The 1,153,433-nt window shown below is 33.5% G+C and overlaps 18 protein-coding genes and 1 long non-coding RNA gene across 27 annotated transcripts; 16 read left to right on the top strand and 3 right to left on the bottom strand.

Moving 5' to 3' along the window:
• Window positions 1–242: 242 nt before the first annotated feature.
• ema (C-type lectin domain containing ema) lies at window positions 243–13,132 on the bottom strand. Its single transcript, XM_077445142.1, has 18 exons — window positions 12,989–13,132; window positions 11,549–11,823; window positions 11,324–11,463; window positions 11,085–11,233; window positions 10,857–10,999; window positions 9,275–9,361; window positions 8,082–9,193; window positions 6,373–6,552; window positions 6,078–6,300; window positions 5,879–6,005; window positions 3,696–3,834; window positions 3,456–3,613; window positions 3,226–3,381; window positions 2,949–3,160; window positions 2,769–2,882; window positions 2,559–2,693; window positions 1,046–1,169; window positions 243–977 (listed from the first exon to the last, which is right to left on the bottom strand). The coding sequence occupies exons 2-18, from the start codon at window positions 11,749–11,751 to the stop codon at window positions 777–779; spliced, it is 3,603 nt and encodes a 1,200-aa protein (XP_077301268.1). The 5' UTR covers window positions 11,752–11,823; window positions 12,989–13,132; the 3' UTR covers window positions 243–776.
• Window positions 13,133–94,317: 81,185 nt separating this feature from the next.
• Window positions 94,318–160,528, top strand: LOC143920797 (uncharacterized). The gene is made up of 3 exons (XM_077443760.1): window positions 94,318–94,574; window positions 120,555–120,624; window positions 158,630–160,528. Exon 3 carries the CDS (start codon window positions 158,634–158,636, stop codon window positions 159,495–159,497), a length of 864 nt encoding a protein of 287 aa, XP_077299886.1. The 5' UTR covers window positions 94,318–94,574; window positions 120,555–120,624; window positions 158,630–158,633; the 3' UTR covers window positions 159,498–160,528.
• A 553-nt stretch (window positions 160,529–161,081) lies between these two features.
• On the top strand, window positions 161,082–164,489 carry LOC143921549 (uncharacterized). Of its 3 annotated transcripts, none has more exons than XR_013261447.1 (4): window positions 161,082–161,430; window positions 161,680–161,839; window positions 161,921–164,202; window positions 164,359–164,489. XR_013261447.1 is itself a non-coding variant. In XM_077444892.1 (4 exons), exons 1-4 carry the CDS (start codon window positions 161,274–161,276, stop codon window positions 162,591–162,593), a joined length of 912 nt encoding a protein of 303 aa, XP_077301018.1. In that variant the 5' UTR covers window positions 161,147–161,273; the 3' UTR covers window positions 162,594–163,559. The 3 variants fall into 3 exon arrangements, 2 of the variants coding, with proteins under 2 accessions (XP_077301017.1, XP_077301018.1); XM_077444892.1 differs by lacking the exon at window positions 164,359–164,489 and having other exon boundaries at window positions 161,147–161,430; window positions 161,921–162,315; window positions 162,394–163,559; XM_077444891.1 differs by having other exon boundaries at window positions 161,921–164,488.
• A 99-nt stretch (window positions 164,490–164,588) lies between these two features.
• LOC143921548 (apyrase) lies at window positions 164,589–167,293 on the top strand. The gene is made up of 4 exons (XM_077444890.1): window positions 164,589–165,620; window positions 165,689–165,898; window positions 166,024–166,257; window positions 166,343–167,293. Exons 1-4 carry the CDS (start codon window positions 165,066–165,068, stop codon window positions 166,544–166,546), a joined length of 1,203 nt encoding a protein of 400 aa, XP_077301016.1. The 5' UTR covers window positions 164,589–165,065; the 3' UTR covers window positions 166,547–167,293.
• A 1,725-nt stretch (window positions 167,294–169,018) lies between these two features.
• Window positions 169,019–176,421, top strand: LOC143920742 (uncharacterized). The gene is made up of 7 exons (XM_077443683.1): window positions 169,019–169,486; window positions 171,583–171,702; window positions 171,782–172,016; window positions 172,097–172,190; window positions 172,265–172,434; window positions 173,756–174,004; window positions 174,084–176,421. The coding sequence occupies exons 1-7, from the start codon at window positions 169,103–169,105 to the stop codon at window positions 175,748–175,750; spliced, it is 2,919 nt and encodes a 972-aa protein (XP_077299809.1). The 5' UTR covers window positions 169,019–169,102; the 3' UTR covers window positions 175,751–176,421.
• Window positions 176,422–181,304: 4,883 nt separating this feature from the next.
• Window positions 181,305–839,597, top strand: LOC143921341 (uncharacterized). Its single transcript, XM_077444590.1, has 2 exons — window positions 181,305–188,247; window positions 839,292–839,597. The coding sequence occupies exon 1, from the start codon at window positions 182,801–182,803 to the stop codon at window positions 186,974–186,976; it is 4,176 nt and encodes a 1,391-aa protein (XP_077300716.1). The 5' UTR covers window positions 181,305–182,800; the 3' UTR covers window positions 186,977–188,247; window positions 839,292–839,597.
• Window positions 189,056–244,512, top strand: kkv (hyaluronan synthase-like protein kkv). 5 transcript variants are annotated; one of them, XM_077444908.1, is made up of 23 exons: window positions 189,056–189,385; window positions 219,272–219,384; window positions 234,836–235,080; window positions 235,182–235,676; window positions 235,752–235,951; window positions 236,029–236,347; window positions 236,425–236,645; window positions 236,718–236,833; window positions 236,907–237,058; window positions 237,171–237,433; window positions 237,512–237,722; window positions 237,795–237,995; window positions 238,092–238,318; window positions 238,404–238,571; window positions 239,194–239,499; window positions 239,632–239,870; window positions 239,943–240,087; window positions 240,165–240,317; window positions 240,704–240,880; window positions 242,984–243,151; window positions 243,232–243,475; window positions 243,558–243,700; window positions 243,804–244,512. In XM_077444908.1, the coding sequence occupies exons 2-23, from the start codon at window positions 219,290–219,292 to the stop codon at window positions 243,993–243,995; spliced, it is 4,680 nt and encodes a 1,559-aa protein (XP_077301034.1). In that variant the 5' UTR covers window positions 189,056–189,385; window positions 219,272–219,289; the 3' UTR covers window positions 243,996–244,512. The 5 variants fall into 5 exon arrangements, with proteins under 5 accessions (XP_077301034.1, XP_077301032.1, XP_077301035.1 ...); XM_077444906.1 differs by lacking the exon at window positions 189,056–189,385 and adding an exon at window positions 207,163–207,337; XM_077444909.1 differs by lacking the exons at window positions 189,056–189,385; window positions 239,194–239,499; window positions 240,704–240,880 and adding exons at window positions 213,190–213,394; window positions 238,729–239,034; window positions 241,065–241,241 and having other exon boundaries at window positions 243,804–244,504.
• Window positions 247,210–249,574, top strand: CSN8 (COP9 signalosome subunit 8). Its single transcript, XM_077443586.1, has 4 exons — window positions 247,210–247,447; window positions 247,630–247,697; window positions 247,769–247,950; window positions 248,034–249,574. The coding sequence occupies exons 1-4, from the start codon at window positions 247,367–247,369 to the stop codon at window positions 248,282–248,284; spliced, it is 582 nt and encodes a 193-aa protein (XP_077299712.1). The 5' UTR covers window positions 247,210–247,366; the 3' UTR covers window positions 248,285–249,574.
• Window positions 540,247–546,420, top strand: Hr38 (Hormone receptor-like in 38). Its single transcript, XM_077443880.1, has 3 exons — window positions 540,247–540,276; window positions 544,626–546,051; window positions 546,164–546,420. Exons 1-3 carry the CDS (start codon window positions 540,256–540,258, stop codon window positions 546,418–546,420), a joined length of 1,704 nt encoding a protein of 567 aa, XP_077300006.1. The 5' UTR covers window positions 540,247–540,255.
• On the top strand, window positions 553,279–560,898 carry Fs(2)Ket (Importin subunit beta Fs(2)Ket). 2 transcript variants are annotated; one of them, XM_077444641.1, is made up of 7 exons: window positions 553,279–553,650; window positions 555,208–555,449; window positions 555,528–555,708; window positions 555,785–556,044; window positions 556,957–557,143; window positions 557,216–558,941; window positions 559,066–560,898. In XM_077444641.1, coding segments are annotated over exons 1-7 (2,655 nt in total). In that variant the 5' UTR covers window positions 553,279–553,592; the 3' UTR covers window positions 559,067–560,898. The 2 variants fall into 2 exon arrangements, with proteins under 2 accessions (XP_077300767.1, XP_077300766.1); XM_077444640.1 differs by lacking the exon at window positions 559,066–560,898 and having other exon boundaries at window positions 557,216–559,020.
• CarT (Carcinine transporter) lies at window positions 562,708–565,647 on the top strand. Of its 2 annotated transcripts, none has more exons than XM_077444421.1 (7): window positions 562,708–562,933; window positions 563,189–563,355; window positions 563,430–563,688; window positions 563,910–564,542; window positions 564,865–565,046; window positions 565,120–565,298; window positions 565,372–565,647. In XM_077444421.1, exons 1-7 carry the CDS (start codon window positions 562,708–562,710, stop codon window positions 565,565–565,567), a joined length of 1,842 nt encoding a protein of 613 aa, XP_077300547.1. In that variant the 3' UTR covers window positions 565,568–565,647. The 2 variants fall into 2 exon arrangements, with proteins under 2 accessions (XP_077300547.1, XP_077300548.1); XM_077444422.1 differs by having other exon boundaries at window positions 562,831–562,929; window positions 563,185–563,355.
• Mtpalpha (monolysocardiolipin acyltransferase Mtpalpha) lies at window positions 569,860–578,330 on the top strand. The gene is made up of 14 exons (XM_077445132.1): window positions 569,860–570,060; window positions 573,865–573,971; window positions 574,061–574,247; window positions 574,328–574,520; window positions 574,736–574,857; window positions 574,930–575,159; window positions 575,642–575,821; window positions 575,902–576,068; window positions 576,153–576,382; window positions 576,452–576,644; window positions 576,723–576,858; window positions 576,932–577,155; window positions 577,232–577,348; window positions 577,423–578,330. Exons 1-14 carry the CDS (start codon window positions 570,003–570,005, stop codon window positions 577,556–577,558), a joined length of 2,280 nt encoding a protein of 759 aa, XP_077301258.1. The 5' UTR covers window positions 569,860–570,002; the 3' UTR covers window positions 577,559–578,330.
• On the top strand, window positions 587,958–693,504 carry LOC143921344 (uncharacterized). The gene is made up of 4 exons (XR_013261423.1): window positions 587,958–588,024; window positions 639,067–639,278; window positions 688,395–688,687; window positions 693,331–693,504. It is a non-coding gene; the product is annotated as an uncharacterized LOC143921344 (long non-coding RNA).
• LOC143921579 (uncharacterized) lies at window positions 693,134–698,915 on the top strand. Its single transcript, XM_077444930.1, has 9 exons — window positions 693,134–693,232; window positions 693,331–693,504; window positions 694,617–694,670; window positions 694,860–695,194; window positions 695,600–695,963; window positions 696,108–697,007; window positions 698,483–698,487; window positions 698,751–698,776; window positions 698,863–698,915. The coding sequence occupies exons 1-9, from the start codon at window positions 693,134–693,136 to the stop codon at window positions 698,913–698,915; spliced, it is 2,010 nt and encodes a 669-aa protein (XP_077301056.1).
• LOC143921343 (uncharacterized) lies at window positions 703,315–722,442 on the top strand. The gene is made up of 3 exons (XM_077444592.1): window positions 703,315–703,419; window positions 716,380–716,580; window positions 722,223–722,442. The coding sequence occupies exons 1-3, from the start codon at window positions 703,315–703,317 to the stop codon at window positions 722,307–722,309; spliced, it is 393 nt and encodes a 130-aa protein (XP_077300718.1). The 3' UTR covers window positions 722,310–722,442.
• Window positions 738,641–772,949, top strand: Atg17 (autophagy-related 17). The gene is made up of 20 exons (XM_077444591.1): window positions 738,641–738,707; window positions 738,850–739,036; window positions 745,003–745,228; window positions 762,175–762,344; window positions 762,429–762,637; window positions 762,717–762,877; window positions 762,953–763,080; window positions 763,164–763,357; window positions 763,436–763,674; window positions 763,761–763,940; window positions 764,014–764,186; window positions 764,262–764,448; window positions 764,528–764,811; window positions 765,390–765,476; window positions 765,788–765,914; window positions 767,560–768,494; window positions 768,593–768,773; window positions 768,855–768,992; window positions 769,067–769,199; window positions 769,803–772,949. Exons 4-20 carry the CDS (start codon window positions 762,277–762,279, stop codon window positions 770,327–770,329), a joined length of 3,951 nt encoding a protein of 1,316 aa, XP_077300717.1. The 5' UTR covers window positions 738,641–738,707; window positions 738,850–739,036; window positions 745,003–745,228; window positions 762,175–762,276; the 3' UTR covers window positions 770,330–772,949.
• Window positions 773,024–780,218, bottom strand: LOC143921578 (uncharacterized). Its single transcript, XM_077444929.1, has 5 exons — window positions 780,175–780,218; window positions 779,677–780,068; window positions 777,548–777,801; window positions 776,950–777,040; window positions 773,024–774,111 (listed from the first exon to the last, which is right to left on the bottom strand). Exons 1-5 carry the CDS (start codon window positions 780,216–780,218, stop codon window positions 773,024–773,026), a joined length of 1,869 nt encoding a protein of 622 aa, XP_077301055.1.
• On the top strand, window positions 775,251–881,445 carry mei-W68 (meiotic W68). Its single transcript, XM_077444928.1, has 9 exons — window positions 775,251–775,297; window positions 775,388–775,469; window positions 878,075–878,366; window positions 878,444–878,600; window positions 879,203–879,346; window positions 879,427–879,620; window positions 880,711–880,856; window positions 880,929–881,066; window positions 881,146–881,445. Exons 3-9 carry the CDS (start codon window positions 878,078–878,080, stop codon window positions 881,443–881,445), a joined length of 1,368 nt encoding a protein of 455 aa, XP_077301054.1. The 5' UTR covers window positions 775,251–775,297; window positions 775,388–775,469; window positions 878,075–878,077.
• An 8,807-nt stretch (window positions 881,446–890,252) lies between these two features.
• LOC143921270 (inactive dipeptidyl peptidase 10) lies at window positions 890,253–947,536 on the bottom strand. The gene is made up of 15 exons (XM_077444499.1): window positions 947,432–947,536; window positions 940,765–940,871; window positions 940,482–940,680; window positions 936,114–936,188; window positions 922,722–922,774; window positions 917,454–917,668; window positions 915,445–915,611; window positions 909,105–909,208; window positions 905,770–905,899; window positions 895,968–896,208; window positions 894,283–894,757; window positions 892,457–892,642; window positions 890,737–890,894; window positions 890,459–890,664; window positions 890,253–890,381 (listed from the first exon to the last, which is right to left on the bottom strand). The coding sequence occupies exons 1-15, from the start codon at window positions 947,534–947,536 to the stop codon at window positions 890,253–890,255; spliced, it is 2,550 nt and encodes an 849-aa protein (XP_077300625.1).
• Window positions 947,537–1,153,433: the final 205,897 nt, after the last annotated feature.

The following is a 1,153,433-nucleotide window of genomic DNA, read 5'->3' as shown; positions in this document are numbered from 1 at the left end:
CTACAAATAGCCACAACCATATATAAAATACATACATAATGTGATCACACAGTGATAAAAAATAATTTAATGATAGCCGAACTCGGCCCACAAACATGCGATTTTATAATAAATAAGAACAAGTCAAAAATAAAGCAAGTTTACTATAATCGAATACTTTAAAAGTAGTAGTGGTCGTGAAATTCCACAATTTATCGTTTGTATCACAGAAATATAAATATTTAAGACATTTCATTGTTTTTAATTACACACAAGATTATTGCATTTATTCATCGGATATTGATAATCACGTAAATAATTTATTTGTACCAATTATTGAAACGTCAACGAAACATTCCCTTCGGCGTTGATAAAGTGAAACAATTTAAATTTTATCACAAATTCCAAACTTTCAGTTATCTCACTCAATAAACATACATACAATACAAATATTTACAAAATAAAATTTTCACAATTGTAAAATTTACCAAACGCTTAATACACACTTACCAATATGTATATAAATATTCTATTACTAAAAAAATAAATTTACACCAAACCGTCCACAATTAATAATGTGATATGACGGTAAATAAATAAATAATTTTTAGTTTTGAGTAATTTATCTGTTAATCGTGAACGAGGAATGGAAAATTACACGCATTGCCAAGCCCTACAACAAGTGTTGGTACTAAAATTATTCTCATTGCAGCGTTGTGTAACATTTGAGCCTAACTATCCACCAATAGCTCAATCGATATGTAGAGTAGATACGAGTACGGCTAAATTTTTCAATATCATATCGTTTCGATGTACGGCTTCTTCTTCTGTCTAACTCCGCGACTCTCGATATCTGATATGAACGAAGTCTCCTCGGAGGTTTGACTGAGCAGGTTAGGTTTGGTATCGGGAATCGCCGACGATCCAGCAGACGTGCACGCTTTTAACAAATCCGGTTCATTTTTCAAGATTTTAGCATTCTGGGGTCTACTTTGAACCTGTGACAATCGTTACATGAATGGAGCGAAATTTCATTTTACATAAAATATCCGTATAAGAAGCTTACAAGTTGGCCGTGAGTGAGAGACGAGTTTCTCTTCTCGGGTGTCGTGCTGAGCGGCTCGAGCGGAATCTCTTCAGATCTCGGTCTCGGCATTCGGGGTGAACCATCACGGGATCGGTTGTTTTTACTTGGCGAATCAAATTCGTACGTCATTAGTATACCATCACTTTCTATACTCAAAAGGTATCGTACAGAACGAGACCTACATCGATACATGCTATCAGCTAATATTCTCGTTTGCATTACTGTATTAAAACGACGATACTTCAAATGTACAATTAATATTTAACCCTTCGAGTGCTGACGTCTTTTCTGTTGAAAGCCCGCCACGCTGAAAATTTCGTCAACATTTCCAACTAGAATTATTTTGAAATCCAATAGAAAGCAGGTATAAAAATTGTAGCTAATCCAAACAAACCCCAGATAACTACCGCCGAGGATTTCGAGTTTTATAAAGGTGTGTTTAGACTCTCTATTATATCTTGCAACAATAATGTTACGTATATTAAAAAGAGCCGCCGAGTAATTGCGATCGGATTAGGCCGGGTAGCGTCCTGAGAGACCGTGTGACCGGTATAAGTGGTTTCAAGGATTGGCGACAGGCTAAGTGCAAGTAAGCTAAACAATGGCGACCGAGTTGGCTGTTATTGGTCCTTTCTCAGAATTGACCGGTACCGTGGGACCGAATGTCGTGGGAAGACATATCCGTACGTGACCATAATAATAGGTAAACAAATTAGACGTCGAAGATGTCCTGAGATTATAAGGCGATATCATGTCATTCAAATAACCAAGGCACTATCTGTCTACAGGATGCCTCTCTGGATGATAAGTGCTAAGATTCAAATACCTTGGTCACTAGCTGAATAAGCACTGAATGAATGAATTGGGGTTATTTGCGACAGAAGAATACCAGCTCACATTGCGTTGATATTAAGCACCGAGAGATAACTAGAAATAGAAAGCAGGTATAGAAATTGTAGCTAATCTAAACAAACCCTAGATAACTATCGCCGAGGATTTTGAGTTTTGTAAAGGTGTGTTTAGACTCTCTAATATATCTTGCAACAATATAAAATAAATAAAAGAAGTCTATTAATGAATGTATTTTTCCAAAACTAGTTCCATCTTCTTCATTGTTGTTGAAATGTAATGCTCACAATCTAAAATACTCAGCAGTTAGAGATTTCCATCGGGCAATTCTACTTTGGTTATAAATTAAGAAATTCCGGTCTAAACGAGTCTTTATAAACGTTGACAAATGAATGACACGGATTACACGAACCACGTTCGATGCATTTTTTTTCAATGCTACCTGGAAAGGCTTAGCGGGTAGTATTCTTATTTACTTTGTACATGTTCAAAATACGACGCCCATCGGCGTTTTTCAGGCCAATGGACTTGTTTGCAAAACGCGGATCGGCGTTGGTCAGCATTCAAAGGGTTAACCGTGTTACATACAAGTAAAGATATGTATCGATGTAGATTTCAACCTATATTATATTAAATACAATACCTATCTCGACTGAGTGTTCTGTCACGTCGCCTTTGGGCTTCAATATTATCTCGTAACATTCCCGTAGTCGGACTAGGACGTCTAAAGCCGATACTAGTACGTCTCTGTTCTCGACTTTCATGACTAGATGAAACTCTAATACGAAACAAAACGTCAATTAACTGTATATTCAATTTGATATAGCAAGAAATGAGCATATGTTGTATTTACCTAGCCCCACTTTGTATTGTGTTACTAAAATAAGATCCGGTAGCTTCTCGTTCATATCCCGGTATTGGCGGTGTGACATTACCTGAATTTCCTCCACTGGTGTCTGATGACCTGCTATGTATAATAATATATGCATTACATATGAATTTACATTGTACACACATTTAATATCAATTATACCTGTCTAAGTCTTTTGTTCTACTTCTGGGCAGAAGTCCGGTCATGTTATCTCGGCGTAAGGCTGCTGCGAATCCGGGAACCTTCACGCCGGTTGTGAATAATGGACGGTGTTCACGAGAGATGCGTGTTATAGTCGGAGCAGCCGGAGCGCCGGTTACGTCGATCAATCTCGCTATTTGCTGCATCTTTTTTTGCCGAGCTCTTGTTCGTCCCTACAAAAACTATCCTCAATTCACACTTATCGACATTTTTTTAAATAAAATATAATCAAACTCACTTTAGTAAGACGCTGCTTGGCAGCCATACAACGAATATGATCATCGAATACAAACTTCGCTTGGAGCAATGGCGCACGGCCTGAATTTCCAGTAGTTGAAGGTGGTTTGTAGATTGTAAGATGTAAGCATCGCGAATCATCTTTATCGCCGGAAACCTTTAAAAATCAGTGGATTAATTGAATTATTATTATAATAATCGCTGAGTTTGCACGTTCCGAAAACTACTTACTTCTAAATCTTGTAAATTTCCAACCAGTTTAGCGATGCCCCAGCCTAAACGCTGATCAGGCTCTACGAGTATAATTTGGATTGATTCAATCACCATAAACCTTCTAGACTTTTGTCCATCTTTCAAAACTATCGTACAAGCTATCAAATCTGAATTGTCTAAAAATAATGCACATAAATTAGAAATAAAACTAACAATTGAATAAAAAAAACTATAAATCTAAATCAATATTATAATTACTTAAATCTAAAACATTTCCAACTTGTTTATAATCAAGAGGATTTGTCAACGGCAGATGTAAATCAGGTTCTTCGTTCAAATTAAGCGACAATTCTCTAATCAAAAAATAAGCTCTTATAGCTCGTCGTGCTCTTTCAACCTGAAATATACGTAAAAAAATGATTTTATACATTTATATTTGATATATTGATGTATTATTATTATTAATATTATATATTAACGATATTGGTAGGGCAGATGATACATTAATATATATCATAGGCAATAATATTGATGTAATGTCTGAGATTTTAAATAAAGAATTAAATTATACAAGTGATTGGTTGTATTAAAATAAATTAAAGCTAAATGTGAAAAAGAAAAATTATTTAATGAAGTTAGAATTGATGATAACATTATTAAAATGTTGATAATATAAAATATCTAGGAATCCACATAGACTCGAGACTGAATTTGTAGATACATCTGAATACATAATTAAAAAAATGGCTAGATAAGATGGTGTCTTATGTACATAGGGTTAAGAAATATTTTAAGTAGAAAAAGTAAAGTTTTACAATTGTCTTGCCACACGTGGTTTGTTGTGTCACTGTGCTTAAAGGCTAAGAGAGTTATTTTAAATGTTGATAGATTAAAAAAAGTATTAGAAGTATGTTAGATGAATTGGGATGGATGAGTATTAAAAATAGTTTAAATCTTAGTACATTTTCTTTTGTTTATAAGTTAGATCATAAATTATTACCTAAGTATATTAAGGATTATACAATAAGAAATAGTAATATCCATAGTTATTATACCCGCCGTTATAATTGGTTTCGAGGATTATCTCCAGGCTTAAGTGCAAGTCGGCTAACAATGAGAGACCCCCGAATGCACCTAGCGGCGGTCACGTACTCGGATATGCAGTCCCACGCTTGCGTGTTGTCAGTTCTAAAAACTCCACGGGAAAGCGACTCGAAACCAATTATAACGGCGGCTCCTTTTAGCATAAGCTACAATACTATAAATAAGAACAATTTAGTTGTAGGTAGAGTAAGGAAAAAGAAGACAGCTGATGGAGTCTTTCACAGGGGTGTGCTCATGTACAATGCCCTACCTGAGTGTGTCAGGTCTTCTAAGACCAGTGGATGCATTATTGCGAGGTGCAAGGAGACACCTCTGTGAGAGACAGTGCATATATATTTAGTATATATAAAATTTTAGAGTTAAGTAATTAAGAATGTCTTTGAGCAAAAAAAGAAAGTGAATTAAATTAGCTAAATTATATAAATAAATAAATATATTCGGAATACGTGGATGAGAAGAATGGCAAGGGTAGCAGATATAGCGAAGAGATTTAAATGGCAATAGGTGAGTCACGTAGCTATTATAGAAGAAGGGATAAAAGTGATAAGCGAGCTCTTCACTCGCCCGTGAACATCGCGCCGCGACTCAATAAGTGTGGTGACATCTTTTTACTAACCCCTTATCGCCAGTGGCGTAGCTAGAAATTTTGGGCCCTGATGCAAAAATTTCTGCCCACTTCCTGGCCAGTTTGTTCGCTCCTGATTTTATTTCTTCGTATGAATTTCGTAATTTACTAACATTCTCAAATATACGATTCAAAACCAAAGTGGTTTCGTCTAAACTTTAAAGTAAGATCTCGTTTCTGCAATATTTTCGTACTCGAGCGGCTACACGCCTGATTTGTTATTGACACGCCTACTAAGCTTATACACATGTGTATAGCAGTGGCGTACGGTGAAATTGTTTCATATCGAGTATGTGCCATGATGCTTTGCATCACTCTACGCCAAAAACGGGGATCTTCGCAAAGCGGTATGCGACATGATTCCTTCATCGCCGAGTCGCTTCGTCGTCGTGACGTGGTCCCTTCGTCGCGGGACAAAACACGGGGGACGCCGCGAGGCGCGAACTCGAACGCGCGAAACGCACACACTCACATTTCGACTTACACGCATGGTGTTCACTGCCGCGCACGGCGCGAGTGTAGAGCCCGCTTTAGAATGGTAGAATGGTATTCGAGAGGATGGAAACATGTGAAAAGAGCACTATAAGGAAGATGGGTAGACGAAATTAGAAAAAGTGTAGGTTGAGCGAAACAGAGACGAATAGAGAGGCTTTCATCCAGAAGTGAATGGTTAGTGACTGTAGATGATGATGATATACATATATATACACACCTCTCCACATGGAAGTCTTTTAGTAAAGGCAATACCAGTCATCGGAGTACCAGTAGGTGGCAAAAGTATAGCGGAATCCATACAAAGCCACTCCACATTTAAAGGACGTTTACACATTTCACAATATCTGAAATTTACAATAGGTATAACACAAACATATTGATATGAAGCCGAGTTTCAAAATGCATAGAATACTTACTCATCTTCAAACATGTCTAAAAATATCCCATCAGTCTTATAATAGTTTCTAACAAGATCGGCAGCTTTGAGTCGAGCGTCTTCTACAGCCTTGCCTCTTCTTTCGACAGCACTATAGGTAACGTTTGCAGTTTTTATCGCATTACCCAAAGCGATTATGCCACCGGCCGCTTGCGATAGTATCTTCAAGCTCAATTCTAAACTTACAATTCGCACTCTACTAGCTGAAATGACAATGATACTAAAAAAAACAGCTCAAATTTGCAATCGTAGAATGGTATTACAATTTTGCTTACATGGTTGACAACTGAGATGTACAATGTTAATTAATTTATCAACTAAAGTTTCGCTGTACAACGGTGTGGAATTCACTATGGTTGTGGATGTTGACGGTTCTCTGCTATTATCTTCTGATACACTACTTTCGGATTTCACACTCGGATCCAAAATAACACTTAATAATTCTTTATTTATACCTGAAACAATATTTTAATAAAAATTACTAAAGCAAAAAAATACAGTAAGAAGTGTTTTAATTCCGGTGTTATATACCTTCTGGAAAGTCCGAAGCAATGAAAAAATAATATATATTTAGTTAATAGACAATTTTATTTAATAAACCATACATTTAATACTGAGCAACAAAAAAAATCACGTTTTTTACTTACCAGAGAGGGGGCTTTGTTTTACTAAGTTTTACTAAATCTTTACTAAGTTTGACCCACTGAATTCGAATATGATAATGATTTTTGTTGGTTTACACTATATACGCGATTTTATAGATTTTTAAAAATGCGTACTTTTTAAAGACTAACTTTGATAGGAAACGATCGACCTGGAGTCACAAATCCAAGGTTTGGCCAGCAGCAACCAGTGGAACTCGAACCCGTAACCACTATGTTCAAAAGCATATATGCTAACCACTAACTAAACTAGTCCATGCTGCTGATCATAAATAAAATCATTTACCGCTCGAATTAGTACTTTCAGATAATAAAACAATATTCAGATTGAAAACCAATTCTTTTAAATACAGTGGAATGTAAAACTGGCCCAATGGAGACATAATATAATAGGTTGAGAAAAATTGTGTATGTTCGACTTTTAAAATTAGCTAGATAATTAATTATACATATTTTAAAGCTATAAAAATCACAATCAATAGAAGAAACATCTGACTATCGATTCCAAAACTCATTTTTGCCACAGCAATAGTAGATTTTGAATTTAAGACTGCAAAATCTAAAAATATATAAAAAGTATGCATATTTAAAAATCTCTAAAAAATATATAGAAAAAACACGCTCTTAATGCGTCGTTCAAAGCCTCCTCAATTTCGTTCAAACCCACCCCACATTGGGGAGGGTTTGAACAAAATTCGACTTTGCGTAGAAAGCCCTAAATACTATTTAAAGTATTTATTTTTAACTTTTATCTTATTTAATTCTCTTGACCAAGGCTGTAGATAGTATTTGTAATAAAAATAAAATGTAAAATATTTATTGTATCTACAGTATTTGAGAAGGTATAAAAATCGTTCAAACCCTCCACCCTCTCCCCTACATAAAAAAAAGTTTTTTAAAAACATACCTCTTCTATAATTTGTATATAAAATTATTATTAAATACCAATAATTTTATTTTACTACCGCCATCTATGTTTAAAACTAATAAACAAACGGTGGATAAACGTCAACGACTATCCCGCCGGGCAGATTTCAAACGCGTCTTACACGATATTTGTATATACACATTTATTTATATTGATGACCAAAATGAGCAATATGGCAAAGTATGAAAACGATCAGATAAGAGGCAAACTTTGTCCTGAATTGTAATCGTAAGTGAAACGTAAAGGAGGTATGTAAAAATGGGTATATTTCAAACGAGAGAAAACCAACAAAAATCATCGTCATATTCGAATTCAGTGGGTCAATATAATAGTAACGATAGATTGGTCTCCACTCAAGTACTATTTTTTGTTGCTCAAACTGTAATTAACTAACCTTTATTGTTGATCAAAGCGTACAGAAGACACAATGCAAACAATGCAATATAGTCATTTTCAGAGCAGTCTAAAGATTTCAATATGGTTTCTAAGAACGGCTTGGTTTCAATGTGTATGTTTACTTTTTTGGCTTCGATCGGGTTGTCTTCCGTAATCGGAGAATTTATACTCGACAAAGCGATCTTTTCTTTCTCCTCGTCGGTTATGTTCAAATTGGCATCTAGCGCCGTATCTGAATTGTTCGATTCAACACCGGAATCTTGTATCGGCGAATCGGGAGAGTTCTCCGGTCGGTCATTACTCATGCTCAAATTGTATTTTTCGAAGGCTTCTTTCAGAGTTGTGTCGATGCCGGCGTCGATCAAGTCTTCGCACGAGTCGTTTCTAGTGCTCGAATTCTCGCTGACGTGTGACGTAGACGGCAAGGAATTCGACACGAGATCCGGATCCATATCGCAGCTGGACTGGTCGTTGAAGTGCTCGGCGTCGGCGTAATTCCCGATTGCGATTTCACTCGCAACGTCATATTTCATAGAAGTGTTTGTCGCCAATGCTTTCTCTAACGTTTCGGACGGCTTGCAGAATTCTAATTTAATACCAGTTTTTCTATTTAAATAATTTTCTATTATATTATTAGCTCCGTCGTCGAACACCGAGTCGTTCGAGTGGAGAATTATCCATGCGAGTGCATGCACCAGAGGAGCGTGGGTTATAATTAAAAACACTTGAGACAACAGAAACAGTGAGACGACGCAAGACACGCGCGGCTTCTGTTCTTCGTCGGCGTCGTCAAATTTCGATTGGGAATGTTCAGAAGTGCCGAGGTCTATTCCTTTATGGCTGAGGATCGCGGCCAAGTTTCTCGTGATCGTTTCTATGTGCTGGATTTGTTCAGTATTGGCGTGAGGCTTTTTTGCAAGATGTTTAATTTTATGCGAGTTTCCGCTGGTCAGCGAGTAGATATATAAAGGTATCAATAATTTATGGAGCAAATGTTCAGTGAGCACTTGATTTAAGTCTGGTATGTTGAGACAAAGAATATCGTTCAGGTAATGGAGGTGATCCAAATGTTCGGCTACCAAATCATCCAACTTCTGTTGAGATTGGTGACTGAAAAAAGCAAATAAACTGTTTTTAAATCGAATTAAACAATTAAAAATGCATTTATTATCATACAAGCCATGCACTTACTCTGCATCGTTTCTGACGCAAGAATCCAATTCTAAAATGTGTTTTCCAATAAACCAAACCAAGTTGCTAAAATATGGAGCGGCAGTCCTAAAAAAACAACATTATTCGATTACAATTACATACAATGTCATATATAAACTAGTGTTGTACCCGATGAAATATCATCGCATAGGTTATGTCATATTGAGTTATTAAATAAAAAAAATTAAAAGAAATGTTTCTGTCCTGTGTTTGATCCGCACACGATCGTATTTTTTTCAAATACCTTTTAAATATATGTAGGGTTGGAATTGAACGAAAGACTGATGTATGGGCTATGGCTGAGAAAGAGTATGTTACGACTGATTGTGAGAAGGGGATGAAAAGGGGCAGAGATATAACGGTTAGTCGCAGTTGGACCTGTACTCCGCGCGGTTGGTCACATAACCTCCGCACGTATCGTCTTAATAAACAACATGACTGAAAACGCACGTGTTTGATCTTCACCTAAACCGCCACATCCCAACGGTGGTCCTGAACAGCATCACCTGTCAGGATTCTCTACCACATATATATAATTTAATATATATGTATATTTAATTGTTTAATATAAAAAAAATGATAATAAGAAGAGGCTAGTAAAAACTACCTACCTACCTACATATAAACAATATAAAACACCAATAGAAAAATTAATTAATTAATTAAATAACTAAATGCTCAGAGACTAGCTTAGAGGAAACATTGGTAGCAAACAGTATATATAGAAGTTGTTTGTTGATCTGTTATTATGTTTGTATTATATTCTTACGTTTTTCTGGCAGTTTTTTAACTGTGACGTACACACATATGTCGAATTGAAACGACTAATTATAGTACGGTGAGCGTTATCTTACACAGACACACAGAATAGCGATATTATAATATATATACCTATACATATACATGATATATGATGACTAGTGTTGTAACCGATGACATACCATTGCATTTTAAGTTATTAAATAAAAAAAAATTAAAAGAAATGTGTCGTCGGTTATGTGTTCGATCTGCACACGGTCGAATTTTTTTTAAATATCTTCAATTTAATTGTTTAATATGAAAAACAAAGGTAAAAACTACCTAACTATCTACATGTAAGCAATATAAAACACCAATAGAACAAATAATGAAACAAATTTTCAATAGATGGCGGTAAATTCTGTGCCAAGCGGAAACATTAGTAGCGATCAGTATATATATAAGTTTTTTCTTTTATTGTATTCGTATATACGTTTTGGCAGTGGTATGACTATGACTATTATATGTAATACGGCGAGCGTTATCTTACACAGACACACAGAATAGCGATATTATATATATATATATATATATATATATATATATATATATATATATATATATATGATAAAATTAATAATAAATATAAATAAGATGTTTAACAGAATGTAGTTTTGAAAATAAACTCGACTATATCAAACTTGTTCTCCTGTAATATTGTATAGGAAGATTGTATCAGAAGAATATCGAACTCAAAGACATTCCACTTTCTTTTTCTTCCGAAAATTGTATTATTTTAAATTATTATATATTACAAACAAACCTATCTCTGATGAATCTGAGCATGCTAGCATCTTCCACTTTGTACACGTTCAACGTTAGAGTTCGCACGGCAATTCTAACCATAGATTCTCGGTGATTGAAAAATTTGATGGCTTCAGTATATAAAGGAAAATCATTTGTATGCTGAAACAATATATAAACAGGATTAAATTCATACAAAAAAAAAGAAATGCTAAAAATGATAACTTCAATTAAAAAAAATACATACTTCATTGTAAAAAAAGTGAATTGTGTGACCGTTTAATTTGAAACTTAAAGTCTTCAGAAAGGATATGTAGTATGCCATCACTTCTTCGTCAGAAAAGTCGAATTTATGTACTATTATTGAATTTACATGATTGTTACTAAGTAGATAGTCTGAAATTGATAAATCGAAAAAGTAACACAAGTTATCAATTTCGTGCTATTTATAAATACATATTACGTAATATTAACGAGTACACTAACAGAGTGACGTTTCATTTCTTATATTTTCAAAGAGAATATTGAGTGTTTGCAACAGCTGTACGCAGACATAAGAAGATCCTCCGCTTCTTTGACGCATTATGCGTAGGAAAAATGAAAGCATATTCTTCTCCAAAAAGAAACTGAAAGTGAAATTTGAACATCAAATTTATAGAATATGTATACGCATTTATGTATGTAATGAAAACGGAGAGCAAAAATCATTACTCAAACACGGAGCTATCATTTTGATCGCCCCAAATCAAAATTTCAGCGATGGATCTCAACGACTCGACGAGAAGACCTCTGTTGTGTTCCGAGACTGTTTGATTCCTCGCCAACACATTGTATAAATACTTGAGATGTTCCAATGAATGAGGATTCTTCGGCTTTCCCCAGCCGCCGCCGAACCAACTCCTACTTCTGAACATGGTTACTTCAACTTTCTACTACGGAATTTTATTTGAGACGTCGTTTGCATAACGTCTTCATAGCGAAAGAATCTGAAAATTAATATGATTAAAATTAGCATTAAAAAACATTAAGATATGATTCAATTTCAACACCTTTTTCATTCATAAAATACAATTTTCATAGAAATATCTAGATGTTTTACCGATCAGCCCTTTTCAATACTGCACATTTGATTATGTATGATATATACATATAACCAGTAGAATAGTGGTTAGCATATAATATAATAGATTGGTCACGGATTCAAATCCCACTGGTTTCTGTTGGCCAGACCTTGGATTTATGACTCCAAGTCGATCGTTTCCTATCAGAGTTTGCCAATTTATCTCATTTTCATTGAAACGATTCCAACAACTTGGCAACCATACCCATTTTCTCGCAAAATATCGAGTTTTCAGCAATCTCGAATTGTATAAAATGCTGCAAATTTACACATTTGACCATAAATGTTTTTGTGGATGTTAATTGATATGTATTTCGCTGAATTGTTTAAAAAAAATGCTGTAAATTTACAAATTTGACCATAGATGTCTCCGTGCATGTTAATTGATATGAATTTACTTTGCATAATAATACTTATATCAAATGTACAATGTTTCTGGCCAGGAAGGCGCATTGGTGTTAATCTGTAAGGCCTTTTTGGTATAAATTAAAAAAATATATAATATATATAATGCTGGCTTATAAAATCAGACGGTATACCAAATTTGATAGAACCAAGTCGAAAACTAAATTTTTATAAAGTACAAAAAAATTATCACCTTTATATAATAGATATTGCATATTTCACATACATTTTTTAGGTTAAAATATACAATTGATTCTATTAATTGCTTAGAGATAAACTCGGGAACTCGTAACACTAGAATAGTTATTGAAATATGAGTATAATTCTACAATATGACAAAACAGTCAAAGAGAGATCAAAATACACTGCTAAGCTTAACGTATATGCAAAGCATTGGCAATGTACTCGTCACAACGGAAAATCGGTATTGCGTCGTCTGTGTTATAATCCAATTTTATTTGTAGCATTTGTAGGTTATGTTCGTTATACACATATGTTGTGTTATAGAAGCAAGGCAGCTGTGAGAGTCGAATGCCAAATGTGTATTCAGCTGGTGTGTGATGACGAAATTTGACAGAAAAAGGAATGATGCGAATTGGTGGGGGATTGAGGAGTTGGGGGCTCACTTTGATTGAGAGGGGCGTAGCGCCTTCTGTCAAACGTCAGACACTCCTTTTCCCCACAATACTCCTGCCCGAAAACCCACACCACCTCTTTTGCCACCACCACCCGCCAATTAGACGTTTATTTTCATCGTAACACACTCATTCTCGACCATTTACTATTTAATGTAATTGTTATATTTAATTTAATTTATACTTTTTATCACCGATTACACACGTTTATGTTCGACTTAAATGTTACAACATTATTTAAAATGGTATTTGAATTTTGCAAACATAAAATTTCAAACTTATAGGCAGTCGCCATAGATATATAATATAAGTACATAGATGGGCCCTGACGCGTGATTTTGGTCGGAGATCTTGTCGTCACTAACTGAGGGGTGCGGGGGGTTTAACTAGCGGGGAAGTTGGAAAAAAAGGCTTTTTTCCCTACGACGCAGCGATCGTCGTTTTTTTCACCACTTCCCCGTTAGTTAAACCCCCCGCACCCCTCAGTTAGTGACCATAAGATCTCCGCATATCTATCGACAAGATCTCCGCAATTGACCTTTCCTACTGAGAGTTGGATCATGCACTACTTTGTTTGTGCATGGTCCAAAAGGGTGACCGGTTTAGAGCGTGAAGGCGTATCTATGGTATTATGTACATATCTATGGCAGTCGCTTCTTTTTGCATTGGTTCGGTGATTATTGCCCACAAAGCACTCGCCCAAAAGTTACTAAAATCTCTATAATGGAACATCTGGCAGCCGAAAAGACCATCATACTGACGAGAACTCGATTTCAAATATTCAATATTCGCGATTTTCATGGCAAAAATCGTCTTTTAGGCGATCGCAATATGCGTAATAATCCAATTACCCCTTGTATTGTACTTGTTCCTTTTATTATATGTAGAGCCGGCCAACTTGGAGAAACAGTGGATTTCAAAGCACTCGGACCTTTTGTATTAAAGAAGCTATGGAGGATGAACGAATGAGACAACTGGCATGTTAATGCACGTGTTTATTATATGACAGCTGAAGACAGAGTGAGTAGTGGCTCTCCGAACCCGGCCGAGTTGGTTCCCACTCGCAGGAAGGCAACCAAACTCGACCATGTCGTATAAGCGAGCCGCCACAAAGCCATGAAAAAGTGAAAACGATTTTATTTATTTAACTGCTATGAATAGTGTGCCGCTAGGGGTGGTGTCACCTGATGTTGCCCCCCCCCCCCCTATCAACTTCCCCATGGTGTCATTTCGTTTTAGATCATTCAGGTTTTTTTATATTTTTTTTAGTAAATTACATTCGTCGTTATTAAGGAGCTCTAAATAAACGACTAATGCGAAAAAATGATAAACAGGTGTTTTATATGTTTAAAACGTGTTTAGTCATCATGTACTGACAAAAACGATTAATCGGGATGAAATGTGTGAAGGGACTCTGATATTCAGTAGATCGAGGATAGATCGTTTCTGGATTGCGTCTCTATCTGGCTGAACCAGTTAATCTTTAGGTACATACATACACTGATTTCTCAGGAATTCGAACAAAAGCAAACTATGGCTCATAATTGATGCTATATATAGCGGCACCAGACGGATGTCGCGGTAGCTGTATAAATATAGAAAGCTGTATATATACAGAAATTGCAATGAGGCGTGTAGCCGCTCGAGGACCGTCATACAACGAATATGTTGAACTACCCTTTTTTCAATTTGAACAATTTGGTGTCACCCCAAAATTGGTGTCACCCGGTACGGACCCCCCCCCCCCCGCATGGGCCTAGTGACGCTTCTGGCTATGGAGATACAAACGGATCCACGACGGAACGCTTAATGATTAGTCACCGGACCCAGAAGGTGCCGCGTATTGTTCAAAGGTTGTAAATGCATTGTTAAAGGTTTGCTGAACCTTTTTTACAAAGGATTTACAACAATGGAACAATGGATAGCACTGTGACTATCCAGTGTCTATTAATGATACATCGTTCCCGACAAAATGAACACGCGACATAATGTCTACGGACAAAACGCTAACGCGAAAAAATGTCTACGGACAATAATTATAACGCGACATAATGTCTACGGACAAAATGACACTTCCATTTCCATCTCAACTATATGAGGTCCAAAGACGACAGTCGTCCCACTTGCTTCTTCTTGGAAAAATATTTGGATTTTTATTTAATTTGAATTTTATAACAACCCCAACAAAACAATTTACAGATTTTAACGGAAAATGAGTCTCCTTGAATACATTCCTTTAATATTGTATTTATGTCATGTATTATTCTGATTTTTTGGGGAAAAATTTTTTTGGGGTGTATGCGTATACATATTCAATATTAAAACCGCTGCTTATACATATTCAAGAACCATTTCATAGGGAGTTCTTTAATTTAGTTTCATTCTTCAATTGAATTCAATTAAATTTAGGAAAAATAAAAAAAAATCGTCCTCTCTTATTTTCTATTTTATTCAACTGATTATAGATTGCTTTTATAACTGTTGGATATGGATATTTATGTAAATTAAATATTCTACAAACTTTTGATAGCTCTTCTTAGTTTGATGCAGAAAACCACAATGTATGTAGATATGTACATATCTTGGCTAGAGGATATTATAAAATTAACATTTTTACAAGAACTAAAACATAATTGGGATCCTTTTATGCCCTTCTGTTCAACAGGGTTATAAATATTTTTATTTTTCCGTCAATTGGTGTTGGTTTATGTATATGCACATACAGTCCTGCCTTTTCAAAAAGGAGCTTGTTAAAGATAAACAATAATTGTTAACTATTCTTAAGCTTACTGAGTAATTACATATGTACCTACATATATGTATGTTCGGACGCGAATTAATGGATTCAACAAGTACCATTAAAATGTATGGTAACAAACGTAAAATTTTATCTGTTCGCATTTAAAATAAATTTTATATACATATGTACATGAAAAAATGATGTAAAATTAATATGAAGAAGAAATCCTTGAAATTTCGCCAAATAATTAACTAGAAAAATTGCACATTTACCTGAATATGCCGGAATGAATTTTAGTTTTAAAAGTTAATTCTGCAAAAAATTGCATGCTTATGCATGTCATACATTTTTCTTTTCCTCTATCCTCGTAATGCAATTTTGAAATATTTGAACTTTGAATAAAAGCAACACTGACAGAAAAAAATTACCATAAATTATTTTAAATTACGCAATTACTATATAAAAATGAACGAAAGAAAATCTGCCGTACATTGACCTGTATACTTTTGAGGTGAATTTATCAGGTACAATGGACAATTTATGTATTGAGTTAATCAAAAACATTAATATACATATCAGATCTACATATGTATATGTATGCTATGTATATTTTGCTATGCTATATATACATATATGCTATGTATATGTGCGTGGTAGACATCATCATTTGATGGCTGTACCTCCTGCCCGCACAGTTCTTTTTCGAATGGCTCCGATTCCAAGAGCTATTCGACTTCTTAATGAAATCGTTGCTACCGAGACTGAATGTGATATTTTCCAACTTAAAAGCGTAAATTTTCGGATATTACTCTAACCCATTTATCTGGTAGTCTGCGCTCATCATTGTTTTTACGATTGATTGAGATTTTTGAGTGGAATTTTGATTAACTTTCTTCCATTTGGGCCTTACAGGGATGTTTTGTATTTGCAGTTGGTTCTTATTTATTGGAACTGGCTGTAGGGGCAAGGCATTCCTTGTGTTATATTTTATATTTGATATTTTTACGTATCTGTTATTATAATTGCTATTGTTTTTTATGATTATGTATAAATGTATTTTTGTCTGTGTATATATGTATGTACATATGCAGCAGTACAAAACCAGCAGTTTGGCTTTATGGTAGCGTATATATTTAGCACCACTGCGATCAATGGTTCGACTCGTCAAACTGCTGGCTAGATTTGGGGGTTTTGTGACTCCAAATCGATCGTTTCTCTATCAGAGTTTGCCAATTTTAGCTGATCATTGTTGAAACGGTTCCTGAAAAAGTGGTAATAGATCATTTCCGGTTGTCACAAAAATCCGTGTGTATAATTTGTAGAAATTATGCACAGAAATCTGAAATCTATAGATGTCTCTATAATTTCGTGCTTATTATGTGTACAAAAATTGTAATAATAATTGTGCACAAAATCTAAAAATAATCCATAGATGTCTCTATGATTATTATTTCCGTACTTGATTAATTATTGTATTCTATGTTTATTGAACGTACTGTATACGTTGTCTGACCGTTCTCGTACACTCGTCGCATTGGAGCGATCTGTAATGACGAGTATACATACATTGATTGTAATAAAAAATATGTTTATATTCATTTTTCTTTTATAAGACATTCCCTTCTTTGTTGTTTTTTTATAATTTGTAATTATTATTATTATTAGTTGCTTGTGTATATATATGTTTTGTTTTTGTTATTTATTTATTTACAAATATACCAGGAAGGCTTAACAGGTAAACCCCAAATGCGCCTTCCTGGTCCACATAGTTATTACATAGAACATGTAAATCTAAACAATATCTGACATCTATGGTCAGATATTACAAACATCGTATTAATACGATAAATAACAATGAATAACTTTCGTGTAACAATACGATTTTTTTTTTTTAATATTCGATAAACAACCACAGAGACATCTATGGTGAGCAATATGGCGAAACCTAAGATTTAACAATAACTAAAGGTTCGCAACAGAAAATTGGGAAGGAAACGCCAATTTTTACAGGAATCGTTTCAATGAAAATCAGAAAAATTGGCAAATTCTGATAAGAAAAGATTGACCTTGACAAACCAAGGTTTGGCCAACAGCGAGACATAGCGGGAATCGAACTCGTAACATCAAGTACGAAATAATTCAACATTCACCACTAGACCACGCTGCTGGTTATGTATGTATGTCTAATTTCTTTGGTTATTATTTTGTTTCTTTTCTTTTCTGTTATATTTTTGACCATTGTGGCGCATTAAATAAAAAAAAAATAATAAAAAAATAAATAAATAAAAATAAAATAAATAAAAATAAAATTAGGAATTCCTGTAATGCTACAATGGTCCAAACTTTAAATAAATAAATATTATTTTATTTTAAACATTAATATCATAGTGAATACTATTTGAAAAGTTTTGTCTTAGCGATAATTTTTCCAGGCATTAAGAGCTGATGATCAAAATAAAAGCTGTAATTGAATCAATCAACTGCACACTCATATGCAAGTCTTAAAAATAAATAAATATACGTTTCATTTAAATTTATATGCTGTTCACATCCAGAGTACAAGCCGCGTTCAGTTCATAAACATTGTATATTATTACATTGTCGTATGTTGTGCGTAAATGCGCACTTTATCGTAGAAAATCACCAACATTTCCGACACGACATGGTCAAACTTCTTCACAGAAGTGCTTCGAAATGGTAGAGATCGATCTATGTATGGCTCACCATCGAAAGGGAATCGCCGAGGATATTTATGTACAATCAGAGGCTGTAATTCTACTTTTAATAAGCGCTTCGGGCGTGCAAAACCAGCATTCCACATCTTTACATTCATTGAATTCATAAACACGTACCATTATTTTTATAATTTTCATTCATCCGAAGCTCAATATCTTTTCGCTGCCACTCACGCGATAGCTTTGTCGAGGGATGCTGGAGGTTTTTATGATTTTGCGACGATTTCAGCGGGTAAATTGTTGCAGAACCACTGGCAGGACACTTCGGAACGGTGCTAAAACTAGTCACAAGATGATTTAATAATATGTGTGCGTGTTCAACAATGCAATCCTCCTAGGGATGATATTATAATGTGTGCGTATAATCTTCTGTTGCCAGAGGCAGTCGTGTTCAACTACAGGTGCCTGGATGATTCATTTCTTTATAATGAAAAGCCATTGTGATGCGCTTTACATACATAAGTCTATCTTTATAATTTTGCGAATTGTAAATGGGTTTTTGAGCTCTTTTTCCTATTATGCTGTAGATTAACATTAGAATAATATAATACTATGATTACTAACCAAATTAAATTAAATTGTAAAATAGAAAATGATCAGTAGATCAGTAGCTATTAAAATATATATAAGATGTATTGTGAACATAATTTCGTAATAATAAAAAACATTTAAAAATCAAAATCAATAATTTTGCGAAGATGTTACAAGATAAAGATTTCATTCAAGTATATTTATGAGTAAATGTATTTATTTTATAACAGAACATTCAAGGAGATAAATTAAAATAAAAAATAGGGTTTTATTAAAATAATATTTACTTCAATGTCCCGTCAATAGAGGTCACTTTATCACAGTGAAGCAAAAATAAAATTTATTATATTATATTTCCACATAATATGTATATATGTATATAGAGTTTTGTTTTTTTTTATCTATGAAGTAACTTATTAATTATATTTTTATACATCTTCAAGTACAGGAAACGCATTTTTTTTAATTATAATTTCCTATGATGTCATTACGGGTTGCCTCTGAGCGACACTTATTGTATTAAACTTGTAAATATATAAATTAAAAATAATATTCAAACTAGTGTTGTGCCCGCTGAAATTTCAACGGGTGGTTTCGGAAACAAATTGATACATGATACTAGTCACCGGACCCAGAAGGTGCCGCGTATTGTTCAAAGGTTGTAAATGCATTGTTAAAGGTTTTACAACAATGGTACAATAGATAGCACTGTGACTATCCTACCTCTAATGATTACAATACGAATAGTAATAATTAATCGGAATCCAGAACTGGAACTGAAAAAGGAATCGAAATCGCATTCGCGTTCACCGATTTAATGCATGCGTTCAAATTAAGTCGATATAACAATAGCGGATGCTTAAAATGCACCCATTGGTCAGAATGTATCATCTTTGCTCTAATTAGTTAAAGGTTTTAGTCCACGTGGACCACTTCACTCTGATTGGTTGTACGCCTTGTTCGCATTTATTGATTTTATTTAATATCAACAGGCACAACATACTCCTGGCATTCTAAAATATGTTTTTTTGAAATCTCCATACTTGTCGACGCGTCCATACATACATACATCGCGTCGATTTTTATATATATTATAGTGGTGACATAATGGGCAGGACGGTTTTGACAACTTCAATGAGGAACCGTTTCAGCAATGAAATCAGATAAATTGGCAAACTCTGATAAGAAACGATCAACTTGGAGTCACAAATATCCAAGTCTGACCAGCAGGACTTCATAAATATTCGGAATAAATTATTTTCAATCGAGATCAACCCAGGGCATAAACTCGGCAACCTCTCGGTGGTTGGCATCAAGGCAACCACCGAGCTGTACTGCTGGTTAATAATTGACGATACTTAATTATATTGACAATAATATTTACTGTGTAAGGCGGAGATATTGATGGTTTGACGTAATAAAAAGAGTACAACAGAAATATAAGTAAAAGTATCAATATTATTAATATCAATAATATTGATCGAATCAGGCATATAAGTTACAGTTGAAGTGTATCTTCCAGATATAATTTATTATGACTAGTTGAAATATATTCCGTCTAATCCACGTAAGTGAATTCATATGGCGAATTATGTACATTCAAACTGGTCAAAATACAATATATTGCAACTGAAAAGACAGTTCGACTGTAAGTTGGTACCAGCTAAGATGGAGACTTAAGGTTTTCGGGTAAATGTGTAAATGTTATAGTTGAAGTGTATCTTCCAGACTAGTTGGAATATATTTCATCTAACTTGGTACCAACTAGCGATATAGTTGAAGTGTATTTTCAGTTGTAATATATTATGATTAGATGGAATATATTCTGTCTAACCCACGTAAGTTGATTCATATGGCAAATTACATTCCAACTGGTCAAAATATATTGCAACTGAAAATACATTTCGAATAAAAGTTGGTACCAGGTAAGATGGAGAGATTAGGTTTTCGTGAAAACATCACTCGACTAGTAGCTTGAGTTGGAAAGTCACATTTTTTGTTTTGAACACATTCTTAAAGTTATTGTAATACGGTACTCATTACCTTTATTCGTAATAGCAAATATTAACGCATAATTGAATTCTCAAGAATTCGTAAAAACATCAGAGCTGTCAAAAATCAACTGTCATATTACAACTGGCGCACATTGTTGAAAGTGAATTGTATTCGAATATGAATGACGTAAAACGCCAATTCGAATATATAACAACTGAAAATACACTTTGACTGTAACATATATGTATACTCTTTTACGAATATCTTGAAATTATCATAATATCGTGACATTCTTAAAGTTGTCGTAATACGATAGTCATTACCTTTATTCGTAATACATAGAAAATATTAACGCATTATTGAATTCTAAAGCATTCGTAAAAATATCAGAGCTGTCAAAATTCAACTGTTATATTACAACTGGCGCACATTGTTGAAAGTGTGTTTGCACTTTTAGACATATAATTTACTAGTTGAATTGTATTCGAATATAGATAAACTAAAATGACATTTGGAATATATTACAACTGAAAATACACAAATACAAAATACAACAATAATGTACTAGTATATGTATGTAGTGACAGTTAAAAAATATGCTGAAAATTAAAGGCCGACTAAAATTTGTTTTTCCGTAGATAATTCCAAATATTCTTAGATAGTTACAGCAAATGTAATTATTATTTTGAATAAAATACCAATAATTTTATTTTACTACCGGCATCTATGTATAAAACTAAAGACTACATAGACGTAGATTTCAAATTTGAAAACTAAAAACGCGTCTTAAACGATATTTTATCTCTATCGTAATGGCGGAGGAACCATTTACTTACATATATTGATGACCAAAATGAGCAATATGGCAAAGTATGAAAACGATCGGATAAGAGGTAAATTTTCCTCCAAATTGTAAAATCGTAAGTGAAACGTAAAGGAGGTTTGTAAAAAATTTAGTTAATCTATGAATTATATGCATCAACTCCAGTTACATATTTTTACTGAAATATAAATATTGATGTGTATATGTATTTTATTACAAAGTATTATCGCAGCAACGGTTGATAAATAGTAATAATCAACAGAACGTAGGGCAAGCTTGAATGTTTATTACTTTTTTTTTATTAAATCGATCATTGTTTATAATGGAAACCAAAGATCGAAAGGGGCAGATTAACGAGAGGAGCAAACTATGGAAAGAGAGATAAATGATTATATGTACACACATAAACATTTATGCATGTATGTACGTATGTAAATATAAACATATCGAGCTTGACCGTTTAGCTCCAGTTTAGAGCATTGCCCCTCAGTGGTGCAGTTTGAACTATTCATTTTCAAACGCAACCATTACTATGGAAAATTAGTACATCGTATATTATGTATATCTATGTTGGTATATCTAATTGATATATCCAATTAATTTAAAAGTAATTCTGTGCGCTTTCTATGGGAATCATTAACCAGCTTCTGGGGTCATTGTGGAGAATGACTGTATGGAATCATATATTTGAATTTTCGATGGGTTTTTTTTTGTTTTTTAAATTGAATTTGCATTATTTTTAGACGGTAATACATAGTTAGTGTTTTTACTACAAGATGGGTAATGAAATGATCGCGACTACACTCTTATACACGATCGACCTTCACAGTTCGCGGAGCTCCAGCTCCAAGGTAGGCAGGTTCTTCATCTCGTCGGTCACTTCTTCATCTGGTCAGCTTCAATATTGCCGTTTCGTTCATTTCCCTCTCGACTGGCACGAGTAACGGACGTGCGCTTTTTCTTAGTCAAGTTTATACCTATATTTATGACATTTATGTACTCTTTTCATACATATAAGATATTGCTATACATATAATGAGTGGCGGCTCGTGGATAAGATATCTGAGGGTGCTGCGGTTGATTAAAAATAAAAAAAATGTTTATTTAGATTATATTTTACTATTAACATCAAAATTATCAAAATTAAACATTATATATATTTTATTTCATTAAAAATTTCATTCTTCTTTCTTTTTTCCTTGAAAAAAGGTTTCCTTTTTAAGTTTTCTTTAATTGAAAATGCATCGATATTACTAGATTGCAGCTTCTCTTGATTTTGATACCATCTTAAATAGTGACGTGTAGATGGAAGTGTAGAAACGTGAAAAGTGTAAGAGGTGTAGAAGGAAACACAAAAGGTGCAGAAGAAATGCGCGCGAGAAGAGCGTGCGGCGCGCACACGAACGCAAAAAGAAATGTGTACTGTTGGGAGTGCAGTACGGACCAAGCTTCTAGCTGCCCCCGCGCCCCTCCTTCGCCCACTCGGCGTATTCAATCGAAAACCGTACTGCACAAAATCATAAATGATGCCTCACTTTCTGATATTAGTACCGCGATGTATGATCATTATTGGATGTATCGGTGTACGGGTGAGCTTAATTCACGCTTAAATAATATTTATATTTTATATAATATATGTACATACATTTATGTATATAATAATTTTAAATTTTTCTTAATTTCCTTGGGGGTGCTGCAGTACCGCAGTGCGTATGGACGAGCCGCCACTGCATATAATACCAACTAGGACAAGCCCAAATAACAATACACGTAACATATACATATAAATAATCGTAAAAAAAGGTTCTTCGAAATCAATTCGCCGTGTTTTTAAATTAGAATTGGTATTAGCTTTTCTCGGTTTTACATCGTAGGCGAATGAAATGAATTTAGTTAAGTTTAGAGAAGATTTCAGAAATGTCTTTCGAACTTACATAAATCACTATTATACGATGTAAGATTGAAAATAATGATTCTTTCTACATTGTGGATGAGAAGAATGAGAGGCTATCTAATCTATCTAAAAACACTACAATTATTTTATGATTTACTTCTTAACGTTTAACAAAAACACTAATTTGAGAGGTCACACTATCAGACTCCAAAAAGATATATCTTACTATAATAAAATTCCTAATTTGATTACGTCTTTTTATATACCTTTATTTTTATTTTATTGTTACAATCAATATACACTCGTCATTACAGATCGCTCCAATGCGACGAGTGTACGATAACGGTCAGAAATACAATAATACATATACAATCAGAATACATAGCATATAAAAATTAATCAGTAGAGAAATAATAATCATAGAGACATCTATGGATTATTTTTAGATTTTTGTGTACAATTATTATTACAATTTTTATACATATAACAAACACGAAATTATAGAGATGTCTATAGAGATATCTATAGATTTCAGATTGCTGTGCATAATTTTTACAAATTATACACACAGATTTTGTGACAACAGGAAATTATCTAATACCAATTTTCAGGAACCGTTTCAACAATGATCAGATAAAATTGGCAAACTCTGATAGAGAAACGATCGATTTGGAGTCACAAAACCCCCAAACCTAACCAGCAGTTTGACGAGGACTCGAACCTTCGACCTCAGTGGTGCTAAATATATACGCTACAATTAAGCCAAACTGCTGGCTTAATTAAGATTAAAACCTATACAATGGTTTAAATCTGTAATAATCTACCTAATGAATAAGTAACTTCATCAAGTTTATTAACAATGTTATAAGAAGTTAGGTAGACTATTGATTTTATACCTTTTATAGGGTTTTGTAGTTCTTTCTTTCTTTGCAGTTACTGTTATTTTCTTTCTTTTTATTATTATTATTGTTTGTATTTGCATTTCAGTATTATTCTATGTGTTTTATACAGTTTCCTTCATACTTTTGCTCATTGCTCCTGTGGCATCAAGCTGTTCAGCATCTCGAAATTTCCGATTTATAAAATATTATCCATAGATGTCTTTATGATGGTCTATAATTTTTTGTCGTAATGAATAGTATATCGATGTTTATAAGTAATAATAGTATATCGTAGTATAAGTTTATAATAGTATATCGATGTTATATATAGGAAGGCGCATTTGGGTTTACTGTTTAATGTGTATAAAAATCAGACATGCACGTAACTACATACATATTTATGTCTAATGAGAGCTCTACAAACAAAATACCTTACATATGATCATTTATGATATATTTATGAATGCAATACTAACCAGAAGAATTAAAATTCACACATTTATATTCTATCAAATTTTTATTTCCACTCTTATCATAATTTTACATGTGTATAATATTTAAAAAATATATCACTAGATACTGTGTGGAATATGAATCAAAACATACACACATCAAGTGATTCGTAAAGCTAATCATTCACAAAGCAATTCATTGTCTGATTAGTTCGGCAATAAGTTGCTCGCTACGATTTTTCCATAACGAGCGAGCAACGCGTTGCTTAACTGCATTTCTACACTATTTGATAATTAATGACTATTATACTATTCAAATTCTTAGTTTTTAATGACTATTATACTATTCAAATTCTTAGTTTTTAATGACTATTATACTATTCAAATTCTTATTAGTTGACAGGTACATAAGTTGCTCGCAATATGAATATAAACTACGCCCTATAATAGCTCACGATTATAATAATGGCTCAAAAACAGTCTGAAAATACCTCACATGCTGCTGGGTAATTTATTTTTATTTTTATTTTATACCAGGAAGGCCTAATAGGTTCATTTAATATAAATATTATTAGTATTATTATACAAAGTACATAAATACATATTAATTAACATCCACAGAGACATCTATGGTCAAATTTGTAAATTTGCAGTATTTAAACAATTCAGCGAAATTCAGTAAATACATATCAATTAACATCCACATAGACATTTATGGTCAAATTTGTAAATTTGCAGCATTTTATACAATTCATCGAAATTCGAGATTGCCGAAAACTCGAGTTTTTGCGAGAAAATTGGTAAGATTGCCAATTGGTTGTTTCAATTGAAATCAGATAAATTGGCAAACTCTGATAAGAAACGATCGACCTGGAGTCACAAATCCAAGGTCTGGCCAGCAGAAACCAGAGGGATTTTAACCCGTAACCACTTTGTCTGAGCATCACATATGTATATACCAACTACTAGTCTATTCTGCTGGGTTTGAGATTGGATAATGATAACACTGTTCGACAAATGACGACTTTTTTTTTCATTCAGAGACGAAATATGACTTTTCTTATAGATCTATGCCCAGTGAACATGAATCTGGTAATAAAAAATGTTGATTAGTTCGAGATTCGGAGATATGTGTGATTTTTAAATCGGTCGATGTATCAAAATCTGTCAATTTCATGTTCAAAATGAATATTGGAATCTATAGTCGGGTATTTCATCTTTCATTTGTAGTACTTTTCAACTTTCTTATCTCTCTAAGTAGTCGTCCAGTTCAAATCAAAAGTCAAAAGTACGTATTTTCACGTACGTACGTACGTACGTACTTTTGACTTTTGATTTGAGCCAATCAACATTTTTTATTACCAGATTCGTGTTCACTGGGCATAGATCTATAAGAAAAGTCATATCTCGTCTTTGAACCAAAAAAAAAGTCGTCATTTGTCGAACAGTGTAATGAGAGTTTTGAATTAATGTCAAATATCACAAGTAATCCACTTAGAAATTCTGCATGGAAGCTTATCCGTTTCCCTCACTAGAAACATAAGCCGAGCTTAATAATATGCATACAATAAAGCTTTCAATAATAAGAGAGCATTTCATTGCCGTTTCGCTACACTTTCGAACCACCATTGACTTTTGAATTGAACGAGAACGGTGCAAAAGCGAGCGAGTCAATTTACAAATACGCGTCCGAGCACAATCGAAGAAAATTAACTTTTTCTTTTTTGCCCGCGTTTTTCTTATCGTGTAAGTAATTTGTTACGTTTATGCGGTTTGCATTTTTGTTGTTAAAAGTCGATCTGCGAACAGTGCCGCGAGCCGTCATTTTTGTTCATTTTTTGGCGCCTTTTTAAAACTGGTTTATCTTTTAATGGCAGTGCACACTCGACAACAGGAAATACACATTGTAAAAACGAAATGGTTGTGGATTGCCGACAGAACACTACTGTCGGTTGGGCGTATGAAGGAAATCGAATCTATCCGAACGTCTATAAAAATACCCGTGTAATGGCCACTGTCAGACCATAAAGCGGCTACGGGTAAATTTGAAGCACAACAGTCATTACCATCGCTGACTATTACCAGTAGGTGAGAACCATTCGACCGCAAGATGGTCGATATCCGCGGTTTTGCCGCACTCAAACCGCACAGTGTGCTTTCTTCTCTCGGGCTATGTCTGATTGAAAGAATCTACGTGGATAACGAACATACGACTGTTATTTGTCAATCCGAAATTGGTTAGAAATCTGACTTTTACAACCATTTTAATATACCCATGTATGTATACCAACCAGTATTGACACATTTAGTGGTACGTGTTTTTTTTTTTTAGATACTTTTAACCCTTGGAGTGCTGACGTTTTCATTTTGTTTTGAAAGCCCGCCACGCTGAAGATTTCTCCAAAATTTCCAACTAGAATTATTCAGAAATCCAATAGAAAGCAGTTATAAAAATTGTAGCTAATCCAAACAAACCCTAAGTAACTACCGCCGAGGTTTTGCAAAGGTTTGTTTAGACTAGTATATCTTGCAACAATCTAATATATAATTTCGAAAGAGACTTTGTATACATATATATAAGTATGTATGTATCTTTGGTTGGGAATTTCGTAAACAAAACAAAGATTCTATGACGACAAATTCAATTGGTTGAATATTATATTTTTTTCGATTCAAATAAATTTAATAACAAAACAAATTAATATTTACTATTAGATCGCCATGTTTAAGCTGTTTATATTACAAATACTGAGCGAAGCCGGGTAAACAACTATTCTATAAATGGAATATAAATGGTATAAATGGAATAATTTTACATTAAAAAATCTCATATGGGATATTTATTCATATTTCTAAGGTACGAAAAAAAATACTACTATACATAGAGTAATACTTCAAACATTCCTTTATACTTCTTTACGCTGATGATTTAAAAATTTACAAACCTATATACACCATAGACGATTGTCATAAGATACAAGAAGATCTAGATAGATTCTCTATATATTGTTTAAATAATGATCTTTTTATTAATCTAGAAAAATGCTCTATTTTAAATTTCACTAGAAATAAGTCAATTATTACCAATCAATATCAATTAAATCATTCAATCCTTAACACGTCATCTTCTATTAAGGATCTTGGTGTAATACTCAATAATAAACTAGATTTCTCTGAACATATTTCTTTTATTACCAACAAAGCATTTAAATCTCTTGGATTCCTACTCCGCTCAACAAAACCCTTTATTGATCCTTATGTACTAAAATTACTTTATTTTTCCTTTGTAAGGTCTCACCTTGAATTTGCCTCAATTATCTGGTCACCTTTTTATTTATCCCATATTAATTGTATTGAGAAAGTTCAACTTAAATTTATTAAATCCTTACGCTACCTTTTTCCTACCTATACCCATTCTACTGTTTCCGACATTTTAAAAATCCTTTCTTTTAACAATCTTTCTGTCAGGCGACGACATTCTGATGCTATATTCTTCTTTAAGCTCATAAATGGTTTCCTTGATTGTTCTGATTTACTGAATAAGGTTAATTTCAGAATCCCAGTTCGATACTCTAGACGCATTGCACTCTTTTCACTTGATCCTTTCAATACTAATTCCCAAAAATATTTTTATCTGCAGCGCGTTTATCGTATGTTTAACGGAGAGCTGAATGAGGTTGATCTGTTTGGTATTTCCCTACATCAATTCAGGTCTAACATCAAGAGAATCTTGACCGATTGATTCATTTTTTCTTCTATTCTATTTTTCCAATATTTCCATTATTTTTATACTTTAGTTTAGTTATGTAATGTGCTATTTCATCATATTATAGCTTTCATTCTTTTCCTTTTCATTTGTTTATTTTGTATTTACCTTTTTCATTTGTTTTTTATATTTGTAAATTTCAATTTCTTCTTATATTCTATCTTATAACCTTTTCCAAATATTTTAATACTATAGTTTAATTATGCAATGTACTACATATTTTGTCATGCCTTTATTCTTTACTTTTTAATTTGTTTTCCTTATATTTATCTTTTTCATTTTTGTAAAAATCTATTATTGGACTCGGATGTTACATATATTATTTATTTACTTTTTGTTTTTTTTATACCTATCTCTGTACATCCTGTCTGTTGATTTTTCAATTAATAAAATAAAATAAAATAAAATAAAATAGAGTAGTCCTCATTTTTCCGAACAATTTCGATTTTTTGATATCTTTCCAGTAACTTCAAGTCTCGCAAAAATCTTACAGTAAAATTTTCCACCGAACGGTTTATACTGTTTACACCACTTGTTTAAGGAGTAATGGCCTTATGTTTAAAGTCTTGAAAAGATGGTTATTCAAAATGGCAAATCTTTTGAAAAGAAACCTACATACATGCGTACATACATATACATATATTGGATACATTTTTCGGACTGTATATATATAAAAAAATATCTTCCTGTTAAGTTCGTTGATCTTTACTATTGAAATGAACTAAAAAGTAGTTTATTTGTTAAAATAAATCACAATATTTTTTTCAGTTAGTTGTTCTTCTGTAAACAATTTTTTTGCATTAGTACATATGTACTACTATTTGATTTTTTGCGTAATTTACTGCATCCTCTGTAGGAAACATAAAATGTTAATTATCTTAAAAAAGGACTAGTAGTTGGCATACATCAAAATAGGTTCATACATATGTAGATATGTATATACAGAATTTTTTTCAAAATCGATCAAAATATAAAATTATTTGAAAATAATATTATATTTGATAACTATTTGATGTAAGAAACGATGTTGTTTAAGGCATATTGATAAAGTTTTAAATTTTTTTTCATACCTTAGCAATGTGAAGATACGTATGGAGTGAAATTTTTTTAATATAAAATTACTCCATTGCTATGATTAGGTGAGTTAAAAAAATAGACTAATTAAGCAATGCTCAATTTAAAAAAAAAGTGAGAAAAAGGTAAAATTTACAATTTGCAAAAACTTTAATGGGCTGACAGCAGTGGAAATTTTTTTTTGTAGAATTTTCATATTATTTTTTACGAATTTCTCGTGATACAGATCGTCTTTTCCGACCTAAGCTGTTACCAAATTTCAAAATTTGATGAATATATGAGTTTGTTTCATTGAAACAAAATGTCTTACAAAGCCGACATACATATGTACATATAATCATCCGAAAAAAATCTAGTGGTAATTATATTTAATACTAGCTGAACCCGGCATGCGTTGCAATGCCACAATAGCGCGTGCAATTCCCATTTCCGTTCCCGTTCCCGTTCTTGTTCCCGTTCCCGTTCCACAGACATTCAATTTTATATATGCTGTGTGTTTGTGGTACAGCCCTGAATGGTCAATACATTCGTGTGTTAGGTAGGCGTGGTGCAATTATTGTCACACTCGCGGCGTGATGCGTTGAAGGCGGGAGGATAACTTTACTTTCGCGTCAGTAAAATCGTAATTATGAATATTATTATTTTTTCCCGTTTTATTTTCACAGTAATCTTCCCGGACATGCATACAACAAATCCTGAAAGTTCCATCGTAATCGGTTCCGTGGTTTAGGAGCCTATTCGAGACACACACATACATTCATTTTTATATACATAATATATGGAGATAGATAATATAAGTAATATTTAATAAAACAAATATTATATAATATGTACATACGTTTCTAAAGCCAATGGCGAAAATTATACCGTACTACAATATTTTATGAATTGATATTGTTAACAGTATCATCGCGTGCTATTGCGCAATAGTAACTTTTCATAGATCACGGACATGTGTACATAGTTAATATTTCATCGTATACAGACATATAGTTTATTTTTTTTTAATTTTTCGAATAAAGGCCTTCGGCCATCATATAAATTTTACAACTGACCGTTATATTACACTCGTGTTTAATTTTACACAGGTATATTCGACATCGTCAAGTGGAACCGAATAAAACGCCCATTTTTACTTTCTCGCATTTTCACAACCTCGAAGAAATTTCCCCTGTGAAGTGCTTTGTAATTTATTTCTAATCGGAAAGAAATTGTTATTCTGTATTCAATTTATCTAGTTTAAGTGTATTGTTGATTTAAATTCAAATAATGTAAGCAAATTTTAAGGCAAGATTAAATGGTTGATCGTAAATAAATAAAATACGAATATGTTCACATAAAATTTCACACGCATATTGCTAATATTGATTTCAATGATATTTAAAAAGCATAATACACCATTTCGAATGTAAATTCTATCTATTTATGAGTCAGTCAATCGTACTAGTGAAGCGTGATTAAAAGGCGATTTGCTTTTATGTATGTAGAAATGTTTAATTAAAAGCCGTTCATCGTCTATGTTAAGTGCGTGTATTCAATCGTTAATTTAACATATGTACATAAATTAGATCGCAATGAAATGCAAACTTTTTAATCATGCAATAATCCAAAACAATACGAAAACATATTAAACATTCTAGATTTATAAATAACATACTATTACGATAATATCCTGATATTTTTTTTACGGATAATGCTGTATGTGGTTCTCTTTTGATCCAATTTATCATAATGGTCTTTAAATGACTAGCACAAATTGTTTTCAGAGTGAACCTTCAACATCCATTGAGATTCAAATACACGCTTCTATTAAAGTTGCATCTATTTTTTGCTCAACGATATTCCATTACCAATATAACTCATCCCCGGTTAGTACTCCTATATAATAACGGATTTTCTGATTTGTAAAATTTTGAAGAAAGTACTTCCGGACAGCACTGCTTATTTTTTGTTAAATGGGGTTCGACAATTTGTGAGTAGACTTTAAACCACTTCTAGTTTAAAATCTAAACTGTACAAACGAGAGTTTACTGTCAATAAAATAAGCAAATGTATCATAAACAAAAATATCAAAAATTAGATCGGAATTATCTGTCAGATTGACGTGAACGACAGCGGGCTATTCAAATGCAAATTGTATTTGGGTAATTTGTATAAGCTAAATATGAAATAAAACTTCATCTATTGATATTTTGTATATTTTCAATTTATTATATTACAGACTAGTACAGCTGGACAGGGAAAATTGAAAAGAAGAACTAAAAATTAATGTAGATGAGATCAAACAAATGTTCGATAAAGATTTCAAACCTGATCCTGAATTTCATTACACGATAAAACACTAGAAGAAGTCAGTACTGATTTATATTTAGGGCAAATAATAGACATGTCCGGTAGACGTCAGTGGTGTCACCCCAATTTAAAACAATGGGTTTCCAAATTATTTTTCAATTTGTATATATATCATCATCATTATTATCTACAGCCGCTCACCATCCACTTCTGGATATGCTTCCACTCGTCTCTGTATTGCGCAACTCTCATTCATATCACTCCACACATTTTCTTAAAATCGTCTACCCTTTTACATTATTTCGGGTACCATTCTAGAACTTCGTTTTCTAAATTCTCCTAGCCACGTGGTCCACCCATTGCCATTTCAATATCTTCATTCTATCTACTATATCCACAACCCTTGTCATACTTCTCACCCACGTATTGTTTCCCGTCTTTCGTCGTTATGCCAAGCATACAACGTTCCATACTTCTTTCTTATATATTACTTGAATGTAAATCCACTAGCTGTTGAATTTTAATTCAATAGTATAATTTTATTTTTTTACGATGCTAATTATTTTAATTTTTGACACTCTTCAAGTAAGTGTTCGCAGTCTTCCAAAGAGCTTGAAATTTTTAAAATCTCAATACTAAATTAAAATGAACAAACTAAAATAAAACACAAAATCATACCAAATGTAAAAGAACCTTTAGAAGTATAAAAACATGTACTTCTATAAAATACTCGACATTATTAATATTTTAAATTAATTAATGAATTGATTAACTTCAAATATTTAGCGGATATATAATTCATGAAATACATTATATTTGGTGTAAATCTACATCTATTTTTTTTCAAGGTTCTCTTTGTCAGTAACGTTAAGAAATCAAATTTTCAATAAGAAAATATTGTACATATGTACCTACTTCAAAGTCGATTTTAACAAGGCTCTTCTATATTTCATTTCGCTCAATGGTCTGACAATATATTATATTATACCCTACATTCTTCCGATCGTTTTGAAACTTTGCCATTTTGCGCGGTTTGGTCAACAATAAAATCGTAATAGACACGTTTGAAAATGCTGAAATTTTGACGATCTTGACGTTTAGTGGTCAGTAGCCTTATATATTTGCTTTCCGCCACCCTTTCATTTTGTCAGATATTAATTGTTTAAAACGCCTATAACTTTTTCTTTTTCACACTATCTTATAAAATTTGCATTATAGGTTCTCATTATCCCTCTATATTTTTACTTCACTATTATTACAGGTTATTAACAATACTATTCATTGAGGACCGCGAGAAGGTTGAAGCTTATTCCCTCACGAGGAAAATTATTTAAGTAGGAATGTTAGTTCGGGGGAAGTCCATTAGTATTTAAATACCTTTTATTATATAGAAAATTAAAATAAAAGCAAATACAAGATAGTTAATAAAAAAAAACTATTATATTCATTCTTTATTGATAAAACTACAAGAGTTAAATACTATTAAAACAAGCTCCATATATCTTTTTCATTATTTTTTCATATTATAGTATCATCAGTAGTGTGATGCCCCTGACGTAACCACGATTCCTCAAATGGCTTTGCGTTGAATTCAGAATGCGGCTTTCAAAGGGTCAGTCATTAAATGGGATATTTCACTGACAGTTAAACAATTTCTTTGATCATTAGCAGTATTATTCATTAAACTACATAAATGCCCTTTCAGCTTCTGCAGAGCTCACAGCAATAACTTAGGTATTTTATTACCTTTTGGATTTATTGATAAATCAAGATCGTTTGCATAATCCCGGAAATCGTTAATAGAAATTGAGGATTTACGAGTTCATTGAATTTTCAAGATTTGTATAATTTTTGACAAAAATTATATGAATTTTTAGATTTATAGCAACGGATTTCCGGAAACTTTTGACTTTTAACCCATGGAAACCATTAGGGTAACACCACTGCCGGTAGTTTAGAAGAGCAAATAAAGAGACGTGTGAAATTAGGATGGAGAGCATTTGGGCGAACGAAAGCCATTTTAGAAAAGTAGGATTAAAAATTAACGTAGATAAGACCAAACTAAGGTTCAATAGTTATTGCATGCCTGATAGCATCCCATTAGATAATAAACCAGTAAAAGTAGTAAATAATTCTTTATATTTAGATCAAATAATTGACATGTCTGGTAGTAAAGATGAAGAGATAAAGAGACGTATGAAATTAGGATGGAGTGCATTTGGACGAATGAATGCTGTTTTAAAATAAAAAATGCCACTTTGTCTGAAAAAAAGATCTCTGATCAGTATGTTTTGCTAGTGATGACGTAAAGATGTGAAACTTGCACATTGAACGCCAAAATTTTAAGAGTCCAATGCACTCAAAGAAGCATGGAACGCTGCATGATCAACATATCGAGGAGAGATATGAAACGGAATACGTGGGTGAGAAGTATGACAAGAGTAGTGGATATAGTAGAGAGAGTGAACAGATTGAAATGACAATGGGTGGGTCACGTAGCTAGAAAAGGGACGCAAGGTGAACAAAGAAAGTGCTGGAATGGTACCCGAGAGGAAGTAAAATGATGCAAGGAAGATGATAAGCCAAATTTAGAAAAAAATGTGGTGAGTTGCGCAAAACAGAGACGAATGGAAGAGTGTTGGAGAGGTTTTCATCCAGCAGTGGACGGTGAATGGCTGTAAATGGTGATGATGATTAATATTATAATCAATTTCACGTCGTTTGCTACCGAAAAGAGCGATTTTCCTGACACATTACACGCACATATGTAGTTTTATTATACGCTAATAACTGATTAGCGATACTCGTACACGTCCGTCTTTTCCTCTTTTACGACTTCATGCTTCACATATGAAAATGCAAAGGCCGTTTTACGTACATATAGAAAGTGAAACGTTCATTTAAACGGGCAACGTCAACTCACAAAGCAATTTGCTTCTGCTCTTCCACTTATCACCTGTCCATCATCGTCGCAACTCTGATGAGGAACTCGGAGGTCCTCGCTTTCAAACCCCTCGGGTTTCTTTGCAGATACCCCCAATCTATCCGATCATGATGCGTGATTATATTCATACGCGAGCCACTGATTATACGGTGTTTGCATTTGCGCTAAAATCGTTATGGCCGTAATAACTCAATCCGAGCGGAGAAATGCTCGCGCTGACAACGGCTGGCGACCCCTGTATATTGCCAACGATTATTATATATTCCGAGAAGATGATTATATTTTTATTAAGATAATTATGTTTTTATTCATTACATGTACATACATATCTACATATGTATGTAAATTACGGCTACCACAAACTACTAAAAAAAAAAGTACTTCATTTCGTATTTCATACAAAAATCTAACTATGTACTACGTATTATTTTTTGCACTTGCCTTATTGTGCTAAAAAAAATTCCACTACCCGCTGTGCTAGACAGTTAAAAATGTGTATTTTAAGTTAAAATATTGCAAAATCTGCAAGGTTAATTATTGGGGTTTGGTGCATCCGCTCTAAAATTGCCAGACAAACGAACGGCAGCTTTAAACGTAATTCTCGTTTTCTCGAATGATAGATTGCACATCAGATGACGAGTAACCTTTCGATGTGCACAGATGCAATTATTAAAATGGTAATAATTAAAATTGAGTTGGATCTTTCTGGCGAGTTTAATAAGGCAAGATTCGGAACTTATCGAATCTCGCCTTATTAAACTCGCCTGAAAGATCCAACTCAATTTTAATAATTACCATTTTAATAATTGCATCTGTGCACATCGAAAGGCTACCCGTCATCTGATGTGCAATCTATCATTCGAGAAGACGAGAATTGCATTTAAAGCAGCCGTCCGTTAATCTGTCGTTCAATTTGTCTGGCGATTTTAGAGCGGATGCACCGCATCCTAATTATTGTTATCTATATACATACATACTAGTGTTGTGCCCATTGATTTCAACGAGTGGTTTGGAAAAGGAATTGAAACACGAATAAAAATAAAGTCATATGTAGTTTAATGTATAATGTAAGGTAATGTATAGGCGCACGCGTACGTAATATTAATCGTAATGAAAGTGGCACATTATACACTTAGCAATCCAACCCGTTCGGAATGATGAATGTGTGTGTGTTTGTGCCTTAGGGGCTTCGCCCCCCTCGGCCCCTACGCCACTACCACGCTTCCCGGCGTCTCGATTACTCGGTTATGATTGGTTCCGCATATTGATTGATCATCCGTCACAAACATACAAACATACATATTTAGCGACAGTCAGTTTTAGCGACAGACGGTAACGGGAAAACAGGAATGAGTAGCATTGCAAAGCAAATAATTTCAAATGCGTTCACATCGCCACCTCCGTTGTTACGGTAAAATGAACAAACAATTGAATAATTTCAAATGTGTTCACCGCCCGCGTTTCTCCGACAAATTATCATTACTGTAATTTAATTTTCTTATTAAGTATTAATTTGAAACTCAAACATTTACTTATCGAAACACATCGAGAAACGGGAACGGGGTTTGCATGCGTTATTGTGGCATTGCAACGCATGCTGGGTTCAGCTAGTTAGATATAAAATCATTTTATCATGTATTAAATTATTTATTTTTTAATTATTTTTACATTGATATATACCAGGAAGGCCTAACAGGTAAATCCCAATGGGCCTTCCTAACCAATTAACATTGCAGCATTTTTTATAACATAAATCGCTGAATTTTGAGATGCTGAAGAACAGGAAATTAACTATTAATTAATTAATGAATATATGGATTTAGATTTTGATTTATGTAAAATATGTAAAAAGTTATTTCTAAACATAACTTTTTACATAGATATTTTTATGACATTATAAGAAATGTCAAAAATCGATCGTATGGAAATTTAAGGTATCAAAAAGAGGAAAAGGAAACGTATCTAAGCTCTATGATTGAGTATACCCACGGCTTTTTTTGAAAAAAGGTGCCGGAACTCACTTCTTGTCAAGTTTTTTATTAGGAAATATTATATTCAAATTATACCTAATATTCGTTTGAAGCATAAAATGCCGAGAAACTGAGTATTACCTTGTATGTATGTAGATATTATATTATAAACGATATCCACCTGGTTGGGCGAATCTTCACCTGTACAGTTTATAAATAGCTCGTAGGGTAATATGATATTGTTTTATTATTTATTGAAAATTCTCGCCGTGTATTAAATTTTCTTATAATAAATATTTCTTCGATATGATCTTAAAAATGAATGTACATACATACATATGTATGTATGTATGTGTGCTTACTATATAATGTCAACGCGATAAACTTTGAAACTGGTCTGAAGACTATGTAGTACTTTTATGGCTTTCATGAAGCGTATATTCATAGTGCATATATTCGGTTACTATTTTAGTGTTATAACTCTAACTTAACTTATGACATTATGTCATACACTGGCCTGAAGATACACCCGTATCATGTATCATGGAAATTTCATACCCACAAAACCTGCGTACTAACTTTCTATATAGTCGAATGCGTACCCAAACTTCCTAGACTTACTACTTTATATTTTTTTAGGTTTATATATGTATAATGCGGATGCATTCGCCATAGATTGAACATGTAACTGCATTGAACGTTATGATGTCATTATGTTATGAATTTAATTACATTGAACGTTATGATACGAAGACTTATGATGTCATTTAAATTTATCATTTATTTTCTTCGTTTGTAATGTGAAGTTCTGTCGACGTTGCTTTTTATAGTGTTATATATTTAATGGCACCCATAGACATAGCTATTTGTCTGTCGTAGAGATGACTACCAATGATATTTGAGTCGTAGTTAGTAATTTCACTGCGCCAAATCGCTCAATTTCGGTTGGGTAATTCGTTTCGGAGAATTTTTTGCTGGATGAAAAAAATCTTTCAACAAATGCAATTTTGAGATCGATCATGTTGATAAAAAACTAGACTGCAGCTAGTAAAAGATACCCAATTGACCGCAATAAAGCTGAGACGTCTTGTCCATTTTTGCGTAGGGGTAGGTTCAGGAATCCAAATGATAGGCCAAAGTCGGTTCACAGCATTTATTAAGAGGTACATATATACGCAGCCACCACTCGCTCAAGTCTCCAATTTACTGTGTGTCCCTCCCTTTAAAGCAGTGGTTCTTAACCGGGGGTGCGAGAAGGCATATCAGGGGGGTGCGAGAAGGCATATCAGGGGGTGCGGGAAGCGTTTCTAACAATATAAATTTAGTTTTGTGATATTTGAAAACTATTTTAATATTGGATGACATCGGATAATTTTTTTCATGACGCTTGTCAGGATATCGCCTGATTTATGGCAGGATATCGCCTCAAGCTCTCTCCTCATTTTTTGCAAATAATAACGACAGTTTTTTAAGAATTTGCACACCGTCGTCTCCACTGGTATACCGTTTACAATTGTTTTTGCGACAGTGGCAGATAGTAAAAAACTATAGATAGATAGATAGCAAAAAACTTCTTGAGACTAGCATGTGTAGACACACGAAAGTTCGATTGCAAACGTTATCTACCATTTTAAAGCAGAAACAAATACATATTTAATATTTCAGTGATTAAAGCCCGAATAGGATATAATGATCACACCAAAGTAAGAATTTTTCTCTTATTTTCTTTCTAATTACTATTTAATTCACCGTAGTAAACCCTGCCATGTCAAAAAAACGCCAGTGGAAAGACGGTTATGTTGGTTAAGGATTCACTTGTACAGCATAAAAATATGGCACACGACGACCTAAATGCATCTTATGTTCCAAGATGTTTTCAAAATCCAATCTTAAACCATCAAAATTAGAACATTTCAATAATGTGCGTGGTGGTGAATGTGCAGGACATAGTCTGAACATCTCGAAGTCAAAGAATGCTCGATTTGATGCCAGTGGTACAATCGCAAATTTATGTGGCGCAACAATACAAAAGCCCTTGTTATCTAGTGGCATATCTGTACGTTAAGAAAAAAAGCTTGCAATAAATGTATTTTTCTAAATTAAAGATTCCAAAACTCATTTTTCAAGGGGGTGCGGGAACATATTTTCAGATTCAAAGGGGTGCGGCTCACTGAAAAGGTTAAGAAAAACTACTTTAAAGCCATGGAGCCGAGTGTTCGGACATGCAGTAGTCCAAAAAGGCCCTGCATTCCCCATTAACGTTATTTCCCACAAACTCGGAAATCTCCACAAACTTTTTTCAGTATCTTAACCCTTTGAATGCTGTTTTGGCAACAAGTCCGTGAGCCTGAAATATGCCGATAGGCGTTGTTTTTTTGACTATATAAAAATAAACAATAATACTACCCGCTACACTTTTCCAGGTAACATTGAAAAACGATTTCGAATTTTCACAAGATCACAAAACTTCATCTATTGTTACTACGTATATAGATAAAGTAAAAATGCATTGAACATGGGTCGTGTAATCCATGTCAATGTTTATAAAGACTGGTTTACACCGGAATTTCTGAATTTACAACCATAGCAGAATTTCTCAATGGAAATCCATAACTGTATTTTAGATTAGAGTATTTTAGATTGTGGCTTGACATATAGATTGCGAGCATTACATTTTAACAACAATGAAGAAGATGGAACTAGTTTTGGAAAAATACGTTCATTAATAGACTTCTTTTGTTTATTTTATATTGTTGCAAGATATATTAGAGAGTCTAAACACACCTTTACAAAACTCAAAATCCTCGACGATAGTTATCTAGGGTTTGTTTGGATTAGCTACAATTTTTATACCTGCTTTATATCAGATTTCTAAATAATTCTAGTTGGAAATGTTGGCGAAATTTTCAGCGTGGCTGGCTTTCAACGGAAGAGATGTCAGCACTCAAAGGGTTAAATCTTTAAAAAACCTACCTACCTACTAGCTTGTCGTTATGTTGATATGTCCAACTAATTAGCAACAAATTGCACCACATATACATAGAGTATCATTTACGTAGTACAATACTACATATATGTCATATGTAATTCGTATTATTTGTTTATATAGCAACGGAATATTATAAACAAGCTTTTGTTATTTAAGTGTGTATCTATTTAGTATTGTTCAACCAATTAAATGTCGCTTAGAAATATTAAAAATATTTGACCTTTAACTTGAAAATTTGAAAAAACTGAATAATTTTAATATCGGTATATCTTTAAGTATTCATTCATTCTCGATACGGAACGGAAACAGTTAACCATTGTGTTTGCGTTTTTGGGCCGATATTTTGGCCAGATAACGAAATTTAGGTCATCAAAAATATGAAATTTTCCACAGCGGATCCCGCCGTTATAACGAATAATAATTATAAATTATTACTATTGTTTTGAGCGCACGTTTTTGACGATTTTTCCAAACAAAAAAAAAATACACAAAAAGTCGCACTGAATACAATAAAAACAAGGTTTCATTTACCTATTTAATTCAGATATTGATATAATGTTTGCATAGTACAGTGAACTCTCGATTATCCGGGTAAATGCTGGGCAGTATGGGATCGGATAATTGAAAAACACGGATAATCTGAACTATTAATTTTTAATTTCGTTTCTTTTGTTTGAGTGAGTGTTGTTTATAAATGTTTGGGTGAAAATAGAAATCCCGGATTATTTTAATTGCAATCAAACCACCCCTCGATGTTTTCCCGATCCAACATTTTGAAATCATTTAAAATTATCCATTCACTTGCCTCCATATCTAAACAATTTGATAAATGTATTTCCACGTTAGAAAGAATCTCTCTTCATGATCAAACCAATGTTATTGGTTATGCTTTCGACCAAAATTTTGCTATTCCGTGATTAGCTTCCAATATACTCATTTTTTTACAAGCCTCTTCTATATGTATATCACTTTGCTAAGAATTCAGTATCTAGTATTTCTACAGTTTTCCGATCGTTTTGAAATATATTTCCAGAAATTGATCATTGATTATCTTCTTCAGCGAAAGTTTAGAGAAGATCATCATGGTAAAGCAGTTTCATTAATCCATAGGTTGAATTAGACTTGTAATATTATGCGGTAAATATTTAGCTATAATAAGATTAACAATCAAAATTTTTTGCATGTTTGTAAGAGGATATAATTGAATGCAAAAAGTAATTGAATAAATAACTGAACTGAAAAAATCTCATTGATCAATCGATGCTCCAAATATATTCATTATTACGTATTCTGATTCAAAAATATATAAATGAAAAGGAAAAAAATACTTAATCTCAAGCACGGATAATCTACAAACTGAAAAATCTGCACCCGGATAATCGAGAGTAAATTTTTTGTGAAAAATCACCGTGTCTTTTGCTTTAAAATTGAGATCATTCAAATCCTATGCGTGCTGGTTAGCACATATGTACATATGTACATGCAATACAATACAACAACACGTAAATATGTATGTTTTTTTTATTGTGGCTTTTTGAAAATAATAACTCTAAGAGGTGCTAACGAGCCATTAACTTTATCGTTTCAATCAACTGAAATATAACTGCACACGTGTAATTTGAACTGACAAAAAAAAAAATAATAACCACACACACACGATATGTATCTTTACGATTTAAATCGTACACATGTAGCAGGGGAACGAATCTTATTTATTTTTAATTATTCGTATCGCTGTGTGATTCGTCTAAATAAATAAAATTACTTTGAAAAAGTGGCGATATAATTTGATTTGTAATGCTTGTGTGTTTGTATAGTTGCGCATTCGCAGTCTGAGCTCGATCGTATTGTATTATATTTATGTACATACACACGTGTATGCACTTATTCAAAGTAAAACGACTTTAAATGCAATAAAATTTCTTGCAGAACGTATTGGGGTCGTTTCAGATTGCGGTTTTGTTATTTCCATACGAGCCACTTGAACTTGAACATGGCACGAGCCACTTCTCACACTCGCCCATATTTAACAATCGAGGAATGCTCGAAGCAATAACTATAAAAATTCAGTAAAATACAATTTTAGCATTCAATAATATAAAAGAATCCGGAATTATGTACTTTAGTATTGAACGATGTTTATTTCTGACAGTTTTATGCTCCCTTCTCTATGTTAAACTAAAGGAACGATTAAGGTTTAAAAGCAATGGTGGCCAGTTTAAATATGGATCGTAACTTTTTAATTGGGACTGTAAATATATCAATAATATGTAACTTTACGTGGCATATTTTATGGCATGCTACATATGTATGTTGTTAAGGTTTATTATGTTATTGCAACTTTTAATCCTTCGTAAGTATAAAATTATATTGAAACCATTTTATAAATCATTTTATCATGCTTTTATCAATCTTATTTATTAAGAGGGCTGGACAGCAGCGCCTTGTCCATACAAACGTACTATACTTCTCCCTTCCTCAATTATGGCACTAGAGAAATTATTTTTTATTATGCTATGGATATCTACCATTGGGGTGCATCTATCGTTTTATTTTTTTGATTAATTATTTTTTATAGGAGCTAGGAGCCGCCAAACATCTATAAAATCGCCTCTTTTTTACACCCACGAAACGAGTCCAGCGTACTTATTTAACGGTCGATTTTAAAAAAAATACGTCGACAGATGCACAGAAAGTATCTTTCTCATACCGATGATGATTTTTTTTTAAAAATTGGTCCAGTTTTGGAGGAGAAAATAGGAGAATACGAAACCTCGATTTTGTCAATTTAAAATACGTTTTATCTGGTCGAAGCGCAACTGTCGCATTCACTCAATATATATATATTGTCGCATTCACTCAATTTATACATACACTCAATATATATATCGAAGAAAGGAACGGTAACAAAATTAAGGTTTCGGGTGTACAGCCCTCTTAAGGCTTGTATTGAGCTTCTTTTCACGGTCACTTTGAACTTATTCGCATGCATTTTTATATTACATGTAATGGAAAATATACCAATTTTCTACATCACAATTTACCATGACTTGCATATTTGCTAGTTAAAAATAATATATTTTCATTTGTCGGATTAACAACAACAAAATTACATATTCACGTAATTCAATCACAGCTTGATAATACATATAATGAACAATTTATTGTGGCATTCACTATTCGTACTTTCGTAATTAATTTTAACTTTTTCCGTTCGGTATCTTTCATCTGAACCGTTTGGTCATATTTATAATGCAATGTTAATTTTATTTACACCCACGAGAATTTCTTAGTGGGTAATTGTTGTTTATGATGATTGTAGAAAATGACTTCGTTTAATTTTATGACTGAATATGTATGTGATCATTACATGTTTAAATGCGTTATCGTGATTTCGCCAACAATCCGAAATTGAAACTTAATTAATGCGGCGCCGAAAGGGAAATAAGACGATGCATATTCAATTTGTATGCTATAAAATCGCTTGAGCTCGGATATTGTATGCATGAATGTAATATTAAATTAATCACATATATTCAAGATTATAATTTTAGTATTATTGAGTTTATACTCAATAATACTAAAATAAAAGGCGAAGTGAGGCTAATAAAAAAATATTAACTGTCATTGTTACCTATAAATGCTTTCGTTCGACATTAATTGCTAGATGAAGTCCTCTCCAACTCGCTTCCATACATCATTGGTATTAGAAACAATTATCATATTTGTATATATGTACTAGGATTTCAATACCGGTAGGTACTACCGAAGCTGGTTCTACCGGTTTTTACCAAAATTACACCTTTTGTACCATCGGCATTACAAAATATACTACCGGTACTACCGGTTAGTTGAATTGTTTTGAATTCAGAAGTAAGCATTTTATTGGCTAGTTTGTATGGATTAGTCGAAGAATGAGTCGATTATTTTGTAATTGTTTAAAACAGTTGATTGAAATATTTATTGTGTATAACTAACAATTAATTAATTAATATTTTACTGGTAAATAATTCAATTTTATTGGACTAAATACATAATCAACATACATATTAACGGTACTAACGGTAGTGGGATTTTTTTCAGTAGTCCGGAAGTGACAAATTTCGGTATTTTTGGAATCTCTAGTACATTTGTACATTTTTTTTACTTCTCTTACTCAATTCACATCTCAAAGATTCCACTCGAGCAGTTGTTCAATTTTCATTATTTTTTCTAGCAACATGACCTGTCTATTGTCATTTCAATCTCCCAACTCAAAATTATCTATTTTCAAAATATAAGTATTGAGAAGATTCGATTTTTGATAGATGAAGATAAAAATATTTAGTTCTGAATAATATGAATAATTTCCCACAAATTATCATAATATAATCAAAAGCTCGACATAACTAGATTACTTATGGGTTTATTATATAGTTCACAATACATATGTAGATAAAAATTCCGCTCATTATAATTTGATTTGAATTCAAATCTAACGATGTTATTCCTTATCTTGAATTTCACGCATAATGTCTACAGTTCTACACTGTTTAAGTTTGCATATAATTGCTCGCAAGCACATATGCACATATTGTAATATGTAAATCTACACAAAAGTGGACGAAGTAGACTAACGAGATATAAATTGGAGTGTGTTTAAAAAATGGAACTGTAGCCCCTGCAACCGACTGTTTCATTTCGTTTGTGCAGTGTTGCGTTTTGCACGCATCGCGGGATAATTTCGCATATTTAACGATGCATCAAAGATTTTAAAACCTTTATCAATTGGTCGAGTGTGAATTTGCATCCTCAACAGTCAGATGTGTATCTGTTCGGCAGCAGAAACAATGAACGAACGCATAATTAGCCCGGCCGACACGGTGAAATGGTGCAAACGAAGAAGCGTGAAATCATCATTTATACAATACCTATGTATATAAGAAGATGTGATGTAAATTTTCAATACATTGAATATTTAAAGGTTGAATAATCTTACGGCATGATTAGGCACTTGAAAATATGAGTGGTGGAAATTTTAATGTGGGGGTTTTTCGAAGTGCCGTGTAATTTCAGGTATTTTCCCATCATATGTTGTAAGGAAGTTGTGAGCTCTCGTATATCCAGGAGGTTAATTTCAGAATTTAATTCGACTAATTGAAATATCTGACTATTTTCTCACGGGGCCAGTTCCTGTCGTTTGGTCGACGATTAAGATAAAACGAGGAAATCCTGAAAGGCCCTTATCGCTTTCAAATTATCGCTTAATCGAACGGGAACTCAATCAATTCGGATAGATGGTTTACGAAATGATTACCAATTAAGGGTAATTGATAGTGGCCGTATTAAAAAGAAACTGTAAATTGTTTGATTCATAAAATATAATAAAAATAAACTCTTTATATTGATCATGAAAACATATATCCGTTTTTACATATATTATATTTACGGTGATTAAGCAATTGAATATAATACAAGCTTATTGACAAAACTTTAATACTAAAAACAAGATTTTAGTATAAAATTTTTTTCAATAAGCTTATATGACATATATTCAATTCCTTAATCACCGTAAATCTAATATATAATTTGGAAAGAGACTTTGCATATATGTATGTATGTACATATGTAACCTTCGTTCGTTGGTTCGTAGACGACAAATTCGATTTTTTTTTTTTCGATTCATAGGCGCCGATTCGATTTTTTTCGATTCAAAGGATTCGAAATCCCCGGTGGCGAAGGCACCGGGGGCGCAGGCACCGCATTCTGGTATACATATTACTTCGAAAGAGACAGTATATATGTTTGTTTGTTCGTGACAATCAATTTAATAAAAAAAACAAATGAGTATTGAAATAAATTTATATAAAATAAAACTATTCAAATAAATTTAATAAAATGTTTATTATTTGATTAGTCATGTTTAAGCGGTTTATATTAAAAATACCGAGCGAAGCCGGGTAAAACCACTAGTACTCGTATAATTTATATAAAACGGATGCGATGTATATTTGTGGGTATGTGGCGGACGCGTCGACCAGTATGGAGATTTAAAAAAGATAAATTTTAGAGTGCCAGGAGTATATTTTGTGCATAGAGATATTTAATAAAATAAATACACGCGAATGAGGTGCACAACCAATCAGCGTGAAGTGGGCCACGTGGACTAAAACGTTTGACCAATTAGAGCAACGACGATACATTTTAAGCATCCACTATGTGGATGTGGCGTGACGACCGATCGTGTCGAGGAGACCCGGGGAAGCGGGGTATGACTTGATGTTTCAGGGGAAAGAGGGGAAGCGACTTGATGTTTCAGGTCAATATTTGATGTTAAAAAATGGCTAAATATGAGTAGATTAGTGGTGGTAGATCTATTTGATCGGAATCAATGCTGAGAGTCATCAATTTTGGGTTCAATTTGTTTGGAAATATTATTAAATATAACAATTTCACATAGCTTACCCAAGGAGGGTAGCATAAATATAGGTCTATAGTTTACGACAATGTCTACTCCACCATTTTTATGGACAGGTATTATTCTTTTCAACCCCACACAAACTAAATAGCTCGATTTTTAAATGGTTTAATTGGTTTATTTACTGATTATTATGATCCTTGTAACAAATGTGGTAAATTCCGTATTAGCCCACGAAATTTTATATTACATATTCATGTGAACTATTATTTTTTTTTATTTCACGATTTTCAGTCATTTTTTTCATTAAAATTTTCTTGAAACGTCTGACATATAGAAAATAAATATTTGGAGATTTTGGCACGTGACCGTAAAAAGGTTCGAAACCCCTGAGTTACATCACATGTGAGATTACTGAATTATTGCACTTGGCAAGCATATACTAAAAGCAATTTAAGTTTTATGTCTATGTTTATAGTTTATGCGCGAATATATGCATAAATTTTATAACAAGGCATTGTGTTAATAATGGTAGTAATAAAACTATAATACAAACATATAAAATATGTCTCAAATCTACATATACATATGTACTAGAAATGAAAATTGAAAATATTAAAATTATTTAATGGACGATTTAGCTTTTCCCATCTATGTATTTGAATGGCGCTTTAAATAAAATCGTTTAAAATTTAGATTAGTTATTAGAAATTTTATTTAATTGCGCATATTATGTTAGATGTGCGTAAGAATTAAGAATAATCGATTATCGTGCGGTTCATACATATGTATATTTAAACAAATTTAGCTTTCCAATATATGCGAATAATTTAAAAGGAAAATTGTACCAGTAAGAGTGTTTTCGTTAAACGCATTTCAATAACTTAATCCAGAATTCAATTTTTATGATTTATCGAAACGAAAATAGAAATCTCAGATACATCTAGCAGACGATTAATAATATTTATGGAGTTGATGGATAGAAAGTACCATCGTTTTACTAAAAATCTATTGTAATGAATTATTTATTTTATAAACGTACGCAGGCACAGCTGCGACATATTCCGGAATGATTTATTGAACGTTAAAATAAGAAAGTACACTCGTATAATATTGGTATTATTATATTAATTATTAGCGTAATTGTATGAAGAATCTTGTTCCATAGTTGATTTATCGTGCAGCATACGGTATATATAATATATATATATAAACAGTTGACATAATATAATGAATATTATTATTAGCTCATGTATTTTTCAGCTAACTGAAAGTCGGATCAGATTTTCTCTTTGATGATATTTTAAAATTCAGGCATGACAAAAGATTAGAATAATCATATGTTGATGGATTTTGCTCTCTATCTACACGGTTAGATTTCTATCTGCACTCCCGGTTTGAAAATGCAACTTTTATGAAGTTTGCATAAATATTTCAGAGCGTGTCCGCATATTTACGATGCCAATATACCGCTGGTGCTATGAAAATCTTATCTTGGGTTTTATGATCGCGTCCGGAAAATGGAGTCGAAATGGAATTGCTACCTGAATTTAGAGAAAGCTCGCCGCGAACGAAATAAACTGCAACTTGATTTCCAGCTTAGAAAGTTTTCGATGGTATACAAAACATCAAAAGCCTTCGGAACGAGATCGCGAGCACGTGCACAGTCCCACGTACGATTCGTATTATCAACGAATAATACATATTTATAAAGCGAACCGTTGACGGGGAACTCGTGTGAAAAGTTTTGCACTTTAGATCTATGCAAAGATTTTCGCCGGTTTGTTGGCATGAACAGAGTTGCTCATAGGGATCCCAATCGAATATTCCAATATTCGAGTATTCGAATTATTCGTCTGATTTTTCATCCATTCGTTATTCGAATATTTCATCAACTATTCGAATATTATTCGTGTACATACTTTTTTTAAATAAATACACAAAATCAATATGAAAAGAATGATGACGAAGAAGCCGACGATTATGAAGAAAATTAAATAAGTAATGAGGATAATTGTGATGAAAATGAAGACAATGAGGAAGATGAAATGTCTACATGTGAACAAACGGATTTTTATTTAAATACAGAAATGTTTGAAGAAAATCACTTTTCGATCGATAATAATCTCTACGAAATTTTAGAAAACATCAAATATACATTTTTAGAATAAATCATAATGAAAAAAGAAAATAAAAATTGAAATTATTATTGGGTGTAAAAACGAGGTGGAATTCAATGGCAACCTATGATAAAACGATTTATTCAAGTGCTACACATCGCACTAAAAGAATATAATTTCAATAATGTTTCTAAGAATGAAATTGATATTTTGAAAATTTTAATTGATGCTCATACTCCCGTTGAAACTGCAATCAAAGAATCAATCAAAAATAGTGCATCTTTAATAAAAACAGAATGAGTTTATAAATTTTTATCTTATATTTTATGTGTGTGTATATAAATTTTATGTTTTTTTTAATTTCCTAAAATTATGTATTAATTATAATACATTACATATATAAATATAATGTAATTTATGCTTAGTACATATGTAATAACCTTTTTTTTCATTTTAGAATACATTCGAATATTCGAATAGCTCTTGATTTACTATTCGATATTCGAATAGTTGAAGTCGACGAATATTTGGGATCCCTAGTTGCTTACAGGTTTAATCAATGAGAGCTAAATCGTTAAAATAGTACCTACATATACATATATGCATATGTTACAGTTGAAGTGTATCTTCCAGTTGTAATATATTTTGACTTGTTGGAATATATTCCGTCTAGCCCACGTAAGTGAATTCATATGGCGAATTACATTCCGACTGGTCAAAATATATTGAAACTGAAAATACAGTTCGACTGTAAGTTGGTACCAGGTAAGATGGAGATTTTGGTCGAAATCACATAGCGGTGAATGTGGGACGTGGATTTTTTTTAGATAGTTTTAAACATATAGGAAAAATGTCGCGTTCATGGGATGCGTACAAGGTATAGTCCTTTCAAAACGTCCAAAAAAAGACCCCTTGGGTGTGTTCGGTAAAATTGCATCCTTGTATTTATCCTTGCTTGACAGTGATCGATAACGGTTTTAAGAAATGTAGGAGAACTTGTCGACGTTGCACATACCACATCCCGTGTTGTGTGATTTCACCCTTAAGATTTTCGTGAAAACGTCGCTCGACTAGTAAAAAAAGTTGGAAAGTTACATTTTTTTTTGTTTTGAACACATTCTTAAAGTTATCGTAATACGGTTCTCGTTACCTTTATCCGTAATACCTAGCATATATTAACGCATTATTGAATTCTCAAGAATTCGTAAAAACATCAGAGCTGTCAAAACTCAACTGTCATATTATAGCTGGCATACATTGTTGAAAATGAATTGTATTCGAATATGAATGATCTAAAACGCCAATTGGAATATATTACATTCTTTTATGAATATCTTGACACTATCATAATATCGTGATATTGTCAGCTACAAGTAAACAGCACACATTTACATATATGTTCTGTAATATGTATGTGACGTAGACGTAACACCAGTCGCCGACACAGTCTATTAATATTATACAGTAGTACATGTCACCGAAAATAATCAAGCAAAACCAGTTTTTTTTTACCACTGTGGAAATATTCACGCATGACGTGAATGTGCTGTCATGTGCATATGAATATTTTCGGAACATGTCGTTTTGTGACAATATTGAGTCGACGATAGGATTCAAGCAATATTCTGTAATGTATAGGTATATGTAAGCCGATTTTGCCTTGCACTCGGTCACAACAAGTCTGAACGTGCAAGGGACGAATTGAAGTTCATTTCGAATTGAGATCAAATTGAATGAATGAATTGAACGATTTCGTTGAGAAAGAATTAAAGTGGCAGTGCTGGATAGTATGAATGGGTCTACGTGACGAGACAGAATGTTAAATTACAGAAAACACAAATATCGGAAGGCAAAGATCGAAAATCGAAAGATCTTAAGTCGACAGATCAAAAAAAATGGTGCATGGTAAACGGTACATACTCACGTACATACTCACTTAATTTGCGCGAGCAGGATACAACAGGAACAAGAGGAACATGCTTTTCCTCCCCTATTCTGCGCGCGCACATTAATACGGGAGGAAAAGCCTGTTCCCCTTGTTCCTGTTGTATCCTGCTCGCGCAAATTAAGTGAGTATATACGTGAGTATGTACCGTTTACCATGCACCATTTTTTTTTGATCTTTCGACTTAAGATCTTTCGATTTTCGATTTTTGCCTTCCGATATTTGCGTTTTCTGTAATTTAACATTCTGTATCGTCACGGAGACCGAGTATGAATATACCTTAATACGTTTGGTATTAAGTGCGGGGAATTCCGTATTTATTATAAGGGGTATTCCAGTTTCACGGTGTTTCAGTGAGATCAATCAAACGTGTAAATTTGAGGACAACCGTATCATTGGAAAAACCTCTTCAGAGTGTGGTTCTGATTAATCAAGTTTGGTAAAATACACATATATAAATCACTGTAGTCATTTGTATATGCTACAATCCAAGCTATCACTCCAACACTAGTTCAAGAACATACTAGTTTATTCATACACGAACTATATTGGTTTTAGTTTAAGTGATAGCAGTCGAAAGCAATTTGCATATAGACTCACCTTCAGCTGTCAAAACGTTTGAAATTTATTTATATGGTTTCCTGTTTCCGCTAGTATTAAAAATTATTGCAACCCAGGGTAGGTATAGATATGTTCATAGATAATGGGAATACTTAAACTTGTGCTTAATAGTTTGTGCATAAATAAACTAGTTCGTTTTTCAAGTTGTTCTTTTGTGTACACTATAACTGGGCAGATTGGTTTGTGGATGAACAAACTAGTATGCTAATGATCGAACGAAATGTACACTTGGACTGTAACATGTACACCAAACATGAATATATTCAAATTGCAGGAAAACTTAACAAATAGTCGGCACTACCATAAGTAATTCTTTGATTCTAAGTAATTTAGAGACTGCAAGCGTGAAAGCATTTCCATATAACGTTGAATTGTAAATTATCACACTGCATTGAAGTGAAATCGCATAAATCAATGAGATGAGTACACAAAGTATACATATATAGCTTTGTTCAGGCTAAATTTGAATATAATCCTTATATGTATAGCCTTTCTACGGAAAGTCGAAAGCGGAACTAACAACTCACATTTATACTGCATTTTCTAAACTTGGCACACAAAAATGGTCTGGTGACAATTTTTTGCAATTCCTCCATTTTTGACATAGAGATTGACTTAACACGTAGGCGACCGGCAAATTGACCTCACGATTGGTCGCTCGTGTTTGAAATGCATCGAACCGATTAACATTACTGACATATTGGCATCTGCCTCGATACAATTGTCGATTCGAATTTGACAAATGGTGGTACACGATTTGGCCAAAGTGAGCAAATCCCTAGTATAAAAGAAAAAAAAAGTGAACTGAGTGATTAATTGAATATTGTGCACATATGATCGTCGTGTTCTAAGGATGCCATATGTATTTACATAAGTATGTTTAAAAACTGCCACTTTGTAGAATTTGCAGATGAAAGATTTCGATTGGTTCATGTGGTCGTTTTGTAACATTTTTTGATAGGTAATGTTCGATTGCGAGTCACACTGGTAACCTAGTTGTATTGTCAGAATGTCAAATTCGTTGCAGGGTCTTTTTTTGTCACGTTCGTCACTTGCGAGTGACATCGTTAGATTGATTTCTGGCATTATTTCCATTCTATTTTTATTTACTTTCTGTTTGAACCGTCGAAATCATTGAAAACCGCGATTTTCACATTCGCAAGATCACTCGAGAAAGTTTCGCCTTTTAAAATTTATTTATTGCCAACTGTATAAATTGTAAATATGTAAAATAATACTGCTGATTTGTGGGCAGTTGGCATAGCCATGTTGATTTATTATTTTATTAAAAAAAATTCAAAAACTTATCTTTCTGATGTACCTACGTTTCATCGCGCAACTGTCTAATAAATTATATACAAATACAAATTCCGTGCATCGGAAAATGGACCTAAATGATAAAAAAAATTTTGCATATCGATGAACAAGTTATCGTGCTCGAGATACAATGATGCAGTCAGTTAAATGCGATAGAGGTAATGCGAATTGATGGAGCGTTTATATTTTTTATATTGGATTTTCTAAAATTTGTAACTTTCATCGTCACAAATATAATATCTATCCATCTGCAAACGTCTAGACACGACAGTTATATTACGAGAATAGAAAGTAGTTGGAAACAAAACAAGGATAAACTCCATTAAACTGGATATCTAATGAGCCGAAGTTATATCAAGAAAGTCGTAAAGATTCATTCATCTTGGAACATCTTGATGAAATCGAAGATTTTTCGCAGCGGATTACGTTTGTTTTATCTTTGAAATTTTCTTATCTAGAATCGGTAAAATTTCCTAAGCTTTGATTGATAGTTATCTATTGTAATAAATAAATATACATATAATACATCTGACAATTTTAAAAATAAAATAGCACTACTGGTGCAATTTAGATTATCTTTACAACTTTAATTTTGTTATTGATGTATTTAATGAGGCCCATAAGCGAAGCGATTTGTCTATCGTAAAGATTGATGTATACTTATGTACGATATTTGTATTGTAAATGATTTTACCACTAGTAAAAATCGTTCAAATTAGTTTTGGATTTTTTTTATGGAACATTATTTCATGAAATGTAAATATAAGACAATAACAAAATATTTATAATTACCGACAAGAAATTGAAAACGTATTTAATAATATTTTGAGTATTTGAAAGACCTGCTACTTATTACTTTCTAGTTTATCACTACGATAAATCATTGCGATTTGATAAGTTGCCCAACTGACTTTTTTCCTATTAAAAATTATTATTAGAATTCAATTTAATTTTTTCTGTAATAATACAAAAAAAAAATACTATAAAATGTATAAGTTTTGAAATTCTGAGGATCTTCTGCACCTAATTGATCATCCTTTGAACTTTTTAAAGGGGGGCGCTATTTTAGACAAATAAATAAATAAATTTCACGAAGTCAATACCAGCGATTGATCCTGAAAATTTTCAAGGGGGGCGCTATTTTAGATAAATAAATAAATACAATCTAAACTTAACATACCTACAGGATGCGCCAAATGTCATAGTAGATGTTGAGAAGTCGTTTTTTTTTATTTTATTAATAACCTAATTTCAATGATATTATTTTATTTTTATTTTTACTTTCATAAATCATATGTGCCATAACAGGAATTACCTCAATGTGACAAATATGGTAAGATAAATTTTTGACCATAAGTACTAATAATTTTCCAAATATAACAGTACAAAGAATATAATGGAAACATCTATGGACGTCAAAAAAAATTTGATACACCAAATTTGTGAGAATTACATTATGTAGATAACATTTATAAGATTCAAAAAATTCGAGATTCTAATAATTCGAATTTGCGAGAAACCCAGGAAGAGGATACTGATTTATTGGATACGTCACAACAAGCTAGAAAAATCGGAAAATTCTAACAGAAGACGGTCGATCTGTGTTTAAATAACTACAAGAACTCGCAAGCATGGTACTTTTTCACAATACATCTTATATCTATTTTAATAGCTACTGATCTACTGATCATTTTCTATTTTGCAATTTAATATAATTTGGTTAGTAATCATAGTATTATATTATTATAATGTTAATGTATAGCATAATAGGAAAAAGAGCTCAAAAACCTATTAATTGGCCGGGACTTAACCCACAACCTATCTACTGGTATGCAATAACATCTACGCTGTGGCTATATATGTACCGATAATAAATGTTTAATGTAGTTAAATAAAGATTAGCTTAGCTATATCAAAGATAAATAAGGTCTTTTTCCCGATGCCACCTCCCAAAACGAGACTTTTGACTGGATTTTCATAAAATTAGTTCATTTTTGAAGCACAACATTAGGATTTTTTAAACAATTTTTTTTGTCTTTGAGTTGCTCATTGCCAACATACTCTTCCAGATATTCTCACAAGAATAAATCGGAAGCTGAAGGAATGAGAAAACCTCTAAGTAAATCCGTTCGCCGAAATTTTTATTCCATACATTTATGCCTTTACTCCCTCTTCTAATACAATAGTTGAAGCTTGCTTACAATTTTTAGCAACTCACTGTTCTACATAAATATGGATGTAAATAGTTTGGAACAGAGAGAGAAACTCATTTCAAACACCTACCACAGTACTATGTATAATATGTAGATCATAATCAAATGTTTTTGATTTTGAACATATACATATTATATATAGTATCGTGTATTAGTCTCCTATAGTGAAGAAACACAACACGTCTCTTTTTATAGACGTTTTAAATTAAAACTATACAATAAGCAACACGTACTCTTGAAACAGTAGGAACACTCTGCTTCAATTGGATTTGCCTTCGGGCATCATGACCCACCGCAGACGACAACGACGAGCGAGTCATAAGACCGCAAACAATTTATTTCGAATTGAATTGAAGCGTAAAAAAGCATGTCAAAGACAATAAGCACGTAAAAAGTGAAATACCAGCTCGTGCAGATGTGGGACTTGCTCACTGGAGCGCGTTCAGATCAAACCCGGCGGTGAACTCGAAGGTGACACAAGATGATTTATTATTTATTTCAAGCACATCAAATACCCCCCCGATCGCTAATAGATGTAAATATCGACCTGTATTATAAAGGACATGAAACCTTTCAAATAGGTACTTGCTTCATATGGATGTATATAATTTATTGAACACTACGATATATTACATTCTTAAAACCCACGCGAATTTGCATGGTAAACTTTAACAGTGCTTACTTAACAAGGTAATTGATTTTATTACTGTAATATATTTTAAACTGAGTTCGTTACAAGTGAGCTTAATATTATATTGAAGAAGAATCAATACTTTAACTACGTTCGTATAGTTCATAATAATTACAATTAAACATAATTACAAAATAACAGACAATCGGAAAATTTTTTAAATCTTTTAAAACAACCAAAATTACCATCATGGAAGTGAGACGAAGGACTCTATTTGAACAAAAAAAAAACAAATGATTTTATCATTTTTTTAGTTTTATTTGACATTATCTTTATTATCCGGCTTCGGTCGGTATTTGCAATATAAACCGCTTAAACATGACTAATATAATAGTAAACATTTTATTAAATTTATTTTGAATACTCATTTGTATTTTTTATTAAATTGACTGTCACGAACAAACATATACATATAGTAAGTCTCTTTCGAAATTATATGTATGTATGTATGTATACCAGAACCCGGCGCCTGCGCCCCCTAGGGCTTCGCCCCCAGCGTGAAGGCGGCTTCGCCCTCGGCGCCTTTGCCCCCGGCGCCTTTGCCCCCGGCGCCTTTGCCCCCGGGGACTTTGAATCCTTTGAATCGAAAAAAATCGAATCGACGCCTATGAATCGAAAAAAAAAATCGATCATGTCGTCTACGAACGAACCAACCAAACTATGTTACATACATATATACATACATACAAAGTCTCTTTGCAAATTATATATTAGATTAGACGATAACATTAAAGTCGCATGTGAATGACGGCCTATGTTCGGCGCGCTCCCTCTATTGGGTTTTACACCTTAATTCTGATAATTGGCAAGACATCTGCATGAGTGATATCTTAAAAGAAAGGGCAATAAACGGGCATATTTTGAAAAACATTTTATCTCTTAAAAACATTTTTGTTATTTTTTTAAATACCAAAAAAATATCAGATTTTTCCTAATTGACAAATTTTTGAAAACTTATGGTGCCTCTATTATTTTTTTCATTTAGTAAATAACATAATAAAAACATTTTAGTAAATTACATAATTAAAACATATAATGAAATCTATAAAATTAACAATAAAAGAAAATAGAAAATCAGAAAAAATAGTAAAATACCCATTTCAGTAAATTACATAATTAAAATATATAATGAAATCTTATAATATAATGGTTGAATTTGTTTTTATTTGATTGAATAAACATTAGACAAACAAAAAAATTATAACTAACATACCACTTTTAACTTGGGCAGTATTAGCAATTAACTATTAGCAATTATCAATTAATTAATACATATGTACATATCTATTATGTAAAAGCTTTATCTGACACAGGATTACTAACTTTTTTATTTTTGATCATTGAAATTAATAATAATATCGTTTGTTATGGTAATTTACGGGCCTTCATACATTGTAAGCAAAGTATAACTTTATAAATCTAAAACATAAGTTTTATTTCTACAAAAAGATAGAACGAGATATCTCGATTATATCAGATTATTTAAGTATTTTAAATGCGACGTTTATTCGCTTCGTGGCTACTTTACAAATATACGTAATTTCACATCAAAATATTATATGCAAAAATTGCTCAGATACTGTCGAGCAGTGTGTTTATTGAGTTTTTTTTATTAATAGATGTGTTCACAATATACTACATACTTGATTTCGAGTTGTATTTGAGGAAATCGTTTTCACGTTAAAATTCTCAAGATTTGAATGACTCTTGTGCAATGATGAACAATAGTGGCCTTCGAATAATTTTAATTTGAATTTCATTGTAAAAAAATTAATTGATAAGCTGTTTTGCGTCTCGACGTTGCGAAAACATTTCAATGGGAAAAAAATTATGTATATGAAATATTACATACAAATTAAGGTTCGTTTATAACTGCACGTAAACAGCAGTACTAAGAATATTTTTTACTTCATTCTATATGGACACATTCATAAATTCCGTAATTTGCTAGTGAAGTATATAGAAACAGCAGCAGCTGACACGATCTATTTTTACTATACAGCAGTACATGTCACTGAAACGTATCAAACAGAACCGGTTCTCTTTTACCATTGTGGAAATGTGCACGAGACGTATTCGTAACAGTAACCGGCGCGTTCTATGCATATTATATGGCAGTAAATGTTACTGAAAATTATCAAGCAGAACCATGGTCATTGTGGAAATATTGTGAACATCATAGTAGGGAGTGTACCCGTAATTACGAAAGTGCTGCATGTGCATATGAATATTTTCGGAAACGTCATATTGTGACAATATTGACTCAATGATACGATGCTGGCAATATTGCGCCATATCGACGAGCTTTTTAATGTATTTGTAAGCCGGTATTGCCTTTCACTCGTCCAAAACAAGTATGAACGTGCCGAAAAGGGATAGTGCTGTATAGTATGAATAGAAGCAGTCCTTTCCGTGCAGTGTTGTGCCGAGCTGTTGACGTGCAGTGCTGGCTAATATAAACGAGCCTTTATCGGCAACATTGCAAAATATTATATTTTATAATTATTATATAAAATTGTGAAATACATATGAATTTTGTATACTCATGCTTCAGCATTCAATTTTTATTTTAACGTAATGGGTTACAACTGTTTAGCATATAATGTTATCAACTGAGTAGTTATGGGTTCAACTCCAGGCTCGGTGTTGCTGGCCAGACCTTGGATATATGTGACTACAGGTCGATCGCTTCCTATCAGAGTTTGCCAATTTATCTGATTTCATTGTTAAACGGTTCCAAGCAAGTTTGCAACCTACCCTCATTTGTCAGCATTATTATAAAAACGGACGCGATGTATGTGGGTATATGGGTATGTGCCAGACACACAGCCAATAAGAGTAAAGTGGTCAAGGAGACGTGGAGAATCGTGGTAGCGGGGAAGTGGGGCGGGGGTGTGGAGCGTCATGTGACGTTAGGCCGAGCAACGACAGGCATGTGCGACGTCAGGCCGAGCGATGGGTGATACATACACACACACACACACACACACACACACACACACACACACACACACACATTCATTAATCATTTCGAACGGGTGAACGACGCGGTGCATTCATACCCGCGAGGGACTATAAATTACCTTACACTATATTTATATATTATAATATACATATGTATGTATAACTTTTTATTTACCATAAAAAAAGCTTTATATACAATTGATGATATTTTTCACGTTGAAATAAATATACGAAAAAAATTTTTCCTTGAAAAATAAATACATATATATATAATTGAACGCCTAAAGGAGAAGGTAAGGGGGGGAGTAAAGGGGGATTTTCAAATCAAATTCAAAATCGAATTTTTCAATATCATTAAATTGAATGCTGTATTTATGTACATACATACATTTAAAATCGTATAACTATTGTTGAATAAAATTACGATCACGAAAGGTTTAACATCATACATAAATAGGTACAAAAAAATAAATCTCCTTTGAATGGTATTCTATAAGATGACCTTTCAGACGAGTGGAAGTCTATTGTTTGATAATACAAAAATGCGGAAAATACAAATTGTGATGCGTATAAATAAAAACAAACAAGCAATAAGGAACAGTACGTATATGTACATATATGTATGTATAATAGCGGTTAGTCAAATCAAACCTCAACACTTCAGTACTAAATTTCCTATCACGCCGATACTACAGTTCATTTCACATAACTGGTCAGTCAGCAGAATATGCGATGGCTTTTAATCAAAAAAATTCGGATGTGACCAACCCACGACTTTATCTATGTATTTGAGGAATATAAGAAGGTTGCAAAACAAAATTCGATAATAAAAAATACATACACGTTCACACATACCGGCTATAAGAGCATTTTCTATACAAATTGAGCCCAAATGTAGGGAAACTTTAACAAGACAAAAATTCTACTTACGGTTGTCGGATTTAGTTTAATTTTTTTATTACTTAAAATTACTATAAATATTATAAACATAAAATATCAAGAAGATAGAAATAATTTAAAAGGTCAATATAAAATAATGAAATATTGTATTAAAAAAAATTACTACTTCCGGCTTACGAATTATGACCAAAATCTTAACAACTCTAAGTTAGTTTATATAAAATACAAATATAAATTTTTCAACTTGATACGTTTGGGGGTGTGGAACAAATCGTGTGGTCAGAACTTTTTTGACTTCCCTAAAAGGAAAAAATCCCACTTCCGGGTTATTTAATTTTTATTTTCATCACATTAATACAAGGATTGTACCTTATTTTCTCGTGAAGAGCACACAGTTTAAGGGGCTAAATAAAATAGTGGAAGAAAAATCGAACAAGCACAATTCCGGCAGACGGGTGCTCACGAAATTTTAATTTTGCATATAATTTTGTTTTAAGTTTAAACTTTTAGATATGAAATTTCAGTTCAATAAACCAAAAGGTTTCTGAGAAAAACATAAAAAAAATTGATTCTCTAGAGTAAAATTACTACTTCCGGTTGATTTTATACCTCAATATTTAAGAAAAATATTGAGGAATAAAATTTATAATTTATATTACGTGTAAAAAAATTCAATCTGATCCGTTGAGCGGTTTGGGAGATATTTGAATCCAAATACTTTAAAAAAAGAGGATAACCATAAGGAGAGGTACCATTTCCCTTCAACTTAAAAATTTGCAAAAAATGTATATTGCACTTCTGGTTCAGGTTAAAATATTCCAAAAATATTAGGGTATAAAATTTATAACTACTATTATATGTAAAAAAATTCAATCTGATTCAGTTAGCGGTTTGGGAAATAATTGAATACAAAAACTTAAAAAAAGAGGACAACTATACGGGGAGGTACCATTTCCGGTCAACTTAAAATGTATATTGTACTTCCGGTTCAGGTTAAAATATTCCAAAAATATTAGGGTATAAAATTTATAATTTCTATTATATGTTCTATATTCTGACTGTGTTCAAAAAATCCCCAAAATTCACAGACACACATTTTTTCAAGATCACGAAAACGTGATCGGTGATCGATTCTGAGTTCGAATCGGTTAAAATCTCGAGTTGGAATTTTCACACGATCACAGAGCTTCATCTATTGTTACTACGTACGTATTGTTTTAAGTAGTTATACGGAATTATAATTCGTTCTGACTCACTGATAGAAAATCTCTGATGATCCACACATGCAGCTTGCACTTCAGGAATTCCGCCAATCATTCCGTGTAACAGGAGTCGTTAAATAAACGACGACATCACCGCGCCGACGTATTATCGTAGTTAACATCTTAAACGACAGCCGATGATTGGCAAGTCTTTCTCGGGGTGGCGCCAACGATCATCGCCGAAAATCCCGACCTCGATGACTGTTGATGAATTCGCGATAGCGGCTATCGATGGCGTTAGCCCGTTATCCGTTCGCCCGTTAAACGTCGCGACGAAAGGGTTATCGGTGATCGAATTCGCGTCGGCGAAACACGAGTCGCTCTCGTGTCTCATAAAGTCTTTGTTGTTAGGTCGTTTTGCACGTAGGTATCTCACCATCCATGTATGTATGTATATAGTGGTATAATATGTAGGTCTTTGAATAGATAAAGATGGAAACTTGCTCGGAATATCTGCACTCTGCGTGTGATGTGTTTTTCGAGCAGGTTTCTCAAATATACGAGTATGATGGCGGAGACATTTCTATAATAAGTTTACGCTTTCAAAGTAGAAGGACAATAGTGAAACTTGCAACTCTATAGATACATTATATATGTACATAAGTATATAATACACACATCCATGTGTATGAAAGTGAAGAGAATTTAAAACTTAATATTAATATTAATATGTTTATAACAGTAGTTATAATGTATTGAATTGATTGTCGGGAAGGACCAAAATTGTCAAAGCTCCATTAGCTACAGAGGGGTATCAAAGCGATATCAATCATTAAAAAAGTCTATTCGTATATCTTTCATTAATATAGATATGATTTTATATAACTTACACAACCATGCTAATACACTTGCTAATAACCATGCAATGTAAGTGTCTCGGGGATTACAACAAGATATACTCGTACATATATGTATGTCTATACCTTTTGGGTATAAACCAGGGCTGTGGAGTCGGAGGATTTTAAGCGGAGTCGGAATCGGAGTTGTAAAAATCAACCGACTCCGACTCCTTTTTTATTATTTTCTTTAATTATTAATATTGTGTCAACTAGAATGTCCAATTTCAATGAAGTAAATCCACTAATAAATTTAAATTTAATAATTTCACTATAAAAATCATGATTTTAAATTTTATTATAAATAAAATCGTTGAATTGCAGGTATTTTGGTGTTTTGTTGCCACATCCAATAGTTTTCTCCGTCCCATACTTTTTTTTTATTCTTATCTCATTGCATTGAGTAAATTTTTTTATATGAAATTCATACACACAATTTTAATTTATGTACTTACTTTTTATTTATACTTATTTCTTAACTAATAATTCAATAAATTGGGTTACATATCAAGTTTTAATAATTTTTTTATATTTTGCAAATCACTATTATTTTTATTACTAAAAATTTTATACGTTGGCAAGAAAAGTCGATCTTACTAAAATCGTTAAAGGTGGAATCGGAGTTTGGAGTCGGAGTCGGAGGCGGAGTCAGAGTTGGAGTCGAATCATAATATAAAGTCGGAGACGGAGTCGATACATTTTGATCCGATTCCTCAGCCCTGGTCTAAACACAATTTGCTTTTACATCATATAAAATACATCATAGGTATATTTTAATAGCTAATGATTGTGATCATTGTCTATTCCAATAGCTACTGATCCAGTGAGCATTGTCTATTCCAATGCCTACTGATTTTTGATCATTGTCTATTCTTATAGCTATTGATATTTTGATCATTGTTTATTGAAATAGCTGCTGATCCAGTAATCAGTCTGTTTTACACATTATTTTTCCGGTTAGTATGTATTTGTAGCATTTTCTTATTTTTAATGTTTAGAGTAGGTATGTATTCAGCATAACAGGAAAAAAGTTGAAACTAGATCGTCGACTTTAAAGAGTCTTCGGTCAAAAATAGTATTATAAGAATTGTAAATAGGTTTTTGAGCTTTTCCCCTATTTAGATTTATATTCTTACATTCAAATAATATAGTACTATGAATACTGACAAGAAAAATAGACACTGATCATTGAATCAGTAGCTATCAGAATATACCGAAGATGTATGTATGTATTGTGAACGTAATAATTTATGAAAAATAAAAAGCATTTAAAAATCAAATAATTACATATGCATTTGTACCAAATAATTACATAAATTGCTTAAATAAATAGTAAATTTTGACTTGGAAGACACTGATTATATGTATGTATTTGCTTAGGTTAATTAATAAACATTATGTATTGCAGAAATTATTTATATTAATTTGAATTTCGGAATGATGTTAATAAACGTGATATATAAAAGTATCTGACTTTTATTTTCAATTTTTTATTCAAATTTTTTAAATAAAATTCGATTGTTTTTAGCCTTTGTTTAATTAGTGAAAGTTAAGTGAGTTCAGAATAAAAAATCAAGCTACTGGAAAAGTCATCCTCAAATACAAGTAAGTGTAATATTTTAGATAATTTTAATCTTCCGAACAGCTTCTTAATAAAAAGCGTATTAGCATCGTTCCGGAAGTTTTAATCTGTCGTATAATTAACTTCATTAATTTGAAACACTATCATATAGTATTTGTAAGTTCCAAAACAAATCCATGCTACATGTTCATATACATATGTAATACACACAAACGTTTTAGACTGGTTTTCGATTCCAATGGAACGTTTTAAGTTTAATTAGCGCTACATACTTGGCACCTTTATTATACTATACTATACCTATACATATACATACATACATAGATTTATCGTTCGGACGAGTTTTAACTGTAAACGGCCGTAAACAATACCTACCTAACAAATACCTTGCAAAAAGAGAAAAGTATTAATTGATGGTTGATCAGCGCGAAGGACTACCAACGGGTTGGTAATTACGAATCGTGCGTAATGTATAGAGCAGGGGTGTTCAACCGGTGGACGACCTGAATAAATTGGAGTACGTGACGCCTGAACAGATCTGTCGGCGGTCGTAAAATGTAACGAAATGTATTATGTACATATTGTGGGTATATTGTGATGATCAGTTTAGGTATATTATGTATGTACATGGAACAGGATATTTCTAATTGGGAATTTAAATACATTTTTCAGGATGTGAGAATTGATAATATACACCTTTTGGGCCCACATTAGTCTGCTTTTCCCGATGGCCTCAGATGGCCAAGGTTTTTTAGCCTTACAGTATTTGAATCCAGATTCAATGAGTCCATCTTCTTGTTGTCCTTGCAGAAATTTCAATTGTATATGTTTCGGCAAATTCTACAGTCAGTTCAGTAAACGCCATTTAGGGGTTTTAAAAGATGAGCGTTTTAAAACACAACCTCCTACTACTACTTCAATCCTTTAACGCCGATCGGCGTTTTGCCAACAAGTACATGAGCCTACATAACGCCGATAGGCGTTGTATATTGAGCACGTACAAAGTAAACAAGAATACTACCCGCCAAGTCTTTAAAGGTGGCATTGAAAAACTAGATATGAAATTTCAGTTCAATAAACCAAAAGGTTTCTGAGAAAAATATGAAACACCTCGATTTTCTAGAGTAAAAGTACTACTTCCGGTTCAGATAAAAATATTTAAAAAATATAAGGTTATAAAGATTATTATTTATATAACATATAAAAAAAATTCAGTCCGATTTAGTTAACGGTTTGGGAGATAATTGAATTCAAACTGGGAGATAATTGAATTCACACCTATAAGGGAAGGTACCATTTACGGTCAACTTAAAATTTTGAAAATTTTGCGTCGTGTCGATAAGAATTTCAGAAGTCGATACTAAGTTTCAGTTTGATAGGGCTAACTGTGTTCAAAAAATCCCCAAAATACACAGACACACACACACACACACATTTTTTCTAGATCATGAAAATGTGATCGGTAGAGGTAGGACCGGAAGCGCGCCGTCTATTGTTCCATTATTGTAAATCCTTTGTAAAAAAGGTTCGGCAAACTTTTAACAATGCATTTACAACATGTGAACAATGGACAGCGCGCTCTGGGTTCGCTCTTTAGTGATCAGTAGTCACCGGACCCAGAAGGTGCCGCGTATTGTTCAAAGGTTGTAAATGCATTGTTAAAGGTTTGCCGAACCTTTTTTACAAAGGATTTACAACAATGGAACAATGGATAGAACTGTGACAATCCTACCTCTAGTGATCAGTGATCGATTTTGAGTTCGAATCAGTCAAAATTTCGTGTTAGAATTTTCGTATGGTCACAAAACTTCATATATTATTACTACGTACATAGATAATATAAAAAATGCATTGAACATGGGTCGTGTAATCCGTGTCATACATTTGTCAACGTTTATAAATACTCATTTATACGGGAATTTCTGAATTTATAACCATAGCAGAATTACCCGATTAAAATCCCTAACTGCCGAGTGTTTTACATTGTTTGTGGCTTGGAATTTAGTTTGTGAGCATTACATTTTAAAAATAATGAAGAAGATGGAACTAGTTTTGGAAAAATACATTAATTAATTGACTTCTTTGTTTATTTTATATTGTTGCTTTAATATATTAGAGAGCCTAAACACACCTTTACAAAACTCAAAATCCTCGGCGCAAGTTATATAGGGTAGTCATCTAGGGTTTGTTTGGATTAGCTACAATTTTATACCTGCTTTCTATTGGATTTCTAAATAATTCCAGTAAAAAATGTTGGCGAAATTTTCAGCGTGGTGGGCTTTCAACAGCACTCAAAGGGTTAACTTCAAAGTTTTACATTAGATCTGGTTGTTTTTAATTGTTTTAACATCTTTGAGTTATCGCCTGGGAAGTACCTGACTCAATCCTTGGTAGTTGAATAAATCAATTTTAACCACCTTGCATTCACCTTGGATTACTATTTTTCGGCATTTTATCATTGTACAAAGTATCATCTAACAAAATTTATCAAAAATAAATGGGATTAAAGCTACAAACACGTGAAAAATAACATCTCTTTTCGACTTCTTTCGCCGGTATGATTTAACGTACAAAAATCTCCCTATTTCATTTAAAAAGACAACGAAATGGGATGTTTTCTGTTGTATATTCTAGGAATGGCATACGAAACCTGTAATCATTATTTCATGCGTATTGTATAAGTGCATAAAAATATTGACGAAATGGGGGTGCTTCAGCCTTTTGACTGAGTTTTCCCATAGCTCTCATTGATTTGGTATTATAGTATAGTATATTGATAAAATGTGTATCCAGGTCTTATGTATGTATGTAGATACTCTACATATCTATACAAATATGTACATATGTATATAAATGAATGTTTGTTAGTTTATTCAAATCTAAAGTACTTGACGATCACTGATATACCTACATATATAATATGTATGTATGTATAATAAAAAAATAGGTTTATATAAATAAAATACTGCACCTGTCAATAATCGCAGTAACGTTACTACAAAGAAAATTTTAATTATCTTTTTCAATTTATATTTTAATAAATATGTAAGTATAAATTCTGTTACATGCGTATTATAGTAAGATTTAATTGCATATTATCCCTTATACGATCGCTCGTTTATCTTGCAAAACTAAACCGTATTTAGAACTAAATTTGTATCGAATCACAATAATGTGATTAGAATTGACTTCTGCAATTGTATTTATGTACAGATAATGCCTTCATTTTACTATGCACAAGATAGCGGGATAAATCGTAGTAAATTGCACATTATTATTAACTAGTGTTGTGCCCGTTGAAATTAGCGGGTGGTTTCTGAAAGGAATTAGAATAAAGTTATATGTTATATATATATATATATATATATATATATATATATATATATATATATATATATATATATATATATATATATATATATATATATATATATATATATATATATATATATCATCATCATCATTTACAGCCATTCGCCATCCACTGCTGGATGAAGGCCTCTCCAACACGCTTCCACTCGTCTCTGTTTTGCGCAACACTCATCCATCTCATTCCGCACATTTTCCTAATTTCGTTCACCCATCTTCCTTGCGGTCTTCCTTTTACTCTTTTGCCTTCTCTCGGGTACCATTCAAGCACTTCTTTTGTCCACCTTTCGTCCATCCTCCTAGCTACGTGACCCGCCCATTGCCATTTCAATCTCTTCACTCTATCCACTATGTCCACTACCCTTGTCATATTTCTCACCCACGTGTTCCGCTTCCTGTCTTTCCTCGTTATGCCAAGCATACAGCGTTCCATACTTCTTTGAGTGCATTGGATTTTATTTTGCATCTTGGCGTTCAGTGTCCAAGTTTCACATCCATACGTCATCACTGGCAAAACGCATTGATCAAAGATCCTTTTCTTCAGGCAGAGTGGCATTTTTGATTTGAAAACAGCATTCATCCGTCCAAATGCACTCCACCCTAATTTCATACGTCTCTTTATCTCTTCATTTTTACTACCAGACATGTCAATTATTTGACCTAAATATAAATAATTATTTACTACTTCTACTGGTTTATCATCTAAGGGGATGCTATCAGGCATGCAATAACTATTGAACATTAGTTTAGTCTTATCTACGTTAATTTTTAATCCTACTTTTCTACTTTCCCTGTCCAGCTGTGTTAGTCTGATAAGTAGGTCAGCTGAATCACGAGCTACTAAAACTATATCGTCTGCGAACCGAAGGTGACTCAAAAAGCGACCATTGATGCTTACTCCGGCTGTATCCCAATCCAATTTCCTGAAAACTCCCTCAAGCACCGCATTGAATAACTTGGGCGAGATTGTATCTCCTTGTCTTACTCCTTTTCCTATGCTAAATCTATCTGTACCTGAAAAATTTTTAACCGAAGCTGTGGCATTCTTATATATTGCAGCTAACAGTCCCACATAGGGTTCCGGCACTCCCTGTGTTTTTAGAGCGTTAAGTACTGCATTATGACTAACTGTATCGAAGGCTTTCTCATAATCGACGAAACCTAGGCACAATGGCCGTTGATATTCGTTGGCGCGCTCGATTAGTTCGCCAACTACTTGGAGGTGGTCCATTGTGCTGAAATTTGCCCTAAACCCTGCCTGCTCTATAGGTTGGTTCTCGTCGAGGATATTCTTCAGCCTTTCTGTAATAACCTTCGTGAAGAGCTTGTAGACCGCTGAAAGTAGACTAATGGGTCGGTAGTTCTTGATATCGCTTTTGTCGCCTTTTTTGTGTATTAAAATGATAGTTGCGTTATTCCATCCTTCTGGTATAACTTGGTTCTGGATGCATTTGCTGAAAAGCCTAGCTAAGATATTAATTAGGGGGGGGCCGCCACATTTTAGTAAGTCAATGGGAATATTATCTTCCCCTGGGGTTTTACCGTTCTTTGCAGTTTTTAGCGCGGCCTCTACTTCGCTAGGCAATACTGCAGGAACCCTTTGGCCGTGTGTCGATTCCAGAGCGGGGAATTGGCCGTTGTCGTTCTCGTATAGTTTTGCATAGAACGTGTAAACTCTGTCTATGATTTCTTCTCTATTCCTAATTATTACTCCGCTCTCTGATCTGATTGCGATCATTTGGTTTTTGCCTAAGAAAAGATCCTGTTTGCACTTTTTCAGGCTACGGTTATTCTTAATGGTATTTTCTATTAGCTTGCTGTTAAAATCCCTGACATCCCTGACTATTCTCTTTTTAATTTCCTTATTTACTAGATTGTATTCTTGCTTATTATTATCCCTATCTAAATTCCTTTTATGCTTAATTAGGTTTTTTGTTTCCGCTGAAATTTTGCTTAATTTAATCTGTTTCCTGAATCCACCTAATTTCTTACCTGTTGAGGTTAGAACCGAACTAATTACAGTGTTCAATTCCTCGATGTCTGCTTCTGGGTTTAATTTCCCGTATCGATTTCCAAGTTCGAGTTCGAATTCCTTTTTCCTAGACCTTAGTTGAGCGAAATCTGGAGAGTTACTGCATCCTTTTATTAATTTCCTACGTTCGCAATTTATATTAATGGCCATCTTGGCACGGACTAATCTGTGATCGCTACCTATATCTACTTTACTTAAAACACTAACGTCTTTAACGGAGTGCAGGGCATTTGTTAGGATGAAATCGATCTCGTTTCTGTCTCCTTTAGGACTCTCCCAAGTCCACTTATTGTTGGTGTTTTTCCTGAAAAATGAATTAGTGATAAAGAGCCTGTTGTGTTCTGCGAATTCTATGAGGCGATCGCCTCTGTCGTTTCTTTGGCCGGTACCAAAATTGCCTACTGCTCTTTCAGTATTTGCCTTTTGTCCTATTTTTGCGTTAAAGTCGCCCATGATTATTTTAAAGTGGTGACGGCTATTATCGTATGCGTCCTGTATTTTTTCGTAGAAGTCTTCTATTTCCTCGTCTGGGTGGCTAGATGTGGGGGCGTACACTTGGAAGATTTGACAAGTGTACCTGCTCGAGATTCTTAATACTATATAGCATATACGTTCCGATATGTCGCTTATTTCTATAATATTTCTTTCTATTCTCTTATTGATAAGAAACCCTACTCCTCCTATTCTACCATTTGGTAGCCCTCTCCAGTAGAGACAGTTACCACTTTTTAGGATTATTTGGTTTTGCTGTTTTCGTCTTACTTCACTAAGTCCTATTATATCCCATTTGATATTTTCTAATTCATTCTCTAATGCAAGCACACTTCCTTCACTCGATAACGTTCTTACATTGTACGTGGCTAAATACAGGTTTCTATTAGCTAAGCTATCATCCATCGTCACTCTTACCTTGTTGGAGGTTTGGATATTATTTTTCTCGCATTTATCCAAGATGTGTTGAGAAAAAGGCGGTACTTGAGAGAGATTTCCATTCAAGGAGTGAGTTCTTACCGCCATAGACTCTTCTCTGTGGTCAGCTTTGACAGATAGTCATCCTAGGTATCACTTGGATCACTTATGAGTTATTACATGCCATTTAACAGGGTTACTTTGTAAGTGAAAGTAGTTAGTTATGATAATAATAGATTAGCAATTGTTATACTACTTTTTTACAGATCTTTATCGTGAGACGCCTCTTTGGAGACAACGGATTTATATATGTGAGTGCGGTTTGCAATTTAATATTTTAATAATAAATTTAGTAAAGAATATAAAATTACACGAATTACTTTAATATAAATTAAATATGAAAAAGAACTATTAGACAGTTGGGAAACACCGTTTCTGTTTGCTATTATTCTATTAAGTAAAGTTCGTTAAAAATTTTTGTCTGAAAGCAATTATGTGGAAGATTTATTGCTTCTGTGGGACCGAATTTTGACTGGCGAGCAGGGACCCTTATTTTTTTTGTATTCAGGTAGGGAGATGTATCTCGTTCGTATACGCTTTTGTAACTGACACAAAATTAACACAAAATTTTTCGCAATCACTGATATTAAAAACGCTGTTAACGGCCGATCGTCTGTTTATTTTTACACTTAAATTATACTAGGATGCAATTAGTAAAATAAGTGATTAGATGGTTAAATTTTTAGATTAAATTTCGTGCAATAGCCGGGTTTAAGCGAGTAATAGCGGGAAGAACGCAGAAGCACGTCTTCCCCGCATGACACGAAAGACCGAACTCATATATATATATATATATATATATATATATATATATATAATGTAAGGTAATCTATGGGCGCGCGCGCGCAAAAAAAGTTCAGTGCGCGCATTACACGCTCACCGATCCAACCCGTTCACCTGTTCGAATGAATGTGTGTGTGTGTGTCTTCGTGGATGTGTCACTCGGCCTGACGTCACACATGCCGGACGCTCCACACCCCCTCACTTCCCTGCAACCCCGCTTCTCCTCGACCACTTGAATCTGATTGGCTGAGCGCCTCTGTGACTCTGGTTGGCTGTGTATCCACGCATCCGTCACAAACATTTCCACATCGCGTCCGTTTTTATATATATTATATTAAAGTCGAAGACTATCAAAATAATGATCGCTTGCATTGCTTTGGTTGATTATGATTCAAAGTCATTAAAACGAATAGAGTATAGCAGTGACGTGCGGTGAAAATCTACCAGTTTTTGTCGCACAGCCTTATTTACGTGTGAGCGATCAAGGTACAAGGGGTATAGTGTCACCTAGTCACCCTATGAACCGTTAAGGGAAATTACTCCACATAGCTGTGTAATAGAAAAATTATAAATTTAATTTTGATGACTTGAATGATAAATGGTAATTTATAAATAAAATATAAATAAAACATTTTGATAATTCAAGTAATATTTATTGAAATTACTGGCTGAACCCGGCATGCGTTGCAATGCCACAATAACGCGTGCAATTCCCGTTCCAGTTCTCGTTCCCGTTCCCGTTCTCGTTTCCGTTCCACAGACATTCAATTTTATATATAGGTATAGATATATTTGTTGACGTGGGCCATCCGCTGTATGTTTGTGGTACAGCCCTTAATGGTCAGTATATTCGAGTGCGAGGTAGGCGTGGCGCGCTTAATGTCACACTCGCGGCATGATGCGTTGAAGGCGGGATAGCTTTACTTTCGCGTCAGTAAAATCGTAATTACGAATATTTTTATTAAGAGGTTTTTTCTCACAGTAATCTGCCGAGGCATGCATTCAACAAATCCTGAAAGTTCCACCGTAATCGGTTCAGTGGTTTAGGAGCCTATTTTTATATATATAGATAATTTTTGTCTTAAAATACAAAAACACAGTTTTTTTCTCAATGAAAATGGGTGAATCCGGTGGTATGGATAGGAGATTACATATTTATATTCGGTTCTATGTATGTCAGTGAGCTATGTACATACATTCGTACGTCTCGAAAAGCACTAATTTCCAGTCGGTATATTTTTTTCGTGATGAGGTTTATGACTCCACTAAATCCACGTTCTACAAAATGGAAAGACGGGAAAGCAATCAACAGCTTCTATACAGTGACTCATAGTGCAGGATATAAAATTAGAATATGTTTTTCATTGAACCAGAATATGTGGTATCATTGTTCAAACATTGGTTTCAGCTCCCCATTTTTCGATAATACAATAAATTACTGCTGTATTAGTATGGATTCATCTGAGTTTGTGGATTTGCTTGCAAAGGGGTCCATCATCCAATCTGGCATAACCAAGTGAAGAGTGTCTTCAAATCTTTGGTTGAGGTCAGAATGAAAATATATTAAGCGTTGACAATAAGCATGCAAAACTTCGTCTCGTTTTTGAAAGATTTAGAAACTGAAAGCATTCTCATCTCCCCAAGTTTTGTTTGTATAGAAAAAAATTGCAACAAACGCAGATATTAGACTTTTAGTTTTGAATAAATTTAATTCATCACCTGGTAGCTTCAAATTGGTTTCAAATTTGTAATACATTTTCACAAAAATTCGTACATATTTGTGAAAATGTGTCACAATACGTATTTTTTTATATTAAACCTTTCGTGGACCCTCCGACGTTGCTCACGCATACCCAAATTAAATTAAATTTGCCTTAGTGGTCACAAGGAACCCCTGGGCGTTCGTAGGAACCACTGATGTCGATATTTGATCTGTGTACATTGATTTAGTTGACAATGAATACGTATAAATCAATCAGAGTCATATTTTTAAATTAATTTTAACAAATTCGTCGAGGTTAGATCGTCTTTGTTGGACTGAAACGTATCATTATTTTATTAATGTCATAGTCAATTTGTAACCAGTTATATTAGGTGTCATATTATTATTTTAATTTGGATTAAGAAACACTATAATGCTATGCGTGTATATATGTACGAATGTAATATTTTACTATCGAAATCGAACATGGGTATACGTGAAAGTGAACGTTTCTAATGTACATACATACATATAAATGTCATTTTCTTTTTGTTGCATTTTACTGAGATTAGCTTTTTGCACATAAATCATGATGAAAAATCAGTTCGAGCTCGGCAAACCGAATAATTGCCTATAAACAATAATTAGCAATGAGTGGCGATACTAGCGAGACGTTCCTGTTTTTACGTCGAAATTTTTCGATTTTCACAACAAAATTTATTATTTCATCTGCATTCAGTTTAGGATGCGGTTAGAATTTAAAGCACAATTAGTCTGCTTGGGATATTTCTGTCAGCACAAAAATTAAAAATTATACTCGACACTTCAAAAATATAATACTTATTATATACGCATATATTATATAAATATATTTTTGTTCATACCTAGTCCCCTGTTTTAAATGTCACAGCACGCCACTGACCTTCAGTTTAGTTATGTATACAAAGTCCACTTAAAAGTTCAATGTATCCTTAAAGCTCTCAACATGAAGCCACCCTCCCCCCCTTTGGTTGTCCATAAACACGTAACATATGTACATACATATATAAAATTTATATGTATATTTTATGTATTCTTATTATTAATGCTGATAGTAAGAGTACATAAAAATGTTATTATGTATACCGAACAATGTCGGGCTTTCCAGGTATTTACTAGTAATGTTCTGGTAATATAATAACCTGAGATTGGAGTTGAATGCATGCTTTTCAAATAACAATAAACCACTTCAATAGTGTTCAAAGCAATTGAGCATAAAAAGCTTGGTTTTCATAAGAAATTGACAATACTGAACAATTTTTTGTGCGAAAAGCATCCTTCCAACGCCAAAATCCTTCCAAAATATATTAATTTTTGTTATTAGTAACAAATATCTTAATATTTTAATCAGTCAGAGGAACCAAAAATCTTCCTCTGACTGATTAAAAGAAAATTTGTTTAGGTTGATGGTGGAAAAAAAGACCTTTTTTTCTAATATATTTCCGCTAGTCTTTAGATATATTTAATTTATAGTCTTTAGATATTATTTAATCATAGAATTTATTGGTTAGTTTTTTAGTAATGTCTGTAACTGACGGAATATTATTTATGGCATGCAATTTTTTCAAGTTAGTATATATGGGTGTGTTATAAATTATTTTTAGAGATTTATTTTGTATTATTTCGAGCTGGGAAAGGTTAGTATTCGAGGCTTTATTCCAATGGTAATATGAGCGCGCCATATAATTTTATTTTATTTTGAGTTGATAAAGAATTATGACGATTAAATATTGGGTATATTGGGGATATACCCCGCATCGCCTTGCATTTCGCTGCCTCAATGTGAGGTGTCCATCTCATTATTTTATCGAACGTTATTGCTAAATACTTTATTAGTGATTGCCATTTCAGACTTTCTCCAGAGGGGATTTTCAGATTTGAACTCGGCTTATGCTTTCTAACACTAAATAATATCGCGTCTTGTTTTGGTATGATTAATTTGAATTTTCCACTTAGTAAAGTGTTCCGTCATTGTTTTAATTGCAAATTCAAGATTTTTACGAATAGTGTCTGGTTTTTTTTTGTGACTTGTGAAGAAAGCGGTATCATCTGCATATATCGATGGCTTGGTGCACAGATATTGTATGTGCATTTTTACTTAATCTATGTACATACATAGTAACAATAGATGAAGTTTTGTGATCATGCGAAAATTCGAACTCGAGATTTTGAATGATTCGAACTCAATCAATCACTGATCACGTTTTCATGATCTATGTATGTAGAAAAAATGAGTGTGTGTCTGTGTATTTTGAGGATTTTTTGAACACCGTTAGTCCTTTCAAACTGAAACTTAGTATCGGTAACTGAAATTCTTATCGACACGACGTAAATTTTTTTCAAAATTTTAAGTTAGCCGGAAATGATACCTCCCCTAATAGGTGTGCTCTTTTTTGAATTTGTATCGAATTTTTTATTTGCAGATGGTGGAATAATTCAGGTTTTTCTTTTCAAGGTAATTTATGTGGTATATCTACATATATTATTACATTGAAAGGAAAAAGCTGAATTATTCCAGCATCTACAAACTTAAAATTGGATACTAATTAAAAAAAATGGACATACATTACACGTTTGATACTTTTTTAAAACTAAAGGATTTCAGTAATTCTTCTTTCCCATAATCGTATTTCTGTTTTTTTGTTTATATATATATATATTTTTTTTTGCTCTCTTATTTTTATTTTAATATTGTTTTCTAAATGTATTTTAATTTTTCTCATTTTATTTACATATATGTATAATTTGTTAAAATATGTCTATCTGCTTTGCCGCCTCCCCCAAGTATATTAAATAAATAAATAAATAATACAATATCTGTGCACCAAGCCATCGATCGATATGTAGTATGTATGTTTGTTTATTTTAAATTATATATGGTTAGTAGGCCGTGGAAACAAAATTAGTGGAAATATTTGATTTACGTGTGACCTTTTTAATTTCCGCAAATATGAATGAAATACTACATTAAAAATTTTTGAAATTGAGATTTTCTATTCCAATTGTACAAATTGACACGGCCTAAAAATCGCTTCCATTGAAATATTTTTAATTCGAAGTGAGTTTATCTGCGATAACTTCAACAGTGCGAGCCGAAAACATTAGCGTGCAGTGTTGTACAGTAGCGAGATATTTCGTTTATCTCGGCTAGGCCATCTACTCGGTCACCAGCCACTGTTCTAATTGGGCCAGTAAATACCGACAATTCTCAGATCTCGCATCTCTTCTCTTGTACGACTTATAGGCACAATTAAAACAACCGAGCCGAGCAATCGCAACACCATTTTACACGAGAGTCGATATGGTCTTCCTATTCTGTTGATTGTGTAGGTATATCCGATAGTACATAGTGCATATCAATCGAACAATGGAGTCTGGATGATATTCGGTTCGCACAGTGTATGATTGACTGATCTAGTTCGTTTGGAGATGTTTGTTGAATCGCGGTTTGATCGTGATTTATGACAAAGTTTCGTTATTGTGCGATGATGATGGATTTTGTAAGGCGGTTGAATTGATTTGACAACCTCGTAATTCGAAAATAGGAACGCTCAAAAACGGTAATTCGAAAAAATGTTTAGAAAACAATGGCGATTTTTCATGCTGCTAGACTTAGATACGATCGCAAGAGTCTCTTATCGCCACATTTTAATTAACTCTGGTTGTTTTCTTTTGCCTGTTTGTTTAACGGTCCAATGTTACTGTGCTGTACTCGTAAATTGAAATTAATTCCACTTCTGGTTCTTTGAAATATAAAGTTATAAAGATTATTATTTCTAGTATATGTAAAAAAATTTCAGACCGATTCAGTTAGTGGTTTGGGAGATAATTTAATTCAAAAACTTAAAAAATAAAGTAAAAAGAGGATACCTATAAGGGGAGGTACCATTTCCAGTCAACTAAAAAATTTGAAAAAAATTTACATCATGTCGATAAGAATTTCAGTAACCGATACTAAGTTTCAGTTCGATAGGACTAACGGTGTTCAAAAAATCCCCAAAATACACAGACACACACACACATTTTTTCTAGATCATGAAAACGTGATCAGTAATCGATTCTGATGAGTTCGAATCAGTCAAAATCTCGAGTTCGAATTTTCGCATGATCATAAAACTTCATCTGTTGTTACTACGTTAATAGATAAAGTAAAAATCTTATTAATGTGACGACACTATTTAAGAACGAGGAAAATACACGAGGAAAAAATTAGCCCTTCTATGGATTCGGGGAAAGCACTAATTTTTGAAATTTATTTTTACATACCGCAGCGCTAAAATTTTGATTCGTTTCGGGTCGTTGTTTATTTAGTGTGTTTGTAAATGTGTATTGAACTAACCGGAAAAATGTTTGCGAATTTCCTGTCGTCGTTCACCAAAAAAAAATCACGTTTTTTTTAAACCGAGAATACTTTATATGTATTTATGTACGTACAAGTCGATTTTTATCCAGTCATCTTTCTCGGCACTCACTACTCACAGTATATACGTGATATCATTAAATGAGAATTTCAATTGGTTTTTATTAAAAACACCTCTTATAAATCTAAATATAGACTGTTTTACGTTTAAATATTTCTATTTATTTAGTATTGCAGCGCTCGTCGCTGATGATCGATGAATTTTATCGACTGAATTAATCATTTACATGGAAATTTTGTATTACACACTAATGCATAAATCTATGTATGTAGTATGTGCTTTCCCGGCGTGGCCCGAGATATTTTATTGCATTGTCAGGGATAATGATCGGATATAAACAATTAAATGGTGAATATTGTGGAATCATTAAAACGATGAGTAAACTTCGAAGATAACTGCTAATGACTAAGTATGGTTAAGTATTGAACAACTGCATAAATCAACGTCAATAATAATTTATTTACATAATAGCATTTATTACAAAATTAATTATTCTTCGGATAGCTTGATACTTACTGCATATATAAACGTCGTCTTTTTATATTTATTATTATATTTCACAGTATTTTTTTTTTTCGGCTTAGGGGCTCTCCCTTTTATACTTGTCGCTATGACTGTGCACCTGCCCTAGTTACGGCACTATATTTATCCGTATTCATAAAGGGGACTTTCGATTTTATTATATCGTGGACAAATCATATTGACGCCAACTAAGCTTGAAATTGAAATTAAATTGAAATTTAATATTTATATTTAATTGTTTGATATGAAAAAAGGTCTACCTACAGCGGATGGATAAGTGGCAGTTATGATCTGATATTATTTTATGTTGTTAATTTTCTTGGTTATAATTTTCAAATTGACTGAACTGGAAAATTAAAATAATTATTGTTTTAAAATCCTATTGTGGTGTTACGACTTTATTTTATTACTAGAGTTGTACCCAGAGAAATGTTATAATCACACTGTTCGACAAATGGCGACTTTTTTTTTGGTTCAGAGACGAAATATGACTTTTCTTATACATAGATCTATGCCCAGTGAACACGAATCTGGTAATGAAAAATGTTGATTGGCTCGAGATTCGGAGATATGTGTTTTTTAAATCGCGCAATTTTTCTACATCTTGGTGTTGTTCGGTCAAAATCTGTCAATTTCCTGTTCAAAATGAATAAGTATTGGAATCTATAGTCGGGTATTTTATCTTTCATTTGTAGTAATTTTTAGCTAACAAAAATTATATTGATAACTGGCTTACCTCGATAAAATAAACGAATTTTTGTTATTAATCCACAAGAATAGTCGAAATATGATTTTTCTATGTGTAATTTTATTTAATTCTCATATAAAGACGATTTAATGTATGTATTATCCCTATTAATTCAATTCAGATTCGTTTAAGTACGAGTAAATACTAGTACGAGCTTTTAGCTCGCAATTTTACCGATTTAAAATTCAGCACACTTCAATTAACCCTTTTAAACGAAAACGAAAAATAGTGTGGCCAGAAAACCATCTCAATAAATATGTTTCAATAGAAAATACTCAATATAAAATATTATTAACAGTGGAAAAAAATCCCAAGTGAAAATACGTACTTTTGACTTTTGATTTGAATTGGACGACTACTATTATATTTATGATATTAATTTTTTTTCAAATTTTGATTATAACAGCAACTTTAAACAGGCGACAGTAAATCTGGGTTTTATAATCACCGGATCTTACCATCAGCGATAGACTTACTTACTACATATACATACATATGTACCTACTAGAAATGGAAATGGTCTTCAGGCCAGAATTTGAATGCACGACCTCTCTACCGGTAAATAGTCGTTCAACCAAGTATATTACAGTACCAATATGAAAAACCAATAATCGTATATCACGTTTTATGTTTATTTTTCTATATTATATGACGTAAATGTGAATTTGACCGCTTTCAATTCGTTTAAGGAAAGCTCGTGTCGGCTGTTTGTATGTATTTGGACAATTTCGCTCAACTGCACATGTGTCATGACTGTGTTCAGGGCTGCCACAAGATGCGGTACGCCGGACAATTTAGCAGCAGCGTTTAGTATGCAAATTGCGTGCACGTTAATGTGTGCTCTTAAACGTAGTGCGTGTCATAAATCATACTGGACGAAACGGGATAATGGGCCGGTGAAGGGCGAGCGTATAACGAGCGCCGTTTATAACGTCGCATCACACCACCGACAACGATGAAATCAATATCGATACATCTCACCGACCACTCCGATCCAGGGGTGTCCAATTCGCGAAAATCCCCCGCGAAAATCCGGCGGAAGCCCTGTAATTTAGGCTTCGAAACGGCGCGCGGGCTGAAATCGTTCGAGTGCGGCGGAGATACGAGCGGTCGTAAAACGGCGATTGGTGTTTGATATTTTCGTTTAAACGTCTTTGCGATTGTTCGCTTTTAAGTGATAAAGTTTACTGTTTCTTTTTTTGCGATAAATGTGTTGAAATTGGCCTTTGTTTCCGCGCCAATCTCGTTTTCGATCTCGCGCGCGCACAATAATTCATTACGGGATGACGCGAATAACTAACTCCGTTCGATGATAGGCCTCGATATGGGTAATTCAAACACGCCTTTTAGTAATGAATTTGTTTTCGTTCAATTCAATATTATTCCAGGAAGATTAAAAAGGTTCGCAATTTAAAAGCACACGGTAAACTGTATCAGCAATGTGCTGTTTCATAATAGCGGCGAATAAGACGCGAAATGATGATTGCAATTTATTGGTTGGTTAACTTGTATGTAGATAATTTTTTTTTATTGTAGATGAGACTTGTAGATATATCGTGAGCGACTTTTATTAATTTTATTTTTACGGTTATAATTAATTTTAGAAGAGTGCATTTTCTTTCAAAATTTTCTCTTCATTGTTTACGATTGAATTCTAAGAAAAATTGCCATGCAAATTGCAAAGTATCGTATATTCGCACGATTTATGAATTTCTCGTCATTTTTATTAATACTCGATCCTGTGTTATTATGTAAAGAATGTCGACCATAATTAGACGGGATCGCATCTCATAGTGTTGGCGCATAAATGAGCAATAAATTATGACGGAATTGATATATTCATGTCGGAGAAATGTTGAGGCGAAAGATTTCTTTGAATTTTTATCGAAAAATGAAAAAGTTATTAAAAATAAAATTTGTTCGCCCATTAATCAAAATTGTAATACTTTGAGGCAGACGAGTTAAAAAGTAATTTTTCACTGACTAATTTCATTGTGAATGAATTTTTTTCCTAGCACGGAACATTGCTCATATGTATTCTAAAATAATAAAAAAATATATTTGCATGCGAAATTATCGCACGATTTGCATATAAATTAAAAATTACGTATTCCTCTAGTTTAGATAGTGCACTTGTGAACGTTTGCACGCTAAATTGAATCGTACAAATGTGCCTATAAATTTTTTACTCAAACAATAAATTGAAAATAGGCGTTAAAAACTTATTTAATTTAAACACAAGTGTATCAAGATGTAATAAAAAAAATTGATGTAACGCTTCGTGTGTCGCTGTAATGTATTTCGTTTAAATAGCAATAATGTAAAAAAAAAACTTGTTTAATGTTCGTGCATCGCGATTATCAAATTTGATATACATACGTAGGTATTTACTCCGACACGTTTCTATAATAGTTAATCAGGGGTTTGCAATAGAGCGATTGATTATTTTTGCACGTTCGACTTCTTATCGGTTGGAAATTCGCCACGGTTATTTTATATGTGAATTCACTTTTAAGATTTTTCGCTTGGACACAAATAATGACCATTTCATATATTATTATGAGTGACTCTGATAAAATTAAACAGCCATTGAAAGTATAGAAATCTTTCACTTTCTACAAAAGTATCGACTTGTGTTATGTCTGCGCAAATATCAATGAGAAGTTATGTCTAGTGAACGAGACTCGCGAAATTTCACTTATTTATATACATTTTTTTTTTCAATCATCGACAATTTTCTAGGAATTGCACATCTGCCGTGTGTAATTTTAGTTGCGGATAGGATTAGAGATTATATTATTATAATTTCATAATCTCACACCGTATTATGTTATTAATAAAATGAAATTTTACAATCGGAAAGTGAATTATATTATATATGTATATTTACGTTAGATTACGATTGAAAATTTTTGTGACGTTTTTCGTAACCACGTATTTCATTTTCGATCTGTTCGAGGCATTCTCCGATACATAGGAATATACAATGTATAAAAAGTTGCACAACACACCTTCTTATTACTTGAACGTTCCACTTGCATAAAAAAGCGTGATGAGTCTAGTCTACCCGTCACATTTAACCGACCTTCACCTTGATGGTAAAAAAAATATACAATGATTGATGAAACGTTGAACTTATAGGTTGCAGTCGTTCTCAAGTAGCGGAACGCGTTTCACAATCAACTTATTTATCACCATTACCATAATAATGCACGTTCAATACGTAGCCGAAAAATGAAAACCGAATCCATGAAGTGTTAGGATTAACAGTAAAATAATTGACAAAATACTTGTATGTACATATGTACATATGTATGATAGGCGGAAATTTAATCTTCTTGACGTTTAAACAGAATGACACGTGGAAATCCAATAGAATTTTCATTATTACTGCTCGGGTTGATTATGTTGGCATGTGCACCTGTGTAATGTAATTTTGCGTATGTGAAACGGTGTGAAATTGTGTGCATTAGCGATTCCACAGGAAATGCACAATTTGTATTAGAGGCGTATCCGATAAACGAGCGTATAAATTAGTCTGAAGAAGAGCGCTTGTGAATAAAATTCAGTGAAAGCTCGATAATGGCTGTAGAGAGATTTTCTTAGTTGAAAATAAATAAAATATATCAATGCAAACGATCGGCCGTCAACGACGAAGCTAAGAATTTGTATTGGAATTTTAGCGTAGGTACTAAAAGTTTTATATCATCATCGTATATGTATATATATATATATATATATATATATATATATATATATATATATATATATATATATATATATGTACATATAATATCGCAATTCTGTGTGTTTGTCTGTCTGTGTGTCTTTCTGAAATAACGCTTGCCATACTATAATAGTCGTTTCGATTCAAAATATTGTATATGTACATATGTATGTACGCCTCAACTAATCGTATACACTAATACAATAACAAAATAAAGAAAACTTCTTGATATACTATTTACTACCAATGTTTCCTCTTGGCAGAGAATTTACCGCAATCTATTGAAAATTTAATTAATTCATTATTTTTTCTATTGGTGTTTTATATTGCCTACGTGTAGGTAGGTAGGTTTTTTTTACCATTTTTTTCATATTAAACAATTAAATATAAATATTAAATTAAATATATTTAAAAGATATTTGAAAAAAATTCGACACATTGCTTCGAAAAATTCGAAATTCGATGCATTTCTTTTCATTTAATAACTTAATATGCCAAAATTCATGCATTGATATTTCATCGGGTACAACAATAGTGTAATATTATATAATCGTGCACTTTGGTAGGTAATTAGATTATATGAAGATGATAAAATCTGTAAGATTTAATTTGTCACCTATTTTATGTAACCAGCAGAATAGACTAGGGGTTAGCGTACAATGTTTTGAACAGAGTGGTCACGGGTTCAAATCCCACTTGTTTCTGCTGGCCAGACCTTGGGTTTGTGACTTCAGTTCGATCGTTTCCTATCAGAGTTTGCCGATCTATCTGATTTTCACTGAAACGGTTCCAACAAATTGGTTACCTTGCCCACTTTCACGCAAATCTCGAGTTTTCAGCAATCTTGAATTTCGCTGAATTGAATAAAATGCTGAAAATTTACAAATTTGACCATGAATGTCTCTGTGGATTTCAGTGAATATATTTACTGAATTTTACTGAATAGTTTAAAAATTTACAAAGTTGATCATAGTTATGATCATAGATCACAAGATCATGTTACAAATTTGATCATCGATCATGTTATTTGATTTTTATATGTTCATGTTATATGTTTTTACTTTGTATAATACTTGTGTCAAATGTACAATGTTTCTGGCCAGGAAGGCGCATTGGGGTTACCTGTTAGACCTTCCTGTTATAAATTAAAAATAAAAAAAGAAAATATAGAGAAGAAATACATATAGAATGAAATAAATTAAGCAAAAATTTTTTTTTAAATTCATAATCAAGATATTTATACTGTTTTTTAGTAATAAAATAAAGAAAGTTTCACCAATGAACTAAAACTTTTCATAATTGAGATTTCTGCCGACAAAATGTAAAGACAGTCAATAAAAAATTCTGTTATATTATAATTCTAATTGAAAAAATGCGTTTTTGTGCCAATTTTTGGCATTTGACGAATATCGGAAAGGTACCTGGTTTTACATTAAAGAATAATTTGTAAATACATATTTCTTTTCCCCTAGACTTCTTTCTAATAAAAATATTTTTATTTTAATATCTCAATATATTGTGAAAGATTGCATCCTAACCGCACTGGTTTTTGGCATCTCGAATATGTTGAAACTTATAAAATCCTACCTACATAATTTGCTGTCTATCCATAGATGTCTCTATTGTATTCTATGTCTTTTTTACAAGGCTATTCTTAGTTTCAATTCGCTAATCGGTCAGGCAATATTCCTACATTCTTTGAAACTTTGCCATTTTGCGCGGTTTTGTTATTTAAATCGCTTTTGAGATATAAATCGCTTCCGCCAGTTCAATGGTGAAAAATAATCGTAATAAACACGTTTAAGAATCCAAAAGTTTTGGAGACGATGACATTTTGTTTGCCAGTAGCCTTGTTTTTTGACTTTTCGCCCCCCCCCCCTCATTTTGGGAGATTTTAATTGTTTAATTTTATTTGAAAAATTGTTAGTACTTACATATGTATGTACAAAAATAATCTAGCCATGGCACATATCGATGGCTTGGTGCACAGATATTGTATGTCCATTTTTGAATTTGTGTCGAATTTAAAGTTTTTATCAAATTTTAAGTTTGTGGATGCTGAAATAATTCAGATTTTTCTATTCAATGTAATTTATATGGTATACATTAATTTCCTTGGAAGGAAATATCTGAATTATTCCAACATCTACAAACTTTAAATTCGATACAAATAAAAAAATGGAATTCCTATGCAATTAATTCGTATGAAAAATTATTATTTAATTGTATTGAAAATTAATTTGAATCAACTGCCGTTTTAAATGTAGCAATCCGTTTAAAAATTGAAATGAGAAACTATTATTCATTTACTATATCACGTATTGTATGTCTATATACGGTTCGAACAAGGAAAAACATCCAATGCTCTGACATTGATCTGAAAGGAAAGAAATATGTAGGCATTTTATTTACCGCTAACGCATCTCTATTCTTCGCTGGCGGGCATTGTATTCGCAAAACCAATAAAAAAAACTACTCTAATATATTACAACTGACTACTGAAACAACTTCATCACAATCATCCATCACCCTTGAGATGCGAATCGTCAAGTAACTCAAATAACACACTTTCGCCCGGCGATTTTCGGTTAAATGAGACGTGGCGCCTTCGTAGTCGGCGTAAAAAATAAATAAAATTAATTAACAAAGTTTTTAAACGTCAAAAATGTTCACTCGGCAATTCGCCTCTCCGTTACAATTGAAAAGTTGAGTTTAGTCGGCTAACCCCGGTTCACTTTCATCGCAGGCATCGTTGGGTATTTGCGCTCGACGCCATGAAAAATGCCATTATCACGTGAAGATTGGCGTAAAAACGTGAAGCGGTGAATATGATGATGATGACTACGTACTGAGTACGTAACGTAAATCTCATTACAATAATAACGTGTCAAACGCGTCGAGAACGAAAGCGCTAGATAGGAGCAAACGATACAGAAAGTGGTATTCGCACCATCGATGACAGGTTGTCGATCATTTCGAGATAATTTTGAGGATGGTGTGGGTTTGTCACGATTAATTTTGATCTTGATCTTGTGTCAGTTTTGTTCATTGGTAGCAATCGATACTATTATCGGATGTCGAAATTTATGTACATTTTTTATTTATTTATTTATATGTATGTACGTGCATACAATTGAAAATCGTTTCTGCTGTATGAATTTGGGAAAAACCGGCAATGTCTTAATGAATTGATTAATTAAAATGTGTACAGTGATAGGAAGTTTGGTTGGATGAAGATGATCAGAGTGTAAATTTTGTTGGTGCTTTTTAATGATGCAATTGATTGCTACTGCTTTTTGGATTACTGGATTAGTCATTTGAAAATAATTAGGTTTTTGATTTTTATACTTAAATCTCTGTTTTTGTTATTTATATAAAACTTTTTGAATGCGAAAGTGGTTGTTGAACAATTTTGAAGGATAATTTATGACAAATAAATGTTTTGAATATACATATATAGTCGAATATGTATATATATATTACGTATAGCACTTGTTCAATAGAGACAATTTTATTAAAAAACAAATTTTTCATCTTCTATTTACATGTCTGGTTTTTATTTACTTTATATTATACATAGCTACTATAAATATTTGCTCAATATTTATGCAGAAGTTCAGCGGTCATTTATTTGTGTATTTGATTATTTTTCATTTTATCGGTAATATGAATGATTAATTTTAATGGAGAAATATAGTTAAATTGAGTTTTAATACACCAATAGCTTGCTTTACGGACTATCTAATATTTATATTTAGAAATTCCATGGTATTCTAATATAATGAGTAATGCTATAAACTAATTTATTTCTGCATGTGCATTTGCCATAACTCATTTCGATGTATTTGTCAAGAGTATTATCTCTGCACGTATTTATCAAGAGTTGGTAAATACAAGAAGATTGAGAATATTATCACGTTGTATTTGTCAAGAGTTGAAATCATCCTCGTTAATAGATATTTCGGTATGCTTTCTGGGAAAATTCCTCAGTGAAAAGGCAAATCTTAACAATCATGCTGAAGTCACAGTATTTGATTAACAGTATTTGAGTAAAGTTTGGCACATCATCCCTTAACATTTAGCTCGATTGTCGTAACGACCGTCGACCTCACAATAGACCGTATTCGCCGGATTCCAGAGCACATCCACACATACAGTGAATCCAATTTTTCCGATTGGACTCGCTCTGGGCATACGGCCTTCAAACTCCTTTGATCTCGATCTCGAGAGCGATTTCGGTGCAAAATGAACCATCACGACGATGAAGACGACGACAATGAGACGCAGTCATTTGTGTGGGTGTATGTAACCGTGAAGAAATCAATGCGGTTCAATCAGCACGCGCTCGAAAAATTCAGATTGTCATTACAGACACGCATAATTAATAATATCGTCAGACTTTGATATGCATATATTGTATGTATGTTGTATGTGAGTGTTTTTCGAGCTGGTTGGTCGGTGGCGTGTACGAAAATGTGCCGTATCGATCATCGAGAGTAACGTCGTATGTCACAAAAGAGACCGCTAGTCAGTTTTCAGGTCGCAAGAGCGATCCAGATCAGTTATACACGTATAAATTTTCCAAAGAAATACCTGAATGACATACCGTGACTGCACGCCACATGAGCAGTCTATTTATACTTATTTATAGGCCCATCGAATACTATGTATGTATTTATACATTATCTAGTGGTGTTCTATGTGCATAGTACGTAGTACGTTTAGAAGCATTCGTTGAATGTCGGTGTCGGTAAAGTACTTGATGTTTGGAAAGCTACATAGATGAAGGCACTGAGATGATAATTAATTGATGAATCGTAAAGCATTGTACGATATATATTTATTTTATTTTATATATTAAAAAAAAATCAATACAACAGAGACTTGACTGTCTCTGTTGTATTGATTTTTAGGAGCTATGCTGTCCTTCACAGAGGTGTCTGCGAGAATGCATCCACGGTTTTAGAAGACCTGACGCACTCAGGGAGGGCATTGTACATGAGCACACCTAAATTGTTCTTATTTCTAGTATAATAACTATGTATTTATATCTCTATTTCTTATTGTATAATCCTTAAAATACTTAGGTAATAACTTATGATCTAACTTATAAACACAAAAGACAATGTACTAAGATTTAAACTAATTCTAATACTCATCCATCCCAATTCATCTACGTAATATACATACATTCATCTAACATAATTGGCAACAAGATATAATGCTTTCGCAAAACCCTATAATTTTCCAGGGCAAAAAATTTAAACGTCTCCAAGATAGCTGGATTGTAAATCTCTTTTCTGAATAATTTTACGAAATGTTTCCCATAAATCTATAAATCTCCTCTCTTTGCACGGAGTTGAACCTCAAAGATCCCAAGGCAAAGACAATAGTGTACAGATATGGATAAAATCCAAATGTCTTCTGATATAAACATCTGAAGAATTTCAGCATCATAGAGTAACGAATTTGATAGGGAGACCATATAATTTGATAGGAATATCATATGTACATACATATGTAGTTAATAATTAGGTAAATTTCATGAAAGTTTTTCTTCATTATCCATTTTTTGGAACTTCGGATAAACTTTTCATTTATTTGGTTTGTTCTGCAGCTTCTATATGGTAATACGTCATGCCCGTTGTTGCTGAAACAGTTGTGACATTATGTCCCTAATAATCATGTGCGTGGTAGACATGATCATTTAATGGTTGTACCTCCTGCTCGCACAGTTCTTTATCAGATGGCTCCTATTCCGAGAGCTATCCGACTTCTCAATAAAACCGTTGCTGCTGTGCCTGAATGTGATATTTCCATATCAGTGAGCGGAGGTTATCGAAGATTATTTTAGCATATTTGTCTAGTAGCCTGCGCTCATCATTATATTCGTAATTTAATGTGATATGTACATATATATTTTTATTTTTCTCATCTCTCTGTATTTTTTCGACCATTGAGGCGCATTAGATACTCTTGTAATGCCACAGTGGTCCAAACTTAAACTTAAATAAATAATTAAATATAATATGTACCAACTAAATTATCATTGATTCAATTTAAAATTATTTTATAGACATACTTATAAGGTACGTACGTGTGTATATATGTATGTATGTATCTCATATTCATTCTTAAACTAGCAATAAATAGTCGATAGTGGAAGTAGTCAGCATTTGAAGCGTCAAAATTTCCCAAAGAAAAATCATTATCTGAAAATAGTCCAGATTTCAGATACGTATATCAATATTTTGAGATTATTTAAGTTAAATGTGTATATTGCAGCAGTCACACAGGAAATTAATAACTATTAACGTGACGTTCACTTTGACCTCTGGCAACACATATACATAGGTATGGACATTCTTACGCTTTTTGATGAATCAAAATAAAATACGTAAAATTGAGTTACAAATATATAAATCATATAATATGATAGCTAGACATTTTATTTATGTGTTTTCATCAATAGATTGTTAAAATGTTTTCCAGATTAAGATTAACTTGATATTCTTTGGCGAAATATTTCTTAACTTGACTTGGACTTAAACCGTTACCATGTGTACATTCCAAACAATGTTACTTACATTAACACTTATTTAAAATACAATGTGTTTTACATTATTCATGCGGCGAAAAAGAAATGTTGATAATATTTTAATTCGCGCCGCGGACATTTCAGTAAATTATTTCATGAGATTTTTTTCGTTGTTGAACGTCTTTCTTGGTCGCCGTGAACGTGTAAATAATTCATAAGGCGCGTTCATTGTTCGCCTCGTATAACCAATTAACACACTACCTTATATTTTGACCTGTGGGAACAAATCTGCACCGAATTTTCACCGAGAAGATTTAGCGTGTATTCATTAAAACGTTTTTAATAATTTTGTTTGACGTGCCCGTCATCTTACGGTGTGAAGGCCGGTCGAGTACGTACATACATACATATACATGCATAATATATAATTTGTATACGAGCAAAATAAATCCCGACATGATTTAAACGTGTCAACACTGACTTTCGATCGATCTGATAAAGCTGTTTGTTATATGAATGCATGTATTTAAATTTTAACGTGATCCGTCATCATCGTGAGTTATGTGTTATATCAATATTTGTGTTCTCGCGTGCTTTTTAACTCGCTTGTGAGAAGCAAGCTAGATTATAAGGCAATTGTGTGGAATCCGCATGAAGCAAATTACTCTCTAATAAATTATTGGGACAGTGCAAAAAGCATTTATTCGTTTCCTATATGTATATGTATGTTGGAAAGAGTATGGGTATTACCCATATATTTTGGGCATGCTTGAGAATAATTCCCTTGAAGCTCAGAGAAATTATTCATTAATTTGTTTTGTTCTCCAGCTTCTACGTGGTAATACGTAGTGCCCATCGTTGCTGAAACATTTGGAACAATTTCCCTAATATTATGTGCGTGGTAGACATCATTTGATGGTTGTATCTCTTGCTCGCACAGTACTTTATCGGATGGCTCCCTATCTAAGAGTCATTCGACTTCTCAATATAATCGTTGCTACTGTGCCTGAATGTGATATTTTCCACCTTAGTGAGCGTAGGTTATCGGAAATTATTTTAACCTATCTGTATGGTAGCCTGCGCTCATTATTATTTTTATAATTGTATGTGATTTACATACATATGAGTGGAACTTTGATCTATTCCCTCCCATTTGGGCCTCGCGGGGGTGTGTTGAATTGCAGCTGGTTCTTGTACATATGTACATACATACATATATTGGTGCCGACTTTTGATGCAAGACATTCCCAATTTCTCTCAATTATATTTTACCATTATTATGTTTCTGCTATAGTTTTTTTTATGTATTATATAAAAACGTGCATTTTTCTGTATAAATATATCATCGTCACCATTATCTACAGCAGTTCACCACCCACTGTTACATACATACAATATGAAGGCCTCTCCACTCGTCTCTGTTTTGCGCAACTCTCATCCATCTCACCCTAATTTCATCTACCCATCTTCTCTGCGGTTTTCTTCTTACCCTTTTGCATTCTATAGGGTACCATTCTAGCACTTCTTTTGTTCACCTTTCGTCCATTCTTCTAGCCACGTAGCCCACTCGTTACCATTTCAGTCTATTCACTCTATCCACTATATCCACTAACCTTGTCATACTTCTCATTCACGTATTCCACTTCCTGTCTTTCATTGTTATACCAATCATACAGCGTTCCATACTTCTTTGAGTGCATTGGACTTTATGTAGCATCTTGTCGTTCAAAGTCCAAGTTTCACATCCATACGCCATCACTGGCAAAATACATTGATCGAAAATCTTTTTCTTCAGGCAAAGTGGCATTTTTTATTTAAAAACAACATTCATTCGTCCAAACGCACTTCATCCTAATTTCACACGTCTCTTTGTTTATTTTTCTTTATTACCGGACATGTTTATTATTTGACCTAAATATAAATAATTATTTACTACCCCTACTATTTTATCATCTAATGAACTCTGATATATATATATATATATATATATATATATATATTTCTACCATTGTGGCGTATTAGGAATTCCTGTAAAGCCACAATGGTTCTAATTTAAATAAAATATAAATATAGATAATAAATATATCCAGTATATACGTATGTAACAACATATATATGTATATATGTTTGTACATAGGTACTTAAATAGATTAAATAGATACAAATTTTGTCTTCTTGATTTATTGAACATTTTTGCCATGAGACATCAATTTGATAAATGCTAATATAATTTTCCCGGTTTTATGGCTCACGTAAATATTCAGGAACTAAAAGCTATTAGATATATTAAATGGACCGTTTCCTTTATTGATATTGCTTTGCATTAAATCGTTGAATGTGTCCTTATTGTAAACTCTCTTTTTAATAGCTTTGTATGTTTTTATATATGTACATATGTATGTACATATAGTTATAATTATAGAGCCCGGATAACCAAGGTGCCGTTTATTGTTCAAATGTTGTAAATGCATTGTTTAAGGTTTGCCGAACCTTTTTTACAAAGCATTTACAACAATTGATCAATAAGCGGCACTTAATCACTTACTCTTGTTAATAATATTTATAATGGGCTCTCGTTTTAATCTTCACGCTTAGCGACAAAAGCTCAAAAACCTACATATTACATTCATACAAATCTTTATAATGTGATACATTATATATATGTGTGTGTATATGTAATTTATATTATATGAATTTCAAAAGTTCAAATCCCCGTTGGGTAATCCAGTAATTATTCGATTTATTTACGCTGATGGTAAGATCCAGATTGACTTTATCTAACTTAATTGTTGAACGGATTCAATAAAATCGGCATCCCCCTCCTCCTCCGTTTTTTGCAAATAAGTCGAAAACCCGAATGTGTTGATCATTAAATATTCCCACATTGTAAAATGTGTTTAGTACATATTTATGTACAAGTTAAATCAAATATGTCGCTTTGGGGAAACTTGTTGTAGTACCGGTGTTAAAAATGAAATATATATTAAAAAAAAAATTATAGGTACTAACTAACAATTCCAAACATTACAAATACAATTAAATATATTTTATTTTTAAATGCTATTATTAAATACGTATATTTTATAATACCATAGACATGTATGGACAAATTCGATATACCTACAGAAAATTTTTGCTAGATAGATATGCATACATAAATTTTACAAAGTATGTAGGTGGGGGCATATTTATAATGATCAACATTTTCTACATAGATGCTAGAAACTGAAATTTACGAGTAACGGGGATAGGTCGTCAATTTTTATAATTTAAAGGTTTTGAAGTCTACGATCTACATATGTAAAGCAAAGTCGATCTTACGATCTTCGTCTAAGTCAATGTTACTCGTTCTTTTTGAGGTTGGGAGCTACATTTCATCTACATCTTTACTGCGATCGACTTGTAATAAGAATTTTAGTCAAAAATATTCACTTTAAAAGGCAAAATGTCAAAATAATTTTCGTAATTCTGTTTATAAATATGTCACAAACGCCCTTGAAATGCGAGTATTTTTCTGGATTCAATACATTCCATTTATAATAAAATTTTAATAATTGTGTCAACGTAACGTCATTTTGGGATTCAATCGACTGTAATTGAAAATTTCCCATATCCATTGGAAAACTCATTTTGATGGTTTTTACTAGACTTTAGAACATTATTTTCATTCATATTTGAAAGTGATGCAAATTACGGATTTAAATTAATGATATATGGATTAATTTTTTAAATTCAAACTAAAAAAAAATTAAAAACCCAATTCTGTGCGGAAGTTAACTACCACTTCCAGTCCATGAATTTATATTAAAATTTCACAATATATAAACCTTTATATCAATGCATTGAAAATACATTTTTAGCATATTTTGTGCTACATACAGTCTTTGAGATACATATATAGCCTTTTTTAAAACAATTTATGCGCGAATATAGGCAAATCTGCAAGAGCTACACTGTGTGAGGATAAGAAAAATAAAAAAAAAATGAAATTTGATTTAGCTTGTGAATGTGAGTAAATCTCTTGTTGAATTGATCCAATATGTATTGATCCAAGAGCCATTCTTTTTTTGAAGATAAGTCGCATTATTTTTTATTTATTTAAATTTGAATCATTGTGGCTTTACAGGAATACCTAATGCGCCATATTGGTCGAAAAAATGACAGAGAAGAGAAAAAATATCATACGGTCAAAAATACATTAATAAATAATCATACAATATAATAACATTAATATTTGGTAGATAATTATCATTTCACACACCTAAAAATGTTCTTATTTCTGGCAATAAATCTCGATACCTAACATAAACATATCCTTTGCTCAACTAACTTATGTACTTCATTATGAATCTGCAAATGTGTCTCAACTTCTAGCAAAATAATTTTAAATTTTCTTCTCCAAAACGCTATACATATGTACATGTAATAGAATTTATTATTACTTATTTTATTTTAAAATATGGAAATTATAATTAATTTCACAATTGTAATTGACATTGATCTAATGACCGGTTAGGAACCCTTTGTCTAAGTGTTTAGCTACAGTTTCTATATGTACATATACTAATGTTATGCCCTTTGATTTCAACGGGTGGCTTCGGAGAAGAATTGATACACGAATTAAAATGTATATGTTAAAGGTTATATTTTATATATAAATATATGTAGTCTAAGGTAATTTATAGGCGCACGCGTATTAATTCATTGTTCACCCGGTCGAAATGATGAATAAATGTCTGTATGTTATCACTCTCGCGCATCTGACGTTGACGCCACCCAGTATCTAAGGATTCTGTCTTGACTATGAACCGGAAACATTTACACGATATAATAAGAAGAAGCACCGAAAGGCTTTTTATTCAAAAATTCAAAGATTTAGAAGAAAAAAACTAGTAATTGTTACAAAGTGCTCTCTCTTACGAAACTTGATGAATTTTGAAAAATTATCAACAATCTTATTTATTTATTTATATAATTTCAGCTATCTAGCTATTATAAAAAATGCATTCTTAATTACTTAACTCTAAAAATTTTATGTATAAATATATGTATGTATATGCATTGTCCTTCACAGAGGTGTCTCCTCGCACCTCGCAAGAATGCATCCACGGTCTTAAGTAGAAGATCTGACGCACTCAGGGAGGGCATTGTACATGAGCACACCCCTGTGAAAAACACCACCAGCTGTCTTCTGTTTCCTTAATCTACCTACAACTTATTTGTTCTTATTTCTAGTATAATAACTATGTATATCTCTATTTCTTATCGTATAATCCTAAAAATACTTAGGTAATAACATATGATCTAACTTATAAACACAAAAGACAATGTACCTACTAAGATTTAAACTTATTCTAATACTCATCCATACCAATTCATCTAAAATACTTCTTATACTTTTTAATCTACCCACATTAAAAATACCTGTCATTGCTTTAATATTAGCCGTTAAGAGGGCTGGACAGCAGCGCCTTGTCCATACAAACGTATACTTACTTCTCCTATACATCTACCTTCCTAAATTATGGCATTAGAGAAATTATTTTTTAATATGCTATGGATATCCACCATTGGGGTGCATTTATCGTTTTATTTTTTTGATTAATTATTTTTTATAGGAGCTAGGAGCCGCCAAACATCTATAAAATCGCCTCTTTTTTACACTCACGAAACGAGTCCAGCGTGTTTATTTAACGGTCGATTTAAAAAAAAATACTCCTATACATGCACAGAAAATATCTTTCTCATACCGATAATGAAATTTTTGTAAAAATTGGTCCAGTTTTGGAGGAGAAAATAGAAGAATACGAAACCTCGATTTTGTCAATTTAAAATACGTTTTATCTGGTTGAAGCACAACTGTCGCATTCACTCAATATATATATATATATTGATATATACATATTGTCGCATTCACTCAATATATATATCGAAGAAAGGAACGGTAGCAAAATTAAGGTTTCGGGTGTACAGCCCTCTTAAGCACAGTTGCACAAAAAACCACGTGTGGCAAGACAATTGTAAAACTTGACTTTTTGTTTTTAAATTTTTTCTTAACCTACATAAGATACCAACTTATTTAGCCATTATTTTAATTTTGTATTCAGATGTAGGTACCTTCAAATTCAGTATCAATTTTTGTATCTTTCCAAAATCTTGGCCATTAAACATGTTAAGCACAGTGACACAATAAACGACGAGTGGCAATTTAAAATTGTTTAAAATCGTCAATAACTCGCATATAATAGTACAGAAAGCTATTTTCTGGGAAAAGACGTAAAACAAATTTTTGGCTAGGTTTTCAGACCAAATACCTCTCTGTGCGACGCCGATGACTACGACCATCGGCATTAAGTGAGCGAGAGAATAGAATGTGTAGCTGATTAAATCGTTGGCGTCGCGACGTCATAAAGGGCGCCGACGTCCATCAGAGAGTCTGAAGAAGTGGTCGAGCTGAAGAGTGGAAGACGAGCTGTTGTCGGAGAAGAGGTGGTGGTCGAAAGGTGCGTATAAGCCGGGCAGACGGTAGCGACGGTGACATTTGTGGCGCGAACGCCGTGCGCGACTCATCCACGAATTGGTTTGGTCACTTCTCTATCGCGTGCAAATTTTTTGTTTAAATTGCAAATACTCGTTGATAGTTTGCAGTGTTGAAAGTGTTGGAATATATATTGAAAATCCAATAAGCGGCGCTATTTTTTATTTTAGTGTGAACTGTTAATTTTTGTTAAAGGAGAATCGTATTGTGCAATTTGATTCGGTTGAACGTCTAGTTCATTTTGTTTCTGAAAAGGTAAGAGCTTGATGCGTGTGATTGATGTATTGTTAAGTTCCAGGTGATATATATTTGATGTAGGGTTTTACAATATTTGGAGGATTTATTTAACTGTTTTGTATTAAATGTGGGAAAGCGTCATAAGCATCTCGTAGTGTGTTATAAATTTTTGGTAATATAAAACTTTGCATTAAATCAAACTTTTACATAAAATGATTTTAAATGATTCATATTTTACATAGGTTTTGATGGGGAAAATATAATATGTACTATGTTATATTTTCTCGTATTTTTTTTACATATTTGATGTAGTGTTACAATATTTGGAGGATTTCTTTAATCGCCTTGTTTTAAATAAGAAACGTTATTAATATGATTCATATTTTACACAGGTTTTGATGAGTAAAATATAATATCTACTATATTATATTTTACTCGTATTTTTTTACGTATTCGATGTAGAGTTTTACAATATTTGGAGGATTTATTTAATTGTCTTGTATTAAATGTGGGAAAGTATCATAAGCATCTCGTAGTGTGTTATAAATTTTTGGTAATATAAAACTTTGCACTAAATCAAACTTTTGGCGTAGAAAATTTATTATTTATGTTATATTTTCTCGTATTTTTTTTACATATTTGATGTAGAGTGTTACAATATTTGGAGGATTTCTTTAATCACCTTGTTTTAAATGAGAAACGTTATTAATATGATTCATATTTTACACAGGTTTTGATGAGGAAAATATAATATCTACTATGTTATATTTTCTCGTATTTTTTTACATATTTGATGTAGAGTTTTACAATATTTTGAGGATTTATTTAATTGCCTTGTATTAAATGTGGGAAAGTATCATAAGCATCTCGTAGTGTGTTATAAATTTTTGGTAATATAAAACTTTGCACTAAATCAAACTTTTGGCGTAGAAAATTTATTATTTATGTTATATTTTCTCGTATTTTTTTTACATATTTGATGTAGAGTGTTACAATATTTGGAGGATTTCTTTAATCGCCTTGTTTTAAATGAGAAACGTTATTAATATGATTCATATTTTACACAGGTTTTGATGAGGAAAATATAATATCTACTATGTTATATTTTCTCGTATTTTTTTACATATTTGATGTAGAGTTTTACAATATTTTGAGGATTTATTTAATTGCCTTGTATTAAATGTGGGAAAGTATCATAAGCATCTCGTAGTGTGTTAAAAATTTTTGGTAATATAAAACTTTTGGCGTAAAAAAATAATAAATATGACTCATATTTCAGATTGGTTTTGATAAGGAAAATATAATATAGTAGTTTTGTTGGAAAAAGTAGAAAAAAATGCATTTGCATTAGAAATACATACTTTTCCCGGTTTTGCATTAGAAACACACACGGTTCCCATTGCACTGATAAAAAACTTATTTTTCTTTGAATACTACATATGTATATAATATCATGACCAAAGGTTGCATGTATTTCGAAAAAACAATAATTACGCCCATTTTGGGTTGTGGTATCTATCTATTTTTTTTTTTTTAATTTTCATACTTATTCTTTCATCATCAAAATTAATTAAAAATTAGGTGACGAGACTTGTACTAAATGATAATTGATCAAAAAAAATCTTTTTTTTCGGAAATGTAAGGGTTACTATTGTAATACCAAGCTTATATAAAATTATTTTTCAATATAAATTCCCTGAAGTCATAATATGAAATTTTTTTTCGGTCAAAATATGGCTCTAGATGTTTCTATAATACGTATGTACATACCTATGTATGTACATACCTATGTATGTACATACTTACGTGTGGGTTTCTTTATTTTTATCTTGTCGATATTATTATGTGTGTATGATTTTCTATCTTTATTTATTGATATTTATAATATAAATATAATAGCTGTGGAACATACGGCAAAAAAGTGTGAAATCTTTTCATGGTTTATTTATTATTTTTGTTTATGATTAAGATGATCTAATATTATGTACTATGTGAATAGAAAAAGTGGACATTAGTTTTTTTTATATTAAAATATTTCAGGCACGACGCATCTAGATACATTTAAAGATATTATCGAATAGATACGTTAGTATTTCTAATAAAATCTACAAGATGTTCGCATTCACGCGAGGCGAGTTTATATTTAAATAAATTATTATAATCGTAGCCAAATTGCATTAAAAAAGTTGGCACGATGCGTACGTTTGCCGACACAATCGGAATATTAAACAAAATATGAAAAAAATCCAGGCTTGTTATGATCTATCAAAATTAATTTGATATATAATAAAAATCAACAAGTTTCATCTCAAACGGTTGTACAACAATTTTAACGTTTTGTTTGCGAGTGTTAAATAATACATAGTGGGTGTTTTTTTACTATTTGTTTTGAAAACCCCGAAGGTTTGAATTTGAACAGTGCGTGATTATAAAATACTTAGGTCGACATTAGTACAAATTGAAAACAAGAAAGAGTCTCGTTTTTACCTTAACAGTACGAGTCCTAGTACTTGGGTGATTCGCATCACGTTAAATTGTTGTGAAAATAAAACGGAATCTTCTCCAGAGGAATGTTTCGTTCAAATGGTCCCCGTTATTACTACGTACGAGCGTGTTGAATCGGAGATCATTTTCAAATAAGTAGACGATTAATTGATTTCGTTTTTAAAAGGCATAATGTGCGTGTCGAATGGTTATTTTGATAATCGAGAGTAAGTTTTCTTTGAGCGATCGATGAAAAAAATCAACAACCGCACATACATCTCAATATTTGCCGATGAAAATGATAGATATGTATACATATGTACATACACACGGACACGTTAAAGACATCACGATCGATTTTTTAATAGCTTTACTATTTTGCTTTTTTTTCTTTTACAAAGCACACTTTTTCCTCTGTATCACGAATTTGCTATAATTGCTGCTAGTGCACTTTCGCCGAGATTAACTCGCAACGATTAACGCAAATAAAACTCTTATCGATCGAGGTCGACTCGATTTGTTTATAGGCGCTTCGAATGTTATTTATATTAAAAGCGATCCCCTTTTAAGTCGGCTTCAATGTATTTATATGAGTTTTGTTATGAAAGAACTTTCACGATTCTTATTTTAAGCTGCAGGTTTAAATAAACCCCGCTCGTTCATGTTTCCAAAGGAAATCTTAATACGGGACTCGTTCACATATTAAATTTTTATAAAGTACTCCTGATATCTTAATTACATGTATTTTCAGGATCCTATATTAATATTCCTATATTATATACATAAATAGTAAGTATTTTCACCATAAACCCGATAAAAAATTGATACGAAAACGAATTTCTTCGTATTTTAAGTATTATATGTCACAAACTGTTTTCTGTCACAAAGTATTTTAAATAAAAATAATAAATATATTTAATCCAGCTGGCTTGATTCGAATCGAAGTAGCTAGTGCGACTATTATTTTTTATATATAAATTCATTCACATAATAAATTATTTAATGCTAGTTATTAGCAGAGCTCGTCATTTAAAACCGTTACACCTTATTTAACTATATTTAATACTTATTTATATATATTTAAAATTATATTTAAAATAATATTTGTCCAATTTTGTTTTATTTAATACTATTGGTTTTACCCGGCTTCACTTACTGTTTGTAATATAAACCGCTTAAACAAATGGCTTATCTAATAGTTTTCATTCATTAAACATTGATTTGTTTTTTTTATTATATTATTTAAATCGAAAAAAAAAATTCAACGATATCAATGTCTTCGGCATAGAAACTTTAATTTGTTCGATGAACCAAACCAAAAAAACCTATGAACCAAAACAACATACAAGTCTCTTTCGAAATTATATATACGAGTATATTAGATTTAATATTATTATCTATTTGATATTTGTCCACACAAACGCATTAGACTTCTCCCTTCCTCAATTATGGCACTAGAGAAATTATTTTTAATATGCTATGGATATCCACTATAGGCATGGTTCTTTTTTTTTATCTTTTTGATTAATTGACTTTTTCATTTTTGATTAATTTGATTAATCAAAAAAATAAAAAATAGAACTGTGCCTATGGTGGATATAAATAGCATATTAAAAATAATTTCTCTAGTGCCATAATTGAGGAAGGGAGAAGTCTAATACGTTTGTATGGACAAGGCGTTGGGGTCCAGCCCTCTTAAAGTAGTTGAAGCTAAATCGCTATCGTCAAAACTGTACTCTCCATAACGCATGTAAAGTCGTTAGTCCTTTATCTTTAGTTAAAGCGAATACACGAGAGAATTTTCATTAATTTGCACATTCTCTGAAAATGGACTATAATAAGTCGAAGCAATGAGTTTAGCGTGGGTGAAAAGGTTGTGCTGGCACAACAACATTACAAGCACTGGCCTCTAACACTGATGACCGCTATATTAACTACCCTCCATGTATCTTATAACACTCGAACAATACCTTTCAAGCTTGAGTATAGTGCTTGAGAAAGCATATTTCAACGGGCGGATAATAAGCATAAAGAAGTCGTTAATTAACCAGATAATTTCTCATGGTATCGCGATCGAAAAAAAATCACTTTCCCGCGCCCCACAAATCTAAATCTAATTAATCTTATCATCATCGAACCGTGCGAAATAATCGTCCAATTTGTTAGTAGATAAATGTTTGTGTGCTCAAATGGTGAGCTTTTAACTGGTATCGCGGGTGGCCTTCGTGCGTTTACGTTCAATAAACACTTACGAGTATACCTTTAAGTCGTTTTTTTTTTCTAAACAAAAGCACACAGTGATTATTAATATTGCATTTTCGGGATCATCATCATCATTTACGGTGCCGCGTTTCATAACGTGACGCCGACGTACATAGAGGTGCTTGCGTGCGCGAGCAACCACATAATATAAAACATCATCAAAAAAGCTCCCACTCGTCGATGTAAATTACACACGGAAAGTGATTCCGTGGAAATTGAAGTTGAGTAAACGCTTTCGTATATCGCTCGTAATGTTAATAATACGAGACTTGATGGTATTTCGATGTCGTTAATACGATAAAAGTAACGAGAAAATGCGACGCGACTTTCCGTTAAAAATCTAAGCGCACGATAATGAAAACATCATTTTACACCTGTAGCACGACGTTTAAAAATAATTATATATTTTTAGTTTCTTCATTATAAAAAACAATGGAATATTAAATTTTATTTTATTACTACATAGGTGTATACAGTTTCGTTGTCTTGGTATTTTTCGTATCAATATTTCCCATTAAAATTTTATTGATATTTATACACATATGTAAGTACAGTGCTTTTGAATCTTGACGTGTATTTTATTTTATGATTATTCAAATGAAATTTTTACAATTATTGGTCACTTATAAACATACATAGTTAACACATTAGCTCCTTTGATCGTTTCGTTGTAGTGATCAGCCTCGTCCTGTCTTTCCACTTTGAAATATATTACTTTTATTACGCTAACTTGTTTTAGGAGATGTATAGAATCATCAATATTCTTCAACTTGTGATAAAATTATAAATGCTACACGTTTCAATAGAGTTATAGTTCATTGGGAATATTGTTGGATTTTTCAATGCAAGTTTTGAAAGCCAAATATGCAAATGTACATACGTAAATATGTGAATTCTCTAAATGAATCGCGAATAATCGAATATAATTGTTCTAATGATTACGAGAGAAAACATCTCACGATTATTTCTCGGATTTGTAATTGATTTTAAATGACGAGAGAAAGTCTCAAACCGAGTAAAAATGTGTCACTGCACTTAAAATTGGGCTCATTATTGATCTTACGTATCATATGGATGGTCATCGACATATTCGGCGGTCGTAAAAAAAACTGCAACGTATTTTCTCGTTTGGGTTAATTCGATTAAGTATGTTTTTATTGCGGGTCAAAAATCTCTCTTAAAATCTACACTTGTGATTGACGGCGTTTTTTTTTTAAACTTGCAAAAACAATTCGGGAGCTTTGAGTGTAGAAAGGCTATTTGTATGTATGCTGCTAGAAATGGAAAGCTAATTACTTTTTATGCTAAGCAGTCTTTAATGTGTAAAATCATTAAAAATACATATCGGTTAAAATTGTAATTATCGATCTACAAAGCAATTTATTTGTGTATTTTAAAGCCAATCTAATATTCATCGTTTTGTTTGGAATCTATAGCTAAATTAAAGTTGAAAGATTGTTGTGTTTTTTACAAGCTTTTTATTAGCTTCACTATGTATGTAAGTTCAGTGACATTACTACCCGTTAAAAATTTGTGATTTGATTTTGAACCACTTCCACTCTTCAGGTCGCTTTGATATCTTAACGACATACGGGGGTTAGCTTGAAGTAAGCTTATGTCTTCAATATTAAGCTAGAGGAGATTAATCATTAACGAACTCATTAAAATTTACATCAGAACGTTGTGTCAGATTAAAGCGATGACAGCTAGCTATCCATGCGTAATAACACTTGTTGTAATAACAGTGGTAAAGCTACTGTTTTCACTCTCATCTAATATAAACTTAGTATTAGAAGCTTTTATAATTTCTCATATTCCTTTTTTAATTCACTTACAGATAATGTACGTAAAGTAATACATTGGTGAAATTTGTGGCCGGAAGTATTTTGGCCGAATTACATATATATTTTTTTCTCTCAATTTGATTTTGATATGTATTCTAATTTATTGAGTTTGCTACAAATGATTGCAAACCACCCGGCTGCATGCTCATTTCCATTGAATTTTAACTTTTTGAATTTAAGCATGTACGAAAGACGAGATATTCGTGGGGTTGCGCAGATGACATTTCGATGTTCATTGATGATTGGCAATTCTTAAAATTGAGTTGGATCTTTCTGGCAAGTTTAAAATGGCAAAAGCCGAGACAAAAGTATGAAATGAGCATGCAGCGAAATATGTAAGCATGCGCCAGCTCGGTTTGCAATCGTTTGTAGCGCAGGGTAATTTATTTAATGTAATTCTTTGGACGACTGATTGTAGAAAATCTATCTTTCTGTATTCTGTAGTGTAGTTGAACAATACGACGGATTATTTATATAATTTTATAAACCAGTCAAATATATATACATATTATATATTTCTACGTAAATTTGAATTCATTGTTTTAAATATTTTCAAATCTTCGATATACTTTTATGTAATATTAAATATATAGTCTGAATGTCAACTAAACAACAATAAATTTTCACTTTATTATATACATACATACATTTATTTTATTTTATTTTATTGTCACAAATCAATACACACTCGCCATTACAGATTTGCTCCAATGCGACGGGTGTACGTTAATGAAATACATGAACAATCAGAAATCAGAAATACAGTAATACATACATATACAATCAAAATATATAGAATATAACAATTAATCAGAAATAATAATCATAGTGACATCTATGGATTTCAGATTACTGTGTATAATTAATACAAATTATACACAGGCAGATTTTTGTGACAACAGGATTAGATTTTTAATACCAATTTTCAGGAACCGTTTCAGCAATGATCAGATAAAATTGGCAAACTCTGATAGAGAAACGATCGATTTGGAGTCACAAAACCCCCAAATCTAACCAGCAGTGGCGAGGACACGAACCTATGACCTCAGTGATGCTAAATATATACGCTATCACTAAGCCAAACTGCTGGCTACAGTACTACATATGTACATATATAAAAATCAATGTTTGTCTGTCTGTCACGTATACGTTCCTATACCATTCAACCGATTGCGACGAAACTTACAGGAGTTATTGTGTGAATGTCATGCAATGGTTTCTGTAAAAAAAAATCGCCCATAAACGGGAACGGAAACGGGAAAAACGGGAATGAGTGGCATTGCAACGCAATAATTTCAAATGCATTCGCGTCGCCACCTACATACGTTGTTAGGGTAAAATAAAAAAAAAACAATTGAATAACTTCAAATGTGTTTGCCGCCTGCGTTTTTCCGAAAAATTATCATTACTGTAATTTAATTTGATTATTAAGTATTGGTTCGAAACTGAAACATTCACTTATCGAAACACATCGAGAAAAGGAAACGGGAACGGGAACGAGAACAGGAATTGCATGCATTGTTGTGGTCTCTGCATTGCATGTCGGGTTCAGCTATTATATTATAAAAGCATTTAAATTAATTGCACTTGCAAGACGAATGAGTATGAAAATTGATTCAACATAATATGTAAAAGGCCCCAAGTGTTTTTTCTATACACGATTTTTCTCAAAACAATTAAACCAGTAGGTCGACTGTTTGACTTGACGTGCCTTCAGTAAAATAATTTCCAATTAGCGCCCCGCTATTGAGACTTGTGAAAAATTGCTCGAAGCCACGAACAAACCGGTCATTACCAGTTACACGTAACACCGGACGATAATTTATTATTTCACCGTACTCCTCTTTAATATAACACTTTTATTAACAAAAAATATACATATGTGAGATGCGAAAATGCAAGTGTTTCTCGAGAAAAGGTTGCAGACTTCGAAACTTTGGAAGTTTTGTCGTGAATTAATAAATTCCCTATGGTTTCGAGCTGGTTTATAAAATGGCGCCTTTGAGTTTTATTTTTGGTGAGCTCGGGGAGCGAATGATAGATGAACTTTTAAACTGTCTGCGGATAAGTGTGTAAAAAGAGCGATGATAATTTGAAAAATAAAAAAACGCGGTAGTTGCAGTGTTTGTAACTATTGTTGCATCAGAAAGATTGATCGACAGTCATTAGAGAAATAATTACGCACTTAAATGCACCGTATATAAATTTTTAATACAAAAAGTCATTCATACATAGTTTGAATTATGCAACACGTACTTACTTGCATACAATTTTTTGCTAATGAATCTTAAAACAATATTTTTACTATTTTTTTCCAGTAAATAATTATTTGACGCTTGTTCCAAGAATGCTTGAGAAATTTTAAATAACATCGCTTGACAATCAACTAAGATTTAGCAAATAATACTATTCTGTTGATTTAAAAATACTTTTGTCGGGGAAATACACGAGGAACAGTTTATTACTACTAAGTATCTTAGGTGATGATTTTCATCGGGTATTTCCTACGTATGTATATATATATGTACATGTATCGAGGAAAGTGTGATGATTTATTTATGTTTGAGAATCAATTGACATCATTGATTTCTTTTTTATAAGATGATGAACTAAATCATTCATGTTGATATTCAATTTGTCATCGTTATCTGGAGATAAATTTGAATTACATTTTTTTATTCACTGATAATTTTAATGATGAATAACTCAGATGTCAAATTATGTATGTATGCATATACTATAGAGTATGTATATACTATTTTTTTAAAATCAACACTTAATATTCACCTATTGAAGTTTATTTTGGTCGATTATAATAAGTTTTGAGTGATTAACGAGAATTCAAAGTCTCCGTTTCGCTCGAAAGTCTCCATACAAAGCGCGCCGTTACCGCAATGGGTGTTTGTATGAGTGTTTTTTCATTAAATCGTCATTTTTTTCAGGTTCCTGTGATTATTTTGAAAATCAAAGTCATAAAGAGCTGCCTTGTGAATATAGCTTTAATTTGAACAGAAAAAAATACCCAAAAAATAAACCAAATTAATAAAATAAAAGGACATGACCCATTTTAACGCAAAATCTCATATACAAATTACGTCAAAACAGGTCATTTTGGCTTCCTTAATTTTTTTTAAATTCGTGGTGGTTTTAGCATTTTTTTATATTCAGATTAAAGGTTTATACTCAAGGGAGCTCTCAACGTCTTTTCTTTTCAAAATAATCACAGAAACGCGAAAAAAATGATGATTTTCTGAAAATAACGTTTTCACCATACAAACAACATTCATTTTGAGCGCGGCGCACTTTGTATGGGGACTCTGGAGAGAAACGGTGACTTTGAATTCTCGTTTATCAGTCAAAACTTATCTTAATTGACCTAAATAAACTAGGTGTAATATAGGTGTGTTTATTTTTTTTAAACAATTAAAAAATTGAAACTTCTCAAAAAATTTTGTCGAGATAAATCAATTGGTTGGAGGCACAGGATTTTTTTTTTATTTAATGTTCCCTTGATATGACGAAATTTTTCCGCTATGTAGGTCTATCGATGAAAACCCAAATTTCACGTTTTTCACTCCGGCCTAATGTACATTTATATGTTACTACAGTGTATTAGGACCATATTATGGTATTCATGATGTAAATTCAATGAAATTTTTCAATTGATAAAAAAGAGTTTCTGAACTTTTAAATATATTATACTAGCTTTATTATCCAGCTTCGCTCGATATTTGTAATATAAACCGCTTAAACATTACTAATCTAATTCCTAAGACCGCTTTAAACGTCAAGGAATTTGACCCTCAAAGCCCTCAACATGAGGCCACCACCCCCACGAGACGGTTGTTCATGAATATCGCACAAGAACAACCGCCCATCACTAATCTAATAGTAAACTTTTTATTAAATTTATTTGAATAGTTATATTTTATATAAATTTATTTGTTGTTTTTTTTTTATTAAATTGACTGTCACGAACAAACAAACATATTATATAGTAAGTCTCTAATAAAAAATTATATGTATACCAGAATCCGGCGCCTGCGCCCCCGTGGCTGCGCCCCCCACGGCTGAACCCCTGGCGTCTGCGCCCACAGGGGTTTGGCCCTCGGCGCCTTCGAATCCTTTGAATCGAAAAAAATCGAATTATTTGTTAGATGACGTCATGGATTTACGACCCAACGAATGAAGGTTACATACATATATGTATACAAAGTCTCTTTCCAAATAATATATTAGATAAACCAATAAATCCATTACAGTGTTTTATGAGAACTTTTTCTTTTCTTTAGCAAATATGTATGTATGTACTCAACTGGTAAATCAAGACATTATTGTAAAGAAAGAAATTGCGCTTTTCCTTCAAATTTGTGCCTATCTTTCTCGGTTGAAATTATTGAAAAAAGGCTGTGAAAATATAATTGTGATATTGTCTATCAACCGTTGCGACTCAATTAACTGTTAACAATGAAAATTGTTACGTTGAAAAAGTCCAGTGTGGTAATGATTGGCCGCAGTGACGGTAAATATTGTTCGATTCGCATCTCAGTAGCAACGGTTTTTATTATTTATTTTTTAAAATTTTTCTGTTTCTCAAATGTAGTACAAAACTAATCGATTACGTTCTACCTAGCCCAAACCCAAATGCATGCCTCAACTTTTTATTGTCCTCCACCAATATTCGACACGTTTCTCCGTTGTGAATGTTTCCTACAAACGTCTTATCGTTCGTACGAGATCACTTAAGATAGATAGTCGGTAATAAATTAAGACGATGTGTATAATTAATATGAAAAGCGATAGGAAAGGCTGTGTATAGTGCAGGTACATACAACGTCAAAAGAATAATAATCGGCTACCGGTTTTCGTTCACTGATATATCATCTGCATTGTGTTCGAAGTACGGGGGCCGTTTCGTTAACGTATTACTTACTCTTCAAATTACATCATTACGCTATCTATTATTAAAAGAAAATTATATCATTATTATAATTATTAATGGTTCTGGTGTAACATCACGCGCACTCTACGTAGTAATTGACGGGTACCGAATGTTTAACTATCATTAATTTAATTAGATTTGCGCATCAACGTCTTTAGATTTATTGACAATATATTTTTGATATATAATTTAGACAATGTACAAATTATCCATATTTTTGATATGTTTGAATTTAGTTACTGTTTTTTTTTTCATTTAAAAAGTACTGCTTTGAAGCTTTGAGAAATATATTCCTCAGGCATGAATATGTACATTCCTTCAAAATGTGTCGCAGTATTTTACAAATTTGTATAGGTAGAATTAATATACATATGTACATGGTTTAAAAATGATTTGTTAACCCTACATATAGTGTCTTTTGCATTCTGATATTTTATTAAAGAGAAATATTACATATATCCCCAATTCATACACGTTTTCAAGATATTACCTGTTATCTCTAGTTGATATGTATCCCCTTATAGCAGTGGTTTCCAAAATTATTGCTACGAGGCCTCCCTTTTGAAAAAAATATAATCTTAGTACCTCCCCCCCCCCCCTTACCTCTTCATTTAATAAAATAATGCAAACACATTTTTAAATGATAAAAATACAAATATAATTGACAGAACGATTAAATTATTCTTCCAATTATATTATTAGTGAGCGGTATTTCGTATATGATTCGCTGAACATTATTTTAAAATAAAATAATATCAAATCAATTCTAATTAGAAAAATGATTAAAATTAAAATTAAAATTAATTAAATAAAATTGGTTTCCTTTGATAAATTTATTGAATGTGAATGGTAAGATAATTAAAATTAAATTTGGTTGAAAAAGAGCGATTAATCAATAAATAGCTGCTGACAAAAATTGTGTCTCTCTTATTGTTTGTGGTTTTTTACATTTTGCAATTCTGTAAGAAAATTTGTACGACACTAGAAATTGATGAAACAGAAACTATTTTTTTGAACGTTTGCTTCTGCTTATTACACTGATCCAGTTTTTTTTTTTTTTTTTGAGAAAATCCTAGACGTATTCAGAATGCATAGTTTCAATATCTCATACTATCTCTAGCTAAAACTTTCGTACAAAGCAAAAGCATTTGTGTTTTTAAACTATCTTTATATGTATAATAGCACTTGTGAATAGGACGAATCGTATTTTCTTGTCTTGATATTTCTACTTCCTTTTTTCCTGTCACTTATATTCCTACTATTTTTACCTGTATTACCGTCAGTATCTTCATTATTAGTGAATTTTCTATTGCAACCAGTCAAAAAATACGTGCGTTTTTAATGTTACGTTTTGAAAGTTTATTCATAACTATATATATTATTTTATTTTAATATGTTATATTATAAACTAACTATTCGCATCTCCCCTTGTAATAGTCAGCGCCTCCCAGTTTGGAAATCGCTGTCTTATTAGCATACTACATATGTATGTACATTCACGATCATAACTCATTATAAGCACGACATATAACATGTCAATGAATTTCTCATTATTCCAGAAAGGTTTCAAGCAAATTGCAAGAAATTTTCGACGGTATAATATATATAAATCATTAGGATAATTCCATTAATTGATGCCACGTCAAAACGATTCAAGAAAATACAATGTACATATATTCGAGACATAGTTGGTGAAATACCTTCTATCTTTATATGCAGTGATGCAGTCGGGCCAGGTCGGACCTGGTCGCCGCCTTGGTACTTTGATTGATATGAAAATTGTTTTTCGAGTACACTTAAAAAAAATCCCCAAAATACACAGACACACATACACACACATTTTTTTCTAGAAAACGTGATCAGTAATCGATTCTGGGTTAGAATCAGTCAAAATCTCGAGTTCGAATTTTCGCATGATAGCAAAACTTCATCTATTGTTACTACGTACATATGTAGATAAAGTAAATATTTTGGGTAATATGTCATATAAAATTCTTTATACTAAATATTGTGACCAGACTCTCGTTCTTACATTTGGTGACCACAATCGAATAGTAATCTGAGCATAGTCAAAGCTTAAAAGACAACTTCAAAAACGTTTTGATGAAATTCTTAGGCTTTTTTTTATCCAAAACCAGCGAAAACTTCGAAATAAAACAATTTTTGAACTATTGACCATACGCACTTGAGGATAGATAAAATTAGGGAACTCGGCTTAAATAGATAGTCATCTCTATATTCACATATTAAAATTATTGATTATTTATTGATTATTTATTTATTTATTTATTTATTTATTTATTTATTTATTTATTTATTTATTTATTTATTTATTTATTTTAAACAGACCATTGTGGCATAACAGGAATTCCTAAAGCGCCACAATGGTCAAAAAATATAACACAAAAAAGAAAAAAAACAAAATAACAATTTATAAAATAAAAATTATGCGTATGTATATGGTTTTAGCACTGCTAATAGCAAATGTTGCTGTTGACACATTAACACGGGTTTGCAAAATCAAAGATATTGAAGAGGATGCAGTTTGGATGTTTTTATTAAATATAAAAAACATCACAATTTCAACAAGAATATTTGTTAATTAGCATTTGACATTTTTTTTAAATATTTGAACTACTAATACATATTCTATCGTATAAATTAAACACCGCCCTGGTTCATTTTTATTTAGCACTTTATCACTGGTTATATGTAAATAAAAATAGTATGCAGTCGGTTTTCGTATACCACGGTAAAGTTCAAATCGTCGATTCCAATGTCCATTGATGAATAATGCATATACGTCGTTTCGCCACAACATTAAACAGACGTCAAAATCGAAGATGCACACACTTCCACCATCAATCCCATTCACATGTCATCTGATAGAGGTATCTCGCCGAACGAACCCATAACACAATCGATGGACATCGAACAGGAGTGTTGTCTTGTCGCAGAAGATGCAGAAGCCCGTCCCCATAATACATACATACATTTATTGTTGAATCTTTACGATCAGGAAACGGTGCCCCGGGGACTGGTTTAACACTTGCACAACACACGAAAGGCATTATTTACGCTGAATATAATCCGATACGTCCGCAAATAGACCGGTCTTTATCCTCCTAGTCCCAGATACGTTATAATAGGAACATAGAGCGGTGGTCCGCTTTGTGCGGGTGTTGAAGATAACGAGCCGACATTTGAATGTTTGTGGTTGAAAAACAAAAATGGAAAACTTTTACTTTTCTCGTACAGGTAGTTCCACTGTACTACATACATATATATATATATATATATATATATATATATATATATATATATATATATATATATATATATATATATATATATATATATATATATATATATATATATAATATATCATTCGCTCGACTCGTTCAACATTGTACTGTTTCGAGTCGGTTGGTGTTGGCGAGCTGATTAAAGAAGCTCGTGATTTATATATTAAAACTTGGCACGCTCTGGCTGCTTTTGCATTTGGTAGCTGGAAACCGGCTAACAGCACTCATGATGCATAGTCAAGGTCGTTATTTAGCATTTACATTTGACAAGCGTAGAATATGCACTGGTTTTAAACGTATAATGCGCGAGCATAGGCGTGTTTGCGTGGTTTGATTCTTCAGGGTTGATTCTTTGAATGCGGCTGTCAGATGTGCTTGAGAATCTGATGTTTATTTTGGTATGATTGCTCTACGCCTGTAGTGGATGGGATAGTCAAATATTGGTTTGAATTTATGGCTTTGATAAATACAAATCTAAGAGTCTGGTACACTGTGTATGTATTGATTAAATATTATGAAGATATATGTAAAAGTGTATGATCGAAGCTTTTGATGAATTTTTGGATCATGGGTGATGTGAATACGAGAAACTACATTTATAATTCAATTAAGTAAGTTATTGTAATACACTGATATATTAATATTCTTGGACAATATGTTTTTTTAGTGATTTTTATCATTTCATAATACATATTTACTTATATAATTATTTTAGAAGATTCAATAGTTCTTCTCTAATTCGTCCTTTAAACTTTGATATTCAAGTTTTTTGTATTATGTAATATGTATATAAGTATACAGGGCCTGCCCAAAGCTGCAGCAGACTAGGGTGCCATAGACAAGGGGCGCTGCGATGTGACCCTCATTTTTCTTTTTTTGATTTAAAAAATTAAATTGAAAAAATAAAAAAAATATATTTTGGCTTTCTTTGAACTTATAGAATATTCTGTATTCAACTTAATTTTTCTACTTGAAGCAACAATACTGATTATAAAATATTATAATTTACGAGGAACGCAGGAAGTTGACTGTCAAATATCAACAAATCACGAATAAAAATTAAAACAGCAAACTCTCGTCGGTATAAATTATAATTTGTAATTTTATTTTATATAAAATATCACTGAAACATATGTATGTTTATATATGTATATACATATGTATATATCAGGGATGGATTTGCTTCAATAAATTAAATATCTTAACGAATCATATTCGAAAGAAGAAATGCCACTCTATAAAATTCTTCAATTCATTGTTGAATATAAATTAATGTCTTCATTACCGAATTTATTCATAGTTATCCGTATTTTATTTTATTTTATTTATTTTTTATACATAAAAAGTGCCTATTTTGAATAAAAATTTTAAATATTTTCTTCAACATAAAATTTCAAGTACTTTCATGAAATTTAGTGTTTAAAAATTTAAGGGTTTGGGAGATCCTGAAGCAAATCTGTCAATCTACCCTCGGGCCAGGCCTGGAGGTATATTTGTATGTTATCATATTATGTACGCAATTTTGATAAAATCTAACATGATTGTAAGTTTTAATAGGTAATGGTCTCTTGTCTCGTAGCTAAATGTTAAATGTAACATAAAGATCCCTTAAGAATAATAAAATGCATTCTAAAATCGAATCCAAATTAGGCAAAAGTATGTCTAAAAATATTTTTAAATGTACGATATATAAATTTAACGATTTGAATTTACTAACAGCTTAACATAAATTTTTGGCTTTCTTCAACAGCACTGACTAGATTTAATCATAAAAAAATCGCAGACGGTGAAAATAATTACCTATCTTTCAAAGGTTGTAATTTTGTTATTATTTTTGAATTTTGCCACTTAAATCCTGAAATAGCAGAGTTGCAGTATATAATTTAACTAGAAATTATTTCATTTCATTAAACAAAAAATATTATTGGCTCGTGGGAAAATTGATCGAGGAATCTATTTTTTTTTTGTTGGAAAATTTTCATTATTAAGTCATTACTAAAACGTGTTATAATAATAAGAGGTATGTAAAAAGCATAAACATTATGATATGGGAAGGTGTTTTAATTCTTTAGTCATAACCATTGAGCCACCCTGATTGCACTTTAATTGCATTGCGATTTACATACAAGGCTATTGAAGTCGCAAGTGAAGCTGATGGTTAATTTTTATTTGTTAGTTTTATTGGCTAATTCAATACCTAATATTAAACAAATAAAATAAATGCAATTCGATTGAGTTATTCACTCACTTCGATTTATGTAGTGCCTAATCTTTTTTTGCCGACGAGATAATCGCAATAAATAACAATTTTCTCCGCTCGTATCATCGATTTTTATTGGCGGCAATAACAGTCAGCCGAAAAATTTATTACACCTTTTTTTTCAAATTAATTAACCGCGTATCATTACATTTGCATAAAATTTTTACAATCCCTAACGCCATCCGTACGAAATCCGTTGATTGCCGGTGATTACGCGGTATTTTTATTATACTTACGCCTTCAATTACGACGATATCACGAAACTGCTACTAGCGCAAAAAATAAACACAATCAAACCGTATCGATGATTTTATTTCGTTGAATTTTTTTTCGTCGTTCGCGAAACGATTTTCAGGACGCGTCCGAGAGCGCTCGTGAGATCCTCGGCGGCAGATCGACGCAAAAATGGACCAAAACAATGAGGTATATGCAAAGTGTAATTATGCGTTATTATTCTTGTGCGATGCGCCAAAGGGCCGGTGGCATTCCTATGACCGGTTGTTATTTAATAAAAACGTATTTGCCCAGACGCTTGCCAGAATAAATAATGTCTTAATGGAGTACATGTTCCTCCCGTCGCGTTCGAGTGTTTTCGATACTCGATAGAGATGTCGAAAAGGCAAAAAAATCCCAACGAGAACAAAATCGGATTCGTAGGAAACATATATCCAAGCTACGTACGGAGGGGCGTTCAAATAGTTCCCGGAAAGCGTAAATAAAAAGACGGCAAATTTGAATTGAGCGCACGTTTTTATTTATATACTCTTTCAATAGCATTTTCCAATAGAAATAGGCACGTTTTATGTATGTATGAAATAAGGCAATATTTGGCAATTCGCGAAAATTGAATCACATTATATTATCTCAAAAATATTTAATTAAAAAAATATATTAGTTTCAAAACTTGTTTTATTCTGATTTAACATAAATTTTATATTCAAAAAAATTTCGAATCGTATACTTTTTGATCATCTCTATACAAAAATTATAATATTATGCTTGTTCTTTCTCTATTTGTTTATTTATTTATGTAAGAAATAGCTTAATAACGTGTTAATCTAATTATTCGAATAATAATAAATACACACATATATGTACATACATACATACACAGATATCAGAAATAGATGAATATTATCTAATTTTTAAGGCTTTTTAGTTTTTATAATTTCGTTTGGCAGCTTATTATATTTATAACTAGTGGTTTTACCCGGTTTCGCTCGGTATTTGTAATATAAACCGCTTAAACATGACTAATCTAATAGTAAACATTTTATTAAATTTACTTGAATAGTTTTATTTTATATAAATTTATTTGAATAGTTTTATTTTATATAAATTTATTTGAATACTCATTTGTGTATTTTATTAAATCAGTCAGTCTTAGACAGTCACGAACAAAAAAACATACATATATACTGTCTCTTTCGAAATTATATGAATACCAGAATCCGGCGCCTGCGCCCCCGGTGGCTGCGCTCCCAGCGCCCCCGGAGCCTTCGCCCCCTAGGGCTTCGGCCCCGACACCTGCGCCCTCGGTGCCTTCGCCTCCGGGGACTTTGAATCCTTTGAATCGAAAAAAATCGAATCGGCGCCTATGAATCGAAAAAAAATAAATCGAATGTGTCATCTACGAACCAACGAACGAAGGTTACATACATACATATATGTATATACGAAGTGTCTTTAGAAATTATGTATATATTAGATGCATCAGTCACAACAGCTCCATTCACCAACAGTTTTAAATTCTGCATAATCAATTTATTACCACCCGTAATGCTCTTTCATGTATATACATATATTTCTTACAAAATTCTTATGTTACATTTTAATATCTATGAAGAATAAAAACCAATATACATATGTACTTTCAGAATATCATAACGTTCATCCAATTTAATTTCTTTAACATGAATCTTATACTGGTGTAAATATTTACATCTAAGATATTCCTCATGGGTCTATTCTGTATTTTTTGTAACCTATCTTCAATTGACGTATTCATTAAGAACAGATCTTTTTTATTATTATTCCAAATCCGTATCCGGACGTAGGCAACTATAATGGGCAGATAGCACAAATAATTATTCAAATGTAATTTTGATTGAAATCACTCGAATCCATGTTTGCAAATGCAAGGAAAATTGAACATTGACATATACGAATACCATATGAGTACTAATAATAACTTTTTGAATCTACTACGTGCATACAAATAAATAAAATCAAAGGAAAATGAACCGGTGAGGCATTGTGGCGTTGATGTTGGAAAGAAAAAACAATCTCAAGCACTGAGTAAACGCGTCGAATAAAACTTGATAATGTGAGTTATGCATATAGAGATGTATTCGCGTAGATAAAATGCAACTTTTTTTGCAACTTGTTATTTATATTGCTTATATAGTAATGCGTACCAATTTAACGATCTTCTTCGCCGCATTGTTGGTTTTATTCTACCTGTGTAGGTATTTCGATTACATTGTCAATTTTATTAGTCCATTGTGCATTGACTGCGAGAGAAAAATTTACCTCAGGTGAAAATAAATATAAAGCAATGCTTGCTTAAATAAGAACTGGTTTATTGTCTGTTGATAATCGATTTTCTTGCTTATGGCATATATGTATGTATAGTTACACAGGTAGCTTTTCTTCTGCGATGTAATTTTTGCAATATAATTCATATTGTAAAATGTCGAACCACATTCTCACAGTAATATCTCAAATGAAATTAATCACAAGAAATTAATTGTATGATATATAAATTTATACCCACATAATTAATACAATAGAACTCATCTTTATAGATCCGCGAAATATGTTATTTTTTACGTAGTAAAATTATGATATCGAAAAAAATTTGGCAAGGGCTAGATTCAATAGGGTCTAGTGAATCTAGCCATTGCCAATTTTTTTTGGCTATTGACTAGGCAATATTAACTGTGCCTGTGATATAAGGGGATATCCCTTCACAATAGTAATAATAAAAAGAAGTCAAATTTTAGGAATCGATCTAAATTCAAATCAATCAGTTTATAAAATTGAATTCCAGTTTTATTTTTTCAACAATTTTTTTTCGTCGTCTAATTATCTACAAACAAAAATCTTTTAGCACTACCTTTTCTTCGCGTAAAGGCGTTAATCAAATACATTCTTCTATTTAAAGTCGCAAAAGAATACAAGTGAAATTTAAAACACTTCGTTAGTATGATTAACGCGCATTCCTCGGCATATTATGTACAAATGTACACATTAAGAACGAATACTTCATAATGAAATTCTGACTGTAGGCATTTCATTATACTCACTTTTAAGCCTCGTATATCCAAATTGATATTTTATGTTGTATTTTAGATGTATTTCAAATATACCCATGTGTAATGATTTAAAAATATATGTACATATTTGTAAAAATATTTCGTTTTAGTTTTTTAGTCTAGAAGAATGAATGTATGATTGGTTAGATCGGTATGAATGAGTTGAAGAATGGTTGAGTTGTCTTATGGAAGGAATTTTTCACTCTACTGCCTATGTCTCCTGACAACCAGATCTGACATGTACATACATATACATATGTATGTTTGTACGACAATAAAATTGTTTTTATTTTTCTCTGAACAAATTTTAATTTTGCTAATTTACAATCTCTTCCTAAGAAATTGGTCGTAGTTTGAGACGTTCTACAGATCCTATGAAAAAATCTTGCAAATACGTTTCCAAGAACAAAAATTTATTTTGCCAAATACAATTTTAAAATCAAAAAGATGCGTATTAAAAATAGCTTTCACTGGACTTCTTCAGGAAAAATTCTCTTCAATCGAGATCAACGCAAGGCTTGACCCCAGGAACCTCTCGGTGGTTAGCATGAACGAAACCACCGAGCTCTATTGCTGACTTTTGAGAATATTTGATTCTGATGATCTGCATATATAATTGAATTTTATTGCACTCATTGCTGAAAACAGATATCTTCACTAGTGAAAATATATTTTCAGCAATTCAAGCAGTGGAAATATATCAAACAATGACTTTACAACGTTTAACTCTATAAATTTAACCCTAACAAGCCTCCCTCACCACAAGTGGGGTACGCAAATGGCCCAATTTTTACGTTTTTCGTAATAACTATGTGGTTTTCAAAGCTCCTATATTTCTTGTATTCCTAGAATGAACTACATGAAATTTATTTTAATAGATTTTGTATGATTTAGAAAAAGGGTACATCTTAAAAAATACATTTATACATTTCTACGTTCCAAAGTATGGTTTAAAGGCGGTAGCGATAAGTCATGTTTTTGACTGTTCGCTTGCATATTCTTGTTGATCGATGAATCAATTCGAGAGAAAGAGACAGCTATATTTTTGTAAGCTATTATTTTCGTCGCTTTTGGCGCGTGGCTATTGAGTCATGCAGTCACCTGTTGGCCTTTCCTATATGCGTATTCATGTTGATGCTTGTTGTTATTTTTTAATAAAAAAAATAGTCAAAAACATGCTAGAGGGCTAAAACTTTTTTATGTTGATATATAAAATGATTAATAAGATATACATATATTGAACCCATTTGTATTAAGAAAAGCTGTATTTTGATTAAAAAATACTGGGGTCTTACTCAACCCCGGTTCGGGACACTTATTCGATCTCGACGCTCCGTTCTTCAAGGGTTAATACTCCAAAGAAATATTTGGAAATGGCAATAATGGCAAAGAAATAGGACTAAAACTTTTGTATGTTGGTGTATAAAATGATTAATAAGATATATAACATATATTGAACCCATTTACATATATTGAGAAAAGCTGTATTTTGATTAAAAAATACTGGGGTCTTACTCGACCTCGGTTTGGGACACTCATTCGATCTCGACGCTCCGTCCTTTAAAGGTTAAATGAATAGGGCCAATCCTTACTTAATCTAACCTATGCTAACCCTTAAATAATACCAAACCTAACAATCTAATCTTAAATGAATAAAACCAACCCTGAAAATGTAACTGGTTACGATTTTACTGACACGTCAACGAAAATATATTTTCACTTGAAATATAATTTCACTGTGACATACATATGTATATCTACCGACAAATATTTCTACCGATGGACTACATTAGTATAGCGATGATATGCTATAGGTTTATCACATCACAAGTTCCCATTTAATCACACTTATCATTAAAGCATTCCATTTAGAGTCGATGGATCGACATAACTTTCATCGCATTCCATTCAACACCTTCATCATACGGAGTGACATCGTTTTCCCCGTTTTTTCCACATCTCCATAATTGCATACGATGCGTCCAATCGGGAGTGTTTCATAGCGTTTCATAGATCGAAAGCACGGGACACGGAAACAGCAATTACCCACAATTACAACCGAGTAATTGGCGCCGATTAATATGAAATGGAGCCATTATGGCGAAATTAATTATCCAGTGCGCCTTCGGTGGCGGCCCAGCATCCGTCTCGGCGATTTATCAAACTGGAGCTTTCTCAGAACACCTCGTGCTTTATTGCCCCACTAGAGCGCACGCAAAGCTCGTGTACGCAATTAATAAAGCAAATATATGTATGTACGTAATATTCAGACAAGACCGGAGGGTCTGGAGATTGTCATGGACCGGTCACTATATATGTAACTTTTATTTGACGCTATTATTCATTTTTTGCCTCGTATGAGATACATATATGAGCCGGTATAATTGAATGTGCCATAAGTCCACTTTTATTCATTTCGAGAAATATTTCGCAAAACATTAAATGTAATGTTTTGCGTTTAGTAATATTTAAAAATACTGGTGGCCTGTAATACGTTTATTCTGCTTTTCCAAGATTCTGGACATATCGATGTAAATTTTTAAGTTGACCGGAAACCTCCGCTTATGGGTGTCCTCTTTTTTAATTGTTTGATTCAATTATGTTCCAAACTGCTCAGCGGATCAGACTGATTTTTTTACATGTAATAGGAACTATAAATATTATTCAGTCATATTTTTTCCTTAGCCGGAAGTATTACTTTTACTCCGGATAATCAAGGTTTTTATGTTTTTATCAAAAACCTTTGAATGTATTGAACTTAAATTTTGTATTAATAAGTTTTAGTTTATTATCAAGTTATATATGTGTATATAAAAAAAATGGTGAGCATCCGTCAACCGGAAGTGGCAGTTTATTCTTGTTCGATATTTCTTTCACAATTTTGTTCGACCCTTTAAATGTGTGTGTTCTTCACGAGAAAATTCAAGTGTAATTCTTGTATCAATGTGATGAAAATAATAAAAAATCATTAAATTTAATTAACTGGAAGTGGGATTTTTTCCTACAAGAAAAATCAAAAATGATTTTTTCCATACCACTAAACCTATCAACCTGAAAATTTATATTTCTATTGTTTATGTACTAACTTAGAGATGATAAGCTTTTGGCCTGAATTTGTAAACCGGAAGTAAAATTTTTCATTATGTTATTTTCTTCTTCATATTTTATGTTTATAATATTTATTGTAATGTTAAGTAATAAATAAAAATTTAAACAAAATCACACAACTGGAAGTAGAACTTTTGTCTTGTTCATGTTTTGCGCTACATTTGCGTTCAATTTGTATCGAAAATGCTCTCATGGTCGGTATATGTAAATGTGTATGTACATACATGTTTCACAATCGAATTTTGTTTTTTATACTTCTTATATCCCTCAAATATGTACATAAAGACATGGGTTGGTCACATCCAATTTATTTTACAAGCTTTTTATTAGCTTCACTCTGCTATCCATATTATGGTTGGTTTTATGCTGACTAAACGATAATAAAATTATATATCTGTGATAAAAAAGTATATGAAATAATTATTATTGAATAAAAAAATATTTAAATATTACATAACAATCGACAACCAACTCGTGGACCTTCACATGTATCCAAGATCCACTAGGTCCACTCTTGTCCTCTAGTTAAGAGCTCGTTTTGGATCATTTAGTACTGAAAATCGTACATTGTATGGAAGTTTTTTGATTTCAAAAACCAATGATAGTCGCTAGGTGTTAAATCTGGAAAAATATAAGTGGTAGTATAGTCTTTTTCGTGCAGTGCTGAAAAATATAAATAGAACATTGAAAAATAATTGACATGCAGACTTTATGCTTATTCTACATCCCTGAAATGTAACAGATATGAGACTTTCGCTAAGAGACATGTTCTTATTTTGATATATTTATAATTGAGGACCAACTTTTCTTTTCTTGAGAAGTTATTGATTAGTATGATTTCTCCAATATCATATAAAATTTTAATATATAGCAAATATTGAAAATGATTATGAAACAGTAGCGTTCATAATTGAGTATGTATAAATCTGTACATACTCGTAAGTACATATGTACATAGGTAATAGCTGTATTTTGTTTTCTATTGTATGTTTTATGCGCAATTCACACGTTCAGTGCTAAAATTACACGACCGTTTGTTTACACAAATTTAAAAGGCAAGTTTATCATCCAATCATCTATTCGAGTTGAGCTATGCAAATATACCATAGAAAAAATGTACCGTATCGTGAATCGTATTTTTTTCTATGAAAGCGTCACAGATTTTCATATGCAAATTGTGTCATTCATTTATTCAAAGGTTAGGTACACGCGATCTTGATTATCCTAAACAAACATTGAAATTCAATTGATATTATAATATCTATATAATAAATAGTCCGGCGTGGAAAGTTGCGGACGGTGCACATTCGAAGCACGTTTTCACTTTGCAATTACACTTATAAGCTTTCAATATATGATAATACTTGATTGGATTAAGCATTTATTGTGGCGTACGAGAGACTCTAAAAACGTGCTAAGAATCGCTCGAATTCCGGTTAAATCCGTACATGGAAATACGGCCCTAACTAATAAGGATAAGAAATAAATTAAACCGAGTTCAGCGAATATCGATGAAATCTCCACAAAGACTTATTATTATTAGTTAAACACAATGGTTGGATATTTATTTAATTATATAGTTTATTGTTGTACATATTTATTATTATATAAACTTACAATTTATTGCATTTATTTACATACATATATAAATGGTTTGAATGAAGGTATGAATATAAATAAAGTTTATTATATATGTATTATATTGCCGTAATGTTAGACACGTCTTTGGCGTGTAAAAACGTATGTAAACTCGACAAAAAAAAAAATGAGATTCTCTAAATGACGCGTTTGTTTATTTTAAATGTTGTCATATAAAATATAGTAAATATTGCAATGCCGATGTGTTTATTTTGCAAATAATCAATATTATGATAATTTTGGCTTTTGAACTTCGCGTTATTTAGAATTTTACGACGTAGATTGCGTATAATATTAATTTTACACACGTACATATATTCATAGGCAGTTAACGTTGAAGAATTTTACCGTGACTGTTCGTTTGAAAGCATTAAAAAAATATATATATTTCGATTGAGTGTTTAGCATAAGTAAATATGTATGTACGCATTTCGATTATTTATAATTATAATTAAATTTATAATTATAATTAAATTTATAATTAAATTCCGGATGTTTGTATTATATTTATAATATGTAAAAAAAATATTATACAATAGCAATTTTTAATACCAGTTTGATTTTAATTTATTGTTTCAATTTCAACTAAAAGGCATCCATCCGGTGTTATGTTTTTATTGATTTTATTTCTCATTATAAATTTCGTGCATAAACTAATCTTAAAATGTAATATAAAATAGAACTTTATAGGTTTTCACATCCTCGCAATTAAGAACTGGTTATTGAACTATCGTTTTGAACATCCTTGAATATTAAATACTTCATGAAATAAAAGAACTATGTGCATATGTATAATATTTATAACAAAAATATTGATAATGATTATTTTTTCTTTCAGGAATCAAAGGAGGATTCATTACCTGCATAAAGCTGAATTGAACACTACAATTTCTAGAAATAACTTAAAGGTGAATTATTTGATTTTCTTTATTTATTCATCGAATATCATGAGCTATTAAATTTTACAACTGAAATAATTGTATTTCCTTGAACTTGACGATTATTTTGCATTGAATAATTTGAAGTCGCAACATTTATAGTGTTATTTTATTTTATTTTGCATTTAGTACTTAGAAGTACTTAGAAGTCGGAACATTTATAGTGTTAACGAGTAAACTGGAGCAATTTTCCTAAGAAAATAACCAAAGCAATTTGTAATAATTTAATATATGATATATTAATATATGGCAATTTGTTATACATATATTGAATATATGGCAAATTGTAATAATTTAATATAGCAATTTGTAATAATTTAATATATATACATATATAAAGCTAACCTTTTCAAATTACATATTATTCTGACACATCAAATTTAATATAAATTCTTATGACTATTATAATCTTAATATAATCATAGATAAACTACGTACTACACATGCCCTATGCAATACATTCGTATACAATTTTATTTATTTATTTCGTGTTTTTTGATATAAACAAAACATTGGTATTTATTGGAAGGCTTTTTATTGTTTTTAATCCGAATCGAATAGTTTAAATTGATTATGCTCGCTCTACTCCGTCATTATTCACACTTTACGAAACACATAGTATGTTTCTTGCTTTATTATATATATATATATTTATTTATTCTCATAATCGATTGACGTACTGCGACCGTAGTTTTACTTTTTATAATTGCCAAAAAATATACAAAAAATTAAACCGATTGCTTACAAAAATACCACTTATCGAATTAACACTGCGGCTCTGCAAAATAGATACAAGATTTGCCTCAAAGAGGCTTCCGACACTTTTTATCGGATGCTCATCACCGGCTCAATAATTAATACTGTAATTATTTCGTAAAGGGGCTCGGTATAAAAAATCTGCTAATACTTGATAATAGCCTGCTTTGATTGACAGGGTGAGAAATTTCAAAAGATGAGAACCTCGAAAAAACTCGATCGTGCGTCATTTAATCACACGCATTCTGTTTTGTTTTACTATGATACCCTTTAAAATTTTTTGTATCTTGCCTGGTGTGCCCTTCAACGTGTATGCGAAAATGGATGGAATATTCGTAAAATGCGATCCGTTCAACTATGTATGTGTAATTGTCCGGCAAAAAATAAAATAAAAACGATGTAAACGATGTGCAATTTTCCTGTTCGATTTATTATACTAATTAACCCATACTCGTTGTAAGAAGCATTCGTGTCTTCGGCGTATGTTGAAAAACGAAAGTTATTACTTTTTATTTGTTCTACTACTTGTAATTAATTGCAATCAGTTATAGTGGCTTCCGAGATGTCCATTATTTTTTTTTTGAAAAACATTGATAACATTGAACGCGAATGACTATTGTTCAAAATTAAAATCGAAAGTTTTTAGCCAAACGAATCTCCGGTATGCATTTCGCTTTCGTATTAAATTCAATATTAATTCAAAGAGCATTAATCACGTTTTCACGCTTTCTTTCTTTGAATAATTTAATTTAGTGTTGTTTGAAATTCATTCTTTGTCAAATGTAGAACTTTGGAATGTGGATTGCCATTAAATTGTATGAATTTTACAACACTTGAAACATCTAGACTTTTGATTTGAAACAATCCCAAAACAATTAATGGTATTTCACTGTACTTAATTCGTTTGTAGGTTAATATATTATATACGAATTTATGTATATAAGGGCATCTCAAGAGTGGATGAATTTCGCTTAGAAACAATCCTTCTTCTTCCCCTTTCCGAAAAAGTCCCCTTTCCGAAAAATATATATATATTTTTTGGCTTTCCTACAGATACAAATATTTTGTAAGAGTTTCTGAATATATTTTTATATTTAATTAATATGATAATAAGAGTAAGCACAATAAATAAATTCATTTTTAGTGCATACTTCTACACAATCTACACACTCAAAAGTGCGGCACGGCACGCCTAGCTGCGATAGACGTGTCTTCATGGCATTGTTAATTCGTAAGATCTTATTACTTTGACAAGTTTCTCCTACAGTTTTTCAAATATGGAAATCACCATTATCGATCACTGTGAAACCAAGCATGTCAATACAAGCTTAAAATAGCACCAAAAACACTCCATAAGGTGAGTTTTGGAAATGATCGCGATGATGTAGACTAGACCTGCTAGCAATTTTTATTGCATTTGCAAAAATATCAACAACAAAAAAAACCACGTGCCACGTACCACTCTGTATGTATGTACCTTAATAGGACTCCATTGCGATTTAATCTCTTAAAGAAATCCTTGTTACGACTACGTATTTAATTTCTGGAATGTTAGTGTAGCAATTTGTAGAATAATGTTCAATTCTGAAAAAGCAAAATATAAGATTTTAATAAATTTTTCACTTATAGGCTTATTGGAAAATAAAAAAAATATCTATTTTTAGTATACTGTAAATCCTTCCAAATTCTCACAAGATTACATACAATAACAATTGTATATCCGTATAAATTTATTCTATCGTGCTGGTAATGTTTTGTTCAGGTGCTCAATGAAATGACTGTACTACATATTAAATGGATGCATATATAAAATTTTATTATTTCAGTTATTGCCTCTGCCTTTAATACCTCTTATAAAGTAATACAATTTAATGTGCGAATAAAACAGTAATTGTTCGATAAATTTAATTTCCTATCGTTAAATGACATCATTATCAAATCGACTGAATTCGTATTTTCAGATGATTGAAATTCCGCATTGAAATCCCGGATCATTTGAATCGCGATCAGTGCACTACTCGATGTTTTCCCGATCTTACATTTTCAAATCATTTGAAATTTCCCATTAATCTCTTCATTTCGGATATATCTCTTCTCTCCATCTCTTCACAATCCGATAAATTTCTAAATAAAAAATCTTTCTCCATTATCAAACCAGTGGTAATGATTTTACTTTCAACTTATCAACATGGTAGAGCCGTTTCATTAATGTTATGACACCTCAGTCCATAGATTAAAATAAGTCTGAAAATCAAAAAAAAAATTGTAAGAGATTATAATTTTATAATTATTATAATAATGCCAGCAGCATGGCTTGGTGGTTGGGCTTTTTCCTAACACTGAGAGGGGCCGGGTTCAATCCCGTGAGTTGACCTCGATTGAAAAGAATTCATTCCGAGTATTTCTGTAATGCTGCTGATCAGACTAGGATATTTGAGACTCCAGGTCGATCGTTTCCTATCAGAGTTTGCCAATTTTTCTGATTTCATTGTTGGAACGGTTCCTCGATTAAATTGGTTAAAAACCTTCCTACTATGTCACCACTATTTGAGTATGATTAATAGATATGTACATATGTACAATAGAATTTATGTAAGATATGCGACTTATGTAATAAAAAATGCTGCATTGGCCAGGAAGGCGTATTGGGGTTAACCTGTTAGGCCTTCCTGGTATATGTATGTACATACATACATATATGCTTATTTTATTTATTTTATTTTATTGTTACAAATCAATATACACTCGTCATCACAGATTTCTCCAATGCGACGGGTGTACGCTAACGAAATACAGAATACATAAACAATCAGAAATCAGAAATACAGTAATACATATACAATACATATACAATACAATACAATTAATCAGAAATAATAATAATAGAGACATCTATGATTACTAGATTAGACTACTGTGCATAATTATTACAAATTATACACAGGCAGATTTTTGTGACAACAGTAATAGATCTAATACCAATTTTCAGGAACCGTTTCAGCAATGATCAGCTAAAATTGGCAAACTCTGATAGAGAAACGATCGATTTGGAGTCACAAAACCCCCAAATCTAACCAGCAGATTAGGCAAGGACTCGAACCTTTGACCTCAGTGGTGCTAAATATATACGCTACCATTAAACCAAACTGCTGGCTATTAATATTGTTACAGTGAAGGCATATTTCAAGTGAAAATATATTTTTACCAAATCAAGTAGTGAAAATGTATCAAACAATGAATTTACAACGTTTAACTCCATAAATTTAACCCTAAAAACCCAATCTTAAATTAACAGGGCCAACCCTTACCTAAACTAACCTATCCTAACCCTTAAACAAGACCAACCCTAACAATCTAATCTTAAATGAATAAAACCAACCCTGAAAATGTAACTGGTTATGATAATTGAAAATATATTTTCACTTTGACATATATAATAAAATAAAATATTTGAATTCAAAAAGTAATTAAATTAATAACTGAACATACGCATCTAACGAAAAAATCCCACTGATCAACCAATGCTCCAAATCTACTCATTATTACGTATTCTCATTCAAAAATAATTAAATTAAAAGAAAAATATGTATTCATTTAGCGCACGGATAGTCTGCAAATCGCATAATCCACACCCGGATAATCGAGAGTACACTGTATTCGGTTGTGTGGTCTTCGAGGCGATGTCTTGTCAATGAAATTACCTTTAAATGGACGACAATGCGAGTGGCTATCGTACGTTGTACGGTCGGCGTGCTTTGTCGGTTAATATGTCATTCTGTCGCCGACAGACGACTTGTCACCGGATGACAGACGGCATCCCATCCACAATCCCAAGTATGGAATAATCGAGAAAATCGCCAAGTCTATTTCCAACAATTATGAGGCGATCGTGAGTGCCCTTGCCTGTTTTTCACATACAAAACCAGACTCTAAGAGCATACATCACAAATGGTCGATTTCACCGTTCGCTTTCAAGCGAACACTCCATACGAATTTGATACAAATTCTCACAATAAAAACATACACCTTTCCATTTTCTAAACACATTAAGGTCGACCCTCTTCGTATAAGCGCATATCGAATAATTGAAAAATTATTCAAGTTTATATATGTACATACATACATAGTTAAAAACGCCGCTTACAACCTAGGGCTCATCTGCTTCATACATATTTTATTTTATTTTATTTTTACATAGATATAATAAGTGCTTGAATGGTATCCGAGAGAATGCAAAAGGGTAAAAGGAAGACCGCAGGGAAGATGGGTAGACGAAATTAGGAAAATATGCGGGGTGAGATGGATGAGAGTTGAAGCAAAACAGAGAAGAGTGGAAGCGTGTTGGAGAGGCCTTCATCCAGCAGCGGATGGTGAATGGATGTAAATGATGATGACGATGATGATGATATACCAGGAAGGCTTGACAAGAAGACCCCAATGCGCCTTCCTGGACAATTAATTACAAACAATGCAGCATTTTATTATGACATAAATCACTGTATTTCTAGAACTTTAAGAACACGAAATAACAATTAATTAAATAATTAATCCATTGATACATCTATGGATTTTTTGGATTTGTACATATTTTTTACAAATTGTACATACAATAAATACAGAAGATTTGTGACAACAGAAAAGATGATTTTTTGCCAATTTTTAGGAACCGTTTCAACAATGATCAGATAAAATCGGCAAACTTTGATAATAATCGATCGATTTGTATATCAAGATACTCCTTCTTCTTCTTCTAATGCCCTGTCCGCATCTGGACGTTGGCGACCACCTCGTCGATTATTTGAAGATATCCGCATCGGTCTTCAGCGACTCGGAACAGCTCTTCGGCACTCATATCGGTCCACATGTGCATGTTTCGAAGCCAAGACAACTTCTTCCTGCCAATCCATTTTCTACCTTATGTTTTTCCCATGGTTATCAAACGGAGAAATTCGTATTTTGGACCCCGTATCATGTATCCGAAGTACTCCATCTTTCTCCGCTTGACGACAGAAACAAGTTCCCTGCCTCTCCCTATCATGCCGAGGACAGCTTAATTTGATACTATTTTGGTCCACGGAATCTTCAGCATACGCCTGTAGACCCACATCTCAAAAGCTTCGATGCTGCTGATCATCCTGGTATTCAGAGTCTACGTTTCACATCCATGTAGCAACACTGTCCAGACGTAGCTCTTCGCGAATATCAAACGCGTACGAAGATTGAGATGCGCTTACAAACGTAAGCGCCGCCTTCATTTTAATAAACACTGTTCTAGCTATCTCGATGCCAAATCTTAAATCTTCATCTGGGTCCATCTCTTCACTTAACCAAGTACCCAGGTAATAAATCAAGATACTACTCTAATTTTATGTGCTATTAGAGGCATCCTTTCCCAGGAGGTTCTTCAGTAAAAATTCTCACAGAACTTCTCAGATCTTCCGTACACTTAAGTATCTAAATCAGTATCATTAAACTGGAAGCAGTCGATTAGTGCTCCCTTGAACCTGGCTAGCTCTAAACGAAGATTTTATTATGTACACGATCGTAACATTCCACATTCGCACATAAACATTGAAGTACATATCTATTTAGAGTTGATTTGACGATTGATTCGTTCGTTCGGAGACGTGTAGTATCATTAACCGTTCGACTGGTTCATTGTTACGGTTCGTTTACACCGAATTTCATAAGTTAAATTGACATGTAATACGCTACTGAATCCTGATGATGGTGTGTGTGTGTGTGTGTTGAAATCGTTCAGTATGCTTCTCAAATTTGACATGATAAATTATTCGTACGTCAGCGTGTTCTCATTGTGTTCGAAATTAATACAGGTATCACCTCCCCGATAATATGTAATTATGCTCGCATGTTAAGACAGTTGATAATAATATTATTTTTTGAGATGGCGAACACCCATTAGTGTCTGGAATAAATTGTGGGCGTTATAATTATGCGTGAGTTTGAATTCTGAGAAAATTTTGAATAAAATATTAAGACATAAAAAATGTGTATGCATAGGAACTTTCTTTCCATCGTATATATCACACAATGAAGTCATTATGTTCTCCATGTAAGTTTATAATTTGTTGCTTTTTTATTCCGTCCATACATTGGGCAAATGCAATACGTTAAAAACGTTATGCTGATTTCGAAAGTGTCATCTCTCCTTCTTCTTTATATGCTTAAGGCATAATGTCTTCTATCAAAATTCTCGAAAATATTGCTACAAGTATGGAATTTATTTAATTTTTGAATTATAATAATCTGTCTTGAAGTGATAAGTATAATTTTTCATTTTTGTGCTAGCAGAAATATCTTAAGTAGCCTACCTTTCTTAATAACATATTGTAAATATGTATTCAAAACTTAATCTTCTGAATAATTTGTCGAATAATCGGTCGAAAATGCAACATTCCAAAGCCTCAGTATTTGTTTCCGGGGGCTCCGTACTGATTTGTTTTGTGATTCGAGTCCCTTGCCGTATTTGTACTCAAAAATTTATGTGTCAATATGTGCTATTTAACAAAAAAAAAATAGTTCAGAATGACGTTTGATAGATAAAAATCAGAATATTCTTATTGAAATGTCCATAAATGCTTGAAGAAACGAGTAAATTTTAAAAAATTGTCCTTCATGGAACATAACAATTCGCCAGCACCGTGAATGGAACAGAATTGAGGCGAGTCCGTGCAAGCGAACGACGCGGCGGACGATACCATAACTTCATTTCATACCATGCACTTATCTAATTCGAGTGAACAATATCGATATGGACAACGATTTGAATATATTGTATTGGGATGCATTCTTGCGAGGTGCGAGGAGACACCTCTGTGAGGGACATTACATACATATAAGTTAAATATAAAATTTTAGAGTTAAGTAATTAAGATGTATTTTTTAAATTAGCTAATAGCTGAAATTATATAAATCAATAAATAAAATGAATTGTTGATATTTTAAAATTTTATGGGACTAACCTAGTCCCTTTAGTCCAATATGTATGTTTATGTATATTATGCTGAAGCGATTTCAGTTTCCGTTGCCTTATGATTTTAGTGGTCTCTAATTCTTTTCACATCTTTATGCACAAGATCAACTCTTGATATTTTAAATATCCTTCTATACACTTCTGTAAAAAAATACGGCAGAATTTTAACGACGCTTTTATTAGAAATTAATAATTTATACTATAGACGTTTTGTTGACGACAATTTCACTTAAAAAACTGGCAAAACTTAAATAGTGAAAGCTATTTACAAATTGAGGAATGATTGCAGAGCGTTGTACGTATATCAAAGATACGCCCATGGGTCCACTTTTTATCTAAAGATATCAAAACAAGAATTTCATATCGTTAAGAATAATGTATAAAGCATAATAGTATTATTTGATACTGTTTAGCATCAAAATTACTATTGTGTTGATTTAGTCATTATAAAATGTATTCAGCATTCCGTGTAACGCTTGGAGAGGGAAAATATTTTTATTTGTATATATTTTTTTAATATACATACATAAAAATATTGTGGATCTGTACAGATTTTTTTTTATCTACATATACATGATGTGCAGTTTTCACTTTCGCCGTGTCCCTCAAACACCAATTTAACAGAAACGTACAAGAGCAGTTCGCCGAAAATTTGTCTAATAAATATCGGAATGGAGGCGATTCTTATATTTTTATTTTTTGAATCATTAGAAATTCGAATGCATACGATATAGTCCACCGCCAAACTTGGACATTTGTATAATATATTGGAGTCAGATCTGACAGAGCAGATCTGTGACGAAAATTCTTCGTTTGACGCAATTCCGTCTGTATACGAATATAATTCACTATTATTGAACACGCTTATGTGTAACGCTTTCATTTTTCGATTGTAAAACACGTTGGATTGCAGATGTGATACGTTTGTTTTTTTCACGATAAAATATCGTAAACAGAACACTCGGCGGTGTAAACGGTGAATTAGAAATCCTTGTCGTTATGACATGACGTGTCTTAGACGTATGTATTTAGGTACATATATATGATGTTAAAGGAAAGTTTTGCGTTTGTTCGAAAACGTATAAAAACGACCGTATCCATAGTATGAAAACGAATCACGTATTTGTTCATCACGAAAAAAGAAGTGGAGATTCGAACATGACTTTCACTCAACTATCGATTCATACATTCAGATCCACGAATTGGATCAATTTTAGACAAAACCGTTCTCATTGTGTCTATTTTTTAACATTGGTGAATTTTTGCTGTTTTGGTTTCGCTTTACGACCGTAAACGTCATGAGCTGTTTTACAGCCACATTTAGAGCTCTTTACATGATAAACTGCAGCTCTCAACATCACTTAATCTCTACGTAACATTGAAAATATTCAACATTACATATACCTGGACATACGTATATTATATTATTTAACTAGCAACAAAAGTCAGTGGTTAGCAGGAAACAATAAATTTTATTTACAATATACAATATATATATACATACACACACACACATATATATATATATATATATATATATATATATATATATATATATATATATATATATATATATATATATATATATATATATATATATATATATATATATATGCAATATTTTTTATTAAAAATAGGCACGTTTTATGTTCAATATATATGTATATTATTACTAAAAAATTAATAAAATAAAATTAGCACAAGGAACATGTTATCGTGGAATATCTACATATACATATATAAAAATCAATGTTTGTCTGTCACGTATGCGTTCCTATACCATTCAACCGATTGCGATGAAACTTACAGGAGTTATTTATTGTGTGTATGCCTGCGATGGTTTCTGTAAAAAAAATCACCCGAGTGGTATTGCATAGCGATAATTTCAAATGTGTTCGCGTCGCCACCTGAGTTGTTAGGGTAAAATAAACAAATAATTGAATAATTTCAAATGTGTTCGCTGTCTGGATTTTTCTGCTGTTAATAAGTTAGATTACCACGACTTAAACTCGGGAACTGGAAAAACGGGAACGGGAACAGGAATTGCATGCGTTATTGTGGCATTGTGAAATGTAACTCTATGCTCGGTCTTTTCTTTTCAGAATTTATAAATTTATGTGATTTAATTGGAAACGGTTCTAAAAAATTTGTAATCCTGTCCTCTTTCCTACATAATTTGAGTTTACGGCGTCTCATAATTTGTTGATATTTAAAAATGCTGCAAAAAATTGTCCATATATGTCTACACGATGATTGTAATGATAAATTGATCTTGAATAATGTACTGTTTTGACAATAGATGTCGTGTTAGTAAAAATGGGTGTATACCTGTATAAAAAATGTATGGACATATGTATGTGTGTACATATTGTTTTAATGCGAGTATGATAAGTATAGGTGATCTTTGTCAACATTTCATCACCATATCTGTATATTATTATATTATTAGTCATATATTAAATGACCCATACTTCAGATATATTGATTTTCCGCTGAAAGTAAGATACTCCCTAAATTTTATACAGAAATGATAAAAAAAATCGATAATAATTTTCTAATAGATTCCAAGATATTAGAATGCATCAGTAGACTATAAAACGAGTATTAAATCCGAATATTTACATATGATTTGATTTCAACTTATTGATTAGATTTAAAAAAAAATTGCCGTATCTCTTAGAATTCGAATATTTGTTCAATAGAAGTTCCCTACCACTGGCTTAGAACGACGCAAAATTTATATTTTTATTAGTTATTGTATATCTGATTCATTTCATGCTTATAATTTACAATCCTAAAGAAATAATCTTAATTACATACCATATTATTTAATGCCGATTTGTTAAAATTAATTTTAAACGATCCGGATACATAGCCGTCGAATGAGCTTCATGTATGTAAATATAATTAAAACGCAATATGCAAATAAATTTGCATGCAGAATGAATTAAACTTCCGAGTTAATTAACCGTGCAAAATCAACACTGAACTCGGTGTTGTTTATTTTCAATTTTCTCGGCTTAATCATTTATTATATATTAATATGTATTACCTTCTGGCATATAATGAATGGTTTTAGTCAGGGCGGCCTGTTTCTTCAGGGAAATGTGAATATTACGGTTAATTTTTATAGAAAGACTATATCCTTCTTCTGCCTCCTGTGTCTCTGAATTCTTAAAATATAAATAAATATCTATGCAAATGGTTTCATTTACTACAGCAATAATTCATTTAAATCATCAGGAAGGCCTCAATTGTTTGCCGTAAAGTTACTCAAGTTATGTTTAATATACTACATGCATACATACATATGTAGGTTGCGAGCAATTTTAATCAAAATATAAGTGGGTAATTATTTGTGCTATCAATAATGTCCGAACACGGATTTGACACGAAATGAAAATGTTTTTGTAATGGCTTGTGAGATGGATGATACATGTACGTATGTGTCTTCAAATAACTTCTAACTAAAGGAATTTCACGTGAAAAATGATAAATTGTAAAACGTACCTAAAGTATTTCAGTCACGTCAGTTACAACGCGCCGTTACGGTAAACCGTGAGAAACATGACTCGAGCACAATTAATTGATTTTATATAATATTGAAATATTATCATAGTTTTACAGCGCAATAATACTGATTTATCCATACATAAATCTGTTTTATCGCAAAAATATCATTTTATTATTGTAGAATCAGTATAAAACCAACCATACGAACATACATACGTTTAAACATAAAAACAAACGTTGTTGCTTAGATGTGTTACTTTGTCAGTATTAATTTTTTTATAATTCAATACAGTATTTGGAAAAAAATAAACAATGATGTTCAATTAAATTTTGACTTTTCGGGCATTTTCCATCACTTTAACAACACTTAAATAAACCTTTTCTTGAATGTTGGCCTTCACTTACCACATGATGTTCGTTTAATTTACATACAATAAGTTTCACAAAAAAATCGGATGCTGCCAATGATCACTCGTAAATCAGAAAATCGCAATGCTATTTGTTTCCAAAAACTGCTTTCAAAAATTTTTTTTTATTATTGTCAGTATGCTATGTAGTTGAGTCAAAAAAACAAATGTTGGCCTTCAAAACTGAATTGAACAATTTTGATTTGTTGCTGTATTATAAACCTTTCCATTACATGTAAATTAAAAACGATTAAATACATTTTGAAAAAAAAATGGTTAAAATAGTCCCAGACAAAAAGGGTAATCAATAATTTAGCTAGCAGCTAGCTTGGTAGTTGCTAGCTAAAAGGGTTGGATCAGGTGGGTTGACCTCAATTTAAAGGACTTTATTCCGAGTATTATCTGTAGTGCTGCTGGTCAGACTTTTGAATTGCTAATGCTACTATCGCTATTCACAAGATACGAATAAAAAGGCAGGTTAGGCCTCTCAAGTGGACTGACTTAAGTTACATGTATTGGTGATGTTCATTTGTCTATAAAATCAATCTTTTGAGTAGTAAATAAAACAAAGAAAATGCTTCCGAGTCTATTTTAACAAAAATTATTTTGAATCTTTTGAAAGATTGTTAACCAGCAGTATAGCTGGGTGGTTGCTTTAATGATAACCACTGAAAGGTTCCCGGGTTCAAATCCTAGGTTAACCTTGATTGAAAGTAATATACATATACATATTAGGAAGTATTTCTGTAGTACTGCTATCGTTTCCTATCAGAGTTTCCCAAATTAACTGATTTCATTGCTGAAACGTTGTCCCATCAAATTGGCAAAAACCATCCTACTCACGATGTCACACCTCTATTTGAATATGATTTCAAAATTTATAATATATATATATATATATATATATATATATATATATATATATATATATATATATATATATATATATATATATATATATATATATATATATATATATATATATATATGTGTGTGTTTTTATAACTTTTTATGTGTACAAATTTAATACTGTAACGTGGGAACACGATAGAGAGTATCCACTGCCTTAGTGCATTCGTGGGAGAACAATAGAGACCTCAGATTAGGCTAACGGGACTCAGTAAGTGCCCGGACAAAGGATACGCTGGAGTTCTCACTGACCTGGGTGAGTGCATGCGTAAACAATAGACTCGCCAGGGTAGACCTTTAAAGTGCCTAGACAATAGACACATTAATGGATCGGGAAAGCTATGATGGGCAACTTGTCCTTTATTTATTTATTTATTTATTTATTTTAAACAGACCATTGTGGCATAACAGGAATTCCTAAAGCGCCACAATGGTCAAAAAATATAACACAAAAAAGAAAAAAAACAAAATAACAATTAAACATAAACATAAATACATCCATACATACATAAAAAATAGCATTTAATAATAACAGATAAAGTAAAAATATCAAATAAAATATAGCATAAGGAATGCCTTGCACCTACAGCCAGTTTCAATAAATATGTAAGAAGCAACTACAAATACAAAACATCCCTGTAAGGCCCAAATGGAAGAGAGTTAATCAAAATTTCACTCATAAATCACAATCAATCATGAAAACAATGATGAGCGCAGACTACCAGATAAATGGGTTAGAGTAATTTCCGACAATTTACGCTCACTAAGGTGGAAAATATCACATTCAGTCTCGGCAGCAACGATTTCATTAAGAAGTCGGATAGCTCTTGGAATAGGAGCCATTCGAAAAAGGACTGTGCGGGCAGGAGGTACAGCCAGCAAATGATGATGTCTACCACGCACATAGTGAATAGGGACATAAAGCCCCAACTGCTCCAGCAACAACGGGCATGACGTATTACCACGTAAGAGCAGGAGAACGAAACGAATTAATGAGAAGTTTCTCCGAAGTTCAAGGGAATTATACCCAAGCATGCCCAAAAGGAAAGGAGTGGGGTAGAGATATGGGTAATACCCATATTCTTTCCTATATAGGAAACGAAGAAATGCTTTTTGCACTTTCTCAATCATCAGAGAGTAATTTGCTTCATGCGGATTCCACACAATCGCATTATACTCTAGCTTACTTCTCACAAGTGAATTGAAAAGCAAGCGAGAAGACAAAGGATTGGAGAATAATCTTGCATATCTCAAAACAAATCCAAGTCGACGAAAGGAAACGTCAGCGACTTTTTTGATATGGTTGTGAAAGGTGAGCTGAGGATCAAAAGTGATACCCAAATCGACAATAGATTCCACACGCTTCAACAAGACGGATCTAATGGAATATCCGTGACAATAGAGTGAATGTGCACGTCCATAGCTCATAATTGCACATTTGTTTAAATTAAGTTCAAGGCCTAAACTAGAACTGAACTCCAAGACAGCGTTAATAAGGAGGCTACACACGGTAGATCAGATTATTCTGGAGTGAGCAGTGGTTCTGTGTGGAATCGTTGAATAAATGCTGTGAAACAATCATGGCCTTTCATTTGGATCCTGAACCCACCCCTACACAATAATACCATAGATATCACTCAGGGGCAACGGCATCTTGGGAAGATATAAAATAGGTCCACCCTTACCAAGTATAAATAGATAAATAATTGAATTTACATACACACATGAACCTATTCAACTTATTAATACGTAGTTCGGTGGCTCAAAGTTTTATGGCTCAAAGATATTGTATGTCAGCATTTAGATGACTTATTCAGCTGAAAGATTTATACGTACTCGACTTCTCCGCGATCCAATTCTCATGGAGGACATTTCAATCGAACGCTACTGGTCTAGAATGCGTCAACCAGTTGTCCAGTGTGGAACAAATGGCCCGACAAGGCAGCCTCTGAATATCAATCAACGCCGCTTATGTCACTTAGGAGCCGAAATGTCACTGCAACGTAACGTATCACAGTTATAAAGATGTTCCGATTGAATTCGCATAATGTATACCATACGGCGTGGCTTAAGGAGGCTTCGGACTCGTTATTTTAATAGCGACCACAGGCCATTTTGCCTATAAAAGGAAAACAGGATCCGCGAACGTCGCGGATTCTCAAACAATCGTTTGAAAGGTCGCAAAGTACAATGTTGTATATGGGGGGGGGGGGTTGATTCGCATCTTGTAGCGTGTATTGTGTATGGAACGATGGGGGAGGTCACTTGGAAGTAAATGTCGAATGACCATGAAAAGTAGTGACTTATTGACGCGGTGGTTGATTTAGATATATCTTCATTTAAAGCAGGGCCGCACCTACCATTTGTAAAAATGTGTGCAACGCACACAGGCAGCCGTAATATAAAGGCGGTCGAAAGAAATGAGAGTCGAAACATTTATATTTCTTATAAAATACGAAACATGACATCGTACTTTTTATAATGCATTTAGGTTGTCTTGTTGTATACTTGTGGATTGCTGTTACAACTTTTAACACACCCGAACTATAATTCTTAGGTCTTTATGTTCTATTATCTTTGCAACTGCCAGATATATTTCTTCAACGATGTTGAGTATTTGTTGGTCATTGAAAGAACAATGTCCTAGATATGGGATTGGGGGTAAAACACTATATTTTCATGAATGAACTTGAAAACGTTCTATACGCTTCTATTCGTCTCTGTTTTGAACAACTCTCAATATCTAGGTTGAAGTTGTCAACCGAATATTTACTAAACCAAATATGTACATATGTACTTAAATTTTCATCAGATTGACTTTGCTTTTGAATATCCAAACATGTACATATGTACATACATACATATGTACACTTCATTTAGTCCACTTTTATTTTCAACTTGAACTGCTTTTACATTTTCATTTAGTCCGCTTTTATTTTCAACTTGAACTGCTTTTACATTTTCATTTAGTCCACTTTTATTTTCAACTTCAACTTGAACTTATCTATTATAGATCTTTTGAATCGCTAATGTCGCTATTCACAAGATACAAAAATAAAAAGACAGGTTAGGCCTCTCAAGTAGACTGACTTAAGTTACATGGATTGGAGATGCGAATTTGTCTATAAAATCAATCTTTTGGATATCAAATAAAACGAACTTGATGCTTTTGGGTTTATCTTAGCAAAAAATATTTTGAATCTTTGGAAAGATTCTTAGCCAGCAGTATAGCTCGGTGGTTGACTTAATGATAACCACCGAAAGGTTCAAGTGCTAGGTTGACTTCGATTGAAAACAATATATAAGTAAGTATTTCTGTAGTGCTGCTGGTCAGATATAGATATTTGTGACTTCAAGCCGATCGTTTCCTATCAAAGTTTGCCAATCTATCTGATTTAATTATTGAAACGGTTGCTCATCAAATTGTCAAAACTATCCTACCCCCTATTTCACCACTATTTGAATATGATTTCAAATTTATAAACTATAAATTTATATATGTACAAGGTTAATACCATAAGTGTCAATCAAGAGCAATCCGTGATGGCATCATGGGAAAATATATATTTTTTTATAAATTATTTTCATTGCGTAAAGAAAATTATCTTCATATCTCGTTTGCTTTGGAATTATGCATCAAAGTCAGTATTCTTGTCACATATTATATGTACGTTGTTTGGAATTCATTAAGATAATAGTAGTAGAAACTATTTCACAGCTTTCACTGCAGTTTCAATGGGATCAGTAAGATTTCAAATGTCGGTTAAGATTATTATTAAAAAATTAAACTAGTTTTAACAGCTTGACCATGAATATATAAAATGATTGAAAGTTTGGTTCCAATCCTTACATATGTACATATATCATGAGCTAAAATGACAAATCTAACAAAAAAGTCGTACAATATGTAAAGTGAGACACGTTTTGGTCCTGGTTTCTTTTAAAAATTGGTCATACCATAGATTGAGAAGCATTTGCGAATTACCAGGGCATGCAGTAATTTACCTGCATTATGGCCGTGATGAGAATTTTAATGCGAAATTATGTAACCGATTTTCAGGCCTACGACAATATATCACACTGTTCCGTTACATATTCCAATGTCGTATATATTGACCCGACGAATACAAATGAGGAGTACAACTTTAAACACTGGTTGATCATCGTGCCGAATTTTCATCAGCCTCACAACAAACATGATTTTAGTAATCGGTAGTAATCTTTGATTGGAACCTCATTTGTACGTATTATACCCCATAAGTTGGTCGACGTAATTGAAATTTCATATTAACGAACTTTGACGAAGTCGAATTTTACCGTTAACGGGTTATTGAATTTTTGAAATTATCTTTTCGAATGAGAGTTAATAATACAGGAAAAATTTATTTAAAATCATAAAAAATACGTCTCTGTTTTGTCGATGTAAAATACTGTGGGTGATCTTCAATATTCGTCACGGTCAGCAACCGCAAAGTGAGGACAAATAACGGGGAAATTCTACCCTTGAAACTACTCAATGGATGTTTGTAATGAGCTTCAGGAAACAATAAATTATCATCTAGCTAGAAGTGTTTGAAATACTTTTTCATACTGAGCATGTTTTTACATAGAATTGAAAAACGCATAGTTCATATTCTATTATGTTTAGAAATTTGGATTATAAAATCAAAATCGAGCATATCTTATTATTGTTCTCTGATTTTATATGTCTTATCAAGACGGTTGTATGCATTGTTAAGGTGGCTATTCACATAGAATTTTTTAGTAGACAAATCTACAGATATCTCTAGCAGTTTGTATGTTGTAACAGTTTCCAAGACACTGGAAAATTATCGGCTAGTAAATAAGGCTTTTGTTCATAAAATAAAACTATACGTTGGGTGACCCTAGTTGGTGTCATCGCTGTTTTGAAACGACTAAAAAAATATTAAACAACGGACTGAACATTATAACTACAATACTTTATTAGAATTATATTTTCGATTTTTTATTATTGAATGGCATTTGGCAAAATGATTTGAAAAAATCGCAATTTAATAAGAGAATTAATTATTCCAAAAAATATTTTCAGAAGTTTGAGAGATGTCTCTCGATATATTTGTCATATTATCTCTGGCTACGACAAATGGCGTAGCTAGTTTGTCTACAGACAAATCTTAGCGTGAATGGGTACCTTTAGCAATGGTTACCTATAGAATCATTTATTCCAGTTTTCTAATGTATGTAGACATTCTGACTGATTTATGGCTGACGAGAGGAGAGGAGGGGAGAGAGGGGACAAATTCCGGGCCCCTTGTTATTTGTATATTTTTGTCCAGATTCTGGATAAAAATAATATATACATATGTATATATGTATATATAAAATAAAAAATATCCCCAAAATACACACCCACACAGACACACACACAGACACACACACAGACACACACACACACACACACACACACACACACACACACACACACATTTTTTCTAGATCATGAAAACGTGATCAGTGATCGATTCTGAGTTCGAATCAGTCAAAATCTCGAGTTCGAATTTTCGCATGATCCCAAAACTTCATCTATTGTTACTACGTACATAGATAAAGTAAACATTAAAAACTGACTGCAAATAACCATCCCACATTGAAGTGTATATATTTTTGCAGATATTTAATCCTATAGATCTTAAGATCGTGCTGTTTTTGCCATTTAAATAATATCTTATATTTAATATCGTATATAAATGCTTTTTAATATTAATAAATTATGTTCACAATACTTTTTATATCTATTTTAATAGCTACTGATCTACTGATCATTTTCTATTTTACAGTTTTAATTTAATTTTGTAATAATCATAGCATTATATTATTCAAATGTTAATGTACAGCATAATAGGAAAAAGAACTCAAAAACCTATTTAAAATTCTTATAAATGCTCATAATACATCTAATACATCATGTTAATTAAAGACTCTCTAAAGTCGATGATCTAAAACAGATTGTGTTTAGGTAATCTGTGTTTAAAAGGGTATAGACATTTTGTTGTAATCACCGAGATTCTTCACAAGTGTGTTAGTATGGTTATTAGTAGAGGTAGGACCGGAAGCGTGCCGTTTATTGTTCAATTGTTGTAAATGCTTTGTAAAAAAGGTTCGGCAAACCTTTAACAATGCATTTACAACATTTTAACAATAAACGGCCCCCTCAGGGTCCGGGCTTTAGTTATTAGTGATTATGTCATAGAATCTACTGGTTAGTTTGTTAGTAATGTATCTAACAAACGGAATAATATTTATGGCATGCAGTTTTTTCAAGTTAGTATATATGGGTGTATTATAAATTATTTTTAGGGATTTAATTTGTATTATTTGGAGCTTGGAAAGGTTAGTATTCGAGGCGTTATTCCATACAGGTGAAGCATAGGTTAATAATGGTAATATGAGCGCGCGTTATAATTTTATTTTATTTTGAGTTGATAAAGAACTATGGCGATTAAATATTGGGTATATTGAGGATATAAGAACAAACGCATGAAACTGTGAATAAAAATTAGATTTTATTATTATTGGATTTGACGCTTATTGTATGGAAAATAATTCTGACCAACTTACATATATAGATAGTGTTTGACAGAAAAATCAGCTTTTTGCACTGTCAACCATTGGATGTATTTTTTTTTTTTTTGAATATTCGATCAGTTGAGAGAATTGTCCCACAGTAAAACAAAACAGTGCGTACAAAAATGATTTTAAAAAGTGTCAAAATTGCCCACAGAAGCGCATTTTCCGACCGCAAACGGTCAAATAACGAATTCGAACAATGACTTTAATGATGGCACCGGTCCAGATTGACTTTCATATCACGCGTTGGCCCGGTAGTCAAGTGGGACACACAAAAATGTTCACATCGAATTCGTTATTGGCCTGATCAACATTCGGCGATCGCTGTCGATAAATATTACATGAGAGACGCGGATCGCATTGCGACAACGCAAATATGCCAAAAATGCGAATAAAAAGGCGTATAAATCGCAATCGCATTCGGACACAATCCACTTAATTGAAATACAAATTAAAGCATTTTGAATTCCTCACGTCGATTTTATTTCTTGTGTCCTTGTGCCGGGATGAAATTATTATACATACATACATACATATTGCGTTGATAATTGGCTCGTCTGTAACAGATGATGATGACGACGAGTCGTTTGGGATAATGGAATTTACAAAATTGCATACAATTTTATGTTAAACAAATAATGGAAAAATTTTCGTTCGCGATGATCACGATCCTTACAGTATACATATGTGTATGTTTATAATATGTACTTCGTAAACATCAGAATGCGAATGGGTATGAATTTTTAAATGTCATTAATATTAATGAGTTTTTTTGCATCGTTATACGTACGTATTGTAAAAAGTTTACTGTGGAAAAAATATCGATAATCATTGATTAGAAAATTAAATTATACATTGTGTGTGAAAATTCGCAAACTCGGTCATGCGGTCGTAATTTTTTTATAATATATAAAAATAATTTTAATTGTTCATAGCGATCGGAAAATACAAAAAAAAAGCAGCGATTCAGTTCATTATTACAGAGGCCATGTTATCTATTCACGAGATTTTGATTAAAATTTTTATATATATATTTTTAATTAGTTGTATTCCGCTGTAAGCAATTAATATTTGATTGATTAAATATGTATGTCAATTTAAAAAAAATATCAATTCTTATAGAAATAGATTTATTGCAAATGGTAGCGAAAGTAGTGAAATCTATGTACAAATTAAAAACTACAACATATTCATCATCATCCACTGCTGGATGAAAAACCTCTCCAAAACGCTGTTTTGTGCAACTTTCATCCATCTCACCCCACACACTTTTCCAATTTCATCCACCCATCACCCCTGCAGCCTTACTTTCACGCTTTTAAATTCTCTCGGGTACCTATTCAGCACTTATTTTGTCCACCTTTCGTGTATTCTTCTAGCCACATAACCCACCCATTGCCATTTCAATCTCTAAATCTACCATTGTCATACTTCTCACCCACGTATTCCATTTTAGATCTCTACAATATATTATGAGATTAAATTTATTATATAGTATACTCCAAAAAGATATCGTAATCTTCAAGCAATAATAACATAAGCTAGAGATAATGTTCATGTAAATAAACATACATGTTTATATATTTCGATATCGTATGGTTATATTTATGCCTAGGGCACCGTAGACAAGGGGCGCTGCGAGTCGCCCCCATTTTTCTCTTTATGATTATTAAATTGAAAAAATAAAAATAATAATAATTTGGACTTTCTTTGAACTTGAATCTTAACCAATCATATTCGAAAGAAGAAATGTCACTCTATAAAATTCTTCAATTTATTGTTGAATATAAAATAATATCTTCATTACCGAATTTATTCATAGTTATCCGTATTTAATTTTATTTTATTCATTTTTATACATAAAACGTGCCTATTTTGAATAAAAATTTTAAATTCAATTTTTGTTATTGTCTTAATATACTTTTCTTCAACATAAAATTTCGAGAACTTTCATGAAATTTATTCTTTAAAAAATTAAAGGGGGGGGGCGTTGGAACCAATCTGTCTAGGGGCGTCATATAACCTCGGGCCGGGTCTGCTAACCACTGATCTTTATTGATTGATTGAATAATTATTATACTAATTTTATTCCATCAAAAATAACACCGCTTCCTCCTTGATGCATTTTTTGAATTTATGAAAATTCACACATAAACCTTTTGTGTAACATGAAATTTATTCGTTAAGAAATTATTCAAATTAAAAAATTTAAATCGAATTATTTGAACACAAAATTTAATAATAAATTTATAAAATTGCAATGCCAGAATGAGGCATGCAATTCCCGTTCCCGTTCCCATTCCCGTTGCGTTCCCGTTCCCATTTCAAGTGATGTTACTAAATATAATACCAAAAGCTACCAACGAATATTTCCTTGACTACACAATGGCGCTTCAAACTTTCGCGTCGGTAAAATCGTAATTAAAAATATTATTATTAATAGTTTTTTTTAACAGTAAGCTTCCCGGACATGCATACAACAAATCTTGAAAGTTCCATCGTAGCCGGTTGAGTGGTTTAGGAGCCTATACGAGAAAGACATTCGATTTTATATATATAGATGTATACATCTTGAATGATGTAAATGTATTCGTACTGGTGAGATTGATAATAGACTTGCAGTTCTTGCAATTTTTCACTGAAGCCAAACCACAAAAAATCCATTGAAGCTTCAATGGAAGATTTCAAGATCGTCTAACGGTCTTCGGGTCAAATTCGAGTGTCCTGAAAAAGACCACACATGCACAATCGACGTCTAGAATTGTTGTAAACGGTGGCCAAGTGTTCTGTCCGCGAATAGACACGTCCTCGAGCTCGTCGTGCACATCGTGCCGCATCAGCTCCAGATTCTGCGGTCGCCGAAGAAGGCCCCGTTACGGGTCGACAATGACCAATGTGTCTCCGTTGACGTGCCCCTTCATCGAAGACAACTAAGGACCTCTCGAAACGGTAGAGGGAAAAAAACAGACCCATGCGACGGCCACACCGTCACGTATATGATCGAAAACGTGGGTCGATCGGGAAATTTTTTCACGTAAAGTTGCTAATTTAATCGCAAAGTTCGAGCGGGGAGTTCGTTTAACAATTCCGAGGGTTTCGCATTGAAATTCCCGGCGAGGTTGTTCCGTTTTGACTGTGAATATCAGCGAATGCTTGTACATAAATATATGTATGTAGGTACAAAACTTGCAACCAATCGCCAAACAATTTTTAATTTTCTTTTTACTGTATGTATCTATGTATGTATGTACGTAGTAACATTAGATGTTTTTATTTATTTTACACTAGCTTTATTACCCGGCTTCGCTCGGTATTTGTAATATACCAAGAGGTATTCGACTTCTCAATGAAATCGTTGCTGCCGTCCCTGAATGCGATATTTTCCACCTCGGTGAGCGTAGATTATCGGATATTATTTTAACATATTTATCTGGTAACCTGCACTCATCATTACTTTCTTAATTTGAATGTGATGTATGAGTGTAATCTTAATCTACTCTCTTCCATTTGGGCCTCGCTGTGATTTTATTTTTTATTCATATTTTGTTTTATTTATTTTACTTTTTCTTTCTCCTTTGTACATTTTTATGTACTATTTTAATTTTGTTCAATGTAAACAGAGAATGGGGATTCATGTATTTCATTTGATTTTTACAATTTGTTCATTTTTTTTTCTTCTGATGTATTATTTTCTGCTTTTTACTAATTTTACTTGTTTTTATATCTTTATTAAATGTAGGCCATTGTGGCGCAATGGTCCAAAACTATTAATATATAATAAATAATAAATAATAAACAGCTTAAACATGACTAATCTAATAGTAAACATTTTATTAAATTTATTTAAATAGTTTTATTTTATATACATCTATTTGAATACTCTTTTGTTTTTTTTATTAAATTGACTGCCACGAACAAACAAACATATGTATGTATGTATATAGTAAGTCTCTTATAAAATACTATATGTACACCCCCGGGGTATGCGCCCCCTATGGCTCCACCCTCGACGTCTGCATCCCCTAGGGGGTGAAGGGGGGATGAAGACGCCTTCGCCCTGGGCGCCTACGCCCCCGGGAACTTCGAATCCTTTGAATCGGAAAGAAGCGAATTATTTGTTCGATGACGTCAGAACAATAGACTGTCGACTATTAATTAAATTGACGAAAACTACGTAGGTACAAACATACATATATACATACAAATATACATACAAACATACATACGGACAAACTTTAGTGTTTTATATGTAAGATACATATACGGCCGCAAGGATCATTTAATTAATTTTAACAATTAATTAAGTACAGAATTAATCCTTTGAGACATCTATGGATTTAGATTTTGTGCACAGTTATTACAAGGTATACACACAATAAATACAGAAGATTATAGAGACATCTATAGATTTAGATTTTGTGCATAATTTTTGCAAATTATACACAATAGATAAATGAGATTTTTGTGACAACAGGAAAGGATTTATTTTGCCAATTCGAGGAACCGTTTCAACAATGATCAGATAAAATTGATAAAACTCTGATAAGAAACGATCGATTTGGAGTCACAAAACCCCCAAATCTAACCATCAGTTTGGCGGATCGAACCAGTGATCGCATGGTGCTAAATATATACGCTACCATTAAGCCAAACTGCTGGTTTGATTGATCGTGCTAAAATTCGACTTCGAGATTTTGACCGATTCTATTTTTATTTTATTTTTACACATATTCATACCAGGAAGGCCTGAGAGGTAGGGCCGTCGAGAGGGGCGGGGGGAAACTGGGGTTAAAGTTCCAAGGCTACTTTTCAATCCAAGGTAGTTGGGACTTCGCCATTGATTTCTTTATATCAACATTTGCAGCATGGCTCGGTGGCTTGGGCTTTTTCCTAGCGCCGCGAGGTCACCGGGTTCGATCCTGTGATTTGACCTCGATTGAAAACAATTTATTCTGAGTTGTCTGTAATACTGCTGGTTAGACTTGGATATATGTGACTCCAAGTCGATCGTTTTCTATCAATTTTTATGATGTCATTATTGAAACAGTTCCTCCATTAAATTGGCTAAAAATGTCACCACTATTTGAGTATGATTTATGTACAAGTTTAAAATTCATAGATGTCTCTTAAGTCGTTAATAGTGTCTCGTAAGTTTTCCAGTGTCTCGCAATTCAGCGACTTATGTAATAAAAATGCAATAGACTTTTTATAAGTAAATTAACCATTCAAGTAAAATATCATTGAATTAACATCGTAGTTTGACAGTTTTCAAAAATGTCATGGCGACTGCATGCATTCAACATACAATTTCAGGGGTGCCATCAGAGAAATGTAAAATTTATTTTTAAATAAATGTAAAAACATTTCTCTTCGTGGAACCAAATACTCAATTATATCAATAACCAATTATTTAAGTTTAATAATTAATATAAACATCGTTCATTTTATATTACACATATTTTTGTTGAAACTATACATTACACGTTAATTTAGGAGTTCCCAAAGACAGACAAATGCAAAAAAGTGGATAAAAATAATCCGCCAACTGAGAAAAGAACAGAATGGCTACCAATGCCCAACACCGCCATAAGCTCAAATTGGAAATAAATTTATATCAAAATAAAACTTTTATTTCTGTAGTGATTATGTGATGACCTCGGTTCTATTCCCTGCGTTTATCTGTAGTTATGCAAAACTTTACGCGTATAATTGACACAGGAAATATAATGGTAAAGGCGCTTCTACTATTATAACATTTATCTGGGTACAAAACTAGTAATAAAATAAAGTCGTAACATCACAATAGGATTTTACAACAATAATTATTTTAATTTTCCAGTTCAGTCAATTTGAAATTTATAACCAATCAAATTAACAAGATATGTAAAATAATATCAGATCAAAACTGCCACTTATAATCCATCCGCTGTATTATATAAATGTATAAAACACATATGCATATAAATAAATATATGCATATAAAACGGAATTATATATATATATATATATATATATATATATATATATATATATATATATATATATATATGTATATATTACCAGGCTTCAAGTATTTGGAATATAAACAGCTTAAACTTGGCGAATCTAATAGTAAATATTCATTTGTTTTTTTATTTGAATTGTTTATTTGAATCTAAAAAAAAATCGAATCGTCATAATAGAAACTTTGTTTTGTTTACCAAGTTCCCAACCAAAGATTCTTACATATATACATACATACTTACATACTTACATACTTACATACTTACATACTTACATACTTACATACTTACATACTTACATACTTACATACTTACATACTTACATACTTACATACTTACATACTTACATACTTACATACTTACATACTTACAAACTTACATACATACAAACTTACATACATACAAAATCTCTTTCGAAATTATATATTAGAATAGTTGTTTACCCGGCTTCGCTCAGTATTTGTAATATAAACAGCTTAAACATGGCGAATGTAATAGTAAATATTAATTTGTTTTGTTATTAAATTTATTTGAATCGAAAAAAATATAATATTCAACCAATTGAATTTTTGTCATAGAAACTTTGTATTGTTTACGAATTTCCCAACCAAAGATACTTACATACTTACATACATACAAAGTCTAGTTGTTTGCCCGGCTTCGCTCAGTATTTGTAATATAAACAGATTAAACATGGCGAATCTAATCTTTTGAAATTATATATTAGATAAGAAGAAGATGATGATTTGACAACTATTTACATTCGGTACAGTACAGCGTTAAGAGGGCTTATCCATACAAACGTATTAGACCTTCCTCAATTATGGCACTAGAGAAATCATTTTTTAATATGCTATTTATATCGATCATTTTTGATTTATTTCATTTTTTGATTAATCAAAATAATAAAAAAAATTGAAACATGCCTATGGTGGATATAAATAGCACATTAAAATATAATTTCTCTAGTGGCATAATTGATGAAGGGAGAAGTCTAATACGTTTGTATGGACTAGGCGCTGGGGTCCAGCCCTCTTAAAGACAAACGATGGCTCCCAATTATACAGATAGGTCTCGTTTGAAACAAGACCTTATGACAACTTCACTTTTTGAATTAATTCATCTTTTCGTATTATGCAAATTAGTGCAGACACTAACGAAGTTTGATAGTGCACTGTCGAGGAACCCATTGCGGCGGAAAAGCTTCGATGCTTTTTCCGTAAGTAGATCAGAGTTCAGACATTCACTGTGGTAGATGGATTGCTATCGGTGGTATTTCTCACGCTTGAGCGAAGGTGGTTCATCTTGCCATTCGGTCATATTTATGCATCGAAACGGAATCGACAAAACGATTGCCGCCATTGCAATAATGGAAACTTCACGCACGGGCGCATCCGTCTCGCTAATAAAGTCGATTCGTACAAAAACCACCGTTTGTTACTCCTTTCGTTGTTTCTTTCTTTATTTCTTTCTTTCGTGACCCACTTAGAATGAAAGTATCCATAATGGAGATCGGACTTTAGGCGAAAAAAATTATTCAATGTCGCCGACATACCATTTATTAGTACACGGCACATACTTTTTGACGTTGGGATTTGCGTTTGATGTACGGCGATGCCTGCCAGTTCAATGTGCAGAGCATTTGACAAGATTAAACTTAAACGAGAAAAGAATGTCGGTTCAATGGGAAATGATTACTATAATATATGTATGAAAAGAATTTTTTTACAATACATATTTATATAATGTATTAGAATGACATCAAAGACCGGCTTAAAACAAAATCTGGGTTTGGTACAAATAATTGCAAACCACCCGGCTGCATGCTCATTTCGATTGAATTTTAACTGTTTGAATCTCAGCATGTACGAAAGACGAGATATTCATGGGGTTGCGCAGATGACATTTCGATGTACATTGATGATTGGCAATTCTTAAAATTGGATCTTTTTGGCAAGGTTAAAATGGCAAAAGCCGAGACAAAAGCATGCGCCCGCTTGGTTTGCAATCGTTTGTAGCGCAGGGGATTTCCTGCTATGCTTATAAATTCAATAATTCCGGTGTAAGCGAGTCTTTATAGACGTTGACAAATGAATCTCACGGATTACACGACCCATGTTCAGTGCATTTTTTTTCAATGCTACCTTTTAAGTCTTTCCAGGCTGTATTCTTGTTTACTTTGTACATGCAAAATTTACAACGCCTTGTCAGCGAAACGCCAATCGGCGTTGGTCAGCATTCAAAGGGTTAATGAAATTTATAAAATTATTATAAACCAGTCGTCATGATCAGATAAATGTTGTACTGCAATGTGGAGGAACGGATGGATTCCAGTTATATAGATCGAACTGGTGAAAAGCTCTGGTGCTCTCCTTTCTATAATTGCTACTCTTCTTGTAAGAAATGATGAAAAAAAACGTTAAGATTGACAAATATATTAATCTCATACTATTCTGACGTAGGCCAATCACTAATATATAAACCTTCTTGTACATATACATACATATATTTGGGTATTATATAATAGATTGAACAAAAAAAATCAGATGTGACTAACCCATGACTATCTATTTTTATTTATCTTAAAAAAAGAGGACACCTATAAGGGGAGGTACCATTTCCGGTTACCAACTTAGAGCTGATGAGATTTTGGTCAGAATTCGTAAACCAGAAATAGTATTTTTTTAAAACAATATTTCATTATATTATTTTGACCTTTGAAATTATTTTTATTTTCTTGATATTTAATGCGTATGTATACTGATAGTGATTTTAAGTAATAAAAAAAAATTGAATAAAATCCGACAACCGGAAGTAGAACTTTTGTCTTGTGCAAGTTTCCATATATTTGCGCTCAATGTGTATCGAAAATGCTGTCATAGCTATTAATTAGTATTTCAAAATGTGTCTGTACGGTTCAATATCGCATTTTGTTTTGTGACCTTCGATAAAGCCATGGGTTAGTCACATCCGAATTAGATTCGCCTTGTTTAAGCTTTTTATATTACAAATACTGAGTATACTTAAAAAAAGCCATCATATCTAAAAAAAAAACTAGCATTCAATAGGCGTATTATACAAACAAACAATAAATATAGACATAAATAATTAAATAACGGACTATAAATCTTTACGATCGTATGTATAATATATGCATACAAATTTTTTTAGACGACGATTTAAAACTAGAAAAATCACTCTTCGCACGCATAACAATTACAAAAGTCGTATCACGTCAAAAGTATGCAAATTCACACATCAAACATGCTCAAAGTGAGCTCAATTCATCATCGATAAGTATAGGGCTTTCGAACATCAATCAAACGTGCATCATAATGAGCACTTTGTAATAGATGTTATCTTAATTAGCGAGCTCGCTGTACTGGACGCGTTGTGCCAGAACGCTTCGGTACATGACTGATTAATATGAATACTCGCGTATAATTTGTATGGAATATGATTATTTATGATTTCCCTTCGAGCATAATTTATAAGCCGATCTCGCATACCGTCCTCGTTATATGGGCGAAAAATTTGTCCAAGTCATCGTAAAATTTTTCTCATTTTACCCGCAGTTTCATTACACCCAATGTGCTTAAACGGTCAGTTATAAAATGAAGAAAATTTATGTTAATCGATTTGTAACATACGTAATTGTTACATCGGGACATTTTATGGCATGTTGTGCCATGTCGTTAATGGATCGTTAAACTACATGTGCAAGGGATTAATCCACCTTGGTTTATCTCGTTGTTCGTATTAATGTGTGTACTCCATGGTACATATACAATATATATTTGTTTCATAGAATGCATCGTTAAAATATTCCCCTCATTCAATAATAAGTAGTAAAACATACATCTATGTAAGGACTCACAGTAAGAACTACTCATGTATGTATGTAAGTTTACTTGTCGCCCTGCAGTGTCAATGTTAGTCAAACTGTGTCAAGTCGACCCACGGTCTACTCGATCAAGCCCCCCACCACTGATATTATTCATATATGTATTTTTTTTTAATTTATATCAGGAAACCCTAACAAGTAACCCCAATGCACCTTCCTGGCCAGAAAAATTGTTCATTTCATACAAGTATTATTTGTATTATACAAAGTATCCATGTACATATCAATTAACATAACAAATTTACGGTCAAATTTATAAATTTGCAGCATTTTTAAACAACTCATCGAAATTCAGTAAATACACTTCAAATAACATCCACATAGATATTTAAGGCGAAATCACACAGGGAAGAACGGCACGTCGTGTGCGTGGCTCCCTGCTGTGGGGGCTCTCCTACATTTCTTCAAATATGGGATACACCGTTATCGATCACTGTCAAGCAAGGCTAAATACAAAGATACAATTTTACGGGAAGCACTCCAGAGGGTGATTTTGGGACGGTGTGTGTGGAGCGTGCCATGAATATGTGCAAGGCATGCCACATTTTTTTCGGGTTTGCTACAAATGGTTGCAAACCACGCGACTTTCGATTGAATTTTGACTGTTTGAATTTCAGCATATACGAAAGACGAGATATTCATGGGGTTGCGCAGATGACATTTCGATGTACATTGATGATTGGCAATTCTTAAAATTGAGTTGGATCTTTTTGGCAAGTTTAAAATAGCAAAACCCGAGACAAAAGTAAGAAATGAGCATGCGGCAACATTTGTAGCGCAGCGATTTTTTTCTTATTTTTAAAAGTATCTAATTATTTTGAATAAAAATACCAATAATTTTATTTTACTACTGCCATCTATGTTTAAAACTTAAAACTGGATAGATGTCAGTCACTTTTCAGAAATTCAAATTTCAAACGCGTCTTACACGATATTTTTTGCACCATCGTAATGGTGGAGGATCCATTTACTTATATTGATGACCAAAATGAGCAATATGGCAAAGTATGAAAACGATCGGATAAGAGGCAAACTTTTTCCTTAATTGTAATCGTAAGTTTTTTGATTTTTAAATGCTTTTTATTATTACGAAATTATGTTCACAATACATCTTATATCTATTTTAAAAGCTACTGATCTACTGATCATTTTCTATTTTACAATTTAATTTAATTTGGTTAGTAATGATAGTATTATATTATTATAATGTAATCTACAACATAATAGGAAAAAGAGCTCAAAAACCTATTTACAATCCTTGTAATCGTAAGTGAAACGTAAAGGAGGTATGTAAAAAAGCGATGTGCCACGTTCCTTCCTGTGTGATTTCGCCCTTATGGTCAAATCTGTAAATTTGATGCATTTTATACAATTCAGCGAAATTCGAGATTGCTGAAAACTCGATATTTGCGAGAAAATGGAAATTAAATAAATTAGATATTTAAGGAAAATGAAAATTAGATAAATTAGCAAACTCTGATAGGAAACGATCGACCTGGAGTCACAAATCCGAGGTCTGGCCAGCAGAAACCAGTGGGATTTGAACCCGTGATCACTTTGTTTAAAGAATTATATGTATGCTTGCTAACCACTAGTCTATTCTATGTATAGTGAAAATTACACCCAAAACCACTTGTGAACTTGCTTTGAAATTTACGTTCATCTTCATCTTCAATTTTAAGCATTGCCTTATCGTATTTGCATACCAACCAAACTTGCATCGTACGTATGACTCTACCTGTGACGCACTTAGGGAAGATAAATGCGAAATTCCATAGTTTTCCAATTCCAATGCAAATCTCTCTAGCAATTACGTGCATACTCGAAACCATTGAGACACACCTGACCTTTCAATCGATAGCAAATATTCGTATTTACTGTACTGAATCCTTTCTTGTACAAAAAAAAAACATTTCTACAATAAAAACCCCTTCATTGAAGTCGTACACAAGCGAATCTTCGCTGGTTAATTTCATTCCCAAGATCGTTGGGATTCCCTGTCTTACTCTATATTCTGTGGAGCAAAAAAGCTAATACCAGACGAGCACTGTTCCAGATTAGTTGCACGCAACTGGTTCGGTTTCGATCTCGAAGATTCTCGTCAGTATGTCCTTGTCAGTGGTGCGTAATTACACGTAAATACAGGTTAATCCTGGCCGAAGACGAGCACGGGATAAGAATTCCTTCGGGGTTCTGGTACGTGGCAAAAGAGGGCGTGCCACGGCCATCATTAGATAAATTACGCACAAACGTGGCATTATCTTCCCACATGGGACTATTTTTAACACGACCGCCATCCACTTGTTCGTGGCAAGTAAGCCGAGTTACCACTGCTCTCTTAATTACCATAAATTAAAGCGTCCGTCTTCCACACCCCCGTCGCGAGAATCTGTTGCAAATTCTGCTCGGCTCTTCTAGGACGAGACGCCATTTGCATTATTCGCAGCGGATGAGTCACTTATGTAAGTCATTGGATCTCAACAGTTGAGATTTTGAGCCTCCCTTTTAGTTAATAATTTTATTTATTTAAAGTTTGGACCATTGTAGCATTACAGGAGTTGACCTCGATTGAAAATAATTTTTCTGAGTATATCTGTAGTGCTGCTTGTCAGACCTGGATATTTGTGACTCCAGATCGATCGTTTCCTATCAGTTTGCCAATATCTCTGATTTCATTGTTGAAACGGTTCCCGATTAAATTGGTTAGAAACCTTCCTACCTACTATGTCACCACTATTTGAGTAAGATTAATATACAATAAAATTTATCTACAATTCATAGATGTCTCGTTAATTTGCGAGTTTTCAGTGTCTCGTAATTCAGCGACTTGTGTAATTAAAATGCTGCATTGTTTGTAATTGGCCAGGAAGGCGCATATCGGTTTACCTGTAAGGCCTTCCTGGTATAAAATGTAATAAAATAAATAAATAATAATATTTAAATATAAGGAGAAAAATTAGGAATGTCTAGTATCAACAGTCAGCACCAATATATGTTGTATGTATTGTATTTTATTTTTTACATACATAGATATACAGCACCAAGAAATTATTGGGTTCGATCCCGGACTAATCTTTAATACTGCTGGTTAGACTTGGATATTTGTGACTCCAAGTCGATTTTTTCTTATCAGAGTTTGTCAATTTACTTGATATAATTGTTGAAACGGTTCCTCCATCAAATTTGCAAAAATCAATCATGCACACTCGTCTTCGCATATCGCTCCAATGCGACGAGAGTACTATACATATCAATAAATATCAATTATAAATACGTAATTATTATATATTATACATTAAACACGACATCTATGGTCAAAAATTGTATAAAAGCATTGTACAAGGCAAATATAATCAACATATATTGAGAAATTTGCCGCATTTATAGATTTTTGCGATATGAGACAGAGATGCCAATTTGTAGGAATCGTTTCAATGAAAATCATATAAACTGGCATACTCTGATAGGAAACGATCGACCTGGAGTCACAAACCAAGGTATGGCCAGCAGCAAACAGTCAGACACGAACCCGTGACCACTCTGATCGAAAGCATTATATCCTAACCACTAAACCATGCTGCTGGTTATACATACTGATCATGTTCCCGAATCAAGTAGAATTCCTGCAATAAATTTTTGATCTACTTATACCGTCAATTTTCTTGGAATGTTACATGCATACATACGGACTATCAACAAAATTTGAGTTGACCCCTCTCAAAAAATTCATTTACAAAGTCTTCGAATCATCAATGAGTGTTAATAAATAGAAAACGTTGAATAAATCGTATCTTTTAACTCGGTTGCCATATCAATTGATCAACATTCAGTACTTTCGTGTTTTTCCAATTGTCTTGGGATAAATTTTCATATAATTTCAATATTTGATTCTGATTGTGACCACTCTTATAGTTAAATGTGGTGTATATTTTGGCCAGTGACCCCAAAGGAGTAACATGCGTGGACCTCGATTGAGAAACACTGCTTTAAATACATACATCACTCGTCTAGTTTGTATTCTGATCTGCACCAGAACAGCCAGTGACGCCAGAGGAATCAATCGACGCCGAAACTAGTACATATAAATAATTGATGTAGCCGATCAAATCGTAAATTGGATTCAATTCGCGTACACCCATTCGTACATTAATAGTCGGAGATTACGATCAGTGTGGTTGTTATTTATTTATGTTGTTTTTTTTCGGTATGTGATGCCACTACCGAAATATAACTAACTGTGTGTTGTTAGGCGTGATTGTGTGTCTATTAGCAATAGTGAGGAAAAAATCTGTTGGTGACTAGCAACCGATGATTATCGCTCTTCAATAATGATACCAATTGATCAAGATGGCACGCAGGTAATTCTCCGTGTTAACAAGCCGATACGAGTAATTGGTTTATATTATATAATATATTGCACATACACGTTGCCAAGACGAGCATACATAAATGTGAGCAGGAATTATTATAGACACACTTTGTGCTGATTGTTATTGTTGTTATTGTGACACGAACGTTATTTAGCAATCAAACATGTCCTACGATAAATACATACATAAGTAGCTTAAAGTGTCACAAGACTAGCTAAATGTGTAAATGTTAAATCTCGTTTGTGCATTCGTGTTTTTATGTGCGGAAGATACTCTTAACATTTCACTCGCACTAACTAGATTGTCAACTAATATTGCATAAATAATGAAGCTGTCATTCGACTTTTTGACATTATAATATAACAGAAAGTAGGGATGTGCGAGTTCTGGTTCTTTTAGACAGTCGACTTGTCGGTGGTACGTACATATATGGTGTAATTAATCTGTTAATTTATGTATTTGGATCACTGGGTTAAGCTCGAGGGATTTTAAGTGAGGTTTTACAAAGAGTATTAGATTCCTGAGTCTTTCAGAAAGCAATTATAGTTTATAGTGCACTTCTCTTGAACACATGAGGAATGTTGCCCTCATAAAGTTCTTGTTTTCTATATTTAAAGGTTTTATCTCATGCCAGTCTATTCTGACGGAGATTCGCCTTCATGCTCCGAAGAGTTTGGTCTGGACCCGCCATCGTCCCCTTTTTCATACTTCTCTGGCAAGAACTGTGGCATATTTTAATTCTCCCATTCCTCAAGGCCTCCTTTTCATCCAATTCACTGGATGGTACCATTGACATTTTTCATATCTCTTTTCATTCGCTGCACCGCTTCCTCGGTTACGGGGGTCGCGACCAACTAGAGCAGTTTATAGTTGATAATTTTAATTGTTAACTGTTATATATAATTGGCTTTTATATTTTTGTTTATTGTAAGAATTTTTCTTCTGTAATTCATGTATTTTTTCTTTTGTTCTTAATCTGTCTAACACACTCATCGCTTTGAAGCAATCTGTTAGGCGAGTGTGCATGATTAATTGTATATATTAAATAATTAAATAGTAATTATACATTTTAAATTATTAGTATGGAAAGTAAGCATTATTGTTTAAAAAATAATCGAAAGATAAGATATCGATTTGTACTGTTATATTCCGGCCAGTTTTTTAATAAAGTAATTTGATTACTTATCAATGCATTATGCATTTCATCGTCAAAAGGAAGTTTTACTTTTAAATATAATGGCATGGAAGAAAGGTATTATTTCAATAAAAGGGTTGTAAGTCTGATTACAGCTAAAAATGTAATCGTGTCCGTAAGATTATTTTACTAATAAGTACCTTTCTGTTGAATGAGCTAGGAATTGTAAAAAGTAGAAAAACTCTGCAATGGACTGGCTTTTGAGGATCACAATAAATCAACAAAATAAATTTATTTATCATCAGTAAGGTCATTCACCACCACTGCTGGATGAAGGCCTCTCCAACACGGTTCCATTCATCTCAACCCACACATTTTTCTAATTGAATCCATCCAACTTCTTTGCGACCTTCCTTTCATCCTTTTAGATTCTCTAATTTTATTTATAATTCAAAATATTTAAATATTGTAATTAGAAAAGTTAACTGGAGCATACTCGTAACCGATTGCTTTTGGTACAAAAAATGGTTCGCTATTGTTAATTATGTAGTATGTTTTTACAAACCTCCTTTTTTATGCTCTCTTGCTTTGTACAGTGATTGAGTTGGTTTTTATTGATACGTTTCGGTGACATGGACTGATGTGTAGCATGAATAGATTTTGTCGGCTACTGCTGTTACGTCTACGTCACGTTAGACATGAATGCAAATGCGTCATTTCAGCTTTTCCCGGGGAGGGGGAAAAATTTTTAACCAGTAAGGAATTACTTTTTAGGGAGGGGTGTAATATATTAAGAAAATGAGTCTATTTGAATTTTAATCATTTTTTTAGTAATAGAAAAGCAATCCTATTCAACTGTTTTTTTCGTAGGATAAACGAATTTTAAAAAATATCTTTCAAAGCAAGACAAACAAAAAAAATATATTTGGAAGGTAACATTTTTTTTCTGGGAAAATTCGATGTGTTTATACATGAGAGTGTTTCAATATTAATTTTTTGTTAGTTTAGTATTTTAATTCAAATTCATAATGATACATTAAACAACGTCCCGTTCACGTATATGGGGGGGGGGGGGGCAGCCCCAGGCAAAATGAACCAAAGAATACTTTTCATGCTGCTGGTTACGTTCGGTTGCCGGTACGTGCTGTGCTAGTATGAATAGACATTTATTATTAATTCTGATTTATCTTTAGCTATATATATGTACATAAGCTCATCCATTAGTGCACGTCTATAATTATCAAAGTATCATACATGTTACTTGAAGTATTGAAAATTGTTGGTTCTAGCAGCTTGAATTTAGTTTTGAAAAACATAATTGGAAAATCTCTTCCATTTATATACTTAATATAATCACGTGATATTATCTTGGGAAATCTTCTTCGGGGTAATGATAAAATTCCGTAGAGTATTAATTGAAATATGTACACAGGATGCAAGCGACATATTAAGAATGCAAATTAATGCACGTCGTAATAAAGATGCACGAGGAAAATATTGGCAAAAAATAGTAAAACGACCGAGGCATCTTTGCGGCCTTGGATCGAAAGTGCGTTGATCCATCAGTGGCACCTCACGCTAAACTCATTATGGTCAACTTTGAACGTCAACCATCCTACCACCGATCTCCACTTTTAACTCACTATTATTATCCGTATGTTGTCCGGCTCGAGTAAAGGTCTGTTCATACCTATCCAGCACGAAACGGCATCAGCATCCTGTAAGTTCGGATAGTATTCGTTTGTACAATCTATATTTATTTATATTTGATTTATTATTATAATAAATACTTTATATAAATGGATAGATAATAATAATGACCAATGTGACCTGACAGGTTGCCCCAATGCGTCACACCAGTCTTACAAAAAAAAAACAATAAAAATTGGCAATCATTCATCTCATTCAAATAGACTCGTGTTGAATTTCATGAAACTGACCAGTTCATCAACACGACAATCAAACAGATTCAAATGTTCACCTATCATATTAAGGAACCGGATAGCCTTTACAAGAGACGAGTTATTGAAAGCAGACGTTTTCGCAGCAATGGGTTGGAAAAGTAAACGATGACGCAAAGCTCTGTCGCATTCAGGCGCCCAAAATTTAAGTTCCGATACAATTGAAGGATTGTCAATACTTTCCTTTAACCGTCCCTCACCGAAGTGGGGTATGCAAGTGCCCAAATTTTTACGTTTTTCGTAATAACTATGTGGTTTTCAAAACTATACACACTAAATTTCTTGTATTCTTAGAATGAACTACAACAAATTTATTTTAATAGATTTTGTATGATTTAGAAAAGGGGTAAATACATTTATACATTTCTACGTTCCAAAGTATGATTTAAAGGCGGTAGCAATAAGTCATGTTTTTGACTGTTCGCTTGCATATTCTTGTTGATCGTTGAATCAATGCGAGAGAAAGAGACAGCTATATTTTCGTAAGCTATTGTTTTCGTCGCTTTTGGGGCGTGGCTATTGAGTCATGCAGTCGCCTTTTGGCCTTACCTATGTGCGTTTGCATGTCGATAGTTGTCGTTATTTTTTAATGCAAAAATAGTCAAACACATGCTAGAGGACTAAAACTTTTTTATGCTGATATATAAAATGATTAATAAGATATACATATATTGAACCCATTTGTATTAAGAAAAGCTGTATTTTGATTAAAAAATACTGGGGTCTTACTCAACCCCGGTTCGGGACACTTGTTCGATCTCGACGCTCCGTTCTTGAAAGTTTAATACTCCAAAGAAATATTTGGAAATGGCAATAATTCTTCTCGAAGATAGTTAGTAAACGCCTAGAATACCTTGTAAAAAAGCAGTGGGAAATATGGACACATTCGTACTACATTCGCGCATGCACATTCACGCATTCATGCGGGTCCATATAGAATGTACCAAAGAATACTGTCCGTATTTGCAGGATACCCGCTGCTGCCGGTTCGTGCTGGATAGCTATGAACAGACCTTAAGCCTGTCCATTTGAATACAGGTATGTAGGTACATAGTAAGTTGTAAATCATACTCTATTTTTATTCGGAAATAAACTGTTGGGGCTACCGGATTCAATTATTATTAAAGTTAGATCTGCAATTAGTTGTGCTATTACGGAGATGATAATTGGATCATCAAACACCAAGCATTACTTTTATAGTCGTGTAAGACAGGACTGATGCGATCAATTGAGTAGGCGAACGAAATGGAGAACGCATTACAAGAAACACATGAAATCACGGTCAAATGGAACGTTTAGTAACTTTTTTTTTAAGAATTTCTCTCGAATTATAATCAGTAACGCTCTATTTCACAGCTTATTAAAAACAACGGATTAATCCCATTCGATTTCAATCCATTATTTTTTTGTTTCAGAAAGATGTCCGCTTCAAAGTTAGCCGTCGTATTTTTGATGTCGATGATTTGTGCGACCTCGGCAGCACCCTTTCTTGTAAGATTAAGAAGATCGACAGTAGACCAAACATCTGACGATTCAAAAATGCAAGAAGATAAAGCTACCAGACAGGATAAGTCGCTGGATGTGCTAGGATTGACGAATTTTTTGAAGTCTTCAACAGCAGATGACAACTCAAACCAAGCAACCGTTGAAAGTAAAAGGCAAAACAAAGCACTTCCATACTACGATTTCTTGCCGCAGCTTTTCGCCGCAGATGACGATTACGCCGATGAGGAACTGAACTTGGAGAGGATAGAGCAAAACGACGATGAAGATTTGTCTCGTACTATACCCTCCAGAAGAAAACCCAATCCTTACAAAGACTTTTCCAACACAAACTCCATTAGTTATGATAACTCGCCCATTTATTATATACGTCTACCACCTACTCCTTACATGTTCGTGCCTGGTTTGGGTTACATATCACAACCACCCTCAGTCGGTCCTCCGGTTCCACCACCTGTAAATCCATTTATCAATGTTCCGATTGAATTTGTCTCGAATGGAAAGCCGACTAACGTATACCAATGGAACGGAGCTCCAACTTACCAAGCTCCAGCAGTAAATCCCTATAATCAACTTTTCTCTCGTCCTCAAGTTTCAAGACCTTCAAGACCGAACGATTACAGCTACCAAAAACCGAACAAAAAGCCAGTTTCCGACACAAAACTCACTAGTATCAACAAAGGACCTTATGTCTTCAATGGTAAACCCAGTGACATCTTTGTCTTGAGAGATTCGTACAATTCCTTGTACTCTGACGCCCTTACCAACTTCTATCCTTAGTTCGTTACAAGTCATAACAACAACAGTATGTAAATACTGGGATGGGATTCGAATGAAAAAAACACTGCCCTTAATAAATCGATAAATTCCAAGATTTTTATATGTATAAGAATTTGCTGATATTGAGCAATAGATGTCATCTTTTTATATTCGTGAAATGTAAAATAATAATGTATGAGTGATACCTATTTGGTGAAACCAGAGAACGAAGACTGGTCCATTATTTTCATTTTATGTCAAAATGTCTAGTAATAAATAGGAATAATTTTTATACAATTTTAATGTATATAAGTAGACATTCTAAAAAATTCAATAGTTTTAACAAGGCGAAAAAAAAAAAGGAATAATTCAGCATTTACAAAATATTTCATCAAATAAATGGATGTAATAGAAAATCACATGAATTTTAAATTTAGAAAATACTTCGACTTGTCCATTTTTTAATGGTTGTAAATTTTCCGTCCACAATTGACTTAATTTTTAGTTTTTAGCTTAATAATAAATTAATTAATTTACAATTATAAAGTGTTTGTACATCATAAATAAGGCATTGATATAATAAGTAAGATAAAAGTAAGAACACAGTCAATGATACTCAAATTGTTCTATTTTTTAACGTGAGAAAATTCTAGAATAATATTTATTTATTTATTGAGGTAGGAAACAATTAAAATTATAAAATTTAAACATTAGATTATAAAGTGCGAATGTGACTTATTATATTATTGTAATATTAACGTAAAAAACTATTTTTAGCATTCAATTTGTTAATAATAAGTACTTAATGTTCATGTAATTTGAACCATTTCAGAAATGATAATTTCGAACATGTGCAATGGGAAAAATTTCATGCTTTTATTTTTTATTATTTAATATTTAAATGAATGAACGACAGTGAAAAATTTTATACATACGTATGTGTGTACTTTTAATAGAAAAAAACTCAATAATTAGAGCCATCTATGGATCAAACTCAATGTATTAACTCCACTTGAATATGGTTGTTTGACATAATAAATAAATTAAAATTTAAAAATTTGTTTTATTTTTTAATACACTTTTAAAACAGAGGTAAGCAAAATATTCAATTTTTATCAATAATTACAGCAGAATTCAATGAAAATTAAACATTCGATCAATTGAGTAAGTAAATGGTGAGTATAATAATCATGTAACCCTTTGAAGAAAATATTTATTTTATTTATTCATAAGTTAAAAACTAGCAATAATTTTTTTTGATTTTTAAATGATTTTTTTATTATTACGAAATTATGTTCACAATACATCTTATATATATTTTAATAGCTACTGATCTACTGATCATTAATTAATCTACAGCATAATAGGAAAAAGAGCTCAAAAACCTATTTACAATCCTTATAAATGCTCATAATACATCTAATACATAATATTAATTAAAGACTCACTAAAGTCGATGACCTAAAGCAGATTGTGTTTAGGTAATCTGTGTGTTATACCTGAAGGGTATTGACATTTTGTTGTAATCACCGAGACTCTTCACAAGTGTAAACTAGCAATTAACATTATAGCAAATGTATTAGTAACATTATAGTAAAAATCAACAGTCCATATTGATATTGCGCATGCGCGTTGCGGGATTGCGTGACGCGTGAACTGCGAAGCAAACCACGCTCAGGCCATTTGCGATACTAAATTTAGCCAATCCGTGACGCGTGGAGTTTTTTGGCAAACAGTCGCATTTGAGGTTTGCGTCAGTGCGTAGACTCGATCCGTCATTGTTGACGTCGAATTGCAATGAAGGCTACGAAATACACTCACGCACTGGATCGCAAATTAATTAATTTAGTCAAAACGAATCCAGATCTTTACATCAACAGTAACAAAAAATACAACAGCTATCTTACTAGAGAGCGGATATGGCAAGAAATAGCATTGTCCTTGAACAAAACTGGTGAGATCGAATTTTGTTTTTGTTTAATATATTCAAATTCAAATTTTGAACGATTTGCTGAAAGAGTGAATTGGAACCGCAAATCACTATGTGTTTTGAATATTACAACGTATTCGGATTTAGTTTATGTCACTTAAACATGCATATTGTTATTAAAATAGTTAAAGCTAATTTGAAAAACTTATTTTCAATGTTCATATATGACATATCAACATAACCTCTAAATTGTATATTATTTTTCTTAATCAGTTCCTGAATGTAAAACAAGATGGCGGACAATTAGGGATTCATATAGAAAACTTAAAATAAAATCTCAACTTGACTATAAGACTGGTCTACCGGTTTTTTCAAGATCAAAATATAACAATAAAGAGTTGAAATTTTTAGATGGTCTTATAAATTCAACCGAGTAAGTATTGCTATTGTACTAAATGAAATCCAAAAAATGGTTTAATTAAATTATAATACATATATTTATACATTTCATAAGAACGAGTATTGACGATACAAATGAGACGAATGAAGATGATGAATATCATCTGGTAGAAGTCGTCGAAGATCACCAATACTCAAAATCGTTACTAAACACTGACGAGAATGACAACAGTAATAATGTAAGCCCGGATAATGGCATAAACTATATGAGCGTGGGTTCGAAAGAGTATGATGAATATTTTCTAAGTTATAAAAAACTGCAAATAAAAACTGAATCAAGTAGCAGTTCAGAACCGACACTGCTAACAAGGCCAAAATGTGATTCCGACACTAAACCAATTGAGGGAAGTAAAGATGTACGCGAAGAAAGCAAGGAAATTTTGAAATGTTTACTCACTGAGAAACAAACTAGCGATAACACTGAACATCCTGTTGATACATTCTTCAGAAGTATGGCCACTACTGTTAAAAGTTTCTCTCCTCAGCTCATCGCTGAAACTAGAATGAAAGTCTGCAATATCGTTTCAGAAATGGAACTGCGCTCACTATCAGAATGTAACCCACAATCGTCGTGCACTTTTAAGCATTCATCCAGGGATAAGTTCAGCAACTGTCCCATGTCGTTTTCTACTCCAGTTATTAGCTCGGTTTCAAATTCAAATTTGTCACCATCACACATTAAAGATGAAGTAGATGCATCGTTTGAAATTGAATTAGATAATAATTAGATATTTACAATGGATAGTCACTTTTAAAAATACTATTCACTTTTGTAGTCATTCTATCTGAAGAAAATCTGCAGGCATCAGATATGTATATGCTGAACAGTATTTTATGCAATATATTCCATCAACTTGGCTTGAGTACGGCAAAACTTGGAGAAATGCACGAATATGACTACAATGATTGAATGCGATATCAAACCAATTATTTATTTGTGTATTTATATATGTATGTACTTTGTATTTTATGTAATGTTATACATACATACGTATTTTGGATATATATTTTTTGTAGAAAATATTATATATTCTGTTGAAGGTGTACATACATACATATCTCACTTGTAAATAAACTTTGTATATACCTATATGAATATTTTGTTTATTGTTATTATCGTATCAATAGGAATCCGAATAGAAGATTTAGTTATAAATGATTATTCATGCTAAACTACATATGTACTTATATAAGTCAATCAAAATTAATACACAATTTGTTAATTTGAATATATAATTGAATACATACAGATTCAAGCAACATTTTCTGACTTAATACGTATTTGAAGAAAAGCCTTGTGTTGTGCTATTTTCTATAAAAGAAAAAAAATAATAAACATGTACATAGTATGTCAAATCCATCGCTATATATAATATCTGTTAATATGATCTAAATAGTTCGGTGATTATTCCGCACAAAGCGATTTTGCACACGTCACTAAAATCTCGATCTCGCACACAGGGTAGCTCTAAGGGGTGATTTGAGGGTGCAGAACACCCGACCGCTAAAGCCCCAAAGGGCGCCGAGCTCCACGAAAATAAAATTATATAAAAATATATCGACACCTTCGGTAAAACAAAAATTGAAATAAATTTGCAACGTCACCAAAGTCTGCATTTCGTGTAGACACGTAGACTTAGTGACGTGGGTAGCTCGCTGTCCCTAGATCCCCATAAAAAAATAAATATATATATACTGACAATGTTTGATTTTTTTTTAATTTTTGGGGGGGGGGGCGCAAATTTTGGGTTTACAACCGGGTACCAATTACCTTTAGAGGTCTGTTCATACCTATCCAGCACGACCCGTATCCTGCAGTTGTCCTGCAAGTGCGGATAGTATTCTTTAGTACATTATATGGACGTATTCAAACTACATTCGCGCATGCGCATTTACGCATTCATGCGCGTCCATATATAATGTACTAAAGAATACTGTCCGTACTTGCAGGATCCGGGTCGTGCTGGATAGGTATGAACACACCTTAGAGCAGTGGCGGCTCGTGCATATGGGCTGCGGGGCTGCAGTCCTCCCAATACAGTACAAATGCATGCTATTTTTGTCGTCCACATGGGCTGCGGGGCTGCAGCCTCCCAGTATAGTACATATTCAAGCTATTTTTGTTTTCATTCAATCAACGGTTTGGTTAACGAGCTACTACAGCCTGAATAATCTCTGCAGTCCCCCCACTATAAAATCTAACGAGTAGGGATCCCAAATATTCGAATATCGAATATCGAATAGTAGCTTTAAATTGTTTATTTATAGTTCAAGATATTATTAAAATTTTAAGACAATCATTTGGGATCCCTACTAACGAGCCGCTACTGCCTTTGGGCCGGGCCGCACCGCTCAACTCGCGAACAACTTGGTTGAGGGCGACCAGACCAATGCATGCAGGTAGATGGGACATGCCACACTCGTCAACTTGTTTGTCGCACACATCCGCAACAAGTCCGCCGACAAAGTTGCACGGTGTGGCCCGGCCCTTAGAGCAGCTCTACTCGTATTCGCGATTATCGTGTGCGCGATCGCAATGTGCGAAATATTCCGTTTATCGATCCAAATCATACATAAAAATGTTGAAAGTAGGTAGAAAAACGTTGAATAAATTATTAATACCTACTACTGATTTTCTTAATTTTATATTTACCTAGTTGGATTAGATTTGAACGTATTTTTTATAGTGAAAAAAGGTCACATTTGTTGGGCAGTATGAAATTATTACAAAAATCACAAAGCTCTCATTTTAAAATTTTAAAATCCAAAGAGTAAAAAACTAGTTTGGCGTTCCTCTTTTTTAAGATATGATTAAACTAAATACGATTTATTATTCAATTGAATTTTTAGCCCTTATTGAGCGAAAAATTTGTAAATGTTACATTTTTTTCTGAGCAAATGTGGGATGGTGCACCTGAGTGTCATACGTCAGCTGTGTCGTGGACGAGACGGTGTTCTTACGCGTTTTTTGAGTTTAATTTATCAAATCATCAATCACCATCACACAAATAATCATTAAAATAGATAATTCAATAGTCACAACCAAATTAGCCTGCGAATTTTAATATGGCAAAAGTGATAGAGGTTATATTTCAATCTCCATTTAACACATCATAGCGAACGTTTTTTTTGTTACACTGCCATATACATAGCAAATATGGGAAAAATTAGAAAGTGTTCGTAAATCGACATCAACGCCTATGCAGTCGCGTCAGGAAATGCTATTGCTGGATGATTTCGAAGAACCAATGAGAAATTCTTTGAGAGATTGGAGGATGGCCCTCCGGACGCCCACTGCCTATCGTGTGGGCAACAGGACCGTCCGCATACAAACCCAGTTCATAGCCCTAGTCGTCTTCATTGGTTTAGTTTTATTGTTAATATTCTACTATTACACTAAGCAGGACGCCTCCTATCACAGTCACCATTGGGTGCCGCAGGCGAGGACGTTCAATCGCACATATCCCTTCAGCACACCCATCAAGTCAGGGGGACTGGTGTCGTTTCGGATAGCAATAGTTGCTGATCTAGACACTGACTCAAAAGTTGAAAACAAAAAAAACCTGTGGAAAAGTTACTTGAAAAAAGGTTATTTGAGTTATAGTCCTTCACTGAACACCGTGGTGGTTACGTGGGACACTAAACCCCCGTTGATATTGAGTTCAAGTTATGCCTTGAAGGGTCGAGGAATGGAGCTGTCGGAGCTAGTTGTTTTCGACGGTCGGTTGTTGACCTTCGACGACCGATCCGGTATGGTAGGTGGTTGTATACATATTTCTTTATGTTTAATTTTCGCATATTTAATACTTGAAAGTGTTTGTAGGTATACGAAATTGTAGATGATAAAGTGGTACCTTGGTTAGTTTTAATTGACGGTAACGGAAAAGCCACTAAAGGATTTAAATCTGAATGGGCTACAGTGCGAGGTGAGGTTTTGTATGTCGGATCAATGGGTAAAGAGTGGACGACCCCTGGAGGGCAGTTCATGAGTTATGATCCGATGTGGGTGAAAGCTATAAATATTCATGGTGAAGTGAGTATAGTTTTCATACTATTGAATTTTGTTTTGTATTTTTTATCTAGTATTTTAGTGATTAGATAACCTTTTTAACATAAAATTTTTTACATGTCTCGCTTAATACTTACATTTTTTTATAGGTACGTCACGAAATGTGGGTAGACCAATATAAAAAGATACGGAAAAGTATCGGAATAGATTGGCCAGGTTATATGATTCATGAATCGGGAGCGTGGTCACCGCATCATAATCGTTGGGTGTTTTTGCCTAGAAGATGCTCTCAGGAATCTTACAACGAAACTAAAGATGAAAGCAAAGGCTGTAACTATCTTATAACGGCTGATCCCAATTTTTCCGATAGGAAAGTGACTCTCGTAAGGACCAATCATTAGTATTAAAAGTTATACTTTATATTTTATTGTGAAGAATTTATACAACGAATTATTATGTCCGTTTCAGGTTGGAAAGCCAATACCTACCCATGGTTTTTCGTCGTTTAAATTCATTCCGGGAAGTGATGATGATGCCATCGTCGCTCTGCGTACGATGGAGTATCAGGGCACTACATCCACATTCATTTCGGCCTTTCGTATGAATGGTGACATGCTAATGGAGGAAACGTTTGTTTCTAATGTGAAATATGAGGGGATAGAATTTATATGAAACCAATCTTTATTTTCGCATGTTTAATAAATAAATCTAATAGGTGAAAATAATAAACAAATTTACAGTATTATACATACAGCAAATAAAAAAAATTGTTTTGGTAGAAGCTTTTTCATTCAAATTTAAAAATGTATTCTCAAATTATGATTACATACATATTTAGATCGCATATTTTAATTTGAATGTATTTCATTTAAATAATGTTGCAAAATACTAAAAATAAAATTAATAAGAATTATCAGGAATTGTGACTATTAGCATTGTAGGAATCCTGCAGCATGGTCGAGTTTGGGACCATCCTGTGAGAGGACTGAATCGACCATGTTGGCAGAGCTACTTTACTTCCTTCCTGCTCTTCATTATATAGTCGTATTTGTAACAATACCGCCGCCCATAGTATCAAATTGTAAATTAAAATTTCATATTTTTAGTGAATTAGGGAGCAGTAATCTTCATATGCAACTATCGTTACATATTACTATCAATTAGTAGCGAATGAAAATATGATCGACGGCACAATTTATTCACGGTAGTTTCCTTGTTTGTATTCGTTTCACCATGCGATCTGATGGTACTTCATAATTTTGAACTTTAAAATCTAAATAGCCAATGACTAGTATGATGTCAGAGACTTCCCGTGGGCACAGACACATAAGACAGTGCCTAAGGGCGGAACTTTTGAAGGTAAGCAAACCGAAGACGGAAAAAAGCATGTAAAAATAGCCAAAATACAATATTTTATACAAAAGAATTTTTCATTGAAAAATGGTCGCGAATCCCCAGTTGATCCAAGTAATTTTATGATACAAAATGTAATTTATAATATAAATAAATTTTTGATTTGTATCATATTTTTAAAATGGGGGTTTGTCTAGCATTTTTTAGGGGTGGCAGATTATTAGGATTATAGGGGTGGTATTAATGTGCGGTGTGATTCCCGAAAAAAATGAAAGGGGTGAATAATTTTTTATATAATCAATGAAAACGATACAATTGTTATAAGCTCGAAATAAATAATGGTTTTGTGGCGGCTCACTATACGACATGGTCGAGTTTGGTCACCTTCCTGCGAGTGGGGACCAACTCGGCTGGGTTCGGAGAGCGCTACTCACTCTTCCTTCATCTGTCATATAATAAACACGTGCATTAACATGCCAGTCGTCTCATTCGTTCATCCCCCATAGTTTGTATTTTACTGTAATTTTGTCGGTATTTAAATATGAAAGGTCAGTATTTATATTAAATGGCCAGTATTTATATTAAACGGCCAGGATTCATCGGTCAGAATAAATAATAGAAGGACAGTATTTATATTAAATGGTCCATTTATTGGGTGATTAAAGAGATCCACGCACAGCCAGTGCTCCGTGCAAAATGCCTTGCAACAGAAAGATGTAATAAGAATAGAGGGGCCCTTACGAATAAATAATTGTTGTCAATTTTACGCGGTACGTCTCAATAAATACGCTACATCGCACGGAATACAATCGAATCAATTTGCTTATAAAAATGTATCCCATCTTGTTTATTGTGTGTTTTTGAATGTATTGTGCAATTTTTACCGATGCTTGCCCATCTTGCGAGTAATATAAACAAACAGAGAAGTTTTTATCGGACATACGTCGAGCACTAAGCGTCAAATACGACTGATGCTAAAATTATTTAGAAGTCATTAACGCATGGCACACGCTCGCCTCGTAAAAAGGTTGACACGTGTTTCTATACACGTATCTGGGAAACAAAGGAAGAACACACTGAACCCATAAAAACCATGAACTACGTCCAGGCGTATGAACCCATAAAACCACGCTCGCAGCATAACTAGGGCAGCGCGAGTACCAAGAACAATATATGTGCACACGACACACTTCAACCCAAAACGTTTATTAAGCAACGCAGCAACCTCCACCGGCAGAGTGAGCCTCTGGAGTTCAAACAGATCACTTCTCCGAAGAAACCTCTTCGTACATACAATAACCATTGTACCAATTGAACAAAAATAAATGATCCTCTTTCAAACTACACAACACGTGTTTCGTTAGACCGGGATACGGTCAACATACCTTCCCTGTCTTACAACCTAAAGCCACTTCTATTAATATTACATTTCTCTGCCTTGTTATGGCCTAAGTACCTACTTAGAAAGGGCAGGTCGGTCACTGCATCTTAGACGTCCGTTTACTTCTCCATTGTTTAGGCACGTACACGGACATGCAGTCCCACGGTCCAAGGCACGCAGTCCCACGCTTTCGCGCTGTCAGTTCTGAGAACTCTAGCGGGAAGTGACTGGGTGCCGTTACCGACCACTAAGTCAATTCGGGGGTTTCCATTATTAGCCGATTGCCTGGAGATAATCCTCGAAACCAATTATGTCAAACGGCGCGCCGTTTTAATTTGATTAAAATACTGGCCATTTATTTTGCTGCCTTATAAAATATAGGTGGTCAAAAAGAGGAAAATGTTACGGCCAAAAAAGCTAGCGGTGTTTACGTGCAGTTCAAGTGACGTTTGTATGCCGGTGTTTCGCTCTTGAGAGAGTTTCAGGCGACCGACATGGAGCCTCCGCCCCCGCCGCCTCCGCCCTCCCCGCACCTGTCGGCGGCCCTCATGGCAGCCCCTCCGCCCCCGCCTCCGCTCGCGCACGCCCACCCCCCGCACCCCCTCGCCCTGCCGCTGCCGCTGCCGCTGCCGCTCCCGCTCGCCCTCACCGTCGCCTCGACCTCAGCGGCCGCCCCCATGGCCATAGCCCTGGCCTTGGCTCCGTCTGAGGGCTCCATCGGCGAAACTCTGCTCCCTCCCCCTCCCCTCGCAGCCTCCTCGTCGGCATCTTCCGCCTCCTCGTCGACGTCCACATCTTCGGCCCTAGTATCCTCGACCACTACTACTGCTGCTGAAGACAAAGAAGAACTCGCCAGTCACGATGAGTTCACAGACGAGGTATACTTAACGTGACCCGTTTTTAGGTAGCCTATCCCGTCCAAATGTCCCGTTTTCAAAAAGAGACCAACTCACGGTAACAATTTTTATGCCACCCATAGAAAGGGTCTTTTCTCTTATGATTAAGTTGTGGACAAGCGAAACACAGTTACAGTCGCAGTTGCTTAAAGCAATGCTAATTACCAAACTTAATTTTAACCCTTTGCCCGCAGCAATAAATATAGCAAACAAGCCCTGTACGCGGCACCTTTTTCGCGAATTTGGCAATCGAGTTTTCGACCTTATATACAAATTTTAATATTTATTCAAGTTACCAGATATGTTAATTAACATATAAAATATTATTTTAAACAATTAAAAACATAATATATCTTGTAGTTTTGGCTTAATTGTCAAATAATCATTCTTCATACAATTGAGACGTATCGTCGCCATTGTTCAACAGACGTGACGTCACATAAACGAGGTTTCAGTATGGTTCCACAAAAAACTAATTTTGACTGGTATATATTCACTTTAAACAAATTGAATAGATGGCATTCAACTCTCAGTAATATATTCAACCAATTTTGAACCATAAAACAGTTGAAACAGGCGCATATAAGGCTCAAAATCCCGTGCAAAGTTCAGAAATTCTATGGAAGACAGCCGCACTTCAGACTTGTCGCGCAAAGCTTCCATAGAAGATGGTGGCGGGCAAACGGTTAAGAAATCCTGACACGAATTTCATTATTATGTGAAATCAACACCAAACATATTTAAATATAAGACCACATATACATTATTTATTTTCACGTGTTCATTCCTGTTCTTTTCATTAATTAATAAATAAAAACTATGAAAAAATATGCGTTTTCTTGAATACACATATGTACATAATTAAAAATTGGTAGATGTCCCGTTTTTAGGAAAAACATAAATGATCATGTTAGGTATAATCAGTGGCGGCTCGTGCATAGGAACTGCGGCGCTGCAGCACCCCCAGAAAAAATACAATAAAATCACATTTGTATACATTTACAACTTGTGAATATAATTTAAATAAGAAAGATTAGATATTTGACATAATCATTATTAATGAGTATGTCGAATATATCTAAATACAAGTTGTAAATGCGATTTTTTTGTAATTTTTCTGGGGGTGCTGCAGCGCCACAGTTCCTATGCACGAGCCGCCACTGGGTATAATCACAAACATTACGTATGCGTAGAGTTTAACTTAAAATCTAGGACAACCACTTAAGATGAGGATATGAGTCAAGGGGGTCTACTCTATTCCACCAACTTGCAATATGTCAAGAATCGTTTTCCAAACTTTATCGTCTTCGAGTTTTTATATCTTCAAAACACGTATAAGAAAATATTTCTCATTATATCAGGAAGACCTGACAGCTAACCCAATGCTGTTTCCTGGCCAGAAACATTGCACATTTAATACAAATATTATTAATATTATACAAAGTACATAAATACATATCAATTAATATCCACAAAAACATTTGTGGTCAAATTTGTAAATATGCAGCATTTTATACAATTCGAGATTGCTAAAAACTCGATATATGCGAGAAAATGGGTAAGGTTGCCAATTTTTTGGAATCGTTTCAATGAAAATCAGATAAATTGGCAAACAATGATAGGAAACGATCGACCTGGAGTCACAAATCCGAGGTCGGGCGAACAGAAACCAGTGGAATTTGAACCCGTGACCACTCGGTTCAAAGCATTATATGCTAACCACTAGTATATTCTGCTGGTATACATACATGTATACAAAAAACATTTGTGTATACAATATACTGTTTAAGCAGAAGAAAAGTTGAGAAAACGAGTCTTGAGATACTACGAGTTGGTAGAACGGAGCGTACCAGACTCAAAGATGATTGTTTTTTATAATGATTGGTACTGCACAATAATCCTATTATCTACTTCTTCTTTTCTGCGCCCTCAAGAAAGCAGCCATCCAAGAATTCACAGTAAAACGTTTGTCTTATTGAAATTGCAACCGGAATTAGCATTAATATACAAGAAATTGCACAATAGTCTTCATTTTTTTTTTGGTGAGGTGTTGATACAACTATGTTTTAATGTTTCAGGAATTGGAAGCCCACATTGGTAGTAAGACGAGTACTTTAGGTCGTACCGTTACGCTGCAGATGTTACTCGATGCCAAGATCTTGCTACCCGCCGAGGCAGCAATGACTATCGAATACTTGGTAAATATAATACTCAATTTTGTATCTTCGATTTAAAAATACGATGTAACCTACTGTGTGTTTCGTAATTATTATTCAGGGTCAAAGATTCGTCGGCGATCTGCTTCCAGACGGTAAAATAAAATCGCACGAAACTGAGACTATATTTTGCTCACCGTCAGCTTGGGCGATACACTGTAAAAGAATTATAAATCCGGACAAAAAGTCAGGATGTGGATGGGCGTCAGTCAAATATAAAGGGAGGAAGTTGGATGCTTATAAAACGGCTTATTTTAGAAAGCAACAACAGCAGCGAGATACGACACCGACTGATGGTTACGATTTTGATGATATTATTAATTTTAATATACTATATATTGATCGACTTTTAATATTGTATATATTTTTAATTCAGATGAAGTTGAGAACGAAGTGGAACAACCTCCAGCTCCACCGCCACAACGTGTTGTTGTCAAACATAGTACCGTTTCCAATAAATTGGTGCAACAGTAAGTATTGAATTTATATTTGCTGTAATTCTGAATATTTTTAGTACTAATTAAATGTTTATTTTGACTTTCAGTGATGCAAATACTCTCGTCGAAGCCGTTTCATTTTCGTCAATCGGAAAAGTGCAACCGTTTCTAATTTCAATCAGCACTAATGCATGCTTTGTATTAGATTTACATTGTCATTTAACGGCATCTGAGGTCTGTGGATATTTGGCCGGATCATGGGATATCAACACACACAGTATGATATTTGAATGTTTTGCATAATGAAACTAATCCACATTAGACATTTTTCGACATTATATGATTTTTTTGTACAATATAAAAAAAAAATTCGGATGTGACCAACCCATGACTATCTATGTATTTGAGGAATATAATAAGGTCACAAAATAAAATTCGATAATTAAACATACATACACGTTCACATGTAACGGTTATGAGAGCATTTTCGATTCAAATGTAGAGAAACTTACACAAGACAAAAGTTATGTTTCCGGTTGTCGGATTTTTTTCGAAATTTTTTTATTACTTAATATCACTATAATTATTGTACATATTAAATATCAAGAAAATAAAAATAATTTAAAAGGTCAAAATAAAATAATGAAATATTGTTTTAAAAACAATACTACTTCTGGTTTACGAATTCTGACTATAACCTTATCAGCTCTAAGTTAGTACATAAAGAATACAAATATAAATTTTCAGCGTAATACGTTCAGGGGTGTGGAAAGAATCGTGGTTACAATATTTTTGGCTTTTCTAAGAGGAAAAATCCCACTTGCGGTTTATTAAATCTCATTGATACAATAATTATACTTGAATTTTTTCATGGAAAGCACACATGTTTAAAGGGTCGAAAAAAATAGTGGAAGAAAGATCGAACGAGAGTAAACTGCCACTTCCAGTTGATGGATGCTTACCAAATTTTATACATAACTTGGTATTAAGCTTAAACTTATAGATATGAAATTTCAGTTCAATAAACCGAAAGGTTTCTGAGAAGAACGTAAAATACCTCGATTCTCTAGAGTAAAAGTACTACTTTCGGTTCAGGTTAAAATATTCCAAAAATATTAGGGTATAAAATTTATAATTTCTATTACATGTAAATAATTTGTCTGATTCGGTTAGTGGATTGGAAGATAATTGAATTAAAAAACTTAAAAAAAAGAGGACAACTATAAAGGGAGGTACTATTTCCGGTCAACTTAAAAATTTTAAAATAATTTACGTCATATCGATAAGAATTTCAGTAACTGATATTAAATTTCAGTTCGATAGGACTAACGGTGTTCAAAAAATTCCCAAAATACACAGACACACACAGACATTCTTTCTAGATCATGAAAACGTGATCAGTGATTGATTCCGAGTTCGAATCAGTCAAAATCTCGAGTTCGAATTTTCGCATGATCACAAAACTTCATCTATTATTACTACATACATAGATGAAGTAAAAATCATAAAAAATTACTAATGTGGATTAATTGTGATGAAACTCTATTTTCAATAGTCTAATTATTAATGTTATGTTAATTCTGATTTATTTATTTTAGCTCTTGCTGTAACACACGCTTTTCCCTGCCTAAAATCTAAAGGCGATGACAAACATGCCGTTTTGATTGAAGCTCAAATTCATTTATCCATGGAGCGCATGGGTCTCACTTTGATCGGTTGGTATCATTCTCATCCAGTCAACGCTGCAATGCCGACCTTAAGGGACTGTGATAGTCAACTTGAATATCAAATACGAAAACGTGGTCCTAGTGATCTGACATATTCTCCGTGCATTGGAATTATTTGTTGTAATTATCATTTTGACTCTTAAAATGTTAAGTATGTGCGCTTTTGCCTTTAGAAAATGACTATTCTTTATCATTTCAGCTCCGTACAATCCGGAGAGTCCTGTTTTGGAGTCATCTTTATCCTGTTTTTGGGTGACTCCACCTCCAGAACAAAGACCGACTGAATATGCTCGTCCGTTTCTTATGCAGTATAACGTTTCGCACGATACTCACATGTCACCCCATGCGATGGAACAAATAACCAAGAGCGTCAAGTACTATGCGAATTCGACTGATGAAAAATCCATCAAATTTCTCAACCCGTACAAGCAAGATGTTATGTATCTCGACAAACTGAAAAGTTCCTTAGCTGCCAAATTTCCAAGAGAACAGAGCGACGGTTTGCTTTGGAATTTCATCAAAGATGCTTTAGGATGCTCGACCGAAGGAGACGATAAATTAGATCTCGATGCCCTACTAGCCGTTTCACAACCATTACCCATTCCTAAATCTGCACCCAGTATTATACCGAATGTGCCATCTGTCAGTGCATTGCAGCAAATGGTCAGCCTTCCGACTGTAATGCCGCCTTTATCAATCCCTTCAAATGCATTCGGATCTTTGGGATCTAGTAAATATGACTTGCCTACACATTTGAACATACCAATCCCACCGAGTTCCACTAAGACGTCTAAAAGTTCAATAAGCAATCTCGGTCTTCCTCCCGGATTGGACGTTTTAACAGGAATGACTTTGGGTCTGGGTGCTGCTTCTAGTGTTCCACTTTGTTTGCCGACGTCAAGCTACGATACACTCACCGCTAGTAGCTTATTAGCTAACTTACCACCGGGAATATCCACCAGTTTGGCTGCTACGTTGACTGGAGCGAAGCTATCCGATCCGAGCATTTACTCAAATCTGTTGAGCGGCAGAACGAGTACGGATAAATCAAAGAATCACTCTTCAGTGTCTGCCAGTTCAGCGGCGTCTAGTCTAGCTGCGAGCTTAGCGTCGACGATGTCTCCGAGTCATGCGTCCAATCTGATGTTAAGCTCGGCGGAAATCGCCAATGCATTGTTTCAAAGCGGCAAATTCCCAAGCACTAGTGCGCTCTTGGGAATACCGGATCCCATGTCGCAGACTATTTTGGATGCGAATAACATGTTTCTCTCGCCGTCTTTATTAAAGATGCAAGATACTTTGAATCTATTAAAACCGCTATCGTCGAGCAGCCCATTGGTGAATAAGAATTCCGAGCAGAATTTATATTACAAGAGCGCTCAAGACTTGATGAAATCGGCCAAGGAGTATTTGCCTCCCGATTTGAACATTTCGGCTTTGAAATCGGCTGGAAAATTAGATTTTTCCCTGTCGCCGGATCTGAGCATCACAAAACAACCGGATGTGTCGATATCGACGATCTCAAAGCCGCCGAAGCTAACGGACTATACTGACTATGCTATGCCTGATTCTTTTTTGAATCAGATGTTGGAGTTGACGAAGAAAGCCGGCAAAGCTGATTTTTCGACCGATCCCACACCGCCACCTGCCAAGATTCCAAAGCTGGATGATTATAGCTCTACGATGAATCTGTCGACTTCTTCGTTGGCGTTGAACTTGTCTTCGCACTCGACTATTGCTGAAACCATAGCTCAGGTCGCCAAAGGTAACATATCGAGTGACAGTGGCATGCACTGCGACAATGAAGTGCAGAATTTATCCATGAGCAAAAGAGACTCCAGTCAGACACCGGAGCCAGTGTCGTAAATTTGATATTATCATTTCTTTCAACAGTATTAAAATTTTACGCGTCGTGACATTATTTAGCTTAGTTTATCTTTAAATTCAATCTAAAGTATTTATTGTTTTGTATTTTACTTGTGAGATTTGTATTTTATTTTTTTATACAATTTCTGTGATATCTTAATACTATTGTAAGAGTATTTTTTTACTCTCTTCTCAGTTGCATTTTGCAATTATAGATTTTAAAAGAATCCGTTTGTGTATTTTTGTTCTGTGTAATTGTGTAAAGATGAAATTTTACTGTAATACATATTATATGTAAATTTCGGTAGGCTACTTCCAGGTTCCTCAAAATCTACTTCAAAGTAGCATTATTGTTCTAGAAATAAGATCAAGGTGTTCGGTAGAAGTGGGATGGATATTCCTTAAGTAGTTTTATTAATATGTAATGTTTGTGTCTTTTGTGATAGTACTAAAATAACTTATGTTTTATGAGTAGTAATGTCAACTTGTGAAAATGTTTACATACATACATTATGTATGTATGTATGTATACCTATATTTCTATATTTCTTTAAATGCTGTGAGATTTAAAGTTTTGATGACCTGATTTTCCAGGATGACGATTTCGGATTTTAAACATCAACTTTTTATATTTGATTTTTTTGAATGAATTTCTATGCATTTAAATTTCAAACTGTTTTCATTTTTTAATCCTATTCATATTCCTGTCTGACTGAAAAACTATATATTTTAGCACATCATATATATAATATCGGTATTCTGTCTGTGTGTCTGTAAGATAACGCTCGCCGTACTATAATTATCGTTTCGATTCGACATACATACATATGTACGTCACAGCTAAACCACTGCCAACAAAACGTATCATATACGATACGAATATAATAACATAAGAAAAAACTTCTACCAATTTTTACCATTTTTTTTAATATTAAACAATTAAATGTATTTAAAAGGTATTTGAAAAAAATTCGACCGTGTGCGGATCGAACACAGAACCGACACATTTATTTAAATTTTTTACATACCTCCTTTTAGCTTTACTTACGATTACAATTCAGGAAAAAATTTGCCTCTTATCCGATCGTTTTCATACTTTGCCATATTGCTCATTTTGGTCATCAATATAAGTAAATGTATCCTCCGCCATTACGATGGAGAAAAAATATCGTTTTAGACGCGTTTGAAATTTGAATTTCTGAAAAGTGCCTGACGTTTATCCAGTTTTTAGTTTTAAACATAGATGGCAGTAGTAAAATATAATTATTGGTATTTTTATTCAAAATAATAATTTTTATTATTTAATAACTTAATATGCCAACAGCTATAGCACTAGTCATATAAATAATATCGCTATTCTGTCTGTGTGTCTGTGTAAGATAACGCTCGCCGTACTATAATAGCTGTTTCGATTCGACATACATATGTATATACGTCACAGCTTAAACAATGCCAAAAGATCGTGCGAATATAATAACAAAAGAAAAAAACTTCTATATATACTGTTTGCTACCATTGTAAGTCTCTTGAGCATTTACCGCCATCTATTGATAATTTATTTAATTCATTAATTTTTCTAGTGGTGTTTATATGTAGGTATGTAGTTTTTACCATGTTTTTCATATTAAAAAATTAAATATAAATATATTTAAAAGGTATTTGGAAAAAATTCGTCCGCGTGCGGATCAAACACAGGACCGACACATTTCTTTTCATTTTTTTTTATTTAATAATTTATTATGTCAACATCCATGCGATTACATTTCATCCGGTACAATACTAGTACATACTTATAATTGAAATTGATGATTTATTAGCATGTCTTTCTATATGATGAGTATTTGTATGAGATGAAACATATAAAAAAATTTTGTCCTACTTAGGCTGCTGTAGAAATAACAGTATTATTTGCAGTCTTACTGTTGAAACTAAAAGTTACTTCATCGAAATGCTCTTTTTTTTGTATCTATTATAATTTTCATTGACGGAGAGTGAATGTTTGCGTGTCGACCACTACTTACAGAGACAGAGAGTGAGCATATCTATCACAAGAGCTATTTTCTTATTCGCTGGTTCAGGTGTGCTCATTTTTGGGGACTGAAAAATATAAATAGGTTGATAAACAATAACAAAGTTACATCATGAATTTTTCAAAATTTTCTTTTTGTTTGTCAATGAAAATGCTTTGAAGATCGTTTTGGTCTATGGTTTTAGTTTCAGCATAATTTTATGGCGTTTCTAGAGAATTTTGCACAATATACTATATTAGATTTATTTTTCCGTTATGCAAATCTACAGTTTGAAATATTTAGAACCGTGTGTATGTTCAAGTTAGAATACGTGTGTATGTTCAAGTGTTCAAGTGTTCTGGTTCGTTTATGAATAAACTAGTTTAATCACACATGAACTATTGTAGCTAGTAGTGAATTTTCAAATAGATTCACCAGGTGTCGCATGAAACATTTAGCTGTCAAAACGTCAAGTATTTGAACAGGAAATCTTATGGAAACCACATTACAACGTTGCTATAATTCCTGTTTGCACTAATTTTTAAAATATTGCAACTCGTAAGCGTAAATATGTACATGGAGGACAAACGATTGAGAAAATGTACTTAAAATTATGCCTAATAGTTTGTTCATGAATCGACGGATTTGTTTGTCAATTTTTTTTCCAGATTTGTTTCTGTATGAACAAACTGGTTCGGTGATATTGTACTAACGAGAACTCGAGTGCCAGATATTCCGTATTCGCGATTTTTGTGGCAACGATTGTCGTGCGCGCGATTGCAATTTGCGCAATAATACGTTTACCGAACAAACTAGTATGTTCATGAACAAACGAAATGTACACTTGAACCGTAACATACAGTCCCTGACCAGAATATTAATATAAACGACGTCGTACTGTTGACGTAGATATTTCACGTTTTCGTCCTTTAATTGTTGTTGAATATTTTTTGTATTAAATCGATTCTTGGAAACAAGCCTGGCGATTTTTCGATCCACACGAGGGCCAAATTTTTTTTTAGTACCACTATTAGCTCGCCGATTGAGTGTGGGGTCGCAATCAGTCTCCAGATTTTGTTTTATTTTTCTAATAGACGCCCTACTAGCACCCTCCATTGTCGCGATTTTGTTTTGAGAAAAATTTCCTGTATTTAATAATGATGTAATGCTTGCAATTTTTTCTTTAGAAAGATCTGATTTTCTACCCATCTAAAAAAATCCAATAAAAGTTTTACACGCAATTTAAATCATAAAACAAAGTAAAATTTCGAGATATTATATACCAACTTACCTTAGAAATATGATAAAGTTGCAGTAAAAGGGAAAAAAACACAGTGCTTTTCACAAAATAATGAATGATTTTAACGGAAACGCACGTCAATATTGAACAAAATTCAGACGCAAACCGATTTCAAACATCTTTCTTTTGTTTTTGAAGACCTTTTGAGGGATAATCCACCGATATTTTTTGCTAGTGAATAGAGTTGCATTTAAGGATAAGATCACAAAAAAAATGAGGCCAAAAGTTCCCATAATGAGTTATTTACGACCGTGACAAATTTACCCAAACGCATCTCGAGAGGGGTGGCGTAATATTCTGGTCAGGGACTGTATATACTATTGTTGCGTAGGGGTGGGTGGAGGATCCAAGTAAAAGCCAACAGTCGTTTCACAGCATTTATTGATGATTAAGGAGATACACGCACTGTCACTGCTCCGTCCAGAATGAATTATATCGCCTACGTACCGCCTTATAAAGGGTAGATCTCTCAGGACGACTAATCTGTTTACCTGTTGTATAGTCACGTATTCGGATATGTATTTCCAAGAGATTGGGTCTTCCCATCCCGATTCTGAGAAATAACTAATAACGGTCATTGTTTAGCCTAAATGCACTTAGAGTCCAGATATAATCTTTGGAAGTAAGTGCATGCATTTAGTTAACCGATAACAGATATCCGTTGGTCTAAGTACAATTCGCTCAATCCACGGCGTACGTAACACTATCTTATGAGTAAAGGCCCATAACCAAGGTGCCGTCTTGAAAAAAACGGACCCAGAGCGTGCTGTGTATTGTTTTTTTTTTTTTGGACTCTAGCTTTGTATGTAAATATAACTAAACCGCCCCGATTCCTAGAAAAAGCACTGTGACTACCCGGTGTCTACTTATGAGACTATGGGGGATAAATAATGAAATGACGGTGTGGTTTGATGCAAATTAAAGTTTGTTCAACACTAGCGATAGTGACTGGCAAAGTGAAAAATAGCAAAAAGGTCGTGAACACTTCAGCGAATTCACTTTCCATAGAATTATATTTTGAAATTAACAAATCTGAAAACTGTTTAATAGACATTTTTGCATTAAAATCACTTCTTAACAAAGTTATAACTTGACTTCCAAGATTTTCGTTTAAAAAATGTCTAGTGTTTTTATTTAAAAACCTTAATAGCCCGCATGCACCGCATACCCCTGCGACATAGTAGTTACGCGCCTGGATTTGACTCATGGCTAAAACTTCCCACAATGGAAGATTACAGAGAAATCAAATCTATGCAACCCAAATAGCTAAGAATAAATTTTACAAATTTACTAAAGAAGGCACATTTTTCAACAACAATTCGTTCAATATTTTTTTTATTTTTACTTTTCAATTAATCATGCATATTCGCCTAACAGATTACTCCAAATCGGCGAATGTGCTAAACAGATTAAGAATTGATACATCATATAATACATACATATATTATTAAATACAAACAAATCGAAATAACATCTGACATCTATGGTCATACAGTATTCTAAACATCGTAAACAATACGAATAATAACATTATTTATTATGTAACGATACGAAATATTTATATTTCAATAATCATCCATAGGGACATCTATGGAGAAAATCTGGCGAAACTTAAGAGTTAATAATAACTCAAGGTTTTTTTTCGCAATAGAAAATTGGATAAGAAAGCCAATTTTACAGGAATCGTTTCAAATCAGAAAAATTGTCAAATTCTGATATGAAACGACCGACCTTGACAACCCAAGGTCTGGCCAGCAACGAGAACCCAGTGGGAAGCGAACTCGTGACACTTACCAACACTTACCACTAGACCATGCTGCTGCATATGAAATGATTCTTTAAGTTTTAGGAGATTTTATTATATAATAGTGTTACGTAGGGGTGGGTGGAAGATCCAAGTAAAAGGCCAACAGTCGTATCACAGCATTTATTGATGATTAAGGAGATACACGCATTGTCAGTGCTCAGTCCAGAATGACATGATATCGCCTACGTACCGCCTTATAAAGGGTAGATCTCTCAGGACGCCTAATCTGTTTACCTGTTGTATAGTCACGTATTTTGATATGTATTTCCACGACATTGGGTCTCCCCGTACCGACTCTGAGAAATAACTAATAACGGTTGTTCCGACTTTTGTAATGACGTGTGGCAAACAGTCTTATTAACTGATTGTCGATTGGCATTATTGACGAGTTGGCATTAGTGTCGGCCCAAGCGGAAATACGCGACGGTCGACAGAGTCACCGAGTAGACGGCGTACGGACAGCTTGTGTTCCGTACGCTCCGCTGGCCCACCACGTGCAAATTTTACATTTCAATAAACTACATCAAACCATTATCGAAGTCTTTTCCATGATGGTCACTTCGAACCGGACACCAGTAACCTAGGCCACAACACCAAACGGACAAACCAATAGGAAAAAACGTGGTCGAGAAAAAATGGATGTCAATTAAGAAATCGGTATCGTTCCTTTGTTACTATCCATACCTTTCCAATACTAATAACATGTTTGCTTCTATTTCAGCAATATATTGATTGATGTACAGAGGTACATGACCGCGTGATTGACGCAGAAAATATATAAATAAAAACATAACCTACAAAGACGCATGGGACACAGAGGTAATCCAAAATTATCGGAACGATCACATAAACATCGTAAAGGATATTCAAGTAAGTGAATGTATTCAATCTCAGGCAATCTGTTCAAAAGGCAATCATGTGGGTAGGTCAGTTTTAAAATATGTTTTAAAGTATAACAATTAATTAACGCAATTGTATAAAATAATATCGCGCTACGAAGGAATGTTTCATCGGTCGCATCGAATTTCGTATTAAAAGTGTAAAATCAGATGTAGTGTAAAATTAGCAAAGCACGTGGGGAATTATACTTGTAGCCCCAAAGTGGCTTAAACCAAGTACATACCGGTATATTCATATCGGTAGATCTTTGTTTCTTAATGTGTGTAGAAACACCCTCCCCCCCCCCCCCTTCCACGATAAATGTGGAATTATACTTGTAGCCCCAAAGTGGCTTAAACCAAGTACATACCGGTATATTCATATCGGTAGATCTTTGTTTCTTAATGTGTGTAGAAACACCCTCCTCCCCCCCCCCCCCTTCCACGATAAATGTGGAATTATACTTGTAGCCCCAAAGTGGCTTAAACCAAGTACATACCGGTATATGCATATCGGTAGATCTTTGTTTCTTAATGTGTGTAGAAACACCCTCCCCCCCCCCCCCTTCCACGATAAATGTGGAATTATACTTGTAGCCCCAAAGTGGCTTAAACCAAGTACATACCGGTATATTCATATCGGTAGATCTTTGTTTCTTAATGTGTGTAGAAACACCCTCCTTCCCCCCCCCCCCTTCCACGATAAATGTGGAATTATACTTGTAGCCCCAAAGTGGCTTAAACCAAGTACATACCGGTATATGCATATCGGTAGATCTCTTTGTTTCATAATGTGTGATGAAACAGTGGTGATTTAAAATAAATCACAAGACTTGTAGCCCCAAAGTGGTTTAAATCAAGCACCCACCAATTTAGGGTTGTAATTTCTTCCAAAATATGTTGGATAGATTCTGGTGATAATAGTTAAAGTAGAATATTAAGATTCACGGTTAATCATTGAATATTATTACCTTATCTCTACGAATAGTTCAATTGACAGCTATAGTAGAGAACAACTGTATTTATGAGACGAAATAGTGCAACTTTCTGAAACAAATGTCAAGTGCTGAAAACGAGGAAATAGAAGCTTCGACTTCCAAGTCGCATAAAGGTCGAAATCCAACTAGGGACGTAGAACCTATTAGAGACAGGTCAAGCTCTAGAATACATCAGACTCGAAGTCAGACTCAATCGATAGAAATATTAGCGAAGGAAAATAAAGTAGAAGTTATAATGACGTCAATAGAATTAAGGTATTCAGGCGCGGTACAAAGACTAAAAGGAAAAATAGATAAATCCTCCGAATTAGATGAAGGACAGTATCAAACCATTAAAGAAGCATACGATTATGTCCGAAAACTCCATTACGAGTATTTAGATAACCTTACAGACATATCGAAAGCGGCCAAAATAGACGAAGAGTACGATGCAATTACAATAACAGTTAAAAATCTTAAAGCAGCATTAGATTTCCAATCCTTTCAAGATAGTAAACTAAAGGTAGAGCAAGCAACAATTAAATTTGCTAGAGATAAGTTACCGACGTTAACCATTCCCACATTTCAGGGAGATCCATCTGAATGGCAATCGTTTCAACAAGCTTTTAAGAATATAATAGGAAACAAAACGGAATATTCGAATGTCACGAAATTGCAATATTTGCATCAATCCTTAATCGGTCCCGCTTTGGCAGCTGTATCAGGTTTAGATATTAGCTCAGACAATTACGAAATAGCTTGGAGTATTTTAGACAAGCAATATAATTTACCAAGACTTAATCTCAAAACTAGGATTAATTCACTTTGTGACTTAAAATTAATCACAAGAGAATCACATATCGAATTGAGAAATCTATTGAATCAGGTAACAGTGTGTATTAAAAACATTGAATCGTTGGGTTACGCGAGAGAAATTTTAGATCCATGGGTAACATGTTTAGTTCTAAGGAAATTACCTTTTAATATAGTAAGAGACTGGGAAATATCGCTGGTTAGCAGAGAAATGCCACCATATGAAAGTTTAGAGACATTCTTGCAGAATAGATGTAATGTATTACAATCTACTGCATCTGTAACTACGGTGAAGGAATTCCCTCATAGTCGTCAAAGAATCATGAGAACTCATGTCGCGAACAAAAACCCATCAAGTAAGGTAAACGCATGCGCATTCTGTCGAAATAATCATTTCATAGGCAAATGTGATAAATTCAAAGCAAAATCCAGTATGGAAAGAAATGAATTCGTTAAATCTAATAACATGTGTTTTAAATGTTTAAATTCATCGCATAAGATAACAAATTGCAAGTCTAACTATAATTGCTTAAGGTGCAAACAAAACCATCACACTTTGTTGCATCAGGACGATACATTTAGTTCCAATAATACGGGAAGGAAGTCAATTAATGCTCATTCTACTCATTTCTCTCAAAGGGAGATAATTTTACCGACGGTACAAGTAGACATTATAACGTCCAATGGAACGGTCGTTAAGGGTCGCACATTATTAGATTCCGGCTCACAAGTCAACTATGTTACCACATCTTTCGCTAAGAAGAATAACTTCAAATTAGAGAAAATCTCTCAAAAAATTGTAGGTATCGCTAATCAAGAAAGTAGCATTCGTCACATCACCAAGGTGACCATAAGGTCTTCAACCACTAATTACTCAACCAAAGTGTTGTGTTTGGTATTACCAGAAATTACTGGCGAAATTCCAACTGTGAAACTGGATCAACAGTTAATTTCAATACCAGCGGGAATCAAGTTATCAGATCCCCTTTGGAATAAACCGACGCCAATCGATTTATTGCTCGGCGCCGAGATTTGCGTTCATGCTATGAAAGCAGGAACCATCCAGTTAGGAAAAGGTATGCCTATCTTAAAGGATACCGAATTCGGATGGACAATAGTTGGTCCATATCCCGAAGTAAATAATGCTCCAGGGAAGAGCCACATAGGCTTAAGTCAATTAGACAGTCACATTCAAAACTTTTGGATGATAGACCAGGTTCCTATGGTAAAACATCAATCTCTTGAGGAGAAAAGATGTGAGGAACATTTCCAAGCACACACATCACGAGATAAAAACGGTAGATTTTGTGTAGCTTTACCATATAAAAATTCCCCGGTAGTATTAGGAAGTTCATTGCACATTGCGGAGAAAAGACACAAAACTTTGGAAAGACGTTTTTTAGCCAATAATAATTTAAAAATGGAATACAATAAAGTTTTAGAAGAGTACATAAATTTAGGACATATGTCAGAGTGTGAACCTCCGGAGGCACATGAGGTTCATTGTTATTTACCTCATCACGTCGTGGTTAAGGAGTCTAGCCTTACCACTAAATATCGTGTAGTTTTTGATGCGTCCGCAAAGACAACGTCCAATATCTCACTAAATAATATTTTGATGGTGGGACCTAGTGTCCAATCAGATTTGTTAAGTTTACTACTCAACTTTCGACTCCATAAATACGTGATTACTGCGGATATTAAGCAGATGTACCGACAGATTCAAATAGCAGAGAAAAACAAAAATGTACAATTAAATCATAATTCGTTATGGTGGGACGGCCCTAGTTGGTTGAAATTAGACGAATCACGATGGCCTCGAAGACCTCCTGAGATCACAATAGATCTTCCAGAGAGAAGGGTAGTCACTAACGCTACCCTTGTGAGGGAAAATAATTGGATAGATAAATATTCTCATCTTCCAAGACTCCTTCGAGTTTTATCATATGTTCGTCGGCCACTAAGGAATAAACAATTAAACGTTAAAGAAAATAACGAACCGTCCGCTTTAGAATTAAAAGATGCTTTAAATAATTTGATAAGGTTATCGCAAATGGAATCATTTCCATTGGAATATCGTTTGCTGAGCAAGGGACATCCAATTCCCAGTAGCAGTAAATTAGCTAAATTGTCCCCTCTATTCCACGAGAATTTAATTTGTGTTGGAAGTAGACTTCCTCTGGGAACAACTCTATCAACGTCACCCATTATCTTGTCAAATAAGCATAAACTTACACACATGATTGTCCGAGATGCGCACTTGAGATATATTCACTTGGGTACTCAAGCCTTACTGTCGTTATTGCGGCAGACCTATTGGCCATTGGCCGGACATAATACTGTCAAAGGAGTGGTGCGTTCATGTGTCATTTGTTTCAGAAATAAACCACTGTCACACAATAGATTAATGGGATTACTCCCGCTTGAACGTACCACTGCGAATTTTCCTTTCAGTCATGTGGGGATAGATTTCGCAGGACCTTTTCCTGTGAAGAGTGGTTGCAATAAGAATTCTAAGATAATTAAGGGTTACGTTTGTGTCTTTGTGTGTTTTTCCAGTAAGGCAGTTCACTTGGAACTTGTCGGAGACTTAACGAGTTCAAATTTCTTAAATTGTTTAAGAAGATTCGTAGCCAGACGTGGCAGGCCCAATACGATATATTCCGACAATGCTACTAATTTTGTCGGTGCAAGTCGTGAACTCGTTAATTTAGTAAAATTAATTTACGAACGTCCTCATGAGGAGAAGCTACTACGGTATGTAGCCTCCGAAGGGATTCGTTGGAAGTTTAACCCGCCAAGGGCGCCTCACATGGGAGGGCTGTGGGAAGCAGCGGTTAAATCCATGAAGATTCATTTAAACAAGGTGTTAAAGGCCACCACCTTAAATTTCGAATCATTTTGTACGGTATTGACTCAAATAGAAGCTTGCCTGAATTCCCGTCCTCTTAGTCCCTTGTCTTCGGATCCACTAGACCTTTTACCCCTCACACCTGGACATTTCTTAATTGGCAGATCCTTACTCGCTCTTCCAATGGAGGTTAAATATAACACTAATGTCCATGCCAATCTGCTTCAGATACAATTGACCACAGCAGCATTTTGGAAACGTTGGTCGGCGGAATATTTACATTCTTTGCAGTTACGACACAAATGGAAGAAGGACTCGAGCAACAATCTGAGTGTGGGTCAAATGGTCCTGTTAAAGGAGGAACACATGCTGCCAACCCGATGGGTCTTGGGTCGAGTCACTAAATTGTATCCCGGACCAGATGGCAGAGTTCGAGTCGTCGACGTCTTTACTGCCAGCGGAGAGTTTCGTCGGTCCAGTCATCTAGTGGCGCCATTGCCGATTCTACCACAAGGACCACTTGACAGGAAGGAAGATCAGCAAGAGGGAGGAGAAACAGCAGCTTCAATTCCGTCAACTTCGGTAGCTTAGTTTAACCCGAAGACACTACCCCCAACTCATATTACTTATTAGATGTAATCATGAGTTTAAATCATTCAATGTTAATAGTAGTACTCCGTAATTCACTTTAATTGTGTTGTGTGTATAATTTAAGCTATTTTCATTTTAACATTCGGCAGTATATATCTCCGAATTTAATCTAATCATTTTGTCTTTATAATATAAGACTTGTCTCATGTCATCACTCGGAAGGATTATATCCGAGTTTAAAATAAACTGTTTAAATTTGACAGTTAAAATTAGATTCATGATTTGTTAATGTTAGTCTCCAAGCCACACTTAATGGAGCATCTTAAATTATTTCATGTCTACTTAATTATAACCTGCCGGGAGTCATCCGCAGGTCTTATGTTTCTTGTTATGAAAACATAAGTTAACTCTTACTGTTTATAGTATTTATGTGAATCATAGAATAAGTAAATATTATAATACTGAACATTTCGATGTTTAACGTAGAGACATCTATAATCATAGTTCGCCTTCATTTCCTGCTTGTAGGAATGAATGAATGACTTTCCAATTTACTTTTAATTTAGCAATGTTTGTGCTACTTGTTGATGAAATCAAGTTAACTTAGGAGCATTACACTCACTAATCAAGTTTAGTTGATCGGTAATAGCTGATCTGTCTTGACAACTGTAACAGTGTCAACATTGTATTGTCTAAGTTAACATCAAGATGAGGAATGCTTAAGTTTTAAACCATATACAGTCCACTCTCTCTTCTTTAAAGTAAACTTATCTTGTAATGCTTATTCACAGCTTCAAAGGAGATTTCAAAAATTTTAATGTAAATAGAAACAACATTCACCAGAGGTATACCTATAAGTTGAAATATTACTGAACCAATAAATTGATTTTATCCTCACACTGGATGAGGCAAAGGTTTCATTATTCACCCTCTATTTAATTATTTTAAGAGCTATGATTTATTGTAAACGACTCGTCAGTAATGCTGTAACTCTGTAGAATAACTGTATTGTTCAACAGTTTTCCTATGTGGGACTATGTTCCGACTTTTGTAATGACGTGTGGCAAACAGTCTTATTAACTGATTGTCGATTGGCATTATTGACGAGTTGGCATTAGTGTCGGCCCAAGCGGAAATACGCGACGGTCGACAGAGTCACCGAGTAGACGGCGTACGGACAGCTTGTGTTCCGTACGCTCCGCTGGCCCACCACGTGCAAATTTTACATTTCAATAAACTACATCAAACCATTATCGAAGTCTTTTCCAACGGTCATTGTTTAGCCTAAATGCACTTAGAGTCCAGATACAATCCTTGGAAGTAAGTACGAGCACTTAGTTAACCCGATAACAGATATCCGTTGAACGGTCACATAGTCTCTGGGATTCTATTCGCTTAATCCGCGGCGTACGTAACAATAGTGTTACGTACACTGGGATTAGGCCGAGTAAGTGCAATCGGATTAGGCCGAGTAGCATCCCAGAGACTGTGTGACCGTTATAATTGGTTTCAAGGATTACCTTTAGACTCTAAGTGCATGTTGGCTAAACAATGACCACCGAAGTGGCCCTTCGCAGAAGTGACCGATACCGTGGGACTGGGTGTCGTGGGAATACATATCCGGGTACATGCCTAAACAATAGGGAAGTAGCCGGATGCCCTGAGAGACCTGCCCCTTATAAGGCGGTACTTAGGCGATATCTAGACATTCTGGACGGAGCACTGCCAGTGTGTGTATCTCCTTAATCATCAATAAATGCCGTGACACGACTTTGGCCTTTTACTTGGATCCTCCACCCCCCGCTACGTAACAATAGTTTGAATAATCAAAAATATATGCACGTAGGAACTTAAATAGAAACCTTACGATAGCTCTTCTGCTCGTGATCAGCATCATCTTTGGAACGTTGGCATGGATCATTCGATCTGCATTGTCTTACCCAACAATATAATCGATGACGAGCACACATAGTAGTAATCATCGGTATGGCAGAAGCTTGCGCCCACCTGCATATGCCACCGGTGAGGTTTACCACTCGCCTACTTCTTGCGCCAAAGAATCCTCAACACCCAACGACCAGTTGTCAGCGTGAGGTCGTCTCGCGCGATCGTCTACTCCGAGGCCTCCAATCTCGTATTTCACACTCGAAGTGAAAGGCTTGTGTGCGAAACGAGCGCCAGTCCATGTATAGGGTTAGTTACAGCTGTTTGTTGTAGCAACCGTTTGAAGATGCGTTATAAAACACCCCCGCGATCAGTGACAGTGTCTTAGAACTTAATCAGTGTTATCAGTAGTGGTGCTGATTGAGAATTCTGCCGTGCTACCGAGCAGTCGGTGAAAGTTCGCCAAAGTGGCGAAATCAGTCGAGACCAAAATCGTGACTAAAAACATTGTGCTCAACAACAACGGTGAGGAATTTTGCTATCTTTGTTCAAATGTGCTATGCCAAAGTGTTTGGGTGTGTGTGTGTGTGTGTGTGTGTTTTTTTATTGCATATGCTTTGGCGTTTATCCTTGAAATGCGTGATCAGGCTCTCGGCATTAGGTGAAGCGAATGATCATTCCATATTTTTTAATCTAAAATTTAAACCGAATTAAATGCTTAAATGTAGCGGCGCTCCTGTGCGCACAAAAAGTAGCGCTACCTCTCTTTAAAAATCCAAAATTTCCGTACCCTTTCGTAAGTTTTGAAAATAATTAATTATTGCCGAAAATAATATGACAATATTGCAATATTGAATCACAATTGTTGTCTGTAATGCTTAGATGAAAAACTGTATTTTTTATGATACTCTTCTTCGAACAGAGGCCTATTGAGCTCATTCTACACCAGGCTTCTTAAACATCCGAATTTTTTTTCGTCTGCGGCTTATACTTTTTTAATTGAACATATTGAATGAGAATAATATTTTATTTCTGATATTCCAATATTAATATATGCTAACTCATATTTTAGATATTATATAATACTAGTCGTTTTACTCGACTTCGCTCGGTATTTGTAATATAAACCACTTAAACATGGCTAATCTTATAGTAAACATTCTAAAAAAGGAATCGGGATCCGGAACTGAAACAAGAATCCGGATCTGGAAATGAAAAAAAAATCCGGAACCGGAACTGAAAAAGAAATCTGGAATCGGAATGAAATTAGAATCTGGAATTGGAACTGAATTCGGAATTGGAAATGAAATCGGAACTGAAATAGGAATCGGAAATCGGAATCAGAATCGAAAACGTTATCGATATCGTCTTCATAGAAAATTTTATTTTTTCGAACGTCACGTATTCTACGAATCAAAAATTACATACATACAAAGTCTCATTTGAAATTATATATTAGATGATGTTTTTAAAGTATTATACAAGTCATACATCAAATTAAGTGTTTTATGTGTAATATCTTATTTTTGCCCAAGAAATACTTATTATAGTCCCGGCTCTTATATGTACATATATTTATAATGTATTATCTAATCTATAATTTGGAAAGAGACTTTGTATGTATGTAAATATGTAAATATCCTTGGTCGTCGTCGTCTTCGTCGTCCGTAGATCGGTGACGTCATCGAACACGTGATTCGATTTTTTTTTTTCGATCCATGGGCGCCGATTTGTTTTTTTCGTTTCAATGGATTCACCCCCGCGGGGGCGCAAGGCGAGTAGCTTCATGGGGCCCCGCCAGGGGCGCCACAAGGGGCGCAGCCCCGAAGGGGGCCCGGGGGGCGCAGCCCCGTGGGGCCCCAGCCTCATGGGGCGCAGCCCCATGGGGCTCAAAAGGGGGCGCCACAAGGGGCGCAGCCCCGTGGGGCCCCGAAGGGGGCCCGGGAGGCCCAGCCTCATGGGGCGCAGCCCCATGGGGCTCAAAAGGGGGCGCCACAAGGGGCACAGCCCCGTGGGGCCCCAGCCTCATGGGGCGCAGCCCCATGGGGCTCAAAAGGGGGCGCCAACAGGGGCACAGCCCCGTGGGGCCCCGTGGGGCCCCGAAGGGGGCCCGGGGGGCCGAGCCTCATGGGGCGCAGCCCCATGGGGCTCAAAAGGGGGCGCCACAAGGGGCGCAGCCCCGTGGGGCCCCGAAGGGGCCCCGGGGGGCCCAGCCTCATGGGGCGCAGCCCCATGGGGCTCAAAAGGGGGTGCCACAAGGGGCGCAGCCCCGTGAAGCCCCGAAGGGGGCGCGGGGGGCCCAGCCTCATGGGGCGCAGCCCCATGGGGCTCAAAAGGGGGCGCCACAAGGGGCGCAGCCCCGTGGGGCCCCGAAGGGGGCCCGGGGGGCCCAGCCTCATGGGGCGCAGCCCCATGAGGCTCAAAAGGGGGCGCCACAAGGGGCGCAGCCCCGTGGGGCCCCGAAGGGGGCCCAGGGGGCCCAGCCTCATGGGGCGCAGCCCCATGGGGCTCAAAAGGGGGCGCCACAAGGGGCGCAGCCCCGTGGGGCCCCGAAGGGGGCCCGGGGGGCCCAGCCTCATGGGGCGCAAGCCCTAATAGGCATTAACTAAGGGGGGCGAAGCCCTAGACGGCAATTAATCATGGGGGCGCGGAGGGGCGAAGCCCTAAAAGGCAACTGATCATGGGGGCGAAGCCTTAGACGGCATTTAATCATGGGGGCGCGGAGGGGCGAAGCCCTAAAAGGCATTAACTAAGGGGGGCGAAGCCCTAAACGGCAATTAATCTTGGGGGCGCGGGGGGCGAAGCCCTAAAAGGCAACTGATCATGGGGGCGAAGCCTTAGACGGCATTTAATCATGGGGGCGCGGAGGGGCGAAGCCCTAAAAGGCATTAACTAAGGGGGGCGAAGCCCTAAACGGCAATTAATCTTGGGGGCGTGGGGGGCGAAGCCCTAAAAGGCAACTGATCATGGGAGCGAAGCCTTAGACGGCATTTAATCATGGGGGCGCGGAGGGGCGAAGCCCTAAAAGGCATTAACTAAGGGGGGCGAAGCCCTAAACGGCAATTAATCTTGGGGGCGCGGGGGGCGAAGCCCTAAAAGGCAACTGATCATGGGGGCGAAGCCTTAGACGGCATTTAATCATGGGGGCGCGGAGGGGCGAAGCCCTAAAAGGCATTAACTAAGGGGGGCGAAGCCCTAAACGGCAATTAATCTTGGGGGCGTGGGGGGCGAAGCCCTAAAAGGCAACTGATCATGGGAGCGAAGCCTTAGACGGCATTTAATCATGGGGGCGCGGAGGGGCGAAGCCCTAAAAGGCATTAACTAAGGGGGGCGAAGCCCTAAACGGCAATTAATCTTGGGGGCGCGGGGGGCGAAGCCCTAAAAGGCATTAACTAAGGGGGGCGAAGCCCTAGACGGCATTTAATCATGGGGGTGCGGAGGGGCGAAGCCCTAAAAGGCATTAACTAAGGGGGGCGAAGCCCTAAACGGCAATTGCTCATGGGGCGTGGAGGGGCGAAGCCCTAGAAGGCAAAGGCTCAGGGGGGCGCCGAGGGCGAAGCCCTAGAAGGCAAAAAAAATTTTGATTTTTTTTTTTGATTTTTTAAAAAATTTTTTTTTAATTTTTTTTTTATTTTTTTTTTATTTTTTTTTTAATTTTTTTTTTTTATTTTTTTTTTTATTTTTTTTTTATTTTTTTTTTTAATTTTTAAATTTTTTTTTAATTTTTTTTTTTTTTTAATTAAATTAGCTTAGTCATGTTTAAGCGGTTTATATTATAAACACTGAGCGAAGCCGGGTAATACAGCTAGTAATATAATAAAATCAAAAGCATATTTTGAAAATTATCGAACGGTCCCATCCGTAAAAGCCTTGCATAAATCCTTACTAAAGTTCAGAATCGATGAATCATAAAATTGCCGATCTATTCTATGTAATAAATTCTTGTGGGTCGATTATAAAAGCTAGTGCACAAAACAAAACTTGTATTGGCTTGATATTTTATCTATTTTATCTGATCTAAGAAAACTGCTGACGATTTCTCATGTATAAATTTTCATTGCGGAAATGGATATGCTCTATTTGATTAGAATTCATTAAATAAATCATTTTATTGTGATTTTATCATAAACGTAGGCATACGTGTAGTATAATCCTAGATACATATTTTTTCACATTATTAAAAGACATTGAAATTATATTTTTTTTATTACATGAATTGATATAAAGCCAATATCAATAAAATAAAATAAGATTTTTTTGGAATATAATTTATTATAGCTCATATTAAGCGCAACATCGTTCATCATGATCCTTCTAATGTGTTAAATATAAGTAGATACTTTAATGTATGAATTTTTTGTCTTAAATAATGGCCTTAACATATTTTTATACACTCAGGCAACGCTGGGTATCTGCTATATAATATGTATTCAAATTAATTTGTGAATAACCTTTGTGGAAAACTGATTCGAACAACATCTGTTGGTCGGGAAACTATTCAAAATAATTTTCAATAGACACATATTCGCATATGTATGAATTAAATAGATAGATTCAAGTTTCACTTTTTGTAAAAATTATACTTTCTTTTTTTATTATTAATAATATAGTGCACATAAGTAACATGATAAATGCATAAATAAAGCATTCAGTGTGAATGTGCCATTACGTTTGATTTTACACTAATTAAATAATTTTAAAGTGTTCAAGTTGATAAATCGAAAAGTAAAAGTGAATGCGAATTAAGCACAGTTTATTAATAACTAAATGATTCAAATTGCATTATAATGCATTCTGTGAGTGTTTTTTTTTTATGTTATGTATGTTCTTTCTAATTCACAACAATCAAGGACGTGTTGCTTTGAATACATTATGTACATACATGATGTACATATACAGGGTGGCCTTCTTTTTTGCATTGCAAAACACTGATGTATACTTATTTTGGTGTAAGGGATGTAGAAAATTTACCATTAATTGTTTATCAATCATTTTCCGAAGGAAAAAAGCGTTCGATATTTTACTAAATTTATCACATTTCTCAAAAGCCCCACATTTGCATTTATTGGCCAGAACTTATGGCAGGAACAGTATCCTCGTCTTAACCTATTTTTATTATTTTAACTACCCATGATTCATTACAGGTTGCCCCTGAGCGACACATATGATATTAAACATTTATATATTATAAATTTGAAATCATATTCAAATAGTGATGACATATGATGGTTTTGTCAAATTTTAATGAGGAACCGTTTCAACAATGAAATCAGATAAATTGACAAAGTCTGATAGAACAAGATCAATTTGGAGTCAGAAATATCCATGTCTGGCCAGCAGTACTACAGAAATACTTTTGAATAAATTCTTCAATCGAGATCAACTCAGGGTTTGAACCCAGAAACCTCTCAGCGGCTCCTGACTTGGTGTGCAAATAATGTTTTACATTTATCGTTTTCTCAAAATATTCTTGACGATAATAAAAATCAATACGGGCGTTTATGCGCGCACGTACGCATTTCCGACAATGCACTAAGCACGGCTTTCGTCTTCATTCGGAAACCGACAGAAATATTTTAACGACGATTGAAAATTATTGATTTTTTTCTGTTTGTTAATACAATACAAAGTTGAACATATGTGCTAATAAAAAGTTGTTTATTCTAAATTTTATGACAAAGGGGAGCTATATCACATTTTATGCACGATATATGATACAGTATAAAAAGTATATCTGTTTCAGTTAGAAAATGTGAAATTGTGATGGGGGGTTGTTTTGGAACCCGGGCCTGTATATGTATATATATAAATACATCCTTATATAGGGCATAGCCCTCCCCCAGAAATTTGTAACGCCTCGAGCCCTTAGTGAAGTAAATCCACCACTCGCTTAAATTGGAAATATTAAGGATTTCGCTCCTTAATGATTTTCAGTATGAATGCAATACATAAATACGCACTTGGATAGTTCCCACATTGTGAATGACTCAATCTAAAGTTGCAATTTTAATTACTATAATACAACAGAATACTCGGAATCTTTTTCTAAATACGGTATTACTACACATGAGATTGATTGATATTAAAAAGTATCGTTTATGACAAAGAGTCCTTGACATATCATCAATATATACCATGTACGTCAATGCGTGCATGCCTCGCATGCATTTCCAATTGCACATTGCAAATATCGCATTATGGGAACGCGTTTCGAAAACATCATTGCACATCTCATAACGATTCTCACGGCGAAAGATGAACAATGGTCCAAAAAAATAACAAATAAATACATACATATTCACACACGAACACACACGGTTCAGTTTCCTATCGACACTTTCCCTTGTCTCGTGAAAACTGTACATTTCCACGCATGTCTCTTACGCGACTCATGAATATTGATGCACATCCGAGTGACTTGGACGATAGATTTCTTCTCCTTATATCGCCTAGAATCGCATGATTCTGTGTGAAAGCAACAGAGCACAATTCAAAATTGTCATGTCTAATATCTCGTTACGGTGTTTTGCAACCAAAAGTGACAGGAAATGTTTGACGTCTGCCTTTTTTAATAAAAACTTTTCATTTCAGCGCCTATCTTAATCTTACAATAAGTATTGTATGCTAACTGCATATTCGTTTTCGTGTACGATCTGGGTTAATGTTTGCAATTTTTTTTAAGAAAACAGTTGGAAAGATCAGCAAACCTAAAGTATTGCTGAATCATCGATTGTAATGCAAAAATTATCATATTTACTCACACAAAATAATATTGTATTGTGTCGAATCGTATTAATTACCCGGAATTATGGAAATGAAGCGTGAACTTTAAAATTATATATAGATATATAAAAGTATATTATACAATAATTTTTACCATGAAACTTTCACTCGGTTTTGTGATTATTGATAAATGGCTAACCAGGAAGTGACAATCGATTAAGAATAACCTTTTTAATAACATTGATATGTGAAAGTATTATTTACTAGTGTTGTACCCGATGAAATATCATTGCATGGGTGTTGGCATATTAAGTTATTAAATTAAAAAAAATTAAAAGAAATATGTCGGTCCCGTGTTTGATCCACACGCGGTCGAATACGGAATATATATGTACATATAGAGCATAGGGCCCTATGTCCTATATTTAATTGTTTAATATGAAAAAAAATGATAAAAATACCTATATATGTACCTACATACATATAAACAATATATAATATCGAAAGAGACTTTGTATGTAACTATGTATGTATGTATGTAAGGTTTGGTTGGGAGAATCGAAAACAAATCAAAGTTTCTATCGATATCGATATCGTTGAATATTATTTTTTTTCGATTCAAATAAATTTAATATATAAAATCAAATTAATGTTATTAGAACTATTAGGTTAGCCATGTTTAAGCTGTTTACATTACAAATACCGAGTGAAGCCAGGTAAAACCACTAGTAAACAATATAAAACACAAATAGAAAAATGAATGAATTAATTACATAAATTTTCAATGGTGGCGCTAAATGCTCAGAGACTTGCCCAGAGGAAACATTGGTAGCAAACAGTATATATATATATATAGAAATTTTTTTCTTTCGTTATTATATTCGTACATTCTATTGGCAGCGTTTTAGCTGTGACGTACATACATATGTATGTTGAATCGAAACGAGTATTATAGTACGGCGAGCGTTATCGTAGATACATACACACACACAGACAGAATATCGATAGTATACATATATATGATTTTTATTTAGATTGGGTTTTCATTTCATTCTTTGGATCTATAGATGGTATGTAGTACATAGGTATTAATTTTATTTTGATGGTGATTTTCTTGGATTGAAGTGTAGGTGCTTCACCATGACAAACACTTTTATGACGGGTATTTCTTTAGTTATACTATTCCCGCTGTCTTCATATAAGTGGATATGTTCAAAGGAAGGGATTATATGTAAAGACCGAGTTAAATGGTTATGTGTTGTGCTAAATATAACTTCCTGGATGATTAATTATCCGAGACCAGTGTTCGGTAGAGGGTCGGCTCTCGAGCGATTATTGCCACAATAAATACAAAAATTCACAGTCACTGTTGCGGATCTGGTTTTTAGGTGGCAACCGCAGGTTCAGTGACTCACTGCTCTTCCGATGGTACGACGATGGTCTTTTAAAACCAAGCAGCCGACCAGTGGCCAACACAGAGCCAACCTTGAAACGAGAAAGTGACTGCAAAGTGTGGTAACCATTGGTATACATAGTTTGCGCCGATTCGATTCGTAGACCCGCCGCCGTTGCACAAATGACGATTTCACCGATTTATTTCACCGCTTTGCTTGTTTTCTTCAGCTGAAAAAATGTTAAAACTCTTCCTCTGTGTTGTGGGAAAGTAAATTGTAGACTTGTTGTCAATACTACATACATAAAAAACAGTTTCTAGTATAGCGTGCGCTCTACGCTTGAGCAGTTAAGCATATTGATTACCGTGACAAAACAATATGCTTAACTGATCTATTTAAAAATGAACTCCTAAAAGTTTGAATGCACGTACATACATACATATGAATACATGCAATATAAAATTGAATGTCTATACGTTTGTCTGTCTGTCTCGTATTAATTCCTCGGAATTTATTCCTTTCAATCGAGGTCAACCCATGGGATCGAACCCAGCGACCTTTCGATGCTAGGCAAAAGCCCAACCACCGAACCATGCTGCTGGCTATGATCTTAAGACGAGTTCTAAAATTTACCTATAGAACCTCTGGAGGGAATATCAATCCCTTTGAACATTTTGACATAAAATGTAATATATGTATATAAAATTGAATGTCTGTCTGTCTCATATAGGCTCCTAAACCACTCGACTGATTACGATGGAACTTTCAGGATTTGTTGTATGCATGTCCGGAAAGCTTACTGTGAAAAAAAAACGGGAAAAAACATCTTAATAATATTCGTAATTACGATTTTGCCGACGCGAAAGTTTGAAGCCCCATTGTGTTGTCGAGGAAATGTGTTCGTTGGTAACCACGTTACCAGTTGGTTTATGACGACACGACGTTGAAGAGACAAGAGTTGAGCTCCAGCCATCACTTGAAATTTGATGCCTTATTATGGCATTGCAACTGAATAAATGAATAAATATTTAAAAGTGGCAATATAAAGATATCTTTGTATTGTGCAGCGACATTTCAGGGTTGAACATCGTGCCTCATTGGATATGCTTTAGTTAAAATAATTATATAGGTATTTCACTCAAGGCACTTTTTTTAAACGAATTATCCGGCGATATTGTCGTAAATTAATATGTAACCTTTAGTTTGACACGAACCAATCATTGTCATTGCGTGCTATGCGTTTTTTTTTTTGCCCCTGTGCATTTACGGCGGGTAAATGCATAGATGCCTTTGTTATGATTAACACTTCGATTCCCATTCGAGATTAGGTCACGGTTGCTTAGAAGAGATGAACAGCCAACCGTGAAAGCCTTAACGGCTAATCTTACCTCACTTTCGTACGCCACGATGCGAGCTCGTTTTGTCGTGGATAAAGTTAAGAGAGCGTGCAATGTCCTTTGTCCTGACTATGGGTTCATTGCACTCGACTCGAGCGAATTGACATTTTTTTTATTAAATCAAATTAGTTTTATTTTATATTTAAATATTCATTTAATTAATTTAAAATATTTTTAGTATATCCTTATGTGGACAAATTAAATTTGTGGAGTGTTGCATTTATCATAAGCTGCCCATTATTTATTTATTTCTTTACATATATACCAGGAAGGCCTTACATGTGTGCCCAATGCGCCTTACTGGCTAATTACAATTACAATGCAGCATTTTTTTTTTATTAAAAGTCGTTGAAATTATGAATTGTACATAAATTTTACTGTACATTAATCATACTTCAAATAGTGGTGACATAGTAGGTAGGAAGGATTTATAGCTAATTTTTAAACGGGAACCGTTTCAACAATGAACTCAGAGAAAATTGACAAACTCTGATAGGAAACGATCGACCTGGAGTCACAATATCCAAGTCTGACCAGCAGCACTACAGATGTACTCAGAAAAATTATTTTCCAATCGAGGTCAGCTCATGGGATCGAACCCGGCGCCTCTCGGTGTCAAGCAGAAACTTAAAGACCGAGCTATGCTTCTGGCAAAGAATTTAAAAGTTTTCGGTAGACAAGTATGCTGGTTAATATCTTGCTACGAAATTCGTTGTAGTGAGACAGATAGGCAGACCGACAGCTACGACAGACTCTACCAAAGATTTGCTGAGAGATAAATCCCTCAATTTTCCCTCAAAGTAAATGCGATGCAAGTTTGGTTGGTATGCAAATACGATAAGGCAATGCTTAAAATTGAAGATGAAGATGAACTTAAGTTGCAAAGCAAGTTCACAAGTGGTTTTGTGTGTAAATTTCACTATACAAAGAATATACTAGTGGTTAGCATATAATGCTTTAAACAGAGTGGTTATGGGTTCAAATCTCACTGGCTTTTGCTGGCCAGACCTTGGATTTGTGACTTCAGATTGACCGTTTTATATCAGAGTTTACCAATTTATCTGATTTTCATTGAAACGGTTCCTACAAATTGGCAACCCTACCCATTTTCTCGCAAATCTCGAGTTTTCAGGAATATCGAATTTCGCTGAATTGTATAAAATGCTGAAAATTTGCAAATCTGACCATTAATTTATCTGTGAATGTTAATTGATATGTATTTACTGAATTTCGTTGAATTGTTTAAAAATGTTTAATGCAAATTTACAAATTTGATCGTATGTAGATGTCTTACTGTGGGTGTTAATTGATATGTATTTACTTTATATAATACTCATATCAAATGTGCAATGTTTCTGGCCGGGAAGGCGCATTGGGGTTACCTGTTAGGCCTTCCTGGTACAGATAAATAAATTATTCTTTCGTCAAATATTTGTAATTGAACTAGTGTCTTAAAAAAAACTTTCAATCGACTGTCATGAAGCTTAAACGTTTGGTCTATTGTTTAATAATATTTTGAGTCCTTGAAATATAGTATTTTCATATATATTATATGTTTCCGACCAATTGTAGTGTATTGTGAATAAAATCTTTGGCGTTTGGCCTATCAATTGTTCGTCATTGAACAACGACGACTGATAATATAAAATATGACAAATAAATCAATAGGAAAAATTTGATATGTATTTGCAGACTTGTCTGCTGACAAATATGGAAATAACTGTATTTTAATTCACGTATGTATTTAAAATTTAACCCTGTGTCATTTCCGGGAAAATTCCTCGTGAAAAGATTCATGTATCGCCGCATTCCATTATCATCTCCGTTATTGTTATATTAAATCATCTCGACATTTAATGTTTAAAAATAAACTGAATAATTCTGCGTCTAAATTACTCTTTTAATGCCTTCTATTACGTGCTTAATATAATGGCATATAATTATTAAGTCGACGCGACGACTTAATAATTATATGCCAAAAAATAAAAAGCGCGACGATTCGTTTTTGCACGTTTATTAGAATTGTACGTGTATAGTATTTTCGGTAGTTTGGTTCAAAATTAAAATGATTTAATTTGAAAGAACAACGTCTTGGAATATTTATGAAGAGAAAAAATTCGCATGATAACAATTAATTAGTACAATAGTATTATTATGTATGAGCGTTTGCGTAACACAATTGTGACGTGATGTTTCACTCATAAATAATATGGCACATTTTTTATTCATTAAAAACATTGAATTAATTGACTGTTACAATTGTATTCTGATTGTTTGTGTTATTATAACGCATCCATGTTTAATATTAATATCGTTATAAATCTAAAATGCAGAAATTCAACGAAGAAAGTCTTGCTTAACACACTTTGAAAACTGAGCACGTTAAATACGTGACTTACCATAATATTATACTACTAGACGTGCACGTCTTTGACTTTTGGTATTTGGTAGTTTAATATTATGCAATACTGCATTTAACACAGGTAGCTTCTTAGTATTGGAATGGTTTGTTTGAATGAAAATCTTTAACATACGGTTAGGTTCTGAGAAAATTTTTATTTTAATTTCAAAGTACAAAAGTAAGTAAGCGTAGAAATATGTATAAATCTATTATTTTTCAATGACATCACATTGAATTGCTTATCTAATATAAATTCAATTAAGTGGAAGTACTCGGTTATCTACAAAGAATTTTGATAGCAGGATCCGCTGATAAGATGCATAATAATATCATTGCAATATTTCAACATTTTCAATGATCACTTTTTAAGATAGCAGTGCGTATGCATTATATTGTATTCAAGGCGTCAAATTCGTATCACACGGGAATATCGTGAAAATTCCATCGATGCTAATGGATCACGTTTTACATCGTTCGGTTTTTATTATAATTCGGTCCAGATGTAATATATGCCAATGTTTTTTTTTAAGATTATTGGATCAATCGGTAGCCAGCAGCAATTAAAGATTTCGAAAAGTGCAGAAAAATCGTGATCATAATAGGTATTTAGCGCACTTGAACTCGTTATTGAACCGTAAAACGAGAACGTGCGAGATATGTTAACTTTCTTAATCGAACATGTGGGTCGATATAACAAACACGATAATACAAACACTTATAGCTCAATCACAAATTTATATCTAGCTTATTTTAAGAATAAAAATCCCCGATAGCTACATACATTATATTTATGTATCTATATACTAAGTGTTTACATTATGTACCCTCTAGAGACGAAATCAAAACACGAGAGGTGCGAATTGCATGAAGATTCATGTATTTCGCCATTTTATGGTATTTATTTATGAACATCAGTAGAATTTATTTATTTATTGAAAAATTAACAGACAACAGATGTAGAAAATGCCAAAGTATCAAAACGATCGGAAGACTGTAGGAAAATATACTGAATCGATTGCGAAGTGAAGTGTAGAAGAGGCTAGTAAAAATGCATAAAATCTAATCTATATAAAGAATAAATATAACAAAATAACATCTGAGCCCAATTATAGATTTTTACAAATTACATAAAATTTTACATAGAGACAAACTAAAGAATAAAAACTAAATAGTACAGTGCATAACTAAACATGAAGTGATATAATATTGGATAAAGATTATATAATAGAAATAGAAATGGATCAATCAATCAAAACTCTCCCGATGGCAGTCCTGAATTGATGCAAGGAAATAAATACCGAATGGATCAACGTCATTCATCTCCCCGATAAACACGCTGTAGATAGGAATATTTTAGGGAATTGGTTTTGAAAGGATCAAGTTAAAAGAGTGCAACGTGTCTAGTATACCTAACTGGGATCCTAAAACCAACCTTACATACTCAGTAAATCGGGACAATCAAGGAAACCATTTAGGAGTTTAAAAAGGAATGTCAGTGAGTCGTCGCTTGATAGAAAGATTGTTAAAGGATAGGAGTTTTAAAATATCGGGAGCAGTAGTATGAGCATAGATAGGAAAACGGTAGTGTAAGGATTTGATAAATTTTAGTTGGACTTTTGATATTGATGATATTTTCATTTATTACGGCCACACACAAAATTTCATACATTTTTTGCATAACTTTGATGCAATACTGCCGACTGACTGTGTGTCACTAAGCTATATAATTATTGCTAAAATAAAGTTGAGTTTCTTCTCTATTCAACGGTATAAGTATTGTTGCTGTGTGAGAGATACTTTCGGATTTATGGCGATTTTAGAGGCATCTCATGAATAGGCGTACACAACTATACGTCAATATATACATTGGGAAATTTATTTCAATTTTGTAAATACACCGTGAGACTACTGCAAGTTTGTGTATTTAAGCATTTCGACTGTATTTTGCATAATATTTTTGTGTAAAACTAGGCAAATATGACTACCAGTAAAAGTTGAACATGATGTTCTGTGTAAAATTTTCTTTTCGAAATGTTTATGTATGTATGTATATTGAAGTAGAGTGATTTAGTTTATGTTTAGTTTATGAATTGAATAGACATGGCCATATCGAGGTGAAGACGTTTCTAAATTGGACAGTAGTAGTAGGCATATAGAAATCGTTTGGGGGAAATTGCGACACAACCGTTTCGCGTCTCGCTCTTACACGTTGGTTCTAGCTGTTGGTGCGTGCGAGATGGAAGATCGTGATCGTCTTGCCAGCATATCAACTTACTGACCTAGTGCTCATTCAGTGAAACCGACAAAATTGTGCTATTATATTATGCATTTAGAGAAAAAGGGAATCTTGATGGATCCATTCTTCTGGAGTAACAATGGCTCGAGCCATGGGCGTTCGCGATGAGCCTATTGTTTATGCAGACTTCGCCGTGTCCATTGTATCTTAATAAATATTGTGTACAAATTTTACTTTAGGTGTTAAATCATATTATGTACAATTTTCATTTTGAAAATGCTTCTTATATTATTATAATATGAAAATATAATTCCACGAGACCACTAACACTGAGCAACAAAAAAATCATGTATTTTACTTACCGGAGCGGAAGCTAAGCAATCCTTACTAAGTTTGACCTACTGAACTCGAATATTACAATGATTTTTGTTGGTTTCTTCTTGTTAATAAGATCTGTGCGTTTTTAAAAGATGAGCCATTTTTACAGTTTTTATGATTTTGCCGTCTTCAACTCAAAATCTAGTATTGCTGTGCCAAAAGTGAGTATTGGAATCAATAGGCAGATATTTTTACCACTGATTGTGATTTTTCAATGTTATAAAATATTTATAAATAATTATCTAGCGTATTTTAAAAGCCAAAAATATACTTTTTTTTAACTGATTTTTTCCGTGATATTATGAGCTTGTTTCGCCAATTTTTCACTTTCCCACGTTTATAAGGGTTCTATCCACAAAATCATTAACCGCGTAAATACATAAGTACTTTTAAATAAAAAAATATTGAAATTCCAATCCTTATAAACGTGGTGAAAAAATTTGCGAAATAAGCTCATCCTATCAAGAAAAAAAATGTGTAACAAAATGTATATTTTTGACTTTTAAAATTAGTTAAATAATTAATTATACATATTTCCAAACAATAAAAATTTCAATCAATTGAAAAAACATCTGACTGTTAATTCTAATGCTCACTTTTGGCACAGTAATATATACTAGTTTTTGATTTATGGACTAAAACTGTAAAAACTTTTTTTTAAAAGCATTTTTTAAATGCTCATATCTCATAAACAAAATGTAATGGATAAAAATCATTGTCGTATTTGAATTCAGTGTATTGAACTTAGTAACGATTGATGACTCCGCACCGGTTTGGTTTTTTTGCTCAGTGTAATAAAGATATTCGTCGAATTGTGAAATACATAGCTATACAGTAGCGATTGAGTGTAAATAAGGTGTAAATTTATTGAAATGATTATTTATTTGGCAAATATATGGTTGCTATTGAAGATAAATTTTGAGAAATTGAGTCGTTTTGATTCCAGAAAAGTTAATTTGTTAATGTTGTGCAATTTAAAAACTGCTATCTGTAAATAAGATCGAGTGTATTTGTATCTTTTGGGTTTAAATTTTTTATGCTTCACTCTAAGTCGAACTGATTATATATCAGCGGATTTGTCATGATACTACAAAGGTTTCAAATCCATTATCCAATATAAAATATGTATCTATGTATTGGATAATGCATAAACTTTTTTATACACAAAAAAAATGTACGTTTGTCCATGGTAAATTTTATTATACCTTATTTAAATTCAGATATATTATATGAAAAAATATATTTAGATTTTTTGTCGTATAGGAATGCTTTTAAAATTAATTACATTACATACACACATATGTAGAATTGTAGAAAAATATAACTTTATTTCGTTTAATTTGTGTAAACTCTCCAAATTTAATTTTTAAAACATATTCAATCTAATAAAACACCACTTGAAGCTTAGAGTAAATAAACATACATAATTTTGAATCTAATTGATATCAATTTCTTCGACGAAAATATACATAGACCAACTTTGTAACGATTAATACATAAAAAATTATCTAGGCTAGCGATTTACTAAAAAAAACGTATATTTTTAGCTTTAAATTGACCCGTCGACCACTCCATCCATCCAATTATTCACATCCACCCGAACGATAAATAACAGGATGGACTGTGTTTTTGTCAAAACTTGTATTACTCTTTTGAAAACTGGCTAGCCTTGCCTCTAATGTGAACCCTCGTTATATTATACATATACGTACATAATTTAATACCAACTAGCCGGCTATTATAATTGCATAGTTCGAGTGCGCCGTGTCGAATTGTTAAATTAAGAACAATATTTATTCATTATGGTGTTTATTCAAAACTGTACCATATTGATATTTACCAGCTTGGTGCGCAACTATTGGCACCGTCTTGATTGACCCACTTTCACTGGACCGTAAGTCTATCGTGCCACAAAAATGTGGTAGAACGTCGACTTGCATATGTTGACCATCGATCGATGTTATTCAATAGTGATCGTACAATGCACCTATTTATTTAAAAAAAAAACCGGGGCTGAAGTGGTTTAAAAATAGAACAGAAATACTTGCATTAACGAAAATAAAGTAAAAAACAAACGTTGCTTAAAAATAATTCATTGTTTTTTTTTAGCAATATTGGAATTAGCAATAGTTTCGTTTATTAAAATCATTAAAACTTTGTGTATTTTAAGCATAATTTTGACGCAATGCTGTGGATTGACTGCAAGTCACTAGGTTAACCAATTATTATATTTATATAGTTAAAACATTCTTTTTTTTGTTTTATTTAACGATATACGTATACTTTCTATGCGAAAGATTACGAATTATGTATATAGTAGTTTTCAGGGCCGGTACGAGGGTTGTGATGTCCTTAGGCCATTTTGATAAAAAAAAAAAACTATATTTTTATTTTCTTAATTGCACTTTTTATCTTCTTATATGTATATAAAACTGAAACGACATCTATAATTCGTTTCTGATTGGCTTTCGTCAAAGTCGTTTCTGATTGGCTGTCGTAGAAGTCGTTTCTGATTGGCTTTCGTCAAAGTCGTTTCTGATTGGCTGTCGTAGAAGTCGTTTCTGATTGGCTGTCGTAAAAGTCGTTTCTGATTGGCTGGATTGATCAAAGACATTTGTGATTGATTGGTCGTTAAATAATATTAATTTTTTTCGATTCAAATAAATTTAGTAAAAAAACGAGTGCAGATTTTTTTCATGGTTTTCATTTCATTTCCATTTACCGAGCAAAGCCGGGTATCACCATTAGTAGATATATAATTTTTTAGTGTGCACATGCCTAGTCCGAGGGTATATGGTGCTCCCCGGCCAGTTTGGTTTTCCGCTACCCCTCATTTTTTTTTAAACAAAAAGGTGTTTTATAAAAGTTCTACTCCAACATGTATTGAAAAAGAATTTTCATTGAATGTTGAAGAAGAATCTTCGTTAAATTCATACTAAATATTTAGTTGTAGGTCACGTTTTAGCAATGTTTTATTAAAATTCAATTCCAAGCAACCATTTGTATCAACGAAACTTTATTGTTTGACATGTTTTATTCGTAAGTAGTTGATATTTGGCAGTCAACTTCCTGCATTCTTCGTAAATCATAATATTTTACAGTCGGTATTGTTACTTCAAGTAGACAAATTTAATTTAATGTAAATTTTTTTATAAATTCAAGACAAAGCTCTTTTTTTAATATTATAATTAAAAGAAAGTGAGGGCGTCTCATGGTGCCCATTGGCCATGCCGCCCCTAGGCCTTGGGCGCTGCCTCCTAGAACCGGGCCTGGTAGTTTGACGTCAAAATAAAAATAAAACCATCACTGGTTTGACTCGATTTGACATTCTGAGCCTAAAGGTTATTTGCACTGGACCGAATTAATTTTTCTTCTTCTTTTGAAACTCTCAACTCGTTAAGTGTTATATCTACATGTGTCACCATAAATTTTGTCTGTTTACATTTTATATTAATATAATAAATTTTGTCAAGATAATTCATTATTATTTGATTTATTACATCTCAACTTTACACACATTTTATAAACTCAACTTATGCTTTTTAAAATGTACTGTGTGTTATATAAAAACATACATTATACATCAATTATGAAGTTTTTGATCTATAATATGATTCAATTTTCATTTCTGAATAAGTTTATCTTTCTTGTATTGTGACGCACCTAGGTATAGCGAGATAATCGAGAATTATCTAAATATACGGTTTATCAATCGTTGGTATATTTCCTGAGATATAGAGCTCTATAGAAATATTAAATTATTATCTTGCATCATTATTTATTTGATCGAGACGGCCGCAGGACCGGTTGTTTCGTTGTTCTCAATAACTAAACGATATTACTAAAACATATAGTGCAGTTTCGAAATATTAGTGTGGTAATGTATATTTATAATTTTATTATTAAATAAAGAAGATTATTAAAGTGATATATTCTAACAAACCGCAGGTAAGATCATATTTGAACTTTTTGCTAGTATTCAAGAATGTACATATGTATGTATGTATGTATATTCAGGGCTAACGAGAGCGGGGGGGGGAAGCTGGGGTACAGTTCCAGGGTCAGGATTACTTGATATTGATGTTTTATATTATTCTACATATATAATATTTATTTAATGCTATTTAATGATCCGCGCATTCTTTGTGTCCATGTGAAATCGTACCTGTTATACATTTTATTCCTTTTTATTCAATTATTTTAAAAAATAACAACCAATATACATATATAGGTATTTTTCTAATGGTTTTGATAGATATAACTCGAAGATAATAGTTCTAATAGTTCTGATAGATATAACCCTATCCGTCTCTCTCTACCTCGTATACATATGTACGTATATCGTGCATAATTTAAAACATATTTGTATGTATGTAGATTGAAACATATACATATGTATGTATGCGAGTTGAAATTATCAAAGTTTTATCATCGTAATCCAAATCTGATACTCTCCATCGTGTGTTTCCGTATTTGGATATTGGGAGTGTTTAAAAATGGACTAAATAGTCTATGATTCGGTCATGTATGTGCATATATATGTACATATGATCAAGCTTGTTATTCTGTGCGGAAATAAAAACACCAGATTTGTCTTTTTTATATAAAAATTTTGTGTTAACGTCATTTCAATTAGAAATAATTTTATATAATATTGAAAATATATCTATATGATTTTTTTTTTGTTTGTCATAGGGCATATATCAAATGAAAAACTGTATACAGTAATGGGAAAAACGTTAGCGTATTGCGTTTAATTGCCTAATGTGGAAAATTATATTAAATAATCGTTTTATCGACCTTATAGGAATTTTTAATGTGTGACATTGTCATTTAGCTAATGAATCATTTGTATGATTTGTGTGTGTGTGTGTGTGTGTGTTGGTTCTAAGATAACATTAAATAGCGATGATGAGTATGATAAGTAGATAAAAATTACAATCAAATTTTTATATGTCTTTATTGGAGCGGTTTTTAAAAAGAGTCTATTAGTTTGGCTATTTTCCACTTGTAGAGATACGGTATTTTAATCTTTATGTAGCAGATTTCGTTCGAATTGTTTTTGGTTGGTACTTCTCGGTTTCTTTCATGCACAATAATTTTTTTTAAGGTAATATATGTATGTATATGAACCTAGATATAGGTAGCATACGAATAGAATACATCGATTATTTTAATACGTTATGCACGAAGAGAATTGAACTTTCTAAAACAAAAGTAGCATTAGTTTTGTTTATCCAATTGCAAAAATGAAAATGTGCGATCACTTTTTATTCTGCACACAATGTATTTTTGATTGCGGAATTATAAACTTTATTATGTATCTACAGTTTCGACCGTTATAATATGATTTATAACTGTTGATAAGGCAATGATTCATAGTAAAAATTAGAACATGTGTGGGTCAATTGATGTCTATAAACGCTTATGTTTAGTTATCTTCATACTTGAACGTGCATAAACCTGTATTATGCTGGAAAATATTTTGGTTTTCAATTTTAGTACAATATAATTCACAACCAGAAGATTATTAATGTCTAAAGTCTGCTCAAAGTATGTTTAGATTATCAACGAATAGTTTGAAGACTTTGTAAAAAGTTTGAATGTATGAATCTAAGAGCTATAAATATAAACATACTTATATGTAATTTCTCAAATTACATATAAAAGCTTGTCATATTAAGTATTTTTGAGATGAGAGCAAACAAGAGTGAAAAAAGTAGTTTTTACCACTGTTTAATTGATTTGCAAAGGAGTGGTAGAAAGAGGCGTATGGAAAGCGAGCTGTCATCGCTCTGATCTGACACAAGATTCCGATGTAAATTTTAACGTTAGTTAATGATTAAACTCCTCTAGCTTCATGTTGGAGACATTAGCTTCCTTGAATGTTAGCTAACCCCCGTATGTCGGAAAGATATCAAAGCGACCTAAAGAGTAAAGAGTGGTTCAAAATCAGATCAACATTTTTGTCACTGAAATGACAGAGTGAAGTTAATAATAATTTTCTAAGAAGTCGGCATATTTTGTAAGGAAACAATTTTATAATAATATTTAATCCAATAATTTATTTCCAAGATTTTGTTAAATGTATTAAAATTTCATTAATTGGTGTCAAATTTTATTTAATACTGGTGTTGTTCCTGTTGATATCAACGGGTGGTTTCAGAAAGGAATTTAATATACACGAATTAAAATAAAGTCATATGTTATATATATAAATATGTATAATGTAAGGTAATTATTAATTATTAAAAAGTTGTTTATTGTAAAAAGTTGAGCACGCGCATTACACACTCACCGATCCAACCAGTTCACCCGGTCGAAATGATGAATGAATGTGTGTGTGTGTGTGTGTGTGTTCGTGGATGTGTGTATGTGTGTACGCTACCGTCGCTCGGCCTGACGTCGCACATATCAGACGCTCCACCCCCCACCCCTTCCCCGATACCCCACTTCCCCGCGTGTCCTTGACACGATCGCGATACGTTCCTCTAATTGGTCAAAACTCCACGCGTTCGCCACATACACACATCACGTCCGTTTTTATATACAGTGAAAGCATATTTCAAGTGAAAATATATGTTCACCAATTCAAGCAGTGAAAATGTGTCAAACAATGAATTTACAACGTTTAACTCTATAAATTTTAGTCTAGCAAACCAATCTTAAATGAATATGGTTAACCCTTACTTTGCCTAACCTATCCTAACCCTTACTTTGCCTAACCTATCCTAACCCTTAAATAATACCAACCCTAACAATCTAATCTTAAATGAATAAAACTAACCCTGAACATGTAACAGGTTACGATTTCACTGAAACGTCAGTAAAAATATATTTCACTTGAATTAGGGTTCGAATACTTTTTATAGGGACTTATTTTTTTTATTTTCAATCTACAGCACATTTAGTTATGTTTGATGTTACGGATAATGATTCTCTTAAAATTTTAATAATATCTTGAACTTCTTAAAACTACAAATAAATATTTTAAAGCTACTATTCGATATTCGAATATATTTGAATATTTGGGATCCCTAATATATGTACAAATTATAGAAAAAAATCAAATAAAAAAAATGGTATTCATATCCATGACTCCATTCGAATATTTATATATATGTAGAGATACGGTCTCCGTGACGAGACAGAATGTGAAATTACAGAAAACGCAAATATCGGAAGGCAAAGATCGAAAATTGAAAGATCTTAAGTCGAAAGATAAAAATAAGGGTGCATGGTAAACGGTACATACTCACGTACATACTCACTTAATTTGCGCGAGCAGGATACAACAGGAACAAGAGGAACAGGCTTTTCCTCCCGTATTAATGTGCGCACGCAGAATACGTGAGGAAAAGCCTGTTCCTCTTGTTCCTGTTGTATCCTGCTTGCGCAAATTAAGTGAGTATGTACCGTTTACCATGCACCATTTTTTTTTGATCTTTTGATTTTCGATCTTTGCCTTCCGATATTTGCGTTTTCTGTCATTTCACATTCTGTCTCGTCACGTAGACCCATAGAGATAGTGCACACATGTATACACGTATGTTTGATACTGTTTTAATCATTGAATCATTCATACGAAGTGATTAAATTTTTTTTAATGACATCTCGGCGTGTATAGATTTTATTAACTTTTCTGTTTGACACACGAGCGATACCTTTTTGGATGCAGAAGAAATTTTCACGGCACACGCATACAATTTATTATATTATAAAACTGTCTCGTCTAGAAAGTTCGGTGGGTTGTCGCTTTGCTTACGGAATCGCCGCAATCCCACTAATTGAAATGCAACAGATACCTCCGTCGAAAAGAGACAGTTGTCAATGTGTGTGTGTAACGGTCCATCGCCGGCAATGTGTTCGGCTACCAAACACTTCCGGAATTCGTATTCGATCAAACGAACCCATAGGTTTTTATCGAAATCGAATATTTATATGCATTTGAATTATAGATATGTACATATTTCGATGTCCGGGTGTGCGAGATTGTACGAAAGCGTGAACACCTTGATTGGCCTTTGTGTTGCGTGGCTTGTCTGTCGTGGCAAAGGCGACCACCTTTGTTCGGAAAATATCTGTGTGTAATGAAATTTGTTGTAAAAAATAGAAAGGAAACGCCCAAGCGAGTGTCACATTTGAAGGTCGACATATTGTAACACGCTGTAATAACATTTAGTTTGGCTGTCATAAAAAAAATCGAATATCGCTCACGTTCGAATTGTCTTAGACGGCAATATATACTAATTGTTTGGGCAATATTAACCATAATTACTCGTGTGAATAACCCAATGTAATTGGGCAGATATTTTGCATTGGAATGTATAATATAATCTAAGTTTTTGAATTAAAATGAGTGGAATTAGCGCGGCAAAGTATTGTTGAAATATATGATAATTTGCTTATTTCCTTGATCCATGACGTTTTTTTAATGAATAATTTGAATATTGAACTAGATTTTAATTTCATTGTTTTTACGGTATTTTGTATGTAGTTGTTTAAATTTGGTAATAAAATTTGTTTAATTTTGCATTTGAAAAAGAAAAAAAAACAGCAAAATGGTGATGTGAATCAAAACATAATTCAAAACGGTTCTAATAGTACTCATACGTTATAGATTTAATAATAATTTTATAATTTAATACTCATACTTTATAGACAATCTATTTTATATTGAAAATATGTGTCTCTAGTTTTTGATTGTTCAAAAAATTTATTAGTTTTTATACATATTGCTGCTTTAGGTTTTAACAAATTGAACACCAATATCCGAAGGTGTTCGAAATTAGTATTATTTGACGTAATGCACTTTTCTTTCAATTTTCAATGCACTTTTATTTTCAATCTTTTGCTATTTATACCCATTTTTGTAAACTGTTTTGTTTAATTAGTTTTTCCAATTAACAAGATCAGTTTCAATCATTATATTGGATATTTTCATAAATTTATTATTATTTGACGTAATTTTTAAGTGTAAATGATGATTTTTGAACAATAATATCTACTACTTGCTAAATTGAGTAATTTTCAATGCAACTTTCTTTTCAATCTTTTGCTAGGTATACCAATTTTTGGATTATGTTTTTTTTTCTTAAACTTATGCAATTATTCAATATAATGATTGAGACTAATTTTGTTGATTGGAAACACTAAGTGAACAAAAAAATTTCCAAAAATTGATATAGCTAGCAAATGATTGAAAATAAAAGTGCATTGAAAATGATTCAGTTTAGCAAGTAGTACATATAATTGTGCAAAAATCATCATGTACACTTAAAGATTACGTCAAATAGTACTATTTTCGAACATGGTCCGATATTGGCGTTCAATTTGTTAAAATCTGAAGCAGTAATATGTATAAAAATTAAAGCAGATAACCTTAAACTAAGAAGATAATCATTTATACCTACAGAGGTTTTAGACTCGTGTCCGTACATGGACAAATTGGCAATGTCTATGTTAGGATTTCATTAGAATTGAATGGCCCATTTTCAGCCGCACCTTTGTATACATTAAAGTAAATGAGAGGTGGTTGCACTTCTTAATAGTGTCCTCTCTTAGGTCATTGTACAGTTTGTAGTAAGCGGCTGAGCGATGAGCTAATATCTCAAATTTTTTTAAATATATTTTCTATTACGCCGGACATGACGTTTAGATCGCAGGATTAGATCGACCGATTTCGATTGTTTTAATGTGGAAGAATGCGAGCTGGTCGGCCAGCTGCTGTTCGAGCACAGATTAGTATCAAAGATTGGCAGCCTCGCAAAGTGGGGGGACCGGTGGGGACCCTCGAAAGTGAAAGTAGACCCGGTGAGGTCCGCGCAAGAGACTGGTTGTGCGTTGACGGCGATCAAGGAAATAGACCGACGACGCTCACCAGTGCCGAGGTGAACTTCGCAACGGCACCACGCTCCATAGGCCTCCGTTGGCTGTCATGCCTATCGGTTACCAGTTCGACTGAGCCTTTTTCTTCTTATCTTCATGCACGGAAGGAGATAAGAGGTTAGATCTGCGATACATATCCACACCGAGCTTTTCTTTCGAGGAAATGTGTAGTGTTTTGTGCGTTTTGTTTCTATGCACCAGCTTGGAGACATCGACGCTCGAGCAGTCGTGAAACCCGATTTGTATTATAATTCTACATAAAAGTGACATTTTTGTGCATAAATTTATTCATATTACGAATCAAGCGATTCGTTTGTACAGTGCTGTTGACATTTAGTGATTATTTATATTATACATATTGCGGACATTGTGTTAAATGTTTCCACGCGTAAAAGTTTTTCTTGATACTGTTTTCGATGAATCAATTTAATTGAAAATACATATATCATTTATGCATTTTATTTATATGGTTTATTCTAATTTTGTAGTTTTTATCTGAAAGGTTTATACATACAGTGTGCTTCTAAACAAAGGGCTAAATCAAGCAACTGTCATAAAAGTTGAAAGTTATAGTTCATTTGAATTTTATCCAAACTCTAAGCTTATCTGCTTATAAATACATTAAATTCCAATTTAATTATTTTGCGTATTAATTGAAGCTATTGTTTATTTGAAAAAAAAAACTCTTTCTGTTCTTTGGACACGAATTGGGAGAGAAGGGTAGTAATTTAATTGATACAAAGTATTTTAGCTCAAGTAATACTACATATTGTGACATTGAATTACATTTAGCTCAAGCACTTTTTACAGTTATAAATTGAGTTTTTGGGGTTTGTAGACTTAAAAAAAATTGCACCATTTCTAAAATGAGGGATATAAGCCTAAGGTCATTGTTGGATTAAAGTGAAAGAAATTAGTTCCTTGTTTGACAAGGTGATGTGACGTTAAATTGACATCGGAATTTTATAGAATTTCGAAGGTCAGGATTTTGAATCTTGATATTGTGGATAGTGTCTTTTGAATTCCATTGTCGTCTCCTGTAGGGCAAGCTTCAGTAAATAATTTTTCTATTTTAATTCAAACGTTCAATTTTGAAACATTCATAGATTTGATTATAGGCATTTAATTTTTTTTACCATAATTCCATTCAAAATGTGATGCTATTGTTTCATAATATTTTCCATGAACTCGCATATTAAAGTGTATATATCAGTACTATACGAAACAATACTATTTTTACAGTTAGTGTAATATTTGCTTAAAACGCCACATTATATAGCAAGACAATGATTGAATTTCCTTTGTGTACATTCAATGTTTACTTTCACATTTTCAAAAGTTACTAGGCAGGTATTGCTCGTTATTTCGATGAAAAATCAAATATTTGTATTTTTTTTTGCAATCTAAATATGCAATAAGCGATATACATATATGTATGTATGTATTAATACACATATGTATATACATATATGCGCTGGATAACCCACTGAACGCAATGTGTGCACATAACGCTAATGTTTACAGTTACTGTGATTGAAATTGTTATTCAATATTATTATACAACACGTGCGACTGCCGATACATACATACATAGGACCGGAAAAAATCTAAATTATTATAATTTAGGACTTGTATTATTTGTTTTATCAATGAAATAATGGTTGTTTGTTGAATTTCTATTGTACATTTGAGCGAGCCGCAAGCAACAGGTTATTGCGTTCAAATTACCGTATGATATCTTATCGTCGTAATTTGGTATTTCCAAAAATTATTTCGATTTGTTTCTAATGTATGTATGTAATTCGAACAACGGCATAGGTATGGTGATTCGACACCTACGCAAAGTTAATTGATTTTTGTTGTATAAAATGCGACTATTATAAGGTCGTAAAAGATTAACATTCACACTGCAATAAATCATGCAAATTTTTATTAGGATATATCGACTTTTGTGACATTGAATAAAATTTACCGCTATGTATATAATGTTATACAACTAGCTGAATTGCCCAGCGTTGCTCGGACATGAATAAGTTCTAATTAAAAAAATTAAATTGAACTTTTTCACAAAAATTGTATCAGTGCCATGAAATAGGATACCAAATTTTATGGTTTTCAATTGAAAACGGTACATTTGCAAACAAATTTCTTTATTTTTTTTGTTTTATTCATACCAGGAAAGCCTAACAGGTAGACCCCAATGCTTTCCTGGTCAATTATAAACGATTCTACAGTATCATAGAGTGGGTAGCATTTTATAATATCAGCAAATTCAAGATGATTATAAACTCGAATTTGCGAGAGATAAATATGATAAATAAATACTTTATTTTATTTTACATCGATATTACCAGGAAGGCTTAACAGGTAGACCCTAATGCGCCTTCCTAGACAATCAATTATAAACACTACAACATTTTTATAACATAAATCACTGTATTTTGAAAGGCCGAAGAACACGAAATTAACAATTAATTAATCCATAGAGACATCTATGGAATTAGACTTGTACATACATTTTTACATATTGTATATAAATCAAATTCAGAAATTTATGACATAGCGGGTAGGATGATTTTTGCCAATTTGATGGAGGAACCGTTTCAACAATGAAATCAGATAAATTGGCAAACTCTGATAAGAAACGATCGACTTGGAGTCTCAAATATCCATATCTGACCAGCAGCACTACAGAAATACTTTCGAATATTTTTTTTTCAATCGATGTAAACCCAGGGTTTGAACCCGGAAACCTCTCAGTGGTTAGCATTAACACAACCACCGACTTATGCTGCTGGCTCCTGACTTGGTGTGCAAATAATGTTTTACATTTATCGTTTTCTCAAAATATTGTAGACAATAATAAAATGTGTGCGCGCACGTACGCATTTCCGACAATGCATTAAGTACGGATTTCATCTTCATTCGGAAACCGAAAGAAATATTAGCACAGGATCGAACCCGGTAGCCTCTCGGTGCTAAATATAAACGCAACCACTGGGTAATATATGAATATGCTGTCTTATATATAGGTAAATTTGTATGTAGAAGATATTAGAGTAGTATATTTGTGTCGATGAAAAATATTTTTGAGTAATAAAGTTGCGGAAATGCGATCGAACTATCGACCATTATGTTACACAATGAAAATCTTTTACACGCTTTCACACAATTATCCATTTGAAAATGAAACATCAAAGATCGCACTAATTTCTTATAGATATACCGTTCCGGTTATTACGAGCAATTACGATTTCGAAAATGGCGCCAATTTTTTACACGGTTAAATTAACGGCGTTCAAGTCGACAGCTGTTAGAGGTCCGTAGGAAAAGGGAGAGGGGGGCCCAACCAGGCCTGCGCCCCCGCAGTCCCTCGAGTCTCCTTTCAAGGCTGTAGATTTTCGCGGGGGCGACGCGACCGTACTACAAGGGGTCGACAACCTTTTCGCGAAATCGTAACAACGGCCAACGTGTCAAAGTTTCGCTAGAATGTTTCGAAAAGAAATCAATTTTTTGTGCCGCCAAATGAAGGTTCGAACATTTCACTTCCCGAGTGATCTCATTACGTTTGACATTTTGTACGTTCAGACCTTCGGCTCGAGTCTCATTTCTGATACAGTAAAATGTCAACTCGTTTTCTGCGACGTGTACAATTTTCACTCGGCAGTAGTTAGCCTCAAATTCGACCTCTGAAACCTTGGTTTAACCGTGACTTCCCGCAATTTTCAAGAACCCGATACGGATATTAAACTCGCCTCATTATAAAAGTAACACTTTCGTCTAGTTGAGATCCGCTAAATGGTTGCGTTTTATTTATTTTTTAATTCGGTTTCGATTGACTTGACATATGTTATTTACATACATTACGGAATCTCTTCATTCATCTTAGAATTTAACATTTCGATTTTAAACGTACATATGTTACAGTCCAAGTGTACATTTCGTTCGTTCATTAGCATACTAGTTTATTCATACACGAACCAATCTGGCCAGTTATAGTGTACACAAAAGAACAAATTGAAAAACGAACTATTATAGTTTGCTCAGGCACAAACTATTAGGCATACGTTTAAATATTCTCAATATATTGTCTCATTCTCTATGTATTTATGCTTATTTTTAATTCGGTTTCGATTGACTTGACATACGTTATTTACATACATTACCGAATGTCTTCATTGTAATATTCATCTTGCAATTTAACACTTCGATTTTAAACGTACATAGATATGTTACAGTCCAAGTGTTCATTTCGTTCGTTCATTAGCATACTAGTTTGTTCATACACGAACCAATCTGGCCAGTTATAGTGTACACAATAGAACAAATTGAAAAACGAACTATTATAGTTTGCTCAGGCACAAACTATTAGTCATACGTTTAAATATTCTCAATATTTTGTCTCATCCTCTATGTAATTATGCTTATTTTTAATTCGGTTTCGATTGACTTGACGTACGTTATTTATATACATTACCGAATGTCTTCATTGTAATATTCATCTTACAATTTAACATTTCGATTTTAAACGTACATATGTTACAGTCCAAGTGTACATTTCGTTCGTTCATTAGCATACTAGTTTGTTCATACACGAACCAATCTGGCCAGTTATAGTGTACACAATAGAACAAATTGAAAAACGAACTATTATAGTTTGCTCAGGCACAAACTATTAGTCATACGTTTAAATATTCTCAATATTTTGTCTCATCCTCTATGTAATTATGCTTATTTTTAATTCGGTTTCGATTGACTTGACGTACGTTATTTACATACATTACCGAATGTCTTCATTGTAATATTCATCTTACAATTTAACATTTCGATTTTAAACGTACATATGTTACAGTCCAAGTGTATATTTCGTTCGTTCATTAGCATACTAGTTTGTTCATACACGAACCAATCTGGCCAGTTATAGTGTACACAAAAGAACAAATTGAAAAAACGAACTATTATAGTTTGCTCAGGCACAAACTATTAGGCATACGTTTAAATATTCTCAATATTTTGTCTCATCCTCTATGTATTCTGAGTTGCAATATATAAAAAAGTAGCGGAAACAGGAATTACAGTAACATTGTAAATAATTTAGTTTACATAGGATTTCCATTTTAAATACTTTTGTCAGTTTTGACAGCTAAAAGTTTCATGCTGTCAAAACCTGGAGAGTCTATTCGAAAATAGCTTTTGATTCTTAGCACTTATAATAAAATCAATAGTTCGTGTATGAACAAGCTAGTATGTTTATGAACGAACTGGAGTGAACACTTGAACTGTAAAACAAACATACATATGTATATAACTTAATAAACGATCAATATTCACATATACTGATTTTGTATGACAGAAATTTGTACTAATGAACTTCGAACTAACTCATATTAGGTATATTAAATTATAATAATTGCATATTATTGATAATTAGTTTCATTTACTTAAAACAAGAATGAAAATGTCTCACTTCAACTAGTATTTTAATAATTCAAATCGTGGCATTTTGTTTATATTCTTGAATTTATAATTTTCTTAATATTTTTGATATAATTTAATATTTGTAAATAATGTAATGTAATTAAAATATGAAAGGAAAGAAATGAAATTGGAATATGAAAGCATTGCATGGCTTCCGTACATTAATAAATTTACACTAATTAAAATACATCTGATTCTTATCTGCACTATTATTGAATTCCTAATGTGGTCTATATCATTTTGAGGCCCTAAATCAATCACCTGTACGTTAAAAAATTCGATATACTAAATGAAAATCATTTTGAAACGTCGCCTTTTTTAACTTAAATGTTTTCGTATGCAAATCAGTGAATAAATTTATGTGTGAACGAACGTCGCAAATTCGAAATTTTCGTATTAAAATAGTTTTTATGGTGGGAGTTTTAAGTGTATTCATTATTAAATGATTAAAATAGTTTGTATGATGGAACTTTTAAGTATATGCGTTATTAAATGATCATCATCATTTTATTACAGGTCGCTGGGTGAGGAGCTATGGCGGCGTCCGGGCTTCGGCACCGAGACGATGGAAGCGATGACAACTCCGATGACGAAACTACACCTTTCGGAAATGAAATATACGGTGGAAGGTGAGTTGAATCAGCGCAATGCATTATAATATAAAAAAAATCATCGATCTCCACGTTAAAAATGGGTGAATGTCACGCAGACCTCGAGAGATGTCTCATCAGAAAATAAAAATCCGTATGCGTGGGAGCTCATTCGACAGGTACGCGAGAAGATGATTAACCAAATCATCGATAATCAATGGAGAATTTAATAAAAACAAATAACCGACTGACGCGTTTAGCCTTCGCAAATATACGGTGATTGATGGCGATCGCTCTGGGCTAATGTGGGAAAATTAGAGTGATGATATGTGTATTACATCGACTTGTACGTATGTGATGGATTGTAAAAAAATTGGCACAATAGTAACGCGCTTAAATATTCATTTTTTTCTGTTTCAATATTAGCTTCGTACTTGTATCGATAATGTCAAGGTGTTTCGGCTCGCGAGCAAATTCCTATAGTAGTTCTTTTTATTTTTAGTGTTTGCGTGTACAAATGTCAATAGTCTTCGATGGGCGATTGTACCTCAGATACCTATAAATCGACAAATAAAACATCCTCAAGATAAAGTGAAGTTGATTACCTTTGTAAAACCATTTTATGGATTGACTCCATCGTCCTACAAGTTTATATTTAGAACAGCGATTCAATTCGTATAGAATTTCCCAGACGATTTAACATATTAAAAATAAACAAATATGATCAAACATACCAGACGACTCTTTAGTGTGATCAAGTCTCTTTTCATTTTACTATTTTTTACAAAAAGGATTCGAGCCGTGGTTTGATCTATTTTATTACGTTTTATTTTAGACATATGTATTACTGAATTGCTTTGTTAAGCTTTAACCCTTTGAATGCTGACCAACGCCGATCGGCGATTTGCAAACAAGCTCATAGGCCTGAAAAACGCTGATAGGCGTTTTGCTAATAAGTCCATAGGCCTGAAAAACGCCGATAGGCGTTGTATATTGAGGTATGAGGTATATTGAGTATGCCTTTAAAGGTAGCATTGAAAAAGAAATGCATTGAACATGGGTCCTGTAATCCGTGTCATTCGTTTGTCAACGTTTATAAAGACTCGTTTACACTGGAATTTCTGAATTTACAACCATAGCAGAAATACCCGATGGAAATCCCTAACTGCTGAGTATTTTAGATTGTGGCTTGGCATTTAGATTGTGAGCATTACATTTTAACAACAATGAAGAAGATGTAACTAGTTTTGGAAAAATACATTCATTAATAGACTTCTTTTGTTTATTTTATATTGTTGCAAGATATATTAGAGAGTCTAAACACACCTTCATAAAACTCGAAATTTTCGGCGGTAGTAATCTAGGGTTTGTTTGAATTGGCTACAATTTTTATACCTGCTATCTATTGGATTTCTAAATAAGTCTAGTTGGAAATGTTCAGCGTGGCGGTTTTTCAACAGAAAAGACGTCAGCACTCAAAGGGTTAAGAATGTGCTAAAAGTGTTTCTTAAATACAATGAGTGTATGCTGATTATTATCGATCACGAAATCGAATTGCATTTCATAGTAGTGAAGGACAAATCTTGAGCGTGCACCTTTATCTTTATACATACTTTAAACTAGTTTTAAACGTGTATGGGTGCATTTTTTATATGACAACTTTTAGTCGATGATTTTTTCATTGGTTGAAAAAGCTATCAAGGTTGTTTGAGCTGTTCCGTATTAGTCTAAGAGGCGTTGTTTCGATCTCGAACTGAAAATAGATCAATAGCATGTGTACAATATTCAAAAAATATTTTAGTATAAATTTTTGAATAATTCTAAAGAAATATAGGATTGATTGATATAGGATTGATATTGTGTATCATTGAGTACTAATTAAAAATTATTTCGAAACGATTTTATATATTGTATTTGAAGTGAGCCGATTATTTGTTATCAACGCGACAAAAATTTCCCATAATCCTTTTTCATTGTTCGGACGATAAAGTTAGTAAGATAGTATCAACAATTGAATACGAATATGTATGTAAAAAAAAACCGATTATTATACCTTTCCTAGAACATGTCTGTATATTGTTTTGTGCACAGTGTGCGTTATTACGATTAATTCGAATGCAGTTCAATGAGTTACAAAATGTTAATGCTGCAGAAAGGAACCGGTCAACCTTGATGGCGCTTTTTTTTACCACCGAGTCAACTATCTATAACTGACCGATGCGTGTAACACTCTGATCTATCTATCGTATAAATATTATGTATTTAAATTTAAATACATATATTCAGTGGCGGACTGGGACTGAAATCAGTACATGCCAGGAGTCAAAGGGGGCCCACCCAGGGTTAAAAAAAATTGTCCCCCCCCCCCCATATAACAAAATTTTCTTCTTTCCATCACGCTAAAAATCAAGGATAAAAAAAAATTCAAAAATGGGAATAAACAAATTTAAGCAAAAGCAAAATAGATCCATAAATTACATTGTATATTTCGTTTTAACCCTTGTCCTAGGTAAATAGAATGCATCATAAAAGAATGCGGCATAAAAGCGGCTTTTACTTTCGGTAGAAAACAATCGAAGATTGGTTAAATTGAAAAATTTTCAATAAATCTTGTTTATATCGGAATAAAAATTGAAAATATTCTTTGCATACACCTTATTGAGTTTTAAAATATGAAAAAAATACGCTTATTTTTGAAAAAATAATTATAAAAAAATATTATCTAAAAAGCGAAAAAAGCGCCGCAGGCGAAAATTTTTTTCTATGTACATACATATGTACGTAATAACAATAGAAAGAGTTTTGAGATCATGCAAAAATTCGAACTCATAATCGATCGCTGATCACGTTTACATAATATAGAAAAATGTGTATGGCTCTGTGTGACTTATTATTATTTATATTAAATAACTAAAACTTGTTTTGGACCGAATTCGTTACACATGAAGTTTAAATCCATCTCATTCGTTGTTTTGTGAGAGAATGGACGTCTGCAAATAAAATAAAATAGGATAAATAAAATCATTTGTGATTTAACCGATTCAGTAAAATATTAATTTAAAACCTTTCTTGAAAACAAAAAATATACGAACTTTCGGAAAAATAAACGTTACACATCTGTTTAAGAGACAAAATAAAGTAAAGGGGACCTTTCTAACGATTCGCTCCATAGGATGAACAATTTCTAAGAATTTTACCCAAGGCATACCACTTAAAAACCAAAATATACTTGTTTCGAAATAATAAAATCTTTTTTTTTTCAAAGCACATAGCAGCGATTATTATATTAGATACCCAAAAGTAACATACAGTGGCATTCATAGATCCATAGTATCTCATTAATCGTTAAATTCATAATATTTTCTAAATTCACACTATTCCTTAATTTAGGGAGGCGAGCGCCCCCCTATTACGTCCCTGAAAAAAATGCATAATATTTTCAGTTGATGTTAATCGAAAATCGGGATTTTGGGGAGGGGACCCCTATCCTATATTTCTGTATACATGGTTGTGTCTAGATTAGGAATAGATTTTATATTTCGAAACTGTTTAAAATTGTGTATTTAAATCTTACTATATCGTCGAAGTATAATTAAATGTTATTATGAAGTAAATTTAAATCGCTGGTTGATGATGAATCGTCCTATCAAAATTGTTTTAAGCAATTCAGTTTATATTATTCACAGAAATTTGTTTATTCCCATTTTTATTTCAGTATGTAGTGGTTACATAGGTATTGGTATATACATATACATAATCTTAAGGTTGGAAATGGGCCCGGCAAAAGGGCCCACGCAAATGTTGAAACTTACATTTCGAGCCTAATAAAAAAAAGTTAACCGATCCTTGGGCTGTTAAAGCAGGTATTAATTGTTTGTGTATATCGTAAGAAATTCGTTTTGTTAAAATACCCAAACTTTAGGTCCCAAAGTGCAATATCCTATAAATTTTTACACACGTGAAATAGTTAAAAAGTTATTTAATTTTACTGAGGGCCCATATTTTCTAACAGATAGTGGGGCCCACATGCCATCGGGCATGTTCGCTTGTATGGCCAGTCCGCCACTGCATATATTATATCAAAAGTCAAACGTCAGCGAAATTCAAATGCGAAGAAGAATATACGTGCCATCTTTTCGACGTATCTTCTGAATACTGAAGATTATTTTTTGGGCGATTACAAAAGCTCGAGGGCGCGGTGGTATTTCGGACAATTGCATTTATGCATTTTCCTCATGCATTTTTTCGCGGAAAAGCTTGAAACGCATACGAAATTCGTGGGAATGTCTCAAAAGGGAATATTATTTGTATGTAAAAATTTGTATCGTTTGCAAATTTCACATTGATTCAGTGTGTTACAGCTCAGTTTCAAGGATGCTAGGGTTTGTTTTTCGCAATTCCTGACATTTCCATAATCCCACTGTTCTAAGGCTGCTGTACAAGGCTCTGGTGAGAAGTATCATGGAGTACGCCTCTATGATCTGGAGTCCTTCAGCCGAACTCATTCTATTAAACTTGAACTTATCCAAAGACGTTTTCTCCAGCTTCTTTATAAGGAGCAATATGGGATTTAGCCATATTTATTTCCTTCAAGATTTGTCATGGGTATGGTCAGCTACACTTATCTTGAACATAGGAGGAATTTTGCCCTCATCAAGTTCTTGTTTTCTATATTTAGAGGTTTTATCTCATGCCAATCTATTCTGGCCTTCATGCTCCGGAGAGTTTGATCTGGACCCGCCATCGTCCCCTATTTCATATTCCTCTGGCAAGAACTGTGACATATATTAATTCTCCCATTCCTCAAGGCCTCCGTTTCTTGAATTCACTAGATGGTGCCATTGAAATTTGTCATATCTCTTTTCATTCGCTGCACCGCTTCCTCGGTTACGGGGGTCGCGACCAACTAGAGCAGTTAATAGTTGACAATTTTATTTAATTTAATTGACTTGACTGTTATATTTTTATTTATTGTAAGAATTTTTAATGTCATGTATTCTTTTTTCTTCTGTAATTCATGTATTTTTTCTTCTGTTCCTAATCTTTTGAGCACATTTGTCGCTTTGGAGCAATTTGTTAGGCGACTGTGCATGATTAATCGATATAAAATAAAATAATTCCTTATTATAAAATTGAATGATAGCTTGTTTGCTATCAAAAAACCTGTTTATGTGATAATTTTTATTCAAAATAACAGCAGCCTGTATTTTAATATAGATTAAATTTTATTGATAAAATCATCACTGATTGGTAATTAAAAACATTTTAAATTTGTATTACAATCGATATCATATCAATAAGATACAAATTATATAAAAGCATCTAATAAATGAGATTCGTCATTGGAGAGAGTCAAAGTTTGTCGACCTTGCGCAAGGTTGGTGATTCCGTGTGCGATTTTATCCCTTGGTACTGACCATCCAGTGCATTTTGTTGAAAATATGTACATAGTTTGCCATGCACGGTTTTCCGAAATGATTGCGAAGCGTTTGGATAGTTATGGTCTGAAAATTTTCTTCGTGATTATTAATTACAATTGGTTATTTACGAATGTATGTGCACGCAAGTGTTGTATTTTGGCATTGTGCGTAAGCGATTGTGTGCGATTTGAGGATTGCAATAAAATTCGTATTTAAATACGAGTTTCGTGATGTAATTATTTCCACACGATATGACGAATACACCCGCTAAGGCCGTTCAGTCTATTAACATTTTCTCACTTATTTGACTATCAGATCCGTTTGTCAAATCGAAAATCGATGACACGAAATATAATGCGTGTTATTAAATAGTAATCAAATAAAACAAGAGAATTTAAAATGATAATGTTTTAATACTTTGTTCGGAAAACTTTTTTTTTTTGACAATATGCAATAGTATTTATGTTATTTTCCAACGATTTGACAATATATTATTATCAGATTAAATTTTATAGATGTAAATTTGAATATAACAAGCATACAAACATATGGACGTATTATTATTTAAAGTAAAATAGTATAGAGACATCTATTCAAATAATTTTATACTATATTGGTAAGTGTCTTTGCTTAGATTTGTATGTAATAATTTTTACAAATCGATTAAAGAACGAATTTTGTACTAGATAAAAATGATATATTATATTAATTTTTAAGTAAAATTGTCTACGTTACCGTATAAAAACTTAATTTTTTACATATAATAATAACCGAAAACATTGCGAAAGTTCGACCCGATTCTCACGACTGGCGTTTTGTTTGTGTCGCTTAAAAAATATTAAATTTCCCACAAAAAATGATCGATGCGAAAATAAAACTTGTAATCGGCTTAGTTTTATTGTGCATCCAGCGTTTATAATAAAAATTAAATTTCGCTTCCATATTTTCATGTATGAAATGTTACGTCAAAATTAGTTTTAAATTACATCGCTGCTGCCGATTGGCGCTTTAACTTTCATGCAAATTAATTTATTTAAACAATTGAATCGATCCATTTTTTATTTTTATTTTGAATTGATAGATGGTGTTTATTACATTTAATAATGAAAATACGAGTACTATATAATATATATGTATGTTTAATCATAATATGCAATCAATTCCTACGTAAGGGATTAGGTAGTTTGTCTCGAAATGTATGTAAATGCATAATAAGATTGCGGTAGACTGCCTGCAGCGAGAACACGCTTTTCACCCACTCAAAACCGAAGCCTTGCTTACATAAGGATCGTGTCGAAATAAAGTTACATTTTCTCGAAATGAGTATCGAGATTATTGTCACGACACGCCACGATACTAAAAGCTGACTTCAACCGGATTTCGAACAGCTCACCGAAGATTTGTGGACACAATCCACGCTGGACAATATGGCGTGGAATGCTGCACACCCTAGGCGTGCAAGTTCAAAATTAAAATTAATGTGTCTGTATAGTTAGTCTAAGTACCTGGAAAACGAGATGTGGTCAAGTATTTGCCATTTGGCGCGTGTCCATGATCTGTTCTTTACGACCCGTTTGTCCACCTTTCGCCTACGCCATTTCAAATGCATTCATGTTCATATGTATGTATGTTGCACAGTGCAATTGCATCTAGCGTTTTGCTTCACCTACGATTTATGATCCGAATTTTCGATTAATCTTCGCCAGTTTTTCATATGTTTTTGTTACAGTTTGCGTTTGTCGCAATCTGATTGCAATCTATCGAGCGCGACGAATTTTGTATTCACAAGAAAATTACATAACTTTATTACACCAAACAACAAATTTTTGTATGCGAAATGCTATTTTATAGCTTACTAGCGGTTTTACCCGGCTTCGCTCGGTATTTGTAATATGAACTACTTAAACATAGCTTATGATTATGATACATGATTATTTGAATCGAAATAGAATAATATTTAACGACAGCCAAACAAAAATGAATTACATACACAACGTTAGGTTTTTTTATATGTAAGGGGACTGGAACTGAAAAAATAATCCTTATCCGGAACTGAAAATGGAATCGGGATCCGAAACTGAAAAATAAATCCAGAACCGAACCTGAAAAAGGAATCCAGAACCGGAACTGAAAAAGGATTCCGGATCCGGAAATGAAAAAAGAATCCGGAACTGGTACTGAAAAAGTAATCCGGAAACGGAACCGAAATCGAAAACGGTATCGAAATCGAAAACGGAATCGAAATCAATATCGATATCGTCGTCGATATTCACGGATTCTACCACCCAAACCTTACATACTTACATATGTAAGGTTTGGGTTGTAAATTAGATTTAAAGGTGTGAATAAAAATACTTACAAATTGACGGTCGAAAATTGTATTTCTATTTCAGTCGTGAAAAGTTTCGATATTAATTTATTAAATAATTTATTACTTATTGTTATAAATGTTGATTCTAATTATTGTATTATATCATAATTTGTAAACTTCTATGAGTTTATTATATACTAGTGTTGGACCCGTTGATTTCAACGGGTGGTTTCGAAAAGGAATTGAAACTCGAATAAAAATAAAGTTAAAGATATTGAATCGACTGGTTTCGGAAAGAAATTGATGCACGAATTACGAAGTGATTACGAATTACGAACTACGTTTTGTGCATCGCCGACCTCCTGACGCCTTTGCCCCCGATGCCTCCGTCGCTCCGGGGCCTTCGGCCCCAGCGCCGCCGGCGCCTCCGGCGCCCCCGACGCCTTCGGCACCCCGGGGGCTTCGCCCCCGACGCCTTCGGCACCCCGGGGGCTTCGCCCCCGACGCCTTCGGCACCCCGGGGGCTTCGCCCCCAGCGCCGCCGACGCCTCCGGCGCCCCCAGCACCCCCGATGCCTTCGGCACCCCGGGGGCTTCGCCCCCAGCGCCGCCGACGCCTCCGGCGCCCCCAGCCCCCCCGATGCCTTCGGCACCCCGGGGGCTTCGCCCCCAGCGTCCCCGATGCCTTCGGCACCCCGGGGGCTTCGCCCCCAGCGCCCCCGATGCCTTCGGCATCCCGGGGGCTTCGCCCCCAGCGCCCCGATGCCTTCGGCACCCCGGGGGCTTCGCCCCCAGCGCCGCCGACGCCTCCGGCGCCCCCAGCACCCCGGATGCCTTCGGCACCCTGGGGGCTTCGCCCCCAGCGCCCCCGATGCCTTCGGCATCCCGAGGGCTTCGCCCCCAGCGCCCCGATGCAAAAATGAAAAAATGAAAAAACTGAAAAAATGAAAAAAATGAAAAAACTGAAAAAATGAAAAAAATGAAAAAACTGAAAAAATGAAAAAAATGAAAAAACTGAAAAAATGAAAAAAATGAAAAAACTGAAAAAATGAAAAAAATGAAAAAACTGAAAAAATGAAAAAAATGAAAAAACTGAAAAAATGAAAAAAATGAAAAAACTGAAAAAATGAAAAAAATGAAAAAAATGAAAAAATGAAAAAAATGAAAAAACTGAAAAAATGAAAAAAATGAAAAAACTGAAAAAATGAAAAAAATGAAAAAAATGAAAAAACTGAAAAAATAAAAAAAATGAAAAAACTGAAAAAATGAAAAAACTGAAAAAATGAAAAAAATGAAAAAAATGAAAAAAATGAAAAAACTGAAAAAAATGAAAAAACTGAAAAAATGAAAAAAATGAAAAAACTGAAAAAATGAAAAAAATGAAAAATATGAAAAAAATGAAAAATATGAAAAAAAAAAATTTTGTTCCCCATACTGGTTGATGGTTGATCGTCCGTCACATACAAATATACAAATATACAAATATACAAATATATTTAGCGACAGTCCGTTTTTATATATAGTATTTTATAACGAGGAATGATTAAATTATGTCATGATCGATTGCACATCGTTCGAGCTATAGGCAACATACATATAGCGTTGGACATAAATCACGCACCGATCCACGGCACGAATAGCACCTTTCTGACATAAATATTACTCACACATTCGTTAGAATGTTTGGTGTATGTTTTTTGTACAATCTCTACTACAAATATTGACAAAAAAGAAGCGAAAACGAAACACGAACGCCCGCGACGTCACATTAACGACATTTGTGTGCTGAATTAATTTCTTTCGTTTTTTCTTCCTATTATTTTTTTTTTGGAAGTGTTAAAACGGTACTTCTGATTTCACTTTTGACGCTAAAAACCGACAGGTAAAAACGCACTACTAGAACATTCTAATAATAAATAACAACGTGCAATTCTCCTCGCCCGGTTGCGTGCGTTAATCCATTTTCCATAGTGAAGATTCAACTACCTTTTGCATCGATGAATTGCTAAATACGTGACTGATTTATTGATAAGTCATTAACCTGTTACATGCTAAGTAATAATATATTGCCTTTTGCAACATGTGACTGATTTAAATGTATGTACACCTTCTCATTGCGAGTAAAAACTGTATCAGCTATTTCTAAACATATGTATACATTTTGATTATTTTTAATTAAATGAAACTTCAGTAATTAAACCATTCCGCACGTAAAAATATTCTTCTGTAGCACATTTCCATATATGTAGTTAACTAGTGACCAAAACGTATTGCTTACTCCAAATTAGATATTCTAAAACTGTGGGAAACACATGAGTATAACATTTAAATACAATGAACGTGTAAATATCAACTTCGTCAATTGTTATTCATAATCATTGATTTTTACTTAAGGATAAACCTTTGTTTTATACCTACTTATTATAAAAAGACTCCTTGACTTTACATTTACTATAAATACATACTTCATATATAAAGTATAAAATTCATTGTATTTATAATAGTCTCATAGTGTTTTAATTTTCGTAGGGATATTTTATACTATTTATTTAAAAAACCATCTTAACATATTATTTCCTACTTTGCCTATAAATTCATGTATGCAGTATCAATACCTGAAGTTTTGTGATCATGAAAAAATTCAGCCTCGATATTTCGACGGATTTGTTACAAAAACATATAAATATCGACAAGGACGTCACTCATATTATCAAGATTAAAAAAATAGTATTTTAAAAAGTTAAATTTATATCAGTTCAAAATTTATTTGCTATTATCTGAAGAAAATAGTACTTTTAAAGGTCCGTTTACATATTATATATTATCCAGCACTGCACGTAAACAGTTCGGCACAACTTTTATTCATACTATACAGCACCGCCCGTTTTCGGCACGATCATGCTCATTTTGGACGAGTGCAATGCAAAGTTGGCTTACATATACATACATTACAGAGCATGACGATATTTATTTATTATTTATTTATTTGGAAAATTTACAGTTTATTAAGTTACATAGATTGATAGTAAAAAAAATATAATTATGTTAAGTAAACCATTAATAGTTTTCACATATAGGTAATAAAAAGAAAAGCTCAAACATTTAAAATAAGTAACAAAAATGATAATAGAGTAAGATAGTTAAAGAAAACAAAAAAAGAAAAAAAATAGAAATAACAGTATAATAAAAATATCAAAATAATAAGAATAATAATATGATAAAAATTATGAAATAATAAAAAAATATAATATATAACAAAAAACAAAAAGACAAAATAAATACATCAAAATAAAAATTCATAATCACAATCGTAAATTTTCATTAAAATTAATCATCGAAAAACAAATTTGCAATAATTACTCTAGCTTGTATAGCATTAATATTAAATAAGTCAAACATAGAAATTGTTAAAATTAGTGTGTTGACGGTAGAGCTTGCACGCCAGATGAATGAGCTTCTTCCATAATTAGAAAAAGTATTAGGTATGTAAAGGAGCTCATTACATCTAGTCATTCTATTTGGTACACGCAATGATAGTCTGCTCAATAATTGAGGACAGTCGATCGAGCCGTTAAGGATGTTCAAAATTGTTGAGATGTCAGCTATCTCCCTTCTTTTGACAAGAGGAAGTAGATGCTGACACCTACAAGCATCTTCATAGGAAGTATAGGTTAATCCAAAACGGCTACTGACGTACCTCAAGAATCTCTTCTGAATGCGCTCCAATCTGTCTCTTGCACCAGAGTACTCTGGGTTCCAAACTTGGGATGCAAACTCAACAATACTTCTTACGTATGCACAATATAGTATTTCGTATGATTTAATAGAAGTAAAGCATTTGGAGGACCGGATGACGAACCCGAGGGCCTTCGACGCTCGAGCTACAACATTGTCAATATGTTTACTAAAGGATAGATCAGAGTTTAAAAAGACTCCCAAATCCCTAATTTCCGATACCCTTGTGAGTCTATGTCCGTTGATTGAATGAGGAAAGTCAACTGGACATAGTTTTCTGGTGAAGGTTATGCAGGAGCATTTTGCTACATTTTGCTACGATATGGCGCAATATTGCTTGCGTCGATTCAATATTGTGACAATATGAAATTTTTGACAATATTCATATGCAAATGGCAATACTTTCGCCAGTACGGGTGCACTCGCCACTAAGAGTGCAACATCGTGTGTGAATATTTCTACAATTCTGCTTGATATGTTTCGGTGATATTAAATTAAGTAAGTAAGTAAATTGTACTGCTGTATAATATGAATAGATCGTGTCGGTAACATACCTATACATATATGATACATATGAATATTTCCATGTAACAGTTGAAGTGTATTTTCATTTGTAATATATTCCAATTAGCGTTTCAGATCGTTCTTATTCGAATACAAATTAATTAGTAAATTATATCTCTACAAGTACGAATACACTTTCAACAATGTGCGCTAGGCGTAATATAAAAGTTGACTTTAGACAGCTCTGATGTTTTACGAATGCTTTAGAATTCAATGATGCGTTAATATTTGCTAGATATTACGAATAAAAGTAATGAATACCGTATCTAAGAATGTGTTCAAAACAAAAATGTGACTTTCCAACTCAATTTACTAGTAGAATGACGTTTTCACGAAAACCTCTCCATCTAATCTGGTTCTAATCTAAATTATAGTTGAAGTGTATTTTCAGTTGTAATATATTTTGACCAGTTGAAATGCAATACGCCATATGAATCAACTTACGTGGGTTAAGCGGAATATATTCCAACTACTCAAAATATATTACAACTGAAAATACACTTCAACTATAACGGTAGTTGGTACCAGGTTAGATGGAATATATTCTAACTATTCAAGATATATTACGATGGGAAGATACACTTCAACTGTAACATCCATATAGAATGAAACTATGAATATTTTTCGTATTGCTGTTTTCGGCTTGAGCTGTACTCGTATAAATGACTCTTTTCTGTTTCGATGGCTATTAGTTATACATGACTTCAATTATATGCAAATGTATGTACGTATATTATAAGAAGACACTCTTAAGTAAAGTATAAATGATTACAATTAATTTATATGTACCCAAATTGGATGTCAAACCGGAAAATTCGCGCGGAAAGCTTGCGCATAGTCTAGCCGAGGTTCAACCATCGGAAAAGTTTGAAAAGCGTTCGCTTGGCGGCAACCGCCCAAGGAGAAAAATGAAAACTTTCTTTTTACTTGCACACACACTCGCATACAAACACACACTTGCCTTTCCGTGTAATGTAATTAGTGGTGGTCGGATAATTTCACAAGAGGTGTGTGGAGCGTCTCCGCAACATTGTCCGACCGTAATCATCAGTGCCGATTGTGCACCGGTGCCGTTAACTCACCATCGAATAATTCAAGTGTTCAGAATTTCAAAATTTACATAATAGAAAATAAGCGAGACCGATCGATAATAAACGGCTCTCAACGTGATTAATGTTAGACGTGTGAAAAGTTCGAAAAGCTCACGCCAACTGTGTCAACTGTGCAAATGACGACTCTAAACCATACATAGCGATGAGTAAAAGCAACAAATCATCATTAAATTAATTTGTTTTAATATTGTGTTGATTGTTTTAAGCCATACTCTAACTTTCGTGTAACTAGTATCTCGATAAGTGCCGTGTTATGTTCGATTGTGTACCATTATGAGTGAGTTCCGCGAGTTTGAGCACCTCGAGGTCTAAAGTCGAATGTCAAAAATGGTCGAATTTCAAACCGGCGAGCCCGAGAAAGATCCCGAGCAAGCCGTGTACGATACGAACGACCAAAAGAACATTTACAATGGCAACAACAATAACAATTACTCGCTGTACAGCCTGGGAACTCAACAGTATTGCAGCATATATAGGTACAAATCTGATTGTGGTCTGAGAAGTGGTGGCAATATCAAGAGTGATGATGCAACTGTGTATACCTACAAAGTCCGAGATTCGATAAAATGGGAGTACGCTTTGTTCGAGAGTTGAGGAAAATTCGTGGAAAATTTTCTCTAGGCGGAAGTGGCACTTTATCATATTCGATGTTTGGTTTTTGAGTTTGTTTGTGGTGTTAGTTCAAGTTTTGAATACTATGCGATATACGCGGTGACTGTTTTGTAACGATGGCACTTATTTTAAGCTAAAATCTTACATATAGTATTAATTAAAGTCTTTAAAATATTAAATAATCATTACAATTGTCCTATGTCCAACTTCTTTATGTTGAATGACACTATTTATCTTAGAGGTCAGAGTCTCAGATTCGAACAAAATCGAACAAAGCGAACAAATTGATTAGAGATTCCTTTTTTTAAAAAGAGTGGTCAAAGTTTGTAATAAGTAAGCCTTGCCAACTATGTAGTAATTTCTGAAAACCTTAATATTTTTAAAAACAAGCTACATACATAGATGTCTTTTTTAAACATAACCCTTTGAGTGCTAACGTCTTTTTTGTTGAAATCCCGCCACGCTGAAAATTTCGCCAACATTTCCAACTAGAATTATTTAGAAATCCAATAGATAGTAAGTGATAAAATTGTAGCCAATCTAAACAAACCCTAGATCACTACCCTGAATAACTACCGTCGAGGATTTCGAGTTTTGTAAAGGTGTGTTTAGACTCTCTAATATATCTTGCAACAATATAAAATATACAAAATAAGTCAGTTAATGAATGTATGTTTCCAAAACTAGTTCCATCTTCTTCATTGTTGTTAAAATGTAGTGCTTACAATCTAAATTCCAAGTCACAATCTAAAATACTCAGCAGTTAGGAATTTCCATCGGGTAATTCTGCTATAGTTACAAATTCCGGTGTAAGCGAGTCTTGTTTACATGCAAAATTTACAACGTCTAAATTTAAATAGGTTTTTGAGCTCTTTTTCCTATTATGCTTTAGATTAACATTAGAATAATATAATACTGTGATTACTAACCAAATTAAATTAAAATTGTAAAATAGAAAATGATCAGTAGATCAGTAGCTATTAAAATAGATATAAGATGTATTGTGAACATAATTTCGTAATAATAAAAAGCATTTAAAAATCAAATCAAACAACGTCTATCGGCGTTTTGCAGGCCCATGGACTTGTCAGCAAAATGCCAATCGGCGTTGGTCAGCATTCAAAGGGTTAAAGGGTTTTTATAATTCTTCATTTCTTTCTATATTTTAGTTTTCTTTTTAGTTATCATTTTATGTATGTATAATTATGTTAAATATTCTCTTTGTTTAATTTTGAGTGAAGTGAAGTAATCTTCCTAGTGACCTTATTGTAATCTCTTTCGATTCAGCTACATATATAAATTATTTATGGATTGAATTCGAATTGAAAGCAAATTTTGTAAATAAATAGTATTATATGAAAGTTGTGTGTCGGTCGCACATTATTTTTTTCGTGAAGTTTGAATCCATTGAATGGTTGAAGTGCAATTCTGGACACGCTATAGCGTAACGTTTTACTTCTGTGCAATTTATACTTTCTTACTACGAAATTTTGCGCAAGTGGGGCGTGACAAAATCATATACATAACACAGCTAATGGAATTTAATTCAAACTTGTAAAAGAAACCACAAAAAATTGCTAAACGTTCGCTTTTTGAAGACGCTATTGAATAATGAATGCCTTTCTTTCGTAGAAGTCAGTTAAACAATTAATCAAAAATTTTAATTTTCATTATATCTATGAGCTTGTATGTATTCAGTCGAAATTGTATGAATAATCGTAAAATTTTTGTTTGCAGTCAGAGGACAGTCCAAGAGACGAAAGGATGGGACGTCTTCAGAGATCCACCTATCAAGCAGGACAGTGGTTCTATGGCCAGTCAGAAATGCCTAGAATTCACTGTCAAAATTTGCAAAGTCCTAGCATACATATTGACCTTTATTATAGTCCTCGCCGGAGGTGTTATCGCCAAAGGAACATTATTATTCATGACCTCACAATTGAAGAAAGATAAACAGATACAATATTGCAACAAACAATTGGGTACGTAATATACTTGCATTTTTGTACGATTACATCTATTTTTATCTCGCTGCTTATTTATCCAATTATTAATAATTAATTATTAATTATTCCAATGACAGGAAGAGACAAGCAATTCATCGCTACTATTCCACCGCAAGAGAGGGTCGCATGGATGTGGTGTATATTTTTCGCGTTCCTTGTACCGGAAATCGGCGCTTTGATCCGTTCGATAAGGATATGCTTCTTCAAAAGTTGGAAAAAGCCTGCATTTTCTCACTTCTTACTCGTGTTCATAATTGAAACATTGCAAACGATAGGATTAGCCATTTTATTCTATGTGGTGCTTCCGGATTTGGACGTGGTGAAAGGAGCCATGTTGACGAACTGCATGTGTTTCTTTCCGGCTGTTTTAAGGTTGTTGTCTAGAAGTCAAAAGGAATCCAAAAGATTTGTAAAAATGATCGTTGACCTGGTTGCAATTGCTGCTCAAATTACCGGTTTTATCGTTTGGCCTTTGCTCGAAGGAAAGCCTTCGTTGTGGTTGATTCCTGTAGCTTCTGTTTTGATATCTTTGGGATGGTGGGAGAACTACGTATCCAAATTCAGTCCATGGGGTGAGCTTCGCAATCTGAAGTATCCCAAATAGACACATCTTAACATACTAACTAAATAAATTATTTAATTTTTAGGTTTCATGAAAATATTGAACCGAGTCAAGGAAGAATTGAACTATACAAGATACTTCATATACATTTTCGTATCGATCTGGAAGATGATAGCGTTCTTGTGTTCCATACTTCTCATTTTGCAAATTCAAGGAGAAGATGTCGGGGAATTCTTTACACTATTTGAAAGTGGTTTCGGTGAACACTCCATTGAAGTAGAAGAGGTAGCATTTTGTTCATTGAAACTTTATTTAGATTATTATATAATTTTTTGACAAACATATTGCTAATTTGTTTGCAGATCAGAACAGCGTCGGGAGGCTCCGTAGCACCTGATCTAGCCGATATTACAAAAACAGGAGATAAAGTAGAAGTGATAGCTCTTTACAACACTGCCGTATACGTGCTACTTATACAAATTTTGGCCGCATATCTATGCTACATTTTCGGAAAATTTGCTTGCAAAATATTGATCCAAGGTTTCAGCTACGCTTTTCCCGTCAATCTAACTATTCCAGTTACTATTTCGTTCTTGATCGCCGCTTGTGGTATCAGAAACGGAGATCCGTGCTACTTTCACGATACGATACCGGATTACTTGTTCTTTGAAAGCCCTGGAGGTAGGCTTCCTAAGTTAAACATCTAAATTGTTCAATATATAGAATTTCATTTAAAAAAAATTGATAATATATTTTAGTGTACAATTTGAACGCGTTCATATCTAAGGAGATGTCTTGGATGTGGCTGCTTTGGCTTCTGTCCCAAACATGGATCACTTTACACATTTGGACACCAAAATGTGAAAGATTGGCGTCTACCGAAAAACTGTTTGTCATTCCTATGTATAGCTCACTGCTTATAGATCAATCGTTGGGATTAAATAGACGATGTGATGATCAAACTGATGTAAAGACCGAGGTCAGTATACTTTATATATAAAGGACATTAAACATTAAAAGGAAGTGATTTTAATTCAATGTAATTTTGAAGGATTTGGCTGAAATAGAGAAGGAAAAGGGTGACGAATACTACGAAACGATATCAGTACAAACGGATGGTTCAAATTCAACTCCTAAAACCGTTAAATCATCAGATCACATCACCAGGTATATATCAGACTTAAATCTGTCATTATTATATTATTTTAACTTGAAAATTGTATTTCTTTTTCTTTGATAGAATATATGCATGCGCTACTATGTGGCACGAGACTAAAGAAGAAATGATAGAGTTCTTGAAGTCAATTTTCCGGCTTGATGAAGATCAGTGCGCAAGACGTATTGCACAAAAGTATTTGCGCGTTGTTGATCCAGATTATTATGAATTTGAAAGTGAGATCTTAATTATATTGAATCATCAATGCGTACTCGGCTTAATTGCTACACTTCGCATATTAGTTTTTATATATATATGTACTTTGATTAAAGTTGTTTTTTGTTATAGCTCACATCTTCCTTGACGACGGCTTTGAAGTGTCAGACCACAGCAAAGACGATTTCCAAGTAAACATGTTCGTAAAACGACTAGTTGGCACGATCGACGAAGCAGCTTCTGAAGTTCACCAAACGCATATAAGAATTAGACCTCCGAAAAAATTTCCAGCACCGTACGGTGGAAGGTTGGAATGGATACTGCCTGGAAAAACTAAGATGATCTGTCATTTGAAAGACAATTCCAAGATTAGACACAGAAAGAGATGGTCTCAAGTATGTCGAATTTTCATTGTAATATTGAACATACAATTTGAAAGAATATAGTCTATTGTTCTTGTGTAATCATTGCAGGTGATGTACATGTACTATCTGTTGGGTCATAGACTTATGGAACTCCCTATATCTGTTGATCGAAAAGAAGTGATGGCAGAAAATACATTCCTCTTGACTTTGGATGGTGATATTGATTTCCGACCTCATGCTGTGCAGCTTTTGATAGATTTGATGAAGAAAAATAAGAACTTGGGTGCAGCATGTGGACGTATTCATCCTATTGGTTCAGGTGCATATACATAAAAGTTTATATCATTATTTGCTTATAATATTGTTTGAAAATAATTTTATTTGATGTCAGGTCCTATGGTGTGGTATCAAATGTTCGAATACGCTATTGGCCATTGGCTGCAAAAGGCAACTGAACATATGATCGGCTGTGTATTGTGTAGTCCTGGATGCTTCTCCTTGTTCAGAGCTAAAGCTTTGATGGATGACAATGTCATGAGAAAGTATACTACAAAATCAGACGAAGCTAGACATTACGTGCAATACGATCAGGGTAAAATATAATTTAATTTTACATACATATATGTGTGTACATCTACGAAATAGCTTTATTCGATTTAAGAATGTTTGCATTTATAATTTAAAACAGGCGAAGATAGATGGCTGTGTACGTTGATTCTTCAAAGAGGCTATCGTGTAGAATATTCAGCCGCTTCCGATGCTTACACTCACTGTCCTGAAGGTTTCAATGAATTCTACAATCAGAGAAGAAGATGGGTACCCTCAACTATGGCTAATATTTTCGATCTGCTCATGGATTATAAAAGGACGGTCAAGATTAACGACAACATTTCAATGCCCTACATTTCATACTTGGTATATATTTTTTCAACTTATTTTTTTAAATTAAAATTTCAATGAAATCAATACAAAATCTAATAAAAATGTCAATGTTATTCAGATTATGTTGATGGGTGGTACTGTCCTTGGACCTGGAACTATATTCCTTATGTTGGTGGGTGCCTTCGTAGCCGCTTTTAAAATCGACAATTGGACTTCATTTTACTACAATATTATCCCCATTATACTCTTCATGGTTATTTGTTTCACATGTAAATCAAGTATACAGGTATGTTATCAATTTCACATATTAAATAATGCATATATATTATATGAAAACTATATTTACACTATTGTGTAAAGATTGTGCATCGTTTTGTTTTGTTATTATATTTGTGTTGTCATTGTTTTGTTTTGTTAAATGTGTTCGTATTGTGTCTTTGTAGCTTTTTGTGGCTCAAATATTATCGACAGGATATGCTATGATCATGATGGCTGTAATCGTTGGTACGGCTCTCCAGTTAGGCGAGGACGGTATAGGTTCTCCGTCAGCTATTTTCCTTATAGCGTTAACGGGGTCGTTTCTTATAGCAGCATGTCTCCATCCTCAAGAGTTTTGGTGTATCGTGCCTGGTATTATATATCTCCTGTCCATACCTTCTATGTACCTTCTGTTGATCCTTTATTCCATTATAAACCTCAACAATGTAACATGGGGTACTCGAGAAGTGCCTGTGAAGAAAACGAAAAGGGTTTGTATTTTATTTTCACTTTGCGTTGGTTTTGGTTCTTCTCGTTGTATGTGTATTAAATGTCATAGTTTTCATACTAATATATAAAATTACTAATTCATTGATTTCAAGTACTGCATGCAAATTTAATCTCATTTTACTTTTCTTTTATCCTCACAGCTATTCTTTGCCCGATTAATATCTGCTATATATGGTTTAATTATGATGGCCGTATTGATTGGTTTGTTACTTCAGATTATGGAAGATGGTTGGCTAGCACCCTCCAGTTTGTTCCTTTTTATAATCATACTAGAAATGTTTATAGCTGCTTTAATACATCCTCAAGAATTATACTGTTTACCTGCTATAGTAATCTATTATATAACAATTCCTAGCATGTACCTTCTTTTGATCATATATTCCTTGTTTAATTTGAACGACATCACTTGGGGTACTAGGGTCGTCAAGGAAAAACAAACACCTCAGGTATAAATTAACCAATGTTTTAATAATAGTAATACTAACAGCATGCATTGTATAATAATTTTAACAATAATCTTTTTCGCAATACATAAATTATAAAATAATATCGGTTATGATAAAAACTAAAAATTATAGCAAATTGAAGAAGAAGCGAAAGCAGTTGAAGAAGCTAAAAATCAATCGAAAAATAAAACCCTTCTTAGTTTCCTCGGTGGACAAAACAGTGATGAAAAGGGTTCATTTGAATTTTCCTTTGCGGGACTTTTCAAATGTATGTTTTGCACATATCCAGAAGGAGGTGAGGAACGAGCTCAGCTTATGTACATCACTGATAGCTTGGATCAAATGAAGAAGAAAATGGATGTTTTCGAACGGTTATTGGTTATTTTGTGTCTTTGGAATAAAAAAAAAATGTGACAAAACTGATAATAAATTGTATATTTTAGAGTAATTGAACCATCAGCACCATCATCTAATAGGCGTCGATCAACTCTAGGAGGTGCTGGATTACATCAACTTGGAGCGGTGTCAGAAGATGGTGAAGATAATGATGACGAATCAAATAGTGAAACGCTATCTACTATGCCAAAGGTATCTCTATTTTTCTTTATTCCTGTCCATTTTAATGTCGAGCATTGATACTTACTTGTAAAGCATCAAATTTTTAGGAGGAAAGAGATAATATGTGTAATCCTTATTGGATTGATGATCCTGATCTCGGAAAAGGTGAAACTGATTATCTTTTAGATGCTGAAATCCAATTTTGGACTGACCTTTTGGCACAGTATTTGTATCCTATTGATGAAAACAAGGAGGAAAAGGTTTGATTGATTTATTATGCTTATCCCCAGTTTAAAATGAAATTTTCTTAAGAAAGTAATACAAAGGATCAAAAAATAATGATTATTTCAAAAATTAACTGGCGATAGTTTTTTTTTCTAAAATAAATTCTGTAATTTTAATTCCAAAAAATCACCTTTTATTTGAATAGTAACCATGTAAAAGGGAATATTGAAATTTTCATTATATGTTGATTTACCTTTGTTTGTACTATGATATTTGCATACTTACTCATACAAGTAGATGAAATATGTAGAAATCAAAAAATAACATCCCGCGCTGTCATCATGTCCAGAGCTTCTTCATTCCATGTTTAAAATCATTTTTTTATATACTTTATTAAAAAGAAAATGCCACATGATTTTAGCTACGTATCGCCCAAGATTTGAAAGACTTACGTGATCGATCGGTATTCGGCTTTTTTATGCTGAATGCTTTGTTTGTCCTTATCGTGTTCCTACTTCAGTTAAATAAGGATCTTCTTCACATCAAATGGCCCTTTGGAATTAAAACTAATATTACATATGATGAAAGCTCGCAAGAGGTAATTAACCAACTGTTTTCCAGAGTCAGATTTCAAGAAAGATAAGGGAAGTGTATGGTGTACAAGTATTATAAATTGAATAATAAGTAATAGTTTGATGATGAGACCACATGCCCTATCGTTTTTGGAAACTGACTCGACCTTCTATTATTTGTAATTAATGTGTTTTGTGCCCGTCTTACAGGCTCGCGTTGCATCAGAATTGATGGAGTTGCGAAACAAATCTGTGTTCGCCTTCTTCATGTTCAATGCATTGTTTGTTTTGATTGTATTTTTGCTTCAACTGAATAAAGACCAACTTCACATAGATTGGCCACTCGGAATTAAAACGAATATCACATACACCGAGGAAACCGGAGAGGTATAGCGGGTGGCAGCTGGCTATGAATAATGACTGTGCTGCCCTCTTCTTACCTAACGTTACCTTTTAACTTGAATGAGTCTATCATGACAAGACTTGCATCCTTCTGGCACAGTTGCATGAAAGTGCAAAGTGTTTTATTTATATATATATATATATTTTTTTTAACAAATTGGGACTCTGGTTTCTGTTTTATTTGTGCATCTTGACTAATGGGACATCGGTAACAAAAATCAAATCCCAGCTCGTTCCGACCATTTCACTTATCATTTTACCTCTCCACATTCCCTTGTCATAATCATTTATATATTTAATTGGAATACATGTAAAGATTTTGCAAAAACATTCATTTCTATTTATAAAAATTTTATCATCAATTTTTTGAGTATGAAATATATACACAACTCTTCTAAATCAAACAAAATAAAGTAAAAAGTATCGCGAATTATAATTTTCTATTTTCTCCTTCTTCACTTTTCATTATTTTCATCTTCATTTCATTCACTATCATTCATTTCACCCTATTTGATGACAAAATAATAAAGAAATTTATAAAAATTACACCGAAAAAAAGAAACTGAAACGAAAAATAAAAGTCAAAAGAAATTTCAAGTGCCAAATAGTGATATATTGGATGAAAAAAATTACTGGATGTAATAAATTATTGATGAAATCAATACAATACTTATGAAAGTTGAAATATTTATGAAAGTTGTGGAAATAACCAAATATGGATTATCTTTAGCAAAAACTGATAATCTCCCGGATTACCTCGTGTCCATACCAGCGGCGAATTATGTATATCCAGAGTGGATGGGGCTAGGGAAGATCAAAATAAAAATCTCAACGCAATTTATGTATATCAAATCACACAGAAGTAAAAGATAATCTTAAATAATCTGGTTCTGGGTAAACTCTCAGTTTACTCATTAATAATAATACGCCACTGGTAAAAACCTATCTTGACATGTGAAATAATTTTCGATTTTACCTATCTAATCCTTGATGTGGTGGTCACCAAAACTTATATATTACACTTTTTTGTTGACATTTTTTTTTTGTTTTTTTTTTAACTTACTTTTTTTTGTTTGTGAATGTTTCAATCAAAATTTTGTTTTTTATTTTTTTTTTGTTGATGGTGATGGAATAATTTTGATGTTCAGAATCCATTTTGTGTCGTCCATCTAAATTGCAAATACGACGCATCCCCTAAATTGATTTTTATTTTCATATATACGATTTTTTTAAATTTAATTAAATATACAAATAAAATGTATATTATGTGGGAAAAAATTAAGGGGACGCACCGATTTACTTTATATTTTTATATTTGTGTATAATACACAGTGCACTGTTAATACTAATGTAAATTTATTTGTTTCTTCAAGAATATTTTGCATCTGTGATTTATTAGAAGTTGATTAAATTATTTTATATTTTTCTCTGTTGCTAAATATTGTAAATTTGTAGATACAATTTCAATTTATTCTATAATACGTATAATGATATTGATGTTTCATTTTTATTTTCTCAATCGAATTTTAATTCTTTTAAATTCTTTGGATATAATTTAATTAAAAGTAAAATCTTATTTAATTTCTTCATTTGAAACTCTATATTTAAGTATAAATCTTAAGTTTAATCACACTATTTTCTAAAAATTCACTATTTAAGTACATATTTTAGTTTTATCGGAAACATTCAAATGATTTCAATGTCTAAACAACTTTTATTATTTTCAGGTGCATATTTCAAAAGAATATCTGCAGTTGGAGCCTATCGGTTTGGTATTTGTAGTGTTCTTCGCTCTCATTCTCGTCATTCAATTCACTGCTATGTTGTTCCATCGATTTGGAACACTGTCTCATATTTTGGCATCCACTGAACTCAATTGGTATTGCTCTAAAAAGGTAATTTTTACTAAAAATGTTTATGAAAGCAATTTTTATGAACATATTTGATGTATTAAAAACAATGTATTTAATTTCAGGCTGAAGACTTGTCCCAAGATGCTATATTGGACAAGAATGCTGTTGCTATTGTGAAAGATTGGCAAAAACTGCATGGTATCGATGATGATTATGAAAATGATTCCGGATCTGGTCCTGACAGAGTAGGTAGAAGACAAACTGTTCACAATTTAGAAAAGGCCAGACAGAAAAAGAGGCAGATCGGAACATTAGATGTCGCATTCAAGAAGAGATTCTTCAGTTCAAACGCCAACGGTGGACCAGGTAATAAAATTGCTTTATGTTGTCCACCAAATTATGTAATTTAAACATGTATCTATATAAAATACATATGTTGTTTTGATAGGAACACCTATATTGAACCGCAAGCTTACAATGAGACGAGAAACCATCAAAGCTCTTGAAACCAGAAGGAATTCTCTGATGGCTGAAAAACGAAAATCACATATGCAAACTCTCGGTGCTAGCAATGAATATGGAATATCTGGAGTAAATGATTGAAATATTATTTAATTTATATATTTTTATTTAACAATTTAATTATTTAATTCGTGCATTTCAATTCTAACAAAATCTTCCGAATTAATTCCAGATTAACAATAATGGTGGTATTCCCGTGAGAAATACGCGTATTTCAAATGCCGGCATTTCAGTTAAAGATGTCTTCCAAGATCCTAACGGACAAGTCGGTAGAGGTTATGAGCCAGCTTTAGGTGATGACGATTCAGGCTCTCTAAGACTTCAGCCACGACCAAGTCAAGTTACATTCCAACCGAGATACTAATAACATTGTAAAAACATACATTCGTTTTGGCTAAATGTAACAGTATTTTATAAGACTATAAAAATACTCCACTATTTATAATAAATTTAGGAATAAATCAAAGAAAACAATGAATGCGACTCAAAATTGAAGAAATTATTTATTTGTACAATGTGATTGTGTTTTATGATATGAGTAACAACACATAATTAATTTTCAATCGGCAAATCGACAACATAGATTTTCATATTGAAATTGCCCAAGTGTTTTATTTTATTTTACTTTTTCACAAATGAAAAAAAAACTATTATCAAGAGCGTTTGCGTGTGCGTGTGTGTGTATACTGATGGTTTGGAAGGAAACTTAGATTTATATACTGCCAATGTGAACTATTCGCATAATGTGTGATACAATATTGAGTCAAATATTTGTATGACTCCATATTTGAAATTATTTTTAATACTTTTGTATAATACTTATATGTAGAACAAATATAATGTAAAATTAAATGAACTTGCATTTTTACTATCAAACATACTACATGTATTAAGTAATTATTTGAAAATGTTGTGGGGTGCAGTCAACCTTGATGAAGCACAACTCCAATTTTGAAATACAGACAACAGCGCTGCATATACATCCAGCAGATGTGTCCGATAACTCTCCTGAATAGTTCAGAAAGTACATATTTACATTTGGTATTTTTCTGTGGCTGCATATCCACACGACGTATAATATAGCACTGAATACATACTATTGTTACGTATACTAAAAAGAGCCGCCGAGTAGTTGCAATCGGATTAGGCCGAGTAGCATCCCAGAGACTGTGTGACCGTTATAATTGGTTTCAAGGATTATATCTAGACTCTAAGTGGATGTAGGCTAAACAATGGCCGCTATTTGGTCCCTTCGCAGAAGTGACCGATACCGTGGGACTGGGTGTCGTGGGAATACATATCCGGGTACATGCCTAAACAATAGGGAAATAACCGGATGCCCTGAGAGACCTGCCCCTTATAAGGCGGTACTTAGGCGATATCAAGACATTCTGAACGGAGCGCTGCCAGTGCGTGTATCTCCTTAATCACCAATAAATGCTGTGACACGACTTTGGCCTTTTACTTGGATCCTCCACCCACCCCTACGCAACACTATTTTTGTTTGCATTCCGACAAGGAGCTACTACAGCCCTATGATTTATCTCAGCTGGTGTTTCTTCTCGAGAATTATTTCTCGAGAATGCCGTTGCATAAGAAATAGAGGATTTGTGTCTAATGTTTGAAAATATCCATACTTCTTGAAAGGTTTTAAAAGGGGTTTGTATGTAGATTTTGAAAATTTGTTTACAATTATCTAACACTCGCATCTTTGCTTACGTAATAAAAGAACCACTCAGATAAGAAGTAAGTTTGTGCCAGATGTTTGAAAATATGCATACTTTCTTGTTAGCCGAAAGGATTCAAATGGCAAATAATTCCTTCTGGCCTTTTACTTCCTTTGGAGATCTACTACTTGATATCCATGATATCAGTGGACTGTTGTAACTCAGTTTTTATTTTTTCTTATTCTTCTACTTAGATTGGTTCGTCACTCGGGACAAAAGTTCGCGAATCTTTTGTCGGGAGCGCATGTTCAGCAATATTCGAAATTCGGGTAATTCATCGCTGTATGGAATTTATAGTATAAATTTAGTGACTTTACTTTAAATTTATATATTTTTGTAGGAATATAGCACAACTTGTGCTATTCCGAATCAAAGCCAGTGAGCTCATATATTTCACAACAATACATGTCTTACGATGGCATCATCATCGCTCCTGTACAAAAATGCAGAATTAATCTCGCCTGGATTTATCTTCGCTACTATAAGGGCAACGACCCATTCTACTATTCCAGAAGAAAGATTTCAACTTAATCGTTATACCCACGAACGGGGTGACCGTCACCGCACCGAATGTTAAAAAGTAGAAAATGTTCGTTTACCATGAATACATATGAAAAACGGTTAGTATATATATCAGTGGCATGCGGTAAAAGTCTCTCTCCCCCCGTCGTACATCCTCACTTAATTTGCGCGAGCAGGATACAACAGGAGCAAGATGAACAGGCTTTTCCTCCCGTATCCTGCGCGCGCACATTAAATGAGGCTTTATGACAAAAAGAGAGATAATTTCACCGCATGCCACTCATATATACTATATATACATAGTATCGTTTACCATGGAACCTTTTTTTTATCTTTCGACTTAAGATCTTTCGATTTTCGATCTTTGCCTTCCGGTATTTGCTTTTTAGGGCTTTTTACTTTTGGTCCCGTGAGGTAGACCCATAAAGGTCTGTTCATACTTAACAGCACTGCACGGCTTCAGCACTGCACGACTCCGTTTCAAATATGTCATTTTATTACATTTCTATTCATATCTACCTACACGTCGCGGTCACGTCACGTTTACAGCAATTTGTCCGAGTCCAAGGCAAAATCGGCTTACTTATACATTAGAGGCCATGACGATACGGCGCAATATTGCTTACGTTGTATTGTTGAGTACTTGCAATATGAATGCATACACGTGCATTCAAAACCATGTCGAAAGATTGAACAGCTGTCAACTGTCACTATCGATAATTGGTCCAAAACAGCAAAGCGGCAGACTCATGGCACGTAATTCGCGTGTATATTTCCACGATGGCCAAAAAAACGGATAAGATACGTTGACGGATGTTGCTGTAAGGTATGAACAGGAAATGTCGGATACTGCTGTAAGCCTGCCGTGGCGTAAACGTGACGGTTGGTATGAATATACCCATACAAAATGTACCAAAGAATACTTTTCGTACGGCCGGATACCTGCTGAAGTCGGTACGTGCTGACTAGGTATGAACAGATCTTAAAACGACGTACCAGCTCCAGACGCAAGAGTTCCTCGAGTTCAGCCAGCTCACTTTTCCGAAACTGAGCAATTAGCTTCTTCGTACACGCAATTACTCTTGTATCAACTGAACATAAATAAAAGATCCTCTTCAAAAGCCAACTGAGTTTCCATAGTCCGGGTTACGGTCACAACGTAACCTCCCGTCCTATATTTCTATAAGATAGTAGTAAATAGAAGAACGAGCAAAGGTACAAACGGTGAGTACATGTTTTAGTTTTTGAAATTCAAATAGTTTTTCCCTTTTTAAAACAAATCTGGGTTTGAACAATTTCTTAGCTATGGCTGTTATTTGATGGATACGTAGTATTTTTTAGAGTGAAACAATCTGAATAATAGAATTTTGATTTGGATGTTCGTGTATCGAGTGTATGGTCAGCATGCGATGCGTACTTATTTAAGTTGGCAGCCTGCTCATTTGACGTTTGTCGGTATCTCGTTGTTGTCGATCTCTCGTCCTTAATGTTCAACAATTCGCAAAGTGAAATGGTGACCAACAGCTTCTCTAAATTAGCGTCTGACCTTGAAAAACAGGAACTAGAGGTTTGTATTTGATTAATATTGATTCTAGAACAATCGTTTGTCACATAACCTCTCTTATATCACACAACTTGACATTGTTCTCTAGAGCTGCGTTAACCTTGAAATGACAATTGCATTTTATAGTCTAATTATATATTTACCATAATTTCACACAATTGATGTAAATTTGATTTTACTTTCAGGCGCCGAAAGGTTCATCGGCACAAGTGTATTCTCAATTACTTGCAATCTATCTCTATCAAAATGACTTGTAAGCAATATGATTTTATGTTTTTTTACCCATTTCTTATCAAGAATTCAACACTTTTATAATAATTTTAGATGTAATGCCAAATATTTATGGAAACGAATACCTCAAAGCGTCGAAAACGCTAATCCAGAACTATTCGCAATTTGGTCGGTCGGCCAGAAGATGTGGAAGAGAGATCTGCCCGGAACATATCAGTCGTTAGCTGCATACTCATGGAGTGAACCCGTTGCCAAAATTATGACTTCTTTGGAAGGTATGAGTGTGACTATGCATATTTTTATTCACTTCCTTATTTTATTGAGAGCTTTTATTTATTGATTTTTATTCTACCCGCAGAAAAAGTAAGAGAGAGAGCCATTACATTAATTTCCCAAGCGTATAGTTCCTTATCAGTAGAGACGATGATGTCGATGACTGGTCTGTCGAATGAAAAAGCTGTTCAAGTTTGCCAGAACCGCGGCTGGGACGTTCAAGATGCTGGAAAAATGATCATACCACAAAAACCACCACCGCCGGTGACGCCTCAGACGTCTAGTGAAGATCAATTGTACAAACTGACCGAATTCGTTTCGTTTTTAGAGATTTGATTCTTCTCGTTTATTGTTTCTTGCATCGATTCATCTTCAATTCGTTCATTTATAATTTGATTTTAATGTTCCAACTTTGAAAGTGATTTATTTAATATTACATTATGATTTTAAATTTCTTCCATACATTATTTATTTTCTTAATGCGATTGATTAGCTACATGAGTGTAATATTATAAAAATACATTTTTCTTTATGATATTTTTTTAAACAATTTGTAATGCTGTAAATTAAATTCAAAAGTGAAACATAACCACATTTGATTCTCACAGAAAATGTCTTATAACTGTATATTATAATAAGTTCTACTTTATTTGTATGCAAAGAGAAATGTTTTTGTTATAAAATACATTTTCATCTTTAATAAATTTTTAACATGCATTCATTTTCTTTTTCTTTTTTGAGACTTAATTTCACAAAGCACTGATTATTGTTATTCTATAGAAATATGAAATATATTCTTGAATTTGTTTTACGATAAAAATAAATAAAAAAATTCACCAGTTCAGCCGAATTACCAGTAATTAGAAATAAAACAAAATTTCTTTATAAAAATACAATACTTAACAATCTAAAAATAAAAATGATCGACCTCAATATATAACACACATAGTTTGTTTAGATTACTGATAACCTATTTTCAAGATTTTTCACCATTGATACTGGCAAATGGAAAGTGATGTTTTTGTATGAAATATGACTGTTTATTTATTCCATGGCTTGAATGCACCACGCGATTCATCCATGGATTTCCAATTTATCAAATTGATTTTGCAATATTGAGAATAGAAAGGTCGATGCTCGGCTTTTTGTTCCATCGAAAATTCTAATATGGGACAAATTAACAATTGTGTTATAACTATTACTGTAACTTTATATTTACACATATTGTAAACAGCTCATTACTTTACATGTTTTAGACACAAAGTCAAAAGGTGCCTTTAGTTATATTTACATATGTATATTTGTACCTGAGAAGTTAATGGTCTAATTTTACAAAACAACCTAAGACCTAACATTTATGTCATATTTTTTTGCAAGTATTTAACCTCAAATGTAATTACATTAAAACTATGTATTATATTTATTTAACGGGAAAAATATCTTACATCTATGTATGTATGTATGTACAAACATAGATTGTATAGTTTATCTCCAAATGAAATGCACATATCACAGTATGTACTCATAATAGCAACATTTTGAAACGAAATTATGCATTTACATTTACAGTCAGGGTTGCCAGATTTCCAAAATCACAGATCAGGATATTCACTATTTCGAACGATCAAAATAAAAAAAACGAGTTTAAGAATTAATGAAGAAATTAAGAAAAAAATATTTTTAATTAAATTATAATGTTTATAAATAAGTACATATGTATGTAGAAGAGAACATATACAAAATAGTCATTTAATCCACAGGAATCATAGTTAATAAAATGTATTGGATACAATTACAGGAATTATATTTTGTTTTAAATGCAAAAAATTATGCAATCATAACAACAGTTTTATTAAAAGTGTTTTTCCTAGCTTTTAACTTGTTTCAAAATATGTTCACCAGCTTTGCCTGATAAAAAGTCATTACAATTGCATTAATTCAGCTTCTACAGTTTTTAATAATAATCTCCATTCTCCAGGTTGCACTCATTAGACTAAATATTCTTTTGCAAATTACAATGGAATGTAGAATTGAAAGGATGTGGACCACAATATTATCCAAATTATTGCAAGCGGAATGATCTTTAAAAATTACTATCCATTTCTCATACATTATTTTTTTCTCGTTAAGATTTGTTTAATAAACAGACATCTTCATATAGAAGGTCAACATTTCAAATAATCTAATATATAATTTCGAAAGAATTTGTAAGCATGTTTTTTTATTTGGTTCGTAGAATCCGTGACGTTCAATTTAATATAAAAAAAATGAATATTCAAATAGATTTTTATACGGAATAAAACTATTCAAATTAATTTAATAAAATGTTACAAATACCGAGCGAAGACGAGTAAAAACACTAGTATTAAATAATTTTGTTAATTTTCATGTTTGGTTTAAGGACAAGACTTTAATGAATTGAAATTTGTTACTTTTGAAGTGAAACTATTTCTATTTTCGTACATTTTTGTACATGTACAGATTTTGTGAAGTCGGGATTTTCAGAGGCAATCCGGGACTCGGGATTTGTCTGCTGAACTCGGGACAGTCCCACTCAAATAGGAACGTCTGGCAACCCTGTGTACATTATAACTCATTTTTTTCTTTGTAAATTTGGACAAAACTAACCTCTCCGGTATAAATATATTTAATCACTTCCTATTTGTTATTCACCATTAGACAAAGGTTTCTTAGAATCTTTCTCTACGTATATATATATAAATATTAGTATATAATAATTTGATCTTTTTGTACTTATTTCATTCTAAATCTTAAACAATAATTTACTTTATGAATTTTATATATTGTAAATTTTATAAATAATAATACATATGTAGGTGTGTAAAGTGTGTTATTTCATTCGACCAATTCACATTACATAAGCGACGATTCATTCAGTAATTAATCGTCTAATCGAGGTACGGTAATTACGTCAAAGCTAATAAACGTTTCACTCGCTTCTTGTGCACAATTAACACCGGTCTTTGTGCACTCGACAACATCAGATAAATGCAAAGGGCAATGGCATCTTGATGCACGCACACTCGGCCATCATCAAACGCATTTTCACAAGCATAGTTTGCGTTCTGCCGTCTTAATGACTCTATCGACGGTGTAGGCTTCCGACCGGGCGTACTGACAACACACTCGGAAACGGAATGGGTGTTGGGCCGTCTGCAAAAATGGGCATAGTATAATGTAATGCGGAATGCGCCATGTCTCATGCGATTTATAAGCCACGTTCAGGGGCCAAAGGCCACGCTCCCAGGTGAGGAAACGCCGTTGAAACGGTGCCAGAATGAAGTGCCCCGCACTATCACTTCATATATATCTTTATGTTCGTTTCGAAATTGTACGGTTACTAGGGCCGATCCATAAGTCATGTCGCTTTTAAAGTATCGAATGAGGGACGGCCTTAATCCCGCACTGACACTCGGAATCGCTCCGCTGACAATTTTCGCAGCAACCATTGTAATAGGTGGGTTCGATCACGTTTTCGCAGTGTCTTCTGCTATGTTTGAATTGGGATTTGAAAGCTAACGCAATAGGTGATTTCAAATATGTTCAATTGAGGTAATTACATACATCTTATACATTCATATATACTATGATTATATATGTAGTAAGACTTTCCATCAATTTTCTGAAGTCTTCTAGTCTATATATGTATGTATGTCTCTCGAATAGGCTGCTAAACCACTGAACCGATTACGATGGAACTTTCAGGATTTGTTGTATGCATGTCCGGGAAGATTACTGTAAAAAAAACGGACATGGAAACGGGAATGAGTGTCATTGCAACGCAATAATTTCAAATGTGTTCGCTACCTGCGTTTTTCCGACAAATGGGAACGGGAATGAGAACGGGAACGGGAATTGCATGCGTTATTATGGCATTTCAACGCATGCCGGGGTTCAGCTAGTAAGAATTAAAAAAATTCGGATCTGAATTCTTATATTTGAGGAATATAAGAAGGCTACAAAACAAAATTCTATAATTCAAAATACATACACGTTCACACATACCGGCTATGAGAGTGTTTTCGATATAAATTGAGCACATACGTAGGGAAACGTACTCAAGACAAAAGTTCTACTTCCGGTTGTCAGATTTTGTTAAATTTTTTTTTATAACTTAAAATCACTACAAATATTATGCACATTAAATATTAAAAAGATCAAAATAATTTAAAAGGTCTAAATAAAATAATGAAATATTGTTTTAAAAAAAATGACTACTTCCGGTTTACGAATTCTGACCAAAACCTTATCAACTCTATGTTAGTAAATAAATAATACAAATATAAATTTTCAGCTTGATGCGATCAGGGGTGTGGAAAAAATGGTGTGGTCACAACACTTTTGACTTTTCTAATAGGAAAAATTCCACTTCCGGTTTATTAAATTAAGTGTTTTTTATTTATCACATTGATACAAGGATTATGCTTGAATATAACTTGATACTAACCGTTTCAACAATGAAAATCAGATAAATAGGCAAACTCTGATAAGAAACGATCGACTTGGTGTCACAAAAATCCGTCTAATCAGCGGTATTTAAAGATTAGCACGGGATCAAACCCAGTAATCTCTCGGTGCTTACCATGAACGCAACCACCGAGACATACTGCTGGCTACTTGAACTGTAACATATAACAAAAATACCCAACTTCAAAGTTGCGTTATTGGTTTTTTACCATATCGTATATTGGAGTGTTTTTAAAAACATACACACATACTTTAAGAGGGCTGTACACCCGAAACCTTAATTTTGTTGCCGTTCCTTTCTTCGATATATATATATATTGAGTGAATGCGACAATATATATCAATATATATACGTATATTAAATTGACAAAATTGAGGTTTCGTATTCTCCTATTTTCTCCTCCGAAACTGGACCAATTTCAAAAAAAAATTCATCATCGGTATGAGAAAGATATTTTCTGTGCAACTATGCGCGTATTTTTTATAAAATCGACCGTTAAATAAGCACGCTAGACTCTTTTCGTGGGTGTAAAAAAGAGGCGATTTTATTGATGTTTGGCGGCTCCTAGCTCCTATACAAAATAACTAATCAAAAAAATAAAACGATAGATGCAACCCAATGGTGGATATCCATAGCATATTAAAAAATAATTTCTCTAGTGCCATAATTGAGGAAGGGAGAAGTCTAATACGTTTGTATGGACAAGGCGCTGGTGTCCAGCCCTCTTAATTCAATGATTTTCTCTTTATTTCTGAAGGTGAATAAATAAATTTCGTTCACACATCTGAACCCTACTTTCATTATCAGTGAAACAATCCGATTAGAAACACTGACGTAGAACATCCGCCAGTGAATATAATCAACCAAAATTGTTAAAAACAAATAAAATTAGATACGCCATGAATCAAACTGTTTCTTCACGACTCTGAAGTATCTAGTTTTCGATTTTAGATTGAATAATTGAACGACTTCACGTGGCCGGGTCTGTGTTTGCTGGAGCGCACTGTACCTATGTATTGCACGCACTCCATAAAACCCAATTACAAAAGAATATTAACTCGATAGGTAGAAGGCATCGGCGGTTTCCTGTAATTTTGTTGTCAACGATTGCTGCTACCTGTTCGTATAGTGCGGGGTGATTCAAGACGAGCCTGCGCTTCTCAACATTCACTCACAAGTCAGCCAAACAAATAAATATTCATTAATTTCCTTCCCCAGTCGACAAACAAGACGGCGCCTTTCAGAAGGTATCAACAATCCGTAACAAAGTACAAGAGCAAACATTCGACGATGTCAAACAGTTGCTCAACTTGGCTACCTATGTACATACTTGAACGTTCACGTGCCTCTTTCTAGAACCTTAATTCAAAACATCATGTAGAAGTGGAAACGGATTAAATAATAAACGTTGGAGTTGAAGGCTAGATGTGTTGTTTTGCCTATATATTAATCCGTCTTATTAAAGCTCTATTTGTACAGAGTATCCATGTCTTAAAATAATGAGACTCAGATCTGTAAATACTTCTTCGCTGAGTATTTTAAGTGAACTTGTTTTGAAGAACAACTTAAATCAAGTATTAAACAAATGCACTAATATGCCTACATTGAAAAGACTCGCATTGAAGTGGGACTCGTATGTACGTTCACTCTTGTTTTGCTTTGAGTGACGAAAATCATTGATTATCTTATTGATTTGAAATACTATTGGGTGTATATCTTTTTAAGATGAACATTGAGTATAAACTTATATATGTATGTATGTAGCTCTAATATGGTAATTGGATTATTAGTCACATTGCGATCGCCCGAAAGACAATTTTTGACATGAAAATCGCGAATACGGAATATTTGGCATTCGAGTTCTCGTTAGTATGATAAGATGTGATTTAATGATGAGATGTTCCGTTATAGAGACTTTAGTGACTTTTGAGCGAGCGCTTTGTGACCAATAATCACCGAATCCTTTAATATATAGCTTTAAAGTTTGTTGATAGGCTCTTTTTGCAATTATTTGGACATAACCAGCAGAATATACCAGTGGTTAGCGTATAATGATTTGAACTAAGTCGTCACGGGTTCATATCCCACTGGTTTCTGCTGGCCAGACCTTGAATTTGTGACTCCAGGTCGATTGTTTCCTATCAGAGTTTGCCAATTTATCTGATTTTCATTGAAACGGTTCCAACAAATTGACAACCTTACCCATTTTCTTGCAAATTTCGAGTTTTCAGCAATCTTGAATTTCTCTGAATTGTATAAAATACTGCAAATTTACAAATTTGACCATAAATTTCTCCGTGGATGTTAATTGATATTTATTTACTGAATTTCACTGAATTGTTAAAAAAATGCTGCAAATTTACAAATTTGACCATAGATGTCTCTGTGGATATTAATTGTATTTATGTACTTTGTATAATACTGATAATATTTGTACAATGTTTCTGGCCACCAAGGCGCATTAGGCAGTGGCGTGCGCTGAAATTCTCTCTCTTTTTGTCGTACAGCCTTACTTAATGTGCACGAGCAGGATACAAGAGGAACAGGCTGTTCCTCTTGTATACTGTTCGTGCACATTAAGTAAGGCTGTACGACAAAAAGAGAGAGAATTTCAGCGCACGCCACTGGCATTAGGGTAACCGGTAAGACATGAAATTCAATTTAAATCATAACTACTAGCTTTTTGTACTCTTCAATGGTAATAAAAGATGAAAATTTACCTTGTATAAGATTTTGAAAAATATTGCTGGATGTCAATATTGAAATAGAATCTTAAATAAATCTTATTGAAAAGGGTGATTCTTATAAAATTTTAAGAATCACTAGAGCAATCACTTCGCACGCATTGATTTACAGGAACGTTTGAACAACCGCTCACGATTTCAATTACATAATGGCGCGGCAATTTATTTGCCCGAACGAACAATGCGCTGACGAAAATAATCAATTTTCCTTCTGTGGCAGCACGCAGATCCATAGCTTTTGTTTGGGCCACATTCTAAGTATTCGACTATTAATTTTTAATGAGAACCGACGAGGGTGTACTTCAAAAACTTAACAATTTTCAATTTCAACGTCAATAGAAGTCACGCGATAAGGTACATGTCAATTAAGTATAACACACATGCATATATTCGTTCTAGGTATTCAATTTTTACTGCTGACACGTGATAAATAAAATAATGAAGTGTTAAGTTCCAAAAGATATACATATGTATGTAATTCAGTTGTAGAAGATGTGTATCTGTACATACATATATCCAGTGGTGTCACCCTAAAGTTTTCGGAAAGCCGTTATTTAATCTAAAAATTCATAATTTTTATCAAAAATTATACAAATCTTGAAAATTTAATGAACTTTCATTTAATAGTGGCTTGTACGAAAAAAAATGTATGTATATATAATTTCTAAATAATTTTTTTGAAAATAAAATTGGAAACCCATTGTTCCAAAAATGGGGTGACACCAGTGGCGTAGCTAGAAATTTTGGGCCCTGTTGCAAAAATTGATATATTTTTTTGAATACGAAATGAAATATGTAGGTACATATTTTACATTAAAAAAACATTCATATAATAATAAAATAATTTAGAAATAAGCTCACCTCACATTTTTTTTCTTTCTTGTTTTCATATTCACTGATTAAATTTTGAACTTCAATGGCCAACAATGCAAGATTATTTAGCCTTGATTGTCCGATAGAGTTTCTTTTGTAGTTTTTAATCATTTTTAATTTACTGAAAGATTTTTCAATACTCGCCACTGTTATTGGTAAAGTAAAAAATAACATAAATACGACATAAACTTCCAAAAATTCACTGTCTAAACAACTGTATTTTGTGATAAGTAATTGTGAAAATTGTTTTATGGTCATGTTTTCAGTGAAATCATTTTTCAATAATGAAATTACTTGAATGAACGGATCATCAAATTGATCTGAGAAAACTTCTGGATATTTTTTCCTTAATTTTAAACAATTTTAAACCAAAACTCCTGGATCCGCCACTGGAGGATCCAGGAATATATTTATGTCGGCCCAACAACATTACGTATAATAGACCTAGACCTAGAAATGGTTTATCTTAGATCAGTAATCTCAAATGATGATGGGTGTGAAACTGAAATTAAAATACGTACTTATAGCAATAGCCAAAAGCGTTACGACGAGCTGAGTCAACTATGAAAGAACTACATTGATGAAACTTCGTCTGGTCTGAAATTTATACATTTGTATACTACTATACCATTTCAACGAAACAGCTCGAATGTTTCGTTTTGAAAAGACGATACCATGTACGCCACATTTTTTCTATATGTTTAAAACTATCTAAAATAAAATCGCGTCCCACATCCCACGCTGTTTGATTTCACCATAAATGCATTTTAAAAAGTACAATGTCTTGTTTCGAATTTTTTAAGGAATACAATTTTTACAACTCTCATTTCTTTCTGCCACCTTTGTGTTTCGGCCGCCTGTGTGCGTTGCACACATTTGTAGGTATGGTAGACGCGTCCCTGAACGATACAGTTGATGGACTCTGCCAGCAGTATAGATTAATGGTAGCGTGTATGTTTAGCACCAAGTGATCAATGGGTTCGATCCGCCATACTGCTGGTTAGATTTGGGGGTATTTATGACTCCAAATCGATCGTTTCTTATCAGAGTTTGCCAATTTTATCTGATCATTGTTGAAACGGTTCCTCAAAAGTGGCAAAAAATCATCTTTCCTGCTGTCACAAATCTTCTGTATTTATTGTGTGTATAATTTGCAAAAATTATGAACAAAATCTAAATCCATACATGTCTCAATGGATTAATTCTGTAATTAATTAATTAATTAATTGTTATTTCGTGTGCTTCAGCTTCTGGAAATACAGTGATTTATGTAATAATAAAATGCTGCATTGTTTGTAATTAATTGTCCAGAAAGGCGCATTGGGGATCTTCCTGTCAAGCCTTCTTGGTATATATCTATGTAAAATAGAGGATAATGGCTTGAGAAGAAGAATTTCAAATGTGTCAAAAAGTTCTTTTTTCAACACTTACTCTATGTAAAAAGCAATTATCATCACAAATCTATGTATTTTTGGGGTCTACGTGACGAGACAGAATGTTAAATGACAGAAAACGCAAATATCGGAAGGCAAAGATCGAAAATCGAAAGATCTCAAGTCAAAAGATAAAAAAAAAATGGTGCATGGTAAACGGTACATACTCACTTAATTTGCGCGAGCAGGATACAACAGGAACAAGAGGAACATGCTTTTCCTCCCGTATCTGCGCGCGCACATTAATACGGGAGGAAAATCCTGTTCCTCTTGTTCCTGTTGTATCCTGCTCGCGCAAATTAAGTGAGTATGTACCGTTTACCATGCACCATTTTTTTTTTTGATCTTTCGACTTAAGATCTTTCGATTTTCAATCTTTGCCTTCCGATATTTGCGTTTTCTGTCATTTAACATTCTCGCTCGTCACTGAGACCGGTATTTTTGGCATATTTGAAAATTTTGAGTACTTAGTATTTGTCTAAAAGTTTATATAGCATGTATCGATCGCAATCCGAGTGCATATTATACATATGTACATGTGTGTTTCTATGGAAACGTACTTCTTCGGACGGGGTTATGAAATTGTGACTTACCAGTGGATTGTCGTGGAATGGATAAGGGTCCGGAGTGTTCGCGAACTTTCACTTCCTGATAACGGTTCGACCAATAGGAGTGTAGCGTTTGCCAGCGTCGACCAATCAGATCGCAGCAGCTTGCCCGCTAGCGAGAACACGCCCACGCACACGCTGTATTCAAACAAATATCCATACGAACGCTTCTAACGCTTATAATACACATCGCTCCCTCTCTTTCTATGCTCATTTTCTGCTTCGATTTTTTGCTTGAGAAAATTCAATGAAAATTTTCCCACTCCCTCCATACACCTTCTATCGATGGACTTATTAGATTCTACTAAGAATCTTTTATGTTTTCAGTTGTAAAATTTATATTGTATTTTAAAATGTTTTGAAATGCACGGAATGTGAAATCTATGTGATTTAATTGTTTACTGTTACTTTGAAGAATATTTTCATTACATTACCTAGCGAATTATGAAAATCGCACAGATCCCTAATTTTTAACCCCACCACCACCACCACCACCCTAATTTTTAACCTTTGAGTGTTGACGCATTTTCTGTTGAAAGCCCGTCACGCTGAAAATTTCACCACATTTCAAATCCAATAGAACACAGGTATAAAAATAGTAGCTAATCCAAACAAACCCTAAATAACTACCGTCGAGGATTTCGAGTTTTGTAAAGGTGTGTTTAGATTCTCTAATATATCTTGCAACAATATAAAATTAGTCTATTAATGAATGTATTTCTTCCAAACCTAGTTCTATCTTCTTCACGTGTTGTTAAAATGTAATGCTCACGATCTAAATTCCATGCCACAGTCAAATACTCGGCAGTTAGGGATTTCCATCGGGTAATTTTTCTATTTTGGTTATACATTCAGAAATTCCGGTGTAAACGAGTCTTTATAAACGTTGACAAATGAATTACTCGAATTACATGACCTGTGTTCAATGCATTTATTTTCAATGCTACCTATAAAGGCTTAGCAGGTAGTATTCTTGTTTAATGTGCACATATTCAATATAAAAAGCCTATTTCAATATATAATGATTGATTTATTAGGGCAATGGAGCTTATTTATTTAGGTTTTAGGGATATTTCAGATCGGGAGAATTGCCGAGCTAAATAATAAGGGGTAAATTATGGTCGGTCATGTATTTTTATACAGTTTATCCTGTCAAAAATCAACCTGTCAAATAATAATATAATACAATATACATACAACTCTAGTCGTACCGAAGGCAGTTTTAATATGTAAAAGCTTAATTTATAGCTTTTAAGCCATAAAATGATGTGTGCTTAAGATGTGTGCACAAAGCTTTATATGTACATACATATGTACGTAATAGTTTCATCACACTTTTAATTGAACCTACTATTACTATAATTGGGTTAACGTTGCTTTGACCCAATTTGAAAATAAAATAAAATCTTTTTTTCCATTATGTCGTTATCTACTGTACAGAGGATCGTGATCTCCCAAGTCCGCTAGCTTAATGGCTTCCATCATAGACGAGCCTGTTGTGTCCTGAACTTGGACCAGTCTGGTCCATCGACTAGGGAACCTTTCTTCCTCGGAAAATCCTCCAAATGTCCAGTCACAAGTAGTCTTCTCAAGCTATCCGACTATTTTTAAACTATTTCTTTATCTGAAGACAGACTAATGGCGATCATGACTTCCTGAAGGATGGATTAATTAGCTCTCCTAGCTGCCCACGATGCTCTCAGCATACGACTTCAGCACTACATCTAAATGCGTGATAGACCTGTTCTTTCAGATTTAGGTCAGTCTCGTCATAGCGTCTTTAGATATTGCCAGTTTCACTATCGCCATCATTGAGATAACTGATTCAAGATAAACAAAAAAAAAATAACAATTTACAATTGTGATTTAAAATGGCCAACTCATATTAATTATATAATATAAAGTTATTCTATTATTTTCTTTATATTATTAAACGTGTATTAAATTTATAAAACATATGTATGTATATTAGACCAAAACTTGAATTTGCATATTCCAATTGGAACCCTTATTTTAAAAAATACCTTACACTATGTTTAGAAAGGGTTGTATCACTTCCGTATGAAATGAGATTGAAAAGAATAAATCTTCACACTTTGGAGTCAAAAAGAATGAGAGGTGATCTGCATATGTAATGAGTCTATTAAATTATAAACAACCATTACAATTGTCCTATGATAAACCACTTCGTTTAAAAATAACAATCATCTGAAAGGTCATACTCTCAGACTTCAAAAAAAAAGTATGATTACAAAATAATAAAATAATCCTTGTTTTAAAATAGACCGGTTAAAAGTTTGGAATAGTCTATCCAATGAATTAGTAACTGCTAAGTAGTAATTTAAACCTTTTTACATACCTCCTTTACGTTTCACATGGCTTTCGTGTTAGTGGTCATTTTTATCTCTTATTAAAAATAAACTTGATGATTTCCGAAAAATAAATGGGTTTTTGTAGCTCTTCCTTTTTTAAGTTAAGTTTTGATAAATTTTGTCTTGTTTATTTTATTTTTGCCTATAACTCACAAGTTGGTAATATTTTTCATTATATTATTTGATATTTGTATTTCTGTACTAATGTATGATTACACTGTTCGACACAAAAATGGTTCAGAGACGAGATATGACTTTTCTTATAGATCTATGCCCAGTAAACACGAATCTGGTAATAAAAAATGTTGATTGGCTCGAGATTCAGAGATATGTGTGTTTTTTAAATCGCGCGATTTTTCTATATCTTGGTGTTGTTCGGTCGATGTCGTATAAATCCCAAGTGAAAATACGTACTTTTGACTTTTGATTTGAACTGGACGACTACTTAGAGAGATTTGAAAGCTGAAAAGTACTACAAATGGAAGATAAAATACCCGACTATAGATTTCAATATTCATTTTGAACCGAAAATTGATTGATTTTGAGACATCGACCGAACAACACCAAGGTATAGAAAAATCGCGCGATTTATAAAACACATATATCTCCGAATGTTGAGCCAATCAACATTTTTTATTACCAGATTCATGTTCACTGGCTATAATTCTATAAGAAAAGTCATATCTCGTCTCTGAACCAAAAAAAAAGTCGTCATTTGTCGAACAGTGCTATTAACAAACACCCTATGGGTCCATCGGCTTAGCCCCCTTTCCAAAGTATTCTATTACAATGTCAGATGTTATATAATATTATAAGTATCCATATAGTAATATAATACATTATAATACTGAATATATACATATAATGTTCGGCAATCTCAAAAGCACTCTTTCCCATAATTTGTGGTTTCTCAACAAACCGTCGCTTCGCATTGCAAAACGACGTCTTTTCGTCCCATTGGAACGTCGTCGTCTGTAAACTATCGATTGCAACTAGCCCGGTACAGTGTCGTAAAGTGCATGCGCGCACATCAAATGCCTTATAATCCGCGAAAGCCTCCGGCGACCATAAAACGATACGTTATTGCCGTTTGCGGTGGCCGTAAGTGCTGAAAACTGTTGCGGTGATTGGTACGTGCGCGGCCGTTCAACGGCTCGCCGTGTACTTTGAGAGCCGTTAATTCCAAGCTTGGGGTAGTCTCGTGATAGCCAGGACCACCATCACCAATTATGCACACGGGACCGGTGTGTTTCGTGATCCTGTCGTGACCGGACCGAAACATGCCCAGGAAAAGTCTCTAATACCTTCCGATACTCGTTTTGCGGTTTCGAGCCAAGAATGCTCAATTCAACCCACGTGTTTTTTTACACGCTTCTAATATGACTGGTATGCAAGTGAATAGTCAAATGAACTCGTTTTTTAAAAATTGCGACTGAAAATATTTGATATGCATAAAAAAATCTTCCAGATTTTCATACATACAAAAGCGGTAAGCGATTTTTAACACTTGCCTTACTATTCTAAAAAAAATCCGTTAGTGCTGTGCTGTAAATATGTGTATTTTAAGTTAAAATCTGCGAGATTAATTATTGTAATTAAATACAAAAAAAAATTATCGTGTATTAAACGTCGAATAATATACATACATGGGCTCCTTGGGCTTTGACTCCTTAGCTTCACGTAGAAACAATCATCTTGGTAAGCTTTTTCTAAAAATTCTAAGGGGTGAATGTCATCTTCCTGAAGTTCTGTGTAATCTTAAACTTAGAGTACCTGATAAACTGAGAGAATCTCGCTCCAGAACTTTATTCCTGCCTATTCGGGCCAGAACTGATGTGCTTGATGACTCACCCCTTTCAAGAGCCATTCGACTATTTAATCTGCTTTCTGGGAGCCTTGATGTTTTTACTGCATCATACAGTTCTGTCAGGCAGCATATTTTAAATGACTTCTAGCTACATACAAACATACATATTTACACATGTTGTTTTCATTTTGTAATTTTATTATTTAGCATAATGTGTATGTATGTTGGTTTTATCTTTATTTATATATGTATGCTATTTTTTATTTTTATATATATGAGTAATTTATCTGTATTTATGTGTTTATGTGTATATGCATGTATAATGTTTGTATGTATTGTATGTGTATGTGTATGTATATATATATATATATATATATATATATATATATATATATATATATATATATATATATATATATATATATATATATATATATATATATATATATGTGTGTAGGTGTGTATGTATGTATATGTATATATGTGTATTTTTATATTTATGTATGTATGTATGTGTATTTGTGTATACGTGTAAGTATTTGTGTATATATGGATGGTATACATATATGTTTATATAATTGTCTTTGGCCAGGAAGGCGCATTGGGTTTACCTGTTCGGCCTTCTTGGTGTAAATTAAATAAATAAAATAAAAAAAGTGCAAGAAATGAAAGGAGTAAAGCAAGGAGATACCATCTCGCCCAAGTTATTCAATGCGGTACTTGACGGAATTTTCAGGAACTTGAAATGGGATACAGCAGGAGTAAGGCTTCTTGAGTTATCTTGGGTTTGCCGACGATATAGTTTTAATAGCTCGCGATTCAGCTGACTTGCTTAACAGGTTAGCACAGCTGGACAGATTAAGTAGGAAAGTAAAAATTAACGTAGATAAGACCAAACTAATGTTCAATAGTTATTGCACGCCTGGTAGCATTTCATTAGATGATAAACCGGTAGAAGTAGTAAATAATTATTTATATGTAGGTCAAATAATTGACATGTCCGATAGTAAAGAAGAATAAATAAAGAGACGTATGAAAATTAGGATGGAGTGCATTTGGACGAATGAATGCAGTTTTTAAATCAAAAATGCCACTTTGTCCGTAGAAAAAGATCTTCGATCAATGTGTTTTGTCAGTGATGACGTATGAATGTGAAACTTGGACATTGAATGCCAAGTTGCTACACAAAGAAGTACGGAACATTCTATGCTTGGCATACCGAGGAAAGACAGGAAACGGAACTCGTGGGTGCGAAGCATGACAAGGGTTGTGGATAGAGTGAAGAGATTGAAATTGCAATGGGCAAGCCACGTGGCTAGAATAATGGACGAAAGGTGGACAAAATAAGTGCTAGAATGGTACCCGAAAGAATGCAAAAGAGTAAAAGGAAGACCGCGGGGAATATGAGTAGACGAAATTAAGAAAGTTTGTAGAGTGAGATGGATGAGAGTTGCGCAAAACAGAGACGAGTGGAAGCGTATTGGAGAGGCCTTCATCCAGCAGTGGATGGCGAATGGCTGTAGATGATGATGATATATATGTGTGTATATGGATACGTATGTATGTATATTATTATTGTATTAGTTTCTGTTATAATTTTTTATTACATTGTTGTTATAAATTAGCTATTGAGCTATTTCTTAAAATAAATAAATAAAATCATTTCAAGGCGGATATCACTCTCACACCGACCGTTGAGCGCGACGCGTACTGAATTTCCCCTCCCTCTCGCGGTTCTTCCCTTGAATATAATTATTTCTGTTGATATTGATCTTTTTTTTATTTTGTAATGGCATAATTCGAATCATAGAGGTTTTGATGAGAAATACATAAAATATGAAGACCTTGCATTCAGTATATTTGGAGATATAATATAAGACCTGGTCACTCGCTATCCATCACATTGTGCAAAATGTTAATGGAAAACGGGCATGAATTTATGCAATCATTAAATATATCGACTTGCAATATTCATACTACGAACTACAAACATATGTACATATGTAATGTACGTACAATGTGTGTTTGACTCAGTTTGAAAGTGTTCTAATTCCGCTTTCAAACGAACCGCCTGAAATATTGTATGGAGATATCCAATTTCTCAAAAATTTTAATGCGTCCGGTACCCGGGGTACGTATTTTCAGAATGGAGACAAGCGAAGCGCTCCAAGCAAATAAAATAAACCAATAGTCGGTTTGCTTGGCCGCTGGATTGATAGGTGCGAATTTATCTCGTGCTTCTAGATATTTCCGTCAGTAGCTTTCGGTCACTTCCCCGTGCTTGGCGCATTCATTTGGATGCGATGAACTGCACACTTGTTGTTGCATGCGTGCATTATCTCTAGTAAATGCACTACGTCTCGAGCAGATGTCGACGCATCTACATATGTATAAAGAAAGTCATCCCGAGACCGCTTCAATGCAGTTCTCAACGGCCCGAAGATTTCAGATACTGTTCATTGAATGAAAACACAATATATGAGATGAGATGTGCATTTTAATAGTGCCAAGGCATATTATGTACATATGCGATAGCGTGCACTTTGATGTGTGCCATTATTCAATAATATACGATATAGTCTTAGTCTCTGAAACGATACTGGGCTACAGTGCTTTTAAGATATTTTCCAGAGTAAATTTTCCACAGGGTAAAACTAAATCATAAATAAAATAATTATTGCATTTCAAAACTTTTTGTACTACATAGAAGCAACCTTATTTGTAAAAGCTTTTCATTGTCTATAAAATATATTCACACGGTGGTCTGTTAGTGAGCCAAAGAAAACTTGATCAGTATTTATTTTAGACATATTCATAAAGTTAATTTTATTTAATTTCAAATCTCTTTTGAACCAGTGATCTGAAAAAAATTGCGCTTTGGTAATGTGTACTTATATTTTATGTATGAAGCAAACTTATGAAATTTAATAAAAGTAAGCATACGAAAATATGAAAACATACGAAAATATGTATGTACATACATTGTTCTGAAATGTCATTAAATTTCATGAGTTTGTTTTGATGTTGAACGAGTAGTAACATACGCCAAAAAAGCTTCTCATGAAGGTTGTATTCAATGATAATTGTTTCTTCTTTATATGATCGCATTTTAAAAAGTGGAATTATAAAATTATATAATAATTATCTATATTTAGAAATATTTTGGAGAAAATAACTACAATAATTGACATACTGTTTTGATAGTTTGATGAATTGTTGAATTGCTTGGTCAAAATATAATAAGTAGAAGTGTAAGTGTAAGCCTTTAATGATTTAGAATGAAAGTATTGAATTTCTTTATGACGATTGTGTTTTTAATGATGATTGCAAAAGCTTTTCGTGCTTGTATTGCTCATAAAATGACAACAGAAAATCTATAAAGTAATCGCAACTTTATATTTGGAGTTTTCATTGACGTTTTATTACTAAGAGATAAAATGATTTACGCCAGACACAGTCGCCGACGACAGTTGCATAATAGTAAAACAACACGGTGCGTATTTTCGTAGTGGGAGAAATAAAAGAAAATAAGTGACAGAATGTGTGCCAAGAGATTGCCAAGTGATTCTTCTTTGGGATCTATTAGTTGGCACATGTTAATAGCCGCAATGATATAATTGTAATCATTCCAGGCAACGATGGAATACCGATGCATGCAAACTCTAACACTCCATCGATAATATTATACTAAAATTACATGAAAAAATTAGCAGAACATATGTATGTATGTTCTAACTTATAATAGAAAATAGCAGAGATGCAGCTTAACAGAGGTTAATTTATTTTTTTCATTAACATTTATAAGTCACCAGGCCAACTAATTATTATTATTCTAAAGCGTCGATCTTGGCATAATAAACAATTTAATTATAATTGATTTGAAACGATCTTTGATGTACATGCTATTTTTAAGACGATACATTTTCGTATCATGGCCACAATTGATATACATTTTTCGCATAACTGACTAATATTGTTCGACACGAAAAATGGTTCTGAGACGAGATATGACTTTTATTATAGATCTATGCCCAGTAAACACGAATCTGGTAATAAAAAATGTTGATTAGCTCGAGATTCGGAGATATATCTGTTTTTTAAATCGCACTATTTTTCTATATCTTGGTGTTGTTCGGTCGATGTCTCAAAATCTGCCACTTTCCTGTTCGAAATGAATATTGTAATCTATAGTCGGGTATTATATCTTCCATTTGTAGTACTTTTCAGCTTTCAAATGTCTCTAAGTAGTCGTCCAGTTCAAATCAAAAGTCAAAAGTACGTATTTTCACTTGGGATTTTTTCCCACTGTTAATACTATTGTTGCGTAGGGGTGGGTGGAGGATCCAAGTAAAAGGCCAAAGTCGTTTCACAGTATTTATTGATGATTAAGGAGATACACACACTGGCAGTGCTCAGTCCAGAATGTCTTGATATCACCTAACTACCGCCTTATAAGGGACAGATTTCTCAAGACATCTTTGACGTCTGATTAGTTTACCTATTGTTATGGTCACGTACCTACTCGGATATGTCTTCCCACGAAATTCGGTCCCACGGTATAGGTCACTTCTGAGAAAGGACCAAATAGCAGCCATTGCTTAGCCTACATGAACTTAGAGTCTACATAGATATAATCCTTGAAACCAACTATAACGGTCACACAGTCTCTGGGATGCTACCCGGCTTAATCCGATTGCAACTAACACTATTTTATATTGAGTATTTTCTATTGAAACATTTTTATTGGGATAGTGTATCTGACTACACTATTTTTTGTTTTCGTTTAAAAGGGTTAATTGGAAGTGTGCTGAACTTTAAATCGGTAAAATTGCAAGCAAAAAGCTCGTACTAGGTTTTACTCGTATTTAAACGAATCTGAATTGAATTAATAGGGATAATATATGTATATTAAATTATCTTTATATGAGAATAAAATAAAATTCCACTTAGAAATGTCATATTTCGACTATTCTTGTGGTTTAATAACAAAAATCTGTTGATAACTGGCTTACCTCGATAAAATAAACGAATTTTTGTTATTAATCCACAAGAATAGTCGAAATATGATTTTTAGAAATTTTCGTCCAGATATGTATGTATGTAAATCGATTGGTTGGAGGCGCAGAACATTGTTTAAAATCGATGGTTTTTTTTAATTTGACCTTATCTTGATACGATGCAAGTTTTCCACTGGGTCAACGGTGGGAAATCCAAAATCTGCATTATTTGCTCCGGCCAAATTAACATACATACATAATTGCGTCGGAAAATGATGCTCAAGATTGGATTAAAACGTTATATAGTATGAATTTGAGAATTTTTTGTATTAAATATTAAGTCGGATCATATTTGGCTCATCGTATTCATCATTCGTCATTGTCATTCTACGGGTTTCCGATTGCGCAAGATCAAAGCAGACCACGGCGTGGTCTTGTGGTCAAGTTCCCACAAGGCCGGCTTAGAACAGACTATCTGTCTATCGGTCTCCATCGACCCTGTTCCCATCGGTTCGCCGAGATAACGCCTCTGCACACAGATACCCGATGGCGATTATAAAAATGTCACGTTCGCATTGGATCCGATATCATGTAAGGCTGTTTCCTTAGCGTCTTAATGGACGATGAGGTCGTCCGATTCCGGTTTTTGCGACACGGGAGACGGCGAACTTCACAATGCGAACGATACGGACATATGTACATATGTATGTATGTATATTATGAAATGGTATATTTGGATATGCGAAGACATGACACGCCGACGATCGCTTAATAAACTCTTGTATAATGGAATTGTTAGATCGCTATATGAGTGGCTCAAAGAAACTACTCTGTCATACTTCTGTCGCTGTATATGAACGTATTATATATGCAATAATGAAATAATTTCAGGTCAGTGATGAAAGATTTGAGATACTTGTATGAGTGTCGAGATTTGAGATAGAAATTGGTGAAGACGAATTCGCTTCAGGTAGTTGTGAATACCTACATATGTACATACATACAATAGGTCTTTGAGCTCTTTATCCTATTACACTATATAATACCATGATTAATGACAAAATTAAATTAAATTTGTAAAATAGAAAATTATTAGTAGATCAGTAGCTATTAAAATAAATATACGATGTATTGTGAACATAATTTAGTAATAATAAAAAGCATTTAAAAATCAAAAATCAATATGTACATGTCAATATGAATATAGTCGTTATATTTGGAAGTGGCATAAGTCAACTTTTCTTCATTTCCAGAAATATTTCGCAAATCAATAAATATAATGTTTTGGGTTTAACAATATTAAATAGTCTGGTAGCCTGTAATACTGGTCACTGGACTAGATTCTGGACACATCGAATTGAAATAGTATTTCAAATTTAATCATTTAATACTAAGCATCTCGAATTTGCTGATATTATAAAATGCTTTGCACCTGTATATATGATACTGTATAATTTGCCAAGAAAGCGCATTTGGTTTTACCTGTTAGGCTTTCTGGGTATATATCATATGTACCTATATGAATAAATTATCCAATTAACTTAAAAAATAAGTGATAATATTTGTGAATTAAATCAAACAGAAATAGTGTTTTTGGAACTGAAAATTGGACTTCTACCACTTTCAAATATACAGCTCATACGTACATACATATATTCATATCGAATTGAATACTTTATGTATTACAGTGTATAAGAAATAATATCTATTAAGATAATACTTTCATAATTTTTGCATTGCATATGTTACAGTTGAAGTGTCACCTGCTTTTCGTTCATAAGCGTACTAGTTTGTTCATACACGAACTATTGATTTTTGTTTAAGTTCTAATAGTCAAAATTGCCTTAAAAAAATAGACTCACCAGATGTTGCATGAAACTTTTATCTTTCAAAACCTTTGAGATGTCAAAGCGTTAAGTATATAAAAGGAAAATCATATGGAAACTACTTTACAACATTGTTACAATTTTTGCATGAAATTTAATTGGACAAAATATTCAGTATACATACTTAAATTTATGCCTAATAGTTTGTGCACGAGCAAACTACATTGTCAATTTGTTCTTTTGTGTACACTTAAACTGACCAGATTGATTCGTGTGTGAACAAACTAGTATATTTATGAACGAATGAAATATACGCTTGGACTGTTATATATACAGTTATCAATTATGTACTTATTTGATTTGAAGAACACAATAATTTTGATAGAAAAATTGGTAAAAACCAAAGGAAATGATGCAATTTTGTTAAAAATATTGTATAAATGGATTAATTCATTTATACAGTAGGAAATTTCCGAAAATAGTGTTGAAATTAAGATTTTTGATTATTTCAAAAGCGTTTGTATAAAAAAAAGGGTTTGTCGTGTCGTATTCAATAAAACGGACAACAAACCAAGTTTTCAAATAAAAAAAAAATACAAAAGAAGTTCACATGCTTTAAAAAAAACAATTGAATATTGTTTTTTCTTTGTGTGTAAATAAATGAATAAGGAATTGTTTGCTATAATTGTTTGAATATAAGTTAAATAACTTTAAAATAATGCAAATTAACAGAATATTTAATTATATAAAGCCAAAAGCCAAAAACATTTTTATGCACGTGTACACACGTTTGAGTTTAATAATTGTGAATCAAATTAGTACTCGTAAAATATATACGTTAATACAAATATAAATTCGGATTATTATGATACCAAGTCGAAGATTGAAAATGTCATTGTAAATTTTGCGATACGAAATCGTCTTCCGGTTACAAAGTGAACGTTTTGTATTTACCCTTGCAAAACCGAAACACGCTCATTTGTGACCTGTCGATGATGAAGGCTTTAAAACCTTTTTTTTCTCATAACGACATTTAACAAATGACATCTCCAAAGAATACTCAATACAGCCACTCTCTTCGTAAATACATACATATTATATATACGTGATTGGTCATACACGGAGAATACAAAACAAAATTGATAATAATAAACGAATGTTCTTCGTTTCAGAGATGTATGGTTGTCGTACAAATAGGACGAGTTCGTCTCGCGCTTCGATTGTGCAACAAATGCACGTTGAAATGCATAATATAGATACGGTTACATGCATAATAAACGCTTTGCACCACCCAAAATTCAACTTTCGTTCGGTCACATCCATCACACGGTATCTGAGAAATTTGCGCAACGTTTTGGGTAAGGCTTTTTCGGCTCTCGGCAATTATTCACGTCTCGCCACTTACCACACGGCCAACAGTAATCTGCGATCGAACCACGCCAAAAAATCAGAGTGACAATTAATTATACACCATCCGAGCTTTATCTGCACATTGGTCGATTATTATTGTTATTATTATTATTAATTTGCTCGTATTAATAATTCGTGGCAATGTTTTGGTAAAATAATTTCGCGAGATGAGCGCCCGCGATATTGACCGTAGCCTCGAGTGTTTTCGCGCAGCTATTATTCTCATTCAATTTCGGTTCAGACGTTTTCAAACTTTTCCCGGCTGAAGAGCGTTTTTCAGTAGTAGAATAAAACCTGCGTAAAATGTCATATTAATTGTTCGCTAAACTGCACAGAGCGTTGAATTAAGAACCATCGGAAAGGCTATTAGGTATGGCTGAAAATTTTACACCCTTATTATTTCTATAAATGAAGTCAAAAACGAAATAAAACTATTTATTTAAAAATACTTGGAAGAGTCAACATAGCTTATGGATTCAAGGGAGCTTTTTTTATAAAAATTAGAATCAAAATAAAAATATAAACCAAAGCAAAAGAAATAAAAATACAATAAGAATAAACAAAAAAAAAAAACACTTCAAAACTATTAAGTTTAAGTTACTAGAAGTTATTAATTCCTTTGGTAGACTATTCTAAATATTAACTACTCTATTTAAAATAAAGTAAAAAGAAGGCTTCTCTAATTTTTTTGCAAGAAATATCTTTTTGGAGTCTAAGAGTATACAAATCTCTCAGATGAGTGTTTTTGTTCAATGTTAGGGGGTTAATAATTTTTTAAACTTTGATTATATTGCAAATTTCATACTTCTCATATTTAATCCTAGATTAATTTTTCTCGCCTTCAAGGTGGAGAGATTCGTTCATTTTTTTTAAATCTCATATCGCATGAAAGTGATTTCAGTTCACAGGGCTTTAGTTGAATGAAATATCAAAAATATAACGATTTAATAAAATATTATATGATCTTATCATTAGCCAAATTAAAAAAATTATCGATAACATGTCTTCAAATTTATTAACTTCTACATTTTATAATTACGAATAACTGAACTTTGAACAATTGGTGGAAAATTTAACCAGAATTTACAAAAAAATATTTTAATAGATAGAAATACTTGTCAAAAAATCTGAATAATTAAAATACTATACATAAAATCTTTGATTTCTATAAATAAGCACTTTTTTATATTCCATGAATCTTCTTGTAATTAAGGTCAAACTTTAACATTTGAAGGACGGAGCGTCGAGATCGAACGAGTATCCCGAAACGGGGTCGAGTAAGATCCCAGGATTTTTTAATCAAAATACAGCTTTTCTCGATACAAATAGGTTTAATTTATATCTTATTAATCATTTTATACATCAACATAAAAAAGTTTTAGTCCTATAGCATTTTTTTGACTATTTTTGTATTAAAAAATAACGATAACATCAACACGCAAACGCACATAGGTAAGGCCAACAGGCGACTGCATGACTCAATAGCCACGCGCCAAAAGCAACGAAAACAATATCTTACGAAAATATAGCTGTCTCTTTCTTTCGCATTGATTCATCGATCAACAAGAATATGCAAGCGAACAGTCTAAAACATGACTTATCGCTACCGCCTTTAAATCATACTTTGGAACGTAGAAATGTATAAATGTATTTTTTTTATAATGTACCACTTTAATAAATCATACAAAATCTGTTAAAATAAACTTCTTGTAGTTCATTATAGGAATACAAGAAATATAGGATGTATAACTTTGAACACCACATAGTTATTACGAAAAACGTAAAAATAGGGGCACTTGCATACCCCACTTCGGTGAGGGAGGGTTAAGCAGCTGATATTTTCGTAAGATATTTAAGACATATTTGACTTTTTCCATCGCCATAATACAGATGTGTATCTAATTAATATGTTTATTACACATTTTTACATTTATTAATCAATTAGGAAAAAATGAATATTATTTTTATATTTTCAACATTATATAACATTGATTAAACATCTTTAGAAATGTATTATTGAATGTTTTCCTTGTATTTAATTAAACATGCCAAACTAAATAAAAGCTTTTAAACAGCTCCACGTCAAAAGAGTTGATAGAACTGTACAAAAAGTGGATTCAATAATGTGACGTTGTTGTACAAATTTACACTTGCGAAATTTGACGGAGACGAAAGGATTAAAGGTTGAGTGTGCAAATCATTGTGTTTCGAATTGAATGCATCGTTTTCTTTTATGATCGATTTCTTAACGCCTCATTTTGCATCGTCGATGGTTATAAAAATCATAAGATTATAAATTTTAAAATTGTGTTAAAACGTTTTTGAATGTTAGCTCTTATTGTTTTATTTGGCTGTTTTTTTTTAAACAAAACTTGATTGTTTCCAAATGGAATAATAGATTGTAATAAAACAATAAATAACTAATTTGCATTTGTAAATCAATAGATACGCCGTTGTTCGTTCACTGTCAAAGTAAATACATTAATCACACAAATGTCACTTGTTTTTGACAAGTTATAACTACTAGGTATAAACTTTTACATATAATATAACGGTGCGGCAGGATTATAATTCGTACATGTATTTTGCAATGAGAAAAGTTGATTTGATGGCACATTGTGTGCAAAAACAGGATTTTCTGTAATTATCTGCAGAATGTAACTATCATCACAAACAAGATAAGGAAGAAGATACATTTAAATTCTATCCACCTCAGCTAATTCACGCCTTAAGGTACCCATTAAGTTTTAGATTCTAAAATTTATTTATTTTACATATGTATATACCAGGAAGGCCTTACAGGTAAACTACAATGCGCCTTCCTGGCCAAACAATTTAGCAATTTTATTACACAAGTCACTGAATTACGACACACTGAAGAACTTGAAATTGACTCGACATATGTATATGAATTTAAACTTGTACATAATTTTTTATTGTACATACATAAATCATACTTAAATAGCGGTGACATAGTAGGTAGGACCGTAGAACCGTTTCACCAATGAAATCAGTTAAATTGGCAAACTCTGATAGGAAACGATCGACCTGGAGTCACAAATATCCGAGTCTGACCAGCAGCATTACAGATAATATACTTGGAGTTAATTCCTTTCAATCGAGGTCAACTCACGGGATCGAACCCAGCGACCTTTCAATGCTAGGCAAAGCCCAACCACCGAACCATGCTGCTGGCTATTATCTTAAGACAAGTTATAACATTTACCTATAGAACCTCTGGAGGGAATATCAATCCCTTTGAACGTTTTGACAGAATATCTATATTTTATTTTAACATAGATATATACCAACAAGGCTTGACAGGAAGACCCCAATGCAGCTTCTTGGACAATTAATTACAAACAATGCAGCATTTTATTATTAAATAAATCACTGTATCTCCAGAAGCTGAAGAACACGAAATAACAATTTATTAATTAATTAATTACATAATTAATCCATTAAGACGTCTATGGATTAAGATTTTGTACATATTTTTTACAAATTATACACACAATAAATACAGAAGATTTGTGACAGCAGGAAAGATGCTTTTTTTCCAATTTTGAGGAAGCATTTAAACAATTGGCAACCTCAGAAATCAATTTGGAGTCACAAATACCCCCAAATCTAACCAGCAGTATGGCGGATCGAACCCACTGATCACTTGGTGCTCAACATACACGCTACCATTAAGATATATATACATATATCAAATACTGCTGGCTAATATATATATATATATATATATATATACATATATCAAATTGAATGTCTGTTTGTCTGTCTGTCTCGTATACGCTTCTAAACCACTCAATCGATTACGATGGAACTTTCAGGATTTGTTGTATGCATGTCCGGGAAGATTACTGTGAAAAAAAAAACCTCTTAATAATAATATTCGTAATTACAATTTTACCGACGCGAAAGTTTGAAGCGCCATTGTGTATTCAAGGAACTGTGTTGGTTGGTAACCACGTTACCAGTTGGTTTATGACGACACGGCGTTGAAGAGACGTTAGTAGAGCACCAACCATCACTTGAAACGGGAACGAGAACGGGAACGGGAACGGGAATTGCATGACTTATTCTGGCATTGCAACGCAAGCCGGGCTCAGCTAGTGCTAGATAAAACTATCTAGAATATTTTATTGTATTATTGATATTCGATTCAAATTGTTTCAGAAATGCCAAACAAGATTTGATATGGAGGTTAAAATGAAAGATTATATTAGTTATTTTGGATAAATTATTACATTTTTCCAGATAGTCAGCATTTGTATGAACTTATTTGGGACTTGTGATGGTTTTTAATTATTTTATTTGTAATTTTGAACATCAGTGACACTTTCAAAGTATGTATCCAGTTCGATGTGAAAATAAGATAAAAAATTTTCAGTAATAAATTCGCTTTGGAATATCTTCAACAGCAAGATGAACTAATTCCAACCCACTTCATGTTTACCGATTTTTCGAAGTCGCGATCGATAAGCGAAGCCGTAGGGCTTTCCGTTCGACTTGTTTGCGGACCGGTCCTCCAAATGTTTACATGTCCAATGCCAGACACTTCTTCGAAACGCACAATTTTTCACCTTTTATTATTCATTTTTCCATGTCCTTTTATTCATTCGTTTTCCCTTGTCGGCGCCGCCATGTAATATCTGATGCTGCGGACCCCCATTGTTGAGTGGCTTTCGAGATGAGCATGCACCATTAATTAACAATAAGCTAGGAGTGGCGATCGATTTCGATTTATACGATTTTGGCACGCATGCGCGCATGCAAAGCCAAAATCGCCGATGCGAAAATTTATTTTGACATCGTAGCGATCGTCAAACTTTGCCGCGAGAATCGTATCTGATGGGCACATACTGAAATAAATCATTGGAAGAAAAATACAAGATCTTTTTCACTATATATACCTTACATAATAATCGACAGCAGTAGGTGTATTTTATTTTTATTTCAATCGAACATGTACTTTCGCCATTACAGATCGCTCCAAAGCCACGAGTGTACTAATACATTACAACCAATACAAGCATTTTTATAATGTGAATTCATATAAAAATCATCCACAGTGACATCTACGGAGAAATATTTGCAGCATTTTATTAAAGAAATTGGCGATCCTCAATACGCTGAATAACTTGACATTTGAAAGTGAGATTGGAAAAGAGATGCCAATTTATACGAACCGTTTCAATAGAAAACAGAAAAATTTGCAAACTCTGAAAGGAAACGATCGACCTGGAGTCAAAAATTAAGCTCTGGCCAACAGCAGACTCTGGTGAGACTCGAAATCGTGATCACTAGTCCACGCTGCTTGTTATATACATACATATTAGGTCGGTCTCCGTGACGAGCCAGAATATTAAATTACATAAAATACAAATATCGGAGGGCAAAGATCGAAAATCGAAAGATCTCAAGTCGAAAGATCAAAAAAAAAAGGGTGGATGGTAAACGGTACATACTCACTTAATTTGCGCGAGCAGGATACAACAGGAACAAGAGGAACAGGCTTTTCCTCCCGTATTAATGTGCGCGCGCAGAATACGGGAGGAAAAGCCTGTTCCTCTTGTTCCTGTTGTATCCTGCTCGCGCAAATTAAGTGAGTATGTACCGTTTACCATGCACCCTTTTTTTTTGATCTTTCGACTTAAGATCTTTCGATTTTCGATCTTTGCCTTCCGATATTTGCGTTTTCTGTAATTTAACATTCTGGCTCTTCACGTAGACCCATATTAGGTATCCCAAATATTCGAATATATTCAAATATCGAATATCGAATAGTAACATTAAATTATTTATTTTTAGTTTTAAGAAGTTCAAGATATTATTAGAATTTTAAGAGAATCATTATCCGTAACATCAAATAGAACTAAATGTGGTGTAGATTGAAGATATAAAAAGTATTCGAATATTCGGATATTTGGGATCCCTAATACATACATACTTATGTATAGAGTGTACTCATCTATATACATACCTATATATAAAAATGACTGTCTGTTTGTCCGTCTGTCTCGTATAGGCTCCTAAACCACTCAACCAATTACGATGGAACTTTCAGGATTTGTTGTATGTATGTCCGAGAAGCTTACTGTCGAAAAAAAATTGCCCATAAAGGGGAATGAGTGGCATTGCAACGCAATAATTTCAAATGTTTTCGCGTCGCGACCTAGTTAGGGTAAAGTTGTAAACAAACAATAAAATGGAGACGGGAATGAAAACGGGAACGGGAATTGCATGCGTTATTGTGGCATTGCAACGCATTTCGGGTTCAGCTAGTTCTACATATATATAAAATATTCGATACATTTTCTAGGTCAGAAGCTAGTCAATTTGACTTTTGAATGACTCGTCTATAAAATATAATTATATATTTATTTATACATATATTTATTTATTTTTAAACAGACCATTGTGGCATAACAGGAATTCCTAAAGCGCCACAATGGTCAAAAAATATAACACAAAAAAGAAAAAAAACAAAATAACAATTAAACATGAACATAAATACATCCATCCATACATAAAAAATATCATTTAATAATAACAGATAAATATATAGAAGTTTTGAACCATTGTGGCTTTACAGGAAGACCCTAAGGCGCCACAATGGCCTACATTTGATTAAGAAAAACAGAAAAATAAAAAATAAAATACATAAAATAAAAAGCAAAAATGCAAAAGCAGAAAAAACATGATAAAAAAAAAAAAAAAAAAAAAAAAAACAGAAAACAAAAGAAAAATAATACATAAGAAAAAGAATAAATGTAGAAGAGTGTAAAAATCAAAAGTGAAATCCAAAAATCCCATTCTTAGTTTCATATTAACAAAAGAAATATAGTACATAAAAATGTACATAAGGAGAAATAAAAAGAAAAAGTAACATAAAATAAAAAATATATAAATAAAAATAAAATCATAGCGAGGCCCAAATGGAAGAGAGTAGATCAAGATTCCACTCATGCATCACATTCAAATTAAGAAAATAATGATGAGCGCAGGTTACCAGATAAATATGTTAAAATAATATCCGATAATCTACGCTCACCAAGGTGGAAAATGTCACATTCAGGGACGGCAGCAACGATTTCATTGAGAAGTCGAATAGCTCTTGGTATAGGAGCCATTCGAAAAAGAACTGTGCGAGCAGCAGGTACAACCATCAAATGATGATGTCTACCGCGCACATAATTATTAAGGACATAAAGTCCCAACAGTTCCAGTATGACGTATACCACGCAGTAGCTGGAGAACGAAACGAATTTATATATACACATAAATACATTGATACAAAAGTAATACAAGGTCTTGCCAACAGCTACTGGTGGAAATAGAACCGTGACAGCTCTGCTCGAATGCATAATATGCTAAGCACTAGTCCACGCTGCTGGTTATGCTGACTGTTTGAAAGTTCAAGAGGGCAATTAATTTCCTCCTGTTTCTCCTTGTTTTCATTCTTGATATAATGAAACGTTAAACAAGGTGTGATTGTAACGTAGAGGATGTGATTTTTAAATTTGTATAAACGTGAATCGTATGTCAGGGATGTCCAACGCACAGAACGATTTCAATTAACAGTTGTCATTTTCGCTGTCGGAAATGTCTGCTTTCGTTATAGCGGCAACGGCTCGTTGTAGTAATTAAAGTTGCGATTGTGAATTACACGCCTTCGACATGAGTTAAATATGTCTGCAGAACCGACGAAAGGTAATGTGAAGGTTTAATTAATAAATTAATTTAATTTTTGAAATTTAAATAAAATTTTTAACAAATGAATTTTTTTTTATTATGAAAACAGTACGGAAGAAAAAGTAATTTGAACGCATGTAAAATGCGTCTGTTTTCGAATCAGTGTTAATACTTGATATTTATTACCGTTTTAATAATAATATATGTGCTTAGTATAAAATAAAGTGAGTGTAAAGTGCTTCTGAATATTCTTCTGCATTGACCGGTGGACATTGGTGACATCTTACAAATGCAGGTTTTGATTTAAATATAGTATACATATGTATTGTAATTAGTTATACTTTTATGTACATAATATAGCCGAAATTTTAAGCTGTATTCGAACGAATGAAAGTTGAAAAAAAAACACCGTTCAAGGGCTTTGGACTCTTTTTAAATATCGTCTATGGTTAAAGTTAGAGATTGATGAGATAGTTTTTAGATTTTCAATCAATTCATCTTTATATAGTACAAGGAAGAAAATTCAATCGCATTTCATCTATTATAATATACATATAAGATGGTAGAACAGGGATTAATGTGAAATAGTGAAGGATTACGGAGGGATTTGATTGGATATCTTATGTATATTATAAATTTTTATTTACATACATATTTTTACATACATATATACAAATATACCAGGAAGGCTAAACAGGTAAACCCCAAATGTGCCTTCCTGGTCCACATAATTATTACATAGATACATGTAAATCTAAACAATATCTGACATCTATCGTCAGATATTACAAATATCGTATTAATACGATAAATAACGATGAATAACTTTCATGTAACAATACGAATTTTATATTCGATAAACAACCACAGACAACATCTATGGTGAGCAATATGGCGAAACCTAAGATATAACAATAACTAAAGGTTCGCAACAGAACATTGGGAAGGAAATGCCAATTTTACAGGAATCGTATCAATGAAAATCAGAAAAATTGGCAAACTCTGATAAGAAACGATCGACCGTGACAAACCAAGGTCTGGCCAATAGCGAGACTTAGCGGGGAATCGAACTCGTAACATCAAGTACAAGATAATTCAACATTCACCACTAGACCACGCTACCGGTTAAATAAGTACTATCAATTAATTAAACGATTAAACAAAAATTTCAAAACATATTACTTGTTAGATTCGCAATTACACCACTTCATTTGATTTTTCACACCATTTCTGCCATATTTTATAGACCACTTTCCATGCGATCTTAATTAGACATATACAATTTTGGTTTCAACAGTGACATCAATGCGATCGATTGAACAACTAGCAAATCATATTAAAAGTTACGTTATCGAGTCGATTTACGAAAACGAAAGCGTACGATTGCGAACTTTTATTTGTTTGTTCACGGTGAAAATTCCATTCAATTAAACAACTGATATATGTACGTACTTATGTACACGCCTTATACAGTTGGAACGTTTGATATGAAAGTGTGGAGAATCAAACGAAACGTCCTGAAAAGGTTAGGTTGCTATTATTTTAAATGCAATAATAGCGCTCAATTTGGCCAGCGTTTCATTGCCGTTGAATGTTTTCCCCGCGGAAGATTATTATGAAATGAGGTGTTTATCAATTATTACCGAGGCGATGATATGTATGCTGGATGCACTCTAATCCTATTTTGGTAACGTGACTTTTGATATGGATAATTTAATGAACATAACTGTACTGCACTGTAGTTTCAATAAACTACATATATGTATACATTGCTTCTAGGCTCATTTACTTCAGCACCTCATTAAATCGTGATGATTTTCACATCTAGTGGCTTTAGCGTCGTTACTGGCATTATGTATTTAAATACACACACATTGTATTTACACTGTAGAGTTTATAATATTTATATTCATACAGTGCCGTGTTGAAATTTTTCATAAGAATATATATTGATTTGTCGATTTTATTATTAATGTGATTTTTTTTTGTAGAAATCTACTCATTTTTATAGTTTTGTTTTTTATCGTGATAAAAATATAACTTTCATACAATAAATTCTCTCTCTGCATACAATAAATTCTCTCTCTGGTGGTCTGAAATAATATTATTGGATGATTACATAAGTTCATGCCCGATTTTCATGCATAGTGGTGAACATTTCTAACGATAAATGGGCATGAACTCATGCAATTATTTATAAGAAAGAATAGTAGAATTCGATATAATTTTAGTTACTACCTATACATAGTAGAGTACGTATTTGAAAATGAAAAAATATGTCACAAATCTGTGATAAATTTTATATGTCTAAGCAGGAATGATTTGATTTTGTTTATTAATATTTCAAAAAACACTTTTGGATGATAAGTTTTTACTCGTTATGTATTTTTGAAGTTTATTTATTTTTAATTAAATTAAAAGGGATCGTTAAATAAATACATTGATTAAAAGGCTTCAATATTTAAGCTTCAAAAATTGTCTGAAAGTTTGATTAAATATTTTCACAATATTTTGAAATGTTTACCTTTTTGCAAATTTAATTTAATTTTTTACATACATATATACCGTGAAGGCCTAGCAGGTAAATCCCAATGCGCCTTTCTGGCTAATTACAAGCATTGCAGCATTTTCATTACATAAATCTCTGGATTTCGAGATTTTGAAAAACTCGATATTGGCGAGACATCTATGGATTGTACATCTAGTGCATAAATCATATTCAAATAGTAGTGACATAGTGGGTAGGATGGTGTTTAGCCAATTCGATGGAGGAACCGTTTCAACAATGAAATCAGATAAATTGGCAAACTTCGATAGAAAACGGTCAACTTGAAGTCACAAATATCCAAAGTCTGACTAGCACCATAAAATATTATACTCGGAATGAATTCTTTTCAATCGAGGTCAGCTCACGGGATCGAACCCGGGGTCTCTCGGTGCCATTGATGTATAATACACATAGATGGGCCCTGACGTGTGATTTTGGTCGGAGATCTTGTCGACACTAACTGAGGGGTGCGGGGGGTTTAACTAGCGGGTAAGTTGGGAAAAAAAATGGTTTTTTCATACAACGCAGCGGTACCTCCCTACCTATTGAGAGAAACTGTGCATGCGCCATGTATTTTGCATGCGCCAAAAGGGAGACCTGTATAACACGTGAGGGCGGATCTAGTGTATTATACATCAATGCTCGGTGCTTATCATGAACGCATTCATTACGTTGCATTCATTTGAGTTTACACTTTGATATTTATTGAAATTAAAAAAAAAACAACACATTTTTATTCGATGGACTTAATTTTCAGAAAAATCTGACATCAGTGTGTTTTTTATGAAACCGCCAATGTCCATTGGGCACTTACTTATGTTACATCTCAAACGTGTGGTTTTCCTTCCTCTTGTTTCTCTACCGCCTATCTATTTCAGTTTAGTTCATTGTACCAGGAATCCGACTATCATTCGCAATTGCGATTATTCTAGGAAACCCTCTTATGTACCTTCTCCGGGTCGGCTGTGTTGAATCTCGCGCGGTTACGAGGTCAAAAAGATCGTCTCGCCGGATTACGCGTTTGTGTGTGGGAAGCAAGTGGTCCACGAACACGTACACCGTCCGTTAGACGTTTAGGTGTTTAGATGGCTGTTGTATTTAGGTACAATATGTATATTATATATGTATGTATGTATGTATGTGTGTATGTTTAGTTGGGAGAACATCCGCCACAGTAGCCATTCTTGCGCGGGTCGAAATGTTATCTACCACCTGGAGGCTTTTGAGCTCCACGGTTTCCACGTTTTCAAAACCGGAAATAATCGACCGCGCTAGATTTTGGCGGTGGCATATAAATCATATCGAATTATCGAGATATAAATTATTGGACGTATCCTAGTGTTAAGTGTATTAATAAAAAAATATATATATACATATAATATCATCATTTAACAGCGCTTATGAAACGTGAGATTTATTGGAATCGTATATTATACGTCTCGTTTGGCGACTGTGAAAAATTTTCCCCTCGAATTGGCGATACGTATTTTGTTTCAATGCAGGTCATTTTTCATCAGTTTTCAGTACATGTGTGCGAGTTCTGCCTTAATCTTAGCTTTGTTCGTTTTTGTTCAAGTTAGACGAAAGTAATGAGAGAAAATTAGTTTTACGGAAATCTTTGTATGCCAAATCGTTTGGAATAATTTCAACGATTAAGTTCTTACAGGAAATTGCTTTCATTTTTTAATTATCCAAAAATTAAATAGTATTATTCATATACTTTAATAATATATTAGTAATACCCATGTGAAGAACCTGCAAAATCAAATATTGTTTTTACAAAATACTGCAAATTCAAAATCAAAAAAAGTATTGTCGAATTTCATTAAGATATTGCATCATTCGGCTTGTAAGCATTTGCTCTGCCGTTTAAGCTTTCGCTGTGGCTACTATTAACCCATTTTTTTAAATACATAAATTAAGCAGAAGGTTGATCGTGATGATGTATATATATATAAACGTAAGTAGTTTGCATACAAGTATATGCTATTGAAGAATTTTCATCATAATTGCACTTGATAGGGAAGATTTTCACAACTGATTTTGCGATCTTCTTTTTTTCGAGATTTTGGCAGAGATTTCGAGATCATTTAATGGTGCCATCTAAATACACATACCATTAGAAGGGTCTTTTTTTCGCGAATAATTTATAGGTGCTTGGGTTTGATTGAATTTTTCCAGGATAGTGGATTTCGATTTTTATATTATAGTAGATGTAGTTATTAATTTTAGTTTGTTATTTTGATTGTATTTTTTAATTAGCAATTTGCTATTAAATACATAGCTATATTTTATCGCCTATTATTGCGAAATCTAGCATTATTTTCAATTCTCCAATACGCACAGCCATGGGGCTATTTAACCATATAGCTGAACATACTGATCTCGACAAATTTATTGTGACTTATAGTAATTTTATTAGATATGTACAGTATATTATTTTTTCTTGATTTTATTAGTGTCCTCTACTTTGTTCTTTTTTGTGTTTTTTGCTATTTTTTATTTCTATTTTAATATATTTTTATCATATTTATTTGATTAAATGACATTATTATTTTTATTACTTTTATCTTTGGTGTTATTTTCTTTTCTTATTATTGTTTATACGATATAATATATTTAAATGGGTTTTCACCGGTAAATTTATTTTATTTATTTATAACCCGGAAGTCTTAACAGGTAAACCCCAATGCGTCTTCCTAGACAATTAATTACAAACATTTTTACAGCATTTTTTATTAAATAAATCGCTGTATTTCGGGCGGCTGAAGAACACGAAATTAAAAATTAATTTATTAATGAATTAATCCATAGAGACATTTATAGTACATAATTTTTTACATATTGTACATAAATCAAATTCATATATTTGTGACATAGAGGATAGGATGATTTTTGCCAATTTGATGGAGGAACCGTTTCAACAATGAAATCAGATAAATTGACAATGAAATCAGATAAAAACTCTCATAGGAAACGATCTACTTGGAGTTACAAATATCCTAGTCTGACCAGCAAGATTAGCGTGGGATCGAAACCGGCAACCTCTCGGTGCTAAACATAAACACAACCACCGAGCCATACTGCTGGCTAAATAAATACGTTTCGAACGAATGATCAGCAATTTTATTGAATGGTTCATGTTATTTATTATAATACCTGTAATTTTAAACCTAATAAAATACACTTAATGCAAGTTTGTGTGCCCCTAATGTGTATAGGTAAATATAAAAATAGTGTGTAATCTCCCCGAGCACGTCCCAAGCACGTTCCATTTAATTTCTGCACAATGGTAAATGAGAGTTTTGATAATAATATAATGGCGAAAAAAATGAAAATAGAGCCGTTTTGGTAGGACGCGATGCGGCAAACACAATGGAGGCGTGCCGAGTCGCGGGTAATAGAATAAGAGAGTGTTACGGTTCGTATAATGAACGGGCATTTCACCATCGATCGGCGGGGCTTTCGCCGCAAAAGGGGCCTCGTGACTGAAGTCGCCCACCGGGGACTCCGCCCCTACGCCCTAAAGAGGCCCCCATCTCTCCCCCCTCCCCTCCCCTCCCCCCGAACCTCCCGCACACCTGTCCGCCTCGTCGCGATTGCAAAAATGCAATCGGTCGTGGACCGTGCGTTGAAATATCGTGTGCACAGGTTGATCGAGGACACTGCAGTATGTAGACCGTTTTGACGATTCGTTTGCTCGGGCTTAGGAATATTGTTGATCTATTCAATTTTGTCTGTACGGTCTGTTTCGCGGAATTGAGACAATTCGCAACCGGACTAAGTGTGAGAATAATCTTTAAAGATTACAAAACAAACGAATGCCCTTATTCAATAACAAGCAATGAGCCGTAATGATTACATTGTAGTTTCGTAACCCTCGCTATGCTTTGCTGCTTTTGATAATATTTTTTGTACCTATATATAATAGTTTCATTTCTAGTATGGATTGGATGATTTTACATGAAAAAATTAAATATTATAATTATTGTTGGTTAAATCGATATATGTATGTACATAGATGTCCTAACTACTCGACCTAATTCTCATTCAACTGGACGACAGTTGGGTGCGAGACATATTTTTAATCCTATGGCAAAGCTTTTAGATTATTATATTAGATTTTGGCTCTTCATTAGAGTGAAATTTTAGAGTAAAAGTCATTGAGATCTGAGCACAAAAAAGTTCGGAAAATATTATGAATTTTCAGAAATGTGAGGATGCCAAAATGTCCTTTTTTGACGTAAAATACGATTTTTTGACGTAAAATAGGTCATTTTGGCCTGCTTATATTTCATGAAGTTTGTAAACTTTCTGGGTATTTTTTCTGTTCGAATTATACTTGTATGCCTGAAGAAGCTCTCAAAAATTTTTATTTTCAAAATAATCACGGTAACACGAAAGAAATGACGATTTTCTGATGAAAAACAAAATGCTTCTCCCATGCTAACACCCATTATAAGCGCGGAGCGCTTTTTGAATTCTCGTTCATCAGTCAATACTCATTATAATTGACCCAAATAAACTGCAATAGGTGAATATTGAGAGATTATTTTTTAAATAGTAAAAAAATCGAAACTCTTCTTGAAAAAGAGATGTATGAAAAATGCTTACTTTTTAGAAATTTTTGTCGAGATAAATCGAATCGTTGGAGTTACAGGATATTGGATAACATCAATGATTTTTTTATATGTAACGTTTCGTTGATACGACGAAAGTTTTTCATTGGGACCATCAATGAAAATCCAATATTCGCGAGTTTCGCTCGGGCCCTATGCACAGTAATAATGTTTAGTACAAAAGTTTGACCACAGGTCTCACCTTGGGTCAACCTGTAATCCCGCTTATGGTAGAAATAAATGTATTTAAATAAAACAAAATATGTAGGTATGTACATATGAATGTAGGTACATATTTTGTTCGAAAGACTCCCAAATATTGCTTAAAATTTATATTTACATTTCAATGGTCATTTCATCAATAAGGTTTCAATGGTCATTTCATCAATAAGGTTTCAATGGTCATTTCATCAATAGTATGAATGTTTGTAAGCATTATGAGGGTTAATGTCGATTTTGGCGCGCGCAAAATCAGACGCGAATCCAATTACATCTGTTTCGTAAGACTTATCGACGGGCACGTCGCAACCGCATTCAAGATTTTATTTGTTCGTAAATAAAGGCCGCGCTCGCATCGATTCGCAGGAAAATGATTGGAATCGTGATGATTGGGCTCGGCGACTATCGCTTTTTTATTTATTTGTATTTTTTTGCATAAAAAAGAGCTCGTAAATTAGGGGTAGCTGAAGTCATATTTCACACCAAACATTACATGCAATCGTTTCGAAAACCTCATATTTTTGTTTTAATACCAAACATGTATTGCGTGATAAACGTAGATCTTATAATGTAACAATCGAGAGAGGTGCAATGCAAATTCATCGCGTTTAGTCAAAAGCATACAATCACGTCGAAATAGATCACGTCTTCGAAATCGTAACATTCAACCGGGTTGATTTGTGTTCCTTTTCTTAAAAATTTGCTTCGATTTGTAACGCTTCTATATTTGTGCCGTGTAATATTATTTTATGTATTATACAGTATGGCAAAAGTTCAAAGTTCTCGCAATTTAATACTACACAGAGTTGTGTATAAGAATGTATGTAAGAAGCAACACTAGGGTCCCGACTGTGTCTTCCACCGCTCGTGCTTTCCCTCTCCGGGTCATAATCTGTCATTTATATATTACCCAATACATCCAGCATAGGTTATTTAAAGTTACCCAGATCAGATCGAAACCCCGTGCACTTTGTGCGTCGTGAGAAACTGCGCAAATGTGTCAGTGGAACTCTATAAATTCAATCGGACGTGTTTTAGACTGGATACAGACCAAAAAAATGTCTATATTTATTATTTTTATACGGTGTATATTTATATATACATATATATTAAGAATTAAAAGAGTTACGTGACGATAGGCTATTATCGAAAATTGAATTTCGTAACCGCAACCGCTATAGTCGCCATTGTGCAGTGGGAATAAATGTATCGCTTCCTGACTATAACAAAACGCACGCACGAGTATCATATTATATACATATAAAATATGTGCGTATGTATATATATATAGCGGGGAGCACGTGCAAAATGAAATAATTTTAATTTAAAAATCGTGGATATGTTGTATTTATGGTGTTCCGGGATTCTCTTATGTGCGTTCCGTTCAGATTGGTGGTAGTTGTGGTGGGGTAATAAATTTCGAATTTTGATCGCGGTTACGTACGTCTGCGGCGGCCCTTATAATCTAAGCTTTTTGATGGACGACTTCGCCTTTGGCTTCTTTAAAATTCAGATGGTAATTTTTGACAAATTACTGTCCGCGGACGGCCATAAGCCCATTTCGCTCGGTGAATTATGGTCGCGGCGAGCTTTTATTTATGTTCGCGGCCTCTGATTAAGGCTTTTCTTCGTGCGATGTGTCATTAATTGCGTCGGCGTGAGACGAATCGATTTTGTAAGGTAGTTGTGACAGATTATTGATGAAATATTAAAGCGTTCCATATAATTTTTTTATGTGTTTGTGTGGCGAAAATTGTAACACGAGTCGGTGAAAAAACGCGCGATAACCTTTTCGTTCGAACGTTTGTGCAGTACATATGTCTTCTTGAGCGAGAGTGATGGCTGTTTTGATTCGATATTGAAAGCTTCGGGTTTCAAATGGTGGTTATAGGTCGAAAGTGTCGGTTGATTTTAGAGCGATAATTTGCATATTTCACTTGAAGACTTTTGAAATGATTGGACATACATATATAAAATTGGGGCAAATCTTCCTATTCGATGAAACAAAATTTTCCATTTTACTGATGTACATATGTATGTATGTATGTATGTATGAATATTTAGCAAACTCAAAGATAGAATAATATGTAATTTTTATATTTTTTATTTATTTTATTATGTAGACCCCAATGCGCCTTCTAAAGGTATAATATGTAGACCCCAATGCGCCTTCCTAGACAATTAATTACAAACATTGCAGCATTTTTTTTTAGATAAATCGGCGTACTTCCAGAGGCTGAAGCACACAAAATTAAAAATTAATTAATTAATTAATCAATCCATAGAGACATCTATGAATTTAGACATGTACATATTTTTTTTACATATTGTACATAAATAAAATTCAGATATTTGTGACGATGATGTGGAATGATTTTTGCCAATTTGATCGAGGAACTGTTTCAACAATGAAATTAGATAAATTGGCAAACTCTGATAAGAAACGATCGACTTGGAGTCACAAATATCAGAACGGGATCGAACCCGGTAGCCTCTCGGTGCTAAACATAAACGCAACGATCGAGCCATACTGCTGGCCATATGTATCGAAGTAGTCCATTACCAAACAATACGTACTTGTGGAAAATGAATGCCATTTTCTCAATAAATCAAATGATGTGTTCTTTAATTATTTCATATTGAATGAATTTACCATCAAAATACATAGCTTCATACAATGAAAAATTTGTTTTTAATGATAAATTTCTGCTTTTGACAATATTTATGATCATTATTTATTAAACATCTTCGTACTTAGAAAGTCACCATAAATTATTTAATTTCATCGTATTCATACATATGTACAATTATTTAACACGCAGTTTGAAGTATACAATACAATTAAATGGCCATTCTCGAATAACCACAATTACCCCACATACTCGTATTATTATTAAATTTATACCATGTGAAACAATCGAAGGGTATTTGCGGTTAAGCATCGATGGTTGCGGTTTGCTTAACGATAACTCAACCACCCCTCTCCTAACCAATTAACAATTGTTCAGAAAATTATATAATAATAATGACAATGGAAAACATTTTTTAGAATAACACAAAAAATATATATATATATACATATTGTATGTCTACTTATATGCAGTTGAAGATGCTCACTTCTTGACTTGCGTCCGTCTTTTGTTTAGGTGATTGTATCTCTCGCATCGAAACTGGCACTCGATCAATTTGAATTGTATTTTGCAAGTGGAGAGATGGTTTTCGAAGTGTCATAGATGACGGGCAATATCTGAGACTTGTGTAATGTAACGCGAGATGATATTTATTTTTTCGCCGTTTGCGTTTCTGTGTGAAAATCGTTCTACTTTTAGGCAGCTAAATGGAAAGCTCGTTCGTAACAATGTGAATTGTGCTGGAGCTGCGCAAAGCAGGAATAAAATTTTAAATATCTATAATTTTTGTATAACAAAGGTTTAATTTAAAGAAATTGAATTATTAATAAAATGGAAACAATTACATATTAAATCTTAGAGATAGGCATTTTTTATTATGTTTGACTTTTTCTTTTTTCTGTTTCTTGTGTGTATTTGTGATTGAAAAAAAAATCATAAAGCCATTCAATTTATAATTAAAATTATAGCCATTAAAAGATTATTTTATAAATTACATCTGATTTATAATTGTTAATTTGTAGTGCCTTTTTTTAATAACTTTTCAAAATAAAATGCTTTAATTAAAAAAGATTACATTTATGGTCACCCGAGAAATATCAACTACTGCATCTCATTATACAAAGAAAGATCTTCGGAAGAAGAAGGACGTCCTGGCTGAAAAACAATGGTTCAACCAAAATACTAGTGCACTGTTCCGGGTGGCAGCCAACAAAGTCATCATTGGAAACATGATTGCCAAAGTCCGGTAACGGATAAGGCACTGGAAGAAGAAGACATATTTTAAAAGGCTTAAAAAATGTTTCAATTTTATATGTTTGTACAAATACGTCGATTTTGATTTTCTGAAATATATAACCTTTAAAAATTTGCAATTTGCAAGTTGTATAGGAAAACTTGAAACACAACTGTTGCAAAAACAATGTATCGATGAAAATATTACGTGCTTGAATTGGTTGAATTACGATTTTCCCCGGTCAATTTATAATAATGTATGCAAGCGTATGATGTTGCAGTGAAAGCTTGCACTTATTACGAGCTGATGAACGATCGCGCCGCCGAAGATAATGAACGTTAAATTCTATTTGATCTTTCATTTTCGACAGACTATAAATATGAAACGGCGTCGGAGCACAAATCAGAAGTTCTCGTATTTTACCTGGTGTGTGCTCCGGTTATGATGCCACCATAAACCAGTCCACGTGAGGGCAATATATTACAAAGAAAGTTTTAATTAACAATTTTCCCGCAAAGACAACGTTAACGAGCTGAAGTGCCCCATCCCACTACATATGCAAATGTGTATGTACATAGATACACATGTATTTACAAATTACACATACATACATTCATACACACTAGGTGCAAATAAATCAATCGCAACATCGCTCGGAATTTTTTCCTGACTAATAAGAAAATTGCTCGGCAATTTGATGAAAAACGCGAAATTAATAACGTCCAAGATACATATGTAGGTATATTTTGTATGTACACGTGTGGTATGTGCAATATTGAAACGATTTATGGCGTTAAAAAACGCATCGCATAAATCAAATCTTCGAAATCCATATAATTATGTCGATAATTCGGACGAGTGTTATTTACAATCAATTGCATGCACAATTACATGGTAATAGTGTACGGTTCGGTTTGTCGAAACTGGCGTAGGTACGTTTGGATCGAGATATTAATGACGTTCGATCAATAAAAAATATTGTCAGTATATTTAGGTAATTGCTTGATTGACTTGAAGGAAGCCGGCGTGGATATTGAAAAATTAGTCAATTATCGAATATTGTTAGTCATTATCAAAACGGCTCAGATTGACAGTAAAAATAAAAGGCGCACACCGGGAAGTACAATGGCTTACCAGACAGGGCTTTCAAATCGTTGATTTCAGTATTTTTAGTGGTCGGAAAGATTACTATTTAACATTCATTCATATATAATATATGTATGTACATAGATTTGGCATAGGAAAAGGAGTAAGGCAAGAAGACACCATCTCGCCCAAGCTATCCAATGCGGTACTTGAGGGAGTTTTCAGTAACTTGGAATGGGGCAAAGCAGGAGTAAAAATCAACGGTCGTTTCTTGAATCATATTCGGCTTAATAGTTTGCGATCCAGCTGACCTACTTAACAGACTAACACAGCTGGACAGGGAAAGTAGAATTAAAAATGAACGTAGATAAAGAGACGTTTTGAAATGATAATAGAGTGTATTTGGACGAATGAATGTTGTTTTTAAATCAAAAATGCCACTCTGCCTGAATAAAAAGATGTTCGAGCAATGCATTTTGCCAGTGATGACGTATGGATGTAAGACTTGGACATCGAACGCCAAGATGCTATAAAAAGTCCAATGCACTCAAATAAGTATGGAATGCTGTGTGTTTGGCTTAACGAGGAAAGACAGGAAACGGAACACGTGGGTGAGAAGTATGGCAAGGGTGGTGGACATAGTGGATAGAGTAAAGAGATTGAAGTGACAATGGGTGAGCCACGTGGTTAGAAAACTGGACGAAAGGTGGACAAAAGAAGTGCTAGAATGGTACCCGAGAGACTTTCATACAGCAGTGAATGGTGAGCAGCTGTAGATGATGATGATGATATAATATACATATATAAAAGTATGTATCCATTATAAAAATTAAAGCAGATGGAGCCAAACTAAGGTACGATAGTACTTCATTACACGATAAAACAAATTATAGAAATGTCCGGAAGCAAAGAACAGAAAATTTACAAATGTGTGAAATTAGGATGAAGGGCATTTAGGCGAATTAAAGCAGTTTTTATTACATACACACATATGTACATATATAAAAAAATGCCCGAACAAAAATATCTTTGATCAGCATGTATTGCCAGTGATGACGTATGGATGTGAAACTTGAGCATTGAAAGTCAAAATGATGCACAAAGTCTAATGCGTTCAAAAAGGTATAGAACGCCGTATGTTCGGCATAAATAAAAGTGATAACAATACGTGGCTGAGAAGTATGACAAGGGTAGTTTATAGAGAGTGAAGCGATGGAATGGCAATGGGTGGGTCACGTAGGTAAAATAATGGATTAAATATGTAAGTGCTGGAATTGTACCCGAGAGAATATAAGAGGGCATGGACTGCAAGACTACATAAAAGGGGTGGACCAAATTAGTAAAATGTGTGGGGTGAGATGGATGAGAGTTGCTTAAAACTGAGACGAATGAAAAACGAGAGGCTTTCATTCAGCAGTGAATGCTGAATGGCTTTAAATGATAATTTACATTATATAATATGATATTAGTTGAGTTATTCAGTGGATGAAATTATACAAAAAGACTCTTCCAAGAAATGAGGATACCATACCAGCTTTGCAGTATTATATTTTTATTTATTTTTAAACACATTTTATATGGAACCTCTTCAAACCAGAACACGAAATCCAACCAAAACTCTTTTAGGTTCTTATCGATGGTCCTTAATTGAAAATTGAAATCGATCAAACATTCCGGCCCAGTCCGCCATTGCTCAAGTGATTTGGTATGGGAGCTCTTCGATCGGACTATTTGAATCTGAATTTATAATCAATTGTCTATGAAGGTGCATTGGGGTCTAGTTATAAGGCTTCCTGGTATATATCTATGTAAAATAAAATATAGAGAATTTAAATTTTCGAACAAATTTACAAAAAAAAGTAAAACGAGGGATGGAAGTACATATGTGTATGTGTATCTGTTGTCTATTTAAGAAATTTTATTTTTATATTTCATTATACATATGTATACATATTGGCAGTAACCTTTTGCATGTGCGAAGCTAATAAAAATATGCTATTTCTATTGATCAGAAAATCGTAGCTAACAAATTGGAATCGCATGTTTTTTCCCTTCCCTGTCAAAAGTCGCAAAATTAAATGTAGCCAAATTTTCACAGCCTTTTTTATAAGAAACTCGCATATTAGTTAATTATTATTATTGGTTATAATACAAAATCTGAAAATCAATACGTATTCCAAAAAAAAAATATCAAGCGATTTGCAGAATAAGCAATTTATCATCCGTGGATCTAATTGGCGTAGTTCCACCTGTATTATTATTATACATACATATATTGAGAGACGGAATATATTGAATCGTTTATGGGTTAAGCATTTAGTTTCTAATCTGTTACAATTTTTTGTTGTGTTAATATTTCAAGAATTATCTATCGATTCAAGGTGAATGAATAGATCGGCGTTTCTGCGTGTGAAATCGTGGGATCGCGTTTTTCGCATTGGAATCATCACGATTTTCCGCCAAAAAATATTTTACAAACGTAACAATGAGACGTCTCGCCGATAGATTAAATTTTGCAATAAAATTCACATTATCGTTGCCATATTTTGGCAGCTGAAGCGAAATCCGACGTGGCAGTCGCGAGCGTTAGGTCAGTTCTCTCCGTTCAAATTTATCGTCGAGCTAACGCGTTCCATTAAATGGTTTTAACACTGCTAAAATCTAGATAGGCGAATCGAATCAAAGAGCGATCTATCATTATTGCGATTAGTGTTATATCGGGATTCGAATGTTCCCACAGCGGTTTCGAAACGCTTTCCTTATATAGTAAAGATGGTACATAGTAGTATTATTTTTTTGTGATGCTGGGCATGAGTGTATTTAAATCAAAAGTCACGATTCATTATTAAAATTTATTTAATTTTTTTTTAATCGGGGCCGAAGTTGATTCGAACGTAGAACTACGTTTGACCTAGTTTAGGATTTCTTTTGAATAACTGTAGCGGCTAGCTGTCGGATCGACATGATGACATGTCACACACAGCTTCACATGTTACACACGTCAAATTGGATTTCTATTTAAGTAATTTATATGTGCGTAATGTTCGGTGGGACCAATTTTCGTGTGACCGGTGTTCCTTGTGGACGATGTTTGTGAAAGCGATGTTCGTAGGAGCGATTGCCATGTGAGATTTAATCTGTTCACTAAAATTTCATATCTTTTTTTTTAGAATAACTTTTGCGCAATATTGGAAACTGACTACAAGTCACTAGGAAAACTTATTATTATTTTTTAGAAAGATTCAATGATTCAATTAAAAAAATCAACAATTTTTTTTCTATTTAAGAAAATACCAGGGCAGTGGAAATGTTTCAAAATTTACCTACTCCGACTCCAAATTGAACGATTTTTCGAATTAAGATCGAATTTTCTCGCCAACGTATAAAATTATCAGTAATGAAAATAAAAGCGATATTCCAAATACAAAAAAATAAAGGAATTTCAAAAATTGAGATGTAACACAATTTTAATTTGAAACGAAAAAAAATAAGGATAAAAAAAGTATGAGACGGAGGAAACAATCGGATTTGGCCACCACATATCAATAATACGTGGAATTCAACGATTTTATTAAAAATCATGATTTTTATAAAGAAATTATTAAACTTTTAAATTTATAAGTAAATTTACTTGAATAAAATTGGAGATTCTAGTTGACATATACCGTAGTTGGTTGATTTTTTACGACTCCGACTCCGACTCCAGCTCCGATTGATATGCTCCGACTCCACAGCCATGAAAAAAAACTTAAGATTATAACTTTTCATAAATATTTTAATATGTATGTACATACATATGTAGTCACGTATTTTCATAAATATACATACGTCAAAATATTTCTCATTGATACTAAATGTCACTCTATTATTTTAATTGTCTCGGTATATAAAAAATCATTTATATATAATTGCGATATAAAAAATAGTGTTTGATCACAATCACGCCATTTATTTATGTGGGAATTTTTTGAATTATATACCGTTTTTATGGTTCATAAATGACTGTTAAGTTGCATTCCGTCAAATTTTCCTATATCCAATAAACTTTTTATACACACACTCGCAGCCCACAATACGAGATCAAGAATTTCGCAACCATTAACAAAAAGATAAAGTGTGTATTGGTATATACATACATATATATCTACAAAAAAAAATAACAAAACACAAAAATGAAGACACGACTAGAAATGAGGAATTCATAGATCTCGGCGTAAAAAATAGTGACCTCGCAAAAAACCCAAAGACTTTTTGTTCCGTCGGATAAAAACGATTCTTTCTATTGCATCTAGGCGGGTCGAGTCGGTAGTTATTGTAATCTGAATATTTGTCGTGGGCAAAGTGTCATTATGGGCACGTTTGATTGTTCGGAAATTGACCGTCGATAGTTGAAGTTGCGCCAGGCAACGATCGTAGTTAACCACTTAGTGCCTAATCGGACGCGGAGCCCGGTCGCTCTTTGTTTTGAGAGACCCCGAGAGATCGAAGCTGGTTTCGCAAGTAGTCGGGCTCGCAGATAAACCAATAATGCCTTTAATTGGACAACTTGTTGTCTTAAACGAATGCAAATTGCTCTTAGTGAAAATTTGCACGGACGGACGGTGCAAATTATCGCCGCGGTGTTAAAGTACTGGCGCATTTGCACGTCGCTAATCGCAATTTGCATCTGCGGTTTCGTTTGATTTATTCGCCTTTTTAATTGTGGAGGCTGATGAAGATAATTCCGCTCGCCCGCTAGTGTTTTGTCTAAATGGCTGTCTATCTGTTTATCTATTTGATATTGTATAATGTAATGATTATGTCTAGCAAATGCCGTATATTGATCGATAATATGATTTTTTGTTCGTACATACATACTTGATTACTTTTTTATCAATATATTTACATATATATATGTATACATACTTATATTTTATACACAAATCAAAAGTCAAATTGACTAGCTACTGACCTAGAAAATGTATCGAATATTTTATATATGTAGGTATACAGTGGTGTAGTGCTAAATAAAAAAGAACCAGGTCGGTGTATAATTTTCATGACCCCCCCCCCCCCCGATTTTCATTTAAGCCGAGTCCCCTCATTTAATCTGTGGGTATGGTCAATAGTTCAAATAATGTTTTCTTTCGAAGTTATGGGTGGTTTTAGATAAAAAAAAATCCAATAAAGTTCATTGTACGTCTTTTAAGTTTTGAATGTGCTCAGATTACTATTCGATTGTGGTCATCGAGTGTTAGAACGAGAGTCTGCTCACAATATTTGGAATACAAAATCTGGCCCGACTACACCACTGGGTATAGTGGTTATTCAAGAATGGCCATTTTAATTGAATAGAATACTTCAAACTGCGTGTTTAATAATTGTACATATGTATGAGAAACTACAATGAAATGAAATAATTTATGGTGACTTTCTAAGCACGAAGATGTTCAATAAATAATTCAATAAATAATTAATTTTTTCTCATTTTTGATTTTTAAATGCTTTTTATTATTACGAAATTATGTTCACAATACATCTTTATATTTTAATCGCTACTGATCTACTGATCATTTTCTAGTTTAACATTTAATTTAATTAAATGTTAGTAATCCTAGTATTTTATTATTCTAATGTTAATGTACAGCATATTATTGGGTAATTAAATAGGTTTAATGAGTTGATTAAGTCATTGGTTACTGCTTAGGTAAATGGTTATTGCGTTCGCTTGCTAATTAAGAGGTCGTGGGTTTAAATTCCAGTTGAAATGTTAAAAAAAGATCGATCTTCTCGTTGACTATGAGTATGTCTATTGCTGTTGGCAAGATTTGCATGATTATATGTATGTGAGATACAGATTGATTCTGAGGGAGTTTGCCAATTATATAAATCTGGTTTAAATGTCGAGACGGTGCTATTTACATATATGATCATCTTCGACATTCTCAAATTTATGTTATATTCAACTCTGTCTTCTTCAGAAGGTGTTTGCCGTTTGAACAGCGGCTTTGAATTCTCATTAATTAGACTAAACTAATCGTGATTGAACTAAATAAACTTCAATAGGTGAATATTGAATGTTAATTATTTTTAAATAAATCAAAACTTTTCTAGAAAAAGAGATATATGAAAAAAACCTACTTTTTCGAAATTTTTGTTGAGATAAATCGATTGGTTGGACATTGTTTAAAATCAATGATTTTTTTTATTTAACGTTCCCTTGATACGGCAAAGGTTTTCTACAGGTCCATCGATGATTCCAAACAGATTAACTTCTGCATTTCTACTATTCATACATACATACATATGTATATATTGACTTTCAAGCTCAAAGTAGAATCTTTTTGTTGTTTATTTTATTATTTATCACAAGTAAAAGGGATGTTATGATATTACGGAGCATATTTTGTGCCCTCAATGGTACGTCTGATCTGCTTTTGTTCATAAATTATGTTCTCAATATACATATCTTAGGTCTATTCTATGTAATAGCTACTGATCCAGTGATCATTATATATTTTACACATAATTTATTTACAATTATCTTACTTTAATGTTATTATACATATGTATATATGTTAAGGATAATAAAAAAACCCAAAAAACTATTCACAATTCTTATAAATAAATATGATTCATAAATTTAACTTTTTTCTAAAAGCTCTTTAAAGTGGACGATCTAAATAATGGTACTTCTGTTCACTGCTAACTAATAGCAATATATTTATTTACCGCAAATTGGTGCTAATGTATTATTTTATTTATTTGAATGACTAACATTATATAATAGTATTTTCATTGCTTACTGGCATCATTCAATTTTTGGGAGGTGATACAAATTTGAAAAAAATATATATGTACATATACATTTGCATTAAAGTTATATGATACTATTATACATATGCATATGCATAATACATACGATTATTTATAAAGACACTCTCGATTGGAATACATACATTTACAGCTTGTTCGTAGGCGAAGAAAGTCGCGCGAACATTGCATGCATTTTTTTTCGGCACAGTTTATTGGTGGTCAATAAAATGGTGAGACGTTCAGCCGTGCTACAATTTTATTAGTGTACGAATTAGGGGTCATTATTACACATGTCTCGATGGTCAATAATGGTCACTAATGGCCGGTGGGTTGTTACGACATTACGACATCCACATCGAACGACCTTGTGTCCACTAACCAAATTTAAATTAGCCCCGCCGATTACTACAAACATCCTTATACATAAATCAATCTGCGCGATCCCAAGGCTAGCAAAAGTTGATTGTTTCACAGAGACCAAGACGCCTAGATAAATTTATCTTAGGAGACGACTAAAAAAGACAACGAGGGAAAAAAAGCACACTTTTGATCCATTAAGCGATCGTTAAGCCGATTGTGCACGGGGCCGTATCTGACACGAAGATCGAGCTCTACGTACGTAGAGGTCCACCGTATTATAATATAATTATTTATTTATTTGCTTATTGGCAATTAAAACGATCGATCAACGCGAAATTAAATTGTACGCGTGCATATGGATTTTTTTCGCGCGTGTAGAATCGGAGTGCGCTCTTGGACCGGTCTCCTTAATGGTATCAAATATTATAATTCGGCGTGTTAATTTGGATTCTGATCGTAAAAAAATGATGAAATGATAGTGGACCGAAGCTCGAGCATAAATCGAACCACGCCCAATGTCGCTGTTGAATGCTTCCTTCAGAAAAAAATTATATTGACTGAAATGAGATATAAAAAAAAAACAGCGGCCAAAATAAGCGATCAAAGAAGTGCGTGAATGATCACTTTACTCGAAATGGGAAATCGATAAAGTCTGTCAATTAAATCGGAATAAATTGTGTTTAAAATAAATTTAGGGTGTTTTTCTCACAACATAATCGACGTAATGCTAATTTAATCTCATATATTTTGTATATAAGATGTGTATTGTGTTCTGAATTATTTTGTTTTGGTGTGTCGTCGAATTTCGACAAGATTTTTTACGGAAAATTTGCATATGTTTGTATGTACCTTCGATGAAAGCTATCACAATTTATATGTTGTTCCTGTAAATAACATATATTATGGTGTGTTTATTGAGCATAAAAAAATAACAGATTTAATTCAGAACAATTAATAGATATCGAATAAAGCGCTCGTAGGAGCTTTGCTTTCAAAAATAATGTTCGATTTTCACGGTTATTCGATCGTTTGCGTATAAATTAGACGTGTCTATAAATATAATCTAATAATTTAAATTCGGTGAAAATCGATCTTAAGCAAATAAATAACGGCTTGAAATAAGTGTTGATAGAATATATAATATCGAATGTCTATAATAATAATAATATAAAGCTTCGCATTGTCGAAGTGTATAATTTATGTGAAACGGCGACTCGTGCGATTTGAGCTTTTTTGTCAATTTTTTTAAATAAATTAAATAAAATTTAACGACTCGTTCCACGGATCATTGTACAACGGTTGCTTATATGTCCACTTTCAATGATTAATTGTTTCATTAATTATATATTCTGTCGGTGAATTCTTGTCGGGTATTGTCATTCGCAGTTTCGTGTTTGTTTATCTATGTAATGTTTCATATTGCCGAAAAAAAAAGAAAAACAATGGCGAAATGCGTATCAATTAGGTATTTAATTACTTTATAATGTAGAAATCTTGTCAGAAATCGTTGTCAATTAGTATGCGTTCATTTAGATGAGATAAAACTGTCGAAATTTTGCTTCTTCGCATATTTTGTTGCGTCGACGACACAAACTAATCGACGCGATTTCACACGAGCCACCGTTTAGTGTTGAAATTCGGTAAAATTTGATAATAAAAAACAAAATTAAAGATCCCGGAAGGCATTATGCATTTTTCAAAAACTTGTACATTCAAATCAATAAATTACTGGCGACTCGAAACACAATTTTAAACGAAATCCCACCATCACGAATTGATCGATCGAAATTGTCTAAATTATAATAATCCTTTTTATTTTGTTCGTATTTATGTATATAGGCGAATAAGTAAATGTGTATTGTGTATTTTTTGCACGTTACAAATTGTTTCTTAATCGGGTAATGATCAGTCGAATTAAAATATATTAATACAAGAATCGATTGTATGAAAGTTGAAGGTTGTATCGATCATCTGCTGTGATTTATGCTCACACATTCTTTTTTTTTTTTTTTGTAGAAAATCATACGTTTTCTCCATATTGTGAAGGTCAAATGAAGGTGTATTTGCGGCGTGTACTATAATCTTGTTTTGTTGGCGAAAAACGTTTTTTCTCTAAGACGAAAGACTTTTCGTGTATCATGCTAATTTTGATTTATCGCTTGAAAATTTGAAGTCAACATTAAGCTTGACACCGTTAAATAATTAAATTGTATAAGCCGTTGCGGCATTTTTTTAATCGTTTTAAATGTTAAAAGTCTTTTTTTTTTAATATTATTGATGATTTTATATTTTCGTCCGGCCAAAATATTGTATTTAATGTTTGCAAAAAAAAATAATCCGATGAAAAATATGATTATTAATTTTCGTAATGATCACACTTTTAAATCATTAAACACATACTTATGAATATTTATAAACTGTTAATTTATAGTGTTTTGTTTGTAATAAATTTGCCATGCCGATAGATGATCTAAATTATCCATGACGTACTACAATATAATATCGAAAAAAAAATTAATTAATTAAAATATTACATTTTTATACGCACGCGATGGTATAATGTCTTCTTTGTGTATATTTATATTTTAATCACATAATTCGAATCGCATTTTCCTTTCTGTCTAATGTGAATGATAAGGGAAGCTAGTGCAAAAGTTTCCTATAAAGTGTTACTATATAATACTGGCAATTTCTAACGATTTATCACCACATTGTGCAAGTATATGTACTTTGCCAAGATAAAGTGCCAACCTTCCAATATTCAAACGTTTGTTTAACCGCTTGAATTTATAGTCTTTCGAGTGCAATTCCTAGTTAAAGATTTTTAATCTCGCTAAAATGTGTATTGTAAATAGAATATTTTTGAGTCACGATCTTAAGATTGTTGGTTTTTTGATTATTATTTTTGTAAATAAATACAGTATATGCAAAAGAATTCGATTAATATGTCGGAGCGTTCATTATCATGCCAATCTGAAAGGTGCGGTGACTCAAAATCATAATAGGAACACCAATTATCTTACCTTATTTCACTGATGCATTTTTGGGGTCAAAGCTAACTATTTTGCTTGAACTCTGTTTCGAAACGCGGCAAATTATGATTTTATCATCTATTTTATAAGCGCGTTGTATTGGTTTGATTTTGCAGTACACGTTCTCTTTACAATGCACTTGTTTGTTTTTTTTCGTTTCGTTAAGCAACACGTCCAAATTTTCCCGGATGTTCATTTTACCGATGCCGTTATCTATGTAGTTCTCGATGCTAGGAAATTGAATTTTGAGGGTCTGCAAAACAGGATCTCGGCGAGTTTATGTGCGTCCCTGACATTTAGGCGTTGGTCCACTTGCCAAAAAGGATAGAACAATCGACAGATCACCCAGAGTTCAGTTAGTTACCGTTGTTCTATTGTTGTTATTGCTATTCACTCTCACCCGTGACCGTCATTTTTGATTCACGACTTTTTCACTCACGAAGTTCGGTTTGATTTATTGTGACGTCTTCATCGGGGTTGATTAAATTAAGCCGGCACACGGTCGTGGAAACGAATCGGTGTGCTTGAAAAAAGGGATCGTTTTTTCCCAACAAAAGTCGGATTGTGGTTGAACTTATGTATGTATGTATGTATGTATATGGATTCGTGGCGTATCTCGGATGGATGGCCGAGCGTGTTGCGAAACGGTATGATAAATAAAAATGGAATGTCAATTAATATTTCTAAAAGTATTTATGACCCAATAATCTGCTATGGGGGCAAATCAAAATCAAAGTTCGTGCTCGGAGCTGTCATCGGGTATCCAAGGAGATCACGGCCTGTCAGTCAATTTGAACTAAAACCGCTTTGCACAACAGTCAACGTTGACTCTATTCGTCCGAATCTATCTATACATAGACACGTGTATCAAAATATTTTAAACGAAATATTGTACGCGATGACAATTAGAATTTATGCATTTTTTCGATGTTGAAAATTTATTGGTAAAAAATTTGTTGTTCGGTTTTGAAATTCACAGCTTCGGTGTCTTCTGAATTGAAAATGTTGCAGTGGTGATGCAAAAAATCAAAACTTACAGACATTTAATACATTAATGAGTTTTGCGAAATTGGTATTAGGTAATTTAACACAATTAGCATTTGAAATAAGTCACAAAAAACACTTAATATATCTATGTTTCTTCTACCGTGTTGAATAAATAAAAAAAATAATCTTTCAATTTATGCTGCATTTTGATAAAATTGCAATGTAATATATTATAATACTTTTACACATGTAAACATAATCTTTCAAGTTGAAGACGGTTGCAAATATGTACATACCTGTGTATAAAAAATATCTTAGATTTATTTGGCCAGCAAATAAATACGTAGATTATCAGTAAGTTATATTATATCATCGTTATTTTTTAATTTATGTAATTAAATAGTTCTATCCCAAACAGGAGAATTTTGATTCAATGTAGTCTATTATAAAAAATATCTCAGTTCATGTTTTTTCATACTTAGAATTAATTTAAAGCAATATTTATGGTTTTATAAATACAAAACTTTCTATAGTTTATACATAGGTATCTTTTTGAAATGAAAATTTTGAGAGTTTTCTTGAAATAATAATATCATGCAACTTTTTCATCCAATAATTATTTCAATTGAACTAAATAGCTCCAAAGCTACGAGTGTACTAATACACACACATATACATATATATATATATACATATATATATATATATATATATATATATATATATATATATATATATATATATATATATATATATATATATATATATATATATATATATATATATATATATATATATATATATATACATATATTATAGTTAATATGTACAAGAATTTTTATACAATGCGAATTCATGCGAACATCATCCAGAGTGACATCTATGGAGGAATTTCTGCAGCATTTTATCATAAAAATTGACGAACCTCAAGACGATGAATAGCTTGAGATTTGCAAGAGAGATTGGAAAGGAAATGCCAATTTACAGGAACCGTTTAAATGAAAATCAGAAAAATTAGAAAACACTGAAAGGAAACGATCGATCTGGAGCCTCAAACCAAGGTCTGGGCCAGCAGCAGGACTCTAGTGGGACTGGAGCTCGTGAACATTCTGCTCGAATCATAATATGCTAACCACCAGTTCACGCTGCTGGTTAAATAATTTTGTATTTTTCTTATTCCTGAGGGTCAATGTCATTGACGATGGTATTATAAAAATTAAAAAGTAGCATTATGTGTGTTCTAATTTCATCACAGCACGTACTACACTTAGAGTAGAGAGTACAGTCAGTCTGTTAGAACAGGAATCTATTATCTATATAAAATTTTGTGCCCACTGCTTTACATATAATCGATTGACGCCTAATTTTATTCATGAGCTCAACACAATACAGAACGGATTCTGCTCAGACTAATTTACGATCGAGTTAAATTATTTCGGTTTAGCGAATATTTTAGCGCCTAGGCAACATTAAAAACAATAATATTATGATATTTATCGGGCAAATGTCAACATAAATATGTTTTAGACCACCCACAAAACGTTCGCGTCTCATGCATATATATGTATAAGACACGATGCGATAGCTTAAGGAGGAATATATTACGGTAATTTTAGACTTCGAATAGGGCATTTCTTCGTTCGTTGTGCACTTTGATGTTTGACCGAAGACTTTCATTAGAGAGCCGGCTCTTAAATTACGACCGTAACAGTTTCACGATTTTCGTCATTAGTATGGTATATTATGTACATATAAAAAAAAATAGATCGCAGATATCATTCGCGAATCCCTTATATAGGATTTTTTGCACACATTCGAAACATCCTCGCTCTGAATTGACAGTGCGAGTGCCGTTGCTAAATTAAGATTGATGGTCGGATGGTCTGATTAATAGTGATATTAATTGTTCCCTCAGCAGATTTATGGTAGCTATGGGTTGTGGCTTCGAGGAGAGGTCGATTTTACCTTTCCAGTCACGGTTTTGCTAATGAATTCGGTGGTCGGCGATAAATCAACCGATAACAGTGAAACAAAACGCATAACTCACTCGCGTATGATCAATACATCGAAGCTGTGCTATGTGAAAGTTTGCACAATGCCGAAGCTGCAGTTTCAAAAGAAGAAAGCTCTTCCGATTATCATCCCATGTATCATATTGATTTTTTTTTCGAGCAGTGAAAGAAACGTCTCAGCTAAATCTTGTCGAGCTTTAAAGGTGAATCGAATCTATTGCTAGCAAACGTCCGATGCATCTTTAGTAAGTCTGCTTAATTGACTCATTTGCATAATGTGTATTTTTCCATTGGTATTGGGTTGACCTATGCAGTTTATCAGATTTTTATTGACTTGTAATTTTATTAACGGTGCTGTATACGGTACGTGTATAGTGAATGATTTAGTATTCAAACTTATGACATGCTTGTGATTTTAAATCCAGACTGTTTTATGTCATTATTTAAATAATTTATCCGACTGAATTTTTTCAATCTTCTTTCAGCAATAAATCTTTGTTAAATTATTTTGAATTTTCATAAAATTTGGCACCTTCTTTCATTTGTTGTTCTTAATTATTAAATAATTACCCGTAAGTTTGCTTCATTGTCTTCCTCTATATCAGTAGAAAAGCAAACAATTGAAAAGTTCTTTTCCAAATGGTGTCATCCACTTTTCGATAAAATGGGTTCTGTATCCGATAATCTGTAGTTAACAAAGTTTTACATTTACTTAATCTACATAGTTATTTACTATTAAAATATCAATTTCTAAAAAATTTATATTATAATGGATGATTTTTTCATGTCATATACATATTTTTTCAGGTCATATATGTTTGTATATCATTGTTTATGGTTATTAATATCAAATGCAATACTATTTTGTTTTTTTTTTAAATTGAAAAACATTCCATTCCAACAGAGTTGACATTTTTTCATCGATTGTGGCACAGATCTATTTATGATTCATGTAGAAATGTAAATTGATTTTCGATTGAAAAAAATGCACTTTTTTTGGTTTTAAATACTATCTATATATTACACGTGTCATATTATTATGATATACTGTCGATAGTTTGGTTTTTTTGACTGAAAAAAATATTTAAGAAACGGTGACCTAAACGAATCAATATAAACGATATAACTCAATTTCTCACTTATCTCTGTCATTGTCGAAATCGAATGTAAATTTAGTCCCGGATCCATACGTAATCGCTTTGCAAAGTTTGCCCATGTTCAATGCTGAAGTTAATAACAATGAATGAATGAATTTTATAAATAATTTATATGAATTGGTAGGTATCGAAGTGTGAGATTAATTTGTTGTCGATGTCAAAAATAAATTTCGTCTCTTTTTTTTCATACGTACATGTGTATGTATGTATGTATATCACTCGATGTGATCTATTTCAGTCTGTCCGCTCTGTACAAGTATTATATTAATGTATTAAAATTAACCGAGACAGTTCATAGGCTGATTTGAATAATTGCGATATAAATCAATTATTATGCATGGACTAGAAGGTCCGAAAATAAAAATAAGATAACAGCAAACAAAGACACTCGGTACGTGGTTCAGTGATTTACGCGCTATTTTGTGGTTGGGATACCATATTTAAATTAAAAGCGAACAGATCAATGGAATGATATATGACATTCCCGTATTCATTCCATTATTATATTCCTTATAAAGGACAATGAAATACGATTCGACGAATTCGAGTTCAATTTTCGTATTGTTTGCGCGTTTATACATTTCTACTTTCTACAAATCAACATTCGTTCGTATTGTGATCGATCTTCATTCTTGGAAAAATCTCCTACTGCAAGTGACGTGTGAAAATTGCAAAAGTGAGATGTGCATGTGTGTTTTTTTTAATTTAATTTTTGCCAGATATTACGCTTCTGTAGTTACAAATTTGTTAAGCGATAATCCGGCCTGACATGTACTGAATGAACGAATCCCGTTTTGAAAGCTTCTTTAACTGGTTTAAGGATTGCAATTTGGTCAAAATTTATATAACATAAGTATGTTAATCATATTTATTTTATGCAAAATTATGTAATTGCATCTATTTGTTGAAACTTTATTTATATAATATTAAATTAATTTGGTTTATTGAGGATTTTGTTATGTGTAAATTATTCTGTTAAATTTAAACGAAAATGCTTTGATAAGTTCTATCCATAGAATGATAGGATGTATCTAAAAATAATTTATCCTATTTATATTGGTCTAAAGTAGAGGAATTATATAAACAACAGAAAGCTACTAAATTATACACACATACACATATAGTATTTATCTATGAAGAAACAGAAAGGCAAAGCATTAAACATATTTCTGTTTCATTTGATGTGATATCGTACTCTTGCGTAAATACCTTTTAAAGCCGTTGAAAGCTTTTTATTATAATAAAATTTAATATAATTTTTTTTTTTGATCTTCACACCCGTAGTCTGTCTCTGGCGAGTGACACCGTGACAGCTCTCATTTGGCCATGACAGATGGCCAAATTAAAGTGGCCGAGCAATATTCTGGTAAGTGGACAGAGCTTGGGTTCCGGAAAGGTCTCCGGATCGGCGCGGTGCATCGTGTGAACTCTTTTATCGATGCAATAAATCCGGCCTAGTATCGTTTATCTATCGCCAATCTCGCGCTAAACGTGTGCAGTTGCCAACCTTTTTTTTTGCTCTGCTCTCCATCTCTATCCCTCTTTCTGGGAAGATGGCTGAATCGAATGTAATTTCTTAATTGCTTCTATCGCACGGCATTTGTCAATTTAATGGTGTGCATACTTCTTGTCAACCATCGCGCGAACGCTCGCGAGATAAGATTAAATCGAAATTGAGATGTATCGTTTTGTAATACAGAAGCGATTTCCAAGTGGGATGGATTTGAATTTACAACGATCCCTTTATTAATTTATTATGTAATTATTAATCGTATCGGTCTGACGAATGAATATTCAACAGCACGAATGGGATCGAAAGGTTATTTATCAATGATCGAAAAGTGTGAAAAATATTTTTTCACGAACAGTGCGGATTGGTTTGAAGGCAGTCATTTATATCGCCGTTTTAAATGTTAGAAGACTGCTTTCAATTTGTATCGTGTTGTGAAATATAAATTGATTACATCCCATTTATACGTGTATATTAAAAGCCGTGTGTGCATACACAATGCAACTGCTTAATGGATTGGATAATTTCGTATGTGACGCGTGTTCCGACTTATGATGATGATGTACAGAGGTACATCATCATGGAAAAGACTTCGATAATGGTTTGATGTAGTTTATTGAAATGTAAAATTTGCACGTGGTGGGCCAGCGGAGCGTACGGAACACAAGCTGTCCGTACGCCGTCTACTCGATGACTCTGTCGACCGTCGCGTATTTCCGCTTGGGCCGACACTAATGCCAACTCGTCAATAATGCCAATCGACAATCAGTTAATAAGACTGTTTGCCACACGTCATTACAAAAGTCGGAACATAGTCCCACATAGGAAAACTGTTGAACAATACAGTTATTCTACAGAGTTACAGCATTACTGACGAGTCGTTTACAATAAATCATAGCTCTTAAAATAATTAAAATAGAGGGTGAATAATGAAACCTTTGCCTCATCCAGTGTGAGGATAAAATCAATTTATTGGTTCAGTAATATTTCAACTTATAGGTATACCTCTGGTGAATGTTGTTTCTATTTACATTAAAATTTTTGAAATCTCCTTTGAAGCTGTGAATAAGCATTACAAGATAAGTTTACTTTAAAGAAGAGAGAGTGGACTGTATATGGTTTAAAACTTAAGCATTCCTCATCTTGATGTTAACTTAGACAATACAATGTTGACACTGTTACAGTTGTCAAGACAGATCAGCTATTACCGATCAACTAAACTTAATTAGTGAGTGTAATGCTCCTAAGTTAACTTGATTTCATCAACAAGTAGCACAAACATTGCTAAATTAAAAGTAAATTGGAAAGTCATTCATTCATTCCTACAAGCAGGAAATGAAGGCGAACTATGATTATAGATGTCTCTACGTTAAACATCGAAATGTTCAGTATTATAATATTTACTTATTCTATGATTCACATAAATACTATAAACAGTAAGAGTTAACTTATGTTTTCATAACAAGAAACATAAGACCTGCGGATGACTCCCGGCAGGTTATAATTAAGTAGACATGAAATAATTTAAGATGCTCCATTAAGTGTGGCTTGGAGACTAACATTAACAAATCATGAATCTAATTTTAACTGTCAAATTTGAACAGTTTATTTTAAACTCGGATATAATCCTTCCGAGTGATGACATGAGACAAGTCTTATATTATAAAGACAAAATGATTAGATTAAATTCGGAGATATATACTGCCGAATGTTAAAATGAAAATAGCTTAAATTATACACACAACACAATTAAAGTGAATTACGGAGTACTACTATTAACATTGAATGATTTAAACTCATGATTACATCTAATAAGTAATATGAGTTGGGGGTAGTGTCTTCGGGTTAAACTAAGCTACCGAAGTTGACGGAATTGAAGCTGCTGTTTCTCCTCCCTCTTGCTGATCTTCCTTCCTGTCAAGTGGTCCTTGTGGTAGAATCGGCAATGGCGCCACTAGATGACTGGACCGACGAAACTCTCCGCTGGCAGTAAAGACGTCGACGACTCGAACTCTGCCATCTGGTCCGGGATACAATTTAGTGACTCGACCCAAGACCCATCGGGTTGGCAGCATGTGTTCCTCCTTTAACAGGACCATTTGACCCACACTCAGATTGTTGCTCGAGTCCTTCTTCCATTTGTGTCGTAACTGCAAAGAATGTAAATATTCCGCCGACCAACGTTTCCAAAATGCTGCTGTGGTCAATTGTATCTGAAGCAGATTGGCATGGACATTAGTGTTATATTTAACCTCCATTGGAAGAGCGAGTAAGGATCTGCCAATTAAGAAATGTCCAGGTGTGAGGGGTAAAAGGTCTAGTGGATCCGAAGACAAGGGACTAAGAGGACGGGAATTCATGCAAGCTTCTATTTGAGTCAATACCGTACAAAATGATTCGAAATTTAAGGTGGTGGCCTTTAACACCTTGTTTAAATGAATCTTCATGGATTTAACCGCTGCTTCCCACAGCCCTCCCATGTGAGGCGCCCTTGGCGGGTTAAACTTCCAACGAATCCCTTCGGAGGCTACATACCGTAGTAGCTTCTCCTCATGAGGACGTTCGTAAATTAATTTTACTAAATTAACGAGTTCACGACTTGCACCGACAAAATTAGTAGCATTGTCGGAATATATCGTATTGGGCCTGCCACGTCTGGCTACGAATCTTCTTAAACAATTTAAGAAATTTGAACTCGTTAAGTCTCCGACAAGTTCCAAGTGAACTGCCTTACTGGAAAAACACACAAAGACACAAACGTAACCCTTAATTATCTTAGAATTCTTATTGCAACCACTCTTCACAGGAAAAGGTCCTGCGAAATCTATCCCCACATGACTGAAAGGAAAATTCGCAGTGGTACGTTCAAGCGGGAGCAATCCCATTAATCTATTGTGTGACAGTGGTTTATTTCTGAAACAAATGACACATGAACGCACCACTCCTTTGACAGTATTATGTCCGGCCAATGGCCAATAGGTCTGCCGCAATAACGACAGTAAGGCTTGAGTACCCAAGTGAATATATTTCAAGTGCGCATCTCGGACAATCATGTGTGTAAGTTTATGCTTATTTGACAAGATAATGGGTGACGTTGATAGAGTTGTTCCCAGAGGAAGTCTACTTCCAACACAAATTAAATTCTCATGGAATAGAGGGGACAATTTAGCTAATTTACTGCTACTGGGAATTGGATGTCCCTTGCTCAGCAAACGATATTCCAATGGAAATGATTCCATTTGCGATAACCTTATCAAATTATTTAAAGCATCCTTTAATTCTAAAGCGGACGGTTCGTTATTTTCTTTAACGTTTAATTGTTTATTCCTTAGTGGCCGACGAACATATGATAAAACTCGAAGGAGTCTTGGAAGATGAGAATGTTTATCTATCCAATTATTTTCCCTCACAAGGGTAGCGTTAGTGACTACCCTTCTCTCTGGAAGATCTATTGTGATCTCAGGAGGTCTTCGAGGCCATCGTGATTCGTCTAATTTCAACCAACTAGGGCCGTCCCACCATAACGAATTATGATTTAATTCTGATGGTTGAGTCCCTCGAGAAATTAAATCTGCTGGATTGTCTGTAGAGGAGACATGGTACCACTCAATGGGTTGAGATATTGATTGGATTTCGGCCACTCGATTGGCAACGAAGGTGGTCCATTTACATGACTCTCCTCTAATCCAATGCAATGCGACGGTTGAATCCGTCCAATAATATTTTTCATTAATATGAATTGTTAATTGGTCTATTGTTGACTTCATTAACTTTGATAATAACATAGCGGAGCACAGCTCTAAACGCGGAATAGTTACAAAACTGAGCGGAGCGACTCTCGAACGAGAACACACAAGATGACATTTGGAATTTCCCAATTGATCAGTACATTTTACATAAATACAAGCACCATAAGCTTTCTCGGATGCGTCACAAAATCCGTGTGCCTGTATATTAATGACATTATTTAGTATTATCAATCTAGGAATTTTATAAAGTTTCATGACTGTATTGGATAATTGACAATCTTTCCATTTTTTGAAGATTGTCTGAGGAATGAATTCATCCCAACCAATGGTTTGTTGCCAGACAGATTGCATTAATATCTTATAATTAATTAACAATGGAGATAATAGTCCTAATGGGTCGAAGATCTGACTAATTACTGATAAAAAGTTTCTTTTTGTTATATTTTCAGTCTCGACTTCGGTTTGAACCTTAAATACAAAAACGTCTTCCCGCGGTTTCCAAAATAAACCTAAAGTTTTGTGTGATTCGTTAGAGAAGTTAAAATCTGAACAATCGTCAGCTTTAACATCCGTGATTATATCGGAGTTGTTCGATGTCCATTTGCTTAAGGACATACCGGCTGATAATAATATGGTTTCCAGTTGAACCTTTAATAATTTACCAGCTTCAATAGTATTAGTTCCCGTGAGCAAATCATCAACATAAAAATCACGTTCGATCACTTTACTAGCGATGGGATATTTGTTTCTATTCTCCTCTGCTAACTGATTTAGACATCTAGTAGCTAAAAATGGGGCTGAAGCAGTTCCGAATGTTACTGTATTAAGCTTGTAATGCTTGAATTTACTCTGGGGATCTGTTCGCCAAATGATTCGTTGTACATTTTTATTTTTCTCTGCTATTTGAATCTGTCGGTACATCTGCTTAATATCCGCAGTAATCACGTATTTATGGAGTCGAAAGTTGAGTAGTAAACTTAACAAATCTGATTGGACACTAGGTCCCACCATCAAAATATTATTTAGTGAGATATTAGACGTTGTCTTTGCGGACGCATCAAAAACTACACGATATTTAGTGGTAAGGCTAGACTCCTTAACCACGACGTGATGAGGTAAATAACAATGAACCTCATGTGCCTCCGGAGGTTCACACTCTGACATATGTCCTAAATTTATGTACTCTTCTAAAACTTTATTGTATTCCATTTTTAAATTATTATTGGCTAAAAAACGTCTTTCCAAAGTTTTGTGTCTTTTCTCCGCAATGTGTAATGAACTTCCTAATACTACCGGGGAATTTTTATATGGTAAAGCTACACAAAATCTACCGTTTTTATCTCGTGATGTGTGTGCTTGGAAATGTTCCTCACATCTTTTCTCCTCAAGAGATTGATGTTTTACCATAGGAACCTGGTCGATCATCCAAAAGTTTTGAATGTGACTGTCTAATTGACTTAAGCCTATGTGGCTCTTCCCTGGAGCATTATTTACTTCGGGATATGGACCAACTATTGTCCATCCGAATTCGGTATCCTTTAAGATAGGCATACCTTTTCCTAACTGGATGGTTCCTGCTTTCATAGCATGAACGCAAATCTCGGCGCCGAGCAATAAATCGATTGGCGTCGGTTTATTCCAAAGGGGATCCGATAACTTGATTCCCGCTGGTATTGAAATTAACTGTTGATCCAGTTTCACAGTTGGAATTTCGCCAGTAATTTCTGGTAATACCAAACACAACACTTTGGTTGAGTAATTAGTGGTTGAAGACCTTATGGTCACCTTGGTGATGTGACGAATGCTACTTTCTTGATTAGCGATACCTACAATTTTTTGAGAGATTTTCTCTAATTTGAAGTTATTCTTCTTAGCGAAAGATGTGGTAACATAGTTGACTTGTGAGCCGGAATCTAATAATGTGCGACCCTTAACGACCGTTCCATTGGACGTTATAATGTCTACTTGTACCGTCGGTAAAATTATCTCCCTTTGAGAGAAATGAGTAGAATGAGCATTAATTGACTTCCTTCCCGTATTATTGGAACTAAATGTATCGTCCTGATGCAACAAAGTGTGATGGTTTTGTTTGCACCTTAAGCAATTATAGTTAGACTTGCAATTTGTTATCTTATGCGATGAATTTAAACATTTAAAACACATGTTATTAGATTTAACGAATTCATTTCTTTCCATACTGGATTTTGCTTTGAATTTATCACATTTGCCTATGAAATGATTATTCCGACAGAATGCGCATGCGTTTACCTTACTTGATGGGTTTTTGTTCGCGACATGAGTTCTCATGATTCTTTGACGACTATGAGGGAATTCCTTCACCGTAGTTACAGATGCAGTAGATTGTAATACATTACATCTATTCTGCAAGAATGTCTCTAAACTTTCATATGGTGGCATTTCTCTGCTAACCAGCGATATTTCCCAGTCTCTTACTAGATTAAAAGGTAATTTCCTTAGAACTAAACATGTTACCCATGGATCTAAAATTTCTCTCGCGTAACCCAACGATTCAATGTTTTTAATACACACTGTTACCTGATTCAATAGATTTCTCAATTCGATATGTGATTCTCTTGTGATTAATTTTAAGTCACAAAGTGAATTAATCCTAGTTTTGAGATTAAGTCTTGGTAAATTATATTGCTTGTCTAAAATACTCCAAGCTATTTCGTAATTGTCTGAGCTAATATCTAAACCTGATACAGCTGCCAAAGCGGGACCGATTAAGGATTGATGCAAATATTGCAATTTCGTGACATTCGAATATTCCGTTTTGTTTCCTATTATATTCTTAAAAGCTTGTTGAAACGATTGCCATTCAGATGGATCTCCCTGAAATGTGGGAATGGTTAACGTCGGTAACTTATCTCTAGCAAATTTAATTGTTGCTTGCTCTACCTTCAGTTTACAATCTTGAATGGATTGTCTCTCTAATGCTGCTTTAAGATTTTGAATTGTCATTGTGATTATGTAGAACTCTTCGTCTATTTGATCCGCCTGCTCTATATCTGTGATGTTGTCTAAATACTCATAATGGAGTTTTTGGAGATAGTCGTATGCTTTTTCAATAAATTGATACTGTCCTTCATTTATTTCGGAGATTCTGTCTATTTTCTCCTGTAGTCTTTTAAACGCGCCCGAATACCTTAATTCTATTGACGTCATTGTAACTTCTACTTTATTTTCTTTCGCTAATGTTTTTATCGATTGAGTCTGACTTCGAGTCTGATGTATTCTAGAGCTTGACCTGTCTCTAATAGGTTCTACGTCCCTAGTTGGATTTCGACCTTTATGCGACTGGGAAGTCGAAGCTTCTATTTCCTCGTTTTCAGCACTTGACATTTGTTTCAGAAAGTTGCACTATTTCGTCTCATAAATACAGTTATTCTCTACTATAGCTGTCAATTGAACTATTCGTAGAGATAAGGTAATAATATTCAATGATTAACCGTGAATCTTAATATTCTACTTTAACTATTATCACCAGAATCTATCCAACATATTTTGGAAGAAATAACAACCCTAAATTGGTGGGTGCTTGATTTAAACCACTTTGGGGCTACAAGTCTTGTGATTTAATTTAAATCACCACTGTTTCATCACACATTATGAAACAAAGAGATCTACCGATGTATGAATATGCCGGTATGTACTTGATTTAATCCACTTTGGGGCTACAAGTGTAATTCCACATTTATCGTGGAAGGGGGGGGGGGGGAGGGTGTTTCTACACACATTAAGAAACAAAGATCTACCGATATGCATATACCGGTATGTACTTGGTTTAAGCCACTTTGGGGCTACAAGTATAATTCCACATTTATCGTGGAAGGGGGGGGGGGGAGGGTGTTTCTACACACATTAAGAAACAAAGATCTACCGATATGCATATACCGGTATGTACTTGGTTTAAGCCACTTTGGGGCTACAAGTATAATTCCACATTTATCGTGGAAGGGGGGGGGGGGGAGGGTGTTTCTACACACATTAAGAAACAAAGATCTACCGATATGAATATACCGGTATGTACTTGATTTAATCCACTTTGGGGCTACAAGTATAATTCTCCACGTGCTTTGCTAATTTTACACTACATCTGATTTTACACTTTTAATACGAAATTCGATGCGACCGATGAAACATTCCTTCGTAGCGCGATATTATTTTATACAATCGCGTTAATTAATTGTTATACTTTAAAACATATTTTAAAACTGACCTACCCACATGATTGCCTTTTGAACAGATTGCCTGAGATTGAATACATTCACTTACTTGAATATCCTTTACGATGTTTATGTGATCGTTCCGATAATTTTGGATTACCTCTGTGTCCCATGCGTCTTTGTAGGTTATGTTTTTATTTATATATTTTCTGCGTCAATCACGCGGTCATGTACCTCTGTACATCAATCAATATATTGCTGAAATAGAAGCAAACATGTTATTAGTATTGGAAAGGTATGGATAGTAACACAGGAACGATACCGATTTCTTAATTGACATCCATTTTTTCTCGACCACGTTTTTTCCTATTGGTTTGTCCGTTTGGTGTTGTGGCCTAGGTTACTGGTGTCCGGTTCGAAGTGACCATCATGGAAAAGACTTCGATAATGGTTTGATGTAGTTTATTGAAATGTAAAATTTGCACGTGGTGGGCCAGCGGAGCGTACGGAACACAAGCTGTCCGTACGCCGTCTACTCGATGACTCTGTCGACCGTCGCGTATTTCCGCTTGGGCCGACACTAATGCCAACTCGTCAATAATGCCAATCGACAATCAGTTAATAAGACTGTTTGCCACACGTCATTACAAAAGTCGGAACAACGCGTTTGAGCATGCATGTATCTACGTATACGTATGTATATTACGTATTAGTATACGAGTCGATTCGTAGACATACCTATTAATGTTTTATTTATCTTTTTTGGACGTTTACAAAAATTAAACGGTAACTGTAAATCACTATGTGACGCGTCGAACGTGTTTGGCCGTGCGTGATCATGTCCAACGATAGATCCTTAAATGCCATAAACGACTATTAAACACACACGGGGACTGTGTATTTTTTTTAGAAAAAATGTAATTTTGTAAATATAACAGCATTGAATATGACATAATTTACGCGAGCGTGAATTTTAACGGATGATTTTTAGTAAACATTAGTGATATATGGGTTTCACTAGTGCACATGCGTTGAGCTCTCTTATGAATGTACTAAGTTTAGTTGAGTGGTTTGCATTGTATCCAGCTTTTTAAAATTATTTATTTTTTGTAAACGTCTCATGGTTTAATGTTTTTTTTCAAAGGTGTAGAATTTGCATGATCAATTTGAAAATAATATCTTATTTTTTATTGATGGGAAAGTTTAGATGTATCGCTTTGTACGATAATTTTAAGATATTATTTTTATACTTTTAATGCTCATTTTACATTCTTAAAATAATCAAAATATATTGACTTTTTTTTATTCTGACTTATGTATGTACATTTATTGGAAAAAAATCTAAATATTTTTGATCAAACGAAGGATTAATCTTAAACAGTTTTGGAAAAAATTATTTTTAATTTTAATGATTATATTATCATTAAACCAACATTTGTCTTTATGAAAATTCAACGCCTTAAATTTAAAAACTAGTGGGCTGATTTAAAAATCGGAAAATTTTAATAATCCTTCATTACATACATACATATGTACATAGTTAATATAGTAAAAGTAAAGTAAAATCAAGCCTGGGAAAAGCTGTATATGACCGTTAGCTAATTAATTATATTAAACACAGTATATTGAAATGTTTTTGTCGATATTTTATAATTGTTTATTTTGACGTCTGCAACATGTATCACGATAGAGGCGAACAATTTAATATTTCTTTTGTTATTCTTTGCTTGCTGTAATCTTTTTGGTACTTTTTTGAATACATCACGAGAGCGAGCACCTCAATTGGCCAACGAACGGCCAATATCGTCACGGATGATTCACCTCGCTCTGGATTGCCTCCATTAAATAGGTGATGCAATCGAACAAAGATCGGTAAACGCACTGTTTGTTTTTAAAGCATGGGAACTCGGACACGCCAATCCGATCAAAAGTACCCGGAAAAATCATCAATAATTTAAAAAAAAAAAATAATATTAAAAATTATCCAGTTTGAAATTCGAGGGCGCATCTTCATCTCGTTGAGGACCGCCCACAACTTTCGAATTCGGCAACGAACACTGGGTCTCGAGCGTGAATTCTTCGCGTTATGGTATTTAAAATCAAGGACTCGTAAATAACAACTGTGGAATTGTTTGAATTTTAAAATATGAAGTGACATTGACAGCACACTGTGATTTACGAGAATATCATCAAGATACGGTGGAAAAAAATTTGTTCTCAATATAAATACAATTTGGATCCAATTTGCAGATAGAATGCATCGATTAGTCGGGCGCAAATTTAGAACCGGTTAATGTGTTAAAAAATAACAAAAAAAGCAAGTATGAACGCGCACGAAATAATAATTAACGTAATCTTCGTTAATGTATATCGATATGTTTGGCTCGTTGAGTAGTGTCATCGGCTTATATTCGTAAATTACCCGAAAAAAATAAAATAAAACAGATTTAAGTAACTCGATTGAATGCGAGTCTTATGTAGCTTTTTGTGTAATACGTTCTACGATCACAGCGCGTTTAATATATTATAATTAAAGTCGAAGGACATAAATGGCGATGGGTTGGTTGTATCACGACGAAATATCAGACGATCGAGATGTGCTGAAGAAGTATTAGAATGCCTATTACAGAAGAAGAATAGCTACGTTTTATCTGTTGATGATTATAAAGTCGATGCGGCTTATTGTGGCTCGAGACGTAAATTTTTTGGAAACGTTATGGTGATGTTTTCGCGTAATGATCAAATTGACTGAAAAAGACGTAGAAACACCGAAACGATGGCAATTTTCCGATTGCACACTCGACTTCAATCTGTTGTTAGCCGTTTATCGCCATTGTCTTGTAAATGTTGAACTATCATTATCGGAGTGGTTGTTGTTGCAAAGAGGATTCTGATTCGATTTGAAATATTTATACACTGTCATTGTTAGTTGGAAAGAGAATTGTAAAAATGGTTGTCCTTTTTGTTGCTTATATTAAAAGTTGTATGAACAATCATATTTCGGAATACTTGTATGTAAATAGTAAAAAAAATATGTAGAGGTCTTCTAAACAAGTATGGAAAATATGTAATTTTCTTATTGAAATTTTGTTTACGGAAATAATTTCGACGATAAAAATTGTTATGATCTTGTTATACTGTTTAATAATTTGATACTTTTCGTTTATATATCTATGAATTAGTTTGGTTTTGACAATGTTTTATGTTTATGGTTACGAGCTATTTTGTAGCCTCATATTATGTCAACTCTCGCTTACGGATAGCTAACAGCAGTCGGCAACCATTTGGGTGACTGAGTTTACTTTTTTAGTTATGAAAATTTTATTGGGGAGTGGATTTAAGTTGAAATAAAAAATCTATAAAAAAATCATCTTTTAAGTTATAAATATCAGTTTTCGGGTATGTTGCTTCTTTGATTTAGATTTTTTTGATAGATTTAGGTATCCTTACATACAAACATATAATACAATGTGAATGGTTCAATTCAATATTTATTTTCTGTCTTTAATCTATTTTGCATGCTACTTTGGACATATTATATTTTATTATTGTCTATGTGTCTTAGTAATTATTTTGATTTTTTGTATTGCCCATAAAATAGTTGTTATGTTGCCGATCACTAATGAAAAGGAAATTTAAATTTAAATTTAAAATTTAAGCACACAAAATTTCATTATAAAACCTGGATCTCATTTTTAGAATTCTCTAGATTTCTTTGAATATTGTTCTCTGTATATGCCAAATTTTCATGATAGATTATATGTATGTATGTATATGAATTTAGACACGTTGTTGAAGGGTCAATTTATTTAACTTTCAATCAATGATTATTATTACTACACAGTGAAATTTCGCAAAGTTTTATATGATAAAAAGTGCAGACGATTCGCGTTGCGAAAATAATTATTATTTCATTAAAAAATTATGAATTAAATTTTTTTGTCTGGAGGAAAAAAAAGAAATAATAGCGATGCGCATAAGCGATGTTTTATATAAAAATAATTGTTCATATACTTATATTAGCCGGCACGAGCCGAGTCATTAAAGCGAAGCAATATTAGCCGGCTTTGCGCAACGCGGGGTCATTACACAGTACTGCACCGAAAACTTATTAACATTGATAATAAAAAAAAACAAGAAATAGCGTAATCAAATAACGAATGGCATTTATTTTGAATCGCGCGTCGTTTAATGGCGGCAAAGTGTTGGCGCGTTGCAAAATTTTTGGCGCGCACAGTCGGTTTTTATTAAATTTTAATTTTGTCTTGTATAGTACGTGGTGTGTACGTGCAATGACCAATAGTACATTTGATAGATAGCCGGCCATTTCTCTAAGTGTTATAAGGCCATGTGCGCGTCCTCTCCCTGTAATTATATAAAAATTGCTATTTCACAGCGCAAAGTGGTAATTTTGGACGAGCGCTCTTCAGCTCATCAATCTAAATCAGCGTTGCTCAACCGAAAAATGGACCCCTTCTCCGGGTCGGGACAAAGCCGACGATTCGCCGGCTACCGTTTCGATATGATTTGAACTTGCTGGTTGACCGAAAGATGTCAAAAAAAAAATCATTTCAATAAAAATAATAATAACAGAAGCGCGATGTGTCATTGTGATCGTCGGATTGCTCGCGCGGAGGCTTTTGCGTTGTTGGACCTTGTTTACAATGGGAAATTTAGTTGTCACGAAAATTTGATTGATCGTTTAGTATTATAAAATTGATACGGCAAAGCTTTATAAAGCTCTTTCAGTTGGAAGAATAGTATTGATAATTTTTTTTTACCTACATATACGTTCAGTTCAGATGTGTCCCATTTTTATACATAGCCAATTAGGTAAGGTTTGCATTTGATTGCATTGATCTGATTTTAACTTAACATCGAGGCAAATCTATACAAAATTATCGCTGAAAGTTTCATGCAAATATTCTATAAATATTGTATATATGTTTTTCCCATTAAACTTCAATAAGATTTCGATTATTTTTATTTAATGTGTTGGATTAAATATAATAGATCCATGTGTATATATAATGGATCTGATTGGTTTCAATTATCTAGAATTTAGTAAATTTTTTCGTGTAATATAACATGTATGTACGTACATATATCAGAATTTCATGTAACTAATAACCATGTACATATATGTACATATGTGAATGTTTGAATTTTATTTTAGATATTGTTATGAATTATTATAATAGTTTGAGAATCTTTGAATTGTTGCGAGACAGTTAGGTTAAAAAACCCTTCCATCATCCGAAAGCTTTCTTATCACCACAATCATCAATCTTTATAATGAAATAAAATTAAAATAGAGAAAAAAATATTGTTTAGGTTACGGCTTTTGTGACCTGCGGGGTCAAAAAATGATTGATTAAAATAAATTATGTAAAAAGTTGACCGAAACATCCATATCGCATTTAAAATTAAACATTTTCTTAGTATTTACACCGATTTCGTCATCGTGTGTACTATTAGGTGTGTATATAAATACGTTTAATTATTTTTTCTATAAATTATTACGTATTATAAACGTTTCCTGTGATCGCACTTAAAGCGCCTCCATATACGATGACCAATTTTGGCTGCACTAAACTATAATCAATATTATTTCATGCCTACGGGTTTCCGTAAATAATAGATCGTAGACTGGATTTAGGTAAAAATAAATCTGTGGAAACGCGTTCATCATTTTTAATGGTACATTTTAAGCGACATTATCGTTATAATGTACAACAATCATATGTATCTATGAAATGAAAACTTTGTATGGGATCGAATTGCATATTTATAGTAGGTGTTGCTTCGAGGGTAATTTGAGTTGGAATCATATTTTATATTTAGAAATGGCCGGTGAGTTCGTCAGGTAATCATCGGTGACAGGTAGCCAAACCCACCAATCTAAGTCAAACAAGAATAATTAACTCGGAACACGACCTGCTATACATATATACCTGGGTACGAACTTAACAGCACATACATCTCAAATCGAGTTGTGTTGCTCTGTAGGAAGCTGCCGGCTCACTGCGCCAGCTCGGCTTTATGATTTATTCCCTCGTCTAATTTGTATATTTATTTATTCTCGCATTCCTGTTTGGCTTCGCCGAATGGACAAAGCTTTAAATAAATTATTTATAAGTAGCGCGTGTGTTGCACGGGCAAAGTAATCACCATATATATTGCTGGATAAGTGTCGCACGGACGTGGCCTTTCGCTTTCCGTGGAAAATCTCGACAAGATGAAAATTGTAACAGAACTCTATTATCGCGGTAATAACAATCGATAAATTATATTGTAACAAGGCATTAGATCATACTTTGATTTCATTATCAATATTTATGCGATTAATAGACACGCTTTATTTTTGTTCGCTCACAGCAGGACGTTACAGTAGCGTGTTAAAAAATTTCGACTGCTTTTCATTGCGTTGGTCCAGTTTTATCTTATGTCTATATATAAGATGGAAACACGCGTCTAATAAACGAGATTTGACACTGCTTATGTACATATGTACATATTGAAAAAAAAAAAAAGAAAAATTATTAATGAATATTTCCTGTACAGTAAGTGTCAATATTTAAGTTTAAACAAGTCAGAAGAAGCTTTCAACAAATATTAAACATGTTTTTTTTGCGTCAACACTTCATTACTTTCCATTTTCGATTTGTCGGAAACCTTCTTGGACATGTTGACATAAACATTTCGTGATTGTTGTTTCCTTATATGTATACCATTTTTCAGTGTATCAAAGTTGGATAAATCATTAGATTGAAAGGATCAAAGCTCAAAATATGTATCACATCAAGAATTAGAACGGCATGCTTAAAAAAATAAATGTCTGATTCATAGGACGTGACACACACGAGGGCCATTATAATAAAATTGTTTATGGCATAGTATTTTACAATTTAGAGTGTAATCTTGAACTAATGCCACAGTACATATCGTATTGTAAAGGAGGGTCTTATTTTATATTATTTTAGACAAAAGACTATATAAAAAGTTTAATATTTATTACTATGAAAAAATCGAGCAATGTACATACCTAAATGTTAGTGGGTTAATAATGCAGCGCGAAGAGTGGCGCATGACTTTGAACCATCATCTTCAGGACGTAAAAAAGCTCCAGAGCGAAGAAGACAACGAGGCGAGGTCGTAGAAGACGCACACACAAAAAAAAAAACAACAAACTGTGATGCATTTAGAAAGGCGTCAACCGATCCGAGTGTCGAGATGACAAGCGAGATAGATGGGTCTGGAAGGAAGATGGCAAGGTCCTCCTTGGATCTTAATGGCAAATTTTAACCAGGATCGTGACCGCCGGATTATCGAGATCCACCATTGGTGTGTGTGCTATCTCGTGGTGCTTTCTACTTGATCCCGGAGGCCCCCATATTAATAGTAATTTATAATAACGGTTACAACGAGACGAGAGCGGCGCTCATTTGCATACAATGGTGTGGTTGGTTGGGCGATGACGTGGGTCGCAGGTTCAATATTTGCCGTTTGAATAATTAAAACAATGTCGGTGGTATTATCACGAAGCGGTCGTCGTAGTCGTCGCCTATTGTACCAGATATATCGCCGCAAAGGAGTGATGATACTTTCCATTGTGCGACGGCTCAATCTGCGGACGCTGGAAAAGTGTGAGCGAGCACGTGTGCAAAGCGACCATCGAATGACTGGCGTATTTGCATCGATTTCAATGGTCGAATACGTAAGAATTCCAGGCAGAGGGCTTTCATATAATAGATAGATCTATTTTCGATAATATCCATTGAAACATTCAGCTATTCATCTAGTCATCATCATAAAGTTACTTATACTGAGTAGTCTTTCTTGCCTGAAGAGTAGTGATAGGTTCAAGCAAATATGATACAGTTTCGATTAATGTCCAAAGACATGGGTCAAGATTTGGACTAAAAACGAAAAGAAAAAATTTTTTGACTAAAAATTAAAATTAAGTATAATAATATGAGAACACATCTACGATCTCAAATCGAATCGAACTATCTCTCAACCAGATCAGCATAATTTAGATTTAAAAATCAAAGCTAACAGCAATCTGGTTACGCATTATAGCCCTTGCGACAAATGAAGCAATCATATTGGTTAAATATATAAGACATATCTGAGTTGGTTGGGAACATTGAAGCTTAATTCTGCAAGAATTTGAGGATTGCTCATCAAATAAACCAAACATATGTATTTTTCAGGAATGGCTATGTATGTAGTTCTACATAAATAGAAACATGTTTATTGCACTTCAAAATATTGATTTAATTTAGGCATGACATGTTTCAGAACATTTATATGAATACATCGAAAATTTAATGTTTCAATGTGGAGCTTTTAGTGTTATTTCAATAACTTGTGATTTAGCAAAGATAAAATGCTATTGAAAGTTTTTCTTCAGTACGGATTACTAGATATTACCCATGTCTCTAGCCCACTCCTTTCTTTTTGGGCTTGGGTTTCCCTTGAACTTTGGAGAAACTTCTCATTAAGTTTTGTTCTACGGATTCTACGTGGTATTAAGTCATGCCCGTCATTGCTGGAACAGTTGGGACTTTATTTTCTTAGTAATTATGTGCGTGCATTTGATGGTTGTACCTTATACCTTACGTAGTTCTTTATCGAATGGCTCCAATTCCAAGACCTATCCGACTTCTTAATGAAATCGTTGCTGCTATGCTGAATGTGATATTTTCCACCTCAGTGAGTGTAGGTCATCAGAGATTATTTTTACCTATTTGACTGGTATTCTGCGCTCATCACCATTTTCATAATTGGATGTGATGTATGAGTGAGTTTTGATATTCTTTATTCTATTCGGGCCTCACGGGGATGTTTTGTATTCACGGCTGGTTCTTGTACACACATACATACATACATACATATATTGGTGCTGACTGTTGATGCAAGGTACCTTGTCCCAATATTTTTCCTTATATAATATTTAACCAATATTTCATATTTGTGACTATTTCTATTATTGTTTGAACTTTCGCTGTTATTATTTTTTAATATAAATATGTATTATGTATTTTTTTTATGTATACATACATAGGTATATATTTTTTCTCTATTATATTTTCGACCATTGTGGTCCAAACTTAAATAAATAAATAGTTGTACATACGTACTATATACATTCGTGTATTATAAAAACTAGAATAAACGTGAGCTTTATCTATTACACTGTATGTGAATTTACATATTCATAAAAAAGTCACATTGCACATTGAATTGTCGACACATTCAGAATTCATTAAAGTAGGAGTCCCATAATTTTCTTTTAAAAAATAAAATCGTTGATTTTTTTTTGAACTTTTTGATTTATTATGATTGTTAAAGAATAAATAATAAAAATGGAAATCGCATCATATATATATATATATATATATATATAGGATCCGGATGTGAAGGATTCCAAGTAAAACGCGCAGATTAAGTCAGAAGTATTTATTGTACATAATCTTCGGGCTTGTCCTCCAACAAGTGACCATAACAACACGCATCCGGTCTCTCCCAGGCATACCACACACACTCTATCTCGGCTCGTTTAAAAATCAATTCTACATATATATATATATATATATATATATATATATATATATATATATATATATATATATATATATATATATATATATATATATATATATATATATATATATATATATATATATATATATATATATATATATATATATATATACTGTAATTCGCTTTTAGAGCCTCTTCAGTTTATTTTTAACCTTATTCTTGCTTCTGGTAATTATCCTGAAAAATGGAAATTATCTAGAGTCATTCCTATTCGTAAGAGTGGCTCTAAAAATGAGGTTGAAAATTATAGACCTATTGCTATTATCTCGGCTATTCCCAAAATTTTTGACATCATCCTTCACCGTTTGATTCTTGCGCAGTTTAAAAGATTATTGTGTGATGAGCAACATGGTTTTACACCCTGTCGTTCCACTACCACTAATCTCGCCTGCTTCACACATTTGATCATGTCTAAAGTTGACGTTGGTCAGCAAGTTGATGTAGCCTACTTTGACTTTCGTAAAGCCTTTGATCAAGTCAATAATGACGCTCTTTTGATCAGGTTAGCTGAAGTGGGTTTTTCAACGCGTCTTCTTAAACTCTTTGCTTCTTATCTTAGTGATAGGAAGCAATTTGTTAGATATGGTCTTTATGAATCTCCTTCATTTTTTACTCGATCTGGTGTTACTCAGGGGTCCACTTTAGGCCCATTACTATTTACAATTCTTATTAATAACCTCCCTAGAGTTTTATGTAATGCATCATGTCTCTTGTTTGCTGACGACGTTAAATTATTTTTTGCTGTCAAGGATGAGAGGCAAGCCTCTTGGAGTTCAGTTCTAGTTTAGGCCTTGAACTTAATTTAAACAAATGTGCAATTATGAGCTATGGACGTGCACATTCACTCTATTGTCACGGATATTCCATTAGATCCGTCTTGTTGAAGCGTGTGGAATCTATTGTCGATTTGGGTATCACTTTTGATCCTCAGCTCACCTTTCACAACCATATCAAAAAAGTCGCTGGCGTTTCCTTTCGTCGACTTGGATTTGTTTTGAGATATGCAAGATTATTCTCCAATCCTTTGTCTTCTCGCTTGCTTTTCAATTCGCTTGTGAGAAGTAAGCTAGAGTATAATGCGATTGTGTGGAATCCGCATGAAGCAAATTACTCTCTGATGATTGAGAAAGTGCAAAAAGCATTTCTTCGTTTCCTATATAGGAAAGAATATGGGTATTACCCATATCTCTACCCCACTCCTTTCCTTTTGGGCATGCTTGGGTATAATTCCCTTGAACTTCGGAGAAACTTCTCATTAATTCGTTTCGTTCTCCTGCTCTTACGTGGTAATACGTCATGCCCGTTGTTGCTGGAGCAGTTGGGGCTTTATGTCCCTATTCACTATGTGCGTGGTAGACATCATCATTTGCTGGCTGTACCTCCTGCCCGCACAGTCCTTTTTCGAATGGCTCCTATTCCAAGAGCTATCCGACTTCTTAATGAAATCGTTGCTGCCGAGACTGAATGTGATATTTTCCACCTAAGTGAGCGTAAATTGTCGGAAATTACTCTAACCCATTTATCTGGTAGTCTGCGCTCATCATTGTTTTCATGATTGATTGTGATTTATGAGTGAAATTTTGATTAACTCTCTTCCATTTGGGCCTTACAGGGATGTTTTGTATTTGTAGTTGTTTCTTACATATTTATTGAAACTGGCTGTAGGTGCAAGGCATTCCTTATGCTATATTTTATTTGATATTTTTACTTTATCTGTTATTATAAATACTATTTTTTATGTATGTAGATGTATTTATGTTTATGTTTAATTGTTATTTTGTTTTTTTTGTTTTTTGTGTTATATTTTTTGACCATTGTGGCGCTTTAGGAATTCCTGTTATGCCACAATGGTCTGTTTAAAATAAATAAATAAATAAATGAATATATATATATATATATATATATATATATATATATATATATATATATATATATATATATATATATATATATATATATATATATATATATATATATATATATATATATATATATGTCCATATATTATACATAAAATAATAAATATTTCTTCGTGACACATCTTTTATTCTTTGAATGTGTATAAATTTAAGAACTGAAATCAAAGTTGTTTAATTAAATGAAAATTGTTCAAGAATGACTAGTTAGCCGTATTTTGGTGCATGACAAGCAAGTATGCTTATTGAATTTACCAGTGTTAATGTTAATTAAATAATATCTTCAATGTTTAATTTACGATTGTGCAACGAGTCTCGGCACTTTTCGATCAAACTTAAGAGTAGTTGTTTGATGTACGTCCGACTTAATAATTGATGTTCGTACGTGCAAATTGAAATGACATCACATTCGTGTAATATATTACGGATTGCCGACACGTCAAAAAAAGAAATTCTTCTTTTATAAAATACGTATAGAAACGACAGAATCATTGACAATCACTATTACTCAACAGAATCTCCTTCGGATTAATTTTTTCCCTCTTCAATGTTACTTATTCGATTTCGAGTGCACGTACATAAATAAGTACTTAAGCCACGCGTATTATATATTATGTTCAATGTGATAAAATGTTCCAATTTTAGTGTTGTTTTTTTTTATTTCTGTTGTTGTTGTATATAACAGATCGTTAATTATACACATCCGTATCCGAAAACGATGGGAGAAATTAGGCGTTGACGTGTTGGCACAACAATACGTCAAGACGATCATTCGCAAACGGGATGCGAGAAGTCGTCATCATCGTGTCAAGTTTTCACCGGTATGTTCGACTATCTCAACACTTAGCAGACTGTGAAATTGAACACGCGACGGGATATAAATCGAATATTAACACAAAAAGTTAAGAAAAAAATATGAATAACAGCACTTCATGATGGAACTCTTATGTACGAGCGAGGCGATAAGGCAATGCTGATTGCTACCGTCAAACTTTTGTACATATGTATGTACTCTCAATTAACTGTTTAATTTTTTCTTTATCAATTTACTTTCTTCGTGTAAGAATTGCGTAGGACGTTTCTGAAGCAGATGGACACTAATTATATTATATGTATGTAAATGATTTGTACAGTGAGATTCTCACTAGTACTACTTATAGCGATCCTGAATGTATTCACTATATAATATTATATTTATAATATGATGCAACAGAGTTAAGCTAGTGAAAATCTTTCAAAAAATGTATTTCAATACTACTGTACGATTGTTAAGTAGCTCATTATTAGATGAGATATTTATTTATGTAACTCATTATTATATTAGATACGTACATATATCCCAGATTCACTATTAGATGGATGTGAAAGCATATCTTTCTCACTAAGCATACTATTTCTTTTTAATTTGAAATATCGGTAATTATTAACTCCCCTTATCTGAAAATTTTATTGATGTATAGCCATTAAAATTAAATGCTGATAATAAAACTAACTCAAACGTTTTCTATTCATTTACATACACTTGTAGTGAGAAAGATGTAATAAAATAATGGCGATGCCCATAATAAGAAATTCGCGTAAAATCTTTACTTAATTATGTTTGTATATATGTACATATGTATTGTGATTTGAAATGTTTGTCAGGCCGCTTAGTAACTTTCTGTATATATGTATATGTATGTAGTATATTTCATATTGAAAACTTTAGTCTGAGCAATTTCAGGCACTTCTTTATGCACTTAAATTTAATTTTAATCAATCTTCACGTCAGTTTGGCATTTATAACGCGTGCGCAGAATTGTAAATTATAACCGTAGGAAATTGATTTATCCGAGTTCGCCTTCGTTAACGTGGATGATTCGAAACCGAGACAGGACCATCAACGACTGTAGGACATCTTCGCAGTTTTTAATGATACCTTAATGAAGAGGAGGCGATCCGTGGCGATAATCAAAGACCAGCCACGGTCGCGCATTATAGAGATATCATCGACCTGAAGATATCCACACGCCAAATAAGGTCTTCTTTAATTATAATGATTACTCGCTCAGACGAGATGCACATGCGTGAATTTAAATTTAAATAAGAGAGGAGATACCCGTCACTATCTTCCACTTCTTGGATTATTTTATTTTAGTACGAATCCTTCGAGTTAATGCGGCGCGTACATACACACGCGGTCGGTTAATGAAATTCGAATGAATGAACCTTCAGTTAACGATTCTAAAAAAGCATAACGCGTGCCTTAATGATTTTTTTTCTTTGTTTTATAGGTGGACCACGATTGTTTCGAGCGTTGGCTGCAGTTTCCGGTCAGCCTTCCGCATCTCGCAAGGTAAAGTGTCGACGATGATTAGTAATATATTTTAAGCCGCATCAAACGTGATGAACGTCCATCATCAGAATTGATGTGATAATTCAATTAGGCCGACGCTCTCACCTTATTGTTATTTATCAAACTGACAATATAGGCATGATTGTGTATAATGAACGGTGCGTGTGGGCCGTCGTAAAAAATCAATATCATGTTTGTATATGTATGTATTTAATTTCTCTCACTGTGTACATTATTACAGTGCGGATTCATTATTTCTCACAAGTGGCGTTTTTATGGCCTTTTTTAGGGGGTTATTTTTTTTTTTTTTGGTGTTGTTTTATATTTGTGCAATATTTAAGCACGATGAATAAATTATTATTGCATTGTATGTAGGGACGTAAAATTCGATGTAACGGAAGATTCCCATGAAATTTTAAGCGTTAAAACGCTTCCTCGACTTTCACTCGTCTTACTTTTCGTTCGTTTCTTATTTTCATCACTGTTAAATTCATATATACATACATATCTAGTATATATGTTTGTATATCTGATTATTATGATAATATGATTTATGTATTTGTTGCAATTATTCAAGAGGCTATAAAACGAGTAACTTCTTAGATGCGCATTTGATTAATGACACGAAAGTACACACGTATAACACATACATATAGTGGTGGTTTATCTAACTTCCTTCACAATATTCTCCGTGTAATAAACTAGCTGCTTCTTTAATATCTATTTTTTTGTTGTTGTTGTTGGATTCAGCTATACAGTTTCATATAGCGCGTGATTTGATCTTTGACCGTACATATGTCAGGTGTGCTTATATACATACATTGGTAGAAAATATTCTGCTTCTTTCGTTTTTAAAAATGCTTATAATATTTTCATATGTCTCCGGTGCATAATAATGTTGCCGCTTAATCCATTTTTCTTCTGTGATTTTATCGGACGATTCTCATCTGAAGTTTCTAATCTGTGTTTCGGTTAGATAGTATATACAATATATTTAATAATATTATAAAGGACTAACATAATTTTATGTCACGTAATAACTAATTTGGTGCATAGCTCTATGTACAGCTTTGGGTACTACATATGTACATACATGTAGTGGAAATCATGGTCATCAAACCCTTTGCTTTTCTAAAATTGTGTGTTAAAATGATGTCATGTTTGATGCGGCAAAAAGTAAAGAAATTACACAAATAAACTGAATATCACTTATTTATGGACATAGTTGAAGTATGACATACTTGATTTATTACATAAATATAATACATAGATAGGTATATTATTAATTAATAACTGCTCACTTCATGTGATATACATATGTACATGAATAAATTTTACCATTTTAACAATGAAGTTGTAAATATTGTCATTTATATCCTCATCTTGGATACCATTTCTCAACATTATGATGTATTATATTAATGGAGAAATTATTAAAGGTTTTGAAATGTCATAAATTGTAAAGTTAAATATTCGAAATAGTCCACTTTTCTTCATTTCAAGAAAAATTTCGCAAAATATTGAATTTATATTGTATTGCATTTAGCGATATTTAAAAATACTGGTGGTCTTATTGTCGTATTAAACATACTACGTTTATTCTGCCTTACCGAGATTCCAGACATATTGAATTAAAAGAAATGATAACAATTTGTGAATTAAGTCAAACAGAAATAGTGTTTTTGGAACTGAAAATTGGACTTCCGCCACTTTCAAATATATTTCAAATATATATAGCCAGCAGCATAGCTCGGTCGTTAAGCTTCTGCTTAGCGTCGAGAGGCGCCGGGTTCGATCCCTGGGCCCGGGCCTCGAATGAAAATGAATTTTTCAGAGTATTCTGTTGGTCAGACCTGGATTTGTGACTCCAGGTTGATCGTTTCCTATCACGTAATTTATGTGATATCTACATATGTATATAACTTCTGCTTAACACCGAGAGGCGCCGGGTTCGATCCTATGAGGTGACCTCGATTCCAATGGTCTGGTCAGACTGGTCAGCTGGGCAGACTTGGACATTGTGCTCCAGGTTGATCGTTTCCTATCAGAGTTGGATAATTTTCTCTGATTTCATTGTTGAAACGGTTCCCGGAAAAAAAACATTGGCTGAAAATCCTTCCTACCTACTATGTCACCACTATTTGAAGTATGATTGATGTACAATAACATTTATGTACAATTAATAGATGTCTCGTTAATTTGCGAGTTTTTCAGTATCTCGTAATTCAACGACTTGTAATAAAAATGCTGCATTTGTATTTGTAATTGGCCAGGAAGGCGCATTGGGATTTACCTGTAAGGCTTTCCTGGTATATATGTAAAAATAAAAAATACCGGCTCATTTATTAACCTCAACCACTATACATAAGTATCAAATTCCATAATTACACAAAACTGAGTTGAAAACCCTGTACAACAACCCCTGTCACTCAATTCTTCCACCGTGGAAGCCACTATAGCAGCTCCGTCATACATATGTGGATGTTCTTTTTCCCAATTTATCGAGCAAAATTATGCTGTGGTTTCTTCTAGATTATTGTACAACAGCCTTTTGCCTTGCCAAATGAGCGATTCATTGACAATGGTATAATTTCGGCCGATCAATGTGATAAGAATATATGGACATTTATTCTATAATGCGAGATCGTAATTAAAGTGAAATTGGATTGTGTGGGAAGGCTTTCGTGCTGTCATCATATGCACGCTTAAAAGGCTTAACTCAACAATGGCGTTTCGATACGTGATAGCGTCTTTGTCGAGGCGTAACTTACCCCGAGTGGGGTACGTATCGCAACGCAACGTCCAACTTGTAAATATTTATCTTAACGTCCATCAAAAAAGATACGACGTGTATTAAGACGAATCCCTTTCAACGTGGCTTTCGCACAAAAGATTTATACTACGCCGGTGAATCGGGTTTTTTTTATTAAACGAATATTCGCTTCGATTCATCGGGGTGGCCATGGGCATTGATGTTGATTTTTTTTATTTTATTTTGTTGTTGTTATTTTTGTTTTAATTCGCGCTTTGCAAACTTGGACATTCAGATTCGATTCGTGTACCGGCTATGTTGCTATCCGCCCACGGTGTTTCTTTTATGTGGGCCGTTATCAGTCAATGGTATAAGACGTGGCTGCAATTCAAACCTAGACTATTTTTCGATCAATATTTTGATCACAGAACATTTTGGATCGACAGTTGGGTCACGTCGTCGTGCGAACGCCTAACTCTGTTCAATTACGTCGCACTTTTGACGTGATATTGGAATAAAACGACAAATACAATTCAATTTACTTGGAAATTTATCGAAAGGGTCTATATTTTCGTTTTGTAAGTACGGGTGTTTGAAGTCGTTGCCACTGAAATATTCGTTATTGGCATGTTTGTGTTATTATGTTGTATTATTATTATTATGATTTAAGTTTATGCCAAGCACGTATTCTGTACCCGTCATTGAAGTTGCATCAATTTGTATAATAGTTATTTAAATTTCAGTGCATTGAGAATTCGTGTGCGCATCGTTTAAGTAGTGTTTAATGCTGCAGAATGAGAATTAATTCAATAACCAGACTTGTATAGATATGTATATACATATACGTATTTATCAAGACAAAAGTATCTATGTGCATTGTTAAAATAAAAAATCTAATATAATACATTTGAACTTATGTAAATACTACTAATATATGAAATTCTTACGGTCTATCGTTATACATATGTATCATGATTTATACAAATATACATATGTATGTATCATGATTTAGACAATTTTTTTGTGAAAGTTAACAGTTAGTTCTTGTTACAATTGTATTTTAAATTATATCAATCAAATCATGGTATTGTCCTTTTATACATATGTATACTATCACTGCGCCCTTTACAAGCAGTCGGAAATCACCCGAGACCATTATTTACGTCATTATGAAAGATGTAAAAATGTTTGTCATCATTGTGCAACTTTCCAAGTCAGGTAAACATAAAAAAAATCAGAGGCATTCAATTTATTTAAATTAAACGATTTGATTTCAATTATATGTACATATGTATGTATGTATGTAAATTTTTCCTTATGTTGTGATGATGGAAAATCATTAATGTGAAATTTATTAAGTTGGGTTTGAATGAAAAAATATTCGGAGACTTGAACGAGCGGGTATTGCGCATCCCTCTTTGGCCTTATTTGTTAAGTCATTGTCCATTGAGTTAAGGCTTCTTGCTTCAACAGCGGCAATGGTACAAAAGAGCCACACTCCTTACATGGCTAGACGAAAGAACGGCGAGAAAAAGTGAATTACTTGCAGTCGCATCTGAATGTGGAAGATGTTCAAAAAGGGAAACTGCAAACAGCAGTTCGACATGCGCCGACAATGCACCGCAATAAACCAGACGACCGAGTGAAAATTCCATCGTGAATTATCGCACACCCACAAACACTAAATTGCACATACATTTATGTATGTATATATGCTCATATAATATATAATAAAATACGAAACGCACTCTTCTTGCTAATGAAGAAGACAAGGCTGCGATGAAAAGGCACGAGGATACTCTCGAGATTTAATAAGTTTGTCGTAGGTATTTATAATATGTGGCCCTTGTGTTGTGTTACGACATAAATGTCGGCTTTACGTTTGAATTACGAGCTCGTAAACTAGGATATGTGCGATAGAAACGTTTGCCGGAGTCATCTTTCGCCGATTTATCGGTAAAACGATCGTCGATGGGTAGGATGATTGAAAAATGATGCTAATAATTCTCTCATAAATAGAATGGAAGATGTGGCGCTCGTTATTACGTTACAAAACGAAATCGCTTTTGAAGTACATATGTAGAGCAGAGGACCTGTTACATATACATATAATTATAATGCTTGTAAAATAATAGATGGTGTTATTTAATTAATTTAATTTTTAAGGGGGATATTTTAATTGAAAATAATGAAAAAATAATGTGTTTTGATGTGATGCAATAAAAATTTGATGTGATCCAAAGACAGTAAAGAGAGCAATTCAATGGTCATCTTGACATATTCTGATATATAATAGATATGTCAAGACTATAGACTCAAGACAAGTCTAGATATTTAATATTTAAACATGTTCTTTTAATAAAATTTAAAATTAAGGATGACTGATTTTACTAGCAATTTCATTAAAAATTAGCTAAAAGTATTATTTATCAATTATATATTTATAATTGCAGCATGAAATTATTTTTTAAAGAAGCCTTAAATCCATACTAGAAATATTTAGTAATCTATACTAGATTTTTTAAGCGGATATGTATCTACATATGTATGTGTCTATGTAAATGTGTAATATAATATAAACAAAACCATGGACGAACTGTATAGAGAAAAATGCGGACGTTGAATTTAAAATTAAACATGATGAACCGGCCTCATCTAATAGCGCGTTTAAGCATAATTAATACAAACATAGTTTTGTTCATTAATATCACTTTTTTTATTGCCGAATGAAAAACTAATAATAAAGCTTTGCGAGCCCCTCGAGGCATTGGCCTTTGAATGAAAACAATCGGGGCCGAAAACTATGCAGTTTTTTGGCCTTAATCGTCTTCGCCGGCTACCTGATTATATAAACGTGTATGAATTTTTAATTATACCCTGTTATTGGTAATAAATGTCGTGCATTTTATTCCAAATAATACGGTCGACAGTTTGTATGATAATTTGAACGATGATTTCGATTGTACATGTTTTTTCATTGGTTATATTTCTATTCAAATATTAAAAGTAGATACACTATGCGATAATGAATTATTACCGCAGCTCATATGAATGTATGTATGTAGTTCATCATGTGTTAATTAATGGTCTTTGTTTTTGGGGCCTTGCGGCCGCCATAATTGACTTTAAATAATAGAGCATCGTTAAAATGTAATATATTAGATAACCGTTACTTTATACACAATACATATACGCATTGACGTGCGAGAAGAAGTGGAAGAAGGTCGAGCTTTCAAATATTGCACAAAAATATCATCCGAAGAAGTAACTAATGGCTTAACGATTCGCATTCCACGCGTGCATCTCTATAGATGTGTTTTTTAACCTTTGTCATAATTATTTATTAATTAACAAGTTTCGTGCCGGTGTTAATGCTGTTAAATTGAAACAGTTGAAAAAAAAAATGGGAGAAAATCTCGAAATTAATAACGATACGCGAAGACGTCACGCATATTACATATTCTCTAAATAATTGCCCTAAAGCTATTCTGCCTCTACAAAAATTGTGATAAATTTCACTAGAATTATACTGGCTGTAATTTCAAATGGACATATTATAATGGGAGAACATTATTCTTCTTTTGAATAAATTTTGAAGACGTTTCAAGGAAATGGCAGTATTTAAATCGACTCGATCCAAGCGACCACTGAATATTTAAACAATGTAAAATTATATTAGATATATACAATGCGCTAAACATCAAGGTTATTTTAAGTGATGCATAGGAAACGACATCACTTGCATACACTCGGGGTATTTAAAAATCTATTTAAATACTACAAAACGTAAAAAACAAATCTTAAAAACTGTTAATGTTAAAAGAGTACGTAGCTTTGGCATACAATTAATTCGTCCGTATATCCAAAACTCGTACGTATTTATGTGGGGTATTGATTTTCTCACGTATTAACGATTTTCTCATCTGATTGCGATCTTTCATCCGATACACACACACACACTCACGCTCGATCATAATCTGTAAAATTAATCGGCAACAAAGTGTGTAATTAATATTGCATAGTTATTATTGGCTCGGAGATGGAAACCGCTCGTTGACTTGGAAACTTTCGAGCGGAATCTTCTGAAGTACACTGCATGGAAAGTGCTCAATCAAAATGGACACTATCGACGTACAATCTCTCCGGGTCCACGATTCGGCTGGAATGAATCAAAGGAAAAGCTCTTCGAAGTTGTTCAATTGAAGAAGATACGACGGATATATTGTTAGATCAGATGTTAAAGTCACATGGCTGAGATTGGCGGTCGTATCTGATGTTTGGGAGTGAATCGAGGAAGTTTAAAGTGCTCGTGTTGCAATGATTTGAAGTCGAGTCATCCTAAAAATACTCTACGATTATTTAGAACTTGTTTTCATTGTTAGCAATGTAATAAAATAAGCTTACTTGTATTTATTTTAGTATTAAAATTAAATCACTTCAGTTTTGCAACTACTGAAGAAGTCACAGAACTATTGGATCGGTTTCCATTCACGATTTGTTTATTTTATTTATATAATATATATAAATTTGATTGTTTAGACGAGCAAATTTGATTCAATAAAAGAACAAATTTTGATATTATTGGTTCGAATTTCACACTAAATCATAGTGAAGTATCAAAAATAACATAATACCGTAAATAATTACAGTTATTAGGATGAATAGTTCAAATTAAGAATGCCAAAGTATTGAACGTATACTTTTTACAGTAATTTGAATGTGAGCCAAAGGGGAAAAAATCTGCACGTCACTCTCGGGAAAATTCCCTGTCGGTATGTTTATGTAGTTTCGAGGACGTCTGTACGCTGTATAATATAATATATCGAACGGGAAATGCCAAAGGCAATTCAAAAAACAATTTTCGACCGATAGTCTCTCTCGGCGAATCCTGTAATTTTCGCCTAATTAATGACACCCATTAATCATCCAAGGCTGTCCAATAATGAATGGAGCATTCCCTCTAATGAATGAAGTGAGACTAATCGACGTAGATACATATTTGCATACACAACGGTTAAACAGTTGAAATGGATGCCTATTAAAGCACGATCTGCACATCTAACAGTACGTACATACATACTTCTACAGAAGATCTGTTAGAGGGGAAAAAACAACTTTGGTTGAAAAAAAAATTAACAAACACACAAACAAAAGGAAGGTCATCGTCAGGTCTCAAACAGATTTTCGATCGCACCGAAGAAACGTGTACGAAATCGAAAGTGATTTTCGATTTCGTGTGAGTGTACGTCAAAATATATCAACGAACGCTTCTAGGCTTTAAAATTGAATATGATTAGCTGTTTAAAAAGTTCCGTGTAGGAGTTCATTTGCTAAGTAGAATTCATTTTTTCAAGTAATTGATGTATGGTGTGAATGTATAGAGCGTGATTACATCTAATTAAAATCAATTATTAAATAGTTTTATACTCTTAGGTACATAAGTTTTTTTTTATTTAATAACTGTTATAAATTAAATCGTACGTCGTTTGTGGGAACGATCACAGCTCTAATAAAGTGTATCCGGGTATTTAAACCGAATGACGGGGTATGAAACCACAACGTATTTTAACACTTGTTCGAAATTTATTGATATTATGTATCTTTATAGGGTTAAGTATTATACGAGTGTCATTCATAAATACTAGAAAGGACATAGTGCGGGAATTTTTTTATGTCAAAACTAATATTTTCCAACAATTGGTTTGAATCTTGTTCTTAGTTCTTGTTAATCGAATACGAAGTAAAATAAACAAGTTGATTTTACAACAAATTGTTGTAAAATCAATTTCGCGGTAAGGTGCAAATTTATGGGGCCCGTTATTGCATTATTAGTTATAGGTATATTTAATTTAGTAGTCATAAGTTGGAAGATGTTGGTTTCACATAGCAGACAAATAAATGAACAATCGTTCATTTTTAATATGTATTAAAATGATATGTATATATGTATGTATATCCTTCGTCAAATGTAATGTTTCAAATCGTTAGAATGTCGACTGATACGACGCCACTGAAGTGAAGATAGTCATTACACATCATTCAAAATTTACGAGGACTTTTGAGATTGCAACTCGGTAGTAAATGTGATGAATTCCATTATGCGCTCATTGTACGTTTAATTAAATTATGCACCTGAACAGGTATGACCCCGGATCCGGCCCCTTTCACGGCATGCCCAGAATTGCACGGATGCACAAACGCACACATTCACACAGTACCTTAGCCCAAGGCCATATTATTATATGATAGGTACTTGTGTTATGTTGTGTTGTGCTATCAACTTGGTGTTGTAGTATCGCGAAAGCGTACCGAAACACACCTACTTCTTCCTTATATGCTTTCGCGATTACGCAAAGCCCATGTTTGATTTAATTAGACGCAAAGCCGACGAGAGATAAGAGATGCTTTCGAAAATATCTGGGCATTATTTTAATCATGGCTTGAAGCAAGGCTGTCTAGTATTTTTAAAGATTAAACGCGACATATAAACTCAAAAGTTTCGAGAGCCGTAATGTATGAGTTATAAGTTGTTTTTATATTAATTAATTTTTTAATCACACAGTGGTTTATACATATTTATATAAAGGAAGAGCAAAAGTTATTTAAAAAGCTTTCGAAGACCAAAATTTTTAAGGAAAATATTCGTTGAATTTGATTTTAAAATCTACCAAAATAATGTACGCGTTTATGTACATACATGAATGAAGTACAATGTAAAAAGCTACTTCAATATATTTTAAATTAATTAAGATGATCATAAAATATTATGTTATATCTTAGCATCGACAATTTAACGATTGGAGATAATTTTATGTGATTTCTCGGGAATAGTTTCTAGAATTTATCACAGTTTCAAGCATTTTTTAGTAGAAACTAAACTATTAATTTTTTTTTTTGAGTTTAATATTTTTTAAGATGGTTAACATTTTGAATACAAAAACAATTTTGGTTCAAGATAGCTAAATTTTGGTTCAAGATGTCAATTTGCCTGACAAAACCAACACATGTGTACATCATAACTTGAAGTATTTTTTAACATCTTCTACTTCATAAATCATTTTTTGCCAATATGTAAGTGAAATAAGAAAAATATGTAGGATGAAATGGAAAAGAGTTGCCCAAAGCAGAAACGAATACCTAGTAGGCCTTCATCCAGCAGTGGATAGCGAATGGCTGTAAATGAAGATGATGATGGTGGTAAAAGTGATGACAAAATTTATTTTAATGTTAATGCAGTAAAAATTTACTGCTTTCTCAAATCATTGACATTTATGAGCTAATTTTCAATTAATGCAAACAAAAAACTATTGAGGACGTCGATTGAAACCACACAGCTTTTCCTGAAAGCTTACTTTGTATTTATAACAAAATTCGCTATTGATTTCATAACAATTTCTAATATGGATTTTATTAGGTTATAAACTCTGCAATTTTTTCTAGTCTGGCAAGTGTGTTCTATCGTTCATAAACATTATGTGCATCGAATCGAATGGACCACAACATAGAAAAACCAAACCTGCGGTTGGACGCCCCTCCCCCCCGGATTTAAAGTATCCATTGCAGATTTTGGACAGTTCCAAATTCGACCCTGATGATTCCGAGTGCGTGAGAATCATCGGCTTCTAAATCGCATACGGCACGCTCTGCTTATACGTACATATTATATTATAATCCGATCGACCTACTCGAACCGGTCATTCTAGAACAACCCAGCCAGCACCTTCTGTGACTAATTGCCGGGGTCGATATTGACTGCAGTCACGACAGCTTTCGTCACACCCCGTCATGCTGGCCAAACCGATACGTACATATATGTGACGTGGATTCGTGGAATTCGGCTGTTTTAATTTCACACGGGTCATACCAATGCTCGCGGACTTATCTCTAGATCGCTTTTCCGGCTCGGCAGTGGGCACTTAACTTTTCGAAGCTCTCAATTGTGACGGGTCAGTAATGTATGTACCTATACATATGGAGGGGTGTTCAATAAGTTTTGTTTTTGTTGTTGTTTTTTTTATAAATTATTCTTCAACGGTTTTTCTCCAATGTATGTACATATATGGTTGTATAAACACTTATTAAATTAAGTGGTGTACTTGATATCAAGCATTTCCTCTTGACTCGTCGATACTCAGTATCGAATCACTGCGTATTATCATACAACTAGTGTTGTGTCCGTTGATTTCAACCGGTGATTTCGGAAAGGAATAGATACATGAATTAAAATAAAATTATATGTTATATATAAACTAGCTGAACCCCGGCATGCGTTGCAATGCCATAATAACGCATGCAATTCCCGTTCCCGTTCCCGTTCCCATTTGTCGGAAAAACGCAGGTAGCGAACACATTTGAAATTATTGCGTTGCAATGACACTCATTCCCGTTTTTCCCGTTTCCGTTCCCGTTTTTTTTTCACAGTAATCTTCCCGGACATGCACACAACAAATCCGTGAAAATTTCATCGTAATCAGATCAGTGGTTTAGCAGCCTATTCGAGACACACACACACACACACACACACACGTTTTCCCATTTCCGTTCACGTTTTTTCCAGTTTTTTTTCACAGTAAGTTTCCCGGACGTGCATACAACAAATCCTGAAAGTTCCATCGTAATCGCTTCAGTGGCTTAGGAGCCTATTCGAGACACACACACACACAGACATTCATTTATATATATATATATAGATATAATGTAAGGTAGTTTATTTAAGGTATTATTAGAAAAAGTTGAGTGCGCGCATTACACGCTCGTCGATCTTACCCGTTCCTATGAATGAACGTGTGTGTGTGTGTGTGTTTTCGTGGATGTGTGTATGTATGTAGGATGACGTCACCCGTCGCTCGGTGCTCAATATCAGTAGTTGGATGTTGGTTGACGCGTCCGCCACATACCCCCATACCCACAAGCATACATACATCGCGGCCGTTTTTATATATAACTAGTGTTGTTCCCGTTGATTTTAACGTTTGACTTCGGAAAGGATTTGATACACGTATTAAAATAAAGTTATATGCTATGTAAAATATAGTGTAAGGTAATTTATAGGTGCGCGCGCGTGTTAATGCGCCATTCACCCATTCGAAATGATAAATGAATGTGTGTATGTGTGTGTATTGGTTACCCGTTGCTCAGCCAGACGTCGCATATGCCTCTCGTCGCTCGGCCTGACGTCACATGACGCTCCACATCTCTCCCCACTTCCCCGATACCACGTTTCTCCGCTTCTCCTTGACCACTGACTCTGATTGGCTGCGTCTCCACGCGTCCGCCACAAACACACCCGCAAACATATCCACACATATCACGTCCGTTTTTATATACATATATTATATATATACTATATGTGAATATATAAGCATATTATGCTAATATTCAATTTTAAAGAGTTATGTACATAATTCAGTGGTTAGAAAATAATTAAAGCGCAATGTAACTGATATCAATTTATGAATTTTAAATCCAGACGAATCAAATTGGTTATTAATAACTTGCAGTTATACTATTTTTTTTGTACATGTTCCTGTATTATGTATAGTACACAAAAAAATCTATTTTTCTGATTACTGAGGTGCATGTGTACTCCTTTCACAGACAAAAATTTCTTTAAAAATATCACAGTTTTTACCTCGTATTTGAAAGTTCATTCGGCGAAATAATTATTTTGGCGCCGATAGCAGCTACTTCGGAGTCTTAATATGATATATGACGTTATATCTAATGCGAAAATCGGCGAGACTATTTAACTGTATTCACACACGAATTATCTCTAATCTTTCCGACATCGAATAATGTCAATCAATTCGAGCGCGGTGGGAAAAAATTCACACGCTCGAAAATCAGTAATGTCAACGCCTTTCGGCCAGCCTTATTTCGGTTTTGAGTCAGTGAAGCAATTTCTACGAACAATGATAATCCACGGATCACGAACGTCTCCTCGGCGATTGTCTTAAATGTTAACTCCTTTCTAGCTCTTTGCGTTCGTCGTCTAGCTTAACAGTCGCAGTCGCTTCTGCAGCCTCCTGTTATCTCAGCTATTTCCGGAGATTGTAGCGCGTTGACGCATTGTCGTCAAACTCGCATAATGCCTCATTATGCTATATAGCAATGATAATCCGTGTAATTTGACGGCGATGATCGATCGAGCGCCGTTACCGAGAATTTTCCGAACCAATTCCGTCATCGATAGCATCCTGGAGATTGCAAATCTTTTGAAAAAAAGTGTTATTAAATAAATCAAATCATTCATAAAACTACGAGAGAGTGAGATCTCGTTTTTGTTTTTTTTTTGTTTTTGTTCGTGCTAGATTAATGTGGGCTACTCAAACCGCAATACTAAATATATCAATCTTGAAACGAAGGTTAACTCTATATAAAATTGAATGTTTTTATATGGGTATACTCTATACGTATTTATAATGCATTCCCATGCTCGTTGATTAATCGGAGCTTTTAGTAGTGCAGAGTTAATTCATATGATCAACAGAGTAACTCGAGTGGAATAATTAAGGGTATATATGGACATATGTATGTAAATTAATCTTTACATTTGCACAAAAACTGACAATTAGTAACGTGGTGTTTACTTGTTGCGTCTATCTTCTAACTTATGCAATAAGAGGTTTGTATAGAAGGGGAGTTTATTCTTCGAACTTTTGGTGATATCTAATAACGTTTTTTTCTTAGGATTATATAATATGATTTTATTTATTTATATTTAAAAATATATCATTACAAAACAATTTGTTTATTTAGTATTTTAATTTCAGATATGTGTAAATTAATTTTATTTGATGATTCAATAGTTATTATTTATATTTAGGACTAATAATAGACATGTCCGGTAGTAAAAATAATAAATAAAGAGACGTATGAAATTAGGGTGGAGTGCATTTGGAAGAAAGAATGACATTTTTAAATAAAAAAAATGCCACAAATCAATGTGTTTTGCCTGTGATGACGTATGAATGTGAAGCTTGGACATTAAAAGTCAAGATGCTACACGTAGTTCAATACACTTAAAAAGTATGGAACGCTGTATGCTTCGCATAACTAGGAAGGACAGAAAACGGAATACGTGAGTGAGAAGTATGACAAGGGTAGTGGATATAGTGGAGAGATGAGAAATGGTAATGGGCAGACCACGTGGCTAGAAGAATGGGTGAAAGGTGGACAAAAGAAGTGCTAGAATGGTAACCGAGATAATATAAAAGGGTAAAAGGAAGATGGGTAGACGAAATTAGGAAAATGTGTGGGGTGAGATGGATGGGAGTTGCGCAAAATAGAAACTAGTTGAAGCGTGGTAGAGAGACCTTCATCCAGCAGTGGATGGTGAATGGCTGTACATCATCATGATGATAATGATGTGTAAATTAATTAAAACCATTTGAATTTAAATTTAATTCAAGACATCTGTATAATATGTATTATATATATATTCACATTATTATTGTTTTCAATTAATATCTAGATTATCGACAGTTTTCAGATATCTAATTATAAAAACTACATCGGTATATACATATAAGCACGTGGTTTGGCATAACGGATTTAGAATTCTCAGAAATACTCGTTGCATCTCAATCTTCATGAATGTTTTTTTGCAAACAATATATTTGCTTTTCTTTTTACATATGTACCTCGTCTTAACTTGCAAACGATTTGGTCGGGAGAAAAAGTTTGGGTTTTTATCCGATCGTTTTCAAACTTTGCTATTTTGCTCGGTTTGGTCATCAATATAAGTGGAAGTGTAATCCGCTATTATTACAAGACACTCTTCTATCTTCCACTTCGCTAACGATTTAGTATTTTTAATATATAATACAGTAGTTATATATTACTATGTAAAAGTTATGCAGAAATTATGTTATGCTTATGATATATTTCAGATTGTAAGATTTCGATTGTTATGTATTACATACAATAATGAAAAGCTGATCCTAATGTAATGGTACGTTGTTAACTATAAATATTATATGCATGTTTGTTCAAGTAGACATTGACTTTTAGCCATTTAATAGGGTCAATAGAAATTATTATTTTTTGTCACACGTTTTAGTTATTAGTTGATGGGTTGTTTTATTGCTTACGAAATTAGATTGACGCATACATAATCTCGTATTTATTACGATTTCGTATTGATCGGCTTATGGCATTCACTGGGTGCAAATCCGCGTGAAGAGAACCTTAATTCAATACGAAGACGATGGTAGATAAAGTGTCAGATGAGGTCTCTTGTGAACGCCTCCAGTCAAATTAGTTTTTATTTCGTGAGAAATGTTCGATCGTGTCCTACATTGCATTCCTTTTTAACCCGTTTTCGTCCGCATGCCGCATTGCAAAATACTCTTATGAATTTTCCCCCGATAAAATTAATTCTTTTGTTTTTTCGGATACGGTTTATTGCATATTTTTTTACAATACTGTTTTCGGACGATTGCACGTTTCGAATGTGTTAAAATCACGCAGCGTCCTTGTGAAATAAATAAATGGATCTTATAAACGATTTTTTTTTCTCCGAATGATGATAAAACGTCGTACACGAGTTGCAAGATAAAATCGTAATTTAAATACAAGCGATCGTAGTAAATATTAACAGTTGAAATAATCAATCTAGTGATGGTCTTGTTGATTAATTTATTTTTTAGCTTAATTTTCACACCAACAAAGTAGTAACAATACTGCAAAACTAAACATTCGAAATTTTTTGAAAATTGTAATTTAACAACGTTACAGAATCGTATATTGATCAATATCAGTCTTGTAACTTTCTTCTACCGTTTGTAAATAAGGAACGAATAATCGATTTGGTCCACAGATAAACCGCGCACAAAAGAGCATAAATTCATATTAGTTATACTGCTTTGGATATGCGTTATCGATTTGTAACCATTTTTGTATTTTCGAAATGCTATGCCGTAAAAGGATACTAGGAAATAATACCGTATAATGTGTACATATATATGTATATATATATATATATATATATTTAAATATCGCTTTTTATTGATGAGTATTAAGTTTTTTTCTTCTTCTTTTCGTTGCTTAATTTAAAAATATTTTTGGATCGTTCAACACAATCAGACGTACACGTGGAGAGAAATAAAAATTTGCGTTCTCATCTAATTTTTTTCAAGCAACATTAGAGTCGTACAACAAAATATATACTTACGTTGCGTACTTTTTACATTCAACATTAACCTACATAATTTTGATGATGGCCAAACGAGAGATAATGATGAGTTATGAACTCTCATAAATATGCTTTATTTTAACTATTTGACTGTTGTACAATATAATCAACATAATTATTTAAATATATAATTTTCTTAATCATAAAATCCGTGAGCCAATATCATTCGAATGGGTACCATTAATTTGAAAAAAAGTTCGTTATACGTATATAAAGATATTCTTTTATGTAAGCTACGAGTATATGTATATGTATTTATATAATTTTTAAGACGGAATTCTTCAACTTTTCCCAGCCGGGAAAATATTTGTATTTAATTTGTAATGTTTCATATATAATGATGTCTTCATTTTGGTGCTCCTTAATGAGATTGACAAAACGTTTCAACTGACATTAATCATGAGTATAATGTGACGTGATAATTTGCACCAAAAGCTCAATGTGGACTTACGAGAACGATTTATTACACATTGATTGTGTTAAAAATTTTAATGAAGGCCAAATTTCGGTGACAGCTTTTTAAATGCAATTTCATCCGCGTAATAATGACATTTAAACTTGTTAAATATGTATATTATATTTAATGCGTAGTTTTGTATGTATATGTAGGTACAGCAAACGACTTACACACGTATTAATACATTTGTATATATGTATGTATATATATATATATATATATATATATATATATATATATATATATATATATTTTTTTTTTTTTAAATGATTGATTACCCAGCTCGATAATGTGTTCTATTTTTTCTTATCGTATAAAATTCTTACTCAAAAAGTTACGTAAACGTTTATCCTTCATTTAAAATTACAATTTCCTTAATTTAAAATCCATAATTACGTATCTTTTAACGTTTTCTTCACAATTATATCGTGTGGATGGAGGTTTTGATTAATGACTAGTTGGTTATCGCGATTAGATCAACGCGATATTGATATTAATTCCCACAGTACATAGATAGAAATGTGTTTGAAATTTTGATTGAAATTTGATAAATAAAATAACTGTATTGAGTGGTGTATGCATATTTAAATGGATAGTTTATTCAATTCGTCCATAGCTTGCGGCTAAAATACATAGAAGTATTGGCAAAGATCGAATCATCTGTATACTGGATGTTACATTACATGAATTAATTATTGTGACAGTTTCATTCAAAATCACAATATCATATACACGAAACTCTTCTATGTACTTTCTTTCAATCCAAATCTTATCCGTTCTCGCAAAAGTACGGCAATTATAATATATTCTGTTCTTACTAACGGTTTTAGAATATTTTTAGAGACGTTTAATTAGTAGACAATTGACAAAGATACAGACAGTCAAAATAGACAGATTGGTAGGTTCATTACTAGTCTCGTTTGAAGTTGTGTTTGAATCTATAGGCATATGTATAATAGTGTAAAGCACGTAGGAGCTTTTTGTTCGCGTACTGTATGTAACATATCGTATAATGGCCGGGTATTAGCATTGCGGCTTTGGGGTCGTAAACGCGTAAGGATGAGCTGAAATAAATCGATTATTTATTGCGTATTGTGTTTCGGACAAAAGGGTAACATAATCGAACGATTTGCGCATCGAGAGAGACCCGGATGCGATACGGTACGCCGATTGAATTACAGGTATAAACCAGACTCGAGTCTTCGGTGCGTTTTATAATTCTATTGTCTTCGATCGGAGAAAAATGATATAATTTCTAGCTATCTAGGTATCTATCTATCACCTGCAACCACCGCCAGGCACGTACTTAGCAAAGCGGTGGCAGCAGGCCTTTCCAATTCGACATGAGCTCTATGGAAATGTAGAAAATGGAGTAGGTGTTGGGTATTTTAATTTTTATTTGACAATTTTGGCGATTGATTATTGTAATTATGTCTGTTCACGAAGTTACATATAAGTCGCAACTAGAAAATATGTCACCTACCCTTGCCTGTTTTAATACTTGCCCGCAGATGACCGCTATAGACGTCATGCGTAAAACGCCAGTAATCTGGTGTGACCTGATGCGAAAACAAAATACTTCAGGCGTGATTCACTATTTAAAATAATCTACCAGTCAAGTAAAAAATATATATGAGTGATAATGAGAGCTTATAATGCATATTAGTGTGAAAAAGATAAAGTTATAAGCGTTTAAATAATTAAAATCTGACAAAACGAGTGGGGAGGCGGAAGGTCAAACAAACAAGGCTACGAGCTCTTGGTAAAGAATTAGCTGTCACCCTGTCCAAATTTTTTGAATTTTGAAACATGTCTATGAAGACTATATTTCACTATCGACCAAGCAGAAACAATCGAAATCTCTACAGGGGCCAAACCTCGCAAAATGGCACAGTTTCAAAGCGATCAGGATAGTTTTAGGAAGGGATCATCATTGTACAAAGTGAAACTAAGATAAACCTTGAAAACAAATACGTCAGGTGTCAATTGACATATTTGGTCATTTGAATAAATCTTACAATATATGTACATATGTATTACATATTTAAGGTCGAAAACTCGATTTACAAATTCACTAAAAAAGTACCGCGAAAGTTGCCGCAGGCAAAGGGTTAAGACTATTTAAAACAGGTTTAAAATAATAAATAGTACACTAGTATTTTGTCGAAGTTATGCATTCAATTTTGTATTTTATTTTGATTTTGAAATGATTTTAATTTTTTACATCTTAGGTATATTCTAATAGCTATGTACTGATCCAGTGATCACTGTCTATTTTTGTTTACACATTATTTTTACAAGGATTCTTATTAGTATTTGCAGTTTTATCTTTTATTTTATTTTATTTATTTATTTAGTTTTATTTTTTATTTTTATATTTTATTTTATCCTAATGTATGTACATATGTATATGCTACAGTCGAAGTGTATTTTCAGTCGTAATATATTCCAACTGGCGTTTTAGGTCATTCATATTCAAATACAATTCAACTAGTAAATTTTATATTTACAAGCACAAATACACTTTTAACAATGCGCGCCAGTTGTAATATAATAGTGTTTAACAGCTCTGATGTTTCTACGAATGCTTTAGAATTCAATAATGGGTAAATATTTACTGAGTATTACGAATGAAGGCAATAAGTACCGTATTAATATAACTATAAGAATGTGTTAAAAAAAATTGACTTTCCAATTTAATTTACTAGTTGAGTCACTCTTTCACGAAAACCTAACCTCTTCATCTAACCTGGTATAAACTTTCAGTTGAAGTGTATTTTCTGTTGTAATATATTTCGACCAGTTGGAGTGTAATTCGCCATACGAATCAACTTAAGTGGGTTAGACGGAATATATTTCAACTGGTCAAAATATATTTCAACTGAAAATACAAATCAATTATAACAGTAGTTGGTACCAGGTTAGATGGAATATATTCCTATTAGTCAAAATATGTATATTATAACTGGTAGATACACTTCAACTGTAACATACATAAACACAAGCGTGTGGTTTGGTTGTGCGGTTTCCTTCATTATTATGACAATGAATGAATTTTAACGATTGTTCTATTAATAATATATGAAAACGATTGACCATGACATTGTACATATGCATGTATGTACATATATATGCACTATTACATTTTTAATAATTTCACAAAATGAGTCATATTTTGAGAATCTAATCTTTATAATGCATGCATTGTCTTTTTCATATTTGAAAAGTTCGTATGACACATTATTATTGTGCATTTTATAATTTTTAAATTGAAAATATATAAATATATATTGAATTTGGGTATGTTTATTTATACAATTTGAGATTTGTTTTTATTTGCTTGAAACTCTTATTCAGTAATCTAGTATTATATTATATTATATATCAACATCTATAATTGAAATGCACAGTAACATATGTACATATTTTTTAACCAAAGACTATCGATCTAAAAGCAAAAAGCCAGGTTAGAAAAGGTTAAGGTAATGTGTGCCTTATTTATACCTGAAGGGTATAAATATCTTATTTCAATCACGGAAACTCTTCATACATGTGTTAGTATCTGTGGTTATTGGTGATTCTGTCGTAGAGCTTCCTGGTTAGCTTGTTACGGCTAACGGAATGTTACTTTGGGATTGAATTATTACGCATTATTTGATATTTTTATTTTATCTGCTATTATTATAATGCTCTTGTTTTTTATGATGTATCTGTATTTTTTCGACCACTTCGGCGCATTAAGGACTCCTGTAATGCCGCAATGGTCCAAAATTAAACTTAAATATTATATTAAATATTAAATATTAAATATTAAATATTAAATATTATCTGGTCACCTTTTTATTTATCCCATATTAATTGTATTGAGAAAGTTCAACTTAAATTTATTAAATCCTTACGCTACCTTTTTCCTACCTATACCCATTCTACTGTTTCCGACATTTTAAAAATCCTTTCTTTTAACAATCTTTCTGTCAGGCGACGACATTCTGATGCTATATTCTTCTTTAAGCTCATAAATGGTTTCCTTGATTGTTCTGATTTACTGAATAAGGTTAATTTCAGAATCTCAGTTCGATACTCTAGACGCGTTGCACTCTTTTCACTTGATCCTTTCAATACTAATTCCCAAAAATATTTTTATCTGCAGCGCGTTTATCGTATGTTTAACGGAGAGCTGAATGAGGTTGATCTGTTTGATATTTCCCTACATCAATTCAGGTCTAACATCAAGATAATCTTGACCGATTGATTCATTTTTTCTCCTATTCTATTTTTCCAATATTTCCATTATTTTTATACTTTAGTTTAGTTATGTAATGTGCTATTTAATCATATTATAGCTTTCATTCTTTTCCTTTTCATTTGTTTATTTTGTATTTACCTTTTTCATTTGTTTTTTATATTTGTAAATTTCAATTTCTTCTTATATTCTATCTTATAACCTTTTCCAAATATTTTAATACTATAGTTTAATTATGCAATGTACTACATATTTTGTCATGCCTTTATTCTTTACTTTTTAATTTGTTTTCCTTATATTTATCTTTTTCATTTTTGTAAAAATCTATTATTGGACTCGGATGTTACATATATTATTTATTTACTTTTTGTTTTTTTTATACCTATCTCTGTACATCCTGTCTGTTGATTTTTCAATTAATAAAATAAAAAATAAAATAAAATATTATATATATGTATGTTAATATTGTATGAAGTTTCGGATGTGATTGTAATAAGCTAAAACGTTGCTAGGTATATGCTCAAGACAGTAGATTAAGATGTAAAAGAGTATCAAATGCAATTAAGTCAAAATTACTTACATATTTGTTTGTTTTAAGTATTGTATTACGTCCATAATAAATGGAACTATTGTTAATTTCAATATGTTCGCAAAGAATATATATGTAAAAGATAGTGGTGATTATTAAATAATTAAATAAATAAATCTTTTCAATTTCAAAGCAACTTTAGCATTTTCACTCCCGCGAGACATCCTAAGCTAGAGCGTACGTAGTTTTGCGTTTGAACTCATCTATGTAGTTTGTATATTTGAATTTTTTGCGCGATTATATTCGACGATTGAATTATATGTATTTGATTACTGCTTCTTGGTGTAAATTTTCAAATGTCTAGTTTATGGACGATTCCGTGTTGAACAACCCTGACCGCGTATCGATAGAGTCGAGTGTAATATAATTTACCGGTCGGTGTATATGTATCTATTACCTATCAATTGTATTATTGAAATGTGGGCGGATTATAGAACAGTGAAATGAATAGAAAATAGCGAATCGCGGGCACGACGAGACTGTGTATTATAAGTGTAATTTCGTACACTATGTACGTATGTACGTACAGACGTATTGCACTTACCTGGATGGTAACGGTTCGTTCAAAAAAATAAATTCGTTATACGTGACGTTTTGCCGAAGTGCGTCTCAAATTCCATATGTTTCGTTTTGAAAAATACGACTGGTCATAATTTTAATGTAAGGTATTAGTGTAATGTCTGGTAGAGTTCGCCAATTTAATCGATGATGTCTGTGTTCGTACATACATATGTGTCTATAGATAATATCATCTTTCTTTGAATGTTCATGCAATTAAGTCTACTATGTATGTATATTTATTTGGTGACTTATAAGTCATTTTAGATTGCACGTCCGTAGATGAGTAATGTAACCCAATTTAAATAACAAAAGCGTGAACTTATGGGAGCGAAATTCATGTTTTTTTTTATATTTTAGTAAGAATCGCGTAGTCGTGATATAAGTGAGGTTTGTTGATGTAAATATATAGTATTAAATATTAACTATCCAGAGGTTATGAATTTTGCCTGCCAATTACACGTAATATAAGTAAACGTAATAATTATACGGGGAGTTGAGAAGTTAGATTATAGAAGTAAGTTATTCACATATTTTGAGACTTTTGTAATTAAGAAACAACACTGATATATCTTTATTTTATGCATCATCTTTTAATTATAATCCTAAGAATGCTTCCTGCTTATTTTGAACTCTCGAATTAGCTAAATTCCATCTCTATTTATGGACTTATGTACATATAAACATGTAGCGTTTTCATATAACAGGTAGGCCTAATTACTAGTCTGTCTGAGTGTAATGAAGTGGAAATGGAATATAAAAAGTGGTTTTAAAAGTACATACATGTGTGTGTATGTATGTATGTGTGCTTAATATTTTTTTAATTTCTTGTCAATTAATTTATACATATATGTATATATACATATGTATATACATATATTTTCACTAAAAAAAGCTTCAGAAAACAAGTGTATATGTATATTGAAAATGAAGCAATTAAACAATTGAGTGAAGTTTTAGTCTGTAAGGATATCCAAATGAAGATGATAGAATAGAAAGAAGAATATAATTGAAAAATAGGATTTGACGTATGTATGTAGTTCATGTACATGTATATGTACATGGCATGAGCGAAAAATGGGAATTTTAGATTTTCATTGATGTACCTAGTGGAAAACTAAAGTACCTATCAAAGGAACGTTAAATAAAAATAAAAAATCATTGATTTTACGATGTCTTGTTGCCTCCAACCATTCGATTTATCTCGAAAAAAAATTATATTACATATATTAACCAGCAGTATAACTCAGTGGTTAGCACCAAGAGATTGTTGGGTCTGATCCCGGGTTAATCCTTAATATACTACTGGTTAGACTTGGATGTTTGGATCATTGTTGAAACGGTTCCTTAAAATTATCCTACATGCTGTCATAAATCTTCTGTATGCATGTTTATACAATTTGTAAAATAAAATATGTAAGTCTAAAAATTTCTTAGATGTCTCAATGGATTAATTAATCAATTAATTGTTAATTTCTTGTTCTTCGAAATACAGTGATTTATGTAATAAAAATGCTGCATTATTTGTAATTTATTATACAGGAAGGCGCATTGGGGTCTTCCTGGCAAGCCTTCCTGGTATATATCTATGTAAAAAATAAAAATAAATATCATCGCATAGGTTATTTAATAAAAAATAATTAAAATAAATGTGTCGATGATCATGTGTTTGATCCCCACGCGGTCGAATACCTTTTAAATATACATATGTACATAATATACTAGTTGTTTTACCCAGCTTCGCTCAGTGTTTGTAATATAAACAGCTTAAACATGGTGAATATAATAGTAAATATTCATTTGTTTTTTTATTAAATTTATTTAAATCGAAAAAGAAAAAAAACATTCAACCAATCGTTATAGAAACTGACTTGTTTTCGATTTCCAATCAACTAGAGTTACAAACTTACAAAGTCTCTTTCGAAATTATATATTAGATGTATTATATATTATACCAGAATCCGGCGGCTCCCCCCGCACCCTTCGCCCCCGGAGCCCCCCGGGCCTTCGCCCCGGCGCCCCCCGTCCCCCGTCCCCATGTCGTCATGGAAATTTTGACTTGTTTTCGAAGTTCCCAACCATTTTCCAACCAATAATATTTACTCACATACAAAGTCTCTTTCGAAAATATATATTAGATTTAACTTAATATTTATATTTAATTGTTTAATATGAAATAAAATATGTATACGGAACATTGAACTGTGAATGAATCGTCAGTTTATATACACACATACGAATTATAGTAAATTGGTCTAATTTTTTTTTAAATAATACGATATTAAATGATTTTGGGCGTAGTACTTTCGGCCCTGGGTTACATTGCGATAGTGTGTACGGTACTTTTGAACCGTGAATGCCTTGCACGGAATCGTGCCTTAGGCACGATGCCTCCTATTCAAAGGTAAAGCCAGATAAGACTTTCGTTTCAGAGGTTGGGCTCGTTGAATCGCTTTCATCACCACGAACCTTGGGGTTACACCACTTCCCACAACATATATTTTATTTTATGTATATATATGATGTAGGAAGAAATACAATATATAATGACTATATTATATTAGAAAAACAATATTTTGATTTTTAAATGCTTTTTATTATTACGAAATTATGTTCACAATACATCTTATATCTATTTTAATAGCCACTGATCTGCTGATCATTTTCTATTTTACAATTTTAATTTAATTTTGTTAGTAATCATAGTATTATATTATTCTAATGTTAATGTACAGCATAATAGTAAAAGGAGCTCAAAAACCTTTTTACAATTCTTATTATTGGTCGTAATACATCTAATACATAATATTAATTAAAGACTCTCTAAAGTCGACGATCTAAAGCAGATTGTGTTTAGGTAATCTGAAAATACATTGTAGTCAAATATATTAGACACCGGATATACATATTTATGTACATAAATGATTGCATAAGCGCAATGACGAAGCGTTTGTGGTTTGGTTGTGTGGTTTCCTAATATGATAATGAATGAATTTTAGCGATTTTTCTATTAGTAATATATAAAAGATTGCCAAAAACATTGGACATATAATGTTGTATGTATTTAATTTATAATCATTTTGTAAAATTAGCCCTATTCTAATTTAATTATGTATTTATTAATTGTTCAGATATATTTTTGAATTATGATATATGTATTAGAAATTCCAATTTACTGTCATTACATACCGGATTTTTCAATTTAAAAAATAAACTACTAGTGTTTCTACTAAATATATTTGACCAAACACTAATATACATTATTTATTATATACTAAGATATATTGCCCAAAAAAATGTATGAGTGATAATTAATTCTTTATAAATTAATATTTTATAAAGTACCTAAAAAATATATTTATATTATTTTTATTCGTCGTTTTAGAAAATAGTAGCGAAAAAAACATAATCAATTCACACTTTTGTCCGATAGTTGTGATCTAATTTCTCAAGTAATTTTTTCAGTTGTATTTCATTTCATCAAAAAAGTCATATCCTTTCTCACAACTTTTTTCTTCTGGGTAGGTTTCTTTCCCAAACTGCCTTTAGTTTTATTTTTAATATCTAACTTAAGCCTCTATTTTACTGATAACATACTATATTTAGTCGTAAATGGAACTACTGCAATATCATCATGGGAATCTGAAACTGATATAATTATCTATTTTCATTATTAGATTTTTTCTCTTGGATAAAGCACTGGGTCAGACCAGTGTTGCCAGAAGAGAGAGGAGAGGATGTGATAAAGCGCCGCAATATTTATTATTGATTTACCGGTAAAAGTATAAATATATCAATACGTTTCCCAAATTTCGGGCTGTCTATTTACTGGTAAACCGGTTTTACCAGTGATGGAGTCCCGAATATACATATATGTAGGTATTGCCATTAATTGTAATTGCACATATTAAATTTATTTATGAGTAGTGTGGCTATTTATACAAACTCTGTTTGCAATCTTGTAATTAAATATCAATATTTCTAATTGAAATACACAGTAAATAATATAAGGAAATTTAGGAAATGTTTGTGTCTCGATTTTGTGTTTCTATTGGTCTCTGATATGACAGACAAATTGTTAGAAACTGCTAAAACATAAAATATGTAAATTGTTTGAATAAAATTTATACATATGTAGAAAAATCTTTATATGCAGAAAATATCAAAAGATTATAAGCTTTTCGTAGGTAGGCGTAGTTTAATAAAAATTCCATTACGCGGGTTTTAAATGTATAGGAAACGTATACATTGGAAAGACGTATACATTGAAGTTGTATCAATGACTATTGATTGTAAATAACTGTATATATTAGGTACATTTATGGAGATTTTTATTGTGTTTGTAAAATTACGCTTATAGTGCATATCTATATACATATGTATATAAAATTGAATGTCTGTTGGTTTTTCTGTCTGTCTCGTATAGGCTCCTAAACCACTCAACCGATTACGAACCAACTTTCAGGATTTGTTGTATGCATGTCCGGGAAGATTACTGTGAAAAAAAAACCGGGAAAAAACCTCTTAATATTAATATTTGTAATTAAGATTTTACCGACGCGAAAGTTTGAAGCGCCATTATGTAGTCGAGGAAATGTGTTCGTTAGTAACCACGTTACCAGTTGGTTTATGACGACACGGCTTTGAAGATACGTTATTTGATCTCCAACCATCACTTAAAACGGGAACGGGAACGGGAATTGCATGTTTTATTCTGGCATTGCCACGCAGCTAGTCATGATATAAAATTCATCCTTGTAGGATAAAATAAGTATGACTATTCTTACTTATTTTTTTTATTAAATAAAATAAATATAAATTAGGATTTATTTGTAGAATGTTAGCAAGTAGTGATGGGGTCACTAGGGAATTGACTAGAAAGTGAAGTCGACCGGGCACGGTGTACATGACGCGATCATCCGATTAGAGAACCTGCGCTTTACCACTGAACGTTCGGGTACTCGGATTATATTATACCACCATCCGAAGTGGCCGATGCTGCTCATGTACCCCCCATTTAATTACATAATACACACCGCATTCGAGACGATGCGATTAACAGTAAATGTGAGCCTTATTAAACGGGGGAAACTCTCGACTACGTATAAATTTATACTCAGCGTGGCGAGAGTGTGAGAACACGTGCATGCAAGTACCTGTGTACATAACGTTGCTTTTCAACACTCGTTTTAACACTTGGCGAAATTATTGTTTAAAATTGACAATAAACATTGTTCGTTGCTTAGCTCGACGGACGGTGCGGGTCAGCCAAATCGTGACCCGATAGTTAACAGTTCAAATCCGAAGACGGTCGTAAAATTTATCAATTGCGTCGATGCAAATTTGCATTAGGTGTTGTTATTTTGAGAAACTGCAGTATATATAACATGTATGTGTGTATTATATAATATATACAATTTCAGTGGTGTCTAACATATTCATCTATGTCAATCAAAATACTTTATATGACACTTATTGTATTTTAAATCTTTCATAGGATCTGAAATCTCTTAGTTAAGTTTAAGTTTAAGTTAGTTTTAGTGTGATAAAATAGCTTTTAATAAAGGTTCTAATTAGTTGAACTTTAATTTTGACCACATTCACTTAATACATACATAAAAATAATGCACACTCATAAAATATCGCGCTTTAGTTAAAATATTATTATCACTGGAATTAATTTATTTATTCTTTAAAATCATGGTCAATATTTCTTTTTAACCTTGTTTGTATTTTTTCTAGTAAAATTAGTTTTCATAAACTAAGATTTAGCAAGTGAATAGCATCTATTTTATAGTTGAAAGTATTCGAAAGAAATTTAAGGTGTACTCAGTGTATAGTATCTAATTTTAATAATTAAGTAGCCGAAGTTCAGTGAATACTATATAAAGAAAAGTTCAATTATGTATTCCCCTTTTAATAAAACAAATAAAAAATGCGTTTGTTATACATATACTATTAGACCTTCTCAATAATTAATCTAGATGGAATTAGATTTTTGAAAGTGAATAAATGATTCAATTAATATCTTTCAAATCTCCAAAAATAAAAGCGAAAGTTGTGTACTTTGATTCAATCCTCACAGTTTCTTTAGTATACATATGTACATATATTACATATGTAACGTTAGAATTATTCGTATTGTTTACCAGTTTCAATGTTATTATATTTTCAGATAGCATTTAAAATATGTATTTTGGTTAAGATATATGAAGTTCCCGATTAAAGATAACATCAGAATAATCTGTTCAATATATAAATTAGTACAAATACATATCCAGAAAGTAGTGAGCACCCCTGAAATATAATTTGTAATAAATTAAATAGATTTCATTTAGCCGATATGCCAAAGATTTCATTATTATAAATATCACACAGAAAACTTCGCGAGATTTGACTCGCGATTGCATCCGCTCGCTTACATAAAATTTGCGATAAATCAATTTCGCTTTTGATAAAATTGAGTTATACGTTCCACACCCAAATTGCAGCAATAAATATCGTATGAAAATCGCCGATTCGATGCAAAAATAAGCCACACGGCGCGAAAAACGTCAAAGGAAAGCCCTCCCGCCCCCCCACTCTCTCATATGAAATTGATTAAGGCCGACAACGATGACCGTAGCGATGAAGACGACAATCATGATAATGATGATAAACAGATCTGGTCTCACTCTCGTTCCTTAAAAATAAATAATAATAACTACCGTCACGAAAGTATACATGGGTCGCATCTTACGAAACTTAAATTGTATTAAAATTCGGATGCGTTCGATTGTAATAATAATACTCGTAAATTATATCGAGAGAAAATGAGAAACAGGTCGAACGCATCCTCACCACTTTCGTTTATTTATAAAAATGGCAATTTTCGGGGCCAAAGGGTCGTAAATACGACCTTAAATCACTGATGTGGTGCACCTTGGCTCGAGTCGTAATTACGGGGTCTGCTCGACCAGATCGGACGATTGTCTCGTACGTCGATTTAATAATTCGCTAGAGGATGACTTACGATTAATACAGTAAGAATTGTTTAACACTATCACTGGCTTTATTTTCCATTTAAAATATTTTCAAAATATCGAATGAAAAAAATGAAATAAAAATAAAAAAGCACATGTGAGCGCGCGCGCGCGAGGTCGCTTTTATCGCTTATTACCCGTTCGCTGCATATCGTTTTAATAAATCGATTACATATTATTTTCGTACTTGACCCGCGATTACGTTGCATAAATCAAAATAGTGTATAAATACTGCGAAACAATGAACTTGCTAAAGTGTAAAAAAATGACCGTAAATAATTACAAATTATACACTTTGCTCTGCGTTTCGATTCGGCAACGATAAAAGTAAACGTTTTCACTATTGTGTGTGTACACACACGAAACGCTTTTTATGCTAATATTATAATACACATATCGTAAAGAGATTCATTAAAGCTCGATAAAATTTAAGCAAATATTTAAAAGTACATAAAAAATATTGTATATGTTACTATGAAAGCACGAAATCCTTAATAAATTAGTATACTATCGTAGTTTATACTTTTTACACTTAGGATTAGTTAAAGACTTTTGTAGTAACATATACTTTTATATACAGTATGTACATGCATATGCACACATACATGTACATATAATGAACCGAAATCAATGTATCACGTTTTAGCCTTCAATTGTTCGTAATAACAATACAAATTTTCATGCATGTTCAATTTCAATCTTATGTCAAATTTGATTTTTCTTTGAACATTATATTATATCCTTATTTTTTTTTGGTCGGTTTGTAATTTTTTATAATAAAATTAGTCGTGTTGCTAATAATAATAAATAAAAAAAAGTGCATACAACACACTGTAATTGGATTGAAATCGATAGGATTTTGACTGATATATCTGTTGTACATATTTAAAATGTATTTTTTTTATGAATGTAGGTATATAAATATAGCCTGCCTGGGGGTTTGTACAATAGCTTGTTTTCAATCGATATGATTATTTCAAAGTGTACGTAATGGTCCGTTTATGTTATTCAGAACTGTACGTCAACTGCTTGCTTACAGGACTGCACGAAAAATAAAACTTCTATGATACTACACAGCACCAAATTTCGGCGCGTTCATACTTTATATGAACGAGTACATGGCAAAATTGGCTTTGCATACATCGAAGTATTGCTTGCATCGTATCGTTTCGGTGACTTGTACTGTTGTATTATATGAATAGATAGTGTCGGCTACTGCTGTTACGGATACGCCACGTACACATGAATGTGTTCATATGGAATGTACTTTTTTTCGTACTGCTATTTAAGTATAGCTCCGGTCTGTGCTGTACTAGTATAAATTAACTTATAGAGATATACATAATTATAAAACTAGAAATAGGAATAAATTAATTATAGGTAGAGTTAAGAAAGCAAAAACTGCAGAAGGTGTTTTCCACAGCGATGTTCAAATATACAATGCCCTTCCTGAAAGCATTAGAGGTGCTAGTAACATTGGTGCTTTCTTTAGGGTTGTTAATGGATACTTCTGTGGAAGATTAATTAATTATATATGTAAGTTTAATAAAATGCTATTGTTGGAATTATATTATATTATTTTAGGGTTACTAATTACAGTTTTGCTAATTTTGTTAAATAAGTTATATTATAGTTGTTAGTTTTAGTTTAAAATTGTTAATTGTGAAATAATTCATTAGCAATTTGCTATTTAATAATAAATAAATAAATATATATTGCTGTCGGTTCCCTCATCACTGAGGATCGTGACTATGATGTCCGGTCAACCAGTTGCCTCCATTCAGTTCTAAATTCGGCCAGGCGAAGACTTGCAACCGTAGAAGCGCCCGTTGCCCGTTGCCCGTTGCTGCAGATACTTGGTCAGTCCAGCGTGCAGGGGATCTGCCTCTGGCTCTTCTGCCTTCGACGCTACCAACCACAACCAACCGCTCCAGGCTCTCCTCACCTCTTCGTGCAATGTGGCCGAAGAACTGCAATATATGTACATACGTTTCAGGCATATTGTTGACAGTCTATCCTTGATTTTTAATTCTTCAAAAATAGACACATTCGTGCGTTTGTCGGTCCAAGGCACGCGCAGTAGCCGTCTCGAGGACCACATCTCGAAGGCATCGATTCTCCGTCTATCCGCCACCTTCATGGTCCACGTCTCGACACCATAAAGGCAGACAGAAAAAACGAGACTCTTCACGAGACGGATTTTGACAGCAGTTTTAATGGCTCTATTCTTCTAAATCTTCGTTAGTTGTGACATTGCCGATTTGCTAATGTATACGATATAAATAAATATACGTGCGCTTTTAAGCATAATTGAATTCAATTTAATATCTTCCTGATTTGAACGTTTGTGATGCGATTCATTTTAAACATCAGCTGCCGTAAATTTTCATCTTAAATCGCAAGCGCCAATTTTCCGGCATCGATCCATCAAACTCGCTGCATATAATTTTAGCAGCACTCGTCACACTTCCCTTCATTTTTTTCGATGTGGATCAAGGTTTTTAGTGGCGTGCAATATAAAATTAGTCACTTGTGATCGGATTCGATCCGTACCTACCTCTTCTACGAGAGCAGGGTGTCGTTGCTCAATCCGCGTCGAATTTGTACGCTGAGACTTCTGGAGCGTGCTCTCGCATAACGGCCAGGTGTGGACCGACTAGAATCCGTTAATACGTATAATAAAGCGGCTATTGTGTTGTCGTCGTCTGTGGCGAAATTGTGGCGACGTCGCAGTTTGGGGAGCGCTGGACCGGCCGGCTAGAAAAAGAGGAGGCTAGAAAAATAGCGCAATCTGTACAGATGTCATGAACTTGCGAAAGTGTCATCTATTTCCCGATAGGATTTGGATATTGGATTTGAGCGGAAATTCATATCGGCTATTACGAGGTCGTTGTGCGGTTTCGCGATTCTCAATTAGCGTCGGCCGAACATGAAAGAAAGAAAAATGAGAATTGTTCCATAGGTTGTTAGTGAAGACGTGTGTAATGAAAGTGTTAATATTTTTGCGCAACTAACTGTGTGTATATATTATATGTACGAGTATGTAGTATTATGAGTAATTACAAATGGGTACGATGTATGAAAAAAATATTAGAAAAGTGAAATAATCTAATATATAATTTGGAAAGAGACTTTATATATATGTATGTATCTTTCGTTCGTAGAAATCCGTGACGTCATCGAACAAATAATTTGCTTTTTTCCGATTCAAAGGATTCGAAGTTTCCGGGGGCGTAGGCGCCGAGGGCGAAGCCCTAGGACTCCGCCCTATAGGGGACGCAGACGCCAAGGGCGGAGCCCAAGGGGGCGCAGACGCCGGGGGTGAACATATACATATGTTTGTTTGTTCGTGACAGTCAATTTAATAAAAAAAAACGAGTATTCAAATAAATTTATATAAAATAAAACTATTCAAATAAATTTAATAAAATGTTTATTATTAGATTAGTCATCTTTAAGCGGTTTATATTACAAACACCGAGCGAAGCCGGGTAATACAGCTAGTCTACTATAAACATATACTCGTATGTATACATAGAGATCAATGTTTGCGAATCTATAGTTTAACATTTATTATATATTAACTATTTAACTAAGATCGTATATGGTTTGTGGAAGGGACTCATATGTACTACTACTATATTTGGCCAAAGCGTAGTGCACTGCTAAAGATATTTCATACTAGTAGAGAGGTCGTGGGTTCAAGTTCCGACCAAATACGTTGCTGGCGAGATCTTGTGGTTATTAAAACACAGATAGACCGTTTCTTGTTTGAATTTTCCGATTTTTCTAGCTTAATTATTGTGACGGATTCAATAAATCGGTATCTTCCCTCCAGTTTCTCGCAAATTTGAGTTATTATTAGCAGCTGGAAATTATTGAATGCTACATAATCTATTAAAAAATTTGTTGCTTGTCCATAGATGTATATATTCCATGTCCTGTTATGTTTGATAAATTGTTAGTATTTATGTACAGAAGTAATCTAACTTTGAAAGTGTCGCCTTGGGGTAGTTGTTGTAATGGCACGTATGATGTGTATGTAATAAAAAAAATTTTATATATGAAATAGTTTTTATTCGCCTGAGCTAGTCAATTGCTTTATTTATATATTTTTTTAAGTTTTAATTCAAGATTATCAAAGCGGATACGGATTTGTTTATAAATTTTTCGTTTGCTTATCGTCCGGAAATATTTGGTTAATGAATTTTTTTATCAAAAAATATACAATATGTATTACGTAAACGGCCGAAGAGAGGGGGTAAAGTTCCAGGGCCCTGACTATTCGAGGGGGCCCGTGTCAGAAATCATACCTGCTATCATTCTTTCTTATTAAATTAATTAAAAAATAGCAACCGACATATAGGTATTTTTATATATGTTATGATATGTAGATTTTTCGCATATTAAAAATATATCTAAATTTTTTTTTAGTTCGTCATAGGGGCTGGAATTATTTTTCCCAGGGCCCAGGATTCCTCTCGGCAGACCTGATTACATGCAACGTAATAAATATGTCATGGGTTTTTAACCGCAAGTTTTGTGAGCAGTGCCTCTCAGAGAAGATGCAAGGCTCAGAGCAAAAATATCCGATATTTTTTAACCCTCCCCCTTTTATAAAATTCAAAACCATAGGCCAAGAAATAACTCTTGTCATGATTACGTCAAAACAGGTCGTTTTGGTCTCATTACATTTCATAAAATCCTTGATTGTTTTCAGATTTGTTTGTATTCAAATTAAAGATACATACTCAAGGAAGCTTTCAACGACTTTTATTTTCAAAATAATCACGGGAACATGAAAAAAATGACGATTTTCTGAAAATAACGCTTCCCCCATACAAACACCCGTTGCGAGCGTGATGCGTTTTGTATGCGGACTTCCGAGCAAAACGGTGACTTTGAATTCTCGTAAATCAGTCAAAATTTATCATAATTGACCCAAATAAACTTCAATAGGTGTATATTGATCGTTTATTATTATTTTTAAATAATAAAAAAATCTAAACTTTTCTGCAAAAAGAGATATATGAAAAAAAACCTTCTTTTTCGAAAATTTTGTCAATGTAAATGGTCCTCTCATATTAACCATATTATGAACAAATGTTACTCATTTTTGTATGTAATTATTATTATTTATTAATAGTTTTGGACCATTGTGGCATTACAGGAAGAACCTAATGCGCCACAATGGCCTACATTTATCAAAGATAATACAAGTGAAAAACAGAAAAATTAGAAAGCAGAAAACATGGTAAAATAAAATAATAATAAAAAAGTAACAAAAGGAAAATAATATTATTATGTCGTGTATTAAATTAATGTCGCGTATTAAATTTTCTGAACTTAACTATATTATCAAAAATATACAAAACTGTTATCAGACGTCAACTAGAATACGCTTTTAGCATTTGGAATCCTCATTTTAAAAAAGATGTTATATGTATCAAAAGGGTACAAAGGAGAATTACAAAGATTCCTTCTGAACTTAATTCACTTTCTTATAAAGAAAGATTGAAAAGAATGAATATCACTCCACTGGAGACGAGAAGAATAAGAGGCGACTTAATCAAAGTCTATAAAATACTAAATAATCATTATAAATGTCATATGTCCAATCTTATTACATTCAACGAAAACACTCACCTCAGAGGTCACTCGCTTAGACTCCACAAAGAAAAAAATCTAATAAATTGATCAGAGATTCCTTCTTTTCAAACAGAGTGGCTTCGGTTTGGAATAGTCTTCCCAATAATATTGTAATTTCCGATAACCTTAATATGTTTAAGAATAAGCTTGATGTATTTCTTAAACTTAAAGGATTTCTGTAATTATTCTTTCCCAATACCTTATTTATGTTTCTTGTATACTTTTTTTTCTTTTATTTTTATTTTAATATTGTCATTTTGAATGTATTTTACTTTTTTCTCATTTAATTTACATATACATATGTATGTATAAATCAAACCCTTTGGGTCTATGGCTTTGCCGCCTCCCCCAAGTATGTTAAATAAATAAATCAATCCATTGGTTGGAGGTACAGGACATTTTTTAAAATCAATGATTTTTTTAACATTCCCCAGATACGTCAAAATTTTTCTACTAGGTTCATCGATGAAAATCCGAAATCCACGTTTTTCAATCCGGCCTAATAATGTACATGTACATATATTCTACGTACGAGCTATTTATAATCTGAGTCTAAAATTAAGGCCCACGGCCTCTGCCCCTTCTGCCCCCCTCCCCCCTACTGTATAAATACATCGTGATTTAGAGAACAATATTGTTACGTACGCCGCGGATTAAGCGAATAGAATCCCAGAGACTATGTGACCGTTCAAGGGTTATCTGTTAACGGATTAACTAAGTGCTTGCACTTAGACCAACGGATATCTGTTATCGGATTAACTAAGTGCTTGCACTTACTTCCAGGATTATATCTGGACTCTAAGTGCATTTAGGCTAAACAATGACCGTTATTAGTCCTTTCTCAGAATCGGTACGGGGAGACCCAATGTCGTGGAAATACATATCCGAATACGTCACTTTACAATAGGTTAACAGATTAGACGTCCTGAGAGATCTACCCTTTATAAGGCGGTACGTAGGCGATATCATGTCATTCTGGACTGGGCACTGCCAGTGCGTGTATCTCCTTAATCATAAATAAATGCTGTGAAACGATTAAGGCCTTTTACTTGGATCCTCCACCCACCCCTACGCAACAATATTATAGTAAATCATCAAAAATATTTAAAAACTATTGTTGTGCCCGATAGAATATCATCGCATGGGTTATGGCATATTAAGCTATTAATTAAAAAAAAATTAAAATAAATGTGTCGGTACTGTGTTCGATCCGCATGCGGTTGTATTTTTTTCAAATACCTTTTAAATATATTTAATTTAATATTTATATTAAATTGCTTAGTATTAAAAAAAATAATAAGAAACCTACCTACCTACATATGAATAATATAAAACACCAATATAAAAATTAATTAATTAATCAACTGAATGCTCAGAGACTAATATGCCTAGAGAAAACATTGGTAGCAAACAGTATATATAGAAGTTTTTTGTTGATCTGTTATTATGAATTACATATATTCGTACGTTTTGTTGACGGTGTTTTAACTGTGACGTACATATTTATGTCGAATCGAAACTACTATTATAGTACAGCGAACGTTATCATACACAGACACACAGAATAGTGATATTATACGTATATATGATAAAGTAATTTTGATGCAAGGTATAAATATACACACATTTAATTATATGTTGTCAATTGAAGTTATTTATTATGAACTTGTTTATTAATGAACAAATTATAAAAAAGAGTTATTTATTTAGAAGGTCATACATTTTTTGAGGCTAATAATAAAAGGACTTCCTTTGAAAGATAAATGGAAATTTCATTAACCGCAACACTAACATTTGTATATGTATGTAAATATCTATGTATGTACCGCCAGGCTTATCGAGGTTGATTTTCACTTCATTCATTAACTTTTTGACAACAATACGACAAATTCAACAATAAAATAGCACTCAGTTGGTATTGTGATAGAGATTGATGCTCAATACGACTTATTACGCACGATTCGCTCATGTTGACTATAAAGCACGCAACTCGTGACGGCTTGAGCGGCAACCGGTAGCAGCGAGCTTTTAAAAGCTGCGATCATGAGATATGCACACACTTACCTGTAATATTTACACACCTTCGAAAGTGCATTATTATTATATCACAGTGGCTCGTTATCTGCCGGTGACTGATATTGATGTTTGTTTTGTTTGGTTCGTCGATGATTTTTTTTACTAATCGTATTTGTATTTGTCGAACTAGATTAAATTGGCACGACCGAATGTACGAGATGTGCGTTTTTTCAATCGTTTGGGTTTGTATTTTTTCACTTTTTGCATGTTGGATCGAACTTCCTCGTAGGCGACCCGTAGCAGCCGGGTCGAGACAAATTGCCTTAATTATATGCTCACGTTTTCAGACAACGCGGCACGTCTCAAGAGCTGCAGGACATTTAAATATGTATTTATTTATATTTAGCCGATCTGAGAAATCGATATCGCTCTTCTAATGGGAATTCCATTCGTCCGTCGCTGGCGAACTTGCGGTCGACGAATATGTTTTCCGCTAAAATCGTCCTTTCTTTTTTTTCTCGTTCGTAATTTTGCGTTCACTATGGTTAATTTAAAACGAATTTTTTTACTTCCACATATTTGAGATGAATTTTTACATGTTTACATAATGCTTACGATGCGGGTATTATATAAGTCGAGTATTTGTATGCAGGAAGCGTATTTGTTATGCTACCTGCAATGTACATACACATGTAATTTTAATTTTTTAGATGAATTGATCTCTGGGTAAAGTATTATGTAATAAAATTTACGGATTGAGAATTTCATTTTTAATTTTTATATATGTACATGCTTCATAAAGTCCAGCGTACTCAAAGTATGAAACACTTGATGTTTGGCACAAATAGGAGGGATAGAAAACAGAATACGTGAGTTGAAATTATGACAAAGGTGATTGATGTAATAATGGTGAGAGTAAAGAGATTGAAATGGCAATGGGTAATTCACGTAGCTAAAAACGGATGATAAATGGACAAAAAAAGTGATCGAATGATACCCGAAAGAATGTAAAAGGGTGAAAGGAAGGCCAAAAAGAAGATGGGTGAATGAAATTAGAAAAATGTGTGGAATTAGATGGAGGAAAGTTGACGAATAGAAGCGTGTTGGAAAGGTCTTCATCCAGCAATGGATGGAGAATGACTGAATGATAATGATGATATATGAAATACCTTCATATGAATTCAAAAAGCTATTTGTACAGTCAAATATCACAATTAATTGTAACGAACTCTTAGTAACTTATCGATTACTTATAAATTATCTCGTTATGCTGAAAATTTCTTATATCAAAACTATAAAAATTGAATACTGTTATTAAGCCATTTTGCTACAAACGTAGTTAAACACATTGCCTGCATCCAGCAAGTTGACTTACTAATAAATTAACTAAAATATGGCAGAATTAATTGATTATACACATAATACAATAATGTTCCGGAAGGCCAAGTTTATATTTTATCGAATTTTTAATGGCACTGCATAGTACTTCGTTTATACTTCAAATATCTAGAAAATAAATTTGTTTATATTACACATAAAATACATGTCATGAAACCTAGTAATAAACACTTCACCATACAAGCACTTTCAAGCGTTGTTGTTATTATTTGATTTAACACATGCCATTAGGATATATCATCAAATCAGTACGCAACAAAATTTTGAACATACCTAGGGGTCAGGTTAATCAGCTTTACTTGACCTTTAATTTTCCGATTTTGTTTCATTATACGGGAAAAGGTTTAGCATCGGCGTGTCCGCACTGCCATATGGCCGAGAGAGAGATATATGCGAATTAATAATAACTCAATAAAACGTTGGGACATCGGGCCACGGTCCTATTTAGCCGCGGAGATCGTGATCACCTCGTTGCCCGTGGTAATCTGTAAGGGAAGTTGAGGAAAGAATGACGCCAACATCGTGATACCACGGGGAACGTAATATTTTCATCGTGCTCACATTGTCATTTGCGCGCTTGATAAATTTGAGACCACACTTTCACGGCGTAGACCACCTCGTTCCGGAAAATTTATCGCCGCGGTTCGGAAAACGAGTCGTGCTTCGACCGTAGAATATTTTGAGACGCTCCTACTAATGCTTCTTGGAAACGGTACTTGGACTTTCGTTGGCGTTACGACATTCTTTCGATGCGATCCAAAGTATAATTCAATATGGGATAGTTCAGGCGTCGATACGTTTGCTTGTAGGGTGAAGGGTCCAGGGTTCAAAACTTGGTACACACATACATATATATTTATTTTTTATACAATTTCACCCTAGTGACTTTACAGATTAGCTTCAAGTCGTCACTATTTCTTCTTCTTCTAATGCCGAATCCGTATTCGACTACCATGGTCAGACATCGTTTATGGCCCGTGCGAATTCTTCCCTATCATGGGCAAGCCGAAATAACTTTTCGAGACCAAGTCCCATCCATGACCTGATGTTTCGGAGCCAAGAGAGCTTCTTTCTCCCAAGCCACCGTTTACCTTATATTTTCCCTTCTATGATTGTTTGTAGAAGGCGATATTTGGGGCCGCGAATAATGTGGCCAAAGTATTCCATCTTACGGCGCTTCACCGTGTCAAGAAGCTCTCTCTTTTTATGAAGAAGCTGGAGGACTGTTTCGTTTCTTGCATGCTCCTTCCACCAGATATTTAGCATCCTCCGGTAACACCACATTTCAAAGGACTCTATCCTGTTCATGGATGCCACTAACAGCGTCCACGTTTCGCATCCGTACAGCAAAACCGACCAAACATAGGAGTGCATGGACTCTTAAGCGCAATTTCATAGACAACCTTCGACAACACAATACATTTTTCATGCGGCCGGAGGCATTTCTTGCTATTTCAATCCCTCTTCTTATCTCCATTTCGGAACTGACGTCCGTATTGATCATTGCTCCTAGGTATTTGTATTGTTCGACCTGTTCAATCATTTGTCCGCGCACACTCAGGTTTAATGGATCCGTTTTTTCACCATTGATTTTGTCTTGTTAATATTAATAGACAGACCCCATTTTTGACATGAATGATCAATTGCGATCAATAACTACTGCAGGTCTTCGGCACTCCCAGTCAATATTTCCGTATCATCAGCGAAACGGATATTATTTATAATTTCGCCACCTATTTTTACTAGATTGAAGAGCATGGGCGACAATACACATCCCTGCCGTACCGTATGATATACATTTATTATATATTGATAAATAAATAAAATATATCATTATTATTTTAGTATTTATTTATTTAGTATTATATCAGTCTACGATTGATTTTGTTGCGGGAATTGTACTCTCATTTCATGTCTACACTTATCTCGTATCCAGCTTGGCAATAATTTTAATAAGACCTTTTCTAAATGTCGAATTATTATATACAAACGCATAACCTTTTTCTATCAAAAGGGTTTTATCTTTAAATGTTAAAATTATGTCGTTTGATTTTTTTTTAAATTGTGGTCATCAATTTTCCGTATAATTGTATTTTTTTATATTATCTAGTCGACCGCCACCTCAGGCGTAAACATATTATATATTATAAAAATAATATACGCCAGAAGTTCGAGGAAAAGTTTTATCATGCTTAGGGGAGGGCAGTGACAGTCTACTATGTAAATAATATAAAAATAGTATAATTATACGGGAAAATAATGACCACAATTCAATTTAATATTCACAAATGAATTCATCCATTATTTTTATGTATCAGATTGAATTTTTTTTCTGATTACATCTACTATTTACTATTTCGGTCAAACAATTAAAGCTGTGGCTTAAGCTTGAAACAATTGCCCATCCCTGGTAGGGCTAGCTCAGAGGTGCAACAGACTAGGCACGTGCCTAGTGCCATAGATAAAGGGCGTAGATAAAGGGCGCTCTGAGGCGCCCCCATTTTTCTTTTTTTTTATTATTAAATTGAAAAATAATAAAAAAAATTCTCTTTCTTTGCACTTATAAAACATTTTATGTATATTCAACTGAATTTCTCTACTCGAAGTAACAATAGTGATTGTAAAATATTATAATTTACGAGGAACGTAGGAAGTTGACTGTCAAATATCAATGACTCACGAATAAAACTTGTAAAACTGTCGTCGCTACAAATGGTAATTTGGAATTGTATTTTATATAAAATTCCGCTGTAACATATGTATGTATATATAAATATTTATCAGGGATGGATTTGCTTCACGAAATTAAATATCTTATCCGAAATCATATTCGAAAGAAGAAATATCACTCTTCTTCGATTCATTTTTAAATATAAATTAATGTCTTCATTACCGAATTCGTTCATAGTTATCCGTATTTTATTCATTTTCATACATAAACCCTGCATATTTTGAATAAAAATTTTTAATTTAATTTTTTGTTTTTATATCAATATATTTTTCTTCAACATAAAATTTCAAGAACTTTCATGAAATTCATTGTTTAAAAATTTAAGGTGGGGGGCGCTGAAACCAATCTGCTTAGAGCGCCATATACCCTCGGACTGGGCCTGAATCCTGGTATAGACTGTACGTGTATGTACATATGTATCTACAAGTATATTCTATATCCAGCGGCAGTAAAAGTTGTCATTAATGAGATTCCTTTCCAACCGAGTAACATACTAGAAATTTTCAATTTCGCTAACGAGACTTTATTTCGGGCTATTTAAATCGGTTTCGCCGTTACGTGGGAATTAAACACGATAGATGCCTACATTCACATGAAAAAAACGAGATGCTCCGTTCTCTAATTACTATAATAATGTTCGCGTGATTGAGTATAATGATTTCCGAGCACTTGAACCCTGGTTCGTATACCCGCCGGGCAACTGGCGAATTAAATTAGAGTACGTATGGTACATTCAAACCGGGATTTGTACACATCGAAACACGTAACCCCGTGTAACACTGACCCGTATTGTCGAGTTCGATCTTTTCGGCCGAGTCATCGTGATTGAATCGAAATTATTCGCTTGTTGATAAAAAAAATCTCGTGAGTGTTAGCCGTGTTTCAGTTCAAATATTGACGTGAAAAGTGGTATGTTGAACCGTGGAAATTATCGTTTAGTATATATTTTTTCGAGTCACGACATATCGCTAACTGAACGTATGATTAACGCCTGTAATTTTCCTTTATGAATCGATCGATTGATTGAAATTTTGACAGCGCATCGACAATTCCATTCGATTTTTTGCGTGCAATAAATGATTGCCGAAGGTAGTAAGGATAATTCTAGCAGCTACCCTACTTTGATGTTTTAAATTTTAATATTTAATATGTAAAATATTAATCAATAACTGAATTTTGATTATTTTTATAATAAAAATACATATTTTTATATAAAATATGTAGATAGACACGAAACAAATGTAGAGGAAGTGAGTTTCAAAAAAATTTCGCCCATGGCGTATTTTAAAATGATAAAAAATGTAGAACACAATGAGGTTCATAAGCTCTCACTTGATTATTAAAATAATCATTATTAATGTACCACGTGATCCTATTCGCCCTCGGACAATATGCATTTTCTATTTGAACAATTTTGTAAAAAATAATCCACATCTGAAGTTTTTTTATATCCACGACTGATGAATCAATTTTGACAATATAAAATCTTAGCATAAAAGCAGTACTATTTACTGTCATTTATTTATTTATTTTACATAGACATTCCTGGACAATTAATTACAAACAATGCAGCATTTTATTACATAAATCACTGTATTTTACTGGAAAACTATGATAAAAAACGATCGATTTGGAGTAACAAATCCCCCAAATCTAACCAGCAGTATAGCCGATCGAACCCACTGATCACTTTAATAAAAATCCGAATTGTTTTTCGTGTTTTGCTTGAAATTGCGAGTCGTTAATAGATGGACATGGTATCGAAGAGATTCTAAATATTATAGTATCAGTAGATATATCACGCCAATCAGTAGGTACATACATATATAGTTTTTCGGGGTTTGGTGTAAACGATCGAAAAGCGCCAGACAGATTGAACCACAGATTAACTGGCTGGCTGTTTTAAACGCAATTCTCGACTTCACGAATGAAAAATTGCACATCAGATGATGTGTAACCTTTCGTGTGCACAAATACAATTATTAAAATGGTAATTATTAAAATTGAGTTGGATCTTTCTGGCGAGTTTTTAATAATTTAATTAGGAAAAATTCGGAACTAAAGAATCAGAAGCACAGAACGTATACAGGGTAGGTATGTTGGGACTTCGGGTAGATTTCGCTTAGTGTAAGTGCGAGCAGTGCGCACGCATAAGGTACATACACGTGTCGTTAATCTGTGGTTCAGTCTATCTGGCGCTTTTCGATCGTTTGCACCGCATCGAGTTTTTCGAATCTTCATCAACTCGCGGCTTGGGCCGTCGAATTTGACATATCGTACTGACAGACAGATACCCGCGTGTAATGTTAATAAGAAAATGTCTCTGCAATATTATGCAATATTTTATAAACACATATCTAATTAGATTTCTGATATGTATAATAATTTATATACATATGTACATATTTATATATATAATTTATATACATTGATTGCTATCAGTTTAATCTGCATTTTTTCACTGCCATGACTTCTGTTTGAAATTAAAGATAATGATTTAACTTCGTTAATAGATCCTTAAAATGACAAAATATCAATAAGAATCGCTTCGCTCACATTATTATTTTTTCGATTTTTCTAATGGTGGTTAAAAGTTTCCCAAATATGAAAGAACAATATATTAGATTGTAACACGGATGAAGCAAACCTCTTTTGAAGCGTTGATTTCTATAATGAAATGTCACTTCATACTCACACTTTTAATTTTTCGATCATTTTGACGAGTCATAAGTGCATACGTGTATAAAATAATATGGAGATAGATTGAAACACTAAATTACGTCTGGTAAGCAAATTGGCCGATGTACCTACTTCTCCATGGTGTATTTCACGAACTTGGCATTTTTTGGCCACTCTAATTTCAACACTCAATTATTCATAGTTGCATGTTGCTATCATTGTTGCCGTTGTTGTTGTTGTTGTCTTCGTGCCGGCTTTTGTATGAACCGTAATTCTTGTTACAGCTTTCGGTGTTTGCAATCAAGTTTCACAATGGGCACATCAACGCCGAAAGAGGACACGCATTGAAATAGCCTTATAACGAACCAGATTATAATTAAATGTTAATATCACTTCTTTTGCATCACATTCTCATAGTTAATCTTCGCACTGCAGATGCACACTTTCGTCCAGATATATAAATCAGCCGCATCCTTGTGTAAGAGTCATCATTAACTGGAAAACGCCCACTGCTAGGCATCGTCTTTGCTATTATAATATAATACATACTTCCTGTCATGAGCAAATTACATCCGTGTGATTCCATATGTACATATATAGAACTGATCTTTGCACTCTTTGGCGGTGCAAATTTAAACTCTTTGGTTTAAAAACGTGTCTTCTTTTCGGCGGGGCGAATTTAGTCAGTTTCTCACGGTCAATAATAAAATACCATAAGGATCAGTTACCTAAATACAATTTGCCGTTAATAATAAATCACACATCGCAGTCTACATAACAAATGGTTACGATATCTGATTTGAAAGACGCCGATCGCACAGCTTATCGGTACTTTCATCTCAAAATTCAATATCACGTTTTGGTTGCCTTATAAGTGTGCCTTGCATTTTGTACATATGTATTATATTATAGATAGAGAATTTTATATCCAAACATTTTGTAGTTATAAATAGAACCGTTCTTTTGCTAAAATATTTTATACGATTTCGTTGGATTACATGTACATAGGTTTTTGCGGCCCAATTGCATTGTCAATTTTCTTTCATCTATTGCATACATACATATATACATACATATGTAGATATGGCGGCACATCCTAAATTGGACAAAGAAATATAGAAGCGTCGACGTTGATGTATTGGCACGATTTGTTATGAATATTTTGAAAGTGTTCGATATGGTGTTTCAAAACACATTTAATTAACCATATTAAATTTACAAACTAGTAACCGTATGCAATTTCGCCACGTCTATATGTGACTGTCTGGTCATCTTACAGATAATATACATACCTATAGTATACTACAATAAAAATTATTAATTTAAAAATGTATCGAACATTAAGCTCTGCACAGGAGTATACCTTAGACACCAAGCTGTATAATATACGGTTTTGACAGCTGGACATTCATAATGACTAACTTTTCAACTGTTTAACCTGTGAGTTGCATTTTGATAGCTATCTATCATCACGTCGATCTGACAGATGATTCCAATATAATTTTTAATGATTTCTTTGATGATTACATTCTTCTAGATTCATGTCGGAGACATTTGTTTACTTTAATGGGACCTAAACCTCGTGTGTCCGTAAAATATCAAAGCGACTGTATGAGTGGAAATGGTTGTCACAAAATCAGCTTAAAAATTTTGGAGAGTTAAGAATTTCACCTAAATAACCAAGTTAAACTAATAAAAAGCTTGTAAAAAAGCCTAAAATACAAAAAAGTGACAATTGCCATTAAATTTCATGGCTTAAAAGTTTTTTCGTCTCTCTTGGTTTTATTTACAATAGAAATAGATAACATCTAGTAGATGTACATAGTAAACAAACTATTTGGAACTTTAGAAATATTCTACTGATTTTTGTTGACATGGGCCATCCGCTGTGTGCTTGTAGTACAGCCCTGAATGGTCAGTACATTCAAGTGCGAGGTAGGCGCGGCGCGATTATTGTCACACTCGCGGCGTGATGCGTTGAAGGCGGGAGGATAACTTTACTTTCGCGTCAGTAAAATTGTAATTACTAATATTATTATAAATAGGTTTTTTTCACAGTAATCTTCCCGGACATGCATACAACAATTCCTGAAAGTTCCATCGTAATCGGTTCAGTGGTTTAGGAGCCTATTCGTGACACACAGCAGACATTCAATTTTATATATGTATATGTATGTATATACATACATACATAGATGGAATAATATCACGAACATTTTTCCTTTATGCATTGTTCGATCCGTTCTGGCGAAAATCAACCGCTTTGTACGTACATACATATGTATCTTGAGAGTATGATATCAAAATATCGTAATACTTGAATTTACGAGGACAGGAAAATTATCCACCTGGCAACGGTTATTCCTGGGCTATGCACAATTGAGTCATCGAATGAAAGCCTCAATGTATCATTATGATTGTTTATGTTACATGTGGTAAAACGTACTCGGAATACCCATCACGTTGACTTACATTTATGTAGTACGTGTTTCTTTTTTCAATATGAACCTGTACCGTTTTGGAAAACCACTTTTCATATTTAGGTATAGCGCATTTGCAATCTTAATGAAATTTCATTGAAAAAAATTCAAGGCGCGCTCGGCAATTAATTAATCCGATCCTGCAGGTGTCTATCGCGCATATAAGAACACTATATTGGATGATTTATAGCCGACAGAAATGGTTATAATTGCGACTTCATCCGAAGAATTTCCCACAGTGTTAAAACTGGTGCTTCACCTCGGCGCTCGAGCGCATAAAAAAACCGATGCAACTAAAATAACTCGATTGCTGACTTCATTTTATATGACATCTGTCAATATTTGCGTCATAGATATGGCCGAGCTAACGAAAAATCATTATGAATACTTCGAAATCGCGAACAAATAATGCAATCGGAGCAATTAGCGTGCGCGTACCTGAGTTTATCTCAGAGTTTTCTTGCTCACACCAATAAAATGCGTGGCATGCACATTGATTGCATCTTGATGTATGTGTACGCTGAATGGGAAGCCATTTAGAGCTGAAATGTTTTATTCAAGCGGCTGGCGGTTCAGTAATGGTAAAAAGTTGTCGACAACACAGCCGCAAACACTTCGAGATGCTCACATCAATGAGAAACGCAACCTATGATATATGTATTATGTATTTATTGATCATATCATAAGTATAAGACTAGGATGTGTAACATCTTTTTCACACGACGACATTCCATTTAAAGCATTGCCGGTATGATATGTTAAATTATTTTTTGTTTGCACCGCGCCATATACGATACGTCTCCTTTATCTGTCGTTTAATTGTAGAGAAAGTCGCGTGTATTCCACTCCACGTTTTTCTCCCTTGCGAAACTTAAATGTTCGGCTCATTCACTTACTACTTTTGCCAATTAGAGATTTTATTGAATTAATACGATCGCTCTGACACGGAGGTTACATAAACGACTCAAAAGCTCGCCAAACAAAGGCTGTGAACTTTTACCGGGACGAATAGAAAGCTCGTTGGACTGTTTACGTTTTAAATTAGTCACGATGATGCTAATTACTTCACGTTTCGTCCACAGCATTAGCACAAAAGAAGCACTAATACACCACAATATAAGTGCACAAATGCATCTTCGAAACACACACACACATGCACGTGCGAGGGTTTCTCACGCCCGAGGGGGACATCGTCGTAACGAATCCGAACATGTTCTTGAGCTTTCACTGACATGGCGATATGAAAACCGCTTCCGAAATGTGTGTGATCGATTGTCGTGTTGTTTTGGTGGATTAGCCATCGAGATGGGAGAGCTACTTAATGTGATTTATTCGTCAATAACGATCGTGACGAGTCTTCATCGTTTCACGGCTCAATCGCACGAGATGATATTTCGATTCGAATGCATTTAAAGTGCAATCGCTACTGTTGTTACGTCTAGATAAGTGAATCTCAACCGGAGTCTAACATTCGTCAAGGATGGCTAAAAGCTTCTTTGAGTAATTGATATCCGCCATGTGAAATTAATTGGTATGTATTTAAATAAGATGAGATTCGTGATCATTTTCACATTCTAAATAGATATTTTAAATCATATTAAAAAATGTTGTTTTACTTCATACCTATAGATATGCATGAACATTATACATACTTAAACACAGAGAATTTAGCTTCATTAAAGAAATATTCAAAATAAACGTACATACTTTGCTAATGAAAGATTAAAGTCAAATAAATTGAATATATCTGAAGATTTTATGAGTGGCTTTGAATTAATGTCATGATCAGTACAACACAAATTGGAAACACGGTATGATTTTTGGCATTATAATTTACATTATATACCATTTTATTTTCTTCGTTAATACTTGTGTAATGTTACGTATCTCAATTTGAACAGTAAACTTCAACAGGGAATGTAATGAAATAAATTACCATTTTTTTATAGTAGCCGTTTTGAAATCACTGACTGATATGTTTCTATGAGTATTTATAATGACTTTATAGTGTTATCGTAGTATTGAACTTTTGTATTGAATAATTATATAAACACTGACAATGACATTGCTATAATTCATATGTACATATTATATAAAGAGATCAGCATTTGACATATATTTTAATTCTAATTATATAGTTTATTTTCCCATAATACCATCACAGGTTACCCTTGAGCGATAGGTGGATAAGTATTAAACTTGTTAATATATTAATTTATAGATTATAAATTTGAAATCACATTCAAATAGTGATGACAAATACTAGGTTTTGTCAATTTAATGAAAACCGTTTCAACAATTAAATCAGATAAATTAGCAAACACTAATAGAAAATGATCGACTTGGAGTCACAAATATCGAAGTCTTACCAGCAGCTTTACAGAAATACTTTCGAATAAATTCCATTTAATCGAGGTCAACCCAGTGCTTGATCCTAGGAACCTTTCAATGGTTAGCATTGATGCTTTTTTACAGGAGTGTGCTCATGTACAATGCCCTCCCTGAGTGCGTCACATCTTCTAAGACCGTGGATGCATTCTTGCGAGGTGCGAGGAGACATCTCTGTAAAGGACAGAGCATATTTATTTATTTATTTAATTTATTATTTACAACAATAACAATAAAATGACCAGTGTGACCTGACAGGTTGCCCCAAAGCGTCACACTAATTTTACAAAACAAAATAAAGAAAATAAAAACAATAAAAATTCCAATCATCCATCTCGTTCAAATAGTCTCGTGTTGAATCTCAAGAACCTAACCAGCTCATCAACATGACAATTGAACAGGTTAAAATGCTCATCAATCACATTAAGGAACCGGATAGCCTTTACAAGAGACGAGTTATCGAAAGCAGACGTTTTCGCAGGAATAGGTTGGAAAAGTAAATTATGACGCAAAGCTCTACTGAATTCAGGCGCCGAAAATTTAAATTCAAATGAAATCGGAAGGTTGTCGATTCTTCCCTTTAATACTCCAAAGAAATATTTGGAAATGGCAATAATTCTTCTCGAAGATAGTGAGTCAAAGCCTAGCATACCTTGTAAAAAGGCAGTGGGAAAGAAATGGGGGTAATATTTATATTTCTTCATATAAAGGCATCTAAGTAATTAAGAATGTATTTTTAAATTAGTTAGATAGCTAAAATTATATAAATAAATAAATAAGTATAATAAAGATTATCCAGGGATCGAACCCAATAATCTCTTGGTGCTAAATATAAATGCAACTACCTATGTACATATATTGCTGGCTGATATATCATCGGGTACAACACTAGTAATATAATAAAATTACATATTGTCTTAAAATAGGTTTTTGAGCTATTTTTCCTATTATGCTGTAGATTAACATTAGAATAATATAATACTATGATTACTAACCAAATTAAATAAAATTGTAAAATAGAAAATGATCAGTAGATCAGTAGCTATTAAAATAGATATAAGATGTATTGTGAACATAATTTCGCAATAATAAAAAGCATTTAAAAATCCAAATCAATATCGTCTTAAAAATTAAATAAGCGAATCTGAACCTTTTTAGGAAAAAGGTTTTGATTCGCGTATAAACTCAATTATGAAAGGTCAATATATGTGCATATTTACATACATATGTATGTACATACATATCGTTGAAATTTCGAATATGTATTATTCAAATGAATCGCTTCGTACAGTTCTTGCGCATTTCAACTCCTCAGCGCCTAGAAGGAACAATGCGACCTGTACTATTTGTCGGTTCATTAGAAATTCAATGGGATTTGTACCGGAAGTGTCGCAAACACCATCGAAAGCTTTCGAGACGTCTTTGAGAGAGTGTCTATTGCAGTTTTAACAGTCGTAATGACAGACGGCGGCTTTGTAACTAATGAAGATACATTCCAAGTGCAAATAATAAAGTCTCGTTGCACACACACACACATACACGAGTATAAATAATTCATTCACCATTACTTAGTTGCTCGGCCGAGCATCCTTGAAGATGTCCACTTCTTCTACGTCCTGTGTGCGTTTTAATCCCATACAATGTAATCGATGAAATTGAACACGTGTTGTACTGTTATGATGCGATGGCTTTCGATAGATCATCGTTGCAAAAAAAAACCCGTGGTTTTTTCCGATCTAACTAAAACGTTTCCTTATTGTTTTATGCGAAATTTTATTTCAAGGTTCGTTTATTTAGCAATGATGCAGGCGAGAAAATTGCTAAATTATATTACGGTGTAATTTATGAATTTTAGGCGTGTCTCGCTTTTTTTCTTCGAGTCAAGAATGACCGATAATAATTTAATGTTATAGTCATGCTTTTATTTAGAAATAAAAAAAAAATTAAATGAAGTAATCATACTATTAAAGTATTAAGTTTCGATCATAAATTTTTAAATATTGATGCGTTGCTGCGCAAAAATGTAATGGTTTAAATCTTCATTAAGACTTCCATAAGTGCCAGACTCCGCCCAAGCAAAGTTTTTCAAATGTTATTTTATGGTTTATAAATTTTGTTGTAATCAAATCAAATGTCCATCACTTGTCTGGTAGGCTGTGCTAATCATTATTTTCATAACTGGATGTGATGTATGAGTGGAATTTTGATCTTCTTTCTTCCATTTGGGCCTCGCGGGGATGTTTTGTATATAATTGTATATACAGTCCCATGACAGCGAATTACTAACACCATGCGGATTTTGCAAATTCTATGTTTAGAGCTATATATTGAAGAGTAGGTTCGTAAAATTAAAACAAAGATGTGTTTATAATGATTATACATAGTTTATTTACAATATTAATACAACATATATATATATTATTAATATTTTGTATGTCCACCCTTATTTCGGAGACACGATGCTATTCTTTTGGGCATACTCTCGATACAAGACGCAATGGTTGACTTTATCTCAGGATCTCCCTGCCACACAGAAATTATGTTTTGTTTTAGGATATTTTTATTGGTACATTGGAGCTTATTTAATTTCATTTTAAGGGTATGCCGGACATTTTCTTTAGGATTTAGATCGGGAGAATTACCGGGCCAGTGAAGGAGCGGTAAATTGTGGTTGGACATGATTTTTTTCACAATTTTGGCTTTATGGCAGGGTGCAAAAATATTGCATTAAGTGCAGGCGATCCCTTTTGTCAATTTTGTTTTGTATAGAGTGCAATAGGGTGTATCGCAATACCGTTATATATTGCGAAGCATTCATCATCCCTTCTACAAAATACAATGGCCCCCGACCTTCCGCTCTAATTGAGCCCCAAATCATGAGTGACAGCGGGTGTTTCACATTTTTTATGACACAGGACTCATTATACCGCTTGCCGACTCGCCTACGTACGTATTGGTGAGTCGGTGTCATCAATTGAATTGACGACTCGTCAGAGAAGTGAACCTTAAAAATGTTAAAAACATCGATTAATTCAATTCATTCAAAAAAAATTAGACAAATAATTTAATTTAAATTAAATTACCCCTTTCCAATCGTCGAGGGTGAAGTGGCGATGCTCATTAGCCAAATTGAGCCTGGCTTTCTTCATTTTTGGCGTCAAAAGCGTTTTTTTAAGTAGTTGTCTGCCATTCATCCCCGCGTCTGCGAAACGGCGTTGTATTGTCCGAGTCGATATTTCGGTTCCGCTCCCGTAAATTTGTCTGGATTTTTTTATTTGTGGCAAACCGATCCTTCTCAACAGTATTTATAATATATCGATCGACTCGAGGACCGTATTTTCGAGTGCCACAACAATTCTTACGCTTGGTGACCGTAGGATTTTCACCTCTTTTTAGTTGGGTGCTAATTTTATGCACACTGAAAACTCTAACCCCCTAATCTTTAGCAATATATCGTATAGAATACTTCCCAGTATTTAATAATGTGGAAATATTGGCGATTTTCTCCATAGATAAATCTTTATTTCTTCCCATCTAAAAAGGAAAGGGGTTTTTTTCACAAGCAATTTAAACAAATAATTAAGTCACATTTAAAAAATTTAAACACTTTAACTTACTTCAATGATATCGATAATATACAGGAAAGCAAAAATCTCTTCAAAACTAACTTTTCTCCCAGTGAAAGCACACGTCTACACCAAACGAATTTCAAAGCCAAACTGTGTATTTGCACTTGTTCGGTTTTTAAACTATTTGTATAAACACTACTCATCCTATCCTTCTCTAAATACATAGAATAGGATACAATGAATGGTCTACAAAAAAAACCAACCCAAAATGTTACTTAAGACGGCGCAGGTACACAAAATAGGGTAAATACGCGGGTGTTAGTAATTCGTTGTCATACGACTGTATGTACGGCTGGTTCTTATAATATTAGATATATTAGTACTGGCTGTGGATCCAAGTCATTCCCTATTATGCATAGGTACATATTATTGATCTATCTACTATGTATGTATAGCTACATACCCGGTTGGGCGATATATCCGCTCAACCGGGTTACTGGTGAAATTGACCTGTTTAATGTAAGATGTGTTGAACTGGTTGAGTGGTTGTGTTTGTTATGATTGTGTGACTGACCACAGTGACGCGTTATAGTACTCTGTAATGTCACTGTGGCTAATACATGCTAAAAATAAAATAAAAATAAATATTCTGTTTATTTCTTTATTTTACTTTATGTATTACTAGCTGAACCCGGCATGCTTTTCCTCCCGTATTCTGCGCGCGCACATTAATACGGGAGGAAAAGCCTGTTCCTCTTGTTCCTGTTATATCCTGCTCGCGCAAATTAAGTGAGTATATACGTGAGTATGTACCGTTTACCATGCACCATTTTTTTTTGATCCTTCGACTTACGATCTTTCGATTTTCGATCTTTGCCTTCCGATATTTGCGTTTTCTGTAATTTAACATTCTGTCTCGTCACGGAGACCGCTTTGAATGATATTTAAATGACATATGTATGTAATATGAGATTGATTTTAATACGGCTAAAATTACTTTTAAATACAAATATAATATCCACTTATACCTAGGTAGAGTACGAAGACGCGATAGGGAGTGTTTCGAATATTTCACATTAACAGAGAAGCTTCTCAGAACCGGAACTTCTAGAAACCGTTACCGTGCGCTACGTCGGGTTTCATTATATCGAACTTAGATCAATCGATATCTTTCGACATCCAAAATGCGGCTTATAACAAAGTAGTCGTACAATCATTAAAACGAATACGATTATATTTTTAATTAAAAGTCTCCACCCGCGAAAACCGTCGAATCGTTTATGCAAAATTCAAAACAAGAACATCGCGCATACATGTAATTATTATCGACATTCATATAACATCGAATCGATATCTCGTCGTCTCGGAATAAATTTTCGTTTTTAAATCAACAAGCGCGTACATGCATCAATTAAGATTGTTTAGGCGTTGATTTATAGACAGTTAAATGGCCATCACACAACAACAACAACAACAGCACTCATGCAATTGTGCCCAATCATTTTCTTTTCATACCAATTATACCGGTCAGAGGTCCTATCAATCTATCGCCATAGATAAGTATCGGCTTTTTTTATTTTGGAGATATATCGCCCGGCAACAATACAAAAAAAATGAAAACGCGCTTTATTATTAGCGTCTCGTCCTTGAAATCAGGATTCCTCGAGTGGTCCATTGGGTGTGTTACTCTGCTCACTGTCACATTACGATGATGTATGCCGATACGCTATCGGCCACTCTATATGGAAGCCTCAAATCCATACTTATCGCCGATGATTTCCTTGGAAAATTACTTTAAAAAAGGCTGTGACGTGGGAGTCGATGCTCTTTTTATTTTCAATTTTGCCAGAAGAAGAATACTTTTACCTGGAGACTGTCGAGTATCAAGGCTGCGCGAGATGCGTATCGGACAGATTTATTCATGTTCATACTTGATGGGTATATTCTATTGCAATAATAGTCTGACCAACATTATCTATAAGAATACATATCGCAAATTATGGTTCACCATAAAAGTCGGCGTTTTAATACAATTTTATTGCATTTTCTTATTGTAAAAAAATTGTATTTTATTATATGTATATGGCAATCGTACGACGATATATGAGTCTTTGATGCAATATGTGAATGCCGTTGTAGACGTGAGAAAATTATTACTTCCGGTTATATAGATTTGATGATGATTTATGATAAATAAGTTGTGTCGGATTTTTTCATATTATTTGATACATCGTAAATTAATTTAATGAATGTTATTATATAATGGTATGATCTTGAAGTTTTGGAATTAAATCCGTGATATGATTGATAATTTATATGGTAATATAATATATGATTACACTTGTATGAAGCTAAATACATATCGGCAAAGTCACAGTCTTAAATCTGATGTCAAAACGATTCCATACAGAAATTGACATATGTACATACATAATATGTACATGTATGCACTTATTACATTTTTCATTCACTCTCTTCTATTTCTTTCTACAAAACTTGTAAATATTTTTCCTCGTTCCTTTATTTTACCACCGATTATTATTACATAGTATTTCGATTTTGATAAAGACTTAAATATAAACAAGAATTTATCTAGGGGGCAGGCGATAACAATCACAATTAACAATTTCAGCGAGCAGATCAATTTAAGAAAATTCCAGATGTGCCTTCACGTTTTCTCGGTGTTCCTGTAGGGATAAAGAAATATCAGGTACATGCATGATCTCATTTAGTACTTCAAAGAGAAAATGTGTAGAGAATTTTATCAAAAATTAACTAATGTTATAAAAAATGCAATCGAAAGATTCTCACTTTGGGAGGCGGCAACGGGAAATGGATTTTATTTAAATTATGTCATCTTTAATATCTAGTAAAACAAATCTCCATACGTTCGATATTTATTATATATGTATAATACTATTGAAATTAGTTTATTGATAAACAAAGCTATTCACTCCTCAAAATCTACTATGACATTTGCCCCATCCTGAATGTTTGTACATATTATATTTATTAATTTATTTTTCCAAAATATCGCCCCCACCTTGAAAAATTCTGGATCCATCGATAGTAATTACAGAGTATCAGTCAATTTATTAAATACTGTTTATTATATAATTTCATTTGATAATTATTTAAAACTCAAAATTATCTTTTGTGAGAATGGATATTGAAAATAAACGTAATATATACGAAAGTGTTTTTCGAATTTTAATCACTTTGATAAAAATTTATATGTATTATAATTAGGGTGACCAAACGACCCATTTCGGCCGGGACGGGCCAGACCGGTTTTGTACGTTCTTTGCATTCGTCCCGTCAATTTCGTACAATTGTATAATTTGTCCCATTTTTTCTTTTCACTGATGCACAGCAGCACAGCAGAGTTGTCATTGACATATACATACTATTTCTATATTTTTCCAAATCAATTTTTTACCCAAAAACAAAAATTATTCATTTTAATGTTAAATTTAAATATTTTTAGTTTCTGAAAAAAAACCGCTTTGTGCCGCTTATTATTTTCGTCATAACGCTTATTATTTTCATCATAATTATTTTTAAAACAATTATGATGTAAAATACAATATTACATATATTATTCTTACTTTATTTTTAAACGTATTAAATTTTCTTCTTTTGATTTTAATTTTTAAATGCTTTTTATTATTATAAAATTATGTTCACAATAAATCTTATATATTTTTTGATAGCCACTGATCTACTGATCATTTTCTATTTTACAATTTTAATTTAATTTTGTTGGTAATTATAGTATTATATTATTCTAATGTTAATGTACAGCATAATAGGAAGAAGAGCTGAAAAACCTATTTAAAATTCTTATAAATGCTCCTAATACATATAATACATAATATAAATTAAAGACTCTATTTTCTTATTTTAAAATAATGTACGTTCCGGTAAAAATGATATTATTAATCAAAATTTTCATTTGCACAAAATTTTTGCAATAAAAAGGAGAAACCGAGAATATCTTTTTGAAATCTTTGTAGTTATTTTAGTTGTTAAATTTGCGTTTCAGAAAAAAAATCGTTATTATATAAATAGTCTGCTATTGCATACTTTTATACTAACCTCTTCTTATTTTAACTTTCTTTTTTCCTTTTTTACAATAATAGCACATTCTGAAAAAAACAAAACATAATTCCTTCGCATTTTTAGTGGTTATTTAAGAGAAAAAAAATTTTGGATACATTAATTTGAGGACAATATTTTTTTGCATAGCTTCCGTTTAGTGTCCTGAGAAATATGGTCACCCTAATTATAATGTCCACTATGAAGGCTATAAGTACATTTTAATCGAAATACCATTTATTTTATATATTATATTTACTATATAAGTACATTTTAATCGGAAGAAAAATATGAACAATCAATAGTATGATTTTTAATCAATTTTTTAACAATGCTACCAAATTATACCAAAGCACTACCGATGAAAGTCGTATACATAGTACATAGTGAATAAAAAAAAATAGTTTCAATTGTATGCGATGAATCAGCAAACTCATATGGAAGTGTAGATCGTTTCAATGACCATTTGAGGGGCGACGATTTGAAATTCATCGAAGCGCGGCCACCCGTCGACTTTTCATTTAATTTTCATACGTTATTTTGAAAAAAATAAAAATCACAGTCCTGCAAAGCAACAACGAACCTGCTGCAGAGACGCACATAAACGAATACATAATGTCATAGCGAAAATAAAAGCATCATAACAGTATCAGGTTTACGCGGCCGATTTACTTATCTGGCGCTATGAATCACGCACTCTGTTTGGTCCTAACTTTTTCGCACATACGTTATGTATCCTACGGCTTATTATTATTAGCTTAATTTATTGCGGCTCAATCTCAAGGTGAATGTCAAGCAGGCAGTACGCGGGAGTGTTTTTATTTTGTTCCAATGTAATATATGTTATATAATTTTTTTTCAAGCGCCCCCAAAACGTTACCGAAGTCTAAAAACCGCACTGGTTTAAGAATTAATGAGAGCCGCCCGGCGATTCGAATTTGCAAATTAACGCGATCAATTCCGACGCATTTGAATATTGCTTTGTTACAGTCGTCGCTTTATTCTATAAATAATGTACATATTTAAAAATAAAAAATATATAAAGTTACACGTATGCTTAAAAGTGCCTATCGGGCATATTGTGCAATATTCAGCACGCATATTGTGAGGAATGGTACTGTGTCAAATTAGTGACCGTTTATCAATTCATTCTTGATTATAATGAAGGATTACCGCAACGGCTTGACCCGCATGAACTGATAAATCGTCAGAATTTTAAATGAAAATAAATTATAAATTTTTAATATCGATTACAAAACATGTGTCGTTGAGAAATGATTTACGTATGTTTTTTTTCGACATACATATAAATTTTTAAATTAATAATTTTCTTGCACCAATAGTGTATGTACCTATATATGCATGTTACAGTACAAGTGTTTACTTCGGTTTGTTCATGAGCATACTAGCTTGTTCATAGACGAACTATTGGTTTCAGTTTAGTGTTAACAGTCAAAAGCTTTCTTCAATTTCACTCACCAGGTGTCACATTAAACTTTTGGCTTTCAAAACTTTTGAGATGTCAAAACGTCAAGTATTTAAAATGGGAATCATATGGAAACCACATTAAGACGTTACTATAATTGCCATTTCTGCAATTATTAAAAATATTGCAACCAGGGTAAGCATATAATATTTGTAAATAGACGATGGCCTGAGAAAAAAGATCTTCGATCAATGTGTTTTACCAGTGATGACTTATGGACGTGAAACTTGGATATTGAACGCCAGGTTGCTAAACAGATTCCAATGCACTCAAAGAAGTATGGAACGTTGCATACTTGGCATAACTAGAAAATACAGGAAACGGAATACGTGGGTGAGAAGTATAACAAGGGTAGTTAATAGATTGAAGAGATTAAAATGGTGATGAGCGGCCCACGTGGATAGAAGATTGGAGTAAAATTGGACAAAAGAATTGCTAGAATGGTACCCGAGAGAATATAAAAGGGTAATAGGAAGACCGCAGAGAAGATGGGTAGATGAAATTAGGAAAATGTGTGGGGTGAGAGGGATGGGAGTTGCGTAAAACAGAGATGAGTGGAAGCGTGTTGGAGAGACCTTCATTCATCAGTGGATGGTGATTGGCTGTAGATGATGATGATCATATAGAGGATGGGACAAACGATTGAGAATACTAAAACTTATGCGAAATAATTTGTGCATGAGCAGACTGGTTCAATATGTTCTCTTGTGTACACCATAACTGGATAGATTAGTTCGTGTATCAACAAACTAGCATGTTCATGAACGAACAAAATGTCCATTTGGACTGTAAAATACATAAAATTATTTCATTTTCGGTTCTAAGGAATTATGAAAAAAATATATTGTACTTTGAATCCAATAGGGGATCAGCTTAGGATACGATTTTAATTACGACTATTTTAAAAAATATATATCGTTATTAATACAAATTATATAGGTGTGCTCGCTCTATCCAGAATAAATTTAAGGGATGATGAAGAATTTTGAGCTGAAAATATCTACATACGTACATACATACATATGTAGATGTTATTTTTAAATTGTATGATTCTCTAAAATATTTATATTTTATTTAACAAAAAAGTAATAAGCCATAATCCTTTTGAAATTACTTCAGAGCTTTGAATCTATATATTCTATAAATTTTAAATGACTTTGATGACACTTTTTAAATTCTCCAAAAACATTAAAAAATCGAGACTCCAAATCCATAGCATTTAAAAGTTGTTTTTCTCCCTTTATGCCTAGTTCAATCATGTTGATATTACAAAAAATAAATAACCAACAATGTTACATTGGACGTATGTATGTATGTATGTTTGCGATTTTTATTTTTAATCATTTGTGGTTTAATCAAAGTTTGTCATTGCCGAAAGGTTCAATTAAAATTTTAATGATAATTTTTTTTCTAATGCACTTATTTGCAATGACAATTATAGACGCATATATTACGTTTAAAAATAGCAATAATTAAATGCATTTCAATGTTCGACTTTTTAGTTCGAAAATAAAAGCAACGAACAGTTGCTAAGCTCTTTATGTTTGATAAGTGCTGATTTTAATACACTAGTAATAGCATTAAGTGCATACTTTCCGTTGGGTCGTCGAGATGACATTTAAATGTACGCGTTTGAACACATTTTTTGTGCAATTTCTTAAACATCGACTGCATATTTATAACGTTCAGTGCGGGACAAGATCTATTTGCAAATGGAATTCCGTCTGTTGATTTTTTCAATTCAACTACCTTTATAAATTTTAACATTTTATCATGTAACTTTTAACCTTCATAAATAGTAAATTGTTCAACTTTACTTTTTTAGTCGAGTCAAAGTATTATACAAACCGGTGGTGCAAAGACGTGAACCTTGGACAACTAGTTCCTCTCCTAGTCTTGTATTATAAACTATATTAATCGATTTTTTTTCTTTAATTAAACTCACATAAGACGAACGAGTGAAAAATCTTTAAAAGTGTGTATATACCTCCCAGATAGTAATAAAATAAAAAAATAACGAAACAATGCCAATGACCGAGAGATAACAGCTGCCAAAAATCTTGTAAAGTATTGGCCAAAAAAACATTCTTTATTCGCAAGTTCGGCTTATTTCAGCGTCCAATCTTTTGAGATATAACCAATTAAGGAATATTTAAATTTATAATGAGTTAGATTCGTATCACTTGCACAAGTACTATGTAGCCGAATATTTCCCACACACGCTTATGGTAGCTACATATGTACATATATATGTAGTATTGTCCACGTGGAAAATTTATTGTTCCTCAACAAAATACACAGTTCCTTTCACATATTTCCCGTCTAATAATAATAATGATTTCGTATAATTAATGACGAAATAGACAGATGATCGTCCGGATAGCGTTTGACTTTCTAAAGTGCATGCATTTTCTGTTGTCGTCACCAATTCGTTAATGCAACTAATGACCTAGATTTTTTTCTCGAATGCTTAAATTAGATTTTTCAAAGGAACAGAAATAATCTCAATGACGAGTTCCTATCTATTTGATATTTGAATTGTTTAGAACATCAAATATTGATAAAACATGCATGCGGTTCGACATTATTCCAATCTACGTATAATATTTTCCTCATAAGTAACCTTTACACATACTAGAGATTAAATTTTATCAATTTGACTTCAAAGTCTAAATTCATCGCATTATAAAATGACGAATTGATGAATATAGTTACCGATTATTTAATTTTGTGCGCAAATTGATTACACGTTTCGAATGAAAGATATTACGCACATTACGAGCCCGTCTGTCGGTCGATTATTAATTCGAAATATAATTAAAAATGTATAAATATTCAACGGATGATTGATGTTTATAGCATTCAAACGCACCTAAATCAAAGATGATTTATTACGAGGATGCTCTTATAGTCATTCTTACCTATGTAGATAGGTTTTGTAACTTTTTAATAAAAACTCGTTGTGTCATTAAGGAAATTTTTGTATCTATATATTTAAGTAGTTGATAAGATTAAATATTTTTTCATATGCAGATCAGTTTGTTTCCGTGATATCAAATCAAGGAAAATCTTTCTTGTTTAACTTGTCGCAATAGTAACCAAATAGATCGATCTGCACAACATTTTTATCGCAACTCTTACGTATGTATACTGAATCGTTTATAAATCAGGTTGCCGAGATTTATATTTAGATTGTGTAGGGGCTTAACTTATTTTTAAAGCGGCTTTTATGACACCACACAGTAGCAATTATGTCGCCATAAACGATTATTTTCACGGCCACAATGAAATAATATTTTATTTCAGATAAAACCTAATCGGAAATCGCTTCCTTATTAATCTATTAACAACTTTGTAATCTGAAACAATTCCAGAATAGCGTATAAGTTTTTTTTTTGCATAGAGCACGCTCAATGCTACTTTGACCACTAATGAATAATTAAAACGCGAAATATTTAAATGATTTAAAAAATATATACATACGTACGGCGAGGGAAGCAATTCATCTGCACCGATCGGCGAAATCTCAGTTCCAGGACAGCCTCTGGCTAAAATATGATTCAATCGTCTTCGTCGGACCAACTTTCACCGCAAAAGCGTGATAATACATACTTGCGTAACAGTTGATAAGCTAAGAGTCGATAATTAGCCAGGTAGGTAGGTACGTTGTATACTTTTAATATTTGTCACGACTCACTCAGCGGTACTCCATTACCGAACCGAAGATAAGCCAGTCTCGCCCGTCGCCATTTTTCCGTCATTTCAATATGGCCGAAATGAGATTTGAGTGTGTGTGTGTGTTATTGTCGGCTCTGTGGTCCTTTTGTCAGACATCGCACTTTAATGGATGGCGAAATAACAGCCAGCATTAGCACAGAAATGGTATTATAATACGTATCTACTGACTAATCGAATCCGTTAAATCATACCTGCACGTATCGCGTATGACAATGCAAAGGACGTGAAAAAAAAAAGAATAAAAATAAAAATAAATGACTTTTCAATGTATAGTAATTTGGTATAAACGACATGTAAGCATCAATCAAATGTGATACGATCGTACCGTTGAAATATGCATAGCATTATAATCTTCGTAAAATGCTTTGTGCTTTCGTAATTGATGTAATTATTAGCAATTTATTTTAATTTAATTATTATTGTGATTTAAAATGTTCGAAAGCGAAACTGAAGACAAAAACTCGAACTATAAATGCTTAATAAAAATCGAGAACGTTTAAAACTGGACGATGCATATATGTACATACATACATATACATAAAAGTAACGTGCTTTTTAAGTAAAGGCTTTTCGCAAAATAAATATACATTTCAGTAATAAAAAATAATAGTGATATTCTCTAAAATCGCAAATTAAGCATTGCTTTTTATGAGTTTAATTTAAAATTTAAACAACCTACAATTTCGCACGGGTATTATGTTGTAAATATTACACGATCTTACGCAAAACATATGTATGCAGTACGTTAAGCATTTAATTTATGCACTCATGCCTTTTATATTGTATTTTTATTTCATTTCATATACCGCAACAACGCTAAATATAATATATTTACTAAATTTCATCAACATTCATATATTATAAATAGGTTTTTGAGCTCTTTTTTCTATTACGCTGTACATATTAACATTATAATAATATAATACTATGATTACTAACAAAATTAAATTAAAATTGTAAAATAGAAAATGATCAGTAGATCAGTAGCTATTAAAATAGATATAAGATGTATTGTGAACATAATTTAGTAATAATAAAAAGCATTTAAAAATAAAAAATCAATTCATGCAATAGCATTTTGTCTACATTCATTGACCTATTTTGTTAAATCTTTGCACTCATTTAGAACTTTATAACGTAAATTAATCTATTTTCCAATTCCAAAATCTTGTTTGGAATTGGGTTTATCTCCTTTTTTCATTTTATTGATCTTTTAGAAACATTATAAATTTTATATCAAATAGGAAAAAGAGCTCAAAAACCTATTTACAATTCTTATCAATGCTTATAATACATCTAATACATAATATTAATTATAGACTCTCTAAAGTCGATGACCTAAAGCAGATTGTGTTTAGGTAATCTGTGTTTATACCTGAAGGGTGTAGACATTTTGTTGTAATCACCGAGACTCTTCACAAGTGTGTTAGTATGGTTATTAGCAGTCACCGGAGCCTGAGGGGGCCGTGTATTGTTCAAAGGTTGTAAATGCATTGTTAAGGGTTTGCCGAACAATGGATAGCACTGTGACTATCCTACCTCTAGTTATTAGTGATTCTGTCATAGAATCTACTGGTTAGTTTGTTAGTAATGTCTGTTAACAAACGGAATATTATTTATGGCATGCAGTTTTCAAGTTAGTATATATGGGTGTATTATAAACTATTTTTAGGGATTTATTTTGTATTATTTGGAGTTTGGAAAGGTTAGTATTTGAGGTGTTATTCCACACAGGTGAAGCATAGGTTAATGGTAATATTTGCGCGCGATATAATTTTATTTTATTTAGAGTTGATAAAGAACAATGTCGATTAAATATTGGGTATACTGAGGATAAACCCCGCATCGCCTTACATTTCGCTGCCTCAATGTGAGGTACCCATCTCATTATTTTATCGAACGTTACTCCTAAATATTTTATTACTGACTGCCATTTTATATTGCATGAATGAAGAGAAGGGTCTGTATAGAAAAGGTTACTGGAATTGTTTTAAATAAAATAATGAAGGGCTGGAAAGGATAGTGAAATCTTATGAGTATTTCGCCATAAAAAAGCTGTTAACTTCGTGGATAATAGCCGTTTTTAAAACAAAGTAAAATATACGACTCGTTATATTTGAAAGTGGCAAAAAATTTAAACTGGTGGCCTGTAATACGTTTATCTGCTTTTCCGAGATTCTGTACATATCGACAGAAATGACAACAATTTATGAGTTAAGTCAAACAGAAATAGTGTTTTTGGAACTGAAAATTCGACTTCCTCCATTTTTAAATATAACGGCTCATATGACAAATTTTAGATTGTGAAACATACATATGATTGATATACATGTGATCGGTAAAAAATTACAATTTTACAATCATTAAAATAACTCAAATTTTAAAAGTATTGCTCCGAAAGGAACCTTACACTCATTATTCAATTGTGGGTTAATTTTATGGTTATATATTAAATATTTTCTTTAATAAAGTGCATAAGAACGACCAGTCCTGACCCTCGTATTGGTAGTGGTTTTTTTTTATAATTTCATTTCGCCATTCAGTCGTGTTGGGGGTCATCCAGAGTGCACGGCAGCATCACGAACGGTGTCTCGTTTGACGACTCATTATCTCTAAAAGGAGGAGAAAAAGCATATATGAGCAAGCTTTTTACCACCGGATGGATCGCTTGATATATAGCCACATCATGAACGTGTTGCACTAAAAAAGAAAACTCATTCCGCGAAAAAAAATCGCATTGCGATACATAATTGGATACCATTAATTTTTGGCGCTTACATGCTGCTAAGAGACTACGTGCATTTATTACCCCAAGGAAAATTTATCACGTTTAAAAATCAACACCGAGAGTAGAAGATGGACACAATCTGACGGCTTCATCAGTCCACACGTGAAAAATCACGGTCGACTTCAGATCGTACGAAATCGAATTCGTTCAATGCTAACAACATTTACGATCGAAGTGAGGATATCCCATATTATCATCGAAAGTATCAATCATCGATAATACTGATTGATCGTTCGGAATTGAAGGATTTGTTCAGGAGTGCGCTCGGTAGTTGAAATATAATGTTTTATTACATATATATGTATATAGGTACATATACGAAGAGGCACGTGCACGGAGTCGACCCTGGATGCACCGGTTCAATTGCACGCCCTGAGAGACCCCGAGGACCCAAAAGACCTCAGACTGGTAGATCTGCTTCGGGTTAGTCGCGTGAGCAAGAACTGTTGAAGCAATCGCCTCTGAGGCCAGCTCCCGCGGGTGACTTATGCCCCTCGATACCGCCTTGCATTTCAACTGCACTTCTTGAATACTTGGAATCGAGGGCTGTCCATTTCCCATTGCATAATTTAATGATGTTTAAGTTTTGAAGTAGAAGTACGTTCATTTGTGACGGAACATGTTAACGGTAGTCGCGCCATGAAAATATATCGCCTTTAAAATCAATCCGAGATAGTCTCTCGCATATACTCGTATGTACATATTATTGCGGTCTCCGTGACGAGACAAAATGTTAAACGACAGAAAACGCAAATATCGGAAGGCAAAGATCGAAAATCGAAAGATCTTAAGTCGAAAGATCAAAAAAAATGGTGCATTGTAAACGGTACATACTCACTCAATTTGCGCGAGCAGGATACAACAGGAACAAGAGGAACAGGCTTTTCCTCCCGTATTAATGTGCGCGCCCATATTATTGATACACCAGTGTTGTACCCGATGAAATATAATCGCATGGGTGTTGGCATATTAAATTATTAAATAAAAAAAAATTAAAATAAATTTGTCGTCTGTCATGTGTTTGATATATATCGAATTTTTTTCAAATACCTTTTAAATATATTTAATTTAATATTTCTATTTAATTGTTTAATATTAAAAATAAATGGTAAAAACTACCTACCTTCCTATACATACACAATATAAAACACCGATAGAAAAGTTAATTAATTAAATAAATTTTCAATAGATAAATTCTCTGCCAAGCGGAAACATTAGTAGCGATCAGTATATATAGAAGTTTTTTTCTTTTCTAATTGTATTCTTATAAATGTTTTGGCAGTGGTTTAGCTGTTAAGTACATATCATATGTAGTTGTATTCGTATATAAGTTTTGCATATATAAAATATATAATTGTATTCGTATATAGAAATTTAAATGTAATTGTATTCGTATATACAATGTACGTTTTGGCACTGGTTTAGCTGTGAAGTACATAGCATATGTATGTACTTCACAGCTAAACCACTGCCAAAACGTATACATATACAATTACAAAATAAAAAAATTTCTACATATGTATATGCATATACTGATCGCTACTGATGTTTTCGTGTTTTTGGAACTACAAATCGGACTTGCATGTATGTATGTATGTCGAATCGAAACGACTATTATAGTACAGTATAAACAGACAGACAGACAGGCAGACACACACAGACGGAATATCGATATTATATACATATATGATATGAGCCATTGTATTTGAAAGTGGCGGAACTCCAATTTGCAGTTCCAAAAACACTATTTCTGTTTGACTTAATTCACATGTCCAATTTAATTCTTTATGTCCAGAATCTCGGAAACGCAGAATATACGTATTACAGGCCACCAGTATTTTTTTTCACTTCACTTATTGGTCTGACACTATTCTTACATTCTTCCGATCGTTTTGAAACTTTGCCATTTTGCGCGGTTTGGTCAGCGATAAAAATTTGAATGGCTTCCGCCACCCGCTATCGTAATAAACACGTTTAGTAACAATTTTTAATATTTTTAAATGCAAAACCTTATACATATTTAATATTTTGAGAAATATTTCTCGAAATGAAGAAAAGTAGACTTATGCCAATTTCAATTATATGTACATATGTAAAGGCTCATATTTAGTTAGTTTAGTGAATTATAGTGAGTGCTGTATTGCTTTGGAATTATGTGAGATTATATGAAGTCCTGTAAATGACAGCAAAAAATTAAACCATAATATTTCCAATTTCTAAAATATTGTGACAACAAATCAGAAGACGAATTTGTTTGGGAGATCACTCCATTCCATCTTGTGTGTATTTGATTCATAGTCAGGATACGGTTCTATTATAGATGATTTACCTCTATTTATTTAATAGATTGTTTTAATATATGTATGTCTATATATGTAGTTACAATTTTTAACTGATTTTTTTTCAAATACACTGCTATAAAAAAGTATGAAAAAACTTTATAATCCTACGCACACTATGATGGATAAACTTCTTATGAGAACCGAAATGCCTGATCCGATTTAGTCATAACTGTTCCTCATAATAGCCAAGATCTTGATACAAACGTGTTCGACAGTTTCTTATCATTTTATGGCAATTAAAAAATAACTATTTTATTGTTGTTTGTTGTTACCAAAAAAACCTGTTGAAAATTAACAACTGCATTAAAATTTAACGTAATTAACTCTGATGAGAGTTAGCAGTGATGGACCGGTTATAAAAACATAAAAACCGGTATTAATTGTGTTGATTGATCATTGAGTCATAAAATTAACAGCAGGTAATTGCAAAAAAATAATTTGTAGCGTACATTTTGCAATGCCTTCGAATGCAAAAGAGCCTTAAGAGGGAGATACAGGCATTAGGACAGCTTCTGGTATGCAATTCTCCGTTGCAGTATCATCCGTGGGATGCAGAGATGCGACAGGTCAACAGAAATATCTCAACATTATCATAATGAGATACAACCTCCTTACCGACAGGGAAATGTTACCCGCTGGCTACCATTTTCATTCTTGGAACATAATAATGGTCTCTCTCTCGCAGTAATGACATGGATAGCGCACGAGACAAACTCTGAATAATATTATTATTTTACTTTGATCTTGTTTTTTATATAGAGCGAGACGGAAACAACTATACGTTCATTGAAAAGTCAATTTTCACTAAATAAACAAAATCAAACTGGCAATCAATTTTTGAAAAAAGTATTACTCGGCACCAGTGGCGTGTCGTCACATAAACAAGGGACTATGTATGGACAAAAAATACAAATAAAAAATGATTTTTTGAATTATAATATTCTGTCTTTGAAGTGATGGTATAATTTTTCATTTTTCTGCTAATAGAAATATCCTAAGTAGCTTACCTTTCTCAATAAGATCTTGTTTGTCTTCAAAATTTAATCTTCTGAATGATTTGTCGAACAATCGATCGAGAATGCAACATTCCAAGCACTCGTTATTTGTTTCCACGCGCTCAACACTGATTTGTTCTGAGGGAATCGTTTCGTGAGTCGAGTCCTTTGCCATATTTGTACTGAAGAATTTATATGTAAATACGTGCTATTTTACAAAAATAAAGTTCAGAATAATAGACCTATTTAGAAGAGACGAGTAAATTAAAAAAATGTTTTGTCTTCGTCGGAATTCCTATACATAACAATAACCCACTTCCGCGAAGGGACAGAATTGAGACGCCAAGTGCAAGCAAACGATGCGGCGGACCATACCATTACAATCCACTGCCACTATCTCGAATAGCTCAGGCAGGGCCGATACCGGCTTCCAAACTCGGCTAATCCGAGTGAAGAACATTAATATGCACACAGTTTGAATTTATTGTAATTGAACTGTTGATATTTTTAAATTTTAGGTAAACGATTTTAATGGGATAGCCTAATCTAGTACAATTACGTCATGCCATTGCTAGACACATTGTCAGACATTTTCCACCACTTTCCACCAAAATTCACTGAATTCCATTTCAGATGTTATCCTTCAAGTCATTCATTGATGATTTAGCACTTTCTCTTTTAAAAAGCCGCACAGGAAGAAATCGCACGCTGATAAATCATCCAACAGTGGAGGTCAGGCATCGTCTTTAAAACAAGACATGACATATTTCTCGAACTACTTGCATGGAATTTTGTACGTATTTATGTATCTAGTTGTGCCCCATTTTCTTGTTTCCAAACGATTTTTTTTTTACTATTTTTCTTAGGACTTGAAATAAAAAATAATTCAGATGAGAAAAATAATGAATTTGTTACGATAGTGTGTTGAGGTTTGCTTTGACATTACATAGCTATTTCTACTCCATTCTGTACGTATGAATATATTTTAGAAGAAAAACTTTGTTACGGATGTAAAACTTTCTCCTCTTCCTTCCCCTTCCCTCCCATTCAACTCCTCTTGAGAATTTCATAATAAACCTAGCATATTTCTTACGTGTTGTATATGTATGTATGTATGTATTATAGTCGATTTTAAATAAAAGAGTTTAGCTTTTATAGTATGTAGAGTAAAACACACGGTCGATGTTTTTATATATATATATGCATGAACATGTTTCTGTTGATTTTGACGTATATTAAAAATTATGAACGGACACGCATTGGCGTCACGTCAGTATCCGTTGCAGCCGAGTGCATCATTTATCATGTTCGCGGCACGAACTCCTTGTCTGTCATTACAGCAATCTTTCAAAATGCAGCCGAGTAGTTTCTTAATTCAATTATCGTTTTCGCGAAATTACGCGTGTATTATTACCGTGCAGTATCATTAATATTCATTTTTTTCATACATAAACACTCGACGTACACGACATGTCTGAATTATCCACTATGGAATGAATCCTCTTTAACGCGCATTGACATGGCAATCCGCCGTTAATTTCCATAACGAGCCTCAACACTTGACCTGTTTATTATTTAAATATTATAATATAATCCTGCGTCGCAGCGAGACGTGCCCTCTTAAAAGGATTTGTCGCGGTGGATTGCGCAATTAATTGAACTTGCGCAATGCATCTCTCGTTGTCATCGATGGATGCAGTTGCACCGTGTAGGTACGTACTTTGCGATTGGACACAGTCGACCGCTATTTACTGGTAGCAGGTTATAAATTGTAGCGACACTTTCTGTACACACTGTTGGACATTGTCGTCCGATGTCTTCGACACCATTATGTCACTGCAATGTGACGTGACAATGCTTTCCCGCGTCGCAGTAATTTCATCATCTCGTTATACATATCCACTTTGGATCGCCCTGGCGTTTATTAACATTTAAAAAAGGTTCGGATTTCATTTAAATATGTGCCAATTTGCGCCACACGCGTTTCGCTCGATGATCTCGTGTAAGATCGCCGTTGTACTAGTGCCGGCGAAGCGAACACGACACAAAATATACGATCTCGTGTCAATCTTAAATTTTTAAGGACGGTCTCTGTAATTAAGTCGTGTAAGAAGCGAGCCGTGCGATTCGCATCGGCGAAGAAACTCAATATTGAATTCGATTGATGAAAATGGATAAATTGAAAACTGGTTGTGTATAATGTGAAAATATTGTGTTATTGATGTGATTGCCGTTTCGGATGGTCGTTAAGTCGACGCTCTTAACGAGTTGAAACTTAATGCTGCTTATTGAATGTAAGTTTTGTCTATTTTAATTGCAAAATATTCGCAGCTTTGAAACTTCCCACAATTTTCCTTTTTATTATTAATAAATCAATTGATTGGCTACAAAATTAATTAATTATTGTATGTATGTACCTCTATAGACTTTCTAGTAAATCAAGTAAGAATTATAAGCTTTCAATCATCTTTATTTTCACGATTGAGATTCAGTACTTAATAGCATACTTTAAACATTATAATATTGTACTAAATAAAATGTCATAATAATAAAACAATTAACCTACAAACTAAATTTACTATCACCTGAGAATATTTTTTATTTATTAAGATTTCATTTCTATATGTAGGGGAACCAGGCGCATGACGGATACCCTAAGGGAAATGGAAAAAAACGGAAGTAGGAATAAAAAACATAACATATTTGATATTCACATCTCTTCTTTATTTATTCATCTATAATATTAAGTAAAAACGTGATTATATTTTAAACAATTTAAACAAAACTTACCCCCGGTAGCCAAAAATGTACTTTAAGTATTAGTTTTATGCACAATTTCTCGTAACGAAGCGTCCAATATAAGATCAAGCATGCCAAAAATGACGAAATGCTAAATTTTTTTTGGTTAAGTTTCCGCTTGGAACAAAATAGCCTGACTCGACTTGCAAGTCGCAATTGTCAGTGAATAACGTTGTCTCGAGAGTTCTGGAATGATCGGGAGAGAAGGGGAAGCGTCTCATTGTGCCCCGGGGGCCCGCTTTACTTTAGAGAATAGTCACAATGTACATATGTATTATATATTTAGGGGAACGAAAAAGATTCAAAAAAATTTTCCCAAATTCCCTGTCTATGCAATTTTTCTATGCGACGAAGATGATCCTGAACTATAGACTATGGACAGCCAATCTTCAACGATAATTCCTTGATGGTTTGAAGAGCATTTGATTCCACCTTTGACGTCACGATATCATCATCTAATTTTTGAACTCTTCTTTTCGTGCGATCTCCTTGATGTCCCTATTCCCATTTTTAAGTTGTTTATACCACCAATGACACTTTTTAGTTTCAGAATATCCCCGAAAGTATCGTACCCGGTGATTTTCTTCACTGCTTCGTTTGCTTTCATTACTTGGTCTAACATAAACAGCATAAAATGACGCAAGTGCCCTTCCTCTATTATTGGTCTCAACATCCTTCTTCAGTTAGATTTTTTTTAAGAGAAACAATAAATTTACAACATTATCAACATAATAACAAAACTTAAGTGCTTACTGGACTGTGTCTCGACACAAATTGACTGCGAAAGAGCTCGTCGAAAAGTTTTGATTATTTTTCGGTCCCCCTAATAAAATGAAAAATATGCTAAAAAGCATAAAACCTATTTTAAGTCTTTGACTTTTTGACTTTTCTAAAAATAAACAAAACTCAAATTAGAACAAATAAAATATGAATTTATTTCGTTTTTTCGTCACCTTTTCATCATATTTCTAGCAACGAAGCGTAGAATAAGATACTTCTACAAATCCTAAAATTTTATAATGAATGAAAATTATGATGAAGTTCATCATCGTGCATTTAGTATGAATTATTCAACATAGATATTACTATTAAGGAAAAAATCACTCAAAATCCTCACCGAACCGATTAACATTAATCCGTCTACGATTGAACCAATCATATTAAATTCAACAGCCAATTGTTCGATCCGTATCCTTGTGTCCACATTTGAATTAACACCGGTAGTAAACGCCCCGGGGCATCCAAACAGTTTACTCGATACACATTTTGTGCCAACATCAATAAAAGGACAATGGCAAAGGTGATGCAATATCGTCGTCGTTCAGGGCTGTTATACTCTCACAAATAAATTTATATAAACCGTTTCGATTTAATCCGCCCGGTAGATTGTAAATCATCAACATTCTCAAACTCGCTACCGACGATGATTTATGCGTAGGATAAAAAGTATTCGTTTGGACGGCAGCCTCACATGTTATTGACTCGCTAAGTGTCCGCGACAATCAATATTGATTCTGGTCTAAGAAGACTATGCGAGGTATGCGATTCACATCCCGGTGAGCTCAGCTACATACTTCGAACATTGCCTCAAGCACTCGAGACGCCGACCGTAATTTTTAACAATATTTTTAGCTGCTGAAATTACGCATAATAGTACTTACAATGACGGAACTAAACCTAATAACATATTCTTTCATCGAAGAAAATATCGTAATAATAATAAGAGATCGCATCGAGCGGATAGAACACAAACCCTGCAAACGTGTTCAACATTGGGTTAATACTCGCATCAATCATCCATCAATCAACATTGGTTCAATACTCACATGACCATTGTTTTAAAGTCAATAATCTACAAACAGTCGTTAAATACAGCCGACAATGAAACATTACAATATTGTGTAAACTTACAATGTAAAAAGTAGTAACCTTTGGGTAGGGCTACCATACATTTTATATTTTCCAGTTACATCAAAAAATGAGTATTGCCCTTTGGAATTTTGCTAAGGAAAAAGGGAATTGTCAAATAATATATCAAGTTATATTTAGTTGATAGCATAATTTATTTATTTAAGAATACTTGGGAGATGCAGTGCATTATATTAAAAAATCATATAAATTATTTTTGTTTTAATCTGAAAATCAACCTGCCTTAACATTAACTTTATTAGGCGTTCTCTTCTATTGTTCAAGATACGATAAATGTAACTATAAAATAATTCATAATATTGTAATTGTAAATAACTGTGGTTTTACTAGAAAATAATTACAATATGGGAATTTTACAAGCTATTACAAATATACTATTCCCATTGATTTTAACACTGAGGATACGTTGTAAAGTAATAAAATAGTAGCTCGTTATATTGTAAATACGAAAAATTTCAAATAATATCTGAATATATTAAATGCATAACATGAGCGATCGATCAATTGCCAGTCATAAAGTTTTACTCTGCATAATAACACTTGATCGTTTCTATCTTGATGATTTCGATAGTAACACCTTCGAATTCGGTCTAATTTGGAACAATTAACATTATAACTTTGAATGACGGGGATGGTGGGGAAAAAATCAACACTAATGATTCTTTAACGAAATTCGTGCGCTATGCAGATATGATATCCTTTCGCTTTTAACAATATTTACGAGAACGTTTTTCCAAACTCGGTTTCTATGCGTTTACAAGATCGTAAATTCGAAAAATCGAAATCAAGAGCGATGAAAAGCTCGTCCGTGTGTGTGTCATTAGCAAAGGCGGAACTTGATTTTGGCCTCTTGCTCTTTGGCTGCGTCAACAGCTTAAATCACTCACCTAAGGACATTTTTATGGTTTCCAGTTGGAAGTTAAGCATTGCATCTTTTATTTTGAACGTTTCTTATGTCGCATAGACAGTTAAATTTGTCTGCGGATTGGATTATAACGTTGCGTTTCGATTTCCATCCTTTTCGCTTTTAATCGAGCGACATCAGTAGAGACATTAAGTGTGACATTGTGGCATATATGCATATATAATCAAAACTTTTTAACGACAACATAAAATCCGACTGGTGACTTATCGGATAAAAACACGGCGGGCAAATAAAAATGTTATCTATATAATACATTAATATGTATGTATGTATGCGTGTAATTGGCATAAACATGTGATGGTTTTATATTAGTTTTTGAAACATGTATCATGGAATTAAATTGAAGCACTAAAATGTACATTTTTATTTTACATATTATTAAAATACGATAAAGTAAATAAATATACTATATATGTAAATGATTTTTGGGCAATAAATAAATAGTAATCGCGGAAGAAATAGGTTTAGTAAACCTACATAGTTCCACAATGGGAGTGTTTGCTAAATATAGCAATTTTTAATTAGAATTTGGTTTATTATTAATATTTATCGTACTATAAAAAGTAAAAATTAATTATTGCATGCAATTAAAATCAACTTTTAAACATAGATTTCGAATGAATTGTATTCTAAATCAAAAACTGTTCAGGCACTAATTAGTATCATTAAAATGTGTAAAAACCATTCCAAAATCAACTACATATATACAAATATAAATATTTTATTCTTAAACAGATTCTATAAATTCTTTGATTTGTTTTATTCATAATTTATTATGAACCGTGTTTCATTTTTATTTTTATTTTCCATGCATCATCGTCATTATCAATTACAGCCATTCACCATCGACTGCTGGATGAAGGCCTCTTCAACAACCCTCATCTATCTCACCCCACACGCTTTTCTAATTTCATCCACCCATCTTCTTTACAGCCTTTTACATTCTATCGCGTACCATTTCAGCACTTCTTTTGTTCACCATTAGTCCATTTTTCTAGTCATGTGCCCAGATCATTGCCATTTCAATCTTTTTACTTTTTATATCATCATCAATATGTACAGTCATTCACCATCCACTACCGGATGAAAGCCTCTGCAACACGCTTCCATTCGTCTCTGTTTTGCGCAACTCTCGCTCATCTCACCCCACACATTTTTCCAATTTCATCCACCCACCTTCCTTGGGGCCTTCATTTAACTCTTTTACATTCTATTGGGTACCATTCCAGCACTTCTTTTGTTCACCCATCGTACATTATTTTAGCCCATTTCCATTTCAATCTCTTCACTCCCTTCACTATGTCAACTCCGCTTGTTATACTTATCCCCTTGTATTCCGTTTTCTATCTCTCCTCGTTATGCTAAGAACATAGCGTTCCATACTTCTTTGACTTTGTGTTACATTTTGGCGTTCAATGTTCAAGTTTTACACCCATTCGTTATCACAAGATCTTTTTCTTCCGGTTTTCTATGTACTGTTTCAAATTATTTGATGCAATCGAAACTCGAAATACAAACCATCAAAGAAGAGACACCGCTATTACCCATTACGTACTAATGTACATATGTATATATTATATTAAAATGTGTGTCGCATATACACACATTTGTATGTTATGTATTACAGCCGCCGACGATTTACTGCTCCATGCAAGTCCATTCGTATACAAATAAGTCCCAAGAAGACACACGCTACAACTTTTACTTTTTTTTGCACCGCAGAAGCATCTCACCTTAATATTTATGCATCGTTATTGATAAAAATCCGCGTGTTTTCGACGCGTTATGCACGTTAAGTGCACCGAACACCACGAAGGATAAATACCACATTGTAGTAAGCATCAGATTTTAGATATTTGTGTTTCCTTAATTTTTACTATCTTTTCTGATTTTTTTTTCATTTATTGTTAATTTTATATTGTGAGATTTAATTATATGTTGTTATTATGTAATTTTCTTAAATGGGTTTTTACCTATGTAAATAAATAAGTTTCGCACTGTTCAATTGCAAAAACATCGCAACCACCTTCTATAAGACTTCACACTTCGCAAATTAATAGGCAATCAAATGCAACAAGCAAACTTGGATGCGTGATGTCATTTAACTATATCGCACTGTGGGGAAATCTTTGAAACTGTAAATCAACAATATTTTGACGCGATCGATCGTTACATTAACATATTGCGACATCGAAAAGAAGTCGTCTGGTAAAAATTTTCCAAGCATACACTTCAATAACACGCAAGCTATAAATAACAATGTGGTGGGTATTTAAGTAAATTATGTATATCCACGTGGAAGCGAGATTTTAAGTACCTAACCAGGACATCCGGATGAATTGCTCAATGTCAATTTTTATATTTAAAGAAAAAAATTGTCAAACCTAAAGATTTGCCCGTACTGTGTGTGTTTATAGCTCCATACGGCCGATCAAACCAGATTTTTAACGCAATGGCCATAAATCTTCTCATTCAGAAAAAAAGTGCTTATATGTACGTTTTTTTTATTTTTATTTATTTCGGTGAGTGGTATCCTTTCCTCGTCTCATCCATTAACTCATCCAATGAATAAATCAACGGTTATAATTAAGTAAAATCATTCGCGCCTTCAGTGTTGTGTCGGCGCGGTTAGAAGCACCGAAGACGTGTGTCCATTTATTCTTAACGTGATATTAAAATAACACTACAGTAAATTAAATACTAATCAGATCAGGAGATTTAATAAAACCGACGATCGATTTCCATTTAATTAAATCGAATGCCTATTGAGTGTATTTATTACGCCTAACTGTAACGATATCGGTGCTCTGTATAAGTATTGTCATTTTCTGCCAAAAAAGCATGCAAGATGTTACTATATAAATAACAAATGTGACATTTATATGTAAATACAATGTTTTATCTATACAAATCATTCCTGGAAAAACGAATAAATCAAAACATCTTGCAAGAAATTATGGCTTGAAAGTTCTATGTACCTATGTATACATATACATATGTATTCTTTTGAAAAGTTATGGAAATTTTATGACCTTTCTTATTCGATACTAATCGTCGCAACAGAATAGACGGCAAATTTGTTACTCTGGCAGGATCAGTACTTCTTAATCTTTACATGAAATTGCCGGCAATAAAAATTTTCTCCTCTTTATAAAATGAGTTGATAGTACGAAAGACCCCCTGCGGGAATGTGTTCAGTAACGATTAATATTTTACACAACATCGTTATTATTATTGAAAATATTTACATAATAAATGGTTAAAAAAAATTCGTATATATTGAGATAACGTCTCCCTTTTGGTTTTCTTGAATCAATTACAAACTAGCGAAAAAAAGTGACCTGAGCAATTATCGGCCTTAACTTTCGGACACCCCGCGGCGCGAGCACGAAATTTAATTTTGATAAAAAGTGGTGTTAATAATATTTATTAAATAATACGAGCTATTTTGATACGTCGTCGGAGGTACACATAATAGAGACTTACGTATAGATATGTTAATTTTATAAATCATCATCATCATTTACAGTCATTCACCATCCACTGCTGGATGCCTCTCCAATACGCTTTCATTCGTCTTTGCTTTGCATAACTGGCATGGTAAGAACCCATTTAAAAGTACGGTATGGCACGCTTAGTTCGACTCCAACTGTAATAGGCGTGTCTTCATGTCACTATTAACTCATACGACCTTATTTTTTCGAGTATCTTCTACATTTCTTCAAATATGGGAATCAATATCAAACCTCTGTCAATGCAAGGATAAAATAAAACCGAAAACACTACAGGAGGTGAGTTTTTCCAAGAATGACATAGACAAAATGTCTAAAAAAAACAACAATGACAAAACAGTCTAAAAAAACATCTCACCCCTCACAATTTTTCTAATTATATTTCTTGCGGCCTTCTTTTCACCTCTTTACAGTATTTTTTTAAAATACATGTATACATATATATGTACCTACATATGTATGTATATCCACAAGAAAAATAACGTCTTTCATGAAACCCTATAATTAAAGAACCGGCTTAAATGCATATTTTAAATTATACATATATCATTATTTCTTTCACTCCAGGAGGGTAAGCAATGAATAAATATAAAATATGTTAGTGAAAATTGAAATTAGAATGAGATTGTATATTTGATTAAAACTGTAAATGTATTTTAATAGCAGAAAAATAAACAGATATACACATGTAGTTGATAAATATAATTTGGGCCTGAGCAAAGCTAGGTATTGCTACTAAAGTATTGTATCGAACCAAAAAGATTGGCAAACGGTGATCAGCGACATTTTTTTTATTTAAAATATTAGCGACGTTTTTTATGTCAAATATATTATTAATAATATTTATTTTCTAAATAACAGATTTTTAAGCATCGTTCGATTCAATTTTGAAATATCTATGGCGAAATACATATCTGATAAATGATGATTTTATACATTTTTAAATTGTATGCAAGTGTATACAAGTCAGTCAAGTGGAAAATATAAAAATTTTATCTTCATCCATTTAACTCTTTTTATTCTATTCAAATCTTTAGCATTAAAATGTGTATTGCCAAAAAATCATAAAAAATTAACCTTTGGCATATTTTTTACTAACAGTTACTTATGTATAATATATGTAATACTTAACTACGCCACTGGATAAAATTATCCATTGATGACGGAACATTGTAGGTGACGTTTGTCGCCAAAAATTTGATTGAGATCAGCCGATCACAGACACTCTCTCAGGTGCTGAATATCAGGTAAATTATTGTTATTTTAACACGGATAATCATGCGCCACAACATAACGTGGGAAGTGGACACGAGCCAATTTTCTGTACCAAATTTCTCCAAGGTCTTCCTGGCGATTACCATCGAGCGATGATGATGACTAGAGCCGATCTAAAAAAACCAACACCAGAGATGGACCCGCCCACGCCAAACTAGTCTATAGTAGAACTATAATTACTTAATTTCTATCCACGACACTTACCTTACCCGAGAGCAGTGACCGAGCGAGCTGGTATACTCGCATGTATCCAGACCACTGTCGATTTCATTATCGTCTCAGAGGCGAAAGGGCCAAGTCGAATGAGAATAGTCGATCTCTGTACGGTTCTGATAGGTCGACTAGATTAACGACATCCAAAGACGCTAGTAGTATATAATCATTAGGAAAATATGTTGGTTCAGATCATGTATCGATCCAACAGTGAATGGGTCCGTATCAAGGTGGAGTACTATTCAAGTCGCATTCCTATTTTCTCAAAAAATTTATACACTTTATTATGGACAACACACACTTTGATAAAATAATCAATTAAAACACGACATCAACTTAAAAGTTTTGCATATTCAATTTCATTGCGTGCGTACATACAATAAAGCTTTCATTTATTTACGCGTACATACATATGAACATATTTACTGTGTTTGTTTACAAATGTTTATTATCAGACTTTATATAGAATGAATTAATTTTGAAATTCTTCACAGTGAATTGGCAATGCTTTCTTCATCAAATTTGCCAAAAATATTACTAAAAAATAATAGTAATCATAGGAAACTCTATGATTTTCGTATCAGCTTAGATTAGTTAGATTCGTTATTTGTAGTCCGGAATAGAAATTGTTATTGTAACATTTTTGTTTTGATAAACTTTGTCGTCTGTCACAGTAATCTTGTGATAAGAAAATATTTCTCATAATTCACTAGTGGTTAGCATATATGTTTTCGAACATAGAGGTCACGGGTTCGAGTCCCACTGGTGTGTGACTCCAGGTCGATCGTTTCCTATCAGAGTTTGCCAATTTATCTGATTTTCATTGAAGCAGTTCCAACGAATTGGCAACCTTTACCCATTTCTCACAATTTTCGAGTTTTCAACAACTCAAATTTCGCTGATTCGTATAAATATGCTGCATCTCGAAATTTGACGATTTTATATAAAAAAATGCTCCAAAAATTTAATTTTATCAAAAAATTATCCATAGATGTCTCTATGATGCTTTTTTTTAAATAATTCTAAAAATTGTATGTACATAGATGTTTGTAATTGGCCAGGAAGGCGTATTGGGGTTTAGCTGTAAATAAATAAATAAATAAATAAATAAAATAAAAATAACAAACATATAATGTGCCCTGTAATATATTTTTAATATCACACTGCACATTTCCTTTTTATATCAAACTTCGATTTTTAGTATCTTATAATAGCTATGCATTATTACTTTATTTTTTTGTTGTCATCGGAAGGAAAAGTGAATATAAAATGGCATTGAAACTAATATTTGGAAAGACAATAATCAGTCAGAAAAAAATTGTGATCTATGTATTTCAACCAAGAAGTGAAATTTTTGATTATTCTATAGGTAAATAATTAGCGAGTTTTTGTAACCTTATAGCCCTATGCATTCATATATCTAAAATATAATTTCGAAAGAGACTTTGTATATACATATGTATGTATTATGTAACATTCGTTGGGAACTTTGTAAACGGGTAAGTTTCTATGACGACAATATCAATTCCGGTTTCGATTTTGAATTAAAGGATCCGAAGTCCCCGAGGGCGAAGCCCTAGGGGGCAAAGCCTCTGGGGGCGAAGGCTCTGATGGTGTAGGCGCCAGGGGCGCAGCCGCCGGGGGTACAGCCGCCGGGTGCGGATTCTGGTATACATATAATTTCGAAAAAGACAGTATATATGTTTGTTTGTTCGTGACAGTCAATTTAATAAAAAAAAATAAATGGGTATTAAAATAAATTTATATATGTAAAATAAAACTATTCAAATAAATTTAATAAAAGTGTACTATGAGATTAGTCATTTTTAAGCGGTTTATATTATATTACAAATACCGAACGAAGCCGGGAAAACCACTAGCACTTTATATTTTATGAAAAATTACAATTATATATATTATTTTTTAACCTATTCAACGTTTCAAGTTGACTTTTTTGATAGATTTCATTTATTTCCTATTATTTTTTTACTATCATATAACATTTCAAGCTGTTGAATTTTCAAAATAAAGCAAAACCAATCGGAATTTTAATAACATGAAATCTTATCAATCACTCGTGCCCATCGCATAAATACTTCAACCTTATAATAAATCTATCTAGCACCTTTCAGTTAAAGATTATTTTAATCCCAAACTAACCTAACTCACAAAGCCATAAATTTCGAAAAAACCACAAATTGATGCCAATTTATACTGTAAGTATAGATATTTCGATACATAAATTAAAATGAATATCTGCCCATCTCCACTAGACTATTCCACAAAGTCAGATTTTAACCAACTAAAGGATATTAAAATACACACTAGAAAATTAAATACTATTCACATTATACTTGCCTATATACGTCAAGAATGATTAAGCATGACAGTTGCGCGTAAAAATCAACTGGTTCGTTCAGATATCAATTGACATTGAACCAACTACCAATTAGTATATTTATTATACAGCCGGTCAACTACGTCAATGTTCGTCTCCTTCCATCACCACAGTGACTTCGATCGGCTTCTCCTGTCGGATGAAGTTGTCTGAGATCTTGCTCCGATTCTAATTTATAATGTTGCCCCGCCCTGGGACACTTGTCCCAGCAGTCTCCCACACTGTTTGTACCATTTGTACTTACAAGCCATTGTTATTTCGGTGGCCCATGTAGATTCACCTAATTGCATTCATACAATAAATAAATACCAGTCATTCGAGACTAGAATGTATGTATGTATGTACAACAGCTTAATATTATAAAAAATCAATGTATGGCTTTGAACTTTTTTTGTTGTCGATAACAAGAGGATATTTCCCATGTCGAATACGCGTTAATAATCAAATAACATCCAATAGGAACAGCTCGTTTGATGGTAGACTAGATAAGGACGAATTTATACGTTCTAATTAGCATAGGTATAAAAATTTAAATAATGTACGAGCACACGTGGTTGTGTGTAATTCCCGTTGAAATTTATGTTGTTTGATTTAAGCGGGCACTTTCGATCGGTAATTACTTTACAACCCGACCGGTTTAATCTAATCGCACGCATTAATTTCCAACCCCGATTTATGGTCACCCTCGATTCTTAGACTCAACTTTAATGGTATTCGATCACGTTCAGCGGAAAATTACCATAACGTATTTACAATAATGAATTTACGAACTCTTAAACACCATTTTAATACAGCCGAGGCTGAAAGATCGAGAACACTCGACCCTGTATAAGGTATACATTACATTACTCAGATGACAAATCATCCATTTATCATTTATGAACGGGCTAATTAATGTTATGTATGTGAGATACTTTAAAGAACTGTCCTCCTATTGGTCATTTGATTAAATATACATTGACCAATGAATGGTGGTTGTTATATTATATATGAATGTACAATCACATCGGCTTTATTGGCATCTTGGAATTTCAACGTTTGACACATCGATATATGGCCGCATTAAAAAATAGATGATTACTAAAAAAAAAAAAAGTATAGGTAATAATCATGCAAATTTGATTAATGAATAATTGCAAATGCCAATCGGCCAATATTAAATTACAAAGCTGCCTGGCGTCACTTAATGAATTGTTAATTGGAAAATATTGCCAGTATTTTATTATGTATTTGCAAAACATAAACACACATAAACGGAGTCGATGATAATAAATCAGGGAGCGATTTTTGTCGCAAAATTTTTTCGCAATCGATAACTTTTCGAAGCCCACACGTATTTTGCTCGTATATATATATGTATGTATGTTGATTAAAAATTGCGAATGCAATTTTATAATGCCTGTGTTTATGCGGGTTTTGCAAAATTTAGCATACGTCGTCGCGTATCGCTAAATGCGGCGTGTTGTGTGTTTTATTTTGTTGCTAACAACTTTCGCTAAGCCATCGTCTAATATTTCTGTGAAATATGGCCGAGAATTGAAACCGGTTGATGATGGCTTTTTATAGACGGTGGCTTTTTTTCGGTGGATTTTGTCGTGCGACAGTTGCATTATGCATCTCTTTAATAATATATATTTATTTATTACAAAACAATAATTCAGCGACACATTGATCATTATGTTGCACTTAAAATCATTATACGGATACTTCAAGTCAATTTTTTTTATTTAATATTTTAAGTGAGTATAATAAATGCATACGGTATTAATAGAGTTATGCTGTCATACAAAAAAAATTACTAATATTATATGAAGGTGGAATCTATGAATAAGTTTTGACCATTATACTAGTTTTTTTTTATTTTATTTTACTGTAAATAAATTGTGGTTTTCGAGATTTGCGTTACCTAAATTTTATTTCATTTATCATGTCATGAACAACTGTACATACAATAATATATGTATAATAGGAAATTTATTACTAATTCAAGTTATATGCAGTATGGCTCGGTGGTTGCATTTATGTTAAGCATCAAGAGGTTACCGGTTTCGGTCCCATGCTAATCTTTAATGCTGCTGATCAGACTTGTATATTTAAGACGCCAAGTCGTTCGTTTCCTATCAAAGATTCCCAATTTATCTGTTTTCACTGTTGAAACGTTTCTTCCACCAAATTGGCAGAAACCTACCTACCCACTATGTCACCAATATCTGAATTTGATTTAATTTAAAAATATTTGTATATCATTTAAAAATTTATATACACATATAAATCTATAGATGTATTTTTAGATTAATTCATTAATTAATTAATAGTCAATTTCGTGTTATGTAGAATCATGAAATTCAGCGATTTATGTAATAAAAAAATGCTGCAATGTTTGTAATTGGCTAGGAAGGTGCATTGGGGTTTATCTGTTAGGCTTTCGTGGTATATATCTATGTAAATAAAATAAAATTTATCGTTGAATTAAACTTTTGGTTTAAACTCTATTTCGAGGTTTAATACCTACAATAGTTTTGAATATCTTAAATGTTACTTTCGTAAATACGATATAGTTTTCATGATTTTCCACTGGATAAAATACAAGTTTTTCACCTTCTTTTTTGTTTACATTTTTTGTGCTTAAATTCTGATTAAGTTAAATATAATTGTCGATATACTCATTTCAGTTGAATTTTTAATTAACTTACATCAGTGTTTCATAAAATATTTTCCTCAAAATACAGGTGTTCTACCTATGTGACCGTTTTTTTCGTATAAAATTCGAAATCGTTAAAAAAAAGTTCCGAATTTTATCAAGAAATTCCTACGATGAAATCTACTAGTGTATGTATGTATGTACATATATTATAATTTGGCTTGCTGTATATTTTTCTTTTGGTTTTTATTTTATTTTATTTATTACAATTTTGCCATAGTGATATTATGCATATATGTACATATATTTACACTAAGACCAACCACATACATATTTATACTATACGAATAAAATACAATTGAAAAAACTATATGAAAAAAATATAAAAATATCTATGGAACACATCTATGTACATGTAAGATCACAAAATCAGCAGTCCCTCAAGATCAGCATATCTTAGATTAAACAAATCCAAGATAAAAGCAATCTGGTTGAGCAGCTTGATATCCTTTGCAACAGTGTACTTTTCATGTACTTTTTTCCATTATTAATCTGTTTAGCACACTCGTCGCTTTGGAGCATTTTTTTAGACGAGTGTGCTTGATAAATTGATGTATAATAAAATTAAAATAAAAACAGGTGACGAAGCTATCAAATTGGAACTTGCCACAGGAGAGGAGAACAAACTGCGGCATCTAATTCATCTGAGTTGACTGGAAATATTAAGGCTCAATTCTGTAAGAATATAAAGATTGCTCAGTAAACCAACCAGAAATTTGTAGAAAAGTTTGCCCAGATATACATATGTACTTTATAATATGTCTAAGTGATGGCGAAACCAAATTTCAATGGCATGTATTTAATCTATTTTTGAAAAATTTGAGTACCAATGTATGAATAATGGGAATGTTTCTTCATATGACATGCAGCACCTTCTCAAATCTATTTTTAATGAATTTTAACACAAAAAGGTTCACAAATAAATTTACCATGTACATATATACATACAAACGTATATAATACGAAATAGTATAATGAATAATAAAAAAACACTCAAAGAAGCATAGAACGCGGTATTCTCGGCATAACGAAGAAAGAGAGGAAAGAAGTATGACAAGGGCAGTTGATATAGTGGCGTGAGTGAAGAGATTGAAATGGCAATGAGCAGATGAAGTGGCTTAAAGACTGTACGAAAGGTAGACAAAATAAGTGCCGAAATGGTACCCAAAATAATGTAAAAGGGTGAAAGGAGGGCTGCAATGGAATATGAATGGATACATTTAGAAAATGTTGTGGGGTGAGATGAACGAGAAAAAAGAGACGAATGGAAGCGTATTTATTTATTTATTGAAAAATCAACAGGCCTCAGATGTATAAATTCATTAAAATAAAGAATAAATATAACAAAATAACATCTGACCCCAATTCTAGATTTTTACAAAATACATAATATATCTAGTAGATATACACAAACAAATGAAAAATAAAAGAATAAAAACTAAAATATGACTAAATAGGACAATGCATAATTAAACATAAAGTGATATAATATAATTGGATAAAGAATATATAATAGAAATAGAAATAAAAATGGATCAATCAATCAAGACTCTCATGATGGCAGTCCTGAATTGATGTAAGGAAATAGGAGAGGCTTTCATACAGTAGTGAATGATTATTACAGTTTGATGATAATACCTACATATGTATATCAAACTGAAAATTTATTTTAAAAAAATTCACAGACTACATATATGAGTGTTGATTCATCTTCAATTCATTATAAATATCGGTAAAATTTCCGTAAAAGTTTTATGTATGTCGGACGGACACCTACTTGACCGACCAATAAAAAAGTATATATGCGCACATATTTGCAAACATTGATGATTCAACTTTGTCTAAAATCATTGACCGTCCTCATTCGTGTCGCATTAATTTTTACAAACGTTCTGCCCGATTGTCACACGTCAAACGCTACCATAAAAATGGCAGATTACACCGGTAACGAAACGCGTGGGACGACAGTGACCACGCGTAGGACGGGACACCGGTTACACAACAAAAATCACACACACACACGTTTGGATGTGTATAATGTATACATTTGTCCGGCTAGAGTCCACACTACGTCTATTCGACGTAGTACATAATACAAACTGACCGAAAATCTATTATATGTATGGAAATGTGCAATAAATCGCGTGCCAAATCTAAGAACATTTGTAACGACGCGAGACGGATTCGCAAATCGGACCATCGCTTAGCTCCTTTCATGGTGGGCGTCGCGATTTAAGCTTTTATTGACATTTTTATAATAGTTAGAGACTGGCTTGTCTCAAATTTGCAATACTTACGACATGCCCTTTCACTTGCATTAGGTAATTAATAGCTACATACCTATACAATACTCACATTAAATATAGTGCTTCTTTATTAATTTCTAAAATAAATATTGCCTTTTAAAATGCTTAATATTGACAACTTAACATTGAGACATAATAGGAAAAAAGCTCAACAATCTATTATTTTTTTTTATAATTCCCTTTATATGTACATATATGTATATCGACGATCTAAAGCAAATTGTTTACCTGAAGGGTATAGACATTTTGTTATAATTACAGAGACACTTCACAAGTGTATTGGTAATTTTTTCAGACACTCTTGGTTAGTTTAAGTTATATCTACGACCAGGGCCGACAATAGGAGGGGGGAAAGGGTATGCAAATAGCCCGGGCTCGGCTTTCGGAGGGGGCCCGGGCCCCCGCAAATAATATGTACATTTTTGGCAAAAGTATAAAAGCATTATTTGGCCTTTATATTGTTGTATTTAATTAATTTCATTTGTTTCACTGTATTGTATTTGTGTATATAAATTAATATGCAATATATTTTTATTAATTAGCAATAATATTAATTGAAATACCCACATCACTTATTTTTTACATATTTTGAAAATTTTTTTTTACTAAAATGGGTCAAGGAGGGTTGCCCGGATTTTCAAATTTGCACAGGGGCCCGGATTTTCTCTCGACGGCCCTGTCACTTCTGTAGCGTGAGACTTTAAACAATTATATTTTTTAATTATTTCTTATTTGACTAATATTATTACAATATATTATAATTCGAAACTGAAACGAAATATAATTGGCCATTGCGGATCGAGTGGGGGGTGAATGCGATAGCATGTACATTTTACGTATTTTACGAATGTTATTTTATGACTGTAGTCTTTTCAAGTTATTATAAATGATTTTTAGTGATTTATTTGGAGCTTTGAGTGGTTAGTATTGGAGGCATTATTCTGTACAGATGTAGCACAAGTTACTATGAGTAATGTATTCTGATTATATTGATATCAAGCTATGATGATTAAATATTGGATATATTGAAGACATACAATATAAAATCTTTTATATTCGGTACAATATATGTACGTACAATCGTAAATATGTATTCTATTCGAGCACCTATTTACCCATTTCTAATAAAACGTGTGCGGAATTCTTAAAAAAAATTGAAATCCTTCGATTATCCGAAAATGGGTTCCGCTGATTAGTTGACCTCTGAACTGACTAAAATGTCAACTAACATCTCTGTTGCATATAAGTGCATACAAATTTTTCCATAATGAAGCATACTAATGTTTGTATACTACTTAGACTTTTATGGGATATGATTAAATTAAATAAACTCAATTAAGATAATCCGATATTTAAAAAAAAAATAAGCTCTATTGTGTTTATCATATAAAAATGAAATAATGTACCAGCAGGTGTGGCTCAAAATTTAAACCTTGTTGTTGAGTCAATTTCCCACATGACCAACTTTTATAAATTGAATTGCCCGGCGTTGCTCGGGTGGGTGAAAGTAAGGGTACCATGAGATTATAAATCAAGTTTAGCAGTGCTAAATTACAACTGATGATTTGCATAACGGACAAACAAACATTCATCTTTATATAGTATATATAAAACCGATCTACATATGTATTTGATTGGATTCCTGAATCTTGCATGGATACGAGTTGGTCTAAATTTTTGATTATATCTCGATCTTAATTCTTATATAATATATATCGAGTTTTAAAATTTAGTGCTAATCATCTAGAGTCCATCTTGAACTTATCACATTTTTTGCCATAAAACTATATATGTATGTACATATCTATACATATATGACTCTGATACCTTTGTTATCTCGTTTCCTTGATAAGTTAACTCTTCTCACTTGAAAGTCTGCCGATCCCTGAGCTAGACGATTGGATGTGTGTACACTAGCATCTATGATTATTATAAAAAAAACTAGCTGAACCCGGCATTCGTTGCAATGCCACAAAAACGCGTGCAATTCCCGTTCCCGTTCCACAGACATTCAATTTGATACATATGTAGGTATAGATATAGTTATTGACGTGGGCCATCCGCTGTGTGTTTGTGGTACAGCCCTGAATGGTCAGTACATTTGAGTGCGAGGTAGGCGTGGCGCAATTATTGTCACACTCGCGTTGTGATGCGTTGAAGCTTTACTTTCGCGTCAGTAAAATCGTAATTACGAATATTATTATTAAGAGGTTTTTTCCCGTTTTTTTCACAGCTATCTTCCCGGACATACATAAAACAAATCCTGATCCATCGTAGTCGGTTCAGTGGTTTAGGAGCCTATTCGAGACACACAGACAGACATTCAATTTATATATATATATATATATTTTTTTTTTACATATGTATATACCAGGAAGGCCTTACAGGTAAACCCCAATGCGCCTGCCTGGCCAATTACAATTACAATGCAGCAGCAAGTCGTTGAATTACGAGTCACTGAAAAAACTCGCGAATTAACAAGACATCTATGAATCATCATAGCCAATTTTACCGGGAACCATTTCAACAATGAAATCAGAGAAAATTGGCAAACTCTGATAGGAAACGATAGACCTGGAGTCACAATATCCCAGTCTGACCAGCAGCACTACAGATGTACTCAGAAAAATTCTTTTCCAATCGAGGTCACCTCATAGGATTGAACCCGGCGCCTCTCAGTGCTAAGCAGAAGTTATATACATATGTAGATATCACATAAATGTTATTGTACATTTATCATACTTCAAATAGTGGTGACATAGTAGGTAGGAAGGATATTTAGCTAATTTTACCGGGAACCATTTCAACAATGAAATCAGAGAAAATTGGCAAACTCTGATAGGAAACGATAGACCTGGAGTCACAATATCCCAGTCTGACCAGCAGCACTACAGATGTACTCAGAAAAATTCTTTTCCAATCGAGGTCAGCTCATAGGATCGAAGCCGGCGCCTCTCGGTGTTAAGCATATAAATTACGCAATTTAATCCATCCTCTTCAATTAACAGAGCGTGCTAAAGAGGTCGTCCTTGACCGTTTGCAGTTTTATTGTTAAATTTCATCCTAATCACGGTCTCGTATGCAAAATATGCGACAGGTCGTTAGAGGTAGAGTTTCAAGGCGAAAAAAAATTAATAATAATAAAATTCCACCAGCCAGCGAAAAATACAATCTGTTCAATGGAAAAACACCAAATATATGCGTGTATACATGATAGATTCATAGACGATGACATACGCGACGGCGTTCGATTTCGTCTCGGGCCTCAGCGTGCGACACGTACTATACCGGTCATAATTAACGTCAATCGCGTATGTTTGCACGCTACTCTTCAAACTGTCACTTATTATTGCCATCATCTATCTAGTCTGGACCTTGCCACTCTTTCGACTACGTGGGCGTCTACGGCCCGCATAGCCTATTCGACAGTACGTTTTTTTCGATTCCAGACGACGAAATTTATTTAATTTTCGAAAGGACGCGCCATATTTTCGTTTCCATCTCTTGGGCAACGTCGTATAAATATTCTAATAACGGACATGTTGATCGACGAGGAATTCACCGCTCTATAACGTCCATTCTTTATCCGTTCATTTGACATTTGTTTAGTGATACGTGCCGTATTTTCACCTATTTCCAACGAAAAAAACGCATTTGCATTTTTTTAATATAAAACGTTGCAAGTTTATAATTCTAAATGCACCTCGTTTTGAATATACATATAAAAGCTTGATTATCATTAAATTAACGATGCATTCTTTATATTTTTTGCGTCTCTTACGGCTATGTGTCTATGTCCATTCCGGCTATATATTATTTTGATTAATTATATTTTCGAAAAGTTTCATTGGCCGTCGATGCAACCGGAGAACATTGACGATGGCACCTCCGTGCCACTTTTGGATTCTTTCATTAACATCGAAAAAGTGTATTTAAAAAAAAATCGAAAAATTCTGCAATGTGGCACGACGACGTTTTAATGCAATTCGGTGTGGCCGATGGCCGACATCTGCTCAAAGCAAAAACGATATCAGTATTATTTTTGAACGCTTTTGTGGCTCTGTCTCTGTTACGTTTGTAAAAAAGGGGTTCTCAAAAATTTTTACGACATATTAAAGAGGCAATTATGCACTCGGAGCATGCGCCCTGTGTAAACAATAAATTTATTGCACAAAAAGTTGCAGAATGATCGCACTCGTACTGAATACGTTTATGACATATTTCATGCTTTCACCCCTTTGTTTGGCCAACTTTACCGCTTTTGGCATAACCTTCGTTTTGCCACACTACTACTATACAATATGCATGCACGTTTCGTTCAATACAAACAAGTCGCAGTTATCTGTCTGGTTTATTAAGTCATTTTGTGTTGAGATCAATGGGAGTGCATTACCGAGGCTGAAATACACAAGCGCCTATTACAATAAATTGTTATTCGTATTATCTGAAATTGAAAAACAGCTCGTACTCTTACATTCGGTGTAATATTTTGTGAATGTGTACATACATATACCGTATACATTTCATTGAATTTAGAGCTCGCGAAAAGAAGGGAGCTCATTTAAGCGCAAGGTGATTCGCTCTTGAAAATGATTTTATCACAAGCTTCAATATGATACAATATGTATATTTTGTATTTTTAAGCCTTTATCTTGAAATGTCTTTGAAATTTATAACCTTCCTTGTAGTATAAGTTAAATAAATTTTTGAATTAAATTAAAGTCGATATGCAAATTTATATTAACAACTGCATGTTACTCAATTAACGACTATTTACAGGGCGTTTATTTGAATCTGGGTTTTAAAACATTTAATATTCCAAGTTTATTATTACTAGGTATACATATATGTTTATGTAATTATTTCATTAATTTACATACATACATATATACAGCCTAGTGTTTATTTCAGTGATACATTATTATAGCCATCGATATATTTTAATTTAAAAAGCTATTAACAATTAATATAATATGATTATATATGTAGGTATACCTAACATAGGCTTATTTTAAAAATTATACTAAAAATATTTTAAATAAATTCGAAACAAATAAGTGTCATTCCTACTAGCGTAAACTTTACTTTTACGTCAGGAAAAAAAAGCAGGTATATAGGTACATATTATTTGATTCATAATTTTTAGTGCTTCTAACGTCAATTTATATTACGCCATTAAAATGTTTAGTTGATATCAGAAAATTCACATTTATTTTAAATATAACTATCATATAATTCAAAAAGTTAATAATAATTCTCACTCAATAATAATGTACGACCGTGGTAATTTATCTTAACAATCAGTTGGGAAATTTATTCCGGTGATTTCTGGCAAACTAGAATGTACTAGGTAGCAGGTATTTCAATAAGTCAAAACAGTACTAACATTTAGTTTATTGATGGTCAATTGTAAAATAATTTGTTCTATCATTTATAATGTGATTTCAAAATTTCAATTGGCAAAATAACACTTTGCACTGGTAGAATTATCGTTAGTGCACTGGTAGACCTATTGCATACCAGACGAGAGATCGTGGGTTCGATTCCCGGCCAAATTCGCTGCTGGCAAGATCTGGTGATTATTTAAAAACTGGTGATCAGCCGTTTCCTGCTAGAATTTTCCAATTTTTCTTCCTTAATTGTTTTGACGAATCCAATAAATCGGTATCCTCCCCCATTTCTCTCAAATTCAAGCTATTAGCATCTCGAATTTATTGAATCTTATAAAATGCTACCTACATAATGTATTTCTAACAAAGTACTTGGGTACAAACAATGTCTTAACATATGTAATTCTTATCATGGCACATATTTTATTTTATTTTTATTTTTATTTTACATAGATATATACCAGGAAGGCCTAGCAGGTAAAACCCAATGCGCCTTCCTAGATAATTAATTACAAACATTGAAGCATTTTTTATTACATAAATCACTGTATTTCGAGAGGCTGAAGAACCCGAAATTAATAATTAATTAATTATTTAATTAATTAATCCATAGAGACATCTAAGGATTTAGACTTGTACATACTTTTTTACATATTGTACATAAATCAAAATCAGATATTTGTGACATAGCGGGTACGATGATTTTTGCCAATTTGATGGAGTAACCGTTTCAATAATGAAATCAGATAAATTGGCAAACTCTGACAAGAAACGATCGACTTGGAGTCACAAATATCCAATTCTGACCAGTAGCATTAAAGACTAGCATGGAATTGAACCCGGTAACCTCTCGGTGCTAAGCATAAACGCAACTGCTGGCTATATGATATATGTATGTGTAATAAAAATAAAATAAAATCTCTTGTGTCACTACCTAACATACAAACACACTAAGTAGTGTTTTCTGTGACATATATACAGTTGATCAATACGGTTCATTAGATATTTTAAATGATCAGTGCATATAATTAGATACATATGTATAATAGAAACATTTATTAATGTGTACAAGATACGTATGTACATATGTAAACGGTTCAATTTCATACGAAGATCATATAGCACGATAAATTTTCCGATTATGGATGTACATATAAAATTAACCCAAGAAATGGTATATTCTTACATAAATCAACGACTCGACTTTGTAGCAAGTATCGTTCGCCTCATATCTGAACATAATGAGCGTCTCTTTACCGGAGCATAATTTATTTTGACAGCACAATGGCCGCTCAAAGTTGCAAAAAAAAAGCTCTGCCGCAAAGCCCGAGGACTTTCTCTCGTCGCAGGTGACGAATTCTCCGACGACAGGTAAATAATTATTGCAAGGGACAACGACGAATAGGCGAGCGCCAAAATGCATTATAATAAATAATGGAAAAACGACACATTTATGTATGAACATCCGTAAAATGTACCTATGCTACGTTAAGGAAGCGACGCTGCGCTTAAATTTCCATTTGCAATGACTTTTTGCAATGCAATAAAGACGGTTTTGGGAGCAACTGATTGCTGATAGTCACAAGACGAATTCGATGTCAATGAATGTGAATTTAAAATATAGTACATAAGTTAAAAGTTCTTCGAAGTCATTGAATTTATTGTTTCATATAACCATATTTATTAAATACACATTCGACGTCCAAAACTTGATACTTCAAATTGCAATTATTTTTAATGTCTTAAATTTATAATCAAGCAAATATAAATTGCAAGAGGCTATCTTATACTAGGCTCTCAAGCCACTTCATGGCGACATCAAAGCATTGGAAAGCCAAATTCTAAATTTACAGACCAATATTCTCCTCCAACAAGAATCACCTCTTCGCCTTATTGATCTTCATCCTCAAAACTAGACATTACTTTAATTATTTACTCATTCAAAATTTCGGTCACATCGCAGTTGAATCACTCGGTAACATCTTCTTCATCGCATTATTTGCATATTGAAATGTGTGCTTTCTTGATATCACTTTCTGCTGCATGACTGAAACTACGATCCTTTAAAAAAATCGTTCCAATATTAACACATCTAAAGAGTTAAAGCTCTCTGCTATTGTATTTTAAATTATTTTTTCTTGCAGAAGCTGATAACCATGTCTTCATCATTTCCTTCGTTGAAGCATTTGTTTTCAATGCAATTGTTTGAATATTTATAATAATCGTAATCTATTATATTTTGAAATAGACAGCCAATAAGGATCAGGTTGTTGGAAATTCGTTAAATTTACGTTTGTTTTGAATGATCTGAATATAAAAGAAAAGAGAGAAAGAAAAATAAATATAAACATATGTAAATACACAGACAATAATACATTTATACATAATCATAAAAAACAATAGGAATTATAATAGCAGATACGTAAAAATATCAAATATAAAATATAACACAAGGAATGCCTTGCACCAACAGCCAGTTCCAATAAATAAGAACCAACTGCAAATACAAAACATCCCTGTGAGTCCCAAATGGAAGAGAGTAAATCAAAATTCCACTCATAAATCACAATCAATCACGAAAACAATGATGAGCGCCGACTACCAGATAAATGGGTATATCCGGGTCACAAGATAATTATTAGTTATAACTTTGAATGGAGTAATAATTAATAATTATTAATTTTGTCCACAGAGTGTCATTTGTTCTATCGTTGTAGCTAATAATAAAATGGACGCAATTCTCACCTTTTATCTTTTGATTGAAATCAAAGCTCACGGATCTTGCAATAATTCCATAACGTTACACATATTTGAATATTTCATAAAGATCAAATATTTCAAATACACTGTAAAGATCAAGCGAAGTCGCAGAAGCGAATTTGAATAAAGATTCCATACAAAAATAGACACATACATCAAGCGACATTCAACGGTGTCGTAATGAATGTCCTTTTTGGGAAAATTTACAATGATTTTTCTTCCTGGTGATCTGATAAATATTTATAGTGTCATCTCGAACGGACCATTAAATCACAAACGTCGCGCCGTAGAAAACCAACGTCGACTGTACGAACGTACGTACATAAATCATACTAATATTTATTATTGAATGCTAATCAATAGTCTCATAGGCGCATACTCGCGTGTGTTTTATTACATTATGTAAGTATTTTATAATCGTATTTCAGGTATAATTGAATAAAGGTATCCCCGCGGCCTGTTAAGTGCAGATGCTGTAACGGCAGGCCTGCAATCATCTCGCGAACTGTTCGCCAACAATTACCGCACATTTCCGAACAGTTTATGACTGCGACGGCCAAAGCTCCCGCTAAAGCACTTTAACGGAAAGCACATTGTGAATGCTTTAAAAAAACCGCACACGGAAGTAGAAGCTTACATTATGGTTCCCTTAAGCATTCCACGATTGTAAGAAGTACATAGATAATTATTGTTACATTTATTTTCAGATTGAAATGCATTTGAAAACATTACCTGACATATGTAAAAGTTTTGACACGTGACCAAATATATAATAACAATATATATATATATATATATATATATATATATATATATATATATATATATATATATATATATATATATATATATATATATATATATATATATTTCCATATATCGTATTGACGTATGAACTATCTACCATACAAATTACAAAGTTTGTTTGTTCGTTCGCTATACAAATCTATATGACAATGTTTTTTGTTGCTTTTTTCTCGTTTATGAGATGTGATCGTTTAAAAATGCACAAATTTTTGGCTTTTGGAGTTTTTAACTCAAAATCTAGTAATGCTGTACCAAAAGTAAGTATTGGAATACATAGTAAGGTGTTTTTCCTGTATATTGTGAGTTTTATTGCTTTGAAATATGTATTAATAATTATTTTTTGAACGCTCATATCTCATAAACGAGAAGAAAACAACAAAAACCATTGTCATATTCGAATTCAATCGGTCTAATTTAGTTAGGACTCAATATTTTCCGCTCCTTTAATTTTTTTATTGCTCATGCTATTGATTATATGTAATATTCAAACGATCATTGATAATTCCAGAAACAAGTAGATTTTTAGAAAAACAAGTCTTACTTAAATGAATTGGGTTATGACTAGAGGTAGGAGCGAAAGCGTGCTTTTTCCAGTAGTAACTTCATGCTTATGATGAAGTTACTACCAGAGGTAGTAACTTCATAAGCAAACATATTTCAAGATAAAATACCATGAAAAATTAGAAATGAAAAAATAAAAACACTTCGGCCGTACATTGTCAGTTTTTGGAACGGTTCAGAGTCAAAATTTCCTAAAAAAAGGTTCGAATTTTTACTATTATTCCAACTATAACACACCTGAGCAATGTCGGGCAATTCATTTAATGAATTATAAAATTCAAGTGTAATTTTGAACTTATTACCAAATTGGATATTTTTTGCTTGACCACAGACAATTCTACAAGGATTGGTTATGACTCATTTAAAATAATTTTCTTGCATTTACATATAACAATTTACCCACTAGCCATACGGATTTTTTCTGGTTAAAAAAAACGTCGTAAGCCACTAATTAAATATAAAAAATTCGTTTACATACATACACATATGTATACCGAGGACATCGCGATAGCTCACACGTCTACAAAGCCTGATCGTAGATGGCAATCATAATTTAATTTAGAATCTATGATATTTTTAGCATACGATCGTAAATCATGCCCTAACTGTAGACTGCGAATTATTCGATTCCGAAGAGGTTCAAAAGAGTCTGGTTTCCTATATGATTATGATCAGGCCTGCTTTATTTTCCATATGTATATGCAATTAGTATAGTAGACTTGCTGTAAAAATAGAAAAAAAAAACTTATTATAGCTTCAAGTTATCTTGAAGCCTTCGTCAATAAATATGTTTTTTATACATGTAGGCAATACTAATGATTTTTTTAATACCAATCCAAAATAATACTCAGTTCATGTTAATATATTATATTATTTCAAATTAAATGCATGTCTCTACAGGAATTGTATTTCTCATTAAAACAACATCCTGCTGAAAAGTTAAACTTTTATAAACATGATAATATATTTTTGATCGAACATTTAGATTGATCTGTATCAGGTGTCGTCGCATTGACGCGTTTCAATGCAACCGAACGTATAAATAAATATATAATTTTCCGACCGGAAGCCTCTCATAATGTGCAGTTTCCATTCAAAAGCGTGCCCGTATAAATTGTACAAATTCTGACGTTGCATTAATGTGGTCCTTTCGAGGACTATTTCGCGAACAAAATTTTTCGACTGCCGACCAATTAGCAGTAGCATTATTTCAACCAATTAACCCTATAATTACGTACCGCTGAATCGAACACTCGTAAATTCCTTCATTTTGACTCTGACCTATTTTTACAAAAGACCGACGGACACGATTGTCGCATTTTTGCTTGCAATTAATCCTTGCATTTCGGAAGCGCACGCGCTGATAATAATTCTCTTCATTTAAGCACAAAAATAAATATCAGGGATGCTCGCTATTTTTTCTTTTAATATGTGATCGAATTTAAATATATTTCATATCGCATATGTGTCCAATTTTACTAAAATTATAGAATTTGATTTTGGTATTGTATGTATGTAATATATTATGTTTGACTAAGCTACGAGCTTTAGATGATTTTAAAATTGAAATGCTGAGATGTTCCATTGAAAATTATATTATTTCTTTATTGTTTCTGCTTTATCTTCATCTTTTTTTGCTGAAGACAATTTACTTATATATTGGTATATATGTAGTAATATGGTGTTTGATTTTGATTTTTAAATGCTTTTTATTATTACGAAATTATGTTCACAATACATCTTATATCTATTTTAATAGCTACTGATCTACTGATCATTTTCTATTTTACAATTTAATTTAATTTGGTTAGTTATCACAGTATTATATTATTCTAATGTTAATCTAAAGCATTATAGGAAAAAGAGCTCAAAAACCTATTTTTAATATGGTGTTTGAATCACTCAAATATGTGGCGTTTGTTGGTTATCTTAATTCAAGCGTCTCCATGTCTCGTGTGGCTTGCGGTTGCACAATTAACTAATAAATTAAAATTGGCATTGAAAAATAATATATTTATATCATATATTACATTATTAATTGTATTTGGTGGTTTGAAGCAAATTAATAAATGGTTTGATTTGAAGTGAACAGTTCAGGACGATATTTGTTCAGACAGGTGGTCTTTCAACTTATGAAGACAGGATGTATTGGAATGAGATGAAGAATTTATGTTCAAAGCTACAATTTAAATTTAAATAAATATAAACTAATCGAATGGTAATTTCATGCATATAAAAGGTGCAAATTTATATACAAATGACGCAATTTTGTAGAAGGAAAAAGTCAGTGAAAAAGAACCGATTCACATACATATGTAAGCATATTTTTGAACGCATTTTTTGACAGTAAAAATCAAACTTGTAATATTAGTAAACAGCAATATATTGTTGCTGGTTTTGTCTACTATTATAACAAATTTTATTAGATAGCTTTTATGTTATGTATGCTAAAATGAGTAATGAAAAATATATTGCATAAGAATGGCTACACTACACAATACTTTTTAAATTGTCGAAGAAATTTTTTTATATCGTTAGTAAATTTATAAATGTATTTATGTTGCTCGCAAATTCATAGCGAATTATTTAGAAAAATATATAAAGAGTCTAAAATCATGCTCGTAGTGCGTTCGAAATATACTGTTTGAATGTATATTGTATATGCTAAATAAATATAAATCATAATTCAATTTCAAATAAAATAAACGATTTTTATTTATTTTTTTTATTCATTTGTTATTTTTTTCTTCTTCGTAGGGATTATCCGTTGAAGACTGGATGAAAACGTCAAGCATGCCATCGTGATTGAAAGGTAAAAAATTTGACCAATGTTACGCTTCACTTCTTACTTCGAGGTACATAAAAGCACCTCGACAAAAGAATCTCGTCTTCAGCTCAGGTAGCATTCTCGCTAACGAGAAACGTCAACTTGACATACGTTAATTTATCACATACATTTTATTCCGCATTCGAAAGCATCTCATTCAATCAGAACTCCAATTCACAATACTTCCGATCGATTTATTCAAATTTACTCGGTACAATACTTGGACGCGACTGTAGACATCAATGCTCGAAGCACATCTGACCTGCGCAACGCACAGCTTTCTAACGCAACAGAATCAACGTGCCAAAACACCCATTTATATTAAATTTATCAAAATAAAATATAAAATGATCATCACTCCCATTGTGTGCATATCATATTCCGAGCGTGTAATTAAATTTATGACTACAGATATGTAAATGAAAAGGTTTCCATTACGCATCGACGAAAGTTCAATCGTCCGATACTTGACATTCAAAAACGATTCTTATTAAAACGCATTATATTATGTTTAAAATAAACGGTCTCGATAAGTCCCATACGAACCTACCTACCAGTGTATAAGCAGCCTTGTCCGTATAAAATAAGGTATCTGTCAAAAATGTGCGAAGGTTCGAATTGAACCTCACGAATCCGCACCAAGGCCGCAACGATCTCAGTCGACGAGATTTTTCTCATTCTTGTCGACCGCTTTGGACAAATTTCGAAACGACATTCATATGTGTATACAAAAACGCATCCCTTGATTTTTTCGCGTATAGTTTTGCACTGGAAAAAACGTGGTGAAGCAACCGCTTTCTGGTGCGTGATTTCGCACTTGCGCAAAAGCTCTCTCGGTCTCGACTGCCAATCAATAATACTCGTGTTATTTTAAGCTCATTATCTACGTCACGTTGCCATGTAGCCTGCGTGACGTCACCGATAGGCTTTTGCGGGGAAATTTCCACTTAAAATTCATTCAAACGATCAAAGCGTACTACTGTGTGTGTGTGTATCTACGCTTCGTGGGGGAAAAGCGCGTCAACGGGAAATCGATAGGCGATTACGTTATTATCGAGATGAGAAAATTGTCAACAGCTGACGTAAATTTATTATTACGTGTACGTATTTGATGTCAATTGATGTAATCGATATGCGTATTGTTATCAAATACGGCTTTCCAGCTGATTGTACGTAATGTATGAATGACGCGTATGGAAATTATACGCAACATCATACGTAGGTCTTCTATATATAATATGTACATAGTGCTTTTCACTATATTTTTAAAGTGAATCATACGATATTAAGGAAAATTATCTGTTTTTGTGCGATAATTTATGGTGCAGAAATAGTTATCAGCAAATATGTAAACTACAATCATACGAGCAGATCGTCAGTTCCAATATATGTACCTATACATATTTGCATACAAATGTCTTTTCTTTTAGCATGTCAGTTCACCGATTGCCTCTCTTTTTACATACCTCTTTTATTTTTTTACATTTTCCTTTAAAAATGGCTTAAAAACTTAATTTTAAAGCTTTCGTAAAAACTTTCGTAAAAAATATATATGTACATATAAAATTAGTATCTATAATATAAACTACATACATATGTATATGTAGTTTAACTATCAATCTCAATTTAACTACATCTTCCACGGAGGTATCCATTAACACCCTTCAAGAAGGCACTAATGTTTTTAGCGCCTGTAATGTTTTCAGGAACGGCGTTATAAATTTGAACACCCCTGTGGAAAACACCTCCTGCATTTATTGCTTTCTTAACTCTACCAATAATTAATTTATTGCTATCTCTAGTTTTATGATTATAAATATTTCTATTTCTAACTATTTAATTATTAAAATAGCAAAATAGCGTTCAATTTTGAATGCGAGTAAACTTAATAATGTTAAAAGTGCGTGAGGTGAATTGGAATGGTTAGATATTAGAAAAATAGTCTTAAATAAAGCACTATAAAATTTGTTTTTAAACTTGATTATAATCCTTAAATATGCGGTTACGTATTATAATAATTATATTGTATGAAATATTATATATGGGGTAAGGAAGGCATGAACTGCAAAGGTGTTTTCCACACAGGTGTACAAATCTATAATTCCCTTTCTGAGGATATTACGAGTGCGAAAACTCTTAGTGCATTCTTGAAAGATGTTAATGGATACGTTGGAAGATATAATTAAATAAAGATAAATCGTTAAGTATATGAGTTATATTAATATTAGTCTTTTGTATCGCAATTAGTAATTTGCTAAAAAATGAAAAAAAAATAGTATTCATTCGTTGGTATTGATTAAAAATTTCCACATCTGAAATCTAAAACTTTTCAAGCTTTTTTTAGTTTTATTTTAATATATGACCTGATTATATTACATAAACATATATATGTACATATGTATGTAGGTATCTACCTTAAGTTGAACCTCCCAATTAAAAGGATCAATTGTTTGATACCAAAAGATAGCTTCGATTTCTTTCTATTTCCAAACTCAACCAATACATACATATGTACATATGTGTATGTAAATATGTACTTGTTCTTCTTCTTCTTGTACCGTATCCATGTTTGGACATACATGCATACATACATATGTAGGTCTGTGCGAACTTTTCTCTATGTTTCCCTAGCAAACCGAAACAAGTTCGAGTCCCATCCATGTTCTGATTTTCCGGAGCCAAGATAACCTAGTTCTTCCCAAGCCACCGTTTTTCCTCTACTTTTACTTCCATTTTTATTTCTAGATAGTGATAAATGGGGCCACGAATCACGTGTTTGAAATATTCCCTGAACATACATATGTATGTACATATTAATTGTTACTCTAATTTATTTAAAAAATGATATTTAAGTTTCAGTTTACATTCAGTAATTAAAAACTTTTTCATTCGCTTGTATTGCATAATAATTTTATCAATACTTTCATAATATTGTATATTTTGTTTAATATAGCGGTAAACAGATCAGTAACGTTCTACGTATATGTAGTGTAAATGCTTATTATCCCCACTCATAGGTACAATATATGTATATGTACGTACATATGTACATACATTGCATTGTCTATGTGTGCGTAGCATGTGTAGAATAAAAACTAGACATTAAAGCTTTAGGCACGATGCGAATTTTCCTAATTTAACTTTCACTGGCGAATTGTGCAACGTCCAATTTTAATATAATAAAATTTATGCGATCGTTTGTCATACGCTTCGGTGCAATAAATCATCGACGATTTCATATGAGATTGAACTATGACTGATCATTACAAGTAAACGCAACGCACCTCAGCACATGTTTTGAAAAAACCTTATATACATATAATATAATATAAACACTACTTACATGATTATATGCATGCGCAAACGATTAATAATTGTACCCGAAACGCTTCTTCGATTTCACTTCCGAAATTTGCATTCTACTATATACTACATACAATATGAAATATATATGTATATACAGTAACTATTCTGTATTGGTAGCACCCTTTGTCGTGTTTGTGTCTTCCGGCTAAGATAATTAAAATTTACAAATGAATTAATCGACTTCGTGACGATTTGCTTTTCCCACGTTCTCTGCTCTAAAAGACGCTTTCCAATATATATCATATCGTATACACGATCGTTCACATTTTCAATTACGTGCCATATTAGATAGTCACTGTGGTATTGAACAATAATATTATAGTTTAAGCGCTGTTCGAACTTATATCTGTACATTTTGAAATTGTGTGACTTGACAGTTTTTAAACGGGCTCGTTCGCTCTCATTAGCATAAAACGCGTGCGTTTGATATTCAATGCGAAGCCGACAAATCATTAATTAATTAAATTGAACGTTTAATATAATCTAACACCGATTCTTGTGCGATACTGACCATTAGTTATCTGACAAGAATATCTACAACAACAGTCGTATTATATATGTATGTATGCAGGGTCGGCTTGTATTATACATAGATGCACAATAAGCCGTGTCGAATTCACGGCCAGATTGTATTGAGAGTGAGAGCTGGTTTCGTATCTACATATTATGTATGCATATTATAAATGAACATAACGAACTAGTCGTCGATTAAATCGACAACAAAAAGATGAAGAATTTGATAAGTCTTTAAGTATTTTTTTCGTTGTATCTTGAAAAGATTCTACAGGTGTTGTTGCATGCCTAATATTATTTGAATAATATTATAAATTCATATAATGATTAAATTAATATGGCAAGTTCGGAAAATATTGTCACACAAATTGGAAATACCCATTTTTAGAAAATCTCCTTAATCTCGTAGCCATATTTTTTCGGCTTATATTATGTTATTATGTGATGCATCAACGCTACAATCTCGTCGACGACCAATAAGTTATTTGCTATTATTCTTGTTTTGTTTGTTTATATAATATACATACTTGATAAATGTCAAAAAATTCGCTCTTCATAGTGACGAGTTTTCGTCAATTTTTTCTGACTTGTTATCGGTACAGTATCAAATGCACAATTTGTACTATTACCCCTTTCTACACTTCTTTGTGTGCTTTCTCATATCAATCCATACCAAGATTACATTTTAAGCATTCGTATTAAATACATATATGTTTGCAATTTAATTTATACTTGTGCAATGGTTTAAAGAAAATTTCAATGAATCTGTGTGAGATACATTAAACTCTGGTCGTGACGGTTCCCGAAAAGATGCACTAAATTGCACTGAATAGTAGCGCAGTTTCGAGAAGTCATAATTTTCAACGGCGCTCAAAAAGAACTTACTCAATAGAATTCCACAAAAAAAGGTTAGCACCCTGGGATTACATACAAATACCCCTTGGCGCTTTTTTTGTGGAATTCTATTGCGTTAGTTCTCCTTGAGCATCCTTGAAAGTTTGATTGTCTTGACAGTGCAACTATCTCGAGTGCTTTTTTCCGGTCACCGGTCGTGACACATACATAGTAATGTTGTATGTTTTCCCAGAATCTACGCAGTCTTTGAACTGAATAATAGATCGACCTGTAAGTGTGTCCTCTTTACTTTTATTAATAGGCCCGCTCGGTACAAATTTAATAATGAATAAAGTCCCCTCAATCATCTTAATGACTACAAGCCACATTACGCGACACGACCGATTTAACAGCGGTCCGTTTACCGTTTTTCGTATCGAGATGATATCTCGTCCAGAAGCAGCAGCCGGTTCAATTCAATTTACTACGCGTACAATCATATATTTACGTTTATTGTGAACTATTTTTTTATATTTTATACGTGTATTGTGTGGCATGGACGTATGTATGTATACCTACTGTTTAACCTCATAGCAGCGGGGTGTCCTTTATAAAGTCGCTATCCCTAACACAATAATATCTTTATCTCGATCTGCTCGGCTTTCTAGCGGTCGTGATCGGTCCATTTTGATATGTTATATTATTATAAAAGTCACTAGTGTGCTATCAGCGTCAGCGTATTAATCTTTTATTTTGAAAATATGAGTGGAACTTGAATGTATGTGAATTTCTCGCCGAATCTCACGCTTGACGATTTTAGTCGATCGCTTTAAATTGAGCTCATTCAATAAATGTCGTCGAAAATTGGAACGTACAAAAAATTAGAAACATTCATATATTATATGTACATATGTATATGTAATATAACGTCGGATTACGGGTATCATATACATATGTACATATATGAGTGTGTGCTGATTTGCTTAGATAGCCGTAATTTGTTTCGGAATGTAGTTACTTTGTATTAAAATATAAATAATCATAATGAAATACTGGGATGTTCATCTAAGCTGCAATATCAACTTCATGCACGTCGGTTCATAATTTAACTATAAAATTTATTTATACATATGTATATGTACGTATGTAAATTGTGAATTTTCAAAGCAAAATATAATACTTTTAAAAATTCGTTCGAATGGAGAAGTGCTCCTTTCAAAATCAGGATGCTATCCTGACCTTCTTAATTATTTGTATCAATTATAATCAAGAGAAAATCAATTTTGATTTTATATTTGGCATACCTACATATATACCTACATATGTATGTACATATTTTCCTTCATCATTTTTCATTCCTAATGGGAAAACAAGGATGCTATGTTATAAAAGTCATCGGCTACTTGTTTTCTTTCAAAAAATGTGATATATCACGCTCTTTATTATATATTTTCAAGTTTTATCATTTTTTAAAGTTTATTATATTTATCCTAGATCTCCACAAGCACTCATCAGTGGCATAGCTCGGTGGTTTCGTTAATGCTAACTAGTCAGAGGTTTCCGGGTTCAACCCCGTGGGTTGACGTCGATTGAAAAGAAGTTATTTAGAGTATCATATGTAGTGCTGCTGCTTAGATTTGAACATTTGTGATTGTGAAGTCGATCGTATCCTATCAGAATTTGCCTATTTATCTGATTTCATTGTTGAAACGGTTCCTCCATCCAATTGGCATCCAACCAGCCTCTCCCCCATGTACATATGTCACCACTATTTTCAAAACTTGTAGATGTTTAATACCATAGATGTCGCTCAGGGGCAACCCGTAATGAAATCATAAATAAAAAAACTTACATAATACTTACATAATTATCGGCAAAGTGAGAACTTAAATGATTCATAGATACTGTTCGGGATTCAACTAAAGGGTTGATTATATATACGGTTGGCCAGTTAACGTTGACTTAGCGAAACTCCAAGTCAATCTTGAGCAATGTAGAACTTTGTCAATTTCAATAACCAAACCACACATTACATGAATCAGCATTTTATCAATTGAAAGTCTACGTTCAGAGGTGTACATAGGAATCGCAATGTTCAGACGTAAATTAATCACATCTCGCTAAGATCTAATAATAAACTTATGGAGGGGGGGGGGGGATTCGATCGCTCTTCACATTTCGACTTTGGCAGAAATAAGGTACTGTTAGGTGTCAGAGTGGCAAAAAACCACCATCAATAATATCGCTCACCTACGGGTACGTAATAAATTGCTCGGAGTGGTCATCCTCGCCGAGGAATATTTATTTTCTCATGAACCCGTTGACCAAAGACAACGACGCTCTCCAGGTGCGCTCAACGCTCGCACTATCAGTGATGAATTTTTATTATTTTTTCCGCGGCACATGATAATAGCAGTCGACGCGCGGGAATTATGGCCTTTGATTAATTCAATTTACGGACGGTGCGGTGCGCGTTTTGCAACTTCCACGAGGCGGTCAATTTAACGATGGCACTTTTGATTTCTTCATTTTTATGCGAGTCGTTTTTTTATTATTTATTTTTTCGAGTCGCCTCGGTCGAATTTTATGCGCTGCATGATTTTTAACGATGTGAACCTTATATACATATTTACGAGAAATGTCATTTTTGTGCATTTTGTATCGGCGCTCGCATAATTTACGTCGAATTGTGTATATATATTTATATATATGTATGTAGATACATAGATAAGGTATAATTAAGACGAATGTGGCGGCGAAAGATATACGTAAATATAAAGGCTAAAGTCATTTAGATACGTGATATTATATTATATTATGCATCTGTTTATTAATTTAAGTGTAAAATAGTTTCTAATGCACAATCGGCAAAAAATGTATATGCCAAAGTTGATTTATCAGATTGATATATCTACATATATATGTATATATGTATATGTATATGAACCATTTCTTTTGAAATTGAAATATTCAGCTTTGTCCAGATTCATTTTATAATGATTGCAAATCCCTCCCCCCCTCCCCTCTTTCTCATATTTATTTATTTTATTTTATTTTTATTTTATTGTCACAAATCAATACACACTCGCCATTAAAGATTTGATCCAATGCGACGGGTGTACGTTAATGAAATACATAAACAATCAGAAATCAGAAATACAGTAATACATACATATACAATCAAAATATATAGAATATAACAATTAATCAGAAATAATAATCATAGTGACATCTATGGATTTCAGATTACTGTGTATAATTAATACAAATTATACACAGGCAGATTTTTGTGACAACAGGATTAGATTTTTAAATACCAATTTTCAGGAACTGTTTCAGCAATGATCAGATAAAATTGGCAAACTCTGATAGAGAAACGATCGATTTGGAGTCACAAAACCCCCAAATCTAACCAGCAGTGGCGAGGACACGAACCTATGACCTCAGTGATGCTAAATATATACGCTATCACTAAGCCAAACTGCTGGCATTTATGTTTTAAAACTTATTTTGCATACTTCCATTTATAACATATGTATGTACTAGTTGTTTTACTCGGTTTCGCTCAGAATTTGTAATATAAACAGCGTAAACATGGCGAATCTAATAGTAAATATTCATTTGTTATTTTATTAAATTTATTTAAATCGAAAAAAATTATAATATTCAACCAATTGAATTGTCGTCATAGAAACGTTGTTTTGTTTTCGAAGTTTCCAACCAAAGATACTTACATACTACATATGTACATACAAAGTCTCTTTCGAAATTATATATTAGATGTACATATGTATATTTTACTTATATCTCTGTCTAGTTTAAAAATTAAAATCATTTAACTTATCTTCTGAAACCATACCATAGCGAAGTAATGACCAGAAATCAGCTTTTGGCGAATGCTTTTCAAATAACAATAGAAAGCTTTATTAGTGTTCAAAGCAAGATAGCAAAAAGCATGGTTTTTCTAAAAAAAATTATGCAAAAAGCATCCATCCAACGCCGATTTTTGGTTATTTAAAGGGTCAACTCTCTGGGTATTTAAAGGGATAGTTTAAAGGGTCAACTCTCTGGTTATTTAAAGGGATAGTTTAAAGGGTCTACTCATACTAGCACAGCACGTACCGGCAACTTAACATTACCAGCAATACGAAAAGTATCATTTGGTTCATTTTCTATAACAGCAAGTAACAACAGTAGCCGAAAAAATCTATTTATACTATACAGCAGTACATGACACCTTAATGCATTAAGCAAAATGGTTTTCTTTGGCCTTTCACTGTGGAAATATTCACACATGATGTAATTTTATAGTAACAAGTGCACGCGTACTAACGAAGGTGCGCGTCCGCATATGAATATATTCGGAAACATCATATTGTGACGATATTGACTTGACGATACTATGCAAGCAATATTGCGCCTTATCTTTGCGCTCTGTAATGAACATGTGAGCCGATTTTGCCTTGCACTCGGTCAAATCTGGTCTGAACGTGCCGAAGCGTGCGTTGCTGAATAGTATGGATAGGAACTGTCGTTTACGTGAGCTGCTGTGCTGTACTGTAGACGTGAACTGCTTGATAGTATGAATAAATCAGCGTCACAATAAAATACTCAATATGTTAGAGATGACAACATTCAAATCGATTTTACTTTTCTCGAGTTATAGGGCTTCACGACCACTGACTGATATCAGTGTCAGTCATATATTATATATATTTAGATTCAAGTCTAAAAATATATATGACTGACACATTTTGTTCCAAATTACTTCGATCAATTAATTAGACAAATTGTAACTATGTAAATAAGTGTGTTTTGAATTTATACTAATTATTTTCCTAAATATATAAACCAATTAAACGAAATTTATTTGTATATTTGTTCAACGTCATTTCAACATACGCACCTTAGAAATTTATTGTATTGACTTATACATACGACTTTTTGACCATTTTTCAAAAAAATCAAAAACCGGATTTTTAGCTGTATCATCCGGTTTTTTAAGGTTTTCTTTATTTAATGCTTTTTCCTCAAATCTAACAATTACAAATTTCAAATTTCTATGAAATATCAAAATAAATATGTATATCCAAACTTTCTTCTTGAATAGGCGTATATTTCTTTGAACAACAAAAAAAGGCACAGCTCTTAGCGGTGGCTTTGAGATTTAGTTGTTAATGAAGACCAGGTCATAGTAGTTTCAATAACCAACACAAGGCCTTTTGAAATTTCGGCAAATTGGGTTTTCCATAATTTGTAGTTTTTGCGTGTAGAGTTATAAAAATGTAGAAAATGTTATCGTAATTCGTAAGTAAGAATTCTTTGTTGTTTTAAGCCAAAACAGATGTGTAAATATGTTTTCGAACACAAATTTATCTCAGCAGTGTTCTAATTCGCGATTCCACGAAGAAAAATAAGACATTATTTTTTTAATATATTCTTGATAGTAGCTAATTTAAATCATTTAATTATTTGGCGTACTTAAGATTTACCATTTTACGGCTGTAATATATATGTAATACACATTTTATTATTTAATAAAATTTGTAACTTAAAAAAATCTTAATTTTCTGAAACCGGTGAAAGCCGGTCAACCAGCTTTGTATTTGTAAAAAAACCGAAAACCGGCTTTTTCTTTTGGGCGGTTTTTTGGAACCACCCTTAGTATCATACTTTTCCGTATATAAAATCTTGCTTTGGGTGTTTGTGAATATTGTGAGATGAAAGTATGCATGTTTGTATAATATAGAGATAAAATAATCAATTTCATTCAGGTAAATGGATTCTTTCATTAAAATACCAAATAGACGTTTTATTTCTTAATTTTTGATTGATTTCGTTTGATTTGCTACCACTGTGCCTTCGCGGTGAGTCTCACGGGTCCGATGATGGTTCGGTCGATGGCTTACATTCATATATGTATGTATTTACATATTATAAATACATGCAAGAGAGAAATAAAATAAAAAAATCGGCCTATTCAAACAAACCGGCCATAAACAAATATAACACCGGCATCGGGTAACAACGGGGATTTCGTGTTTTGATATTTGAACCGCGCGCGCGCGCACGCTCATTGTGCAACCGCTCGCGGTGTTTTCGCAATCCGCGTTTTGTTTTATTGGCTTTTGTGAAACCCCATGTCCATGTGTCAGGACCACCGCAACACAAACCATGATTGGAAAAAGCTCGCTGGAAAAGTTGGCAATGCGAAACTTCTGTGGGAACGCAGATGCATCTATGAGTGCATGCATGGCTGTGAATGTCGACGATGAAAGCTCAGTGTGTTTTGTTTTACTTCAGCGAATTTTTCGTACATGGATTTAATGTGAAACTTGTTGTAATGTGTATCATATATAAGTTTGTATCCTTTTTGAACTTGAAAACCTTCCATTTTTCACATGAATACTTTTTTGAATTGTATTGAAATGCAATTATTTGAATTGTATTGAAATGCTTTTATATGTATGTGTATGTGTGTTTCATTTATGATTTATTTTATAACTGAAACATTCAATTAACAACCTTTTACTATTAATCTTTGGATTGAAATAGTTTCTAAAATAATCAAAAATATACAAAAGGGATATTTTTCAAATGTAAAAAAAAATGTATTAATATAGCAAAGTTCTTTAGTAAAGAAGAAGAAATAAAGAGACGTATGAAATTCGGATGGAGTGCATTTTGAAGAATGAATGTTGTTTTTAAATCAAAAATGCCAATATGTCTGAAGAAAAAGATCTTCGATTAATGCGGTTTACCAGTGATGATGTATGGGTGCGAAACTTGGGAATTGAACGCCGAGATGCTACACAAAGTCCAATACACTCAAAGAAGTTTGCAACGCTGTATGCTTGAGATAACAAAGAAAGACAGGAAACGGAATACGTGGGTGAGAAGTGTGACAAGAGTCGTGGATATAGGGGATAGAGTGAAGAGATTTAAATGGACGGGCACGTGGCTTGAAGAATGGACGAAATGTGAACAAAATAAGTACTGGAATGGTTTCGAGAGAATACAAAAGGGTAAAAGGAAGACCGTCGGGAAGATGGGTAGGCGGAATTAGGAAAATGTGTGGGGTGAAATGGATGAAAGTTGTGCAAAACAGAGACGAGTGGAAGCGTGATGGAGAGGCCTTCATCCAGCAGTGAATGGTGAGCGGCTGTAGATGATGATGATAGCAAAGTTCTTAATAAGGAAAGCAGTAAGTTATAAAAATATTCAAATGGGGTATCGAAAGGTTATGAGAAAATCTGATGAATTGTGTACATATATTTATAAGTTAATTTATAACGTAAATATACATATTAAATGGATAAAGAAAGTATCGTAAATCGTCCTCTTAGAATCCACTGGAAATAATATGATTAATTTGAAATATGAAATACGATTATTCTGATTAGGAACCTGATCTATGTACATATGTACCTATACATACATACATATTTAAAATAAATTTTATTTCGGATGAAAATAATGCTGGTTTGATTTCAATAGCTCCTTGTTATTTATTCCCGAGTGTAATTACGTAACTTTATATTTTAGGCTAAACGTAATTATTCAATACTTTGTTTTTTTCAGATTATGTATCTCGATAGCATTGCGCGAGTTTTAACAAATATTCTTTACAATTTTAAATAAGCATAATTATGTAAGCAGCCACTTTTAAAATATGCTTTTGAAATTTGAATAATGTTTCGATCCGAAAAAGGAGCAAATTAAAATACTCCCGTAATCTTATATAAATAAACAGGGTTTTATTGACAAAAAATCATATTTTATTTTTCTTAGAGATAAACGCGGCATCGCCCGATTATGTACATATATGTATATGTACATACATGCATATGTTAATTATTATAACTTTTTTCTAATGACAAAGAATAAATATTTAATTAAATAATGCCCATTATCAAACAAATTTTACAAAGCCCAAAAAACGACTACGTGTTTTTTATATCCATGTACATATGTATTTACATATGTATATGGAATAAATTATTAAAATTATTTGATTTAAAAAGTTCAAAATGTACATATCTATATACATTTAACTTATAACCTTTTAGCATTGGTTTTTTAATTGTTCTATAATATAGATGTGATCGTTTTCATTGGGCGGGAATACTTATTAATTGATTTATGGAAAATTTCGTTCAACATTCTTGTGTGATTTTACTTTCAAAATATTTTTTTTATTCAATATGCGTGTGGTACGAGATAAAAATCAGCATATACATCATAGTCGTCTGTTTGGTCATAATTAATTTAAATTAATTTAAGTAGGTATTCAATCGATGACACTGGGCGGGGCCGGTCATATCTATCAATATTCATAGATAGATTAATCATACACAAACGTACACAAAATAGTGACTGGTAATTTTTGATTTACAACAACACACCGTGTGTTATTATCATTGTATTTTTTTTTTCGAAACAATTATGGTAATTTATTTACAGTGAACTTTACCATTAAGTACATATGTTTGTGCATCTCGTGATACGTAAGAATTAGTTATTATGTGAATGTTTTATGCAAAACTAAAAATAGACGAGCTTTAAATATGAAACGTAACCGCCTTCTATTCCATAATACGGTGATGACTGATTTAAGCGTTTTCTTAACCGTTTCGAGAGTCTACGTAATGTAATATTATGTTATATATGTATATGTTGGAGTTGTGGCGGCGTTTTGCCGTGTTTTCGCGGTAATAACAACTGTTATAGACAAAGGCAGATTTTATCATTCCTCCGGGACGTGAAAGTTGCACGAAACCATCATGTTGCACATTTTTACACGGCAAGTTCTGAAAATCGTTTCCGATAACCGCGAAACGTGAGAGCATCAGGTGAAATTTTTACACAAAGCCTCTCAGACTCTCAAACGTACTGTGTGGTCACGTTTTATTTTTTTTACCCAAAAATAAATATTTTTGAAGTGTAATGGAACAACGTTCTATTAGAAAAAATGCATGTTTGAATTATTAAATTCCTGATTAAGATCTTTTTCATGCTTTGCATGCATGTACCCGAAAGCTTCATACTCTTGTATTAATATTATCAGGTTTACGGGGGAAAAAAATTATTATACATAATTTTAATTTAATTTGGTTAGTAATCATAGTATTTTATTATTCTAATGTTAATGTACAGCATGATAGGAAAAATAGCTCAAAAACCTATTTACAATTCTTATAAATGCTCATAATACATCTAATACATAATATTAATTAAAGAATCTCTAAATTCGATGACCTAAAGCAGATTGTGTTTACGTACTCTGTGTTTATACCTGAAGGGTATAGACATTTTGTTGTAATCACCGAGACTCTTCATAAGTGTGTTAGTATGATTATTAGTGATTCTGTTATAGAATCTACTGGTTAGTTTGTTAGTTTACAAGTTAGTTTGTTAGTTTATGTATTATAAACGAAATCTCATCTGTAGACCTACTTATGTACGTTGGTACTTACGAAATAGTAACAAGTGTTTAATTTTCAATTTAAGATTTCAAACGAAACAGAAATCGAATACATATATTTGTCGGAAAATATATTTTTAGAAAATTTGGAAATAAAAGTCAACATCTCACAAATAGCTAACTGTACGTAATTATGAGAAGATTTTTAAGGATTTTCCGATTTCTTCATACTATCTTAAAGTCGCAAAAAATAAATCAGGTAGAAAATGATCTTAGCTACATACGAAGTTTTTTTTCAAATGTTCATTTTATTTTGAAAGAAACACAGGAAAAAATAAAAGGACTATGTAAAATAGTAGCTTAGAAAGATTTATGTATTATTGAATATACGAGTATGTATGGATATTTTAATTGGGCCGTTTAAAGATTTAAGTTTGATTCTGAATATAATTTTCAGATAAAAATTTTGTCAATCGCCAGATCTCAATATAAATAATAATATAAATTTACATGGATTTATATTACATATATGTGCAAGTTTGTATCTGTTTAAATTTCTGTTAAATCTTTCCACGATAACAAACAGTTAGACAATAGATTAATCCTAGAAATAGAAATAGCGATTCTGTTTATTTACAAGCTTATATATTTCAAATCTTAAATAAGCCTCGCAAACAAGTCGTTCGGTTATCTTTTTCGTTTCTTTATAAAACGACGCCATGGGAGTTCCTTAAAAGCATTTTTTTCCCGTTTAATCTCTGATTTAATATTGAAGAGTTGTCGGCACACAATTTTCATATACGTTTGCGTTTTTTCGTATTTAATTTTTAATGTGGAAAAAACACGCGACTTCGCACACATTACACATATATGTATGTTAAGTCAAGGTTGCATTAATTTAGGATGACGTCTGAAATCAGAGTGGGATTAATTATTATTAAAGCGGATTCATTTCCCGGTCGAGATTCCTTATACGGAATTATTATAGCTTGTATGTGTCGTTTTCCCATCACACGTGTATTATATGTACAAACGATACATAAATATAATATATGTATGTGATATGTGCGGTAGGTAGACTTGATCAAGACAAAAGAGAACGTGAACGTGCGAGAGATGAGTGTTCCAAAAGTGGTACAGTCAACTTTCTGATGCTGCAGACATCTTCAGATTTTCACTGTTCGACCCACAGGCACTGGCGTCATCCTATTTTAATTTTCAATTAGCGCAATCGAGACTTATTGTAAGTTAAAGTTGATTCATTGAGAAAAAATGTCATATTTTAGCAATCTAAGTCGGAAAAAAATAATCAATTCAACATACATATCTATAGCCTCCAAACGTAATATTTTTTTGTTAAAATAAAAAAATGATGTCGGCCATTCGTCATGGTTGATTTGAAAAGCCAATTCCAAATCGATTTCAACTGCCGAATTGTTAATTGATTTTTTTCCGCATAGCATACATATATAGATAATCGCAATATCCCAGATCATCTTATCATAATTTATTTTATTTTTTATAGAAAAATGTGAGTTGTGAATAATTTTATTCACAACTCACACTATTTATCAAGCTGGGGTCATATCATACGTTTTTAATTATAATTTCAATATTAATTTCACAATATGAATGTATCAATTATATAAAATGCTTAAAAAAATTCACTCTTGAGATTGAATAGGCGATAATTCGATAGTAAGTGAATCGATTTTAATTCTCAAGTCAATTTTCTCTTTAACCTTTCCTTCCAATTTGTTTGCACCATTCGGTGTTAATGAACAATAGCAATTCTTATGGGTGTACGAATTTACAACATCATCACGATGTTTCGTGGCAAATTAGTCGAAAATTTATTGACGAGTCTTGAAATTAGCTCCCACAGCTTCAATTACGAATTATTGCCGTATTGTAATTGGACTAGGTACATAGATACGTCGTTAACGCGAAAAATCTACATGATATTATTTACGTATGCACGAATATGAATATAGGAAGTCGTAAACATTAATTATTTGAGTCGGCCACCGGTCGACTAATATTGTCAAATGTTTATGCAAACGACTTAAAATTGTAATCGATGATTTGGTCTTGAATATTTTAAAACGAGACGGTTTTACATATGTACATACATCGACCGTATTAACAAAAAAGTGTTGACTAACAATGGAATTGAATTTAAACGAGAATAAAAACGTCTAAAAATAAAACCAAATGGGTAGTTATGCATGGAAATTGATTTTTTGCTGTGAAAACGAGTTTTTTTTATATATAATCGATGCAACTTATGAATATTAATAATTATGCAATTTTTGGTAATTCATAAGTTGATAACAATCTCGAGAATGCAAAACCTGGCAGATATGATATACACTTAGTGTGACAAACATCCCAAAATAATAATTATCAAACACGCATACATTTTTGTTTTGATAGGTGTTTTGCATAACATAGGAAGTATTTATTACGAACGTGAAAAATTCGCATTGTAAATCAAAAGCCGTTTACGAGATGATTGTGAATCATTGATTGTAACTTTCAGTTTCAATCATTAGCCTTGACGAGGCTTTTTTTTATCACCGAGAGATTTCCTTTACATCTGTACATTATACGAAAGAATTTTCTCGTGTGTCGATTGACTTGTCTCAGTGGGTCGCAAGAAACGTACTCAATTTATTTTTTTAATATTCCCTTCCCCCCCCCTCCCCCAACGAAACTGAAAAGGCGAGTGCTCGTCGTCATCGTCGTGGAAAAATCGTGATCAAAGGAAATGTCCAATTTTTGAAAATTAAGTTGTCACATTCGAGTGATTGACACTCATCTCGCCGAGATAACGAGTGACAAACCAGTTAGGGATGCTCGTTAAAAGAAACGCGCGTATTTCACCCATTTCGACATCGACCGACCGACACAATTAATACTCCGATTAAATGCGAATCGCAACCGTGTGTATGTATATGGAAGCCGTTAAATTATCTCGATTTTAAACCGAGACCTAAAGGATCGTTTTGTCAACGATTTAACGAGACCGCATCAATATTTAAGCGAGCCACCTTCGAGCCCACTGTGGATCGTTTCGGTAAAAAAGCGAAAGCTCGTAAATATCGACGTTTAATTGAAAAAAAAATATTTTGCGCTTTTACAATATGTATGCATATTGAATTCTGGGGAAAAGTTGATAAGTCGATCGATTTGTTTGAATTGAATTACGCTGTTTTAATATGTGGTGTTTTCATTGTTGGTGTATCTCTTTGAAGTGTGGATCTTTGCTTACTGAAATGAGTGGATGACATATTCAATAAATTGCTATAATATTTATGTGTTTAATTAAAGAAAAGGAGGTTTATCTAATGGCGTCATCGGGGTCAAAATAACGACGATGAGGTCAATTTCATACAGAATCAATTGTTTGCATTGTTAACACAACAGTAAAAAGCTCAATTACGATTTAAAAATAATATTTATAACACTGATCAATAATAAAATTCCGTTTTTTAGTTACCGGAGAGGAGACTAATTAATATTTATTAAGTTTGATCCACTGAATTTGAATATGACAATAATTTTGTTCGATGGCTCCCGTTTAAGAGATATGAGCGTTTAAAAAAATGTGCAATTTTTATAGATTTTTGCAGTCTTTAATTCAAAATCTAGTATTACTAAATATTGGAATCAATAGTCAGATATTGTTTCTATTGATTGTAATTTTTTTATTGCCTTAAAATACGTATAAATCTATTGAAACGCTAATAAGCTAACTAAACGTAACTAAACGTAAAACTAGCTTAAGATTTCTCGCGGAAATGAATATACCCAAGTTGTCGTCGTACCAAAGTTGCTGTTTTATAAAAGATTAATTAATTTCATAGTATCTATGTACATTTTATTTTCAAAAATAATTAGAATCAACGATATTTTCGTTAATTAGTTTCACTTTTACTTTATCTATGTACGTAGTAACAATCGGTCTCCGTGACGAGCCCGAATGTGAAACGCCGGAAAACGCAAATATCGGAAGGCAAAGATCGAAAATCGAAAGATCTTAAGTGGAAAGATCAAAAAAAATGGGTGCATGGTAAACGGTACATACTCACTTAATTTGCGCGAGCAGGATACAACAGGAACAAGTGGAACAGGCTTTTCCTCCTGTATTAATGTGCGCGCGCAGAATACGGGAGGAAAAGCCTGTTCCTCTTGTTCCTGTTGTATCCTTCTGTACGAGTATGTACCGTTTACCATGCACCCTTTTTTTATCTTGCGACTTAAGATCTTTCGATTTTCGATCTTTGCCTTTCGATATTTGCGTATTCGGTAATTTAACATTCCGGCTCGTCACGGAGACCGCATCTGCATATAGGGCTAGTGACAGTTTTTTGGAATAGGTATGTCGTTTATATATATGGAGAACAAGAGTGACAGGTGAAGCATGGGTTAATAATGGTAATATGAGCGCGCGATATTATTTTATTTTATTTTGAGTTGATAAAGAACTATGGCAATTAAATATTGAGGATATACCCCGCATCGCCATATATGTATGTACATACATATGTATGTAGATTAGTTCGATTATGTAAGACTACGTCTAACTTTAGCGATCTTGGAAAGCATTCCGCTCGTCGCTCGTTGTACATTCGGAAAGTGTTTAGAAGGGTATTTAGCCGTGGTAATTATTATGTTTATTAAAAGATTAAGTGATTTCAACCCATGAATGAAACGAGCTCACATTAGTACAATTATATTGGTCTTTGATGGCCGTTTAATGGTTCGTGACGGGAGGCGGCGCGACCACCGCTTGAGGTATGGCCGTCATTCAACAGCTGTCAGACGGTGCTCGAGCTCAACAAATTAGCATCTTCGGATGTGGGCTAACGAGGAGTTGCCGCCGTCGTGTAACACGGTGGCACCGACAAGAACGGAGGTGGTGAGGTCGACCCACGACTCCGACCAAACACCCACACTCCGACTCATAGTCGGCCGGTCGGTGGTGGGTGAAGAACGACTCAAGGGAAGCAAATATTGTGTACGTGGAATTTCACTGTGAACGTATTATATTATATACTAGCTGTATTGACATACCCATTCCAAAAAACTGTCACATAGCCCTACATATGTATATGCAGATGATACCGCTTGCTTCACAAGTAGCAAAAAACCAGACACTATTCTTAAAAATCTTGAATTTGCAATTAAAACAATGACTGAACACTTCACTAAGTGGAAAATTCAAATCAATCAAACCAAAACAGACGCCATATTCTTTAGTGTTAGAAAGCATAAGCCAAGTTTAGATCTGAAAATCCCCTCTGGAGAAAGTCTGAAATGGCAGTCAGTAATAAAATATTTAGGAGTAACGTTCGATAAAAGAATGAGATTGGCACCTCACATTGAGGCAGCGAAATGCAAGGCGATGCTGGGTATATCCTCAATATATCCAATATTTAATCGCCATAGTTCTATATCAACTCAAAATAAAGTAAAATTATATCGCGCGCTCATATTACCATTATTAACCTATGCTTCACCTGTATGGAATAACGCCTCGAATACTAATCTTTCCAAGCTCCAAGTAATACAAAATAAATCCCTAAAAATAATTTATAATACACCCATATATACTAATTTGAAAAAACTGCATGCCATATATAATATTGCGTTTGTTACAGACATTACTAACAAACTAACCAGTAGATTCTATGAAAGAATCACTAATAACCATACTAACACACTTGTGAAGAGTCTCGGTGATTACAACAAAATGTCAATACCCTTCAGGTATAAAAACAGATTACCTAAACACAATCTGCTTTAGGTCATCGAGAGTCTTTAATTAATATTATGTATTAGATGATTATGAACATTTATAAGGATTGTAAATAGGTTTTTGAGCTCTTTTTTCTTATTATGCTGTAGATTAACATTAGAATAATATAATACTATGATTACTAACCAAATTAAATTAAATTGTAAAATAGAAAATTTCGTAATAATAAAAAGCATTTAAAAATCAAAAAAATATATACTTGGTGTATTACCCGGCTTCGCTCGGCATTTGTAATATAAACCGCTTAAACATGACTAATCTAATAGTAAACATTTTATTAAATTTATTTGAATAGTTTTATTTTATATAAATTTATTTGAATAGTTTTATTTTATATAAATTTATTTGAATACTCTTGTTTTTTTTATTAAATTGACTGTCACGAACAAACAAACATAATAATATAGTAAGTCTCTTATAAATATTATATGTATACCAGAATCTGGCGCCTGCGCCCCCGTGGCAGCGCCCCCCAAGTCTGCGCCCCGGAGGCTTTGCCCCCTAGGCCTCCGCCTGCGCCCTCGACACCTTTGCCCCGGGGAATTCGAATCCTTTGAATCGAAAAAAATCGAATCGGCGCCTATGTATCGAAAAAAAATTAATCGAATTCTGTGTTCCCACCTACCTAACCAACCAATGTTACATACATATATGCAAAGTCTCTTTCCAAATTATACCTATATATTAGATGTATGTAAAGAGGCTGTATAAGCTAGTTTATTTTATTTTTACATATGTAGATATATACTTGATTATTCATTTATTTTATTTTTACATACATAGGTATATTTGATTCGGCGCAGTGAAAATCTTTTAGATTATAAATGTTCCTAATCAACATTAAAATTCATTTATAAACCGTATAAATAACATTGCAGCACGATTTTGATGAAGATCCCTCTTTATTTATTACAATACTGTATACGTACACGTGTGCAGTACAACTTGTATGCTATCTATTTTTATTATTATTATTTGAACTGCCAATTTCAAACACATCTATTGCATATATTTCTGTGCATATTTGATGAGATTTATTTGTCAACCGATGAAAAATTTCTTATAAATTTAATCTATAGTCTAATTAATCTATTCATTATTTTATTTTTACATAGATATACATATACCGGGAAGGTCTAACAGGTAGACCCCAATGCCCCTTCCTAAACAATTAATTCCAAACATCGCAGCGTTTTCTATTACATAAATCGCTGTATTTCGAGGACACGAAATTAGCCTTTCGAGAGGCTGAAGGATCGAACCCGGTAACCTCTCGGTGCTTAACATAAACGCAACCACCGACCCACACTAATGAAGCTTTAAAGAGGGAGGCTCTAGCAAGGGGAGATGGTTCCGAGAAAAATTAACATTTAAGTATGGAACCATAGCGTAGCTCACTAGTTAAACGTGTCTTAATAGTAAAAGGGTCGAATCCCGACCGAAATCGAAAAATTCCTATTGCTTCGATGGATGGATGGGCTTCGATGTTATGAATTTTGTCTAATAGTTAAAACAGTTCGATACTAAATTTGTATCGCTAAAGAAATTCTGCTCTTTACACTCCAGAAGAAGATACACAGAAAATCTCTAGAAATAATTGTATTTTCCAAGAATACTTCACTATATTGTAGTCAGTATCGATTTTTTCGGGATCGAATTTGCATTTGTACGAAAATGTGTTAGGCCTTATATTGATTGGGGATTAATTTGAAAGTGTACCGTTTTGATGTGGAGGGTGTTTAATTTATTTTGAGAAGTTGTTATGAGTTTATTTATATATACATATACATACATACATAGCTAACGTAAGCGGTTAAGTCTCCACCGTGGCAGAATAAATCTGTTTACTGGGAAGCTTAAATTAAATATGAATGAGAAAAACAATTCTCAGAAAATAAACGTTTGGTAATATTAGATCCTTTGAAAACGGGAAAATTTTCTTTTGATCAAATTTTCAGATAAAAAATAAGGTGATTATGTATTTACATATGTACATGTAAAGTTCCTTTCCATTATATATGCATATTTATGTACGTTGGTATATATGTACTTTCCAATTTGATTTAATTTTATGTACATATGTAGGTATCTGAAAACTATAATACGTCAGCGTACAATATTAAAAGAAATGATTATATCGATGGTTCAGTATCGAATTTAAAGTTTTTAGTTGCTGGAATGATTCAGGTTTTTCCTTTCAAGGTAATTTATGAGGTATACATAAATTATAATTCGATACAAATTTAAAAAAGGATATTCAATATACATACATATGTGCACTCATCGATATGTAATATGATACAAATGTCTATATATACATATGTATATAAAAGTTGTTAGTTGTAAAAAGTTAAGCTGTCTAATTTCAAGAACCAGATATTGCACTTCAGTGTTGTCGTATTATAAATATGTTTGTTGAAAAGGAGAATCCTATCGATTGCTCAAATTTGAATTATTGGTTTTTTGAGTTGCACGTATCATGTTTTCTTCAAACATATATTTAATTTTGCAACTGTATATCGATAAGAAATATGCGCCTATAAAGTTCGATTTTTATTGGCTTTTTTTTGTCGAAATGATTAATTTTATGCAAATTATTGATTTTTGTTCAAATGATTATTCAAATGATATCGACTTTGCAATGTGTATCATGAATCACTCAGTGGAACACATATAATTATGTAAAAAGCATTGTATAAATAATGCAATAGATAGATAGACTGGGCGACAAAGATAACGAACTAATATTTTCAATATTGTAAAAATTTCTAAAATTAATAATAAAATACGTATTCTGAGGCTTTCGCTATTCGGCTGATGAAGATGATAAAATTTATTTAAAAGGTACATAATTAAAAAGACGTTATCAATTTGTGTGATTAAAAATATTACAATGTTGACATTATCGTTAGCTAATTCTATTCGGAAACATTGATTAATTTATTTAAAATTATTTAATGGACTTGATTCGTTTATGAAATAAAATCTATTAAATTTTATTAGCAACATGATGGCATAGCCTGGATATTAAGTTTTCCTTAAAATTCGAATCCATTTGCTATAAATAATAATGTTAAATTAAAATTAAATCGACATTATTGATCGCTACAATCCATTGTAAAATTATTAATATATACAATTGAATCTATTCTTTTGTAAATTCTATGGCTTAGAATTAGCTTTACAATGCATTTTTATGATATTTATGAGTCAAATTTATCGATACTTATTTCAATATATAGCAGTATATCGCATTTAGCCAATTCCAAAGATTGTTTAGATCGACCAATCGAATTTTAAAAATACATCCCGCACAAACGAGACAAAAACAGAATGAATGTGAATGGTTGCTATAATAATGCACGTGTTAAAATAATCAAAATTACAAATGCGACGTGTCATCATTAAAACGGAAGAGATGTTTCAATTTAAGCTCATGTTTATTAATAATTAATTCCCTGCTCTTAAATCCGACCATTTAAATACAATTTCTTTATGCAGCTTGCTCGAATAAGGCGTTTAACGTTTATCACCCATAAATAAATCGAACTTTTGATGCTTCCAATCCATATAATACACACACACACACACTTTTTTGGCCGTATTTGCAAAATACCAATTAATTTATATAACACGTATAATAAATTTACATACACTTAAATTGCATTTAAATTTGTTTTCTTTTTATAACGCCTATATTATAAAATTTTGTTGACAGGAGTTTTAAATTGCAATTCGTTTTACATATGTATATGCTAGCTTTATACGGAACAAGTTTGCTATCGATGTGTGTAAACTACATACATAAGATTGTATATTAAGTAAATATTATGATTTTGAATGTAAGAAATGTGCGATTGTGGCCGAGAACGAACGTATGTACATACTATGTATGCATGTATGTGGACAGTTTGTCTGCAAGTTGTAAATATTTCTCACGCGACATGCATAAACAGACATGTGCAAATATTAATATTATGGGAATCTCCTATCAACGCTTCTACGATATCATAGACCAGGGGTTTCCAACCGGGATACACGTACCTCCCAATGGTATATGAAGAATGTCTGACCTTCCTACCAAATGTTGTATCAAACGTCTTCCTGTAACCACTCATTTTGTCTAACTATGTACATGTGTATTTTAAAAATGCATATTATTATTTTAAGGTTTGAACTATTGTGCAAAAAATCCCTAATGCGCCACAATATAACAGAGAAAAAACAAAAAATATATTCCATTCTGGGTCCATTGGCTTTGCCGCCTATCCCAAATATTCTTAAATAAATATTAATTATACATAAATAAAATACATATTTATACATAGTAAAACAATAGCAGCAAACGTTCAAGAAATATTTTTTTACATTTATGTACATACTATGTATGTATGTACAAGATTCAGACAATAGACAATAGGTTAAAATAGTTTCTAATACTCTACGCTCACTGAGATGCAAATATTACATTCAGGCATGGCAGCAATGATTTCATTGAGAAGTCGGATAGCTCTTGGAATAGGAGCCATCAGTGCCTTAATTATATTTCGAGAGGCTGAAATATTATTACGAAATTAACAATTAATTAATCCATAGAGATGTGGACTTAGACTAGTACATATTTTATTACATATTTTATATAAATCAAATTCAAATATTTGTGACATAGCCGGTAGGATGAGATTTTGCCAATTTGATGAAGGAACCGTTTCAACAATGAAATCAGATAAATTGGCAAACTCGGAACCATTTCAACAATGAAATCGGATAAATTGGCAAACTCTAATAAGAATCGATCGTCTTGAAGTCACAAATATCCAAGTCTGACCAGCAGCATTAAAGGCTATCATAGGATCGAACCCGGTAGCCTCTCGGTGCTAAACATAAACGCAAGCGATTTAAATATTATATGTATAGCAAAGATTTAAATATGTATGTACATACAACCTCCATACTTGAAGTGAGAAGCAGAAAAAGGGAAGGGTTAGAAATATTATATCATTAAATTACAAATATTCTTTAATACAAACGGGTTGTCAGAGGGGGCACGTGAATCGATTAAGGTTGGGTACCACTGTCATAGACAAATTCTTTAGTAGTGTTCACTTCTGTATGTATTATACAATTTTTGCACAGTTTGCTCGAGTCGAAATGTGCGAATAGCGACCAGGCCGTGTGAAACGAATGGAAACAATAATTCGCGAATTAGATAGATATGTATCTGAGTATATATGTATATATCGATCGTGACCCTTTGCCTTTTATTGGTAGGTGAGGTCTTCGAAATCATGGCTGGCAAAAGTGAATGCATCAAAAAGGAAGTTCCCGTGAATACGTAAAGGTATTATTATAAATAAAAATAAAACTTTAAACGGTTTAGTTTTGATGGGCGAAAATCGACATCCTTGTAACGAGCTCACGAATTCTGATCACGAAATTGTTAAAGAATACACATTTTCTCTTGTATCCAAATTGCCATATAACGAGACTCCTTACGCGTTTATCATGTCGCATTTTTATAATTCGCTTGTAAGTCAAAGAAAATGTTTAATAAAAAGTGACGCAAGCGTTAAATATTCAAAAGATTAATTTTATAACATAGTAAAATAAAAAAAATCCGTCATATAAGATTTAAAATGATGAATCATATAGCTTATCGTTTCTTTTGTATTTTAAAAAGTGTTTAAAGCAATACGTGTACATATATATTTTTTTAATTATCTATATATTCTTGTTTATAATATTTTATATGAATATAACTGTAACCTTGCATAAATCACACCGGTATTCTTGAAAATATTCAAATTCGACGTCTTCTTCGTTTTATGTGATAGGTTTTAATTTTTTTTACGCTAAAAATTATACAGTAACGATAGGAAAAAACTCGATGTAAAAAAATAAACAGTCGATATTGAAAAAAATCTCCGTATACATTTCATGTTCGAGATTTATATATTGGATGGACAAACCGAAACGATCCTATCGACAAATAACAAAAGAGGAAAAAAAATCACACACACACACACACACATTCAAAGTTGATGTCCTTCGGATTATAATCGCACAAGCGCCGGTCTAGTGAGCAAATTGCGACGTAGAAATAGCAAAAGTGCGGCATGCGAGCCTACAAATCATCTTTACGGGAAATTTCCTTCGTATTTTTCGAACGAAAGTGAAATTCTTCCGCTCGAAGTGTACGTTTGAATTTTCCGACCGACCGTCTGCGAAATTTCGGTCGACGCCATTTTAATCTTTTGATTTCGGTTTTTTCGTTCTTCATTTTTGTTTTTTTTTTTTTGTAATTAATGTGTGTGTGTGTGCGTTTATAATATAACGAACTGAAATGTTTTTTGATATATCCGCAAAATGAATTAATGCCCACTTAAACGGTCTAATGAGCGCCATATAGCACGCGCACGCCACAACCGGCTACAATGGCATCCCATGTATTGATGACATTCGAAAATGGACCAAGTCTGTTCAAATTTTCACTTTTTTGAAAATCGGGCACACCGCTTTCAGTCCAATCAATCTTTTCAAAATTTCTACCTATTTTATACATGATAAACTTACATACCTGTACTGCCTTTTTATAAGTTTCCATTGTTTTATATTTTCAGGTTAAGCGTCGAACTTCAAAATGGCAGTGGTATCAAGCTGCGGTCTGCGAAGAAAGGACGATAACTTTTAACCGAATTGCGGTTATTTCTTTCGTCTGCTTTTTAACTGATATTATGTGGTATTTATTCTGATGTTTATTTAATTATAATATTAATGTTGTGTCCTCTCTCTATGTATGTAAATATATATGTACACACGTTTATCTATTTTTGTTTATGAAGCTTCATATATATGTATACATATGTACATATATAATTCAAAACTTATTTAACAAATTTTATTGCTATATATATAATGGTTTTTTAAATCATTATACAATGCATATTAAACTTTTTAATGGGAAATTATAAATCAGGCTTGAAGTTAAAAAAAGCGTATTCGGTTGACATATTTTTAAATGCACATTTATAATACATTTGTTTTATATAATCATTTATATTTAAAAAGGTTTATTTAAATACTGAAAGGGGTGTGATTTATAATTAATCAATTGTATTTGATTTAAAAAGTAAATATTTAACATAAATCTCCATAAATAAGTCTACCTCCTTTGTTTTCTTACATTTAAAGCCTTCGACAAATTACACAGAGCAAGAAAAAATATAACCAGAGCGGATACTAATCAATCATTACTAAGTTTGATCCACTAAATTCGAATATGACAATGATTTTTGTTGATTTGTTCTTATCTATGAGATATGGGCGTTTAAAAGAATGCGCAATTCTTAATGTGTTTTGGCTTCTGCAGTCTTTACATCAACAATTAACGTTGCTGTGCTAAAAGTGAGTACTGGAATCAATAGTCAGATTTTTTTCATTGATACTGATTCCTTATTATTTTAAAATACTTAAATAAAAGTATCAAATAAGTCAAATACTTTTTCCCGTGCTATTATAAGTTTAATTGGCCAGTATTTTATGTCACCACGTTTATAAGCATTGGTTTTCTATATTAGTATATTTTTTCTATCTAAATGTTCTAATTCAAGCGGTAACTGATTTAAAAATTTGAATTAAAGAATGTTGTCGTTGATGCTGTGCGCATGCAAATTTGTGGCGTGGTATTTTAAAGCAACAATAAATCATATTCAATCCAAAAATTCCAACTATATGTGGATTCCAATACTCACTAATAGCATAGCAATACTAGATTTTGAGTTACATACTAAAAAAGCCAAAAAAAAACTGTAAAAATTGCGCATTTTGTTGATTTGCTCTCATAAACGAGAACAATCATTGTCATATTCAAATTCAGTAGATTATACTTCGTAAAGATTGATTAGTCTCCGCTCCGTTTACTCAAAAACACGGATTTTTTGCTCAGTGTTTTCAATGAGTATTAATCTTTAGGCACCTAACATGTTTTTTAACGATAGAAACAGATATTTTATATAATTTCCTTCCATTGGTCCATTTTTTATTGATATTGTACCTCCAAATGTTATTCAATTAATAACGTATTGCGTAACTCATTTTAAAAAGCGGACTATAAATGGTGTACAATATTGGATAATTTATGCCAGATACAGTATACGAATATAATATTGTCACTGTTTTATAACATATGTATATATATCAACATGAATTAATTAATAATGAATAAACAGGTAGGCGTTGTTTTATAGCTTGAATCCTCATATTATTTAAAATTTGAATATGAAAGCTGAATTGATCTAACATTCGGATAATAAACACGCTAAATTAGACTTCGAATCCCACTATGTTTGCGAATTCTTCGAATTTCAGCATATTGTATGTGGTCCATTTTCATGTCGTACAATATTTGCAATGTACGATATTATGATTTAAAGGTTGAATTATTTTTTTTTTGTTTCGTTAATATTCCAGCCACAAATCGCATATAACAGAAGTGTTATTTATGTGTCCTCAGCGACGACCACTGGTCGGTCACGTCTCATGTCCGTGTCTCACACCGTCCGAATTTGCATACTAAATTTATCAAAATGAAAACGCTATACGTCCACCGATTTACATGATCTCGCAGTTCTTTTTTCCGATCGGCATCCGAACAAAAGTAAAACCCGTAGTAGCCAAACGGGAAGCTGCGAGACAACTGTCAATTTTCGCTCGTCTAGGCGTCGGTCGATCGATTCGTCGTTCGAAATTAAAAATAAATAAAAAAATACGACTAATATGAATACCGACATTAAATTTAATTTCCATACTGCAATAAAACTAATTTAATATTTCGTACCGTAGAATTCCGGAGACTTTTTATTTATTTGTGCGATTTAAACGGATTGTATAAGTACCCGAGTTGAAGTTTATTTAGTTTGAAAAATAATAGCCTATCTGTGTTTGATCGAATATTATTTATTTGCATAACTATGACAAGAGCGTGCGCTTGGCTTTGCAATAAACAAACCGACACAGCCCCTTATTTTCCAATAAAACAATTTGCTTAAAAATTCATAGCTTAGATTAGAGGTTCTCCTTATTTATTTACGCACTCAATCAAACTTTGAGCAATATTGTATAATGTAAACTTTTCAAGTAAAATCTGGAATTTCTCTACATACATATATAATATACATACATATGTTCATACCCTCGACCATTTGTTATTATTATGCAATTGAGATAACGTCTACATTACAGCATCGACCCAATTAAAAATACTAATTCTTCTTGACGCATCTGGGCGTTTGTCACTTCCGACATCTGTCCAACATATTATTATGGTCACCATGGAGAAAAAAAAAACGATACTCCCACACTCGCTCCGAACAGAAAGCAATGACACACATCCACTTACAAGTCGAACGTTTGTGTTTTGTTGACAATCAAAAAAGATTTTCAATCGTGCACTATCCCTGTCGAAAAGCGAAAGTTGCGCACAGTGGAAGATGAGCTTTCGTCGTATATAATTTCGATTCGAATTCGAAAGTCATACTACATACGTACATACATAGAAAGATACAATTTGAAAATATTTTTTAATATCAGGTGTATCGCGGGCCTATTGTTTTGTTTACGGTTACCTGTTTGAATTGACTGTCGGCATTTTTAAACAGACTAGACTGTGTGTATGTTAAAATCTTATGATAATTGAGCACACAGCATGACTGGTAAAAGTCTTATTTGAAGATTAGATGACTAGAATATATACCTGGCATCATCCACGTGGTTCGTTTGCGTCGATGTAATTATTACAAGGTTTCTTTGTCGCGTTGACAAAAAAAAATGTCAATATATTACCTCACACTCGAAGGTACCTACATATGTGTATTTAAATTATCAGGAAATATTATTAAGGATTCGGAGCCTACAGCTAAAAAAAATCACCAATATTTAGTGTAGTTTTCATATCTCGTGATGCTATATGCTCAGACGGAATTGTAATAATAGCCATAGGCGATATGATGTATATAATGCATCATCCACCGTGGTAATAGATGACATGCGGACATTGAGAGCGTTGTAAAAAATGCTTTCAAATGTGTTATTGTTGATTTTTTTCGTTTTATTTTTATGTTTCGGATGCATACACGAAGCTGGAAACACTTGTTTGCAGCTCGCGGTCGGTCGGCGCCTGTACACAATGCTAGTCCTCGGCTGAAATTAAAATAAGGACAAGTTTAATTAGAAGAACTGCTCTTGGAGAAAAATAGTCAGAAACAAAAGTGAGTTTTATACGTCTAGGAATTAAGCGGTGTCATTATTTAGTGCGACGGCCTTGATGCTTGTTTAATTCTTTTTCGTTTGGTGCGACGACGCTTGCGCCAGTCAAAGAACAGTCGCAAAGCTTCATGAATATATTAATTGCCGATTGTGTAAAAGGAATGTCGGTCGTCACATTAGGAGACAATAATTATCAATATGTGCTGGAAAAAAATTACCGCGGCGATGTGTTAAAAACGTAAAACTAGCTTAAGATTTCTTGCGGAAATGAATATACCAAAGTTGTCGTCGTACCAAAGTTGCTGTTTTATAAAAGATTAATTAATTTCATAGTATCTATGTACATTTTATTTTCAAAAATAATTAGAATCAACGATATTTTCGTTAATTAGTTTCATTTTTACTTTATCTATGTACGTAGTAACAATCGGTCTCCGTGACGAGCCCGAATGTGAAACGCCGGAAAACGCAAATATTGGAAGGCAAACATCGAAAATCGAAAGATTTGAAGGCAAAGATCAAAAAAAAATGGTGCATGGTAAACGGTACGTACTCACGTACATACTCACTTAATTTGCGCGAGCAGGATACAACAGGAATAAGAGGAATAGGCTTTTGCTCCCGTATGAATGTGCGCGCGCAGAATACGGGAGGAAAAGCCTGTTCCTCTTGTTCCTGTTGTATCCTGCTCGCACAAATTAAGTGAGTATGTACCGTCTACCATGCACCCTTTTTATTTATCTTTCGACTTAAGATTTTTCGATTTTCGATATTTGCCTTCCGATATTTTCGTTTTCCGGCGTTTCACATTCGGGCCCGTGAGGTAGACCCAGTAACAATATATGTATGAAGTTTTGTGATCATGCGAAAATTCTAACTCGAGATTTTGACTGATTCGAACTCAGAATCGATCACTGATTACGTTTTCATGATCTAGAAATAATTATGTGTGTGTCTGTGTATTTTGGGGACTTTTTGAACACCGTTAAGTCCTATCGAGCTGAAACTTAGTATCGGTTACTGAAATTCTTAATTTTTTAATTTTAATTTTTAATTAATTAATTTTAATTTTTTAATTAATTAATTTTAATTTTTTAAGTTAATTTTTTTCAAATTTTTAATTCACCGGAAATGGTACCTCCCCTTATATGTAAGTGTCCCCTTTTTTACAAGTTTTTGAATTAAATTATCTCCCAGACGGCTAATCAAATCGACTGAAATCTTTTTACATGTAATAGAAATTATAAATTTTATCCTTTTTTTCCTCAAATACATAGATAAAGTCATGGGTTGGTCACATCCCAATTTTTTTTTTCATGCATAGATTTGACCCGATACTGCGGAATGGCTGAAAGTCACCAAGTCAACTAATTCATTCTTATTTTACAAACATTCGTTCATTTCGTTCGTAATTAATTATGTTCGTAAACATTATTATGATTAGAATTTGGAATAGTCTATCCAATGAATTAACTTGTATTAATTTAAACCATTTTAATTTTATTTAAAGTTAGTTTTATCTTTTGTATTTTCTCTTGTTTGTTTTATTTTCATCTATTTTGAGTGGTTAATATTTTCTTTGTCGGTTTTTATATTTTGTTTTTTTTTTCATTATCTCATTTAATATTATAATTGTATTTCTGTACTACTGTATTATTATCAAACCCCTTGGGTCCATCGTCTTTGCCACCTTTCTGCAGGATTAAAGATTAAGCACGGGATCGATCCCGGTAACCTCTCAGTGCTAAACATAAAGGCAACCACCGAACTATACTGCTGGCTGACTGGATGTATGTATGTTGACAATAGATGTCGTGTTAGTAAACATGGGTTTATACCTGTATATATAAAAATAATAAAATTTATTTCATATTTATCATCATATTGTGAATATTATTGAAATTGATAATAGTATCATTTTCTACGATCATTTATGTTATTAGATATATTTTTCGCATAACGTTAACTCAATTTTACTGATTGAGTTTAAGTCAAAGCGTCTTATTTTATCCACTCAACGATATGAACATTAACACTATTATAGAGATATAATATCATATTCGCATCAATTTAAAAATATTGCGGTTACCACTAATAAATGCCCCCATAAATGTTGTATATACCTATACATACATAGCTCGGCGTAAAGAAACCAGTAGACATCGTAGACGGCGATATTTTCAATGCCAATGTCAACGCACATGAATATATTAGACATAGGCTTACATAAGTTGAAATCAAAACAAATTAGGTTGTCTTTAATAAAATGGGTGAGGTCTGTAAGATCTGTAGCAGTGTGTGTGTGTGATTTTTTTTTTTTTGCACGCACAGCTCCGAGACTAGAACGTTTTCTGTGGTAATCTATAATAAACGATGATGTAATTCGGCGAACCAGTAATTCTCGGTGAACTATGCGAATGCTGAAAGTGAATCTTGCGCGTTATCCATGACCGAACGATCGGTTTTATCTCCGGCTCGCACTACCTATTTATTTATGTTTGGTCCTTGAAAAATCGCAATGCTTTATGGCGAAAATTTTATACCCTACAGACTCTCCGTATATGCAGAGACGCGTGACTTAGATGTAGGATATACATACATATGTACGTATGGTATATTACTTTACGAGAGTGTTGCATTAGCGAATTTCTCGGAACAATTACGGATTGTATGCGATATAAAACAAACAATGGTTTCGTCTCTTGATTTCAAAACATTTCATGGCGCGATGGATGGTTTCGCTCAATTTTATAAACGGTTAACGTTTTGTTCTATGTGTGTGTGTGTGTCGTTTATTACATGTATATGAATATATATGTGTTATAAAAAAAATATATACTTGATAGGTAGTGTATGTATGCGTGTTTGTAATATTTTTATGACTGTTGTCGAGTTTTTGTTGATGCTGTTGTTCGCTGTGAAGCTTTGTGTGCAGTATCGTTGTTATGTACTTGCTTATGTAAATTGACGTCATATAAAAGCATTACGATTTATTTGTTGTTGTGACTTGATTTCATGTATATATGTATGTATACATATATGCAGTGGTGTAGTGCTAAATTAATAAAGTAAAAAGAACCAGGTCGGTGTTTAATTTTTATGACCCCCCCCCCCCGCTTTTTTCCTTACTAAAAAATAAGTTGTATCCTAATATTGGTAGCTGAAATATTTAGATAAAAAAATCCTAACGCATGCGCGCTTTATGTGTTTAATGTTTCCTAACGCATGCGCGCTTTATGTGTTCATGCGATGTTGTTTATTTTGTACTTGGTTATGTACAGTGTGGTTTCTTTAATATAACAGTGATGTGCGGTTGTTCTTGTGCGATATTCATGAACAACCGTCTCGTTCTCCGACGAAAGGGTATCTTAGACTGTATTCGTTGAGGGGGGTGGTGGCCTCATGTTGAGGGCTTTAAGGGTCAAATTCCTTGACCTTTAAAGCGGGCTTAGAATAAAAAAAATCAAATAATAATTAATAAATATTCTTACTTGTTGAGTTTAAATATTATTATTTTATAAAAACATCCATAACGCACCCTCTTCAACATCTTTGATTTTGCAAAACCCGTGTTTGTGTGTCAACATAAACATTTGCTTTTAGCAATACTAAAACCTTGTACATATGTAAAATACTATCAAATTTGAACATGTGAATTTAGAGATGACTATTCCTTTAAGGTGAATTCCCTCATTTAATCTATCCTCCAGTGCGTATGGTCAATATTTCAAAGAATGTTTTCTTTCGAAGTTTTGGGTAGTTTTAGATAAAAAAATCCAATAAAGTTCATTAAACGTCTTTTAAGTTTTGAATGTGCTCAGATTCGATTGTGGTCATCGAGTGTTAGAACGAGAGTCTGCTCACAATATTTGGAATACAACATTTTATATGAAATTTTAGTCAAATTATATTTTAATTGTACTCGAAAAACAATGTTTATATCAATCCAATTGCCAGGGCGGCGACCTGGCTCAAAAAGAAGTACCGTGTCCTGTGCCTATGAACAATCGATTTATCTCTATAAATTTTCGAAAAAAGTAGGTTTTCTTCATAATGTATCCCTTTTTCGAGAATAGTTTCGACTTTTTCATTATTTAAATAAATAAAGGCTTAATATTCACGTATTAAAGTTTATTTGGGTCGATTATGATAAGTTTTGTCTGATAAAAGTCCCCATACAAAGCGCACCGCGATCGTAATGGATGTACATATGTACATACATATATGGAGGAAGCGTTATTTTCAGAAAATCGTAATTTTGGTCACGATTCAATGATTATTTTGAAAATAAAATTGAGAGTTTCTGCCACACACATAGCCACATAGCCCCATCGATCACGTCTCTTTTTATTTATATATAATAAATCTGTTATTGTTAGGAAATAATTTATTTTTATAACTAAAAACATTATTTACAACCAGGTAGTTGGTCTATTTTCGTAGTTTTCCCGATTGAAAATAATGGGAAATGAACCTTTTGTTTTTATTTTAACACTGTGATGAATGAACGTACGAACAGCCATCGAAACGAATTCATTCCGTCTGAAAATACACAATATAAAAAAATCATGATGGAAAAGTTTCAGCACGTTTATTATTAGGTCGACAGAATGTTTCGTATAGTAGGCGGAGAGTAAACGAAGCCCTGCAAACCTACGCAAAATTTCACGTGTACGAGATCTCATGAACGTATATGTATATGTATGTATGTACAACAAAAAAATCCACAGCAGGTACATTACATACACGAATACGTTAATAGGCTAATTTAAGTCCGGAATTTAAGAAGAAAGCCGGCCGTTTATTTTTTGTTTACCCTTCTTGCAGTACCCATTTGTTTAAATTTAGACGAAGATTGCATACGTCGCACGTGCACGGCCTCTGAATCCTAAAATAGCCCTTCATTTGTTTGTCTGTTGCGGAAGGGCTTCCGCCAGCTACTAAATTCGATGCAAAACGTGAACTTTAAGTAATGTCAAGGGTGTCGCGTGTCGAGCTAAATGCACCAGCTGCAGCAATGCACGGTCGATGCTCGCAATGCCACAATTTAAATTGCAATCTTCCCCAGTAGATATGATTCGACCCAACTTGTTTTATACGTGTCGTATAATATAAAGGATATGTCGAATTATTCATTGTAATTTATGCATGTACGTATTATATCGTAAGGTCGATCGCTATCGTACACACTGTAGATTGCATCGGCAGATTGTTCGTGGAAATTTGACTAATTAATTGAAATGAGATAATCGTGTGCAATCGAACATTGCTTTTGATTAATAGTGTGAATATCTATATTTATATATTTTTTGTGATTAATTGAATTCGTAGCGGTATTCTTACCCGTGTTTTAATTTTGAACAATATTTGTATATATTACAATTAATGTGTGTATATGTATTATCAGTTGTAATTTATTTTAACTAGTTAATATTATGTTTCGTCTATCCCACATCTTATGGCACAGGATTTACAATCTGACAGGTCAGAATCAGTCAACGTGTATTTCGTTCCTTTATTCTCTTATTTTTTAATATGATTCACAGAAAGGCTTTCGTTGCGAGCTGATTTTCATGTATTTTATTCATAGAATAAACTGCTTTTCGTCATTTGACTACTACAATAATTTGAGTTGGAAAGTCATATTTTTGTTTTGAACACATTCTTAGGGTTATCGTAATTTGAAACTGTTTTCAATAATTTGAAATAAAAAGTAATATAAACGCATTGTTAAATCTGTTAAAAAACTGAACTGTCAAAGCTAATATGTACATACATATATATGTACATAATTATTAGCGAGCACCGATGAAACTATATTTTCGCCTATATTTATATATATGTACATATTTACTAGTTAATTTGTATTCGAATATGAATTATCAAATAAGGCCGAAAAACTTATATTACAATTGGTGATACATTTTGACGGTAAAAAATATGTAAACAATTTTGAAAAATATGATAATCATCAATCGTGTACGATTTTTCAATACAGGTAGATACATATGGACATGTAGTACATATGTAGGTGTTTAGATATGTTTTAAAGTCTAATCATTATTGTCCGTCGTTGCTGGAACAGTTTTACGACTTTATGTCTCTAATAATAATTAATTATGTGTATGGTAGACATCATCATTTGATGGTTGTACCTCCTGCCCGCACATTCCTTTATCGGATGGCTCCTATTCCAAGAGCTATCCGACATCTTTATGAAATCGTTGCTGCTGTGACTGAATGTGATATTTTCCACCTCGGTGAGCGTAAGTTATCGGAAATTATTTTAACTTATTTGTCTGGTAGCTTGCGCTCATCATTATTTTCACAATTGGACGTCATGTATGAATGGAATTTTGATCTTCTCGCTTCCATTTGGGCCTCGCAGAGATGTTTTGTATTTGCGGCTAGTTCTTACATATATTATGTATTGGAGGTGGCTGTAGATGTAAGACATCCCCTACTATGTACATACATACATACATATTATATTTTGTTATTTGGTATTTTTACTTTTTCTGCTATTATAAAACTTATACTTAAATAGATATTACATAAAAACTATGATACAACATTTAGGTGGGAAAAAACGTGGTTTTCTGTTTAATGCGGTTAAATTTTTCAATGCGGTTCCTAATTGTAATATCCATATTCTATTAATGAACTCGTATTTCTCATAAATTTAATACACTTTCTGAGAATCAAAACAACAAAGTTTTCATATAAATAAATCTGTATGATTATTAAAATCTGCTAGAGTTTGCTTATTTATCTAACATGATTGTTGTGACGGATCCTCTAAAGTCCCTTAAGATCCCCTCCCCCTCTCGCAAAATTCGGTTGTTGATTGGAGCAAACAAACTCGAGCTTATGGTTTGTAATTAATATCTGTATACCTGTGTGCATATATTGTATAATGTATTTTGAATGTTGGTAGATTATTAAGTATTAGAAGTAAATATGTTAGATGAATTGGGATGGATGAGTATTAGAAATAGTTTAAATCTTTGTCTTTTGTTTATAAGTTACATAGATCATAGAATACCTGACGCGCTCAGGGAGGGCATTGTACATGAGCACACACCCCTGTGAAAAACACCACCAGCTGTCTTATTTTTTCTTACTCTACCTACAACTAAGTTGTTCTTATTTCTAGTATAATAACTATATATATATATATATCTCTATTTCTAATTGTATAATCCTTAAAATACTTCGGTCATAACTTATGATCTAACTTATAAACAAAAGACAATGTACTAAGATTTAAACTAATTCTAATACTCATCCATCCCAATTCATCTAACACACTTTTAATAATTTTTAATCTACCCACATTCAAAATGCCTCTAATAGATTTATTTTGTAATTTTTGTATCTTTCCTAAGTCTTGGCCATTAAACATGTTAAGCACAGTGGTACAATAAACCGCGTGTGGCAAGACAATTGTATTATAGATTAAATTTTTTTATTTTTCTACTTAAAATATTTCTTAACCTATGTATGTACATACATAAGACACCAACTTTTCTAGCCATTTCTTTAATTCTGTATTCAGCGTGCACCTTAAAATTCAGTCTCGAGTCTACGTGGATTCCTAGATATTTTATATTATCAACTATTTCAATAATTTTATCATCAATTCTAACTTCATTAAATACATTTTTATTATTCAACCACATCATTTTTGTTTTATTCACATTCAGCTTTAATTTATTTTCACACAACCAATCACTCGCATAATTTAACTCTTTATTTAAAATTTCAGACATTACATCAACATTATTTCCTATGATATATATTAATGTATCATCTGCACAATTAATTACTTAGTGTATAGTGACTTGTCATATCACTATGACATACATATGTATATGAAAGAAATAAAATATTTATAAAACACTTACAATATAACATTCTATACTAACATTTACCTTTCTTCACCCCCCCCCCCCCCCCCAAATGCAGTAATTTCGCGTTGTAAAGTCGCGTCACGCCTCTAAAAGAGCACTTAGCAACAGTGTGCCGTTTTTAGGGTGCGTTATGCGATTCAAGCGAAAAGCGCAAGCGCTTTTCCCATCGATCCACCATGACCCGCTCAACCCCGTGACGTCACCGAAACACGCCTCAGGAGCGTGTGACGTCACAGCCGTGGGCGAGCACAATGACGTCACGGGATATTCCTGGGCTCGACAACCATCCCGTCCCGAAGCTTCTCGTTCTCGATTTGCATAAATACATCGTATATTTTCAATTTGACATACAACCGTAAACAAACACAAACATGCATACATAACAGTTGCGAAAAGGAATAAATAAAATATACGAGCGTTGACGAACGACACTACCGCTTTTCTTGATCTATATAATTTTTCATCTCTCGCCGTGCTAATTATGCATTCGCGAATCGCGATAGGTATGCGTGCAAAAAAATGACCGCAATGACAGCTACACACCGAGTTTTTACTTTGTACGTTTATTTGCATTCACGTCGCTTAAAAGGTTAACTAATAAATAAATCGCCGTTTTTATTTTTTTTGTTGTTTTAATATTATTGTTTATATAATAACATCTCATACGTTACTTTTATACTGTACCCTTTCGTACGCATAAATAATACACGGAAGAACCGAACGTTTTATTTTAGTGCAATTCGATTACGATACGTTGTAAATCTTTCATTTTTTTTTTTTGGTTTGTAAAACAATGCAATTCGAGTGCAATATTTATGACATACATACATACATACGTAGGTTTTAGATCCGGTATATTACTCGTTTTATTTGTACGTAGTAACAATAGATGAAGTTTTGTGATCAGGCGAAAATTCGGACTTGAGATTTTGACTGATTCGAACTCGAAATTGATTACTGATCACGCTTTCATGATCTAGAAAAAATGTGTTAGTATTGTATATGTGTATTGTCCGGGTATTTTGGATATTTTTTGAATACCGTTTGTCCTATCGAATTGAAACTTAGTATCGGTTACTGAAATTCTTATCGATACAACTTAAAGTTGATAAGGTTTTGGTCAGAATTCGTAAATCGGAAGTAGTATTTTTTTTTATACATATTTCAATATTTCATTATTTTATTTTGACCTTTTAAATTATTTTTATTTTCTTGATATTTAATGTGTACAATATTAATAGTGATTTTAAGTAATAAAATAAATTTTAACAAAATCTGACAACCGGAAGTAAACTTTTGTCTTGTGTTAGTTTCCCTAATTTTGCACTCAATTTGTATCGAAAATGCTCTCATTGCCGGTATGTGTGAACGTGTATGTATGTATGTACATATGTTTGTTTATCTATATAATATACCTTACGAACATTTAGCGCATTTATCCAAGTCATTCGAATACACTGTACAAAATCTCTATAACGGAACATCTGGCAGCCGAAAAGTCCATCATACTAACGAGAAGTCGAGTGCCAAATATTCCGTATTCGCGATTTTCATAGCAAAATCGTATTTTTGGCGATCCCAATGTGCATAATAATCCAATTACCACTGTACATATGTAAGTGTATTATGTTAATATTCAATGTATATCATCAATTTTCATTCACAGTTTTCTTATCGTTGTAGACGACCGCACATTTTTAACCACTTCCAAAATCATTACATTCATTTAGGCCGTTCCGTTTCGCGCTAGCGATAAAATATTGAGTCATTTTTTGTGTAATACATTTAAAAATATGTAGGTAAGAACATATGTACGTACATAGACATACATATGAACATTGTGTTTATTTGAAGCGTTCGAATTGCCTATCTCTAGGATTATTGAAGATCTTTAACATAAAGATTTTCAATAATCCTGTATGATTATTAAAATCTGTTTATGTTTAGCATCAAGTGATCAGTGGGTTCGATTCGCCATACTGCTGGTTAGATTTCGGGGTATTTTTGACTCCAAATCGATCATTTGTTATTAGAGTTTGCCAATTTTATCTGATCATTGTTGAAACGGTTCCTCAAAATTGGCAAAAAATCATCTTTCCTGTTGTTACAAATCATCTGTATTTATTGTGTGTATAATTTCTAAAAAATATGTACAAAATCTAAATCCATATATGTCTCAATGGATCAATTCTGTAGATAATTAATTCATTGATTGTTATTTCGTGTTCTTCAGCTTCTGGAAATACAGTGATTTATGTAATAATAAAATGCTGCATTGTTTGTAATTAATTATGCAGGAAGGCGAATTGGGGTCTTCTTGTCAAGTTTTCCTGGTATATATCTATGTAAAAATAAAAAATAAATAAAGGAAAAATTAAATTGAGGAAAGTTGAAATCTAATCTAACCAAAATTTCGTTTCGCCGTTTATTTTCGATTTATGTTCGTTCACTATACTATTTGTTAATACAAAATTTGAAACTTTTTATCACTTAAAGAGTCAGTTGGCAACCTCTAAGTGCGATAGGACGGTGCAAAAATAGGATCGATGGCCTACACATGAGCGAACTTTCCTCACGGATCGATAGCCTCACATTGTACCACACTCACGTTATATTAAGACTTTTCCTACGTAACGGCAAAGTTCTCTTCGCCTCCCACTCTCCCATTTTTCTATCCCTCTTTTTTTATTTCCCTTTACGTTCAAGGAAAAAATAAATTTTCTTTGATATTTTTACGCCACGTGCCGCCCCCGTTGACTTAAAAATACATAGGTGCAAAAATGGAATCCGTTTTTTTTAGCTATTTTAAGATTAAAACGAATAGACTGTATGCGCGGGTAGTTGTATATGTTTTTCGTATGTCTCTATGTAAATTTGGGTTTGGTGCAAACGATCGAAAAGCGCCAGACAGATTGAACCACAGATTAATTGGATGGCTGCTTTAAACGCAATTCTCGACTTCAAGAATGAAAAATTGCACATCAGATGACGAGTAACCTTTCGATGTGCACAGATGCAATTATTAAAATGGTAATTATTAAAATTGAGTTGGATCTTTCTGGCGAGTTTTTAATAATTTGATAAGGAAAAATTCGGAACTAAAGTATCAGAAGCACAGAACGTATACAGGGTAGGTATGTTGGGACTTTGGGTAGATTTCGCTTAGTGTAAGTGCGAGCAGTGCGCACGCATAAGGTACACGTGTCGTTAATCTGTGGTTCAGTCTGTCTGGCGCTTTTCGATCGTTTGCACCGCATCGGTAAATTTACATCTACATACAGATGTATACTTTCTACTGAGGAAATGTGACAAAAAATAATATGGGAAAGGCATACATACATATGTAGGGATTGTAAAAATACCTAAATTTTTGATATCGATAAAACCGAAGGAAAAAACGGTGATAACGGTAGTACCGGTACTTCCAGTGTTATTTTTTTTATTAATAAATTAGTAATTAAAAATACCCGTACGCCCGATAACCCGAGTATGTCTTGCATGTTTCAACATGCTTATTGAAAAAGACGCCAAACCCAAACCTTCAAATACAGGACACCGTGATTATAATGTTTCGTCAAAAATTGAGTGATTTTTATTACATACATCCTTTACGTTTCACTTAAGATTACAATTCAGGAAAAAGTTTGCCTCTTATCCGATCGTTTTCATACTTTGCCATATTGCTCATTTGGTCATCAATATAAGTAAATGGATAGGAAAATATCGTGTAAGACGTGTTTGAAATTTGAATTTCTGAAAAGTGACTGACGTCTATCCAGTTCTTAGTTTTAAACATAGATGGCGGTAGTAAAATAAAATTATTGGTATTTTTATTCAAAATAATAATTATAACTGCAACTTCTTCAGAAATCCTGAAAAATAAATAATTACATACTGCATTAAATGTAATCCCCCTACAATGAGCATTTTAAACGCGTATATTTAGTTTGTTGTTTGTATTCTTCGCTTATACCTGTTTTCGAAAAATAAACACATCGTTTTTGTAGTGGAGGTATTGTTTACGGTAGTCATGGAGGTATTGTTTACGACATATAAAATGTACGAATTTGATATATGTAAGGTATTCATGCATAAATCTTATATATAGGTAATACTTTCTTATAATATGTATGTATGACGTTGTTTGCTTATTCTAACCTAATGAGTTCGGTTCCATTAAATATTTTTTTCTGAATCGTGTTCGCTTTAATGTGTGATGATGAAAAATATGAAGTGACCTAGAAATGCATTACATAAATCCGAAAATCACTTCTACACATATCGATGGTTTGGTGTACAGATATTGTATGTCAATTTTTGAATTTTTATCGAATTTTAAGCTGGAATAATTCAGGTTTTTTCCCATATACTATGTACATAAATTACCTTGAAAGGAAATACCTGAATTATTCTAGCGTCTACAAACTTAAAATTTGATACAAATTCAAAAATGGGCGTACAATATCTGGGCACCAAGCCATCGATTTATTCTTTCGTTTATTAAAAATGAAAAACAGAAAATAATATATAAATTTATTTCTAAAATATATGTATGTACGTATGTATGTAGGTATGATGTTATATTATTTTGCCGAAAACGATATTAAGGAGAATACTATGTTGTCCATTTACTCATTTCCTGGAGTAGTAGTAATAAAAAATACACATCAAAGTTGAACTCAGGGTTAAAAACTTAAAAGCTATCACTACTATCCTAAATCTTGATTTCATTGAATTGCTTGATGGAAGTAATTATAAAAATATTATAATTAAATTAAATTACTGAAATATTGCGTTAAATATTTAAGTTAGAAAATTATTTTAACTCATCTATGTACATATGTATTATGCATGAATAAATAATTCATTTAACGGAAATAAGTTTGGAATTCAATTGCGGTAAAGATTAGTGATGTTCGCTTGACAGGAAGACGATTTATTTGCGGTCCTAAATATTATCACATTCGAATTTCGTAAATCGTACTTACACACGTACATATGTACATATGTACATATGTATCTCAAAGGAAAAACCAAAGTTCCAATGGGTCCCTACCGCAATGCTAAAAGATTTCATCGTAAAACTATATACGTATGTACAAACTTATTTTTAACTTTCGTATATGTATATCATACTAGTGGTTTTACCCGGCTTCGCTCGGTTTTTGTAATACAAACCACTTAAACATGACTAATCTAATAGTAAACATTTTATTAAATTTGTTTGAATACTTTTATTTTATATAAATTTATTTGAATACTCGTTTGTTTTTCTTATTAAATTGACTATCAAGAACAAACAAACATATATACTAATTATCTTTCGAAATCATATGTATACCAGAATTATTTGTATACCAGATTCTGGTATACTGTCAAGCTCCGTCCGAAGGGTCGAATTGGTATATATCACCGTCAAGTTAGTATAAACTAAGGCTTTTCTGGTATATGTAGAAAATAAAATTTCATATATAATGATATTATATTGCGTTTTGTAACAATAATATTACAACTAAATTGTCCGGCGGCATACAAGGCAGTTTTCAATATATCAAAGTGTATTCCAATAATGCACCCGATTATATTTCATCGGGTCTATTATTATGTAGCGTTTAAATAATTACCTAAACAGATTGTACAGAGTGTCGTAATCTGTATGCGTGCATAGAGTTCGTCATTGGGGAGGGGTTAGGTTGACAAAAGAGCGCCACATTACTGACGCAAATATTTGCAGAATCAATCAAATCCACCACCTGAGCTTGTAAACGGCTCTACGCCGTAGCACGTAACCACTCAATCGATATATTGAGCGTAGGCTTCCCTTTCAAAACCACCCTAAATCCACCGGTGACGACAGTTGAATAATATTTATTGGATTCGACGTTGTTTATCCCATTCGTAGGGGACGTAACGATTATGTGTAGTCAGTCATACGCGGTTGACGCAATTTATTTACCCTAACTGGATTTACGCGTAAGCTACGACCGATGAATGCGTACATTCGAAACGTGTTGTGTAGATTATATGTTTTGCCAATTTTAAATCTGGTAGTTAAATATAATTTAATTGAAGTCAAAATGCTGCTCCCTTTATTCATTTTTATTGTTTGTTTGCAATAATGAACGTTTGATCTGAAATGATTCATTGTTGAAGATTTTTTGTGTATCCTTACTTTGTGAATTTGTTTTAAAATGTTTAAAATTATCTAATTAATTGGTTTTATATTAAATTGTATACCCTGAATCGCCTGAAATTTCACCAAAAAACAAAAAAATAAATTTAATAGTGATGATGATGTTTAAAATAACAATCGTTTTATTATAATACATTTTACTCTAGAAAAACTTCCATATTAGATTTAAAAAAATAATGAAATGTGACGAGAGGAATGAGGGGCGATCTAATTGAAATTTACTTAATTATAAATAACGACTACAATTGTCTTATGATTAACCTCATCTGAGGTCATACTCGGACGACTAAAAGATATGTATTTCTTACAACAAAATTAGAGATTCCTACTTTTCAAATAGAGTGGTTAAAACTTGGAATAGTCTACCAAATGAATTAATAGCTTACTAGTAATCTAAGCCTCTTTAAAACATAGCTTAATGCTTTCCTAGTAAATAATGGGTTTTTGTAATTCTTCTTTTAGGTTTAAACTTATTGCATTTTTTTTATTCCCTCTACTTTTAGGTTTTATTTTACTTAGATTCTTGTTTTTATCTTAAATTTTTGTTATTATAATTGACAAACCCCTTTGGACTATGCCATCTCTCCTAATTATTTTCAAATAAGAACATTAATTTTATATATTTATATATTTTTTCTTTCATACACGTTTATATTGATTTATTTTCGTATTTGTTACCACTTAAAATCTACAGTTTTCAATTTAGAACCACCAAATTTGGTAGTCATTATACATATTTATGATAATCAAACTTGGACCATAAACTACAAAATTTAATCAAAAAGCATTTTATTTTATTTTTCTTCGTCACTATTACCCACCTGAGCAACGCCGAGCTTTTCGGCTAGTACCAATATATAAATTTATTAAAATATTTTCCTAAAAATAAAGATTATTGTGATGTATGTATGTACATACATATATTGAAAATGATGTTTTGTTATACATACATATGTATGTAAAATATGTACATATTTATAGATATGCTTAATTTCGTTATAATCAGGGCAGGGCTTTGGAGTCACTTCAAAATTTGCCTGTCTCCGGCTCCGACCTAAACAAGATTAGTAAGATTAACTTTTCTTCCCTGTGTATAAAATTGTTAGTAATAAAATTAATATTGATTTTCAAAATATAAAACAAATTTAAGGAATTAAAAAAATCACTAAACATTAACATGTAACCCAATTTATTAAATGATATGTAATGAAATAGGTATAAATAAAAAGTACATTCATAGTGTATATATATACATACATATGTGCATGAATATGTGCTTGAATTTGACTTTGGCCACAACACCTTTAAATATGTACGTGCAATTCAATGATTTTATTTATAACGTAATTATGATTTTTATAGAGAAATTATTGAATTTCAATTTATTAGCGGATTTGCTTCAATAAAATTAGAGACTGTAGTTGACACATAGCGTAATACTATTATTTAAAGAAAATAATAAAACGGAGTTGGAGTTGGTTGATTTTTACATACATACTTCTTCTTAGCTTGCAAACGATTTGGTTGTGTGAAAAAGTTTGTTTACATATGTACATATACATAATAGTTCTTCTTAGCTTGCAAACGATTTGGTCGTGTGAAAAAGTTTGTTTACATATGTACTACATATAATACTTCTTCTTAGCTTGCAAACGATTTGGTCTTGTGACGAAGTTTTTACGACTCTGACTCCAACTCCGACTCTGACTCTGACTCCACAGCTTTGTGATTTTACAGTAACCGATATTTCATTTATTATTTTTCACACCTACCCACTTTAAAATTTAAAATTCATAAATATGTGTTGTCGTAATGTCTACATACATATATTATATTTTTAACGATTTTAATGACCTAGTTTCGATAAATCAAAATCGGAGACGGCCAATTGAGAAAACTAAAAACGCAAAAAAGCGTGTGAACATTTTCACTCCGGATCTTCAAATACAATCCAACAGGTACATACATATGTATGTATATGTAAATATATATAGACAATAAAATTGGAATTTTTCACAAGAAGAAAATCGACCCATCTCATTGTTAGGAGGCAGGCCAGGTGACCCGCATTCGTTGAACCCTATAGTCAACACGTTCAGGTTCACAGGGTGAGCGTCACGTGGAAAAGTATCGATTATATGACGTCACAATGTGCGTGACACCAAGGTCGCCGGCCCAAAGGGGTGGCACAATCGTGGCACGCGTGCTTGGCTCTCGTCCAAAGGTCATCCGGACCGACATCGAGATAATACTTTCGGATGATAATTACTATCTGAAAATGTGCGCAATCACGTTTTTGACGCCTTTTAATTCGAGAAATAAAAAAAAATACCCGACGTAATTATTTTATAATGCGACGCAAGCTATAATTACCCGCTTAGCGTAATAAAATCGAGAAAAAAAGTCCACACTGCACGTATTAACGTAATAAAACAAAACGGCGATAAATTTGAATAATTCTCATTACGCCGAGGCAACGTAATAACTTCTCGCATGCGTTTAAGTTTTTCGTGTGTATTTATTTTCTCGGTGTACGTCCGGAATAGAACTGGAAGGTCGCTCGTTGGGTAATGTTGTTGCGGCACGCGATCCGGAAAAAGGTTTGCAGCTGCTGTTGCAGCGGAAAATGTGAGAATAGATTTTCCAGGCAGCGCGTCGCGACCCTCTGACCGTCGTTACGTCACCTGTGGAAAACCTTACAACGTCGGTAAACAAATTCGCGAACGAACAATAATATATGCCAAATATAGTCTTGAGTAACTCTTTTACGTAAACGGTAGGATAAACAACAGCCTAACGTGAAAATAACAAGGCGTCGAAAAACAGTAAGATTTTTTTTGAAATTGTTCCCCTAATTAATGTCATTGCTAGAGTTTTATTTTTGTTAAGCATTGTTCAAAGGTCTCGGTCGGCTTAGTCGTAATACATGAATTCCAAAAATATGCTTGTTGATTTTGGGGTTTTATATAAGGGTGATTACAAGATTGGGTATGTACGATTGTATAAAGATTTCAAGCGAATTCATCACCAAAAATAAAATAAAATTGTAAATGCTATTATTAAATACAATGTACTTGTTATGTATTTAACGTAAATGCTATTCGTAAATACAAGGCTTACGTTTATTCATTGTATTGAAATTAACATCGTTTATAAATACTTTTACCACTTTCCAAATATGGTTAGAAGCTAAATACCGAGATTATCTAAAATATGGATTTTTTATATTTAATAATCATATACGTAATTGCAAATTATATAGTATTTAAAATGATACGGTTAAGAAAACAGTAGCTTTATAATACGTACACATTTATAATGTTGGTAAACATAAAAATTTCAGCTTGTTTATAAGACGATAATTTTATTTTTATAAAAAATTGTTTTTATATGGTTATATGACGACATTAAGTGAACAAGGGTTTTTGCAATGAATTTTTTCCAAACTTACTTACATATATAGGGAAAATGCCGAAAGTTGTCCTTCCGACAACCGGAAGTAGAACTTTTGTCTTGTGTGAGTTTCCCTACATTAGCGAAAAAAATGGAATCTAAATTGCTCTTATAGCTGGTATGTGTGAATGTATACATATGTGTGCATCATTATTGAATTTTCGGCGTGGTACGGCCTCAGCACCCGAGCACTATTCCGAGCAGCCATTGATAAAGTACGAATGGGACATATAGTTGCCGATGTTCTAGGAGGACATGGCACATGAAGAAGAAGAATCTGTCTGACGCTTTTCGATTGTTTGGACCAAACCCCAAAATTTTAAATGAAATTTTAGTCAAAATATTTTTTAATTGTACTCGAAAAAAAATGTTTATATCAATCAAAGGGGCTACGGCGGCAACCTGGCTCAAAAATAAGTACCAGGGCGGCAACCTGGCCCGACTACACCACTGGATATAAGATAATTTAGTTATAATAAAAAGCATTTAAAAATCAAATTAATAGCATTTAATTAAATCAGCTGATAACTAAAAATAATTGTATGTGATGTATGTATGTACATATGTATGTAAGCTTATTGTAAATCATATTAACAATTAGATACAACATAACTTCTTATTGAATACTTATCTCGCAGATAAAACTCCGTGAAGAGCTATACTTTTAGCCGTGAAATGTCAGATTTGACATATTTGGCCATAAATCAATATACATATATCGTGTATTACGTTACATGAAGCTAGACGCCAAATTTGAAATTTATATATACATATGAGAGTTAAAACTTTAAATATTTAAACATTAGAGATAACGAGAACCTATAGAGCAAATTTTATAAAATATAGAGTGAATTATAGGCGTTTAAACAATTAAAATCTGATAAGGCCGTGTCATGGCGAACAGTTTACGCCTTGTTAAACGTCAGGAAGATTTTAAAACGCGTTGTATACGATATTTTATCTCCAACGTAATGGCAGACGATACATTAACGTGTATTGATGATCAAAATTAGCAATATGGCAAAGTATACAAACGATCGGATAAGAGATAAAAATGACCACTAAAACGAAAGCCATGTGAAACGTAAAGGAGGTATGTAATAAAATTAATAACATATAAAAAGACTCCGAATTGAAAATACGCCCCCCACATCCGGATATGTATAATATATGACGTATGATTAATTGCAAAAATGTGTGTGTGTGTTTGGGTTTTTTTTTCAGAATTTTTCCCACACTCTCGAGTACGTATGTACGCTGGAATCGCGACCGCTTATCGTCGGCCCGGAAAAGCGCTTTCCGCACGGGGTCGCGTGCCGACGCGGTTTTCTCGGCCGTACCAAGGTCGAGCGGAAAATCAATACCCCCGACGCCGAGGGGGCGGGTGGGGGTCGGTGTGTTGGGGGTGTAGGTGTGTAGGGGTGTGTAGGGGTGTGTGGGGGTGTATCGGGAGGGTGTCGGTGTGTCGGTGCTATCGACCGCGGTGCAGCTGACGGCTCCTCGCCCCTAACGGGCGCTTAACGGCACCGCGCGTACGCCCGCTCCTGCAACCAGGCCCGTCCGTTATACCGTTGCTCGTGACGTCACCCCCTACGTCACAGCCTCCCGAAGTGACGTCACGCGGCTCTCACATATATACGGCGAGCCCCCGCCGCCGCGCTCAGTAGCGGCACGAGCGCCGGGCGCGAAGCACGCGCTCGTTCGACGCGTAACTTACGCCACACGCGACCCAGCGTAACTTACCCCACCCCCAAACGGTCAATCAGTAACTCCCTGCTCGCTCACTCACTCACTCGCTCACTCAATCTGCGTGCGTGCATACATGTATACAGTGATCGGTAGTGCCAACTCGTTCTTCCTCTCCGTGCGAACTTTGTGAAAAGTTTTTCCGATTTTGAAAGTACTGTCTACCTATTGATAATTATTACTATATATATATATATATATATTATTTTGAGGACATTTTTGAGAATATGGTATCGTTTTGATACGGTGCATTTACGTACGTGAACCGCATGAGGATACTGTTGAGCGAGTTGGGGCTGTCGTCCGGCCTGCCGCTCGTCCCCGGAGCCGCCCCCCTGGAGGTTAAGTCCGGCAACAGGAGCCCCCACCTTCGGGACTCACCAGGTGATTTTTCCAAAGCCCACTTGGAGAAAGACTAGAAACGTTCGAATTAGCCGAAAAATAAAAATTGTATAATGAAATAAAAAAAAAGTGACTCTTACTACATACCTACGTATATGTACATGTGCCTGTTTATAGAGACGTATATAAGTAGATTTGTTTATGATTTATATATATATATATATATATGGGAATGTTAAATGTTTGTTCGATTATTTTTGGTTGAATTTGCGTACGAATTTTTTGAACTGGGACTGTAAATGAACGAGCTCGAAATGTCTCGAAATAATGCGTACCAAGAGCACGCCTATAACGAACGCGTACAACAGAACTTGTAGGAAGTTTGCGAACTGTAAAGGGATCTTAGCGTGCGTTCCCGAAGAGCAAGTGCCTGAAATCGACTCCAACAATAACTGTTCAGAATCTGCATCGACCACACATATCGACCAATATATCAAACGTACGTATTATTCGAACTTTTTTTTATTATTTTATTATTTTGCATTTATTTTTGTATGTTATGATTTTTTACAGCTTTTTTTTTTTCACTTGATGAAAGTTTATATTATAATATATTACATTGATTTGAACGCTTGGAGCAAATACAATATATATATATATATATATATATATATATATATATATATATATATGTATATATGTATAAAGCACTTGCCGACGGCACGCGTAATCTTCCATACAAAAGCGCAAACATTTAAAGAGCTTTCACTTTTTTTCTTTATTATATTTTCGATTTTAATTTTTATATTATTTACGTTAAAATTTTTTTGAGTGTTTCGAAATATTTAAATCTCATACTATTACTATCGCTCGTACATGTGATACATACATACATACGTACAGAGCCCGGTGGAGCAATTTGTATCGCGTATTAATAGTTACCGGGTCAGACTTGTTCCGCTGGAGAGCTTCTTCTTTCCACGACAATGTACGTATGTTCTGGGAACGGACCGGTCGTCTCTTCTCTCATATGTATATCGGTATATAAATATAAATCGGCAAGTATGTATTCTGGACACCGACGATGTGTGTGCATATATACATATGTGTGTGTATAAATACGCTCCGGGAAAATGCATTCGGCTGCACAGACGGGTTATGCAACGGGTTCGACATGCGCTCACTGCAATTCTAAATTCAGCCTATTAATACGTATATATAGACGCGCTTATAAATATAATTCGGATGTTTATTTGTTGAATATTGTTGGATTTGGTCGGAATCGGTTCGACACGCGATTTTTAGCACGTGAGAAGAATTTCGTTCGTATCGATCGTCCACGTGCTGTATTTTTCATGTTATAATTATAGGCACGCATGTGACTTTTCTTACCACGAGATTTCACTTGGCAAACGTACATATGTGTATATGTGTGGCTTAGTGGTGTTGCCCTGAAACATACCGATACGGTTCGATTTGTGTATTATTTTCGGCGTTGAATGTGTGAGCTTTTCTTTTGCGAAACTTAGTCGGAGAAAGTGCATTGTGCATTTTTTCTTTCGAGATGAAGGATAACGGCGAAGATCCTCCTCGATGTATACGTGTATATGAGTGTTTTTAAGAAATTGTGCAACGCACAACTCGGAGGTAAAAAGCTAATTGCATTGCCACGGGGCTGATGGTACACAATGATGGTCGTACGTACCATCAAATATTTTCTTTCACTTTTTTCTCCATAGTGATTTTATCGCAGGCTCACAACGTGCTTATACAACAGACTTTCATATGCGCAGATTCTTCTTCTTAAATTTTGAAGCTTTGAAATGTTCGCAAAAATAATTTAATATGAAATATTGTTGGATTTGAATATTATTACCGTTTCCGTGTAAATATTGTACGTATTGTATATGTCGTTGTCGTACGAGAATTATAATATAATAGTGGGTATTATTATATACATTCGGCAAATTCAAATTACGATGTGTACGATCTCGACACACGAATGTAGGATGACGATAAAGTCGACAAAGTCCACAGAAGGCCGTTCTGTTTTGGATGTCCGAAGATTTATAGAAAATGCTATTTTCGCTTTGAATAAATTCTAGGATTACCACAGGCCGTTTGGCCGCCAGGCGGATTGTATAATGTGTTATTAATGCAAAAATACCTGTACACTCGTGAAAACCTGATACACGTCCATAATGGTCCGCATTATTTTAGAAATAAAATAATAAACAAAACCAATATATATATATGTACATATATACATATAAAAAAAAACAAACAAGAATTATACTCTAAAGAAAATTTGGCTAACGATTTGGTCATCGGATAATTTACGGTTACGACTTCCACACTGCTTACACGTGCTTATATGTATGTAAGCATAAATACAGATGAAAATTGTGAATACCCTTTATCACGCCGCATATCTAAATCAAGTTAAAACATGGAGTATAAAACAACACTAACGTGCAAAAGTTACATAGGCGAGCTTTGGCCGTGTGTGGCAAAATGGCCCGTAATTAAAAATTATAAATATTCATCTACCGAGACAAACCAGTTTTTTTTTATAGTGTTTGTTTATATATTTTTATGACGAATTATTTCCTTTTCAAGTTATTTAAAAGCGATTTCTATTTTTTCTCATAAATGATTCAACGCTCGTGCAAAAGCTCCGTGCTAAATGCATTAATTTCCAATAAATCGGGGTCGCGTTCGGCCGTATTGATTGCCGTCTCAATTAAGCTCGAATCGCGTAAGATGATACCGAAACTATGTATATACATATACATACATATATATGTACGTTCGAATCGATGAAAAAATTCGACCAACAAATCGCATTTACACAATACCTGGTCAACGCATTGCAAACGTGAAATAATATTAACCAGCAGCTTGGTCTAGTGGTGAGTGTTGTATTCTTTCGTGCAGGATTCGATTCCCACTAGAGTCTCGTTGTTGGCCAGACCTTGGTTTGTCGAGGTCAATCATTTCTTATCAGAATTTGCCAACTTTTCTGATTTTCACTGAAATATTCCTGTAAAATTAACTTTTCCTCTCCAATTTTCTATTGCAAACCAATTTTCTATTGCAAATTGAGTTATTGCTATATCTCGGGTTTCGCCAGATTTCTCTCAATAGATGTCTCTGTATTCGAATGTAAAATATAAATATTCGTATTTTTACATGAAAAATGTTATTGATCATATTGTTAACGATGTTTGTAATGTCTGACCATAGTATTGTTTCGATGTATGTAATAATTATGTATTTAATATATGTATATTTAATTTCTTGAGTCTGAATCTGTTTAGAACACTCGCCGCTTTGGAGCAATCTGTTTTGGAGCAATGATTAATTGAATTAAAAAATAAAATAAATAAAAATAATATGAATTCAACTATTGCGAAAATTAATTAATAAAACGTATGATTTTTACAGGATTCGTTCATTCTAATATTGATTTTGATTTTTAAATGCTTTTTATTATTACTAAATTATGTTTACAATACATCTTTATATGTATTTTAATAGCTAGTGATCTACTAATCATTTTCTATTTTACAATTTTAATTTAATTTTGTTAGTAATCATAGTATTTTATTATTCTAATGTTAATGTACAACATAATAGGAAAAAGAGCCCATAATACATCTAATACATAATATTAATTAAAGACTCTCTAAAGTCGACGATCTAAATCAGATTGTGTTTAAGTTATTTGTGTATTCTAATATTGTATTGGACATTTGCTTTGTGAAAGCCTTTAGTTTCGCATAACTTTGAAGCAATACTGCCTATAAATCAACAACTAATTATTGTTCCTAAACAGCGTAATTTTTTCTACGATAAGTATTATATGTACGTCTTTCGATATCATAGTTTATACTATACATACACATATTCTCACTAATAGAAGTAGTTCTACGTTGAATAAAAAATCTTTGCACGTTTTTTTCGTGTTGTATTGATTGGCTCGGTGGACTTGAACCAGTTTCGCAGGGTTCGGCCTATATATTAGGTGTAATTATTGTACCAATCTAAGTATAATATATATGTATACATAGGTAGGATTCGATGTAAGCGTGTGTCGATAAGGAGGGCGTAATCGGACGTGCCGATAGTGCGGCCCATAAACGCCCATCAAAAAAGTTTTAATTCCGCGTAAAAGCTCCTCTCTATCGAAGCTCGCGATCGGATTTACGAGGGTAGAGAGAGCTTTCAGGCGTCACGCGACGCGTCGCGAAAACAGCTGACGGGCGTCGGAAGTTCGTGACGTGTATAAAACTACCCCGCGAAAGGGTTAGAAGTGCGTCTGGCGGACGTCTGCGTGACGAGACGCCGTTAACGGGATTTCCCGATACGATGGAAAATAAATCTTCCGGCTTTCAAGGCCGGCTTAGAGCTTTCGCAAAGCTCTTGGAACGTTTTTTTGTTTTTTTTTTGTTTTTGTGGTTTCGGGAATCTTAAATTTTTTGTGTATTTTTAATTTCGCACGTAGGTGGATCTCTAGTGCGCTCGTGTTGAAAATTGGAAAGTTTATTTTCGTCGGTTATTTATGTTCTGAAGAAGGCAGACGTCGAATGACGCTCGCTGACGTCACTCGGCAATGGCGTCCGTACACCCCCTTGAATGACGTCAGAACACACCCGTTATTCTGTAGGAAAAGCGTTCCGGAAAGGTGCTAAGGTCCTGAATTTATTTACGACTGTTTTTTGCGCATTTAACGTTTGAAATTTATCAATCATAAATGTGAATGTATTCCGTTCGAAAATGGTCGTGAAGAATGATTTATTACTCGTGATGTAATTTTTTGTTCAATTCTTTTTGTTTCTAGAAAAATCTGATCATATAAATTAATATGTTATTCGAATTTGATATAAAATTTAAATACGTACATATATAAAAAGCCTTTTTGATATTGTATATGTACATACATACAAGAACATTATTGCAATTAAAGTTAGAATGTACCTACATAACATATAAATATTTATTTTTTTGATTTTTGAATACTTTTTCCTGTTCATAAATTATATTCACAATATATCTTAGATATATTCTAATAGACACTACTGATCCAGTGATCATTTTCTTTGTTAAAGAAATAATGTCATAATACATTTTATACACATACATATATTATTTTATCTACATAAATACTCTTTAAATCCGATGAACTAAAGCTGATTGTGTTCGGGCTATTCGTGTTTATACATTAAGGGTATAGACATTTTATATGTAAAAATTTACCCTATTAATTGCATTGTAAAATGACAAAAAGATAAAGTGTCAATCCATAGTAAAACCCTGTCTAATAAATGCGTTGATATATCTTAACATTTCTTGTTTGGAATTGGTATATGTCTAATTTTTAATTTAGGTAATTAAAATTTGCATATGATTTTTTAATGAGAGGATAAGATTAAATGTATCAATGTAAAAAAATATATATATGTATGTAAGCATTACAAATATAATGTTTATATTATAAATGAATTTAAAATCTTATGTAAGAAGTTATATACACAGGTCATATGTATAAAAGTTTTTAATATGTAATAAAACCCTTCATACAGTAATAGTTGTGAATCATGCTGTGTTTGTGCATTTAACTTGAGGTGTCATTGTTGTATCATTCCTATAACAATGACAGGCAAATAATGAACAAGGTTCGATTTTTTTTTTACATAATCATGTTTTCACTTTCAATTAGCCGCCTCGTGAGTTTATCGGCTACTTTTCAAAAGCAATCAATTCGACCGATTCAATGAGGCTTAATACTTAGACCACGTGTCATTTTATGAAATTACATAGTTTCTCGATAGCGTGGATAATAAGTAGAGTAAATTTTCCGAACGCTTTTCCACAAAGTTTACAGCTGTTTAACAAGCGTTTTCCGCTCGGTTTGTTTATGTGCGAATATCGATCGTGTGGAGCCACACATGTTCATAGCACGCACACGCCAAAATAGACCTTGTGTGCATATAATAGATATAATATTATATACACGTATAGACGTTGAAGGATAGAACGAAATTCAGGCCAAAAGCTCACGTCAAAAGCTCTCCCGTCTGCGGCGCCAGCGGCGTTACGTCAAAGCGATTCGCAAAATATCGTATTATATATGCATATGCGAAATTGCTCATGCGAAGATAAGCATTTATAATAACAATATCGGATAATCGATCGTTCGGAATATCTCTCATTGGCATTAATGTACCGCCGCAGTGTCGTTAAAATTTTAATATTTTCGTAATGCGCCGTTTTCAATACATATAAATCAAAGAATTATCCGTTTGGAATGTTTTAAATATCAATCGGTGTATCATAGCGTGTAACGTTTTATCATAATTATCGCACGTCGCGTATAAATTTATTTATTTCGCAAACGTTTCATTATTGTTGTTTTTTTCTTCATAATATAATAATTTATGATTTTTCTTTCTTTTTTTTTTGTGTGTGTGTAATTCGTTTTGGCATTATAATGCGGACTTGTAATCGCAGATGCAGATTTTAGATAAGTTCGACTGGGTTAGCGATTAGGATTGCAGATTGCTGATTTCAAGGTCGCGTATTCGGCTTCAGTGTGTATTCCTGTGCGTGATTTTTGCCAAAAAGTACAATTAGAATCTTTAAATAGCGTTGATTAGATATTTCAATTTAAAATTAACACATCTAAACAAAACAACACATACATATATGTATATGTATCTGCTTATTAAAAATATCTAAAATATCCTTTAAACGAATTGCATTTCATTCGACGATGCAAAGTTTCAGTGTGAACGGAATTCGAAGTATATCCAGAATGCACAGAGTCACATATTAACGTACACATATTTTAAAAACCTTGGAGACATGATCGGTGATCGATTCTGTGCTCAAATCAGACAAAACCTCAAGGTTGAATTAATTTTTTCATGACCATAAAACTTCATGACTACGTTCAGAGATAAAGTTTAAATATGAGTCAAACTTTTGAAATTTACATAAATCGATGATTCAAGTGAGATAAAAAAATATATTTAAATACCGTGGAATTAAATGAATATTCAAAAACATAAATATAACACCATTCGTTAGCCAGCAGGATGACTCAGTGGTTGCGTTTATGTTTAGAACCGAGAGGTTAGTGTACGATCCCGTGCTAATCTTTAATACTGATGGTCAGACTTGGATATTTGTGACTCCAAGTCGATCGTTCCTTATCAGAGATTACCAATTTATGTGATTTCATTATTGAAACGGTTCCTCTATCAAATTGGCAAAATCCATCCTACCCGCTATGTCACGAATATCTGAATTTGATTTAAGTATAATATGTAAAAAATTTTGTGCAAGTCTAAATCCATAGATTAATTAATTATTAATTTCGGGTTCTTCAGCCTCGAGAAATACAGCGATTTATGTAATAAAAAATGCTACAATGTTTCTATTTAATTGGCTAGGAAGGCTCAATGGGGTTTACCTGTTAGGCCTTCCTGGTTTATATTTATTTTATACATATACATACACCAGGAAGGCCTTACAGGTAACGCCAATGCGCTTTCCTGGCCAATTACAAACAATGCAGCATTTTTTTCGCAAGTAGCTGAATTACGAGACACTGAAAAACTCTACATTGAAAAAAATTGTACATAAATTTTATTGCACATTAATCATACTCAAATAGTGGTGACATAGTATGTAGTTAGGAAGGATTTAAGCCAATTTTAATCGGGAACCGTTTCAACAATGAAATCAGAAAAATTGGCAAACTCTGATAGGAAACGATCGACCTGGAATCACAAATATACAAGTATGACCAGCAGCACTACAGGTGTACTCAGAAAAATTATTTTCAATCGAGGTCAGCTCATGGGATCGAACCCGGCGCCTCTCGGTGTTAAGCAGAAACTTAACGATCGACCTATGTTGCTGGCTATGTAAAAATAAAATTAATCAGTCAGTGTGGTATAGTAAAATTACTGGTTGAAAATGAAGCTTAACTATCATTATTGTAATTGTGTTAAAAATCAAAATAATTTTTGTTCGTATGCGCATTTCGCTCTGAATTTTCCATGAAAATTGCAATGGAAATGCCTCAATTATATGTACAATTCCATTCAGATGTTATATACATATGTATATTTCACTTGAACGACAAATGAATCGAGCGAAACCTCCACGGGCAGCCGAGCGGGTCGTCACAGCCGTAAGCCGATTTCCCGCTTTTCATCGCATCCGAGTGGAAATCGCTTTTCCGACACACAACCTGACGTCACGACGCGCTCTGACGTCATAGGATATACGCCCCGGTTCCAAAGGGCCGCGCCCTCGACCCACCGCGTCACGGACCGGGATCGATCCCTCGGATTTTTGCACAGCACTTCCGTTGACTTTCGCCCACGGACAAATTTCCCACAGGTTCCGTCTGTCTTTGGAAAAAGTCTGGAGTCTGTCGGCCGGCGTTTGGGGGCGCGTCATCATCGCACGGTCTATTTCGGGAATTTACTAGAGAATCCATACGAGCGTCAGAATATTTTGACGTGGTGTGACGCGCTAGTACGTCTATATCGGTGCTAGCGCGTCAAACTTTGTGCGACGACGATGTATCGACCGAAATAAATTTTCTACTATAACGTCGGCTTATGTTATCGATTCGTATTTTCAGCTGAAATTTGTCAATACCGCGTAGATTTTCAGCCAACGTGTCCTTCAGGTGCGATACGTCACTTCTGTCAATGTGTATGATATTAAAACCATATACATATTTACAATTGCCATAATCAGTGGTGTTTTCCTATAATGTGAATGAAATTACAATATAGACCACCATCTTCTTAACTTGCATGATTCAATTTATGTATTTAACACCAATTGAGCAACGTGTCGAGAAAACTTAAAGTAAGACTTTCTTAAGCCTTTTTATTTATTTATTTGTTTATTCAAATAGCAAAACTGCTAATACATATAACACAAAATAACAACAAAAAATTATAAATCATCTTCCACAAAGGTATCAATTAACACCCTTCAAGAAAGCAGCAATGTAATTAGAACTTCTAATGCCTTCAGGAAGGGCATTATACATTTGAACACCTCTGTGAAAAACACCTCCTGCAGTTTTAGCTTTCTTAACTCTACCTATAATTAATTTATTCCTATTTCTCGTTTTATAATTATGTATATCTCTATTCCTAACTATATGATTATTAAAATATTTGGTTAATAGATTCTTATCTAGCTTACATATAAACTTTAAAGTGCTTACTTTAAGACTATTTCTAATGTCCAACCATTTCAATTCATCTAACATACTTCTTACATTCTTACGTTTCCTCACATTCAAAATTGCACGCATTGCTCTATTCTGCACTTTCTGCAGTTTATCAATACACAAACCACTAAATAGATTGAGGACTGTAGCGCAGTATACAGTATGAGGCCGTACAATACAATTATATATCAATATTTTACTTTTTATACTTAATAAATTTCTTAACCTACAAAGTACACCAGCTTTTTTTGCCATTTTTTTAATAATGTAATCTGCGTGCACCTTAAAACTTAATTTAAAATCCAAATGAATCCCCAAATACTTAATATGATCTACTACTTCTACCACTCTCCCATCCATAATTACATAACTCACAACCTTTTTATTATTCATCCACATCATCTTAGTCTTACTTAAGTTCACTTTCAGTTTATTCTCACATAACCAATCACTTAAATACCGTACTTCCCTAGATAATTTTTTTTTTTGCTTAAGTATTATGTATACAATCGACAACCTGCCAAGTTTCATTTCCCTTTCTAATATGGTCGTTATCGTGTTCCTATTATGTATATAAAATCATGAAATTTTCTTAATTTGTATGAGATTAAAAAATTGCCTTCTAGTATAATACAAAATTTTCCTTTTAACCCAATTCAAGACTGTTTGCGTAGCGTGTAGATAAAATTTCCCAGTCGAATTTCAACACTAATTAACTAATTAACATGTAGATAAAACCTAAAGTAAGACTTTCCTAACCCTTCTCGCTCAAGTATAATACAATCGACAACCTGCCAAGTTGCATTTCCCAATCTAATGTAGTCATTAACGTGTTCCAGCTGTGTAAATAAAATCATAAAATCTTCTTAACTCGTATGAAATTAAAAAACAACCTTCTAGTATAGTACAAAATTTTCCTTTCAAGCAAATTCAAGATTATTCGCGTAGCGTGTAGATAAAAAAAAATCCTGCATTTCCTGTAGATGCATTCCCACTAATTAACTAATTAACCAATTAAAATGTGGATAAAGCCCAAAGTAAGACTTTCATAACACTTCTTGCTCAAGTATAACATACATACATAGGTACAATTGACAATTCCCATTGTATAAATTACGTTCAATGAAAACACTCATATCAGAGGTCACACTCTCAGATTACAAAAGAAAAAAATAGGATAAATTGATCAGAGATTCCTTCTTTCAAACAGAGTGGTTACAGTTTGGAATAGTCTTCCCAACAATGCAGTACATATATTCTGAAAACCTTAATATTAAAAACTAGATGTCTTTCTTAAATTTAAAAGATTTTTGTAAGTCTTCTTTTCCAATATCTTTTCTTTTTTTTTTGTTTTCTTTTAATTATTATGTTACCAACTGTTCAAGATATTTTTTTTTTCTTCTTTTGGTATTTTATTTTATTTCGTTTAATTTTTCTTATTATTGTTATGAATATTTTGTTTTTATTTTATTATTTGTACAAGTCAAACCCCGTGGGTCTATCAGCTTTGCCGCCTTCCCCATGTATTTCATAAATAAAAAAATATGTATACATATGTACATATAATATGCTAGAATAGATCATCGTATTCCCTTATTTTATCTGGTTTTATCTATGGGACCGATTGGTGAGTAAAATATCAACTGTGGTCAAAATTTTTAGGTCAATGTATCTAAATGTCAATACTATCTGCTCGCTTTGATGTTCCCGAATTATACTTCCATTTCCTTTTTGAATTTTTATTTGGGTCAAAATATCTACTAGGGATGTTTCAGCACAGAACTACATATTTATATTCGTGGAGGCACATATTAGGAATAATCGCGATACCAAAGTATCTATAGTATTGAAAATATGCTTATATCATTTAAATGAACAAAAATGACGCTTAGACGCAAGCATTAATTATTTGAAATCCCGTAATAACGAAACTGTTGTTGATTCTAGATAATTGGGACAATTATGGAGTATAAGAAAATATATATAAATAGGACATACGTATTTCTTCATTTCAATCCATTTCAGCCCTGTTAATTTTTAATGTTGCTGATAATTTAGCGCAAGATTGATATCTGTTTGGTTGCTGTTGTTGTAACTGTGAATTATTGGTTGTGAGATTGGCGATTCGAATGACAGGATTAGACGAAATTTTTATCCGATTAGAATTGTATATATTTATATAATAGTTATTTATTGCCGATTGTTCAATTTGATAAGTTCCGTTTTTTATTTAATAGTTGAAGTCCTTCAAATGCGTCTTACGATCTGAGTTGCATCTTTAAAAAATTATTTATTGACATAATTTTATGTATCTTTTTTATATATTTAAACGAATTTATTAATATACAATACAATTTAACAAGGACATTTGCAATATAAATGATACTTTTAGCACTGTCAATTTGATAGTTAGGATTTTCAACAACAACTATGTAATACAGGTAAATCAATGTCACATAACGCATGCAATTCCCGTTCCCATTCCCGTTGCGTTCCCGTTCCCGTTCTCGTTCTCGTTCCCGTTCCCATTTGTCGTTAAAATGCAGGCAACGAACACATTTGAAATCATACAATTGTTTTTATTCTATTTTAACCTCACAACGTAGGTCGCGACGCGAAAACATTTGAAATTATTGCGTTGCAATGCCACTCATTCCCGTTTTTGGGCGATTTTTTTTTTTACAGTAAGCTTCCCGGATATGCATACAACAAATCCTAAAAGTTCCATCGTAATCTGTTGAGTGGTTTAGGAGCCTATACGAGACATACAGACAAACAGACATTGATTTTTATATATATATACTAGTTGTTTTACCCGGCTTTGCTCGGTATTTGTAATATAAACCGCTTAAAAATGGCCAATCTCATATTAAGCAATTTATTTGAATGTTCATTTATTTTTGTTTTATTAAATTTAACGTCACGAATTCTACGAACCAACGATAGTTACATACATACAAAGTCTCTTTCGAAATTTTATATTAAATTATACCAGAAACCGAAGCCCTCCCCCCCCCGGGCCTTCCCCCCGGTGCCCCCTTGGGCCTTCACCCCCGGCGCCCCCTAGGCCTTTGCCCCCGCCACCCCAGGGGCGAAGGCCCGTCCCCATGTCGTTATGGAAACTTTGACTTGTTTACAAAATTTCCAACGACTGTTATATACATACAAATTCTCTTTCGAAATTATATCTTAGATATATACATATACATATATGCAGATATAAAGTTTTGTTTAATTTTTTTCTTAATAAAAAAATTGCGTTTGAAATACATTAAGCGGAAGTAATCGTTTATTTTAAAATATTTTGACTATTGTTTCAATTCCAAATCTTTATAAATATTTATTTTACTCGCCATAAATATTATATAAAACAATATGAACTATTTATATTTCAATATTTCGTAATCTTACATTAATAATAAACACGCGCTGTTTACATTAAATTTAATATACGTATTAGTTTTGCACCAAAGCTTTGACGTACCGAAGTATTTCTACGGGCCCGTAACGGAATGACAAAAAAAAATCGTTCGTATTTAAAAAATATTTCTATCATCTTCATGTACTTTTTTTGCTGTGGACGAATTAACGGATTTTTTTCGAACATACATACGTACATGTATGTGTCCGTCAATGTCGTAATAGTGTAACGTGCGAATGTAAATACGATAAATCACCACGGGCGAATCTCCCCGGCCATTAAAATACGCGCGTGTGGCGTAATTGGCGAGAGAGGCTCTCGTTGCATCAGCTCTTTGGCAACATGTAACATCTTGCGGCCGGCATCTCTGAGGTCATCATCATCGCTTTCGGACAGTTTGGCCCAGTGAGCTCGGACACGCGTGCACCACATTGTGCCGGCCACGACGACGACGATGATGATGATGATGCTGATGGAGCAGACGAAGGTCGCGACAAGAGGCGACGACCTCTTCAACCTCGAAGCTTTGCCTCGTGTATCTTCGAATGACCTGCTAAAAGCTCCGAGAAGCATATTCCATTATACGTTGATATCAACTTTCGAATATCGTATAGACTCACAATGGCACATGACAAAGTTGGCATATTTATTACTGTATGAGCCGAGCCATACCGCTTAGCCAGCAGTGTGGCTCGGTGGTCGCGTTTATGTTTAGCACCGAGAGGTTGCCCGGTTCGATCCCGTGCTAATATTTAATAGACTTGGATACGACGGGCTGAAAACCAGACTGGTACAAGTGACATTTTTTTAAAAAAAAGCTGGTTTAAGTGCTAAAATAATAGCATTTCATATATGCTATTATTTTAGCACTTAAACCAGATTTTTTTTTAAATGTCACTTGTACCAGTCTGGTTTTCAGCCCGTCATATATTGTACTGTGTACATATTAATTAATGTTTCTATTATATGTATATGTAATTATATGCACTGGTCATTTCAAATATCTAATGAACCGTATTGATCAACTGTATGTATATATGTCACAGAGAACACTACTTAGTATGTTAGGTAGTGACACAAGAGATTTTTTTATGTATGGCTCGATGGTTGCGCTTATGCTTAGCACCGAGAGGTTCCCGGGTTCGATTCCGTGCTAGTCTTTAATGCTACTGGTCAGGCTTGGATATTTGTAACTCCAAGTTGATCGTTTCTTATCAGAGTTTGCCAATTTGTCTGATTTCATTGTTGAAGCGGTTCCTCCATCAAATTGCCAAAAACCATCCTACCCGCTGTCACAAATATCTGAATTTGATTTATGTTCAATATGTAAAAATTTATGTACAAGTCAAAATCCATAGATACATATAATATATCCCACCCACTATATCACAATTATTTGAAAAATTTATTATCTATTACATAGATTTATCGCTAATCTTCTTATATATAGTATTTGTTATTATGCTTATATGTCTGGTCACAAAACCGCGTTAGAGTATGCTGTAATGTCACTGTGGCTAATATGTAAATAAATAAATACATATATGAAAATCATCAAATTCAAAAACAAATGTAATGTGTATTTTGTACCTTTGAACAATCTATATAAATATATAAAATTGAATTTCTGTGTGTGTGTGTGTGTGTCTCGAATAGGCTCCTAAGCCACTGAACCGATTTCAACGACAATGGAACTTTCAGGATTTGTTGTATGCATGTCTGGGAAGATTACTGTTAAAAAAAACGGGAAAAAACCTCTATATTCGTAATTACGATTTTACTGACGCGAAAGTAAAGCTATCCCACCGCGAGTGTGACAATAATCGCGCCACGCCTACCTCGCACTCGAATGTACTGACCATTCAGGGCTGTACCACAAACACACAGCAGATGGCCCACGTCAACAAATATATCTATACCTATATATAAAATTGAATGTATGTGGAACGGGATCGGGAATTGCACACGTTATTGTGGCATTGCAACGCATGCCGGATTCAGCTAGTTGATTATAAATTCTCGAAGATCATCCAATTATTATTAATTATTTTGAGTGGGCGCTTTGATTTAGTCAAACTTTTAACTTTATCATTTTTATTCTTATACAATTCTAATAATGAATAATTCGATCTCACTTTGAGTATGACATTTCCTTAAATTTTTATCGTGAAATAATTTGCCATGTGTATGTACATTTTTTTCAATTCAGCATCTGTTTGAAGTGTTGATGGTGTATTGCGATGGAAAAAATATGTTTCAATTGCTGTTACTTAAAGCAAGCTTTTAGCTTCTCCCTAGGGGGTCGCGACCTTCAAGCTCGAGAAGCACTGATCTAAATATATTACATAGATACTAAATGTACTTGAAAATGTTTTTTTTTTTTCATTAAGAAGCAACATAAAAACAAGGTCAAAAATTTAGCTTGCACATATGCATTGTTTTTTTTCGCCAGAATAAATCATTCTTTAATGATGACTATGGGAAAATTATTGGCGAGTTTTAGAGTGGTCCGCTATTGACATGTTATTTCTTCGTATAAATTTAGACATTTAAAAAAATGATTCATAGTCCTTCGTCAAATAAAAGTAAAAGTGACCATAGATACGTTGGTACACGTGTGAGCTTTGTAAAATACGACAAATTATCATTAAATTTACATCATCGTATATATTTAATGAACGATAATGACGATTGTCCAATTACGAATTAGTCAATATCTCATCACGCGTTATAATATTTTATTATATTATGTACATATGTATACGCTCAATGGAGATACATTTGTATCGCATTTATTATACACATATGTATAAATGTGAGCTTGAATAGCAATCTGACCCATTCAGCGCTTACTAAATTTCAGAACGGCACGTTCTAATCGTCTCACACGTTATAAAATAACACGAAAATTATTTAATTTCGTATTTTTCGATTTTTTTTCGATGTTAATTCTCCATAAGGCGCAGTTTCACAACGTGCTGCTGTCAAATTATTTGCGGTGATGGTGTACTCAACGCGCCGTGCATAATGATTATTTATATTTTAAGTGAACGATAGGCGAAAATGACAGACAAGTTCAAAGCTCGAGATGTGTATTGGAATTGCGTGTGACCAACACGCAACTTTTACCTCAGTAGCCACGGCATAGATGACTGATTAAGCGGTTGATTATTTATTGAAATCAGGATGGGTATCGAATCCAAATAGGTCATATTAAATGTTGTGACGGTTCCAAACTCAATTGGACTACCTATATATTATTCTCATAAACATTATTTTATGATTGTAATTTTTATGCATTATTATTGTTGAACCATTGAGGCGTATTAGATAAATTTTAAAGGAACTATTTTTAAAAAGTAATTCATAATATAATAATATAATCCAATAAACTTGGAGTTTGTATATTAAAAGTCAAGTCATACTACTTTTGATTTCTGTGGTTGAATTTAATTTAAAAATAAAAACACATTGCATCATGAGTACTCGTGTATACATAAAGGTGCAGTATTAAGTGCAATGGACCGGTTGCAAAATCGCATGCATAATTTTACGATTTTCTCGGATAAAACCGTTGCAGAAAATTACATCGATATTAACATGTCTATTAACACCTCCGTTGGAGGCTTCTGTAAGAAAAGCTGACTTCTTCGAAACGCCTACTCGATTTGCCATTCTTTCTTAATCCGCCGATTTCCATACAGCATGCCACATTTAAACGGATAAAATGTTTCATATAAACAATATCCGAAAAACTGGTATTTCCCGTACAATCGAAGGCTACCTACCTTGTGTGTTGTAGATAGTGTAAGAAGTGTGATAAAAAAATCAAATAAAATCATACTTTGTGGATGTCATTAATCATCATATCTAGGAAAATTAATTTCGCTTTATAGTCGAGTTTGTATTGAAATCGAAAGTTGGCTATTATTTCTTATCGCAATTTATAGAATCGATGCTTCAAATTTGCTCATAATGAATTCAATTTATTCTGCGGTCAATATTAATTCTTCGACGGATTCATTCAAATTAAAAATCATGCAGATTTATAGTAAAGAAACTTGACTTTGAATTTTTAATATTGGAAGTCAATTTGACGGTAATTTATTTTAGAAATCTTGAATCGATTATGGTCAACGATATTTATCGAATTGTTCAAACAGTGCGACATCAAAAGAATTCCTCAAACATTCACAATATTTAAATTGGAGAAGTGTCTTCAAATTGAGCATTGGGAAAAAAATGCTATTACAAAATTCATTCATACGCGCGTTGTCAATATGAGGACCACGAAACCAAGGTCCTCTTCTGCTCAGTTCGGTTTTTGATTACACGAACAGTATCTTGTTTCTGTTGAGACACAATGTCTATGTGTGTGTGTGTATATATTTAAATAAATGTAGACCTTGAAATAGACGAGATATGTTAAATAGTAGACGAGCCTTGGCTGGTCCCGGTTTCTCAGAAGTGTGACTCTTGCATACATATTAATTGGCGATGAAATTATAGCCGAGAACAGGATTTTAATCTCGTGTGTGCATTTCTTCGACGAGCCAATGTGAGAATCAGAATCGCAATAAGGAAATTACGTGATGGCTCTCAATCTTATGCCCCGTTGAATTTATTCCATTCGACAAAAAAATCATATGCATATCCACATTGACACGTCTTACATGTCAATGGTTCGTCGATCCTTACCAGCAAATGGTCGATATAATACACGATTGAAATGTATGTAAATTGGCGGCAATTTAAATGAAAATCGTAGAAGTCAATATTGGTATTTATAATATTGCACGCGTCATTGGGAGGATTTATTGCATTATTTTACTTTCGATTTTTAGTTGCATGTGTACCATTTGCATACTTCTTTTATGCGCACGTTTTCTGCATATCCTTATCGTATATTTTTCAATGTAAATTTTAATTTATTGTATTCGCAAATATTCCAAAGTGCATGCATAATATGTATATTAAAAATCATTTTAAATTCTACATATACATACATACATATGCACATACAAACGTACATGTATATGCGGAGAAAATTAAATCAATGATATTAGAATAATTCTCACTTCGACGAAATGTTGTGCTTATTTTTATTTTTCGATAGTCAAAAATCTCTTAGTGTATACCTCATAGTCTAAATTTATATCTTTTGGGGATATATTTATTAATATACTCAATTATATAATATATAAAAAAATGTACCCACTATATTTTATATTATGATATTAAGCAGTTATGAGAGCAAACGCGATTAACACTTTTTTTACTTTTTTGAATATAAATATATATTGAATATATTTTTGAATATATATATTGTTCAAATAAATATTCAGTAGTATTTGTAATTATAGTAATAAAGTATCAGCTGTCTTAATAATTCTGCATGCATTTTTTTAATAGTTTAATTACATATAGTTTCCATTTTAAATTAATATATACTTAGAAAATTAAATAGTATATTGTATTTTAAATGTTAAGTAATAAGGTTCATTCATGTATTTATTACGAAATTTATATCTCAAGCGTACCTACGTCACATTGATTAACCCTCAATATAGGTCATGGACGCATTTGCCCTACATAGCGAAGCCCGCTCGATAATTCGTATAATAAAAATTCGTAATACTACATAAAAAGGGGGCTAAAAATGAATCATATTACTCGACTGTTCGGTAACTAAACGGAATAGGTTTTAGGTCTTATTTATAATTGTGGGAATGTGAATGAAAATCAACCCCGCATAGCATATATTGCAAGTTACGCAATCGGCGCAAAATGGCGTCCCGGCTGTGACGTCACCAGATAACGTCACACAGCATCCCCATACGTCACAGACCGTCGAGAGGGGGTTTCCAGCAGCTGTTTTCCGGCTATTTCCGGCGCAGCGGTGAAAATCTTGGGGGTTGGAAACGGTCGGGAGGGCGGGAAAATGACGTCACGCCCAACAGCTGACCGGGGCGTCACTTTCGGAAAAGCTCAGGCGATTTCCTCCTCACCTGTCCATTTCTAACTATCCGACGTCGCTTTTCTCGTGAAAGCTTCGCCGTTAGTTAGTAATGGATGTTTGCGCAACAATGTTTGCGAAATCGACGCAATAATCGGCGCCTAATCGTTCGTACACCACGGGCGATCTGTTCCGATATTGTTGTTCTCTTGGGAAGATGGTCAATTATTGCCATTGCGCAACTTGCATTTTTATTCTGTATATTTAGTGCTGTATTTTTATCTATTCGTTCGATTTATGTGAAGAATAAATATAAACTCGGACTCTTACTCGGATTTCCATATAGTGCTTTCAGGTGTACGTGATATACATAGTAGTAACACCGCAATATTTTCCATTGTGATATTTTCTATTGTTTTAAGTTTATTTCGATGCTATGTCGAATGGTTGCATTGATGCAAATCGTCTACTATATCATAATGATATAGTAGACGTCAAATAAAAATGAATATTTTTAATGTGGGTACTTCGCATATGTACAGTTTCATATTCAATTTTCGTTTTTTATTCTGTTGTTTGAAACAAACGAAGCTTACAATATTAGTAACTGATCATAAAACAAATTTTGATGGCCATTTGAATATTCACTTACAGAAACTTTTTAGTACTATCCATAAATATGGATGATAGGTACAGTATCTATGTAACCGATTGTTAGAACCAACCTTAAAAAGGTTTAACATTATATAGGTATTATATGTACGGGCGTAAAAATATTAAACGAATACTCAAACTATCTATTGTTTAAATAAAATTAAAACACAGTATATCAATTATTTTTAATATGATTGAACACAATGTTTTGTTTTTGTAATTGTAATACATTTCAGATGATCGTTTTGTCAATTTTAATCAATCACTTTTATCAAATTAACAGTGTGTTAATATATCAATCACTTCAGACGTATAAGTATTAGATAAAAATCTATTGCAATACACCGAGAGGTGATTGACTTTCAGCTTAATGTTACTAACTACTTGTTAGACCTCATTTTTTTGTGCCCGTATACAATTTTATACTAATTAATAAAATATTACATCGAGCGTGTATACATGTGAATATATTATACATATGTACATACATATAAACCAGCAAATTTGCATTCGCTCGAGTGCAACTTTTTCTAAACGTCAAAATTAGCACTAGTCTAGCAAACGCGCGCCGTTTTATAACGCACTCGCAAATATTGACACTTTCCCAATATATTGTACATGTGCATTTTGTTCAATTGTTGAAACGAAGGCGAACCAGTAGCCAGGTGGGTCAATTTGGAAAGTTTTCTATTTGTCTACCTTTTTATCCGATGCAACCGATCGACGCCGTTTATTTATATGTATTTTTTCGACTATTTACATTGGCGACGTGCAAATTTTTTCTTACGTGTGCGAAATGTTTGTAACGCGAGAAGCGCTTTGGTATTCTGACATCTTATGACGGAACGTAAAATTATCGATAGCGGGAAAACTCACCCTTGCAGGGTGAGTTTTCCGTGTGGGAAATTCAGAATAGGCACACACTCCATCGCTAGATGGCCCATCAGTCACTTACATATATAACACGCATTTGTTGTTAAGCTAATATGTATATACAAACCTTGTTATGTCGGTTCAGAGTTCACGATTTACACTGCAGTCTCATGAATTTCGACACGATAAATTCCGAGTTGACCTATTCTAAATAAATGTAAAGACGACGGTGTGGTCTTAAATTAGTGCCGGATCTATAATCAAGATGATCGCTCGTGACCGAAGGGGTTAAGCGTCACCTGTTCGGTACACGTTGTGTGTATGTAACGAAGTGTACTCGTGTATAAATATATATTTGTACATAGACTTGGAAAGTGTACAACACGGTGCCGGTACAATTTCCTACTATGTACCTGTGTACGTACACAGTACGAAAAAGATGTAATAAAATAGCGGGCATTTAATCATAGCCTATCGAGAGTACGTTTTATACCTACCTATGTACAGCGTCGGCTGGAAGTATATGTCTTCGTATTTACATTTTCACAATGTGTGCCATATAAACGAAAACAAAATGTTTGTACAATAAAATCTCGTTGTGTTTTGTAGAAAAATATATATATGTATGTATGTATATCGCGTGGGAAAATCTAGACACGCGCGAGTTAAATTTTCGTATCGACAATTTTCCATTTTATTGGTTCACATAGTCCATTCACACGTACCGCTACAACTTATTATTTTTCGTTCTTAATTATTCTTCCATATCATTGTAGAGTAAATTCGATTGTAAAACAATTTTTTTTCCCAATGTGCAATTGTATTTGTTTTTGGAATTTTTCCTGCATGCATTCGTATTATTTGTGTGAAAAAATGTTGTTAAAAATACTGTTCATTTATTCAAAGTCGTTACTTCGATCAATCATCGCCATTAACACATACATATATAATTATATATTACAGACATTGATTCAAATTCAAATGTTAGCCGAAAATTTTGCTGAACTTTCACAACATTTTTCAAAATATTTCTGAGAAGATTGAAATGAATCAATAATTTCATAATGATAGTTCAGGGTTTTCTTTATACAACTTTACAATTTCTATTCAGCCTATCTTCCATATATTCACATACCTATTACCTATTTTCACATCTAGTATTCAACCAGGTAATTGTTGTAGAAGAATTCTTTTCAAATGGCTTCATAACAGACAATCGTTTTTTTATCCTTTTTAGAATTCTTCTTTTTCGATATCTTCATTTGTTTCTTTATTTTTGTTTTTTTAGTTATCATTTTACTGTACAATTTTTTATCTCTTTGTATTTTCTTTTATTTCATTATTTCGTTTTCTTGTTTACTATTTCTTCTCTTATTCTTATTTTTTTTTGGTTTATTTCTTTAGTTATGTTTTTTTTCTTTTAATTTACATATACATCTGTAAAAGTCAAACCACTTGAGTCTATCGGCTTTGCCACCTCCCCCAAGTATGTTAAGTAAATAAATATTTCCCTTGATGTCATTACGGGGTGCCCCTAAGTGACATATATAGTATTAGACTTGTACATATATAAATTTATAGATTATAAATTTTGAAATCATATTCAAATATTGATGATATACGTATGTAGTAGTTTGGATGGTTTTTTCCGATTTGATGGAGGAACCGTTTCAACAATTAAATCTGATGAATTGGCAAACTCTGATAAGAAACAATCGACGTGGAGTCACAAATATCCACTTAAATCTGACCAGCAGTACTACAGATAACACTAGGAATAAGTTCTTTTCAATCGAGATCAATCCACGGGATCGAACCTGGCAACATCTCGGTGGTTAGTATTGACACAACTACCTAGCTATGCTGCTGGATAATTTTATTCAATTTTATCTCCTTATCTTAACGTTCTACATTTCCGTTGTGAGCAATGTCGTAAGATTTATACACTCTTTATCAATGTAATTAAACACATTCCGTAGAATTTGAATTCGAAAAAACGTGTTACGATACACTTCATAGACTATGGCGAAATGATGACTTTTTCTTGTGCAACGAATGTTTGTATTTTCTCGAAGATTGATCGCACGCATTCACCTCTGACTTGGGTAAACAAGAGCCATAATAACCGCGTCTCGAGCTTCGACCATAATAATAACAATATTTAAGATCGGTGTGAGTTTTCCACTTCGTAAATAATAACGGCGAAATCAAAAACTAAAAACGAACCAAAAAAAAAAAATAAGATTAATGCTCGGGTACGTAGCTGCGAAACAACCGATCATTTATTTGCACCGAACGGCGATCGGATAGTAAGTAAATAGCGTATACAGGGTTGGCCGTAATTAAGATCCACCACCCGATACACACACTGTAATATTCGACTGCTCAATCTTATTATTTCCGACTTTAGATCTTTCCTACATCGGCCATTCTCAGACGTTTTCGTTTGCGGAATGCTTACTTACTTCCCTGAACATTGATCTCGACACTTACATTTGAACCTTTCAAAATCCCAGACTATTATTTTATAATTTTGAGATCATTGATTGAGATTCTCTGACCAATTCAATGCGCACTTGAGATTTGTCGATGCAAACATGACGCGCTTACCGCATTGTTCTATCGAAGCGTGCATGTAATCTTATATAAAAAATATAGATTTTCATTTAAAACATTAACAATAAAAGATGACAACGATGCCGGAAGGGTTGTAAAAACTCACATAATTCACAATCAAGCCGTCATCTGTCGGTTTTTATCGGTTTAAACGTTCGTTGCATCATTGGAGCCGTCGCGAATCGCAATCGTTTTGTTCGAGAGCAAAAAATAAGCAAATACAATAAATAAAGGAAAGAGTCTGAAAAGTTGCACAACAGCACTCGAGTGCTCACCCAAGTCCATTAATCAAGATTCTATCACCGTCTCCGATGAAAACGATACCTATGGGTATAAAGATAGATGTACACTTCGGTACCTTATTCGAAATTGAATTTCTCTGACGCGTACGTCACCTGGGGCGACTTTCTTCCGGTTCGTAGAGGCTTATGACCGCGTGTGAAATCGTGTTATTTCGTCTCGTACTCGTCCCGAAGATTTGCAGGGCTTGATCCACTATTTTTTGAGACACTCTTGGGCCCGGCGGGTCAAAATTATATCGGTCAATGGGGCATTTTTTTAAATGAAATGAAAAACTCAATTTAGTACATGTCTATCTAACAATATACATATACACCCATTGAAAATACTAATACATATCTTTGATAATTTTATTTATATTTATATATACTTTTATTCGTCATAAGATGGGAATCATATTACGCATAAATATGTATAGATAACTTATTTCAAAATTAAAACAAATCGTGTAAATAATGCATCAAAATTCTGTTGAATTTTTCCGCATACAATTATATATTACATTTAAGGATTTAATCATATTTTAATAAAAATGTTACTATAGAAGAGCCGTTTCTCTTGTTTTAAAAGTAAATTTTTTTGTTATAGAATTTAATTTAATTCAAAATATGGACTGATGTATTTTTAATCTGTTGAATACTGAATCTTTAATTCTGTATTTAATACATATTTGCAGATATCCCCGCTCCTTATGCTCAATTAAACTTAATATATTTTACTTTAATCTAATTTATAAGCTTAAAAAGAAATCTCTGCAAATTAAAAATAGCTTCCAACTAATATATTTTTTTCGGTTTAAAAAATTATACTAATCCATTTCTACATAGGTAACACTAACATATCTACTTATTTTATAACGAAATATGAAGCTAATGTTTTTTTATATATTTTTATTTAATATATAATAACAAGCATAAGATATTTGTTTCAATATATGTATACATTTGTACTAAAAATTTTCATTGCAATAAATTTTTCATCAAAACTCTATGGAATTACAGACCGCAAATTGAATATGCCTGGAATTCAACATAAAGTATTGGAAATAGATTAAAAGTGACGATATTGCATTGGGCGGAATCGGTCAATTAATTCTAGGCGTGAGATTTGTATCGATTCAATCAATTTAATATCGAGTACTTACAATTATGTTTGTCGGTTTGAGATTAACTTGTGTGTAAAATATTGAACATTATTACTGTCATTTAATATAAATCAAAAATTTCTAAGACATGTTACCGTTAATGTCATACCTCTCGTCGCATTCTCATTGCGCGAAAGCCTAGTCGTGTGCATTGACAATGCCTTGTTGTGGAAAATGTTAGGGAGATTTATTTACACTTGTGCACCTCGTACACGTATTGCGCATACATCACGCGAACGGATGCATATTATTCAGTTCGGTGCATTCGCATACTCACTTACATATCTCGAATCGTCACAATTCATCTGGCACGTTTTGCAGCGGAGGCTGAGGGGTCACATAACCCCTTAACGACGGGGTTACATGCGCGCGAGCGAGCGTGCTTTGCAGTTTCTCCGAAAATGCCGATCTCAAATTTTGCACGGCAACCATCTATGCATCTTTCCATGCAAATTGTATTGTTTTACGATTTCCTAATGCTATTTTAGTGATAAAATTCCAACCGGTTCGGTTTCGTTTGCGGTTCAGACTTTTTATCGTCTCCCGTTTCTTTGCCGGATTCCGTGCATTTACTTGGGTTGCGAAGAAAATCATAAGCGCGCGTCTTAGTCTCCATCGAAAGCGCCTCGTAAAATAACTTGTTTCACCTCATGTTACTTGCATTTCAGAAAGATTTATCAACGACAGGAATTGCAATATACGGTCGTATTGAATTATCGAATGCACCGCCACGTGTTCTCGAAACTGCAATATTTCCACGTGTAGCGATTTTTCGCGATGATTCACCGTTGCGTTGGGAAATTTTCACGGTTTGTCGGAAACGCTTCGCGTCGAACCGAATAATGAATGAGTAAGCTTATAAATTTTAGCTCGTTGCGTTTCTCGAGCGAAGTTTGTTTTGCAACGTAATTCGTGCGTCATTAATGTCACACGCTCCCTTCATAAAATATGCTCGAAAAATTGATCTTAAATCTCGTCGATTTCGATTCAGATCGTACGCGTCGCAAAACGTATATTATATTAATGTTTAATAATAAAAATTGCCGTATTATACATGTTCCGGTATTAAAAATTGATTTATGTCGACGATCATAGCGAAGATCCGTCCGACAAAACGAGCACACAATTTCGCAATAAATACGTTATCCTTTCTCTTTTTTGTGTAAACTAAAGAAATATGTAGGAGAGGAAAAAAACGCATAAAAGAGGTGAATCGTTAGTGCAAATATGTGTACGGTAGATATCCGAGCGATTTGTCTTTCACTTTTTACTATGGGAAAATGAGGATGAACACGAGATTCGTGCACCGAAAATTACATAAAATAAACATGGTCTCGCTCTCTTCACGTTAATTAAGTTCCAAAAAGAATAAATAAAAATATGGAGTGGTCAATAAAATACATGATTTAATGTTAATTATGGAAAGATAACAATTACACTACATGTTACAATAGAGATACAAACTTTTACTGTTATGAACCAATTTAAAGCGCAATTTCTCATAGTATTTTTGACTTTATTTCAATATACATTATGTAGTACAAACATTGTTTCTTAAAATCATATTATACATTGTAATATATGTATAAGCAATATGAAAAATATACATATAAATCATGCATACTGTAAAACAGAGCTTTGATCCTTTTTCATATAAAAAAATTGAGTTCTGTAATAATTCTTCCACTACGTTTATAATGCAATATAATAAAAATTGTAAAATTTACAACGTACCGTTTAACGACACGATAAATTATCGAATTTTATTTACAAAAGTCAAATTTTTAATAACATTCAAAATATGTATGTCGATACTTTGATTCACATCCAACCGCAAAAATCAAAACCCACAAACGAATTGTCTATCAGATAATTTCATTCGTTTACTTAACAATTATCTAACTATAGAATAAGCACCGTTACAATGCGAAAATTATACACCAGACAAAATTTACAATCTGAACGATTATGTATGAGTTATTTATGATATGTGTACATGACTTCAATACGCACACACATAAGCTTAGCTTATATGTAATTCCGATGAGTTTCAATTTGGGAATGACTATTAAGAAATGAATCACAAGAAAAAGTAATTATTGCTCGTACCTACATACGTGAGCGTCACTTTTGCATTTTCTTTAGGTCAAGAACCGTGACGGAATTTTCCAATTGACAATAATGTCATCGCCATGTTCGCGTGTGTCATCTACTCTAATTCGCAATGTGTCGTCAATGCGAATTAATTCCGAAGTTGCGCAACACCACCGCTATTAATCTCAATATTGTAGTGCATTAACTCGATTCTAGATTACCACTATAAATCTATGCTAATGTTGCCGAAAAAAGGGTACCTATACATAGTACGTTCGCGAATTAAATCTGGGGCAATCTAATGAGCCGTTGCCCAATTTGAACGCCCATTAATTTTAACACATTAGAGAGACGATACACGTGAAAGTCTCTTTTTGTCGATTTAATGATTCTTTTATTGTGAAAGTGCAACGACGAACGAGGAATTTGTCGAATTTCGAATGAATTTCCCAACAATTCATTCGCAAAGCTCGTCGCGTGGGTAGCTTTATTGCCGCGCTTCTCGATAAGTTCTTTAAAACACTATAAAAAAAAGCTCTAGTGCGAGTCGCTTGTATACCGCGTCCGAAATCATAACGACATCGATAAAATCATAGTTTTAATTTTATTGCCGTTTTTATTCCACATCATTCGCCTCTCATTACGATCTGCCAAAAAAAAATACCGTTCAATATATGTACAGTGTTTTGAATTTTATTTTATATCATTCAGTAAAGGCATTGCTTTATGTGGGTACTATACGTATGTTAAATACCCTTCTTTATTTTAAATTTATAATATTTTATTTATTTATGTTTTGTATCATATAATCGCGCCTTAAATGCTAAAATTATCAGTTATTCATTCAGTCTCGTTGATTTATTGCAATGTTAAAACGCTTGCCGGAACAATTAGGTATTGTAAATGTAAAGTTATCATTACGGACGCGATATATTAGCATGAATAATTATTTTTACTCTCAATATCAATTCAAAAACGTAACAGAATACTATATTAAATATCATTACAATTCGTTAATCATTTTTAATCGGATGTTCTGACGTATTAATTTCAGTTTTCATCCTATTCAATTCCTTCCTGTTTGTATATTGTATGTGAATATTGACTTTAAATCTATATTACAGTACAGGTTGTTTTGACGTATCAATAAGTCTTCATTATTTCAAAGGATGTAATTATAATTTATATTTCCTATTGATTTATTGAGAAATTTCACCGTATATTTTAAATTATTTCTATATGATTATACGTACATATGTACACACAAGGTACAATTTACGATGAAAACTTATTAATCTTTAATTAAAATGATAAAATATATACACATAAAAAAATATTAACACATTTAAATTAATATCAAATAAATAATAACTGTACTTTTCAATATAGTGTTTAAAAAAGCTCAATTATAGTTGATGAAATTGCTTATTAATTTTCGCACGATATGTATTTAATTTCATTGAAAAGATTATTTATATCATCGTAATTTCATCCGTGGCATTTAAAGTGATAGTAAAATATTTTATATAAATTTTGCGATAAACAAGCGAAGCTAAGTAGTAATTTACTCTGCTAATTTTATATCTTTTCACTCTTCGAGATGTCTCTCTTTACTTTTTACGGTATTTCACATCCGCCCATCGCATCGCTGGTTTAATATGCATATGTATACCTACGTGATATAACAATATTTGCGCAAATTATCGTTGCATATTAAATTTGAATATAAAGTCGTGCGTTGGCTGCACCAGATTTTTAAAATGGAATATTTTTTTGGTTTTATTTGTAATATATGAGAAAAAAATAAAAACGTATAGACGCATATGTAGTGATTTTTCGGTCGCGTTGTGAACGCGATTTGCATCGAAATGGTCGAAATCTGCATGCGGGATTCGATGTCCCCCGTCTCCATATATCAACCAACGCAATTTTCCTTATAAAAAGACTCGGCTCGGCCATCCACGGTGATGGACCATTCGTCGAGGTTTTTGAAGATGGCCATGCTGTCGTCTAAAAAAATGGTGTCACAGTTTCCTAACGGTCCACCGGCATAATCGAATTGTGAAACCGATATAAATCAAAGTAATTTATCAAGGCGAGTCGGACATCGCACACACACTCACACACTCACGCTCGTCCAAATCATTGTAAATTCATCTTTTAAAAAATTTCTATTAATATTATTCAGCAATCAATAACTCCATATACATTTGACCTCTTGTGTTTTAAATCAATAACGTCCTACTCTGTCATTCTGTGCGTATTTTATTTAATTGAAAATTAATTTCCGAATATATAGACAGCGAATAGAATTTATGTGTAATTTGTTTTGATTAGACTTTACTATACATAATATATATAAAAATTATCGTATTGTTTAGAGGGCATTCAACAGCTAAGTTTGCGTTTTGCTTGTTTTGAAGTCAGTTTTACTATTGTGGGACTACTCAAATGAATCACGCCATCTACTTTGAATATATTCTAATAATTCATCAATTTAAAAGTTTGACTAAACCCGGCATATTCAAATAAAAGATGTATGTTTTAAAAATTAAATATGTACATATTACATATTGCAAATCCGTTGAAATATCAACGGGTAAAATATTATATAATTAAATGATTCAGAAAATTTTAAAAATGTGCATTTTTATAATTAGGTACATACATTGCAAACAAAACATAATCGTACATGTGTAGTTCATACCAGAGGCGTGGACTAGTGTTTAGAATATTATGCTTTCGAGCAGAGTGATCGCGGGTTCGAGTCCCACTAGAGTCCTGCTGATCTACAGACCATGGTTTGCGATTGCTGATTTTAATTGAAACGCTTCCTGTAAAATTAGCTTCTCTTTTCTATCTTTCTTGCTAATCTCAAGTTATAAAGCGTCTTGATGTTCACCAATTTGATTATAAAATGCTGCAAAAATTTCTCCATAGATGTCACTGTGGATTTTTGTATGAATTTGCATTGTTTAAAATGCTTATATATATATATTGACTGTATTGATTGATTTTATTGTCTGTTTGAGTGCACTCGTTGCTTTGGAGCGATCTGTAAAGGCGAGTGCTCATGTTCTATGAAATAAAATAAAATATTCGGATAGAATTTTTATTGTTACTATAAATGAAACATGATTGTAATTGACAGTTAAACATATTTAAAAAACGATTAACTTGTATTGCTTTGAAATATTTGAAGTCACTCGTGGAGTGTACTTTTTTACAACAAATTTCATTGTAAGCATTGCATTGTTGGTCATTAAGAAGGAGGCTCTTTAAAAATTCCTTTATTTTTCTTAGAATCGATTGTCTTGAGTTAAAAGCTTTTAAAAACCAATTTGTAAGACATATTTTACAACAGCAAGCATCATTTTATTCGGGAATTCTCGTAAAACCGCAATTAGTTTTAATGAAAATTTCGAATGATTATTTATTCGTATGTACAAACATATGTCCAACATACCACTCGTCAGTTTAACGACTTGTTGTACGAGAGAAAATTTATGTCATCTCGTGTGATTCGAGGATTGACACCATTGTTCGACGACACCGAAGATGACTGGAGCTTTTGCATACATCACGTTCGTTAAAGTGCAGACGCACACGACGCTCTAACAATTCTAACAATATTTTCGAACAATTCATATTCAACAACCGGTAAACGTGTGCAGAGATAAATTCCCGTCGTCGACGTTTAGTAATCATTAAATTATACGAATACGAGTTTTCTTTGGCGCGTAGGCAGAAAACAAATATCGCTAGCCGCAAGCGATTTTGAATTAATGAAAAAAAAAAGATGGCCATCATTCACAGAAAGCGAAATTTACCGCGTGTCGAGTCGTCGTACAACTTCTGCAATTTCCTTGTAAAAATTCATATACTTTCTTATACTTATATATTGCTATATATGTACATATGTACATTTCAAATAAAGCACTCATTTTTAAAGGTTCACGAAAAGATTTTCTCAGATTAGTCGGTTATGTAATTTTACTTCGGAACACATACACGTATACTCAGACGTATGTGTGTATAAAATTAATTGCAATGTGAATATTTTTTGCATTGTTATCCTTGAATGAAATAAAAAGCAGAGTCGGTCCACGAAACGAAAGTGGAATGCCGTTACGGCGTCTGCCTACATTTGCTTGTCAACCCGGTGGTCAAAACCAGTTCCGTCCTCTAAAAATAATAATAATGATAACAAAAAAACACACGTATCGATTAAATGTGTTAGATTATCTCGAGAGCATATCGAGAAGCTCGCGTCTGAGTAAAAAAAACGAGGTTCTTCAAGTTACACATATTGCACAGGTAGAGAACCGCATCGGTCGCGTCGCATAGGTGAAATTTCTGATAATTAACACTTCATTATCTCGCGCGAATTTAGCGAAATCCTCGACACAATTCCGTTTTCGGCAATTTCGGGCTGTAATTAAAAATAATAATTCCACGTTTTGGATCGTAGTGAGCGCGGTTTGATGATGGGTATTCGAAAGTTTGATTCGGCGCAGTGAAAATCTTTTAGATTATAAATGTTCCTAATCAACATTAAAATTCATTTAGAAACGGTATAAATAACATTGCAGCACAATTTTGATGATGATCACTCTTTATTTATTACAATACTGTATACGTACGTATATGTACATACACGTGTGCAGTACAACTTGTATGCTATATATTTTTAATTGAACTGTCAATTTCAAACACGTCTATAGCATATATTTATGCGCATCTTTGATGAGATTTCTTTATCAACCGATGAAGAAATGAAATTTCTTATAAATTGTACAAAGTCTACTCTATTCATTATTTTATTTTTACATAGATATATACCAGGAAAGCCTGACAGGTAGACTTAATAATAGAAAGCCTGACAAGTAGACTTAAAAAATAACAGATTTTAATTACATAAATCGTTGTATTTCTAGAGGCTGAAGAACATGAAAATAACAATTAATTAATCCATAGAGATATCTATGGATTTAGACTAATAGATAAATTTTTACATATTGTACATAAAACAAATTCAGATATTTGTGACATAGGGGGTAGGATGGTTTTTGCCAATTTCATGGAGGAACCGTTTTAATAATGAAATCAGATAAATTGGCAAACACTGGTAGGAAACGATCGACTTGGATTCACAAATAGTCTGACCAGTAGCATTAAATATTAGCACGGGATCGAACCTCTCGGTGCTAAAAATAAACTCAACAACCGAACTACTGCTGGTTAAATATTATATTATATATACCCTATACAGCTATGCAATAAATTTTCTTATCGAAAGCGTGCTTCAATCGCCAGTGTGTTTGTTTGTGAGACTATAATAAATACACGTGCTAATGAGTGAGTGCTAACTACATAAGTGTATGCGTTTTTAATGTATTGATAAGTTTTTATCACTGAAAAATTCATGCCTATGTGTAGATTGGGGGATACTTTGTTTCAATTGAATTTTTTCCTAGCCAAATTGTCGGCATCTCCAACTTCGCACAAAGACATCTTTGGCTGCGTTCTTGTGCGATTTTCGCGTTAATTTTTGGCAAATGCTACGACACGCGCCACAGAATCAACTCGATATCCTTGAGATTCGCATGCAAGAGGCGCACAAGTCCTCTACCTATACAATTGTAGCTTTGAACACGCCTCAAATATCTGCGTATCCTTAGCAGAACGGGTTTATGGCGCCGATAACGTTACACAAACAATTTTACACTTTTTTTTTCAATTTAATATCGTGCTCACCATCCCAAACAATAACAGTCGATGGATATACAGATGCAATACTCAATCTAGGAGTGCATATAATTGCACAATTTACCTGTGTTTCGCTTTGCGACGGCTAAATTGCTTCATTGCATCCGAGAGGGCGAGCCGAACGCTGTGAGCCACTTCTTAAACCGTCTCACGTTCTACAACAATATTTCACCAATAAATAAGAACGACCATAACACGGCTTCATTATTGAGGCTGTGGATGTGGATCTCGCGAAATTGCCGTCGATGTCTGCGAAGGCGAAAAAGCACCGACAATTGATTTAGTGCTTTCGTATAATATTATATACATATATCGAGAGCGAACAATGTGTCGACAGTCTCGCAATATGTACAGATTTCGCTTGTAGCTTTTCGTAATTGTATACGATTTTCTTTTTTTGCTTAAAATCTTCGAAAACGGAAGCTGTCGTGTACATTTTTCCATATACGGTATACTTAGTCGCTTTTGTTTGAGTTGTGTCCATTTTTTTTTTACGAATTGACGACGTATGCTTATGAGTATGTGTCACTATTAGGATTTCCAAGGCCTGAATTGAGTAGATAATATTATGTTTAAAAAAAATACCTCGCCTTTTTATATAATAACCAACAAAATGAGGCCATCGTTTTACATCCAAGGATATTAAATCGATAGTTTTAGATTATATTCCATGCATCATAATCAAGTTCTGAAATTTTGCACGTATTGCTTACATGTTTTTGGGTCAAACTCACAGCAGCGAAAATCCAAACAAGTCAGTCAATTTCAGTTTTTATATATAGGTATATAATTTGAAATAAACCTAACCTACTTTTAAAGCATAACCTCACTTTTCCTGAATTTTGCTCTGAAACTGGTTAGATCAAGTTAATCTCTGCTTGGTGTATGATCGGTTCTTTTGTAACGATTCCACAGATTACAGTTTTTTAATTGGATTGAGGTCATTTGATGACCCGGTGGGCGTGCATGAATATGGTCAAAAATATTGTTGAAAATATGCGGACAAGAAAACAGGCTTTGTTTGAGATGGTGCGGTCGGTGGTTCAGATATGCAACAATGCTTGTACGACGGTAACATCTCAAGCAAAGTGAAAGTTGGACAAGTCGAGAGACGAGAATAGGGCTTGTCCCGATGTATGGTGTGCAATAATAATAAATAAATAAAAACAAACGTAAACAAAAACAGATCGATAGTGTTCGCTTAAGTAGCCGGGACTATTTTTTTTTTTGTTTCTCCAACAAGCACGGTGAGATATTATCGTTTCAAACTTTGTGTACGCGTTAATAAAAACGCTCCAAATTAGCATACCCCTTCCCCTATCCAGTGGATGTATTTGTATAAAATTTTCCAGCCGGATCTGTATAGTCGGTATGTGTAATGGCAATTTAGAGAATTCATTGTATGGTAATACGTCTCGGTTACTTAATTAAACTTGGTCAACTTTCAATACACAAATATAATATATATCCATACATATATACAGGTGAGTAAAGTACACGAAAAGAGATAACGACCCGACCCATAATAAGGGAGACCGCCGTTCAAACTGTCGCGATTGCGCGTGCGGGTTAATCGACCATTATTACGGTGGGCGTGAGCGCGCCATGATCACAATCACTTTATTGGATCATTCATTCAACAAATGACACTCATTTCGCAAACAAAGGGATTAACACTTTGCCATGTCAAAACAGTGCTAGTTCATTCACAGGATCGCGTGTGTTTGCTCAAATCGTTATGGCGAGTGTCTCAAATGTGCGATCAAACATTGATGTTTGACAGATTATGTCACTCTGAACAGTATATACAGAGATATCGTTAGAAAGCGAGTGTAATTTTCATCATTTTATAATTGATTCTAATAAAAGGCTTTTTTCAAAATAATATAATAAAACCTGTATTGAAAAAAATTGGTATCCTTCTGCATCCCATCTTATGTAGGTAAATATTTTCTTGAGACGTAATTACTACATCTCGCCAGTTAAACCATTTAAGTCCTTTTATATGTTGCCATAATCAAACTTTTTCTTAATTAAAGTTTTCAATTCGATCAAAAAATGCCTTAGATCATTGTTTGGATTTGTAGTTCGGTTCGGACTATGTTGGGCATCCGGATTGGTTGAATGAAATGCTTCTCTTCCTTCTTTGTATATCATTTATTTAAATGAATTTATAACTTTCCTGATTTGCTCAGTGAGGTGAACTGCTGAAAGCTCTGTGCTTACTCGGTGATTCGAGCTGCACGTCAAGAAGTCCACTCCTTACCAGCGGACAAACGTATCTTTATAGATGTCTATGAAGAGCGCCTTTATGTTTCTAGGTGTGTCTCTGAAGACCACCTTTACGTGTCTAGGTGTGTCACTGGGGACCACCTTTGAGTGTCTAATAAAATGCGCGTGAACAATTCCCCGCATTGAGCATTACATGGATGGTGGGGGGAACGCAGGTCATAACAGACGTAAACACAAGTCTGTCCAATCATTTAATTGGTTTTAATTGAAAGTTTCTTGTTGCATTCTTGATTCCAAAAGTACATACATACATAAGTAGCTTAAAAATGTTGAACATTTGTACTATTTTTCTGTAGTGAAATAATCCCTGGGAAGATAGTTATCTAATGTGGTTTCTCAATGCCTTCTGGAATGAAAAAAATGGAAAAAGAATGAATTATGATTTTTGATAATCACGTAGGATCGGTATTGACAACTTTAGTTAAAACTAGTAAACTTAAACCAGCGATGGTTGATTTGTAATTTGCATCAATCATCCAGATCTTATCGATTGAATCGATTAAAATCAACATTTTCAAAACAATTCTATATACATACATATATTTAAGTATTATCAAAGAAGTATTAAACGCTGTATGCTTGGCCAGGAGAGATAGAAAACGGAATATGTGGGTGAGAGTATGACAAAGGTGGTTTATATATATAATGGTGGTTTACATATACATATAATGGTGACAGTAAAGACATTGAAATGGCGATGATCGGGGTAAATAGGTAGAAGAACAGATGATAGATGGACAAAATAAGTGCTCGATTGAATTTAAAATGGTACAAGGAAGAACACATGGGAGATGGGTGGATGAAATCAGAAATAAATGTGTGGGATGAGGTGGATGAGAGTTGGCCAAAACAGAGATGAGTGGAAGCGTGCCAGAGAGGACTTTACCCGGCAGTGGATGATGAATAAGCGTGTATTTTATAAATAATTAATTTTCCAACTTTTCATTTTTTGAAATAAATCGATGATTTCGCTTTGTGAAAGGATTGTAAGTTTTTTATTGATATTGTATATGTATATAACTTTGAAAATTGCAAACGATTTTAAAATCTTGTTTCATTGCATTCTACTTACAACATATTCTATAGGAAACTCGGAGTTAATGACTCTGATAAATTAGCGTAATGTTCATGCATTTTATATGGATTTTAAGAGGGCGTGTGAAGCACATTACGGTGAGCTTTTATACTCACTTGATAAATCGTACGATTTAATTGAAATTTATTTATAAATTGTAATCGACGTAGGTGTACTATCCATACTACGACTTATAATAATATGGAGCTGCATTCTAGGCGGGCTTTCAGTTCGCCGCTAATTTATTGCGGAATCGTTTTTAATTACACATTTTTATGCGTGATTTATTAATGCGCGGAATAAATGCACATTCGGTGTTTTCATCGATAATTTATCCGTCGGCGAAGATCGACAGACGCTCCTTTTTTTTATTTTTCAGTTTACGCAACTTTTTTTTGGCCCAATAAAATTTTGAGCCTTTTCCCACCGAAGGTTAGTGTGCCGATCGATATTATCTGTACTAAAAGTTTTGCGATCGCATTACGAAACGTTTGTTTTCCACCGAGAACAATAAGTGATGTAAATCTATCTATGATTCGGGGTCGGACCGTTTGTTATAAATTAAAAACGCCTTGAATTATCGCTCAATATAAAATCGATAGATTTTACCTCTATCTATGTAATATGAAATATTGAAGATTTATTCTATAACGTGTTAATTGCAGCGTAACGCAATGCAACATCTCTATGTTGCGTTTCGACACCTCTCCAGTGCAAATATACATAGAAATTAGATTTTTTTTCGTGTAATAATTTCAAATATGTCATAATCATCGATCGTGAATATAATCGAACGTTTCTCACGTTACGCTAGCTTATCTAGAAGACAAATCGCAACTTTGGCGCGAGAGTCAGCTCATTTGTACGCGTCTCATTGCGATTCAGTGGTGCAACAATAACAGATAGATTTACTCTCTGGTACAGGATCATCGAGATGTTTAGTTGCACGTGTATTCGCAACCGTTATGAGAAAGAATTCAATGTATTTTATGTGAAAAAAAGTGTCAAGGTGTGGGTGTGACCCGAGCCGGTAGTGCGCACCTGATTTTTTCGGGTTTCGGATCCCACAAAACGTATAAAATACATTATGTATTTATATGTGTGTGAAGAAAGTGCAGTGTCGCCGTTTTTGGAAAGTCGCTAGAAAGTTTCCGATCATCATAGTCGTCTTCTTCTACATTTTTTCGTAAAAAATTGTTTTATTGCCATTTTACGACATCTACTTTATACATATGCGCGGTATCGCACCGTGGACACACGTTCAAATACGAATTCAACTCGCGATTGAATTATGACCGTTTCATTTGTCTCCAATTAAAATTAATGCTCTGTATATCATTCTCGGTGATTTTTGTGTGTGTGTGTGTGTGTGTGTGTATAATTCTTTGAAAGCTTCTCAAATAAATTATGAACGGCGTGCGATAAAATCTGATGCGTGCAAAAACTCGCCGTTTGTAACGTCAAGTTTAAGTTAAATTAATTGGCTAAATGTTTTTTAATGCACGTTTTGGGGGCTAATCGCCGAACGAGGACATTATGAAATCCGATTGAAATAAATTTTATTTTTTGGCAGGTGATCGAATGATTGTTGTTCGATACGTCAGTCATCTCCCCGCCTTAAATCTCTCGCCTCATTTTTATTTTTAATAAATATCACAAAAGTTCTCTTGTGTCTATCTAATTGATGATAATATACTGAACTCCATTTTATTTAAATTTAGAAATACGCTTTAGTACTCAATTAACGTTGACTTACATACATATGTAGGTTTGTATGTATGTATGTAGTTTACAAAAATGTATTAAATTTATTTATGCAAATCTACTTAAACTTCACATACAATGTGTTACATATCCTTTTCAATTACAATATATGTACATATGTGATGAGAAGATAAGCTTTTATAGCAGTGATTCATAAGATATAAGTAAAAAAATATATATTAAATAATTTGTCTGCATTCAACGAATAAATTTTTATTTTGTAATATATCTTCTTCATGTGCTTCACAAATCAGTCTCGAGAAAATTTTAAACATATAAATACTTCTTTATCTATTCGATATCGCCAAATTTCGTCGACGTCCAAAAGCGCAGTTTTCACGTAAAAAACTCATGAATTTTTAAGGAGCTCGGATGCGATGCCGTGAGAAAAATCCAGTTTTTGAAGGAAAAACCAGTATGGACCAGCTGATTATGTATTCATTTTGGTCTGGAGGCGATTTCTAATCGTTTAGAGACATCTCGAGAGACTGTTGACTGCTACACACGCCGTTCGTCGAGAGAGACCTCTTCTCTCGGCCACACCTAGGGACAAATGGCACCCAATCTCTGACCCAGATGTGCGCCCAGACTCTGAGACCCCAGACTCTCGCAGGCAATCGAATATCTGCACGACTCGGAAATATTTCGTCTCGCCCATTGTTTGAGGATGATATGCAGAATGCGCTTTATTACACGCCCATCGATCCCGATCGACGCTTTTCGTAATATGCACACTTGTAACTCCAAAATTTCAACGATAACTCTAACCCCAAACCGACTCCATAACCGATAACTGAAAGGTACAAAGTTCAAATCCTGATTGGTATCCAAAAATATTCAACAATGATATTACATCATCAATTGATTATATTGATCCATACATTGACACTATTGAGTCATCGTTGCTTCCGTCTATCAAGGTAACCATCCACGTCTCGTCAAGTCTCTGTTATAATACATGCATATATTGAGAGACTCTCGACTTCGTTTCTGAAAATCTTTTATTTTAAGAAACAAAACTTCGTCTATATAAAAGTGTATTGTTTTTATATGTAATACAATACTAAAAGTATATGTATATGGAATCTTCATTTTAAAATTATATGTATCGAAAGGGTACAAAGGAGAATTACTAAAATACCTTCTGAACTTAAATCACTTTCTTATAATGAAAGGCTGAAAATAATGAATCTCACCACCCTGAAGACGCGAAGAATAAGAGTCTTTAAAATATTAAATAATTATTACAATTGTTCTATGTCCAACCTCTTTATGTTCATTGACAACACCCATCTTAGAGTTCACTCTCTCGGACTCCTAAAAGTAAAATCGAACAAATTTATCAGAGATTACTTCTTTTCAAACAGAGTGGTTAAAGTTTGGAATAGCCTTCCCAACAATGTAGTAATTTCTGATAGCCTTAATATTTTTAAAAACAAGCTAGATATCTTTCTTAAACTCGAAGGTTTTTTATAATTCTTCTTTTCCTATATCTACATTTCTTTCTATATTTTCATTTTTTTGTTGTTATCATTTTAATGCTCCATTTTTTATTACTTTTTCTTTTTCCTCTCTTATCCTTATTTTTATTTTTATATTATGTTGGTTTCTAAGAACGGCGTCAACAGATAGATACATTACTAGAGACTTTTATACTAATAAATATGTGCGTGGATGGCCACATTTACATTCAATAGACTGTAAAACAACCACTTCAATTAGAAAAAATAATAATAACAAACCTGAACTGTACTTACTGTACGCGTCATCCGTATACATTTTCATTAACACACTCTCGACCTCTAATTCAATCGATCGCACGTTACGTTAAATGCCGTTACTTGCAGTATTCTCTCGAAAAAAAAAAGAACGCACACACACACACACTAAGTATACAAACAAATAAACAAACTCGACTCGAGTCGATACTCGTGTAATGTGTATGGAATCGATAAGTTGTGGGAACCCGTGTATATATGGCGAACGTGTCTCATTCGCGAGAATGGGCGGCTTCGTCGGCGCCTCCTTTGACCGCTGCTGCCTCTGGCTCTATGTTCGACATCGTCGATGTCTGGTGTGTGTGAAGTTGGTCTCTTTGATAACTCGTTGCCGATGGAGAAAAGTGGAGTGAACACCTTATGTCCATTCAATACCGATCCGCGCAACCATTGTATTACGTATATCTGCGATTGCGTCGTGTCGATTGACTTGTCTCTCAATTGGTACAATTGATTGATGTATTTTATTTTTTTTACTCGATTTAATATAACATCACGATTGGGAAACTTTTACCTTGTGCTTTAGACTTACATCTATAGTGCAGGCTGTGAATTAGATGACTCATACGGAACTCCACTAGCCCTTGGAAAAATTGGAACGGTTAATAGATACTCAATACCCAAAAGAAAGAACTACGTATATAAATATATACATAATGAAAAATCATATCTATTATTATGATCCTCACTTACAAATAGTATACACGCAAAAATATACCATTAAAAACAAATCATTGCAGTGTTAACTATAGTATACTACCTATATGTACATACAAATGTATGAACATAAAAAAAATATGACAATTTGCTTTATATTTTGATAAAAAAGCAGTCTCAATCCTTTCTCATATGTATATGTATGCATTTTATGTTAGCCATTTTTTAAAATAAAACTTTTATATATATGTACGTATGTACTAGGAAGACAATTAAACCCCTATGCGCCTTCCTGGCTGAATAACATCGATAAACAATTTTTATAGGGCAATTTTAAATATATGGATAAATTTGACAAACATTCTTGCATTTTTTAATCATTTTTATAAATCAGTAAATTCAATATGCTGAAAGTGCAATTTTTTGTGAGAAATAGGACAAGGTTGCCAATTTGTTCGAACCGTTTCAATGAAATCAGATCAATTGGCAAGCTCTGGTAAGAAACAATCGACCTGAAGTCACATATCCAAGGTCTGACCAACAACACCTGGCCAGGGATTTAACCCGTGACCACTCAGTTAAAAGAATTACACGTTAACATACGCTGCTGGTTATGAACATGAACATGTATGTGAAAACAGCTTTTTGAATCCTTTTTTTTTCAATACTAATATAAACGAAATAAATTTGTTAATAAGAAGGAATAGCATTAGAAGTATGCTGATGTTTACTATCATTAAAATTTATGAGTGAACTTTTATGTTGAACAGCAAAATTTTTGAGAATTTATTCATGAGAAGTGATTAAATTATAACGATCTCCATATAACATTAAACTTTTTTTCCTATGTATATAACATTTTTTTTATAAATAAAAAAATTATTATCATCCCTCACAATTTCGAATGTAAGCTACATATATGAAAGAACCTGTCAAAACATATGCAAATTTGAATTACAAAATATTTTTTACAATATTTTTTTCTTGTAACGGTACGGCACATCACATCCATCATCGATCCACACTAAAATGTTATTACCAAAGAAAGTGTACACACACACACACGTGATATTGAAGCGGTCGCATTTTGAAAGAAGGCCCGCAGGCTGCAAATACCCCAATAAAATGTATGTACGTTGCAATTTAATTAGATTTTTTTTTCATTCGCCTCGACCACTTAAGTCACAAGCTTCTGACCCGTGAACTATTGACCAAGAGCCTTAGGAATTCCTACGGTCGATTTTACGCCAAGTTGAACTAAGCCAATTTGCATATTAGTTCCGCGTTGATCGGCGATTTTAATTAACAACTCGGCCGAGAACTCCGCTCGAAGACGCGACACCTACAAATAAATCCTCGTTAATGATTTAGATGCTGGAGATTTCCGCCAAACTCCCCCGACTATATCTATCTAATATATCCTTGTCTGTGGTTTTTTGAAAGTATTCGCATTATTTATTCCGTACAAAATGCAACAACAATAACGTGCTGCGCATTCTCATTGTGGATAAATCGAAGTCATAGGTCAAACAGACGGTTCACATTGATTTTTTTTTTCGGTCGACTCTCATAGGAATTGTTGCGATTCGCAAACTTTCTTAAAATCACTATTATAATTTATTATTATATATTAATTATTAAATTCAAAACTTTCTATGGATGACTTTTTTTCGTATGCATCGACTATGAATATTGTCAGCTTTTGAAATGAAGTAATCCTTGTGCCGCTTTGTGCAATTTTTTTCCTACCTATAATTGCTGAACTGAAAATGTAATCAACGTGCGATAACACGCGGTAATGCAATTATGACAATGAACTGTAGTGCTATTATGGTTCATTCAAATGAGAACACGTATGAATGACCGTCTGTCTGTCATTGGTAAACGCCAAAATGATGAAATTAAATCAACGAATGAATGGAGAACAATTTTCCGATGCTTTCAAAACAAGCTTCAACTTTTTTGCTAACGATTGTGTACATGTGATGATCTTACTGTATATTTGTTTCATTTTAATTTAATAATTATAGATCGAAATACAGTACAGTTTAATGAAATTAAATGAAACCAATGGTTAATTGATAATGTCTTTATATGATATGATATGTAATTTTGAGTTGAAGCCTTGTATTATTTTGTTTTTTTATTATAAAAAAATCGCACTTATTAGTAGCAGAAAACCTCGAACTTTAAAGAAAAATTTTCTCATGGACAAATTAGAAAAAATTCAGCCTTTTATTAGAACTATTGAAAATGCAGTCTTCTAATTTTCTACAGTAGTATTATTATACATTTTTTTTACACTAAAAATGTTAATACAAATTGAACTGTCTACTTTATTTTTTATAATATATTACACTTGTCAATTATATAAATGTGTAACTGAATTCCGATGCTCAGATATGTACCCATGATGAGTTCAGATTCCATTTCCCAATATGGTCAAAATTGATTTTTCCAAACGATTCAAACATTGCTACGTATGTAGTACATTTCAATTATTTAAGACACATCTATTCTAGAATACTGTGACCCAATTAAACGTATGTGCAAAGGTTTACACAAATAAATAGCTTTTTGATTAAAACGTCACATAATTTGTTTCCTACTCTTTACTTCAAACACACGGTATTTCTCATAGAGCTTTTTACATAACAATCCGACGCGACTCGTCCAATCTAATCGACAAATCCAAATACCAATCTATGTACAATTTGCGACACCTTTCCACGGTCGGCGGCACAGTATTCCAAACTGAATTTTTGCATCCGCGAAACTCGATCCGATTGAGACGATCGAAACGCGATTAGAGACGATATTTATAGCCGTTTTTCCCGACGGCCGTCGTTGTTGTTATGGGTACGTGTTTGCGGGTATGGGAACTTGGTAAATTTGACCCGATTACCATTGCTCCATCCAAGTTTATTGATTTAAGGGCATCACGACTGTCTCGAGACACCGGCTCTCAAACGTTTATCAATCGGCCGGCGGGCATGACCCCGAGCCGAGCTCGTGGCGCAATTGTTTTAACCTTTCGCCTGCGGACCCTCGAATCAAATCCTGCTCGGCTAACTGTATCGCCACCTATCTATAATACAATACAACCTGAACTCTCTTAAGTATCGTATATACGTATGTATAAACGGATAAATTCTAATAACGATCCGCGCCGGTGTATCTGACGTTGCGACAAAATATACTTTATTGGCCGTATTTCGTATTTGTTCAGTCGGCTCATTGTATACACATCCAGACTAAAGTCGTTTTGTAATCCCTTTTAGGCAGGCAGCGCGTTCGTGATTCTTGCGAAAAGCTCTCGCCATTGTCGTCGTCATAATATCGCTCGTCCGCTTTTCTTATCTGGCATCTCGTCGGACAAATCCTCGCCGTATTATATATTGCTAAAGTGCTTTTATAGTGTGAAATAAATCAGTTTTTTACGATACGTATGTAAGTTTTAGTGCATTATACCTATAAAGCTCATTATTACTCGTCCTCATGTGCGTGAACAAGACATACCACAGACAGACATATCACTGAACTTTATTACTATACCATACCGTATCGTAATAAATTTCAGTGCCATTTACTTGTCCCAACTACCAGAATTGCAATTTGATCGAAATGTCTTGTAATTTCCTTAGCCTTTCCCTATTCATAAAACTTTTTATATTGATCCTTTTTATATTTATCTTCGATCCGAATAGATACTTTTTCATTTGTCGTTTTTTACAGGCTTTTTATTAGCTCCACTCTGTTAGTTAAGTGATATTCCTGCCCGTCAAAAAAAAAATGATCTGATTTTGAACCACTTCCACTCTTTAGGTCGCTTTGATGTTTGATATCTTACCGACATACGGGGATTAGCTAACATTGAAGTAAGATAATCTCCGACGTGAAGCTAGAGTAGTTAAATCATTTAAAAACTCATTAAAAATTACATCGAAATCTTGTGTCAGATCGAAGCGACGATAACTCGTTTTCCATATGCCTCTTTCTATCACCCCTTTGCAACTCATTGAAACAATAATAAAGCTACTACTTCTTTCACTATCATTTTTCTCCTAACATTTTATGCAATTTGTATTTACATTTTTCTGATTTAAACATGTAAAATTGAATCTTAGAAATACTTTAGTTGAATCATGTTTTCACATTGCGATTGTTATAGTCAAAGTCGTTTGAAAGTTGGTTGCTTTGAGTTATAGGTAAATTATTTAAATTGATCGCTCAAAAGGTCCAAATAAAATTACAATTACATAAAATTTGTCATTTAATACATACATATTATATATCAAGAATGTTAAATATTAGGGTTTGTAATTTATCAATTTAAGTCATTGAAACTATGCAAAATTGGAATCAATCAAATTGCCTGTAATCAGTTTAAATGCGTATAAACTTATTTCCAACAAATGACCTCACATTTCATTGAAAAGCAGTACCGAAAAGCTATTAATCATTCTGTATAAGTATTCAATTTTTCAATACTAAAGTCGTACAACAATAAATAAAATCAATTTGTAACGAAACAAATACATATAGAATGCACGTTGACAAATCTAAACCATTATAATTCGACCGAGCTTTCACTCCAAAATATTCACATAATACTCGAATTAACTTCACCCTCCTACACACCAGAAGAAACACAATGATAATAATATATGCACAAGGACACACACCACGAGCTGTCATAATATTTATTTGATCGCGAAAAACTATAATTTGTACACGATATCTTATTTATTTAACACGCACGAGTGTGAACATAATTAATCACACGCTATACAAACGTACAATCAAAAAGCACACCAATGTTTACGATCGTGACTGTAACGTTACCGTTCATACATACGTATAATGCTAACTGTTTTCGCACAATTCGACACGGCTACTCTATGTACGATTATTTTAATCTTATTTTTTGCTATTCGATAATTCCATATAGCGCGCTTTGGAACGGACGCGGCATTGAATTAAATAACGGTCACGCGTATCCGATAAAAATGTTATTATTATTTTGGTGGGTAAAAAAAAATTTGTATGTATGTAAAGAGCCGGCGTTTTTACTTTCGTTTCGACTTCTGTTCGACGCGTGATTAATGCGAACGGCACCGTGGGCTAACCGGCCTAATAGGATGCTGTCGGATGAGCAACGCCGGTGAAGCAAAAAGTGGACACTCCTCTCGCCGTCTGGTCGCTTGCGTCAACCCGAATACAAATCGGTAATTTATGGTGTGGATTGTGCAAGAGATGGACACAGCCCAAAAAAAGGCTGTTCGTGAAAGGCCGTGTTCAGGGACGGGCTCCAAACCGCATGCAAAAGTTTGAGGATGAGGGGGAGGACTCGCTCACTTCCCACTCTATGCGGAAAATTGCATCAAAGAATGAGTTCGAATTGATTCGATGCGCTAAAATTTTGCTACTTTGTTCGTAAAATATACAAAACGATATATATACGATATAGATACGATATGAAACTACCGAATAACATTTGCATACATTATTCAACATAGATAGGACTAATAACTTTAATACATGTAGGTATTATATATCTCATGATACCCGGACTTAGACCGTAGAAATGTTTTAAACGGAATTGGAAACTTTTTCAGGGCTTTCTTTCCATTTTCATCCACCCGAGTGACGCCGGGCATCACAAGCATACTTTGAAGAATGTACCTACATAGATTTTTCAAATGGAAGTTTTTTAATTGGGATAGGATACTCATTTAGTAAATATTCTAGATAAATCGGGTCATTTCTGTTAAGGGATGGTTGATCTTGAATATCTCTTTAGTTGCTTTCCTTCATTTTACTTGAAAAATATTAAATAAGAGAATGAATTTGGGTGCACCGTTTTTTTTTAGATATTTACCTATTGATTTATTTTACATACAAATACAATTTTTAATGGATTATATTAAAAATATCAATTTTTATATTTCCTTATTTGAAACATTTTCAATTAAAATGACTACTGAAAAAGGTAACTTTAACCACTGATCAAGTTCTTAACCTGCGAGTTACAAAGAAGATAGCTAGTTTAGATAGCTAGTTGATCTGACACAAGATTCAGATGTAATTTTTAATGAGTTTGTAAATGATTAAACTCCTCTAGCTTCATGTTGGAGACATTAACATACTTCAATGTTAGCTAACCCCTGTATGCCGGTAAGATATCAAAGTGACCTAAAGAGTGGAAGTGGTTCAAAATCACAAATTTTTGAAGAATGTCACTGAACCAACAGCTTAAATTAAGTTTATAAAAATCTTGTAAAAATCATTTAAATTATTATTTCACGGAATACGTGGGTGAGAAGTACGACAAATGAGGTTGATTGGCGGTTGAGTAGGAATTATATTGAAATGGCAATGGGCGGGTCAAGTAAGTAGAAAAAGAAACGATAGATGAAAGAATTGTTCAAATGGTACTCAATTGAATTTAAAAAGGTGCGAGGAAAACCACTGGGGATATGGGTGGATAAAATCAGAAAAATGTATGTGATGAGATGGATGAGAGACAAATGGAAGCGTGTTCATCCAGCCTTCATCTAGTAGTCAATATCGAATGGCTTTAAATGATGATGATGTATTAATTATATGTCCTTACGCTATGTATATAAATATGTACGTATATTGCAAAATACGTTTCATTTATTATTTTATAACATAAAATACCTGAAAAAAAAATAAAAATCTTTTTTCATTATACATGCGTTTATAATAAGAGAAAATTATAATTACAAATAAACATTAAACTATTCAAACATCTTAAATTTACTACAGTAAATATATAAATTATTATTTTACACGTGATGTGCGAAACAAGCTTTCGCAATAAGTACTAAAACTCATGCACATAGTAACCATAAAACACACACGAACACACTTATTGGAGAACTTCCTTTGATTTCCGTATATTATTCGACTAGGCCCATATGTGCAAATATTCCATGATAACATATAATTAATACTAACCTTGTTGTATAAATTATTACCTATTAGAAATAATTTAAAAGCAATTTCGATTGATGCACTTCTCTCGTTCGCCGTTTTTGTACACCGCGTCAGTCAGTATACCACGATCTAAAAGCATTTCTTCATATGCAATTACCGATTTATTAAAGTAGAAAAAAGATTAACAGCGAATACGTGACGCAATCGTTACATTGCACCATTATTATCCCATCACCCAGAACCTGTGTACATTTCTTTCGTACGGATTTAAATAATAATTTACAATTAGAATGCACGCCGTGCGAAACGGGCAAATCTCGACCGGAGTGGTTTCGACCATAATGCGACAAGTTTAAACAAATAAAATAGCAAAATTTATATTCATTATTCGCAACTTATGAGCAAAACTTGCACAACTATGTATACACAATATTTACACACATTCCACTGACTAGGCATACACATAATTGATGTTTTGTATAAACGCTTATTTTATACGTCGGACATAAATCAAACAGCTATTAAATGTATGTATTAACTAACTCACTAAGGCCCTTTCCAAACAAAAAATAAAGCAACACGCAAGTGGAAATGTGTTATTACATACATATTGGTTGAAAAATTATAAGTTGAGCTTTGCCCGAAGCGTCTTTTAATAAAGCGTAAATCTTCCCGCAGCTTCCAATCGAGCTATAATATACATCGTCTTTACTCCCTTTTGCCATTATTTAAGTTTTCGTTTATTGCCAGCGTGTTTTATGACCCGAAGTGTATAATTAAAGTGGTTAAATAAGGCGATGCAATGCTATTAAGCGACCGGTGCATCTCTCCTTTTTTTTGCCGATGCGATGCTTGCTATCCGATCTCGATCGGTAGACGAAGAGAAAGTGATGCTGCACGTTGTTATTATTCATTATCATTATTTTCGCAATGCGATACAAATTCGATGTTCTCTGTTTCGTTCGGTGACAAAAAAAAATATTGACGTGTCAAATCGTTGCAATCAGCATATATACGACGCTATTAAGAAATGCGCTTTGAATGTGTCCCCAAGCATATTTTCATAATATCGAACTGGTGAGATCATCACTTTTGCGTATGCAGAAAAATGACAAAATTTCCGCATCGTCCGATTTGGGCATTACTGTCAATAACTTTGTTTGATTTTTTTATTAGATTTTCAAGCGTCGTAAAAATTCGACCGTGTTTTATTGGGGATTGTTTACATATATTTATATAAATTTAAATGGACATGAAATTGATACGATTAGAAATCAATTGAAAAATATTTAAAACAAGTGGGTAAAAGCTGTAATTTATAGAGTAGACGTTGACAAATTGTACAAATTAATTTGGCTTGACCCAAAATGGCAGCGGTTCAATTTTTCAGATTGAAATATTGACGAATGTTCCAAAAATAATGCTCACCACAAATATGTAGACGAATAAAATAAAATACATTTAGCCTACGCTTATTAACTTTATTATCCAATGAGGTATTATATTTGCAAACTTTGTCACGTAAACCATTGATACTAATAAGCATATGTGTTTTTATGATGTTTTAAATGTGTTTTATAAGATTTGAATGTCTTCGAATATTGGTTTTGCATTTATAATTTTAGAAGTCAGCATCTTAATGTAATCTTCATCCGATTTGACCAAAAAAAATACACCATTTGTGTTAACAGTCTATTCTTTCATATAAATTTAAATGTTTTTAACGCACTTATTTCTATCTAATTTGTAATATTTTGAATACCATTAAAACATTGTTTCTGTCTGTCGTCTAAATTGATTTAAATCCATCATACTAATAGTCCAAATAGACATTTCTCGAAATTTAATAGTATAAGTTTTTTATATTCTTCAGCTATTCCTTTATAAATCTATATGCATTGTGCAATATGCATGGCTATAGTAAGTGCGATAGCTTACAAAAAAATAAAAGTTTAATTTGAAATAGAATAGAAGGCTATGTTATATCAAATCCTTTATCAGAACCACTAATTATAAACATGCAGGAAGTTTCGTGTTGGTTGCACCGAATTTTTCCAACCAAGTGCCAATTATCTCGTTAACGTTCGTAATGTACATAGGTATGCGAGTTCGAAGCAATAAATCGATCAAATCGTGAAGGGTAAGTGCTAGCCTTCGAGTGCATACATACTAGTCCAGCTCGTTAAAGCAAAACCATTGCCGAACAATAAAACACTAATGGCCGACAACGATCGGGGTGGGAATGGCAAAGCAAAACGTAAAACGTATACGCCTCTTCCCTTCCCCATAACCACCATGGATCGGCCATTAGTCGCCGTGCAAATAAGTCATAAATTAACGGCACTAGATCGGCAATTGCCAACGATTCTGACTGCATCCCCGCTACGTGTATGTAAATGGTGGGTAGGTACGGACCAACCTAATAGATCAAGACTTTGTTATGCAAAACGATAGGAAAATTGCACCTCGAGCACGACTCCCGAGCCATGGATCACCTTCAATACTATTGGCTACTAATCTCGCATCTTGTTACCGCGAAAATGCATAACTCCATAGCGTCTTTTTACGTTTATTGACCGCCTTTATCTTGTTTACGTCTAACCGAAGGAAATAAACTACGTAATCTTCATCACATTAGATCAGATCGAATCGTTTCGTTTTCCCATGCACTGCTATCGTGCGACATTTAAAATTCATCGCCAATATTATTTAAATCATTTACATATTATTACGATTGACTAAAGACAAGCCGCTCTTTATATAATTGAATATTTTCAATTCCAATTATACATACATACACTTCCTATAAAATTAATTGATTCGAATTTTATACACACTAAAAATAATTGCACAACTTTTGCTGCTCTTATTATATGTACATACATACATACATAAAAATGTCAAAATTGGCCATAGCCTGTTTGTTTCACGAATAATATTATATTTTTCTGTAGTATGATGTCAAATGAACATCTTGAATTAACCCATGTATATAATTTATTACGTTTTATACTGTTCATAATTATTATTCATATGCAAAAAGTTACGTTATATTAGCACTTACGTAGTAAATCTCATTACAGGTATGTATGTACATAGGTATGCAAATAACACGCCAAGAGTGGCAATATGATACCACCAATTAATATATCATCAACTTTGTCGTCATCTCTGCATATCTAAGTATTTATGCGATTCTTAATAGACGCTTTATGTCTTATTTCAAGCTTAGAAATAAACAAACATATATTTATGTATGTACTCGTTAATTGAATAGAATCTAGAAAAATTGTAAGATTACATTTAAGAATTTAAGAAAATTCACTAAAGAAATGAATTTCAGTTTTTTTCAATGGCAAACCATAACTTAACCAGTCTGTGATTTTTTTCTGCAAACGAAATTTCATCACTCTACATATAATATGATAGTCAAAAATCAAAAGGAATATTATCTAAAAATAAACGAGATGTGTATGTTCTTTATAGCATGGGTATAACATTTTTTATTATCGATCAATTAATTGATGCAATTCGTCTTTCACACCTGTTGCTATTAATATAAAAATGAATATATATTGCATAAGTACTTTACAGTGGGTACGTCGAGATTACACGTTGCCTGTAACGTATACATGTAAAACATCATACACATATCACACAGTTTAATTATTACTCATAGTAATATTTATGCAATGAGACAAGTGGCGATGGCCGCGTTTCTAGAAGTGTACACTTCGAGCGACTTCTTGCACTGTTGATTGCCGTCAACGCGGCTTATGGCGGGAGGCTGTTGCCGCCCATCGTCTCTTTCTAAAGCCAATGCCACACGCCGCATGTGTCGCATAGAAACGCCTCTAATGGCAAGAATTACCCACCACGACAGCCGACTAATGTGCGTTATTAAAATAAATAATAAATCCATTATGCGACCATACATATGTATATAAATGTATACATAATACGAGTTACCGTTCTCCTCATCTGCTATTCAATTATTCACCGCATACGAATCGTATCGAATAAATGGATTTTATCGCACATTCGAATCCTAGAATAAGTGTTAATGTTGTGTGTGTATAAATATGTTCGGTGCCGTATCGTTGCCGACTTTCGTTTGAAAATTATTGACGAAAAGTGAAAGTGCAACGTCATATTCTCACAAGTCGCGCGATGACCTGCGACCTGGATCAATAAAGTGATTCATCACGATCATCGGCGAAATTCGGCTATAACAAATTTACTATCAGTACGTGTGTGTGTATATGAGTAAAGCAAAGATTACCGTGTGAATGTTTGAAATTGTTTGTTGGGTTTCAATCGGTACCGCTCGTTGAAGTCTCTTCATATATATTTAATTTTCCTTTTTTTTATTCCAAATTTTTTATTACGACTGTAATAAATATTTTTAGAATCAATTTCACCAATGATATTTAAGATTATTTGATTATATCTACCTACATATACTAATAAAGAAATATATGTTTAATAGTAACTTTCATAAGTTTTTGAAATATGTAAATATCATACATGAATTACTGACTGATAAAGATACGTCTAAATAGAAAACATGCATGGTCATTAAATAAGCATAGATTATAACGTATGTACATATGTACATATAGACATTTAATTTTAAAAATATAAATAATTACTATTTTTATACACATCGCCCACAATCGGGGTTTATATTTAAGAACTTCCAAAGACAATAATCTTGCATAACCAAGCAAACAAATAATAGTTTTTTGACATTAATGTCAAAATCTGAGTAATGATGTTCTATGATTTTTTTATAATAATCACATATCAATATTTCAAATTTATGTAAAACAATAAAATTAATAAGACCAGAATAGAAAACTCTTATGTATGGATCCATACATACATAGATATATCATATAAATTTAGATTTTTATAGATATCTATATATAGTTTCAATAGATTTAGAAACATGAAATGATATATTATATTACATTAATCATTTATGTGTGTTTAAAAAATAATATTAAAAACTTTCAACAGGAAGTGACAGTTTATTCCGTGGATGATTTCATTCGAATCCAGTTTCTGATGTATTAATTAAGATTTTTTTCGCACTATCGATTTATCAAGCGGAACCTTTGCGCCAAAGTTTCACAGAAGAATTATGACGTATTAACAATAATATATTAATGCAAGTCGCCAATGAAAATAAAATCGACCGCGTTTGCTTTATGGTTAGGTTTGATTTATGAATTGGTTCGAATTAAATTACGCACAGGAACACGTTTCATGAATAAAATATACGATATTTCGAATAGCCTCAATTAAGCGTGAGATTATCACCTCGCGAGCTGTAAATAAGTCTCGATACCTTTCAATGATTCTTCAGTCTCTCTTGTACGTATGTACAACATACACACATAACAACCTGCGCAACGCTACCGTAAAAGTCATCGCGTTTATGATACACGTGTAATTACTATGCACAAGCTCATTACGGGGACAGGTGCTCTCAAACGACCTACATCAACAACAATTTCATACGTGGGTTATACCATACCAACCGTATCGCTATTTTCCATATTCCACAATCGGTTTAAGTATCTCCCAGCGGACTTTTCAGACATGCGTCCGAATCAAGATGCATGCTAATTTATAATAATTGCAACTAAACGTTCTAGTATAGGTGTCAGTTGTGACATAACATCATCGGGATACTTCTTGCGGTCAGCCGGTTATAATTTTCTTACTGGCACGCGTTTGCACCTTACTGTTTCCAACTTGTGTGTATATCTCTTGTACGGCAACAGCTGGTGACGACGTAACCACACGGAGCCAGGTGATCTCAAACTAGAAACATTTTCGTGTTATTTTTTATTATTATCGTCAATTTTACGCCCGTTTAATTTGCGTTGACGTAATTCGCACGACGGTCTCGCGACTTTCATGCCACTTTACAATATGTGTATGTTTTCATTGTAGCTATTATACAATTTATCATATTACATACATACATACTTACGAACATAGATCATTTAAATCTGAAAGATACGTAATCAGCCAAATTAAATGTTTGTAATAGGTACTGAATGAAACTTTCCGAAACAAAATATGAAGAAAATGTACAAGATAAAGTCTTTCTGAATCATTACTAAAACTCAAATTAAGAATGTACCTATAACAACTTGGCTAAATCTGTAGGTTTTAGTGTCAAAATACATATATACATGTTTATATATTTTGATTTTTAAATGCTTTTTATTATTACTAAATTACGTTTACAATACATCTTATGTCTATTTTAATAGCTACTGATCTACTGATCATTTTCTATTTTACAATTTTAATTTAATTTTGTTAGTAATCATAGTATTATATTATTATAATGTTGATGTACAGCATAATAGGAAATATAGCTCAAAAACCTATTTACAACTATTATAGATATCTATTTATATATGAATCGTTGTATTTGTTCCAAAAACACTATTTATTTTTGACTTCATTCACAATTTGTTATCACTTCTTTTGCAGAATAAACGTTTTACAAGCCAACAGTATGTTTTAGTATTGTAAAACGCAAAACATTATATTTAATGTTTTGCAAAATGTTTCTCGGAATGAAGAAAAGTGGATTTATGCTACTCTCAAATATTACGGCTCATATGTAGAATATATCTTAAAATTTCATTTAAATTAAAAAACAAATCTACCCGTTGATATATATGTAGATAGATATTATTGAACGATAAAATCCATTCCACTCTTTGTTTTATTACGCCCTTAATTTCATACGAAAATTACACCTTTGTCGAAATCAAATCGATCGTACTGTTTATTACTCAAAATTTCAGAGGAATAAAACAACAATCATGATAGAATTTCGAGATTTTTTTATTGGTCTGCTAATTGAGCCAATAAAAGAAACTTTACGACAAAACAATAAATCGAATTGTATGGCGAAATGAAACCGCGTTAAAAATTCAATCAATACAATATTTCATAGATGAATTTCAACTATACGTTTACCTTGTGTACATATACATATGTACATATGTATCTATAAAAAATGCTGTATATTTCCAAAACCAATAAGATTTAATTTCGCACTAAAAGCCCCAACCAAATATCTATGTATATACGATGAGTGTAATTACTCTGTCTTCTTTACATATGTACATACATATGAAACTAGGCAAATGTATTTAAAATGTAAAAGACTAATTTCATACAGGCCAAATAACATCAATGTGCAATTAACCTTTAAGATTTTTACACTGAAATTCAGCTGCAGTTGTTTTCAATTAAGTAAGCTTTCACTTAACAATAGATAATCCAATTAATCTGCAGTAAGCTAGAAACAAATTGTAAACTGTGTCTGTGTAAATTGTAACAGAAACTACGGTTTTTATTAAAAAAAACATTTTCGTGTAGAAAATCCAATATTCACTTTTCCCTTTCGTGGTGTGCACTCGTTTGCACAACTGCAAGCTCGCAATCATCATCATATATATGTACATTGTATGTATATACTCGAAACGTTATTAAATACGTGTCGGTCCGTAATTACATACATAATACATTCCACGTCGAATGGAATCGAATGCGAATTTACCGGCCGGTAATGCGATACTTAACCGGTAATTTATAATTTAGACTCTATCGAAAACTTTATCTGATTCCAACGAACACTTTTTATACACGAATGCATTTGCATAAAACGCGAAGATTCACAACAATGTCGTTGACAACGATCAATGAAATCGCGCGATTTATATCACCTTTGACTCGAATATGGCTGAACAAGTGTCTGTCAACTCTATAAGTTAGATTATAATAATTAAAATACATGTATATTATACATGATGGTGTCTTTTTCAAAGTGTGACTCATATTTGAAATACTCAGCTGCTCAGTCTGTGGGAGAGCTTTGTATGATAGCGGCGATAAAATTGAAATTGAACACCATTTTAAAATGTGCCAGTCGGAATTGTCTCAATTATAATCTGGTCGTGTCTATAAATTGCAATTGACGCTTAATTGTTACGGATATTTTATCGCGTGCTGGCACTGTCCGGGCCGCTAACGCGTTAAAATTTGTAATTGATATGACGACGATTTATCGACTTGAATTTTTAATACGGCATCGCATTCTAGACGTCACTTTTTTAGACGAACCTGTTTTAATTTATTGTTAAAATTTAATTTTAATATTCATTTAGCTAAGCAGTAATTAAAAAATGCAAATCAGGTCAGTAGATCATCAATGGAACATAATTCAAAACTTCTCATAGCAATTACATATAAATATGGACATATTTATTTGTTTATTTATTACAGCTAAGCTATAGTGACATATATTATATATGTACATGAAAATATAAAAGATACAAAAATAAAAATTAAATATCAAAATGTAAACAAAATAAAGCATGAAAATAATGTAAAGTAAAAAACAAAAGTAATAGAAAAAATAAAATGAAATATGAGAACACATTTACGATCTCAAATTAAACAATTCTTCAACCAGATTAGCATATTTTAGATTGAACAAATCCAAGTTAATAGAAATCTGGTTGAGTAGCTTGATGCCCCGAGCAACAGGCGATGAAAACATCAAATTAGTACGTGCCTTATGAGTAGAGAACAAACAAATGTACTCGAGTTGGCTGGGAAAATTGAAGCTCAATTCTGCCAGAATTTGAGAATTGTTCACCTAACCAACCAGTAATTTATTAAAATATTTCCCCAAATGTACTCTACGCCGTGACTTGAGGGAATTAAAACCTACATGGAGCCAAGGATAGCGACCGTAAACCATTATGGTATATCTGAGAAACCTTCTCTGTACACTTTCGATTCCCAAACAATGAACCCTACCACTAGGGCTCCATATAATATAATATAATAAGAAAATTCACGAATGCTTCGTACTAGCGAATATGTATATCGGAGATTCATAAAAAACATTTTAACAATAATCATACAGTTATAAACTTCAAGATATTTATGTATTGATTATATTCTAAATCATTAAAAGATTCATTTTTTAAGAAAACAAAATATATCTAAATTTTTCGGCAAATTGAGGACTACTCCTATATACATATGTATTATAGTATAGGAGTAGTAGTATGTACTATATTAGTATATATAATATATTAGGGGTACCGGAAAGAAATCCATTTTTTTTTGCAGATCAACTTAAATATTCAGTTTTTCATTTTTTTTTGCACATTTTACTCCAAAATATAATCTCCTCTAATTTTCATGACTCTTTACCATCTTTTTGTCGATATTTCAATCCTTTTCTTGAAAAATCTTGCCAGTTTTGAATTAATAAATTGTTAATAGTTGGTTTACCACATCACTTACGCTGTTGAATTTTTTTCTTCTTAATGTGGCCTCTATGGAACTAAATAGGTAATATTAAGAAGGAGCGAAGTTTGGTCAATAAAAAACCATAAAAATAACCATATTATGGTTTGAGGTATAAAAAGGATAGCGTTTTTCCCTGAAAAATGGAAAAAAAACCACGTGTTCCATCACTCTTCTTTTTCGTGCGTGCAGGACAAAAACCATTGTTTGTTTTTCCGATCCTTTAAAATGTTCCTATATTCTCTGTGATAGTTCTGTGGTAATTTATAAGTGTCTGTTATAGTTCTATAATTCGATAATTTTTTGTGGTTATTAAAAACACAGATAGAGTAAAAATGGATTTCCTTCCGGTACCCCTAATATATGTAGAAAAAGAGATTACATTAAAAAGATCATCCTATTTTCAATACACATTTTACATATGCATAGATTTGGATTCATATTACAATAAAATATTGTAAATAAAATCAGTAGGGAATAATTATTCTACAGACCTCACACGCTTAAGGTCAATCAAGCACACATTAGCCGACATGTCTTCAGTTTATTTTTTCTACTATTATATACATATATATATATATATATATATATATATATATATATATATATATATATATATATATATATATATATATATATATATATATATATATATATATATATATATATATATATATTTCCCAAGAAATATTAATACAAGTCCGTATACGTATTGAGGCAGTCCAAGTTACAATTTAATATGCATGAGATTGTCCGTTGTGCAATATCTAATTGAGAGGTGACGTGTCGTGCGAACGGCCATATCTGGTACCCAATTACCGCGCATCGATTCAAAACGTCTTGTCCGAGAGCCGGGTGGTTGAGTCAATTATAGGCAAGGTGGAGCCATACCATCGCCACTGCCTATTATAGACAGGACAACCAGCCCTCTGCTCTGGAGTGGACGTTTGACCTACGAGACCCTCGGATATCCATCTCCGATGGACACCTGTCCGAACGGCTTCCTGGCGTTGCCTCGTGGGTACTACCATGCTCATCGCGTCGAAGAAACCCCTGGATGGATAGATAACGAAGCTCTGGTCCTTATACGGAGACGGGAGAGCGATGTTTGGCATATTTATAAAACCAGCAAAACGGGGACAGTGTCGAACGAGACCGCCTTGTCTATTTTCTCGTATGGTAAAAGCCCGCTTTTGTATGTCGGTATTAGACTGCATTACTTGGATTCTTCCAATATCTATATTTTTATAAGTAGAATAAAGTCTATTCCAGAGGGTCCATAATCCGAAGTCATCTCTCGCATATTAATAATACTTATCATTGAATAGAGCAAAAATAATCTGGTGACTTACATACATAAAATGTCTGCAGTTATTAGATCAAAATTGAGATTTTGATTTTTAAATGCTTTTTATTATTTATAAATTATTTTCACAATATGTACATCTTATATATATTTTAATAGCTACTTTTTTAAATGCTTTTTATTATTACGAAATTATGTTCACAATACATCTTATATATATTTTAATAGCTACTGATCTACTGATCATTTTCTATTTTACAATTTAATTTAATTTGGTTGGTAATCATAGTATTATATTATTCTAATGTTAATCTACAGCATAATAGGAAAAAGAGCTCAAAAACCTATTTACAATCCTTATAAATGTTCATGATACATCTAATACATAATATTAATTAAAGACTCTCTAAAGTCGATGACCTAAAGCAGATTATGTTTAGGTAATCTGTGTTTATACCTGAAGAGTATAGACATTTTGTTGTAATCACCGAGACTCTTCACAAGTGTGTTAGTATGGTTATTAGTGATTCTGTCATAGAATCTACTGGTTAGTTTGGTAGTAATGTCTGTAACAAACGGAATATTATATATGGCATGCAGTTTTTTCAAGTTAGTATATATGGGTGTATTATAAATTATTTTTAGGGATTTATTTTGTATTACTTGGAGCTTGGAAAGATTAGAATTTGAGGCGTTATTCCATACAGGTGAAGCATAGGTTAATAATGGTAATATGAGCGCGCGATATAATTTTTAATAGCTACTGATCTACTGATCATATTCTATTTTTCAATTATAATTTAATTTTGTTACTAATCATTGTATTATATTATTCTAATGTTAATGTACAGCATAATAGGAGAAAGAGCTCAAAAACCTATGATTTTTTTTATGAAATCATAAATGACCATAGTAAACGAAACTATTGCTAAATCCGATAATTAAAATGTACAAAACGACGGAGACAAAGATGAAATTAATGAATCTTTTTAATACATCTCTGATATATTAATTTATTTTGATACTGATATAATGTTAATCGCACAACATTATATTTAATGCTTTGCAAAATATGTTTCGAATATAACGGCTCACATGTGCATATTACAAATGCAGATAGTTATAAATAAGTGCACATTGCTGAAACGTCGTCTTTGGTGCGTTTCATCCGACAGGTGTAATTTTTCATTACATATAATATGATATTATAGTTTGTTCAGCTGTTTGATTGGATATAATTTCGATAATCTGCAGTCAAACGGTCAGGTGTGTCGTTCAGTAGTTAGCCTCGTGTGCTATCGACCTCATAGTTACGAGCAATTAGCAGATGTGCTCCGGATGCATTTTTGCAACGCAAAAAACAGGATATTGCATTGGCGTAGGCATCGCCTATTAAATGTATGTACCTGTCGCATTGCATCGAATTTATTGCCTTATTATTCCGCGTATTAATCGATTTTATCGACGATCTTTCGTTTACATGATACATATTGCCACTGTTAGAGATAACGACTCTCGTTGCAGGGAACGAGTTCTTTAAAACGCCACGTACAAACAAAAGTCAAAGTTGACAATGAGTAGTATTCGAATTTTATTCTATGCACCAAACTGGAAAATGATTGATCGATTATTAATATAAACAATTTGTCATGTTTTTTATTTATCTATGTTTGTAAATATGTACATTAGGAATTTTTGTCTATTTTTTTATGACAAATGTGTATAATAGAATGTACACTTCAAAATATTATTTGTATTATTTTTTACATACAAATGATAACAATTCATTTGATATATTTGGTATATGGTGCCCTAGGCAGATTGGTTTTCAGTGCCCCTTCCCCTATTAATATTTTTTAAATAATAAATTTTAATAAAGGTACGCGTTGAAGAAAAATATATTAAGAAAAAAACAAAGGCACGTTTTATATTCAATATATATGTATATAATATTAATAAAAATGGATAAAATAAAATTTGCAAAAGGAACGTGTTACTATGGAGCATATTTAAAAAAATAAATTTAGAAACTATCTTTCAATCGATATGGACGAATTGATCACAAATTTTCAGCATTTAATACTTCCAATATTTCATTTAACATCACGTCTCAGCAGTATTTTATTCAAATACAATTAATTCCAAGTATACCGACGAATATTTTTTGGCAAGTTTTATTCGTGATTCGTTGATATTTGTCAGTCGACTTCCTGCGTGAATTATTATATTTTATATTCAGTATTGTTAATTGGAGTAGGAAAATTAAGTTGAATAGATATAATTTTTTTATAACTACATAGAAAGCCAATTTTTTAAAATTTTATAATCAAATAAAAACCAAAAAAATATTAGGGCGTCTTGGCTATGGCACCTCTTGAAAATGGCGCCCCTAGGCACGTGCCTAGTCTACTGTTCCTTTGAGCCGACCCTGCTCATGCCTGTTTATCGTTAAAAACGTATGAAAATCGAGAATTAACTTATGGAATCTTTCAATATTATGTATTGATTGGTCACTGGTCAGTAACTTAAATGCTTTTGTTTAGTTATAATAATGAATATTCCACTGATCAGTATTTTTTTTAATTAAATGGTCAGTTTATTTACACAGCCGAATCATAATTTGACATATGAAGTTTTATTGTATTATTATGCGTAATGAGATGATATTTCGAAGCTAAAAATGTATTTTTTTTTATTATTAATAGAATGGATTTTGTGTAGAATCCAGTAAATATATAATATATAGAATCCAGTAATTTGTATATGCTGACCAAACTGATCAAATCCATCCATATTTACTGATAATTTAATTTAAAAGTTACGAACCAACTTTAATTAATATCTGAACAAAAATGATGTTGAATTGTGTGTGGAAACGAAAAATTAATTTTAATCATTAACAATTAAAATAAGTATGTCCATCTCAAAGTATAATTAAAAAAAGAATAAATAATGGATGCAACACAATTAAACTATGACATTTTCGGGCTGAAATTACCAGAGTTCACAAGACTTCCGCACCAATGTGCGAAAATTTGTATGCAACGCTTACATCCTTAAAACCGTTCTCGCCCCCAACAATTCAACCGGTCATTTCCACCCGTTTTCAACTTATTAACACAGGAATTTTCATCAATTAGCATTTACGAGCTTCGGAACCTTTGACATTTTCCCGTTATCGTCTCGCTGGAATCGCATCCTGCACTACATTTTCACGTCGGCGCGTGCGCATAATTAAACCCCTCATTTTTTTATTATATTAAAAACATCTGTCAACGTGTTTCCGACTGCTAGGACTTTTCCCAAGGAGAACGAGAATTTTCATGTCCCTTGAAGAATTATTATTGTTGGAAAAAAATTGCATCGACTGTGCACATGTCTAATTGGTGTTAATGGTCGCGCGCAATTCGCGATTGTTCGACTGGTTCGACGTGTTTTGTTTTTAATTTTTAATTTTCGCATATTACCGTAGAGTTTCGGGCGACATGTGCGAATACCGTAATTGAAAAAATAATACGGAATTATGTATAGTGTGCTATATTTCCGAGGAGGGTTTCGTCGGTTCCGGGCTATAAGGCAAACAATATCAACTCTTATGGCCGAACCGAGCATAGATCAGGCGTCGAAAATCAAACGCTTTATTTAATTCAATTAAATTTTAATTAACTACTTTTAATGATTATATCTTCTTCTAAATTCTCTCATCCAATCTGCATCAAAAACTTACAATCCAAAACGTTCAGGAGAGCTTACTTATCTAACATCGAAATATCCAACATAAAATTCTTCAAATTTTCCTTTACTATGTACTTACTTACATAGAAGTTCTTGTACTCATTCAAAAGAACATGATCTATCCAGCTTAATCAAAACATCTCAATAAAAAGGCTTTGATTGTTAATGATTATAATTTTATCTTCTTGTTATCTTTATTATTTCCTTGATAAATTAATTAAATTCCAATTGCCTTCTGATATTCATTTAATATATGTACCTGCATATAATTTTTTTTAATATATATTTTAATATATTTACTTAAAATATGATCAAAATTAATCTTAATTACTTATCTAGTCATCATAATCTATGTTTTACATTTACATATTATACATTTCTTCTTGTCCTTATACTATTACTCTCATTTTAATAGAAGAAAAAGCTCAAAAATATTTACAATTTTTAATCAATACGTATTTGGATCTTAATTTTACATATGTAGAAGTGCCTACATCAAAATTAGACAAAATTTAAAATACATAAATATTAGAAAGCACTTGAAAATCATAGTATTTTTAGTGCTACAAATACCTATGTCATACAATGTAAAACAAATTAAATATGTTCGGTACAAGTCAATATAATGATGCGATGTACTTTTCATAAAAATTGATAATTTGATATAGGCACATTACGTATGTACCTTATTTGAAATATACTATGCTCTTAATCTAAACACATCCGATTTCAAACAAACTAAGGCTTCTTTAAAAGTCAGAAATAATAAAATGCATAAGACTTACCTACTCATTACATTAAAAGTATATTCATAGTTGGTACATATAATGTACTTTTCGCTTACATTTTCACATAAAATAGCATATCGTCGATACAAACGTCTATTTTGAAATCATATTTATTAACTGTCAAAATAATTTATATTCTGCGTATACGAAATAGCATCATAAAACATCGTAAATAATAAAAAAAAAGCCATCTATTGACAACACCTGCACTCTGCGCTCAAAAGCTATAAATATTTCACCGTAGTCTCACATCGGCACACATAATTCATAATGACTATGACTATTATGAGGGGGTTGCAAATACCACTGATTTCATAGCCTCCCTAGAGACTTGCCCCCACCTCCTCATCCGACTATTGTACCTCCTTTCAAAGTGGCTTAAATTCAAAACGTACCAAGTCCAACCCTCGACACAGCCAACAAAACAACCCCTTACACAATACACATGATAGGGACTGAAATTCTACGCCTCTCTAAATTCAAACGCTAAATTTAATTTGAGGACGTGTTTGTACCCTTGGAGTTTCGCTAGTGTTTTTATATAATAGATAGGTGTATAAGACATGGGGGTGGTTCAAAGAGTGTCGACATTATAAAACGGACCACCTCTTTTGCATATCGAATCACTTCTAGTGTAACGTCGACGCTGATAGGCAGTGATCGATCAGTCCGTTTGTTCTATGGTGACGATTTGGCGACCCCTGATCTGGAGATTGTCACGGATCGGATGAAATATAACAGATATTTCTACGCTAACATCGGTACGATAATGTATTTTATTCAAAATTTCGTATGAAATTTGCCCAATGTCGACATAATTTTCGCAATGTCGTAAATTTTTCTAAAACATTTAAATTTGCTTGATAATTTTATTTATTGTCAAAATGACTATGTCAACTCTTCAACATATATCAAAAAAAAAGTATTCATAAAACTTAATTGACTCGTATTTTCATTGATACATTAGCAAATTCGTTAAGCAGCAAAATCAAGTTTCTACTAATTTCAATTTATAAATATTTATAAGGTATTATCTTCACCTATGTCGCATATATTATTATTATATGCATAAAATATCAATAAACGTGATAAGAGAATGAAATCTTTCAAACTAAATTAAGCACTTTCTCACGCTGGAAAAATTTAAGCCGTCAGCTTTTCAACGTGGCCCAACCCCGTTCGGTTTAAATGAATAAAAATAAATTTATTATTCAAAATATGTGTAATATATAATATAAATATTTCTCGTATTATTTTTTTTTACATTTTTGAATATTTCACTATATTATTGCGCATTTTGCGTGAAAGTCTCGAGGTAATCTACATATGCAAACGTTTTATTTTTATAACTAGAAACCAAACTAGATATACTTTATTGCACATCGACATATAGCAGACATACATATGTACATATGTTACTTGAATATTTAAAATTTTATACGTCCTTATTACGAAATAAATTCGATTTTTTTTTTAAATTAACATGAAATAAAAGCTTTCCATGTGACGTTTTATAATTTTTCACACCATTTTTTAAATAAAAAATAGTATTGTATTTTGTACCTGCAATAAATTTTATAAAATTATAATTTTAACATAATAAAATGAACCATTATTTATTCATATTTATTATAAAAAGCTTTACTGAAATCAACCAATTAAAAGTTACATTTTTCTTTTATCAAACTTTAAATGTGTACTTTTTTTATAGTAAGCACTAATTCTCTTTCATTTTTTCTTTTAGGCACATACATAATACTTCTTATATTTTGAATTTAAAATCCAAGTAGCCTATAACTTGAGCATGTGCTTCTATTTATGATTTTTACACTGAAAAATTCCATAAATATTAGATGTAATACAACATTAGAGCGCAATGATGACAAATTCAAATCGGGGAGGCTGAAAAAAAGAATGATATTTTTGTCATGATTCACTTAAGTGAACATTCTTTCAATTTGTATGTTTCGTTTATATTTAGTACCGAGAGATTACTGGGTTCAATCCCGTGCTAATCTTTAATACTGCCGGTTAGAATTGGATATTTGTGACTCCAAGTCGATCATTTCTTATCAGAGTTTGCCAATTTATATGATTTTCATTGTTGAAACGGTTCCTCCATCAAATTGGCAAAAGCCATCTTACCCACTATGTCACAAATATCTGAAGTTGATTTATTTACAATATGTAAAAAATTATAGATGTCTCTATGGATTAATTAGTTAATTAATTAATTGTTCATTTCGTGTTCTTCAGCCTATCGAAATACAGAGATGTATGTAATAAAAATGATGCAATGTTTTTAATTAATTGTCTAGCAAGGCGCTTTGGGTTCTACCTGTCAAATAAATAAAAATTTCAAATAAAAATTTGAAATGAAAGTTAAAACTTTTAAAGCGTTTATACATTTAATTGCCAAAAAAATGGAACAATGAAACGTTACCAATATGCTCTGATAATATATGGATACAGGAAAATTTCATTAATTTAGCCAAATTTTTGAATGATCATATTTGCTCTCTAAGGTTGTGATATATATTTACAATATTCACACCATTCTATCAATTTCGCCACATTCGACTGAACAAAATTTGCAATTTTCTTTGATGAAAATTTGATTTTTCCTAAAAATTTTCACTTAATAAAATCAACAATTATTTTATTTCATTTTCATCTTTCACAGGTCCCGCGCAGCCGCCACCCCTTGTCGATAGGGGTGAGCCGACGGCGCCGGAGCCCTGCAGTGCGGCTCGGCCCCCACGTGCCGCCCCCGGCCCTCAGCCCCCAGCCCATCACAGCATGCTGCTTCTGCAAACACAGGTAAACACCCATCAAACCTCCCACATACACACAAAACCCATAAAAATAAATAAAAAATGTCATAAACAAACTTTTACGATTCAATTAAACTCGCATAAAGTAAAAAAAAAACACACACACACACACACGCACGATAAACATCTTACGATATGGAATATTGCAACTGTTTAGCTCGACTATACATACAATACAATTCATAATATTGTACGGGTTGATATCGATATTCGCGATCTCCTCGAATCCACTGCACTACAGGGTGTCCCCCTCCGATTTAAGGACGTAATAATGGACTCAACATATTGTGTGCCGTCGGGAAAAAAATTGATGAATAAATCTTTATTGCCCGGGCGTGAATAAATACGCGATGGTTAACGAGAGATAACAAAGTGACAATTAAATAATAAATTGCATCGGGGACCCGTCGCTGAATAGGCGAAGTTAACCCTATGTTTTGACATCGTAGTGATTTATCGATTGACTTTACCGATGTTAGATGTTGCAGAGTATGATTAATACTATACGTTTATTACTTTTATATTAAATTATTTTAATAAAATTAACCATGGTCTAAGAAAATATACTAATTAAAGCAATGTTCAATCAAAACATTGCTTTTTTATGTTATATATAAAAATATGGTCAAAAAAGTGGAATAAATGTTATGTAACGGTCAATAAAACGAACTTACCCTATGTTTTGACACATCGTGGTGATTTATAGATCGACTTTACCGATGTTAGATGTTGCAGAGTATGATTGAGACTATACGTATATTACTTTTATATTAAATTAATTTAATAAAATTAAACATGTTCTAAGAAAATATACTAATTAAAGCAATGTTTAGTCAAAACGTTGCTTTTTTATGTTATATATAAATAAAAGGTCAAAAAAGTGCAATAAATGTTAGGTAAAGGTCAATAAAACAGTTTTAATTCTGTACTGATTATAATGTAATTTTGGATTTATGTACAAGGTATACATGTCAGTGTAACTACATGTAATTGATTGTTTCTTAATTCAAATCAACTCCTGCAAAAAATTAAAAGTATAAGAAATCGACCATTTTTTATGGTTGTAATGTATAAGTAGGTTCAAAATAATAATTTTATTGACTTGATAAATGCATTGACTGAAGATAAATATATACTCAGGCACTGAATCAAGTCATTAGCAAAAAAATTGTCTCAGTTACATGCGTGTTTAGCCTCCATTACTATGTATATCTATTACATATGTATATAATTTGATTTAAAACAAACTTTTTTTTTAAATATATTTAAATTTTCCACCATAAACTTAGCATTTGAAAACCACAATAAAAATATAAATTTACATCATAATGAAATTAAAAATAGTTCAAATGCCAGACCACATCAGACACAACTCGCGTAAAATCCGGCCGTGATAAAATGACAAAGAAATTCGCAACCGAAAAATTCATCATTCGCGCGGCTCATTTTAACACAGAAACATCATCACAGTGAGCCAACTCGGTATTTATTTATTTAATTGATTCTCGATTATACCTCCAGCTTTTGAACGCGATCGTTTCATTGAGCAAGTTCCTCCTATCTATATACGATTACTGACCGCTTCGCAACGATTGTTCCGCAACTTTTTCTCCACGATTAATAATGTAATAAAAAAATCAATTCGCAAGGCAACATCCGGAGGCCATCACGTCACTTCTAGTACATACATCAGTCACATCTAATAGAACGTATATGATTTCTTCAATATCGTATTTGGAACGTACGTATGTAGCTTCTCGAATTTGAATAGCCCGCATCGGTTACAAGGCGAAAAGAAAAAGTCACTTCCGCCGAATTTTCACATTAAGGCCTCTCCCCGAATTTCCCGCTATACAATACTTATATATTATGATAGCTCAGAGAAACGGGGTATTATTCAGTGTCTATTTTGGTAATTTCAGGTTTCAGTCGTTAACGGCCGTGGAGCTTTTCACCTCCCCGCCGTTGACATTTAAGCTCGTAAGCTCCCTCGAGGCGATCACTCACCGTGACGCCATAAACCTGCTTCATCAAATAAATATACAATATATTATATACGTATATTTCCATTTTTTTCTACTGCAAATTATCCCCCCTTAACCCCCTCGTGACCATCCCTGCGGAGCGGTTTATTCATTGACGCGTAGCGCGATGTTCTTTTCATCATTTTTATTTTTCTACCCCTCGCATTGTGTGCGGTGAAACTTGGAATATTAATACGCACCTTTTGTATCTTTATATGCATATATTATAAACATGTATATTTCGCATTAAATGTGTGGATGTGTATAAAAAGTTTCAACATTGAGTTTCCTACTCGGCGATGAAAAGATTCGAACATTACATACGTAGCATTGAAAATTTAATGTATTAGTATCAAATTTCATGTGGATTTTTTATTGCTGTTTTATCGGTTGAAATCCTACGAATTAGAAATAGGATGCAGATTTAATCCGATGCTAATTTTTTTTATAAATTTTATTCGGCCAATAGAAATAAATGGTAATAATAATAAATATCAATGCAATTTTACATAATGCTCAAGTATATTTTAGTAATAACATATATTGTATATTTATTTTGCACTAACCTTTGTCAAGCATTAAACATTTTTAAGCATTCGATCAAATACTATCACGTAATTTATTTTTTATACATACATATACATAAATATATACCAAAAAGGCCTAACATATAAACCCCAATGCACTTTCCTAGCCAATTACAATCATCGATAAACATTTATGTTTGGACATGTATGGACAAATTCGATAATAGTAATATTTCGAAAAATACATGCATTTAACAGAGTGGGTGTATATTTATAATATCAGCAAATTCAAGGTGCTATAAACTAGATAGGACAGGTTTTCAAATTTGATGAAACCGTTTCAATGAAATCATTTCGTTTCGGTTGACATATCATAATAATCATTTCGTTTCACATATATCCAAGGTTTGTCCAGCAACACCGGGCCAGGGAACAAACCCATGACCACTCAGTTTCAGAATTTCACGCTTAACACAGAGCTACAAACATATTATACATATGTTGCTGGTTCCATATATCTAATATAAAATCTGAATGTTTGTTCTTGCGTAATTTTAATTTTAAAACCGCTAAATATGGCAGCTTATATAATAGAACTTTCAACATTTATAAATTACAAAATTTTATAATAAAATTATATTTTTTTAAATTTATTTTCATATTTTCTTTCGGACTAGCAACTCTGTACCATTTGGCTTTATATTCATGTACGTGTACATTACATACATATACTGTGTAAAGAACAGTTTCCAATTTGGAACCACCAAATTTAATATACTATTTGATATATAGCTATTTTATTTATTTATTTAAAGTTTGGACCATTATGGCATTACAGGAATTGCTAATGAGTCACAATTGTCAAAAATATAACAGGAAAGAAACTAAAAAATAATAACTATAGAAATTAAATACATATTTATACATGCAATTCATAAAATATAAAAGTTCAACCAACAGAATTGGTCACACAACATATAGATGACATATCAAGTACTCCAAAACAAATTTTCTGAAAATGTTTTTTACTTTTTTTTCCTCCGCTCTAAACTAGTAATATGTATAATATATTATAGAAGAGAGCATGATACAATCCATTAATACATTCAACACCTATAGCTCTCTTCCATAATGTGACTTTCTTTCATAATTTCATAATTGTGTTGTTCTTAGCACTATAGTAAGCAGTGGTGTCAGCCCAAAAATTTATTTTGCAAATATAATTATATATACTTTTTTTTTCGTCTAACTATTACATGAAACTAGGCTATAACTATAGGCACTATTACATGAAAGCTCATTAAATTTTCAAGATTTCTATAATTTTTGACAAAAATCATATAAATTTTTAAATTAAATAACAGGTTTCCGGAAACTTTTGATTTTTAACAACGGGTTTCCGGAAACCCATGGAAACCATTAGGGTGACACCACTGAATTAGTAAGCATATGTATGTACATATGACAGGAAAAACTGATCAATATATTTTCTAGAAGCACAAACTCCTCTTGGATCGAATAAAAATGTTGAAATATTAATACTACGTGGATAAAGGAGCATGCGCAGTCACGCCCTATCTGTTTCCGCCCTCTTTAGGGGCCGTCCCTTTAACGCACCCCCTAAAACCCCCCTACAGAAAGAACATAGCGATTGGCGCCGACGAACGATCCGCCATTGCGTTCGTCGCTTGAATTACAAATAACCTAATAGTTGATTCGCCGAAACATGCACACTGTGTGGAAGAACGATTGGACTAAGCACACGCTTCTTATTTTTGTTTCAGACTTCATTCGGATCTACATTTGCAGATTTGTTGTCTCTGCCGTACTGCGACGACGCTTCTGGCGTACTCCACGAGAGTCTAGATCCATTTCCGGACGTCGAGTTCACCCAGCAGGAGAGTGCTCCCTTGCCGTCCCTCAGCCCAGGACCTCGGCTGCCATCATCACCGCCGGCGACCCTGCCGAGCTTCGAAGAAACTTATTCAGTGAGATATTCACGTCCCGAGCTGGCGGCCAACTTCGGCATCAAGATGGACGAGGACTGCTACAATGTGGGTCCTGCGTCCTACCACCATCCCGCGCACGGACATGTTCCGGCGCACATCGCTTATGACTTCCATCCTCAACAACACTACTCTCCAGGATACTATACGGGAGCTCAACCGTGTAGTCCTGGATACGAGCCGGTACCAGCAGCTCCGGCTGTCCATCCTCAAGACTCGTACTCTCTTCCGCCGTTCCCGAGCGGTGCTGATGTCATGGGAGGACTGAGTCCAAGACAGCGGCGAGCGTCCCTCCCACTGCAACGCTCAGAATCGGCAAGCTCTGGAGAAAGTCCTAGGCTTCGACCACCAGGACCTCCTGGCCCGCCTCCTCCTCCACCTTCAGCTTCAAGCTCGGCTTCGAGCTCACCTGGAGGTGGCCCAGTACCAGCTCCTCCTTCACCTTCTCAACTGTGCGCCGTCTGTGGCGACACAGCAGCCTGTCAGCACTACGGAGTACGCACCTGTGAAGGCTGCAAAGGATTCTTCAAGCGAACAGTGCAAAAAGGCTCCAAATACGTGTGCCTTGCCGACAAAGCATGTCCCGTCGACAAGAGGCGGCGAAACCGTTGCCAATTCTGCAGATTCCAAAAGTGTCTCACCGTCGGAATGGTGAAAGAGGTCGTACGCACTGACTCCCTCAAAGGTAGAAGAGGAAGACTACCTTCTAAGCCTAAATCACCACAGGAATCACCTCCAAGTCCTCCCGTATCGCTAATCACTGCACTTGTACGGGCTCACGTGGATACTTCTCCTGATCTAGCAAGCCTGGACTACTCGCACTACCAAGAGCCTGGTCCGATGGAGCCGCCTATTTCGGAAGCGGACAAAACCCAACAGTTCTATAGCCTGTTGACGACCTCCGTGGATGTGATCAAACATTTCGCCGAAAAGCTTCCCGGATTCACGGACTTTTGCCCCGAGGACCAGGAACTGCTGTTCCAATCAGCATCTCTGGAGCTGTTTGTGTTGCGGCTCTCGTACCGTACCAAGTTCGACGACACCAAAATGACGTTCTGCAATGGAATCGTCATGGATAAACGACAATGTCAACGATCATTCGGTGACTGGCTGCATTCCATCCTGGAGTTCAGCCGCAACCTCCATTCCATGGAAATCGACATTTCTGCGTTCGCTTGCCTCTGCGCCCTCACACTTGTCACAGGTACGTACCTTAATTTTACTATTAAATATTCCTCAAACCATATCATATTGAAATCAATTCCCATACTAAAACAAAATCACTATCTAACGTTTGATTTTGTACATTATTCCAGATCGCCATGGTCTGAAAGAGCCCCTCAAGGTTGAGCACCTTCAAATGAAAATAATCAGCTCGTTGCGAGACCACGTCACATATAATGCTGAAGCTCAGCGAAAGTCCCACTACTTCAGTGGACTCCTCGGAAAGCTTCCAGAACTTCGATCTCTTTCGGTGCAAGGATTGCAGCGAATATTCTATCTAAAACTAGAAGATTTGGTACCGGCGCCGCCATTCATAGAAAATATGTTTGTTGCCAGTCTACCATTTTAAGTAATAGATATACATATATATATATATTATAAAATATAATAATTTACATCATATCATATTGTTACATGTTAAGATTATCTTGATTTGACAATAGCGATAAGGGTAAAAGAAGAGAAATTAAGTGAAGTGTCTATAACGTGCAAAAACTGTGCTGTAATTTATCCCGATAATTTGCATAAGTATTATACTATACTTTCGTCTATTTAAAAATTGAAACGTGTTTCGTCAAACGAATACGATTGTCTCTCGGGCCATAATGATTTAAATTAATTTAAGTTACATTTATAATGTTCTCTGTTCAGAATTTCTGTTCAAAGTTAATGCTATGAATTTATATTATGTACATCAAATGAAACAATACTCTTTTTTTTTTTGTTTGTACCTATTTATTATTAAAATATATATATTTTGTATACATTAGACTTTATCGGTTAACTTTACATTAAAAATGTATAAAACGGAATTCGATGATTCCGTGCAAAAAAAAATCGTTGGCTAATCAAATAAGGTCTTAGACTTTTCAGCCGTCATACGTTTGGTACTTCGGGTTTTCGGGCTGTAAACATCGCATTGTTGAACAATGGTTGATGATGTGACGTTTGGCGACGGTTTGTGCCTTTATTTATCATAAATATGTATTGAATACATATATGTATTTATACTACAGTCTTTCTTTCACCACCAAAAGGTTGTGAAATTAGAATCGAATAAATAAAAGTGTCCTATTGTACAAAACAATACTATTGAAAAACTTTCAAATTCATAATACAACCAATATTAAACATCAAGCATGACCAAACAACAAAAAACTATAAATAGTACTTTTACTCAATTTTACTAGAACATCCAGCAGTGGTTTTCAACCGTATTCGCCCCGAGGCGAAAAATGCGAATGTTGGTTCTCTTACCTTGGGTCTAAAAGAAAACTTGCAGTCAAGGAATCGTTTCCTCAACAAATTTGCATTTTTCATTTCTAACACGCTCGCGAGTATTCGCCGAGCCGCTCTTGTGTGTATGAGAAATGACGTCACAAGCAACTCCTTCTTTACGTCAGAGAGAAAATCTTTTCGATACATCTTCGGTGGATGGCAGAGATGTTCGCTTTGATGTCATTGATGATTCGTTTGTGGCATCATGACGTGTACACACTACATAGAGTGCCTTACAGTAATGCTCGCGAGCATCGCCACGACTCGGTGGCGAACGTTTCATTTCCTATGTAGATCAGCTATAAACACTGAAAACCTGTAATTTACTGCATATATTCGCAAAGAATGGACCCTCTGTATGATTATGAACATTATTTTGCAAGAATTTTTGAAAAAGGAAAGACATAAAATTATTTGTATTTAACCGCAGGGGTGAAATGGTTTGAAAATCCACGGACCTAGAGTAAATATATAATGCATTATGAATTTGGGGTTTTTAAGGTCGTATTGTTATAATTATATCGATGAATCTCAGGCAAACGACGACTTTAGAATAATGTATATTTACAATATATACATAGACGTATTACTAAGACTTTATACTTATGAATTTAACCTGTATCGTTTACATGTAATCTTGCCTTCTTACTCGATACTGACACTACTGGAAAAGAAAACCCAAAAAAAAAATAATGAAAAAAAATAATATATAAAAAAAATATATTAAAATAATATTAATTCCATTTGCGATATGCCGAAAAACTGATGTACCAACGATGACTATAATCATTCGAATTAAGTGATATTTTATATATATACTATATATAATATGAATCCCAGTTACCATGCAACTGTTATTTAAGATGTTAAAATGTTGCAAAATTAACTATTGCGATATAACTAGTCACTCGTGCTAGGAAATCAAAATTTAAATTTAATGGAAAATCTATGTTAGATGTTTATTTTTAGTATGTTTAAAGTGAAAAAAAAATAACACATCAAAAACTGTCTGCACTTTAGGATCAACAATTTAACAATAGTGTTTTCTTGCTGAATTCAATTAAATGTAATACTATTATTATATATACAGTTTACACAATAACTATACTTGTAAAGTGTGTCAATGTCCTTCCATTCTGTTACCAATCATTAATTAGTAAATTAGAGTAAAAATCACATATACTAATCCCGCTTGCCTATGACGAGTATGAAAGTTAACACGTTTCAAGACCACGACAAAATGTCCAATATATTCTTTATGAAACATAAATTTCCGAAATGAAACATAGAATACTTAATGTATATTATTGATATGAATGTAAAATTTATTAAGAGTCATGCGAATTTTTGGATATTTTTACCTGCCATATGTATATGTGTATGTAACAGTTCAAAATGGTGCCATTTAATACGTACCTTTATTTGTACAAAATCATTTTGCACCTTAACAAAAAGTTCAAGCACACATGTTAAGAGAAAACTTTTTATTTTATTTTATACATTACATGTTCGTTTATTATAATGTACGTAGTTAGGTATACATATATGTTTAATGAATCGCATTTAATACACACTGTCTTAGTTGAACTATGGACAGTTATTTATTAAAAGAAATACTCAATTGTATGTTCCAATTTTGAAACTCCGAAATCTCACATTTGGTCTCTTACTTTATTAATGCTTTTTTCGCCTTCTTAACTTAAATAAATCAACAAAAAAAAAGAAGTAAGTTTGCGGTATGTATAAACAAACACATAACTCTACTTTCAATTATATTAGTTATAGCTTTAAAACGATGCCTTCGAATGTATATGAAGAGAGATGTGTATTTTAGAACAAATCAATGGTTTGCTAAAATTGAATACAGCTGGGAGATTAAAATATAGACTGATTGACATTAAGAGGTGGTATTTTGATGAAAGAAATGAACAAAAAGGGGATTTTTTAAATCGTGAATGACTCGGTTAGTAAAATAATATAATATCTAAATTTTCTTACTCACTATCAAATTATACATTTTTATATAAAAAAAAGACTTTCATATTTTGAACCAGTTTCTTCGTTTTTCATTTTCGGACACAACTCTATTTTCCTAAATATGTGTACATACATATATATGTTATTTACATTGAAATGGATTTGGAGGATACCTTTGTATGTATACTTTTAAATTACATGATAGAATAATAGCGTATTTACAAAAAAAAAATGTCCAAATATTTCTTTAAAGTTTGAAGAGAAACATATCAATTGATGTTTGTTAAAGGACTTTGAGTAAAGTTTGTAATTGATTAACGATGAGATTTCGAGACATTTTTCAAGCCTTTAATAACAATTTATAAAAAAGTAAAATTTAATAAATGTAATTAAAAGTGCACATTTCTCATATTTTCCTAAAACAGAAAACAAAAAAATGTTACCGTCCCCAAAAACTATTTATTGTGCTTAATTAATAAAAGGTTACCTTATGAGTGTATAAGATTTCTGTCAATATTTCTTTAAACCAATGTTATCAAATTATGTTTCCTATTTATAACAAAGTATGAAGAATAATTATTTTCACATAAACTGTTTTATAGAACCCGTAGGAAAATATTTTGAAAAATTGTCATCGAAATCTTATACAATATTTACAAAGAAGAATGTTCATTATCCAGAACGAAATGAAAATTTTCATTTTAATCTTTAAAATAATTGTTTGTATAATGTTTAATTATGGAGGATAATTCAGTTAATCAAAAGACTCGGAGGTAATGCATTGATGTTTTGTAATTATCTGAATTATTCTCTTCTCGGTTAGTTACTTCAATATTTCCTTGTGTTAGGTGTAATACAGATTTTTAAATTTTATTAATATATATAAAATATTACCTATTTTTACAGCACAACATCAAATTATAGATAAAACCATACATTGTAAGATTTTTTTAATTTTTAGGAATACGTCTCCTCTTGAGTTACCTTTTTATTTGAATGTTTTGATGTTGTATATGTAGATGTCTATTATTAGATAAATAAATAAAGTATATTGTGTAGAATTTCCTTTTTTAATATTAGTGTTAATTTTTAAAGCCAACTTGTTATTAATTATTTAATGTAAGAGTATTTCTTAAAAATAACATCATTATCTGTTTTAAAATCATTTTCGACAGATTATTCTTAAAGATATAAAAACATTGTGTTAAAATGTCTTTTAAAATACCTGAATAAATGCCATTTGTCAATAAATAAATATGTACTTTATTTGTATGGTTCAAAAATTTTTTAAAAATTATATATTGAGCCTATACGATTTTCTTTCATTTAACTTCCTTTCCCTTCAACCCAATCGAGATTAAATTTAAAAAGAATTGTATATTTTTTAATTCAATTTTACACGACAAACTATTTCCACTGGCAGAAAGTCACTCGTCTTATTTCTGTTGCTTACGCGTGCACTCACAACTGACAGTTGCCAATAAGATTCGCCAACATTCCAGAATATTCGGTTGCGCAACGATTTACGAAACTAGTTTTAAACGTTCTACTCGGTATTCAACAATACTGTAATTTATCTGCAAAGCATTTTCGGTACAATGTCCAGCATCAACTAACACCTCATTTCAAATTCAAACAAGCCGTTGCTTAATCACCACGTGCTGTTTGGCCGTAATTTGACAGCAACATACAAAACATTTTCAACAAAACTGAAACAAATCACCCGCATAGAATATGTATAGTTTTTAAAATAGTGTAGCTATAGATATTATTTGAAATGAAGAGACATAATTTATTATAGTTTTAAGTCCATATTCTAATAGTTATCCGATGTTACATTTCGCACAGATATTATATTATCCAATTTGTTGAACCGATTCGAAGAAAATTAATAAATTGAAGAAGCTGACTGTCCGATATGTAAACAATAAATTATTTCCACCACCTTGCTTTTTGTATACCGTTTTATATAGTTACGATTCATCTCCGGCGATATATCGCTACGATTTATCGGCCGATCTGACCTTTCTATGATTTGCGATGACGATTTGTGTACACACGAGCGATATTTAGCCGAATCGGTTTGAAATCACTGAAGGGGCGTAAAGAGAATGAATAAAAAATAAAATTACACTCGGTCTGTTACAGAGAGTTGTCAGAGAGAATATATCTTGGTAGGTTTCTATTTGGTTTTATTAAATTGAATCGCCCATTAATCCCTAAAATTGAATCGTCCAGTTATTTTATTTTAGATTTGATAAACTTGTGTTAAAAGATTGCGCAAATTTTGGTTGTGCAACAATTATGGCCAGATAAATGTTATAATAATAGAAATGGCTTTAGGCGTCATATTGTTGTCAATTGAGGAATGTCCACGAACCTATTCAAATAATTTCAGCGATAGTTGTTTAATGCTTGGTGCTCGACGTATGTCCGATAAAAACTTTTCTGTTTGTTTATATTACTCGCAAGATGAACAAGTGCATCGTTAAAAATTGCACAAACTCGCAAGATGAACAAGTGCATTCAAAAACACACAATAAACAATATGGGATACATTTTTATAAGTAAATTGATCATTTAAGCAACATATTATTCAATTAACATCGTAGTTTGACAGTTTTTAAAAATTTCATGGCGATCGCCCGCATTCTACATAAAATTTCAAGGGTAGCACCAGAGAAATGTAAAAATTATTTTTATATAAAAGTGAAAAAATTTCTCTTGGCAGTGCTGAGCACTCAGTTATATTAATAACCAATTATTTAAGTTTAATTAATATAAACATCGTTCATTTTATATTATACATATTTTTGTTGAAACTATACACTACACGTTAATTTAAGAGTTCCCAAGGACAGACAAATACAAAAAAAGTGATTAAAAACAATCCGCCAATTGAGAAAAACGGATTGGCTACCAACACCCAACATCACCATATACTCAAATTATAAATACATCTATATCAAAATAAAACTTTTATTCCTGTAGTGAATGGTTCGGTGATTACTGATTATTGGTCACAAAGCGCTCACCCAAAAGTCACTAAAATCTGGCAGCTGAAAAGTCCATCATACTAACAAGAACTCGAGTGCCAAATATTCCGTATTCACAAATTTCATTGCAAAAATTTTATTTTGAGCGATCGTGATGTGACCAATAATCCAATTGCCGTAGCAAATATATGATGACCCTGATTATATTCCGTACGTTGTAGCATATATATTCGTAGTTATGAAGACGGTACGCTTATTATTTTGACACAGGCAATTTATTGAAAAAGTCACTTCTATTATTATAACCATAGAAGTAGAATGCATAAAATGGTCATTGTTAACAAAAGTGGTTCGGTGATTACTAGTCAAATGTGAACCGGTCACAGGACAACCGGTCGCTCTAGATCGGTCACACGTGATCATCCGTCACACTAAAACTGGTCACACCCTAAAATCGGTCACGAGAAAACTGGTTGACTGATTTTAGGGTGTGACCAGTTTTAGTGTGACAGGTGATCACGTGTGACCGATCGGTTGTCCTGTGACTGATTTACATATGACTAGTAGTCCGTTTACCAACAAAAGTATCGTCTAAAAGCGAGCCATCGAAGAGAGAGACAAGAGAGAGATAGACGAAGTTTAGCAAACAATGAACAAACTCTGCCATGCAGATTTGTTGTATCAACATTTTTGGAGGCTGAGAACGATTATATGCATTCTACTTCTATGATTATAACATTTCTCTGATTATGACAGCCATACGATAGTGCCATTCGCTGAATTCATTCAAAGTTCAGTGAAAAAACGAAAAGATTATAAATTTTATTCATTGCATATTGTTGTAAATTGAATTTTATCAGTGAAAATAAATAAATTAGCGACATGTATAGGGTGTAAATGTAAAAACATGATGTTTTCAGTGTTGGGACATGGACGTGTAAGTGGGTGTCGAGTGCGCTTCGGGTGGTCGCCGAGGCCGAACGACGATTGGCGATTGGTGATTGGCGAACGGCGGTGTCGGAGGGGCGGTTGGCGATCGGCGATCGTCGATCAGCGGTCTGACTGCTGACTGCCGACTGCTGGCTGCTGGGTGTCGGCTGTCGTCGCGGCTTGGCGATCAGCTGCGGAGTGGTGACCGGTGACCGGTGACCAATCACCAGTGACCAGCGACCAGCGACCAGCGACCAGCGACCAGCGACCAGTTGCCAGTTGCCAGTGACCGGCGATCAGTGCAGTGGCGCCCACCACCGCTGCAGCCCCAACTGCAGTCATGCATTCCGAGGCGGGCCTGCAGCTCGTGCAGATTCTAGAGAAGACCATCTCTCCAGGTGACACACCTCACCACTACCACCACCACCACCACCACCACCACCACACACGTCACACACGCGCTTCCCATGCACACACACACACACACACACCCACATACAAGCGCGCACGTGCGCACCACGCGCTCGTTTCCTTGAACCCCTCCCCCCGTCCCCCGTCCCCGCCTCCGCCCCCCCTCGGCCCCCCACCGCAAATGAGGAGCCCCCCGCTCTCTGAAGCGTGACCATGAGTCTTGGCGGCATCTGTCAAACCGATCGTTCGGCTCCCATTTTTTGGCCATAGCACTCGCTTCCCCGTCCCAACGACACTTGCCAAATATTTGAAATGTACGACGTTCGAACACATTCCCCATTGTCTGCTCGTTGACTTGTTTATTCAATTTGTAAGATGATGATTCACGCGTATGTTGCATATGCTATATTTTTAAGCTATTCAATGGGTTATTATACAATCCTCAGGTTTTTGATCAGTATAAGTTTTATACACCTAGTGAGTTCGGAGACTTGAGGAATCTTGTTTTGTTTTCCCCTCCTGTAGCTTGCACCAATATGTTGGCAATGTCTCCAATATCTAGATATATCTGCTCAACCGAGTTGCTGGTGAAATTGACCTGTTTTATGTAAGCTGCGCTGAACTGGTTGAGTGGTTGTGGAGCAACGACCATGGTTGATTTTATCAATTATAAATATCGTAGAGTTTATACACCTTTATTTGTGTTATGATTGTGTGACTGGCCACAGTGACGCATTAGAGTACTCTATAATAAAAATAAAAAAATATATAAATCGACACGAGTCATATCAGATGAGGAAATTTTTCTATGCCCAATCTTAATTAATATTAATCTCACTCGTCTTAGAAATTTATCAGAGTAATAAAAATAAATTTAATATTTTTTTATTATATGAGGAATAAAATGTATATTATTTTATTTTATGTCAATATAGCAGATTAAGATTAAAATACAGCAAAAGTTCTTTGGAAATTAATCAAAATTTTATTCTCTTGATAATAGTATCAAATATAACAGTATTGAAGAAAAACTTGGTGTACGACATATTTTGTTTGATTCAATTTTAAATAAAATGAAATCAACACCAGTGTTGATTCAATTATGAAGTCACCGTTTCGATAATCTGTAAGTCAAACAAATTGCCCAGATTAATATGCCAAGTGAAGGCGATTGAAATTGTATCGTCATAGTGAGTCAATGATTACATTTCCACGAAGAAATCTCTACTCTCGTAAGGTATGTGAAATAAAAGTGCCGATGTTTGAATCGACAAATATAGCGACGAGTAGAAGCAAAAATTACATATATGATATGGAGTTGGCACCTGTATTAATATGTATTTACTTTTTTTTTTACTGAGCAATCGGCCGATTAAAACTGTTATAATGTTTAATGAACGGTCATATTTGCTTGCTATTCAATAATAAATTCGAATCTTTTAACATTGCAAGTACACACCTGTTACAGTTAGTGAAACATTTGGCATGTGAAACGATGATAATGCTCGTAGTTGTTTTATTAATTTTTTCTTTACATTTTCCAGATAAAAATGAATTGGAAACGGCACAGAAATACCTCGAACATGCTGCCGAAACCAATCTTAGTCATTTCATTAAAATGCTATCCGATGTACTCGTACACGGTGGCAACAGTCAAGTGGCACGAATGGCCGCTGGATTGCAACTTAAAAATCATTTGACATCCAAAGATTTGGTGCGTAATAATCAATATCAACAGCGATGGCTCTCGTTTCCGCACGACGTTAAAGCATACATAAAGAAGAATGTGAGTCTTTTGATTGTATATTATCGATTTCAGTGCTCTTTTTGTTGATCGAATCTAATAATTATATTTTGCTTGTAGATTTTATCCGCACTCGGTACGGAGAGCTGTCGACCCAGTTCCGCAGCTCAGTGTGTCGCTTACGTCGCCGTCGTAGAACTCCCCGTCGAGCAATGGAACGAGCTGATACCCCATTTAGTCGATAACGTCGTCAATCTCAATTCGACCGAGTTGAAAAAGGAAGCTTCGCTAGAAGCCATTGGTAAATTCGATTTGAAATTTTGAAGTTTAAACGTTTCCCATGAAACATCTATCTAAATTTTTAATAATATTTTCAGGATACATCTGCCAAGATATCAACTCGGACGTACTCATTGAACAGTGTAATCAAATATTAACTGCTATCATTCATGGTATGCGTTCGAGTGAACCTAGCACTCATGTCCGGCTGGCGGCTACCGTTGCACTGAACAATTCGCTAGAATTTACAAAAGCTAATTTCGATAAAGAAAATGAACGCAATTTTATTATGGAAGTCGTTTGCGAGGCTACCCAATCACTCGATAGACGGATCAGTGTCTCGGCACTGCAATGTCTCGTAAGTTTGAGCGTGTAATCTACTATGCATACAAATATGAATGTTTATTTGGTTACTGTGCAAATACAGTAGAAACTCGACTATCCGGACTAATTGGGGCTGAAGGTAGTCCGGATAATCGGAAATAATCACAATTGATAGGGAAAGACGTGTACATTCAGTATGAATCATTTTTATTTGTCTACATTTACATAGATAATAACATGAAGATCAATATTATTCTTTATTAAGAAATTCAATTATGGTTTTTTGCTCAAAGTTAGCCGTTCTTTTTGATGCTGCCAAATCGCGAATACTTTTCATACAATAATGGACCAGATATTGACTGTCCATACGATCGTCTTTGATCTTTGATCCACATAAAAATACACTTCGACTTTTTCATTTCCTGATTTTTTCATAACCTTAAGCTCTGAGCTTCCATCTGCTGACATTAAACGATCAGTAAACTTAATAATTTTTTCACTTTGCTTTTTTTATATCCGAGATCGTTGACATATGAACTCCATATTTATTTGACAAGAAACGTCCTGAGACACCACTTTTTAAAGCATCGATCATATCTAATTTGTCTTTTAATGATAATACAACACATTTTCTTTTTCATATTGGTAATATTGAAATCGCGATTAAATTTTCTAGAAACAAACTTCCTTTGGGTATTGAATTTTGAAGACAGCTGACTCATTTCCCGATCTTATTTTCGAATTTTTATGTTATGCATTTCAAAGCAGCAAAATCGTAAAATTTGTGTATGTTTTTAACGATCTGGATAATCGAGGTTCTACTGTATGTAGTTATCAATTTGGAATCATCAAATTCGATATACTGTTTTGTGTTGACTTTCACCCACACAAGCAATGTTAATATGATGATAAAGATGTGTCTAATTACTTTGCATTTATTTTCTAGGTCAAAATTTTATCATTATATTATCAATTCATGGAACCGTATATGCCTGGTGCACTGTTTCCTATTACGCTGGAAGCTATGAGATCCGACATTGACGAAGTGGCTTTGCAAGGTATTGAGTTTTGGTCCAGTATCAGTGAAGAGGAAATTGATCTAGCGAATGAAGCATCTGATGAAATGGATGCTGGTAAATAATTACACTTGTTTATAAAGTATGTTTTGTTTATACATTTTGATTATATGCTGTAATTTTTGACAGGATTCTCTCCGATTCGTATCTCTCGGCACTATGCGAGAAGTGCGCTTGAATACATAACGCCCGTGCTGCTCCACAAGTTGACGAAGCAGGAAGACTCTGACGAATGGAACCCACCTAAAGCGGCTTCGGTTTGTTTGATACTCCTTTCGAACTGTTGCAGCAATGACGTTTTACCGTTTGTCTTGCCATTCATCGATGAAAACATACAATCGAGCGAGTGGAGATTACGAGACGCGGCTGTGATGGCGTTCGGTTCCGTTCTCGGCGGTTTGAAGACCGAAACGTTGATACCTCTCATCGACCAAGCCATGCCTACCTTGATAGAAAGGATGTACGATAACGTCGTCGCTATTAAGGACACCGCGGCTTGGACTCTTAACCGTGTTTGTGAAGTTTGCCCCGAAGCAGCGTTGAACGAAAAGTATTTCAAACCTTTGATGGAATGCTTGCTGAACGGCTTGACCGGAGAGCCATCCGTCGCCGCCACCGTTTGTTTCGTCATCACGTGTCTATCGGAGGCGGCGTTCAAAGCGTCTAAACCAAACGACATGGACTTCCCCGACACGTCCATTATGTCTGAATACTTTAACTTTACCATACAACAACTCTTACAAAATAGTGATCGTGCTGATGCCTCGCAGCACAATCTAAGAACTGCCGCATACGAAGCTCTGATGGTGATGGTCAAAAATGCACCCAACGATTGCTATTCAACCGTACAACAAATCACCATGGTAATACTCGACAGGTTACAAAAAGTCCTCCAAATGGACAATCACATATCTTGTCAATCGGATAGGAATCAGTACTACGACCTGCAATCACTGCTTTGTGCGACATTGCAATCTATTCTTAAAAGAATCACGCCCGAAGACGCTCCGAAGATCTCGGATGCCGTAATGGGCGCTTTGTTGACAATGCTAAGTTCGAGTAGTGGCAAGGAGGGTGGTATTCAAGAGGACGCTCTGATGACAGCTGGATATCTCGCCGAAGCTCTAAACGACAAGTTTCTCAAGTATATGGATTCATTCAAGGACTATCTCTATCTGGGTCTCAAAAACAGGAGTGACCACAAAGTGTGCGGAACAGCTGTCGGACTCGTCGGCGACATATGCAGGGCGATTAAAAACAATGTTTTACCATACTGTGACGAATTCATGACACTTCTGCTCGAAAATCTGCAGGATTCCACCATCGACCAGTCGATAAAACCTCAGATATTCTGGGTGTTTGGAGACATCGCGCTCGTCATCGGTCCCGAGTTTATGAAATATTTGGATATCGTTATGAAAATGTTATTGCAGGCTTCCCAAGTTCCGATGGTTCACACCGACATCGACAGGCGGGATCATCTGAACCGTCTCCGAGAGAGTATTTTGGAGGCGTACACTGGTATAATTCAAGGTTTTAAAGGGGACGAACGGAAGCCGAGGGCGGAGATATCGCTCGTGCAGCCTTACGTTCCTGATATTATTCACTTTATGATAGTCATAGCTGAAGAACCAATGCACACTGACAATCAGGTCGCCATCATTGCCGGTCTAGTCGGTGACCTTTGCCAAGGATTCGGTCCTCCATCTTTACAGCTTTTAGACGTACAACCCATTATAAATATATTGCAGCAGGGAAAGCGGTCGGGTCAAGACCGCATAGTAAGCACTGTGAATTGGGCTTCGAAAGAATTGAGAGAATTGAAAAAATCCATATCCCAAGCAGTTGCTAGCTGGTAAATACATATTTTTTGTTTTTTTTTTATGATTTTTTTGTAAATTATTTTCTTTGTTATATACTCGAATTTCACTACTTTTCACGACTATAATTTCTGGTATTAAGTCTGTGACTTTTTTCAGAATCCGCTTTTTATTAATCCAAGAAGGGTTTTAATAAAGATCAGTCAAGAAATTTATCAGTTTTAAAAAATCAAATAATTTATTTTACAACGCTGTTCTGTAAAAGTTTAAATATTGAATAGTGTTTAGTCACTGGAAATATTTTATAATAGTTCACACAACCTTCACTATGCCTTTAAGTGAAACTTAACTGCAAAATTAAGATGTGATACAGTGAAAGTGAAAAAATCATTGCCAAACTTAATTATCCATTTAAATTTTAGAATATCGTTAAACTTTTTCTGTTTATCGCTCTTGTCAATAGTGGAAGTGGTATAAGGAATCTTAATTCAGCAGTGAGTGATCAAGTCATCTTCTGAAGGTTCCTGTGATGGAAAGCTAAACGTATGCCGTGGAAGTTGAAGTAGTGTTATAAATAAGGTTGAGTGATTGTGAGAGATTTTGAATCAAAGAATGAACTTTGACTTAATTATGTGTACGATGACTGAAAGGCAACTCGGAGTTGTTTAGTTATGCATTTTCTAGTATTATGCGTCGGCGTTATGGCGTTTCTCGGTGTGTAAATTCACGGGGGGAAAAAATCAAATCGTGCAAGCGTGGCGCGATCGGTGCTATAACGCCGGAACATAAGTTTATCTCTTAAGTAGTTTTCGAAACCGTTTGTGAACCCGTCGGACATCATTCCCTTTACAAATATTTGGCCGACGGGCTCACAAACACCAAGGCACAAATTAAGAGTGCCAGCTGGCTGGCTTCTTATTTCAAGTCACTGCAGCATACCTGCATTATTTTTATCGATTTTATATGTTAAAATTTTAACACTTGATTCAATTTTGAACAATTGAGGAACTGAGACTCTGCCTATGGTATGCTGGCTAGAGCCAACCACCTTCCAATATTCCTGCCAACGTTGGCAGTGTTAAAATGAAACACCAAACGCGGTGAACTCGCTGAACGGACCAAGCCTGGTCTTATGCAGTTTGTATATTAAATCTAACAAATTTTAGACTTATTTGCTTTAACTAAACAAAAACGATAATGTGAAAACTGTGATTTGGGAGGGCTCTGATTTGTTGTCCACTCGAATGCATTTGTCGAGTGTATGTTTTTAATGTAAATTAATATTTTAGATATTTTGCAGGGTTCATAAGAGGAGCCCTCCCAACGTTTAAACAATTCCTGATTGTGTGATATTGCGTCCTATGATATCCTAGTGAATTAAGATGTATGAATGTGTAAATATGCTAGATATATATATGATGAATATGTCTGAAGACGAAAACGAGAGAATGAAATTTTGTATGCATGAACGTGATAACAATAATAAAAAAAATAAAAAATTGATGGTGACTATTAACAATAAGACAAGCGAAATTTGTGTATTTGATCGCAAATCATGTGTATGTTTTGTTATTGAAGACGATCTGTTTGTTTATATGAATGTTATGTATTTTCTGAAGCGTTTTTATAGAGATACCCGAAAGTTGTGTGTTTGAATATTGTTTTTATTGAATCTCGGCGAATGCGAGGGATCGGAATGTTTGTGAACTATCGTCTGATGTCTTATTGTGCCATGTGACGATTTGTGTGTCAGAGACTCGTTCCAGTCTACACTCGCTCTATAACCGTACCACCCACTTAAAATGTTTGCTAATTAAATCTTAACAAAATCCATTAAAGTTTTAATTCTGTTTTTTAATCATATTCATTGTATTTTTGTAGAAAAATCTATATTTTTTTTTCTTTGTATTCATTCGATCGTAAATTTATGAATAATCTTTCACGATTATTTCTGTATTAAATGAATACTGAATTCAATAAACAGATTCATTGAACAATCTTGTATTTATTTCTATCAACAATGTCCTTCAACAACTTTCATTCGTATACATAATATCCAATCTCATTCACTTTCTTCATCTTCTAGTATATATATATAATACACCACAACACTTTCATTCTGCATTAATAACATTCAAAACACTCAACAACAGCGGAGCAGACTACGAGTCACCTACACTTTCGAATGTATTCGATTATAAATAAACACCAACATAGACGCATTACGTAGAAATGTAAGGTTTCTTCCTCACGATATGTTGTAAGTATCAATACATATCATTTCATCATGGAACAGTCACCGAAGAGCACCGCACGGCTTACCAGAGACGCACACACGGTAAGTGGATTTCATTTGAGCTAGCCCTTGAGCTGTGTGTCAAGGTTTCAACCTTAAACGTATCGAGTATTAGAATAAACTTTCAATGATATCATTTAATCGGATAATATTACTTACATATTTCGCATATACAGAGTGGAACGGAAACAATTAGACGATTAGCAACTCAAAGATGATCATTTTAATTACCCAAATGAATGCAAACTGCATACATAGAATTGCATTTTACCACAATCTTATTTTTTTTTAGTAATATCACTGATAGATTACAGGACTGGGCACAAGTGAATGTATAAATTCTCCTTTTTTATTTTTGATTGGATATATTTTGGTTGGCCTTCCTTTTGGAGATGTTGATTTCTTCCTATTGTATTTTCATCAACCTCAAACTATCAAGCAGTGGAAGGATGACATTAATGGATAGATATTGATAGACAACATAATGAGCTCACACTTCAATACTTTATCTGTTACCGGACGTCGGCAATCATATTTGCTTTGATAATTTTGCTGGCCGTCCAGAACAGTTTAGTGGTACTTCATTGCCTCGGGTTTTTCAGTCAGGGCGTCCTTCTTCCAACGATTCTCCTACTGTAGATCTTCTTTTGGATAATAAGATGCAAGAGTTGATATGTCGCATTGCTTAATCAAAGTATTCAAGTTTTTCTCGATGCTCTTTGGGATTCATCTGAGATAAAACACTCATTTGTGAAATTATCTGTCCAACGTAATATTCATTTGTAGATCCACAGTTTTCACGAGTGACATATTCAGAAGCGACTTTTTGCATAATGCTATACTATGTAGTTTAGTTTTAGCTCATATATATGTACTACTTATACTATCCCAAATCGAGGTCGATGATCTCATCTATTTCTCCATAAAACACAAGCTACACTTACACGAGCTGATCTTGTCTGAAATATCTTGGCTTATACAAGGGCAATGACAATTCGACTCGCTCCATATTAACGATCGCGAGCCTATAGAAACCCCCGAAAGCATGATCTCATCATACAGCTACGCACAAAACAACTTCAAGCTCGTAGTAATCTTCAGAGAATGATCGACCAGGATATAAACCAGTGCACCAGCCCCAGCGTCTGGAGTTCAGCCAACCCACTCCTCCATTATCGAGCAACTACCTCCTTTGCCGTACATACAATAATACTTGTATACTGAACTATAAAGAAACTTCTTCTAAAAACAGATGTGTTTCCATAGGCCGGGACACTGGTCAACACCTTCCTTGCCTAAATATGTATGAATTAAAGTTTTAATGTTTCAGGTTATAATCGTCTGATTTACCCTATATTAATAATAAAGTCATTCATTTAATTAATGTTATTTTTAGCATACATGTATAATGGATAAGACTAGTGCTGTCTTTTAGTCTATATGTATTTGAAAGATATGATATTTTATTTTTATTTACGCTTACACAAAAGCCAACTCACAATGACATGGACTTGGATGATTTGCTTCCGCACGTGGGGGAGTTTGGTCTGTATCAAAAATTGTTGCTTTGGTTGGTGTGTTTGCCTGCTTGTATCCCGTGTGGGTTTGGAGCTTTCAATCAACTCTTCATGACGGACGTTCCCGAACACTGGTGTGCCGTTCCGTATTTGATCAATAACACAAACATGACTGCAGAACAACGCAAGCAAATCTCCATACCCAAAGATGTGAGTACGTAATTGAAATCCGAACTTAAGCAGGTCATCAAAATGTTTCTCAAATTAGGTCGAATTTCAGTTGCATAAGTCCGGTGGTTTTAATCGATTTTGTAAGACCTTAATCCCCTTTCGTAACCTGTATCCTAAATTCGTGTTCTTCCGTGCTTGTAATTGGATTGTTGCTTCGCTCGTTTAACCCGCCTTACAAAAAAAAGCGATTGTGTTATTGTATAACCGTATCATTTTTACAGATATTTTTTGTAGGGAGACTCGAATCGGGGATACGACAAATGTTTGAGGTATCGCATGAATTGGACTGAAATGTCTTTACAAGATATAATACGATCAGAACCAGATCCGATGTGGGAAAAGGAAAAGTGTTTGGACGGCTGGGAGTACGACCGATCTGAAGTTGAATCTTCTTTGGTGATAGACGTGAGTCACTACACTACACACAAGTACACGTTTTAGATGGTTTATTATATATGAACTCAACTGTTTCTTTTTAGTTTGATTTGGTTTGTGATCATGCCATATACCCGACCTTAGGACTGGTTGCTTTAAATGCTGGAGGACCAGTCGGTGTATATTTTTTTGGTTTCCTTAACGATAAAATTGGCCGCAAGAAATCTTATTTTACCTGTCTAAGCGTGCTTATAATTGGCAGCTTACTAACTTCACTAGCGCAAAACTTTACTTGGTGGGCAAGTAGCAGAGTAATCGTTGGTTCGACTATACCAGCAGTTTATCAAATACCTTTCATCATATGTAAGTTATATTGTTTATAACCCTGGCATTCATAGTTCGTAATGGAATTCGTTATAGAGCTGGTTTGCGATTAGAAGTGCAAAAAATATATATCTGAGCATGAATATATGCTAAATTCCCTTTCACTAGTGCAAAACCGCTTCTTGTTGCGAACCACCTCTAGGACACATCATTTCCGATGTATTATATGACGCATTAAATTTGTTATCTTTTTATTTTAGCTTTAGAACTTGTGGGGCCGAATTACAGATCGTTTATTACCGTACTTACATGCATGTTTTATACGCTGGGTCTCATATTTCTGTCAGGGATTGCTTATTTGGTCAGAGATTGGCGTTACTTGGCATTAGTGACATCAATGCCATTTTGTGCTTATTACTTTTATTGGTTTTTCCTGCCGGAATCTCCAAGATGGTTGCTCGCCAAAGGTAGACTGGGAGAAGCTTTAGAAATATTAGAAAAACTCGCCAGAGTCAACGGTAAACAATTGCCTGAATCGTTCAAACAAAAGCTGAAGCAATTGATGATGATGAAAAGGACGCAAAGTGAAGAAGCAAGATTGCAGCAATCTTACACTGCATTCTCGTTGTGCAAAACGCCTAATATGCGATTGAAAACGTTTTTGATTACTTTGAATTGGTTCGCCAATGAAATGGTTTATGTTGGATTAAGTTATTATGGACCGTCTCTTGGGAGCAATCAGTATGTGAGCTTCTTTTTAGCATCTGCTGTTGAAATTCCGAGCTATATTGTATGTTGGATCATAATGGATAAATGGGGAAGACGATGGCCATTATGTTTATCAATGGTGCTGAGTGGTGTCAGTTGCATTATAACTGTGTCATTACCGCAAGGTATTTCCAGATTAAATCATAAAGCTTTTACATCAAATATATATATATATATATATATATATATATATATATATATATATATATATATATATATATATATATATATATATGTATATAATAGTTCCAAGTATCATATCAAAGCATCAGACAATGAAGATATTTTTACACCGACCTAATTAATTTTATTTTCATTCTTTTATCTCCAAAAGGAAGGTCGATTAAAATATCGATTAAGCTTGATCAATTTTTATTTTTATAAAATAACTTCATTTTATTTGAAATTAAAACTTATTAAATGTAATTTCCATCTGTATTTTTGAAGATGCTGTGATCACGACATTAGTGCTATTTCTGTTTTCGAAATCATTAATATCTGCCTCATTTCTGATAATCTATCCATTTGCTGGAGAACTCTATCCAACGCAACTTCGCGGTGTTGGAATTGGAACATCAGCGTATATAGGTGGACTTGGATTAATCGTCATACCGTTTATAACTTACTTGGTAAACTTACTAAATTATACTACTGCTAATGTTTAATATTCCCGTTTCATTATGTTAATTGAAATATAATCAGGGATCAGAAAATCTAGCTATGCCGCTTGTGATCATGGGAAGTATATCTGTGATTGGAGGGATTTCTGGACTACGTCTACCTGAGACTTTGCATCATAAACTGCCGCAAACGTTGGAGGAAGGAGAAGAATTTGGAAAAGATTGGTCCTATGTTGACTGCCTACGATGCATTCCAATAAGGTTGTCTTTCTAATAATTGTTTACTTGATTTTTATTATTACTACATATAATACTAATATGTGCAATTTTATAGACCACCTGCCGCCACAGATGCATCCTACGAAGACTTAGATCAACTGGAAATGAATCAAACGTTTATAACCGATCTTAGGAGTGAAAATGAGGAGATACCGAGGCGAAATTCTATGCGTCATCTTGTGCGACAAATGAGCGTCATGGACACTCAGAGAGTCACCGATGGAACAATGAAACTTACTTATTGGTTTTAAATATACAGAATTATATGTAATTGGTTGTTGTGTTTTCTTTAAAGTAATATATTTTTCAATAAAATAATTACAAAATATTCAATTTAATTTGTTTATATTAAAAAATATCCTAATAAAAAATGTGTAGGCATATTACTAATAAGAAAATAGATTACACACTAACATATCTAAAAATCCCATAAAAATATAATTATATTTTTATATAATTCCTTGAATGCAATAGCAATTACAAATAGATTTATAATAATAGGAATAAAGTACAATAAGAAATAATCAGATCACTCTTTGGAATACACTTACATATCTTGCATAAGTCAATAGATTGTACGAATCTCAGCTACATACGCAATACTAATGAATCACAATAAATTCAAAACCAGCTAGTTATCTTTGAAATCTTTTGCAAACCCATGTTAGACTAGCATATATAGAAATATTTTTATTTTATCTATGTACGTAGTAACAATAGATGAAGTTTTGTGATCATGTAAAAATTCGAACTCAGAATCGATCACTGATTACGTTTTCATGATCTAACAATATTTCATTATTTTATTTTGACCTTTTGAATTATTTTTATTTTCGTGATATTTAATATGTATAATAATTATTGTGCTTGTAAGTAATCAAAAAATTTCGAACAAAATCCGACAGCCGGAAGTAGAACTTTTGTCTAGTGTAATTGTTTCCCTATATTTGCAACTCAATTTGTATCGAAAATGTTCTCATAACCGGTACGTGTGAACGTGTATGTATGTTTAATTATCGAATTTTGTTTTTTGACTTTATATTCTTCAAATATAAAGATAAAGTCATGGGTTGGTCTCATCCGATTTTTTTTAGGTATGAACATAGTAATTTAGTAAACATAAAATTGTAAATATATAATACTATTATCGAATAAGAGCATTATTGCAAGCCCACAAATATTTTACCAACACATACTATCCCTTGACTTTTTTCATTTGGAATAAATTTTAATCGCTATTTAACAATGTAATTCTGAAAATCGTCAATATGGGTTTTAGAGTTAAAAAAATTAAGAAGCTTGAAACATTACTGAGTTTTTTATGCCCTCGATGGTACTTTTATTTTTGTAGATTAATTTACCATAAATCTGTGTCATTTTAGAAGTAGCTTCAAATCATAAAACTAATTCTGATAGCAATGACTATTCATTCTAAGAAGTGTGGAACACTGTATGTTCGGCATAGCGAGGACAGATACGGAATATGGAGAATAGAATATGTGGGTGAGAAGTATGAAGGGGTAGTGGATATAGCGGAGTGAGTGAAGAGATCAAAACGGCAATAGGTGGATCACGTAGCTAGAAGAATGGACGAGAGGTGGACAAAATTGTTGGAATAGTATTTAAGAGAATGTAATCGGATTAAAGGAAGGCCACAAGGAAAACGAGTGGAAAAAAAGTATATTTTTGACTTAAAATCTGCAAGGTAATTAATAATAAGTATTTCAAGGCAATAAAAATATCCGAGTTTTGATTACAATATTCACTATTGGCACAGCAATACAAGATTATCAATTAAAGACTGCAAAAGCCAAAAATATGTAAAAATTGCGCATTTTTTAAACGATTATATCTCACAAACAAGAATAAATTTACAAAAATCATTATCATATTAGAATTTAGTAGCTTAAAATTAGTAGAAATTGATTAGTCTCCGCTTCGATATATTTTGTTGCTCGGTGTAATTTATTAGCAACCTGGATTTTAAAGTACAAAAAATCCATTACACATTGCGATTGCGCAATGTAATAGATTTAGATAGATAGAAAACCGCGAATACGGAATACCTGGTATTCAAGTTCTCGTTAGTAGATATGATAGTCCGCGTGGATAGCTTTCGATGGATGGAATTTTCGGGTTACGTGATCGAAATTTTAGTAACGTGTGCGAGATCACTTTGTGCGGAATAATCAACGAACCGACTTTAAGTCGATCGCTTCCTATCAGAGTTTGCCAATTAATCTGATTTTTTTTATTGGTGAAGCGGTTCCTCCAACAAATTGGCAAAAACCATCCTACCCTCTATGTCACCACTATTTGAATGATTTCAAACATTTATTATCTATAACATTCATAGATGTCTCGCTAATTATTATATATAATATTTGTATTATGCTTATATTTATTTATTTATTTATTTTAATATACAAGTATACCACAGTGTCTTCACAGGTCACCCCAATATGACACTGTGGCCAGACAATACATAAAAGATCAAAAACATTAGAAAAAATAAAACAACAATAATAGAAAAAACAAATAAAATAAAAGATTTTAAAAATTGTACATAAAAATTAAAAATTGAAAAATTGAGAATTAAAAAATTTAAAAATCAAAAATTAAAAAAAAATTAAAATTACAAATTGAAAATAATAAACAAAAAAAAACACATATTAATATATAAATAGTTTAAATTGAATTAAAAGTAAAAAACAGTAAAAATACGGATAGATTATCCGGTGAAATATTGAAAATATCAATGTGATTGCTGACCAAATTCAAGCAGCGTAAGACTCGAGCGATTGGTGAAAAAGCAAGAACATTAGTTCTTGCTTTAATTGTTTGGAACAATGGACGCAATCAATAATTAATCAATGAGGCGAGATGGAACCCAAAATTTCATTTCTTCCAATATAGTTGGGTTGCAAATATCACCTCTTAATAATTTGAAGAAATGACACACAAGAAGCATATCCCTCCGATGAGATTGGGAACTATAGCCAACAGAACTTTGTAGAAAAGCACTAGGAAACAGTTGAGGGTAGTATCCAAACTCCCTCATATATAGATAGCGGAGGAACTTCCTTTAAACTCTTTCAATTTTTAGAGAGTGAGTTAATTCACTGGGACTCCATATAATGGCATCAGATTCCAAAATGCTTCGGACCAATGCGTTATAAAGAAGACACAAAACTCTTAAATTATTGAAATTGTGAGAAACCCAGCATCTTTGAAGCTTTATTGCACATATTGGAAATATGGATACCAAACTTCTATCTGCTCTCAAACGTAACGCCAAGGTCTTTTTTGGATAATGTTCTACACAGTGGAGTTCCACCAAGATCATACTGATATAATGTGGGGTTAGAAGACCGAGAAAAATATGTCTGTATTCATATGGTAAGGGGCCGTTCAAGTATTACGTAGGCAGATTTATTACAATTATTTACCCCCCCCTCCCCCTTGTCAGCAAAAGTAAGCAAATCTCTTACCCCCCCCTCCCATGCTTACGTAAACATTGGTACCTATATACATTTTTCTTTTAATGTATTCTGTTTTTTTTTTGTTGTCAATCGTACCGAAACGAAACAATAGATGAACCGGTCACAGGACAACTGGTCGCTATAGATCGGTCACACGTGATCACCCGTCACACTAAAACTGGTCACACCCTTGTAGGCATATAGTACAACTGAAATGATCTCATCAGTTCACTGCGACACATATCCAGGAAAGTCATTAACGCATGGCACACGCTCGCCTCGTCAAAAGGTCGACACGTGTCTGGGAAACAAAGGAAGAACACACTGAACCCATAAAAACCACGAACTACGTCCAGGCGTATGAACCCATAAAACCACGCTCGCAGCATAACTAGGGCAGCGCGAGTACCAAGAACAAAAGATGTGCACATGACACACTTCAACCCAAAACGTTTATAAAGCAACGCAGCAACCTCCACCGGCAGAGTGAGCCTCTAGAGTTCAACTAGATCACATCTCCAAAGAAACCTCTTCGTACATACAATAACCATTGTGTCAAATTGAACAAAAATAAACGATCCTCTTTCAAACTCAACTGAATTTCCATAGGCCGGGAAACGGTCGAAACCTTTCACTCGACCACCTGTTCTATACCCTAAAATCGGTCACGAGAAAACTGGTTGACTGATTTTAGGGTGTGACCAGTTTTAGTGTGACGGGTGATCACGTGTGACCGATCTAGAGCGACCGGTTGTCCTGTGACTAGTTCACATATGACTAGTAGTCCGTTTACCAGCATTAGAATACTTTAATCTCACTGTGGCAAAAATATGTAAAATTAATAACTGGTGTTTTCCCACCTCTAAAAAATTACACGACAGGTGTAAACGCGTTAATGAATCGATCGATATCAACAAGTGATTTGCGACAATAGCAGCCAAGTGCTTTACACATATTATCGCACATGAGCGATTGCCAATAATTCACACCGGTTCGCGTGTTGATCTTTGTTTCAACGGGCGATAAAAGTTGAGATAACGAGGGGACACATTCAGCTGGCCGTGAATAGAGGCGAGTTTGGATCAAGTTCGGAGCGGCATTCGACGTGTGGTGACACTGCGAGGTGCCGGCTGTCACTTGCGACGTCATCGGTCAAAGTCCCATCCCTAGTTCAGTATCTCGTTCGAAGCTCTCCAGGTCAGACATGGCGGCCACACGACTTCTGGGGGCGCTCAGCCCCTTCTCGCGGAGGACCCAAGCAGGTGAAGACAACCCCCACCCCCTTACCCCTCCACCCCCTCCCCCTCCCCCTCCCCCTCTCCCTCCCCTCCCCCCGAAACCGCGAACATCTCATTGATTTGCATCCGTTGATTCGGTTACTTAACCTCGCATGTTGGACTTCGGCCGCTCTGCATTTAGACATCACATGATCTTTCAATTTGTGTATGAATGACATGTTCGCCCTACATACGTATACTGCCCAAGTGTGAAGTTGCACATATGTACTGATGAAAAGTCAGTTGATGAAAATCACTAACTTTTCATTCAACTTTTTGCCATTCGATATTTTGTATTTCATTTTATTTATTTATTTATTTTTATTCTAAACAGACCATTGTGGCATAACAGGAATTCCTAAAGCGCCACAATGGTCAAAAAAATTTATGAATACACGATCTGTATTTGACGAGTCAGTAATTCGACATTCATATATTCCCAATCTCGATTGAAAGTGTATGAATTTGTTGAAATTTTTTCCGTTTTTGTTGTTATAAACGTCACAATTGATGTGATGCAATACTCGATTGCCGTTTTTCCTGCGTTAAAATATAGGTTTTTCATTTCAAATTGTCAGGTCAATTTTGAATGAAAAATCTGTATATATTTTATTTTTTATTTCAATCAAACATGTACAATACAATATTTCATCAAAGATACAATACAATCATATAATTAATACAGGCGGTTTTTATACAATGCGAATTCATACACACATCATCCACAGTGACATCTATGGAGAAATGTTTGCAGAGTTTCATTATAGAAATTGGCGAATCACAAGACGCTGAATAACTTGAGATATTGGAAAGGGAATGCCAATTTACAGAAACCGTTTCAATGAAAACCAGAAAAATTTGGCAATTGGACACAAACTAATGTCTGACCAACAGCTACTAGTAGGAATCGAACCGTGACCACTCCATTCGAAAGCATAATATGCTAACCGATAATACACGCTGCTGGTTATATATGTATATATTTACAAGTCTACAGTATTGATTGTGCCAATAAATAAGTAAATCGATTAAATGATTCAATTGCAAGAATAGTATAAAAAAAGTCTCCAATACGTATGGCTTTTTTTTACAGTGTTCTATAATGTTTATTCGTTTACTATTTCTTTTACTATATTGCACTGTTTTTATACTTGGTTTGATTGCATATTTATTTGTTGTAATGTGCATTCTATAATTGTATGGAAATAATGTAGCACATGTTATCAATGAGTGTTATATATACATATATAATTAGACATAAATACATTTGACCCCATCTATTATAGATATCTGGATTGTACGAATAGAAATAATATTATCCCACGAAAAATAGCAAATTATACTATTATATATTATTATAGGCTGGCAGCTTGGAACATAAAATTTTAAAAGAATCACGAAATAAAAAGTAGGACAGTGCATTATCATGTTTCATTCCACGTGATTATCTAACGACCAATATCTAATCCATTATCATGTGAAAAATCGATATTTTACGCTTTTTTTTATTATAATCCAGATAATTCCGGATGTACTGTTTATGTTATTTACATTTCGTTGATCTTTATTTTGTATTATTATGATGAATTTGTAAATTTGGAGTGATTTAGTTATTTGTCATCATTATTTACAGCCATTCATCATCCATTGCCCTGTCATTCGTCAAAACAAAAACTCGAGTACGCCTAATCTATACCATCGCGATCCTTGGTAAAACTCACCCCCTATAGTGTTTTCGGTGATATGTTGTCCTTGTACCGACAAAGTTTTGACACTGATCGATAACAGTGGTTCCTATATTTGAAGAAATGTAGGAGAAACTTGTCAAAATAATAAGATCGTACGAATTAACAATGATACGAGGATACGCCAATCACAGCTGGAGTCTGCAGACACAGAGTGGTACGCGGCACGCGTTTTTTTTATTAGTTTTACACATGCCAAATAAAAATGCTAGCACGCCTAATTTATGCCATCGCGATCCTTGGTAAGACTCACCCTCTGGAGTGTTTTCGGTGTATTTTATCCTTGTATTGACAAAGTTTCGACACTGATCGATAACAGTTGTTCCTATATTTGAAGAAATGTAGGAGAAACTTGTCAAAATAATAAGATCGTACGAATTAACAATGACGTGAGGATACGCCCATCACAGCTGGAGTCTATCTAGTCAAGGAGTGCCGTAAATATAGCGGTAAGGGGCACGTGTTTTTGTTAGTTCGGTGATTATTGCGCAAAAAGCGATCTTGTGCACGTTACTAAAATATCGATCACGAAACATCTGACACCCAAAACCTCCATCAATCGAAAGCTTCACACGTGAAATATTGTACTAACGATAAGTCAAGTGGCAGATATTCCGTATTCGTGAGTTGTGCGCGCTATCGCAATTTGTGCAATAATCCGTTTACTGTTTTTTTTTATTAGATAGTTTTTCACAGGCAAAACAAAATGTTAGCACGCCTAATCTATGCCATCGCGATCCTTGGCAAAACTCACTCCCTGGAGTGTTTTCGGTGATATTTTGTCGTTGTATTGACATAGGTTTGACAGTGATTACCATATTTGAAGAAATGTAGGTGAAACTCGTCGAAATAAAAAAAAATGGTTCCGCGACAAATCACTCACGGACTTTACACTCGACGGTTTATAGTTACGAATTAACAATGAAATGAAGATATGGCCATCACAGCTGGAGTCTACCTAGGCAAAGCTTTGCGCCCTTAAAATACACATAGTGGTACGCGGCACGTTTTATTTTACAAGCTTTTTATTAGCTTAATTCTGTTAGTTCAATGAAATTCTAGCTCCTTAAAAATTTTGTGATTTTGAACCACTTCAACTCTTCAGATCGCTTTGATATAGTAACGTAGGGACATTATGGGGATTAGCCGCTGCCTAAAGTGCATTCGGGGGCTAACAATGGAGACCCCCGAATTGGCCTAGCGGGACTCTGACCCAGTGTTCGGTATAATTCCTAGAACCCTGAGATCGTGCGACCGCGAAAGTGTGAGACTAACTTAAAACTGTACGTGCCTAAACTAGAGGATCGTAACCTTTGGATGTTCGCGGCACACATTGTTTACGACTCGTAGAGTTTGTCAGCTACGTACATACATATGTACTTCATCGGCAGTCGCTAGTTATTCCGTATATGCATAGGGACAAAACACTAACTAACATCGGTTTTCTCCCTCACACGCGATCTCACTCGCACGCATTAGGCCGAAGTGCTGTTCGGAGAACACATATTACCGCGGTGCACAAGTTACGATGCTCTGACCTAGACAATGGAGAAACAAACGGATCGGGGAAGCTGTAGTGAGCGACCTTCCCTTTTTAAGGAGGTACTTAGGCCATATCAGATCATTCTGGAACGAGCACTGGCTGCGTGTGGACCTCCTGAATCAGTCAATAAATGCTATGAAGTGACTTTGGCCTTTCATTTGGATCCTCCACCCACCCCTACGCAACAATATTTTACCGACATGCGACGGTTATCTAACATTAAAGTAATTTTTAGATAGTTTTGTTGATGCAAAAAAAGAACGCCAGCATGCTTAATCTATACCATCGCGATCCTTGACAAAAATCACTCCCTGGAGTGTTACGTTTCCATTTCATTTAAATAATGACATAAACAACAGTATATTGTTGTAACAATTGTATATTAGCACTAAATTTTACAAGTTTGCTTTTATATCGTACACAAGAAACATTAATTAAGCTACGGATTATAAAATACCTATGATGACGAAGTAATAATATGCATGTATTTTAAAATTTCAGCGAGATATCTCAGATACTCTTCAGCAACTGCCAAGGAGAGGGTACATTTAAAATGCAAAGTCATAGACGGCGTTTACGTGGTGACGTTTGATACCCCAAATTCAAAGGTGATTTTTATTATCTAAATCTGTTGATATCGTACGCACTTCACTGATAAATATCGACTTTTACGCTAGACATATTTTCATATCTGTAGGTGAATTCCTTGAATAATGCGGTTATGTCTGAGATGACATCTGTGATGAATGAGATTCAATCCGATCCCTCGGTGAGAGCAGCGGTTTTGATATCGGGAAAACCGGGATGCTTTATCGCAGGCGCCGATATAAGTATGTTGGAAAGCTTGAAAACCGTCGAAGAGGTTACTGCTGTATCGAAAACTGGTAATAATAATTGCTTATTCTGTGATGTAAGGTGTGCATAACGTATGATGATTTTATGCCATGTATGTATGTATTCGTAGGTCAGGCAATTTTCGATCGAATGGAAAATTCGCCAAAACCAATCGTAGCTGCTATTCAAGGTAGTTGTCTCGGTGGAGGGTTGGAAACTGCTCTTGCTTGTCATTATAGGATCGCTGTCAAGGACAATAAAACTACATTAGGTCTTCCCGAAGTTATGTTAGGACTTTTGCCCGGCGGTGGTGGAACTCAAAGGTATTTTTTTTATATTATTTCTTTGAATTAAGTTTTTACTTTATCTATGTATGTATGTACGTAGTAACAATAGATGAAGTTTTGTGATCATGCGAAAATTTGAATTCGAGATTTTGACTGATTCCAACTCGGAATCGATCACTGATCACGTTTACATGATCTAGAATGTGAGTGAATTTTTTTTTATTAAATGATTAATGATAAATTTTTTGTAGATTACCTCGTTTGACATCCGTGCCTACAGCTCTTGATTTGGCTCTCACTGGAAAGACTTTAAGAGCTGATAAAGCAAAGAAATTAGGAGTCATAGATTTATTAGTTGCTCCTTTAGGCCCCGGTAAGTTTCAACATGTGTTCATATTTATCGCTTTTTAAAATAGTTGAATAATGTTTTAATAAAAAATTTCAGGACTGGGTTCGTCTCTAGATATGAACAGTCAGTATTTGGAAAAGGTTGCTATCGGCATTGCTAGGGACATAGCGTCTGGTAAATTAAAAGTAGATAGAACCAAGAAATCGACAATGAACAAAATTTTAGAATTCGCTTTAGGATACGACTTTGTTAAAGATAAAATATTCGGTAAAGCGAGAGAACAAGTGATGAAGATGTCTGGCGGATTATATCCCGCACCTTTAAAAGTAACACTCACATTTTATTTAAAGCGTGTGTATGATTTTGTGGGGTCTACGTGACGAGACAGAATGTTAAATTACAGAAAACACAAATATTGGAAGGCAAAGATCGAAAATCGAAAGATCTTAAGTCGAAAGATCAAAAAAAAATGGTGCATGATAAAAGGTACATACTTAAGTACATACTCACTTAATTTGCGCGAGCAGGATACAACAGGAACAAGAGGAACATGCTTTTCCTCCCGTATTCTGCGCGCGCACATTAATACGGGAGGAAAAGCCTGTTCCTCTTGTTCCTGTTGTATCCTGCTCTCGCAAATTAAGTGAGTATGTACTGTTTACCATGCACCATTTTTTTTTGATCTTTCGACTTAAGATCTTTCGATTTTCGATCTTTGCCTTCCGATATTTGCGTTTTCTGTAATTTAACATTCTGTCTCGTCACGGAGACCGGATTTTGTGATACTACATATTAATTTTATCGACAGATATTAGACGTTATTAGAGCCGGCGTGGATAAAGGCAGCAAAGCAGGCTGCGAAGCCGAATCTAAAGGTTTCGGCGAGTTGGCAATGACTCCTGAATCTAAAGGACTGATTAGTTTGTTCAGAGGTCAAACCGAGTGCAAGAAGAACAGATTCGGTGCACCGGCTAGGAAAGTTGAAAAAGTAATGATTTTATTTGTATTTTAAATTCAATATCGAGTCTAGTTTTTCAGTATGATAGTGTAAATTTGTGCAATTTATAGATTGGAGTTTTAGGAGCTGGTTTAATGGGTGCCGGTATTGCTCATGTGAGCATCGACAAAGGTATCCACACGGTCCTCAAGGATACTTCAAATGCTGGTCTCTATCGTGGTGTCGGTCAAATTCAAACAGGCTTGGCTTTGAACGTGAAGAAGAAGAAGATTAATACGTATGATTAACTTTTCTCAACTGCATATATGTACATACATACATAGCTATCGAATTTATTTGTTTTAATTATTTGCTATTTTAGCATTCAAAAGGATAAATTGTTAGCCAACTTGGTTGGTACGTTGGATTACTCTAAATTTAAGGATGTCGATATTGTGATCGAAGCCGTGTTTGAAGATCTTAAAATCAAACACCAAGTTATTAAGGAAATCGAAGCTGTTGTACCTGAACATTGTATCGTTGCTACAAACACCAGTGCTATTCCAATTGGGAAGATCGCTGCTGGCAGTAAACGGCCTGAAAAAGTCATCGGTATATATTTGTTCATATAAATATTCATGTAAAATGTTCAGTGTGTTTAAAATGCGTCTTTTTCTTCAGGTATGCATTACTTTTCGCCCGTGGACAAGATGCAGTTGTTGGAAATCGTCACGCATCCCGGTTGCAGCAATGATACTATCGCCTCGGCCGTTCAAGTCGGTCTCAGGCAAGGGAAAGTAGTCATCACTGTTGGAGACGGGCCCGGTTTCTACACTACTAGAATATTGGCAGCTATGATGAGCGAAGCCTGCAGGTTTGTAAAAAATGTTATTTTGTAATTATATTTAAGCGTATTAGTATTGTCGTGTTCACTTGTTAATATTACTTTTAGACTTTTACAAGAAGGAGTCGGTCCGAAAGAGCTTGATACATTATCGAAGAAATTCGGATTCCCTGTCGGTGCTGCTACTTTGATCGATGAAGTCGGAATTGATGTCGCTTGTCATATCTCCGCTGATTTGTTGAAGGTAAGAGATTGTTTTGTATATTCTCTTGTATATGTTATTTCTTTTCATTCAATATTTGTTTTTATTTTGTTAGGCTTTAGGTAAGAGACTGCAAGGTGGTGATCCAAACTTGTTGGCTGACGCTGTGAAAGCCGGATTTATGGGTCGAAAGAGCTCTAAAGGATTGTATATTTATGAAAAAGGATCAAAACGCAAGGAAATCAATCACGAATTCACTGATATTCTTAAAAATAAATATCAATTAGTATCTAAGGGTGTAAACAGTGACGAAGATATGCAATTGAGATTGGTTTCCAGGTAAAATATTTTTGCATTCCCCATTCATTAGTGGTTTAAAAAATCGAGTGTATCTATTTTTAATAAATAATTTTAGGTTTGTAAATGAAGCTATTCTGTGCTTGGAAGATAAAATTTTGGCAAATCCTTTGGAGGGCGATATCGGCGCTGTGTTTGGTCTCGGTTTCCCGCCATTTACCGGAGGTCCATTCAGGTATTTAACTGTTAATGATTACATTACAATATATACTATATAACAAATTTAAAATATTGATTTAAAAATTCAAGATTTGTGGACACGTACGGTGCTGGAAAGCTCGCGAGCAAAATGGAACAATTTGCATCGATCTACGGAATTGAATTCGCTCCATCACAGACGCTATTAGACATGGCCAAAGACTCCAGCAAGAAGTTCTACAAATAAACTGCGCATTTTTATTACGTAGACATAAATTTGCTCGACTCAATTCTGAAGATCACTGTTTTTCATTTCATAAAGCTGTATATAATTTCATCAACATCTTTTGTATCGATTTCATTATAAATATATGTATATACATTTAAGTCATTATGAAGTGGAATAATATTTGTGTAATGTTGAGCTATGGAAATCTCATTATTATTCTGCATTTTCTTTTTTTTTTCTTCTTTTTATTATTATATATTTTTGAATGCTTCGTTTTAGTTAGCATATAAAAAAACTAAATTGGTTTAATAAAAAAAAGTTGCGGTATTTATATATGTATTTTTATTATAATTTAAAAAGAATGTTATAAGCAATTAATAAAATTAAATTTAAGAAAGTAGTATGTGAAAGTATTGTGAAGGGCATTTAGATTGCAATTTATAGTGGATTTATTGAGAAGTATATAGAATATATTGTAATGGTCTATAATAAGTAATATCAACAGGATTATTATTCTTTTTTTTAATTTTTTATATATTAAGCGATAATGTGCCTTCCAAACTCGTAATATATTGATAATGATTTAGTACAATACTCAATTATACAATAAAACTTATTCTGTAAGACGTATTGCCAATCTATATACATACATATATACATTATCGGACTATTTACATATGAATATTAACTCAATTATTTTCATAAACATATTTAAATATAAATTGTACATTCTAATTGTTACTGTTGTATGGTATATCGTCTGTTATTTTTTTATTACAATAAATATGTCAAAATAAAATATTTGTATCATTTTGATTAATTCCCAATATCGTTCGATAGTAAATTCATATTTGAAAACAAATGAACTTGAAATATTTAAATAATTAAATAAATTAAATTACATTTACATTGCAAAGTCAATCAAACAGTTGAATCTTTGAAACTATAGTATCAAATATATAAATATGTAATAATTATTGCACACTGCTGAGAGCTGATAGTTCAAAAAATTGATACAGTAAATAAAAACGAAGCTTTCGAATCATTTTTTATATAATCTATACTCATTTTAATAAGCCTGGTGCTGTTTTATGTTACAGTTGATGAATGGACGCCATTTTGAAGCCGATGGAATAAGAAGTCGTCACTTATCTGGCAGGTCTTAGAAATAGGTATTTGAAAAGTTGATGAAAGCTTTTGAGCTTTAGATTTTATTACGTCTATTATATAAAATTGATTTAATATACATAATTTAAATATATATATATATATATATATATATATATATATATATATATATATATATATATATATATATATATATATTAGTTTCTGCCTATGAGAAAGATAAATTATTTGGTTATAATATACGCAGCGTTCGTTGCCAACTGGGACCGACGGCGTATACGCACAAGGCTTATGATCACATTTATATATTTAGTCCATTGTTATTTTATCTGAACGAAGGTTATCTATTTGCTATACTTAAAGATTAGCTCAATATTGTCCTCTTCCACTCGTACTTCTCTAATCAGTACAAAAGTGACAAATCTGACAGCTCTGATTGCAATACAAAACATCTGATAATATTCATCATATAATCGATCACTTGAATGAAAACCCTTCTATGTAATTACACTCTCTTTATTCTATACATTTTAATATACTAGCTATTCGTTGGAAATCTTATGTCACACTTATAATTTTTATAAGATTATCAAATGTAGAGATGTTCATATAATTTTGATAAAGTTTAGTTTTAGGTGTGAGATTAATCGAATCACAGGATTTTTCAATTTGTTTCAAAGATATGTGGAAATATGAGAAATCTTGATACAATCATAGCATTTTATAACAATTTGGATCAATCTTTCGTTTTTCGTTTCCACACGAATTAGGAGCGGGTTGAGAGTTTCCATGAAAATGTTTATTTTTCGATGACCATTTTCAGGGTTATCTATGTAGTTATCTAGAATAGTAATTTAGGGTTTGTTTGAATTAGCTACAATTTTTATACCTGCTTTCTATTGGATTACTAAATAATTCTAGTTGGAAATGTTCATTTTCAGCGTGGCGGGCTTTCAATAGAAAATACTTCAGCACTCGAAGGGTTAATGTAGTTTTGTTGCTATTTTCGTATTCTAATGATGTCTAAAGACTTTCCAAATGATGTCATATATTTTTTGGCAATACATATACATAATGTAAGAAACAGTCAAAATCCCAAGGTCTAATTTTCTTCCGATCACAAAAATTCATCTATTTGATTTTGATTTTTAAATGCTTTTTATTGTTCATACATAAATTATGTTCCCAATATATCATAGTTCTATTCTAAAACATAGCTATTGATCCAGTTGTCATTATCTATTTTACACATTATTTTTCTTGTTAGTATGTATGTATATATATATGTAGTATTATTTTATGTCAATGTAAGTGTATACAGCATAATAGGAAAAAACTTTCCGCAACCTAAAAACTAAAAAGTCATCTATTGATGCTTCGTATATTTTATTTTATACATTTAATTTTTACCATATATGCCAAAACAGGTTGTCCCAAAGTGACACCTATGGCTAAACTTGCACATAAATAATAAACACATTCTACAATGTAGGTATATTAAACAATCAACAAATTCGGATTTGCGATGAATTTGCGAAAAACAGAGAGGGGGGATGCCGATTTTATTAAATCCGTCACAACAATTAAGTTGGATAAAATGGCAAACCCCAACAGGATACGGTCGATCTGGATTTAATAACCATCTAAATATTGCCAGCAGCGAGTATAAATCAAATAATTACTCGATTCCGGCCGGGATTTGAACCGTAGACCTTTATGCTGGTAAACAATGGTTTAACCAGCGAGTTACGCTGTAGCTGTATATACATATGTACAATGTAGGATATGCTTGTCAAGAGACATGGGCGGTAGAATAAAATGAGACTTGTTGGGCGAATTACAACATTGCTTATGTGACGGAGCGCCACAACGGACTAATCGTTCGACGCGTTAATCATTAGCTTTGTACAATATGACAACTTAACCATTCGTCAACTCATGCATGCCAACCTAATAATTCATACATGCATTATTCTAGGTTATAAAACTAAATCTATTATGTATGTATGTAGGATCCTGGATGCAGGGGGTTTCAAATGATACACATTGAGTAGCTTAGACAGTTTTTATTTGTGTCTTAACTTCGGGAAAGCCTTACGGCAAATGAACCCTACACACGCTTCGCACTATGTCCGTTCGCTAACCACACATTCAGCAAGTTCGAAAATTTTTCCTACATGTTTGTAAGTTTGAACTTTTATTTCGTTGAAATTTCGACAGGAAAAATACTAACAAAAAATAAAACTAAACTTATTTATTTTACATACATAACATATATACCAGGAAGTCCTAACAGGTAAACCCCAATGCGCCTTTCTGGCCAATTACAAACAATGCAGCAATTTTATTACATAAGTCGCTGAATTACGCGACACTGAAACACTCGAAATTAACGAGACGTCTATGAATTTTGTACATAAATTTTATTGTAAATAAATCATGCTCAAACAGTGGTGACATAGTGGGTAGGATGGGTTTTTAGCCACTTTAATTTTAATTTAATCAAGGAGGAACCGTTTCAACAATGAAATCAGAAAAAAATGGCAAACTCTGATAGGAAAGGATCGACTTGGAGTCGCAAATATCCAAGTCTGACCAGCAGCATTACAGATAATATACTCGGAACAAATTCTTTTCAATCGAGGTCAATTCACGGGATCGAACCCGGCGACCTCTCGGCGCTAGGCCAAAGCCATGCTGCTGGCCTGAAAGACTTTCAAACAAATATGAGGAATTATATAATATTCAGTTTGGCAGTTTTATTGAAACTTTGAAACAGCTGATAAATTGAGTGTTGTGGACATTACACCATCACTATCCGAGGATGCGATATACGGTAATTGGATTATTAGTCACATTACGATCGCCCAAAAGATGATTTTTGCCATGAAAATCGCGTATATGGAATATTTGGCACTCGAGTTCTCGTTAGTATGATAATTATCGTTAGTATGATGGAGCTTTCGGCTGCCAGATGTGCCGTTATAGAGATTTGAGTGACTTTTGGGCGAGCGCTTTGTGACCAATAATCACCGAACCGCGATATACATACATATCTTCTAATGCCGAATCCATATTCGGACGTAGGCGACTACCATGGGCAGACATTGTTTATGGCCCGTGCGAATTCTTCTCTATCATGTGCATGTCGAAATAACTTTTCGAGACCAAGTCCCATCCATGCCCTGATATTCTGGAGCCAAGAGAGCTTCTTTCTCCCAAGCCACCGTTTGCCTTCTATTTTCCCTTTTATGACTGTTTGTAGAAGGAGATGTTTGGGGCCGCGAATAATGTGGCCAAAGTATTCCATCTTACGGCGCTTCACCGTGTCAAGAAGCTCTCTCTTTTTATGAAGAAGCTGGAGGACTGTTTTGCTGGAGGACTGGAGGACTTTAGCATCTTCCGGTAACACCACATTTCAAAGGACTCTATCCTGTTCATGGATGCCACTAACAGCGTCCACGTTTCGCATCCGTACAGCAACACCGACCATAATATGCAGGACTCTTAAGCGCAATTTCATAGACAACCTTCGACAACACAAAACAGTTTTCATACTGCTGAAGGTATTTCTCGCTATTTCGATCCTTCTTCTTATCTCCATTTCGGAACTGACGTCCGTATGGATCATTGCTCCTAGGTATAACCGCGATATACATATATGTACATACGTGAAAGTTCTAGAGCGCCAAAATCGGCAGGAATTTTCCGCGGGTTGGAGACCACTGGCGTGCTTCAGCTTGGAGCGGTCTCATGTGCACCGCGCGACTCACCCGGATGTGAGGATTTTCCAGTTGATCGAATGCATGACCTTCATCTCTGTTTCGCGAACTGATTTTCCGGGGGGGAGGCTGGGTGGGTGGGTGTTTTGCGAGAGGGGAGGGGACGCACGCGCGTATAAATACACCTGATGTCGGGCGGCCCGCCGCACAATGGAATCGCCCGTCCGACAAATGAAAACTCGCTTTTCCGGAAACTCGGTCCGTCCCGCCACGCTTTCTTCCGATCCGCATCCCGATCTCGCAAAAATTCTATGTAAAGCGCCACTTTCGCACCAGACGCAAGCAGATCGGCGCCGAAATGCTGTTCGGGCTTCACGTCGTCTATTTCGATTGTTTCCGGTCCAATGAACTATGTACTTCATTCTTGAGTTTCTACGCAAATGTGTATCATGTACATATATACATATGTACATTAACGGTCTATTGAACTATTATATGTATCATGTTTTGCGTTTTTTCAAAGTGCCAGCCGCTCTCTCTATCTCCCTATGTATTATATACATATGTATAGGTATATATTCGTAATTTATCATTTGTAGTATGCGAAATGTCAACTCGGCTTTTCTTTCTCGTTTGACTGGAAAACACTTTTTTGCCTGTATAAAGTAGGTTACCGAAATGCCAATCGAAAGTCAATAGAAATTATATTTAAAGTTGGCCGACCATGCGTGTGATTTTTTAGCATTTTCACTGCAAATGTTACAAATTTTCCTCAGAAGCTCATACGCAATAATGCCATTCGATTTTCGTGACAGCGCGTTTTCATCAAATCTACATACATCTGTTAAACCAAACTTCTTAATTTTTTTATTATATACTTACTTATATACCAGGAAGGCCTAACAGGTAGACCCGAATGCGCCTTCCTGGCCAATTACAAACCGAAATTATCGAGACATCTATAAATTATAACTTGTAAATAAATTTTATTGTACATTAATCATACTAAAATAGTGGTGACATAGTAGATAGGAAGGTTTTTAGTCAATTTTAACCGAGGAATTCTTTCAACAATGAAATCATATAAATTGGCAAACTCTAGACTTGGAGCACAGATATCCAAGTCTGACCAGCAGTTTTAAATATTAGCACGGGATCGAACCCGGTAATCTTTCGGTGCTAAACATAAACGCAACCACCGAGCTATACTGCTGGATATGTATTATAGATTCAAGAACAAGCTCCTGTTTGATCTTTTCCGAAATTGATTTCATCACCAATGATTGCTGCCAAGCAAAATTTTATTTACGATAATATTTAACAACAAGCTTCTGGAAAATCATTGGATAACAGCAATAGTCTTGAAGTAATGCGGTATTGATATATCGCAAAATGAGCGCGATATCGGATGACTTAAATGGATTCTTAGAAAGGAGATTAATTATAGGCCGATCGTCCAATGATTTAGCCAATTTTATTGCAAATTAGTCTGAACGCTATTTCTGACTGTGAATGTATTCGCATATTATACTAGTGAATGAAATGCGCTTTTTCCCCTCACATTTTGTGCCCGTCCTGCCAAATGTCAAGTAAAATGACAATAGGGTGTATTTTTAGAATGGTTTGAATTGACCGTCGCTTATTTAATGACTCCATGTCCATATGGTATAATCGATAAAAGCTATGAAATTGCATTATCGCAACTGCATTTCGTATGATTTATTATGGCGTGAACGTTTTTGGCGGTGTAAATAAATGCATGCGTTTAGGTTTACTTTTTACGTCTTTATGAGTAATGTTTATTTTATACGAGTGACTTATGTTTTAAATTTCGATGCTACCGAGTGAGATGAAAAAAAATATACGATGTTGATTTATTTTTATCGTATTCTCTGTTGGGAATTTATTGCCCAACCCAACATTTTTTCTCCAGGTCCATATTGAACGTTAATGATTTCGACCATTTTACTTATTCATCGAAAATTCAGTTGTTGTTGTTGGGATGCATACGAATGCGATATCTTGAAGTAGGCAGTATATGATTAAATTAAAGATTTTTTTAGGTGATAGGAGGAGGAGCAAGTTGGCTTAAGATTACAGCTTCCATGCTTTTCTTATTCTATACATATGTATATTCGATACTTTGAATTGAATTTCTTTTACAGCAAGAGTTTTTTGCTCTAAAAGAAATTTACTCTAAAAATATTGCCTGAACCATTAGCGAAGTGAAATATATAAAAACCTTGCAATAAAAAGTAAATGTTATATAAAAATCATAATATCAATCTCAAATTCTGTAACTATCTCAAAACTGGTCTCAAAACTGGTCTCAAAACTGGTCTCAAAACAAAGTCTCAAAACTGCTGAAATCTCTTTTCAAACTGTTCTTGAATTACTCGAAGGTGTTTAGTTTAACCAATAATAATACGTTGAATTCACTGTCACTTGTCATTTCCTTCATATTTGGGAAATGCACGAGAGACAGAAATAAGTTTACAGAACCTATAATTTTAGTTACACGGTCTTTTACCTGTAGCTCCCAAATTTAAAAAAATCAATGACTGTGATAAAACCCAAATCCACCAGCTAAATCTGATCCGTTTGACAGGGAATCGTAATTGATTAATTACTTAATAGTTAATTTCATGTTCTTCAGCATTTCGAAATTCAGCGATTTATGTAATATAAAGTGCTGCAATGTTTGTAATTGGCAATTGGGGTTTGTGCGCATTGGGGCTTTCCTGTAAGGCCTTCCTGGTATATATATATGTATATGTAAAAATAAAATAAAATATGTAGATATAGTTCTTCTCTTAGCAATATTTCCCTTCCTTTAAATTTTTATTGTTAAGTAATTTTTCCAATTCTTAGTATCCTATATATCGTAAATCTACCACTATTAAAATTTTTTCGTGTTTGTTTTTAATTTACATATATTATTGGTGACAAATTATAGCAGAATAAAACTTATTTTTACTGTACATACATAAATACATACATAGAATCGGGACGTCACTGACTGAATACTGTATGTTTCAGCATTTTTTAAATAAATGAATAAACATACATGGAGTATGCATACATGGAGTTGCTTGGGAAGATGAAAGTTATTAAAAAATCCTTCTAAGAGATGAGAGGATAGCATACGAAATTTGGCTCCTTTGTAGAATTTCATAGGGGACACTCTCGTTTTTGTTTGGATGCCTTTCAATCCTCCTAAAACTCTTTTGGGATCTTAGTTTGAATGCCGTACCAAAATTGTGGCCCTAAGTTGAAAACTGAAGTTTTGTATAGCAAACAAACATACTCGCCTCAGCGATTTTGTATGAGAGCCCGTCGAATCTAGGATAGGCATCGTCACAAATTGACTCATTTAACAATTTAAAGTCACCCCACTTGAAAGAATACAAACCTTTAAAGGTAGCATTGAAAAAAAAGTCGTGTAATCCGTGTCATTCATTTTTCAACGTGTATAAAGACTCGCTTACACAGAAATTTCTAAATTCATGAGCATAGCAGAATTACCCGATGTATGTATGTAAATCCCTAGCTGTTGAGTATTTCAGATTGTAAGCATTACATTTTAACAAGAACAAAGAAGATCGAACTAATTTTGGAAAAATACATTCATTAATAGACTTCTTTTGCTTATTTTATATTGTTGCAAGATATATTGGAGAGTCTAAACACACCTTTACAAAACTCGAAATCCTCAGCGGTAGTCATCTAGGGTTTGTTTGGATTAGCTACAATTTTTATAGCTGCTTTCTATTAGATTTATAAATAATTCTAGTTGGAAATGTTAGCGAAATTTTCAGCGTAGTGGGCTTTCAAAAGAAAAGGCTTCAGCACTCGAAGGGTTAGTGTAGTTTTGTTGCTATTTTTGTATTCTAATAAGACTTACTTTTTTTTGGCAATAAATATAAATAATGTAAGAGACAGTCAAAATCCCAAGATCCAATTTTCTTCCGATCACAAAACTTCATCTTTGATTTTGATTTTTAAATGGTTTTTAATGTTCTTAAATAAATTATGGTCACAATATATCTTGGGCCTATTGTAATAATAATTGCGATAAATTTGCGAAAAACAGAGAGGGGGGATTGCCGATTTTATTGGATCCGTCAAAAAATTAAGTTAGATAAAATGGCAAACCCTACCAGGATACGGTCGATCTGGATTTAATAACCATCCAAATCTTGCCAGCAGCGAATATAAATCAAATGATTACTCGATTCCGGCCGAGATTTGAACCATACACCTTTTTGCTGGTAAACGATGGCTTAACCAGCGAGCTACGTTGTGGCTGTATATATGTAGGATATGGTTGTCAGGAGACATAGGCGGTAGAGTAAAATCCAACTTGTTGGGCGAATCACAACATTGTTTATGTGACGGAGCGCCACAACGGACTAATCGTTAGAAGTTTTAATCATTAGATTTGTACAATATGAAAATTTAGCCATTCGTCAACGCATGCATGCCAACCTAATAATTAATACATTCGTTATTCTAGGTTATAAATCTAAATCTATTATGTATGTAGGATCCTGGATGCAGGGGATTCTAAATGATACACATGGAGTAGCTTAGACAGAGTTTTTATATGCGTCTTATCTTTGGGCAAGCCTTACGGCAAGTAACCCCACACACTCTTCGCACTATGCCCGCTCGCTAACCACACATTCAGCAAGTTACCTTTAATTTTACTTTACTGAAACTTTACCTTACCTTTTTGCTATGGCTTAACTGGCGAGCAACGCTGTGGCTGTATATATGTACTCTGTAGGATATGGTTGTCAGGAGACATTATCTATTTTAAACACTATTTTTCTTGTTAATATTTATGTATATGTATAGTATGTAGTATTATTTTATTTCAATGTAAGCTTATACAGCATAATAGGAAAAAGCTTCCAACAACCTAATAAAAAACGTCACCTATTGATGCTCCGTATATTTTAATAATTCTAGTTGGAAATTTTCAGCGCGGCGGGCTTTCAACCGAAAAGACGTCAGCACCCGAGGGGTTAAGCCCGATCCACAAGTTTTGCGCGGCTGAAAAAAAGTTTCAAATCGTTCGGTGCAAAATTGAATCGACAGTTTTCCAGTGCGGTCGGTCCAGGATGCGATGCGGCGGAAGCTGAGGGGGAGTGCAGGGCGGCGGACGATAAGGCGATAAGGGGTGCGGGCACGTGTCCTCAGAGTCGAGTCCGCGGCAATTTGTCGGCTCATCGGTTATTTTGAATAGGCGTGGGGCTTGGTTTGCGCGCGCAGGGGGCGGCGGGTGGGGTGTGGGCGGGCGGTGGGTGGGAGCGGGTGATCGGGTGAGGCAGTCAGCGGCGATGGGCGGCGGTCGGCGGCCGTGCTCGGCGCGCCGCCCCACACCGCATGCCGCCCCCACATGAACTCGCCGCACGGTGAGGCGCCCCTGGGCTCGGCGGCCGTGCCGCCCCCCGCAACCGCCCCTAGCGGCGGCCGCTTCGACTTCGACGACGGCGGCACCTTCTGCGGCGGCTGGGAGGACGGCAAAGCCCACGGACACGGTGTCTGCACTGGACCCAAGGGACAGGGCGCCTACTCCGGATCCTGGCACTACGGCTTCGAAGTCTCCGGCGTCTACACGTGGCCCAGGTTTACATACATACATGCACACATATATCTACATACATATATACATATGTACACACAACGCCAAATTTGAACATGCACGTGCGCGCTAATTAATTTTAGACGCCGATGCCCCTCCACCTCCTCATCCTACCTCCCTGTCGCGCATCTCGAGTTCTCGTGTAATGTGTGTGTGTGTGTGCGTGTGAAAAGTGTGCGGAGAAAGCTTTGGTCGGCGAGCTTGTGCGGGAAAATTTTTATTTAACCTGTTGCATGCCGCGGTGTAGACGGCTGTGTGTCGCGCGCGCGCGCGCCCTCCGATTATAAACATTGTGAGTGGAAAAGCGGCGCGCGATTTTCCGGTGTGGAAAAGTCACGACGCTCTCTATGTACTTACTATATCCTCTCCTTCTTAGATGCTGTTCGTCATGATGAGCGTGTTTGCATTGTATTGTCGTGGAACACTCTCAACTCGATAAACATTTATGTATCATATATATCTACTACTTCTTCTACTCGTTGTTAATTATGACAGTATTTCATTTCGGAACGTATGTATTGTCTTATGTAGTAGTGGAGGTTCGGAATTTAAGCAAATGGACCGTGATTGGATATAAATGAAAATTTTCAAGTCTAAGATAGCTATAACTTACTTCTTCTCTTATACATATGTATATATTACTACTGCTTCTTCTACTCATTGTTAATGATGATAGTATTTCATTTCGGAACGTATTGTCTTAGTAGTGGAGGTTCGGAATTTAAGCAAATAGACCGTGATTGGATGAAAATGAAAATTTTCAAGTCTAAGAAGGCTATAACTTGCTTCTTCTCTTATACATACATATGTATGTACATATTACTACTTCTTCTTCTACTCATTGTTAATGATGATAGTATTTCATTTCGGAACGCATTGTCTTATGCAGTAGTGGTGGTTCGGAATTTAAGCAAATAGACCGTGATTGGATGAAAATGAAAATTTTCAAGTCTAAGAAGGCTATAACTTGCTTCTTCTCTTATACATACATATGTATGTACATATTACTACTTCTTCTTCTACTCATTGTTAATGATGATAGTATTTCATTTCGGAACGCATTGTCTTATGCAGTAGTGGTGGTTCGGAATTTAAGCAAATAGACCGTGATTGGATGAAAATGAAAATTTTCTAGTCTAAGAAGGCTATAACTTGCTTCTTCTCTTATACATGTGTATGCGAATGTGATGATACCATTCATGATGGTGGCGATTCTCTCAATATATCGTCTCAGAATAGGAAGTAAATTGCTTTCAAATAAGTAAAAATGAAAATCTTGTAGTTTGGGAAGGTTTAAACTTACTTCTTCTCTTCTGTGTGATACTGTTCATCATGATGGACATTTTCTCAATACATCGTCTCGGAATAAGGTTCTCGGAACTGAAGTAACTTGCCCTCAAATTGGTGAAAATTAAAATTTTCTACTTAAGTACGGTTTAAACTTGCCTCTTCTCTTAATTTCACATTGTGCGTCTTTAGAAACTGAAGCAAATTGCTTTAAAATAAGTAGAAATGAAAATATTGTAGTTTGGGAAGGTTCAAACTTACTTCATCTCTTCTGTGTGATACTGTTCATCATGATGGACATTTTCTCAATAGATCGTCTCGGAATACTCAACACCTCGTCTCAAAGAACTGAAGTAAATTGCCCTCAAATTGGTAAAAATGAAAATTCTATAGTTATGAAAGGTTCAATCTTACTTCTTTTCTTCTTTGTGATATTGATATTGGAAATAATTGAAATGTATGTACATAAAATTTTAAGAACTGCTCTCGGAACTGATTCAAATGGGTAAAAATGAAGCTCAAACTTAATTTATATATTGTGATGATGTACTTTTAATATAGTATTTGTGGCGGTATTATTCATACAATTGAGCTTGAATGATTTTTATTTTAAATGTATGGAATGCATTGAATGACGTGACGATGAATGTTTGATATGTAATGTTCAAGAAGCGAGTCTGAAAAGCGATATGCTTTTATTCTGTCATTGAAAATTTGCCTTTCTTCTAATGTATATATGTAGGTGTGTACCTATATAGACATACATATGTCTATAAGTTTTCCGTCACCTTTTCAAACGAGGTTTGATGCATAGGATATGAGTTTCCTCGTACCAATTTCGTATCAAATAATAAGTCGAGAAAAGTGACTCGCTCTTTTAAAGTTCCGGAAAATTCCACGCTCTCCCTCTCACCGCGTATTACATATGTACATGCGTATGCTATGCACGATCTCGAGCATTGTTGCGAATTTTCTTTATGACGCGATGAATTAAGGACGAGTTTACGTTTCCTATTTAGAGTGACAGCGGGGAAAAATGATTTTGTTTCGACGAGGCGGAAAATTTCGACGGGAGAAAGCGGGTTTTACTATCGTCCTCTAATGCGCCATAATCTCGCTCTCTCTCCTCTAATGCCGCAGATGCGCGATGGTCTTCGAACTTTTATTCGCATCTTTTATAACGCGTTTTGGCTGTTTTCCGACTGCGGAATGAGAATGGAATGTAATCTGACGTAGTATTTGTGTGTGTGTGTGTGTGTGTGTGAGACTGGGCTAAAGTCTCGGTGGCTTAGTATCATTCTGTCATTTGAAATAAAAGTTTTATTACTGCACGGGATAGAGTGAATTTACGCCGACTTTAAGTATGACTAATGTTTTCGCAGTTAAGTTTTACGCAGATATAAATTTCAAGTTGACCTGTATGGGTGTTGCGGTTGACAGAATGCTCTTAACTTCAATAATCGATTAATTTCACATTGGCATTTGTATATGCAAATAAACTTTACCTGAACTACATATAATCAAAATGTAAGCATTGGTTTCATAATAAAGTATGATTATACTCGTACATATGTACATATGTCATACGCATTTTCAGTTGATTTTTGTTGAATGAATCATAAATGATATTTAAAAACTAGGTATGTATATTTTTATTTTATTTTATTTTATTTTATTGTTACAAATCAATATACACTCGTCATTACAGATTTCTCCAATGCGACGGGTGTACGTTAACGAAATACAGAATACATAAACAATCAGAAATCAGAAATACAGTAATACATATACAATCAGAATATATAGCATATAACAATTAATCAGAAATAATAATCATAGAGACATCTATGATTACTAGATTAGACTACTGTGCATAATTATTACAAATTAAACACAGGCAGATTTTTTTGACAACAAGAATAGATCTAATATCAATTTTCAGGAACCGTTTCAGCAATGATCAGATAAAATTGGCAAACTCTGATAAAGAAACGATCGATTTGGAGTCACAAAACCCCCAAATCTAACCAGCAGATTTGGCGAGGACTCGAATCTTTGACCTCAGTGGTGCTAAATATATACGCTACCATTAAGCCAAACTATGTATGTAGTATATATATATATATATATATATAAGTAATTATCCGGAAAATATTATGAATTAAAAATGCTATATGAAGGTCACAATTTCACATTTAGAATTTACTAATGATATCTTAGTGAAATACAGACGTATTGTATCTATGTAGACAATGATTCGCGGTTCGATTTGACGTGTCAATGAAATTTCAACGACTTTTTATCAAGATCAGTATTTCGAAAATACCGATACGCGATTGATCGTTTGTTGCATGATGTTACATAATACAGATTTATGATAAACAGAATCGGCAATCTTACCTTCGAAATGTGTACGTTCGATATTACGCTGTGCATATTTTATATGTATGTACATATGTAGGTATGTACGTGTGCAGAATATCAACAGTTGTTCCATTAACGTCATTTTTGTAAATAAAATAAATAGATTGTAAGATTTATGAAGAGGCAAATATGTAAAAGGAAAAGAGAAAAACGAGTAATTTAATTTGACGGATCTGCATTACTGATTCATTTTGCATTAGTTTATTATGCTGTATCTATTGTTGATCGTTTTTTTTTTTTGGGTTGGATCTTTTACGTCAATGAATTGACGTAAAAGTTGTGACTGGAACTTTTTCTTACTAGTGTCTCATATTTTCGCAGATTGAGCTTATTGTATCTTCCAACAGATTCTTAAGCCCATTCAATAGTATGGAGAGAGTCATTTTCATTTGGAAATCTGAGTACGTGTCCCAAACCTTTCGGTATACATATGTATATAAATGGTTAGCTGAAATATATCATGTGTTTGATATGATCATATTTACTCAAATATATGTAGTAGTTCCTATCCTTTGAACTGAGGAATTGACAGTTCATTAGACTTGTCAAATATAGTGTCTGTAGGTCACAGAGCACAGATAGATGTCTGTGTTTTTTATGTAGTTAAGAACATGTGTGTTAATTTTTCGATGGATGATCATTCGTATTATCTCGCTGTCAAATGGAATTGTAAAGGGAATTTAGCTATTGCTTTTTTTTTTGTTCAGGTCATTAGTCTGTGTTACGTCAGAAGAAAATTCCACTTCCAAATACTTAAAGCTTTCCACCTGTTCAAGTTGAGCATCTCCGACAAAATAAAAGCGTTGAATATTTGCCTTTTCGATAATCGTAACTTTTGGTTTGGACGTTTTGTTGTTTGTTTGTTATTATTGAGTTATTTTATGAACTCGATTTTTACATTGTATAAAAGTTTTGTCAAAAATTCTTACTGTGTTTAGAATTTCAATGTCTCATGAAGGAATTTTCTGGATTAAATAGTTTTGTTAATTTGCAAATGTTTTTGAGATTCGCATAACGCTATTAAATGAAGTTTCATAAATAAAAAGTAATGAAAGATAAATAAGTATTTTTTCCGAAGAAGTATAATCATATAATTTTATACAGTCGACGGGGAGCTATTGAAAGAAAACTTTGCTTTATATTCAAAAGGAAAATAAGAAATCGTATTATTTTTATCTGTATTCTTTAACTATAGAACTTTTTCGGCATTTAAATTAAAAGAAAAACAGTATATGGCCGTGTAATTTTTGTGCTGTGATTCATCAGGTGTGTTAAAACGTAGATTTCTTGCAATATGTATCTTTCTTCATTGCCTATTTATTATGTTTTTATACATACGTATGTATAAATACATATATACATAAATAAGCCTAACAGGTAAACTCCAAGGCACTATTCTGGCCAATAATAAACCAATAAATGTTTATTCAGTATCATGACATTTGTACATGGACAAATTTGATAATAGTAATATTTCGTCACATACATACATATATGTATACATACATATATACATATTTTTACAGAATGGGTAGCATTTTTTAATACAATTTTATAATATAAGCAAAAGCTATCTTCTATGTACATGCATATGCGTATACAATGATTAATACGTAAAAGAAACAAAAAAATATGTTTATATGTATGTATGTACATTTATATTTACATATATACTCAATTTATTTTTTCAACAGAAATCATTAATAGAAAATCATCGTTAGAAGTTACTACAGTTTTGTATTTTTCAATTAATTTACGGAACTTCAATTAAGATTTAATAATTTTTTTGCATAAATTAGATGCAAGTCAAACAGAAAACAGGTCAACTTATCATTACAAAATGTAATTTTTTATTCTATTCAAAAATTTTATATATATAAAAAGGTACGCAATGTATGTGGCGGACGCGTCAACAAATATGGAGATTTCAAAAAAATAAATTTTAGAATACCAGGAGTATACGTTATGTATAGGGATGTGGCGTGACGACGTTGAAGTGGGGTAGTGGGGAAGTGCTTGGAAGTACAAACATGTGCTCCTGATATTGAGCAACTGATTTGAAACGGGTGACGTCAGCGTTAGATGCCCTGCGCGGGAGCGTACACACATACACATATCCACGAAGACACACACACACACATTCACTCACCATATCGACGTGGGCATTAATACGCGCGAATTTGATTTATGTACAATATGTAAAAATTTACGTACAAGTTTAAATCCGTAGATGTCTCTATGGATTAATTAATTGTTGCTCTTCAGCCTCTGGAAATACAGCGATTTATGTAATAAAAATGTTGCAATTGTAATTAATTGTCTAGGAAGGCGCATTTGGGGTCTATTTGTTAGGCCTTCCTGGTATATATGTAAAAATATGTATGCTTTCAAGCTATTCTTTGTATTTTTATGCTTTGGTTGAGTTTCAGCACGCTCTATGGTATGTAGTTTTCATCCAGAGCTGAAGCTCCGCACTGTACACGTTTTACACTGACTTGATGCACATATGTACATTTTCCCCGACTCCAGTCGGACATTTTCCGCGAGCGATCGTCAATAAAGATTGACGTTTCCATCGCGGTAGTTTATTTCGCATCGCGAAACAAAATGACCGGCTAGATGGGCCCCGTGCACTGACCGAAGACTAAAATTACAGCTTTATAAATACGCGTGCGCCTGCCGGTACCCATTGCTCTCTACCGGAGCACGTTGGGTCCACCGGCCGATTGCTAATTTTCTCACCAATCAATCCGTCAATTATCGCGGAATCATCTCGAAAACCCACCTAGGGATATGTCTTTTTTAAAAAAAACATACAAATTCGATTAAACTCGTTCGTACATATGTACATACATAGGTCACTCGGTTGACGGGTTGCCTGCGTGTTGAATCTTAGCGGTTTCAATTCGTCCATTTATTTTTTCGTTTCGTTAGCTTACACTTCGAGCTTGTCGTGTAATGATTTTCGTGTGCGTTGTGGGTTAGCGTGTGTTATCTAGACTAGTTAAAGATTACGCTAAATTATCAAATGAGCAAGCGGTCTATTTAAAGGCGGCCATTCTAGCTGGCAACAGACGAAACTCCGCTATTGCGAGGGAATTCTCAACGTTTCGTATTGAATAACTAATCCCTGTCTAAAATCTGACTTGAGAAATGTGCACATCGAAGGTGAACACGAAATTCGATTGAAACGAAGGTGAAAGGGGGGGGGGGTGAAAATTCGCGCGAGAAAATTTCATATAACGTATGTATGTATGTATATACATATATGTACATATGTAATGCGAAAAATGATTGTGTTTTAATTTTTAATACAAAAAATTATTGGCTATATTAAAATGTATGATGCAAGAAAATGCAGTAAATATTGAATGATATAATCGAAATCTTAAATCTTAATACATATTAAATTTGAAACTAGGAATAAATTAATATGATAGAAATTATAAATTTTATAACCTAATATTTTTAAAATATTTTTATCTGAACCGGAAGTAGTACTTTGACTCTGGAGAATCGAGGTTTTTTTTATGTTTTCCTCAGAAACCTTTTGATTTATTGAACTGAAATTTCATGTTAAGTTTAAGCTTAATGCCAAATTTGGTAAGCATCCGTCAACCAGAAGTGGCAGTTTACTCTTGTTCAATTTTTTTCGACCCCTTAAACATGTGTGATCTTCACGAAAAAATTTAAGTGTAATTCTTGTATTAATGTGATGAAAATAAAAAAAGATTTTTTCCTCTTAGAAAGGTCAAAAATGTTGTCGCCACTACTCTGTCCACCCTCCTGAACGTATCAATCTGAAACTTTATATTTGTATTCTTTATATACTAAATTAGAGCTGATAAGGTTTTGGTCAGAATTCGTAAACCGGAATTAGTATTTTTTTTTTTGAAAACAATATTTCATTATTTTATTTTGAGCTTTTGAATTATTTTTATCTTCTTGATATTTATTTTGTATAATACTGATAGTGATTTTAAGTAATAAAAAGAAAATTGAACAAAATCTGACAACCGGAAGTAGAACTTTTGTCTTGTGCAAGTTTCCATACATTTGCGCAAAAATGTATAATTCAATTTGTATAAAAAATGCTGTTATATGTAGCTATTAGTATTTCATAATGCAGCCAGTATCTGTGAATGTGTCTGTACGGTTCAATATCGAATTTGTTTTGTACCTAAGAAGGTACTAGAATTATCTTCAAATTCATAGATAAAGTCGTGGGTTGGTCACATCCGAATTTTTTTTAGTCAAGTTCGCCGCCTGCGTTTTTTCGATAAATGGGAACGGGAACGGGAATTGCATGCGTTATTGTGGCATTGTAACGCATGCCGGCTTCAGCTAGTATAATATATATATACATTAATATGTTGTTAAAATAATACACACTAATAAACTTATTTGCAACTGGGTCTGCAACTATTAACCTATTTAGTAATTGTAGGAACGTGTTTCAGACGTGTCAAAGCTATCGTCCGATCTGTATCTAATGCTTTGCCGATTTCCTGTTCCGTTTTTGTCCAGTGCATTTCGCTCCGGCGTGAAAAATGCATCGAGAAGAAAAATTCCTCTCGCGTCGTTAACACGTTAACGTCCGGATGTGAATAATCGCGGCCCTCCACTCTCGTTTTATACTCGGAAATTTATAATTAAATTTCGTTGACCATATGCGAGCGCGCGTGCGATACACACACATTCACGATTCATTATTATCCGATGACACAGTGGGCTTTGAACGGTTACACCGAATATAACCGCGGACCGCGATCATTATGTAGAAAGCTCAAGAGTGTTGTTACTCGGAATCGACCATTAAGAAAAACATTGTTTTTCTCGGAAGATACGTCCTACGCCCACGGCCGAGACGCGCTACGATTGTTTCACTTGCCTTCACGTTCAATTTGTTATTTCGGCGATAACTTTTTTGCACGTCGCGTCGATTGGAAAATTCACGATTGGAGGCAGAGACGGGGAGATCGGGTCGTTTCAATTGTGTCGTTCGTGTATGAATATTTATTTCGGGTGGTTTTTCCGCGCGGAAAATTGTGCCGGTTTCTTTTTACGATCGTGTTTACACGTCGACGATTTGACACTTTGATAGTGGACTATCTCGTCATTTGAATAAAAAATATGCCTTGAATAAAATTTTCCCCTCGCTTTGTATGCAGCCACTAGTGTTGTGCCCGTTGATTTCAATAAAGTAACACAATTATACTTGGATCTTGGAAGTAGTGAGAATTGTGCAAAATAAATCCAAGCATTTTGGTGGCCCTACAGCACGGGTCTACCTCACGGCACCGAAAGTCAAAAGATCGAAAAAGCAAATATCGTAAGGCAAAGATCGAAAATGTAAAGATCATTAGTCGAAAGATCAAAAAAAAAAAAAAGGGTGCATGGTAAACGGTAATATGTATATATAATATACATATATCAGTCGCAGTCGGTAATATGTATATATAATATATTATATATCAGTCACAGTCGCTGTTCATCTTGTTCCGCTTGTATCCTGCTCGCGCAAGTTAAGTGAGGATGTACGACGGGGGGAGAAATAGTTTTACCGCACGCCACTGATATATACATATATGTACATATATACTAACCGTTTTTCATGTGTATGCATGGTAAACGAACATTTTCGATTTTTTGACTATCAGTGCGGTGACGGTTACTTCTACAGCACATATCTGAAATATGAGTCGAAAATTTGAAGTCACTCCTAAACAGTATACCAAGATCAACAGTTGAGCCAGTTCGCGTTGACTGATAGTTTCGAAGGTTATTAGCGAACTCAATAGGGGAAAGAGACATTGAGAAGGAAATAACATGGCATTTAGTCAAGCCGAATGGTAGATTATTATTTAAAGACCATTCAGATAGTAATTCTAAGTTATCCTGCAATCCCACACAGTCGCAATGACAGCTGATCGTTCTAAAAGTCTTCAAGTCATCGGCAAAAAGGAGAAATCCAGAGCAATCAATCGACATACCAATATCATTAAGAAACAAAATAAACAATAATAGACCAAGGTTGGACCCTTGTGGTAAACAATAAAGTTACATATATGTTGTATAGCCAGCAGTATGGCTCAATGGTAACGTATATGTCTAGCACCGAGTGATCAGTGGGTTCGATCCGCCATACTTGTGCTTAGACTTGGGGGTATGTGTGACTCTAAATCGATCGTTTCTTATCAGTGTTTTCCAATTTTATCTGATCATTGTTGGAACGGTTCTTCAAAATTGGCAAAAAATCATCATTCCTGTAGTCACAAATCTTCTGTATTTATTGTATGTACAATTTGTAAAAAATATGTACAAATCTAAAATCCATAGGTGTCTTAATGTATTAATTAATTCATTCATTGTTATTAAGTGTTCTTCAGCTTATCCAAATACTGTGATTTATGTAATTATAAAATGCTGCATTGTTTGTAATTAATTGTCCTGGAAGGTGCATTGGGGTCTTCCTGGTATATATGTACATATCTATGTAAAATAAAATATAAATATAGTGTAAGGTAATTTATAGGCGCGCGCCGTTCCTCTGTTCGAAATTATGAATTAATGTGTGTGTGTGTGTGTCTTCGTGGATTTGTGAAGGTGTGTACGCTCCCGCGCAGCGCATCTGACGCTACGTCATCCATTCCAACGCTCGCTCGGCCCTCAGTATCAGCAGCACGTCAGAAGCTCAGGTCCCTACTTCCCCACTACCCTGCTTCCCGCATCTACGCGACACGATCGCTTGTTACGCCATATCCCTACAGCGGATGCTTAAAATGCACCCATTAGTCAGAATGTAACGTCGTTGCTCTAATTGGTCAAACGTTTTAGTCCACGTGGACCACTTAACTCTGATTGGTTGTGCACCTCATTCACGTGTATTTATTATATTATTAAATATCTCTAGGCGCAACATATACTCTTGGCACTCTAAAATTTGTTTTTTTTAAATCTCCATACTGGTCGACGCGTTCGCCACACATTCACAAACATACCCACAAAAATGCCCACAAACATAGTTACATCGCGTTCGGTTTTATATATATTGTTGTTTTATATTTTTATATACGTTGGTCTCTGTCTGGTTGTTTTATAAAGTCTCGATTAATAACTATAATACCGTTGAATAGAGTGAGATGCTTGAACAATAATAACACTGTTCGACAAATGACGACTTTTAAAATGTTACGGAGACGAGATATAATTTTTCTTATAGATCTATGCCCAGTGAACACGAATCTGGTAATAAAAAGTGTTGATTGGCTCGAGATTCGGAGATATATGTGTTTTTTAAATCGCGCGATTTTTCTATATCTTGGTGTTGTTCGGTCGATTTCTCAAAATCTGTTAATTTCCTGTTAAAAATGAATATTGGAATCTACAGTCGGGTATTTTATCTTTCATTTGTAGTACTTTTCAGCTTTCAAATCTCTCTAAGTAGTCGTCCAGTTCAAATCAAAAGTCAAAATTACGTATTTTCACTTGGGATTTTTTCCCACTGTTAATACTATATTATATTGAGTATTTTCTATTGAAACATGTTTATTGGGATAGTGTTCTGCCCACACTATTTTTTGATTTCGTTTAAAAGGATTAATTGGATGTGTGGTGAATTTTAAACCGGTAAAACTGTGAGGAAAAATTTCGTATTAGTAGAGCACAAATTTGTGTTGTGTGCGCTGCATCATTGTTCGCTGTATGTGCGTCATTGACATTGTATACAACGATATAGTGGTCACAAACTTTTTTCAATGTGTTTTTAAATAATTTTGTAATGACATAATTAGAAGGATTTGAATTTAATAATATATTTATTGAATACGAATATGTATAACGTAAAAATAAGTATCAGTACATTTTAAGCACCCTAATAAAAATAAAAATAGACATGGAAAATAAAAACAAAAATCAAAATGAAATTAAATACGAAGATAATGAACATTTCAAAGATAAATAATTGTGAAAAAATAAAAATATATCTATATTAAAATAAAATATTATGTTATATATGTTCTGATATTGAAATATCAGAACATATATAGGAATAAAAACAAAATCAATTTTAATATCACACACTCAAACAGTTCAAACAAAAAAAAAAAAATTTTTTACGTAAATATACGTTTAAAAAAATTAAGTCTATAACTTCGATCCGTAAAATTCTATGGTTTTATCAACACCTTTCGAACTGAAAGACCTCTCGAAGGGAACTGAAGTACAATACGAATGTATAAACACATAAAAAGAGGTAAAAAGATCGCGAGCATAGTGAGTCATCGACCATCGTATAGCTCGTGCAGCTTCACGCTTCACAAGCTACATATATGTACAGCGCACGCAACACAAATATGCTCTCTACTAATACGAAATTTTTGCTCGAAAATTAACCGGTTTAAAATTCACCACACATCCAATAACCCCTTTTAAACGAAATCAAAAAATAGTGTGGCCAGAACACTATCCTAATAAACATGTTTCAATAGAAAATACTCAATATAATATAGTATTAACAGTGGGAAAAAATCCCAAGTGAAAATACGTAATTTTGACTTTTGATTTGAACTGGACGACTACTTAGAGAGATTTGAAAGCTGAAAAGTACTACAAATGAAAGATAAAATACCCGACTGTAGATTCCAATATTCATTTTTAACAGGAAATTAACAGATTTTGAGAAATAGACCGAACAACACCAAGATATAGAAAAATCGCGCGATTTAAAAAACACATATATCTCCGAATCTCGAGCCAATCAACACTTTTTATTACCAGATTCGTGTTCACTGGGCATAGATCTATAAGAAAAGTCATATCTCGTCTCCGTAACATTTTTCGTGTCGAACAGTGTAATTGGTTGGTTTAATGACTTGGTCAGTCTTTAGTATTGTATCAAAGTTGTGCAAAAATGTAAATTTTATTTTTATTTTTTATTTATTTACATACTAGCCACAGTGAGATTATAGAATACTCTAACGCGTCATAGCTATATATGTATATACCTATATATAAGAAAATTTGCGAGAGAAAATTAGGCCTTTTTGGCGCCAACGCTAAATCAGCCGATTAGTGGTGTTAAGCCAAATGGTTCACGACCACCAATCACCAGATGAAGCTGTTTGATGGATACTATTCAATTCTAATTGTCAATTACTTAAAAAAACCATGCTTTTTGCTAATGAAGTAGTTTATTGTTATTTGAAAAGCATCCAGCCAACGCCTACCTTTGCCAATCACCTAATCTATACAATATCAATGACCATAATAATAAGTAATGGTAAATCATTGGTTCACGAGCAACAATTACCTAATCTCTACTTAGATATATACATTCATACATAGCTTTCATAAAGCGTAATTTTATTCAAATATTTTTGTGAACTGATGATTATATTCCTGATTGAAGTGAACATTTATTAATTTTCACTTTACACTTATTTTATATTATATAAGGTTATAACGAAAAAAAATCATAATATTAACCGATTTTGAACTCATAAACATACGCTTAATAAATAAATAATTTTTCATTACATTTTAAATATATTTATGTTATTAAATTCAAGATTGAAAAAAGCAATATTCAACGTACAAAATATGATTTATCAATTTCGAAAAGAAAATCTTTCATATGTACATATATTTTATTTATTTAATATTATTTGGAAGTGGTGTCATATCTGATGGACTCGGAGGGTTTGTCAATTATAATCACAATAAAAAATTATGTATATACATATATAGAACAAAATAAGATAAAAACAAGAATCGAAATAAAATAAAAACACAAACTTAAACTAGAAGAGTTACAATACGAATAAACCAAGAAAAGTAGAACTAAAAGAACCCATTAATTTTTATTATTTATTTCGAAAGAGACTTATGTAGGCTACTAGAAGTATCTAATTCATTTGATAGACTATTCCGAATTATAACAACTATCTCTAATTTATTTGTGAGAAATATATTCTGAGAGTATGGATCTTTCAGTGTTTTTGTTAAACGTTATGAGGATAGTCATTGGACAATTGTAGTGGTATTTATAATTAAGTATGTTAACTTCGATTAGATAGCATCTTATTGTTCTCATCTCAAATGTGGAGGGATTCAATATACCTACCCAATTTCATATAATCTGTACATATTTGTATATGGATTATGAGGAAAATAAGCGGTTTACGTAATTACGATTATATAGTAAGATTCATTTTGAATACTATCACATCAACTTTGAACAATTTGAAATCAAACTGCATTTTTCAAAAATGCTCATCAGAAAAAATGCGATTTTATTCACATCATTACACAAGTCCATCTTACTTTTATTTATGTACACCAAAAGAAATCTTCCACTTTTCCTCGCAATACTTGGCACATACGTACATAGACAAATTAAAAATAACTAAAAAATTGTCAATGTTGAAGTTTTTACGTACGAAAATTAGCAACTGATTCAATTCGACGAAAATTCAATACAAATACAGACGTCACGAGTTGTATTTTTAAATAAAAATAACAATAACATTTGCGCCAATCAATCGTTTGACCATTTGCTCCAAAACAAACACTCAATAATAACAAAATTGCACTCGTTTCCGAGGATTGTATTTTAAGGTGCATGTTTACAATGGAGGCGTCGGTGCATCGATTGAACATCCGATTAACCAAATATATGAGCCGCTATTGTTGAAATTGGCATATGTAAGTCCACTTTTCTTCATTTCGAGAAATATCTCGCAAAAAATTAAATATAATGTTTTGCGTTTAACAATTTTTAAATATACTTTTGGCCTATAATACATTTATTATGCTTTTCCGAGATTCTAGACATATCGAATTAAAACAAGTGATAACAATTTTCGAATTAAGTCAAACAGAAGTAGTGTTTTTGAAACTGAAAATTGAACTATCGCAACTTTCAAATATATAGATTTACGAAGTATGGAACGCTGTATGCTCGGCATGACGAGGAAAGCGGCACATGTGGGTGAGAAGTATGATAAGGGTAGTGGACAAGGTAAGTAGACACAGTGGATAGAGTAAAGAGATTGAAATGACAATGGCGGGCCACGTGTCTAGAAGAATGGACAAAAGGTCTACAAAATAAGTGTTTGAATGGTAACTGAGAGAATGCAAAAGGGCAAAAGGAAGACTACAGGGAATATGGGTAGACGAAATTTGGAAAGTGTGTGAGGTGAGATGGATGAGAGTTGCGCAAAACAGAGAAGAGTGGAAGCGTCTTGGAGAGGCCTTCATCCAGCAGTGGATGGTGAGCGGCTATAGGGTGAGCGGATATATGTAGTGGTTAGCATATCTTGCTATGGCCAGTGTGGTAATGAGTTCGAATCAGTTGTTGTCAGAGTTGCTGCTGGCCAGACCTTGGTTTGTGACCAGGTCAGTCGTTTCCTATCAATTTCGATTATCATTGAAAAATTGGCTTTCCCTCCCCATTTCTCGCAAAATCTTGAGTTATTATGTAATTATCTCAAGATTCGCCGGGTTTCTCTCCATATACATATGTCTTTGTGGATGATTGTTTTATAAAAAAAAAAAATCGTTTCTATCGCATACAATGTTTGGAATGCAATTTGCTATGTTTGAACCATAGGTGTCATGTATAATTTGTATTAATTTTTTTTTACATATACATACATATGTATAACAGGAAAGCCTTACATGTAAATCCCAATGCGCCTTCCTGGCCAATTACAAACAGCGCAGCATTTTTATTACACAAGTCGATGAATTACGAGACACTGAAAACTCGTAATTAAGGAGACATCTACGAATTGTACATACATTTTATTGTACATTAATCATACTCAAATAGTGGTGACATAGTAGGTAGGAAGGTTTTTAGCCAATTTAATCGGGAACCGTTTCAACAATGAAATCAGAAAAATTGGCAAACTCTGTTAGGAAACAAAAATATCCAGGTCTGACCAGCAGCACTACAGATATACTCTTTTCAATCGAGGTCAGCTCATGGGATCGAACCCGTCACCTCTCGGTGCTAGGTAGAAGCTCAACGACTGAGCTATGCTGCTGGCTAATATATAATTTGGTGTGTTTCTTGATCTGTATAGTACACTCGTCGCATCTGAGTGATCTGTAATGACGAGTGTGCATAGATTGATTGATTGATTGAATATAATAAAATAAAAATAAGTATGCTAGGTTTTTGGGTCTGCATTGTTAGTGAAATGTGTCCACCATGCGGTGACATTCGATTCTCAACGAGCTCGTCCTCCACACCTTGGTGTGTTGTCTTGCCTCGTCTCGTCTCGTCTCGTCTCGTTCTCGCTAGGTTTTCATACTTGGCTTCGGTCCAGGGCTAATGTCATCGCTCGAAACCGTTCTCTCTCTCTGCATATGATATAATATAACTTCGCAGCGATAAGCGGTCACAACTGCTTCAATCATCCGCGCACGGGATGATACGCCTCGTGGCCCAATTTCACAAGATGGAAATTTATTTCTTTATACTCGATCCGCACGTTCGCATTCTCCACCTACTCCCACTCTTACCTCTCTCTCTCTCTCTCTCTCCCTCTTTCACTATTGTGCTCGGGATGTTTTTACGTTAATTTTTTTTCGTGACATAGTCGTCGATTTGAAATTCTGAGAAGACGTTTCCACTCGACCACTCGAGTTTGAAGTTATGGATATTTATGCACGAGCAGCCGCCGCCATTAAGTGCCCCGTTTGCCCCAAATAATTTGAACGCCATCCGGAAGAAATATTTAGAAAAGATACGATCAGATGTGTATGCGGTGAGCCTTCTGAATGCACTCTTATACGAGTGTTTGCTATAATATTTCCAAGCTTTTGCTTTACATACATATGTATGTATGTATATACGAGGTCAAATTATTTAATGATCACAAAACTTCATCTATCAAAGAATTCAACCTGACTTTTTTTGTAATGCATATTCGATTAGTGGACTTAACCATCTCAAACAGTGTTATGTCATTTGTGGGTATGCATTTTACCGTTAAAATGTTGGATTGATTTGGTATGCTTGGTTTATATTATATGTACACTAGTAGTTTTACCCCGGTTTCGTTCGGTATTTGTAATACAAACCGCTTAAACATGGCTAATTTAATAGTAAACATTTTGTTTGATTAAATTGAACGTCACGGATTTTTTATTAAATTAAACGGCACGGATTAACATATCTATCGTATATAATAATAATGGCACGGGGGTGATCCTGAAAGATGCGGGGGTAGCGGGGGTGATTTGGAGTGGGGTTAGGGGGGGGCGTATGTCCTTTAATCTTCCAAAAACAAAATGCTTTCGTGTGTACTTCGTCAATTCTATTAATCGCACCCGAGCAACGCCTGGTAATGCAACGCCCGTATATACAAACAGAAATCGAGTTAGCGTTTTATATATTAGATATGCTTAATTTTCGATAATTATTGTCGGATTAAATTGATAAACTCTGACAGTAGTCAGTCAAATTGGTTTTTGTAATTGTTCATATTTTACCAGTAGCGATGGATAACGAATTCCTTGACTAATTTTGTCTTGTCTTGATGTAAATGCACTGTTTGATGTGATATTTGGGGATCATCATTGCATTTTATGCAGTCGATACATAGAAAAAATCCCACTTCTGGTTTATTAAATTTAGTGATTTTTTATTATTTTCATCACATTGATACAAGGATTATACTAGATTTTTCTCGTGAAGAGCACATATGTTTAAAGGGTCGAAAAAAGTAGTGGAAGAAAAATCGAACAAGAGTAAACTGTCACTTCCGGTTGACAAATGCTTACCAAATTTTATACATATGTAACTTGGTATTAGGCTTAAGCTTCTAGATATAAAATTTCAGTTCAATAAACCAAAAGGATTCTGTGAAAACATAAAAAACCTTGATTCTCTAGAGTAAAATTACTACTCCCGGTTGAGGTAAAAATATTTTTAAAATATAAAAATATAAAATTTGTAATTTCTATTAGATTTAAAAAAAATTCAGTCCGATTCGATTACTTGTTTGGGAGATAATTGAATTAAAAAACTTAAAAATTAGAGGACACCTATAAGGGGAGGTACCATTTCCGGTCAACTTAAAAATTTACGTCGTATCGATAAGAATTTCAGTTACCGATTCTAACTTTCAGTTCGATAGGCCTAACGGTGTTCAAAAAATCCTCAAAATACACTCACATTTTTTCTAAATCATGAAAACGTTCGAATTAGTCAAAATCTGGAGTTCGAATTTTCGCATTGTCACAAAACTTCATCTATTGTTACTACGTACAAAGATAAAGTAAAAAGGGACATTTTTTGATGCCTTATATCCATCTTCAAAGAGGTGGAAGCTTCATAGAGACTCTCCACAACATGAAGGCACGAGTACTCCCTACTTTGGCCATATTGTCTGGAAGAATGTAGAGAATCTCAGGAAGCTGGTATTCCATAAAATGGTCAGATCAAATAAAAAAAAATATGGAATCGATTACAAACACTTATGATGAATTAATGATGAAGGTGGTTTGATGTAATCTTATGATAGTTGATGATAATTAAAATTAAAAAAATTCAAATGAATGGAAGTGTTCGTTCTTGAAGGGCTTTCTTGATAATTCTGGCAAGAATGAATTTTCCGCTTATTAAAATATATATGAATATATATGAAACGGTAGGAATTAGCGAGAACCTAAAACGACACTCGTTCACACCGACAGATGCGGCACAACGAAATGAACAAGTAAAACCGAAAAGAAAAATCTTCCGCTAATGCCTGAAGGATTTGAGATAACCGAGTGAAAAAAAAAAAACGAAAACGGTTAGTACGCTAGAAGATAAAATGTGATTTATTCCGACCGCATTGTAAACGAGCTGTAATATTTCAAAACTAAATAAGCCGAGCAAAGAAAGTGCCATTATTTTTTATGCGGGCGCGCGTTGCGTAATTGAGAAAGGATATTAGACTCTTTTAACGCCGCGTTAACCAAAAACTATACCCAGTATACATTATACACACACACATATATCTATATATATACAATATATATATGTATATTTTTTAATTCAAACCGCAAAGGGGAAAAAACGATCGTCGAAAATCAAAGAGCACGCACAGCATTTTATGGGTTGAAATTTTACCTCGAAAGTGGCGGAAGGTTAAGGCTTTGTAGGGCAAGGTGATGCGAGAGCTTTTGTGTGCCAACGCCCGAAAGCTTTGTTGACTCACTTACTCCAACAGGTGGTTCGGAGCTTTCAACTCACACAATCAGCTTATTGATTATCAATCAACACCGTTCGTCATACGCTGATCAACCCCAAGCTTAATAAGCCTTCGCAGAATTACCCAAAAACTCGCCGGAAAATGCATCAGAATTTATCGTTTGAAATTTCCTCTTATTCTATATAGACATACTTACATATGTACATACGTATTGTGTCTGTATTGTAAAAAGTACTTTATCATGGTTGATACGTGAACCACACCTGAGGCTATTGTCGCTAGCATTTTCAGCATGCGCTGCCCCCCCCCCCTCCCATTTAATCCCTGCAGGCTCAGAAATGTGAGAAATGAGTAAAGGTTGCCAATTTGTTAGAATTGTTTCAATGAAAATCAGATAAATTGGCAAACTCTGATTGAAAACGATCGACCTGGAGTCACAAACCACGGTCTGGCCAGCAGCAACCAGTGGGACTCGAACCCGTGATCACTATGTTCGAAAGCATGTATGATAACTACTAGTTCACGCTGATCGTAAAAAGGTTTTAAAATTGACAGTTTTTTTAATAGTCTGATATGAAAAATGGGGACATATGTGAAAGCTCTATTTTTTCAAAAATATTTTTACGTTAAATTTCATATGAAATGTTTATATGAAAATTTACATATTATTTGCGGGGGCCCCGGGCTCCCTTCGAAAGCCGGGCCCAAGTTATTTGAATACCCTTCCCCCCCTCTTGTCTGCCCTGCATACATACAAAGTCTCTTTCGAAATTATATGTATATTAGATAAGAGTAGTTACATCTTCTTATTCCGTTTTTATATTTGTACCCATTTTCAAATTTATTCACAAACTTATATATGTATATATATACGTTAAGGAATTGCCATATATGTATTTATTATGAGGTTTTATTAAATATGATTGAAGGTGTCAATCTAAGCGCGCTCGAATGGACTATAATAGAATTTTCCGAAGGATATCGAAATGAATTATTGGATAGGTGATCCCTCCCCACGTCATGTATGACGTGAATTTGAAGCTATGTACATATGCGTATATTTGTATATAAATATGTATGTATGTATGTATGTGTATTTATCGGGATTATATCGTGTGCGATAAAGAATTTCAATGTCTTTGATCTACTTTTGGTTTACCCTAGATATGACGTGTATGCCAAACCTCCATTAGTCGTGATATGTTGCACGTCAAATTTCATTCGGGCTAAACAAGTTGTTGTTTCTTTCGTTTTACGTTTTACGTTTCTTGAAATTAGAATTTTTGTTTATTGTGTATATGTATATTCGTTGACGATTTTCTCGTTTAATTTAACGACGTTTAAAAATGTGTTGGGACTTCGAAAGATATGAGTGTCAGTCGTGATTATAATGTAACGTGGTCTCTAATCTAAATTGTAATATGTCGTGAATTTATGTGCCACTGTAAATATTATTAAAGGCTTAAAATATGCGGAAAAATTGCAAATGAAACGTTTTGAATGGGGTTCTCATTTTATTTGTGTAATTTTAAAGTCGTAAAGAGCTTATGGGCATGGTATGGGTGGGACACAGGTGGCACGCAGAATATTTAGAGATTAAATTTATGACATATTCTTTTGAAAGTAAATACAAATGTATATTTTATAATTTTTTTAATGATTTGAATGTATGAACAAGTGATTCGGTATTTTGTATAGCACGTAATGTTTAGCTTTTATTTATTTCATTTTATTTTAAGTTTAAGTTTGGACCATTGTGACATTATATGTATGACGAATATGTCCATATGGGCTTTTTATTGATACGTTACGATGACTCCTGTATAATATTTTGTACTGTACTGTAATATGATGTACTGCTGTATAATATTTTTATTTTATTTCATAGAACATGAACACTCGCCTTTACAGATCGTTCCAAAGTGACAAGTGCACTTAAGCAGTTACAATACAATCAATATATGTACATACATACATAAGCATTTTAGATAATTCGAATTCATAGAAACATCTACAATGACATTTATAGATAAATTTTCGTAGCATTTTATAATCAAATTGGCGAACCTTTAGATGCTGAATAGCTTGAGATGAGCAAAAGAGATAGGAGAGGGGTTGCTATTTTGACAGGAACCGTTTCAATGAAAATCAGCAAATTTAGCAAACTCTAATAAGAAATGATCAACCTGGAGTCAAAAACCAAGGTCTGGCTAGCAGCTGGACCGTAGTGGGACTCAAATCCGTGACCACTCTGCTCGAAAGCATAATATGCTAACCACTAGTTCACGCCACTGGTGGATATGAATAGATCTTGTAGTTTGTTGCTGAACACTTTGAGTGCTGAGGTATTTCTGTTGAAAGCCCGGCACGACGAAAATTTCGCCAACATTTCTAACTAAAATGATTTAAAATCCAATAGAAGGCAGGTATAAAAATTGTAGCTAATCCAAACAAATCCTATTTTTCCAAAAGTCGTTCCACCTTCTTCATTGTTATTAAAATGTAATGCTCACAATCTAAATGCCAAGCCACACTCTAAAATACTCAACATAAATTAAGAAATTCCGATGTAAACCAGTCTTTATAAACATTGACACGGATTACACGATCCATGTTCAATACATTTTTTTTCAACGCTACCTACGTTGAAAGGCTTAGCGGGTAGTATTGTTTATTTTTTACATATTCACAAAACAACGCCTATCGGCGTATATCAGGCTCATGGACTTGTTGGCAAAACGCCGATCGGCGTTGGTCAGCATTCAAAGGGTTAAGATACGCCACGCACATATTACGGAATATGAATCCTTCCATATAGAATGTGCTAAAGAATATTTTTCATACTGATGTTTACGTATTGGCTGCGCCATTATGAACAGACTTTTAATCGTATGTATGTACATATTATATAGAAATTTTAAATATACTGATAAATTAGATATTTTTTCTTTTAAAAGCGGCCGTGATCTGAAATATATAATAACAAGAAACACTGTCATAGATCATTTTATGTACTAATTCCACATCAGTGAACTGTGGAAAAATAACCATCGAGTTTTCACGCTCTATTATTACATACGTCTAGTCGTTTTTCCGGAGCTTTTCCCGAACGTCACGTCGTACTTGATTTGCCGTAATGCGGCGTCAAATGGCACGGAAGATCAAATGAAAGGTTGAGGGGCACAACCATTATATACAAACGTAAATATTTTTGCTCAAATATCGATTCATACAATAAAATAATGTAGAGTTGATCGTATAGGCGTAATTGGATCTCGGTTCCGAATTCGTTTATTTGATTTGATAGTTTCACCTCAGAGTCTAGCACGCACACAAATAAATACAATCGGTGTGCATTTATAATTAAACGGTAAGCGTGTCGATGGAAGCTCAAGACACTCACTCTTATAGGGATCGTTATTCTGTTTTGCCATTTTCTGATATGGCTTCGATTTGCCCGCCGGGCTTTGTTTCCGCGTCCGAATTTTCCCGGTCGTATTTCATGGCGGAAACAACAACGCAATTAGCCCGTGGCCCCTTTCGCGGGGATATATTATTTATTATTTTTATTTTTAATTTACACCAGGAAGGCCTAACAGGTAACCCCAATGCGCCTTCCTGGCCGGAAGATTGTACATTTGATACAAAGTAAATACATCATAAAAAAAATATTAACTGCGTTTAATCACTTTCATTGAAAATAAATCATGGCAAAAAATTAATAATAAATTATTTATATTTAAAATATCATACACACTGTGTTTTTAAGTACATCATGACATTTTTTTTTTAATTTTCGGTGTATCGATGGGATTTTGGAATTTTTTTCCCCCAGTTGCCTTCTTAAGTAAATATTTATTTTATTTTTTAAATTAATAGCAAGAAGGCTTAACACGTAAACCCAGAAAGATTGTACATTTTATACAAGTATTACATATTAGTATTATACAAAGTAAATATAATACATATAGCCAGCAGCATAGCTCGGTCGTCAAGCTTCTGCTTAGCGTCAAGAAGGGGCCGGATTCAATCCCTGAATGAAAATGAATTTTTCAGAGTATGCTGTTGGTCAGACCTGGATTTGTGACTCCCGGTTGATCGTTTCCTATCAGAGTTTGCCAGTTTTCTCTGATTTCATTGTTGAAACGGTTCCCGGAAAAAAAATTGGCTAAAAATCCTTCCTACCTACTATGTCACCACTATTTGAAGTTTGATTAGCCTCTCGAAATACAGCGACTTATGTTTGTAATTGTCCAGGAAGGCGCATTGGGATTTACCTGTAAGGCCTTCCTGGTATATATGTAAATAAATAAATAAATAAATATCAATTAACACCCACAGAGACATCTATGGTCAAATTTGCTGAAAACTCGAGGTTTGCGAGAAAATGGGTAAGGTTGTCAATTTGTTGGAACCGTTTCAATGCAAAACAGATAAATTGGCAAACTTATGGGAAACGATCGACCTGGAGTCACAAATCCAAGGTCTGGCCAGCAGAAACTAGTGGGATTTGAACCCGTGACCACTTTGTTCAAAGCATTATATGCTAAACACTAGTCTATTCTGCTCGTTATGTATAAAGGCGGTTCCGTCTGATGGAACCAACCCATATGAGTCCCTCTTCGATGTTTGATATTTTTTGTACGTATGAAGTTTAATGGGCTGCGTGGGTTGGTTCCGTTGGGTAGAGCTTCGTCTGCGGTGGAATTTTTCTCGCGTCGAAGTTGCGAACAATGTGCAAATGCTCGCCCATGTGTCTTGGCGCGCTTTCAATTATGACTGAATGGATGTATGACGTTCTTTATACAAAGTTGTATGTGTGTGTGTGTTAATTTACGTCTGAATGGATTTATATTTACAATGGAATATCGTGAAAAGTATTCTTGAAAATACGTGAACGTATGCTTGTTTCGGAATACAATAGTCAATGTTTTGTTTGCGTAGAATTAGAGTTTGGTCGCGATTATATGGAGAATTTATGCGCCCTATTTTAAAGGGCGATGTCGTCTGTATTTTGGGTTAAATATCTAATCGAATCTTGCTCTTGACCTAAAGAATATTGTTTTGTATTCTTTTTTCAAATTTGTTGTCTAAGAATGTCTTTGATTCAGTACATATGTACATATGTATTTAAGTTTTTCATAAACTGGAAGTAGTCATTTTTTTTAAAACAATATTTCATAATTTTATTTGGACCTTTAAAATTATTTCAATTTTTTTATATTTTATTTATATAATATTTATAGTAATGTGAAGTGATAAAAAATTTAAACAAAATCCGACAGCCGGAAGTAAAACTTTTGTCTTGTGTAAGTTTCCCTACATTTGCGCTACATTTGTATTGAAAATGTTCTCATAGCCGTTAGGTATGTATGTGTTTTTTTTTATTTTAAATGCTTTTTATTATTCCTAAATTATGTTCACACTACAGCTTATATCTATTTTAATAGTTACTGATCTACTGATCATTTTCTATTTTATAATTTTAATTTAATTTTGTTAGTAATCATAGTATTATATTATTCTAATGTTAATGTACAGCATAATAGGAAAAATAGGTCAAAAACCTATGATAGCCGCTATGTGCGAACGTGTATGAATGTTTCATTATCGAATTTTGTTATTTATTTATTTAAGTTTTTGTAAACATGTTTGATTGTAAGTGATTTTTTACTTTACGTAGTAACAATATATGAAGTTTTGTGATCATGCGAAAATTCGAACTCGAGATTTTGACTGATTCGAACTCAGAATTGATCACTGATAACGTTTTCATGATCTAGAAAAAATATCGTGTCTATTTGTAGTGTATTTTGGGGATTTTTTTGAACACCGTTAGGCCTATTGAACTTAGTATCAGTTACTGATATGCTTATCGATACGATGTATATTTTTTTCAAATTTTTAAGTTGACCGGAAATGGTACCTTCCCTTATAGGTGTCCTTTTTTTAAAGTTTTTATCTTCAATTATCTCCAAAGCCACTCAACTGATCAGACTGAAATTGTTTTACATGTAATAGGAATTATATAGTTTTATCTCAACCGGAAGTAGTACTTTTATTGTAGAGAATTGAGGTTTTTTTATGTTTTTCTCATAAGCCTTTGGTTGTATTAAACTGAAATTTCATATCTAGAATCTTAATGCTAAGTTATATATAAAATTAGGAGAACACTCGTTAACCGGAAATTGCAGTTTACTCTTGTTCGATTTTTCTTCCACTATATTTTTGACCCTTTAAATATGTGTGCTCTCAGGTGAAATTTCAAGTATAATCCTTGTATCAATGTGATACAAAATCACTTAATTTTATAAACAGGAAGTGGGATTCTTCCTTTTTGAAAAGTTAAAAATGTTGTGACCACACGATTTTTTCCACATCACTGAACGTATCAAGCTGAAAATTTATATTTCTATTTTTTATGTACTAACTTAAAGTTGATTTTAAAGAGTTTTTGGCTAGAATTCATAAGCCGGAAGTAGTGATTTTTTTTAAAACAATATTTCATTATTTCAATTTGAGCTTTAAACTCATTTCTATCTTCTTGATATTTTTTTTTTATTTTTTTTTATTTAAGTTTGGACCGTTGTAGCATTACAGGAATTCCTAATGCGCCACAATGGTCAAAAATATAACAGAAAAGACAAGAAACAAAATAATAAATTAGACATAACAAAAACAAAACATATATATACACAAACAACTAAAAATAATAATTATTATTATTATATATCGTTTATCGTCTTGAATTCATCCTATGTTTACAAGGTTTTTGTATTTCGTAATATTCTTTCTCGATTATGATTTTCAAGTTATGAATTCCATAAGTCCTCACCAGATAGAGTTTCAAAATTTGTCATCCGGACTGACCGAAACCAATCACGACAAGCAAATAATACACCACCACCACGTCGATCTACTCTATCGCGACGATGCACCCTCCAGGAAGAATCAAAAAGTTCAGCATCAAAAAATGATGAAGTCAACCATGTTTCCGTTAGTGCTACCATATCATCACAAATAGTAGAAACGGTTGAATTAAACGCAGCCAGCTTTGTCCTGAGACCTCGTACATTTTGGTAATAAATTACCAATTTTCGGTCTCCCAGTTTGGCGCGTGACTTTCTTTGAGACAAGAAATGGCAGTTTTGATTGAGCCAACGGAGGTTGAGCCAATGGAGACGAAACGGAAGAGGAAGCAGAAGAAGAAGCCAACACAGTCACAACAGAATCACGACTACCAGGACCATTTGAACAGGCAGATGTAGGAGAAGAGGCAAACATCGACGTCACTGCGACCGTTTCCATAGAAGATTCACTAATACTTGCAGACGTAGTTTTAATATCAGGCTTCAAACATCTAGCAGCTCCCGTACAAACATCAGCAAATGAAACACTTGGGCGCAGCTCTAATGATGAAACAACGTCAATGGCAGACATAGAAGTAGTATTAGTATTAGATTTTATATTCTTAATGCTCATTCCCCAATCTTTAAATCTACCAAAATGATTTTATCTATGTACATACATATATGTATATTATGTACCCGCCACTTGGTGAATATTTTTAGATTTGCCAAAGAAATGCGGTTCTGAACGATACGTTTCAGTGACGTGTACTGCTGTATAATATGAATAGATCGTGTTAGTTGCTGCTGTTTTGGCTGCACCACATATGTATATATTACGGAATATATGAATGTACTAAAAAATATATTTCATTTACGTACAGATGCTGGTTTGTTTCGTGTTGGTATAACCTTTAGACTACAGACTACGGAAATTTATTTAAAATTTGCTATGTATATACATATGTACACATTTGTAAGAAACAGCTTAGATCTGTGTGGAAATTCTCAAAAAAGTAAGAGGGCAGGGGATGATGGTGCATTTTTCCAATTGTAATAATATAGTTTGGTTTTAATTAAGGGTTGCAAATTTTTGTCACATTAAAGCAATTGACTATTCCGTACGTAAACAAGTGTTACTTCAATAATGAAATATAGGATAAATTTTATATATAAAATTTGAGTTGCACAAAATTGACCTATTGCATTAGTATTTATACTCTATAATGTATGTATGTACATAGTTTCTACCTTACTAAAATGTAAATAAGACATACATGGTTATACCTATATAATATAAGCCACTTATTAGTATGCACAAAATAGTATAAATATATACACAAAGTTGCTCTATTACATTTGTTTTTGCTGTGCATACTTATGTATTTGTACAGAAAAAGTATAATGCTTTACAGTTTGCGTTTGCATTTCAAATGAAATGACGTGCAATTTCCCAGCTAGGAATTAATTAAATTAAACAATGAGCTTTCTTCGTGATGTTTCGAATAGCCCGAAATTTATCTACGTATATGACTGGAAAAAAGCATTTGTTTTTCGGTATTCTGAACAAATTCCTTAATCATGTAATTAATGTATTTCAGATTTTTTTATTATTTCATTTTTACATTTAACAATTTAAGTATTGTTGTTCAGGATCAAAATGAAAGGCCAAAGTCGCTTCACAGCATTTATTCGATTTTTGAATTACACGATACTCTTTCTCATGTTCCTGCGTTACGGTATTTTTAAACAATATTGTTAAACGCTATATTTATTTTTTTAAATAAATAAAATAAAATATTGTTCTATTCGATTCACGTAACCACCATTCACTCCATAGTAATCTGATCTAGCGTGTGTACCTCCTTATAAAGGATAAGTTGCCCACCACAGCTTCCCCGATCCATTTATACATATATCTATTGTCTAGGCACGTAAAGGTCTACCGTTGTGAGTCAATTGTTCTGCAAGAACTCCAGCGTATTATTTTTTCGGGTACTTCCTGAGTCCCGTTCGCCTAATCTGGGATCTCTATTGTTCATCCACGAATTCACTTAAACTCCACGAACACACAAACGTTTTTATACATACATTATAGTAGAGAGGATGTATTGTATGTAACTATTCAATTACCTCAGATTATATTTAAATATTTAAGAAAGAATTCCAATTTTCGTTTCTGTGTATTTTTCTCAGATTATATTTTTAAAATGCGCAATTTATGTGTACGCGCTGCAGTGAAAATGATCTGTCGCAAATTTCCTCATATTTATCGTATGCGTCGAGCGATTTATATTAATTTATTGTACCGGGCGAAATTTGAATGAACATATTACTCTCCACGTGTAAACTACGCCATCGACAAAGAGAAATAGGAACGCGCATAATTTATTACTGGCAATGAATCCAGTGAAACGCCTGTAGATATTATATGAATTTATGTTGTTTTGCTAATGCAATACGTCTTCACTTACGCAATAATAAATAAAACGGTAAACGGAAACGATATCACAAATCTCGAATCTCGAAGGTCGTCATAATCTCGCGGCGATGGAAATGGATTTATAAATATATTTTACAGCTTTTCCGGCAGGCGAGTTGAAAACGTCGAGATTTCTTTTATAGTCAACGATAAATCAAAGTGCCTATAGTACATGTACGTATGTGCAGCGGTGCTTCTCAAAGTGGCGGACCACGCCCTTTAAGTGACAGCGATGCTTCAATTAAGAGACTGAGATTCAAATTGTAAAAAATCCGATTGAAATTTGCTGTCATATTTTTATAAAAATAGTTGAATAGGCTCATTGGTAATGATAGGGTATTTTTTAATAACTGTATGACTATAGTTAGTAATCTGTCTTAGATTTTAGTTTGGGCAGAGCTGAGATTGGCTATATTTGCCATTACCATGTTGTTATATGGGTAAGAAAACTTTTTAACATATGAGCCGCTATATTTGAAAGTGGCGGAAGTCTAATATTCAGTTCCAAAAATATTATTTCTGTTTGAATTAATTTACAAATTACTATCACTTATTTTAATGCGATATGTCCAAAATCTCAAAAAAGCAGAATAAACGTATTACAGGCCATCAATATATATTTTTTAATATTGTTAAAGGTAAAATATTATATTTTCGAATGATCACAAAACTTCATCTATTGTTACTGCGTACATAGATAAAGTGATTTTGATTTTTAAATGTTTTTTATTATTACTAAATTACGTTCAAAATACATATTATATCTATTTTAATAGCTACTGATCCACTGATCATTTTCTATTTTACAATTTTAATTAAATTTTTTTAGTAATCATAGTATTATAATATTCTAATGTTAATGTACAGCATAATTGGAAAAAGAGCTCAAAAACCTATTTACAATTCTTATAAATGCCCATAATACATCTAATACATAATATTAATTTAAGACTCTCTAAAGTCGACGATCTAAATCAGATTGTGTTTAAGTTATTTGTGTATTCTAATATTGTATTGGACATTTGCTTTGTGAAAGCCTTTAGTTTCGCATAACTTTGAAGCAATACTGCCTAAACTGTTTAAATGCTCATAATACATATGACTATCTAAAGTCGACCATCTAAAGCAGATTGTGTTTAGATATTCTAGTGTTTCGTGAAATATCTCTTGAAATGAAGAAAAGTGGACTTATAACCACTTTCAAATATAAAAACTCATATAATTCTGTTTTATAATTTTAAAATTTTAGTGATGTAGAAACTAGTTACATACATTTGTGAGTGTAAATACTATTTGATTTGATTGAATAGATCAAGTCATGATTAGTTGGCTTGATAATATATTCATAATATCCAAATAGCCCAGCACAGCAGTGCACGGAAAAGACTACGTCTATCTATGCTATACAGCAACGCACGTTCAGACTTGTTTCGGCCTAGTGCAAGGTGAAATCGGCTTACATATAAGTTACAGAGTGCTATGATACGGCCCAATATTGCTTGCGTCCTACCCCCTACGTCCTACTCCCTACTATGACGTCACTTCGTATGTGACTACTTCCACCGTTGCCAGAGAAAACCGGTTTATCTTGACTCGTTACGGTGACATGTAATGCTGTAGAATATGAATAGTTTGTGACGGCTTCTGCTGTAACGTCTGCGCCACGTAAATATTACGGAACATACGAATGCACCAAAGAATACTTTTTATAGTGCTGCTTCCGTTCAACTGTTGGTCTGCGCTGTGTCAGTATGAACAGACTTCAGTCGCTTCAGGAAAAAAGTGTACTAAATCTCATAATTGACTGAAAAATGATTAATTAATACATTTTTGAAAATGATAGACTTGGTATTATCATTTATGTAAGAAATCATAAGCAAATCTACATACATATGTATGTCAAAAAGCAGTGTGCGAATTCGATTTTTTTATATATATGTAATTCAACAGCGTTGTTTTCAGTGTTGGTAATTAGCATTGATCTACTAAATAATATAATACAGTTATTTATCTGCAACTAAAATAATCTTTGACATATGGGATGAAAAAAACGAAGTGGGACGACCTTAAAATGGCTTATAAAATCTAGGACGATAAAAGGTTCGTAAAATATCGCAGTTCGAAAGAGACACTGAGATCAGAGAGTTGAAAACAAAGATAGAAGTCAAACAATTGGCGAGAATGCCTTGGCCAAAGAACGGACAACGAATCGGCCATTTCAATTTGTTAAAAACATATTTTTGTCACTCATTATATAAGCAATTAGTGAAGTAAAAATATATATGAGAGATAATGAGAGCCTATAATGCAACTTTTATAAGTTATAGTAAGAAAATGATGTTATGAGTTATAGGCGTTTAAACAATTAAAATCTGACAAAACGAGTGTCAAACAAACAAGGCTTCTGGCTATTGACAGTGGGTGAGCTGTCACATTCTCCAAAATTTTTGGATTCTTAAACGTGTTTATTACGATTATATTTCAACATCGTCTAATCGGACCAAATTGAAATCTCTATCGGCGGCCAAACCTCGCAAAATTGCAAAGTTTCAAAGTAATCGGAAGAATTAAGGTCGTCTGTCAGACCAATTGGCGAAGTGAAATTAATAAAAAACGCGTACATGTATTGTATTTTTATGGACCCAATTCAAGTCCTTGACCCTTTTGTATATGTACAAATTGTATAATTGATTTCAAAGATATCAAAGCTAAAATGGTGCAATTAAAAATTACAAGCGAATGAAACTTTGTTGTATTGGTTTTCCTTCAGATTTTCTTTTACAATTAGGAGGCCACGTAGTGGAAAAGTTTGAGACGCTTTATTGTATAGCACACTATAGTGTGCCACGAGGCAATTAGAAAATTCGCTCACAGTTATTATTATTATTCTTATCGTCACGTGTAAAATAAATGCAACAAACAATGTTACTTCCTTTCGATTCATTTAAATAAATAAAAAAAAAGAAAATGAAAAGAAAATTCGATCAATGAACGCGCATCGTTCGACGAATTAGACTAGCCGTATTCATCAAGTAATTGCTTTCGAGGGTCACGCATTCGTTCCGTGGGTGTTTACAGACTAGTATTCAAGTCTGTTTTTTTTTTCGTGGTTCATCGTGATATCCGCCACTTTTTATTTAATCCGCCGAAGCCTCCTTTGGTACCTATCGATCGGTTTCGCGTGCCGTTCGCAGATAACGTGAACTTTCGTTCATAAATCGTAGTACGGGAGAGTCATAAGCTGTCACGCGATCACTATATATGTACATATGTATATACCCTGCTGAAATTACGACTGAAATATGTGAGCCGTGTGTGGTGAGAAAATTTTCCCGACACGCAAAGATATCAACTACCACCTCGTTGAAAAATGCAGTGCACAAAAAGAGATGTGTGTGTTTAAAAAAAAATAAAATATTGTTATTAAAAAAAAATGGTCGCGTTCAACCAGTGAGTAATTGCTGCGCCATATTGTTCGGTGCAGTTCATAATGAATGTCGTATATGTATTATGTGTGTCGCAAAAACAAATAATGTGCTAAATATGCTGTCATATGTATGTAGTGTTGCAGGGGATTTTAACCTTGATATGAGAATCTATTTTGGAGTGTGTTGAATTGATTTGAAATGTTTCATAAAGCTTTTAATGCAAAAAATGCATTTTTATTGCTCTACTGCTTTAATGTGTGGTATTGTTTTTAGCAATAAAATTGATCTGTATTAGAATCGTAAAAAATCGTAGTACAATTCACAGGTAGACCCCAATGCGATTTATTACATAAATCGCTGAATTTTGAGAGGCTGAAGAACACAAAATTAGCAATTAATACATTCATTCATTCATTCATTGATACATCTATGGATTTATTAGACTTGTACATATTTTTTCTACATATTGTACATAAATCAAATTCAGATATTTGTGACATAGCAAGTAGGATAGTATTTTCTAATTTGACGGAGGAACCGTTTCAACAATGAAATCAGATGAATTGGCAAGCTCTGATAGGAAACGATTGACTTGGAGCACAAATATCCAAGTCTGATCAGCAGCATTAAATATTAGCACAGGATTGAACTCGGTAACCTCTCTGTGCTAAAAATAAATGCAACAACCGAGCCATATTGCTGGCTAATTAGTCTTAATATCAACTACATTCATTAAAATTGCATCGTTTTATATGAATTGTCTTGAATTTTTCCATATAAAGGCTTGTACAGTTCCAATTTTTAGGATTTTAAATGTAGTGTTTGTCTGCGAATTCTGATTTCTCATATGAAAAACTACGTTTTTTGTAAGCTTTGTTTTCATGTCTGGCGTGTAAGCGTTGATTCAATTGTGTATTTGAAATGTAATTTTTTGCTCGAATGTAATGTGGGTGTGTTTTTAAAACGTTTTTCATGGTTGGGAGTGCATGCCAAATCTCTTTTCAAAAGTTTATCATCTGGCTTATCTGTATTACAAAACGAAGAGTGTCTGCCTGTCTGTTGTTTTAAAAAAAAGTTTTTTATTGCACGTCAATCAAATTATGTGTAGGATTAATTTAATACAATGAAAAAATTAGGAGGGCGTTATTAAATAGTCTGGGGCATTTTTATATTTTAAGTATTTATTATTCTAATATATACAATTACAATGTATTATAATAATAAATACTAAAATTGTTTTATATATATATATATATGCGTCGGCATTACAATTACATACATATAAAGCCGGATTAAAATGATTTTGATATGCGAAACTTGCGTGGAAAACTTTATTTTTCCAGTACAACAACTCATACATTGCAACTTTTTACGTGCCAAGTCACAATTAGGTGATATCTTAAAAAGAAAATTGGCAATTTTTAGTACGAATAAAGTGATTATATTTAACTAATTATATACATAATTCAAAAACAAAATTACTACATTTATTTAGGGTATTTTTTCTAAATATTTCTTTTGAATCCTCACTTTTCATTATAAAATGGTTCAAATAATGATATTTAATAATAATGTTCTTGTTGATATGCTTTTTTTCTAATAAATATTACCTACCAAGTACGTATTTATATCATACATATATCATATTAAAGCTTCATATTCATATATATTAAGTCTTCGACTCACTATTATCGAGAAGGATTGTACTGAAAATCCTTCGATTTTATCGGAAGCTAAATTTTGGGCTCCGGAATGTAGTAGAGCTTTGCGTCATCATCGACTTTTCCAACTAAAGGGCGAAAACTCACTGAGTGGTATAGGACGTTACGTCCTTGGCTTGTAAACAATGGGTATCCCCCAACCCGAATTCGGGTGTAGTTGCACGTGCAGAATGCATATGTTAGGGAGGTCGCACGTGTATGTATGTATGTATATCCATATGCAACCAACAAGTTTCTCGTACATTTCTTCAAATGTGGGATTCACCGTTATCGATCACTGTCAAGCAAGGATAAAATATCACCGAAAACACTCCAGGGGGTGATTTTTGGAATTGTGTACCATGTATATGAGCTAGGGGTGCTGCGTTTTTTTCATGTGTTTAAAAGTATCTAAAAAAAACACGCACCACATCCCACTCAGTTTGTTATCGCCTTTATTGTTGCGAGAACGTCTAGTTTTGGCAAGTCGTCTCTTGTAGAGGCTGTCCGGTTCCTTAAAGTGATAGGTGAGGATTTGGACCTGTTTGATTGTCGTGTTGAAGAACTGTTTAAATTGATTTATTATAGTAGTAAATATTTATAAATCAAAAATTTGAAATACATGAACGTGAGGCTTTCATCCAGCAGTGAATGACGAATGGCTGTGAGCGATGACGATGATGCTGATATGAGCGTATTGAAGAAAATATCTTTGATCAATGTGTTTTGCCAGAATTTACATATGGATGTGAAACTTGTCTATTGAGCACCATAATGTTACATAAAGTCAAATTTAATCATATAAGTAAGAAGCGCTGTGTGTTCGGCGTAACGAGGAGAGACAGGAAACGGAATACATGGGTGAGAAGTATGACAAGGGTAGTTGAAATTGTGGAGCAATTGAAGAGATTGAAATGGCAAAGGACAAAATAAGTGCCTAACGAGGTCACAAGGGAAATGGGTGGATTAAATTAGAAAAATATGTGACGTGAGATGGATGAGAGTTGCCCAACAACAGAAGCGAACTGAAGCCTGTCTGAAATTATAACATGAATGTTTGATTTAAAATAGTAGAACCTCGATTATCCGGACTAATTGGGGATGAAGGTAGTATGTAGTACGGATAATGAAAAATCCGGATAATCGAAAAAATCACAATTGACAGGGAAAGAAGTGTACATTCAGTATGCATTTTTTTATTTGTCTACATTTACATATGTATATAATAACATGAAGATCAATATTAAATTATTCTTTATTAAGAAATTCAATTGTGAATGTTTGCTTAAAGTTAGCTGTTCTTTTTGAGGCCGCCAAATCGCGAATACTTTTCATACAATAATGGACCAGATATTGGCTGTCCAGACGATCGTCTTTGAATGAACTACGTAAAAATACACTCTTCGACTTCTTCATTTCCTGATTTTTTCATAACCTTACTCTCTGAGTTTCCATTCTCTGACATTAAAGAATCAGTGAACTTCATAATTTTTTCACTTTGTTTTTTTATATCCGAGATCGCTGACATTCCAACACTTTATTTATTTTACAAAAAAGTCCTAAGACACCGCTTTTTAAAGTATTGATTATATATTTTAATGCTATGTAATACAACATGTTTTATTTTCCATATTGGTAATATTAAAAATAAATATTTTAATCGCGATCAAATTTTCAAGAAACAAACGTGCTTTCAGTATTGAATTTTGACGACAACAGACTCATTTCTCCGTCTTATTTTCGAAGTTTTATTCTATGCATTTCAAAGCAGCAAAATCGTAAAAATTGTGTTTGTTTTTAACAATCCGGGTAATCGAAAATCCGAATAATCGAGGTTCGACTGTTAGTTCTGTCGCGATTGTAATGTTTTCTGCTTAAATACTAGTATTATCAGAATCATAACGGTGGCCTAACTAGGAATTTTGGGCCCGTAAGCAAAAATTCATCAAGGACCCCCCCCTCGAATTTTTAAATCGAAATACCAAAGTTTTGAGTTTCGCAACGCAGTAATAATATAAATATAATTATTGTTTATATGTAGGTACATAATATAATTTTCTTAATTTAACTTCCCTATTTTAAAATTTCTTCTTTCGAAGCCTTTCTGTTTGCAAAATCATGAATTAGTTGCTTGAGGTCCATTTTGGCTGCTTCTTTGTCCTCAATTGTTATCAAAGATAATTCATTGAGTCTGGTTTGACCAATCGAATTTATTTTGTAATCTTTAATTATTTTTTATTTTTTTTAATGTTCTTTCTATACTAGCCACAGTTACCGGGAGAGTAGAAAATTACACGAATGTGGTATATCTAATCTATAATTTGGAAAGAGACTTTGTATGTATGTAAATATCCTTGGTCGTCGTCGTCGTCGTCGTCGTCGTCGTCTTCGTCCGTAGATCGGTGACGTCATCGAACACGTGATTCGATTTTTTTTTTTTCGATCCATGGGCGCCGATTTTTTTTTTCGTTTCAATGGATTCACCCCCGCGGGGGCGCAAGGCGAGTAGTTTAATGGGGCCCCGCCAGGGGCGCCACAAGGGGCGCAGCCCCGTGGGGCCCCAGCCTCATGGGGCGCAGCCCCATGGGGATCAAAAGGGGGCGCCACAAGGGGCACAGCCCCGTGGGGCCCAGAAGGGGGTGCCACAAGGGGCGCAGCCCCGTGAAGCCCCGAAGGGGGCGCGGGGGGCCCAGCCTCATGGGGCGCAGCCCCATGGGGCTCAAAAGGGGGCGCCACAAGGGGCGCAGCCCCGTGGGGCCCAGCCTCATGGGGCGCAGCCCCATGGGGCTCAAAAGGGGGCGCCACAAGGGGCGCAGCCCCGTGGGGCCCCGAAGGGGGCCCGGGGGGCCCAGCCTCATGGGGCGCCACAAGGGGCGCAGCCCCGTGGGGGCCCGGGGGGCCTAGCCTCATGGGGCGCAGCCCCATGGGGCTCAAAAGGGGGCGCCACAAGGGGCGCAGCCCCGTGGGGACCCGAAGGGGGCCCGGGGGGCCCAGCCTCATGGGGCGCAGCCCCATGGGGCTCAAAAGGGGGCGCCACAAGGGGCGCAGCCCCGTGGGGCCCCGAAGGGGGCCCGGGGGGCCCAGCCTCATGGGGCGCAGCCCCATGAGGCTCAAAAGGGGGCGCCACAAGGGGCGCAGCCCCGTGGGGCCCCGAAGGGGGCCCGGGGGGCCCAGCCTCATGGGGCGCAGCCCCATGGGGCTCAAAAGGGGGCGCCACAAGGGGCGCAGCCCCGTGGGGCCCAGCCTCATGGGGCGCAAGCCCTAATAGGCATTAACTAAGGGGGGCGAAGCCCTAGACGGCAATTAATCATGGGGGCGCGGAGGGGCGAAGCCCTAAAAGGCAACTGATCATGGGGGCGAAGCCTTAGACGGCATTTAATCATGGGGGCGCGGAGGGGCGAAGCCCTAAAAGGCATTAACTAAGGGGGGCGAAGCCTTAAACGGCAATTAATCTTGGGGGCGCGGGGGGCGAAGCCCTAAAAGGCAACTGATCATGGGGGCGAAGCCTTAGACGGCATTTAATCATGGGGGCGCGGAGGGGCGAAGCCCTAAAAGGCATTAACTAAGGGGGGCGAAGCCCTAAACGGCAATTTATCTTGGGGGCGCGGGGGGCGAAGCCCTAAAAGGCAACTGATCATGGGGGCGAAGCCTTAGACGGCATTTAATCATGGGGGCGCGGAGGGGCGAAGCCCTAAAAGGCATTAACTAAGGGGGGCGAAGCCCTAAACGGCAATTAATCTTGGGGGCGTGGGGGGCGAAGCCCTAAAAGGCATTAACTAAGGGGGGCGCGGGGGGCGAAGCCCTAAAAGGCATTAACTAAGGGGGGCGAAGCCCTAAACGGCAATTAATCTTGGGGGCGCGGGGGGCGAAGCCCTAAAAGGCATTAACTAGGGGGGGCGAAGCCCTAGACGGCATTTAATCATGGGGGTGCGGAGGGGCGAAGCCCTAAAAGGCATTAACTAAGGGGGGCGAAGCCCTAAACGGCAATTGCTCATGGGGCGTGGAGGGGCGAAGCCCTAGAAGGCAAAGGCTCAGGGGGGCGCCGAGGGCGAAGCCCTAGAAGGCAAAAAAAAATTTTGATTTTTTTTTTTGATTTTTTAAAATTTTTTTTTTTAATTTTTTTTTTATTTTTTTTTTATTTTTTTTTTAATTTTTTTTTTATTTTTTTTTTATTTTTTTTTTATTTTTTTTTTTAATTTTTAAATTTTTTTTTAATTTTTTTTTTTTTTTAATTAAATTAGCTTAGTCATGTTTAAGCGGTTTATATTATAAACACTGAGCGAAGCCGGGTAATACAGCTAGTATATACATACTTCTGAAAAATCACTCTCCAAACACCTGTATGAACTTGGTAATAGTAATTCTGAAAATTGCCTTATGGTCATTGTTTCAGAAAGATCTTTCTTTATAAATAAAAGTACATGAGTAAATTGAGATTCGAATTGATCTGAGAAAACTTCTGGATATATATTTTTTTTTCAGATTCAAACAATAGTCTGGAATATCTATTTCCGGCATATTAATAATTTTCTTAGGTTCAAGAAACCCAAAATAGTTTTTCACTACCTGCATTCCCGCAAAACGTGTCTTAATTTGAACAGTCATTTTGTCAATTTGTGTGGCCCGTAGGCATTGCTTACCCCCGCTATACAGTAGTTACGCCACTGAATCATAACCATATAAATACATATGTATGCGACTTAATTCAGTCTACAGTAGCGTCCGAGATTCTTTCTTGCATTTATTTAGCAGTGATTATTTCATTTGAGCGTATTGTACAAGACCGATATATAATGTGCAATTATAAATAACATAATTTGCATTCGCAGACATGGCACGCGTAACACCTTTTGTGCAAAGTCACACACAACTCGGCTACGTAGTATCACATACATATGTACATATGTATATTTATAATATTTTTTGTGGCGTATGCGTCACAGGCGTAACGTACGCCAGTGCGTGGTACGACGACTGTGGTATTATTTATTATTTTTACGTGACTTGTTCGTCCTGTACGCACTCTCGCTATAATATATCAAATGGCCAGTGAAACTGTGCCACTGTGTGAATGTCGGGTATATATAGCCGTGTTCCCGCACCGCACTGTGCACATGTCCGACCGGGACGTAGATTAAATCCCGTCCTCGCATTATCATCCTGAAAAGTCGCAACGGAAAACACGACCGGGATAAAGCAGATGAATGTTTCATTGATAATGTCGAAAGTTACAAAGTGCGTACTGTACTATAAAAATATGTAGTACAAAGTGTATATGTTACGGTATATGTAGGTGATAGTGTAATACGAATTTAAGATTATTTTATTGAATGCTTTGCAATCAGGGCCGCGCCTAGGATTTCGGTCGCCTATGTGCAAACTTATGTTGGCCGCTCTTTAATTTTATCAGCATTTGTATACATAAATCATATTAATTCGGGGTAAAGTGTTAAAAATTTTAATCACAATAAAAATTAGCCAGATATTCAGACAGAAAATCAAAATTTTTAGTTCTGAACTGGACCAGACGATAAGACAAGCTGAATGTTTTCAAGTTCATTCATGAAAATATGGTGTTTTTTTCTCCCAGTCTCACATCTACATAGGATATTGTTCTTTCGATAACCAACTAATACTTAACATCCTTCAAGAAATACATCTGGCAATCGCAAATATAATAGAACATAAAAGACCTAGCGATGTGCGGACCGAAGCTATACCTGCTATCCCATTATTTCCCCGAATTATAGTTTGGGTGTGTTACAAGTTGTAGCTTGCAACAGCAATCCACAAGTATACAACAAGACAACCTAAATGCATTTTAAAAAGTACGATGTCTTGTTTCGTATTTTTAAACAATATAACTTTTTCGACTCATTTAATTTCTTTTGGCCACCTTTATATTTCGGTCGCCCGTGTTCGTTGCACACATTTCTACATATGATAGACGCGACCCTGTTTGCAATTCAATAATTAATTGATATCTTGTAAGCAGAAAATCAGGTTACGATGACCCGAATGACGCTTTTGTATCTATACCAAACTATTTTGACTCGTATTGAACAAAATAAAGATGAGCTGTATAAACATTGGTGTCTTGTTTGATATCTGGATCGATGCAAAAGCTTATTCAAAAAAAAAAGATTTGAACAATTTTGATGATACACATATCTTTGAAAATATTTAAAAAAATGATGCTGTGCATCTCTTCTTAGTATGTAAGTTAAAAATAGGCCTCTGATTTCGTTTAATCAATCTGTCAACTTAAAATTTTTATTAATTGTGTATTTTAACTGACATTGAAGGGTGAATTTGATAGATCCGTGCTCACTTTCTGAGTTAGGGATATTATAACTTCACTAGCGAAATTTCAAGTGTACTGACGGTAACAATTTCATTGTAACATATGTATATGTTACAGTACAAGTGTTTACTCCGGTTCGTTCATGAACATGCCGGTTTGTTCATACACAAACTATTGGTTTCAGTTTAAGTGGTAACAGTCAAAATATATCTTCTAATACTCACTATTTGTCGCATGAAACTTTTAGCCGTCAAAACTTTTGAACTGTGAAAACGCAAAAAGTATTTTAAAGAGCAATTCTATGGAAACCACACTACAGCGTTGTTATATTTTTTTAGAGTAAGAATACATAAAGTATAGTGAATGGGAAAATTGAGAATACTTTAAATTACGCCAATAGTTTGTACATGTACAAAATAGTTCATCTGTCAATTTTTTCTATTGTGTTAGCTATAACTGGTCAGATAAGTTTTTGTATGAAAAAACTAGTATGTTCACGAAATAACGAGATTTACAGAATGCGGTGAAATTTTTAACAATATATTTTTTTATATATGAATGGATATATATTGGATATATTCATACATACATACATATAACGTATTAACAAAACATAACTGATAAAAATATCATATTGAACTTGACGATGTAATACATATTTATGTATGTTGATTATAATTTTATTGATCGATTTTTGGTCCACTTATGTATATACACTGAGCTGAACTGCTTGAAATTTTGCCAATATAAACATTTCCAATGCAATTTTCCATCAAAATTTGAGTCGACCCCAAAAAATAAGTCCTTAAATCATCAACGACAGTTATAAAAGTTATGTTGGAAAATGTTAACTATATCAATTATTTAAATTTAGATCTCGCATAATAGTGTGTGTGTGTGTGTGTGTAAAAATGTCACGTTTTTCCAATGAAAATGAAACATTTGAATCCATGTTACATGTGACGAATTATGTTAGTTTCAATGTTTTATGCAATGTTATGCACTTTTCATGGTATTTCCATTTTCCATTCTTATTGTTCTCTATGATATATTTTTGTGTGGTTCTTACCTTAAAGAGAACTTTTCTGTTTCAATTTGTTGATTTTTTAGTGCTATTACGATAGTTCTTATAAATCTTCTCTGCGAGTTGAGGTAAAATGAAATTACACGATTAAATAAAAGAAAAATGTTATATTCATAAAATGTAAAATGCGTTTTGCAAGATATTCAAAAACAAATAATTATATATATTTTTAAATAGTAAGTAAATATAAAATAGGAATTGTACGTATGTAGGATGTGGCGGATACAATAAGACGATTAGTAATTGAAAATGAGCGCTTTGATAGTAAAGTAAATATGAAAATATAATATAACTCTCATATTAATTGATTTCATGTAAATTTCATGGTTTGTCCGACGTGCCGTATCATTTATTACACTTTTATGACTTTTTTTATGACTTTTATTTAGTAACATGTATGTACATATGTAAAATGACCGCACTGTATAAAAGTATCGTAAAGCTCTGGAAACAAACGCAGTTTACCATTCCAGCTTTTGCGGTAAAAAAAAATACACATATGTATATATACATATATATGTATGTATGTAATATATAATGTATGTATATATGTATGTATGTATGTAATGTTAGTGCGATAAAATCGTTGCAAATTTATATGGTATGTAAATGAAACGTTCGCATGATGGCACATTTTATAATATACATATTTATATATGTATAGCATGTTTGGTATTTTATGGATGGCACATATTTGAGATATTGTGGTGTAATTAATCGTGGTTGAGTTTGATTTCACGTTCGAAATGTGAAAATTTGTGTCGATGACGTACATATATATGTATGTATGCTTATTAAATGTGTGTAATACTATAGAATACATTGTGTTCAAAATAAATATGTAATAATTCGATTCTATATATTTTAAAATTTTATTCGCACTTATTGTACTTGATTTTTTAATCTACGCTATAAAGTAAAACGAATAAATATACCATTAGTATAATATATTATTTCTTCGAGGAAAAAGCAATTAATTCTAATCTAAAACTTTAAGGCGTGCGTGATTCGTATGTTACATGTTACAGTGCAAGTGTTCACTCCGGTTCATTTATGAACGTTCTAGTTTGTTTATACACGAGCTGTTGGCTTTGGTTTAAGTGCTAACAGTCAAAAGCTATCTTCAAATGGTGTCACGACAACTGGCTCACGGACCCTTCACTCAATGGCGTTACGCGCACGAAATTTCACTCACGCGACAACTGGCTAACGGGCATTACCGAAAGCACCGATACTGGCGGTATCAGTATTTGACCGAAAACAAGCCTTTGAAACTACCGGTACTACAAACTAAACAAATGCTTTTGAAAATCCGCAGATTTGTCAAAATAACTGTTGTGAGCCAGTTGTCGCGTGAGTGAAATTTCTTATCTAGAAGCTTAAGCTTAATACCAAGCTATGTATAAAATTTGCTAAGCGTCCGTCAACCGGAAGTGGCAGTTTTCTCTTGTCAAATTTTTCTTCCACTATTTTTTTCGACCCCTTAAGAGGGCTGGACAGCAACGCCTTGTCCATACAAACGGTCTATACTTCTCCCTTCCTTAATTATGGCACTAGATAAATTATTTTTTAATATGCTATGGATATCTACCATTGGGGTGCATCTATCGTTTTATTTTTTTGATTAATTATTTTTTATAGGAGCTAGGAGCCGCCAAACATCTATAAAATCGCCTCTTTTTTACACCCACGAAACGAGTCCAGCGTGCTTATTTAACGGTCGATTTAAAAAAAATATACGCCGATAGATGCACAGAAAGTATTTTTCTCATACCGATGATGAAATTTTTTTAAAAATTGGTCCAGTTCTGGAGGAGAATACGAAACCTCGATTTTGTCAATTTAAAATACGTTTTATATGGTCGAAGCGCAACTGTCGCATTCACTCAATATATATATTGATATATATTGTCACATTCACTCAATATATACATACACTCAATATATATATCGAAGAAAGGAACGGTAACAAAATTAAGGTTTCGGGTGTACAGCCCTCTTAATCATGTGTGCTCTTTACGAAAACAATCAAGTATAATTCTTGTATCAATGTGATGAAAATAAAAAAAAAATCATTAAATTTTATAAACCGGAAGTGGGATTTTTTCCTCTTTTTGTAAAATGTTGTAGCCGCCTGTAGAACCTATCAACTTGAAAATTTGTATTTGTTTTCTTTATGTGCTAATTTAGATTTGTTAAGGTTTTGGTCAGAATTCGTAAACCGAAAGTAGTATTTTTTTTAAACAATATTTCATTATTTTATTCCGTCAACCGGAAGTGGCAGTTTATTTTTGTTTGTCATAGGTAGACTGCGGATAGAGACCGTGCTTTTTCCAGGAATCGGGGCGGTTTGGCTCTATTTACAAAGCTAGAGTGCAAAAAAAAGGTTGGGCGAACCTTTTACAACAATTGAACAATAGCATTTACAACAATTGAACAATAAACGGCGCGCTGTGGATCCGGCCACTAGTCACAGGGTACGGAATTATTTCTCCAGGGCCCGAGATTCCTCTCGACGGCTCTGGTCGTGACTACCGCTAATAAGTACGCATACTCTCTCGAATAGTGTAGATTTACGTCAAAATTGTAATTTTGTTATGTATAGATGCGCTTAAAAACCGAATATCTGGACAACCCGGACCTATGTCAATGTACAACATGTGGATACAACGTGTTCGACAAGCGTTCGATGCGAATGTCGGTCGGTTAACACGCTGCGTGCCGTGCCGGCGTTCGGGGGTGAACCCCGACCTTGGTGCAGGTCTCGACGGATGACGCTCGGTGCATGTCCTGTGCGAGTGCAGTCGCGTTTACATAATGTGAAAGTGGAATGCTCTGTTGGTGGTGTGGAGAGCCAGCCATTTTAAAATAGAAAGGCCGGCCGCAAATACGGGCGCTCCGGCCGGCGGGCTATTTCGATACCGGACCGGTCGCCCTCGACGACGACACTAACGCCACCACAAACCGGCTGATTCTATTCGACAGTTTACAAACCACTGTCAACGCCCCTTCGTTGTTAACTTACCCCCCTCCCCTCCCATCTCACACCCCCTCTCTTTTGAATGCTCATCACAATTGCCGAAATCGGTTTGTAGAGGTTTCAACCCCCCCCCCCCTCCTCCCTATTTTTATTCCATTTTTACCATATTGCCATGACAGGTTGCCCCAAATCGATACTTACGGCCATTATTTAACCACAGCTTATATTTAACCATTTAATCGCCATAGCTTATATTTAACCATTTAGCCAGCAGCATAGCTCGGTCTTTACGGACGCCAGCGCCTTGTCTATATAAACGTATTACACTTCTCCCTTCCTCAATTATGGCACTAGAGAAATTATTTTTTAATATGCTATGGATATCCACCATAGGCATGTTTCTATCTTTTTATTTTTTTGATTAGTTAATTTTATAGGAGCTAGGAGCCACCAAACATCTATAAAATCGCCTCGTTTTTACACCCACAAAAAGAGTCCAGCGTGAAAATTTAACGGTTGATTTTTAAAAAAATATGAAAACACAAACATAGAAAATATCTTTCTTATACCGATGATGAAATTTTTTTTTAAATTGGTCCAGTTTCGTAGGAGAAAGCTGGAGAATACGAAACCTTGATTTTGTCGATTTAAAATAGGTATTATCTGGTCGAGGCACAACTGTCACTCAATATATACATACATATATATGTATATTTATATATATTGTCGCATTCACTCAATATATATATATATATATATATATATATATATATATATATATATATATATATATATATATATATATATATATATATATATATATATATATATATATATATATATATATATATATATATATATATATATATATATTGATATATATTGTCGCATTTACTCAATATATATATATAAATTCACTCAATATATATGTATATCGAAGAAAGGAACGGCAACCAAATTAAGGTTTAGGGTATCCAGCCCTCTTAAGCTTCTGCCTAACACCGAGAGGCGCCGGGTTCGATCCCATGAGCTGACCTTGATTGAAAAGAATAGTAGAGACATAGTAGGTAGGATGGATTTTAGCAAATTTTAATCGGGAACCGTTTCAACAATTAATTCAAAGAAAATTGGCAAACTCTGATAGGAAACGATCGAGTTGGAGTCACAAATATACAGGTCTGACCAGCAGCACTGCAGATATTCAATCGAGTTCAGCTCATGGGATCGAACCCGGCGCCTCTCGGTGTTAACGACCGAGTTATGCTGCTGGCTATTTATTTTGAATTATGGAATTTATTTATTTTGAGTTAGTTTAGTTTTTTTTTAATTGAAACTATTTTTAATTCCATTATAACGTCTCTAATTCAGGATGTATGTATGTATGTTCTTCGCCTTGTTTTGATCATTATTTGATAATGAGATAGTGAATTATCCAGGGAGTGGTTGTATAATGGTTACCGCTTTCGAGAGTTATGGCCGGGAGTTCTGTAGGGAATTAAAGGATAATAGCACTTGGTAGACATGTTGAATTTGCGTCTAAGAATATCACAATTGTATTACTGTGTATATTTACATTAAGGTTCTATCGATGGTACTACATATATACATACGTAATTTTTAACTAAAATTTGAAATTCAATTGTAATTTCACGTTAAATTAATCGTGACGTGTGATTTATTGATATTTAAGTTGAATCGAAATGGCATTTTATTTTACAAATTTAAGTAAAAATCTAAGGAATTTCGTTCAGTGGGAGTCGACGAATGCGTACAACATATCTACCGACAGACAGACGGACAGATTAGTATTAACTTGACTTTATATTTTCTAACACCTTTTTTTGTGGACGATTCGAATACCAAATTTAAGCGAAGATTGGTCCAGTGGGTGTCGATGCACAGACATAGAAAGTTTAATCGTTTTGTAATACTATATTTTATGTTATTTTACATAGGTATATACCAGGAAGGCCTAATAGGTAAACCCCAATGCTACTTCCTAGCCAATTACAAACATAAGTCGCTGTATTTCGAGAGGCTAAAGAGCACGAAACTGACAATTAATTAATTAATCCATAGATACATCTGTGGATTTAGACTTAATTTTTTACGTATTGTACATAAATCAAATTCAGATATTTATGACAGCGGGTAGGATGATTTTTGTCAATTTGATGGAGGATCCGTTTTAACAATGAAATCAGATAAATTGGCAAACTCTGATAGGAAGCGATCGACTTGGAGTCACAAATATCTAAGTCTGATCAGTAGTGTTAAAGATTAGCACGGGATCAAACCCGGTAACCTCTCGCTGCTAAACGTGAACGCAACCACTGAGTCATACTGCTGGCTAACATGTACACAGTTTCTTATTAGCATAATTATAAGTATTTAATTTGTCAAATGTAATATTTATAATACATATTTAATTTTTCACCGATTGCTTTAGAACGCACGCAATGAATTTAATACGTATAATTTCAAATAAATTTACATAAATAAAGTAAAAAAATATATGACACTGTGACATGATATATTTTATTTTATTTTCACCTAACAGGTAAATCCCAATACGCCGTCCTGGCCAATTACAAACATTGCTATACAATTTTTAGAATAATTTTAACACGGTATTACACAGACATCTATGGATACATTTTGATAAACTAACATTTTCGGAGCATTTTTTTTTTTAATGTAAATCGTGAAATTTTGAGATTTCTGAAAATTTCTGATTTCTGAAAAACTAAAAATATATTTGATATATTTGAATATATAAAAATATATTTGATATATAAATGGATATATTTGATGTGTTAACCAGCAGCATGGTCTAGTGGTGAGTGTTGTATTCTTTCGTGCAAGGTGTCATGGGTTCGATTCCCACTAGAGTCTCGTCGTTGGCCAGACCTTGGTTTGTCGAGGTCGATCTATTCTTATCGGAATTTGCCATTTTTTTATTTTCATTGAAATGATTCCTGTAAAATTGGCTTTTCCTCTCCAATTTTCAATTGCAATACCTTGAGTTATTGTTATATCTCAGGTTTCGCCAGATTTCTGTCCATATAGTATGTCTCTGTGGATGTTTATTGAATGTAAAAATTCGTATTATTACATGAAAAATGTTATTGATCGTATTGTATACGATGTTTGTAATTTCTGACCATACATATGTAGATGTCAGGTATTGTTTCGATTTAAATGTGTATGCATGTAATAATTATGCATTTAATATATATGTAATTTCTCGAGTCGTAATCTGGTCAGCACACTCGCCGCTTTGGCGCAATCTGTTAGGCGACTGTGCATGATTAATTGAAAATAAAATAAATAAATGTTCAATCGAGACTCTAATCAAAAAATGAATTAAAATAAAAAGATATCCATTTGTATTTTTTATGTATAACAGTATATGTATGTATTATCGCTACGTCAAATAGTAACGATTGACAAACATTGCGTCAGCAAAAGAATACAAAGGTGAAAATCAACGGTGGGGTAAGGGTTAGACCGTTAGGGCGTACGTGACCGTTACATTAGCGGAATAAGGGTTATTACGGGTCTGTTTCCCCCGGAAAATGGAGATATCTCAGATATGGTGAAAAATTTGGGGTCACTCGGGTTCAGAGTCGGAATTGGGGTCAGTGGCGCAGCCTCCGGGGCGCCGCACCCACCCTGGTGGGTCACGTGCCTCCCCAGACATCATTAACACAATAAGAAAATCGGGATTGTATCAACGTTACATAGTTTTCCTAGTCGTGAATGAATCAATTTTTCTACAGGTAGTTAATCATGGGTATAAATGTACACAAAGTTTTTATGAAATTTCCTTCGACTATTGTTAGTTCATTTATAACCAGCAGAATAGACTAGCGGTTAGTATATAATGCTTTGAACAGAGTGGTTACGAGTATAAATCGGTTCCACGACATAAGGTCCAATGATATAAGATCCAACGACAAGGGCACCACGAAAGACTGGTTTCTGCTGGCCAGACCTTGGATTTGTGACTCCAGGTCTGTCGTTTCCTATCAGAGTTTGCCGATTTATCTGATTTTCATTGAAACGGTTCCAACAAATTGGCAACCTTATCCATTTTCTCGCAAATCTCAAATTTCGCTTAATCGTATAAAATGCTGCAAATTTTACTAATTTGAGCACAAATGTCTGTGTGGATGTTCATTGATATGTATTTACTGAATTGTTTAAAATGCTGCAAGTTTATAAATTTGACCATTGATATCTCTGTGGATATTAATTGATGTGTATTTATGTACTTTGTATAATACTAATAATATTTGTATAAAATATACAATGTTTCTGGCGAGGAAGACGCATTTGGGGTTACCTGTTAGGTTTTTCTGGTATAAATTGAAAGATAAAATAAAATATTTGACTTTTGTTGACGAAGAATTACTTTACTATAATAATAGCCATGAAAATATGTCGCCTTTAAACATATGCATTATTGTGCTGAAAAAATCCACTATCCACTGTGCTGGACTCCAAAAGTACAGCTAAAAATGTGTTTTAAGTTAAAATAATGTAAAATTTTTGAAGTTATTTATTGAAATTAGCTATAAAAATCATTTTATCGTATATTAAACGTCGAATAATATACAATAAAATAAGTGTCATTCTAGACCGGATATCATTCTCAAACTGACTGTTGAGCGCTGCGCGTACTGAATTCCCCTGCTGTCTCGCATCCATGAGGCACGTGTACAATTGTTTCTGTTGATATTGATGATTTTTTTTCGTAATGGAATTATTCGAATCATTGAGGTTTTGCTGAGGAATACATAAAACATGGAGACCCTGCATTCAGTATGTATGGAGTAAGAGTCCTGGTCACTCGCTATCCATCAAAGTGCGACGAGTTTTAAATTTGTAGATGTCTAAGAGCAACTATCTCGTATTGAATTTGGTCATATTTGAATATAATGAAACATCTTCATTTGTATGCGGACGGCCGGATAAGCGTGCAGGGATGGAATGAGAGGGAACCGCGAGTGGTTGAGTGAGGGGGCGATGCAAATTGCCCATAAGGGCTGTGCCTGCTGAAACTGCTAGCGACAATAGCCTCGGGTGTGGTTCATGTATCAATTCCTTTCCAAAACCACCCGTTGAAATATCAACGGGCATAGCATTTTTATACCTTATGGCAATAAATGGCGTGACGATGCTTTATTCACAAAAAATTGTTCACAATTATCGATTACTATTGTCAACCACATTTTTTGCTCTCTTGTTTTGTACGGTAATGGAGAGGTCTATTGTTATTTAACGAGCACCAAGCAAACCCCGAAGTCTGGCAATCAGTTGACCTATTGGCTTATACAGTTAGTCTGCAGTGTTGCGTCAAATTAATACAAAAGAAAATTGAAATGTTATTGATAAATCAAAATAGTTTCAATTTTATTAATAAAATAAATAAACAATAGACTTAATTTCAATGTACATGTACAAACAATGATGGTGAAAATAAAATTTTGTAAAACAGCAACATTATTACCATTATAATTTCCGCTAGAATTTCGTTAGTTATAATTCATTTTTTTTTATTGATTTATGAGTTTTGCGTGACCATTTGTTATAGTCCAATCTGTTGAGTGGTTTAGGAGATAATTGAATAAAAAAAAGAGAAGCCATATAAGGAGAGCTAACACTTCCGGTCTGCCTATTTTTTTCTTTCCATGAAAACGTGATCACTGATCGATTCTGTGCTCAAATCAGTCAAATTTTTAGACGATCACAAAACTTGACATATTGTTACTACGTACATATATAGACAAACTAAAAAATCGTCCTCTCTTACACTAAATATTAATTAGATAATCATACATATATTGTACAATGAATGTAACATATTGTGTAAATTTCATGTAATACTATCCATTTTTATTTTTCTCCTTTTTTTAAATAACATTTTCCAACACCTTTTCGTCTTTATTTTTTTTTACAAAATTTTTCAATGAATTTGATCATCTGAACCCTGGAGACCGCTTTATGGAATAAGGACCACGTTTTCATCCCGTTCCATTGTCGTAGTCTCGAGGCTTAAAATTCTCCTCTTACACAATTCCTGTCTTCAGTTTTATTATATGATTACATATGTATGTATGTATACGTTCAGTTTTCTTCTTGACATTTTTAAATTTAGCATAACCATATAAATTTTATAACATTGCTACGAAAAACTATATGAAATTGCTAGTATGAAACAAATATTAAACTTCCATCGTTAACGTATACATATGCCTTTCAATAATACGAAAACTTAATGTTGCGTAGTTTGTTCCTTCAATAAATAGCGTTCCATAAAATTTGGCAATGAATCCATACGAAACTGTGCAAGTTCAACGTTTTATTGTTTCTTTTTCAGCCTTAGATTATCTTTCGAAATCACTCATTTATAAGGTTTGCCTAAAAACAATTCAATATAATGATTAATAATTAATTATCACTACGTTCAAGTTTACGTCGTAATTTTGCATAAAATTGAAGCGATCGTACGCATTTTTTTCTGTTTTCGTTTATAATTTAAAGCAGCACCGTATCGTTTGACTTGAATTTTTTGCTTTCTGTTTATTAAATAGGATTAATAATTTCGCTTTAATGACTCGCGCTCGTAACTTTGAAGATGTTCGTATATATATTTAATCGAGCAGAAGCTTCATCAAACGAGAGTTGTTAAGCCAATATTGAATTTTTATTGCAGAATAATGGACGCTAAACATTGACTGACGTCTATTGAGCGCATTTTTATTTTTGAATATTAAATGTATACATATGCAAAAGCTTATCAAGTGGGTTTTTATGTGTTTTGAAAATAATGGTATTATAAGATGGAAATTTTTGTAAACATTATATCGTGCAGTACTCGAGTCGAGCGGAAATTTCCTTTAGAAGAAATCGTGTTTAATCGCATTTTTGTATCAAGCAGCCTCAATGTCGCCTTCTGGACCGTTTTCATGATCATAATTTCGATCTCAAGGTTTTCTTGTTATTTTTTCATCACTCGTGTTGTGCGTTTCAGTCGACCTTGAAAGCTTCATCCGAACTTGACATTGACCGAAGTACGAACGGACTTTGACATTATTCTGATATATGTTGTATGAATACTGAATATTTCCGAATGAGAATAAATCAGTGGATTTGAATATATTGTTTTTACTTTTCAGCATATATGTAAATAGAAACAAAACTGACTATTTCTGATGAAAGTGTGCCTGTTTTGATGTCGTTGTTTGAACATTTTCCTTTTGAATTTTCAGTGGGAGTTCATTCGAAGGGCAATGGCAAAACGGAAAACGCCACGGCTTGGGTGTAGAGCAACGGGGTCGTTGGCTCTACAGAGGTGAATGGACACAGGGCTTCAAAGGACGATATGGTGTTCGACAAAGTGCCACCAGCAATGCCAAATACGAAGGGACGTGGGCCAATGGTCTCCAAGATGGCTATGGCTCAGAAACGTATGCCGATGGTGGTGAGTTTATTCCCATACTATAAATTCTAGATTAATAATGCGGTTGAAACTCATCAAAAGCTACATAATCCCGACTGTAAAAATATGCGGTTTAGTTTTACGCTTATTGTTGTTCAAGTTTTATAAGTAAAATTTCAACGAACAGACAGAATACGGTAGGAAATTTTTAATTAAATAAGTTTCGCAATTACGCGAAAACTTGTGTGTATCCTTAAATTTTGTATTCAAGTAGTCGCATGGTTGAATAGTTGTTGTCCAAAAAAGGATTGTGAATGCGATGGTTTATTGTTGTTTCATTATATTCTTAATAACATATTCGATGTCCATAATATACATGTACGTCTCATGTCGAATATTTACAATGCGGTCTAGTTTTCTTGGAAATTATTTTCTTCGGTTTCATTTTGTTGTTTTATTTTATTTTTATTTCAATCGAATATATACCTACACTCGCCTTTACGGATCACTCCAAAGCAACGAGTGTGCTAATACAGATACAATAGATCAATACAAGCATTATACAATGCGAATTCATAAAAACATCATCCACAGTGACATTATTGTAGAATTTTTTGCATTTTATTATACAAATTGGCGAACTTGAATAGCTTGAGATTTTCCAGAGAGATTGGAAATTGAAATGACAATTTACAGGAGCCGTTTCTATTAAACTCTGATAGGAAATGATCAACCTGGAGTCACAAACCAAGATTTGGCCAGCAGCTACTATGTATTAGCAATCGAACCGTAACTACCCTGTTCGAAAGTATAATATGCTAACCACTAGTCCACGCTGCTGGCTATACATACATAGAAGACAGATAGGAATATAAGATTTTTTGATCTATTTATTCTCTGTTAATTTTTATAATGAAACCTCTCGATATACATATTTATGAATATAATCAAAAATCTCTAATAGGAGACATATTCAAAATCAATCGGTATGCGTATGCACTTATTAATGAACATATTTTTGATTCCGATGAATTTAAATTATTTTGAATCTACTTATACTTAGCCAGCAGCATAGCCCGGTGGTTACGTTAATGCTAACCACCAAGAGGCTCCTGGTTTTAAGCCCCGAGTTGACCTCGATTGAAAATAGTTCATTTTGAAGTGCTGCTGATCAGACTTGGATATTTGTGCCTCCAAGTCAATCGTATCCTATCAGAGTTTGTTGATTTATCTGATTTCTTTGTTGAAACGGTTCCTCATCAAATTTTCAAAACCATCCCACCCACTATGTCACCGCAATTTGAATGTGACTTCAAATTTAAAATCTATAAATTTATATATGTACAAGTTTAATACTATAGGTGTCACTCAAGGGCAACCCGCAAAGCCATCATGGGAAAATATATTTTTTTATTGATTTATACGTATTATTGAAGATTGCCTTAATTTTTAATGGCTACGATACTATTTTTACAAGCCTCTTCTATATTTGACTTTGGTCATTGGTCCGACAACATATGATATAAGCCCACTTTAGAGGTCAAAGAAGTCAACCAATAAAGCCCTCTACATGAGACCACCCCCCCCCCCCCCCCCCCAACGAATACAATCAGACAACATATGTATATTATATATTACATTCCTCTGATGGTTTTGAAACTTTGCCATTTTGCGCGGTTTGGTCAACAAAAGATATTCAAATTAATTCCGCCAATACGATGGTGAGAAACAATCGTAATAGACACGTTTAAAAATACAACAATTTTGACCATATTAACGTCTAATGGTGAGTGTCTTTTCATAAATATCTTTCCGGCACCCTCTCGTTTTTTAATTTGATTTTAATTTTTAATTTTTTTGTTTGCTCTAAAAGTTGGAAATTTTATATATTTATGCTAGTCGATAAAAGATACAAATTTACATATGCGATACGATGGCAAAATCTGTAAGGAAGACACAAAAAAACAAAAATGTTTGGGATTATATTACCAGTAAAGGCAAGCTTAAAATCTCCTTTTCGTTTTATATATAATACGTATCGAATTTCAAATTATTTTGTACAACAACAATGAACAAAAAGATTCAAATTTCAAAAACACTCTTAAAACCCACGATATTTAAAAAATATACTAACAAAACACGCACCAATACAAATCGAAAATTCAATTCAGAATATCGAACGTATGTATGTGATACATAACTACTCGCGTTTAATGTGTTTAGTTTCCTTGTATGATTATACAATATAAAGAATATGTACATATATCAGCGTGACTTGTAACGTTTCTGGGAAATCGATAAGAAAAATGTGCGTAGTTGCAATCGGGACGCTACCATGTAAGATTTTTCATCAGCTCGTTGTTCAGCTGAAAGGCCTGAACTGTGTGGAAAATGGTACGTTCCGTGCTTCTGTAGTATCGATCGCAGCATCACTGCCGTACCCCGTCTACTGCGGTCATTGCATTTTCACCGTCTGGCTACACCTACCTAACTAAAAGACAAACACAATGTGGTATTATGTTTACACAATGTACACGACGACGTGCTTATGAAACTCGTACCTGTCAATGGATGTACATATGTATTATATTCATAAAATTTTGCAGTGGTATTGCGACATTTTCAAAGAAAATGTGTAAATACCATGAATGTGTATGTCGTTTTGAATAGTTGGATTAGTGCATATTTTAACAATATTTATTTATTTTAACACTTTTTAAGCGGGTAGGTCGCGCGGCCGCCTGAAAGGCGAAAGCGGGCGTATTTTCGCGATATTGCGGTTTACTCTCAATACTCGCTAAAATTCGTATAACTCTCGAAGTTCTCATTGTCTTCTGTGTCCTGGTCTTCGTCCATTACTAAATCTCAAAGCCACCGCTAAGTGCTGTACCTTTTTTTGTTGCTAAAAAGAAATATACGCCTAGTCCCCAAGAAAGTTTGGATATTCATATTTTTTTTTATCTTTTATATAAATTTGAAATTTATAATTGTTTGTTTTGAGAAAAATAAGCCGGTTGATCGAGACAAAAAAGCCGGTTTTCGGTTTTATGAAAAACGGTCAAAAAGTCGGTTTTTCAGTTTCAATTTAAGCCGGCTTGGAAACCTTACATCCGTACTCACTGCTTGAGTCAGTGAAGTTATAATTTCACTGATTATAACAGTTTCACTGTAGCATGTGTATATATGTATGTATGTATAATAATATATTGATAATTTTACTTGGATAAAAACTTTATATAGAAATATATATATTATAATTATTATATTCCGACGTTGTATGAAATGCACTAATTAAATACATTCAATGTATGTTTATAAAAGGGTACTGTGTAGAAATTTACCTTGGAAAACATATTTTATATTAAAAATGAGGTCATTGTTGTATGCATTTTATTTTAACTCAAACAAAGCTGGAATATGATCTCAAATTGCGCATATGTACATACATATACATATATCTATTATGTTGTATAGCTGTATGTGTTGTATTAATGATATGAGTTTATTTAGATTATTATATTATCATGATTGAAAAGATGTAGAAAAAATATCAGTTTCGATACATTGATTCAGATTTAGTCTAATTAAAAATCGGTGGTTTAATATATTTTTTTCTTAAATATTAGAGGTTGCATAAATACAAGATCGCGTAAATATAATTTGAAAGAAAATAAATGTAGAATTTGTCGATCTTGATAGGGTAACAACCCCTTTATACTGGAAGGTGCGGACGTCTTTGTTTATGGTAATATTCTTGTTGCGAAATGAGGAAGATAATTCCGTATACAGCGCATACTCTAACACTTTATCTTGGGAAACGTGTCGTCTCTTGGGAAAGCTCCAGTGAACGTCTCGCGTATTCTGGAATAAATTTGACGGCATCAACTTTTGTAATGTGTACATTAGGCCGGAGGGAAAAATGCAAATTTAGGATTTCTCACAGTGGACCTGGTGGAAAACTTGCTTCGTATCAGGGGAACGTTGAATAAATGAATACCATCGATTTTAAACAATAATATGTGCCTCAAGCCAGCGGTTTTCTGTCAAATTTTTGTCAACCTTTAAATGGCATGAAACGTGTGATTTTTACAAGGCTCTTCTATATTTCACTTCATTCATTGCTCTGACAACATATTATATTATATCCTACATTATTCCGATCGTTTTGAAACTTTTCCATTTTGATTCCGGCTTAAATTAGTGTAATTAAATATATTTCTTAAAGCCTTGGGTTGCCTTTACATATATCATTTCATACTAACGCGACCCAAGGCTTTAAGTAATATACATATATAACTACACTTATTTAAGCCAGGATCATAATTTTGATTGAAATGCTTAATCATAGTATTTTCGTACATTTGTTATTGATAAATTGTTTAAACTTTCTTTTTATTTTATTTTATATTTATTTTTTTGTAATTTTTTATTATTTATTCATTTTTATATAATTATATAATATAGCACATCTTTTGAGTTCTGAAAAAATTGACTTAATTTAAAATAAGTATAGAAATTAATGCATTTTCAATCCCATTTTAAAATAATTTTATTGATTTTTCGGAACTTTGTGAATATATGCGAATTTCTTTCGAAATGTATCAACTTTGTACCCACGTATGTATAACTAGATTATTGTACATAATTAAATTGTTTCAAAATAATGATGATGGCTTTTCGTCAACCCCCTGCCAACTTATGCTCGGAACGCAAATCCATTTCCACACAACCCCTAGATAAGCAGTTTTGCGCGAAAGACCCATACAAAGCGCGTCACGCTCTCAATGGGCATTTGTATGACGCAAGCTGTCTGTTAAGAAAATCGTCATTTTTTTTCATGTTACCGTCATTATTTTGGCTGTAAAAGCTGTTCAGATCTTTTTTGTATATTTATTTTTATTTGAAATATAATAAACGTCGAAAAAAGATACACATTTTAAAAAATATAAGCTCGCCAAATTGTCATATTGTAAAAAATTATACATAAACTATATCTCCACTTGGTTGCTTTCGTCTTCTACGTTCAATTTTTCGATTTTCATTTCAACATTTAATATTATGCATGCTTTACTGCTTAGACACATTCAATCAACCGTTCACATTTGTTCAATACCGTTGACTGAAAATTGACTATGTTTCATCAATGCACTATTATTTTTCATCAGTGCCAGTGCCAGCGCCTTATTATTTCCTCCGATTTGAGTGTGACATGACGCTTAAAAAGTTGCAAAATACCTGAGTGCGTGCGCTTCCCGTGCAATCTGTCAAAACGCGCCCATTCAATTCTAAATTGCATGGCGATAGGCGCATGCGCTTTAAAACGCATGAAAAGTAAACAAGTGGAGACGTAGCTATACATACATACATATGGATAATTATGTAGTATTATTCACTTAAATATGCACTATTTTATAATATGTAAGTATAAAATTTATAATTAATACTGTGTGTTTGGATGAACATTTACATATATGTATACATAGGTAATATATTAATTTAAACTTTGATTTGTCTAGGGGAATTGCAAACTGTATTTTAATGTTAAGCTACATACGTTCTTCAGTCTAATTTTTTTTTTATTACAAGAATTTTTATTTATTATTTTTTTTTAATTATTATATTTTTTTATTATTATTATCTAATATATAATTTCGAAAGAGACTTTGTATGTTTGTATCTTTGGTTGGGAACTTCGAAAACAAAACAATGTTTCTATGACGACAATTCAATTGGTTGAATATTATATTTTTTTCGATTCAAATAAATTTAATAAAAAAACAAATGAATATTTCCTATTAGATTCGCCATATTTAAGCTGTTTATATTACAAATACTGAGCGAAGCCGGGTAAAACAACTTGTTATTATATATATGTAAGTTTCACTTTGTCAATTGGTCTGACAAACTTCCTACACTCTTCCGATCGCTTTGAAACTTTGCCATTTTGCGAGGTTTGGCCGCCGATAGACATTTCAATTAGGTCCGCTAAGTAGATGGTGAAAATACATCGTAATGAACACGTTTAAGAAGTTTGCCACATACCCACATACATACTTACATCGCGTCCGTTTTTATATATATTATAGCAAAATAGTTTTGTTTGCTTGGGATTGTATACATACATTTTTAGAAAAAAATTTACTCTCTTGTATAGCTAAACTTATTTGTATTGCTACTGAAAGAGCGTCATTATTGCTCTATCAAAAATCCAAGTGTACGTATTTTCTTGCCGTGGCTACCACCAATATCTACACGAATACATAGATGTTGAATAAAATATGCGCAAGCTTCATTCATGCTTTTTTTTTAAGAATAATTTTTTTTATACGGATCATATTATAAATCCGATCCAACACTGGGGTATTGTTTTTTTTTTTAATTTATTTGTGTGTGTGTGTTTGGCTAGTGTCGTTTACGTGGTCTTGTAACAAATGTGTTAAATGCCGCATTGTGTGCGGCCCGCGGAACATTTTTATACGGAGCCGAAAATACACCGACCTACATCCGACACAGAGCAGGCCCTGAACGCAGAACACACAAACGAAAGACTACGCCCAAACAAAATACTTCAAATTGCACCCAAAAGTCTGTCTGTCTTTTGTCTGAGACGCTCCTGCCACATTCTCAAAGATTTGGGAATAGCACAGTCTGACCGCTATGTATTATTGTATGTTCAATTCGATATAGGGATTCAGTTCATAATATATACTATCTACATACATATATCTACGTACGTACATATATCGAATAAAATCATTTTTGAATATTTCGTTATTTACCTTTCGATATTCACAAGCTATGTATAATGCAAGTACTGCATGTTGATTATTTGATATTTTTATTTTTTACATATACAAACACCAGAAAGGCCTTACAGGTAACCCCAACGCGCCTTCCTGGCCAATTACAAACAATGCAGCATTTTAATTATACAAGTCGCTGAATTACGGGTCTACCTCACGGCACCGAAAGTGAAAAGGTCGAAAAAGCAAATATCGGAAGGCAAATATCGAAAATCGAAAGATCTAAAGTCGAAAGATCAAAAAAAAGGGTGAATGGTAAACGGTACTATGTATATACATATGTATAATATATATCAGTGGCATGCGGTGAAATTATCTCTCTTTTTGACGTACACCCTTGTTTAATGTGCGCGCGCAGGATACGGGAGGAAAAGCCTGTTCCTCTTGTTCCTGTTGTATCCTGCTCGCGCAAATTAAGTGAGGATGTACGACGTGGGGACAGAGAGTCTTATCGTAGGCCACTGATATATATATATATATATATATATATATATACTAACCGTTTTTCATATGTACATATGCATGGAAATCGAATATTTTCTACTTTTTTACGGTCACCCCTGAATTACGACACTGAAAAACTCGAAAATTAATGAGACATCTATGAATTGTACATAAATTTTATTGTATATTAATCATTTTCAAATAGTGGTGACATAGTAGGTAGGGAGGATTTTAGCCAATTTTAATTGGGAACCGTTTCAACAATGAAATCAGAGAAAATTGGCAAACTCTGATAGGAAACGATGGACTTGAAGTCACAAATATCCATGTCTGACCAGCAGCACTACAGATATACTCATAAAATTCTTTTAAATCGAAGTCAGCTCATGGGATCGAACCCGGCGCCTCTCAGTGTTAACCCTTTGACTGCTACAACAACGATAAATCGTTGTTTTGAAATCGGCGAAGATTGCTACGACGATCGTTGTTGACGTCATTAATTGTCGTATTTCAATACTTTCTTTGAGCCACCAGCGTATCAGTGGCACGAAACATTTTTTTTATATACGTATTTATATTTATTTTTCAACCAAGCTTTATAAATATTTATCAATTTTTTAAATAAAAGCTCTTCAATTTCGGGTTCATCATCAAAGTAAATTTCGGGTTCGTTGTCAATGTCATATAAGGAGTTATTACTTGGGAATTGATTATTGTCGATAAATTCATTTTCAGAATCAGTAGAGCTGCTGATTTGTCGAGTTCCTCGGCGAGGAGCTATTATTTCGCTTTAATCACTTTCACTGTCCGATATCATTTTGCAGAGTTAAAATAAATGGCAAAAAACAATAGAAATCCGCTTTCAATTATATAGGTCACGAGACGTCACGAATTCATGCAATCAATCAAATGCAACTGAAATGCATACAAAATGTTTATGATACATGTTGAAAAATTATTTGATTATTAGAAACTTCGCATCCTTGTGTGTCTCGCTCACACGTACACAATTAAAACCAAGAAAGAAAGAGAGAAAGACCGCTACCTGTTTCGAATATATCGCATGTTGTAAGGATACATTGATATCTAAAAATAGATTATTGAAAAGAATAAAGCGTCGGAAAAAAATCGTCAAAACTTATTTAGTGTATATATGTAGGTATCTCTTTCGCACGCACGCATGTAAAAGCAAGACAGAAAGAGAGAGCACGAGTCCACGACTGCTTCTTAAAAACGTATATAAAGTATTATAAAAATTACGAGTGTTCGGCGAAGTAAGTATGTAAAAAAAAATATTATATTTATTTTTTTTCAAAATAATTACAAATGTTAGCATTTTTCGCTTGGACATTGAAAAACCTCGTAGCAGCCAAAGGGTTAAGCAGAAGTTTAACGACCGAGCTATGCTGCTGGCTGTATATATACGGTAATTGGATTATTAGTCACATAACGATCGCCCAAAACACAATTTTTGCCTTGAAAATCGTGAATATGGAATGTTAGGACCGAGCTATGCTGCTGGCTAACCAATATGGTAACCAAGCAAATAGATTTCAATCCAATTTCCAACATAGCTTGTATCACTCTCGCTATCGATTTAAAGCTTTGTGTATAAATTTTACCTGTCGTTATGGATTTTATATATGTCGAATATAAAGTTATAGGCCAAACGTCGCAAAATGGCAATGTTTCAAAGCGATCGGAAGAGTGTAGGAAGTTTGTCAGACCAATTGATAAAGTGAAACTTAACGTGCGTTGTGCCCGTTGATTTCATCGCGTGGTTCCGGAAATGCAATTCTTACACGGATTAAAATAAAGTAATACTTTCTATTTATTTATTTTTAATAAATATCAGAAAGGTCTAATAGGTAGCCGCAATGCTTAGGTTAGGTAAGGTTAGGTAAGGTTATCCGCTTTACAAATCTAAATGACCATCAAATTTGGTGTATCATCTCATAGTCGTGGGTCTCGTAAAGGTTTTTTTTATTATTTTTATCTATCCAGGCAACGCCGGGCATATATATGTACATATATTTAATAGTTATAAATACAAATTGATTTGAATTTTGATGACTTGTATCAAATTGAATTTTTCTAATTATCTGATGTAAATTTAATTTATTTGAGAAAAATTGTTTTTAAAATTTACTCAACATTAATATAAATCAGTTATTTACATCGGTGTTTTATTTTTTCGTTTTTCTACATACATACGAGTATGGAGATTCATTAGAATTTTGAATTTCAAAAATCTGATATAATATGTAATTTTTACTTTCACATTATTTGAATAATCACTTTTTAAATATTTAAACAGAGCAAAATCAGAAAATTACATGTTAAATTCATTAAAAGTGCGTAAATAATTCAAAATTATTATTATACAATTCATCGTTATTGTTATTGAGTGTATTTTAGACTTATTTAAGATTTATAATATCAGTTTAAGCATTTATTATCAATAGAAGGAGAACATTGACGCCATCTGCATTGAAGCTGAAGTTTTACTTGAAAAAAAAAATTACCTAGTGTTTTAATTTGTATCACATTTAAAATAAGTTTAAATACAACGTTTTTTCATTGCATAAAAAATCCTAAGAAAAAGTAATAAATTTTTACGTATTTATGTACGCATGGTAGGTATAATTAAATACATTGAAACCATGTCACGAAGGTGTGTTCGTTCTTTATTTATTACATAAAATATGGCATTTCTTATTCAATCTGATAATTTCATCGGACTCAAATCAGGTAGGTGAGGTGAGAACAGTCGGATTTGTTTGTCAGGGGCGTGCCGAGGCAAAAGGGGTGCGTTCAACACGTTGTTTACCCTCTAAACACCCTCTTTTCCGAGCAAGAGTTCACCCTTGTGTTGGTGGAATCAGATACGTAAATATGATACAGTTTGCTTTATTTTCTTCGATATATTTTAGAACAGCTTATTCCATCTAGCGCTCTGTTATCCTTCGAAAATCTCCGCATGTAGGATTTCTCAGAAAATCTCTACGGCTCAACGCAAAGCTCACTTACTTTCTACCGGAAATTGATTTTGATTTTTTAAGGCTTTTCACAACTCTTATTACATGTTTGTGGTGTATTTTATATTTTGTTGTAGAACCTTTTGGTTCAAGTGTTAGTCTTTATTTTTTATTTTTACATAGATATATGTATACCATAAAGGCCTAACAGGTAGACCCCAATGTACCTTCTTAGACAATTAATTAATTAGTTAATTAATTGTTATTTCGTGTTTTCCAGCTTCTGGAAATACAGTGATTTATGTAATAATAAAATGCTGCATTTTTTGTAATTAATTGTCCAGGAAGGCGCATTGGTGTCTTCCTGTCAAGCCTTCCTTGTATATATCTATGTAAAAATAAATAAATATAATACCAGAAAGGCCTAACAGGTAAATCACAATGCGCCTTCCTAGACAAATAATTACAAACATTGCAGCATTTTTATTACATACATAAATCGCTGTATTTCGAAAGGAAATTAACAATTAATTAATCCATAGAGACATCTATGGATTTAGAATTGTGCATACATTTTAACATATTGTACATAAATCAAATTCAGATATTTGTGACATAGCGGGTAGGATTATTTTTGTCAATTTGATAGAAGAACCGTTTCAACAATGAAATCATATAAATTGGCAAACTCTGATAAGAAACGATCGACTTGGGGTAACAAATATCCAAGTCTGACCATATTAAAGATTAAAGATTAGCACGGGATCGATCTCGGTAGCCTCTCGGTGCTAAATATAAACGCAGCCACCGAGCCATAATTCTGGCTTTTACTAATAGATTAGTATATATTTTCATTGTCATTTGAAAGCTTTGTATAATATGTAAGCGGGTCATTGGAAAGCTGGCGAACATTCGATCGGGCCATAAAGTGTTCGCACGTTGGGGAAAATTCCCTCGTCGGATTGAGAATCTGCGTTTCGTATTATTTTCAGATTTTTCACAAGACAATTCGTTCTTAGTATTTATGAGTCGGCTTTATTGCCGCCGAACGAGCACGTTTTATTAGTAAATATTTAGAAAAAAGTCGATCGACTTCCTTCGCTCTTCTGAAGCCGGTCGAAAATATTTTTTATACGAATTTATATATTGTATATATATATATATATATATATATATATATATATATATATATATATATATATATATATATATATATATATATATATACAGAGCCAAATCATTTATATATGAATCACGCACGCGGGATGACCAGACGCTCGCCGAAATTGAATGAAACTTCTGTGTGAGAGCACACACGTGTTCGCTAATATTAGGTGTACGTGCAAAATGTCAATTCATCCGGCTGGGAAATTTCCTTCAAATCGGTCAAATGAACGAACAAAGGGCTCAACAATTTGTGTAAAAGGAAATTCGTTTTTGAGACGAGTGTAGCAACAATGAGATACCGAGGGACTGAGCCGAAGGCTCCAGAAGATGAAAAGCGAACGAACCAACCTGAATGCTATACAATTTTTAATAAGTTTTTTCCTTCCGAGAAAAGAGTCCGCCTCCGAATGAAAACCGTCCTTTAGTTGTCTCGGAAAACATTCTTTGCGCAAAAAAAATACCACATATGAACAAACAATGCTTTGAATTCCTACTTAACTCGTATAAAATCGTATTTTTGTTTGCTGAAGTGTATTATATTTTCAAAATGAGATTTGTACGTTGGAAAAGTCTAGTGGGGTGGTTTTATTTTTTCATTTGTTTCTGTGGAAAGTGCAAAGTGGAAAATTTACATCGTAATAAGGTCAAATGCAATTTTATAATACTATAACGTGTGGTCGTAACGTGTACTAGACACGTTACACGAAGCGAGCGCTTTTCCGCCAAGTTTTCTTTAAAACGTTACTTTAAAAAAGAAAAGAATTTGCATAGCTAATTATTGGGTTTTTGTATGTAAACATATCTATTTTTCATAATTACATGTACAGTGAAACTCTCTTTAAAATACTAGACTCTTTGGTGCCTACTTTCGTACGTTTTCTATGTAATTATCCAATGAGTTTTGGCAAGTATCGCATTGAAAACGGTTGCCAAACTATTCAATATATTTTTTTTTATTATTATTTTCAAACTTAAGTACTATTGACTTTCGATGAGTATTTAAGTCGGTGATAAATTATTTTATACGACCCTCTTGTCTCGAACCGAAGTCCTTGAAAGTCGTTTATAACAATAAGTAAATTCGTTTGCATGTCGGAAATCAATACTACATAGTACGAACTTCACATAACTTACGTCGACAATTCTGTAATCGCAATGTATACAGTATTAGTATAATGAAGGAGAATTTTCCGAGTCACGAAATCATCTGAAAATCCCCTCTGGAGAAAGTCTAAATTGGCAGTCAGTAATAAAATATTTAGGAGTAACGTTTGATAAAAGAATGAGATGGGCACCTCACATTGAGGGAGCTAAATGCAAGGTGATGCGGGGTATCCTCAATATACCCAATATTTAATCGCTATAGTTCTTTATCAACTCAAAATAAAATAAAATTATATCGCGCGCTCATATTACCATTATTAATCTATGCTTCACCTGTATGGAATAACGTCTCGAATACTAACCTTTCCAAGCTCCAAGTAATACAATACAAATCCCTAAAAATAATTTATAATACATCCATATATACTAACTTGAAAAAAATGCCTGCCATATATAATATTCCGTTTGTTACAGACATTACTAACAAACTAACCAGTGTAGATTCTATGACAGAATCACTTATAACCATACGAACACACTTGTGAAGAGTCTCGGTGATTACAACAAAATGTCTATACCCTTCAGGTATATACACAGATTACCTAAACACAATCTGCTTTAAGCCATCGACTTTAGAGAGTCGTTAATTATTATTATTTATTAGATATATTATGAGCATTTATAAGAATTGTAAATAGGTTTTTGAGCATTTAAAAATCAAAAATTAAAATTGTTTGTTATCCGATGAAGGTTTATTTCAATATAAAATTAAAGCTTAAAGAAAATTCTTTGAAGTAGTAAAGACGACCTTAGGTTTATAGTTGAGTGCGAAAAGCACTCAAGCGTGCAGGAGTCGAGAACCTTTTTCGACGTGTAAAACGTCAACATGTCACTTGACTCAAATTTGACAAGCCAGCCACGTGTCAGCAGGCCAAGTGAAATTTTAATGTTTTTTGGATTTTTGAAGGTGAACAGGTGTCTCGGTGTGTTTGGGAAGCACTGATCGGATGTTTCTGCGACGTCAGTTTGGCGACGCATGCGTCAGGTGTTTGGCACTCTCTCTCGTACTGACTGGGGTGACGTCACATCCGAGAACCTACGCGGAACGCAATTAGTCCGCAGGGCATGGTCACCCCCACCTGCTTTGCATGATGTGGCAGAACTAAAAGTCAAATCTTCAACTGAAACGTTTTGATCCCAGTAGTTAGTGTAACCTTTTTCAATGCATTGTATAGTCACTGATATTCGTACATATACATGTAGTATGTAGTTATCAATATTGTCAGTCAATTAGTTATCAGTCGAGTTAATTCAGGGCACGGCAATACTAGAGTACTCGCATATAGCAACCAATGACAGGAAGGAGCGGGTCGACCGAGCCTCACTTCCACCCTGTCGAGAATTCCTACTTTTACTGGAAAATTTCGCCAACATTTCCAACTAGAATTATTTAGAAATCTAATAGAAAGCAGGTATAAAAATTGTAGCTAATCCAAATAAACTTTAAATCACTACCGCCGATGATTTCGAGTTTTGTAAAGGTGTGTTTAAACTCTCCGATATATCTTGCAACAATATAAAATAAACAAAAGATGTCTATTAATGAATGTATTTTTCCAAAACTAGTTTCACCTTCTTCATTGTTGTTAAAATGTAATGCTCACAATCTTAATGCCAAGTCACAATCTAAAATATTCAGCAGTCAGGGATTTCCGTCGGGAAATTCTGCTATGGTTGTAAATTCAGAAATTGCGGGGTAAAACAGACATTATAAATGTTGACAAATGAGTGACACGGATTACACGACCCACGTTCAATGCATTTTTTTCAATGCTACTTAGGAAGGCTTAGCGGGTAGTATTCTTGTTTACTTTGTACATGCTCAATACACAACGCCTATCGGCGTTTTTCAGTCCCATGGACTTGTCCGCAAAACGCCGATTGGCGTTAGTCAACATTCAAAGCGTTAATGGTCTGTGTTGGGGGTTAAATCAAAGATGTTGTAACAGTAGGATGAGGAGATATAGTAAGGATTAGTTCTTTTGAATGAAATTTTTGATTTTTGATTGTACTGGATGTGTCATTCACTTCATTTGTGACAACTTTCGATTTTTTTCTGTGAGATATATGAAAAGGACTTGATGTACATACATGTGTATGCGTGTGAAACAGTATAAAGACAAAGCTTATGATAATTAATCGCCATAGTAAGTTATATATAAAAAAAATTAAATACTAGATTTAGAATTTGTTTATCTCAAATGATGCCAGGTATGTAACTGATATTTAAAGACGTATAACAATAGCCAAACAGGCTATGACCAGGCTAATTCAAATTTAGAAGGTCTATACAGTTATAAACCTAATTATAAGTATTTTTTTTTTTGAGGATTAATTTATGGTGTTGAATCTTAGACTATTAACCACTTAATCGCCTCACATTTTTAGACACCGATTCGATTATTTTATGTTTGTGTTTAGTGTCTTGACACTACCTCTTGACTATGTGACAAAGTAAGGAAAAATATTGACGTTTTTCAATTTCATTAGTATAACAGGATGTTTTTAAACCTCCTTTATTAGATGTCACTGTGAAGTAACCAAAATGAATTTCAAATCATAGTCTTAAACACGAAAGAGCGCGCACCGGTGTGCGCTTGGTGATTAAGTGGTTAAGACCATAAAAACAATAAATATAGACTCATTTGAGATATTAGGATTGTGGAGGCATATGTTGAGAGTATCAAGGACAGCCAGAAGAACTAGTAAGACCCGGGACACACCGTTTAACTTTGTCGTCCAACTAGTGGCTCGACCAGAAATAATGTATGGAAATGTGAGTGACAACGCAGTAGACGGGTGTGGCATGCCCCATCTTTATATGGGTCTGGGTATACATGGGTCTGGTCGCCCTCAACCAAGTCTCTCGCAAGTCGCAAGATGTGGCTCGGCTCTTAGTCTATACTCCAGGTAGTTAAGATTTCCCATAGATTGTCATCAGTCTGTCTTAGAATTATTCTCGGCCATTAGGCTAGCGAAATATCGAGAAAGATAGAGACGAGCAATGAAACGACTGATGGACCGGGGAAGAACATTTTTTTGGGAAGAAGACTATTTCAATTTCATTAGTATCACAGGATATTTTTACATGAAATATCGAGAAAGATAGAGACGAGCAATGAAGCAACTGATGGAAAAAGAGAGGATAACAAGAAGAAGTATGCGAATCAATCACCAACAGCAGTTGAATATTCACATTCGACTTTCAAGGATTCAATTTTATATTCGACAAGGATTCAATTTTATATTTGGTACATACATATACATATATGTATGTATAGTAAATCGTTACGTTATAATGTCTACCTAGCATGTCACACAAAGAACATCAATGCATCGAAAGGAAAATGGACCAAAGTTTATATTGTTCGGCGAGACGGTCTCGTTATCGCTTATAAAGAATATATGCCGCATCCCAAAAAAATAAAATATAGATATATTTTTCCACGTCATTTATTTCTTTTCGGTAAATAGAACCGGCGCGGAGGGTAACCATGTAAAGAAAAGTGCGACGGGACTAGTGTCAGACCCTTTGCGAAAATGGGTCAAACCTACCCGCCCCCACCCCATTCATCCGAAGGCAGGTGAAGGTCTGGCGGAGGCTGGGGTGAGCTCGGGACAAGGTCGAGAAGAAAAGTTGGAAAAGCCGATTCGAGCGAGCTAACTGAATTTCGAGCGTAACTTGTTAAAAATTAAAACGCGGTGCTCGTATATACTCCCGTTACATACATAAATTTAATAATTCATACAATCTAATTATCGTTGTTATACAGTATTGTACATCCATACATATATTATATAAGGATGATGCTTTGCAAAGCATTTATTTAATTGTAGATTTTATGTAACAACACTATTAAATCAATAATTGAAACGTATATTTCCAAATATCAATCCAATTTACTATTATTTTTTTTAATATATAACCAGCAGAATAGATTCGTGATTAGCATATAATGATTTGAGCAATGTCGTCAAGGGTTCAAATCCCACTGGTTTCTGCTGGCCAGACCTTGGATTTGTGCTCCAGGTCGATCGTTTCCTATCAGAGTTTGCCACATTTCTGTAAAATTGGCTTCTCCTTCCTATCTCTTTTGCTAACATCAAGTTATTCAGCGTCTTGAGGTTGACAAACTCTGATAGGAAACGATCAATTTGGAGTCACAAATATTCAAGTCTGAACAGTAGCGCTGCATAAATACTCGGAAAAAATTATTTTCAATCGAGATCAACTCATGACTTGAACCCAATAGCCTCTCGGTGGTTACCATTAACGCAACCATTGAGCTATGCTGCTGAATCATGTTATTAGTAATGAATATATAAAATATAATAATGTATTTCCATATGTGGATGTTTTTTAGAAGGCATGTCTAGATGAGAAATCAAAAGTTTTTAACACATATAATTGAATTATACATTTATAATTTGTATAATTAAAATTTTGAAATGCATATTTTGTACTAGTTAAGTAATTTTGGTTCTTACAAAAGAAATCCATTAAATTATGTGATGAATTTTCTTTATATATTTCAATATATTATGAAGAAATATTCCTCACATTTAAGTTGAAACGATATTTTCGTATTTAATTAGTGAACATACACTTTAAAACGTTGAACATACAATAAGAAATTCTGTCTTAAAATTTCGTGGAGTTTTTCATTTCGATTCTTTAAAATTTTTCTCGCAAATAATTTCTGGGTAATTTGTTAAGACAATTGTTGAACTTCGTCTCACAATTTTTATTATTAAATATTACTAGCACTTCATCTCTAAATACCTACATATATAAAACATATTTAAACTATTAAATGCTTTCTACGAGATGCTCATTTATTCAAAACTAAAGTCGTCAAAATTGAAGATATAATATTTATGTAATATAAATAAAATATGATATATGTGATAACTGAGAATTCCTGACAGTATATAAATGTCAAGTTTGTAGATGCTGGAATAATTCAGGTTTTTCCTTTCTAGGTAATTAATGTATACCACAATATATGTGCACCAAGCCATCGATATATACAGCAGAATAGACTAGTGGTTAGCCTATAATGCTTCGAACAGAGTGGTCACGGGTTCAAATCCCACCAATTTCTGCTGGCCAGACCATGGTTTTTGTGACTCCAGGTCGATCGTTTCCTATCAGAGTTTGCCATTTGTTGGAACCGTTTTAATGAAAATCAGATAAATTCGTAAACTCTGGTAGGAAAAGATCAACCTGGAGTCACAAAACCAAGGTCTGTCTAGCTGAAACCAGTGGCATTTGAATCCGTGACCACTTTGTTCAAAGCATTATGCTAACCACTGGTCTATTTCGCTGGTTATATATAAAAAAAATAATAGTAAATCGGATTAATATTTGGAGATATGCGTTTCAATTATTGATTTATGTAGATGAAATCGGCAAATTTTACATACATACATAATATGAGATATATTTTAATTTTTTAGATTTTTTTTAGGATTCACACTGCTTTTAAATCTAATATCGTTGCGTTGTTTAAGGTACTTATTTAGATAAATCTAAAATGAAGCTATCTACATACACGTTTGTTAATTACTTTGGGGATTATATTCAGAATTTATCTCACACCAGCTTAAGGTATATACTACATATGTTAAAGCTAAAATCGATTTATGTATGTATCTATGTACATATGTATATTAAAATTTGTGGAATAATGATATTCGATATCTGGCAATTTGTTATACTTGTCAATATAATAACAGTATTTTTTTCCACGAATATGATACATCAAATATTATATACCGCCAAGAGTGAATATTTATTTAGGAACATTTTGGAATATGTATGGATCGCAAAATATTTATTTAATCCAATATGTAAAATATATATAAACTTATCGGTCATATCTCAATTTGAACCTTGAATCTTTGATTCACAAGTTCAGTGGCCTGCTAAGTAAGCTTCATTGTATGTTTGTAGGTGTATTTATGAATTGCGTGTTTGAATGTGAACTTGGGAAAATTTTGATAAATATTCCATTGAAATTTTGCATGTGAATATATTTTTTTATTATTGTTATATTATATTATAATACGCGAATTGCTAAGCAATAAAGCATACATTTTTTTATCGATCTGTTTATCGAATTTTATTTTAGATCAAATGAATTTTTATGCCTGTAATAAAATTTAAACACACACACTTTCTTATAAAAAATACAAAAAAAAATATTACGCCATTGAAATATGGATTTTTTATGAAACTATTCCTTTCACATTATATGTAGGTCTTCTTCGAGATGATATATGTATAGAGACGTAAGCCCTAAGATTCCCTGCTGACGTTTATGACCATGTAGAATTCGGGTTGGTAATATTCTAAAGCCTCACGTGGATGTATTATATTTGTGTATAAAGTATAATACGATACGAAGTTACAGGACTTCGATGGAATATTCTAAACTTGATTAGTTTGCGAATAATGACGTCTTTCATATAATGACGATAACTACATAGATATATATGTATATGTAGGTATAAAGTTGGAATTGATGATATCACTAGAAGGAGGCAAGTTCCGTTCAAATTTAACGTCTAAACTGTTTCTGATGATGACAAATGAGCACTCCGTTGCAAATTAGGTCGTTTCAAAGATACATAGTTAAGGAGTTCAGTCGAATTTGTCGAATTAATGCGCGATACAGTCATGTTGATATTCAGAAATGTAGAATCTCTTCGTTTCCGTTTGTAAATATTTTTTATAGGCGCGTGCGTGCGGAATTTGCGACGAAAATATTACGCATATTTAGGGCGAAAATGGGGGAGGGGGGGGGGGATTTTTCCAGCTGGGGAGCGTGCGTAAATAATGGTTTTCATAACACGTACATTGTCGCGAAAACGTTTCGCTCGCGAAAACATATTATCGACAGATACGATTTTCTTTTCATCCATTCTATTGAAATAATAATAAAATCGTCACGCATATATTTTTCAAAACTCTATTCTACATATAATAATAACACATATAAAAACGGACGCGATGTATGTATGTATGCATGTGGGTATGTGGCAGACGCGTCGACTAGTATGAAGATTTCAAAAAAACAAATTTTAGAATGCCAGGAGTATACGTTGTAGCGTGACGCTCGAGAGTGTCTAGGAGACTTGGGGTAGCGGGGAAGCTAGGACCTGAGCTCCTGATATGTGCTCCTGATATTGAGCGAGTTGGAACGAGTGGGATCAGTGTCAGATGCACGGGAGCGTACACAAATACAAGTAGACAAACACACATCCATTCATCATTTCATTCATTCATCATTTCAAAATAAATAAATACATATTTCGATGTGGGCGAAATGCGCATTATGAAATACGCGCGCGCCTATAAATTACATTACACTATATTTATATATAACATATAACTTTATTTTAATTCGTGTATCAATTACTTTCCGAAGGCGCCCGTTGAAATCAACGGGCACAACACTAGTTATATATAAAAACGGACGCGATATATGTATGTTTGTGGGTATTTGGCGGATGCGTCAACTAGTATGGAGATTAAAAAAAAAACAAATTTTAGGATGTCAGAAGTATATGTTGTGAACAGAGATATTTAATAAAATAAATACACGCTAACGAGGCGCACAACCAATCAATGTGAAGTGGTCCACGTGGACTAAAACGCTTGACCAATTAGAGCAACGACGATACATTTTAAGCATCCGTTATAGGGATGTGGTGTAACGACCGTTCGTATGGAGGAGATGCAGGGAAGCGGGGTAGCGGGGAAGTGGGTGGGGGTGGAGCGTCTGACATGTGCTCCTGATATTGAGCGCGCCTGACTTGAAACGGGTGACGTCAGCGTCAGGTGCGCTGCGTGGGAGCGTACACACATACACACATCCACAAAGGCACACACACACACATTCATTCATCATTTCGAACGGGTGAACGGATTGGATCGGTGACGTGCGCGTCCCTTTAAATTACCCTATATTATATTTATATATGTACTCGTATATAAGATATAACTGTAGTTTAATTCTACTATCAATTCCTTTCCGAAATCAACGGGCACACTACTGCATAGTATCATATATTTATGTATGCATATGTGTATATAAAATATGCCCAAAATGGTGGTTAATATTTTTGTTTTATTAATACTGTTAAAACAGTATTAATAAAACAAAATTGTTGATTTAATTTTCATTTCCAACTTTGTATCGGTATGATCGAATTTTACAATATATTGCGTTATTGTGGCTGCATTGTGGGAAAATTTAATTTAAAATTATTGTTCACTTAGTCGGAATGAAAAGTTGGTAGTTTGGATAGTGCTAGCTCATATTTAACAAGCAAGTTTCAGTATATAATGTTTCATATATTCACATATATAAAAATATGTATATTAAACAAAACCTTTCGTTATAAGCACACATCTTTTTCATTTTCATATCAAATCTTTGTACGTTAACCTTTCTTTATGGCTCATTTTTCAGAAGTTCTGTGATGTTATACATATATTCGTAGCTTAAAAGCAACCAGATGGAATAATCAATTCAAACATTTTCGACTATAAGGATTTTAGGGACTTTAGAAGCTGTTTTTTTTTTTTAATTTATTTTATAATATACAGCAGCGTGGACTTAGTGGTTAGAATATATGCTTTCGAACATAGTGATCACGGGCTTAAATCCCACGTATCACAAATTGTATATATCACCCACAGAGAAATCTGGGGTCATATTTGTAAATTTGCAGCATTTTAAAATAATTCAGTAAATAAATACACTCTACAATTGCGATAAATGGGTAAATGTTGCCAATTTGTTGGAACCGTTCCAATGAAAATCAGATAAATTTGCAAACTCTGGTAGGAAACAATCGACCTGGAGTCACAAACCAAGGTCTGGCCAGCAGCAACCAATAGGACTCGAGCCTTTGACCACTATTTTCGAAAACATGTATGCTAATCAATAGTGCACGCTGCTGGTTAATTATAATTGACTCTTATGTATGTATAGATCTTATAAACTTGTTTTAAACAGTCGAAAGTATATTCTATTTAAACATGTATGATGCTTACATACATATGGGGGATCATAAAGAATGTATATATGTATTATAATATAACTTGTTATCTCCATAATTAACATTTTTGTAAAAATCTATATTTTTATGTTATCTTTTAGCATTATTCTCAATCCACTCTTACATAAAATTGTATATATAACCAAATGTATTCTCTCCTAAGCAAAATGTAATTTTGGATTCAAGTTACCGTCACCGGTCATATGTTGGGTTTAAAATGACGTATGACAGATTTCGCTATAGATAATAAATACATATATTTATGAACGCACTTTCAATGCTTGTATGTATGTACATATGTAAAAGGTTTCCATCAAATCAGTTATACGATATTGTGGGTCACATGTGATGTTTTGAACAAAGAAAATTCATGTGAGACTTTGAGAGGCCTTATTTGTTCTGTGCATGTAAAGGTCAAATAAATGTCAATCGGCTTTTCGTAAAATTAAAAGATACAAATTGTTGGTACCAAATAGATAGCCACTCTTGAGAATTTTGACGAATTAGCTCATTTTTATTAAAAATGTATACACCTTTCACGAATATTAAATTTAATAAATTTAAATATGTATGTATTGCGCTTCTCGGATTATTTCCAAGAGCATTTTTATGGAGAAACAAGCGTCGGGGGAAATTAGCTTATAATGTTATGAACTCGAGTACATAAAGTGTCTCAAATTTACTTAATTCTCGTCTGAAGCTTTTAAAAATGCTCTCTTTCTATCCTATGTAAACGCGCATAAATTATGCACGAGCTATGTATACATATATTATACTAGTGTTTTGCCCGTTGATTTCAACTGGTGGAATTGGGAAAGAAATTGATACACAAATTAAAATAAAGTTATATGTATATAAATATAGTGTAAGGTAATTAAAACGCTCCCATTTGCACGCGTCGAAATGATGAGTGAATGTGTGTGTGTGTATGTCTCCGTGAACGTGTGTTCGTGTGTACGCTCCTGCACAGCGCATTTTACGCTGAGTCAGGCGCGCTCAATATCAGGAGCACATGTCAGAAGTTCCGCAACCCCCCTCTTACTAGCTTGCTCGTGTCTCCTCGACACGATCGGTGGTCAGTCACATATCTATGCCTAACTTATACTCCTGGTATTCTAACATTTGTTTTTTTTAAATATACATACTTGTTTGTATGTATGTGCACTCGCACATACATACATACATACAAACATCGCGTCCGTTTTTATATACACATATTACTAGTATTGTACCCGATAAAATATCATCGCATGGGTGTTGGCATATTAAGTTATTCAATAAAAAAAAATGAAAAGAAATGTGTCGATTATGTGTTCGATCCGCACGCGGTCGAATTTTTTTCAAATACCTTTTAAATATATTTAATTGCTTAGTATGAAAATAAATGATAAAAACTATCGCTTAAACATGAATAATCTTAAAGTAAACATTTTATTAAATTTATTTGAATAGCTTCAATTTATATAAATTTATTTAAATAGTCATTTGTTTTTTTATTAAATTGATTGTCACGAACAAACATACATATATACTTAGTCTCTTTCGAAATTATATGTATACCAAAATCCGGCGCCTGCGCCCACGAAGCCTTCGGTGCCCCTTGGGGCCGGGGGGCGAATTTATTTGAATCGAAAAGAAAATATATCGTCATAGAAACTTCCTTGTTTAAAAAGTTACGAACGAACAATACATACATACATACATATATCCATATATATAGCCAGAAGTTTGGCTTAATGGTAGCATATAAATTTAGCACCACTGAGGTCGAAGGTTCGAGTCCTCGTCAAACTGCTGGTTAGATTTGGGGGTTTTGTGACTCCAAATCGATCGTTTCTCTATCAGAGTTTGCCAATTTTATCTGATCATTGCTGAAACGGTTCCTGAAAATTGGTATTGGTTCCTGATCATTGCTGAAACGGTTCCTGAAACTTCCTGTTGTCACAAAAATCTGCCTGTGTATAATTTGTAATAATTATGCACAGTAATCTGAAATTTATAGATATCTCTATAATTTCGTATTTATTACATGTATAAAAATTGTACACAAAAAAAATCTAAAAATAATCCATAGATGTCTCTATGATTATTATTTCTGATTAATGGTTATATGATATATATTCTGATTGTATATGTATTACTGTATTTCTGATTTCTGATAGTTTATGTATTCTGTATTTCGTTAAACGTACACCCGTCGCATTGGAGCGATCTGTAATGACGAGTGTATATTGATTTGTAACAATAAAAATAAAAATAAAATAAAATATACATACGTATATACAAAGTCTTTTTCGAAATTATATGTTAGATGGAAGATTTTTCTTTTGATGTTATATTCGTATTATAACATGCATTTTTTTGGCATTGTTTTAGCTGTGACGTACATGTATGTCGAATCGAAACGACTATTATAGTACGGCGAGCGTTATCGCATATACCCAGACACACAGAATATCGATATTATATACATGATTATAATATGTACGTTGAAATTAATAATTTGATAAAATACTCTCTAATTTGATAAATTTTCTCGGACATTTTCGGCAGTTTTCGCCAGACGTATTTATGATTCCTCTGACACGGAATTTTACTCTTCGGCAATATTGTATCAGACAAAATTTGAATGTCGCTCGTATAGAACGATTGTTGCTGAAATAGTTGGTTGTATCCGGGAGCGCGAGCCACGTGGACTGTCGCGAAATAGCCGTTTATTTATAAACAAGCTGGCCAGCCAGACAACTGCCGCTCTTATCAACAATATTTAATCAAAAGAATGTTTGATCACTTCCATGCAATTTACCAATTTTTCGAATCGAGATTTCACATTATCAACATCCGCTTCCGTCTGGTTTGATGCTTCGCGATGATATACCTACATATATTTGATATCTGAATCCAATTCGCTATTGTTCATTCGAAAAGTTCAAGGTTTGATTTGAATGACAAAAACATGAAAGACTTTATGACATATTGCTTCCGTTCAAGTTTATTCGTATGTGCTTCGAATTTTATTCATATTTTTCTAATCTGAAAAAATCGAGCAAATAAAAAATTAATATATATTAACGAAAAAATATGTTCACACAAAATTTTGTATGTTCAAAAGGTTATACATAATTTGATTTTCGTTATTATTTTGTTGAATTTAATGATTTGGATTTTTCCAGAATCTGTCTGAATCAATCAAGGTGGGTTGAGTGGTTCGGTATTGATTTCTCCGAATTTCCACGATTGGCAAAATATATTTGATTAGATATATGTACACAAGCGGGTTTGATATGGGTAATTGATGATTGTTATGCTTTATATTACAATTGAAAATATAAAAAAACGATGCTTTTCAAAGCCAATTCATATTTGCTGGTGGATTTCAAATGTGATAATTTTTGTTTGGAAAATATAGATAGTGTAAATTGTACATATATTGCCTACTACTGATCTACATTGTTTTAATTTTGACAATTTTATATGAGCAGTAGGTAAAAGTTGTTATTATGTATGATTCTAAATTAAAGTTGAGCAATATTTTATTTATAATATGTAAAATTAAATGTAAGAAAAATTAAATAAACATTATTACAAACATTAGTATACATATATGTATGTATGTATATTACAGCGAAATTTTTATTGTCAGTTAAATTATAATATCACTAGTGAGGTTTTACACATTCACTTTTTAATGTCAGTGAATTCATAATTCGAATTACAACGTACTACCAACCCTAACAACCTAATCTTAAATAAACAAAACCAACCCTAACTTAACCTAGCCTAACTTAACCTTAAATAAATAAAACCAACCCTAACTTAACCCAACCTAACCCAACCTTAAATAAATACGTGTTGGCTGCTAAGATATTATGTCGTGTTTGCTTCCGCATCCAGTCCCACACATGCGGCTTTAAAAAAGCCAAATCGAAACAAATAGTGGACCATGAGAAGATTAGGAATGGACAGGAGCGGGGTTGTGACGTGGGGTGGCGCGATTCGTATCGGCGACGCACTATCACTCAACTGTCAAAAATTATAATTTCACTAATTTCGGGGGCCAGTGAAAATTTAATTGGATATGATTTTACTGAACTATATACCCATTGAAAATGTAACCGGCTATGATTGCACTGAAACTTTAGTGAAATTATAATTTCACTGTGACATAAATGTACATCGATTTTGAATGTTTTTTTCATACATTTGGTATATTTTATACATACATACATATGTCGTTAATCTGTTTCAGTATTTCTGAAAAAATGTCTGATAAAAAATATAAACGTTACATTCTTCGCCAAAAACTTATCAATTGTATGTAAAATATATAAATTCATATTGATAAATCATTTAAAATGTTGTCGTGGGTCACACAGTGACAAGCGCGTCATAGATTTCCGACTTCTGATTTATGTAGATTATAAGTTTTTCATTGTTGAGTCATGTAAGCAGGATGACCTATATTGATTTATGTATTTACATTTGTATGGGACACCATGTGATTCATACATAGTTCACGTTTACATTAAAAAATTACACTGATATTCTGAATGTTATATATGTATTTATGTTACAGTGAAAGCATATTTCAAGTGAAAACAGATAATTTCACTAGTGAAAATTTATTTTCACCAATTCAAGCAGTGAAAATGTATCAAACAATGCATTTACAACGCTTAAATCTTAAATGTATAGGGCCAACCCTTACTTAACCTAACCTATCATAGCCCTTAAATAATACCAACCCTAACAATCTAATCTTAAATGAATAAAACCAACCCTGAAAATGTAACTGGTTATGTTTTCACTGAAACGTCTGTGAAAATATATTTTCACTTGAAATATAATCTCGCTGTGACATATAATAAAGAACTATCATCTTAGAGAAGTACTCGTAGGAAACATTGTATAAAATTACAGTTAAATAATAGTACGAATATTTTATTATAGATAAGTATAAGATTTTATGTTCTTTTCGTATGTATTCCTATGTTCTACATATTTTTATTTTTATCTTTAATTTATACCAGGGAGACCTAACAGTTAACCCCAATACGCCTTTCTGGCCAGAAACATTGTACATTTGATGCAAATATTATTAGTATTATACAAAGTATATAAATACATAACAATAAATATTCACAAACACATCTATGGTCAAATTTATAAACTGGCAGCATTTTAAACAATTCAGCGAAATTCCGTAAATACGTATCAATTAACATCCTCAAACACATTTATGGTCAAATTTGTAAATTTGCAGCATTTTATACAATTCAGCAAAACTCGAGATTGTTGAAAACTCTAAAATTGCGAGAAATGGGTAAGGTTGCCAATTTGTTGGAACTGTTTCAATGAAAATCAGATAAATAGAAAAAGATCGACCTGGAGTCACAAATACAAATTCTGCCCAGCAGAAACCAGTGTTCAAAGCATTGTATGCTAACTACTAGTATATTCTGCTGGTTGTGTGTATAATATACTAGTGGTTTTACCCGACTTTGCTCGGTATTTGTAATATAAACCGCTTTACCCTCCCTTGCCGAAGTGGGGTATGCAAGTGCCCCAATTTTTACATTTTTCGTAATAACTACATGGTTTTCAAAGCTATATACCCTATATTTCTTGTATTTTTAGAATGAACTACAAGAAATTTATTTTAATAGATTTTGTATGATTTAGAAAAGGGGTACATCGTAAAAAAATACATTTATACATTTCTACGTTCCGAAGTATGATTTAAAAGCGGTAGCGATAAGTCATGTTTTTGACTGTTCGCTTGCATATTTATGTTGATCGATGAATCAACACGAGAGAAACAGATAGCTATATTTTCGTGAGCTATTGTTTTCGTCGCTTTTGGCGCGTGTCTATTGAGTCATGCAGTCGCCTGTTGGCCTCACCTTACATGTACGTTTGCATGACGATGTTGATGTATGATATGTTGATGTATAAAATGATTAATAAGAGATATATTGAATCCATTTATATTGAGAAAAGCTGTATTTTGATTTAAAAATACTGGAGTCTTACTAGACCCCGGTTCAGGACACTCGTTTGATCTCGACGCTCCGTCCTTCAAAGGTTAAACATTGCTAATCTAATAGTAAACATTTTAATAAATTTATTTGAATAATTTTATTTTATTTAAATTTATTGTTTTTGAATATATTTATTTGTTTTTTTATTAAATTTAACGTCACAGATTCTACCACCCAAACCTTACATTTAACCTTACATAGTTACAAACAAGTTTCTTTCGAAATTATATAATATATTGGATGCTTAAAGTTATACATTTGAACTATTTTTTTATTGTTCGATTATTTTATCAGACAGCTTTCAAGACGTACATACATATATTTGTATTAATTGAACGGCGCAATACAGCCTTCGATCGATTTGTAGGTAGGGGTTGGAAATTCTGCCACCTGCCAATTTCGCGTGTAATATTAAACTCAGCAAGGCAATAAACGAATCGAAGAAATCTCCTCTCGTCAAGTGGAAAAATAATTTAGTGCGAAATTCGCAATTCGACCCTTTGAAAGGATTTCGGGTGAATGAAGTCTTCGTGAAAAACACGATCTGTTACATCGGCTGAAGGTCGCTTGATATGAAGCTTTTTATTTTATTATTATTATGTTTCGGCATAGCTCGGGGGTAGGTTCTGTTTACAATCCGCTCCCTGTAAGTTCGCCTTTCTCTTATACATATACAATGTATCCTCGGGGTGTTTTGCTTTGGGGTCGTCGACTATCGACGGTTTCGCCGTTGGGCTTTCTCTCCGTCGATTTCGCACATCTTACGTGTAAATTCGCCTTTTTTTCATGCCTTTCAATTGAAAAACACGTCTGGTACATTTATGGCGATTGATTGAACGTGTTCGTAATTATGAAAAGTTACGGCAATTAATCTGAAAATATGGCGTGTTGTAATTAAATTTATATGACGAAATACCTATGCTCTTCGTGACCAAAAACCGAAACTAATTATTGTTAATGGCGTTTGGACGTAGTAAAAATTAATAACTGCGCCCTTCAGTGACATCAGCGACGATTTACAGGATTTTTCCATTTTCCAAACAAGATAAAGAAAATTGACATTGTAAATAAATGATTTATTTATTTTTGTTTGAAATACTTGAAGCACACACATAAAATTTAGTAATATGATACAGTAATGATATTACTATAATAACTGTTGGTTGTAATCAGTATTTTTTACGAATTTGCTTTTACATACATAACGATAAAAACGAGTTAGGAAATTTTATGTATTAAAAATGTAATGATGTGGATTATCTCCATTGTGCAAAACTACGTTGAAATCGGTGCGCTCCGTTCTACCAACTTGAAAGAGCGTTGGAGCACCGACTCTTAACTGTCGACGCCCATATCTCGATATCTTTATCTTCGAATCTCAATTTTAAAGCTTGATCAGATTCATGCAGTATTCCATTGCTTAAGAAATAATTTTGGGGTCGGTCCTTGGGGTAGTTTCCTTATTTCTACCACAATTCTTCCAACGGTTAGTTGTTTTGGAGAGATTCTTTTCCATTTTTTTCGAAATTCTCGAAACTGTGTTTACCGAAACACTCTTTTCTGGCAATTTTTCGCATGGAAACCTTCTTCGCTTTCAAATACGCAGCAATCAAAGTTTTTTTTCGGCGGAAATATCCCTGCAGCGACCAATTTCTGAAGAATCGATATTGTTAATTTAAAAGTTCAAAATTAAATATTAAATCCTCTTAGAACAATCATACAGCAAAAGGTCTCAGCTGAGCATGATCTTTTCAATGTTTGAAAGCATTTGACGCACAATGAACAAAGGCGTACCCTTAACAGGTATATTACGGGTTTTTTGTACCTAAGTCTGTTTTATTTTGCATATATACAAGATAACTGTATTTTGTACATAGTTAAAAAGAATTACGTTTTTTTACCAATATACAGAAGAAATAACTAAGATAAAGTTACAAATAACGAAGTGATGATTAGAACAAACACGTATGTCGCAAAATTCACAAGCATTCCGTTTTATGTGACTGCTGGTGTATATATATATATATATATATATATATATACAATAGAAAAATTAATGCATAAAAAATAGTGAATTAATGTATAAAAAATAATGAATTAATTCATTAATTAAATTAATTTTTAATAGATGGCGCTAAATTCTCTAAGAATATTTTCCTAATGAAAACATTGGTAGCAAACAGTATATATAGAGGTTTTTTTCTTGGTTCGATATTATATTCGTACGTTTTTTTGGCAGTGTTTTAACGTTATCGCAGACACACAGAATAGCAATATTATACATATGTACATATATATAATTTTATATTTTATATATTAATATTTGAAGAACAAGCAATCAAGAAAATTTAAATCTAACAAGCAAGATATATTTGAATTTTTTTTGCAGTATTTCGTATTAATTTATTGATTCATATTTTTTTATTGAAATATTTTTTAATACTGCAAATAACGTGTTAAATTGTCTTAATGTTTTTCAAAAACATCTGCAATTAACGATAAGTTTTTTTAATAAGATGAGAGAATTTTGGTACAAATCCATATTTCTAATATAATACATAAAAATATACAGATATAGTACTTTTTCCGATAAAAGGTGACGGTCTATTGAGGAATTTCACGTATTGATAATTGTGAAAGCCCAAGTATGAAAGCCCTAGTCTGCTATGGTTTTTTTTATCGGCTAAGAAGGACTTGCGAGTAATGTAACACACGATGTCAAGTATCAATATCCGAATTTGATCTTACATACAAGCCTGTCGATATTCTCTGAAAGCTTTTGCCTGTCTTTCGCGAACATTTGAATAATATAACACGTGTGCTAGCTATGAGTAACGCCAGGTGCGCCAAACATTGGTGAAAGTATTATATTTAAAAGCTCTTATCTGCATTTCGGATGACAAAATCAGACGAAGCTTCTTGGCCGGAGTTCAACAGACGACACTACTTCCATTTTCAAGGCTCGAGCGCCATTACAAAAGTACATACCAACGGCAGGCGAACGGCCAAATTACGATTCGACTTTTCAAACACGTACACTTTTCTAAAGACACATCATCGAATTGATTTATTGCCTTATATAGAAATGTATTTCACGCAATCGAGCTTTTTAAAAATAAAATACAAAATTTAATATGTAGTTTCGTGCGTTGTTTCCCCAGAGATATGTACATTTGTATGTACATATGTAGAATAACAAACTAGGTTAATTAATATTTTTTTGTTTTATATTCAAGAGCAGCCAGTTGTTTGAATTGAATTTTAAATTTTAAATACGTTTTACATTTTTATGCTGAGCCAATTCTGTTTTGTTTCGTGAATGAATAAATTTTACTTTATCTATGTACGTAGTAACAATAGATGAAGTTTTGTGATCATGCAAAAATTCGAACTCAGAATCGATTACTGATCACGTTTTCATGATCTAGAACAGCGGCTCCCAACCTTTTTTTACCCACGTACCACTTGGTAGTACATAGCGCTAAATTGTACCACCATATAAAAATGATTGTATATCATGAAATTTGTTTTTGCAAGTTTAATTATTATATAGAGTATTTGCATGGCAAGGAATGTGAAGACAGATACGCAATATGTATGTAGATCTGTTTTGGTAAGAAATTTTGTGGAAAAAAAGTAATTTGCGGAGTCACAATTATAATATGCTCAAAGTTTAATATATGTATCTACTATTTTATCATGCTATGTCAGAAAGCCGTTCATATTCTTCACTAATACCTAGCCAAAAATTAATAACCTTATTTATTTGGAATTCAGTTTTTAAATGCTATAATATAATATAAGTTCTCCTTTTTCTTGGTAGCTGTCAAAGGGGTTTCAAATTCAATTGTTTGCTTCTTAAGGTTTTGGGAAGCACTGCGTAAAAGACGAGTTCATCCTTATTAAATGTTCAATTATTTTTTCACGTAAATCCCGAGACATGCTGTTTTCAGATAAGAAATTATGTTAAGTTTCAAATACTTCAGTTTGATCATTTTCGATACATATGTATGTAGATTCCAAAATCTAATTTTCTAATCATACTTTCAATTTTATCTGCAACATTAAATATCATTATCGAGTTGTGTCAAATTCAAGTTATTTATTAATTGGAACGCAACGCGGTAACTACAAAATCCATGCCGGATCTAAGGAAAACGTATCGATTTCCGGATTTTCGATCATCAACTATGCATATTGACGTCGACGATGACTAATTGAGATAATGTTTATTAATTATATAAAAAATATTTCTATTTTTATGATTGTAAATCATTCATTCTTGCATGTCCGCCATTACTGATTTTTTTTCGCGTACCACCAATCATCAACCGCGTACCACCAAGTGGTACGCGTACCACAGGTTGGGAGCCGCTGATCTAGAAAATATGTGTGTGTGTGTGTGTCTGTGTGTTTTGGGGATTTTTTGAACACCGTTAGTACTATCGAACTGAAACTTAGTATCGGTGACTGAAATTTTTATTGACACTACATAAATTTTTAAGTTGACCGGAAATGGTGCCTCCCCTTTTTTCCTCTCAGAAAAGTCAAAAATGTTATGCCCACTATTCTGTCCACACCCCTGAACGTATCAAGCTGAAAATTTATATTTGTATTCTTTATGTTCCAAATTAGAGCTGATAAGGTTTTGGTCAGAATTTGTAAGCCGGAAGTAGTATTTTTTTTTAAAACAATATTTCATAATTTTATTTTGACCTTTTAAATTGTTTTAATATTTTTGATATTTATTGTGTATAATACTAATAGTGATTTTAAGTAATAAAAAAAAATTGAACAAAATCCGAAAACTGGAAGTAGAACTTTTGTCTTGTGCAAGTTTCCATACATTTGCCCTCAATTTGTATCGAAAATGCTGTCATAGCTATTAGTATTTCATAATGCTACCGGTATGTGTGAATGTGTCTGTACGGTTCAATATCGAATTTTTTTGTGACCTTCTTATATATCTCAAAGACATATGTATGTAGATAAAGTCATATGTATTTAAACACCATTTAATTTGTTTTATCTCGTGTCATAGCTTTTCTCAAATTAAACTAAATTAAACACGTAAACTTCGCGATATTTACCAAGTAAAAAATGTTTATTAAAATAAATTATAACCAGTAAAATAGTAGTGATAAAATCTGGAAGATCGAGCTTCGTTCACGAAAAGAATTTTTTAAATAATAGATGAATGATTATTCGAATTTGTTCAAAACTTATAATTTTGTTTGTCGCTAGTTTATATGGGGATTGGATTAGTCAAGACTTACATACATATGTCATTAGAATTTTTATGTCTAGAATTATGTGGTAGGGGCTAAACCTTTCAATAAAATCGTTAGTGTAGTTTTTATAACACAATATTTCATAACAATTGAGATAAAATCAAAACATATTTTATTTAAATTGGCACACATACAGAATAAAATATAAAAAAAGAAAGCAGTACAGTGAGACAAAAAATATACAAATATAAATGAAATATTATATTCCATGTACAGTGAGCAGCACATGGTAATACATATATAGTGCTAAGAGATTTCATTTAATAAGGTCTATATTTATTAAATTTGTAAGTAAATAGATGATCAATAATTTATATTATCGTTAACTAACTAACTGCTTGACTATTCTCTGTTTGTCAAAAAATACTTAAAGAAATGAGCGATTTATTGACGGTTCATTTTCATCCACGAACATATATGGATAGTACACTATTATCAATAAATTTTTGTAAAAGTTATTAAGCAATCATTGAAAAAAACTGACCATTTAATCTGTTGAACTGAAAATAGTCCATTTCGTTACATTTCCAATGAGGATTTCCTCTAAAAATCTTCTGTATTATGTTTTCGATGGATAAAACCAGCAGCGTGAACTAGTAGTTAGCTTATTAATGCTTTAGAGCGGAGTAGTCACGGTTCGTTCCCACTAGTAGCTGTTGGCCATACCTTGATTTGCGACTACAGGTCAATCGTTTCCTTTCAGAGTTTGGAAATTTTTCCTTGTTCCTGTAAATTATCATCTCTTTTGCAAATCTCAAGTTATTCAGCGACTTGAGGTTCGCCAATTTGTATAATAAAATGCAGTAAAAATTTCTCCATAGATGTCACTGTGGATGATGTTTGTATAAATTCGCATTGTTCGAATTCTTATATTAATTGTATCATTGTATTGTATCTGTATTAGTACACTCGTCACTTTGGAGCGATCTGTAAAGGCGAGTTTACATTTTCGACTGAAAAAAAAAATTTCTGTATTCATTTTTTAAGCACTTAAATAATGAATCAATTATAATATCATGAAATATACATATACTAACTGAATAAAGCATGCAATTTCCGTTCCCGTTCTTGTTTCAAGTGATGGTTGGAGCTCAACTAACGTTTCTTCAACGCCGTGTCGTCATAAACCAACTGGTAACGTGGTTACCAACGAACACATTTCCTTGACTACACAATAGCGCTTCAAACTTTTGCGTCGGTAAAATCGTTATTACGAATATTATTATTAAGAGGTTTTTTTCCCGATTTTTTTTCACAGTAAGCTTCCCGGACATGCATATAACAAATCCTGAAAGTTCCATCGTAATCGGTTGAGTAGTCGTGGAGCCTATTCGAGACAAACAGACAGACAGCCAAACAGAAAAACAGATATTAAATTTTATATATAAATATATTTACAATATATGTTTTTAGTAGAAAATCCGTAGCCTTCTAAAAGGCATTCAAAGTTTTCCAACCAAAGTATATAAACACTTATCATCGCGCAACGTATCGCGTCAGTAGACATTGTTAATAGACTTTTGACGAGTTTTCCGACCATTTCCCACGGAAAATCAACGCCTAGGCGGAAAGCTCGTACATCTCACGGCGAAAGTCGCGTAGTTTCGTTTTGTTGTATTTAAAAATAACGTTAACACATGTTCTGTTGTGTTCAGCGCCTATTTTCGGATTGACGTTTGCTCGCGCACTATCGGCTCGGTTTCAGCACCACTGAAATATTACCCGATACCGAATGCATACGTATATATATATATATATATATATATTATATATATACATGCATACTAAACTTCAGCTGATTCATCACATACCAATTCGCCAATATAACAAGATGCCTGCTAATCGAGAATGATTGCTGAGTGCATTGTGAGTTAAACGCTTACGCTAGAGTGAACGCGCATGATAATTTTGGCATCGAACACACACACACACACGTACACATTCGAAGTGAAATAATTGCACGATGATTCATCAGCCTTGCTCTGCTGGTGCACACATCATTCGTGGTGGGAAAGGAAGGTCGAAATGGCGGCGATGGCTTTGTGTAATCCGTGTAACGACTCTGACGTAAAAGCTCGTCGGATGCGTATCGACTGAAAATTCAATTAACCGTTTCCAATGAAAATTTTCCGACCGAGCGGATTTTTCTCGTCTCTGACGTTCGGTCGGGAAAACGGGTAAGGTTTATTTGCAGAGGCGTGCAAAGCGAGGCTCGCGTGTTATTAATCGTTGCACCTTTATAATTGGCCGTGGTTTTACGTAATGAATGTACATATGTACTTAATTTTGTTGGGTCATTTTTACAATTTTTACTTTATCTATGTATGTATCTACATAGAAACGTTTTGTGATCACACAAAAATTCCAAATCGAGATTTTGACTGATTCGAAGTTAGAACCTCTCTTTATTTTAATTTTTATCACCGACCGAGAATGAAACGAGAGAAATTTTCAATGCGGCACTTACGTACTTCAGTAAATTTCAAGAGCCCAATGACAAGGCTGTCAAATATCCGAGGCAACCAAATTTATCACTTTATCTATGTACGTAGTAACAATAGATGAAGTATTGTGATCATATGAAAATTCGAGCTCGAGATTTTGACAGATTCGAACTCAGAATCTATCACTGATCACGTTTTCATGATCTAGAAAAAATGTGAGCGTGTCTGTGAATTTTGGGGATTTTTTGAACACCGTTAGTCCTATCGAACTGAAACTTACATAGTATCGGTTACTGAAATTATTATTGAATTTTAAGGTTGACCGGATATAGGAATCCTTTTTGTAATATACCCTTATAGGTGTCCTCTTTTTTTAAGTTTTCGATTCAAATTATTATTGTAAAATACTCACTTTTTTCATATGTAATTGAAATAATAAATTTTATACCTTAATATTCTTTTAATATTTTTACGTCAACCGGAAGTAGTACTTTTCCTCTGGAGTATCGAGGTTTTTTATGTTTTTCTCGAAAACCTTTCGGCGTATTGAACTGATATTTCATATCTTAACCTCTTAAACATGTTTGCTCTTCACAAAATTTAAACTTAATTCTAAAAATAAATTGATAAATTTCATAAGCTGGAAGTGGGATTTTTCCTCTTAGAAAAGTCTAAGTTGTGACCACAAGATTTTTTCCACACCATTAAACCTATCAAGCTGAAAATTTATATTTGTATTTTTAATGTATATATTTACATAGAGTTGATAAGATTTCAGTCAGAATTCATAAACCAGAAGTAGTAATATTTTTTAAAACAATATTTCATCATTTTATTGCGTCAACCGAAAGTGGCAGTTTATTTTTGTTTGTCGTAGGGTATGGAAATATTTCTCCAGGGCCCAAGTATATTTTTGATATTTTATGTTTATAATATTTATAGTAGTAAAAATAATTCAAACAAAATCCAACAACCGGAAGTAGAACTTTTGTCTTGTGTAAGTTTCCCCACATTTACGCAAAATTTGCTTCGAAAATTATCTCATAACCGGTATGTGTGAACGTGTATGCATGCACGTATGTTTCGTTATCGAATTTTGTTTTTTATACTTCCTATATTCCTAAAATACATACATAAAGTTGTGGGTTGGTCACATCCAAACTTTTTTTTATTTTTGATATCCGCAACTTCATCATTTTTTTATTCATACAAGCATGCTTCTAAAATTTAGCAATGTACTGTCATTAAACTTTATGTGTTTGGATGTCAAAAAGTTACTCGCACGGTTAGGTCCGTTATATAAAACAAATTTGAATTTATATGTCGTACAACTTTTATGACGTTGAATTATCAGTGTCGAGTTTAAATACAAGGTGCCGAAATACAAATTGGTACACTACGCGTATTTTTTTTTTTAGATAGTTTTGCAAACACTAGCACGCTAAATATATGCCATCATGGTCCTTGGAAAAACTCACCCCAAGGAGTGTTTACGGTGAAATTTTATCCTTGTATTGACATAGGACAGTTTAATAGTGATTCTCATGTTTGAAGAAATGTAGGAGAAACGTGTCGAAAACACTCCTCGTTTGACATCTCAAAAGAGCCTTTGAGATGTCAAAAGTATTTAAAATGGAATTCTACGGAAATCACATTACAACGATGCTTTAATTTCCGTTCCTACAATTATTACAAATATTGCAACCCAGGTTAAGCATATAATACAAAGAGGATGGATGCATTTTTACATTTTTTTGAACCCGTGACCACTTTATTTTATTTTTTTTATTTTTTTTTTTTTACATATATACCAGGAAGGCCTTACAGGTAAATCCCAATGCGCCCTCCTGGCCAATTACAAATACAAATACAGCATTTTTATTATAAGTCGTTGAACTGAAAAAACTCGCAAATTAACGAGACATCTATGAATTGTACATAAATTTTTATTGTACATCAATCAAATTTTCAAATAGTGGTGACATAGTAGGTAGGAAGGATTTTTAGCCAATTTTTTTTCCGGGAACCGTTTCAACAATGAACTCAGAGAAAATTGGCAAACTCTGATAGGAAACGATCAACCTGGAGTCACAAATTCAGGTCTGACCAACAGCATACTCTGAAAAATTCATTTTCATTCAGGGATAGAACCCGGCACCTTCTTGACGGTAAGCAGAAACTTAACGTCCGTGCTATGCTGCTGGCTATGTATTTTACATAAATCTAATTAAGATATTTGTGACAGCGGGTAGCAAAATTTTTGCCAATTTGATTTAGGAACCGTTTCAACAATGAAATCAGATAAATTGGCGAACTCTGATAAGAAACGATCGACTTGGAGTCACAAATATTCAAGTCTAACCAGCAGTATTAAAGATTAGCACGGGATCGAACTCAGTGATCTCTCGGTGCTAAACAGAAACGCAACCACCGAGCCATACTGCTTGCTTTTTGTAAAACTGGACAGATTGGTTCGTGTATACACAAACTAGTATTATATGTTCACGAAACTTATCAAATGTACACTTGGACTGTAATATATACAATACTAGTGGTTTAACTCGGCTTTGCTCGGTATTTATAATACATATATACCGCTTAAACATGACTAATCTAATAGTAAACATTTTATTAAATTTATTTGAATAGTTTTTTTTTATATAAATTTATTTGAATACTTATTTGTTTTTTTTATTAAATTGACTGTCACGAACAAACAAACATACATATATACTAAGTCTCTAAGTATATACTAAGTCTTTAAGTATATACTAAGTCTCTTTCAAAAATATATGTATACCAGAATCCGGCGGCCCTCCCCGGCACCCTCCAGCGCCTTCGCCCCCGGTGTGAAGGCGCCTTCGCCCCCGAGGACTTCGCTTCCGGGGTCTTCGCCTCCTAGACCATCGCCCCCGGGGCCTTCGAATCCTTTCAATCGAAAAAAATGGAATCGGCGCCTATGAATCGAAAAAAAAATCGAATGTGTTGTTTCCAACCAACCAACCAATGTTACATATATGCATACATACATATATACATACATATATACATATATACAAAGTCTCTTTCGAAATTATATATTAGATGTGGTATACTTTCATAAGACATTTACGTATTTGGTACGTAATCTTGAAAATTAGATTCAGAATTTTAGGTAAGAGTTGTTTTGAATACCCCCGCTGTTCCGTTTTTATTCTCCACTGTCAAAGCAAAGACGTTTTTGTATTCGAAATGATAACTTGATTTGACATTATCCTGCCCCTGGGGTGTAGTCAAGTGCTATCAATTTAACCAGTGACACGTCTAGACGCCGAAGCTTCAAAGTATGTAAACAGCTTGTTTAGAAGTCTTCGAGCGAAAAGCTCAATCAACTGTAAATTTCGCTAAACAACAACAAGGCTGTGCGTATGTATGTAACATCGTGTCGGATTTTATATAATATAATTCGATCCGTTCGCTTATTACACGTGACACACTCACACACACATTACACGTGTATCCAGTTTCAGTGGACCGAATTATGTAAGTGGTCGAATTTATAAGCCGCTCGGGAATCGATCGGACTCGTCCAACTGCGTCGCAAATCTGGAATCGTCTACGTTTTTATTTCTATTTTATTATTTCGAATATGTACATACATACATACATACCTATATGTATGTATGTTTGTAATAATCGATACGAGATTTAAATTTAGCGAGTGTACATAATAAGAATATGCGAATTTTAATGCCGATTTTATGCATTCGAAAATAGCTCTATTGCCGAAATAAGTGTCACGTTTAGATTCGATTCTTGAGTTATTTTTGTTTATTCTAATTGAGACAAAAATAAATATGAAAATATGACGAAGAATAATGAATTATATTCAATGTTATTGTTTGCTGTCGTAATAAAGATAATTGGTAGATATTATTGTATATTTTCCATTTATACCTATTGAAATGAGACAAAAAATACTAAATTATTAAATTATGTTCACAATACATATTTTATCTATTTTAATAGCTAATGATCTACTGATCATTTTCTATTTTACAATTTTAATTTAATGTTGTTGGTAATCATAGTATTATATTATTCTATATTATATACGATAATTTATATATATATATATATATATATATATATATATATATATATATATATATATATATATATATATATATGTATATATATATATATATATATATATATATATATATATATATATATATATATATATATATATATATATATGTACATATATACTAGCTGAACCCTGCATGCGTTGCAATGCCACAATAACGCATGCAATTCCCGTTCCCGTTCTCGTTCCCGTTCCCGTTCCCATTTTTCGGAACAACGCAGGCAGCGAACACCCTGGTCACGACGCGACAACATTTGAAATTATAGCGAATGACACTCATTCCCGTTTTTCCCGTTTCCATTCCCGTTTTTTTTCACAGTAATCTTCCCGGACATGCATACAACAAATCCTGAAAGTTCCATTGTAATCGCTTGAGTGGCTTAGGAGCCTATTCGAGACACACACAGACATTCATTTTTATATATATAGATATATTAAATACGAAAATTGAATGCTGTATGCTTGGCATACAGCATTTAATATTTAAACCAGTGGCGTGGACTAGTGTATATTATGCATTCGAGCAGAGTGATCACGGGTTCAAGTCCCACTAGAGTCCTGCTGCTGGTCAGACGTTAGTTTGTGCTCCAGGTTGATCGTTTCTTATCATAGTTTGCCAAATTTTCTAATTTTCATTGAAACGGTTTATGTAAAATTGGCTTCTCCTTCCTATCTCTTTTGCTAATCTGAAGTTATACAGCGTTTCACCAATTTGATTATAAAATGCTGCAATTTTTTTTGCATAGATGGCATTGTGGATGTTTGTATGAATTCGCACTGTATATAAAAACAATGCTTATGTATATTGATTGTATTGTATCTGTTCACGTGCACTAGTCGCTTTGGAGTGATCTGTAAATGCGAGTGTTAATATTCTATGAAATAAAAATAAAAATAACGAGAAGAGATATAACCCGGAATACGTGGGTGAGAAGCGTGACAAAGGTGGTTGATATAATGTTTAAAGATATTGAAATATTAATAGACGGGTCACGTACAGGGTCGGCACGTCCTAAGGAGTGCTGGTGCGATGAACCCTCTACCCCCCAGTAAAACTACAAAAATCTACATATATAAATATACTAGTAATAAAATAAACGAAAAATTAGAATAAAAATAGTGGGTCTTTTTGAGAAGTTGTGTGCATTCTGTACTGATGAAACATATGCATACAATTGTCCGCGCTAAGCCTGGTGCGTCAACGATCTGTTTCGATTGTGCGTTTTCCTTTGCACTCTTATTGAAAGATTCTCCATACAAAAAACAGATATATTTCCATACAAAAAAATGCAAATATGGATCAGACCTCTAAAGTTACGAGATTTTACAATCGGTTCCAAAGGTCGACGATCCCTCAATCCCTTGTTCTTCGGGTAGTTAGTTATCGCCTTGGTATTAAAGGATTGTTTTGTTCCGTCTTAATATTTGGAACTTAATAACCTACATATGTATGTACAATGTTAACCCGTGTCACTGGTCACGTAGCTAACAGGACGAAATAGCATTTCATTTAATGATTTGTTTTTTATACCGTGCAAAAATGATTCGTAAAGTTTTCGACGGAAAAACTTCCTTATGTGGGTTAGTTCCATTGTGTAAAATAGCGTCTAAATAATGCATTGCGTTTCTCATCATATTATTTTTTCAAATGCAAATAGGAGATGCTGCATATTATTGTTGAATTGATGAACTTGCACTTTGTGTCTACCGCTTTTAATATATAAAAGCAGCCTCTACAGTCATTGCATTTAGTTAAAACCTGGAATTAAAATAATGATGATCTTTGAAAGTCATTGTCTATGTTGACCGTTTGATTTCTGTTGACGTATCCGTGTAGCATATGTACATACATATGTACGTCACAAGTGCAATTTTAGTTTTTTGTTTAGACGAATGTTTCCACACATGTATGCGATAGGCATTGCTTGAATTATTTCCAAAAAAAGAGTGGTAAAAGTTAATAAATCAAAACTTTTTATAAAGGCAATGCAATTTTTTAAATTTTTATTGTTCATAAAAAAAATTATACTTCTATTATAATTATAGTCTATTCTAATAGCTACTATGATTATTGTCTGTTTAATATATTTTTTCTTGCTGATAGTATTAATAATGTTTTTACAAATTTTAGAATGATAATAAAAAATTCAGCTTGATACGTTCAGGGGTGTGGAAAGAATCGTGGTCACAACATTTTTGACTTTTATAAGAGGAAAAAATTTCACTTCCGGTTTATTAAATTCAGTGATTTTTTTTTATTTTTATCACATTGATACAAGAATTATACTTAATTTTTTTCGTGAAGAGCAAACATGTTTAAGGGATCGAAAAAAATAGTGGAAGAAAAATCGAAAAATATTTGTTGAAGAGTAATTTTTATCTAATTTTTCCATTATTGAAAAGCCTCTCGCTTCCCACCAAGTTTGAGGCTCCAAGTTTGATAAACTCTGTTACACTGCGTCTTAATATTAATTAGAAACTCATAATTCTTGATAATAGAAAATTTTCGAGCGTTCTTTGCTTGAAATAACTTCATCGATCCCCTCTCCATAACATGTGCCATGAGCCGTGAATTAAATGCTTCATTAAATTTATCTAAAATTTCAATACGAAAACGTGTTTTTCTTTTCAATGCTGAAATTAACATCGGAAAAATGCTTTCGGAGTTCGTTGCGAATACTTTTTCGAACGAAAAAATATATTATACACCTTGATTCTTACCTTCGGGGCATTTTCGCTAATTATTCCAACGGGAAATATGTATAGTATTATATATTTCATTATATTTCACGAGTACGCTGGAACTTCTCAGTATTCCGTTATATACACAGAACGCCACAATAATAAACAAATTTAAATTTATTTATTTTTTTAACTTATTCAAACTTCATCGATCTTCACTCTCGTTACATCGTATCTAACACAGTATATACTGACCGGTGCTGTGATCATTTGTAACTGTCGCATTATTTCGCGACTATGTAGATGGAGAGTAAAAAGCGTTTCGTTACACTTCTACCATTGTGTTCGCTTTATTATTTATACACGTATTTTTACCCAACAATGAAACCCTCATCAGTCTTTAATGGTATCTGAGCACGTCACTTCGGGTACGTCGTGCCTAGTTGATTTCAAATTCAGACCAGCCCACGGGAATCCTACTTTGTTATCCTTCTCGTACATCTTTCATGCCGGGATCATCGTCAGTGTACTTTCAGTGGTTTTGACGAGAATTTTCATATCATATGTGGTATATAAGGTACATGTGAACATAACTTTGTACCTGTCGTTTGCTCATGCCACGTAAACGGATGTAAGATTATTTGCTTGTGAATATGTACTCCAGTTTAAAATTCATATCTACATTTTACATTGTTGATATTTTGCAAACGAACGCACATGTAATCCAGTTATGTATTTTTTGGATGAAATTCTACGTTTTTGAACAGGAAATGAAAATAATATATAAGTTTAAAAACATAATAATGGTTTTTACTTATGCATACATTGTTTTCCATTATTTTATTGTTTTTATCTTAAAATTTATACCAGGAAGTCCTAGCAGATAACCCCAATGCGCCTTTCTGGCCAGAAACATTGTATATGTATGTACATTTGATACAAATATTATTAGTAGTTATTATACAAAGTACATAAATACATATCAATTAATATCCACAGAGACACATATATGGTCGAATTTGTAAACTTGCAGCATTTTAAACAATTCAGTGAATTTCAAGATTGCTGAAAACTCGAAATTTGTCAGAAAATGGGTAAGGTTACTAGTTTGTTGGAACCATTTCAATGAAAATCAGATAAATTGGCAAACTCTGATAGGAAAAGATCGACCTGGAATCACAAATCCAAGGTCTGGCCAGCAGAAATCGGTGGGAATTAAACCCGTGACCACTCTGTTCAAAGCATTATATGCTAACCACTAATCTATTCTGCTGTATATATGGCTTGGTGCACGTATATTGTGGTATACGTTAATTACCTTGAAAGGAAAAACCTGAATTATTCCAGCATCTACATACTTGAAATTTGATATAAATTAAAAAATGGACATAATATTTAATAATAAAAATTGTGAGACAAAGTTCAACAATTGTTTTAAAAAAATACTAAGAAATTATTTGCGAGAAAAACTTTAAAGAATCGAAATGAAAAACTCCACGAAATTTTAAGACAGAATTTCTTATTGTATGTTCACTAATTAAATACGAAAATATCGTTTCGACTTAAATGTTTCGACTTTCTTCATAATATATTGAAATATATAAAGAAAATTCATCACATAATTTAATTGATTTCTTTTGTAAGAATCAAAATTACTTAACTAGTACAAAATATGCATTTCAAAATTTTAATTATATAAATTATAAATATATAATTCAATTATACATATGTGTTAAAAACTTTTGATTTATTTTATAGACATGTCTTCTAAAAAACATCCACATAGGGAAATACATTATTAAATTTTATATATTCATTACTAATAATATGATTCAGCATTATAGCTCAATGGTTGCGTTAATGCTAACTACCGAGAGGCTCTTGGGTTCAAGCCATGGGTTGACGTCGATTGAAAATAATATTTTCCAAGCATTTATGCAGCGCTGCTGTTCAGACTGGGATATTTGTGACTCCAAATTGATCATTTCCTATCAGAGTTTGTCAATTTGTCTGATTTGATTGTTGAAACGGTTCCTCATCAAATTAGAAAAAACCATCATACGTACTATTTGTCACCATTATTTGAATATGATTTCAAATTTATAATCTATAAATTTATATACATATTCAGGCATGGCATCATGGGAAAATATAAATACATATATAATATCAGAAGAACATCTTGAATCAAGGCCAAATTAACTCTGAAAGCAATATGTGGTTTTAGCAACAGTCCTTTGTCTAATTGAATCTTAGATGAAGTTTCACAATAAAGACACATACATACATAACAATATCCATTTCCACATTGGATTCACTATTGTATTTCACAACGTTCCTATTTGCATAAACGTGAAACATTATTATCTCAATATTAGCATATTTTGGAACGCGTTAAAACACGCCCAGTATTTTCCTTCCGCTCGGCATTCAAAATATGCTGTATTATTCATAACAATATTAGGGTACGTATACATACATTTGTACCCCTACATACATACCCAGTGGATAATCCCACGAGGGTGGTTTTTAGACGCGTAGTTTTCTGAATAATGAAGTGTGTACAATAGGGAACATTATGTAAATGCTTTTGCGTGCTGGAGAAGCTCGATGAAAGCTCACGCTTGAGCTTTTGCGGTATCAAATAAAAAGAAAGATAAATAGAAAAACAATGCTTGTTAATTTATCACGTTTCAATCGCTGGAATTTGACTGGGTTCTGTATGCACTCACGAGATTGATTAGTAAAAGTTGCTTTTGTAAATTAATTACGTAATAGTTTCAACTGTTTTTCTGGAGAGCTTTAAAAACTCGTCATGCGTAAAAGCATTTACAGATTTTGTGCGACAAACAACAACAGCGATAAACATGGATGGGGAAAATTAACTTAATGGAAAATACAGAGTGTATATCAGAGAATATTCGTACTGCTTAATGTATATATGTATTGTAGTGTGATGATAAGATCTGTAAGTTTTGTAATTGTATTGCATACATACATACATATATCATATGTGCTATGACAGGAATTATTCCCAAGGCGATACATTAGATTATTTTTGTACGTACTAACAATTTTTTAAACATAACGGGTCATAGAATACGATAGAGACATCTATGTCGATCTCAAAAATTTGCGAGATATATACATACATATTATATAGGTAGCATTTTATAAGATTCAACATACCCGAAATGCTAATAGCTGTAATATGGAAAAACTGAAGGGGAGGATACCAATTAAGCTAGAAAAGTTGTGAAATTCTAACAGGAGATGGATCTATGTACGTATGTTTTAATAACAACAAGATCTCGCCAGCAGTATATTTGGTTGAGGCTTGAACCCACAATTGGTATGAAATAACTCTACAAGTGCACCAGATTGAATCAGAGAAAATCAAATTCCTAGCTTTGTAATGGTTCGTTTCACTTTTATGTAAAAATATCAAATATTGCTTCAGTCTAGATTAAAAATTATTACTTTTATTTTTATCTAAGAATCCTATTTATTTTAATGAACTTTTTTAAATGGTTTAAAATAAAATAATGCAATATTACAGTTGAATCAAACTTACATATATAAGAAAATTTGGAATATTTGTGAAAAAATTTGGATGTGACGAACCCATGACTTTATTTATTGTATTTGAGGAAAATAGGTCACAAAATAAAATTTGATAATTAATCATACATACATATATACACGTTCACACATACCAAGTTATGAGAGCATTTTCAATACACATTGAGCGCAAATGTGGGGAAACTTACACAAGAGAAAAAGTTCTACTTCCGGTTGCCGGATTTTGTTATATTTATTTTCTTGACATATTTAATATCAAGAAAATAAAAATAATTTAAAAGATCAAAACAAAATACTGAAATATTGTTTTAAAATAAAATACTACTTCCCGCTTACGAATTCTCACCAAAGCCTTATCAGCTCCAAGTTAGTACATAAAGAAAACAAATACAAATTTTCTGCTTGATTCGTTCAGGGGTGTGGAAAGAATTGTTGTCACAACATTTCTGACTTTTGTAAGAGGAAAAAATCCCGCTTGGGTTTATTAAATTTTGTATTTTTTTTTTATTTTCATCACATTGATACAAGAAGTATACTTAAGAAGGGGAGGTTCCATTTTACAATTTCGCCATAGTGACATTACAGATTAGCTCCAGGTCGTCACTATGGCTAATTTATTTTAAGACATTGAAAACTCATAATTAACGAGACATCTAAATACATAATTATTACATACATACACATGTAAATCGAAACAATACCCGACATCTATGGTCTGATATGACAAACATCGTATAAATACGATTAATAACATTTTCATATAACAATACGAATTTTCATATTCGATAAACATCCACAGAGACATCTTTGATGAGAAATCTGGGGAAACCTGAGATATAACAATAACTCAAGGTTTGCAACAGAAAATTGGGAAGGAAAAGCCAATTTTACAGGAACCATTTCAATGAAAATCAGAAAAATTGGCAAATTCTGATAAGAAACGATCGGCCTCGACAAACCAAAATCTGGCCAACAACGAGACTCTTAGTGGGAATCGAACCCGTGACATCAAGCACGAAATAATTCCATACTCACCACTAGACCACGCTGCTAGTTAGTATGATATGATGAACGGTGTTCAAAAATCCCCAAAATACACTGACACACAGACACACACATTTTTCTAGATCATGAAAACGTGATCAATGATCAATTCTGAGTTCGAATCAGTCAAAAATTCGAGTTCTAATTTTGACATGATCACAAAACTTCTCCTATTGTTACTACGTACAGAGATAAAGTGATAAATGTAGGTGTCTCGCATCTTTGACAGCCCTGTCATTGGGCTCTTGAAATTTGCTAAAGTACATAAGTGCCCCGTTGAAAATTTTCTCTCGTTTCATTCTTGGTCGGTGTTAAAAATTAAAAAGAGAGGTTCTCACTCAAATCACGAACGACTTGGAAAAGACCAGTCCGCGTACTTACGAGTTGTTTTACGACGTGTCGTGACGTCTTTACTTATTCACGTCGCTTTGCCGGGCCCTTGGGTACTTTTGGGAGCGAACCCCGGGTAACTCGCTAACGAGATTATTTCGTCTCGTCTCGAAACACTGAAGCACCTCTCCTGTTCTGTGAATAAATGATTCTGTGTAAATTCTCCAACGCGATGTACATACCTACAAACCTGCGACTGAGACCATATTATCTCGCTGCTTAATATCTTTGAGCTTTATTCGCGCTATATTACATATACACGTTACCGGATTATATTACAAGAAAACCTAATTGGCCCAACTGTTCCACATCGAACGTCATTTCGGATGTTTAAATAGTCAAAGTCATTTTAGAAAGGTAATGGCTTGAATTTCATAATATAATCTATACTATATCTATATATATATAAAAATCGAATAGGCTCCTAAACCAAAGAACCGATTACGATGGAACTTTCAGGATTTGTTTTCAACATGTCCGGGAAGATTACTGTGAAAAAAAAAGGGAAAAAACCTCTTAATAATAATCGTTGTAATTACGATTTTATCGACGCGAAAGTATGAAGCGCCAGTGTGTAGTTAAGGAAATGTTTATGTTGGTAACCAACTTGCGCGCACGCATTGCCAACGTACAAATACATTACGTACCACTCATACCAACCTGATATTACGTACCACTCATAACAATCCTACATATCTATATAAATCAATGTTTGTCTGTCTGCAAGTATGCGTTCCTATACTTAACTATAATTTAATTTGATTGTTAAGTATTAATTTGACACTGAAACATTCACTTATCGAAACGCATCGAGAAGCGGAAACGGGAACGGGAATTGCATGCGTTATTGTATGATGGAATGATGGAACTTTTAGGATTTATTGTATACATGTCTGGGAAGCTTACTGTGAAAAAAATCTGCCAAAAACAGGAATGGGAACGGGAACGAGAACGGGAATGGGAACGGGAACGGGAATTGCATGTGTTATTGTGGCATTGCAACGCATGCCGGGTTCAGCATGTATATAAAATTGAATTTCTCTTTGTTTGTCTGTCTGTCTCGTATAGACTCCTAAACCACTCAACAGATTACGATGGAACTTTCAGGATTTGTTGTATGCATGCCCGGGAAGCTTTCTGTGAAAAAAAAACGGGAAAATCCTCTTAATAATAATATTCGTAATTACGATTTCACCGACGCGAAAGTTTGAAGCGCCATTGTGTAGTCAAGGAAATGTGTTCGTTGGTAACCACGTTACCAGTTGGTTTATGACGACACGGGGTTAGTTGAGCTCCAACCATAACTTGAAACGGGAACGGGAATTGCATGCCTTATTCTGGCATTGCAACGCATGCCGAGTTCAGCTAGTATTATATATGTATAATGTCGGTAGATAAAAAAGTATTAGAAGTATGTTACATGCACTGGGATGGTTGAGTATTAATAATAGTTTGAAGCTAAGCACATTATCGTTTGTTTATAAGTTACATAGATCATGAGTTATTACCCGATTATTTTAAAGATTATAGAATAAGAAATAGAGATATTCATAAGCATTACACTAGAAATAAGAATAATTTAGTTGTAGGTAGAGTAAGAAAAAGAACGGCTGGGGTTGTCTTTCACAGGGGTGTACTAATGTATAACGCCCTCCCTGGGTGCATCAGGTCTTCTAAGACCATGGATGCATTCTTGCGAGGAGCAAAGAGACACCTCTGTGAGGGATAGTACATATAAGTTAAATATAGTATTTTAGATATAAGTTATTGAAATGTATTTTTTTTTTTGTAAATTAGCTAATAGCTAAAATTATATATAAATAAATAATATATAGATTATGTATTGAAAAAAATGATTTGATTTATCATGTTTGGAACTGTGCATTTCTTATTTGTATTAAATTTTGTTTTTATTTATCTATTTCAGGCACATACCAGGGTCAGTGGTTGCGAGGAATGCGACATGGGTATGGAGTCCGAGCATCGGCGCCATTCGGATTGGCGTCCCATTATAGACCACAAAAGGCGGTGAGGGCGTCCCTTACTTCCCTTCGATCAGCTGATGGTGCACCGGCAGCACCACCAACCCCTGACCCAGCCGAAAGACGTACGCACCGACTCGACGACTCCAGAGGAGGGTTCGTGCTCAAAGCACGCTCCGATGAACCGCCAGCTAGGAGGAACAGTCTCGTCGAGAAGACCAAGAAGGGCCTGCTTTCTGTAAGTTCAAAAGAAACTTCTTTGCGGACGGTAGAATCAATCGTATCTGTACGTGTTACGAATCATTGCACACCCACCTCTGTACAGTTGAGCCAAAATGGGACTATTTTCAAACATTTCTACTATTTGCCATGTAGTAGAGTAGTCTCGTTTTCCTTGCGGGTATATATGTACATATGTAGGTAGGTAGTTTATTAACCCTTTGGGTGCTGACGTATTTTTTGTTAAAGACCGCCACGCTGAAAGTTTTTCCAACATTTCCAACTAGAATTATTTAGATATCCAATAGAAAGCAGGTATAAAAATTGTGGCTAATACAAACAAACCCTATATCACTACCCGAGATAACTACCGCCGAGGATTTCGAGTTTTGTAAAGGTGTGTTTAGACTTTTGTTTATTTTATACTTGAAACAGTATAAAATAAACAAAAGAAGTCTTTTAATGAATGCATTTTTCCAAAACAAGTTCCATCTTCTTCATTGTTGTTAAAATGTAATGCTCACAATCTAAATTCCAAGCCACAATCTAAAATACTCAGCAGCTCGGGATTTCCATCGGGAAATTCTGCTATGGTTATAAATTCAGAAATTCCGGGGTAAACCAGTCTTTATAAATGTTGACAAATTATTTATTTATTTGGAAAATTTACAGTTTATTAAGTTACATAGATTGATAGTAAAAAAACATAATTATGTTAAGTAAACCATTAATAATTTTCACATATACATACATAAGTAAAAAAAGAAAAGCTTAAACATTTAAAATAAGAAACAAAAATGATAATAGAGTAAGATAGTTAGAGAAAACAAAAAGAAAAAAATAGAAATAACAGTATAATAAAAATATCAAAATAATAAGAATAATAATATGATAAAAATTATGAAATAATAAAAATAATATAATATATAACAAAAAACAAAAAGACAAAATAAATACATCAAAATAAAAATTCATAATCACCATCGTAAATTTTCAATAAAATTAATCATCGAAAAACAAGTTTGCAATAATCACTCTAGCTTGTATAGCATTAATATTAAATAAGTCAAACATAGAAATTGCAGAAGTTAGTGTGTTGACGGTGGAGCTTGCACGCCAGATGAATGAGCTTCTTCCATAATTAGAAAAAGTATTAGGTATGTAAAGGAGCTCATTACATCTAGTCATTCTATTTGGCACACGCAATGATAGTCTGCTCAATAATTGAGGACAGTCTATTGAGCCGTTAAGGATGTTCAAAATTGTTGAGATGTCAGCTATCTCCCTTCTTTTGACAAGTGGAAGTAGATGCTGACACCTACAAGCATCTTCATAGGAAGTATGTATAGGATAATCCAAAACGGCTACTGATGTACCTCAAGAATCTCTTCTGAATGCGCTCCAATCTGTCTCTTGCACCAGAGTACTTTGGGTTCCAAACTTGGGATGCAAACTCAACAATACTTCTTACGTATGCACAATATAGTATTTTGTATGATTTAATAGAAGTAAAGCATTTGGAGGACCGGTTTAATGACCCATGTTCAATGCATTTTTTTCAATATTATCTAGAAAGGTTTAGCGGGTAGTATTCTTGTTTACTTTGTACGTAGTCAAAATAAAAGCCTATCGATGTTTTTCAGGCCCAAAGACTTGTTGGCAAAACGCTGATCGGTATTGGTCAGCATTCAAAAGGTTAATATTTATGTCATGTCGTTAATTATTGTCAGTTGAAATGGTCTGGGTTTTAGAACCTTGCGATAGATATATGTATGTACTCATTTTTGAACGAACAATTCCTCAACTGATAAACAGTTACATATTAGTGGTGAAATGTACTGTGACCGATGTTGTGAATTTTCTGTGGATATGTTGTGAATTTTCCAGAAATGAGTTTGTACTCGGCTCATAGCTAGCATAAACTTGGATAAACTTTGAGTACTTCTCTCAATTGAGGGTTGTCTTTATTTTACATATGCCATTGAAAGGGATGAGTGAATTAAGTATCCGTCTTTAGGACCTCTTTAGAAACTCTCGTCTCTATTACTGAATCCTGGCGCTTAAACTAAAGTGTTCATTTGTAAGTGAAGTACTGAAAACATTTAATGAAGATTCGTATTAATTAATATTAATATAAATTAATCTTGAATATTTTAAATAAATATGATAATTTGTCCATTTGGACATTTTGATCTTTTTAACAATCGCGAATTCACTTGTACTGTACATCCCAAAGTTGAAAAGTATGCGTTAAAATTTCGCATTGATTATTGGAATAGGTGATCTATTCATACATACATATGTACAGAGGCGGCTGGTTCCAAAAATTAAGACGAAAAAAAAACACCAAGGCGCTAAATAACTTGGGAACCTATCGTAAGAACTCGTGAGTTTGTATCGCTGATCTATATTTGCCTTTTTTATATGAAAATATATCTGTTTCACGTATCGAGAACACTTAAGTATTCTTTCTATTTCATTGGTTTGTGTATGAAAAATTTTTCAATAGAAGTTTAAAGAAAAACGCACACTTTAAATTGATTGTTGACGCACCAGGCTCAGCTATCATATTTTTCATCACTTGTAGAATACGTATTGAAATTATACGTATTACGAAATTATGTTCACAATACATCTTATATCTATTTTAATAGCTACTGATCTACTGGTCATTTTCTATTTTACAATTTTAATTTAATTTTGTTAGTAATCACAGTATTATATTATTCTAATGTTAATGTACAGCATAATAGAAAAAAGAGCTTAAAAACCTATTTACAATTGTAGAATACGTATAGTTTCTCGAAAATACCCTCTTTTTTTGATATTCGTTTATTTTACTATTAGTAAATACATGCATATATCGATATAAATTTGTTATTTTTGATTAGGGGTACATCGCAAGCGCTCCTTAAAACGAGCCGCCCCTGAATATATACATAAATAGGAAACATCGAATATACATATATGTATATGTATATGGTTTTTAGTCAGACTATGTTATACACGTGAATTAGGGATTGCAATTTACCGTCAAATGTCGTAAACCGGTAAATACTTAATGATTTTTCCTACTACCGGTATTCCGGTATTTACCGGTAAATGACAAATGTTTTTTTCGTGGATTAAATAACTTTATGCGGCTACTTTTCCTAAAACCGTTCACCTAGATACTAGATATTTGTCATACAAATGCTTAAAAGTAAATTCGTAGTAATAAATCTATTTTATTATTTTTTATTTTTAACCAATCATGTTTATTTATTTAAAGTTAGAACCATTTGAAATTTTCGATTATAATTGTAACAACCGTCTGATCACATTTAATATCATTTGTGTTGATGTGTGTTGCCGGTGAATTTATCAATTTAAAATAGCCACATTTAATACTGAAAATAAACAAATTTCAGACAAAATAACACACAATACGCCATTTGCATCGACTTTATGCAATTATATGCCTGTGTATGTACTTAATTCGCAATAAAATAGTTTTCGGTAATTACCTATACATTTTATAATTTACCGCTTTTCTCTGATGGCGCAATTTTTTTGATTTACCGGTAAACTGGTTTACCAATATTGCGATTCCCTAACGTGAATGTATAAAGTGATTATTTTAAAATATATATGTATATAAGAGTTGATATGTTATCTTGGTGCTTGATGAATATGTACATACATATGTGATGAATTTTACAAAAATGTTCTTTTACAAAAAATGCTCGAATAAGTGATGAAATTGAGCAAAAATATTCGTCAAAGTAAAGATAGGTTCTGAAATTGAGAACTCCACTTGGGGAAAATACGAATATAATAAGAACTAAATCAATACGAAAGCTTGAAAAGAAACGATAAAATAATAAATTTAAATCAAAAGTGTCTCATGATAGCACTTTGACAATTGAAGTGAAAAAAGGTTTACGTGTTAGATAAAAGTAAAACTTTCTAAAGTTTTGTTAAAACGGATAAGACAAAGATACGTTTTCGTGTACATACATATATTCCCACTCTGCGAATTGAACTGATTAAAGAAGTTTTAGCTAACTCTTTCATGAGAATAAAACAAAATATAAATATAGATAACATCTCGTGAATTGTTTATGCGGAAATTATTGTCCATTTTCTCTGTTTGACTACATACATATGTACATACACATATTGATATCGAGTGTTGTTTTATATATTTCAATATCCGATAAATTGTAGGCGTTGAAATGCGATAATCTCTTTGTTGTTTGCCTAGCTTTCGATATAATCGAACGCTTTTAAGCGCGGGGGATTTTCTTCTGTAAATAAAATCGACGTAAGTGCGGGATTAGGGAAAGCACAAGGGTTCGCAAAAAAGGTCTTAAGCGAAAAATAAATTAAATTTTAACATCGTTCCCGAAAAAACCACGCGAGGCGAGGGTCTGCGAAATTGATTCTATCGTGGTTTCCCTTGCGAATAAGAAATAATTCTGGGATGGCTCTCGTCCAATCTTCTAATAAAAAATTAAGCAATCACTCACGGCTTGGATCGAGACAGTTTATCCCACTTTTTCACCACTTATTGAATTGTTCGGCTTTTTTCGACCGAAAAATCGCTAAATGTAATTAACGCAAAAGTTTTAATTGCTCTAGACAAATTTATCAATCACCATTTTTTTTATTGTGTTTCAGGGCTTGAAAATCAGAAAGCAGCGCAGCACTGGTGACCTGGAGAAGAGAGGTACCGGCTCTGGTTCCATCAGGTCCACTGGCTCCACAGCTTCTTGGGTTTCCACAGAAAGCTCCCACTCAGGAGTGACGAACGCGTCCTTACACACCGATTCAAATGCGAGCTTTGTTGTAGAAGTACGTATATACATATATTATATAAAACCTGAAAAATGTATGTGACGTCATGACATCTCACGTCAATTATGAATTCCTTTCAATTATCAATTCATTTTCAAAATCACACACTGCTATATTAGTAGTGTTGCGTAGGGAAAGATCAAATAGTCGCTTCACAGATTTTATTCAACGATCCCAGAGGTCCACACAGAACCACCGCTCACTCCAGAATCATCTGATCTACCGTGTACTATCCTTATAAAGGACAAGTTGCACATCACAGCTTCCGCAATCCATTAATATGGCTGGGCACTTAAAGGTCTACCCTGGCGAGTCTATTGTTTACGTACGCACTCACTCAGGTCTGTGAGAACTCCAGCGTTTCCTTTGTTCGGGCAGTTACTCCCGTAAGTCTAGTCTGGGGTATCTATTGTTCACCCATGAAAGCATTTAGAATGTGGATACTCTCTCTCAAGTTCTCACGTTACAATAGTGTTGCGTAGGGTAGGTTCGGTTCAGAGATGCGCTTAGTTCAGGGATTAGCTTATTTTCGTTCGATCCCGTGGGTTGACCAAGATTGAAAACAATTTATTTCAAATATAATCTGTAGTTCTGCTGGTATGACTGGATATTTGTGAATCTAAATCGATCGCGTTCTTTCAGAGTTTTGCCAATTTATTTGATTTCGTTGTTGAAACGGTTCTTCTATCACATTGGCAAAAGCCATCCTACTCACTATGTGTATATAGAGTCAATAAAGCCCTCTACATTAGGCCAACCCCCCCCCCCCCCACGAATACAGTCTGAGAAACCCTTTCGTCGGAGGACGAGACAGTTGTCCAGCAATATAGCACTAGAACAACTGCACATCACTGCTCTATTAAAAAAATGTACCTACCAGTACAAACTTACATAAAAAAGGAAAATAAAAAGAAAATATATATATGAGTACGCGTAGCACACATACATGCATGCGTACTTACTGTGTCACCACTATTTGAATATGATCAAAATTTATAATCCATACATTTATCTATGGTATTTAACATGTACAAGTTAAATACCATAGATGTTACTCAGGGCTAACCCATAATAATATCATGGAGAAATATAAAATAAAAATATGACAGGCAAAAGTTGGTTCACAGCATCTCCAGTCCACCGTGTATACCCTCCTTTTAAAGGTAAGTAGCCGAGTGTTCAGACATGCGAACAATCCTGACATTCTCCATAAACGTCATTTTGCAAAAACTAGGAATTGCTTAAAATTCCCCACAAAATCTTATAATAAAATAATTTCTTTCTTTGTTGATAATTAAATGATTTTTTTGAACCATATGCAAGTTTTCAGTCTGTTTTTTGTTTGTTTTCAGGACGAGCACTTGGATAGCGGTGTGACGGAAACGTATATGGGTGAATGGAAGAATGATAAGCGCACTGGGTTCGGAATTAGCGAGAGAAGTGATGGACTCAGATACGAGGGCGAATGGTTTGCCAACAAGAAATACGGCTACGGAGTCACTACCTTCAGGGACGGTACCAAGGAAGAGGGGAAGTACAAGAACAACGTACTGATCACCAGCCAAAAGAAGAAGCACTTATTTCTCATCAGGAGCGCCAAGTTCCGAGAAAGGATAGATGCAGCTGTCAACGCGGCACAACGCGCTTCCAAAATCGCTTTGCAGAAAGCTGACATTGCCATTTCCAGGTTCAAATTACATTTCTGTATTCATTTTGTAAACCAGTCACCCACTGATTACTTGTTTTAACCACTTAATCGCCACGCGTTGGTAGAAACCGATTCGATTATTTTATTATTTGTGTTAAGTGCCAACCCTTGACACTACCTCTTGAATATACATATCACAAACTAACGAAAAATATTGACTTATTTCAATTTCATTAGTATCACAGGATATTTTTATATGTCACTGTGAAGAAACCAAAATTAATTTCGAGCTATAGCCTCAAATACGAAGGAGCGCGCACCGGTGCGATTAAGTGGTTAACGAAACTTGACTTTATTATTAACTGACTGGATCGTAGTACTATATCCGCCTTTGAAGATGTTTAGTTGTTGAATTTGCTCTAATTTGATTGAATTCTATTTCAGGACAGCAACTGCTAGAGGCAAAGCGGAACAAGCGGATATTGCCGCCGATCATGCCAAGGAGGACTCGGACTTAGCTCAGGTGACAGCGAAGCAGTTCGCCCCTGATTTCAAACAACCGGGAATAGAACGGATAAGAATCAGAGAAAAATTCAAACCACCCCCGGAAGACGCCATGCCTGGCAAGTCCATACTCCACCAGCCTACGAAAAACTTCGACCAGCCGCCGGCTCAAAATACGAGTCAACTGAAAACGACATTCGCATCTTCCATTCGGAGACCATCCGAAGCCTATCCTCAAGCCGTTCAACCAAACGATCCTTATCCGGCACCCGCTTCTGCCTACGCCACTCAAAACCTACCCCAAGTCCAACCAAACAATAACTATCAACCCCAACAGCCTATCAATATGCAGACGAACAATTATCCAACAAAGCAGATGCAGCTGCAACAGCAGCAGCAGCAGCAACAACAACAACAACAACAACAACAAAACGCATATCAACAACAGCAGAACTCGTACCAGAATAATATGTACCAGCAACAACAACAACAACAACAACAACCACAGAACAATTACCCCACCAATTACGATGCATTCCCTCAACAGAACAATAATAACGTGCAACAGAACAACTATGCACCTAATCAATACCAAAACTACAACCAAACAGACACTAGTCCGTACATGAACTCGTTAGAACAAAACAGAGTGCCTAACCTGCCCAATTCCATTCCCCCCGGTGCGATGCCCTCGATGCCGATGAACGATCCGATGATGCAGCAGCAGCAGCAGCAGCCCATGAACAGCGCCCCAGCGTACGGACAATCCATAAGAAGAAATTCAAGACAAGTAGGAGAGAGGCCGCCTTTGGTGAACCAATCTTCGATAGACCACTTTGACCATTATAAACGACCGCCGAGTAGAGATTCGAGCGTGGACCGGTACGCGAGGGCAACCGGTCGCATGAGCCTGGCCGGATCGAGGCAACCCTCAGTCGACAAGACTGGTATGGAGCCTGTGATGGACAGGATGAGCAGGGGCGCTTCCCAGATGAGATCAGGGACTCCTGTTTCTATGACGGGGAACGGCACTGTGCTCACGGGTCAAGGCACGCGCGCCGCCACCCCCGCCTACTCGGTCTCGAGCCAATCCCAATCAGGACAGAATCCTCCCTTCGAAGATGTCCTATTGAGGAAGCGGAACCTAGGACAAGATATCATCCCCTCCATGGCACAACCAAAAAGAACGGAGAGCCTTTATATTGGATCTAAAGCTGTGCCTCCTCCGATAGGAGGTGGAGGCGGTGGTGGTGGCGGTGGAGGAGGAGGAGGAGGTGGAGGAGGAGGAGGAGGAGGCGGTGGAGGGGGAGGCGGTGGAGGGGGAGGCGGTGGAGGAGGACACAAAAGGGTATGTTTTTATTGTATTAGTATTTCAAGCATGTTAGTTAAAGCTAAATTGAGGTTACTGAAGGTGGCTATCCACAAGTCAAGACTAGGTATGACATGTCGTAACTACATATGTACATTGAAACACTACGGCAGACAACACACAAGACAAATGTAGCGACTTTGTATTTTGGAATCTTTTATCAAATGTACTTATTGTCAAAAAGAAGTACATACATACATATGTAAAAAAATATAGTCTGTTGTTTAACCCTTTGAATGCTGACCAACGCCTGAACAAGTCCATAAGGCATTGTTTTTTGACTATGTAAAAAATAAACAAGGATACTACCCGCTAAGCCTTTCCAGGTAGCATTGAAAAAAAATGCATTGAACATGGGTCGTGTAATCCGTGTCAATGTTTATAGAGACTGGTTTACACTGGAATTTCTGAATTTATAACCATAGCAGAATTTCCCGATGGAAATTTCTAACTGCTGAGTATTTTAGATTGTGGCTTGGCATTTATATTGTGAGCATTACATTTTAATAAAAATGAAAAATATGGAACTAGTTTTGGAAAAATACATTCATTAATAGACTTCTTTTGTTTATTTTATTGTTGCAAGATATATTTGAGAGTCTAAACACACCTTTACAAAACTTGAAATCCTCGGTGGTAGTTATTTAGGCTTTGTTTGGATTAGCTACAATTTTTATACCTGCTTTCTATTGGATTTCTAAATAATTTTAGTTGAAAATTTTGGTGAAATTTTCAGCGTCAGCACTCAAAGGGTTAATAATATTTCAAGTCCTTGAAAGATAGCGACGAATACAATTATTTGGTAGAATATTTGCTGTTCTCTAATTAAACTGCTATGACAAACGAATTGCTACAGACTTCTTTGCAAACTAATTGTAATGTGGATAACCAGCTTAAGAGAATATGTCAATACTTCATTAAGAATAATATTTTTGAAGCAGTAGTAAGTGCATATATGTATATATTGATCCGATGGGTTTATGAAAAGTTATATACTTCTATATTCTGTTCATTTGCTTGTCGTATAATTAGTTTTGTGGAAAAAAATTGTATAGTAATAGAATGGGTAGTTAGAAATATTGATATAATTTAAAAAGAAAGAAGATTAACATCTAAGAATTCAGTTGAATGGAAAATCCAATTTCCACGAAATTTTCTTATCCGATCACCAAGTACTGTTTTAACTGAACTTCACGAATAGTATTTTATATACTTTTGTTCCAGACCATAAGCTTACTCTTTTTCTTTAATTTGATTGAAAGACTTGTGTAAATTAGACGAATTGACATTTCTAAACTAGTATAGGGTTTATTAAGTAGTATTGTTATAATATTTATATATATTATGAAATAATATCGTCATTTTACGTAAATATTCATATACAGTTGAGTTTCAAATGAAAATTTATTTAAAATAAAAAAAAATCGTCAATATATGAGCCACTATTTTCGTAGGTGGCGTAAGTCCACTTTTCTACATTTCAAGAGATATCTCGCAAAATATTAAAAATAATGTTTTGCGTTTTACAATTTTTAAAAATACTGATAAAAAAATACCTGCGTTTATTCTGCTTTTTTGAGATTCTGGACATATCGAATTAAAATAAGTGATAACAATTTGTGAATTAAGTCAAACTGAAATAGTGTTTTTGGAACTGAAAATTGAACTTCCGCCACTTTCAAATATATCGGCTAATATAATTACTATGATATTGTTGCATAGGGGTGGATTTATGATCCAAATTAAAGGTTAGTCGCTCACTACAGCTTCCCCAATCCATTTGTTTCTACATTGTCTGGGCACGTACAGTTTAAAATGACTCTCACGCTCTCAGGGTTCTGGGAATTCTACCGACCACTAGGCCAATTCGGGGGTCTCCATTGTTAGCCCCCGAATGCACTTTAGGCGCTGGATAATCCCCATAATGTTCCCACGTTACAATATGTTATTAATAATATTTCGAAATTTGAAAGTACCTATAGGTATATTTATTTTATTATTTCACATAGATATATACCAGGAAGGCTTGACAGGAAGACCCCAATGCGCCTTCCTGGACAATTAATTACAAACAATGCAGCATTTTATTATTACATAAATCACTGTATTTCCAGAAGCTGAAGAACAAGAAATAACAATTTATTACATAATTAATCCATTGATACATCTATGGATTTAGATTTTGTACATAATTTTTACAAATTATACAAACAATAAATACAGAAGATTTGTGATAACAGGAAAAAAAGACTTTTTGCCAATTTTGAGGAACCGTTTCAACAATGATCAGATAAAATTGGCAAACTCTGATAAGAAACCACCGATTTGGAGTCACAAGTACCCCCAAATCTAACCAGCAGTATGGCGGATCGAACACACTGATCACTTGGTGCTAAACATACACGCTACCATTAAGCCATACTGCTGGTTATACATATATGCTATATGTACTACATATATCACGATAAAATTAATTAAGAGTTAAATTCATATACAAATACATATGTATATGTGCATATGTACGTAATTTGACAGTTTCTGACTGCGGAAGTTGACTGATTCTCATCAAAGTGCATTCGTTTCATCTAATTAAAAAAAAAATTCAAATACAAATCGAAAGGAAAATTTTCTCAATATTAAAAAAGAAAAGTGGCAGCCAAACATTCTTCGCGTTCCCGAGACGACTCGAGCAGCTGTTGTATTGTATCATTCCCGACTGATTTACAGTGGAAAATGTATCTTTAGAAATTTTCATTATTTAAGTCGGCTTATTATGTTTTCGCCATTATGTTTTCACCGTTGCGTAATTTCTTTGCACAGAGAAAATGATTTTCTCGTGACTGTCGCACAATCACACCGCACGCGACTAGCGTTTAATGAATACATACAGTCGATTCCGGATATTTAAATCTACTATGTATTATTTCAAAACGTTGGCATTGTTTTAGCGCAAAACGGAAAACAAACAAGAAGAGTGTCATGACGGACGATTTGGCATACCACCGACGAATGTATGCCGCGTGAATCATCGGCCGGCCGAAACCGTGTAAAATGATGTTTGATTATGTTTGTTTTCACCCGGTAAATCACAATTTAAACGCATTTCCCGCATTTTCATCTGCGCCGCTCGAATGTACGGCAATTATCGCGGAAACTATGCGACAGACGTGAAATATTTTCATCTTTTCCACGGGCATTCATCGGTTTCTCATTCGTTATATGTATGTATAATATGTATTTTGGGAAGTCATCAACATTAGCGGTCGCTCCCACATATCATTCTGGTTTCTTTATTTTTGTTAAAATAAATAAAATAATAAAAAGAGAAGACAGAGGGATAGAAATCTTTCATCTGGTATTTTAACCGTCTCATAAGCGGACCGCAAAACATTGAAATCAAAACATTCAAATCGCGTATTAAAACAATATCATTATGTAAATAGTATGCTCGATAAAAGGTTTATTGCATATTATATCCAGCGTGGGAAAAGCTTGCTAACTAAAAAAAATATATACGTATATATCATTTCTTAAATTAAATTTGTCAACATAGAGTCGACCATTAAATTATATTATCTACCGGTGGATAATATATTCACTGAAAACATTTTTGTAAAAACAATAAAAACAAAAACTAAATACGAGAAGGATTTGAGTTATATTACGTATAGCAAATTTATTACGGTATTATTGACATTTACTCTAACTATTCGACGTTACAATTTAGCTCAAGACCAATTAATGCAATTTGCGGTTTAGGGTCTACAATCGAATTACAATATTTAGGATTTGATATAATAATCCGAATCTACATCAATGACAAGGAAATTATTAAGATTTAATCGTAGATTTGTGGAATATAGTGCGGAATTTATACGATATATTTTACATGTTTGCTTTTATATAATATAATAACAAGTGTTGTACCCGATGACATATCATCGCATCGCTGTTGGCATATTAAGTTATTAAATAAAAAAATAAAAAAACAAATGTGTCTTGGTCATGTGGTTGATCCGCATGCGGTCGAATGTTTTTCAAATACCTTTTGAATAAATTTAATTTAATATTTATATTTAATTTTTTAATATGAAAAAACGATAAAACTACCAACCTACCTACATACATATAAACAATATAAAACACCGATAGAAAAATTAATTAATTAAATAAATTTTCAATAGATGGCGGTAAATTATTTCGGAATTTTTTGCCAAGAGGAAACATTGGTAGCAAATACATAGTATATACATATATAGAAGTTTTTCTTTTGTCATTGTATTCGTATATACCTTTTCGTAGTGGTTTAACTGTGACTTATGTACATATGTATGTAAAATCGAAACGACTATTATAGTACGGCGAGCGTTATCTCAGACAGACAGACAAACAGACACAGACAGAATAGCGATATTATATATACCTATACATATGATATAATTCGCGTGTAATTTGGACTAGTTCCATCAGGCAAAACTACATAATATATACAAAAACAGCATACTTCAGTGGCTAGAGTATTTTTTTTTCATATATTATATGCCATGACAAGAATTACCCCAAGGCGACCTTCTAAAAATATTTCAAACATTTACATACATACAATCAACAAATAATTTGATACACAGCAAATTTGCGAGAAATACAATATGTAGGTAGCATTTTATAAGATTGAACAAATTCAAGATGCTACTAACTGGAATTTGCGAGAAATTGAGGGAAGGATAGCGATTTATTGAATCCGTCATAATAATAAAACTAAACAATCCGGAAAAATCTAACAGGAAATCGACGATGGAAGCAACTAAGCAATGATGGGGACAACTAAGCAAGGAATTCCAGGAGCTCGGTTTAAACTAAGGATGCCAAGGTGGTGAAACTTATTTCCGAGCATAGTGGACTGAGTGAAAATTTAATGAAAATCAGATAAATTGCCAAACTCTGATAGGAAATGATCGACCTGGAGTCACAAATCCAAGGCCTGACCAGCAGAAACCAGTGGGATATGAACCCGTGAACGAAGAATACTTTATGGAAGTTAAGCTGAGATATCTCAACAAAAAGGATTAACGGATCTCCTGTACCCAATGTCGCGTGTTTAATCTCACCTAGCAACCTCTGAAAATCTCATCATTGTTTCGATTCAAAACCGGTCAACGCCCAACTAAGCAAGGAATTCCAGAAGCTCGGTACAAACTAAGGATGCCAAGGTGATGAAACTTATTTCCGAGAATAGTGAACCGAGTGAAAATTTAATGAAAATCAGATAATTTGGCAAACTCTGATAGGAAACGATCGACCTGTAGTCACAAATCCAAGGTCTGACTAGCAGAAACCAGTGGGATATGAACCCGTTACCACTTTAGAACCCGTGAACGATGAGTACTCATTGGAATTTAAGCTGAGATATCTTAACACAAAGGATTAGCGGATCTCTTGTACCCGAATTCGCGTGTTTAATCTCCCCTAGCAGCCTTTGAAAATCTCATCATTGTTTCGATTCAAAATCGATCAACGGCTAAACTAAGCAAGGAATTCCAGAAGCTCGGTTTAAAGTAAGGATGCCAAGGTGATGAAACATATTTCCGAGCATAGTCGACTGAGTGAAAATTTTACATTTTCATTTTTGCGGTGACCTTGAATCTGGCCAATCTGCACTGTCCACAGATGAGAGGCAGGGAGAGAAGTGCAGCGAGCTTTACGATATATTCCCGGCGTCGGCGTAATGGCCGGCGCCTGGTCTAATTTCATCTCGACACCCCAGTGTCTCTCCTCGGAGACTCTCCTCTCTCTCCCACAGGCAAATTCCCGATAAATCCCCCCTCACCACCTCGTTCAGAATTGGACAATCCTAGACGACACTGGTGGCGGCCGAACGTCTGTCACGGAGAGCACATCTTCAAAGTGTATTATTTTCGTTCGACGGCACATATTGTGTGTCGACGATCCAGTGCTTCTATTATATATATATATATATATATATATATATATATATATATATATATATATATATATATATATATATATATATATGTAACATACTTACGTATAAATAAATGTGGCCGGAAAGGGCGCCAAGAGTCCGGGATGTATTTTCGTTCGGCTGCACGCACCAATCGCTGATTCTTTTCCTCAGACGAGACGTGCTCTAACCACGCGCTCCATTTTCCAACGCGAGTGCTCTCAAACCCGTACAATTCCAAGTGCTAAATAATAATATGATAGTCAGAAAGTCGGAGGAATAAACTGTGATCTCAAGTGTGAAGACGTGTAAACTCTTATCAAAATGTGGTATCAAGGAGAAGACGAAGAAGATGAGGACCTCATGTTCTCGCCCGCTCTATTGGCAAGGAGAGCTTCGGAAAGTTGGATAAACGCGCCACCTATCGAGGTAAATAGCGCTCTGTTTTATCGACGGCGCGTTACAATAGTTGCGCGTTTCGCCGATAGATGGCCGTGGTGTGTTTTCAATGTCCGTTTCTCTTATTGTTTGTGCGAATTTTCTTCTAGATAAAAATCGATCGACGGGAAAAGCGCGGCTTGTGGGAAGCGCGAACTGTGTTCGAAATTTATTTTTGACGCGAAAGAAAACGCGTCGATCTCGAAAACACGCTCGTCTCATGTATGAGGCGATGATACATTTCGACCTTGTCGTGCTAATGCAAAAATAAGCATCCTTTATGCACCAATTTAGATGTTGTTGTTTTTATTTCGGTTTTTCATTGAAGTGGTGAATCGTGCTTTGAATTATCAACAAAATGACTTCATAGAAGTACAAGTATTTATTGATTTTTTTTTTATTTTCCATTTGTTTTCTTTGATCTCTGTTGTATACACGTAGTCCATCATTGTTGTACATTTAACTGTAAACACACAGTGATACGCGACACGTGTTTTTTATAGACAATTTTGCACACGCAAAAATTCGCTAGCACGACTAATCGATTCCATTGCGATACTTAGCAAAACTCACCCCCTGGAGTGTTTTTGATGGTATTTTATCATTGCACCGACATAAGTTTGACAGTCATTCCCATATTTGAAGAAATATAAGATAAACTTGTCGAAATAATAAGATCGTACGAATTAATAGTGACATGAAGACACGTCTATCACATCTGTCGTCTACCGTTCCGCACTTTTGGGTGCGTTGGAACCATTAGATTAAAATAATACATAAGCGCTAAATTAGTTAGTACTCAAAGCAGTATGGAACGCAGTATTCTCAGTATAACGAGAAGATAGGAAACAGAATACGTTGATGAGAAGTATGAGAAGGTAGTAAACATAGTGGAGAAAGTGAAGAGATTGAAATGGCAATGGGCCAGTCATGAAGTTCGAAAAATGGGTAAAGGAAGTGCCAGAATGGTACCCGAGAGAAGGTAAAAGGTTGAAAGTAAGATGGTTGGACAAAATTAGAAAAATGTGTGGGGTGAGTTGTTGGAAAGAACCGTGTTAGAAAGGCCTTTATTCAGCAGTGGATGGTAAATGACTGTGAATGATGATGATGAGTATTGAAAAAAGAAAAAAGAAACACCACTGAGATTTTTTTTTAAATCCAAACGGTCAATGACCTTAGCACGCGTCTTCGATCAAAATTTTCAAACAATGATTACATACATATATAAATATATTGTAATAGTCATTACAATACATTTATAGTCGCATACGCTACGTAAAAACAATTCTAAATAAAAATACAAAAAAATTCAATAGTAATATTGTTGAGTGTATTTTTATGTTCTTGTTTTCAAATATTGCCTGAAATAATACGGTATTTTTATTATACAGATAAAATATCGATAGTGAAATTATTTGATCTGGTGAAATTTGACGTAACCGTGACGCGTATAATTATTTAGTCTGTTGAAATGTGCTAAATTGGCAATCTAGCTAACGAACTAGATCCGCGATAAAGATCATCTATTAACCCGTCGCGGACAAAAGTGACGAATCCCTGATGAAGACCTTGATCTTTAGTACACTATTCGGTTTGTAAATCGCAACTTTGACAGAAAGACGCTGCTCGGAGTCTCGCCGCTGTCACATTTCGCAACAATCGGCAATAAATAGTAAACAATATTTGTTGACAAGCGTACATTGAAAAGTATACAATACTAAAAGAACGGAAAATGAAATCTTACAACAGTGAAAATGGTTAATCATTCAGAAACCTTGCGTGAATCTTTTATCATTAAACACAAGAGTCACGTCAGGGCCGGATCGCTAACAAACGGCGTACGAATCTTTTGAGATTCTTTCTTGAAACGAATTCAATTATGTATCTTGAATGAATATTTATGTAAACACGGTACGTGCTAGACGCAGTATGCACAAATGCGCATCGCAAATGCGACGTATTTATAAAATTGTATAGTGAACGATGGATTATTTATAAAAGAAAGCATTATAAATATTCAAATGCGTGCTATTTCCATGTTATGAATATGAATTCAAGGAAAAGATCGAGGAGCGTTGAAGAAATTTCCACCTCGAGAGCAGCTGGGTTTTTCGAAACAAATTATAAATTTGTTATTTGTAATATTTATTTGCAAAAAAAAAACAAACAAAATTATCTTATACAAATATATGATTACATTGCGAGTGATTACGTTTCAAAATAAAACGGAAGAACGTTGCTATCTTTTGGTGTGATAGTAATATTTGGGACACTTTTGATGTAAGATAGCAACAATATTATAATAAACTAGTATTTTACTCGGTATTTGTAATATAAACAGCTTAAACATGGCCAATATAATTCAAATTTCTAATTCAATCCAAATCCATTCAAGTAAATTTATTTGAATGGTTTTTTTTTATTTAAATTTGAATTTGAATGTTCATTTGTTTTTTTTTTATGAACTTGAACGTCACGGATTCCACGAACCAAACAAACATATGTACATACATACAAAGTCTGTTTCAAAATTATATATTAGATAATATATAATAAAATGGAAGCGATGTATATTTGTGGGTATGTGGCGGACGCGTCAACTAACAACCAATATTGAGCGCTGAGCGACGGGTGACGTCAGCGTCAGATGTGCCTAAACATGCGTATGCATATACACACATCCACTAAGACACACACACACGTTCAAATTTTCGAACGGATGGGATCGACGAGTGTGTAATGCGCACACGGAACTTTTTCTATTAATACTTGCGTGCGCTTATAAATTACCTTACATTATACTTATATATGTATAACATATAACTTTATTTTAATTTGTGTATCAATTCCTATCCGAAACCACCCGTTGAAATCAACGGCCACAACACTTGTTATACATAAAAAAGTATAAAAGATCTGCAATATATACATATATGTATGCACATATACATAGTATAAATGCGTGTATGGCATAAATTTGGCAATTTGAACATTTACGTAATTTGGTATTGAATTTAAAGCGCGAATCGATTAAAATGGCGCATTTTGGAAATCGAAAGTGAAGCATACAATGTATTCCGTTTGACCCATTTACATACATGCGGAAAATATAATAAATAAGCGCGGTATGAAATGTTATATTATATTCGGAACAAAGTAGGATTTAAAAAAGGTGACCTTGAGGTCGTTATCTGCCATTGTATCTTCTCAATCTGAATATGCTTAATTTTTGTGTTATTTATTTGATTTAAAAATGTTTACAATCTTGTTTTCCATTACATACATATTGAAAGTAAATAAGTATGTGTTTGAAAATATACAAATGTTTTTATGCGAACAATCGTAATACACGGGTTAGTCACAAAGATTTTAAGATAAAATAAATTTAGCTACGCACCAGTCATTAAATCGTCATTATTGTCGTATATAAATATTATGTATTGAAGCGATTCGTAAATGGGAAAATCGTTTGAAAATGTTCATTAAATATATATACTAGTAATACTATCTATCGATTAGATGAAATAAAAACATTTTTATTTGTCCCGTTCTAGGAATACAATATGTTAACGTTTTCCAATGTGTACGAAATAATAGTATAAATATCGTTTATAATATACATATGTATAATATACAACCATAATTCATTGAATTGAAAATATTTAATGCGATATAATCAGTACAAAAAAAAAATAGCGACTGAGCCACGACTATAGACTGACTCATGTCGAACGGTCATGTTTCTGACTAGTCTTCGGCGGTGGCTGGGTGCTCGTCAAATAACAATAGCCCGCTCCATTAGTTTACAAATCAACAGAGCAAAGTAGCATGGTTGATAATAGTGAACCATTTCTTGTGCCTAAAGCATCGTTCCAACGCCGATCTTTGGTTATGTCTAGTCTTCGACGATGGGGCGTGCTTTTGGAACAAAAAATGGTAGTTTTGGGGCTATTTTCCCGGAAAGAGGGCAAACTACAAAGCTAGAGAGCAAAAAAAAAGGTTCACCATAAAAATGAACAATGGTCGCGCCGAAGCTTAGTTATGGTAACTATTATTAGTTATAGATGGTAATTAGGGCATGACTTTAAAAAATTGTCAATTCACAGGCATGTGTAACTGGGCAATTGCTTTATATTTCCCAAGGAATTAAAAAATATTTTAAATTAAAATTATTTTTTTCAGTATAAGTGCATACAAAAATAAACAAATAAATTTTATGGAATATTACCAACCTCATTTTGCCCCCCCCCCCGAGTTTTTCTACTACCGGTATTTACCGGTAAATGAAAAAAGTTTATTTTTCGTGGATAACATATGTAACTGTATGTGGTTACTATGTATTCCTCAAAACAGTAACCTAGATTGAATGGTAAATAATTAAAAAATAAATCTCAGGTGAATTATGTCAAATACATATTAATAAATTCGTAATATAAATAAATTTTATTTTTAAACAATTACATATATTTATTTATTTAAAATTTGGATCATAAAAATTGAAACAACTGTCTGATTGCATTTATTTCAATGTGGTTGGTCTGTGTTGCCAGTGAATTTATCAATTTGAAATTGCCACATTTAATATTCAAACAAATTCCAGACAACTTAATCCACAGTACGCCATTCGCATCCGGTAACTTTTTTTAATATACCGGTATTTACCGATGGTGAAATTTTGGCAATTTACCGGTAATTTTTACAAAAACAATATATATATTGAAAAATTAAACTATACAAATTCAATTTTGGTATTCTTTAACTAGTTTACATGACATTATAATCGAATGGATCCCCCCCGACATCAACATTTCGCCAATTACATTTCGTTTCAGTTTCGCACAGCATTTTGGTCCAGAAATACAACATTATTCGTGCGTATAGCGGTCGGTAGCATTTGACTTTTATTTTTTTGTTAGTTTTGAGTTCGTGTTTCGTATTTTGAAATATTTACATTAATAAAATTTTAATATAAAATACATACGTTGTTGATATTATTAATTTATTCATGGAATACGTATATATTTTATATTAATGGAAATTTATATTTTTTAGACGGTAAAAGTAATCGTCAACGTCATGTTATGGACATCAAAACTTACAATAATATTATTAAAGACCTTGCATTGAATTATTTTGTAATAATATTATATAGTTAAAAAGTAAATAATTAAAAAAAAGGAATTATTTTACGAATGCGACAGCATGCTCGGTGATCGTAAGTACGCTAAATAGGACTACTATAGAACGACTATAGAACACAGTTTGTGAACCACTGGTATAGGTGAATCTTTAATATGGACTCAATAATCACCAACATATATTCATTGACATTGTATGCATATTACTTATCCTTGGCCGTGTGAGTGTTTTTAGTTAATTTTTTCGAACAAAATCGACCTTAAGGAAAACAATGGAAAAACGATCGCAATGGAAAATCATGATTCATACGTACATACATACATAAATACAGATCTTTTTTATTTCATTGTTAATTTTATGTAAATAACGGGTTTGAAACATCATAATATACCAACTTAATATAACATCTCATTTTATTATTTATCCACCTTTGCGTTTTATTACGCCAAATCACATCCAATATTACAATCTTTTAATAAGGAAGCAAATTTGAATCTATAAATGTTCACTCGATCGTTCACAGTATATATGGTAGTCGAAGGTGAACGGGAATTAAAACTATACAAAGTGCGTTACACCTCTTTGGTACAAGGCAGGAAATTCATAAACACACCACGACTCAAAATTAACATCGCAAAATATGAATTTTCGTTAAAGTTGCAAGAGCGTCTATTCCACGACGACCTTGCCTCGCGAATCTTTTTGCACAATGCAAAAAAAACTGACCTACTATTACTATTTTCGAATTGTGAACGTTCGAGCACAACATGAACGGTTTCCCACGGTCGGAAAATTCGCTGTCGATTCGACATTTTCACGAACGTCAATACAAACAAAAAAGAAACAGGTGTTATGCAACTGAAAAAAATGCAATGTTAACAAATTATCGCCACATTTTTTGCGCACACCATACTGAGTGAGCCACGGGCAAAGATCTTGTAGGTTAACGAACATTTTCTTTGATAATATCTCGGGATTTCCTTGTATTCGGAAATCAGTCGCACATACGAACTGGTCAGCTCATATAGGTCATGTTTATATTACACGAAACGTGAATTGATTATTGTTTCTGTAATGTACAAAATGCGTGTCGAACGATCTTTGGAACCCTATTTATCGTATAAGGTCGCACATTCTTTCAATGCGACATATAAATATTTCGAATGCGCATAAATACTTATATTATAATCTGGTTCCATATTAAAAATCGATTATTGATTTCTAATATGTGAAATCATCAGAAGTTCACGATAACAAGTGTGCAATCGCTCTAACGTGTGTGTGTACATATATTTTGATGATACATATTTTATATGTATTATAAAATGTTTATATACATACATATGTATATATTGAGTATGGTTTGTTCAACTCTCGTGACAGTCTTTTATCACGAATTTTTATTTATAGTTTATGTACATACATAATACGAGTATTTTTTATATTACTTGCAGTAAAAACAACAAAACGTTCGATGAGTAATATATAATATTGTTGCGTAGGGGTGGGTAGAGGATCCAAATACAAGTACAAGGGCAAAGTCGCTTCACAACATTTATTGGGTAATTAAGGAGATCCGCGCACTGCTAGTGCTCCGTCCAGAATGCCTTCATATGGCTTATGTATGTACCTGCTAATAAAGGGCGGGTCGCTCACTGCATCTTCCTCGACGCGTTTGTTTATCTATTGTTATAGTCACGTACCAGATATGCAGTCCCACGGTCTCGCGCTGTCAGTTCTGAGAACTCTAGCGGGAAGCGACCGAATGCCGTTACCGACCACTTAGTCCATTCGGGGGGGTTTCCATAGTTAGCCGACAGCACTTGAGTCTGGAGATAATCCTTAAAAACCAATTATAACGGCGGCTTCTTTTAGCATATGCTACAATATGTACTAAGAAAATATTTTAAAACTTTAAATATTATATAACTTTTCTAATATCGGACTGTCGCGATGCGAGTGCACTCAGACCGAGTGCGCTAAGTTGCTGACTCGGACTTTAGAGCCGGGCCACACCGTGTGACTTGAGAGTAGGGATTGCAATTTACCGTTAAATTTCATAAACCGGTAAGCTGTAAATTATTTTTCCTACTACTGTTATACCGGTATTTACCGGTAAATGAAAAAAAAAGGTTTTTATCGTATATTAGATAAAATTCACCTAGATTTAATTATAAATAATTAAAAATAAATCTCTTTTGAAAAATATCATATAAATGCATTAAAGTAAATTCGTAAAAATAAATAAATTCTATTTTTAACCAATGAAATTTATTTATTTAAAGTTTGGTTTAAAGTTATAAATTTAATCATTTGAAAGTTTCGAATATTCATAATTGAAACAACCGTCTGATCACATTTAATACGATTTGGTTGGTCTGTGTTGCCAGTGAATTTATCAATTTGAAATAGCCACAATTATTACTGAAAATAAACTAATTCCAGAAAATCTAATCCACAAAACATCATTTGTATCGATATTTAATGTAATATTATTCAATAATATTCCTGTATATTAACAATTCGCGAAAAAATAGTAAATTTTAAAATTTGCCGGAATTTACCGATGACTACATTTTGTCGATTTACCGGAAAACCGGTATTGCAATCCTTTATCATGTCTTTGTCAGTTTAATGTTAAAAATTGGTTAAGTATCAGTTAGGTTAAGGTCAAAATAGAAAACATTTAGAACTAGTTTCAATTTGGCTTGGGATTATATTAGAGACATAAACTTTATTTACCGGTAAATACTGGTAGTGAGATAAATCATTTACCGTTTACCGATTTATGAAATTTGACAATTAAATTGCAATCCCTAGACATGACTTATCCCTAAAATGGTTCGATATATCAGTAATCGATAATCGAAAAAAATTCCAAGTGTGTAACAATATTCCAAAAATTGTTATCCATTGTTCCAAAAATTGGAATTCAGCATTCTTATTGGTTGAAAAACAGACTTTACAATTGTATATATAGCTAAAAAATAATATTTATAATGAATCTGAAATATTTATGATTTGCTTCTGAGAATTAATGAATATCATGAAGTACGTACATACTACAGTTTAATTAAAATTTAATATCTTTTCGTGTATGAATTATTGAAAATATTTTCATTTACTGCACATACATAGTATATGTAGGTAAATACATACATACGTAGAGTGTGAATGACCATGAATTCGATATCGATGTGTTGATTTCAATACTAGACGTCTATTGAAATATTTACCTATAGGTGTTTCATTGTTTTTGTTTACTTATCAATTGAACAATCGCATTAAAAACTTCAAAACGATAAACAAACGTATCTACGAACTATGTATATATGTGTACAATTATGTGAAACGTAGTATTACTCTGCGTCAATGACTGTTTTCATTGTTAATTTCGCTTTTACTTCGACGGGTTTTCCACAGAAGTAATACATAATTCCAAGAAATGTTTCGAATGCATTATGCATGAAAGAACAACGTGAAAAATTCGACTCGGAAAAAATGCGACAGGTTCGATTTATAAAAGAAAAACAAAATATCACTTACGAACGATAGCGTATTTCACACGTAAATTCTCTCCAGTTTTCCGGAAACGGGGGATAAATCGGGACTATAATAATAATATCACATACACTATAATAATATCAAAATTCGTATGATTTAAGCTCCGTTTATAATATACAGAACAGCACGCCAACAGCTTACTTCTATTCATACTATAACGGCACCGCCTGTTTTTGGCACGTTCATACTTTGTTTTTTATTATTTTATTATATTTCAATCGAACATGTACACTCCTAATTACAGATCTGCACTAATACAAATACAACACAATTAATACAAGCATTTTTATACAATGTGATTTCATACAAATATCATCCACGGTGACATTTATGGAGAAATTTTTGCATAATTTTATTATAGAAATTGGCGAACCTCAAGTCGCTGAATAACTTGAGATTGGAAACGAAATTTACAAGAACCGTTTCAATATAAATCAGAAAAATTGGCAAACTTTGAAAGGAATCGATCGACCTGGAGTCAAAAATCAAAGTCTGGCCAGCAGCTACTAGTGGGAATCAAACCACTCCGTTCTAATGCATTAAATGCTAACTACTGGTCCACGCTGCTGGTTAGTGCTTTTAAGGGAAAATCGGCTTACATACACATAACAAATTAGCCAGCAGCATAGCTCGGCGGTTGCGTTAATGCTAACCACCGAGAGGTTCCCAGGATTGCATGTAAAAAAAACTTTTTTTTACATGCAATAATTATTAAATTTCATATCTATTATTTCTAAATCTTGGCCACTAAACAAATTAAGCACAGTGGCTTAGTTATAGTTCGAAAGCATATATACATATATATATCGTGTCAATTACTGCTGTTACGTCTACGCCGCGTAGATATTACGGAACATATGAACGTGTCCATATATAATGTACTAAAGAATATTTTTCTTACTGCTGTTTACGTGCAGTTGCCTACTTGAACTGTGCTTGTATACATGAACCTTAATAAAATAACAAAAAGAACGACAAATGCATTTGTAGCAAATATCACGTATTTGCATAACGCCGAATCATCGGATAACATTACGACTACTTGTACGGGGTCGATACTCTCGTTGTTGTATGGTAGATAACAAAAAAAATGGTTATTGACTTCTTTAGATTGTTAAACTCTCGAAAATGCGAGACGATGCTCGATAAAAGTTGTTATCCTTGATGCAATGGTCGATTCGGCGATGAGGTTCGTAACCTCTTTTAACCATTCAATTATTATATTGATAATAATATAATACGAATTATTAAATGCGTTCGGATTGCACTCTCGTGTCAACTATACAATTATGAAACTGTCGAGTGCTTTGTGGTGTTAATTAAGATCGACGACGGGTCAAAGATCACGGTCTTTTGTTGCGAATAATGTTAAAATTAAAAATTAATCTGAATAATCGTCGTTGAAAATTTCCTTGGAATATAATGCGAAATTATACTATATGTATATAAATAGAACATTTCATTGTTTCATTTTTTATACAAATCTTGATTAACAGGGTTCGAAATTTTGTTAGCTGATTTTGAACCACTCTTTCGATCGCTTTGATATTTTACCGATAAACGGAAGCTTATTGTCAAAAAAAAATAAGGAAATATCTCCAGCGTGACGCTAGATATAATTTCATTGTTAAAAACTACAACGGAATCATCTGTTAGATCGACGTGATGACAGCTGGCTATTTAAGGCGCATTATTGCCACCCCCACGCAACTTCACAAATAGCAGTGTGGACTATTAGTTGGTATATTATGCTTTCGATCAGAATGGTTTGATTCCCACTAGTAGCTGCTGGCCAGACCTTGGTTTATGACTCCAGGTCGATCGTTTCCTTTCAGAGTGTGTTAATTTTTCTGATTTATAGTGAAACTTTCCAATCTCAAGTTATTCAGCGTCTTCAGGTTCGCCAATTTCTATAATAAAATGCTGCAAAAATTTCTCCATAGATGTCACTGTGGATGATGTTTGTATCAATTCGCATTATATAAAAATTCTTGTATCAATTGTATTACAGAGAGGTCGCGGCTATCTACTTTCGAGCAGAGTGGTCGTGGTTCGATCCCCACTAGTAGCTACTGACCAGACCTTGATTTTTGACTCCAAGTCGATCGTTTCCCATAAGAGATTGTCAAATTATTTGATTTCATTGAAATGTTTCCAATACATTGGCAACACTGTCCTATTTATCGCAAAATTCGTTTTTAGCATGTCCAATTTGCTAATTTATAAAATTATGCAAAAATGCAAAATTTTTTGTCAATATCATGCTCTATAAATTGTTTATTGATGTTTATAACTCGCCCGGAAGGCACATTGGGCCATCCTGATATATGTACATACATACATACAATATGGAGCAGTATGGCTTGGTGGTTGCGTTTATGTTTAGCACCGAGAGATTACCGGGTTCGATCCCGTGCTAATCTTTAATACTTTAGAATTAGATATTTGTGACTCCAAGTCGATCGTTCCTTATCAGTAGAGGTAGGACCGGAAGCGTGCCGTTTATTGTTCAATTGTTGTAAACCCTTTGTAAAAAAGGTTCGGCAAACCTTTAACAATGCATTTACAACATTTGAACAATATACAGCCCCCTCAGGGTCCGGGCTTTACTTATCAGAGTTTGCCAATTTATCTGATTTTCATTGTTGAAACGGGTTCTGAAATAGGCAAAAATCATCCTACCTGCTGTCACAAATATCTGAATTTCATTTATGTACAACATGTAAAAATTGATGTACAAGTCTAAATCCATATATGTCTCAATGCATTAATTTATTAGTTAATTAGTTAAATGTTAATTTCGTGTTCTTCGGCCTCTCGAAATACAGCGATTTATGTAATAAAAATACTGCAATTTTTGTAATTAATTATCTAGGAAGGCGCATTAGGGTCTATCTGTCAGGTCTTTCTGATATATATATATATATATATATATATATATATATATATATATATATATATATATATATATATATATATATATATATATATGTAAAAAATAAAATAAAATAACAAATTGACAAAGGAACTAGTTTGTTTATGCACAAACTATTAAGCATAAGTTTAAGTACTCTCAATCGTTTGTCCCATCCTCTTTGTTATTATTGGGGTCTACCCAGAGAAATTTTATATTAAAGGAAGTGGCTTTAGGTGATCTTTTGTTGTCAAGTGACATTCTGTCCACGGACAGATCTAAATAATTTTAGCATCAATCGTATTTGACGCTTGGTGGTCGACGTATGTCCGATAAAAACTTCTTTGTTTGTTTATATTACTCGCAAGATGGGCAAGCATCGGTAAAAATTGCTCAATACATTCAAAAACACACAATAAACAACATGGGATACATTTTTATACGTAAATTGATCCCATTGTATTCCGTGCGATGTAGCGTATTTATAGAGACGTACCGCGTAAAATTGACAACAATTATTTATTCGTAAGGGCCCCTCTATTCTTATTACATCTCTCTGGGTCTACCTATCTATGCAAAATAAAATAAAATAAAAATATATGTGAAAAAAAGAGTGGTGACAAATAGTAGGTAGGATGGTTTTGCTAATTTGATGAGGAACCGTTTCAAAGATGAAATTATATAAAATGGCAAACTCTGCAGAAATACTCAAAATAAATTATTTTCAATTGAGGTCAATACACGGCTTGAACTCGGGAACTTGAAGCTTGAACGGGCTTTAACGCAACCACCTAGCTATGCTGATAGAACGGTCTATTGTTGTTTATTTGAAATTGCTCCGATGACTATCCGACATCTAATGACAACAGCTTTTTTTTAATGCAAAATAGTACATACCTACATGCATACTTATATTACAGACGATAACCCTATATATTAATTGCTTGATATTGATATCGCAATTTCGACCAAACAAGCGATGTTTTATATAATTTAATTGTTCATTTAATTAATAGTAGGATTGAATTTCAAAACAACAACAAAAAACGTACACATGTTATCAGGTAAATTGACACCAACGAGGTCTCAACATCAAGCACGTAACACGTAACTAACGAATACGTAGATTATGGTCGAATGAACGAATGGTGCACTCGATGCGTCAGAAGTGGGTCATCCCGTTATGCGAAATAAACTCATCTCTAACATTTCCTATTATTATATTATACACCAGCGTGCAGTCGGCTGTAACAGTTAGTTTTAACATTCGCGATAGACGATAAGGAAAACGCGATCGCAATTATTTTGACCCATTTTTTTAACAATTTTTCCAGAGTGTACCGGTGTCGCAACCGCTGCAGCGCAAGAAGTCCTTGCCGGATGTGCAAGGATACTCGCGTGCCAATGAGGCCATGTCACGCGAAGAAGTTTCGGTGTTGGGATCGGCGAGACGAGAGGAAATCAGAAGAATGGCAGACGAATCGGAGAGACTGCGTGCCAATCCCCTGCTCTACCTGGTCAGCCCGCAGGTCAAGGTATTAAAAACTCCATATTTTTCCAATCAAACTTTGAATCTCCGTGTCTTTGAAACTTTGTTTCTGGGACTTTCGCTCGTTTCTACAAATCGCGAATGCTTAACCCTTTGAGTGCTGACGTCTTTTCTGTTTGAAAACCCGCCACGCTGAAAATTTCGCCAACATTTCCAACTTGAATTATTTAGACATCCAATAGAAAGCAGCCATAAAAATTGTAGCTAATCTAAACTAATCCTAGATAACTACCGCTGAAGATTTCGAGTTTTGTAAAGGTGTGTTTAGACTCTCTAATATATCTTGCAACGATATAAAATAAAAAAAGGAAGTCTATTAATGAATGTATGTTTCCAAAACCAGTTCCATCTTCTTCGTTGTTGTTAAAATGTAATGCTCACTATATATGTAAATGCCAAGCCACAATCTAAAATATTCAACAGTTAGAGATCTCCATCGGGAAATTCTGCTATGGTTATAATTTCAGAAATTCGGGTGTAAACCAGTCTTTATAAACATTGACACGAATTAATGCATTTTTTTCAATGCTACCTGGAAAGGCTTAGCGGGTTGTATCCTTGTTTAATTTTTAAATACTCAAAAAACAAACGCCTAGTGGCGTATTTCAGGCTCATGGACTTGTTCAGACGATGGTCAGTAGAGGTAGGACCGGAAGTGTGCCGTTTATTGTTCAATTATTGTAAATCCTTTGTAAAAAAGGTTCGGCAAACCTTTAACAATGCATTTACAACATTTGAACAATATATCCGAGAAAGAACTTTTCAAGGAATACACACTCTAAAAGTTGATATAAATATACGTTGAGGAATAATTCTATTTATTGTTTCCGAAAATTTTTTTTTTTTTCATTTTTTTGATCATTTTTTCATAGAAGATTATCCCCTAATATTGAATTTAAAAAACAAACAAAAAAAAAAATTTTTAAAAACAATTTTAAAAAAAATTTTAAAAAGAATTTTAAAAACAAACAAAAAATTGCAAACCTTTAACAATGCATTTACAACATTTGAACAATATACAGCCCCCTCAGGGTCCGGGCTTTAATGGTCAGCATCCAGAGGGTTAAACAACAGACCATACATTATAAGTAGACACCGGATAGTCACAGTGCTATCCATTGTTCCATTTTTGTAAATCATTTGTAAAAAAGGTTCGGCAAACCTTTAACAATGCATTTACAACCTTTGAACAATACGCGGCACCTTCTGGGTCCGGTGACTAATTACATATAAGTGCCAAGTCAATATTTAAAATACTCAGCAGTTAGGGATCTCCATTGGCTAATTCTGCTATGGTTATAAATTCAGAAATTCAGGTGTAAACGCGTCTATATAAACGTTAACAAATGAATGACACGGATTACACGACCCATGTTCAATGCATTTTTTTTCAATGCTGCCTGGAAAGGCTTAGGAAGTAGTATTCTTGTTTACTTTGTACATGCTTGAAATACAACGCCTGTCTTTTCGGGCCCATAGACTTGTTGGCAAAATGCCGATCGTCATTCAAAGGGTTAAGAAGAATATTGTGTGTGAAAAACAACTTGGAAGAACGTCTTAAAGTTTAGACACGATGCAATTTATCACTGTCGTTTCCCAAAGTGTATCGCTTTTCTTTTACAGTCTACGTAAGATAAATAGGCAAAGTCTCAGCAGAGTGTACAGCTGAAAAGTGTCACTTTTCATCGCGGGCAGTCTTTTCGATATTGAAAAATATTGTCAATTTTTTTATCAAAGAATTTCGCATAGTTTTGGCTTATTGTATTCATTAGAGACCTTTTAAACATTAAAATAATTGGAAAAGCACTCTATGTTTCGGCAAATTAATGCTTTTAATTATTATATTCAGCATTTACGCATTTATTGTCATTAGAGATAATAAAGCCTGGCTTTTTAATAAAGCCAAATTGTGGAAAAGACTAACTTTTGATAAATATGAGAATACAATGATAATTTTGTCGTTATTAAAATTAATCGATAATTTTATTATAAGACGGAGAGGAATATAAATGGTAAGGGTTGGGCTAAGCTAACCCAGTTTGCTTTACAGGTCAATACTCTTTGGGTTGAAACATTTCGAACCCTTATTATGTACATACATACATAAATACATAGTATTGATTTTTAGACCAATCCTGAACAAATTCCCTACCCATATCCAATCCTCGAGATCCAGCTCTATATATGTATGTAGTTTTTATTGTTACTTCGTAATGATCTAGGTAGCATTTGGAAACCTTTTAAAATGAGTAATATACGTATGTACATATAGACGCAAACACATTGAATCGTACGGCACGGGCGCGTTCTTGGCCTGTTGTGGTGAAAAATATCATACTTTTTTATCATCAAGTTTCTCCTATCTACATATCTTCAAATATGGGAATCTCCGTTATCGATGGCTGTCAAACCTATGTCAATACAAGGATAAAATATCACCGAAAACATTCCAGGGGTAATTTTTGGCCTGGGTGCCATAACATAGATCAGATGTGCTCGCGTATTTTTACATGTGCAAAACTATCTAAAAAAAAAAACACGTTCCATGTACCTCTTTGTGTCTGCGCTTTATATGTATGTATGTTAAAATAATTTAATACTAGCAGTGAAATTATTTTAACTTTAACGTTAATTATATAGTCACTTACGTTTTAGGGAATCATATTCCGAATACTTTTCCATTTACTTCCAATAATATTGTCTCTTCTTCTTCTACCTCAAACAAAGTTTTTCGATATCTCCTGCAGTGTATTAATAATCACATCAGAAGGCAAATTTGATGATGTTAGGACCAACTTTTGCAATTTGTCCAAATACAACTTCATATGGGGACCGTTTGGTTCCGGGATGGAATACCTACACAGTTTTTTTCATAAATTGGACAGTCCTCGGTCCTTTCTTCTAATTGACACTGTTATGACAAGTTGACAGCATGTTTTGAATGTTCTCATTTTTCAATCACCGACTGAGTTGGCAAGTATACTTCTACTAGTTCAAGTATAATTTCACTGGGGAAGATTACAGATTAACTATGACACATATATAAATGGTAGATATACTAACAATGCCCAAAACTTAAGACATCGAGTTCAGAAACAGTAGATAGTTTTATATAAAAGCACTTTAGACTAGATAGTTTTAGCTAAGTGTAATGCATCTTTTAAAAAGATTATTCGAACTTAGTAATATTTAGCTTTTATATGGTACTCTCTACTATAACGTGATCGAGAAGAGGGGTTTCTTAGATCGAAGTGGAAGACGCAATGAATAATGGTAGAGGTAGTTTATTGTTGTTCCGTCGACGAGCCAGCTCCGAATGAAGCACAGAACTTATGTACATACATAAATATACACAGCGCTTACTATCAGCACAGAAAGTTTATTGGTCGATGGGTTGCGAGACCTTATTGGCTGTTATATACAGCTCATTCATAGGCCGAGGTTTTTTTGGCACGAACGAGCGATTAGTTGATCAGTGCTAATAAACCAGTAGTCGACGAGCACCAATCACCTACATAATCTCAACGTTACAATTTGGTTTTTGATTTCTAAATGCTTTTTATTATTACTAAATTGTGTTCACAATACATCTTATATCTATTTTAATAGCTACTGATCTACTGATCATTTTCTATTTTACAATTTTAATTTAATTTTGTTAGTAATCATAGTATTATATTATTCTAATGTTAATATACAGCATAATAGGGAAAAAAGCTCAAAGACCTATTTACAATTACACACTACAACACTAGTATCCAAAACTGGCGGAAGACATTGCCTGTGTAGACAAGTGTACATATATGTACTTTAAACGATGTATAAGCTGACAGAACCAGTCTATATGAGTAGTTTTTTAACATCTGCAACTTCATTTATCTTTTTATATCCGGTTTTTCATTTTTTTTTCTATTTATTACATTAATCTCCGAACAATTAGGTTTAAAGCGATAAGTATGACATTTTGAATAGACCTCCGTTATTTTCAACGATAAAATCACTAAAGCCAATTAAATTTATACTATACCCTCACTATATAGTACAATGGTCAAATAGAATCTATCTGTGTATAAATAATAATCGACTTGACATTTGAACGACACGCCCGCAAGTCGATGAGATCACGAACCACTTGCTTTTTGCACTCACACACATACAAATATAAAATAATAATAAAAAAAACGGCGAAAAATCGGTCATTGATATGTTAAATAGAGCGAACGGTTAAACGGTTGCAATTACCGGTCGTTACTCTCACACACACACACATACATTGCCAAAAAGTTGAAATCGCAAACTGACTTCTGCGAAAAGCGTCTGTGCGTTTATATGCTAGCCTGCAGTACGGCTCGGTGGTTGCGTTTATGTTTAGCAACGTGAGGCTACCGAGTTCGATCCCGTGCTAATCTTTGGCTACTGGTCAGACTTGGATATTAGTGACTCCAAGTCGATCGTTTCCTATCAGAGTGTTCCAATGTATCTGATTTCATTGTTGAAACGGTTCCTCCAACAAATTGGCAACAACCCATCCTACCCGCTATGTCACATATATCTGAATTTGATTTATTTTTATTTTATTTTATTCAATCAATTTACTATACACATCAAGAAATTATATATATTTTTAATACAAATTCATTACATAATTGAAAACCATACTTGACATCATAGATGTCAAGTATGCAAACTAAAAAAAAAAAAAAGTATCAATAGATCAGACAATGCAAGCATCCTATACAATACGATCAATAAAAATCATATACAATACGATCAAAAAACATTTTTATACAACAACAATAAGCTAACTCTGAAAAGAAACGCTCGACTTGGAGAAACAAATATCCAAGTCTGACGAGTAGCATTAAAGATTAGCACGGGATTGAACCCGGTAACCACTCGGTGCTAACATAAACGCAAACTTAGTTACAAATTTAAAGCAAGCAGTGTGACTCATAACTAGAGGTAGGATAGCCAAGGTGCCGCTCATTGTTCCATTGTTGTAAATCCTTTGTACAAAAGGTTCGGCAAACCTTTAACAATGCATTTACAACATTTGAACAATACGCGGCACCTTCTGGGTCCGGACTTTACTCATAACTAGTGTCCGGCGCTGTGATGCGCCAGCTCGAAATAAATGGGTTCCTCTTGTCAATTTATATTGTTAACCGGGTTCGATCTCGTGAGCTGACCTAGATTGAAAATAATTTTTCTGAGTATATCTGTAGTGCTGCTGGTCAGACTCCTATTTGTGACTGCTGGTCGATAGTTTCCTATCAAAGTTTACCAATTTTCTCTGATTTCATTGTTGAAACGGTTCCCGATTAAAAATTGGCTAAAATCCTTCCCACCTACTATGTCACCACTATTTGAGTATGATTAATTTACAATAAAATTTATGTACAATTCATAGATGTCTCGTTAATTTGCGAGTTTTCAGTGTCTCGTAATTCAGCGACTTGTGTAATAAAAAAACTGTATTGTTTGTAATTGGCCAGAAAGGCGTATTGGGGTTTACCTGTAAGGCCTTCCTGGTATAAAAATGTAATAAAAAAAAGATGTATTTTAATAATAGCAATTGAATGTTTAACCGTTTCTTGTCTGGAATAATTGATTTTTTTTTTTCGACAGGATTGGTTTTCGCGACAGCAGCTGGTGCTGCTGGTACTCTTTGTCAACATCTCATTGGCGATAATGTTCTTCAAGCTGTTGACGTAGCGGCTGCCAAGCGCGTTCCAGCGCTCATCTGGTCGTCGCCAATCATCGTCTGACTCCAACTCCTCGAACAGCAAGACACTATCACCCAGCAAATTCCACGATCCTTCTTCACGCGCCGAACGTATCTGAGAACCGGCTCACTCTCTCTCTCTCTCTCTCTCTCTGTCCTCGAGTGTTATTATTAATATAATACAATTAATATACAATACATACATACATAATGTAAATGAACGAGAGCACATCCAGCGGGCAAGAAGATGTGCCGAAGTACTTATTTTATTACATACACGATGCTCAAATGCGCTTCGATTCGTAACGAATGAGTTCAGTCATTCGCTATTGCAATTATAATTACCTACTATTGTACTACTACTACTTATATTATATATTAAAAATGAAAATATTTTTACACCGTAATGTATAAACTTATCTTCGTTACATATATATACATATATATATGATGATACATATATGTAGATTATATATCAATTTTTCATATATATATATTTAAAAAAAATCATATTAGACATTTTTTAATATCTCGTTTTATATGAAAGATCTGCAATTAATCTGAAATATATATATATATATATATATATATATATATATATATATATATATATATATATATATATATATATATATATATATATACATATACATAAAAAGAAACATGTGTATTTTTTTTTTGTCAATAAGGAACCCGTGTAATGATGTGAAAAGCGTTTCAATTATAACATATGGATAGTGACCGTTGGATTAAGTGATTATATTTAAAGATAATAATAAACATGTACTAATAAATTTCGACTCTTCTGATGTACGATTTATCCTTCTATTGTGTTATGGGGCGTTTATATTATACGTATTTACATATACATACATATAAATCATCCCGATATCAATGTTGATTGAAATGCTCCATTTGATGATTTTATTTTAGTGGGAGATTCATATGTGATATTCAAAATTTCATTACTTGTTTTTTATAATAGACCATTGCTATGTAGTTTTGTCGATGATGTTTCACCGCAACGCCCGTCTCCCATCAATTCAAACGAAAGTCAAACATTTCAATGACGATTTCAATATTTTTGAATATATATATGTACATAGATCAAGGCTCAAGGGTTCTTCGATTTCATTGTATAATATTGTAATGAACAACAAGAGCATTATGCTGATTATTAATATTATAACGATCGCGCTATTGAATGGCGTAAGCGTTGGCATTTCTAAACTAGTAGCGATTTTACATACAATTTTTCCTTTCATCTCTCTCTCTATCTCTCTCTCTCTCTCTCTCTTTGTCTATCTATGTCTATCTTTCTCCTTTTGTCTCCAGGATCTGCTGTTGTATAAGAATTATGATATTTATATTGAACAACTCCAAAGTTTTCGAGTAGTGGATGAGTTTTTCCCATCGATCGGCGAGAGTAGACGCGAATTTTATGCGTTGTTGAGGAAGAGGTGCCTAACCTAAACCAATGGGAACAAACGTTTAATCAATCGTAATTCATATTTAAAAAAAAAACATAAACACACACACACACACGTTAGGAAAGGTAGTTGCTGTGAAATCCCCTCGAATGGAGACGGATTACGCTTAAATTTAGGTCAATTTTTAGGGAAAATTAAATTAGAAAAATGGAAAATCTCACGCGGTGTGTTATATAGCAACAGCCTTTCGGTTCTCCATTCGAACGGTTTCGCCATATAATCGATAGTTGACATTTTCGATATACATTTCTAAAAATATGATTAATTTATATAAACTAAGAGGAAATTTTTTAAAGACTTCTCTTTTTTATAGTGAATCCAGATACTTAAAAGAATATATATTATATATTGATAAAAGTAATCGTTAGTGTTAAGTTTTTCAGTCCTTTAAAAAAAAAATTATGCATATCAAAAAAGCGATTCCTTTGCGCTTGATTGATCTTATACATACACACATAAATACATATATATAAATATATATATTTAGATATTTCCCGTTAATTTAAAATTTGTTATCATTGTATATTTAATAATATATTAAAAAAAAAGGATGAATGAACACTGCGTGCCTTCTGATTGTATTTATTTCACTTTTGACTTTTCATCATGTAATTGCTTTCTTTTTTTAATTATATACTATTATTATTCACAACGTTTACTTTACGAAAGTTTTGATGGAATAGGATTTTAGAAAGGTGCTCGATTTTATAAAATATTTATATGCATGTCAAAATGTGACATTATTTTTTATATTATTGATTAATAAGCGCGAAGTGTTGCATTTCACTACATCGGATGCACGAAAATTATCCATCTTGAAAGTCTGTCATAAGAGAGCACACTTAAAAATTAAAATAAAAAGATCTAAACACACATACATACATACATATATGTATGTATAATATATAGACGAATAGCGAATATATTTTTATGGCTATCTAATCGTACAAAGTTTTTCAAAAATCATTCTCAAAGCTTTCATTGAGATCGTAAACTTTTCTAATTGTAAAATCAGCCAAATGATAATTACTTAAATGTATATTCAATGTATTTATAATAAATAAGAATACGAAGGTCGCTTCATGTATTTGTTCTTTTTAAAGACACGTGTCTATTTTCTTGCATTATTGTAATATCTTTTCTTCCCTGAATTATTTATATTAAGGAATATGAAATGTTGCATTTCTGATTGGAAAGGTACTGGTGTGGCGTTTTTTTTTTTAATATTTTGCCAATTAAATTAAATTTATATAAAAAAAAAACATTTTTTAATATTCAAAATTTATTCAATGCAAAAAGTAACTTAATTAGTAATAGAAAAATGTATATAGAAAATCAAATCATTCAAGAAACCATGCACACAACTTGTACCTTTGATTGAGTGCTGAAATTTTTCATGAATGTATCTACAATTATTATTATTATAATTTTTAAATTATGTATTCATATACATATATATATATATGTATACATATATATATATATATATATAAATATATATATATATATATATATATATATATATATATATATATATATATATATATATATACATACATATATATATATATATATATATATATATATATATATATATATATATATATATATATATATATATATATATATATATATATATATATATGTATATATAAGTATATATATGTATGTATATATATATATATATATATATATATATATAAATATATATATATATATATATATATATATATATATATATATATATTTATATTTGTTATATATTATATATCACTACAGTGCTGTTTCATACTTGTTGTAAAATATTTCTATTTGACGATACATATTAATATGTATATGTACTTTTTGATAATATAACTTCAGTTTCAAAATTGATTAATTAATAAAATAATTAATTAAATATGAAATTTTAATATTGTTATTCACTGATGATATTTTAATATTTTAAAAAAACTTTTTTCAAAATGATTCAAAATGTATATATGATAAGGAAATTTTCGTGATTTTCCGCGAACTTTGTCGCGGTGCGAAAATGTATTATATACAAGAAACATTATAGAAATGATATGTTGAGGTGCTACTATGTTCAAATAAAGTGTTTGTATTATATTTTTCATTCGTTTCATTTCATTTCGTGGAAAAATCCATAAAAACACACACAAAGAAATATACATACGCCTATCTACAAACATACATGTATACATACATCATTAATCAAAATGAAAAATTAGCAAAAAGTCAAATACAATTCTAAACTACATACATACATATACATATAGTAATGTTTTTCATTCTATAATTAAAGCAACACGCGTATAGTTCATCGCAAATTGATTACACATACATATACCCAATTACGCCGAAATGAAACGTATAGTAAACACAGGTATAAATATGCAAATCATCAAAAGAAAAATGCACGTCGCAAATTAAGCAACCTTGAAAAGATTATTCTCTACGAGAAGTTGTTTATCTTCATTTAATTGAAAATATCGTATATTTATCAATCTGTAACCACACTCATAGCACACATAGGAGCATGACGAGCAATTTTCCAAAGCGGAATTCATATCATTTATCCAATCAACAGCAGACATTAATTAAGGAAGTTAAATATACATGATCTCTATTAAAAGGAAACGTAGGAATCGAATATGTATGTAGTGCAGTGGTTGGTTTTATTTCATTGGTGCAATTTCCTTTCACTCAAATCCGCTTTGTACATATGATATGTAAGTTTGTTTCGTATTTTTTATTTATTATTTACATACATACATATACTAATGTTGTACCCGATGAAATATCATCGCATGTGTGTTTGCATAATGCGTTATTTAATAAAAAAATAAATAAAAGTAATGTCTCGGTCCTGTGTTCGATCCGCACGTTTTTTTTCACATTTTAAATATATTTAATATATATTTAATTTAATATGAAAAAAAATGGTAAAAACTAACTACATATCTATATATGTATATAAACAATATAAAACACCAATAGAAAAATGAATTAATTAATTAAATACATTTTCAATAGATGGTGGTAAACGCTCAGAGACTTAGCGTCGTATATTTGCCTAGAAGAAACATTGGTAGCAAACAGTATATATAGAAGTTATTATATTATTATACAACTAATAGTAACAGCGAGCGTTATCTCAGACAGACACACAGAATAGCGATATGATATACCAGGAAGGCCTGACAGGTAGACCCGAATGCGCCTTCCTGGCCAATTACAAACGGTTACCTGACAACTCGTTCACGGAATTTCCGTTAACCGAGGACGCGCTCCAGGCATTACGAAATGCCGGGAGCGACGCATCAGTAAATGAGATATCGGTGAACGGACGGTCAGTGAAAGAGATGGCCGTATACGTAATGCCTCGAGCGCGTCTTCGGTTAGCGGAAATTCTGCGAAAGTCACTATTACAAACATCGATATACATTTTTTATAAAAATTTAACAATGCATCATAAAGACATCTTTGGATACGTTTTGACAAATTTTTGATTAACTTACATTTTAGGAGCTTTTTTTTTATATAATTCGTCAAATTTCGAAATGCTGAAATAATCTAATTTTGTGAGACATTTATGGACATATTTATAGCATTTTTATAAAATTCAGCGAAATTCGAGATGCTGAGATATGGGTAAAGATTGCCAATTTGTTGAAACTGTTTCACTGAAAATCAGATAAATTGGCAAACTGTGATAGGAAACGATTGATCTGTAGTCACAAACCAAGGTCTGGCCAGCAGCAACCAGTGGGATTTGAACTCGTGACCACAAGGTTCGAAAGCATATATGTTAACCACTAGTCCACGCTTCGGGTTAAATAATAATATACATATATAAAAACGGACGCGATGTTTTTGTTTACTTATTATACCTAATGTATTTGCGAGTGTATCGACAAGTATGGAGATTTAAAAAAAAAAACAAATTTTAGAATTCCAGGAGTATGTGATATGCTTGCGGATGTGGCGTGATGATCGATCGTGTCGAGGAGATGCGGGAAAGCGAGGTAGCGAGAAAGTGGGGGGGGGGGATGGAGCGTCTGACATGTGATCCTGATATTGAGCGCCTGAGTTGGAACGGGTCACGTCAACGTCAGATGCGCTGCGCGGGAACACATCCACGAAGACACACATTTACTGACCATATCGACGTGGGCGAACGGCGCATTAACCTTTGAAGGACGGAGCGTCAAGATCGAACGAATGTCCCTGACCGGGATCGAGTAAGACCCCAGTATTTTTTAATCAAAATACAGCTTTTCTCAATACAAATGGGTTCAATATATATCTTATTAATCATTTTATACATAAACATAAAATTATTTTAGTCCTATAGCATGTTTTTGATTATTTTTGTATTAAAAAGTAACGAAAAGTATGCAAACGAATGCAAACGCGCATAGGTAAGGCCAACAGGCGACTGCATGTCTCAATAGCCACGCGCCAAAAGCGACGAAAACAATAAGTTACTAAAATATAGCTGTATCTTTCTCTCGCATTGATTTATCGATCAACAAGAATATGCAAGCGAACTGTCAAAAACATTCAAACTTATAGCTACCGGATTCAAATCATATTTTGGAACGTAGAAATGTATAAATGTATTTTTTTACGATGTACCCCTTTTCTAAATCATACAAAATCTATTAAAATAAATTTATTGTAGTTCATTCTAGGAATACAAGAATTATAGGGTGTATAGCTTTGAAAACCACATAGTTATTACGAAAAACGTAAAAATTGGGGCACTTCGGTGAGGGAGGGTTAAAACGTGCGCGCGCTTATAAATTACAATATATTTATATATAACATATAACTTTATTTTAATTTTTATATCAAATCCTTTCCAAAATCAACGGGCACAAAACTGTATAGTGCTGTTATAAAATCTAAAACTATTCATAAACAGATAAACACTTTTCCCGTATGAAAATGCGCAGTATGAGGGTTCGTTTACCTTTTTGCATTTAAAATTGGCATTGTTCGGGGATGTAATCAAAATTTTACTCATCAAAAACTAGCGTTAGGTCTCCGGTCCTCTCGGGGGGCCAATTTTAAAATAATATTTCTGAAAATGAGAGCGAAAAGGTTCAATAGGCCAAGTGTTGTTTCGTAACCAAGCTAACAATAAAATTATACGGTTACTCGCTTATGTATTGGACAAGAACATTTCATGGAAAATTTCGTACTCTTTTGATTAACATCAGGGTCAAAATTTGTCGAGGTATTTATTTTTTACGATTCAATAGGTTTTGCCGTATCAATTTTTGTTGAGATGTTATCGCATCGAATCTTTTTCATACGAAAAACTATATTATGTAGACGTATGTCATTCCAATACATTTTAATGATAATATTATAATAAATTATATTTCTTCTTTTGCTTTTGGATATAATAGAGGGCTCGTTTTCAAAAAAAGGACAAAATATTACAATTTTTTTAAACAACGTAAGTTTGCCAAATAGAACCAACCCACGCGTTTTATACATATGTATATAGCCAGCAGTATGGCTCGGTGGTTGCGATTATGTTTAGCACCGAGAGGTTAGAGAGTTCGATCCCGTGCTTAACTTTAATACTGCTGATCAGACTTGGATGTTTGTGACTCCAAGTCGATCGTTTCTTATCAGAGTTTGCCAAATTATCTGATTTCATTGTTAAAACGTTTCCTCCATCGAATTGGCAAAGTTCATCCTACCCGCTATGTTACAAATATCTGAATTTGATTTATGTATAATATGTAAGAATGTATGTACAAGTCTAAATTCATAGATGTCTCTATGGATTAATTAATTAATTAATTACTTGTTAATTTTATGTTCTTCAGGCTCTCGAAATACAGCGATTTATGTAATAAAAATGCTGCAATGTTTTTAAATAATTTTCTAGAGAGGCGCATTGGGGTCTACCTATTCGACCTTCCTGGTAAATATCTATGTAAAATAAAATATTGAAATCAGCAAAATCACTAATTTTATTTTTGTACAATGTTAAATCAAACTTTGCAGTAGCAACACTGTTTGGTATTTAATTTTTATGAGTTTGCTCAAAGATTGTATAAAAAATATGATTGAAATTGTGAGTGCCAAAAAAACACACATATGTTTTCGTTTCATTTTCATGAATAGTGAACCATTTTTTGTGGGTTAAATCATCCGGGCCACCTATCTATGGTGATAACTTATCACTGATAAGCCAAGATCGGCGTTGCGACACTCCTTTTGGTACAAAAAATGGTTCTCTATCGTCAACCACCATGCTTTTTTGCTTTCTTGCTTTGTATTCTGATGGAGCGGTTTATTGTTGTTTGATCACCAAAGTCTAGTGATAATACTAATCTACATACATATATAAAATTGAATGTCTATCTGTCTCGTATGGGCTCCCAAACTACTCTACTGAGATCTACGCTTTATAAGGCGGTACGTAGGCGATATCATGTCATTCTGGACTGAGCACTGACAGTGCGTGTATCTCCTTAATCATCAATAAATGCTGTGAAACGACTGTTGGCCTTTTACTTGGATCCTCCACCCACCCCTACGCAACAATATCTATATATAAAATTGAATGTCTGTTTGTCTATTTTTCTGTCTGTCGGTCTGTCTCGTATAGGCTCCTAAACCACTCAACCGACTGTGAAAAAAAACGGGAAAAAACCCTCTTAATAATAATATTCGTAATTACGATTTTACCAACGCGAAAGTTTAAAGCGCCATTGTGTAGTCGAGGAAATGTGTTCGTCGGTAACCACGTTACCAGGTGGTTTATGACGACACGGCGTTGAAGAGACGTCGTTGAGTTCCAACCAACACTTGAAACGGTAACGGGAACGGGAAATTGCATGCCTTATTCTGGCATTGCAACGCATGCTGGGTTCAGCTAGTCATATACATATGTATATGTATATTGTCAAGCAAAAATCAAGCATGCGCTAAGTGAACTCACTAGCAATATAAATCCGTCGAGCAAATCAAACGTCGGTTTGGAAGCAGTGAACAAGCGAAAGGTGACAGTCATGGAGTTTTCCGCCTCATTTTCCGGAAGCGCGCGCGCGTGCAGCGGACAATGCGCTTTTCCGGAGACTCGCGCCCCTCCATTGGGAGATTAAGCGTGCCAACACGATCATGGAGAGGATGTCGAATCGGCAGCGACCTCAGCTACCGATTTGTCGACACTGTTACATTAACATTGAATAATAGGAGATATAACACGTGCTGGTCGACCTTGTACGCATCGCGCGGTGTCTGCGTGACACTCGTGTGTATATACAAACATAGGTACATGAATAACATTGACACTGCGCAACGGTGCGTAATTTTAAAAATCATATATATGTATATTACACATGTACATATATATGTAAGTACACGTTTGTGCAAAACGTCACACACGTGTATTGTATCACTGACAATTTGATAATGATTGTGTAAATAAGATGCCGGTCATTATATAGTCACGCTTGAGTGGCGCGATTAATGTTGTAAAAGTCGCGGCGCATTTTTATCAATGACGGTGCAGGCGATTTAAGGAACACGTATATATAATATTATACGTATTATAAAACATAGTGTTGTGCCCGTTGATATTTCAACGTGTGGTTTCGGAAAAGGAATTGATACAGGAATTACATCAAATAAAGTTAGACATATGACATCGCAATATTGTGATATGACTATAGGACCGGAAGCGTGCTTTTTCCAGGAAACAGGGCGTTTTGAATTTATTTTACAGGAAACAGGGCAAACTACTAAGCTAGAGAGCACAAAAAAAAAGCTTCATCAGTATGAGAACGCGCCAACTCTTGGTAACACACCTGTAATATAGTGATATACCCGATGAAAACTTCAGGATGTATAAGTAAAAACTACCTACATATAAACGATATAAAACACCAATAAAAAATGTATTAATTAATTTAACTAATTTTTAATCTTCTTCTTCTTCTAATGCCGAATCCGTATTCAGACGTAGGCGACTACCATGGGCAGACATCGTTTATGGCCCGTGCGAATTCTTCCCTATCATGGGCAAGTCAAAATAGCTTTTCGAGACCGAGTCCCATCCATGACCTGATGTTCCGGAGCCAAGAGAGCTTCTTTCTCCCAAGCTACTGTTTGCCTTATATTTTCCCTTCTATGATTGTTTGTAGAAGGCGATATTTGGGGCCGCGAATAATTTGGCCAAAGTATTCCATCTTACGGCGCTTCACCGTGTCAAGAAGCTCTATCTTTTTATGAAGAAGTTGGAAGACTGTTCCGTTTCTTACATGCTCCTTCCACGAGATCTTTAGCATTCTCCGGTAACACCACATTTCAAAGGACTCTATCCTGTTCATGGATGCCACTAACAGTGTCCACGTTTCGCATCCGTACAGCAACACCGACCAAACATAGGAGTGCAGTACTCTTTTTAATAGATGGCGGTAAATTTCCTGCCAAGCGGAAACATTGGGAGCGATCAGTATATAGAGAAGTTTTTTTCTTTTGTTATTGTATTAGTATATACGTTTTGTTGGATGTGTTTTAGCTGTGACGTACATACATATGTATGTCGAATCGAAACGACTATTATATAATAGTACGTCGAACGTTATCTCAGACAGACACACAGAATAGCGATATTATATACATATATGATGATGATGTTGAAATATTATGTGTAATTTTAAATTTTGTCACTCACTGACATTTATTTTAGTTTAATCTTTATTTCGTGTCCATTCTAGGAAAGGTTTATTACATTCTTGATCTTTCTACAGATGGTTTTATGTAGATATGATTTTAAACAGTAAGCCGTATTGAAATTGATTTTTTTAAGTCTGCTTTAGAATTTTTTCTTAGTAGAAAAAAACTATTTTGTCGTTTGGCGGTCGATAAGCTACATAAGTCATGATAATTCTTGGAAAATAAGTTCTGCAATAGTTATTTTTAATCCGCCAATGGGAAAATACAAAAGGTACGATTTAGTTGGGAAATTTATGTTGATTAAATCTACAAATTCTTTTGGAATTACACATATACGACTATTGCTGTATCGTAAGAAGTCAATACATATATGCAACGATTTGTCATTACAATGTTCAATCGTTGCAAAAAACTAGCAAGTAGTAGAATGTCAAGAATTGCTTATGAAACAAACGTTTTAGTTATAATGTGGTTAGTGGTGTTACGGGGAAGAGTAGGAGATGGTAAAAATTATATACATAATACACAGTTTATATAATAATTCCCAAAGAAGCAGTTTGTGTAAACGAGATACATACATATATGCAGACATGTTTTCAGATACATGATACAAGCCTCGAATTATAGCACAAATTACTAGTTACAGTTACAAGTTACTACATAGTATGGCAGTTTAATCAAATAATCACAAGTGAGGTTCAATAGAATTGACATGAGTATTTATACAAAAAGATTAAAAAAAAAGGCAATCACAGCATTTTGGATAAACAGCAAAGTAATTAAGATACAAAGCAGCATCCGTGTGTAAGACAGTTTTAGAATTTGATTTATGTATAACCCTTGAGAGTTATCGAGACATAATTGAGTAGATACGCATAATTTACCATACGGATAAAGAGTGATAATAATATTTGAGGGTTACACGGGTCGTGAGATTAATGCAGCTGCAGCAATAAAGATTATTAAAAACAATACTTTGGGTTTCAACGGGTCATTAACTGTATCGTCTTAAATAACAACCGTATTACGAACTCGCATAAATTAGAGTAGATAAAAAGTTAAGTAGATAGAGTTGAATAGAATATGTGGTTGTAGAGTCTGGAAGCAATAAATATATTGAAAGTCTCATAAATAATAAGAGAAAACATCAATAGTGTCAAATAAAAATGAAAATATTAAGATTAGATAATACGTGAAACATATTATACAAACAGGCTGTGGGACAAATCACATAACAGTCGAAACAATTAAGATATTAGAAGTGTAATCAGTGTAATTTTTTACACCCTTATATTGACATTGAAAAGGGGTCAATTTGAAATTAAAAAACCTGTATAAAATTACAAAAATTATAAAAAATGAATTACCATCCTCCTTTTTCTGGGCTTGGAACCTTGCTACAGTTTCAGGCAGTGTCAGCAAAAGCATAGCAACCCAAATGTTTGGATACAATTCTTGCTGTTTTATCAAATTTAATACAATGAGTGGATTAATTTTACGTTGAACTTTATTTGAAAGGCTTTTAAATTGATTAGTTCATTGCTAATAATATCAGATATTGATTTCACGGTGAGCTAAATTTGAAAATCGGCTCTTTCCAGTGGATTGTTTACAAAAAACAAAAAACCCTCATCTTTGATAATTCGTCTAACTGTTCGAATCTAAGATAATTTTTGTAGGAATATAATTGCACGGTATCATTTTATTTTTTATTTTAAAGCGCCTTTGGTGCGTTGATCGGAGCCCTAACTTATTTGGCGCCGTCGATGCCCCCGATGTCCACCCCCTCCCTAAAACCGGCACTGAGTGTAATAAATAATAAGATATAAATTTAAGAGAAAACATCAATAGTGTTTAAAAATGATCAAATACCTAAGATTAGACAATACGTGAGGTTGAATAGTATTATACATAGGATGTGAGGTTGAATAGTATTATACATTAAACCGATATGAACCTACGGAATACAACTCTGGGGCTCCGCTAGCAGTTCCAACATTGAAATCCTACAATGGTTCCAGAACAAAACCTTGCGAACAATAGCTCGAGCCCCGTGGTTCCCAAAAAATACTGAGATACACAAGTATCTTAATACCGCAGCCATCAAGGAAGTAGCAGCGAAACTTAACATCGGTTATAGGTAGAGGTAGGACCGGAAGCGCGCCGTCTATTGTTCCATTATTGTAAATGCTTTGTAAAAAAGGTTCGGCAAACCTTTAACAATGCATTTACAACATGTGAACAATGAACAGCGTGCTCTGGGTCCGCTCTTTAGTTATAGGAAGCATCTTGCGAGCCGCCCACATCCTTGAACATATGGTGTGCTAAAGGAGAAATCAATGAAAATATTTAAAAGAAACAGTCTTTGATAAATAATAATTAAATCCTATATAAAGGACGGTATCTCCAATGGGAGATATCGTCCACACGATGAAGCAACAACTAAACAAACTAATAAAAGTCGAAGACTGATGTCACATTCATATTATGTATAAGGAAAGGCGGATAACCAGCGTGCCGTTCATTGTTCATATGTTGTAAATGCAAGGTTTGCCGAACCTTTTTTACAAAGCATTTACAACAATTGAACAATGAGCGGCGCGTTTTGGATCCGTACTCTAGTCATGATGCTTTTGCCCAAAAAAAGACTTCACTATTGTCAATCTTTTTTTTGCTCTCTAGCTTTGTAAAACAATAGTTAATCCTTCTTCTTGAGAAATGGAAGTTCCACCTCCAAAGACTAGACATAACAATGATAATTACTAGAGGTAGGACCGGAAGCGCGCCGTCTATTGTTCCATTATTGTAAATGCTTTGTAAAAAAGGTTCGACAAACCTTTAACAATGCATTTACAACATGTGAACAATGAACAGCGCGCTCTGGGTCCGCTCTTTAATAATTACTTTGTATTACTGAAGCTTAAGTTTTATCTTAAAATTAACCAATGGATATGATAATAAAGCCGCTATTTAAAATAAAAATACAGTAGGCAATGAATGTTCTTTAAGAGACAAATACATACGCTCATCTGTTAGAAAGGTAATCATAAATAAATATTTAGTTCTGTAAGTATTGTGAAAAAGAAAGTCGAACTAAAATTGCTTCTACAAATATTAATTAAACGTACACACATAGACATAATATACGAAGAAGTAAATCTTTATAATCTTTTGACTTCTACCTAAGTTCAAATTATATTGACTTGCCAATCGAAAGAAAAACTAGCACAAACAATGGATGTTTAGATGAATGTGCCGAAACTATCCTAGGAAGTTAGAATATTACAAAAAGAATAGCGAGAGTTGTGTGTGAATAAGGATTTGACAACAAAAGGACAGGATTGAAAAGCTTTTAGCGTATTGATTCGGGCAGATAAATGCTAGTTTGTTCGAAAAAAAAGAGAGGCAACAAAAACAACAGGACGGGTACACTTTTGTAGCTACAAACAAGATTTACAACCCTGTCAAAGGCGATTTCATGCAAAAATTTTTGCCCATGTGAAATTTCGCTAACAAAGAATAAACAGGACTTCGCAGATAATACGCACACGTCTATGGTAAATTGCTAAAACGAAACCGTATTGAAATAAAGAAAACTCGTTTTACCATTAGAAAGTAAACAATAAGTATCGCAAATCACTTGGCAAATCGTTAAAAATAAAATTGTACCACAGCTAACAACAGTTATTATTCAAGTCAATGAAAAGAAAGTTTAACAACTATCTACAATTCTACAACATTATTTTCAATTGCGTTGAAACAATTTTACATAAAATACGCATCATTTATAATAACCTAGTAACCCATCGGAATATAATTATGCATAAGTATTGAGCTATACTATCTTTGTTGCGAATAAAATCTACCGTTTTTTCCTCGAAAAGCAGGTAAAGGTATAGATAGACTCGACAGTGCAACTGTAAAAAATTATAAATAGCAAAAAAACGTTGCAAGATTCCGCCGTTAAGAATTTAACATCATCAGGTCTAGGGATTGCATTACCGGTTTACCGATTTATAAGTAAATCGCCAAAATTTTTCCATCGGTAAATTGGAAAATGTACCGGTAACTACCGGAAATTATTCTATCGCGAAATAAGTACATATACAGGCATAATATTGCATTAAAAATCGATGCAAATGGCGTATTGTAGATTGGGTAGTCTGGAATTTCTTTATTTTCAGTATTAAATGTCCAAAATTATTACAATTTTGAGTGGGATGAATAGGAGGTATGCCATGCAGTAACCACAACATATTTCTCTTTTTTTTTATATGTAGGTCTTGAAGTTTTGTACTGGTGGACCCAGAGGGTGCCGCGTATTGTTCAATTGTTGTAAATGCATTGTTAAAGGTTCACCGAACCATTTTTTTTTGGACTCTAGCTTTGTAAATAGGGCTAAACCGCCCCGATTACTGGAAAAAGCACGGTGTTATCGGTTCTTACTTTCACAAAATATAAAATCAGTTTGATAACTGATTGTAATATGCAGATGCGAGGTAATATTATATTTAGGCGGCCAGGATGCTGCCATAAAATAGCAATAAACCTCTCTATTGTCCGAGAAAGCAGGAGAGCAAAAAAAAATGGTTGACAATAGTAATTGACAATAGTAAACCATTTTGTTCCATTATTGTAAATCATTTGTAAAAAAGGTTCGGCAAACCTTTAACAATGCATTTACAATATTTGAACAATACACGGCCCTCTCAGGGTCCGGTGATTAGTAATCACATAAGGGTGGATTTAATAACGCACGTTAAAGAGTGGCAACACAGAACAACCAAGTCGTAATAAATGCAATCAAACGGTTGTTTCAATTATGATTATTAATTATTAGGAATGGACTTTATAAGGCATTATTTACCTGAAATTTATTTTAATTATTTACGGCTCAATCTAGCTTAACGTTTTTAAGAAAAGTAACCACATACACGTTTGTTTTCTTTTTCAATTACCGACATAAAGCGGAAAACCGGCAACGGGAGAAATTATTTACCGTTTACCCGTAAATTGCAATCCCTAATCAGGTCTCATTGCCAGACTTAGCCACAAAATAATATTAGTAGAACTTTTTTATTCCAGGCGATAGGAAGAATAGTGCAATCCCCATTGTCCATATAAATAATATATAGATACTAAATACAATAGTATTAAATAATAATAAAAAAATAAAGTATAAAACATAAATATATAAATAATAATAATAATAAATAGTAATAATGATAAATAATTACACTTATTAATTAATTTATCAATTAATCAAGCAAAAAAAGAGGTTTGACAATAGTGAACCATTTTATGTTCTGAAAAGAATCCTGGTCGCCGATCTTTGGCAATGAGCAGACTTCGGCGGCCAGGATGATTGTAACGACAAAAAATGGTTCTCTATTGTCAAACCTCTCTTTTGCTCTCTTGCTTTGTAGGACAATAGTAATTGACAATAGTCAACTATTTTATGTGCTGAAAAAAAACTAAAAAATAAAAAGAGGTATGTAAAAAGGTAAAAGCTTGCCCGCCGATCTCTACCCATTGTCAATCTTAGGCGGATGCTTTTTGCACAAAAATGGTTCACTATTGTCAATTTCTTGGAAAAACCATGCTATTTTGCTCTCTTGCTTTTAACACTAATGGAGCGGTTTATTGTTATTAGAAAAGCATCCTTCCAACACCAATCGTTGCTAATTATAATAAACTGGACCATTAAAATTCAAATACGGACTCGATTTCAATACAAAACAACTATTCAGATATGGAAACAAAACCTTCAATTCACAAAAGGTCAGAAAATTATAAAGAAAAAAGATTTTCTGCAATGAATATGGGATCAAAAAAATATAATTCATCCGATGTTGATAGCGGTCGTTATACTAAAATAGAATCTGAACAAATACTCGGCAATTGATATATGTAAGTTCAACGTACTGTCGAGTCGAACTGTCGTCAAAAGTCGAATCTAACCTCAATTTCAAAGGGGAATTTATTGCACATTTCCTTTCAAATTCGCACAAGTTTATATGCAGATTTAATTGATGCTACAAAACGACGCAAATCAACGTTACACGTGTATAATGTTGCGTCGCAACAGCTTTTATTTGGCAACAACACGACCGCCAAACAAACGCGTCGCGTGCTAAAATATCGGCAATTGTGGAAAAAAAAACACAAAACCATCGACAAAGGAATAAAGTACCTAAAAAGTATCACATTTAAATTAAAAAAACAAAAAAAAAGTGAATTCGACAAGGTCAATTTTTCTAAACTGACCTATACCGGCCGGCCCAAAGAACGCACATCTTCGTGTCTGTGATTGAATTGTGTTTATTTCCAGAAAACTTCGACCTCATTCCACTGTTTGGGGCTTAGGTGTGCGATGCGCATTTTCCGATCTTCAAATTCGTCCGTTATTGGGCCAGAGATTGCCAAACGAGCGAGCCGAATCGTAAATTCACTCGAAAACTCATTTGAAATGAGCGAACGATCTCATCCACCCGCCCACCCACCCAACTCGAAACTGTGTAAGTGTTCAAAGAATAAAAAAAAAAAGTTTTTACCTGCTAAAATTATCTCCTTTCAAAGTACACACGAAAGCGTTTAATTACCAGCGTATATACGGCTAGGTTTTTACCTGGATTCAAAGCTTTGGGAATTACTTTAGCTCTCGACGGTCGTTAATGGTGTAAAGCGAAAGCAGGTATAAAGTGGAACGCTTCACGTGAAAATTTTGCATTTAAACTAATCGTCAATTGAGAATAATTATTTTTTAATATTATTATTAGAGGTAGGACCGGAAGCGTGCCGTTCTTTGTTTATTGTTCGTTGTGCATTGTTCATTTTTATGGTGAACCTTTGTTAAAGGTTCGCCGAACCTTTTTTTTTTCACTCTAGCTTTGTGAATAGACCCAAAACGCCGTGATTCCTGGAAACAGCACGCTCTCTATCCGCCCTTTAATTATTATTAGAGGTAGGATAGTTACAGTGCTATCCATTGTTCGGCAAACCTTTAACAATGCATTTACAACCTTTGAACAATAGACGGCCCCTCAGGCTCCGGCGACTAATTATTATACACACACACACTAGTGTTGTGCCCGATGGAATATCAACGCATGGGTTATTTCATATTAATCTATTAATTAAAAAATAAATGTGTCAGTTCTGTGTTATTATCTGTGCTATTTTTTTCAAATACCTTATAAGTATATTTAACTAGTTTTTTTATCCAGCTTCGTTCAGTATTTGTAATATAAACAGCTTAAACATGGCGAATCTAATAGTAAATATTCATTTTTTTTTTATTAAATTTATTTTAATCGAAAAATATGTATATATCGAATCGTCGTCATAGAAACTTTGTTTTGTTTTCGATGTTACCAACCAACATTACATACTTACATAAATGTAGTTACAAAGTCTCTTTAGAAATTATATATTAGATTTATTATTTATATTAAATTGTTTAGTAGGAAAAAAAAAGTTAAAAACTACTTACCTACCTATGTATGTACATATAAATAATATAAAACACCAAAAGGAAAATTAATTAAATAAATTTTCAATAGATGGCGCTAAATGCTCAGAGACTAATTTGCCTAGAAGAAACATTGGTAGCAAATAGTATATTTAGAAGTTTTTTGTTGATCTGTTATTATGTTCGCATTATATTCGTACGTTTTGTTGCTAGTGTTTTAACTGTGACTTACATATGTCAAATCGAAACGACTATCATGGTACGGCGAGCGTTATCTTACACAAACGCACACGGACATAATAGAGATATTATAAAAATCACTAGTGTTGTACCCGATGACATATGAATGTATCATCGCATGGGTGTTGGCATATTAAGTTATTAAATTTAAAAAAATTAAAAGAACTGTGTCGTCGGTCATGCGTTCCATTCCCACGCAGTCGAATTTTTTTCAAATACCTTTTAAATATATTTAATTTAATATTTATATTTAATTGTTTAATATGAAAAAAAAATGGTAAAAACTACCTACATATAAACAATATAAAACACCGATAGAAAAATGAATTAATGAAATAAATTTTCAATAGATGGCGGTAAATTCTCTGCTAAAAGGATACATTGCTAGAAAATAGTACACATATATAGAAGTTTTTTTTCTTTTGTATTATATTCGTACATATGTATGTACGTTTTGGCATTGGTTTAGCTGTGACATACATATTTATGTCAAATGGAAACGACTATTATAGTACGGCGAGCGTTATCTCAGACAGATAGACAGACAGACACACAGTCAGGCAAAATAGCGATATTATATATGTACATATATGATTATTATAAGAACAGTTAAAATTATTAAAAATAATTAATTGGAAATGAAAAGTTATTCGTTTTATTTATATCTAGTTATTTAAGAAATATATTTACTTTAGATTTATATGAAAAATTATTATTAATGTAGTATATATTATATAATATTTATTTATATAGATAATACGATTCGTCTCTGAAAGTGTGGGCTCAATGACCTTCTCAATCAAGTCATTATCTGTAATGTATATATGTACATAGGTACAACATGTAACTAAATGATTTTATGTAATACGTATCGAATCGTCGTACATACATACATTGTTTACTTTTATTACCCACTTATATAAAAGTTATGATATCATTCCTCTAAATGTGTGCTGAATTTTCTCCGTTTTCCGCTATACTAATTCGAATTGTAAACACGCGGATTCATATCCGCTCTTTTGAATTAGTAAGTGTTTACAAGTTTCGTTCGGTAACAAAAGAAAATTATCATCATCGTCGTCGTTTTATGAAATAAATAAGCAATCGAATGTATACGGCTTCACGCCGAGGAAACTTTCAAAGGCGTGAACAATAATTTTCAATAATTAAAACACAGTATAGTGATTACTGATTGCATCACCTTTATTGTTTATTGTGAAAAATGACCGTGTGTTGCAGACTGCCTGGCTATTTGCACTGCGACCAGAACACGTTTGGCGAACATATGTTTAATGTTCACATGTCATGTCTGTCAGGGACTATCAAATAAATTGTAAAAAAATCATTTTCACTGATGAAAACGTCCGACGCATTGCACAACGCTCGCCATACCTGAAAAATCAGCGCCAACTAGTCTACTCGTGAAGATTTCGGCATTCGATTTTGGCACGATTCTATTTTTGAATGAATCTCTTAATGATCTCGCTAGTCATTGCGAAAATAAATAAAAAAAATCCATCAGTCGATTTGGTCACGATCTTTATATATAATACATATATCTACATCTGCAATGACGTCAATGTCTACATTTTTACAATACGAACGGCGTGGTAAAAAATGTGTATTGAAATGGTTCGCAAAATTAAAACAAAAAATATATGTTTATGTATTTGCATTTTTAATGAAAACTGTCAAAGTGCGGGCCGCGGCCCGCAAGTTTAGCGTTACGTAAACTTGCGGCAACCAAACGTTCTCGCGTGTAATCAATAAGGTCATCGCAAATTTTTAATGAAAATTAATCATTTACGTGCCAAATATTGTTAAAATATACTTTTACTGAAATGCGGGATATGATTGACATTCGACTGTATAAATATTCCGGTGTCTATATAAATATAAATAAACATTAGGACTTATTCGTTTATTAACAATATGTACAATGTACGAGAACATTATCAGAAAATTGACAATTGACTCACATTACCAATAGATATGTGAGATGTAAGATAAAATTTGTTATAATTTCCAATGTGGATATCATATATTTGAATACTGTTGGATCGGTGAACAACGAACTACCTAGTATGAGCCGCTAGTCTTCTATCTATCTTCTATATTCTATATATATATATATGTACATATATATATATATAAAAATGAATGTCTGTGTGTGTCTCGTATAGGCTCCTAAACCACTGAAACGATTACGATGGAACTTTCAGCATTTGTTGTATGCATGTCCGGGAAGATTACTGTGAAAAAAACGGGAAAAAACCTCTTAATAATAAGATTAGTAATTGGAATTTTACTGACGCGAAAGTAAAGCTATCCCACCTTCAACGCATCACGCCGCGAGTATGACAATAATCGCGCCACGCCTACGTCGCACTCGAATGTACTGACCATTCAGGGCTGTACCGCAAACACACAGCGGATGACCTACGTCAACAAATATATCTATACCTATATATAAAATTGAATGTATGTGAACGGGAATTGAACGCGTTATTGTGGCATCGCAACGCATGCCGGGTTCAGCTAGTATATTATATATCATGCGGAAATTGTCGGAAATTACTCTAACCCATTTATCTGGTAGTCTGCGCTCATCATTGTTTTCATGATTGATTGTGATTTATGAGTGAAATTTTGATTAACTCTCTTCCATTTGGGCCTTACAGGGATGTTTTGTATTTGTAGTTGTTTCTTACATATTTATTGAAACTGGCTGTAGGTGCAAGGCATTCCTTATGCTATATTTTATTTGATATTTTTACTTTATCTGTTATTATTAAATGCTATTTTTTATGTTTATGTATGAATGTATTTATGTTTATGTTTAATTGTTATTTTGTTTTTTTTTCTTTTTCGTGCTATATTTTTTGACCATTGTGGCGCTTTAGGAATTCCTGTTATGACACAATGGTCTGTTTAAAATAAATAAATAAATAAATAAATAAAGTACTGGAGTTGTCAATCAAGTGTGAAAATATCAACCTAGTATGGTGACGTTAAAGAGAATTGCAAAAACAAAATCACAAATATAATGATACGTCAGCGCATGCGCATTCGATGTCAGTGTTTGTGACAGCAACTGTCGAACAATCAGCGTGACGAAATAAGCTTTTTGTTTAAATACAGATTAATATAAGGCATAGTATATTAAATGCGGAAAAAAAACTAATTCCCCCCCACCTCCTCCGCCGTCAGGATGCATTGTATATTTCTCAATTTAAAAGGGGTCTGGAGCCTGAGATAAGCTTTGTAGTGAAATTGTTATCTTTATCTTTTGCAATTTGGAGAAAAGCAAAAGATAAGACATCAGTTTATGGTTGAAAAGACTCGATTAAATTTATTCACGAAATTTCTTTTAATTTTAGGTTATTTCATTTGCCAAAAGTTGTTCGACAAGTCTCATTTTGAAAAACCTGTGTTATAGGATTTTTACATATGTGGTATATACATATGTATCTATGAAGTGTAAATTTATAATTTTTGTATATTGTTTACCTAGTTAAAAATAAAATTAAACTTTTATAGGTAATGTGAGGTAAAAACTCTCATTTTTTGAGTTCTGCGTATTTATTAATTTATGTACGTAATACAGTTTATATAGTCGCATCGGAGTTTGTCGCCACAAAAGAACAATGTAATATTATTAAAAACTAAATGATGTATACGAAAAACGCAAAAAGGCGTTAGAATTTTGGGGAAAGAACTATTTTTTCCCTTTGTAAATTAAATTAATTAATTAAAAAATAAGATCTCTATTGATATTTTCACAAATTAATTGATAACTCCAGTACTTTTCATAATATTTTAATAATAAGTAGATACTACTGATTATTTTCTATTTTATTTAATTTTTGTTAGTAATTATAGTATATTATTCTAATGTTAATGTACAGCATAATAGGAAAAATAGCTCAAAAACCTATTTACAATTCTTATAAATGATCATTATACATCTTATACATAATATTAACTAAACACTAATATTACCTAAACACAATCTAAAGCAGATTGTTTTTAGGTAATCTGACTTTTTTATAATATACTAGCAGCCCGGTGCAAACATTTGGGTAGTACATAAATAATAAGTTGATTTTGAAAAACAAAAAGAAATGAAAAGATCACTCACCCCGAGCTAATCATTGAGCTCGATTAATGCCACTATTTCTTCTTATTTCATCTCTGAAGATAAACGCGAACTCGAATAACGAACTATCCAATATGGCGGCTTTAATGATAATTATAATATTTTATTTGTTCTTTTGTTTCTGTATTACAATTTATAATACAGAAACAAAAGAACAAATAAAATAGGGTTAAATAAATAATACATCAGTTTAAAAAAAACCTTAAACTTTAAAATAGACCCTTCATCAAAATAACTGTCACTAAAAAGATCTCCCGGCCAGAACACAAAAAAAAGCAATACGATTGAAAAAACTCTCCAACTATGTAATATGCAAAAACTCGTTCGGAAAAAATCCTTTGTTTTTGTTTCTGTAATTCATTTGTTTATATAAAGTAAGTCATGTTTTATTCACACATTCGGTTATATATTTGAATTTAATTGAAAAAATCACTCCTCTTTATCTCTAATGGAGATTATGGCCATTGTTTTACATATTTTCTATCGACTTCTGATTGGTGGGATTGAGATATATTCAAACGCGTCCCCAATATTTGTCAACAGACTACACATCAACACACTGATACAAATCAAACACCTTCGAATATGCATTGTATCATGATTGAATTTCAAAGAGCAAACAATGAAGAGAGAGGAGAGTGCCGCCGAAAAGAGACAGAACGGAGAGTGAGCGCAAACAGCGAACAGGGGTAGTTGGCAGAGTGGGCACCAGAGCGCGCCACTGTCGCGTCTCTCGTCTCTCGGGCGCACAACAAAGGGCCACAACAGCTGGCGGCCGTCGCTCGACGCGGCTGGACGTGGCCGCCATTCTTTGCCAGCACTCCGCACGCGACACACCAAGTAAGCACACACCGACTTCGACTTCGACTTCGACTTCGACTTCTCCCCGACCACCATCATCATCATCATCATCTTCACCATCTTCATCGCCATCACCTCGCAGCGATTCAAAAGCCCCGCGGACCAAACGTCAAAATGCCCCGCCCGTCGCGCGCCCCACCCCTCCCGCACACCCGAGCTAATGTCAAAAAAAAAAGTCGTTCACCTTTCAAAGTAGAGTCGGTAAAGTAGAGTCTTCGGATGGGACCGGAACGTTCTGACGAAATCCGCGACGCGCATCGAACCATCCGCCAAATGGGACATGGCCGAGTTTGCGACTCGTCTTTGTTGAGATTCTGCACCGGGTGATGTCATGTAGTGCGTTTCCGGTTTTCAATTTCGGCGCATATTTTTTCTCGTCGATCGACTGTTTGTGTGTATGCATGTGTGTGTGTGTGTACGTATATATCTAGGAAGTTGAAGGGGTTCGCGAATCTGTGCTCGCGAGCGCTCGCACTGCGTTTTCCGCGTACGCGCTTCCGCGTTCGCTACCATTTTCGTTTTGTTCGTACTATGTATGTGCTTTTTTGCAGTGTCTCTGTATGTCTCTGTGTTATGGCGTCCCGCTATTGTTTTGTTTGTGGCGCACTTGTCGACACGGGCTGATCGTGTCTGTGCTCGTTCGATGAGTGTGTGTGAGCCACGTGCGTTGCGTCGGTGTGCGTGTGAGCGCGCATGCGCATGCGCACTCGTGCGCCCGTCCCGATTGCGATTCCAAAACTGTCCAAATTGGCCCCTCTTTTCATCCTAAACAATATCCGATCGTTTGGATATCTTATCTGCAGTTATGCGGTGGTGCTTCAATTTAGACTTTTATTGTCAAGAGTGTGGTAGAAGAGTCGCGAAATATTAATAAACGCGACGATGACTCTTGAATTTTAAATTTTTCACACACAATGTATAAGAACGTTTAACCCTTTGAATGCTGACCCTTGACCTCTAACCCTTTGAGTCCATGGGCTGGAAAAACGCCGATATGCGTTGTATTTTGAGCATGTACAAAGTAAAGAAAAATACTACCCGCTAAGCCTTTTCCAGGTAGCATTGAACATGGGTCCTTGTCAATGTTTATAAACACTGGCTTACACCGGAATTTCTGAATTTATAAGTAGACACCGGATAGTCACAGGGCTATCAATTGTTGTAAATCCTTGTTGTAAAAAAGGTTAGTCAAACCTTTAACAATGCATTTACATACAACCTTTGAACAATACGCGCCACCTTCTGGGTCCGGTGACTATTTATAAGTTATAAATTCAGAATATAATATAAATTAACAATAGCATAATTTCCCGATGGAAAACCCTAACTGGCGAGTATTTTAGATTGTGGCGTGGCATTTAGATTGACTACGTTTTAAAACGTTTTTCCAAGTTGTTTTTCATACACATTATTCTTCTTAACCCTTTGAATGCTGACCAATTGCCGATTGGAGTTTTGCCAACAAGTTCATGGGCCTGAAAAATGCTGACAGGCGTTGTATTTTGAGCATGTACAAAGTAAACAAGAATACTACCTGCTAAGCCTTTCCCAGGTAGCATTGAAAAAAAAAATTCTTTGAACATGGGTCGTGTAATCCGCGTCAATGTTTATAAACACTGGTTTACACCGGAATTTCTGCTTTTATAACCATAATTTCCCGATGGAAATCCCTAACTGCTGAGTATTTTAGATTGTGGTTTGGCATTTAAATTGACCATTACATTTTAAAACGTTTTTCCAATTTTTTTTTCATACAAATTATTCTTCTTAAATCTTTGACTGCTGACCAATGCCGATCACCGTTTTGCCAACGAGTCCATGGGCCTGAAAAATGCTGACAGGCGTTGTATTTTGAGCATGTACAAAGTAAACAAGAATACTACTCTTAAACCTTTGCAGGTAGCGTTTAAAAAAATGCATTGAATATGGGTCGTGTAATCCGTCATTCATTTGTCAAAGTTTATAAATATTTTCTTACACCGGAATTTCTGAATTTATATCTATAGCATAATTTTCCGATGCTGCTGCATGCATATTTTTATTTTACATAGATTTTAGACCATAGGCCTAACAGGTAGACCCCTATGCGCCTTCCTAGACAATTAATTACAAACAATTCTTTACATAAATCGCTATATTTAGAGAGGCTGAAGAACATGAAATTAACAATTAATTAATTAATTCGCAGAGACAACTATGGATTTAGACTTGAGTATAATTATTTTAAATATTGAACATTAATCAAATTCAGGTATTTGTGTATACGTAATGAACTGCCGTAAATCACTTTTAATTTTAAAAAAGATCTTTTAATATTTTTGATATGAATCTGACGTATGATAAGGTTAGTTGATCCATGTAGTGAAAAATTGCAATTAGCATAGCTCGGAGAACTGATGAAAGAAGTGCTCGTATGGTACCCAAGAAAATGCAAAACAATACAAAGAAAGCCACCAGGGAGATGGATGTATGAAATAAGAACATGTTTCCCAAAACAGACTAATAGAAACGTGCGGCCTTTATCCAGTATTAGATGGTTATTTCTTTATCGCAGGCTTTTCCAAACTGATTCGTGCTTACAAATATCAACATGTTAAAATATTTATAAGATTGCATATTTTGGGAAAACGTTAAAATTTGAAATGTAGTTAGGGATATTCGGAAAACTTCGCCTGCGGCGCACGTTTTTGTTATTAAGGATATTGATACTTTATTTCTGACTTTTTTAACTTACCAATAAGTGTACTTATATTTTATCTAATGGTTTTTAAGTATTTATTCGTCGTCGTCTCCGTTATATTTAGCCCAAAAGATAGATGCCCAAAAGGCATCTTTTTGCAAAAATTTTGCGGCCCTGTGACGTACGAGGTCTGTTTTATATACATATGAATATCACTTGAAAACATGCAAATGTTTTTTTAAAGGTGTTCCGTCAAAACTTTGAGAAAAACTTTCCGTCAAACCGTTGTAGAAAAATTTTGGGAAGTTTTAATCCATACTTGAGATTTTTTTACATTAATTGTTTGAAAGAATAGCCCTCCAATTCTCACATTTATCCACCACTTTTATTGGAATTCTAAACCCTTGTTAATATCTTCTAGGTTATTAATTAGGGAAAGACAAAGATATAAACACTGCGCTATTGGTAAATCAATTTTGTCGAATTTCCATTCTAAAGCCCCGATTTTTAGTAATTACTAACCTCTTTATGGTTCGGAAACGATTTTGTCGTGTGATGAAGTTTTGGTTCTTATCCGATCGTTTTCAAACTGTGCCATTTTGCTCGGTTTGGTCATCAATAAAAGTGGAAATGACGTCCGCCATTACCATGGTGAAAAATGATCGTAATAGACCCGTTTGAAAATACTGCATCTTCCTTCGTGGTGACGTCTATCGTCCACGCTGTCTCGTTTGTCCACACTGTTCTGATCGTTTTTTCCCTTTTCACCCCTCGCTATGGCAGATAGAGCATTTTACCATATTCGTGATCAAAGTTTACGGAGAGAATTGGTAATTTCTTGATTAGGTTTTTTTATATATTGTCTTAATTATACACTTCTGTCATATTTTGGTCACAAATCCTAATAATCGCTAGCGTTGGCGTCGCCATACAAATCGTCACTTTTCAACTTTTGAAAGGGAAATATTTTCTACAGTGAATGTATACCACTTCGAACTCTCCCCTTTTTCATCCGAAACAATGTCGATTGTGTGGATAATCTTATCTATGGTTTTGCGGTGACACTTGAATTTCGATTTTATGCGTTTTTTTGTATACTATTCTTTCACTAGTTCAGTTGCATTCACAAATTATACGTAGTTTTCCAAATCGTTAATATTCCAATTTTGAATTGTCGATAATATCGTAATCGTCTGTCACTAGGTAAGTAAACAAAGTTAATGTTCAATAACATTATACATTTTTCCTATATCAGTCAAGTAACGTTAAATTAATTCGACCTCTGTAGAATTCTGGAATTCTAAAATTAAGTGCATCTCGACTAAACGACTGTCCGTCCGCATAGGACTGGGATTTAGAGCTAATATGTAGTCTTATTCAGAGTGCTCTAACCTCATTTTCTTCATTTCATACTTGGATATATGTGGATGGAATTTTCCCAAAAAGACCATCGTTAAAGTTTTTTCAAGAACTTGCCAAAAAAGCATTTCTTGAGAAGGACATTCACTTAGCAGCCAATGATCTCTATCATCCTTTTTATCGTTTGCGTCTTTGAAAGACTCATTTATCTTATTATGGTTTTAAACATTCTGCCAGTATTTTGGGGGAAATCATACCAACGAGTAATCAATCCATTTATTGAACACACTCAGATGTGATACCAACACCTTTGGTATTTACGAAGATGCTTGGTAACTGTATAAACACTAATGACTTAATGAGAATACGTCATATTTCCACTTGAAACTGGTGATTCATTACACAATGAATGGATGAAATGAATTGCCGAATTTGAACTGGTTTTAAAAATTTATTCAGTCCGTTTTAAAATCTGGACAAGCAATAATATCATTTTGAAATCATCATTATATAAAACTGATTCAGCATTGTCTCATAAGCATTAAAATTTATTGCTAAGCGATAGCTAATGATTGACGTTTAATTTATCAATATAAGATTTTATTGCAATTTGAATCATCCGGTGAAATGTGTCATTTTCGAAAGCATTGCAAGCTGTGAATTTTCTTCGGGCCTTTTCTAATTTCTAGATCATATAGTTGATCCGATTTAGCTTGAGACTTACGAGAACCTAGCATGCTGTCGCATTCGTACAAAAGAAGGTAGAATAATTTATTTTTTTAATTATTTCTTATTTAACTTTATATGTAATATTATTAAAATATAATTCAATACAAGGTCTTAAATAATATTACCGTGAGCTTTGCTCTCCATAACATGACGTTGACTTTTACCGTCTAAAAATATAAATTTCCATTAATATAAATACTAGTGTTGTGCCCGTTGATTTCAACGGGTGCCTTCGGAAATGAATTGATACACGAATTAAAATAAATTTTATATATAAATATGTAGTAAGGTAATTTATAGGCGCGCGCGCGTATCAATGCGCCGTTCACCAGTTCGAAATTATGAATGAATGTGTTTGTGTGTACGCTCCCGCGTAGCGCATTTGACGCTGACGCCACCCGTTCCTACTCGCTCAATATCAGGAGCTCACCTCAGATGCTCCACATTCCCCACACTTCGTCACATCTCCACGACACGATCGGTCGTCACGCCACATCCCTATGCATAACTTATACACCTGGTATTCTAAAAGTTTTTTTGAAATCTCCATACTTGTCGACGCGTTCGTCACATACCTACATATTATTATAAACGTATTCCATAAATAAATTAATAATAACAACTTACGTATTTTATATTAAAATTTTATTAATGTATATATTTTAAAATTAACAAAATATAAAAGTCAAATTCTACCGACCGGTATACGCACCTACAATGCTGTATTTCTTGACCAAAATGTAATGCGAAATTGAAACGAAATGTAATTGGCCATCGCGGGTTGAGTGGGGAGTGAATGCTCATGCTAGATCGATTCGACTGTTGTTATCTACAGAATTATAAATCTAAAATTGTTCAAAATGTCTGGACACTGTCATACATTAAATCGTTCATATTTTATAATATAACCATCGAAAGAACTATTCTTCGTACTTGTTACGTCAATTATATCCATAGTACAAATGCATTGTATACAAATACAAATCAAACCAAAAACCACTAATAGACTTCTATCGCTTTGTATCTACGACGTATATGCATATGTATAAGAATTCCTGCATTAGAAGTATCCAAGGGTGATTGGATATTACAGTTTGAATATCTGTGGAGTGCTCTATTGACACGAACCACCCGCTACCGCCCACAATCTAACACACGTATGCGACACGTGCACACTCACTCACCCGATCATATTTAGGGCTTTTCCTAGGGTCAAAGATACACACACATCCACACAACACGCACACACACGCTCGAAATCATTAAGTACATACACGCGCCCTCGATAAACCTCCCCTAATTTAGAAACCTGATTTTCACACAACATGACTAATAAACCCCTTCTACTTTTTCATGTACACATCGCATATTTACTCGGAGCCCAAATGTGATATCTCTACATTCTGACTAAATTGAGTCATTACATATTATTGTAATTTTCATATTCTGATAAACTTCATTGGTAACTTTATTGGATTTTTTTGTAAGACGAATACAATTATAAATATGATAATTTTCTAATATATGTCCATACATTTTATCCTTCAAAACACAATGGTGATAACTTATCTCTGATAAAGTTAGTTAAATTGAATTATTAATATGGTTTTGAACCTATTTTCATAGGTTCCGCAACAACTGGCTCACGGACCTTTCACTCAACGGCGTTAGGGCGGTTTCAGACTAGCGTATTTTTTTGCGCGTATATCGTCGTTTCGGCATACGCGCTTACACGCGCGCTACATTTCTCTCTTCAAAAAACCGGACTCGTGTACACGGGCTTATTCCAGCGTGTTCGCTCCAATCGGTAGTGGTGATTTAGTATCAACATGGATAATACGATCTTATAAGCGCGTCTACGCTCGTACGAGTTGCGCGTATGGAAAACGACGCGCCTATACGCGCCTACATGCACTTCAAAAAACGAGATTATACGCGCGTATAAAACGCTAGTCTGAAACCGCCCTTACGCGCACAAAATTTCACTCACGCCATAACTGGCTCACAACAGTTATTTTGATTCAGTCTGCAGATTTTCAAAAGCATTTATTTAGTTTTTAGTACCGGTAGTTTCAGAGGCTTGTTTTCGGTCAAATACTGATACCACCAGTATCGGTACTTTCGGTAATGCCCGTGAGCCAGTTGTCGCGTTAGTAAAATTCCGTGCGCGTAACGCCTTTGAGTGAAAGGTTACTTGTTGTCAAATGTATTTAAGTTAGCTAGAATTGCTCGAATAGTGCCTGAGATAGTGCAAAAAAGGCCACAACTGAGATGGACGAATGAAATTAGAAAAATGTGTGGTATGAGATGGATATGTACTGAAATGTTCAGCATGGGACGTGTTCGTGTTTTACAACTGTGATGGGCGTATCTTCATATAAATTTTAATCTACCATCTTATTATTTCTTCAAATATGTGAATCACCATTATCCATCACCGTTAGACATATGTTAATACAAAGGTAGAATATCGAAAACAGTTCAGTCAAGGGTCGCGATTATATAAATTAGGCGAGCTAGCGTTTTTTTTTGCATTTTCAAAACTATTCAAAAAAACCTGTGCCGCGTACCACTCTGTGTCTGCACATTGAAAGTTGCTCAAAACACAGGCATATGGAAATGTGTTGGAGAGGCCTTGCTCCAGCAGTGGTTGTAGATGTTCATAAAAGATATATTTGCTATTATTTTCGTTGCAATCGGGAACTTTTGGAATTATATTTAAGAATTGAAATCGCAAAAAGATATAACATTATTTTATAATAATTCATTTATTATAACTTATAAGAGCTCAGTTCGGCTCTTGTAGAAACTATTTTTTTTTGTGATCTTTTTTCGATAGTGCTACTCACTCGCTATCCGATGACTAGTTAAAATATAAACTTCAAAACGTCAATTGCAAATCGCGTATCAATTCCTTTCCAAAAAACAAATTGAAACATCAACGGACAAAATACTAGTAGAATATAAAACAAAAGAAACTTCTGATTAAAATAAGGTTAATTGGAGTGCATTTTGACTCATTCCAATATTTTAAACGCTGCCCTAAACAATTAGGCATTGTTGAGTAATGACCTTTGCACCCCGAGGACGCGATATACGGAAAAAACTTTCGGTTTGGGTTTGCTAATTTGCCAATTTTGCAAAGTTGTTTGTGCTCACGACACGCTGGATAGTATTATTTTAGTGCGAAGATTTTGCACCGAGACTTGGGAGTTCACCGCACTCGCTGGGTGATTAACACCGGGAATGGCCACTAACCCTCAAACACTTGGAAAATAAAAGGACTAGATCCATCGAGAGCTATTAGTCTGACTGAAAATCCCAGACGTCATGGGATTTCCACATTCTTAGATGAATTTTCATCGATTTGTTCGCGGTGTGGGGTTGTTCAACTTGCGGTATATGCACGTATGTTGTACATGTTTAATATTTGCATACGCGTTCACAAATCGTTTGTACATATTATACAAGATCAATATTATATTTGTATGTATGTATGTACGTGTGTACAAAAAATGCAGCTGCTTCTCAAATATTTTCCGTTTCGTTACATTGACGCGAACGTCAAGTGTGTGTGCGTGTTTATTTACTTGTAGTATATGGGTCATGCTAACATTCGATACATTATTCCAATGAGCGATACTCTCAAAGGTAATAAATCTTTGTGTCTATTGTGTTATTATTAAATATACATTGTTTATTATGAGAATATTATTGTGCGCTAATTATATATGTATGTATGTATTATATTTTGAGTGCTATCCAATTATATTATTGCTCGAGTGCGGTGAATCATTTTTTTTCTTCTTTTCACTTTTTCGCAACTCCGTTTGTTGTATTGAATTATTTAGGCATGGCAACCATTATCTGATGTATTATTTATTCATTTGATTTATTGTTGGAAAGATTTTCCTTCGAAGTCGGTTATAAATTTAATTATAACTAAAAAAAACGAAGGAATCGATCAATCAAATTATTCGACTTCTACAATTCAATATGCTAATCGAAAATTTAACTTTGCAGTAAAAAAAATTTTCATATTCCTATACAAAGTGATCAAATTTCGTTTTGAAAAGTTTTTGTTTTGATTTAAAAAATCATAATAACTTTAGTTGTTTTTATTGAATTTAATTAATTTGTTTGGAATACAAACTCGTATATCAATATTTAAAAATAAATTCTATGATAAGTTTCATATATAAATTCTATAAAAAGTCACATCTCTATCTAGTACGCCATTTTGTCTTATTTAGAGACTAGGAAAGAAAAATCTCTAGAATTTGTTACTAAGATTCTTTTGTTAATTTTTTTACAAATTTATTTATTTATTTAGCCAGCAGTATGTCTAGGTGGTTGCGTGTATGCTTAGCACTGACAGGTTACCGGGTTCGATATACTTTGATATTTGTGACTCCAAGTCGATCGTTTCCAATCAGTTTGCCAATTTATCTGATTTCATCGTTGAAACGGTTCCTCCATAAAAATTGGCAAAAATCATTCTACCCGCTATGTCACAAATATCTAATATTTATGTACAATATGTAAAAATTTATGTACAAGTCTAAATTCATAGATGTCTGTGGATTAATTAATTGTTAATTTCGTGTTCTTCCGCCTCTCGAAATACGGAGATTTATGTAATAAAAATGCTGCAATGTTTGTAATTAATTTTCTAGGCAGGCGTATAGGGGTCTATCTGTTACGTCTTCCTGGTAATGTAAAAAAAAATATTTATTTATTTACATGTATTGCCATTGATATTACAGAATACTCTAATGCGTCACTGTGACCAGACGTATAAGCATAATACTAATACTATATTTAAGAATTAGCGAGACATGTATGTTATAAATAATACATTTTTGAAATCATATTCAAATAGTGGTGACATAGTGGGTAGAATTGTTTTTGCCAATTTGATGGAGGAACCGTTTCAACAATTGAATTAGATAAATTGACGAACTTTGATAAGTAACAATCCAATATTAACGAAACGATAATTGGGAATTTGTGACTTCCAAGTCACAGATATCTTATTCTGACCAGCAGAATTTAAGATTATACTCAGTATCATTAATTTTTAAATCGAGGTCAGCTCTCGGAATCTTACCCGGTGACCTTTCGGTGCTTAGTATCAACGCAACCACCGAGCCACGCTGCTGGCTAATGCAATCTTCGTAGATGTATTAGAAAAAAAACTTGAAACATATGTAGTAGTTTGTTCATACACGAACCAATCTGTCCAGTTATACTGTACACAAAATAACAAATTGACAACCGACATAGTTTGTTTATGCACAAACTATCAGGCATAAGATTTTCAATAGTTTGTCTCATCCTCTTTGTATGTACATACATATGTATGCTTACCCTGGGTTCCAATATTTTAAAAATTAGCTGAAACGGGAATTGTAGCAACTTTGTGGTTTCCATTATTTTAAACACTTAAACATTGGTTTCCATTATTTTGATAGCTCACAAGTTTTGACAACTAAGACCTTCATACGCTTGTCTATTTGAAGATAGCTTTCGACTGTTAGCACAAAAACCAATATGTATTGATTAATTAGTATGTTCATGAATGAACCGGAATGAACACTTCGACTAACATATGAACATATATGTATGTTGTATAGACAAGGGATATATTGTTGATCTCTGGGTAACCGCTACGGTGGATAGTTATGTATAAACTCGTTTGCCAATAATTTGTCCGAAAAGTCTTTTAGTAGGGCTTAATAAGTTGATGTGTATGTAAACTCTCTTGGAAAATATCGTATAAAAGAGTGGTTGAATTATTCACGAGTTTCACCTGTATTGCACCTCAATTTCCGTGTAACTATTTTTAGATTTTAATTTTCTGGAATTTCGACTTTGAAGCCCTCGAGACGACAAAGGCGTTCTCATCACAACAATGCTTCCTCGCAGTCGAGGATCAGCACTTGAATTACACGGTTTCCAGATTGCGTTTGGGATCATCGTCTACATACAGATATACGTGTGTATATCTGAAATGAAAATCTTCGCGAATGTTTCATCATCTTTTCCGAATTTTCCTCGGCTTGCTGCTGTGATTCGATCGCCTTTTTCCTTTGTGTGGTTTTCCTGTTGTTTTATTTTCGGTCGTTTTGTTTGGTTTTAATCGTCACAAGTCTTTTTTTTGCTATCCGATAGCTTTTCGCCCGGGTGAGTCATGATGTCGTGTCACATCTTCGTCACCCTTGTCCTTTCGTATTTTGCACATTACTTGGTGGCGTGCCATACGCGAAAAGCGCTTCCACACCGAAACATATCGATTCTAACATCGTTCTGCATTGACTTAATAATTCAAAGTGCACGATGCACATTATTCGGGCCAACTTCACATTCGAAATAATCGATAGCCTGACGAAAGTCGTTCAAGCTCAATATCAAGTTCTAAATTTGCAGAAAATCAATTCGCTGAAAAATACGCAAATGCGAAATGATTCGCCATTTTTATTTGTATATTTTTGTACCTAAATGGTTACACTCGTCTTTAATGGTGTTGTTTATGCATTTATTTTATTCAATTTGTTCAGAACACTGTAGGTGACTATAAAACTGTCTACTTGATTTTAAGTGTAACCACTTTATATTGAGTCGATTTTTTTTGTGCCCACTTTCAACGAAAAGTTTTCTTATGACGGTATTTTCACAAATAAAACATCCACTTCCATTTGACATGGATTTCTACAATGCTCGTTAACACAAATAGTGTTGGGGCGAAATCACACAGGGAAGAACGGCACGTCGTGTGTTTGGCTGCCCGCTGTGGGGGGTATATTTCTTCAAATGGTTCGGTGATTATTAGTCAATAAAATCTATATAACGGAACATCTGGCAGCTGAAAAGTCCATCATACTAACGAGAACTCGCGTGCCAAATATTCCGTATTCGCGATTTTCATGGCAAAAATTGTCTTTTGGGCGATCGCAATGTGACTAATAATCCAATTACCCTTCATATATGGGATACGCGACCTCTACTGGTATACAATAGCATTACTAGTGGACTACGTTTGAAGATACACCCATCACAGCTGGAAACCACGAGCACGCCTCGTACCACACTTTTGAGTGTGTTCTTATCAAGGGTTCGAAATGAAAATTTTCACGAACGGGAGCGCTCGATAAAATATTATCTTTATTCAATCTGTTCAATTGTTTTTTTTTTTTTTAGAATTTTTCGGAAAGCCTGGTGCATAATATGAGATTAATAGGCCACTGTTCGAAGAAGAGTATCTTCAAAAGTTTTTATATGTATTCATAATAGATGGACATCTTTGTGTGATGAATCAGAAGTTTCTCAAATTAATCATTATTGATTTATTTGATACGTTAGCTAAATTCAAGTTTTTTTATCAGAGGGCCATGCAAGACTGAACGACTTTAAAATTTATGAAAAGGTACGGAAATATTGGATTTTTCACGCGAGGGAACGCTATTTTTCTGGATTTCACGAAAGGGAACGTTGTTCCCATGCGATCCCTTCCATTTTGAGCCCTGTTCTTTTTTCCATTAAAGTTTACATAGAGCAAATTATACTCTGATTAATGACGATCACATTCGATGCGTTTTTTCTGCGATATTTTTATCAAACGATATATTACAGTAAATTGCCCAATCGTTTGTCTGTCAAATTTTCGCTGCATTTATGAGCCACTTAAGAACAGTCGCCATTTTCAAACTTCTACATATGTATATTGTACATATATTATTATATATGAAGTTTATTATTATCTTATCTACCTTAACGGATGTTTACTTAACTATTTGCCCGTTCTAAAGATCACACTTGTTTTTTCCTCACCTTGATTATATCTGACGATTGTTTCCTGAGCCAACAGAAACTAACCGTCAAAATAGCAATGATTCAAAAGGTTTTACGCAATGGAAATGATTGTCATCACAGCTGTGAGTCTATGACACTTTCTTTCAATGCATTCAACTCACGCAACTATCGACAAATTATTCCAATTGTATACACTTTCGCGTAACTGAGGTTCATTATATGTATGTATTATTAATTTACGATACTTTCGTAGTTGGATTCGCTTCTAGATGACCTTGCATATGAAATATCTTTTTTTTGCTTGGCGTGTATAACTTTTGAAGTTTTCTCTGGCACCTCGCCCACTCTTCGACGGTTCAAATTCGCGGTTTTGTATAAACTTCTAGGCGCGTTTATTTTCCATCGACAAGTGTGTGTCTCGCTTAACGTAGCGTTCGTGAAGCGGATCGATCATTGGTTGCAGGTGTGACGTCAGCGGTGACGTCACGCGCGCTTTGACAGAACGCACACGCGCTATTACGTAATACGTAGTGTGGAGCGGTGCGGTCGAGCGATTTTCGCACGCAATTAGTACGGCGCTCTCTGTCGTTACGGTATAGTTTCGCTCGCGCGTCTCGGCGCACTCTATCGTTGACACTTGGAGCAGCTGGTGGTGTGTGCGTTTATTTATTTTTTGTTGTTTGGAATGAATGCTTACGATGTTTGTAGCGATTTTGACCGAGTTGCCTTCTGTTCGATTTGCTACGTTTCAATTTCTTTCTTTTTATTACATTTTCGACCCACAAATCGGTTTGTTATTGTTATTGTGCGGTAAACGTATGTGCCATTAAAGTTGCACTGTTTTTGTAACTGTTTTTTAGGTGGCCAAATTGAGTCAGTTTTGTTGATATACATATATGAGTGTAATGGCAGACCTTTTTCCTGTTCTTTATAACAAACGACTCAATTTATGGGTTAAGTGTATAGATTCTATCACACTCCAATGAGCAATGAAGTCTCCATTTTGCCGAATAATTTTGATCGGCGCTGTAGAGTCTGAGCATTTCAAACAGCCAGAATCGTAAACGATTAGTGAAGTGAAAATATATATGAGAGATAATGAAAGCCTATAATGCAAATTTTATTAGATATAGTGTGAGAAAGATAAAGTTATAGGCGTTTAACCCTTTGGCTGCTACGAGGTTTTTCAATGTCCAAGCGAAAAATGCTAATATTTGTAATTATTTTGAAAAAAAATAAATATAATACTTTTTTTTACGTACTTACTTCGCCGAACGCGCGTAATTTTTATAATACTTTATATACATTTTTAAGAAGCAGTTGTGGACTCGTGCTCTCTCTTTCTGTCTTGCTTTTACATGCGTGCGTGCGAAAGAGACATATATACACTAAATAAGTTTTGACGATTGTTTTCCGACACTTTATTTTTTTCAATAATCTATTTTTAGACATCGATGTATCCTTACAACATGTGATATATTCGAAACAGGTAGCGGTCTTTCTCTCTTTCTTTCTTGGTTTTAATTGTGTACGTGTGAGCGAGACACAAGGATGCGAAGTTTCTAATAATCAAATAATTTTTCAACATGTATAATAAACATTTTATATGCATTTCAGTTGCATTTGATTGATTGCACGAATTCGTGACGTCTCGTGACCTATATAATTGAAAGCGGGTTTCTATTGTTTTTTGCCATTTATTTTAACTCTGCAAAATGATATCGGACAGTGAAAGTGACGAAAGCGAAATAATAGCTCCTCGCTGAGGAACTCGACAAATCAGCAGCTCTACTGATTCTGAAAATGAATTTATCGACAATAATCAATTCCCAAGTAATAACTCCTTATATGACATTGACAACGAACCCGAAATTTACTTTGATGATGAACCCGAAATTGAAGAGCTTTTATTTAAAAAATTGATAAACATTTAAAAAGCTTGATTGAAAAATAAATAAATATAAATATAATATAAAAAAAAATGTTTCGTGCCACTGATGCGCTGGCGGCTCAAAGAAAGTATTGAAATACGACAACTAATGACGACAACAACGATCGTCGTAGCAATCTTCGCCGATTTCAAAACAACGATTTATCGTTGTTGTAGCAGTCGAAAGGGTTAAACAATTAAAATCTGACAAAACCAGTGGGGGGCGAAAAGTCAAACAATCCTCCGAACCTATTACGATGGAACTTTCAGGATTTGTTGTATGTATTTCCGGGAAGATTTCTGTAGAAAAAAAACGGGAACGGAAACGGTAACGCAATAATTTCAAATGTGTTCGCTGCCTGCGTTTTTCCGACAAATGGGAACGAGAACGGGAAGGGTAAGGGGAACAGGAACGGGAATTGCAGCGATATTGTGGCATTGCAACGCATGCCGGGTTTAGCTAGTATATTATAAATAAAATCTTAGAATTGCACGTATTTTTATGTGCTGTGGCCAAAACCGACTGTTTCCTATGTCACATACTTTTTTCTTCTTATTTTTTTTATTAAATTGAAATTCATACGCACACTATGAATGTACATACTTTTCATTTATATCTATTTCATTACCAGTAATTCAATAAATTGGGTTACATATTTATTTTTAGGGATTTTTTTTAATTTCTTAATTTTTTATGTTTTGAAATCGCTATTATTTTTATTAATAACAATTTAATACATTGGCAAGCAAATTTGATCTCGCTAAAATCGCTTTAGTTGGAGTCTAATCATTAGAGGTAGGATAGTCACAGTGCTATCCATTGTTCGGCAAACCTTTAATGCATTTACAACCTTTGAACAATACACGGCCCCCTCAGGCTCCGGTGACTACTGATCATAAAGTCGGATTCGATAAATTTTGAAGCAGTTTTTAAAAGACAAAAATAATCATTTAATTTTCCAACATACTGGGAAACCAAAAATAAAATCACTATTATATACCACACATGCATATATTATGTATAATATGTATGTACATATGCTTCAGTGGTCTGTTCCAGGTTTATTATTTTGAATCTGCGTTTTTAAAACCAACAGCGGGAGTGTTTCTTGAGCATTTTCGGTTTATAGTCGTCTCTTTTTAGATTTGGTATAAAGCTACAGACTAAAAATACATATTCATAATGTCACTTCCTAATAAAATGTAGACACATTTCCATTTTTACATACCTCTTCTTAGCTTGCTACAACTGAGAAATTGTACTGAAATTGAAAATTTCTATTACCATTTTTTATTTACATACATACATATACATGTATGCACCTACATGAACAAATGAAACAACAATTAGTATTTGTTTTTGATTTTTCATCTCTTTCATATCCTTGTTGTGAAATAAAATAAAAAGGATATGCAATTTTAATTTCGAGAATTTGCCCCCTGAAGTCTATGTATAGATCGCCGAGGGGTCTATGAACCATAGGTTAAGAATCTCTGGACTTGATCCATTTCGGAAAAACACACCAATGTATGCACACATGTATGAGCGAATGACTCAGTATCTTACTACTTGGTAGATCATGTAAGATTATTATTTTTTACTCATTGTATGGGTGTATATCATGAAATATCACAATATTTTGTTCCGAAAACCAATTCAATAATTGCATTTTAATTATTGTTTAGTATTCTTTGAATTCCAAACATTGCTACTGATGCTATTAACATGTAACGGAATCCATATTTTACGACGTACATATAAATTCTCTTGTTTCCAAATTTATTACAAGTTATTATCAAATGCGGTGTATTATCTGCTTATGCGTCCTGTTATCTGGGTCCATTTTTGTTACTTTTAAGTTTTTACACATATGTACATACATATACCAAGACAGACTTTGGTGCTTTTTTGCTTAACTTCTTAATATTTAATATTCGGTTATGATACTGTATTTTAATTGACTGAAAAATATTCATATGTACATATGTAGAAAATTTTTTTTTTTGAAAAACTAACCATGTGTATTTTTAATAATAAAATATGCAAAAATCTATGTTAATGCAATGTATTATAATCGTTTTCGTAATTCATATTCATTACAAAATTTCTGAAAAAGTCACATTTCCCAACATAATATCAGTGTATTCGTGATACATTGACCATTTTAAATCGTTTGAATTGTCAACACTATTATCGAAATTATACAGTATTTGTAGTTTATATTTGATAACATTATTTCCTCTGCATTTTTTTTTCGTGTCTGCCGATAAATTAGATAGTGACCGTTTGCTTTAATGCACAATAAATTTTTATCAACTCATTCATTCACAACCTCATCTATCATATAATTATTTCATCATTTTGTTTTACATACCAATTTGACATATTTTAACATTTTGTTTTTATCTTTACAGAATAAAATTATGCAAATTAGCTGTCAATCGTCTATATAAACGATAAACACATTAAACATTGACTGGGATTGCATTTAATATTTTTAATTATATTTAGTCAAAATGCTTTACATATTTCATGTAGATACAGGCACCATGATGACATTCGATATCAATTTAGCATTAGAAAGGTATGTTATTGACATTTGACTTGCATTTGTGTATAATGTTTATATTTATAGTACTTGTTAATAAAATCTTGCTTTTTTTTATAGCGTGGTGTCCTTAAAATCTATGATCGAAAAGGTGTGTAAGATTCCCGCCAATAAGCAAGTACTACTTGTGAGTGGCGGTGAAGTGTTACGGCCGGATGCAAGGGTGTGTTCGTATAGTGCTGGTACAGACACAAATCCTATTTATATGTTTAGTAAAACGATAATAGAGTCTGATGATCCCCCAAAGTCACAGTGTGATTATGGTTCAGGTAAAACATTCAACACAATTACCGTTGAAATGCATAGTCTTGTTCTCTTTACTTATGTGTATCAATCTTTAAATTTCAGACGTCGATCTCAAAGAACAGGTAGATAAATGTTTATTAATGGCACCAAGTTATAATACTGTTCTTGTATGTGTACAACTCGCACAACAATTTTGGGATGCTGCTCGTGAACACACGCATGCTTGTGAGAAACTAGTCCACGATCAACATTTGCAACAACAGGTACGCTTTATTTATAGATTGCTCTGGTTTAATGCTTTCAGAATATGAATTACACGGTGAATTTGTATATTTCAGGGCTGGGCAGCTGTTGTAGCAAATATGGAAGATGTTACCTCTGATTTCCACGACAGAGCTGAAGATTTTGAAGAAAAGTTTAAAGAGCAGATTAGCAAAAAAAACGAATACATTGGGTTTCTCTCTCAGTAATTACTCTTTACCCACACTCCTTATCATTGTATTATTCATTGTATTTTGTACTAATGTATGATTTTCTTTCGTTTTTTAGATTCAATGATGATTTAGAAATTTTATCGAGTATTCCAATACTTCCTGCCCTGAGATTAAATGCAGCGTCAAATCCGTTCACGGCTTTTGATGAACTTCATGGAGATAGCGAATCATACGATGATGATAATCCATCGATAAAAGAGGGAGATGAAGAAGAACGAAGTTGTGACAGTAATTTACCAGAGCAAAAAGGTAACAAAAAGAAAACGAAACTTGTTTTAAAAACATTGAATTTATGTGAAATTATGAATGTATGATTTTTGCTTCCAGCTTTCGATGGATCATCGAGTTCAAAAGGAGCTGGTGGTAGTACAACTTCGGAAGGTGATGAAGGCGTAGAACTTTCAAAAGATGGGAAAAAGACAAGAAAGCCTGGGCAAGGCCTTGTTAGAACTAGATCGAGGCAAAACAATAAAGAAGCTTTGACTTTACTGCACTGGATTACGGTCAAAGAAAATCAAGATTCACTTAAACACATTGCAGAATACTGCCAAAATGCTATGGATCTGGTACTTATCATTGCTTCTAACAAAATATGTACTTGTATATTTAATTACTTATATTTGATTCTCATTTGTTTGTAATATTTTAATAGTTCGACAGTAGCGTTATGTCTTCTCTTCGGACGGATGTAGCCGAGGCTTTAGAAAGTGCTAAGCGGGATAATATGAAACGCATAAAAGGATTAGAAGAACGACTTAGTGGTTTAGAACAGCTTATGTGCGAAGCTCGTCGTATAGAACAAGACCAAAAAGACTTAGCATACGCCTTTCAGGTGTGTATAAAAAATTGTCATTATTGTATTTGTGTTTGTTGTTTTTATTAATTTAATTCAATTTTGCAAATAGAATAAACAGAGTGCAACCAGCTTAACAGATATTGATGTTTTGCGAGTGTTGTGCGAATCACATAGGAAACAATTACAAAATATGTTAAGAAATCATCAACGACTTTATGACATGCGACGTCGGTGCGCAAGAGCCAAAGAAGAACTCGCTATTAATCTGTATCATAGGCTTCAGTATGTTATCTGTCATTAGATGTGCATAATATGTGAAAAAATTGATTCGATGTTGATTCATTACTATTATTTTAGGTGGATTGTGTATGTAGAAAATCGTATGTTTGAAATTGATAGCAAATTAATGTTCTACCATCGTTCATTGGCAAGATTAAAACGGCACTTGGCTGTCGTTGGACAATTGCATAGAGCTCCTCAACTTTTCTGCACAGCCGTACATGAAATCGTCAGACGAAGAACATTTTCGAAAGCTTTTCTTGCGGTGGGTAACATAAATATCTTCCTTTGTATTGTCGATGAGACATGTTGAATATATTCTGATGGCTATTTTGCTTTTCCAGTGGGCTTCAGACTTAGCATGTCATCTTTTAACTATTCACAATGAGGAAGTGATGCGAAGAAGAAGCTTCGACTCCTTATTTTCGGGACATTTTCTCGGTGGCTTGTTCCCCGGCACTGAAGATATGCCTCCGGCTTTTGCCACTCAAGCACCAAGAGGATTTGACGCTGAGTTGCCACGTTTGACACAAAGTGATATTGAAACCCTAACAGCACGTTTACCTCATCTTACACCTGAAATTCCTCCCTATGATATGACTTCTGTAATACAGTTCTTCCAATTGAGGTATTTTGGTATTTAAATTTTATCAAATTTAATTATGAATTTATGAATTTTAGTATATTTGAATAAAATGATTAATTTTAGCATATTTGTTTATAGGAATAATTCAAACGTCCATTTTATAAAATAAATGTGAATTTAAAAACAATTTTGTACATTAAAAAAAGTTTCTGTATATTACAAGAAAAATTTTGTGCATTTCTAATACAGATTGCATTAAAAAGTTTGCTTTGATCATTGAAAAAAATATTTACAACTTAAAAAGTGAATTAAATGTGCATTAAAATGACAGTTAATCTGTAGTGAGATTATAATTTCACTAATGAGAAACAAAAGTAAACACTTTTGATAATTGACAGTTGTCAATAGCGGAAGACGGCAATGTTGCCACTTTTTGTATCTATTCTAATGCTAAAATCTATGTTTTCGAATGATCGTTTCATATTTTTTAATGGCCACTTTATAGTACCATAATATATTATTCGATGGACAATACGAAATTGTTTATTGCATTTTTTTTAAGATTTCACTAAGAATTTTTGAATGTACAGTTAAATCGTACCATTTGTTTGTTTATACAGGCCAACAACGCAAATCAAAAATGCAGAGAAGGAAATTCAAAAAGAAAAAAGGCCAACCGTATTAAAAGAAGCCGTTGGGTTAGATCGGTAAATTTTATTTCAATACCATACTTTAATTAATTAATTTGTTAATCATTGATTTAGATATTAATAGTTTTTCTCAACGTAGCTATAAATTAAAAAGATAAAAATATTAAATCATTCATTATTTCAAAAAATGCTTTTACAGATTTAGACTGAATGCTTTTACATTACATGTTCAATTGTTGTTGTTGTTTTTTTTTTCATACATGATATTCATTTCTACAATCTTATTCAATCTTTCACTGATTTCGTTTTCATTCATTTAATATTGGTTTCAAATTTTAATTCATATATAATAAAATTTTGCATTTTAGCGGTTTTGAATCCGAGACTGACACGGAAGAGTTTGAAAAGGTGGGACAGAGTCCGATTGAACGGGGCGGTGGGGCAGCTCAGCTCCCCGCCGCCCCCGTCAGGACTGATGCAACAACGCTCACTGAGGTGCGATCTCACACACGTCAAGCCCCAATCAAACCTCCACGTGCCCGACCGCCCACACCCTTACCGCTAGCACCGATACCAGAGGCAGCCTCCCCACATCCCGATTGTGGTTGTCTCTTGTCTCCGTCCTTGTCGTCCCCAGCCGCTTCGTCCCCGCGGCCCCCTTCTCCCTCCTCTCCCACTGCTGCTCCAGGCCACCGAGCAGATTTTGAACCTGCTGAATTTTATATAGAGGAGTCCCCACCAGTGAGCCTTGAGTGGGGTTGCTCAGCCTCGCCGCTGGATTCTCAGACACTCGTTTCTCTGCTGCAGGTAGCCACCGCCGCCCTGCTCGTCCCCACTATCGCTGCACTTTGCAATAGTTCATGCTTGTTACCAGTACAAAATTATCTATATAAATGTATCGTATCCGTAGGCTCTATTGGTTTTACTCCACTATTGTATATCATGTACATTTCACTCATACTCTTTCGTTGTTTTATTTTTATGATTTCAAAGAAAATTCAGTAAGATTTTATTTCATCGGTTATTCAAAATATTGAGGCAAATTTTAGAACAACACTTACATATGACACTATAACAGTAACGTATCAATTTTAAATGGTTGCAACTGTTTCGCACTGTATATTTAAATGTTATTATTTATACTGCAAATTTTTAAAATGATTCCTACAATATGAAATATTATTCGTTGCTTCGTACATTGCGCTTCAAATTGTAGACTTTTGATGCATGTTTTGGCAAAAATATTATTGATAAATTTCATATGGTTTCATTTAATTCGAAATTATTTTATTATTACGATGTAATAAATTGTTTTTCTATTTCAAGTGTACTGCTCTAACATACCATGAACAAAGTATTTCTGAATCGTCGATTGGAAGGAATTTAGGTTTATTGGAGATGTTGATGGTCTATATCTATGTTTAAAAAAAACCGCTTTGTAGCTTTGTGGTAAATTTGGAAATGTACTGTGATCTGCTTTATACGTCTATATGTTAATATAATTTGGCAATTTATTTAAAAAAAAAGCCTAATTAAACTTCGTTTTAGTTTTGGATGCTTAAAAATGGTAGTTACTTTTTTCAATTTTTGTTTGGTGGCCCCTTTCATCCTTTGATATTTTCCCCATTCCTCCAAATTTTCCAAGTATTTTTTATATTTTCTAATATTACAATAAGAAATTTAATACTAAGCATTTGCAATTTTATGAAATTTTTATTAGACTCATAAGTATGATTAATATAAAGTATAATTAATATGTGATACATTAATTTTAAAAATATATTGTTTATGACAATTATTATAGTCATTTCATCAAATTATAGTATATTATTTTTATTTTATGTAAAAAGAAATAAAAATAATCTCACATTTAATAATACTGTATGTAAAATGCAGTTATATTGCTTATAAGACTTTTTTTTTGCTAAATTTGCGTTGGCATGTTGTGCCTATGCGCTGCACACTGAGCCATGGCGGTGGCTTTCGATATATGAGTGCATACGAATCTAAATATTATTACTGAAAATTCTGCAATCTTGCTTTGATGATTGAATTTGGCATTGTCAATCTTAACATTAAGTGTACTGAGTATTTAGTATTAAATCACAAATCGTTAATGTATTGCTTGTTACATTTACAGGAAAATCTGGGATCAAAGAGGAGTGAAACTGAAAATCTTAAGGATTTGTTGTCGTCTGTCGTGATGAAATACACCGAAACTATTGACACATTGAAATCTGATATGCAAGCTCTGAAAGGTGACGTTTCTAACCACCAAGAGAGTTTAAAAGATGACTGCATTAAGATGGCATCGGTGTGTGAAAAGCAAATAGCTGAAAACGCTTTGAGAGAGCGAGAAACCTTGCAGCGGCTAACAGTGGATCATGAATTGGAGATGAACGACATAAAATTAATAGTAAATCGTAAAGATGAGGAAATTTTACATCTGAAAGCAGAGCTTCTATTCAAGCAAGAAGAATACAACAAATTATTAAGCGAAAAGAATTCAGAAATAGATAATTTGAAATCAAAGATTCAGGAATTCGAAAAATTAAGTTCAGATCATGCTAGAATCATGGAAGAAGCTGAAGTTGCTAAGCAGAAAGCCATTAAAGAGCTGCAAGAAAAAATGGCTATAGAGTATAAAGCGGAAATGGAAACTCTTCGTTCTCGATTTAGATTAGTCGCTTTAACAAGTATGGATCGATCTCCCTCTGAATCTAGTTTAGAAAAAATAGAAAGAACAGACATGATTGAAATATCAAATCATAAAGCAATCCTATTACAAACTAAAGCAGATTTTGAACAAGAAAAGGAGGAACTGTTAAAAGAGGCATTAGAAAACCATGACAATGAATGGAAATCTAAGTTGTTTGCAGAAATGGAAAAATTGAAACAAAAATACGAATCTGAGAAGCAAGCAAATTTGAAAGATGCCATCAAACGGATAATCGAAGAGAAGGATAGGCAGTTAGACTATGCTCGCGACAGAGAGGGTACATTGTTGAGGGAATGCATGCGGTACAAAGAGACCATCCAACAACTCACAGATCCAGAAACTAGCGACTATCATGCGTATGTGTAATATTTGTTTACCTCTTTAGTTAATATTATCTTTGCTATTTATCAGTAAGAGTAATATTTATTTTATATTTATATTTTGTATGTTTTAGTTATGGACGTATACAACTGGATGCTTCAACGAGCACCGATCTCAAGATCTGCAAAAAAATGATTAAAAGTCATACTCCTCTCGGATTAATTCCTCATACTTTGACTATGTCATCTTGTGATGTTGGCGATGTTGTTTTTGTTCTTTGGGATGGTGTTCACTGTAATTATACCCTGCTTCAGGTAACACATTATGATTCTATTAATGAAGATTGTTATTGAATAATGAAAATGTATTTACTAATTATTGCCCATTGTTTATAGGAATCGCCTACTCTTTATCTATTGCATAGTGATTGTTTGTCTGCACTTGATTTGCGACTAAATGTTAGGGATGAATCTGAAAGAAGATTGTATGCAGTTGGTCGTGTAGAGAATAAAGAATACTGTCATGCTGTTAAGGTAACATTATATCTGTATTAGGTTGATATGTAATTGATTATTTCCAGTATTAAAATTTTTATTTTATTTTTCAGAGTGGTAATAAATACCAAGTAGCAGTGAGTCAACGATTCTACAGAGTAAAAGTAGGACCTTTAAAATCCACTGAGAGTGTTTTGAAGGATAGAAATTACTGCTGTGATAATTCATCACTATCTAAAGATTTAGGTAAATGTCTATAATTTGATAATTTAATTGAATAGTTGTGAATACTATTAAAATGCTTTTTATTATTCATAATGGTTGCCGTCTTCAATTTAAAATACAGCTTATTTACTATGTGAAGGTCCCCATGTCTTATTTTTTCGAAAACTCATTTTTTAAACGTCAGCAACTGCTTCTATTCGTTGACGTTCGAAATAGTACTTTGACTTATCGAAGTATTGATCTTATCATTAATCATTTTGTTTTGTTTGATTGTTCTTTATGAGGACATAAAGAGATTTCTGTTTTTTCTCTTTCCAAATCCTCGTTTGCTTGGATATGTCTATGTCTGTGGTAATTTTCCACAATCAGTATATACTTGACTTACTAATAGACTTGATTTTAAATGAATGAACTATATTTTGTGGAAAATTATTACACTGAGCAACAACAAAATATTACCGGAGCGGATTACTTATCAATCTTTACTAAGTTTGACCCACTGAATTCGACAATTTAGTAAAGATTGATTAGTCTTTGCTCCAGTGAATACAAAATGTGTTTTTTTTTATTGCTCAGTGTTATTTAAAGTCATTGTTTAATAAATGCGATGTTTTATTATTTCAGAATCTAGTCAGAGTAAATCTGTGATCCGTATGTCAATGTCAGAAATAGGAGGCAGCTATGACAACACATCAAGAAGTCGCCGAGATAACCCTATGACCAAAAGTGTTTTACCATTAAGCAACACCACCCTAGCGGCTTCGCAAACTGAAAGATTGTCCGGTTTTTCGCAGCTGACCGATAATCCAATAATTGAAGACGATAGCAAATTAAGTAATCAAATGAAGAGTGAAACTTTATCAAAATCGTCTTACGGAGCCACAGTGGAGTCAGCCAAGATCGTTAACGAGGCTGGTGATACCACCGATAAGCAGAAATACGATACCACTTCCGCTTCGATTGAAAAAAAAGAGGATAAAAAAGAAGTATTTGATGCTGTCAAAGTGAGTGATGTTCGTACGGAAACAATACTGGGTTTATCTGTTACAACCGCTGAGAGCGTGCCTTATGAATGTTCCAATAATGAGTGTTTAAATGATGCTTTATCGAGTGAACTTGTTTCTGAAATCGCAGAAGAAGCTGCCCCGTGATATATTTAAATAACAAAAAAAATTATATATATATACAAAATATTTTAAAAGATTCTAAAATATGCTGGATTAAGTTTTTTTATTATCTGTTATTCGATTTTCCAAAAAGCACTCATTACCAATCAAATGCTTAAATCGATGACAAGATGAATTATATATAAGATCAATATGTATGTATATTATCATATATTATATATGATGTGATACTTTTTCGATATTGAAGTATCAGTTATAAATTCATTAACAAGTTATTATTTTTTAATTGAAAAGCACCTTGCAGGTTTTAATTTTTTTTTGTTTTGAAAATAGTTAAAATTTAAATGTCTTTACTTTTATGTCATGACTATTTTCTTATATTGATGTTTATGATTTTATAATGAGCGTGCAAACAACGTATTATGTGTATGTAAACTCGGTGGTATGTATTGGTAGAATGTGGTAAAATGTATATACATATGTAGTTGCAACAAATACATATTGCATTTGTTAAATTTACTTCACTTTGGAGAAGCTTTTCTGTTGTACGATGTATAAGTTATGTGTATTTTTTTTTTTTTTTTTTCGACATTATTTCAACATTGCAACTGTTTGTTAGATAGATTTAAAATGTGAATTCAAAAAACTCCTATTCGAATACAATTAATTATTAATAATGAAATTTTCTATAATAAACATTAATTTTCCCTTTGTCCAAAAATTTATACGCACTGTTTTTATTTCTCCTCTTATTAGAATTCACATACAAGTTAAGATTTTCAATAATATTGCAATTATTAAGTAAACTAAGCTTTAAATTTTGATATCTGATTGTATCATATGTACGAAAATATTGCCTTCACGCATTAACGATCAGTAAAAACATGAATGCAACTACGTGCGTAGTTTTTAATATAAACCATTTTATATAATAGTTAAAATTAAAACTACAGCTTCAATTAATTGAAATTCAGTGTCCAGATTTGCACAATATTTACATTTCACTCGTTTTATATGCAAATTTGGTATAAAATAAGCCAGTGATTCCAATAATTTTATGCAACGTTGACACGTCAGTCTGTGGATGTTGTCCAATGCTGTACCAGATCGCTCATCGTTCAAATATCGGTGAGCTGTCTGTTTCAAAACGGCTTCTTATCGTTTTGAATGTTGATTCGTGCAACTGTGCAAACTGATTTGTATGTGATTATTTTAATTTGTCGGCATAGTCATTGCCTTTACTTTTACTATGTGTTGTAAATGTAGTATTTTTATTTGTCTCTACATGTCAGCACAATGTGATAAAATTAATTTAAGTAAAAAAAATAAAATTATGTTTTGTCATCTGTAAACATTCAATGGTAGATCGAGAAGTGGTCGAATCGTAAAATATAGGTTATTGCACCTTATATTATATAATAATCAATGAAGGCTATTTTTATTGAAATATATCTGCGTCTGGTTGAAGTTGATGTTCGTAGATGCAAAATAATAATTTGCGTATTGCTTGATAAAAAAAATGTGCCTAGATATATAAACTTCTATTAAAAATAAAATGCAAAATAAATGTGAGTAATTAATTATGCTATATTTTGTGTTTTGAAAATATAATATGTACCCAGTGATTATCTTTTTATTAGTCTTGATATTCATCGATTGTTTTTGTTCGCCTTCGAATTATTCATATATAATATTATATATTACTGTACTGTGTAATTGAATCTATAGTTTTTACTATACCCATACTGTCTGTCCATTTTAAAAAAATAAATTATTTATTCGAATTGATATTTTGTAAATGACGAAAATTGTGTCGTATATATAAAGACAGATATGAGTAGTATTCGGTGTTGAATCTGTGCAGTTGCTGTGGAATATATAGACTTATTTCCAAAATTAATCGTTCTCTCACATTGTACAAATAATATAACCGTTTTATCATATGTGATAATCCTATTTGAATAATAAAATTTTGATAGAAAATTTATTTACATTTTTTTATTAGCTTATTAACGTTTCAATTCTACTAAAGAACAACTCCGCTCTCCTCATATTTTCCAATTTCATTCATTCTTACACCAACTTTTCAAGCAAAAGTTAACCCTTTGAGTGCTGACGTTTTTTCTGTTGAAAGCCCGTTTCATTTCCAATAGAAAGCTGGTATAAAAGTTGTAGCTTTTCCAAACAAACCAAGATAACTACCGCCGAGGATTTCGAGTTTTGTAAAAGTGTGTTTAGACTCATTAATATTCCTTGCAATAATATAAAATAAGCAAAATAAGTCTATTAATGAATGTATTTTTCCAAAACTAGTTCCATCTTCTTCATTGTTGTTAAAATGTAATACTCACAATCTAAATGCCAAGCCACAAACTAAAATACTCAGCAGTTAGGGATATCCATCGGGTAATTCTGCTATGGTTATAAATAAAGAGCGGACCAACTTCGTGCCGTTCATTATTCATTGTTCATCGCGCTTTGTTCATTTTTATGATGAACCTTTTTTTATGCTCTGTAGCTTTGTAGTTTGCCCTGTTTCCTGGAAAAAGCACGCTTCCGCTCCTACCTCTAGTTATAAATTCAGAAATTCCGGTGTAAACGAGACTTTATAAACGTTGGTCAGCATTCAAAGGCTTAAACGCTTTCATACAAAGAAAAAAAAAACAAAAGTTTATTCAGTAATATTTATTTACATATTCACAAAATTAAACCTATCACTTAATTATGACTTACTGCTGTAAATTGATTAAAATGTGTGGAATGAAATTGATTCGGATAACATTCGTTATTATTGTTAACAGCAGCTGAACATCTTAATCTAAAATCACTATTCATTTGTTCACTTTCTCGTGTGTCTATTAAAGATTCACAATTTTCTTGTAAGTTTGACATATTGGCAACATTTGAATTTATGGTATCGTACAGGTAATTGGTATTGTTCGCCGTGTAGTCAATAACTGGCATTTCGATCTCGTTGTCCATAGGAATGTTTTGCACTGAATCTATTTTGCCATTTAACAATCTATCGTCGTACGCGTATCGGTATTGCTTAGAAGAGTAATCGTTCATGTAGTCGTTTCTTGGAAAGTTGTTGACGTATTGTGAACTATTTGGACAAAAGTACTTTGGATCTTGTGTTGAATTGTCATCGGAATAATTGTAATATATATTATTATTAGGTTGTTGTAAGGAAACAATTTCTTTGTGGTTGGGCATCGACATCTGACCGTTGGGCTCGTATTGTAATCTGTTCCCACACGGTATTATTTCCGACGTTTGGTCTACTAGGTCGTTGTGCAGATAGCTCTCCGGCGAACAGCTAGTGTTAAGTTGGCTCGAATTGCTAATGTTTGAATCGTCGTTGTTCATAGCGAAGTCTTGATTTTGTTGGTAGTGTATCCAATAGTTGCTTTCAGATTTGAGATTTTCCTTGTGTATGGTGCCGCTGCCGAGGTCGATGAATGTGGGAGGTGAGTTTGCCATCTCACTGTTGGGATGCTCGTGGTATGGTGGGTAGTCGGGTCGGAGTGGCTGATCCAGTTGGAATATTTCCTCCGGTTGGAATATGTCTCCCGTGATTGGAGTGAAGTCGTAGGATTGGTTTTCTGGAGTTTCTTGATTCGCTCCATAGTAAGTAGAACCGATGACTATTTCTTCGTTTGGTGTAGTTTGTGCGTGCCAATATGAACTTTCCACGGGAGGTGCTTGATGGTAAGTCGACGAAGTGTTGTGCACAAAGTATTGATTGTTGTTTTGCAGATTGTGATTGCAAACACATTCGAATGGTGAACAGGAGCAAGAGTAACCTGAAAAATAAACAAACACCATTAATTTAATTGAATAAAGTATGCAAATTATAAGATATTTTGAATAGTTTTACAGAGAAACCGCAGAAATGCATAGTTCAGTCAAATATTGCCCATTCAAATTTAAAGTTACATGTAGTTTTATACTGATATTGATAAGTAGTGAAAAATATCACTATAGTGAGTACTCACGGCATTATATATATAATAGTATATGTATATAAAAACGGACGCGATGTATGTGGGTATGTGACAGACCTTGGACAGATAGCCAATCAGAGTCAAGTGATTGAGGAGACGCGGGGAAGTAGGGGGGGGGGGGGTGTGGAGCGTCATGTGACGTCAGGCCGAGCGACGGGTGACACACACACACACACACACACATTCATTCATCATTTCGAACGGGTTGGATTGGTGAGCGTGTAAAAGTCTGTTCATACCTATCCAGCACGACCCGTATCCTGCAAGTGCGGATAGTATACTTTGGTACATTATATGGACGTAATCATACTCCATTCGTGCATACGCATTTACGCATTCATGCGCGTCCATATAGAATGTACTAAAGAATACTGTCCATACTTGCAGGATTCGGGTCGTGCTGGATAGGTATGAACAGACCTTAATGCGCGCACTTTTTATTACGATTAATATTACGTGCGCACGCGCCTATAACATATAACTTTATTTTAATTCGTGTATCAATTCCTTTCCGGAACCACCCGTTGCAATCAACGGGCACAACACTAATTAACTATAGTAACTATTTTAAAATAAAATCTGATATAATAGTCGACAGTTTTTCCCGTGTATTGTGTGATTATTAATCAGCTCGTGGTTTGGTTTCCATTCAAACACATGTTTTAAGTTAGTTTACAATTGTAAAAGCTTTGGTTGAAAAAAATGCACCGAAAAGAGGGATGAAGAGAAATATATTTTTTTTAAATATTACTTTTAAAATTGGGTTTTATTAATTATCGAGCTCGTTATTTTAAATGAAAATATGATCTAAGCATTCTTAAATCTTGATGTAAAGTTTTACATAATTTCATTGCGCATATTTAAGTATTTGGTATATGGCCGATAAAATCAAGTCCTTAGGGCGGGAACATTCAAACATATGTGACAAAAACGGATAAGTTTGACAGTTGCTAGGTGATTAACGAAGTTTCCTTTCTAAAAATTGGTAATTTGCTATCAAATATGATTTAAAACTGTAAATCCGTCTTATTTATTCATTAAACCGTATTTAAATTTGCTTCAAATTCATTTTCAGTCAAAATTTCGCAGACTATAGACGCAGAAATAATATTTTGCAGAGACAAAGTTCACAAAACAATACCCGTACTGACTAAAAGGTATTTATAAAATTTCTCATATCCATATATTGATTTAATTCACTCTTTATACATACCATTTCATGTCTAATTGCCATATGTGAAAGATTACTTTGCCTGAAGGGGAAAACCGTTTTTGTTCGTTATCAAAAAGTTACATCAATTCGAAATAATTTCTCGATGCACTTGTTTTCAACGGAACCAGAATAATGCATGCTATAATTTTTTTTCTTTATCTATGTACGTAGTAAAAATAGATGTAGTTTTGTGGTCATGCGAAAGTTCGAACTCGAGATTTTGACCGATTCGAACTCAGAATCGACTACTGATCACGTTTTCATGATCTACAAAAAATTGTGTCTGTGTGTCAGTGAATTTTGGGGATTTTTTGAACACCGTTAGTCCTATCGAACTGAAACTTAGTATCGGTTATTGAAATTCTTATCGATACAACGATAATTTTTTTCAAATTTTTAAGGTGACCGGAAATGGTACCTCCCCTTATACATAGAAGTCGTCTTTTTTAAGTTTTTGAACTCAATTATCTCCCAAACCATTAACCGAATCGGACTGAATTTATTTTACATGTAATAGAAATTATAAACTTTATACCCTAATATTTTAAAAATATTTTTACCTCAACCGGAAGTAGTACTTTTACTCTAGAGAATCAAGGTTTTTTATGTTTTTCTCAGAAACCATTTGGTTTATTGAACTAAAATTTCATATCTAGAAGTTTAAGCTTAATACCAAGCTATATATAAAATTTTGTGAGCACACTTCAACTGGAAGTGGTAGTTTACTCTTCGATTTTTCTTCCACAATTTTTTTCGACCCCTTAAGCATGTGTGCTTTTCACAAAAAAATTCAAGTATACTCCTTGTATCAATGTGATGAAAATAAAAAAAAATCACTAAATTTAATAAACCGGTAGTGGGATTTTTTCGTTTGATTTTTTCCACAACCCCTGAACGTATCAAGCTGAAAATTTATATTTGTATCCTTTGTGTACTAACTTAGAGCTGATAAGGTTTTGGACAGAATTCGTAAACCGGAAGTAGTATTTTTTTTAAAACAATATTTCATTATTTTATTTTGACCTTTTAAATTATTTTTATTTTCTTGATATTTAATGTGTATAATAATTATAGTGATTTTAAGTAATAAAAAAATTTCGAACAAAATCCGACCACCGGAAGTAGAACTTTTGTCTTGTGTAAGTTTCCATACATTTGCGCTCAATTTGTATGGAAAATGCTCTCATAATCGGTATGTGTGAATGTGTATGTATGTTTTATTATCGAAGTAATCATGTATCGTTGTCACGAGCCTTAAAATATGGGGGGGTCATGTTGAGGGTTTTATCTTCATTATAATGAAATGTGCTATATTCTTATAATTAACCGAATTAAATTAAAATGCGCCCTATTTGAATTTTTCTTATGGATAGCATTATCATGCTCGTTTCAAATATAATATAAAAAATATAGTATTGTTTTACCTTTAGAACTGTCTGCAATTAGTGGTGGAGGCTGTGTAGGAACACCAGCGTTGGCTTCTCTTTGGCGTTTAGGAACTCTCAATGACAGCAACTGAAATGTACAAAAGAAGAAAAATATTACGATGCTTTTCGTTACAATTGACCTGAACGGCAAATATTCAATAGCACAACTAATTGACGATGGAATTTTTACGGCACACCAGATTTGATCCAATAAATATAGCACCTTATCATTAAAACGCCAAGAGGAGGACTCGCCTTGTGCGGTCCACGCATCGCCATGCGTATTTCATCCGTTGTAATTGATTAGTTGGAATGGTTCGGCGCGAAAGCCGATCATTATATCCTTCGATTCGATTTCCATATTCATAAAAAAAAAAAAACACTCGCACACCCACTTCCATTACACGGATCAAAAGTTGTGTATCGGGTGTCGAGCGAAGGGACAATAATTGCCGTGGCAGCAGACAACTGCAGACTAGTTGAGCCATTACGAACGTAAGGAGCATTTAATTACAGTGGCGACTACCGTACGCGGAACACCGAATGATGAATCATGAGGCCAAGGGCTCTCTCGGTTGGAATTTTAAGTGTGTACCTTGTTGGTGAGGGCTGCCTCCCTGGCCAGCAGCACTGCCAGGCCTCGCACTCTCCTCCCTGCTCCCAGGGAGCGCCGGGCTTCGCTGGCGCCCTTCGCTTCCGGTCTGGGATGGTCGTGCACTCCTTTGGCTTGGAAGAATACCGCGTGTTCCGTGTGTCTCCAGAAGTGAGTCACTGGGTAACCGCAATGTCCTCGACACGCCAACACTTCTAAACGACCGCCTGAGCATAAGCGATTTGGACATGGTTTACCTGCAAGGAAGATTTTTATTAATTTATTTATTTAATATACTTGGGGGAGGCGGCAAAGCCGATAGACACAAGCAGTTTGATTTATACATATATGTATGTAAATTAAATGAGAAAAAATGTAAAATATATTCTAAATGTCAATCTATGTATATCTATATACGTATATACGTGACGAGACAGAATGTTAAATTACAGAAAACACAAATATCGGAAGGCAAAGATCGAAAATCGAAAGATCTTAAGTCGAAATATCAAAAAAAAAAATGGTGCATGGTAAACGGTACATACTCACGTACATACTCACTTAATTTGCGCGAGCAGGATACAACAGGAACAATAGGAACATGCTTTTTCACCCGTATTCTGCGCGGGCACATTATTACGGGATGAAAAGCCTGTTCCTCTTGTTCCTGTTGTATCCTGCTCGCGCAAATTAAGTGAGTATGTACCATTTACCATGCACCATTTTTTTTTTTGATCTTTCGACATAAGATCTTTCGTTTTTCGATCTTTGCCTTCCGATATTTGCGTTTTCTGTAATTTAACATTCTGTCTCGTCACGGATACCGATCTATGTATATACATACATATATAAAAATGAATGTCTGTGTGTGTGTCTCGAATAGGCTCGTAAACCACTGAACCGATTACGATGGAACTTTCAGGATTGTTGTATGCATGTCCGGGAAGATCACTGTGAAAAAAAATCGCCCAAAAACGGGAACGGAAACGGGAAAAACGGGATTGAGTCTCATTGCAACGCTATAATTTCAAATGTTTTCGTGTCACGACCAACGTGTTCGCTGCTTGCGTTTTACCGATAAATGTGAATGGGAACGGGAATTGCATGCGTTATTGTGGCATTGCAACGCATGCCCGGTTCAACTAGTATTAAAATAAAAATAAGAGAGAAAAAAAGAAGAATTACAGAAATCCTTTACGTTTAAGAAATGCATCAAGCTTATTTTTAAAAAAATATTAAAGTTACCAGAAATTACAATTTCATTGGGAATGTATTTTTCCAAAACTAGTTCCATCTTCTTCATTGTTGTTAAAATGTAATGCTCACAACCTAAATTCCAAGCCACAATGTAAAATACTCAGCAGTTAAGGATTTCCATCGGGTAATTCTGCTATGGTTATACATTTAGAAATTCCGGTGTAAACGAGTCTTTATTAACGTTGAGAAATGAATGATACGGATTACACGACTCATTTTTTTTTCAATGCTACCTAATATTACAGGCTTAGCAGGTAGTATTCTTGTTTACTTTGTACGTGTTCAATATACAACGCCTATTGGCGTTTTGCAGGCCCATAGACTTGGCAGACAAACGCCGATCGGCGTTGGTAAGCATTCAAATATAATACAAAATAAAAATGGACAGTGATCTATAGCAAAACGACCCTTCGGACCGTTTTGACGAACGACCCCTCGGACCGAATTTTACCGAAAATGGTCCGAAGGGTCGTTTTGTTATAGATCACTGTCCATTTTTATTTTGTATTATATTTGAATAGTCAATGTACGGTAGTATTTATCCTGTCAAGCAAGGATAAATACTACCATACAATTTCAACGACGAACGGTCGAATGTATCGTTTTCAAAGGACTATAATACCACGAACGCGACATTTTTTATATACGTTTAAAACTATCTAATAAAAAAAACCCACGTCCCACATTCACCGCTGTGTGATTTCGCCCTAAAAGATTTTCATTTCTGTTCGATATCCACATTCTACAATGATATACTATTTTCGTTTGAATTATGAGTAGATAAACGGTTAAAATTTTGTCAAATTGAAGCACTGATGATCAAAATCACAGCCCTTAACAATTGTGCGTATACAAGCATAGGAAAATGATTGTACCTTGTTGTTTCTTGCGTGCTTTGTCACATATTGCCGGTCTGAGGTGCACTCTATCCCCCGAGGGTAATTTACAGCGTGCGGAGCATACGAGCACTCCGAGGCAGCTCTTCTTCAGTATGTGGACGTTGTGGTTGTTGGTGTTGCGCATCGCCCACCCTGAGGCGTGTCTTTTGGCATCTTCGCTGTGGGGTGGGTAGACCAGGCGACAATGGCCGTCGGCCCACTCGCTGAAAGTGTCGAAGGAGCTGATGCGAGGCACGGAAGTGTCGTTGATGTCCCAATCGGGGGGCGCAGCCCCGTGCGCCCCCTGCGCCCCCGCCGCCGCCTGTGGAGACTGCTGCGGGGCTGAGCGAGGTGTGCTCATCGCCATCACCGGGGACGCGGGCCGCTTCCTGTAACAATTCAAAAATCATCATCAATACAACAGTTGGAAATTTAAGTGTATGCATGTAAAATTGTAATGTATATGTATGTATGTAAAGGCCAGGGTGCTTTAACCCCTTGAGTGCCGACGTCTTTTCTGTTGAGAGCCCAACGAACATATCCAACTAGAATTATTTAGATATCCAATAGAAAGCAGGCATAAAAAATTTATTCAATATATAAAAATCCTAATTAAGAAATCACCTATTCTCTCTATCGTAAACTTTGATCGTGAGTATGGCAAAGTGCTCAATCTGCCATATCGAGAGAGGGGCGAAAAGGAAAAAAACGATCAGAAAAGTGTGGACAAATGGGACAGTGTGGACGATAGACGTCACCGTGAAGGAAGATGCAAAATTTTCAAACGTGTCTATTACGATTATTTTTCAACATGGTAATGGCGTACGTCATTTCCACTTATATTGATGACCAAACCGAACAAAATTGCAAGGTTTGAAAACAATCGGATAAGAACTCAAACTTCGTCAGACGACCAAATCGTTTGCAAGCTAAGAAGAGGTTAGTAAAAATTGTAGCTAATCCAGACAAACCCTAGATTACTACCCTAGATAACTACCGCCGAGGATTTCGAGTTTTGTAAAGGTGTGTTCAGACTCTCTGATATATCTTGCAACAATATCAAATACACGAAATAAGTCTATTAATGAATGTATTTTTCCGAAACTAGTTCCATCTTCTTCATTGTTGTTAAAATGTAATGCTCACAATCTAAATGCCAAGCCACAATCTGAAATATATTCAGCAGTTAGGTTAATTCTGCTATGGTTATAAATTCAGAAATGCCGGTGTAAACTAGTATTTCTAAACATTGACACGGATTAAACCTGTTGGGACGCCCAAATGTCCCGGTTTACTACTTTTTAAATTATTACAAAAGTTTTTAGCTCAAAATTAACATTAAACTATAAACAAAAAGTCGATGTTTGGACCAGACAGTCTGGTAAACACTGCTGCAATATTCAACAATGAACTATTTATCTCTATCTTATGCTTTCTGGAGAACTACATATGTATGTGTAGAAGGGAGACAAAAAATATGTATCAGGCATAAATCAATTTATCTTGAATCGATAATTTTCTCATACTCAGAATGATTCATCACACGCAGACGCGGAATACACACTGTCAGAACAGAAATACTAAAGAATTTCTGTGATTTTGCTAATATTGAATATAAAAATCTATTCTCACATTCGAAATCTAGGTGGCTTTAAAAGCTATTTTAAGTTTTAAAAGCTTTTTTTTTCAGCTGAAGAAAAAGCATCAAAAGCCTTATTAGATTTTTTTTCTTATCCTCTCAGTGAAGTCTATTGTAGCACGTTTCATTTAGTTATATTAATAATATGTAGAAGGTAAAAAAATCAATTATAAATATTCTAAATATTATCACTTCGATTGATATAATATATCTATAGAAAAGTCAAAGATCTGAATTTTTTTGTGGGGGGGGGGGGATGTCCCAGTTTAACTTGCATGAAATCTGACAACCCTATTATTAGTCACATTGCGATCGCTCAAAAGACAATTTTTGCCATGAAAATTCGCGAATACGGAATATTATATAGCACTCGAGTTCTCGTTACTATGATAGTTATCGTTTGTATGATGGACTTTTCATCTGCCAGATGTTCCGTTATAGAGATTTTAGTGAGTTTTGGGCGAGCGCTTTATGACCAATAATCACCGAACCATTTTTAATATTTCAAAAGCAATTTCTAATGAATTAGACGGAACAATATTCATATTCATATTTTTTAAGCTATTAAATGGGTTAGTACACAATCCTCCGGTTCTTAATGATTTAAGTTTTATATATGTACACCTAGCAAGTTCGGGGACCTGTGGAATCGTGTTTGTTTTCTTCCGGTTTGACTTGCATGCAATCTGACAACCCTATACACGACCCATGTGCATAAGCAAAATATAAATAGCACAGCGTACATTTTTCAAGTGAATATTTTGAAACGAGAAGAATATTAAAATGATTTTTAAAAGTTCAATGAATGAACAATATAGATGTTCAAATCAACGTCTATTATTATTATAGCCTATTTTTGATATATGTAATTTTATATACATTTTAAAGAGTCTTTCGTGAAGTTGATTCATAAATTGTAAATCGATGCTGTAATTATACATACGTACATATTTACATTCGATCTTCGGTTTATAAATTTATACGGAAGAATTTTCCACGTGATATACGATTGCCATTTATCCAATTTTGGTTTTGTTTTTTTTTTACCTTAGAAAATCATTACGAAACGAAAACAAACAACGTTATTTCATCACATCGAATTTACATACACACGCGCGCGCGCGCGTGCAATACGATTTCTGTCCATGCGAACCATTTCTTATTTACGACTCAATCTTTCGTAATTAAATCGTAACGTTCGCAACGAAATAAATTTCCTCCTCTTCGGGTCTATCATTAAACGTTTATTTATTCACATTTTTTATTTTTATTTTCGATTTCGTACCGACACGACTGTTATTTGCCACCTACATCGCTAGTCTTGCGCACTCATTCGGGGGTATCCGGTCTTTTCTCCGATCGCGAAACCGACATTTAAAACAAATCGACGATTTATTAACAGCTTTCTTTTCGACAATAGACACACACACACACAACAGTCGGAAGAGTTTAATTAATTTATCGACAGGCGAATCTCGCATTGAAATTTTGCAACACGGACACGGAGCCGAAGAGGTGAAAATTCGTCGAAGAATTTAAATTGTACGTATAATGGTAAACGTTCGTTTACAAATTATAGGTTATATCCTAGACTACACGACCGTTTGTATGTTTATATTTATTTCGGTTACTACCGCTTATTATTATCCAATTGTTCGCGTCAACAGTGTTTGTGTTCCACGCATTATTTATTACCGGAGCCGTTTAACGATTTTTCAGTATTTGAACTCAATTCATAGGCGCGGACACGTAGGTATTTAAAAATTGGTTAAATTACAACCTGTCTTTCCACATTTGCATAAATCATGGTACGGAATGAAAAAAAAAAAAAAAAAGATTCTCACGAAAATGTTTCAAGTTAAAAAATGCACCGAGAATGCCCGCGTAGGATCGTGCACCGCGCGAATTTTAATTAATTACTCTTACGCTCGCAGCGTTGTAAATCATTCTGGTTATGTAAAAATAATAAATATCGACAATTTCACGTTAGTAGGTAGGTAGGTATGGCAATTATCCGGTTGGGTTCCTTGTCGCTGAATCAAACCACACAATAAGATTTCTAGACGTATAATTATAGCAGACGAGCCGTTCTTCACAATAAGAGAGCGGCCGGTTCAAATTAATGTCCCGACGACAAAACGGTCATCTGCCCCCTCGTTAACGACGGGTTTGTTACCCCTGGCGCATTGCTTTCTTCAATTTAGTTCGTCGTTTGATGTCTCGTAATATTGAAGCGGATAGGAATTGAATTTGAGCTTATGGACTCTCATTGTGACTTGTCATAATGCTGTGTGTGTTTAATTTACTGTGTGAAAATTTTGACCTAAATATATATTCTGAAATTCTATTAATTATTCAATAATGATTTTTCACGAGAAAAAAGTGACTCATCCATCAATTAGTTCATCAGCTATTATTTTAATTAAAATTAAATTGACGTATACAAGACCTTAAGTGTTAAGGAAAGGGAGAGCTTATCTAATATCGTATGTTTCTTTTTGAGCATGTTTTGCTAATGGTTTTAAATAGGGTACCGTTTATCGGCCCGGCAAATAAAAAGAATGCCCCCCTCTAAAATAGCTCGCACGACTGATTCGGTTTTCGCCCGGAAAATCAAACGTCAAATGGGTTGCCAGTAACAAAAATACAATTTGACAAAAATACATACCGACCCTAACAACGTAATCTTAAATGAATAGGGCCAACCCTAACTTAACTTAACCCTTCAATAAATAAGTGTTGGCTGCTAAGATATTACGATTACCCAGTGAAAATTTATTTATTTTTTCAATTAATCATGCACACTCGCCTAACAGAATGCTCCAAAGCGGCGAGTGTGCTAAACAGGCTAAGACTCGAGAAATTATATATTACATATATTATTAAATACATAATTATAACATATGTACATATCGAAACAACGTCTGACATCTATGGTCAGACATTACAAACATCGTAAACAATACGAATAATAACATTTATTATGTAATAATTCAATAATCATCCATAGAGACTTCTATGGAGAGAAAATTTAGCGAAACCTGATAAATAAGAATAACTCAAGGTTTTCGCAACAGAAAATTGGATAGGAAAAGCCAATTTTTACAGGAATCGTTTCAAATCAGAAAAATTGACAAATTCTAATTTGACTATTGTATAACTGGTTATAATTTCACTGAAATGTAAAATTCTATTTTTGTTACTGGCAGCCCGTTTTACGTTTGATTTGCCGGGCGAACGCCGATTCTCTCGTGCGAGCTATTTTAGAGATGTTAATTTGACATTAAATGTCGTTTTGACATTTGTCGTGTAATTTATTTTACAGCCGTGCCAAAAAAATATCTCTTTTAAATATACGTATAAAAACACATAGAATGTACTTTATTTTGCAATTATGTATGTATTTATTATATGTTTAAAGGCAAGATTGTTTATTCCGAAAATTAAACCTATGTATTCAAATCAATCTAATATATTTATAATTGATAAAATCAACCACAGTCGTTGTTCCACAACCACTCAACCAGTTCAGCGCAGGTTACATTAAACATGTACATAAATTTCACCAGCAACCCGATTGAGCAGATATATCGCGCTGGATATTGGAGACGTTGCCAACATATTTGTGCGAACCACAGGAGGAGAAAACAAACACGATTCCTCAGGTCCCCGAACTTACTAGATGTATACAACTTATTCTTACTAGGTGTATACAATTCATTAAGAACCTGAGGATTGTGTACTAACCCATTTAATATCTTAAAAAATATGAATATGAATATTTTTCCGTCTAATTAAAAAGCAATCGCTTTTGAAATATTATAAATGGTTCGGTGATTATTGGTCACAAAGCGCTCGCCCAAAAGTCACTATACTCTCTATAACGGAACATCTGTCACCTGAAAAGTCCATCACATTAACGATAACTATCATAGTAACGAGAACTCGAGTGCTAAATATTCCGTATTCACGATTTTCGTGGCAAAAATTGTCTTTTGGGCGATCGCAATGCGACTATTAATCCAATTACCATTAAAAATACCATGAAAAAATGTGACGGAACGGCTTTCCGCCGCGTTCTTAAGCAAAAGCCCCGTGTATATGTAAGCATACACTGTTGAATAAAATTGTACAATTGTATAGGATTTACAAAAGATTCAGTTGACAATACATATGTACATATATAGACCTTAACAGAGAAATTCGGCCAAGACGGTTTTCGATCTTTTCAAGCGCGTATAATCGAATTAACAAATGAGCGCGTAATAAGTGCATTCAAAGTTGCATTTTAATAATTCGCCGATCGAGGACGACCGCATTCATCACGCACGACCCACTGTTGCACAATGAGCGCGTGGCTCGCCTCCTTTCATTGCGAATTTTCATTCATGAATCGACACTTTTTTTCTTCGCCGTCGAAAAGTCCTTTTTTTTCCCCTACGCAGAGTCGACCCAGTGCACAACAAACACCTGGCGCATTGTTGGCTCGCGGCAATAATGGGGGAGGCTTGAGGCCACAACACGGACCTCATTGTGACACTTGGCAAAAAGGAAACAAATCCGCCCTCTGAAGATGACGGACACATTGTTAGTTGGCGTGCTCTTCTGATTCCACTCACTCGAGTTCGAAACTTACCGCTTCCGCGTATTTACGATCGCCCGTGTTTATTTATGGCCGGTCACTTTTGTTGTTTGCTATCGATATACCGTCCGGTAAAAGTTACATACATATAATACTATGAGTAACGTGTACGAATGTTTCCGGTCGTATATTACGCTATGAGTTTGCGCATTGTGCGCTCGTTGACAGCGACATGAAGTCATCACGATGGCTTTTCGGCTTTTGAATGATGTTTTTGTGTGCGTATCTTCGCAACGATACATTGTCGATGAGATGCATTGAAGTCGGCTTGATTTGTTTGTGAGTCAATTTGTAATCTCGCTAAATGATTCGACCGGTGTGAATTCGTTTTCATTTATTATTTTACGAACATACGATCGTTTTCATACTTTGCCATATCGCTCATTTTGGTCATCAATTTAAGTAAATGGATCTTCCGCCAGTACGATGGAGATAAAATATCGTTTAAGACGCGTTTGAAGTTCGAATATTTTAAATCTGGGTGACGTCTGTGTAGTCTTTAGTTGTGTACATAGATGGCGGTAGTAAATACAAAACTAAAAGGAGGTTTGTTTTTAAAAAACTATATTTCTGATAATTATATTTATGCAGTATTCTCACCGAGCCGGCAGTATGGTTTATGTTTAGCACCGAGATGTTAGCGGGTTCGATTTCGTGCTAATCTTTAATTCTGCTGGTCAGACTTGGATATTTATGACTCCAAGTCGATCGCTTCCTATCAGAGTTTGCCAATTTATCTGATTTCGTTGTTGAAATGGTTTCAAATTGGCAAACACCATCCTACCCGCTATGTCACAAATATCTGAATTTGATTTATGTACAGTATTTAAAAATTTATGTACAAGGTTAAATCCATAGATGTCTCTATGGATTAATTAATTAATTAATTAATTCTCTCGAAATACAGCGATCTGTGTAATAAAAAATGCTGCAATGTTTGTAATTAATTGTCTAGGAAGGTGCATTGGGGTTTACCTGTTAGGCCTTCCTGGTATATATCTATGTAAAATGTAAAAAAATGTGCGTAAGAATTAAAACGAATCAGACGATTTGCTGACGGATTAAATTTAATAATTTTGCTCTAGTGCGGTTAAATCAATATGGTTTGTATCAGAGGTTAATTTAAGAAGCTTTTTGTATTGATAAAAATGTGTTAAATTAATCGTCATAATTGAACCGTTTATTGAGGATAATATTTTTTAAAGAATCTTGTTTAAAATAATTACTTTTCCTTCAATTAGTCAACTTCACGAATTACACATTTACAGAACTGTATACATTGTCTTTTATTCGTGATAAAAATTTTTTTTTTCTTCAATTTTGATTATATCAAAATTGAAGAAAAAATACACAACCTTATGAAGATATTTATATTTTATAAATTGGTAATAATTTTAGAACAAAATACGCTGTCCAATTTTAGTCGCAAGGAATCAAACTTGATTCACATTAGAATAACATATGACTCCTAAGTTATGTGGAAGTAAAAATAATTGGATTCGCTTTAAATGAATTTTTTTCTCCATTACAAATTAGGCTCAAAAATATAATTACTATGTATAGTACATATGTATACATATGTAAATTTATATTAGTGTTTTTTAATACCCTGACGTTCAATCCACAGCTCTGGATTATTCCCGGGATTAATAAATGAGATGTTATCAGTAAAGGACGGATACTCATTAGGGCAATGGAAAATAGCAATACACGTTCCTACAGCGAATAAGGATAGTCTTAATTGATTGATCCATTTCTATTTATATTATATAATCTTTATCCAATATTATGTATAACACTTTATGTTTAGTTATGCACTGTCCTATTTAGTCATATTTAAGTTTTTATTATTTTCTTTTTCATTTGTTTGTCTCTATGTGCCATTTTATGTAATTTGTCAAAATCTGTAATTGGGCTCAGGTGTTTTTTTTTCACATTTATTTTCTATTTTTATGCATTTGTACATCTCTTGTCTGTTGATTTTTCAATAAATAAACAGTGCTGAATAAAATACAGCAAGATTTTCTACGAAGCTAAAAATAGCCACAACGCTCCAAAAACAGATTGCCTTAATCACCATCTGCTGTCTAATTATCAGATGAACTACATACAATTCTTATAAGATTCTCATTGAAAAAACTGAACCATTGATTCAGTTTTTATTTTATTTTATTTTATTTTACATAGTTATACCAGGAAGGCTTAACGGGTAGACCCCAATGCGCTTTCCCGGACAATTAAATTACAAACAATGCAGCATTTTATTATTAAATAAATCACTGTATTTCGAGAAGCTGAAGAACACGAAATAACAATTAATTAATTAATTAAATAATTAATCCATTGAGACATCTATGGATTTTTAGATTAGTACATTGTAAAAATTGTACATACAATAAATACAGAAGATTTGTGTGACAACAGGAAAGACGATTTTTGCCAATTTTGAGTAACCGTTTCAACAATGATCAGATAAAATTTGCAAACTCTGATAAGGAACGATTGATTTGGAGTCACAAATACCCCCAAATCTAACCAGCAGTATAGCGGATCGAACCGACTGATCACTTGGTGCTAAACATACACACACACGCTACCATTGAGCCCGGTCTCCGTGACGAGACAGAATGTTAAATTACAGAAAACGCAAATATCGGAAGGCAAAGATCGAAAATCGAAAGATCTTAAGTCGAAAGATCAAAAAAAATGGTGCATGGTAAACGGTATATACTCACTTAATTTGCGCGAGCAGGATACAACAGGAACAAGAGGAACAGGCTTTTCCTCCCGTATTAATGTGCGCGCGCAGAATACGGGAGGAAAAGGATGTACCGTTTACCATGCACCATTTTTTTTTTATCTTTCGACTTAAGATCTTTCGATTTTCGATCTTTGCCTTCCGATATTTATGTTTTCTGTAATTTAACATTCTGTCTCGTCACGTAGACCCCATTGAGCCATACTGCTGGCTAGTTATACCCTGTAGTAAAGTTTCACAAGATAATATACATTCATAGAAATAATTCTTCATCAGAAAATTCTTTATCTATGTAGTATTTGTAGGTAAAAAACAAAAGCTCAATACATACGTATGTACAATAAATGTAATATCTAAAGCGATGTACTTACAGAATGACCATTGCCGAGTAGTCCCTTCTTCACAGATAACTCTTCTTTTGAATATTTTTAATTCTTTTATATTTATAGAGTCACAATAAAATCACATACAGTTTATATATCGTTCAACTGTTTATCACTCGATCACCACATCCGAATTGCTAGTAGGTAATAATATACATGTGTGTATGTATGTATGTATATTTGGCACGCGGATTAACTTCAGGTTCACACGCAAGGGCACGCGCGCCCTGCTCGCCCTGCAACTCGAAACGCACTGACATAGGTTTGTGCAATGCCAGTGCAAGCTCTATTCACCGTGGACCCCTCGAGCTTAGCCCTCGACCAATCACGGCTCGCCCTGCTTAGAGCTCCGCCCCACGCCGATCGGGAACGCCCATGCATAGGTCGCGTGGAAGGGGAATACTTAGAGCTTTTCCTGGAAAAGCGGAAAACTTCCTTGAGTGCTGATGTCATTTCTGTTGAAAGCCCGCCACGCTGAAAATTTTGTCCACATTTCCGATTAGAATTATTTAGACATCCAATAGAAATCAGGTATAAAAATTGTAGCTAATCCAAACAAACCCTAGATCACTACCCTAGATAACTACCGCCGATGATTTCGAGTTTTGTAAAGGTGTGTTCAGACTCTCTGATATATCTTGCAACAATATCAAATACACAAAATAAATCTATTAATGAATGTATTTTTCCAAAACCAGTTCCGTCTTCTTCATTGTTGTTGAAATGTAATGCTCACAATCTAAATGCCAAGCCACAATCTAAAAAATATTCAGCAGTTAGGTTAATTCTGCTATGGTTATAAATTTAGAAATGCCGGTGTAAACTAGCTGTTGGGACGCCCAAATGTCCCGGTTTATTACTTTTTAAATTATTACAAAAGTTTTTAACTCAGAATTAACATAAAGTATAAACAAAAAGTCGATGTCTGGACCAGCCGATCTGGTAAACACTGCAGCAATATTTGAACAATGAACTTTTTGTCTCTGTCTTATACTTTCTGGAGAACTACATATGTATGTATGTGTAGAAGGGAGACAAAAAATATGTATCGGGCATAAATCAATTTATCTTGAATCGATAATTTTCTCATACTCAGAATGATTCATCACACGCAGACGCGGAATACACACTGTCAGAATAGAAAGACTAAAGAATTTCTGTGATTTTGCTAATATGGAATATAAAAATCTATTCTCACATTCGAAATCTAGGTGGCTATCACTATTACCTGCAATAGGACGCACTATTTTGAAGCTTTTAAAGCTATTTGAAGCTTTAAAACCTTTTTTTTCAGCTGAAGAAAAAGCATCAAAAGCCTTATTAGATTTTTTCACTAATCCTCTCAGTGAAGTCTATTGTAGCACTTTTCATTTCATTATATTAAAAATAGAAGGGAAAAAAATCAATTATAAATATTCTAAATATTATCACTTCGATTGATATAATATATCTATAGAAAAGTCAAAGATCTGATTTTGGGGGTGGGGGGATGTCCCGGTTTGACTTCTGAAATCTGACCGGCATGAAATCTGACAACCCTATTATTAGTCACATTGCGATCGCTCAAAAGACAATTTTTGCCATGAAAATTCGCGAATACGGAATATTTAGCACTCGGGTTCTCGTTACTATGATATTTATCGTTTGTATGATGGACTTTTCCAAAACCAGTTCCATCTTCTTCATTGTTGTTGAAATGTAATGCTCACAATCTAATGCCAAGCCACAATCTAAAAAATACTCGGTAGTTAGGTAAATTCTGCTATGGTTATAAATTCAGAAATTCCGGTGTAAACTATGTAGTATGTACATATGTATTTCTAAACATTCACACGGATTACACGACCCATGTTCAATGCATTTATTTTCATAATAAAAATTGGATGGAAAATTTATTTGCATTTTTTTATTAGCGTATCAACTCCGCTGTCCTCATATTTTTCAATTTCGTTCATTCTTACACCAACTTTTCAAATAAAAGTAAAGCCTTTGAGTGTTGACGTCTTTTCTGTTGAAAAGTTGAAAGAAAATTTCATCCACATTTCCGATTAGAATTATTTAGACATTCAATAGAAATCTGGTATAAACATTGTGGCTAATCCAAACAAACCCTTGATCACTACCCTAGATAACTACCACCGAGGATTTCGAGTTTTATTAAGGTGTGTTTAGACTCTCTAATATATCTTGCAACATACATACATATGTATATGCAAATATATAAAAATAAATAAAAGAAGTCTGTTAATGAATGTATTTTTCCAAAACCAGTTCCATCTTCTTCATTGTTGATAAAATGTAATGCTCACATTCTGAATGCCAAGCCACAATCTAAAAAATATTCAGCAGTTAATTCCGGTATGGTTATAAATTCAGAAATTCCGGTAAACTAGTATTTCTAAACATTGACACGGATTACACGACTAGGGTTGTCAGGTGTCCCGATTAATCGGGATTGTCACTAGTTTTAAGTCTTGTGTCCCGGTGTCCCAAATTTCCCGGTTTACTACTTTTGTAAATTACTACAGAAGTTTTTAACTCAGAATTAACATAAAGTATAAACAAAAAGTTGATGTCTGGACCAGACAGTCTGGTAAACACTGCAGCAATATTCAACAATGATCTGTTTGTCTCTGTCTTATGATTTCTGGAGAATTATGTGTTTCCATCGAGAAATTCTGCTATGGTTATACATTCAGAATTTCCGGTGTAAACGAGACTTTATTAACGTTGATAAATAAATGACGAGGTTTACACGACCCATGTTTAATGCATTTTTTTTCAATGATACCTGGAAAGGCTTAGCGGGTAGTATTCTTGTTTACTTTGTACATGCTTAATATACAACGCACATCGGCGTTTCTCAGGTCCATCGACTTGTTGGCAAAATGCCGTTCGGCGTTGGTCAACTTTCAAAAGTTTAATGAATGTATTTTTCCAAAACTGTTTCCGTCTTCTTCATTGTTGTTGAAATTTAATGCTCTTAAAATTACTAAAAATCGATCGCGTGACATGTATTGGGAAAATAAAAGAAGTGATGCTTTTTCCAACAATCACCAATTCAGTTCAATTGCTCCCATGTGCAACAAGAGACCAAGCCATTATCCAAAATACTCAGCAGTTGGAGATTTTCATCGGGTAATTCTGCTATGGTTATAAATTCAGAAATTCCGGTGTAAACGATCATTATAAACGTAGACAAAGCAATTCCACGGATTACACGACTCTATGCGTTATATGAATTTTTTTCAATGCTACCTAGAAAGGCTTATCTGGTAGTATGTTTACTTTGTAAATGCTTAATATATAACGCCTATCGGCGTTTTTTTAGGCCCATGGACTTGTCGGCGTTGGTCAGCATTCGAAGGGCTAAACTTGAGTATTTTTTCTTTTTGGAATTTTCCTTTTATGGGGAAAATTCCGTTTGAAATTTTCCACATATCTATTCTATTTTGAAAATGTGTTTTGATAGAATTTGAAAATAGAAACAAAACTACATATTTTCAAATTGTGAAGTGACCAAAACGCTCTAAAGACGCAATCTCTTATACATATGTATGTATGTATGTATGTATATATATATATATATATATATATATATATATATATATATATATATATATATATATATATATATATATATATATATATATATATATACTCTAAAGACGCAATCTCTTATACATATGTATGTATGTATGTATGTATATATATATATATATATATATATATATATATATATATATATATATATATATATATATATATATATATATATATATATATATATATGTATGTAAGTTTTCATTTTAATTCGTAAATAAACTTAAGCAAATAAAACCGGCCATTAGTACGTAGTTTGCCGTAGTTTGACAACATTGCTTAAATGGAAGGGTTGTTCTCACTTCCTGATTAAATATTGCGACCTCCCCTTCGCTTTCGTTTAATTGATACTTGTGGGAAATTTTCACAGGATCTCTCAATAGGACACTTTGATGTCCTTGAAATGAAAAACAATCTAAAGAGATGAACTTTGGTGAACATCCGCTTGTTTTTTTTTATTTATTTTGATACTTTTAATAGTAAAAAAAAACAGTTTGTGTTTCAAATAATATTTTATTTATTTTTAATATGTATCTGTAAACACATATATGTACATCAATAAGTCAACATAAGAATGAGCTGAAATGTGTGCAACTTAATTTGCAATTATAATTTTTTTTGCATCGATTCAATACTAAAACTGTCTCAAAGGCTAATTCAGACGTTTTTATATTTTTATATACATATTTATCATATGGCAAAAATGTCGTGGTATCAAATTAATCGCATTTAGTCGTCTTTTGGGAACCGAGTTGTACACTGGATTACGTCGTTACAATGTTGTCTTTCTCTCCAGATCTGTAAGTTGAGTTTTACTGCGCCCTCCGTAACGGAAATTATCTTAATTGTTCGCAAGGGTTGTTAAGGGGTGCACAATGGATTCAACCACTTATCTCCTTTACGCAAGCCGATAGAACGTGTACGCTTTATATTATAGTAATTATTTAGACGACGAACGTATGCGGGCGCCGATCATTGCCTTTTTTCATCCAGTCTTACTCACTATTTAACCTACATTTAAAAGGGACGCCTCTTCACTAATATAAAATATAATTTATAATTTATTTTTATTTTTTTCTCACCGTTAATATTACACGGTTATATTAAGCATGAATAATATAATCAAATTTAAACTGTGAACGTATATAATATTATATTTAATATAAGATGAGGCCTCTCCATCAGAATACCTACTCGATTATTTGCCTAATTTGGGAAAACGTTCATTTTGTTTACCTTTTGTGAAGAGTTCGAGCACAAAGGTTCGGTTTCGAGTACACACTCGACACATGGTATACATATGTATATGCATATGTATGTGTATGGAATAGTTATTTAATTAACTCCCTTTTGCCCGGTTTTACACGCGCCGAGAGAGCTTTTGTGCAATCGTTTTCGAATTATATTTGTATTGCGAAGTTTTGCCGCGTACAGTCGCAACAAATATTTCTTCATATACTGAAATAATTTTATCTATTAAATAATAACACCACATACACGCATACACACGGATGCATATTATACGTAACTACAATTTATTGTCATCTTAATTGATTAAAATTTAAGAGTCATGGTTTAATTTATGTGATTTTCATCAAATTAATGTACATATCTGCCGATGGTGCCGTTATTTAATCAAAGTGTATCCACTTGTTTAATTTATCCCTTGTTTGATATACATACATACATATGTATGTATGTATTTGAAATAAAACACTGCTTTACATATATTTATAAATTTAATTATTGAAAATATAATATACATTTACTTTAAGTATATGAAAATGTATAAACTGTAGATTTTTGTTAAATATTAAGATGTCTCAGGTTATTTTAATAATTTGGAGCACTATTTTTACGTGTACTTTTCATTGTAATCTATCCAATTAAACAATACAAAATTTTATAGCTTGAATCAGGCAGACTTTAATTGTCAACAAGACTGATAAATATGATAATTTTTCATAATTGTACTACAGATACATAACTGTCTTTCAATCGTACACAAGTTTCATTGTAGTTTGATACTTTAACGAGCGGTTTTGGAAAGGAATTGAAATGTGATTTCAAATTAAAGTAAAACTTTCATATATGTACTAGCTAAACCCGGCATGCGTTGCAATGCCAGAATAAGGGCCGGGCCGCACCGTGCAACTTTGTCGGCCGACTTGTTGCGCGACACGAAAAAATGTATGGAAATGTGTGCGACAAACAAGTTGACGAGTGTGGCATGTCCCATCTATCTGCATGCATTGGTCTGGTCGCCCTCAACCAAGTTGTTCGCGAGTTGAGCGGTGCGGCCCGGCCCTAAGGCATGCTATTCCCGTTCCCGCTGCGTCCCCGTTCAGGTTGCGTTCCCGTTTCCGTTACGTTCCCGTTCCTGCTGCGTTCCCGTTCCCGTTTCAAGGATGGTTAGAGCTCAACTAACGTCTCTTAAACGCCGTGTCATAATGAACCAACTGGTAACGTGGTTACCAACGAACACATTTTCTTGACTACACAATGGCGCTTCAAACTTTCGCGTCGGTAAAATCGTAATTACGAATATTATTATTAAGAGGTTTTTTCCCGTTTTTTTCCACAGTAAACTTCCCGGACATGCATACAACAAATTCTGAAAGTTCCATCGTAGAAGCCGACAGACAAATAGACAAACAAACTGTTTGTCTATCTCTCATCGTAGAAGAGAGACAGACAAACAGACAAACAAACATTCAATTTTATATATATATAGATAATAATTAGGCGCATTAGGTTCTTCCTGTAATGCCACAATGGTCCAAAACTTTTTAAATAAATAAATAATCTATTGCCAAAGTTACCGTTGCTTTCGCGTGAACTGTGAAAATATGAACAAAATTACTTTAACACTTTGATTTATCCGAATCGTGGTCGTATCGTCATTGTGCTCCAAGAGCACGATATAATAAATATTTTAAAGAAATGAAATGTCATTTCTATGACTGTACAGAACCGATTCTGTCCCGTCATATGGAGAGAGAGATATAAAGTGTTGGGATTTGCAGGAGCATCTCATCCCCGTTAATTCGAACCGCCCCTTGTACACCCCACGCTACGGCGAACTTTGTCAACAGCAGCTGATTTGGTAGCAAACAATTCCGTAACATACCATATATACACACACACACATACTCCCGATTGTAGATATAATATATACACGTGTATAACTTTGAATTCGAAATAATAAACGATTGTCTTTGATCTCTTTGTGGGTGCGAGAGGGAGCCTATTGTTGCGACGTGTAGATACATACATAGGTATTCGTTGTATCCTTATACATACATATAGAATCAAACAAGAGAAAATTAACGTTTCATTCAGTGTACGTTTTCATTTTGTATGTATTCATGTTAAAAACTCTCGATTCGTTTAAGTTAAACAAAAGTAAACGACATTCACTGCATTTGAATGAGAAGCTCAATTGTGGGTGCTCGTCCTGACTCATCTTTTTTGTAGTGCAAGATATAATTCGGAATTTATTTGAATGTGCAGTTCGTGATATGGGATTTGATTTCAATTTTATGAAGAATTTAATACACAACTTTCAGTACACTCAGGTGTAGTTTGAGTATTTGATTATCTTTTTTAAAATATTGTATTTTCAAGTTGTATAATGGCGAGTCATTTAATTGTCACATAAAAGTACCTTTCTAGTTTGCATATGTTTTTTAGAAGAGATAAACTTAATGAATATTGATTTAGAACTAGTGATCTCGTGCACTTGATATAAAGTGAGCACGTCTGACAAACTGTCAGCTGACAGAATCCGCGTGATCTATATACCTATAAATACCTAATTAGATGAATAATTTCGTGATCTATATACCTATAAATACCTAATTAGATGGCTTAGATGAATAATTTAGTACGTATTTTTGTTTATTTTTTCATTTATATTTTCGTATGATGCCATTACGGATTGCCCCCGAGCAACACCTACTTATGTTGTAAAATTTCACATATATGTATATAATACATAAATTTATAGATTATAAATTTGAAATCATATTCAAATATTGATAAAATAGTGGGTAATATGGTTTTGCCAATTTTACATGGATCCGTTTCAACAATGAAATCAGATAAATTGGCAAACTCTAATAGGAAAAGAGCGACTTGAAATCACAGGTATCCAAGTCTCACTTGCAGTACTGCAGAAATACCTCAAAATAAATTATTTTCAATCGTGGTTTCAACACGGAAACCTCTCGGTGGTTAGCATTAACGCAATCACCGATCTATACTGCTGGTTATATATGTATGTATGTAGTATAAATGCAATCGAATAGTTGAAAATTGATTTGAATTTCCAAACAATAAAAAGAATCTTTAAAATTGATTTGATTCCAATTTTTAAATCTGTTTTATCTTATGAATAAAATACAGAAGCATTAGCCTAGAGACGAACACCAATTTATCACTAAATGGTGACCGGAAAAATGCACTCGAGATAGTTGCACTCTCGAGACATCCAAACTTTCAAAGATGCTCAAGGAGAACTAACTAACGCAATAGAATTCTACAAAAAAGCGTCAAGGAGTAGTTGTATGTTATCCGAGGGTGCCAACCATTTTTTGAGAAATTCTATTGCGTAAGTTCTTTTTGAGCGCTTTTGAAATTTAGGACTATTCAGTGCAATTTAGTGCATCTTTCCGGGAACCTCACTAAATACATATACATATATCATGTTTTCAATTTATGTTTAAAGCTGATTGTTTTATTATTTAAATTGAAATGTTTCTTCTAATTTGGACGGTTTTAATGATTAGGCAGGGTGATAGAATGATAGTCTTACCCAATTAGAGATCGCTCTGATAGATGAGAATGACCATTTTATCTTGTGAACTCTGTCGAGTTTAGACTTTGCCAGACGATTTTGTAAACTTTTTGTAATCGTTGAGGATCTTCAATGCTCAATGATGATGCTGGTTGGGTACTTCTGGCAGAGATAGTGTCACGCGCGTGTCGTGTGCCGTAGCACACCCACACCTGTCCCCTTACCTGTCTAACAGCTGCGACAAGATTGCTCGTCGTACGCCAAACGCATAAACTATTAATTTTACTAGGCGCCAAAGTGCATCTGTGCCGCTGCACTCGTTGCATAGATATGCGATTTCGCGCCGACAATAACCCGTTCCCGCTTTCCATATTTGTACACTCGATTCCGCTCATTATAATCAATTATAAAACGTTAAGTGTCGATTTCTTCTAAAGTTACACTCGCAAGCTTCTCGTGTCCAGGTATGGAAAGCTAACCGAAGCATTTGCGCAACAGTTAACAGTGTTCAACCGCAAAGCTAAAGTTGGGTCTCCCTCTCTCTCTATCTCTCTCTGTCTGTCACTCTTGAGGGTTTGCGGTTGAGTATTTGAGCTTTCAAGTTTATAGTCGACGATTTGACCTTTCCGCTTTGAACTGTGGTGTGTACGAAAACAATTTTAAAACGCACAACAAAACAAATGTAGATAATGGAGAATATGAAAGCGAACTTCGCTGTAAAATAATTATTGCCGCACGCGTCGCTGATGATAAGCCGACAAGCATTTCCTTTTAACATTGTTTTTAAATAATTGCTCATTTGAAATATCAGGATACACACGTGGCTTACCAGGGGTTGGGCTCGTGTCTAATGGAAAGTTTTGCACGTGTGCTTGCATCAAATTGAACATACATATGTAGTTCCATTTTGACTTCTTCATGTATGTAAAATGTATAAATAAAATTGCTATGGACGACATTATATTTACATTAGAGTGGCATAATTATCTATACATTAGAATGAACCCATTTATCAATTGATGTACATATTTTGAATAAGCCTAAACATTTATTTTCTTTACACATATGTACATATTTATTAATCTATGTACCTTTATTTTTATTTTTATCCGCTCGAGCAACCCCAGTTATTTCGGATAGTAATTAATAATTTTTAAGCATTTTATGGTTAATCTACTCGTACGTATGTGTGTATGTATGTACGTACTCAAAATATAAAAATGATACATTGAACTTATTGGATTTTGAATAAAATCAAAATATTCCATACAAACCAATTCCTCACTAATGTATGGAATTTTATTTTTTACAATTTAATATTTTATTTTTATTCAATCAATCAATCTACATATGCGGGTACACTAGTCAATGCGACGAGTGTACTATACAGATCATGAAATACAACAAAATATGTAAATAATTATTACATAATTCGAAATTATACATGACATCTATGGTCAAACATAGCAAAGTGCATTGCAAACATCGTACGCAATACGATCAACAAATATTTATAAAACAATACGATTTTTTATACAATAATCATCCACAGAGACATCTATGGAGAGAAACCAGTTGAATCTTGAGATATAACATAATAACCCAATATTTTGCGAGAGAAATGGGGAGGGAAAGCCAATTTTGCAGGAATCGTTTCAATGAAAATCAGAAAAATTGGCACACTCTGATAGGAAACGACCGACCTGGTCACAAACCAAGGTCTGACCAGCAGCAACCAGTGTGACTCGAACTCGTAACCACACTGAGCGTAGCAAGATATACTAACCAGTATTCCATGCTGCTGAATAAAAATGATATATTAAATACATATAGTGGGTTAGAATGACAAATGTAGTTGTATGGTGAGAGTAAAGTGATTGAAATGGCCATGGGTGGGTCATGTAGCTAGAAGAACGGTCGATGGATGGACGAAAAAAGTGCTCGAATGGTACCCGAAAGAATGTAAAAGGGTGCAAGAAAGGCTATGGGGGAGATGGGTAGATGAAATCAGAAAAAATGTGTGGAATCAGATGGATGAGAGTTGATCAAAACAGAGAAGAATGGAAGTGTGTTGGAGAGACTTCATTCAGCAGAGGATGGCGAATGGCTGTGAATTATGCTGATGATAAGTACTTGTACATATATACATATGTATGTACATATGTACGTTTTAAATTTCATATAAAATAAATTTCACTTAATTCTAAATCAAAGTATTTCACACAGTCATACAATAAATTAAATTTCATTTGATCAATTCATTTAAAAATAAAAAGTTCACGCTCTCCGTATGATATAATATATACAATTGAATCGTAATTACTTTTAATGAGACGTAGGACAATAACCGGTATAATATTGCGCGTCCGGATGAGTAATGACGCGTTTAAGCGAAGCATATTTCCCTTTATATAATGATATAAATAATAATATTAACCCCCTTTCGATATGTGTAACCCCATTTTTTTAAACTCGGGATTTGAACTGAGAGTTCACACGGATTTCGAGCGGGCGTCAGGTCATAATTCAACTTTTCGCCCTCGATTATTATCAATCGAAAAAATTAGAGTGCCATTAGAGGACGCACACCGAACGGAAGTAATAAAAATATATAACATTTTTATATGAAAATCTACAAATTTATATAATTTCACTTGTATTTTTACTTTATATACATATGTTTCATTCAAATTTGTGAAATTTTATCTATTATAACTAGTCACCGGAGTCTGAGGGGGCCGTGTATTGTTCAAAGGTTGTAAATGCATTGTTAAAGGTTTGCCGAACAATGGATAGCACTGTGACTATCCTACCTCTAATTATAACATACATATCAAATTGACAATTTAATTAACGTATAATGTATAATGACATTCAAATTTCGCTAGTGAGGATTTCCCTAACTCAGGTAGGTACATATGTATATGTATGTATGTGAGTGTGGGTTTATCAATAGAATTACAAATTCACTTCGCAATGTTAGAAAAGCGAACTTTGTGCTAAAATGTTAAATAAAAAAGAAGCTTTATTCTACATATATACATATCTATATATAATAGTATAATACAAAAATTATAAGAATTTTAAATTTAGCTATCTAACAAAATCAAAATCAAATCGGAATATGTGGGTAAAAAGTATGACAAAGGTGGTTGATGTAATGTAATGAGAGTAAATAGATTGAAATGGAAATTGGCGGATCATGTGGCTAGAAGAATGGACAACAAATGAATGAAAGAAGTGCTCGAATGATACCTGATAGAATGTCAAAATTGTGCAAGAAAGGCTACAAGGAGGATAGGGGGATTAACTCTAAAATATATGGGATGAGGTAGATGAGAGTTGCCTAAAACTGAGAAAAATGGAAGCGTGTTGGAAAGGCCTTCATACAGCAGTGGATAGATAATGGCTGTAATTAATGATGACGATGACCTAGCGAATGCGGTATCAGATATGTGTTCATTGAAACTTCAGTATATTTATAATTTCACTGTAGCATATTCAAGTTTCATATTATAATGTAATGTAACCAACTTGGCGACGATTCGTCTACCGGAAGTAGCTGTTTTTGTGTGAATTGGGAATTTTTTGAATAAGGAATCCGTGTTTGCCTTTTATCTTAGCATGACGTCAGAAGGTATGGAATTGGAGTTTATACTTTGTCGATTCACCCCCTCGTATTTTGAGTGTGCTGGTGGGCCACCCTGTACTAGGGGGTGACTCCAATTGGTAATAATGAACCGGGCGGGCGTATGCTGCCCGTCGCGCTATTAAGATTGATGGCATCTGAGTTTTGTTGTATGAATTTGTTTGTGCGCCACTTTCAGTATAACCAACACCGATATTTTCCATTCATTTCACATGATCCTCGTCCCTGTTTGCGTGTCTCGTATTGTCAACTTATAAAAAGTTTTGAAACGCTGTGTGCGAAATACATGAGATACAGATTAATATAAAATGGGTACGATTTAACTGTACATTGAGAAAAATACTTGGTATCTTAAAAAAAAATGTTTATGCATTAAAAATTTGCATTGTTTTCGGTGCATTAAACAATTTCGTATTGCGGCCATTAAAAAATATGAAACGATAATTCGAAAAAATGGATTTTAGCATTAGAATATGTATGTAGATACAAAAATAGCGGAGTCCTGCAGTCAGTCTTCCCATACGTTGCAGTCTTTCGCTGTTAACAACGGGGAATATATAATTGCACTTATGTAGGTTTAAATATATGTAGTATACACTTGGTACATGGAACTTATATTCGAACAGTTTGAACTAATTTTTGGACAATTTGCACTTAAATTGTCCAAATCTCAGTGCAATTGTGCAATTAATTACGTTCCATTGACAACTATCAACTGTCAAAAGTGTTTAATTTTGTTTACGTATTACGTATGAATATGAATGATGATGTCAGGTCGTAGAGTCGAAGCCGAGCTCGTAGGTGTCGAAGGTTGCAGCCGAAGAGTAAAAAATAAGGAATCCAGTAGAGAGAAGCGTTGGTCGTTGTCGGTTCGTATTTTAGTCATTGTAATACACATTTAAGTAGAAAACATCCGCTTTTTAAGTAGAAAATATTTTTTTCGATGATAAAATCAAAGTTTTTAATGCAATCTGTATCCGTCATTTAGAAATGCAAGCAATTTTTTTGTAATGTACAGAAACTTTTTTATAAAATTTATTTTATAAAATCGACTTTTGAATTATTCCCATATAAAATTTGGAACACCACTGGATTCACCTCTCTTGCTTTCAGAAGATATGTATGTTTACTAAAAAAACTCAAAGATTTTGAGGTGTGATATTAATAGTTATATTCGATTTTTTTTTTTTCAATTTTACGTCCTTAGGATGGAAATATTATTCCAAAACGCTTTTTCTGCCCGTTAATTTTAGAACATTTTTAATCCCTCAGTTCTTTTCTCGTGTTTCAGGAAGACGAAAAAAATCCCATCCTGTCCTATAATAGCAAAGAAAACATCTCAATTTGTTTCGCTAAAAAATGATCTTTTTTTCATAGTCTATTAAATTAACTCAAATATTTTTATTCTTATATCAGTGAAGCTTTGTAAGCTTACCCACATTAAATTCAATATATTTTTTCGCCATACGAATGTATTAGTGGTAGATTATAAACAATGAGTAGCATTTTAGAGGTTCTTTTGTGCGATGACCGTGACAATGAATTTAAAACTCGTTTGTTCGCCGCCAGAAAGGCCTCGATCACAATACCGCTCCTCGGGATTATTTGATTTAACCTTTGCCCCATCAAACGGTTGGGGCTATGGGAATGCAATCGATTGCAACCGAATCCAAAGGCAACGCCAGAAGTGCATCCGTCCCTCTTCGTCCCATCGACTCTCGCACGTCTGAAAAAAGAGCTTCGACAGAGCACAATAGCTCGCCCACCGAAAGCTCCAATGATTGATTGATCCGTACGAATTGTCACTTACGAACTGAATTTTTTTAATGACCACTGTTACGAATTCGTAGGGTGTGTGGTTTTATATTTCATATATATATATTTTTTATCCTGTCTAATTGTGGCCATTTAGCGCCTCAATGATAAGGCACATTTTTATTTCGCAAAAGAGCACAATGGCGAACAGGAAATGACGGTAGTGGCACGCGACACTCTATATATGTATATATGTATGTATGTTCCAGAAAAAAGGGTACATTGTACCATTGTAAATTATTGACCAAACTGTGACAACAATGATTCGACAAATAATCTGACGCTTATCCCTTGAATCAAATTATTTTTATTTAATAATTTTAAGTATTCAATGTGAAATGGTTAATAATGAATTGAAGTTTCGGTTAACGAATTTTTGGTGGTCTGTTGTCTGTGTATTGAATTTGGTGGTTGACGAAGATCGAGCGTTGAGAATAATGCGTTTTTCATGCAGTCCGCGGGACAAAGCGTGTTTTGATGAACCCACGGATCATCAGAAAGGACTCGCATGACTTTCGTCCACCCCCTCTGTTTGTTGGCGAAAATTTCGTGTGTTGTATTGTTGCGTGATCAGCGGTATTCACTCGGCGAACAATCGACTTACATTCGCAAAATGAAAAATCACCATATTTTTGCACGCCGTGTGTATTCAAATTGTTGCTTTGACCAATTTATGTATTTTGAATTCTAGTATATAGTGCAATTAGTAGTTTTATAAATGCTATCCAATACTTGCCTTCATATTTTTTAATCTATCTCTGTACATACATACGTAGTAACAATAGATTAAGTTTTGTGATCATGTGCAAATTTGAACTCGAGATTTTGATTGATTCGAACTCAAAATCAATCACTGATCTCGTTTTCATAATCTGGAAAAAATGTGTTTTTCTTGTTTTTTATGTTGTCTCAAATTCCGTGCCTCGAGGAGTTAATTCGTACGATCTTATTATTTTGACAAGTTTCTCCTACATTTCTTCAAATATCGGAACTACCGTTTCCGATCACTATCAAACCTATGTCAATGCATGGATAAAATATCACCAAAAACACTCTAGGTGGTGAGTTTTGTCAGGGATCGGGACGGTATAGATCAGACGTACTATGGCTTTTTTGCATGTGCAAAACTATATATTATAATAAAATACATGTGTCGTGTACTAGAAAGATAAATCGAAATTGAATAAAAGCCTTTTATAAATTAACCATTACATTTCGAGGATAGTTGCCATAGAAAGCATCACATTTAAGGAAGGAAAATACGCTTTATTTATTTCTTATTATTTAAGATTATTGTCCCAACAACATAATCAAAGTTCCCATTTCAGAATGTAATCTTTTAAGTTCCAACCCCTTGTGGGTCTTTTCTGAAACGATTTTAAAATTTGTTCAATTGCTTGACGGTTTCCGTCTTTTACAAGCTATTTATTATTAAATGGATCAGTATTTGCCCCTGATTTATTTTAATTAAACTATTCAAACACTGTAGGTATGTGTGCATATAATATTCCAATCACCAATTCCAATACTGTTCTCTAATATAATACCGATATATCGTGTCAATATCCGATTAACGAATTGACCGCACTCGATACGTGCGTTTTGATTGCGTGATTTTATTCAATAAAATCTCCTTTCTCACGGGTCGAAAGCGCAGTTTAGGGGTGAAGTGTGGTTCATCACACCCACAAACGTCAATACGATCGTCGATGGAGGTAGGTGGTAGCTCTCCATCATCATCATCATCATCGTAGTCATCCAGGACGAAAAATATCGGGGTCGTTGTGGGAACCGCGCTAGGTTGTCACCGTTGCACAATCACCTACTGCTATTACTACTTCGTTTAAATTATTACATTTGTATGGGGACCGAGTCGCATTATTTATATGTATAAATGTTCATATGTATGTATGTTGATAACGGACAAAAAAATGCGCTCTATGCGGGCTCTTCGACTAACAAAATCCGTTCGTTCTCGTCATGCCCGGTAGAAAAGTTTTGCGCTAACGGATTTTCCGTTTTCACTTAACTGTATTCAGTGTTGCGCAACGATTGAAAAATATGTAGAAAAAAAGCAACCACTTATCAATTGAATTGTGCATTTGCATATACAAACCAATATGTACATATATACGTATGTACCAATTGATGTGAAAATCCAATATGCTTTATATTGGAACTATATGTATGCAGATTGCGTTTTAATGAAACATATGTATCTATCACTTGTCTCCAGTCAGAAATAAATACAGTTTTGTCGTTGATTGTTTTTGGTTACTACCTGTATGTACATATATGCACTTTTGGAGGATTTGGTGCATCCGCTCTAAAATCGCCAGATTAACAGAACGGCAGCTTTAAACGTAATTCTCGTTTTCTCGAATGATAGATTGCACATCAGATGACGAGTAACCTTTCGATGTGCACAGATGCAATTATTAAAATTGAGCTGGATCTTTCTGTTGAGTTTAATAAGGCAAGATTCGGAACTTATCGAATCTTCCCTTATTAAACTCGCCTGAAAGATCCAACTCAATTTTTTTTAATTACCATTTTAATAATTGCATCTGTGCACATCGAAAGGTTACCCGTCATCTGATGTGCAATCTATCATTCGAGAAGACGAGAATTGCATTTAAAGCAGCCGTCCGTTAATCTGTCGTTCAATTTGTTTGGCGATTTTAGAGCGGATGCACCGCATCCACTTTTGGAAAGTGTCTTCTTTTTCTTCTTCTTATGCTAAATTCGTATTCAGACATAGGCGACTACCATGGTCAGACCTTATTTATAGAAAGTTCAAATCCGAATTTTTAGGGTCCAAGTCCCACCTATGATCATGATATGGCAAACTTACATACTTTCTTTAAGAAGGCATAGTTTTACTGTCTCCTCGCCGTCTTTCTTTATAAGGGGTCTACGTGACGAGCCAGAATGTTAAATTACAGAAAACACAAATATCGGAAGGCAAAGATCGAAAATCGAAAGATCTTAAGTCGAAAAATCAAAAAAAAAAGGGTGCATGGTAAACGGTACATACTCACTTAATTTGCGCGAGCAGGGTACAACAGGAACAAGAGGAACAGGCTTTCCTCCCGTATTCTGCGCGCGCACATTAATACGGGAGGAAAAGCCGTATGAACCGTTTACAATGCACCCATTTTTTATATTTCGACTTAAGATCTTTCGATTTTCGATCTTTGCCTTACGATATTTGCGTTTTCGGTAATTTCACATTCTGGCTCGTGAAAATATATTTTCACCAATTCAAGCAGTGAAAATGTACCAAGCAATTAATTCACAACGTTTAACTCTATAAATTTAACCCTAACAACCTAATCTTAAATGAATAGGGCCAACCCTTACTTAACTTAACCTATCCTAACCCTTAAATAATACCAACCCTAACAATCTAATCTTAAATGAATAAAACCAACCCTGAAAATGTAACTGGTTAAGATTTCATTGAAACGTCAGTGAAAATATATTTTCACTTGAAATATAATTTTACTGTGACATGTACATAAATAGTGTAGAGATATTTGATGTGTTTTTAGGTATACGTTAGGTGCTTTTTAGTGCTATATTTGTGGGAAATATATACTTAAAAATCTTTTGATGGGTTAAAAGAATATGATTTAGAGCTAATTTTATAAAAAAAAACGTGGATTTAAATAACGAGGAATATCTATGCTTATTTTATTTATTATACTGTGGTTTATTATTATAATTAGTATTGGTTTTGATAGTTCAGACAAGGCCGTCAGTATTCTTAGAGCTTTCGTATGATTATGATTATATCGACGGGTTAGTGCACAGATATTGTATGTCCATTTTTGAATCTGTATCGAAGTTTGTAGATGCTAGAATAATTCGGGCTTATCCTTTCAAGATAATTTATATTTTATTTTACATAGGAAGGCCTAACAGGTAGACCCCAATGCGCCTACCTAGACAATTCATTACAAACATTGCAGCATTTTTATTATATAAATCGCTGTATTTTGAACTTAACAATTAATTAATTAATTAATCCATAGATACATCTATAGATTTAGACCTGTACATAATTTTTTTCATATTGAACATAAATCAAATTCAGATATTTGTGAAATATCGTGTTGGATGATTTTTGTCAATTTGATGGAGGAACCGTTTCAACAATGAAATCAGATAAATTGACAAACTCTGATAAGAAACGATCGACTTGGAGTCACAAATATCCAAGTCTGACCAGCATTATTAGATTACAACGGGATCGAACCTGGTAACCTCTCGGTGCTAAACATAAACGCAACCACCGAGGCATACTGCTGGCTTTTGTGGTATAACTGGACATACAAAATCTGTGCACTAACCCATCTTCGGAAATTTTTAGCTGCCAAATTATGGACTAATTTATTTATTTATTTATATATATTTTAGCTATCAAGCTAATTTTTAAAATACATCTTAATTATTATACTTAACTCTAAAATTTATAATTAACTTATATGTACTGTCCCTCACAGAGTTGTCTCTTCGCACCTCGCAGAAATGCATCCATGTTTTTAGCAGACCTGATGCACTCAGGGAGGGCATTATACATGAGCACAACCCTGTGAAAAACACCCCCAGCCGTCTTATTCTTTCTTACTCTACTTACAACTTGTTTGTCCTTATTTCTAGTATAAAAACTATGTTTATCTCTATTCCTTATTATATAATCATCAAAATACTTAGGTAATAACTTATGATCTAACTTATAAACAAAAGACAATGTACTAATATTTAGACTAATTCTAATACTCATCCATCCTAATTCATCTAACATACTTCCAATAATCTTAAATCTACTCACATTCAAAATACCTCTCATAGCTTTATTCTGTATTTTTTGCATTTTTTCTAAATCTTGGTCACTAAACAAATTAAGCACAGTGGCACAATAAACCACATGTGGCAAGACAATATAATTAAACACTAAAATTTTACTTTTTTTACTTAAAATATTTCTTAATCTACCTAATATACCAACTTTTCTAGCCATTTTTTTTTATTATATAGTCAGCGTGCATTTTAAAATTTAGTCCTAATGTATTATACAGACCTAATATTACCACTTTCTAATAAATAGTTGAAATTTTATTTTATTTGTCATAAATAATAATAAAATATATAAATGTAAGCTAATATCAGAATGTAAAAATAAATGACAAATCCTTTATGCATTTCTTTTATATGTATTGTAACTAAGCATTTCGAAGAAGCACATTCAATTGTTCAATGAAAACTTATTGAGCATTTTTTTTCAACTGTATTTATTTTATCCATCCAAGCCAAAACGAATCGTACATTATTCTAAATCAATTCCGCACCCGTATAATAATCATACATAATAAGTGATAGGTTTTGAAAGCACACCCTCAAAATGCCTGAGCAGCGAGCGTTGTTTTTTTATTGTGTAATTTGTATTATTTTCGCCTGTGCATCTACAGCAACCCTTCCTTTCATCGAAAGGGTCGCGTGAAAACGTTTCCATTCAATGGGGCCAAAGCGCATATTGCATCGGCAACAATAAATAAACAATTTATAGCGCTTTAAATCAATACGAAATGAGTTTTCATACGACACCAAGTGCAACGTGTACACGGTCAGTGATGCACCAATTATTCAATTTGTACACCCACGCACGTGTACACACACAACTCGGCTCTCGCTTAATTGTTCGGGATCATTAAGATAGACATCTCCAATTCCTAATCGCGTTTTTACTCCATGTGTACGTATGTAATTAAAATACGCTTTTGCGTTTTGTTTGTTTATTACTTTTTTTATTTTTTGGAATTTTAAGTTTGTACGTGTATCATCATCGGTGTCGATGCATTTTAAATGCATTTTTAACATATCAGGAAGGTATTGTCATCGTTGTCGTTTTGTCACGGTCGGATACGCGGAAGGGCGCACGCGTTGTGCCAGGTGTTGTAGCATTATTGCCACGTGGCATCAATTTTACCTGGTTTCCAGATATCTCTACACGCTCATATTACCACGGCAAAAAACAACAGGTAAGTGCTTTTTTCAATCGAATGAAAAATAATTAATTTTATTACTGTGACGGTGACCGTCAATGCTATATGGTGAATATTTATGTATGTATATGATGACACCCACTGTTTATTGGCAGACGAGTCTGTCAGTAAACACCTGGCTATGAAGTACTTGTCTTTAGAAATTTATTTTTTAGCGGTAAACAATTTGCACGTCAACTATCTTTGGTTCACAATACAATCGGTCAGACATACATATGTATTTCAAGGATTTGTTAAACGATGAACCAAGCATTTTGATCCAAAGTTGCGTAATGCCTACCACTGAGAGGTTCCCCGGTTGATCTCGATAGAAGAGAATTTATCACGAGTATTTCTGCAGTGCTGCTGTGGATATTTGTGCCTCCAAATCGATCATTTCCCATCAGAGTTTGTCAATTTATCTGATTTCATTTTTGAAACGGTTCCTTATCAAATTGACAAAATCATCCTACCTACTATTTGTCACCACTATTTGAATATGATTTCAAATTTATAATCTACTAGCTGAACCCGGCATGCGTTGTAATGCCACAACAACGCGTGCAATTCCCGTTCCCGTTCTCGTTCCCGTTCCATAGACATTCAATTTTATAAATACATAGGTATAGATATTTTATTTTTTTATTTTACAAATATACCAGGAAGGCTTAGCAGGTAAACCCCAAATGCGCCTTCCTGGTCCACATAATTATTACATAGATACATGTAAATCTAAATATCTGACATCTATGGTCAGTATACATATATTACAAACATCGTATTAATACGATAAATAACGATGAATAACTTTCATGTAACAATACAAATTTTATATCCGATAAACAACCACAGAGACATCTATGGTGAGCAATATGGCGAAACCTAAGATATAACAATAACTAAAGGTTCGCAACAGAAAATTGGGAAGGAAACGCCAATTTTACAGGAATCGTTTCAATGAAAATCAGAAAAATTGGCAAATTCTGATAAGAAACGATCGACCTAGACAAATCAAGGTCTGGCCAACAACGAGACTTAGCGGGGAATCGAACTCGTAACATCAAGTACGAAATAATTCGACATTCACCACTAGACCACGCTGCTGGTTTTGTTGACGTGGGCCATCCGCTGTGTGTTTGTGGTACAGCCCTGAATGGTCAGTACATTCAAGTACGAGGTAGATGCGGCGCAATTTTTTTTTAGTAATTCCATATTCTTATTTGTAATATACATATTTAGTTAGTCTTACAGAAAACATCCTTTGCGGATGTTTTCTGGTATCAGGAATATATTCAATATGCCTGATACATATATATGTACATATGTACTTTCGGAATTATTAATTTTAATAAATGTGTCTATATGTATATTGAAACTGTACGACAGAAAAATACTGTGTAAATAAATCCCATTATTTTTATTTTTAGAATCCGTGATATTTCATAGGCTTTTTATGTTATGTACATAGCTTCATCTAATCAACATCGATTATGCAATCTTTATTTGAATGTTTCATACTTTCAATATCTTCCCGCATTTCCGTCCATATAAATATATTATACAGACATATCTTACATTTTTATGTATGTACGTACATACCTTCCAGATAGAATTTAATTATTTCAAAATTTTCTATATAATCGTTAGAATTTTACCATTACAAAGTATCATATTTTTATTTTACTTTGATCGTCAACCTACCAATGGGAAACACACAGCTATTATTGAAATCCAAATGCATGTGTATTTTTTTTGTATTGCATACATCGATAGCGTTTTGTTGTTGACCAATAAATTTTATTTGGACACATTTGTCCCAGTACGGCTATTATGCGAGAGAGAGAGCGGACGCGTAAAAAATCCCCATCAATTGGTAAATAATGCACCGTTACCAATGAGTTCATATTACCAATAAAGAATCGGTCATATTGGCCGTGATTGTGACCGCTCACAATCGTCGAGGGTTGATATTTTCCTTTCAATGTTATTATTTTCGTATTCATACGCTTCCTTTCATACATTGTTCGCATTATGCATTTCATGTAAAGTTCGAGAATCGAGAAATAATACTTTCTTATCGAAACTGTTTAGTATGTATGTGCATATGTATATGAATGCAAATTTTAAATACCAATCTTATCCGATTTTCGATGATTGTGCAATAATGTGACGTATCAAGTGTCACGAGGGGGTCGGTTTCCCATGCCTCTGAATCCCAACCCCTTGCGGTATCTTCCCATTATTATTGATGACCCGAATAAAAAAGTGTGGGTCGCGTTGAGGGCGTGTTCGATAGATTCAAAGGGAAAGATAGCGCAGTTTCGGGTAGCTGTCGGATCGTTTTGATAATATTTTGACCGTTATATCAACGCGAGATTGTCAATAGAACATACATAGGTATATTTTTTGCGCAAACTATCTCTCATTTCTAGTATAAATATTCAATATAACGGATCTTTATAATAACAACGTGTTTATAAATACGGTTTAAAAATACAATTTTTGAGTATAATTCTGTATTTATATTTACGTGATTCGTGGCTAGAATAATGGACGAAAGGTGGACAAGAGAAGTGCTGGAATGGTACCCGAGAGGATGTAAAAAAAATTACGGCACGGGCACGTTATTGGCCCCCTGTGGTGAAAAACATGTCTCCTACCGCAGGGGTATTTTAGACAAGTTTCTTCTATATTTCTTCAAATATGGGAATCGCTGTCATATCACCACGCAAGGGGTTGAGTGTTGGCCTGGATTGTCGTAGCATAGATCAGGCGTGCTAACGTTTTTTACATTTGCAAAACTATCTAAAACAACACGTGCCGCGTACTTCTATGTGTTTCTGCGTCTTAAACAGCCTATATTGCAGTGGGAGAGAAATATTCCTACTCTCTCCATGTCATGTTAAGGTACAGACACACAGAGTGGTACGTGACACGTGCTTTTTTTTTAGATAGTTTTGCACATGCAAAATAGCGCTGGCATAGCTAGTGTGTTGGAGGGGCCTTCATCCAGCAGTGGATTGTGAATAGCTGTAAATTATAACGATTATTGAACTATTTTTTTCATATTATACAATTAAATATAAATTAATTATATTTTAAAGGTATTTGAAAAATATACGCCCGCGATGCGGGTCAAACACAGAACCGACAGAATTTATTTATTATTATTAAATAGTAAATTGCTAATGAATTATTTCCAAATTAACAATTTTAAACTAAAATTAACAACTATAATATAACATAGTTAGCAAAATTAACAAAACTATAATTAGTAATCCTAAAATAATATAATATAATTCCAAACATAGCATTTTATTAAACTTACATACATATATAATTACGTCATCTTCCACAGAGGTATCCATTAACACCCCTCAAGAAAGCACCAATGTTACTAGCACCTATAATGCTCTCAGGAAGGACATTGTATATTTGAACACCTCCTGCACTTTTTGCTTTATGAACTCTACCTATAATTAATTTATTCATATTTCTAGTTTTATAATTATGTATGTATCTATTCCTAACTATACGATTATTAAAATATTCGGATAATAGATTCTTATCTAGCTTATATACAAATTTTAATGTGCTTAATTTAATACGATTTCTAATATCCAACTATTTCAAATCATCTAACATTCTTACGTTTCCTCACATTCAAAATTGTACATTTTTTTAAATTTAATATCTTAATATGCCATAACCCATGCGGTGATATTTCATCGGCCACAACACTAGACAACTATGTATAATTGTGGGTTTTTCGATTCCCAGCTTCAATACGAGATGTATAACATCCTCGTCCATAGTATCATACCCACACGTTTATGTAATCAAGGGATCGAGTGATGTTTTCGCGACGAACAACCCGTGATTCGATCAATTTCGCGTGCCGTCTAATCTGAAAGGATGACTAACGTGTGTCTATTAGGGATTTCCCACACTCATTATCAATGGGGTGAACACTCATGCCCTTTTGTTATCTGCGGCTAGGGTGGCCTTCCGTTAAACCTGATTGATTGATGGCTTGCGGTCGGGGATCGTATGGTCAGAATCGTTCAACATTCGCTAAACACAGATTCGTATAGCCCTTGGATGAAATCGAAGCTTGCCCTGCCAAAAATCACCATTGTATTGTCGGCTCAATATTCGTATAATATTTCACGTGCGCGTTTAATTTAAATGAAATAAAATCATAGTTAGGCAACTGATGTTTACGGTCCAAATGAGTTTCCCACGTATTATGTATGTATGTTGGTAGGAAATAAAGTTGTCTCACAGTATGGTGTCCGAATCTGAAACATTGACTGCGCGCACTCTTATCTCACCCCAATATCTCGAAGCTTTCGATTTTTAAAAAGGGATTTCATTCGGAAAATGGGCATATTGGCTGCCTCCCCATTGTGGGATCGGTTTGACTTTGCTATCTGCGTGTGAGATCTGAAATATATACTTTAATACTAATGTTGTATGCGGTTTGGTACTCTATTAGAACGAATTTGTTATTTTAAAATTGCATTATATCGAATACAATTGATGTATTGAGTAGTCGGCTAGGGCCAGGATTTTTATATACCTTAGAATGTAATGCTTAGATTTTTTAAAGATTATGTCTTCATTTTTATTAAGTAGGCAAAATGAAAATCAAGAATATCAATAGTGATATATGTATAATACATATACGCATTTTAGTTTTTTTTTTGAATTATATTTTTTCCGTGATATCAATACCAGTTGCTCCTTAGCGGTACTCATGGTATTAACTTGTATATATTATTTATTTATTATTTATTTATTTATTAATAGTTTTGGACCATTGTGGCATTACAGGAAGAATCTAATGCGCCACAATGGCCTACATTTAACACAGATAATACAAGTAAAAAAAAACAGAAAAATTAGAAAGCAGAATAAAAAAAAAATAATAAAAAGTAACAAAAGGAAAATAATAATACAAATAAAATAGTACATAAAATGTACAAAGGAGAAAGAAAAAGTAAAATAAATCAACAAAATATGAATAAAAAATAAAATCACAGCGAGGCCTAAATGGAAGAGAGTAGATTAAGATTCCACTCATTCATCACATTCAAATTAAGAAAGTAATGATGAGCGCAGGTTACCAGATAAATATGTTAAAATAACATCCGATAATCTACGCTCCCCAAGGTGGAAAATATCACATTCAGGGACGGCAGCAACGATTTCATTGAGAATTCGAATAGCTCTTGGAATAGGAGCCATTCGAAAAAGAACTGTGCGAGCAGCAGGTACAACCATCAAATGATGATGTCTACCACGCACATAATTATTAGGGACAAATTTATGATCATATAAATGTATAGATCATAAATTTGAAATCACATTCAAATAGTGGTGACACTATTTGGATATGATTTCAAATAGTGGTAGTAGGATAGGATAGTTTTGCCAATTTTGATGAGGAAACGTTTTAACAATGAAATCAGATAAATTGGCAAACTTTAATAGAAAACAATTACAAATATTCAAATCTGACCAGCAGTAGCACATAAATACTCGGAATAAATTATTTTCAATTGAGCTCAACCCATGGGATTGAACCCGGCAACCTCTCGATGGTTAGCATTAACGCAACCACTAACCTATAGTGCATTAATATAGGTGTCTTAGGCAAAATGAAAGAAAGTCAGAAGTATAACATTTAGTTAGAAGTACTTATGACATTGTGCAGTGAGCCGAGATATTAAAATAGCAATGAGGGGATCATTTGGTTAGGAAAACGAAAGATAGACAAAGAAAGCGCTCAAATGGTACCCAATAATAATGCAAAAATATGAAAGGAAGTAATTTTTATTTTATTTTATTTTACATAGATACATATGTATGTACATATATGTATACCAGACAGGTAGATCCCAATGCGCCTTCCTAGACAATTAATTACAAACATTGCAGCATTTTTATAACACGAATCGCTGTATTTCGAGCGACTGAAGAACATGTAATTAACTATTAATTAATTAATTAATTAATCCATAGAGATCTATGGATTTACACTTGTACATCAATTTTTACATAGTGTACATAAATCAAATTCAGATATTTGTGACATAGCGGGTAGCATGGTTTGTGCCAATTTGATGGAGGAACCGTTTCAACAATGAAATCAAATAAATTGGCAAACTATGATAAGAAAAAATTGACTTCGACAGCAGTATTAAAGATTAACACGGGATCGAAGCCGGTAACCTCTCGGTGCTAAACATAAACGCAACCACCGAGCCATACTGCTGGCTAATATGGATTATATTACATATACATACAAGTGTTGCTCAGAACAGAGAAGAATAGAAATATCTCCGAGAGGACTTCGAATGATGATAATGTTTAAAAAAAAATTAACTTACGACCTTAGCGAATGCATAGGGATGGGATTGTGTGACATACGGAATGATTCTGGAGTACTCTCCACTTTGAGAAGAGTACCAATTAAACGTTTCTAGTTCATTTCAGCCCTTTTATGATATTTTTTGTCTGCTCCAACTCTGTTCCGGTATTTTATCCACTATTTTTACTTTATTTATACAGTTTTTAATTCTGGGCGACAGCAGTTCTGAGTTTCATCTCCAACACTCAATAAGAGCGAGATAATCCCTTTGAAGGTGTCGTATCTGTGCTGATAGTACGGAACATTTCCGATTCGGATAAGCCGCACTAGGGGATGGTTTGCTTATCTCGGCACAAAGGACCTGTAATTACAATGGGACAACAGAGGGTGTACAGATTAGCCCGTCGACCCCACCGTGTACCCGTAATCTGTACGTCATCAATCGCACAATAGAATTAACTTGTATTTGCTCGGGAACTTTGTTTGTCAAACCTTCTATACGTACGTATAATAACAAGCACTACCCACTATGTAAATTCGCATTAGAAACTCAATATATTCAGTGCCTGCCATTTCGAAACGGTGAATACCACATTAGCTGCGGATTATTTACATATTGAACAGTCGCTTCTACAAACAAAACCCTTTTAAATACGAAAAGGGTGTCTCTCCCTCCTCTCGATTGATTCCGCGTTTAAATTCGTGCACGACACATAAATTATGTTAGTTGCGCGATGACGTGTGCTTCTCTTCTCTTTCGTATGTTTATTCATTGCCGTTTATTTATTGTGTGCAAGTCAGGAAGCGTTTACCTATGAAAATTATACTCTTTTTAGTAGGGACGGGTTATGTACACTGTCTGACTTTTAATTATGTTTTGATTTCTAAGCTCTTATTGTGCTCAGGGGGGTTTGATAGGAGGACCCACCTGCGCGATGTGTGCCCTTTTTGTGTTCGTGTGTACCTACTCGGGGTATGAAAAGCTCATTGGTTGCACTTGCCGGGTTCACTTGATCCTGTGCGATGCTGTATGAAAGGACTTTTTGAGAAAAGTCGCACAATGGACGAAGACGAGAGATGCTCTTCAAGTTTCATCCTTGTTGATGGAGAAAAAATCGTTTTGAAGGATACCCACTGAACGTGTCCGTATATATGTATGTAGTAATTTATTTTCGTTTTTGTATTGAGGATTGGACTTGCAGAGAAAGTTCACATGTTTTCGAAATCTTTTTTACTTTATCTATGTACGTAGTAAGAATAGATGAATTTTTGTAATCATGCGAAAATTTGAACTCTTGATTTTGACTGTTTCGAACTCAGAATCGATCACTGATCACATTTTCACGATCTAAAAAAATGTATGTGTGTCTGTGAATTTTGGGGATTTTTTGAACACCGTTAGTCCTATAGACTTGAAACTTAGTATCGGTTACTGAAATTCTTATCGGTAGGACGTAAATTTTGTATTTGACCGGAAATGATACCTCTCCTTATAGGTGTACTCTATTTTTTAAAAGTTTTTGAATTCAATTATCTCCCAAACCGCTGACCGAATCAGACTTTTTTTACATACATACATATAATAGAAATTATAAATTGTATACCTTAATATTTTTACCTCAACCGGATGTAGTACTTTACTCCAAAGAATCGAGGTTTTTTATGTTTTTCTTAGAAACCTATTGGTTTATTGAACTAAAATTTCATATCTAGAAGCTTAAGTTTAATTGTAAGCTTGTTATATATAAAATTTGGTGAGCATCCGTCAACCGGAAGTGGCAGTTTACTCTTGTTCGATTTGATTTCATCGACTTGAGTTCATTTTATACTGTTTATTTAACACTTGACTTGCTATTTTAAGAAAATACGCTAGCTACTGTGGTGGACGACAAGCGTACAGTTGTAAATGTGTGCTTTAAGTTAAAAAATAATTATTGTAATTAGTTATTAAAATAATTTTATCATTTATTATACGTCGAATAATGTAAAATAAGTGCAAGAAATGAAAAAAAATAGCGTATGAAGCAGAGCCGTCATTCCAAAGCTGATATCATTCTCACATTGACTGTTGATTGAGGCGCGTCTCTCTTGCATACATACATACTTAATGTTATATATCACTTTTAGCACGAAATCATTTATTATTAATTTCATATATGCGTATTAATATTTACCAAAATTGTTTAGTATTCTTCCTAAAGAGACTCATCTCTTCACTGCCCTAAGACAAAAAGATACGAAATCTGTAATTCGACCCCTGCATCTCATCTACGTACGTACCTCTTACATTGTTGTAAGGCTTTCATCGTTAAAAATTACATACGCACGCATATATGTACATATCATGTGCATGTGCATATACTGTAATACATACATACATATGAGCATAAAATAGGCAGGGCAGTGATTGATAGTCAAAAAGCAAAAAGTATGCGATCGCGTCAACTGGTCTTTATTAAAATTATAGGTACACGCGTTAATATAATATTATACAGCACCTAGGGAAAATTACATTACTTGCGAGCCCACCCCGCGCTTTTTCCCGTGATCTCGTATGTAAATATGTAATTTTACGACCGCGCTGTTTACAATTTTCATTAAAAGTAAATGTTAGATTCGTGATTTGATTATCGGCTCTCCGTTCGTGGGTGGGTTCTCTCGTGTGCGATTTCCTTCATGATTAAATTGTCATCCTGTCTGGGGATATTACTATGTAAAGATGTCAACGCCTCGACGTTAATTTGTATTATATTTTGTAATTTTTCACTTGGAAACATTTTACTTGTAGTATTTCGATATGACTTTTTGAGATTACTAATTTTATGGAAAATAATAAAGTGTGCATCTAATTTTTATATTGGCGGTTTTGACCATACATTACATCTGTTTATTGGATTACAAAAGTCTACGGAAATTAAGTCTTTAAAATTTCACATATTATACTTTCGATGATTATAGCATAAGGTTCATTAGTCCATTTTCAGATTTTACACTAGTGTTCCATCCATTTTGTCACACTTCTGTACATTACAGCTCTGCTTGATAATTTTTATTTTCTTATATTACAATTATTCTTAAGTTACTTTTTATAAATATAAGAATCAAGTATTTACACATGCAATTTACTTTATTTTAATTTATTTTATTTTACATAAATATATATACCAGGAAGACCTGACAGTTAGACCACAATTCGCCTTCCTAGACAATTAATTACTAACATATCAGTATTTTTATTATATAAATCGCTGTATTTCGAAAGGCTGAAGAACACGAAATTAACAATTAATTAATTAATGAATTAATCCATAGAGACATCTATGGATTTAGACTTATAAATATTTTTTTACATATTGTACATACATCAAATTCGGATATTGATAATGAAATCAGATGAATTGGCAAACTCTGATAGGAAACGATCGATTTGGAGTCACAAATATCCAAGTTTGACCAGCAGCATTAAAGATTAGCACGGGATCGAACCTAGTAGCCTCTCAGTGCTAAACATAAACGCAACCACCGAGCCATACTGCTGGCTAAGTATGTATGTATGTATGTATGTTAGTCAAGTTGATTGGCCAACGCTCGGTCTACTCGTTTTAAGTCTTACCCCTCCACCACTGATTTGACGTCACATATGTTACATATTTTATTTTATTTATCATAGACACAACTTTTAAACTTTCAACATACATAAATTTAAATATATATTACGTATATATATAATATAATACAATTCTCGACAACTGAAGATGATCTATATACATATGTATGTACATATGTACTTCTGGGTAACGTGTTTAATTTTTTTTTATTATTTGTTAATAACGAGTCATGATTGAACGTCTCGATAATTTAAGGTTTGCAAGCATCAATTTTAACGCAACTGTATTGTAATTGGTCACTGTTATTTTTTCGTTCCCTTTTATTAATAAAAACATACCAGTTTCGAATCTCGGTGCAACTTCTGCGACTTTGTTGCAATCTGCTCCGTTGCAAAGCTGTTAATAAAATAGGACAATACTCAATGTGCGATTAGTATATTTAAATAAAATCGATGTATAAGAACATTGACTAGCATATTTTATTCTTATTTATGATTCGCATCGCGTACGGCTGCAATTCAACATCTGTCCCGCTTCTTTCTGCGCAACTTGCAATAATAATAAGAAGATTTTATAATAAATAATAATAACAACCAGTTTCATTGCAATTGTCCAGTGCAAAGTATGATTTTATACATAGTGCTTTTTAGTACAATAGTCTTTTCTTTACTTTGTAAGTTTATTTACGTATATAGTACGTACAGTTGGCTTTGGTAGACTATGAACTGCATTAAACTGCATTAATTACTTAATTTGGCCAAATTGTAGTTTGCCTTTGCGGCTCCAAGGATGCGATGTTTATGTATAATATTAAAAAGGCTGATTGAATCTTACTTGTGCCACAATGTATTGATTATATTTTTGTATTATACGATAAAGTCACGTTTACGCATCGCCACAATTAACCTTGTTATGATTGCATTCGACGTGTTGTCGTGTTTGTCGCTGAACGGCATCGTAATGAATTTTTCGCAATCTGATTGAAAATTAAGAGGCGTTCCTCGAAATATGAAGCAAAAAGTTTTGTTGTCCTCCTTGAGAGTTGATCCATCTCAGTGATCTCTCTTGACCACGGCTGCAAGCATTGTATTGCGATTAAAAATGCATCGCGACGTGTGCAACGCGTGCCAAGGTATAATAAATTTGCAACTTCTTTGACGTTGAATGAAACGGCAAAAAGTTGAATTGTATTCCGTATCGAATTCCGAGAACGGTTCAATTTAGATCGCCTTGAGTATATTCCACTTATTTTACGGGACTATTTCTTATATGGAATTATCTTAAGTGATTTTTTTGTAATTGAAAGAAACCTCGCAAAAAATGATCGCCGTGTCTGTTTACTAAACATTTGTTTTGTATCTGGATTTTGGCAAGCCTAGAATTATCTGTCATTTGTGATACATGGTAACAGTAATCAATATAAGTTATATTACAAACTTAAGGAAAATACCTATATTATATTATTTGTATATTTTTTGTCCTTTGTATTCTATATGGATATCTTGAGAGGAAAAAATGAAAATTTATACCACGAGACTTCAACATACTTGTCGGAATATCAATTAAATAATAATTTTATGACAAGTTGAGGTATTTCTCATACATAAATAAGTAATTCTTGACTTCAAAAATTGAATCATTATAATAAATTACATATGTAAGTACATAAGCATTCTTGTTGTATTGTAGACTTACTATTCGGTTTACATAAATGTCTCACATTTTAAAATTCATCAGAAAATTTCCCCGTGTCAAAGATTTTTATAGTTTTCCACATAGTAAATTTTCTTGGGAAAGAATTTTATCCGGAAGAAACAATGACTTTGATATATGTACATAACTAATTTTTCTATGGTTTTGTATGTTTCGACTATTATCTCTGACAAGGGACAATCTTTCTAAATGTTATGTTTCAGAACTTACGATTATGTACTTTGAGATTTATTTATATACATTATTTCCAAGAAACTAAAATGAGGATATTACAATACATAAATCCAAGAACTATATCTATACATATGTATGTATGAGCCACTATAATTGAAAGTGGTATAAGTTCATTTTTCTTTATTTCAAGGAATATCTCGCAAAACATTAAATGTAATGTTTTGCTTTTAACAATATATAAAAATACTGGTGGCCTGTAATACGCTTATTCAGCTTTTCCGAGATTTTAGACATATCAAATTAAAATAAGTGTTAATAATTTGTGAATTAAGTCAAACAGAAATATTGTTTTTGGAACTGAAAATTGGACTAACGCAACTTAAAAATATAATGACTCATATGTATGTAACTTTGTTTAAGATTCGAAATATATTACTCTGAAATATGAACCGAAATTTCGAGTAAAATCGTTATGAATAGAAAAAGATTTTCCATCATAGTATTACTAATTCTGATGAGTTTTATTTTGACTCATACACATTAAGGATCGTTTAACCCACCATGTACTTAAGTTCCGAGTGTGAGTGCGAGTATCTTTGAGGTGTTTTGCAACGATTGTAACAATTGCGGCTGCATCCGATCGCGATCTTTTCAGCATTAGCGAAACCAGCTTGCACATTGACACCCTGTCGTTGATTTCTGCAGAAGAATGAGCAGGTACATAGTCGCAAGCTGTGGATGAGACGGTCGATGACTCTTGACGGTCTGAAGACGTAACCGCTGCAGCAAGGTGGCAGTTCAGGAGTCCAGGTGTAGGACAGGACACGCGCCAGGATATACGGGTAGACGATTGCACCATTCTCTACTGAATTATTACTACTGCTCGTCTATTGTACCCACACACACACACACCCATTAACGGGTGGTCAATAGACCACCCCTTTCCTCATGATTAAGTAGTCTTTAGTCTTTAGTCCTCATTATTAAAGCTTTTGATTTATTGTATATTTAAATAGAATTTTTATATCACTATAGTTATAATGAATTGCTGCTATGTCAGCACAAATTCTGCTTTCTATATATTCAATGTTTGAATGTACTACATATGTATATGTTCGGATTCTAGTTTTGCCATCGCAATAATCGTAGGATTTGTTTATGTAATTCTTCTTCGGTAAGATGTGTTTATATGGGAGTAGTAATAAGAATGGAGAATGTCTATACGCTATAATCATATTTATTTTATTTTTACATAGATATATACCAGGAAGGCTTGACAGGAAGACCCCGATGCGCCTTCCTGGACAAATAATTACAAACAATGCAGCATTTTATTATTACATAAATCACTGTATTTCCAGGAGCTGAAGAACACGAAATACCAATTAATTAATTAATTAATTACAGAATTATTCCATTGAGACATCTATGGATTTTAGATTTGTACATAAAGATTACAACAGGAAAGATGATTTTTTGCCAAATTTGAGGAACCGTTTCAACAATAATCACATAAAATTGGCAAACTCTGATAAGAAACGATCGATTTGGAGTCACAAATATCCCCAAATCTAACCAGCAGTATAGCGGATCGAACCCACTGATGTGCTCGCAATTTTACCGATTTAAAATTCAGCACACTTCCAATTAACCCTTTTAAACGAAAATAAAATTTTGTGGCCAGAATACTATCCCAATGAACATGTTTCAATAGAAAATACTCGATATAAAATAGTATACACAGTGGGAAAAAATCCCAAGTGAAAATACGTACTTTTGACTTTTGATTTGAACTGGACGACTACTTAGAGAGATTTGAAAGCTGAAAAGTGCTACAAATGAAAGATAAAATACCCGACTATAGATTGCAATATTCATTTTGAACAGAGAATTGACAGATTTTGAGATATCGACCGAACAACAGCAAGATATAGAAAAATCGTGCGATTTAAAAAACACATGTATGTATATTTCCAAATGTCGAGCCAATCAACATTTTTATTACCAGATTCGTATTCACTGGGCATAGATCTACATATAATAAAAGTCATATCTCTTCTCTGAACCAAAAAAAGTCGTCATTTGTCGAACAGTGTTATCATGTTACAGAAAATCATTCTCGCTCTATTGAATGATGTACATATGTATGTAAGTAGGAATCGAGCGGCTGGTCCTATTACATATCCTCACAAATAGACTACGTAGTAGCTCTACGCCAAAAATTTAATAAAATTGAATAATTTTATTTTCGGCTATGGTTTTATATTGTAGGATGAAAATGTACGTGTCGGGGGGTCGTGTGGGATGGGGTTTTCCGAGGTTCACACAAAGGCCTTTGACGTAAGCAGGTCGCTGGCTCCATCCCACCCTTCCACCCCCACGGGGCCCGCATCGCTCTTCATGATTCAGCGATCGCTGATAACCCATTGGGGTCCATTAACCGGTGCGGATAACACGCCTAGATGGATGTGTTTTACCTACAAACTTTGTTGGAAACCCTTCGTGCGCACGTATCCATGTTTCCTCGTCTGCCTCTTCTGTGTTTGCACAAAGGACGACTCGCGTGCCACACATCTACATACATATGTACGTATAGTATACTACCGCTATTTCATATGTGCATAATAATAATAATATCTATATTTTAATTTGATAGTATAAACCTCACTCGATGCTATCAAATGAAAATGTAAATCGTTGATAAATTTATTTTCACACATATAGTGAATATCCTGTTCAAAATTATATTTAGTTGTAATTGTTAAAAAAATGAAAATCGGGAGGATTTTTTAAATACTTCATTCTCGCGTCCAGTAAAGTCTTTCTACAATAGGTATGTATATTCATAAGATTTTCTCTTGAATTTCCCTCTTTTAGGCATTTCACAGTACTCAACATCCAATATATGTACGTATGTATGTATATAAACGAGGTTCTAGGACACTTACCCCCTGGACACATACCCCCGGTCAAAAACCCCTGAAGATTAACCGCAATTAATTAATTAAGTGCAAATAACCTTCCCCCCCCCCCCGACAAGGATAAAAATATTTTATAAAAATTGACAGTGTCTTAATAAAAAGTCAGTATCAATGCTAATTTATTTCAGCCAGAATAATACAGATTCAGAAATACAGATATTAATAATACATATATCAGGTTCTTTATAAATAATCAATAATCAATAATAAAAAATCAGTAATCAATCATAATAATTTAAAATATAGAAAACTCCAAAATCAATTGTATTTTTGTAATTGTAACTAGACAAACATTGAAACATTTTTTTACATAAATCGCTATATTTCGAGAGGCTGAAGAACATAAAATTAATAATTAATTAATCCATTCAGACATACGTATATGCATTTAGAATTGTACATATTGTACATAAATGAAATAGCGGGTAGGATGGTTTTTGCCAATTTGATGGAGGAACCGCTTCAACAATGAAATCAGATAAAATGGCAAACTCTGATAGGAAACGATCAACTCGGAGCCCGACAATTATCCAAGTCTGACCAGCAGCATTAAAGATTAGCACGGAATCGAACCCGGTAACCTCTCGGTGCTAAACATAAACGCAACCACCGAGCCATACTGCTGGCTTATATGTATTTTTTTGATTTTTAAATGCTTTTTATTATTACGAAATTATGTTCACAGTACATCTTATATCTATTTGAATAGCTACTGATCTACTGATCATTTTCTATTTTGCAATTTAATTTAATTTGGTTAGTAATCGTAGTATTATATTATTCTAATGTTAATGTTAATGTACAGAATAATAGGAAAAAGAGCTCAAAAACCTATTTACAATTCATATAAATGCTCATAGTACATCTAATACATAATATTAATTAAAGACTCAAAGTCGATGACCTAAAGCTTAAATGTATAGATATAAGTGAAATTATGTAATTTAGAAAATAAATCGTGCAATTTTTATCTCATCGATTGACTACTTTAAAGTGAGATCGTGAATGAAGTAGGTATACATTATATTATGCCAACATTTAAGAGTCGGGAACAAAAGTCAATTTGCCAATGCAAGATTTATGGTCGTCTTCCCTTTCAAAACAGTTTGTTTTTAACTACATATGTGCGTTGCAGTTTATATTTGCGAATATAAACTAGTCTGAGTCGCGCGGTTCGCCATAACGATTGCAGTAAACCGTTTTATTTACACGTTTTCATGTGTGGTTTTAAACGCATTATCTTCACCCGTCGCCAACTTCTCACACCTTTCGCTTCGTTTCGCAGCTTCCAATCTGTATTAAAGATTACGAGACAATTTTTTTCATCGTCTAGATTTAAACGGCTACTGGAAGGTTGCACAATTTCTGAGAAAGGTGTCGTGTGCTTGCCACATTGCCAATGTTTTGGTAAAACTTAACTCCATGCCACACACGAGCTTTCTGATGGGTAGTGATAAGCAATATATTTCTTACAAGGGACGTATCGGATATATTTTTAAATTACATTCCGAATGAATAGATGACAATGTGTACCATTTTACTGAAACAAAAGTACATATTTAAATGCATTATAATTGAAAAAGTAGACTATAATAAATATAGAAAAAAGTTATCTGGCTTCTTTGTGCAATTCGAATGGTGATTGTTGAACTTTTTATACCATTATACCTATATTTTGACCTGGGATGCGTCCAATACGGTCCTGAAAAAGGTAGACAAGATCGCACTATCAGATAGGGAAGGAACACAATCAAAGCATGGCGTTATTTAGGTTAAACACGACACAAAAAAATGTGAAGCTTCACATAATTTGTCTGGAATACAATAGAGATGCGTTCAATCCACCGGTGGCCTAAACGTTGACATAAATTAATGGTTTTCTCTTTTGCACCTTTTCTGGTGATACTTTTTGACATAGGATAAACGATAGTCGACAGTTAATTTTATTGAATTCCGCTTTATATAAAAATGTATTATTTATATTATATGTATGTATGTATATATTGCATCTACAAATTTTGTGTATGAATCAATGCTTTATATGATGATGAAATAATTCATATAATTTTTTTCATTTAGTGTACATAGTAGCTGATGACTGGAATTAAATTACAATCGAATATACATAAAATTTATATTTTCCAATGTTACGGCTTGCCCCTGAGAGACATACATATATGGTATTAAACTTGTCCCTGAGAGACATATATGGTATTATGGATTAATATATACAATACATTTATGGATTATAAATTTGAAATCATAATCAAATAATGTTGACATAGTGGGTAGAATTGATTTTGATTTTTAAATGCTTTTTATTATTACGAAATTATGTTCACAATACATCTTATATATATTTTAATAGCTACTACTGATCTACTGATCATTTTCTATTTTTTACAATTTTAATTTAATTTGGTTAGTAATCATAGTATTATATTATTCTAATGTTAATGTACAGCATAATAGGAAAAAGAGCTCAAAAACCTATTTACAATTCTTATAAATGCTCATAATACATAATATTAATTAAAGACTCTAAAGTCGATGACCTAAAGCAGATTGTGTTTTGGTAAATTGTGTACATATGTATATATACCTGAAGGGTATAGAAATTTTGTTATAATCACCGAAATTCTTTATAAGTGTGTTAGTATGGTTATTATTGATTCTGTCATAGAATCTAGTGGTTAGTTTGTTAGTAATGTCTGTAACTAACGGAATATTATATATGGCATGCAGTTTTTTCAAGTTAGTATATATTGATGTGTTATAAATTATTTTTAGGGATCTATTTTGTATTACTTGGAGCTTGGAAAGGTTAGTATTCGAGGCGTTATTCCATACAGGTGAGGCATAGGTTAATAATGGTAGTATGAGCGCGCGATATAATTTTATTTTATTTTTAGTTGATAAAGAACTATGGCGATTAAATATTGGATATATTGAGGATATACCCCGCATCGCCTTGCATTTCGCTCCCTCAATGTGAGGTGCCTATCTCATTCTTTATAGTGGGTAGAATGGTTTTGCCAATTTAACGAGAAACCGTTTCAACAATGAAATCAGATAAATTAGCAAACTCTGATTTTAAACAGCATTATTAAATATTAGCACGGGATCAAACCCAGTAACCACCGAGCCATACTGCTGGATATACATATATATGTATGTAAAACAAAAATAGATATACCGTATTCACATTTGACATTTATTATTATTATTTTTTGCACAAATGTTCTCGTAACGGTTTTCTGTAATATGAAATATTTTTTAAACACAAAATTCGATAGAAGAGATAACAGAGTAAGAATTGTATGAAAAAACAAACTATAAACAAGCACGCACGGTGTCAAATCTTGATAACTTTTTTACAACACATTGCATAGCTTCATTCAAATCTTTTCACACTTTGCCCTATTCAGCAAGACCGAAGCAACGGTGCTTTTATTCATTTTTTTCACCACATCCCATGGACCGTTTCACCCCTAGCAGCAGACGCGCAACCCTTCCGACTAAGAATTCAACTTTAATTGTGATCCCGCCAAACGCACGTAGGTATTGACGGACGTAAGGGCTTTATCTAGCCGATCGCCATATTAAACTACAATTCATTCCCTTTTTTTACTTTCTTGCACTTCCTTCCTCGCGTTTCGCCACTATCGATGCGGGCTGGCGGCTGCTGAAACGTTACGACGAATATTTAATTACCATTTGGCGCTCGATATTACACCGATGCACCTTTTGTTTGTCAAGCACGCGTGCAGATTGCTTAGAAGACGGTGCACGACATACGAGCCGGTAAAAATGAAAATGAAACGTAAAGTATGACGGCTTGAATGCTCCAGCGTTAAGTGTTTGTACGGAAAGCATTCAAAGAGGCACAGGTGTCTGCTGGCTGCATTGTGAGATGCGTCCCATTGTGCAACGGGGTGCATTCGAGCTTCAAAAGCGCGCGCGCACAAAAGCTTTCAATTTGCTCGCAAAAGCACCGCGCGAGACATGCTCGATATCGGGAACAAAGGTCATGCTGTAAATTAAAATGTGTTTCGCAATAAAAAGTATTGAAAAAATAGGGAAAAAAATCTGCTCGAGCTTCTCAGTAGACGTGTTTACGTTTCGATTGATCGTTTGACAGTTTTAACGACTTAATAAGTGGAATCTGTGCAATTAGCGTCTCTCCGATGCGGGCTAGCTTGAACCGTATGAACTTGACCCATTTTTGCGTCATTCGGTGTGTGGTTTAATTGAACGATGTATGATAATGTGCTCGTTTTTCGCTTAGAAACTATTTGTACCGTAATTTTGTACTGAATGTAAAAATCTTTCAAAAAATCTAGATATACATACATATTTATTTCGGGTACCATATATCGGCCCGGCAAAATAGCCCTATTTCTAGTCAAATTAGATATTTTAGAGATGTTAATTTGACATTAAATGTCGTTTTGACATCTGTCTTGTAATTTATTTTACAGCCATGAAAAAAATATTATCCCTATGTTTATGTGCTTTATTTCAATCAATTATGCAAACGCGTATTAATACATAGATTGCTCCTAAATGACGAGTGTGGTATACAAATTAAGACTTATTAATTACTAGTGTTGTGCCTGTTGATTTCAACAGGTGGTTTCGGGAAGGAATCGACACACGAATTAAAATAAAGTTATATCTTTATATATAAAAATCAATGTTTGTCTGTCTGTCTTTCTGTCTCGAATAGGCTCCTAAACCACTGCACCGATTACGATGGAACTTTCAGGATTTGTTGTATGCAAGTCCGAGAAGATTACTGTGAAAAAAATCGCCCAAAAACGGGAACGGAAACGGGAAAAACGTGAATGAGTGTCATTGCAACGAATTGTCCCGTTGTTAGGGTAGACATTGCAACACCTGCATTGTTGGGTAAAATAAACAAACAATTGAATTATTTCAAATGTATGACAAATGGGAAAGGGAATGAGAACGGGATTGGGAATTGCATGCGTTATTGTGGCGTTGCAACGAATGCCGGGTTCAACTAGTGTTATATATAAATATAATGTAAGGTAATTTATAGGCACGCGCATGTATTAATAGTAAACTGTTGAGTGCGCGTATTACACGCTTCGTAGATGCGTGTATGTGTGTACGCTCTCGCGCAGTGCATCTGACGCTGACGTCACCCGTTCCAAGTCAGGTGCTCAATATCAGGAGCACATGTCAGACGATCAGGTCCCCACCTCCCCACTACCCCGCTTCGAAACGCCACATCCCTATAGCGGATGTTTAAAATGCACCCATTGCTCTAATTGGTCAAACGTTTTAGTCCAAGTGGACCACTTCACGCTGATTGGTTGTGCGCCTCGTTCACGTGTATTTATTTTATTAAATATCTCTAGGCACAACATATACTCCTGGAATTCAAAACTTTGTTTTTTTGAAATCTCCATACTTGTTGATGCGTCCGCCATATACATACATACATCGGATAAGAGCTGCGCAAAACAGAGAAGAGTTTCCACTCGGTGTCGGAGATGCTTATAAGATGAACTTTCAGGATTTGTTGTATGCATGCCCGGGAAGATTACTGTGAAAAAAAATCGCCCAAAAACGGGAATGAGTGTCATTGCAACGCAATAATTTCAAATGTGTTCACTGTCTGCGTTTTCACGACAAATGGGAACGAAAACGAGAACGGGTACGGGAACGGGAATTGCATGCATTATTGTGGCATTGTAACGCATGCCGGGTTCAGCTAGTAATCTATAAATTTAATTACAGTACCATAGTTGTAGCTCAGCCGCAACCCGTAATGGCATCATGAAAAAATCTAAATTTTAATTAATATAAATTAAAAATTTTGAAGATAATTTCAACACTGTTAAACCCATCGAACTGAAACTTATCAGTTACCAAAATGTATATCGTTAGGTTGTAAATTTTTTTCAGCAATTAAATTAATTATTTATAAAAATTGAATGAAAAATCCAATCTACATATGTAACTTTCACCACAACCAACGTTGATAATTAAAATTTCAAATATTGCGCATATACACACGGATAGCGATCGTGCAGCGAATTTAGACACGGTCATATGTCAACCCTTTAACTGCGACCACTAACTATAATTTATCGCAATTGCAAGAGTAACATTGAATATGGAAACTTTAATTGATACCCCCCTCGAGACTTATATTGCCTTTTACACTTAGCGTCCATTACGTGCACACGATGTGCATTTTATCATTGCGCTACGTCACGTTGCACTTGCACATCTATACACACATACATACATACATATACATATATACCTACGGACTACTACACACGTCACGTTTGGCGGATAAATTCTGCATATTATTGCGTTTGATATCGCCATTGTTAACGTAGACGTATTCGGCTTATCCGAGCGTGTGCTCTTGTGAAGATGTGTATGTTTGTTTGTGCTTCGATCGAATCGATGTTCGACAATGAAAAAGCCAACATCAAACGTGGCTTTCGTGTGTATCGTCGCTATCTGCACGAATATCTCTCGACATATGGTCTCGACATCGGAGGGAGGGTCGTTCAATTTAAGTTTTATACAGAGGCTATCACAGCTTCAATTTATTCCGTCAAAAAGTTAATTGGGTTAATAAGTGCCGCCCTCGGATGTTTTGTGCATCATATTGGGGGAAAATCGTCATACATTTTCCTCCATCATTTATTTTATTTTTATATTATTTCACATAGATATATGTATACCAGAAAGGCCTAACAACTAGACCACAATGTGCTTTCCTAGACAATTAATTACAAACATTATTACATAAATCGCTGTTTTCGAGAGGCTGAAGAGCATGAACTTAACAATTAATTAATCCATAGAGACATCTATAGATTTAGACTTGTACATAATTTTTTGCATAAATCAAATTTAGATATTTGTGAAATATTGGGTAGGATGATTATTGCCAATTTGGTGGTGGAACCGTTTCAATAATGAAATCAGATAAATTGGCGAACTCTGATAAGAAACGATCGACTTGGAGTCACAAATAACCAAGTCTGACTTGCAATATTAAATATTAGTATGGGATCGAACCCGGTAACCTCTTGGTGCTAAACATAAACGCAACCACCGAGCCATACTGCTAGCTCATCTAAACAAATACCTACGAATAACAATACAACAAAGTATTAAAATTTTGAATTCAAGTTTTTGGCACATATATACATACATAGGTACTAAGCATCGATATACGATTTCGTTTTAATGGTTTGTAGGAAATTGGTTTGTGAATAAATTTTGAGAATAACTTAAGCACTAATCTAATCATAATGAAGCTTTGTATTAGTCTATGAAAAGCATTATTTTTTCAAGATTTTAGTCGCCTGGAAGTGAATCGACTTTTTTCTCTGATAGGATTTACTGGTGATAGGATTTAGCTGAATATTTGTAGATGTAACAATTGTCAGAAAATAGTATTTCTCAGCCAGAATTAGTACCTATTTTTACTCTAGGCTTTCGTTTTAATTGAAATATCGTATATCGTATCGACGCAGATCTTTGTTTTGTGCTAAAATAATGAATGGAATTTGGACAATTGGAGGGCTGGAATTTTACCGGAGAGAATGTTGAATTATGAAACTCTGCATACTCGGCATAACGAGGAGAGATAAAAAACGGAATACGTGGGTGAAAAATATGACAAGGGTAGTTGATATAGTGGAGAGATTGAAATTAACGAAAGAAGTGCTGGAATGGCACTCGAGAGAATGTACAAGGGTGAAAAAGGGCCGCATGGAAGATGAGTGGATGAAATTGGAAAAATGTATGGGGTGAGATGGATGAGAAGCGCGAAACAGATGAATTGAAGCAGTGAATGGCAAATGGCTGTAAATGATGATGATATTTTGTTTCGTCTTAAGGTTAAGTAATCAAATAAATTTAATCTGTTTTCCGGAAGTGATAGTCTAGTTCGAACGTAATTCATGTTAAAATTCTGTACTATTTGCTATATAATTAGAAGCTTTCTTGAGATTGTATCTTCAGTGGGCTCCCACTTGTCTTCTGGAAAGGAAAACATGAAAATTTGGATTGGAATGGATGACAAATTTGGAATGAATTTGTCGGTGTAAATTTTGCATGAAACCGTATGACTAATCTTAGATGAAACTAGCAAACTCTGACAAAAGACGGTCGATTTGGGTTTTTTATAATTGAGCTGCTATATTTGAAAGTGGCGAAAGTACAATTTTCAGTTCCAAAAACCATATTTCAGTTTGATTTAATTCACAAATTTTTATCACTACTTTTAATTCTATAGAATTCTATAGAATTTAATTCTATAGAATTCCCCAGAATTTCGAAAAAGTAGAATAAATGTATTATATAGCACCAGTTTTTTAAAATATTGTTAAACGTTCAACATCATATTTAATGTTTTGCGAGACATTTCTCGAAATGAAGAAAAATTGACTTACGCCATTTACAAATATAACGACTCAATTATTTATAATTTTATAATTATATCAGATTTTGTCAAGAAAGACAAACATATCTACACGATACTTCAACAATTGCTTAGCTTCTACAATTTTCTGTGGTTGATTTGGATTTTCTTTTATAGACACTCGGTAATATATGATACATATATTACAATAGAAATTTTCCCGAGCAGGTGTGTTCGTTCAGCTGACTTTTATGTCTTTAGGTAGGTATAGAATAATTGATTTTTTCTTCGTTTGATAATTGGACGGTTTACCTACGTGTCACCCGCATACGCATATAACTTATTCGTTTTCGATGGCCTATAATCATTCAAACGTATGGCTTTAATTAAGCGGTCTTCGCCGTTAACGTTTTATTTATACGTTGGACTAGCTTCGTCTATGATTTATACCAGACATGATTTTTCGTTCGCCTGAATTCAGACGAACTGTGCCGTGTCAAAATGTTACCACATTCTGGTTTTGGCACAAACGAGGCGTGTCTTTGCATAATCAATATTATACTATAATATATGTATGTATGCAATAGTCAGTAGGTTTGTGTATCTCATTTTAGATTTCGAGTCGATAATTTATATTTGGCAATTCATTTCCGTGTTTACTTCGTTTAAAATTCAGCTGAGATTTACTTTGTGTAGTGGAAATAGCGCCAACCTTAACTTAACCTAACCTATCCTGACCATTAAATAAATAGGTGTTGGCTGCTAAGATATTTTTTTTTATGTTTTATATTTCATCAATATTTTCACAAAAAAAAACATATCTTAGCAGCGAACACCTATTTATTTAAGGGTCAGGATAGGTTAGGTTAAGTTAAGGTTGGCCCTATTCATTTAAGATTTGGTTAAGAGATATGTATCTGCTGACGATATTTTGATAGAAATGCTTCGACAACATTATGGGGAGGCAGGAAAAAATAAAAATTGTTATAAACATTTCGTTGCTACGCTACAAAAAAAAAAACTAGTACATGTAAAAAAGATTTAATCCGATTAAGTTAACGGTTTGGAAGATAATTGAATTCAAAAACATAAAAAAACGAGGACACCTATAAGGGGAGGTACCATTTCCGGTCAACTTAAAAATTAAAAAAAAATTTACGTCGTGTCGATAAGAATTTCAGTAACCGATACTAAGTTTCGGTTCGATAAGACTAACGCTGTTCAAAAAATCCCCAAAATACACACACATTTTTTCTAGATCTTGAAAACGTGATCAGTAATCGATTATGAGTTCGAATCAGTCAAAATCTCGATTTCGAATTTTCGTATGATCACAAAACTTCATCTATTGCTACTACGTACATAGATAAAGTAAAAATAGTCGACTGCTATTCAAAGGTAGATCGCATGCTAAGGTAGACCGCATACTAAAGTAGCACCCATTTATATATTCTTTATCCAATTATATTATATCACTTTATGTTTATACAATTATGTATATTATACCACTTTATGTTTAATTATGCATTGTCCTATTTAGTCACATATTAGTTTTTATTCTTTTCTTTTTCATTTGTTTGTCTATATGTACTAGATATATTATGTATTTTGTAAAAATCTATAATTGGCCTCAGGTGTTATTTTGGGGTCTACGTGACGAGACAGAATGTTAAATTACAGAAAACACAAATATCGGAAGGCAAAGATCGAAAATCGAAAGATCTTAAGTCGAAAGATCAAAAAAAAAGAGTGCATGGTAAACGGTACATACTCACTTAATTTTCGCGAGCAGGGTACAACAGGAAGAAGAGGAACATGCTATTCCTCCCGTATTCTGCGCGCGCACCTTAATACCGGAGGAAAAGCCTGTTCCTCTTGTTCCTGTTGTATCCTGCTCGCGCAAATTAAGTGAGTATGTACCCGTTTACCATGCACCATTTTTTTTTGATCTTTCGACTTAAGATCTTTCGATTTTCGATCTTTGCCTTCCGATATTTGCGTTTTCTGTAATTTAACATTCTGTCTCGTCACGGAGACCGGTTATTTTGTTATATTTATTCTTTATTTTTATGAATCTCTACATCTGTTGCATGTTGATTTTTCAATAAATAAACAAATACATTTGTACACATATCTAAACAAGAACACGATATTTATTAAGTGAGTACATCGTCTAGAGTTTTTCCATAATATTTGGATATCAAAGCCAACCAATTTTGTTCATCAATTGATTCCTCAACTAATCCAGGTCCTCCACTGTGCTCGGTTGAATTCTGCTGGCTCATATACATACATACGTACATATACTATGTAGTAGGAGAGTCGCGCATTGCTTTATTAAATCTCTAATCAGCAGCTGTATCCAATTCAAACCACCATACTCTCAGATTTGAACCCTGAACTTTCAACATACAACCGCTGACACGGACTGCGAACAACCACTACCACAATAAGAGTCACTTATTTACCAGTTTTGAATTGACATACATATATGAATTGAATTTTTTGAATTCTTAATATAATCACCTGTTTATTGTTATCGTTTCGAATTGATTGAACCTTGCGTGGGCGTGTTCAGGTACGGTATTAGTGGGCGTCACTCTAACACGGATTTTCCTTAACGCGATTCGCTAGCAGTCGACCAATCACTGCGAGCTAAATTTCCAAGCTGAGCCCCCCCACCTTTAATTACACACACTCGTGCAAATTAAAGATTAGACAACATCCGCGAAAAAGTTTACCATATAGTTACTAATTCGTATAAGCTGTTGGGATTTATCTGTCGAGTTGCGAAGCCCTTTAAGAATCCGCATACTCTGATATTGCTCTATAACAGTTTGGTTCGTAGTAATATGGAGTAGAATGCTTCAGTCATATGGTCTCCTTGTTACCAAACCCATATACATAGATCATTTAGAGACAATTCAGAATCGTTTTCTGCGCCATTTATCCCATAAGTAGGGTTGTCAGATTTCATGCAAGTCAAACCGGGACACCCCCCCCCCCCCAAAAAAATCAGATCATTGACATTTCTATGGATATAATTTCAATCGAAGTGATAGTATTTAAAATATCTATTTTTAATATATGTATGTAAATGATACAATTACAATAAAGAAACCAAAGATAGATTTCACTAAGGGCCGGGCCGCACCGCTCAACTTGCGAACAACTTGGTTAAGGGCGACCAGACCAATGCATGCAGGTAGATGGGACATGCCGCACTCGTCAACTTGTTTGTCGCACACATTTTCATACATTTTTTCGTGTCGCGCAACAAGTCGGCCGACAAAGTTGCACGGTGCGGCCCAGCCCTAAGAGGATTAGTGAAAAAATCTAACAAGGTTTTTGGTGCTTTTTCTTCAGCTAAGAATCTTTTAGTCTTTCTGTTCTGACGGTGTCTATTCCACGTCTGCGTGTCATCATTCCGAGTGTAAGAAAATTATCGATTCAAGATAAATTGATTGATGCCTGATTCACATTTTTTTCTCCCTTCTACACATACACAAGTCTCCAGAAAGTATAACACAGAGACAAATAGTTCATTGTTGAATATTGCTGCAGTGTTTACTAGAGACTGTCTGGTCCAGACATCGACTTTTTGTTTATAGTTTATGTTAATTCTGAGTTAAAAACTTCTGTAGGAATTTAAAAAGTAGTAAACCGGGACATTTGGGCGTCCCGAGAGGTGTGTTTGGGACACCGGGACACGAGACTTAAAACTGGTGACAATCCCGATTAATCGGGACGTCTGACAACCCTACATAAGACTGGTCTAGTAAGATTGCTGCCAACTTATAATGACAGACTCTCTTTTTTCAAGTTCGCTACTTTGTCTCATCGCAGAAGGGTTTCTGATTTGTTATTTTTATACAAGATTGCTAATGGCATCCTTGATACATTTGTTTTGAACGAAATTAATTTTAACGTCAATGCCCGATTCACCAGATGTAGAAATCTGTTCTATCCACTAATTTGTCATAACAACACTTCATTTAATAGTAAATTCGCATGTATATGCCGTCTTTACGATGGTATGGATGATTGTCCCGGTGCTCACTGTTCATGGAATATAATATTTTCATTTATATTTGTATATATATATATATATATATATATATATATATATATATATATATATATATATATATATATATATATATATATATATATATATATATATATTTGTGAGACTTTGCTTTCTTTTTTTATATGTTATTCTGTATGTGTGCCAATTTAAATCAAATAAAATAAATAGATATCCCGTTTGCAAATCGCGAAATTCGATCATCGGAAACGGTGCCATATCAACACTGTCGTAAATTCGACACTCTCTCACAATAAACTTCAGATTTGGCTTTGTGTGCGAATACCTGGATCGTGTTGGTTTTTTTCGCATCCCCTCAAAATGCGATGCGTGGACAAAAGGCTAATGTCGGCAATAAAAAGGAGTCGCACAAAACAAATAGTCGAAAGCACGCGTCCCTCGCCGCACATAAAAATTGATGTAAATTCGTTATGCATCATCGGGGTGACGGGTGGCCCCAAAAAATACAAAAAAGCGGTTCGACGGGTCGTTTTGTGCCCGAAAACAATATTTATGTGCCGTATTTGAATCGGCGCACTTTCGATCAATGGGGCTGACGATTCGATATAGCTATTCGCGCTCGTTAACTGAATATTGTCGATTTTCTGAAAATCCACACGCTTCTCTATTATAATATATAAAAAAATGTCATAAAAGACTTAAAAAATCGTTTTTATCACATATCAAATGTTTCTATTCATACGATCGTCAATTTCTTATATACATATATATTTTTTAATGCTTATCATAAGGTAGTCAATGGTCGACAATGGTTGTGGCCAGTTCACAATCGAATGTGAAGTATATATAATATATAGGTATGAGTGAAATTTTGATCTTCTCTTTTCCATTTGGGCCTCGCAGGGATGTTTTGTATTTGTGGCCGGTTCTTATATATATTTTTTTGATTTTTAAATGCTTTTTATTATTACGAAATTATGTTCACAATACATCTTATATCTATTTTAATAGCTACTGATCTACTGATCATTTTCTATTTTACAATTTAATTTAATTTGGTTAGTAATCGTAGTATTATATTATTCTAATGTTAATCTACAGCATAATAGGAAAAAGAGCTCAAAAACCTATTTACAATCATTTTTCTTATATATTGGTGCTGGCTATATGTAGGTGCAAGACATTCCCTACTTTGTATTTTATTATTTGATATTTTTACTTTACTATAATGCTATTGTTTTTTATTATTATTGTTATTATTATGTATTTTTTGTCTGTGTACATATATATGTATACATATATTTTATTTTTCTCATCTCTCTGTATTTTTTCGACCATTATGGCGCATTAGGGTCTTCTGAAATGCCACAATGGTACAAAATTTAACTGAAATAAATAAACAGTATTTAGTAAATACTAATATTTTAGAGTAAACAAAATTATTAGTGCGAAGTGATAAGATTTTTTTTCAATTGAAAATGGTCAATTGGGCATTATTTTCATCATTTGCTTGTTACAATAGATTGCAAAGTATTATCGAAGATTAGCTATGTATATCTGTAACACTTTGCACTCTTATTGGAATCATTTTCATTTTCATATTAATCATTTTCCACTCTAGATTTTTTTTCCCAAAACCAACTAGCAGATCTTGTTGAATATTTAGACGTTTTAAATGAGATAATAAAAATAAGAATTGTGGTTCGTTTTTTCTTGGACACACTAATTGTAAATACATAGGTTTTTGAGTTTTTTTTCTATTTATAATGTATATTGTACAATGACAACAAAAGAAGATAATACTATACATACTAATAAAAACATTGTAAAATGGAAAATGATTAATATATCAGTAGCAATTAGAATTGTCCTAAGACATTTATGAACAAAAAAAAACATTTACTAATAAAAACGACCAACACTAATTCCGTTGAAATTTTTATTCGTCTTTTCCAAGTTGGCCGTTTATCTTTCGTACTTAGTGTATGTTTATGTAGGTATCGCCAGAATTCTGCATATTTATGGTCCAGTGCACTCAAAGAAGTATGGAATACTGTATGTTGGGTATATTGAGGAGACATAGCAAACCGGAATACGTGGGTAAAGAGTATAAATAATGGTGAGAGTAAAGAAATTGAAATGGCAATGGGCAGGTCACGTAACGAATAGTTCCAAGATAATATAATTTTGGCAAAATGCGTGGGATGAGATGGATTATACATACATAGTTGCCCAAAACAAAAGCGAAAGGAAGCATGTTGGAGACGAGAGATGATGGTGAATGGCTGTGAATGATGATGATGTTTAGGTATTTGACATACAGAAGTATGATTAGGTTGATGATTACGTCTGCTTTAGATTAAATTAATAAGCAAAATTCAGAACTTATGAAATTGGTTTACAAATTGGTCAGGTTACATTCACGTTTTAGAAATTTCAAACATTGGTTCCAAAGTTGGTTCAAATTCCTTGATATTCTATCGCATTAAAAGTGTAAGGTTGTATTTAAGATAAATAACTATTAAGAACATCTTACGTTGAATACTTATTTATTTATTATTTTACATATTTGCCAGTGACATTACAGAATACATAATGTATAAGAATTAACGAGACATCTATGTTATAGATAATTCATTTTTGAAATCATATTCATATTCAATTAGTGGTGACGTAGTGGGTAGGATGGTTTCTGGCAATTTGGTGGAGGAACCGCTTCAACAATGAAATCAGATACATTAGCACACTCTGATAGGAAACAATCGACTTGGAGTCACACATATCCAGCAGTACTGCAGAAATACTCCAAATCTAGGTCAGCTCACGGGATCGTACCCGGCGCTCTCTCGGTGCTTAGTATCAACGCAACCAACGAGTCAGCTGCTGGCTGTTTTATAAGCTTAAAAATTAGCCATCAATTGGATTATTTATGTACACCGAGCGCAAAGCGAAGCTTATCAGTTGCATCACATGCAAATAACGATATATTTTAAAAGACTAGGAAAGGAATTTAAAATAACAGTTTTCGTACTACTTTCTACAACTCCTCTTCATCAATATGCAGCAAAAAAAAGCGATTTCGTCAATAGATAACATTATGAGGGGAATCATTGTAAATTTGGAGTAAAAATGAACTTTTTTTTTTATACCCGGAGTAGATTTCATAAATCAAAAAATCGATAAAAATGGATTTTTTTTTCTTCTTTAAGCTTTTCAACATATCAAGGGGACTTCAAATAATAGTAGGGAATACAAATAAAAATGTTTTTTTTATATTAATATTTAATGGGACCGTATATTAATATTTAATGAGACCGTCGTACTAGCGCCATCCCATCTGATCCTATCAGGTTGAATTTGGATTCATCTGAAAAAGTAATCGTCTCCCAATCTTGAACTGTCCAATTTTTCTTCTCTTTGGCCTACCAAAGACGAGTATCCTTCATTTTCTTCGTGAGGAGGGTTTTTTTTTTGCACGGCGCCGTTAAAATAGACCAAGTTCATTTAGTTTATATTTAACTTTTCTAAGGCTTACTGTTTTTTCCAACTTCAATGAACTCAGACCTAATTTCTGACGCAGTTTTGAAACTGTTTTGAAGTAAAATTCTCTTTAAAATCCGTTCGTCTCGAGAAGTCAGTTTTTTTGCCATTTTTCCTCTTTCAACAGGGGTTATGTCCATTGTTTTTTTATACTTCTTAAAAAATACAGTTATTGTAGGTAGAATGTGACCCCGTTCGTCGATAAATTTCCGCAAAAGAATAATTTTCCTCCCAGAAAGTGACAATTTTTGATTTCTCGGCGATCGACAAAAATTCATATTTTACGCTCAACGCTCACAACACTAAAAAAAACACGCACTTCTTGAAAGTCTGGGGGAAACTGACTTAAAAACGTTTTGGCAACAATACGTTGAGGTATGCTGAAAACAACTGTAAAAGTATAAAAACAAAATTGCCAGAAAGTGAGACCCAATAGGGCGAAAAATGGGCGATTCCGGTAAAAATTGTGACTGATAAGCTTCGCTTTGCGCTGGGTGTATGTGGTATCAAAGATTAATATAGTTTTAGAACAGTCATTCGTTAGCTTTGTTTTATACATATGTACATAGTATAAAGTGTAATTATTTTTTCACAATTAATTTCTTGAGCAGAACCTGATACTTTATACCCGTATAAGTACACGCATATGTAGTATGCTAATGCATTATATGAGGTGTAGTAATCAGCATACAAGCTTGAACAATTTTATAAAAATCTCTAGCCATAAGCGCTCATCGTCAACTGGTTAAAGTGCCACCTGGTATTGTGTTATTCCTCAATGCATTTCTTGTTGACGTTGGTCAAGTTTGCATGTGCAAGGTGCTGTCTACTCATCCCGACAGCGTTTTCCTTAATGCATTTAGCAATTTAGTATCTGGCGCATCATTGCAATTATTCACATACGCGTATAGAAAGCTCGTTTGTAAAGTTTGAATTCGACTCGAGCCTTGAGTCGAAGGCGACTGGTCTATCAAATTTACACTTTGATCGGGCTATATTATTACTATACCGGTTATATTATTCGTTTTTTTTGTGCAAAGTCAATCAGGCATTGTATCCGAGTAATTGCAGTGTCTCGGCTAATAGATCAATTACGGCGCGGCTGCATTGTAATCAATCATTTTGCGCTCTCGATAACCGATAATTAATTTTCAATTTTTTACATGCAAAAATGCAACGCACTGCCTTTTTGATTTTCGTGCTTTGATAGTGCAAATTTATTATTCGATCTTTTTGACATTGGATGAGGGACACGTGTCCCGCACTTTTAAGTTCACGGTGGCTCTCGACTGTGTATAGAATGAATCTGTATTCGTACATGTGTTGAATAAATCTAGTGACATTTCGTCGAATTGATAATACTGGTGATTCGAACTGTTATTTATTGAATTTAATGGCAGAATAAGGCATGCAATTCCCGTTCCCGTTCCCGTTTCAAGTGATGGTTGGAGATCTACTAACGTCTCTTCAACGCCGTGTCGTCATAAGCCATCTGGTAACGTGGTTACCAACGAAAACATTTCCTTGACTATACAATGGTGCTTCAAACTTTCGCGTCGGTAAAATCGTAATTACGAATATTATTATTAAGGGGTTTTTTCCCCTTTTTTTCACAGTAATCTTCCCGGACATGCATACAACAAATCCTGAAAGTTCCATCGTAGTCGGTTGAGTGGTTTAGGAGCCTATACGAGACACACAGACAGACAAAAATATATTCAAGTTTATATATATAAATAATTGTATGCAATTTATATCCTAATCTGTTTGGATTAAAATCAAGTTTAAATGACGACTAATGCGGAAATCACTCCATTCGATTTTCTGGACCGAATGTATAGTAATTTATAACAATTTATAGTAACGATGATAAATTAACTCCATAACTTGACTGAACTGACGCAGTTTTTATATTTCTTCAACGTAACAACTTTTTTGGCAATATTTTGTACTTACTTTGATTTATTACAATATAATAATATATGTATATAAAAACCGACTGTCGCTAAATATGTACATATGTATGTACGTATGTAAGTTTATATGTTTGTTTGTGACGGTCAATCAACCAATATGGGGAACCAATCACAGCCGAATAATCGAGACGCTGGGAAGCGTGGTAGGGGGGAGGGGGGGCGTCGAGCGTCGTCGTATTTGCCGAGTGTCTGGTCGCGGTGGACGTGCCAGACGACCCCGGAGTGTGGGAGGCGCTCTGGGCATCGGTGACGCAGGCGCTGGGGGCGAAGGGGGCCCTGGGGGCGAAGCCCCAGAGCGCCCAGGGCATTGGGGCGAAGCCTGGAGGCGTCGAGGGGCGTAGAGGGCGCGGAGGACGAAGACCCCAGGGCACAAACAAACACACATTCATTCATCATTTCGAATGGGTTGGGTTGCTAAGTGTATGATGTGACACTTCTATTACGATTAATATTACGTGCGCGTGCGCCTATATATTACCTTACATTATACATTACTAGTGTTGGACCCGTTGATTTCAACGGGTGGTTTCGAAAAGGAATTGAAACTCGAATAAAAATAAAGTTAAAGATATTGAATCGACTGGTTTCGGAAAGAAATTGATGCACAAATTACGAATGACAAATTACGAAGTGATTACGAATTACGAATTACGTTTTGTGCATCGCCGACCCCCCGACGCCTTTGCCCCCAGCGCCCCCGATGCCTCCGTCGCTCCGGGGCCTTCGGCCCCAGCGCCACCGACGCCTCCGGGCGCTCCCAGCGCCCCCGATGCCTTCGGCATCCCGGGGGCTTCGCCCCCAGCGCCCCGATGCCTTCGACACCCCGGGGGCTTCGCCCCCAGCGCCGCCGACGCCTCCGAGCCCCCAGCGCCCCCGATGCCTTCGGCACCCCGGGGGCTTCGCTCCCAGCGCCGCCGACGCCTCCGGCGCCCCCAGCACCCCGGATGCCTGCGGCACCCCGGGGGCTTCGCCCCCAGCGCCCCCGATGCCTTCGGCATCCCGGGGGCTTCGCCCCCAGCGCCCCCAGCGCCACTATGAAAATATGAAAAATATGGAAAAAATGAAAAAATGAAAAAACTGAAAAAATGAAAAAAATGAAAAAACTGAAATAATGAAAAAAATGAAAAACTGAAAAAATGAAAAAAATGAAAAAAATGAAAAAACTGAAAAAATGAAAAAACTGAAAAAATGAAAAAAATGAAAAAACCTGAAAAAAACTGAAAAATATGAAAAAAATGAAAAATATGAAAAATATGAAAAAAATAAAAATTTTGTTCCCCATACTGGTTGACGGTTGATCGTCCGTCACATATATACAAATATACATACAAATATACAAATATACAAATATATTTAGCGACAGTCCGTTTTTATATATATTATATATATACTACATATAACCTTATTTTTATTTGTGTTTCAATTCCTTTTCGAAACCACCCGTTGAAATCAACGGGCACAACACTAGTATAAAATAGTGTTCGAAACCAGCGTTACTCAATCATTATAAGTAGAGTACGGATCCAAAACGCGCTGCTCATTGTTCAATTGTTGTAAATGCTTTGTAAAAAGGTTCGGCAAACCTTAACAACATTTGAACAATGAACGGCACCCTGGTTATCCGGGTTTTAGTTATGACTAAAGAGCGGACCAACTTTGCACCGTTCTTCGTTCATTTTTCGCCGTGCATTGTTTATTTTTATGATGAACCTTTTTTTATGCTCTCTAGCTTTGTAGTTTGCCCTGTTTCCTGGAAAATAGACCCAAAACGTATAGGCCGGAGCAATAAACGAGAATTTTAGATTTCCATCAATGCATCTAATGGAAAACTTTTGTCGTATTAAGGGAACGTTAAATAAAATACCCAATTCACAATATCAATGAATGATTGTATTATATGAACAGGAGTATTTGACTATTTTAATTGGAATAATGCTCGCTTAACCAACAGAATTATGATTAAATCTAGCGGTTATCCACGGAGATTGTTCAATTTGAAACAAGGGGTGGTGTCGACTTTCCGCCAGCCACGCGGCCACCCCAGCCGATAAGCAACGCTCATTATTGTGTTGTCGACATTCGATACCCTTCATTTGTTTATTGATGCTACTGCTGCTGCTACTGCTGCTGCTGCTGCTGCTGCTGTAAAGATAGTTTTATATTACCTCCCTATTGTTTATCTCCAGAGTAAAAGCTCCTGTGCTTTTTTCGTTTTGTGTTGTGCCGCGGGCGCTTTGGGCGGTGATATCAGTGACGTGAGCCAATTGAAGGCGAATTATAATAATTCGGTAATAAAGTCCTCCCCTTCTTTTGTTGTGTGTTTGTCTGAAGCGGTTGCTCCCGGCGGAACACTTACCCAGCTCCCAGACGGGTTTTAATGTGTCGACAGACTCTTTCGAGCTCAAATTGTCGGTAGTCGGTTCAATGTTAGTTGAGGCAATATATGTACATACATACAACTGATGTTTTATTGATGGGTTACTTTTTACTGTATCTACATACATATGTACGTAGTAAAAATAGATGAAGTTTTGTGATCATGTGAAAATTCGAACTCGAGATTTTGACTGATTGGAACTCAGAATCGATCACTGGTCACATTTGTAACACACGTTGTGTGTCACAAATGTGTGTGTGTGTGTCTGTGAATTTTGGGGATTTTTTGAACACCATTCGTCCTGTCGAACTGAAACTTAGTATCGGTTACTGAAATTCTTATTGATTCGACTTAAATTTTTTGTTAGTTTTTAAGTTGACCGGAAATGATACCTTCCTTTATATTTATTTATTTTATTTATTTATTTTATTAATTGAAAAATCAACAGACAGGATGTACAGAGATAGGTATAAAAAACACAAAAAGTAAATAAATAATATATGTAACACCCGAGTCCAATAATAGATTTTTACAAAAATGAAAAAGATAAATATAAGGAAAACAAATTAAAAAGTAAAGAATAAAGGCATGACAAAATATGTAGTACATTGCATAATTAAACTATAGTATTAAAATAATTGGAAAAGGTTATAAGATAGAATATAAGAAGAAATTGAAATTTACAAATATAAAAAACAAATGAAAAAGGTAAATACAAAATAAACAAATGAAATGGAAAGGAATGAAAGCTATAATATGATTAAATAGCACATTACATAACTAAACTAAAGTATAAAAATAATGGAAATATTGGAAAAATAGAATAGAAGAAAAAATGAATCAATCGGTCAAGATTCTCTTGATGTTAGACCTGAATTGATGTAGGGAAATACCAAACAGATCAACCTCATTCAGCTCTCCGTTAAACATACGATAAACGCGCTGCAGATAAAAATATTTTTGGGAATTAGTATTGAAAGGATCAAGTGAAAAGAGTGCAACGCGTCTAGGGTATCGAACTGGGATTCTGAAATTAACCTTATTCAGTAAATCAGAACAATCAAGGAAACCATTTATGAGCTTAAAGAAGAATATAGCATCAGAATGTCGTCGCCTGACAGAAAGATTGTTAAAAGAAAGGATTTTTAAAATGTCGGAAACAGTAGAATGGGTATAGGTAGGAAAAAGGTAGCGTAAGGATTTAATAAATTTAAGTTGAACTTTCTCAATACAATTAATATGGGATAAATAAAAAGGTGACCAGATAATTGAGGCAAATTCAAGGTGAGACCTTACAAAGGAAAAATAAAGTAATTTTAGTACGTAAGGATCATTAAAGGGTTTTGTTGAGCGGAGTAGGAATCCAAGAGATTTAAATGCTTTGTTGGTAATAAAAGAAATATGTTCAGAGAAATCTAGTTTATCATTGAGTATTACACCAAGATCCTTAATAGAAGATGACGTGTTAAGGATTGAATGATTTAATTGATATTGATTAGTAATAATTGACTTATTTCTAGTGAAATTTAAAATAGAGCATTTTTCTAGATTAATAAAAAGATCATTATTTAAACAATATATAGAGAATCTATCTAGATCTTCTTGTATCTTATGACAATCGTCTATGGTGTATATAGGTTTGTAAATTTTTAAATCATCAGCGTAAAGAAGTATAAAGGAATGTTTGAAGATGTATGAGATATCATTAATATAGAGTAAAAAGAATAAGGGACCTAAATGCGACCCTTGTGGGACACCGGAAGGAATATGTCTAAGTGATGATCTAAAACCATTGAGAATTATGATTTGGTGACGATTTAGTATATACGAAGAGATCCAACGAAATAAATTTCCTCGGATTCCGAGGGACCAAAGTTTATTGAGTAAAAGGTTGTGATTGATTTTATCAAAAGCTTTAGAGAAATCCGTATAAACGACGTCTATTTGGATTCGTTTGTCCATATAAGATGTGAGAGTACTAGTGAAATTAAGCAGGTTAGTCTCTACCGATCTCCCCTTAAAAAAACCATGTTGTTCAGGTATAATGTAGTTTTTGAAATTGGAGAAAAGGAAATTATAGATAATTTTTTCAAAGATTTTACTAATGACAGATAGTTTAGATATAGGACGGTAATTCTCAATAAGATTCTTATCACCTTTTTTAAAAATAGGGGTGATGTAAGATAATTTCCAATAGTCAGGAAATTTACCGTTCGACATAGAAAGATTGAAAAGGATTGTTATGGGAAGAGATAATGGGACAGCACATTTAACAAGGAAAAAAGAAGGCAAACCATCACAACCCGCACCAAGATTAACATTGAGAGAGTTGATGTGACTGAGTACAGTAGATAAGTCAAAATGAAAAGTAGATAAGTTACAAGAAGAAGTATCTGTATTAGAGATAGAAAGGTTAATGGTAGAATCACTATTGAAAGTGGAGTCAAAATAGTCAGCAAAAATGGTACAGATTTCAGAACCATGTGAAGCCGACTTATTTCCATAATACATTACGGAAGGATATGAAGAGGAGGTATTTTTTTTTGAATTTATATATGACCAAAATGATTTGGGATTAGTTTTAATATTATTTTGAATAAGAGAAATATAATTTCTAAAGCAGATTAAAGAATATTTTTTAATTCGAGCTCTTAATAGTGAAAAACTTTGATAATCTAAGGGATTTGAATAAATTTTAAATTTTTTATGGAATTTGTTTTTTTCTTTTATTATTTTAATAAGAGACGATGTAAACCAAGGGGGATATTTGGTAATGTAGGTGTCCTCTTTTTTTAAGTTTTTGGATTCAATTATCTCCCAAACCGCTAACCGAATCAGACTTTATGCATGTAATAGACATTAAAAATTGTATACGCTAATATTTGTTTCTAAACCGGAAGTAGTACTTTTACAATAGATAATCAATCGTTTTTTTTATGTTTTTTTTCAGAAACCTTTTAGTTTATTGAATTGAATTTCATATTTAGAAGTTTAGGCTTAATACCAAGTTATATATAAAATTTGACGAGCGCCCGTCAACCGGAAGTGGCAGTTTACTCTAGTTCGATTTTTCTTCCACTGTTTTTTTGTGTGCTCTTTGCGATAAAATTCAAGCATAATTCTTGTATCAATTTGATGAAAATAAACTATCACTAAATTTAATAAACCGGAATTGGGATTTTTTACTCTTAGAAAAGTCAAAAATGTTGTGACTATGATTTTTTCCACACCCTGAATGTATCAAGCTGAAAATCTATATTTGCATTTTTTATTTACTAACTTAGAGTTGATAAGGTTTTGGTCAGAATTCGTAAATCGGATTTTGTTAAACAATATTTCATTATTTTATTTTGACCTTTTAAATTATTTCTATGTTCTTGACCTTTTATGATTATAATATTGGGTTTGGGTCACTGCAAGGAAAGTGACTTGATGGAAAGTCGACTCGTCGTTAGCGTAGATCAGGGTTATCTATCTCTTTCATCATATCTATCTCTTTCATCATAACCCTGGCACATGGTAAAGATCTTTCAAATATCTAACCCCGATCTACGCTAACGACGAGTCGACGAATCGATTTTAATTTTTTCCATCTTTCGATTAAGTCACTTTCTTTGCAGTGACAGCCACTGCTTTTTACACACTATTTTTCTTACTAGTGTCCTATTTTTTAAATATTAGTGTACACTGTACAGCATAATAGGAAAAAATAAATGTTCCATTTGCGTGTTGAAACACATATCACTCTCGCCGCGTTCACAATCATCGGATTAAATTAACTTTTGTCTCAAAATTTAACAATTGATGAGCGTCACAGTTTCGAATTGACGGTCACGACCGTGTTCTCATGGTCTCACTCACGCTCGACCCGAAGGCTTCCTCGCAATTCCGCAGTACATTTACGATATTTATCTTTAGTGTGTATGTAGTAGGTATAATATGTATGTTGAGGAATTTGTATTGCAATGTGTTATTTAAAGCGGTAGACACGCGTGTGCGTTTCAACCAGTAAATTGCTTGATGGTCGGGGAGACGCGACCGTAATGAATGAGTCAGACGGCCAGAAGGGGAGTGCAATCAATGCCCACCGAGACCTTTGAGAAATTTATCTCAATATGTTATGAGAGGGGTGGCCAGAAACGTATCCAGAAGGGGCAGGTGGTGTTGGAGATTCATATTCAAGTTTATTTTTTTGCTAGGATTTTGCTTAACCATTTGAATGCTGACCTACGCTGATCGGCCTGACCTAGGTCCATCAGCTGAAATACATACGTCCAGTGAATGCTGACCTAAGTCTATCAGCCTGAAATACGACAACCGGCGTTGTATTTTGAGTATGTAAAAAATAAACAAGAATATTACCCGCTAAGTCTTTCCAGGTAGCATTGAACATGTGTCGTGTAATCCGTGTAATTCATTTGTCAATGTTTATAAAAGCTGGTTTACACCGGAATTTCTGAATTTATAACCATAGCAAAATTTCTCGATGGAAATTCCTAACTACTGTGTATTTTAGATTGTGGCTTGGCATTTAGATTGTGAGCATTACACTTTAACAACAATGAATTAGATGGAACTGGTTTTGGAAAATAACATTAATTAATAGACTCTTTTGTTTATTTTATATTGTTGCAAGATATATTAGTGAGCCTAAACACACCTTTACAACTCGAAATCCTCGGCGGTAGTTATCTACGGTTTGTTTGGATTAGCTACAATTTTATATCTGCTTTCTATTAGATTTCTAAATAATTCTTGTTGGAAATGTTGGCAAAATTTTCAGCGTGGCGTGCTTTCAACAGAAAAGAGGTCAGTAGTCATAGGGCTAAGGACATTAATAAATTGTAGCATTTTCGAAGCTATTTATGTTACGATACTGAAATGGCAATAACACATTCAAAAGTGCGGCACGGGACGTGTACGTAGACTTCAGCTGTGAGAGACGTGTCTACATGTCATAATTAATTCATAGGATTTTATTATTCTGACAAGTTTCTTCTACATTTCGTCAAATATGGAAATCACCGTTAACGACCATTGCCAAATTTATGTCAATACAAAGACAGAATATCACTGCACGGGGTAAGCTTTCCACGGATACGGATTAGGTCGAACGTTCTTAATTTGTAAAACAAACTCAAGACTCAAGTTTACTCTAGCGTGATGAAAAGTTAAACGCTTCACAAAAGAAGAAGGTGAGAGTGTTGGGAAAAGGAAATGTTCCTACCCTCTTCTACCTTAAATACGTCACGCGTACACTGATATGTTTATTGTATATTTATGGAAAGTAGTTTAATGAAGTCGTCAAGTTTTCGTTTAAATAGCATATGATTAATATACAATAATATTCTGCACAGCAATAAATATATTGCATTAACTGATTTCTTAGTTACCTTTCACTTCTTCTAACGAAGATGAGAAATGTAATCATAATGATAATTTGTATCTATGTATGTATGTATATACCTTGAAGACAAGATCTCAATGTCTTCACACAACACTTTCGTAAGTTTTTGATTCATGAGATTCTCTTTTTCAGCATAAATTTCTAATTTTTCCTATATTTCTATTTTTTTCTCATTATTTTATGGTCCGAAAGGACGAGCATCAACTTGCTAAAGAAATCCTTAATGCTTTATTGCAGAATAGAAAAAAAGAAAACTTTACCTTAACTACATTGAAGACAAGATCTCGTTGTCTTCACAAAACTATCGCAGATTTTTGATCCATGACATTCTCCTCTTTTTTCGACTACGTTTTCATTTTTTATTATTTACCGTCCACAATAGTCTGAAAGAACGACCAACAACTTACTATAGAGATCCTCATTGCATTAATCAAAATTGGAAGATGGAAAATTGGAAAACTCAACCTTAACCTTATGTACCTTGAAGACAAGATCTCGTTGTCTTCACAAAACACTTTCGCAGGTTTTTGATTCATAATATTCCCTCTTTTTCCGACTACGTTTCCATTTTTTTCTTATTTATGTTCCACAATAGTCTGAAAGGACGACCACCGACTTGTCATAGTGATCATCATTACATAAATGCAAATTATAAGACGGAAAATTGGAAAACTCAACCTTAACCTCATGTACCTTGAAGATGAGATCTCGTTGTCTTCATAAACAACTCGCAGATTTTTGATCCATCAGGTTCTCCTCCTTTTCAGTCCACGTTTCCATTTTTTTCTTATATTCTATCTGCGATTGTCTGAAAACACGAACACACGATGCTAATTGCTTCAATGCAGAATGGAAGACGTACAATAAGAAAGCTTAATGTTGAAGCTTAGAATAAAATTAAAGAAAAGAATTTGTAGCACATGTTAGTTGATACATATGTATGTATAAGGTGCATTCATTCAATAACGAAAATATGTATTATAATACAAATAGTTACGTTGCCAAATATGGATTGATTTATCATAGTGTGTTTTAGGCATAAATATTTTGATTAATGCAATCATAATCACTTTCAACGCTTGGTTTTGGTTTGCGTTTTATTTTAATTCAACTCCTGGATCCGGTTCTGGGGGTGACTCTTTATCAGTGGCACTTTAGCCTTCATTTACAGTATTTCGGAAGTGCTTCAGATTAAATTTATTTAATTGCCGGCAATTGAATTTGCGTATCGGTGGAGGTTAGCGTGCCCATGGTGTGTGCAATATGAATGTACATATGTATGTAAAATACGTACAACACGTATAAAGAGATATTATCGGAAGCGTCATCTGGTCGCGAATGACGTCCCGAACACTTTGACAGATAAGCATCTCTCACCCCTCCTCCCGGTGGTGATAAAACAACCCCTAAAAACACCTCCCCCGGACCCTCTGTCGCAGACAATTGAACATATGCGTAGGAGGGACAGTTTTACGCGAATGGGGAAAGCGCCACTATCGCCAAATAATGTATGTAAATTGACAAACAATTGTTGGGATTGTGAAGGCATTCGTGATATTCATCTAGCGGAACAGTGGCGTCACTTCAACATTTATTATTATTTTTCTATAATTATTAATATGTTGTACAAGGATGCTTAACACTTTTTTATTATTATTATTATTATTTTCTTACATTTGTGGAGCTAAATAAATACGACGTCTACAAATAAATACGACATTTTATGTAGATACGTCACGACAGAGCCTACAAGTAAAATATCGCTAGTATAATATTTTTATTTTAATTTATATCATCGAGCCATCGTGACAGGTTGCCTTAAATTTATACTTATGACTATGTTTTCACTTTGAAATTATATTCAATGTGACAATGGTGACGAATAGAGGTAGCCAATTTGTGAGGAACCGTTTCAACAATTAAATCAGATAAATTGACAAAATCTTGTGATTTGGGAGTCACGTGTATGTCTGGTCAGTAACAACCGGTGGGATTGAACGCGTGACCACATTTTTCGAAGCATTATATGTCTTTGTATGCTGATGGTTAATATATATATTTAAAATTTATTTTAAACAAAGTTGTCATTACGAGATTGCACCAAGGCGACACCAATAGCCAATTTTGTACATATGTATGTACTATATATAAATTGATAATATTATTGTAAATTTGAAATTTTATTCAAACAGTGGTGACAAATGAGGGTAGATGGGTAATTTGTTAAGAATCGTTTCAAAAGTGAAATCAGATAAATTGGTACAAAACGGTTCCAACAAATTGGCAACCTTTATCCATTTGTCGCAAATTTCGAGTTTCTCGGCATCTTGCATTTCGCTGATTCGTATAAAATGCTGCAAATTTGACAATAGATGTTAATTATTATTTGTATTTGCCTTGTACAATACTTCTGTACAGTTTTTGACGATAGATGTCGTGTTTAATATGGGTGCATACTTGTAAAATAATATAAGTAACTAATATAATAAAAATATTTATAAAAAATTAAAAAAGATTACATGACTAATTTTTAATCGAATTCGATTTACACACTATTATGATTTTTAATATGTGTGACTATGAACATAAAACAATAAAGCTATTATAAAATATTTATAGATGAACGTTTCACCCTTTGAGAGGGGATCGCGTGCGGCGACGGAATTAATTTGAATTGCAATAATTTACGTAAATATGTAAATCCGACGAGGTCAGGGGTGAGGCACACGACCAAAACGAAAAAAAATGGGAAGGGTCGGGCTTCCGAGGGGGCAAAAACAGATGGTCCAAGCCGAGGGATGAAACTTCAATTGAAAGGGCGGTTAACTTCGAACAAAGCACGAACGCATCGCGTTGCGATTCATAGGAATTTCACAATTCGATACATAAAAAATGCATATTTTAAATTTAATACAACATTAATATAATAAATTTCAATACTATTATTATAAACTAGTGTTGTACCCGATGAAATATCATCGCATGGGTTGTGGCATATTAAATTATTAGATAAAAAAAATGTGTTAGTCCTGTGTTCGATCCGCACACGATCGTATTTTTTTCAAATACCTTTTAATTAAATATATATAATTTATATTTAATTGTTTAATATGAAAAAAAAATGATAAAAATACCTACCGATTAATTAATTAAATAAATTTTCAATAGATGGCGGTAAGTTATCAACCAAGCGGAAAGATTGTCATCGATTAGTCTATATAGAAGTTTTTTTCTTTTGTTATTATATATTCGTATACATTTTGGCAATGACTTACATATGTAGTATGTCGAATCGAAACAACTATTATAGTACGGCGAGCGTTATCTCAGACAGATAGACATACAGACAAACGGAATAGCGTTATTATATGTACATATATACGTAAAATTCTAAGATTTAAGTATAAAATATGTAGATTATGTCATATGGTGCATTTTTTATTACGGGCGAGCACCCCTCAATTGTTATAACATCACTGTTAATTGCCGCCGTTTCGGCAAAGTGATGATTCACACTTATGGAAAAATAACACCATATACCATAGGGCTTTTATATTTTAATTTTTACATGATTATTATACCTACAGCACATAATAAAAAGCACAGCTGCGTGTTGGTGTACTTAGCAACTAATAAGACAATCGGTTTATTGACCGCAAGTAATGCATATACTCTGATGCAAATGAGAGATGTTTATACTTACCTGCTCTCGTTTTTACAATCTTAATCTTACTAACAGGTGTGTTGGTGCGATGCACTAATATAGTGATCACCTGTATGTAAAATATTATCACTCAATTAATACTCGATCGTTTGATGATGTCTGTATTCTATTTATGTACATTTAAGTACATACGTATAATAGTTGCAGCTTCTTGTGCAAGTCTTTTGAAGGTTTTTTCTTAGTGACGGGTCTTCTTACTACTGCAGGGGAAAATACTGCAAGAATGGATAGTTATTATACATATGTATAATGACAATATATAGGTGGCTATAATAATCACAGCCAGCATCGTGGCTCAGTGATTACATTGATACTAAGCACCGAGAGGTCGCTGGGTTCGATTCCGTGAGCTGATCGCGATTGAAAAGAGTATAACCTTTAATGCTGCTGGTCAGACTTGGATATATGTGACTCCAAGTCGATCATTTCTTATCAGAGTTTGCCAATTTATTTGATTTCATTGTTGAAGCAGTTCCTCCATAAAAATTGGTAAAAACCATGCCACTATTTGAATATTAATGTGATTTAAAAAATATATTATCTACATTTATACATATAACATATGTAGATGTCTCGATTATTTTCTTATATACATATATAGTATTTGTATTATGCTTATATGTCTGGTCACAGTGACGCGTTAGAGTAATTACATTGTGGCTAATATGTAAATAAATAAAATAAAATAAAATTATTATATCATATATATATATATATATATATATATATACACATATAATATCGCTATTCTGTCTGTGTGTCTGTCTGAGATAACGCTCGCCGTAATATAATAGTCGTTTCCATTCGACGTACACATGTATGTACATACATACGTCACAGCTAAAACCACTGCCAAAACGTATATACGAATCCGATAACAAAATAAAAATAACTTCTATATATACTGTTTGCTACCAATGTTTTCTCTTGGCAGATAATTTATCGCCATCTATTGAAAATTTATTTAATTAATTATTTTTTCTATTGGTGTTTTATGTACATATATTGTTTACATGTACATACATATGTATGTACATAGGTAGGTAGATTTTACCATTTTTTTGGTATTAAACAATTAAATATAAATATTAAATTATATATATTTAAAATGTTTTTGAAATGAACCATAAAGGAGGTTTGTAAAAAATACGATCGTGTGCGGATCGAACACAGGAACGACACATTTATTTTAATTTTTTTTTATTTAATAACTTAAAATGCCAACACCCATGCGATGATATGTCATTGGGTAAAACACTAGTGGATGTACCTGTCTTGACTGTCGGTCGAATTTATTAATCGTGTTTTAAAAGCATTTTTCATAATTTCTTGGGATAAACTTTCATTATATATACGTACATACATATGTATGTATGCAAGGCCAATGATAGGGGGAGGGGGGAATGGTACAAATACCCCGGGTTTTAAGGGCTCATTTCAAAATGATAAGCGATTTAAGCCAAGTCTGCAAATTCTCGTCTGCTCAGCGGTTACGAATTCGTCGACAAAATTCGCTATTAACAGTCAAGTACTTACATACATTTTATTTTTTAAACAGTCAAGTACTTACATACACTTATTAAATGCACAATTATTTTTTAATTCCTCATTTTTACTTTATTTATGTATGTACGTAGTAACAATAGATAAAGTTTTGTTTTTTTTTTGTCACTAAACAAATTTTTTCACCAGGCCCGAATTTCCTCTCAGTGCCTTTGTATGTATGTATGTACATAATAGGTATTATTGTGAAACTACATATTTTATATATCGTAGCTAATTACTCTAATTAATATTTGTCCTTATGTACAAATATGTCATATTTTTAATGCTGTCATTTAAATTACTCGCACCATTTTAAAATAGCATAATTATCTTTTTTCACAAATATGCTAAATATTCTATTATACCCGCATTTGCGATAATATATTCGACCTGATTTTTATACATTCGCATAGTCATTGTTAGTTTTAGTGCACAGTGAAGCGACACAACACTATGCAAGCAAGATGTACAACCCTTATACCGGGTTGAGACGATGCGAGTAGCTTGGATCCAACCTTGTTCGAACTTTTTGGGCGTCCCAGTTACTCGTCCAAGCTACTCGCGTGGTGTCAACCCCTTATTATGTATTTCATCAACAGTTTATTTACTCCTGTCGTGTCACTGTGCGCTTGGCCATGCATATTGACTAGAGGCGATTCGATAAGAATGCAGTATCGAATTGTGATGCGTATGTACGTTGTGACAAGAATTTACGGCACGGCACGCCTAGGTCGACTCCAGTGATAGGCGTGTCTTCATGCAATAATTCGTGTAATCTTATTATTTCGACAAGTTGTTCCTACATTTTTTCGAATATGAATCACTGTCAAATCTTTGATAATGCAAGGATTAAATATCACCGAAAACACTCTAGGGGGTGAGTTTTGGAAATGATCGCGATGGTGTAGACTAGGCATGCTGGCTACATGTGCAAAATTATCTAAAAAAAATCGCGTTCCACTCTGTGTGTTTATACGTTTAAGGTCTATTTATATTATCCAACACTGCACGGCAACAGCCTGGCACGGCACGGCAGTGCACGGAAAATACTAACTCTATTCATACTATACAGCAGCGCATGTTTCGACACGTTCGGGCTTGTTTTGGCCAAGTCCAAGGCAAAATCGGCTTACATATAATATATGTATATGTAGGTACACTAGTGGTTTTACCCGGCTTCGCTCGGTATTTGTATTATAAACAGCTTGAACATGGCAAAACAATTTAATAGTAAAAATTCTTTGTTTTTTATTAAATTCGAAAAAATCGAAAAAAAAAATTAATATTCAACGATATCGATATCGTCGTCGTAGATACTTTGATTTCTTTTCGATGTTCCCAACAAACCTTACAAACAAAGTCTCTTTCTAAATTATATATTAGATTACAAAGCTAGATAATATGGCGCAATATTGCTTACATCTTAACGTCGAGTCAACATTTGACGCTTAGACACAATATGACGTTTCCGAAAATATTCATATACGCATTCGCACTTTTGTTAGTACGCGTGCACTCGCCACTTCTTAATATATGAATATGAATTTGTTCATATAGAATGTTCCTATACTAAATAATATTTTTCGTACTGTTTTTTACGCGCAGTTGCCAATCTGTGCTGTGCCAGTATAAACAGACCTTTAGTCGTGTCGCATCATGCCGCGCCAGTATGCACGCACATATGTAGACGACAATGTCCTTTAGCAGCGTTTCGTTGAAAATATTGTAATTTTTGTTTATTTTTTCGCTTACATGATAAACGTAATCGTTTTATATTATTATTCACTCGTTTTGTTTTTTGGACGTACTTATCCATCGTGGCATATGCCGGTACGAGTTACCCCTTTTGTTTCAACCCCTTTCACCCCATACGTAACGCGATACTTCATTATTTGTTTGCAGAACAAGTTAGCGTTTGAGCCGTTTGACAAACTGTACTGAAGTGAACATCGGCTTAATTAGTTCCCTCGCTCCCTGTATTTACTGTTTGAGCATGAAAAAGAATTTATTTTCACATTATCCAGTGTTTGAGTGTCAACATTACGGTCGAGCCTCGAACTCGCAACGCGCTACGTTGTTATTCATTATTTTGTGCTTTATATTATAATACAGCTTTAATTTCATGGAACTGTAGGCCAGCTGGCATAATATTTACAAAATTAAATTATTTATGAATTTTTAAAATTATACCAATCAAGTTGTCTATACCATTCATATATACATATATATATACACACTATATATATACACTAGCTAAACCTGGCATGCGTTGCAATGCCAGAATAAGGCATGCAATTCCCGTACCCATTTCCAGTGATGGTTGGAGCTCAACTAACGTCTCTTCAATGCCGTGTCGTCATAAACCAACTGGTAATGTGGTAACCAACGAACACATTTCCTTGACTACACAATGGCGCTTCAAACTTTCGCGTCGGTGAAATCGTAATTACGAATATTATTATTAAAAGATTTTTCCCTTTTTTTTCACAGTTAGCTTCCCCGACATGCATACAACAAATGCTGAAAGTTCCATCGTAATCGTTTAAGTGGTTTAGGAGATTCATTGAATCTCCTTAATCATCCAATAAATGCTGTGAAGCGACTTTGGCCTTTTATTTGGATCCTCCACCCACCCCAACGGAACAATATAATTTATATTTTTCAATTGCGTTTGCATCTTATTTGATATGTATTTTACAAGCGTACTACATCATTTGTAAAGAGGTTGTTCCATTTAAGAAGGCTTACCCCCACTCTTCGGCAAAGTTGCGCAAAAGCAACGATCAATACACAATCCTAGCGTGCGCATCTTTTCTATGGGCTTTCATAAATGAAACAGAATTTTTATTAGATACAATTTTACTGAAAATATAGATTTTTTTGCATTCCAAATTTAATACCCTTATAATCAATAATACAATTTCGAAAGAGACATTGTACATTTGTATCTTTGGTTGGGAACTTCGAAAACACAACAAAGTTTCTATGACGACAATTCAACTTAAGTAGGAAAGAAACGTTTTTACTGCCAGTGCTCCGTCCAGAATGCCTTCATATGGCCTAAGTACCTGCTTATAAAGGGCAGGTCGCTCACTGCATTTTCCTCGACGCGTTTGTTTACCTATTGTTATAGTCACGTACCAGATATGCAGTCACACGGTCTCGCGTTGTCAGTTCTGAGAACTCTAGCGGGAAGTGACCGAATGCCGTTACCGACCACTAAGTCCGCTCGGAGGTCTCTATTGTTAGCCGACAGCACTTAAGCCTGGAGATAATCTTCGAAAAACAATTATAACGGCGGCTCCTTTTAGCATATGCTACAATATTTTCCATATTTTCAAATTGTCATAGCTGAGATACAATGTTAAATTAATTGGGCCGTTAGTTAATTGTAGCAAGTAGCTGTTTGGTCATATTTTTATGTGATTGAAGCAGCCACATAATAATAGCCGATTTCGACTGTACTTCGAAACGATTCACTGATTAATCATTTATTTATTCAAATGTTAAATTAAAAAAAAATGGACATTATAATATTCCCCTTCAGGAAGAGTGGATAAACAATTGAAAGCTTCAACTCGAATATTTCCATCCTTAATTCATTCATTGTCCGTTCGTGTGAGTTATGACGAACGTTTCGTTTTGAATTCGCCATTATCATATTGTCCGTATCAGTCATTAATTACGGCAGATAATTACAATGACAATAACCCTTTGAGAGCGTGCGGGGATGGGAAATGCCCCCACCCCACCCCCAGACGACTAAAAACATTTAAATAATATGTGGGGCGCAACAGGAGGCCACTTCACCCCCCATACATATTTGAACCGCTTTAAGTGGTCTGCAATGAACGGCACGTACTTTAAATTTATCAATATAAAATATATATCTATATATAAATACAAATATTTTTCAAATGAAACTTTTTACGACATGGTAATGATTACGTTTATAAACAAATAAACGAATGTTATAAATTTCAAGTAGGAAAGAAACCTTTTTATTATTTACATGGAAAATACACTGAATCGTACGGCACGGCTTGCCTACGTAGACTCTAGCTGTGATGGGCGTATCCTCATGTCATTGTTAATTCGTATGATCTTATCATTTCGACTAGTTTTTCCGACATTTCTTCAAATATGGGAATCACCGCTATCAACCACCAAAATATCATTTTTTTTTATATATCGAGTTTTAGCCGGCATAGATCAGGCGTATTAGCGTTTTTTTTAATGTGTAAAATTATCTAAAAAAAAATACATACCACTTTGTGTACCTGTCCCCTTTGTCATGTTAAGGTGCAGAGTGGTACGTGGCACGTGCTTTGCACATGCGAAAAATGCTGGCATGCCTGGTCTGTACCGTCGCGATTCATTCCAAAACTCACCTCCTGTTTTCGGTGATTTTTTAATCTTATATTGATGTGGTCTGACATTGATTCCCCATATTTGAAGAAATGTAGAAGAAACTAAGAATGATAAGATCGTAAGATTTAATAATGACATGGAGGCACGCCTATCGTAGCTGGAGTACAAACTAGACACGCCGTGCCGCACTTTTGAGTGCGTTGTTACCATTAATGTTTTACGTTGAAAATAAACATACATAGTTTCAATTTTCCATAAAATACTTATGTACCTATATATACATATGTAGTTCTTAATTGAAGTTTTATTTTTATTATTTCTTATTTTCCAATTATTCTAAAGCGACATATATGGTTAGATTAATTTTTGTGCATAAATACAAAATTTTTTTATATAGATACAGTACACTGAATACAATAGAATATGAATATAGATAATCAACAAATAATCGATATTCTGTAAATTTACGAGAAATACATTTTGTGGGTTCCTTTTTATAAGAGTCAACAAATTCTAGATGCTAATTACTGGAATTTGCAAGAGATTGAGGGAGTGGATACCGATATATTGGATCCGTCACAACAATTAAGCTAGAAATATCAGAAAATTCTAACAGCACATGGTCGATCTGTGTCTTTTAATAACCACAAGACTTCGCCAGCAGCGTATTTAGCCGGGACTTGAACCCAAGACATATCTAGTGGTATGAAATAGCTCTACCTAATAAATATAATTAAATTTGATGAAATTACTTGACTTGACATTACAAGTAAATATACAAGTAAATATATAAGTAAGTATATATAACCAGCAGCGTGGTCTAGTGGTGAATGTTGAATTATTTCGTACTTGATGTTACGAGTTCGATTCCCCGCTAAGTCTCGTAGTTGGCCAGACCTTGATTTGTCTAGGTCGATCGTTTCTTATCAGAATTTGCCAATTTTTCTGATTTTCATTGAAACGATTTCTGTAAAATTGGCGTTTCCTTCCCAATTTTCTGTTGCGAACCTTTAGTTATTGTTATATCTTAGGTTTCGCCATATTGCTCACCATAGATGTCTCTGTGGCTGTTTATCAAATATAAAAATTCGTTTTGTTACATGAAAGTTATTCATCGTTATTTATCGTATTAATACGATGTTTGTAATATATGTATACTGACCATAGATGTCAGATATTTAGATTTACATGTATCTATGTAATAATTATGTGGACCAGGAAGGCGCATTTGGGGTTTACCTGTTAAACCTTCCTGGTGTATTTGTATATATGTATGTGAAAATATGTATGTAAAAATAAAAATAAAAAATATGACGAGAAATCATTTACTTTAACTTTCACATTAACATTTTTATTTGCGTCGCCCTTTTATAATGTATGAATTTTGTTATAATCCATATGTAGAATACATATGTACATATTTTCAAGTACGGCACTGATTTTATACAGGGGTGTTTGTTCGACGTGGTCCACGTCCGCGACCCACGATCTCCTCACCCCTGTATCTCGTATAAATGGCCACTTATTAAAAATAATAACAGTGTGCGTTTCGCATTGTGGGGCTTTCGAGTGGCCGCAGACCCAACAGTTTTGGCGCTCTTGGGGCTTTTTTGTAGCGCCATTGTTGCAGCCATTGTTGCTATTGTTTTCGACGGACACTCGTTTAACACGGCGACATTTTTAAAATTTGATTTATGCAACTAGACTGGATCGTGGGAAGATCCAACCTCTACAACGCGCTGATATATTACCCCTGCTGTCTTAATTATTTCATTTTGGCATGAGTGCTATTGTTTTGAGTGTACACCGATATATTATAATTTTGCATATGTAAACTGTTCTTTATGATTGCTTGATTTTATATATTTTTTATTATATTTTGTTACAAATTAAGCTTGACATACTGTGCTTAATAATATCTTAATGGAATCCGAATACGTTATCAAGTCTCACATATGTATATTAATTAATTTACTCACATATGTATATATATGTAACGTTGATTTCAACGGGTGGTTTCCGATTTCCCAAAAATGTATACACAAATTAAAATAAAGTTATATGTTATATATAAATATAATGTAAGGTAATTTACAGGCACGCGCACGTACTAATAGTAAAATTTTGGGTGCGTGCATTACACGCTCGCCGATTCAACCCACTCGTTCAAAATTATGAATGAATGTGTGTGTCTGTGTGTGTGTTCGTGGATGTGTATATGTATGTGTGTAAGCTTCCGCGCAGAGCATCTGACGCTGACGTCACCCATTCCAAATCAGGTGCTCAATATCAGGAGCAAATGTCAGATGCTCCACACCCCCGCTTCCCGGCTACCCCGCTTCCCCGCGTCTCCTCGACACGATCGGTCGTCACGTCACAGCCCTATGCGGATGCTTAAAATGCACCCATTAGTCAGAATGTGTTGTCGTTGCTCAAATTGGTCAAACGTATTAGTACACGTGGACCACGCTGATTGGTTGTGCGCCTCGTACGCGTATATTTATTTTATTAAATATCTCTAGGCACAATATATACTATTGGTATTCTAAAATTTGTTTTTTTGAAATCTCCATACTGGCTTGACGCGTCCGCCACATACCCACATATCCACATATTCACATATTCACATACATACATACATCGCGTCCGTTTTTATAACTTAGGACCATAAAATGATAATGCTATAATTGCAGCCAACAGCTATTAATATGCATAATATTTTAAAACAGTAACAATCAATCTTATGTATTTACAAAAGGTCCTTAAATATTTATATGTATTCATTTCTTCGCCACAAATGAGTATACAACAAAGGATAACAACAAAGTATACATGCAAAATTAATTGATTCTCTTGAAAATTAAATCATTTTCTCGAATAGTGAAGGATAAGCTATACATATATACATGAATATAATATACTATTTATGTATATTTTTAAGATAATTGAATCAACATTGAGTTGTACTCATCATTATTAGAGGTAGGATAGCCAAGGGGCCGCTCATTGTTCCATTGTTGTAAATCCTTTGTAAAAAAGGTTCGGCAAACCTTTGACAATGCATTTACAACATTTGAACAATACGCGGCACGCTCTGGGTCCGGGCTTTAATCATTACAATATAAAGTTAGCGGTTAACCGCTCACTATCCCAGACGATGTTTCGTCGAAACGATTATCCCAGACGCGGGGGGTCAAAGTCCTCAAATCGCGCTCTTATCTAGAATAATATTGAAATTTTGCTAGTGAAACTTTCACATATCGATTTTCGAACTGAGGTCGCGTTGGGGTCGTAAGTGTGCGCTCTTATCTGTTCATCAGCGCGTCAATTTGCGGATACATGGGGGCTAAAGGTAATACGCTAACAATTTTCGGTGAGGCCATTGTTGAAACCCCAAAAATCAATGGGTCGTGATAGCGACTTTGAGTGGTTTATATTATGTGTGTTATTTGTTATTTTTTTCTGTGGGAACGGTCACAATTAGCTTTTGGCTTTGTGACCCGCTCGGTCATCTCGCGATCGAAATCATTGTGCAAGTTTATGAGACCACTTGACAATCCTATTAAATAGTTATTAATTTTAACTTTTAATTTTTTAAATATTATATATACATATACATATATATAAATATATATTTTTAGTGTCTGGTTGCTAGACTGCTGCTAAAGGCGGCTTCCGCGTAGTGTCACATGATATTTTTAGATGTCGCTGTGAAGAAACCAAAAATAATTTCGAGCCATAGCCTTAAATACGAAGGAGCCCACACCGGTGCGCTTATGGCGATGAAGTGGTTAAAGATTGTCCTTCCCAGTTTGCCGCTCAACTTTCATGCAATATTTCAGCGTTTGAAAGCTTTGTGAAACCGCGTAAAACTAATAGGGAGCCAAAGACAAGGGGCGCTGTGAGACGCCCCCAATTTTCTTTTTTTGATTATTATATTGAAAAAATAACAAAAAAATAAAATGGCTTTCTTTGAACTTATAAAGCATTCTATATTCAACTCGACTTTAGTGAGTCTTTAATTAATATTATGTATTAGATGTATTATGAGCATTTATAAGGATTGTAAATAGGTTTTTGAGCTCTTTTTCCTATTATGCTGTAGATTAACATTAGAATAATATAATACTATGATTACTAACCAAATTAAATTAAATTGTAAAATCGAAAATGATCAGTAGATCAGTAGCTATTAAAATAGATATAAGATGTATTGTGAACATAATTTCGTAATAATAAAAAGCATTTAAAAATCAAAATATTCAACTTAATTTTTCTTCTCGAAGTAACAATACTGATTATAAAATATTATAATTTACGAGGAACGCAGGAAGTTGCCTTTCAAATATCAATGACTCACGAATAAAAATTGTAGAACAGTGAAATGTCTTCGGTGCAAATGGTAATTTGGAATTGTATTTTATATAAAATACCGTTGAAACATATGTATGTATGTATATTTTCATGGATTTGCTTGACGAAATTAAATATTTTAATCAGTATAAAGTTTTATTTTATTCAGTGTATAAAGTTTCACTTTCAATGTAACTATTAAGCAATTCCCACGATTAGACAATGTATACAATCAAGCACTCTTCGGTATTCGTGTTCGGCTCAAACGCAACTCTTTCATTTTCTTTTTGCGTTCACGCTGAGATCTGATAAGATTTTTTCTCACCTGTCACAACCCCATCGCGCACCGGCAAGGGGTTTGACGACATTTTTCCCATAGAAAATTTCCTAACAAGCATACATACATACATACATATGTCCCCTCCACGGGACAAACAATGGCAAACTGTGCCGGAACTCATTGACACTCACTATCCTGGATCTTTTTGATCGAGAGGCGGTCGTTAAACGCTGCCTCTCATCGCCTCTAATAATAGGAATTGAAATTTCTTTCACACGAACTTGCCACAAACTTGCGACCACAATGGCACTTTGCCCCCCTATTAAATGTGTACGATCTTGAAAAAGTCCTATACGAGCTCAACACACGACTCGATCCTTATTCTACTTCAAACTCATATATAATGTGTGTTGATGATTGAAAAGTAATCAATAAATGAAAAAAAACTACCGAAATATGTTTGTAATTAGTCATCTATCTTTTGCAAGATGAAAATCTTATATTTTTATCCACTTTCTTAAGTTCTTCCGTCCAACTTTTAATTCTGCCTTTTTTGCTTCCTTATAAGTGTTCTTGGGTACTATCAAACATTTATTTTTGTCTATCTTCCATCCATTCTTATAGCTGAATCTTTCTGTCCATTGCCATATAAATCTTTTTTACAATCCTCTTCTATGTACAGTGGCGGACTGGGACTGAAATTAGTGCATGCCAGGAGTCAAAGGGGGCCCCCACCCAGGGTTAAAAAAATTTGTCCCCCCCCCCCATATAACAAAATTTTTTTCTTTCCATAACGCTAAAAATCAAGGGCAAAAAATAAATAAAATTTTCAAAAATGGGAATTAACAAATTTAGGTACAAGAAAAATGGCAAAAGCAAAATAGATCCATAAATTACATTGTATATTTCGTTTTAATCCTTGTCATATAATGCATCATAAAAGAATGCGGCATAAAAGCGGCTTTTACTTTCAGAAAACAATCAGGGACGTCATTTCAGCTTTTTCTTGGGGGGACAGGCAAATATTGGTCAAATTGAATTTTTTTTCAAAAAATCTTTTTTATATCGGAATAAAAATGGAAAATATAAAATATGAAAAAATTAAGCTTATTTTTGAAAAAATAATTATAAAAAAATATTATGTAAAAAGCCAAAAAAGCGCCGCAGACGAAAATTTTTTTCCAAAAATCTTCACATGGTTAACAAAAATCGACCATCAAAATGTATCACTATATCAAAAAATATACGAACATTCGGAAAAATAAACGATACACATCTGTTTTTGAGACAAAATAAAGTAAAGGGGACCTTTCTAACGATTCGCTCCATGGGATGAACAATTTCTAAGAATGTTACTAATGGCATACCACTTAAAAACCAAAATATACTTGCTTCAAAATAATAAAATTTGGGGGGGCGAGTGCCCCCCCAAATTACGTCCCTGAAAACAAAAAATGCATAATATTTTCAATTAATGTTGATCGAAAATCAGGATTTTGGGGAGGGGGCCCCTATCCTATGTTTCTATATACATGGATTTGTCTAGATTAGGAATAGATTTAATATTCGGAAGCTGTTTAAAATTGTGTATTTAAATCTTACTATATCGTCGAAGTATAATCAAATGTTATTTTGAAAGTATGTATGAAGTAAATTTAAATCGCTGGTTGATGATGAATCGTCCTATCAAAATTGTTTTAAGCAATTCAGTTTATATTATTCACGGAAATTTGTTTATTCCCATTTTTATTTCAGTAGGTAGTTGTTACATAGGTATTGGTATATGCATAATATTGAGGTTGGAAATGGGCCCGGTAAAAGGGCCCACGCAAATGTTGAAACTTACATTTCGAGCCTAATAAAAAAGTTAACCGATCCTTGGGCTGTTAAAGCAGGCATTAGTTGTTTGTGTATATCGTAAGAAATTTGTTTTGTTGAAATACCCAAACTCTAGGTCCCAAAGTGCAATATCCTATAAATTTTTACACACGTGAAATAGTTAAATTAAAAAGTTATTTAATTTTACTGAGGGCCCATATTTTCTAACGGATAGTGGGGCCCACATGCCATCGGGCATGTACGCTTGTATGGCCAGTCCGCCACTGTCTATGTATGTATGTTTGCCTTCGATCGTTCGTCTGACAACATTTGGATTTGATATCCTACATTCCATTTTGCGCGGTTTGGTCAACAATATATGTATATTCAAATCAAATCCGCCAGTACGATGTTGAAAAATAATCGTAATAGACAAGTTTAAAAATGCTTCAATGTTGACCATCTTGACGTCTAATGGTAATTTGCCGTATTTATTTTTCTTTCCGCCACCCTCTCGCTTTGTCAGGTTTATATTGTTTAAACGCCTATAACTTTTTATTTTTCACACTATATATTATGAAATTTGCATTATTTCATTCTCAAATATATAATATATTTGCCACTTTGATACTATTCTTCATATACAATATGTACATTATACGTACTCAGATCTGTTTTCTTCTGCCTCATCTTCTTTTGTACTCAGTCGTTCGAACTATCCTTCCCCATTTATGTCTATAGCTCTTGTTTTCTATCAGATTTTGTAGTATTTAGTAACAATGCCCAATATAAGGTATATTTATACGTTCGCGTCTTAAAGATTACCGACATATTATTTTATTTTATTTTAATAAACATATACGTGTCTTCACAGGTTACCCCAATATGACACATAGTTTATATTATAGAATAATATAAACATAGACAAGAATATACATATAAGACACACATTATATAGGTATAATACCTATCTACATATGTATATATAATCATACATACATACATATAAACATATATAAAAAACACATTTCATATTATTTAAGAAACATTGATAACAATCTTCACATGCTACCCAAAATATTTAAAGAAACAAAAAAATAAGGATTAAAATAATAAAAAAACAGTAAAAAATAAAAATTAAACAAAATTTAATAGGTTCAAATTAAACTAAATTTCGTATCCAATATTCTATTATACGGATTTAAGTATATGTATAAGAAAAGCTGCATGGTTGTGAATTTTAACGTGTAGATATAACGAGCAACGTTGAGGAGTCATGGGTTCGGTCAGTTCAATGAGGGGTCATTGGTTTAATCTCTAGCCCGGTGTTGCTGGCCAGACCTCAGATATATGTGCTTCCAGGTCGATCGTTTTCCAATTTATCTGATTTTTGAAACGTTTCCAAACAAATTGGAAACCTATCCTCATTGTCATCAATATTTGAATATAATTTAAAATGATAATTTTATAAATTTATATAATGTACATATGTACACTGTATTCGTTGGAGGGGGGGGGGGGGGCTCATGTTAAGGGCTTTGAGGGTCAAATTCTTTGACCTTTAAAGCGGGCTTTAATAAAGCACAATGTAAAAATTTGGCGATAGGTGTCGCCTTGAGGCAAAACCCGTAATGGCGCTATAAATAATAAAAAAATGCCCCTCATTTTAATGAATTACATATGTGTTTGTATAATACTAATGACAAATATATATATATTTCATGAATTATTTGACGATGTAATTAGTATGAGTTTGAGTGTTGTTTTTGATGGCCGAATTTAAGTTGCTGTTCCGGGATCACCGTATAAGGAAAATTTGAATCCAGGCAAATATTATACAATCGATGACCTGTTTAAAGTGATCCCGGATAATCGTAAGATCATTGTATTTAAATGCGACAGTGTATGTATGTATGTAGTTTGTTTTGGCTCAATGATAAAATTCTATATCAGTACATTCGACTGTTGTTTTTACGAGCTACGTGCGTGGGCGAAAGCAGATGCATTCGGAAATCAGCTGTCATTTAATGCATAAAACATCAACACGTACCCAGAATCGTCAATCGAAAATTCAAAGGCGTACGTACGACTGAAGTACGATATGTATGTAGAAGTTGGCCCGATCTATATGGTTGTGCATGAAATTATACTTACCAAAAGCATACTTTTTACACAATGATAAATATAATATCGCTAGTCTGTGTGTCTGTGTATCTGAGATAACGCTCAGCGTACTATAATAGTCGTTTCGATTTGACATAGCTAAATCACTGCCAACAAAATGTACGAATATAATTACGAAAGAAAAAAACTTCTATATATATATGTATACTCTTTGCTACCAATGTTTCCTCTAGGATTAGCTTATATAATTACGAGAGAAAAAAAACTTCTATATATATACTGTTTGCTACCAATGTTTCCTCTAGGCTAATAGGCTTAGTCTCTGAGCATTTAGTGACATCTATTGAAAATTTATTTAATTAATTAATTATTTTTTCTATTGGTGTTTTATTTTGTTTCCAAGCTGAACCCGGCATGCGTTGCAATGCCACAATAGCGCATGCAATTCCCGTTCCCGTTCTTGTTCTCGTTCTCGTTCCCATTTGTCGGAAAAATGCAGCGAACTCATTTGAAATTATTTAATTGTTTATTTATTTTACCCTAACAACGCAGGTCGTGACGCTAAAACATTTGAAATTATTTCGTTGCAATGCCACTCATTCCCGTTTTTGGGCAATTTTTTTTTACAGTAAGCTTCCCGGTCATGCATACAACAAATTCTGAAAGTTCCATCGTAATTAGTTGAGTGGTTTAGGAGCCTATGTATAAGAGACAGACAAACAGACATTCATTTTGATATATATGTATGTATATAGATATGTAGGTAGGTGGGTAGCTTTTACCATTTTTTTTTTCATATTAAATATAAATATTTAATTAAATAGATCGAACACAGGACTGACACAATTCTTTTAATTTTTTTTTATTTAATAACTTAATATGCCAACACCCATGCGATTATATTTCATCGGGTACAACACTAATGATAAATATAACTACAAAAGAGGGTCAGCATTACAAGATATTACTTCGCATATATGCATGTATGTACATAGCCAGCAGCATAGCTCGGACGTTAAGCTTCTGCTTACCGTCAAGAAGGTGCCGGGTTCTATCCCTGAATGAAAATGAATTTTTCAGAGTATGCTGTTGGTCAGACCTGGATTTGTGACTCCAGGTTGATCGTTTCCTATCAGAGTTTGCCAATTTTCTCTGATTTCATTGTTGAAACGGTTCCCGGAAAAAAAAATTGGCTAAAAATCCTTCCTACCTACTATGTCACCACTATTTGAAATTTGATGGATGTACAATAAGAATTTATGTACAATTCATAGATGTCTCGTTAATTTGCGAGTTTTTTCAGTGTCTCGCAATTCAACGAATTATAATAAAAAATGCTGCATTTGTATTTGTAATTGGCCAGGAAGGCGCATTGGGATTTTCCTGTAAGGCCTTCCTGGTATATATGTAAAATAAAAAATAAAATAAATAAATAAATAAAATGTACATATATACCTGAATTACCTGGCAGCTTATAGATGGTACGCCACTGGTGACATATGATTTGCATGAACGCGTGGTCCCCACACGTACGAGTAAAAGAAAAACATTGAAAACACTTGTAACAATTTGAGGTGAGCTTGCGGTCGCGTGTCTTGCATATATTAAAATACTCTCAAATGTTGTTTACTACATAATATGTAGTCTTCAGAACAACTTACCGAGAAATCTCGATACTGTTCTTTATGGTGGGGTTTATTAAATTACGATCCAAATTGCGTCTGTGTAGAGATTTCAGTATTGAAATTTATATATTCAAGTGCTCATTCCGGTTCGTTCATGAACATATTAATTTGTCTTTACACGAACTATTGGTTTTAGTTTAAGGCTAAAAGTCAAAAGGTTCAAATATACTCACTAGGTGTCACATGAAACTTTAACTGTCAAAGCCTTTGCGGTCTCCGTGACGAGCCAGAATGTTAAATTACAGAAAACGCAAATATCGGTAGGCAAAGATCGAAAATCGAAAGATCTTAAGTCGAAAGATCAAAAAAAAAGGGTGCATGGTAAACGGTATATACTCACTTAATTTGCGCGAGCAGGATACAACAGGAACAAGAGGGACAGGCTTTTCATCCCGTATTAATGTGCGCGCACAGAATACAGGAGGAGCCTGTTCCTTTTGTTCCTGTTGTACCCTGCTCGCGCAAATTAAGTGAGTATGTACCATTTACCATGCACCCTTTTTTTTATCTTTCGACTTAAGATCTGTCGATTTTCGATCTTTGCTTTCCGATATTTGTGTTTTCTGTAATTTAACATTCTGGCTCGTCACGTAGACCCAAACCTTTGTTATGTCAAAACGCCAAGTATATCAAGTACGCCAAGGTAAATCTTATGGAAACCACATTACAACGTTGCTGTAATTCCCGTTCCTGCTAATATTAAAAATCTTGCAACCTAAGTTAATATATAGAGCAGTGATGGCGAGCCTATGACCTGTGGGTCAGACATTGACCCAAGAAAGCTTTTTGAATGACCGATGTGTTGACTCTTTGAAATTAAAAAAAAATACTAATAACGTTGAAAGAAAACTGTACCGTCTTGATATTTTTAAAGAATAGTTTTAAAGAAAAATAATATCACCTTACAGAAAATTGTTTCTGTAACAACAGACGGTGCTTCCAATATGGTAGGAAAAATATTGGTTTTATTCAGCAGCTTAAGCAAACTACATTGTTCGACACGAAAAATGGTTCAGAAATGGTTCAAAATGATTAATAAAACAAATTCTATTGATGGCCCCCAAGATTTGGGGGCCCAAGCGCAGGCTTATATGTAATTTCAATGTATGACAAACCCCCACTGCATACATATTATTACATTTGTTTTTTTGTACTTAATATACTTTTGGAGCCGACAATTTTAACGGTGAACCGAGTTGAATTAATGACAGATAATTATTCAGAGATTCGTCGTGAATGATGTTCGTTCGACGATAAAGTATTGAACGGACCCGCATTCGACATAAGCCAGCTTGTAAGTACGCTTGTTCGACAACGAATCGCCCAAAATAATTTCACCTCGTCTAATTTTCTCAAACTTTTCACAAATTGTGACATCTAACATGTTTCGTATATGTATACATAAACATACATATATCTATTTTAATTATTACCAATTTCAATACCTCAAAGGCTAAATACAATATCAGTGAGACAGCCCTACCGTATTTTTTTTATTTATTTTTTTATTCAATCAATCATGCACACTCGTCTTGTATGTAGATTGCTCCAATGCGACAACTGTACTATACAGTTCAAGAAACATCAATTATTAATACCTAATTATCATATCAAGCCAGCAGTATGGCTCGGAGGCTGCGTTTATGTTTAGCATCGAGAGGTTCCGGGTTCGATCCCGTGCTAATCTTTAATACTGCTGGTTAGACTTGGATATTCGTGACTCCAAGTCGATCGTTTCTTATCAGAGTTTGCCAATATATCTGATTTCATTGTTGAAACGGTTCCTCCATCAAATTGGCAAAAATCATCCTACCCGCTATGTCACAAATATCTGAATTTGATTTATGTACAATATGTAAAAATTGACGTACAAGTACAACGATATTTTGTAATTATTGATAGGTAAATATGATACAGTTTTAGACATTAACGGTTTTGTTATTTATATACATATGTATATATAGTAATAATTAACATACTATACGGGCTACAATATTCTACATATGCATCGACAATAAATTATTTATATAATAGTAGGCAAATATTTCCATTATACATGTAATTACGTGTATTTTATTTTATTTTATTTTATGAATTGAAAAATCAACATACAGGATGTACATAGATATGTATAAAAAAACAAATAGTAAATAAATAATATATGTAACATCCGAGTCCAATAATAGATTTTTACAAAAATGAAAAAGATAAATATAAGGAAAACAAATTAAAAAGTAAATAATAAAGGCATGACAAAATATGTAGAACATTGCATAATTAAACTATAGTATTAAAATATTTGGAAAAGGTTATAAAATATAATATAAGAAGAAATTGAAATTTACAAATATAAAACAAATGAAAAAGGTAAATACAAAATAAACAAATGAAAAGGAAAAGAATGAAAGCTATAATATGATTAAATAGCACATTACATAACTAAACTAAAGTATAAAAATATTGGAAATATTGGAAAAATAGAATAGGAGAAGAAATGAATCAATCGGTCAAGATTCTTTTGATGTTAGACCTGAATTGATGTAGGGAAATACCAAATAGATCAACCTCATTCAGCTCTCCATTAAACATACGATAAACGCGCTGCAGATAAAAATATTTTTGGGAATTAGTATTGAAAGGATCAAGTGAAAAGAGTGCAACGCGTCTAGAGTACCGAACTGGGATTCTGAAATTAACCTTATTCAGTAAATCAGAACAATCAAGGAAACCATTTATGAGCTTAAAGAAGAATATACCATCATTATGTCGACGCCTGACAGAAAGGATTTTTAAAATAAATATTTCCGACAATATTTCTAAAATATTGTCGGAAAACGATGGAAAATTCCCGCTTTTTAGCTGGAAGGCCTTAAATCTTGACGTGAGCTTTGATTCATATCTCGATAGTAGTCGTTCGGTGAGTGGTCGTGAATTACTGTCATGTTGTTGTGTATTTCAAGGCTTTCCAGTGTCTTCCACATCTGTCCAGCCAGACCAGTGCAACACCTGCTGCATCATTTGGTACAATCTTCACGCGATCACTACTCTAATTTGAATTTGACGCGATGCGTGCAATGACATCATCGTCGTACGCGCGCTTGCTAATTTTCGCATCACTATCTCTCGGCAAAATCTAAATCAATTTAACGTAACTTGAAACGGCTTTTATTTAAATTAAAACACGTATAAAGATCTTTTATTTAATTTTTTCAAAAATCAATGCTTCCGTGCGCTTTTTTCAAGCTGGAATAGCTACATTGCAATAACTAATAAGTAGTGAGTAGTAAGAAGTGATGGGCATTTGAATTTGTTAAAATCATTTTTGATGTATATATCTACAATAATAATATATATAAAAACGGACGCGATGTATGTATGTATGTGGATATGTGGCGGACGCGTCGACCAGTATGGACATTTCAAAAAAACAAATTTTAGGATGCCAGGAGTATACATAAGTTGTGCCTAGAGATCTAATATATAATTTCGAAAGAGACTTTGTATGTAAGTATGTATATATCTATATGTATGTAAGTATCTGTGGTTGTGAACTTCGTAAACAAAACAAAGTTTCTATGACGACAATTCAATTGGTTGAATATTATATTTTTTTCGATTCAAATAAATTTAATGAAAAAACAAATGAATATTTACTATTAGATTCGACATGTTTAAGCTGCTTATATTATAAACACTGAGCGAAGCCGGGTAAAACAACTAGTATTTAATAAAATAAATACACGTGAACGAGGCGCACAACCAATCAGTGTGAAGTGTTTCACGTGTACTAAAACGATTGGCTAATTAGAGCAACGATGATATATGCATTTTGACCAATGGGTGAATTTTAAGCATCCGCCATAGGTATTTAGCGTAACGAGGAGATGCAGGGAGTGGGGGCCTGAGCGTCTGACATGTGCTCCTGATATTGAGCGGCGAGCGACGTCAGGCCTAGCGACGGGTGACGTCAACATCAGATGCGCTGCGTGGTAACGTACACACATACACATATCCACAAAGACACTCCTATCTATATACTCCTGGTATTCTAAAATTTGTTGTTTTGCAATCTCTATTTTTTGTTCACGCGCCCGCCACAAACATACCCACATACATCGTACCCGTTTATATATACATATATTATTATGTATTTATAATTGATTTTATTTGATCTGTATAGTATTTTAGCGATCTTTATAAAAATTTACACAATATAAATCCACGGTTTTCTAATTGGGACCACCAAATTTAGTACACTACTAGCTGAACCCAGCATGCGTTGCAATGCTACAATAACGCGTGCAATTCCCTTTCCTGTTCTCGTTCCCGTTCCACGGATATTCAATTTTATAACCAGCAGCGTGGTCTAGTGGTGAATGTTGAACTATTTCGTACTTGATGTTACGAGTTCGAATCCCCGCTAAGTCTCGCTGTTGGCCCGACCTTGATTTGTCTAGGTCGATCGTTTCTTATCAGAATTTGCCAATTTTTCTGATTTTCATTGAAACGATTCCTGTAAAATTGGCGTTTCCTTCCCAATTTTCTGTTGCGAACCTTTAGTTATTGTTATATCTTAGGTTTCGCCATATTGCTCACCATAGATGTCTCTGTGGTTGTTTATCGAATATAAAATTCTTATTGTTACATGAAAGTTATTCATCGTTATTTATCGTATTAATACGATGTTTGTAAAATATGTATACTGACCATAGATGTCAGATATTTAGATTTACATGTATCTATGTAATAATTATGTGGACCAGGAAGGCGCATTTGGGGCTTACCTGTTAAGCCTTCCTGGTATATTTGTATATATGTATGTGAAAATATGTATGTAAAATAAAAATAAAATAAAATATATACATATGTATCAGTGGCGTGCGGTGACTTTTCAAACAAGGGATGCTGTCTCTTGTTTGAAAAAAAAAACCGACCAATTTATTTTTTAAAATTTTATTTTATTCTTCGTTCCTTTTTACAAAATTCATCGATAACCGCATCATAGAATTTTTTATTGTTTTTTAAATTTGACATTATTTTCTTTTCGATTGCAATTTTAGTAAGACCAGAGAGTCTTTCTTCACTTTGACTACTTCTGGTGAACGTTTTAATTCTTTTCATAGTCGAAAATGATCGTTCAGCCGATGCGCTCGTGGAAGGTATCGTACAAATTAATTGTATTAAACTAAATACTTGTTCCAAAACTTCTATTAGATCATCTTTCACAATTAATTCCTTTACGTCATTTATAGATTTCAAATGAAAATCTTGCGTTGAGTACATGTAAATTAATTCGCTTTTTAATTTCATCAAATCAAATTATTTTCCATAAGTTAGGTGGAGTGATTTAAATAGGATATCTGGAAAATTATTTTCATATTCTTTAAATTTTTTGACGTTAAAAAAAATTAAAAGAAATTTTAAATTTTCGATATCTCGAAATCGATTGGTTGTATTTACTGAAAGAGTTTCTAAAATTTCAGAATAGTGAAGTTTATACGTTGTTTTCACATCTTCTTCACATTCAGCATATTTTCTTTTTCTATTAAAATTTTTAGTTATTACTTTGTTCCACAATGAATCAAAATCGTCTTTTTTGTTATCTAAATATTTTACAAATTTTTTAATTTCACTTACGCAATACGATATGTCAAAGGTTTTTTTTTGTAAAATTTCAAATAAAAAATCTGCCGAATTAAATATTGCAGAAAATAAATGCAAATTGAAATTGAATTCAAACTCTTTTAAATAACGATGAAGGACTTCAGCATTTATGACAGCATCAGTATCCCATTCGTCTTCATCATTAATTATTTGATTAAATATTTCCATTAATTCTGTTTGATATTCTAATACCATATTTAAAATTTTGCTATTGTAGTTCCATCGTGTAGGGGCAGCAGTGGGAAATCGTTTTTTTATTTGACAATCGAGAAGGGAAATTCTTCTTGAAGACTTACAAAAAAAAGTTGAAAATGACAACATACGGCTGAAAAAACGTTTGCATCCGGATATATGGTTAACAGATTGCGACAAAACTAAATTCAATCTCTGAGCGTAACAATGGACAAATAAAGAATTAGGACAAATATCTTGAATTTTTCGTTGCACTCCATTATGCTCCCCGGACATTACAGCCGCTCCATCATACGTTTGTGCAATTAATTTGTCCAAACAACCAAATTCTTCCAAGGTCTCACGTATGTGCTGAAAAAGAGAATTAGCTGTTCTATTGGGACTAACATCGACAAATCCAACTAATCTCTCCTGAATTTCATTGTTTTCATCTACATATCTAAAAATAGTAGATAGCTGAGCTTTGCGACTGATATCTGTAGATTCGTCCACAATTATGGAAACAAATTTTGATGCACGTATTTCAGTTTTAATCTCATCTAGCAAGACTTTTGATATTGCGGATACCAAGTCATTTTGTATATGGTTCGATAATCCAGTAAACACCGTAGAGTTATCTAAATGAGTTTTCAATTTTATGTCTGATTCACTCAACAGATACAGCAATTCAATATAATTCCCTCTATTTTACGATTCCTGGTGTTCAAAATGTCCTCGTAAAGGTTGTTCTTGTTTTGCTAAAAAACAGATCGCGCTTATTAATTTCGACAAAATGTATCTATTTGCAGTAACTTCTTTGTTGTGCATTTCAATATTTGCTTTAAATTGAGCACTTAAAAAATTTTCTATACGAGGTCCCTTTCCAAATTTTTTAAATTGAGCAGCAGAACATATGTGAGCTTGAGAACATTCATGTCTCTTGCGCGATTTACTTAAATTGTTTAGGTCAGAAAATCCAAATTTACTCCAGACATTCACTTCTTGAGAAAATAAAATACATGGCCAACAGAATAATTTCGTTAAGTGAGCACATCCACAAATCCATGAAATTTTTTCGTATGTTTCTGTGTTAAAATACCTTTTAAATGTTTTTGTTTTAGACTGAATATTTAATATTGGTGTGGGTTTGGGGCTCTTAACAATAATCTCCTTTTCATTAAATGGGAGAGAAGCAAATCTTCTTTTCAGCACATTTTCAATTAAACAATTGCAATTATTATTGATCTCGACGACAAGTCCACTCTCATTGTTATTTTCGATATCCATATTAAAGGCAATAATGAAAACTCGTAAGTAGTGGAACAGTAAACTAAAAATAAAGTTAGACGAAACTAATTAAAATGAAAACTTAATTCAAAAGTAAAAAATAACCAACTTACAGTATAAATGATTAACTTCGTCTAAAGAAATGAATCGGCTAGCTTTTTGATAAATAACTTGGGGCGTAGCGTGCGGAAATATCGATCAACAGCGGCTTCCAAGTGAAACTCAATAGATAAGCAAACAGAGAAACCGAATCCACCGTAGAGGTTAAACAAGTGTCAACGCGTCCGCGCGAATAAGACAGCCTCATAGTGCGCATGCGCAAATGGGATCGGTATCGACTCCGAATCCATGACGCGGGCGCACTTCACTCAGCGTCTACTCGCCAGCGTCACTCGCCTGTGGCCGGCCGGCCGCCCGCCCGCCTATGCGAATCCTTAATAAAAATTATCAAAAGATCCTATATAATGCATCATGTAACAAAAAACACGTGATATGTGAAATATATATATATATATACTCATAAACTACATCATAATCACGTACATCACTAAGAATACATCGAAGCGAAATTCAAATATTTATTAAAAATACTCTTGGCTTTTTAAAGTTATAGGGGATGCGCCGCATCCACCGCATCCATGGACCGCACGCCACTGATATGTATAGATATATTTGTTGATGTACAGCCCCGAATGGTCAGTACATTCGAGTTGCAAGGTAGGCGTGGCGCAATTATTGTCACACTCGTGGCGTGATGCGTCGAAGGCGAAATGGGATAGCTTGACTTCGCGTCAGTAAAATCGTAATTATGAATATTATTATTAAGAGTTTTTTTCCCGTTTTTTTTTACAGTAATCTTCCCGGACATGCATACAACCGTAATCGGTTCAGTAGCTTAAGAGCCTATTCGAGACACACAGACGGACATTCAATTTTATATATGTAAATAGATATCACGATAAACTATATACTAGTATACTATATACTTAAACCATAGTTAGAATATAAACGTTCCGAAAATAATCTGCTTTCGTACCAACACTAGTTTTAAATAAAAATTTAAAATAAACTAGTCGTAGGCGTATTTTAATTAATCAAACTGGCGAATGATACATTTTCCTTATAACTATATATATTTTTTTCAATTCAATCAATCACGATACAAAATCGGATCCCCCACAATGCTCAGAGTTCGAACAAATTTGCTCACACCTTTTCTTTATGATTTGTGGTGACAATTCATTTTTCACAGTGCGATCTTGTTATCTGTTTATTATTGGGTAAAAGTTATGTCTCCTTTTTGCCGAATCAAGATTTGGATGTTCCGTTAGGATCGCAGCTGGAGCTCCGAATTCATTTTTTTTACTGTTACGACATGTTAACATGGGTTCATTTCTATGTATGTACTTTGCAGATTATGGAGTTTTGGATCGGAGATGATTTAGCCGAAATCAACGATAAGCATATTCAGAATATAAAGTATGTAAATGCTGTCGAAACACTATACAGAGATTTCAAAAGTGATTTATTGAAATTAAAAGCAGAGCGTTCGAACAAATCATCGATCGAAAAGCTGATCGCTACTGGACATTGCGACTTTAATGAATTGAGACAAGCTGTTAAATCGTTGTCACAACCTGCTGATACTCATCACGATGAAGAATCTTCAAAAATAGTATTTTACAGTCAAAAAAATAGTTTGAATGGTATTTTTTTTTATTTACTTATCATAATAGCTTCAATCGTTCAATAATATTATGATTTTATTTGTATTTTATTTCAGAACGTAGCAGTATTAATAATACGGATGGAAAGCAGGTTTTACTTGATAAGATTGAGAAGATAATTGAAGGTGTCATATCTGATATAGCAAATGATCAGTCGCCTAAATTTATATTGAGGAATCAAAGGCTATGGAATAACTGTATATTTAAAGAAAGGTTAATATTTTTAATGATCATTTAATTGTTTTTTTTTTTAAATGCTTTTTATTATTACTAAAGTATGTTCACAATACATCTTATATCTATGTATTTTAATAGCTACTAATCTTCTAGGTAGGTTTCTATTTTACGATTTTATTTTATTTTTGTTAGTAATTATAGTATTATATTATTCTAATGTGTAATTTCGAAAGAAGCTTTGTAAGTTTGTATGTTTTGGTTCGTAGAATCCGTGATATCGTTTTCGATTCCACTTTCAATTTCGATTCGTTTTTCAGTTCCGGATCCAGATTCGTTTTTCAATTCCGGATCCAGGTTCATTTTTCAGTTTCGGTTCCGGATTTCTTTTTAAGTTCCGGTTCCGGATTCCGGATTCCTTTTTCAGTTCCGGTTCCGAATTTATTTTTCAGTTCCGGATCCGGATTCTTTTTTCAGTTCCGGATCCCAACCTCTGTTTCAGTTTCGGAGCAGAATTTTTTATTTATTGCAATTTTTAAAACGTGTCCTTGATTAACTGTGTGTATGTAATCACATATGCACCAAAAATCCAAACTGTCATATTTATTTATTCTACTACAGATTTTATTTCCTAATTATAGAGTTACACTGAAGCCTGCGGTGGATTCAAAAATGTTAATAATTAGTTTTGAATATAAGAAATCTACAAGTAAGTTCTGTTTAATTCTACATCTTCTGTCGACCATTCACCAGATGATAATAAAGAATGTAACCTGTACAAGGAGGTAAAATATCATAATAAATATCACCATAGTTACATGCTATTTACATACATACAAATATAGTAAAATATATTTCATTTTAGAGAATTATATTATCAAAATGTAGCAAAAGTTAAAAATCAACGCTCCATTGATGTAGCTGTGAGCGAAATCTGTTGCTTGTTGGATACACCACAATGGGAATTGGGCATATTGACGACATCTAAAGGATTAATCTCTGGACCATTGGAAATCATCACCCACGAAGGACACAAAATAAATTGTCTAAATTCTGGAGGTTTATTTTTGTTCTATTTATGCTTTAAAAATAAATAAATTAAGTTATAGTGCTACTGATTATTACAATCCAGATGGTTGTAAATAAATCTCAAGAGCCTAAATCTTCGATATTTGAAACCATGACAAAATTTTATTTTTATTTTTAATCTATACTAGGGGGGTCTAACAGGTAACCCCAATTAGACTCCCTGGTCAGAAATATTATAAATTTAATACAAGTATTATATAAAGTAAATACATATCAATTAATACCCACAGAGACATCTATGGTCAAATTTGTTAAATTGCAGCATTTTTTTAAACAATTCAGTAAATAATTTGCAGCATTTTATAATATTCAGTGAAATTCGAGATTGCTGAAAACTCGAAATTTTCGAGAAAATGGGTAAGGTTGCTAATTTGTTGGAACCGTTTCAATGAAAATCAGATAAATTGGAACTGATTTATTTATTTATTTTTTACATATATACCAGGAATGCCTTACATGTAAACCCCAATGCGTCTTCCTGGACAATTACAAACAATGCAGCATTTTTATTACACAGCTCGTTGAATTACGAAACACTGAAAATTCGCAAATTAACGAGACATCTATGAATTGTACATAAATTTTATTGTACATTAATCACACTCAAATAGTGGTGACATAGTAGGTAGGAAGGTTTTTTAGCCAATTTTAATCGGGAACCGTTTCAACAATGAAATCAGAAAAATTGGCGAACGCTGATAGGAAACGATCGACCTGGAGTCACAAATATCCAAGTCTGACCAGCAGCACTGCAGATATACTCAGAAAAATTCTTTTCAATCGAGGTCAGCTCATGGGATCAAACCCGGCGCCTCTCGGTGATAGGCAGAAGCTTAATGTCCGAGCGAAACGATCGACCTGGAGTCACAAACCAAGGTCTGGCCAGCAGAAACCAGTAGGATTTGAACCCGTGGCCACTCTGTTCAAAGCATTATATGCTAACCATATTCTGCCGGTTAAATAAAATTAAAAAAAAAACTGTAGATGATTGGATCCGACCGAGAATGGTACCATTACTTTCTATATTGTATTGTTTATTTATTTAAATATTATTCATTAGGTGTACTAATTCCTCAAGATATAATCGGTATAAAATCTGTGAAATCGAATGCAAAATTTATACTGGTCATAGAAAAAGATGCAATATTTCAAAAACTTTTGGACGAAGGAGCTTTGGATCGCTTGAAACCGTTCATAATGATAACTGTTATTATTACACGTATTTCACACATTTCATTGTGATATTTTTGATTATAATATATATATTTCTGATTTAAGGGTAAAGGATATCCTGATATAAACACTAGATTGATGCTGAAATTGCTCGTCGACTCTTTAAAAATTCCACCGTTGGCTCTGGTAGATGGTGATCCTTACGGAATAGAAATCATGTGCACATATCGCTTTGGATCATTGGTAGAGTTTATCATGCCGACTGTTTTTGTTATATGTTTGCTAATTTTGTAATTGTATAAACATTTGTTGATTGGTTTAGGCGACGGCTCACTTGGCAAGCAAGCTGGCCGTGCCGTCTCTACGATGGTTGGGCATTCATCCATCAGATATTGCAAAATTGAGTTCACCGAGTTTGCCACTGTCTTCGAAGGATGTCAGCAAATGCAAAGATCTGATGGATCGGCCGTATTGTCTTCCCGGATCGGCGCTCGCTTCTCAAATACAAATTTTGCTGGATCAAAATCAAAAGGCCGAGATCGAAGGCATCGGCACAATGTCTCAGGCTTATTTGACTGATAGATATATCCCGCACAAAATATGTGCCAAAGATTTAATTTAATTTATTATATATGTACAAATATGCTGTGTAGTTTCACATTATTTTATTGTAGAAATGATTTATGTTGAATATAGATGTCTCCATTTTTTTCAACTGGGTTTTGCAACTTCTTAATGGTTCAACGTTGATGTTCTAGATGTCGGTAAATCCTGGTGGATATTTATTTGATTTTAAAAATAATAAACAATAGCTCACTTCAGAAAATAAACTGGCTTAATTATTCATTTATATTACTATAATTAATACATAAAAATAATAATAACAGTTGGTGATTGACGTGACTTGACAGATTATTCCAGATTGAAAATTTTAATTTGTGTCTGTCTTTTGTTTGTTGTTGATTTTGTATATTATAAAATTTATGTAAATGCCCTAAATTTGAATAAATGAATAGTTCAGAGTATCCATATTTTTACATTAATATGTTATATAAATATTCCTTTATTCGCAATTTAATATATATTTAAAGGAAAGATATTGGGAAGTAATAATTAAATGGCCAGTTATTTTTGAATAAATGGTTCTTTAGTAGCATTTTCGAAAATTTTGTGATCATAGTAATGGATAAAAATTAACTACTTATTGTTTATAATATTTTTTGACCGACTATAGTCAAGCAGCTAGTGACCGATAATATAACTTACTGATCGTCTATTTACTCATCAAATCAAACGTTGCTACCGATGAAATCAATCAAAGCTGCTGACCAAATAAATAAAAGGCTAATCATATTATTTTAAATCATTATATGTATTCATAAAATCAAGGTACAAACAAAACTGCTCCCATTTATTGAGTTATTTTTTTATATATGTATATATATTTACCACAATGTCATTATGGGCTGCCCCAGAGCGAGACCTATTGTATTAAACTTAAACTTGTACATATGTAAATTTATAAATTTTAAATTTGTAATCATATTCAAATAGTGGTGACAAATTGTATATATTATAGAAAGGTTTTGGCAATTTTGATGAGGAACGAATTCAACAATGAAATCAGATAAATTGGCAAACTCTGATAGGAAACGATCGACTTGGAGTGACAAATATCCAAGTCTGACCAACAGTACTGTAGAAATACTCCAAATAAATTCATTTAAATTAAAGTCAACCCAGAGCTTGATCCCGGGAACTACTCGGTGGTTAGCATTATCGCAATCACCAAACTATACTGCTGGCTTTTGAAGCAATACCTAAACAATATTTTAACTTTAATTCATACCAGGAAGGCCTAACGGGCAACCCCAATGCGCCTTCCTTGCTAGAAACATTTTACATTTGATACAAATATTATCAGTATTATACAAAGTACATATCAATTAACATCCAGAGCTGGGTTTTGAAGCAATACCTAAAGAATATTTTAACTTTAATTCATACCAGGAAGGCCTAGAAGGCAACCCCAATGCGCCTTCCTTGCCAGAAACATTGTACATTTGATACAAATATTATTAGTATTATACAAAGTACATATCAATTAACATCCAGAGACATTTACGGTCAAATTTGTAAATTTGCAGCATTTTAAACAATTCAGCGAAATTTAGTAAATAAGTATCAATCCAAAGAGACATTTACGGTCAAATTAGTAAATTTGCAGCATTTTATACAATTTAGCAAAATTCAAAATTGCTGAAAACTAGAAAATGAGTAAGGTTACCAATTTGTTGGAACCATTTCAATGAAAATCAGATAAATTGGCAAACTCTGATAGGAAACGATCGACCTGGAGTCACAAACCAAGGTCTGTCCAACAGAAACCACTGGGATTTGAACCCGTGACCACTCTGTTCAAAGCATTATATACTAACCACTAGTCTATTCTGCTGGTTATATAAAATAAGAAGCAGTCCCGAGTGTTGTTTTTAATTCTGATATTCACGTATTCACAAATATTTTCATGTATTTTTGAATAAGACACACACCAAACAAATTATACCACTCGTTCACTTTTTACATACCTACTTTATTACATATGTACCTCCTTTTTATTACATACTTCCTTTATTACATACCTCCTTTATTACATACCTCCTTTTTATTACATACTTCCTTTTTACATACCTCCTTTACAGTGGCGTGCGCTGAAATTCTCTCTCTTTTGTCGTACAGCCTTACTTAATGTGCACAAACAGGATACAAGAGGAACAGCCTGTTCCTCTTGTATCCTGCTCGTGCACATTAAGTAAGGCTGCACGACAAAAAGAGAGAGAATTTCAGCGCACGCCACTGCTCCTTTACGTTTTTACATACCTCCTTTACGTTTCACTTACGATTACAATTCAGGAAAAAGTTTGCCTCTTATCCGACCGTTTTCATACTTTGCCACATTGCTCATTTTGGTCATCAATATATGTAAGTAAATGGATACTCCGCCATTACGATAGAGATAAAATATCGTTTAAGAAGCGTTTCAAGATCGAAAATTTTTAATCTCGGTGACGTCTCGTAGTCATTAATTCTATACATAGATGGCGGTAGTAAAATAAAATTATTGGTATTTTTATTCAAAATAATTCTATATACCCAGTGCTATTCAAAATTGTTATTTATTTATATATAATTTTAGCTATTAGCTAATTTACAAAAAAAATAACTTATATCTAAAATTCTATATTTATGTTCATAAAATAAAACAATTGAAATCGATTGTATAACAATTTATTGAAAACATTTTTGTATGCGTGTCATATATAATTTATACAATTCTAGTATTATACAAAACCAAAACACTTAACGTTGATAAATAATGCTAACAAAGCTAACTGCACAATCTTAATAAATTGATCTAATTATTAGTTTTGGTGTTTTAAACTTTATCATATCAGTAAAACTCACCGTCGAACCTTCACCCATCCACATTAAATTCTCTCGGACTGAGGACTATAAAATCAAATCGATTACAATGTCATATTCGTCATATACACTAATACATTAATTTACAGCGTTGAATAATATTAAAAAAACAAAATACAATGTACCATATTATATATAAGTAGATTTTGAAGTTGGTTCTAAAATTAAATACATACATTGGTGTCATTTTGAAAGATTGACATGATTCAAGTCTATTGTTAGAGTGTCGGTGGGGGAAAAAAAAGAGGAGATACAAGAGTATACAAGTAGAATCTAAGCGTTTGTATTCCTCGTTACAACAATCATCTAACCATCGATACAATATCTACTAAAAATCAACAATCCCTTAATGCTTACACATATTGTATGTCTGATAAAACAAATTACACCTGACTTATGTGTAAGTAAACGTTATAAATCTTAACCGATGTCTATATAATAGTAAATTAACATGTTTACCCCGCTAGTATATGTTTTTTGTTACCAGTTATGTATGTAGAATAATTAATCAATATGTTTTTAAATTTGTTTACTTTAGTAGTGTCAATAATCAGCTGAATTCATAACTACACAGCTAACAACTATCTATCAAGGCAAAAGTTTTGATTTATTTTTAAACAACCATATGATTTCGACAGCGGTCACCGCCATTTGCTACTTATCATTAGTACAATACAATAATTCAATAATTGTAGTTATAATCTCGGCATTTTATATTCAGCACAAAGCGCATTATTTATTACATTTTTTTGTTATAATATAAACGATAGACTTTTTCAATGATGCACATACATAAGTAACCGAATACGTTTCAAACAAACTATAACGATGATCATACAAATAAATGATATAATAGGGGCATTTTTAATACGCGTCAAATAACGTTTGTTTTTTGCGACAAACATACCCTGTCCATTTTCAATTCATTTGACTCTACATATACATATAATATCAGAGAATCGTTTTACCCATTTTTTTTTTTGTTTGTTTTGTTTTTGTCTTCACTTAGGCAGTACAGTACAGTATACTCCCTATAATATCTTAAATTTGTATACATATATATAATAGTTAAACAAGAATATTTCAATATATAATAGATTAAGATCAATATAAGTTATAAATTAAGATTGTCTAGTTTGTTTTACAAGCTTGTAAATTTGTCGAAACTCAACGGTATTAAAATTAAATCACCGAGTATGATGTGATTCAACAACAGATACACTTTAAATATGTTTTTTAATTTCCAAATCTGATCTACAGCCGTTCAATAATAAAGTCCGAAGTAATATGATCTGATTAATTGCATCAGATGTGTGATCATTATAACCGATATACAATAAAAAAGTATATACCAAAGGAAAGTTTTATTTATATTATATGTATAATACAGCCATCGTTCGAGTGAGAGTGTATTTCTTTTAATGTTTAATTATAATTACTTACTATTGTTATAAAGGAAATAATATATTAAGTTATTTAAGGCGTCGATGTTATGGAAGTTTTCGTCTAGCTGTTCGAGTCAATTTTTCAACACGTTAGCTGCTTAAGGCCGTTCTTTTATATGTAGTTTACTTCAATCGCGGACTATTATATTATATTCAATCACGTATGCGTTTTATTTACATAGCGACACTAATCTACAGGTCCGATAATTAATCTTCTGGCAGTGAAAATATCAGCTAACGTGTTTTCAGTATCAAATTTCAGTTTTTTGGAATTACAATTACAATATTTTACACAAACATTTTCTGCACAGTAAAAAAAAACACACACACACTTTAACTTAAGCATGGAGACAATAATAATAAACAATGATAGTTTTCAACAATGAAATGTTAAATTGATAATAATTTATGTAGGATACAAAATCACATATTTTGGTATTGTCTGTTTTGTATAAAAACTTATCATTGAAAATACAATACGATTATAATTAAAATGTATGTATAAGTATATCAATGGCTCATTTACAATAGTGATAGTGATATATCAAAGCCTTCGAAATATAACAAATAAAGTGGTATAAATGCTGAAAGTTGTTCAATGTAAAATAAAATATATTAAAATATGTAAGAAGTGGATGATTTAATACAGGTTTTTCATTACAAATTGAGCCTTTTTCATTTCAAATTCACACTTTTTCATTTCAAATTAAACCTTTTTCATTTCAAATTGACCGTTTTTCAATTTCAATTTGATATTTGAAATGAAAAAGAATATTTGAAATGAAAAGTGATAATGATATCAAAGCCTTCAAAATATAACGAATAAAGTGATACAAATTCCGAATGGTGTTCAATGTAAAATAAAATATATTAAATTATGTAAGAAGTGGATGATTTAATACAGTTTTTTCATTCCAAATTGACCCTCTACATTTCAAATTGACCCTCTTCATTTCAAATTGAACCTTTTTCATTTCAAATTAAACGTTTTTCATTTCAAATTGACCGCTTTTCAATATCAATTTGATATTTGAAATGGAAAAGGGTCAATTTGAACTGAAAAATGGTCAATTTGAAATGAAAAGTGACAATAATATCAAAGCCAAAAAAAGTTGTTTAATGTAAAATAAAATATATTGAATTATGTAAGAAGTGGATGTAATTTAATACAGGTTTTTCATTCCCAATTGAGCCTTTTTCATTTCAAATTGACCGCTTTTGAATGTCAATTTGATATTTGAAATGAAAAAGGGTCAATTTGAAATGAAAACTGATAATGATATTAAAGCCTTCAAAATATAGCAGATAAAGTGATACAAATTCCGAAAGGTGTTCAATGTAAAGTAAAATATATTAAATTATATAAGAAGTCGATGATTTAATTTCCCAATTGAGTCTTTTTCATTTCAAATTGACCATTTTTCAATTTAAATTAAATCTTTTTCATTTCAAATTGACCGCTTTTCAATGTCAATTTGAAATAAATAAAACAAAAGAGCCTTGTAAAAAGGGTTAATTTAAAACGAAAAAGGGTCAATTTGAAAAGGAAAAAGGGTCGATTTGGAATGAAAAACCTATTTTTATTTAACACAATAAAATTCACCAGTTGTAAATGATCCATTGAAGTTACATATATCAACAAACACATTTCAATTGATTAATTTTTACATTAAATAATAAAAAATACAATTCGCAAAGAATTGTCAATTGACTGTTTTGTCATGTATGCACGCACAATCGTGAGTGTTTTTTATTTATTTATTATTATTTTAGTCATAACTAAACGACTTACTGAGTACACTGGGCACTTAAACATGTTCATTAAACTAATCACCATTTCAATTTTATTTGTACAAAATAGAATACAAATACATTGACAATATAGTATTTACAAATCAGTTAATAGAGTATTGTAACTTATGTATTTTACTTAACGTATTTAATTCTTAATTCTTGTGTTTTTTTTTTTTTTAATATATTTTCTTAAGGGCTTGAATTGTCAATGCAAAAGGAAGTTTCAATATAAGCTCGAAATATTATAAATAAGCTATGCATTTCTATAGATGGCTAATTTTCAAATCAATGCATACTATTTACTGATACTACATATTTTTTAATTTTATATCTGATTCAATACTTTTTAGGCAATCGAATGCCCGATTTTTAAGAATATCATTGAAATAATTTCAATACAAAATTTGGAAATATATTTCAATTATCTATGTTTTATTTTTAATTTATTTTATTTTATGATGATATTGTAGATCGATCGTTGATGAAAACTCAAAGTTAAGGCTTTTTTTGTCGTCATGAGAAAATTTTTGCAAAGCAATCAAACAAAATAGAATTAGTCAGTCACGAGTACTTAAATGGAATATATGCTAATTAACGTTGAAAAAATATTGAGGGTGTCGGGGATGAAATTTGTACATTGTATATTACCGAATCAAGTGCAATGTAACATTCACGATGTATTAAATAAATTTTTAGATTATGCTTACTTGTTAAATCTAAAGAATATTATGATTAGCGTTTTGTAATAGCTATCAGTGTTTTTTTTTGGCCGCTCTTGATCGAAATGATTTCTAAGGATTTTTTTTTAAATTTAGTAATATACATTAAAGGCATTATAGTGCAGAGATAAAAGGCCTCCCGGTTACAAAATTATCACCCAGCGGTCCTTAGAATGTAATTCTATGGACTGTCTTTATGTGTGTCTTAAGTTTTACAATAAAATTTGGAACGTCTTAAATGTGAATAATTTTAATAAGAAGATAAATATATCACGCTGTTATTCAAGCATAAAAAGATTCTTACACAATGAAGCCAACACAAATACAAAAAATCAACCGTCAAATATTTCGATATCAATCGATGTAGAGATTAAAGAGATTTATGATTTAATTCAAGCATTTTAAATACACATGTATCTGTACATTTGTGATATATGATATATAAGAATTTGCAATTTATTATACTATCTAATGTCGTCCTTTATTTTATTCGAGATTAGTTATATAAAAAAAAAATGATTATTTGGACTGATCTCGAATTTAACATATTCAAATTTTACTTTTTGTATGAGAAATACATACATAGTTGAAGTAATCACATAAAACTAATGTATGAATTTAAATCAAATTTGACCAATTTTTTACTGCTCTTCAATGAGTTCTTATAAAATTGTCTATTAATTAAAATTACATTATATATATATTATTATTTCTGTAGAAACGATTTTAAGATTAAAAACTGATCAGTCCGAATACAGTTTACATAATTTATGTTAGATTTGAATCCATACATATTATGTACAATACACAATGTAATGTAAATATTATAAAATGTTTTAATAACTTTTATTTTTTACATCACACATACATAGTTCAAACACGTGAAAATATATAATTTATAAAGATGTATTAATGAAAATCGAAATATTGGCATTTCAAACCCAATATTGTTAATTTATAATACTTATAATTACGAATTAAACTTACGAAAATCTTATATATTTACAATGGTTTCATCACTAGAGCTCAATTAATACATATATATCAACGTATATTATATTCGAGAGACATAAAAAAAGTAACAATTTTCACGTTAGTCAACAAACTTAAAGTATGAAATGATTTTATTTGAATTTACATATCTGGGGAGGAACTGAGATTTTAATGAGCATTCAAAACTATTTAAAATAAATAAAGAACATAGCAATTACACATTTAGAGTCTGACTAGTCAAATTAAATGTAACGAAGTAACGGAAAAATCAAGAACAATAAAGAGTATACAATTTTTTTTTATTAAATTGAATTCATTGAATTCAAATATGTGATGTATAAATTAAGCTCACAGAAAACAAAAAGCACCGATTTAATTTTATATCTTACAATATGATTTAGGTCGTAATTATGTTTAATATTAATCAACAATGTAATCCATAATAATTTGACGAATGAAAGACTTGTGTGATTTTTCACAATGTTCACTTACGTTTAAATAAACAGTACATTAAATTAAAGTACCTATGTATTATGTATATTATATACAGCGATAAGATGCACTAGATCTGAGCTCTGACTAGTCTCACCGGTGAATTCTTCTCGGTGTTTCGTTTAAAAATCGATCAACTGAACTCGGGGTTTTCTTGTTTTATCACTTAACGGTTCAAATGCACACATGAATGAACGTCGAAATAAACTTTTAACTAGATTTTTATATATATATATTATAACTTGCCACTAGTTTCAATCGAACATGAGACATCTGCTAACAAGATACCATGACAGGCTACAAGCTCACCGACAAAACACTCCATATACAACACAATCATATTTACGCATTTTTATCCTAATTACATACTAAATGACACATTTTATACGAAGGACTTTTGTTGTAAACACTTATACGAAAAAATAACAATTACTTGCACCATGAGAGATTGTAATTTGATTAATGAGAAAAGGAAAACATGTCCAAGCAACCGTCGGCGTGATTTATCTGTCGGGTGGAGCTGGCTTCGTATCGTCGGGATCCAAACTTAGACACTCTCTCAAGTAGTCCTCCATCGATCGATACACATGCTCAATAACGCCAACCAAATAATGATCTTCATCCGCATAACTCTGGAAAAATAACGCAGATTTACTTTTCAAAGCGCCTTTCTTAAGACAATATACCTATATTCAGTTATCGTTGCTACCTGATATCTAAATATGACTCCAGCATCGGCTAAAGCTTTCGCTAGAGCTATTCCGTGTTGCAGGGGTGCACTGAGATCAGCCAGTCCGTGCAACAGGTACAAGGAGTGTGAAGGCACATTGCGTGCACGCTGCGTTGCATCGGCTTCTACGTATCCCTTATAATTATCATTCGGCAATCCCAAGATACGCTCCGTAAACGCTGAGTCTACAATACATCATTAAAATAAAACAAACGTATCATTCAATAGACGGCAATATACAAAAGTGATGCACTCACTGTAGTACAACCAATCGGTTATCGGTGAGACGGCAATTCCGCACTTGAAGATATTTTGTTGTGAACCCAACAGCATGGATGTAACATATCCACCATAGCCCCAGCCCCATACACCTACTCTAGTCTCATCCAAGAATTTTAAAGTGTCTAAGAGATATCTGAAACATTGTTGTATAAAAAATTAAGAATTTTGATTGTTTATTGATTAATTTATTGAAAAATTCTGATCATTGTGCCATTATATAGAACCAGAATCATATATACATATAAATAATGTTGTGCCCGATGACATATCATTACATGGGTGTTGGCATATTAAGTTATTAAATAAAAAAAAATTAGAAGAAATGTGTGGTCGGTAATTTGTTCGATCCCCACGCGGTCTAATTTTTTTCATATACCTTTTAAATATATTTAATTTAATATTTATATTTAATTGTTTAATATGAAAAAAAAATTTAAAACTACCTCCATATAAACAATATAAAACACCGATAGAAAAATGAATTAATTAAATAAATTTTCAATAGATGGCGGTTCTCTACTAAGCGGAAACGGGTTTGGTGCAAACGATCGACAAGCGCCAGACAGACTGAACCACAGATTAACTTGATGGCTGCTTTAATCGCAATTCTTGACTTCACGAATGATAGATTGCACATCAGATGACGAGTAACCTTTCGATGTGCACAGATGCAATTATTAAAATGGTAATAATTAATATTGAGTTGGATCTTTCTGGCGAGTTTAATAAGGCAAAATTCTGAACTAAAGTATCAGAAGCACAGAACGTATACAGGGTAGGTGTGTCGGGACTTCGGGGAGATTTCACTTAGTGTAAGTGCGAGCAGTGCGCACGCATAAGGTACACATCTCGTTAATCTGTGGTTCAGTCTGTCTGGCACTTGTCTATCGTTTGCACCGCATCGAGTGGAAACATTGGTAGCAAAGAGTATATATAGAAGTTTTTTTTCTTTTGTTATTGTATTCGTATATACGTTTTGGCAGTGGTTTATGTATGTATGAATGTCGAATCGAAACGACTATAATAGTACGGCTAGCGTTATCTCAGACAGACACACACACACAGACGGAATAGCGTTATTATATATATGATAACGCTATTCAGTGTATGTGTGAGATAACGCTCGCCGTACTATAATAGTCATTTCGATTCGACATATGTACGTCACAGTTAAAACACTGCCAACAAAACGTACGAATATAATAACAGATCAACAATAAACTACTATATATACTGTTTTCTACCAATGTTTCCTCTAGGAAATTAGTCTCTGAGCATTTAGCGCCATCTTTTGAAAATGTATTTAATTAATTTTTCTATCAGTGTATTATATTGTTTATATGTAGGTAGGTAGGTAATTTTTACCATTTTTTTTTTCATATTAAATATAAATATTAAATCAAATATATTTAAAAGGTATTTGAAAAAAATACGACCTGATACATTTCTTTTAATTTTTTTTTATTTAATAACTTAATATGCCAATACTCATGCAATGATATTTCATCGGGTACAACACTAGTACAGAGTCAAATAAAAATCAAAGCGGATATAAAATAAAACATAGCAAATGAATGCTATGCATTCCACAGCACCAACATTTTAAAGTACCAGCTGGCAGTGCAAAAGATCACCTTCGAGGCCCAAATGACCCAGTATAACATTTTATAAGAAGCAACCAATATCGGTTTGTACCTAATAACGATTATTTGATCATTGACTTCTACGCTGCCAAGACGTCTGTTGAAAGCTCGTCTACCCTGGCCGGCAGCTCCTCTGACGTCTAGTTGTACGTATACCACGTCATTGTGGGAAGACATATAAGCGCCCCAGTCGACGGAGAACTTTTCTGATACTTGAGAACTACCCGGTCTGCCGTCTCTGTAACATACAGCATAACAAAGTTAAATTTGGTATAGATTACAAGTACGAGCATATCAAACAACAAAACGTAAATGGGATTTTAAAATGAATTAGCTCGAAATATTGGTATTCGTTTTACAAATGAAAGAAATATTCATTTGAACGCATTCCAATGTTTGTAAATATTGGTGGTATTGGCAGCCGCATGCTAAACAACATCAAAAAAATAGTACAAAATACTATTAAATCTATGTTGGGGAATAAAAGGTAGCAGATTTTAAATCTAACAATTAAATTGAAGAAATGTTTGGCTTAGTATAAATTATTTTACTAAAGAATAGTCTTAAATTTGTTATAAAAAATGTATAAAAGTCCAAAATTTAGATTAAAGCTAAAAATATTCTTTGTAAAAAGGCAGCGGCTTCCCAATCATGATTTATTAAAACAACTCACCGCACTGTATAAAACAAACTTTTTCGTACTAAAATATCCACATGCAAGAAGCTATTATTAGTTATATGTTTTTATGATTGAATATATTTTTATGCATTCCAACAAAAAATTTTTTTTTTTGAAATCTTAAAAATATTATATTCGTATACAGACAAAACTGATTTTTTTTATGAAAATAGGATTTGATAACGTATGCCCAACTGGAGAAGTCAATGGAATTCAAGCAACACCTATAGGACACTTGTACATTCTGCAAAAATATATATAAAATATTAATAGTTATTTGAGGGAAAAATTATTAAATTTTTTGACGTACAACACTTTTTTTATATAGGCGGGGGAGAACACATTTTTTATATAGGGGGGGAGGACACAATTTTGTTTTGCGGAGCGTCCTGTTTTGAGTCCTGGAAAATATGGTCATCCTACCATATGTGCAAAATGTGCAATGCACGCGGGCGGCTGAATTCGGGGGGCGGCTGTATAACCGCGAGGATTATAAAATCGATGTAACTACTCAATGGCTTTCAATCCATAGAAGCTCGGATTATTTATATTTTGAGCAGAGGGTTCGTTAACCCTTTGAGTGCTGACGTCTTTTCTGTTAAAAGCCCGCCACACTGAAAATTTCGCCAACATTTCCAACTAGAATTATTTAAAAATCCAATAGAAAGCAGCTATAAAAAAATTATCTAATCCAAACAAACCCTAAATAACTACCGCCGAGGATTTCGAGTCTTGTAAAGCTGTGCTTAGACTCTCTAATACATCTTGCAACAATATAAAATAAACAAAAGAAGTCTATTAATTAATGTATTTTTCCAAAACTAGTTTCATCTTCTTCATTGTTGTTAAAATGTAATGCTCACAGTCTACATAAATGCCAAGCCACAATCTTAAATACTCAGCATTTAGGAATTTTCATCGGGAAATTCCGCTATGGTTATAAATTCAGAAATTCCGGGGTAAACCAGTCTTTATAAACATTGATATAGATTACACGACTCATGTTCAATGCATTTTTTTCAATGCTACCTAGAGAGGCTTAGTGGGTAGTATTCTTGATTACTTTTGTACATGCTCAAAATATAACGCCTAACGACGTTTTTCAGGCCCATGGACTTGTTGGCAAAACGCCGATCGGCGTTGGTCAGCATTCAATGGGTTAATGAACGAATATACCAGTAACACTCAAGATGACTTACACTTGAACAAGCACCGGAAACGCTGCATCGCGCAACTCCTCTCTCCAACTGGGAGGTAGCAGCAGAAGCACCTGGGCTTTGCAACCACCAGGAAGAGGTACTTCGAAGGAGCGTCTCGTGGGCAACGCCAACTCCCTCAGACGAGGCTCACTACGCGCTCTGGCATCCCACAGCAGTCTCCTCAGACGATGGGTCCGAGCAGCATGGACACCAGCAATCGGAAGTCCGGGTCCATCGCACTGCAACACGTAGTGGCCATTTCCGACCTTGGGCGCTGCTGGCGACACCAAAGCCGCAAAATGGCTACAATTGGTATACTCTCTACGAGCCCACGGAGCACCACTGATACTCCCACCTCCTCCACTCACACCCCATTGACACGTCACACAGTGAGGCTCTGTCCGACGAGGATCCTCATTCACAGGATCTCGCACCACATACAAATGCTGCTGACCCGGCTTCTTCTCTTGAGTACCTGCAAGCAATAGTGGGAAATATTAGTGTTAACTCCAGTTTCAGTTAATTCAAACACATTTTCGCATATATTTCGCATATAGCCAGCAGTTTGGCTCGGTGGTTGCGTTTATGTTTAGCACCGAGAGGTTACCGGGTTAGATCGCGTGCTAATCTTTAATACTGCTGGTCAGACTTGGATATTTGTGACTCCAAGTCGATCGTTTCTTATCAGAGTTTGCCAATTTATCTGATTTCGTTGTTGAAACGGTTCCTCCATCAAATTGGCAAAAATCATCCTACCCATGTAAACATTTATGTACAAGTCTAAATCCATAGATGTCTCTATGGATTAATTAATTGTTAATTTCTTGTTCTTCAGCTTCTCGAAATACAAAGATTTATGTAATAAAAATGATGCATTGTTTGTAATTAATTGTGCATTGGGGTCTATCTGTTAGATAAAATAAAATAACAAAAAGATGTACGAGGGTAAACGGATTATTCCGCAAAAGCCGATCTCGCGCAAGTCACTAAAATCTCGATCACGGAACATCTGACACTCGAGTTCTCGTTAGTATAATATTTCGCGTGGGTTGATGGTACAATATTTCGCGTGGGTTCCCTTTCGATTGATGGAGTTTTTGGGTGCCAGTTTTAGTGACTTTAGTACGAGATATAATTTTCACCCTGAAAGCTGATGAAAGCTTCAATTAATCTCTATTCTGAATAACCTCGTCTATCTGAATCAAGGTGACCATTTTTTTTTTCAAATTGAAATCCAGGACATTTTATAAAAAAAAATCCACACATTTTCTATACTTTTTCCACTCATCTGCTAAGTAGTGCACATATTTTGGGCACTACTTAACAGATTAAAACTAATTAAGTCGATAAAACAGAGACGGAAAATGAATTGTTGATAATCGTTTCTTTTTTTATAATATACACGTTATTGTGATATTTTTTTCATTTATATTGGTTGTACATAGATGTCACTTCAAAATTTCAGCAGAATCAAACTGAAATCTTATTGGAATACCTCCTAGAATACATTTAAAAAAGCATCAGACACCCGTGTCCGATTGGGATTGGTGTCGTGAGTGCGTATGAGACACCTGTGTCAGCTTGGCATCAAAGCGGTTAAGCATTTTTCTTTTCTACCTACATATGTAGTTGACTCGAACGTCGCTATTATTTTGTGGGAAGGAGTTGCGGGTTGATTTTTTTACCTAAATAATAGACGAGATGGTTGTGGGTGTCCCAGGCGAGTATTTTGGTGACTTCGTAACGTCCATGGCTAAGTACAGACATTCGCTGTTGGGTAATCGTGACGTGTTTGATGTGTGTGAACCGATCTGCGTCTCCTTCCCGTATTTCGGCCAGTAGTAAAAAGCTGTCGCCGTCTGGGGCAAACATTGGGGCCGGTTGGACGTCCAGCCACGTGTCCTCCAAAGCTCTTTCTGAATGGGTCTGAAAGTAACAATATTTAAGTTAGTATATATGGTCTTTTTCTTGGAAAAAGTTTGCGCGGAACGATTGAATAGTCGGGTAGAAGAAAAGAGTAGATCAAGTACGTATGTATTTCAAGTACGTACCGAGCTAACAAGATGAGAGAAATAAATATTGTAGCAACTTGTTTCAATAACAGTTTATCGGATGCGGTGCATCCGCTCTAAAATCGCCAGACAACTTGAACGACAGATTAACGGACGGCTGCTTTAAAAGCAATTATCGTCTTCTCGAATGATAAATTGCACACCAGATGACGGGTAACCTTTCGATGTGCACATATGCAATTATTAAAATGGTAATTATTAAAATTGAGTTGGATCTTTCAGGCGAGTTTAATAAGGGAAGATTCGATAAGTTCAGAATCTTGCCTAACCTGTAACCTTTCGATGTGCACAGATGCAATTATTAAAATGGTAATTATTAAAATTGAGTTGGATCTTTCAGGCGAGTTTAATAAGGGAAGATTCGATAAGTTCAGAATCTTGCCTAACCTGTAACCTTTCGATGTGCACAGATGCAATTATTAAAATGGTAATTATTAAAATTGAGTTGGATCTTTCAGGCGAGTTTAATAAGGGAAGATTCGATAAGTTCAGAATCTTGCCTAACCTGTAACCTTTCGATGTGCACAGATGCAATTATTAAAATGGTAATTATTAAAATTGAGTTGGATCTTTCAGGCGAGTTTAATAAGGGAAGATTCGATAAGTTCAGAATCTTGCCTAACCTGTAATCTTTCGATGTGCACAGATGCAATTATTAAAATGGTAATTATTAAAATTGAGTTGGATCTTTCAGGCGAGTTTAATAAGGGAAGATTCGATAAGTTCAGAATCTTGCCTAACCTGTAACCTTTCGATGTGCACAGATGCAATTATTAAAATGGTAATTATTAAAATTGAGTTGGATCTTTCAGGCGAGTTTAATAAGGGAAGATTCGATAAGTTCAGAATCTTGCCTAACCTGTAACCTTTCGATGTGCACAGATGCAATTATTAAAATGGTAATTATTAAAATTGAGTTGGATCTTTCAGGCGAGTCTAATAAGGGAAGATTCGATAAGTTCAGAATCTTGCCTAACCTGTAACCTTTCGATGTGCACAGATGCAATTATTAAAATGGTAATTATTAAAATTGAGTTGGATCTTTCAGGCGAGTTTAATAAGGGAAGATTCGATAAGTTCAGAATCTTGCCTTATTAAACTCGTCAGAAAGATCCAACTCAATTTTAATAATTGCATCTATGCACATCGAAAGGTTACTCGTCATCTGATGTTCAATCTATCATTCGAGAAAACGAGAATTACGTTTAAAGCTGCCGTTCTGTTAATCTGGCGATTTTAGAGCGGATGCACCAAACCCCAATTTATCCGTTTGGTGAAAGCTAGGGAATGCAATTTACCGACAAATTTTTTGTGTGTTATAACAAAGTGTTATATTGGAATTAAAAATAAAACTTTTTGTTGGATTTTTAAGTTTTTTTAAGGTCAATTCTCATTCAAATAAATCAAAAGGACGCTACTGGAGAGAACAATACATAAAATAAATTGAAATTTTTTTATCATATTACATAGGTATTTCAGTGATGAAACTTTATAATAACAAGAAAGCTAAGCTAGTCTATTTCAATACATTTCCCGGAAGTTTTTAAGAGCAGCTTTTTCAAAATAATGTTTCATTATATTTTTAAAACAGAATATCAATTTAATAAGTGAAACGTAAAAGAGGTTTGTAAAAATTTAAAAATAAAGATATTTTATTTTTATTCCAGATTTAAAAAGCTTTGATCTCCTTTTTATTATAATATTTTTTTTCCATGCAAAAATCATTCCTTATTTTTTTACATATATAAATATATTGCAGTCCAAGTATTCACTCTGGTTCGTTTATGAACATGCTAGTTTGTTCATAAACGAACTATCGGTTTTAGTGTAAGGTATCATGAATAGACCAGATGTCGCATGAAACTTTTAGCTGTAAAAACCCTTGAAATATCAAAACGCCAAAAAGTATTTGAAAGGAAATCTTATGGAAACCACATTACAACGTTGCTATAATTCTCATTTCCGCTAATTTAATAAAAATCCCAGGAAGCATAAATATAATAGGATAAACTATTGAGAATACTCAATATTTTGTGCATGAACAAACTAGTTCGTTTGTAAATTTGTTCTTTTGTGTACACTATAATTGGCCAGATTTATCCGTGTATTAACAAACTAGTATGTTCATAAACGAACGAAACGTACACTTGGAATGAAACATATATGTAGGTACGTATGTTTTTATTTTCCTCGTTATAAAATACATAAAGTAAATATGGTTTAATTTTTATATTTAAAATGAAATTGAAGAAAGCACAGATTTTTTCCAAACTAAAGAAGGCTTAGACCAATTTGAAAAATTCTTTCAGTCAATCTTTATATTTTTCTAGATTGATAATGTATTACATAGTACGATGCTTTTTAAATTAACAGAAAATACAATGTTAATTCATTTGAAGTTTGCCTTTATTTGATAATGATTCTGCGAAAACTCGAGGGGAGGGGGTCAAACGAGATTTATAAGCGAACTTCCATTCAAAGTTTCGCTTTTGAATCTCGGCTTTGCACAAGTCGATACACACGCTTTAAAAGGCCTCGATTGAGCTTTCAAACGGAGAACTTCAAAAACAAAACAAGTGCTGGCGAAAGAGATAAATTAACAACGGTGAAAGTCAAAAAAGTTACCGGGCAAAACAATACGCACACAAAGCAATTTTGATGTTGAACCGGCGAAGAATTAACACCCACCCTTTCTCCCATTTTTCCCGAACCCTTTCGACGTAGCATACAAAGAGAAGTCTCAAATTACTAAGAACAACCATTACCCTTATTGAAAATAATTATACTAAATTAAAAAACTCGCACACTCGTGTCTACACATTAGCACAAAGTGCCCTCAACTTGAAAAGATTTAATACCATAAACGAGTACAAGTAGTAACGCTTTTAAATTTAAAGGACTTTAATTTATTCAACAGTTAGATGACATGTCAAGTTTCGTTTGGTCTCTTAAACACATTTGTCTGCTCTTTACGTGTACGAGTCTGCCTTAGTTTGTATGGAGCAAGACTTGAATATTACATTGTATGTATGCAAAGCAGAACGTTAAACTTTATTTCAGGTCGAGAAGTCTGACAAAAATAAGAAAATGTACAGCACAACTACCACAGTAAGCAATATGCTCATAACTTAAATGCTGTTTGGTCTTTAAAACGCAAAGTTTTAAAGACCAAAAAGTGTATGTACGTACAGAAGAGTATTTTGTTACACTATAAACACGCTCAACCATTTATTCAATATTTTACAGCGTCTCTATAGAGTGCCCGTATATATATTTGAGAAGAACAATTCAGTAGATGAACATCTAGTAGGTACATAAGTAGTTCTAAATTGCTTCTTCCAGTAATGTCTTGAGACTATTTTCCGCTCTTAGGCAGAGTTCAAAATGCCGCCATTTTAAGAGATATTTTTTTCATGATTATAATATCAAAAAGGGTTTAGGATTAGGACGGTAATACATAACATGATATAATAATAACCAGCAGCATGGACTAGCGGTGGTTACGGGTTCGAGTCCCACTGGTTGCTGCTTGGTTGTAACTCCAGGTCGATCGATTTCTATCTGAGTTTGCTAATTTTTCTGATTTTCATTTCAATCGAAAATCTCGAGTTATTCAGCGTCTCAAGGTTTGTATAAAAAAATTGTCCATACATGTATCTGTGGATGATTATCGTATAAAAATTCGTATTGTATAAATTCTTATTGATCGTATATATGTATGTATGTATATAAAATGCTTGCAATGCACTTTAGAATATTTGACCAAAGCTGTCATGTATATAAAAATAATTTATTAAAATGTAATTTGGTACGTTTCTTGATCGTATTGTAGTGAACTGTAAGACGGGTGTTAATGATTAATTGAATAAAAAAGACTTGTATTTTAAAAACATTATATACGTATATAAAATATGAGTAAACATATTTTTAAGATTAGAATATCCAAAATAAAATTCTATCTATCTCAATTCAATATGCGCAACAAAAAAGAAGCATGTGCCACGGGTAAATTTTTTTTCGAATTTTCGCCCGTATCTGGTGTAGAATATGAGCTCAATGGGTCACTGTTCGAAGAAGAGTATATTCAAAACTCATACAGTTTTTCATATCTTCATATAAGTTGTGTTATTAAAGGTTCCCGGAGAGATGCAGTAAATTTCACTGAAAAGTAGCGCAGTTTGGAGAAGTCCTCAAAAAGTAGTTACGCAATAGAATTCAACAAAAAAAAGTAACATAAATTCCCTCGGATAACATACAAATACTCCTTGACGCTTTTTTGTACAATTTTATTGCGTTAGTTCTCCTTGAGCTTCTTTGAAAGTTTGGATGTCTCGAGACTGCAACTATCTCGAGTGCATTATTCCGGTCACCGTTATTAAAATATCTATCACTTCTTTCATTTCGATTGTAAATAAAAATGGATCATCATAATAAACTGATTGTTGAGATCGTCCCTCAAAAATCTGTGGGGATATGTCGTTAACATAATCCATTCCAGATATTAGTCAAAGGAGTGCAGGACAATTTGACTCTACTGCCAAGTAATCAACGATATTACCATCATTCAAAATTTACTATTGCTATTATATAAATTTTATTTTGCCATAATTGCCGCCCCCTAAAATTTGCCTTAGCTGTTTATATCTTCGGGACGCCACTGGCTCCATCTACATATGTATAACACACATTGAAGTACCGTTGCTCGATCTGTGTCATTACAACTCTCCCAAAATGAACATAAATATAAAAAAAACAGATCTGACTTTTTCCCCCCATTCCACTTCAGCCAGTTTCGGCACTTCAGGAAAGTTTCATTGGGCGTTTATTCAAGTGAAAGTACAGAAGCGCTTGAATTGCCTATCAAGTTTAGAGTTGGAAATTTTTACAGGTCTAAAATTCGAATTTTCACTGTGAAGCGAACTGGTTGTGCCGTATCTAGTAATTGGGTTTCGCCAGTTTGCACTGTTGTATCGGATGTAATAAAAGGACGAACGTATAGTATAATACTGCATACATATGTTGGTATAATACAATTTAACGTTTGTTTGGCTGTGGAACTTTTGCGACGTTGGATAAAGGACCTTAGTTTGGTTTTGTCGGAACTGTTATGATACTATGGCAATCAAATTTTTATTATATTCACTACTGATTCACCACTATTTTCAATATACATCCAAAAACTCACTACCACACAGAAGTGGCTTGAGGGTATATTGCGCCCCTAGACAGATTGGTTTCAGCGCCCCCCCCCCTTAATTTTTTTATACAGAATATATTTAAATACATACTACATACGAGTAGGCGAGAAGGCTTTTACAGTCTTTTTTATTCGTAGCGTCGTACAAATTAATTTAGTCACTCTTTCATTCCCAGAAGATTAAATTGAAAATACGTTTGAATGGTTTATATTGTAACTAGCATTATTTTAAAGTACATACACTATATAAAAAAGCTTCATATGTATAAATGTATTTAACTGTACTTAGTTATTTTTTTATTAACGTGTTTATGCATGTATGCAGGCTCGGCCCGAGGGTATATGGCGCCCCTAGGCAGATTGGTTTCAGCGCCCCCCCCCCCTTAAATTTTTAAACAGTAAATTTCATGAAAATTCTTGAAATTTTATGTTGAAGAAAAATATATTAATACAAAAACAAAAAATTAAATTTAAAATTTTTATTCAAAATAGGCACGTTTTATGTATAAAAATGAATAAAACACGGATAACTATGAATAAATTCCGTAATGAAGACATTAATTTATAATCAAAAATTAATTGAAGAATTTTATACAGTGATATTTCGTCTTTCAAATATGATATTTGATTTTGTGAAGCAAATGCATCCCTGATATATGTATATATTTATGTATATAGTTTCATTCAAATTTCATTGTATTGCTACTTAATATTATGTCAAACATTATAAACTTCATTTTAATAAACAAAAAATATACAAAAAAAATAAATATATATAACGTCCTAAAACAAGGAAATATTGATATTTTTAAGTTGGAAACCTTTCATTGACCACTACTGTACATAGACACGTTTCGGCGGTATTTTAGATAAAATGAAGTTCCAAATTACCATTTGTATCAACGACAGTTTGCTGTTTTACAAGTTTTATTCGTGAGTCGTTGATATTTGACAGTCAACTTCCAGCATTCCTCATAAATTATAATATTTTACAATCAGTGTTGTTACTTCGAGTAGAAAAATTAAGATAAATATAAAATGTTTTATAATTTTTTATTTTTCTATTTAAAAATCAGAAAAAGAAAAATGGGGGCGCTTCTCAGAGCCCCTTGTTTATGGCGCCCTAGGCACGTACCTAGTCTGTTATACCTTTGAGCCGGCTCTGCTACCACATATGCTTTTTTAGTTATTTATTAATTACAGTTGATTAGTACTGACGCTAAATCTTCATTGAATAAGCTTTAATACATATGTATTAAAGCTAATCTTGCAAATTTAATTGTAAAAATTAAACAACGTATATTTTATGCACTTTAAATACATTTACATAGACGTATGTATGTAAGTACTTTTACCCTGAAATCACAAACGTATTGGCTTATCGACGGAGAAGCTATCGTACGAAATGGGACCAAAATGCAGGATAATTTCCCAGGAGACGACAACTTTATACTCTCGGACTGCATTATAACTATCTATTTTAGACTTTTTTTCATCATCGAACGTAATTCATTTATGTAGAACGCTACTTTTTCATCACGGCATACTTGTGAAACCTCATGGGAAAGGCACTTCTCCAGCAGGTGTTACAGAAGATTAGATCGTTCTCCTAAAAACTATTGATTATACGTACGTATGAATGTATATTTTTTATTTTATTTATACATGTATACCCCCATTTCTTTATTTTATACGACATTTATGGTCAGTGACCTGCATGCAAAAGTTACCAAGGCCCCTATTTATCTTTTTACAAAAACGAATTGCCAAATTTGAATCATCCTTCATTGCCTATAAATTTTTAAACTCTCCAATCACGTCTTCTAAAGACATTTTCTGAGCTTCTTCATGTTCAAAAGTTAATATTGCATTTCTAGATTGACCGATTAAATTTCTTCTATAAATGAATCCTTAACATCAATTAAAACAACTTTGGACTCAAAGCGTTGCTTTTCGAATTTTGGTATGTAAAAAAATATTAGTACATACATATTAGCCAGGAGTATGGCTCGGTGGTTGCCTTTATGTTTAGCACCGAGAGGTTACCGGGTTCGATCCCGTGCTAATCTTTAATACTGCTGGTCAGACTTGGATATTTGTGACTCCAAGTCGATTGTTTCTTATCAAATTTTGCCAATTTATCTTATTTCATTGTCGAAACGGTTTCTCCCGCTATGTCACAAATATCTGAATTTGATTTATGTACAATATGTAAAAAAATATCTACAAGCCTAAATCCACAGATGTATTTATGGATTAATTTATAAATAAATTAATTGTTAATTTCGTGTTCTTCTATTCTTAAACATTTTAATATTCATTATATAACCTACATATTAGTGAAGTAAAAATATATTATGAGATATTGACTTATTATTATCCCGGCTTAAACTAATATAATTAAATATATTACTAGGAGGTTTGGGCCGCGTAAGCACGTATGTGATCATATAAAAGCGGCCCAAACCTCTTAGTAATATCGTAAGTGAAACATTACCCAGCAGCGTGGTCTAGTGGTGAATGTTGAATTATTTCGTACTCAATGTTACGAGTTCGATTCCCCGCTAAGTCTCGCTGTTGGCCAGACCTTGATTTGTCTAGGTCGATCGTTTCTTATCAGAATTTGCCAATTTTTCTGATTTTCATTGAAACGATTCCTGTAAAATTGGCGTTTCCTTCCCAATTTTATGTTGCGAACCTTTAGTTATTGTTATATCTTAGGTTTCGCCATATTGCTCACCATAGATGTCTCTGTGGTTGTTTATCGAATATAAAAAATCGTATTGTTACATGAAAGTTATTCATCGTTATTTATCGTATTAATACGATATTTGTAATATGTGACGATAGATGTCAGATATTGTTTAGATTTACATGTATCTATGAAATAATAATTAGGAGGACCAGGAAGGCGAATTTGGGGTTTACCTGTTAAAAGGGCTGGACAACTGCGCTTTGTCCATACAAACGTTCTATACTTCTCCCTTCCTCAATTATGGCACTAGAGAAATTATTTTTTAATATGCTATGGATATCCACCATTGGGGTGCATCTATCGTTTTATTTTTTTGATTAATTATTTTTTAAAGGAGCTAGGAGCCGCCAAACATCTATAAAATCGCCTCTTTTTTACACCCACGAAACGAGTCCAGCGTGCTTATTTAACGGTCGATTTTAAAAAAAATACGCCGATGGATGCACAGAAAGTATCTTTCTCATACCGATGATGAAATTTTTTTAAAAATTGGTCCAGTTTTGGAGGAGAAAATAGTAGAAACCTTGATTTTGTCAATTTAAAATACGTTTTATCTGGTCGAAGCGCAACTGTCACATTTACTCAATATATATATATTGATATATATTGTCGCATTCACTCAATATATACATACACTCAATATATATATCGAAGAAAGGAACGGTAACAAAACTAAGGTTTCGGGTGTACAGCCCTCTTAAGCCTTCCTGATATATTTTAAAATAAAATAAAATATAAGAGGTATGTACAAATAAAACGATTCAAATATACGAGCAGTGACCGTTGAAAACTTTGAAGAAATTTAAACGAATCTACCAAAGTGAACAAACATCCTTTCAATTGAGCTATAGCTGCTAATAAGTATTTTACACGTAGATCGAACAGCATCATCTGATTTTAAAGCGGTTAAGTTTGATATCGTCGATAGAATTCCGGGCACGCCAGCCAGCGCAATTAACATCTCAGCTCCATACTTCACATTTTAATGCAAACTCTAAAATAGTCCGGAGAAGAATTTCGAAATTAGCACAACCCCACCCACACCCACCCACCCACCACTACCCCAGATGAATGTAAGGTGAATGGGTTAATTGAGTTTTCGGAGATTACGTCTGGATCCGGTTGATAACGGACGACGAGTCGACAAAGCGGATCTTTTTACGACCCACGGCTTGTTAAACTGGGGCGCGCGTCCACCTTTTAATACGCCATGCACATGCAAAGTTAACGACATTCGCCGATGCGCACCAAGATACGGACTGCAAATGAGGGTTTGTCCCATTTTTTTTTGTTCAAACAACTGATGTGCTTAGTTCGATAAGGGTAATACAAATATGCACTTCCGGTGAGATTGCTTTGAAAGTATGTACTATATATTCACAATTGACGTTATCAGTTTTAATCAATGCAATGCACAATTTGTATTGAGGTTAAAAGGTTATGTATGTACGTATGTAAGTTACCTCTACGCAAGTCCAATTTGGCGCCAAACAGGTGCTCACTATGCTGAGGTTTTGAGCTCGATTCATCCAAACGGCTGCTATATGTTGGCTTTTGTCTCCGATCCAACAGGCAGATGTTAAATAGTAATCTCTGAAATAATATATATCATAAGTAAAAATTTATAGCATATAATAATAATAATAATAATAATAATAGCTTTTATTCCAGACGATGAGGAGAATAGTGCAATCCCCAACGCCCATATAAATAATATATAGATAATAAAAAAAAGTATTGAAAAATAGTAAACAAAAAATAAATAAATAAATACATGAGTAAATATATAAATATTACTGATAATAAATAATAATAATAATAAATAATAATAATAATAAATAATAATAATAATAATTATAATAAATAAATAATAATAAATAAGTATAATAATAATAAATAATAATAATTTAATGTCTATTCAAGGCGGTCGGTGTAGCAGTTCCATCCATCGAACCTACAATGAAGAATGCAAATGAGAAGATGCAGCAGCAAGAAGACAATTAGGCGATAAAAATATACGAAGACGTAGAGAGGCCGCTCTCATCCTGAGAATGGCTTCAAAATGAGGCACATGCCCTTCTACAAACATTTGCGACGCGCTACAGCTCCTAGGTAACCCGAAAAGAGCACGGTAACAGTTGTTGTATTATTATAAATATAGCTTATACAAAATAAATGAATCTTAATACGGACAAACGTTTTAAAATACAAATTTGCGATGCGGGGTTTATCCTCAATATACCCAATATTTAATCGCCATAGTTCTTTATCAACTCAAAATAAAATAAAATTATATCGCGCGCTCATATTACCATTATTAACCTATGCTTTACCTGTATGGAATACTAATACAAAATAAATCCCTAAAAATAATTTATAATACACCCATATATGTATATTAACTTGAAAAAACTGCATGCCATGAATAATATTCCGTTTGTTACAGATATTACTAACAAACTAACCAGTAGATTCTATGACAGAATCACTAATAACCATACAAACACACTTGTGAAGAGTCTTGGTGATTACAACAAAATGTCTATACCCTTCAGGTATAACACACAGATTACCTAAACACAATCTGCTTTAGGTCATCGACTTTAGAGAGTCTTTAATTAATATTAAATATTAGATGTATTATGAGAATTTATAAGAATTGTAAATAGGTCTTTGAGCTCTATTTCCTATTATGCTGTACATCAACATTAGAATAATATAATACGATGGTTACTAACAAAATTCAATTAAAATTGTAAAATAGAAAATGATCAGTAGATCAGTAGCTATTAAAATATATATAAGTTATATTTTGAACATAATTTAGTAATAATAAAAAGCATTTAAAAATCAAATACACATGGGTTATTAAAAATTTGAAAATTAAAAGAAATATTACTTTAGTGAACAAATCTTTGCAATTCATTCATTACATTGGTTTAAAAGTAAGATGTAAAAAATCTGATTATATAATTTGTTAGTACTTAGGCTTTAATACAAATTTTGATTATAATACCAGCAGCGTAGACTAGTGGCTAGCATATATGCTTTCAAATATATAATGTTCACGGGTTCGAGTCCCACTATTTGCTGTTGGCCAGACCTTGGTTTGTGACTACAGGTCGATTGTTTCCTATTAGATTTTATTAATTTATCTGATTTTCATTGAAACGGTTCCAAAAAATTGGCAACCTTTAACCATTTCTCGCAATTATCGTGTTTTCAGCATTTCGAATTTAGCTGATTCTTAATCTTTTGTACGCCAGCGACTCGCCTGTTCGCCAGCATCTCGTGGGCGGGTTTCGTCGATTTCTTTTCCGAAACGTACAATATTTAACGCATAACCCTTAACCGTTGATAACCACTATAGACGTCATGCGTAAAATGACAGTAGCAAGAAGTGGTGTAAATAAAAATACAGAAATGAAATTTTCTCAAGAAATTTATATAGATTTTTGGATTTTTTGGATGTATGTAGTTACAAACCAGGTAATAAATGTGTTAGGTTTGCGCCAATCACCTAATCTCTACGTCACAATATTAACTGAAAGCCTTTCTAGTAAATTGAAAATCCACATCCAAATAGTTTGTAGGTTGAATAGACGTTCAACATTGATACTTTCATTCATACTATGCGCCAATTAAAAACCTCGTAAAATGTTCGAGAACGAGTGATCATAGAGTCGTTGGAATTGGCCAGAAGTGGAAACTAATTGCGAACTCGTAACGATCGTCTCTACCCGTGGGTATTGTTTTCGTTGGCTTTCCGTTGCCAAAATGCAACAATGTTCTCACAGTTAATTATAAGAGAGCATACCCAATTGGAACACGATGATTGGAATGTATTATTTATGACGGCTTCAGATTTATACGCAATACTTATATAGACCTATAGAAAAAAAACTTCATCTATTGTTACTACGTACATATGTAGATAAAGTAAAATCGGATGTGACCAACCCATGCCTTTATCTTTGTACTTGTTGAGGAGTATAGGAAGAATAAAACCAACAGTCGATAATTAAACATACATACATACATACACGTTTACACATACATGAAATGCATTTTCGATACAAATTGAGCGTAAATTTAGGGAAATTTACACAATACAAAAGTTCTACTTCCGGTTGTTGGATTTTATTCAATTTATTTTCATTGCTTAAAATCATTATACATATCATATATATTAAATATCAAGAAGATTAAAATAATCAAAAAGGTCAAAATAAAATAATAAAATATTGTTTTAAAAAAAATTACTACTTTCGCTTTACGAATCCTAACTAAAACCTTATCAACTTTAAGTTAGTACATAAAAAATACAAATATAAATTTTCAGCTTAATACGTTCAGGTGTGTGGAAAAATCATGAAGTCACAACATTTTTGACTTTTCTAAGAGGAAAAAAGTCCACTTCCGGGTTAATTAAATTTAATTATTATTTTTTTATTTTCATCACATTGATACAAGGATTATACTTGAATTTTTTCGTGAAGAGTACACATATTAAAATGGTCGAAAAACATAGTTGAACAAAAATCGAACAAGAGTAAACTGTCACTCCCGGTTGATGGGTGTTCACAAAATTTTATATGTAACTTGGCATTAAGCTTAAACTTCTAGAAATAACATCTCAGTTCAATACGCCGAAAGTTTTCCGAGAAAAACATAAAAAACCTCGATCTTTTAGAGTAAAAAAGTACTACTTCCGGTTGAGGTAAAAATATTTAAAATTGTTACTACGTACATACATAGATAAAGTTAACAAAATAGAGTCAATATACAATCTACTTACTGTCCTTCGAGAGCTGGTGGTGGACGGATTTCCCAATGACGTGGTAGACTCACATTCTTCACTTCGACTATCCATAATTTTACGGTAGGGTTCGGCGAGCCGGGCTGTAAAACAAGGAAATAAATTAAAACGTATTTGATTGCGAATCTCTCCGACGTCGAAAATATTTCCAGGTGTTGCAACGGCGAAATTGTTCGCCGAAGTCACATTTTCTATTTTCGGACCGAAAATTTTATTTTCGCCGAGCCCTTGTCATTTCTCGGCAAACTTTTGCGTTAATTTAACTTTCTTTCGGGAAATGGCCGCTCGTTCGACGTCAAAAGAAATTGCGTCACAATTATGGTAATCGCCAGTAGTTGAAACGTAGACGAAATTTAAGCGCGCATTTGGAATTTCTTGCGATTTGTTTCTACGTATTATATTATGATTCATCTAAAATGTAATATCGTATGAGGATAGCGGTCCTAATCTCCTTCAGGTTAAGGACAATTTTTCCGGAAAATATCGACTATTACTTATCGAAACGGCTAAAGAAAATATCTGACTGTCACATTATATTTTTATTTTATTTCTACTCATGTACTATGTATGTATGATATATGTTACAGTTACTGTGTATCTTCTAGTTGTAATATATTTTGACTAGTTGGAATATATTCCAACTAACTTGGTACCAACTACCATTTTAGTTGAAGTGTATTTTCAGTTGAAATATATTTTTACTACATAGTTTGAATATATTCCGTCAAACCCACGCAAGTTCATTTATATGGCGAATTACATTCTAACTGGTCAAAATATATTACAACTGAAAATACAATTCAAATATAAGTAAGACGAAGAGGTTAGATTTTCGTGATAACGCCATTTGACTAGTAAATTGAGTTGGAAAGTCAAATTTTTGTTTTGAACACATTCTTAGAGTTATCGTAATACGGATTTTTTTGGGGTTAGTTTTGATTTTTTGTCAAAAACCGTCGGAATTTTTCTATCCCCGTTGCTAAAGAAAATATTGAACGTATTTCAATAACATTCCAGAGTATTAAAATTAGCTGAAATGCTCCCAAAATACTTAAAATACTCTCGACCTTGGGGTTCCAAAAAACCGCCCGAAATAAAAAGCCGGTTTTCGGTTTTTTTACAAATAAAAAGCCGGTTGGCCGGCTTTCACCGGTTTTAGAAAAATACGATTTTTTTAAGTTTAAAATATTTATATAGAAAAAAAAATGTAAATATGTATATATTTGCATAATATATATCTATATTATGCAAAAAAAAAAGTTTTTTATAAATTAAATTAAGTTATAAACATTATGAACTTTCATAAGATCATTACTTTAAATTATTATTACAAATATTACAAATAATAAAATTTGTATTATATGTACATATATCTTAAAATGGCAGATCCTAAATACGCACATATAATTAAATGATTTAAATAAGCTAGATATATAATAGATAAAGAGATTTCAAAGTTGTTTTTACGCATCTGTTTTAGCTTAAAAAATCCAAAAGCAACCGTTGCAAATTTCGGAAACAAATTCAATTAAAACGGCAAATTCATTTGATCACGAACATTTTAAATCCATAATAAAAGTAGTTATGTGGCCTCAATATTTAAAAGGCAATTCCTTCGAAGAAAAATCAATTATATTTCGGAAATTCCTATGCATTTTGCCATAAATCATTTGACTACTTTTTTGATGTTTTCAAGTACAAGGATTTGCGGTAGATAAGGATGCTTTCTATACCTGAAGTTGGGTAGGCCATTGAAACTACATACTTTCAATAATATTTTATTGGTTTATGACCTGGTCCATTACTAAATCTCAAAGAAACCGCTCAAGAAAGAAAGTAATGTAGCTATTTTTTTGTTCAAAGAAATATACGCCTATTACCTAAGATCGATTATACACGTTTATTTTGATCTTTCATAGAAATTTAAAATTCATAATTGTTTATTTTGAGGAAAAAAACATTAATTAAAGAAAACCTTAAAAAGCCGGTTGATAGAGCCAAAGAGCCGGTTTTCGGTTTTTTGAAAAATGGTCAAAAAGCCGGTTTTTCGGTTTCGGTTTAAACCGGTTTGGAAGCCCTACTCTCGACCATTTTAAGATGACATTTATTGTTCCGGAAATTTCGGCGCTTCAATGTCAATTATTCCTATTTTCCACTAATTAATATTATGAATAGAAATGAAGCCCAGATGCTTTAACTTTGATATTAAAAAAAAAAATTGAAAATAAATACCTTTTATTCGAATTTGAACAAAAAAGTGACAGATATTCACATAGTTTGTATTTTGCTTAATTGAAGAGTGACCTATTTCAACCAAATGTAAAAAAAATAGTTGGTAATTGTCCGAGCAAAAAAAAACATATTTCCGAACAAACTGAGCTTTTTTGTCCCTTCTCGACAATTAATCCCGGGGAAATAGCGAGGAATTCTATTTAAAAGAACTCTCTTTCCTTTCATCTCTTGTATGTCCTTTAATAAGTGGCAGGTCTCTGGCGTTAATTAGAAAAAAGCCTACGCGCTCCACATTGTTATGAGTCCACAGATAAATAGAAGTTCCTCCAACGTTTTTATGCGAATAAATATAATTAGGGCGGGAAATAAAATTTCTCACCCCACATTACAAATGTATTTTAAGAAAATTAAAAATAGCTCGAATCCGAGTGTACTTAATTATTATATATATAACCTACATATAAATATTTAATGTGAAACTTGAAATGAGCTGTAGAATGTCAATTAGAGTATCAGGAAAATATACAGTGGAACTTATCAAAGCGTACTCCAACAAACCGTGGAAAGTATTCGACATTTGAGAGGTTCCGTATCTTCAAAGCTGAGTACACAATCTCGCGAGGCAATTCTCAGGGCAAATGTGGCACTGCCTCGAAGCACGACAAAGTCATATGTACCTTACATACATATATATGTATACGGATTGTAAATAGAATCTTTGAGCTTTTTTTCCTATTATGTATTAAAGACTTACATAAAGAAAAGAGAAAATTATAAACACAAACAAGAAAAATGTGCTTAAAAATAGATTTCTAATTAATTTTACCCTCCAGTTTCTACGTGGTAATACGTCATTGCTGGAACAGTTGGGACTTTATGTCCCTAATATTTAACTTATTGTTTACGCGTGGTCATCATCATTTAATGGTTGTACTTCCTGCTCGCACAGATCTTTATCGAATGGCTCATATTCAGTGGTATAGTGCTAAATAAAAAAAAGAACCAGGTCGGTGTTTCATTTTTACGACCCCCCCACCCCCCAAATTTTTCCTACTAAAAAAAAGTTGTATCCTAATATTGGTAGTTCAAATATCTATAAAAAAATCTAATAATAATTAATATTCTTACTTGTTGAAATTATGATGTATTTTTTTATATTTTATAAAAACTTCCATAATGCACCCTCTTCAACATTTTTGGTTTTGAAAAACCCGTGTTTTTGTGTCAACAACAACATTTGCTTTTAGCAATGCTAAAATCATGTACATACATATGTCAAAAAACTATCAAACTTTAACATGTGAATTTAGAAATGACTATTCATTTAAGCTGAGTTCTCTCATTGTATCTATCCTCAAGTGCGTATTGCAGCGGTTTCCAAACTGGGAGGCGCGCCTCCCAGGGGAGGCGCAGACTATTGCCAGGGGAGGCGCCAAAACATTTTAATAATGAAATTATTTTCATACCATAATATCTACAAATAAATAAAACTTCATATCGTAGCCTAACAGTAAAAATTCAATGCATGAATGTTTATTTTTATTTTTCTTTCATTTTTATATATACATTTAATTCCTATAAAAAATTATCCGGAGAAGAAGATTTTAAAAATTGCGCCTTTGCAAACGCTCTGTTTTAGCTAAAGATGCCCATTTAATTGCATATGTTCGATATGTCGCGGATAATAATATATTAGAAGATATATTATTTTGCAAACACATTCTTAGGAAGACCACATCCATTGAAATTTTTAATATAATATACAGTTTTTTTGAAGAAAACGACATAAAGTGAAATAATTGCGTTGTGAACGACATCAAATAATAATTGGACTGTGTACCGACGGAGCTCACTCAATGTCCGGACACAAAGCAGGTCTTAAAGCATTGATCAAAAAGAAAGCACCACATGCTATCTGGACACACTGTATGATTCTCAGAGCAGCTCTATTGTCAAAAAATATGAGCGAGGAACTGAACCGCATTTTTACAAAGGTTATAAAAATTATAAACTACATTAAGAATAGTCCTTTGAGAGCAAGGCTGTTTGCAAAGCTGTGTGCTGATATGGAAGCTAATTATACCTCACTTTTGTATTATTGTGAAGTTCGCTGGCAATCTCGTGGAAAAATGATTCTAAAGGATGTTTGAACTCAAAGAAGAAATAGCAACCTTTCTCGAAGAAAACCAACATGAAGAGGCACATTTGTGGACGAGAGTCTGCTCACAATATTTGGAATACAACATTTTATATGAAATTTTAGTCAAAATATTTTTTAATTGTACTTGAAAAACAATGTTTATGTCAATTAAAGTGCCAGGGCAGCGACCTAGCCCGACTACACTACTGCTCATATTCCAAGAGCTATCCGACTTCCCAGTGAAATCATTGCTGCTAAGCCTGAATGTGATATCTCCTATCTCAGTGAGCGTAGGTTATCGGAGATTATTTTAACCTATTTGTCTGGTAGCCTGCGCTCATCATTATTTCCATAATTTAATGTGATGTAAGAGTGGAATTTTAATCTTCTCTTTTCCATTTGGGCCTCACAGGAACATTTTATATTTGCAGCCGGATTTTATACATCGGTGCTGGTTATACATTCCCTAACTTGGCAAGACATTCCCTAATTTGTATTTTATTATTTGATATTTGTAATTTATCGGCTATTATTATAATTCTATTGTTTTTTATGATTATGTATAAATGTATTTTTGCCTGTGTATATAACTGTGGCGCAACAGGGACTCAACAATGTAATTCAATAATGGTCCAAAATTGAACTCAAATAAATAAATAACGATTATAAGTATCAGTTGCTTTTACGAAGAATAACCTTAAGATATGTTTTGATCATAATATGTAACAACATCACTATAATTATTTAGTCATTTGACATCTACTGTTGGGAGAGGGCTTCTCCAACACACTTTCATTCGTCTCTGTTTCGGGAAACTCTCGTACATCTCATCCCACACTTTTTCTAATTTTATCCACCAATCTTATCTGTGGCCTTACTCGAACCCTTTTAAATTCTCTTGGGTACCATTCGAGAACTTTTTCGTCCGTTCTTCTAACTGTGACCCACCCGTTTCCATGTCACTCTCTATACTTTCTCTCTATTGTATTAATTACAATGAAAAATAAACTACTATAATTACGAAAAATAAGTAAATGTTACTACGTAAAGTAAATATTAAAACAAATGAAAAAATAAATAAAAACAGCTTTTCATTTGTCAATGTGAAGTTTGAATTCCTTTCAATATCAAGAACGTGATATATGAAATATTAATCGTAAATTTATGACTGCAATAATCTATTGCTATGGATTTCACAATATATATGCTATAATTTTTCAACCTAGATAAATGTGCTCTGAATTACACATTGTATTTTAAAATTGATGGCTCCCTCCATTACCGGGAACACTTTTAATACTTTTTTCCAAACACAACTATTCCATTCAGTCTGAATGCTAACAGCTTCAATATCTCAATGCACGTACATATACAGTAGACACGAGTGCACAATTCATTGTCGATTTGGACTTTTTAATAAAAAATTCACTCAACGGTTTGCAAAAACGCAAATTGTTCGCGAGCATATCTCCCTCAGTTTTCAGTAATTCACTTGTATTGCAATTTCTCTTGCCGCGTTGAATATTCACGGCGAAAATGCACTGTGAAATGCGCATCCGAGTGCACCGAGCGAAATCAACAGCCTAATGAATCTTTAATAGACGCGGAACTTTCGCAACCGGAAAATTCACGCACACACTTTTCCAACCGGGCCGCCGCGATTAAACAACCAAAATAAACAACACGTACACGTGCGAATTTCACAGTCCACACCCAATTACGCGAGTCGTTATTCGTTCGTTAACCCTACACAAAAACGGCCGGGAAAAATAACTATAGTTCAACACGCGTTGAATGATTAATTTAATACTTGTTGCTCGCTCGCCTTTGCGGTTGTTTCAATTACATAGCTAAAGCTTCGCGCTTTTCCGGGGTGACTTTCCGATCCGATTAGCGATAAGCGCTCAATTTGACCAGTATTTAATTGAATAGTATGGATTTACTTACCGTTGGATATCGAACACTTCGTGTAGCCGGAAATGTGCCAGTCGTTGCCGCCGCCGAGAACCATGGAAATGTTAAAGCACCGACTGCAGAATCGTCGAAGGCGGCGTACATTACGTGAGAGCCATCTGGTGAACCCCATAAAGCCTCTGTAGAGTGTAAGACGTCTTCTGCAAATATAAAGTTATCCACTTTTTAATAATTTACACGAATAGTTGTCTGCCGGATCCGTTCAATGCAACAAGTTCGGCATGAAGGGTACGGCATAAGTTATGAAAACGTACACTTATACGAAGTGTGGCAAAAGTTCCGTTACAACTCATTTTTGATGTGACTTTATAAAAAAAATTCGGATGTGACCAACCCATGACTTTATCTATGTATTTGAGGAATATAAGAAGGTCACAAAACAAAATTCGATATTGAACCGTACAGTCACATTCACACATACCGGCATCATTATGAAGTACTAATAGCTATGACAGTATTTTCGATACAAATTGAGCGCAAATGTATGGAAACTTGCACAAGACAAAAGTTCTACTTCCGGTTGTCGGATTTTGTTCAATTATTTTTATTACTTAAAATAACTATCAGTATTACATACATTAAATATCAAGAAAAAAATTACGTCCTATCGATAAGAATTTTAGTAACCGATACTAAGTTTCAGTTCGATATATATATATTTTGTTTTTGGTGCCATCTTATCGATTCCCGATAAATCATCACCAGCGATATCGTTGCTCTTCAGATCATGTACGGGCACTACGGAATCATCACTCCGTCCCCAAAATTGTGAATTGGGCTTCTGAATCTCTCACATTCAGAACACCAATTTGTGAGGCTTTTTCGCTTTAAACGCCTCTGCTGGTGAGTTGTGTCCAATAGCTGCAACGCTTCTATGTTAGGGTGACGGTGCAGTCTCAACTCGTGCCTCCCGGCGCATTCTCGGATGACTTATTTTACTTGTGGATCTCTTCATTTGTGACGAAGCGATATGCATCGGTGATAATCCTCAAAAACTGGTTTTGACATCTTTGCATTTTTTCGATATTGGATGGCTTACTGCATCCCCACAGTTGTATGCCATATGTCCATATTGGCTTCACGATTGCCTGGTATATCAGTTTTTTGCATTGTAGGTCTAATTTGGAGTGTCTTCCTATTAGCCAATGCATTTCTCTTTGTTTCATTCGAATCTGTTCTATTTTTTTTTAATGTGAAGTTCGATATGACTAGCGCACATACACACATTTTTTCTAGATCATAACGTGATAAATGAAATAAAATAATTCAACCAGCCAGTCAAAATATGTCTAATCACTGGATTAGTATTTGGTAGTTTTGTAGATTATCTGGGCTCTTACTTTTTCTTATAATTAAAGGCCTCATTTAAAGTCTCCTTATATGATTTGGATCTTTAATTGATTCTTACTGAACAAACTTGTTCTGTAGTGTATAAATTGCTAGTGCTGATGTGCCAGTTGTGACGTTAATCAACATCCTTAATATTCTATTCAAGAAGATAATGAATTTGTCATGTTTTACATACAATTGCTTACAGTTGTATGAAAAAATAGAACTCCAATGTCAAATCCATAACATAAAATCACAAGTAAAAAGAATATATTAAATGTATACTGTGTATAAAGGAGGAATAGTGATCTAAAATCCACGAGTCGACTTTGTGAAATTTAGTCCATTATAAACACTTATATGTAGTTGCAAGATTTTCCAGTAAAGTCGCCATTGTTTATAATAGTATTATTTTCTCATTGTTGGCACTCATTCCAAGCGTGGCGTCGTCGTTGAAAACTTCCTTAATCTATGGAACTACCCCGACATAAATACAGTGCAACATATTGAACGCAACTTTAATCAAAATAAATGGTACATAACAAGAAATATAATATATAAATTAATTTAAAATAAAAATAAAAAGATAATGGAAAAAAATGCCATCGAAATATGCCCATATATCTGCTGCATTCGATGTATGTATGTATTACCTTGATACAACCAGTCCGGTACGCCGTTGTATAACTCTCCAGGTCTTCCAGTGTCGGTCAGTCTCCATTCTTGATCGATAGCTGGTGATGGTCTCAGATAGATGTCGTTATCTGCGACCAGCACCAATGCACCTGCAGTTCCTAGCCAAGCTGCATGCTGCAACCTAGCGCGTTGCACTCGCCCGGCCGCTCTCAACCGTACTGGCGTATGATGGCTAAAAATCATAATTATACATTGTATTACAACAGTTACATTTTATTTTTATTTTTACATATATATATACTATATTGGACAGTGGATCGATTCAATGTAGAAGAGGGAAGAGGATAGTAGTATTTGAGTTGGGGGAATAGTACATAGAAAAACTGTGAAGAATGAGTCAAAGCAGATGAAGAAGATGACTATTTAAAGGTAAATTAGGGTAACTAGCTTGGATGTATCAAAAATTGTACAAATGTATAGAAAATATCACCAAAACTACATATGCTAACCAGCATCGTGGACTAGTGTTTAGCATATATACTTTCAAACATAGTAGTCACGGGTTCGAGTCTCAGTGGTTGCTGCTGGCTAGACCATGGTTTGTGACTCCAGGTCAATCGTTTCCTATCATAGTTTGCCAATTTATCTAATTTTCATTGAAACGGTTCAAACAAATAAGCAACCTTTACCTATTTTTTGAGTTTCGCTGATTCGTATGAAAAATGGTGTAAATTTGTCCATAAACTTCTTGCAAATTTCGAGTTCTTTAGTATCTCAAAATTTTGATGATTTATTTAAAAAAAATGCCCCGAAAATGTAAGTTTATATCATATATTATCAAAAAAAAATTATCCATAGATGTCTCTATGATGCTCCATGATGCTATGTATGTTAAAAATTGTATATTGATGTTTGTCCATACATATGTAGTTGGCCAGGAAAGGGCATTGGGATTTACCTGTTAGGCATTTTTGGTATATATGTATATGTATACCTGTATGTATGTAAAATAAAATATATATTTTGTATTTTGATAACTAATTAATTGTTTATTTTTAATGTTTGATTTTTCTTTTTGTTAAAATGTTAAATGTGATCTACAAAAGTTTTGATTTTATACCATGATTTAAATCTAAAGGGAAAGTCTAAAGGGAAAAGTATTGTTTTCAATAAGATTGTTTTATTAAAATGATGACGCATTCATACATATGTATTTACAATCAAACATTTTATAGATATTTTTCACAGATCTTTAAGTATTTGATACTTTGAACTTAAAGTATTTGTTTGCGGCTACTTTTTGACCATTTTCAAAAAAATAGCATTTCCATACTAACACACTTGTGAAGAATTACGGCGATTACAACAAAATGTCTATACCCTTCAGGTATAAACACAGATTACCCAAACACAATCTGCTTTAGGTCATCGACTTTAGACAGTCTTTAATGAATATTATGTATTAGATATATTATGAGCATTTATAAGAATTGTAAATAGGTTTTTGAGCTCTTTTTCCTATTACGCTGTACATTAGCATTAGAATAAAATAATACTATGATTACTAACCAACTTAAATTAAATTGTAAAATAGAAAATGATCAGTAGATCAGTAGCTATTAAAATAGATATAAGATGTATTGTGAACAAAATTTCGTTATAATAAAAAGCATTTAAAAATCAAAATAAAAAAATAGTAGTTTGTAGCATAACATTACAATGTATTAGCATATTCTGAAAGCTATTTGTAATAAAAATATCTAGGTTAATACCCCCCATTTTAATGTCCAAGATTATGGGGAGTTAATTTTTGCAAAGTTTGCTTCCGATAAAGTAAATAAGATGCGCAGCTATGTAATTTATTACCGCTAATAACTTACGGTTGCGTCTGTACACAAACACTCAGCTGCGACCGGAAAATCATCATGGGGTTTTCGTCGGTCGTAAAAATAGCGATAAAAACGCGATGACAACCCTTACAAATTATTTACCAATTCGAATCACGAGAGCGGTCGAACACGCGATCATTAATCTGATTCGCGCTCGTCTAACGCCATAACTAATCAACATTGAGTGACAGTAAAAAATAAAAAAAGGAAAGTTTTATTTGCAAAATGTGACGATTGTGAACCATCTGTGTGTATATATGTATACATATAGCATGGATATTTTATTTGAAAGGGGGTGGCGAGACGAGTATGGTGGTATAAAAGTGGCGAAGCGCACCTCATCCATCGACCCAGAGGTGGGTTTTTATGCCGTTGAGGCATCAAAGAGTAATGAGACCCTTTTTGATCTTCGCGAACTGTTGTTTTGTTGGCTTCGTGCGGCCTTCAAGACAAAGAGGAGCGTTTGCTAAAAAGTAGGAATATTTCCTTTTACGATTTCGCAATATCGTATTATTATATATGTATGTATATGCGCTTCAAAAAAAGTGTTCTTCGGTGGCAACGATCAAAAATAAAAAGTCTGTGTATTCCTTTCAACCTCAAAATTTATATATTTATATAATTTTAGCTATCTAGCTAATTTAAAAATACATTCTTAATTACTTAACTCTAAAATTGTATGTATAAATTTCCTCGCACTTGCACAAAAATGCATCCACGGTCTTATGTAGAAGACCTGACGCACTCAGGGAGGGCAATGTACATGAGCACACCCCTGTGAAAAATGCCACCAGCTGTCTAAATTGTTCTTATTTCTAGTATAATAACTATGGATATCTCTATTTCGTATTGTATGGCTTAAAAAATATTTACTTGTAGTTCATCATTAAATATATTGGTACAAATAAATGAATTTAAACAACGATTGAGCTCCTACATTTCCTTTAAACAAAGACATAATCCCTATACGCTCAAATATAATTGAGCCAGCAGCGTGGCTCGGTCGTTAAGCTTCTGCTTAACACTGAGAGGCGCCGAGTTCGATCCCTTGAGCTGACCTCGATTGAAAAGAATTTTTCTGAGTATATCTGTAATGCTGCTGGTCAGACCAGGATTTGTGACTCCTGGTTGATCGTTTCCTATCAGAGTTTGCCAATTTTCTCTGATTTCATTGTTGAAACGATTCCCGATTAAAAATTGGCTAAAAATCCTTCCTACCCACTATGTCACCACTATTTGAGTATGATTAATGTAAATATTACAATAAAAATGTATGTACAATTCATAGATGTCTCGTTAATTGTCGAGTGTAAGTCAGTGTCTCGTAATTTAGCGACTTATATAATAAAAAAATGCTGTATTGTTTGTAATTTGGCCAGGAAGGCGCATTGGGGTTTACCTGTAATGCCTTCCTGGTATGAAATAAAAAATAAAAAATAAAAAAAAAAAAAAAAATAATTACTGAAATAACTAGTGATGTGCCCGATGCAATATCATCGCATGGGTTATGGGCCTAGGGATCTCAAAACTGTATTCCAATATATATATATATATATATATATATATATATATATATATATTTTTTTTTTTTTCTATCCAATGTTTCAGATTATTTTTTTTACTCGAAGTAATAATACTGATTGTAAAATATTATAATTTATGAGGAACGCAGGAAGTTGACTGTCAAATATCAACGACTCACGAATAAAACTTGTAGAACAGCAAACTGTCGTCAGTACAAATGGTAATTTGGAACTGCATTTTATCTAAAATACCGCTGAAACGTGCGTATGTATATATCCATACCCTTTCCATACCCTTTAGATACCCTAGATTCCCCTTAACTAAAACCTTCCATTTCTCTGTCTGTAATACTAATCTCGGATTAAATGCACCTATTGCAAGATTATGTAGAACCTATAATGAAGTAAACTCTGAAAGATGTAATATAGATATTTTTAGTGATTATGATGTTTAGGAAGAAATTGTTATTATTATTATTGTAATCGAATTATTATTATTATTATTATTATTATTTAATTGTTCTATTGTATTCTAGATTAATTGTTTAACATTTAAAAATAATTTGTAATATACTTAAATAATGTTGTGCACACCTATAAGTGATGTACATACATATATACCAGAATCATAAATATGTAAAGAATATATTGTGTAATGTATGTACATTTTTGGTGGGCCTTTTTAAATAAAATAAAAATAAAATATACATACATATATACATATATCAGGGATGCATTTGCTTCACAAAAATTAAATATCAAATTTGAAAGAAAAAATGTCACTCAATTCTTCAATTAATTTTTGATTATAAATTAATGTCTTCATTACGGAATTTATTCATAGTTATTCGTATTTTATTTTATTTTATTCATTTTATACATAAAACGTGCCTATATTTTTTTTGTTTTTGTATTAATAAATTTTTCTTCAACATAAAATTTCAAGAACTTTCATGATATTTATTGTTTAAAAATTTAAGGGAGGGGGCTGAAACTAATCTGCCTAAGGGCGCCATATACCCTCGGGCCGGGCCTGCATACATGCATAAAAACATTAAGAAAAAAATAATTAAGTACAGTTAAATAAATATATATATACATATACATGTATGAAGCTTTTTTATATAGTGTATGTATTTAAAATAATGCTAGTTATAATATAAACCATTCAAGCATATTTTCAATTTAAACTTCTCGGAATGAAAGAGTAACTAAATTAATTTGTACGACGCTACGAAAAAAAGACTGTAAAATCGTTCTCTCCTACGCGTAGTATGTATGTATGTACATATAATATATATGTATGTATGTATGTAAATATATTCTGTAACAGAAGTAGCAGTAGTTGTGAAGCAGACATTTCCATTGCAGCTTTTGCACCGGAAAAGCTGGCCAAACGGAATCTTTACAATCCACTTTGCGCTCGAGATTGGGTACGAAATCCAATTTGATGGTGGAATTGTCCTTTTCAAATTAAAAAGTGACTCGATTTTAGCAGTGCAACTTAAATTACACTGTAAGTCAGACGACGACTAATCAAAAATATCACCATTATATAAAAATAAACCTCGTTTTATAATTTAAATTCTTATTTTCATATATAATATCCTATAAAGTATGTTCGCTCTACGGATTGAATAACGAAATGCGCATTTCCTGTCACGGTGGCTTAGCTTCAAAGCTCTAGCGAAAGAGAATTAATTTAGAGTTTTATATATAAATGAAATGGAAGCACAACCCTACATACATATATGTATATATATACGTGAAATTTAATTCAAAATAAAACCAGAAAAGGTACTTTCGAGATAAAACGCAACACAAAAGGATTACAACAAAAAAATGTTAAATGTAATAAAAATATAATACTCACTCATTCGTAACGTCATAAACTGTATAGTGTGCTGTGAATGTTCTTCTAAAAACCTGAAAGTATTAAACACATATTTAAAACAATATGAATATACAGATATTTAGCAAATGAACGTCATACATACATTTATTGATTTCAGATAAGGATGATGGTATTATTTATCTATAAGATATCAAATGTTTAGAATATTGTCAGAAATATGAAGTTTTATAAGACTTGTTGAAAGAACTTTATTTTATATATTTAGCCGTTAAAGATTAACGGAACCTTTAATTGACGATGTTTATTGAAAAAATAAAACCAGAAGAAACTTAAAGAAGAAACTAATTTAATTGATATTGAAATAACAGAAAAGTGAGGGAATTCCTTCCTTCGTTCGGCATTTAAAAAGGAATATACAAAGCTCGATTTATAAAATTGTTGTGTGCATAAAAAGGAACGAGTACAAAACGGAATAGGATGTAATATAAATCGTTCGATAAGGAATTTTCTCAGGAATAATACGGGAATAGTTTCGCAGAAATGCTCCATAACTGAACGAGAGATTCTTTGATCTTCGATTATTATAATGAAAAGAGCAATCCCAATAGAAATCTCATTCGAAAATCTTAGTTCAATATTATTAATTCAATATTATCTTATCATTGAATTAACATACATATATAAAAGTTAATCGATTCACTTATCATATTTATTACATTGAATAAACGCACTACGATTTGACACTAATGTAAATTATTTACAAACCAATATTCATCATAGAGCATTTTCCTAATTTAATTTATTTTAATTTTATTTTTTATATATATGTACATATATACCAGGTAGGCCTAACAGGTAGACCCCAATGCGCCTTCCTAGACAATTAATTACAAACATTGCAGCATTTTTATTACATAAATCAATGTATTTGGAGAGGCTGAAGAACACGAAATTAACACTTAATTTATTCCTGAATTAATTCATAGAGACGTCTATGGATTAAGACTTGTACATAATTTTTTACATATTGTACATAAATTAAATTCAGATATTAGTGACAGCGGGTAGGAAGATTTTTGCCAATTTGATGGAAGAACCGTTTCAACAATGAAATCAGATAAATTGGCAAGTTTTGATAAGAAACGATCGACTAAGAGTCACAAATATGCAAGTCTGACCAGCAGTATTAAAGATTAGCACGGGATCAAACCCGGTAACCTCTCGGTGCTAAACATAAACGCAACCACCGAGCCATACTTTTGGCTCATCTACACAAAGTATTCAATTTTTAAATCCAAGTTTTTAGCACATACATAGGTACCTACTAAGCATCGATACACGATTTCATTTTAACGGTTTTTAGGAAATGGGTTTGTGAATAAATTTTGAGAATAACTTAAACACTAATCTAAGAAGAACCGTTCCAACAATGAAATCAGATACATTGGCAAACTACGATAAGAAACGATCGACTTGGAGTCCAAATATCCAAGTCTAATCAATAGTATTAAAGATTAGCACGGGATCGAACCCGGTAATCTCTCAGTGCTAAAACGAAACCACCGAGCCATACTGCTGGCTAATAAATTCACTCTACCCATTACGTAATTCATTTCCTATTTATATATAAAAGTAATATACACGTCAAGCAGTAAATGTATATAAACAAAAACAAACTGGAATTAAAACCAAAACAACTGAAATATATGTAAATTTGACGTACGTATTACATAGTAGGTATACGTACTCCGAGTCCGAAAACGAGCCTAACACTGTATTGTATTAATATTACGTCTCTTCCGTATATGACATTTAAATATCAAAGGATTCGCAAATGGAATGGCACACTCTCACTGCGAATCCATTGTCCCAATTCGCACTAGTTTATGCGGTCGTAAACTACATGCCGACAAAAATGACGACACGACCGCAACCGCAACGCGTCGTCATTTCCCACCCATTTTTTTCCCCATATAGCGAGGTCTTACATCTACGTTCTACATGCATATATATGTATGTATGTGTCTATATATAATATATGTGCATATATATATATATATATATAGATGAGAACGTACGTGTACGAGAGGGTGGGTAATAAAGCTCGATACAAAGTGGTGCTCGTTGGTTCCTCTCGCAAGTCTCGCGCGAGTTAGCAAATCACAAAGCTGGCGCTTTTCCATACAAAGTGTACCATTTACCTAGTGTTTTAGTGAAGCTTTTGAGTAATGCACATAAGTGAACCAGGTCTCACTCACTTCCGGTCGCTCGTAATTTCAGGCTTATTATTCTCGCCATGAAATTATTTATTATACATAGGTATAGTATTGTATTGGCTAAATCGTAAAACGTAAAACGGTACAGACCTGTCCAAATGTCAATGTAAAGTTTGCTATTATTGAATGTAAATTTGAATTTTCAGTATACGTTGCACTCGATTAAACCGTTTTTTCACATACCTCCTTTGCATTTCACATGGCTTTCGTGTTAGTGGTCATTTTTTATATCTCTTATTTATTATCCGATCGTTTTCATACTTTGCCATATTGCTCATTTTGGTCATCAATATACGTTAATGTATCGTCTGCTATTACGGTGGAGATAAAATATCGTATACAACGCGTTTTAAAAACGGGGCACGTAGACCTTCTTGACGTTTAACAAGCGTTCGTCCCGTGTCTTCCAACTTTTTCGCCTTGATATGGCCATATCAGATTTTAATTGTTTAAACGCCTATAATTCACTCTATATTTTATAAAATTTGCTCTATAGGTTCTTGTTATCTCTAATATATAAATATTTATAGTTTTAACTCTCATATTTATATATAAATTTCAAATTTGGCGTCTAGCTTCATGTAATGTAATACACGATATATATTGATTTTTGGCCAAATATGTCATTAACACCTACACCGAATCCATCTTCCACGATGCTGTCCAAGAGGTGGAAGGCATCAAGGTGGGTGGCGAGACGATCACCAATATATGTAAGATATGCTGATGACACGGCACTAGTCGCTGAAAATTTAGCAGACCTGCAAAGATCTCTAGACCGTGTACATCAAGAAAGCAATCAATTTAATTGTTTAAACGCCTATAATTCACTCTATATTTTATAAAATTTGCTCTATAGGTTCTCGTTATCTCTAATATATAAATATTTATAGTTTTAACTCATATGTATACATATATAAATTTCAAATTTGGCGTGTAGCTTCTTGTAGGGTAATACACGATATATATTGATTTTTGGCCGAATATGTCAGATCTAACATTTCACGGCTAAAAGTATATCTCTTCACTGGGTTTTATCTGCGAGATAAGTATTCAATAATAAGTTATGTTGTATCTAATTGTTAATATGATTTACAATAAGCTTACATACATTTAGTTTTTTACAATAAGCTTACATACATACAATTATTTTTAGTTATCAGCTGATTTATTATCAATTAAGTATACATATATATTAGCCAGCAGCATAGCTCAGTCGTTAAGCTTCTGCCTAACACCGAGAGGCACGGGTTCGATCCCATGAGCTGACCTCGATTGAAAAAAAAAAATTTCTGAGTATATCTGTAGTGTTGCTGGTCAGACCTGTATATTTGTGACTCGAGGTCGATCGTTTCCTATCAGAGTTTGCCAATTTTCTCTGATTTAATTGTTGAAACGGTTCCCGATTAAAAATTGGCTAAAAATCCTTCCTACCTACTATGTCACCACTATTTGAGTATGATTAATGTACAATAAAATTTATGTACAATTCATAGATGTTTCGTTAATTAGCGAGTTTTTCAGTGCTCGTAATTCAGCGACTTGTATAATAAAAATGCTGTATTGTTTGTAATTGGCCAGGAAGGCGCATTGGGGTTTACCTGTTAGACCTTTCTGGTATAAAATGTAATAAGTATGTATTCGTGTCTAATGAAGGATTCTGATTTTTTTCAGAAACAATGCTCAATTGGTCATACAGAATGGTCTAAAACAAAAACAAAGAAGTTATATAAAAAAATCCCATTAAAACGTAATGTCTATTATGAAAACATATTTTGTATCTGCAAAATACGTATTTTGTACGTGCAAAATACAAAATACAATAAATGTGATTTTTTTCTGACTTTCATTGAATAAAAAATAGCATGATTATATTTATTTTTAAACTTTTTGTATTTTGTCCATAACTGGTATTTAAACATTTCTTCTTCATTACCCATTCGCAAAGTAATTATAAATTTATTTTATACTTACTTAGTATGACTGTTTTGATTAATTATCTATGAAAGATTTATTTCATAGAAAAAAACTTCTCATAAGACAATTTTCGAATATACATAAATAATAACTTCATTTTGAATACTTTATTGAGTCAAAACCAAATTATTTTGGTGACAAGAGTAATGATTAAAATCATTATTACAAAATAAAAATTGTATTGAATCTAATTATTAATTTGTAAGATTTTATCACGTTATATACTATGTACTATGAAAATTCATTATTTTTTTGAAGGTATATGCAGTGAGGAAAGCATTATTAAACTAAAGATAAGAGGAATATAATTTATATTGTAATTTTAATGATTATTTAATACTTCATTTCAATCCATTCTGGATTTAACAATCTAAAACCAGAACAACTGAATCATACATAGGGGTAAATCAGAAGAAGAATAAAAATAATCCATTAGAAAATCTTTGCTCATACAATGTAAAATGAAAAAAAAAGCTTCAAATTATCCAGATGTATAATAAAGTAAGGATTTTTCACATCATACATACAAATATACAGCATTAATGGAAATGTAATGATATGTCATGAGAAACCAATGTATGATATGTATGTACATAAAATGGCATCGATTGATTTGGTGAGTTGATTTATACGGAAATAATAAAATTATTCAAAATAATTCAACCGCAAGCACATCCTCCATCGTCCAAGTATCCACATACATGTATGTACATATATATGTACATACAAGTCCCAATGAATCGTGACGAAGGGGAGAAACGTTGGACAAATATTGAATTGCAACCACGGTATAACTATGCGACAAAGTGGGAGATATGGGAGAGTGAAAACCCTAGCAGCCTCATGTTTGCGACTCATATATTGTATAATGTGAGTGAATCAAGTCATCATGGTGCCGCATGAAGAATTTGCCAATAAGGCTCTCCTCAAACGGCGGACCTATGTACTTCCCCAACTATTTTCCATTAACATGGAGACGAGCAAAGCCCGTGTATAGTCGGTGGGGACAGAGCTGAGAGAGAGGGACAACTGAAGAGAGAGTAAATGGGTCGAAAATTAAATTCTGGAGTTATGCTGGCTTTGCCAAACTAGATTTGAGCGCAACACGCTCGGAAAATTCGACCGGCAAATGAAAAATTAGTGGCCAACATCAGCCGATGCTCATTGAAACGAATCCCGCTTGGATTATTAAAATTTACATATCGAATAGATACCCATAAAGTTCAGAATATTATATCAGCGTGCATTTAAAACTTTACGATGCGAAAAACGGAACGTAATGTGACCAATAGTTTGCTTCTAACGACATATGAAAATCATAGGTCAAATTGACCTTTCAAAAAATTTATGGGATGTGAAAGGTTCTGTCTAAATAGATTATTTATCAATTAGTATAAGAGTTTTTAAACAAACTACAAATCATTTGGTTGTATGAAATATAATCGGCGCTTTTCGGATGGTTGAAAGTTGGAAAAAAAGGATTATTAGCATTAAGCCGACGGACATTTGGCCGAACGGACAATTGACTGAACGGATATGGGTGAAATCAGACTGCGGTGAATGTGGCATGTGGTTTTTATAGATAGCTTAAACAATTAAAAGCTCAATTCGGCCGAATGTCCGTCAACCTAGTGTCCATTCGGCCAAATTTCTGTCGACCTAATGTCCGTTCGGCCAAATATGGCGAAATCAGACAGCAGTGAATGTGGCACGTGGTTTTTTTTAGATAGTTTTAAACATATAGAAAAAATGTGACGTTCATGGCACGCGTGCATTAGATAGTCCTTTCAAAACGACACATTCGACCTATGTCGTTGAAATTGTATGATAGTATTTATCCTTGCTTGACAGTGATCTATACCAAAACGAGCCTTTGAACCATTTTCGGTAAAATTGTATCCTTGCTTGACGTTGATCGATAACGAATATGGGATACACCATCGGAAATGAACTTTGAATTAATTAAATGAATCGGAACTGAAAAAATAATCCTGATCCAGAACTGAAAAAGGAATCCCGATACGGAACTGAAAAAATAATTGGGATCCAGAACTGAAATAGGAATCGGGATCTGGAACTGAAAAAGGAATCCGGAACCGGAACTGACAGAGGAATCCGGAACCGGAACTGAAACAGGAATGGGGACCGGAACTGAAAAAGGAATCGTGATCCAGAACTAAAACATGACTCGGATTCGAAATCTGAACAGAAAAAAAATCGATATCGTCATAATAGATAACGTTACGTATTATACCACGCAAACCTTACATACATTAAAACTTACATAGTTACACACAAAGTCTCTTTATTAGAAGATGATATTTCATTTATGTATTCGATCAGTATTTTTAAAACAATTATTATTAAGAGGGCTGGACGCCAGCGCCTTGTCCATACAAACGTATTACACTTCTCCCTTCCTCAATTATGGCACTAGAGAATCCATAAGCATATTTCTGTGGTTTTATTTTTTTGATTAGTTATTTTTTATAGGAGCTAGGAGCCACCAAACATCTATAAAATCGCCTCTTTTTTACACCCACGAAAAGAGTCCAGCGTGCTTATTTAACGGTTGATTTAAAAAAAAATATGAGCACACAAACATAGAAAATTATTTTCTCATAACGATGATGAAATTTATTTTTAAATTGCTTTAGTTTCGGAGGAGAAAACTGGAAAATACAAAACCTCGATTTTGTCGATTTAAAATAGGTATTATTTGGTCGAAGCGCAACTGTCGCTTGTTGATATATCGGGTCGCATTCACTCAATATATATATCGAAGAAAGGAACGGCAACAAAATTAAGGTTTCGGGTATACAGCCCTATTAAAATTTGATAAGGACACTGACCAAACATTGTACCTGAAATTTTATTATTCAAGGCATTATTCTAATGGAGTTTTCTGTCCATATATATAAATTGACAAAAATTGGAGTGGCTTATGAATATATTCAGTGAATTTCCTTTCTGTTCAATTTGTACCATAGTTGGTTGAAAAAAAAAATGTAGTCACTGGGGAGATTCAAAGTTCGCAATACGCTCCGCTGGGAGTAGCCAGGCAATGCGATCCGTTCCAAAAAGCGAAAGTGTACACGGCGAAAAGTGAGTGGATAAAAATCAAATGTTTGCTCAGTATACGGGCGGAAGTTGACACATTTTCCCGTGTATTTTTTCCTCTCGCTTCCGTTTAACTATCTCGCGATTTTGCAGATCCCGATGTTTGCCGACGAGATAAGAAAATATTCCCGCGGCGGGGGAAGCGGTTTACAAAAGAGCTTCCGAGACGTCCGAAAACCCCCAAACGACATGCCTCGAAATGTTTGCATGTGCAAAGCCTCCATTTCGACGAGTGGTTCGCGCTGATTTCTGACTCTTAGAATTCATCGTGTGCTCCGAGAAAACACGCTAAGAAAACACACACACACTCACTCGCTCACGTCCATGCGAGGACCTCTCGGAAAATGGAAAACTCGACTGTGGGGGTGGGGAAAGCAGAGTGGGGTGGAATGCCTTTTGTTCGTGCCGTTTGCTGCATTGCACTGCCTGCCATGCTTTCTCGGATGTTGCTGCTTGTTTATGTTGATGCAACGTATGTGCATATGCGAGAGCAAATGCAAGTGTCACATTTAGACCGGATGCAACGTAAACGGATCGACGATTTCGTCGAAAGCATTTCCCTTTCCGGTTTCCTTTTTCCCGCGGAAAAAATGTACCGAGGAAAAGTTTGCGCTCATGCACAATAACAAAGATATTTTGTAACAACCGCACGCACGACTTTCTTCGCATAGAAAGGAATGTCTTTTGTAAAAATGACAGGTATTTTCGTTCATACACCTATTTATGTACATTAAAAACAGTACTGCCGAAATATTTGTACAATAAATAATGTTTTTTTGGTTAATGTGTAATTTTTTACATTGAATAAATTTTGCTATATAAGAAGCAACAAAAACTCGTTACTAATTTGACCCACTGAATTTTAATATATTTATATATAGTAATTATGTCTTTTGGTTTGCTCTCATTTATGAGATACATATGAGCGCTTTAATTTTTTTTTAAATTTGACATAAACCAATTTTTTAAATTGTGGTGAAATGAAAAACTGGCCAATTATTTGCAAAATACCGGAAACAATGTGTAAAAATATATTTTTGACTTTGAAAATTTGCTAGATAATTATCAATAAGTATTTAAAAAAAATAAAAATGATAATCAATAAGTATTTAAAAAAAATAAAAATGATAATCAATAAGAAAAATATCTGACTATTGATTTCAATATTCGGTTTAAGCAAAACAATACTAATTTTTAATCTTTTCGGCTTTTACGGTTTGAAATTTTTGAAACTTTGAAAAAGAAATTTTTCTCAACAAAAGATTATTAGAGACGAAGTTGATAGATTTGTCTCTCATATTGTTTCAAACTTTTTAGAAACTCATAAAAATGCTGTCTTTATAATGTCAATTTAAGATAATCAAGTAAGAAAAACCTTAAAGGGAAACATTGATAGTAATCTAAGATATCTATGAATTGAATCAATTGATATGTTTTATCTTTAATAATGATAGTACATATGTATATTGTATAAAAATAGTACAAATATCATTAAAAAAATGTTGAATTGTGACATTTGGTCGATAGGAAGATTGTTTCTAAAGATAAATTTCAAAACCAAAATTAAAACCAAAAATAAATTTAAAATAAATAAATAAAATAAATTTAAAACCAAAGTTTCTAAAGATAAATTGATTTTTCAATTTTATATCAGATGTAACATAACACAAGTAACGATTAAAAATATGAAACATGTAGCAAACATTTAAATAAGTGTTGAAATACACAGTGAAAAAAATACAAGCTAGGAACCAAAATTTATCTACAACACTTTTTTTATACAGGAAATTTCTACGTCATACTTTTTTCAACTTCCTCTATAAACGCTCTCGTATATCCGCGATAATATTAAACTATTCAAACTTATGCGATAATAAATTTTAAACACACTAGGAAAAAAGCGCGTTCGAGCGATATTAAAAAGCACCCTTTACCATACATACGTATGTACGGAAAGCGAAGGGTGCGATAGAAAACGACAAGCATATTTTCCACCAACATAAATAACATTCGAAAAAAGGTCTACGTTCGGCGACTTATCAAAAAATTTCCCAATACACATATCTATACATACCCAAAACCTAAATCGACCAGTCGCATCGATATTCATTGAATGTATATATACCTATACATATGCATATTAGGCTTTTCCTATGCTGGAAGCACGATAAAAACGATTCAAAGCTTTTCATACAAACAAATTAATAGTATATAAAAAATATATATGTAATCCTAATGTTGAAATTATAATAAATATAACATAAGAAAAGTGAAATCAAACTAAAGTAGAATACAATGATAATTTAATCATCTTTGAAATGTACAAACTAAAATCTGTTTATGTGCCATTTTCGCAACACATTCACATGAATGTACACAGAAGAAGAGATAATATAAAGATATTACTCAATTGAATAGACAGAAAAGGCAAAGAAAGCTGCGGCTGATGCTCTTGCATTTGTAATATTTTTATTCAAAAATACTTGAGAGAAGTGGCAAAGCCGATGAACTCAAAGCGTTTTTCAGTTATAAAAATAAAAAAAATATGTGAAAGAAAATACAAAATAAACCAAGAAAGAGGAAAAGTATTTTTTTGGTTTATTTTTAAAGAGGCTTAGGTTACTATGTACATTAGTAAATAATTCATTATTCCTCAATTATGCACTAGATAAATTATTATTTAATATACTATGGATATCTAATATAGGCATATTTCTATCTTTTTATTTTTTTTATGTTATTTTTTATAGGAGCTAGGAGCCACCAAACATGTATAAAATCCCCTCGTTTTTACACCCACGAAAAGATTCCAGCGTGCTAATTTAACAGTTGATTTAAAAAAAAATACGAAAACACAAACTTAGAAAATATCTTTCTCATACCGATGATGAAATTTTTTTTAAATTGGTCCAGTTTCGGAGGAGAAAACTGGAGAATACGAAACCTCGATTTTGTTGATTTAAAATAGGTATTATCTAGTTGAGGCGCAACTGTCGCATTTACTCAATATATATATTGTCGCATTTACTCAATATATATATCGAAGAAAGGAACGGCAACCAAATTAAGATTTCGGGTATCCAGCCCTCTTAAGGCATACTGCCGGCTGATATTTGCATGCAAACCCAATTTTTCTAGTTACGCCACTGACTATGACTAGAGTTGGAATAAATGGAAGGAAAGAGAAATGCTGTAATAGATTATAAAATAATTTAAAGAAGACTATGAGTTAGATGGGTGAATAATGTGAGGAAAATGTTAAATAGATCTGTGGTGAAATACATTAACCAGCAGACTAGACTAGTGGTTAGCATATAATGCTTTGAACAGAGTGGTCATGGTTCAAATCCCACTGGTTTCTGCTGGCCAGAACTTGGATTTGTGACTCCAGGTCGATCGTTTTCTATCAGAGTTTGCCAATCTATCTGACTTTCATTCAAACGGTTCCAAAAATTTGGCAACCTTACCCATTTTCAGCAATCTCAAATTTCGCTGAATTGTATAAAAAGTTGCAAATTTAGAAATTCAACCATACATGTCTCTGTGGATATTAATTTATATGTATTTATATACTTTGTATAATACTGTTGCGTAGGGGTGGGTGGAGGATCCAAGTAAAAGGCCTTAGTCGTTTCACAGCATTTATTGATGATTAAGGAGATACACGCACTAGCAGTGCTCAGTCCAGAATGACCTGATATCGCCTACGTACCGCCTTATAAAGGGTACATCTCTCAGGACGTCTAATCTGTTTACCTATTGTATAGTCACGTATTCGGATATGTTTTTCCACGACATTAGGTCTCCCCGTACCGATTCTGAGAAAGGACTAATAACGGTCATTGTTTAGCCTAAATGCACTTAGAGTCCAGATATAATCCTGGAAGTAAGTGCAAGCACTTAGTTAATCCGTTAACAGATATCCGTTGGTCCTAAGTGCAAGCACTTAGTTAATCCGTTAACAGATAACCCTTGAACGGTCACATAGTCTCTGGGATTCTATTCGCTTAATCCGCGGCGTACGTAACAATACTAATAATATTTGTATCAAATGTACAATTTTTCTGGCTAAGAAGGCGCATAGAGGTTACCTGTTAAGAGGGCTGTACACCCGAAACCTTTATTTTGTTACCGTTCCTTTCTTCGATATATATATATTGAGTGTATGTATAAATTGAGTGAATGCGACAATATATATCAATATATATATATTGAGTGAATGCGACAGTTGCGCTTCGACCAGATAAAACGTGTTTTAAATTGACAAAATCGAGGTTTCGTATTCTACTATTTTCTCCTCCAAAACTGGACCAATTTAAAAAAAATTTCATCATCGGTATGAGAAAAATATTTTCTGTGCATCTATCGGCGTATTTTTTTTTAAATCGACCGTTAAATAACCACGCTAGACTCTTTTCGTGGGTGTAAAACAGAGGCGATTTTATAGATGTTTGGCGGCTCCTAGCTCCTATAAAAAATAATTAATCAAAAAAATAAAACGATAGATGCACCCCAATGGTGGATATCCATAGCATATTAAAAAAATAATTTCTCTAGTGCCATAATTGAGGTAGGGAGAAGTATACATAGTACGTTTGTATGGACAAGGCGCTGCTGTCCAGCCCTCTTAAACCTTCCTAGTGTAAATTGAAGGTAAAATAAAATAAAATATGTACATAGCAGTAAATTATCTACAATGATGATTCATATGAATAATGATCTTTTTATTAATCTAGAAAAATGCTCTATTTTAAATTTCACTAGAAATAAGTCAATTATTACTAATCAATATCAATTAAATCATTCAATACTTAACACGTCATCTTCTATTAAAGATCTTGGTGTAATACTCAATAATAAACTAGATTTCTCTGAACATATTTCTTTTATTACCAACAAAGCATTTAAATCTCTTGGATTCCTACTCCGCTCAACAAAACCCTTTAATGATCCTTATGTACTAAAATTACTTTATTTTTCCTTTGTAAGGTCTCACCTTGAATTTGCCTCAATTATCTGGTCACCTTTTTATTTATCCCATATTAATTGTATTGAGAAAGTTCAACTTAAATTTATTAAATCCTTACGCTATCTTTTTCCTACCTATACCCATTCTACTGTTTCCGACATTTTAAAAATCCTTTCTTTTAACAATCTTTCTGTCAGGCGACGACATACTGATGCTATATTCTTCTTTAAGCTCATAAATGGTTTCCTTGATTGTTCTGATTTACTGAATAAGGTTAATTTTAGAATCCCAGTTCGATACTCTAGACGCGTTGCACTCTTTTCACTTGATCCTTTCAATACTAATTCCCAAAAATATTTTTATCTGCAGCGCGTTTATCGTATGTTTAACGGAGAGCTGAATGAGGTTGATCTATTTTGTATTTCCCTACATCAACTCAGGTCTAACATCAAGAGAATCTTGACCGATTGATTCATTTCTTCTCCTATTCTATTTTTCCAATATTTCCAATATTTTTATACTTTAGTTTAGTTATGTAATGTGCTATTTAACCATATTATAGCTTTCATTCTTTTCCTTTTCATTTGTTTATTTTGTATTTACCTTTTTCATTTGTTTTATATTTGTAAATTTCAATTTCTTCTTATATTCTATCTTATAACCTTTTCCAAATATTTTAATACTATAGTTTAATTATGCAATGTACTACATATTTTGTCATGCCTTTATTCTTTACTTTTTAATTTGTTTTCCTTATATTTATCTTTTTCATTTTTGTAAAAATCTATTATTGGACTCGGATGTTACATATATTATTTATTTACTTTTTGTTTTTTTTTATACCTATCTCTGTACATCCTGTCTGTTGATTTTTCAATTAATAAAATAAAATAAAAAATATGAAGCATGTCAATCTTTAGCATTTAAACTCAGCCGAACGGAAGAGGCTGGATTTCGATTTTGACTTTGTAAAAACAGATTAAATTGCAATGTATGTAATTCAGCCAAACCATAATCTCATTATGAGCTTGTACATGAGTATGTATGTATGTTTGAAGTGTCACGTACCGTTTTGACGTTGTGTTGAAAGAGCACGTAGCGCAGATCCGGTGAACATTGGTAGCCGCGCACGTTCAGCTGCCTCTGCGAACAGGAAAAGCAATCGTCACAGTGACCCCCCGACGGATGGGTGATCCGACACCCCCATCTCTCATCCCTCACAGTCCACCTTTACCCGTTTTCATTTGTCGGACGGACTCGGAGGATGAGAGAGAGGGGTGGGTGGTCCGGGGGGGGGGGGGGGGCGCGACTTTTGTCGTCGGCTTCGAATAGCGTTAAGGAAAATATGTACTCACTTACTACGGCCTTTATCGTGTGGGTTTTGTATTATTTTTTTTCTTCTGCCCGACCGTATAAAAATGCTTACGCACCCTGTTTTTTTGTGTCAATACCTTAAATATAATATAATGGGTACGTGCTCGGACGTGCGGTGTGGAAATCAACGGAGAAACAATTTGCCAATGATATATGAAAGTGTGGCTTTATTTGACTGGTTAGTATTGTAAATTGATTGTTAGATTAATAATAAATTTAAGTGTCGTTTTGCAAAAAAGACCTATCCCACACATTTTATTATATCGTGAACATTGGGTTTGGTGCATCCGCTCAAAAATCGCCAGACAAACGAACGACAGATTAACAGAACGGCAGCTTTAAATGTAATTCTCGTTTTCTCGAATGATAGATTGCAAATCAGATGACGAGTCACATTTCGATGTGCACAGATGCAATTATTAAAATGGTAATTATTAAAATTGAGTTGGATCTTTCTGGCGAGTTTAATAAGCCAAGATTCGGAACTTATCGAATCTTGCCTTGATGTGCAATCTATCATTCGAGAAGACGAGAATTGCATTTAAAGCAGCCGTCCGCTAATCTGTCGTTCAATTTGTCTGGCAATTTTAGAGCGGATGCACCGCATCCGTGAACATTTTATTATATTTTAGTAGGTGCTTTTAATTTTTACAGTAATTTGATTTTTGTTATTACTAAATTATGTTCACAATATATCTTATATATATATTTATTTTAATAGCCACTGATCTACTGATCATTTTCTATTTTACAATTTTAATTTAATTTTGTTATTAATCATAGTATTATATTATTCTAATGTTAATGTACGGCATAGTAGGAAAAAGAGCTCAAAAACCCATTTACAATTCTTATAAATGCTCATAATACATCTAATACATAATTTTAATTTAATTTTGTTATTAATCATAGTATTATATTATTCTAATGTTAATGTACAGCATAGTAGGAAAAAGAGCTCAAAAACCCATTTACAATTCTTATAAATGCTCATAATACATCTAATACATAATATTAATTAATGACTCTCTAAAGTCGACGGTCTAAAGCAGATTGTGTTTAGGTAATCTGTATTTATACCTAAAGGGTATAGACACTTTGTTGTAATCATCGAGACTCTTCACAAGTGTGTTAGTATGGTTATTAGTGATTCTGTCATAATCTTCTGGTTAGATTGTTAGTAATTTCTGTGACTAATTATTTACAGTATTTGAAAATCATGACTGTACTTGATTTGATCAGTAATGTATTATCATTATTTTTGCTAATATATTTCATAAAAATGATTTGCGATTGTCAGGATATTATTAATCCTTTTTTTCGCAATTCGTTCATTTAGTTTATGTTTGAAATTATCCTCACACTTGCCGTACTGTGATAGATAGTGAGTGACCAAGGACTTTAGTGAATAAACTTACATATGTACATATATGTATATTCATCCAATAGATTCGATTTTATTATGGCTAGCGATTGTTCAAAAGAAGATAGATATTACCTTAGCACAATTTGCTTTTAGGTTGTCGATTTTAGAAAATCATTAGTTTAAAATATTATTATGAAAATTTATAAGAATTGTAAATAGGTTTTTGGACTATTTTTCCTATTATGCTGTACATTAATATTAAAATAAAATATTGCTATACATAAATACTAAAAAAAAATAATTGTAAAATATGAAATAATAAGTAGATCAGTAACTATAATAATATACAAATATATGTAGGTAAGATGTATTGTAATCATAATTTATAAAAAAAGAACTTCAAAATCAGAGCGAAGAAAAAAAATTGTACGTCATCTTTCTTGCAAAGGTTGACTAAAATAATTGAAAGAAAAAATTTAATATAAATACAAAATATTTACTCTAATATATATTATATATAAACGAGTTTTTATGTAGAGCTTTTAATGAACGGAAAACATTATCGAAGTAGATAATGGACCAATGTTGCAGAAAATTGGACGACAAAGCTTAATATTTGCAAAGTTAATGCATTGTATAATGTTTTTAAATTAGTTCTATGATCAATACTAATTAAAATGCTTCGAACATTTAGTTGCTCGACTACATTGTATTAGACTATGAAAACATGAACTTTATGCACAAACAAAATTTATATGTAAATCACAAACTTTACTTTACTTTTAAATTTTAAGGAAAACTAATCGAAACACGGGATTAATTAAGAACGAAAATAAAACAAAAAAACGACAACTAATAAAACTTAATTTAAATGCTAATTTCTTTAAGAGTTGCTAACTTACCCTTCCGATGAGCAAATGGCGAGAGATGCATAGCAAATAAGCGAATTAAAATACAAAAAACAAAACAAACAAAAAAAAAAACGAAGGCATATTAAACGAAGTGTGAACGGTTTATTTTTAGTTTAGTTCGAGCGCTTTCCTTTTTAATTTATTTTTATCGCCGCTGAAAATTCGTCTCTCGAATTTCCCCAGACCGAGTTTTCGCCCTTCTAAGGACGCCGACGTCTAAGGAAAACAACTTTTCCGCCGGATAGTTTTCCCGCGAGCGTGAAGAGGCTGAGGTCTCCTCGTTAAGGGTCCGTATAATTACCGAGACTCTCGTTGCTCATTCGCTCTTCCGCCATTTTAATATTTATAAAGCCGGGCTATTAGTTTTGCGCTTCCGCTTATCCGCGGCATTATACCGACAAGAAAGCGGCTAAATTGAATCTCGAAATAAATTGAGAGCACAGCGTAAAAGCGAACCAAGTCATTTCAACGAAATATTGCCTTTCACAAAATTAAATCGCGCAATTCCCGTTCCCGTTCCCGTTCCCGTTCCCATATTGGGGGCTTTTTTCACAGAAACCATTGCGGACATGCACACAATAACTCTTGTAAGATTCATCGCAATCGGTTGAATGGTATAGGAACGCATACGTGACAGACAAAAATCGATTTTTATATACATATAAATAGATTTTATTTATTGTAAATATTTCAAAACACGAAAAACTCTAAATTTACAAAAAATAAAAGTCAAATTCTACCGACCAGTACACACGCACTAGACGCACGAACAGTGTTGCATTTTTTGACCAAAATGCAATGTGAATCTGAAACGAAATTTAATTGGCCATCGCGGTGGGGGGGGGGGGGGGTGAATGTCTCGTGCTAGATCGGACTTTAAGGGGGTATTCTAGTCTAGAAATTTGAAGAAATCGATTTTTTTTCTTTCATATTTTCAAAGCTTAAGCCTTTAAGAATATGTCCTTAAGAGGATTTTTTAAAATTCAAATTATTTTCGGAGATATAGCTGCTTTAATGACGTGGCATCTGACCGGCACGTAATCTAACCCGAAACTTTAAACACGTTTTTCTCGAAACTACTTTTTTCGAGACGGTTGACTTGATATCTCAAGTTCCACTGAACCAATTTACTTGAAATTTGGTGCGAGCTTTTTCTATACATTCCTCTATCGCATGATTATATAACTATGACAACATTCCAATTTTTACTATTTTTAAAAAATTCTACTAACTATTTTGCGAAAAAAATTTTGTTTGACTTTTCCGTAGTTCATGCCATAGCAGCATTTGTTTGAATTAAGAATTAATTTGCTTTTTTGATTTTGAAATACTAGGAGGGTTGGAATCGTGTCAACCAGGGCGCACCATTTTTTTGCCTGTAACTTTTTGAATTTTGAATTTTTTTCTATGTATTCTTCAAACATTAATAAATATTTGGTAGTAATAATGGCTAGTAAAAATATTTTTTGTTTTTCTATTGCACCTGAAAAAATACCTAAAATTCATGCCTCTAGACTAGAATACCCCCTTAATATACAATTATAAATACACTAACATATGTATGTCCAATTCTCATATCAGCCACACGAGTATATTACACCTATGGCACCTACACGTATCATATTAAAGTTAAGCACGCAACACGAGGACACAAAACTTTCCATGAATATTAAATAGCGCGATTTTAAAACAACGCCGGTACGGCGCTATGGTGGGAAACCCAATTGGAAAACTTGCCCGCTGCCCCCTTTTCCATGCAATGGAAGGCAATGTTTTGCAACTAACCAAAGTGTGGTTTGTGACGAGGGTGGTGATGGTGTCGTTGGCAGTGTCCAGCACTGCTAACCCTCCATCGTCTGCTTGGAAAACAAAATGGGTTGGTGTGACCCAGGCTGGAGGCAACTTTTGAGGTGAAAGCTCGCCGCGTAGAACCTCTTCCAGGCGCATGCGCCTTCCAGACCAGTATAACAACTCATCGACGTACCTATTCAGTGACAAAAAAGACGCATATTTAAACAAATTCACTCAAAAAATCATACCTAAATAGTGAATAAATCAATGGACGTACCCGAGCAAGTAAATGGCAGTTACTATTCCAGCAATCACCATCCCAATGACCATCAGCGAAAAGATGATACTTCGCCAATTGTGGCCCTCGCTTCCGTATAGCGCTTCCTGTAAATAAAATGAATTGTTAACTGTTTGTATTAAACTGCAGAAAGTGCGGAATAGAGCAAACGTAATTGAATGTGAGCAAACGTAAGAATGTTAGATGAATTGAAATGGTTGGATATTAAAATAGTTGTGTGCGTAGGGGTGGGTGGAGGATCCAAATAAAAGGCCAAAGTCATCGCACAGCATTTATTGGTGATTAAGGAGATACACGCACCGCCAGTGCTCCGTCCATAGTGTCTTGATATGGTCTAAGTACCTCCTTATAAAGGACAGGTCGCTCAGGGCATCGTCGACGTCCGGTTACTTCCCTATTGTTTAGACATGTACATTCCCACGACATTTGCGTTGTCAGTTCTAAGAACTCCACGGGAATACGACCGAGTGCCGTCACCGCCGCTAAGTGCATTCGGGGGTCTCTCAATGTTAGCCGACTTGCACTTAAGCCTGGAGATAATCCTCGAAACCAATTATAACGGTGGCTCCTTTTAGCATACGCTACAATAGTATCCCAATTTTAAATGATATCATTATCAAGTGAGTTCACAAATTTTTATTTTTTTTATTTTTTACATATATGCGCCTTCCTGGCCAATTACAAACATTGCAGCATTTTTTTTATTATACAAGTCGCTGAATTACGAAACACTGAAAAACTCGCAAATTAACGAGACATCTATGAATTGTACATAAATTTTATTATACATTAATCAATCTCAAATAGTGGTGACATAGTAGGTAGGAAGGATGGATAGCCAATTTTACCGGGAACCGTTTCAACAATGAAATCAGAGAAAATTGGCAAATTCTGATAGGAAACGATCGACCTCGAGTCACAAATAGCCAGGTCTGACCAGCAGCACTACAGATATACTTGGAAAAAGATTTTTTTCAATCGAGGTCAGCTCATGGGATCGAACCCGGCGCCTCTCGACGCTAAGCAGAAGCTTAACGACCGAGCTATACTGCTGGATAATTTGATTAGAAATAGTCTTAAATTAAGCACTTTAAAATTTGTATATAAGTTAGATAAGAATCTATTACCCAAATATAATAATAATCATATATGTAGTTAGGAATAGAGATATATGTAGTTAGGAATAGAGATATATGTATATAATTTTAAAACTAGAAATAGGAATAAATTAATTGTTGGTAGAGTTACGAAATCAAAAAGTGCAGTAGCATTGAAATCTCTATCGGGGACGAAACCTCTCAAAATTGCAAATTTTCAAAGCGATCAGAATAGTTTAGGGAAGGGAACACTTATCATTATACAAATGAAGCTAGTAAGAACCTTGTAAAAATAGCAATATTTTGCATTTATGTATAGCAATATGGCTCGGTGGTTGCGTTTATGTTTAGCATGGAGAGGTCACCCGGTTCGGTCCCGTGCAAATCTTTAATACTGCTGGTCAGACTTGGATATTTCTAACTACTAGTCGATCATTTCTTATCAGAGTTTGCCAATTTATCTGATTTCATTGTTGAAACGGTTCCTCCATCAAATTAGCAAAAACTATTCTACCCGCTGTCACCAATATCTGAATTTGATTTATGTACAATATGTAAAAATTTGTATACAAGTTTAAATCCATAGATGTCTCTATGGATAAATTAATTAATTAATAAATTGTTAATTTCGTGTTATACAGTGATTTATGTAATAAAATGCTTCAATGTTTGTAATTAATTGTCTAGGAAGGCGCATTGGAGTCTACCTGTAAGGCATTTCTGGTATATATCTATGTAAAATAAAATAAAATATCGTCAATATAATTACTCTTAAACTCTGTATGTTAACAAATTCCTTTCCAAACTTACTGATAGGATACAAAACTCAACCGTATATATTTTTTTAATACTCATGTCGAAGTAAGTATATGTATACAGCAAGCTATGCATTTCAGTACAAATATCAATTTCCTCTTGCACAGAGTGGAAACTCATAAAATATAGTGCGCTATAAATATTTATGAGTTATAAAATATTACTCGTAGGCCTAATGATGCATCGTAAACAGCGAGCGATTTAGACACAGTCGGGGCAACGCCTGGCACCCGAATTTCGACGTTCGATTTGCATAACAAAATAGTGTAACGATCTAACTTCGCTCGAACGTAATTGATTATAATACAATAATAATAGCGACGCGAAAACCCAACAGTGATGCAATGCGCACAATTTTCCTCACCCATACAATAACGCACAGTGGGAAATTCGCGTCGGATGTTCACCAAAGCAATTCTTGTCCTTGTAATATCTTCCAATTTGCGGTCCAAGGAGTCTATTTTGGAACCTTAGGGATGGAAATGGGGTAGAGGGGGGGCAAATATATAATCCTTAGAGGGCCGGTCCTCAGATATTAACAATGCCATTATGATACATGTTCCGGGGACCCATTACCGAAGCCTTAATCACTCTGACCGTGATGGCGAATTACGCGCGTTATATGGAGATTTGACCGCATTCATTATTACTGACATAACCACTTTACTCATACACAAATTTATACAACCTCTGGCGTAGGATTACCATGTCTTTAGGACCTCACAAAAGGACGCAAACGCGGAAAATGGACCGTCTTGGAAAAACTGGCGGTCACTTTACATACACATGTACTACGCGTAGGCTTACCACATGGAATCTAAAAGTAGGACACGACATTCTTTTTGATATAAAAAACAATCTCCTTTATTGAAGCGATCCTCCTTTGTACATTACAAAAGAATTTGGATTCAAATTGAGTGATTCAAATGAGGTTTTGAACGAAAGTTTGTAAATAGTTGTAAATTCTCATAAAAGTGAGAGGATTTCCTAAAGATAATTTTGATGTCATTATAAATGTTTAATTTTTTTATGATTACTATCTACATACATTTTCTGATAAAAATGACATGCATATTTATGCGATTTAATGTATTGTATTATAATATTTCTAGTACTAAAACGCAGTAGTTTTAAATTGAGAATAACTCGCTTTATCCAAAGAATATTAAATCATAATCAAAAAATACACGCATTTATTTAATATGAAAAACCAAAAACATGTCTTATTTTAAATAATATATTATATTCTGAGAAAATACTACATACTGTGTCGAATCGAAAACATAAGAAGAGCACGCCGTGTGAAATTTATTTTTGAAATACTCGAAAAAGTCCTGTGAGATATGTAAAACAGCTTCCCAGCTATCTGACAGCTTTTAAATCTCCATAAGTAGTTTATTACCATATAGCAGTAGTTGCCAGAACAAGCATCAGAATATCGGATTTTGAGATTATATACTCTGGAATACGGCATTGCATTCATTATGAACAGTTTTAAATACTTCCCACATACTATATATGTGTGTACTATTAAAATAGCACGTAAAAATGGCTAAAATAGAAGATATCTTCAATTAGGTTACGAAGAAAAGGGTAGTCATCGTAGATCTGGGAGATTAATGTGCTCTAACAAAGCAATGATTTACGCATCGAACAATTTCCACATGACATAATATATCACTTTTGGACATAATGAGGCCAATCCTCTAACATCATTACACTTCTAAAGTGAATATGCATACGTACAAATATTTCTGAATTCATTTTCATCATGCAGGTACAATTTATCACGCTATGAGCCGCTTATTTATGTATACCGTGAAACTATTCATAAATGGGTATTAAAAACGTGCAAAATACGAACTGGCGTACTATTAAAGTCACGTGTTTATGGCGCATATTTCAAAATTAAAAACACTGGGCGAAAATGTGTACAAACAGAAGTGTAAAAAAATGGGACAAATTTAATGTCAGAAATTCGCTGGCTTTCAGCCCGTGTGATTTATTTCGCAATTCAAATTGGTTTGAGCTTCGAAACTGAACGGCGAACACGTACGAGTCCTATCAACCAAAAATATATAATGAAATATTATTTTCAAATATGTAGTTGCGCAATATAACCATTATAGTTTATTGTTTTTAATGAAAATGATAAGATTAAAAATAAATACACGAAATTTTAGACGAATGATCATTTTAATTTAATAAAAACTCACTCGAACAAAAATTGACTTGGACTTCAATCTGATTTGGAACGAAAACAAGTCGAGTTTTCCGTCACGGTATGAAAGCGTTGTATTGGCAACGTTCAAAAACCGGCTTTCGACTAACCGGAACTTGTCCGACGGAAACTAATTTGATTTCCATTTTTCGCATTCGACTGCACTCCTGTCGTGCAGTGTGCAATTTTTTATTGCATTTTTCAATGATTGAGTTTCGCACTGAATTCGTGGTACGTATTTTTCGCTATTTGAATTTTCATAACATTCATAATATTCAAACAATTTACGAAACGAATACTAAATATATATTTTCATACTCGGTATCATACATACAAACATATATTGTAGAAGTGATGGAAAACATATATTTACATAAACGTAAATTATGTATGAATGTATGTATAAATTGCAGCAACTATCGGCTTTGTAAACATTGTTGGAATTTTCAATAGATTCGTTTATTACAGTCATTCACGGGATTTTATACATTTTTCGCATATATTTGATGCAAAACTGTACACAGATTGTACATATTGTTATTGTAACAATGCTTCATTCTCACTTTATTGAATAGCATGAGTATTATTTCCATGCGAGAGATCAAATCAAATATACATATAACAACTGTAAATACGAAATTTATTTGTTTACATTTGATTTAAAATAAAAAATGAAAAACCTTTATATATAATATTGATATCAATATATTTATACATTCACTATCTGAACCCGGCATGCGTTGCAATGCCATAATAACCGTTCCCGTTCTCGTTCTCGTTCCCATATACTCGTATATACATACATACATAGGTACCCTCAATTTTTCGTCTAAATACTCAACTATTTCTCGTCATCCGTACAAATTCCTATATATAATATAACTCCCATGATATTTTAAATTGTTTTAAATATTATTACGTACACCGCGGATTAAGCGAATAGAATCCCAGAGACTGTGTGACCGTTGAAAGATTATCTGTTAACAGATTAACTAAGTGCTTGCACTTAGAGGCGATAGCATACCGGGATAATTGATTTCAAGGATTATATCTAGACTCTAAGTGCATATAGACTAAACAACGACCGTTATTAACTCCTTCGCAGAACTGACCCATACCGTGGGAAGACATATCCGAATACGTGACTATACAATAGGTAAACAGATTAGACGCCCTGAGAGATCTACCCTTTATAAGGCGGTACGTAGGCGATATCATTTCATTCTGGACTGAGCACTGCCAGTGCGTCTCTCAATGCATCTCCTTAATCCTCAATAAATGCTGTGAAACGACCTTGACCTTTGACTTGGATCCTCCACCCACCCCTACGCAACAATATTAAGAAATAGAATCAAATAAATCTTGTCCTGTCATACGCTTGGTAAGTTCTCGATTCACTATTTTGTTTTCATCTATGAAACAAACGAATAATATGTTCTCTATTTCGTGGATTTTTCTGTTTTTATCATTTTTCGCGATGCACTTGCAACAATCTGGCGGTGCACTGGTGCACCGGTTACGAACCACTGGTCATAGCGGGAAGCCCAGTACACATTATGTCCCATACCACTCAGTGTGTTTTCGCTCTAAGTTAAGTTAAGTCAATGGAGGGATTAAATCAGAGAAATATTATAATAATAGAAGTGCCTTTACGAATAAATAAATTGTGTCAATAATACAACGCACGGAATATAATCAGGGTCGTCACATATTCACTACAGCAGTTAAAGTTTTATTTTGATATAGATTTATTTAAAATTTGAGTATATGGTGGTATTGGGCGTTGGTGGCCAATCCGTTTCTTTTCTCAGTTGGCGGATTAATTTTATCCACTTTTTTGTACTTTTCTGTCATTGGGAACTCTTAAATTAACGTGTAATGTAGTTTCAACAAAAATATGTATAAAATGAACGAAGTTTATATTAATTAAACTGGTTATTAATATAATTGAGTATACGGCGCCACCAAGAGAAAGGTTTTAACATTTATTTAAAAATAATTTTTACATTTCTCTAGTGCCACCCCTGAAATTTTATGTAGAATGCGGGCGATCGCCATGACACTTTTAAAAATTGTCAAACTACGATGTTATTTGAATAATATGTTACTTAAATGATCAATTTACTTCTAAAAATGTATCCCATGTGTTTTATTGTTTGCTTTTGAATGCATCGTGCAATTTTTAACGATGCACTTGCCCATCTTGCGAGTAATATATTATAAACAAACAGAGAAGTTTTTTTCGGACATATGTACGTCGAGCACCAAGCATCAAATACGACTGACGCCAAAATTATTTGAAAAAGTCTGTGGACATTCCTCACTTTACAACAATATGACGCCTAAAGCCACTTCTATTATTATAACATTTCTCTGATCTACACGGGTGAATCAGACGGGAAAGCACTTGCATATCTCATCGCACATTCGCCAAATTGTGTCATTGAGGCCAAATCGGGTCGGATTTTCAAATGGTTTTTTTTAAAATATGATAGGTAATAGGTTGACGTACCTCCTCCTTGTCTTTGGGGTCTGCAACTTGCAGGGTCTCGTCGGGGGGCAGCCTCCAGGAGCCACCCCCGCCGCCCGAGCGGTCCGTGTGGCCGGTGGCGTGCATGCGCGTCTCCGCGCAACACACCACCGCGACCCCCCACACTCACCGCCACCTGAAACAATACAACAATACCACTTTAGAAACCGATGAACATACTACAATAACCATATTATGGTTTCGAACAATCGTCGATATAAATTTCGTCCCAAGGCTGTTTTTAGTAAACGGAAAATATGCGATTGTTCAACTACACTGTTCGACACGAAAAATGGTTCAGAGACGAGATATGACTTTTCTTATAGATCTATGCCCAGTAAACACGAATCTGGTAATGAAAAATGTTGATTAACTCGAGATTCGGAGATATGTGTTTTTTAAATCGCGTGATTTTTCGAGTAAATAATAGTAGCGAGTTTTAAGCTCGCCATTTTACCGATTTAAAATTCAGCACACTTCTTATTAACCCTTTTAAATGAAAACGAAAAATAGTGTGACCAGAACACTATTATAATAAACATGTTTCAATAGAAAATACTCAATATAAAATAGCGTTAACAGTGGGAAAAAATCCCAAATGAAACTACATACTTTTCACTTTTGATTTGAACTGGACGACTACTTAGAGAGATTTGAAAGCTGAAATGTACTACAAATGAAAGATAAAATACCCGAATATAGATTCCAATATTAATTTTGAACAGACAATTGACAGATTTCGAAACATCGACCGAACAACAAGATATATAAAAAACACATATACACATATCTCCGAATCTTGAGCCAATCAACAGCTTTTATTACCAGATTCGTGTTCACTGGGCATAGATCTATAAGAAAAGTCGTATCTTGTCTCTGAACCAAAAGTCGTCAGTTGTCGAACAGTGCTATTGGCGATTCATTTGTAACATGCTTGCGACCCTACAGTCAAACAGTGGGGTTAGCATCGCAAACTTTTAAAAGATATGTTAGAATGTGTATGTATGTATGTATGTACATTAGGCCAAAGTGAAAATTGCGAATTTTGGATTTACATTAATGGACTTAATGGAAAACTTCCGTAATATCAAAGAAACACTAAATTAAAAATTTCATTAAATGTCTTCTACCTCCAACCAATCAATTTATCTCGACAAAAATTTCGAGAAAGTGGGCTTTTTTGATGTCGTTGAGAGCATCCTCGGGTATATGCGTTACAGTAGAAGTGTGTTTTCAGTTGTAATATAAAAACATAAAACGCCAGTTGAAATCAATTGGCGTATCAATTTTTTTAAGAATGATTTAGATTTTTACTATTAAAAGAAAATGCCTAATAGTCACCTATTGCATTTTAATTGAATTGTTTACAATTAGATTTGACTGATAAACAAGAATTCAAAATCACCGTTTTGCATAAAGCACACTACGCTTACAACGGTCTTTAAATGACGAAAGTGACCTTTTTAGAAAATCGTTATTTGTTATGTTCCTGTAATTATTTTAAATATAAAATTTGTTGAGAACTTTTTTAGGTGTCTATCTATACTTTAAACTCAAAATATCTGAAAATATATGTGAATTTTATGAAATATAAGCAGGTCTAAATGACATATTGGGGATAGACTTTGAAGTTGTGTTCGAAAATGGTATCTTTTGGTTACCATATCAATGCAAAACAACATTAATTACTTGCATTCAACATGTCCGGTGCTTATAGTAATCGAAAGAAAAGCTTTGATATACACTCGTTTCTGAGCGTATCGAACTTTTTCCATGTTAAACATTTGTATTATAATATTTGCCATGCAGTGAAGTTGCCTTGAGAAAAGTTTTATTTGCAGAGGCTTCCCATTTGTTTTCTGGAATGAAAAAACTGGAAAGCGGGAATTCAATATTAAATCGATGGGCAATTGGATTTTTATTGCTAAAAATGTCGTATGAAACAATTGTTGATTGATATAACCAATTAACTATAACCAGCAGCGTGGTCTAGTGGTGAATGTTGAATTAGTTCGATTCCCGCTAAGTCTCGCTGTTGGCCAGACCTTGGTTTGTCAAGGTCGATCGTTTCTTATCAGAATTTTCCAATTTTTCTGATTTTCATTGAAACGATTCCTGTAAAATTGGCGTTTCCTTCTCAATTTTCTGTTGCGAACCTTTAGTTATTTTTATATCTTAGGTTTCGCCATATTGCTCACCATAGATGTCTCTGTGGTTGTTTATCGAATATAAAATACGTATTGTTACATGAAAGTTATTCATCGTTATTTATCGTATTAATACGATGTTTGTAATATCTGACCATAGATGTCAGATATTGTTTAGATTTACATGTATCTATGTAATAATTATGTGGACCAGGAAGGCGCATTTGGGGTTTACCTGTTAAGTCTTTCTCGTATATTTGTATATATGTATGTAAAAATATGTATGTAAAATAAAAATAAATAAATAACTAGAGGCGATCTCTGTATGTAGACCATCATCCAGATTTTGCCACCAATCAATTAATTCTACAGATTTAATTATTGTACAATACTATATACTATATATGTATCAGTGGCGGGCGGTGACTTTTCAAACAAGGGATGCTGTCCCTTGTTTGAAAAAAAAAACCGACCAATTTATTTTTTAAAATTTAATTTTATTCTTCGTTCCTTTTTACAAAATTCATCGATAAACGCATCATAGAATTTTTTATTGTTTTTTAAATTTGACATTATTTTCTTTTCGATTGCAATTAAAGCAAGACCAGAGAGTCTTTCTTCACTTTGACTACTTCTGGTGAACGTTTTAATTCTTTTCATAGTCGAAAATGATCGTTCAGCCGATGCGCTCGTGGAAGGTATCGTACAAATTAATTGTATTAAACTAAATACTTGTTCCAAAACGTCTATTAGATCATCTTTCACAATTAATTCCTTTACGTCATTTATAGATTTCAAATGAAAATCTTGCGTTGAGTACATGTAAATTAATTCGCTTTTTAATTTCATAAAATCAAAGTATTTTCCATAAGTTAGGTGGAGTGATTTAAATAGGAAATCTGGAAAATTATTTTCATATTCTTTAAATTTTTTGACGTTAAAAAATTCGAGAAATTTTAAATTTTCGATATCTCGAAATCGATTGGTTGTATTTACTGAAAGAGTTTCTAAAATTTCAGAATAGTGAAGTTTATACGTTGTTTTCACATCTTCTTCACATTCAGCATATTTTCTTTTTCTATTAAAATTTTTAGTTATTACTTTGTTCCACAATGAATCAAAATCGTCTTTTTTGTTATCTAAATATTTTACAAATTTTTTAATTTCACTTACGCAATACGATATGTCAAAGGTTTTTTTTTGTAAAATTTCAAATAAAAAATCTGCCGAATTAAATATTGCAGAAAATAAATGCAAATTGAAATTGAATTCAAACTCTTTTAAATAACGATGAAGGACTTCAGCATTTATGACAGCTTCAGTATCCCATTCGTCTTCGTCATTAATTATTTGATTAAATATTTCCATTAATTCTGTTTGATATTCTAATATCATATTTAAAATTTTGCTATTGTAGTTCCATCGTGTAGGGGCAGCAGTGGGAAATCGTTTTTTTATTTGACAATCGAGAAGGGAAATTCTTCTTGAAGACTTACAAAAAAAAGTTGAAAATGACAACATACGGCTGAAAAAACGTTTGCATCCGGATATATGTTTAACAGATTGCGACAAAACTAAATTCAATCTGTGAGCGTAACAATGGACAAATAAAGAATTAGGACAAATATCTCGAATTTTTCGTTGCACTCCATTATGCTCCCCGGACATTACAGCCGCTCCATCGTACGTTTGTGCAATTAATTTGTCCAAACAACCAAATTCTTCCAAGGTCTCACGTATGTGCTGAAAAAGAGCATTAGCTGTTCTATTGGGACTAACATCGACAAATCCAACAAATCTCTCCTGAATTTCATTATTTTCATCTACATATCTAAAAATAGTAGATAGCTGAGCTTTGCGACTGATATCTGTAGATTCGTCCACAATTATGGAAACAAATTTTGATGCACGTATTTCAGTTTTAATCTCATCTAGCAAGACTTTTGATATTGCGGATACCAAGTCATTTTGTATATGGTTCGATAGTCCAGTAAACACCGTAGAGTTATCTAAATGAGTTTTTAATTTTATGTCTGATTCACTCAACAGATACAGCAATTCAATATAATTCCCTCTATTTTCCGATTCCTGGTGCTCAAAATGTCCTCGTAAAGGTTGTTCTTGTTTTGCTAAAAAACAGATCGCGCTTATTAATTTCGACAAAATGTATCTATTTGCAGTAACTTCTTTGTTGTGCATTTCAATATTTGCTTTAAATTGAGCACTTAAAAAATTTTCTATACGAGGTCCCTTTCCAAATTTTTTAAATTGAGCAGCAGAACATATGTGAGCTTGAGAACATTCATGTCTCTTGCGCGATTTACTTAAATTGTTTAGGTCAGAAAATCCAAATTTACTCCAGACATTCACTTCTTGAGAAAATAAAATACATGGCCAACAGAATAATTTCGTTAAGTGAGCACATCCACAAATCCATGAAATTTTTTCGTATGTTTCTGTGTTAAAATACCTTTTAAATGTTTTTGTTTTAGACTGAATATTTAATATTGGTGTGGGTTTGGGGCTCTTAACAATAATCTCCTTTTCATTAAATGGGAGAGAAGCAAATCTTCTTTTCAGCACATTTTCAATTAAACAATTGCAATTATTATTGATCTCGACGACAAGTCCACTCTCATTGTTATTTTCGATATCCATATTAAAGGCAATAATGAAAACTCGTAAGTAGTGGAACAGTAAACTAAAAATAAAGTTAGACGAAACTAATTAAAATGAAAACTTAATTCAAAAGTAAAAAATAACCAACTTACAGTATAAATGATTAACTTCGTCTAAAGAAATGAATCGGCTAGCTTTTTGATAAATAACTTGGGGCGTAGCGTGCGGAAATATCGATCAACAGCGGCTTCCAAGTGAAACTCAATAGATAAGCAAACAGAGAAACCGAATCCACCGTAGAGGTTAAACAAGTGTCAACGCGTCCGCGCGAATATGACAGCCTCATAGTGCGCATGCGCAAATGGGATCGGTCGCGACTCCGAATCCATGACGCGCGCGCACTTCACTCAGCGTCTACTCGCCAGCGTCACTCGCCTGTGGCCGGCCTATGCGAATGCGGCCTATGCGAATCCTTAATAAAAATTATCAAAAGATCCTATATAATGCATCATGTAACAAAAAACACGTGATATGTGAAATATATATCATATACTACATCATAATCACGTACATCACTAAGAATACATCGAAGCGATATTCAAATATTTATTAAAAATACTCTTGGCTTTTTAAAGTTATAGGGGATGCGCCGCATCCACCGCATCCATGGACCGCACGCCACTGATATGTATGTATGCATAGTTTCTGTATACTACATGGATCGTCATTTGTATCAAATTCGATACGCATCTCGACCGCCTAAGAGCACTGTAAACGCAATAACCTAGTGTGGAATTAATTACCGGAACTAGATTAATTCTGAAATTGAAAGCGAATTGATAGTGTCCCTTCGCTCTGCCCGAACCCTCTTCCTATCTATCTATACAAGTAAGATATTATACATTATACAAAGTAGTTTATGTAAACATTTATCGTGGAATATATAATATTATACATACATAAGTTTGGAATTCGTGTTATTTGAGCAAACTTTTATATCCTTCAACGGCGACTGGAATTAATTTCGAGATAACGAAACGAAAATTGCCTTCTGACTCATCAGTTTGATAGATAAGGGCGAATGTTAGGTAAGTTTATGGTCTTCAAAATAATACGTGGGTATAATATATTTGTGTGAGTATATTTTCCTGGCTATATATGGAACGATTCACGACTCGCGATGCATATTGTGGGGGAATACGAGGGGAGGTTTCATGGACAAAAAAGTAATACAAACATATACAGATCCGGAAATTAACCATTATAGACGCTATAAGTTACATCAGCGTATCTTAATCGATGGTAAGCAAAAGTCAGAAATATTCGAGATATACAGTAGGTAAATTTATTTTTAATAACTTGATAAGATTCATTTGAAAATACCTAAGATAGTGAAAAGTCAAAGGTTATATTTTTTCAGAGGAGAATTAAAACCATTTAATCGACTTTTATCTTTTATCGCACTTTCAATATTCTTTTACGGTTCAAACTTTAAGAACTGTTCATAGAAGTGGATTTTGAATAGTTCGAAAGTTTTGATAAACGTATTGATTTTTTGATCAAAGTGATCAAAAACTTTGATCAAAAACGACGCCTGAAAGTTGATATAATGCATTATATTACAAAATGACAACAAAGAATGCTATTTTTATTTATAAATACTAATTAATTTACTGACTTATAGCTAAAAGCTATTAAAAAGATAAAGTAAAAATGAAACTTTATACTAATTGAAAAAGCAATTATATTAAAATTCCCTATACAAAAGGGGAGTCACTCTGATGTAAAGTGATCTTTCCATTTACGCGATTAATTGAATGTACATATATAAAATATACACATGATACACATATACATTTTTATAATATGTATCTATGTACGGAGCAAACGGAATCAACTTAAATTAAATTATCTTTTTATATAGTCTATCCCACGACTGTATGTACGTAATTCTCATGATATTCCAAACCGTATAAATGGATAATTTAATACTTAAAAGATGAAATACGGAGTTTTTAAACCGCATAGAAAAATCATTTCGATTGAATTCGATTGAATTGAAAAGATCCTCTTGGTATATTAACTAAAAAGAAAATTTATCAAAACGTTGATAAATACCAATCTTTACTATAATAATGTAACGTAGGACATCGAGAGAGAGCATTCCAGGTGAACAATGGATACCCCCGAATTGGCTTAACGGGACTCAATAAGTGCCCGCTAAAATTCTCAAAACCCGGGCGAGAGCGTGAGACTCACTTAAAACTGTACGTGCCTAGACGATGGATACATAAATGGATCGGGGAAGCTGTGGTGAGCAACTTGTCCTTTATAAGGAGGTACATACGCCATATCAGATTATTCTGGAGCGAGCGAATCATTTAATAAATGCTGAGGAGCGACTTTGAGCTTTCATTTGGATCCTGAACTCACCCCTAGGCAACAATACAAACTTAAATAAAGTTTGATAATATAATACATATTTCGTTTCAAAGTGCTCATATACATATATACAGGTTGGTGTGTCTTAGATTAAATTAAACTTGTATAGCATGTGAGGCTCTTGTAGACGTGAGCCAAGCTACACGAGCTGTGTGTTCATCTATCTTGATTTTGTATCAACATTCAACTAGGGACGCCAGTTTGACAACAATTTATTACAAGGGCTAATGATTAAGACCGTCTTCGCTGACTATTAATAATCGGAAAAGCCATGAAAGCTTTCCGCGAAACCATCACATCATCACCGCGAACAATGGAAACGAGAGAAGAATAGATAAATGCACTCGCTTTTTATTATTACTACTATGCATCAGAGTGTATCGGTCGACAATTAAAATTGTCAGTGTTTAAATGAAGCCGGTGTTAATTGGAGATTTATGCTTCGGTGAAAACAAGTGGACTGCGGAACTCGACTTAACAACATCTGGCATTTTGGGCCTGGCTATAAATCTTCGGACAAGGTTTATGTATGTATGTATGCATGTGCTTTATTCCCGAATAGTCGTATAAATAAGTACGCGCAGGAATTTATTATACCTAGAAGTCTGGTTGAAATTTACAATTTCGAATTCGACAGTCGGTGGGTTAGTTGGTTCACTTTCGTGTGTGAGATCTTAATTAACGTCGAGGTAAATATTTAACTACGGTTTGGAAATACGGTTTGGAGTTTTAGTTTTTAATCGCTCACTGAAGTTTTTATCGTTTTTCCGAATATGTATGTATGCGCGGATGTTTGACTGGAAATCCACGACACGAAAGCTATTCATCTGAGAGTTTTCCATATCGGCGCATTTTTCTGCTCTATTTACATACATCGAGGCTCGATGCTTTTCATTCAAAAGCGTTTTATGTGTTCGAATATTAAAAAAACATGTACGGAAAAGCCTGAATGGAATGAATGATTTTGCCAACGAACGTTTATTTGAAAAAAACATGTTTTTGAAAATTTTAAATCGATATATGTAGTTGCAACATTTTCCAAAACATTTTGATATTTTTGATACACCTAAAATATGAAACGGTTTTTCGAACATAAAATAATCAATGCAAATACCTATACGGTACGAACTATCGGAAATATCCCGGAATCATAAATAAGCAGCTTACCACTGTATTCTAAAAATTTAAAGCTGTATGGAATTTCGCAATTTAAAATACATTCATCTACATTTTAAACTATATATTATTATATGTACATATACTAGTGTTGGGTTCGGTTGGCTTCGGAAAGGAATTGATACACGAATTAAAATAAATGTACATATATGTTCCGTTTTTATTTATTTATTTTATTCAGACCATTGTGGCATTGTGGCAGACCATGTTATCGAAGGATGATTGTGTATGTGCGTGTGGCTTTGTAGATGTGTGTGTGTGTGTACACTCCCGCGCAGCGCATCTGACGCTGACGCCATTCGTTCCTCACTCAATATCAGGAGCAAATGTCCCTATTTCCCTACTACCCCGCCACTCCGCGTCTCCAGGTATTATAAAATTTGTTTTTTTGAAATCTCCATACTTGTTGTTGCAATCGCACATACAAATATATAGATACATACATACATCCCGTCCATTTTTATATACCTACATATGTATATATGTATATTATAATGCAAAAAATAATGAAATTTTATACAAACTATTTTTAAAATAAGTTGTAGGTATTTGAAAAGACTAGAACTAACTTTAAAATTTAAATTCCGAATCCTCTCAGGATTCTGATATATTTTTAAAACTACTTTTGTCCTAAAACTATGCGAACAAACAAGTGCATCCTCATACATATTTCCTGTAGTCTCTTGACATCTCTTAAGGAACACTTGAATTATTCACGATATGGAAAATTACGAATTTAAAAACGTATTGTTTGCTTTAATATAAATGTGTATTATCACAAGTATAATTTAATATAATTAGATCTATTCAGAATATTGTTTACCTTTAATTTTATTACTGTCCTCTTCTTGTATCTTATCTATTATGCTTTTACTATTTTTTCATTTCTGTTTGTCATATGATTAACTGCATATTATTGTTTATATTATATGACGTTTTTTATTAAATTTATTATTTGAATCGAAAAAGAGCCAAGAGAAATATTGAAGAGGCATTTAAAAAAATAATATTATTTAACAACCGACCAAACATTAACGTCTTTGACCATTCCAGCCAATCAGAAACGACTTTGACAACAGCCAATCAGAAACGAAAACAGACGCCATATTGGTTTTATATGCAATATGCAATTGGTTTTATATGCAATTGGTTTTATATGCAAACTTATTACGTGTAATTGGCAAGAATTGTTTCACTCATTGTGTGGAGTCGGCAAATTGACAGCAGCGCTCCGGTGTTGTTTTTTTAGAAGTAATCAAATGTCATCATTCCTTATTCAATAAGGAATTCGGCAAAGAACTTGCCGAGTTCTCGCATTCGGCAAGAAATTTGCTTGCTTTTTACATACCTCCTTTACGTTTCACATGGCTTTCGTGTTAGTGGTCATTTTTATCTCTTATCCGATCGTTTTCATACTTTGCCATATTGCTCATTTTGGTCATCAATACACGTTAATGTATCGTCTGCCATTACGTTGGAGATAAAATATCGTATACAACGCGTTTTAAAAACGGGGAAAGTAAATCTTCCTGACGTTTAACAAGCGTTGTTTAACAAGGCGTAAACTGTTCGCCATGACACGGCCTTATCAGATTTTAATTGTTTAAACGCCTATAATTCACTCTTTATTTTATGAAATTTGCTCTATTGGTTCTCGTTATCTCTAATATATAAATATTTATAGTTTTAACTCTCATATGTATATATAAATTTCAAATTTGGCGTGTAGCTTCTTGTAGGGTAATACACGATATACATATATTGATTTTTGGCCAAATATGTCAGATTTGACATTTCACGGCTAAAAGTATATCTCTTCACTGGGTTTTATCTGCGAGATAAGTATTCAATAATGTTGTATCTAATTATTGTTAATATGATTTACAATAAGCTTACATACATTTAGTTTTTTACAATAAGCTTATTTCACGCATTCGGAAATTCTCTTGCCGATTAAACTTAATAGGCAATTTCACGAATTCTTAAAATTTTAAAAATTATTTACTAGAATTATATATGAGCCCTACATATGTAGAAGTTTCAGATAGAACCAGCTCGTTTCACAGTATAGGACTTGCGTAAAAATATGTATAAATTAAACAGGCCTTTACAAAGCGTCGCAAATAGCACTATCGGACCGGAAGTGACGAAATACACAGAGTCGCGTGTTCGTAATTACTAAAAGTCAGAAGGCCGTAACTGGTGACGGACGATTTAATCCGATTTAACGAATTCGAATGTTTGTCCGTCCAGCCGGGTAATTGAGTTTTACAGTCGGGGGGACGTTTTGGCGCGAAATTTAATCGAAATTTAGCAACGGTCATCTACATACATAGTTTGCCGTATTACATTATCAAATTATACCGGGGGTGCACCATTAAAAGCGTATTTGCAATACCCAGATGCTGGATATGTACATTCATGTACGTACGTGTTTCTCTCTCACAGGTCGCGCTTGTAAATATTTTAGGCGCCGCATAAAGGTGGGTATTATTATTATTATAATAAACGTATAAAAGTTATATACAATTTGAATGGGATCGACTTGCGAGAGGGCAAAGGAGAATTTTTCAATGAAAGAAAATCGTGAAAGAGGACTCGAGTCCTTTTACTTTGGCTCTGATCGTTAAGGCTTGCATAAAAACACGACTGGATCGACTAATGGCTCAGAAAAATCTTTCTTTCAACTAAAAGAACCTTTGATCTGTGAACTCTCGTATTATTCTTTTCGACTTCGTTGAGCTTTGGCTGCAATTGCAAAGACGATTTGGCCGAACAGATGGGATCAGTGAGTGACAAATCGATTAACGACACATTTAATTTTAATTCTTTTGAAGAATCTATGTAGAAAATACTTCAATTAAACAAAATATATTCATGAGAAGGCAAGCTTGGAATGTATTACTAATTTGGTATAAAATTTCGTATGTATTTAAGAATAAATTCGGATGCGTTCAAAGATATTTATGATATGTAAATTCAAATCTTAAAAATTCATTTAATATTTCATCAAATCTGTATACATATTCATATTCTTAAGAGCAAACTTGATCTTATATTTTAAAATTCTTTAATAGTTGAAAAAATATACCATTAAGTTAAGTTATTTTATATGTTTTTTTTCGATTTCTTTATAACATACTTCTCGGTCAATTAAATCTGAAATAATATCTCAGATTAAAATATATGTACATATTTAATATTTTCCGGAAAAAAGCTACGTCATTAATTTTATATTTTTCAAATAAAAATTCTACGTTAGCAATTCAAAAGTGAGAAAAGCAAAAAAATTACAACTAAAAGATGTTTTAATTTATACAATTAAAATGTCAGCAATTTAAAAACACAAAAAATATACTATATACATATGTATTTATGACAAAATGGCTTTTTAGTCTTTAACTCAAAATCTAGTAATGCTGAGTATTTGAATCGATACTCGGATGTTTTTTCTATTGATCGTGATTTTTAATTGATTTAAAATACTAAAATTATTTATGTATCTGGCAAATTTTAAAGGTCAATAAAAATAAATGTATGTATATTTTAATACATTTTTTCCGTGCCATTAATTTTATATTTTAGTATGCTTTTATTTTTATATTTCAGTACGTTTACAAGGATTGGTTTTTTATTTCAATTTTTTTTACGAAAAGGTATTAATTTGAGCGGTAAATTATAATCAATAGGAAAAACATTTTACTATTGATTCCAATACTCATTTTTGGCACAACGATACTAGATTTAAGTTTTTAAGACTGCAAAAGCCAAAAATCTGCAAAAATTGTGCGGTTTTTTTAAACGCCCATAAACGAGAGCAAGCAAACCCAAAATTACTGTTGTATTTGAATTCAGTGGTTCAAATTTAATATAGATTGATTAATCTCCGCTCCGGTAATTTTTTGTTGTTGCTCAGTGTATTTATTTTAATTAATATATCTAATCTATAAGAAATTTAATTATTAGGACGTTTACAAGGTCCTGTGAAATATATTCTTTAAGTAAATAGCAATATTTTGATAGATTAACCACTTACTGTCAAAATTTTTCAATTTGTCTCACTCAATTGAGACAGCGTCAAACATAATTAACACATTTAAAATATGAAAAATCTACATAGCAAATACGCAATGCGCAATATTTTTACAGTTACATATGTATGTATTTTCGAATCTGACGCCTGATATATACACTCTTTAGAATAGTAGCATACATATTCAAAACACTGTCAGGTTGTAAAAGAATCTGTCACGATGAAGCAGCAACATGCAAAATCGAGTATGCGTCAAATATAATATTACGTTGTCGCATTTTCCTATCACGAAAGCGACTTTTCACCCACGTACAAACATATTATACATACATACGACACCTAGAAGATTTCACATAATATGTGGGTCAAGTACGGACCGGTATCCGAATCGTAATGTATGCAAACGAACGTCCAAATGATAGCAGGAAAGGTCGCCAGTTTTTCAAGCGGTATAAATCATGACTTCCGACGACATCCGAATTAACGCGCGATAAGAGCACCTAAACCTGCACCGAAAACGAAAAAAATAAAATAAAAAAAACGAACACATCCACTCCGAAATAGAGGCTCTATCGCGGCGACTCATCGACTTTTACCGGCCGGTGGCGAATAATAATAGAGAGCGAAAAAAGTAGTAAACGGTCGAAAAAAATGTGGGCTAAGGTTAATAAGCGACGGCCACACGTGCATAAGGGCGTGAAAGGTCATGGATGACGTCACGTGGCGAGGATCCGCGTGAAGATATTCAAATTTGTTGGTCATTAAGCCGACGCAGGTGGTAATGGGCTTTCATATAAATTTACCCCGCGTCTTGAAGCCTCCTCCTCCTCGGCTCGACGGGGGTGTAATTACCGAGAGGGTGTCGCGAAAGGGCGCAAATTTAGCCCTCATATTATTAAAATCGTAAGTAATTGTAGCTAACGAGCGCGCTTCTGCATCGTAACATTAACAGAATCTTAACAATTGCGGAAAAAAACACCCGTCGTATTTTATGAGACTTTCAGAAAGTACGCCACGTAATTAAAAATATCTAATATATAATTTGGGGGTCTACCTCACGGCACCGAAAGTGAAAAGGTCGAAAAATCAAATATCGGAAGGCAAAGATCGAAAATCGAAAGATCTTAAGTCAAAAGATCAAAAAAAAAAGGTGCCTGGTAAACGGTACAATGTATATGTATATATTTATTTATTTATTTAACATATTAGCCACAGTGACATTACAGAGATCTCCAACGCGTCGCTGTGGCCGGTCATTCAGTAATAATAACATGATAACAGTAATAATAACTTATAATAATAACAATATTAACACAACATCATTAAAATCATAAAATCATAAAAAAAAAGAAAAAACATAGATAAAGTAATAACAATCATTAATATTTATAATAGGCAAAATCAACCACTGGCATTCCTCAACAACCACTCAACCAGATTAGTATATTTTATATTGAAGAGGTCAATTTCACCAGAAATCCTGTTAAGCAGATATATCGCTCTAGATATAGGAGCCGTTGACAACATATTTGTGCGAGCCACAGGAGGAACAAACAAATCACGATTTCTCAAGTCCCTGAATTTACAAGGTGCATTAAACCTAAATTCCTTTAGAACCTGAGGATTGTGTATTATCCCATTCAACAGCTTAAAAAAGTGTCTTCCCAGTAACATATTCCGACGAGACTCCAATGAGTTGAAACCTAACGCCCCTAATAGGAATGCACTAGGATATAGCCAAAGATAATAAACATACTGTTTCAAATAAAAATATCTGAGAAACCGTTTTTGGATTCTCTCAATCTTCAATGAATGAGTTATATGGGTAGGATTCCATATAATAGAAGAAAATTCTAGAATACTACGTACTAAAGATTCATAAAGAATTGATATATGTACATATATGTATAATATATGTACATATATCAGTGGCATGCGGTTAAATTATCTCTCTTTTTGTCATACGGCTTTGTTTAATGTGCGCGCGCAGATACGGGAGGAAAAGCCTGTTCCTCTTGTACCTGTTGTATCCTGCTCGCGCAAATTAAGTGAGGATGTACGACGGGAGTAGAGAGAGTTTTACTGCACGCCACTGATATACATATACATACATATACTAACCGTTTTTCATGCATGGTAAACGTATGCATGGTAAACGAACATTTTCGACTTTTTTACGGTCACCCATAATTTGGAAAGAAACTTTGTTAATTTGGAAAGAGATATGTATGTATCCTTCGTTCGTAGAAATCCGTGACGTCATCGAACAAATAATTCGCTTTTGTCCGATTCAAAGGATTCAATGTTCCTGGGGGCACAGATGCCGAGGTCGGAGCCCTGGGGGAAAAAGCCCTAGGGCTCCACCCCCTAAGGGGCGCAGACGTTGGGGGCGCAGACGTGGGGGGCGCAGACGTTGGGGGCGCAGACGCCGAGGGCGGAGCCCTAGGGGACGCAGACGCCGAGGGCAGAGCCCTAGGAGGCGCAGACGCCGGGGGCGTACATATAATTTTTTATAAGACACTTACTATATACATATATATGTATGTTTGTTTGTTCGTGACAGTCAATTTAATAAAATAAACAAATGAGTATTGAAATAAATTTACATAAAATAAAACTATTCAAATAAATTTAGTAAAATGTTTACTATTAGATTAGTCATGTTTAAGCGGTTTATATTACAAATTCCGAGCAAAGCCGGATAATACAGCTAGTATGTATATATTAAACATGGAATACAAGTAAATATGTCATCATCGGCATTTCAGGTCATTTACAATTCACAGCTGGATGAAGACCACCTCAACACGCTTCCATTCGTCTCTTTTGTGCAACTCTCAACCATCTCACCCCACGCTTTTATTACTTTATCTATTACGTAGTAACGATAGATGAAGTTTTGTCAAAAAATTCCAGTATAATCCACGTATCAATGTGATGAAAATAAAAAAAACCGGAAGTGGGATTTTTTCTTCTTAGCAAAGTCAAAAATGTTGTAACCACAATTTTTTCACACCCCCGAGCGTATCAAGCTGAAAATGTATATTTGTGTGTTTTTATGTACTAGCTTAGAGTTGATAAGGTTTTGGTCAGTATTCGTATACCGGAAGTAGTAATTTTATTTAAAACAATATTTCATTATTTTATTTTGACCTTTTAAATTATTTCTATCTTCTTGATATTTAATGTGTATAATATACATAGTGATTTTAAGTAATAAAAAAAAATTTAATAAAATCCAACAACCGGGAGTAGAATCTTGTATAAGTTTCCCTAAATTTGCGCTCAATTTGTATCGAAAATGCTCTCTAACCGGTACCCACATATATTATATGTGAACGTGTATATATTATTAATTAAGTCTTTAAAAGCACACATATCGGTAGAATATTATAGATAATGTCGAATCATATAAAAGATACATGATTAAAATTGTTTAAATATATTTTACTGAAAAATTAAACACTTAAATATCGCAAATTCTAAAAATTATCTGAAACAAGTTCGACTATATTATTCGCATGATCGAGTCATTGAATTTTTAACGAAACGCGAGAAATTTTGGCACACGATGAAAAGAAGTTATTGCAATGGTATTTATTTCAGCGACATCCGGAATACGTGAATTTCAGCATTCGTTGCACGTCATTGACGCAATTGCATGTGTAGGCTAAATATAAAATGCATTTTACTTTATAATAATAAATCACATAAAGCGGCGGATAAAAAGGCCGATTTAACTTGCGAAAAATAATAAAATAGTATCCTCGAATCGTAGGTAATACGATTTAATATCTGTTATAATATTATATCATCGAATCGATCTTGAATGAATCAACGTAAAACAAGCGTATGAAAAGACTTTGATATAGGAATTGCGAATAAAATTGTCATAGCATACATATGTAATGACGTGTTTTTTAGAACCCTGTTTCGCGGATCGTTATATTATATTTTGCGTGACATTTACTGCACTTGTAACAATATTTTTAACGAGCTTTCGTATTTTAGTGTATGGCTTTATTGTCTTGCAAATATCAGGTTTTACATAACAGCCCAGTTTCACACGCAAAACTGACTTTGTTTGCCACATTTGCTCCCTCTCTTGCTCGTTTTTTTTTTTCACCTCGACATTTGCGTGTGTTTGTTTGCGGATTGCCATTTTTTTGCGAAGAAGCTCTACTACACAATGCATTAACCTAATTTTCAACTTAACAGACGTACGTTAAAAATTTTTATGACAGCCACGCGGCTCAGGTTAATTAACCGAATAGCGGTTTTCACGTAAATACATATGTATATGTATATGAATGTATGCATAATAACAAACATTGGTCACGTCATTAGCTTAAGCCTGTACATACATATATGCTTAATATGTGACATGGAATTGGATGGATACTCATGAGATCAAATTTCCGAATAAAACTTGGATATACATACATATGTATTCATGCTTTTACATATATAAATCATGTATGAAACATAGTGACATGTTTCTTCTTATTTAGTTTGTTATTATAATCTACAGTTATACATGTGTATATTTTATTTTATTTTAAATAGATATATACCAGTAAGGCCTAATGCGTCTACCTAGACAATTAATTACAGAATTTTTTATTACATAAATAGAGGCTGAAGAACAAGAAATTAACAATTAATAAATTAATTAATTAATCCATAGAGACATCTATTGATTTAGACTTGCAGATAAATTTTTGCATATTGTACATAAATCAAATTCAGATATTGGTAACAGCGGGTAGGATAGTTTTTGCCAATTTGATGGAGGAATCGTTTCAACAATGAAATCAGATAAATTGGAAAATTATAATAAGAAACGATCAACTTGGAGTCACAAATATACAATTCTGATCTGCAGTATTAAAGATTAACACGGGATCGAACACGGTAACCTCTCGGTGCTAAACATAAATGCAACCACCAAGCCATACTGCTGGCTATTTTGATTGAAAATAAATAATAAATAGTAAGAGTAGATGAATCGAAATAATATGAACAAGGTCTTGTAAATCATCTCATTTAAATTTTAAATCAAAATAAAATTTGATTATTACAATATTCAAACAACTTACTATTTCATTGAAATAATCAATACGCATTATATCTATAGTACGAGCTAAATCTACCTCAAATTTGATTTCTTAAATCAATATACAATACATATTCTAGTGTTTATAGTATATGCTTGTATAAACTACACATAAACAACGATGCAATATTTATGCTAAATAAACGCAAGCTTTAAATAAAGACATGATTCGTTTCTAACCGATTTTAAACTATTAGGAATTTGTAGAAATTTCATAATGCTTTTTAACTAACATTAAAAAAAAATCACAAGAATGACTTTTTCAATGTGTTTCAGTTAGTTTCATTAAGAAAAGAGTTTTTTTAATGAACCTATTATCAAATTATTACATTTATGAACGACAAGCAGTGCTATTTCTAGCAAAGCTGTTTCACAATTACTGCCGTTTCTATAATTGGCCATTTCAATTAGAACATTTTACATTTTTGCATATCTACCTCTGAAAATAAGTACGATATATCCAGATAGCGATCTCGATATATATGTACATATATTTTGAGTGTTAATACATATATATATATATATATATATATATATATATATATATATATATATATATATATATATATATAAAAGAAAATGATTGTGACCTTTTCCTCGTAACAGATAACATCAATTCGTATTTCGCAAGTTTGACTATACATATGAACCGATATATTTGAAAGTGGCATCAGTCTACCTTTTAAATCAATTTGAGAAATATATCGCTAAACATGAAATATAAGGATTTGTGTTTAACAATATTTAAAAATAATAGTGTCCTGAAATACGTACGTATATTCTACTTTTTATTTTATTACATTAATCACTGTATTTCGCTGAAAAAAACGAGATTAACAATAAATTAATCCATTGAAACATCTGTGGATTTAGACTTGTACATAATTGTTTACATATTGTCATCAAATTCAGATATTTATGACAGCGGGTAGAAAGATTTTTGCCAATTTAAGGGACCATTTCAACAATGAAAATCAGATAAATTGGCAAACTCTGATAAGAAACGATCGACTTGAAGTCACAAATATCCAAGTCTGACCAGCAGTATTAAAGATTAGCACGGGATCGAGCCCAGTAATCTCTCGGTGCTAAACATAAACGCAACCACCAAGCCATACTTCTAGCTACATACATATATGTATGTATACTTATTACATATATGTACGTCGATTTCAACATCTCGGAAAAAGTATGAAACTGAAATTATTAGCATAAAGTCGTTCTTTTCCTATCTATTGCTTTTTGCAAGCTTTTCAAGTCAGTCTCCATTTGATATTCATCGAACGTGCTAGTCATATTTGAAATCTTATTGCCTGGAATATTACATTGTATATAGTAGTATTTTACTTCCATATTAGTTTGTGCATAAATCTATATGTATACATATATAAAATTGAATGTCTGTGTCTGTCTCGAATAGGCTCCTAAACCACTAAACCGATTATGATGGAACTTTCAGGATTTGTTGTATGCATGTCCGGGAAGATTTCTGTGAAAAAAAAACCTAAATAATAATATTTGTAATTATGATTTTACTGACGCGAAAGTAAAGCTATCCCGTCTTCAACGCATCATGCTGCGAATGTGACAATAATCGCGCCACGCCTACCTCGCAATCAAATGTACTGACCATTCAGCGCTGTACCACAAACACACAGCGGATAGCCCACGTCAACAAATCCATATATTTTATTTTATTTTTTACATACATATTTTCACATACATATATACAAATATACCAGGAAGGCTCAACAGGTAAACCCCAAATGTGCCTTCCTGGTCCACATAATTATTACATAGATACATGTAAATCTAAATATCTGACATCTATGGTCAGTTTACATATATTACAAACATCGTATTAATACGATAAATAACGATGAATAACTTTCATGTAACAATACGAATTTTATATTCGATAAACAACCACAGAGACATCTATGGTGAGCAATATGGCGAAACCTAAGATATAACAATAACTAAAGGTTCGCAACAGAAAATTGGGAAGGAAACGCCAATTTTACAGGAATCGTTTCAATGAAAATCAGAAAAATTGGCAAATTCTGATAAGAAACGATCGACATAGACAAATCAAGGTCTGGCCAACAACGAGACTTAGCGGGGAATCGAACTCGTAACATCAAGTACGAAATAATTCAACATTTACCACTAGACCACGCTGCTGGTTATATGTATATACCTATATATAAAATTGAATGTCTGTGGAACGGGAACGAGAAAGGGAATGGTAATTGCACGCGTTATTGTGGCATTGCAACGCATTCCGGGTTCAGCTAGTCTTGAATAAAATTATTTTGTTATTATTTATTTTATTATTTTATTAATTGAAAAATCAACAGACAGGATGTACAGAGATAGGTATAAAAAAAACAAAAAGTAAATAAATAATATATGTAACATCCGAGTCCAATAATAGATTTTTACAAAAATGAAAAAGATAAATATAAATATAAATTTATATAAATTTATTTTTCTATTATAAATTTAGAAAAATCAAATGATATTAAATTCAATGTGGCAATTTCGTTTATCATTTCAACAGCTCGGAAAAACTATGAAACTGAAATTTTTTACATATACATACATAGTACATATATGTACGACTCCTCTTTGACAAAATATTAAAAATAATATATATAACGGTTGGCCAAAGCAGTCAACCGCATCCGACCCGTCATTTTTGACGGCACAATCACGATTTCGATCATCGCCTCGTCAGTTTTCCTTGACCGTGATGAGCTTGGCGTGCGGCTGATGGCCCCAGCCTTCGCCATTGACATCCGTCGAGCTTTGAAAGCTTGAAATATAGCACATTTAGAATACCCTACATCTCTTTTAGACCAGCATACACATATATACTTATAATTGTCAACGTTTGGCAACACGCCAAGGTGACAATAATTTGAATACGCGTCGCTTTACGCGTTGGAAAACATGCGAAAATTTTACGTGAGATAGTAGTAGAGAGCTTTGACCTTCTCTAGTACGCAAGCGCCATTTTTTTATGCGATTTTTTCGCAACACGCCAGCAAAATATTACAGTGGAAAATGAAAGCTCGTACATTACGCAAACAAAGCACGCGAGGATGCATCTTCGCCGCGATTTTCCCACCCCAACCCCATCCCATCCACCATATCGCGCGCTTTCCGCGAGTTCAACAGGTAATATCGTGTGCGAAGTGATGCTGAAAATACACACATATACATATATATATAAATATATAAAAACCAAAGGTCGTTTGGTGAAAACGTTGTGTATATAGTATGTATGAAGTGTAATGTATGATTCATGCGACGGGATTTCCTTTATTTATAGCCACATTTCGGCTACGGCACAATATGGAGCCATTACTGGTGAGCGAAAGCGACCCGGAATAGACCGTTACGTTTTTATTGGAAAAGATGAAAGTGAAACTAATGTATTCTCGGCGAGTTCAAGTCCCGCAAATAGATCGCCACTTTTCAAACCTTTTACGTGTATTAAATTATTAAAGGCATTTTTCCGACGGTCGATTCTCTATGGTAAACAACAGCACGCTCATATACATACATATGTCTATATACTCATAATTTTTATTTATTTATTTATTTAATATACTTGGGGGAGGCGGCATATTTTACAAATTATACATATGTACATATATTTTCCCAAAATTTTTGACATCATCCTTCACCGTTTGATTCTTGCGCAGTTTAAAAGATTATTGTGTGATGAGCAACATGGTTTTACACCCTGTCGTTCCACTACCACTAATATCGCCTGCTTCACACATTTGATCATGTCTAAAGTTGACGTTGGTCAGCAAGTTGATGTAGCCTACTTTGACTTTCGTAAAGCCTTTGATCAAGTCAATAATGACGCTCTTTTGATCAGGTTAGCTGAAGTGGGTTTTTCAACGCGTCTTCTTAAACTCTTTGCTTCTTATCTTAGTGATAGGAAGCAATTTGTTAGATATGGTCTTTATGAATCTCCTTCATTTTTTACTCGATCTGGTGTTACTCAGGGGTCCACTTTAGGCCCATTACTATTTACAATTCTTATTAATAACCTCCCTAGAGTTTTATGTAATGCATCATGTCTCTTGTTTGCTGACGACGTTAAATTATTTTTTGCTGTCAAGGATGAGAGGCAAGCCTCTCTCCTTCAAGCTGATATTAACGCTGTCTTGGAGTTCAGTTCTAGTTTAGGCCTTGAACTTAATTTAAACAAATGTGCAATTATGAGCTATGGACGTGCACATTCACTCTATTGTCACGGATATTCCATTAGATCCGTCTTGTTGAAGCGTGTGGAATCTATTGTCGATTTGGGTATCACTTTTGATCCTCAGCTCACCTTTCACAACCATATCAAAAAAGTCGCTGACGTTTCCTTTCGTCGACTTGGATTTGTTTTGAGATATGCAAGATTATTCTCCAATCCTTTGTCTTCTCGCTTGCTTTTCAATTCGCTTGTGAGAAGTAAGCTAGAGTATAATGCGATTGTGTGGAATCCGCATGAAGCAAATTACTCTCTGATGATTGAGAAAGTGCAAAAAGCATTTCTTCGTTTCCTATATAGGAAAGAATATGGGTATTACCCATATCTCTACCCCACTCCTTTCCTTTTGGGCATGCTTGGGTATAATTCCCTTGAACTTCGGAGAAACTTCTCATTAATTCGTTTCGTTCTCCTGCTCTTACGTGGTAATACGTCATGCCCGTTGTTGCTGGAGCAGTTGGGGCTTTATGTCCCTATTCACTATGTGCGTGGTAGACATCATCATTTGCTGGCTGTACCTCCTGCCCGCACAGTCCTTTTTCGAATGGCTCCTATTCCAAGAGCTATCCGACTTCTTAATGAAATCGTTGCTGCCGAGACTGAATGTGATATTTTCCACCTTAGTGAGCGTAAATTGTCGGAAATTACTCTAACCCATTTATCTGGTAGTCTGCGCTCATCATTGTTTTCATGATTGATTGTGATTTATGAGTGAAATTTTGATTAACTCTCTTCCATTTGGGCCTTACAGGGATGTTTTGTATTTGTAGTTGTTTCTTACATATTTATTGAAACTGGCTGTAGGTGCAAGGCATTCCTTATGCTATATTTTATTTGATATTTTTACTTTATCTGTTATTATAAATGCTATTTTTTATGTATGTATGGATGTATTTATGTTTATGTTTAATTGTTATTTTGTTTTTTTTTCTTTTTTGTGTTATATTTTTTGACCATTGTGGCGCTTTAGGAATTCCTGTTATGCCACAATGGTCTGTTTAAAATAAATAAATAAATAAATATGCAATAAAAAAATGAGAAAAATTAAAATAAAATAAGAGAAAAAATATATGTACATATATAAACAAAAAAAAAAACAGAAATGCGATTATGGGAAAGAAGAATCACAAAAATCCTTTGGTTTTAAAAAAAATATCAAGTTTATTCTTAAAAATATTAATATTATCAGAAGTTACTAAATCAATAGGAAGACTATTCCAAACTGAAACCACTCTGTTAGAAAAGAATGAATCTCTGATCAATTTATTAGATTTATCTTTTTGGAGTCTAAGCGAGTGACCTATGAGGTGAGTGTTTATGTTGAATGAAATAAGATTAGACATATGACAATTATAGTGATTATTAAGAATTTTTTAGACTTCGATTAAGTCACCTCTAGTTCTTCTCGTCTCCAATGTAATGTATCACGTATGAGAAAAATAATGTATCACGTATTAGAAAAATTAATCTACAAAATTCCTATTCATTTATTTAAATACGTTACATTTTATTTTTATTTATTCAATTAATCATGTATTTTTTTAAATGCTTTTTATTATTACTAAATTATGTTCACAATACATCTTATATCTATTTTAATAGGTACTGATCTACTGATCATTTTCTATTTAACAATTTTAATTTAATTTTGTTAGTAATCATAGTATTATATTATTCTAATGTTAATATGTACAGCGTAATAGGAAAAAGAGTTCAAAAGCCTATTTAAAATTCTTATAAATACTCATAATACATCTAATACATAATATTAATTAAAAACTCTCTAAAGTCGATGACCTAAAGCAGATTGAGTTTAGATTATCTGTGTTTATACGTGAAGGGTATAGATATTTTGTTGTAATCACCGAGACTCTTCACAAGTGTGTTAGTATGGTTATTAGTGATTCTGTCATAGAATCTACTGGTTAGTTTGTTAGTAATATCTGTAACAAACGGAATATTATTTATTAATAACTCCAGGAAAAGGCATGCAATTCCCGTTGGTTGGAGCTCAAATAAAGTACCTTACTGGTATATCTATGTAAAAATAAAATAAAATAAAATAGTTGACTAGGGTTTGCCACGATGAAACGTCTACGGACAAAATGTCTAACGACACAAAGTCTACGACAAAAAGATTCCGCAACTACATAAGTGGTTACAACTACACAAAACATTTATACGTTCAAAAACGATTTTTTTAACGGAAGACTTATGGCGACGAAGATCTATGTATGTATATACGTCATTTGACAGTTTAATAAATAAACATGACATATAAGAGTTTGTTCGAAATTTAAACATAAATAACAAAGTCTTAAGAATAATATGAATTCTTCGTAATAATAAGAAAACAATGATTTTTTAGGCTTAAACCGTTTCAAAACACAATACTTGCATACAATTGATTTCGTACGTGTTTAAATGAAAAACAAAACATATACTAAAATTTATATCACTTTAACAATCAATACTATCATCCGTACAAATTGATACTTTGCAAATAATGCAAATTTCATATGGTGTTCGCCATCGATGCAATATCGTGTAAATTACAACTAACGTCGACAATATGCGGAAAATTTCAAATGAAAACTCGTATAGCGGTGTTTTAAAATCCGACACGCCGTGTATGTATGTAATTGGTTTTTCCGGAGGCTTTGCGGTTCGACCGCTCGGCATTAATACGTTGTCACCGTTGTGAATTCAATTATATCCACTGTAATCGGATTGTTTTTGTGTCAATATATTCACAATAACTATGCAATATTCAAATTGCACATTGCGTTTGATAGAAACCACATGAGAAGATCAACAATGCTGTAAAAATGTATATATGCATTGTACCCAAGACGGCCAAGTGTGATATCAAGTATCTTAGATATCGTATTTTAAATGCGTATCTTTATTTCGACCAATATGCTATAGTTTTCTATTATTTATTTATTAATTTACTTATTAATTTATTTTACATAGATATATACATAGGCCTAACAGATAAACCCCGATGCGCCTTCCTAGACAATTAATTACAAACATTGCAGCATTTTTTATTACATAAATCGCTGTATTTCGAGAGGCTGAAGAACACTAAATAAACAATTAATTAATCCATACAGACATCTATGGATTTAGACTTGTACGTGATTTTTAACATACTGTAAATATATCAAATTCAGATATTTGTGACAGCGGGTAGGAAGATTTTTAACAATTTATGGGACCGTTTCAACAATCAAAATCAGATAAATTGCCAAACTCTGATAAGAAACCATCGACTTGGATTCAAAAATATCCACGTCTAACCAGAAGCATTAAAGATTACCACGGAATCGAGCCCGGTAACCTCTCAGTGCTAAACCGAACCATAATGCTGGCTTATTATCACAATTTTTACTTAAATTATGTGAATGTACATATGTATGTCTTGTTAAATTAATTAAATGAAAATTTGAAGACTGTAAAACTATTGCAAACAATTAAATTCCAGGTCAATATTTATTTGATCAGTAACTTTGTTTGATTTTGGTCGGAAAATAGATGATCAGTAATTTGCAATATGTTTAGCTACATATATTATAATATTTAACTAGACTGTTCTAAGTTTATAAAAATTTATATTTTTCAAGTTTTTTATATTAAAATATGTATAATCAGTCACTAACTGTTTGATTATCGCCTGCTTGTCAAAAAATACTTAAAACTACAAGCTGTTTACTGACTGTTCGTTTTTATCTATGTAGAACACTATTAATACATTTTTTTGTAAAAGTAACTATGTAGTAAAAAAGTTATGTACAGGTCTAAATCCATAGACATCTCAATGTATTAATTAATCGTTAATCTCGTGTTTCCCAGCGAAATACAGTGATTTATGTTATAAAATAAAAAGCAGAATATACGTACTTATTCCACGCCACCATTATTTTTAAATATTGTTAAACACAAATCCTTACATGTTTAGCACCAAGAGTTTACCGGATTCGATCCCATGCTAATCTTTAATGCTGCTAGTCAGACTTGTAACTCCAAGTTGATCTTTTCATAACATAACTTGCTTTATCTGATTTCATAGGTGAAACGGTTCCATCTAATTGGCAAAACCCTTCTTGTCTAGGAAGGCGCATTGGGGTTAACTTGTAAGGCCTTCCTGGTATAAATGTATGTAAAAATAAAATAAAAGGAAAGTGTTGGAGCCGCTATAGTTGTAAATGGAATATCTGCTTACCATACACGTGAAGTTTTAATATCGAATTCTAAAATAGCGTAACGTGTTGAGGGCACAAAGTGGAGGATCAAAGTGAAAAGCTTGAAATTGAAATACGGACAAGCGTTTGTAACTGCCGGTGGCGGTTAGCCCCTTTGGGAAATAAGTCGCCTCCGAAGCCTGCGGAAAATGGTCTGTCGCAATTTGCCGCCAGACCACCCCATAATAACAATAATAAGCCGTAATAAATGACCATGTAAACCACACACCTTCATTTAGCTAACACATTCGTATCTCTAACTTATGAATCGTGTCCACACTCCGGAAATGTCAATTCGGACACCTTACTAAAAATGCTTAAATTTTCCAAAGGTTGCCTAGGGTTGCTATGCGTCTCTTTTTCCCTGGACAGTAGAAGTAGAAAGGCTGTAGACTACGTCTATTGCTACTGGCAATATCTGGATGGCTTTTAAATCCAAATCAACCGTCTCCTTTTAGAGTTTGCCTCTAATGTATATATACATACAAATGACTTTGCTTTTTATCATTTTATGTAGTGATTGCAGTTTTGTTGGTTATGCAATGCGATAAATAAACCAAGAATTTTGATTTATTCAGTTGGAATTGCAAAAATAAAAAACAAAAAAAATCTACGAAACATTATAATCCCCTGTACCTGGGCCGTACCTACTTCACAGTTTTCTACTTGAATATCTTACATATATTTGAATGTTTGGTTTTTAAGGGTTACTTTTTATTACCAACTAGCTGAACCCGGCATGCGTTGCAATGCCACAATTACGAATGCAATTCGCGTTCCCGTTCTCGTTGCGTTCCCGTTCGCGTTCTCGTTACCGTTCCCGTTCCCATTCTCGTTCTCGTTCCCGTTCTCATTTGTCGAAAAAATTTAGGCAGCGAACTCATTTGAAATTATTCAATTGTTTGTTTATTTTACCCTAACAACGCAGGTCGCGACGCGAAATCATTTGAAATTATTACGTTGCAACTCATTCCCATTTTCCCCGTTTCCGTTCCCGTTTTTGGGCGAAGCTTCCCAGAAATGCATACAACAAATCCTGAATGTTCCATCGTAATCGGTTGAGTAGCTTAGGAGCCTATACGAGACAGACAGACAGACAAACAGACAAACCGACATTCATTTTTATATATATAGTACCAGTACTACCGGTATCACCTTTTTTTCGGTTTTACCGTTATCAAAAATTTCGGTATTTTTGCAATCCCTAATCAGAAAATGGTGTAAAGAATATGTATTTGTATAAAATACTATTACTTGTGTTTTTAGTTTCTGACCTAGTGATAATAACTTGGCTGTAACCCGTTTAACATTGAAGTTGAAGTTTTTCTATCAAATACATTAAATAGCTGTTTTAAAAGTTGAAGTTTTTCTATCAAAGACATTAAATAGCTGTTTTAGATGTCCATTTTCCATATTTCCTTTTTTAACGACTGGAACATGGTAACCCTATTCCAATCTTTGGAAATTTTTAGAAATAAACGGCTGATTTCAGTGGAATGAGTGCTTCCTAGTTCCGGTTCCGGTCGACAATTTGTCAAAAAGTTTACGTTATCTGACCCGAGGCCGAGGAAAACGTGCACACAGTTACAGATAGAATTTTCCTCGTGTTATAAAACTGGGTCGGAATTTTATTTTTATAGCTTGTACGCGCGCACTAGCGACAGATCGCAGATACGTCGAAAAAAACAACGTTCCGTTCAATAACTGTCAAAATGAAGTATTTTTCTATAAATCTATATAAGTATATATCTCCCCGATGTAACAGAAAGAGTTGCATTACGTGCCGGTGATCGGATTCGACTCAAAGTACACACGAGATATAGAAAAATATAATAAAATCGTATGTATTATATTATATATACGTGTATTATTATATTCTATATGATTAAGATTTGGCAAAATTGTGCAAGGTAAGCAAAATTTATCGTTAAAATAACGACTCGTTTGAACTATGATATGTGTGTTAATGCTTCATTTCATAGCTTGTTAAATCTCATTTGATCGTTGCCAATTTTCCAGCAATATGACTCGGTGGTTGCGTTTATGTTTAGCACTGAGTGATTACCGGGTTCAATTCCGTGTTAATATTTAATACGGCTGGTAAAACTTGGCTATTTGTGACTCCAAGTCAATCGTTTCTTATCAGAGTTTGCCAATTTATCTAATTTCATTGTTGAAAAGGTTCCTCTATTAATTTGGCAAAAATAATCCTGCCCGCTATGTGACTAATATCTGAATTGGATTTATGTACAATATGTAAAAATTTACATACAAGTCTAAATCCATATAATTTCGTGTACTTCAGCCTCTAGTAATATAGTGATTTATGTAATAAAAATGCTGCAATATTTGTACTTAATTGTCTAGGAAGGCACATTGGAGTCTACCTGTTAGGCCTTCCTGGTATATATGTATATATATTTTTAAAATAAAATAAAATAAAAATTTGTTATGATATGAGAGTCATAAAAAATAACCGTTAAAATTTCATCTCCCATTATTATACTGCCGTATTTATTTCACTTAAATCTTTCCACAAAGTAGCTAAACCAATTATTTGATCAATACATTTTTAAATATTCAATTGAAAACTGTCAATTTAAAATTTAATTATGCTGTCATTTTATTAAAACATTAGTTTTGAATTAGAGCTATTGTCACAAAATAATACAATACACATACATACATGCATATACACATTTTTACTCGAACGTATATCAAAATATTTTAATGAAAATCGAACACATTTTGGTAATGTTTAATCACGTGTATTAAATAATTCAAAGTCATATGTTTATATGACTCTCATGTATGTTAAGTATGCTACATATGTTAAAATTTAATTTCGCATAAAACTATATTTACCTATTTATTACGTCAATCAAAGAACACTGTGCTATAATAAAACCACATGACGTTAAGATTTTAACAACACTATTCTTTTTGAAGTCACGTCAAATATGCGTCGATCGCGATCGCGGCAAAACGTCAACTGAAGAATTGGCAAACTGTGCCAGACATCAGTCGTTCCCACCACGTCAAAAATTTCTCAAAAATTACTTGTTTATGAAAAAAAAATAAAATGATATTGGAATTATCGAAGAATTCAATGTTTACGTTGAAAATTCTGCAATCCGTATTATAAACAACTTAAAGCCCAATTGTATTATTATACGTAGCGTTGGATTCTAGCGTGTTTTAAAGCGTATAGTGGGCTTAAAAATAAAAGCTTTCACGAATATGTTGCAAGTGTGAATACACACGATTTTAGCATGTGTAAAACGAGTAATGGAATGTCGCGTGCTTTGTACATTACGCATAGGGACAGGAATAAGAATGCGCTTCGGATATATAATATACATACATACATACATAGGATTGATCCACATATTAAAATAGATCACTTGTAGAATGTTTAACAACTTGACAAGTGAAAATCTTGATATAAAATATTATATTATTGAAGATGGAATCCTTTTTTGCTATTAATTAAAGAAAAATCATTCAAAATTCGCAACGAACAGACACACATAGCTCTGTTTCCTTACTAACTGACTTTTGTATATTTACAAATATAAATCTTTGCTTCTTTCAAATGTAATATATATATTGAATTCAATTTTCTACTTTCAAAAGTAATAATAATATGAACTAGTTTAAAAACTAAATAAACCGTATGCATATAGAAAATTTACACACTTGTGAAGAGTCTCGGTGATTACAACAAGATGTCTATACCCTTCAGGTATAAACACAGATTACCTTATCACAATCTGCTTTAGATAGTCGACTTTAGTTTATATTATACATTACATTACATTTTATACCAGGAAGGCCTTACAGGTAAACCCCAATGCGCCTTCCTGGCTAATTACAAACAATACAGCTTTTTTATTATGCAAGTTGCTGAATTACGAGACACTGAAAACTCGCAAATTAACGAGACATCTATAAATTGTACATTAATCCTACTTAAATAGTGGTGACATAGTAGGTAGGAAGGATTTTAGCCAATTTTTAATCGGGAACCATTTCGACAATGAAATCAGAGAAAATTGGCAAACTGTATAGGAAACGATCGACCTGTAGTCACAAATATCCAGGTCTGACCAGCAGCACTACAGATATACTCAGAAAAAATATTTTTCAATCGGTCAGCTCATGGGATCAAACCCGGCGCCTCTCGGTTTTAGGCAGAAGCTTAACGACCGAGCTATGCTGCTGACTTAAATTATGTATTAAAAGCATTATGAATTAAGAATGTTGTACTGTACTAAATACAGTACACTAAATAAGACTATAAATACTAACAAAAAAGTAAAATATATAAAATTGTAAAATAAAAAATGATCAATAGATCAGTGACTATTATATTAGATATAAGATGTATTGTGAACATAATGTATAAACAAAAAAAAAGCATTTCAAAATCAAAACCAAAGTGTCTAATATTATACATAGATGTATATATGTATTGGGATGATATTCAATCGACCGTACTAATCGCGAAATTGTTGCTCCAACCTTAGCAAATTATTCGATTTACTGAAACTTTGTAATTGTTTTCGCTGCGCGAATTTTCCGATTACCGATATCGGAAAATTCTGTAGCCGAAAAACGAACGACGCGCGCCGGGTAATGAACATATTTCATCTGGTGCTCCTCCTCGCGAAATTGTACGATAAAATTACAACGTTGGAATATTTCTCGTATAAAATTCGACGATGTTATTTTTATATACCTTAGTGTATTTGTATTAATACGTATTTTTAATGTTTTTTGGGAAATGTTCATTTGTGTTTTATATTGAGTTGAGCGATTTTTAAGCGAGTTTGAAGCGAAGTGCACAAAGAACGGTTTGGCAGATGAGCCGTTAAGTTTGTTTTAGTTACTTTAGACGCCTTTCAGTTTGATTGTTTATCCTTCCTAATGTGTTTCTGGTAATAATTTGAAACTTCTTATCATGTTGTTGCACGCGCTACTGTTACTTTTAGAACCCAAAAATGCTTATACGATACTACATGCACTTTTCTGTAACTCTTATTCTGAAAATTTTGCTAATACATAGAAGACTATTATTACGATTGTATTTTAGCCTGACTGTTTAAGCTGTTTATCAGTTTCAAATTCATTTTTGAACCACCTCTATCAAGTCTAACTATTCTAACATGTACACTTGCTTTTACAGATCGCTCCAAATCGATGAGTGTACTAATACAAATACAATACAATAACACTATTAATACAAGCATTTTTATCCAATGCGAATTCATACAAATATCATCCACAGTGACATATTCTGAGACATTTTTGCAGCATTTTATTATAGAAATTAGCGAACCTCAAGTGGCTGAATAACTAGAGATTAGCAGAAAGATTTGAAAGGAATAAACCCAATAAACAGGAACCGTTTCGATGAAAATCAGAAAAATTAGCAAACTTTGAAAGGAAACGATAGACCTGGAGCCACGAACCAAGATCTGGCCAACAGCTACTAGTGGGAATCAAACCGTGACCACTCAGAAGAATAATATGATAACCACTAGTCCACATATGCGGATTTTTGATGAAAATACAATATTTCATATTTAATTTTATATTAATACATTTGTGAAGAGTTTCGGTAAAATTACTACATACAAGATGTCTATGTCCTTCAAATATAAACACAGATTACCGAAAAACAATCAGTTTTAAAATGTCGACTTTGAAAAGTTTTTAAAAATGTACTATAAATAGGTTTTTCAGCGTTTTTCCTATTATGCTATACACTAACATTAAAATTGGATATTACTAGAAATACTTACGTTAGTAACTAGATTAGAAACTAGTCGTTTGAAAGTGTAAATAAAAATGATTTCTGATAAATTGTTATCAACTTATTTGGAGGCCATATAAATTATTTTAGTTAGCAATAATATTATTATTAACATTAAACGTAATAAAAGAAAATATGACGTATTTGTACAAGGTTTTTATTAGTTTCGCGTGTGAAACGTTAAGTTTTCCCTTCCTAAAACTCTTCTGTTCGCTTTGAAATTTGCCATTTTGCAAGGTGTAGCCTCCGATAGAGATCTAAGTCGATTGTTTATTATAATTGTAATTAACATGTTTAAAGATTTGGGGTCGGTGACAGCTTGCTCTTTGTTTAGAGCTCGTAGCCTTGTTTGTTTGACTTTCCACCACCCACTTGTTTTGGAAAATTTTAATTGTTTAAGCGCCTAGAACTTTTTCACACCATATCTTATAAAATTTGCATTATACTGTTGCGTAGGGGTGGGTGGAGGATCCAAATAAAAGGCCAAAGTCGCTTCACAGCATTTATTGGATGATTAAAGAGATTCACACATTGCCAGTGCTCCGTCCAGAATACCTTCATATGGCCTAAATACCTGCTTATAAAGGTCAGGTCGCTCACTGCACCTTTCTCGACGTTCCTTCCTCGAGTTGTTTACATATGTTATAGTCACGTACTAGATATGCAGTCCAACGGTCTCGGCAGTTAGTCCCATGCTTTCGCGCTGTCAGTTCTGAGAACTCTAGCGGACAGTGGCTGGGTGCGGTTACTGACCACTAAGTCCATTCGGGGGTTTCCGTTGTTAGCTGAAAGCACTTAAGCCTGGAGATAATCCTCGAAAACCAATTATAACGGCGGCTCCTTTTAGCATATGCTACAATATGTAGACTCTTATTATCTCTCATATATATTTTTACATCACTAATAGGCTATTTCTATTCTTGTCAGTGGAATAAATATGAAACTTTATAAAACGTTTTTTTTATATTTAATTCAATTTAAAGAAATCGCCAAATAATAATTTCGTAATGAAACATTTGGAAAATAAAAAAAACTATAATGGTACGCCTGTATATAATATTAAAATATTAAATATGGACCAAAATCCATTCGCATCAAGAAAAACATCATTTGATTGACGGCTTTCCGACTGTTTTCATTTCGCGATACACGTGTTTAGGTTTAAGATGAAAATTTCACTAAAAAAAATCACAACATCGAAACACTTAAACTTTTTAATTCTACATAATTATCATTTCAATTTTCAATACTTATGTACACATATATACACGCGCACAGTCTAAAAGATTGAATTGGATATTTTTCCCTGATAGCAATCAATTTTCAGGTGAAATTTCATTATCGGCAACTTTTCCCGCAAGAGTACCCAACCGGCTCGCACAAAAATTTAATTTTATCGAAAGCTTTCCCCATCTAATTATAATATAGTACATGTAGCGTATTATGATAATGTTATTTCCAATATATACTTTCACTTGGGAGGATCGTACGATACCGATCTCTAGCACTTATCTATTGTTGTTCTATTATTATATGTAAATAGCCGTTTGAGATTAAATAAACGACCTGGCAACCGTGTGCGATTTTCTCAACAGTTTCCATTACATCAGAATGCCGACGGATAGACTTCAATGCCATTAGAAATTCAACCGTGAAAATAAATATTTTAACATACTGGTGAAATAATATAATTACCACACTACGCCTAGTGAATATTATTAGTACATATTTCGATAATTTAATTATACTAAAACCGTCGATAATGCGATTATAAATATGGCACGACGTTGTATATAGGAAATGGGAAATTTTCTTGCCTTCTAGTAAATTGGCTTAGTGCTTAATGGCCGTTATATAACAGATTTTCCACCCAAAATAAGCTCTATTGTATTTTTAGGACACGCTTACGTACAGTGTATATATGCATAAATATACGCATTCTTCCCGATACGTATATATTTTTATTTACATTTCATTGGCATTTTCGCTATCGCAAAAAAACGTTAATTTGCCGCGTGTAAGACAGACGTTTTGGATTTTCCTCAGCGTCACATAAATCAACGTTTGGGAATGTTTTCTTTACTTTTCCGTCCGTTTTCTTTTTGTTTTTTAAAATTTGCATTTGAATTATCGAACATATTTCGCGCTTAACCCAAATAAAAAGATTTATTTGTCCCAATAAAAGAATCGGGCTGCGGGAATGGGCCTTAAATTTGGCACCGATTTTAATCACTGCCCTGACATTATTTGTTATGTTTTTATTTATGACCTAGCACAATTGGAAACGTCTTGGTTGATTAATATAACGGTCTAAGTGGCTTTGGTTGACAAGCTATTGTATACAATGTAAGGTAGAGCAATAGCTTCAAAAAACTGAGAGCCAAACCACTAGAATAATATGCTTGTAATCATATACATACATATGTATGTATGTAGTCCAATAAAATACAAAAACACATGTACATTACATATGCATGAGCCATTATAAATATAAATATTTGTAAGTGGCGTAAGTCCACTCTCCTTCATTTCGAGAAATATCTCGCAAAACATTAAATATAATGTTTTGTATTTAAAAATATTTGTAAATACTGGTGGCTTGTAATAAGTTTATTATTTTATTCCAAGATTTTGGACATGTTGAATTAAAAGTAGTGATAACAATTTGTGAATTAAATAAAACTGAAAAAATGTTTTTGGAACTGAAAATTGGACTTCGCCACTTTCAAAGATATGTTTTGTGACTACTTCTATTATTATTTGAAATTTTGCTGCCTTTGTTTTGTTATCTATTGTATATTTAAATATCTGTTTTATTTCTGTATAATTAATATATAGTTTGTTTCTTCTTTGTTATAGTTTTGACCATTGTGGTGCATTATGAATTTTTGTAATGCAACAATGGTTCAAACTTTAAATAAATAATTTGTAGCTAAATAATAGACACAGTCATAAGTCAATATTAATAAGATAAAACTTATGTTATTTGCTATTTTGAAGACATCATTTATTAGTGTAATTTTACAGATTATCAAAATTCATACAATACTACAACTACTACTCACTGAAAGTTACCAATAAAACTTATTAAAATTGTGAAGAAAAATCATTCTTGCTCTTTTAAACTACATATACTAATTAATATGTTGTTTGATTTCAATAAATATAAAAAATTATATCATAAGTAAAGAGGTGAAGCAATTTAAGTATTTCGAAGTTAATTAACAATAGATATTAAAAAAAACAGCAGTAGCCTACATACATATGTATGAATGCATATATATACATCAATTTTGGCTCAAGAAGAGTTCAAACAATGGAAATGATATTCTTGGAGTAGAAAAAGTATCGAAAAATCTTTAGATATTGATCCAATTCCTCTGTAAAAATATTGAGAGAACTCAGTTTAGTTGGTTCTTTGAGCACATTCTTAAGCTCTCAGAAATTTTTTTTACCAAAAATGATCCTCTTCCACAATACTGAATAGTAAAATAGAGCTAGAGAAACCCAAGTCTGAGCTGAGATGAACAAAATCTGAATAGAACTGCGATTTAGTTCAGATAGATCCATTTTTAAACCAAAGATAGACTCCCGATTAAGAAACTAGCGCTCTTTATCTAAAACTATGTATGTATGTTAGTCTAATGCCCATATGTATGTACATATAATAAAGATCTAATAAGCATGCTATTATGTCATATAAATCTCTAAGATTCTCATAGAACATTATTACTATACAATTCATCACTCTTTTCTATAGTAATTGACATTTTTCACATACGCATTTTATATAATGGCGGCTTTATGAGGGTCCCCTTTGTAGAACATTATTATTAAATTCGGGAATCGTTCCCAAATGAAAGTTATTATTAACGCTGTAGGAGCTGATGTATAAAATATGAAGACTAATAATGCCACGGGCAGATGTTGCACCCCTCTATAGCCTGTTGAACCAGCTATAAAAACCTTACAGAAAACCCTCCCCTACCCCCCCATCACCGCCCCGGTACAATTAATTACACTTTTCGCCCGGAACTCCGTCTTCAACCGGCCTAATAATATCTCAGAAAGAATTATTTGCCCGCATTTGTAAGACCGGTCGTCTTACAAATTTTCACAGGTCTTCAATCGATTTTTTTTAACCGCCCGTCTGTCAAAAAAAAAGTCGAGGAAGAAAGATAAAATTGAAACGGCGATATTTATAAATTTTCGGCGGTTTGTTCTTTATAATTGAAATGTGTCGCGTTATGCGAATTGAATTAATTAAGGGAGTATTTGCATGAAATTTTAGAATGGACGCAATGCGTTAATCCGGGATTTGAAGCTCGCATATAAAGCAGGGATGATCGAAATTATATTATTGAAACTTTTAATTAATAAACGTATCCATTATGCATTCAATCAACTAAACTGAAGGTTAAATATCATTACATCATACGGCACTTTTTTTTAATAATAATGCTGTGAAGCTTATTACGGTGAATCTGTATTCGTGAATGAAATTATATGTTCACTAGTAGAAGTATACTTCCACCAATTAAGTTGATGAAAGCAAATAATATTGAAAACATGCTGTCAACTTGGATGCAAGATTATATAACTCTAGAAAAAATAATTCAGAACTGTCCAATTTATGAATTATAGAGTATTCCATTCAGGGATAAAACGGTATGCATATGAAGCTGTTTTGGGACAGATTGTAAAAGTTGGCCTATCATCATAATACATGTTTTCTAATTTAAACTCTGAAGAATATATCGAAAAACTTTTGTAGGGGGAAGAAGAAGAAGACGCAACATTAATAGAACCAATGTAAAGTATTCGGAAAATGGATTCATTAAGTTAAACTCCTTAAGACATTCATAGCTTGGTTGCGAAAAATATAAATTACTATTCGAATTGCTAGGCTCAAGTACGTTAAAAATGTAACAGAAATAAATAACTTTTTCAGAAAATGTTGTATGACAGTCTCTTTCAAATACCGTCTGTGTAAAGTCCAAATTAGATTACCATGGAATAGTTTCCAAATTTTTATTAATCCAAATATGAAGATTTATTAGGCAAACAAACATATATTCATATCTACATATATAGTACCTTAGATTATAAGAATTGTTAAAAGGTTTTTGAATTTTTTCTCTTATTATGAGAAACATTATAAATACTACGAGAAAAATGTCAATATGGTCACGGGATCAGTTTTTTCTATAATAGACTTTAAAACTTACTGTTAATAAAACTTATAAACAATAAAAATTAAAAGGTACATGTATTTATAGGTACAAAAATATCATTTTAGTACCAAAAATTAAAAACACAACGCCAGGCATTCACTCATAAATAACGAGTAAAAGCCATGATTTTGAGCTATGACACATTTACGCCCATCGCCCTTTTTTATACATACTGCATATGTATTTATAACACACCCATATATGCTAAATTGAAAAAACTGAATGCCATAAATAATATTCCGTTAGTTACAGATATTACTAACAAACTAAACAGTAGATTATATGACACAATCACTAATAACCATACTAACACACTTGTGAAATCACGGTGATTACAACAAAATGTCTATAACCTTCAGGTATAAACACAGATTATCTAAACACAATCTGCTTTAGATCGACGCCTTTAGACAGTCTTTAATTAATATTTTGTATTAGATGTATTATGAGCTGTAAATAGGTTTTTGAGTTATTTTTCCTATTATGCTGTACATTAAGAGGGCTGTACACCCGAAACCTTAATTTTTTTACCGTTCCTATCTTCGATATATATATTGAGTGTATGTACATATATATTGAGTGAATGCGATTATATGTATCAATATATATATTGAGTGAATGCGACAGTTGCGCTTCGACCAGATAAAACGTATTTTAAATTGACAAAATCGAGGTTTCGTATTCTCCTATTTTCTCCTCCAAAACTGGACCAATTTTTAAAAAGATTTCATCATCGGTATGAGAAAGATACTTTCTGTGCATCTATCGGCGAATTTTTTTTAAATCGAACGTTAAATAAGCACGCTGGACTCGTTTCATGGGTGTAAAAAAGAGGCGATTTTATAGATGTTTGGCGGCTCCTAGCTCCTATAAAAAATAATTAATCAAAAAAATAAAACGATAGATGCACCCCAATGGTGAATATCCATAGCTTATTAAAAAATAATTTCTCTAGTGCCATAATTGAGGAAGGGAGAAGTATAGTTTTTCAGCCCTCTTAACATTAGAATAATATAACACTATGATTACTATCAAAATTAAATTAAAATTGTAAAATAGAAAATGACCAGTTAATCAGTAGCTATTAAAATATATATAAGATGTATTGTGAACATAATTTAGTAATAATAAAAAGCATTTAAAAATATGTACATTCAAATTTATACGTAGAAGCCTACATATGTACATGTTTGACACTAAAAAAGGAAGAATAATTATGAAATACGTCACAGACATTTATGCAGGGTTCGAAAACAGCCCCACCCATCTTAATGATTTCAACGACTAGGCGATGGTTTTTAATGAAGTGGTTGTTGTATGTATATTAAACGCGTAACGAATATGACGGGATTATGGCGTGACGGGAAACGCGCGTTTGATGCAAAACGAGCGTTTCCCGACGAACAATCGCCATGATGTATTGCCAACGATATGAAGATTAATGGCCGACAGACAATGCGATTTGCTTATCGTTCATTAAACGCGAGCCTCGTTTTTAAATTAACATCGCAAGTTATACACCATTCTCACTGTCATCGAAAAATCCCCCATCCCACCCCCATAATATAATACCAGTACGTATGTATGTAATTTTATTTTATTTTTATTTATATTATACCAGGAAGGCCTGGCAGAAAAACCCCAATGGCCAATTACACACAAACGTAAATCGAAACAATACCTGACATCTGTGGTCAGATGTACAATACATACGTTCAATAACATTTTTCATGTAACAATACGAATTTTTACATTCAATAAACAACCATAGAGAGATCTATGGTGAGAAATCAGGCGAAACCTGAGACATAAAAATAGCTCAAGGTTTGCAATGGAAAATTGGGAAGGAAAAGTCAATTTTACAGGAACCGTTTCAATGAAAATCAGAAAAATTGGCAAATTCTGATAATAAACGATCGACCTCGACAAACCAAGGTGTGGCCAACAACGAAACTCTAGTGGGAATCGAGCCCGTGACACCTTGCACGAAATAATGCACCACTAGACATACGCTGCACGCTAATGTATGTATGAGTACATATGTACATACATGAATATTTTCAATATGTAATCGTATTTTATTCATCTTTTTAATGTTTTAATGAATGTCGTACTAATGACACATATGTATGTAGTTGTAATTAAATAATAATGAAATTAGTGTCGCTTCAATGTTATGAAATATTTCAATAGATTCGATATATCTAATATATAATTTCGAAAGAGACTTTGTATATACGTAACATTGGTTTGGAACTTCGTAAACAAGTCAAAATTTTTATGGCGACGAGTCAATTTTTTTTTTCGATTCAAATAAATTTAATAAAAAAACAAATAAATATTTACTATAAGATTCGCCATGTTTAAGCTGTTTACATTACAAATACTAAGCGAAGCTCGGTAAAACAACTAGTTATATAATGAATATAAAAACGGACGCAATGTATGTGGATGTGCCAGACCGTGGACACACAGCCAATCAGAGTCAAATGATCGAGTAGATGCGGGGAAGCGTGGTAACAGGGAAGTGGGAGGGTGTGAAACGTCATGTGACGTCTGGCCGAGCGACAGGTGACACATACACACACACACACACACACACATTCATTAATTTCGAATGGGTTGGATTGGTGAGCTTGTAATGCGCACACTTTTTACTAAGATTAATATTACGTGCGCGCGCGCCTATAAATTACCTTACATTATATTTATATACGTATGTACATATGTACATATAAAATATAACTTTAATTTAATTTGTGTATTAATTCCTTTTCTAAGCCACCCGTTGAAATCAACGGATACAACACTAGTATAATATTATATAATACGGCAGAAGTTTAAAAAAAGAAATATTCAAGACTCTTAAGAACTTGAAGTCCTTTTGCAAATGAAATAAAACGCACATATACTCACATATGGATGTATGTACATATGTATACAGAAAATGACAGGCATATTAAAAGTGTAGTTCTGAAAGGTGAAATTAAGAATTTCGGGATGCTTCAAGTATTTGAAGCATCTCAATGCTTCAATACTTGATATGTTATACTACATAAATATCTAATAAAGGAATACCATTTAATATACTGTAAATAAATGAAAAAATAAAAATATGCAAGTTTATATTTCAAAGAAAATGGATTGATATCAAATAGTTTCAATGTGGAATGTAATGTAAGAATTACATATATAAATAAGAAAAGCCTAGTAAAACTTTGTCAAAAAATAAATAAAATAGACAAGCTTTTTAAATACAATTAATCGAAGAAAAATATTTTGGATTTAATTATCATCATTCACCATCCACTGCTGGATGAAGACCTCTCCAACACACTTTCGTTCACCTCTGATTTGTGCAACTCTCACCCATCTCACTTCACACATATTCATAATTTCATCTACTCATCTTCCTTGCGGCCTTCCTTTCACTCCATTTTACATTCTCTCGGGTAGCGTTCTAGCACTTCTTTTGTCCATCTTTTCCTCATTTATATGGCTACGTAACCACTATATCCACTACCTTTGTCAAACGTCTCACTTACGTATTCCGTTTCCTATCTCTCCTCGTTATGTCGAGCATACAGTAGTTTAGTGTATTGTTCAATATACCATATAAGTTGAAAGATAATTTAAAATGAATAGAAAAACCTAAACGAATACGAAGCCCATCCTTAACATTTTTATTATGAAAACAAATTAATAAGAAATGTTTCATAGAAAATTACAAAAATATATATAAATTGAAAGTGTTCTTTGATGACAAAAGTTTAGAAAGCATTTTACAATATTTACATAATATGTCCAACAAGGATATATCGCAAGGAAGCGTATCATTTGTGCGGAACCATAGCAAAAAACAATTACGAAGTGTCCGTTTACTTCAGTGTCCATTTACCCCTGAACTACCCTAAAACCCATCGGAGATATCACCCCTTTCCGTCAGCGGACACCGACCCGTCATTTTTGACGGGTTGATCACACATAACGATGAAATATAGCACACGATCTTGCAAAATTCCACACGACACGTGAAAAATCAACCCCCCCCCTCCTATATACGTCACGTTTTTTCCGACGTATACACAAAAACGGGTATACAATAAACGAAATTTCCCATCAAGTTCGTTACGTGACGTCAATGTCTGCAGTTTCCCGCAGTGCGGGGAAACAGGTGATGGACCAACAGCCGTTACGTATCAATGTCTATTGACGTTCTTCGAATTCATATAATAAATATGTATGTATGCGTCCATTTTAAACGATAGCAAACGACTATATTATTCCCAGCGTAGACACTGCAGATAGATTTCCCGTATAAGGAATGGAGACACATCTCAGATATATATTCGGTCGCATGATTCGCGGTCGGAAAAGTAGCAAGCTGTACGCAAGGAAAACGAGGCAAAAGTTTACGAAACGTTTATATAAGACGGTCGAGCGCAAATAAAATATAAAAAAGACCTTAACCCACATAAGAATCTCTTCTACGGATACGAAATTGACGCTTTTACCCCCTCTCCCTCGTGGGAAAGTTTTCCGGGAAATATTTATTGTATGTGCGCACAGTTTTCCCAGTGCCCATTTGGTCCATTCTGATGGTGCACGCCGCTACAATGGGCTCGCATGAATTGGGATATGTGCACTCTTTTTACGGCCATAAAGGTCACAAAGTCGGGGGTATAGGCTCAATGGCCTGGCCTGGTCGAGGATGGGGCTTTAGATCCGGGGGCTTGTACCGCTAAGCCTCCGGGCTTGCTACACTGTCACGGATTCGCGCAGATAAGCCCCAACGACGAGACAGGCAAATGCAACCTTAATGTACATATGTACATATGAAATATATTGTATGCCTGAAAAATTGACACTATTAAACACATGTACATATGTGCGTTGTGTAAATTCAAATATATAATCGAAATTATAAGACATTATACATATGCACATACATATATTGAACAATACTATCAAATACCGGATAAGTTAAGCTTGTGAGGGTCTTAAATATCTCAGGCCATTGGATCAGTAACATTTTTACATTACCTCCTTGACGTTTCACATGGCTTTCGTGTCAGTGGTCATTTTTATCTCTTATCCGATCGTTTTCATACTTTGCCATATTGCTCATTTTGGTCATCAATACACGTTAATGTATCGTCTGACATTACGTTGGAGATAAAATATCGTATACAACGCGCTTTAAACACGCGGAAAGTAAATATTCTTGACGTTTAATAAGCGTTCGTCCCGTATCTTCCAACCTGTTCGCCTTGATATGGCGATATAAGATTTTAATTGTTTAAACGCCTATAATTCACTCTATATTTGATGAAATTTGCTCTATTGGTTCTCGTTATCTCTAATATATAAATATTTATAGTTTTAACTCTCATATGTATATATAAATTTCAAATTTGGCGTGTAGCTTCTTGTAGGGTATATATATTGATATACACGATATATATATATATATATATATATATATATATATATATATATATATATATATATATATATATATATATATACATATATATATATATATATATATATATATATATATATATATATATATATATATTGATTTTTGGCCAAATATGTCATTTGAAGAATTACACAAGCATATTAAATTTACGAGTCAATGAAATTAAGCTATTTTTTTTATACATATCGGAAAATTATTTGTACTATCTATAGATAACAGACTACTTTACCAAGGCCCATTTACACAGTTTGTTAATGGGCCATTAACACTAGTACATTGTTATTCAGAGATTATTTTAACCTACATACATATCTGTCGGGTAGCTTGCGCTCATTCTTATTTTTACATTCCTCCTTTGCATTTCACATGGTTTTCGTGTTAGTGGTAATTTTTATATATCTTATCTCTTATCCGATCGTTTTCATACTTTGCCATATTGCTCATTTTGGTCATCAATATACGTTATTATAATTCTATGTGATGTATTAGTGGAATTTTGATCTTTTCTCTTCCATTTGGGCCTCGCAGGGATGTTTTGTATTTACGGCTAGTTCTTATGTAATATATTGGTTCTGGCTGTAAATGCAAGACATTCCATTCTATGTATTCTGTTTATGTAATATTTTTATTGTATTTACCATTATCAATGCTATTGCTTTTAATGATTATTTATTATATTATATTATATTTTCAACCATTGTAATGCATTAGGGATTTCGGTAATGTCACAATGGTCCAAACTTAAATAAATAAATAATTACCAAATTTATGGAAAATTTACTGAAAAATGTGCATAAATTCACTGAAAAATCTGCATACATTTTCAGTAAATGGTCAGTAAATAGTTTTACTGGCCATTTATTGAAAAATTTGTGATGCTTAAAACTTGCCTTACTGTGTTGAAAAATTCGCCAACCGCTGTACTGGACGCCAACCATCCAATTAAAAATGTGTGTTAATTTATAGTTAATTGTTTTAATTAACTATTAAAACCATTCTATCGTGTAATCAACGTTGAATAATATAAAACAAGTGCAAGATATAAAAAATTACGGGTGAGGCAGTGTCACCATCCGAAGGCAGATATCATTCTCACACTGACCGTTGAGCGCGGGGTACTGAATTCCCCCTCTCTCTCACATTTGTAAGGCACGTGTATAAGGGGCTTTCCGTTAAACAATTTATTTCTGTTGATATTTTATTTCGTAATGACATAATTCAATTGGAGAAGTTTTAATGAGGAATACATAAAATATGAATACCCTGCATTAAGTATATATGGAGATAAAAAATAAAATATGTTATGGTCACTTGCTATCCCCCACAGTGTGGAAAATGTTAACAAATCAAAAAATAAACCAATACAAATTTTATAGCAAGATTATATATAAGTCCACATTCAAGAAGGGAATCAATATATGTATGACACGTGTCAAAAAGATAACTTGGTGAAAGTCAAACAACATCCACAACATTTAATGTACACATTTGTGATGATTTTAATTTGTAATTTTATTTATTATTAAAATTATATCCAAGAATCTTATTACTAATTTTTCATATATATGTAAGCATAGGAATACTTGAAGTTTGAGGGTTCAGTGGTACTAGAAAAAATTGTTTATTAAAAAAATTTATTCTTCAAAGCCCTCTATAAAAATTTTTTAAGAGGGCTTTGAAGTTTGTGACTCGTTTTCTGATTCTGGATATCCTCTTTGGAAATTTTGTATATATGTATTTACGTATATAAATATTTAAAAAAATTGTTATGCTTATAATTGAAATATAATCAGTTTTTTTACATAGGAATTTATAGTTAAATAAGGATATTTTATTTATATAAAGATCGTATTATTAAAAATTGCATTATTTATATACTGATCAAGGAGAAATTATAATTTTAACTAAAATGCAGTTTTAAATTGATCGTTAGACAAACAGTTCAAATTATATTGATTAAAACGAACTGAAAACAAGCATATCACTGTTTACATAAATACATATATGTATATATGTCCGTAGATTCAATAAGAAAGTAGAATTAAATTTAAGCTTATTCTATTCTGTCACCATTCGAATGACCTATTATATTATACAAAACGTAAAATTCGACAAATTTTCGAACGAAATTCCCAATTTTCCGATAATAAATTAGCATATCACATATATTACCATTTGAATTTCGAAATTAAAGCTCGATGCGAACTATCGAATGGAGTAATTGAAATTAATTTTAACGTTATTGATTTCATGTCGAATTGGCGTAGGGGAACAAGACAGGAAGTTCGCCAAGGGATCATCATAACCAGAGGGTTCATTGGAAAATACGTATATCTCACACATGCACACACCCACATACGCAACATTTACGCGGGGAAAATGTCGTCACATACAGATATTTTCCGATGGCAATCTACACGGTCGGTTAAGCAGCCACTGCCAACTAAGAGAAAGGAGATAGAGCGTCTCTTTTTTCCACGTTGAAGCCGAAGACTTTCCCAAGACGATATGTGCCTATTTTTCTGAACGCTTGACTGAAAAACTCCCCATATACGTTTTCTCTTGAAAAGTTTTAATAGATTTCCTTTCTCTCTATGTATATACATACAAACAAATGTATATGTAGGTATATAGATGGTTGCGCGCGTGTGTGTATAAATAAAAATATTGAATATATCACACGTCAATCGATAGCACATTCAATACGAAATTACAATTGAATTTTTTTTCAATATTTTAAAATCGATTCTGACCTTAATATGTACTATTTTCCCTTATAGTTAAGTCATATTGATTAAGGTTTCTATCTCCGATAGATTCTCATTTGCTTTGTAGAGTGGAAGAAATAAAAAATGGGAACGAATCATGAATTTTTATGAGTCGATAGAATTTTAGGGGTCGATTGGAAAATTGTATTGTTTCAAACAATATTGTCAGATATAATAAAACCAACAAGCATTGACAAGAGACGATCGGTTTGAATTTTATTTGTTATTCATATGTTAGCAACAACAACACCATAAGCATTTCAAAAATCTTTCGATTTTGGATAAGATTTCAACCACCAACATCTTTCAATTTTGGATAAGATTTCAACCAACTACTTTCAAGTGAATTATTTATTTAATTTTTAAAAAACGGAAACAAACAGTATTATAACGTATACAGCATAAACACAAAAAGAGTTTTTAAAAACAAATTTGTACAATGATATTAAATAAAACATAGATAAAGAAAAAATTTAATAGTAAGAGATTTCGGATATAAAGAATTGTAAGAATTGGAAAAATTACTAAGCAATAAAAATTCAAAGGTAAAAAAGACACAAAGTGAAATCATGTGAAATAATTATACATATATATGTATGTACATTCATATATCTAAATGCTGTAAAATAAGTGTGACAAATGATGAAGATATCGTAGTTGCAATTTATATCTGGTAGATTTAGCAAGAATTTAACGGGAGTGTAATACTTGAATAGAACTCAAAATAATTTGGAAAATAGGTCAAAAATGTGTTGACGAAGTTAGTAATTAGTAAGTCCGAAGCTATCTATATGTAGAAAAAGTGATGACTTTTACGGTAATAGCTATGATTTAGTTATACATTATTGAATATAACATGAAATTAAATTATTTAAATTGGATTTAGTTACATATTGTTAATTTGATATATATAAATATCATAGCAAAAATTCGCCAATGATCCAGCTGAAGTGTGATTGACTTAACCGTGTTATGACTACCCGTATATTACATTAAGCGAACATATCCAAAGCTAGAATGGAAAACAAACAAGGTCTTGGTGTATTCCCCACCGCAAACTACGGGTTTCAGGATTTGAAGTGCAGTTTCCGCCTCTCCGGTTCGCTTAACTCGATTTCATCGTCCACCTGCCTCAACGAGGAAAATTCCACGTGGAAATTCACGTGTCGGCAGAGCTGGACGTACAGGTAACGACCTTCAAGACTGATATTGCATCTTGAGAAACTGTACACACTGTATATACTACTAGACGTAATCAAAAGCAAACAAAACTGTCGACCAAAACGTCGCTTATATTCATATTCATACTCATGTATGTATGTAGGTAGTATACAGAATGCAAATTCAAATAAAACGAAAATGAATCCTCTTTTATAATGTTTGGTTTTAAATTCTGCACGTGTTCCTTAATTAAAATGCAGTGCAGTTTAATAGTTGTAGTGTGCGAAGAAAGCATTAACGTAATTAGCCGATTCGACAACGTGATTTATTGCAGCAAAGTAGTCGGAAATAGATTAGGGTCGAGTGCTCTGTGTAAGAGTTTTATTACGTCGATGAATATTCGAATTCGGACTTTATATGCGGAGTGATTTAAATGGTACATAAAATAAGGGATAATAGGGGAGGTCGTTTAGGCAACGACTCTAATGAACATTGGTCCTGAAATTGGATTGTAATCACTGAAATTTCATAATAGCAACTATTTACTTTTGGAAATTATCAACAGTAAATTTTTAACATAATTATCTTTAAAAATATACAAAATTTTATTTCATATTATTATATATACGTATAATACAAATTAAATTCAAATATTGTTTAAACTTTTAAATAGATATATAGGTATACATGTATGTATGTGTATAAATGAAAAAAACCATAGAAAGCTAAATTTAACATATATTTACATATAAATAATATACATATTTACACAAACTTCAACGATATACTACTGTCCTTTAATAAATATAATAAATCTTTTTGTCGAGAAGAATCTGGTTCCAAAATTATGCATATAAATAAAAATAGATTAAAAATCTAACAATAGCATTTCTAAGGAATTGAAAGTATATACATAAATATTAAAAATATACCATAAAGTCAACGATAATAAATGGACTAGGTCTCCAAATTTCTTAATAAGTGGCGATTAAGATTTAACTACATATTTATTTTATTATTTAATAGCAAATTGCTAATTAGCCAGCAGCATGGCTCGGTGGTTGGGCTTATGCTTAGCGCCAAGAGATCGCTAGGTTCGACCCCGTCAGTTAGCCTCGATTGAAAATAGTCCGTAATGCTGCTGGTCAGACTTGGATATTTGTGACTACAAGTCGATCGTTTCCTATCAGAGTTTGCCAAGTTATCTTATTTCATTGTTAAAATAGTTCTTCCATTAAATTAGCAAAAACTAGCCTACCCGCCATGTCACAAATATCTGAATTTGATTTTTGTGCGATATGTAAAAAAATATGTTCAAGTCTAAATCCATAGATGTCTCTATGGATTAATTCATTGATAAATTAATTGTTAATTTCACGTTTTAAAAAATGCTGCAATGTTTATAATTTTTTTTAGGAAGGCGCATTGGGTTTACGTGTTAGGCCTTCCAGGTATATATCTATGTAAAATAAAAATAAATATATGTTTAAAGAAGAAAAATAATAAAGTTTTATGTTTATTAAAGATATTCTACCAAAAAATCCCGAGCTTCTCGATGTCCCAGTTGCATATCATTGTGTTATTTTTAATCAGGACACGTTTAACTCTATCAAAAAGGTGATGTTTAAATGTAACTAATCTATAAAATAAGTTCATACATACATACATATATCCCTATATTAATAAAAATTTACTGACTAAACGCTTTAAATAGTTTCTTAATGCTTTTTTTCTACATTTATAAGAAAAGAGACAAATTTAGACGCCTGTTGAACTGAAAATGATTTTTTAATTTTGTGTATACAAGGAAAATAAAATTGCACGCCATTTTAAAATCCTTTGTGCTTATTATATAACACAACTTAAGATTTTTATTTATTTTATGTTTATTTTTAAACATCGTTTATTATGTGTACCAATTTTGTGGGAGATTGTCATGTAATCCTAATCCCCGAAAGTAGTGATGCAAATCATCACTAATTAACAATTATAAATATTCAAGCCACTTCCATAACACCACAAATACATACGCCAAAGACTACATTGAATGGAGCTATGCAAAAAATTTAGCAAAAATAAATCTGCGTCTGCGAAAGTAATGATGATGCGGTGTCGACCCGTTGGGGGTAACTTAAACATAAATTGTCGACGAACATTGGAGCACAAAAGTGATTTATGTCCCTTTGAAGTATATTGTAAAGCTGAGCAGTCAGTCCGGATTGATTTATATTTGGGCCCACGTGACGAGCCAATAAAACCGCCGCATTTTTACAACCCTTCCGTTTCCTAACCGCCCCTCTGAACCCGATGAAAATCTCGCCCCCGTTGCGGACATTTCGACGCGCGCCATAAAATAAAGGATTCTTTTGCATAGTGTTTGCGTATTTTTATCCTTATCTTGGAATCGGTGGGGGATTTCACTGACTCAACTGCTAAAGGCTTCGAATGAAAAAGCATACAAAAAGGTACCAAACGCACCCGACTACAAACAATACAATTTATTTACGTATTCTTGCACATCTAACAAATATTTAGATCTTTAATGCTTCATCTAAAAAAAAAGCGACGAATCTACTGAATGGGATGTGTAATCATATACATACATATATGGTTTCGCTATTCTGTGTGTCTGTCTGTCTGTCGTTTCGATTATGTGTACGTAAACTAAACCGATTCCAACAAAATGACGTACAATGTAATACGGATAATAAAAAAATAAAAAAAGTTCTATATACATACATACATATACTGTTCGATACGAATGTTTCCGCTACGCAAATAGACCGAAATAATTTAGAAATAATTTACCACCATCTATTGAAAAGATATTAAAGTTATAAAAGCATGTTTGCAAAAACTTTTATACAATAATATTGAATAAACTGTAACCTTTGATTACATTGTAGGTATATGCATATGTTGCAAAAGTGATGGAAAGAATGATTAAAAATACACTATTTTCAATTAGAAAAACGCTTAAATAATATAAATGTATTTTTGCCAAATGACAATAACCCGTTTGGGTAATCTTTTTTGAGAAATGCAAAAACAAATTCTAAAAATATTGGGTAATAGCAGCAACAATAAGCAATAGTTTGTGTTAATTCTTAAAATGAAATTGCGTGTAACAAATGATTGTCTATCTGGGTTGTCATTAGGTAAAACTACATATGTATGTTCATCCAAATATCTACATATTTTAGTTACTTTGTTCCATATTTTGTATTTAGTTACAAAACACTATTTGTGTTTGCCTTTATTCACAAATTGTTATCACTTATTTTAATTCGATATGTCCAGAATCCCAGAGAAGCAGAGTAAACACATTTACAGGTCATCAGTATTTTTAAATATTGTTAAACGTAAATCATTATATTTAATGTTTTGCGAAATATCTCTTGAAATGAAGAAGAATGGACTTTTGCCACTTATATGTATATTTAGTTATACTTGGAAAGGCGGCAAAGTTGATGAAACCGATTATATGTTTCCATGTTGTCATTTTTTGGATTGCCCCTGACATCTAAGGTATTGTTGCGTAGGGGTGGGTGGAGGATCCAAGTAAAAGGCCAACAGTCGTCTCACAGCATTTATTGATGATTAAGGAGATACACGCATTGCCAGTGCTCAGTCCAGAATGACATGATATCGCCTACATACCGCCTTATAAAGGGTAGATCTCTCAGGACGCTTAATCTGTTTACCTGTGGTATAGTCACGTATTCGGATATGTATTTCCACGACATTGGGTCTCCCCGTACCGATTCTGAGAAATAACTAATAACGGTCATTGTTTAGCCTAAATGCACTTAGAATCCAGATATAATCCTGGAAGTAAGTGCAAGCACTTACATAGTTAATCCGATAACAGATAACCCTTGAACGGTCACAAAGTCTCTGGGATTCTATTCGCTTAATCTGCGGCGTACGTAACAGTATTAAACCTGTACACATATAGATTTATAGATTATAAACTTTGAAATCATATTCAAATAGTGGTGACAGCTCGTAAGATGGTTTTTGCCAGTTTTATAAGGTTCCGTTTCAACAATTAAATTAGATAAATCAGGCAAACTCTCATAGGAAAAGATTGAGTTGGAGTCACAAAAATAGCAGCACAACAGATAATACTCGAAATAAATTCTTTTCAATCGAGGTCAATCCAGGGATCAAATCCGGCAATCTCTCGGTGGTTAGTAATAGCGCAAATACTGCTGTATGTACATATAATATAAATAGAACATTTTAAAATAAAATGAATAAGTATGAAAATTGTTAGTATAAGATCAACACAGCGCTTTTATTTCATCTACGGAATATTTTTCTGTACAAAATTGTAGTTTAAAACATACTGACATAATATTTATCCAAGCCGTTTCAATTTTTTTATTAATTTGCCGAGCGATGAGCGCAGAAAGTATTAAAATGAACCTTTAGAAAGCTTCACGATTCGTTTTCGGGTCGTTAGCGAGTTTTAAAGGCGAACTTTAAACTCGGCTTGGCCGCCGAAAGCTCCTATCATTATTTTCGAAGGCAAACGAGCGAACACTTGTTGGACGAGAAACCGGCAATTTGTTTAGAAATCTCTTTGTCGAATTTGCCACTGGTAATGACCGATGTAAATCTCTTTCGATTCCGCCAAAGCCGCAAATGTTGGGCGCCTCTGGCCTGGTAATAATTCCGACGCAAACCACCCACACTCGTGCATGAATAATATGACCGTTTCAAATATTGAATGCTACCAATTGTCATTTTTTCGCACTACAATGAAAATTGTATCACTCGCTAACACTCGATGAAATTGAACGCTTTTCAAAAAGTCAAAATTATGATTCACGACACAATCAATATTGCTACATACATACATAACATTCTTTTATAACGGTCTCCGTCATGGGACCAAAAGTGAAACGCCCGAAAACGCAAATATCGGAAGGCAAAGATCGAAAATCGAAATATCTTAAGTCGAAAGATAAAAAAAGGATGCATGGTAAACGGTACTATGTATTTATAATGCTACGTACGCCGCGGATTAAGCGAATAGAATCCCAGAGACTATGTGACCGTTCAGGGGTTATCTGATATCGGATTAACTAAGTGCTTGCACTTAGACCAACGGATATCTGTTATCAGATTAACTAAGTGCTTGCACTTACCTTCCAGGATTATATCTGGACTCTAAGTGCATTTAGGCTAAACAATGACCGTTATTAGTCTTTTCTCAGAATCGGTACGGGGAGACCCAATGTCGTGGAAATACATATCCGAATACGTGACTATACAACAGGTAAACAGATTAGACGACCTGAGAGATCTACCCTTTATCGCCTACGTACCGCCTTACGTAGGCGATATCATGTAATTCTGGACTGAGCACTGCCAGTGCGTGTATCTCCTTAATCATCAATAAACGCTGTGAAACGACTCTTGGCCTTTTACTTGGATCCTCCACCCACCCCTACGCAACAATAATATATATACGTGGCATGCGGTGAAATTATTTCTCTTTTTGTCACACAGCCTTGTTTAATGTGCGCGCGCAGAATACGGGAGGAAAAGCCTGTTCCTCTTGTTCCTGTTGTATCCTGCTCGCACAAATTAAGTGAGTATGTACGACGGGGGGGAGAGACCCTTTTTTATCTTTCGACTTAAGATCTTTCGATTTTCGAAATTTGCCTTCCGATATTTGTGTTTTCGGGCGTTTCACTTTCGGTCCCGTGAGGTAGACCCCTTTTATAAACATATCATAGCCTATGTATGTCTCGGTGGTTGCGTTTATGTTTAGTACCGAGAAGTTACCGGGTTCGATCTCGTGCTAATTTTTTATACTGCTGGTCAGATTTGAATATTTGTGACTTCAAGTCAATAGTTTCCTATCGAGTCGAGTTCGCCAAATCTGATTTCATTGTTGAAACGGTTCCATTATATTGGCAAAAACCATCCTACCCGATGTCACAAATATCTGAATTTGATTAATGTACAATATGCAAAAAATTATCTACAAGTCTAAATCCATAGATGTCTGAATGGATTAATTAATTAATTTAATAATAGTACATTTCGTGTTCTTCAACCTCTCGAAATACAGCGATTTATGCAATAAAAAATGCTGCAATGTTTGTAATTTATTGTCTAGGAAGGCGCATTGGGGTCTACCTGTTAGGCCTTCCTGGTATATAAATATCTATTTAAAATAAAATAAAAATAAAATAAATACTGATGATTGATGTCAAATCAATATACGCATTCAAGGTGCATTGGGGTTTATCTATTAGGCCTTCCTGGTATACATATATCTATGTAAAAATAAAATAGAATAAAATATTCATATGCATATCTGCAGAAGATAATAACTAACTAAATAGGAATAAAAATGTCGGCATGTTTTATACCTAATATGTATATACAAAAACATGAATTCATATGTATGTATATCCATGTTTTATTCGGAAATTTGATTTCATACATTGTAAGTGTCCATCCAATTCCATGTCACATATTAAACATATGTATACAGCCTTAAGCTAATGACTTGACCAAAGTTTGTTATTATGCATACATTCATTTACATATGTATTTACGTGAAAACCGCTATTCGGTTAATTAAGAATCTGATTTTTAAATTCTTTTTATTATTACTAAATTATGTTCACAATAAATATTATATCTATTTTAATAGCAACTGATCTACTGATCATTTTCGATTTTACAATTATAATTTCTCTTTGTTAGTTATCATAGTATTATATTATTCTAATGTTAATATACAGCATAATAGGAAAAAGAGCTCAAAAACCTATTAGCAATTCTTATAAATTCTCATAATACATCTAATAGATAATATTAATTAAAGACTCTCTAAAGTCGATGACCTTAAGCAGATTGTGTTTAGGCAATCTGTGTTTATACCTGAAGGGTATAGACATTTTGTTGTAATCACCGAGACTCACAAGTGTGTTAGTATGGTTATTAGTGATTCTGTCATAAAATCTACTTGTTAGTTTGTTAGTAATGTCCATAACTAACGTAATATTTTTTATGGCAAGCTGTTTTTTCCAGTTAGTACATATATATGGGTGTGTTATAAATATTTTTTAGGGATTTATTTTGTATTATTTGGAGCATGGAAAGGTTAGTATTCGAGGCGTTGTTCCATACAGGTGAAACATAGATTAATAATGGTAATATAAGCGCGCAATATAATTTTATTTTATTTTGAGTTGATAAAAAATTTTGGCGATTAAATATTGGGTATATTGAGGATATATCCCGCATCGCCTTGCATTTCATTGCCTCAATGTGAGGTGCCCATCTCTTTATTTTATCGAACGTTACTCCTAAATATTTTATTACCGATTGCCATTTCAGACTTTCCCCAGAGGTGATTTTCAGATCTGAACTTGGCTTATGCTTAAGAATCCTTAATCTATTATATCGGTAAACATATCAGTTTGTAACATATCCAAACAAAGTCCAAAGCACTTAGTATAAATCTCATACATAAAACACACATACACAGATTTTTATACCGTAGAAGCGAAACGTTATGAGTATAAAATGTATGGTGGAGATGACCAACTGTTGCAGTGGCGTCCACAAGGGGTGGGTGGGGTGGTCGAGCCCCCTCCCACGACCACGGAAAGGGTCAACTTCTCAGTGCGACCGTGAGGGGGTGGACAGGAGGGGAGGTCGACCAGGGCTCATCTTCACACAACATCCGACCCGAAAACCGACCCGAAACCGCCCAAGTATTCCTGTAAATTTACACGACCGCAGCGAAATGTCGTGCCCGAGAAAGCCTAGGTTGTGATTAAGCACGACACAGAACGCGTTCGAGCAACCCTTTCGACGCTTGCACCCAACATCTGCACCCTCAAATAAAAACAATTAAAATGTAACACGTGTGATCCAACACAAATATGTAAATCGCATGCTTACATATATGTATGTAGCACAATGATGATGATTCCACGAGATGTAATTATTCGGGCGGACTGAACTGACACCACTTTTACCTATAAATGTGTACATGTATGTATGTGTGTATATCTGAAATTCAAATTGGTATACTATGTACACATACATATATACTTTTTCAAGGTATCCCAATTTAGAACCATACAGGAAGAGATCAGAGCGCTGGATCAAGTGATCAGATCAGCGCTGCATCAGAGCGCTTGACTCAGAGCTAGTGTACATATTTATCCACTATGCAAAGTCACAGTTTTCATTCCCTGTCACATTTGCATTCCAAAATTTTTAATTCAAAAAAGCATACAATTAGGGCGACCATACGTTCCGTTTTGGCCGGGACAGTTCCATTTTTTGCGTTCGTTTCTTGATTGTCCCTTTTTGTCCATTCACTGATGCACAGAAGAATTTTATTTATATGTACATGTAAATATACATACATGTTTCCATATTTTTCCAAAACAAATATTATAATATAAATATACATTTCCATACAATATATTGATTTTAAAGTAACATTTAAATATTTTGTTACATGTATCTGAAAAACTGTACTCTATGAAAGGACTGTAAAATACAATATTATATCATATTTATTTTTTCATCTTGTTTAATTTTCTTCTTTTAAAAAAATGTATGTACGTACGTTCTGCTACACATTATATTTCTTAACAAAAGAAGATATTAAAATGGAAGAAAATTTTCAGTTGCGCATTATTTTTACAACTAAAAAAAACCGAGAATATCTTTTTGGAAAGTTGTAGTTATTATATTCGCTAATTTTTCACGTCCCAAAAAAAATCGCATACATTCTGAAAAATATAACAATTCCTTGAAAATATTAATGGACGTGCAACACATTTTTTGGTGTGACAACTTTTTGTGGATAATATGGTCATCCTACATACATACATATAATAAACTGACATTGAAATTGAACAGATTTGACTTAACTTATTTTTGACTATTTTTAATGAATAGCTCGTAGTTAATTATATCTGATTTAAAAATCAATACTTTTCCAATGATATTTTATTAATAATGTAATGTATATAATTACTATATAAATATGTATATCGTAATCTGTAGCAGAGTATCCCAAACTTTTTGTAAGATGGAGCACTAAAATTTTTTGAGATTTTAGTCTTTTTGCAATAAAAAAGAGGCTCACAAAAAACATTTATTTTTAAGCTTTAATCATATGTATATAAAGCAGGCCTGTTTAACTTTTGAGCATCTCGGAGGCGTTAGAATATTTTATCTTATTGAATTTTCTATTAATACATATTTCTTCCGACGACATCTCAACGACAGGCTTTGATACGAAATTCGAAATTACAGTTAAAACATTATGCATATTACACAAAAATCGTCATTTCACCAGCGTGCTTTGATATATTATGAAATCAAAAACAAAGCTGCATTAATGACTCTATTTAACCAATAAGGGACACGATGTATAATACTTGATGTATGAATGTATGTTCGTGATATTAATTAGTAGATTGAGAGGATTTGCTAGAATCAAAACGACGTGAGTACATATTATACTTGGGTATGTACTTGATTTCTGTCACAAGAAGGGGAGGGGGGGGGTAGGTGCCTTTGATACCTAATAAGCTCGTAATTGATGATCGGTACAACACCTAATCCCCGCAAAAGACCTAATCTCGGCAAGTTCGAGCCTTCTGAGCTTCGTCGACCGTTGCAAATTGCTGTTGCCGAGTTTCGGCCGAATAAAACTACACCCTCTCGAGCACACGTTCGTAAATATAAACGTGTGTAAGTAGCTATATATTAAATGGTTTATGTATGTACATATGTATAAGAAGATTTCAATATACATTCATACATACTATTTTAAATTTAATATTAAGAATGATTTCTATCGAGTAATCGCATAGAATTAATTGGTAATATTTAAAATGTAAAGTACAAGTACCAATATATGAGCCGCTATAATTGAAATAAGTCCACTTTTCTTCATTTAACCCTCCCTCACCGAAGTGGGATATGCAAGTGCCTCAATTTTTACGTTTTTCGTAATAACCATGTGATTTTCAAAGCTATACACCCTATATTTCTTGTATTCCTAGAATGAACTACAAGAAATTTATTTTAATAGATTTTGTATGATTTAGAAAAGGGGTACATCGTAAAAAAATAAAAACAGTTATACATTTCTACGTTCCAAAGTATGATTTAAGGGCAGTAGCGATAAGTCATGTTTTTGATTGTTCGCTTGCATGTTATTGTTGATCGATGAATCAATGCGAGAGAAAGAGACAGTTATATTTTCGTCGCTTTTGGCGCGTGGCTATTGAGACATGCAGTCGGCTGTTGGCCTTATCTATGTGTGTTTGCGTGTAGATGGTTTTCGTTATTTTTTAATACAAAAATAGTCAAAAACATGTTATAGGATTAAAACTTTTTATGTTGATGTATAAAATGATTAATAAGATATATATTGAACTCATTTGTATTGATAAAAGCTGTATTTTTATTAAAAAATACTGGGGTCTTATTCGACCCCGGTTCGGGACACTTGTTCGATCTCGACGCTCCGTCCTTCAAAGGATAAAGAAATATAAAGTGTTGCGTTTAAAAATATTAAATATAAAGTTTTGCGTTTAACAACTTTTAAAATACTGGTTGGCCTGTAATACGTTTATTCTGCTTTTCCGCGATTTTGAACATATCGAATTAAAACAAATGATTGCAAATTGTGAATTAAGTCAAACAGAAATAGTGTTTTTGGAACTGAAAATTGGACTTCTGCCACATTCAAATATATTCTCAAATATAGATAATAATAACAATGAATAAAACTTAATCCATGAGCTGATATCCAATCATACTATTATTCTCAGATCAATTATGTACGTATGTATATGTTTGATCACGACTTCAAACATTTTCAGTCACCATATATGTACATATATGATTGTGAATACGTTCGATTTACCACATGTTTTCCAATTTGATAGCTCTACCAATAGAACTAATTAAATATCAATGTAACTGCCTCGATCTACTATAATTATAAACCCTAGTAAAATGAGACTATGGCTACAAAGTAAAAAACCAGCTAACTTAAAATACCAATACGTATGAAACTTGGATAAAAAATGTTTCATATTTATAACATTTGATATCATTTTAATTCATAAACCCCGTATAAGTCTGTGCACTAAAATATCTTATTAGATTGTTCTAACATATGAATTATGTCTAGTAAGTATGCTACAAGCTACTTATGTATATATGTATATACTTTCATGAAAATTAACCCATCACCGTCCGCTGATGTACAAACTTTGAAACCGAAATGTCAAAATATATGGAAATTATGCACGAAATATGCGATACTTCCATTTTATTAAGTGTAATATAAGGGAAATTAAAAATTTAATATTAAATTAGCCCATCTCGCAGAGTGCTTTCCGTATTATCAATTAGCGTATTTCATTTACTGGCACAAACGTTGCAAATATTATATAAAACAATGAGAAGAACTTCACGTCGTTTTCGAATGTCATATTCAATGTATAATATTTTACACGTAACATGGGTTATACGGGCAAAGGGAGAACAAGCCCCTTGGGACCACTAACTTTAAATTAAAATTTGACCTTATAAGTGCGTCAGTTACGGACAAGTTTTTCATTCAACCTACCATACCTTGTATCCTATAATACTAAACTAGCAATTCTTGTATATACCTACCTATATGCATATAAGCACACATATTTGTCAATTACATATTGAAAAAAAATCAATAAAATGAGACCAAACTATAATTTTCCGGTCTAAAAAAGTTATTAGGGAATGAATTACCTTTGGAAAGCAGTTTTAAGGAAGCTAATTTATATGAACTAATAACATTATAAAATAATTTGTAGAGGAACGTAGGGGCTCTGCTATATGGGAGCAGTTCTCCTGAACTGCTAGAAGAACGGACAATGAATGGACAAAAGAAGTGCTCGAATGGTACAGGAGAGAATATAAACAAGTGAAACGAAGGTCACAAGGGAGGTGGATGAAATCAGAAAAATCTGTAGTATGAGATAGATGAGAATTGCTCAAAACAGAGACGAATGGAAGCGTGTTAAAGAACGGAAAATTACTGAATGATGATGACACTGAAGAAGATATCGAAAAAAAAATCTTTCAAACAGAATAAGAAAACACAACATTAATAGAAGCATCAGAAGTAAATGTAAAGCATTCGGAATATGAATTCTCTAAAACGCCGGTGAAAGTATACTTTCTCTTTTTGTATGAAATCACTGTATGTATACATAGGTATATTCCATATTTTAAGCTCTCGACAACTTTTTAAAATATTTCTAGCAAATAAATGAACCAAAAATCTTGAAGATTAAAATAAAATGTTTCTACCCTTGAACCATATTTTTATTTTTATTTTATTATTGTAATAAATACATTAAAATGGACAAATAATAATAATAATAAATTATTGACCGCTGTTAATTGACAGATTTCCTCAATGCGTCACACCAGTCTATCAGTCATCTCATTCAAATAAACTTGTATTGAATCTTATATAACGGCCAGTTTATCAATACGACTAAAAACACTAATTCAAATGCCCACCTATTACAATAAGAAACGGGACAGCTTCTTCAAGAGACAATTTGCCAAAATCAAACGTTCTCGCAACATTTGGTTGGAAATATAAAATATAAAACAGTATACTATAAACACACACACACAACTGTTTCAGATTCCTAAGTCTTTAAATGAGTTATAAAATTAATTGGGAATAGGTTTTTTGAGCTTTTTTCCATCGACGCTACAATGACAGTACCTGTATGAATACTAACTACAAGATTTTTTTTTTTTAAATTGTAGATATTTACCAGGAAGGCCTAACAGGTAGACCCCAATGCGCCTTCCTAGACAATTAATTACAAACATTACAGCATTTTTATTACATAAATCGCTGTATTTCGAGAGTCTGAAGAACACGTCATCAACAATTAATTAATTAATCCATAATGGCTAAATATATGTTAAATATATAATGATTATTGAAAACGTTTCCATTAAAATATACCTAAGACACATTTTTACATATGATTGAAGGGTTTTAAAAATCTACACTGCTTTAGGTCATCGACTTTAGAGAGTCTTTAATTAATATTATGTATTAGATGTATTATGAGCATTTATACGAATTGTAAATAGGTTTTTGAACCCTTTTTCCTATTATGCTGTACATTAACATTAGAATAATATAATACTATGATTGCTAACAAAATTCAATTATAATTGTAAAATAAAAAATGATCAGTAGATCAGTAGCTTTTAAAATAGATATAAGATGTATTGTGAACATAATTTAGTAATAATAAAAAGCATTTAAAAATCAAAAAAAAAATCTACACCTCCTTTACCGATCGACGCTCAGTAGTCCAGGTACTATGCTACATATTGTATTGTACAATACATGGTAACATTATACACGACAGCCTATTACGAACCGACTATGCTTACACACGGATACTACCTCCCAGTAGTAATTAATCTAGCAAAGCAAACGCCAACGTTAACGAAGGTGTATGCATTTGAAATATTCGCGCTCAAATTTGAATTAGAATTGATTGCCGCGCAGGAATTTGCGATTATTCAGCCTAACCAACATACATGTATGTACGTATATAAACGTTTATATACACACCCTCGCATGGTTGTCGACGAATTGTGTCGAGATTTGCGGAGGCTTTTGTCGTGTGCAAGGAGCGAGTCGACAATGCCGAGCACGTACGGGTCTCACCTAGCGAGATTGGGTCCGCTGAACTTTACGTGCTAGGCGATCCATTACGTATTCAGCCGCTGGCCAAATTGAAAAATGTACCCCAAACAACAGCCAGGGATGCTGGGAACCGTTTGACGCCTTCGAATTTAACGACTTTAATTTAATTGCGGAGATAGTGAACCATTAGAACGTTTTAATGGGTCGAAAGCTTTTGGCTGTGCGAATGAACGGTGTGAACAAATGCACTTTTGATAGCTGCATTTAAATGACCGGATGTGATAATTGCCGCTGAAACTAAAAGTTGACTTCTATATTGTACGAAAATAACTCATAAAGTTCCGTGTTAATATTCTTGTCAGTGATTTTAGTTAATGGTTTAAGTGTTTTAAAAGAAAACAAATTAGGAAAGCTACATATGTATGCTGTCTCAGACATGTTCCAATGATGAGTGATGTTAGTAAGTGAAAATAATATTGATTAATATAACTGAAGAATGACTAGAGCTGTAAGTGGTCAAAAAGAGAACATTTAAGACTGATAAATGGGGAAATTCAGTGAAAATTTTGTTATTTCAGAGACTATGTGACACAAATTTTCACATTGGAAAATATTACACTTGATGATAAAGAAGAAGGTATATTTGAAATCTGTTTATAATTTTATTTCTACATATACATATGTATTGTACAAAAACGATTCATATAGTTGTGTGTAAATAATTTTTTCAATGATTTTAGTTATTGATCCATGTGCTTTAGAGAAAAACAAACTATCTTGTCTGAGGCATGCTTCATTGGTGATTAAGAAAGTAAAAAATGTTGTAATATATAACCGAAGATTAAAAAAAACTGTAAAGTGGTCTTAAAGAATTTAAGAGTGTTAAATAAAGAAATTTATTGAAAAGTTTGTTATTTCGGAGACGATGCAAGATAGATGTTCTCTAGTGGAAACGATTACAATTAGAGAATGGAAAATAAGGTGTATTTGGAATCGTGTATATGAGCCGTAATATAATATTTGAAAGTGGCGGAAGTCCAATTTTCATATACATATATGTAATATATACATATTATGTATAAGTTTTCAGCGGTATAACTTTAAATACAATGAGTTGTATTCATGTAAAAAAGTTAAATAAATATTCACTAGAGTGGTATCAATATTGACAAAAAATTTAGATTTGGTATTCTTATATATAATATTTACATATGTTCACGAATCTCTATGAAAGTTTCAAAGTATAACTTTATTTTTAATAGAGTTTAAATTCCAAATATACGATTTCCGTTCGAATTATTTCACAAATTGTTATCACTTATTTTAATTCAATATATCCAAAATCTCGGAAAAGCAGAATAAGCGTATTACAGGCCACTAGTATTTTTAAATATTGCTAAATGCAAAACATTATATTCAATGTTTTGCGAAATATTTCTCGCAATGAAGAAATGTGGACTTATTCCACTTTCAAATATTACTACTCATATTTGGAGCCTGATTATAGCTTTATTTGTATAAATACTGTACAAAAATGATAAATATAGTCCTGTTTAAATATTATTGTCAATGATTTAATTATTGATCCATGTGTTTTAGAGAAAATCAATTATAAAACTATCCTGGCTGAGGCATGTTCCATTGGTGAGTGATTTAAGAAAGTAAAAAATTGTTATAGTATGCAATTATAGAATTAAAAGAACTGTAAAGAGGTCCAAAATAATTTAAAAATGTTAAATGGAGAAATTTAGTGAAAAGTTTGTTATTTCAGAAACGATGTAATCCAAATTTTCCCAGAGGAAAAAATTACGCTTACATGATGGAGAAAAAGGTATATTTGAAATCTGTTTATAATTTTACTTCTACATATAAATATGTATTGTACAAAAACGATTCACACAATTTTGATAGATAGATAGATTTTAGTTATTGATCCATATGCTTACTGATTTTGTCAAATTTCTACACTTGACATAAAATTGCACCTATTTAACGAAAATATATATTTAAAAAAAATTACTCCTATTTATAAATTTCTCAAGCATGACACCTACATATGTACTTACATATGTATATACAATTTAATTGCAAAAATAAATGAAAACTTTCAGCAAATGAGAACCACTCAAATGATACTATTTGAAAAAAAACTGATCCTAAAACAGCAGTGATTAAAACATTGCACATCATATATACATAAATACATATAATATTAAACCGACCAAAAACATAACTTAAATAATGATACCTGTATATAATAATAATAATATCCACTAATTACGATACCGTTGTTTTCAAATCCCAATTGGGACAACACTACGTTGATTAACGCATTCCAAAAACACAACGCGAAAAACTATCCGCACGTAAACACATACTGTATATATATATATATATATATATAAATGTAATATATTAAGTGAAGAAAACACCGTTATTTGCTTTCGTGCAGTTGTTCCTAAATAGCTCCGTGAGGTATTGAATGCGAATTGGACACATATTAATTATCCCGGCAGCCGGTTTTCCACGAAACTATTGCACAAACGGGAAAGTTCTCACGTAATTTGCGAGCTTGGCCCGAACCGTTCGTAACTGGCTCTCAAGTGGCCACCTCCACCATCCACGTGGGGTGAGGAATCTCAAGTATTGGGTGTACCTCGTGTACCTACATATAATACGTACTTATACACCAGCGAAGGGGATAACTGCACCGTTTGCACCCCAACTGCATAAGAATGGACTTTCGGATGGCCGATAGCATCGACACGCCGACTGCAAATCCGATCCAGATGCCAATTCAACGTTTCCCGACTCTATAATATTAATGTCTTCATTATTATAAGTAATTTACATTATGTATGTATTTACCAGTCAAGAGGTCGTGGGTTCAAATACTGACATAAATCAGAATAATATTTGATTTCTTGATGATTCTAAGCATGTCTAGCAAGTTTTTTTTTTGCATAGATATATAGGTGCTTACTTTAGTATGCGGTCTACCTTAGCATGCGATCTACATTTGAATCGCAGTCGACTATTTTTTTTATATGTATCGTAACAACCTGTTTAATATAATTTTTGTTTTTTCCTGCCGCCCCATAATGTTGTCGAAGCATTTCAATCAAAATATCGTCAGCAGCGAAGAAAATACCGACCCTAACAACCTAAACTTAAATGAATAGGGCCAACCCTAACTTAACCTAACCTAACCTGACCCTTAAACTAATAGGTGTTGGCTGCTAATGTGTTTTTTTTTAGTTTTATTTCATCAATATTTTCACAAAAAAAACATATTTTAGCAGCCAACACCTATGTATTTGTTTAAGGGTCAGGTTAGGTTAGGTTAAGTTAGGGTTGACCCAATTCATTTAAGATTAGGTCCGGTATTATTCAGTCTCACTGTCACACGCGAGAACTGAGACAGTGAGACCACATATTAAAGTAAAAACGTGAAGGTAGATCGCATACTAAAGTAGATATGTGAAAGAAGACCGCATACTAAAGTGGCACCGATAAAAAACAGGAAGGACTAACAGGTAGATTCCAATGCAACTCCTTAGGCAATTAATTACAAACATTGCAGCATTTTTTATTACGTAAATCACTGTATTTCGAGAGATTGAAGAACACTAACTATTATTTAATTGATTAATCAATCCATAGATACATCTATGGATTTTGACTTGTACATAAATTTTTACATATTGTATATAAATCAAATTCAGATATTTGTGACATGATATTTGTGGGTACGATGGATTTTGCCAATTTGATGGAGGAACCATTTCAACAATGAAATCACATACATACATTACTTCTCCCGATTTAAAAAAAATTGTTGACTTGCTTCCAAAATTGACTAAGAAAATTATAATAGCAATACAATAACCAGCAGAATAGATCATTAGTTAATTAGCGTGTAAGTCTTCCATTTGTATGATCTTGGATATATGACTCCAAGGTCGATCTTTTCCGTTCAGAGTTTGCCAATTTATATGATTTCATTGGAAACGGTTCCAAACAAATTGACAATCCTGTCCTATTTCTCAGAAAATTTTATTTTACAGCATCTCAAAATTCATTAATATTTAAATGCTACATAAAAATTGTTCATAGGTGTCTCTATGATTGTTAATCATATTTGTAATTGGCCTCTTAATAATGCTTACGTACATTGTTTGAGCATAGATGTCGTGTACAATAAGATAACAAGTGGATCTAAGATAAGAAAATGAGGTTGAAAATTACAGACCTATTGCTATCATCTCGGCTATTCCCAAAATTTTTGATAATATCCTTCACCGTTTGATTCTTTTGCAGTTCAAAAGATTGTTGTGTGATGAGCAGCATGGTTTTTCACCATGTCGTTCCACTACCACTAATCTTGCCTGCTTTTCATATTATACCATGTCTAAAGTTGACCGTGGACAACAAGTTGATGTAGCCTACTTTGACTTTCGAAAAGCATTTGATCTTGTCAACAATGACGCTCTTATGATCAGATTAGCTGAAGTGGGCTTTTCTCCACGTCTTCTTAAACTCTTTGCTTCTTATCTTAGTGATAGGAAGCAATTTGTTAGATATGGTATTTATGAATCTCCTTCATTTTTTACGCGATCTGGTGTAACTCAGGGGTCCACCTTAGGCCCTTTACTATTTACAATAGTCATTAATAACCTCCCAAAAGTACTACGCAATGCTTCATGTCTCTTGTTTGCTGACGACGTTAAACTATTCTTTGCTGTTAAGGATGAGAGGCAAGCCTCTCTCCTTCAAGCTGATATTAACGCTGTTTTAGAGTTCAGTTCCAGTTTAGGGCTTGAACTGAATACTAGTAAATGTGCTATTATGAGTTATGGACGTGCGAATTCGCTCTATTGTCACGGATATTCCATTGGATCCGTATTGTTGAAGCGCGTGGAATCAATGGTCGACTTGGGTATCACTTTTGATCCTCAATTCACCTTTCACAACCACATCAAGACAATCGCTGACGTTTCCTTTCGTCGACTTGGATTTGTCTTGAGATATGCTAGATTATTCTCCAACCCCTTGTCTTCTCGCTTGCTTTTCAACTCACTTGTTAGAAGTAAGCTAGAGTATAATGCAATTGTGTGGAATCCGCATGAAGCAAACTACTCTCTTATTATAGAAAAAGTGCAAAAAGCATTTCTTCGTTTTCTTTATAAGAAAGAGTATGGGTACTACCCATATCTCTATCCTACTCCTTTCCTTTTGGGCATGCTTGGGTATAATTCCCTTGAACTTCGGAGAAACTTCTCGTTAATTCGTTTCGTTCTCCAGCTATTGCGTGGTAATACGTCATGCCCGTTGTTGCTGGAACAGTTGGGACTTTATGTCCCTAATAATTATGTGCGTGGTAGACATCATCATTTAATGGTTGTACCTGCTGCTCGCACAGTTCTTTTTCGAATGGCTCCTATTCCAAGAGCTATTCGACTTCTCAATGAAATCGTTGCTGCTGTCCCTGAATGTGATATTTTCCACCTTGGGGAGCGTAGATTGTCGGATGTTATCTTAACATATTTATCTGGTAACCTGCGCTCATCATTACTTTCTTAATTTGAATGTGATGAATGAGTGGAATCTTAATCTACTCTCTTCCATTTGGACCTCGCTGTGATTTTATTTTTTATTCATATTTTGTTTTATTTTATTTTATTTTTTCTTTCTCTTTTGTACATTTTTATATACTATTTTAATTTTGCTCAGTGTAAACAAAGAATGGGATTTATGGATTTTATTTTTAATTTTTACACTTTTGTTATTTTTTTTCTCTCTGAATGAGGTATTATTTTCCTTTTGTTACTTTTTTTTATTATTTTATTTTACCATGTTTTCTGCTTTTGCTTTTTTCCTTTATTTACAGTATACTTGTTTTTATATCATGTTTTTATATCTTTTTCAAATGTAGGCCATTGTGGCGCATTAGGTTCTTCCTGTAATGCCACAATGGTCCAAAACTATTAAATAAATAAATAAATAAATAAATAAGATGGGTGTAACCCGAAAATAAATAATCCATTTCTACTGTCCATTATTTCCGCTCCAGAAGGAAAACAAGAAGCTTCTGGAGATAAAAACCTTTCCCAAGACAACTTCACTACATATTTACGTACATAGAAAATAGTTTGACGCATGTATTGAATTCATAAATTGAGTCCGCATTATGTGAAAAAAATTAATTCGCTCGATGGATTACAACGGTGACATTAAAAAAGTTACACGTGCATCGAATTTGTGTTTTATAACGCGCACGTGTGTACACGTGCTCCGTTTTTATTTCTTGATTTAATTCCTCGTGGGGGTTCAGTTTGGAATCGAGGCTACGAGCTAGGTAGGGCTCGTTTTGGCAAAGGGACGGGCAAAAAGAAAAATTAAGGATCGTTTGACTCGGGCAAAAAAAATTGAAATGTTGCCAAATTGAGCAAAAAAGGCAATAAAAAATTTTTCGTTTTTTTTAAGACTGCTCGTAAAAAACTGCATTAAACGCGGGAGCGCGAGTTTCAAAACGAAACTTTGTAAACGAAAGCCCATAAAATGTATGGTAAATCGTGTTGTAGGTTTAACATAAAAATATTTTTAATACTAAGCCTGGCGCTGAACTGAAGCCAATTTGCAACATTGATAGTGACATCTAAAATGTATACCCTTTCAAGTAAAAAACTATTCGTATAAAGTGAGCCGTTGTATTTCAAGACCAGAATTGACCCACTCTTTCTTATAACGAATAGTAAAGTCACACCCTTTTTGATATTAAATAGTACGTTGTAAATTTCTCCTTATAGCCTACCCTAATATTATATTATATGATACAGACTCTATCATGAATAACAAAATTTATATACAAGAAGTAATAAGTTGAGTACATGTGAATTATTTAAAATATCAATGCTATTCTTATGTAAAATTCATCAGTATATATTAAAATAAAATAAACAATTTTTTCGAAAGGTCAAAATCTCCCGATGAAATTTTTACAGTATTTTTTTTTTCTATAAATCTCCTTTATAATTTTTATACTTATTCTACATATGTGCGCATACATACATATAATACAACATATATGTATGTACATATGTACATACATATAATACAACTCAAATTTAAGAAGATAGACTGTGAAACTTTCATTTCGAAAAATATCTCGTCAAACATGAAATACTGATTTTATATATACTGATTTTATTTATTCTGATTTTAATAATGAAATATATATTAACAATATTTAAAAATACTGTAAAGCTAAATGTGGCGTGTAATACGTTTATTCCACTTTTTCGAGATTCTGGACATATCAAATTAAAAGAAGTAATAACAATTTATGACAATAATTAAAACAGAAATACTGTTTTTCGACCTGAAAAATGAACTTCCGCCATATTCAAATATAGAGCTCATATATTTATAATTAAAACTCTATTAAAAAGAAAGTTATACTTCGAAACATTCACGGTGAGATTCATGTATACATAATATATGTATAATAATTCGTCAATATTAATACCACTCTAGAGAATAGTTATTTAACTTTGTTAGATAGATACAACTCATTTTATTAAAAATCAAGCCGTTGAAAACTTATACATATATATGACATAAAAAAGAAATTTTCTGCTACATATTTTTTGGATTTTGAAATGCATTTTATTATTACGAAATTATGTTCACAATATATCTTATATCTATTTTAATAGCTACTGATCTACTACTTATTTCTATTTTAAAATTTTAATTTAATTTTGTTAGTATTATACTATTCTTATGTTAATTTACAGCATAATAGGAAAAAGAGCTCAAAAACCTATTTACAATTCTTATAAATGCGCATAATATACTAATACATAATATTAATTAAAGACTCTCTAAAGTCGACGATCTAAAGCAGACCTGTGTTTATACCTAAAGGGTATAGACATTTTGTTGTAATCACCGAGACTCTTCACAAGTGTGTTAGTATGGTTATTAGTGATTCTGTCATAGAATCTACCGGTTAGTTTGTTAGTAATGTCTGTAACTAACGGAATATTATTTATGAAAAGCAGTTTTTTCAAGTTAGTATATATGGGTGAGTTATGAATTATTTTGTATTATTTGGAGCCTGGAAAGATTGGTATTCGAGGCGTTATTCCATACAGGTTAAGCATAAGTTAATAGTGGTAATATAAACGATGGAAAAAGAGCTAAAAAACCTATTTACAATTCTTGTCTAATTGTACGTAATATTAATTAAAGACTCTCTAAAGTCGATGACCTAAAGCAGATTGTGTTTAGGTAATCTATTTCGGCTACATATCAAACCAATCACCATTATGAAGATTAAAAAACAAATCAAAACACACCGAAGCATGCTCAGGAGATGATACTTGACAACAGCACATTTTAAAGTGCAAATTTGACGCAATATCAACATGTAAGACACATCTGACAAGTACACAAGAAGACGAATTGACCTAATTGGCAACGGACACCAAACAAAGACAGTCTAAAGCTGCAGAAAACGGTTAAAATCACAAACAGAGCTGAAGTAGCCTTTAATTGAATCGAGAATAAATAAAAATCTATCCACGCAATCTTAGCGCAAAGCGTCCACTACTAAATTACTATATTGCGGAAAACGTCCGTACTTTCCAGACACCCCGTACCTACCGTATCATATATATATTTTAGCTCGAGATTTTTGGCAAATAGGCGTTGCGAAGCCATCCTGTGTAAAATTATACGCGACTATAAATTTGAGAATAACGACTCGAAAAGTGAGAGGGAAAGAGAAAGCCTCCTTTGAGCTTTCACCATTACGCTATGGCATAATTACGCGCAAAATTAAGGCGCCGAAAAAAGGACCGAACGAAAGAAAAGACGCACGCCCGAGGAAAACTAAAAAATATAGGAGGGAGATAGTAGATAAAGGGACCTTATTCGGTTCACGTAACGCGGTTTATTACCCCCTCGTTCATAGCACCGAGACTCGTAATCGTCACTGAGTGACGACAGACGCGAACTTTGAATATATACTTCGATACAGAAGAGGCGAAGATTCGGCAAGTTTAATAATACCCTTCAATATAGCCATTTTATATGCTACATCAATCCAAACAAACTTTACTATGTTTACAAAACGAGTAACATGTATTGGATGTGAGCTCTCACGTGTACAACTACATAATGGCAGTATGACTCGGTAGTTGCGTTTATGTTTAGCACCGAGAGGTTACCGGGTTCGACCCCGTGCTAATCTTTAACACTGCTGGTCCGACTTGGATATTTGTGCTCCAAGTCGATCGTTTTCTATCAGAGATTGCCAATCTGATTTCATTGTTAATATTTCATTAAATATTTCAAACAATCCATTATCTTCTTTATCAAAATATTGTGTTGAAAGGTGTATTTTAATATGAAAAAAATCATAATCATTATATGAAGAAATCATCAATTTATTTTAAAAATATTGTAACGTATGCGAAAAAGGAGCCGCCGTCTTAATTGGTTTTGAGGATTATCTCCAGGCTTAAGTAAAAGTCGGCTAACAATGAAGACCCCCGAATGCACTTAGCGGCGGTAACGGCACTCATCCACTTCCGACTAGAATTCTCAGAACTGACCGTGGGACTGCATATCTGGTACGTGACTATAACAATAGGTTAAAAAAACGCGTCGAGGAAGATGCAGTGAGTGACCTGCCCTTTATAAGCAGGTACTTAGGCCATATGAAGGCATTCTGGACGAAGCACAGGCAGTGCATGGATCTCCTTAATCACCCAATAAATGCTGTGAAGCGACTTTGGCCTTTTATTTGGATCCTCCACCTATCCCTACACAACAATATTAAATTTTATGAGAGTATAATATACATACATATGAGTAAATAATAAAAACTCGTAAACAAAAAAAATGGTTGATATTTTAAATCCCAATCAAATTACAACGGAATACATTTTTTAAAACAGATAATGCAGTTAGTGGATTTTTGTTGTAGGTTGAAGATATTTGAATTAAAGGTCACCATAAAAACAATGCATAAATATAATGGATTATTTTAAAAACATAATGCTATTAAAGAAAAACACCAAAAAATATCCAACCTACAACAGAAAATATGATCCCAATGTATGATATTACGAAAAATTTGAGTAGAAAACTATTTCGATATCTAAAATTTCATATTATGGAAAGTTTCTCGATATTTTCCCCGCACACCACAGATACATACATCTGTACCTACATATACATGAAATGCTCAAAGTCAAACCGATATGAATACTTCTACATAGTATATGTATGTAGTATGTAAATATATAAACTCGTTCGAATGCAGCAAATGTGCAACACATTTCACAATTTCTATTCATGTCCAAAATATTCAACATACCTGTTTTCACATAGAAAATTCCCGATCTCAAATTTTCCGCTCAACATAAAGCAATTGTGCTAGACGGGGCATTTTCTTACAAAACATAAGTAAAACCACGTCCCCACAATCATATTATACATATTTTTATATTTTTGCACGTAGAATACATTTTTCTTGCAAACGAACCGTGCACCTCAGCTCACGCACCCGTCAACAAAACAGAAAACACTCAGAAAAATGTAAAAGAGTGAGAAAACACCTTTCGAAATAAAATACGTTTGATTTTAGCAGGTAGGTAACGAAACAAGCGCTCTAAAAAATGGTCGTACCTAGTCTGTGGACGAAAAAAAATCGCAGAAGCGAAAAAAAAGAGAGCAGAGTAAGTGGTCCCATACACAGGCCAGGTCCGGAATAAGCTTACGGTTTTTCAGCCGAAGCAAATAAAGCAAATGGACTGAAACAAATGAACGGTCACCGGTTTGACGTGAGACGCTCACTTCTCGTTTTCAGGGATGGGAAAACATTGTTTTTCCACCGATGGAAATCACATGGCGAATTTATTCATATGGAAACACGACGCTCATACGAGTCGAACGTACTCGTCAACCCAACTGATAAATAGGCACTTTCTTCAACGACAATATCGAACCTTTCAACAAAAAAAAAACTATTCACTAGGTGTATGTATATCATATTTACCTAGTTATTAAATTAACTCTACATCTATTGTTTGCTCGAGATACTTTCTAGAATCACGCGAATATATTTATTACTAGCGATTTAGTTGACTAAGAGGAGCAAATAGAATCTATTGACCTGTATTTTTTTTCAATTGAAAACGTATTTTATTTTATTTGATTTTGATTTTTAAATGCTTTTTATTATTACTAAATTATGTTCACAATACATCTTATATCTACATATTTTAATAGCTAATGATCTACTGATCATTTTCTATTTTACAATTTTAATTTAATTTTGTTAGTAATCATCGTATTATATTATTCTAATGTGAATGTACAGCATAATAGGAAAAATAGCTCAAAAACCTATTTACAATTCTTATAAATGCTCAGAATACATCTAATACTTTGGAGTCTTTAATTAATTAATACTTTTAATTAAGTAAAGACTTTCTAAAGTCGATTACCTAAAGCAAATTGTGTTTAGGTAATCTGTCTTAATTTTATTTAATTTAAAGATCAGGTCATAGTGGCATAATGTGCACTTAGGTCAGTGACATGCCGTTTCTTTTAAAATACTTTGTAGGTATGGACAAAAAAAAATTGTAATCGTTGAATTATAATAATCTATCTGTCTTAAAGTGATGAGCTTAACTTTTAATTTTAATTTTTATGCTAACAGAAATATCTCAAGTGGCGTATATTTCTTAACAACATCGTTTTTGTCTTAAAACTTCCGAGGCATCGTTATTTGTTTCCGCGCGCTCCGTACTGTGTTATTCTAAGGGAATCTTTTCGAAAACCGAATCCCTTGCCATATTTGTACTCGAAAGTTTTTGTGTAAATATGTTTTAATTTAACAAAGAGAAAAGTTCAAAATTATGTTTAATTAAAGACACAAATCAAAATATTCTTAATGAAAATTTGACAAATACTTGAAGAGGAGAGTAAATTACAAAATATATATATATAAATGCTATAATATTATATATGTACATACAATATATAAAAATGGACGCGTCGACCAGTCGTGACGAGGAGACGCGGGGAAGCGGGGTAGTAGAGAACTGGGAGGGGGGGAGTCTGACATGTGCTCCTGATATTGAGCGCCGAGCGGCGTCAGGCTAAGAGACGGGTGATGTCAGCGTCAGATGCGCTGTTGTAAATATTCATTCATCATTTCGAACGGGTGAGCGGGTTGTATAGGTGAGCGTGTAATGCGCGTACCCAAATCGATTATACGTGCGCGCAAGGTAAGGTAATTTATAGGCTCGCCTCGTAATATATAAAATATAACTTTGGAACAATTCCTTTCCGAAACCATCCGTTGAAATCAACGGCCACAACACAAATACATACATAACAACATAATTGAGACGGCGAGTCCGTGCAAGCGAATGACGTGGCGGACCATACCATTAAAATCCACTACCTCAGGTAGGGACGATTCCGGTTTCTGAACTTCAATAAGCCGAGTGAAATTGTTCAAATCAATATCGTTCAAATCGTTCTCCATATCGAACAACATCAATATGGACAATGATTTTAATGTAGTGTAATTGAATTGTTGCTATTTTTAAATTTAAGGTAAAATTTCAGGGGACAGTAATGCACTACAATTGCCAAAATAAATAAAATTATATGTACATCTGTAGATAAAGTAAAAATAAACTGACAATACTGTATATGAATAAGAGATAGTAAATTTTAAATAACAGTTATTTACTAGTTGAGAACAGATAAGAAATATATATCATCCCCTAAAGAAGATACTTCAAATAATGTTATAGAAGTTTTACTAGATAGATTTTTCCATAATATAATTTGAAGTCTCATTTTATTTTCAATATACTTTCAACCATATTTCCAATAAAAAAAAACTATCTTTCAAAGATACTTCACAACCATGCACTGTGAAAAATCAAGTAGGTATTCAATTTCCATTTGATTCAATATAACAAGAGTTCGATCCAACATTATCGTCACGAATAGCTAGAGCATATTCGTGTCAATGCTAATAATGTAAAAACTTGAAAACATATCTAAAACACAGATATTCGATAAATAATACAACCATTATTTCAAACACACACATCAATCTATGCATTCAGCATTACGAGTGAAAAATCATGATAATCGAAAATTTAAATATTGTCATTTTGCTACACACAAAAGTAGACAGTAATGAAGCCTGACTAGCCTAAAATCTACCATTGACCCTTCTTGAACCGAACCAAAGGCACACAACGAAGCTGTATACCTATGTAGTTTGTTCCAACACAATAAATCCACACCAAATCCATTATTTATACATAGTCTGAAGCTTCCGAATAATAGACGATGACCAGCAATGATGTCACACTACAAATCCTCAACCCTCTGTGACAGTCGACTTACTACACACATACATTACAATACGTATTTTGAATACACACACACACACATACATAAACATAATATACGATAGAAATAAAATTGCACACTAAAAGCGCCGCCACCCTCATAAAAATATAATTGAAGTAATTAAGTAATTAAGTAATTAAAAAATATTTTTTTCTAAAATAGGATTTATCTCTCTCGTCGAGCAGCACTCGTGTGTTGCGCAATATATGTTGCACAATATATCACACCGAGCACGGCCAGTATATTTCCATTAATTCTTCCGCATAAAACATTCTGCGAGAGGAGAAGAGAGGCGGGGAAAGTGGGAGGGGTGAGGTTTTTCCCGGGACGCGGCTTCTTGGCAAGAAATTCATTTTCCATCTCAATGTAGTGCCGGAAAACTTGGCAGCGAATATGATTTTCGTGCGGGTTTTGCGAACCTCACGCTCCACATGGTGAAACCAACCAACTTTCTACCACTTTTATTTTTTTTTATAGACATACATACATATGCACATACATATGTATATACGTATATGTGTGTGTGTGTGTATTTTACCGACAACCATGCTTAACAATACGCACATTAAAGCACACGCAAACATGCGTACGAGAGTGAGTCAAGTCCTCTCGAAAAGAAAATCCTAAGAATTTTCTCAACTGAAAGAAAGTACCACAAAAAATTGGAACAAAATCAAATACCTACATATTTTATATTATATTTGTAACATATACAATATAAACGTAATAAAAATTATATGAATTCCCGCATACTTAATATAATAAATGATAAGTACACATATGAAATTTTCAAACGCACAACGTCAAAGGTCAATCGTTAAATAAAATCACAACATATAAAGCTGAAAATTCATTTATAATAGCTATATGATTTATTTTTAAGTACCCAGTACGATCATTGAGTAAATAAATTAATAGTTCAAACTGAATATTTATTGCAAATGAATTACTTAAAGTATTGGTACCGATTTATCACCATTACACTATTCTTTATAGTTTTTCCACTAAAATACGAATAAAATGTATGTGTTATATTAAAACTAGGGGGGTATGGATTAATTTGAGTTATAAAATGTGTTTTAATTATCAATAAAAAGTTTGAGTTAAATTTAGTTTGAGTAATAATTTCTTTAATAGGTGTTATATAGGTTTAATTTGTTTTCGTCAAATTGATATAAAATCTTTAATTGCTTATTACTTATATTTTAAAATATGTCAAATATCAAATCTTTAACTTAGATGTTTAATTTTTAAATTGAGTTAAATAAAATATATAGTGAAAAAGGCGATTAAAATTTGCGAAAATGAATTTTGACGGATTCGTCACTTTTGCAGCTTCAAATACCGATTACTTTTACTACACACCACTTTTTGCAATGTAATTGGCTTATAAATAAAGCACATAAAACAATAACAAAATGATCTCAATGCATACATCATCAATCAAAATTAACAGTTAATTGACTGTATATTTCGATGCATCATCATTAAACATTCATTTGTCCATATTTCAAGTATTGATGTGTTTACATATTACATACCTACATACATACATATGTACATAGAATATGAGTTAATTAGTTCCAGGTTCGCAATGAACATGCATACCTACAGTATACATACGTACACTTTACATGTGATGAAAATGATTTCCCGTCATGTTTATTTTGGAAAATCCGTCCTATCTAATCTATAATTTGGAAAGAGACTTTGTATGTATCCTTGGTCGTCGTTTTCGTCGTCGTCGTCCGTAGATCGGTGACGTCATCGAACACGTGATTCGATTTTTTTTTTTTCGATCCATGGGCGCCGATTTGTTTTTTTCGTTTCAATGGATTCACCCCCGCGGGGGCGCAAGGCGAGTAGCTTCATGGGGCCCCGCCAGGGGCGCCACAAGGGGCGCAGCCCCGTGGGGCCCCAGCCTCATGGGGCGCAGCCCCATGGGGCTCAAAAGGGGGCGCCACAAGGGGCGCAGCCCCGTGGGGCCCCGAAGGGGGCCCGGGGGGCCCAGCCTCATGGGGCACAGCCCCATGGGGCTCAAAAGGGGGCGCCACAAGGGGCGCAGCCCCGTGGGGCCCCGGGGGGGCCCAGCCTCATGGGGCTCAAAAGGGGGCGCCCAGCCTCATGGGGCGCAGCCCCATGGGGCTCAAAAGGGGGCGCCACAAGGGACGCAGCCCCGTGGGGCCCCGAAGGGGGCCCGGGGGGCCCAGCCTCATGGGGCGCAGCCCCATGGGGCTCAAAAGGGGGCGCCACAAGGGGCGCAGCCCCGTGGGGCCCCGGGGGGGCCCAGCCTCATGGGGCGCAGCCCCATGGGGCTCAAAAGGGGGCGCCACAAGGGGCGCAGCCCCGTGGGGCCCCGAATGGGGGCCCGGGGGGCCCAGCCTCATGGGGCGCAGCCCCATGGGGCTCAAAAGGGGGCGCCACAAGGGGCGCAGCCCCGTGGGGCCCCGAAGGGGGCCCAGGGGGCCCAGCCTCATGGGGCGCAAGCCCTAATAGGCATTAACTAAGGGGGGCGAAGCCCTAGACGGCAATTAACCATGGGGGCGCGGAGGGGCGAAGCCCTAAAAGGCAACTGATCATGGGGGCGAAGCCTTAGACGGCATTTAATCATGGGGGCGCGGAGGGGCGAAGCCCTAAAAGGCATTAACTAAGGGGGGCGAAGCCCTAAACGGCAATTAATCTTGGGGGCGCGGGGGGCGAAGCCCTAAAAGGCATTAACTAGGGGGGGCGAAGCCCTAGACGGCATTTAATCATGGGGGTGCGGAGGGGCGAAGCCCTAAAAGGCATTAACTAAGGGGGGCGAAGCCCGAAACGGCAATTAATCTTGGGGGCGCGGGGGGCGAAGCCCTAAAAGGCATTAACTAAGGGGGGCGAAGCCCTAGACGGCTTTGAATCATGGGGGCGCGGAGGGGCGAAGCCCTAAAAGGCAACTGATCATGGGGGCGAAGCCCTAAACGGCAATTGCTCATGGGGCGTGGAGGGGCGAAGCCCTAGAAGGCAAAGGCTCAGGGGGGTGCCGAGGGCGAAGCCCTAGAAGGCAAAAAAAAAATTTGATTTTTTTTTTTTGATTTTTTTAAATTTTTTTTTTGATTTTTTTTTTTATTTTTTTTTTATTTTTTTTTATTTTTTTTTTAATTTTTTTTTTTATTTTTTTTTTAAATTTTAAATTTTTTTTTTTTTTTTTAATTAAATTAGCTTAGTCATGTTTAAGCGGTTTATATTATAAACACTGAGCGAAGCCGGGTAATACAGCTAGTTAGCGATAAATGTAGCGAAAATAAAATACAGCACACAAAAAGCACATCTCGTGCAGAAAACACGATATCGTTGGAGGCAGAATAACTTTTCTTCGGATATCCCGTTTCAAACTTAAGTGGTGTCTTGGAAGAAAATAATGATGTTACTTATTGCGTTTCCTTTAAAAATACACCCTGTACTTATTATACATATAATATAATATGCTCGTGTGTATGTATGTATGTATGTACATTATACACGTGTACCTACCTAACCTTGCGAAATGGGGCTCGTTTTATTAGGCTTTTTTATTATTATTTCGACTGAAAAAATTCAATCTCTGCTCACTCCGTATGAAAATTGTCGCCGAATTCGAGCTTAACGATCAAAATTTTATTGCCCCATAAATAATTTAAGGGTGAGCGTTTCCCCCCAGGAAAATCGCGATAAATCAGAAAAGCGCCTCGTTAATAATTTAATACCTTCAGTTTGCAATGTTCGTGTGTGTTTTCCAGTAACTTTGCATACTCACACTATTAATTCAAAAGCGAAATGAAAATTATTCGAATAGACCAACATTATACGCACATACACACCTGATCGTATAATATTTTATTCAAAGTCGCCTCTTGCATTTTCGATGTAAGTTTTTTTTTTTTTTTGATAAAAAGGCGAAAAAGTTTCAGATTCTTGTTTTTCGAGAACGCTATGATTCTTTAGGTGTAAGTAACGGGCGAATAGTGAGGGTTGAATGGATACATTTTCTCGGATCAGTTACTAGGATTTAAGAGGGAAGGGAAATCTCGAGATTTTCGAGAATGGCTCCCGCGTCAGCAGCTCCACTGAGAATTATTATATCGTTTATTTTTCATATAAAATGTGGATAGCATGCAGAATAGCCATCAAAATATTTTTAAATTCAAATCTTACATATATATAATATAAAGTGCGATGCAATTTTTTTATATTATATGAAAAACTATTAAATATATCACAAATACAATTCAAACTTCTCTAACATTAACATACTCCAAGTATTTGTAAAAATGATGAAAAATATATTTCGAAATTAAGCCAATAGTATCCAGAGCTTTTCATACACAATTTATTACCCTCCAGAAACTTCATGAAACATCATCATATTCCGAGAAAAAAAAAACATGATAACATTGCTGTTGTAATATATGTATATATGATTAAATAGTCTATAATGTAATATCTATAGATTGATTCCTTTCTACCACTGCATTTCACTGTTTTCTTTGACATTTGGTTACCATTCAAATACTGCTTTTTAATCAATTTGTCATCGATATTTGGTGTACTATCCCCAAGAACTTAGACCGTAGACGGGGTTTGTTAGGTCTCATGACTTTTGAAGGTCATATTATTAACCTTAATTTTAAATTTAAGATGGACAATTTATAACAAACATACACACAGGGTAGTAAACTGATAGAGAAATTACATACCAGTTAATAAGTCCCAGCCAAATACGCTGCTGGGAATATATTACGGTTATTAAAACCGTCTACTGTTAGAATTTTTCGATTTTTATAACTTAATTGTTGTGACGGATCCAATAAATCAGTATCCCCTCAGTTTATCATAAATTCGAGTTATTAGCAACTCGAATTTGTTGAACCTACATACTGTATTTCTCGCAAATTTTCTGCGTATCAAAACATTTTATTGATTTTCCATAGATGTCTCTATTTTATTCTACGTACTGTTTTATTGATATAACTATATGTGTCACCTAGTAGTAATTCCTATAATAGCAATTATGATTCATTTCATAGAACTCGCCTACAAAGCTACGAGTGCACTTTAAACAGACAACTACAGTCAATCAACCAATACAATATATAAGCATTTTAAAGAATGCGAATTCATACAAAAATCCACAGTGACATACATATACGAAGAAAATTTTGTAGCATATTATAATTAAATTAACAAGAGAGATAAGAAAGGAGATGCCAATTTCACAGGAAACGTTTCAATGAAAATCAGAAAAACTTAAACACTCTGATAAGAAACGAATTGACCTCGAGTCATAAACCAAGGTCTGGCCAGCAGCGGGACTCTAGTATGCATCGAACCCGTGACACTGCTCGAAAGCTTAATATGTAAACCAGTAGTCCACGCCACTGATATATAATTAAAAAAAAAACATACATAAAGATTATCATCTGTTTGTTTGTTTACCCGCTATACAAATCTACAAATTTTAATTTAGAGTCGCCAAATTTGATATAGAATCTACGGTGCTATAATTTAGAGTCGTCAAATTTGATATACTATCTACGGTGCTATAATTTAGATCGTATAAAAAGTTTTCTGAAATAATTCCATCGTGCAACTTCCACCTGCCCGAGCAACGCCGGACAAGTCGTCTAGTAAGTAATAAAATACTAGCTTAGATTTACCCTCATATATACATATGTACCGTATGAACCCGTCCTATTTTTTTTAACACGCGATAAATCATCATGACTGCATCGTGACCTCATTTCCCCAGTTCGTCAACCTGTGACGAAGGACACTCTAGTCCTGGAAGGACATTCTACCTACATATGTATATACAATATCTTCACGGAGATAATCTCACGAGGCGTACGTGACGACAGGTACAAATACAGGTACACAGTACTTATGTATAGCAAATCCTTTGCGATTTGTCAATATGCGTGTCAATCGACAGCGAATATATACAATTTGAATAAAATATGCGCATAAATCAATATGAAATCGTGAAATATAGCTTTTTATACAGCACACAGAGAGTGTAGTGGGTAGAAGGCGTATTAGGCAAAAATCACTAGAGGTCCAAATAAAAGAAAGTGGAATAAAAAAAATAAAAAAAACATCCCTCTCGGTGTCCACACGAGGGCGGTCGCACACCGATAAAAGCCCTCCGACCCTCTATAAATCATATCTGATGACGACATATTTTTTCGACGAATTGAAACTTTTCCGAACAACAATAGCCGTGTGCAGGCTCGCGACAAAACGATCCCGTATAGCATCTCTGGAGGAGAGCGAGAGCTTTCCCCAGCCGGAGAGCTTTCGGTCCTTTCAATCAATAAGAGCAATAAAAACACCCCAAAGCCTTCAAACCCCAAAAGCGAACCCCTCCCGCCGCGGCGCTTATAATTTGTCCGGATTATTTTCAGCGGATTCCTTTCCGTGCCCTTCGGAGCGGATAATCAAAAGGGCGGCGGCGTTCGATATCGAATTTTAAACGGTTTTTATTTTTAGGTCCGACGATTCGCAATCTCATTTTTGCACCGCGACTTCCGCACGAAATTGCATACAGGTACCTATGTACATACATACATACATATATCCGGCCCTTCGCTTTCGAATCAATATTGGCGTGATGATGAAAAACGGTGTTGTTTACTCGTCGATCGAAGTTTCTTTTATTTATTCTTTTTTTTTTTGCTCTCCCTCTTTTACTGTTTTTCTCGAAGTTTATTTGCGAACGAAACGGGGTCAAATTCACCCCCTCCGATCAGACGCCGAATAAAAACATTTATTATGGTATTTCTCGCACGACGAATGTCGAAATAATTCGCGATAATAATATATTGCAGCATAAATTACAATGAAAAATTATAATCGTAAAAAACTTACTTGAAGTTTTCAGTGATAAGTTAGTACCTCGTGTTATAAATGCGACATACCTGCAACAAAGGAAAAATAAATTAGTCAGTGCTATTAATTATTAAAATATGCAAAAAATGAAACAAATCAATATTGTTGTGTTGTATGTAATTAAATCAATATTTGCCCTATAATTATCGGTTGAAAAAATAATTAAATTTACTACTATGAAAACGATTTTCCTACTTTAAATAGTATGTATGTATGTTATTTATACAAGTTTTTTCGTTTCAAATTAAAACACTCACGATTAATTTGATTTTTTTTACTTTCGAATGAAAGCAAGTTTCCGGAATATATTAAGCTATTAAGGAATATACGTTTAAATAAAAATAAAAATAAAACCATTCAAATACATACATACATACACAAAAAGTCAATAATTCATGTTTGTTTAATTACACTGTTCGACACGAAAAATGGATCAGAGGGGAGATATGACTTTTCTTATAGATCTAAGTATGCCCAGTAAACACGAATCTGGTCATTAAAAATGTTGATTGGCTCGAGATTCGGAGATATACATATGTGTTTTTCAAATCGCGCGATTTTTCTATATCTTGGTGTTGTTCGGTCGATGTCTCAAAATTTGTCAATTTGTCTTTATATGAGAATTAAATAAAATTCCACCTAGAAAAATCATATTTCAACTATTCTTGTCGAAACAAGTCATAAGAAATGTCTATAAGAACAGTCATATCTTGTCTCTGGACCATTTTTCGGGATGCGGTGCATCCGCTCTAAAATCGCCAGACAAATTGAACGAACGATTAACGGACGGCTGCTTTAAATGCAATTCTCGTCTTCTCGAATGATAGATTGCACATCAGATGACGGGTAACCTTTCGATGTGCACAGATGCAATTATTAAAATGGTAATTATTGGAGTTGGATCTTTCTGGCGAGTTTAATAAGGCAAGATTCGATAAGTTCCGAATCTTGCCTTATTAAACTAATGTAGAGTTCGAAGATATAGGGAGGATTGCGGGAGAGATAATCAAAGACGATGTTGGTCCATCAATGTACGTTTATTGTACATTAAGTAAACACACGTGCGCGTACGCACCTACCGGTGGTCGTCCGGTCAGCGGCTCGACTACTAACTGTCAGTTGGCGTCACACTTCTGCACACTCACAAACAGTGTACACTCATGTGTACCACTGTTTGTACATCACTCCTCAACATTACTCATTACATAATTCACTCACACACATAAAATCCCACACTAATAATTATCATTTCAATAATTGCATCTATGCACATCGAAATGTTACTCGTCATCTGATGTGCAATCTATCATTCGAGAAAACGAGAATTACGTTTAAAGCTGCCGTTCTGTTAATCTGTCATTCGTTTGTCTGGCGATTTTAGAGCGCATACACCAAACCCATAATATCTCGAATTTAATCTATATAACAGACTCACCGCTTTGGAGCAATTACTTAATTAATTGGGTGAGTGTACATGATTAATTGAAAATAAAATCAATTTTAAATATACAAAATATTACACTTCCTTCAAATTTAAAAATAAATCTCTAAACACAGATTCCCATAACTCGTTAACACCCGTTCGAGCATAAAATTTGCCAAACGCCGGTCAAGCGGGAAATGTCAAAGAGCCAGTACATCAGACCCTAAACCTTATCGGCTCACGTAACAAAAGTCACCGGTCTTCTAAATCGCCTCGCATTTTCCTGCAACGTTCATTTTTTTATTATAAATTACAAGACGAGATGCTAATCAGCACTCGCGGTGAAATCCGCCCATAACCGGTGTGTTAGCGCCGAGTAGCCTTCGGGAAAATGACGTCGAATTTACAGCAGCCGGATGTGGTAACTTTGTCCAATATATAAAAATACGTCGCGTGACTTTCGCCGACACCCCTTGAATTAACGGCCCGATGTATCAATTCGAAGTTGGAAATAATTCACGCAAAATCGAGATCGTTCAGTCGGAGCAATTAATATGTTTAATGGGGAAAATTATCCCTAGGCAGCGGCTATGCAAAATAGTGGCGATAAATCCAAACAGTTAAAATCTCACTTATATATTATTTCACGTCAAACAATCCGATCGCCGATTGAGATTCCGCTCAGGTATACTACTATAGGTGGCTTTTCACTTGATTCAAACAAAGCGAGACTTTCTAGACTAACTAAGCCGTACGACAGCACTTTGTCCTAATATTGCCTAGAATTTGTCTCCGGACGAAAGATCATCGGGAAAAGTGCCGACGTCGCTTATTGTTAAGATAAGGTCGGGCTTTTTTCAAGTTTTACAGCTGAAAAGTTTCAAGGACCGTGTGAAATCTCGACGACGGGTTCCAAACAATAAACTTTACACACTTGGTAATTTTTCTGCATGGGAAAACTATAAATTTTCAGAAATTGATGCAATTATTTTATATTATACATTCAAAGAAGTGGAATAATGTCGCACAAGCAGTAGATAATATTTTTGGCATCCAACTGTTTTTTCCTACTCCTGTGCTTATCATTTCCATCATTTCAAATGTTTATAGTTTTACGCAAAGCCATTCAGATCAAAAGAGTCTATAGCTGCTATTATTCTTTGTTTTTAATATTATTATTAGTACTTAAACAACTTTAGAATTTTTCTATTATTACGATAAATATTTAGCAAATACTTCCAGTAATTCATCTTATTGAGAAACATGGTATGCAATCGAAGCTTAGATTAAACAGAATCAATATTTTCGCAAATACTATTTATTATACATAATTGACTTATATTTATTATAATTTATTTATTATGAATTAATTATATTTATTTACGAGCAAAGGAAATACAAAGAAGTTCGTTTTTTTATTAATTTATGTAAATCAGTTTTAGATATTTTCTTACCGGAGCGGAAACTAATCAATCATTTCTAAGTTTAACTTATTATATTTAAATATGACAATGATTTTAGTTGGCTTCATCTTGTTTATGAGATACATATAAGCGTATAATTTTTAATGTAAGTAAAAAGTATATATTTTCCTTTAAAATTCGCTAGATAATTAATCATAAGTATTTTAAAGTAATAAAAAATCATAATCAATCGAAAAAATATCTGACTATAGATTTAAATACTCGCTTTTGGCACAACAATTCTATATTTTGAGTTAAATACTGCAAAAGCCAAAATATGTAAAAATTGAACATTTTTTTAAACGTTTATATCTCATAAATGAGATGAAGCCAACAATAATGATTGTCCTGTCATATTCGAATTAAATGGGTCAATTTAGTACAAGGTGATTATTTTCCGCTCGGGTAATGTTTTTGTTGCTCATTGTATTATAATTTTCAAAAGATGATAATTATTTCCACGTATTATTTATATGAGTCAAATTCGAAATTTAAAAAAAATATTACTGTATTGTATTTTAACTCATTTATATGTTGCATTTTATAATATGTATATATGTATGCTACAGTCCCAATGTTCACTCCAATTCGTTCATGAAAATACTAGTTTGTTCATACAAGAACCATTGATTTTGGTTTAAATGCAAATATGTAGTCAAAAGCTATCTTCAAATAGAATCCCACCAGGTGTTACAAGAACTTGAACAATAAGGTGTCAAAATTTTCAAGTCAAAGTTTTTGAGATGCTAAATTTCCAAGTATTTAAAATGGGTAACCCTACAGAAACCCCATTATAACGTTACTATAATTTCCGTTATTGATAATATAATATTAAAAAAATTGCGACTAATGGTAAGCATACACACGTATATGTACATACATTCAAAGAGGATGGAACAACCGATTGAGAATATTATAATTATACCTAATAGTTTGTACATGAACAAACTAGTTCGTTTTTCAATTTGTTCTTTTGTGTAAACTATTTATTTATTTATTTTATTCTAAACAGACTATTGTGGCATAACAGGAATTCCTAAAGCGCCACAATGGTCAAAAAATATAACACAAAAAAAAACAAAATAACAATTTAACATAAATTAATACACAACGAAAATAATATACTCATCAATTATACATAAAAAAAATACATTTGAACATAAACATAAATACATCCATACATAAACATAAAAAATAGCATTTAATAATAACAGATAAAGTAAAAATATCAAATAAAAAATATAGCATAAGGAATGCCTTGCACCTACAGCCAGTTCCAATAAATATGTAAGAAACACCTACAAATACAAAACATCCCTGTAAGGCACAAATGGAAGATAGTTAATAAAAATTTCGCTCATAAATCACAATCAATCATGAAAACAATGATGAGCGCAGACTACCAGATAAATGGGTTAGAATAATTTCCGACAATTTACGCTCACTAAGGTGGAAAATATCACATTCAGTCTCGGCAGCAACGATTTCATTAAGAAGTCGAATAGCTCTTGGAGTAGGGGCCATTCGAAAAAGAACTGTGCGGGCAGGAAGTACAGCCATCAAATGATGATGTCTACCACGCACATAGTGATTAGGGACAATATAAAGTCCCAACTACTCCAGCAACAACGGGCATGACATATTACCACATAGGAGCAGGAGAACGAAACGAATTAATGAGAAGTTTCTCCGAAGTTCAAGGGAACTATACCCAAGCATGCCCAAAAGGAAAGGAGTAGGGTAGCGATATGGGTAATACCCATATTCTTTCCTATATAGGAAACGAAGAAATGCTTTTTGCACTTTCTCAATCATCAGAGAGTAATTTGCTTCATGCGGATTCCACACAATCGCATTATACTCTAGCTTACTTCTCACAAGCGAATTGAAAAGCAAGCGAGAAGACAAAGGATTGGAGAATAATCTTGCATATCTCAACTATAACTTACCTGATTGGTACATGTATGAACAAATTATTATGTTCATGAACGAACTAAATATACACTTGGACTGCAACATATACACACACACCTCTCGAAGTCATATCTTGAGGTCAAATTTTATCACGATCACAATTCATAATCTATATACATATGTACATATAGTTCGTACATAGTTATAGTTAAAGTAAAACAACATGATTTTCAACAATACTTTCATACTATTTAGAAAATCAAAGTGTAGACCACTCCACATAATATGCATAGCAGTTTAAAACAAAATGCAAATAAACACTTTGGAAAAACACTTCAACTTCTGGACCAAATAAAGATTTAGGTTGTACATACATATGTATATACATACATATGTATTTATTTGCTGTTATTTTCTCTATTTTTTTGGAAGAGAGCCAAAAAGATCGCGTTATCATTATCGTATAATTTACGATCGAGTTAATCTCAATTTTTCTTCGATACTTTCGTCGAACGTTCGTTAACCCTTCGTTTCGAACACCCAAATTGAAATTAAGCCAGTGGGTAGAAAATCTTCTAATTCGAACACAACAACGATAGATGTAAACGACCGCATTTAATTAAAGTTTATAGTTTTTCTAATTGCTCGTTTGAACTTTTCCGAACAAAGTTGTTCGCTCGGATGACTTTTCACGCAGACGATCCACTTACACCTACCCTACACAATTTCCCATCCCTCGCCCGGGGAAAATAAAAGCATTGGAAATAATTAAACGCGCCATTATTCCTAATGTACCGAAACATCGCTACAAATATATACAATATAAGTATTATATACGCGTACGGGGGGGGGGGGGGAGTCTTAAATATTAAATTAAATACCAGCCATGTGTAAGTGCGCCCATTTTCTTTCGCACAGTTTAAAAATTGAAACTTTCCGGTCTGAACTCGGAACATTGTTGTTGTAGACGGAAGCCTTCGGCAAATACATAGAAGCGAAATAGACGTCTGAGGCCTGCATCCGCCTCCTGATGCCGGATGGCGTTAAAAGTGGTGAGAGCTTTCCCACCCCACCTCATTTTCCCCGTCAACCACCCCCACAGCGTTTCATCAACCTCTGGATTTCCCACTAGAACAATATCTCGTAAATCCCGGCACTCATTGAGTCTCTCCTGTCACATATCATTGAACCGCAGGAGACACACGCCATTAACGTCCATCTATTTGCCTTGAATTGTACCTACATATGTATATATGTATGTATGTATATACATACATACATATAATAGCAGAACTTTATGAAGATAATTAAACTAATAGACCGAATCGACTTTCATAATAATGGACCACTTTTTGGCATTATGTTTCTGCCAAAAATGTGTCAAATTTATCGCCACTTCCTTGAAACGAAAAAAACAAAACCGCAAACAATTCATTCTCACAAAAAATTGATTGAAAGACGACTTAAGAATTTATTCAATTCGTTTGTAAGCAAACAAAAAAATATTTTTATACTTTAATTGTAATTAATTTAAATACATTTTTAAATTAAATACTTTTTTTTAGGTATATGTACATACATACATATAGCCTAATACGAGTTTCATTTCTTTGAACAAAATTTGCTACATTTTAATAAGATGAATTTTATTCGTGATCCAATTTATAAAACCAGAATCCTGTTACTTGAAACTAAATTAAATTAAATCGAAACAAAATCACGTTGCAAATTTAACCAAGAAAACAGCTGTTTATATGCCAGTATTTTCCATGCGAAGCCCATGAAATTAAATTAATTTAAAAACGTCTTTTGTGAATAGGGAGAGAATTTACATGAAATTTAAAGACTCGGTTGTATAAATGTGGAAGAGAAAACTTAAAACAAAAGTCATAATCAGCAGCATGGCTCGGTGGTTGAGCTTTTGCTTAGCATCAAAGGTCGCCGGGTTCGATCCCGTGAATTGGCCTCGATTTAAAGGAATCTATTCTGTATATTATCTCTAGTTCTGCTGGTCAGACTTGGATATTTTTGACTCCAGGTCGATCGCTTCCCGTCAGATTTTTTTCAATTTATCTGATTTCAAATTTGAAACGGTTCCTCCATTAAATTGACTAAAAAACCATCCTACCTACTATGTCGCCACTATTTGAGTATGATTTATGATTTATGAATTTCTCGTTAATTTTGAGTTCTTCAGTGGAGTTCTCGTAATAAAAATGCTGTATTTTTGTAATTGGTCTGGAAGGCGCATTGGGGTTTACCTGCTAGGCCTTCGTGTATATATGTACATATGTATGTAAAAATAAATAAATAAATATGCACTGTGGTCTATAAAAAACAAACGTTTTTGTAATTAGTATTACTCGAGGTTCGAAGAGAGAAAGAACCTATGGTGATGGTTTGATTTTCATTCTATGCCATTTATTCTAACGTCATGACAGTAATCGTGGACTAAACCTGAACTTCGAAAACAAAAAAATCAACAGAGAAAATGTATGGTTCCAGCAAAACGGGGCTACTGTCCATACAGCCGGAGCTTCACTGGCTGCAGTTTGAGTTTTTTTTCACGCTTTGGTGATGTCCCCTGACCTGCCAGGTCACCTTACCTTTTTTTTTATTTGGACAGCTATATTAAAGCACACGTATACAAAGGAAAGCCCCCTATACGAGAAGGACTGAAGACCGCATTACAAAATCAAATCGAACCAATGGAAACATTGGAAGAGTTCAGGCGAATTTCCGAAAACGGATTCCACAGCATTTAAGTGGAAGTGAAATTTAAAAATGGCATACTTTTACCTTTATTTATTTGTCAATTGATAATTTTTACATAAAAAATTGATAAAGTACTGTTTAATTTGTAGCCACCCGCTTTTTATGGACTCACATATAAGTAGTATATACTACATATGTATGTATGTATGTAACTATCTCATATACATACATTCATAATACTATTCATAATAATATCATGAGTGTATTTATGTACATAAATTTTATTATTTTACTTTTATTTTTATTAATTTTATTTTTTACATGCACATATATGTAGGCCTAAGAAGGCCTAACAAGTAAACCTTAATGCGCCTTCCTAGACCATTAATTACAAACATTGCAGCATTACACCCCTAATTACAATTTATTTAATAAATCACTGTTTTTCGAGGGGCTGCAGAACACGAAATTAACAATTAATTAATTCATTAATTAATCCATAGAGACATCTATTGATTTAGACTTTTACATATTGTATATAAATCAAATTCAGATATTTGTGACATAGCAGGTAGGATAGTTTTTTCCAAATTTAATAGAGGAACCGTTTCAACAACGAAATCAGATAAATTGTAAAACTCTGATAAGAAACGATCGACTTGGAGCACAAATATCCAAGTCTGACCAATAGCATTAAAGATTAGCACGGGAACGAACCCGGTAACCTCTCGGTGCTAAACATAAACGCAACCACCGAACCATACTGCTGGCTATATATGTAAATATGTATACACGGATAACGCCGGGTATTTCAATGATATCACTGACCAGTAGACAGTAAAGTTTTTATTAATGCAATTCTTAAAATACACTTAATAAAAAGTTTGCCTGGGTATTAACATCGAGTTTGGCTTCATCCTCTATAGCAAAAAGCTTTTTATTTTACGTTCGCTACGTGATGTCAATGTTCGGTATGGAGATAGTGAAAGATAGGGAAGAAACTAGTTAAAAAACTAGTTAGCTATAGATAGCGCAACTTAAATCCGACCAGCAAGGTAGATATCCGAGTCTGTGAAGGTTGTTGCGCCGTTTGATTTACGTCTAAATGGCTGGCTCTCGTCCCATTCCGCGTCGCGAATTTAAAGAACGGCCACTTTTACCGACTCAAATTGAAGCATTTGACCGAAATTGTCATAATAACACGGCGAAGAGCATTTTCGATATACATACATAACTAGCAAGTACAGTCCAAGTTGGGGTTTTTCCGGCGGGAGTCGAGAGACGTCCGCGTTTTCCGGCACCAAGTCGCTAACAAATGGCGGGAACGTCGTCTGAATCGGAAAATATGAAAATGCACGCCTTATCTATGCATCCCCCGGAGAGACCGGGTGAGAGGGAGGGCAGAGAGGGGCTGAATGCAGTTGCGAGATCGTATTTTCGAAATTGAATTCGCTTTCGAACGACATGTTTACGATTCGACATTTTACCAATTTGACAAGTTGGGGGCGATATTCGCCGCGAGAAAATGGACACGTACCAAATTGATATTTATGCATGAGAAAAATATACCTCCAAGGGGAAAACACCTACACGATACATAAATACATATGCTTCAGTGTTTTAATATAGCTTAAAACACAACTTTGACACTTGAGAAAAAATTTTAAGTTCAAAAAAACTTAAATTTCTTTATGACATACAAATATCACTATTACATATTTGAATAGTTCCGAATACAACTTTTATATGTTTTTATAAAGTAGGAACACCAATGAGCTGCAAAATACTTAAAATTTTAATAAAAACTTGACAAAGTGCATTTAAATCTTTATTATTATTAGCTCTACTAGTGTCGTGCCCGAAAGAAATATCGCATCACGCGGGGCTATGGCATATTAAATTATTAAATAAAAAAAAATTAAAAGAAATGTGTCAGTTTTGTGTTCGATCCGCATCGCGATCGTAAAATATAGTTTATTTAATATTTATCTTTAATTGTTTAATATGAAAAAAATGGTTCAAAACCTAGCTAAATCAAATTACGGTTATGTATTTTTTATATGGCGTGACGTAAGCAATTTCTATTATACATAGGTCTGTTAACGAGAGTTGGCGCAAACAAATGCACTTGCATAGCATGCTGTCACACTGCATTCAATAATAAAAACGTAAAGAAGGTTTGTAAAAAAGACGCTCTGTCTCTTTCGCGCGCATGTGCGTTGAGTATGAGAACGCGCCAACTCTCGGTAACAAACCTGTAATATACTGATAGACCCGATGAAAATGTAATCGGGTGTACATATTGTAAGTAAAAAGTACCTACAAATAAACAATAGAAAAATTAATTTTCAGTAGATGGCGCTAAATGCTCGCGAGATTATTATCCTAGAGGAAACATTGGTAGCAAACAGTATACATATATACAGGTTTTTTCTTGATTCGTTTTTATATTTGTACATTTTGTTGGCAGTGTTTTAACTGCGATGTATGTACATATTTCGAATCGAAACGACTATTATACTACGGCGAACGTTATCGCAGACACACAGAATAGCGCTATTATATATACATATACATATATGATTATTTTTATATTCTTCAGTTATCACAAACGAAAATTTTGATAACTTAAGAATATAAAAATTGAAAGGTTTCTAATTAGTCTTAAACTTTTAAAACACAAATTCAAAAAGCAACATGCATGTATGTATATATGTTTGTTTTTCCAATAACAATGTAAAATAAAGATTTTATCTATAATTTTTGCAATTATTCTCACGTTCGTTACCTATACATTAATTGATGATTATTATATGTAATTACACTGATACCACTGACCTACATGCACATTATGCCACTATGATCTGATCTTACGTTAAATAAAATTAGCACAGATTACCTAAACGCAATCTGCTTTAGGTGATCGACTTTAGAGAGTCTTTAATTAATAATATAATATGTGTTAGATGTATTATGAGCATTTATAAGAATTGTAAATAGGTTTTTGAGATATTTTTCCTATTATGCCGTACATTAAAATTAGAATAATATAATACTATGATTACTAACAAAATTAAATTAAAATTGTAAAATAGAAAATGGTCAGTAGATCAGTAGCTATTAAAATAGATATAAGATGTATTGTGAACATAATTTAGTAATAATAAAAAACATTTAAACATGAACATATGTAATTAAACCTTTTTAGATAAAATCAGTAAATTACATTTATATCAATTCATTTGTTTAAATATTGTATTAAATACATGGATGAATCTATACAAATGTATTAACTATAAATATCATATAAATAACCTGTTGTATCCTGCTCGCGCAAATTATGTGAGTATGTACGTGAGTATGTACCGTTTACCATGCACCCTTTTTTTTGATCTTTCGACTTAAGATCTTTCGATTTTCGATCTTTGCCTTCCGATATTTGCGTTTTCTGTAATTTAACATTCCGGCACGTCACGGAGACCGCATATAAATAAATGCATTCGTATGCTTGTTTGTTTGAAAATCTCATTTTATCAATTATCAATTTAGAATAAAAACTTTTTACACATAATATACTAGGCTAATTTATAATGCAGACTTACATACATACACATAACATTTAATGGAAATATTTTATTTTTTTACCAAAGTTTAGTTCAGAAGTTCATTTTTTTCCACATTCGGCTAGTATTTTCAATATAAAATACAAATTCAATCTGTTCTTACGATACTTATACGATTATAAAAAATTAAACCGATAAAATAAAATTCTCCACGGCTACCATTTAAGATCCAAATGTATATACGTGTACATGTATATGACATTCAGACAGTGCACCGCTTAGTTAGAAATGCAGAAACAACCGTATACTTTAGTGACTCTAATAAAGTTCCACATACATACATACATACATACATACATAAATGAATGAGAATAAATGGACAAAGATGTTGACCTGCAGTCTGTTTCAGCAAGCCGTTCGAAACGTACCGCATTGCATGCGCAGTCATTACACGTACACTAACTACGCTAATGCCTTCGAGTTTCATTTCTTTAAAGTCACAAGTCTCTACGAGACTCTACGGCGTAACATTTCATACAAACATACGTATGTATATACGTACATATATACATATATATAACACGTGACAAACGACCCGCCATACTCGCCTTTATTGCCAATAGAATGCGACGTTTACTGGCGAACGCTTCATTTTAACCGTGGCGGGAGACGAATGCGACCGAGAAACCGGTTCGAACCCGTACAACTCGGAATCGCACTCGTATAATATTAAACGATGTCTTGTAAAACGACTACGCAGTTGCCGTAAACGTTTATTGTTGTTTTTTTTCTTCTGTATATCTGTATTGTACGTAGGTACATATATTTTGTGTGCTCTTCATCTTTCTGTCCGGGAGCGATACGCCCGGTTGTTCGAGCGGCCCGGTTAACCCCGACCGAGAAAATAACAATTTTCATTCGGCCGTTTAGGGCTTTTAAGAAGATTAAAATATGTCGGTGAAGAGAGAATAGGGGTGACCGGGGGATGGGGGAGAAGGGGGAGAAGCCCCGTAATCTATTTCTCGAGTTTTTCTCGACTTCCGTTACCCGAGAAGTGGGCAGCGATTCCCCAAAGTCGCGCATGCGATTACGTATTTATAAAGTAACTCGAGATGAGAGTTCTTTTTTTTTTTTTTGAGTAAGGAGAACAATTACAACATCAAACAATGTGCCTTCGGTAAGTCGGAAAACTTTGTTTTTTAATTAAAAGCATCAAGAAGTTGCTTACATTTTGTTACATACATACATACATACAATGCGTCATTTTTTATTTAAACGATAAAATAGTACGAAAATTATAAAACACTAGTTGAAAAAAAAACCATCAGAGTACTTAAATCCCTTCCTCAATCTGTTTAAAATCTGAGTTTAATATCACAGCAATCCGGAAATTTTTTGTGTGGGAGCACTTGAATCTAGGATTCCAAACCCTTAGTGAGGGTACCATTAACTACATAATATGTAGTATACCAAATTTAATAAAAATACTGTAAATTTACATATCGAACAAACACATGTATTAAGGAAAAAACATAAAATTTAATTTGCAATTTTTATGTTTAAATTGCAAATTAAATTTATGTTTAAAAAGGAATAAAATAAAAATTCGGTAATGAAGACATTAATTTATTATTCAACGATGAATTAAATAATTTTATAGACTAAAATTTCTTCATTCAAATATGATTGGTTAAGATATTTAATTTCGTAAAGTAAATCCATCCCTGATATGTATATATATACATACATATATACATATGTTTCAGCATTATGTTATATAAAATACAATTCCAAATTACCATTTGTACCGACGAATTTATTTACGACTATTGTTTACAAGTTTTATTCGTGAGTCGTTGATATTTGACAGTCAACTTCCTGCGTTCCTCGTAAATTATAATATTAAATGTAATATTACAATCAGTATTGTGACTTCGAGTAGAAGAATTGAATTACATATAAAATGTTTTATAAATTCAAAGAAAACCAATTTTTATTTTTTCAATTTAATAATCAAAAAATAATAATGGGGGCGCCTCACAGCGCCCTTGTCTATGGCGCCCCTAGGCATGTGCCTAGGCTGCTGCACCTTTGAACCGGCTCTGTGTACATACATAAAAGCCATAGTTTACATACATAGAAGCATCAAATATGATTTTATTTTAGCGTAAAACTACTGCTATAGTCAAAGTTTATATAATACAGTATATAATACAGTCAAAGAAAATAATATGTAGTATATAATACAGTCAAAGAACAACTTATTTTTTAAATTTTTAACTACCTATGTATGTATATAAAATAAGAACATTATTATAATTGTAATAAAACAACAAAAAGTGGTAATTTTCAAAAACAACAATATGTATGTAGATAATTTTCACTGAACCAGCAACAGATCTAAAACGTATTGTGAAAAAATATGTTATGAATAACAAAAATCTCTTAAAAATCAAAATGAAATGAATTTGCTAAAATAAAATGAGAGGTATATATTCCAATCTATCTATATACATACATACTCTTTGTAAATATACTTCGCCAAAATAATATTTTCTTTTATTTAATTTAAGTTGTTTTTGCAAATAAAATAATAACATTTCTAATTTGTGCGAGGCGCTTAAAACTCCATCTATCTAGGTTATTAAATATCCACCTCGGTGATGTAATTTAAATTTTAAATTAAATTTTTGACAAGGGACACACATATTCTACACACAGACACACACACCCACACCTAGACAGAAACATTATATATAAAATATTCACGCTTGTCAAAGTTTTGAAAACAAATATGAAAAACTCACATTCAAACTCCGAGTTAGTTGTACGGGTGTTTTCATAGTTTCAGAATAAATTAAAAACAACAGTTTAGTTCGCCATTAATATTGAATCAATAATGTCGCAATTTTGAATGACCCGTTTCGTCCATATAGAAATATCAATTTGACCTATATAATTTTTTTTCGGCCATTCAATTAAAAATGAAACTCGTGTTAATTAGAAATTTCGCCTTGAACGAAGAATTCGTTTGAACGTCGGCTAAATGAAACGTTCCGACGAGAAACTTTTTTGGTCTGCAATTTGACCTGGCTTTACAAGACCGCAAGAACTAATCCGATAAATCCCACAAAGGGAGAAAAAAGCTGAAATAGATACGAAATGCTTAGCTGGTCGTATTGTCTTTGCTGCGGTCGCGGTAAGTGCAGCGATAGCAACGTGAACAACACTTTAAGCAAATATACATACTTATGTAGATATTTAAATATGATATATTTTATTAATAATATATGTATATGTATATTTACATAATAAAAAAATCTTACAATTCATTACAAAAGAAATTAGTTCAAGTCAATTTCAATTTTTGTGCTAAATATATTGTATACAAATGTTACAATCAAAGTGTATTTTCAGTTATATTCCAAATGGCGTTTTAGGTCAATCATGTTAAAATAAAATTAAACTAGTAAATTATAAATCTGCAAGCACAAATACACTAACAACAATGTGCGCCTGTTGTATGTAATATAACAGTTGAGTTTTGACACATCTGATGTTTGTACGAATGCTCTAAAATTCAACAATGCGTTAAATATTTGCTGGATATTACGAATAAATGTAATGAGTACCGTATTACGATCATTCTAATTATGTGATCAAAACAAAAATGTAACTTTCCAACTTGATTCACTAGTCGACTGACGTTTTCTCTAAAACCAAACCTGCCACCAACTTATATGTAGTTGAACTTTATTTTCAGTTGTAATCTAATAAACATAATATACATAATACATGCGTAACCTGAGATATAACAATAACAAGGTTTGCAATAGAAAATTGGCTAGGAAAAGCCAATTTTACAGGAACCGTTTCAATGAAAATCAGAAAAATTGGCAAATTCTGATACGAGACGATCGACCTCGATAAACCAAGGTTTGGCCAACAACGAGACTCTAGCGGGAATCGTACCCGTGACACCTTTCACGAAAGAATACAACACTCAGCACTAGACCACGCTGCTGGTTTATATTAACTTATGTACTACTGCGTGGGATATACGGAATATATATATATATATATATATATATATATATATATATATATATATATATATATATATATATATATATATATATGTATATATATATATATATATATATATATATATATATATATATATATATATATATATATATATATATATATATATATATATATGTATATAACAACTGAAAATACACTTCAAATATAACGGAGTTAAATTGAATATACTAAAACTACATTACAATTGGAAGATACACTTCAACTATAACATATTACCGATTTTCTCGCAAATCCTAGCGAGTATTCAGCGATCTCGGATTTCGCTGATTTATATAAAATGCTCTTAATTTACAAATTTAACCATAAATATCTCTGTGGATGTTAATTGATATGTACATACATATAGCCAGCAGTTTGGCTTAGTGGTAGCGTATATATTTAGCACCACTGAGGTCAAAGGTTCGAGTCCTCGCCATCTGCTGGTTAGATTTGGGGGTTTTGTGACTCCAAATCGGTCGTTTCTCTATCAGAGTTTGCCAATTTTATCTGACCATTGCTGAAACGGTTCCTGAAAATTGGTATTAGATCTATTCCTGTTGTCACAAAATCTGCCTGTGTATAATTTGTAATAATTATACACAGTAATCTGAAATCTATAGATATCTCTATAATTTCGTATTTATTATATGTATAAAAAATAATCCAAAGATGTCTCTATGATTATTATTTCTGATTAATTGTTATATGCCAGCTATGCCAGCAGCATAGCTCGGACGTTAAGCTTCTGCTTACCGTCAAGAAGGTGCCGGGTTCTATTCCTGAATGAAAAATGAATTTTTCAGAGTATGCTGTTGGTCAGACCTGGATTTGTGACTCCAGGTTGATCGTTTCCTATCAGAGTTTGCCAATTTTCTCTGATTTCATTGTTGAAACGGTTCCTGGAAAAAAAAATTGGCTAAAAATCCTTCCTACCTACTATGTCACCACTATTTGAAATTTGATGGATGTACAATAAAAATTTATGTACAATTCATAGATGTCTCGTTAATTTGCGAGTTTTTTCAGTGTCTCGCAATTCAACGACTTATAATAAAAAATGCTGCATTTGTATTTGTAATTGGCCAGGAAGGCGCATTGGGATTTTCCTGTAAGGCCTTCCTGGTATATATGTAAAAATAAAATAAAAATAAAATAAAATATGCTATATATTCTGATTGTATATGTATTACTGTATTTCAGATTTCTGATTGTTTATGTATTCTGTATTTCGTTAACGTACACCCGTCGCATTGGAGCAAACCTGTAATGACGAGTGTATATTGATTTGTAACAATAAAAAAAAAAATATATATATATATAAATTTACTAAATTGTTTAAAAAATGCTGCAAATTTTCATATTTCACCATAAATGTCTCTATGGATGTAATTGATATGTATTTACTTTGTATAATAATATTTGCATCAAATGTACAATGTTTCTGGCCAGGGAGGCGCATTGAGATTACCTGTTAGGCCGTCCTGGTATAAATAAAAAATAAATATATACGTACACATGTACATACAAACACACTTCGACGTGACCGCGCGTATGAAAAATTTCCACTACACTCGGTTACGCTCCCGCTCAAAATATAATACAATTGAACGAAGCCATCCGAAGGAAAATGTTCGTCGTATAAGTAATAGGATAAAAACGGTCGTCCCTAATGAAATTATATGAGGTAGCAACCGGATTTCTGCACCGAAACTAAGCAGAAACGAACCGGTCCGCGTTCCGACGCCGCCACTCCGCTCAAATTGGGTCCAACCCGCGCAAATAAAATAATTTTCGGTTAGAAAGAAAGATCGCCGCGCGAGAGCAGCTAGTGCTTAAAGTGCAAAACGCCAACAAAAAAAAAAAAGGAAAAAATAAACCGGAAAAAGGCGAAAGTTTCCGGCGAGAAGTGAAACGCACCGTAACGAGTGTCGTTAGCCGCCACGGCGTTTGAATAATAAACGTCGCGAAAAGATGGAGACTTTTTGTCCGCTCGTTTTCCCGCCGCCGACGCCGAAAGTGTCGAGCGTGTGTGTCGGGCCGAAGTCGGGAGTAGTGGGGGGGAAAAAAAGAAAAACAGACAACACACTCGGAAAAGCGATTATTTCCCGGCGTGCAAAAAGTCGCCTAGGACGCTTTACAAAGCGCTCCATTGATCATTCTCTTGCGCCGCGTCACAGATTTACATCGTATCATAAACCATATGCGACAGCTATAAATTAACACGAGATTGAGAGTGTCTACAGAATGTTCTGAAATTCAATATCGTGGTATTACATATTATATACGGGTCTACGTGACGAGCCGGAATGTGAAATTACCGAAAACGCAAATATCGGAAGGCAAAGATCGAAAATCGAAAGATCTTAAGTCGAAAGATCAAACAAAAAAGGGTGCATGGTAAACGGTACATACTCACTTAATTTGCGCGAGCAGGATACAACAGGAACAAGAGGAACAGGCTTTTCCTCCCGTATTCTGCGCGCGCACATTAATACGGGAGGAAAAGCCTGTTCCTCTTGTTCCTGTTGTATGCTGCTCGCGCAAATTAAGTGAGTATGTAACGTTAACAATGCACCCTTTTTTATTTTTCGACTTAAGATCTTTCGATTTTCGATATTTGCGTTTTCGGTAATTTCACATTCCGGCTCGTCACGGAGACCGATTATATACCTATATAATGCAGGCCGGCATAATGTTTCCATTCAATCTAATATATAATTTCGAAAGAGACATTGTATGGAAGTAAATATTGTTGGTTGGAAAATGGTTGGGAGCTTCGAAAACAAGTCAAAATTGACGACATGGGGATGGGGAACGGGGGGTGCCGGGGGCGAAGGCCCGCGGGGCGCCTGGGGCGAAAGGTGCCGGGGGTGAAGGGCGTATTAAATTTTAATAATTAGCAACGATATTAATTGAAATACCCACATCACTCTTTTTTCTACATATTTTGTTTTTTATTTTACTAAACGGGGTCAAGGTTGGGGGCGGATTTTCAAATTTGCACCGGGGCCCGGATTTTCTCTCTACAGCCCTGGTGCTATGAATATACACGTGTTTATTAAAATAAAATAATATCATAAATACCAACAATAAAAATAATGTGTCAGATCGATAATGATAAAATTGTATCAGTTCACCTCAAAAGTTTTTATTCAAAAACCAAATTCATGGCCTACCTTCAAGAATTTTACTATATTTATGTAAAGTGTCTTTGTTTACAGACTGTATATGGCCATATACAAATGTATATGGCCAGCAGTATGGCTCAGTGGTTGCATTTATATTTAGCACCGAGAGGTTACCGGTTTCGATCCCGTGCTAATCTTTAATACTGCAGGTCAGACTTGGACTCCAAGTCGATCGTTTCCTATCAACCAGAGTTTGCCAATTTATCTGATGTCTTTGTTGAAACGGTTCCTTCATCAAATTGGCAAAATTTCATCCTACCCATAGATATGTCACAAATATCTGAATTTGATTTACATACAATATATAAAAAATTACGTACAAGTCTAAATCCATATATGTCTCTATGGATTAATTAATTATTCATTTCGTGTTCTTCAGCCTCTCAAAATACAGAGATTTATGTTATAAAAAAAATGCTACAATGTTTTGTAATTAATTGTCTAAGAAGGCGCAGAGCAGGGGTTTACCTGATAAGCCTTCCTGCTATATATCTATGTAAAAATAAAATAAATGTCCGAACTGGATCATGTATTGACTAACTAGTGTTTTTCTTTAATTTCAAGCTTTCTCCTCGTTTTTTTCTTCCTTTTACTCGGATATGTATGTTTCAATTGGAAAAGCGGACAGAAAAGCATTACATTTAAAATAGATCTGAAGTATATTCTATAAGCTATTGATTCAGTGATCATTATGTATTTTACACATTAATTTTGTATTTTGATTAATCCATTGTTAATTTCGTGTCCTTCAGCCTCTCAAAATAAAGCGATTTATGTAATAAAAAAATGCTGCAATGTATTTACTTAATTGTCTAGGAAGGCGATTTGTTTTTTACCTGTTAGGCCTTCCTGTTATACATATATATACATATGTATCTATGTAAAATAAAATAAAATATAATCTACATATATACATACATACATATATATATATACCCAGTTTAAAATACAATATAATAGAAAGTGTCATTGTGTAGTTATATCCCGATACGTCAAAGGATTTGTAAATAAAAAAGTGGGGAATCAACACAATCAGCCCGTATTACTTTAACAAAGACTCCAAACGCTTTAAGCGGCACCCATAATGCGGTTCGCACAAAAGCTTGCGAGTTCCCGTTTTCAAATTCGGCATTATTAAGACCGAATAGAGGGAAGGGGACGGGGATGGAGAGGGGTGGGGGGGGGGCGAGAGTCACGTTTATATTTATTCGAGAGCTGCGAAAATCCTCGGATTATTTAAATGCCCTCTTAGGCAAGTTTTCGCGCGAAACGAGTCAGAAAAAGATTTTCGGTGCTTCCGGGCGCTCTAAGGGCGCAAAAAGAAGACGATACGCTCTCGCGGTCTAAAGCCTCATAATAGTTTTATTCTCTCGTTGTATGGCTCGAGTAATGGGGTTTGTTTTGTGATTCATGGGTCGCCCGACGGCGGCTAATGGAGACAAGCCCACTTTTCATTCGACACGACCCCGACTGCCTTACACCATACGACACATGGCCATCGCCGGTACTCTAGGATTATATTATAATAACACCACGACGGTGGTGGGATATGGGGATGATTGCCAGAGCTGTAGTCGACTGTATGAAATACGGATTATTATTCTTTATACAATACATTAAATTAGATTACTTGGTTAGATTTGAGAGATTACTGGGTGCAATCTTTAACACTGCTGTTTAGGCTTGGATATTTATGACTCCATGTCGATCGTTTCTTATTAGAATTCCTCAAAATTGGCAAAAATCATCCTACACGCTATGTCACAAACATCTCAATTTGATTTATGTGCAATATGTAAAAAAATATGTACAAGTCTAAATCCATAGATGTCTCAATGGATTAATTAATTGTTAATTTCGTGTTCTTCAGTCTCTCAAAATACAGTGATTTATTTATGAAAAATGCTGTAATTAATTAAGTCTAGTAAGGCGCATTAGGGTCTACCTGCCATAACTATGTAAAAAAAATTCTCATGTTATATATGTAACTATGTAAAAAATAAATAGCAAGTAAAAAAACTATGAAATAAATCTCTACATTATATATTTATGTATCTAAAACGGAAATACCTATTCAAAAGCCACTGAGAAATCGAATAAACAAGTGCGTTATTAATAGAGTTTGATCATACAATTTTTATATAATATATACATACATACATATATGTACATATAACCGTAGACAAATGTATTAAACCATTTGTAAAACATGCTTCTGACCGAAAATACTCGACTATTTGAAAAAACCACTACCACTTCGCATCTTACTAAGGAATTCCTCTTTTATTAAACCTTAGTTTATCATCCTTGGTTTGCTTATTATTAACAAAAAATACAAAATTGTCCTTTTTATGCAAATCAATGTTTCAAATGAAGTGGTTACATGACGTTGTTTTCATCGTTTATATTTTTTTTATTTATTGAGTGCATCTTCTTTTATTTAAAAAAATTAAAAAAAAATGGAAATCAAGTCTGAAGAACAGGGCTCAGATTATTATTTTTAATTATCACGATGTGCGGTCGAAACGATACTAATGAGTTAAAGTGAGACTGTTTCTATGAATCGATCAAATATGGGAAGAACGAGAAAAAAAAAACAATGTGTAAAAACTTTATTTGAAAGACCATATCTTTAAAAATAGCCTTTAAAAAGGACCATTATAGCTAGCTGGAGAAGTAAGAAAGGGATTGGAATATAAAAACTTTCTTCACGAATCGTAAGAAGACGTCTAACAGAAGCTAAATGAAAGAGTTTTAGTGTTAGAAAGAAGCCACTGTTCTCTGAGGTGAACAGAAAAATAAATTAAAAAAAAAAACAAGACTTTATTACTTTACGATAAACGATACAATATTTTTAGTAATTAAATTATCTGATTTTGTTTACTGGAAATTTTTAAATTTTCATTAAAATTAATGTAAAACTTTTAGCATATTAGCAGAAACGGGCGCTTTCCTTGCATTTTCCAAGGAAATAATATACATTCACATATATTTTTCGTAAAAAAGGACAACTTGCATAACGGGCGCTGAAATTCATCACTTCCGCCGAGGACGTTTCGGAAACTTTTTAAGCCGTATTTTATTCCTCCACTTTTAAACGGTTTTTAAACGGTTAATTCAGAAAAGCACGACCCAAAAATAACAATACAAAGATAACTTACACACATACATATTTATGTATGTATAGGGACAAAAAATAATATTAAATTACCTATAAATACAGTACATATGCATATATATTTTCGTGCATAATAAGTTAAAACATTACGTTCGCCTGTCGGAAAATCATATTGGATCGGCGGGAAACTCAATAGTACATGGAAAAGATTTCGCGCATCACGAACAACTGTGTTTCATTTCATTTGGCGGTCGGGTTTATGTGAAGAAAAGTGGAAAATTTCGAATTGCACGTTCCACACCCCACTCTGCAGAATCTCACCAGGGTAATTTTATTCATATAGAGACGTTGTTTTGAAAAAAGAAACGCCCATAAATTAAGTAGGATGGAGCAGCCACTTACTCCACGGTGCAAAACGCTTTGTTAGTACGAGAAATTGTAAATAGAATATGAAATAGAATGAATATGAATGGAACGTATTAATATTTAAAAAAAAGTTATTTTATAGGGGACTACCTGAACCCGGCATGCGTTGCAATGACACAATAACGCATGCAATTCTCGTTCCCATTCCCATTCCCGTTCTCGTTCCCGTTGCCGTCCCCGTTGCCGTCCCCGTTCCCGTTTCTATTTGTAGGAAAAAAGCAGGCAGCGAACGCATTTGAAATTATTCAATTATTTTTTTTTATTTTACCCTAACAACACATGTCACGACGCGAAAACATTTGAAATTATTGCGTTGCAATGACACTCATTCCCGTTATTCCCGTTTCCGTTCCTGTGTTTGGCCGATTTTTTTTTCACAGTAAGCTTCCCGGACATGCATACAATAAATCCTGAACGTTCCATCGTTCCATCGTGCAATAACGCATGCAATTCCCGTTCCCGTTCCCGTTTCTCGATGCGTTTCGATAAGTGAATGTTTGAGTTTCAAATTAATACTTAATAATTAAATTAAATTATATTAAAGTGTATGTCAGGTTGGTATGAGTGGTACTTAATGTATTTGAAAGTTGGCATGCGTGCGCGCAAGTTGGTTACCAACGTAAAAATTTCCTTAACTACACACTGACTTTTTCCTTAAATTTCCTTAACTTCATACTTTCGCGTCGATAAAACCGTAATTACGAATATTATTATTAAGAGGTTGTATCCCGTTTCTTTTTCACGGTAATCTTCCCGGACATGCATACAACAAATCCTGAAAGTTCCATCGTCATCGGTTAATTGGTTTAGGAGCCTATTCGAGTCAGACAGACATATAGACATACAGACAGACAAACACTGATTTTTATATATGTATATAGATAAATATTTTTTCTCATATAATAGGCTTATACAAAACTACATATGTATATGTATACGTAATACTAACCAGATATCTTAAAAACTTACAAGAATGTGTTTTACGAAAGGATCTACATACATCATATTTATTCTACACCGGTATTTGGTTCATGAAAAATTGTCGCCTTTAAAGTCCCAAACTATCTTTTATAATGCAATAATAATAACTTACAATAAGATTAAGATTAATAACTTACAATAAGTCAGAAATGGTGCGTCAAAAAATTATGAAATTTTGTACAAAGTGTGGTGGATGGCCGCAAAAAACAAAGCTTCATATATGAGCCATTATATTTGAAAGTGGCGGAAGTTCAATTTTCAGTTACAAAAACACTATTTCTGTTTGACTTAATTCACAAATTATTATCATTTATTTTAATTCTATATCTCCAGAATCTCGGAAAAGCAGAATAAACGTTATACAGGCCTCCGGTATTTGTAAATATTTTTAAACGAAATATTTAATGTTTTGCGAAATATTTATCGAAATGAACGAAAGTGGACTTGTGCCACTTTCAAATATAACCGCTCATGTGTAGTTAATTCAAATGACGTCGACAGAACAGATTCACAAGACAATGGAACAACAATAGAAGAAATGAATCTTTGTACAGCAACAACTCTGGTATTTTAATTTCCGCAAGAAATCCCAAGCTAGGGTTGTAGGTTTAAACACAGCAGGCGATTCCACTTCAGCCGTGGTAATTGTATTTAACTTCGGTCTCTATTTTCCGAACATTTTATTTACGCTACAGAAAAATCAATGACAATAATTAAAACTACATATAGTATATCGCTATTTTCATAAATAAATAAAAATAAATATTTGTATATGTGCACGTATTCACATACACACTGAAGCGGAAAGCGTATCTAAATATGACAATGAATACTCATATACATACATATTTTATTTTATACTAGTTGTTTTACCCGGATTCGCTCAGTATTTGTAATATAAACAGCGTAAACATGGCGAATCTAATAGTAAATATTCTTATTTTTTTTATTAAATTTATTTGAATCGAAAAAAATATAAATTCAACCAATTGAATTGTCGTCATAGAAACTTTGCTTTCTTCACGAAGTTCCCAACCAAGATACTTACATAAAAACATATATATGTACATACAAAGTCTCTTTCGAAATTATATATTACATATACATATATGTATGTACATATATAGACCCCAATCATCCTAGACAATTAATTACAAATATTGCAGCATTTTTATTACATAGATCACTATATTTCAAGAGGCTGAAGAACACGAAATTAACAGTTAATTAATTAATAAATTAATCCATAGAGACATCTATGGATTTAGGCTAGTACATAAATTTTTACATATTGTACAGAAAATCAAATTTGATTTCTGCCAATTTGATGGAGAAACCGTTTCAACAATTAAATCAGATAAGTTGGCAAACTAATAAGAAACGATCGAAATGAATAAGATACCACTTACTACAAAATGAATGTGTAAAATACATAATGATCACTGAATCAATAGCTTATAGAATAGACTTCAGATCTATTTTAAATGTAATGCTTTTCTGTCCGCTTTTCCAATTGAAACATACACATCCGAGTAAAAGGAAGAAAACAACGAGGAGAAAGCTTGAAATTAAAGAAAAATACTAGTTAGTTAATACACGATCCAGTTCGGACATTTATTTTATTTTTACAAAGATATATACCAGGAAGGCTTATCAGGTAAACCGCTGCCCTGCGCCTTCTTAGAAAATTAATTACAAAACATTGCAGCATTTTTTTATTACATAAATCCCTGTATTTTGAGAGGCTGAAGTACACGAAATGAATAATTAACTAATCTTGTATTTATACTTGAAAATACATTTTTACATATTGTACATGAATCAAATTCAGATATTTGTGACATATCTATGAGTAGGATGAGGTTTTGCCAATTTGATGAAGGAACCGTTTCAACAAAGACATCAGATAAATTGGCAAACTCTGGTTGATAGGAAACGATCGACTTGGAGTCCAAGTCTGACCTGCAGTATTAAAGATTAGCACGGGATCGAACCCGGCAACCCTCGGTGCTACACATAAACGCAACCACCGAGTCATACTGATGGCTATGTACATTCATACATACGTACATATGTTTGTCATTTCAGCACGTATGCAGAACCTCGAGTCCGGTCGGACAATTAGCGATGTGCCGGGGAAGTCGGCGAGCTTAAATGCGCCACTCAAGACACGAGTGGATGAAAGCTCGCGGGAACGGAGATGGTTTTGGGGGTTGGGGCGGAGGGGAGGGAGGGATGGAGCCGAGGGGCAGAGTCTCTCTAGAGGGGCATCCGCCCTAAGTGGAAGCGGATGGGAGGGGCACGACTGGAGTGAGGGACGATGATACCCCGCGATTCGGCTCTCCCGCATTATTGCTAATTGCGAAGGTCAAAGTCAGCACTTTTGACCTTTGATAGTCGGGAAAACGATCTAGAGGATCCGACCAGAAGGTAGTTAGTGTGTCAGCAGTGACATTATGTCATTGCGAAAGTGTCCCACGGCTAATTTGTTGCACAGTCCACAGATATATGTATGTATGTATCCAGGTACACACATATGTAGATGTTGTAAATGATATCTGTTTTATTTATTTTTATTTTATTTTATTTTATTATACATCAATTAATCAAGCACACTCGTCTAAAAGATTGCTTCAAAGCGACGAGTGTGCTAAGAAGATTAAGAAAGGACAAAAGGAAAAAAGTACATGCAATACAAGTAAAAATACATAAATAATGAAAATAGAAATAAATAATCATTCTTAAAAATTCTTAACTGATCAAACTAACTCAACCGTTCTAATTGGTCGCGACTTCCGTAACTTAGGAAGTGGTGCAGAAAATGAGGAGAGATGTGACAAATGTCAATGGCACCACCCAGTGAATTTAAAAAGCGGAGGCTACGAGGAATGGGAGAATAACTATAAACCACAGTTCTAGCCAGAGGAGTATGAAAAAGGGGACGATGGCGGGTCCATATCACACTCTCCGGAGCATGAAGGCCCAACTCAGCCAGGATAGATGGACAGGAGATAAAGCCTCTAAATATGGAAAACAAGAACTTGATGAGAGCAACACTCCTCCTGTGTTCAAGAGAAGTGTAGCCGACCATACCCATGACGAATTGCGGAGGACATAAATATGGGTAAATCCCATATTGCTCCTTATAAAGCAGTCGAAGAAAGCGTCTTTGGATAAGTTCAAGTTTCATATATAAAGATTTAGTAGAAGGTCGTATTCCAAGATACTCCTAACTAGAGCATTGTACAGCAGCCTCAAAACAGTGGGATTATGGAAGTGTCGAGAATTACGAAAGACAAACCCAAGCATTCGTCAGGCAGAGCAACACACAGAGTCAATATGATCAGAGAAATTTAGGTCACTCTGAAATGCAACCCCAAGATCAACAGTATAATCGATCCAGTTCAATGAAGAGTTACCAGCAAGATAAGGAAAGGTACGATCTGGGATAGATCTAGATCTGGAGTAACACATAACCCTGCACTTGGAGACATTGAGTGACAAACGGTTGGTTAACGACCAATCATATATATGTATGTATGTATACATAAGTAGTTTCACTTTATGTTGAACGGAGTAGTTTGTTATTAATTTAATTTTTAACACATGCCATAACAGGTTGCCCTAAATATTCAATGAGAGTTGATAAACTGTGGATGGTACCCAGTGGGAACTATTAAATCAGATACGTTGGCAAACTCTAATGGGAAACGATCGACATTCAATCACAAATATCAGCATCATTGCAAATTTGATCAGCAGTATTGCAGATACACTTCAAATCATACAGCGAACGATTATTTAACAATTTAGATCTAACTGGAGATTCTAACCTATAGTCTCTAGCAGCACATGCTTACTATTTGGTATAATGCTGTTTTACATAGTTATGTATGTAAGTTAAGTTAAGTCAGTGATGGGATTAAATACGTTACACTAAATTGATTAATGTTTTTTATACGGTCTTCTACATATAAATATGTACACACATATAAGCCGTTATATTTGAAAGTGGCGGAAGTCCAATTTTCAGTTCCAAAAACACTATTTCTGCTTGACTTAATTGTCCAATTGTTACCACTACTATTAATTCGATATGTCCAGAATCTCGGAAAATCAGAATAAACGTATTACAGGCCACCAGTGGAAACTACTCGAATCAAAACAAAAAGTACTTTAAATTTCAGCTATTTCATTTTAATAACTACCAAATCAAAATAGTACATATATTGAAAAAACACATTCCTCATTTCAGACGATAATATTGAGAGGTCTTACATTTGTAAATGATTAATTTTTAATTGTAAATAATTATTTTTTATTTGTAAATAATTAGGAACAATCATTACAAATGTTAAAAACTCTCCATGAAAATAAATGCCCATTTAAGTTTGGACCATTGTGGCATTACAGAAGTCCCTAATGAGCCACAATGGTTGAAAAAAATACATCGATACATATGTATATATGTACATATATGTATGTATACATATATAAATATACATACATTTATGTATACCTACTCTTAGACAATGGAATATATTTTTTGAGAAGTGGAGGTTTTTTATCTGTCAAATCATTTAGTAAATTCAGCGAATTTTTCTTTGGACGATACGATGATGTCGATTTTCTTTTCGTAATTAAATATTAAATATTTTACTTCGGTTTGATTTCTCAACTTTTGTTTTTATTTTGTGATGTAAATAAGACTATGCCGAGAATTTTCAAATAAAATAAAAAAGATAATAAGATAGCATTAACAACAATAACCCAAAAATTTACTATTTGGAAAATACTTTTTTGAAGGCAATTATACTCAATTATATTATGTACATATACTTGAATCACAGAAAATAACTGAATAGAGTTATGCAATTAAAGTGCAAATTAATTTTATAACTAAAAAACAGATTCATCTTCCATGAAATTTATAAATAATAAAAACCACTTTCAATTTTTCATAGAAGTAATATCAAAACACCGTAAATAATACACCTCTAAATTTAATAAATATTATTCGTGCATACAATACATATGTGTGAGCATCACTACCTTAAGCAAACATTTAACATAATACAATCTATCCAGGTTAACAATGCCATTATACGCCCAATGAATGCAAGCAAGGTTTCCGTTCAAAAGTTCATTGTCTGAAAGTACACATGGGTTCATTAAGCAAACATTCGAATGGTTAAGCGCGAATACCTTGATATCTATCGATTTTCCAACATTTGCATGATCTTTTTCCCATCCCCTATAGTAGGGGAGAAGTGCCATTCGTGATTACCAGTCTATGTTAAATAATGTCACCGAAATGAATATTGTTTTTTAACAATGGCAACACTGCAAAACTCTCCACTTGATCTGACAGTTTTTCGGATTTGGTGCGGAAGTTTTTTTTCCGTTACCAAAATGGATTTTTCAGTTTTCTACTTTTCTACTTTTCTGTTGTAATACTTTGAGAACGTTATTAAAAACCTCAGTTTTCAAGGTTTAAGCTCTGCAAGTTTATTTTCTCTAAACTGCGTGAATATTTTTTTTATTTTCAGGTTATTTATCAAAAAGTACTATTTCCTAGAAAGGGCCATTCAAATTTCCATGAAAGGGACGGGACGACTTTTTCATGGAAAAATACTTAAATGATAATTAATTTTAGAATTTTCAGTCGTTTCATTGAATTATTATTTTATTGGTAATACCTATTACGTATTTAATATACAACATGTCGAAAATAATAAGAAAATCTCCTACAGACATGAAATGCTCTTAAAGAAATCCTGGAAAAAAATCAAAACATCCCGCTTTTAAAATTCAGTTTTCTTTGATTTATTCTATTCTCTCAGATGTTGAAACAATTAAAAGGTTTGTTCTTTTTTCATTTCAATAAATATTATTTTCAATGTTTAAGAGGGCTGGAACCCAGCGCCTTGTCTATACAAACGTACATATTAGACTTCTCCCTTCCTCAATTATGGCACTAGAGAAATTATTTTTTAATTTGCTATGGATATCCACCATAGGCATGTTTCTATTTATTTTTATTTTTTTGATTAATTGATTTTTAATTTATTTGATTTTTCGATTAATCAAAAAAATAGAAACATGCCTATGGTGGATATAAATAGCATATTAAAAAATAGTCTAGTGCCATAATTGAGGAAGAGAGAAGTCTTATACGTTTGTATGGACAAGGCGCTGGGGTCCAGCCCTCATAATATAAGTTGATATTTTAATGATATTGTTTTAAATTGTTACCTATAAATATAATTTATGTAGGTAGAACGAAAATATGACATTATAAACGAAACACATATGTACATAAACAGATACAAATTTTTCACATATAATTTCAATGGTCCTTTCATGGACGGGTTTCCATGAAAGGGACAAAATTAATGTTTTTTAAAATCTTAAGCATACGAAACCGTAAGAACAATTTATAATGTTTTTTTTTATCAATATTCCTTCCCAAAGGTTAATTTTATGTTTTGTTAATATATTCAATTTTCGATTGATTAAGCGATATTTTTTAATTGATTTGTAAAAATGGCCCTTTCATGGAACTTCTCCTCTATAAGTTTGTATGTAGATCAACCTAGTCCCATATTCCCAAACTGAAATTCACAGCAGAGCGACCGATTAATTTTATTATGTATTTGTCTCCGACGACTCGATTCCGGGGTACGGATATCGAATCCGGTGGTTCCTCATCTGTGAGGCCACCTCGTGGGGGGGTTCAAGAGCTACGTCCGAGCACATAAAACGCGATCGTAAAACAAATGCGCGTATAAATCCCAATTTGCCGCGGTGGTGTTACGTTTCGGTTCCGAACCCGAACCCGAACTCCCAAACCGAAAACGTCAATACGACATTATAAATTACGTCACAATATCGCATACACGTGTACACATAAATATCCCTTAAACGAGAGCATCTGCATGTGTACGTAGAGCGGTTTTACCCGGTCGTTTGTTTAATTTTTATGTGTCGTCGAGATTTTCGGGGGATTTACTTTTTTTTTTTACGTAACCGAGCAGGTCGAAAGCTACGACGTAGACTTGTAGACGCTTCATATATTTTTCTCGGTTTTTTTATAGCGAAATTGGCTTTAGCGAAACGATTTCGCCTCCAAATAAATACTTGGACATCATTTTTAGCCTACTTGGATATTGAACGGAATTTTATATTGAAAATTTTGCTTGGATGTATTATATTATATTTACATACATTTACTACGTCTTTTGTGAATATAAAATAAAAGTCCGCTAGTCATTGACATTACTAACAAAATAACCAAGAGATTCGATGAAAGAATCACTTACAACCTTTGTAATAAACTTGTACTTGATATGTACCCTTCGGGTATAAACACTATTTACTTTAGATCGTTGACATTAAAAAGAAAATTATTATCAGAATTATTGTAAAAAAATTTTTGAGCTTTTTCCTAGTATGCCTTAAACTCTGAGATACAAATAAGATATTAATTACTTCAAAAATAATGTGTAAAATACATCAAGAGCTATTAGAATAGACTTCAGATCTATTTTAAATGTAATGCTTTTCTGTCCGCTTTCCAATGGACGTTTTTAAATTTAAAATCACCAAATTTGTTAAATCATCTGATGTTACTCTAATTCTAAGGAATTGGAATAAAAAAATCCAACATGATTACGTTTGGGTGTGTGTATAGAAGGTCATTTGATCTACAATTTTACTAAAAAATATCAAAGTGTAGGTGTATTTTATCGTGGTACTGTAATATTTAGAGCGTACATGTAAATATACATACATATTTAATATGTATACATACATATTTAACTGATTTTGGAAACGTCATTTAGAAAATCATATATAATATATCATGTATATAAACGTCATTTAGGAAATCAGAAAACCGTACTATAATTTAGAGCGTACATGTAAATATACATTGAAAATTTAATATGTATACATACATATTTAACTGATTTGGAAACTTCATTAGGAAAATGATAAAATGGTTCCATTTATATAGCTTTCCTTCGCCCAAGCAATGCTCATTGTGTCAATTTACTTATGCAGAATTCTATAATAAAATTAGAAATTCAGTTTGCATATATGCACTATACATGTGTATGTTCATATGAATAGTATATGCACATAAATAAAAAGTATCAAAGGTGAATTTACAGTGAAAAAAAATGTATCTGCTAATTTTGCCCAACAAATTGTGACAATAAAAAAAAGAAAACAGTGCAAAGTGAGGGGATCCGTCATCGAAACATGTGAAAAGTTTTCCGTTTAAGCGACTTGTTGTTTATATTGGTCGGTAATGTGCTTTGCAGAGACAACCGTCACGAGGACAAGATAGACTATGAGAAACCTCCCCTCGTTCGTCTGTACGTCAAATGGGGACGGCAAAAAATAAAACAGACGAAAGAAAAACCTCGAATTTTCACTGAGAAACAGAGAGCGGGGCGAGCGCTGCGGAAAAACTTATTCCGGTCGACGAATAATGTACAACAAGGAAAAATAAGTCATTTCAGCGAAATTCCCATTCTCCTCTCGCATCACCAAAGTTTAAACGATAATTAGCGAAATGATTTTCTTAATCACTTTTATTCGCACGAAACTTTCCCCTTTTCATTTTTGACAGCGACAATTGCTTATTTATTTTGACATTTTCAATTGTAAAACTGGAAATTTCACCACACCAAAATAGACGCAATACATTCGATTAAATTTGTTTTACAGAATTTTTATTTAAATATACGATAAGTACATACATATAAAATGTGAAATCTTATAGAAAAAGCCGAACTATAATGCGATATATATATATGACAGATGGATTTTTTTTCAATTTGGAGCAATAAAAGTACGTTCTGTGGGCTCTCACCCCGAGGGTGCGGCAATCACAGATAAGGGATGAACATTTCCCGAACATATTGCTCTATGGCGCGCGGCGATCTCGTTTTCCCGTCCCATTTTCCCCGTTTTAAATTTCTTTTGTGGATCGAATTCGTTATAAATGTCGTCCAACATTATCCGGTCGTCGACTGATCCAATTTCATCGACGGGTCGATCGATCCGGTCAAATTATTTCGCCGATTGAAAGTCAACGAAAGCCGATTTGCCTCCGAGAAAAAAAAGAAACTACGTACATACGTCGAATTCCTATAAATATCACGAGTCGCCCTTTACTCCGAAATTCAGATCGATTTGTGACGTTTAAGAAGCGCGTGCGACACTTTGAAGTTGTCCCGATTTATTATACACATATCTTTCTATATAGCGAGTGCTAGCGAAAATTCTGCGACGACGACTTTTTTTTCTTCCTTTTTTCCTTTTCTTTTCCGAGGAAATTTTCAGATCATTTGTCGCCGAACGACCGCCAGAAGATATTGTCTGGGGGACGTCACTCACTGTTCCTATAGTCCCCAAATGGATACTCTATCTGTTTCTCAATTCATTATTCACGAGCTTGTCACTTAACATTCACGCCGGACCGGAAAAATAACTGACGATTTTCAAATGCCCATTTTTCCAGGACTAAACGCAGATCATTCACGTTTAATTCAATTCGTTTCACATTCAGCAGCCAGCAGAGACTTTAGCCAGCAGCATAGACTAGTTTGTCAGCATATAATGCTTTCGAACAAAGTGGTCACCGGCTCAAATCCCACCGGTTGCTGCTAGCCAGACCTTGGATATGAATTTAACTGAAGAGACGAACTGAGAAACCATATAATACTTTTAATGTTTGTACATATGTGTGTGTGCATTTTGTGCCTTTAGAGGTTGGAGAGTTTCAAAGCTAAGATTTGTATAAATTGCATTACATAGCATTAAACAGCAGCATGGACTAGTGGTAAGCATATCTTGCTTTGAACAGTGTGGTTACGGGTTCGAGTTCCACTGGTTGCTGCTGGCCAGACCTTGGTTTGTGACTCCAGGTCGATCGTTTCCTATCAGATTTTGCCAATTTATCTGATTTTCATTGAAACATTTCCAACAAATTGGCAAACCTTACTCATTTCTCGTAAATTTCAAGGTTTCAGCATCTCGGATTACGCCAAATTGTATAAAATGCTGCAAATTTGATCACAAATGTCTCTGTGGATGTTAATTGATATTTGTATTTGCCTTGTATAGGTATGTATACTGCTAACAATGCTGATATTGACCATAGTTATCGTGTTTAATATAAATGATATACGATAGTTTTAATAGTTTTGCACATTGGATCACTCTATAATGCCACTACGGTATTATAAATAAAAAATAATAATACGTATGTACAACAAATCAAAGAACATACAAATAAAACAAACAATTAAATGATTGAATACCATAGGATAACAACGAAATACATATATCTTATTTTAAAAAGTCACAAAATCTAAATTGAAAAACTACATTTGGGGATTTTTTCCATTCTTAGACAAGTTTCTTCGCGACTGTATATGTATATATTTTTTTAAGTATGATTTATTACATTGGTTGACTTCAATTTAACAAAAACTCGACTTCTAAAGGGTGAGCAGCAAGTTTAGCGCGAAAAATACACACAAACTATTTCGCGTAACAAAAGCGAGCGAAAAATGATTGAATACTTTCGCAAACAAAAGCTGATAATGTTCCACGGAGAAAAGGGGAGTAAAAGCTCTCCACTTTCGAATGTCTATAAGTGATATATATCTTCGGAAAAGTGTCACGGCGTAAAGGAGATAAGAAAAGGTGGCAGAATTTTTGCCGATCGAAATTGAATATTTTTAATTCGACGTATCGAATAATATCGAAAGTGGCGCAGAATCCGACCCACCACCATTAATCATTCTCATATTACTACACCCCATTGTATGAAGTAGATTCCTTTCATGTATTGTGAGATTATTAATCGACACAATAATTGTTCTGTCAAACATGTGAAGCGTAAAAATATCATACACATATTTAATACATTTAGTTTCCATTATAATTCCCATTATAATGAATAAAAACATACACATCCGAGTAAAAGGAAGAAAAAAAAACAGGAGAAAGCTTGAAATCAAAGAAAAACACTAGTTTAGTCAATACATGATCCAGTACAGACATTTATTTTATTTTTACATAGATATATACCAGGAAGGATTATCAGGTAAACCCCTGCGCCTTCTTAGGCAATTAATTACAAAACATTGCAGCATTTTTTATTACATAAATCCCTGTATTTCGAGAGGCTGAACATGACATATATGGATATATACTTGTACATAAATTTTTACATATTGTAAATAAATCAGATTCAGATATTTGTGACATAGCGGGTAGGGTGGTTTTACCAATTTGATAGAGGAACCGTATCAACAATTAAATCAGACAAATTGGCAAACTATAATAGGAAACGATCGACTTGGAGTCACTAATGTCCAAGTCTGACCAGCAGCATTAAAGATTAGCACGGGATCGAACCCGGTAACCTCTCGGTGCTAAACATAAACGCAACCACCGAGCCATACTGCTGGCTATATACGAAAAAAACCTTAATCTACTTAACCTTATTAGAATTTTATCGAAAGTTTGTTAAACTTGTCTGATTAAAATCCCCTTTATATGAAACTTGCGACGAAATGGGCACGCGACAGTTTCGTATACCCATTTGTTCGTGCAGTTCAGTACTTTATATGTAATTATTGGCATAACCAACGAACACATATTGGATAAGCTCATTAAAAAATTCAAGCAATTGAAACAGAAGCCCAGAAATTAATAAAAATATGAAAATACACCCATTACGTTATTAGATTATAAGTGAATGACGTCCAGTTTGAACACCAAGAACACAGAATCAGCCCCGGAAAAGCTTCCCTAATCACTCACCATTGTATACATGCTTTGCTTTGCAAACATCAATAGACAAATTTGCACAAATTTGATCTAACGCTGCGTATTGACTGCAAATCATCAAGTCAAATTATTATCATTGTACATATGCATTATAACAAAGCATCAACAATGCTCCAATCAAAATAAATAATCTGGGGTTTATACATATGTATGTATGTACATACCCACATAGAAGCAAAAGTATTTCACTGTCGCAATTATTCAAAGTATACATAGGTATCATATGAATCGTTACGAATAAGCGAATATACAATGTATTAATTATTTATTTAATTAATTAATCAATTGTTATTCCTAGTTCTTCAGCTTCTGGAAATACAGTGATTTATGTAATAATAAAATGCTGCATTGTTTGTAAGTAATTGTACAGGTAGGCGCATCGGGGTCTTTCTAATAAGTCTCCCTAGTATATATCTATGTAAAAATAAATTACAAATCAAAAACCTAATGTATCTGTGATATTATATACATACAGACATATACAACAATATGTACTTCGGCAGATATAAAGAGCTGCAATATCCCATCGATTAAAAGCCGGTCCATCGAGACGATCGCAGTCCGCCAAATTCCAAATTTCACAAATCGTCTACACAAAGCGACTACGCAAACAAAGCTCAATATTCAGACGAGAGTCCCGCGCAAAAACCTTTCATCCCGGCTATAAATGTCCCCCAGATTCTTTCGCTCGACGGCCCACCGGGAAGGCTGTGGAGACGGGATGAGGGATGGGGGGGTGGGTGCTCCACCCCCTGGGGGACCCATCCACCCCCTACCCCTGCTGCTGGATTCGCGGGGTCTCTTCGGGGGCAATTGTCTTCCGCTCACGCGCAGAAATGAGCCGCCACACACTCTCTATATTTTCATTCAACTCTTAAGGGATACGCACATCAAAGCCTATCGTCGCTCTCATAAATATTTATAGTGCGCATGATCCAAACCAAACATTCTCAATGATTATTTCAACGGCAGGCTGTGTATTTTCAATTTAGTGTTGGATTTCTAGTTGTAGATACACACACACACACACACATACGTACATTTGTACGTATTGTTTGAAGTTGGAAACCTTTTAAGTCAGCGGCGTGTAAACTTTTATTTTTTTCTTTATTTTGTTAACATTCCAGCCGCATTCCAACTTTTGAAGAGCACGTGCTCTGCATTTTACAATCAGATACGAACACGGTTTTCTTTGAGTTATGCGAGACTGAAAGTTTACAATAGTTTAACGAAACTCATAAAAACGTGCCGCAGGCGAAATTTTAATAAAAGGAAAACGACATAGAGAGACAAATGTATTTGCTAAATTGAAAAATTAGCCCGAATATTCAGATAATTTTACTAATTCGTTAATAAATGCATTTAAACGGGAAACAAACAGCATTACAGCGTATATTTATTTATTTAAGTTTGGCCCATTGTGTCATTACAGGAATCCCTAATGCGCCACAATGGTAGAAAATTTACCAAACAAAAGAGTCGAAATATAACAAAGAGAAGTATGGACTCAGTGGTGTCAACCCAATTTTGGAACAAAGGGTTTTCAAATTCTTTTCAATGAAATTATATTGAAAAAATATATATTTATATATTCAATATATGCATTTTTTTCGTCCATGGGACTATTACATGAAAGTTCATTAAATTTTCAAGATTTGTATAATTTGTATAACGGGTTTCCGGAAACTTTTGATTTTTACCAACGGGTTTCCGGAAACCCATAAGGATATTTATGGTCATATATAACATTGACACCAAAAAAATCTCTTAAAATAAATAACAACAACGAAAAAATGTATAAAAACAAAGAAAAAAAAGGCATTGAATAATGGTAGATTTGGGATTTGTATCTACATATGTATGTGATACTGAGAAAATTATCAAACAATAGAATCCTTAAGCAAAATATAAAGGATCAATATGCGGAGTACTATTTTTAACGAATAAGCAAGATTTATATAAAATGGAATTACAGGAATAGTTGGTAGTACAGGGACTAATTTGAAACAATAATGGATTACGGAGGGATCTGATTAGACATTGAAATGAAAATTCAAATGATTAAACATAAATCATAAATTTTCCTCCTAGATTGTAAAGAAACAAAACGATCGGTGTGAATAAATTTGAAATTACAGTAGGAATGGAATTTACACGTTCGAAATTATTAATGTATGTATAGTCGATGGAAAGGATTCCAAACAGTACTAGCAAAAACTGTGAAACGCTTATTTTATCACACTGATGATTTTCCGCACAGACGTTGTACTTTTTAAATTGTACTCACTTTTTTACAGCTTAAACTTTATAAAAAATTAAAATTTCCTTCATATATATAAATATACTATAATAAATTCACTTCAATTGACTACTAAATGAAATTGTATTGGAAGTAAAATTTTGAATCGCCGACGGTTCAGTATATTGTCTGCACATTTTACATTCTGACATTTATTGAGTTATATTTATTTACGTGATTTTATTCTTATGTGAGGAGATTCTTCGCCTTTTTATTTTACATATTTTATTTATTTGTTTTACATACGTAGATATTATATACGTATACCAGCAAGGCCTAGCAGGTAAACCCCAATGCGCCTTCCTAGACAATAAATTACAAACATTTCATTATTTTTCATTACATAAATCGCTGTACATATGTATTTCGAGAGACTGGAGAACACAAAATTACCAATTTATTAATTCATCAATTAATCCATAGAAACATCTCCGGATTTGGACGTGTACATAAATTTTTACATACTGTACACAAATCAAATTCAGATATTTGTGACGTGGGTAGGATGCTTTTTGGCAATTTGATGGAGGAACCGTTTCAACAATGAAATCAAATAAATTAGCAAACTCTGATAGGAAACGATTGACTTGAAATCACAAATATCCAAGTCTGACCAGCAGCATCAAAGATTAGCACGAGATCGAACCCGGTAACCTCTCAATGCTAAACATAAACGCAAACACCGAGCAATACCGCTGGCTATATATCTACATACATATAGTTAACACAGACACTTTGCATAAATATAGTAAAATTATTGAAGGTGGACCATGAATTTGGTTTATGAATAAAAACTGAACCTCCTTCAATCTTCAGCCAGCAGCATAGCTCGGTCGTTAAGCTTCTACCTATCACCGAGAGGCACCGGGTTCGATCCCATGAGCTGACCTCGATCGAAAATAATTTTTCTGAGTATATCTGTAGTGCTGCTGGCCAGACTTGGATATTTTTGAATCCAAGTCGATCGTTTCCTATCAGAGTTTGCCAATTTTTCTGATTTCATTGTTGAAACGGTTCCCGATTAAATTGGCTAAAAACCTTCCTACCTTCTATGTCACCACTATTTGAGAATGATTAATGTACAATTAAAAAATATGTACAACTCATAGATGTCTCGTTAATTTCGAGATTTCAGTTTCTCGTAATTCAGCAACTTGTGTAAGAAAAATGCTGCATTGTTTGTAATTGGCCAGAAAAGCACATTGAGGTAAACATGTAAGGCCTTCCTGGTATATACATATGTAAAAAAAAAATTAAATTAAATCTTTTGAGGTGCAATTTATTTTTACCAAAATCAGACAAAACCTAAACAATAAACAACACGCTCCCCCCAGTTTTATCACCCCGCCCGAGCTTTAAAGGAAATCTCGTATCAAATTAACACCATTCACCGTTTGAAGTTTGGCGAAGCATATATACCGTACGTACGTAAGTTTAATGCTCTTCGATATCAAGTTTCAACTCGAACAGTCGCATTAAAGTTGGCCGGCTTAGTTTCAAATCTATTGAAATAGTTTATTGTACCGTCGAATATATCCACCATCGATCGAGTGGAGGGGGGGGCGGGGGGGGGGTGGTGGCGTTTTAATAAAGCCCACTTTCGTATATTTCAATTCTTCAACCGCTCTCTCTTGCACTCGAAATATTAAATCCGGCTTGGCAAAAATGTGTTCATTACGCAAAGTGCGAATTGCTATCAAGAATTGCGACGAGCGAAATATCTCCATCGTCGCCGCGGACGAAATTGTCGGCTTCAGCGAAAATTGAGATTGAAGCGCAATTTTTTCCTATTTCCAACGGAAGGGAAGGAGTAGAAATATATATAAAAAATAAGAAAGAGTGAAATCGAAAGACTGTGAATTTTTCTTCCCCCATACACGTATACCTATACAATATACCTATTATACAAATTTTAATATTATAAATCTGACGGCCGTAAAAAGTCCAAAAACTCAATTTTTCGCATTCTCCTTTCGACGAACGTTCTCTGTTGCGAATTGATTGCGTTTCACGCCAGCATACGGAGAGAAACGAGAACGTGATGTATGTAAATCTGGTCGACGTAGTACTACATACTACATACTATGTACATACATAGGATAATATTATATTATATTATATTCGTACCTACGCATTACTGATTACGTGAAATGTATTGATCAGCTTCATCAAGAGCGTAAACAATACATAAACTCACCCCTATACAATATTTCTCCTCCACCGTATGCATATATAATATGGATACATGCAATGTAGATAAATTAGACAAAGCATCCGATCAAATTGATAGAAACACCAAAAGTATGTTTTCATACACTATTTTGATACTAAATTAAACCTAAACAAGCCCTGGAGTGCAACATCCATATATCTCACATAAAACAAACAATACATGTATGTACATATGTATATATATATATATATATATATATATATATATATATATATATATATATATATATATATCTACATACATTACAATAATAAACACAATATCTACATAATATGTGCATATATACGTTGGTGAATAACGTGAAATCAAATCAAAGCAATAACAGTCGAAGTTTCTACGTGCATGCATACATATTACATATATATATTACAACAATTATAATGGTTCTATTTTAGATTTAATCTTCACTAATATTGATTGTGTTAATATATCTGTATCAAGAGCGTCTAATCCTTTAGTTACAGAGGATATTTATCATCCAGCACTTGATGTTGATATTATTTTTAATTCAGCTAAAGTTAATATTAATAATATGTTGTGTTCTGATGGAAAAATGATACCTGGATGGAAATTTGAATATGGAGATAAGCTGGTTAAATTAGGAAATAGTCTGGCCAATTGTAATTGGAATGAGTTGTATAAGTGTTGTGATGTAAATATAGCTGTTTCCACCTTCTATAATATTGTATATAATGAATGTAATGGCATTTTTAATAAAAAGAAATTTGCCCAGTTATCCAACGATTATAAGTATCCTAAATGGTTTTCTAAAGATTTAATTAAGATTATTCAAAGAAAAATTTACGTCCATAAAATTTGGAAAACAACGAAATGTTGCATAGCACGTGCTGATTTTGTATATCTGCGTAAATTAGTAAAATCAACTATGGATGAATGCCGTAAAAAATATATTTTAAATTGTGAAATTGCACTATCTAAGGAGCCGTCTGCTTTCTGGTCACTTATTAATTCTAAACGTTTTACTAAAAATATGCCTGGCACTATGATTTATGAAAACTGTGAGGTACATGGTTCCCAAAATATTGCTGATAAGTTTGGTGAACATTTTAGCAATATTGTGCGGAGTTGTCAATCTGTACAAGGTCAGTCTAACAGTATATCAGACAATGGCTGGTTCCCTTTTCTAAACCTAGATTGCTGCAATCAAAATGACTTAATTTATGGTTTTAACAGACTGAAACCAAAACTGTCGGCTGGTCCAGATCTCATTCCTGCGTATGTGTTGAAAGCTTGCAAAGCTCCTTTAACGCAACCACTATGCTTTATCTTCAATTTGTCATTAAATTCGGGAATTTTTCCTGATTTTTGGAAAATCACAAAAATTGTTCCCATTTTTAAAAAAGGTGACATTTTATCAATTACAAATTATAGACCGGTTGCGCTACTTTCTGCTCCTGCCAAGGTGTTCGAGGCAATTTTACATCGGTATATCTACAATCACTGTGAACCATATTTGATCGATCAACAACATGGATTTAGAAGTTCTCGTTCAACAGTTACTAATTTATTATGTTTTTCCAATTATGTAACCAAATCGGTTGATGCGGGAAACCAAGTTGATGTAGTATATACCGATTTCATGAAGGCCTTTGATATGGTAGACCATAATGTTTTGTTTGTGAAGTTAAGAAATTTTGGGTTATCAAATGGCTTGATGCAACTTATACAAAATTACTTTGAAAATCGGAGGCAATTTGTCTATTTTCACCCTAATTCCTCAAATGAGTTTATTTCACATTCTGGGGTACCTCAAGGGTCCAACTTAGGGACATTATTCTTTTTAATTTACATTAATGACATCTCAAAAATAATCAAGTATTCAGACTATCTTTTATTCGCCGATGACCTTAAGATTTTTATGACAGTTAAGTCTCATAGTGACGCAGCCCTTCTCCAATTGGACTTAGATGCGCTGTCAAGTTGGTCTGTCGATAATAACTTATTTTTTAGCATTCAAAAATGCGGTGTTCTCAATGTGGCAAGATCTTCAAATCGCTTGATTTATCCATATCGCCTAAGTGGTGTTGAATTAAAGTTTGTGGATGAATATTGTGATTTGGGGGTCTTGTTCTCGAATAATTTTCAATTTAAACGACACATAGACAATATTTGTTTGCGAGCCACAAAAATGCTGGGATTCTTACTAAGAGTTAGCAAACCTTTCCAGAGTACGTTGGTGCTTAAAATTCTTTATGAATCTTTAGTACGTAGTATTCTAGAATTTTCTTCTATTATATGGAATCCTACCCATATAACTCATTCATTGAAGATTGAGAGAATCCAAAAACGGTTTCTCAGATATCTTTATTTGAAACAGTATGGTTATTATCCTTGGCTATATCCTAGTGCATTCCTATTAGGGGCGTTAGGTTTCAACTCATTGGAGTCTCGTCGGAATATGTTACTGGGAAGGCACTTTTTTAAGCTGTTGAATGGGATAATTCACAATCCTCAGGTTCTAAATGAATTTAGGTTTAATGCACCTAGCAAATTCAGGGACTTGAGATATCGTGATTTGTTTGTTCCTCCTGTGGCTCGCACAAATATGTTGACAACGGCTCCTATATCTAGGGCTATATATCTGCTCAACCGGATTTCTGGTGAAATTGACCTCTTCAATATAAAATATACTAATCTGGTTGAGTGGTTGTTGAGGAATGCCAGTGGTTGATTTTGCCTATTAAATATGAATGATTGTTATTACTTTATCTATGTTTTTTTTTTTTTATGATTTTATGATTTTAATGATGTTGTGTCAATATTGTTATTTTTATAAGTTATTATTACTGTTATGATGTTATTTTTACTGAATGACCGGCCACAGTGACGCGTTGGAGATCTCTGTAATGTCACTTTGGCTAATATGTTAAATAAATAAATAAATAAATAAATAAATAAATATATGAAAAATTTGACGACCGAAATTCCAAAGATTGTTTCATAAATAAATTCCTATTTCTCTTTTATATATACATACGTGCATAATTATGTACACACTAGTGTTATACCTGTTGATTTCAACGAGTGGTTTCGGAAAGGAATTGATACAATTATTAAAATAAAGCTATACATACATACGTATGTTATCTAATATATAATTTCGAAAGAGACTTTGTATGTATATATGTACATATAATGTAAGTATCTTTGGTTGGGAACTTCGAAAACAAGTCAAAATGTCTATGACGACGATTCGATTTTTTTTTCGATTCAAATAAATTTAATAAAAAAACAAATGAATATTTACTATTAGATTCGCCATGTTTAAGCTGTTTATATTACAAATACTGAGTGAAGCCGGGTAAAACAACGTATATATACAAATATAATTTAAGGTAATTTATAGGCGCGCGTGTGCACATATTACACGCACGTAGTGCGCGCATTACACGCTCACCGATCCAACCCGTTCAACCGTTCGAAATGATAAATGATTATGTGAATAAAATAAAATTTTGCCACAATTTGAATTGGTTTGATTAGGATTGGTTTTCCATTTCAGTTTTTTTTTTACCTAAACGTACTAATTCGAGCCGGAAATTATTTTAAATTGCGTTATGAGGCCTAAGCTATGAGAACATCTAATCTAATAACTTTCATTATGAACACTTTGAGTGAACTAAAAATATGTCTAAAATATGAGCTATGAAGTCTAGCCCCCCCCTCCCCCCCTAGAACATCCAATCTAATAAAATTCATTATTAACACTTTGAGTGAACTAAAAATATATATAAGAGATAATGAGAACATATAAATCAAATTTTATGAAATATAGTGTGAAAAAAGAAAAAGTTATAGGCGTTTAAACGATTAAAATCTGACATAGCGAGATGGCGACGAAAAGGGATATAAAGTGAGAAGAGGCTAAAACGAACAAACTGGACGAACAGTCTGAACAGTCTGGACGATAGACGTCAAGAAGAAATATGACGGAGTATTTTCAAACGTGTCTATTACGATTATTTTTCACCATCATAATAATGGCTGCCGTCATTTCCACTTATATTGATGACCAAACCGAGCAAAATGGCAAAGTTTGAAAACGATCGGATAAGATTACAAACTTTGTCACGCGACCAAATCCCATCTGTAGTAAGAAGAGGTTTGTAATAAAAATAGGTTTTACTGCTCAGTGTAATCAATGCAAATTTCAAATAAATAAGTTGTCCTTTAACATTCGGATGGCACCCATTGAAAACACACACAAGAGAGACACTTAGCCTTCAATACACGTAAACAACACATTTTACGCAGTACATATGTACGTATGCACAGCGAGGAGAAAACATGCGACGCAAAACAACCTACGGTGAAAACTCCCTTCGAACAGTTCATAACAGATTGTTCGGAAATAATTGCGCAATTAAAGTCTTATCATCTCGGTAATTCGAAAGGCTCTCGAGGCCCGACGCGAGACGCACACCCCGACACTTTCTCAAACGCCGAGCGGGAAATAGGGGCGGGCGAAGGGAGCGATCCTCACCCCGCCCGCCGAACCTTCAAAGTCCCACCTCCTTTATTGGTATCGTTAAAATTAACGCGCTTGCACTTAATTCCGTTTCCCGTTCCCGGTACGTTGACGTACGACGACCGTTCGTCGGCAACGAGACTGATAATGACGTCACGGGACCGGCACTTTCGTCGGTCGAATATCGCGCATTCGTTCCCCGGGAGCCTTAATATTTATTTGATTACGGCCCCGACTTTCGGTCGAAATGTATACGGCAATTTATGCCACTCACTATGCCGGTGCTCTTTAATTAAATCGTTAATTGTTGTGTCGCGACATAAATACTCGAATCTCATTTGACGATCGTTCGACTGAACGAGCCTCCGATTCGAACGGACGGATTCAAAAGCTCCAACGATAAATTTCCTCGAATTGAACGCCACGAAACCGCTCGACTTTTATGGATATATCATTATGATGGTAATTCGAAACACCCAAGTCGCATAATGAAATATTATATGTAAGCGAAAACCGTCGTTAAGTCTTCAATTGCTAAGAAAACGGACATTTTACACGGTTCGAAATATTATACATTGTATGTACATAATTCTGGACCTTTATATACGAAGAACCTTCGTCTTAATTTGACAAATTCAAACTAAGTATTGTAAAATATTTAAAAAGTATCATATGAGCCGTTATATTTGATAGTGACGTAATTCTTTAAATAATTCGAAAGCGCCGATACTCTCTAAAAATATATCTAATATTTCGCAAAACATAAAATATAATATTAAAATATACAGGTGCCTTGTAATACATTTATTATGCTTTCTCGATATTCTGGACAAATTGAATTAAAGGAAGTGATAACAATTTGTCAATTAAGTCAAACAGAAATAGTGTTTTTGGAACTGAAAATTGGACTACTGACACTTTCAAATACATATAACGGCTCATATGAATGTACATACATATGTAAATATCCTTTTGAGTTAATTTTACAACCCTAAAATCTACACCAATAAAATTTTTTTTTTTTTTAATAGTTTTAAAATATTCAATATACAGAGTGGTGGTAAAATATGTATATGTGCATACATGACAATGTCCATATAATAGCGCGATATGTTTTTCATTAAGTGACAATATCCAAAGGCATTTTTACGTTCAGTTCCAGATATGTATATACGTAAGTATGTAATTTTTTTTATTTTAACAATTAAATTCAGATATTTCTGAAATAGCGAGTTGGGTGTTTTTTTTCCAATTTGATGGAGGAACCGTTTCAACAATGAAATCAGATAAATTGGCAAACTCTGATTGATGTACATATGTATATCTATAATAAAGATTCTTCAATGCCTAGAACTTTTGAAATTAAACGTTTTTCCTAGTGAATAATTTTTGTCATTCGCAATTTTATGAATCCTGTTTGCATAATAGAAAGGAAATTCATAAAATTTATGATAATAAACAATGTTATATTTCATTTTTGCCTTTTATTTATGATGGGGCAAAACTATAAAATTCCACGACCCGTTCTGAATCGAGGTGATTGTACATGTACAGACGTATGTATATGTATGTACATACATACATTAAGGTGTCTGAAAAAATATTTATCAGGGATGGATTTGCTTCACGAAATATTAAATATCTTAGCCAATCATATTCGAAAGAAAAAATGTCACTCCATAAAATTCTTCAATTCATTGTTGAATATAAATGTATGTCTCCATTACCGAATTTATTCATAGATATCCGTATTTTATTCATTTTTACACATAAAACGTGCCTATTATGAATAAAAATGTTAAATTTATTATTTTGTTTTTGGCTTAATATATTGTTCTTCAACATCAAATTTCAAGAATTTTCATGAAATTTATTGCTTAAACAACTGTCACCGAGACTAAAAATCTTCGGACCTGAAATGCTTCTTATACGATATTTTATCTCTATCGTAATGGCGGAGGCTCCATTTACTTATATTGATAACCAAAATGAACAATATGGCAAAGTATGAAAACGATCGGATAAGAGGCAAACTTTTTCCTGAATTGTAATCGTAAGTGAAACGTAAAGGAGGTATGTAAAAATAGGGGGGGGGGGGGAGCGCTGAAACCAATCTGCCTAAGGGTGATATATACTCTCGGACCGGGCCTGGTAGTGATATACAAAAACGTGCCAACAATCATATGTATGTACAATATATACCGAATGAGATTTTAGTATATGAAGCAATCTTTTATTTTATAAAATGTATGTATCTCCCTAGCGTGTCGAAACGACCTAAAAGGCGACAAATCACGCAAAGTGCAAATAAATAAGCATTGTTTTTTCAACTACATACATATGTCACACTCGCTCACTCCACCATTATTTAATATTTAAATACATAAACGTTGAAAAATACTTGCATACGCAATTTTCAATTGAGAAAAATCCTCACACAGTAGCGAACGCTAACGAACTTGGGAGCGCCCGCCGCGCCGTAATCGTATCGATGTTTTAACGACATTCGTTTATCGGCGCGTATTGTTTCGGGCCAGATTGGGCTGCGAGATACGCCTCTAATTATTTTCCAGCCAAGTGTCATATCTACGACACTTAGGGGTCCCGCAGGGTCGGTTTTATCGCATTAACAGAATAAATAAGGGCCCTGGGGGGGCGGAGAGGGGGCAGGAGTGGAGATGGGAGTAGCAGACGGGCGCAATTAGGGCCCGTGGACAATTTGTCGCATCCAACCCAGCACATTCGTTTTCGCTTTCGCCATCTTGTGCGGACAATTAGGACGGATCTTTTGAGCTTTTTAAAGTACCCAAAGCTACGTGTGCTTTTGTCTCAGAAGTAGAGAGAAAAGTCGAAGAAAAGCGCCCGTCTAGTGAGTAAAATACGTGGGCGATGTTCAATTTTACATTCAGTGTACCGATGATGATGTTCATATATATTTTACAGTATGTATAATATATCTTTTTATATAATACTTAGAGTGCTATCTTGTAAAGGGCACGGACAAGCTATCAGTTTTGGAAAACTGGGAACATTTCCGATGAACTGATATTGAAATGCATCAAAATTCCATTACAAAAATATCAAATGTATTCTCCTAGAATAAAATGGGTTGAAATTTCAATGCCTTTCTTGTTGATTTGTCGATGAATCTCCATACCGTTTACCAATAACTCAGTCTATCTCTATGGTTTTCGTATGTTATCGTGGAAAATTGAATAAAATTTAGTTTATAATATATAAAGGGTGGTTTACGGGAACTGACGTTTTTGTAATGAGTAGTACTACGCTTTTGGATAGAGGCGAAACCTGTGGTGATAATCTTACTACTCCTGGCACTATGTTATTTAAGAAAAAAGCGCAATTTTCGCAAAAAAAAAACGCAAAATCTCGAAAACGAATAATTAACATGGAAAATGTATGGTTCCAGCAAAACTATGGGGCTACTGCCCATAAAGGCAGAACTTCACTAGCTGCAGTTCAAGCATTGTTGCCTAATCGGCTTATTTCTCACGTTGGTGATCTTTTTATGTGGAATTTTTATTTATTGGGCTATATTTAAAGCACACATGTACGAAGGAAAGCCACGCACACTAGGAGAACTGAATCAAATATAATAAATCAACGAAGAAATACTGTGAAGAGTGTACATATGTAGAGGTAAATTTATGAAAACGGCTCCAAACGTGTGAAAACGATCATTATTTATGTGATATAATTTTCAACACTAAACATTTCAAAATAGAATGTTTTTATCATTACTTTTATTTCAATAAATAAAGTTTACACAAAAAATTAATAATTTTATTTACAACCACACGTTTCCCGTTGACCACCCTATATATTCAATATTTTAAAAATTGTGAAATAAACGAAAATTTTAATAATGTATTTTTTAGGGTTCTAAAAAAAATTTAAAAAGAATCTCAAAAGGTTTTGTTTTATAGAAAAAATCGAGATATACATACATATGTACATATGAGCCAGTATATTCCAAAGTGGCAGAAGTCCAATTTTCAGTTCAAAAAACACAATTTCTTTTTGACTTAATACGCAAATTGCTATCACTTATTTTAATTCAATATATCCAGAATCTCGGAAAAACAAAATAAACGCATAACATGCCACACGTATTTTTAAATATTGTTAAACGCAACACATTACATATACATACATATGTGTGTACTTAATTTTTTTGCGAGATATTTCTCGAAATGGAGAAGAATGAACTAATGCCACTTTCAAATATATATAACGGCTCATATATATGTATGTAGTTTCAATTTTTCTGTTCTTATCAACATACATTCTAAAAATTTTAAAAAGTTTCGCCAAGTACACATATGTATGTATTAGAAATACCAGAAAAACTTTAACATTTTTCAACAAAATTAGGCCCAATCTGATGTGAATATGAAAAAAGTTAAAGTTGCACAGGAAAATGCAAATGAAAAACCACTAATAAAATGTTAAACAAATATAAAAAATAGTCTCGCCTCGTAAAAACCACAAAAAAAGTGTTTCTAAACAACATGTATAGGTACACTTGTATGAATACGAAAGAAGGCATACAAAATAAGAAGACGAACGTAACAATTCTTAAGACATAAATATTTCAACCGACATTAAGGAGGCCTACGCGCACGAATAGTGACACAAGACACTAAAGAAGAAAACGGCATTTTCTAGTGTCGTAAGTATTATATGAAATGTTTATGTTGAAATGCGCTTACGCACCTCATAAATAATTGATTAGAGTGCCAAAGGCTCAATAGAGTAGACTCCATCTTCTCTTTCTTACTCTCTCGTGTAACTGGATTAACGTCACATCGCACGGGCCAAATCCAAAGCTCAAATCCCAGTTAAAACGGGAGCTTAGCTTTTGTCCGATATTAAATATGTGTATTTAAACCGGTGGGGGGTGGCACCGCATTTCATAACTAACTGTGTAACCCTCCCTTCGCTACTGTTCGAAATTAATTGACCGAATTCCGTTCAGGTATAATAAAATCGCCGGAACAATACAATGCGTATTTCTCCCTCGAACCAAGTCGTGGCATTTCGATTGTGAAAATAATACGATCACAGTAACGAGATTCCATGGAAAAAATATCAAAAATTGTATAACGCAGATATAAACATTGAAATTTAATATCATTTTCAATGTGGACATCCAAGATTCAACAAAGTTAAATATTAAAAGCATCTGAGTGCACTCTGCAAAAACGAAATGGAGATCGTTAATTTCAAACGGGAAACGAAGGCTATTTAAAATCAATAATAAAGCTTCCTTTACGTCCTAATTAAACATTTAAAAATATATAAAATTAAAATTACATTCATTAATTTCTTCTGTTTTTTTCATTATCCACTTTGTCAATCTACAACTTTTAACTTCATCAACTATGGTATTCTATTTCAAGACACCGCAGTATAGCTCAGTGGTTGCGTTAATGATAACCATCGAGAGGTTCCGTTGATCAAGCCCTGGGTTGACCTTTATTGTAGGAATTTATTCTGTGGTACTGCTGGTCAGATTACCTACTATTTTGATTCGAATTCAAGATAGCGCAAAGATGATAACTCCACAAATATGGCTAGATTGAGTTATTAATGAAATGTTGTTCCTTTTTGTATTGTATTGTACATGGTATTGCCAAACCAATGCCTCATTTGCTTTGGCAATACAATGTACAAAAGTTATTAAATTAGGCTTCAATTGCTTTCCAAAACCACCCATTGAAACGACAACAGTCAATTAACTATAAGAAAATAGATCAAAAGGAACAAATATACATACATATTAGCCAATAGTATAGCTTGGTGGTTGCGTTAATGCTAAGCATCGAGGGGTTCAGGAAGTCGAGCCCCGGGTTGACCTTTATTGTAAGAATTTATTCAAAATATTTTTGTGGTACTGCCGGTCAGAATTAGATGTTTGCGACTTCCACGTCGATCGTTTCCTATTTTGACAATTTTTCCAGAGTTTGAAAATTTATCCCACGTTGTTTATTGTGTGTTTTTTAATGCAAATTTTAACGATGCCCTTGCCTTGATAGGTTTTTATCGGACATATGTGTGTATGTTCGTGGAGCATCAAGCATTAAATACGACTGATGCTAAAATTATTTAGGAATGTCTGTGGACAATCGTCACTTGACAATAATATAACGCCTAAAGCCACTTCTATTATTATAACACTTCTATGGCTATTAGTGAGATCGATTATCTTCAAAAATCAAATTGTTATTTTTAAATATAAGCATCTATATATGTATATAAAAATCAATGTTTGTATGTCTGTCTCGAACAGGCTCCTAAACAAAAGAACCGATTACGATGGAACTTCCAGGATTTGTTGTATGCATTTCCGGAAAGATTACTGTTAAAAAAGGGAAAAAACCTCTTAATAATAATATTCGTAATTACGATTTTATCGACGTCAAAGTATGAAGCGCAAGTGTATAGTTAAGGAAATGTGTACGTTGGTAACCAACTTGCGCGCACGAATGCCAACATACAAATACACTACATACCACTCATACCAACCTGATATGATGTACCACTCATAACAATACTACAAATATGTATATAAAAATCAATGTTTGTCTGTCTGTCACGTATGCATTCCTATACTTTACTATAATTTAATTTGATTATTAAGTATTAATTTAAAACTGAAACATTCACTGATCGAAACGCATCGAGAAACGGGAACGGGAACGGGAATTGCATGCGTTATTGCACGATGGAACGATGGAACGTTCAGAATTTATTGTATGCATGTCCGGGAAGCTAAATGTGAAAATAAACGCCCGAAAACGGGAACGGAAACGGGAAAAACGGAAATGAGTGGCATTGCAACGCAATAATTTCAAATGTTTTCGCGTCGCGACGTGCGTTTTTAGGGTAAAATAAACAAATAATTGAATAATTTCAAATGTGTTCGCTGCCTGCGTTTTTCCGTCCAATGGGAACGGGAACGAGAACGAGAATGGGAACGGGAACGGTAACGAGAACGCGAACAGGAACGCAACGGGAACGGGAATTGCATGCGTTATTGTGGCATTGCAACGCATATCGGGTTCAGCTAGTTGGTAATAAAAATGCATGTTTTAACTTGTTTATTAAAAACCAAACATTCAAATATATGTAGGATATTCAAATATATGATCGTTTCCTATCAGAGTTTGCCAATTTTCTCTGATTTTCATTGTTGAAACGGTTCCCGGAAAAAAATGGCTAAAAATCCCTCCTATACGATATGTCACCTATAATTTGTTATTAATTAATGTACAATAAATAAGTTTGTGTAAAAATTAATAGATGTCTCATTGATTTACGAGTTTTGCAGTGTCTCGTAATTCAGTGATTTATATAAAAAAAAAATGCTGAATTGTAATTTGTAAATTTGTAATTGGCCAGGAAGGCGCATTGGGGTTTACCTGTATGGCCTTCCTGGTATATATGTAAAAAAAAAAAAGTAGAAAACTGTGAAGTAGGTACGGCCCAGGTACAGGGGATTATAATGTTTCGTAGGATTTTTTTGCTTTTTATTTTTGCAATTCCGACTGAATAAATCAAGATTCTTGGTTTATTTCTCGCATTGCGTAACCAACAAAACTACAATCACTACATAAAATGATAAAAAGCAAAGTCATTTGTATGTACATATACATTAGAGGCAAACTCTAAAAGGAGACGGTTGATTTGGATTTAAAAACCATCCAGATATTGCCAGTAGCAACAGACGTAGTCTACGGCCTTTCTACTTCTAGTGTCCAGGGTAAAAGAGACGCATAGTAACCCTAGGCAACCTTTGGAAAATTTAAGCATTTTTAGTAAGGTGTCCGAATTGACATTTCCGGAGTGTGGACACGATTCATAAGTTAGAGAAACGAATGTGTTAGCTAGATGAAGGTGTGTGGTTCACATGGCCATTTATTACGGATTATTATTGTTATTATGGGGTGGTCTGGCGGCAAATTGCGACAGACCATTTTCCGCAGGCTTCGGAGGCGACTTATTTCCCAAAGGGGCTAACCGCCACCGGCAGTTACATATAGTATACGCATAGTACGGAAACGAGAACGGGAACGGGAACGGGAACGGGAATTGCATGCGTTATTGTGGCATTGGTTTATGCCGGGTTCAGCTAGTGTATTATATTTTATGTTTCTGATAGGATTGTATACATATGTTTGTCGTCAAGAAGTGGTGTCAGAATGATCGGCAAAGACACCGATCGGCCGACACTTGATCGACAGCGACAAATGTGTCGTTTGCAATGTCGTCGGTGTGTCGATCGTTGTCGATCCCTGCCCTCCTCTCAAATCCAAACAATGTGACGGAGATTAATTATATTCGAACCAAAAGGAGGGAGGGAGGGCAAACGTCAAAGGTTTGAGAGCCGACTGTCAGAAGGCGGAAAGCGTCGTCGTTTTCATCTCGACAAGAAAATTAGTGAAAAACCTTCAAGTCGCAATAAATCAATTTGGACCGCTTTCAAATTAATCTTTTCGCCGTTTGAAACAATTTAATTACACATGTAGATGTATTGTGCGAACTGTCTCGCTCTCGAGATGAAGTCGTGCGAACAAATACGAACCGCAAAAGTAAGAGCCACTACAAGTAAACTATGTTTGATTTGAATCAAACTTACCTAAGAGATAAGAGAGTGATGTTGACTGGTGTGAAATTGAATTGCAACCGCTTGATACTTGTTTTCAGCCATTTTCTATCTATTTTTCGTTGTCGATGCTTTTGTTTTTTTTATTTAAATAAAAAATTGATTCAATGAACAGTTGATTGTTTCGAATTGTTTGGTTAGTAACGGATTCAACAACGAACGCGATCGGTATGTTTATTTAAAATTGTTAATAGTTCGCAAATTAAAGTGTTCATATTACATATGTACATATGTGTAAGTGTATATTGTATGGCTTCATTGTGATTTGAATGAAATGAAAAACCATAAATCCACTCTCCAATGCAAATAAAAGGTATGTTAACGACTTTGAATATAAATCCATATGTATACATTTGTATTATTATTATTTCAATACACTTTATTTATTTTATAATATCTGTGAAGATTCTGATATTATGTTCACAAGACGTTCGTTTGAAATATTAAAAATCGTAACGTAAATGACATTTAAACGAAAGTAGACGATAAAATATAACATTTGAAATACAACAAGCTTTATTATATTTTTATATTAAGTATAAAATTTAAATTGCAATATTATGTGATTGAAATTATACGACGTGAATATAAATGTGGGTCTTAAGTGTAATTGATAAAATTATTACCAAAATCTTATTATTATATTCATCATTTCCCGATGTCTCCTGCTGCTATAGAATAAGGGATTCCAAAAATACCGAAAATTTCCCACTGTCGGTAGTACCGGTATAGAGCAATAATATTTATTTTATTCATGGTTGTTTAGTCGCAAATTATTGTTATTTCTTTCTAAATTACAAAATAATATATTGAGTCATTCTACACCAGTGCTACTCAAACTTTTTCAGCTGGCGGACCAGTATATATTTTTCAGTATTTCTCACGGACCAGCATCGTATTTTAAAATAAAAAGGTTATATACATATGTTTATGGTTGAAAACTTGTATAAAACTACCGCCATCTATGTATAAAAGTAAAGACTACATAGACGTCACCCAGATTTCAAATTTGCAAACTTCAAACGCGTATTAAACGATATTTTATCTCTATCGTAATGGCCGAGGATCCATTCACTTATATTGATGACCAAAATGAGCAATATGGCAAAGTATGAAAACGATCGGATAAGAGATAAGGGATATAAAAAATGACCGCTTACACGAAAACCATGTGAAACGTATAAGAGGTTAGTAAAAAAAGTAATTACATTTTTGTATGCTCCTTGCTTTAAATTTTTTTTGGGTAGAAGGTATGGTTTTAGCTTTTAAATATTAAATATGTCTGTATTACAAAAAATTATGTCGACTGAAAAGAATAGATTTCTGAAAAAAATATGGCCTACTCACAAGTCAGTTATCAATCAATTTTTATTTTCGGAAATATTCTAAGGTATAAGTACGATATTTTCATCGTCTTTTACTTGAAATTTATGACACACTAAGCGGCTCCTTTGAATAGCAGGTCAAAAGTAAGTTAAGTATCGACTCATTCTTCGACTAATCCATATAATGTAGCCGATTCAAAACAATTCAACTAAACACATAATCGAAATTAATATATTTCGGTACGACCGGTAGTACCGGTATTGGTATCCTCATCATTCTCCCTTATAATTTTGTTGAATATTGCATTACTCGTATTATTCGTATTTACGACTAAAATAAATCAATTCCGGCGTGTGTTTGAAACGTGAATTTCAGCCGAACGTGCTTTTAACCCTTTGCCAACGCGTTAATTTGTTTAATTTCGTTTTCTACTCGACGTATTATACGAGCACTTGCACTCTCCGAATATGTAATTAAACTGGCGCCTGAAAAGCCGAAGATAAAAGCGACACGTACACATTCACGTTGCATGCGAACATTTATTTTATTTTACATTGATATATACCAGGAAGGCCTATCAAATAAACGCCAATGGACCTTCCTGGCATATCACAAATATTGCAGCGTTTTTTATTACATACATCGTTTAATTTCAAGATGCTGAAAAACTCGGAAATAACCTTTAATTAATCCATAGAGGCATCTATGGATTAAGACTTATTGTGCATAAATCAAATTCAGATAGTGGTGACATAGTGGTTAGGATGATTTTTTTGCCAATTTGATGGAGGAATCGTTTCAACAATGAAATCAGACAAATCAACAAACTCTGATGGGAAACGATCGACTTGGAGTCACAAATATGCAAGTCCGACGAGCAGCATTAAAGATTAGCATAGTATCGAACCCGGTAACCAGCAGAATAGACTTGTGGTTAGCATATAATTCTTTGAACAGAGTGGTCACGGGTTAAAATTCCACTGGTTCCCACACATTTATCTAAATAAGTATCTTAAACAATGCAACGATATTAAATGAAAAGCAGTGTGAATCCTTAACAAAATCTAAAAAATTAAATATATCTCATATTATGTATGTACATATGTAGAATTTGCCGATTTCGACTGAGTCAATAATTGAAACGTATATTTCCAAATATATATCCAATTTACTATTACTTTTTTATATATAACCAGCAGAATAGACTAGTGGTTAGCAAATTCCACTGGTTTCTGTAGGCCAGACCATGAATTTGTGACTACAGATCGATCGTCTCCTACCAGAGTTTGCCAATTTATCTGATTTTCATTGAAACGATTCCAACAAATTAGCAACCGTACCCATTTTCTCGCAAAATCTCAAGTTTTCAGCAATCTCGAATTTCGCTGAATTGAATAAAATGCTGCAAATTTACAAATTTGACCATAAATGTCTCTGTAGATGTTAATTGATATGTATTTACTGAATTTCGCTGAATTGTTTAAAATACTGTAAATTTACAAATTTGACCATAGATGTATCTGTAGATATTAATTGATATGTATTTATTTTCTTTGTATAATATTGATAATACTTGTATCAAATTTACAATGTTTCTGTCCAGGAAGGCGCATTGGGGTTACCTGTTAGGTCTTTCTTGTATAAATTAATGATAAAATTAAAATAAAACATAAACGCAACAACCAGCAGGCTGACCTGTATTTACATATTTATTTTTTTACATACTTATATTGCATAGCACTTGTATTCTAGACCGGTGGCTATGAATCTATTTTTTTAACTGGCGTATAACTCGGCAGACCATTTCTAAAAATTGCACCCCTCATATTATAAAAATCACCAAACAGCCACCTCTAATTCTTCCGGTTGGGAATCACTGTACTAGGTGTAGTTTGTTGCAAGTTGAGAAATACCCGTGTTTTCGCAAGTCTATCTCTCCTTTTACGTAAATTGCATCGGCCATCCCTTGTAAACACTATTAAAAACTGTTTGCAAGAAGTGTTGAGGAGGGCATCAATCACCGTCGTCGGCAGGTAAACAACCCTCACCTGCCTCTCAACCCACCCACCCTCCATCCCCATATTTATTATGAACGCTAAACTGTTATTTATGCTGCCCTCAGACGTTTCGCTCTCCATCTCTCCTCTTTCACGTTTTCACGTATACCTAATTTGCTCGAATGGTTCAATTACGTGATGAAAGTGGCACGAGTCAATTTCGTCTTATGATACTACATATAGAGCAGGCCTTCTTTATTGTTATAAGTAAATACTAGTGACGGAAATTCGAATGCGACTATCCTAACTTATTAAAGGTATGCTGTAATTCGCTTTTAGAGCCTCTTCAGTTTATTTTTAACCTTATTCTTGCTTCTGGTAATTATCCTGAAAAATGGAAATTATCTAGAGTCATTCCTATTCATAAGAGTGGCTCTAAAAATGAGGTTGAAAATTATAGACCTATTGCTATTATCTCGGCTATTCCCAAAATTTTTGACATCATCCTTCACCGTTTGATTCTTGCGCAGTTTAAAAGATTATTGTGTGATGAGCAACATGGTTTTACACCCTGTCGTTCCACTACCACTAATCTCGCCTGCTTCACACATTTGATCATGTCTAAAGTTGACGTTGGTCAGCAAGTTGATGTAGCCTACTTTGACTTTCGTAAAGCCTTTGATCAAGTCAATAATGACGCTCTTTTGATCAGGTTAGCTGAAGTGGGTTTTTCAACGCGTCTTCTTAAACTCTTTGCTTCTTATCTTAGTGATAGGAAGCAATTTGTTAGATATGGTCTTTATGAATCTCCTTCATTTTTTACTCGATCTGGTGTTACTCAGGGGTCCACTTTAGGCCCATTACTATTTACAATTCTTATTAATAACCTCCCTAGAGTTTTATGTAATGCATCATGTCTCTTGTTTGCTGACGACGTTAAATTATTTTTTGCTGTCAAGGATGAGAGGCAAGCCTCTCTACTTCAAGCTGATATTAACGCTGTCTTGGAGTTCAGTTCTAGTTTAGGCCTTGAACTTAATTTAAACAAATGTGCAATTATGAGCTATGGACGTGCACATTCGCTCTATTGTCACGGATATTCCATTAGATCCGTCTTGTTGAAGCGTGTGGAATCTATTGTCGATTTGGGTATCACTTTTGATCCTCAGCTCACCTTTCACAACCATATCAAGAAAGTCGCTGACGTTTCCTTTCGTCGACTTGGATTTGTTTTGAGATATGCAAGATTATTCTCCAATCCTTTGTCTTCTCGCTTGCTTTTCAATTCGCTTGTGAGAAGTAAGCTAGAGTATAATGCGATTGTGTGGAATCCGCATGAAGCAAATTACTCTCTGATGATTGAGAAAGTGCAAAAAGCATTTCTTCGTTTCCTATATAGGAAAGAATATGGGTATTACCCATATCTCTACCCCACTCCTTTCCTTTTGGGCATGCTTGGGTATAATTCCCTTGAACTTCGGAGAAACTTCTCATTAATTCGTTTCGTTCTCCTGCTCTTACGTGGTAATACGTCATGCCCGTTGTTGCTGGAGCAGTTGGGACTTTATGTCCCTAATCACTATGTGCGTGGTAGACATCATCATTTGCTGGCTGTACCTCCTGCCCGCACAGTCCTTTTTCGAATGGCTCCTATTCCAAGGGCTATCCGACTTCTTAATGAAATCGTTGCTGCCGAGACTGAATGTGATATTTTCCACCTTAGTGAGCGTAAATTGTCGGAAATTACTCTAACCCATTTATCTGGTAGTCTGCGCTCATCATTGTTTTCATGATTGATTGTGATTTATGAGTGAAATTTTGATTAACTCTCTTCCATTTGGGCCTTACAGGGATGTTTTGTATTTGTAGTTGTTTCTTACATATTTATTGAAACTGGCTGTAGGTGCAAGGCATTCCTTATGCTATATTTTATTTGATATTTTTACTTTATCTGTTATTATTAAATGCTATTTTTTATGTTTATGTATGAATGTATTTATGTTTATGTTTAATTGTTATTTTGTTTTTTTTTTCTTTTTTGTGTTATATTTCTTGACCATTGTGGCGCTTTAGGAATTCCTGTTATGCCACAATGGTCTGTTTAAAATAAATAAATAAATAAATATGTATTATGTGTGTGTGTGTGTTTGTGTGTGTGTGTGTGTGTATATAAACTTCAAATACAATGCTAAAAGTTCTATCACACGCTAGTTTGACATTATAAAGTTCTATAGAGTGGACGTCTCATAGAAACCCTCGGCGTACCTTTTTTGTGGCAACTTTTCTAAAGGATGCTTTTTGCATCTCTATTATTATCTCTGCTTCATTATTCGGAGACATTTAAATTTCTTTCCCTTGTCTGCCGAAAGGTTGTAACCCTTCTTGTTCAGAATATTAGACCTTATCATAGTCAAAAGTTTATTCTCAAATTTGAATATGATATGCAGTACCTGAACTAGTTTTAAATTCATTTTTTCATGTTGAAATTTTTGTGAAGGTACGTTTTTTCGACTTAGTTTTCTTATTAATCCGAGATTATCTCTCGCGTGGTAACAATATTTATCATTTATTAGAGCAAGGAAGTCGCCTTTTAGGTAATAAAAATATAACTAGCTATGAAATTATACGAAATTATTTGTTATTTTATTTTACATATGTAGATACATATATACCTGGAAGGACTAAAAGGTAGACCCCAATGCGCCTTACTAGACAATTAATTACAAACATTGCAGCATTTTTATTACATAAATCGTTGTGTTTCGAGAAGCTGATGAGCACGAAATTAACAATTAATTGATTCATTCATTCATTCATATAGCCAATTAATTAATTCATTGTTCATAAATCGAACTCAGATATTTGTGATAGGGGGGAGGATGATTTTTACCAATTGAGGAACCGTTTCAACAATGAAATCGGATAAATTGGCAAACTCCGATAGGAAACGATCGACTTGGAGTCATAAATATCTAAGTCTGACCAGCAGCATCATAGATAATAAATTCGAGGTCAACTCACGGGATCGAACCCGGCGACCTCTTGATGCTAGGCCAATGTCCAACTACCGAGCCATGCTGCTGGCCAATGTATATACGAGTATGTATGTATATCGATTACAAAATAACTATCCTTTAAGACTACTATACTAAAAACACATATCTAATCAGATTGATTGAATTTGTTATATTTACATCCCCTGATACAATCATTACAGTATCATATATTCACACATATTAGTGAACAAAACATATACTTACATATGTACATATATACGTAGTTTAATATTATGAAATTAAAACTGTTGGGATGTTCTGATGTTATGTGGGTGTTCGAATTTTTAAAACAAACATTGGCAGATTGCGTGCCAAAGTGTATCGATTCTAAACGCCAGGCGATAAATTCCCTTTCAACATCTGTAATACACGCAATTACGCTAATTCAATAGTGTACCGCATAATTTTGGGCATTTTAGTTGGATTTGGTAATAAATCGTGTGAAACTAATTAGCGAAACTATTCCCAAGCACAGGAGGATGCAACCGCACGGTCAACATATTGTCAAATTGGTCGAATGACATTATATGTATGTACATATATATGTGAATGTATGTACATATGTATGTATATGGTAGTCACAAAGTATCTGCACATTACATATTAACTTGCTTCGTTTACACTGATTTTTATTATTTCGAGTTCCTTTATGCGTTTTGTTATAGAATTCTTCTATGTACATACATATGTTTGCTTGAGTGTTTTTACTCCTGAAAGCAATTCCAGATTCAATTCTATACAGATTTTGTGTAATATATTTTTGTCGTATATTTTTTGTAATATTTAAGTAGAGCTTTTCTGGTGCTGTTTTTGATTAAAATTGATTCACATACTTAATTACTTTGACATTCAAATATTTTATTTTGCCCGCTGTGGCACATTAGGAATTTTTTATAATGGCGCAATGGTCTGAACTTTAAAATATATATGTATATATGATAATATTGAAAATAAACAAACTATAAAAGCATTATAATCAAGGACTTTATACAATATACATAATTATAAGAAAGAGTTCGAACAGAAAATGACTTCTTGTAAAGTACACAATTAATAGTTGAGTGATCAATAACTACATATAGCCAGCAGTTTGGCTAAGTGGTAGCGTATATGTATATTTAGCACCACTGAGGTCAAAGGTTCGAGTCCTCGCCATTCTGCTGGTTAGATTTGGGGGTTTTGTGACTCCAAATCGATCGTTTCTCTATCAGAGTTTGCCAATTTTATCTGATCATTGCTGAAACGGTTCCTGCAAATTGGTATTAGATCTAATCCTGTTGTCACAAAATATGCCTGTGTATAATTAGTAATAATTAGTAGAAATTATACACAGTAATCTGAAATCTATAGATATCTCTATAGACATCTCTATAATTTCGTACTTATTATATGTATAAAAATTGTATACAAAAAAAAATCTAAAAATAATCCATATATGTCTCTATGATTATTATTTCTGATTAATTGTTATATGCTATATATTCTGATTGTATATGTATGTATTACTGTATTTCTGATTGTTTATGTATTCTGTATTTCGTTAACGTACACCCGTCGCATTGGAGCAAATCTGTAATGGCGAGTGTATATTGATTTGTAACAATAAAAATAAAATAAAAAAATATGTACATAATGTACATACATAGAAGCAGATTTGGCCTGATTCACTCGGATTAGAAAAAGTTGTTTCGTGGTTTGAAATTGGCAACTGTAAATTTACATAGTAGACTGACAGATAAACAAATATTAATTTTAATCGGGAAAAGAATATGCCTATAGTTAATACCTACATACATATGTATGTATATTAAAATATTCAAATGCAATCAGAGACGTCCCGTAGGTAAAAGCAAGAAGGCGGCGCCTAAGGGCGGCACATTTTAAGTGGCGGCAAACCGAAGAGAAAAATTTAAAAAACAATTGTAAATATTAATTTTAATTATGTTAATATAAATAATTTCTTCTTGCATATACAAAATTCTTTAATATAAATAATTGCCTTCTTACTGTGTTAAAAAATACATGCGCCACTGTGTTGGATGCCAAGCATCCAGTTAAAATAAAGCAAAATCTGCGAGGTTAATTGTAGTAATTATATATTAAAATCATGTAATCGTGTATTCAAACGTCGAATAATATAAAATAATTGCGAGAAATGAAAAAAAATAGTAAATAATGGCTGAAGCAGAGCAATCATTACGAGGCGGATATCATTCTCACGATGAACGTTTAGCGCGGCGTGCTGAATTTCCCACAAAAATAATTATTTCAATGTTTTTAGCTCATAATGACATAATAGAAGTTTCGACGAGGAATACATAAAATATAAAAACCGTGCATTCAGTATATTTGGAGAAATAAAATATAATATTAATAATTCCAGGTAACTCGCTATCGATTTTTTTCGTTTTAACATATGTACATATTTTTTTTTTTATTTTACATCTATACCAGGAAGGCCTTACAGGAAAATCCCAATGCGCCTTCCTGGCCAATTACAAATACAAATGCAGCATTTTTTTTTAATTATAAGTCGTTGAATTGCGAGACACTGAAAAAACTCGCAAATTAACGAGACATCTATGAATTGTACATAAATTTTTATTGTACATCCATTAAATTTCAAATAGTGGTGACATAGTAGGTAGGAAGGATTTTTAGCCAATTTTTTTTTCCGGGAACCGTTTCAACAATGAAATCAGAGAAAATTGGCAAACTCTGATAGGAAACGATCAACCTGGAGTCACAAATCCAGGTCTGACCAACAGCATACTCTGAAAAATTCATTTTCATTCAGGGATAGAACCCGGCACCTTCTTGACGGTAAGCAGAAGCTTAACGTCCGAGCTATGCTGCTGGCTATATGTATGTAGAAGATTATTAGAAGGGGTGATATTTTGAATTTCGCCTATGCATATAATAAATATGCATGTACATTTGCTTCTTATTAATCATTCTGAATTTACATTGTATTTTGGCGCAATATTATTTTCAAAGTAATTTTGGTGAAAAAAAGCACACATTTTAAATCAGGAAGTGACTTTTTTCACCCACCTTCATAATGTAGAGAGATATTTTTTCCGCAGATTTACTGGGATGGGGTCGAAATCCTTTTCTCTTCACCTGGGAAAATTACTCACCCCATCCGACCCTGTGTCACTATTAATCCACGCCATTTTTTCAGATTAGGCACCGGGAGAATTTGTTGAAACGTTAGAAAAGAGGATTACCGCGACCACAAACCGGAAATCAAGTGACTACCTTACATACATATATGTATACGCGAACACCAGTTAATTTCACCCCAGTCTGTCCTACCCTTTTCAATTATTATCACACACGTACATACATACACATGCGACATTTGTTTATTATCCAATTTTTGCATATGTCTATCGGAGGCACAAAAAAAAGGAAAGGTTTCATATTTTTTTATGCCGCTGAAGTTTTTCGGTAAATTACGCCTCCTGAAGTCGAGGGTGGAATAAGTTTTCACAGAAGATTACAGCTTTCCGAGCAACGTTTTCATATATAACATCACGATTATGCCATAGATCAAAATATTTAATGTAGTTTCATAGTTTCGGGCTTTTATTGCTTCCCATTTGGAGGCAAAATGTAACATAAATTATTTGAACCGGGCATGCTCGGTTATGGCCGACGGAAGTTTGACATTTTCTAAGAAAAAGACCCTTCTTACACACATACACACACCCTTAAAAACGCGTAAAAGCTATTGGGCATACCTAAGACTATGTAGGTGGAATTGCAATATATAAATTTTCCCTATCTTTCATATGAAAACATATATGTATATATATTGTGTAGGTGTATGGCGTAGAGCAATTTAGAATAATTTGGCGTTGTTATATTTTTATAAGTATAATAACTGCTGGACTTATTGCGAGAGTCTCTAAATAGCTTTGTTTTATTATTGCATTGTTGATTACTTTGGTAATTTTGTCCACGGGGATGAGGTGGTAGGAAGGTGGTGTCTTGCCTCGACTGAATTTATTGACCGAGTCTTGTATTCCAAGTTTTTGACTTGAATCGTTCAACTCACTTTCGACGCATTATGAAACTTTGTCTTTCGGTCGGCGTTTGTTCGGAAAACGCGCTCGGAAAATTCTGACATGGAAAACTTTAAAATAATAAAAACAACTATTTGGAATATGAGCGCGCGCCGACAGTGTTGGTGAAAAATAAGGCGAGGAAAGCGATAAAGAATTCCCTTTTAACAAATTCATATCAGATTCTGCAATCTAAAGTAGCTCATTATGAATTCAAAGGGGGAATCTTTTTCAACTTCTTATCTTTGCGGGAATTTGAACCGGCTGAAAACCGTATTTTTAAAAATTAAATATTTGTAGAAATCCATTGTGCGTATGTAGATTTATCTGAGAATCTTACTGACATTGAAAAATATACCTAAATTTAAACATCTAGCTTAAGAGGGCTGTATACCCGAAACCTTAATTTTGTTGCCGTTCCTTTCTTCGATATATATATTGAGTGAATGCGACAATATATATCAATATATATATTGAGTGAATGCGACAATATATATCAATATATATATTGAGTGAATGCGACAGTTGCGCTTTGACCAGATAATACCTATTTTAAATCGACAAAATCGAGGTTTTGTATTCTCCAGTTTTCTCCTCCGAAACTGGACCAATTAAAAAAAAATTCATCATCGATATGAGAAAGATATTTTCTATGTTTGTGTGCTCGTATTTTTTTTAAAATCAACCGTTAAATAAGCACGCTGGACTCTTTTCGTGGGTGTAAAAAAGAGGCGATTTTATAGATGTTTGGCGGCTCCTAGCTCCTATAAAAAATAACTAATAAAAAAAATAAAACCACAGAAACATGCCTATGGTGGATATCCATAGCATATTAAAAAATAATTTCTCTAGTGCCATAATTGAGGAAGGGAGAAGTGTAATACGATTGTATGGACAAGGCGCTGGTGTCCAGCCCTCTGAAGTACATAGATAAATATAACTATTTTTTTTTCTAATTCTTCGTTGCCATGATGTTTCAATTAATATAGAATGATTAAATCACAAATCAATTTTGAAGATAGTCCATATTATTTTATATATTGCTAAAAAACCTGGCTATTCGTTTATTTAAATTTGGGATAATATTTTTGGCACGGCTGTAAAATAAATTACACGATAAATGCTAAAACGACATTTAATATCAAATTGACATCTCTAAAATAGTTCGCCCGGCAAATCAGACGTCAAACAGGTTGCCAGTAACAAAAATAAAATTTGACGTTTAAGTGAAATCATGACCGGTTACATTTTCACTGGGTAATTGTAATATCTTAGCAGCCAGCACTTATTTATTCAAGGGTTAGGTTGAGTAAGTGTTGGTCCTATTCATTTAAAATAAGGTTGTTAGGTTTTGTTACTGGCAACCCATTTGACGTTTGATTTGCCGGGCCGATAAATGGTATACTTTAAATTTATATGCATAAATAAAGTGTGTGATAAATATATATATACATAAAATAAACTTTTAAGAGCTCAATACTTCGTTCGCAAAATATTTTGCCAAATGCTTTACAAATTTTGACTTTTGTACGAGCTATTCGCATTAATACACACATTTTGAAATAATAAAATAATAATGCACTAAATGCGTTTTATAGTTCAGTGGTACATTATTACTATTTGTAGTACTTATTTAACCGCGAATCGAATCAGACAATGAAATTTTTTTACATGATATATTTAGAAATGATATATTTTATTATCTTCTCTATTATATTTTCGACCATTTAGGAGTATTAGAAATTCATTCATTTAATAATTATTCGAGCATTAGGAATTCCTGTAATGCCACAAGTGACCAAACTTAAATCTATATATGTATATAAAAATGAATGTCTGTCTGTGTGTCTCGAATAGGCTCCTAAACCACTGAACCGATTACAATAGAACTTTCAAAATTTGTTGTATGCATGTCCGGAAAGATTACTGTGAAAAAAAATTGCCCTAAAACGGGAACGGAAATGGGAAAAACGGGAATGAGTGTCATTGCAACGCTATAATTTCAAATGTTTTCACGTCACTGCCTGAGTTTTTCCGACAAATAGAACGGGAACGGGAACGGAAACGAGAACAGGAATGGAAACGGGAACGGTAATTGCATGCGTTATTGTGTTAGTAATTCAGTAGTACAAATTCAGTTAGTAAATAAATAAATATTACTACATGTGATTTATTTTTAATATACGCATTTATTAAAAAAAAATAAGAGATTTGTTTATATTTGTCACTACTTTTCAATTAAACAAACGGCGTCTAGTATTAAAATTGTGCTTTTGAAATTTATCTCAATTACTGGATAAACCGCAAGGCTCCGTCCATTCGTGCAATTCCAACGCTGAATTTTAATACAAAACCAGTTTTAATATTGTCTCCGACAAACTAACTACACGGGTCTACGTCGTAGAGCTCTTCGACTACAAGCAACACGTAGCTACATTATCGCGAATATGAAAATCCCCCATTACCGCACACGAATTCCAGCCGACACGACGAGCAGAGCTGGATAAGCTCACCTTTATGCATGTTAAATGGAAGAATATACACACACACACACATATTATATTTCGTATATATTATATGTATATGTCATACATACTTATAATCAGAGTGTTATTTTTTTTGTTGTTTTTTTTTTTTTGCTCTTTTCGAGTTGAAAGAAAGCATAGCGGGGACATGCATCTTCATATTTGCTGAGAGGTTTCATTTGTGCGAATTGCTCCGTCTCCTTTCAGCGTGAATTTTTACATGGCCTGATGAAAAACCCCACCTTAGGCAGGTGTATACTTTATATATGTATATTACACAGCGGTGAGGCTGAACGTAATCCGGATTACGTTTGCGTTTTAATTAAACTGAAGAGACGAACCGAGAAACCGTATAATACTTTTAATGTTTGTATGTGTGTGTGTGTGTGTGCATTTTATGCCTTTAGAGGTTGGAGAGTTTCAAAGCTAAGATTTGTATAAATTGCATTAAATAGCATTAACCAGAAGCATTGACTAGTGGTAAGCATATCTTGCTATTTATTTATTTTATTTATAGAAAAATCAACAGACAACGGGATGTACACAGATATGTATAAAAAAACAAATAGTAAATATATAATATATGTAACATCCGAGTCCAATTACAGATTTTTACAAAAATTATAAAAAAAAATGAAAAAGATAAATATAAGGAAAACAAATGAAAAAGAAAAGAATAAAGGCTATAACATGACAAAATATGTAGAACATTGCATAATTAAACTATAGTATTAAAATATTGGAAAAATGTTATAAAATAGAATATAAGAAGAAATTGAAATTTACAAATGTAAAACAAATGAAAAAGGTAAATACAAAATAAACAAATGAAAAGGAAAAGAATGAAAGCTATAATATGATTAAATAGCACATTACATAACTAAACTAAAGTATAAAAATATTGGAAATATTGGAAAAAGGTTATAAAATAGAATAGGAGAATAGAATAGGATAGAATAATAGAATAGGAATTTATTTTTTATATTTATACCAGGAAGGCCTTACAGATAAACCCCAATCTCCGTTACAAACAATGTAGCATTTTTATTACACAAGTCGTTGAATTACGAGACACTGACAACTCGCAAATTAACGAGACATCTATGAATTGTATATAAATTTTATTGTACATTAATCATACTCAAATAGTGGTGATATAGTAGGTAGGAAGGTTTTTTAGCCAATTTTAATCGGGAACCGTTTCAACAATGACATCAGAAAAATTGGAAATCTCTGATAGAAAACGATCGACCTGGAGTTACAAATATCCAGGTCTGACCAGCAGCACTACAGATTTTCAATCGAGGTCGGCTCATGGGATCGAACCCGGCGCCTCTCGGTGATAGGCAGAAGCTTAACGACCGAGCTATGCTGCTGGCTATGAGCAGTGTAGTTACGAGTTCGAGTCCTACTGGTTGCTGCTGGCCAGACCTTGATTTATGACTCCAGGTCGATCGTTTCCTATCAATTTACCAATCAGTTTACCAATTTTTCTGATTTTTATTGAACGGTTACTGCAAAATTGGCTTTCCCTCCCCTATTTATCTCGCAAATCTTGAGTTATTAAGCGTCTCAAGGTTCGCCGGGTTGTAAATAAACTGCTGCAAAAAAATTTTCTCCATAGATGTCTCCGTGGATGATTATCGTATAAAAAATCGTATTGTATAAATGCTTAATGATACGGTGTTTGCAATGTTTGACCATAGATGTCATGTATGTATGTATATTGTAAAAATATATAATAATTATGTATTAATATATAGATTGTCGTGTTTCTTGATCTGTATAGTATACTCGTCGCATTGGAGCGATCTGTAAGACGAGTGTATGTACATGATTAATGGAATAAATAAAATAAATAAATATAAAATGTCATATTTACATACGTATGTCTCTGTTAATGTTCGGATTTAGACGTTGAGGATTTGGAATGTGGATCGTGCTTCTAGAAAAATAATAATTGAATTGCGAATATATAAATGTGTATGCTTTCAATATAATAATACGTAGTTTATGATTAGAAAGGGTGTATTTGTATTTTTTTTTTTCCTTTTTTTCGTTTTGGCACGTTTTCAGAAGAACACAATGCGGAATTTCCTCGACATTAGCATAATTGACGAGAATTATTTTTTTTCGATAAAGAATTCTGCAACGAAAGCAATTTCGTATAAATATTAATGTGGCTTATTATACATTTCATTGCACACTAGAAAGTAGAGAAAAAATATTCAAATGTAGATTTTAAATGTGCTTTGAATTCAACTTCGTTCTATAGATTATGCTTTTAATATTAGATAGTATTTAAATTGAAATTAAACATTAATATCAACATAACTAAGCCTTAATATCAACATAAAAACACTGTTTCTGTTTGACTTAATTTACAAACTGTTATCACTTATCTTAATTCGATATGTCCAGAATCTCGGAAAAGCATAATAAACGTATAATATAATAAAATAATGTTTTGCGAGACATTTCTCGAAAGAATAAAAGTGGACTAATTCCACCTTCAAATATAGAGGCTCATATACATACATATGTACATATGTATATCTTTATACCCATGTACAGTAGAGGTAAAAAAAAAACTTTAAATGTGATTAGTATTAGTAATATTTGTATCAAATATACAATGTTTCTGGCCAGAAAGACGCGTTGGGCTTACCTGTTAGGCCTTCCTGGTATAAATTAAAAAAATCTCGATTTCGAATTTTTGCATGATCACAAAAGTTCATCTATTGTTGCTACGTACATAAGATAAAGTAAAAATAAAAATTCTACGCATAGGTTTACATATATTTTATATAAATATATTATTCTAGTGGGTTTACCCGGATTCACTCGGTATTTGTAATATACCTAAACTGCTTAAACATGACTAATCTAATAGTAAACATTTTATTAAATTTATTTGAATAGTTTTATTTTATATAAATTTATTTGAACACTCATTTGATTTTTTTTATTAAATCGACCCTCACGAACAAACAAACATATATACTCTTTCGAAATTATATGTATACCAGAATCCGAAGAGAAATCGGGTAGGGCTTCGCCCCCCTTAGATCTTCGCCCCTGAGGACTTCGAATCCTTTGAATCGAAAAAAAATCTAGATATGAAATTTCAGTTCAATAAACCAAAATGTTTCTGAGAAAAACATAAAAAACGTCGATTCTCTAGAGTAAAAGTACTACTTCCGGTTCAGATAAAAATATTTAAAAAATATAAGATTATAAAAATTATTATTTATATTACATGTAAAAAAGATTTAATCCGATTAAGTTAGCGGCTTGGGTGATAATTGAATTCAAAAACTTAAAAAAAAAGGATACCTATAAGGGGAGGTACCATTTCCGGTCAACTTAAAAATTTGAAAAAAATTTACGTCGTGTCGATAAGAATTTCAGTAACCAGTACTAAGTTTCGGTTTGATAGGACTAACCGTGTTCAAAAAATCCCCAAAATACACAGACACACACACGCAGACACACAAACACACATTTTTTCTAGATCATGAAAACGTGATCAGTAATCGATTCTGAGTTCGAATCAGTCAAAATCTCGAGTTCGAATTTTCGCATGATCACAAAACTTCATCTATTGTTACTACGTACATAGATAAAGTAATGAATCAGCGTCTATGAATCGAAAAAAAAATAAATCGAATGTGTTGTTCCCAACTAACCAACCAACCAACCCACCAACCAACGATATTATACAAAGTCTCTTTCCAAATTTGATATTAGATTTCCAATAGCACCACCTATTTTAATATCAATTAGCGATAAACTGCATATGTTAGTTATACATATTATAATTTTTTTTTGTAAAATATATTTTATTCCAACGCAAAATATTTAAAGTTGATATTTTATGTACATGCAGTTGTAGTTGGGTGTTTTACCTCGTTCTGTGTATAATTTGAACGCGATTTTTTCGTTCATTTTGTTCCTGGAAAAACTCCCGCTTATACGCTTAGTTTGGCGAGCTTAATTGAAAATTTCCCGGTCCACGACGGCGATCCGTTATGCGGAATTTTGCATTTTCCGGGTTGTCTCCGTTTACCTTTTGCACCCGGGCGTCCCGTTACTACGTCGCTTATCTGCTTTCACCTGACAAAACCGACCGCCGTCATGCACAACTACCTGTTCGAGTAAAAAGGCATTTACGCGACCCAGGACAATGGATCCTGGAGGAGGCTCAAAGCCTACTCGGATTCTGCACTTTGTTTTCCCGGTTCGTATCTGCGGGAAGACAGCATTTTTAAAACAATACACCCAAACGTCCCACACCCCTTTTCCGAACCCCCACCTCGAGAGGTAGGGGGGGGTAGGGGGGTTGAGGCTGCGTGCATGAAAGCCTTTTGTTCGCCTCGTTCGTTTAAAAGCCTCTCTGTCCGACGACCGATGAAAGCCTACTTTATTATTTTGCCAGTTGTGCATTATGTAGCCGCAGGTTGGTACAATATGGAAAATATTAATCAGGACTAGTAGGGAATTATGCATACGTTGCTCGGACCTGTGCAGTAGGCAGGAGCCAAAATGTTAGATTTCTAACAATGAAACTAATGGAAAACTTCAAAGCGTCGTATCAAGGAAACGTTACGTAAATATATCGCGCGCTCATATTACCATTATTAACCTATGCTTCACCTGAAATAGCCTTTCCAAACTCCAAATAATACAAAATAAATCCCTAAAAATAATTTATAATACACTCATATATACTAACTTGAAAAAACTGCATGCCATAAATAATATTCCGTTTGTTACTTTGACATTACTAACAAACTAGCCAGTAGATTCTATGATAGAATCACTAATAACCATACTAACACACTTGTGAAGAGTCTCGGTGATTACAACAAAATGTCTATACCCTTCAGGTATAAACACAGATTACCTAAACACAATCTGCTTTTGGTCATCGACTTTAGAGAGTCTTTAATTAATATTATATATTAGATGTATTATGAGCATTTATAAGAATTGTAAATAGGTTTTTGAGCTCTTTTTTCTATTACGCTGTACATATTCACATTATAATAATATAATACTATGATTACTAACAAAATTAAATTAAAATTGTAAAATAGAAAATGATCAGTAGATCAGTAGCTATTAAAATAGATATAAAATGTATTGTGAACATAATTTAGTAATAATAAAAAGCATTTAAAAATCAAAAAAATAAAAAAAAATCATCGATTGTAAACAATTCCCTGTGCCTTAAACCACAGAAGAGTGGATTCTTTCATTGTTAAGTAGCCGCTTTGCCAGATACTCCCATTCAAAGGCATTTGAATGGCGGATTTCAACGCGTGGTTTCGGAAAGGAATTGATACACGAATTAAAATAAAGTTATATGTTATATATGAATATAATGTAAGGTAATTTATGGGCACGCGCGCGCACATATTAATATATGTATGTTGTGTGCGCGCATTACACGTTCACCGATCCAACCCGTTCACCCGTTCGAAATTATGAATGAATGTGTATGTGTGTACGCTCCCGTATCAGCGCATCAGACGCTGATGCCACCCGTCGCTCAGCGCTCAATATCAGGAGCACATTTCAGACGTTCCACACCCTTCACTTCCCCGCTACCCCGCGTCTTCTTGAAAGGATCGCTCGTCACGCCACATCTCTATAGCGAATGCTTAAAATGTACCCATTGGTCAGAATATATTGTCGTTGCTCTAATTGGTCAAGCGTTTTTGTCCACGTGGACCACTTCACGCTGATTGGTTGTGCCCTTCGTTCGCGTGTATTTATGTTATTAAATATCTCTAGGAACAACCTATACTCTTGGTATTCTAAAATTTGTCTTTCTGAAATCTCCATACTTGTCGATGCACCTCACATACCCACAAATATACATCGCGTCCGTTTTTATATATATTGTTATATACAGGCAAAAATGTCTGTAGTTAATCCAAATTTAGTATCTTACGTGTATTTTCAACTCAATTGATTTTTTTTAGCAAAACTTAAAACTATTGATTCCACACCGAAGAGCCACATGTGCATTACTGACCGTTCCTGGCCACTGATCTAGATTAATGGCACCCAAAAGAATGCTATAGAGGCGATATAAACCTCGTGCAGAAACATATTAACGTTGCTCACGATGGATTTTATCTATAAAGTGAACTTTTGAATGTCTAAAATATTTTACGGAATCCATTCTAGTGAAACGCATTAAATTCGTGTTATAGAAAAGCTTTTTAGAACCTGAACATTTAAAGTTTTCATTAAATAACCCATCCATTTGATAAAGTTATGTCGACATATATAATCCGTAGCTGCTGTGCGTTTCGGCAATTACACGCAGTTCAGGAAGTCGAGCAACTGAAGGTGGGGTTGTTTTCCTTTTTTTTTTATTCAGCAGGTGTGGGTGGGTGCTAATAGTCGAAATCCAGCCATAAATCAGAGAGGTGTGGTTGGCTGCACGCACCTTTCTACCCTCGGGTCCCTTGCACGGCCCAGCACTAACTCAATTCGCAATAAGGCGGTAAAGCCAACCAACGGGAACGGAAACTGGAACGAATGAACCATAAATTTGTGCACTCGAAATTTGCATTTAATACCCTAAAACTTGAATAAGATCACCGCGCATAAATCGTCTGAATCTACATACATAGTTTGCGTATAAATTACGGACGATTCTTTCAGAAAGCTGTGTGTGTGTGTGTGTGTGTGTGGCTGCAATGTTATCATGGACGATATTGAAACGATAACTTCTTTTTACGGGTTGGCGTATTGACGTGGCGTTTCTGAGCTACAACGTGTTGCTCTCGTAGGTATATATGTATGTAGGTATGTAAGGCGTATATCCATAAAACATTCTAACCATGAAATAGGAAAATATGTGTGTTGTTTTCGCATATGTGTGCAGCTTGGGGAAACTCGAGGAAATTCTCGCGAAAATGTTCTGAAGTTGCCTTTTTGATTGAACGATGATCGATGTGAATTATGGCAATTCGCAATTCATCTTATGAAGAGCGGTTGTTTAGGCTGTATACATATGTATTTATGTACATACATATGTATTACACATCTTGCGTATACTATTGTACATATATAAAAGTTAAGAATATGAAGAAAAAACATATATATAATTACATATATAAAAGTTAAGAATATGAAGAAAAAACTTCGTGTATAGCTTGCTAACTGGAATTAAATTAAACTAGCTTCCGGCATTTTCGTGATTTCAAAATAATTGTCGTAACTCTACATATATAAGGATGTACATATATACGGCTATAGACTATTTTCAAAATGTCATTACCTGAAACAATTATATATATGGTTGAATTTATTTAACAAATGTACATTATTGATATGCTAGGATGATTTAAAACAATAAAAGCTTGTAATACATACATATATGAGCCGTTATATTATATTTGCGTAGTATATTTGATAGTGGCGTAAGTCCACTTTTCTTTATTTCGAGAAATATTTTATATTTAAAGGTAAATCTGCTGGTGGCCTGCAATGCGTTTATTCTGCTTTTCCGATATTCTGGACATAAAATAAGTGATAACAATGTGTGAATTAAGTCAAACAGTTGAACAGACAAAATTGAAAACTTTTATAATTGTTATATTTGGACCACTTTCAAATATAACGGCTCATATATGTATGTATTACAAGCTTGTATTGTTTGTAATTATCCTAGCATATCCACAGAAAATGTACATATGTCTAGAATAATGTCTAATCTAATATGTATATATATAATTTCGAAAGAGTCTTTTTATGTTTGTTTGGTTCGTAAAATCCGTGACGTCATCAAACAAATGAATATTCAAATGAATTTAAATAAAAAAAAAATAGATTCTATTAGATTAGCCATGTTTAAGCAGTTTATATTACAAATGCCGAGTGAAGCCGGGTAAAATCACTAGTATATATGTAGGTACAATACAATGGATAAATGTGTACAAACATTGTTGATGTCAATGTTTTGAAAAAATATTGTAATACTTTTACGTTTCTATTTTTAATAAATAATAAATAAATACAGTTTTACTAATCTGAATCAAATAACGCAAAGTCATTCCCTATGATCCTACATACATATATACATATATATATATAGATTTCATAAGGCACTTAAGTGCGATGCAATTATATTATTTGCGATATCCATCATACAGATTGTTTCGATGACTTGTATTTTTATATACCTACATACATATGTATATGTACCAGTGGCGGGCGGTGACTTTTCAAACAAGGGATGCTGTCCCTTGTTTGAAAAAAAAAACCGACCAATTTATTTTTTAAAATTTAATTTTATTCTTCGTTCCTTTTTACAAAATTCATCGATAAACGCATCATAGAATTTTTTATTGTTTTTTAAATTTGACATTATTTTCTTTTCGATTGCAATTAAAGCAAGACCAGAGAGTCTTTCTTCACTTTGACTACTTCTGGTGAACGTTTTAATTCTTTTCATAGTCGAAAATGATCGTTCAGCCGATGCGCTCGTGGAAGGTATCGTACAAATTAATTGTATTAAACTAAATACTTGTTCCAAAACGTCTATTAGATCATCTTTCACAATTAATTCCTTTACGTCATTTATAGATTTCAAATGAAAATCTTGCGTTGAGTACATGTAAATTAATTCGCTTTTTAATTTCATAAAATCAAAGTATTTTCCATAAGTTAGGTGGAGTGATTTAAATAGGAAATCTGGAAAATTATTTTCATATTCTTTAAATTTTTTGACGTTAAAAAATTCGAGAAATTTTAAATTTTCGATATCTCGAAATCGATTGGTTGTATTTACTGAAAGAGTTTCTAAAATTTCAGAATAGTGAAGTTTATACGTTGTTTTCACATCTTCTTCACATTCAGCATATTTTCTTTTTCTATTAAAATTTTTAGTTATTACTTTGTTCCACAATGAATCAAAATCGTCTTTTTTGTTATCTAAATATTTTACAAATTTTTTAATTTCACTTACGCAATACGATATGTCAAAGGTTTTTTTTTGTAAAATTTCAAATAAAAAATCTGCCGAATTAAATATTGCAGAAAATAAATGCAAATTGAAATTGAATTCAAACTCTTTTAAATAACGATGAAGGACTTCAGCATTTATGACAGCTTCAGTATCCCATTCGTCTTCGTCATTAATTATTTGATTAAATATTTCCATTAATTCTGTTTGATATTCTAATATCATATTTAAAATTTTGCTATTGTAGTTCCATCGTGTAGGGGCAGCAGTGGGAAATCGTTTTTTTATTTGACAATCGAGAAGGGAAATTCTTCTTGAAGACTTACAAAAAAAAGTTGAAAATGACAACATACGGCTGAAAAAACGTTTGCATCCGGATATATGTTTAACAGATTGCGACAAAACTAAATTCAATCTGTGAGCGTAAAAATGGACAAATAAAGAATTAGGACAAATATCTCGAATTTTTCGTTGCACTCCATTATGCTCCCCGGACATTACAGCCGCTCCATCGTACGTTTGTGCAATTAATTTGTCCAAACAACCAAATTCTTCCAAGGTCTCACGTATGTGCTGAAAAAGAGCATTAGCTGTTCTATTGGGACTAACATCGACAAATCCAACAAATCTCTCCTGAATTTCATTATTTTCATCTACATATCTAAAAATAGTAGATAGCTGAGCTTTGCGACTGATATCTGTAGATTCGTCCACAATTATGGAAACAAATTTTGATGCACGTATTTCAGTTTTAATCTCATCTAGCAAGACTTTTGATATTGCGGATACCAAGTCATTTTGTATATGGTTCGATAGTCCAGTAAACACCGTAGAGTTATCTAAATGAGTTTTTAATTTTATGTCTGATTCACTCAACAGATACAGCAATTCAATATAATTCCCTCTATTTTCCGATTCCTGGTGCTCAAAATGTCCTCGTAAAGGTTGTTCTTGTTTTGCTAAAAAACAGATCGCGCTTATTAATTTCGACAAAATGTATCTATTTGCAGTAACTTCTTTGTTGTGCATTTCAATATTTGCTTTAAATTGAGCACTTAAAAAATTTTCTATACGAGGTCCCTTTCCAAATTTTTTAAATTGAGCAGCAGAACATATGTGAGCTTGAGAACATTCATGTCTCTTGCGCGATTTACTTAAATTGTTTAGGTCAGAAAATCCAAATTTACTCCAGACATTCACTTCTTGAGAAAATAAAATACATGGCCAACAGAATAATTTCGTTAAGTGAGCACATCCACAAATCCATGAAATTTTTTCGTATGTTTCTGTGTTAAAATACCTTTTAAATGTTTTTGTTTTAGACTGAATATTTAATATTGGTGTGGGTTTGGGGCTCTTAACAATAATCTCCTTTTCATTAAATGGGAGAGAAGCAAATCTTCTTTTCAGCACATTTTCAATTAAACAATTGCAATTATTATTGATCTCGACGACAAGTCCACTCTCATTGTTATTTTCGATATCCATATTAAAGGCAATAATGAAAACTCGTAAGTAGTGGAACAGTAAACTAAAAATAAAGTTAGACGAAACTAATTAAAATGAAAACTTAATTCAAAAGTAAAAAATAACCAACTTACAGTATAAATGATTAACTTCGTCTAAAGAAATGAATCGGCTAGCTTTTTGATAAATAACTTGGGGCGTAGCGTGCGGAAATATCGATCAACAGCGGCTTCCAAGTGAAACTCAATAGATAAGCAAACAGAGAAACCGAATCCACCGTAGAGGTTAAACAAGTGTCAACGCGTCCGCGCGAATAAGACAGCCTCATAGTGCGCATGCGCAAATGGGATCGGTCGCGACTCCGAATCCATGACGCGCGCGCACTTCACTCAGCGTCTACTCGCCAGCGTCACTCGCCTGTGGCCGGCCTATGCGAATGCGGCCTATGCGAATCCTTAATAAAAATTATCAAAAGATCCTATATAATGCATCATGTAACAAAAAACACGTGATATGTGAAATATATATCATATACTACATCATAATCACGTACATCACTAAGAATACATCGAAGCGATATTCAAATATTTATTAAAAATACTCTTGGCTTTTTAAAGTTATAGGGGATGCGCCGCATCCACCGCATCCATGGACCGCACGCCACTGATATGTACGTATGTGAGAAACTACATAACCATATATTTTACAAAATCTATTGTATAAAATTTTTAAGTGTTGTATAACCAGGAATTTTGATCTAAAACAATGTCCATTTATATTATCCAGCACTGTACGGAAGAGACTACTTCTATTCATACTATACAGCACTGTACGTTTAAGGCACGTTCATACTTGTTTGGGAAGAGTTCAAGGCAAAATCAGCTTAAATATGTATACATATGTACATACATTAAAGAGCGCGACAGTACGACACAACATTGCTTGCGTCGTACATATAGTGGCAAACTTTCATTGCATTCGGGTAGTTTTATAATTCTACTATTTTTATATGTATAATAATATATTATATAGAAGAATAGCAAAAAAAAATAGAAAACCGTTTTCTATTATAGAGGTCAGGAGCCGTTCAGCAATTTAATGCTAAATAATAAATAAAATGCATTTTAAATGTTTACAATACGCTTTTAAAATATATCACGTGATTATATGTAAATAGTAACACCCTAGTACTCTCACTCAGACACTCGCATTCACAAAAGAAAGAGAGGGAGAGGTTTTAAATGATTACACCTATGTATATGTTACCTTAAATATATTACACATATGCTAATAACAGATCTCAAAACAAAATCCTGATATGCATCCATGTCTAGTGCATCTCTCATGTAAAAGCAAGTAAGAAAGAAAGAGAAAGCAATAGCAAAAACCTGTTTCAAATAAAATTCACAGTCAAGTATGGCGCGCTCGGCTAATTAAGTCCGTGTGTTAAATACATTTTTTCTTAAAGAAATTTTAGCATTGCTCACTTGGATTTAAAAAAATATATTAGTAGCAATAGGTTTAACCGCAGGCATAAAAGCAAAAACATCAGATATTGGTGTTTATAAAGTACATAAAGCTATGAGAGGTATTTTGTATGGGGGTAGATTCAAAAGTATTAGAAGTATGTTAGATGAATTGGGATGGATGAGTATTAGAATTAGTTCAAATCTTAGTACCTTGTCTTTTGTCTATAAGTTAGATCATATGTTATTACCTAAGTACTTTAAGGATTATACAATAAGGAATAGAGGTAAACATAGTTTTTATACTAGAAATAAGGACAAACTAGTTGAAAGTAGAGTAAGAAAAAAAAGACAGCTGGGGGTGTTTTTCACAGGGGTGTGCTCATGCACAATGCCCTCCCTGAATGCGTCAGGTCTTCTAAGACCGTGGATGCATTCATGCAAGGTGCTAAGAGACACCACTGTGAGGGACAGTATAAATAAGTTAAACGTAAAATTTTAGTGTTAAGTAATTAAGAATGTATTTTTAAATTAGCTAAATGGCTAAAATTATATAAATAAATAAATAAGAAATAAACGGCCGAAATTTAATGTACCGCAATTGATTAGCACTCGCCTAAAACAAATCACAATATGGAAATTGAAACCATTTCGGCCACAGTGCGAATTGTCTGAAAGCAAATGACGTATTAACTGCTTTGAATTGGAATGAGCCGTTGTCGGCTAATTGGCCATTCAATTGCCGATAACTACGTGTTACCGTTTTCCACCGTTGCACATGTCCGTGAATTAAACATGACGGCTGTGCGAAAATGCACTCGGATCGAACGGGAACAGCACCGAGAAGGGTCACGGGTTCAAAATCCAGCAGACGGGAAAAACGACGAGATAAAAAATAAAACAAAACACGAAACGTAAAAGGTTCGCCGCCTCTGCGTCGCCGTTTTCGCACCTCTCGCGAAACTGCAGTCGCGCGGTTTAGCACCGGAATTTAAAATATTCGCCGGGGAAATGTGCACTCGCGTACGTATATATGTATAATATGTATGTGTGTCGGTTTTAAGTCTAGAATGTGTGTGCATGTGATGTAATATTTTGTGGAAAAAGCGTAATGAAGACGGGTTAGGAATTCTCGCGAGAATTTCCCGAGTGTAGTGTAGTGGCCTGAAGAATAGTGAATGACGGGTACGCTTTTCATACGTAAGCGCTTTTGTTATCGCTCGTGAACATTTTCGAATATAATGTTGTTGTATTTTATATCGCGAAAGCATCCCGTTGGAGTCGTCCGTTCGACCGCTTTTACTTATTTAGACGTTTGGTGGAAATCGTTTTTCCGAGCGATGCGGTGGGAAATTTCGGTCGCTCGTGTTGAGTTATCGGCGTAATTATTGGAAAATTGTGTGTGCTGGTTTGGGCTTCGATCCGGCGAAATCGTGTGTATTTATTAATTTAAAAGTTTCAAACACTTTCGACAAATGGTGATCAGTAGATAGATGATTAAGAACATTTTAATCGATCGACTATTTATCAAAAAATGTATAAGTAAATCAACAGTTTTTAATTCAAAACTACCAAATTGGCAAACTATCTCATATATAGTACTCTATCTTAAACCGTAGAGAATTTTTGCTTTATCTACGTAGTAACAATAGATAAAGTTTTGTATATCATACGAAAATTCGAACTCGAGATTTTGATTGATTATATCATTGATCACGTGGTCATGATCTAGAATAAATGTGTATTTTGGGGATTTTTTTGAACACCGTTAGTCCTATCGAATTGAAACTAAGTATTGGTTATATATTTTTTAAATATGTTTACCTTAACCGGAAGTAGTTCTTTTACTCTACATAATCAAGATTTTTTATGTTTTTCTCAGAAACCATTTAGTTTATAGAACTAAAATTTCATATCTATAAGCTTAAGCTTAATGTGTGCTCTTCACGAGAAAATTCAAGTATAATTCTTGTATCAGTTTGATAAAATAAAAAAACCACTGAATTTAATAAACCGGAAGTGGGATTTTTTCCTCTTAGAAAGGTCAAAAATGTTGTGCCCACTATTATGTCCACACCCCTGAAAGTATTAAGCTGAAAATATATTATATTTGTATTCTTTATGTACAAACTTAGAGCTTATAAGGTTTTGGTCAGAATTCATAAACCGGAAGTAGTATTTTTTTTAAAAGAATATTTCATTATTTTATTTTGACCTTTTAAATTATTTTTATCGTCTTGATATTTAATTTGTATACTATCTATATTGATTTTAAGTAATAAGAAAAATTTGAACAAAATCCGACAACCGGAAGTAGAACTTTTGTCTTCTGTACGTTTCCCTATATTTGATCTCAATTTGCATCGAAAATTCTCTCATAACCGGTATGTGTGAATGTGTATGAATGTTTAATTATTGAATTTATATTCCTCAAATACATATATAGATACAGTCATGGATTGGTCACAACCGATTTTTTTTTATTTATTAACTTAATACTTTTGTTTTATGTAAGATTTCTTATATTTGCGATTACTGTGTATCTAAAATGCTCTCATAGCCGGTATGTGTGAATGTGTATGTATGTTTCGTTGTCGAATTTTGTTTTATATCCTTTTTATATTCCTCAAAATTTTTTATGATATTTTATTGCTATTGTCAATATTTTTTTGCTATTGCCATAACTAAATCCTTATTATATATAGTTGAAATTTGAAAAAAAATCAAAAGAATGTAAATAAATAAAAGAGAAAGGTTACAGATTATTTCAATGACATATGTACCTACACATGTATGCAAATTTGTCTGCTCCAAATCGCAACGGACAATTTTCATACGCCTTGCTTTCGACAAATTACCCCACTTTGTCAGTGGCATGCATAAACGTCGCGAATTGCCTTAAAATACGTCACTTTTGATACATATAGAACCTACAAATGCATTTCGATATATCAAAAATTAAATATGTACGTATATAATTTTTATTATATACGTTCGATAGCTTCTGTAAAAAAAAAAACGCCCAAAAACGGGAACGGAAACGGGAAAAACGAAAATGACTGCGTTTTTCCGACAAACTATCATTACTGTAATAACGGGAACAGGAACGGGAACGGGAATTGCATGCGTTATTTATTTATTTTTTACAATTTCGCCATAGTGACATTACAAATGAGCTCCAGGTCGTCACTTTGGCTAATTTATTACAAGCCATTGAAAACTCATACATCATTATTATATACATACACATGTAAATCGAAACGATACCTGACATCTATGGTCAGATATTACAAACATCGTATAAATACACGATGAATAACATTTTTCATATAACAATACGAATTTTTACATTCGATAAACAACCACAGAGACATCTATGGTGAGAAATCTGGCGAAACCTGAGATATAACAATAACTCAAGGTTTGCAACAGAAAATTGGGAAGGAAAAGCCAATTTTAAAGGAACCGTTGCAATGAAAATCAGAAAAATCTGATAATAAACGATCGACTTCGACAAACCAAGGTCTGGCCAACAACGATACTCTTGGTGGAAATCGAACCCGTGACATCAAGCATGAAAGAATTCAATATTCACCATTAGAATTCAATATCACGCATACTGCTGGTTATGTGGCATTGCAACACGTGCCGGGTTCAGTTGGTTATATTATATTGTATACATATGTATGTACATACAACACACGTGATTATGCATTTTACATGTGGCGAGATCAATCGCATTTATCCCGTGCAAGTCTACCGGGATAAATTGATTATGATCGAGGAACCAATTTTCGCGGCGGCGATGGTTAACGAAGTTATCAGGCGTATACGTGCCCGCCATAATGGAGCAGGAATATCGGTCCAGGGAGTGGGTAAGGGAGGAAGGGATGAAGAACGATGTTAACACTGCAACCACCCATTGAGAATACATTAACTACTACGTGCATTTGTTTCAGTCGTTTATCACACATTAATTAACCCTTCCAACAGTTTAAAGTTTCGAAATTTATATGTTATAAACATTTATTTCATTTTAGTTAGAACGACGTCACCACCCTTTAAAGCCCTTTCGGTAGAAATTAATACTCTTTGATTTATTGATATGTAGAGTGCAGCTCACTGGATAAGCGATTGTTTACCAATTTATCGATTTTCTCGATTAAAACGACAATTTTTGAAAGTTTCATTGGTCTGATACTATTTCTATATTCTTCCGATCGTTTCGAAACTTTGCCATTTTACGCGGTTTAGTCAACGATAAAAATTTAAATCGCTTCCACCAGTATGATAGTGAAAAATAATAGTAATAAACACGTTTAATAACAGCTATTAGCCTTATATGTTTCCACCTTAGTGAGCGTAAATTGTCGGAAATTACTCTAACCCATTTATCTGGTAGTCTGCGCTCATCATTGTTTTCATGATTGATTGTGATTTATGAGTGAAATTTTGATTAACTCTCTTCCATTTGGGCCTTACAGGGATATTTTGTATTTGTAGTTGTTTCTTACATATTTATTGAAACTGGCTGTAGGTGCAAGGCATTCCTTATGCTATATTTTATTTGATATTTTTACTTTATCTGTTATTATTAAATGCTATTTTTTATGTTTATGTATGGATGTATTTATGTTTATGTTTAATTGTTATTTTGTTTTTGTGTTATATTTTTTGACCATTGTGGCGCTTTAGGAATTCCTGTTATGCCACAATGGTCTGTTTAGAATAAATAAATAAAATAAATATATGTTTGCCTTATATGATAAGGCCATTAGCCTCATATGTTTGACATTCCACCACCCACTCGTTTTATCATATTTTAATTGCTTAAACTTAATCATTTTCACACTATATCTTATAAAATTTTCTTTATAGACTCGCATTATCTCTCATATATATTTTTAGTTCACTCACAGGTTAGATAATGAATGTTAAAATGTATATACAAATACATACGCATGTGTAACGGCCAAATTTTTAACGCTTCAGACTGATTTCATTTTCCTAGCTTGATTTTCATATATTTACTAGTGGTTTTACCCGGCTTCACTCGGTGTTTATAATATAAACCGCTTAAACATGGCCAATCTAATAGTAAACATTTTATTAAATTTATTTGAATAGTTTTATTTTATTTCAATATATTTGAATATTCATTAAATATAACGTCAAGGGTTCTACGAACCAAAACTTACATACATATGTACATACAAAGCCTATTTGTAAATTAGATACTGCGATATTTTACGAACCTTTTATCATACTAGATTTTATAATTTTAAAGCCATCCCACTTCGTTTTTGTAATACCACATATCGAAGATTAGATCTGTCAAAACTTCGATGTTGAAATAGTGAAAAATAGAAAATGCATCCACATATGTATTTTGTAGTTAAACTTGTAAGGTATGTACATATGTACTAAAAAATGTTTCCCAAACCAGGCTCGGTGATTTTTTTAGTTATAAACATGAATTTCCTTTTTTGACAGTTGGCGATACATAATTATCACTGCTGGTAATATCTGGATGATTTTTAAATCTAGATCGACTATCTTCTGCTGAAATCTGCCAATTTATCTCACTTCACTGTTGTGGCAGATCCAATAAAATAGGCATCTATCTCGCAAATTCGGCTAGTCCGAAATTGTTGTTTGCTGCAACTGCAAACATACACTAGCTTGTGATTTGTAATTAATATCTGCACACCTACATTGTATAATGTTTATGAATTATTACAAAATTATGTAGGAGGCGACCAATCATGGCATTATGGCATATATGTACATATGTTTGAATAAAAATCCTTTCTCTTCAAGCAATGACTTAGTAGTATGTAATCTTTACAGCAGGAGAACTATTAATCTCGATTTTTATTGATTGAAATGTTTTTTTTTCAATCAAACTTCTAAAATACGCAAACCAAAACAGCCATATTATAAAATCACATATAAAAAAAATTTCTACTGATTGTATGCATATTTCAAAAACCTGAACTCTCTTTAGTTATTCACCTATCGTTTTTCATTATAACTTCTTCAAAATGAATATTTTCTTCTGCAACTTAAGTTAATAGTCCACTTCAACTAGTCTTTGATATTCTCTCAACCACCATTAAAACGTATAATATATTCATAAAGTTTAGTTTTTTTATTGAATTTCTTTTTATATAAAACAATATCCGAGTTAGCTTTTATAATATCATAATTTTTCCAAGCCAATTGAACTGTGAATTTATTCATAAAGTTCACTTTAATATAACCGAATCCATCTTCACAGATGCAAAGGTAATTTAAAAATGAAATTTATAGCTCAGTGGTTAACGTATAATACTAACAACCGAGTAGTCACGGATTTGATTCCAGATCCAGTGATGCTGGCCAGACCTTGGATATACATATGTATGTATGTGACTCCAAGTCCATCGCTTCCAATCAGAGCAATTTATCTGATTTCATTATTGAAACCTACCCTCATTTGTCACCGCTATTTGAATTTAATTTAAAACTAATAATAATATTATAAATACAAATATAATACATACATCTATACAAAGTTGCCTTGGGGCAAACACCATTGTAAAAATGAATTTTTAAAAATTGAATTAAATAACACCACACTTGATAATCAAAAACATCTGATAAAATAGGTCTCGAAAATCTCACGCTACTATCGATTAATTATATTATATTATATTATACCACTTTCTATGAACTTTTTGAACGCACTGAGTAGATATATAATACATACATAGTACATATGATATCGTTCCGGCACTGGAAATTTTCCATCACCGTTAATAGTTTTTCCCGGGGCCCTTTATCCAGGGGTGCGGTATCCCTTTTCGGGTGTATTAAGTAATCTATATTCTATCTAAGTCTATTCGTTCGGTCTGTGACCTTTACACGGGCCCTTATTTGCGACGATTCGAGCTCACCTGGCCACGCAAAAATTAAGGGACTCTGACGTGCCAAGGGCCACCGGTCTTACGCCGCTGATTATGAATGAATATTCATCGAAATTATTCAAAACAGCGTTGCGTATTAGTCGGCGAAAGTTTTGAACCGGAATTGCTAATAAGATTTATGCGAATATATGTATGTACTATATTATGCGAGCACATGCAATATAGTGGACCGTACTAAAAACGGTGATAGCCCGAGGTATTATATTTCAAAATTGTCAAAGAAACATTCGTCTTGGAGATTAGCATTGACTTCAAATTGCGCTGACTTTTTTGACTTTCAATAGATGAAATTTTGTGATCGTTCCAAAATTCAACTTTGAGTTTTGATTCCTTTATATTCGGAATCTGTGGCTAATCTCATTTTCAAGATTAAAAAAAATGATATGTGTGTGCTAACATATTAGTTTGATGAATTTTGGAAATAATTTAAACACCGTTGATTCTATCAAACCAAAGCTTATTATAAGTTATCGAAATTTTGAAAGCGGAAAGTCAACTGAAAGTGGCACCTCCCCTTATGTATTTCTACTCTTTTTACATTTCTTTGGATTCATTCATATCCTAAGCCACTTATTGAATCGATCTGAAGTTATTATACGTGTAATAGATACATATGTACATAGCCAGCAGTATGGCTCGGTGGTTGCGTTTATTTTTAGCAACGAGAGGTTACCGGGTTTGATCCCGTGCTTATATTTAATGCTAATGGTCAGATTTGGATATTTGTGATTCAAGTCAATCGTTTCCTATCAGATTTTGCAAATTTATCTGATTTCACTGTTGAAACGGTTCTTCGGTCATATTGACAAAAACCATCCTACCCACTATGTCATAAATATCTGAATTTCATTTATGTACAATATGTAAAAATTTATTTACAAGTCTAAATCCATAGATGTCTCCATGGATTAATTAATTAACTAATTAATTGTTGATTTCGTGTTCTTCAGCCTCTCAAAATACAGCATTTATGTAATAAAAAATGCTGCAATGTTTGTAATTAATTGTCTAGGAAGGTGCATTGGAGTTTACGTGTTAGGCCTTCTGGTATATATCTATGTAAAATAAAATATGTTGAATTTTATCAAAATGAAATCCCGTAAACGACTGCAATATATTAAACCAGGTGTGGCTCGTCTTTAGGAGCAACCGAGTTAATGCCTCACACACATTTCACATAACCAAAAAAAATTGTATATGTTTGGTGACTCTTCAAGAGTCACCAAAGTGTGTGTTTTATCCCAGTCGCTTATCCACGAGGGCAGTCGCTTGTCTGCCGTGCTCCCGTGGTTGCTAGCTTCAATTTACCTGCAACTCTGGCACTTGGTGATTGGTGCTGGGTGTAGAGTGTAAACAGTCAGATGAGGTAGAAACGTATAAGTTTCATAATGAAACTATTATTCATTCCAATAATATTTATGAGACTACGATGAATTAATTGAGTTTTAAAAAAATTATATTTTGAGAATTTTCATTTAAATACAACGGGTGAAATAATAATATTAATTTTAATACATTTTTCGAAGATTCTTCAACCGTATTTTAAGAATTGAATTTTATTTTATTCTAAAAACAATTATTAATAAAGGTCAAAAGTGAGCGATTCCAAAATATTAAGCAAACATTTCTTGTTACGAATCTTACAGTTTATAAAAAATAGAAAATTAAATGTGTACTAAAAGGATAATTTTAATAGAATAATACAAATTCTATGATTGATACATTTGCTCGAAACATAATATGCACATATATCATTTGAAATATGGTAAAAACGTATACAGGAAACGATAGCCGATATGAGCCGAAAAAAATCTCTTAGTCAAATTTATATCTTGGGTTCCATATAATACATCATCTACATATTATTATTGCGACGGTCACTATACACATCGTATGTGGATAAAGTAAAAAGGTTGCCAGACCAAAAGAGAGAGAGAGAAAGGAGCCGCACCTCTAAAAACCCGGTTCGAAATCGTTATTTGAAATGAACTTGCCAATGGATGGTTTCGAGAGCACTCCGCAAAAACTGCACCATAAAAGTCTTCGTCGGAGACCTATCTAATCCATGCCCCTCCCAATCGTCATCGAAAAGGGCAAATCCTGACTTAAAAGGTACCATTTCGGTGAACAAAGCTATCCTTTTACTCGTGAGTGGCCCTTTTAAATCACGTCGGTATATGTACCATCCCCATACAGCACCCATTTGAGATACGGCAATTATATTGACCTCACATTTATTACTCAGCCTGCCACATACGAATTTACTTTATTTTAGTATTATAAATTATACCTCATCTTTAACGTATCATTATAAAATGTATTCGAATTGCCTACATATGGATTTTGTATTAAACATTACAGAAGGGAAAATTACGAAAAATCTACACACCCACACTTACACACACACTAGCTAAAAAATATGTTCAATTTTTTTGAATAACATGAAATAGTATATCAAATTTGTTGCTCAATTATCTATCTAATATATAATTTGGAAAGAGACTTACGATGTATGTATGTACGTTAGACGATGTATGTATTTATGTAACCTTCGTGGGTTTGGTGTATCCGCTCTAAAATCGCCAGATTAACAGAACGGCAGCTTTAAACGTAATTCTCGTTTTCTCGAATGATAGATTGCACATCAGATGACGAGTAACCTTTCGATGTGCGCAGATGCAATTATTAAAATTGAGTTGGATCTTTCTGGCGAGTTTAATAAGGCAAGATTCGGAACTTATCGAATCTTGCCTTATTAAACTCGAGATTCAAATCACTGGAATCATCCGCTAACTTTAATTCAACACCACTTAGGTGATAAATTAAGCGATTTGAAGATCTTGTCACATTGAGGACACACCATTTTTGAATGCTAAAAGTTCATTTATTTTCGACAGACCAACTTAACGATGCATCTAAGTCCAACTGAAATAGGACTGCGTCACTATAAGACTTTGTTTTAAAAAGTTTGAATATATTTATGTATGTATGTAGTAGCTAGACAGTTTACTCAGCGTCGCTCAGGCGACTGAAAGTTGAGATAATTTTTATGAGAGTACCATTAGGTGGTTTACTAAATTCGCTGCTTCTAAATTTAAAACTGTAGATGAAGAAACATGCTTTCCATATCAAATACATATGTAGATTAGTATTTTATAGATTTTCTTTATTAAAAATTTTGTTATAAAAAGTAAAATACGTTAGTACAGTTTTAATAAAATGAAAATTGTATGTCTGCAGTGTAAATTTTGGCATTTCAATTTTGAACTAAGCGAAAAACACAGCTGTTGTGTCGACGGGAAGATTAGCTGTCGTTTGTGAAAACTGCGAATTTTCAATGAAATGGAAAAAAAGTAAAATCGTGTCGGTTGACTGACAGCGAGATTGTAAGTGAAAACTTTTCATTTTCATAAGCGGGTTTGCGTGAACACCGGAAACAGAACTGGAATAACTCAACTGTTAAAATGCGATTCGATATAATGACCGTATTTCCCATTTGATTACATCTAAGATTAAGTTATTTCGATCATTTTTTGCCCCTTCGTGTGTCTGCGAAATCGTTTATTTTCTTTCAGTATACCATGAACATATCATCGAACAATCAAATTAAATTAGAATCTCCCATTATAATTTAAATCGTCCGATTTTTGCGGTTGCCTGTTTATTAAAATGGAGCGATTCGTATGTTCTTTGGTTTTTATTTAATATTTCATTTCAATTTATCTAGTGGAATCCTCTACGAAACACATGAAAAATAAACGACAAGCGCGAGTCACGTTCCCGATGCTTTCGTATCGAATCTGACCGATAAAAATCCTGATTTAAGGATAGCCCCGCATCCTGAATAAATGAAAATGCTTTAGGAGTTTTCCACACGATGAGTCGGCGGCTTATAATATTTTCAGAACTATTCACGTGTTTCTTACGTTTCCCCTTTTTTTTCGGCTCTTCCACTTTCCATTTGGGTTATAAAAAGGCTGCGAAACGAAACAGACGGCTTGCATCTCATTAAACGTTAGTATGTGTATTTACTATTCTTGCAGCGTGTTGCTCGTTATAATCGCAATTTTAAAAGAGAAGCAGCCTCGTTATGATGCAATTATCAAAACAATATGAACTCGAGTTCAACGTGTTTTATATTACCATTGTGAGCCATAAACGTCTTTATGGATTTCCTGACTAACTCATTTAGTGTAGAGTGCAGTGGAAAAATGCACTTTTTATGTTATAGATACAAGTATACGTTTTCATGTCTAATAAAAAAATAAAAGGAAAGTCGCTGTGCACGTCACGGTAAATTAAATTTGCAAAGTTAATAATTTACACAAAAATGCTTTGGAATTCCTGCAGTGGAAATTTTTCGCAAAATGGTGCAGTTTGTTATTGAACTAGCTTTTTCGCCGAAAATTATTGCCATAATTGGTTTTTATTATTCTTGTTCCACTCGTTGTTATTATTGCGGCGAAATAATTCTTCAGCTTTCCGGGAAAATATTTTGAATTTTCCGAAACTTAATTACGGCAACATAATTATAAAAAATTACATATCACGTTTCTACTCTTATATAGTAGGCATATTTAATAGAAATGTAATATATGCATATGTAGGTACATACGTTTGATATTCAACGATTCTGTTATGCAGCTAATATGAAGACAAACACATAAGTTTATTTCGGTAAGGAATGCATCCACACGTATGCTATGTTATGCAAGTTATACCAGTCAGATGCAAGTTTTGCTTCCTTCTGTCAACAACAAATTCATATCATACTAGAATATACATGTATGTTGGAAATACTATGTCCTAACCAAAGTCATATATTTTGGGGCATCAATTTTTGGACACAAATTTTGGGGCATCGCAATTTTTGGGTCTTCAATTTTCAAAATTCGTTTATTTTATCGGGTTAAGCCAGTTATCAATAGAATTTTTGTTATTAATCCACAAGAATAGTCGAAATATGATTTTTCTAACTGGAATTTTATTTAATTCTCATATAAAGATAATTTAATATATTAATCCCTATTAATTCAATTCAGATTCGTGTAAATACGAGTAAATAATATTACGAGTTTTTAGCTCCCAATTTTACCGATTTCAAATTCAGCACACTTTCAATTAACCATTTTAAACGAAAACAAAAAATAGTGTGGCCAGAACACTATCTCAATAAACATGTTTCAATAGAAAATACTCAATATAAAATAGTATTAACAGTGGCAAAAAATTCCAAGTGAAAATACGTACTTTTGACTTTTGATTTGAATTGGACGAATATTTAGAGAGATTCGAAAACTTAAAAGTACTAAAAATGAAAGATAAGTTATCCGACTATAGATTCCAATATTCATTTTGAACAGGAAATTGACAGATTTTGAGACATTGACCGAACAACACCAAGATATAGAAAAATCGCGCGATCTAATATACATATCTTCGAATCTCGAGCCAATCAACAGTTTTTATTACCAGATTCGTGTTTACTGGGCATAGATCTATAATAAAAGTCATATCTTGTTTCTGAACCATTTTTCGTATCGAACAGTGTTATTAGGATTGAGACATTGATTATTTAGTAAATATAATCAAAAGCTTGATCAAATACGTTCGTCGAATCACCATTACGCACTCAATAAGCAGCATATTCGTAAGCAGCAATCGACGTATTAGTATAGGCATTTCAAAAAAGACATTTTGACAATAGTGTCTATTTCTAGTGAGTTACTACTTTAATCAACTGTTTGCGTAGGGGAAATAGCTCGCACCAGAAATAGATAACCTTCGCTTTTCGCGAGCGCGACCCACCCGTAGGAATGAATTTCTTCGGAAATTTCTTACCTCAATATTTGGACAGAACACACCGGGCAATTTTCACCCTCCCTTGAATTTGGGTTGTTTAGCGGTTGGGGTGTCGCACACCCCGCGATCGATCCCGGACCAATCCGTTCGAATTGGCGCACGTTAATGTATCGCAAGACCCCTTTGGCCTCTTTTTTCCCTCGTCTTGCGGGTTCCGACCGCGAAAACGCGTTAATTTGGCAAATTAGGGTTTCGCTGGGCAACTGGCAAAATTGACGGGCAGCCCTAAACTGGGAAATTCCTCGGTGAGAGTGGATTTGTGGGAGCGCCGTGTGCAATAAATACTCACCTGGATACGCGTACTGGTGTTTGGCTATACGTACATAAATTCCGATAAGATGGTCAGTAATCGTATGTAATAAAGTATGTGTGTACACACACATATCTACATGGTGACCTGAAAGTCGTCTTATTTATTCAAATGTTATTGTTGTATTAATTTTTTATTGTATTAATTACTGTGTTCAATCCGCATGTGGTCGTATTTTTTTCAAATACGATAAATAAAATAAAATTTAATATATTTATATTTAATTGTTTGACATGAAAAAAAGGTAAAAACTACCTACTTACCTACATGTAAAAAATATAAAACACAAATAGAAAAATTAATTAATTAAATAAATTTTCAATGGATGGCGCTAAATGCTCAGAGACTAACTACCCTAGAGGAAATATTAGTTGCAAACAGTATACATATTAAGCCCACTTTAGAGATTAAAGAAGTCAACCAATAAAACCCTCTACATGAGCCCCCCCCCCCCCCCCCCCAAAGAATACAGTCTGAGAGACCCTTTCGTTGGAGAACGAGACGGTTGTCCGAACATCACTGTTTTATAATAAAAAAAAAGGAAACACCACATTATAACTATATAAACATGTTTATTTAGCCAGCAGCATAGCTCGGTCGTCAAGCTTCAAGGCGCCAGGTTCTATCCCATGAGCTGACCTCGATTGAAAATAATTTTTCTGAGTATATCTGTAGTGCTGCTGGTCAGACTTGGATATTTTCGAGTCCAGGTCGATCGTTTCCTATCAGAGTTTGCCAATTTTTCAGATTTCATTGTTGAAACGGTTCCTGATTGAAATTGGCTAGAAAAACCTTCCTACCTACCATGTCACCACTATTTGAGTATGATTAATGTACAATAAAATGTATGTACAATTCATAGATGTCTCGTTAATTTGCGAGTTTTCAGTGTCTCGTAATTCAACGACTTGGGTGATTAAAATGCTGCATTGTTTTTACCTTTAATGCTGCATTGAGGTTTATCTGTAAGGCCTTCCTGGTACATATGTAAAAAATAAATAATGTACATAAATTTAAGGAAATTTAATAAGAAACAGTAAACATATATAGAAGTTCTTTGTTGAACTGTTATTATGTTCGTACGTTTTGTTGCCAGTGTTTTGACATAGCATGTCGAACCAAAATGACTATTATAGTACGGCGAGCGTTATCTCACACAGACACATACTCCAATACACACACACACACACACACACACACACACACACACACGCGCACACACACACACACACACACACACACACACACACACACACACACACACACACACAGAATAGCGCTATTAAATGTATATATGATGTACATAAATAATACTAATACTCCCTGCTTCAATGGTAAAAGACAAACTAAATAGGAGAAAAATTCCTAAGACACTCTGTACGTTAGCGAATAAACAGCGATAATCCTATGACGTACTCTTAATTACAGATAGTGTGGGGGAAAATGTGTTGCAATCAAACTGAGAGCATCCGAGTTGAAAATCAACTTGGGCTATGAGAAATGACAGTGTTTTATGAACGAATACGAATGAATGAATTTTTGCAGCAAATGCTCCGAACGAAAGCCCATTATATTGTCTGACCGTTGATTGACATAACAGGAAATTTAATTTGCAACACCATTTGAATTTTGACACAGACAGATAGATAGACGTGTATGTACATATATACATGATTTCTGCTTCCCGAGAGACTGATAGATAACGAATGGAAATACGAAAAATGCGTAACTGTACGAAAAACGAATACATATGACTTGAAACTACTTTCGTGGTTAACATCTATATAAATAATTTGACGTGTATTCAAAATTTGAATATACTTACTATCAAACATAAAAACAAATGGACTCAATTGTCTTCTGTGTCCAGAATATCTTAATGTGTTTATATACATATCTTAAAATTTTCTTCTTGTATTGAAGATCACGATTTCGCCTTTTGTCATCCCAATGGTACGTGCTTTAGCCGTTCAATAGAAGTTCCTGTAGAACTTTATATCGGTACATATTACAATAATAATGGCTATTTTATTATCAAAATGCTTGTACAAAGTAAATATATACTCCACATTGATATATTTATACAATATCTACATAGCTATACAAAAGTAATCGATCACCAAAAGTCTCGAGTGTACGATACGGTGAGCTTATGTCAAAAGGGGAGTCTATCACTGACAGTTGAAATGATCTTGGGAGTTTATACCCTTTGATATGGATATTTAGACATATTATAGTATATACAAATACAAAGCTGCGTTTATGTAGATTTAAGGTTGAGAAAATATTGACGAAATATAATTTGAAAAAAAAAATGTTTGGAATCCATGGTAAAATAACAATGGGCAAAATCTTTTTTTGCTTTTTTTTATGGGTTAATATTATTCTTGTGAATATTCAGTGTGTAATTCTTGCGAAAATGGTCAGATTTTTCCCCTGTTTCGTAGCCTCGGGTCAAGCGAACAACGAATCCCCATGTTTCGACGATGAAAGGAAAACTCTCTTATGGAGCAAATAAACATTATATCGCATGCGAGTCTGTATAGGTATTATGTGATATTACACATACATATTTATGATGGGGAAATCTCCGTGTATTTATCATTGTGACGAGGCATAATTGAAATGATACATGTACGGCTCGCTTCGCAACGACGCGCCCCGTTTAATTATCCCGCTCACTATTTATTAATTATCGACAAGGAAACAATAAATAACCTCCGTATTGATAACGTTTTCGAACAATTGGGATCCCCGCGTGCGAATGCTGCCTATCAATTAATAAGGTAGATCGTCTGCTAGGGGGGGAAAAACTCGTTTGAAAAATGTTCTTTTATTAAAAGCGATACGCTGTCGTCAAAGCCGCGCGCGCGTATACGCGCCATTAAATTCAATAGCAAAAATATCGAACGATATTAAATTCGCAATTTTTTTCATTCGTTTATTTTACTTTGCTTTGTTTTCCCTCTTTGTTTTAGGCTCTCGTCCCGTTTATTATTATCGCCTCACTAGATTATTCAATTCCGCCAAAGTAATAATAAAACGCTGTAGAAACAACGCGGCCATATATCACGCTTTCGTACGCAACTAAAATAACCGGTGGCCGTGTGTCAAAATCCACCCTGGCGAGTTTATTTCCAAATCCGGAAATTTAACAGAGATTGCAAGAACGATAATAGTGAACCTCTCCGTGCGAAAAAAATGAGGGAAACAGTATGTAAATGGAAAAATCAACGACCGATGACATTTTCCATTTGCGTATTGACTACTGTTTTGTATTTATAGCTTTACGTATCACAATGGTGATATTTCTGCAAGACTCAATTAATCAAGGCAACGTTTTAAATCAATGAGACCAAATATAAAGATAATAATTCTTCATAAATATACTTTGGTTAGCTGTATTTCAACTGTAGGTTTCATTTGTCATGTGTAATTAGAATTGCACATGAGGCCAAAGCGAAAAGCACGAATTTAAGATCTTCATCGATGGAACTATGTAGTGGAAAACGTGCGTCGTATCAAGGAAATGTCAAATAAAAATTTTCATTAATATTAAACAACTAGTTTTGGGCCCGTTGATTTCAACGGGTGGTTTCGGATACACGTTATATATAAAGAAACAGGTTGTTTTCGATGCACTATACTCTTTTTTTTCACATATCGTTAAAATATAATTAATAATAAATAAATTATATTTTAAATAATTTAATATAACAAAAAGCTAAATACCTCGCTAAATAAAATAACGTATTTTTATATGGGGAGAACGAAAGATTTCGATTAATGTTTAAAAAAAAAAAAGGCCATTTCAATATTCTACGATGGTTTCACGGCTAAGTCTCTGAACTCAGATATACCTATAAGAGGATATTTGTGCTCATGTGAGAGTTCGCCGGTTTGACTCCGAATGAGAATTTATACAAAGGTTAGGCTTTTTATCCATTCATTATTATGTTTGGCTAGCGTTAGGACACACACACACACACAGATTACCGTCTTTATATATATAAAAAGTCCAGTGCTAACTTAACCTAACCAATCGATTTTAAATCGATCAAGGAAACATGAAATAAAAATTTTCATTTATATTAAACAATGTCCAGTGCTAGCCTAACCTAACTATACGGTCTATATATTTATGTGTATAAGGCGACACTTATGGTCATTTTTTTGTGCATAAGTACTAAACATAACAATACAGCTGGTTTACAATACTATGCACAAACTGGTACAATCAAAAAATTCGATATGCTACAAATTTTCCAGAAACACTTTCTACATGCAATGTGTATTTTAATATCAACAAATTCGATATGCGATGAATTTGTGATAAACTGAAGGGGGGAAGATGCCGATTTTATTGGATCCGTCACAACAATTAAGCGAGATAAACCGGCAAATTTTAGCAGTAGATGGTCAATCTGGGTTTCAAAAACTACCCATATCTCACAAACAACGTATTTAATCAAATGATTCGATTCCGGTTTTGTACCCACAACCTTCTCTACTGGTAAATAGTGTGACCTGACCATTAAACTACGCTGTGGCTGTAATGTAAATCAATATGGCCAAATCGTTGACTTATTCCCACTATGCTTTAAGGACACAATATAATAATGTGAGAGTTTGATCTATTTATTTACTTTTCAATTAAATTAATAAAATTCGACGTTGAATTTGAAGCAATACTAAATCCAAAGTACGGAATTGTTTTATAAGAAAATATTCATTAAAAATATCAAAATTTCCACAATTTAAATACTAAATAGTATGTATAACTACTTATAGAATCATACCATGATAAATTTAGTAGTTATAAATTGAAGAGCTGCGGCTTTGTGTCTCTACGGAGTCGTTAAGCCTTTATCTACGAACTAACGCAAGCTTTTATATAATCAAGTTTTCCCGCATTTCATACACGATACTGCATAAAAAAATCATTTAAAAATTTTCTCATTGCCAACTTTCATTCAATTATAGTTTGAAAAAGAGCGAAGTGAAACAAAGAAGAGGCTTGTAATAAAAAAGGATGAACCTTATTAAACAATTTCAAACTTAAATCATGTTTATTATTCAAATAAATCTCTACACATTTAAATTGTAATACCGATTATTTTACCTACATAAAGTTGTTAAGGTTTCAGTATAGTCTTGAATGTAGACATTTGAATCATTTTTTCTCTGTAATATCATTATATTACACACCATTTGTTTTTGCCTGTTTTCACACAAAGAACGAATAAGCATATAAACAAAATTTTCTGGTAGATACTTTGGTTAAAAATTACATTTTTCGAATACATATGTTATTGTCATGATCATGAGTTGGATCTGATTTTTTATATAATTTATATATAACTTCAGAAGCGTTTTTATGTACCTTTTCGTATAATTAAGGTCGTTTTGGAGTTTACCACATCCACGTACTTTGCCTTTGAAAGGACTACCCTATTAATCCGTTAATTCACCACAAGGCTTTGGTCCGTCTCCGCATGCGAACTCCAAGAGAACCTAACAAGATAAATGTGCAAATGCACACAAAATATTGGTTTTGCCTCCTATATGAATACTCTTTGTTAGTATTCGATGATAGTTATCAAAGCATACACATTATTCGTATTCGAATCCTACTAAAATAGATTTACAATCGCAACAGTTAGCAATATTGTTTGTAAAGCTTGGAATAGTACTTAAGATTGGTACAATTATTCGAAAATAATTTTATTGTACATATTTTGGCATCGATAGTGTATTTATTTTATTCGTTATAAAGGTGTGCTTATTTTCGATTCGGAAATAATTACTATTAGGTGTCGTGGCCCTTTCCAAAATCAACAAAAAGTGGGTCGAACAAATAAAAACAAGCTCTGACCCAATTCGAGTTGCATAATCTTCGAATGTCGATACATTAAAGATGTTTTGCACTGTTTTTCTCTTCGACGATGCGACGAAACGTCCGAAAGAATGATATTTGCGATAGAATTCGATATTCACTCGCTGAGCCTTTTGCGACAAATAAAGGTCTCATAAGCCACGAGAAAAGGCCTTTGACCAATCGATGCGGTCTGCAAAATGTGTATAATATAATATACATACATGTATATTTTATGCGTAAGGGAAAAAACACGGAATAACAAACAGTCCCGCATAAGCACTTCCACGAATTCAAAATGGAAATGTTGCATAAGGGACGAGCGTATCTCCATTTGTTTCCGACTGCGAATAGTTTTTATACGACTTTTGCTTATTTCAAATTTATCAAATCAATCAGAAAGATACAATATATTACATATCGTATCTGAGATTTCGGTTACAGAATTGCTTTTCAATTACAGTCCTTCGAAAGTGCAAATTTCTGACGATTTATACTTTTCATTCATTTTGGATATAAATACGTCCTAACCGATACTACCGAAACCAGTTCTACCGGCTATTGGTCAAAATTGAACTTTTGATACTACCGTTAGTACCGAAATATAATATTTTCAATTTTATATTAGTTGAATTTTGAGGAAAACGTTGTATCAGCTGTTTTGTATGGATTAGTAGGATAATAGGTCAATATTTAACATCCTTGTATCATAAATTATAAATTGAAATATTTCAAAAATATCGTTATCCTACCTGAGTCTATTTCCGAAAACATATCAATTTATATATTTATTTTAACAAGGATAACCCCGATAGAAACCTCCTTAAAATACATAGTATCCTTAAAATACATAGGGTTTCTGTAGTTCTTTCTTTTTTATCTTAAGTTTATCTTTTGTATTTTCTCTTGTTTATTTTATTTTTCTCTATTTTGAGTTGTTTGTATTTTCTTTTGATTATTATTTATTATTTTTTTTTATTATTTTATTTGATATTTGTATTTCTGTACTACTTTATGTATATGTAGGTATTGTAAACAAGTAATGTATAAACGAACGACTTGGGTTCATAGGCTTTACCACCAAGTATTTTATATAAATAAATATATAATATTTAAAAACATCCCTCCGACCAAAATTCTTAAAATATTTTTTTTAACACTCGATAATCGGTAATTCGCACCGTGTATGTAGAAGAACTCAACACATTATTAAGTTGTTAAGAAAGTAAATAATTAAAAATGATTGATTAAAATAATTTATGACCAACCCAAAATTATCCTACAGATAACTATTTTAATTAAATTATATTACATTAACTTCTTTAATAAATCAATACCGTTAAATACTGTTATTTTTTTTTTTGTATTAGCGTTAGTGACAAATGTCAGTATTTTTGGGATCTCTAGTACGAACAGAAGGAATCATTTTGAAAATAGTACATACATACATAACTTATCATATACAATTTTTAAAAATATAAAAGATTTTTGAAACAGTTGTAAACTTTTAGAAAGTTCTTAGTCTTTAACTTTCAGAGAAATTTTTGTACAATATATCAGCTTAGCATAATCCTCAAAAGTAGATGAATTTAAAGGGGTTAAAATTACACTTTCGGACTTTTAAGAGTTGAATAAATTTTTGAAGTTGTACTCTTCAGAACCGGAAATCTAAAGGCACCACGAAAACTTTTCAATTTCCATCTTTGAGAGCTAAAATATGTGGATAAAGAAAACTGAATCTCCTCGAGCTAACGGCTCATTTGGGGCTCTTCTTATAAAACTTTTATCTGTATATAAATATTAATTAAATACATTATTTTATGGTATAAATTTTTTAAGACAAACTTGTGTGCTATTTCATAAGTGCGATGCAATTTTAAAAATGATTTCTATTATTAGCATTTGACATTGAATAAGCGTGTTGAGAAACCAAAAATTGTTTTTGTTACATATTTATATTATTTTTTACAGACTGTATCTATTGTTCAGTAAATTTATCATAATTAAATCACTGATAGCATAGTCCAGCATTTCTCAACCTGCGTCCATATGGTCCCCTTGGGAGGCCCAGACCCTCTCAAGGGAGGCACAAATTCCAAATTTGCGGAGTCATAACGAGCTCTAGGGGTAGCACAGTCAGAATTAAATTATTTTTTTTTATATTTAAATGATATTGAAAGAAGAGTTTAAATAATTTATTTGTCATTAAAATTAATATATGTACGTTTGCATTACGTAAAATATACTAGCTCGTGCAACTGATGGGGCTGGTTCAATGGTTGGCAAATATCGAGAATTAACACAATTTCCATCATTGACTACTATTTCTAACGAAATACAAGATGATGATCTTTACATATGTATATATTGAACATTTGAAGCAGCTTCGTGAGGTTATTAGCAAGTTAGAATTAATGATATTATAAATCCAAATATTCCAGATTGGGTGATTGATCTATTTAGTGTGAATGCAATTGATAATTATATCGAAATATGAATGCACAAGTAAGATAATTTTTGATAATTTAAAAAATGATAATTTTTGCATCGGCACTGAAATAGCGAGTATATTTCTACAGCTTTAGGAGAAGGCAAGTTTATATTTCATTGCATTTCCTACATCTTATCTCGTCGAATCTGGATTTAGTCGAGTGATGCATCTTCTCGCAAAAGCTCGTAACCGTCTTGATGTTATATGCGTTTTAACAATTTAAATCGGACATAGCGAGATGGCGGCGAAAAGTAAGAAGAGGCTAAAACGATCGACAAACGTAATGGCGGATGACATTTATATTGATGACCAAACCGAGCAAAGTATGAAAACGATCGGATATGAGCCAAAATTTTTTTTTACTAGTGATCGTAAGTGAAAGTAAAAAGAGGTTAGTAAAAATAAGCGATATCCGTATGTCACTAACAACATTTGAGCGGGTAGCCGTGAAAAAGTCGACAGTGAAAAAGTCTAAAATATTCGTTTATCATGCATACATATGAAAAACGGGTAGTATGTATATGTATATGTATATCAGTGGCGTGCGGTAAAAATCTCTCTCCCACCGTCGTACATCCTCACTTAATTTGCGCGAGCAGGATACAACAGGAACAAGAGGAACAGGTTTTTCCTCCCGTATCCTGCGCGCACACATTAAACAAGGCTGTATGACAAAAAGAGATAATTTCGCCACGTGCCACTGATATACATATATTATATATACATAGTACCGTTTACCATGCACCCTTCTTTTTTGATCTTTCGACCTAAGATCTTTCGATTTTCGATCTTTGGCTTCCGATATTTGCTTTTTCAACCTTTTCACTTTCGGTGCCGTGAGGTAGACCCCATTTGAGCCAGATATAAATAAAATCACTAGTTTACATCAGACACAATGATCACACTAAATAAAATTATCTTTCGGTTTATTATATTTAAAAATATATATTAAGAATGTATGTTCAAACTTGTAATTACAAAATAAATTTGATATAAATATAAAATATTTTTAATATGTACTTTATTTTTTGATAAAATATGAGGGAAGGCACAGAAAAATATTAAACGCAAAAGGGGGCCACGGTCCAAAAGAGGTTGAGAAACGCTGCCATAGTCTATTCAGGATAGTTTGTTACACTGTTTCTGACACGTGCTGATGCTGGATGACCACCGATGTTGCCCAAGAAGGGTTTCCATTCTATTGTTCGTGTGTGTATACATATTGTGTCGGTAGATTGCAATCTCGCCAACCTGTCATTCGTCCTTTGACAGATAAGCGCAATTCAACACACCATTGTTCAAGAAAGGAGCAAACAAGTCAACCGTGCGAATTCAAATTGCGTTAAAAACATCCGAAACTTAGTTTGTTCCGTTTCGGAAAAGTTTTCGCATAAACCGTAGAAGATCTATGATCGAATTAAAGTTACCCGGATAATGATCCAAGTCGTATAGAATTCCGTCCTGTAGTATCAAAGGGTCGAATAGATTGAGTATATAATTAACCATCCTCGAATTCGCTGTAGCTTTGATCTATCCAATTGAACCACTCTTTGATTATAAACCCTTGTCAACTTTGTCAAAAGCTCTCCACGGGTAGGCACTCTGTGTATTATCCCACAAACGAATTCCATTTTACAATATTTCCACGTATACATATATCAATGTTTGAGTTTAATCATTCGAACAATGAGTTTTTGGGTTTGCTGTGTCGACGGACTTCAGAGGGTTAACGCGCACGGATGGGAAACGCAATTTTACACGCAAACTCTACCTCGAATAGTTTGGTTTTATTTTTTAAATCGAAAATTGGGGTGTTTAGTTATAAATTCGAGCCGGAGGAAAAAGCTCTTCGATGGGTTCGGGAACCAAATAAATTGTGTCAACGTTAAGGCGTAAATCGTTACAACGAATCTCGTATTTTTCTTCGCGCGACCTAACCCCATCTCACCTTTAACCCTTTCCCTACTCATACGCATGCTCAACACACACAAACGCGCACAAACATTAAAAGAAATATATCTTACGAAACAGAACAATAAAATCAAGGTGACTTGCTTTGACACCGACCAAAGCTGCATTTAAATCAAATGTTTCACTCTGGAGAACAGAATCTTATATATGTAATTAATTTTATCAGTCCTTATGTACATAATATTTTGACTAACGTTTATTCTGCTCTTCCGAGATTCTGGACATATTGAATTAAAATAAGTGATAACAATTTGTAAATTAAATCAAACATAAAGAGGGTTTTTGGAACTGGAATATGGTATTTGTATATTTGTATTATAAAAATATTCCCAAAAATAAAACCAGTTTAGCTTGATACGTTTCGATGATATGTGCTGCTGTATAATATTAATATGAATAATTTAATAGCGCTATTCTGTGCGTGTTTGTTTGTCTGTCGTTTATAATAGTCGTTTCGATTCGATATACATATATACGTCACAGTTAAAAAACTGCTAAAAAAATGTACCAATATAATAAGAAAACAAGAAAAAACCTGCATATATACTGTTTGCTACCAATATTTCCTCTAGGAAAATAGTCATTTAGCGCCATCTATTGAAATTGTTTATATGTACATAGGTAGGTAGGTAATTTTTACTTATAATATACCCGATTAAATTTTTATCGGGTCTATCACTATATTACCGAGAGTTGGCGCGTTCCCATACTCACGCACATGCGCGCGAAAGAGTCAGAGCGTCTTTTTACTAACTTCTTCTTATTATTATTGAATGCAGTGTGACAGTACACTACGCACCTATTCACAGACACTACACAAGCGCATTTGTTCGCGCCAACTCTCGGTAACAGATCTATAATAGAAATTGGTTTTTGAGCTCTTTTTCCTATTATGCTGTATATTAACATTAGAATAATATAATACTATGATTACTGACAAAATTAAATTAAAATTGTAAAATATAAAATGATCAGTAGCTATTAAAATAGACATAAGATGTATTGTGAACATAATTTAGTAATAATAAAAAGCATTTAAAAATCACAAATCAACGGAAACGGTGCTACTTTAGATCGTCGACTTTAGGGTCTTTAATATTATATATTAGATGTATTGTGAGCATTTATAAGAATTTTAAATAAGTTTTTGAGCTCTTTTTTCTATTATGGTGTACATTAACATTAGAATAATACCTATATATCTAATACTAATGATTACTATCGCCAACGTCCAGATGCGGACAGGGCATTGAGAAGAAGAATGATTACTGACAAAATTAAATTAAAATTGTAAAAAAGAAAATGATCAGTAGATTAGTAGCTGTTAAAATAGATATAAAATGTATTGTGAACAAAATTTAGTAATAATAAAAAGCATTTAAAAATCAAAATCAATGGAAACGGTGAGCAGGCGTCGAAACGGGTCAGAGCAAACAAATGGACTATGAAATTTCAGCCAGCTCCGTAAAACCGGTATTTAGACTAGTTTCAGCACCGGGATTCACAGTACCATAAAACACAGGGATCCTAGGATACCAGGATTGGAAGCCGTAATCCCAAGTATCTTTGTTCCTACTTCTTACACACACATATCTATCTGGAATTTAGAGTAGATGTAAATAAATATATGCGTATCGATCGGAGAATTTGGGGCCGGCGTTCAGGATTGCTTTTATTAAAATATATATGTATTTGCAGAACAAAATTCGTAATGAGAATTTCCATATTCGTCTTACATACCTGGATTAATCACAATGGCTTCCGTAATCCCGGAGTCCACATAGCCGCCTCTTCGGGATTCCTCTCGCTGCTTAGCCGTCTGCCTCGTCTCCGAATCGTTTTGGGTGTGAGGCTGAAAGATGAGTGGGTGGTGGGGGGGGGGGTGGATTATCCTGTTTTGCAGGAAGTCTCCCCCGCCGACATCTCCACCCTTCAAATCATCCTATTTTTGTGGACGACATGTATTTCGCCGGAGAATCCCTTCAGCCACTGTAATTACAGGTTCACCATTTCTTCTTCTGCCACACGGCCATATCTCGGCGACACAATGCTTATTTAATCAAGAAAACATCCAAAGACTATTAATTAAACATCCACTTCTCGATCAAATCCAGTCACTATATTATATATTATATTTGGGTATTCAAAACGAAGGCTCCGCGCGTAATAACACTATTCTCATTCCTAAACAAGCGACTTCAAAACTCAATCATCGTATTTCAAGATAAGCCAAAAGAACATTTACTGTAATCATTGCGTTTATATTATTGTTATTATAAATCGAACCGGACATATTTAATTACATATATACTTATTTAGGCACTTGAAAACACAAACATTTATAATGTAATATTTTTAAATTCGTAGAACTCGTTGATGGTGTTTCGATTATTCACTCGTGTATTTATTTGTTCACGTTTAGTGTTCGTTAATTTTGTTTTTTTTTTTAAGTGTATTTTAGACTCACTGAGTGTCTGAAATTTGGCAGATAAAACATTATTGTGATATTTTCATGCAAAAAATACAATCAAATCGTTAGTGATTGTGCACACGGCCTGCCATTAAAAACCCACTTTCATTATCAAATATGCCATACAAATCGACATTCATCCAGTGAAAAAAAAATACATTAAATAAGGTATTTAAATAAAAAAAATTTAAACATTTGACTGGTACATTCAGACGACACTTCATACATACATATGTTGATGATTTCCAACACGAAATCTCAATTTAGCTCTAGCTCCAAATTTGACCACCTCTGCTTTATAGCCACAGCGTACGACACCGGTAGAGCTTTTAAAGCTTTTTTTCACCAATAAAGAAGTCGTGGGTTCAAGTCCCGGCCAAATACACTGCTGGCGAGATCTTGTGGTTATTAAAACACAGATCAACCGAATTTTCCGATTTTTTTTAAGCTTACTTGTTGTTTATTTGTATGTATGTATCCTTCGTTCGTTGGTTCGTAGATCCGTGACGTCATTGAACAAATGATTCGATTTATATTTTTTTCGATTCATTGGCGCCGATTCGATTTTGGCGCTGATTCGAATAGGCGCCGATTCGCCTAGACGGCAAATGCTCGGGGGGCGCAGGGGGTGTAGCCCTAGACGGCAAAGGTTCAGGGGGGCGCAGGGGGCGTAGCCCTAGACGGCAAAAGTTCAGGGGGCGCAGAGGGCGTAGCCCTAGACGGTAAAGGCTTAGGGGGCGCAGGGGGTGTAGCCCTAGACGGCAAATGCTCAGGGGGCGCAGGGGGTGTAGCCCTAGACGGCAAATGCTCAGGGGGCAGACGCCGGGGGCGTACATATATTATTTTATAAGAGACTTACTATATATTTGTTTGTTCGTGACAGTCAATTTAATAAAAAAAAAAAACAAATGAGTATTCGAATAAATTTATATATGTAGAATAAAACTATTCAAATAAATTTAATAAAATGTTTACTATTAGATTAGTCATGTTTAAGCGGTTTATTTTACAAATACCGAATGAAGCCGGGTAATACAGCTAGTAATATATAAAATTAACACTTCTATAGTGACTTAATCTACCTGTAATGATACAACAATGGCGATATATTGTGCGGCGGTCAAGTGAGCCACGTCTTAGGGCACATTCATCGAAGACGAGCAGCCAGGAAGGGGAAGGGGGTCCTGGAACACCACCTTCGACCAAAGGAAGATGGTTTAATCCCCAGTCCCCCGTAAATAATGAAGGTTGCTTAAATATATAGGCAGGTCCTTAAGTGGCGGCCGAAGCTCCCCCCCGTCTCTTACGCAGAACGGCGCAAGTTACCCCTAGCCTATTAAAACAATAATTCCCCTCGTACCCCCTCCCGAATAAAACATTAACGAGACGGCCCTGTGCCCTGCCAATCCGCTTAATTAAGCCACAGCCGACGAGAATGGCCGGCGAGTTTGCACGCGGAGAAAGACGGGCCGGAGTAACAAATATACGCCCTTATACAGGAGCCGTCGCTTCAGATTAGCGAATGAGGGGGGTGGTGAATTAATTATAAACGTTCATATTTAAAACTGAAAATTAATTCAAACTCGTCCCCGCACGCTTGGATTGAACAGTGGAGGTTGATTAATGAAAGCTGACCGGGCGCGGTGAATGTACTGAACTGCACGAACAAATGGGTATACGAAACTGTCGCGTGCACATTTCGCCGCACGTTTCATATAAAGCGGATTTTAATTAGACAAGTTTTAACACTTTCGATAAAATACTAATAAGGTTAAGTAGATTGAGATTTTTTTTCGTATATAGCCAGCAGTATGGCTCGGTGATTGCGTTTATGTTTAGCACCGAGAGGTTACCGGATTCGATCCCGTGCTAGTCTTTAATACTGCTGGTCAGACTTGGATAGTTGTGACTCCAAGTCAATCGTTTCAGAGTTTGCAAATTTATCTGATTTCATTGTTGAAACGGTTCCTCCATCAAATTGGCAAAAACTATCCTACCCGCTATGTCACAAATATCTGAATTTGATTTATGTACAATATGTAAAAATATATGTACAAGTCTTAATCCTCTAATGTCTCTACGGATTAATTCATTAATTAATTAATTGTTTATTTCGTGTTCTTCGTCCTCTCAAAATACAGCGATGTATGTATGTAATTAAAAGCTGCAATGTTTGTAATTAATTGTCTAGGAAGGCGCATTGGAGTCTACCTGTAAAGCCTTCTTGGTATATATTTTATTTTATTTTTTCTTTTATTCAATCAATCAGTACACTCGTCATTAGTAAAGCCCGGATAACCAAGGTGCCGTTCATTGTTCAAATGTTTTAAATGCATTGTTAAAGGTTTGCCGAACCTTTTTTACCAAGGATTTACAACAATTGAACAATGAGCTGCACCTTGGCTATCCGTACTCTAGTCATTACCAGTGAGCGGCGCTAGGATGCGCCAGCTCGAAAAAAATGGGTTTCTTTTGTTATTTCTATTGTTAACCTTTTTTTTTGCTTTTTAGAGAGCAAAAAAAAGTTTAACAATAGGATCCCGTTTCAGCGCATTTTCGCTGATCGCTCCAATGCGACGAGTGTACTATAGACATTAAGAAATTATATATATTTTAATACATAAACATTACATAATTCGAAACCATACATGACATCTATGGTCAGACATCGAATACAATACGATTAATAAACATTTTTATACAACAATACGAATTTATACAGTAAACATCCACAGAGACTTCTATGGAGAATCTACCCGGTGAATCCTGAGACAATAACTCAATATTTCGCGAGAGAAATGGGTGGGGAAAGCCAATTTTGCAGGAATCGTTTCAATGAAAATCAGATAAATTGGCAAACTCTGATAAGAAACAAACTCTGGTTTAAAACCAAGGTCGGACCAGCAGCAATCAGTGTGATTCGAACACATTACCACACTGACCATAGCAAGATATTTTAATCACTATTCTATGCTGCTGGTTGTATATATATAAAAAAATAAAATAAAATAAAATAATATAAATAAAAATTAGGACACGACAGGTCGACCTAAACCGACACTATGGCTAACTGTGTACATATTCAATATAATAAAAAGCATTTAAAAAACGAATCAAACTCATGTAGGTATCATAATAATCATCATTCACAGTCATTCACCGTCCACTGCTGGCTCACTCATTTTATCCGACACATTTTTTCTGATTTCTCCTGTGGCCTTTTTTTACGCTGTCTCGGGTACCATTTGAGCACTTCTATAATGAAAAAATAATCGTAATAAACACATTTAAGATTTTGGAGACAATGACTGCAAAGATTTAATTCTGATTTTACCTTTCAACAACGAATACAACAAAATAATTAAATTATTAAACAATTAAATAATTAAATTGATTATATTGTAGCATATGCTAAAAGGAGCCGCCGTTATAATTGGTTTTCGAGGATTATCTCCAGGCTTAAGTGCTGTCGGCTAACAATGGAGACCCCGAACGGACTTAGTGGCCGGTAACGGCATTCGGTCGCTTCCCGCTAGAGTTCTCAGAACTGACAGCACGAGACCGTGGGACTGCATATCTGGTACGTGACTATAACAATAGTTAAACAAACGCGTCGAGGAAGATGCAGTGAGCGACCTGCCTTTTATAAGCAGGTGCTCCATCCAGAATGCCATATCAAGGCATTCTGGATGGAGCACTGGCAGTGCGTGAATCTCCTTAATCACCCAATAAATGCTGTGAAGCGACTTTGGCCTTTTATTTGGATCATCCACCCACCCCTACGCAACAATATAATTAAATTAATTAAAATTGTAATGATATGGTTATTAAAGTTACACAATTTGGCCCACCCTATCATTGTGTAATACAAACATATTATGTAGGTATATTATAAGTACGGTCCATAAAATTTTCTTTCAAAGATTTATCTCGGTAATCAAATTAGGAATATCGACCCTTTTTAAGTGTTGAACTAAAATTTGAACTCCATCAAGATTTGATTAAAAAAATTTAATATTCAAGCACGCCTGAAGACCCGAGAAAGTTGTGCGCTCTTTTTAACCGTTTCTTTTTATTTAATTTTTACTTAGCTCTACAGGGCCATGGCAAAATCCGTGTCGGTATTAATGGTGGTCCCCTGCCCCATATCTATTCTTAACACCTATATAAATTGCTGCACGGGGGGTGGCAGGGGGTGGCGGTGCGATTAAGATCTGAAGACGCCATTAAAATACGAGGCTTAACAAACTGCTCAGCCAGAGGTCATCAAGATCCGGGGTCTGACCCGTGGCCGAAATCTAAACGATATGGAAAACGAGATAAGGTGCGTTCGACCTCAACAATTCACCTTTTATGCACAATAAATTATATAAATACATACATACATACGTATGCCGGTGTATAAATAAATTTACGCATTCGAATTGGGATTCGAGTCTGCTTCGACTTGAGATTTGCCCTTTCCGAGATGTTACTTTTGACGAGTGAAACGAGCGTATTTGAAATTTAATTAAACGTATCGAAGGTTGCCTCGAGCGACTTTTCCCGTGGGCGTTAAACTGGAAAAACGATTTACTCAAATATTCGAACAAACATTAATCATCCTTAATACTAAAGAAAACTAGATTATAAATATATGTGTATGTGTGTGGAGTGTGAGTGGTTATCTTTGAATCCGTAAAACGTTACCGGCACTTGAAGGGCAATCAATCTTCCATCATAAACACAGGAAACTCTCACTCTGTTTATTTACGGGAAAATCTCGAAGAGAGCTTATCGAAACGCTCTCGATACTGTTCGTATGAACGTGTATATACATATGTAGACATTTATTTTTTATACATTACGAATGCCAAAAAGAAAATGGACTTCCAATCAAAAAACTGCTCCAATTTTTCCATGGCTTTTCCTATGACCGTGTGTAATAATACTTTCCTAAGTAAATCCAATGTGAAAAACTTTACTTTCGGTTAATTGAATTTGATTAATCTTTTGCTTAGATCATTATGATAAAGCATGAAAGCAATCCATATATATATTACTGATGAAATTAGTTTTAAATACTGAAAATATTACAAGGGCGACATTAATATCTGATTTGCTTATTTTAATCAAAAACGTGTCAAACTTACATATGTACTTGCTATAAATAAATGACTCTTGTTAGTCAAAATTAAATTTAAAATTATTTGAAAACGTCTATAAAAATGTTTCTTCTATGCAACCATATGAAATAAATATCAATAGATATATAAACTTCGTTTGTATTAAAACAAGATTAAATATAAATAATTTAAAAAATAGCTAATGGTGTCATATCTGTTTATACAGATTTTTCATTCCAAATTGATCGTTTTTCGTTTAAAATTAAACCTTTTTCGTCAAATTGTCAACTTAAAATGAAAAAGGGGACAATTTGAAATGAAAAAAGGTCAATTTGAAATGAAAAAATGTAAATTTTAAATGAAAAACCTATATACCATCAGTATAGCTTGGTCGTTACGTTAATGCTAACCACCGAGAGGTTCTCGAGTACAAGCCTTGGGTTGACCTCGATTGAAAATAATTAATTTTGAAGTATTTCTGTAATACTGCTGGTCAGACTTGGATATTTGTGACGCCAAGTCGATCGCTTCCTATCAGAGTTTGCTCATTTATCAAATTTCACTGTTTAAACGATTCCTTGTCAAATTGGTAAAAAAACTATCCTACCCACTTAGTCACCACTATTTTAATATGATTTCGAATCTCATAAAACATAAAATTAAATATATACACTAAATATGTACTAGTTTAATATAATGGATGTTGCTCATAGCTAACCCGTAATGGCATCATAGGAAAAATATAAAAAATAATATATGTATATAATATTGTACATATGTATGTAAATATAAATAAATCAGTAAAAAACTGTAATTTGTAAATAATCAAATTGAAATTGAAAGACTGCCCATTTTAAATCAATCAAAGTCATGAAAATTATTATGAAATAATATGTACCTATTTATGTATAAATAGCATAAAATGATATTAAAATATGCGTAGGGGTATTTACTTTAAGCTATCTCCGTTGAAAAAATACGCTAACATAATAAATTTCAAACATTCTTTCATTTCTTTAAAAACTGGTTAAATAACATGAAAATTTTAATTGCTCATAAATTTAAAAGATAGGTACATATTACGTGTACATATATATTTATGTAGGTATATTTAAAAAAATATCAGACTTTAATAAATCAACATGATTAAAAATTTTCATTGCAGCCATAAAGTACGAGATTGTCTAACTGGTGGGAAAAAATACGCATAAGTACATAACGTAAAATCTCACATAGAGAAAATCGAGGAACGGGCGACTTTTTAATTAAAATCGAGAACTCAAAACGCACAAAAGAAATCTCTTTTGACTCGAAGACAAAACGAAAGACACGAGAGGTCATTATTACAAGACAAAGTCGTGGAAAAAATTCCCGCTTGACCAGCCCTGATGAATTTTCGAACCTCGAATGAGCGTGAGCGACAATGATATTTCCGTAAATATTATTTAATTATTCGCAAAACGATCAAACGCGAATTATTTGCATCGCGATATACATATGTACATACGCTACATATTAACGAGCGATCACTCCAAAGGTAAAATATGTATAGTAGCCCTTGGCATGCAATAGTGGCATACTATTATATTTAATAACTATTAAATATCCGACACGTTCGCCTATTATGCTCGATAATGATCGCACAAATAGATCACAAAAACACTTTGTCCCACCGCCGTGGAAAATGTGACATTTATATAAGAGGAAAATAACGGTGAACTCTCTGCATATCGATTTTATTGCGAATAATACTTCGCATGTGTATGTAATGAACATACAAACGAATAACTTCCGTCAAAATTGACGGGCACTGACGTCTTTCGACAACGCGTTATCTTCCATGCGATGCTTACTTTATATATTATACATGTGTTTGTATGTATGTACATTCAAATAACTTGTATTAAAGCATTATATTATAAATATATTCAAATACCTTGCATAAAAACATTATATCATATGTATATTCAAATATTACTTGCATACCTATGGGTTACAGAATACGTCATTACAGACTGTAAATTTATAATGAAGAAAAATACCAAATCATATCGATGAATTGACATTGACCTGACCATTTTCTATAAACTGACCATTTTCAAATAATACTGTAATAACAAAAATTATATTGATAACTGACTTACCTCGATAAAATAAACGAATTTTTGTTATTAATCCACAAGAATAGTCGTAATATGATTATTCTAAATGGAATTTTATTTAATTCTCATATAAAGGTAATTTAATATATTATCCCTATTAATTCAATTCAGATTCGTGTAAATACGATTAATACTAGTACGAGCTTTTTGCTCGCAATTTTACCGATTTAAAGTTCAGCACACTTCCAATTGATCCTTTTAAACGAAAACAAAAAATATTGTGGTCATAACACTATCCCAATTAACATGTTGCAATAGAAAAACTCAATATAAAATAGTATTAACAGTGGGAAAAAATCCCAAGTGAAAATACGTACTTTTGACTTTTGATTTGAACTGGACGACTACTTAGAGAGATTTGAAAGCTGAAAACTACTACAAATGGAAAATAAAGTACCCGACTATAGATTCCAATATTCATTTTGAACAGGAAATTGACAGGATTTTGAGACATCGACCAAACAACACCAAGATATAGAAAAATCGCGCGATTTAAAAAACACATATATCTCCGAATCTCGAGCCAATCAACATTTTTTATTACCAGATTCGTATTTACTAGGCATAGATCTATAAGAAAAGTCATAACTCGTCTCTGTACCATTTTTCGTGTCGAACAGTGTAATTAGTTTATCTAAATAATAAGCCAAACGAGAAGCACTTTAATGAGGATCATTTATACTACGTATCTACATAAAACTATGCATATTTCAATCAAAAGGAAATTCTGAAAATCACTAACGAAAATCGTGGTTCATTTTCATATACATACTTTTATGAGGATCGCACATAAAATTATATACATATAAATCAATGGTAAATTTTGAACAACATTGGTCTACTAAATAACGACATGGACTTTTATTAGGATCGTACATAAAATTATACACATTTGAATCGAAAGAAAATTTCATACGTCACTATAATGAAAATTGCATAGCAGTTTTCATATGATTGATTGATTTATGCAAAGTCAAACGATAAGTAGTTTTATAATGATCGTATATTCATAATATGTACATAAAACTATACACATTTCAATCTAAGGTAAATATCTAACAACACAAAGCAGTTTTTATATCATTTTAATAGCTGATCTTAGAAAAATTGAACGACAAGGGCTATTCTAAGGATCGTATACATATACATATGTACATATGTACATTAATACATAAAATTATGGAGATTTCAATCTAAAGTAAATGTCGAACATCACTGAAGCGAAAATTGCAAAATAGTTTTCTAACAATGAATTGATGAATGAAGTCAAATGACAAGGACTTTTATAAGGATCGTATACCTATTCATACATATAATAGAAATTTCAATCTAAGGTAATTTTTGAACATCATTTGAATGAAAATCGCGAGACAGTTTTCGTTTAGTTAATTTAGACAAGGACTTTCATAAGGGTCGTACATATTTAAAGACGTACATAAAATTATATACATTTAAATCAAAGGTTAATTTCAAACACCACTCTGATGAAAATCGCTAAGCAGTTTTCGTATACTTAATTGGTTTTAAAAAGACTTTTATAAGGATCGTTCATACCTACATACATAAAATTATAGAAATTTCAAAGATTGTAGTGAAAATTGCAAAACAGTTTTTATACAATGATTTGATGTAAAAAAAGCCGAACGAAAATGACGTTACTATAATATACATATAAACTATAGAAATTTTAATCTAAAGTAAATTTGAAAATCTATGATGAAAATCGCGAAGCAGTTATCGTTTAGTTAAATTAGATAAGTGCTTTTATAAGGATCTTACATAAGATTATATATACATAGGTACATATATATTTCAATCAAAGGTAAATTTGGAACATAACTGTTTTCATATAATTGATTGATATCAGAAAAATTTTACTATAAGGGCTTTAGTCAGGATCTTTCATACATAAATACACACATATATGGATGTATGTACATACATACGTACATTCATATATAAAATTTCAAACACCAAAGGTAAATTTCGAACCTAACTGTGGCAAAAATTGCGAAACAGTAATCATAGAATTGTATGATCTTAGAAGAGTCAAACGACACGATCGTACATAATATTGTAAATACATATAATTATAAACATTTCATTCGAAGATATACATATTTTGAATATTGGTGCGGTGAAAATCACGAATTTACTAATAGAAGAAAAATTAAACGACAAGTATTTTTATATGCTTCGTACGTACATAGATATGTATATATTATATATATAAAATTATTTAAATTTCAATCAAGGGTAAGTTTCAAACATAACTATGGTAAAAGTCGCGAACAATTTTCATATAAATTTAATAGGTGATCTAAAAAAAATCAAACGACACGAACTTTTGTAAGGATCGTACATAATACATATATATATAAAATTATACACGTTTCATTCGAAGATATGTTTTGAACGTTACTGCCGCGAAAATTACGAATCATTTCATATAATTAACTAATAGAAGAAAAATTAAACGACAAGTAATTTTATAACCATCGTACGTAGATATACATACGTATACATAAAATTAAAAAGTTTCAAACAAAAAAAGTTTATGGTGAAAGACGCGCACATTTTTATTCATACCATTTTAATAGGTGATCTAAATAAAAAAGTCAAACGACAAGAACTTTTATAAAGATCGTTCATACAAACATGAAACAAACAATTCAATAAAATGGAAAACTTCGAACGTCACTTTGGCGAAAATTGCAAAACAGTTTTAATACAATCAAATGACAAGGGCTTTTATAAGGATCGGTCATACATCTGTACGCATTTCAATCAAAGGTAAATTTTGTCACTATGGTGAAAATCGCGAAGCATTTTTCTAATAATTATTTGGTGTAAGACAATTCAAATTATGAGGACTTTTATACATTCATAAAATCATACGCATTTCAATCAAAGGTAAATTTTGAATGTCACTATGGCGAAAATCGTGAAGCGTGAAATTAATTTGGTGTAAGAAAGTCGAAATGATGAAGACTTTTATACATATGTGTACATAAGAAAGTCTGAAATGGCAATCAGTAATAAAATATTTAGGACTAACGTTCGATAAAATAATGAGATGGGCACCTCACATTGAGGCAGCGAAATGCAAGGCGATACGGGGTATATCCTCAATATACCCAAAATTTAATCGCCATAGTTCTTTATCAACTCAAAATACTACGCCTCGAATACTAACCTTTCCAAGCTCCAAATAATACAAAATAAATCCCTAAAAATAATTTATAACACACCCATATATATAAACTTGAAAAAACTGCATACCATAAATAATATTCCGTTAGTTACAGACATTACTAACTAATAGATTCTATGACAGAATCAGTAATAACCTTACAAACACACTTTTGAAGAGTCTCGGTGATTACAAAAAAATTTCTATACCCTTCAGGTATAAACACAGATTACCTAAACACAATCTGCTTTAGATCGTCGACTTTAGAGAGTATTTAATTAATATTATGTATTAGATGTATTATGAGCATTTATAAGAATTGTAAATAGTTTTTTGAGCTATTTTTCCTATTGTGCAGTACATTAACATTAGAATAATATAATACTATGATTATTAACAAAATTAAATTAAAATTGTAAAATAGAAAATGATCAGTAGATCAGTAGCTATTAAAATAGATATAAGATGTATTGTGAACATAATTTAGTAATAATAAAAAGCATTTAAAAATCAAAAACAAATACATTTCAATCAAAGGTAAATTTTGAATGTCTTTGAATTTTTTGAATTTTTCTAATAATAATTTGATGTAAGAAGGTTGAAATTATGAGGCCTTTTATACATACATAAAAGCATACACATTTCAATCAAAGGTAAATTTCCTAACGTCACTGAGGCGACAATCGTGAAGCAGCGTGGCGCAAATTTTCACTTTCGATTTCAACGCGCGACCGCTTAAAAACATCCTCTCACAACTGCGACCGGTCACTGACACGTTCCCCCTACCAGAACACGACCTTCAAACACTGCAAATATTTACTCAAAAATTTTAAATCATTTTAAAAAAAAAAATCAAAATCAAAATCAAAATCGAAAAAAAAAAGTGGCAAGATCGACATCCGGATCGAACGCACGGTGGGTGGATGTGTCGATCCACGGGGTGGGATATATTCGCACTGTCAAGAGATTCGCGGGGAGCTTTGGCGCGCGTGGTGCGGGGGTGGCGGGAGGGGGATGCTGCGTCCGGGCCAGTGGCACACAACCTGTGGTGCGCGGGCGGCGGCCAGCTCTCGACTGGCGGCGGCCGGGGCTCTAGGCGCCGCGTGCCACCCCCTGACGCACCGGCGCCCAAACCTTCAACCCCCTCTCCCCCCGGCAAATAATAAAACACGACGCCCCTCCATCCCGTCCTGCTCCCCCCTCGCCCTCCACACCCCGCCATCCCGACCCACAGATGCAGAATCTGCGGCACGGACGTGTGCGCCAAATTGACGGGGTGTTATCGAAACGTCGTCCGTCCGTCAGTCTGTCGTCGTGTGTATACATTTTTTACTCTAACCATATACAAACGTAGTAATCATCGTAATGATGGGAAAATTCAACCTTAAGATATTGACTGATTTGAACTCGGAATCGATCACCGATCCATTATTATGCTTTTTATTATTACGAAATTACGTTCACTTGACTGCAGTAGTACGTGTCGATGATCAATTCACTGATGAGATTCCTATAGAACGGGGCTTACGTTTCACATGGCTTTCGTGTCAGTGGTCATTTTTATCTCTTATCCGATCGTTTTCATACTTTGCCATATTGCTCATTTTGGTCATCAATATACGTTAATGTATCGTCTGCCATTACGTTGGAGATAAAATATCGTATACAATGCGTAACAAATATCCAGAATCTCGGATACGGTGACGTTTATGACGGTACGTAAGGCTACCATAATCTATCTTCAACCTTTTCGCCTTGATATGCTATTTCAGATTTTAATTGTTTAAACGCCTATCATTCACTCTATATTTTAAAAAAATTGCTTTATAGGTTCTCGTTATCTCTAATATTTAAATATTTATAGTTTTAACTCTCATATTTATATATAAATTTCAAATTTGGCGTCTAGCTTCATGTAATGTAATACACGATATATATTGATTTTTGGCCAAATATGTCATTAACACCTACACCGAATCCATCTTCCACGATGCTGTCCAAGAGGTGGAAGGCATCAAGGTGGGTGGCGAGACGATCACCAATATAAGATATGCTGATGACACGGCACTAGTCGCTGAAAATTTAGCAGACCTGCAAAGATCTCTAGACCGTGTACATCAAGAAAGCGATCGAAGAGGTCTGCGCATAAATCTAAAGAAGACAAAATTTATGATAGTAGATAGAATGCAAACAGACACCGGGAATCTAACCTTGGATGGAGAGGTGATAGAAAGAGTAAAAAGATTCAAATATCTGGGTACCTGGCTGAATGAAGAGATGGACCCAGATGAAGATCTAAGAATCCGCATCGAGATGGCTAGAACAGCATTTGTAAAAATGAAGGCGGCGCTTACAAACAAGCATCTCAATCTTCATACGCGGTTGAGATTCGCGAAGAGCTACGTCTGGACAGTAGTACTACACGGATGTGAGACGTGGACTCTGAAAACCAAGATGATCAGCCGCATTGAAGCTTTTGAGATGTGGGTCTATAGGCGTATGCTGAAGATTCCGTGGACCAAAAAGATATCAAACGAAGCTGTCCTCGGCATGATGGGGAGAGGCAGGGAACTTGTTTCTGTCATCAAGCGGAGAAAGATGGAGTACCTCGGACACATGATACGGAGTCCGAAATATGAATTTCTCCGTTTGATAACCATGGGGAAAATAGAAAAAAAAGTTATCTTGGCTTCGAAACATGCGCATGTGGACCGATATGAGCGCCGAAGTGCTGTTCCGAGCCGCTGAAGACCGATGCGGATATATACAAATAATCGACGAGGTGGTCGCCAACGTCCGGATGCGGATAAGGCATTGACAAGAAGAAGAGTGTTCACAATACATCTTATATCTATTTTAATAGCTACTGACAGTGGCGTAGCGAAGGGGGGGTTCAGGGGGTCTAGACCCCCCCCCCTTGGCGGAGTGCAGTCGACGGCAAAATATCCCACTCCTGTCGCAATTGATCGTTTGTACCATTTTTGGATAGTTTTTTATCCCGAATCCATGACCGATTTTTAGGACGTAAACATATGTATACTTGAAAATTTCCAATGTTTGCTTCCTGATGGAAAAAGCTTTCAACCATCAAGTGTTTTAAAAAATAAGATAAATCGTGGGAAATTTACAACCTAGATATATTTTGTGGGTCTTGCATTCTAACTGGAGAGTTGGAAATGTGGTTTGCTTGTGACTTGCTTTATTAGATATTCATAGGGATATAAATGCATTAGATAATTAGATAAATACGCGAAGATTGGATCTGTGAATTTCATACTTTTTTAAAGTATTCATTATTTTTATTTTATTTGAATTTCATACCATATGTTTATTACGTATTTACTTTATTTTTATATGTTGTGATTTTATATTAACTAAATATAAATTATCTTGCCTTTTTTCCTGTCAAAACCCCCCCCCTTGACAAAATCCTGGCTACGCCAATGGCTACTGATCTACTGATCATTTTCTATTTTACAATTTAATTTAATTTGGTTAGTAATCATAGTATTATATTATTCTAATGTTAATCTACAGTATAATAGGAAAAAGAGCTCAAAAATCTATTTACAATCCTTATAATCATTGTATTTGATTTATTTATTTACTAGCTAAACCCGGCATGCTTTGCAATGCCAGAATAAGAGCGAAATCCCACGCTGTTTGATTTCGCCCTAAGGCATGCAATTCCCATTTCCGGTCCCGTTCCTGTTCCCATTCCCCTTTCAAGTGATGGTTGAAGCTCTACTAACGTCTCTACAACGCCGTGTCGTCATAAACCAACTGGTAACGTGGTTACCAACGAACACATTTCCTTGACTGCACAATGGTGCTTCAAAATTTCTTGTCGGTAAAATTTTAATTACGAATATTATTATTAAGAGGTTTTTTTTTACAGTAAGCTTCCCGGACATGCATACAACAAATTGTGAAAGTTCCATTGTAATCGGTTGAGTGCTTTAGGAGCCTATACGAGACAAACGGACAGACAAACAGACATTCAATTTTATATATATAGATTTATTGAAAAATCAACAGGCCTCAAATGTTGAAATTCATAAAAATAAAGAATAAATATAACAAAATAACACCTGAGCCCAATTATAGATTTTTCCAAAATACATAATATATCTAGTACATATAGACAAACAAAGAAACTAAAATATTACTAAATAGGACAACGCGTAATTACACATAAAATGATATAATATAATTGGATAAAGAATATATAATAGAAATATAAATAGAAATGGATCAATCAATCAAGACTCTCTTGATGGCAGTCCTGAATTAATGTAAGTAAATACCGAATAGATCAACCTCATTCAGCTCCCCGTTAAGCATACGATAATCACGCTGTAGATAAGAATATTTTAGGCAATTGGTTTTGAAAGGATTAAGTGAAAAGAGTGCAACGTGTCTAGAATACCTAATTGGAATCCTGAAACCAACCTTACTCAGTAAATCGGAACAATCAAGGAAACGATTTATGAGCTTAAAAAAGAATGTAGCATCAGTGAGTCGTCGCCTGATAGAAAGATTGTTAAAGGATACGATTTTTAAAATATCGGGAGCAGTAGTATGGGCGTAGGTAGTAAAACGGTAACGTAAGGATTTAATCAATTTTAATTGGACTTTTTCAACACAATTAATATGGGATAAATAAAAAGGTGACCAGATAATTGAGGAAAATTCAAGGTGAGACCTTACAAGGGAAAAATAAAGTAATTTAAGTACATAAGGATCATTTTTCATAAGGATTTCATTCATACATGCCATGACAGGTCACCCTAAACCTACACTATGGCTAACTATGTATGTATGTACTCATGCAGGTATTTTATATTATTTTATTTTACATAGATATATACTAGGAAGGCTTGACAGGAAGACCCCAATGCGCCTTCCTGGACAATTGATTACAAACAATGCAACATTTTATTACATAAATCACTGTACATATTTCGAGAAGCTGAAGAACACGAAATAAAAAATTAATTAAATTAATTAAATAATAAATCTAATATGGATTATAGACTTGTATATAAATTTTACATACATAATACAAAAGATTTATGACATAGCGGGTAGGATGGTTTTTGTCAATTTGATGGAAGAACCGTTTCAACAGTGAAATCAGATAAATTAGCAAAATCTGATAGGAAACGATCGACTTGGACTCATAAACACCCAAGTGTGACCAGCAGTATAGCGGGCTCGAACCCAATAATCACTTGGTGCTAAACATACACGCTACCACTGAGCCATTCTGCTGGCTATGTACATATGTATATAAGCCCACTTTATAGGTCAATAAAACCCTCTACATGAGGCCACCCCCCCCCCCCCCCAACAAATAGAGTCTGAGATACCCTTTCGTCGGAGAACGCAACAGTTCCAGCAAAATTTGCAACCTTACCCATTTTCTCGCAAAATCTCGAGTTTTCAACAATCTCGAATATCGCTGAATTGTATAAAATGCAGCAAATTTACAAATATGACCATATATGTCTTTGTGGATGTTAATTAATATGACTTAACTTTGTATAATACTAATAATACTTGTATCAAATATACAATGTTTCTGGCCAGGAAGGCGCATTGGGGTTACCTGTTGTTAGGCCTTCCTGGAATAAATTTAAAAAAATAAAATAATCCATGTAAAATAAAAAAATAACGCGAAAGACCCACTCCTCTTGAGCGTGCCAACTCTTAAAACAACCTGAAATCAGATAAATTGACACTCTTATAGAAAAAGATGGACTAGAAGTTACAAATATCCGAGTTTGGGCCAGCATCACTACAGAAATACTCGGAATAAAATATATTATATTTATGTACTTTGTATAATACTAATAATATTTCTATCAAATGTACAATGTTTCTAGGCAAGAAGGCGCATTGGGGTTACCTGTAAGGCCTTCCTGGTATAAATTAAAAAATAAATAAATGAAAAATGTGTATTCTTGTAATAATTTTTGTGTATGCTTGTAATAATTTTTATAAAGTCAGAGCGAAAGTAGTTTTACGTTTAAACACAGCTAATGAACTAATTTATTTAATACAAATACTGCATTTACTGCCAAATTGCAATTTTTTTCTCTATTTTTTACAAGCCTCTAATTAGCTTGTTATTGTATTTTTGATAGAACTATGACATTTGAGAACGCCATTTTTGTAATGGAATCGATTCAAATAAAATTGACAAATCTTGAAAAACTCACAATCATCTCAATTTGACCAGCGAGATGATTCTGAATTTATAAAAATACTCATAATCATTTTTTTGTTAATTTTAACCTTGATTTGAATCCACTATCTATGTATTAACCAATAACCAGTGTCTAATCTAAATATTTTTTAACTATTATTCATACATGTGTAATTTATATATGTATGTATTACACATATGTACATATATGATTGACACATTGATACTGTAACGTAGAGATTAGATAATTGGTACTTTTCGACCACTGATTTTTTACTAATACTGATCACCTGATCTCGCGTTCGCGCCAAAAAGGCCTCGCCGTATGAATAAACCGTATACAACAACCAATAAGGTCTCGCAATCCTTCTACCAATGGTCACTCTATGCTGAGAGTACACTTTGTGTATAAATATTCAGCGGATTTGTTCCGTGCTTCATTCGGAGCTGGATCGTCGACAGAACAACAAAAACTACCTCTACCACTACACGCTGCGTCTTTAACTCTGATCTCTGGCTCCTGATGACTCTGATAACGGGCTTACCAAGATAAACTAAATGAATTTTTGTTATTAATCCACAAAAATAGTCGAAATATGATTTTTCTACGTGGAATTTTATTTAATTCTCATATAAAGACAATTTAATATATTATCCTTATTAATTCAATTCAGATTCGTGTAAATACGAGTAAATAATAATACTAGTTTTTATCTCGCAATTTTACCGATTTCAAATTCAGCACACTTACAATTAACCTTTTTAAACGAATACAAAAAATATTGTTGCCAGAACACTATCCCAATAAACATGTTTTAATAGAAAATACTCAATATAAAATATAATTAACAGTGGTAAAAAATCCCAAGTGAAAATGCGTACTTTTGATTTTTTTTTTTTAACTGGATGACTACTTAGAGAGATTTGAAAGCTGAAAAGTACTACAAATGAAAGATAAAATACCTGACTATAGATTGCAATATTGATTTTGAACAGGAAATTGACAGATTTTGAGACATCGACCGAACAACACCAAGATATAGAAAAATCGCGCGATTTAAAAAACACATATATCTCCGAATCTCGAGCCAATCAACATTTGTTATTACCAGATTCGTATTCACTGGGCATAGATCTATAAGAAAAGTCATATCTCGTCTCTGAACCAAAAAAAAAGTCTTCATTTGTCGAACAGTGTTATTTATTTATTTATTTATTTATTTAATAGTTTTGGACCATTGTGGCATTACAGGAAGAACCTAATGCGCCACAATGGCCTACATTTGAAAAATATATAAAAACATGATATAAAAACAAGTAAACTGTAAATAAAGGAAAAAAGCAAAAGCAGAAAACATGGTAAAATAAAATTACAAAAAAAGTAACAAAAGGAAAATAATACATCATTCAGAGAGAAAAAAAAAAATAACAAAAGTGTAAAAATTAAAAATAAAATCCATAAATCCCATTCTTTGTTTACACTGATCAAAATTAAAATAGTATATAAAAATGTACAAAAGAGAAAGAAAAAATAAAATAAAATAAAACAAAATATGAATAAAAAATAAAATCACAGCGAGGCCCAAATGGAAGAGAGTAGATTAAGATTCCACTCATTCATCACATTCAAATTAAGAAAGTAATGATGAGCGCAGGTTACCAGATAAATATGTTAAGATAATATCCGACAATCTACGCTCCCCAAGGTGGAAAATATCACATTCAGGGACAGCAGCAACGATTTCATTGAGAAGTCGAATAGCTCTTGGAATAGGAGCCATTCGAAAAAGAACTGTGCGAGCAGCAGGTACAACCATTAAATGATGATGTCTACCACGCACATAATTATTAGGGACATAAAGTCCCAACTGTTCCAGCAACAACGGGCATGACGTATTACCACGCAATAGCTGGAGAACGAAACGAATTAACGAGAAGTTTCTCCGAAGTTCAAGGGAATTATACCCAAGCATGCCCAAAAGGAAAGGAGTAGGATAGAGATATGGGTAGTACCCATACTCTTTCTTATAAAGAAAACGAAGAAATGCTTTTTGCACTTTTTCTATAATAAGAGAGTAGTTTGCTTCGTGCGGATTCCACACAATTGCATTATACTCTAGCTTACTTCTAACAAGCGAGTTGAAAAGCAAGCGAGAAGACAAGGGGTTGGAGAATAATCTAGCATATCTCAAGACAAATCCAAGTCGACGAAAGGAAACGTCAGCGATTGTCTTGATGTGGTTGTGAAAGGTGAATTGAGGATCAAAAGTGATACCCAAGTCGACCATTGATTCCACGCGCTTCAACAATACGGATCCAATGGAATATCCGTGACAATAGAGCGAATTCGCACGTCCATAACTCATAATAGCACATTTACTAGTATTCAGTTCAAGCCCTAAACTGGAACTGAACTCTAAAACAGCGTTAATATCAGCTTGAAGGAGAGAGGCTTGCCTCTCATCCTTAACAGCAAAGAATAGTTTAACGTCGTCAGCAAACAAGAGACATGAAGCATTGCGTAGTACTTTTGGGAGGTTATTAATGACTATTGTAAATAGTAAAGGGCCTAAGGTGGACCCCTGAGTTACACCAGATCGCGTAAAAAATGAAGGAGATTCATAAATACCATATCTAACAAATTGCTTCCTATCACTAAGATAAGAAGCAAAGAGTTTAAGAAGACGTGGAGAAAAGCCCACTTCAGCTAATCTGATCATAAGAGCGTCATTGTTGACAAGATCAAATGCTTTTCGAAAGTCAAAGTAGGCTACATCAACTTGTTGTCCACGGTCAACTTTAGACATGGTATAATATGAAAAGCAGGCAAGATTAGTGGTAGTGGAACGACATGGTGAAAAACCATGCTGCTCATCACACAACAATCTTTTGAACTGCAAAAGAATCAAACGGTGAAGGATATTATCGAAAATTTTGGGAATAGCCGTTGATCAAATGTTATTAATTCCGTTGATCCAAATCGCGATATTTTACCGAGTGCACAATTATGTGCAGACAGACCACTAGTAGAAAATAACTGGCTATTCAATTTGATGTCATTTTTTATTCGCTTTTATTTTACTATATCAACAGTTAACAGACAGAGATGAAACATAAGTACCATAGATTCTAGACTCGACTATAGAAATTTCTTTCATTTTATTTTTTATTCTCGTCTTAAACTCTTGATCCCTCATTGGCAACCATTTTAAATACGACAGTAATAGTCGTAACTAAGAAAATCGTTGAGCCTTTAAACTGCTTCTTCATCCGAAATAATTAAAAATGAAATTACCAATCCTTTCATTGAGAGATATATCTCTTTATATATCTAACATGTATTATACGAAACAAGTATAATTTATATATTTAATTTCAAAACGTAAATGAAACATGACTTCATTTATTTTTCGGTTAACTTATTTGACATTCGTTTGATCAATATGCGCATTTTTAATGCGAAATATAAGTTGAAAACGCTTCGAAGTCGTTCAACAACAATCATCAATTATGTCTCCCGTGTGCATATTGCGGACATTGAACCTGGGCGTAGTCTTTGCCCCAAACATACGTCACTAGAACGTGCAAAATATTGCAATGGGCTCCGTATAAATTGTGAACTTTGACCCGTGGCGAAAAGCGAACGTTTCGCTTCTTCGGTTCGGGCGTTGCCTCTTTTGGAAAATTTTAAGTTGCGGCTAACGCTTGCATATCAGTCAAGAAAATTGCGTGGAAAACTTTAGACGAGCTACACGTAGAGAATTTTTAGATGTTCCAGCACAGCGACAGACTTTAAAAAGGACGATAGACAACTCAAAATTTCACTCTTCTAGATTGTTGCACGGGAAAGCGTGGCTTTTTCTAGATATTTATATATATATATATATATATATATATATATATATATATATATATATATATATATATATATATATATATATATATATATATGGAGTTCGGTCTTTCGTGTCATGTGAGGAGGACGTGCTTCTGCGTTCCTCCCGCTATTACTCGCTTAAACCCGGCTATTGCACGAAATTTAACTTAACCATCTAATCACTTATTTTACTAATTGCATCCTAGTATAATTTAAGTGTAAAAATAAACAGCAAATCGGTCGTAAAAAGCGGTTTTATATCAGTTATTTCGAAAAATTTTGTGCTAATTTTTGTGTCAAATCGGTGTCAAACGAGATACATCTCCCTACCTGAATACAAAAAAAGGGTCCTTCGCCAGCCAAGTCGGTCCCACAGAAGCAATAAATCTTCCACATAATTGCTTCCAGCCAAAAATCTTTAACGAACTTTACTTAATAGAATAATAGCAAACAGAAACGGTGTTTCCCAACTGTCTATCAGTTCTTTTTCATATTTAAATTATATTAAAGTAATTCGTGTAATTTTATATACTTTACTAAAGTTATTATTAAAATATTAAATTGCAAACCGCACTCACATATATAAATCCGTTGTCTCCAAAGAGGCGTCTCACGATAAAGATCTGTAAAAAAGTAGTATAACAATTGCTAATCTATTATTATCATAACTAACTACTTTCACTTACAAAGTAACCCTGTTAAATGGCATGTAATAACTCATAAGTGATCCAAGTGATACCTAGGATGACTATATGTCAAAGCTGACCACAGAGAAGAGTTTATGGCGGTAAGAACTCACTCCTTGAATGGAAATCTCTCTCAAGTACCGCCTTTTTCTCAACACATCTTGGATAAATGCGAGAAAAATAATATCCAAACCTCCAACAAGGTAAGAGTGACGATGGATGATAGCTTAGCTAATAGAAACCTGTATTTAGCCACGTACAATGTAAGAACGTTATCGAGTGAAGGAAGTGTGCTTGCATTAGAGAATGAACTAGAAAGTATCAAATGGGATTTAGTAGGACTTAGCGAAGTAAGACGAAAACAGGAAAACCAAATAATCCTAAAAAGTGGTAACTGTCTCTACTGGAGAGGGCTACCAAATGGTAGAATAGGAGGAGTAGGGTTTCTTATCAATAAGAGAATAGAAAGAAATATTATAGAAATAAACGACATATCGGAACGTATATGCTATGTAGTATTAAGAATCTCGAGCAGGTACACTTGTCAAATCTTCCAAGTGTACGCCCCCACATCTAGCCACCCAGACGAGGAAATAGAAGACTTCTACGAAAAACTACAGGGCGCATACGATAATAGCCGCCACCACTTTAAAATAATCATGGGCGACTTTAACGCAAAAATAGGACAAAAGGCAAACACAGAAAGAGCAGTAGGCAATTTTGGTACCGGCCAAAGAAACGACAGAGGCGATCGCCTCATAGAATTCGCAGAACACAACAGGCTCTTCATCACTAATTCATTTTTCAGGAAAAACA

This window comes from Arctopsyche grandis, chromosome 13 (assembly GCF_051622035.1).
Source record: "Arctopsyche grandis isolate Sample6627 chromosome 13, ASM5162203v2, whole genome shotgun sequence".
In the NCBI taxonomy this organism is placed as follows: Eukaryota; Metazoa; Arthropoda; class Insecta; order Trichoptera; family Hydropsychidae; genus Arctopsyche; species Arctopsyche grandis.
This window is presented reverse-complemented; position numbering and strand designations above follow the sequence as displayed.

Bases quoted from the DNA above. Each gene is read 5' to 3' on its own strand.
- LOC143921341 (XM_077444590.1), top strand. From the start codon at position 182,801: ATGTCAAGTGCTGAAAACGAGGAAATAGAAGCTTCGACTTCCAAGTCG.
- LOC143920742 (XM_077443683.1), top strand. From the start codon at position 169,103: ATGGAGCCTCCGCCCCCGCCGCCTCCGCCCTCCCCGCACCTGTCGGCG. The intron at 169,487-171,582 runs GTATACTTAACG...TTAATGTTTCAG, and splicing joins ACGATGAGTTCACAGACGAG to GAATTGGAAGCCCACATTGG. The intron at 171,703-171,781 runs GTAAATATAATA...ATTATTATTCAG, and splicing joins CAATGACTATCGAATACTTG to GGTCAAAGATTCGTCGGCGA.
- kkv (XM_077444908.1), top strand. From the start codon at position 219,290: ATGGCGGCGTCCGGGCTTCGGCACCGAGACGATGGAAGCGATGACAAC. The intron at 236,646-236,717 runs GTCAGTATACTT...GTAATTTTGAAG, and splicing joins AAACTGATGTAAAGACCGAG to GATTTGGCTGAAATAGAGAA. The intron at 240,318-240,703 runs GTTTGATTGATT...ACATGATTTTAG, and splicing joins ATGAAAACAAGGAGGAAAAG to CTACGTATCGCCCAAGATTT.
- LOC143921270 (XM_077444499.1), bottom strand. From the start codon at position 947,536: ATGCACGCCACCGGCCACACGGACCGCTCGGGCGGCGGGGGTGGCTCC. The intron at 909,209-915,444 runs GTAAGTAAATCC...CTTGTTTTACAG, and splicing joins GAAGTGTTCGATATCCAACG to CCCGGCTCGCCGAACCCTAC. The intron at 905,900-909,104 runs GTAAGTAGATTG...ATATTATTTCAG, and splicing joins CCACCAGCTCTCGAAGGACA to AGATTACTATTTAACATCTG.
- mei-W68 (XM_077444928.1), top strand. From the start codon at position 878,078: ATGGAGTTTTGGATCGGAGATGATTTAGCCGAAATCAACGATAAGCAT. The intron at 879,621-880,710 runs GTTTATTTTTGT...ATTATTCATTAG, and splicing joins AAATTGTCTAAATTCTGGAG to GTGTACTAATTCCTCAAGAT. The intron at 880,857-880,928 runs GTTATTATTACA...TTCTGATTTAAG, and splicing joins AACCGTTCATAATGATAACT to GGTAAAGGATATCCTGATAT.
- Hr38 (XM_077443880.1), top strand. From the start codon at position 540,256: ATGCTGCTTCTGCAAACACAG. The intron at 540,277-544,625 runs GTAAACACCCAT...TTTTTGTTTCAG, and splicing joins TGCTGCTTCTGCAAACACAG to ACTTCATTCGGATCTACATT. The intron at 546,052-546,163 runs GTACGTACCTTA...ACATTATTCCAG, and splicing joins CGCCCTCACACTTGTCACAG to ATCGCCATGGTCTGAAAGAG.
- CarT (XM_077444421.1), top strand. From the start codon at position 562,708: ATGGACTTGGATGATTTGCTTCCGCACGTGGGGGAGTTTGGTCTGTAT. The intron at 564,543-564,864 runs GTATTTCCAGAT...GTATTTTTGAAG, and splicing joins AACTGTGTCATTACCGCAAG to ATGCTGTGATCACGACATTA. The intron at 565,299-565,371 runs GTTGTCTTTCTA...GCAATTTTATAG, and splicing joins CTACGATGCATTCCAATAAG to ACCACCTGCCGCCACAGATG.
- LOC143921549 (XM_077444891.1), top strand. From the start codon at position 161,274: ATGAAGGCTACGAAATACACTCACGCACTGGATCGCAAATTAATTAAT. The intron at 161,431-161,679 runs GTGAGATCGAAT...TTTCTTAATCAG, and splicing joins ATTGTCCTTGAACAAAACTG to TTCCTGAATGTAAAACAAGA. The intron at 161,840-161,920 runs GTAAGTATTGCT...ACATTTCATAAG, and splicing joins GGTCTTATAAATTCAACCGA to AACGAGTATTGACGATACAA.
- Mtpalpha (XM_077445132.1), top strand. From the start codon at position 570,003: ATGGCGGCCACACGACTTCTGGGGGCGCTCAGCCCCTTCTCGCGGAGG. The intron at 575,160-575,641 runs GTAACACTCACA...TTTTATCGACAG, and splicing joins TATATCCCGCACCTTTAAAA to ATATTAGACGTTATTAGAGC. The intron at 577,349-577,422 runs GTATTTAACTGT...TAAAAATTCAAG, and splicing joins TTTACCGGAGGTCCATTCAG to ATTTGTGGACACGTACGGTG.
- LOC143921548 (XM_077444890.1), top strand. From the start codon at position 165,066: ATGCAGTCGCGTCAGGAAATGCTATTGCTGGATGATTTCGAAGAACCA. The intron at 165,899-166,023 runs GTGAGTATAGTT...ATTTTTTTATAG, and splicing joins CTATAAATATTCATGGTGAA to GTACGTCACGAAATGTGGGT. The intron at 166,258-166,342 runs GTAAGGACCAAT...TGTCCGTTTCAG, and splicing joins CCGATAGGAAAGTGACTCTC to GTTGGAAAGCCAATACCTAC.
- LOC143921578 (XM_077444929.1), bottom strand. From the start codon at position 780,218: ATGTTCGTTGGGCTCTCAACAGAAAAGACGTCGGCACTCAAGGG. The intron at 777,802-779,676 runs GTACAATCATTT...TCTTCCTTGCAG, and splicing joins AGCACGCAAGAAACAACAAG to GTAAACCATGTCCAAATCGC. The intron at 774,112-776,949 runs GTAAAACAATAC...TTTATTTTTCAG, and splicing joins AATTGCAGACAGTTCTAAAG to GTTACTCTTGCTCCTGTTCA.
- LOC143920797 (XM_077443760.1), top strand. From the start codon at position 158,634: ATGTCCGCTTCAAAGTTAGCCGTCGTATTTTTGATGTCGATGATTTGT.
- LOC143921343 (XM_077444592.1), top strand. From the start codon at position 703,315: ATGTGGTATCAAGGAGAAGACGAAGAAGATGAGGACCTCATGTTCTCG. The intron at 703,420-716,379 runs GTAAATAGCGCT...CAATTTTTCCAG, and splicing joins TAAACGCGCCACCTATCGAG to AGTGTACCGGTGTCGCAACC. The intron at 716,581-722,222 runs GTATTAAAAACT...TTTTTTCGACAG, and splicing joins TGGTCAGCCCGCAGGTCAAG to GATTGGTTTTCGCGACAGCA.
- LOC143921579 (XM_077444930.1), top strand. From the start codon at position 693,134: ATGGCTCTCGTCCAATCTTCTAATAAAAAATTAAGCAATCACTCACGG. The intron at 693,233-693,330 runs GCTTTTTTCGAC...ATTGTGTTTCAG, and splicing joins ACCACTTATTGAATTGTTCG to GGCTTGAAAATCAGAAAGCA. The intron at 698,777-698,862 runs GTTAGTCGCTCA...TCACGCTCTCAG, and splicing joins ATTTATGATCCAAATTAAAG to GGTTCTGGGAATTCTACCGA.
- Atg17 (XM_077444591.1), top strand. From the start codon at position 762,277: ATGCTTTACATATTTCATGTAGATACAGGCACCATGATGACATTCGAT. The intron at 764,812-765,389 runs GTATTTTGGTAT...TTGTTTATACAG, and splicing joins ATACAGTTCTTCCAATTGAG to GCCAACAACGCAAATCAAAA. The intron at 765,477-765,787 runs GTAAATTTTATT...TTTGCATTTTAG, and splicing joins GAAGCCGTTGGGTTAGATCG to CGGTTTTGAATCCGAGACTG.
- CSN8 (XM_077443586.1), top strand. From the start codon at position 247,367: ATGTTCAACAATTCGCAAAGTGAAATGGTGACCAACAGCTTCTCTAAA. The intron at 247,448-247,629 runs GTTTGTATTTGA...TTTTACTTTCAG, and splicing joins TTGAAAAACAGGAACTAGAG to GCGCCGAAAGGTTCATCGGC. The intron at 247,698-247,768 runs GTAAGCAATATG...TAATAATTTTAG, and splicing joins TATCTCTATCAAAATGACTT to ATGTAATGCCAAATATTTAT.
- ema (XM_077445142.1), bottom strand. From the start codon at position 11,751: ATGTTCAGAAGTAGGAGTTGGTTCGGCGGCGGCTGGGGAAAGCCGAAG. The intron at 3,835-5,878 runs GTGTGTATATAT...CGTATATTTCAG, and splicing joins AAAGACTTCCATGTGGAGAG to GTTGAAAGAGCACGACGAGC. The intron at 978-1,045 runs GTAAGCTTCTTA...CGATTGTCACAG, and splicing joins CTCTCACTCACGGCCAACTT to GTTCAAAGTAGACCCCAGAA.